Source organism: Hyla sarda, chromosome 6 (assembly GCF_029499605.1).
Source record: "Hyla sarda isolate aHylSar1 chromosome 6, aHylSar1.hap1, whole genome shotgun sequence".
Classification (NCBI taxonomy): Eukaryota; Metazoa; Chordata; class Amphibia; order Anura; family Hylidae; genus Hyla; species Hyla sarda.
The window spans coordinates 148,776,106-149,840,978 of record NC_079194.1 but is presented as its reverse complement, the minus strand read 5'-3'; the positions used below and the strand labels follow the sequence as shown (position 1 = coordinate 149,840,978).

At 43.6% G+C, this 1,064,873-nt stretch overlaps 6 protein-coding genes, 3 long non-coding RNA genes, 1 other non-coding gene and 2 pseudogenes across 23 annotated transcripts; 5 read left to right on the top strand and 7 right to left on the bottom strand.

The window, feature by feature from the left end:
- Positions 1-5,424: 5,424 nt before the first annotated feature.
- On the bottom strand, positions 5,425-37,587 carry MAP1LC3B (microtubule associated protein 1 light chain 3 beta). The gene is made up of 4 exons (XM_056525542.1): positions 37,415-37,587; positions 14,329-14,384; positions 10,370-10,476; positions 5,425-5,832 (listed from the first exon to the last, which is right to left on the bottom strand). The coding sequence occupies exons 1-4, from the start codon at positions 37,452-37,454 to the stop codon at positions 5,661-5,663; spliced, it is 375 nt and encodes a 124-aa protein (XP_056381517.1). The 5' UTR covers positions 37,455-37,587; the 3' UTR covers positions 5,425-5,660.
- On the bottom strand, positions 34,789-34,879 carry LOC130277906 (U2 spliceosomal RNA; annotated as a pseudogene).
- A 6,622-nt stretch (positions 37,588-44,209) lies between the features above and the next one.
- LOC130277915 (U2 spliceosomal RNA) lies at positions 44,210-44,319 on the bottom strand (annotated as a pseudogene).
- Positions 44,320-49,950: 5,631 nt separating this feature from the next.
- On the top strand, positions 49,951-50,023 carry TRNAM-CAU (transfer RNA methionine (anticodon CAU)). Its single transcript has one exon. It is a non-coding gene; the product is annotated as a tRNA-Met (tRNA).
- An 87-nt stretch (positions 50,024-50,110) lies between these two features.
- Positions 50,111-84,077, top strand: FBXO31 (F-box protein 31). 2 transcript variants are annotated; one of them, XM_056525530.1, is made up of 10 exons: positions 50,111-50,548; positions 57,338-57,409; positions 59,148-59,234; positions 63,605-63,681; positions 65,065-65,232; positions 65,920-65,994; positions 66,077-66,186; positions 68,285-68,438; positions 68,994-69,337; positions 81,813-84,077. In XM_056525530.1, exons 1-10 carry the CDS (start codon positions 50,251-50,253, stop codon positions 82,033-82,035), a joined length of 1,608 nt encoding a protein of 535 aa, XP_056381505.1. In that variant the 5' UTR covers positions 50,111-50,250; the 3' UTR covers positions 82,036-84,077. The 2 variants fall into 2 exon arrangements, with proteins under 2 accessions (XP_056381505.1, XP_056381506.1); XM_056525531.1 differs by lacking the exon at positions 59,148-59,234 and having other exon boundaries at positions 50,115-50,548.
- Positions 84,078-97,615: 13,538 nt separating this feature from the next.
- Positions 97,616-166,373, top strand: KIAA0513 (KIAA0513 ortholog). Of its 3 annotated transcripts, XM_056525533.1 has the most exons (14): positions 97,619-98,219; positions 112,270-112,391; positions 119,980-120,477; positions 129,177-129,276; positions 136,049-136,122; positions 136,493-136,563; positions 136,751-136,964; positions 138,237-138,277; positions 138,367-138,442; positions 139,211-139,288; positions 140,066-140,089; positions 147,507-147,587; positions 157,208-157,302; positions 163,484-166,372. In XM_056525533.1, exons 3-14 carry the CDS (start codon positions 120,131-120,133, stop codon positions 163,531-163,533), a joined length of 1,251 nt encoding a protein of 416 aa, XP_056381508.1. In that variant the 5' UTR covers positions 97,619-98,219; positions 112,270-112,391; positions 119,980-120,130; the 3' UTR covers positions 163,534-166,372. The 3 variants fall into 3 exon arrangements, with proteins under 3 accessions (XP_056381509.1, XP_056381508.1, XP_056381507.1); XM_056525532.1 differs by lacking the exon at positions 112,270-112,391; XM_056525534.1 differs by lacking the exons at positions 112,270-112,391; positions 140,066-140,089 and having other exon boundaries at positions 97,616-98,219; positions 163,484-166,373.
- Positions 166,374-201,874: 35,501 nt separating this feature from the next.
- LOC130276328 (meckelin-like) lies at positions 201,875-287,369 on the top strand. Of its 5 annotated transcripts, XM_056525526.1 has the most exons (29): positions 201,876-202,124; positions 205,398-205,477; positions 216,108-216,189; positions 216,345-216,420; positions 216,827-216,884; positions 216,976-217,008; positions 225,692-225,754; positions 227,543-227,643; positions 227,783-227,879; positions 234,374-234,451; positions 234,567-234,632; positions 234,961-235,093; positions 235,172-235,289; positions 235,382-235,472; positions 237,216-237,272; positions 237,677-237,775; positions 250,278-250,376; positions 250,788-250,883; positions 250,963-251,062; positions 254,694-254,812; positions 264,385-264,525; positions 264,616-264,696; positions 265,144-265,260; positions 265,492-265,608; positions 265,985-266,089; positions 279,500-279,602; positions 279,841-279,983; positions 282,601-282,708; positions 286,183-287,369. In XM_056525526.1, the coding sequence occupies exons 1-28, from the start codon at positions 201,917-201,919 to the stop codon at positions 282,676-282,678; spliced, it is 2,739 nt and encodes a 912-aa protein (XP_056381501.1). In that variant the 5' UTR covers positions 201,876-201,916; the 3' UTR covers positions 282,679-282,708; positions 286,183-287,369. The 5 variants fall into 5 exon arrangements, 4 of the variants coding, with proteins under 4 accessions (XP_056381501.1, XP_056381503.1, XP_056381502.1 ...); XR_008845086.1 differs by lacking the exon at positions 279,500-279,602 and having other exon boundaries at positions 201,875-202,124; positions 286,183-286,208; XM_056525525.1 differs by lacking the exon at positions 282,601-282,708 and having other exon boundaries at positions 201,877-202,124; positions 286,183-287,367.
- Positions 287,370-293,059: 5,690 nt separating this feature from the next.
- CIBAR2 (CBY1 interacting BAR domain containing 2) lies at positions 293,060-388,655 on the bottom strand. Its single transcript, XM_056525524.1, has 10 exons — positions 388,534-388,655; positions 384,733-385,056; positions 347,869-348,103; positions 345,668-345,736; positions 334,593-334,694; positions 333,761-333,766; positions 306,091-306,195; positions 303,703-303,816; positions 303,496-303,597; positions 293,060-295,382 (listed from the first exon to the last, which is right to left on the bottom strand). Exons 2-10 carry the CDS (start codon positions 384,750-384,752, stop codon positions 295,257-295,259), a joined length of 879 nt encoding a protein of 292 aa, XP_056381499.1. The 5' UTR covers positions 384,753-385,056; positions 388,534-388,655; the 3' UTR covers positions 293,060-295,256.
- Positions 388,656-504,008: 115,353 nt separating this feature from the next.
- On the bottom strand, positions 504,009-521,718 carry LOC130276324 (uncharacterized). The gene is made up of 3 exons (XR_008845083.1): positions 521,598-521,718; positions 504,386-504,499; positions 504,009-504,073 (listed from the first exon to the last, which is right to left on the bottom strand). It is a non-coding gene; the product is annotated as an uncharacterized LOC130276324 (long non-coding RNA).
- Positions 521,719-522,174: 456 nt separating this feature from the next.
- GSE1 (Gse1 coiled-coil protein) lies at positions 522,175-1,032,450 on the top strand. Of its 7 annotated transcripts, none has more exons than XM_056525516.1 (17): positions 522,175-524,094; positions 700,279-700,432; positions 987,821-988,039; positions 998,864-999,063; positions 1,007,482-1,007,660; positions 1,009,798-1,009,995; positions 1,010,072-1,010,254; positions 1,011,130-1,011,452; positions 1,011,607-1,011,937; positions 1,012,026-1,012,633; positions 1,013,734-1,013,846; positions 1,020,282-1,020,549; positions 1,021,066-1,021,179; positions 1,021,348-1,021,776; positions 1,022,249-1,022,533; positions 1,023,030-1,023,133; positions 1,031,431-1,032,450. In XM_056525516.1, the coding sequence occupies exons 1-17, from the start codon at positions 522,313-522,315 to the stop codon at positions 1,031,563-1,031,565; spliced, it is 5,625 nt and encodes a 1,874-aa protein (XP_056381491.1). In that variant the 5' UTR covers positions 522,175-522,312; the 3' UTR covers positions 1,031,566-1,032,450. The 7 variants fall into 7 exon arrangements, with proteins under 7 accessions (XP_056381491.1, XP_056381492.1, XP_056381493.1 ...); XM_056525518.1 differs by lacking the exon at positions 522,175-524,094 and adding an exon at positions 676,302-676,343; XM_056525517.1 differs by lacking the exon at positions 987,821-988,039.
- Positions 581,774-657,824, bottom strand: LOC130276326 (uncharacterized). Its single transcript, XR_008845085.1, has 3 exons — positions 657,750-657,824; positions 648,278-648,382; positions 581,774-582,153 (listed from the first exon to the last, which is right to left on the bottom strand). It is a non-coding gene; the product is annotated as an uncharacterized LOC130276326 (long non-coding RNA).
- On the bottom strand, positions 723,200-727,426 carry LOC130276325 (uncharacterized). Its single transcript, XR_008845084.1, has 3 exons — positions 727,105-727,426; positions 726,809-727,006; positions 723,200-725,021 (listed from the first exon to the last, which is right to left on the bottom strand). It is a non-coding gene; the product is annotated as an uncharacterized LOC130276325 (long non-coding RNA).
- Positions 1,032,451-1,064,873: the final 32,423 nt, after the last annotated feature.

Sequence of the window (1,064,873 nt, the reverse complement as noted above, 5' to 3'; positions counted from 1 at the left end):
GGTTTAGTTCCAATGCACACAAAGGGAATAAACATATGTATATTAAAAGATGTGTTGCTGCAATACTTTTCTGTGAGAAATACTTAATTTTCTTGAAAAATTTCAGGGGTGCCAACATTTACGGCCATGACTGTAAGTGAACATTAATATTTCCAACACCTTCCAGATAGCTTAAAGCTTCCATATCAGAAACCTCAGTCGTTCAACTTGACTGCAACATTGTTTACATTCTTACAATGTAACAAAATGGAAGCTTTTAAGGGTTGCATGATGCAATAACGGATCAGTGAAATGCATACAAATTATAGCTTATGATTGAGACCTATTTTACTTTTCAGTTATAGGGCCGCAAATTATAGTCCCTTTAAGGGAACCTGTTACCATGAAAATGCTATCTATCTTCATGTTATAAAGCAAGAAGAGCTGAGAAGATTGTGGGAAAGATTCAGTGTAATTTGTTTTATTTATATATATATATATATATATATATATATATATATATATATATTAAATGAAATTCCTTCTCTATAATAGGATTGCTCACTGGACTCTAAAGCAGGTAAAGATCAGAGTTTTTGGAGAGATAAACAAGTTACTGTGATTTACATGTGATTAATGGTAAAAAAAATATATATAGATCTGCTTAGCTCCTCTTGCTCTATAACAATGTTGGTAGATCAGACTTTATGTACAGTGTGACAGTTTCCCTTTTTAAGGGTACGTTCACACGAGCAGATGCCCATCGTATTTTACGCTGCAGATCCGCCGCTGAAAGACCGCTGTATGGTGCCTTTACATGTGCCTGCTCGGAGCGGCAATACGCCGCTACGAGCAGACACACTGAAGCGATGAGCGGTGTACTCACACACATTGCGGCTGCTCCCCCTGCTCTATGAGCTAGGCAGAGAGCTGCCGCAACGTGTGAGTATACTGCACATCGCAGTGTGTCTGCTTGAAGCGGCGTATTGACGCTCCGAGCAGACACATGTAAAGACACCATATAACTGTCCTTCAGCGGCGGATCTGCAGCGTAAAATATGCTGGGGATCCGCTCGTGTGAATGCACCCTAAAGGTGTTTTGTTAGCTGTGTTGTAAGTTCCAGCAGAAAAAGCAGATAATGGGAGATCTCATTGGAAAAAAAAAACACAATGTATTGATGTAGGTACTGAAAGCTATACTGTCTTTCCCTATAGTTTATGTAAAATGTGACTACCGTATTGTAGTAGTGAATATGGGAAGACTATAGCATGCATGGAAGCAACCTGTGCAAGATAGTGGTAGAAAGTCTAATCAGAGATCCCCAACTATATGTATGTGCCACAGTCAATATTTCAAAAGAAAAACATAAATACACACAGATTTGCCACTTTGTTAGATACACCTGTTCAGTTACGTTAACATAAATAGCAAATCAGGCAATCAAATGGCAGCAACTCGATGCATTTAGGCATGTAGACTTGGTCAAGACCAGGGGTCTCAAATTGGTGGCCCTCCAGATGTTGCAAAACTTCAACTCCCACCATTCCCAACAGTCGTTGGCTGTCTGGGCATGTCCAGGCATGCTGGGAGTTGAAGTTTTGCAACATCTGGAGGGCCACCAGTTTGAGACCCCTGGTCAAGACAAATGGCTAAAATCCAAACTAAACATAATAAGGGGGAAAGAGAACTAAAGTAACTGATTGTGAACTAGTTGTTGGTGTTAGATGGGCTAGAACTGCTGCTCTACTGGAATTGTCATGCACAACTTTCTCTAAGGTTTACAGAGAACATTTCGAATGGAGAGAAAATATCTAGTGAGCCGCAGTTGTGTGAACAAAAATGCCTTCTTGAGAGCAGACTGGTTTAAAGGAGTAGTGTAGCCATAGAACACTTATCCCCTATCGGCAGGATAGGGAATAAGTGTCTGATCGCGGGGATCCAACCGCTGGGATCACTCCCGTACGGGGCCCCAGAACTGCTGGAGCTAATGTTTGTGTCATAGACCTCACTACGAGGTTGACAGACACACCCCCTCCATTCAGCTATATGGGAGAGGGAACAAACGCTGTATCTATAGAGATAAATGGAGGGGGCATGTGGACGCCTCCTGCCAGGGCCCCATACAGGAGATCGTGGGGATTCCAGCAGTCGGACCACCAACTGTAAAACACTTATCCTTAATCCTGCGGGTTGGGGATAAGTGTTCCATGGCTTCAGAACTCCTTTATGATGACTGAAAGGTAACAGTAACTAGTTTTAACAAAATGTATGCAGAATACCATCTCTGAATGCACAAGATGCGGAACCTTGAAGCAGATGGGCTACAGCAGAAGAAGGCCACACAGTGTACCACTCCTGTCAGCTAAAAACAAAAAACTGGGGCTGCAGTTCACACGGGCTCACCAAAATTGGAGATTAGAAGAACATTTTCTAGTCTGAGTCTTGAATCCCATCTGTGACATTTAGACAGATACGCAATTCTATAATAAAAGAGAGGCAGAGCTTCCCATGGGATTGTATCGCCAGTACAATGCAAACATGTTAGTGTGTAAGTGAAACTGCTCACCTGGTCAGGTTGTGTTACAGACACAACTAGCATAAGTGCATCAGTCAAAAAATTATGGTGCAGCTCCCCGGTGTCTGCCTGGAAGGATCTCCAGCCAAATGTATTGGTGATGAGGGGTGGAGGAAAAAAAATGGATTTCTAGCGCAAACCACTAGAACAATGATGAGGGTAAAATCTTCTTTATTCAGCCATATAATGATGCATTTCGAGGCTATACCGCCTCTTCATCAGGTTAAAATTGGCTTGCATGCATATACAGTAAAACAGCAGTATTTATAAAAGCTTTTGGCGCCAAAGAGTTAAACAGTACTGACCCCTGGGCATGGGGGCATGGTCACTGCACTCGCCGGATGTTCAGATGTCATTGGCGTGTTTAGAATCGATTGTGGGGTTAAACATTTTGTTAAAACATAGTAGTGCAGAGTGCTTCTTAGGATTAAAACCATGTCTGAATGATCATGTGAAGATCGGAGTTCATACTAGCTGTGCCGGCATTCTCCGTGCCCGGCCTCCGGTTGCAGCAGGTACGCATGTGCTAGCTGTAAAAAAATACGAATGATGAAGGCTCGGGTAAACATTGGGCTGTGTCAGCGTGGCATTATTTCAAACACGTCACAGTGCACAGCCCGATGTTTACCCGAGCCATCGTCATAAGCATTGTTTACAGTTAGTGCATGCGCATCTGCTGTGGCGCAGCTAGTATGAATTCTGATCTTCACATGATCGTTCAAACATTGTTTTAATCCTAAGAAGCACTCTGCACTATGTTTTAACAAAATGTTTAACCCCACAATTGATTCTAAACACGCCAATGACATCTGAACATCCGGCAAGTGCAGTGACCACGCCCCCATGCCCAGGGGTCGGAACTGTTTAACTCTTTGACGCCAAAAGCTTTTATAAATACTGCTGTTTTACTGTATATGCATGCAAGCCTGTTTTAACCTGAAAAAGAGGCGGTATAGCCTCGAAACGCGTCATATGGCTGAATAAAGATGATTTTACCCTCCTCATTGCCCTAGTGGTTTGCGCTAGATGTCCGTTTTTTTTCCTCCACCCCTCATCAACGTGACAATTATACGGTAGGGTCAGAATTTGGCGTAAACATAAAAGCGTGGATCCATCCTGCCTTGTATCAATGAGTCAGGCTGGTGGTGGTAATGTATTGGTCTGGGTGACATTTTCTTAGCATACTTCAGGCATCTTACTACCAATAAAGCATTGTTTAAATTGCTAAATGGTTTCTTGAACATGATAATGGCCTCCACAGTCACCAGAATGAAGGGAAAAGGGGGTCCAACACAGTACTAGCAAGGTGTACCTAATAAAGTAGCCAGGAAGTATGCATGTGTAAAATATATATATAAACAAAATTTATTACACATAATAGCAACAACAAAACTACAATAACAAAAATACAAAACAAAAAAAGGAGGAGGAGCAGGATCCAACTAATTCACAAAGTCAATAACATTAAAAAAAAGTTTATTTATACAAGAGAACAGAAAGAAAAAAAAATATGAAAAAAGCCTTGTTATTGAGAATAAAATAAGAGAATCTGTTATCTAGATTTTATAAGGCTACAAAAAAAAATAAAGTGAAATACGTGCATAAGGTTATCTGTGAATGACACTTCTGTACAATGCAATTCAAAATATTGCTCAGTTAGTTGATAGGTCAGGAGTAGAGATGAGCGAACATACAGTAAATTTGATTCGTCACGAACTTCTCGGCTCGGCAGTTGATTACTTTTCCTGCATAAATGAGTTCAGCATTCAGGTGCTCCCGTGGGCTGGAAAAGATGGATACAGTCCCAGGAGACTCTTTCCTAGGACTATATCCACCTTTTCCAGCCCCCCCGGAGCACCTGAAAGCTGAACTAATTTATGCAGGAAAAGTCAGCAACTGCCGAGCTGAGAAGTTCGTGACGAATCAAGTTTACTGTAAGTTCGCTCATCTCTAGTCAGGAGGTTGATTTATCCTCAGCAGCGGGGTACATCCCCCTAGTGGCCACAATGGACTTAAGCTGCAGGTCCATAATGGTCACTCATAAATGCTCCTCAGCAGGGTCAGTTCTACATTGGGATACATTTATCTTAAGCCTCCTTTTTCTTGCATTATGTAGATGTACTGTATATAAGGGTATTTTTGCGTCATAGAGGCAGCCCCTGTGTTGGAGCAATATGGCCCTTGAAGAAGGGGACCTTAAGTAAAATGGTCTTGCTTCCCTTGGGTAGCATGCACCTGCAAAGGGTATTCCCTTAACACATTACCAGTATATTAGATAAGTAAAAGGGATTCCATACACTGTAAGCTCTAAGTATTTGTGAAAAGTTGATTTACAGAATTGGGGGGCTGCTGTATGTAGACCCTTGGCTTCTTGAACATTAAACACTAGTCACATTAACAGTTTACCTAGTGTACGGTTAGAATTGCTTTACATACGTAAGCATTAAGAGAGCACTTGTGTAACTATTAAATATATGCATTTAAACATGCCACTGTCACCACATGTTTCTGCTTCAGCAGTCAGCACAAGCCATCTTATGTTCTATACCAAAAGAAAACTCTTTGCATTATCAATATTCCAAACTATAACCCTGGCACTGAGCTGTTACATAGAACATTAGTACTGTGGATCATTTACATAATAGAACACAAAGCGGGGCACCTCCTTCAGACAGAAACAGCATAAACGTTTGCTGTTAATGAATCCAGGAAATAACATGCTATGGACAAAGGAGGGATATAGTGAAGGCCCCTAGGATAAGAAAATTTACAGGATGATAAAATTGAAAATTCAGAACCTGCCAACTGGTAGCTCATAGCTACAAATTTCCTTGTGAATTAGGAGGTGGAAAAGATCACATTACACAGCATATATATATACACATATATTATGCCTTCTCTGGCGTTAAATAATATATTTTTAATTCTACGTAATTATCCAGAGGAACACTAGAATTGCATGATTTTTCAGATAGCATGAATACATATAGATCTACTTGAGAAAATCGGCAGTTTGTTAGTTTTCTCATAGGACTTAGCCGGGGGGGGAAAACAACTTTTTAAATAAAATTTTAAAAACAAAATAAAAACAATGAGTGATGGTATTTATGTGTTTTTCATCCCGAAAGTCTCCTGTGATGCATAGACCATGTACAGAAATCCATCCTCATCCTTTTCACGCTCATAAACCTCAGAAATAGGCGTGGATACGCTCACCATACTGTGGCCGTTTACTAGCAGGAAGAAAGCTTGGTTGGCATTCAGCTGTAGACGTCTCCTGCAGTACCATAAAAAAGAGAAGTCACAATTAAATCTAAGTTTAGAAGTAGCAAGTTTGCTGCTGTAGGAAAAAAATATAAAAATGTAAACCCTTTTTGATCCATTTCATCATGGGACGGGTGAGGGAATTTGCATCAGGTTCTGAAGTCAAGCCTGTGCCACAACCGGCAGATGTCCCCTGCTATCAGTAGCTGATATCTGCAGGTAATGATGGGCGATCATGCCAATGTCAGCCACTTAAAGGAGTAGTCCAGTATTGGAAAGATCGCGGGGTGTCTGACCGCTGGAAGCCCCCACACGATCTCCCGTAGAGGGCCCCGGCTCTCTGGCCAGACAGTGTATGTCAACCACTGCACGGAGCGGTGGCCGACACCCACCCTCAATACAGCGCTCTGGCTCTCCCATAGAGTTTTATTGAGGGGGCGTGTCAGCAGCCGCTTTGTGCGGTGGTAGACACGCCCCCTTCCCACAGACTGTTGGGGCCCCGTACGGGAGATCGCGCGCGGGGGGGGGGGGAGGGGGATACACAGCAGTCGGACACCCTGCAATCTAAAACTTATTCCCTAACCTTAGTTAAAGGAGTTCTCCCCAGGACTTAACAACCTATTCCCTATCCTGTTTAAACACTACAGTAGTAATTGCCGCATTAACACATTAAAGCTATAGGGGTCTGAACAAAGCAATGGATTTTTTATTTTTGTTTGTTTTCTAAATCATAAAACAAAAGTTATTCAGGTTTGTTATCATTGGAATGTTTCTGATTCATAGAATAAAGATTGTCAGCTTGTACTGTACTCACAGTAAAATCTCTTTCTCGTAGCCTTCATTGGGGGGACACAGACCATGAGTATATCCTCTTGCCACTAGGAGGCGCCGACACTAGGAAAAAAAGTCGGCTCCTCCCTGGCAGGATATACATACCCACTGTAAGTGAGGTAATCAGTTTTATCACAAAGCAGTAGGGAGAAGCCAACCAAAAGACAAGTCCTAAGGACCCTAGAAAGGAATCCCAGAGAAACACTCAAGAACCAGAAAAGGCTATCTGGACAAGAATGAAGACATGGGTGGGTGCTGTGTCCCCCAATGAAGTCAACGAGAAAGATTTTACGGTGAGCCCAAAAAAAAATAAAAAATAAATCTCCTTTTCCCGGTTGATTAGATTGATTAGGACGCCAAGGAAGGGACAGTCCTTATAAGAGACTCTAAACCAACAGGCCACAAAGAGAGACATGAAGGGGCAATGCAGAGACCTGATGGGCCAAACCAACCTGGAAGGAGGTAGGAAACTAATTACAAGAAGCACAGAACCAGACAGACAGAGGGAGAGCCCGGTTGGGAACAAAAAAGGTAAATGGGATGACATGATTGCATAAACCCCTCCTACAAGGAAAATGCCCTAGCTGCATGAGCAGCAGTAGACAACCAGAAACAGGAGGAGAGCCAGGCTGCAATAGTGAGCAGTAAGCACATAAGCAAAGGGGTCGCAGCTGCGGAAAGAATCCGCAGGCTGCGACAAGCACCACCGGCACTTAAGCAGTAAATTGCGCACCCCGGCAAGTCACCGCACAGCTGCACTAAGCCAGCAGCTGTGGACAGCCAGCTGTGACCGTAAGGGAGCCACGAACTAAACAGGAGCAGTGATGCAGCGTGCTGTAGGAGCCGCTCCGAGGTTAGGGGGGGGGGGGGGGTTGACAGCGGTGCCCGGCTGGACAGTGGACAGGCTTCCGCTGAGCTGGGGGAGAAATAGCCCTGAACCAGGGAGTCAGAGGAGGGAGACAGTCTCTGTCATCCCTGGTAGCGTGAACAACTACTGCAGCCTGGAGGGCTCGCTGAGGAAGGAGGGGGCGGGGCTAAGCTCCATTCACGAGAGGCACAGAAAGGTGTTGGGCTTTTCCTGTCCGGCGCTCCCAAGACAGCACTGACAGAGGAGGGAGAGAGAGTCCTCCAGTGGCGAAGCTACCTGTCACCATTATGGGTCCCGCTGGCCAGCAAGAGCTGAAGGAGATGCAACCAGCTGCAGTAAAGAAAATCAGCGGCCGCAGAAAGTACATACTCTATGTCTGTGCCCCTTTGTCGCATATGGGGGAACAGGTAGCACTATGCTCCTGAACCCCCACCTGAAAATGAGAAACAAAAGGGAGGGAAAAAGCTAACTAAACAGCCATTACTAGAAAATAAAAGTGACCAGGTCTGGGGAGCTCCCACACCTGTGTCTTGCCTCCTACTGACGCTAGCTAAAACTCATTACCTCACTTCCAGTGGGCGGGTATATCCTGCCAGGGAGGAGCTGACTTTTTTTCCTAGTGTCAGCGCCTCCTAGTGGCAAGAGCATATACCCATGGTCTCTGTGTCCCCCAATGAAGAACGACCAAGAAAAAAATGATTGCCCCACAAAACTGTGCAAGTCCTTTTTTTTTTTTTTTTTTTTTTTTTTTTTTGCCTTACAATTTTTTTTTCTGGGTTTGTAGATTTTGTGCATGTTTCTTCCACTGCATGTGAAGGAAACACCTTTATTTATTCATATCAGGTCTAATTCTCCATTTACATTCAGAAGTGGCACATGCTTGAATTGGTATACTCTGTACCAAGAAACATGAGGATGACAGCTTTTCTTAGAATATATAATGCATGGGTGCACTGTACTTCATGGCTGATGTAAATACTGTATGTGCCACCATGGAAGAACATGCCATTTCAAGACATTAAAAAAAAAATAATAATAGAAGAATGCCCAACATGGATGAATGCACTTAAAATCTCAGGTTTATTTTGTAAATGTGCAGATCATTACAAATGCATAGATATTCCGCACGTTTGGGACATTCTGCGCATTTACAAAATAAAACAGATTTTAAAAAGAAAACTGTCAGCAGAGTCACCCGCACTAACTAGTGGTACTGGCTGGTAGTGCAGGTGACGCTGATTAAAATGATGCCTACCATGTCTGGTACCGCCCCTGCGTTCGCCCTTTATCTTCTTTTTTTCTGATTATGCTAATGAGGCGCAAGTGGCATGGGTGGGGTTACAAGCAGAGCCTCGAGCACTGTGACGTCAGCACTGTTCGTTCAGCGCTCGGCCCGGATAATTAATATTATTCCCTCCCTCCGCCTTCCCGCTTTACAATCGCTTCTACTTCCAGGAATCGGCATATGCGCAGTGGAAGCAATTACAGAATGGAGAGGCGGAGGGAGGGAACAAATGCTCATTAGCCCGGGAACTGAACTAACAGTGCTGACGTCACAGTGCCAGAGGCTCGTTACCCTGCCCGTGCCACGTGTGCCTCATTAGCATATTTAGGGGAAAAAAGAAGATAAGGGGCGAATGCTGGGATGGATCCAGGCATGGTAAGCACCATTTTAATCAGAGTCACCCACACTACCAGCCAGTACCACTGGTTAGTGTGGGTGACTTTGCTGACAGTTTTCCTTTAAATGGGCACTGTCATGAACTTTTTTTTTTGATATGTTGTAGTACATGTGTACTACAACATATCTCTAATACATTTCCATTATTTTTATTTTTTTATTAAAATGCTTTAATTAACGTTTTAAAACCGGACACTAGGGGTCTCCCTCCTAGTGGCCGGCTGCAGGCTGGCGTGACATCACGCCTGAATTCGGACTGATGCCGGCCGGGCATCGATCCTAATTCATGGAGCCTGCGCTCGCTCCCTGCCTGGCCACTCCTCCAGCACATGACGCGAGAGCGGGGATCGGGGTTTGGGGGAGAGCAGGGTTCGGCATTTTAAACACGGGGTGGGGGGGAAATCGGGGACCAGATGGAGGGAACGGTCTAGCGCCGCGCCCATGGCCCTAACCGTTTTCTGCACAGGGTGCCTCCAGCTGTTTCAACACTACAACTCCCAGCTTGCCCTGACAGCCAATAGATGTCAGGGCAAGCTGGGAGTTGTAGTGGTGAAACAGCTGGAGGCACCCTATATAGATGAACTAAGGGCGGAAGTCGCCTTCCCCAGCAGGCATCAGTGACATGGTGCCTGCTGGGGAAATCTGCCTGGTAGTGAGCACACTTACAGGCAGACAAAAAGTCATTTTTAACATAGTAAAAAAAAATATTAAAAACAGGGAGGGGGTTAGGGATAGATGGGTAATAGGCAGGGATAGAAAAAAATATAAATATATAGGATGGTGGGAGCTACCCTTTAAGTGAATTCTTCCTCGCTGGACATTCTCCTTTATATCATGTTTTCTCAATGAAGGGAGCTTGCCAGCACCAATCTAAGACACAAGCATCCAAACGGGGCGAGCTGAAAATTCTTCTCTATATCAATCTAATGTCAAGACATTGAGCCAGCAGAGAGATGAAGTCACACAACAGGAGAAAGGAGCTGATTCATGCATTGTATAAGGTAGGGCATTGTGACCTGGTTCTCCTGTACAACTTCTTTGTTGTGAGTAGATCACATGTATGACCAGTACATTAGAGGGTACAGACAAAGGAACTTCTAGTGCTGAAGGTAGATAGAACAATTAGAAATCCAGTCCCATAGGATGTTTATCTGCAGTGGTGTATCTTACCGAATAATTTTGATGAGTTCACTCATATTAACATGATCTGGGACAAGGAATTTGGTTTTATCCAGCACTGGGAGCTGCTTCTCCCCCTTGTACCTCTCGATAATCACCTGTAGGAGAGAATGAGAGAATATATGTCATTGTGGAATCTCCAAAACACAGCATGCTCACAGACAGGGATTTTCTACACATAGGGGGAGCTTTATCTTTACTGGTGCAGAGGAAGAATGGTGCAGTTGCCCATAGCAACCAATCAGATCGCTTCTTTCAGTTTTCAGAGGCCTTTTGAAAAATGAAAAGTTATCTGATTGGTTGCTATGGGCAACTGCTCCACTTTATTTTTCGACACAGATTTTGATAAATCTCCCCCACTGACCTTTATCTTCACAAAAGTCTGCCTGTACATATGACTAGGACATTTAAAGGGGACATGTTTCATTGTTGAAAAGGCTGCTTAAAAATTGGGAAAACTGAGGTTTTTAGGTCTTGGTCAATACAACTTATAAGGCCCCTTTCACACTACATAATTACTCCATTTTCGAAGTTCCATCAGAAAATCGGCAGTAAAACGGCAGTTAGAAAAATCCCATAGACTATAATGGGATTTTGTAATAGCCGTTTTAACCCGTTATAGCCCGTTATTAATAATGGCCGTTATTTTGTGACAGAAGATAGTAACGGGAGAAATAGTTCATGAACGGGCTATAACGGGTTAAAACGGCTATGAGTGACAGAAGATAGTAACGTTATTTTGTGACAGAAGATAGCAACCAGAGAAATAGTTAATAACGGGCTATAACTGGTTAAATCGGCTATTAGAAAAATCCCATTGGCCGTATAGGATTTTGTAACTGCCATTTTACTGACGATTTTCTGACTGAACTTCGAAAACAGAGTAATTACTGTATGTAGCATGAAAGGGGCCTAATACTTATCCACTGTCCACAATGTCCTGCCATTTAAGCAACTTTTTGACAATTAGGGTTTATTTGCCAACTTTGAGCATGCAGTATTTTTTCTCCCGTCAAAAATAACGGAATAGAAACAGGTATAATAAATTTAACATTCAAGTCTATGGCAAAGGAATGAACCTTTAATGTCATCCGTTTGCACCAGGTTTATAATATCAGTTATTACTTCTGAGCATGCTCAGAAGAGGTGACATCAGCAGACACCTGCAGTGTTGTGGAACTACTACTACTCCCATCAACGGACAGACTTGTTTCCATGATGGGAGTAGTAGTTTCCCCAGCTGCAGGAGTCTGCAGGTGGCTGTGGAGGCTGCATTAGTGCTTGTACTACTACCCCCATTATGGAACAGAGTCTGTTCCATGTTGAGGGTAGTAGTACAGGGTATAAGGGATTGATCGCACCGGGTCTCACTTCTAAGACCCGATGGGATCAGCAGTTATTGAGCAGGGGAGCGTGCAGCATGCTGCACTCCTCTGCGATGTATTGAGTGGTTTTACTTTTTTAAACCCCAGCCGGGAGCCCTGAATGGCCGGCACCGAGGAACCATTCAGGGCTCCTGGCGGGGTTCTTAAAATGAACAATGTGAGTGTGAATATGTATTAAAAGCGCTGTGAGGGGCAAGATATACAGCGCTGCAAGGGGGGGGGCAGACATATAGCGCTATATATCTAGCACCTCAGTGCATTTATAATATGCCCCCCCCCCGCAGCGCATTTATAAAAATATGATCCCCCCCCGCCGGGGCATATATATATATATATTGATGCGCTGGGGGGGGGCAAACATAGTATTATCTGGCCCCCCTAGTGCTTCTATACACATATGCCCACGCAGCGCTATATGTGAAAAGTATTCTATCAGCAGCACATCTGCCAGGGAAGCCGGCCTGCAGATGTGCTGCTGATCGAATACTTTTCACACATAGCGCTGCTTGGGCATATGTATATAGAAGCACTAGGGGGGCCAGATAACGCTATATGTCTGGCCCCCCAGCCTGATGCGCTGCTGATAGAATACTATTTATATATAGCGCTGCGGTGGCATATTATGATAAATGTGCTGCGGGGGGCACAATATAAATGCGGTGCGGGGGGTATATATTTATAAATGCGCTGGGGGGGCATATTATTAATACGCTGGGGACTAGATATATAGCACTATATATGTCTGCCCCCCCCCACCTGCAGCACTACATATCTTGCCCCCCACAGCACTTTTAATATAGATATGCACACTCACATTGTTAATTTTAAAAACCCCACCGGGAGCCCTGAATGGCTCCTCGGTAACGATTTAAAAAATAAAAGTAAAAAACATACGATACATTGCAGAGGAGCGGAGCATGCCGCCCGCTCCCCTACTTAATAACTGCTGATCCCTTCGGTCTCAGAAATGAGACTCTGTGCGATCAATCCCTTATCCCCTGTACTACTACCCCCAACATGGAACAGACTGTTTCATGATGGGGGTAGTAGTAGTACAAACACAAATGTAGCCTCCCCAGCCACCTGCAGACTCCCTCAGCCGGGGAATTACTACTCCCATCATGGAAAGGAGTCTGTTCCATGATAGCAGTAGTAGTAGTCCCTGCTGCTGGAGTCTGTAGATGGCTGTTACTAACAGATGAAAAACTGATGCAAACTGATGCCACTAAATTTCATCAATTTGCATCCGTTATTAGAATGGTGCGTTTTAGGAGGCAATAACGGACAAAATCTGAACAGGGGACAACAGCCATGTGATTGTAGCCTTAGTCTTTCACAGGTGATATAATTGTGGTGCTGTCTGATTCACTGACCATAATTAGATCACCGTGAAAGACTAAGGAAATCCAGAAAACATGACCTGTTGGGGGTGCTTCAGGAGCGTGCTAGAGGAAACACTGGGCTAGAGCATCCTGTGCAGCAACTGCTTGATAAAGGCATAAAAGGACCCATAACCGCAGGAAGATACTAGGCCACCTCATACACTGGAGGTAGTGAAGGCCAGAGGTTTGTCACTATTGCCATAAACAGCCATCTAACACTAGATCTTATATGTCAGGGGAGCCATTTAACATATTTGCACGATATGTTTGATAAAAGGGATATTAAGCATTTTAACCCTATGAACTTTCTTAGACTATATTCCTGAAGGAGTAGTGCAGCTATTGACAATTATGACTGAGGTACAGTGACGTGGAGTCCTGTATTCTGCTGCCTCTTACTTCTTTCTAAGGGTGTTTGTGGAAATCCCCACATTCTGCAAGCCTGACCCATATTTAGAATTTTATGCAAATAGGAGACTTACGTCAGTTTGGAAAGGGGCAGCAGCAGAAGAAGCAAATGTTACAATCCCAGTGTTGCTACATAAAGCAGTCGTATGACTGAGCAAGCAGATTACTGGAGGAAAAGCCATCTGGCAAGGCCTGAAATGTGATCTCTCTGTATAAGCCCCCTCTGTTGCCTCCCCCCCTGCTGTGGATGGTGTATGTCAGATACTGCACAACACACGCTTAAAGGGCCACTAACCTCATACTACTGGAGTGTAATAAGAAAAACAGCTGATATCACAGACATATAGATGCAAGAAGGCCTCACCTATTAACGTGACATTAATAAGTTCATAGAGGTTTTGGTTATCTCATTGGTTAACACTACCGTCAGCTTTTCCCTAGTGGGGAAGGGTTAATAACAGGGAGCAACAGACTGTTAATGAAATATAATCTCATTTGTTCTAGTGATACATCTCCAGCTCGTCTGTAGAAACACAAATACGTGAAAGCTGTAAATCTGTCTTTATATTCACACATTTTCACACGCATTTTATAGGTTTCCCCCACTGCGATATACACTGACGACTGCTGCAATTATTATTATGAGGGGGGGGTTTGCAATCCCCTTCTCTAGATCTTGCCTCTTACAGGCAGCAGATGGGAACAATACTTTCTGTTCCCTAATGGGGCAGTTCATGTCTGATCCTAAGAAAACTAGAATGTGGAGATCACTCACCGGGATTTTGGTTGGATGCTGTTCCCTGATGACCTTCACATCTTCCACTCTCTGCTCTAAAAGAAAGAAAGAAAGAAAATTAAAACTTCACCAATTGTTCCCACTCACACACTCCTATTTTCCAAAGAATCTAGATTTTCATGTATGTACTAAAACAATGTTTTTACACTCACTTTGAGGATTATAAGGCTTCTTTCACACTATGAAGTTCACCTGTTATTAAACGTCTGTTTTCTGTGTAAAAAGCGGACGTTTAATAAGGGATGAAATAACGTGTGCTAACGGCTGAATAAATATTTTATCCCTCATGTATGGCCGAACACCTCTGCCTACAGACTCCCACAGCCAGGACTACTACTACTCCCATCATGGAACAGACTTGTTTCCATGATGGGAGTAGTAATTCCCTGGCTGCGGGAGTCTGCAGACAGCTGGGGAGGCTACATTAGTGTTTGTACTACTACCCCCATCATGGAACAGAGTCTGTTCCATGACGGGGGTTGTAGTACAGGGGCTGAGGGATTGATCGCACAGGGTTTCACTGAGACCCGATGCGATCTGAAGTTATTAAGCAGGGGAGCGGGCGGCTTGGTCATCAACCCTGCGATGTATCAGTGTGTTTTAACTTTCATTTTCGAATCCCCCGCGGGGAGCCCTGAATGGCCGGTACTGAGGAGCCAATCAGGGCTCTCAGCAGGAGATTTAAAAATGAACATTGTGACTAGCAGGGGCCATATGTATATTAACCCGATAACGACCATGGACGTCTATACTCATCCAATGGCCGTTACCGGGGTATGACGCGGGCTCCCGACTCGAGCCCGCGTCATACCGGCCAGCCCCCAGCTGATTCCTGTAGCTGGGGGCCGGCGTTAATAGCCGACATGCGGCGATCGCCGCTGTCAAAGTTGACAGCGGCATCTAAAGGTGCCTGTATACAGTCCCTGGTGGTCCAGTGGGGTGGATCGCTTCCCCGCAGCGCGATTGCGGGGGAGCGATCCACTGCTGAGGTAGCCTGAGGGCTTACCTCTCCTCCTGTGTCGGCTCCGGGTCTCTGAAAGATAAAGCCTGGCAGGACCAGGCTTTATCAATCGAGCGCAGAGCACACAGATGAATGGGATTGGGGATTGTATGCAATCCCATTCATCTGTATGAGGAATCAAATGATTCCTCCTAAAAGTCCCCTAAGGGGACTAAAAGTGTAAAAAAAAAAAAAAAGTTTAAAAAAAGTTTAAAAACACACACATTAACCCCTTCTTTATTAAAAGTTTAAATCACCCCCCTTTTCCCAAATTCCATATTAAAAATGTGTAACCATAATAAAAAATAAACATATGTAGCATCGTCGCGTGCGTAAATGTCTGAACTATAAAAATATATCATTAATTAAACCGCACGGTCAATGGCGTACACGCAAAAAAATTCCAAAGTCCAAAATAGCGTATTTTTGGTCACATTTCATAGCATAAAAAAAAGGAATAAAAAGTGATCAAGAAGTCCAATCAAAATAAAAATGGTACCGATTAAAACTTCAGATCACGGCGCAAAAAAATGAGCCCTCAAACCGCCCTGTACGTGGAAAAATAAAAAAGTTATAGGGGCCAGAAAAGGACAATTTTAAATGTATAAATTTTCCTGCATGTAGTTATAATTTTTCCCAGAAGTATGACAAAATCAAACCTATATAAGTAGGGTATCATTTTAATCGTATGGATCTACAGAATAAAGATAAAGTGTAATTTTTACCAAAAAATTTACTGCCTAGAAACAGAAGCCCCCAAAATTTACAAAATGGTGTTTTTTCTTCAATTTTGTCGCACAATGATTTTTTTTTCCATTTCGCCATAAATGTTTGTGTAAAATGACTCGTCATTCCAAAGTAGAATTGGTGGAGCAAAAAATAAGCCCTCATATGGATTTTTAGGTGCAAAATTGAAAGGGTTATGATTTTTAAAAGGTGAGGAGGAAAAAACAAAAGTGTAAAAACAGAAAAATGCTTGGTCCTTAAGGGGTTAAAAGCGCTGTGGGGGCAAGATATAAAGCGCTGCAGGGGGGGGGGCAGACATATAGCCTATATATCTAGCCCCCAACAGCGCATTAGATATGACCCCCGCCGGCACATTAATAAATATATACCCCCCGCCGGCGCATTAATAAATATATAGCCCCCGCCGGCGCATTAATAAATATATAGCCCCCGTTGGCGCATTAAATATATACCCCCCGCCGGCACATTAAATATATACCCCCCCCCCCCCGCCAACACATTAAATATATACCCCCCGCCGGCACATGTATAATGTAGCCTCGCAGCGCTTCTATATACCTATGCCACTGCAGCGCTATATGTGAAAAGCATTCTAAATACTTTTCATACATAGCGCTGCAGCGGCATATGTATATAGAAGCGCTGTGGGGGGCAGATAACGCTATATGTCTGCACCCCCAGCACATCTATATACATATATCCCTGCAGCGCTATTAATGAAAAGTATTTCTATTAGCAGCGCATAGTGCCGGCAGCCATCTCCTGACACTATGCACTCCTTATATAAAATACTTTTCATTCATATCGCTGCAGCGGCATATGTATATAGAAGCGCTGTGGGGGCAGTTAACACTATATGTATGCACCCCTGCGCTTCTATATAAATATAACCCTGCAGCGCCATGAATGAAAAGTATTTCTATAAGGAGCGCATAGTGCCAAGAGACAGCTGCCTGCACTATGCACTGCTAGTAGAAATACTTTTCATTAATAGCGCTGCAGGTGTATATGTATATAGAAGTGCTGAGGGGGGGGGGGGGCAGACATATAGCGTTATCTGCCCCCACAGCACTTCTATATACATATACCCCTGCAGCGCTATGAATGAAAAGTATTTCTATCAGCAGCATAGGGCCGGCCGATGCTGCTGCTAGAATGCTTTTCACATATTAGCACTGCGGTGGCATAGTTATATAGAAGCGCTGCAAGGCAACATTATACATGCGCTGCGGGGGGTATATATTTAATGCACTGGCGGGGGGGGGTATATATTTAATGCACCGTTGGGGGTCATATCTAATGCGCTGGGGGGGCTAGATATATAGGCTATATGTCTGCCCTTGCAACGCTATATATCTTGCCCCCCACAGCGCTTTTAATATACATATGGCCCCTGCTAGTCACAATGTTCATTTTTAAATCTCCCTCTCAGAGCCCTGATTGGCTCCCCAGTACCTGCCATTCAGGGCACTAATGTAGTCTCCCCAGCTGTCTGCAGATTACCTCAGCCAGGGAATTACTACTCCCATCATGGAAAGAAGTCTGTACCATGATGGGAGTAGTAGTAGTCATCTCTTCTGAGCATGCTCAGTAAAAATAATGTCCGTTATAATAACGGGCATTAATGGGTGTATTTACTAACGTCCATTGGCCATAGACTTCAATGTTAGAATTAACGTCTGTTAATTTACCCGTTTCTTGTGACAGGCGAAAAATTTGTGCAGGTCACGTTATTTCTCCCGTCACAACTAACGTCCGTTAGTCATGACGAGCTATAATGTGTGATAAAGGGTAAAGGAAAAAACCCATTGACTTCAGTCAATCAGTAACAGGTGCTGCTGGCCACCATCACATACCTAGTGTCCTCAGGTTACCTGCCTCGCATCTGCCACCACCCTGTCCCTTTATTACACACAACACTGTCATCAACAACACATATTTCCTGGGTTATCAACAATTTTCCCAATGGTGCATGCTGGAAAATCTACTAAATGCTGCAAATGTTGCTCTACAATTGCTACCTCTTTTGCTGTAATGTTAAAAATTAAATATTGTGACTAAAGTTGCAGATTTCTGTTGGTCAGGACAACATTTTTTTTTGTAGTTATCACTAGTGACTGTAAAACTGTTGAATGTTCCCATTCACCTATAGCAAGCACAGGTCTTAAAGGAAAACGGTCATCCTGTTCACCCACACTAAACCCAATACACCATGTTATAGTGGGGGTGAAGAGGAGACCGATGCGGGGTCTCTGACTAAGATACAAACCTTCAGTCCGGAGCCCGGTCCATCTGAAGATTGGCTTCTATCTTCGCTGAATTGCTCGCTGGGTGCGGGCCCGCCGGCTGAATTTGAATATTCATGGTTGCTGGTCACGTGAGCGCTCAGTAGGCACAAGTGCTCATGTGACCAGCAACTATGAATATTCAAATTCAGCCGGCGGGCCCGCACCCAGCGAGCAATTCAGCGAAGATAGAAGCCGATCTTCAGATGGACCGGGCGCCGGACTGAAGGTTTGTATCTTAGTCAGAGACCCCGCATCGGTCTCCTCTTCACCCCCACTATAACATGGTGTATTGGGTTTAGTGTGGGTGAAAAGGATGACCGTTTTCCTTTAAAGATGGTGAGCAGTTTATGTACGATTATTTGGGACAGATGAGCTGCAATACCATTTTTTTTATATATATTTTTATTAGTTTTTTTCCTTCTTTTTTACAACAAATATTACATACACACAGCAACCAAAAATAGGACCATATCAGATAGAATAAAGAAAAAAAAGATTTAGAGGAGAGGGAAAGAGAAAACAAACCATTAATAGAGCCATGTCTCATTAGTGTCTCTAATTTGTCTAAACTCAAACCATTTAGACCAATTACTAAGGAATTGGGGAAGGCAGTACTGCCCGTTTTATTAAAGGGGTACTCCGGTGAAAACCTTTTTTCTTTTAAATCAACTGGTGGCAGAAAGTTAAACATATTTGTAAATTACTTCTATTAAAAAATCTTAATCCTTCCAGTACTTATTAGCTGCTGAATGCTACAGAGGAAATTCCTTTCTTTTTGGAACACTGATGACATCACGAGCACAGTGCTCTCTGCTGACATCTCTGTCCATTTTAGCAACCATGCATAGCAGATGATTGCTAAGGGCAGAATGGTGGCTCAGTGGTTAGCTCTGCTGCCTTGCAGTGCTGGGGACTTGGGTTCAAATCCCACTAAGGACAACAATAAATAAAGCGTTATTATTATTATAATAACGTCTGCAGAGAAAACTGTGCTCGTGATGTCATCAGAGAGCATTCCAAAAAGCAAAGAATTTCCTCTGTAGTATTCAGCAGCTAATAAGTACAGGAAGGATTAAGATTTTTTAATAGAAGTAATTTACAAATATGTTTAACTTTCTGGCACCAGTTGATTTAAAAGAAAAAAGGTTTTCACTGGAGTACCCCTTTAAACAGTTTGAGTGTGTGGTATTAATTAGATGTTGTAGAGCCGGTATTTCTGTGGATTTCCATCTAGCTGCTATGTTGGATTTTGTAACTGTTAGAAGGTGTATCAGTTGCATGTAGTAGGACTACTTCTGGGCCCCCGGGATTAAATGCCCTAAGATATTACATCATTTATAAATTTGAATCCATAGGAGTTTAATAAGTTTGCCCTCCCACCAAATATGTAGGAGTGTGCCATTCTTATTACAGCGCCTGCATATATTGGGGCTTCCTGGGAATAGTTTAGAGATGCAATTTCCTATGTACCTCGAGATGAGTGAGAGTTGCAATACCATTTCTGACCTACAGGGAGGTGAACTAGATCTCTAGCTGTCACAAGTGATAGCACTTCCATAGGTAATAGCAACCAAAACCCCACAGGGTATGAAGTTCCCAAGCATGCTTCATATCACGGGCGCAGCACATACATAAACGTCATTAAGAGTTTATTACCTGTACAAACTATGGGGGCAGCCATCTTGCCTGAGCTGTTTAACAGTATAAAGTTATATGGACCTAGACACAATGAACATGTCCAGACCCAATTCTTTGTATGGCATTTTTGTAAGAACGCTCTGTGGGGGAGATTTATCAAAACCTGTCCAGAGGAAAAGTTGCTGAGTTGCCCATAGCAACCAATCAGATCGCTTCTTTCATTTTGCAGAGGCCTTGTTAAAAATGAAAGAAGCGATCTGATTGGTTGCTATGGGCAACTGGGCAACTTTTCCTCTGCATAGGTTTTGATAAATCTCCCCCTGTGAACTGTGCAAAGGTCATTCTCCAGGGGAGAGGAGGCTATAGTCTTTTTCTGTCTACTGTTGTCCCCTTCACTGTAAGGGTATGTTCACATGGAGGAATGTGAAATTCCGCAGGAATATTCCATAAAGACATTCCGCTGCAAAAGTGTCCCATTGATTTTAATGGGATTCTGATGCACTGTTCACACGGTGGAAATCCTGATTCTGTCATTTTGCTCGGAAATGCATTACACAGCAAAAATGTGGTCAACAATAGGGATCGACCGATATCGATTTTTTAGGGCCAATACCGATACTCTGTGGACTTTATTCCGGTATAAGTTATCGGCTATTTCAGCACAACCCCCTGCCCCCCCCCCCCCCCCCCCGCCTGCTTCTCTCCCCCCTGTCGGTCCTTAGTCCAACCACCGCACTGCCCCGGCCAGAGACCGGCGCCTCCACCGATGCCCCATTGCCTCCCCCATCCCCGGTTTTACAATTACCTGTTCCCGGGGTCCACGCTACTTCTGGCTCCAGCAGCGTGCTGAGCTGTCACTGTGCGCACTGACGGTGACGTCGCGTTGAGGAGCGTAACACAGGACGCAGCAGGAGCCAGAAGTAGCGTGGACCCCGGGAACAGGTAATTATAAAACCGGGGATGGGGGAGGCAATGGGGCAGCGGCGGCGGTCTCTAGCGGCGACGGTCTCGATAATCGGTCGATCCCTAGTCAGCAATGCAAAAACGTGGTCAACTAGACAAAACACATCCCTTATGGTCAATTTTCTATTCATAATGTAAGTAAATGAGAAATGAATGGCATACAGCAGCACCTGTTTTTTTCTAAAAAAAAAAAATTATATATTCATTAAATAACAACAAAAACATTGTGTGAATGCAACCTTAGTTATATGGCCAGACTGAAAACTGCATGATTTTAAGATCATTTTCAAAGATGAAAATTATAATGGAAAAAGTAAAATGGAAAATTTGAGGGGGAGAAAAAAAATGAAAAATTCTTAGAATAAAATCTTGATTTAAACCATCACTATCCATAGAACAAAAGGTCCAGCACTCAGTTTATGGTTAAAATGTGTACTTTATTCAATCAAGTCAGAGGATACAGCCAACAAAGTACCATAAAAGACGGGGTTTTTTGTGGAGCGCTGGACCTTTGTTTTCTGTATAGTGATTGACACCGCTATATAGTTTGCTAATGGCTGAATTAAACAACAGGTCATTTTCTGATGACACATTCTCTTTATAGGATTTGTGCAGGCATTTTCTCCTGTCCAATATGATCTTAGTTGTGTAGAGAGGCAACTGCAAGCTGGGAGGGCAAGATGCCAAAGTAACCAAGTGATGCCCAGGAAGTATCATGCACAGATCCTATTCTTATTAATAAGACTCATGCACAACACTAATGGTTGCCTAGGCAACCCACCGCCCAGTGTGGAGATGCATTTCTGTGGACTGGCCTCACTAAACGTCTATTAGGGATTACTGTCTGTGAGTGATAAAGAGAATCAGTCACCCACTCTATCTTGCTGGTACAGTGTTAGGGTGCATTCCCACCTGGCATATTTTGCTGCGTATTTTATTTCCCATTGAAGTCAATGGGTTAGAAAATACGCAGCAAAATACGCCAGGTGGGAACGTACCCTAATAGTGCGGGTGACGCAGGTTCCAAGCTTGTCCTATGTGACCCCGTTCCTTAAAATCTGAATATGCAAATGAAGTGCTTTGGTGCATTGGGGGCATTCCCAGCCCCTTGGTGCACTCTTCTGTCAGCCCCTTCCTATCATCACAGGTCCTTCAACCACATTCTCTTCCATCCTGCACTGCTGAGCCCCCCCCCCCCTCCTCCCCATCTACTGGTCACATGTTTGTGACATCATCACAGGTCCTACACCTCCAGCATGTAGCAGATACAGAGCAGGTCCTGGTCAGGCAGTCCTTAGTGAGTGCTCAACCAGGACCTGCTAGATCAGTGGTCTCAAACTGTAGCCCTCCAGATGTTTTAAAACTTCAACTCCCAGCATGCCCGGACAGCCGTTGGCTGTCCGGGCATGCTGGGAGTTGAAGTTTTAACCCCTTAAGGACCAAGCCCATTTTAACCTTAAGGACCAGGCCAATTTTATTTTTGCGTTTTCGTTTTTTCCTCCTCGCCTTCTAAAATCCATAACTACTTTATATTTCCATCTACAGACCCATATAAGGGCTTGTTTTTTGCGCGACCAATAGTACTTTCTAATGAAACCTCTCATTTTACCAAAAATGTATGGCAAACCCAAAAAATTATTTTATAGGGTGGAAATTTAAATGAAAACCACAAATTTGCAAATTTTGGGGGGTTTTGTTTTCACACTGTACACTTTACGGTACAAATGACATGTGTTCTTTATTGTGTGGGTCAATACGATTAAAATGATACCCATGGCTAGAAACTTATATTTTTGTACCGGTTAAAAAACAAAAATAATAATCCTAAAACTGTTTGTACAAAATCAGTAATCTAAAATCACCCAATTTTGACCACCTATAACTTTTAAATTTTTTGGTATATAGGGCAGTATGAGGGCTCATCTTTTGCGCCATAATCTGTACTTTTTACAGATACCACATTTGCATATAAAACTTTTAGATAATTTTTTATTTATTTTATTTTATTTTTTTATAAAATGTGACTAAAAAGCAACATTTTTTTAATTTATTTTTTATTTTTTACGTTTACTCCGTTCACCGTCTGGGATCATTAACATTATATTTTGATAGTCCGGACATTAACGCACCATTTACGATACCATATATGTTTATAAAAAAAAAATGTTACGCTTTTTGGGGGTAACATCGGAGAAATGGACACTTTTCATTTTATTGGGGGAGGGGATTTTTCACCTTTTTATTTATTTATGTCCCCATAGGGGACTATCTATAGCAATCATTTGATTGCTAATACTGTTCAGTGCTATGCATAGGGCATAGCATTGATTAGTATTATCGGTGATCTTCTGCTCTGGTCTGCTCGATCTCAGACAAGAGCAGGAGACGCCAGGACAAGAACGGAGGCAGGTGAGGGGACCTCCATCCGCCATTACAGATGATCGGATCCCTGCGGCAGCACTGCGGGCAGTCTGATAATCTATTTTAACATGCGCACTGCCACAGATGCCGTGATCTGTACTGATCACGGCATCTGAGGGGTTAATGGCGGACATCAGTGCGATCGCGACCGGCTGCTGCTAATATGTAAGTTTCCAAATACAGTCATGGCCCTAAAAGTTGACACCCCTGAAATTTTTCAAGAAAATTGAAGTATTTCTCACAGAGAAGGATTGCAGTGACACATTTTTTGCTATACACGTCTATTCTCTTTGTGTGTATTTGAACTAAACCAAAAAAGGGAGGAAAAAAAAGCAAATTGGACATAAAGTCACACCAAACTCCAAAAATGGTCTGGACAAAATGATTGGCACCCTTTCAAAATTGTGGAAAAATAATATTGTTTCAAGCATGTGATGCTCCTTTAAACTCACCTGGAGAAAGTAACAGGTGTGGGCAGTTAAAAAAAAAATATATCACACCTGAAAGCAAATAAAAAGGAGATAAGTTCACTTGCTTTTTGCACTGTGTGTCTGCATGTGCCACACTAAGCATGGACAACAGAAAGAGGAGAAGAGAACTGTCTGAGGACTTGAGAACCAAAATTGTGGAAAAATATCAACAATCTCAAGGTTACAAGTCCATCTCCAGAGATCTAGATTTGCCTTTGTCCACAGTGCGCAACATTATCAAGAAGTTTGCAACCCATGACACTGTAGACCCAGTAGGACCCCACTGCTGACACAGAGACGTAAAAAAGCAAGACTACATTTTGCCAAAGTGAACTTGAGTAAACCAAAATCCTTCTGGGAAAATGTCTTGTGGACAGATGAGACCAAGATAGAGCTTTTTGGTAAATATGGTGGAGGTTCAAGGATGTTTTGGGGGTTGTTTTTCTGCCTCTGGCACTGGGAGCCTTGAATGTGTGCAAGGCATCATGAAATCTGAGGATTACCAACGGATTTTGAGTCACACTGTACAGCCCAGTGTCAGAAAGCTGAGTTTGCGTCTGAGATCTTGGGTCTTCCAGCAGGACAATGACCCCAAACATATGTCAAAAAGCACCCAGAAATAGATGGCAACAAAGCGCTGGAGAGTTCTGAAGTGGCCAGCAATGAGTCCAGATCTAAATCCCATTGAACACCTGTGGAGAGATCTTAAAATTGCTGTTGGGAAAAGGCGCCCTTCCAATAAGAGAGATCTGGAGCAGTTTGCAAAGGAAGAGTGGTCCAACATTCCGGCTGAGAGGTGTAAGAAGCTTATTGATGGTTATAGGAAGCGACTGATTTCAGTTATTTTTTCCAAAGGGTGTGCAACCAAATATTAAGTCAAGGGTGCCAATAATTTTGTCCAGCCCATTTTTGGAGTTTGTTGTGAAATTAGGTCCAATCTGCTTTTTTTTCCTCCCTTTTTTGGTTTAGTTCCAACACACACAAAGGGAATAAACATGTGTATAGCAAATACATGTTACTGCAATCCTTTTCTGTGAAAAATACTTCATTTTCTTGAAAAATGTCAGGGGTGCCAACATTTCTGGCCATGACTGTAGCTGCTAACAGCAGTTTGTTAATGGTCACAGCATTGTTAGCAGCTGCTGTTTACCTCCAGTACTGTGTTGCCAATAATCAAAATGATTAGAACTGCAGTAAAAAAAACACAAGACATGAATGCAATTGAAGTTTTGGATTGTGTAAACCCAGCCTTACACAAATAACCTAAATAAAGGCGATTATTAGGAATAAAATACAAAACTATTCAGCCTAACATTCCCCATTCTCTGCAGACAGTAATAGCAGCTTCCCTCCATTAAGAATATCTCTTTATCAATAAGGCACTTTTAAGATTCCCCTGAGGTCATTATCTACAGAGCAATTTACAAGAAAGCTAGCTATATGAGGGGAGGAAGAGGCTAATAGCAGTAAAGTGCTCTCCAGCCTTTCTAGACAACCTCTGTGGACAACCCCCCCCCCAGGGTGGGTGTGGTTTTACAACCTGGCTCCATTCACTTCAATGGAACTGAGCTCCAGAACCACACCCACCCTGAAGACAGATGGGGAGCGTTAAAAAAAAAAAAAAAAAAGAAAGTAGCTCTGTTTTTCTCTTCCTGGATAACCCCTTTAAAGGGGTACTCCGGCGCTAAGACATCTTATCCCCTATACAAAGGATAGGGGATAAGATGCCTGATCACAGGGGTCCCACCACTGGGGACCCCCCGTGATCTTGCACGCTGTCACGCCCCCTCCCATAGGCTTGCATTGAGGGGGCGGAGGCGTGACATCACAATGCTCCATCCCTGTGATCGCCAGTAATCAGACCCGGAGTGAACACGCTCCAGGGCTAATTCTAACGGGGTTCTGCGTGCAAGATCAAGGGGTCCACAGCGATCAGGCATCTTATCCCCTATCCTTTGGATAGGGGATAAGATGTCTTAGCATCCAGAGTTAAAGGGGTACTCCAGCGCTGCTTTTCCCACTGAGCAAGCGATAACACCAGTGACTCTCAATCTGAACAGTGGCAGCCCACTTAGCCAATCAAACCAAGTTGTATAAGCGTGCATATAGAGAGTTGTCATTCACCAAGTAAGACCACCCCCTTGACTTTAGCCAAGAATGAGCAGAGATTTACATAAATAAATTTATATGTCAAGTTATCATGGAACATTTCCAACAAATCTATCTGCTCGGTTCCTTCTGCACTTTAACATGCTGCTTACAGAATGGACTGAATTTTAAGTGTGATCTGTTCCCTTTCAGGAGTGTTTATTTTTAATTTTTCTTAATCTGATCGGTGGCGGTCCAACATCTAGCACCCCCACCAATGTGCTAGCTATGGAGTTGGGCACTGCAGCTCTGACAAACATTGTGTAATACACATCACCTTTAATATCTTTATGTGCTGCATGGTTGTACAGGAAAACATTAAATATGCAAATTAGCTCCAGGAGCACTGGTAGGCATGGCCAGATCCCTCCCATCTCCTCGTATAGGCACACGACCTAGAAAAGGGGTCTCCAAACTGTGGACCTCCAGATGTTGCAAAACTACAACTCCCAGCATTCCCAGACATGTTGGGGGTGTTAGTATTGCAACATCTGGAGGGTCACAGTTTGGAGACCACTGACCTAGAAGAATGAGGAGAAGATGGGAAGGGTCAGGGCAGGTATAGCAGTGCTACCTTAGTAAAGTGAGCAGAGATTGCCATATCTTTGGTATGTAAGCCATGTGTACTGTATTGTAATATAGTTTTCTGTTTCTTTTCCACTCCTGGTTTTGGCTAAAATACTATATGTGGTCCCAGCCGTTCTCTGTTTTCTTTCTGGTTCTCTACAGTTACTGAACACAGAAAAACAATTGCCACACCTGAGACAACGGATCTTTGCTGAGTAATGGTATTGACTTTCACTTTCTATATTACTGGTGCCATATGGTATCCCTGATCTAGGCCAAATGTCACCATCATGGGCCTGGAGCAGAAACATAACAATACATGACCTGAAAGACCATCTTTATTATTTAGGAGGAGTCTATGCTTCTCCCCATACAGATCCTTTATAGATCACCTGTGACCTTATCAATAACTATTATTAGGCCAGGGGCTCCACAGTGACCTATGATTTGTGACCTACATTTGTTGGCACTATGGGGAGGGACTTCAATGTGATTTCTGCAATTGTAAATATGCAGACACTTAAAATCTCATATACAGATTTATCATAGATTTCATGTGATCCCACAGCCATTACTTTACACGTAGGGGGGACATTTATCATTGGCTTTACATCACTTTAATGTTCTAAATGTTCCTGAAAAATTTGCGCAAGTGCATTTTTTGCACAATTTTTGGTAGAACATCTTTTAAAGTTGTCTACTGTTTGGTGCACCGTACACCACTTTTTAGCACGAAGGGGGAGCAATCCAGCACGTACGTCACTTAAGCGCAAGCAGATAGAAGCCTGTAGCGGTGGTGCTTAGTCACAAATAGGTGATAATTCTAACGACAAAAAGACTTGGTAGACGGCACTCACCGTTCAGGAATGTTCTTTATTCACAACGGAGGAACATAACACGGGTGGCGGGCGGGGGAGCAGGGGTGGAGGACGGGGCTAGCCCCGTCCTCCACCCCTGCTCCCCCGCCCGCCACCCGTGTTATGTTCCTCCGTTGTGAATAAAGAACATTCCTGAACGGTGAGTGCCGTCTTCCAAGTCTCTTTTTGTCGTACATCACTTTTTGCAGTGAAGCTATATTTTTTTGCGCAAAATAAATTTAGAAGGGGTTTTTTTTTGTGCACGTGTGCGACAGCTAACAGGACACATACAGATGTGTCAGATGCCATATCACAAAGCTTAAACCTAGCTCTGCAGTTCACTGGTTTCTATAATTGTGCAGAATTCATCAAATCTGTGCACCATTTTGGTAAATTTTGAGAAACTGTAAAGAAATACACCAAGCAAACAAGGGTAAAATCTCTACTACCTCACATCAATGTGAGAAATGTCCCCCAATGAGATTTGTGCACACATTAAATTAAAGGGGTAGTCCAGTGGTGAAAAATGTATCCCCTATCCTAAAAAGAGGGGATAACTTTCAGATCGCGGGGGGGTCCGACCGCTGGGGCCCCTGCGATCTCCTTACGGGGCCCCGGCCATAGAGTTGTATTGAGGGGGCGTGTCAGCTGCCGCTTCGTGCGGTGGTCAACACGCCCCCTTCCCGCGGGCTGTCGGGGCCCCTTACAGGAGATCGTGGGGGCCCCAGCGGTCGGACCCCCTGTGATCTGAAACTTATCCTTATGATAGGGGATACGTTTTTCACCACTGGATATCTCCTTTAACCCCTTAAGGACTTAGCCCTTTTTCACCTTAATGACTCGGCCGTTTTTTTGCAATTCTGACCACTGTCACTTTAAACATTAATAACTCTGGGATGCTTTTACTTATCATTCTGATTCCGAGATTGTTTTTTCGTGACATACTCTACTTTAACATAGTGGTACATTTTTGTGGGAAATTGCATCCTTTCTTGGTGAAAAATCCCAAAATTTGATGAAAAAAATGAAAATTTTGCATTTTTCTAACTTTGAAGCTCTCTGCTTGTAAGGAAAATGGATATTCAAAATATATTTTTTTGGGGTTCACATATACAATATGTCTACTTTATGTTTGCATCATAAAATTTATGAGTTTTTACTTCTGGAAGACACCAGAGGGCTTCAAAGTTCAGCAGCAATTTTCAAATTTTTCACAAAATTTTCAAACTCCCTATTTTTCAGGGACCAGTTCAGGTTTGAAGTGGATTTGAAGGGTCTTCATATTAGAAATACCCCACAAATGACCCCATTATAAAAACTGCACCCCCAAAGTATTCAAAATGACATTCAGTAAGTGTTTTAACCCTTTAGGTGTTTCACAGGAATAGCAGCAAAGTGAAGGAGAAAATTCAAAATCTTCATTTTTTACACTCGCATGTTCTTGTAGACCCAATTTTTTTTATTTTTGCAAGGGGTAAAAAGGAGAAAATGTTTACTTTTATTTGTAGCCCAATTTTTCTCGAGTAAGCACATACCTCATATGTCTATGTTAATTGTTCGGCGGGCGCAGTAGAGGGCTCAGAAGGGAAGGAGCGACAAATGGTTTTTGGGGGACATGTCACCTTTAGGAAGCCCCTATGGTGCCAGGACAGCAAAAAAAAAAACACATGGCATACCATTTTGGAAACTAGACCCCTCGGGGAACATAACAAGGGGTAAAGTGAACCTTAATACCCCACAGGTGTTTCACGACTTTTGCCTATGTAAAAAAAAAAAAATTTTTTTTACCTAAAATGCTTGCTTTCCCATAAATGTTACATTTTTAAAAAGGGTAATAGCAGAAAATACCCTCCAAAATGTCTAACACAATTTCTCCCGAGTACGGCGATACCCCATATGTGACCCTAAACTGTTGCCTTGAAATACGACAGGGCTCCAAAGTAAGAGCGCCATGCGCATATGAGGCCTAAATTAGGGACTTGCATAGGGGTGGACATAGGGGTATTCTACGCCAGTGATTCCCAAACAGGGTGCCTCCAGCTGTTGTAAAACTCCCAGCATGCTTGGACAGTAGTGGGAATAGTTTTGCAACCGCTGGAGGCTCCGTTTTGGAAACAGTGGCGTACCAGACATTTTTCATTTTTATTGGGGAGGGGAGGGGGGCTGTGTAGGGGTATGTGTATATGTAGTGTTTTTTACTTTTTATTTTATTTTGCGTTAGTGTAGTGTTTTTAGGGTACAGTTACACGGGCGGGGGTTCACAGTAGTTTCTCGCTGGCAGTTTGAGCTGTGGCAGAAAATTTGCCGCAGCTCAAACTTGCAGCCAGATATTTACTGTAAACCTCCGCCCATGTGAGTGTACTGTACATTCACATTGGGGGGGGGGAGAAACATCCAGCTGTTGCAAAACTACAACTCACAGCATGTACGGTCTATCAGTGCATGCTGGGAGTTGTAGTTTTGCAACAGCTGGAGGCACACTGGTTGTGAAACACAGAGTTTGGTAACAAACTCAGTGTGCCTTCAGCAGTTGCAAAACTACAACTAACAGCATGCACTGATAAACCATACATGCTGGGAGTTGTAGTTATGCAACAGCTGGACGCATACTACTTTGGCTGGGGATTGTAGTTATGCAACAGCTGGAGACACACTGGTTTGCTACTTAACTCAGTGTTTCACAACCAGTGTCCCTTCAGCGGTTGCAAAACTACAACTCTCAGCAGTCACTGTAAGCCAACGGGCATGCTGGGAGTTGTAGTTATGCAACTAGCAGATGCACCACTACAACTCCCAGCATGCACTTTAGCTGATTGTGCAAGCTGGGAGTTGTAGTTATACAACAGCTGAAGGTACACTTTTCCATAGAAAAAATGTGCCTCCAGCTGTTGCAAAACTATAAGTCCCAGCATGCCCATAAGGGAATGCTGGGAGTTGTAGTGGTCTGCCTCCTGCTGTTGCATAACTACAGCTCCCAGCATGCCCTTTTTGCATGCTGGGAGCTGTTGCTAAGCAACAGCAGGAGGCTGTCACTCAGCTCCAACTGCTGCTCCGGCACACAGGTCAGTCCCTCGTTGGCACCGCCGCCGCTCCTGGGGCCCCGATCCCAACAGGGACGCCGGGGATCGGGGTCCCCAGCTGCCGGGGTCAACTTCCCGCACCCGCTCACGTCCTCCGGAAGAGGGGCCGAGCGGGTTGCGGGAGTGACACCCGCAGCAGGTTCCCTGATTGGTCGGCCGGTAAAGCGGCCGACAAATCAGGGCAATCGTGAGGTGGCACCAGTGCCACCTTATCCCTGCTGGCTATGGCTGTTCAGGGCCGTCAGCCAGTAATCCATGGTCACCGGGTCACTGGAGACCCGATTGACCCGGAATCCACTGCAGATCGCTGGGCTGAATTGTACAGCGATCTGCGGCTGTCGCCGACATGGGGGGTCTTAAGGGCCCCCCCTGGGCGATAGGCCGCGATGCCTGCGGGAGGCCGGGAAAGCTCATGACGTTCTCATACGCCATGAGTCCTTAAGGACTCTGAAATGAAGACGTATGAGAACGTCATGAGTCCTTAAGGGGTTAAAGGGGTACTCCTCTGCCCTGCTTCCGGAGCCCCGCTCCCCAGCGTCTGGAAGTTTATTGTTCTGATTGCTGTGTGCGGGCTTCCGTGTTCAGGGCCGCCCCTCGTGACATCACGCCCGCCCCCCTCAACGAAAGTCTATGGGAAGGGGGTGCGACGGCTGTCACGCCCCCTTCCCATAGACTTTGGTTGAGGGGGTGGGCGTGATGTCACGAGGGGCGGCCCTGAACACGGAAGCCCGCACACAGCATTCGGAACAATAAACTTCCGGACACTGGGGAGTGGAGCTCCGGAAGCAGGGCAGTGGAGTACCCCTTTAAGCTGGAGTCCTGGCTATGTACAAAAACCATTACAACCCCCCCTCAATGTGATCACAGTTATAATACCTAAGGCTGGGTTCACACTACGTTTTGTCCCATACGGGAGCGCATACGGCAGGGGGGAGCTAAAAGCTTGCGCTCCCGTATGTCACCGTATGCGCTCCCGTATGTCATTCATTTCAATGAGCCGACCGGAGTGAAACGTTCGGTCCGGTCGGCTCATTTTTGCGCCGTATGCGCTTTTACAACCGGACCTAAAACCGTGGTTGACCACAGTTTTAGGTCCGGTTGTAAAAGCGCATACGGCGCAAAAATGAGCCGACCGGACCGAACGTTTCACTCCGGTCGGCTCATTGAAATGAATGACATACGGGAGCGCATACGGTGACATACGGGAGCGCGAGCTTTTAGCTCCCCCCTGCCGTATGCGCTCCCGTATGGGACAAAACGTAGTGTGAACCCAGCCTAAATAAACTAGTCACCGGGTTAGGCTCCTAACACTGCACCCACTGACAACCCCCCCCCCCCCCAATCTACATATATGCCCCTATATTCTGTGAGTTATGTCAGTCCGCTTACTCCAGAGGAATCACATGAAACATCCTGCAGCCCTGACTTCTGTTTACAAAAACCCAAATGCATCTAGTACTCTGGGCAATTGTACCAAACTGGCAAGACAGAAGGTTAGACCATTACCTTCATTTAAAAGGATTCGGACTAAATTCCCTTCAAGAGCAAGTACTGTCAATTTAGAGAAGGAGTACACAACCTTATTTTAATATGATGGCCAGATTGTCACACTGCTCTGCCTCAGAGGGGCACATTGAAAACTATGCTGCTCAAAGTGCCAACAATGCAGTCATATTAAAGTATTTTTTTTTTTTTATTATTAACTTTTATTAATACATTTTCAATAATACAAACAATTGGGCCCCCAACATGGAGGCCCAACCCCCCATCCCTTCCACCCCCCCAGAGAAACCCCAGATATACAAAATATAATTAGACATATACCAAAGTACACAGAATGAATAAAAACATATACATCCATGAACTCAAACGCCACCTATTTTTTAACAGAACTCTTTGGGTATACATATAACTTTTATATCTACATCTTCTTCACATTATGTATTCCAGCAGGGGTTAGAAGTAGGTGAACACTTAGATGCTATGGACACTGTTTACCTGGGCAACTTAGTGCCAAAGACTAGAGATGAGCGAACTTACAGTAAATTCGATTCGTCACGAACTTCTCGGCTCGGCAGTTGACTTATCCTGCATAAATGAGTTCAGCTTTCAGGTGCTCCGGTGGGCTGGAAAAGGTGGATACAGTCCCAGGAAAGAGTCTCCTAGGACTTTATCCACCTTTTCCAGCTCACCGGAGCACCTGAAAGCTGAACTCATTTATGCAGGAAAAGTCATCAACTGCCGAGCCGAGAAGTTCGTGACGAATCAAATTTACTGTAAGTTCGCTCATCTCTACCAAAGACCTAAGTTATCTTCGCTGTTGGTTATTGCTGTCAATCACAGCTTTTGCATTCACATCATCACTATGCCTTACATTTTTCACAGTCCCCTGCAACAGCAGGATTTCAGAGAAATAAACACATGGTGTGGTGCCAAGGGGTTAAAGGGGTACTCCGGTGGAAGAAAAAAAAAAAAACATTTTTAATCAACTGGTGCCAAAAAGTTAAACAGATTTGTAAATTACTTCTAATAAAAAATCTTAATCCTTCCAGTACTTATCAGCTGCTGTACACTACAGAGGAAATTCTTTTCTTATTGGATTTCCTTTCTGTCTGACCACAGTGTTCTCTGCTGACACCTCTGTCCATTTTAGGAACTGTCCAGAGCAGGATATGTTTGCTATGGGGATTTTCTCCTACTCTGGACAGTTCCTGACATGGACAGAGGTGTCAGCAGAGAGCACTGTGGACAGACAGAAAAGAAATCCAAAAAGAAAAGAACTTTCTCTGTAGTATACAGACGCTAATAAGTACTGGAAGGATTAAGATTTTTTTAATAGAAGAAATTTACAAATCTGTTTAACTTTTTGGCACCAGTTTAAGTCAACTGGTGCCAAAAAGTTAAACAGATTTGTAAAAACAAATCTGAAGGCAAAGTGTAAAAAAGTGTCTAGGAAAAAAACTATTGTAGCACATTTTCTAGAGCAATTTCAGAAACCCCCACTATTAATTCCAATGGATTATTGACTGCTGTCACTATAAAAAATATATATATATGGGGGGGGGGGGGGGATGGAAGGGCAACTCTGTCACTATTGACCATGTAGGTGCCGTGGGTCTCTAGCTGGATGTGGGCTGCTTTTTGTCTGACAGTCAGAGGGGAGAATATGTGACAACAGTATGGCAGAGCGTGGTGGCAGAGCGTGGTGGCAGAGCGTGGTGTAAAGTGGGCGTGACCTCCTGTAAAACCAAATTTATTACAATTTACACTAGACTGGTAGAGTAAATAGAAGCTTAAATCTACGCTTGGAGCTAGCATACATTTCAAAGCATGACACACTGGAAGATGCTAAAATCCTTAAATTATTAAGAAGTTTGCATCTCAAAAGAAACCTACACCAGCTTTCAGCAGTTTAAACCAGTTTACTATTTCAGTATATCATTTTGCTAGGATGTCATGATCACACCCCCTATATTCCAAGATTTTTGCACTTGGGCAGTCTGGTGAGCATGGCCTTGATCCAGTAAAACACCCAGAATCCTGGTGTAAATCTTTAGTCATTTTTATCTAAGAGCCGAGGAACGTGCTCTTGAATCACCCAAAGTGCAAGAAAAAGTGCAAACGTGTTACACAAAAAAAACGTGCACAAAGGATGCGTTCTATCACAAGCCCTTCTCCGACAGGAGAGAGGCCCCCAACAAACCTACCCTTCACCTCTGGGCCAAAAGGTACCAGGTTCGATGTCCCTTTTTGCCGAAGCTACTAAGGGACCACAAATGCTTCCGGCATCCCCCTTGGCGTTAGCCAACGTATCTGCCTGCAAAGCCGTAAACGGTCAGTACTCTGCCCATGCAGGAGTACCTGGGGTTTTTTCAGGGAGGTGCAGAACCTAATGGCCACACACACCTCCCCTAGACCGCTAGGAGGGACACCCGGAAGGGCTACCGCATCCTAACAATCCTGTGGACACACAACACGCAAAAAAGGAATAAATAAGTGAATGTGCACAGATATGGACAGAAGGCCGGGAATAAAGAGGTGAGTGCCACAAGGTAAAGAGTTCATGGTGCCCGTGATTCCACTCAGTGAGCCAATACTCCCAGTGAGTTTCAGCACCTCGGGGGTCACCACTAAACTACCTCGGCTCTAGACCCTCTCAGCCTCATGGCGAGACCTGGAGGTAACAGGTCACATCGGGGCAGCCGTCGAGCTGATTCCTCTGAACCAGCCCCGAAACACCCTGGTACACCTGTCCCCTCCATGCAGTATCCATCCTACATAAGTGCCCCTGTTCTGGCACTGATAAGAACAGATACTACACTTGATCTTAGCCAAAAGGCCGAGAAGCCATCTTTGGTAATTGGTGTAGCTATAAGGGTCGGAAAGGTTGTCGTTTCAAATGAAGCCCTAAGCTAGCAGGGCCCACAGGATCCCTCACTACACTACACCTCACTGCTGCAAGCTGTCACTGTGCATCAGGCAATAGCCCTGACTCCTCCTCCCAGACTCCTCTGTATGTGTCCAGCAGGAAAAAAAGAGCCAGAAGGTGCAGGCATGCCATAAGCAGAAGGAGATGATGAACACTAGTAATAGGCTAACGGACTTTTCTATGAGTAGATCAGTCACAAAAGTACCTTTCATGAGAATATAACTAGGTGTGTGCTGGTGCTCTACACTGTAGGGGTCATATACACACATGGGTATATTCTGTCTGGGGGCACAAAGGAGGGCACTTTACAGTCTAGGGGCAGCGGGCACAATTACTGTCTGGGAGCACAGAGGAGGGCAATATTACTGTCTAGGGGCATCAATATATGGAGTGGGCTCAGCTCCTAAGCCGAATGTCACCAAGGGGTTAAAGGGAATAAGTAGATGTGGATGTCATCTCAGCATTTCCAGCAGGGGAAAGAGTGGTGGCAGTGTTGGGGTGGCAATGAGCTGAGGGGTGAGTTTTTATTTATTTTTTGTTTTTGTTTTTTTTTGCTTATTTTGCACTCCATTCCCTGCCCGTATTGTTTTTCTTAAACGGTTGGAAAACCCCTTTAACCTAGCGAGAGAGACCCTAATTCCAGCACAGCCCACTGTGTTTCTTGCATTAGTTTTAGTGAATATATAGTTTCATGGTGATTCTGAATTCCAGAATAAAATTCTAAAAAGAAGCAACTCTGGTAATTCCAGTAATAAAAGTAAAAAAATAAATAAATTAATTACGGAATGGCAGACTGTAAGGCAAAGTTTTCTTTCAGTATTGCAAGCAGCCATAGACCTAGATGAGCGTTTCCCAACCAGGGTGCCTCCAGCTGTTGCAAAACTACAACTCCCAGCATGCCCAGACAGCCAACGGCTGTCTGGGCATACTGGGAGTTGTAGTTTTGCAACAGCTGGAGGCACCCTGGTTGGGAAACGCTCATCTAGATAATGATGATGTGACCTATAAAGAAGGAGAGCTCGGCCTGTGACCACTCCTCGGCCCGCTGCTTGCCCTATCATTACCCTGACCTGTTGTTATACAATTACTCCAGCTAATATACAAGGATAATGTCCCTGTTATAAAGAGGCAGCTAATCGTCGGACACTTCCTGAACACTGCGTCCTTTGTGTTCTGCAGAAAACGCATCATTTTTCCTAGAAGGGGCCGAGCTGCCAATATCAGTGTTTGCCCTTATTATACCCACAGCCAAAACGTGGCAGGGTGGCATAGAGGAGCTTGCTTCCTGCCTGAGGCCTGTAAACAGCACACTGTGGTCTATGGGCCAACAAAGAAACCTGCACCAGAATCCTGCAGCGATGACTTCATCCACAGTGCAACAGATGACAATTTAACCCATCATCGGCCACAGTGAAACACTACTGCGTGCAAAAATATATATATAAAAAATAAATAAAACCACACACAGCAAGGAGGTGCACAGTCCACCAGTAAACAGCAGAGCCATCATACACCAACACGGGTCACGGTACTGACCTCTGCCTTCATCGTGTCACTGAGGCCATCGTGACCGACTAGGACCACCACAAAGAGCAGAAAGCCCAGCCTAAATCCCGCACACCAGGGGGATGACCTAGAAAATGCCAGGGCAGCATTGGGACTATGTTCCCTCACATATATAGTGGCTGAAGCCCCCAGCCATCCTGCGACAATGACATTGGACCCCAGTCCCTGAATCTGGGACTGCAAGGGCTGTGACACTCAGGAGCTATACAGGGTGATGAATTGTGTATTATGCAGGGCCCCTCCCTCCCCCCATGTCCCTGCAGTGTCTCCTCTCCAGTAAACATGATTTCATCCTGCCCCCTTGTCCTTTAATTCCAGAACTGTCTTTATAATGCAGGGCCTGAAGCCTGCTCCCCCCCTTCCCTTATTCACAACAGTCTGGGGCAGTGTTTCCCAACCAGTGTGCCTCCAGCTGTTGCAAAACTAAAACTCCCAGCATGCCCGGACAGCCGAAGGCTGTCCGGGCATGCTGGGAGTTGTAGTTTTGCAACAGCTGGAGGCACACTGGTTGGGAAACACTGGTCTGGGGTGTCTAAAGGAGTGAGCTGGGAGACCCCAATATCTGAGGAGAGATGAAGTCTTTCCTAACCCATAATGTAGCCAGCGATGGTTACATTATGGGGGCATTAACTCTTCTTCTGCCAGACATTACTGGTCCTAGATAGGGATCCTTAGTCCTTCCAGGCACCCCCCATGATCAGGAATAGGAGCCCACTGTCCCTGAACCTTATCATACAAAGTACCAACACACCCACATACAAGGGATATGGCTTTTGTTAACTCTGTGTATGCCAGCAGAGATCCGAAGTCAAAACAGATTCCACTTTAACTCTTTCAGCACCCTGGACATAAGCGACCATTCCGTATGGCATATTCTCCCTATAACCTTACCTAATGTCCTCCTCTGCTTGAAGGTCTTCTCTGAAGGCATTTCCGTATCTGTAAGAACCAACACTGAACTCACGTCTGCTGCCCGTGTCCAGCCGCCTCCTCCTGCCGTGCACCGTCTGCGGAGCCTGCTCTGACCGTGCAAAACAAAACACTGGGCGCTGACGTCAGCTTTGACGTCACCCGGTCGCCTCCCGCCGCCATGTTGAGAGTGGCAGGGAGCTAGCTGCCAGTCACGTGTGAGCTGTGTTGTGCCATGCCTGGAATAGCTAAATAACACTCCACATGCGTGGTGGACGTGACCAAACAATGACTCAGTGTTCGGGTAACCTCCTCCAGTGTGTGTGGACGGAACAGCCGGTACCGTGTGTGCCAGGCTGGGAATAGCGAAATTATTCTGTCATATCCTGCTTAATGCACCTATGTGCCAGCTTTGCAGATGAGTTTAAAGGCGCATGCGCACAGACCCGTGCATTGTTGCTGAACAATATGGTGGTCGTTACAGCGTCTTCAGGGTCTGTCACACATTCCCTATGGCTGCTTATCTGGGCAGTTAGTAACGTACCTGTCACAAAAATACTAATATTACTCAGTACCTCATCCTGACAGTGTACATCTAATTGTTATGCCTCTATCATCTATATTTATTTTAAAAATACATCTTTAACCTCTTAAGGACCAGGACAATTTTGGTTGTTTTTTCCCCCCTTGCCCTTCAATCCCCTTAAAGGGGTACTCCGACGCAAAACATCTCATCCCCTAGCAAAAGGATAGGGGATAAGATGTTAGGTTGCGGGGATCCCGCCGCTTGGAACCCCCGTGATCTCTCCTGCAGCACCCCCGTTTTTCTGCTGCGCAAAGCGAGGATCGCTCTGTGGCTGATGACGGCGGTGCAGGGGACGGAGTATTGTGATGTCACAGCTCTGCCCCCTCAATGCAAGTCTATGGGAGGGGGTGTGGTGACCATCATGCCCCCTCCCATAGACTTGCATTGCGGGGGCGGGTATGACATCACACAGGGGCGGAGTCGTGACATCATTTTTCACCTCATGTGGAGGGCAGCGTGGGTGCTGTGTGCAAGATAGTGGGGGTCTCCAGCAGCAGGATCCCCGCGATCAGACATCTTATAAGATGTCTTAGGGCCGGATTACCCCTTTAATTTAGGGGAGAGAAGGATAGGACAGGTTGGTTGGATTTCAACTACTCAGTTCATTTGTCCTCCAAAAGATAAGCTACTGACTGAGTTTTCTTGCAGCAGCTCACCCCTCCTCTCTCCATTTACAACACATGGATGTTCAGTCATGGCGAAATGTATGTGTATGGGGAGACCAGGAGTCATTGCTGTTGGCAAAGGTGTATGGCCAGTCTTTACTCTTATGTGTATGACGGCTAACTATATCTGTGAATGTTCACAATCTCCTTTTCAGCAGAGTCCTGAGTTGTGGCTCTAGTCCTGGGTTCACATCACGTTTTTGCAATACAGTTTCCGTATCAGGTTTTCGATGAAAAACAGATTCCTCAAAACCTGGCTAAACTGTATCAAAATGTTTGTACAAATTTTAACATTGAAAAAATGATGTCCGGTTGCATCCATTGCAAAAAAAAAATATATATATATACATATATATATACACACACATTTTTAACTTTCGGTGTCAAAAACCATATGGTGAAAACCAAAACCGTGGTAGGCTGGGTTCACACCACGTTTTAGGCAATATGGGACCGCATACGGCTGGGGAGGAGCTAAAACTGGGCGTTCCCGTATCCCTGCCATATGCGGCCGTATGTAATGTATTTCAATGAGCCGACCAGAGTGAAACTCTGACTCCGGTTGGCTAATTTATGCCCCGTATGTGGTTTTCCCACCGTACCTAAAACCGTGGTAGACCACGGTTTTAGGTCCGGTGGAAAAACCGCATACGGGGCAAAAATGAGCCAACCGGAGTAAGTCTTTCACTCCGGTCGGCTCATTGAAATACATTACATACGGGCCACATACGGGAGCGCCCGGTTTTAGCTCCCCCCAGTCGTATGTGGTCCCATAATGCCTAAAACGTGGTGTGAAGGCTATCGTAGGCTCCGATTTTGGGTACGGGTAAAAAACTGACACAATGGGGAGTCAATGCATACGATTTTCAATGGAGAGTCAATGCATACGATTTTCAATACGATTCCATACGGTTTTCACATTGAAAAGGTATACGGGAACTGTATTGCAAAAACGTGGTGTGAACCCAGCCTTTTTTATGTAGATTGTCATATAAAAGGTCAAGTGGTCTTCAGGATTAGCTTATGAATAGCTGGTGACTTCGGGGGATGTAGACAGTAAACAGTGTGGACATTTCCTGCCTATTATAAAACTGTTTATCTCGAAATCCCCAATCTAACAATAATTCACTTATGTCACAGACACAGCTCCACAGGGCATTAATAGGAGCACAGACGTGTACACGTATCCAAATATACATAGACAATACCAAGGAGACAGGGAGGAGCACACCGGAGCTCCTACCTAACCAGTAATCTGGGGAAGGCACCTACACAATATGATTTTACCTACCCCTGAGAGTCACCCACCAGACATATGAGGGCCACATGCATACCCAAGCCTGCTAGTTTGGGTCTCACAGGTTTAAAGGAAATCTTTACTGAAGGCAGTATCACCCGCACTAAAGCTGTCACACAGGTTTGTAGTGCCGGTGATGCTGATCAAAACAATACACACGGCGTCCAGATACGCCCAGCCATTCTACCGCAATTCTTCTTTTTCTTTTTCTTTTTTGCAAATGAGGGCCTTGGGGCATGAGTGGAGCCTCCTAACCGAGCTAGGGGCACACTGATATCATCTTCGCCGGGCTGACATAACACTCTCCCTGCTCTTGCGCCCCATATACAGCGCCAAACTCCTACCCTACCTGGAACTATTGTCACAATATCCCTGTGCCACCAGGGTAAAAGTGGGACCGCAATAGGGGGACTCCAGTGCTGCATAGTGCACCTGCCCGGCACTTACATCCGATCCCCATCCCACTCAAGATCGTCATTGCACGTAGCCCTGCGCCATCAGGGTACAGGGGGACTACAGCGCTGCTGAACGCAACGGCCGCCACCCACTGACTTTAATCGCCTGTCTGTAATACGGCACCACGCTGACCGAGCCATTGTATTGCAATAACGCTGCCACATCACGTGCAATCAAACATTATAGTGAAAAGACATCATCCTGTTACTACATATGTGGAATGACCTTAAATTCACATCTCCAGTTCTCCTTGTGAGACCTTATGCCAATGGGAAGCAATCTCCCATACAATTTTTATTTACTTTTAAGTAATACTTTTTGGTAATAGTTTAGAATTTACTATCCTATGTCTGATGCAAGGGACCTGCAGAAGACATTATATTGTATTTTAAGTGTATAATAAACTTTAATTTATTGGACATATTTTCTCTCTTCTAATGTTTTTGACACATAGGGTAATGTGTATAACAGTATACTCGGTTTAGGTTTTGTTTTATGTAGAGCTCCCAACCAACATTTTTATTTCTCTGTTTAAAGGGGTACTTCGATCTTGCACGCCGCACCCTGATGAAAAAAAAATCAGTCCCCGTGTCACACCCCCTCCCATAGACTTGCATTGAGAGGGCGGAGTGTGACGTCACACGGGGGCGGAGCCGTGACATCACAATGTTCCGGCAAACACGCCGGGGTGCGGCGTGCAAGATCACGGGGGTCCCCAGCGGCAGGACCCCCACGATCAGGCATCTTATCCCCTATCCTTTGGATAGGGGATAAGATATCTAAGCACCGGAGTACCCCTTTAATATAAAGTAGATTGGTAATATCTTTTGTCTTGGATAAATAGTTTGGTTGAATTCTATTTCCATTTGTTCCATGGCTAAAGTTTAAATAGACACTATGTAGTCACTATGACAGAACATTAGATTAAGTGTCAGTTCGGATTAATTTGTTACCTATTATTGCCTGCCACAACATCCACTTTAAACTCATAACTACACCAAGTGTATCCCTTACCATAATAACAGATTCTGTTTATCTATGTACAGATATGCAGAGAGCTGCCACACAAAACATGGAGGTCTTATTCTGACGTGGTCGGACACTCTCCACCCATAAGTTATGGTCTTAGACGGGATAGGAGGAGCACATTACTGTGACTGTCCCCATGAGGCGCAGAGCTCTAGTCAATCAGCATCTTCCTTCCTGAATCCTTAATGAGGGCATCAAAATACAGATCAGCAGTGCGTCAACTGATCCCTCCCTAAAGAAGCCAGACCCTACAGAAAACACTTTCTGCTTCCAGGAAGGGGACGGGTTGTTCCTAGAAGCAGGAAATAAAGGGTTACTATGTCCCAGCATAATAAAACATTACAGAATGTAAAGCAACATGCATACAAAAAATACTTCATAACAGTGTCACCAGTGTTACCACAGACATAACAATCGTATGATGAAGCGATATTAATCTGCCTGTGACACAATGTTGTCTTTATTTTCTTCGCTATGCTATATGTCAGTGCTATGGCACAATGCCTCTCTTAACAAATACATCGTCATATTATGATCGCAGCTAGATAATGAAATAATGGTACCTGAAATGTCCTGACGTAACTCGGAAAAACACCTCACAGGTTAACAGGTTAAGCCAGTTGTCTAAGACTAAAGAGCTAATAGAGCACGCTGCAGTGCTGTTTGTGCTTTCTTTATGCTCATTCTATAAGGATTCCTGGTATGTTTGATGGCAAGATTACGAAAACCTGTGTACTCTACCAATTTTTATTTGTCATAAAAAATTCATCAACCTTATCCCTCGTTCATTGGAGCTGAGTTCACTAAATCGGTTGTAAAGATGGGGCCTGAGCACAGAATAAAAAAAAAACACTGCAGATTTTTTTTTTCCTAGCTAAAATCCAGAAAATCAACAATCACAAGATGGACCCCATTCAAAGCCAATGGGATTTGGTCAATGGTCCATTGTGCAAACAAACATGAACAGCATGTACAGATCTGGTACTTCACTGGTCTTATGTCTATCATATAAAACAACTTTTCACATATTGTCCAGACGTGTCAAAAGTTGTGATCGCACCACTGTGATTGCGAATTATAAACAGGGAAAGTTTGCGGCATCGATGTTCATTCGCCGGTTGTCTGTCACATATGACCTACAGTATGTGAGGAAGGGTCAGATTTGATTGACAGCTGGGGAGTGAGCTGAGAACTGCCATAAACTTCTCCAGTTTATATCTCACAATCGCAGTGGGTGTCAGAGTGAGACCTCATGCAATCACAACTTTTAACATGTCTGAGCAACATGTCTAAAGGTATTTTAAATTATAGTAAACTCTCTAACTCCGACATAAACACCAGTGTGTTCTTGCTGTGTTTGTGATGGTTTTCTACTCCACCCCCCACCCCCTTCCCAAAACACACAAAGCCAGTTATTAAACTTTATCTGTATTCCATGTGTAATACCATTCATGAGCTACAGAGTCCAGGAGAACCTGCGGACACGGAACATCTCTGAGGTCCAATGATGCCATTCCCACCCTCTGGGAACTGGAATTCAGGTCGTACAGCACCATAACCTGCTTTTGCTGTGATCCACCTGCACAGGCCTCTGATGTACATCTTTAATGTTGATCTTTAATGGGAATCTGTCAGCAAGTTAGGGCATCCTAACCTGCTGATACAGGCTAATAGGGGACGTTACACTGAGGATTATGGCACCTTTTAGCATTGTCCTCCAATGAGCAGTTCATCTGTAATGTCTGTTTTATTCAGTGCACTGGGGGGCATTCCTTTTACCCCTATGTGTACAGTAATGACTGCCTGCCTGCACTTCTAACAATGCCTCCTCATAAGTATTGAGCCCCTTTGACTGCAGAGGAACAGCTTATTATTCATGAGGAGGCATTTTTAATGGATTGGGTGGGCGGCTGTATCAGTGCTCTTAGAGGTAAAGAAACGCCCGTATTGCACCAAATGCTTATTTTGCACGAGGAACGTGCTTTCGATTCACCCAAAGTGCAAGAAAAAGTGCAAACGTGTTACACTAAAAAAACGTGCACAAAGGATGCGGTCTATCGCTAGCCCTTCTCCGATAGGAGAGAGGCCCCCCAACAAACCTTACCCTTCGCCTACGGACCAAAAGGTACCTGCGAGGTTCCAGGTTCGATGTCCCTTTTCGCCGAAGCTACTAGGGGACCACAAATGCTCCCGGCATCCCCCTTGGCGTTAGCCAAAGTATCTGCCCGCAGAGCCGATTACGGTAGGTACCCTGCCAAGCAGGAGTACCCGGGGTGTTTGCAGGGAGGTGCGGAACCTAATGGCCACACACACCTCTCCTAGACCGCCAGGAGGGACACCCAGAAGGGCTACCGCATCCTGACAAATCCTGTGAACACACAACACGCAAAAAGTGACACAGTGAGACAAAAAAGAAATAAATAAGTGAATGTGTGCAGATATACTGCCCGGACATCCGGCAGGATCTATAAAAATTTCTCTGATCCTAGCCAGAAGGCCGGGAATCAAGAGGTGAGTGCCACAAGGTGAAGAGATTATGGTGCCCGTGCTTCAACTCAGTGAGTCTATCCTCCCAGTGAGTTTCGGCACCTCGGGGTCACCACTCCCCGAGGCACAAAAGTACCTCGGCTCTAGACCCTCTCATCCTCATGGCGAGACCCGGAGGGAACAGGTCACATCGGGGCAGCCGTCGAGCTGATTCCTCAGAACCAGCCCCGGAAAGCCCTGGTACACCTGCATCCTCCATGCAGCACCCATCCCCACCAGCCCCATACCGGCGTTACGGTACACCGGCATGAAAAACTGATAAGAACAGATACTACACTTGATCTTAGCCAAAAGGCCGAGAAGCTCTCTATGGGAGCTGCTGGAGATAGCCAAGTACAGCATTTGGCTGTCTCTGCGGCTCCTTTGCAGAATGAGTGGAGCATCAAAGCACTTGTGAAACCTGCTGCTATATTCTAACAGGAGACCCAGGTCCCTGTTCTCGAGATCATGAGGGGCCCCAGTGGTTGGATTCCCTGCAATCAGAGAGTTGTTCTCTATCCTGTAGATAGGCGATCATTGTAGCAAGTTGGCAAACCCTCTTCAGGGTACATTCACACGTATGTATTTTGCTGCAGATTTTCTGCAGCTGATTTTGCTATCCATTGACTTATGGTGAAACGGTACCTGTAAGGTTGAATTTCCACTAGTCCTTCAGATCAGGTACGGAGGGATGCAGTCTATGCTAGGCGGTTTGGTTACCAAGGCAATGTATCTATGCATAAGTTCTATCAATTAGTATTGGGCGTGCATGTGGAACTTGCTGTGTGTTGTATGGTTGCCTTAGCAACTGCACCACTAAGTGTAGAGAGACACATTTCAAGGCAAGGCAACTGTATAATTCCTAGAAAGTTCTGTGTGCAAGCCCACCCTGGAGTTACCAGGGGCTAGTAAAAATTAAATATAAGTAAAACTTACCTACCCCAGTTCCCCCATAGCTTCCAGTCAGATTACTCCCATTTCCATGACAGGCATTATCAGCAGGTCCTTCCTACTCAGCCAGTCACTGAATGAGACGGAACACCGATGTGGCCAGCAATTGGACAGGTCCTGCTGACACCACCTGCCTCAGTGGAGATAGTCGCCAGACCAGAAGCTGAGGGAGGGGAAGGGGGCTGGTATAGTAGTATATAGGTAAGTATGAATTAGTATTTATTTTTCCCAGCCCCCCCAGCAACATAAAAACATAAATCCCAGAATACCCCTTTAGTCTACGGGTAGCAAAATCAACTGCAGAAAATGCACAGCAAAAGATGGCACATATCCAAAGGATAGAGCAGGGCCGGCCCAAGACATTGTGCTGCCTGGGTCTGAGAATGAAATGCTGCCCACCCCTCAACAACAATTTTAAGATCTCTCCACAGGTGTTCAATGGGATTTAGATCTGGACTCATTGCCGGTCCCTTCAGAATTCTCCAGCGCTTTGTTGTCATCCATTTCTGGGTACTTTTTGACGTATGTTTGGGGTCATTGTCCTGCTGGAAGACCTAAGATCTCAGATGCAAACCCAGCTTTCTGACACTGGGCTGTACAGTGCGACTCAAAATCCATTGGTAATCCTCAGATTTCATGATGCTTTGCACACATTTAAGGCACCCAGTGCCAGAGGCAGCAAAACAACCCCAAAACATCTTATGTCTCTGTGTCAGCAGTGGGGTCCTCCTGCCATAGCTTTTCATTTTGTTTAACCTCTTAAGGACCAGGCCCAATTTGGCCTTTAAGGAGATGTCCGGCACAGACTTTTTCTATTCCCTCCTGCCCAGGCTGCAAAAAAAGACAAAACAAACTTTAACTTACCTCCATATGTTGCCCCGGAGCTCCGCAACAGCTGATCGGTCGGCCGGGCTGTTTACTTCCTACTTCCTTTAGCCGGTACATCACACGGCGCTTTAGCCTATCACCGGCCGAGGCAGGACATCGTTGCGGTCGGTGATAGGCTGAAGCGCCGTGTGACGTACCGGGCTAAAGGAAGTAGGAAGCAGGCAGCCCGGCCGACCGATCAGCTGTTGCGGAGCTCAGGGGTAACATATGGAGGTAAGTGAAAGTTTGTTTTTTCTTTTTTTGCAGCCCGGGCAGGACGGAATAGAAAAAGTCTGCGCCGGACATCTCCTTTAAGGACCAGACCAATTTGATTTTAGCATTTTTGTTTTTTTCCTCCTCGCCTTCTAAAAATCATAACTGTTTTATATTTCCATCCACAGACCCATATGAGGGCTTGTTTTTTGCATCACCAATTGAACTTTGGTTGCGCTGTACATTTTATGGTCAAATAAGTGATGTAATTACAAACAAATATTATTTATATCGGAAAACTAAAAAGAAAACCGCAATTTAGAACATTTTGGAAGGTTTTGTTTTCACGCTGTACACTTTACAGTAAAAATGACATGTTTTCCTCATTCTGTGGGTCAATACAATTAAAATGATACCCATGTTATATGCTTTTCTATAATTGTACAGCTTAAAAAAAATCTCAAACTATTTAAAATAAATTTGTATGTTTGAAATTGCCCTATTTTGACCACCTATCTCATTTTTCCGTATATAGGGCGGTATGAAGGCTCATATTTTGTGCCATGATCTGTAGTTTTTATCGGTACCACTTTTTCTTAGGTTTTACTTTTTATACATTTTTTATAAAAAAATTTTAGAATAAAATGTGACAAAAAAGCAGCAATTTTTTAAATTTTTTATTTTTTTTACGTTTACGCCGTTCACCGTACGGGATAATTAACAATTTATTTTAATAGTTCTGACTTTTATGCACAAAAAAAATAGGAGATAGGCTGATCGCACTGTCAGGAGCCCGGGCAGCAGGGAGAAGCCCAGGCCCCTTATATGACAGTGCCCTCAGCCTATCACTGGCCGAGTTGGGACATCGCTGCGGCCGGCGATACGCTGACAGTGCTGTGACATTTCGAGCCTAAGAAACCAGAAGCCAGCAGCACCGAAGGAATAGGACACCAATATCTCCGCAACGGGGGAACGTAGGAAGGTGAGTTAAAGTTTAAAAAAAAAATTTATTTGCAGCCCGGGCACAGGATGAGTTAAAACATTTTTTGCTGCATATCTCTTAACAACTTTTGATTGCATGGGGTCTTAGAAGTGAGACCCATTGCGATCAATTCCTCAGCCCCTGTACTACTACCTCCAACATGGAACAGACTCTATTCCTTGTTCGGGGTGGTAGTACAAGCACTAATGTAGCCTCCTCAGCCACCCCCAGACTCCAGCAGCCGGGGGAACTACTACTCCCATCATGGAAACAAGTATGTTCCATGATGGGAGTAGTAGTAGTCCTGCAGCACTGCAGTGTAGTGTTATAGCCACTAGAGGGGGCTATAACACTACAAAAAAATAAAATGGAAAAAAAAAAGTGTGAAAAAAAGTTAAGATAATTTAACCCCTTCCTTAATAAAAGTAAGAATCACACCCCTTTTCCCATATAAAAAACAGTGTAAATAGAAATAACGTGGTATCGCTGCATGCCGAACTATTAGAACTATAAAAATATATAATTAATTAAACCACACAGTCAGTGGCATATGCACAAAAATATTCCAAATTCCAAAATAGCACATTTTTGGTCACTTTTTATATCATGAAAAAATTTATAAAAAGCGATCAAAAAGTCCAATCAGTACAAAAATGGTACCGCTAAAAACTTCAGATCACGGCGCCAAAAATGCGCCCCATACGCGGAAAAATAAAAAAGTTATAGGGGTCAGAAGATGACAATTTTAAACTAATAAATTTTCATTCATGTAGTTATGATTTTTTTCAGAAGTACGACAAAAATCAAACCTATTTAAGTAGGATATCAATTTAATCGTATGGACCTACAGAATAAAGAGGTGTCATTTTTACCGAAAAATGCACTGCGTAGAAACGAAAGCCCCCAAAATTTACAAAATTGAATTTTGTCTTCAATTTTGTCGCACGATAAAAAAAAATCTGTTTCGCTGTGACTTTTTTGGTAAAATTACTAATTTCACTACAACGTAGAATTGGTGGAGCAAAAAATAAGCCATAATATGGAATTTTAGGTACAAAATGGAAAGGGTTAATGATTTTTAAAAGGTGATGAGGAAAAAACAAAAGGGCAAAAACGGATAAATCCTGAGTCCTTAAGGGGTTAAAGGCTCATCGGTTTGCCATAGACTTCAATGTTAAATTTAGAATATCTGGTTTCTAATCCATTATTTTTGACGGGAGAAAAATACTGCATGCAACGTATTTTCTCCTTAGAAAAAAACGGAACGGCACGCAAATGGGTGTTAAAGGATTTGTAAAAAACAATCCAATTGACATTAATGGGATTAACAGCCGTTTGCAACCTGTTTGAAAAATGATCAAACAGATTGATAACGGGTATTTATTAACGGGGGCAGATGTTAATGTGAACGAGCACTAAGAGAGGTGTGAAGCATGAAAGTTTTGGTGGTATCCCTATAATATTAACCCCTTCCCGCTATATGACGTATGCATATGTCATGAGCGGGCTCACGCGCTGACGCCGCGTCATATCGCGTCGGTTCCGGCGGCTATCAATGGCTGGGGACCGCGGCTAATACCGGACATCACCGATCGCGGTGATGCCCGGTATTAACCCTTCAGATGTGGCGATCAAAGTTGATTGCCGCGTCTAAAGTGAAAGTAAACTTTGCCGGTTAACTCAGTGGAGCTGTTCGGGACCGCTGCGATGAAATCGCAGTGTCCCGAACAGCTTGCTGAACAGCTGGAGGGTCCCTACCTGCCTCCTCACTGTCTGATCGCCGAATGACTGCTCCGTGCCTGAGATCCAGGCAGGAGCAGTCGAGCGGAGATAACACTGATCAATGCCTGGCTATTCCCATACCTTATGGGAGCTATAACACTGCAAAAAAAAATAAAGTGTTAAAGATAATTTAACCCCTTCCATAAAAGTCAGAATCACCCCCCTTTTCCCAATAAAAAAATAAAACTGTGTAAATAAAAATAAACATATGTGGTATTGCCGCGTGCGTAAATGTCCAAACTATAAAAATATAATAGTAATTAAACCATTAAAAAAATTCCAAAGTCCAAAATAGTGTATTTTTGGTCAATTTTTATACCATAAAAAAGTGAATAAAAAGCGATCAAAAAGTCCGATCAAAACAAAAAATGATACCAATAAAAATGTCCGATCATGGCGCAAAAAATGAGCCCTCATACTTCCCCATATGCGTAAAAATAAAAAGTTATAGGGGTCAGAAGATGACAATTTTAAACATTTAAATTTTCCTGCATGTAGTTATGATTTTTTCCAGAAGTACAACAATATCCAACCTATATAAGTAGGGTATCATTTTAATCATATGGACCTACAGAATAAAGAGAAGGTGGAATTTTTACCAGAAAACGCACTGCGTAGAAACTGAAGCCCCCAAAAGTTACAAAATGAAATTTTTCTTCAGTTTTGTCGCACAATGATTTTTTTTTCCGTTTCGCCGTTGATTTTTGGGTAAAATGACTAATGTCACTGCAAAGTAGAATTGGTGGCGCAAAAAATAAGCCATAATATGGATTTTTAGGTGCAAAATTGAAAGCGTTATGACTTTTAGAAGGTGATCAGAAAAAAATGAAAATGCAAAAACTGAAAATTCCCTACGTCATTAAGGGGGTTGTGCGCTGCCCTGACTTTCGGAGCTCCGCTCACAGCGTCCGGAAGTTCATTGCTCCGAACGCTGTCACGCCCCCTTCCCATAGACTTTGGTGGAGGGGGCGGGCGGGACGTCACGAGGGGGAGGCCGCGAACACGGGAGCCCGCATACAGCATTCGGAGTAATGAACTTCCGGACGCTGTGAGCGGAGCTCCGAAAGTCAGGGCAGTGCACAACCCCTTTAAGGGGTTAAATAGGGGGAATGTGTTGCTTTCTGAAGCTATCGTATACATCCTTAGCAATGTTCACTGTCCAGCGCCTCGTTAGCGCAGTAGGTAGCGCGTCAGTCTCATAATCTGAAGGTCGTGAGTTCGATCCTCACACGGGGCAGAATTTTTATTTATTTTTATTTTTTTGCATTCTGTAGATTTCCGTTTTTTCCCCACTGTGGTCTCTGCTGCTGGTGGCCTCCCTCTCCAGCCGGTCACCGGAAGATCCCCGAGCTCTAGTAGGAGGCTCCTCTACCTAGGGGGGGCCGTCGGCCTCTCTGACAGTGGGTGTGTCCCGGCCTGGAGTGGGCGGGATCCCCGGCTGTCAGTGCCGCTGTGTTCCCGGGGATGGCTGTGTGTGCCCGGTTGTGCGGGGTCGTACACTCAGGGGGATGCCAGCAGAGACAGCAGCCAGACGAAGGCAGAGAATCGGTGCTAGAGGAGAGCGGCAAGGCCGAGGTGCAGCGGATAGCAGTGCAGCCGGCGCCCCGGGGACCCCGCACTCTCCTGCAGCTGCCGCCTGAAATTCTGGTGGAAATCTTCTCCTGCCTACCCGGCACCGAGCTGCCCCCGCTGGCCTTGGTGTGCCGGAAGTTCCGCCAGATCCTCACTACAGATACTATCTGGAGGCGACGATGCAAACAGGGTGAGGCCCGGCCACCTTCTGGGAGAGGGGCATCAACCAACCCGTGGTACCAGTTAGGGGGAGGGACACATGCTCAGGGTGTTACACTAGGGTATGTGTGCACGGGGAGGTGGGTCATTTCACGCGGGTATGTGCACGGTGACAGGGGTCATTACACTGGGGTATGTGCAGGGTGACAGGGGTCATTTCACTCGGGTATGTGCAGGGTGACAGGGGTCATTACAATGGGGTATGTGCACGGTGACAGGGGTCATTACAATGGGGTATCTGCACAGTGACAGGGGTCATTTCACTCGGGTATGTGCAGGGTGACAGGGGTCATTTCACTCGGGTATGTGCACGGTGACTGGGGTCATTACACTGGGGTATGTGCACGGTGACTGGGGTCATTACACTGGGGTATGTGCAGGGTGACAGGGGTCATTACACTCGGGTATGTGCACGGTGCCAGGGGTCATTACACTGGGGTATGTGCACGGTGACAGGGGTCATTACAATGGGGTATGTGCACGGTGACAGGGGTCATTACAATGGGGTATGTGCACGGTGACAGGGGTCATTACACTGGGGTATGTGCAGGGTGACAGGGGTCATTACACTGGGGTATGTGCACGGTGACTGGGGTCATTACACTGGGGTATGTGCAGGGTGACAGGGGTCATTACACTGGGGTATGTGCAGGGTGACAGGGGTCATTACACTGGGGTATGTGCACGGTGACAGGGGTCATTACACTGGGGTATGTGCACGGTGACAGGGGTCATTACACTGGGGTATGTGCACGGTGACAGGGGTCATTACAATGGGGTATGTGCACAGTGACAGGGGTCATTACAATGGGGTATCTGCACAGTGACAGGGGTCATTACACTGGGGTATCTGCACGGTGACAGGGGTCATTACACTGGGGTATGTGCAGGGTGACAGGGGTCATTACACTGGGGTATGTGCAGGGTGACAGGGGTCATTACACTGGGGTATGTGCAGGGTGACAGGGGTCATTACACTGGGGTATGTGCAGGGTGACAGGGGACATTACACTGGGGTATGTGCAGGGTGACAGGGGTCATTACACTGGGGTATGTGCAGGGTGACAGGGGTCATTTCACTCGGGTATGTGCAGGGTGACAGGGGTCATTTCACTCGGGTATGTGCAGGGTGACAGGGGTCATTACACTGGGGTATGTGCACGGTGACTGGGGTCATTACACTGGGGTATGTGCACGGTGACTGGGGTCATTACACTGGGGTATGTGCAGGGTGACAGGGGTCATTACACTCGGGTATGTGCACGGTGCCAGGGGTCATTACACTGGGGTATGTGCACGGTGACAGGGGTCATTACAATGGGGTATGTGCACGGTGACAGGGGTCATTACAATGGGGTATGTGCACGGTGACAGGGGTCATTACAATGGGGTATCTGCACAGTGACAGGGGTCATTACACTGGGGTATCTGCACGGTGACAGGGGTCATTACACTGGGGTATGTGCAGGGTGACAGGGGTCATTACACTGGGGTATGTGCACGGTGACTGGGGTCATTACACTGGGGTATGTGCAGGGTGACAGGGGTCATTACACTGGGGTATGTGCACGGTGACAGGGGTCATTACACTGGGGTATGTGCACGGTGACAGGGGTCATTACAATGGGGTATGTGCACGGTGACAGGGGTCATTACAATGGGGTATCTGCACAGTGACAGGGGTCATTACACTGGGGTATCTGCACGGTGACAGGGGTCATTACACTGGGGTATGTGCACGGTGCCAGGGGACATTACACTCGGGTATGTGCAGGGTGACAGGGGTCATTACACTGGGGTATGTGCACGGTGCCAGGGGACATTACACTCGGGTATGTGCAGGGTGACAGGGGACATTGCACTCGGGTATGTGCACGGTGCCAGGGGACATTACACTCGGGTATGTGCACGGTGCCAGGGGTCATTACACTCGGGTATGTGCACGGTGACAGGGGTCATTACAATGGGGTATCTGCACAGTGACAAAGGTCATTACAATGGGGTATCTGCACGGTGACAGGGGTCATTACAATGGGGTATCTGCACGGTGACAGGGGTCATTACAATGGGGTATGTGCACGGTGACAGGGGTCATTACAATGGGGTATGTGCACGGTGACAGGGGTCATTACAATGGGGTATCTGCACGGTGACAGGGGTCATTACAATGGGGTATCTGCACGGTGACAGGGGTCATTACACTGGGGTATGTGCACGGTGACAGGGGTCATTACAATGGGGTATCTGCACGGTGACAGGGGTCATTACAATGGGGTATCTGCACGGTGACAGGCAATGGGATATCTGTACATAAGGTGGAAAGTTACACTGAGTTATCCGTTCCTCAAATTGGCATCAAACATGGACCCACTTCTGTCCCTAAGCTAGGCATTGGTCCCCATCATTGTTTTTCCTCTCTGCCTCCCTGGTCTTTTATAGCGTTGTGTCTTCTTATGCCTATGATTGTGCCACAATTGACATGATCATTGCTATAGGTGACTTCCAGTACTGAAGCTTAACCCCTTAAGGACTCTTAAGGTTTTTCAGTTTTTGCACTTTTGTGTTTTCCTCCTTACCTTTTAAAAATCATAACTCTTTCAATTTTCCACCTAAAAATCCATATTATGGCTTATTTTTTGCAACGCCAATTCTACTTTGCAGTGACATTAGTCATTTTACCCAAAAATTCATGGCGAAACGGAAAAAAAAATGATTGTGCGACAAAATCGAAGAAAAAATGCCATTTTGTAACATTTGGGGGCTTCCGTTTCTACGCAGTGCATATTTCGGTAAAAATGACATCTTATTATTCTGTAGGTCCATACGGTTAAAATGATACCCTACTTATATAGGTTTGATTTTGTCGCACTTCTGGAAAAAATCATAACTACATGCAGGAAAATTAATACGTTTAAAAATGTCATTTTCTGACCCCTATAACTTTTTTTATTTTTCCACGTACAGTGCGGTATGAGGGCTAATTTTTTGCGCTGTGATCTGAAGTTTTTATCGGTACGATTTTTGTTTTCATCAGACTTTTTGATCACTTTTTATTCATTTTTTTGTGGTATAAAAAGTGACCAAAAAAACGCTTTTTTGGACTTTGGAAATTTTTTTTGCGCATACGCCATTGACCGTGCAGTTTAATTAATGATATTTTTATAGTTGGACATTTACGCACGCGGCGATACCACATATGATTATTTTTTATTTTATTTACACTTATTTTTTTTATGGGAAAAGGGGGGGGGTGATTCAAACTTTTATTAGGGAAGGGGTTAAATGACTTTATTAACACTTTTTTTTAAAACTTTTTTTTTTTGCAGTGTTATAGGTCCCATAGAGACCTATAACACTGCACACACTGATCTCTTATGCTGATCACTGGCGTGTATTAACACGCCTGTGATCAGTGTTATCGGCGCTTGACTGCTCCTGCCTGAATCTCAGGCACGGAGCAGTCATTCGTCGATCGGACACCGAGGAGGCAGGTAAGGGCCCTCCCGGTGTCCTGTAAGCTGTTCGGGACGCCGCGATTTCACCACGGTGGTCCCGAACAGCCCGACTGACTAGCCGGGATAGTTTCACTTTCACTTTAGAAGCGGCGGTCAGCTTTGACCGCCGCTTCTAAAGGGTTAATACCGCACATCGCCATGATCGTCGATGTGTGGTATTAGCTGCGGGTCCCGGCCGTTGATGAGCGCCGGGACCGACGCGGTATGATGCGGGATCGCGGCACGATCCCGCTTCATATCGCGGGAGTCGGCGCAGGACGTAAATATACGTCCTGGGAAATGTGAATTTTGTTGATTTTTTTGCACAAGTCCGGAAAAAGTGAAAATGTCTGAGAGAATACACTGCATTCAGAAAATCTCTACTTTGGTTGCTATAAAGTGTTATGGAAAGGCTGATGAAGGGGTGATGTTGCTTCGTGTGCCGTTTTCATATTTGCTGTCCTGTTCCTAAGACTCCATGAATAATTGACGAGGATTAGAGCTGGATCTTAGGAGACTGTGCGTTTTGCTGCCAGCATTGGGGCAATTTTGACTGATCCTTTGCTGATATTACATCTGTATAATCTGCAGTCAGATCCCAGGCTATAAATACTCCGTGACGAAGCTGACTATGATCCCATTTTGCCTTTTGTCATGGGCAGTACCGGCCTTTGGTGAGGGCCGTAAGTACTGCAGCCCCCCTCCATATGCCTCACCCAGCCCATATAATTCAGGAGTCATCTTCATTATAAAATCCATATGCAAATTACTACAACGATAGGAACTTGTAACAAGCCAAGTCCTTGTGAGTTGAACTAGTCCAGGACAGGTATTCCATTCACTTACAGCCAGCAGAGATCTCCTGAGGTCTCTTAGTTCCAGAATTTTTCATTATACTATAATTGAAATTGCATTTAGCTAAATCCGTAGTCTGTGCCACTGACCCACTTTGAGGAGAAAGAGACAAAAAAAAATATTGGAGGACAGCGCCTAGTATAATTCTGAAGTCCATGTGTCTGTCTGTGATCAGACTGTCACCTGGATAAAACCTTTAGGTTATGCGTATCACCAGTGGTTGGGGTACTCTAGGAGATTTGCAAGCCGTCTGGGGTCTGACCAGTGCCAACTGCATAGGTATATGCAGAGAAAAGAGGATAAAAAGGACTGTCTCCACTAGGCGCTATGTCCAAACAATGAATAAAAGATGAGGAAGTTCCTCTTTCTTTAAAAACTTGTTTATTGAATAAAACAAAATAAAATAACGGATTACATCAAAGCAAGACGCATTTCGGGTGTTGTACCACCATTCCTCAGTTGTAGATGAATTCATCTGCAACTTGTACAACACCCGAAATGCGTCTTGCTTTGATGTAATCCGTTATTTTATTTTGTTTTATTCAATAAACAAGTTTTTAAAGAAAGAGGAACTTCCTCATCTTTTATTCATCGTTTGGACATAGCGCCTAGTGGAGACCGTCCTTTTTATCCTCTTTCCTCTGCACTGACCCACTTTAGCCTTGTTCAGCGTAGTCCTTTCCCTGCTTACATCCCAGATTATTTCAGAACCCAATGTATTTCAGTCCTGCATGGAAAATAAAATGAAGGGAAAATTTACATTACTTACGGCCTACTGTCTTCTATACATGCTAAATAGTTGGAGCTGTCTTCTCCATTGTCATTGAAAGGCTGAACTTTTCCCACAACACTAATCGACTGCGGGTCAGTAATAAATTCGACACCTCCCTACAGCTTCTCTTCTGAAGAAGTGATACAGGTCACTCTTGGTAGGGGCTGGACCTGATCAGGGACCCCCCCCCCCCCAAAAAAAAAAAGGTTTCCCTTGTTGTTTCCCCTTGCACCATTCTTCAATACAATTGTTTTTTTATATAGCACCAATACACTGTACAGAGATTTTTGACACTTATATTGGTCCCTTTCCCCAGTCAGGCTGCATTTGGATGCCCAACTCCAGTGCTGCAAGGCAACATTGCTTACAACTGAGACGCCGTGCTGCCTGGTTGGTTATTAAATGTTGCACACATCCCCAAAATAACCCAATTTGTGCTACTTGTTTTTGAAACCTTTATGTCACTACCAGGCACCCATAGAATTTTATTAAATCCACTGGAAGCATTTTTGAGTTTTAGTATTGCCAGTGGATTTGCCATACTTTTGTATTTTATGCTTTTATAGCTTTTCTTTACATTGACTATTGGTTACATTCATCTTAGATGTCAGAGTGGTGATTTTTATGGTGCTTGCTGCGTGAGCTCACCTCCTTCAGAGCTTTTCTGTTTTGTCAGATTGCAGCATACAGTTTGACCAGGTGGCGGGCCCAGATAGGGTTAAACAGCACTGGCCCACATGGCCCCTTCTATCTGGGCTAAAGTGCTGACTTTCCATTCATCACCATTATCTTACTGTTATAGTAAGGCTTGGATTAGGCAACAGCTCTGACCTCACAGCCTGTTTTATTCTTTTAAACCTGTGATGACATTACTGTGAAGTATAAATAATGTATAGGTAGATTAGTAAAAATGTATTGTATAGTGAGCACTTTGTCGGATACATCAATTGGTACTGTAGGTTAGTTGTGCAATTATATTGCTTTTTTTTTTACCACACACAATGCCTGTGGTACCACAGTTACTAGATCAATAGCACTGCATTATGATGCATGCTGTAAGATTAAAAAGGTTTCTTTTAGGGCAAGGTCACATCCGCAGTGTATTTCACGCTGCGGATGCGCCGGCGGCAGTCACAGAGGGACTGCAGAGTGAGCTCCCGGCTGCCGCCGGGAGCTCGCTCTGCAGTCCCTCTGTGACTGCCGTCACCACATCCGCAGCGTGAAGTACATTGCGGATGCACCCCGCGTTATCCTACCCTTAAGGAGGAAACTAGTGAGTGACGCAGTTACCCTTTTGAAATGTATATCACTTTTCTATACTGATCTTGAGTGACACAAAATGTCTTTTGTTCAGTTCACATCTAGAGCTGCACTGCCTAATTCTGCTGCGAAGCCAGAGGCTTCATGGGAAATGTAGGCAGTGTTAGAAAATCATTTCAGCTGGTAAATAGAAATCAGTATGGCTAAAAACCCGCACCCGACACATCAGCTGTACCATATACGCAAAAAAAAATCTAATTCTCAGTGTACTTCTTTAAAGCTGAGCTGTTGGATTACAGTGACCTGATTGTAAATGCAGCTTTTGATGTAGTTGGAGTGAATTGTATTTAAAGATTGGTTTTGATTTTTGTCTTCACAGAATATGGAGTTCATGAAAACTTGAGAAAGCTGGAAGTCACGGGCGTGTCCTGCCAAGAGGTTTATGTCAAACGTGAGTGAGCGTCCCACTAGTGTAGATACCATCAAAAGGGTGAGGGCCATCAAAACTCAGTTATTATTGGGAAAAACCAGAACAGGTGTCAATAATGCAGTTTCCAGTACTCTTCCATGACTGCACAAGATGGAATTCAATCTTATGTGTATTTAAAAGGTAACTCCACCCCATATGGTCATTTTTTATGAAGGCTTTTGATCTGAAGCATCTGCTATAGCCCTTAAATTCCCAAAATAGGACCAGACTGTTTTTTTTAAACTCAGTCTACTGGTATCATGTTATAGAGCAAGAGGAACTGAGCAAAGTGATATATAGGCCGACATTTATCATTGTCTTTAGACAGTTTTTTTGTGTCTAGAAAAGGCGCAAAAAAGGAGCAAGCAGGGATTATTTGTGCCTTTTTTGCACCTTTTGGTTTACAAATTTCTGATGATTTTGAGTTGCAATCCACTGATTTTGGCAATACACGTGATATGGAAGGGTTTTATCAACTGCGCCTTTAAAAAAAATAAAAATAAAAAAAAAGTATTATAACTGATATCTTAATGATTGAATATGCCTGCTTGTTCTGGCTTAGTGATTTACAGTCTTCTATATAAAATTGTAAAACAAAAATAGAGAAATAGAAACATAGCCACACATCCACCATTTGTATTTTGATCTACTTTGCTTCTCAGCATAATTTCGAAAACTAACTGGCTGTTTGTATACATTTTGATCAAAAAGTACAAGCCTACTCGCCACGTCAAAGCCACCTAGTCAGAGTGGGTCCCTAACCTAACACTGGCATAGCGCAATGTGCTCAGCTCTGCTCTGTACCATGGTGTAGGAAGATCAGACTGATTGTTCAACATGACTGGGTCCCTTTAAGATCACACCGTGATAGAAGAAACTTTTCAAGTTTTGATTTTCCAGATGTTGAATGGAGGGGGCATGGTGTGACGTCACATCTCCCGCGTCGGGGACCCAGCATTCTAAACATACTGTTTAGCATGTTGGGTGCTGCACAGAGATCCTTTGGATAGGGGATAAGATGTCTGTAGGCAGAGTACCCATTTAACTGTTCATGACAAGGTGTGAGCTTGACGCCATGATATTTGTTGAATGATTATATCGCTTCCTAGAGGGCGTCATTTTGTGGTCAGGGCTTGTATCCATAAGAGCTTTATAGGGGTATTCCGCCCCTAGACATGTTATCCCCTATCCAAAAAATGCGGAAGCACCCCCCCCCCCCCACAATCTCCAGGCCAGCGCTGCGGCATTACGGTCACGGAAGCCTGGGGCTTCCGTGATCATGACGTCACACCACACCCCCTCCATTCATGTCTATGGGAGGGGACGTGATGGCTAATACACAGCGATCACACCTCCTCCCGTAGACATGAATGGAGGGGGTGTGACGGCTGTGTTCGCCAATCCTCTGTCAGGGAGTGGAGTTCGCTCCATGCACCAGATAACTTGGGTGCCGCTGCAGAGATCTTGGGGGTCCCCAGTGGCCAGACCCCTGCGATCAGGCATGTTATCCCCTATCCTTTGGATAGGGGATAAAATGTCTAGCGATGGTGTACCCCTTTAATGCTGATGCGTAAGGTACATGCCTCATTCCTCAATCTTTGTTCTTAAAATGGGTGCCACCTGGGGTAGACAATTATATTTCTAAGTGAAGGATGTGTCCGTCATGTTCTGACCTCTTGCCCCCCAGACCTCCTTAACTTGCTATGTCTTGCTGTGTCAGGTATTAATCCGAGAGTGAAATCTGGGCGTTTTATGAAAATCCTCCCCGACTATGAGCACATGAACTATCGAGATGTGTATACCTGCTGTAGGTATCTGCATGGAGGTGCGGTGTCTGTGTTAGCCCTTACCCTGCCATAAAGCTGTACACACACGCTTTTATCGCAGAACTGCAGTGTGGTGCCATGACAGTGACTAATGTGGACTCTCCACACGTGGGTTGCATGCAGGGGGCTTCAAGGAGTGGTGCTGTCAAAATGCATGACTGCCCTGTTTATATTACTCTGGCTTTAAGGGGTTCTCCACTATTACATCAACATATGAATGACCAGAATAAGCCAATTCTGGAGCCTCTGTGCCCTTTTTCCCTAGGCAACAGTCATTGTGGTGGAGTGTCCCTTTAAGTCTTTATCCAGGGTTATTGTATATGATAGAACTTGTTGCTTTGCTTAAAAATGCAGTTTTATGTTAATAAAGATGTATCCCTCACATTGACATTCTGCAATTTTCTAAGGCCGCTTTTCCACTTGGCATTTTTTGTACAACTTCAACTGCAGTTTTTAAAGGGGTACTCCGCCCCTAGACATTTTATCCCCTATCCAAAGTATAAGATGTCTGATCACGGGGGTCCCACCGCTGGGGACCCCCTGCGATCTCCTTGCTGAACCCGGCATTTGCTTAGAGTGTCAGGTGCAGTGCCAGAGGCTAGTAACTTGGAATATGCTGTTCAGTTTTGGTCGCCTGTTCATAAAAGGGACACTGCAGAGTTGGAAAGGGTGCAGAGACGCGCGACTAAACTAATATGGGGCATGGAACATCTTAGCTATGAGGAGCGATTAAAGGAGTTACAATTGTTTAGTCTTGAGAAGAGACGTTTAAGGGGGGATATGATAAACGTATATAAGTATATTAATGGCCCATACAAAAAATATGGAGAAAAACTGTTCCAGGTTAAACCCCCCCCAAAGGACGAGGGGGCACTCCCTCCGTCTGGAGAAGAAAAGGTTTAGTCTAAAGGGGCGGCACGCATTCTTTACCGTGAGGACTGTGAATTTATGGAACGGTCTACCTCAGGAACTGGTCACAGCAGGAACAATTAACAGCTTTAAAACAGGGTTAGATACATTCCTGGAACAAAATAACATTAAAGCTTATGCAGAATTATAAAACTACATCCCTTTCCCTTATCCCCTTACATCCTTCCCTTCAATCACCTGGTTGGACTTGATGGACGTATGTCTTTTTTCAACCATACTAACTATGTAACTATGTAACTTCACGGCCACGCCCCCTCAATGCAAGTCTATGGGAGGGCGTGTGACAGCCGTCACTCCCCCTCCCATAGACTTGCATTGAGGTGGCATGGCTGTGACGTCACAAGCAGGGCGTGACCATGACGTCATGAGCCTCCGTCCCGCATCGCCAGTCATCTGGCACGGAGCAAAGTTCACTCCGTGTACCGGATGTCTGGGATGCCGCAGCTGAGATTGCTGGGGTCCCCAGCGGTGGGACCCCCGTGATTAGATAAGATGTCTAGGGGGCGGAGTACCCCTTTAAGCCAAAGCAGAAGTGGATCCAGTAGGAAGGAGAAGTATAAGCCTTTCCATTCCTTTTGAATACACTTTTGGCTTTGGCTCAAATACTGCAGGGGCAGTTTTCCAAAGAACTGCCAAGTGGAAATCCAGCCTCATAGGTTTTATATTATAGTTCTTTAGACTCTGTGCTTGCTGTCAGTGAATAAGAACATTCGTGTTTACATTCAGACAGAACCAGTACAGACCTAGTAATTTTCACAGATTTGTTAAGGATAGGTTCACTTCTGTGTCACAGAATTCGCAGTATGCCATATTTATTCGTCCAGTTAAGGATACTGGAAACTTATCAGGCCCCATTAAAGTCAGTAGGGTCTGTTAGTGTTCGGTGCGCAATGTATCTGCCAGCTCTGTTTACAGCTGTTAAATGGATTCTGCAACAGAGGCCCGATGTGACCCTAGCCTGACATAATCTGAAGTCTATGTTTATCTGGCAGGGGATTGTCAAGGCTGGATACAGTTGTAGCAAACCCACAGCTGTGTGGTCAGGACTGTTACAGGTCGGATTTTAAGAGGAACCTTTTAGGCTGGGTTCACACTACAATTTCACTCTGCTGGATACGGGGGGGGGGGGCGGGAGCGAAAACCGGACGCTCCCGTATCCCAGCCGGACCCAGCCCTTATCTAAATAATTTCAATGAGCTGACCAGAGTGAAACGGTTCTCCGGTCAGCACATTTTTGCCCCGTATGCGGTTTTCTGACCGGTCCTAAAACTGCGGAGTCACCATTTCATTCCGGTCGGCTCATTGAAATTAATTAGATACCGGCCGGGTCCGGCTGGGATACGGGAGCGTCCGGTTTTCGCTCCCCCCAACCGGATCCGGCAGCCATAGAGTGAAATTGTAGTGTGAACCCAGCCTAACAGGTTCCCCTTAAAATCCCAGTTTTGAGGCATGAAAAGACGTTGTGGAGTGGGAGTATCCCAGAAGTCTTTGTCATGCCACTTGAATGACCAAGAAAACACCTGTTTAATGATTGCTACGGGCAACAAAAAGTTTTCTTTTAGGGTATGTTTATCACAGTTAAAAGAAGCTTCTTCTCATCCACTAAGGGGTGGTTTTTTTGGGCCATGTGAACATACCCTTAGACAAGTTTGATAAATCAGCCTTATGTTTCCTGTCATGGCAGCATTCACCACTCTGGCGGCAGAGAGTATGAAGGATACAGATACTTCTCTACCCATTTAGCCAAAGATCCCCCAAAAAATGAGCACTCCACACACTGATGACAGATGTATCCAGCCTGTGAGTTCACTGCCAAGTATTAGCATCAGAGAGCAATGAGGCACCTGCGGCCATTCTGTTGAGGTAGTAGGAGCAGGTGATTATGTGAGTTTTTATTGATCCTAGAATGTTATAATTTAGCTTTAGGTCTCTGCATTGCGGGTAATTGTGTGACTCTGGGACAAGGCTTTTTAGAATCATTTTTCATTGTTTAAAGCCAATGATTGGATCAGTGACAGATGATAACATCAGAGCTCTGGCAGCCCATGATAATGAAGAGGAAATAGACAATCTTTAGCTGGAATTAAAGGGCCAGTTAGCCTAGAGTGTAGCGTCTATAACAGTGCACATAAGGATATAAATATCTTTTTTTATAGCTATGTGACCAAAAGTTGTGATTAAGGAGGGGAATCATTGGAAGGTTTCTTGTGACTCATCCCATTGAAGAATCAGGCTCTGTCAGCATTAAAGGGTTAATGCTTGGGGTGCTTCAAAAGTAGAAAAAAAAAAATTCTCAGATCATCCACTGCTATTACAACAGCTCCTGGTCCCTGCTACTTTCTGATTCCTGTGATATGTTGTTTCTGCAGGAACTGCCCGCTCAGCCAATCATTGACTTCAGAGATGTCCCGCCTTAACCAGAGATTGTCTGAGCAGACAGTTCCTGGAGGGACAACACGTTACTGGAAGCAGGAAGAAGCACAGTGCAGTAGTGACTAAGCCGCCAGAATAGCAGCAGCTCAGGTGAATGTAATTGCTTTTTATTCCTAAAGCAGCCCATGCAAATTATAAAAAAATAATGTGGTCACCAGAAAAGCCCTTTAAACAGCTGAAAGTGGGGAACAATAAATTGTAGTCACCTGCCCTACAGTCATCTTCTCTCCAGCCTGAAAGGTCCCATAATAGGAACCCATAGATGGTATTCAAAAGCACAGCATATAGAGAGAAGATTGCTGGAGCAGGAGAGGGTACTTAGAAAAGGTTTTCCACAGGTGTCACGTCTTGGGAAGAAAAGTGTAGGAACTCACCCAAGATTTTCACTCAAGGGCTGGTCCTGAAGAACTTCTGCTAATGGGAACGGTGTACCTGTTGTGGAAAAAAGTGCAGGAACTCAGTTCCTACGGGTTCCTGCAGGACTTGAGCCCTGGTTTTCCAACAACAACCTGTGGATAGTAGATGAGTATCTAATGATTTGGTGTCCCACATCTGGGGCCTCCATGATCATGAGAATGTCCCTTGTTTAAAAGATCCGACAATCAGTCATTCAGCTCTATGGATATAGCTGAGTACAACACTTGGCTAAATATGTCAGGCACATAGGGTTTAATTATTAGTAACTATAATGCACATTTATTGTCTTATGACTGGTTCTGTGTGAGGGGCACGGTATATGGAAATATTTTCTCCACACCCACTGATATGGTTATTATTTATTTAGATTTTTCTATTAAGGGCGGGGTCAAGATCAGTCATGTAATGTGCAATACGTCCATATAGGAGGGCAGTATTCTGCATTACTAAACCATAAGCTAATGGTGGCACATGGTGTCTCCTGATTTACTAATCCTTTTTTACCTGGTGTACCTTTTGTCTGGTGTTGTTTATCAGTAATTGGTTCTCTGTTTTCCTTGTTCCTGTTTAGTACTTCACCAATATCGGGATATACTTGGCCTATGGCAGCCCGATCTTGGCCCATATGGAGGACTACTTAACGTTGTGGTAAGTACCAGATACTGGGCATCAGGAGGAACGCACCTATTCATACAGACGTATATTCCATTTAGGGTTTATGGAAAGCGGGGTGACAAACAAGTCTGTAATGGTGTCTGTCAGTGGTAATCACTTTGCTTTGCTCTGATGTTTTCCGTGTAAGCAGCGGATGAGCTGCTGACAAAGATGTGTTAGTTAGGATTCTTTTAACATCTTGAGCTGTAAGACCCAAGATGACAGTGACACTGTTAGAGATGAGTGGTAAGGTCATTTGTAAACTATGGACATATAGCCAAGGAAAATGAGCAGCATTTTGCAAGCAGCCTTGGATGTGAATGGAGAAAAGCAATGAAGTGCACAGGTAATCACAAACAGCATTTTTCTGGGGAAGGTGCATCTGGGGCTGCACAGGCCACTTAAATTTTTCCTGCAGTTTAATGATCTTATAAATGTTGCTACCGGTTCTGATCAATTTACAATCTGAAGTGATTCTGTTAATAATATTAGAATCTCTATATTCTGTACATATCGGACAGTTCTGTGCCGTTCTTCACTGCTGCCTGCAAGGCCTCTCCTGTCACCAGCATGTTGTGGAGGACTCAGCCCCTGCAGGCTGCACTCTATGGACCCCGTGGGGTCTGGGATGCCGGCTCAGACAATATATCAGTCATAACTGTACATTTGTGCTTTTTCAGCTTCAGAAACCATTCCAGATCCACAGAATGTCATATACATAACATTGCGGCTCAGATTGCTGAGTCACACAATGGCGGCCTCTAATTCTGTCCACAGGACCCAAGCTTACCTTTATTGTTGGGCCAGGATAAAGAAGAACTCTAATCACTGTATAAATCTACAATGACTATTCCTCTTAATGATGATCAGCCCTGTACAATACTATAATGTTCCTTTATCCCTCATGGTACATCACCTCCATTTTTCCCTTCTGAAACTTAAACTACATCTATGGAGTTACTTTTAAATACATTGCTATACTTCTCTTTTATACACTAGTCACATCCAGAGCTGCATTTAGAATTCAACAGGTTAATAAACATCTTATATCTTTACGGCCTTTTACTATATCTGTATCTGCATAAATTAAGCTCTGTTGCATGACCCTGTAGAAGAGGTGGGTTGGTTGGTTGGTTTTGTTTTTTTGTAGTTTTTTTTTTTTTTTTTTTTTTATAACTTCAGGACTTAATCTTTTTAGAAGCTGAACAAGCAGGGAAATGAAACATGAAGTTCTGAGCTCACAGGAATACATTACTGTTCTGGATGACTGAAATGTAATACCAATATAGGAATTGCAAGTTAGAAGAATGGATGTTAACTGTGGTAGCTACAAACACACCCCTGAATCTGTTGACATTTTGTGTCTATTTGCTGCAGGTAGATGGTTTCTTCATCATTGGCTGGATGTATCTACCTCCCCATGATCCACATGTCGACGAACCAATGAGACTGAAGCCTGTGTTCCGGATCCACCTAATGGAGAAGAAGTCTGCCACAGTAGAATGCATGTATGGACCTAAAGGACCCCACAGCGGTCAGATCAAGGTGAGGTGGCCATGTCAGTTTATATCCTGGTGGCAAAGGCAAGATCTTGGTTGGGCTTTTTCCCCTGCAAGACTAGATACAACTTCTGTAAATCTGTCACTGTTGGGTCCCCACAATCATCAGAATGAAGGAGCACCGACAGTTGTACCCCAGTGATTAATGATCCTCGCGATATAGCTTACTGTGGTGTGAAACCCCTTTTAAAGCAAATGTGATAACCTATACAATAGTTCTTACAGCTGAGAGTTTGCTACAATTTTATTGTGTTGACAATACTCTGTGAGCTAAACACCAACACATCAACAGTATAAATCTCTCCCCTATCCTGATGGATTATTACAATGAGTGCAGGTCTTAAGTATTAATATGGAGGCTGTTTAGCTGACAGAAAATTGTCTAGACTACATACGTTTTCAGAAAACTGTCAGCTATTGTAGCAAACATACAGCAGACAAGTCTATTAGATCAGGATATACAGGACAGTTCCCATTCAACAATAGCAAGCTTATATCATAACTATGGTAGGAATAGAAATCTAAATTCTTTTAGAAAGTTGCAGGACTTTTCAATTATTTTATGATAAAATTGAATTAGCATCAAACTGGACACTGGCCCTTTAAAAAGTATCATTAGGTGTTTCATAATGTCATTGCGCTCATGCCTGATTCTCAGTGTTTGTCTTTACAGCTGGTGAAGAAGGGCGAGTTCTGTACCAAATGCCTGCAGACAGATTACCACCGAATGTCCGGAGGGCGGCAAGAGGTAGGAGATCTGTCCTCTCTCTCTACAAGTACTGGCTTCTCTGTTGTCGTTATGTAATAAACACTCTGTGCTCTGAATGCAGGAATTCCGGACATGGTTACGAGATGACCTGGGAAGGACATTGGACGACATCTTCCATGAACACATGCAGGAGTTAATTCTTATGAAGTTCATTTATATTTGCCAATATGAGTAAGTGAGAAACAGGAAACTAACCTTAAAAAGGTGGGAACTTGTATTCTACTTCTTCTGGAGTACTATTTCCCATGTTTCCACATGCAGCTGACAGAAACACAGCATCCTTCACGAAGCATTGTCACCTAGGAGGTTACACAACTTTTTGTGGCAGCTATTTATTTATTAATTGCTTGGGGACCAAGCCTATTTTGACATTAAGGACCAGGCCAATTTTGGTTTTTGCACTTTCATTTTTTCCTTCTCCCCTTCTAAAAGTCAGAACTCTTTCAATTTTGCACCTACACACCCATATAAGGGTGTTAGTTTTTTGCATCACCAATTGTACTTTCTAATGACATCACTTATAACATAATCTGCAGCAAAACAAAAGAGAAATTATTTATGGCAAAAAGCAAAAAAAAACTTCGTAACTTTTGGGGGTTCGCTTCTACGCAGTGCACTTTTGGTTAAAGATTAAACCTTATCTTTATTCTATAGGTCCATACGGTTACAAGGATACCCAATTTATGTAGGCTTTATTTTATTTTACTACTTAATAATTTTGGTGCATGTAGTTATTTTTTTTTATGTTTAAAATTGTCATAATCTGGTCCCTATAACTTTTTTATTTTCCCGCATATGGGGCGGTATGAGGGCTAATTTTTTTGTGTGCCGTGGTCTGTAGTTTTTATCAATACCATTTTTGTTTTGATGGGACTTTATCGCTTTTTATAATTTTTTTTTATGGTATATGAAGTGACCAAAAATGCGCAGTTTTTGATTTTGGTATTTTTTTTTACATGTACGCAATCGACCGTGCAGTTTAACTACCCTTATATTTTAATAGTTCAGACATTTACAAAAGTGGCGGTACCACATATGATTATTTTTAAAAAATGGGAAAGGGGGGGGGGGGGGAGCACCAGAAGACCGATCGGACTGCGAGGAGGCAGGTAAGTGCGCTCCTGCTGTCCTCTCAGCTGATTGGGACATTTACTTTAGTTTTAGACGCCGCAATCAAATTTGATTGCGGCATCAAAAGAGTTAATGCCGTGCATCGGCCCGATCGGCGGTGCCCAGCATTAAGCCTGGGTCCTTGCTGCTGATAGCAGTTGGGACCCACCGGGTTTGAAGGGTGCTTAGCTCATGAGGGCACTTCAAACCCCTGTAACTGGACCAGGGAGTACATGTACGCCTTTGGTTCTAAAGTCCTCAGCTTTATGTGCAAATTGTGCAATAAAACTGAAATTAAACATTAACACTCACTGTTATTTTCGTAGCCTAACTTAAAGGGGTACTCCGGTGAAAACCTTTTTTCTTTTTAGATCAACTGGTGGCAGAAAGTTAAACATACTTGTAAATTACTTCTATTAAAAAATCTTAATCCTTCCAGTACTTATTAGCTGCTGAATGCTACAGAGGAAATTCCTTTCTTTTTGGAACACTGATGACATCACGAGCACAGTGCTCTCTGCTGACATCTCTGTCCATTTTAGCAACCGTGCATAGCAGATGTATACTAAGGGCAGCATGGTGGCTCAGTGGTTAGCACTGCTGCCTTGCAGTGCTGGGGACTTGGGTTCAAATCCCACTAAGGACAACAATAAATAAAGCGTTATTATAACATCAGCAGAGAGAACTGTGCTCGTGATGTCATCAGAGAGCATTCCAAAAAGAAAAGAATTTCCTCTGTAGTATTCAGCAGCTAATAAGTACAGGAAGGATTAAGATTTTTTAATAGAAGTCATTTACAAATGTTTAACTTTCTGCCACCAGTTGATTTAAAAGAAAAAAGGTTTTCACCGGAGTACCCCTTTAAGTTAGGCTACGAAAATAACAGTGAGTGTTAATGTATAATTTCAGTTTTATTGCACAATTTGCACATAAAGCTGAGGACTTTTCGAAACTCCTAGCTGTATTGATTTTCTTGATTTCAGCTGGAAGAATGGGAATATAAAGGACATACACTACTTCCTTCTGGATCCATTTATTTTTTGCCTTAAAAAAAATGAAGAAATTCAAATAAAATTCTGACCCTGCTATTTGGGGGGTGGGTGTTGGGAAAGAGATATTGATACATGTGTGATTCAGGTAAACTTTTCCCTCTCTGCAGCAACTGCCTAACCTATCGGCGAATATACCATCCTCCGAGTCGGCCAGATGATTTAGTTAAGCCTGGATTTTTTAAGGGCACCTACGGAAGCCACGGCCTTGAGATTGTCATGTTAAGTTTTCATGGGACGGTTGCCAAGGCCACGAAAATAACAGTAAGTATTAATGTCTAATTTTACTTTTATTGCACAATTTGCACATATAGCTGAGGAATTTCCGAAATCCCTAGCTGTTCTGATTTTAATGATGTCATCTACTCTCAGAATGTTGCCCTAGGACACAGACAGATAGTGGTTTAGCTTTACCTCAGTAGTAGTAATGTAGTCATTACAGTTGTGATCTGAGTTCCCACAATGCACTGCAATATCTATGCAGCCTTGTATGTGACTGGAGTAGGAAGAGATAATGCTATGCAGAATCAGTAGAATGTTTGCATTTCTGCTCCTCTATGGGGATCCTGCCCTTGGAGGTACCCTGTGAGGATCATGAGCCCTTGTCCCAAAATCCAGCAGAGCTGTTCCATTGCAATATAAGTGTAATTTAGAGTTTTGGTGACGTGCTGGATGTTGTCATGTAACCAGCATTATATCCAGTGACTGGTTGTAAATGTGACATTAATACTTTTTGATAAGTGGGAAAATTGATTCTGGAAACTGAAAACAATTTTCCTATTATTTGGATTTGTGACATTATTCATCCCTTGGTTGTAGGGGGACCCCAATGTCCCAGCTGGACAACCAACCCTTGAAGTCGACCTCACCCGTCCGATGCGGCTCCCAGACCTAGAACATTTGAAAAATATTGATGAACTGTCTCGGCTCATCATGGACATCCATGAGCAAATAAACAGGGAGCAGCGATTGACAGGAAGGGAAGAGGAGGCAGCAGGCGTCCGGGTAGAAGAGACAGTGCAAGCACCATCACCTCCCGTAAAACCGATGGACAGAAAAATGGACGTGCAAGGCGAGCTGCAACCCCCTGATCCCCAAGCATTTGCTCTTCCAGAGGAAGTGATGGCAAGGAATGAAGACTACCCTCGAAGCTGCAAGATGTGGTAAGGCGGGTCCAGAAGAGTCCATCAGGGGTTATCACATGCATGAACTGTTCCTTCAGGAGCAGGACACAAGCTGCTGCTGAAACCTATAGGGAAGTAGATTTGTAGATTTCATCATTTCTGTCCTGCACGGTCAGCAAATCAATTCTAACAACAGAAGGGTAACGCGTACTTCGCATATCAGGACGTACATTTATGTCCTGTACGTGACCCGAGCACTGGCGTAGTGCTCGCATCGTGTAAGACAGGCTGGTAGCAACCGGAGACCCGCCGCTAATGGCAGACATTAGCGATCGCGCTGATGTCCGCCATTAACCCCTCAGATGCCGTGATCAATACAGATCATGGCATCTGCCGCAGTGCAGAGATTGTAATGGCTAATTTTATTCCAGCAGACCAGAGCAGAAGATCCCCAATAATACTGATCATTGCTATGCACTGAAAAGGATTAGCAATCTAATGTTTGCTATAGATAGTCCCCTGTGGGGACATAATGAGTAAAAAAAAAAAAAAAAAAAAAAAAAGTAAAAAATCCTCTCCCCCCAATAAAAATTTAAATCACCTCTTTTCCCCATTTTACTTAAAGCGTAAAAAATATAAAACATATTTGGTATCTCCACATGTGTAAATGTCCAATCAATATATAATGTTAATCATCCCGTACAGTGAACGGCGTAAGCGTAATTTTTTTTTTTTTTAAAGTACAAAATTGCTGCTTTTTGGTGACAAATTCACAAAAAAGATTAATAAAAAGTGATTAAATAGTCACATACACAAAAGTGATACAAAAAAAAAATTACAAGTCATGGCGCAAAAAATGAGCCCTCATACAGCCCCGTATACGGAAAAATTAGAGTTTTAGGTGGTCAAAAAGAGGGCAATTTTAAACATACTGACTTTGTAAACAAAAGTTTGAAATTTTTTAAAAGCAGTACCATTTTTAAATCTTAAAAGCAGTACAATAATAGAAAAGTATGTAGCCATGGGTATCATTTTAATCACATTGACCCACAAAATAAAGAAAACATGTCATTTTTACCATAAAGTGTACAGCTTGAAAATGAAACCCTGCAAAATTGCATTTCCTCACACAAATTATATTATTTTGGTTTCGCCATACATAGTAAAATGAGAGGTGTCATTACAAAATACAATTAGTCGCACAAAAAAACAAGCCTTCATATGGGTCTATGGATGGAAATATAAAAAAAGAGAGTTATTGATTTAAGGCGAGGAGGAAAAAACAAAAACGCAAAAATAAAATTGTCCTGGTCCTTAAAGAAGTTATCCAGGAAAAAACTTTTTTATATATCAACTGGTTCCTGAAAGTTAAACAGATTTGTAAATTATGGTATCCATGAAGAGAAATGAAAATAATAGGATTAAGATTTTTTAATAGAAGTAATTTACAAATCTCATAGGAGATAGTGCGGCACTGCGTGAGTGTACTGGATTAGGAATGGCAGGTGGGAGTTGGTGTAGCTGTAATGCCTCAGGTGGTGCTCAGATACTATAATAAGCAAAGTTCATGGTATACGTGAAGAGAAATGAAAATATCGGCACTCACCAATGTGGCTGCAGGGTCTTCTTTATTGAGACATACTCACATGCAGGGTACAGAAGAGAGGGGAGTGGGGGGACAAGTGGTGGCGACCGAGCTCTAGTTTCGCACACTTGGTGTGCTTTGTCCGGCCATGACCCATACTGCCTATGACTGCCTTATATACAAGTGAACCAAGTGCTTCACCTATCACGCACCTGAACATCTCTCACATGATCAGGTGACGTGGTAGGGGGGAGGTGTGTTAAAAGCAAAGATAGTTAGAAGCATGCTGAGAGCTCAGTTTTGTCGTTTAACCCTATGTTGCCTGTGGCATTAGTTTTAATGATCCATAGTGTCTCCACTCGGAATAATTTCGATTCTATTCGTTCATACTTATTACATGACACTTTTTCTAAGCCTACAAAGCATAGTACATCAGGGTTATTATTATGGGCTTCTCTTACGTGGGCCTGCAGACGGGACGCTCCTGGCTTTCCAGCGCGTATGGTATAAAAATGTTCCCTAATGCGCATCTGGAGCTGGCGTTTCGTCTGGCCTATGTAGAAGAAGCCACAGGGACATATTATAGCATAGACAACATTTTTCGTGCGACAGGTAATTAACTCTTTAATAGTATGAAAGATTGCTCCTAGCCTTACGTGTTTAGTTTCCCAGCAATATCTGCATTGATTGCAGTTTTTACACTGGTGGGTACCTTTAGGTGTAATGTCACTAAGCCAGGTTTCTTTTTTTGCTGATGTAATGTTACTCTTAGATTTATTTCTTAATTTATCTCCTATGGTGAGGTTCTTTCTGTATGTTATACGCGGTTTGTTTTATGCTCTTTTTTTCAAATCCTCATCGGCTTCCAATAGAAACCAGTTTCTACATATAGCTCGCTCTATCACTGGATTCATAGGAGTATTTTGGAATACAAAGGTGAATCTTTCTTTGAGATTTTCCAACTTAAGTGGATTTTTATTTTTAAGTAGATCTTCCCTATTAGTTTTCTCAGCTTTTTTCCTACCATAATTTATTACATCATCAGGATAGTTGTGTTTTTTTAACCTTGTTACTAACTCATTAGCCTGTGTTACATAAGTCTCTCATTTTTACTGTTATTTCTTTTTAGGCAAATAAATTGCCCTTATGGAATGTTCTTCTTTGTCATAAATCTGTGGGAGCTATTAAAATGTAGCAGTGTGTTTTTAGCTACTGTTTTTCTGTAATTATACAGTTCCCTTCAATAAGGAGTTTTAGATCCAGAAACTCTAAAGTTTTGCCTCCATAGTTATTGGTGAAATGCATATTCTCGCTATTATTCAAGTATGTTGTAAACTCATTAAATAAAGCTTGCGTGCCAGTCCATATTAGGATAATATCGTCAACATAGCGATAATACATTTTTATGAAAGGGAGATATGGATTGGTGGTACTGTATATAAACAGATTTTCAAAACTACTCAAAAATAAATTAGCATAGGCGCAGGAGACCGGTGTCCCCATAGGGGTGCCGGTCTTCTGTTTGTACCATTGATCGGCATGCATAAAGGTGTTGTTATGAAGTACAAAATCAAGGCCCTCTGTCACGAATTCAATCATATTCTCAGAAACATTAGCTTGTGAGAGACTCTTTCACTGCCTGTATACCTGCTTCATGGGGGATACGGGGATACAGGCTAGTGACATCTATCGAGCATAGACTACTCCCTCCTTCTACATGAACTTCCTTTAGAATTTGAAGAAGATGCTTAGTGTCCTTTACATGTGACAATATAGATGTTTGTAATGGGGTAAGAACCCAGTCTAAGTATTGAGATAAAAACTCGGTCGCTGAGCCGATCCCGGCTACTATTGGCCTGCCTGGGGGTCGGCTCAGCGATTTATGGACTTTTGGCAGGTGGTACCATCGTGCTGGTTTTGCAATATCAGGTAATAATTTTTCAGTGTTTTTTTCTGATATGACCTAGTAACATATTTATGCAAGAATGACTTAAGATTATTAAGAATCCGCATAGAGCACGACAAAATCACAGAACATCTACAGGAAGCAAAATTGGAATACATCAAAAGATCATCACCCAATCAAACCAACCTATTCTTAGAGAAATTAAAAGATAGATTGCTACCACTACAGGAAGATCTGAAAATTAAGAAGCGCGATAAATTCGTCAGAGATAAAAGGGACTATGATAAGAATCAGGAATTTATCTGGCAGAACAAAAATCCTGTGAACAAACCAGGAAATAAAAAAGCCAGAAACTACAAATCCAAAACAGATAAATATTATAACAATCCAACCACAAGCCACCATAGCACAACGGAGAAAAAAAACGCTTAAAGAAACGCTACTACAATCTGAACAAACATCTACTAATAAAATTGAAGCCATCCCTTTAGAGAAAGAAAAAGAATTAGAAGAGGAAGACAAAAGGCAAAGAAAAACCGACCAAGACCCATCAATGCAAGAACCAAAGAAGAAGAGGGCTGCAACATGGAGGAACAAAACCTAAATTCCAACGTCATCAATCTTACCACTGACCCACTGGACTCAGCCACTATATCCCTCCTCACGAAAGGACTTAATTATGGACTTTCAGAATGTTTCAATGAGACTACCTTCGAAATAGACCTAGCAAGGGCCACTCGAGAAATCAGTTTACATAAATTTTTCTCAAATAAACCTATATCTAGTCAGCAGATATGTGAGAGTGACAATCGTATATGTATAGGTCCCCTAGGGTTCTTCCCTCCCAATACTGATAGTACAGACAGAGAATGCATAGCTATGTTAGCTACAGGATTCGAGCATGATAGGAATTCTACTGATGACCCTGGGAAGGAGAATAGTTTTTTCAATAAAGGGAAGAAATATAAATTTAATCCACCAGTTACACAAGGCAGTAGTATAGACTCTTTTGTCAAAGCCGTCACAAGAGACGTAAAAGCTATGATATACCCGAATCCTACCTTGAATCTCTCCAGTCAAGAACTACAGGCACTAAAAAAATTAGAAAAAAGGGAGGATATTACTGTAATTCGTGCCGACAAGGGGGGAAGTGTCGTAGTGCAATATACAACAGAGTATATGGAAGAAGCTGTCAGACAGCTGTCTGACACTGAGACATACACCCCCTTGTCGGTCGGCTGACCCAACCCCAAGATTCTTAATAATCTCAAGTCATTCTTGCATAAATATGTTACTAGAAAGGTCATATCAGAAAAAAACGCTGAAAAATTATTACCTGATATTGCAAAACCAGCACGATGGTACCACCTGCCAAAAGTCCATAAATCGCTGAGCCGACCCCCAGGCAGGCCAATAGTAGCCGGGATCGGCTCAGCGACCGAGTTTTTGTCTCAATACTTAGACTGGGTTCTTACCCCATTACAAACATCTATATTGTCACATATAAAGGACACTAAGCATCTTCTTCAAATTCTAAAGGAAGTTCATGTAGAAGGAGGGAGTAGTCTATGCTCGATAGATGTAACTAGCCTGTATCCCCGTATCCCCCATGAAGCAGGTATACAGGCAGTGAAAGAGTCTCTCACACAAGCTAATGTTTCTGAGAATATGATTGAATTCGTGACAGAGGGCCTTGATTTTGTACTTCATAATAACACCTTTATGCATGCCGATCAATGGTACAAACAGAAGACCGGCACCCCTATGGGGACACCGGTCTCCTGCGCCTATGCAAATTTATTTTTGAGTAGTTTTGAAAATTGGTTTATATACAGTACCACCAATCCATATCTCCCTTTCATAAAAATGTATTATCGCTATGTTGACGATATTATCCTAATATGGACTGGCACGCAAGCTTTATTTAATGAGTTTACAACATACTTGAATAATAATAGCGAGAATATGCATTTCACCAATAACTATGGAGGCAAAACTTTAGAGTTTCTGGATCTAAAACTCCTTATTGAAGGGAACTGTATAATTACAGAAAAACAGTAGCTAAAAACACACTGCTACATTTTAATAGCTCCCACAGATTTATGACAAAGAAGAACATTCCATATGGGCAATTTATTCGCCTAAAAAAAAAATAACAGTAAAAATGAGACTTATGTAACACAGGCTAATGAGTTAGTAACAAGGTTAAAAAAACACAACTATCCTGATGATGTAATAAATTATGGTAGGAAAAAAGCTGAGAAAACTAATAGGGAAGATCTACTTAAAAATAAAAATCCACTTAAGTTGGAAAATCTCAAAGAAAGATTCACCTTTGTATTCCAAAATACTCCTATGAATCCAGTGATAGAGCGAGCTATATGTAGAAACTGGTTTCTATTGGAAGCCGATGAGGATTTGAAAAAAAGAGCATAAAACAAACCGCGTATAACATACAGAAAGAACCTCACCATAGGAGATAAATGAAGAAATAAATCTAAGAGTAACATTACATCAGCAAAAAAAGAAACCTGGCTTAGTGACATTACACCTAAAGGTACCCACCAGTGTAAAAACTGCAATCAATGCAGATATTGCTGGGAAACTAAACACGTAAGGCTAGGAGCAATCTTTCATACTATTAAAGAGTTAATTACCTGTCGCACGAAAAATGTTGTCTATGCTATAATATGTCCCTGTGGCTTCTTCTACATAGGCCAGACGAAACGCCAGCTCCAGATGCGCATTAGGGAACATTTTTATACCATACGCGCTGGAAAGCCAGGAGCGTCCCATCTGCAGGCCCACGTAAGAGAAGCCCATAACAATAACCCTGATGTACTATGCTTTGTAGGCTTAGAAAAAGTGTCATGTAATAAGTATGAACGAATAGAATCGAAATTATTCCGAGTGGAGACACTATGGATCATTAAAACTAATGCCACAGGCAACATAGGGTTAAACGACAAAACTGAGCTCTCAGCATGCTTCTAACTATCTTTGCTTTTAACACACCTCCCCCCTACCACGTCACCTGATCATGTGAGAGATGTTCAGGTGCGTGATAGGTGAAGCACTTGGTTCACTTGTATATAAGGCAGTCATAGGCAGTATGGGTCATGGCCGGACAAAGCACACCAAGTGTGCGAAACTAGAGCTCGGTCGCCACCACTTGTCCCCCCACTCCCCTCTCTTCTGTACCCTGCATGTGAGTATGTCTCAATAAAGAAGACCCTGCAGCCACATTGGTGAGTGCCGATATTTTCATTTCTCTCCACGTATACCATGAACTTTGCTTGTCTTATCTGAGCACCACCTGAGGCATTACAGCTACACCAACTCCCACCTGCCATTCCTAATCCAGTACACTCACGCAGTGCCGCACTCTCTCCTATGAGATTTGTAAATTACTTCTATTAAAAAATCTTAATTCTTTCAGTACTTATCAGCTTTGGAAGTTAAGGTTGTTCTTTTCTGTCCAAGTCCTCTCTGATGACACGTGTCTCGGGAACCGCCCAGTTTAGAAGCAAATCCCCATAGCAAACCTCTTCTAAACTGGGTGGTTCCCGAGACACGTGTCATCAGAGAGCACTTAGACAGAAAAGAACAACCTTAACTTCAGAAGCTCATAAGTACTGAAAAGATTAAGATTTTTTAATAGAAGTAATTACAAATCTGTTTAACTTTCTGGTTATGCAGGAAAAAAAAAAGTTTTTTCCTGCATAACCCCTTTAAGGCCAAAATGAGCTTGGTCCTTATGTGTTAATATACATGTGGAGGCTTATCCTAATGTTTCCATAGATGAGTGATCATCTCATGTTAATACAATTGAACCTTTGTTTAACCCCTTAAGGACTCAGGGTTTTTCCGTTTTTTGCACTTTCGTTTTTTCCTCCTTACCTTTTAAAAATCATAACCCTTTAAATTTTCCACCTAAAAATCCATATGGCGGCTTATTTTTTGCGTCGCCAATTCTACTTTGCAGTGACATTAGTCATTTTACCCAAAAATGCACGGCGAAACGGAAAAAAAAATTATTGTGTGACAAAATCGAAGAAAAAACGCCATTTTGTAACTTTTGTGGGCTTCCGTTTCTACGCAGTGCATATTTCGGTAAAAATTACACCTTATTATTCTGTAGGTCCATACGGTTAAAATGATACCCTACTTATATAGGTTTGATTTTGTCATACTTCTGGAAAAAATCATAACTACATGCAGGAAAATTTATACGTTTAAAAATTTGTGTTTTGATCGGACTTCTTGATCACTTTTTAATGGTATAAAAGGTGACCAAAAATGCGCTCTTTTGGACTTTGTAATTTTTTTGCGCGTACGCCATTGACCGTGCGGTTTAATTAATGATATATTTTTATAGTTCGGACATTTACGCACGTGGCGATACCACATGTTTATTTTTATTTTTTTACACTTATTTTTTTTATGGGAAAAGGGGGGTGATTCAAACTTTTATTAGGGAAGGGGTTAAATGACCTTTATTAACACTTTTTTTAAACTTTTTTTTTGCAGTGTTATAGGTCCCATAGGGACCTATAACACTGCACACACTGATCTCATATGCTGATCACTGGCGTGTATTCACACGCCTGTGATCAGTGTTATCAGCGCTTGACTGCTCCTGCCTGGATCTCAGGCACGGAGCAGTCATTCGCCGATCGGACACAGAGGAGGCAAGTAAGGGCCCTCCCGGTGTCCTGCAAGCTGTTCGGGACGCCACGATTTCACCGCGGCGGTCCCGAACAGCCCGACTGAGCAGCCAGGTCACTTTCACTTTAGAAGCGGCGGTCAGCTTTGACCACCGCTTCTAAAAGGTTAATACCGCACATCGCCGCGATCGGCGATGTGTGGTATTAGCCGCTGGTCCCGGCCGTTGATGAGCGCCGGGACCGACTCTATATGATGCGCCGCGATCCCGCTTCATATCGCGGGAGCCGGCGCAGGACGTAAATATACGTCCTGCGTCGTTAAGGGGTTAATGAAAAGCTCTGCATCTTTTCATACACTTTGCTTCAGTTCCACACTTAATTCAGGATCTTTTCTTCTTGTCACTGAATGGAAAGATTTCATCCAGAGGCTGACACCCCTGTGCAGACCTTATCCTTTTTTCTAGCTGCATATTTGCTCCATTTGTACTCATTCTAGACAGGGATATTTGAGCAAAACTATATTGGCCCATATTTATCAATCAGCCTGAAACCCTAATTGTCTGTTTTTTCTCATAGCAACCACAGCTAAACTTTCACTTTACAAGAGCTAATTAAGATATGAAAGTTGAGCTGTGATTGGTTGCAATGAGAAAAAAAACAGACAATTAGGGTTCCAGGCTGATTGATAAATTGTAACAGACTATCCAGGGATGTGGAAATCCTATCGCCCGACGCCTGGGACATGTAGTTCCGGGCACCGAGCAGGGGAATATTTCATAGCTTTAGCCCTGTATCAATAAGAGTTATGGCTATTATAGGATGAGGAGGAAAAAACTAAAGTGCAGAAACTAATAAAGACCTTATTTACATATTATTTTATCTACCAGGACAAGTGGATTTTTTTTGAGGGGCAAGTAGATTGTGTTCCACTTTAGTCCCTTGGACAAGTAGTTTTTTTGTTTGTTTTTTCCACACCCCTGCTATCAAACTGTAGATTTGTGCTACTGATGTGTTTATTGCACACAAAATTGTCTAGTTTTAAGTAGTATTAGATCGGTATTTATTTTTAGCCTCTGAATGTATACAATAATGTTTCCATACATTGATAGCAAGCAAAGGTCCTACAATGGTGAGGGATTAAAAGAAAGTATATAAAAAAAAAAAAAAAAAAAAAAGCTGAGATAGAGATGTCAAAAATGTCCTATTAAATTCAGTGTGAGGCAAATTTTTGCATCAAAATCCACATGGATTTTAACACATTTAAAGGGGTATTCCAGGTAAAAAAAAAAATATGTATATTTCAACTGGCTCCAGAAAGTTAAAGCATATTTGTAAATTACTTCTATTAAAAAATATTAATCCTTCTAATAATTATCAGCTTCTAAAGTTGAGCTGTTCTTTGTCTGGCAACAGTGCTCTCTGCTGACATCTCTGTCTGTCTCGGGAACTGCACTGAGTAGAAAAGGTTTGCTATGGGGATTTGCTTCTACTCTGGACAATTCCTGAGACAGGTGTCATCAGAGAGCACTTAGACAGAAAAAACCAAAACCAAAGATAACGTGTAAATAGCTAAATGGGTTACACGGATACCCTAATAGTGAATGTAGTCACCTAGAAATTAAATTAGAATATAGAGTTTCCCAAAGGAATAGGTGCTTAAAACATAACTATTACTATGAATCTTCTTTAAAATACACCCACACAGTCTTAACGTGGGTACCAAGTTATAAATACAATATACTAAATAATAATAACAGTCTACATCAGACTAAAGATACCACTAATCAACTGTTCGGCGGTCCAAATCTAAGTATCACTCTAGTAAGAATATGGAGTCAATCCACAAATTATTTGTTCAATGCTCTCCATGTTGTTACTTATGAGGTTCAAAACCAAATATACACCTGATTAACATACACATGACCCAAGGTTACTTTTATACATCTGCGTCATATGTGAATATTCCCCAATCCCGACGCGTTTCTGCGGGTGTCTGTGCACAAAAATGGTGTAGCACCCGCTTCCTCAGGGGAAATTTATAGGGAGAAAAAACTATTATAGCTACAATCATGTATTTTGTTACTGTTGCTCATTTGTCGCAATAATGAACACCAGAGGGAGAAAAAATTCCACACACTATATATCTTAATAGGTGGACCCCTCATAGCAACCTCAGAATAACCTCAAAGATTAGCGTCACAGTATCCTTTCCCAGCAAGGACAGTCCCATTATGGTAACCTTTATAGTCATAGGACCTAGAAAGAAGCACAAATAAGGAGGGGGCAGATATAGTACAAATCTATTGTCAGTAAAATCACGCTTACCCCAATGTAGATACACAGGCTTCAAACACTTATGCCGTCATTACTTACGTTGTTGCCGGGGGTGCTATATGACCGACGGTGTCTCTCAAACAAAAGTAACCCAAAAGGCAGACTAAGTACATATGTCTGTGGAATCGCTAACTCATAATCAAAGCTTTCCTATCAACTAAACTCACGTTTTAGAAGGTTAGAAAAGACGCTGCAATGGCAGCACTCCGCCCCATTGCCGGAGCTGCGCGCGCTGTCTGCACGCCGGCGTCCTTATGATCACATGACCACCTCAGTTCACGCCCCTTGTTTCCGCCTCCTCAGACGCCCCACATTGCTTCTTGTGGACGTTGCGTCATGGTCATAATCAAAACTATAATAATTAAAACCAACCGATTTCCGGCCAGCCTTAGCAGTAGTCCATATAGTATTAAATGTAAAAGGATGGGGAATGAAAAATTAAGATTTTGAGACATGGAGGGTTAATGCAGGAAATGACATAATGCCGCTCCTTCTCATAGCCCTTTCTCAGTATTCCAACTTAAAGGGACATTACATTAATATAGTCGGGTAATAGATAACGACTAGAAAGATACAAATCAAGGTTATTTATGTAGGATCAAGGTTATAGCACGCATAGTGACATCTAGCCTCTCCCCGAGTCCACCTTATGCTCGATTTGAGCAATTTAAAAGGGAAACTCCATGCGATCTTTTTGAAAGTGTAACTTAAGAGTTTACTAGCTACCAGATCCCATAATATACAAAAAAAAGGTGGTGTACAAGACTGGAATCTCAAAAGTCAAACAGGATCATCGCTCTTATTAGTTTCAAATAGTATTGTGCTGACTAGAGAGCCATATAAAGAATGTAGTTCCTAACTAGAGAATATATTTTTTGTGAGAATAGTGCACTGGGGTCAGACCCTAATGTATAGAAGATCTACAGACGGACTGGATATTTCACCAATGATCACTAGGGATGGTATAGGGTAAATATTGGGAAATTTAAACATAGACCCCTCCCTCTGCTCTTCTCCCATACTTCTGTATGGTACTTAAGATTGAAAGCTACACTAGCCCTAATACACCCTACAGAAATTACCCTATCCCTAAGCGGCATTGACGCCTTTAAAAGGTGGCGGTACCGTAAATCACCCCCTACAGAAAACAAACAACTCAACTTCAGCAGCTCATAAGTATTCAAAGGATTAAGATTTTTTAATAGAAGTAATTTACAAATCTGTTTCATTTTCTGGAACCAGTTGATATATATATATAAAAAAATAAAAAAATAATTTTTTTTTCCTGGATAACCCCTTTAATAGACTATTTGTGTGAGAAACCCATAAGTTTGGTACAGTTTATCAGTGCAGATAAATGTGTCAGGCTGAAGTCCAGACAAACTAGCTTACAGAATTGTCTAGACGTGACAACATTGTAACAAACCCTCAGCTGTGAGAAGTATTGGGCTCAGAAGCATTAATGTCTTTACTGAACAAGCATGTCTAAAGACCCCACCAGTCCCTAAGTTTATCCTAGATATAACGCATTTCACTCCCTTTGTCGGTGTTCATTGGAGCTCTATTATAGTCTATAGAGTACTTTATCTGCAAAGTGACGGATCGAGTGCCAAGGTGGGGTAGTGAAGCATTGCCCAACTATGTCTATTGATCAGTGGGGGTCTCCGCACTGAGACTATGACTGATCAAAACTTTTAACATGACAAGTTAAGTGTTTTTTTTTTGTAACTTTTTAAAGGGGTATTCCGGGCAAAAATATTTTATCCCCTATCCTTTGGATAGGGGATAAGATGTCTGATCGCGGGGGGCCCGCTGCTCAGCAGCGGGCCCCCACGCGATCAGACATCTTATCCCCTATCCAAAGGATAGGGGATAAAATGTTTTTGCCTGGAATACCCCTTTAAGCCTCTGCTTTTATATATTTTAAAATAAATAGTTCACTGACAGAAAGTGTATTAAATAATTTTACTTTGTTCAATGAATATGGGATGATTTACATAATTATTTTTTTTTTTTTTAAAGCTTCTTTGGGACTGGCTTGATAGCCGGACATGGGTTCAGCAGTCCAGAGAGAACCCCTGGCCTCTTTATCCTCTTTGATGATGATCGCTTTGGATTTATTTGGCTGGAGCTGAAGTCGTTCAGTTTGTACAGTCGCATGAGGGACAAATTTCAGAACTCGCAGCCGCCATCACTAGAAGCCTTTGACGAAATGCTGAAAGCTATGCAACTATGGACAACCTAGAAGGGCCACGTCTGCGATGCCAGATCATCTCAACCGCGGCTTCACAGAGAGAAGGCCCCGTCAGTGCATGTACTCTGTTAACCCTGTGTGTGCCGGGGGCTCCGCAACACACTGCAACGTTACAATAAGACATCTATGGATTTTGAAGTGATGCTTTTAAGGAGAAAATTTTGAAGCAAACCTTGTGTAATTTATATAATCAGCCTAACCTATGTAATAATATATACATATATAGAAATTGAGGGGATGTCTTACTTATCTGATAATTATCAGGGCCGAGTAACCAGGTCATATTTTTCTACATCTGTCTATAGCAGGAAAAATGTGTGTCAGCTTCCAAAACCTGGAGGAAATAGATTGCAATGAAGTTTATCATCCAATGGTAGAAGACTGGACTGCAGAGCATATATTCTTGTGGCTATGGTGGGCTGACAAAGTCCTGTATGCCCTGTCTTAAAGGGGTACTCCGCTGCCCCAGCGTTCGGAAACATTTTGTTCCGAATGCGTGGAACGGGCGGTGGCGGGTCTTGATGTCACGGCTACGCCCCTCAGGACGTCACACCACACCGCTCAATGCAAGTCTAGGGAAGGGGGCGTGGCAGCTGCCACGCCCCCTCCCATAGACTTGCATTGAGGGGGTGTGGTGTGACGTCACGGGGGGGGCATGGCCGTGACATCAAGACCCCAGTTGCCCGCACCCAGCGTTCTAAACGTACGCCGAGTGTTGCACAGAGATCGCGGGGGTCCCAGTGGCGGGACCTCCATGATCAGACATCTTATCCCCTATCCTTTAGATAGGGGATAACATGTCAAAATGCCAGAATAAATTGCCAAATCGCTTATTCTGAGTATATTTCTTGGTAGAGCATTTACTGCCGATTAGTCCCAATAAAAGGCATCAGTGCGAGCTAGTAAAATAAATGACAAAAATCTGACGCTACTCTTGGAATTTCTATCACGTATCACATGGCTTGTTTCCCCCCCCGCCACTCAGAAAAAATACATAATGTAAATGTAGTCTAAGGGTTGCTGCTTGCAATACCACTTATTTACCGCAAGATGTCGCTGCAGTTCTAACACACAATCTGTAGCTACCTGTGATTCAGTCTGATTTCCGGCACTGTGCAAATGAAGGCAGTAAAAAGATGGAGCCGGAATAGGAGTTGTCCAGGATTAGAGAAATGCTGATTTATTTTACATTTTCTACAAAAATAGCATCACTACTGTCCACAGGTTGGGAGTGGTATTGCAGCTCACCATCATTAAAGTGAATGGGACTGAACTGCAGGACTACACCCAACCTGTGGATAAGAGTAACGCTGTTTTTACAAAAAAATAAATAAATAAAAAGCAGCATTTTTCTAATCCTGGACAATCCTTTAAATGTGTTTGTATAAAATTCTGTAGCTGCCTTTGTTCAGGTTTTAGAAGTGTTGCGCTGCCATCCATATGTATTGAGCATGTTATGCTGCAGCCAGTCACTACCCCTAGCAGTCATGTGCAAAAAGAGACAGCTGAGGGCTTTGGCTGCAACATTATGTGCTCAACGTATGGGGACATTATTGCAGCACTTCCAGCTGGGAAAACTGGAATGATGGTAGTGCTGGAGCAGCGGTATGCTAAGGGATGACTACAGTTTGCCAGTGTTTCCCAACCAGGATGCCTCCAGGTGTTTCAAAACTACAACTCCCAGCATGCCTGGACAGCCTTCGGCTGTCCAGGCATGCTGTGAGTTGTAGTTTTGCAACATCTGGAGGCACCCTGGTTGGGAAACACTGCTGTATATATAAGAAATAAAAAGACCCCATTAAACTGCTGTTAAATATCAGGATTTCGAGATGCAAAAATTTTCCCTATTTATGTATATAACCTTGACCATAAGAGCTTGCAATCCAGTGAATGTTGAACAGGCTAGTTGTGATTTTGCCTGGTCTTCTTATAGGGCTGATGCTACCATGTAACATGTGTGACTGTCTTCTTAGTTTTAAAGGGCACTTGTCACCAACATTTGACTTCCTAAATATATATTATATATACACACACACTCGATCCAGCACTGTGTTGAAAACCAAATTTACTTCTAATCTTTAATTGCTTTAAAGGGGTATTTTGGTGAAAAACTTTTTCTTTTTTTTAATAAACTGGTGCCAGAAAGTTAAACAGATTTGTAAATTACTTCAATTAAAAAATCTTAATCCTTCCTGTACTTATTAGCTGCTAAATACTACAGCGGAAATTTTTTTCTTTTTAAAACACAGAGCTCTCTGCTGACATCTCTGTCCATTTTCGGAACTGCCTTGAACAGCATATGTTTGCTATGGGGATTTCCTTTTAATCTGGACACTTCCTAAAATGGACAGAGATGTCAGCAGAGAGCACTGTGCTCATGATGTTAGCAGACAGCTCTGTGTTTCAAAAAGAAAATAATTTCTGCTGTAGTATTCAGCAGCTAATAAGTACAGTAAGATTTTTTAATAGAAGTAATTTACAAATCTGTTTAACTTTCTGGCACCAGTTGATTTAAAAAAAAAAAAAAAAAAAAAAGTTTTTCACCGGAGTACCCCTTTAACACCACTCCATGTACTTCGTCATTCATTATCCAAAGTATTGCTGCACTGCATATAAATCAGAACCCCCAAGGCTGTCCGGGCATGCTGGAAGTTGAAGTTTTGCAACATCTGGAGGGCCACAGTTTGAGACCACTGCTTTAAAGTAACAACATTTGACTATAGGAGAGACAATGTCAATCTACCACTTGACATAGAATTGTGGAGGAATGCCATGCCTTTTTATAATGAAAAAGATGAAATGTTGCTACTCAGGAGTGACTACTGAAGGTGACTGTGGTTTAGGTACTTAAATGTTGGTGATCTGTTTTACTTGACTGTACTTTTACTCATGTTTCTGTGTTTGGCTGCAGCTGATGTTATGTGATCATCTACAGAATGTGAGTGGGGAGTTCACGCTGGATTCTTACAATGAGAGTGAATAAAGGAACACATTTTATTTACCTCTCCCTGGATGTCCAGAACTCTGAAGTCTTTTGGCTGTATATATTACTAGCAGCCATAATGTGAGAGCGGTGATGACATAATGGAGAATACAGCCTTTATACTCCCTAGAAAACAGCTATGACTATATGGAAAATGCAGCCTATCCATTTGTGATGTCACTGCTGTTCTCTAGTGAATGGATAGGATGTATTCTCAGTGATGTCACTGCTGTTCTCTAGTGAATGGATAGGATGTATTCTCAGTGATGTCACTGCTGTTCTCTAGTGAATGGATAGGATGTATTCTCAGTGATGTCACTGCTGTTCTCTAGTGAATGGATAGGATGTATTCTCAGTGATGTCACTGCTGTTCTATAGTGAATGGATAGGATGTATTCTCAGTGATGTCACTGCTGTTCTCTACTGAATGGATAGGAAGTATTCTCAGTGATGTCACTGCTGTTCTCTAGTGAATGGATAGGATGTATTCTCAGTGATGTCACTGTTGTTCTCTAGTGAATGGATAGAATGTATTCTCAGTGATGTCACTGCGTTTCTATAGTGAATGGATAGGATGTATTCTCAGTGATGTCACTGCTATCCTCTAGTGAATGGATAGGATATATTCTCAGTGATGTCACTGCTGTTCTATAGTGAATGGATAGGATGTATTCTCAGTGATGTCACTGCTGTTCTCTACTGAATGGATAGGAAGTATTCTCAGTGATGTCACTGCTGTTCTCTACTGAATGGATAGGAAGTATTCTCAGTGATGTCACTGTTGTTCTCTAGTGAATGGATAGGATGTATTCTCAGTGATGTCACTGCTGTTCTCTAGTGAATGGATAGGATGTATTCTCAGTGATGTCACTGCTGTTCTCTAGTGAATGGATAGGATGTATTCTCAGTGATGTCACTGCTGTTCTCTAGTGAATGGATAGGATGTATTCTCAGTGATGTCACTGCTGTTCTCTAGTGAATGGATAGGATGTATTCTCAGTGATGTCACTGCTGTTCTCTAGTGAATGGATAGGATGTATTCTCAGTGATGTCACTGCTGTTCTATAGTGAATGGATAGGATGTATTCTCAGTGATGTCACTGCTGTTCTCTACTGAATGGATAGGAAGTATTCTCAGTGATGTCACTGCTGTTCTCTACTGAATGGATAGGAAGTATTCTCAGTGATGTCACTGTTGTTCTCTAGTGAATGGATAGGATGTATTCTCAGTGATGTCACTGCTGTTCTCTAGTGAATGGATAGGATGTATTCTCAGTGATGTCACTGCTGTTCTCTAGTGAATGGATAGGATGTATTCTCAGTGATGTCACTGCTGTTCTCTAGTGAATGGATAGGATGTATTCTCAGTGATGTCACTGCTGTTCTCTAGTGAATGGATAGGATGTATTCTCAGTGATGTCACTGCTGTTCTCTAGTGAATGGATAGGCTGTATTCTCAGTGATGTCACTGCTGTTCTCTAGTGAATGGATAGGCTGTATTCTCAGTGATGTCACTGCTGTTCTCTAGTGAATGGATAGGATGTATTCTCAGTGATGTCACTGCTGTTCTCTAGTGAATGGATAGGATGTATTCTCAGTGATGTCACTGCTGTTCTATAGTGAATGGATAGGATGTATTCTCAGTGATGTCACTGCTGTTCTCTACTGAATGGATAGGAAGTATTCTCAGTGATGTCACTGTTGTTCTCTAGTGAATGGATAGGATGTATTCTCAGTGATGTCACTGCTGTTCTCTAGTGAATGGATAGGATGTATTCTCAGTGATGTCACTGCTGTTCTCTAGTGAATGGATAGGATGTATTCTCAGTGATGTCACTGCTGTTCTATAGTGAATGGATAGGATGTATTCTCAGTGATGTCACTGCTGTTCTCTAGTGAATGGATAGGATGTATTCTCAGTGATGTCACTGCTGTTCTCTAGTGAATGGATAGGATGTATTCTCAGTGATGTCACTGCTGTTCTATAGTGAATGGATAGGATGTATTCTCAGTGATGTCACTGCTGTTCTATAGTGAATGGTTAGGATGTATTCTCAGTGATGTCACTGCTGTTCTCTAGTGAATGGATAGGATGTATTATCAGTGATGTCCCTGCTGTTCTCTAGTGAATGGATAGAATGTATTCTCAGTGATGTCACTGCTGTTCTCTAGTGAATGGATAGGATGTATTCTCAGTGATGTCACTGCTGTTCTCTAGGGAATGGATAGGATGTATTCTCAGTGATGTCACTGCTGTTCTCTAGTGAATGGATAAGATGTATTCTCAGTGATGTCACTGCGTTTCTATAGTGAATGGATAGGATGTATTCTCAGTGATGTCACTGCTGTTCTCTAGTGAATGGATAGGATGTATTCTCAGTGATGTCACTGCTGTTCTCTAGTGAATGGATAGGATGTATTCTCTGTGATGTTACTGCTGATCTCTAGTGAATGGATAGGATGTATTCTCAGTGATGTCACTGCTGTTCTCTAGTGAATGGATAGGATGTATTCTCAGTGACGTCACTGCTGTTCTCTAGTGAATGGATAGGATGTTTTCTCAGTGATGTCACTGCTGTTCTCTAGTGAATGGATAGAATGTATTCTCAGTGATGTCACTGCTGTTCTCTAGTGAATGAATAGGATGTATTCTCAGTGATGTCACTGCTGATCTCTAGTGAATGGATAGGATGTATTATCAGTGATGTCACTGCTGTTCTCTAGTGAATGGATAGGATGTATTCTCAGTGATGTCACTGCTGTTCTATAGTGAATGGATAGGATGTATTCTCAGTGATGGGTCTGCTGTTCTATAGTGAATGGATAGGATATATTCTCAGTGATATCACTGATGTTCTCTAGTGAATGGATAGTGTGTATTCTCAGTGATGTCACTGCTGTTCTCTAGTGAATGGATAGGCTGTATTCTCAGTGATGTCACTACTGTTCTCTAGTGAATGGATAGGATGTATTCTCAGTGATGTCACTGCTGTTTTCTAGTGAATGGATAGGATGTATTCTCAGTGATGTCACTGCTGTTTTCTAGTGAATGGATACACTAAAGAGCAGCAGTGACATCACAGAAAATGCATCCTACCCATTCTCTAGAGGGCATAGACATCACTGAGAATACAGCCCATCCATTCACTAGTAAATAGCAGTGACATCACTGAGAATGCAAAAAAGAGGGACAGCAGCGCTCCTCATTATAGCGTTGTAGGTTTAGAGATTATCACATAGGAAAAACAGGTTGAAATCTGCTTATCTGTTGTGTAGCAAAGACACAACAGCTTATACAGCACTCAGCGGCTACATGGTCAGGGTCACAGGTCCACAGGAGAAGCAAAGTACCAAAGGTAATACGGAGGAAAAAGGTCCCAATTCTCAGGGTAAAATCCTTTCAGTTATGAAAATGGTGCTGCACAAATCTTCACACAAACTCAAATTTATTGAAATAAATAAAACTTACACAGCCATGTTACATGACTTGTTTCAGGGCATGCAGCGCCCCTTCCTCAGGATATGCATGGAGACGCTGCATGCCCTGAATGCAGCCTATTCATTCAGTAGAGAGCAGTGGTAACATCAATGAGTTATGCAGTGGATAGTAGCCATATTTCTTCAGCTTTATATGAAGGCAGTAGTAAATGTCATGATATTCTTTTGACCTGATAACTTTTAGGAACAGGTTTAGTCTTTTTTGGTGAAATTCTGCATTTTCGGGTTGCATTTTCGTCAAGGCAGAACGGCACATGTGTTCTGCTCGGAATTTCTTCAGGTAGAAATTCCAGAGTGTGAATGGGCCCTTAGAACAGGATACATAAATATCACAGTATAGATATGATATATGATGATAGGTGCCTCAAACTCTAAATAGAAAGTCACTTGGTGGCTAAATATGTTCAAAAGAAATCCCAGTAGAAAGAATAAAGCACCAATAAGGTATAAGTATTTAGACAGCCACCAATTGACCTATAATTTATCATAGGTATACCTCAACAATGAGAGACATAATGAGAGAAAAAAAAACATAAAAATCACATTGTCTGATTGTTAAAGAAATTATTAGCAAATTACGGTGGAAAATAAGTATTTGGTCAATAACAAAAGTCTAACTCAATACTTTGTTATATACAGTTTGTTGGCAATGACAGAGATCAAACGTTTTCTGTAAGTCTACACAAGGTTTTCACACACTGTTGCTGGCATTTTGGCCCATTTCTCCATGCAGATCTCCTCTAGAGCAGTGATGTTTTGGGGCTGTCACTGGGCAACATGGACTTTCAACCCCCTCCAAAGGTTTTCTATGGGGATGAGATCTGGAGACTGGCTAGGCCACTCCAGTACTTTGAAATGCTTCTTATGAAGCCACTCCTTCGTTGCCTGAGCGGTGTATTTGGGATCATAGTCATGCTGAAAGACCCAGCCACATTTCATATTCAATGCCCTTGCTGATGGAAGGAGGTTTTCACTCAAAATCTCAAGATACATGGCCCTGTTCATTCTTTCCTATACCCATATCAGTCATCCTGGTCCCTTTGCTGTAGAAAATCCCCAAAGCATGACGTTTCCACCTCCATGCTTCACAGTAGGTATGGTGTTCTTTGAATGCAACTCAGCCTTCTTTCTCCTCCAAACACGACGAGTTGAGTTTTTACCAAAAAGTTCTACTTTGGTTTCATCTGACCATAGGACATTCGCCCAATGCTTTTCTGGATCATCCAAATGCTCTCTAGCAAACTTCAGACGGGCTCAGACATGTACTGGCTTAACCCCTTAACAACCACAGACATAAATGTATGTCCTGGCGTGGCGGTACTTCGCGCAGCAGGACGTACAACTCCCAGCCGTACATCTTGAGTCCTCCACCCCCATGTTGGCGATCGCTACAAATCGCCGATCAATTCAGATCGACCATTTGCGGCGATTCCGAGTAAACCCGGAAAAAGGGAGATTGGTGCAGTCAGAGTTGGCACCAATCACTCTTGCCCATCAGAAGTGAGCTGGCACCGGTGTCACCTCACGATCAGCGTGATTAGTCGGCCGGACCGGCCGACCAAACACCCGTCCTGCTGGGCGGCTGAGGGAGGAGGTGATCGGTGATGGGGGTGTGGGGAGGCTTACCCGGGGTCTGGTGTAGCAGTGGTCCTGAGCGGCGGACGTCCCGACAAAGGGATCTAACAGCAGGAGGTAAGCGTTGTTTGCCTCCTGCTGTTGTATGTTGTAGTTTTGCAACAGCTGGAGGCATAACTGCAACTCCAAGCATGCCCTTTGGCTGTCCGGGCATGCTGGAAGTTGTACTTCTGTAGTTATGAAAAATTGTGCCTCCAGCTGTTGCATAACTACAACTCCCAACATGCATGGCCAGCCAAAGGCATGCTGAGAGCTGTAGTAGTGTGCCTCCAGCTGTTGCAAAACTACAACGTTCAGCATGCCCTTGGGTTGTCAGTACATGCTGAGAGTTGTAGTTTTGACACAGCTGAAGGCACACTGGTTGGGAAACAAAGTTAGTGACCTAACTTAGTATTTCGCAATATTTGTGCCTCCAGCTGTTGCAAAACTACAACTCCCAGCATGCATTGACAGACCGTACATGCTGAGAGTTGTAGTTTTGCAATAGCTGGAGGCACACTGGTTGCGAAACACTGAGTTAAATAAACTCTGTTTTGCAACCAGTGTGCCGCCAGTTGTTGCATAACTACAACCCCCAGCATGCACAGACAGCCAAAAGGGCATGCTGGACGTTTTAGTAGTATGTTGCCAGTTGTTGCATAAGTACAAGTCCCAGCATGCCCTTCAGCTGTCACTGCATGCTAAGAGTTGTAGTTTTTGTAACAGCTGAAGGCACACTGCTTGTTACCTAACTCAGTGTTTCATAACCAGTGTGCCTCCAGCTGTTGCAAACTACAACTCCCAGCATGCATTGACAGACCGTACATGCTGGGAGTTGTAGTTGTGTTTTTTTGTTTTGTTTTTTTAGGGCAAATACCGATACTCTGTGGAGGTTAGGGCCGATAACCGATAACTTAAACCGATATTCCGGTATAAGTTATTGGCTATTTATTCCCCCCCCCCCCGGCGACACTGCTGCAGATCATTGATTTAAAGTGGGCGCTTTAAATCAATGAACTGCAGCGGCTTTTGCGGTGCCAGAGACCGCTGCCGCCACCCGCTTCTCTCCCCCTGCTTCTCCTGGGGTCCTCCTGAGTCCTATCACCGCCACCGCGCCGCACCCCCCACCACACTGCCCCGGCCAGAGACCGCCGCCGCCTCATTGCCTCCCCATTCCCGGTTTTATAAATGACCTGTTCCCGGGGGCCGCGCTATTTCTGACTCCGGCGGCGACCTCCTGAGCTGTCACTGTGCGCACTGACTGCGTTGAGGACGTCACTCGTCATTGCGCAGCGCACAGCGTAACACAGGACGCCGCAGGAGCCAGAAGTAGCGCGGACCCCGGGAACAGGTAATTCTAAAACCGGGGATGGGGAGGCAATGGGGCAGCAGCGGTCTCTGGCCGGGGCGGTGGGGTGGGTGGCACATTATCGGCAAGGTAATTGCCCATAACGTCCACAATCGTGAATATCGGCCGATAATATCGGTCAAACTGAAATCGATCGATCGATCCCTACTACACTAGCATATAATAAAACAAATATACACATACCCCTATACAGTTATCTCCTTTTCTCCCCCAATCAAAATGAAAAGAAAATCTGTACAGCAGTGTTTCCATAACGGAGCCTCCAGCTGTTGTAAAACAACAACTCCCAGTATTGCCAGACAGCCATTGACTGTCCAGGCATGCTGGGAGTTTTGCATCAGCTGGAGGAACCCTGTTAGGGGTATTCTACAGCAGTGATTCCCAAAGTCCACCCCTATGCAAATCCCTTCTATAGGCCTCTCTTACTTTGGAGCCCTGCCGTATTTCGAGACAACAGTTTAGGGTCACATATGGGGTATTTCCATACTCTGGAGAAATTGCCTCACAAATTTATTTTTTTCTCTCCTTTCACATCTTATGAAAAGGTAAATTTGGGGTCTATTCCAGCATGTTATTGTACATTTTTTTTTTCATTTTTTACACTAACATGCTGGGGTTGCCCCATACTTTTCATTTTCACAAGGAGGTAAAAGGAAAAAAAAGACCCCCAAAATTTGTAACAATTTCAGAAATACCCCATTTGTGGATGTAAAGTGCTCTGCGGGCGCACAACAAGGCTCAGGAGTGAGAGCGCCATGTACATTTGAGGTGATTTACACATGGGGTGGCTGATCGTTACAGCGGTTCTGGCAAACACACACACAAAAAAAATAAATAAATACACCCACATGTGACCCCATTTTGGAAACTACACCCCTCACAGAATGTAACAAGGGGTATAGTGAGCCTTAATACACCGTTAACCCCTTAAGGATGCAGGATTTTTCATTTTTTGTATTCATTTTTTTCCTCATCACCTTCTAAAAATCATAACGCTTTCAATTTTGCACCTAAAATAACATTATGGCTTATTTTTTGCACCACCAATTCTACTTTGCAGTGACATTAGTGATTTTACCAAAAAATCCACAGTGAAACGGAAAAAAAATTCATTGTATGACAAAATGTAAGAAAAAAAAATGCCATTTTGTAACTTTTTGGGGCTTCCGTTTCTACGCAGCACAAATATCGGTAAAAATTACACTGTCAGGAACTGACCAGGGGGACAGGAAGAGTGAGCCCTAAACTTACCCTAAAACCGCTCTCCCTGCCTACTTGCCCATCCGCCCTAACTGGTGGATCGACAAATGGGCACCGGTCCCTCCCTGAGCTAAAGTGTAGGGGCCTAATAAAAATACATACTAATAAATAGTCGGTCACAAACCAGAAACAAAACCGGAACATAGAACTCAATAGTATAAGTTTAGAGGACACAGATCAGTGAGAGGGGACACCATGGATCAGCGTACATGAACAGAGGACACTATAGATCAGTAGTCATGTACAGAACTGCAAAGATCTGAAATCAAGAACTAATAAAAATAGAGATCAAAACACCAGACAGGAAAACAGATCAGTCAACAGACAGGAATATAGCATAATCCCCCAGAACATCCAGTAGACACAAAGTCCCCATGGACCAGAAACAGGGATCTATCGCTAATCAGGAATATTCGCATTCTGTATGCAAAACCTCCAGTAGACACGCAGTCCCCATGGACAGGTAATAGGGATGCCTATATACACAGGATATATTTATAGAACACTCTTCACACTGAACACAAGACAGGAATAATCGCAATCCCTTCAGAACACCTCCAGTAGACAAGAGTCCCATGGAGCGGTAACAGGGATGCCTAGATACACAGGATAGATTTATAGAACACTGTTCACACTGAACACACAAACTGGACACTCCACTCTAGGAGTAGCCATTAATAATAAATCCAAATAGACTACTGGCCAGCGGCACACTCCACCATGTGGTCAGGATGCTGGCCCAGTAGGAAAACCTAAATATAAAAAACACAGAACTTCATATAAACGGATACAAGAGAAAACAGTGTGAACAGAAAAAAAAATCATAACTACATGCAGGAAAACTAATACTTTTAACCCCTTAAGGACTCAGGGATTTTCCGTTTTTTCCTCTTTACCTTTTAAAAATCATAACCCTTTCAATTTTCCACCTAAAAATTCATATTATGGCTTATTTTTTGCGTCGCCAATTCTACTTTGCAGTGACAGTCATTTTACCCAAAAATGCACGGCGAAAAGGGAAAAAAAAATTCATTGTGGGACAAAATCGAAGAAAAAAATTCCATTTTGTAACTTTTGGGGGCTTCCGTTTCTACGCAGTGCATATTTCGGTAAAAATTACACCTTATCATTATTCTGTAGGTCCATACGGTTAAAATGTTACCCTACTTATATAGGTTTGATTTTGTCGCACACATTTTTTGCACCATGATCTGAAGTTTTTATCGGTATGATTTTTGTTTTGATCGGACTTTTTGATCACTTTTTATTCATTTTTTAATGGTATAAAAAGTGACCAAAAATGCGCTTTTTTAACTTTGGAATTTTTTTGCGCGTACGACATTGACCGTACGGTTTAATTAAGGATATATTTTTTTAGTTAGGACATTTACGCACGCGGCGATACCACATATGTTTATTTTTATTTATTTTTTACACTTATTTTTTTTATGGGAAAAGGGGGGTGATTCAAACTTTTATTAGGGAAGGGGTTAAATGACCTTTATTAACACTTTTTTTTTGTTACATTTTTTTTGCAGTGTTATAGGTCCCATAGGGACCTATAACACTGCACACACTGATCTCTTGCACAGATCACTGGCGTGTATTAACACGCCTGTGATCAGTGTTATCGGCGCTTGACTGCTCCTGCCTGGAACTCAGGCACGGAGCAGTCATTTGCTGATCGGACACCGAGGAGGCAGGTAAGGGCCCTCCCGGTGTCCTGCCAGCTGTTCGGGATGCCGCGATTTCACCGCGGCGGTCCCGAACAGCCCGACTGAGCAGCCGGGTCACTCACTTTTTCACCGCTTCTAAAGGGTTAGTACCGCACATTGCCGCGATCGGCGATGTGTGGTATTAGCCGCGGGTCCCGGCCGTTGATGAGCGCCGGGACCAACGCGATATGATGCGGGATCGCGGCGCGATCCCGCTTCATATCGCGGGAGCCGGCGCAGGACGTAAATATACGTCCTGCGTCATTAAGGGGTTAAAATAGTCATATTCTGACCCCTATAACTTAACTTTTTCTGCTTACAGGCTGGTATGAGGGCTTATTTTTTGCGCCGTGATCTGAAGTTTCTATCGGTACCATTTTTATATTGATGGGACTTTTTGATCGCTTTATATTCATTTTTTCATGATATAAAAAGTGACCAAAAATACGCTATTTTGGACTTTGGAATTTCTTTTGTGCGTACACCATTGACCTTGCAGTTTAATTAAGCTATTGTCTTTTTGTAGTAGTTAATTTTATATCTTTCTGTCCTGTTTAGGCTTCTTTCACACTGTTGTTTGACGTCCGCCAGGGAACCCTGGGAGAATAGCGGGAGAAAAAAATACATCATGTAATGTTTTTTCCCTCCTGCTACTCGGCAGAAAACAACGGCGCCTGATAGACCCCATAATAGTAAATGGGATCTGTTGTTTCCTGTTGTGTTCCATCAAAGATAACATGAAAAGTGCCTGATGGATGTTTTCCGATGGCACAATGGCAGTGTGAAAGGAGCCTTACCTGTATATTTTAGGGAAAGTGGTGAAGTGATCTAGGTTAGGGTTTTGGAACTTTATCCCTTGCTCTGTACATTTGTATGCCCTATAGATTATTATGTATCCCACTTTATGTTTCACTCTCATACCACTTGCCATTTTGATCTATTGTCTATAAATCTTCTCCATACTGTTGGGAAACAGACCAAATATAAATGCAAAAAAAGCAATGCTTGATCTGTTTAGTAATAACATTTATATAGCACCAACATAGCCTGCAACACTTTAAAATAGAGAGGAAACATTACAGAGTAAGGGCTTGTTCACACGGACACATTATTATTGTGAGTTAGCAACATGTTTCCTGCCTCGAATTTGAATGGGGGCAAACTGCGAAAATCCACTGCTGACTTCATTAAAGTCTATGGAACTCGCAATGAAATCTGCCCATGTGAACGAGCCCTTACAAACGAAACAACATGTATGTATATCAGGAAATAAGGATCAATACAAACCCAACAAGCTTGTGTGATGGATTGTCCCTCATACAGCCTTTATGGAGAAAAAATAAATAAAAAATCTAAAATGGTGTAATAATAGTAGAACCATGATACACTTAAGGTGGTACTCCGCCCCTAGACATCTTATCCCCTATGCAAAGGATAAGATGCCTGATTGCGGGGGACCCATTGCTGGGGACCCCTGTGATCTCCCTGCTGCACCAGTGTTTGTTTAGAGCGTCGGGTGCATCGAAGGAGGCTCGTGATGTCACGGTCACGCCCCCTCAATGCAAGTCTATGGGAGGGGGCGTGAAATCAATAGTATATTAGTTAGGGTTTGTGGGGATCTGGGGTGTTGCAATAGTGTAGCAGGGTCTGGTGGTATTAACCTTGGGGGGCAAGATGATATTAACCCCTTAAAGGAGATCTGTAGTGCAATATAACTTATCCCCTATCCAAAAGATAGGGGATAAGTTATAGATCACGGGGGGTCCGAGCGCTGGGGCCCCCCGGGATCTCCTGGACGGGGCCGCAGCAGTGTGCTGGAAAGGGGGGCTTTCCGTCCCCGCATGACATGGTGGCGAACACGCCCCCCCCCCCCCCCCCCCGCGATCTATAACTTATCCCCTATCCTTTGGATAGGGGATAAATTATTTTGCGCTGGAATACTCCTTTAAAGTTTGTGATGCCAGGATGTGGTTATTCCGGTATGGTAACCGCCATCAACCAACCCAAAAACGGTTTTCAATAAAGGAATGTCCAGAGCAGGAATTATGCAAGAACTGGAACTTTTACTTGTAATACTTAAATCGTCTTTACAGTTATGCAGTTTCTCTAGAGGCAACCGGGATACAGGATACCTTGCAGGCTTGCTGGGACTTGTAGTATTGAGAATATCTATGCAGGCCACTGTGCTACTAATATTATTCTTGAGTTGAGTAGTAGTCACTAGAATTGTAGATAGAGCTTGATAACTCACGTTTGGAAGTGGCTGCAGGTTCTTTAGGCTTTGACCTAGTGGAGATGAATTTAAATAGTACAGGTATTGTGCTTGGCTGAAATCCAGGAGATAAGAGATGGAGTTTAGAGACTACAGCCCCTTATATACTAAGGAGGCCGGACTAAATCCCGTTGGTTGTAAAGCCTGTGGTTCCTATGCCCAAGGAATTCTGGGTATGTCACATGACAGTGCTTCATATGTCTAACCTCTATACATTTGTACAACTTTATACATATTGACAATGCATACACAATATATACAATGCATTTATATAAGACAATAGAAGGTGAGCAAAGGGGTGAACCCTGCAGGAGAGCCCTATGGACAGCAGGGACTCTTCCTGAGGGGACTTACGGAGGGTACAGGACCATTTCCTGTACCGGGACACCACAGGGTTTGTAGGTCCATTTTGGTGCACTTCTTGGGTCCATTTCGGTGTACTGGGCCACAAATTCTGGTGCACAACCCAAAAAAAGGGTCGGGTTCACAATAGTAAATCAGAGCCAATGGGGGAGATTTATCAAAACCTGTGCAAAGGAAAAGTTGCCCAGTTGCCAACAGCAACCAATCACATCGCTTCTTTCATTTTACAAAAGCCTTGTTGAAAATGAAAGAAGAAAGCTGATTGGTTGCTATGGGCAATTGGTTGCTACGTCTTAAAGACAAACTTTATGGGGGAGATTTATCAAAAACTGTGCAGAGTAAAAGTTGCCCAGTTGCCCATAGCAACCAATCAGCTTGCTTCTTTCATTTTGCAGAGGCCTTGTTAAAAATGAAAGAAGAAATCTGATTGGTTGCTATGGGCAACTGAGCAAATTTTCCTCTGCACAGGTTTTAATAAATCTCCCCATATGTGTCTACTGTCCATTCTTAAACATCTCTAGTAGGTTTTCTTCAGGACACTATTAATAGAATTTTTCCAGAAGTTATGGAGCAGCAGCCTCTATGGATTCTTTCCACATGGTAATAGTCTGTGGAGGAGCAGGATCCTCTTCACTGGACTCCATATTTCCTCCTCCTATCATGGACAGGTCTCATTGGCTGCAGAGAGCTCCGGTACCGCTCCGTTACCGCGCATTCTGCAGGACAGACAGTTCTCTCTGGAGCAGACCGCTTGGGTTCCTGTTCTGCGGACTGCAGGGTGTTCTGCCCTGGTGAATGATGCAATATCTCTTTTATTTCATCCAAAGTCCTAGGTATTGATCTATACATACTGCTAATTCACAAGTGTGAGGGAGGTGAACCTGCAGACTGTGCAACGCTATCCTGAAAACTACATTTCCCAGCGGCCTCTGCGAACACAGCTCGGTGGTGGAGGAAGATGGCCGTGATTCCTGGGTCACGCATGCGTGGAAAGCTGCCAGCTGCTGCCAGTATGCGAGTGGGCACGGAGCAGGTAGCAGGGTTTGAGGACTTGGTACTGTCAGCATCGCTGGCTCCGGAGCTGGACACATGGACTTGCAGGTAAGAGGGGCCCCTGACCGGAGAAGGGTGGAAGGGCCACTGTACGGGGGGGAACTCACTTTCTGCTAGGGAGAAACAGCTGTGCCCGGGCATAGAATTAGGGGAGCGGGACCCGTGTAATGTATCTATGTATGTATGAGAGTGTATACAGTGTGTATGACTCCTGCCTGTGTGTATATAATGTATGTGATGTGTCCATATGGCAGCACGTGGAATAAATAGTGTTAGAACGTATGTGACTGTATATATGGAGTGCTTCTAATGCCTACAGGATGTATTGATATAGGTGTATATACAAGTATTTGTGTATATTATATCTCAGTAAGGTGTGTGTATACTTGTAGTATATATATATATATATATATATATATATATATATATATATAATGTGTGGGTGTGTATAGTGACTAAGTAAACATATTTATACTTTATATAAAAATGTGTGTTTGTGTATATAAATATATATATATATATATATATATATAGTGGTGTTTGTGTGCAATATATGATTGGTCTATAATGGCAGTGTTGTTGTGTTTGTCTGTGTAGTATATAATGGACCTATAATTGTGTTTTTGTCTTTGTGTAGCGTGTGTATATATATAATATGTGTGTATAGTGACTAAGTAAACTTATTTTTATACTAATATTTATACTTTATATACAAAGTGTGTGTGTGTGTGTGTGTATATATATATATATATATATATATTGTGGTGTTTGTGTGCAGTATATGATTGGTCTATAATGGCAGTGTTGTTGTGTTTGTCTGTGTAGTATATAATGGACCTATAATTGTGTTTTTGTCTTTGTGTAGTATTTGATAGATCTATAATGGGAGTGATTCTGTGTTGTCTATGTGTGTGTATATATATATATATATATATATATATATATATATATATATATATACACACACCCTCCTGTATAACAAGAACAATCTAAAGCAGTGGTCTTCAACCTGCGAACCTCCAGATGTTGCAAAACTACAACTCCCAGCATGCACGGACAGCCAACGGCTGTCCGTGCATTCTGGGAGTTGTAGTTTTGCAACATCTGGAGGTCCATAGGTTGAAGACCACTGATCTAAAGTGTCCGATGCCCATGAGGAAATGTTGCTGTGACCATGTTCTGTATTGTGTCATCTGTATCCTGACATTACACCATTGAAGCCTGTGTGAGAGCACTGCAGTCTGTTATGTGATCTTCCAGCTATAGGTAGCCTCCTATTGTATGGGGAAGATGCAGCTTTGAACATTCATTACATTGTATCATCCCTGTAGATAAATAATGACATAGTCAGATAGGCCAGTGCGCCTGTTAACCCCCTTCCTTCCCTCACTTTGTAGAGCTCCCAGTGTCACGATGACATGTCATGCTCCAGGCAGGTGGCACCAATTAACTCTGTATGTGCTGGAGCTTTCTGATCTGCTACATTATTATAACTTTACGGTTGACCTGTTCTGTGCTCAGTGGTTTATGTCACCGCAGTTGTTCCTTAGAACCTATTTATAATGTCACTTTCCTTTTCTCACGGAGTTTGAGGTTTGTCGCTGTTGGATGCCCGGACGTAGTTATAACAACTTACCTGTGATCCAGAATCAATAAACAACACATGGTAATAGGGTGGATTATCAGAATATCGCTTCATGTTACTGACCGTCACAGCGAGTAATTCACGACTCCTCAGATCTAGAACTGTCCTCATTCCCAGACTCCTCCGAGACGTATTAAAGGGTTACAATGAATGCTTTGGATCGTCATTCTGCTTTCATTATTTGTCACATCAGACATGTGGCTTGTATCGCTCATGGATGTAGCCAGGAGTCAGGTGTACCGGTGGCGTACTTAGTTCTTTTATTCTGTGCCTGTAAATAGGATCCTGAGTTCTGCAGAGTTGACTCATAGTAAATTACATCTTGTGTCTCATACATATGCAGGGGAGCTCAGAACTGCATTGATCACAGCCCTATATACAGAGGGGGCAGAATTTGCATGAGGTCCCTTACTCTAAAGGCCTTTCTGCTCTATTAGGGGGTTAGCATCTTTTAAAGGGGCAGTGTAGACTTTGTATTATGATTGATAGACAGTAATGTACAGGCCCTAAATAGTATAATGTTTCGAGGGAGGCAGATTTTGCATTGGAGTCTGGGAGCTTCAAGCCCCATCTTTGACAACTATAAATCCATGCACTCCCGGGTAAGATGTCAGGCCCTCCACTAGCAGACATGACCTATTTCAGCAACATTACTTTTTCTTACAAACCAGATAACGTTTTTGTTGAGACTGTTGGGGGAGGGGGTTGCCGGGATTACAACCAATCAGTGGCGGCCGGGAGCTGCCGGCTTTATCTGCTAATGTCCTTTTGAGAATGCAGAATAGTAATCCTCATTTTAATGTCTTTTAATCTGAATTGTCTGAGTATTTTCTGGAAGCTTTTCCTGCTGCATCTGAGGGTTAGAACTTTAGTGTCCAGCCCCTAGCTTTAAAACTACAATGCTCCGCATTGCCTTGACAACAGCGGTAATGCCCCTTTAAAAAACAAGTTTCTAATATACTTATAAGTAGGAATGCAGCAATACAGGTTTTCTTAAACCAAGTATCAATACTTTTTTTTTTTTTTTTTTAAAGTTCCGATGCTCTTCCTACACCTCTGTCTGCTCATTTGTCCCCTGTCACTGGACTTCCAATGATTGGCAGCATGACAGCTTCTTAAAATTACTGAACACCCTCACGCAGTGGCCATTTTTTTGTTCTTTTAAAGTGGCAGATGACTGTCAGCAGGAATTGAAATAAGTATCGGGATGTTTGCACGAGTACAGGTGTCAGTACTTAAAGGGGTTAAGTACACACGTCTTTCCGCTCTCTTTCGTATCCGTTACATAAACAGACAACAGTGCTGGACAGTCTGTTGCACGATGGACACCAACAGGTCCCACTGAGTTTACAGTGGGGATCAAAAGTTTGGGCACCCCAGGTAAAAATTGGTATTAATGTGCATAAAGAAGCAAAGGAAAGATGGAAAAATCTCCAAAAGGCATCAAAGTACAGATTAGACATTCTTATAATATGTCAACAAAAGTTAGATTTTATTTCCATCATTTACACTTTTAAAATAACAGAAAACAAAAAAATGGCATCTGAAAAAGTTTGGGCACCCTGCAGAGTTAATATCTTGTACTGCCCCCTTTGGCAAGTATCACAGCTTGTTAACGCTTTTTGTAGCCAGCCAAGAGTGTTTCAATTCTTTGCCCATTCTTCCTTACAAAAGTCTTCCAGTTCTTTGAGATTTCTGGGCTGTCTGCCACGCACTGCTCTTTTAAGGTCTATCCATAGATTTTCAATTATGTTGAGGTCACGAGACTGTGAAGGCCATGGCAAAACCTTCAGTTTACCCCTCTTGATGTAATCCCCCGTGGATTTCGAGGTGTGTTTAGGATCATTATCCATTTGTAGAAGCCATCCTCTCTTTAACTTCAGCTTTTTCACAGATGGCATCAAGTTAGCATCCATAATTTGCTGAAATTTTATTGAATCCATTTTCCTTGTGCCACTGGCTGCAATACAACCCCAAAGCATGATTGATCCACCCCCATGCTTAACAGTTGGACAGAGGTTCTTTTCATTAAATTCTGTTCCCCTTCTTCTCCAAACGTACCTTTGCTCATTCTGGCCAAAAAGTTCAATTTTAACCTCATCGGTCCACAGAACTTGTTTCCAAAATGCATCGGGCTTGTCTATATGTTCATTTGCAAAGTTCAAACGCTGATTTTTGTGGTGAGGACGTAGAAGAGGTTTTCTTCTGACGACTCTTCCATGAAGACCATATTTGTACAAGTATCTCTTTATAGTGGAATAGTGTACCACAACTCCAGTGTCTGCCAGATCTTTCTGGAGGGATTGTGCAGTCAAACGTGGGTTTTTAATTTGTTTTTCTCACAAACCTGCGAGCTGTTCTGTTTGATATTTTTCTTGGTCTTCCAGATCTTGCTTTAACTTCCACTGTTCCTGATGACTGCCATTTCTTAATTACATTCCGAACATAGGATATTGACATCTAAAAACGTTTTGCTATCTTCTTATAGCCTTCTCCAGCTTTGTGAGCGTCAACTATCTTCAGTTTCAGATTTTTAGACAACTGCTTAGAAGAACCCATGGTGCTGATTGTTGGGGCAAGGTCAGATGAGTCTGGGCATTTAAAACCTTTGAGATTGACATCACCTGGTCTTCCCAGAGGATGATTGAGAACAATCCATGACACCGGCAGGTCTCAGCTTTGCAAAAGGGGCAGTGCATGCTATAAATTCTGCAGGGTGCCCAAACTTTTTGCAGACGCCATTTTTTTGTTTTCTGTTATTTTGAAAGTGTAAATGATGGAAATAAAATCTAACTTTTGTTGACATATTGTAAGAATGTCTAATCTGTCATTTGATGCCTTTTGGAGATTTTTCCATCTTTCCTTGGCTTCTTTATGCACATTAATACAATTTTTGATCCCCACTGTAAATGGGATCCATTGAGTTTTCGTCTGGTATCCACTGTTTTGCAAGAGTTGAGCAGAGAAAAAAAACAGACCTGCAGTATATTTTTTCTCTGTTCAACTCCCATAGTTTCGGATTTTGCACATGGGGCTCACAATGCAAATGTGTCATCCAGGATAAAAAAAAAAAAAAATTGCTTTTATCCAGAAACAGCACATTTCTTGTCCTCAGTCTGTGTATAGTATTTCAACAGCTATGTTTTTGTAGATATCTGCTTGTTCTAAATAAGTAGAAACAAGTTTGGCATTCAGTGATTACAGTGTAGCAGATCTCCTTTTCTTAAAGGGGTACTCTGCCGCCCACATCTTATAAGATGTTAGATCGTGGGGGTCCCGCCACTAGGGACCCTCGTGATCTCCTTGCCGGCAGCTTCGGCGTCCGGATCACGCCACGCCCCCTCCATTCAGGTCTATGGGAGGGGGCGTGATGGCTAGTACAGAGAGATCACGCCTCCTCCCATACACTTGAATGGAGGGGGCGTGGCGGCCTGCATCTCCAGTCATCGGGCATGGAGCAGAGTTCGCTCCGTGACCCGAATGACAGGGGTGCCAGCCTGGAGATTGCGGGACCCCCGCGATCTAACATCTTATCTCCTATTCTTTGGAGAGGGGATAAGATGTGTGCGGCGGAGTACCCCTTTAAGCTACGTTCATATTGCCATCGGGCTCCGCTGTATTGAGCTCCGTCGACAGCTCCATCGTAATGATGGGAGTTTAGCAGAGAAAAAAAAATAGTGCATGCACTATACAAGTCAAAGGACCCAGTGGTGTCAGTTGTGCTCCCGGCAATTTTGAGGCCATTCAGTACCAAAAAAAAGGAGCCTGAAGGACCCAGAACAGGTCAGAGCACAGTGGAAATGTGAGCCTAGCCTTATAACAAGCGTGGCCCCTTGATTGAGCACAAACAGCATAAGTGTACAGGGATGGAGTCAAGAGAGAGTAATTACGAAAATGTCTCAAGTTTTTATGCAACCAAGAGACTTGCACAAAATCTGTTACTATTTTATGCTACAATTTCCCCCGTTGTTTTTTGAAAGATCTATGGACTAGGGACTACCAGACAAAAGTTTTAGTCACAGCTGACTTGATTTAAGATGAGGACAGACTGTCTTCAGTTGACTAAAATGATTGAAAAATTAATAGTTAATTTCTACCCGACAATTTTTTTTAAAATTTTGTGTATGGGTTTCTTAAAGGTGTACTCCGGTGCTTACACATCTTATCCCTTATCCAAAGGATAGGGGATAAGATGCCTGATCGCGGGAGTCCCGCCGCTGGGGATGCCCGTGATCATGCACGCGGCACCCCGTTTGTAATCAGTCCCCAGAGCGTGTTCACTCCGGGTCTGATTACGGGCGACTACAGGGCCGGCTGCTTGTGACGTCACGGCTCCGCCCCCGTGTGACTTCACGCTCCGCCCCTCAATGCAAGCCTACAGGAGGGGGCGTGATAGCTATCACGCCCCCTCCCGTAGGCTTGCATTGGGGGGCGGAGGCATGACGTCACATGCCGCCGGCCCTGTAGTCGCCGTATTCAGACCCGGAGCGAACACGCTCCGGGGACTGATTACAAACAGGGTGCCGCGTGCATGATCACGGGTGTCCCCAAGCGGCGGGACTCCCGCGATCAGGCATCTTATCCCCTATACTTTGGATAGGGGATAAGATGTCTAAGCACCGGAGAACCCCTTTAAACCTTGCAGGGGTTATCTGTCATTTTGCAAAACTTTATATCCTGCTGGGGCCAGCAAAAAATACAACACTATACTTACCTAGCCCTGGTCCCCTGCAGCTCGCATTCAGTATGATCTGTTTGTCCGATCTCATCTCTTCTTCCTGCGAGCAACTGGGGTTATGTAAGTATAGGTTACATTTCTATGTTTTTCTCTGCTCTAGAGGGATAGTAAGTTTTGTAAAGTGCCAAACCACTGAAACCCTCTCAAATCAGTAGTTCTAAGCCGGGGAAGTGTGGTATTCCCCAAGTGCCAATTAAATCTGACCTTTTCCCTATAAAAGTTTATGCATTAAAAAGGTCTGATTGGTTGCCCGGCTGGCCGGGGAGTGGACTTCCCTGGCTTATAATTACTGATCGCAGCAGGTTTTAGAAGTGAGACCCAATGGGATTAAGACTGTTGACGTGTCTGGGCAACGTGTCAAAAGTTTATTTTTTTTAATGATCGTATCCATTTAAATAGCTGTTTGTAAATAATGACTTATTTTATTGAAGGAAAAAAATATTGTTTAGCCCTATGAGAAAAAGTAAGTGCCCCGTATAGCTGCTAAATCAACCTGTCAACCAGATTCACTTGACAATTAGGTTGAATTCCACCAGTCACACCCAGGCATGATTCCTGCAGGACAAGTTGTAACATTTTATCGAAGTATCTCTTCAGTAGAACCTGTCTGGCAATGTGAAGCAGCTAGCAGGTGTCAAAAAGCAGCACATGATGTTTCACATGAGCTTCAAATATAGATGCCAAATATAGTCATTGAGAACCATCAGTGTGGAGCATCCATTGATAAGGCTCTGGGACTCTAGGGAACCACAGCAAGTGCCATTATTTACAAATGGAATAAAACTTGGAACAGTGGTGAACCTTCACTGAAGTAGCAAGCCTAGCAAAGAGCGCTGATTCATCCAGGAGATTACAAAAACCTAGTCAAATAATAAAATAACTACAGGCTTTAATTAGCACATAATTCCACAATAAAAAATAGACACCAGGGAAAAATAGGATCCAAGCAGAGGCACACCTAGTGCCCATTGTGCCCTTGGAGAAGTCCTGTATTGGCGATAGCAATGGATAGCTGAGTGGTAAATACTCTGAGCTCTTTTAGTCTTCAAACTACTGAATGAGAGTTCCACTTGGAAATTCCCATGCAGCAGCCCCCATTGCCTTCAATGAGGATATGAAACTTTTTTTCATATATCAACTGGCTGCAGAAAGTTAAAAAGATGTGTAAATTCCTTCTATTAAAAAAATCTTAATCCTTTCAGTACTTATGAGCTGCTGAAGTTGAGTTGTTCTTTTCTGTCTAAGTGCTCTCTGGTGACACCTGTCTCGGGAACTGTCCAGAGTAGAACTAAATCCCCATAGCAAACCTCTTCTACTCAGTGCAGTTCCCGGGACAAGCAGAGATGTCATCTGAGAGCACTGTTGCCAGACAGAAAAGAACAACACAACTTCAGCAGCTGATAATTATTGGAGGGATTAAGATTTTTTAATAGAAGTCATTTACAAATCTGTTTAACTTTTGGCACCAGTTGATTTTAAAACATTTGTTTTCCACTGGACTCAGGGACAGACACCACCAGTAATTTTTATGGTGTAATCTTTTTGTGTTTTCCAATATTATGTATTCTGCTTGGCATTGTCTGTGTGTGTTTGTGTCTCATGTTTGTCTCAGTTTCCTTCTGGTGTTCTGTTTTACCTCCCACAGCCCTCAGACATACAAGGAAGATAATTGGCTTCTGATGAAATTATCCTCTGACAGAGGGAGGGCGACGGGAGGAGGAGGACAAGAAATGCTATGGCTCGTGCCGAGCGATGGCATATCCCCACACCATAGGAGGCCTGAGATTGATGACATAATATGGTCCAGTATCCCAGGCCAGCGGGTTCCAGCCTGTGGCAGGCCAGCTGTTGTGAAACTACAACTCTTTACAAGCCTTTGAAATTGTCCGACTATTTTTGTTGGGAGTTGTAATTTTACAGCCGCTGGAGAGCCACATGTTTCAGACAACTGGTATAGACCACATCAGTCAGGTGTCTCGACATCACTATGGTCTGTGATTCCACACATTCTAGACCAACATTTTTAAGGTTGTTGGTATTCTCTTGTGACTCATGGTGTCTCTTTCAGCTGCAGTCTCTGCCCTTTGGTACCATCCTTCTTGTCTCACTGATTATCATCCAAATCTTTAGATCAGCCTCTCACCCCCTCCCCTTGTTCTACCTTGGCACAGCCCTCGCCTTTTGAGGTGACTTATACAGTGTTACATTGTTTGCAGAGACTTGCAGCATCATAAAATCCATGCACCTGAGCCCTACTGCAGAGAGAGGGGTTTAGAGTAGTGGTTCTCAACCTTTTTGGAGAATGTACCCCCAAAGGCTGAAATTATGTCCGCGGGTACCCCTCGCGCAAGGCTTATCTGCAGACAAAAGGAGTGTGCTTACCTTTATACCAATGCGATACTTAAAGGGGTACTCCGGCGATTGGACATCTTATCCCCTATCCAAATGAAGATGCCTTGCACGGAGCACCCCATTAAAATCAGTCCCCGGAGCGTGTTCGCTCCGGGTCTGATTACTGTAGATCACGGGGATGGAACATTGTGACGTCACCCCTCAATGCAAACCTATGGGAGGGGGCGTGATCAGGCATCTTAGGGATAGGGGATAAGATGTCTAAGTGCCAGAGTAACCCTTTAATCCCCTTGTGCCATTATTCTCCCCTCTATATCTTTATCCCCTTGTGCCATGATCCCCTTTTGCCATTATTCACCCCTCCATCTTAATCCCCTTGTGCCATTATTATCCGATATGGCAAAAGGGGATCAGAGGGAGGGGCGAATTATGGTACAAGGGGATAAAGATGGAGGGGGGGGGGGTAATGGCAAAAGGGGATTAAGATAGGGGGGGGGGTAGTGATAATGACAAAAGGGGATCAGAGGGAGGGGGAAATAATGGCCCAAGGGGATTAATCCCCTTGTGCCATAATTCCCCCCTCCCTCTGATCCCCTTTTGCCATTATCCCTCTCTCCCCCATCTTAATGCCCTTGTGCCATTAATTCTCTCCCCCCACCCATCCCTCCTACACATCCCTCCCTCCCATACACTTATTTATTTATTTTTTACATTACCCGGCTTGTTCAGGTACAGCTCCTAGAGTTACGTTCCTGTAGTCCCTTTCGGCGCCGCACAAAAGTGTGACGTCCTCCTGCGCTGTGCAGCACCTCTGCGCAATGTCAGGGGATGTCACATGTCTCCCCAGCAACCACACAGCTCCCGTAAAGTAGCCACAGCCATGATATTTTACTGAGAGCTGCCGCGGCTATTCCCCGCAATGCACTGACAAATACTGACCAATGCATGGCCGGTATTTGTCAGCGCATTGCGTACCCCTGCACAGCCGATGGCATACCCATAGGGGTATGCGTACCACCGGTGGCTAACCCCTGGTTTAGAGCAACCCAGGTTAGGAGAGACCATTCATACCAGTGCATGTTGAGGCCCATGAGAGGAGTGACCACCAATATATACCCCCATTAACTCCCCCCACGATTTGATGACCAGACCCTAGAATGATACATCTGTCTAGTTATGCAGTGATATTTGAATTTGTATGTTTTAAAAGATAGAGTGACCATCTGGGATTCCTTGAATGCTTGGTGACTATAAATATGATCACAATTACAGATCCCAAGGTGGTTGCCTTCCAACTTGCCTAGACTCTTGAACCCAAGTCTGCTTCATACTATGTATCCCATTCAGGAATCATAGAGAGCTGGTTAATCTGTGTTAGTTAAAACCAGTTACTGTTTTGGTTGTAACTCTGCTACTTGACATTCATAAATGACAAAACAAATTGATTTCTTATAAAGTGCTGTGTGTGTGTGTGTGTGTGTGTGTGTGTGTGTGTGTGTTGGGGGGGGGGGGGGTTGGAGTATTTGGTGATAAAGGCTGTAATCACTGCAATAATGCTAAATGGCCACAAAAAAGCCATTTAGCAGTACGGTCAAGTTGGGTGACATCCCCCGGCACAACTTCTCGTAGAGATGCATTCTCCACTGCTGCCTTTGTCCTGCATGAAATGGAACCAGTAATTGTGTAATAACCACAGATTGGAGGATGAGTTGTCAGGAATTGGGGGTGTTAGCTGCAAAACCAGAAAAACTGTGCACACAAGGAAATGTCTCCAAGAGGTGCATGAAGAAACTGGTATGAGGTCTTAGTGCTGCTCCAACTGCACACAACTGTTTTCTTATTCCTCACTCACTCTATTAGAGAGCTACCACTCAGGGGTGCCCAGGCATGAGGACCAGAGCCCCCCTTGTTTATTAGGGTCAGCAGGGAAAGCAGACTACTGGGAAATGGAATACTGCAAAAAAAAAAAAAGAATTTAAGGCTCCTTTCACACAGTCTTTTTTTGCAGTTTTTGTGGCATGTGTTCAGAGTCGTGAGTGAATAAAAAAACACACAAACTGCCACTGACCTCAAAAAACAGACGTCAAGTTTGGAAAAAAGGCCAAAAAAGCGTTGTAGGTGTAAATGCTGCAAAAACTGTTTTTCTGACACCAGTGTCTGATAGGTGTTGTTCCCATGTATTGGGACCTGCATGTATCTTAAGATCAGTGACCCTCTGGCCCCCTCTGATTTGGTTGTGGCTTTTGTGGTTGGGAAGATGAAACCTGCTGAATGTTTACTCTACCACCATAAGTATCATGTACGATGCTGGAACATAAATGTGCTTTTCCTGTAGCGCCCATTCAGGGCATGTGATGTAAATCTCCAGATGGCAATAGCCCTTCAACTGCATCCAGAGGTTCATTCTCAATTCTGACTGCAGCTTTCATATCATGTTGCCCTCTTGTGGTGCCCTATGGAAGGTGCAGTTTTTCCAAGCACATAAACACCACATAACCCCTGGTGTTGTATGGCAGAGCTGCATTGCATACATTTCTGTCTGTTTTGCATACTCTCGGTTCATTTCAAGTTTTACCATTTACAAATGTCAATGAAGCTTAGAATGTTCATAGGAGTATAAGATATAACTGAAGATCAGTATAAGGAAAGTGAAGGAGCATTAAGAAGTAGCTGGTATGTGACATTATAATAAATATTTGGATGGCTGGCTCTAGGACGTCGCCCTTCCTATTGTAGGGGTAGTGTGTTGGCAGGAGGCTTGGTGTGTACACGCCAGACTTTCTATGTTGTTATCTCACCGTCTGTTCTCTTCCTTTTTGCCATACACAGCTCTGTCATCCTGCTGCTTCCCTCAATTTATGCCTTTGTCACTTCCGGCTAGAGCTACTTTTATCCACAGTGACTCATTTCTGTCATCAAAAGGAGAACGGCGCATGCTGGGAGATGGCACAGACGTCTCTCATTGATCAGACACCATAAGACATTCGGTTTTGTACATGGACCAGACCAGTGTTTCCAAACCAGTGTGCCTCCAGCTGTTGCAAATCTTCAACTCCGTGCATGCCTAAACAGCATTTGGCTGTCTGGGCATGCTGGGGGTTGTAGTTTTGCAACAACTGGAGGCACACTGGTTGGGAAACACTGGACTATACAGTGGTTGACTACTGCTTGGTGACACTGTTTAGCTATGACGTGCAAGTAGTTGCAATTGGACACTTCCGATTTCTATGCTAGCTGAAATTCTCAGTACAAAAAAATGAAAAAAACAGTTAACCAACTCCCCACCATGCAGGAATCGCCCTTTGCTGCCATCGGTCGCGCATTACAGGGGAAAATGTGGGGCTGACAGTTGATGAATCTTTTGGTCAAAACAACATGATCAGCTTCCGAACAAGCATTTGCTTGTTCATTGGTCAATAACTGTCCTATTACACAGGGCAATATTGGTCTGTTTGGCTAATAATCACCACATGTAATAGGGCCTTAAGAATTAGTTAATCTGTGCCATTTCCCAGAGAGGGCTGTATGGGTTGTCCTAGGGCTGGGCGGTATGACCAAATATGTGTGTCATGGTATTTTTGTAACGGTAAATAACGGTATTTCCCTCCCCCCCCCCCCCCCCGAAAATTAATAATCAGCGCTGCGCTGTCCCCATCGGGGTAAATATTCACACAACACCCGCAAGCGCTGCCCTCCTCCACCTCCTGTTTTTTGCGGGCTGCCGGCGCTGACACTCTATACTGTACCCTGTATCCCTATACCCGGGCTGCAAGAGATAAACAAAATAAACTTTAACACACGTTCCTACGTCGGCCTTACACTCTTCCTGGGGACGGGAACGTCGGACAGCCGTCAGCCTATCACCGGCCGCAGCGAAGTTCCACCTCGGCCAGTGATAGGCTGAGCCCACTGTCATGTAAGAAGCTGGTCGGCTTCTTACATGACAGTGGGCTCAGCCTATCACCGGCCGAGGCGGAACCTCACTGCGGCCGGTGATAGGCTGACGGCTGTCCGACGTTCCCGTCTACAGGAAGCTGGTCCAGACGGACGGGGAAGGTGAGTTAACGTTTATTTTGTTTATGTTTTGCAGCCCGGGCATAGGGATACAGCGTACAGTATAGAGTGCCAGCGCCGGCGGCCAGCAACAAACAGGAGGTGGAGGAGGGCAGCGCTTGCGGGTGATATGTTAGTATTTACCCCGATGGGGACAGCGCAGCGCTGGGATGATAATTAATTGGGGAAGGCAGAAGAGCGCTCGTGGGTCACACATGATTAGTTCCCCGATTTGGGTACAGCGCAGCGCTGGGCTGATAATTAATTCTCGAGGGGGAGGGGCCAAACTGGTATTGCGGAATGGGGAAAAAATTCATATTGTGCAGGACAAAAATTTTGGTATTCGGTATGAACCGGTATACCGCCCAGCCCTAGGTTGTCCTATCATAAAACCTGTATGAAGGTCAAGTCACCAGATCTGTTAGGTGCCTCAGGAACTCTCTGACGGTTATTTGGTGCAGATGGTCACCCTGCGCCGGTTATCTCTGATATAGGAGTGGGGAAGGGTAGTGTAGTGCAGTCGGGTGTGTATATTGATCATTGTCACCTAGACAGTTTGGAATGAACATACATGAACAGTCTTCCATGCTTGACAAAGCACATGAGTTTTTGCAGACTTCTTGGGCAGATCATTTAAAGGGGCACCAATCCTACAGTCCATCTTCTTCATTTTCTCTGAGCTAAACCGTTTTCTCTTATCAGCCATTTCGGACTAGTACAATGCCTTACATAGCATTTGTCAGTTCAGCTGCTTTAAAGAGTTACTCTGGTGGAATTATTATTATTATTTTTTTTAATAAACTGGTGGCATAGTTAAACAGATTTGTAAATTACTTCTGTTTAAAAATCTTAATCCTTCCAGTACATATCAGCTGCTGTATACTGAGGAAGTTCTTTTATTTTTGAATTTCTTTTGTGTCTGATCACAGTGCTCTCTGCTGACACCTCTGTCCATGTCAGAAACTGTCTAGAGTACAAGCAAATCCCCATAGCAAACCTCTCCTGCTCTGGACAGTTCCTGACATGGACAGAGGTGTCAGCAGAGAGAACTGTGGTCATACAGAAAAGAAATCCAAGAAGAAAAGAACTTCCTCTGGAGCATACAGCAGCTAAGTACTGGAAAATAAAGATTTTTAAATATAAGTAATTTACAAATCTGTTTAACTTTCCGGCACGAGTTAATAAAAAAAAAAAAAAAAAAAAAAATTTTTCACTGGTGTACCCCCTTTAAGTCTTGGCAGCTGTGTAATGCACTATAAAAACTGACCTACCAGACAAAATTGTAAAACTAGTTTCCTATGTGTTTTTAGGAACCTCTGTGAAAGCCCTTTTCCCTGTGAGAAAAGTGGTCCAGAAGTTACAGTTTTCCCCTTGGGTTACAGGTAAAAACTGACCAGCGATGCCCAAAGGGAGTTAGTCAACCTTGTTGTTGGTGAGTTTTCTTCCTTATGCCAATTGCAGAGACTTGTAAGAATCTCCTTGCCTACAGCTTTGGCTTTACTAAGAAGATTGAATGCAGATCCATAGTATACCCCCTTCTGCCTGCCAATTGGTGTAAATATCAGCTTCTTCGTCCCAAAGCAAAATTGATTCCGGCTTTGCATAGCCCTATACTTGCACTGGAAAAGAGGTATTTGGGCCTCTTGGGATAGAGGCCCCAATGTTGACTTTTACGCTTCCCTATAGTTGAACTATTGTTCTGGGGGATATACTATATTTCTCACCTTAGCTGAGCTAACAAAATGCTGTTTCCAAACCTTGTTAACAAATGTCACTGTATGCACTGTTTGCAGAAAGTAAATTAAAGGAGTAATTACATTCCAACTGTCCAATAATGTCTGGTTCCCAGATCTCTTAGGTTCTTCCATCTGTTATTGGGGCAAAAGTGACATGTTATTTATTTTCTTTGTGGTAAGCTCTGAACAATGACCCCCTCCGTGCTGATTGTGGCTCAAGTAAAGCTGAGGATCTTGCCTGTTTGAAGTCTAGTCTGGGTTCTGTAAATGGGGTCTGTATATACATGGTGAATATTATCTGGGGTCTTTATATATGGTGATCTTTAAAAATGGGTTCCCATCCTTGGAATCTCCCTAATGTCCCTTCTCAAAAGTTGGCAAATATAAAGGAACATTGTAATGTTGTGCATGATCTGCACTCTTATGCACTGACATGTCTTGCTCAGAGATGGATATTGATGTACTGAAGCCAGTGTTAGCCTAATGAAGCGCATCTGCCCCTGTTCATCTCCACAGCCGCCACTCCAGCCAGTTGTCTCCTAAATGTCTTCAGACCGCCGTATCTGCCTGTGATGATGGGAGACTGGCAGCCATGGCTGAAGGAGAACAACACAGAGCACTGTGCCCTTCTCTGCTTCCAGGACTTGTCTGCACGCTAAACTTTAATTGGAGGAGACAGCTCTGAGCATGTGATACGCCGACATTTTATGGTGCGCTCTGCCAGGGTTTACATAACTCCATAGGCATCGGCTGTTATAGACTAGCAGGATGGAGGTCTATTTCAGGGTCCAGAAAGGGTCAACATCTCCTGAGTACCTGCGTTAAGAATTCAGCACTCTAAGCTCTAGTTAAAAGATACAAAAGGGGGGGAGTAAAACAGTTTCAACAGCTACGTGTTTCGACCATGTGGTCTTTATCATATACGGCTGTAAAACTGTATGGTCAAATCTTGTAGCTGTTAAAACTGGTGGGGATCTTAGCGCTGAGACCTGACCTATCAAAACTGTTGACATGTCTCTGTAACATGTTAAGAATTTTTTTTATAGAAATCATGGCTTTGTCCAAGCTAAAGCACAGGCATGGACAAAGTACAGTAAGTGAGGGTGGAGTAAGACCGGAGAGAGACCAGAGGAGTCCTACCAGACAGGAGAGCCCAGAGGAGTCCTACCAGACAGACAGGAGACAGCCCAGAGGAGTCCTACCAGACAGACAGGAGACAGCCCAGAGGAGTCCTACTAGACAGACAGGAGACAGCTCAGAGGAGTCCTACTAGACAGACAGGAGACAGCACAGAGGAGTCCTACCAGACAGACCGGAGAGAGCCCAGAGGAGTCTTACCAGACAGGAGAGAGCCCAGAGGAGTCCTACCAGACAGGAGAGAGCCCAGAGGAGTCCTACCAGACAGACAGGAGACAGCACAGAGGAGTCCTACCAGACAGACAGGAGAGAGCCCAGAGGAGTCCTACCAGACAGACAGGAGAGAGCCCAGAGGAGTCCTACCAGACAGACAAGAGAGAGCCCAGAGGAGTCCTACCAGACAGACAGGAGAGAGCCCAGAGGAGTCCTACCAGACAGGAGAGAGCCCAGAGGAGTCCTACCAGACAGGAGAGAGCCCAGAGGAGTCCTACCAGACAGGCAGGAGAGAGCCCAGAGGAGTCCTACCAGACAGGCAGGAGAGAGCCCAGAGGAGTCCTACCAGACAGGAGAAAGCACAGAGGAGTCCTACCAGACAGGAGAGAGCACAGAGGAGTCCTATCAGACAGGAGAGAGCACAGAGGAGTACTAGCCCACCCTCACTTACTGGACTTTGCCCATGCCTGTGCTTCAGCTTGGACAAAGCCATGATTTTATAAGCCATGATTTCTATAAAAAAGAAATAAAGATTTCTTATGAAGTATATTAGAAAGGTTCATGTTTTGCCAAGATGTACAACATATAAAAAGTTTTTGAATCTGACAGTGCCCATTTAGTGAACATTCTGAGGCCACACAGTTGTTTAAAATGGTGATTGGATGAGCAGACATCTGCTGTAGGAATGACACACTGCAAAAAAGGGGTATTCCAGGATTTTTTTTTTTATTTGACTATACTACAGGGGCTGTAGAGTTAGTGTAGTTGATAATATAGTGTCTGTACCTGCGTGTGACTGTTTTCTCACAATTCTTATGTGATTTTCACCCCAATATTTATTTTTAACAGCATACAAAATGACTGTTGTCTCAGATTTTTCCCAACTTGCAATGCGGTCGAGACCTGACTCACTAGTCAGCTGATGACAGGGAGCCTGTCTGCTTCAATGGGTGGAGGGATCAATCTGCAACTAATGCAACAGCTGTAGGCACCCTGATTGAAAACCACAGGTCTTTTGAATGGATTCAGCTCATTTATGTTTCAATGGGTGGGGTGGCTGATGTGTGGGAGGGAGGAAAATGGAATTATGGGATTTGTAGGAAAAAAAGAAAATTAAAACAGGAAATACCAGTTCACAAAAAGCTAGCCACAGTATTATGGTAATCTCACAACATAGCCATTTAGCCCAGAGACAAGCACAGACCCTTCCTAAGCATGTCAATCACTGTCTGCCAGGTACGTACTAAAATCACCTTATGGTGGACAACCCCTTTTAAGGCTGCTTTCACACTATAGAATTATCCGTTTTAAAGATCTGTTATAATGATCCTTTAACAAAACCATTACAAAACGGCCATTACAAAATCCAGTTCAGGGGTGTGGAAATTTTATTAAAAAAACTACTTGTCCACAGGACTAAAATTTAGCAAAATCCACTTGTCCCTCATGACAATCCACTTGTCCGGGCCAATTTTAGCTTTTACACTCTCGGTTTTTTTCTCCTTGCCCTATAAAAGCCATAACTAACTACTATAATGATACCTTTTTAATTTTTCCATAACATATTCTCCGAAACTAAAACATTGGTGAAGTGAAATTGAAATAGTAAAAGATAATTTTGCAGATTTGGTGGTTTTCCTTTCTACGCCATTTACCTTGTGGTTGAGCTAACATGTTAATTTGATACTTTAGACCGACCTGATTACAGCAATACCAGATTTGTATAGTTTCCGTCATGTTTTACCAATTAAAAAATAAAAATTCTGAACTTTTTAGATTTTTCTTTTAATTGTAATTTTCTGACCCCTGTAGCTTTTTTCAATTTTTTTTTTGCATTCCAGGCTGTTTTATGTATCGGTACCATTTTGGTATTTATCTGACTTTTTAATAACTTTTAACTTTTTTTTCTGGCATATTATAAAAATTGAAATTTTGTGGTATGGTATTTTTTTTTTACATTGACGTAATTTACTGTACGGGATACATAATGTTATATTTTAATACTTTGTACAATTACGCACACAGCGATACCAAATATGTTTATTTTTATTATGTTTACATGTTTTTATATAGGAAAAGGGCATGATTTGAACTTTTAATATGGAAGGGGTTATTGTGTATCTTAAAGGGGTTATCCACCATAAGGTGATTTTAGTACGTACCTGGCAGACAGTAATGGACATGATTAGGAAGGATCTGCGCTTGTCTTGGGGCTAAATGGTTATGTTGTGAGATTACCATAACACTGACTAGCTGTTTGTGAATTTGTATTTCCTGTTTTACTTTTCTTTTTTTACTACAAATCCCATAATTCCATTTTCCTCCCTCCCACACATCAGCCACCCCACCCATTGAAACAAAATACCTGTGGTTTTCAACCAGGGTGCCTACAGCTGTTCAATTCGTTGCAGATTGATCCCTCCACCCATTGAAGCAGACAGGCTCCCTGTCATCAGCTGACTAGTGAGTCAGGTCTCGTCCGCATTTCAACCTGGGAAAAATCTGAGACAACAGTCATTTTGTATGCTGTTAAAAATAAATATTGGGGTGAAAATCACAGAAGAATTGTGAGAAAACCATCACACACAGGTACAGACACTATATTATGAACTACACTAACTTTACAGCCCCTGTAGTATAGTCAAATAAAAAAATTCCTGGAATACACCTTTAAACTTTTATTAAACATTTTTTTTTACACTTTTTTTAGTCCCTCAGGGGATTTTTAGGAGTAATCATTAGGTTCCTCATACAGATCAACAGAGTTCTATTGAACTCCATTGATCTGTGTGCTCTGCGATCCATTGATAGCCTAGTCCAGCCAGGCTCTATCAATGACAGAGCCATGGACACCAGGAAGCAGAGGCAAGCCCTCCGGCTACCTCTATAGTGGATCGCCCTCCTGTGATCGCGCTGCGGGGGGGGGAGCATTCACATGTCCCTTTAGACGCCGCTGTCCGCTTTGACAGTGGTGATCTAAAGGGTTAATAGTCAGCCGCGGCGCTCGGGATCGCCACATGCTGGCTATTAGCGGCGGCCCCCAGCTACTGAAATCAGCCGGGGGCTGCAGAGTATGGAGCAGGCTGGAGTCAGGAGCCTCCTCGATACTCCCCTGTGAGCGCTGCCGTGCTTGTTGGGGGCTTTGAGGTCAGGCCCTGCTTGCCCGAAGCAGGGGTTAGAGCCTAAAAAATTCACCTGCCCGGTGCCCGGAACTGCATGTCCCGGGCGTCGGGCGATACAAATTCCACATCCCTGCCATTATAGTCTATGGGATTTTTAAATTATCTGTTTTAACCCGTCATAGCCCGTTATTAATAACAGACGTTATTTTGTGATGGAAGATAAAGGGAGAAATAGTGCATGTACTATTTCTTCCGTTCTTTCTCCCGTCACAAAATAACGTCCGTTATTAATAACGGGCTATGACGGGTTAAAACAGATAATGTAAAAATCCCATAGACTATAATGGTATTGTTTAACGGCTGTTTAACGTCCGTTTTTAATAGTTTTGTTAACGGATCTTTAAAATGGATGACTTTATAGTGTGAAAGGAGCAACGCCGATGAAATGATGAATGGTGCACACAGGAGTAATGATTAAGTTTAAAATGTACAAACTTGAAAAAATACATAAAATCACAGAAAAGATTAGCAGAAAGAATAAGAAATAAGAATATAAAGGCACCAGAATACAACAAAATGGGTGGGTAAAGGTCCTGGAAGTGCTTGATGCAAGTGAACATGCATGGCAGGATGTAAACTACAATAGGTAAGTAATAGGTCATGCATAAACATGAGCCATATAATAGCAGCATAAGTTCACAATGCCAAAGTCAAAATACAGCAAACCACTAAATAGATGAAGGTGCCAGACCTTACCCACCAGAGTCAATAAAGTTTGTATATTTTAACTTCATCATTACTCCTTTGTGCACCATTCATCATTTAATCGGCATTGCCAGTTTCTAGTGCACATTTACTTACATTTAAGTAAGGTGTTGTTTTCGGTGTCCATTGTGAAAGGAGCGTAAGATGAGAGTATAGTCTGTTTTTGTTTTTAGCCCACACAGTCTATTTTAAAACAATCTGTGTGGTGCTAGAATATTTGTTTTTGTTTTTTCATTTTATTTTAACATCCGCTTGTTGCACAGTGTACGTTTAACCAGTTTCCAGTGATACTTACCTCTTCAAGCATATACAGTATCTCACATAAATGAGTATACTCCTTACATTATTGTAAATATTTTATATCTTTTCATGTGACAACACTGAAGAAATGACACTCTGCTACAATGCAAAGTAGTGAGTGCACAGCCCGTATAACAATGTTTAACGTTGTGTCCCCTGAAAATAACTCCATGTCCAAATTGGACCCAGCGTGTTAATATTTTGTATGACTGCAATTATTTTCCGGCACTTCTATAAGCCTCCTGGGAATGGAGTTCACCAAAGCTTTCCCATTTTACACAGGTGTCCCAAGTAAGTAGGTGCCATCTGTATGTAGGTCCCCCTGAAAGTAATTACTCCCTGTAGGCTGTAGTAGTTAAAGTTATATGTGTCCCGGACCAGGCGTTAGAGTGGTGATGTGTACGTTGTACGCATCGCCACTCACTTTGGAGGCGAGTTAGGCAGCTGCGAGGCCCTCTCAAGCGCAAGGCCTTAGGCAGCGCCAACTTGCCTAATGGGAGGGCCGCCTCTGTATGTGACATACTGTAACTGTACTGTATCTATAGATCCACTGTGGTAGATTTATTATTTCCCCATATGATTAGAATGTACATTTCACTTGCATTGATAGATTGTTACAAATTATCAGGACAGGAGAGAGATTTGCTGCTGAAGTATTTAGCTCAGATAGGAGTGTTTAAAATAGATTTAATAGTAATAATTCCTTAGCTGTGAGAAGTATTTGGTCTAATATGTTCCCATTCACTAACCGCAAGCAGAGAGCTTAAACGCTGTGAGAAATTAAGATACAAACTTATATTATAATTGATTAAAATGTATTTAAGTAGAGATGGACATGATGGGTTAATATTAAGGAAAGGCATGCTTTGAATCGTAGTTCATTTTTGTGAACAGCTTTATAAACAGTTATTTTAGACTCATTAAAGGGCCATGTCTCTTTGTCAATGCCAGCTCTTGTGTTTGGCATCATGGATAATTGTCTGGACCCCTGAGCCTCATGAGCTCTTGTAACGGGGATCCGGGTAGACAGCAAGACCGGTGATGTCCACCCACAGCGGCTGAGATTCTAATCTGCCTGCGTGGGCGAAGGTGCTGGGAAGGATTTGTGCTTTGTTCTGTCACGGACTCTGTAATAAAGTGAGGATCACAACCTGTTCAGTCCAGGGAGTCATTTTGTTATGGTGGGGAGTGAAATCACAGGGCTTCCCAGGATTACCTTCCCTTACTGTGTATCTAGGGAAGTCAACATCCTCTGAAGGTCATTAAAAAAAAATCTGAATATTTTTTTTTTAGTTATATCCATTTCAGGGAAAGCAAGATGATGGCAATATAACATAGCTCATATGGGTTGCCCTTAGCTTCCCCCGACACCTGATTAAAACTGATTAGTTTGTGCAATCCTGTATTTCTTCCATATCCATACATAATAAAGATTTTCTGTTCAGTAGAAAATACAACTGTAATGGTGGCTATAATGTGCTTGCCACCCCGGTTTCCCCAAAACAGAAATTACATTATAGAATGAATGTGTTTCTGGAAATAATGGGTGTTAACCAGTCTATGTGGTTGCAGCAAACTTCAGAATGGCAGTCTGCCTAATAATAAAGGGATATAGGAGTAGACATTCTGTTCAGGAATCTGGGTATCTGGCTGGAATACTCCATTGTGTCTTATGCACAGATTGATAATAAAGCTTCAAGAAGCAACTTTTTTTTCATATATAATTTTGCTTTTTCTCTTTCTTCAGTCTTCCTGCAATTTCTCTACATTTTGTGCAGCTCTGTGATTGACAGCTGTGTGCAGACAACGTGGCCCCAAAGGTAACTGTCTCAGCCTGGACCTAGAGTTTCTCCATACCACCCGGTGCTGAGCAATAAGAGGAAAGAGGGACACGAGCCATGGAGACCCCAGATGTCCCAGTGGGGAACCTGATAGACTTAGATACTGAACCCCTTGTAGTCCTTCCAGCATGTCCCCCCAAGCTGGACACAGATGAGATCCTGGTGCTAGAGGAGACTGCTCCCGAGAATGGGGAGAGAGGAGAAGAGATTGAGAGTGATGCTACAGAATCAGCTGACAGCGACAATGACATGGCGTCAACTAACCGCCACTGCTGGAACCACTCACAGCGCTCATCTTCTGAGTCCTTCTCATCCAATCAGAGCACAGAATCTACCAGGGATGAGCAAATGGCAGAACACAAAGAGTTTATCAGGCAGTATGTTGACAAGATCTTCACAGGAGGGTAAGTCAAGAGCAATGGTTCATTTCTCTTAGGGCTTGCTGGGAATTGAAGTGCTATCTCATTTAGTCGCTTGTAGCATTTCATCATTTAAACAACTTTATAATATGCTTTGCATTTGAATTTATCAACATTTTTAAGGTCTCTGCTAGTGAGAGGTAAATGGATGTTATTATTATCTAGGACCCATTACAACTTAATTTTTCCTCATTTGTCGCTCCTGTCAGAAAAATATACCAGGCAGCACCTGTTGTTTCAGGTCTAAAATTAAAAAACTATTCAAGGGAAACTTCAGTGGGATAATGGTTTTTTTTTTTCTAACTTTGACAATTGTGTGGGATATAAAAAATAAACACCTACTTACCTCCAGGGCTCCTATTGTGCCTCCGGTATTCTGCTTCTGTCCATCAATGCAGTTGTCTTCCTGAGTAACTGGCCGAGGCGGGACAATGCTGTGGCCAGTAATTTGTTGAGCTGCAGTATGACACATTGGGCCCTGGTGCTTCTGTGGATGACACATCACGGTGCAGCTCGTGAAGTCAATCGCTTCGATGGACCGTAGCAGGAGCACTGGAGGTAAATAGATGTGTATTTTTAATATCCCACATAATGGGCATAGTTAGAAATAAAAAAAAACACTCCTGTCAGAGTTCTACTCTTAGGCTTACTTGCATCCATGATGGGAAGTTATATATTAATTTCTCAATTTTTTCATTATTACATTTTTGACAGGCTTTATCGGGTCATTTTACTGCTGCTTATGCTCTTTCAATTGACTACAAGCTGGTGGGTGGTCCTAGGCTAACAATGAGACCCTTAGGTATGTGAGCCTGAACAGTGCCATTCAGTTGAACTGTGAGGTCCACATGTTGCAGCCAATCTGCAGGCCTTTCTCCACACATGGAGCAGGGGCTGAAGTAAAGATTATACACTGATAGGGTACGATCGTATGCGTGTTCTTTGAAGTCAATGGGTAGCAAAATCTGCTGCAGAATATAGGCAGCAAAATATTCATGTGTGAATGTACCCATATAAAGAGACCCATCACTCAAGCTTGCCAGGCAAAAGCAGCTGCCGGGACCCGTCCTGAGAACTACGGTAGTTACCCGTGTCCCGGATGATTACTCTGTAATGCCACAACATCTCAGAGTAATTCATAGTGTCCCAGGATCTCGCTGCCTGCACCAGTTTCCTACCCTTGGTTTGGACAGCATAAAACTGATGACAGGTTCCCTTAAACTATGATGCTCACATTGTAGACTACTGTATTATACCCACCAAGAGGGGTTGTCACTTCGTTCTTCCAAATGTATATAATTGAACTGTTACTATTGAGATTAGTGCTGCAACGATGAATCAATATTATCGATAAAAATTTATACTTTTTTTTTTTTTTTTTTTTTATACAAGTTTCCCTGCTTTTTGGCCCCTCAGTCTGCCCCTAAATGTCACCCTCAGTCTCCTCTTACCCCTTAGTGCAACATCTGCGGTCTACCTCCAGCACTGATACCGCATCACGCCCGTTGACAAGAACCCTACAGTCCTGATATTGTAGGAGCCTTTGGCATAAGCCAACACCACTGTGTTATAGTACAGGAGCATAAAGTCCTGTATACAGCTGATACTTCTACCTCCTGTACAAATCTATGCAACGTATGCATCACCACTCGTTTAATATTGTTAAGGGGCCAGTTAGACGCCCGCTGCTCCCTCTCACGCTGCATCAATGGTCAGTGCCTCACTCTCCACACCCTAGCTACGGCCTTCCATGATGACTTGCATGAATACACTTTTGGGGTACGTTCACACGTACGCAGATTTGATGTGCAGGATTTGATGCACAGAATTTTCTGCTGCAGATTTGGATGTAAACTAAATGACTGAGCACAGCTTCGAATTGGCAGTTACAAATCCTGCGCATCAAATCTTTGCAGGATCCTGTATGTATGAACGTACCCTAAAATGCATTCCTCACCTACTTAGACCATTGACATAGACACAGATATGCATATTTATGACACATGGACTCGCATAGGGCTGGGCGGTATACCGGTTCATACCGAATACCGCCATTTTTGTGCTGCACGATATGAATTTTAACCCATACCGCAATACAGGTTTGGCCCCTCCCCCTTGGGAATGAATGAATTAGCCCAGCGCTGCGCTGTCCCCATATCGGGGAACTAATCATATGTTGCCCGCAAGCGCTGTTCTGCCCCCCCAATTAATTATCAGCCCAGCGCTGTCCCCATCCTCCTTTTTGTTGCGGCCGCAGGTGCTGACACTGTATACCAGTGGTCTTCAACCTGCGGACCTCCAGATGTTGCAAAACTACAACTCTCAGCATGCATGCTAGGAGTTGTAGTTTTGCAACATCTGGAGGTTGGCAGGTTGAAGACCACTTCTCTATACTGTGTGGTATCCCTATGCCCGGGCTGCAAAAAATAAACAAAATAAACTTTATCTTATCTCTCGTTGGTCAGGTACTGGCCTCATCTGCTTCCTAGGGAATGCAACGTCGGACAGCCATCAGCTTATCACCGGCCGCAGCGATGTTCCGCCTCGGCCGCTGATAGGCTGAGCCCACTGTCATGTAAGAAGCCGTCCAGAGCTCGTTACATGACAGTGGGCTCAGCCTATCAGCGGCCGAGGCGGAACATCGCTGCGGGCGGTGATAAGGCTGATGGCTGTCCGAAGTTCCCGTCCCCAGCGTAAGGCCGACGTCGAAACATGCGTTAGTTTATTTTGTTTACCTTTTGCAGCCCAGGCATAGGGATACTGTACAGTATAGAGTGTCAGCACCAGCGGCCCGCAACGAACAGCACGAGGAGGGCAGCGCTAGCGGGTGACGTGAGTATTTACCCCGATGGGGCAGTGCTGGGCTGATAATTTATTGGGGGGGTAGTACAGTGCAGCGCTGGGCTGATAATTCATTTTGGGGGGGTGGGGGGAGGAACCGTTATCTACTGTGGAACCGCCGAAAGTTACAAATATACAGTGATACAGACATTTGGTCATACCGCTCAGCCCTAGATGCATGCAATCACCACATAGTCACACATGCAATGCATATTTGATAGCTTTTGCATGCATACATACAGTCGTGGCCATAAATGTTGGCACCCCTGAAATTTTTCAAGAAAATGAAGTATTTCTCACAGAAAAGGATTGCAGTAACACATGTTTTGCTATACACATGTTTATTCCCTTTGCGTGTTTTGGAAATAAACCAAAAAAGGTAGGAAAAGAAGCAAATTGGACATAATGTCTAACCAAACTCCAAAAATGTTCTAGACAAAATAATTGGCACCCTTAACTTAATATTTGGTTGCACACCCTTTGAAAAACATAACTGAAATCAGTTGCTTCTAATAACCATCAATAAGCTTCTTACACCTCTCAGCCGGAATGTTGGACCACTTTTCCTTTGCATACTGCTCCAGGTCTCTCTTATTGTAAGGGCGCCTTTTCCCAACAGCAATTTTAAGATTTCTCCACAGGTGTTCAATGGGATTTAGATCTGGACTCATTGCTGGCCACTTCAGAACTCTCCAGCGCTTTGTTGCCATCCATTTCTGGAAGCTTTTTGATGTATGTTTGGGGTCATTGTCCTGCTGGAAGAACAAAGATCTCAGACGCAAACCCAGCTTTCTGACACTGGGCTGTACAGTGCGACCCAAAATCCATTGGTAATCCTCAGATTTCATGATGCCTTGCACACATTCAAGGCACCCAGTGCCAGAGGCAGAAAAACAACCCCAAAACATAATTGAACCTCCGCCATATTTCACTGTAGGTACTTTGTTCTTTTCTTTGTAGGACTCATTCTGTTTTCGGTAAACAGTAGAAAGATGTGCTTTACCAAAAAGCTCTATCTTAGTCTCATCTGTCCACAAGACGTTTTCCCAGAAGAATTTTGGCTTACTCAAGTTCATTTTGGCAAAATGTAGTCTTGTTTTTTTATGTCTCTGTGTCAGCAGTGGGGTCCTCCTGGGTCTCCTGCCATAGCGTTTTATTTCATTTAAATATTGACGGATAGTTCACACTGAGCCTGCAGGACAGCTTGAATATCTTGGGTGTGGGCAGGGGTGGTCGTGACGTCACGGCCACGACCCCTCGCGGTGTCATGCCATGACCCCTCAGTGCAAGTCTTATGTGAAGGGACATGGCGGCTGCCAAGCCCCCTCCCATAGACTTGCATTGAGGGGGCGTGGCCATGGCATCATGACCCCTGCCACCCGCACCCAGCGTTCTCAACCATCTTTTTAAACCATGTATTATACAATGTCTAACATTATGCCTGACTAAGAGCCCAGCATGGGCTCGAAACTTATGTTGCAATAAACCTATATTTTCTGTGGATTGCTGCATTGCATCTTTCCTGGGAGGAGAAGCGCCGTCTGGGATATCCTTCTTTTTGGATCTTATCTACATCTCTGCACCATAGAAATGTTTCTTTAAATGTCTCCTGGTGCTCTCATGGGTGAAGGGTAATTTAATTTTCTGGAAGATATGACAGAACCGATCATATTTCCACCCTTGTTTCTGTTTTGTTTGATTTTGGTAGTTTTACAAGGTGTGCATGAAAAAATAATTGTTGATGCTGTAAATGGTTAATGTCCTTTAAATGGTATGCAACCAATCTATGAAGGCAGCTTCTCTGATCTGGAGACACTAAGGAAAGTGAGAGGCTCCTCCTTTTTCATATCTGCATGTTTCCATAAAGTTAAATTCCCCATAAGTAGTACGGTAATTAGTACTTTACTATAGGGTTATCTCTGTGGGAGAGATGGCAGACCTACATTGCTGACAGCTGTGCGCTGCTCAGCCAGAGAGAACGTGCATTAAAGCCGTAGGGCCTGCAAGTCACTTCCGGTATTCCGTCATGCCCAGCAGATTGACGTGCAGTGGCACCCTATTTAGTCTACAGCTAATTTTAAAGGTTAAAGGTTTTTTTTTTTGTTTTTGTTTTTAATAATACAACCAGGCAACCACTAATACCAATATTAGTGGTCGCCTGCACTATTAAGTACAAAGTGACCACAAATGACAGTGCCCATTAAATGGATTATGAATGTAGTTTACAAATAGCTATGTTACTCTGTGTGGGACTTAAAGGGGTTATCCAGGATATGTTTAACTTTCTGGAGCCACTTTTTTTTCCTGAATTTTAACAAGTTTTTTCCTGGAATACCCCTTTTTTTAAAAAAACAAACAAAAAAATACCACCACGCCTTTCCTCAGGCTGTTTGCTGTACTGCAGCTCAATTGCATTTTTTTTAAATCAACTGGAGCCAAAAAGTTAAAAATATCTGTAAATTACTTCTATTTAAAAATCTTAATCCTTCCAGAGGAAGTTCTTTTCTTTTTGAATTTCATTACTGTCTGATCACAGTGCTCTCTGCTGACACCTCTGTCCATGTCAGCAACTGTCCCGAGCAGGAGAGGTTTGCTATGGGGCTTTGCTCCTGCTTTGGACAGTTCCTGACATGGACAGAGGTGTCGGCAGAGAGCACTGTGGTCAGACAGAAAATAAATTCAAAAAGAAAAGAACTTCCAGTGGAGCATGTAGCAGCTGATAAGTACTAAAAGGATTAAGATTTTTTAAATAGAAGTTATTTACAGATCTGCTTAACTTTCTGGTATCAGTTGATTTAAGAAAAAAAAAAATAATTCACCGGAGTACCTCTTTAAGGTGAATTCAGCCAAGTTTTAATACCACACACATCCTGAGTATAGGTGTGGTGCTGTTTTTGAAAAAAAAATTATCTCTGTTTTTCTATTTGATAACCCCAATGCCTTTGAACAGGTTGCCAATCTATACCCATAACATGGAAAAGCAAGATGTGGATGGACCCTAGAGTCCTAAACAAATCCTGAACTTGTCCTGCTTCTGCTTACAGACATGCACGTTAAAAGTTCTCATACATTTTAACAGGATTGTAAGCATGATATGCATTAGAAAGTTGCAGATTGAGTATATAACAAACACCTGACTACTTTTATGCATCCTCTAGGTGCAGCGAGTGTTTAGATGTAATTATTGGGGTTGACCTGGTGAGTGAACAAGAAAAAAGCACGACTCTCCTCTTCCCTGGAGCCGCCTGTGGTTGCAGCTGCCAAACCACATCATGGTAGAAGCTAGGTCTAAGTTGTGCTGTCAGCGCAGAAAATGTGCAGATCCGACAATAGTACTGCCTTCACCGCTGAAGCCTGGATCCCCCCAGGGAGCAAGAGCCTCACGATGCTTCACTGCTGAACTGTGTAGAACGTGGTTGTCTCAAGCAGCGCCATAAACCTCCGCCGTATGTGAAGGGCTGATACACCTCCTTGTAGATCACTACATGCCAATCTGCAGCAGATGTTGGCAACTCTTTCACTGCCAGCAAGCTACGATATTTTGAAGAGACCCTACCTAGAGTATTTCTGCTGTCCTTATGATAGGTAAACAATTGACTGCTCCCTGTTATCAGTCATTTTTGGTGTCTGCTGTATCTTTTTGTACAAAAACTGTCATAATGGCTGTGATATTGCCAGTAATGGTGACCCTGGTGACAACATATTAACCTGGATTGGTCAATATGTTGCATATTTACCTGCTGTATTCTAATCTCACCAACAACCACAGCAGACTAAAAAACATGACTGTCCACAGCATTGGGCATGGTGCACATTCTACCAGCAATTTTATTTATTTCTAATCTCAATGCTGAATCCAGTCATCCAAACCTAACAACTTCAAACCAAGCAGAATCAGGCTTCAGGGAAGAGCGGCGAGGAGGATCTGCAGCCAGAGACGCAAGGACAGAAAACCTCTGGATTTCACAAGCCACCATAGACAGGAGGGGAAGGGCTTGTGTACCCCTGTGGTTTATAGGTCAGATGTGACAAGATCTAAGGATTAGAATAACGCCACAAAAACTGCACCACTGCTGTAATCCATAGAGATAACACACTATTACCGGGTGAGTGGCAGAGGTCAGGTTATTAGAAGTAGTAAGGAATTATATAGAGGAAAGGAAAGGGTTATTGTAGATGGATAAAAATACAGTACATAAATGGCTTCAGGCGGGGCTTACTGCGCTCGTCTGTTCTCCATTGTTTGTATTCGCTATATCTAATAGATGAAAGAGGATGAGCTATCGAATGTTAGAAATAAGGAGACTTTTGGATTGATGGTAACGTTACAGCCTCCAATTGACTAAATAGGCTATAATAACTAGTTACCCCACTGATGTGAATTCCATGGGGGAAGCTTATTTAATTTGCACTAAGCACTTTCTAAATAATAGAAGTGGGGAAAACTATAGGGAGGAGCCTCCGCCCTGGGACTGCCATAGAAAAAGAAGATTTTTGGCTTAGGCATTATATCCTTTTCCTTTTTTCTTTAGGATAGATAATAGTGTATTTCAGATGTGCTTAAAGGGGTTTGCCAGTATCCTAAAAAATTGCATAGGGGAAAAAAAACGCTTTGGTTTCCCTTGCCAGAAGTGCTGTAATGATGTCCCCCGTACATTCTTCAGGGATTCACTGGCCTCAGCGGCCTCTTTCTGCACATACTGCAGCTGACCACTGGGGTCACTGATTAATTACAGAGTGACAGAGAGATCTTCTCAGCGCTTCCCTTAGGAGGAAACCGAGTGGTAGTGGCAAACTGAGAGGGAGAGTACAGTCATTTTTTAAAGACTGGAGGAAAAACTATAAAATGTACTTTCTGCTGATTTTTCAAACCAGATCTGCTTTTAAAGGGGGTTATCCAGGAAAAAACTTATTTATTTATATATATATATATATATATATATATATATATATATATATATATAATCTCAACTGGCTCCTGAAAGTTATACAGATTTGTAAATGACTTCTATTAAAAAATCTTCATCCTTTCAGTACTTATGAGCTTCTGAAGTTGAGTTGTTCTTTTCTGTCTAAGTGCTCTCTGATGACACGTCTCGGGAACCGCCCAGTGTAGAAGCAAATCCCCATAGCAAAACTCTTCTACTCTGTGCAGTTCCCAAGACAAGCAGAGATGTCAGCAGAGAGCACTGTTGCAAGACAGAAAACAACAACTCAACTTCAGCAGCTAATAATTATTGAAAGGATTTATATTTTTTAATAGAAGTAAAGTTTTTTCCTGGAATACCCATTTAAGGAATTCCTATTGCTTCACTCCGGCGGCAGGATACATTTAAACTTTCGCAGGCATAGACTTGCATAGGACCTTCTGCACTGGAGTTCCGGAAATCTGTCTCAGGTACTGAAATTTGCAGCAAAGTTTAAATAAATTCTGCCAGTGGAGCGAAGTGATAGTAACACTTTAAGTGTGTTCCAAACATCTATTACTCTTTTTCAGTAAAATATTTTGTTGCTTTGAATCTAACCTCAGACTGTTCTTGTGAGAATTCATGGAGAATTCTTCTCCTGCAGGGGGCCCTGATATTACTACAGTCTCTACAACATCTTCCATTATTACTTCACTGGGCACAATGCATCCTTGGTAGCCAGAGTGGTGACTAGAGATAAGCGTATTTTTGGTGATTTATTAGATTTGCATGTTACATCACTGGTTATTACTGGAGTCCATTTTAGCAGAATGTAAAAGTACCATTCAATATTTCTGTGCAGTTTTAGCATTTATAACATGGTGACTCAGTGGTTGCTGTATCCCTATATAATGCTTATCTGGATTTCTTATACAGGGAGGACGTGGACCAGGAGGAGAAGGCCCGGTTTGGGGAGCTTTGCAGTACGGAGAATGGAAAGGGAAGGGAATGGTTTGCGCGGTTCGTCAGCGCTCAGGTAAATGCCCCAGATTGTATCTCTGGTGAAGTTTCAGCCTTGGAAATCCATATTCTGCCCCAGCTGCTGCCATGTGCTTATTTTCAGTTACAATTTTTGGTGGCGCCACCTGTCCACGCAGGGAGGCAGTGTGGGCAGTGAATTAAGTTGATATGTGGTGGGGCCCCAGTAGGGCACTTTAGCCTGGCTCATCATCTACTGGGGCAGTGTTCCCCAACCTGTCAAGTTGTGAAAATACTACTCAAATTATGTTGAACATAATGGGAATGTTCGTTTCACACCAGATCCTGAGTAATCCTGCACTAGATAATTTCAATGTAAATTACATACATGTTTTGCTGTATTTCCCTCTGAATGCAGATAAAGGTGAATAAAGTATGCAAATTTTATGGAAACATCATATAAAGTAAAAGGGTGGTCTTTGTGTACTAATTTGACCCCTTAAGGACCTAGGCCATTTTGACCTTAAGGATTTCAGGTTTCCATCTACAGACCCATATAAGGTTTTAGTTTTTTTTGCGTGACCAATTGTACTTTGAAATGAAACCTCTAATTTTACCAAAAAATGTACGGTGAACCCAAAGAATAATTTTTTTTAGGGAGGAAATTTTAATTAAAGCCACAATTTTGCACACTTTGGAGGGTTTCGTTTTCACACTATACACTTTACGGTAAAAATGACATGTGTTCTTTATTCTGTGGGTCAATACAATTAAAATGATACCCATGGCTAGATACTTTTCAATTTTTGTACCGCTTAAAAAAATGTCAAACTTTTTGTATAAAATCCGTAATATAAAATTGCCCTATTTTGTCCACCTATAACTTTTTCATTTCCCCCCCCCCACGTCTCCACGACAGCACCCATGAGATTATCTCCTCCTCCTGATTGGGACAGGAAAAAACACTGAGAGGTTAAATTCCCCACCCCTTCCTGTCCACACCAGTGTTTTTTCCTGTCCCTGTCAGGGAAGGAGCTGAGAGGTGCAGGGGGGTTTCTGACTCTCCTGCATGAAGAAATTAAGGTCCTTACCGGGGCCTTGCGGACTCGGGGTGTGAGCATAGCACACCCCCTGTCTTTTTCTCCCCGTGGTCCGGTCCTCTCTGTAGGTCCGCTCCGGGAGCATGGAGGTGGAGGGATACCGCGGGAGCACCGTATAGTGTACGAGTCTCTGTACGGTCTCCTTCAGCGAGGAGTTCTAGTTATTTTTTCTTCCGGCCAGGGATGCTGGCGTCGGACGTCACTTCCGGACGCGCTCGGGCGGGGAATTTGAATCTGGAGACCGGCTTTTTTCCTATAAGAAGCCCCTCTCCCAAATGGAAGCTGCTCTAACTGATTCCAGCGTTGGAAGATACAAGGCTGCATCATGAGCTCACCTGCAAAGGTTCCAGATCCTCCAGTGATCCCAGGATCCGTAAGTACTGAGGGCCTATGGGTTCGCCCTGGCCTATCTTCATTGCATGGTGTTTTATCCTTCTCTTCCTTGTATTTGCAGGGAGACAATGATTCTGCAGGTTCTTCGGTTAAACCGAAAAAATCACAACCTAAGAAATGTGTTATTTGCTATAAGGAGTTTCCTGAATATGCTTCTAAACCTCTGTGTAAATCATGTATTGCATCAGTAGTAAAAGATGACTCTCCAACTCTTATGCAAGAAATTAAATCCATGATTCATTCAGAGATGCACTCTGCATTGGCCTCTTTTACACCTGTTACCCCTGTGGCTCCTACTACTACTGTTAATGAAAATGGTGTCTTTTTCGGATTCTGAAGAAAGTGTGGAAAATCCTCATGAAGAGGAAGATTCCTCTTTGAAAAAATTCTTGTTTAATTCTGATGATATAGAATGCTTATTTAAGTCCGTCCGTACTACCTTGAATTTAGAGGAAGTTCAGGAGACTAAGTCTATCCAGGATGACCTTTTTGGAGGCCTAGGAGACAGGAAACCCTGTACTTTCCCTGTTCATACAAATTTGCATAAAATTATTAAAGATGAATGGGCTAAGCCAGAAAAGAATGCCTTTATTCCTAGGGGTCTAAAAAGGCGTTATCCCTTTGATGTTACAGACTCTACTACCTAGGACACGATACCATTAGTAGATATCCCGGTTGCTAAAGTTGCAAAGCGTACCTCTCTGCCTTTCGAGGATGCTACACAACTTAAAGATCCAATGGATAGAAAGGCAGAGAGTTTGCTTAAAAGGTCCTGGGAGGCTGCTTCCTCACTGTTAAGGCCTAGTATAGCCTCTACCTGTGTAGCCAGGACTTTAGGAGTTTGGTTAGACCAATTGGAATACCACCTCCAGTCTGATACCCCTAAGGACCAGATTTTGGAATCCTTACCTCTGCTTAAGATGGCATCTAATTTTTTTTCAGATGCCTCTGCAGAATTGGTAAAACTTGCTTTTCGTACTGCTGTTTTGTCAAATACCACTAGGCGTCTACTGTGGTTAAATTCTTGGTCGGGAGACATGACTTCAAAAAGTAAACTCTGCTCCCTTCCTTTTCATGGAAAATTTTAGTTTGGTCCAGATTTGGATTCTATTCTGGAAAAAGCAGCAGACAATAAAAAAGGATTGCCCTTAGATAAGGTCCAACCTAAAAAGTCTCCTTTTCATCTTTTTTCCCAATCAGACCATTCCTTCAGAGGAGGTAAAGGGAAAACAGGACGTTGGTCTTACAGGAAGGGCGGTAGGGGTAGGAATATCTTTACTAACCCTGGTCAGTCCTCTTCCAACCCTAAGCAATGACGCCAGGCCAGTGGGGGCAAGGCTTTCCCATTTTGCCCCGGTTTGGGAGTCACTAATTCCTAATCCCTGGATAGTAGAGATAATATCTCAGGGCCTCCGGATCGAGTTGTCATCACCTCCCCCTCCAAGGTATGTTGTTACTCAGCAGAGTAAAAAAAAACAAAATTGGTTCTCAAGGGTGTTTGGGACCTTCTCTCCCTGGGTGCTATCCAGGAGGTTCCTCTCCTTCAGAGGGGCCTAGGTCATTATTCTTCCCTGTTTTTGGTTTCCAATCCAAACGGGATGTTCCGTACAATTATAAACCTGAAACCCCTGAACAAATTTGTGGTTTACAAAAAATTCAAGATGGGAACTGTGAAGTCTGCAGTTCAGTTAATAAAGGAGGGGGCGGTGATGGCGACTATCGATCTTCGCGATGCATATTACCACATTCCTATCCAAAATATTTGCCATCCAGTGGGATCTGGGGTCCGCCACTTTCAGTTAGTCTGTCTCCCATTCGGCCTGTCATCTGCGCCTCGACTTTTCAAGTCTTAGCAGAGGTGGTTGCCCTTCTCAGGAAGGAGTCTATTCTAATTATCCCTTATCTAGATGACATACTGATAGTGGCGGACTCAGTTCCTCAACTGGAACTTCATTTACAGAGAGCTATATTTGTTCTCCAGAAGTTGGGTTGGATCCAAAATCTAGATTAATCAGATCTTATTCCCAGTCAGAGGAAAAATTTCCTAGGTACCCTTTTGGATTCAAGGATCCAGACCTCCTTTCTACCGGATTCCAAAAGGGTATTACTGCAGGCATTAGTCTCCAGATTTCTAAGCCTCCATTCCTGTACAATCAGGACAGCAATGTCCACTCTAGGTCATATGACATCATGCATCCAATCAGTAGCTTGGGCTCAGTTCCACTCCAGGCCTCTACAAAAGTGGATCCTAGCCATTTGGGACAAGTCTCTGAAATCTTTAGACAGAAGAGTGATAATTCCCACTCAAGTAAAAACCCATCTAAGATGGTGGATGTTCAAGAAGAATTTAAAGAAGGGAGTAAGTTGGTTTCAGTCAAACCAGTTACTCATAACAACGGATGCCAGTGCAGAAGGATGGGGTGCTCACTCAGAGTCTCGAGTAGTCCAAGGGAAATGGGATCCTCAGACAGCAAGAAAATCTTCCAACTTCAGAGAGCTACTGGCAATATGGATGACACTCCAAGAGTTAGAGGAGATCTGCAAAAATCGCCATAGCCTCATTTACTCGGACAACATGACGGCAGTGGCCTTTATAAGGCATCAGGGAGGTCCAAGGTACACAGCTCTCCAGTCAATTTTGCATCATATATTTTCTTGGGCAGAAAATAAGGTGCTTTCTATCTCAGCAGTCCATCTCAAAGGGGTCTGGAACTTGGAGGCGGACTTCCTGAGCAGACACATATTAGACCCAGGGGAATGGTCTCTAGCTCCGTGGGCATTCAGGATGATTACGGAGAGATGGGGGGTTCCTCAAATAGATCTGTTTGCAACCAAGAGAAATCACAAGGTGCATCTATTCTATTCCCTAAATCCAAGGAACTCTCCGCTAGCAGTAGATGCATTAACTCAGAATTGGACATTCAGTATGGGATACGCATTTCCTCCCCTGCCGCTAATATCTCAGGGCCTTCAGAAGCTAATGAACTATCATTGCATTCTAATCTTAGTAGCTCCATACTAGCCAAAGAGGAGCTGGTTCTCTCTATTAAAGACTCTGGCTGTAGAGGATCCCATCTGCCTTCCTCCTCAAAAGGATCTGCTGTCCCAGGGACAATCCTTTCATCGTCAGATCAAAAACCTCAGTTTGACAGCATGGAAATTGAAAAGTCCATTCTGCTGAAGGAAGGTTTCTCTGAAAAGGTAGTAAATACTCTTCTGCTCTCAGTGCTCTCTATCATGTAAAATTGGCTGATAACATGTGGATTTCAAGGTTTATTAAAGTGTCCAGCAGACTCAGACCTAAGACTTTAAATATCTGTCCTCAGTGGAATTTAAATACAGTTCTAGCGGCTCTTCCTTTGGATCCCTTTGAGCCTCTGGATTCTATTTCTGAAAAATTTTTGACTCTCAAAACTATATTTTTAATCGCCATCACTACAGCTAGGAGAGTAGGTGAAATTCAGGCTCTTTCTATCAGAGAGCCTTATATCAGAATTTTGGATGACAAAATCATTTTTAAGCTTGATCCTAACTTCCTCCCTAAAGTTGTCTCTACCTTTCATAGGTCACAGGATATTGTGGTTCCATCCTTCTGTTCAGATCCAAAAAATGACTTAAAAAATCATATAGTCTTTTGGATGTTAGAAGAGCGGTCCTCATCTACATTAAAAGAACTAGTCAGTGGAGGAAGGATGACAATCTGTTTATTCAGTTTGCTGGCCCTAATAGAGGCATGAAAGCCTCTAAGAGTTCTATAGCCAGATGGATTAAGACCGCAATTTCAGAGGCTTATGTGACCAGAGAAAAAGCCCCCCTAGACAATTGAAGGCCCATTCTACTAGAGCAATTTCCTCATCATGGGCAGAAAGAGCTGGAGCTTCTGTAGAACAGATTTGCAAAGCTGCCACTTGGGAAAAACCTTCATACTTTTTCTAGACATTATAGAGTTCACATTTTGTCTTCTGAGGATATGGCCTTTGGACGTAAAGTTCTCAGTGCTGTAGTCCCTCCCTAAGTAAATTCTTTGGTCTTTCTCATGGGTGCTGTTGTGGAGACGTGGGGGGGAAATGGTGAATTATACTCAACGATAATTCCTTTTCTGGAAGTCTCCACGACAGCACCCATACATCCCACCCTTTGGTTTTTTATTATAGTGTTTTTTGGTGCACTTTTTTCCTTTCCTTTGGTGTTCTTTATAAATACACTGGTGTGGAAAGGAAGGGGTGGGGAATTTAACCTCTCAGTGTTTTTTCCTGTCCCAATCTCATGGTTGCTGTCGTGGAGACTTCCAGAAAAGGAATTATCGGTGAGTATAATTCACCATTTTCCGTATATGGGGTGGTATGAGGCCTCCTTTTTTGCGCCGTCATCTGTACTTTTCATTGATACCACATTTCCATATATAAAACTTTTAAATCACTTTTTATTATTTATTATTATTATTAATTTATTTATTTTCTTTAGGAATAAAATTTGACAAAAAAAGCAGCATTTTTTGACTTTTTATTTTTTACGTTAACGCCGTTCACCGTACGGGATCATCAACATATTTTGATAGGTCAGACATTTACGCACGCGGCGATACCAAATAGGTTTATAAAAAAAAAATGTTATGCTTTTTGGGGATAAAAAGGGGAAAAAGGGACAATTTTAATTTTTATTGAGCGAGGAGATTTTTCCCTTTTCACTTTTTATTTTTACATTTTTCAACTTTTTTTTTTTTGTCCCCATTTAATTGCTAATACTGTTCAGGGCATAGCACTGATCAGCATTATCGGCTATCTTCTGGTCTGCTCGATCTCAGACCAGAGCAGAAGGTGCAAGAAGGCTGCTGGAGGCAGGTGAGGGGACCTCCAGCCACCATTACAGATGATTGGATCCCCATGGCAGCGCTACAGGCGATCTGATCATCTATTTTAACATGTGCCTTGCCGCAGATGCCGTGATCTGTATTGATCACGGCATATGAGGGGTTAATGGCGGACATCCACGCAATCGCGGATGTCGGCCATTACCGGCGGGTCCTGCAGAGTATGATGTGAGCACCACTCCAATGCTCGCGGTCATACACAGGATGTAAATATACGTCCTGGTGCGCTAAGTACCACCGCACCAGGATGAACATTTACGTCCGTGGTCGTTAAGGGGTTAAATCACGGACAGTATCTTGTATGGGTGGGGGCATTGGGCAGTTATCATGTAATTTGAGTGCATTTTTTTTCTTCATTGGGTAAACATGGAACTCACCCTACATAGATCATATGTAGCATTATATTTCACTTTATATATGTACATTTTATCCAGGATCTCACATAATTGCCCTTTTTGTCCCCACAGCGCTGCAATTCCAAGTGTGTTTCGGAGCAAACTTTCTACAGGCTGGTTCAGTCATTCGCTGTCGTCCTCTTTGAGTAAGCATCCATATCCATGGCTAAATGGCTGCTACGTGCCGGGGTATAATTCAGATCCCCTCTTAAAAGAAGTACTGCTGTGTAAAACAACTTATCTCCTACCTGCAGGGAAGTGGATATGTGTCTAATTGTGGGTGGGGGGGGGGGGGGAGTCAGACCCATTTCCTGCATGGCACCCCACTCTCTTTGTGCATGGAGCGATCTCTGCTTGGTGCAAGGAGACTGTCAACCCCGCATGAAGAGGTAGTCGACGCTCCCCCTCTATGTATCTCTTTGGGAGAGATCCGGGCCCCCGCAATCAGATAGGAGATAAGTTGTCTTGCACTGCAGTACCCCTTTAAATTTCTTCCTTCTCCTCTTCTTTCTCTAGGTGCTATCAGATGGATGACTTTGGCCCGGCCAAGAACTTAATGACCATGTGCTTCACCTATTATTATATTGGTGAGAGGCCTGTGTATTAGCGATAAGCTGGTGCCCTGCCAGTATGTCTGCCTAGTATCAAGGCACAAATTTATTACCAGCCCTGGCATCATGTTTACACAGCAGTGTGACTGGACATAATGTATGTAGGTAATTGATAGAAAGGGGAGCAAGGGATATAAAAATGTCTGCCTGTGACTGTTTCCAGGTAAACCACACGTATCCCCGACAGACTCCCGAGAGAAGCCAGTGAGCACTGGAAGCATTGACGGTTATCTGAAGTCTGCCAACAGCTGGCTCGCCGAAAAGAAGGATAATGTGGAGCGGTTATTGAGAACAACATCTGTTACCACAGAGAACATGAAGGGGTTTTTCGGGGGTCTAGAGATCAAGTTAAAGGGACCCCTCTCCAAGAAGAATGAGTAAGTAACATGTCAGGCATAGTCATTCGTCAGGACGTTACATGCTTATAGGTCTGTGCATGACAGTAGTACTACAGCATAGGTCTACATATTCCCTGCCACACTTCTTTTTAAAATGTATTTAATTAAAGCTTAATCTTTGTTAAATTAAACATTCTGTAATTTTACAATAGATTTGTTTCATTCACTTACCATTTTCTATATATTTGCTTGCTGATCTAATACTACTCACAGCTCAGCATTCCTTGCAGTTGTATCAGACTAAGAATCCTCAGTCTTGACACCAGACTGACATATTTTACTTTCATTGATTTACTATAACAAACATCAGGACAGGAGAGAAGTTAAAACTACTGATGTGCTTAGATTAGTTTTAGCTTAGGACATTGTTTAAAGTTTGTAAGAGTAAGTTCACACTTTATTTTTCACGCATATTTTTTCTGCAGATCTGCTGCAGATTTGCTTTAGCAGATTTTGATGCCCATTGACTTCCATGGGTAGCAAAATATGTAGCAGATCTGCAGCAAAAATATGCATGTGTTAATGTACCCTTAAAGGGGTTGTGCGCTGCCCTGCAGTTCGGAGCTCCGCTCACAGCGTCCGGAAGTTCATTACTCCGAACGCTGTGTGCGGGCTTCCGCGTTCGCAGCCGCCGGGCGTGACGTCACGCCCGCCCCCTTCGTGACGTCTCGCCCGCCCCCTCGTGACGTCACGCCCGCCCCCTCTACCAAAATCTATGGGAAGGGTGCGTGACAGCGGTCGCGCCCCCTTCCCATAGACTGTCGTTGAGGGGGCGGGCGAGACGTCACGAAGGGGCCGGGCGGCTGCAAACACGGAAGCCCGCACACAGCGTTCGGAGTAATGAACTTCCGGACGCTGTGAGCGGAGCTTCGAACTGCAGGGTAGCGCACAACCCCTTTTAAAGGGAATTTGTCAGCTAGGGCAGATAGTTAATAGGGAGATAAAATAACTGATACCCGTCTCTAAGCTGATAGCTTTTTGAAAATGTATAAAGAGGGTAGGGGAGGTATGAGGCATGCATGCTGCAGCTCAGTCTAACCTCTACAGTTCTTGAGCTTGGATGGAAAACATGATTTTGTAACTTTGCAAACAGCTTTTTACTGTTTTATCTCCCTCTTCTATCAGCTAGCTGCCCATGTCTGCTGGTCTGAGCATTATATAGAGGCTTCCATTCACTAACACCGAGCAAAGATGTTGTAAATTGTTTCACATGGGGTCTGACTGCAGAAATCTGTTTGTTTTTTTCACCAGGCAAAGTGATGAGCCGTCAAGTGAGAAGCCGTCTAATGACAGTGAGTCCGTCTGATCTTTGTCCTACTATTGGATATTATTCTAATCCCCCTGTGCATTATATTAACATATGGTGTTTGTTCATTCCCAGTTCCCCTGCAAAGTCCAGATGAGAAAAAAGGAGAGAAAATGTACTTGTACTCACACTTAAAGCAGCAGCCTATATGGTAATATAAGACTGTGAATGTATAACTAAGAAAATACTGAAGAATATATTGTACAATAAAGTGATGCCTTCTTCTCTGGAAATCCCTCTGATCTTATATATATCTAAACCTTAAAAAATAATTCTAGAGTAGCATGATCATAGAGGATAGAAAAGAGTCCATAATATCTAGGTAGGTGGTGCATGCCAAAGTAATTTACATGTATCTTTCCATCCACTTGGTGTAAAATAGAATGTAAGGCTATGTTCACACCACGGAATGTCCGCACACCTACAATCTCTGTGCGAACATTTCGCAGACTGCGGTGTCCGCCGAAAGAATGAACAGGTTCATTCTTTCTGCGGACACAGAAAACGGAATTTCCATGCCGGAAACATCTGGCATGGAAATTCTGCTGTGTGCACAGCGGAGAAGAATCCTGTTGAATAAACGGTAGTATGCTGCAGCAGAATACCACACGGAAATTCCGATGTGTGAACATGGCCTCATCAAATGAGGTGACCTTCTTCCATTGTTTGGTGAGGTTTCTGATGCTTGCGTGCCCATTGTTTGTGCTTTTGGCAATAGACAGGAGTCAACATGGGCACTCTTGTCTGTAAAAAGGCAAGCTGTGAGGGTGTGTGTGTTCTGACACCTTTCTTTCAGAGCCAACATTAACTTCTATAGCAATTCTTGCTACTATAGCTCTTTTGTGGCTATTACAATTTTATAATTTAGTTATTTGAGCAGAATATAAACCGTTGGTGACCTTTTTTGTTCTGGTTACAGGCACTCTCTACGGTTTTGGAATGCTGCATTTTTCGATGCTGTACATTGTGAGAGGAGGAAGCGATCACCTACAACCCGGTAAGAGGTTCTTTGTGAAGTGAAGTGATAAACAAGCCCCCAGATATTAAATTGATCCCTCAGTCTCTGTATTCTCAGTGCTAGACCTTTATTTTCTGTGATAACAGATGACATTAATAACATAAAGGTTTCGCTCGGCTCCGGCTGCCATGAGTGTGCCCTCCAGCCGTCTTCTAACCTTCTGTTTCATCTCATTACTAAGACGACCTTTTCTAGAGTCACATAACAGATAATGAGACTGTAATCACCACAATATAGCCGCCTTATAAACATGTTGACATTATTCTCTAATTAGCCTCTTGCTGTCCTCAGAGAGCATTTCTGCTCCAAAGAGCGGCAGCAGGTGTTATACGACCCAAGCTGCCATCTGAGGTGGTCCTAATGGCGCAAAAGAAGTGTCACCAAGAACATTTACGTCACCCTGGGTGTAGATCATAAGTTTTCCCAGGAATGTGAAGAGAATGTGGTCCGCACTGCAAAGCACCTTGCTGAAAGATTTATTTTTGGATAAGGGTTATTTTAGAACTGCCCCAGGCCCCTGACATGTTCTGCTTCCATGGAGGGTATGTAACTTGATATTTCTGATCTGAAGGATTCAAAGTCCATAAATGGGTCCTGTTCATTGTTATGGTAGCATCCAGAGCACTCAAGACTTATCAGGGTATTTAGTGATGTCATAGTTTCTGTACCCCCTTATAGTTATGCCATTCTTTACTTCTACTTGCTATGACCTCTAACCTCTAATCTTTGCTGACCCTATTTTTGCTGCCGCTGCAGAAGGAGCACTGAAGAGGATGAGAGGTTGGTTCGTCCTATGTGTACAAGATGTGAAACTTGCTTTCTTGCTTGCTCACAAGATGTGAAACATGTTTGGTTATAGTCACTCATCACCTTCATTCTATGATGGTAGCAGATTTGTAAACTGAGAAGAAAAATGCTATAAACATGGAGCCTATCCATTCAGTAAAGAGCAACTGTGACATCACAGAGAATGCAGCATTTACATTTACTAGAGTGGAGCAGTGATATGGAATGACAATGAGTTAACTACATCAAGCTGATATCACAGCATTGTTCTGTTTTGACATGTCAATTCTTTCATGTGAAATTCCACTGTGTGCAAGTTGCAGCAGAATTCCATTGAAAGCAATAGGATTCTGCTGCAACAGAGTTTTTCCGCCTGATTCCGCTTGGAAATTCCATTGCGTAAACATGGCCTAAAGGATCTCAAAGGACTCTAAAAAAAACTGCTTCTATACCTAAGTTTTCTCTTTTGTGTGTGCTCTGAAGGGAAAGAGGGATACTGGGATAAATTTAACAAAATCTGTGCAGAAAAAAAGTTTACCAGTTGCCCACAGCAACCGGTCAGATTGTGTTTTTTATTTTTAACCCCTTAAGGACCCAGCCATTTTTTGCACATCTGACCACTGTCACTTTAAGCATTAATAACTCTGGGATGTTTTTACCTTTCATTCTGATTCCGAGATAGTTTTTTCGTGACATATTCTATTTTATGTTAGTGGTAAAATTTTGTTGATACTTGCATCATTTCTTGGTAAAAAATTCCCAAATTTGATGAAAAAATTGAAAATGTTATATATACAATATGTCTACTTTATGTTTCCATCATAAAGTTGACCTGTTTTTACTTTTGGAAGACATCAGAGGGCTTCTTCAAAGTATAGCAGCAATATTCCAATTTTTCACAAAATTTTCAAAATCGAAATTTTTCAGGGACCAGTTCTGTTTTGAAGTCGATTTGAAGGGCCTTCATATTAGAAATACCCCACAAATGACCCCATTATAAAAACTGCAAAACTGACATTCAAAAGGTTTGTTAACCCTTTAGGTGTTTCACAGGAATAGCAGCAAATTGAAGGAGAGAATTCAAAATCTTCATTTTTTGCACTGGCATGTTCATGTAGACCCAGTTATTACAAGGGGTAAAAGGAGAGAAATCTTCCTAAAATGTGTAACCCAATTTCTCTCGAGTAAGAAAATAACTCATATGTGTATGTCAAGTGTTCGGCGGGCACAGTAGAGGGCTCAGAAGGGAAGGAGCGACAGTGGGATTTTGGAGAGTGAGTTTTTCTGAAATGGTTTTTGGGGGGCATGTCACATTTAGGAAGCCCCTATGGTGCCAGAACAGCAAAAAAAAAAAAAATAATCCACATGGCATACTATTTTGGAAACTACAACCCTCAAGGCACGTAACAAGGGGTACAGTGAGTCTTAACACCCCACAGGTGTTTGACGACTTTTCGGTAAAGTTGGATGTGTAAATTTTTTTTTCACTAAAATGCTAGTTTGCCCTCAAATTTAAAATTTTTACAAAGAATAATAGGACAAAATGCCCCCTAAAATTTGTAACCCCTTCTCTTCTGAGTATGGAAATACCCCATGTTAGGATGTAAAAGGCTTTGCGGGCAAACTACAATGCTCAGAAGAGAAGGAGCGCCATTGAGCTTTTGGGAAAAAAAAATTGTTTGGAATGGAAGTCAGGGGCCATGTGTGTTTACAAAGTCCCCCGTGCTGCCAGAACAGTGGACCCCCCCACATGTGACCCTATTTTGGAAACCACACCCCTCACAGAATTTAATAAGGGGTGCAGTGAGTATTTACACCCCACTGGCATTTGACAGATCTTTGGAACAGTGGGCTGTGCAAATGAAAAATTTCATTTTTCATTTTCATGGACCACTGTTCCAAAAATATGACACCTGTAAATGCTCACTGTACCCCTTATTACATTACGTGAGGGGTGTAGTTTCCAAAATGGGGTCACATGTGGGGGGGTCCACTGTTCTGGCAGCACGGGGGACTTTGTAAACACACGTGGCCTTCAATTCTGGCCAAATTTTCTCTTCAAAAGCCCAATGGCGCTCCTTCTCTTGTGAGCATTGTAGTTCGCCCACAGAACACTTAACATCCACACATGGGATATGTTCTTACTCAGAAGAAATGGGGTTACAAATTATGTTTTTTTTTTTTCCTATTTTCCCTTGTGAAAATGAAAAATTTAGGGTAACACCAGCATTTTAGTGAATTATTATTATTATTATTATTTTTTTTTTTTTCATTTTTCCATCCAACTTTGAAGAATTTTCATTAAACACCTGTGGGGTTTGTTAGTTTCCAAAATGGGGTCACATGTGGGTATTTCTTTTTTTGCATTTATGTCAGAACCGCTGTAAAATCAGCCACCCCTGTGCAAATCACCAATTTAGGCCTCAAATGTACATAGTGCACTCTCACTCCTGAGCCTTGTTGTGTGTCCGCAGAGCATTTTACGCCAACATATGGGGTATTTCCGTACTCAGGAGAAATTGCGTTAAAAATTTTGGAGGTCTTTTTTTCCTTTTAACGCTTGTGAAAATAAAGAGTATGGGGCAACATCAGCATGTTAGTGTAATTTTTTTTAATTTTTTTTCACCAACAATCTGGTGTAGCCCCCAACTTTTCCTTTTCATAAGGGGTAAAAGGAGAAAAAGCCCCCCAAAATTTGTAGTGAAATTTCTCCTGAGTACGGAAATACCTCATGTGGCCCAAAACTGTTTCCTTGAAATACGACAGGGCTCCGAAGTGAGAGAGCTCCATACGCATTTGAGGACTAAATTAGGGATTGCATAGGATTGGACATAGTGGTATTCTAAGCCCGTGATTCCCAAACAGGGTGCCTCCAGCTGTTGCTAAATTCCCAGCATGCCTGGACAGTCAGTGGCTGTCCGGAAATGCTGGGAGTTATTGTTTTGCAGCTGGAGGCTCCGTTTTGGAAACACTGCCGTAAAATACATTTTTCATTTTTATTGGGGGGGGGACAGTGTAAGGGGGTGTATATGTAGTGTTTTATCCTTTATTATGTGTTAGTGTAGTGTAGTGTTTTTAGGGTACATTCGCACTGGCGTGTTACAGTGAGTTTCCCGCTAGGAGTTTGCGCTGCGGTGAAAAATTTGCTGCAGCCCAAACTTGAAGGAGGAAACTTACTGTAAACCTGCTTGTGTGAATGTACCCTGTACGTTCACTTGGGGGGGGGGGGGGGGGGGGGGGCAAACCTCCAGCTGTTTCAAAACTACAACTCCCAGCATGTACTGACAGACCGTGCATGCTGGGAGTTGTACTTTTGGAACTGCTGGAGGCACACTGGTTGGAAAACCTTCAGATAGGTTCTGTTACCTGAGTATTTTCCAACCAGTGTGCCTCCAGCTGTTGCAATAACTCCCAGCATGTACTAATCACCGAAGGACATGCTGGGAGATGTAGTTATGCAACATCTGGTGGTACGCAACTGCAACTCCCAGCTTACCGAGACAGCTGTTTGCTGTTTGGGTATGCTGGGATTTGCAGTTTTGCAACATCTGGAGGGCCACAGTGATCTCCAAACTGTGGCCATCCAGATGTTGCAAAACTACAAATCCCAGCATGCCCAGACAGCAAATAGCTGTTTGGGCATGCTAGGAGTCATAGTTTTGCAGGATTTGGAGGGATACAGTTTAGAGACCACTGTATAGTAGTCTCAAACTGTAGCCCTCCAGCTGTTAAAAAACTACATATTCCCGCATGCCCAATCAGCTGTCTGGGCATGCTGGGAGTTGTAGTTTAGCAACATCTGGAGGGCTACAGTTAGAGACCACTGTATAGTGGTCTCAAACTTTACCCTCCAGATGTTGCTAGGCAACTCACCGGCTTCCGTAGGATCCAGCCGCACAACATCGCCGCCCGCCGATCTCTGTCGCCCGCTGCCTCCGGATGGGTAAGTGGATCTTTGGCGCCCGGTCCTCTGTCGTTTCCCGTTCTGCCCTGCCTATTGTGGGTGGGCAGGACGGGGAAAACGAAAGTTAATCCCCCCCGCCCCCGATCTGCTATTGGTCGTCACTTCTGGCGACCAATAGGAGGGGTGGCACCCCTGCCACCTCACTCCTATCCCTTCAGGGGATCGTAGGTGTCTTAGACAACCGCGATCCCCCTTATATTCCGGGTCACCATAGACCCGTAATGACCCGGAATCACGCAAATCGCAAGTGTGAATTCACTTGCGATTTGCCGCGATCACTGACATGGGGGGTCTGATGACCCCCCTGGGCGTTTGCACGGGATTTCAGCAGGCATCCCAGTCCGATCCCCGCCCGGCGCGCGGCGTGGCGGGAGCCGGAATTCTCCATGACGTACGCGTACGTCATGGGTCCTTAAAGGGGTTCTCCGGTGCTTAGACATCTTATCCCCTATCCAAAGGAATAATCAGTCCCCGGAGCGTGTTCGCTCCGGCTCTGATTACCGGCGACCACAGGGCCGACGGCGTGTGACGTCACGCCTCCGCCCCCGTGTGACGTCACGCTCCGCCCCTCAATGCAAGCCTATGGGAGGGGTGTGACAGCTATCACGCCCCCTCCCATAGGCTTGCATTGAGGGGCGGAGCGTGACGTCACATGGGGGCGGAGGCGTGACGTCACACGCCTTCGGCCCTGTGGTGGCTGGTAATCAGGCCCGGAGTGAACACGCTCTGGGGACTGATTACAAACGGGGTGCCGCAAGCAAGATCACGGGGGTCCCCAGCGGCGGGACGCCCGCGATCAGGCATCTTGTCCCCTATCCTTTGGATAGGGGATACGATGTCTAAGCACCGGAGAACCCCTTTAAGTACCAGGGTGTCATGACGTACGCGTACGTCAAGGGTGCTTAAGGGGTTAAAAAGGCCTCTGAAAAATGAAATAAGCAATCTGATTGGTTGCTATGGGCAACTGGTCAACTATTCCTCTGAACAAGTTTTGATAAATCTCCCCCAATGGATGTATATATTGAAAAAAAATAATGATATTTGTGCTTGCTGTCAATGAATGGGATTATTCCTGTTTACACACAGAAGCTGAAAACCAATATTGACCTAAAACTTCCCAATGCAAAGTTATCGTTATATAATAACAATAATAGTTATTATTCTTGTTATTATTACTACTACTACTACTACTACTACTACTACTACTACTACTACTACTACTTCTACTTCTACTACTTCTTAGTGCTAAGGGATTGTTAAAATTATTTGCAGTCTAGACGAGCCTTTGTGGTGAACCTATGAGTTCAGACTGTTTATCCCAAAGAGGACTATGCAGAATGGGTACAAATGTAAGGGACTTTCAGCTATGAGAAGTGTTAGGTCTTAATGGGTTATTTTTTTTCCCTCTATGTTGCTTTCTTTTTAGTCTATAAAATGAATTGTTCCATCTGATTTGGATACGGTGGGTTTTACTTCAAGGCAGTACATTGCTCCCTGGTATTGTTCTTGCTGCATGTGGGACAGAAAGTTTACATTTGGTAACGTTTCAGTCTCCTGGATAAGGAAGGGTTAACCTCATCCCACCTGGTAGCACAGCAGAATATAGCTCTGAAGGGATAAATGCTGCTTTCAAACCCCTCAGCTCTTTTCCTAGTTATCATCCCCTACGTGCCCTCATAGACGCACGCTGCCAGTGACAAGTCTTCTGTTCTGCAGCTGCAACCGAGGACGCCTCCAGCACAAGATGGTGCCTAATGACTGCTCTCCCCTTCAGCTGCTCTTGTGTAATTACAGCTCCCAACAATGGTGCAGAGTGCTGCCCCCCGTGTCTTCAGAGCCATCTTGTATTTTTTGACATTCTCCTAAGAGATAATTTATTAGAAGTACAGAAGGATGTGTCATATTGGTGCTCTTTATACTGCTGCCAGTCTGACAAATTGCACTGCCCTGTATAGAATGTGGCATCCAGAGTCTTAAAGGGGTACTCCGGTGGAAAACGTTTTTTTTTTTTTCTTTTTTAACAACTGGTACCAGAAAGTTAAGTAGATGTGTAAATTACTTCTATTAAAAAAAAAATCTTAATCCTTCCAGTCCTTATTAGCTGCTGAATACTACAGAGGAAATTCTTTTCTTTTTGGAACTGCTGTCATCATGCCCACAGTGCTCTATGCTGACACCTCTGTCCATTTTAAGAACTGTCCAGAGTAGGAGAAAATTCCACATAGAAAACATATGCTGCTCTGGACAGTTCCTAAAATGGACAGAAATGTCAGCAGAGAGCACTGTGGTCATGATGTCAGCAGAGAGCTCTGTGTTCCAAAAAGAAAAGAATTTCCACTGTAGTATTCAGCAGCTAATAAGTACTGGAAGGATTAAGATTATTATAATTTTTTTTTTTAATAGAAGTAATTTGCAAATCTGTTTAACTTGATTTAAAAAAATAAAGTTTTCCACCGGAGTACCCCTTTAAGCTCTGTCTTCACCCCTATTCGTTACTTAATTCTGCCCACATTTCTGCGTGCTGTACTGCTAATATTAAAGAATTGTTTTCTTTAGCCATTCACTATTTTGCCACCTGCAAACCACAATCCATTTTACGTTTGCCAAGATAAAGTTTTAAATAGTTATTCTCCACAGTGTGGTAATTGGAGATGAGCGAACTTACAGTAAATTTGATTCGTCACAAACTTCTCGGCTCGGCAGTTGATGACTTTTCCTGCGTAAATTAATTCAGCCTTCAGGTGCTCCGGTGGGCTGGAAAAGGTGAATACATTCATAGGAAAGAGACTCCTAGGACTGTATCCACCTTTTCCAGCCCACTGGAGCCCCTGAAATCTGAACTAATTTATGCAGGAAAGTCATCAACTGCCGAGCCGAGAAGTTTGTGACGAATCGAATTTACTGTAAATTCGCTCATCTCTAATGATAACTGTAGAACATTGGCTGCAGCATGATAAATAGTCCCCTGCTTGGTTGTCCTGTTGTCCAGTTGCCACATGAATGAGCTACTCCTGCTTGGAATGGCTGAGTGGTGTTCTGCAGCATTGACAACTCAGCCAGTATAGTATGAAGGTGTTTGAAGGTCTTGTATGCTCTCTTTTCCTTTGTAGTGTCCAAATGTCATTGCTTAATAATAGCAATACCAAGAAGTGCCCTGTCATGCTTCATCCTGGTAAAATGGAAACCAGGGATCCTGTTCTTGTATATGTCAGTGTTTCCCAACCAGGGTGCCTCCAGCTGTTGCAAAACTACAACTCCCAGCATGCCAGGACAGCCTTAGGCTGTCCTGGCATGCTGGGAGTTGTAGTTTTGCAACGGTTGGAGGCACCCTGGTTGGGAAACACTGGTACTGTATATGTGATATGCTTTCTAATGGACAAAGCTTCAGGTTGTTTCCCACTGTTTGTTGCTTATATTCAGTGTTGTATTTCTGATTTGTTGCCTCAGAGATAAGTGGTATCACATGACGCAGGAAGAGCGTGATGACAGCTTGCAGTTTAATGAGAACATCACCTTTGGACAGTTGGGGTACGTCTTATTATTATTTAGCTGCATACACCAGTGCCGAAATTGTCATGGAAATGTGTTTTTAAAGAAGAACACAACATATGTGTACCAATAGTTATAGATCATACTGTAGTTCTACTATATCCAGTCAAAGTACAGTATCTGTGCAGTAATGTAGATCAGATTAAATGCATATAATACCATTTGTAAACAAAGTAATAAAGTGCATATATTCTGATCCATAAACAAGTTGAAGTCCCTTTTATTGCATATACTCCAACAATATAAATACAACGGTTCCTGTTTATCTATTTAATTAAAACCCCTTAAGAAAACAGTCCATTTTAGCTTTAAAGATGTTATCTAGTATACAGTCATGGCCATAAATGTTGGCACCCCTAACATTTTTCAAGAAAATGAAGTATTTCTCACACAAAAGGATTGCAGTAAAACATGTTTTGCTATACACACGTTTATTCCCTTTTGTGTGTATTGGAATTAAACCAAAAAAGGGAGGGGAAAAAAGCTAATTGGACATAATGTCACACCAAACTCCAAAAATGGTCTGGACAAAATTATTGGCACCCTTAACTTAATATTTGGTTGCACACCCTTTGGAAAAAATAACTGAAATCAGTCGCTTCCTATAACAATCAATAAGCTTCTTACACCTCTCAGCCGGAATGTTGAACCACTCTTCCTTTGCAAACTGCTCCAGGTCTCTCTTATTGGAAGGGAGCCTTTTCCCAACAGCAATTTTAAGATCTCTCCACAGGTGTTCAATGGGATTTAGATGTGGACTCAGAACTCTCCAGCTTCAGAACTCTCCAATCCTTTGTTGCCATCCATTTCTGGGTGCTTTTTGATGTATGTTTGGGGTCATTGCCCTGCTGGAAGACCCAAGATCTCGGATGCAAACCCAGCTTTCTGACACTAGGCTGTACAGTGCGACCCAAAATCCTTTGGTAATCCTCAGATTTTATGATGCCTTGCACACATTCAAGGCACCCAGTGCCAGAGGCAGCAAAGCAACCCCAAAACATCATTGAACCTCCACCATATTTCACTGTAGGTACTGTGTTCTTTTCTTTGTAGGACTCATTCTGTTTTCGGTAAACAATAGAATGATGTGCTTTATCAAAACGCTCTATCTTGGTCTCATCTGTCCACAATACTTTTTCCCAGAAGGATTTTGGCTTACTCAAGTTCATTTTGGCATAATGTAGTCTTGCAGGATAGCTTGAATATCTTTGGAACTTGTTTGGGGCTGCTTATCCACCATTCGGACTATCTTGTGTTGACACCTTTTATCAATTTTTCTCTTCTGTCTATGCCCAGGGAAATTAGTTAGAGTGCCATGGGTTGCAAACCTCTTGATAATGTTGCGCACTGTGGACAAAGCCAAATCTAGATCTCTGGAGATGGACTTGTAACCTTGAGATTGTTGATATTTTTCCACAATTTTGGTTCTCAAGTCCTCAGACAGTTCTTTTCTCTTTCTGTTGTCCATGCTTAGTGTGGCACACACAGACACACAATGCAAATACAAAGTGAACTTCTCTCCTTTTTATCTGCTTTTAGGTGTGTTTTTTTTTATATTACCCACACCTGTTACTTGCCCCAGGTGAGTTTAAAGGAGCATCACATGCTTGGAACAATCTTATTTTTCCACAATTTTGAAAGGGTGCCAATAATTTTGTCCAGCTTATTTTGGAATTTGGTGTGACCCTCATTTACTAAGAGTGTTGTGTAGGTTTCTTTGTGGGTTTTAATTCCCTACAATTTATTTTCCACGGTATTTACTAAGGTTTCCCTACATTTTCCACTTTCCCTACATTTTGCTTTTTTTACACATGCTCTGATCTGTCTGGTTTTCTTCAGCTCAAATCCACTACATTTTATGTGGAAACCTTAGTAAATATGTTGGGTTTTTGTGAAAATCTCGGGAACACGCCCCTTTCCTGAGACTACGCCCCCTTTTCCCGGCGGCCATGCCCCTTTTTCGGGTTTTCTTAGCAAAATGGAGAGTTAGTCGGGTTTTTTCAATTCTGGCGCACATTCTGGAGCAAATTCTGGCGCAGACAGAATTTCTGGCTTAATGCGACAGATTCTGGCGCACAACCCGACAAAACATGTTGGTTTTGCAATAGTAAATGAGGGCCATTATGTCCAATTTGCTTTTTTTCCTCCCTTTTTTGGTTTAGTTCCAATACAAACAAAGGGAATAAACATTTGTATAGCAAAACATGTGTTACTGCAATCCTTTTCTGTGAGAATTAATACTTCATTTTCTTAAAAAATTTCAGAGGTGCCAACATTTACGCCCATGACTGTATGATACATGACCAAAATTAGAAGGTACCAGTATAACATTAGATAATGCAACAAAAATAATCTTTATTATGATAAATGCACATATATTTAAAAACTCTTAAAAACAAAGGGTATAGGCATTCAGAGATGACAAAATACAGAGAGGAGGATACAGGCATCCAAGAGGGCTAATAAAGTGCGGTAATAACAGATATACTAGAGGAGAGATCTTAATGCACTATCCCAGGGCAAGCAGCATATAATAGGGCTAAGAAGGCACTTAGAATACAGGGAAATGTGCTAAATCACAATACGAATAATATGAAATGATCATACAACATATCAAATGCTACAGATCAATACCTGCCATGTACCCAAAATGGAGACTGTGCATCTACACCCCAATGCACGTTTCACGTATGGGCTTCGTTAGGGGGCGTGACGCATCTTCCTCTATGTATTTTGTCATCTCTGAATTCCTATACCCTCTAATTTTAAGAGTTTAAAAATGTATGTGCATTTATCATAATAAAGATTATTTTTGTTGTATTATCTAGTGTTATACTGGTACCTTTTTTGGTCATGTATCGCTTATGTTGTCCAGTACTTGGCTGATTCTGATTGCCATTTATTTCTGTTAATTATATGTTATCTAGTATCTAAAAAAATGACCGCTGGGATCCCCCGCGTTTTCCTGCCTGGCGCCGCGGCTCTATGGATGAATGGATAGTGTCTTACAGAAGCTGTGGCCAACATGACCCCTTCATGTATCTCTATGAGAGAGCCAGAGATACACCAGCTTTTGATTGCAAATATTGATCAGTGCTATGCATAGGCATAGCACTGATCAGTGTTTTCTGCGATCTACTTCTGTGGTCTGTTACAAGACAGACCAGAGAAGAAGAGCACAACAGCCAGCTGGAGCAGGTGAGTGAACTCCGCTGGCCATCTTAAACAAATTGGTCCCCCTCAGTTGCACCGCAGATGGTCCGATGTGTGTCTGCACATCTCCGCAATACGTCTAATGCCGTGATCTGTATTGATCATGGAATTTCAAGGGTTAATGGCAAACATCAGCAGGATGCCTGATGTCTTCCATTATCCATGAGGTCCCGGTTGCTGATCACAACAACTGGCCAGTTCCTATCACTGCATCGGGAAAACGCGTTGTGAAACCATGCTGCATACTTGTGCGTCGCTGTGTGCTAAGTACCAAGGCACAGAAATGTACATATACGTCGCATGTCCTGAAGGGGTTAAGACAGAGTAAAGTGCATACTAGCCAGTAATCAGCCCGCATCTTATGTAGCCTGTACAAAAGAGGACCTATGGTTGAATCCTCCTTTGTAACAATTTTCCATAGAGCAGTGAATGTTATAATTAACCCCTTAATGACCACGAGTGTTACAGCTCTCGTTATGTGAAGCACGCTCAGGAGCTGAGCGTGCTTCATACCCGGCAGGTCCCGGTTGCTATCAGGAGCCAGTACCTACGGCTAATACTTGACATCGCCGATGGGGCTGATGTCCAGTTTTAAACATTTTTGATGCTACGATCAAAGTTAACCGTGGCATCTAAAATGGGAGAAAAGCGTTGTCTGTTAACTTAGTGGGCTGTTCGGGACCGCCACGGTGAGAGGACAGCGGTAAGGTGCTTACCTTGTCTCCCGCCATCCGATCGTCACTCTGCTGCTCCATGCCTGAGATCCAGGCTGGAGCAGCAGAGCACTGATAACACTGATCAATGCAATGCTATGGCTTTGCATTGATCAGTGTCTGCAATCAAGGTATTGCATGTTATAGTCCCCTATGGGGGGCTATAATATTGGGGGGAAAAGTGTAAAAAATTGTGAGAAATGTGATTTAACCCCTTCCCTAATAAAATTTGGAATCGCCCCCCTTTTCCCATAAAAAAAAATGAAAATAAAAATAAACATAAGTGGTATCGCCGCATGCATAAATGTCCGAACTATGAAAATATAAGGTTAAAGGGGTTATCCAAGAAAAAACTTTTATATTTATATATATATATATATATATATATATATATATATATATATATATCTCAATATCAACCGGCTCCAGAAAGTTAAACAGATTTGTAAATTACTTCTATTAAAAAAATCTTAATCCTTTCAGTACTTTTTAGCTGCTGAAGTTGAGTTGTTCTTTTCTGTCTAAGTGCTCTCTGATGACACGTGTCTCGGGAACTGTCCAAAATAGATGCAAATCCCCATAGCAAACCTGTTCTACTCTGTGCAGTTCCCGAGACAAGCAGAGATGTCAGCAGAGAGCACTGTTGCCAGACAGAAAAGAACAAGTCAATTTCAGCAGCTGATAATTATTGGAAGGATTAACATTTTTTAATAGAAGTAATTTACAAATCTGTTTCACTTTCTGGAGCCAGTTGATATATATAAAAAAAAAAGGTTTTTCCTGGAATACCCCTTTAATTAAACCGCATGGTTAATGGCGTACACGTAAAAAAAATTCCAAAGTCCAAAATTGCGTTTAGTCACTTTGTATACCCTAAAAATTTTTATAAAAGGCGATCAAAAAGTCCCATCCTAACGAAAATGGTACCGATAAAAATTTCAGAAAATGGTGCAAAAAAGTAGCCCTCATATACACATACCAATTTTGGTGCATGTACCGGTAGTTATAATTTGTTTTTAATTAGTAAAATGAAATAAAACCTATATAAATTAGGTATCTTTGTAACCGTATGGACCTACAGTATAAAGATATGGTTTCATTTTTACAGAAAAGTGCACTGATAGAATCGGAAGCCACCAAAATTTACAAAATATCATTTTTGGTTTTTTTTCAATTTCGCCCCACAAATATTTTTTTTCTGGTTTTGCCATAAATTTTGTGGTGAAATGATTGATGTCATTATAAAGTACAATTGGCGGCGCAAAAAATAAGCCCTCATTTAGGTCTGTAAGTACAAAATTGAAAGTGTTATGATTTTTAGAAGGTGATGAGAAAAAAACGAAAATGCAAAAAACTGAAAAACCCTCCGTCCTTAAGGGGTTAAAATAGATAGCCATACCCATGTTGCACGTTGGTGTGCCTCCTCGCCCCCATACCAGCTCACTAAAAAAATATGGTCTGATTGTTATGGAAGCCACAATTATAGACAAACACAATCTAACTAAACTTACAGTATACAGCCACAGTGTATGAATTAAAAATAAGTGAACCCGTGACTTATCAGCAGTCATCGCCTCAACCAAACATTTCCTGTTGCTGCAAATAAGATTTGCACAATGTTGAGAAATCATTTTGGACCTTTCCTTCCTGCAAAAATGTTTCAGTTCATTGATATTTTTTGGATGCCTTGTGTACACAGCAATGTTTAGGTCATGCCACAACATCCCAAAAGGGTTAACCCCCTTAAAGACCTTGCCAATTTTCCTCCTCGCCCTTTTAATAGCTATAACACTTACATTTTTTTCATCTTCACACGTGAGGGCTTGTTGTTGTGGAACCAATTGACATCCTTCTTTTTTTCATAAAATATGCTATTAAACTAACAATACCACATTTCTGCCAGCTGTCAGCTTTGACTGTGGCGATCTAAATGGTTAAAGGGGTTATCCAGGAAAAACTTTATCAACTGGCTCCAGAAAGTTTAACAGATTTGTAAATTCCTTCTATTAAAAAAATCTTAATGCTTTCAGTACTTATGAGCTGCTGAAGTTGAGTTGTTGTTTTCTAAGTGCTCTCTGATGACACGTGTCTCAGGAGCTGTCCAGAGTAGAAGCAAATCCCCATAGCAAACCTCTTCTACTGTGCAGTTCTCCAGACAAGCAGAGTTGTCAGCAGAGAACACTGTTGCCAGACAGAAAAGAACAACTCAACTTCAGCAGCTGATAATTATTGGAAGGATTAAGATTTTTTTAATAGAAGTAATTTACAAATCTAGACAAGATAATAGCTTATACCTCTAGGGCCTCACCACCCTTAGTGCATAATGATAGAAGTGGAAAATAAAAGTAAATAAAACAGCGTTACTAATATATAAAATTTTAATAGTAAATATAATATGAACAAAATTTACACATTTGACTGGCACTGTTGAATGCTAATCCCACTGGGCCCTAGTGGGAAAAAAATGGGTAATTAAAATGGATTCAGTAAAATGTCCGGTACTCCGGTATAAAAATCCGGAAACAAAGAATGCAAGTACAGTTTTATAAAAATTAAGTGCACTTGAAATGATACAAAGTCAATCTCCCGATTTAAGATATAAATGGTGTTAAGATGATAGTTCTCACCATTAGTAGCTCAATGGTCCTCTGTTACTGTCTCTTGCACACATTACGATTCATTTTATTTTTATATATATTTTAATTTTAATTTTATTTTATCACAATAATTATAGTATTATTATTTTTATTTTTCCATTTTTACATCAGCTGTTCATCATTACTTTTGATATAAACTAATACATACTTTCATTGACATTAATATATATGCATATATATATCTCTATTTTTTAATTAATACTTCTATTTATTTTTTTATTCCATTTATTAGGTTATAATAATTCTAAGTTTCTGAATGTACCCAATAAGTTACCTAATGTATGAATGTAACATTATGGACATGTTACCTGCAATCAATACACTCAGACATTGTTGCCAATCTGTTGTTATTGCGAACGATATGGTTGACCCGGTCATTCAGGGAAACCGGGTGTGAACAAGGTTCAATTCGATTTCCCTGAATGATTTGGAAGAGTTGCTCCACTCCATATATTTGTTAGATCCAGGAGACATCCATCATGATCCAAAAACCGGGTTTTTTCTTTAGTTTTAGCAATCACCAACTAGGTGTGACTCTATTATAAAAACAGCATTACTACTAAGTTTTACTATATACACATTTCTACTGAGGAAGGGGTCGGAGGACTATAATTCCCAGCACTCCGAAACGCGTTTAGGTGTCTGGCACTGTTCACATTACTGCTGTTAGTGTCCACTTGCAAGTCCCGGCAACAGAGGAGTTAAATCTAGTTTTATTCCGCCCTGCCTGGCGGCACCTCTCCTCCAACTACCTCCTGTAGCTCAAGCCTCCACGTGGGACGCCATCCCCAGACTCACTCCCGCTCCCGGATTCACCATCGCTGCTAGACTCACCATTGCTCCCGTGCCTACTGACACTCTTGCCGAAGCGTCAGTACTATACCATCCAGAGGCAGCTGGTGAGCGAGCACAGCCTGCAGCACTGAACAGTCTACCGCCCTCCCCTGCCATCGGAGCTTGCGGTACGGAGCATCACATCGCGCCCCCCTGCATCGGGGCACGAGAACAGAGTGGGACTTTCGTATCAACAGAGGACCATTGAGCTACTAATGGTGAGAACTATCATCTTAACACCATTTATATCTTAAATCGGGAGATTGACTTTGTATCATTTCAAGTGCACTTAATTTTTATAAAACGGGACTTGCATTCTTTGTTTCCGCATTTTTATACCGGAGTACCGGACTATTGGACATTTTACTGAATCCATTTTAATTACCCATTTTTTTCCCACAAGGGCCCAGTGGGATTAGCATTCAACAGTGCCAGTCAAATGTGTAAATTTAGTTCATATTATATTTACTATTAAAATTTTATATATTAGTAACGCTGTTATATTTACTTTTATTTTCCACTTCTATCATTATGCACCAAGGGTGGTGAGGCCCTAGAGGTATAAGCTATTATCTTGTCTATATTTATACTTCACTGCTGGTGGGTCCGGCTATAGCTTTTATTACCTCAGTCCTTGTGTTGTGAGCTGCACCTTGTTTTTAGTTTTAATTTACAAATCTGTTTAAATTTCTGGAGCCAGTTGATATATATATATAAAAAAAAGTTTTTTCCTGGAATACACCTTTAATATCTGGCAGAGGCTATCTCTGCATGCCGGCTATTTGTGGCGGCCCCCAGCTACTGCTATCAGCAGGGGGCCATGCGGTCTGGAGCAGGCTTTAGTCAGGAGCCTGTGTCATACATTCCTAATGGCATCATGATGTGTGTACATTTCAATAAACCTCTCTTTTTCAGCTATTCTTTATCTGATTTGTTTGCTTCTTATCATTGTCTCGTTCAATCACACAATGTCTCTTTAACTTAAAATTATGGATTGCTGCCTCTACATTCTCCCGTAAAATGTTTGATCGGCCTTTTAAATCATTGCTTTCTTAACAATTGCAAGGTGTTCAGGCCATGAGGCAACAAAACAGCCCCAAATAATGATGATCCCTCCACCATGATTCACGGCTGGGATGAGGTTTTGGTGTTTGTGTGCAGTGTTCTTTACCTATTTTTTGATGAGGATGTCTTTCCATGAACACAAATCTTCAGTGTTTTTCCAAGAGTGGACAAATGGATTTTTTTTTGCGGTTTGTAGTCTTCCCTAGGTCTTATGCTGTTACCTTTGCACTTTAGACAAGTGCCCATACCTTTTTGTTCTTGTACAGATTAGCGAACGCCACTGCTGTTTGTTGGTTGCTTACCCCTACTCTCTTCATAGACTAATGTAAATAATAATGTAAAACCATGCCAAACATTCATGTGTATGGGGTGATTGGGATAGAGCTGTTCAGCTGACTGTGTTGCTGTTTACGCCATGGATTCCTGCAAAGCCACAGTGGGTGTGTAGCAAAAGATGTCTTGGATTAAAACACAGCATATTTTACTCCAAAATTGAGGGAAACAGTTGTAGAGATATCTGACTTTTTTTCCCCAAACTGTGGATTAACGTACACCAATGTCTATAGCAATGCTCTTGTAGCCTTTTCCAGCTTTGAGCATCTCTCTAACACATCTTATGTGGTTGTTTGAAAGATGTTGGCATTGAGGTGTGGTTTACACTGATGATTCTTTCTTGAGAAGAACAGTTTTTTTTATTAACCAGGCTTTGTGTTGTTTATTTAAAAGCACAATCTCTTCTACTATATAAAACACCTTTTCCCAATTAACCCTTGGAGATGTCTTTAGCAATGTTTACTTAATCTTTTCTTCCTGCACTGTGGATGTTTACTCAATGTGCTCAATAAAAGACATGAACACTACAACTGTTAGTGTGTTAGTAGTTTAGTTAGATTGTGTTTGTCTATAAATGTGACATAGATGTCAGTTGGACCTCATTTTTTAAATTACCCATAGCATAAATATGGACAATTTAACTTATTCACTTATTTTTTTTTCTTGCTGTATGTACAAAAGCATAACCCTGCTCTTTCCCTGTGCTCCCTTTATCCACACTTTTTACCTTTCCCATCTGTCCTTTTATCTCTAACTCCCCATTCTTGCATCTTTCTCTCTGTAGGACATTCACACACAACATGTTGGCCTTCGGGCTGAGTAAAAAGCTGTGCAGTGACTTTCTAAAGAAACAGGCAGTGATTGGAAATCTGGATGAAGGTGAGATGTTGCATGTCTCTTGTTGTTTGGAGCCATGGTGAGCAAAGTGTGTCTTCCAATAGTTTAAAGACTTATATTCCTAATAATGTACAGGATAAATACAGCCTGTCCTAATATACAGCTATTTAGTCTAACCTATAGTTCCCGTTGAATTTAGATATTTAGCTATTTCCAAGAAACCAGCAGATGTGAGATTGCTGCTCTGGAGGTGACTGGTGTATAAAGGTTGCTTTACACATAAGATAGAAGTAGGCAGTTGGCTAAACCACTGTTGATCAAAAATCATGTGACGAACAATCAATTTACAGAGACAGCCTTACACATTTTCCATATTGGCTGTTACAGTTGTTCAAACTGGACATACATGATCAATGACACCGGGTGAAGGATTAATGATCTGTCTGGAAATGTTCTGAGAACATTTCTTGAACAAAAGATCTTTCACTTGACTATTGGCTTAAAATTTCAAACACAGCCGACTACTTTCCAGATAAGTCTATTGGTCAGCTAAATGATTGTTCATATTTAACTTTTATCTCTAGAAGGGATTGTTTTGGTTAAAATAATTTTTCATAATCCTTATCCTTATTCTGTGTATGGGTTAACCGCTATATATGGTAAAATCATCTTCCTCACCATCCCAGGGGATCCTGGGCACTTGAGGCGATTGGTCATGTCCTGTGAGACTTGCTTTACATTTGCATATGTGAAAAAAGCAGACATTGGGGAACATGTATCAAAGATTTTACCCCTGTTTTGTGTGTATTTTTTTGCGCAAAATTTTGCGCAAGCCCTTTTTTTGTGCATTTTTTTGCGCACGTTTTGGTAGAGCATGTCCTCCAGATGTGGCCGAATCAGGGTGTCTTGGAGTGCCATATATAGTACGCATGGATTTATTAACTGCGTACTTTTCCTTTACACCCAAAAATTTTGCCGCAAGAGCTGTTTTCTCTATCGGCTCCATTGGGGGACTCAGACCGTGGGTGTATGCTGCTGTCTCTAGGAGATGTGACACTATGGCAACAAAAAGAGTTGGCTCCTCCCTGCAGGATATACCCGCCTTCAGGCTCTGAGCTAATCAGTTTAAGCTTAGTGTCTGAAGGAGATGGACATGGTCTGGTTTTCTCCAGACCAGGTCTTCTGTTTTTTTGTTTTCCTAGTATAGGGACGTGTTAGTTTTTTATTCCTTTTCTTTTCTGTTTTCAGGTGGGGACTCAGGGACTGCGGTTCCCCATTTCCCCATTGCGAGTTAGGGGGCACAGACATTGCGTATATGCGCTTTTAACCCCCCCTCGCCAACGGTCAGCGCTTGGGTGGTACCTCATGGGTCCGGGTCCCCCTATTTACCTGCTCACCTCGCTCGCGCCTAGCAGCCAAGCGTGATGCAGGTAACTAAAGCTGACTGAAGACTTCACTGAAGACTCCATTAGGTAAATTCTTCTGACTGAGGTAAGTACAATTCCCTTTCTCCCCTAGGTGCAAGGACTTGCAACCTCTGGAGACCCTCAGTTTTTGCCCTCCTTTTTCAGGTTTATGTGGCTGGCTGGTACTGGGGCGAGCAGTGGCATCTTTGGGGGCATAATTTCTTTATTACACTGTAAGTGCTCTCTGTGTGAGACTGTATTTTATTACACTGTATGTAAGTGCTCTGTGTGAGACCGTGTTTTACTATGCGGCTGTGCCGCAGCGTCTTATATGCGGCTGACAGCCGCAGCGCTTTTTCTAGCCGAGCGCATGGAGCGCTAGCTTACTCTTATTTTCTCCTGCAGCTGCTGCCGATGTTTCTGCCGCCTGCCTACTTCCCCCGAGCGCGTATGTTCTTACATATGCGCTCGGGACAGGGAGCAGGAGCCATTACTCCTTCGTCCCCGACTTGTACTTAGCTCCGCCCCTAGGGGCCTCTCTCGCAGTGTGTGTGGTGATTTGTACTGTCGGGCGCTTGAAGCGCCGTCTTCCTTCACCTCGGCAGCTGATGGCTGCCGGGGGGGGGGACTAGATATGTGTGTTGCCTTTTACTGGTACCCGTCTCTTTGACAAGCGCCTTCTCGAGATTATCTCTTTGGCGCCGGGGGGTAAAAGTTACTTGTTGTCTCAGCATAAGGCTTGCTTTTATTTCCAGGGGAAGCCCCAATAAGGGATCTCGGCAGGCACCTTCGCGGGACAAGAGGTCCCCCTCGTTCCGGGTTTGTTCGCCTTGGAAGTCGGACACCAACCGTTCTGACCGAATCGGGTAACCACAATCCCACTTCCACATGGTGTGCAGCCACCACCCGCAGGTTTTTTCTTGGGTGGGAGGTCGTCTCTTACTTTTTCGAGACATCGGAACCACACACATTCAGGAAGTCTCGAACACCACGGTCTCCTCCTCCGGGAAGCAGTTTCAGGAGACCCTCTAGTCCCTGCCCAGGGAGTCATTGTCTCTGTTCCTACAGGGGAATATTTGCGGGGCCTTTTATTCCACCTTTTTTTTGTGGTCTCCCTGGAAGGTGGTTCTGTACGGCCGCTTCTGGGCCTCAAGCGTCTCACCTCCATCTTCGCTGCCACTTCCGTGGCATCCAGGGCACAAGAGGAGTTTCTTCCTCGGTGGACATCAAGGATGCCTACCTTTCATATTCCTATATTTCCCGGCCATCTGCGGTTCCTTCGCCTTCCAGTTCCGGAGGGGCTTTTTCATCTCGTACCCTATCCCTTTGGTCTGGTCTCTGCTCATCGGGTCTTCGCCTCGATCCTTGCACCAGTGATAGTTCTGTTGCGATCGTGCAGAGTCTCGGTGATTCCTTACGTGGACGACCTTCTCGTCAAGGCTCTCATCAGAGTCTAGACTCTAGGGACTGTGGGTCTTACACTCCAGACCCTGAATCGCTTCGGGTGGATGTTCAGCCGAGACGAGTCGTTCCTCTCTCCCACCCAGTCTCTGATCTTCTGGGACCTCACTTCTGTGGTCCCTGTCCGGATTTGTCTTCTGCCGGACAACCGTCTGACACTCCTGTCTGGTGTCCGCTCTCTTCGGACCACGGCCCGGGTTTCGATACAAAATTGTATGGAAGTCTTGGGTCGGCTGGTAGCGGCCATGGAGACCGTGCCCTTTGCCCAGTTTTCATTATTGTCCCCTTCAACTGGCGGTTCTCTCTCTCTCTATGGGACAGATCTCCTCTGTTTCTCGGTCGCAAGGTTTTTCTCCCTCGTCGGATCCGTGAATCTCTGCTCTGGTGGCTCCGTTCCCCCCTTCTTCTTTAGGGGGGACCATTCCTTCCCTACTCGGGCAGGTAGTCATGACTGCTACCACTCTGTCGGGCTGGGGCGACATGTTTAGGGATTGGTCCGTTCAGGACCTCTGGCCTCTCCGGGTAGCCCTTCTTCCAATACACTTTCCGGACCTGGGGGCGATTCTTCTTGTCTTCTTCATGGGGAGTCCCATCTTGTGTCGGCATCCAGTCGGACAACGCCTCGACGTCAGTCTGCGTGGCGGCTCTCGCAGTTCGGTAGCATTGTCGAGGTGTCAAAGAGTCTCCTCTGGACGGAACGTATGTTTCCGCCTTTTTCGGCGGTTTCCTTCCAGGTGTGCTCACTGGGAATCGGACTTCCTCAGCTGACCCCAGTGAGCGGTCTCTACATCCAGTAGCCTTTGCGCAGACTCGCATCCTCTGGGGCATTCTAGACGAGACCCTTTTGTGTCCGGCACAATCTGAAGATTCTTTCATTTGTGTCGAGGTCCCGGGACACCCTGGCTCTAGCCGTGGCTGCCATTGGGATTCCTTGGGGTGGGTTTCCTCTGTCCTCTCTGTTTTCTCTCCTTGCTCTCCTGCCCAGGGTTCTGAGGTAGCTCAAAACAGGGGACGTCCCCGCTATTCTGATAGCTCCAGTTTGGCCCCGAAGTTCCTGTTACGCCGACGTAGTCAGGCTTCAGGATGACGCTCCTCTGCACCTTCCGCTCCGCCCGGATCTACTCTCTCAGGGTCCTCTTTGCCACCCCAATTTACAGTCGCTGCATTTGACGGCGTTGCGGTTGAGACCGCGGTTTTGAGGGCCTGCGGGTTCTCTTCCCAAGTCATTCACACCATGCTCAAGGCTAGTAAGCCCTCCTCCGCAGGAATTTACCACCGTACTGGGCAGTCTTATTTTCGTTGGTGTGAAGCTCAGAACTTCTCCCCGGTGACCTTCTCGGTTCTCCGTCTTCTCTTTTTTTGCAGTCGGGGTTGGAACTGGGGTTGTCTCTCAGTTCCCTTAAAGGTCAGGTTTGGGCCCTTACTGTTCTTTCCAGAGGCTTCTAATCCTCTTGTCCGGACCTTCCTGCAAGGAGTGGCGCACACCTTTCCTCCTTAGCGGTCACCTTCTCTCCCTCACCCCCTTGGGACTTGAATTTGGTTCTGAGTGACCTCCACCCTTTGAGCCCCTTAGAGAGGTGTCTCTCCGCCTCCTTTCTTGGAAAGTGGGGTTTCTTGTTGTTATCACCTCCATCCGGAGGGTGTCTGAATTGGCAGCTCTCTCCTGCTGTTCTCCGTTTCTGGTGATCCACCAAGACAAGGTCGTTTTCCGGCCAGATCCCTCCTTTTTGCCTAAGGTGGTCTCGGCCTTTCATCTCAATGAGGACATTGTCCTCCCGTCTTTTTTTCCTGCTACTTCTCATCCTAAGGAGCGCTTACTACACAAGCTGGATGTAGTTCGGCCTGTTCGGTCTTATCTCTCCATCACTTCTTTGTTTCGTCAGTATGATTCCTTTTTCGTCCTTACGGAAGGTTGTCGCAAGGGACAACCTTCTTCCAAGGCCACCATTTCTTGGTGGATTCGGTCTGCCATTTCGGAGGCCTATCGCTGTAAGGGGAAGATTCCTCCTTTCAGGGTTGTGGCTCATTCTACCCGTTCTTTTAGGGCATCCTGGGCTCTCCAGAATAGAGCCTCGGCCTCGCAGATTTGCAAGGAGGCTACCTGGTCGTCTTTGCACACTTTCTCGAGGTTCTACCGAGTTCATACCTTCGCATCGGCTGATTCTAGTCTGGGCCGTAAAGTGTTGCAGGCGGCTGTGGAACGGCCGTCTGCCTGACTGCTTACCTGCCCACCCAAAGGACGGCTTTGGTACGTCCCACGGTCTGTGTCCCCCAATGGAGCCGATGAGAAAAGGAGATTTTTTTAACACTTACCGAAAAATCTCTTTCTCGAAGGATCCATTGGGGGACACAGCTCCCACCCTTTTGGGATTTTCCTTGGTTCTCTGTCCGAGGATGTGTTCAGTTATGTTTTTTTCTTCTGGTTCTAGGACAGTTTGGGGTTTTTCTTGACCTGTTAGTCTCCTCCTATTGCTCTGGAACTTAAACTGATTAGCTCAGAGCCTGAAGGCGGGCATATCCTGCTGGGAGGAGCCAACTGTTTTTGTTGCCATAGTGTCACATCTCCTAGAGACAGCAGCATACACCCACGGTCTGTGTCCCCCAATGGATCCTTCGAGAAAGATTTTACGGTAAGTGTTAAAAAATCTCCTTTTTTTGCGCAAATATAAGCAATCTTGGACTTAACGTAGCAAGATGCTCTAAATCATCGATTCTATTTTCCAAAGAGTGGATTGATGAGATTACTATATTTACCCGCAATTTATGAAGCTCATTGCGTGCTTGATTGATAAATTTAGCTCTTCTGCGCATAATTTAGAATTCGGGAAAAGGGGTAAACTGCTTCTACCATACACAAATAATGATACATGTCCGCCTTTGTCCCTCATTTACGAAGTTAAACCGGCAAGTTTTTGTTGTTTTTTTCCAAGTTATTTTGGTGCATCGTGACAGTGTGCGATGCGAACATTCGACAAACACGACATTGCATTGTGAAAAGCAGTAAAGGGGTGTGGTTTGTCAAAAAGGTTCAGCCCAAAAGGGGGCGTGGTTTTACAACCCAGCCTATTTACTATTGAATTCACAAAAAATCCTGTGAATAAATGGCTGGAAATTTCCACTGGTCAGAAAATTTTTCCGACTGGTAAATCTGTGAATCCCCATAGTAAATAGAGTCGAATCCTACAAGTCGGAAACAACATTTTACACTAGTAAAAACCAACACTCTTAGTAAATGAGGCCCATTGTCTTGCTCACAGGACTGGGAGCCTCTACCTGGCACTATTTTGTTACCCTGAAGCAATCTGACAAATTCCCTTTAATACAAATTTATGATTGTCCCTTCTTTTATCTTACAGAGAAATTCAAGCAGCTGACGGACTACATTGATCGGACGGCTGTGGAGTAACGGCTGTTGGGGGAGAGTGCAGCCCTAGTGTTGTAACCCAGTATTGAAAAGAGAGCCAAGATTAGGGCTCCCTGCATGCTCCCCTACCACTGCCCTATGATGAGACCCCTCTGACATGAGACCATTTGGTGACCTGGGCAGGCGGGAGGAGGGGGCAATAACAAACTGCAGAGTCTATATTTTACAAGAGTCTTTTGTGTACTCAAAGTATTTAACAGAAGTGTTTGTTTTTGTAGTGGAAGGGGAGAGGAGAATCACTCCAATTATGGTGGTGATGGAAGATTTTATTTTTTTTACAAGTCTGAAAGGATTTTCATGGTGTCACCTGTTGCTTCCCTTACTGGGTGTTGTGGTACAGTTTGCGACTGGGGCGCATTGTTCAGTGAGTCATTCTCTGATGTGTAGATATTTTTAGTCTATAGAAAGAGTATATATAATATATAGAACCTTTTGTCTGGACATTTACAGATGTATATTTATTACCTGTGAATACTTTGATGCTCATGTCTTTATGTCCAGTTATTAGAGTGTATACAGAATATATATTTATTTTTTAAAGGAGACGAAAACGTGAAGTGTAGGCGGCTAGAACGAACCATGATCTGTATTTTATTTATCTTAGGGACCATAGCACAACATTAAAGAAAAACTCCAGTCAAATGTTTAAAACTTCCCCTTCCCAATAGTGCATCATGCAATACAGTATAGCTACCACATTGTAGCAGCTTGCGGTTACTTTCTTCCTGAATACGATTTTCCTAAATGTGGAAATAGGTGTTACAGTCTATTCCCTTTATGATATTCATGCTTACCTGCAAAGGCCGTAACAGCAAAGCCCCTCCTATGGTAGGGAGAAGGTTTTAGTGTAGCCAAAAATAATCAGGGGAGATAAAACATATAAAACTAGAGCTTTTATAATGATTTTATTTTCTGTGCCCCCTCTACCAATGAAAGGTTTATATATTCAAGTAGGGAGATGCTCAGTGATAATGAAGGTTTTCCTATATATACACCATCAGTTTTGCCATGTCAGATGCTTACTTGCTTTCTCCTTAACAATATACTACAAAACTGATCATTTGTCCGAAATCTCTGCTCTTTTTCAAAAAATTACCAAGTTAAGTCTGATGTTGACTTTTAAATGCCAGATTTCAGGAGAACTGAACAATGCAAGTTGCTGTTTTATTCTCCCGACAATACAGCAAAAAACCTGCTCAGATTTTTGTGGGTTAAGGCATTTTTATCCGTCTTACAACTTGGATAGATTTCTTTGTTGCTGTGTTTGCAGTTTAAAGAGATTATCTGTCACTGGGGAGATCAGCCACTTATAGCAAACTGCTCAGTGTTCTCTTGCTGACACTAAAAGAGTTAAAGTGTGAAGATCGGCCAAGACCTAGCGAATCAGCAAGAATCCAGGGCAGTGCAGACAGAAATCCTCTGCTATGGCAACCTTAAATACCTATTGGGCACACTTTCATGTTCATTTCTTCATTGCAATCTGTTTGATTGTTAAACAGGGCCCAGGGATCCCATAACAGTGATGATTATTTATGCCCTCATAACAGTGGCAGTCACAGATACCCCATAAAAAGCTACAGTGCCCCTATAACTAGAACCTAGTGTGCAGTAGACTTGGTAATAATCGATGAGTATCACAAGCTGCTTTATTACATTATGGACAAAGTATCACTGCAAATAATAGGCAGGATACTGAGCACCGGCAATGGCCGCCTCCTTTGTTCATTATTACCACCAGTTAGTGATCTGTGGGTTTTGGTACTTATGTTTGTGCTGTGGTTCCATTCTGCGTTGTGCTTCTGTGGGTTCTGTATTTTCTTTTGATATTATTCATATGATGCCAGGGCCTACCTTTACCCTATGTGAAATGTGAAGTGTTACATAGTTGTTTTCTTAGTGCTTAGCTTTAGATGTGTTGGTTTGGATAATTGTCTTCATAAAATTGTTGTGATGTCAGTGGTGTGCATGGGGAGTTTGGCAGCTATGTGCCACTGTTTTGTTTAATTTTATTTCCTGGTGAATGTTCTGTGAGGTTTCTCTCCATCAAGCTTATTGTTGCAACCATTGGTTTACATTTTAAAGTGGCAATATCCCCAGTGGTGGGAGCTGTTCTTTGTTTTATACCTTCTCATAACCTCTTGCATGGGAAACAATCCACAGTAATTCCACAAAGTATATTAGCAACAGCACACTTGTTGAGACCAACCAGCCTCCTCTTAAAGGAAACTTTTGATCATTTTTATGCTACCTGAACAAGAAATCATCAGGGCGGTCCGCAATGACTTCTCCCCACCTCACCAGCCTTGATTGATAGCTCTCTCCAAGTCTATCTACCATATATACTCGAGTATAAGCAGAGTTTTTCAGCACCATTTTTCGTACCGAAAACCTCCCCCTCAGCTTATACTCGAGTGATGGGAAGAAAGAAATTGCAGGCATACCGGTGGGGGTGGCTAGGGGATGGGGCGGGCTGTCCATCGTCTCCCATCTATGTTGCAGGGTCCTTCCGACTTCCAGTGGGGGAGGGTGAACCGGTCCGGGCCATCCATCTTGACCAGGAAGCCCCACATTCCCTCATCGCCCTCCTCTGTCATCCCGCCCTCCTCTGTCATCATCCCGACTCCCACTGTCATCATCCAGACCCCCCTCTTTTGTTCTCTACTCACCTCCCCAGTTGCAGCTCTGTTGGTCCATCCCAAGCAGCCGTCCAATGTCGCTGCAGGGACCGTCCGACTCCAGGGTGAGCTGGTTCGGGCCATCCATCTTGACCGAGAGGCCCTCTTTTCCGCTGTGGGCTGGCCCTGGACTAGTGACGCTGCATTGACGCCGCCGTCCAGGGACGTCCGTGCGCAGCAGACGTCAGGGGCGTCCCTACGTGGCGGCATCAATGCAGGGTCACTAATCCGGGGCAAGCCCGCAGCGGAGAAGAGGGCCTCTCGGTCAAGATGGATGGCCCGAACCGGCTCACCTTCCCCACTAGAAGTAGGACGGTCCCTGCAGCGACGTTGGAGGTGAGTAGAGAACAAGAGAGGGGGCCTGGATAATGATATGGGGGGCAAGGTGGATCTGTATGATGGGGGATGAGGGGGGTCTGGATGATGACAGGAGGGATGAGGGGGGGTCTGGATGATGACAGTGGGAGTCGGGATGATGACAGAGAAGGGCGGGTTGATGATTGGGGGACTGGGGGGGGGGGAATGATGACAGGGGGGGATGATGTATTTCCCACCCTAGGCTTATACTCGAGTCAATAGGTTTTCCTGTGTTTTTAGGGTGAAATTCGGGGCCTCTGCTTATATTCAGAATGGCTAATACTCGAGTATATACGGTATCTAGGACAGTGGGGAAGGAAGAAGCCACCAGGGACCACCTTAATAACCCCTAATTCAGGCAGCATGAAAATGATGGCAGGTTCCCTTTAAGGCTTCTGGTCTACCTTAACAGGAGACTCCGCCGTATCATGTCACATCAGTTCTGATCCCTTTACTACCATATAGTTGTATGATAGAGCTGCCATAATCTCTACAGATCCATGTTTGCCCTCAGTAACCCCCTGAAAGCTGGTAAGCTTTGGACAGTAAATATAAACAGTGGGTGGCTCTCACAGCAGTTGATTGTGCAGTACATGCCAGTCAACCATTCAGTTGATTAGTTACCCCAAGTGTCATTGTCATGCTTTTTTAATCTTCTGGCAATGGTATAAATTGGTGGTCTCCAAACTGTGGTTTTCTAGCTGTGTGAAAATACAGTTCCCATCATAAACTGAGAGCCACCCCCAGGGGCTTGTGCTTTTTCAACTGTTACCTAGCCACAGGTTGGATGTCTCCATTTCCCCCTTACTGCTGTCTCACATCTGAATTGATGTGGGGGCTATTCAGACCTGTCAACCTTGTTGAGTGAGGGGCATTCAGCTTTAGAAGTCCCCGACCAGGGTTATGTGGGGTGGAAGAGGCCAATGGATGGAATGTTACTTTGTATCAGGGGAGATGAGAGCTTTATGTAATTTTATTTATTATTTGTTGCTGGATTATAATACAATGTTGAATAATAAACTATTGTCTGAGCCCCCTGCATCTGATTTCTTCTTCTTCACACACCACTCTGCACAAACCTCAGGTCCCTGCTCCAAGTGGGAGATCAAGCATTGTCACTATTTATTTTATAATAAAAAAGTTCTGTAACTTTCTAATATATTTTGTGTTACAGTTTTTCACTACTCTGCTTGATGCTGTAAGGCTGCTTTCACACTATGCGGTTCTTCCGTTAATACACGTACGTTTGAAACATAATTATTAACACACGTTAAACAACCCCATTCAAGTCAATGGGTTTTTCCCTTTACCCTTTATCACATGTTATAGCCCATCATGACTAACGTACGTTAGTTGTGACGGGAGAAATAACGTGACCTGCACTAATTTTTCGCACGTCACAAGAAACGGGTAAATTAACGTATGTTATTTTTAACATTGAAGTTTATGACCAACATACGTTAGTAAATATACCCGTTAATGCACGTTATTATAACGGACATTATTTTTACTGAGCATGCTCAGAAGAGGTGACATCAGTAGACTCCTGCAGTGCTGAGGGACTACTACTACTCCCATGATGGAACAGACTTGTTTCCATGCTGGGAGTAGTAATTCCCCACTGCGGGAGTCTGCCAGTGGCTGGGGATGTTATATTCGTGTTTGTGCTACTACCCCCATCATGGAACAGACTCTGTTCCATGATGGGGGTTGTAGTACAGGGGCTGAGGGATTGATCGCACCGGGTCTCTCTTCTGACACCCGATGCGATCAGAAGTTATTAAGCAGGGGAGCGGGCGGCATGCTCCGCAACCGTGCGATCACAATGTATTTTTTACTTTCATTTTTAAATTCCCCTCACATTGTCCATTTTAAAAATCTCGCTGGGATCCCTGAATGGCCGGTACTGAGGAGCCATTCAGGGATCCTCGCGGGATTTTTAAAATGGACAATGTGAGGGGACATATGTATATTAAACGTGCTGTGTGTGTGTGTGTGGGGGGGGGGGGGGGGGCATAGAGCACTATATATCTAGCCCCCGCCAGTGCATTAATAAAAATATGACTTCTGATCGCATCGGGTGTCAGAAGTGAGACCCGGTGCGATCAATCCCTCAGCCCCCCTGTACTACAACCCCCATCATGGAACAGAGTCTGTTTCATGATGGGGGTAGTAGCACAAACTAATGCAGCCTCTCCAGCTGTCTGCAGACTCCCGCAGCCAGGGAATTACTACTCCCATCATGGAAACAAGTCTGTTCCATGATGGGAGTAGTAGTAGTAGTAGTCCTGGCTGTGAGAGTCTGTAGGCAGAGTTTGTATGACAGATGTTTTGTTAGCATCCCTTAATTCACCCGTTATTAAACGTCCGTTAATAATACATAATAACATACGTTTATTAATGGGTGAATTCCATAGTGTGAAAGCAGCCTTAAATGTGAACATTCTTGCTAATATCTAAAGTCTAATGTCAAATGTTCTGACCTAACACTTTTCTAATATATTTGTTATAATTTTTATCTAGTAGTGTAGTAGTTTTTGCAATATTTTGTAGCAACTGTTACTCTTCAAGGGCCACAATCACATTCCTGCTGAACACGGTACATGAGTTTGTGGATTACACTAAAGTGAAATGGTTGTATTACATTATGCTGACACCACTAGCGAAAGTTATGCAAATTTTTTGTTAATTTTATTTTGTTCTCCTGATGAATTTTTATATACAAAGGGGGAGATTTTTCAAAACCAGTCCAGAGGAAATGCTGCTGAGTTGCCCAACAACCAATCAAATCGCTTCTTTCATTTTTCAGAGGCCTTTTCAAAATGAAAGAAGCAATCTGGTTGCTATAGGCAACTGAGCAACTTTTCCTCTGGGTAGGTTTTGATAAATCTCCCCCAATATGCTTGGGTTAATGGCTTAAAAAGTACCTGTCATCAAACCATATTTTCTAAACTAATTAAGATTATATTCCCTAACAACTAACACCCCTCCTGCCCTTAAAAAAAAAAAAAAATTCTGAGCTTTAAAAAACTCTGTATCCATACTGTTCCCCTTGCTCACATTGTGGCAGACACGTGGCAGAGTTGTGCCTCACCAAGCCCCGCACGCACGTCCTGAGTTTGGTCTCCTGCCAGGCCAAGAGGAGACTAAACTAACTTTGACTTTTGCAGGGAACAGAACAGAGCCACCTAATGGCCATTTTTTCAATCGCATTAAAACCATATAAAGGTTGAGTATTTTAACAAGTAAATAACAAAGTGTCTTATAATTACATAAGGAACAATGTATTAAAAGTTTAGTTTGGTGACAGGTACTCTTTAACATCCTTGTCATTTTCATAATGAGGGGAAACAATTCATAAGAGGTAAGTACAGTGGGTTGTAGTGATCACATGTGATGGTTACAGTGCATCATTTCAGCATTACCCATATATTCTGTAGTATACAGGGAACAGACAAAGGCCGTCGGCACTAGCTCTCCACACGTCACCTCAGCCTCCGCAAGCCTCCACACTCTGTAGCGCGGCAAGACACACTTCAACCGGACCAAAGGTAAGTGGTGCTCTCCTCCAAAAGCAAACAGACATGCCGAAACAATGAATCCAAAATAGAGAAACTGGGCACTCCCATGTCCCATTATTAGTTTTAGTCTTTCTTTTTGAGCCAACCTGTGCCATGCTAGCCCTCCAAAATAAAATATTACCCTAAAAAAAAGCTCAAAAGACGGGAGTCTGCAAAGCCAAGGCTGCTCACAAAGCCAGGAAAAAAAACTGACTATTTAAACTACTACCTGAAGTAAATTTCCCGCTTTTGCCTACGTGCGACAAATTTACGAACATCGTGCGACAATGTAGTAAATTTGTCGCACGCACGCAAAAAGAAAGTAAAAAAAAAAAAAAGGGTAGAAAAGAGACTTCATTGTCAAAGTTTAGTGAATGCCCCCCATTAGTTTTTCCAGGCAACATGAGTCTCAAGGGGAGGGATGGTTATCCTTTTTTGCCCTTTTTTCAGACTTTTAATTCTTTTTTGATTTTTTTTTTTAATTATCTTTTTGATATTTATTAAAGAAAATCTATTTAGCAATTTGCAAACTAGCTGTGGTTTGTGATCTAAAACGTATCCCCTATCCAGCGGATAAGATTTTATCCATGAGACTTTTCCTTTAACACATTAACTTCTTAAGGACCACTGACATACGGGTACGCCCTGACGTCCTGGTACCTGTACGCCTGTGGGAATTCCGTTCCCCAGCGATTTCAGGTCTCCGGTGACCCAGAAAAAAAGGGTGAATGGGGCTGCCCCATTCACCCTTACCCAGCAGGAGTGAGGTGGCACCCGTGCCACCTCACGATCACGTGATTGATTGGGCGGAACCCTGCTGGGTGGTGATCGGGGCCTGCGAGGGTTTCCTACCTTTGCAGGGGCCCCCTCAGGGACGGCGGCGGACAGGGGAGGTGGTAGCAGCAGCGACAGTGCAGGCGGCAGGAAACAGCAGGCGGTGAGGCCTGTTCTCAGCATGCACAGCCAAAGGGCTGGGAGTTGTAGTTTTGCAACAGCTGTAGATCCAACTACAACTCCCAGCATGCCCTTTGGTAGTCTGTGCATGCTGGGGGTTGCAGTTATGCAACAGCTGGAGGCACATTTTTTTTATATGAAAAAGTGTGCATCCAGATGTTGCATAACGACAACTCCCAGCATGCACGGACAGCCATAGGGCATGCTGGGAGTTGTAGCAGTGTGCCTCCAGCTGTTGCAAAACTACAACTCTCAGCATGCCCTTCAGCTGTCAATGCATGCTGAGTCGCAGTTTTGCAACAACTGAAGGCACACTGGTTGTGAAACAGAGTTTGTGTCCTAACTCAGTGTTTCGCAACCAGTGTGCCTCCAGCTGTTGAGAGAGACCGTACATGCTGGGAGTTCTAGTTTTTCTACAGCTGGAGGCAAACCGGTTGTGAAACAATGAGTTAAGTAACAAACTGTGTTTCGCAACCAATGTGCCTCCAGCTGTTCCATAACTACAACTCCCAGCATGTATGGTCTGTCAGTGCATGCTGGGAGTTGCTGTTTTACAACAGCTGAAGGTTCCCCCCCTGTTTACAGCGAGTTTTGTGCTGCAAGTTTGAAATGTGGCAAATTTTCCACCGCTGCTCAAACTCGCGAGAAACTCACTGTAAACCCCCACCCATGTGAATGTACCCTAAAAACACTACACTACACTACCACAAAATAAAAAGTAAAACAACATGTATACACACTCTTACACAGTCTCCTCTCTTCTCCCCCCCCCCCCCCCCCCCAATAAAAAAACATCTTGTACGGCACTGTTTCCAAAACGGAGCCTCTAGCTGTTGAAAAACAACAACTCCCAGTATTGCTGGACAGCCACTGACTGTCAAGGCATGCTGGGAGTTTTTCAACAGCTGGAGACACCCTGTTTGGGAAACACTGCCATAGGGTATTTTGGTGTAAATCCCCCATTTAGGCCTCAAATGCACATGGCGCTCTCTCGCTTCAGAGCCCTGTTGTATTTCAAGGCAACAGTTTAGTGCCACATATGGGGTATTTCTATGCTCGGGAGAAATTAAGTTACAAATTTTTGGGGGATTTTTCTCCTTTTACCCCTTATGAAAAGGTAAAGTTGGGGGTCTACACCAGCATGTTTGTGTAAAAAAATTTAATTTTTTACACTAACATGCTAGTGTTGCCCCATACTTTTAATTTTCACAAGCGGTAAAAGGAAAAAAGACCCCCAAAATTTGTAATGCAATTTCTCCTGAGTACGGAATACCCCATTTATGGATGCAAAGTGCTCTGTGGGTGCACAACATGGCTCAGAAGTGAGAGTGCACTATGTACTTTTGAGGTCTAAATTGGTGATTTGCACAGGGGTGACTGATTTTACAACGGTTCTGACATAAACGCAAAACAATAAATACCCACATGTGACCCCATTTTGGAAACTACACCCCTCAGGGAATGTAACAAGGGGTATAGTGAGCCTTAACAGCCCACAGGTATTTGACGAATTTTCCTTAAAGTTGGATGGAAAAATGAAAAAAACACTTTCTCTATCGGCTCCATTGGGGGACACAGACCATGGGTGTATGCTGCTGTCTCTAGGAGGTGACACTATGGCAACAAGAAAGTCTGCTCTTCCCAGCAGGATATACCCGCCTCCAGGCCCTGAGGTAATCAGTTTAAGCTTAGTGTCTGAAGGAGGTGGACATGGTCAGGATTTATCCAGACCAGGTCTTATGTTTTATTATTTTCCTAGTTAGGGAATGTGTTAGTTTTTTTATTACTTTTTCTTTCCTGTTTTCAGGTGGGGACTCAGGTTCCCTGTTTCCCCATTGCGAGTAAGGCGGCACAGACATTGCGTATATGCGCTGTTCACCCCCCCCCCCCCCTCGCCAACGGTCAGCGCATGGGTTGGTACCTCATGGGTCCGGGTCCCCCTATTTACCTGTTCGCGCGTAGCAGCCAGGCGTGATGCAGGTGATAAAAGCTGGCTGAAGACTTCATAGGAAGACTTAATGAGGTAAGTTCTTCTGACTGAGGTGAATATTTTTCCCCTTTTTCTTCCAGGTAGGGACTTTTAGCCTCTGGAGACCCCTATTTTGGCCCACTCTTGATAGTCTGGCTTGAAGAACCTTGTTCCTCCTCTTATGGGGTTCCTTTATTCTTGGGGTGGGGGATGAATGTCTCCCATTTTATAGCAGTGGTGTGGAACAGAGTGCAAAGATATGAGGGAAATGTTTTTTCACTGTCATGGCTCTCATTTTCTGCGGGTGCGCGGTTCAGCGGCCGCATATCACGTCCGCCATATGTCCCTGTCGGTAGCGTGAGGCTGCTGGCGGGGTGCTTGCCCGCTACCTTCCCCCGTCATCATTCGGGGCTGGGAGCGGGAGCCATTATTGGCTGCATATCGTGCCCGCCATATGTCCCTGTGGGCAGCATTCTGCTGGCGGGGAGCTCGCCCGCTCCCTCCCCCTGTCATGCGCACGTTCGCTCGGGGCTGGGAGAAAGAACGGGCGCCTTTATCGGCCGCCATTATCGCGGCTGCTGGCGGGGAGCTCGCCCGCTCCCTCCCCCTGTCATGCGCATAGCGCTCGGGGCTGGGAGCGGGTGCCATTATCGGACGCATATTTGTTGTCCCTGTCGGCAGCGTACGGCTGCCGGAGGGGAGCTCGCCCGCTCCCTCCCCCCTGTCATGCGCACATGCGCTCGGGGCTGGGAGCGGGCTCCATTATCAGCCAAACATGTACTTCGGCCGTGAGCGAGGTCGGAACTTGGCTCCGCCCACCCGCAGCTGGCTGTGTTTTTTTTTTTTCTAAGCGCGGGGTTGCTTTATTATTGAGCCCTGCTTCTGTGCTGCAGCGCTCTTCAGCCTTATTCTAACACAGTCATAAGTTACAGACTCAAGTCCTGTTTAAGTCACCTTATCCATTATAGCATTATTACACTGGCCGCGGTCCCTTGTCTGGCTTTAGCCACGTCCACTCACGGCTGCAGGGATCCTTCTAGCGGTCCTGGTCTCCTATTGTTTTTTTTGCAGGGGCCGCAATTCTTACAATGCTTGGTTCTTGTTCCACCAGCATCACTGCTTCCCCTGCTATATCTATCCCTCGCCCAGTCTATATCCATCTTGGCTTAGGTCTCCGCCTGGGAGAGGTCCACCCTACGCCGGTCCTCCGGAGGGACCCGCTTCCCTTCTCTCTATATCACTGCTCTCACAAGCGTGATAGGGATGTATTCTCTGACTCATTCCCTTGGTGCCTACCCGGCCGTTGGCTAATGCGGCTGCCTTCAAGAATCCAGCGGACATGAAGGTGGATATTTTGGCAATCTCTGCCTTTGAGGCAGCAGGTTTTTTCCTGCTTTTGCTTCTGCCTGGGTGTCAAAGGCCCTTTTAGTATGGTCTTCCAACTCCACCTGGGTAGTCTTCAAGATCCCTCTGGAGGATTTATTTAATCTAGCTCTCTCTTTATTTAATCTAGCTCTTTCTGTGTTCTGATTCCATGTGCAGCCATGGTAGCCACCGTCCCTTCATGTGGCTTTAAGCCTGGACTGCGGATGCCAGGCTGCCCCATCAGGCACCCATAGGCCTTCCTCTGCCTGAAGGGTCGCCCCCACCCACCGACCTCTCTCGGGTGGTTGGTCGCCTCTTACCCTCCGGGATGCCTGGACATGCAGCTTCCGGGGAACGTTTTCGAGGTTTATTCCAAAATCTCTGATCTCCAAGAAAGGCGTTTCTGTTTGCCCAGTCTTGGTTCTCGAGTATCTCAGCCAGCATCTTGCGTTCCCATCCCGAATGGAGTTTCTCCGTTCGGTGCTGGCGTCCATGGTTCAATGGGAGTTTTTCGTTCCTCGGTGGACATCAAGGATGCCTGTCTCCGCTTCTAATTGTTTCCCGGTCATCAGCGGTACCTCCGCTCTGTAATTCCGAACGGTCATTTTCTATTGTGGTCATTTGGGACAAGCCCAACCGCTCTCCTGGGGCACTAGTTCGATGCGGCCTCTGCCCGCTTTCGACTCCGCCGACTCTTTTCAAGAGTCTGATGCCTTCGGCTCCCTGCTCCCTGTTTCATCACCGACCTCTTCAACTGGTGATTTTCTTCCGGAGTGACAGGTCTCCATTGTCTCTCGGCTCGGTCTTGTTGGTCCCTTCCATGGTGGCTTTGTTTTCCCCCTGATTTTTTTCAGGGGTGTTCCTTCCTGTCCATCCCTGCCAGTCTGTCAGGCTGGGGAGGTGTTTTCAGGGACCGCCCAGTCTGGGGTCTTGGCCCCCCGAGAAACTTTTTCCCCTTCAACATTTTGGGGCCTGGGGCAATTCTTTCTTTGCTTGTTCTTGGGAATTTCCCTCCTGGGCGGAACTCAGGTTTCCGGCCATCTCAGTTATCTTCAGTCTGGCCATCCCTGGAATGTGATCTTCTTCTCGGCCGGTCCTCAGTCGTCCATGGCACTGGTCCCTACATCCAGGGGTGTTGGCTGTGATCTGCAAACCCTGGGGCGCTCAAGGCGTGGACCTCTGCTTGTCCCGCCACAACCGAAGCGTTCCCCTCTCTTGGTCGTGCCTTGCCCTACCTTATCTATTTGGTGGTCGGGCTTTGCCCTACCTTATCTGTTTCCTCCCTTTCTTATCTTTTCGGGGTCTTGAGGAAACTCTCAGTGGGACGTTTCCGCCATTCTAGTGGCCCAGCCTGGGCCCAGGGGGCATGGTACGTCATCATGGTCAGGCTCCTGAACGACTTAAAGTTGCGCCTTCCCTATCTTCCAGACATCCTATCTCAGGTCTCCTGTACCACCCCTATTACCATCTCTGCTTTGACGGCGTGGTGGTCGAGACCGCGGTTTTGAGAGCCGCAGTTTTTCTCTTCCCAAGTCATTCTCACCATGCTCAAGGCTCATAAGTCCTCCTTGGCAAAAATTTACCGCCGTACCTGGCGGGCTTATTTTAGTTGGTGTGAAGCTCAGGTCTTGTGTCCTGTTACCTTTTTGGTTTCCAGTCTTCTCTCTTTCTTGCAGTCAGGATTGGAACTGGGGTTGTCTCTCAGTTCCCTTAAGGGTCAGGTTTCGGCCCTTTCTATTCTTTTCCAGCGTCCTCTGGCTTCTAATTCTCATGTCCGGACCTTCCTTCAAGGAGTAGCGCATGCTGCCCCTTCTCCCCCTTGGGACTTGAATCTGGTTCTGGGGGGACTCCAAGGTGAATCTTTTGAACCCCTTGGGGAGGTGTCCCTGCGCCTCCTTTCTTGGAAAGTGGCGTTTTCTTGTTGTTATCTCCTCCGTTCGGAGAGTGTCTGAATTCGCAGCTCTCTCCTGCCGTTCTCAGTTTCTGGTGCTTCACCAGGACATGGTTGTCTTCCGGACAGATCCTTCCCTTTTGCCTAAGGTTGTTTCGGCCTTTCATCTCAATGAGGACATTGTTCTTCCGTCCTTTTTACCCCACTCCTTCTCATTCTTGGGAGCATTTGCTCCACATACTGGATGTGGTTTGGGCTGTTAGGTATTGCCTCTCTATCTCTTCTTCGTTTCGTCAGTGCGATTCCCTTTTCGTCCTTACGGAAGGTCGTCGTAAGGGATAACCTGCTTCCAAGGCTACCACTTCTCGGTGGATCCGGTCTGCCATTTCGGAAGCCTTCGCTGCAGGGGTAAGAGTCCTCCCTTCAGGGTTGTGACTCTTTCTACCCGTTTCTGTTGGGGCATCCTGGGCTCTCCAGAACATAGCCTCGGCAGATATGCAAGGCGGCTACCTGGTCGTCTTTGCACACTTTCTCGAGGTTCTACCAGGTTCATATCTTCGCATCGGCTGATCCTAGTCTGGGCCGTAGTCTGCTGCAGGCGGCAGTGGAACAGCCATCTGCCTGACTATCTGCCCACCCAAGGGACGGCTTTGGTACGTCCCACGGTCTGTGTCCCCCAATGGAGCCGATAGAGAAAAGGAGATTTTTTAACACTTACAGTAAAATCTCTTTCTCAAAGGATCCATTGGGGGACACAGCTCCCGCCCTTTTGGGTTTCTCTTTGGTTCTCTGTCGAGGGTGAGTTCAGTTATATCTTTTCTTCTGTTCTCGGACAGTTCGTGTTTTTTTCCTTGACCTGTCGGTCCTCTCCTATTGCTCTGGTGCTAAAACTGATTACCTCAGGGCCTGGAGGCGGGTATATCCTGCTGGGAGGAGCAGACTTTCTTGTTGCCATAGTGTCACCTTCTAGAGACAGCAGCATACACCCACGGTCTGTGTCCCCCAATGGATCCTTCGAGAAAGAGATTTTAAGGTAAGTGTTAAAAAAATCTCCTTTTTAAACTAAAATGCTGTTGTTACCCTATATTTTTCATTTTCACAAGGGAAACTAGGAAAAAAAGCCCCAAAATGTGCAGCCCCCATTTCTTCTGAGTATGGAAATACCCCATGTGCTCTGCAGGGCCACTACAGGGCTCAGAGGAGAAGGAGCGCCATTGGACTTGTGGAGAGAGAATGAGTCCAAAATTGAAGGCCATGTGTGTTTACAAAGCCCCCATGGTGCCAGAACAGTGGACCCCCCCCCTCCACATGTGATCCCATTTTGGAAACTACACCCCTCACGTAATATAATAAGGGGTACAGTGAGCATATACACCCCACAGGTGTTTGATAGATTTTTTGGAACAGTAGTCCCTGAAAATGAAAACATTTTTTTCTCTATCGGCTCCATTGGGGGACACAGACAGTGGGTGTATCTTGCTGTCTCTAGGAGGTGTGACACTATGGTGATAAAAAAAAGTCAGCTCCTCCCAGCAGGATACACCCGCCTTCAGGCTCTGAGCTAGTCAATTTAAGCTTAGTGTCTGAAGGAGGTGGACGTGGTCTGGATTGCTCCAGACCAGGTCTTCTGATTTTTTGTTTTCCTAGTTAGGGACGTGTTAGTTTTTTTTACTCCTTTTCTTTTCTGTTTTCAGGTGGTGTCAGGCCCAAGGCCTGATTATGGAAACATACATGTGTTTTATAATTGTATCTGTGTATAAACTAAGACCTGGGGGTGAGGGTCATTCAGACTGTGTGTTTGTGTATTGCATTTTATTGGGGGTCTGGCTGTTTGGTATCTCCTTTGAAGTCATGCACACTGGTCCAATCATATAATCAAACAGATAAGGGGTCAGGAAGAGAGATGCCCCACCTGGTGGGATCAGAGGGGAGGGGGGAAATGGAGTTTCCCTCCAAAGAAGCAGATAAGGCTTAAAATGCTGGACTCAACGGTTGTTCAAGGCTGTGCCAAAAGCTGACAAGAACTGGACTCTCACTGACAAGGACGGCTATACCATCATGCTGTAAGAACTTCATCTTTTGTTTTCTGAACTTGCCTTGCTAAACTCTTTCATATTTTTGTAACTGTATGTCATTTGTTTATTTTTATGCATAGCACTGTGATACCTTTTATCAGATTAAATGTTTATAATTAATCAGCTCTGGTCTTTGATCTCTAAATATAGGAGCTCAGCTTTCTGAAGGAATCTCTGGTGAAACACGTTTATCTAAGGGTTAATTTGGTGACTTGCTGGGACTAGTAGTGGATACCCAGAGGTCTGGCGGCTTTAACCCTTGCACCATCACACACTCTCTAGCGTCTTAGCTGGACCGATAGGGTGTGATCGTGACAGGTGGGGACTCAGGGACTGCGATTCCCCGTTTCCCCATTGCGAGTGAGGGGGCACAGACATTGCGTATATGCGCTGTTAACACCCCCTCGCCAATGGTCAGCGCTTGGATGGTACCTCACGGGTCCGGGTCCCCCTATTTCCCTGCTCTCCTCGCTCACGCATAGCAGCCAGGCGTGATGCAGGTAACTAAAGCTGACTGAAGACTTCACTGAAGACTCCAGTAGGTAAGTTCTTCTGACTGAGGTAAGTACTTCCCCCTTTTTTCTCCATAGGTGCAGACTCGCAGCATCTGGAGACCCCCTGTTTTGGCCCACCTTCAGTTTTTGGGGCTAGCTTACAGGGGCTGCACTTTATTTTTGGGTGAGCAGTGGCACCTGAAGGGACATCATATATGGGGCACTTCACTTATGAGTGTGTGTGCTTGGTGCGACTATGTCCACAGCGCCTTATTCCAGCACTTTACGTATGTGTGCGTGTGTGTGTATTGGGGTACTTCGTACACAGCGCCTTATGTGCGGCTGTCAGCCGCAGCGCTGTCCCGGGCGCTCTCAGCGCCGGCTTACTTTCACTTTGCCGGCAGCGCCTTATTCGCGGCTGACAGCCGCGGCGCTGCTATGAGCCGGGCGCATCAGCGCCGGCTTCTTTCTTTTCCCCGGCAGTCTCTGCCGGCGTTGGCCGCCCGCTCTATTCCCCCGAGCGCGCAAACGGCCGACTGGTGCGCTCGGGACAAGGAGTGGGCGCCATGACAGTTCTCTTCGGCCGGTCTGTAGCTCCGCCCACAGGGCTGGGAGCGCTCAGAGGCGCGAAGCAGCCTCCAATCAGCGCCGTGGGCGTGAATTTCAGTAGGAAGGGGTCAGTTAGTTAGTGGCTTGCTTCAGGCACGCCCCTCTCTTCCTATTGGCTGGCATGTTTCACTCTCTAACTGCACAGTTTCCTCACTGCAGCTGACAGGGGACACAGAGTAGGGTGAGACAGTTCCTATCTCCCTTCTTTTCCCACATTATGTCCGTACCCAGAGCTGTTCCTCCCTCTAAACAGAGACCTGGAACTTAAGTGACTTACTATCTCTGTAAGCACTGTAATACCAAGATGTCTGGCTCTGCCGAGCCCACTTGCCCTGCCTGCTCCACTGCTCCCCCAGACCCCCTGGTACCCCCTGATGCCCCTTCAGTCCCGGTGGATCCAGCCGCTCCCCCAGCCTGGGTTTCTTCCCTGACCCAGTATATGGCTGACTTGACCCAATTCTCCCGCTCGGTGGCTGAGGCCTGCCGGGAAGGGGTGTCCGCCTTGAAGGGGTCTTCCCTACGCAGGACCTCTGGAAGGGCTCGCTCCTCGTCTCCACATACTTCACGCTCTCACAAGCATCCTAGGGGTGCCTCGTCTGACTCTCTTCCAATGAGTCTTCAGATAGACATGAGCGTTCCCCTCGTGGGTCCCGCCCCCCCTGTCATCTGGGCACAAACGTCGCTCCTCCAGAGGACGTTCTGAGTCGCCGCTCTGCCACGCCAGAGCCATGTACTCGGTCAGAGTCGCCCCCCTCCAGGACTGCCTCTACTCATTCTCATTCCCCTGGTGGACGAGGCTTCTGAGCCGGCATCTGACTCAGAGGACTCAGTTGCAATGGTGAACTCTTTGGTTACAGCCCTAAGAGACACCTTTCATCTAGAGGACCCAGGATCTTCGGATGTCAATCCAGGAGTATCCTTTAATCGTGCTAAGCCAGCACCTCAGAAGTTCAGCTCTCACGCTGACTTTGACGACATTCTGGAAACCGCATGGAAATATCCAGACAAGAGATTCCCGGGAATCAAGACAATTCAAGATCGTTATCCATTTGACATGGTCTTTGTCACTAAGGGGGTTTCCCCTCCCTCAGTGGATCCACCAGTTTCCCGGATCAATAAGGCGACTACACTGCCTCTGGCAGACGCCGCTGCCTTCAAGGATCCCACGGACAAGAAGGTGGAATCCTTAGTGAAGTTTGCCACTGAAGCTGCTGGCTCTTCTCTTCTTCCCATCTTCGCCTCGACATGGGTGTCGAAGAGCCTGTCGGAGTGGTGCCAAAAGCTCCGTCAGGATATCTTAGCGGGATCCCCCCCGGAGGATCTATCTGCTTTGGCTCTCCAATGCTCTAAAGCCGGGGATTTTCTGTGCACAGCTTCCATGCAGGCAGCCCGTTCTGCCTATGCTGTGGATCACCTAGTGGCTCTCCGCCACTCTATGTGGCTTAAAGCTTGGAATGCGGATGCCGCTTCCAAAAGATCTCTCACTGAGCTTCCCTTTACGGGTGGCCGTCTTTTTGACAAACGCTGTGATGAGATTATCTCCGAGGCAATGGGAGGTAAGAGTTCCTTGTTACCTCAAAATAAGGCTCGCCCTACTTCCCAAAGGAAGCCCTTTTCCTTTCGGTCATTTCGGACCTCCAGCTCCAACAAGGGGTCCGGGCAGGCACCCTCGCAGGACAAGAAGGCTCCCTCGTTCCAGGCTCGCCCATCTTGGAAGTTGGACTCCAACCGGTCTGGCCGTTTTGCGCCCAAATCAGGCAACTGCAAGCCCACTTCTGCATGAAGTGAGGCCCCCACCCGTGATTTCTTCTCGGGTGGGAGGTCGTCTCTTACTTTTTCGAGACATTTGGACCTCTCACATTCAAGACTCTTGGGTCAGGGATGTGGTGTCCAATGGTTACCGGATCGAATTTGCATCCCTTCTGAGGGATCGCTTTTTTCGCTCCGGGGCCCCCCGGTCTCCTCCTCTGGCGAAGCAGTTTCGAGCAACTCTCCAGTCTCTGCTTCTCCAGGGGGTTATTGTTCCTGTTCCTCCAGGGGAATGGTTTCGGGGTTTCTATTCAAATCTTTTTGTCGTCCCCAAGAAGGACGGTTCTGTGCGTCCAATTTTGGACCTCAAGCGTCTCAACCATCATCTCATCCGCCACTTCCGAATGGAATCTCTCCGTTCAGTAGTGGTGTCCCTGGAACAAGGGGAGTTCCTTTCATCGGTGGACATCAAGGATGCCTACCTCCATGTGCCAATATTTCCGGGCCATCATCGGTACCTCCGCTTTGCGGTTCTGGAGGGGCACTTTCAATTTTGTAGCCCTCCCCTTCGGTCTAGCCTCGGCTCCTCGGGTCTTTACAAAGGTCCTTGCGCTGGTGATGGGCCTGTTGCGAGCGAGGGGAATCTCGGTGATACCCTATCTGGACAACCTTCTCATCAAGGCTCCAACCAGGGCCCAGACTCTGGAGAATCTGGACGTCACTCTCCACACTCTGACTCGCTTCGGGTGGATGGTCAACCAGGACAAGTCAGTCCTCTGTCCTACCCAGTCTCTAACCTTTCTGGGACTTCACGTCGACACGGCCTCTGCCCGAATTCATCTTTTCCGCCGGACAAACGTCTGGCGCTCCGGTCGGGGGTCCGCTCCCTTCGGACCCAAGTATCAGTCTCCATCCGCACTTGTATGGAAGTCCTGGGCCGGATGGTGGCAACTATGGAGGCCGTACCTTTTGCCCAGTTTCATTACCGCCCCCTTCAACTGGCGATTCTCTCTCGGTGGAACAGGTCTCCTCTGTCCCTCGATCGTCAGATTGTTCTCCCTCTCGGGGTCCGTCAGTCTCTGCTCTGGTGGCTCCGCTCCCCCCTTCTTCTCCAAGGGCGGTCGTTTCTTCCCCTTCACTGGCAGGTTGTTACAACAGATGCCAGCCTGTCCGGCTGGGGCGGCGTGTTCAGGGATTGGACGGTTCAGGGTCTCTGGTCTCCCCAGGAGACCCTTCTTCCGATAAACATATTGGAATTATGGGCCATTCTTCTTTGTCTTGTTCATTGGGAGTCCCATCTTCAGTCCCGTCCTGTCCGCGTTCAGTCGGACAATGCCACGGCCATGGCGTACATAAATCGTCAGGGCAGCACTCGCAGCTCGGCAGCCATGGCCAAGGTGACCAAGATTCTCTCCTGGGCGGAGAGCAAGGTTCCAGCCATTTCGGCAATTCACATCCCGGGGGTGCTCAACTGGGAAGCGGACTTCCTCAGTCGGTCCTCACCCGACCCCGGCGCGTGGTCTCTACATCCAGAGGTCTTCGCGCAACTCTGCGACCTCTGGGGCATCCCGGACATGGACTTCTTCGCGTCCCGGCACAATCGGAAGATCCTTCCGTTTGTGTCCAAGTCCCGGGGCCCTCAGGCTCTGGCCGTGGACGCCCTAGTGATTCCTTGGGCGGGGTTTGCCCTACCCTATCTGTTCCCTCCTCTTCTGCTTCTTCCCAGGGTGCTGAGGAAGCTCAAGGTAGAGGGCGACCCCGCCATTCTGGTAGCTCCAGATTGGCCCCGGAGGTCGTGGTACGCCGACGTAGTCAGGCTCCTAGACGATCCACTGCGCCTTCCGCTCCGTCCGGACCTGCTCTCGCACGGTCCTCTTTGCCACCCCAATTTACAATTGCTGCATTTGACGGCGTGGTGGTTGAGACCGCGGTTTTGAGGGCACGCGGGTTCTCTTCCCAAGTCATTCGCACCATGCTCAAGGCTCGTAAGCCCTCCTCTGCAAGGATTTACCACCGTACTTGGAGGTCTTATTTTTCGTTGGTGTGAAGCACAGGACTTCTCCCCGGTGACCTTCTCTGTTCCCCGTCGTCTTTCCTTTTAGCAGTCTGGGTTGGAGCTAGGGTTGTCTCTCAGTTCCCTTAAGGGTCAGGTTTCGGCCCTTACTGTTCTGTTCTTCTCTAGCAGCCCCTGGCTTCTAATCCTCATGTCCGGACCTTCCTTCCTCCTTATCAGTCTCCCTCTCCTCCTTGGGACTTGAATTTGGTTCTGAGTGCTCTCCAGGGTGCACCCTTTAAGCCCCTTAGAGAGGTGTCTCTCCGCCTCCTTTCTTGGAAAGTGGCGTTTCTGGTGGCCATCACCTCCATCCGGAGGGTGTCTGAATTGGCAGCTCTTTCCTGCTGTTCTCCGTTTCTGGTGATCCACCAGGACAAGGTTGTTTTCCGACCAGACCCTTCCTTTTTACCTAAGGTGGTCTCTGCCTTTCATCTCAATGAGGATATTGTCTTCCCATCATTTTGACCGACTCCTTCTCATCCTAGGGAGCGCTTGCTGCACAAGCTGGACGTGGTTCGGGCTGTTCGGTCTTATCTCTCCATCACTTCTTCATTTCGTCAGTGTGATTCCTTTTTCGTCCTTACGGAAGGTTGTCTCACGGGACAACCTGCTTCCAAGGCCACCATTTCTAGGTGGCTTCGGTCTGCCATTTCTGAAGCCTATCGCTGTAAGGGGAAGATTCCTCCTTTCAGTGTTGTGGCTCATTCCACACGTTCTGTTGGGGCATCCTGGGCTCTCCAGAATAGAGCCTCGGCCTCGCAGATTTGCAAGGCGGCTACCTGGTCGTCTTTGCACACTTTCTCGAGGTTTTACCGGGTTCATACTTTCGCATCGGCTGATGCTACCCTGGGGCATAAGGTGTTGCAGGCGGCAGTGGATCAGCCGTCTGCCTGATTACTTATCTGCCCACCCAATGGACGGCTTTGGTACGTCCCACTGTCTGTGTCCCCCAATGGAGCCGATAGAGAAAAGGAGATTTTTTAACACTTACCGTAAAATCTTTTTCTCGAAGCATTCATTAGGGGACACAGCTCCCGCCCATTTTGGGGATTTTTCCTTGGTTCCTCTGTCCAAGGGTGTGTTCAGTTATGTTTTTTCTTCTGGTTCTCGGACAGTTTTGGGTTTTCCTTGACCTATTTGTCTCCTCCTATTGCTCTGGAACTTAAACTGACTAGCTCAGAGCCTGAAGGCGGGTGTATCCTGCTGGGAGGAGCTGACTTTTTTTTATCACCATAGTGTCACACCTCCTAGAGACAGCAAGATACACCCACTGTCTGTGTCCCCCAATGGATCCTTCGAGAAAGAGATTTTACGGTAAGTGTTAAAAAATCTCCTTTTTTTTTAAATTTGCACAGTCCACTGTTCCAAAGATCTGTCAAACACCAGTGGGGTGTAAATGCTCACTGCACCACTTATTAAATTCTGTGAGGGGTGTAGTTTCCAAAATGGGGTCATATGTGGGGGGAGGGTCCACTGTTCTGTCACCACGGGAGGCTTTTTAAATGCACATGGCCCCCGACTTCTATTCCAACCAAATTCTCTCTCCAAAAGCTCAATGACTCGCCTTCTCTTCTGAGCATTGTAGTTCGCCCGAAGAGCACTTTACATCCACACAGGGGGAATACTCAGAAGAGATGGGGTTACAAATTTAGGGAGGCATTTTCATTTGGCTGTGTAAAAAAATCATTTACACATCCAACTTACACATCCAACATCAAACAAAAAGTCGTCAAACACCTGTGGGGTGTTAAGGCTCACTGTACCCCTTGTTACATTCCTTGAGGGGTGTAGTTTCCAAAATAGTATGCCATGTGTTTTTTTTTTTGCTTTTTTTTTAATAGCTGTTCTGGCACCATAGGGGCTTCCTAAATGTGACATGCCCCCCCAAAAACCATTTCAGAAAAACTCACTCTCCAAAATCCCATTGTCGCTCCTTCCCTTCTGAGCCCACTACTGCGCCCACAGAACAATTTACATACACACATGAGGTATTTCCTTACTCGAGAAATTCAGTTACAAATTTTGTGGGGATTTCTCTCCTTTTACCCCTTGTAAAAATTCAAAAAGTGGCTCTACAAGAACATGCGAGTGTAAAAAATGAAGATTTAGAATTCTCTCCTTTACTTTGCTGCTATTCCTGTGAAACACCTAATGGGTTAACACACTTTCTGAATGTCGTTTTGAATACTTTTAGGGGTGAAGTTTTTATAATGGGGTCATTTATGGGGTATTTCTAAAATGAAGGCCCATCAAATCCACTTCAAAACTGAACTGGTCCCTGAAACATTCAGATTTTGAAAATTGTGTGGAAAATTGCTGCTGAACTTTGAAGCCCTTTTGATGTCTTCCAAAAGTAAAAACATGTCAACTTTATGATGCCAACATAAAGAAGGCATATTGTATATGTGAATCAATATATAATTTATTTGGTATGTCTATTTTCCTTACAAGCAGAGAGCTTCAAAGTAAAAAAAAAAGCCAAATTTTTCACCAAGAAATGTAGTATCGACAAACATTTACCACTATATTAAAGTAGAATATGTCATGAAAAAACAATCTTGGAATCAAATTCATAAGTAAAAACATCCCAGAGTTATTAATGCTTAAAGTGACAGTCGTCAGATGTGCAAAAAATGCTCTGGTCCTTAAGGTGAAAATGGGCTTGGTCCTTAAGGGGTTAAAGTTGTGACAGGGTTGTTTTTAGGGAGAAGGGTTACACTGAGCACTGAACTGCTGCTGAGGACAACAATACATTCTAAAGGGATAGAGGATAAGATGTCTGTTCGCGGGGGTCCTGCGCTGGATATCTCTCCTTCTGCATCTCCATAAATCATCAGCCCGGAGCTGTTTGCTCCGTGACTAATGACGGGCGATACAGGGGGTGGGGTACCGTGATGTCACCCTCCCGTTGATTTGCATTGAAGGGACTTCACAATACCCTGTCCCCTGTATTCCCCGTCATTAGCCAAGCAGCAAACCTAGCTCCAAGCTGCTGATTTACGGGGTGCAGCAGGAGAGATCTTGGGGGTCCCCAGCGGCAGGACCCACGCGATCAGACATCTTATCCCCTATCCTTTGGATACTGTAAGCCAGATCACCCACCCTAAACCCAGAACACTGGTGACCAGGAGTGCAATTTGCATATTCTTTATCTTCAACTCCACGTTCTAGTGATGTGGAGTCACAGGTCACGTGAGCGCTGCGCTCTTCCGACAGAGCGCATTCGCTGGAAGATTACATCCAGCTCTCAGGTCCTGATGACTTCCAGGTGTAGCGAGAATCAGGACATTAGAGATGGAGGTAATCTTCCAGCTCATGCGATCTGCCGACAGAGGCTGCACTCACATGACCTGTGACTCCACGTCACTGGGACGTGGAGTCGAAGATAATGAATATGAAAATTGTGGGACAAATGGAGGCAGAGCCCCGCCTTCAGCACGCAATTCCCTGGATTGAGCAACGGATCTTCTCAAGCCCATATCTCCGTAACCAGTGGACATAATTTAGTAAGTGACCCCTCTGTGCACTCCTGGTCACCCACTCTATAACCGAGTGTTCTGGGTGGGTGATCAGGTTTACAGTTTTCCTTTAAATACTGGAGTCAGCACAGTGTACCTAAAGTAGCAGCACACAAAGAAAGGGGTTACACTAAGCACTGAAACTGCTGCTGAGGTGAGAGGGAATGTTAATTTACCTTTTAGGGGCAATAAGGATCTTCTGGAGAACTGACAGCTTGCAAGTACACAGTCCTTCTCTCTCCAGCACAGAGCACATGTTAAAGGAGTACTCCGCCAGAAAACAACTGAACCCTTATCCAGAGGATAGGGGATAAACTGTCTAATCACAGGGGTCCTGCCACTAGCGACCCCTGCGATTTCCGCTGGGGCACCCATAGTCATCCGGTGCACGGAGTGAACTCCACTCTGTGCTAGATGATTAGCGACCACAGCCACCACGCCCCCTCCATTCATGTCTATGGGAGGAGGCGTGAAGGCTACATAGTAGCAGTCATGCCCCCTCCCATAGACATGAATGGAGGGGGCGTGGCGTGACATCCTGAACGCGGAAGCTCCAAGCTGCCGTGTTCCAGACAACGACACTGCCGGTCCAGAGAACGCGGGGGTCCCCAGCGGCAGGACCCCAGTGATCAGACATCTTATCCCCCTATCCTTTTAAAAGGGGATAAGATGTTTTCCGGTGGAGTACCCCTTTAAGCCCAGACCCTAATTCCTGTGTTCTGTCTTACTGTGGTTGTTAATAGAGACAGAATTCTCCTAACAGGCAGTAAACTACAGAAATTTACAGAAGAAACTTATTAATGTTTGACACCAGAAAACCAGCATAAAAAGTAACACCTTTTTGCACAAAACGCTGAAATTTGTTTTCTATTTTTCAGTAGAAATAAGGCTTGGACAAAAATGTTTAACTTATAGTTTTCTGGAGCCAAGTAATAATAAGTTCCCCCCATAGTGGTTAAGACTGGTTTTCACATTTTAAACTATGTTCATATATGGTTTTCTGAGCCTCATTTTAAACCATAAACTGCTTCAAAAGTAAAAAAATAAAAAAGGGGGGACCAACCGCGTTGCAGTTTCTAGTACTGCAATAAAATTATTCCATCACTTACTATTAACTGATACATGTGTACTCAGTCAGGATGCACGTCTGCAAAAATGAAAAAAAAAAATAACCTGCAAAAGAAACTAAGTACTTCAAAGTTTAAAGATCTGCCATAAGAACTTTTGATCATCACATATATAAAAGCCTTTAGAAAGGAAATAGTGTATGCCCAAAAAAGTGTAAAAAAAAAACAATTAATAGCACCAAGGATACTGGGATAATGAATTTAAAAATTAACTGTAATACCAAAATGTACAAATACTGCTTAAGACTAATCTGTACTACCAACAAATATGGGGCGCATAAGTATTTCCACCATTACATCACAAGACTTTTAGATGAACATAAGCTCACTTTTCGATACATAAGCCTCTTCCATTCAAAATTCCCAATGCATTTCTATCCTCATGCTGGGTACCAAGGAACTTCTTCAGGGGAAACATAAATGCCATATATCAGAGCAGGCTAATACTTGGTGTAAGATAAGCAACTTAAATGATGTACAATTGGAGATTTTCCTAGTCCTTATGAAGGAAAATATGGATTTTATTAAAGACAGGAGGCGAACATTTTGCAATCTCTTCTTTACTACTTTAACTGTTAGCAGCAAGATAAAACAATAAAGTTTATAGAAAAAAAACGTTACATATGCAAATGAAGTGTATTATGCAGCCAATGAGAGGTTAGCACAGGTGATATGAGGCAAGGTAACATACAATACTTCCTCTTCTTTGATGCAAAACGTTATAATAAAATAATATAAGGAAAACAAGACAATAAAGTCCTATAAGAATTTGTCGGAGTGAAGAAACAATATCTGAAGAAATAAATCATCTTCAACTAGCATAGTTTCTAGGAGTCTGAGAAGATTGTGGATAACAGTTCTGAAGAGGGATAAACAGGAGTGAACTTCATGAGAAACTGGAAACCGGTCTTATAAGATGTGGAATGGATGAATATTCTGTTGACACGAAGATCCTTGACAGTCCGTGAATTACACTAAAAAGATAGAGACAGAAAACAACAATAATAATAAAGGGATGGGATAAAGGGAGGGAAAATGTTCACCTCCTGTCTTTAATAAAATCCATATTTTCCTTCATAAGGACTAGGAAAATCTCCAATTTTATTACAAGACCGGAGGCTCCATTTTGCAAGTTTAAAGCACAAATACTAATAATAAACTTGATCAGATTTAACAATAAAGCATGCAGAAATGAACAACATTAAATAATATTCATAGAAACATGGGGATCTGGTCGGAAATAAAAGGTTTTAAAAGTTGATTCCGAAGACCAATTAGCTGCTTTAAGGATATCCGACAAGGATACTCCTGATTGTTTTAATTTTGTGGACATGGCTCCTCTGGAGGAGTGGGCTTTAAAGATAGAAATGTCAACTCCTGCCGAATGCATGATCTGTTTCATCCATCTGGCTAAAGAAGGAGATGATACAGGACGGTAGGGTTTACAGAAAGAAATTAGTAATTGAGAGTCAGAATGGTTACGAAAAGGTTGAGTTCTCAGTTCATAAGCCTGAAGGCAGGAAACTACGCAAAGGTGTTTTTGATGAGGAAAAGAGGGATAAAATACTGAATGAAGAGAAGTTTTAGTGCGTTTGTGAATAGAAAAACGAACACCATCAGGTAGGTATTGCCTATGTGAAATATCTAAGGCTCTAACGTCAGAAATTCGTTTAAGAGAAATTAGGCAAAGTAAGGCAGTGAGTTTCAAGGATAGGGACTTTAAGGAAAGGGAATGATTATCCCCTAAGGAAATGATATACTGTAAAAGAATATTGACATCCCAAGTAGATTGGTATCTGGGTAAAGGCGGACGTCTGAATTTTATGCCTTTGAGTAATTTACAAATTAAAGGATGTTTACCTACAGAAAGGGAATTGATAGGAGCGTGGTAAAAAGAAATGGCAGATCTGTAAACGTTTATGGTACGGTAGGCCTTACCCAAATCAAAAGATGAAGACAGAAAATTTATAATATGATTTAAAGGTGCATGTATGGGATCCAAATCCCGTTGCATGCACCAACTAGTCCAAATTTTCCAGGCTGATCTGTAAGCAGATCCGGTACCTGGAGCCCAGGCGCTTGAGAGTATTTCTCTAGCTGAGTTAGAAAGTTCGTAACTCGGGTCTGTTGACCCGAAACATACCAGGCTATCAAAGGAAGATTGTTGGAGGTTATGAGAGGATGAGGGTTCCCCACAGGGTCCTGAAGTAGAAACGGATGAGAGGGAATTAGGCAAGGAAAATCGATAAGCATTTCTAGAATCTGAGGGAACCAAGACTGTGTTGGCCATAGAGGGGTAATGAGAATTACCGTCGATTTCTGGGATTTGATGAGAAGGAGAACTCTCGGAATCAGAATAAAAGGAGGGAATGCATATAGGTTCTCTGGGGGCCAGTATTGGAGAAGGGCATCTATGCCCTCTGCTTCCGGATCGGGGCGCCAGCTGTAAAAACGGTGAACCTGACGATTCAGTCGTGAAGCAAAGAGGTCTAGGTGAATAGGACCCCAAAGAGAATTGATGCTGGAGAATATTTGAGGGTCCAATTGCCAATCGCTGGAATCCGTAAGAAATCGGGAATTCCAGTCCGCAATGATGTTGGACAGGCCTGGTAAGTATTCTGCTTTGATGGTGATGTTCCTGTGAATACAGTAATGCCAAAGGTCTTTGGTAATGTTGGCCAGATGAAAAGATTTTGTACCACCAAGCTTGTTGATATATTGTACAGCGGAGATATTGTCCATTCGTAAAAGAATGCAACAATCTGATCTGTTCTTCGCAAAACTCTTGAGAGCGAAGAAACCCGCCAGTAATTCCAAGCAGTTGATGTGGAAGAGTGATTCCTCTGGGGACCACTTTCCTCCTGTCGAAGAGGAACCGCAGCGGGCTCCCCAACCCGAACGGCTGGCATCTGATTCTATGATCAGATCTGGAACGGAATTGAATATAGTCTTCCCGTTCCAATCCTGGAGGTGTCTTAGCCACCACAGAAGCTCTTCTGTGGTATCTGAAGTAAGAGCTATTTCGTCCGAGTAGCCCAAACCGTTCCGAAGGTGTTGAGCTTTCAATCTCTGGAGAGCTCGATAATGAAGCGGAGCTGGGAAAATCGCTTGAATCGAAGCAGAAAGAAGCCCTACTACGCGAGCTATCGAACGAAGAGAGACTGTTTGTTTGTTCAAAATGGAATGAATCTCTCTTCGAATGGTTTTCATCCTCCTGGGGGGAAGACTGAGCTGGGCAGATTGAGTATTTACTAGAAATCCCAAAAATTCTATCTCCCTGGAGGGGGAAAGGATGGATTTTTCTGTATTGATAATAAAGCCCAGATTGGAGAGGAGAGACATAGTCCATTGAATGTGGAGCCGAATTAGAGATAAGGATTGAGCCATGAGGAGGATGTCGTCCAGATAAATAATCAAACGGACACCTCTGGCCCTTAGGATTGCCACAACCGGTTTGAGCAGTTTTGTAAAGCACCATGGGGCCGAGGATAGGCCGAATGGTAGGCAGGTGAATTGCCATTTTTGATCCTTCCATAAAAATTGGAGGTAAGGTTGAGATTCGTGATGCATGGGAACCGTAAGGTATGCATCTTTGAGATCTATTTTCGCCAACCAATCGTGTGGTAACAGTAGATCTCTCAAAAGATGGATGCCCTCCATCTTGAAATGTTGATAGAGTACATAATTGTTTAGGGTCTTTAGATTTATAACAGGCCTGTACCCACCGTCTTTCTTTTTTACTAGAAAAAGATTGCTCAGGAAACCTTGAGAATGCATGGGTACTTGGATGATTGCCTTTTTGGAACTTAGTTCTATGATCTCTGAATCTATGAGTGATCTGTTTTCCTCTGAAAAATGAATTGGATGAGGGATTAAAATTTGAGGAGGAGGTTGAACAAACTGTATCTGATAACCCAGGACTGTGTTTAGAATCCACGGGTCGGATGTTATTATGGCCCAGGTATGGAAAAAATATGCAATCCTTCCTCCTAATGGAAGTGGGGAAGAAAATATCGGATAAAGACTTACCAGCGTTGGGTCGAGATCTGGGATATCCGCGATGTCCTCTGGCTCTCCACGGTCTTCCTCTTGTTGGAAAGAATGGACTGGATTGATAGGTGGAGGTAGGGTTCTGGAATCTGTCTGTTCTTTGGGGGGCACGTGTATATTGTCTCTCTCTTGAGACTGGCGGCTGGGAAAATTGCCCCTTCTTTTCCCAGCCCTGGGTAAAACCCGAGGTTGAAAAACCTTCTTAAGGGATGTTTGGGCCTTATCAAGAGATGAAAATAATGCTACATATTTATTTATCTCTTTAATAAACGTGTCTCCAAAGAGAAGGCCCTCGGTGGAGGATTCAGGTTCAGTTGTAGCTAGGTTAATCAACTGAGGATCCAATTTTAATAGAATGAACCTTTTACGTTCAGTGCAGATGGTAGTATTAATGCCACCAAATATACACAGGGCCCTTTGAGCCCATCCTTTAAGGACTTCTAAGTTCACTGGGTTGCCAGAGGAACTAGCCTCCTCAGTGAGGTCCAAAATTTTTGTTAAGGGACCCAGAAGGTCTAAAAATCTGTCCTGGATTGTCTTGAAAGAGCGATCTATACCTTTTTTGGGATTTTTCCCTGATTTGTTTAGGTATTTAATCAATGGAGGGTCTATCTCTGGGGTAATGGATAGTTTCTTTGGAATATTAGGTCTAGGGCATTCTGCTCGCAACCTGTTGCGAGTGGCTCTATCTATAGGTTTTCTGACCCATAGAGTTAAAAATTGGGTCACCTGAGGATGAGGATCCCATTCTCCAGAACGTGGATGTTTAAGTAGGCTTGGGTCAAAATACGGGATTCCCGCACTGTCCATAATGACTGCCTTAGGGTCCTCAATAGCCATAGTAGGCTCTTCATTATCAGAGATGTCCTCATATTCAGAGTCTGAGGCATATTCCGAGATCTCACCTTCCTCAGATGAGGATTGGTCAGGGGAGGTGTTATAAGAGTCCGGTTTTTCTCTCCGGGATACTCTTTTAACCCGGTTATCATGTTTCTCCTCCCGGGTGGAGGGTATGGGATGCGATTTTTTTTAGCATCAGTATGTCTGCTTTTGGTAACAGCAGAAGATGGAACCTGGTCCTTAACCACTTTAGGTTTTTTATAGGATTTTGAAGAACCGGTAGTAGGCATAGGCCGTTTATGGGTGGCCTTCCCAGACTTTCCCCATCCCCTGGCTAAATTTGAAGTAGAGTCCTCCGCGGACCAAAAATGATCCGACGGGGTGGAAGGACCAGCCTTGGGGGGTTGCTGATACTTATCATGGGACATGAATAGAGCCATGGATTGGGCCACAATCTCTGGTATACTGGCCATTGCATTCCGGATTGATAAGTCCACCATAGACTGCATGGAGTTGCTATCCATAGGTTGGGCATTAATGGACTCCATGTCTTTAACAGTTTGTTCATTGGCCATAATGCAATATATGTTAAATATATAGGAATAAGGATATATATATATATATATATATATATATATATAAATGAGATAAAATATATAATAGACTGGCCAAATGAACAGAAAATCTGTATGAAGAATTATATCACCGGCACCGGAGTAAATGTGACAGAAATTATTAATAATAAATATAAAAGTATGCCAGTAGGAATTACTATTGGAAGAAAACAATGAAAGGGGAAGAGAAAATTGACTTAAAGAGCGCTTTCAGTAGGCGAAATGCCGCGGTCGTCTCTGAGGGAGCGAACACTCTGACTGACAGAAGACGTCTGATAGCCAGAGCGGGGGATAACCAAAGAGCGCGAAGCTGAGGACCAGCTCGCGTAGTATCGCGAGAAGTCCGGCAATGCCGAGACCAGCGATACTGAGGAGAAGAATGAATAGGTATATGGAGGGGAGACAAAAGGCTAAGAACGGAAGGTAAACGGTAGGGACCAGGGGTAATGATATAAGCTAGAGGTGAATAAGACCTGAGGAAAAAGTGATATATAAGTCTATGCTTGTCAGACAAAATAAAATAAGGAATGAATGGCAGCGGAGATAAAAATGTAAGCAACTGTATAGGGTGTTAACTGAGGGTATGTTTAAATATAGATAAATGTATTTTTTAAAAGGATAATAGTATGTTTGCAGAGCAAAAATGTGAGATATACTTAACTTCTGAGTAGCAGCAAAGAAGAGGAAGTATTGTATGTTACCTTGCCTCATATCACCTGTGCTAACCTCTCATTGGCTGCATAATACACTTCATTTGCATATGTAACGTTTTTTTTCTATAAACTTTTTTGTTTTATCTTGCTGCTAACAGTTAAAGTAGTAAAGAAGAGATTGCAAAATGGAGCCTCCGGTCTTGTAATAAAATTAGATATTTCAGTGAAGGATACAACAATGATGGAGATTTATTAAAACCTGTGCTGCTTTTATTTATCAGAGACTTATTTTTTTTTTTTTTTATATATGAAAGAAATTTTGATAAATCTCCCCCACTGTGTCATATCCTCACTGCATGGGATACATGCAACCGTCCAGACAAGTGGTACAGCTGGATCAAGGATGACACTATCTGACCTGTAATAAAGAGTATATGGAAATACAACTGACACTAAAATACTTACTGTCTCCACGCGTTATAGATATGTCTCAGTTGGAACTCACTGTGGAGTTGTATAGAAATGGGTGAGGAGTGCATAAAACTTCACTTTCATTAAAAAGACAATACACCATGTTGTGCATCTATAAGTACTAGGGGGGAGTTTATCAAAACCTGTGTAGAGGAAGAGGGGTTTAGATGCCCATAGCAAACAGGAATCTGATTGGTTGTGATGGGCAACCAAACCAGTCTTCTTCTACACAGGTTTTGATAAGTCTCCCTCAATATTTCCACGGGCCATGAAAGCAAGGCACCTGGACGGCTGTATCTTTCCTTCCACCAGTCAGTTAATAAAAATCATAGAAATAGTAATAAATGATGTGTGTTGACGTGTTTCAGCCATATGGTCAACATGACCTCATCTGAGGACACTGAGTAGTCTGTAAATACATGAGAGAGATATTAAAACAACCAAGGTGACTCAAAAGAGTAAATAGCAGTAACCCTGATGAGCAAATACCAGATCTCTGTAGAGAGCTGAACCAGTTCAATGTAAATGCCTAGAAGAACACTAGAGACTAGGTGTTAGCGACAAACAGAAGCAGCCATACCAGTAATGGGTCGGTTGGCTGTGTCCGGGCTAAGTTAGCCTTTGCTGACTGCTGTGGTGAGGGCCGTGCAGTTGTGCTGGACCGCCTGTCCACTCACTGTGGAACTTATTTTGCTTAGTAGTTTGCGTCCAAAGCACAAAAATGGTGCAAATCCTTCAATTATTATTTTTATTTGTGTCATTTGAGGTAAAACTGTGTGTGAACTGTGTAAGTTAACATCATAATAATGGGCCAAAAAAACCCTCAATGTTAACATTTTACCAATTAAAACGGTACTGACATTTTTTATCAAAGCTTTTCCAGAATGCAGGCTTTTTTTTTTTTTTTTGGAAAACAAACAAACAAGTAAAGCAAAACTGGACTTGCCTCCCGTCACTCCCCTGGTGCCTGCAGTATAGTTACCCTGCCGCTGCTGCTGTCTTCTTTCTGGTTTTTGTGGTCGACTCTTTCTGCAGCTAAGCTAATCTCAGGCTATAGCGGTGGTCCACCTTGATCAGTGGTAGACTGAATGCATACATGTGCAGTTTTATGCAATCTCTACACAAGTTGCGTGTGTTAAGGATTCATCAACAGGATGTTGGACCTAGCATTGTTTTCATCAGTGATTGAATCTTTGCAAGCCTATCTGCCTTCTCTGACATCTCAATGTTGTTTTGAACACTTGTGAATTAAAAAAAAAAAAAAAAAAAAAAAAAAAAAACATAACCCTGTGCTCTACTATATGGTGCCTCCATGCATTTCTATGGGAGAGCCAGAGATACACGAGTGCTGTACTTGAGATGCATGGAGAAGATGTGGACCCCCCTCCCGCTCTGCATGCGCTTTTAAAAAAAAATAAAAAATTTTTATGGCATATATTTGGTGCATGCAATTTCGCATGTGTGCCTAAGCCCTTTTTTTCTGACTTTTGGCTGTAAGCGAAAAGCTGCAAACCATCTTACAGAAGTCAATTTCAGTTTTCCCTTTGCAATAGTAACGGATTTATCAATTATGAATGAGACAAAAAATGTCGCAAACCCCACCAAAGCACTGAAAATCTACACCAACCCCAGCCTCATACTGGCTCACAAAAGAAGAGGCGTCTCCCCCCCACCCCCCCTAGTATGATAAATATGGCACACCTAAACAAAACCAAAGCAAAAATTATCTACTTCAAAAGATAAGAATGATAAATCTCCCCAGTAAGTTTGGGCCTTTTTTTGCCTTCAGAACCTCAGCAATCCATTATGGCATGAATTCCACTAGATAAGTGTTTTTCAACTTGTGGGTGGCCAATCCCATGCCCCCTTGCACCTTTATTAATCATTAGGTGTTCTGTCTGACTTTAAAGGGGTACTCCGGTGCTTAGTCATCTTATCCCCTATTCAAAGGATTGGGGATAAGATGCCTGATCACGGGAGTCCCGCAGCTGGGGATGCCCGTGATCATGCACGTGGCACCCCGTTTGTAATCAGTCCCTGGAGCGTGTTCGCTCCGGGACTGATTACGGTCGACCGCAGGGCCGGCGGCCTGTGAGTCACGCTCCGCCCCTCAATGTAAGCCTATGGGAGGGGGCGTGATGGCTATCACACCCCCTCCCGTAGGGTTGCATTGAGGGGCGGAGCGTGACTTTTTTTTATTTCTCCTTCATATGGGCCTGTATGAGGGCTCATTTTTTGTGCCCCGATATGTAGTTTTGTAGTAACATTACCATTTTTGTTTTGATGTGACTTTTTGATCCCTTATTTTTATTAAATTCGGGACTTGCAGTTAGTTACTAACTAGAACTCCCAGCATGCCTTGATACAGACTGTGGCTCAGTAGCTGCCCTAAACGAAAATTACAACTCCTAGCATGTGGAACTATATAGAAGTTGTAAGGAACTGTCCTCGGGGATTCACTCTGGGATCGTCCTGGACTACGCCGCAGGATGCGTTTCTTCTCAATAAACCAGCAAACAAACGTTTATAATGCAAATCTGGCACCTTGCCAGTATTATTAGACAGGTTGCAGGGAAAAAATTTACAAAAAGCAGGAACAAAACAAAATCCTAGACCGTCTGGTCACTGACTAAACAGATAAGCTTGTCCTGACTAACAACCGCTGAGCTTCCCTCAGCCGGTTAAACATATGTCCCCTGCAACCTACTCACAATTCATGTCACTCTTTGAGCCACTCATAGCTCAGGCTGTGTACTCCTCAGCAGGCTCTGTCTCTTCCCTACAGCCCACATGCTGTCTCCTAGGAAGAGCCCACATTAGACTGAGTCTCCATCTTATATACACACCTCCCTTCCCTCCTGCCTCATTAATTAAGAAGCAGGTGAGAGATACTTCAGGGTGAGCCAAGGAAATAAACCCTTTCCTTGCCACCTCATCACATAGTATATAGTATAGGTCAGTGTTTCCCAACAAGGGGTGCCTCCAGCTGTTTCAAAACTACAACTCCCCACTCATATATCTTTTGCTTGAGGATACTCCAAAGGTTTTCAATAGGACTGAGGTCAGGGGAGGATGGAGGCCACACCATGACTTTCTCTCCTTTTTATCCTGACTGCAGCCATTGATGCAGAGGTATTCTTTACAGCATGAGATGGTGCATTGTCTTCTCGGCCTTTTGGCTAAGATCAAGTGTAGTACCTTTCCTGTTAGTTGGCGGTGTGGAAGACTACCAAGGCAGGATGGGGAAACATACAGTAGGACGGGGGGTACCAGGGATGGCTGTATGGGAAGCAGTCATCTCTGATGAGCCCTGCTCCCTGCTGGATCTGGCCATAAGGTCCGGGTCGAGTGAAGGCTGAGGTGCACATGTGCCCTGGGAGTGGTGACCCCAGGGTGCCGGAATTCACTTGGGATTTGCGACCCCACATGAAGGAAAGCACGTAGCACGCACTTTATCTCTCTTCTGGGCACTCACCCTTAGTATCCCGGCCTTCCGGCTAGGATCGGGGAATTTTTATAGATCCGGTCAGATGTCCGGGCATTATTACACACTGCGCACATACACTTATTTATTTATTTTTGTCACTGTGTCCACTTTTTGTGTTCGTTTTGTACACTAGGTTTTGGTAGGGTCCTAGGGGAGGTGTGTGTGTGGCCATTAGGTTCCTCACCTCCCTGCTATACTCCTGTTTCAGGAGGATGCCAAACCGGTTTTACTGGTTCCTTGGTGACAACCTGGTTAACGCCTAGTTGTCTGCCAGGAACACTTCCGGTCCCTGAGTAGCTTCGGCGAAAGGGGGACATTGTACCTGGAACCTTGCAGGTGTCTTTTGGCCCGGAGGCGAAGGGTTTGGCTTGTTGGGGGGCCTCTCTCCTTTCGGAGAAGGGCTTGCGATAGACCGCATCCTCGTGCACGTTTTTTTGTGTGAACACTTGCACTTTTTAGTTGCACTTGGGTGATTTGAGAGCACGTCCCTCGGCTTTCAATAAAAAAAAAAAAAAAAATTAGATGGTGCATTGTCATGCATGAAGATGATTTTATTATGGAAAGCCTAGTTCTTCCTTCGGTACCAGGGAAGAAAGTGGTCAGTCTGAAACTCCACATACTTTACAGAGGTCATCTTTACACCTTCAGGGACCCTAAAGTTGCCGACCAGCTCTCTTCCCGTGATTCCGACTCAAAACATGACTCCACCACCGCCTTGCTGACGTTGCAGCCTTGTTGGAACAGGGTGGCCGTCCACCAACCATACACTACTCCATCCATCTGGACCATCCAGGGTTGCATGGCACTCATCAGTGAACAGGACTGTTTTAAACTTGGTCTTCATGTATTTTTCTGCCCAATGCAGCCATTTCTGCTTGTGAGTATTGGTTAGTGGTGGCCGAATAGAAGGTTTATGCACAGTTGCAAGACTCTGGAGGACTCTACACCTTGATGCCCTTGGGACTCCAAAGGTACCAGCTGCTTCAAATATCTGTTTGCTGCTATGTAATGGTATTTTAGCAGCATCTCTCTTGATCCCATGCATAGATCTGGCGGAAATCTTCCTCAATGTGCCTTTATTTGCACAAACCTGTCTGAGCTCTGAATCAGCCACAAATCTCTTAATAGTGCGATGATCACTCTTACGTTTTTGTGAAATATTTAATGTTTTCATACCTCGACCAAGGCATTGAAGACTCCGGGTTTTTCTGTTTTTGCATTTAAATTTTTTTCCTCATCACTTTCTAAAAATCAGAACGCTTTTAATTTTGCACCTAAAATTCCATATTATGGCTTATTTTTTGTGCCACCAATTCTACTCTGGGGGCTTCCGTTTCTACGCAGTGCATTTTTCGACACCTTATCTTTATTCTGTAGGTCGTCCATACAGTTAAAATGATCCCCTACTTATACAGGTTTGATTTTGTATTACTTCTGAAAAAAAATCATAACTACATGCAGGAAAATGTATACGTTTAAAACTGTCATCTTCTGACCCCTATAATTTTTTTTATTCTTTATTATTTTTTTATTCTTCTTCGTACGGACCGTTTTGTAATGATGGGACTTTTTGATCGCTTTTTATAAATTTTTTCATTATATAAAAAGTGATCAAAAATATGCTATTTTGGAATTTTTTTGCGCGTACGCCATTGACCGTGCGGTTTAATTAACAATATATTTTTATAGTTCGGACACTTCCGCACGCCGCGATACCACATGTTTATTTTTATTTACACAGTATTTTTTTTTTTTTAAATGGGAAAAGGGGGCGGGGTGTGATTCTTACTTTTATTAGGGAAGGGGTTAAATGATCTTTATTAACTTTTTTTTCACACTTTTTTTTGTAGTGTTATAGCCCCCTCTAGTGGCTATAGCACTGCACATACTGATCTTATATACAGATCACCCCCATGCATTAACATGGAGATGATCAATGTTATCGGCGATCGATTGCTCAAGCCTGGATTTCAGGCTTTGAGCAATCAATCACCGATCGGATGCGCGTTCTAGCTGATCAGGACATCGCAGTTTCACCGCGATGGTCCCAATCAGCCCGACTGAGCTGCCGGGAGTGTATTTTGTTACTTTAGATGCGGCGACAAACTTTGAACGCCGCATCTAAAGGATTTAGAATTCAGCCTTAAAGGCTTCCCACATAGCGCGTGGCACAACGATTGGTGCCGCCTGGGACCCCGCGTTATATACTGGGACCGGGCGAAGATTGTACAGGTATGCCCTGCGACCTTAAGAGGTTAATAATGTGGAACGCCCACCTTTAGTAGTTTTTCCTTAAATTGGGCTCAATTTAATTTAATCTCTGTGACACGTAAATAGAATTTGCATAATAATTTGGAACAGTGTATTGAAGTTAATGGGAAGCAAAATATGTAGCAAACATCTTGTATGTGTGAAGGAGGAATGTGCTGGGGTTAAGGATGTATATATTGTGTGTTAGGATGCAGGGACGATCCGGTAACAGGTAATATAGCCACCATAACGTGCTTTTATGCCCATATAAATACCTTGCCTAAACTAAGCGAGGGGATTCCCTTTTGGTGTCTGATGTCACTGAATAAAGACCCTTGGTTGGATTATGGAAGGTAGAGTATAAGAAATCAGTGCAGTACAGTGCACAGTGAGCTCAGGACATCCACACATATAAGGGGCTCCGATAATTTGCAGCGTCACTCGCAGCAATCCCTGACCAATTGTTATATTGCCACCTAGTGGTCAGACGTGGGTTCACAGGACATATATAATTACAGTAATCCCTCAACTTACAATGGCCTCAACATACAATAGTTTCAACATACAATGGTCTTTTCTGGACCATTGTAAGTTGAAACCAGACTCAACATACAATGAAAATCTGGACAAAGACAGTCCAGATCTGTGAAACTTGTCAATGGCCGAGAGAACAGAGCAATCAGAATGGGCAATTTACTGGTAAAAATCCCTGTATTACTGAAGTGTATGCACTGACTGATGTCTGGTAGCGCCCCCTACAGTAAAAGGAGGTATTACATGTTCTGTATTCTTTACCTGTACCAGGGTTAGCTGCTCCTTTGGACACCAGGTGAGGGCAACTCCATGTTAATTTTTTTAGGACATTGCATGTACTGTACAGGACCCCAAAGAAGCTCCTCTCCTCTACATAGACCAGTGTTTCCCAAGCAGGGTGTCCCCAGCTGTTGCAAAACTACAATTCCCAGCATGCCCGGACAGCCTTTGGCTGTCCGGGCATGCTGGGAGTTGTAGTTTTGCAACAGCTGGAGGCTCTCTGCTTGGGGAAACACTGACATAGACAGTGATTACAGCTCCCAGCAGATCTTTCTTACTTTTATATGTAAGGATTTGCTTTATCTATATTAGTTATCTACTTATTTTTCTTTAATCCTCACTTTTTCCGATTTTTGGATGACATTTTGGGGCTTTAGAACCAATTACCAGGTTTCCATAGAGTTCTGGTCTCAACATACAATGGATTCAACATACAATGGTCGTCCCGGAACCAATTAATATTGTAACTTGAGGGACCACTGTATAGAACATGTGACACATGGATGTATACGTGAACTTTATATAGCGGGACCAGTTATATTTATATTAGTATGGCATTTTATCTAGTACATAGTTTTCAATATGTAAAGGCTGCGAATACTAGGAGCAGACTGTCGGGGGAGGGGTTGGATGCATAGTCGTTTTGTGACAGTTACAAAGACGCAACGTTTCTAGAGAGGACTACAAGTCTCAGCGGGTGACGTGACGTGGGTTGTCACGTGACTTACAGGTAGTTACAGTTGTGTCAGGTGACCAATAGGCCTCGCGCTTGTTACTGTGTACCGGTTGCTATGGACACAGAGCGGCGAGTACTGAGCACCATGCAGCTCTCGGCTGCTCCCCGCTCCCTGCTCCTGCTCCTGGGCTTTGCTCGGTTATGTCTGCCCCAGTCCACCTCTATCTCCTTCATCCAGCCCGGAAACTGCAGCAGCAGCCAGTACTACAGCGCCGTCCAGTTCTCCTGCATCAGCTGCAGTTCTGGACTGAGGTCTTCGGATGGTGAGTCCTGCACATTGGGGGGAGGGGGGGGGGGGGGGGGGGGTTTATATTAAAAGAAGCTTCAAATAGTTTGTTGTGGAGCAAAACAAACCACCATGTTAGATAATATATACAGTAGCCACTGCTGTACTCCTATTCTAGTCATTTAGGGTACAACAGAATTCTTCAAGGACTGTGGTGGAACTAAAAGTCCCAGCATGCATTGTATAGTTCACACTGGTGGCTAAATGCGGCTGTAAATGTGAAATCCAATCCGCTGTAATTCTGCTTCCAAACAGAGCTGAAGCAGAAATCCATAGTCTCATTGACATCAGTGGAATGATTCCTCTCGGATTCCACCTCAAGGATATACAAGTCAATTCTTCTGGCGGAAATCGCATCAGTGCGAGAAATTTGTGCACAGAATGTAGTGAAATGGGCACTGTCAGATTATATGTTGTACATCTTGGCAAAACATTAAAGGGGTATTCCGGGCAAAAACTTTTTTTTTATAGATCAACTGGCTCCGGAAAGTTAAACAGATTTGTAAATTACTTCTATTAAAAAATCTTAATCCTTCCAATAGTTATTAGCTTCTGAAGTTGAGTTGCTGTTTTCTGTCTAACTGCTTTCTGATGACTCACGTCCCGGGAGCTGTGCAGTTCCTATGGGGATATTCTCCCATCATGCACAGCTCCCGGGACGTGACATCATCATTGAGCAGTTAGACAGAACACTTCAGAAGCTAATAACTATTGGAAGGATTAAGATTTTTTAATAGAAGTAATTTACAAATCTGTTTAACTTTCCGGAGCCAGTTGATATATATAAAAAAGTTTTTGCCTGGAATACCCCTTTAACATTTCTCATCTACTTTATAAGAAAATGTTATTTCCTTTTTATAGAAATGATGGCTTTGTCCAAGCTGAAGCCCTGGCATGGACAAAGTCCAGTAAGTGAGGGTGGGCTAGTACTCTGTGATGTACGTGTACGTCTCCGCTGCCTGGACATACATGTATGTTGCATTGTAAGTCTATGAAGTGAACGCTGGAGCTGCGCTTGCTTTATAGACTGTGAATGATTGCTGCTCTCAGTAGCTACCACTCACCGTAAATAACCAGTCACGGTAATATCCATCATTGTGTGGCGCCTTTTTACCTGGCATTCGGCACCCCCGCAACGTGACTATGGAGGTCCGATAATTTTTCCTGGCAGCCAGAGCCCTCCTTGTGTAGCCTGTGCAGGTGCCACAGCAAACAATACTCATTTCCTAAAGTGCTGATTTTTGATCACATCGTATTCCAGAAAAATAGAATAAAAAGTTTGACCTCTTATAAAAGTAAAGCAATATTAGAAGAACTATATAAATTGGGTATTGTTTTATTGCATTGAGCTACAGATATAATATGAATTAATATAATTTTATCCATAAAGTGTACTGCTTAAAAACAACCCCCCCCCCAAAAAAGTAAAAAAAAAAAAAAAAAAAGTGAGTTTTTCTCTTAAATTTTTCCCCACAAATTATTTTATGGTTTTGTCATACATTTTCGGTAAAATTAAAGCGTAATTACAAAGAACAATTGGTCACACAAAAAACAAGCCCTCATATGGGTCCGCAAGAGGAAAAATTATAAAGTTATGTCTCTTAGAAGGTGAGTAGAAAAAAACTAAAACGCAAACATTTAATTTTCCTGTGTCCTCAAGGCCAAAATGGGCTGTGTCTTAAAGGGGTGAATGTAGGGGCGTGATTTGGAACTTACTTAGGCAAGTCTGGCAGAAGAAGCGCAGTTAGCACCAGGTACCAGACGGATCAGCACATCTGAAGCAGGGCCAGTACATGATGCTTGCTGCATTTTTCCCACATTGGCCGGGGCAATGCATTTTCAGTTTTCGACCAAGCACAGCCTAAATTTTCAGTTTTGACCCAAAGTTGCCCTTTCGGCGCATCCCTACTTCTTACCCAGGGTAATATTAGCCTATTTGGCCATCATTCGTTCCATGTAATAGGGGCCCTAAGGCTTAAAATCTATGTCAGAGACCCTGGGCACACGTACGGAGTCCAATCATAAGAGAGATTTAGGCTGCTACTGCAGAAGAATATTTAGACTAGATACAGTTGTAATAAACCCTCAGTGGTGAGAAGAGTTAATTCACAGTTATTTCATTGGTTTCACATACAGCACAATTGTGAAATTATAATTAGAGTTCTTGTTGCCAAATACATTTCTTTAATATAGTGTTCCTTGTGTAATTAGCAGACAATTTCCCATTCCCTTTCCTTTAAAATATCAACATAAATATGTTTAAAATGTATAATAAAAAACGACCACTAGGTGGCTCTGTTCGGTTCCCTGCCACAATTAATACAGTGAGTTCGGTCTCCTCCCGGTCTGGCAGGAGTCCGAACTCAGGAAGTGTTTCTGTGCACAGGGCTTGATTGTCAGCTGCACAGAAAGTGAAAGCTCCACAGATTCTCACAGAAAGCCACACAGACTGAAGGCTGCAGGAGAGGCTCACTGAAATCTGCACAGACTGAAACATGCACAGAGCCTGAGGTCGTCTATTCATCACAATGCTGTAACCATGTGAGGGCGGAAGTTGTCTCCCAGCAGGCTTCAGTGATGAGATGCCTGCTGGGAAACGCCAACTTTCTCCTGCTGGGAAATTGCACTATGCGAGCAAGAAGAAGGGTTAAGGAGAGGTGTTAGGAGTAGTAAGGGAACATAGCCTGATGTAGTTGAGAACAGTTTATTTGGTGACAGATACTTATTAATGTAAATTTCCTCTTAGGTCTAAAAGAATTTGGAGCCTCTAGATGTAAATCAATCATTTTCTTTTGTGGGGATCTGACCTCTGGAACCACAATGCTGTATTCATTCTCTGTGAGCTTCCAAACATTGCAGAGCACTGAGCTTGGCAGTGTTGAAAAGCCCCAAAGCAGACAATAAATGGAGCACTGGCCTTGCATGTAGCGTGGTTTGTTTATTCTTGAGGACCTTTCACTTCTGCTATATAGATCAGTGGGGGTCCCAGCAAATGGACCCTAGGGCATAGGGAATAACAAGCTGAGATAATACCCCTTAAAGAAATAAAACATAAAAAGTAGCGTGTTGATGACAGCCTCATGGGCATTATTTCTAAGGGCAATGACATCTGTGACCTGGTTAAGAACTAGAGTTGACTCTATTTGCAACCTTATATTCCTTTTGATTGTTTATGCACACTCCTTTATGTTTGTGACTGTGTCTCAATTGCTGTTCTGGTTTGAGCCTCAAGTGTCTGTTCTGTTTCTAGGTCTGAAATGTGCCTGTCCGATCAATGATGCAGTGACAGACTTGGGTTCTCCACAAGTCAACTGTAGTCCATGCAAATTGGTATGTATCTGCTCAGTGTGGTAAACATTTTATGTCTTCTTCTGACATTAAAGGGGTATTCCAGACAAAAACTCTTTTTTATATATCAACTGGCTCCGGAAAGTTAAACAGATTTGTAAATTACTTCTATTAAAAAATCTTAATCCTTCCAATAGTTATTAGCTTCTGAAGTTGAGTTGCTGTTTTCGGTCTAACTGCTTTCTGATGACTCACGTCCCGGGAGCTGTCCAGCTCCTATGGGGATATTCTCCCATCATGCACAGCTCCCGGGACGTGACATCATCATTGAGCAGTTAGACAGAAAACGTCAGAAGCTAATAACTATTGGAAGGATTAAGATTTTTTAATAGAAGTAATTTACAAATCTGTTTAACTTTCCGGAGCCAGTTGATATATAAAAAAAAAGTTTTTGCCTGGAATACCCCTTTAACCCCTACCCGCTATAGGACGTAGGCATACGTCCAATCATCTAACACGTTCGCGCAATTGGACGTATGCATACGTCATAGCGATCTCCGGCACTGCCGCGGGCAGCGCAGGAGATCGGCGACGGGACCCGGCTGTCAATCACAGTATTAACCCCATAGATGCCGTGATCAATCCCATAGATGCCGTGATCCACCTGTTCTCCATGGCGGCGCTGCAATACAATCGCGGGTCGCTGTTGGTTGCTATGGCAGCAGGAGGTCAGATCATGGATCTGGATTGCACAGGCTGTGGTGTCTGCAGCTCATCAGGTTATACTGTGCTGCAGTACAAATGTATTGCAGCATAGTATAACCTGTAAAAAGTGTAAAAAATAAAAAGTTCTTCAATAAAAGTATGAAGTGTAAAAAAAAAAAAAAAAAAATGCCCCTTTCCCAATAAAGCCCTGTATTATCACCAAAAAAGATCAAAAACACAAATCATATACATAAAAGATATTGCCACGTCCGTAATGACGTGTACTATAAAACTGTAATGTAAATTATCCCGCACGGTGAACGCCGTAAAAAAAAAACATTAAAAAAAGTGCTAAATTTGCCAATTTTGGTACAAATATCGGAATAAAAAAGATCAAAAGGTAGCACGTAGCACAAAAAAGATACCAATAAAAAGTACATCCCACAAAAAATAAGCCCTTACTCAATGGCATCAGACGGAAAAAAAAAAGTTACGACTGTTGGAAAAATAATTTTGCTCAGAAAAGGAAAAAGAACATAGAAAGCTATATAAAATGGGTATCGCCATACTCGTACTGACCCACAGAAAAATATAACATCACTTTTACTGCACAGTGTACACCATAAAAAAAATTTAAAAAACGCCAGAAATTTTACAGTTTTTCACAAAAAATGCTTCATGTGTCAACAAAAATGCACCAGTTATATAAAGTACAATATGTCACACAAAAAACTGTCTAAGAATCGCTCTGCTCAGAAAAAGCATTCTAAAGTTATTACCATTTAAAAGGAACACATGTCAAATAAAAAAAAAAAGAGCCTGGTCATAGAGGTAAAAAATGGGTCGGTCCGTAACCCCTTAAGGACTGAGCCCTTTTTCACCTTAAGGACTCTTTTTGCAAATCTGACCACTGTCACTTTAAACATTAATAACTCTGGGATGCTTTTAGTTATCAATCTGATTCCGAGATTGTTTTTTCGTGAAATATTCTACTTTAACTTAGTGGTAAAATTTTTGGGTAACTTGCATCCTTTCTTGGTGAAAAATCCCAAAATTTGATGAAAAATTTGAAAATGTTGCATTTTTCTAACTTTGAAGCTCTCTGCTTGTAAGGAAAATGGATATTCCAAATAATTTTTTTTTTTATTCACATATACAATATGTCTACTTTATATTTGCATCATAAAATTGATGAGTTTTTACTTTTTGAAGACATCAGAGGGCTTCAAAGTTCCACAGCAATTTTCCAATTTTTCACAAAATTTTGAAACTCGCTTTTTTTCAGGGACCAGTTCCGGTTTGAAGTGGATTTGAAGGGTCTTCATATTAGAAATACCCCATAAATGACCCCATTATAAAAACTGCACCCCCGAAAGTATTCAAAATGACATTCAGTAAGCGTTTTAACCCTTTACGGGTTTCACAGGAATAGCAGCAAAGTGAAGGAGAAAATTCACAATCTTCATTTTTTACACTCGCATGTTCTTGTAGACCCAATTTTTGAATTTTTGCAAGGGGTAAAAAGGAGAAAATTTTTACTTGTATTTGAAACCCAATTTTTCTCGAGTAAGCACATACCTCATATGTCTTTGTAAAGTGTTCGGCGGGCGCAGTAGAGGGCTCCGAAGGGAAGGAGCGTCAAATGGTTTTTGGGGGGCATGTCACCTTTAGGAAGCCCCTTTGGTGCCAGAACAGCAAAAAAAACCACATGGCATACCATTTTGGAAACTAGACCCCTCGGGGAACGTAACAAGGGGTAATGTGAACCTTAATACCCCACAGGTGATTCACGACTTTTGCATATGTAAAAAAAAATAAATTTTTTTTTACCTAAAATGCTTGGTTTCCCTAAAGTTTTACATTTTAAAAAAGGGTAATAGCAGAAAATACCCCCCAAAATTTGAAGCCCAATTTCTCCCGATTCAGAAAACACCCCATATGGTGGTGAAAAGTGCTCTGTTGGCGCACTACAGGTCTCAGAAAAGAAGGAGTCACATTTGGCTTTTTGAAAGCAAATTTTTCTCAGGGGGCATGCCGCATTTAGGAAGCCCGTATGGTGCCAGGACCGCAAAAAAAAAAACCACATGGCATACCATTTTGGAAACTAGAGCCCTCGGGGAATGTAACAAGGGGTTAAGTGAACCTTAATACCCCACAGGCGTTTCACGATTATTGTATATGTAAAAAAAAATAAAAACATTTTTACCTAAAATGCTTCTTTTCCCAAAAACTTAACATTTTTAAAAAGGGTAAAAGCAGAAAATATCCCCCAAAATTTGAAGCCCAATTTCTCCCGAGTACGGCGATACCCCATATGTGACCCTTAACTGTTGCCTTGAAATACGACAGGGCTCCAAAGTGAGAGAGCCATGCGCATTTGAGGCCTAAATTAGGGATTGCATAGGGGTGGACATAGGGGTATTCTACGCCAGTGATTCCCAAACAGGGTGCCTCCAGCTGTTGCAAAACTCCCAGCATGCCTGGACAGTCAACGGCTGTCCGACAATACTGGGAGTTGTTGTTTTGCAACAGCTGGAGGCTCCGTTTTGGAAACCGTGGCGTACCAGACGTTTTTCATTTTTATTGGGGAGGGGAGGGGGGCTGTGTAGGGGAATGTGTATACGTAGTGTTTTTTACTTTTTATTTTATTTTTTGTTAGTGTAGTGTAGTGTTTTTAGGGTACAGTCGCACGGACGGGGGGTTCACAGTAGTTTCTCGCTGGCAGTTTGAGCCGTTGCAGCAAATTTGCCGCACCTCAAACTTGCAGCCAGATACTTACTGTAAGCCTCCACCCATGTGAGTGTACCCTGTACGTTCACATTGGGGGGGAACATCCAGCTGTTGCAAAACTACAACTCCCAGCATGCGCTGACAGACTGTACATGCTGAGAGTTTTAGTTTTGCAACAGCTGTAGGCACACTGGTTATGTATCACGGAGTTTGTGACCTTACTCAGTGTTTCAAAACCAGTGTGCCTCCAGCTGTTGCAAAACTACAACTCTCAGCAGTCACCGACAGCCAACGGGCATGCTGGGAGTTGTAGTTATGCAACCAGCAGATGCACCACTACAACTCCCAGCATGCACTTTAGCTGTTTGTGCAAGCTGGGAGTTGTAGTTATACAACAGCTGAAGGTACACTTTTCCATAGAAAAAATGTGCCTCCAGCTGTTGCAAAACCATAAGTCCCAGCATGCCCATAAGGGAATGCTGGGAGTTGTGGTGGTCTGCCTCCTGCTGTTGCATAACTACAGCTCCCAGCATGCCCTTTTTGCATGCTGGGAGCTGTTGCTAAGCAACAGCAGGAGGCTGTAACTAACCTCCTGCTGCTGCTCCATCGCAGGCTGTCCCTCGCCGCCGCCGTCGCTCCTGGGGCCCCGATCCCAACATGGACGCCGGGGATCGGGGTCCCCAGCACCTTGGGTCGTCTTCCCGCACCCGCTCACGCCCTCCGGAAGAGGGGCGGAGCGGGTGCGGGAGTGACGCCCGCAGCAGGCGCCCTGATTGGTCGGCCGGTAATCCGGCCGACGAATCAGGGCGATCGTGAGGTGGCACCAGTGCCACCTCACCCCTGCAGGCTCTGGCTGTTCGGGGCCGTCAGAGACGGCCCCGAACAGCCAGTAATACCGGGTCACTGGAGACCCGATTGACCCGGAATCGCTGCAGATCGCTGGACTGAATTGTCCAGCGATCTGCGGCGATCGCCGACATGGGGGGGGCATAATGACCCCCCTGGGCGATATGCCGGGATGCCTGCTGAACGATTTCAGCAGGCATCCGGCTCCGGTCCCCAACCGGCTAGCGGTGGGGACCGGAATTCCCACGGGCGTATGGATACGCCCTGCGTCCTTAACCCCTTAAGGACCCGGGCTTTTTCCGTTTTTTCATTTTCAATTTTTCCTCCTTAACTTTAAAAAATCATAACTCTTAAAAATGTTCACCTAAAATTATATATAATGGCTTAATTTTTGCGTCACTAATTCTACTTTGTAATGACATTAGTCATTTTACCCAAAAATCTACGGTGAAACGGGAAAAAAAAACAATGTGCGACAAAATTGATGAAAAAACACTATTTTGTACGTTTTGGGGGCTTCTATTTTTACGCAGTACATTTTTTGTCAAAAATTATACCTTATCTTTATTCTGTAGGTCCATACGGTTAAAATGATACCCTACTTGTATAGGTTTGAATTTGTATCACTTCCGAAAAAAATCATGAATACATGCAGGAAAATTTATACGTTTAAAATGGTCATCTTCTGACCCCTATAACTTTTTTATTTTTCTGTGTTCAGGGCGCTTTGAGGACTCATTTTTTGCGCCGTCATCTGAAGTTTTTAGCGGTACCATTTTTGTTCTGATCAGACTTTTTGATCACTTTTTATTCACTTTTTTGTGGTATAAAAAGTGATCAAAAATTTTTGGACTTTGGAATTTTTTTGCGCGTACGCCATTGAACGAGCGGTTTAAAAAGCGGTATATTTTTATAAATCGGACATTTCCGCACGCGGCGATACCAGATATGTTTATTTTTATTATTATTTACATAATGTTGTTTTTTTTTTTTTTTTGAAATGCCGGGTGATTCAAACTTTTATTAGGGGAAGGGATAATTGAAAGGGTTAATGATTTTTTTACACTTTTCTTATGCAACATTATAGCTCCCATAAGGGGCTATAATATTGCATTAACTGATCTTTTACACTGATTGATCCATCTCCATAGGAATGGATCAATCAGTGTTTTCGGCGATTGAATGCTCAAGCCTGGATCTCAGGCTTGAAGCATTCATTCGGCGATCGGACAGCACAGGAGAAGGTAAGAAGACCTCCTCCTGTGCTACAGCTGTTCGGGATGCCGCGATTATACCGCGGCGATCCCGAACAGCTCCCTGAGCTAGCCGGGCACTTTTACTTTCGTTTTTAGCCGCGCGGCTCAGCTTTGAGCGCGCGGCTAAAGGGTTAATAGCGCGCGGCACAGCGATCAGTGCCGCGCGCTATTAGAGGCGGGTCCCGGCTTCACTATGACGCCGGGCCCGCCGCGATATGATGCGGGGTCACCGTGTGACCCCGCGTTATATCGCAGGACCGGGACTCATGACGTATGCATACGTCATGGGTCCTTAAGAGGTTAAGGACTCGGGATGCAGGGCGTATCCATATGCCCTGCGTCCTTAACCCCTTAAGGACCAGGCCATTTTACACCTTAAGGACCAGAGCGTTTTTTGCAATTCTGACCACTGTCACTTTAAACATTAATAACTCTGGAATGCTTTTAGTTATCATTCTGATTCCGAGATTTTTTTTTTCGTGACATATTCTACTTTAACTTAGTGGTAAAATTTTATGGTAACTTGCATCCTTTCTTGGTGAAAAATCCCAAAATTTGATGAAAAAAATGAAAATTTTGCATTTTTCTAACTTTGAAGCTCTCTGATTGTAAGGAAAATGGATATTCAAAATAAAACATTTTTGGGTTCACATATACAATATGTCTACTTTATGTTTGCATCATAAAATTTATGAGTTTTTACTTTTGGAAGACACCAGAGGGCTTCAAAGTTCAGCAGCAATTTGGAAATTTTTCACAAAATTTTCAAACTCCCTATTTTTCATGGACCAGTTCAGGTTTGAAGTGGATTTGAAGGGTCTTCATATTAGAAATACCCCATAAATGACCCCATTATAAAAACTACACCCCCCAAAGTATTCAAAATGACATTCAATAAGTGTATTAACCCTTTAGGCGTTTCACAGGAATAGCAGAAAAGTGAAGGAGAAAATTCACAATCTTCATTTTTTACACTCGCATGTTCTTGTAAACCCAATTTTTGAATTTTTGCAAGGGGTAAAAAGGAGAAAATTTTTACTTGTATTTGTAGCCCAATTTCTCTCGAGTAAGCACATACCTCATATGTCTATGTTAATTGTTCAGCGGGCGCAGTAGAGGGCTCAGAAGGGAAGGAGCGACAAATGGTTTTTGGGGGGCATGTCACCTTTAGGAAGCCCCTATGGTGCCAGGACAGCAAAAAAAAAACACATGGCATACCATTTTGGAAACTAGACCCCTCGGGGAACATAACAAGGGGTAAAGTGAACCTTAATACCCCACAGGTGATTCACGACTTTTGCATATGTAAAAAATAAAAAAAAATGTTTTACCTAAAATGCTTGGTTTCCCAAAAATGTTACATTTTTAAAAAGGATAATAGCAGAAAATACCCCCCAAAATTTGAAGCCCAATTTCTCCCGATTCAGAAAACACCCCATATGGGGGTGAAAAGTGCTCTGCTGGCGCACTACAGGTCTCAGAAGAGAAGGAGTCACATTTGGCTTTTTGAAAGCAAATTTTGCTCTGGGGGCATGCCGCATTTAGGAAGCCCCTATGGTGCCAGAACCGCAAAAAAAACCCACATGGCATACCATTTTGGAAACCAGACCCCTCGGGGAACGTAAAAAGGGGTAAAGTGAACCTTAATACCCTACAGGTGTTTCACGACTTTTGCATCTGTTAAAAAAAAAAAAAATTCTTACCTAAAATGCTTGGTTTCCCAAAATTTTTACATTTTTAAAAAGGGTAATAGCAGAAAATACCCCCCAAAATTTGAAGCCCAATTTCTCCCGCTTCAGAAAACACCCCATATGGGGGTGAGAAGTGCTCTGCTGGCGCACTACAGGTCTCAGAAGAGAAGGAGTCACATTTGGCTTTTTGAAAGCAAATTTTGCTCTGGGGGCATGCCGCATTTAGGAAGCCCCTATGGTGCCAGGACAGCAAAAAAAAACACATGGCATACCATTTTGGAAACTAGACCCCTCGGGGAACGTAACAAGGGGTAATGTGAACCTTAATACCCCACAGGTGATTCACAACTTTTGCATATGTAAAAAAAAAAAAAAAAATTTTTACCTAAAATGTTGGTTTCCCAAAAATTTTAGATTTTTAAAAAGGGTAATAGCAGAAAATACCCCCCATAATTTGTAACACAATTTCTCCCGAGTACGGCGATACCCCATATGTGACCCTAAACTGTTGCCTTGAAATACGACAGGGCTCCAAAGTGAGAGCGCCATGCGCATTTGAGGCCTAAATTAGGGATTGCATAGGGGTGGACATAGGGGTATTCTACGCCAGTGATTCCCAAATAGGGTGCCTCCAGCTGTTGTAAAAGTCCCAGCATGCCTGGACAGTCAGTGGCTATCTGGTAATACTGGGAGTAGTTGTTTTGCAACAGCTGGAGGCTCCGTTTTGGAAACAGTGGCGTACCAGACGTTTTTCATTTTTATTGGGGAGGGGAGGGGGGCTGTGTAGGGGTATGTGTATATGTAGTGTTTTTTACTTTTTATTTTATTTTTTGTGGTAGTGTAGTGTAGTGTTTTTAGGGTACAGTCGCACGGGCGGGGGGTTCACAGTAGTTTCTCGCTGGCAGTTTGAGCAGCGGCAGAAAATTTGCCTCAGCTCAAACTTGCAGCCGGATACTTACTGTAATCCTTCGCCCATGTGAGTGTACCCTGTACATTCACATTGGGGGGGGGGGGGGGGGGGACATCCAGCTGTTGCAAAACTACAACTCCCAGCATGTACGGTCTATCAGTGCATGTTGGGAGTTGTAGTTTTGCAACAGCTGGAGGCTCCGTTTTGGAAACGGTGGCGTACCAGACGTTTTTCATTTTTATTGTAGGGGTATGTGTATATGTAGTGTTTTTTTACTTTTTATTTTATTGTGTGGTAGTGTAGTGTTTTTAGGGTACAGTCGCACGGGCGGGGGGTTCACAGTAGTTTCTCGCTGGCAGCTTGAGCTGCAGCAGAAAATTTGCTGCAGCTCAAACTTGCAGCCGGATACTTACTGTAATCCTCCGCCCATGTGAGTGTACCCTGTACATTCACATTGGGGGGGGGGGAACATCCAGCTGTTGCAAAACTACAACTCCCAGCATGTACGGTCTATCAGTGCATGCTGGGAGTTGTAGTTTTGCAACAGCTGGAGACACACAGGTTGTAGTTTTGCAACCAGTGTGCCTTCAGCTGTTGCAAAAGCTACAACCCCCAGCATGTACGGACAGCGGAAGGGCATGCTGGGTGTTGTAGTTATGCAACAGCGGGAGGCATACTACTTTGGCTGGGGATGCTGGCGATTGTAGTTATGCAACAGCTGGAGACACACTGGTTTGCTACTTAACTCAGTGTGCCTTCAGCTGTTGCAAAACTACAACTCTCAGCAGTCACCGACAGCCAACGGGCATGCTGGGAGTTGTAGTTATGCAACCACCAGATGCACCACTACAACTCCCAGCATGCACTTAAGCTGTTTGTGCAAGCTGAGAGTTGTAGTTACACAACAGCTGAAGGTACATTTTTCCATAGAAAGAATGTGCCTCCAGCTGTTGCAAAACCATAAGTCCCAGCATGCCCATAAGTGCATGCTGGGAGTTGTGGTGGTCTGCCTCCTCCTGTTGCATAACTACAGCTCCCAGCATGCCCTTTTTGCATGCTGGGAGCTGTTGCTAAGCAACAGCAGGAGGCTGTCACTCACCTCCTGCTGCTGCTTGATCGCCGCACAGGTCAGTCCCGCTGCCGCCGCCGTCGTCGCTCCTGGGGCCCCGATCCCAACATTAACGCCGGGGATCGGGGTCCCCAGCACCAGGGGTGCACGTCCCGCACCCGCTCACGTCCTCCGGAAGAGGGGCGGAGCGGGTGCGGGAGTGACACCCGCAGCAGGCGCCCTGATTCGTCGGCCGGTAATCCGGCCGACGAATCAGGGCGATCGTGAGGTGGCACCAGTGCCACCTCACCCCTGCAGGCTCTGGCTGTTCGGGGCCGTCTCTGACGGCCCCGATCAGCCAGTAATTCCGGGTCACCGGGTCACTGGAGACCCGATTGACCCGGAATCGCCGCAGATCGCTGGACTGAATTGTCCAGCGATCTGCGGCCATCGCCGACATGGGGGGGCATAATGACCCCCCTGGGCGATATGCCGCGATGCCTGCTGAACGATTTCAGCAGGCATCGGGCACCGGCTCCCCTCCGGCTAGCGGCGGGGGGCCGGGAAAGGACAGGACGTACTCCTACGTCCTCGGTCCTTAAGGACTCGGAAACGGGGGCGTAGGAGTACGTCCATTGTCCTTAAGGGGTTAAGAGGTTAAAGGAGAACACCAGAAAATAAAAATTGTCGCCCATACTGCCGGCAGCAAAAATAAATAAAGATGTACATACCTTCCTTCGCTCCCCAGGGCCTTCGGTAACCGGCTCCGGCCTCAGCCGTGATCCACTTCCTGGTTGCTGGTGGTCGGAGAGTGTTACTGCGCTCAGCCAATCACCTGACGCAGTGAAGTCCCAAATCGGCCGGCGATAGGCTGAGCGGCAGTGTGACGTTTTCCGCCCCGGCAGCAGGTGCCGGTGTAGTGAAGGATTTTGTGTCCTGAAGCGTTTTCACACTGCCGCTCAGCCTATCGCCGGCCGAGTCTGACTTCGCTGCAGCTGGTGATTGGCTGAGCGCAGTATGATTCATCCGCAAAAAAGTTGATTCATTAGCAAAAAAGTTTTATACAATGTGGATAATACCCTTATATGTATATGTGTAATATACGTTGGTTAAAATTGTGTATGTTTCTTTGGATAGGGGATAAGATGTCTTAGGGCCACAGTACCCCTTTAAGGGTCAGTGTTTTCTGCTACATTTTTTTTTACACTTATACCAATGTATTAATGTATTATTATAAAAGAAGATTATTACAATCCATCATAAACTACACAGCCTAAAATAAATTTACTTATACCAAATATACCTAAATTCCACCCAGAAAAACGACAACCCACCCCTAATCATTTTCTGCGACATTTAGTTCAGGCAGCATGAACCTAATGACAGGTTCCCCTTAGAACATGGTAGAAGAGCACAGCTCTACTATTGAGCATAAAATGTCCAATAACTTTTGGTGAGTTTCCTTCTGTATCCTTTCTCTTTGTAGAATGAAATTGTGTCCTTGGACCAGAGAACCTGCCTGACATGTGATAGCAGCAAATGCACCTGTGACAACAATGACGCTACAGGTAACAACAAGTTGCAGGGTATTCTGGGAGGTTTTGTGCATGACCAACCTCCGGTCATGCTGCTGCACAAGTATGATTGTGTATGGTATTTCGGCAACTGACTCCAGGAGATTTCTCAACTTATATATGTTTTTTTTTTTTTTTTTTTTTTTTAGTGGAAAACTTAATAAACAATACTTACAAATGTGTCTTATGTACGGGAGGGACAAGGCCAAACACAGCTGGAGACCAGTAAGTGATTAGCCATAAGAATGTCACATCCTATATCAACCAGCCCCAGCACATGTTCAGGAGACACCTGATGTTAGTTTTTACTGATCACCCGTATTAGGGTGAGTTCACACTGTATTTTTGCTTCCATTCAGCAAATCATTTTTATATACTTGAAAAGGAAAAAAGTTATAGGTTAACGGATGCTAAAAACAGATGCTGTATGCCATCCGTTTATCTTAGACTTAGATTGCTATGTATACATTTTCTTTCCCATGCACAGTTGGCGTAGTTGACTACACTTTTGTATACAGCAAAAACTCACTGTGAACCCAGCCTTATGATGTACTCATCCCCCTATTGACACAGTCTACTCATTGCTTGTTCTTACAATGTACTGATGTGTATCACCTTGGCTTTCCACCAGGTGTGAACTGTGTCCCCCAACCTACAGCAGTACCTGCAGCTGCTCTGCCAGCAATGAGGTAACATGAATGAAGTATTATCATTATATAATGTCCAGGTCTATACTATCTGTGACTTCTGTATATTGACTCTTCATTCATCTCTCTTCAGGCTGGAGGACTCTGTCTTCCCATCCCCAAACAGGTAATTTCTACCCAGAACAATTATCAATAAGGATGTTTCACTATTTCAGATGCAATTTGTAAAACAAAATTATCCTGAATATGTAATATCACATTACATCTATTCATTTCTATTTATTTACTGTAAAAAATGACTTCACTATCACAGGTACTGTGTACAAGCAGAGAAGGTTCTGATGTTTTGTCTACACCAGCAGTTCTCAACCTGGGGGTCCCTTTCACAGGGGTCGCTTACGACCGTCATAAAACACATATTTCCGACAGTCTTAGGAACTGAGACACTGCTCCTTTATCCAATTCCAGCAGGGGTGGACTGAACGGCCAGTCCGTTCGGACGTGGTCCGAGGGCTCGGCCGGGTAAAGGGCCCGCCGCTGCCACGGAGGATCCAGGACACTTGTCCCGGATCCCCATGCAGACAGCGCTGCTTTCTGCTGTATGCACGACTCACGCCTCCTCTATGTGTGAGCTGTATTTGGGGCCTACACAGAGAGTAGATCTCCACCTGCTGCGCAGTGCAGGCACCAATGACATCACTCATCGGCACCTGCAATGATTCTACCGCCTATGCCTTATGTGGGGGAACTCTGCTGCCTACACCTACTGTTGGGGAACTCTGCTGCCTATACCTACTGTGGGGGAATTCTGCTGCCTATACCTACTGTGGGGGAACTCTGCTACCTATACCTAATGTGGGTGAACTGCTGCTGCCTATACCTAATGTGGGGGAACGGCTACCTACGGCTTCATATAACAGTAGCAAAATTACAGTTATGAAGTAGCAGCAAAACATGCAGAACTGTATTTAACCCCTTAATGACCATGGACGTATATTAACGTCCGTGGCCGGCTCCTGTTATGTGAAGCTTCATACCCAGCAGGTCCCAGTTGCTATCAGCATCCAGGACCCTTGGCTAATACCGGATATCGCTGATCGGCTGATGTCCAGTATTAACCGTTTAGACACTGTGATCAAAGTTGATTGCAGCATCTTTAACGAGAGAAAACACTGCCGGATAACTCAGGGGAGCTGTTCGGGACCACCACGGTGAAATCCTGGTGTCCCGAACAGCTGAGAGGACAGCGGGGAGGGTGCTTGCCTTCCTTCTCGCCGTCCGATGGTCGCTCCATTGCTCCAAGGCTGAGATCCAGGCTTGAGCAATCAAGCGCAGATAACACCGATCAATGCTATTCTATGGCCTAACATTGTTCAGTGTATGCAATCTAAGTATTGCATGTAATAGGGGACTATGGGGACTAAAAAAAGTGTAAAAAAAAAAATATATAAAAAAAAATTCATAAATGTGATTTAACCTCTTCAGTAATAAAAGTTTGAAGCACCCCCCTTTTCCCATAAAAATAAAAAAAATATATATACACACACACATATATATATATATATATATATATAAATAAACATATGTGGTATCGCCGCATGCGTAAATGTCCGACTATAAAAATATGTTAATTAAACCGCACGGTCAATGGCGTACACGTAAAAAAATTCCAAAGGCCAAAATTGCGTATTTATGGTCACTTTGTATACCCTTAAAAATTTATTAAAAGCGATCAAATAGTCCCATCAAAACAAAAATGGTACTGATAAAAACTTCAGATCACGGTGCAAAAAATGAGCCTTCATACCGCCCCGTATATTGAAAAATAAAAAAGTTGTGGGTGTATCTTGCTGTCTCTAGGAGGTGTGACACTATGGTGATAGTGATGAAAATAAATGGTGATAAATGGTGGTTAGATGGTGATAAAAAAAAGTCAGCTCCTCCCAGCAGGATACACCCGCCTTCAGGCTCTGAGCTACTCAGTTTAAGCTTAGTGTCTGAAGGAGGTGGATGTGGTCTGGATTGCTCCAGACCAGGTCTTCTGATTTTTTGTTTTCCTAGTATAGGGACGTGTTAGTTTTTTATTCCTTTTCTTTTCTGTTTTCAGGTGAGGACTCAGGGACTGCGGTTCCCCGTTTCCCCATTGCGAGTAAGGGGGCACAGACATTGCGTATATGCGCTGTTAACCCCCCCTTGCCAACGGTCAGCGCTTGGGTGGTACCTCATGGGTCCGGGTCCCCCTATTTCCCTGCTCGCCTCGCTTGCACATAGCAGCCAGGCGTGATGCAGGTAACTAAAGCTGACTGAAGACTTCTCTGAAGACTCCATTAGGTAAGTACTTTCCCCTTTTTTCTCCATAGGTACGGACTCGCATCCTCTGGAGAACCCCTGTTTTTGGCCCACCTTCAGATTTTGGGGCTAGCTTACAGGGGCTGCACTTTATTTTTGGGGGAGCAATGGCACCTGAAGGGACATCTTATATGGGGCACTTCACTTATGTGTGTGTGCTTGGTGCGACTACATCCACAGTGCCTTATTCCCGCCACTTCACTTATGTGTGCGTGTATTGGTGATACTTCGTACACATCGCCTTATATGCGGCTGTCAGCTTTTTCGAGACATTTGTACCTCCCAAATTCAAGACTCTTGGGTCAGGGACGTGGTGTCCAACGGTTACCGGATCGAATTTGCATCCCTTCCGAGGGATCGCTTTTTTTCGATCCCGGGCCCCCCGGTCTCCTCCTCTGGCGAAGCAGTTTCGAGCGGCTCTCCAGTCTCTGCTTCTCCAGGGGGTTATTGTTCCTGTTCCTCCAGGGGAACGGTTTCGGGGTTTCTATTCAAATCTTTTTGTGGTCCCCAAGAAGGACGGTTCTGTGCGTCCAATTTTGGACCTCAAGCGTCTCAACCATCATCTTCTCATCCGCCACTTCCGAATGGAATCTCTCTGTTCGGTGGTGGCGTCCCTGGAGCAAGGGGAGTTCCTTTCATCGGTGGACATCAAGGATGCCTACCTCCATGTGCCAATATTTCCAGGCCATCATCGATACCTCCGCTTTGCGGTCCCGGAGGGGCACTTTCAATTTGTAGCCCTCCCCTTCGGTCTAGCCACGGCTCCTCGGGTCTTTACAAAGGTCCTTGCACCGGTGATGGGCCTGTTACGGTCGAGGGGAATCTCTGTGATACCCTATCTGGACGACCTTCTCATCAAGGCTCCAACCAGGGCTCAGACTCTGGAGAATCTGGACGTCACTCTCCACACTCTGACTCGCTTCGGGTCAACCAGGACAAGTCAGTCCTCCATCCTACCCAGTCTCTAACCTTTCTGGGACTTCACTTCCACATGGCCTCTGCCCAAATTCGTCTTCCGCCGGACAAACGTCTAGCGCTCTGGTCGGGGGTCCGCTCCCTTCGGACCCAGGTATCAGTTTCCATCCGCACTTGTATGGAAGTCCTGGGTCGGATGGTGGCAACTATGGAGGCCGTACCTTTTGCCCAGTTTCATTACCGCCCCCTTCAACTGGCGATTCTCTCTCGGTGGAACAGGTCTCCTCTGTCCCTCGATCGTCAGATTGTTCTCCCTCTCAGGGTCCATCAGTCTCTGCTCTGGTGGCTCCACTCCCCCCTTCTTCTTCTAGGGCGGTCGTTTCTTCCCCTTCACTGGCAGGTTGTTACAACGGATGCCAGCCTCTCGGGCTGGGGCGGCGTGTTCAGGGATTGGACGGTTCAAGGACTCTGGTCTCCCCAGGAGACCCTTCTTCCTATAAACATATTGGAATTACGGGCGATTCTTCTTTGTCTTCTTCATTGGGAGTCCCATCTTCAGTCCCGTCCTTTCCGCGTTCAGTCAGACAATTCCACGGCCGTGGCGTACATAAATCGTCAGGGTGGCGCTCGGCAGCCATGGCCGAGGTGACCAAGATTCTCTCCTGGGCGGAGAGCAAGGTTCCGGCCATTTCGGCGATTCACATCCCGGGGGTGCTCAACTGGGAAGCGGACTTCCTCAGTCGGTCCTCACCCGACCCCGGCGAGTGGTCTCTAACTCCAGAGGTCTTCGTGCAACTTTGCGACCTCTGGGGCTTTCCGGACGTGGACCTCTTCGCGTCCCGGCACAATCGGAAGATCCTTCCGTTTGTGTCCAAGTCCCGGGACCCTCAGGCTCTGGCCGTGGACGCCCTAGTGATTCCTTGGGCACGGTTTGCCCTACCCTATCTGTTCCCTCCTCTTCCGCTTCTTCCCAGGGTGCTGAGGAAGCTCAAGGCAGAGAGTGTCCCCGCCATTCTGGTAGCTCCAGATTGGCCCCGAAGGTCATGGTACGCCGACGTAGTCAGGCTCCTGGACAACACTCCACTGTGCCTTCCGCTCCGTCCGGACCTGCTCTCCCAGGGTCCTCTTTGCCACCCCAATTTACAGTTGCTGCATTTGACGGCGTGGCGGTTGAGACCGCGGTGTTTAGGGCACCCGCGTGTTCTCTTCCCAAGTCATTCGCACCATGCTCAAGGCTCGTAAGCCCTCCTCTGCAAGGATTTACCTCCGTACTTGGAGGTCTTATTTTCGTTGGTGTGAAGTACAGGACTTCTCCCTGGTGACCTTCTCTGTTCCCTGTCTTCTCTCCTTTCTGGGGTTGTCTCTCAGTTCCCTTAAGGGTCAGGTTTCGGCCCATACTGTTCTTTTCCAGCAGAAGAAGCCGGGCTTCTAATCCTCATGTCCGGACCTTCCTGCAAGGAGTGGCGTGAGCTGTTCCTCCTTATCGGTCTCCCTCTCCTCCTTGGAACTTTAATTTGGTTCTGAGTGCCCTCCAGGGTGCACCCTTTGAGCCCCTTAGAGAGGTGTCTCTCCGCCTCCTTTCTTGGAAAGTGGCGTTTCTGGTGGCTATCACCTCCATCCGGAGGGTGTCTGAATTGGCAGCCCTTTCCTGCCGTTCTCCATTTCTGGTGATCCACCAGGACAAGGTTGTTTTCCGGCCAGACCCTTCTTTTTTATCTAAGGTGGTCTCAGCCTTTCATCTCAATGAGGATATTGTCCTCCCGTCATTTTGCCCGGCTCCTTCTCATCCTAGGGAGTGCTTACTGCACAAGCTGGACGTGGTTCGGGCTGTTCGGTCTTATCTCTCCATCACTTCTTCGTCGCAAGGGACAACCTGCTTCCAAGGTCACCATTTCTAGGTGGATTCGGTCTGCCATTTCGGAAGCCTATCGCTGTAAGGGGAAGAATCCTACTTTCAGGGTTGTGGCTCATTCCACACGTTCTGTTGGGGCATCCTGGGCTCTCCAGAATAGAGCCTCGGCCTCGCAGATTTGCAAGGCGGCTACCTGGTCGTCTTTGCACACTTTCTCGAGGTTTTACCGGGTTCATACTTTCGCATCGGCTGATGCTACCCTGGGGCGTAAGGTGTTGCAGGCGGCAGTGGATCAGCCGTCTGCCTGATTACTTATCTGCCCACCCAAGGGACGGCTTTGGTACGTCCCACTGTCTGTGTCCCCCAATGGAGCCGATAGAGAAAAGGAGATTTTTTAACACTTACCATAAAGTCTCTTTCTCGAAGGATCCATTGGGGGACACAGCTCCCGCCCTTTTTGTTTTTTTTTCCTTCGTTCTCTGTCCGAGGGTGTGTTCAGTTATGTTTTTTTCTTCTGGTTCTCAGACAGTTTTAGGTTTTTCCTTGACCTATTGGTCTCCTATTGCTCTGGAACTTAAACTGACTAGCTCAGAGCCTGAAGGCGGGTGTATCCTGCTGGGAGGAGCTGACTTTTTTTTTTTATCACCTTAGTGTCACACCTCCTAGAGACAGCAAGATACACCCACTGTCTGTGTCCCCCAATGGATCCTTCGAGAAAGAGATTTTACGGTAAGTGTTAAAAAATCTCCTTTTTAAACAAACTAATTTTGGTGCATGTAGTTAGAATTTTTTTTTTATAGTAAAATAAAACCAACATAAATTGGGCATCCTTTTAACCGTATGGACCTACAGAATAAAGATATGGTGTCATTTTTGCTGAAAACTGCGTAGAATCAGAAGCCCCTAAAAGTTACAAAATAGCATATTTTTCCAATTTTGCTCCACAAATATTTTTTTTCTGGTTTCGCCGTAAAACTGGTGGTGAAATGATTGATGTAATTGCAAAGTACAATTGGCGGCGCAAAAAACAAGCCCTCATATGGGGCTGTAGATGCAAAATTGAAAGTGTTCTGATTTTTAGAAGGGGAGGTGGAAAATATACGGAAGTGCAAAAATTAAAAAACCTGTGGTCCTCAAGGGGTTAAAGGGTTGCGGCATTGGGAACGTTGAGAACCACTGGTTTACACTTATACATTGTTCCAAACTAAGAAAAAAAAAAATGGTTTATTCATCTTTGAATATAAAAAAGTGTATGTTCCTGTTGACTGTGAACAAGTAGGTAGATTGAAATGATGAGGCCTTAAACACAAAGGCAGAACTTTCATTATACAACAAATAAACTTAAAGGGGGTTCTGCGACTTAGCTGAAGGAGTACTCCATCGCTAGACATCTTATACCTTATCCAAAGGATCATTCACCCAGAACGCCGGGTGCTGCACAGAGATCGTGAGGGATAGGGGATAACATGTTTAGCGGCAGAGTACCCCTTTAAATGCCTAACAACTGCCTGGTAGGGCTAGAGATGGGAAGGCCTGGATTGAAAAGGTAAAATTGGGAAGAAAACTGTCTTTTCCTATTGTTTGTTTTTTTCAAAGCCATTTTTCCCTGAAAAAATTGAAAAAAAAATGGAGTATGGAATGTGTTCTTTTTTTTTAATAAATAATCTGTTTATAACATGGTATTCAAACTGTATAACTATAGTTCTACATGAAAAACATCTGAGAATCTTTGTAAAATTTTCAATATTTGCATTTTTTCGGACTGACTAGTTCATTGGTTTTTCTTTTCCTCCTCTCTTTTTTGCTTTTGGTCTATTTCCCCCCCCCCCCCCAGCCCTTTATGACTGAATAAACGGCCCAACATATCGATTGTGAACATAGCCTAAAGGTAACTACCGTATTTATCGGCGTATAACACGCACTTTTTAGGCTAAAATTTTTAGCCTAAAGTCTGTGTGCGTGTTATACGCCGATACACCCCCAGGAAAGGCAGGGGGAGAGAGGCCGTCGCTGCCCGCTTCTCTCCCCCTGCCTTTCCTGGGGTCTAGAGCGCTGCTGTCGGCCCTTCTCACCCCCTGGTTATCGGCGCCGCTGCCCGTTCTGTCCCCCTGACTATCGGTGCCGGTGCCGATAGCCAGGGGGAGAGAAGCGGCGCCGACAGCCAGGGGAGAGAAGGGGCAGCGGCACCCATTGCCGGCGCCGCTGCCCCGTTGCCTCCCCCCATCCCCGGTGGCATAATTACCTGAGTCGGGTCCGCGCTGCTGCAGGCCTCCGTCGTGCGTCCCCGGCGTCGTTGCTATGCGCTGAACGGCGCGGCGCATGACGTCAGTGCGCCGCGCCGTGCATAGCAACGACGCTGGTGACGCACGACGGAGGCCTGCAGCAGCGCGGACCCGACTCAGGTAATTATGCCACCGGGGATGGGGGGAGGCAACGAGGCAGCGGCGCCGGCAATGGGTGCCGCTGCCCCTTCTCTCCCCCTGGCTGTCGGCGCCGCTTCTCTCCCCCTGGCTATCGGCGCCGGCACCGATAGTCAGGGGGACAGAACGGGCAGCGGCGCCGATAACCAGGGGGTGAAAAGGGCCGACAGCAGCGCTCTAGACCCCAGGAAAGGCAGGGGGAGAGAAGCGGGCAGCGACGGCCTCTCTCCCCCTGCCTTTCCTGGGGGTATATCGGGGTATACAAGCACACACACGCACCCTCATTTTACCATGGATATTTGGGTAAAAAACTTTTTTTACCCAAATATCCTTGGTAAAATGAGGGTGCGTGTTATAGGCCGGTGCGTGGTATACCCCGATAAATACGGTACCTTCGGCACATTTGTAAGCTAATATTGTTTTTTGTATATTTTTTTTCCCGTCTGATTTTAGAGTGTGGGTCCCACAAATATAACCAGTGTAATCTTACAAATATGACTAATGTTGTCACTCTTAGGCTATGTTCACACAAAGTATTTTAGGCAGTATAAACTATGTTCAGCACATTGAAATGAATGATCCCATGAAGTTATGGTATACGTTGTGATTAGAGATAAGCGAAGTTACAGTGATTCGATTCGTCAGGAATCTCGTGGCTCGGCGATCACTGACTTTATTTAGCCTCCGTAAATTAGTTCAACTTTCACGTGCTCCAGTGGTCTGGAAAAGGTGGATACAGTCCTAGAAGACTCTCCTAGGCTGTATCCACCTTTTCCAGCCCACCAGAGCACCTGAAAGCACCATTCCAGTAGGTCAGTTTTCTTCTGTATACCACAAGTGGAATGCTTGTGTGAAGTGTGAATCTGCACTAAGTAAACAGAGGGACTGTGGTGGATCACAGTGTTAGCACTAAACCGGGGCGAGTGGGTACTGTGTAGTTTATTATTTTCTAGCCCTAGCAGGCAGCAGTTTGTTTTTTTAATTAAATTGGAGAACCCCTTTAAGTTTCAAAGATCTGTATAGTGCCTTTACGGAGAGACCAAAAATCATAAAATAAGTTGCAGCTTATGCCTCGTTCAAACTGGAAGCACAATTTTCTCCGCTAAACTCCAGTAATATTACTTGATCACCAATGGACCCCATGCAAGTGAACCTGGCAGTAGCCATTTGCATCAGACCTGTTTCAGGGTCCAATTGGCTCAACACCAAAAAAAAAGCCAATCAGACCCTTAACAGGCCAGATGCGAACGACAATGTGAACCTAGCCTTATAGGATAACTTGTGTTAAATAAACTGTGATTGTTTATCTTCAGGACTTTACATCAGTGACACTATGGGAATCTCTGTACCTCTACGCCAGTTATGCTGTTTGTAAGGTAAGTGTTTACAATGTAATATATCAGTAATCCAGAATTTTTTATATTAACAGGATCATCTGACATCCCTACTAGTTGTCATTAATATTAACCCCTCAGCAACATCCGTCATGCTTCTACTGAGAATGTCTGCTTATAAATATTGAGAGGGCCCACAGCTATACCCCCCACCCCCCAGGTTTTTGACGTGGCGGTCATACCAATTTCGGCTTCAAAAATGCATAGTTTTATCTTAAAAACCTGCTCGAAAACCTTATCAAAATCAGCTTTATATCTTCATGTTGGATTTTGGGCTGATTTTCATGTGAATTTTTCAGCGTGACATTTTGACTGTGTAAGTAAAAAAGGGAAGCAAAGATTAAAAAAATTTATAAATACATATTAAAAAAAACGTTTCCTATTTTTTATCTATATTTTTATCTATAAAACTGACAGTACAGCGTACAGGTAAAGGCATACATGCACCCAGATCAAATCAACATTATAAAAGAAACATAGCAATTTCACCTATTTTTTATATTAAAAAACAAAACTAATCTATATAAAAAATACTTATTGGCATTGCTGTATGTGCCCCAAAATAATATCCACGCAACTCCTTAGAAAAAAATATGTTTTAGGGGTCAGATTATGGCAAAGCAATTTTAATATTTTTATTTATAAAACATAGAAAAAACTATATAAATTTCTAATCTTATACATTTTTACCAGAGTAAACAATCTTTTTTTTGTTGGTTTCTAAATACATTATATAGTAAAAGTCGCCTCTAAAAGTTAAACATCTTGCATAAAACAAGCCCATGTATGGCTCTGTGGAAGAGAAAAAAAATGACATCTTACAAATTACCCCTTCCTTTCAGTTGGTTGAACTTGAAGCACATATGTCTTTTTTCGACCATACTAACTGTGTAACTATGTAAGGAGGTGAAGTGGAAATAATTTCTTAACCACTTGAGTACACCAGACATTTATATACGTTGCTGTACCCTGGTGCATCTATGAAGTGAGTGCCAGAGTAAAGCTTGCTTCATAGACAATGGGTCTCGGCTGCTATCAGGACCGGAAAAAACTTTGATCGCAATATCTAAAGGGTTAATACCAGACATCGGCCTGATCAGCTATGTCCGGCATTAACAAACAACAAAACACGTGGTCTCAAATGGCTGGAGGTGCTCAACCCCAAATGCGGTTGTGCATTTATACTGGGGGAGCAGATCCTGCCCTTGTAGTCCGTTGCTAAGGGCGATCCCCAGCATAAAAATGCATACAATGGAGGATGCCTGCAGCGGACTACAAGTGCCACAATAGAATCCTACACCAGATAAACGGTGTGGATGTGTAACAATTAGAATACAATACAGGAATATGGGTGCACTACTGTGGTAGATGTATGTCCGGCATTAGCCACGGGTCCCATCTGCTGATAGCAGCTGGGACCAAGCAGGTATAATGCTGGCTCAGCTCCTGAGCTCGCTTCATACCCCTGCCGTGCCGTTTAAAGATGACATTCTGGGGCAAGGGGTTAAAGTACTATAAAAGGTAATATTAAATAACAGTAACGCTTTAAGGGGTTAAACAGTCCTCACCAATATTAAACAGCTCTAATAAATCTGCTATAATAAATGGTAGGCAGGGGTCTTGAATAATTCTGAACACTGCACAGGCTTTGGGGGCTTTAGTTAAGATATACAAATATCAGTACACTGAATAATTCAACTAATGTGGTAACCACTGTGGCTCCAGTGTTTGCTGAGATCTCCCCTATTATCTGTTTGTTTATGTTCTCAGGAATACAACAACGTGACTGCCTGCCAGGTCCTTACTAATATGGTCATTATGAATGTCTTCTCCAGCACCAGCAATGCCTATAACCTCTACAGCAGCTTCAGGTGCGTCAGTGACCCAAACCCCAAATATTTGTAAATCGGTCCCATGGCCTCCTCGCAATAAAAGCAGCAATTTTGGGTACTAGTTATACTCCCTCCCCAATTCTTTGTTGGTCACTAACTCCTAGTTTTTCCCCCCTAGTTCATCCAATCCATTTCTACCACCTGTAATTTATAGCACAGTAACACAACTGGGCACCACAGCACCAACCAATTTGTCCTACCAAAAGAATGCACAGGTAATGTTGTTAAGGGGCCAGTTGCAATTTTTAAATGGACCAATCTTGATTTTAAATATCGTCTGACTTTCACTTTGTCTGATTTATTAACCCTTTAAGGACAGCGTTTTTCAGTTTTTTTTGCGTTTTCGTTTTTTCCTCCTTACCTTTTAAAAATCCCACCTAAAAATCCATATGATTTTTGCACTACCAATTCTACTTTGTAATGACATCAGTAATTTTACCCAAAAATCTACGGCAAAACCCCCAAAAAATAAATCATTGTGCGACAAAACTTTTGGGGGCTTCCATTTCTACGCAGTGCATTTTTTGGTAAAAATGACACCTCATCTTTATTCGGTAGGTCCATATGATTAAAATGATACGCTACTTATATAGGTTTGATTTTATCTTACTACTGGAAAAAATCATTACTACATGCACGATAATTAATCCGTTTAAAAATGTCTTCTTCTGACTCCTATACATTTTTTATTTTTCCGCATATGTGGTTGTATGAGGGCTCATTTTTTTTACCGTGATCATTTATCGTTACCATTTTTGTTTTGATTCGACTTTTTGATCGCTTTTTATTCATTTTTTTTTTTTTAATGGTATAAAAAGTTACCAAAAATATGCTTTCTCTTTCGGCTCCATTGGGGGACACAGACCGTGGGTGTATGCTGCTGTCTCTAGGAGGTGTGACACTATGGCAACAAGAAAGTCGTCTCCTCCCAGCAGGATATACCCGCCTCCAGGCCCTGAGCTAATCAATTTTAAGCTTAGTGTCTAAGGAGATAGATGCGATCTGGAGTTCTCTCCAGACCAGGTCTTAAGTTTATTTTCCTAGTTTGGGAATGTGTTAGTTTTTTATTCCGTTTTCTTTTTCCTGTTTTCAGGTGGGGACTCAGGAACTGCGGCTCACTGTTTCCCCATTGTGAGTAAGGTAAGGGGGCACAGACATTGCGTATATGCGCTGTTCACCCCCTCTCGCCAACGGTCAGCGCCTGGGGTTGTATCTCATGGGTCCGGGTTCCCCTATCTCCCTGCTCGCCTCGCTCGCACATGGTAGCCCGGCGTGATGCAGGTAACTAAAGCTGACTGAAGACTTCATAGAGAAGACTTCATGAGGTAAGTTCTTGAGACTGAGGTAAGTATTTCCCCCTTTTAAGTGTGGACTTGCAACCTCTGGAGACCCCTACTTTTTGGCCCACTGGGGACATATGGAGAGAGATATATAGTGATATGGTAGAGACAGGGAACAAATATTAACAGACAGTGCGTTGGTGTGAGAACTGTGTTCAGGCATCATGGCCAGCTCCCTCCCGCCCTATCTCGACTCCCTCCCTCGACTTTCACTTGCGAGTGTCGGCTTCAGTCTAAGCCGCATCTCGCGCCTGTCTCTCCTTCCCGTCGGCAGCGTGTAAAAAAATTAAAAAAAAGGATATGTCGGATATGGTGCACTCATTGGTTTCAGCCACAAAAGACACCTTCCATTTAGAGGACCCAGGAACTTCGGCCGTGGCTCCAGAAGTTACCTTTCATTGTGCCCGACCTCTTCCAAAGCTGCCTCACCTTGTTCCTATTCTCCTGGAGAACTTGTGGATGAGGTTTCTGCTTCGGCCTCCGACTCAGAGGACCTCATGGATATGCCTGATGTGGTGTACTCATTGGTTTAGGCCATAAGAGACACCTTCCAGTTAAAGGACCCAGGAACTTCGGACATAGTTCCAGAAGTCTCCTTTCTTCGTACCCGACCGGCACGCAAGACTTTCAGCTCTCTCACTGAATTTAACGTCCTGCTGGAATCCACCTGGAAGTGCCCTGACAAGAAGTTTCAGGAAACGAAGAAGTTTCAGGCACGGTATTCCCTCGCCAAGGACCTCATTGCTTGGTGGACCTCCTCTCCAACTGTGGATCTACCGGTCTCCTGCCTCTCTAAGGCGACTGTCCTGCCGTTGACTGATGCGGCTGCCTTTCAGGATCCAGCGAACAAAAAGGTGGGGACTTTGGCAGAATTTGCCTTTTAAACAGCAGGTCCCTCTTTTCTTCCTGCTTTTGCTTCTGCCTGGGTGTCAGAAGCCCTTTCAGTATGGTCTCCCAACTCCGCCAGGTAGTATTCAGGATTCCTCCGGAGGACCTATCTGAACTAGCTCCCCGATGTTCCTCTGCCAGAGTTTTTTCTGTGTTCTGCTCCCATGCGCAGCCACTGTGCTGCCTTTGCCACAGGCTACCTGGTAGCCCTTCGTCGCTGGATGTGGCTTATAGCCAGAATGCCGACACAGCCTTCAAGAAGGGAGGCGACGGGCGGTAAGAGTTCCTTATACCTCTGGATAAGGCTCGCAGAACCACTTTCCATCGGAGGTCCTCCTCCTTCCGGTCCTGCAGACCTTTGGTACCAACAAAGGGTCCAGCCTGGCACCTTCAAGTGTAGAGGGTTCCCCCCTTCCGGACCCATCCCACCCATAGGCCTGCTTCGGCCTGACGGGTCGCCCCACCCACTGACCTTTTCTTGAGTGGTTGGTCGCCTCTTACTCTTCCGGGATGCCTGGACCACGCACATTCAGGATCCCTTGGTCAGGAATGTGGTAGTCAACGGATACAGGATTGAATTTGCTTCCCCTCCTTGGGATTGCCTTTTTCTTTCCTGGTCCCTCTGTTTCCCGCTCTCTAGCGAAGGCAGTTCGGGTCGCGCTCCAGCTCTTTTTTTTTTATCCGGGGAGTAATTGTTCCGGTTCCTTCCGAGGAACGTTTTTGAGGTTTATTCCAACCTCTTTGGTGTCCTCAAGAAAGGCGTTCTGTTTGCCCAATCTTGGTTCTCGAGTATCTCAGCCAGCATCTTCTACTTTCTCATACTGAATGGAGTCCCTCCATTCGGTGCTGGCGCCCATGGTTCAAGTGGAGTTTTCGCTTCTCGGTGTATACCAGAGGTGCCTGCCTCCATGTCTCATTATTTACCGGTCATCAGCGGTACCGCCACTTTGCAGTTCCACACGGTCATTTCTTTTGTGGCCCTCCATTTCGGTCTGGCCACTTCTCCGCGGACCCTTTCCAAGTCCTGGCGCCTGTGATAGCCCTTTAATACGGACATCAGTTGTTTCCGTGATCCCTGACTTGGTTGACCTCCTGATCAGAGCTCCAGCCAGGGCCCAGATCCTGGAGAGTCTTGGTCTCAACCTCCAGTCTTTGTCTCACTTTGGTTGGATGGTCTATCGAGACAAGTCCAACCCACTCCTGGGGCTCCAGTTCGACGCGGCCTCTGCCCGCTTTCGACTACGCCGAACAATCGTCTGACTCTCTTATCTAGAGTCCGGTGACTTTGGCACCCTGCTCCAGTTTTTGATTCGCTTTTGCATGGATGTCCTGGGTCGGTTGGTGGAGGCCATGCCATTTGCCCACTTTCATCACCGACTTTTTTTCCACCTGCTGATTCTCTTCCGTGGGATAGGTCTCCATTGGCTCTTGTCAGTCCCTTCTATGGTGGCTTTGTTTTCCCCCTGATTTTTCAGGGACGTTCCTTCCTGCCCCTCCCTGCCAGTCTGTCGGGCTGGGGAGGTGTTTTTCAGGGACCGGCCGGTCTGGGACCTTGGTCCCCCGAGAAGCCCCCTTTTCCTCTTCAACATGTTGGGGTCTAGGGCAATTTTTTCTTTGCTTGATTCTTGGGAATTTCCCTTCTGGGCGGAACTCAGGTTTCCGGCCATCTCAGCTATCTTCTTTCCGGCAGTCCCTGGGATGTGGTCTTCTCGTTGGTCCTCAGTCGTCCAAGACGAGTGGTCCCCACATCCGGGGGTGTTTGCAGTGATTAACAACCTCTGGGGCTCTCCTGGCGTGGACCTCTGCTTGTCCCGCCACAACCGAAGCGTTCCTCTCTCTTGGTCGGGCTTTGCCCTACCTTATCCGTTTAGTGGTCGGGCATTGCCCTACCTTGTCTGTTTTTCCTCCCCTTCCTCTCTTTTCGGGGTTCTAAGGAAACTCATAGTAGGGCGTTCCCGCCATTCTCGTGATCCAGCCGTGGTTCGGCGTCATGGTCAGACTCCTGAACGACTTAACGCTGCGCCTTCCCCATTGTCCAGACCTCCTAGCTCAGGTCTCCTGTGCCACCCTATTTACCGTCTCTGCTTTTGCCGGTGTGGCGGTTGAGACAGCGGTTCTGGGGACCCACGGTTTCTCTTCCCAAGTGGTTCGCACCATGCTGAGGGCTCACAAGCCTTCTTCTGCAAGACTTACCACCATACCTGGCGGTCTTGTTTCAGTTGGTGTGAAACTCAACTTTTTCTCCAGTCGCGGTTTTCCTTCCTGATTCCTTTCCCTTTCCAGTTGAGGCTGGCCCAAGGGTTGGCTTTCAGCTTCCTTAAGGGTCAAGGTTCGGTCTTTCCATTAGACGTCCTCTGACATTCAATTATCATGACTGAACCTGGTTCAGGGAGTGGCACAAACTGCCCCTCCTTATCAGTTCCCATCTTTTCCCTTGAGACTTACATTTGGTCTTAGGTGCACTGCAAGGCGTTCCTTTTGACCCTCTCAGGGACTTTTTTTCTTCGCCTCCTTTCCTGGAAGGTGGCATTCCTTATTGCTCTTACCTCTATTAGGAGGGTGTCAGAGCTGGTAGTTTTCTCCTGCCGATCTTCCTTCCTGGTTGTATACCAGGACAAGTTGTTTTCTGTCCAGGTCCGTCCTACTTACCTGAGATGGTTTTTGACTTTGTCATCTCAATGAGAACATCGTCCTACCGTCCTTTTGTCCGGTCCCTTCTCATCTCTGGAAGCGTTTGTTCCACAACCTGGTTGTGGTGAGGTCTGTTCGGACTTCTCTCCTTTTTTTGTGTGTTTCCGGAAGGTCGTTGTATAGGACAACTTGCTTCTACGACCACCTTTTTTAGGTGGATCCGGTCTGCTCTTTTTTGAGAGCTTACCGCTGCAAGGGGAAGATCCCACCATTCGGGGGTTTGGCTCATTCCACCCGTTTTTTGGGTCATCCTGGGCCCTCCGCTACGTGGCTTCGGCCTTGCAGTTCTGTAAGATGTCCTCGCGGTCGTCTGTGCACTCTTTCTCAAGGTGCTACCAGATTCTTACCTTCGCATCAGTTGATGCTACTCTGGGCTGTAAGATGTTGCAGACGGCGGTGGTCCCACCGTCCACCTGTCTGTTTCCTTACCCACCCAAGGGACGGCTTTGGTACGTCCCACGATCTGTGTCCCCCAATGGAGCCGATAGAGAAAAGGAGATTTTTTAACACTTACCGTAAAATCTTTCTCGAAGGATCCATTGGGGGACACAGCTCCCGCCCTTTTGGGTTGCTCTTTGGTTCTCTGTCCGAGGGTGTGTTCAGTTATATCTTTTCTTCTGGTTCTCGGACAGTTTGTGTTTTTTCCTTGACCTGTCGGTCCTCTCCTATTGCTCTGGTACTAAAACTGATTAGCTCAGGGCCTGGAGGCGGGTATATCCTTCTGGGAGGAGCCGACTTTCTTGTTGCCATAGTGTCACACCTCCTAGAGACAGCAGCATACACTCACAGTCTGTGTCCCCCAATGGATCCTTCAAGAAAGAGATTTTACGGTAAGTGTTAAAAAAATCTCCTTATTTTGGACTTTGGAATTTTTTTACATGTACGCCATTGACCGTGCTGTTTAATTAACAATATATTTTTATAGTTTAGACATTTACGCACGCTGCAATACCACATATGTTTTTATTTATTTTTATTTTTTTAAATGGGAAAAGGAGGATGATTCAGACTTTTATTAGGTAAGGGGTTAAATCATTTATCATCACTTTATTTTCACTTTGTTTTTTATGCAATGTTATAGCCCCCATAGGGAACTATAACACTGCACACACTGATTTCCTACACTGATCACTGCTATGCAATCGCATAGTACTGATCAGTGTTATCGGCGCTCGACTGCTCCTGCCTGGATCTCAGGCTCGGAGCAGTCATTCTGCGATCGGACAGTGAGGACGCAGGTAGGGACCCTCCTCGTGTCCGTACAGCTGATCGGGACGCTGCGGTTTCACCGCGGTGGTCACGATCAGCCCGACTGAGCTGGCCGAAAGGTTTCACTTTCACATCAGACGTGGCGATCAACTTTGATCACCGCGTCTGAAGGGTTAATACCAGGCATCACCGTGATTGATGAAGTCCAGTATTAGCCGTGGGTCCTGGCCGTTGATGGCTGCCGGGACCGGCCCAATATGACGCTGGGTCACTGCGTGATCCCACGTTATATCGTGGGAGCAGGCGCAGGGCGTAAATATACATCCTGCATTGTTAAGGAGTTAAGAGATACACACATCTTAATAACTCCAGTGAAGCAGCCAATGCGTTTGCTTTTAAAATCCCTAGATCTGAGCTAGCATAGACTTCAGCTACTATTTATGCAAGCTTTGTAGCATAAATTGTAAAAAATTCAGGGTTTTCTCTTTTTCACAACGTTTACGCAACTGCAGTCTGTCTAAAATGTAATGAGATTTATAATCTGTCCTGTCATATCTGTCTCTGCTTCTTTTTCCTGACAGATTCAGTTCCAGGTGGTGAAGTATGATGTTCGTGGGAATTTCTTGGGCTGGGAAACTCTTAAAGGAGGGACATTACAGGTCAGTCAGAAGGCTGTGCACTAGATGGCACTGTCATGGATCTCTCCGATACATCTTTGTACATAAAGGTGGCAATAGCCAGTACTCACCCCCTTGCTCATGTTTTTTCCTGCAGATGTGTTCGTCTACACAGAATTTCTTAGACGCTGCTTTTAAATTTGGAACGGTATATAACTTGTTGGTGAGTTACGACCTCATTGCACTCAAGTCATTTCTATTGATGTTTACAATAGGTGAAAGAAGAAACTTTGTATTACAATGACAGTAAGTCTAAAGTCAGTAGAAGTTTTATAAGAGTAGGCAGTGGACCCGAACACTACAACCACAATCTGAAACAGTTAATAACAGGGAACAATAGATTAGATGCCTCTGTCCTGCAGTCAGCCTCTTCTTGGCCTATAATCGCTGATAAAAGTATTTCGTTTTTTCTAATCCTGCAGTCTGTGATCTGTCTTAGCAGTGCAGTTGAATGAAGTGCAATCTAACATTGATGTTTATGTTGTCCACAGTGTTCTCTGCAGGTGGCTGATCTCTTTCAGAAGGTGCCAGAGCCCATATTTTACGAGTTATTCCTTTTGTATACCTCAACCAGTGGCACCACCATGCTCTGGCCAGTACCCGTGTGGAATGCTGGGATTGCAGGTATAACACATTCACAGCTTTGTCTTTGTTCCTAGTGATCCTGTGATTTTGTTTCTAATGTCTTTTCTTATTTTCTAGGGACTCTTGGTTCCAGAGCTCTGAGGAGATTCTTTCTGGTTGATGGCATCTCTGGCAGACAGCTTAATCTCTCCAGTTCTCCCACCTATGTCACTGTCGCCACAAGTCTGACCCTAAGGTGATGTCATTAGCAGTGCTTCCTGCCTTATGAAGACTTGATTTCCTCTGCTGCTTGATTCCCTCACTAATCACATGACCTCTCCCTTACAGCGTGTATCTGCCACTCAGCCCCCCGAGCAGTGAGCCTCCGATCCAGCTGACTGTACAATATGAGAAGCAGAGTCTGCAGGCAGCACTACAGGTATACTGGAAAAAAGGACATTTCACATAATATTTTTTTTTTTTTTAGAACTTCTGGCATATAAACTGAGCAAGAGCCTCCCATTCAAATCAAAGGAAAGCAGCTGCAAGCAGAATCAACTCTGAATTTCCTCTTAGAACTCTGAGCGGAGTGTCCATAGTGTGGACGTGCCCTAAATGCTCATAATGTGGTTAATTATACAGGGGGCAACAGCATCTCTCTTTTTAAAAAGTTTTGGGGTGCCTGCTGTATGCTTGTCTAATGTTGTAAGGCTCCTTAAGCTAAGTTTCCACAAAGGTTTTTTCTGGCATTTTTTGGCCAAAGCCAGAAGTGGACCCATGAAGGAGAAGGAGAAGAAGTGTAAGTATTTCCTTTATATTTCCCATTCCTGTTGTAATACACTTCTGGCTTTGGCTCAAAAACTGCAAAGACAGTCTTCCAAAAAATGGCAGAAAAAACCTGTTTGGAAATCTAGCTCAACCTCTTAAGGACGCAGGGCCCGGTATAAAACGCAGGGTCACGCCAGGACCCTGTGTCATACCGGGTCTGTCACGGCGGCTAATGATAGCCTGGACCCTGGGCTAATAGCGGGTGGCACCGATCGTTGTGCTGCGCGCTATTAACCCTTTAGACATGGCGTTCAAAATTAATTGCCGCGTCTAAAATGAAAGTAAAAACTTCCCAGCAGCTCAGTCGTGCTGATCGTGACCATCGCAGTGAAATTGCGATGTCCCGATCAGCTAAGAATGCGAGCGGAGGTCCCCTCACCTGACTCCGTCGCGTCCGACCGGCGATTGATTGCTCCAAGCCTGAAATCCAGGCCAAGCAATGGACCGCCAATTACACTGATCTTTGCCGTGTCAGTGCACGGCAATGATCTGTGTATGAATATGTGTAGTGAAATAGCCACATGGGGGGGCTATAACACTGCAAAAAAAAAAAGTTAATAAAGATCATTTAACACCTTTCCAAGAAAAAGTAAGAATCACCCCCCTTTTCTCATTAAAAAAAAAAAAAAAAAAAAAAACAGTGTAAATAAAAATAAACATATGGTATTGCCGCGTGCGCAAATGTCCGAACTATAAAAATAAATTGTTAATTAAACCGCACGGTCAATGGCGTGCGCGCAAAAAAATTCCAAAGTCCAAAATAGCGTATTTTTGGTCATTTTTTTATATCATGATAAAATGAATAAAAAGCGATCAAAAAGTCTGATCAATATAAAAATGGTACCGATAAAAACTTCAGATCACGGCGCAGAAAACTAAGCCCTCATACCGGCCCGTACATGGAAAAATAAAAAAGTTATAGGGGTCAGAAGATGACAATTTTAAACGTATACATTTTCGTACATGCAGTTATGATTTTTTTGAGAAGTAATACAAAATCAAACCTATATAAGTAGGGTATCATTTTAACCATATGGACCTACAGAAGAAAGATAATATGTCATTTTTACCGAAAAATGAACTGCGTAGAAACGTAAGCCGCCACAATTTACAAAATGGCATTTATCTTCAATTTTGTTGCACAATTATTTTTTTTTCCGTTTCGCCGTGGATATTTTGGTAAAATGACTGATGTCACTGCAAAGTAGAATTTTAGGTGCAAAAAATAAGCCATAATATGGAATTTTAGGTGCAAAATTGCTGACTAAGTGCAAGTGTTATGATTTTTAGAAGGTGATGAGGAAAAGGGTTTAATCTGATCCTCTGTTATGCAGCCTCTGTGTTTTTCCCTTAGGTTTCCTTTGCTGTCACATACACACAGAGCCAGGGGACATATAAACAGAACACAGATGTAAGTGACACCATTCTTACTGTATGGAACAGGAAATAATTTCTTATTTGCACCTAGGATCTTTTTTCTTGTTTTCTATAAATTAAGCTCAGTCCTTGTATAATGAAAAGTTTTACTTTGAACTTCACCATTTTCAAGATGTCTGCTTATTTTTAGGGAAATGAACATTCTTGTTTACCTCAAAAGGCTTAAAATTACCACAATTCTCAGCTGATCATTTAATTACAGTGAATATCTATTTCCTATAGTTTGGTACTTGTGTCAGTCCAGGCTATTTAACTGTTTGACAATTGGCTATAGTTTTTTAACATTTAACTCATCCATGAGACATATCAGGTGTATTACAGCTCCTCAGCCTCTGGCTGTAAAAAAAAGTAATAATAATAATGATTTGTCTTCCATAGATTGCCCTTGGGGTGTTGGGTTCTTTGGCTGGCATACTGGCAATTATGGAGACCAGTAGTTGGCTGCGGAGATCTGGTCAGCAGAACATTGGCATTATGGTAAGTGTAGATATTACCAGCTGCAGATAATGTTCATTCTATTATCATATGATTTAGGCCATTAAAGAGACATTACAGTTGCTGTCTGTCATCTGTACATTCATTGTGCAATTAAATGCATTTTATTGTTCCTTTTATCAGCCATTTAACCCCTTAAGGACCAAGCCCATTATGATCTTAAGGACCAGAGCATTTTTTTCACATCTGACCCCACTGTCACTTTAAGCATTAATAACTCTTGGATGCTTTTACTTATGAATTTTTTCGAGATAGTTTTTTCGTGACATATTCTACTTTAACATAGTGGTAAATTTTCGTCCATACTTGCATCATTTCTTGGTGAAAAATTCCCAAATTTCATGAAAAATTTGAAAATGTAGCATTTTTCGAACTTTAAAGCTCTCTGCTTGTAAGGAAAATAGACTTACCAAATACATTATATATTGATTCACATATACAATATTTCTACTTTATGTTGGCATCATAAAGTTGCCATGTTTTTACTTTTGGAAGACATCAGAGGGCTTCAAAGTTCAGCAGCCATTTTCCAATTTCTCAGAAAATTTTCAAAATCAGAATTTTTCAGTGACCAGTTCAGTGTTGAAGTGGATTTGAGGGGCCTTCATATTAGAAATACCCCATAAATGACCCCATTATAGAAACTGCACCCCTCAAAGTATTCAAAATGAGATTCAGAAAGTTTGTTAACCCTTTAGGTGTTTCACAGGAATAGCAGCAAAGTGAAGGAGAAAATTCAAAATCTTAATTTTTACACTTGTAGACCCAGTTTTTTGGGGAAAAAAGCCCCCCAAAATTTGTAACCCAATTTCTCTTGAGTAAGTTAATACCTCATATATGTGGATATTAAGTGCTCTGTGGGTGCACTAAAGGGGTCAGAAGGGAAGGAGCGACAATGGGATTTTGGAGAGTGAATTTTGCTGAAATGGTTTTTGGGGGGCATGTCACATTTAGGAAGCCCCTATGGTGCCAGAACAGCAAACAAACACCCACATGGCACACTATTTGTGAAACTACACCCCTCAAGGAACGTAATAAGGGGTACAGTGAGCCTCTACACTTCACAGGTGTTTGACAAATTTCCGCTAAAGTTGGACGTGAAAATGAACACTGGCGTTTGACAGTGGGCTGTGCAAATGAAAAATAAAATTTTTCATTTTCACGGACCACTGTTCCAAAATCTGTCAGACACCTGTGGGGTGTAAATGCTCACTGTACCCCTTATTACATTACATTAGGGGTGTCGTTTCCTAAATGGGGTCACATGTCGGGGGGGGGTCTCCACTGTTCTGGCACCATGGGGGCTTTGTAAACACACATGGCCTTCAATTCCGGACACATTCTCTCTCCAAAAGCCCAGTGGTGCTCCTTCTTTCTGATCCCTGTAGTGTGCCCGCAGAGCACTTTACATCCACATATGGGGTATTTCCGTACTCAGAAGAAATAGGGTTACAAAGTTAGGAGTGCTTTTTTCCTATTTTCCCTTGTGAAAACGAAAAATTTAGGGTAACGCCAGCATTTTAGTGAAAACCTTTTTATTTTATTTTTTTTATTTCATTTTCCCATCCAACCTTAACAAACATTTGTCAAACACCTGCGGAGTGTTAAGGCTCACTATACTCCTTGTTACATTCCGTTAGGGGTGTAATTTCCAAAATGGGTATTTATTTTATTGCGTTTAGGTCAGAACCGCTGTAAAATCAGCCACCCCTGTGCAAATCACCAATTTAGGCCTCAAATGTACATTTCTCTCAAATGTACATTGCGTCTGAGTCTCACGTCTGAGCCATGTGCGCCTCCAGAGCATTTTAGGCCCACATATGGGGAAACTGCGTTACAAATTTTGGTGGTCTTTTTTTTACCTCTTGTGAAAATGAAAAGTATGGGGCAACACCAGCATGTTAGTGTAAAAAATTTACCTTTTCATAAGGGGTAAAAGGAGAAAAAGCCCCCAAACATTTTTTAGGCAATTTCCCCCGAGTACGGAAATACCCCATATGTGGCCCTAAACTGTTGTCTTGAAATACGATAGGGCTCCAAAGTGAGAGAGTGCCATGCGCATTTGAGGCCTAAATTAGGGATTTGCATAGGGACGGACCCGGATACAAGAATTACACTTGCCTCCGATGCCAAAATTACCCTACTACGGCAGTGTTTCCCAAACAGGGTGCCTCCAGCTGTTGCAAAACTCGCAGCAGGCCTCCTGGACAGTCAATGGCTGTCCGACAATACTGGGAGTTGTTGTTTTGCAACAGCTGGAGGCTCCGTTTTGGAAAGAGTGCCGTACCAGACGTTTTTCATTAAGGGTGTGTGTATATGTAGTGTGTTACTTTTTATTTTGTGTAGTGTTTTTAGGGTACATTCACACGGGAGGGGGTTTACAGCGAGAAATTCACTGTAAACCCCCGCCCGTGTGAATGTACCCTGCACAAACCTCCAGCTGTTGCAAAACTACAACTCCCAGCATGCCCTTTGGCTGTCTTTGCATGCTGGGACTTGTAGTTATGCAACAACTGGAAGCATACTACTAAAACTACCAGCATGCTCTTTGGCTGCCCGTGCATGCAGGGGGTTGTAGTTATGCAACAGCTGGAAGCATACTACTAAAACTCCCAGCATGCCCTTTGGCTGCCCGTGCATGCAGGGGGTTGTAGTTATGCAACAGCTGGAGGCATACTTTTTCATAGAAAAAATGTTCCTCCAGCTGTTGCATAACTAAAACCCCCAGCATGCACAAACTGCTAAAGGGCATGCTGGGAGTTGTAGTTGTGCCTTCTGTTGCATAACAACAACTCCCAGCATGCCCTTTTGTGCATGCTGGGAGTTGTTGCTAAGCAACAGCAGGAGGCCAGCCTTACCTCTCTGCTGGTGCTCCAGGATCCTCCTGCCTGCCGCCGACTCCGCTTCTGTGGCCCTGATCCCGCCGCCGATGCCGGGGATTGGGGGCCCCCGCTCAAGGTACATACTCCCGGCACCCGCTCTCGCCCTCCTGAATAGGGGCAGAGCGGGTGCTGTTAAGAACACCCCCACAGCGGGAGTCCTGATTTGTCATCTGGTAACGGACGACAAATCAGGACAATCATGAGGTGGCACCAGCGCCACCTCACTCCTGCTGCTAAAGAGTGATAGGTGCCGTCTCACCCTTTTTTTCCGGGTCACCGGGGACCCGATTGACCCGGAATCGCAGTAAATCGCCCACCCCCTCAATGAAAGCCTATGGGAGGGGGCGTGACTGCCTCCCATAGACTTGCATTGAGGGGGTGGAGTGTGACGTCACTGAGTCATGATGTCACTATACTCCTCTCCCGTGGTTGTAAGGCTTTAGACACGGAGCTTCCAGTGCTGCGTGCAGCTGAGAGAGGTGGGTGCTGCATGAGAGATTACGGGGGTCCCCAGTGGCAGGACCCACGCGATCAGACATCTTGTATTGGGTATAAGATGTCTTAGGGCCGGAATACCCCTTTAAAGGGGTACTCCACTGCCCCAGCGTCCGGAACGCTCCCTCCCATAAACTTGCATTGAGGCGGCGGGGCGGGACGTCACGAGGGGTGTGGCCGTGAAGTCATGACCCCCGCAGCTCGCACTCAGCGTTCGGAACTAAATGTTCAGGCCGCTGGGACAGTGGAGTACCCCTTTAAAGGGATTATCCCAAAACTCGTGGATAGGGGACTGATTAGTAAGTGTCTGACCGCTGGGGCTTCCAAGAGGATGGGGGCCATTAACCCCTTAAGGACCAGGGTTTTTTCCATTTTTGTACTTTCATTTTTTCATCCTTACCTTTAACCCCTTACCTTTAACCTGTACGTGCTGAGTCCGCTCCCGTTCTATAACGTCATAGCGGGTTGGGCCAGGCCTCTAACAATGGCCGGGACCCGTGGCTAATAGCTCGCAGCACTAATCGCGGTGCCGCGCGCTATTAACCCTTTAGACGCGCGTTCAAAGTTGAACGCCACCTCTAAAGTGAAAGTAAAACATTGCCGGTTAGCTCAGGGGGCTGTTCGGGATCACCGTGGGGAAATTGCGACATCCCGAACAGCTGTAGGACAGCAGGAGGGTCCCTTACCTTGCCTCCTGGTGTCCGATCCCAGAATGACTGCTCAGTGCTTGAGATCCAGGCATGAGCAGTCAAGCGGCAGAATCATTGATCAATGGTTTCCTATGAGAAACCATTGATCAATGTAAAAGATCAGTTAGTGCAGTGTTATAGCCCCCTATGGGTGCTATAACATTGCAAAAATAAAAGTGAAAAAAAAAAAAAAAAAAGTTAATAAAGATCATTTAACCCTTTCCCTTATAAAAGTTTGAATCACCCCCCTTTTCCCATTTAAAAAAAAAAAAGTGTAACTAAAAAAAAAGACTTATAAAACTATATAATTAAACCGCACTGTCAATGGCGTACGCGCAAAAAATTCCATACAGGTCCATACTATTAAAATGATACCCTACTTATATAGGTTTGATTTTGTCGTACTTCTGGAAAAAATCATAACTACATGCAGGAAAATGTATACGTTTAAAATTGTCATCTTCTGACCCCTATAACTTTTTTATTTTTCCACGTATGGGGCGTTATGAGTTTTTAGCGGTACCATTTTTGTATTGATCGGACTTTTTGATCGCTTTTTATTCATTTTTTTTGTGCGTTCAACAAAAATACGTTGAACAAAAATACACTCTTTTGGACTTTGGATTTTTTTGCGCGTACGCCATTGACCGTGCGGTTTAACTAACGATATATATTTTTTTACAATTCGGACATTTCCACACGCGATGATACCACAACGCTTTTTTTTTTTTCTTTTTTTTTAATGGGAAAAGGGGCATGATTCAAACTTTTATTAGGGAAGGGGTTAAATGATTTTTATTCACTTTTTTTTCCACTTTTTTTTTTTTTCAGTGTTATAACTCCCATAGGGGGCTATAACACTGCACACACTGATCTTTTACATTGATCAGTGGTTTCTGATAGGAAACAATTGATCGATGATTCTGCCGCTTGACTGCTCATGCCTGGATCTCAGGCACTGAGGAGTCATTCTGTGATCGTACACCATGAGGCAGGTAAGGCACCCTCCTTGTGTCCTACAGCTGTTCGGGATCAACTTTGAACGCTGCGTCTAAAGGGTTAATAGCACGCGGCACCGCGATCAGTGCCGCACGCTATTAGCCACAGGTCCCGGTCGTTGTTAAAGGCCGGGCTCGACCCGCTATGACGTGAGGCCACGCCGTGGCCCTGCGTTATAGAAAGGGAAAGTACCCAGGATGTACAGGTAATAAGCCCTTGGTCCTTAACATGTTAAAGGGGAACTCGGGTGGAAACAAGTAGAAAACAAATGTTTCTCTACCGGCTCCATTGGGGGACACAGACCGTGGTGTATGCTGCTGTCTCTAGGAGGTGTGACACTATGGTAATAAAAAAGTCTGCTCCTCCCAGCAGGATATACCCGCCTTCAGGCTCTGAGCTAATCAGTTTAAGCTTAGTGTCTAAAGGAGGTGGACATGGTCTGGATTTCTCCAGACCAGGTCTTCTGATTTTTTGTTTTCCTAGTATAGGGACATGTTAGTTTTTTATTCCTTTTTCTTTTTCTGTTTTCAGGTGGGGACTCAGGGACTCCGTTTCCCTGTTTCCCCATTGCGAGTAAGGGGGCACAGACATTGCGTATATGCGCTGTTCACCCCCCTCGCCAACGGTCAGCGCCTGGGTTAGTACCTCATGGGTCCAGGTCCCCCTATTTCCGTGCTTTCCTCGCTCGCGCATAGCAGCCAGGCGTGATGCAGGTAACTACAGCTGACTGAAGACTTCACTGAAGACTCCATTAGGTAAGTTCTTCTGACTGAGGTAAGTACTTCTCCCCCCCCCCCCCCTTTTCTCCATAGCTACGGACTTGCAACCTCTGGAGACCCCCTGTTTTTGGCCCACCTTTCAGGTTATGGGGCTGGCTTATACAGGGGCTGCACTTTTATTCTGGGGGAGCAGTGGCACCTGAGGGGGCATGTAACATATGGGGCACTTCACTTTATGTGTCTGTGTGTTTGGTGCGACTACGTCCACAGCGCCTTATATGCGGCTGTCAGCCGCGGTGCTGTTACGGGCCAGGAGCTCTCAGCGCCGGCTTGCCTTCACTTTGCCGGCAGCGCCTTATACGCGGCTGACAGCCGTGACGCTGCTACGAGCCGGGCGCTTCTGCGCTGGCTTACTTTCACTTTCTCCGGCAGTCTCTGCCGGCGTTTAGGCCGCCCGCTCTATTCTCCCAAGCGCATATGCGGCTGACATGTGTGCTCGGGACAAGGAGCGGGCGCCATGACAGTTCTTCTCTGCTGGTCTATAGCTCCGCCCACAGGGCTGGGAGCTCTCAGAGGCGCGAAGCAGCCTCCAATCAGCGCCGTGGCCGTGATTTTCAATGAGAAGGGGTCAGTTAGTTAGTGCCTTGCTTCAGGCACGCCCCTCTCTTCCTATTGTCTGGCCTGTTCCATCACTCTAGCTGAACGTAGCAAGTTCACAGACTAGGGTGAGAAAGTTCCTGTCTTTTTTCCACATTATGTCCGTACCCAGAGCTGTTCCTCCCTCTACACAACAACCTGGAACTTCAGTGACTTATTTTGTCTGTAAGCACTGTAATACCAAGATGTCTGGCTCTACTGAGCCCACTTGTCCTGCCTGCTCCACTGCTCCCCCAGACCCCCTGGTACCCCCTGATGCCCTTTCGGTCCCGGTGGGTTCAGCCGCTCCACCAGCCTGGGTTTCTTTCCTGACCCAGTATATGGCTGATGTGACCCAAGTCTCCCGTTCGGTGGCTGAGGCCTCCCAGGAAGTGGTGTCCGCCTTGAAGGGGTCTTCCCTGCGCAGGACCTCTGAGAGGGCCCGCTCCTCGTCTCCACATACTTCACGCTCTCACAAGCGTATTAGGGGCACCTCGTCTGACTCCTCCATTGAGTCTTCAGATAGAGGTGAGCGTTCCCCTCGTGGGTCCCGACCCCCCCCCCCCCGTCATCTGGGCACAAACGTCGCTCCTCCAGAGGACGTTCTCGGAGTCGCCGCTCTGCCACGCCAGAGCCGCGTACCCGGTCAGGGTCGCCCCCCTCCAGGACTACCTCTACTCATTCACATTCCCCTGGTGAACTGGTGGACGAGGCTTCCGAGCCGGCATCTGACTCAGAGGACCGTTTGGACTCAATTGCAATGGTGAACTCATTGGTGACAGCCATAAGAGACACCTTTCACTTAGAGGACCCAGGATCTTTGGATGTCAATCCAGGAGTATCCTTTCATCGTGCTAAGCCAGCACCTCAAAGGTTCAGCTCTCATGCTTATTTTGACGACATTCTGGAATCTACATGGAAACATCCAGACAAGGGGTTCCCGGGAATCAAGACAATTCAAGAACGTTATCCATTTGACAAGGTCTTTGTCGCTAAGGTGGTTTCCCCTCCCTCAGTGGATCCACCAATCTCCCGGATCTCTAAGGCGTCTACACTGCCTCTGGCAGATGCCGCTGCCTTCAAGGATCCCACGGACAAGAAGGTAGAATCCTTAGCGAAGTTTGCTTCTGAAGCAGCTGGCTCTTCTCGTCTTCCCATCTTCGCCTCGACATGGGTGTCCAAGGCCCTGTCGGAGTGGTGCCAAAAGCTCCATCAGGATATCTTAGCGGGATCCCCCCCAGAGGATCTATCTGCTCTGGCTCTCCAATGCTCTAAAGCTGGGGACTTTCTGTGCGCAGCTTCCATGCAGTCAGCCCTTTGTTCTCCCTTTGCTGTGGGTCACCTAGCGGCTCTCCGCCGCTCTATGTGGCTTAAAGCTTGGTCAAAAGGTCTCTCACTGAGCTTCCCTTTACGGGTGGCCGTCTTTTTGGCAAACGCCTTGATGAGATTATCTCTGAGGCAACGGGAGGTAAGAGTTCCTTGTCCTTTTCCTTTCGGTCCTTTCGGACCTCCGGCTCCAGCAAAGGGTCCGGGCAGGCGCCCTCGCGGGACAAGAAGGCTCCCTCCGTCTTGGAAGTCTGACTCTAACCGGTCCGGCTGTTTTGCGCCCATATCAGGCAACCGCAAACCCACTTCTGCATGAAGTGAGGCCCCCACCCGCGGTTTCTTCTCGGGTGGGAGGTCGTCTCTTGCTTTTTCGAGACACCTGGACCTCACACATTCAGGACTCTTGGGTCAGGGACGTGGTGCCCAACGGTTACCGAATCAAATTTGCCTCCCTTCCGAGGGATCGCTTTTCTTCCTCTGGCGAAGCAATTTCGAGCGGCTCTCCAGTCTCTGCTTTTCCAAGGGGTTATCGTTCCCGTTCCTCCAGGGGAACGGTTTCGGGGTTTCTATTCAAATCTTTTTGTGGTCCCCATGAAGGACAGTTCTGTGCCACCAATCCTAGACCTCAAGCGTCTCAACCGTCACCTTCTCATCCGCCACTTCCGAATGGAATCTCTCCGTTCGGTGGTGGCGTCCCTGGAACAAGGGGAGTTCCTTTCATGGGTGGACATTAAGGATGCCTACCTCCATGTGCCAATATTCCCAGGCCATCATCGGTACCTCCGCTTTGCGGTTCCGGAGGGGCACTTTCATTTCGTAGCCCTCCCCTTCGGTCTAGCCACGGCTCCTTGGGTCTTTACAAAGTTCCTTGCGCCAGTGATGGGCCTGTTACGGTGGAGGGGAATCTCTGTGATACCCTATCTGGATGACCTTCTCATCAAGGCTCCAACCAGAGCCCAGACTCTGGAGAATCTGGACGTCACTCTCCACACTCTGATTCGCTTTGGGTAGATGGTCAACCGGGACAAGTCAGTCCTCTGTCCTACCCAGTCTCTAACCTTCCTGGGACTTCGATTCGACACGGCCTCTGCCCGAATTTGTCTTCCACCGGACAAACGTCTTGTGCTCCGGTCGGGGGTCCGCTCCCTTCGGACCCAGGTATCAATCTCCATCCGCACTTGTATCGAAGTCCTGGGTCGGATGGTGGCAACTTTGGAGGCCGTACCCTTTGCCCAGTTTCATTACCGCCCCCTTCAACTGGCGATTCTCTCTCGATGGAACAGGTCTCCTCTGTCCCTTGATCGTCAGATTGTTCTCCCTCGCAGGGTCCGTCAGTCTCTGCTTTAATGGCTCCGCTCCCCCCTTCTTCTCCAAGGGTGGTCGTTTCTTCCCCTTCACTGGCATGTTGTTACAATGGATGCCAGCTTGTCGGGCTGGGGCGGCGTGTTCAGGGATTGGACGGTTCAAGGAATCTGGTCTCCCCAGGAGACCCTTCTTCCGATAAACATATTGGAATTACGGGCGATTATTCTTTGTCTTCTTCATCGGGAGTCCCGTCCTGTCCGCGTACAGTCAGACAACGCCACGGCCGTGGCGTACATAAATCGACAGGGCAGCACTCGCAGCTCTGCAGCCATGGCCGAGGTGACCAAGTTTCTCACCTGGGCGGAGAGCAAGGTTCTGCCCATTTCGGCGATTCACATTCCGGGAGTGCTCAACTGGGAAGTGGACTTCCTCAGTCGGTCCTCAACCGACCCCGGCGAGTGGTCTCTACATCCGGAGGTCTTCGGGCAGCTCTGCGACCTCTGGGCATTCCGGACGTGGACCTCTTCGCGTCCTGGCACAATCGAAAGATCCTTCCTTTTGTGTCCTAGTCCCGGGACCCTCAGGCTCTGGCCGTGGACGCCCTAGTGATTCCTTGGGCGGGATTTGCCCTACCCTATCTGTTCCCTCCTCTTCCGCTCCTTCCCAGGGTGCTGAGGATGCTCAAGGCAGAGGACGTCCCCGCCATTCTGGTAGCTCCAGATTGGCCCCGAAGGTCGTGGTATGCCGACGTAGTCAGGCTCCTGGACGACGCTCCTCTGTGCCTTCCGCTCCACCCGGACCTACTCTCTCAGGGTCCTTTTGCCACCCCAATTTACAGTCGCTGCATTTGATGGCGTGGCGGTTGAGACCGCGGTTTTGAGGGCCCGCGGGTTCTCTTCCCAAGTCATTCACACCATGCTTAAGGCTCGTAAGCCCTCCTCCGCAAGAATTTACCACCGTACTTGGCGGTCTTATTTTCGTTGGTGTGAAGCTCAGGACTTCTCCCCGGTAACCTTCTCGGTTCCCCGTCTTCTCTCCTTTTTGCAGTCGGGATTGGAACTGGGGTTGTCTCTAAGTTCACTTAAAGGTCAGGTTTCAGCCCTTGCTGTTCTTTTCCAGCGGCCCCTGGCTTCTAATTCTCATGTCCGGACCTTCCTTCAAGGAGTGGCGCACGCTGTTCCTCCTTATCGGTCACCCTCTCCCCCTTGGGACTTGAATTTGGTTCTGAGTGCCCTCCAGGGTGCACCCTTTGAGCCCTTAGAGAAGTGTCTCTCCGCCACCTTTCTTGGAAAGTGGCATTTCTTGTTGCTATCACCTCCATCGGGAGGGTACCTGAACTGGCAGCGCTTTCCTGCCGTTCTCAGTTTCTGGTGATCCACCAGGATAAGGTTGTTTTCCGGCCAGATCCTTCCTTTTTGCCTAAGGTTATCTCAATGAGGACATTGTCCTCCCGTCTTTTTGTCCTGCTCCTTCTCATCCTAAGGAGCGCTTACAACACAAGCTGGATGTAGTTCGGGCTCTTCGGTCTTATCTCTCCATCGCTTCTTCGTTTCATCAGTGTGATTCCTTTTTCGTCCTTACGGAAGGTCGTCGCAAGGGACAACCTGCTTCCAAGGCCACCATTTCTCGGTGGATTCGGTCCGCCATTTCGGAAGCCTATCGCTGTAAGGGGAAGATTCCTCCTTTCAGGGTTGTGGCTCATTCTACCCGTTCTGTTGGGGCATCCTGGGCTCTCCCGAATAGAGCCTCAGCCTCGCAGATTTGCAAGGCGGCTACCTGGTCGTCTTTGCACACTTTCTCAAGGTTTTACCGAGTTCATACTTTCGCATCGGCTGATGCTAGTCTGGGTCGTAAAGTGTTGCAGGTGGCAGTGGATCGGCCGTCTGCCTGACTGCTTATCTGCCCACCCAAGGGACGGCTTTGGTACGTCCCACGGTCTGTGTCCCCCAATGGAGCCGATAGAGAAAAGAAGATTTTTGGTTACTTACCGTAAAATCTTTTTCTCTAAGGATCCATTGGGGGGGGACAGCTCCCGCCCTTTTTGGGGATTTTCCTTTGGTTCTCTGTCCGAGGGTGTGTTCAGTTATGTTTTTTCTTCTGGTTCTCGGACAGTTTTGGGTTTTTCTTTGACCTGTTGGTCTCCTCCTATTGCTCTGGAACTTAAACTGATTAGCTCATAGCCTGAAGGCGGGTATATCCTGCTGGGAGGAGCCTACTTTTTTATTACCATAGTGTCACACCTCCTAGAGACAGCAGCATACACCACGGTCTGTGTCCCCCAATGGATCCTTCGAGAAAGAGATTTTACGGTAAGTAAACAAAAATCTCCTTTTTCAAATCAACTGGTGCCTGAAACTTAAACAGATTTAGAAATTACTTCCATTAAAAAAATCTTAATCCTTCCAGTACTTACTAGCTGCTGTATAAAACAGAGAAATTTGTGATTTTCTTTTCTGTCTGACAACAGTGCTCTCTGCTGACACCTCTGTCTGTGTCAAACAAGTTTTAAAAATAAGTTGGGATAACACCTTTAAGAGGTTACAGCTTCTGCAAAATCCTGCCTGTAGTTACTAAATTTGGCAGAATACTTTATGGGGACTCTGGTTTTAAAGTATGTTCTTAACACACCGTCATTTCTTTTAAAGGGAAAGTCCACTTAGCATAAAAACTACAAGGGGACAGTGCATATTATAGGACATTCCAATTACAACTGCTAAGTCCAGTTCTCTTTTTGCATCTAGTTTTCAAAAAAGTTCCAACTGTGTCTCTTTCCTATGAAGATAATTAAATATTTAGATCTGGAATTCAGTTTTTGTTTATTTAATAATATATTGTTATAGGTGTTAGAGCTTTGGTTTTCTCATACAGAGGTCCAAATCTCTTAAATGATAACATTATGCCTTTCTGGATTGTCCACTTGAGGGAGCTCACTCGATACAGATTTATTCAGCTGCCATTGAGCTCCATAAAAAATGTGTTACCAATAAGCTCCTCCTTGTTAATGGCTGCAGGAAGTCACCAGATGTCAGAAAAGTGAGAACCAAGCCATACATGTTGGAATATTGTATTTAAATGGAGACGACCGACCATCTTATGTGTGTGGTAGCCTCCTAACTCCTCCCTAAAAGATGATATCTGGTGCTTAGCAGCGACTTATCCAATGTGAGGCAGAATAGACAGCTGACGTTCAAATGCTGGTTTGGCTGGCAGCTATCAAATGTGTATGAGCGGCTTAGCTCTGTATTGTTGGGTTTGCTTTTAAACAAGCAGACTTGCCATCTGAGATCTATGAAGGCTGTTGAACTTTGAAATTAAGGGATAAACATAAACATTTGAATAGTTATGGAAATTGCACATCCATAGCTACCCGGACTGATTGTAAATGTTTTTATATGTTTTTTTAACATTGTCTCATAAAATCCTGTTCCTGTAGATGATTATTAAATTCCTGGCTTTCCTGAGTGGTACATTGGCAAACACTTTTTTCCTTTTGGCATATGGGATCGCAGTCTACTGGCTGATTGCATTTAAGGTAAAACAATAAACCAAGTCAAAGTCAATACATTTCAACTATAATACTACCCTTATGTACAAGAATATAACTATTGTAATACTGGCTGCAATGTTCGAGAAAATAAGTACAAAATCTCTACTATAATTTTGCCCCCTGCACACAAGAGTATAACTAACATCCACTAGGTACAAGACTATGACTAAAAAAAAATATATATATCACCCACTAGGTATTACTATAATACTGCTCCCTGTGTACAAAAATTTAACTATCATTATACTGGCTCCTATGTACAAGAATATGACTACTATAATACTGCCCCTTTGTACAACAATATCCTATATTATACTATAAAATTACCTCCATGTTTTAACTATTATAATAGCGCCCTCTATGCCTCTTGTTCGACATTACTGTTAAATTTTGCAGGGTCAGACATCAGTGGTCAATGTGACTTTACCTCCAGCCAAGGGGCAGGTGGAAACAGATTTTGTCATCTACTTATCTGTGGCGTTTTCCCTGAAGGTAAGGAGTGTTGAATCTTGTGTATGATATTTGTACTTCCTCTGCTTTCTGTGTTGAATCACACACCACTTCTCTCCAGGCCTTGGAACTCATTCACTTACTCGTATCACAACTAACGTACAACATCTTCCTTATCGATTGGGAGAAACCAAAGGACAAAACTCCATCTAACACACAAGGTAACTCCTACATATACTCCGCCATTGCGGTAATGCTACCGATAAATATACAACTACAACAAAAACATGGTAGACTCAACTGCGTATAAAATAATATATTCTTTATTGATATCACATTAGACAAAAAAATACAAATAAAATTACATAAGACAGCACAAAAAACAAAAAGTACCTACAGGATATGACTGGGTAAACTGGTTAGAGAGAGCAATCTTTTCTCTCTTGGGCTGTATAAGTATGAGGTAAAGTACCACATGCAGCATAAAGCAGCATAAAATGCATTGTAAACAACGCTCCCATTTCAAAAAGTGACTAAGTGCGCCAGTGCAAAAAAAGGGGTAAATACATCTAAGTACGGTACATCAAATATTATTGCACGGTACCGTATTTTTCAGACCATAAGGCGCACCGGGTAATAAGGCGCATTAAATGAAACAAAACTCTGATACGGTAAGTCAAATTTTATTCAACTCTTAATTCAACTCTCGAATAGAGACAGTAGAGACGCTTCGATAACCGACTGTTCAATTTTGTCCTCCAACTGTGGCCATCTTGCTTTGTTTCCTCGGAAACTCAGTTTGGTCTTCTTTACCTGGCGCAGGGCATCTTCTTGCTTCCTCCACTTCCGTACCATTGATTCATTAATGTTGAATTCTCTCGCAGCTGCTCTATTTCCATGTCGTACTGCGAGACTGATAGCGTTGAGTTTGAAATCCACTTCATAAGCATGTCTCTTAACAGGAGCCATTTTTGAGGCAGTGGGTATAGAAAATGAATGAATGAATGAATGCACACACCTCCTGACTACGTGTGCTGTAATGCCCAATCCAAGCAGTGCAGCTCTGTAGCTTACCAAAGCTACGAAGCTGCACTGCTTGGATTGAGCATTACAGCCATCATAGTCAGGAGGTGTGTGCATTCATTAATTTTCTATACCCACTGCCGTGAGCGCTGTATACCACATATCAGTTCTAGGTCAGAAAACACAGCCATACATTAGGCGCACCGCATTATAAGGCGCACTGTAGATTTGTGAGAAAATGTAAGGATTTTAAGTGCGCCTTATCGTCCGAAAAATACGGTAAATGTATTGCACCAAAGTCAAAGCAGCATAATATGCATAGTGGAAAACCATCCAAATACAAAAAGTGTAAAATGTGCAACTGTGCAGAGTAATGGGTTAAACGCCTCAAGATACAGTACATTAAATTTCTCTATCGGCTCCATTGGGGGACACAGACCATGGGTGTATGCTGCTGTCACTAGGAGGTTCGACACTATGGCAACAAGAAAATTCGGCTCCTCCCAGCAGGGTATACCCGTCCACAGGCACCTGAGGTAATCAGTTTAAGCTTAGTGTCTAAGGAGGTGGACATGGTCTGGAGTTCTCTCCAGACCAGGTCTTATGTTTTATTATTTTCCTAGTTAGGGATGTGTTCTACTTTTTTATTCCATTACCGTAAAATCTCTTTCTCGAAGGATCCATTGGGGGACACAGCTCCCACCCTATTTTCTGGTGTTCCTACTTCAGTTATCTGTCCGAAGGTGTGTTCATTTGCCTTTTCTTCTGATTGCTCGGACAGTTTGTGATTTTCTCTTGACCTGCCGGTCTTCTCCTATTGCTCTGGGACTAAAACTGATTACCTCAGGTGCCTGTGGGCGGGTATACCCTGCTGGGAGGAGCCGACTTTTCTTGTTGCCATAGTGTCGAACCTCCTAGTGACAGCAGCATACACCCATGGTCTGTGTCCCCCAATGGATCCTTCGAGAAAGAGATTTTACGGTAAGCATAAAAAATCTCCTTATTATTGCACAGTGGTATATTGCACCAGGTTTCACAAAAATATATGCACAATCCCTAAATCAAATCAGAGGGAGCTACCCTTCACTGCATGGAATGTCCAGAATTGTGGAAGGCACAAAAGGGGCCTGGCCAAAAGAATATCAGTAGGTAGTCCCTCCAGTGCCCAGTCATTAACTGTAGGTCACACAGAACAACGCCACTCTAACTTTTCTTATATATTATATTTTTGTGGGCTACATCAATGTTTTTGCCTTTCACTGTTTTTGTGGGTGTTGTTTCTTTTTCTCTAATTCTGCGAGTGCTTGCAATTTTTCACACCTGGTTACTATATTTTTTATTTCTTCTCTACACAGGGTTGCATGTTGGTGTCCACCAGCACTTCTCCTCCCCTTTTTGGGATGAGACGAGTTGGTTATCAGACAACACTTGTGGGTATGGGTTTTACGATACACTTTCCTACATCGGATCATATTATTACATTTTTGTGGTCTCATGCACTGCATATATTCTCACAGTTTCACCCATGGCACCTTCACCTTTTTCCATTACTGCATTCTATTTGCTCTTTGGGATATGCACTAGATTGTGCATATAATTTCACAAATTACATATTTATTTATGGATCACGTTATGTGATGAATTCTAGCCACATGCATCAATTAGGTGCGCACATTGTCATATGAAATACTTATTTATTATTACTATCATTATCTTTTAGGCACTTATGCACTTTTTCAGCACTTTTGCATAAATTGCATAGTTATGTTTTTATCCAATAAGTTTATAACTCTACTTACTTTAAATTCCATGCCTGTATTTTACATATATTTTATTCATTTTCATATATTGATTTATGCACACATCTATCTCACTTGGCCCAGCAGATCTGCTTATACAAATATCTATACAGTCACACATACACTTATTATTTATAATTCTTAATTTTTTTTTACCCTTTATTCAATATTCATTTATACAATATTATCCTTGTAGGTATAAAATTAGTATTTTAGTATAACTTTATTATTATTATTATTATTATAAACATGTACCTCTAGAGTCATGCACACCTTATGCATTGAGAGTATTGGCTTCCTCGATGTGGCTCCATGGCAACGCGTCTAGGCAGGCCGCGTCATTGCGTACTCACAGAGTGCTGCGTGGTGACGTGGCTCAGTGACGCTGCGTCGGGTGCCGCGTAGCGTCCTCAGGTGACAGGCATGAGGAGGTAAGACACGGACCCCAATAAATTAGATGAATGGAGTCCCCAGAGACACCGTGACCCTGTGAGCAAGCATAACGCGAAACGTGCGTTAGGGTGGCGTTGTTCTCTGTGACCTACAGGTAATGATTGGGCACTGGAGGGACTACCTATTAATATTCTTTTGGGGGAGGTGTATTTCTCGCCAGGCCCCTTTGGTGCCTTCCACAATTCTGGACATTCCATACTGTGGAGGGTAGCTCCCTCTGATTGGATTTAGGGATTGTGCAATATACCACTGTGCAATAATATTTTAGGTACTGTATCTTGACTAAGGCCCGACGCCAGGGCCGAAACACGTCACCAGTGTCCATGTTTTCCATGTACTGAAGTTTTTATTGCAATAAAGAGCATCGTTCTGCATCTGCCTGCACTGGACATTCACTTGTCTTTCAGTCTACATACTTAGGCGCTGCCCACGCCAGTCCAAGCGCTGCGGGCTTGGGAAGTGAGCTAAATACAGACTAAATACAGACATAGCTGCAAGTCAGTGATAAGTTCCACCCACTGGACTGCTAAGCCTGCAGTGAAGCAAATTATAATGCAAACTTTTTTACATTTATCAGGAAAGTCCAATGTCAGCATCTGGAGGACCATCCTGGTGGCCAATGAGTGGAATGAGATCCAGACTTATCGAAAGCTCAGTCCTTTCTTCCAGCTCTTCATGGTGCTACTATTGCTGGAGGTAAACCAATATTTTGATCATATAGTAACAACAATTTAGCTTTATGGATGTGTGAAGCCTATCATGTGCTTTCCAATCTTCACCATTAATGTATTTGACATTAGCATTAACAGTCAGATATGTTACTTTGGCCACTTCCATTTAGTCTGCATGTAAAATTCTGATTTTTAACAAAATAAATATGAAGATTAACCCCTTAAAGACCACGGACGTAAATGTACGTCCTGGTGCGGAGGTACTTCGCGCACCAAGACCGTGATCATCGGTGTGGTGCTCGCGTCATGCAGGGCAAGTTATGCACGGCATGCCCGCTGGTAATGGCGGACATCAGCAATCATAGTTATGTCCGCCATTAACCCCTCAGATGTCGTGATATTGATCACGGCATGTGCGGCATGATTGCAGGGATCAGATCAGCTAAGATGAGCCGGAGGTCCCCTAAACTGCCTCCTCCGCCTTCCCGGGGTCTTCTGCTCTGATCTGCCTTCCAGAAGACCAGAGCAGAAGATTGCCTATAATACTGATCAGTGCTATGCCTATGCATGTCTATCTATCAAAATATAATGTTAATGATCCCGTACAGTGACCGGCATAAACATAAAAAAAAAAGTAAAAAGTACAAAATTGCTTCTTTTTAGTAACATCACATTCACAAAAAAAACATAATAAAAGGCGATCAAAGAATCACATATACCTAAAAGTGGTACTAAAAAAAAACTACAGGTCATGGTGCAAAAAATAAGCCCTCATACCACCCCGTATATGGAAAAATTAAAAAGGTGGACAAAATAGGGAGATTTTAAACATACTGATTTTGTAAAAAAAAAAAAAAAAAATTATATATATTTTTTTTAAACAGAAGAACAATAGAAAAGTATGTAAAGATGGGGATCATTTTAATCGTATTGAATAAAGAAAACATGTCATTTTTACAGCAAAGTGTACAGTGTGAAAAACGTAACCCTCCAAAATTAGCAAAATTGTGGTTTTCAATTAAATTTTCTCACTAAAAAAAATGTTTTGGGGTCGCCGTACATTTTATGGTAAAATGAGAGGTGTCATTACAAAGTACAATTGGTCACACAAAAAACAAGCCCTCATATGAGTCTGTGGATGGAAATATAAAAGAGTTATCGGCTATTTCTCCCCCCTCCCGGCCCCGCAGAAGCTGCTGCAGTTCAATGATTTTAAGCGGGCGCTTTAAATCAATGAACTCCAGCGGATTTTGCGGGGCCAGAGACCACCGCCACCGCCCGCTTCTCTCCCCTGGCCTGTCCTGGGGTCCTCCTGAGTCAAACCACCACCACCACTAAAACACCCCCCCCCCACCCCGCCTATCCTCTGGCCAGAAACCGCTGCCCCCCACTTTTTTTTTTTTTTTATGCAATTTTGCTAATTTTGGAAGGTTTTGTTTTCACGCTGTACACTTTATGGTAAAAATGTTTTTTTTATTCTGTGGGTCAATACGATTAAAATGATACCCATGACTACATACTTTTCTATTATTGTACTGCTTTTAAAAAATCTCAAACTTTTTAACCAAATTAATATATTTAACCCCTCTCCTGATATAACGCGGGGGTTACACAGTAACCCCGCGTCATATCACGGCGGGCCCGGCGTCATAGTGAAGCCGGGACCTGCCTCTAATAGGCGCCGCACGCTATTAACCCTTTAGCCGCGCGCTCAGAGCTGAGCCGCGCAGCTAAAAGTGAAACCGAAAGTGGCCAGCTAGCTCAGTCGGGCTGTTCGGGATAGCCGCGGCTAATCCCGGCATCCCGAACAGCTGACAGGACAGCGGGAGGGCCCCTACCTGCCTCCTCGCTGTCCAATCGCCGAATGACTGCTCAGTGCCTGAGATCCAGGCATGAGCAGTCATGCGGCAGAATCGTTGATCACTGGTTTCTTATGAGAAACCAGTGATCAGATTGGGAGATCAGTGTGTGCAGTGTTATAGGTCCCTATGGGACCTATAACACTGCAAAAAAAAGTGAATAAACATCATTTAACTCCTCCCCTATTAAAAGTTTGAATCACCCCCCTTTCCAATAAAAAAAAAACACAGTGTAAATAAAAATAAAAATAAACATATATGGTATCACCGCGTGCGGAAATGTCCGAATTATAAAAATATATCATTAATTAAACCGCTCAGTCAATGGCGTGCGCGCAAAAAAATTCCAAAGTCCAAAATAGTGCATTTTTGGTCACTTTTTATATAATTTAAAAATGAATAAAAAGCGATCAATAAGTCCTATCAATGCAAAAATGGTACCGTTAAAAACTTCAGATCACGGCGCAAAAAATGAGCCCTCATACCGCCCCATACACTGAAAAATAAAAAAGTTATAGGGGTCAGAAGATGACAATTTTAAACGTATTAATTTTCCTGCATGTAGTTATGATTTTTTCCAGAAGTCCGACAAAATCAAACCTATATAAGTAGGGTATCATTTTAATCGTATGGACCTACAGAATAAAGATAAGGTGTCATTTTTACCGAAAAATGTACTACGTAGAAACGGAAGCCCCCAAAAGGTACCAAACAGCATTTTTTTTTTCAATTTTGTCGCACAATGATTTTTTTTTCCGTTTCACCATAGATTTTTGGGCAAAATGACTGACGTCATTACAAAGTAGAATTGGTGGCGCAAAAAATAAGCCATCATATGGATTTTTAGGTGCAAAATTGAAAGAGTTATGATTTTTTAAAGGCAAGGAGCAAAAAACGAAAATGCAAAAACGGAAAAAACCCCGGTCTTTAACCCCTTAACGACGCAGGACGTATATTTACGTCCTGCGCCGGCTCCCGCGATATGAAGCGGGATCGCACCGCGATCCCGCATCATATCGCCTGGGTCCCGGCGCTAATCAACGGCCGGGACCCGCGGCTAATACCACACATCGCCGATCGCGGCGATGTGCGGTATTAACCCTTTAGAAGCGGCGGTCAAAGCTGACCGCCGCTTCTAAAGTGAAACTGAAAGTATCCCGGCTGCTCAGTCGGGCTGTTCGGGACCGCCGCGGTGAAATCGCGGCGTCCCGAACAGCTGATCGGACACCGGGAGGGCTCTTACCTGCCTCCCTGGTGTCCGATCGACGAATGACTGCTCCGTGCCTGAGATCCAGGCAGGAGCAGTCAAGCGTCGATAATGCTGATCACAGGCGTGTTAATACACGCCTGTGATCAGGATGAAAGATCAGTGTGTGCAGTGTTATAGGTCACTATGGGACCTATAACACTGCAAAAAAAAAGTGTTAATAAAGGTCATTTAACCCCTTCCCTAATAAAAGTTTGAATCACCCCCCTTTTCCCATAAGAAAAATAAAACAGTGTAAAAAAAAAAATAAATAAACATATGTGGTATCGCCGCGTGCGTAAATGTCCGAACTATAAAAATATATCATTAATTAAGCCGTACGGTCAATGGCGTACGCGCAAAAAAATTCCAAAGTCCAAAAAAGCGTATTTTTGTAACTTTTTATAACATTAAAAAATGAATAAAAAGTGATCAAAAAGTCAGATCAAAACAAAAATCATACCAATAAAAACTTCAGATCACGGCACAAAAAATGAGTCCTCATACCGCCCCGTACGTGGAAAAATAAAAAAGTTATAGGGGTCAGAAGATGACATTTTTAAACGTATAAATTTTCCTGCATGTAGTTATGATTTTTTCCAGAAGTGCGACAAAATCAAACCTATATAAGTAGGGTATCATTTTAACCGTATGGACCTACAGAATAATGATAAGGTGTAATTTTTACCGAAATATGCACTGCGTAGAAACGGAAGCCCCCAAAAGTTACAAAATGGCGGGTTTTTTTCGATTTTGTCGCACAATGATTTTTTTTTCCGTTTCGCCGTGCATTTTTGGGTAAAATGACTAATGTCACTGCAAAGTAGAATTGGCGACGCAAAAAATAAGCCATAATATGGATTTTTAGGTGGAAAATTTAAAGGGTTATGATTTTTTAAAGGTAAGGAGGAAAAAACGAAAGTGCAAAAACGGAAAAACCCTGAGTCCTTAAGGGGTTAAGGGGTTAAAATCCCTCTTTTTTGACGACCTAAAACCTTCTCATTTTTCCGTATACGCTGTTTGAGGGCTTATTTTTTGCGCCGTGATCTGTACTTTTTATCAATACCACATTTGCGTATATGAAACTTTTTAATAATTTTTAATTCATTTTTTTGGGAATGAAATGTGATAAAGCATCAATTTTGGACTTTTTTTTTTTTTTTTTTTTTTTTACATTTACACTGTTCACCGTACGGGATCATTAACATTATATTTTGATAGTTCGGACATTTACGCATGCCAAATATGTTATTAATTTTTTTTTACACTTTTTGGGGGTAAAATAGGAAAAAGGGACGATATATATTTTTATTGGAGGAGTGGATTTCTCGGTTGCTCTTCATTGGGGGACACCTTACTGATGGGTATATGCTCTTGCCACTAGGAGGCGCTGACACTAGGAAAAAGTCGGCTCCTCCCTGGCAGGATATACCCGCCCACTGGAAGTGAGGTAACCAGTTTTAGCTATTGTCAGCAGGAGGCAAAAACTTTGTTTTTTTCCTAGTTTCAGTCTGAAGTTTTTCTCTCCTTTGTTGTTTTTTCTAGCGAGGGTTGACTGGAGCATGGCGCTGCCTGATCCCCCACCTGCGAGCTAGGGGCACGGTGCATTGCCGCATGGCACGTTAACCCCTCCTTGCCAACAACCAGCACCTGGCGGTGTACCCTGGGTCCGGGGCCCCCATTTTCCCCTGTTTGCCAGGCTGGCCTAAGGCAGGTGGCCCTAGCTGGTCGAAGTCTTCAAGTATACAACCCCCCTCTAACCCCCCCCACAACGATCGAGCATATTATGTCACTTTTAATCATGCAGCTTCGGCTACAGCTTCTAACTGGCGGGGGGGTTGGAGGGGAGTGCGCTCCAGGGTGTTCTGCACCCCTTTGTGGCCCATACTTTTCTTGCACTCGCTTGAAGCATCCCTATTCCTGCATCGCTGCTCATGGACATGGAGCATATGCAAACCGCCGTGGCGGGTTGTTGCCGGGGCTTCCTGTTTTCTTTGGATACTGTCGGGGGATATATTCAAGCACTCTGCTCTTAAATGTGCAAGCCCTTTTGCGTTACTGTCAGACGCTCAGGTTTTTTTGAGATTCTGCTTCTGTTAGGTCTGCCGGCCACCCATCCTAGGGGTGTTCTTGGCAGGTCATGCTTAATGATTCCCTTCTCCACAGGCTACCGCATCCGCGGCTAGTGCTCTGGATCCTGACATTCAGCAGAGGGTCTTCATGGGAGTATTCCTGCATCCATAGGATGCCTGCCGCCTTTCTCTCATCACACAGCTGTTGTATCTGCGGCTGGAGTTCCGGTACCTCACTACTGAGCGAAGTGTCTGATGGAGTGACCCGTTGTCTACTATGGACCCATACCAATAAGCCAGACGGTGGTCTGCATGGTTCCTCTGTCCCCTGCCACACATCACACGGCTGTTGTATCTGCGGCTGGAGTTCCGGTACCTCACTACTTAGTGAGGTGTCCGATGGAGTGACCCGTTGTCTACTATGGACCCATATCAGTAAGCTAGACAGTGGTCTGCATGGTTTCCTCTGCCGCCTGTCACACATCACACGGCCAATATATCTGCGACTGGAGTTCCGGTACCTCACTATGGAGCGAGGTGTCCGATGGAGTGACAGTTGTCTACTATGGACCCATACCAGTGAGCCAGATAGTGGTCTGCGTGGCTCCTACATTGCCTATCACACGGCTGATGTAGCTGCGGGTGGAGTTCCGGTATCTCTCTACTGCGAGGTGCTCAACGGCATGACTTGTTGTCCTCAGTCAGACAGTGGTCTGCATGATTCCGCTGCCGCCTGTCACACATCAATCGGCTGATGTATCTGCGGCTGGAGTTCCGGTACCTCACTACTGTGCGAGATGCCCGATGGAGTTACCCATTGGCTACTATGGTCGCGTACCAGTACGCCAGACAGTGGTCTGCATGGTTTCCTACACCGCCTGTCACACACCACACGGCTAATGTAGCTGCGGCTACAGTTCCGATACCTCACCACTGTCGTGCCCATCGGAAGGACTTGTTGTCTGCTATGGACCCGTACCAGTATGCCAGACAGTGGTATGCATGGTTTCCTACATCACCTATCATCAGCTGCTGTATCTGCGGCTGGAGTTCTGGTGCCCCACTTCTGTGCGTGGTACACGTAGAACTGACCAAGCATTTCTATCCATGTCTCCCAGGCCTCCCCGCTCTCCCGCCTATGACAAAAGGGTACTGTTATTTTGCCTGTATCCTTTTCGCGAGCACCTGGAGATGTTCTTGTTAACCAGGCTGTTATATGCCTTCGGTATTTGATCTCGGGACTGCTGTGGACATAGCCAGGTTCCCGTACCCCACTGCTGGGTGAGGGATCTGGAGGAGGGTCTCTATAGTTACACGGGATGGATGCTAGTCAGACAGTCCTTCGTCTGTTGGGTCTTCTACACCACCAGATCGCCTGTTGGATGGGCCGCACTCCCGTTCCCCGCCTTTTGTGGGTGGTTGTATGGAGGGACCCTGTGCGCTCAGGAATCCTATTCCGGTTTGCCCAGACTGTTCCGCATCACCTACTTCTATGTCGGGTCACCTACCATACTCTTCCACACCGTTGACGGTGGTTCAGTTAGCCCACTGCCAAGGTGTAGTTCCGAGTGGGTCTCCTCGGGTGGCTCTGTGGGCCTTCTACAATGCACCACATGCTGGTTTGTAGGGTTCCCTACTTACCAGGTCCCTCTCTGCATGCCTGCTATTCTGTTTGAAGGCTGGTATTTCACTTCACTGTGTTTCCGTATGCGTGACCCGGCGTGGCCGTGGTCCCTATGCCACATAACCAGACTGTGTCTGCATGCTTTTCTAATCCACCAGGTCTCTCTTTCCAGGTGACCTTCCGCAAAACGGGTCCCGGTGGGTACATGGGACCTTGTTCTACCTGTACAGTCCAACGGTGTCTGCATGATTCCTGCTCCACATACACTCTTCTTCTCTTGATTCTGCGCCTTCAGTCTTGGTTTGTGGCACCATTAGGGGATCAGGTGTGGGTTTTTTCTGAAGCCTTCGGGACTTTTTCAGCCACAGCAGCATCACTCTGTTCCCCTTCCTACGGTTGCAGTGTTCACGCGGCCTTGACTCTCTCCTCTGTTGGAGGAGTTTGTTATCTTGTATGGCCGGCGACAGCTGGTCTAGCCACCGTCTGTTGTTCGGGTCCTGCCGTTGCTCTTCTCATCCCTTTGTGCAATCTCCCTGGAAGGGCGTGTTCATCCTTCCCCTTTGTCTGTGTTAGTTGTACTGCACTGTCACCGTAGTTTTCTGGAGTTACCTTCCTGTGCCCAGTACCTGAGAGCCCTGGCTGGGTCCTCTTTTGTTTCCCCCTCCGTTCCCGTTCCGTGGGACTTTTCTTTGGCGTGCTCTGGTCAGCTCGGACCTCTGGAATCCTAGACTGGTTAGTCCTATCCTAGGCTGCTGTGGCGTGCCTTCCTTTCAGGCGACTCTTCTGCCCCTTGAGTCGTCTGTTGAGTTTTCACGGACATCTGTTTTCCTTACTCTTCACGTATGAGTCTTCCAGGTGATTCAGGAACCTCCAACTCCCATTTTGGCCGCTCCAGTGTTCTGGGATGTTCCTTTTCGGGGTCTTTTGATTTACGGGTTCGTCTTCCGGGTGCATTAGACATCTCTAGTTTCCATGTCGGTCTCTCCGGTACCCGGGATGCTCCCTTTTCATGGTGTTTTCCTTCAGGGTTCATGTCCTCCTGAGTTAGGGAGTGTTCAGGTCATCCGCATTACACCAGCCCAGCTACTGCCGCTTTGCAGGTACTCGTGGTCGACGCCTGGGACAGGGGTTTTTGGATCTGCAGCTGTTCAGGTCATTGTTCTCATGCACCAGACCTTCTGGTCTCATTATATGGCCCGTGGACGGGGGATCTTCCGGGAGCCCAATTGCAGGGCCTAGTTTGTTTCTGGCCTGGGGGCTCATCCACAGGCCTTGTGGACACGCGAGTTCAGTCTCTGGACTGATCACTTTTCTCTGGTGGTTGTTTTTCCCACCCTAGGGGACTGCTTTGGTACGTCCCATCAGTAAGGTGTCCCCTAATGAAGAGCGACCGAGAAAAGGTGATTTTTTTTTTGTACTCACCGTAAAATCTCTTTCTCGTAGCCTTCATTGGGGGACACCGCACCCACCCATTTCTTTACTCTTCGTCCGGATGATCCAATCCGGTTGTTGTTTTTTTTTTTTTATCCGAGATTCTTTTCTAGGGTCCTTCAGACATGTTCTTGGTTGGCTTCTCCTTTCTGCTTTGTGACAAAACTGGTTACCTCACTTCCAGTGGGCAGGTATATCCTGCCAGGGAGGAGACGACTTTTTTCCTAGTGTCAGCGCCTCCTAGTAGCAAGAAAATATACCCATCAGTAAGGTGTCCCCCAATGAAGGCTACGAGAAAGAGATATTACGGTGAGTACCAAAAAATTTCCTTTTTAAAAATAATTTTTACCGGCAAGAGGCAGGTAAGGGGACCTCCGGCCGCCATGCTGGATGATCGGATCCCCGCGGCAATTCTGCGGGCGATTCAATCATCCAATTTAAGTGCCACACTGTTGCAGATGTCGGGATCTGTATTGATCACGTCATCTGAGGGGTTAATGGCAGACATCAGTGCGATCGCTTATGTCTGCCATTACCAGCAGGTCCCTGGCTGCTGATAGAAGCCAGCACCTGCCGCACATGATGCAAGCACCATTCCGGTGCTCGCGTCATGTATAGGATGTAAATGTACGTCCTGGTGCGTCAAATAACAGGACATCAGGACGTTCATTTATGTCCTATGCCGTTAAGGGGTTAAAGTCAGAAAAAAATCTATTGTTTTCTTTTAAAGAGTACCTGCCATCAAACCATATTTTCTAAACTCAGATTGTATTTCCTAACTACTCCTAACACCCTTTCTGCCCTTAAAAAAAATTCTGAGCTTTAAAAAGCTCTATTTCATACCTTTCCCTTCACTCACAGTGGGGGGAGATTTATCAAAACCTGTGCTGAGGAAAACTTGGCCAGTTGCCCATAGCAACCAATCAGATCTCTTCTTTCATTTTCACAGGCCTACCTAAAAATGAAAGAAGTGAGCTGATTGGTTGCTATGGGCAACTGGGCAGGTTTCCCTCTGCACAGGTTTTGATAAATCTCTCCCATTGTGTGAGCTCCCGGCAGGAGAAAGTGGGCTTTCCCCAGGAGAGGCAACATCACTGGAGCCTGTAAGAGCTGTGCCTCGCCATGCCCTGCACACACTTTCTGAGTTTGGTCTTCTGCCAGCCTGGGAGGGGACCAAACTGTTTGACTTGCACAGGGAACAGAACAGAGCCACCTAGTGGCCATTTTTTCAATCACATTAAAAACATATAAAGGTTGAGAATTTTAACAGCAAGTAAATAGCAAAGTGTCTTATAATTACATAAGGAACAATGTATTAAAAATTTTAAGTTTGGTGATTTTTTTTTTTTTTTTAAACATCCTTAGGTTGTTGGCCTCAAAAACATTGCCACAAAGGATCTGAACCTGGACCTGAACCCATCTGCTGGGAGCTATCAGGCCCCAATGAGTGTGATTCTGAGATTTGGAATGTCTGCTTCCATGTGGCTGGCTGTTGGTATCGTGCAGGTCAGTAAGAATTGCATTGTGGGATAGAATAATTGGGATATAGTGCAGTATGGGGTCAGTAATTTATCTCTCTTTCTTTATTCATTCAAGGTTCTATTCTTCATCATCATTTATGAAAGATTCTTTGAGGATAAAATTAAACAATTTGTGGATTTGTGTTCTCTCAGCAATGTGAGTTCTTTATTAGCCGTTTTGCGTCACTGCCCATAAGCAAAACAAGCTCTGCCAGTTGTCCCCCACCTTTATTGTGATTTAATGTTTATGTCCATAACCATGTGCCGATTTATTTTAGATAAGAGGCTCTGTTTTTATGATTTGAATAATTATATTATTCTGGATTCCTGCAGCTACCAGTAAGCTAAATATATAGACAGCTTTCCACTGTATTCAATGCTAGCTGTATAAGTCTTAGGAATGACCACCCCAAATTGCACCAAACTGATATTTTTAGCCTATCCTACAAATAGGCCATCAATATAAAAGTCTTGGAAAACCCCTTTACAAATTCTTTTATACCTCATAAATGTACATTTAATATTTGGAATCAATTATTACCACAGGATTATAATAATCATCTGGGGAGGAGGATATTTTAATAATTTGTTAATATTCCGGCAGGTATCTGTTTTCATCCTGACTCACAAGTGTTATGGATATTATATTCACGGAAGGTCAGTTCATGGGCTGGCGGATGTTAGTATGGAGACCATGCTGGACAACCTGCGCAAAGAGGAGGCAAGTGCAGTCATATTCCAAACAAAGTAATGTTCTAGTCTGGAGAAAATATTGTGTTAGCTGTTTACAAACTGCCTGTCGTGCTTTGATTATCCTGCAGATCCCCTACATTGCACAATATATGTCCGGTTGGTTGCTACGGGTTACACAATCTTATATTTGGTTATTAGGTTAATAATAACAACACAAATGTTATTCTTTTGTTAAAGCAGTTTTTTTTCTCTTGTGCAGGAAAACTTGTGTCCCTTGAGAGGATTAGAGCCCAGCTCTGACCTTCAGACATTTGAGGTGTTATTGAGTGAGCGGGTCCGGGAGCAGTATGAGAAGATCTTGCAGCCGTTGTTTGAAGTAAGGAACAATTTGTGTTTTATAGATAGGTGCCACTGGGCCCTTATACCTGGAGCCCTTGGGAAGCTCTGCCATATAAGTGAATAGCAGCATTATAGAAGTTTGGGTGAACAATTGTGTTATTGCTCTACAAATTAATATTTAAATGAGTTGTCCAGTTTGTCGTATGTATGTTTGTTAGACAATTTTGGGGGCTACTCTACTTCTTCTTCTGAACATCTAGTAATTTAGATTATGTTAGTTCTGTGCCAGAATCTTGGAATTTTTTAATCATTTAATGCAAGGCTAAAATTATTTTACTGTAGATCCAGTAGTGGTCAGGTAATGGGTCCTCCCTAATAAACACAGCAAAATATTTTGCCTCTCTTTGTTTCAGGCTCCCAATACTGCAAAAGGAGGCAACAATAAGAACCCAATGTTACAGCAAAGGATAAAAACCTATTACACCATTAACCGTTTCCTGTCCTGTTTCCTTGATCATGTGAGTCTGCACTCTCTTCTAACAAACGTCTTAAAAGGGTTACAGGATTTTCATAATGGGGGATGGGGTAAGGTTCTACACTGTATGGTAAAGAGGTTTCCAGTAGGGATCGACCGATAATCACGATTTTGGGCATTATCGGTATCGCCAATTACCTTGCCGATAAGCTGATAATGCCCCGCCCCCAGCACCGCACCCACCGCACCGCGATCGCCCCCCCCAGGAGAGAACACAGAGGAGTACTATCAGACAGGAGAGAGCACAGAGGAGTCCTGTCAGACAGGGGAGAGCACAGAGGAGTTCTATCAGACAGGAGAGAGAGCACAGAGGAGTACTATCAGACAGGAGAGAGCACAGAGGAGTACTATCAGACAGGAGAGAGCACAGAGGAGTACTATCAGACAGGAGAGAGCACAGAGGAGTCCTATCAGACAGGAGAGAGCACAGAGGAGTACTAGCCCACCCTCACTTACTGGACTTTGTACATGCCTGTGCTTCAGCTTGAACAAAGCCATGATTTTATAAGCCATGATTTTTATGAAAAGGAAATAACATTTTCTTATGAAGTATATTAGAAAGGTTAATGTTTTGCCAAGATTACAATATACAAAACGTTTTTGAATCTGACAGTGCCCATTTAATCTCACAGCCTTCTTTTGCGTAATTGCGAGAATTTTACTAAACATCATGTAAAATTTCCTTAAGCCACCCCCCCTTTTTTTTGTATGGATCTGGAAGCATTGGATCTGTATATTGGGGAGATAGACCAAAACCTGTATAGAGGAAGCGTGATGCAGTTGCCTATAGCAACCAGATTGCATTATTTATTTTTTAGAGGCATAGGCAGAAGAGAAAAAAGGAAATATATTCTTCAGATATATAAATGAAAATAAGGAATAACTCAATTTAAAACAAAGAAGGAATGCATGTAAAATTGCCTCAATTAATACTTCTGTTCCGATTTTACAGAAGCTAAATTAAGGTAAAGGAGAAGAACTAATGAATCTTTTGATGCATGTGTCATTACACAGGAGTAGGTTTTAAGTCAGCTGTCTAAAGTTAAAACAAATAAGTCATATGGGCCTGATTGGGATACACCCAATGTTATTAAAAGAGCTTGGAGGTTTACTAGCAAAACCGTTTACAGATTTATTTAACCAATCGCTGGTAACAGGAGTTGTCCCAGAAGATTGGAAATTAGTAAATGTTTGGAGGATTTGGGCAGCTATAGCCCAGTAAGCCTGACATCATAGAAGGGAAATTTATGGAAATCATACTAAAGGATAGGATTGCGTAACATCTAAAATCCCATGGATTGCAAGATGAAAAACAACATGGGTTTACTTCAGGGAGGTGGTAGAAGTGCAGTTGACATCTAGATTTTAGTAAGACTTTTGACACTGTCCCACATAGAAGACTTATCAATAAACTGAAGTCTTTGTGCTTGGACTCCCATATTGTTGAATGGATTAGGCAAAGGCTGAGGGAAATACAACAGATGGTTATAGTCAATGGAGTATATTCAGAGCAAGGTCTTGTTACCAGTGGGGTACCTCAGGGATCTGTACTGGGACCAATTTTGTTTAATATCTTTATCAGTGATATTGCAGAAGGTCTCAAGGGTAAGGTATTGGTCTTGTTGCTGATGACACAAAGATTTGTAACAGGGTTGATGTTCCTGGAGGGAATCAACATGGTAGAGGAGGAGAGTATATTTAAAAGAAGAAAACTACTACAAGAGGACATAGTTTTAAATTAAAGAAGCAAAGGTTATGCAGTAATATGAGGAAGTATTACGTTACTGAGAGAGTGGTTGCATGGAATTACCTTCCTGTAGAAGTGGTAGCTTCCAATACAGTGAAGGAGTTTAACCCTTTAAGGACCCAGCCAATTTTCACTGTAGGACCCGGCCATTTTTTGCACATCTGACCACTGTCACTTTAAGCATTAATAACTCTGGAATGCTTTTACCTTTCATTCTGATTCCGAGATTGTTTTTTCGTGACATATTCTACTTTACGTTAGTGGTAAAATTTTGTCGATCCTTGCATCGTTTCTTGGTGAAAAATTCCAAAATTTTATGAAAAAATTGAAAATTTTGCATTTTTCGAACTTTGAAGCTCTCTGCTTATAAGGAAAATTAATATTCCAAATAAATTATATATTGATTCACATATACAACATGTCTACTTTATGTTTGCATCATAACGTTGACATGTTTTTACTTTTGGAAGACACCAGAGGGCTTCAAAGTTCAGCAGCAATTTTCAAATTTTTCACAAAATTTTCAAAATCAAAATTTTTCAGGGACCAGTTCCGTTTTGAAGTGGATTTGAAGGGCCTTCTTATTAGAAATACCCCAAAAATGACCCCATTATAAAAACTGCACCCCCCAAAGTATTCAAAATGACATTCAAAAGGTTTGTTAACCCTTTAGGAGTTTCACAGGAATAGCAGCAAATTGAAGGAGAAAATTCAAAATCTTCATTTTTTACACTGGCATGTTCTTGTAGACCCAGTTTTTGAATTTTTACAAGGGGTAAAAGGAGAGAAATCTTCCTAAAATGTGTAGCCCAATTTCTCTCGAGTAAGGAAATACCTCATATGTGTATGTCAAGTGTACGGCGGGCGCAGTAGAGGGCTCAGAAGGGAAGGAGCGACAATGGGATTTTGGAAAGTGAAATGGTTTTTGTGGGGCATGTCGCATTTAGGAAGCCCCTATGGTGCCAGAACAGCAAAAAAAAAACACATGGCATACCATTTTAGAAACTACACCCCTCAAGGAACACATCAAGGGGTACAGTGAGCCTTAAAACCTCACAGGTGTTTGACGACTTTTTGCTAAAGTCGGATGTGTAAATGAGAAAAAAAAAAATTTCACTAAATTGCTGGTTTTCCCCCACATTTTATATTTTTACAAGGGGTAATAGGAGAAAATGACCCCTAAAATTTGTAACCCCATTTCTTCTGAGTATGGAAATACCCCATGTGTGGACATCAAGTGATCTGCTGGCGCACTACAATGCTCAGAAGAGAAGAAGCGCCATTGAGCTTTTGAAGACAGAATTTGGTTGGAATAGATGTCGGGGGCCATGTGCGTTTACAAAGCCCCCCCGTGGTGCCAGAACAGTGGACCCCCACGTGACCCCATTTTGGAAACTACACCACCCACAGAATTTAATAAGTGGTGCAGTGAGTATTTACACCCCACTGGCGTTTGACAGATCTTTGGAACAGTGGGCTGTGCAAATGAAAAATTACATTTTTCATTTTCACGGACCACTGTTCCAAAAATCTGTCAGACACCTGTGGGGCGTAAATGCTCACTGCACCCCTTATTACATTACGTGAGGGGTGTAGTTTCCAAAATTGGGTCATATGTGGGGGGTTCCATTGTTCTGGCTATATGGGGGCTTTGTAAACACACGTAGCCTTCAATTCCGGACAAATTTTATCTTCAAAATCCCAATGGTGCTCCTTCTCTTCTGAGCATTGTAGTTCGCCCGCCAAGCACTTTACATCCACATATGGGGTATGTTCTTACTCAGAAAAAATGGGGTTACAAATTTTGAGGGGCTTTTTTCCTATGTTTCCTTGTGAAAATGAAAAATTTTGGGTAACACCAGCATTTGTGAATTTTTTTTTTTTTTCATTTTTCCATCCAAATTCGTCAAACACCTGTGGGGTGTAAAGGCTTACTTTACCCCTTGTTACTTTCCGTGAGGGGTGTAGTTTCCAAAATGGGGTCATATGTGGGTATTTATTTTTTTGCTTTTATGTCAGAACTGCTGTACAATCAGCCACCCCTGTGCACATCACCAATGTAGGCCTCAAATGTACATAGTGCGCTCTCACTCTTGAGCCTTGTTATGCGCCCGCAGAGCATTTTACGCCCACATATGGGGTATTTCTGTACTCAGGAGAAATTGGTTTACAAATTTTGGGGGGCTTTTTTTCCTTTTAACACTTGTGAAAATAAAAAGTAAAGGACAACTCCAGCATGTTCGTGTAAAATTATTTTTTTTTTTACACTGACAGGCTGGTGTAGCCCCCAACTTTTCCTTTTCATAAGGGGTTAAAGGAGAAAAAGCCCCCCAAAATTTGTAACACAATTTCTCCCGATTACGGAGATACCCCATATGTGGCCCTAAACTGTTTCCTTGAAATACAACAGGGCTCTGAAGTGAGAGCGCCATGCACATTTGAGGACTACATTAGGGATTGCATAGGGGTGGACATAGGGGTATTCTACGCCAGTGATTCCCAATCAGGGTGTCTCCAGCTGTTGCTAAACTCCCACCATGCCTGGACAGTCAGTGGCTGTCCGGAAATGCTGGGAGTTGTTGATTTGCAACAGCTGGAGGCTCCGTTTTGGAAACACTGCCGTACAATACATTTTTCATTTTTATTGGGGGGACAGTGTAAGGGGGTGTATGTGTAGTGTTTTACCCTTTATTATGTGTTAGTGTAGTGTAGTGTTTTTAGGGTACAGTCACACTGGCGGGTTACAGTGAGCTTCCCGCTAGAAATTTGCGCTGCGGCGAAAAGTTTGCCGCAGCTCATACTTGAAGCAGGAAACTTACTGTAAACCCGCCCGTGTGAATGTACCCTGTACGTTCACATGGGGGGGCAAACCTCCAGCTGTTTCAAAACTACAACTCCCAGCATGTACTGACAGACCGTGCATGCTGGGAGTTGTAGTTTTGCAACAGCTGGAGGCACACTGGTTGGAAAACCTTCAGTTAGGTTCTGTTACCTAACTCAGTATTTTCCAACCAGTGTGCCTATAGCTGTTGCAAAACTACAACTCCCAGCATGTACTGATCGCCGAAGGGCATGCTGGGAGATCTAGTTATGCAACAGCTGGAGGGATGGCAACTACAACTCCCAGCATGCCGAGACAGCTGTTTCGGCATGCTGGGATTTGCAGTTTTGCAACATCTGGAGGGCTACTGATAGAGACCACTGCACTGTGATCTCCAAACTGTGGACCTCCAGATGTTGCAAAACTACAAATTCCAGCATGCACAGACAGCAAACAGCTATGTGGGCATGCTGGGAGTTGTAGTTTTGCAAGATCTAGAGTGCTACAGTATAGAGATCACTGTGCAGTGGTCTCTAAACTGTAGACCTCCAGCTGTTGCAAAACTGCATCTCCCACCATGCCCAGCAGCTGTCTGGGCATGCTGGGAGTTGTAGTTTTGCAACATCTGGAGGGCTACAGTCTCAGACTGTAGCCCTCTAGATGTTGCTAGGCAACTTAGCGGCTTCCGTCGGATCCAGGGACCCGTCCTCTTCTGCCACACGACATCGCCGCCCGCGCCGATCACCGCCGCCGATCCGGTCCCGCAGCTTCCACCGACGGGTAAGTGGATCTTCGGCGTTCGGTCCCCGTCATTTCCCCATCCTGCCCCGCCTATTGTGGGTGAGCAGAACGGGGAAAATGAAAGTAAACCCCCCCGCCCCTAATCTGCTATTGGTGGTCGCGTCTAGACCACCAATAGCAGAGATAGGAGGGGTGGCACCTCTGCCACCTCACTCCTATGGCTACAGGGGGATCGTGGGTGTCTTAGACACCCGCGATCCCCCTTCTATTCCGGGTCACCATAGACCCGAATGACCCGGAATCGGCGCAAATCGCAAGTGTGAATTCACTTGCGATTTGCGCCGATTGCCGACATGGGGGGGGGGTCTGATGACCCCCCTGGGCATTTGCACGGGGTGCCTGCTGATCAATATCAGCAGTCACCCCGGCCCGGTCCCCGCCCGGCCCGCGGCGGGGACCGAAATTCCCACGGGCGTACAGGTACGCCCTGGGTCCTTAAGACCCAGGTACAGAAGGCGTATCCATACCCCCTAGGTCCTGTACGGGTTAAGCATGCATGGGATAGGCATAAGGCTATCCTTCATATAGGATAGGGCCAGGGGCTATTCATAGTATTAAAAATATTTTCCAGACTAGATGGGCCAAATGGCTCTTATCTTCCAACACATTTTAAAATTAAAAGAAGCAATCTGATTGGCTGATATGGGCAAGTGCACCACTTCTTCTACAGAGGTTTTGATAAATATCCCCCATTTTGTAGTGTCCATGCTAGGTTACTGCAGCTCAGCTCCTTGGTCAGTGCTGAGACCCCCACGATTCACTCCCGGCTTGGCGCTTAACCCGTCACTAAGTTCTATAGATAATAATGGAGCCAGTTTTCTGCAGTGCTGAGTGCTGAGCTGGGGATAAAAGAAAACGTGAACAAAAAAATCAGAATTTGGGTGGTCAGGAAAGGGTTAAAATTACACATGCATATATATCTATATACAGTCATGGCCGTAAATGTTGGCACCCCGGAAATTTTTCATGAAAATGAAGTATTTCTCACAGAAATGGATTGCAGTAACACACGTTTTGCTATACACATGTTTATTCCCTTTGTGTGTATTGGAACTAAACCGAAAAAGGGAGGAAAAAAAGCAAATTGGACATAATGTCACACCAAACTCCATAAATGGGCTGGACAAAATTATTGGCACCCTTAAGGGTGCGTTCACATGCTCTTTGTTTTTGCGGGTTTTCCGCTGCGTATTTGAAAGGGGCGGGCTCTTCTCGGCTGTCCATAGCAGATTTTCCGCGGCGGAATTTACGCTGCGGAAAATCCACCGCAGTCCCTACTGACCTCAATGGGGCTTGTGGCGGATTTTCCGCAGCGTAAATTCCTCCGTGGAAAATCTACTGCGGATAGCCGAGAAGATCCCGCACCCTTTCATATATGCAGCGAAAAACCCGCAAAAACTAAGAGCGTGTGAACGCACCCTAAAGGAGATATCCAGTGCTGAAAAACGTATCTCCTATCCTAAGGGGCCCCCTGCGATCTCCTGTACAGGGCCCCGGCAGCCCGCAGGAAGGGGGCGTGTTGACCACCGCATGAAGCGGCGGCTGACACGCCCCCTCAATACAACTCTATGGCAGAGCCGGAGCGCTGCCTTCGGCAATCTCCGGCTCTGCCATAGCGATGTATTGAGGGGGCGTGTCGGCCACCGCTTCGTGCGGTGGTCGACACCCACTATCTGGCCAGCGAGCCGGGGCCCTGTACAGGAGATCGCGGGGAGGGGGGCCCCAGCGGTCGGACCCCCCACGATCTGAAACTTATCCCTAATCCTTAGGATAGGGGATACGTTTTTCAGCACTGGACTACCCCTTTAACTTCAGTTAAAGTCGCTTCCTATAACCATCAATAAGCTTCTTACACTTCTCAGCTGGAATGTTGGACCACTCTTCCTTTGCAAACTGCTCCAGGTCTCTCTTATTGGAAGGGCTCTTCAGCAATTTTAAGATCTCTCCACAGGTGTTCAATGGGATTTAGATCTGGACTCATTGCTGGCCACTTCAGAACTCTCCAGTGCTTTGTTGCCATCCATTTCTGGGTGCTTTCTGACGTATGTTTGGGGTTATTGTCCTGCTGGAAGATCCAAGATCTCGGATGCAAACCCAGCTTTCTGACACTGGGCTGTACAGTGCGGCTCAAAATCTGTTGGTAATCCTCAGATTTCATAATGCCTTGCACACATTCAAGGCACCCAGTGCCAGAAGCAGAAAAACAACCCCAAAACATAATTAAACCTCCACCATATGTCACGGACACTGATGCTCCCTGAGTCTGCAGGACAGCTTGAATATCTTTGGAACTTGTTTGGGGCTGCTTATCCACCATCCGGAGCTTACTATGCGGCTGACAGCCGCGGCGTTTGTACTGTTTGGCGCACGGAGCGCCGACTTACTTTCAGTTTCGGCAGCAGACAGCTGCCGGCTGACTTGTGTATCGCCCGCTCACTTCCCCGCGGGCGCAGACACGACTGACATGTGCGCCCGGGGCAAGGAGCGGGCGCCATTACTGTTCTTCACGGCGGCCGGGGAGCTATAGCTCCGCCCACAGGGCCACCGGAGCTTTCTGGGGCCGTGCGCGCGATTTTCAGGGGCAGAGGCCAAATTAGATAGTGCCTCTGCTCCAGGCATGCCCCTCTATTGCTATTGGCTGGCCTGTTTCTCCCTCTCTTTCACTCAGAGCGGAGTTCTCCTCACAGCAGCTGCCACAGGGGACACAGACTCAGGTGAGAGAGTTCTTTTTTCATTATGTCCGTACCCAGAACTGTTCCTCCCTCTAAACGGACAACTGGGGCATTAGTTTCCTATTTTGTCTGTAAGAACTGTAATGCCAAAATGCCTGGTTCTGCTGAATCCACTTTCTCTGCCTGCTCCTCTGCTGCCCCAGACCCCATGGTACCCCCGGATGCTCTTTCAGTTCTGGTGGATTCGGCCGCCCCTCTAGCCTGGGTTTCTTCCCTATCCCAGTATATGGCTGACTTGACTCAAGTCTCCCGTTCGGTGGCTGAGGCCTCCCGTGACGTGGTGTCTGCCTTGAAGAAGTCTGCCCTGCGCTGGCCCTCTAAAGGGACCCGCTCCCCTTCTCCACATACCTCACGCTCTCAAAAGCGTACTAGGGGTGCATCATCTGACTCTTCCATTGAGTCTTCAGGTAGACGTGGGCGCTCCCCTCGTGGGTCCCGCCCCTCCGGGTCTGGTCACAAACGTCGCTCCTCCAGAGGACGTTCCCGCAGTTGCCACTCTGCCTCGCCAGAGCCGCGTAACCGGTCAGGTTCGCCCCCCTCCAGGGCTACCTCCACTCGTTCACATTCTCCCCTCGGTGGATCCACCAATTTCCTGTCTCTCTAAGGCTACCACACTGCCACTGGCAGATGCGGCTGCTTTCAAGGACCCGACGGACAAGAAGGTGGAGTCCTTAGCGAAGTTTGCTTCTGAAGCAGCAAGCTCTTCTCTTCTTCCCACTTTAGCCTCGGCTTGGGTGTCCAAAGCCCTATTGTTGTGGTGCTCAAAGATCCGTCAGGGTATCCAGGCGGGATCCCCCCCAGAGGATCTGTCTGCTTTGGTTCTCCAATGCTCTAAAGCTGGGGAATTTCTGTGCACAGCTTCTATGCAGTCAGCCCGTTGTGCTGCCTTTGCTGTGGGTCACCTAGCGGCCCTCCGCCGTTCCATGTGGCTTAAGGCTTGGGATGCGGATGCCGCTTCCAAAAGGTATCTCACCAAGCTTCCTTTTACTGGTACCCGTCTTTTTAGCAAGCGCCTTGACGAGATTATTTCTGAGGCAATGGGGGGGCAAGAGTTCCTTGTTGCCTCAAAATAAGGCTCGCTCTACTTCCCAGAGGAAGTCCTCTTCCTTTCAGTCCTTTCGGACTTTTGGCCCCAATAAGGGGTCGGAGCAGGCGCCTTCGCATGACAAGAAGGCTCCCTCGTTCCGGGCGCGGCCGTCTTGGAAGTCGGACACCGGTCCCCGGTCTCCTTCTCTGGTGAAGCAGTTTCAGGAGGCTCTCCGATCCCTGCTTCTCCAGGGAGTTATTGTCTCGTTCCTCCAAGGGAACATTTTCGGGGTATCTATTCCAATCTTTTTGTGGTTCCCAAGAAGGGCGGTTCGGTGTGGCCAATCCTGGACCTCAAGCGTCTCAACCGTCATCTTCTCATCCGCCACTTTCGAATGGAATCCCTCTGTTCGGTAGTGGCATCCATGGAACAAGGGGAATTTCTTTCTTCGGTGGACATCAAAGATGCCTACCTCCATGTTTCAATATTTCCCGGCCATCAACAGTACCTCCGTTTTGCGGTTCCGCAGGGGCATTTTCAATTCGTAGCCCTCCCCTTTACCAAGATCCTTGCGCCAGTGATAGCCCTGTTGCGGTCGAGGGGAGTCTCAGTAATCCCTTACCTAGACGACCTTCTCATCAAGGCTCCCACCAGAGTCCAGACCCTGGAGAATGGATCTCACCCTCCAGACCCTGGATCGCTTCGGGTGGATGGTAAACAGGGACAAGTCTGTCCTTTCTCCCACTCAGTCTCTGATCTTCCTGGGACTTCAATTCAACACGGCCTCTGCCAGGATTGGCCTTCTGCCGGACAAACGTCTGACTCTCCTATCAGGAGTCCGCTCCCTTCGGGCCCAGGTCCCAGTTTCCATCTGCGTTTGCATGGAAGTCTTGGGTCGGATGGTAGTGGCCGTGGAGGCCGTCCCCTTTGCCCAGTTTCATTACCGTCCCCTTCAACTGACGATTCTCTCTCGATGGGACAGATCTCTGTCTCTCGATCGCAAGATTGCTCTCCCTTGTCGGATCAGTCAGTCTCTGCTCTGGTGGCACCACTCCCCCCTTCTTCTTCAGGGACGATCATTTCTTCCCCTCCACTGGCAGGTGGTTACAACGGATGCCAGTCTGTCGGGCTGGGGCGGTGTGTTCAGGGACTGGACGGTTCAAGGCCTCTGGTCTCCCCGGGAAGCTCTTCTTCCGATAAACATCTTGGAACTGAGGGCGATTCTTCTTTGCCTTCTTCATTGGGAGTCCCTGCTTCAGTCCCGCCCTGTCCACGTCCAGTCGGACAACGCCACGGCCGTGGTCATCGGCCGACTCCGGTGAGTGTTCTCTGCATCCTGAGGTCTTCGTGCAGATCTGCGACCTCTGGGACATTCCAGACGAGGACCTCTTCGCGTCTCGGCACAATTGGAAGATCCTTCCGTTTGTGGCGAAGTCCCGGGACCCCCTGGCGCTAGCTGTGGACGCCTTATTGATTCCTTGGACAGGGTTTGCTCTGCCCTATCTGTTTCCTCCCCTTCCGCTCCTTCCCAGGGTTTTGAGGAAGCTCAAAGCAGAGGGCGTTCCCGCCATACTGGTAGCTCCAGATTGGCCACGAAGGTCGTGGTACGCCGACGTGGTCAGGCTCCTTGACGACACTCCACTACGCCTTCCACTTCGTTCGGACCTTCTGTCTCAGGGTCCCCTTTGCCACCCCAATTTACAGTCGTTGCATTTGACAGCGTGGCGGTTGAGACCGCGGTTTTGAGAGCCTGCGGTTTCTCTTCCCAAGTCATTCGCACCATGCTCAGGGCTCGTAAACCCTCCTCGGCAAAAATTATTTCCGTTCGTGTGAAGCTCAGGTTTTGTCTCCTTTTACTTTTTCTGTTCCCCGTCTTCTCTCTTTCTTGCAGTCGGGTTTGGAACTGGGGTTGTCTCTCAGTTCCCTTAAGGGTCAGGTTTCAGTCCTTTCTATTCTTCTCCAGCGTCCTCTGGCTTCTAATTCTCATGTCCGGACCTTTCTTCAAGGAGTGGCGCATGCTGCCCCTCCTTATCGGTCACCTTCTCCCCCTTGGGACTTGAATCTGGTTCTGGGGGTCCTCCAATGTGAACCTTTTGAACCCCTAAGGGAGGTGTCCCTGTGCCTCCTTTCTTGGAAAGTGGCGTTTCTTGTTGCTATCACCTCCAATCGGGGAGTGTCTGAATTGGCAGCTCTCTCCTGCCGTTCTCCGTCTTTGGTGATTCATCAGGACAAGATTGTCTTCCGGGCAGATCCTTCCTTTTTGCCTAAGGTTGTTTTGGCCTTTCATCTCATTGAGGACATTGTCCTTCCGTCCTTCTGTTCCGCCCCTTCTCATCCTAAGGAGCATTTACTCCACAAACTGGATGTGGTTCGGGCTGTTAGGTCTTACCTCTCTATCACTTCTTTGTTTCGTCAGTGTGATTCCTTTTTCGTCCTTACGGAAGGTCATCGCAAGGGACAACCTGCTTCCAAGGCCACCATTTCTCGGTGGATCCGGTCTGCCATTTCGGAAGCCTATCGCTGTAGGGGGAAGGTTCCTCCCTTCAGGGTTGTGGCTCATTCTACCCATTCTGTTGGGGCATCGTGGGCTCTCCAGAACAAGGCCTCGGCCTCGCAGATTTGCAAGGCGGCTACTTGGTCGTCTTTGCACACTTTCTCGAGGTTCTACCGGATTCATACCTTCGCATCGGCTGATGCTAGTCTGGGCCGTAAAGTGTTGCAGACCCACCCAAGGGACGGCTTTGGTACGTCCCACGGTCTGTGTCCCCCAATGGAGCCGATAGAGAAAAGGAGATTTTTTAAGGATCCATTGGGGGACACAGCTCCCGCCCTTTTGGGTTTCTCTTTGGTTCTCTGTCCGCGGGTGTGTTCAGTTATATTTTTTCTTCTGGTTCTCAGACAGTTCCGTGTTTTTTCCTTGACCTATCGGTCCTCTCCTATTGCTCTGGTACTAAAGCTGATTAGCTCAGGGCCTGGAGGCGGGTATATCCTGCTGGGAGGAGCCAACTTTTTTTGTTGCCGTAGTGTCATACCTCCTAGAGACAGCAGCATACACCCACGTTCTGTGTCCCCAATGGATCCCTCAAGAAAGAGATTTTACGGTAAGTGTTAAAAAATCTAATTTTTCCACAATTTTGAAAGGGTGACAATAATTTTGTCCAGCCCATTTTTGGAGTTTGGTGTGGCATTATGTCCAATTTGCTTTTTTTCCTCCCTTTTTTGCTTTAGTTCCAATACACACAAAGGGAATAAACATGTGTGTAGTAAAACATGTGTTACTGCAATCCTTTTCTGTGAGAAATGCTTCATTTTCTTGAAAAATTTCAGGAGTGCCAAAATTAACAGCCATGACTGTTACTACACACATTACACTGACACATGCATGCAAATATCAAACATATGAACATTATACATATATATTTACTGTTCTGCAGGATAGCTGGATTTTCATTATGCAGTGCATTGGTCCAGAAGTTGTTGGGGGGGAAAAAAACCCTGTTCATTCAGAGGGGGTAGATGCAAGGCAGAGCTGAGCAGTCATCTTGCTCTTAGCTCAGAAGCGTTGGCACTATGCCTGCAGACACCCCTCCATCTTCCCTACTGTACTCCCATCTGACTACAGAGCTACCTGCATCTTATTAAGACAGCCTGGGAAAGCTTCAGCTGTTGTGGAGGGGTTATCCAGGATTAGAAAATCAGTGATTATTTCTTCCAAAAACAGTCCCACACCTGTCCTCAAGATGTGTGTGGTATTTCAGCTGATGTCCATTGAAGTGAATGGAGGCATGCTGTAATAATACACACAACCTGACAACAGGGGTGGTGCTGTTTTTAGAGGAACTTAGCTCTAATTTTCCATGCCTGGATAAGTTCTTTAAGGAGGCAGGGCCCTGCAACTTGTTGGAACTGCTAGAGCTATGTGTCTCTGTGTGGTAACTAGTAAACATTCTCTTCTGTGTGTGTCAGGACTGCTGTCTGCAGTGGTAGAAGTAACAGTTATGACTTCTTATATGCTGACTGTGCAAATGATGTCTATTACTGCTTCCTAGGGGATCTGAAGCCCGCAGTAGAATTTATCTTTGAGACTCTTTCTTCAACACCGGGAGAGCACAGATTATGTGATTTCAGGCAGAACAGTATTTTATTATTCCAGGCACATCATAAAGAGGGATAGGTTTGCCTTCAGGGGTCCCAGGCCTATACTGCCCTCATTATAATCCAACCTGGATTACACCCCTGTATGTGATCTCTGGTCCATTCCACAGGTCTATAAGGACATGGATTACATAGTCAAGGACAAACTATTACTGGAGAGCGTCCTAGACATGGAGTTCCAGCAGCCCATTGAGAAATCAATATTTTACAGTGGTGAGTATTCAGCTCTAGTCAACAGTATCTGGGTGACAATAATTTGGCTTCTATTTGGGCATGCTGGGAATTGTCGTTTTTACAACCATTGAATAACCATAGATGACAAACCACTGACTTTTATTCTTAATAAATAAAACAGATCCTAAATACTATATTGTGTGAAAGTGTGTCAGTTGTTGAGAATTCCTGGATCAGCATCTTCCATCCAAATAAATGTCCTGTTTTCTTATTTTAGACGATCGGTGTCATTTCAGCCGCACTCTCTTCTACAGTAATGAGCTTGTGTTGCTTCTCTTCGACACACTCTTGTTTTGTGTCATTGACCTGGGGACGCAGAATTTCATTCTGGCAACAATTATAACCTTTGTGGTGCAGATGGTAAGTTTCTTTTTTTACTTTTTTCTGGTATCTCAGGGATGTCTTTAGACACCAGAAAATCTTAGTATGGCTTCCAGGCTAGGCTCTGACTTCAGTGATATTTGCCACTCCAGCCCCAGGCAGATGGTGATTACATGGTGAGATTGGCCCACCTCACACATCAGCATTGCATAGTCCGGACATGACTAGAATATTAAAAACAGCAATGGTATTTAGAAAGCACATAGGTCCACCTACACTATATACAATATATTTGCATGAAAAAAAATTATTGGAGACCTCAGACCCCAAAATAAATCCAGATCCCAGACCCCTAGTAATACTGAGCTCAGATGCCTATATAAATTAATCCATACCCCGAAGTGTATATCCTTAGGGGTGCAAAATCTGTAGGATTTTTGGACCCAAACTCCCCACCCTACTACACTACTAGGCCTTAAATGAATCCAAGCCTGATTCCTAGATATCCGGATCACAGACCAGACCCCTAAATAAATTGACCTCTTGTTAAGATGTTTTGGGCCTTTATGACCAGAGCAGAATTTCACCTATTAGAATGCTGTAGTCTGATGCTAAGTTCACATGGCAGAATTTCTGCATGGAATTCTGCATGTCTTTATTATAGCCAATATACTTCAATGCGATTTCGCTGTTCCATGCACACAGCAGAATTTCTACTGCAGAATTTCCACTTCATGAATTCCATTGAAGTGAATTGGCTTTAAATTTATGCAGCAGTTTAATGGAGAATTCTGTGCAGAAATTCTGCCGTGTGAACATAGCATTTAAGGTTAGGTTTCCACACAGGCTGTTTTCTGGAGTTTTTTGGAAACCTGCCATTGCAGAGTTTGAGCCAATGTCAAAAGTAGATCCACTAAGAAGAAGTATAAGTTCTTCCTTTATATTTCTAATTTGTTTTTAATACACTTCTGGCTTTGACTCAAAAACTGCAGTGGCAATTTTCTAAAAAAAAAAAAAAAAAAAAAAAAAAAAACGCCACAAAAAACACTGTATAGAAATCTAGCTTAAGGGTACATTCACACGAGCGGATCCCCAGCGTGTATTATGCTGCGGATCGGCCGCTGAAGGACTGCTGTATGCTGCCTTTACAGGTGCCTGCTCGGAGCGGCAATCCGCCACTACGAGCAGACACTGTGATGTGCGAGTCGCCGCGCGCATGCGCAGTATACTTGCTCATCACGGCTGCTCTCGGCCTAGCTTAGGGAGCAGGGGGAGCGGACACGATTCGTGCGAGTACACCGTGCATGCACGGCAACTCGCACATCACAGCAGTGTCTGTTCGTAGCTGCGTATTGCTGCTCCAAGCAGGCATATCAAAAGGCACCCTGTAGGGGTCCTTCAGCGGCGGATCTGCAGCGTAAAATACCCTTAAAGTGCTTTTTTTTGCCAACTCAAACAAACAACGTGTGAGACATTTTAGGCTTTCTTATGTATTGATATTTTCCACAATTATAAATATTTTAATAATATTTACCCCATCAATAGCAATGTCAAATAAGAGTATATTGTGAAAATATGATGCTTTTGCGCCAATAACAAAGGCTAATTCAGCTGTAGTATCAAGCCAAACAAGTTTATTGATAGATGCATTTCAGTTACAGTTATGGTTTGCAGTAATAACTGGGGAATAACCCGGGCACAAGGATAACAACGTGTTAAATAAAAAACCCAAACTGAACATGCCATCTGAACATATATAAGAGCATTTGATACTATTAGATGACTTATATTTGTGTAATGACATACTGCATCAAAGTTCTGGACAATTGGAGAAGGACAACAATGTTTCCTACAGTTCATGGAATCTATCTACACTGTCTTCTCTCATAGCGGATAGTTTATCGAAGAAAATAATGCTATTTACCCTAGCAATCACAGTATCATGAGAAAGATTAGGTTGTTTCCATTAGGAAAAAAAAAAAGGTAGAGGGGGGAGGGAAACATGTCGTATGATCGAAAGGGTACTTAAAGGGGTATTCCAGGAATTTTTTTTATTCGACTATGCTACAGGGGCTGTAAAGTTAGTGTAGTTCATAATATAGTGTCTGTACCTGTGTGTGACGGTGGTCTCGCAATTCTCCTTTGATTTTCGCCCAAATATTTATTTTTAACAGCATACAAAATTACTGTTGTCTCAGGTTTTACCAGGTTACAGTGCGTCAAGACGTGACATTACTAGTCAGGTGTGCAAAGGGAGCCTGTCCTGTTCAATGGGTGGAGTGACTGCTGGGTGGGGGAGAGATCATTTTGCAACAGCTGGAGGCACCCTGATTAGAAAACACTGGTCTTTTGAATGGATGCAGCTCATTTGTGTTTCAATGGGTGGGGGTGGAGATGTGTGGGAAGGAGAAAAGTGACTTTACACTTACAAACATGGAACTATGGGATGTGTAGTTTAAGAGACCAAACTCCAACAGGAAATATCCAGTTCACAAAAAAGCTAGCCACAGTGTTATGGTAATCTCTTGACATAGCCATTTAGCCCCAAGACAAGAGCAGGTCCTTCCTAAGAATGTCCATTACTGTCTGCCAGGTACGTACTAAAATCACCTTATGGTGGAGAACCTCTTTAATAGGCTCTGTGCAACATTTTCAGAGATGTTTTCAGAGGATTTTCAGAAGTATGTGGAGAACAGTGATAAGGACATCTAAATATTCAGTGGAAAGGAACTGAAGTTCAGACAGAAGTACAAACTCTAGGCAGGTGAGGCATGAAAATATGAGAAAACTTTTTGTAATAAGCTGCCAAGAGGTCCATCTGTGCCAGGGGCCTTACCTAATTTCAATCTCAATAGTATCAGTCACAGTCCACAGTGATTGGAGCATTCAGAAGACTCTCTGACTCCTCAGAACTTATTTCAGCTTTAAAGTTCATACACTTCCTTAATGGTCTATTCACACGTACAGTATTCAGCGCAGATTTGATGCAGGTGTAAAAGCTCACTCCTGCAGATTTCTAAGTAAACTGAATGACTGAACACAGCTTGAAATTCTGCGCAGAATACTGTATGTGTGAATAGAGCCTAAAAGGAGAAGACTTTTTATCAATTGGTGCCAGATTTGTAAATTAGTACTATTTAAAAATCCTAATCCTTCCAGTACTTATCAGCTGCTGTATGCTCCACAGGAAGTTCTTTTCTTTTTGAATTTCTTTTCTGTCTGACAACAGTGCTCTCTGCTGACACCTCTGTCCATGTCAGAAACTGTCCAGAGTAGGAGAAAATCCCCATAGCAAACCTATCCTGCTCTGGACAGTTACTCACACGGACAGAGGTGTCAGTAGAGAGCACTGTGTTCAGACCGAAAAGAACTGTACAACTTTCTCTCTAGTGTACAGCAGCTGATAAGTACTGGAAGGGTTAAGATTTTTAAATAGTAGTAATTTACAAATGTGTTTACCTTTTTGGCACCAGTTGATTAAAAAAAAAACTTTTTTTCATTAGAGTACCCCTTTAAGCTCTAGAGAGCCTCTGCACATGGGTGTTATTCACCAGGCACAGAACATTTTTAGTAAAAGCACAAAGGGATTGGGAAAGAAGAAACTAAAATTGGAAGCCAAGGATTACTTATTTAGCACAATGTACATCCTGCATGACAGGAATGTTAATGTATGTGATCCTTACACACACACAAAACGTGTTTGTTTCATGCAAGATGTCTGAAATTGGTGATTGGAGGCATGCACTTTCTTTGGGGGAGAGGGATTTTTATTTTATTTAGTTATTTATTTTTGTTATTTTATTTGTAGTTATAGGTAAGTTATTTTTGTTCCCTGTCACAGTACAGGATTGGGCTGTCAGTATGACAGCTGATCCTGCTGACGGCTCTCTATGCAAGCGTCTGTAGAGGTATGTTAAAGGGTACTACACTGGAAAACTTTTTTTTTTTTTTATCAACTTGTGCCAGAAAATTAAACAGATTTGTAAATGACTTCTATTAAGAAATATTAACCCTTCCAGTACTTATCAGCTGCTGTATGTTCTAGAGGAAGTTCTTTTCTTTTTCAATATCCTTTCTGTCTGACCACAATGCTCTCTGCTGACACCTCTGTTCATTTTAGGAACTGTCCAGAGTAGGAACAAATCCCCATAGTAAACCTCTCCTACTCTCGACATTTCCTTACATGGACAGAGGTGTCAGCAGAGAGCACTGTGGTCAGACTGAAAGGAAATTCAAAAATAAAATAACTTCCTGTGGAGCATACAGCAGCTGATAAGTATTGGAAGGGTTAAAATTGTAATTGTATTTTTAAATCATTTTGAATTCTGGCCACTAAACTTAATAAGTTGGCACTTCTGTTTTATACAGATTACTTTTCAGCAGTCTCCTCACCATTAACACAGGTAGGAATACATTGAAAGGGGAAGCCAGTGTATAGATAACACAGGATCCACCATTGACAATAGCATGGAACAGGGCTAAGCCTAATTATTTCAGAAAACCAGGATAGTCTATGAACTGCTGCCAGGGGAACCACAGAGAAATAAAACAAGCAGACCTATCATATTCCTCTGCAATAATCCCTTCCATGCGCATAATACCCTTTGACTCTCTCCATGATTGAATGGTTGGTGGAGCTACAGTTGTCGTTCAATGGCACGGTATAATCATGTGACCCACTGTCAAGAAAAGAGATACTGATGCTCAAGGTCTAATAGGAGACAGGGTTCAGAAATCAATTAGTGATGCTATTATTAATCTACTTTAAAATGTAATTCGAATATTAGCATGGTTAGGCAAGGAATAAAATAGATAAAATAGTATACAAAGTGTGATCAACCATACAACTGTTTTGTAGCATAAGACTATGTATGAGGTAAAGAAGATGTTAAAACCTGTTCCAGCATACCACAGGGCACTCTTGGCTGTCATAAAACAAATATTAGATAAATAAATCCATACCACTTAGGTTTACAGTGTATAATAATAGTACATGACCATTAATAACATGTTATTAAACACCTTATGTCTTGTGAAAGGAAACTTGCTGGTTCCTGTACAGAAAGATACTCCCCTGTGATATAAAACAGATTTGCAATGTGTTTCTCAGAAGTTAGGTACAAGATGGGAGTTGTAGTACATTAGTATCACAATGCCTAATACCAGTTTGCAATAGTCTGTGTTTGACTCCTGTAAGGTGATGCCGCCAGTTAGGGTAATATCCAATATATAAGGAAAGCTGATAATGATAACCCACAGTTAACACCGATAACACAACCTGTTTTGAAAGAAAGCCTGCAGTGTTTGGTGCTATGCGCCACTCACCCTTCCACCTAGTCCGCTTGTCTGTACAGGGGTAGATTGGTTTTATCAGTTGTGGATGCTCACTAGTTTAGAGTTTGAGGTCCCGGACAGTGCTTTGCTCTGGCTGCGTGGCAGGCTGACTGAACACTGCAAACCGGCAGAGGAGGAGATGGATGCTGATGTTCTGCAGTGCTTTACTTAGCTAGGTGTCCACTAGTCTGCAGGATGAAATTATGGTGTCCTTGTATATCTGAAATGTGCACCCAAGGATGCTGTAGATAATGCTTTTGAGGATTGGCAGTTAAAGGAGGTTGAATTAATAAGTTTCAAAGTATTGATCTTAGAAATCTAGATAGTGCGAACATTAGTAATGTAGTGCGGGTACAATGGACTAACTTATTTCCAGACCCCTTAGGTCCCCTATTCAGTAGCAAATAGTGAAGTCTTTATTATATGCCACTGAGAAGGGGACCTGGGGGGGGCTCAAAATGTGTTTGGCCATTGTACCAACACTCCTGACTTTTATGAATTCAAGTAGAGAAAAAAAACAGACATGGTCGCACATCCACAGTATGCACCTTGATCTAAGGCGTCTCAGCAAAATTTGAACTAACAGGTTGTTACTGTACTTTATGATTATGAAGAGCAAGCCCGCTAGCCACGTCACAGCCACCTGTAAGTAACTGGTTCCTAACATCCATAGCATAAAATGATGCCGCACTGAGTGGCGACCACCACTGCTGCAACACCAGTGCCCACAGGGGGAAGGACTCACTGGCAGAGCAGCCCCAATTCCTCTCGAACCATTCCCTAGGCCGCACCTCCCCACAGAAACGGCGCACAGGCAGCAATGGACACCGCACCGCACCAGAGTGAAAAGCTCACTCCTGACATTTATACTATCTTACATTGATTTCTTTCTCTCCATTTGCAGTTTGTGAAGATTTTACGATCGGAAATTGGAAAAAATAATCTGTCAATGCAAACAATGGTGGAGAAAAATTTCCTGATTTAAGAGAGAAGAGCAGCATCTGTCACCAGAGATATACAATGTATTCACCTCCGTAATGCGTAGAACTGCATTCTTATTTTATTATTTTGTGTAATTTTGTACACGTTGATACAATAAATCTATTTTTACAGAAATTATTGATATTTAAAAGAATCCACAAACTATAAATATGAGGAAACAACTTTTATTATACATTTTTATTTCCATTTCAAATACTAAATTCTTGTACAAATATAAATTCACACAGTCCTGATCGCCTTTCTAACACAGCAGTGGCATCCTCCCATACATGACTCCCTGACTGCGCCCATGCAGTCTGCAATATGTCAGTACAAATTGATGCTCCAGTGCAGAACTTCAAGAGCAGCCCCCCTAGTATCTCATGGGGGCAGAAAACATTTACTGTTGCTCCATGAGACTTTGTTCTGTAATGTAGGCTCAGTGTCTCCTTCCCAGACTAGAAAAATATACACAGCGCTCAAGGAACTTCCACATCCCTCAGAAAATAAATGCTTCCCTCTGTTCTTCTGCAAGATACTTACAGTCATCGAATGCTGGCACCAGTACTGAAATAGCAGACAGCCATATCCCTTCAAAGTGCAAAAAGTGCTCTGGAAGCCATGAGGGAGATGTCACACACAGCAACAGTCTGAACAGACGCATCACGCCATCATTTCTACACAATTAGTGCATTACTCCACTTTTATACATTGATTTATAGGTCAAAGCTAAATATAATGTTCAAAAAACAGCAAAAAGTACAGATGGTACATCATGTTTTGTAGCCCAGTCACATCCAAAGCTTCTACTGCATGAACAGATCCTGAGGCTTTCTTAGCACTGAGAAGACAGGCACTTAACCTCTTAAGGACTCAGGGCGTACCTGTACGCCCTGAGCCCGGTCCCGGTGTTTAAAACGACATCAAGCCGTGACCCCGCATCACGGGTCGGTCCCGGCTGCTATTCATAGCCGGGACCCTGGGCTAACAGCGCGTGGCACCGATCGTTGTGCCGCGCGCTATTAACCCTTCAGACGCGGCAATCAAAGTTGAAAGTAAACGCGATAAAATCGCGATGTTCCGATCAGCTGGTACACAAGCGGAGGTCTGTCTCCGGCTTGAGCAATCGAGCCCCTATCTCACGGATCCATGCAAAGCTATGGCTTTGCAGGGATCAGCATAAGAGATCAGTGTGTGCAGTGAAAAAAAAAAAGTTAACAAAGGCCATTTAACCCCTTCCCTAATAAAAGTTTGAATCACCCCCCCTTTTCCCATTAAAAAAAAACTGTAAATAAAAATAAACATGTGGTATCGCTGCGTACGGAAATGTCCGAACTATAAAAATATATCGTTAATTAAATCACGCTGTCAATGGCGTACATGCAAAAAAAATTCAAAAGTCCAAAATAGTGTATTTTTGGTCACTTTTTATATCATGAAAAAATGAATAAAAAGCGAACAAAAAGTCCGATCAATACAAAAATGGTACCGATAAAAACTTCAGAACACAGCGCAAAAAAATGAGCCCTCATACCGGCCCGTACGCAGAAAAATAAAAAAGGTAGGGGTTAGAACATGAGAATTTTTAACATATAAATTTTCCTGCATGTAGTTATGATTTTTTCCAAAGTACGACAATATCCAACTGTTACGCCTCGCGCTCCGGGTCCCCGCTCCTCCCCGGAGCGCTCACGGCGTCTTTCTCCCTGCAGCGCTCCGGTCGGTCCCGCTGACCGGGAGCGCCGCACTGTCATGGCCGTTGGGGATGCGATTCGCACAGCGGGACGCGCCCGCTCGCGAATCGCATCCCAGGTCACTTACCCGTCCCGGTCCCCTGCTGTCTTGTGCTGGCGCGCGCGGCTCCGCTCTCTAGGGCGCGCGCGCGCCAGCTCTCTGAGACTTAAAGGGCCAGTGCACCAATGATTGGTGCCTGGCCCAATTAGCTTAATTGGTTCCCACCTGTTCCCTGGATATATCTAGTCTCCTCCCTTGCACTCCCTTGCCGGATCTTGTTGCCTTGTGCCAGTGAAAGCGTTTAGTGTTGTCCAAAGCCTGTGTACCTGATCTTCTGCTACCCTTCCTGACTACGAACCTTGCCGCCTGCCCCCGACCTTCTGCTACGTCTGACCTTGCCTCTGCCTAGTCCTTCTGTCCCACGCCTTCTCAGCAGTCAGCGAGGTAGAGCCGTTGCTAGTGGATACGACCTGGTTGCTACTGCCGCAGCAAGACCATCCCGCTTTGCGGCGGGCTCTGGTGAAAACCAGTAGCCTCTTAGAACCGGTCCACTAGCACGGTCCACGCCAATCCCTCGCTGACACAGAGGATCCACTACCTGCCAGCCGGAATCGTGACAGTAGATCCGGCCATGGATCCCGCTGAGGTACCGCTGCCAAGTCTCGCTGATCTTTCCACGGTGGTCGCTCAGCAATCGCAGCAGATTGCCCAACAAGGACAGCAGCTGTCGCAGTTGACCGCCATGTTACAGCAACTTCTGCCTCTGCTACAGCAGCAACCATCTCCTCCGCCAGCTCCTGCACCTCCTCCGCAGCGAGTGGCCGCTCCTAGCCTCCGCTTGTCCCTGCCGGACAAATTTAATGGGGACTCCAGACTCTGCCGTGGATTTTTGTCTCAGTGTTCCCTACATATGGAGATGATGTCGGACTTGTTTCCTTCAGAACGGTCTAAGGTGGCGTTCGTAGTAAGCCTTCTCTCAGGAAAGGCCTTGTCTTGGGCCACACCGCTCTGGGACCGCAATGATCCTGCCACAGCCACAGTCCAGGCCTTCTTCACTGAACTCCGGAGTGTCTTCGAGGAACCAGCCCGAGCTTCTTCTGCCGAGACTGCCCTGTTGAACCTGGTCCAGGGTAATTCTTCCGTTGGCGAGTATGCCGTACAATTCCGTACTCTTGCTTCAGAACTATCCTGGAATAACGAGGCTCTCTGCGCGACCTTTAAAAAAGGCCTATCCAGTCGCATCAAGGATGTGCTGGCCGCACGAGAGATTCCTGCCAATCTGCAAGAACTCATCCATCTAGCTACCCGCATTGACATGCGTTTTTCTGAGCGACACCAAGAGCTCCGCCAGGAAAAAGACTTAGATCTCTGGGCACCTCTCCCACAGTATCCGTTGCAATCTACGCCTGGGCCTCCCGCCGAGGAGGCCATGCAAGTGGATAAGTCTCGCCTGACCCAGGAAGAGAGGAATCGCCGCAGGGAAGAAAATCTCTGTCTTTACTGTGCCAGTACCGAGCATTTCTTGGTGGATTGCCCTATCCGCCCTCCACGCCTGGGAAACGCACGCACGCACCCAGCTCACGTGGGTGTGGCGTCTCTTGGTTCCAAGTCTGCTCCTCCACGTCTCACGGTACCCGTGCGGATTTCTTCTTCAGCCAGCTCCTCCCTCTCAGCCGTGGCCTGCTTGGACTCCGGTGCCTCAGGAAATTTTATTTTGGAGTCATTTGTTAATAAATTCAGCATCCCGGTGACCCGTCTCGTCAAGCCGCTCTACATTTCCGCGGTCAACGGAGCCAGATTGGACTGCACCGTGCGTTACCGCACTGAGCCCCTCCTCATGTCTATTGGACCCCACCTTGAGAGGATTGAATTTTTCATTCTCCCCAACTGTACCTCTGAGGTTCTCCTCGGTCTGCCTTGGCTCCGGCTTCATTCCCCCACCATTGATTGGACCACCGGGGAGATCAGGAACTGGGACTCTGCCTGCCACAGGAAGTGCCTCTCCCCCCCTCCCAGTCCCGTCAGGCAAGCCTCTGTGCCACCCCATGGCCCCCGTCCTGGTGTCACACTGCCCCGTGCCAGGTCTCGCCCTCTGCCCTCCCTCCCCATTCCCACTCCTGTTGTACTGCCTGCCATTGAGGAAACCCTCCATTCTTTCCCGGTGTCCTCATCCCAGGGGAGGCAGTTACTGGACAAAGAGAAGGGGAGACCTAAGGGGGGGGGTACTGTTACGCCTCGCGCTCCGGGTCCCCGCTCCTCCCCGGAGCGCTCACGGCGTCTTTCTCCCTGCAGCGCTCCGGTCGGTCCCGCTGACCGGGAGCGCCGCACTGTCATGGCCGTTGGGGATGCGATTCGCACAGCGGGACGCGCCCGCTCGCGAATCGCATCCCAGGTCACTTACCCGTCCCGGTCCCCTGCTGTCTTGTGCTGGCGCGCGCGGCTCCGCTCTCTAGGGCGCGCGCGCGCCAGCTCTCTGAGACTTAAAGGGCCAGTGCACCAATGATTGGTGCCTGGCCCAATTAGCTTAATTGGTTCCCACCTGTTCCCTGGATATATCTAGTCTCCTCCCTTGCACTCCCTTGCCGGATCTTGTTGCCTTGTGCCAGTGAAAGCGTTTAGTGTTGTCCAAAGCCTGTGTACCTGATCTTCTGCTACCCTTCCTGACTACGAACCTTGCCGCCTGCCCCCGACCTTCTGCTACGTCTGACCTTGCCTCTGCCTAGTCCTTCTGTCCCACGCCTTCTCAGCAGTCAGCGAGGTAGAGCCGTTGCTAGTGGATACGACCTGGTTGCTACTGCCGCAGCAAGACCATCCCGCTTTGCGGCGGGCTCTGGTGAAAACCAGTAGCCTCTTAGAACCGGTCCACTAGCACGGTCCACGCCAATCCCTCGCTGACACAGAGGATCCACTACCTGCCAGCCGGAATCGTGACACCAACCTATATAAGTAGGATATCATTTTAACCGTATGGACTTACAGAATAAAGATAAGGTGTTATTTTTACAAAAAAATGCACTGCGTAGAAACAGAAGCCCCCAAAATTTACAAAATGAATTTTTTTCTTAAATTTTGTCGCACAATGAATTTTTTTTCCGTTTCGCCGTGGATTTTTGGTAAAATGACTAATGTCACTGCAAAGTAGAATTGGTGGCACAAAAAATAAGCCATAATATGGAATTTTATGTGCAAAATTGAAAGCATTATGATTTTTAGAAGGTGATGAGGAAAAAATTAAAAGGGGTTAAAATTAAGGGGTTAAAGGAGAACTCCAGCCAAAATTAGCTTATCCTATACCACAGGATATGGAATAAGTAGCTGATTGTGGGGGGCCTGACTGCTGGGACCCCCCGCGATCTCTGCAACAGGATCCGGTAGACGACACATGCTCTTCACAGAGAGTCTGTCCCGTTCTGGAGATCGCAGGGGTCCCAGCAGTCGGACCCACCCGCGATCAGCTACTTATCGCCTATCCTGTGGATAGGGGATAGGTTAATTTTGGCTGGAGTTCTTGTTTAAAGGTGCCCATAAACCTTATAATACGGGCAAACCCACCAATTGTCTATGGTGTATGTCGGCCTCCCGACTGACAGATGATGTAGGTGAAGAGAAAGGTCAGATGTGTTACATTTTTTTTAACCCGGCTCTATTGTTGGATAAGAGGGATAAGCAGGCGCTAGAGCTGTGACTGAAGTATTTCCAAAATATAAAAAAAAAAATTATATTCGGCCAATTTTGGCCACAAATGTATCTTGTTTTGGTTGTCAACATACAGCAGATATTAGATACTACTGACTTCAAACCCTTAGTTGCAGATTCCATCAAAAGAATGGACACCTTTAGAGGCACAACCCTGTAAGTCGTAGCTTCAGTTTTAAACAAAAAACACAATGCAGATGGGAACAGAGCCTAATCCTGCTCCAATAACACGTTCCACCTTCATCAGTAGTAAAAAGCAGCATTTATATCCTTATTACTGTTATCACTCATGATACTTCAGTTAACACAATGAGAAGTTCTAAAAGATTGTGTGTTTCAACACCTAACCATTTTCAAGATTTCCACTTGATCTAGGCCAGTGGACGTGAACAGTCATATTATTTATATATATATATATATATATATAGACACACACACACATACATTCAGAGGCTAATACCATTTTAACAGCTTGATTGTACACTAACATTTAAACTAGTGTCACACAGCTCTGCTAAAGACCCCCATAAAGAAGACCTGCGGGGGTCCTTGTGCTAAAATACAGCTGTATTTGGGCTCAAAGTCCAAGCTGTTTACTAGAGATGAGCGAACTTACAGTAAATTCGATTCGTCACGAACTTCTCGGCTCAGCACTTGATGACTTTTCCTGCATAAATTAGTTCAGCTTTCAGGTGCTCCGGTGGGCTGGAAAAGGTGGATACAGTCCTAGGAGACTCTTTTCTAGGACTGTACCCACCTTTTCCAGCCCACCGGAGCACCTGAAGGCTGAACTAATTTATGCAGGATAAGTCATCAACTGCCGAGCCGAGAAGTTTGTGACAAATCGAATTTACTGTAAGTTCGCTCATCTCTACTGTTTACCTCAAGACTGTTAACAAACCCTAAGCCAGTGATCCCCAACCGGGGTGGTCCTGGCAGGCCCTGCCCAGGGTACTACGATGCTCCGGCAATTTTGTTATACATATATTTTTTTTTTAAACACGGCGGCGCAGGGGGGGAAGGGAAACATGCGTGCGTGTGCGTACGCACTGCGCACACAGCATCCCCCTCCCCCTGAGGCGCCGTGAGTCACAGGCAGGCAGACCGGGAAGGGGATATATGCAATGGGCATGGTGCGCCGGACCATCTTCCCGGCCCCAGGACCATCTTCCCAGCCCACCACCAATGTCCAACCCACGCTATTCACTCCTCTTTCCCTTTGTCACCCCTGTCCACCCCTCTGTTACCACCTTGTCATTCCTGTCCACCCCTCTTTTACCCCCTATGCTCTCCTGTCACCCTTGTACACTCTTCTACACCCATCTGTCACCCATGTACACCCCCAAAACCCCTATTACTCATGTACACCCCTCTGTCACCCCCCCACCGTCACCCATGTACACTATTCTACACCCCTCTGTTACCCCTATACACCTGTATTCCTCTTCACTTGTAAAAGGGAAATCTGGAGGCTGATGCAGGAAAAGTGCAGAGCCTAATAGGTTTGTTTTGCAGGTTTAACGGTGAAGAATTGTGGCTGGAACAACGCTGATTAGAGAGGACATCTCTTGTGAGTTGCTGTATAAAGCAGCACTGTAATCTGTAATTCGGTAGGGGTACCTGAGCCAAAAATGTTGGGAAACACTGCTTTAAGCTGTAAGAAGTTAGGTTTAGAAAGTGACAAAACTTTTCATCAGTCTAATGACTGATCAGGATAGGGTTTCAGCCCCTGAATGTAAAGAAGTTATTTATGAAGCATTTTACCCTTGTTTTATTGGGTAAAATTGTCGCAATATTTTGAAGCTTTTTTTTGCAGCTTTTGTTGCGACTTTTCATATATGTGCATTCCTGTGTTTGGCTGTGGTATGCTTGTTTTGAGTTTGGGTTTTTGCAGTGGTCAGGAATTTATGTAAATGCTACTTTTTTTAAAAAGGCGCAAAATTTGGTACAACTCCTTTAATTAGCGCAAATCACCTCCATAAAAAAAAAAAACACATTACAAAAATGTGTTGAAATTACTCATTAATATAGGCAAATCACCTTATTTGAAATATATATTTATAACTTTGTTTGATTTTCTTTTTACTTTGTAAACATTTTTTTATATGGTTAGGATGGACATGTTTAAAAGTCTGGAAACAATTACGTTTACAAACCATACTTGTTAACATGTTTATCCAAATTACTTCTAGTAGTTTATCAAGAAAACGGCTCATCAGAATCCCACCATTAGGGGTCCCCATACCTACTGGGACACTAACCAGTCATGCAATAACCTCAGGCTTGTCCACGAGTCATGGACAAGGGATGACTCCTGGACAAGGCTGCATGAGCAGGTGCACCAATCACATATCACCACCACAAGGAGTGACACCCCCCTCCCCTCATCGGATTTATAATCCTGTGAGCTAATGAAAAGATGTAAAATAAAGGACATTCACAAGGAATCACCTCTGAAAGGTGGGTAAATTCATACGTCATTTCTTAAATTGTGCCAAATTTATAGCCTGACTTTTTGTAAATTTGATGCAGTGAGTTAAAAAGACACCCTTGAAAAAAAGGAGTAAACATTTATTTTAACAAGGGTTGAGTAAAAAAAAACTAAACTAAACCTCTCCTATCTTTGTTGCTCCCGAGCAGATGCTGGTGTAATGGAGACTCCTTCCTCACTGTTTAGTGACAAGATGTCACATTCCTGCTCATCCATTTAGATACTACAGCAGTGTCCCACCTCAATGATTGGCTGAGAGGGTGTATGACATGTCCCCAAACCCAGAAGCACTGGACAGCGGGAAAACTGAGCCTCATTATACCAGCAGCAAGGGAGTGACCAAGGCAAGAGACTGTTTTTTTTTTTTTTTTTTTTTTAACTTAACCCTTCCCTGACCAGGTTTAAAAAATAAATAAATAAAACTGGCAACCCCTTTAAAGCTTTAGTGTCATCAATATAAAGATTTGACATGTCATCCACACATCAAAAGTTTAGATCACCACAGGTCTCATCCATAGACCTGCTAAGATTGTCAGCAGCAAGGCACTTCACCCCCCAGCCAGCTGCCAGATTTAACTTGTTCATTCCATAGACTAATGGCGGAATCCGCAAAAAAATTGAACATGTTCACCAGAACAGACAGACACCAGAATCAGGACATTCTGCCTGTGAATAGAGAAGCAGAATCCCATTGAAATCAATGGGACTTTGCTGCTGCAGAATATTCATGTGGAATTCCACACGGACATTCTGTGTGAACATACTCTAATATTCATGATCGCAGTGACTCTCAGGACTGAGATCTAAACTTCTGACAAGTGTGATCGACATGTCAATAGTTTGTATTATTGACACTATCACTTTAACATCTATGTTTAGTTTAACAGATTTTCCTAATAACAGCTGTCAGCATATGATTTTCAGCCCAAGAGATAATATTTCTGTTTCATTCAGCAGTGTGGCCCATTGTTTTTTCAAGTGAATGTACAAATATTAACCATAATTGTAGCATTGCACTTGCCCTCGGTCAGTCCTATAATCTGTGAAATTCTGCAATGGCAGTACCACAATTCTGCTTATTTCCGCACTATGGAATAGTCCTGCCTCCTGGGCTCCCTGTAGTCATAGTCTTCATCAGAGTCTTCGTCACTATCCTCCTCTTGATCCACAGGCTGCTGCCTCTGCAGGGTGCTCGCCAGGCTCTACAAGGCAAAAGTCACATGATGAACACAGTAACTATGGGGTAATTTAGCAAAACTTTTATCTGAAAAATGATTAAAAAGGGTCCGTCACGCCCCCTCCCATAGACTTGCATTGAGGGGGCGGGATGTGATGTCACACAGGGCGGAGTTGTGATGTCACGCTCGTCCACCATTGTGGTTGGGCTCCGAAGCCTCCAACGTTGCTGGTGTGAGGTGGAAGACGTACAGGTGGGTGCAGTAGCCGAGATCCCGGGGGCCCCCAGCAGTGGGACCCCGGCGATCTGACATCTTATCCCCTATCCTTTGGATAGAGGATAAGATGTCTAGGGGTGCGGAGTACCCCTTTAAGGGCAAATGCACCTCTCTTCCTCTACGCAGTTTTTAATAAATCTCCCACTGTATTTCTAAGAGGGCTGGAGCCTGTTGTGAAACTAAAACTGTCAGCAGGTCTTGAACGCTACATTTAGCAGACAGCTGATTTAAATCAACACTTCGTACGGAGGTAACTTTGTCAATGAATACAGTCTTGTCCTGTACTGTTTTAGTTATTTCTAGCCTCCACATCCAAAGCTAAATAAAGAAGTTTGCTGGTTCCGAGCCACATGTCTTAATGTCGAATATAGTTGGCTATATTTACATGGCAGAATTTCCGCACATCCGCATTCATTTGGGTGGTTTTTGGCTTGTGCAGATTCTGTGCTGAATTGGTGTGGAATCCACATGTGGAAATTCTGAAGTGTGAATGGGAGTGCGGAATCCTATTGAAGTCTATTGGGCTTTAATTTGATGCATAATCCACATGCGGAATTCCACATGCGTAAATTCTGCCGTGTGAATATAACCATAGTTTGTCCTCTAAAGTAAGCAGCAGGATTTTGAAAGCAGCTCTGGATGTGACTGGAGTAGAAAACTCTAAGGGGGAGATTTATCAAAACCTGTCCAGAGGAAAAGTTGCTGAGTTGCCCATAGCAACCAATCATATCACTTCTTTAATTTTTCAGAGGCTTTTTAAAAAATGAAAGTAGCGATCTGATTGGTTGCTATGGGCAACTCAGACACTTTTCCTCTGGACAGGTTTGGATAAATTGATAAATCTCCCCTTAAGTAGTTTGATTTTCTCTATTACAACCCTCTAGGCAAAGATTACGGAATCATCACACTCAGAAGATGGTCTCCCAGATTCTTTACTTCATTGCAAATACACAGATGAAAGAAAAGGTTTAAAAGGTGAGTTCATGAAACATCCCTCAGACTAATGAGCTGGTAAGACGTCTTTAAAATTATTTCCAGTAGAAATAAATCCACAGGAATTATGCTGCTGCAGTCCCATTTATTTCAATTGAATTCTTCTGCACTCTGCACATGGCAGACATCTGCCACGGAAATCCTGATTCCGGCATCCGCAGAAAGAACAGAATCAGAAATGCATTGCGGTCTTTGAATTAGTGCATGTCCCAGCAGTCCTAGCGCTGTCGGATCATTCCAACGTGCCAAATGTACACCTGTATTTTCCGGGTGGACAGTCCACACATTTTCAGCCATGTGAACCCGGCCTTAGGGGGTCTGGACATCACTAACAATAGTCTACACCAAGCTTGTTCCAACTTTTTCTAAAAGCAATGGAAGGTTAGCTTTGCAAGGTGGAGCTTTGTCATGGTCCGATTTCTTTACATTTTCACTTCCATTTCTTCAGACTGTTGACCATGTCCTAAGGAAGACATTCTTTTTGTGACAAAAAGCTATAAATACTCTTTGTTCTGTGGCAAGATTCATTATCATCCTGAAAGATTACCATAGGCTCTGTATGCCCCACCCCTGCCATTATTATTCTAATGACTGTTGCAGAGGAGCGCTCTTCTCTCTGTGCACTTACCCGCAAACTTCATTAGCATCACCATTACAGGGGCGGGGCAACAGAGAATATGGAGAAGGCAGGGGAGCTGGGTGAGCCAGCTTCCCACCCCAAATGCGCGCTGCAGAACTCTGCATATACTGAACGGATTTAGGTAATTGACCCCTATTTATAAGGCTGTTCACCCGCACTGTAACCCAGTATATTGGGTTTAGTGTGGGTGGACAGGGTATCAGATTCTCTTTAAACTTTTATAAAAAGACAAGAAAAAAGGGAGAAACCTTAAATTTAATAAAACCCCTAAGCAAATGACACAGAAATTAAGGTAACCAACAGAAGTTGACAAGGACTGGTTTAGTGAAGTCATTTTCCTAGGTGTTTTGGTGGCTGCTCCAATGTTATCATATGTCGTGCGCCTGTCTGATAAATCTGCTGCAAGCACGTCAAATTCATTGCAACTAAAAACAGTGCCAAAAAGCACCCACACAGCAAACATCTTGATTAATTCCCCAATGTTCTTTCACTGGTTTGAGGGATGTTTCATGAAGCCAAAATGTTCAACTATAAAAAAAAAAAAAAAAAAAACATTGCTTTGTGTTATACCTGGGATTTGAGTATTTACCAAGAAGTAGGAAAACTGGATTTGAGCGTGATGATTGTATTAGTTTTGCCAAGAGTTGTACAATTTGTAGATTAAGTTATAGGATAGTCACTAACTTGTAGATTGGTGGAGAATGCTGTAACATTAGGGCCCCGAATGAACGGAGGGAGTCGCCCATGAGCAGCCACAAGTCCATTCATTTTCTATACGCGTTGAAATTGACAATGGGGGATATTTATCAATCTTGGTGTGTCATGGATGTTTTTATTTTATTTTTTTTTTTTTTTTAAACACCCCCTTTCCTCTCTATTTTATATGTTGTTGCACAAAATTTATAATTCGTGCATACAGCAATATTTATTGTTTGTGTACAAATTTTGAAACCCCACACTGTACCGCAAAGTTATCAATCATGTGACACATATCTACCTGTCCTCATTGATCATGTAGGATTGTGCAAAATAATGCTGTCGTGCGCAAAATTAGTTCTCGACATATGAGAAGGCGCACATGAAAACTCACTATCCACTGCATAAAAGTATCCACCAACAACCATAACATAGAAAACAATGTGAAATGCGAACAAAAAAGGAGCAAAAAATAGCACAACATAATAGAAATAAAAACGATGTACATACAATTATAAATGTCCCCCAATGTTCGTAAAGCCCATAGAGAATTTATGGATCTGAATGTTATCCACTATCCTATGGTTAAACTTTATAAAATAAGAAAGCCTCTTTAATGAAAAGATGGGTCAAAGGAGGTGGAGTAATATGAATTCAGGTGGGCAACACCACAACAATGGGTAGAATTCGAGTGATAGGTGTGGGTCACTGTGACATCATGATGTAACGCCGTCAGCTCCGGCTCTCCGGACCATACCTCCGACTGCTTGATGGATCCTAAGCACGAAAACGGAAACTTTTGGAGAGCTGCTGTTTACAAATTTATTTCACATTGGGGGAGCTCACAGGATCCTTATGAAGAAGCCCTTACCAGGACTTTCACCAAGGACTTTTCTGGTTAAGTTATTATGCTCCCAGGACAGAGACAATTTATTAAAATTATCAAGAGAAAAGGGAGCAATACTATATGGGAACTCCAAAGTGTTCATATACCCAGATTTTTCAAGGGACACCCAGTGCAGAAGAACGGCCTTTAATGCTGTTAAGAAGAGACTGCCGGCTGCAGGCATACAATTTTCGCTTTTATTCCCAGCCAGAATGAGGATAACTTATGAGGATAGGGTTATTTTTTTGGCTCGGATAGTGAGATTAATAAATGGCTGGAGGAGAGGGGGGTATAGAATTGGAAGGGTATGTATGCATGTTGGCTGTTCGAAGGGAGGGGAAAAGTGTAGTTTAGAGATTCGTGTGGATAGTGCGGGTCAGAAGCAAAAGGTGGGGGGATAAGGGGAGAGGGAGGGGGGAAGGAAGGGAGCCAGCTAAGTTTCGCTTTAAGTTCAGAAGTATACATAATAAAGAAAAGGGGTAGTAGCAAAATGGATAATAAAATTCTAGTTTGGAATATAAGAGGTTTTAAAAAAAAGAATAAAAGGATTGCTATGTTTGATAGAATTAAAGAAAAGAAAATAAGGTATGAACCTAGAGGTATCTCTGACCACACGTTGCTGGTATGTCATATGGCCAAAGGAAAAAAGGTGAGAGGTAGTTAGTAGTATGCATATAAACCCTCACTGGCTAAAGGTAGATAAGGTAACTGAAGGGATAGATAGGGAAATTAAAGAGTTCTGGGAAAGAAAGGGTCAACTAATATTCTTAGTTTAAGAAGAAATGTAAGAAGAAAGAAAAAGTTATGATAGATAATATAAAAATAGCTGAAAACATATACGGTAAGAACCCTAATAAGGATAACTAGGATCAGTTGAATCAGGAACAAGGAATATACCGGAAGTTACTGTTGGAAAAGGCGCAACATGCTGGCTTCTTTAGGAAGCAAAGACAATATACAGAGACAGGAAAACCTAACAAAGTATTTATGGGGATAATTAATCAAAAAGCTAGGAATAGGATAACTATTAAAAAATAAAAACGGGATGGAAGTTAGAAAGCAAGGGGAAATAAATAGAATAGCACTAGACTTATCAGGATTTATACACAAAAGAAAGTAAGAAGACAGAAAGCAAGACTAGGGATTTCTTGGATAGGATTAAATTACCCAGACTAAGTGATGATGAGAAAAAAGTACTGGAGAAAAATATTACTCTAGAAGAAGTGGAAGCTAGTTTGAAAAGGTTTACTAATAGCACTGCACCACTGATCCCATTTTATCATGCCTCTTCGAGGTAATCAATGTATCCTTAGAAAGAGGGGAATTGCCCCCCCTCCTCTATGGCAGAAGCCATAATAATTATAATACCAAAAAAGGGGAAGGATAATCAGGTAATGGAAGCATTAAGGCCATTCTCACTCCTAAATACTGATCAGAAAATATTTGCCAAGGTATGGGCTAGACAATTGCAAAAGGTAATTACTAAATTAATCGGTAAGGAACAGAAGGGATTTGTCTCGGGTAGAAATATATATACGAAAACATCCAACCCCCGCTCCATCGTGTCTCTAGATGCGCATTAAGCCTTCGGCAGGGTGGAGTGGGGTATCCTGTTTAGCGTGATAGAACGTATGAATTTAGGTAAGATATTTCTATGGGGGGGGGGGGGTAAAAACGCTCTACCATAGTCCTAGGGGCAGGATTAACATTATTAATGAAATATCCCAGGGAGCCATTATATTGCAGAGAGGTACGGGGCAGGGGTTGCTTACTCTTTTCTATTTTTATTGAACCATTTGCACAAATCATAAGGGACACTGACGATATCAAGGGATTTGGCATTAACGGGATAAATGAAAAAATACTTTTATAGGCAGACTATGTAGTCTTATTTATCTCTGATCCGAATAAGAATGTATACAAGGTCATGGAAATTATAAAGGAATATGGGTTATATTGGGGTTTTCAAATTAATTGGAATAAATCTGGTTTATTAATGTTGGAGGGGGAGAGACGAGGAATCCCAGAAGAGATACACGTATTGCAGGAACAAGAGTCTCTGGATTATCTAGGAGTGAAGGTCTCAAGAAAAATAGAGGAGTTTGCGCAATTAAATGTTAGGCCACTAATAGAGAAGGTAAAGAGTAACATTCAAATCTGGAAGAAATTACCTATAAATATGGCAGAAAGAATTATTCTGGTAAAGATGATTCTATTCCCGATGGTATTACACGTAATAAGGGCAGCACCGATATGGTTGGGGGCACAACACTTTAAAAGCATACAGGTAGAGATAAACAATTTAATATGGGGTAGGAAAGTGTGACGCATGAAACAGGAGTTCCTGGCCCCCTCACTGCAAAATGGGGGACTCTGAATTCCAAATATGTATTTGTATTACATAGCGGCACAAATTGAATATATGGTAACTGAGGAGGATTCACTTAAAATGTTTTTGAATAAATGGGGAAGTAAGGGTGGTACTACGTTGGAATTAATTGAAAGTGGTAGATGTTTACACAAAGAGGTGAGCAGGATACCTGTGTGTAAAATGTATGGAAATTCAAAAGATGTTTAATTGGGATAAAAGGGAGTTTACAGTACACAATGTTATGTGAGAACGGGTATTTGTTGGAATTGGCTAAACTAAAAGAGTATGTTAATTGGGAAAAAAAAGGGTATTAGGAGAGTGAATAATTTAATAGTAGATAATAACATAGTAGAATGGAATACACTGATTTGGGAATTTAATCTTAGACAGAGCCAGTTCTTTCTGTATAACTCAGTAAGGAGTGCCTATGAGAAAGATAAAATGAACCCCAGATAGGGAATTAGTAAACATGAGTTTATGGATTATGTATTTAATATCCCCCCAAAAACAAAAAAGGTACTGGCCAAGCTCTATCGGGGTCTTGGCAAAGCTTCCTTGGTAAGGAGAGGACCTAAAAAGCAGAAATAAATGGCTTGAGGAGGTGGGAAGTCTAGATGAAGTGGAGTGGGGGGAAGGTTTCAAAAATATCAACCGGTCCTCATTAAACATGAATAATAAAATATCACATATAAAAATTGTGCACAATATGCTATATACACCTAAATTCCTACACAATATCGGGAAAAGAGATTAATCTAACTGCCCTAAATGCCAAGCAACTGAAGCGGACCTATGCCATATGTTAAGGGGATGTCCTAAGATAAATTTTTGGGTTGCAATTTGTAAAATAGTAGAACAAAAATTCTAAGTTAAAATATCTTTTGAAATGAAGACAGCAATTCTGGATATAGGCCTATGGAGTGGGGTTAGGAATAATGTTATTTTAAAGATTTTTGGATTAGGAAAGATTTTGATACTTAGGAAGTGGTTTGTGCCGGATGGTCCATCTAAGAAGGAATAGGTTGGTGAAGTAGAACAAATAAAGAGATTTGAACTTATTTATTATAAAGGAAATGGAGCATTTGGGAGCAGGGAACCTAGCTGGCTCGGGGTATGGGTGGGGTGGGCGGTACAGGATTTTGGAGGGGGGGAAAGAGTTAAGTTGTATATACTATGTACTGATGGTTGAATTGTAAAAACTGTAATTATGGATTTGCAAATTGTGGCATATAATAAAGAATAAAAAAAACATGAATTCAGGTGACAGTTTTTTTTTTTTTTGGGGGGGGTTCAGTCATACATATTTTTTTTTGTCAAAACAACTTGCAGAGTTGCATTGGAGCAGTAACAAAAATATCCACAAAAGTGGACATATCCATTACTAATTAATTACCTAGAAAGTCTTATGAAAATAAACATGATCACTGCCATTTTTATGGTGCTGTACAATAATACAAACAAGCCACAAGTACAGTCGGGTATTACAGCGATTCAGTAATTTCCATGCATCCGCTGATCTCTGGCCCCCAGCATGTGAGCTGTAATTATGAGCAGCGGGCGAGAGAGTTCCAGACCAGTGAATCTAACGCTGTCCTGCGACTTTGTCTTGTCTCTTACAACTTCAAGCTGCGCACTGCCTGACAAGGAATCAATTCTTGGTAGCACGTTTTTTAATTTCCTGAAACCCTTCTAACCTACTGGAGCAGTGATTCAAGTGAGGCCGCTCACGCAGAGAGGATTATTGCTGTCCTTAGGGGAAAAGTCTAGGTACAGGAACTGTCGGCACTGTTTATTATTATTTCATTTATTAACCCCTTTAATGCTTGCAGCCTGGAATAAAATATATCCTTCAGAAATGTTGTCATCATGTATTGCGAATACTGAAGAAAAGCTGATTGACATCACCGTACCTTCACTTTTCCATGCTCTTGAATGACATATCTGCTCATTTCTGTATTACTTTGTGCACAGGCACACTTCAGCATTCATGTAGCAATCTCTGGAATGGTGGGGCTGATGCTAGTATCACTTTATAACTAGGCAACTTTCATGACTAAAGTTGAGACCACTGTAACAATGACTGTTTTGAACAGCAAATCTGCTTGTTTCCGCTGTGTTTCTCCACTACAAATCTATATCACTTTTTAACTAGACACCTGTCCGGATTCAGGAGACAGCTAACATATCCACTATTGCACTTACTAGCGGAGCCGTAACCCAGATTTCTGAGAAAAACAGATATGACAGTGAAACAGCCTCAACTAGTCAACCTTACCGTGCTGCTCATGTGCCAGGTGGTGTTGGAGGAGACATTGGTGGCAGGAATAGGTCGTGCATCCTGCATCCCGGTGTTTATGTGAATCTTTGCTCGAAAATCCTGAAAGAAATTATATATTTTCACTGCAACAGAAAATATCCTGGATATTCCCATAGGCCTCAGAAGAAGGGAGTACGTCTGTTTTGCACACAAATAATCTCTTACCTCCATATCTTTCTCCAGATCACAGTCCTGCAGTCTATGGAAGGCATTGGTATAAACCTCCAGAGCTCTGGCATGAAAAATCATCTCAATTGTTAGGAAATCCGAGAAGATTTTCTGTATGAAGAAAAAGAATTCAATGAATGTCCTAAAATTGGAACATGCCCCATTTCCAGGCTTCTAGCTTTCCACAGGATCTGCATAACAATACAGATGTACGTGCCACAATCTACGTTTCCACAAGTGTATATCTACTGCCCTGCCTGTATTATTGTCATAAATGCCTTTCGAAAACTAACCAGAAAGATCAGGAGGAATTTAATTTCAAAGGTCTGGTGGCTTCCCTTAGAAACAGACAGTACTTAAATGGGCACTGTCAGATTCCAAAACTTTTATATCTTGTACATCTTGGTCATACATTAACCTCTCAGGCCATTTTTCATTTTTGCACCTTTGTTCTTTCCTTCTCACCTTCTAAAAATCATAACCCTTTCAATTTTCCACCTTTTTTTGCGCCACCAATTTTACTACCAAAATCTACCATATCTACGGCGAAACCAGTAAAAATATATTTGTGACAAAATTGGAAAAAAAAATGCCATTTTGTAAATTTTGGGGGCTTCTCATTCTACGCAGTGCACTTTTCAGTACAAATGACGCCTTACCTTTATTCTGTAGGTCCATACAACAACAAGGATACCTGATTTATATAGGTTTTATTTTATTTTACTGCTTAAAAAAAAATTATAAACAACATGCATCAAAATTAGTATGTTTTAAAATGGTCATCTTTATTTTACCGTGTATAGGGATGTTTGAGGGCTAATTTTTTTTGCATGATCTGAAGTTTTTATCGGGACCATTTTTATTTTGATGGCACCTTTTTGATTGCGTTATTTTCATTTTTTTTTCTAGTATATGAAGTGAACAAAAATATGAATTTCTGGACTTTGTAATTTTTTTTATGCTTGCGCCTTTGACAATGCGGTTTAATTAACATTATATTTTAAATAGTTCGGACATTTATGCACGCGGTGATACCATATATGTTTCTTTTTCTTTTTCTTTACATATACATAATTTTTTTTAAATGGGAAAAGGGGGTGATTCAAACTTTTATTACTGAAGGGGTTAAATCACATTTATTAACTTTTTATTGTCCCCATAGGGGACTATTACATGCAATACTTAGATTGCATACACTGAACAATGCTATGCCATAGCATAGCATTGATCAGTGTTATCTTTGCTCGATTGCTCAAGCCTGAATCTTAGGCTTGGAGCAATGGAGCGACGATCGGACAGCGGGAAGGAACAGAAGCACTCTCCCACTGTCCTCTGAGCCGTTCGGGATGCCGCGATTTCACCGTGGCAGTCCCGAACAGCCCACTGGGCTAACCGGCAACTATTCTCTCCCGTTTTAGACGCCACAATCAACTTTGATTGTGGCATCTAAAGGGTTAATAATGGACATAAGCTGATCGATTATGTCCGGTATTAGCCATGGGTCCTGATTGCTGATAGCAATCGGGACCTGCCGGGTATGAAGCGCGCTCAGCTCCTGAGCACACTTCACATAACGGCAGCCACCATGGATGTAAATATACATCCGTGGTCGTTAAGGGGTTGAATACAGTTCCTCATGTTGTTGTGACCCCCAACCATAAAATCATTTTTGCTGCATAACTGTAATTTTGCTTCTGTTATATGAATCCATAGGTATCAGTTCCCCCATATTAGGTATAGGCAGCACCGGGACCCACCGGGTATGATGTGGGCTCACCTGCTGAGCGTGCATCATACAGTGGGAGCCCACAATGGACGTAAATATACCTCCATTTGCGGGAAGGGGCTAATATACTTCATAAGAAAATTTTATTTCCTTTTTTATAGAAATCATGGCTTTGTCCAAGCTAGCCTACCTATGAAGAATCCTATCAGACAGTACTCCTCTGTGTTCTCTCCTGTCTGATTAGACTCCTCTGTGCTCTCTCCTGCCTGATAGCACTCCTCTGTGCTCTCTCCTGCCTGATAGCACTCCTCTGTGCTCTCTCCTGCCTGATAGCACTCCTCTGTGCTCTCTCGTCAGGAGTCCTATCAGACAGGAGAGAGAACATGAGGAGTACTATCAGACAGAAGAGAGCACAGAGGAGTGCTATTAGACAGGAGAGAGAACAGAAGAGTGCTAACCCACCCTCACTTACTGGACTTTGTCCATGCCTGTGGACAAAGCCATGATTTTATAAGCTATGATTTCTATAACAAGAAAATAAAATTTTCTTATGAAGTATATTAAAAAGGTTAATGTTTTGTATTTGACGGTGCCCATTTAATCTGGTATTTAACTGTACATGTGCAGCTGGTATAAATTATACAACTTCTAGGGCCTACCTGAATGTCCTTGATTTTCTGTTGTTGGAAGTTATCAATGATCTCCTCAAGCTGCTGGGTGGTGCGTGCGGCATCTACCGAAGCTTTCTGAACACTGGACTCTGCCTATAAAGAACAGAGGAGGATTGTGCATGGTTAGTTCTGCACAGATTAAAACAGTGGCCCCAAAGCAAAGATAATTATGAGTAATTTTTGCTGCTACTTGACATTACCACACCCCAAACATTCACAACAAGAGATACATTTACATGACCAGCACACTTTCTATTTCCTTGATGGTGAACATCACAGAACCTGTGCACATCACACTGTTGAGGACATGAGAGAAAACTTATATGGACCCAATCTCCTGGGACCCATATTAGCTGCACAGTCTGCATCTATGGTACATTGGTCAATAATAACAATTAACCATTGAATGAATAAAGTGAGGTCTACTGTTTAACTTGGATGGATCTTGATCTGTGATAACTTGAAAATGGCTTGATAGATCTGTCACAAAATGAATTTAATAACATATTAGGGGTGGATACATAGCCCTATTAAATTTGGCTGAAATTGGCAGAAAGGGATGACTACCGCATATGTTTTAGATAGTATGAGGAAGCTTATGTGCTGCTGTGTCAGATTGATCCATTATTGTAGGTAGTGACTGTACATTGGTTCTGTCCAGTTGGCCGACAGGCAGTTGGGACAGTTCATTGGATGGATCCATTATTGTATGTAGTGACTGGTTCACTCCACATTTAACTAAGAGACAGCTGGGAGTTATGGTGCATTCAAACCACGTTTTGGCAACACAGCAGCTGGATCCAGCGGGAGAATTTAAAAGCCGGCCGCTGCCATACTCCATTCACTTCAATGAGCTGGACACAGTCAGCAAGGGACTCCGGTCAGCTAATTTCTGAACCGTATCAGTTTTGTTGCCCGACTAAAAACCGAGGCAGACCAAGGTTTTTCAATTTGGCGTGCGATTTTTCAATTCTCCTGCTGTATTGCCAAAATGTGGTGTGATTGCTCCCTTAGAGAGAAGAACTATTCCTGAACAAAAAATTCCATAAACAGATAGATAATAAAACATGCGGCAAGATGAGCTGAAGGATCTGAAGATGAAAGGGCATATAGCCTCGAACAAATGAGAAAACAAAATGCCTTGAAAACAACTTGTGAAAGCAGCCCTGAAAGAAAAAAAAACACTGCATGGCTAACCAACAACAAATGGCCAATCTACGAAATAACCAAGCTCCTTACTTGATGCATTTGACTGGAGGCCTACTTTTCATCAAACTATTAGTAATTATATATCAAAGGGTTCCAGGTTATACTAGAATTGTCCTTATCACTCATCTGGGTCATTCTAGTATAACCCAGGCATCTTCTGATATATAATTATTATTAGTATCATCATAACTATATACTGGTATATGTATTATTTATAACAGCTATACATATATAATCATATATTATAAGATACCTAGGTTATAACAACATGGTCCATATAACTACAGTATATAAGATTATACTTTACCAACAACTGTAGAAATTGTACCAGCTGTTCATACACAGAAGATATCAGAAGATACCCAAGTTATGTCAGCCTAGTCCATATCACTATATACAAGAAGATATATAACTTATACCAGCTGTATATATATAATTATATACAGTATATACCATGGTTATACCAGCATGGTCCATATCACTATATACAAGAAGATATATAACTTATACCAGCTGTACATACATAATTATATACAGTATATACCCAGGTTATACCAGCAGGGTCCATATCACTATATACAAGAAGATATATAACTTATACCAGCTGTACATATATAAATATATACCCAGGTTATACCAGCAGGGTCCATATCCCTATATACAAGAAGATGTATAAACTTATACCAGCTGTACATATATAATTATATACAGTATATACCCAGGTTATACCAGCATGGTCCATATCACTATATACAAGAAGATATATAACTTATACCAGCTGTACATATATAATTATATACAGTATATACCCAGGTTATACCAACATGATCCATATCACTATATACAGAAGATGTATAACTTATACCAGCTGTGCATATATAATTATATACAGTATATACCCAGGTTATACCAGCAGGGTCCATATCACTATATACAAGAAGATATATAACTTATACCAGCTGTACATATATAAATATATACAGTATATACCCAGGTTATACCAGCAGGGTCCATATCCCTATATACATGAAGATGTATAAACTTATACCAGCTGTACATATATAATTATGTACAGTCTATACCCAGGTTATACCAGCATGATCCATATCACTATATACAAGAAGATATATAACTTATACCAGCTGTACATATATAATTATATACAGTATATATCCAGGTTATACCAGCATGGTCCACATCACTATATACAAGAAGATATATAACTTATACCAGCTGTACATATATAATTATATACAGTATATACCCAGGTTATACCAGCATGGTCCATATCACTATGTACAAGAAGATATATAACTCATACCAGCTGTACATATATAATTATATACAGTATATACCCAGGTTATACCAGCATGATCCATATCACTATATACAAGAATATATATAACTTATACCAGCTGTACATATATAATTATATACAGTATATACCCAGGTTATACCAGCAGGGTCCATATCACTATATACAAGAAGATATATAACTTATACCAGCTGTACATATATAATTGTATACAGTATATACCCAGGTTATACCAGCATGGTCCATATCACTATGTACAAGAAGATATATAACTCATACCAGCTGTACATATATAATTATATACAGTATATACCCAGGTTATACCAGCAGGGTCCATATCACTATATACAAGATATATAACTTATACCAGCTGTACATATATAATTATATACAGTATATACCCAGGTTATACCAGCATGGTCCACATCACTAAATACAAGAAGATGTATAACTTATACCAGCTGTACATATATAATTATATACAGTATATACCCAGGTTATACCAGCATGATCCATATCACTATATACAAGAAGATGTATAACTTATACCAGCTGTACATATATAATTATATACAGTATATACCCAGGTTATACCAGCATGGTCCATATCACTATATACAAGATATATAACTTATACCAGCTGTACATATATAATTATATACAGAAGATACCAAGGTTATACCAGCATGGTTCATATCACTATATACACTATATAAAAGTATATACAGATGATACCCTGGTTATGCCAGTATGCTCCTTGGGTTTGAGCTCAGTCTCACCTATGGGACTGTAAACAACACATGGAATTATTAATACTGTAATTGTTTTTCAGTTAGTGTCATATAAGCGTTGATCATGTGACTACAGTGTAATTATACATATATAAGTAATGGTGATCAGTGTTATAGTATAAATGGCTGGTGCTCCCATTTTGATTATCTAGATGGATTAGAAGTGTTATAAGCAGAGAATCCAGAGCGGCGCTGTTAAGGAAGCCTTGTATGTGTGATACAAATCCTGTTTGTACCAAGGGAATAATCTGTAAATTGATAACAATTGGGAGTTCACAGTATTTATATGAAGAGAGAAAAACCTGTTTTCATTGCTGGGTGATCTGGAAAAGTATTGTATTCCCTGACTGCCATAACCTGACTACTGTTAAGCACTGTTCCATGAAATGTACGGTCTTGCTCACGTGAGTAAAACCATACGTTGTTTGAAACAGAACAGATTTTCACATGAAACTCAACATACCTTAACATTACCCCCACACCAAAAAAAAAAAGTCTGGTTCAGCATGGAAGCTTCCATTAAAATTTCCCCAGAACCCACAACCTGCACAGCTTTGTCTGTATTAGAGAGGAAAGACACAGGCTACAGCCTTAGGCTATGTTCAAACAATGTTTAGGGCTGGTATTTTCAAGCGTAACAAATATAAATGCATTATTTTAGAAAAATTGACGATTTTAATTCTCCATGAAAACTGATTTTTTTTAAATGGCTGATAAAAAAAAAAAAAAAAAAAAACGCAAGTAAAGAGAGCCCGTCAATTTTTTTTACGGCTGTAAGAATTATGATGGTGACGTTATTGGACCAGTTACAAAAGTTCTGTCAAAGACAAAAACTGGTATAATTTGCCCAAAGCAACCAATCACAGTTTGTAATTTACATATCTGTTTATCTTTCAGGCACCAGTTTGCACGTTTGTTTTCTACTTGTTTCCACCGGAGTTCCCCTTTAACCTACCAAGAAAGAAATCTTGTCCAAATGCATGTGTGGGACTGAACCACACAACAACGAACCTATTAGAAAAAGGTCTCACATTGTGTGAACATGGCCGTATAAAAAGGGCACAGCTTTACGTCAACCAAGCATTAAAGCACTAAACTCTCTATTTCAGAAAACATAGGTATCCCTAAAGAAAAGCAGTAGAGATCAGGTTTTCTCCACAAGAGTTACAATAATAGCAAGTTGTGAAAATTACTTCCACCATTTACATCAGTGACCTCCAACCTGTGACCTTTCTGCAGTTGCCAAACTACAGCTGTCAGCATGATCTAGGGGTTGTAGTTACAGGTTAGAGACCCAATATTTATAGTAAATCTGTCGCCAGTGTAACCTGCACTAACCCGTCGGTACCAACAGGTATTGCAGGTGACACTGGTGAGAACTGTACTTACCTTGTCCCGTTCCGTGGCGGGAATCTCCTGTAATCTCTTCAGTTAGCTTCCCTCCGGGCACCCGGCTTGGGGCACGGCGGAGCTTACTGACGTGACTGCTGCTGTTCTCTCACAGTGGGACCCAGCAGGGAGCAGCAGTAATGACGTCACTAAGCGCCACCCATGCCCCAAGCTACTGCTGTTCTCTGCTGGGTCTTGCTGTGAGAGAACAGCAGCAGTCACGCCAGTAAGCTCCGCTGTGCCCCAAGCCGGGTGCCCGGAGCGAAGTTAAAGGGGTACTCTGGTGCTTACACATCTTATCCCCTATCCAAAGGATAGGGGATAAGATGCCTGACCGCGGGAGTCCCGCAGCTGGGACTGATTACAAACTGGGTGCCGCGCGCATGATCACGGGCGTCCCCAGCTGTGGGACTCCCGCGGTCAGGCATCTTATCCTCTATCCTTTGGATAGGGGATAAGATGTGTAAGCACCAGAGTACCCCTTTAACGGAAGAGATTACAGGAGATCCCCGCCACAGAACGGGACAAGGCAGTGCAGGTGACACTGGTGACAGATTTCCTTTAAAATACAAAGGGACTCCGGTGCAACAACCCATCCAAATATTACAGCCTTTTTTTTAGTGTCCCTGAACGTTCTTCTAGACCAGTGGTTCTCAACCTTTTTTGTGACTGTACCCCCAAAAGGGTGAAAGTATGTCCCACGGGTACCCCTTGCACGGAACTTACGCGCGAGGGGTACCCACTGACAAAATAAGTCATAAAAGTACTTCATTTCATAATGGCGTGTGCTTACTTTTCTAATGCAATACTAATGCGATACTTAATTCCCTCGTGCCATTATTCTCCCCCTCCCTTTGATCCCCTTTTGCCATTATCCCCCCCCCCTCCATCTTAATAACTTTTTGCCATTATCCTCCCCCCCCCCCCCCCTCCATCTTAATCCCCTTGTGCCATTATTCCCCCCTCAGATCTCCCTGGACCAATATATGAGATACATACTATAACACCCTCCCATACTGCAGTGTTACACTTAGTTCAACATGCTTACCTGTGTCTATCCCGTGCCACACTGATGAGTGACATCCTTCTGCGCTGTGCCGGAACCTCCGCGCAACGTCAGGGACGCCACACGTCAGGCACGGCAGCTCACGTAATGTACAATATAGTGACCTACTGTGGCGTCCAATCCCCGCTCTGTGCTGACAAATACTGCGTATCCCCGCATAACTCTTGGCATACACCTGGTTGAGAACCCCTGCTCTAGACCACCTCTTGTTAGATGCCAGGTCAATAGTGAAATTACCATTTCTTTGCCACCCTATGAAGGGGCTGATCAGAGGGTCTATGGCTACTAGAGTATTCATTCTCTGACATCGGGAATGTATATAACTTATGCCAGACACTCAAGAGTAGTGACCATTTACCTTGCTTTGGACATCATGGGAAGACTGAAAAGCAATTAAAAGGACAGAAAGAATGAGAGCTCAAAAACTAAACAGTTAACATTACAAAAAAAAAATTCTACGTTTTTGTAAGAAAATGAGTATGCTTAAAATGGTCCTCACATGGCCCCGTATACAGAAAAATAGAAATGTTACAGGCAAAATTTTTGCCCTGTGACCTGTAGCTTTTTATTGGTACCATTTTTGTTGTGATGGGAATTTTTAATCGCTTTTGATAAATTTTTTTCTGGTATATAAAGTGATTCTGGACTGTGGTAATTTGGAACATCTACGCCATTCACCATGCGGTTTTAATGATATGATAATTTTAATAGTTTGGACATTTCCGCATGGGGCAACACCAAATCTTTTTATTTTTATTTATATTATTTTATTGAAATAAAGGACGACGCAGCCTAGCGAAAACTTGTTTAGAGTTCGGAGGTGAGAGGTATTTCCTATAGGGTGCATGATCATGTATCTCGCGTATGTACTTTAGCATTGTCTTTTACTTTTGTGTTCTCTTATTATAATACTGTTGGTCACGGCCTCTTCTGTGGCTCCTATTCGTTACAACCACATCAGTACATGTGCGACATTTCTGTGCCTTAGGCACATTTCGGCGGTTGGACTTTATTCAAGTCAACATTTAGCCGTTATTCATTTTGTACAGCGATACATGTCCCTATATATACCTGCACAATTATGTGATATTTTCATCATTGCTCTTATCCCCTGCTCTTCTGCCTGAGTAATTTTCTTGTCCCCACCTATTGTATGTCTTTTATCTGTTTTTATGAATTTTTGTGTTACAATAAAGATTGATTTCAGGATTAATAGCCTTGCAGAGGTGATTGCTGCTGCAAGCCATTAGCTGTGTGGCTCCTGGCTGTCGATTCCAGCTGGGGCCGCCCAGTATGAAGCAGCAGGACGTCATAATCCCGCTCTGAAACCAGCCAACCTTCCCAGGACATACCCATACATCCTATAATGGAAGAAACTTTTTTTTTTACTTAAAAATGATTTATTAAATCAATAAAATATCTTCTTCCCATAGGGGACTATTACAAGCAATCATTCAATTGCTAGTACTGTTCAGTGCAATGCAATGGCATAGAACCGATGAGTACTATCAGAACGCTGCTTATACAGTTTACCTGAGGCAGACTATATTACCAAATCAACGATTTATGGCATGGATGTAAGGAGAAGAACCATCTAAATACTATCAATAGTCCCTGGCCCTATCTTATATGAAGGATAGCCTTATGCCTATCCCATGCATGCTTAAACTCTTTCAACTCTGTTATAATATCACAAAACACCCTTAGGGTACGTTCACACATACAGGATCTGCTGCATATTTTCTGCAGCTGATTTTGCTACCCATTGAAAAAGTAAGAATAAGCAAGAATATACAGCAGATCCTGTACATGTGAATTTAAACTTAAAAAATCAATATGCCAATTAAAAAATAACTTTTATTAGGTATACACCAAAAAGGTACCAGCTAGCTGAATATCCTAAAAGATGATGGCGACCAATGAACTAGTCTGTCGTGGACATGAAAGCAATCCACAATGGGGAGACATAGTAGGGTGTATAATTTTGTTATTTTATTATTATTATTATTATTATTATACTCCTAAACGCTTGGCTGTAACATCTGCAGGCGAGAAATATTTGAAAACCCCTCCTTCTGCCATTAAAACCTGTAGTAATAAATACACCCCACCATCTAACCCCCTGGGTGCTACTGGGGCACAAAACTACATGCTGGTGGAGGCCGATAATATAGCAGGCAATTCAGTCGGTGAGGAGGAGGACTTAGTTACGAATCTAGTGGTGATGGACACAATCTTAAAAAAAGTCAATCAATATAATACTACTCTGGGAAGTCTTAATATGCAAGTTGGCTCCCTATCCTCTGAAGTAATGCTCATCTGAGATGAGATTAATATAATTAGAGAACGTACACTACAAGTGGAAAAAGCCCACCCCCCAATTGAGAAGGAAGTAATAAAACTTACGTTCTGAGTCTGACTGGTCAAGGGAAAAAAAAAAAAAGGATAAATAAAGGGAGAAAATAACCGATATGGAAGACCACTCAAGGCGATACAATGTTAGGTTGGTGGGGATGCCAGAAGATTCAGAGGCAGATGACAAAGCCTTTAGTCTAAGGTTAGGGTCACACATAACAGATCTGCAGCGTATTTTACGTTGCGGATCCACCGGCGAACCGACCCATTTTTTGCCTCCAGCTGTTGCCACCCCCCTGTTCCCCCGCCTCGCTCTGCCCCTGGCCTGCTTGCACCAGCAATCCACCACTACGAGCAGCCACACTGGGGGCCTGCGAGTAGCCGAGTCCACTCAGACATCGCGGAGCAGCCGCGATGTCTACACTACTCCTTGATGTCAGCCGCAATGTCAGAGTGCATTCGCCGACTCGCAGGCCCCTCTGTACCATCTAAAAAGCCCCTGCCGGGTAGCTCCCCTAGGACCATCTTGATGAAGTTTCTTTGTTCAGTAGATCAAGACTTATTAAGACAGGCAAGGGAAATGGGTCCACAGCTATATAATGGGACAAAAATCATGCTATTTCCTGACTTTTCTAGATTTACACAACTCCAACGTGCATCTTATAGGTAGGTTAAAAAGAAATTGTCTGAGACAAAGATACAATTTCCTGTGATTTTTCCTGAAAAGCTACAGGTCTCTTTTAAAGGGGAATACTAATTTTTTTTTAGCAATTGTCAGCAGTCAGGGATTGGATGGATAGGGTACGTTCACACTGCTGACTGTACGCTGAATCTCCGCTCTGGAATTCAGCCTGGCAGCCGCCGTCAGCAGCAGGACCCCGTGGCACTGCGCCGTCACCATTGATGGGTATGCAGTGCTCGCGGAATTCCGCACAAAGAATGAACATGTTCATTATCTGTGTGGAATAATTTCTCTTAAAGGGGTTATCCGGCCAAAGACATCTTATCCCCTAGCCAAAGGATAGGGGATAAGATGTCCGATCGCAGGGGGGCTGCTGCTGGGACCCCCCATGATCTCCGCGCAGCACCCACATTCTATGCGGGGCTGCGTCTCCAGTCTCTGAGAGCTCTGTTTCCGGGACTGGGGACGTGATGTAACTCCACGCCCAGTTGTGATGTCACACCACGCCCCCTCCCTTAGACATGAATGGAGGGAATGTGGCATGACGTCATGAGGGGAAGTGGTGTTACATTACATCTCCAGTCCCAGAAACAAATAAAATGTGGGTGCTGCTCTTGGGCCTGATAACCCCTTTAAGGCAATGATGGGAAATAGGGAATGGTCGGAAAAGGTTGGCCGCTTACAAAAATATCTACCTGCTGTAATTTGTTTAGTGGAATCTCATATGACTAAAGATTCTACCCCTAAATTAGGAAGAAGATGGACGAAAATGATACTTCATTCTTACTTTTCTGATTTTTCTAATAAGTACTGGAAGGATTAAGATTTTTTAATAGAAGTAATTTACAAATACGTTTAACTTTCTGCCACCAGTTGATTTAAAAGAAAAAAGGTTTTCACCGGAGTACCCCTTCAAGGTAAATGAACAGTAGTTGATATGGGCCTTTTTCTATATCTTTCCCCCATTCTCCTCTGCACTGATATTATCTTTGGTTACGTTTTTTAAAAGGCAGCTTACCTATGTTTGCCTGGGTTGACTTCAATTGTGTCATGAATCCAAATATAGATAGGAGGAGGACTGGTGGCCAAATAAATAGTGGAACAAACCCTCAAAACCTCACCTTGCAAAATTGGTGTCTTAATTGGGCTGGATTGATACGTGCAGACAGTTATACCCCATTAAGGAGTAGTTTTCTTTTTTTTCAGCTTCTCATCAATCTGCCTCCCGTATCGATCTACTTTTTTTTTGTAACAAAGGTTTTCGTTTGATAAAAGATATGAAGTATCATGCTAAAGCCATTTCAGACCACTCTATGATAGTGACTGATCTTAAACTGGAATCTGAAATTATGGGTAGAGCGAGGAATTATCGTATTAATCCACATTAGCTGAATATTTTAGATAGAAAGTCCCTGATTGAAGCCCAAATTCAGGACTTTTGGGAACTTAATAGGTCATCTGCCTCCATCCAAATAGGGAAATAAGTAAATATTCTCTTTAGGGAATTATTAGTCAAGAAGAGAGAGTTCCATAAAAGGGAAAAAGATTTGGAGAAAGAGGCTATACAATTGGAGTTCAATTTTGCCAAAAATCCATCCAAGGGGAATTATGAGTGCATGAAAGAAAGTCAGGACCAGCTTACTAAATTTATATTGGAAAAAGTGCAATAGAAAGCTTTTTTTATGGTCAGAAACACTTCGTAGAGGGAAGAAGACCAGGTAGTTTAGTTGCTAATCTGCTGAAAGTACAAAATGGTAATAATGAGATTTGTAATCTTCGTCTACCTGATGGAAGGATCAACTCCAAGAGTAGTGAAATTTTGAACTGTATTAGCATATTTTTCTCCAATCTTTATAAGGCGGAAGTAGTCTTCTCTGAAGATAAGTTGGTATGCTTTTTGGCAAAATGTGATCTTCCAATGTTATCTGATTCACAAAGGGAACAGTTAGATAATCCCATAATGTTAGAGGAACTAAAACAGGTGTTAGAATCTTTCTCTGGGTCAGTTGCCCTGGGCCCTGATGGTATCCGTTGGGAAGTTTACAGTGAATGGGAGGAAGTTGTTATACCTATCTTGTTGTTAATTTTTAATGAATCCTTTCAATTATCTTGATTCCCCAAAAAGATAAGGTAAATGTGGAGCCTGACGCATTTAGACCAATATCTTTGTTAAATGTAGATGTTAAACTTTTGTCAAAGATATTGGCATTTAGTAATTCCAGAGCTGATCCATAGGGACCAATCTGGTTTTGTCCCGGGTAGACTGATTCAAGACAATTTGACTGGGGTAATGGCTGGCCTCCAGATGGAAGGACATCCCCCTCCGTTCCATCCTGTCACTAGATGCTATAAAAGGCATTTGACAGGGTGGAATGGGAGTTCCTCTGGAGGATTTTGTGGCGCTTTAATTTTGGAGAAAATCTGACTAACTGCATTAAGTTATTGTACAACAACCCAGTTGCTAGTGTTATAATTAATGGTAGACTGACTGATCCCTTCCCTCTATCTAGAGAAACCCAATAAAGTTGCTCCTTATCACCACTCTTGGTTATTTTATATATAGAGCCATTTGTGGCCACTATAAGGGCTGATATTATGGGGTTTGGTTTGAAAGGTGCTGAAAACAAAGTTATCCTGTATGCTAATGACATTTTTTTAGATCAACCAGAGTTGATGCTCCCAAGGGTCATGGGATTCATTAATGAGTTTGACGCCTTATCAAGAACAAAAATAAATTGGAGTAAGTCCTTTCTCCTACCTGCCTTGGAGGGATCCAGGCCAAAAGTGGAGGGACTGACAGTTTTACAAGAAGGTGAAACTGAAATATCTGGGAGTAGAGATTGGGTGAGGGAAGAAATCTTACATTAAATTTAACTTGAATCATTTGGCGAAAAAGATACATAAGATGTTTGGAAGAAGCTTCCCCTTGCCCAGGCAGAAAGGGTTGAAGTTCTGAAAACGGTGGTTCTTCCACAAATTTTGTTATTAGAGCTTCTCCTGTTTGGACTTTAGAACAGTGGTTTAGATGATTGGAGGCTTAAACAAACTTATCTGGGGTCGTGGCCGAGTCAGGGTAAGAGGCGGATGGGAGTTACCCAATTTTTTATTTTACTTTCTGACAGCCAAAGCAAAAGCTAGGATGAGGAATGGAGAAAAAGGCCCGGACAGCAGGTGCTCAGGTGTCCAGTGGAAATACCACGATCAGGTCACAGAGATAAAGTAATCAGCAACTTTATTGATGAACAGCAATAATGCGTTTCAGGGTTTTTCTACCCCTTCTTCAGACTGACAGAGATTGTACTCAATCTGAAGAAGGGGTAGAAAAACCCGGAAACGCGTTATTGCTGTACATCAATTTTTATTGATGATTGCTGATTACTTTATTGCTGATTACTTTATCTCCGTGACCTGATTGTGATATTTCAACTGGACACCTGAGCACTTGCTGTCAAGGCCTTTTTCTCCATTCTTCATCTTAGCAATTCTACAGGACACCTGCTGGCTGTTCCCTGGGACCTTCTGGGCTGCACAGGATCCACATCTCTCCTCCATACCCCGATACAGGGTGATATGCATATTTTCAATACGCTCAAGGTGAGCTGCAAATTTATAGCGCCTGCAACCTTTCCCCAGTAGGGGACATCCTCTCTCTGTTTTTGGGGTAACGCACGAGACGCCATCCTCTGATCTCTCATTTTCTGCTTCTACACAGGTGCCAAAGCAAAAGACATTGAATATGGGAGGAGTAATTGAGTATATGCTGAGTTTCTTTAGTGACGCTTTTGGAGTGTTTTCAGAATTATTGGAAGCCAAAGAACAGAATAAAGCTTTGAAATATTTATCTTATCTTTATTATTATATTATAAAGTTTGGAATGAATTTAAATGTATTCGTTTAGAATGACTAGAAGACTAGTTTAGAATGCTCGACACTATGGGGGAACAATAACTTGGTAGAATTTAATAAAGGTATTGATAGAACTTTCTGGTCACAGCAAGGTATTAAATATATTGCACAGCTTTTCAATCAGGGGAAGCTAATAGCTTTTGAAGTATTGTCGGCTTCTTAGGACTTTGAGTCTTATAAAGGTGTTTTGGTATCACCAAGTAATGCAAGCTGATAAATGCACAACGCATAGAGAGAGGTATACTGTAAGTAACTATAAGTTTACATAAATTAAATAATTTTACCATTGATCCTCTGATAATGTTTAAACCTCTCAGGGTTATTTATAAGAATCTGATTGGGGAAAGCTCAGTTGATTTTCAGGAAAAGCTTAAAAATAAATGGGAAAGGGACACTGGGGGTAGGATGATTTGGCTTGGGAGAAGAATTATGAGGAATGTTATATTAGTTTAATCAAATAAGAAATTTCAATTTCTTCAGCTTAGAATTATTTATAGTCTATATTATTACTCTCCCCTAATCCTTTGGAAGATCAAATGTAAGTGTGACTCTTCTTGCCAATAAATGTGGCGTATTTACTGCAAATTTTATCCATATGATATGGGATTGTGCTAAAAGTAAAAGATTTTTGGAACGTGGTTGTTGGGTATATTGAGGAAAGGTTTGATGTCCCGCCCCTTTTTACGATTAGAACTGTAATACTTGGTGACATAACAGAGTTTCTTAAATACTCTTTTATTGAAAATCTTAATTTTAGCAAAACATCTAATATAATGTGTAAATGGTTTAACCCTACGGCCCCTAGATTGGAAGTATGGCTCCACCTTGTAGATCGGGTTAAAAAATTTGAAAGATACCCAGTGAGAAAAGGTACATCTGGGATTTTATTTTTTATGTATTAATTTGTTTTTTGGTTTTTCTTTTTTTTCTCCACGTACAGGGATGGGAGGGTGGGAATGGGGGAGGGTATGGTATGTACCCTTAGTATTCAATGCTGTATTTGTTGTTGTTATTTTATTGTTTTGACAAAAACTTAAAATAAAATAAAAAATGTAAAAGTACCAACAAGGAGTTGAAACCCTGTTCAGGTTCCCGATCAGACCCCCAAGCCCATCACCCCAAGTAATTGCAAACTTTAGATCTTTAGATTTAGAGGTATGATCAGCATGGATCACAGAATCTTGTGCTCGTGAGTGTGCTTCACACAACCCAAGCATTGTTAAGGAGTTAAAGGGAACCTGTCGGCTCCCTGTTGCCCTATAATCTCCCCTCATAGTAGTAGTGAACAGCATTCTGACGATGCATATCTCTAGGTTTCCTGTGTAAGAGAAAAGTGCATCAGAAGTGGGACTAGATGCTGCGCTTGTTCCTACTTTGTGACTAGTTTACTATATGCTGGGACTGCCGAACAAAGTTGTTTTTACCCAAAGTGTGCCATTGGGGAGATCCTCAGATCGTTTGAAAAGGAACAGTGGAGTAGTTGCCCATTGCAACAAATCAGATTGATGAAACAGTCCTCCTAGAGGTTAAAGAAACTCAACACTCCGGATCTGGATTCTTTAAAATATTATAGTTTAATTAGTCTTCAAATTCTTAGAAGTACAAAAATGTGCACTAAACCCAACGCATTTCGGGAACACCCCTTCTTCAAGGTCCTAACTATAGATAATCTAAACGCAGAATAAATACAAAAATGTGAAAAAGACTCCTCCTATCCTGACCCACAAGGTCATGCTGCTCGCACAACGGGGTATTAACCCCTAGTTTACCTAGAGTTAAATCCGAAAAGAAAAAAAGACAGAAAATATGTGAAAAATCGAGTTTTAACTGCAACATACTATCTGCAATATATTGGTAATATGATTACAGACAGTCATACTATCTCCCAAATGTTTAAATAACAGATTCAACATTATGCTCTTTTATTAAAGCTTTGTGATAATTGAGTTTTTATAACACTACATACAGTTGGCACCCCAGAAAATAAAGTATTTCTCACAGAAAAGGATTGCAGTAACACATGTTTTGCTGCACATATGTTTATTCCCTTTGTGGGTATTGGAACTAAACCAAAAAAGGAAGGGAAAAAAATCTAATTGGACATAATGTCTCAACAAACTCCAAAAATGGTCTGGACAAAATTATTGGCACCCTTTCAAAATTGTGGAAAAATACGATTTTTTCAAGCATGTGATGCTCCTTTAAACTCCCCTGGGACAAGTAACAGGTGTGGGCAACATAAAAATCACACCTGAAAGCAGATGAAAAGGAGAGAAATTCACTTAGTATTTGCATTGTGTGTCTGTGTGTGCCACACTAAGCATGGACAACAGAAAGAGGAGAAGAGATTTGTCTGAGGACTTGAGAACCAAAATTGTGGAAAGATATCAACAATCTCAAGGTTACAAGTCCATCTCCAGAGATCTAGATTTGCCTTTGTCCACAGTGCGCAATATTAACAAGAAGTTTGCAACCCATGGCACTGTAGGTAATCTCCCTGGGCGTGGACGGAAGAGAAAAATTGATGAAAGGTGTCAATGCAGGATAGTCCAGATGGTGAATAAGCAGCCCCAAACAAGTTCCAAAGATATTCAAGCTGTCTTGCAGGCTTAGGGAGCATCAGTGTCAGCGCAAACTATCTGTCAACATTTAAATGAAATGAAACGCTATGGCAGGAGACCCAGCAGGACCCCACTGCTGACAGAGACATAAAAAAGCAAGACTACATTTTGCAAATATGAACTTGAGTAAGCAAAAATCCTTCTGGGAAAACGTCTTGTGGACAGATGAGACCAAGATAGAGCTTTTTGGTAAAGCACATCATTCTACTGTTTACTGAAAATGGAATGAGGCCTTCAAAGAAAAGAACACAGTACCTACAATGAAATATGGTGGAGGTTCAATTATGTTTTGGGTTGCCTTGAATGTGTGCAAGGCATCATGAAATCTGAGGACTACCAACGGATTTTGGGTCGCACTGTACAGCCCAGTGTCAGAAAGCTGGGTTTGCGTCCGAGATCTTGGGTCTTTCAGCAGGACAATGGGGGACATTTATCAAAACTTGTCCAGAGGAAAAGTTGCTGAGTTGCCCATAGCAACCAATCAGATTGCATTTTTGAAAAAGCCTCTGAAAAATGAAAGAAGCGATCTGCTTAGTTGCTAGGAGCAATTGAGCAACTTTTCCTCTTGACAGGTTTTGATGAATATCCCCCAATGACCCCAAACATATGTCAAAAAGCACCAGAAATGGATGGCAACAAAGCGCTGGAGAGTTCTGAAGTGGCCAGCAATGAGTCCAGATCTAAATCCCATTGAACACCTGTGGAGAGATCTTAAAATTGCTGTTGGGAAAAGGCGCCCTTCCAATACGAGAGACCTGGGGCAGTTTGCAAAGGAAGAGTGGTCTAACATTCCGGCTGAGAGGTGTAAGAAGCTTATTGATGGTTATAGGAAGCGACTGATTTCAACAATTTTTTCCAAAGGGTGTGCAACCAGATATTAAGTTAAGGGAGCCAATAATTTTGTCCAGCCCATTTTTGGAGTTTAGTGTGACATAATATACAATTTGCTTTTTTCCTCCCTTTTTTGGTTTAGTTCCAATACACACAAAGGGAATAAACATGTGTATAGCAAAACATGTGTTACTGCAATCCTTTTCTGTGAGAAATACTTAATTTTAGGGGTGCCAACATTTACGGCCATGACTGTATAGCATTTTGTGTGTTATCTTATTCATCCATGTTTCAGCTGCTTTTTTGGTCTCTATTCACATTACTAACAAGTGACATATGCATTTTCTGCGCTTTATTCATACGACATACAAGATGAAAATGGGATGTTAAGCAAATTCTTATGTAATGGCATCTTCGTGACAACCAATTTTCATATAGTCAGCATCAAACGCTGCCGCTTGGCCATTTATTTATTTATATTCATATGTTATACAAATGGTTTACAAGTTGATATGTCAATTTCAGTGCAATTTTGCAGTGCTTATACATATCTTTCATTAGGACAATTAAAGGGGTATTCCAGGATTTTTTATTTTATTTGACTATGCTACAGGGGCTGTAAAATTAGTGTAGTTCATAATATAGTGTCTGTACCTGTGTATGACGGTTTTCTCACAATTCATATGTGATTTTCACCCCAATATTTATTTTTAACAGCATACAAAATGACTGTTGTCTCAGATTTTTCCCAGGTTGCAATGCGGCCAAGACCTGACTCACTAGTCAGCTGATGACAGGGAGCCTGCCTGCTTCAGTGGGTGGAGCTTGGTGGGAGAGATCAATCTGCAACTAATGCAACAGCTGCGGGAACCCTGATTGAAAACCACAGGTCTTTTGAATGAATGCAGCTCATTTATGTTTCAATGGGTGGGGTGGCTGATGTGTGGGAGGGAGGAACATGGAATTATGGGATTTGTAGTCAAAAAAAGAAAATTCAAACAGGAAATACCAGTTCACAAAAAGCTAGCCACAGTGTTATGGTAATCTCACAACATAGCCATTTAGCACCAAGACAAGAGCAGATCCTCCCTAATCATGTCCATTACTGTCTGCCAGGTACATAATAAAATCACCTCATGGTGGATAACCACTTTAAACTGATAGTATTGTGTTACGGAATCTATGTCTGTTCTCATATTACCAATATATTGCAGATAGTACGTTACAGTTCACACTTGATTTTTCCCATATTTTCTGCCTTTTTTCGTGTTTGGATTTAGCTCTAGGTAAACTAGGGGTTAATTCCCCATGCGAGCAGCATGGCCTTGTGGGTCAGGATAGGAGAAGTCTTTTTTCACATTTTTGTATTTATTCGGTGTTTAGATTATCTATAGTTAGGACCTTGAAAAAGGGGTGTTCCCGAAACGCATTTGTTGTATTGCAAATTTTTGTACTTCTCCTAGGAATTCTTATGAAGACGAAACAAAAAACTATCATGCTTAAAGAATCCGGATACGGAGTGCTGAGTTTATTTCACCGCTAGGAGGACTGTTTCATTGATTTCATCGAGCAGCTGCTGCTACGCCCTTGTTCACCTGGCCGGACAAGTGTCGTGAGCTGAATACAAGCTGAAATATTTCTAACAAATCTGATTGCAGCATTCATTTTTCAGAGGCCTTTATAACAATGAAGGGACCAATCTGATTGGTTTGATAAATCTTTTCCATAGACTCAGCACCAGAACCCTGTTCACTACCGCTATGAGGAAATGGGGGCAATTTATAGGGCAATAGGGAGCTAATGGGTTCCCTTTAAAGATATTCTGTCACCATATTTATGCTGCCCAAGGCTGTCTTTAACGCCGGGCAAAACGGACAGCTGCCCTGGGTCCTGTCATTCCTGGGCGCCCAAAGCAGATAGCCTTTTAGCAACATGCTAAAGCAGCTAGCCGCTGCAAGTCCAGGCAGGGCCGGCCCTGCTGCTACGGCTCACTGTTCTGAAGCGGCACCGTGGCCTTTAAAACAGTGAGCCTGCGGCCAGGACTGACAGGGGACGTCGCGCAAGTGACATTCCTCCACAGACCCGCGCAGGAGGACATCAGCCTCGGCCGCCGCAGGAAAGAACCCATGGACGGCCAGGTGAGTGTGTCTCTAAGTGCATATGTCTGTAGTGTGTGTTGGTCGGTCAAGCGGGGGGGGGGGGGGGGTAGAGTGCTGTCTAAGCTTATGTGGGGGAACACTGCTGCATACCTAATGTGAGGGTACTATGATGTCTACCTAATGTGGGGAAACTATGCTGTCTACCTGATGTGGGGGAATACTGTTATAGTGTGTGTGTGTGTGTGTGTGTGTCGGTCGGGCAGAGGGGTGGGGGGGGGGGGTAGCGTGGAGCACTGTTGCATACCTAATGTGGGGGAACATTGCTGCATACCTAATGTGAGGGAACTATGCTGTCTACCTAATGTGAGGGAACTATGCTGTCTACCTAATGTGGGGAAACTATTCTGTCTACCTACTGTGTACGAACATTTCCGTCTACCTAGTGTGGGGGAACACTGCTGCATACCTAATGAGAGGGATAACGGATTAAAACTGATATTAGAAAAATCCCATAGACTATAATGGGATTTGCTAACGGACGTATAGGATTTGGTTACTGCCGGTGACAGCTGATTTTAGGACGGAACTAGCGACGGAACTTGCTAAACTGAGTAATTTGCTAGTGTGAAACAAGCCTAACCATAATGTATATTGTATTATATTATCGTCTGTAACTTCGGAGAGGTCAACAAGGGGAGGAAAGGAACAGGAATTTCAGGAAAGTTAACCAAATTTGCTACATGAATGTTTTTGCAAAAATATTTAACTTGACGGGGTGTATTATAGTATCAAACCTTAGTGGTGATTTGATCACATTGTACAAATGTATGACTGGACAGTACATAGATCTTTCTAGTGATCTTTCTGTACCAAAGCCTATTACAATGACAAGTAGGCATCATCTATGTCTAGATGAAAAGAAGGTTTCACCAGCATCACAAATGGGGATTCTTTACTGTAAAAGCAGGGAGTCGATGGAACTCTCTGCCATTTGATGTTGTGATGGTTGATTCATTAAACCCATTTAAGAGGGGCATGGATGCTTTTCTTGACAAATATAACAAGTTATGGGCTCTTCTGGATGTGGGACACTGATCCAGGGATTTATTCTGATCGCATTGCCAGGAAGAATTTTCCACCAAGCACTGGCCAACTGGCATCTGCCTTAGTTGCTTTCCTCCAGGACAACAAAGTAGACATATATATTAAACATGGATTAAGGGGACTTCCGGTTCCGGCGCGCGGATGTAGGCAGCGGGGAGACGGAGCTCCGGCCCGAACGCAACATATACCCGCTCCCGCCGACTATATCAGCCATTATCTAGGCATTGCCTACTCACCTACGGTTCACTGAAGGTCCGAGGGATCGGATGGACCGTTTCCTTAGCCGCGGCGGTGACGGACAGAGCCAGCGTGCAACGACACCTGCACCACCTAGGGGTGAGGTAAGCGTGGGGAAGATGGCGACGCTTCGCGCCACTGAAGAGGACTGCACACCTCCTCCCATACCTTCCACAGTGGGACAAGTATCTCCGTTAACCCAGGGTCAGGGAGATTTTGTGATTCCCGGTCTACCTATCACCTTTCAGGCACTGGTTACCCAACTAGCTGCTGAGGTAACTAAAATACTGCTACCTGGTATAAAAGAACAGCTGAATGATACTATCTCGGCATCACTCAAAAATGTCCAAGGTGAAGTCACATTACACACGGCTAAGATAGCTGATTTAGAAGAAAGAGTGGGCGTAATGGAGGAAGAAGTAATGGCGACTAACCAGAAATTACAACAGTCTCTGAGGCTTACAAAGGCACTGCAGGAAAAGGCTGATGATTTAGAGAACCGCTCCAGAAGGAGCAATCTGCGGCTGGTGGGACTACCGGAATCTATCCCGGCGCATTTACTTCCTACCATATGTGCTGAGGACTTGCCAAAAGCGCTGGGGCTTAATGCACGGTTCTTGGTGGAAAGGGCCCATAGATTGGGGGCGCTGAAATCATCATCACCGTCTGCCTCCTCCTCGGGCGATACGCGTCCGCGACAAGTCATCACAAAATATCTGAATTACGCAGAAAAGGCATTGATCTTGACAACATATAAAAAGATGTCATCGCCTTTGCTTATAAGAGGCCACCGTGTTCTACTTTTTAATGATTTCTCGGCCGAGGTAGCGAAGAAGCGCAAGGCGTTCTCACCTATATGCTCACAACTGGTGGCGCAGCAGCGCAAGTTTGCCCTTCAATATCCAGCTACCCTACGCATCTTCAAGCAAGATGGATCGACAGAGATCTACCGTACTCCGGAGGAGGCACAAGCAGCCCTTAACCTCAGGGTGACTACGACATCAACTGAACCGCATGACACCTACAAACGCAGACGCCACAGGAGCCCACCGGTGCCATTGGAGGCAATGGAGTGATCACATCTAGATGGATGGATATTGTTTTACCAAATCTTCCCTCTCTCTGCAAAGGGAAGTCAGGCAACTTTCTGTGAACTTTGAGGCCTAATGGATCCTTGGATCTTTACAGGAAGGTCGTTTCTCGCGGCAACGCACCAACGTACCTGAGATTGGTTCTTCTGTTTTTGGACGGGGGGCCAAGCATGTTCATTTTCATTTTTATTTTTCTTTCTTTTCCCCATTCATGTTTTCTTTTTGCCGCATATTTTTCTTCATAAATATGGAAAAGTCTCAGTGACTGTGCTACAGGGACTTTATATCTATATACTGATGAGTCATGGACTGCGCCCAGGCTATTGGAGGGGTAACAAATTGTTTTATGTTCACTCAGTGTCAGCGCTTTTCCTCTTCTTCTATGTTATTGTATTCTCCTGTCTTCTTCATGCTCAAGACTATCCTCTGTTTTTTATTTTTTTTCTCCTTTGATACCTCCCCCCATCCCCCACTCCCCTTCCCCCCCATTCCTTCCTCGTCCCCCTTTCCCACCTCCCCCCCCCTCCCCCCGGTGGTAGCTGGCCCTGTTTTTTCTGTTCTTCTGATTGTCTTTGCTATTGTTTCGGGCTGGGTTTTGTCTTCTTTTCTTCCTCTTGCTTTCTATTGCTCCTGGATTCTGATAGGAGTTTCTGGCAGGGAGATGAGCACCTGCAATCTATCCGCGAAAAAAGTGAAGTACTAGAAGTTGTGAGCTCAGGGGGGCTTTTACAGTCTCCGTTAGTTGTAGTTTAACATTGTGGGTTTTATATGTTATATTTTTGTTTTGGGGATTGTTCTGGGGTGGGTTCACTCTCGTGGGACACAATTTGATACTTATCTTGGGAAATACTTGAGATATCGTGACATTATGCTTCTCTACTACTACAAAGAAATGTTTTATGTCATGAAATTTAACAACCGTAGCTTATATATTGTATTATGAAAGTGATTACATGGAATGTTAAAGGGTTGCGGTCTCCTGGAAAGCGTTCCATGGTGCTCCGGCATCTGCAAAAATTGAAAGCGGATGTGGCGCTGCTCCAGGAGTCGCACCTGCGTCAGCAGGACTTTATCAGACTTAAGAAAATGTGGGTGGGAGCTGTATGGGGCTCGCCGGCAGTAGCTGGCAAGGGAGGTGTGGTGATCCTGATTCATAAGAGAATGGCACTGTCGGTGAGGTCATATTGGGAGGATGACGAGGGTTTGCTGCAAAATGTTCTAGTGGAGGAAGGGGACCGTTTGATCAGTATATATAATGTGTATGGCCCGCAGACGGGCAAAGCAAACTTTTTTACTCACCTCACTGCCCTTGTACAGGGAGATGCATCACAAACGATTATTGTAGGTGGGGATTTTAATTCTGTCATGTGTACATCAGAAGATAGAAAGAGAGAAGGTCAAGGTTCACAGTTCCAAAGGGAGCTCTATTTACAGTCATTTACACAGGCAACAAACCTCTATGATTCATGGAGACATTTTAGGCCTGCAGAGCGGGAATTTACCCACTATTCCCACTCCCACCGTTCGTGGTCACGTTTGGACTATCTATTTGTCACCAATGGGCTTCTATCAAATATCACCGATGTCAACATTTATGACTTGGTGATATCGGATCATGCACCGGTGGGAGTGGACATAGCGCCAACTTTTCCGCGGGGTGCGGACAGAACGTGGCGATTTCCATCTTATCTTCTTAAAGACGAACAGTAGGCACAGGCCTTAAGTCATTGGTGGGTAGAGTACGCGGCGGAAAATGAGATGCACACTGGAGACCCGTTCCTGTTCTGGGAGGCTGGGAAAGCGGTACTCAGGGGTAGAATTATAGCGCATGTGGCACACTACAAGAAGATTGCTAGGGACAAGTACACTGACATGACTGACAACCTCAGGAGGGCTTACACTGCTTTTCAGACTTCCCCTGGCGAAGCTACTAAACAATCCTGGACTATGGCAAAAGACAATTTTGAAACGGCGCAAGCAAATGTAGACAAATATAGAGGGGATGTTTTCAGAGCTGATTTCTATAAATATGGGAACAAAGCGGGTAAGCTGTTAGCAAACATGGCAAGGGGACAAAAGCTACCGGAACCCATTAGACCAATGATTGATGACACAGGGAAGCTGCAAAATCATCCGAGGGAGGTAGTAGGGATATTTAAAAAATTTTATGAACGTCTTTATTCTAAACAGGACATAGATATAACGGCAGGGAGGCAGTTTTTAGATACACTTAGATTACCAAATCTGACTGAGGAAGACCGGCTCCAGTTAAATGCCCCTTTGACGGTAGAGGAGATATCTAAGGAGATTAGAAATCTGAAGGCCCACAAAGCTCCAGGACCGGATGGCTATTCCGGGGAATTCTTTAAATTATTGAATGATAAAATTTGCCCCTCACTTCTAGCGGTGTATAATCATATTTTCTCAACTGGTACTTTATTACCGACGGGAAACATGGCCCATGTAAAAGTTTTACATAAACAGGGTAAGGACCCTTCATTGCCGGAATCATACCGCCCTATTTCATTAATAAATGTAGATGTCAAGATACTGTCTAAGTTGCTAGCGGACAGATTGGCCTCCCTTCTACCAAAGTTAATAGGGCCGCAACAAGTGGGTTTTATGAAAGGGAGGGCGGCTGTGTTCAACCTAAGGACTGTCCTGGCGGTACAGGGGAAGGTAACATCTCACCCATACTCCAGCCAGGTTCCGGCATTATTGGCCCTAGATGCTGAAAAAGCTTTTGACAATGTGCACTGGACCTGGCTGGATATGGTGTTAGACAAGGCGGGAATTCTGGGTCATTTTAGAGTATTCTTACAGGCTTTATATGCTACTCCCACTTCTAGAATACACTTACCAGGATTCTTGTCGGAGCCATTTACACTAGAAAAGGGGACGAGACAGGGGTGCCCATTGTCACCCTTACTTTTTAATTTGGCACTAGAGCCACTTGCACAACATTTTTTACAAACTCCAGTATATAGGGGTATCACTGTGGGTGATTCGGAAATAAAAATTAGCTGCTTCGCAGATGATACCCTGCTGTATTTGAACGATCCTACCGCACACTTAAAAGAGGTGTTTAAGGTGCTGGCATTATATGGAGCTTTTTCGGGTTACAGGGTTAACATTTCTAAATGTCAACTACTCTACTTGGGCCCGGAGGGCATGAATCATTTCCCATCTTTGCCAATACAAATTGCGAAACAATATATTACATATCTAGGGATAAAAATAGGTAGAACCCCAATGTCCCTTTATACTCTAAACTACCCCCCTATTATTTCTAAAATTGAAAGGGAACTGGATAAGTGGAGATCCCTCCCCCTGTCCCTGATGGGTAGGATACAGCTGATAAAAATGATGAGCTTCCCCAGACTGCTCTACCCACTTCAAACCATTCCTCTTCTTTTACGACACGATGATGTTAGGAAAATCCATGCTAGTTTTTCAAAGTTCATTTGGGCGGGGAAACGTCCGAGGGTGTCATATGATACTTTATGTTTGGGACGGGAGATGGGAGGTTTACAGGCCCCAAATGTAAGACTCTATAATTTAGCTGCACTCTTTCGCCATGTCCAGGATTGGTCCTTTAATACATGTTATTTTTCAAACACAAACTTAGAGACTGACCTTTCCACTTTAGGCTCCTTGGCGACTTTGCTTCACTTACCATTTAAAGACGTTCCCACCGACATTAGGCGTAAGGTTCTGTTTACTGACACAAGGGCCACATGGAAAGCAGTTCGTAAAATATACGGTTTGCCCTGGAGTCTGTCAAAGTCCTATAGGTTGTGGCAGACACCGGCGCTTAAACACTGTACCTCAAACCCGCTTAGTAAGGTGTGGAGAGACAGGGGCATCAACACCTTTGGAGATCTCTTGTCTTCCACAGATGGTCTATTATTGAGCTGGGAGGATTTTAGCCACAAATAAGAAATGACTGGGATACACCGGTGGCTGTATAACCAGCTCCGTTCGTTCTTCCATGGGCTGGTAAGAGGATACGCATCAGTGGAGAAAAGGAGTGCCTTTGATAGTCTTATGGGTATGGGGACAAGCAGCCGCTCCCTTTCGTTCATCTACACAAACATCAGGGATGTAGCGTTAAGGGGAGCGGCTGCTAAATCACTAACTAAGTGGGCGAAATTTGTAGATACCCCGGAATTACACAACTTGATGCGAGAAGGACTGGTAGCGGTATACCACTCAACCCCTAGTGCACAACTTAAAGAGATTCACTGGAGAATAATACACAAGGCAACGTATGCTTTTAGATGGAGGGGATCCCCACCCCCTCCTCCTTATCTCACCTGCTGCCCTGTCTGTGGTCTTCCAGGGGCAGATCTTCAACATTGTATGTGGGAGTGTCCCAGAGTAATGCAAATATGGATGGCAGTTAGGGAATTAATACACACCATTTGGGACAGGGCCCTTCCTACTTCGCCTGAACCTTACCTCTTTCATTATCTACCACTCACAGACACTGACCCTCCTGATAGAGGCAGAATGTCCAAGGGGATACATATCTTAATATTGGTCACCAAACAGTGTATTCTACGACATTGGCTAGTGCCCACGGTCCCGACGATAACAGAAATTCGAGAGGAATTTCATTCGGTCTTAAATAGGGAACTAACACTGGCCATTAGGAACTCGGAACTTCACGCCAAGTCCTTTTTCAATAAATGGAAAAAATACTTGCATTACTTACCTGATGACTTGGAACGTCATAGAATAGTAACACATTTTAGGTCTTCTACTTGGTACTGTAGGGAGCGGTTGAAGGGAACATTGGGCAACCTGGAAGTTCCTACATGAGGTCAAGGTGACATCAAATAAATGGGTAGTAGAGAGCAATAGAATTGTAAGTCTCGATGTTCCTTCCGAGAGTGTAATGTGTTCTATGGGAGTGAGATTACCACAGTTTGACGTTTCTAGGTTTCTATATGTATACTCTTTTCAAACTTTTAAAACAAAGAAAATTGATGGAGTCTTGACTACTACATATCTTTGGTGGGCGTAGATGGCCTAATGATACACCTGTTGTTATCTTTATCACCAGTGATATACTTGTACAGCATATAATGGCTATTGTCTACTTTGTCAAACTCTGTCTGTTAATAAAGTATTTTGAAAAAAAAAAAAACATGGATTTTAATTTTTTTTAAACCATATCAACTAAGTAACTTAAATGGGCACTGTCACCAACTTTATTTTTTGATATGTTGTAGTGCTTATGTACTACAACATATCTGTAATATGTTTTCATTTTTTATTTTTTCATTTTATTGGTCAATTTTACGTTTGAAAACTGGCCACTAGAGGTCTCCTTCCTAGTGGCCGGCTGCAGCAGGGCCTGAATTCTGACTGATTGCAGCCAGGCAATCAGTCCTTATTCATTTACACTGCGCTCGCTCCCTGCCTGTCAATCAGACAGGCAGGAGCGAGCGCATTGGCTCCCCGGCTACTGGCTGGGAGGCCACTCCTCCTGCACATGTCGTCGCTGCCGCTGCCCCTGCACGCCTGCTGCCGGACTTTGCAGTATCTGTAAGTATCATAACGGAGGGAACGCGGTATGCGGGGGGGGTGGGGGTTTGTGATGGAGGGAACGGGGTATGGCCCGGGGGGGGGGGGGTTTGTGACAGAGGGAATGGGGTATGGGGGGGTTGACGGAGGGAACGGGCTAGCGCCGTAGCGCCGCATGGCACTAACTTATAGTTTATCTACACAGGGTGCCTCCAGCTGTTTCACTACTACAACTCCCAGCATGCCCTGACAGCCAATAGATGTCAGGGCAAGCTGGGAGTTGTAGTGGTGAAACAGCTGGAGGCACCCTGTGTAGATGAACTAAGGGCGGAAGTGTCGGCCCCAGCAGGCATCAGTGACGTGGTGCCTGCTGGGGAAGTCTGCCTGGTAGCGAGCACACTACCAGGCAGACAAAAAGTTATTTTTAATATAGTTAAAAGAAAAATTAAAAGCAGGGAGGGGGTTAGGGATAGATGGGCAATGGGCAGGGACAGGAAAAAAATATATAGGATGGTGGGAGCTACCCTTTAAATAGCTTTTTTTTTTTTTGTGTTTTTTTTTTGTTTTGCATTCTGTAAGTAAATAAGGGCATATGAAACATAAATCCAAACTCTAAAGGATTTGTGGCATTGTGGATCTGTTATGCACTATTGTCCGGTGTTTTATAAATGTATGAATTTATGTTCTGTTCCCTTTAAATGCCGTTTATATGCTTGTAAGAGTTGTAAAGTGCCTGATAATAGCTGGGATATTAAATCTGACTCATCAGAGTGAGTATCCCTGTGCTGTGGATGAAGTATCATCATACTGGGTGATAATGGAAATGTAACAAGTTGGAGATTAGGAGCGTACAATAATTTACTATTATTATCTGGTAATTCTCACTCGTTTGGTCTTATGTTCCAGCTACAGTGAGGTCAGCAGCACACATAAAAATGTTATTAAGGACCAAGATTTCATCCTAAAACAGTATTGTGTGTGCTCCTAAAGCAATAAAAGGGGTCTAAGCTTATATTATTCCAGCTTTTTATATATAATTATATAAAAAGCAGATGACCATATACCAGCATGGTCCATATTAATATTTACCCTAAAATGTACCCTAACAAATATCTGCTGTAGAAATAGAATTGTATCTTTAAAAGGCGTACAACAGAAGATGTACCGGCCTTACATATAATTATGTACAAAAGATACCTAAGTAATATACCAGCTTGATCCCCGTCCTGCACAGCTTCAAACGGCAAAATAATTTGTATAGGTACACTTTACTCATCCGATAAAATCACAAAATCCAGGGTATGTAGGAGAACTGTGGAAAGGCCTCAAGAGCTGACACTCACCAACCGTGAACCTTTGCTTCAGACTGTGCTGTTTATTTCTCACTTACCTGCTTCTCTGTTATTTACTGAATAATGTGAGACACTCACCTGGGACTGTAATGACTGAGTCAAGGAACAAATCACTTTAGACTAATCACATCACAATATTATGACGAAGGAATAAAATTGCTATCAGGACAGGGGCCAAAAGATGTCCTCTACCATCCCTAATCAAGATTAAATGGGCACTATCATTAAAACTAATTTTTGCTATTGCACTCCTTTTGGTAAATCAAAAATCTTTCTAATTTACTTTGTTTAAAAAAAAATGAAGTTTTCTATGATTTGTGTTTTAAAAAGCTGCCACTAGGTGTCCCCCTACTTGTCCAGAGCACATTTCACCCCCCCCCCCCCATCTTTTGTACAGACTGTGGACTCTTGCTGGCCTGGCAGAAGTCCAAACACAGGAAATGCAGTCTGGAGTGTGTGTCCAGCCTTATCCAATCATAGCTCCTCTCACACTTAACTGCCGTTTGCAGAGTAAGGGAGGAAGTTCTCCCCTGTATGGCTTCAGATGATGTCACGCCTGCTGGGTAACACCCCTTCCCAGTCCGTGAACCTGAACCTGAGCAGAAAATACAGAGCAATAGCAAGGTAGAAAACTAAAAAATAATAAAAATACAGGCAGGGGCTGGTTTATCATGATGGGGGCAGTGAGCTGGGAGGATTATAAAATGTATCAATTAATGAGAGGTACTCTTTATGTATGCCAGGATGCCCACTTCAGCATGTTAACTGTCTGATGCCTGTGCAGAATCAACCCACTCAAAGGCTAACCTGTGCGGGGCCTGACTCATCCATGAGCACATAAAAGCTGCAATAGGTAGCCTCTGTGGCATACAAGTTATCTGATATCTCAGGTTACAAATGCAAAGGATACAATCATGTGACGGTCAGACGGCGCTCTGTGCCGCAATTTCTCCAACTTTTGCAGTTCTTTTATCTCTTTGTTCCTAACGGTGTTGAATTTCTTTATTTCTGCCTGAGAGGAAGAAGAGGATGAGAAGGAATGTTATCAATTACATAAATAACCAGCAAATAATTTATAAGAAATGTACAATTATTTGTTTTTAGTAATAAATAAGGATGCAACAGCTTTAGCCTAAGTTTTAACTTGTTCTTTTTCTGGCGTTTTTTTAGCCTAGGTTTTAACTTGTTCTTTTTCTGGCGTTCTTTTTTTGACCCTGTCATTTTGCACTCCCATGATGCAGTGTTTGTGGCGTTTTTTTTCCCAAAAATAGGGGGTTTTAGTCTTGGCATTTTTACTTAGATTTTTTGTTCCCCTATTTTTTGTTCCCCCCCCCCCCCTTTGTTAAACCCACATTGTCAAAAAAAATTTGTCCAAAAATATGCCACTGTCTCAACATGCTGCAAATTTTAGAAGACTGCAACTGAGCCCGAAACCGCAGAGAAATGCCAAAAGATAAGTGGAAAAACGCCAAAAGAAAAAAACATCAAGTGTGTTTGGTTTTTTATAAATCTCTGTTGACTTTCAGCCAACATAAAAAACTGTAGAGACTCTTGTGGGGCAAGAGACCGAGGACCCTTGATGTTTTGCAAGCTTGCGTATTTTGGCAAAAATATCAACTAATACCTTATGTTTATCATTTGAGTAGATATATATATTTTTTGTGATCTTGTCTGGCCTTGTGATGCTGGGAAAGCCCGGGGTGTCAGTGCGTTTGTTGGTGCACATAGATTCTGGGCAGCCCTCCTGATCGAATAGCATGGGGATCACTAATAGGTTGTAAGCCAACATGGTGCACTACACGCTATCATGTTACTGGCACCCTGTATATTGCCTTATCTGTGTGCAACTATAATACTAAGCAGTTGTGATTTTCTGTGATTTTTTTTTTTTTTACATAAAAAGCGCCATGTGGGTTTTTTATGTAAAAAAAATAAATGGTTTCCCCCTCCCCATTTCTTTAACCCCTTAAGGACTGAGCCCTTTTTCACCTTAAGGACGCAGCCCTTTTTTGCAATTCTGACCACTATCACTTTATGAATTAATAACTTTTGGATGCTTTTACCGATTATTCTGATTCAGAGAGCGTTTTTTCGTGACATATTCTACTTTAACACAGTGGTAAATTTTCATCGTTACTTGCATCCTTTCTTGGTAAAAAATCCCCAAATTTCATGAAAATTTTGAACATTTTGCCTTTTTCTAACTTTGAAGCTCTCTGCTTGTAAGGAAAATTGATATTCCAAATAAATTATATATTGATTCACAAATACAATATGTCCACTTTATATTTGCATCATAAAGTTGACATGTTTTTACTTTTGGAAGACATCAGATGGCTTCAAAGTTCAGCAGCAATTTTCCAATTTTTCAAAATCGGAATTTTTCAGGGACCAGTTCAGTTTTGAAGTGGATTTGAGGGGTCTTCATATTAGAAATACCAAAAAATGACCCCATTATAAAAACTGCACCCCCAAAGTATTCAAAATGACATTCAGAAAGTGTGTTAACCCTTTAGGTGTTTCATATTTTTTACACGCTCATGTTCTTGTAGACCCAGTTTTTGAAAATTTACAAGGGGTAAAAGGAGAAAAAGCCCCCCCCCCCCAAAAATGTGTAACCCAATTTTTGGGGGGGCATGTCGCATTTAGGAAGCCCCTATGGTGCCAGAACAGCGGAAAAAAACCACATGGCATACTATTTTGGAAACTACACCCCTCAAGGAACGTAACAAGGGGTACAATGAGCCTTAACACCCCACAGGTGTTTGACAAATTTCCGCTAAAGTTGGACAGGAAAATTTTAAATTTTATTTTTTTCACTAAAATGCTGATGTTACCCCAAATTTTTCATTTTCACAAGGGGTAATTGGAGAAAAAGCCTCCCAAAATGTGTAACCCCATTTCTTCTGAGTATGGAAATATCCCATATGTGGATGTAAAGTGCTCTGTGGGCGAACTACAATGCTCAGAAGAGAAGGAGCGTCATTTAGAGTTTGGTGAGAGAATTTGGTTGGAATAGAAGTCGGAGGCCATGTGTGTTTACAAAGCCCCCCCGTGGTGCCAGAACAGTGGACCCCCCCACATCTGACCCCATTTTGGAAACTACACCCCTCACAGAATTTAATAAGGGGTGCAGTGAACATTTACACCCCACTGGCATTTGACAGATCTTTGGAACAGTGGGCTGTGCAAATGAAAATATTAATTTTTCATTTTTACGGACCACTGTTTCAAAAATCTGTCAGAAACCTGTTGGGTGTAAATGCTCACTGTACCCCTTATTACAATATGTGAGGGGTGTAGATTCCAAAATGGGGTCACATGTGGGGGGGGTCCATTGTTCTATCACTATGGGGGCTTTGTAAACACACATGGCCTTCAATTTTGGACACATTCTCTCTCCAAAAGCCCAATGGCGCTCCTTCTCTTCTGAGCATTGTAGTGCACCCGCAGAGCACTTTACATCCACATATGGGGTATGTTCTTACTCAGAAGAAATGGGGCTACAAATTTTGGGGGGCTTTTTTCCTATTATCCCTTGTGAAAATGAAAAATGTAGGGCAACACTAGCATTTTTCAATTTCACATCCAACTTTAACGAAAATTTGTCAAACACCTGTGGGGTGTTAAGGCTCACTATACCCCTTGTTACATTCCGTGAGAGGTGTAGTTTCCAAAATGTGGTCACATCTGGGTATTTATTGTTTTGCGTTTATGTCGGAACCGCTGTAAAATCAGCCACCCCTGTGCAAATCACCAATTTAGACCTCAAATGTACATAGTGCGCTCTCACTCCTGAGTCTTGTTGTGCATCCGCAGAACATTTTACGCCCACACATGGGGTATTTCCGTATTCAGGAGAAATTGAGTTACACATTTTGGGGGTCTTTTTTTTTCCTTTTACCGCTTGTGAAAATTAAAAGTATGGGGCAACACCAGGATGTTAAAATTATTTTATTTTAAACTAACATGCTGGTGTAGACCCCAACTTTACCTTTTCATATGGGTTAAAATGAGAAAAAGCCCCCAAAATTTGTAACGCAATTCCTCCCAAGTATGGAGATACCCCATATGTGGCCCTAAACTGTTTCCTTGAAATACGATAGGGCTCCGAAGTGAGAGAGCGCCATGCGCATTTGAACCGCCACAAAAATACCCCACCGCAGTGTTTCCCAAACAGGGCATCTCCAGCTGTTGCAAAACTCCCAGCATGCCTGGACAGTCAGTGGCTGTCCTGCAATACTGGGAGTTGTTTATCAACAGCTGGAGGCTTTGTTTTGGAAACAGTGCCGTACAAGTCGTTTTTTTTTTATTGGGGGGGGGGGGGGGGGGATGTGTATATGTAGTTATTTACTTTTTATTTTGTGTAGTGTAGTGTTTTTAGGATACATTCACACGGTTGGGTTTACAGTGAGTTTGAGCTGCGAGTTTGAGCTGTGGCGGAAAATTTGCCGCATCTCAAACTTGCAGCAGAAAACTTGCTGTAGACCCACCCGTGTGAATGTACCCTGTACATTCACATGGGGCGGGGGGGGGGGGGGAACCTCCAGCTGTTGCAAAACTACAACTCCCAGCATGCACTGACAGACCATACATGCTAGGAGTTGTAGTTTTGCAACAGCTGGAGGCACATTGATTGCGAAACACTGAGCATTTGTTACTTAACTCTGTGTTTCGCAACCAGTGTGCCTCCAGTTGTTGCAAAACTGCAACTCCCAGCATGTACAGTTTCTCAGTGCATGCTGGGAGTTGTATTTTTGCAACAGCTGGAGGCACACTGGTTGCGAAACACAGAGTTAGGTAACAAACTCTGTTTCACAACCAATGTGTCTCCAGCTGTTGCAAAACTGCAACAATCAGCATGCATTGACAGTCGAAGGGCATGCTGAGAGTTGTAGTTTTGCAACAGCTGGAGGCACACTGCTACAATTCCCAGCATGCCCTTTGGTAGTCTGTGCATGCTGGGAGTTGTAGTTATTCCCAGTAAATGCACACTTTTTCATAGAAAAAATGTGCCTCCAGCTGTTGCAAAACTACAACCCCCAGCATGCACAGACTACCAAAGGGCATGCTGGAAGCTGTAGTTGGAACTCCAGCTGTTGCAAAATTACAACTCCCAGCATGCCCTTTGGCTTTGCATGCTACGAGTTTTTGCTAAGCAACAGGCTCACCTCCTGCTGTATCCTGCCGCCGGGACCGAACGCTGTATCCTGCCGCCGGGACCGATCCTGTGGCTCCTGTCACCGCCACCGATCTTGAGGGGACCCCCGCCAGACCAGGGCAAGGTAGGATCTCCACTCTGATTGCCGTCACCGATCTCCACCCAGCAGGTCCGTGATTGGTCGGTCGTTCCGACCAATCAATCATGTGATCGTGAGGCAGCACCAGTGCCACCTCACTCCTGCTGGGTATGGGTGAATGGGGCTGTCTCGGACAGCCCCATTCGCCCTTTTTTTTTTTTCCGGGTCACCAGAGACCCGATTGACCCGGAATAGCGGAAAATCGCAGGTCTGATTTGCCGCGATTGCCGACATGGGGGTGTCTCAGGACCCCCCTGGGGGATATGCCGGGATGGCTGCTGATAGATATCAGCAGTCATCCCGTTCCGATCACCGTGTCCGGAGACGCGGTGATCCAGGAAAGCTGCGCCGTAAATGTACAGAACTGTGCGCTAAGTACTTCTCAGCAGTGCCGTACATTTACGGCACATGTCCTTAAGGGGTTAATAGAAATCCATGAGTCATATGATGAAAGATACACATGACTTCTGTTAAAAATCGCAAAGACTGCCCTAGACTTGCATTGAGGGGACGTGGCCGTGACGTTCCGAGCTTCGAAGTTCGCTCTGTGCACCGGATGTCTGGGGTGCCGCAGCCGGGTATTTTTTTTTCTACAAAATATTTCTTAAAGGGGTGCTCCACCCCTAGACATGTTGTCCCCTATCCAAAGGATAGGGGATAAGATGTATAGGGGCGGAGTACCCCTTTAGGGCCTATTCACATGGAGAATTTTGGAGGAAAAAAAAAGTTTTAATATCAACTGTTAATAGAAAGTTCCACAGATTTGTAAATTACGTCTACTTAAAGGAGATCTGCAGTGTAATACACTTAAGATTCCTCTGGGACCCCTCTGGGATAGCGATCATGCCCCCTCCCGTAGGCTTGCATTGAGGGGCGGAGCATGATGTCACACGGGGGCGGAGGCGTGACGTCACACGCCGCCGGCCCTGCGGTCGACCGTAATCAGTCCCGGAGCGAACATTGGACAGGGGATAAGATGTCTAAGCACCGGAGAACCCCTTTAAGGTCAGGGCTCTGTGTGAGCCAGTCAAGTTCTTTCACACCAAACTCACCCAGCCATGCCTTTACAGAACTTGCATTATGCACTGGGGTACAGTCATGCTGGAACAGAAAAGGGCCTTCCCCAAACTGTTTCCACAAAGTTGGGAGCATACAATTGTTCAAAATGTCTTGGTATACTAAGATTTTAGCATTTCCTTTCACTAGAACTAAGAAACCTAGGCCAACCTCTGAAGAACAACCCATTAGAATTATCCCTCCTCCACCAAACTTTACAGGTAGCACAAAGCAGTCAGGAAAGTAATATTGTGTGATATGTCACTTCATTGAATCTTTTTACTGCTCCAAAGTCCGGTGGTACCATTCTTTAATCCACTCCATCCATCACCTGGCATTGTGCTTGGTAAGGCTGGTAATGCAGCTGTTTTGCCTGGGAAACTCATGCCATGATGCTCCTGGCAGGGAACAGTTTTTGATGACAGATGAGCTTTATAGAGCTCTGCAGTTAGCAGTCAACAGAGCAGTGGCAAATTGTATCCACTATGTGCTTTAGCATTTAGTGACCCTTATTTTGTAACTTTATGTTAACTCTATGTAGCCGTGTTGCTGTCAGGGCTGGTTTTAGACTAAGTGTGGCCCTGGGCAAAAATAAAAAAAATGGGGCCCCCAGATGGCGTGACCAAAGATCACTATGTTGCGCTCCCTGAATTGTACTGCATCTTGGTTAATCTAATATGAGTAACTGAGATTGCTCTGCAAACCACAAATGGCTGTGACTACAACATAAACATAATGAGGGACATTTATCAATGTTTGCTTATGTATTCTTTTTTTTTGTCATTTTTTCCTTACTTTTTTTGCTTATAGGTGACTTATTTATCAACTGGTTTCAGCCTGTTGATAATTTTCTTTCACATATGCAATTTTTCCTTTTTTACTTTGGTAGTAGCTTTTTCTGCTCCATGTTTGAGCTGGAGTAAATTTAGTCAATTTTTAACCCTCTTGCGACTTTTTTTTGCGCAGTTGCGACTGTCGCAGTTAATAAATACCTGACTACCCGTAGTCCATTTTAAAATTATTACTACGTAGTTAATTTTTGGAAAACTTGCTTTTCTCGCTTTCCAGTCAAAATGTCGCACGAAAAGTCACGTAGTCGCAGTTGCGACAATTTTGCGACAATTATAGTAAAGAAAACCAGACTAAACCCGTTGATAAATGTCCATAAATAATTCCATCCAGGATGAATTTGTGGATGTGGTAATTTGGGGGTTGCAATGTGACCCCATTTAGTGCAGATCAGCTCAGCTCCCCCCTCTGCAAGAATGAAGTGCACGGACAGCTGTGGAGCAACAGCAACTTGTAAGAACACAGGTAGAGAAATCCAGCCCAAAACAGCATCATAAAATGTATGGTCACAGGAAACCACAGGGTCACAGAAAGCCATACATTTTATGATGCTGTTTTAAAGGTTTTATAAACCACCTGTATGGATTTCCCCCTGGGGATAGCTTTGAGATCATCCTGGACACTGCCACAGGACACATTTCCACTTCAATAAACCGTCAAACAACAGTACTTTATGCAAGTCCAGCCCCTCGCCAGCTTTATTAGACAGGTTGCAGGATAAATAAAAACATAACACAGGAACAAAACAAAATCCTAGACCGTCCAGTCACTAACTAAACAATACAGCATGCCCTGTCTGTCCACTGGTGGGCTTTTCCCAGCTAGTTAAACTTATGCCTCCTGCAACCTTCTACTCACTGTTCACACACATCGTTTGCAACCTCTTGCTGTGTGTCTCATCCACACCACCCTTTGGGCCACTCACAGCTCGGGCTGTGTGTTCCTCAGCAGGACCACTGCCTCTCCCTACAGCCACCTTGCCGTCTTCTAAGGAGCACAGATTATTCTGTATGACTTCCTTTTAAAACACACTTCCCCTTTCTGCTACCTCATTAATTAGGCCACAGGTTGAGGTTTCTCCAGGGTAAGCTAGAGAAATACACCCTTTCCTTGCCACACAACTAAAGAGCAAGAACTGATTTGTGCTGGATTTCTCTATGTGTGACCACATTCACTTACATTAGTTGAGATTCAGCACGATTCAAGGAGAACATAGCGATCTTTGACTGTGCAACCCATTTTTGCCATGTAGCCCTAACCTAATACTGTCACCTTGTTCTTGTAATAGTCACCACACAGAAATAAACAGTGATCTTCTCAATGCTGCCTATCAGTAATAGCTCCCACATATACTACTGTATAAGGCTATGTTCTCCGTGTGGATATTTCGCAAACTGGGGGACACCGCACAGGAATGCGCTGTCTCATAGATGGCTATGCATTCTGTGCAGACTCCACACAAAGAATGAACGTGTTCATTCTTTGCGCGGACACAGAAAATGACATTTCCGTGCCGGAAGCACAGAGCAGCAGAATCCTGTTGAATTCAATAAGCCCACATATACTATAAGGGTAGGGTCACACGTAAGGGATCCGCAGTGTATTTCAGGCTGCGGATCCGCTGGTGACCCGACCCATTTTGTGCCTCTAGCTGTCCAGTTTTGAAAAGTGCTGCTTGTCAGTAAACGTGTTCATGTTTTACACAGAAATAGTTTTCCTCTTAGTGCCCCACACTGTATAAATCCCCCTTTTGTGCCCCTTACTGTGTAATGCCCACCTTCATGCTCCTTACTGTACTACAGATTACGGCGCACAAAAATGACCCTTATGCAGCCCTGTATACGGAAAAATTAGAACGTTATAGAGTCAGAATAGGCCGATTTTAAGCAAACTTATTTTGTTAAAAAGTCTGAGTTTTTTAACCCCTTAAGGACAAAGCTTTTTTTCTGTTTTTGCACTTTCGTTTTTTTCCTCCTCACCTTTTAAAATCATAACCCTTTCAATTTCCAACCCACCGGAGCACCTGAAAGATGAACTAATTTATACAGGCTAAAGTCAGCAACTGCCGAGCCGCGAGGTTTGTGACGAATCGAATCACTATAACTTCGCTCATCTCTAGCAGATAGCACTAGTAGGGGTCGGATTTTATACACATGTGGAAATAGACTGAATAAAACACTGAGTTCACAGATTAGGTCCCTTTCACACTATAAAGTTGTTCCATTATAAAGATCCATTATAAACGTCCGTTAGAAAGGCCATGTTAAACAGCTGTTCCAAAATCCCATTCAAGCCTATGGGATTTTTTTGATTATCCGTTATGACCAGTTATAGCCTGTCATGGATAACGTACGTTAGTTGTGACGGAAGAAAAATTTGTGCATGTGCCGTTTTTTTCTTCCGTCACATCACAAGAAACTGGTAAATTAAAGGGGTATTCCAGGCAAAAACATTTTATCCCCTATCCAAAGGGTAGGGGATAAGATGTCTGATCGCGGGGGGGGGGGGGGGGGGGGGGGGTCCCGCTGCCGAGACCCTTCGCGATCTCAGCAGCAGGCCCCCTACGATCAGACACCTTATCCCCTATTCTTTGGATAGGGGATAAAATATTTTTGCCCGGAATACCCCTTTAAAGGCCGTTATTTTTAACATTGAAGTCTATGGCAAAGGGATGAGCCTTTAGGTCATCTGTTTGCACCTGGTTTACAATATCAGTTATTACTTCTGAGCATGATCAGAAGAGGTGACATCAGCAGACTCCTGAAGTGCTGAGGGACTACTACTACTCCCATCATGGAACAGACTTGTTTCCATGACGGGTGTAGTAATTCCCCGGCTGCAGGAGTCTGCCGGTGGCTGGGGAGGCTACATTAATGTTTGTACTACTACCCCCATCATGGAACAGACTTTGTTCCATGATGGGGGTTGTAGTACAGGGCCTGAGGGATTGATCACACCGGATCTCACTTCTGAGACCCCATGCGATCAGAAGTTATTAAGCAGGGGAGCTGGTGGCATGGTTCGCAACCCTGTGATGTATCGTGTGTTTTTACATTCATTTTTTTAAATCCCCCACAGGGAGCCCTGAATGGCCAGTACTGATGAGCCATTCAGGGCTCCCAGCAGGGTTTCTAAAATGAACATAGTGAGTGGCAGCGGGGGCAATATGTATATTAAAAGCGCCATGGGGGGCAAGATATATATAGCGTTGCAGGGGGTGGGCAGACATATAGCCTATATATCTAGCCCCCCAGCGCATTTATAATATGCCCCCTGCAGCGCATTAATAAGGATATGACCCCCCCACCGGTACATTAATAAAGATATGACCCCCCCCGCCGGTGCATTAATAAAGATATGACACCCGCCGGCACATTTATAAACATATACCCAGTGCATTTATAATGTGCTCCCCGCAGCGCATGCCATAAAATGCAAACGCAGCGCTATAAGTGAAAAGTACTGTCAGCAGCCCATCAGGTCAGCCCGATGATGCAGACAGAAATTACTTTTCATACATAGCGCTGCGGTGGCATATGGATATAGATGCGCTGTGGGGGCCAGATAACGCTATATGCCTGCCTCCCCAACGCATCTATATACATATGCCCCTGCAGCGATATGTATGAAATGTATTATATCAGCATCATCGGGCTGGCTTCTGGCCCTATGCGCTTCTGATAGAGATACTTTTCATACATAGCGCTGCAGGGGCATATGTATATAGATGCGCTGGGGGGGGCAAACATATAGCGTTATCTGGCCACCAAAGCACATCTATATACATATGCCACCGCAGCGCTATGTATGAAAAGTATTTCTATCAGCTGCTGGCCCAATGTACTGCTGATAGATATACTTTTTACATATAGCACTGCGGTGGCATTTCATTTCACATTATAAATGCGCTGCAGGGGGGGGGGGGGGGTATATATTTATAAATGCGCCGGCGGGGGTCATATCTTTATTAATGTGCTGTGGGGGGAATATTATAAATGGGCTGGGGGGCTAGATATATAGGCTATATGTCTGACCCCCCCCCTGCAGCACTATATATCTTGCCCCCCCCCCCACAGCACTTTTAATATACATATGGCCCCCCTGCTAGTCACAATGTTCATTTTAAAAACCCCGCAGAGAGCCCTGAATGGCTCCTCAGTAGCGGTTATTCAGGGCTCCCTGCAGGGGATTTAAAAATTAAAGTAAAAACACATGACACAGCGCAGGGCAGCGCAGCATGCCGCCAGCTCCCCTGCTTAATAACTTCTGATTACATGGGGTCTAAGAAGTGAGACTCTGTGCGATCAATCTCTCAGCCCCTGTACTACAACCCCCATCATGGAACAGACTCTGTTCCATGATGGGGGTAGTAGTACAAACACTAATGTAGCCTCCCCAGCCGTCTGCAGACTCCCGCAGCCAGGGAATTACTACTCCCATCATGGAAAGAAGTCTGTACCATGATGGGAGTAGTAGTAGTCCCGGCTGTGGGAGTCTGTAGGCAGAGGTGTTAAAATGGCCATACATGACGGATGTTATAATGGGTCTTAACGCATGAATATGCCCATTATTTTGACGGACATTATTCAGCCGTTAGCACCCGTTATTTCATCTGTTATTATACATCTGTTTTTACACAGAAAATGGATGTTTAATAACGGATGAATACTCATGGTGTGAAAGTAGCCTTAAGAGGTGCTACCCAATACTTTTGTCCACACAGCGTATGTGTATATAAGTTATAATGTTTAATAGATACATGTAAGTTAGATATTCTTACCCGCTTTTCCTTTATTAAGGGTCCGTACATTTTAATTGGGTTTACAACTTTGGTTTCCAACCTCTCCACCTGCAAATACAGCATAAAATACTCAGATGACACAAAGACATTTTGAAGCAGTGTAGGGCAGACAATAATGTCCAGACAAATGAGGCTTTGATATGCCCAAGTAACATCAGATAATGGGCCCAACACAGGACCTTAAATGGACACTGTCCGATCCAAACATTTTATATGTTGTTATTTTATTTTTATATATATTTAAAGGGTACCTCTCATCAAAAAAACTTTTGATATATTATAGATTAATGTATGCAGAATAACTTTACAATTGCATGTTATTAAAAAATATGCTTCTTTCTATTTAATTTTCCACTTTGAAGAAATGACCACTTGGGGTCTCCCTACCAGTCCTGGCAGCAAGCATTTCAGACTCATGCTGGAGTCCAAAACACTACGAGCTGCCAGTCTGCTTTGTTCACAAAGGAGAACACTCAGAGCTGCCAGCCTGCTTTGTTCACAGCCTGTTTGGCTGTGAACAAAGCAGGCTGGCAGCTCTGAGTGTTTAGGACTCCAGCATGAGTCAGAAATGCTTGCTGACAGGACTGATCGGGAAAAATACAATAGAAAGAAGCATATTTTTCATTAACATGCTATTGGAAAGTTATTCAACATTCATTAATCTAAAATATATCAAAAGTTTATTTGATGAGAGGTACCCTTTAATAAATAAAATGGCTCCTGAAAATCCCACCACTAGGGGTCCCCATACCTCCTGGAACACTTACCAGTCCTGGAGAAGCATAAAGCTTGTACATGAGTCATGGACAAGAGATTACTCAAGGACTCACCAATCACCACCCACCACCACCAGGTAGGGACAAACCCCCTTCCCCTGAGAGGATTTCTAATACTGTGAGCTAATGAAAAGAGAGATTTTTATAATAAATAAAGGTGAAAAGATGCATAAAAATTAGATGTACATGGTCAGGATTAGGTTTTGAGAAACATACTATTTTTTTTTTGTAGGATCTAACAGGTACACTTTAAGGGCCCCTGTTGAACCTCTAGGCCCCACAGTACTTTATCTGATGTGGGAGCTCTGACAGTGCCTACCAGTAATCATTTAATCTGTATCTGCTTAGAACACATGAGAAGGATAGAAGGATAACAACACCAATCTCTAACATCCCCCCACATCTAATTTCCTGGACCCAACGAATTTCACTGTGTTCACCCATTCAGTATTGAGTCCCTTTTACCTACATGCAGGCAGCACAACATCTCAATGGAATACATTGTAATTTTAATGATTCTGGAACCCAAAGTGTCTTTCTTAGTCCAGCAGGGTATAAAATAAGGGCTTTGTTGACGTGTTTGCACAGGATGTGAACATGACCAGGCTGAAGAGGACTCCCCAGTGATGGGCAGCCAACAATTAATGAGTAAATAATTAGCTCGCCAGCAGTCTTGTTTTCAGGAAAAGTGGCTGATTAAGAGGGTTGCGAGGCGGCTCTTACCTCCACGCTCATTCCTCCTTCCTGTAGAGAGATCATTTAGCTGCCAGTGTGCTTGATTCATTAACACACTTTTGTGTTTCAAATTACCCAGCAAAGGTCAGCTTTCCATGGGCAGAAGATGAAAATCATTACATGCAGATTATGGCTTTGAGGATTAAGAAGCTATGAATATGGAGATGAGACACGCAGACGCTGGGAGATAATCGCAGCACAGCGCTATGGTAATTGACTTGCACAGACATGACAGCTGGAGCGACCTCTCTTTCAGATACTGGATTTAGTTTTGAAGCTTTGCTTACCCATTTCACCCCTAATTTCAGCAGTGGCATGACATACGACACCCTATACCCACTACCATGTAGCCTTATTGTGCATGATTATGGTGGCAAATGCAAACCAGCAATCAACCTACATGGCCTATATTGGTGTTTGTAGCAGATAGCATCTGACCAACGATTGGAACCTCAAACTATGGTTCAATTTTGCAATGCAGATATTGACGTTGCTAATACTGACTGATCTTAAAGTTGAGGGATTGGTTACAGGTATATTGCTATTGAGAGGTAGCATTATGTAAAGGCCATAGAAATTCATTTCAATGTATATAAGGTTCTACAATAACATCAGGATCCACAGTAATGATATGCATGATATACAGTATGTACACTCATGGAACAATACCTGTGCATGTCTGTAGTCCTGAATCTTTGCCAACTCCTCCGCCATGTTTTTCATGGTGCTCCTTAGTTCAGGGTTCTCTGTGTTTCCAAAGTCAATAAGTTGTTTTACGAGCTCATCGGCCTTATCCCGCAGTTTGGCTGTTTTGCGGGTATAAGATGCCAGTACTGAGCAGAACTGTCCAAAATAATGCTCTGCATTTGATACAGTGTTCTCCATGATCTTGACCTGGCCATCTCTGTAGAGAGGAAATGAATGTTAGAAAACATATAATATCTGGATACCTGAGCTAATTCAATGAACAGAGTCCATCCTGCTATAATGTTACTGAAGGTCAACTATGGCTAGGCTACAGGGGCACTGAGTAGTACCAGGATCTGATGTGTTCCACCAGTAGGATCTGGCCTTAAAGGGATTTTTCCCACAAACCATACTTGTCACCTATCCACAGTATAGTTGATAATGTCTAATCACCAAGACTCCCACTAACCAGAAAAACAGGGGTCCTGTGTTGCACATTAGAATGGAGTAGCAGTTGGGCATGCACACTGTTGCTCCATTCAGCTGTAACTTATATGTGAGAAAAGCACTTTAACCACTTAGGGACCAAGGGCGTACAGGTACGCCCTGGCACTTAAATCCTCCAGAAGCCGGTGAGTTGTTGCCTAGCAACATCTGGAGGGCTACAGTTTGGAGACAATTACAGTGGTCTCTAAACTGTAGCCCTCCAGATGTTGCAATAACTACAACTCCCAGCATGCCCACACAGCAGTTTGCTGTCTGGGCATGCTGGGATTTGTAGTTTTGCAACATCTGGAGGGCCACAGTTTGGAGATCACCGTGCAGTGGTCTCTAAACGTTGGCCCTTCAGATCTTGCAAAACTACAACTCCAAGCATGCACGAACAGCAAACTGCTGTCTCGACATGCTGGGAGCTGTAGTTGCGTAACTATATCTCCCAGCATGCCCTTGGGCGATCAGTACATGCTGGGAGTTTTAGTTTTGCAACAGCTGGAGACACACTGGTTGGAAAATACTGAGTTATGTAACAGAACTTAACTGAAGGTTTTCCAACCAGTGTGCCTCCAGCTGTTGCAAAGTACAACTCCCAGCATGCAAGGTCTGTCAGCGCATGCTGGGAGTTGTAGTTTTGCAACAGCTGGAGTTATGCCCCCCATGTGAATGTACAGGGTACATTCACACGGGCGGGTTTACAGTGAGTTCCTACTTCAAGTTTGAGCTGCGGCAAATTTTCCGCTGCAGCGCAAACTCCTAGCGGGAAACTTGCAGTAAACCCGCGCCAGTGTGAATGTACCATAAAAACACTACACTACACTAACACATAATAAAGGGTAAAACACTACATATACACCCCCTTACACTGTCCCCCTCAATAAAAATGAAAAACATATTGTACAGCAGTGTTTCCAAAACAACAACTCCTAGCATTTCTGGACAGTCACTGACTGTCCAGGCATGCTGGGAGTTTAGCAACAGCTAGAGGCACCATGTTTGGGAATCACTGGCATAGAATACCCCTATGCAATCCCTAATTTAGTCATCAAATGAGTATTGCGCTCTCTCACTTCGGAGCCCTGTCGTATTTCAAGGAAACAGTTTGGGGCCACATATGGGGTATTTCCGTACTCGGGAGCAATTGCATTACAAATTTTGGGGGGGGGGGGGGGGGGGGCGGGCAGGCTTTTTTTCCCCCCTTTACCACTTATGAAAAGGAAAAGTTGGGGTCTACACCAGCCTGTTAGTGTAAAAACATACTTTTAATTTTCACAAGAGGTAAAAGGAAAATAAAGACCCCCATAAAATGCTCTATGAACGCACAACAAGGCTCAGGAGTGAGAGCGCACTATGTACATTTGAGGCCTAAATTTGTGATTTGCACAGGGGGGCTGATTTTACAGCGGTTCTGACATAAACGCAAAAAAACTTAAAACCCACATGTGACCCCATTTTGGAAACTACACCCCTCATGGAACCTAACAAGGAGTATAGTGAGCCTTAACACCCTACAGGTGTTTAACGAATTTTCGTTAAATTCGGATGGGAAAATGAAAAAAAAAATACATTTTAATAAAACTATTAATAAAATAAAACTCAACTATTCATTTTCTCAAGGGAAAATAGGAAAAAATGCCCCCAAAATTTGTAACCACATTTCTTAAAGGGTTTATCCAGGAAAAAACTTGTTTTATATATATCAACTGGCTCCAGAAAGTTAAACAGATTTTTAAATTACTTCTATTAAAAAATCTTAATCCTTTCAGTACTTATGAGCTGATGAAGTTGAGTTGTTCTTTTCTAAGTGCTCTCTGATAACACGTGTTTCGGGAACCGCCCAGTTTACAAGCAAATCCCCATAGCAAACCTCTTCTACTCTGCAGTTCCCAAGACAAGCAGAGATGTCAGCAGAGAGCACTGTTGCCAGACAGAAAAGAACAACTCAACTTCAGTAATTTACAAACCTGTTTAACTTTCTGGAGCCAGATGATTTTTTCCTGGAATACCCCTTTAAGTAAGAACATACCCCATGTGTGGATGTAAAGTGCTCTGCGGGCGAACTACAATGTTCAGAAGAGAAGGAGCGCCATTGGGCTTTTGGAAAGAAAATTTGTCCGAAATTGAAGGCCACATGTGTTTACAAAGCCCCCATAGTGCCAGAACAATGGACCCCCCCCCCACATGTGACCCCATTTTGGAAACGACACCCCTCACGTAATGTAATAAGGGGTACAGTGAGCATTTACGCCCCACATGTGTCTGACTGATTTTTGAAACATTGGTCCGTGAAAATTAAAAATGTAATTTTTCATTTGCACAGCCCATTGTTCCAAAGATGTGTCAAATGCCAGTGGGGTGTAAATGCTCACTGCACCCCTTATTAAATTCTGTGAGGGGTGTAGTTTCCAAAATGGGATCACATGTGGGGGGGGGCGGGGGGTCCCTGTTCTGGCACCATGGGGGCCTTGTAAAAGCACATGGCTCGGACTTCCATTTCAAGCAAATTCTCTCTCCAAAAGATCAATGGCACTCCTTCTCTTCTGAGCATTGTAGTGCAACAGCAGAGCACTTGATGTCCGCACATTGGTCATTTCCATACTCATTTTCTCCTATTACCCCTTGCAAAAAAAATTCAAATTTTGGGAAAAAAACAGCATTTTAGTGAAGACATTTTTTTTTTTCATTTACACATCCAACTTTAAAGGGTAGCTCCCACCAACCCTCTTTTTTTTTCTGTCCCTGCCTATTGCCCTTCTATCCCTAACCCCCTCCCTGCCTTTATTTTTATATTTATTGATTAATAAATGCCATTTTGTCTGCCTGGTAGTGTGCTCACTACCAGGCAGACTTCCCCAGCAGGCACCACGTCACTGATGCCTGCTGGGGGGACTTCCGCCCTTAGTTCTAACAGGGTGCCTCCAGCTGTTTCACAACTACAACTCTGTCCTGACATCTATTGGCTTACAGGGCATGCTGGCAGTTGTAGTGGTGAAACAACTGGAGGCACCCATTCATACCATACCCCCCCCCCCTCACCTCCGGTCGCTGCCGCCGGCAGCAGATGAGGAGAAGAAGCCAGGACCGCCAACTCTGCGCTGCGCGGCGAGCTGCGGAGAAACAGGGAATCCGGATGCAGGACGTGTCGGTGAATCCAATTCGGTTACCGGAGTCTGCAGAGAGAGTGCGGCCGCCATGACACCAACTGGGCTGAGGTACAGGCTGCATGCCTGCTGCGGCCAGGGCGGCTGCTCCTGGACTTTACTGCGCTGGCTTCCTGCCTGTTTGATTGGCAGACAGGAAGCCAGCGCACAGTGAACGAATTTCGACTCATTGCCAGGCTGAAATGAGTCGAAATTCTGTAGTGACGTCACTGCAGAATGCATTCGGCCACTAGGAGGGCGACCCCTAGTGGCCGAATTTAAAAGTGATTTTAAACTGTTTTAAAATCACTTTTTTTAAATTAAACTATATTAGAGATATGTTGTAGTACTTAAGTACTACAACATATCAATTTTTTGTTTTAATGACAGTGCCCATTTAACGAAAAGTCGTCAAACACATGTGAGGTGTTAAGGCTCAATGTACCCCTTGTTACGTTCCTTGAGGGGTCTCGTTTCCAAAATAATATGCCATGTGGATTTTTTTTTTTTTTTTTTTTTTTGCTGTTATGGCTTCCTACATGTGACATGCCCCCCAAAAACCATTTCAGCAAAATTCACTCTCCAAAATCCCATTGTCGCTCCTTCCCTTCTGAGCCCTCTAGTGCACTCACAGGCCACTTTACATCCACATATGAGGTATTTCCTTGAGAGAAATTAGGTTACAAATTTTGGGGGGCTTTTTTTCCTATTACCCCTTGTAAAAATTCAAAAACTGGGTCTACAAGAACATGCTAGTGTAAATTTTCTCCTTCACTTTGCTACTATTCCTGTGAAACAACTAAAGGGTTAACAGACTTTCTGAATGTCATTTTGAATACTTTGAGGGGTGTAGTTTCCATAATGGGGTCTTTTATGGGGTATTTCTAATATGAAGGCCCTTCAAATTCACTTAAAATCTGAATTGGTCCCTGAAAAATTCAGATTTTGAAAATTTTGTGAAAAATTTGAAAATTGCTGCTATACTTTGAAGCCCTCTGATGTCTTCCAAAAGTAAAAACATGTCAACTTTATGATGCAAACATAAAGTAGACATACTGTATATGTGAATCAATATATACATTTATTTGGTAGGCCTATTTTCATTACAAGCAGAGAGCTTCAAAGTTGGAAAAATGCAAAACTTTAAAATTTCTCATGAAATTTTTGAATTTTTCACCAAGAAATTATGAAAGTAACGTTGAAAATTTACCACTATGTTAAATTAGAATATGTCATGAAAAACAAACAAACAATCTTGTTATCAAATTTATAAGTGAAAGTATCCCAGAGTTATTAATGCTTAAAGTGACACAGTGGTCAGATGTGCAAAAAAATGCTCTGGTCCTTAAAGGTGAAAATGGGCTTGGTCCTTAACCCCTTAACTCCTTTAGGACACATGACGTACCGGTACGTCATGTGTCCGCTCCCGATCTATAACGCGGGGGCACGGCCGGGACCCGTGGCTAATAGCACGGCATTGATCGCGGTGCCATGCACTATTAACCCTTTAGACACGGCGTTCAAAGTTGAACGCCGCGTCTAAAGTGAAAGTGAAAGCATGCCGGTTAGCTCAGGGAGCTGTTCGGGATAGCCGCGGCGAAATCGCGGCATCCCGAACAGCTTACAGGACAGCTGGAGGATCCCTACCTGCCTCCTCGCTGTCCAATCGCTGAATGACTGCTCAGTGCCTGAGATCCAGGCATGAGCAGTCAAGCGGCAGAATCATCGATCAGTGGTTTCCTATGAGAAACCAGTGATCAATGTAAAAGATCAGTTTGTGCAGTGTTATAGGTCCCTACGGGAGCTATAACACTGCAAAAAAAAAAAAAAGTGAATAAAGATCATTTAACCCCCTTCCCTATTAAAAGTTTGAATCACCCCCGTTTTCCCATAAAACGCAGCGTTTTCCCATGGTATCGCCGCGTGTGGAAATGTCTGAATTATAAAAATATATCGTTAATTAAACCACACGGTCAATGGCGTCCTATCAATACAAAAATGGTACTACTAAACTTCAGATCACGGCGCAAAAAATGAGCCCTCATACTGCCCCATATGCGAAAAAAAAAAATAGTTATAGGGGTCAGAAGATGACAATTTTAAACGTATTAATTTTCCTGCATGTAGTTATGATTTTTTCCAGAAGTATGAAAAAATCTAACCTATATAAGTAGGGTATCATTTTAATCGTATGGACCTACAGAAGAAAGATAAGGTGTCATGTTTACCGAAAAATGTCCTGCGTAGAAACAGAAGCCCCCAAAAGTTACAAAACAGCGTTTTTTTTTTTCAATTTTGTCTCACAATGATTTTTTTTTCCGTTTTACCTTAGATTTTTGGGTAAAATGACTGATGTCATTACAAAGTAGAATTGGTGTCGCAAAAAATAAGCCATCATATGGATTTTTTGGTGCAAAATTGAAAGTTATAATTTTTTAAACGAAAATGCCAAAACGGAAAAACCCTCGGTCCTTAAGGGGTTAAGGACCCATGACATACCGGTACGTCATGAGTCTGCTCCTGTTCTATGACACGGGGCCACTAATGAAAAAAACAAAGTGAATAAAGACCCTTTAACACCTTCCCTAATAAAAGTTTGAATCACCCCCTTTTCCCATTTAACCCCTTAAGGACCCAGCCCAAATATACCTTAAGGACCCGGCCATTTTTTGAACATCTGACCACTGTCACTTCAAGCATTAATAACTCTGGGATGCTTTTACCTTTCATTCTGATTCAGAGATTGTTTTTTCGTGACATATTCTACTTTATGTTAGTGGTAAAATTTTGTCGATACTTGCATCATTTCTTGGTGAAAAATTCCAAAATTTGATGAAAAAATTTAAAATTTTGCATTTTTTTAACTTTGAAGCTCACTGCTTGTAAGGAAAATGGATATTCCAAATAAATTATACATTGATTCACATATACAATATGTCTACTTTATGTTTGCATCATAAAATTGACGTGCTTTTACTTTTGGAAGACATCAGAGGGCTTCAAAGCTCAGCAGCAATTTTCCAATTTTTCACAAAATTTTCAAAATCAGAATTTTTCAGGGACCAGTTCAGTTTTGAAGTGGATTTGAAGGGCCTTCATATTAGAAATACCCCACAAATGACCCCATTATAAAAACTGCACCCCTCAAAGTATTCAAAATGACATTCAGTAAGTGTGTTAACCCTTTAGGTGTTTCACAGGAATAGCAGCAAAGTGAAGGAGAAAATTCAAAATCTTCATTTCTTACACTCGCATGTTCTTGTAGACCCAGTTTTTGAATTTTTACAAGGGGTAATAGATGAAAAATCCCCCCAAAATTTGTAACCCAATTTCTCTCGAGTAAGGAAATACCTCATATGTGTATGTCAAGTGTTCGGCGGGTGCACTAGAGGGCTCAGAAGGGAAGGAGCGACAATAGGATTTTGGAGAGGGAATTTTGCTGAAATGGTTTTTGGGGGGCATGTCACATTTAGGAAGCCCCTATGGTGCCAGAACCGCAGAAAACCCCAACATGGCATACCATTTTGGAAACTAGACCCCTCAAGGCACGTAACAAGGGGTCCAGTGAGCCTTAACACCACACAGGTGTTTGACGAGTTTTCGTTAAAGTCGGATGTGTAAATGAAGAAAAAATTTTTTTCACTAAAGTGCAGTTTTTCCCCCAAATTTACCATTTTTACAAAGGGTAATGGGAGAAAATGCCCCCCCAAATTTGTAACCCCATCTCTTCTGAGTATGGAAATACCCCATGTTAGGACGTAAAATGCTTTGCGGGCAAACTACAATGCTCAGAAGAGAATGAGTCACATTTGGCTTTTTGAAAGCAACTTTTGCTGAAATGGTTTTTTGGGGGCATGTCGCATTTAGGAAGCCCCTGTGGTGCCAGAATAGCAAAAAATACCCACATGGCATACTATTTTGGAAACTACACCCCTCAAGGAACGTAACAAGGGGTCCGCTGAGCCTTAACACCCCACAGGTGTTTGACGACTTTTCGTTAAAGTTGGATGTGTAAATGAAAACATTTTTTTTTTTTTACTAAAAGGCAGTTTTTCCCCTAAATTTTACATTTTTACAAGGGGTAATAGGAGAAAATGACCCCAAAAATGTGTAACCCCATTTCTTCTGAGTATGGAAATACCCCATGTTAGGACGTAAAATGCTCTGCTGGCGAACTACAATGCTCAGAAGAGGAGGAGCGCCATTGAGCTTTTGGAAAGAGAATTAGTTTGGAATGGTAGTCAGGGGCCATGTGCGTTTACAAAGCCCCCCGTGGTGCCAGAACAGTGGAACCCCCCACATGTGACCCCATTTTGGAAACTACACCCCTCACAGAATTTAATAAGGGGTGCAGTGAGTATTTACACCCCACAGATCTTTGGAACAGTGGGCTGTGCAAATGAAAAATTTTATTTTTCATTTTTACGGACCACTGTTCCAAAAATCTGTCAGACACCTGTGGGGTGTAAATTCTCAATGTACCCCTTATTACATTACGTGAGGGGTGTAGTTTCCAAAATGGGGTCACATGTGTCGGGGGTCCATTGTTCTGGCACTATGGGGGCTTTGTAAACACATGTGGCCTTCAATTCCGGACAAATTTTCTCTACAAAATCCCAATGGCGCTCCTTCTGTTCTGAGCATTGTAGTTTGCCCGCAGAGCACTTTAAATTCACATATGGGGTATGTTCTTACTCAGAAGAGATGGGTTTACAAATTTGGGGGGGGGGGGCTTTTTTCCTATTTCCCGATGTGAAAATGAAAAATTTAGGGTAACACCAGCATTTTAGTGAAAAAATATAATTTTTTTTATTTTCCCATCCAACTTTAATGAAAATTCGTCAAACACCTGTGGGGCGTTCAGGCTCACTATACCCCTTGTCACGTTCGGTGAGGGGTGTAGTTTCCAAAATGGGGTCACATGTGGGTATTTTTATTTTTTTTTGCGTTTGTCAGAACCGCTGTAAAATCAGCCACCCCTGTGCAAATCACCAATTTAGGCCTCAAATGTACATGGGGCGCTCTCACTCCTGAGCCTTAGTGTGTGCCCACAGAGCATTTTATGCCCACATCTGGGGTATTTCTGTACTCAGGAGAAATTGCGTTACAAATTTTGGGGGTCTTTTTTTCCTTTTACCGCTTGTGGAAATAAAAAGTATGGGGCAACACCAGCATGTTAGTGTAAAAAAATAAAAAAATTTACACTAACAGGCTGGTGTAGCCCCCAACTTTTCCTTTTCACAAGCGGTAAAAGGAAAAAAAGCCCCCCAAAATTTGTAGTGTAATTTCTCCTGAGTACGGAGATACCCCATATGTGGCCCTAAACTGTTTCCTTGAAATACGACAGGGCTCCGAAGTAAGAGAGCACCATGCGCATTTGAGGACTAAATTAGGGATTGCATAGGGGTGGACATAGGGGTATTCTACGCCAGTGATTCCCAAACAGGGTGCCTCCAGCTGTTGCTAAACTCCCAGCATGCCTGGACAGTCAGTGGCTGTCCAGAAATGCTGGGAGTTGTTGTTTTGCAACAGCTGGAGGCTCCGTTTTGGAAACCCTGCCGTACAAGACGTTTTAAATTGTTTATTGGGGGGGGGGGACAGTGTAAGGGGGTGTATATGTAGTGTTTTACCCTTTATTAGGTGTTAGTGTAGTGTAGTGTTTTTAGGGTACATTCACACTGGCGGGTTACGGTGAATTTCCCGCTAGGAGTTTGCACTGCGGCAAAAAATTTGCCGCAGCCCAAACTTGAAGCAGGAAATTTACTGTAAACCCGCCTATGTGAATGTACCCTGTACGTTCACATGGGGGGGGAAAACCTCCAGCTGTTTCAAAACTACAACTCCCAGCATGTACTGACAGACCGTGCATGCTGGGAGTTGTAGTTTTGCAACAGCTGGAGGCACACTGGTTGGAAAACCTTCAGTTAGGTTCTGTTACCTAACTCAATATTTTCCAACCAGTGTGCCTCCAGCTGTTGCAAAACTACAACTCCCAGCATGTACTAATCACCGAAGGGCATGCTGGGAGATGTAGTTATGCAATAGCTGGAGGTACCCAACTACAACTCCCAGCCTGCCGAGACAGCTGTTTGCTTTCTGGGCATGCTGGGAATTGCAGTTTTGCAACATCTGGAGAGCTATAGTTTTTAGACCACTGCACAGTGATCTCCATACTGTGGACCTCCAGATGTTGCAAAACTACAACTCCCAGCATGTCCAGACAACAAACAGCTATGTGGGCATGCTAGGAGTTGTAGTTTTGCAACATCTGGAGGGATATAGTTTAGAGACCACTGTATAGTGGTCTCAAACTGCAGCCCTCCAGCTGTTGCAAAACTACATATTCCAGCATGCCCAAACAGCTGTCTGGGCATGCTGGGAGTTGTAGTTTTGCAACATCTGGAGGGCTACAGTTAGAGACCACGGTCTCAGACTGTAGCCCTCCAGATCTACTTACCGGCTTCCGTAGGATCCCGGCAGCCCTCCTCTTCAGACGCACGTGACGCCGCCCGCCTATCAACGTCGCCACAGCCTCTGGACGGGTAAGTGGACATCGGCGCTAGGTCCCCTTCGGTTCCCCGTTCTTCCCCGCCTATTGTGGGTGGGCAGGACGGGGAAAACGAAAGTTAACCCGCCCGCCCCCGGTCTGCTATGGTCGTCGCCTCTGATGATCAATAGCAGACCAATAGCACTCCTATGCCTACAGGGGGATCGTGGGTGTCTTAGACAACCGCGATCCCTCTTCTATTCCGGGTCATCGGGTCACAATAGACCCGTATGACCCGGAATCGGCGCAAATCGCAAGTGTGAATGCACTTGCGATTTGCGCCGATCGCCGACGGGGGGGGGGGGGGGTTGGGGGGTTGGTTAGAGGGTCTGATGACCCCCCTGGGCATTTGCACGGGGTGCCTGCTGATTGATATCAGCAGTCACCCCGGCCCGGTCCCCGCCCGGCGTTCGGCGGGGACCGAAATTCCCACGGGCGTATGGATACGCCCTGGGTCCTTAAGTACCAGGACGTCAAGGCGTATCCATACTCCCTAGGTCCTTAAGTGGTTAAAAAAAAAGGTGTAAATAAAAATAAACATATGTGGTATCGCCACGTGCGGAAATGTCCGAATTATAAAAATATATCGTTAATTAAACCACACGGTCAATGGCGCATGCGCAAAAACATTCAATAAGTCCTATCAATGCAAAAATGGTAACACTAAAAACTTCAGATCATGATGCAAAAAATGAGCCCTCATACCATCCCATACGTGGAAGAATAAAAAAGTTATAGGGGTCAGAAGAAGAATTTTAAACGTATTAATTTTCCTGCATGTAGTTATGATTTTTTTCCAGAAGTATGACAAAATCAAACCTACATAAGTAGGGTATCATTTTAATCGTATGGACCTACAGAATAAAGATAAGGTGTCATGTTTACCAAAAAATTTACTGCGTAGAAACGGAAGCCCCCAAAATTTACAAAATGGTGTTATGATTTTTTAAAGGTAAGGAGAATAAAATAAGGAGAATAAAATGAAAATGCAAAAACGGAAAAACCCGGGGTCCTTAAGGGGTTAAAGGGGTACTCTGGTGGAAAACTTTTTTTTTTTTTTTTTTATCAACTGGTGTCAGGAAGTTAAACAGATTTGTAAATTACTTCTATTAAAAAAATCTTAATCCTTCCAGTATTTTAAGAACTGTCCAGAATAGGAGAAAATCCCCATAGAAAAAAACATATGCTGCTCTGGACAGTTCCTAAAATGGACAGAGATGTCAGCAGAGAGCACTGTGGTCATGATGTCAGCAGAGAGCACTGTGTTCCAAAAAGAAAAGAATTTCCTCTGTAGTATTCAGCAGATAATAAGTACTAGAAGGATTAAGATTTTTTAATAGAAGTAATTTACAAATCTGTTTGACTTTCTGGCACCAGTTGATTTAAAAAAAAAAAAAAAAAAAAGTTTTCCACCCGAGTACCCCTTTAAATTTGCCTAAAAATAGTGACGCTGCCAAGACATGAGGCATGCAGCACCTTGTTGATGACACCAGTTCTTAGCGCCTACGTATGAATGAACTTCTGTGGATTAATCACTAGTTTAATTTCTATCTTCATGGCTGATTACAATAGTAGGACATGTTATAATTATTTCATTATCAATGGTTTACACAACAGAACATGGTCTGCACTGAATAGATACAAACAATTATCCATTAGAAGAAATTACAGGCTTGCAGGCACGTGAATGAGGAGAGGCATGGGAGGTCAGGAGAACGAGAGATATGATCATTATGCAGGGTCCGGATATTATAAAACCATTTACAAAACAGGAATCACTAACTGAGCAGAAGTCACTAGAGATATATAGATAGATAATATATAATATTTAGATAGATAGAAATAGAAAGAAAGAGACATAGGGGGAGATTTATCAATATTGTCTTTGAGAAGACACTTTTTCTGACCTTTTTTTCTGCGTTGTTTTTGTCGTCCTTGTGCAAAATGTATTAAAAAAGGTGCACGGACTTGATAAATATTGCAAAATTTTTTTTTTTTTACCTCAGAACGCGCAGGAAGCCGCCAAAACAGTCAGTTTTGACGGAGTAACAGCTTTGCACATTACTCTTTGGATTTAGAGATAAATAAATTATTTTATAATTAGAAATCCCTATTATATTCATTTGGTTGATTTATTGGAACAATATTTGTTTAAATGTAAAAAAAAAAATCTATCAACTTTTGAACAATTTTAAATAAAAAAATAATTTGACTTTCGATTTGCATTTTTACATGATTATTAAAAATTGAGTAAGGGTAGCTAAAGTCAACCAAATTAATCAACTGACAGATATATTCATTTGACTTGTGTAATGAACTATGTTGTTTAGCTAACCTTTCTATATGTTATTTTGCAAATTTTTATATGTGGTAAAACAAAAATTTAATCAATATCTAATTTAAAAATTGACTTAGTATTTTACAAATGTTAAAGGCTAGTCTTAGCACATTTAACGAGTAAAAGGGGTTAATGAACTTTGTTTATGGAGAATATAAACCCTTTTTTGAATTTTTAAACAAACCAGCAAGAGTAACAAAAAATCTAAAATTCACATTACAGTAAAATAGGAAATGCAAGAATGGGACAATATTAAATTATATTCAAGTTAAAATATGAACAGTCTGGGCTCATTTGTAAGTTTATTGTTTATTTTCCAAATTTTAACATGCATATCTGTACATCATAAATTTTGTTACAAATTTAAATTAGTTTAATGAAAAAAAAATTGAGATAAAACAAATGTATTTTCATTTAAAATTAACAAAAACAAAAAAAAACCTAATGAAAAATACACACAAACCTATGGTAATTACAGCATATCAATGCAAAACTGTGTACGATGGTTTTGGCGATGTTTTTTGAAAGGTTGCCTCCACCCAGGTCTAGATCTGCAAATTTTTTGAAGGATATGCACCAATTGATGTGCCTAAATTAAAAAAGGCGCATATAGTAAAAATCTTCCATGGCCTAAGTCAAAACGGAATTCGGCTTCTTACAGTCATTTTTGCTAAAATGGCATATACGAAAAAGGTGCAAAATAAATGCGCAAATGACAAAAAATGCGCAGCGATGCGCCTTTTTAAAAGCAAAAATCATGACGGGAACAGCTTGATAAATCTCCCCCATAGAGAGGGAGAGAGAGACACAGAGATAGACAGAGAGAGAAAGAGAGACAGTTTTTTTTGCTTTACAGACTTTACTTTTTTGGAGCATTTTAGGGTCTAGGGCATTTTATGCTGAAATAATTATGGTCATATAAAAAATTAATACATGTAAACTGTAGTTAAATCCCAAGGGGAACCAACATAATTGGAAGCATTAAACAGCAGTTTTAAAGTGCATTCTGAAAATCCTGTTAACTTTTCACATTTTGTGAGGTTGAGGCCTTGTGCCAATATAAAAAAAAATCAAGTTTCCCCCATCAGTCTGCACTCAATATCTGATAATGAGAATGTGAAAACAGAATTTTATAATTTTCTGCAAATTTATCAAAAAGCAAAAACTGTACATAGGTATTCAGACCCTATGCCAGATGGCGAACCTTTTTGAGCCCGAGTGCCCAAACCGTAATGCACACCAACTTTTTTTTCCCTCAAAGTGCCAGCACAGCAATTAAATCAGAATACACATTAGGGTTGGCAGTATAGTTCCCCCACATTAGGTTGGCAGTATAGTCCCCCCCACATTAGGTTGGCAGTATAGTTAGGAGCCTATGTCAGGGGGGCATTATATGTGGGGGGCACATGACAGGGGGCAACTGTCATGTGCCCCTCACATATAATGCCCCCCCTAACATAGGCTCCTAACTTATAATGCCCCCCTGTCATGTGCTCCTAACTTAAAATCCCCCTCATTATGTGCCCTTTTCTGTGCATTCGCGCCCGAGCAGCTCTCTCTGTTTTTACCTTTATTACAGGCAGCTCTATTCTTGCAGAGTGTGCACTGCGGGGACGAGATCTCCAGGCGCCGGCGCCATGATGTGTGACGTCATTGCGCCGGCCTGCTGTGGATGGCGTCCCCACGGCGCACACTCTGCAAGAATAGAGCATCTACTCACTGCTGCTGGTAAGACCTGACCCCGGGCACATTGTGCGGGTGGCTCCCGTTGGCTCCCCTGCTCCGAGCTCGGGAGGAGTTCAGGGAAGTCCAGCACGGCGGAGCGCATCAAATGGCAACCATGGCCGCATGCCCACAGAGGGGGCTCGGCATGCCACCTGTGGCACGCGTGCCATAGGTTCACCATCACTGCCTTATACTATGACACTTTATATTTAGCTCTTGGGTCTCCCATTTCACTTGATCATCTCTGAGATGTTTCTTCCCCCCTTATTGCAGTCACCTGTGGCAAATTCAGTTAATTGGACATAATATGTAAAGACACAGCCCATCTAGATAAGGTCTCACAAATAACAATGCATATATATCAGAGCAAAAACCAAGCCATGAGATGGAAATAACTGCCTGTAGAGCTCACATATAGGAATGTGTGGAGGCACAGATCTGGATATGGGTACTCAAAATTTCTGCTGCATTGAAAGTTCCCAAGAGCACAGTGGCCCCCATAATTCTTAAATGGAAGAGGTTTGGAACAACCAGATTTGAAACAACTCTTCTAGAGCTGGCTGCCAAACTAAGTAATTGGAAGAGTAGGGCTTTGGTAAGAGAGTGACTTAGAACCCGAAGGTCACTCTGACTGTGCTTAAAAGAACATGTGTGCAGATGGGAGAAACTTCCAGAAGGTCAACAATTGCAGCACTACATCAATCTGGGCTTTATGGCAGAGTGGCCAGAAAGAAGCTTCTCCTCAGTAGAAGGCACATGAAAGCAGCTTAGAGTTTGCAAAAAACTCTAAGCTGAAGTTGATTTCTGGACCTTGGGCTGAAGGTTCACCTTCCAACAAGACAATGGGGGAGATTTATCAAAACCTGTGTAGGGGAAGAGTCGTGCAGTTGCCCATAGCAACCACTTAAATCGCTTCTTTCATTTCTCAGAGGCCTTTTTAAAAATGAAGGAAGCCACCCAATTGGTATCCATGGGCAACTGCACCACTCTCCCTCTACACAGGTTTTGATAAATATACCCCAATTACCCTAAGCACACAGCATGACAACACAGGAGTGGCTTATAGGTAGAGTGGCCCAGACAGAACCCAGACTTGAGCTCAATTGAACATCTCTGGAGAAACCTGAAAAATGACTGTCCACTGACAGACCCCATCCAAGCTGAAAGAGAGGATCTGCAGAAAATCAACAAATCTAGGTGCAAACCTTGTGGAATCATATCCAAGTATACTGGAAGCTGTAAGAGCTGCCAAAAGTGATTTAGCTAAGTAATGAGTAAAGGGTCTGAATAGTTCTGTCAAAGCATTCATTTTCATGTTTTCCTTTTCAATAAATAAGCAAAGATTTCTAACATTTTGTCAATCTCGTAATTGTTTTATCTTGAGCCTGTGGCCGCATCCTTGGAGACCACCTCCTTGTTAACAAGACAGGAAACAGAAAACCAGATTTACATAAAAGGACAGATAGCCCTTTCTTTCCAAGATCACAAGAGGAAATCTATCTAGAAATATATAAACTAATATTCTGCATAGTGTTTATACCCATCAAACGTAAAAAAAAAAATGTATATATACATATATACACAAGTATGTAATACCTCTTTCTATTATTTCGTTGGTTTTTATTTGGTATTTATTGAAAAGGGGGGGGGGGCTTGGGTAGGTGGGTGCTGTCATTTTCTCAAGGTGAAACAATTACCAGTGAGTATAATTTCTGATTCCCCCTTGCCCTGTTATAGGGAATCTAGGAGACTAAATAAGAAGAGGTTCAGGGGGGACTAATGGTTGAAGGACTTTCCTGCCAAGACATCTTACTTTCCGCCCCAAGGCATCTTATCCCCTATCCAAAGGATAGGGGATAAGATGTCTGATCGCAGGTGTCCCACTGCTGGGGACCACTGCAGTCTCTACTGAAGCACCCCCTTGTCACCAGCTGCATAAAGTGAAGATCGCTCCATGTCTGATGACTCAAGATACAGGGGCTGGAGTATCCAGATGGAATGGCTCTGCCCCCTTGTGAGGTCACACCCCACCCCGCCCCCTCAATGCAAGTCTATGGGAGGGGGCGTGGCGTCCGTGGGTGCTGCAGTAGAGATTGTGGGGGTCCCCAGCAGCGGAACCCTCGCGATCAGACATCTTATCCCCTCCCATCTTATCCTTATGGATACGGGATAAGATGTCTAGGGGCGGAGTATCCCTTTAATGTATTTGCACCCTCCAAATAGGGGACATTCCCAATAGTGGATGCGGACACACCCAATAAGGGACAAAACACTCCGAATAGGGAACAACCAGGCTTATGCGCCGGCCCTACCTTTTACAAGGCTGCTGTCCTCTTCATCCCCCTGTGCTATTTCATTTCCCCTTTATTACCCTCTGTGCAAATTCATCACCCACTCTTTACTATCCCTGTGCCATTTCTTTCCCTCATTTATCCAACCTGTGCCACTTTATTCCCCCTTTCCCAAATCATACCCCCCCTCACCCCTTGTACCACATCACTTTTCCCCTTTTCTCCTCCCCTATTGTTCTTCTTACCTGGTCAGCAGGCTTAGGGGCACTCAGCAGGTTTGACATTCTCCTGATGTCCTCTGCGCTGCACTCACTGAGAAGCTGTGAGCAGCGGTGGGTGTGGGCACTGACGAGTGACGCTATTGATGTCCCTTGACAGTGCCCGCAGCCACTGCTGCTGCTCTCAGTAAGTGCAACATTGAGGACGTCAGGTGAACGTCAAACCCGCTAAGAGCCCCTGCACCTGAGCCTGCTGGTCAGGTAAGAAGAAGAACAGAGGGAGGAGGGAAGGGGAAAAAAGTGTCATGGCAAAAGGGGTAAGGGGGGGGGGGGGATGATTTGGCACAGGGGGAATAAAGTGGCACAGGGAGATAAAGGGGTAATGAAATGGCACATGGGGTGATGAATGTGCACAGCTGTCACGCCCCCTCCCATAGGCTTGCATTGAGGGGGCGGAGCGCGACGTCACTATGCTCCGTCCCCGTGATCGCCAGTAATCAGACCCGGAGCGAGCACGCTCCGGGGGCTGATTCTAACGGGGTGCAGCGTAGAAGATCACGGGTGTCCCCAGCGGCGGGACCCCCGCAATCAGGCATCTTATCCCCTATCCTTAGGATAGGGGATAAGATGTCTTAGCGCCGGAGTACCCCTTTAAACCATAGCATAACATAAATTAAAGGCACGTGACCTCTAAGGTCCAATACAGAGGTATGCTAGATTAATTAGATATATAAATATATACATTAAATATTACCATATTAAGAGGTGACTAGGGGTTAGCCCTTCAGGAGAGCCAATTGGCATGTAGGGACTCTGGCTGAGGGGACTCCAGACAAAAAGGGACAGGACAAATTCCTGTACCAGGACACCACAAATGTTTATTCCCTTTGTGTGTATTGGAATTAAACAAAAAAATAATAAATGAATTTTTTTTAAAAAGGGAGGAAAAAAAGCAAATTGGATATAATGTCCCACCAAACTCCAAAAATGGTCTGGACAAAATTATTGGCACCCAAAACTTAATATTTGGTTGCACGCCCTTTGGAAAAAAATAACTGAAATTAGTCACTTCCTATAGCCATCAATAAGCTTCTTACACTTCTCAGCCGGAATGTTGGACCACTCTTCCTTTGCAAACTGCTCCAGGTCTCTCTTATTTTCCCAACAGCAATTTTAAGATCTCTCCACAGGTGTTCAATGGGATTTAGATCTGGACTCATTGCTGGCCACTTCAGAACTCTCCAGCGCTTTGTTGCTATCCATTTCTGGGTGCTTTTTGATGTATGTTTGGGGTCATTGTCCTGCTGGAAGACCCAAGATCTCGGATGCAAACCCAGCTTTCTGACACTGAACTGTACAGTGTGACCCAAAATTCGTTGGTAATCCTCAGATTTCATGATGCCTTGCACACATTCAACAACAAAAAGTGGGGGGGAACCAATGAAGGAGGATGAAGGGGGGGGGGACGACGACGACCAATGAAGGATGAATGGAGGATAATTTCTACATCCATTTTTCCCATTCACCTTATTAGTAAAACATATACTTTTAAAATTCGCTTGGCAATAAAAGTTATCTAACATACAGTTCTCATTGTGCTTGTGTAACTAAGAATTAGCAGCTTTGCCGCATATGTGTTAATTATTGTGAAGTGGTATAGCTGCAGTCTATATCTTTCTTCTTGCAGAGAACTGTGGCAGAACTTTAAAATCAAAGACGCAAAACCCGTTCGACATAAGCAGTGGCTTTGTCAAGGACTTAGGGGCAGTCTTGCTTTTTTATGTCTCTGTGTCAGCAGTGGGGTCCTCCTGGGTCTCCTGCCATAGCGTTTCATTTCATTTAAATGTCGACAGTTCGCGTTGACACTGATGCTCACTGAGCCTGCAGGATAGCTTGAATATGTTTGGAACTTGTTTGGGGCTGCTTATCCACCATCTGAACTATCCTGCGTTGACACCTTTCATCAATTTTTCTCTTCCATCCACGCCCAGGGAGATTAGCTACAGTGCCATGGGTTGCAAACTTCTTGATAATGTTGCACACTGGACAAAGGCAAATCTAGATCTCTGGAAATGGACTTTTAACCTTGAGATTGTTGATATTTTTCCACAATTTTGGTTTTCAAGTCCTCAGACAAATCTCTTCTCCTCTTTCTGTTGTCCATGCTTAGTGTGGCACACACAGACACACAATGCAAATACTAAGTGAACTTCTCTCCTTTTTATCTGCATTCAGGTGTGAATTTTATATTGCCCACACCTCTTACTTGAGGACTTGGGGGTCGGGAGGGAGGACGAGGACTGTGCAAGGGTGGGATTCAGCTGAAGAAGAAACAGTACATGACAATTTATGGGCACAGTGTGTGGCAGTATTATATTCAGAGGACGCAGTGTGTGGTAGTATATTTAGTGGGTACAGGGTTTGGCAATGTTATTTTTAGAGGACACAGTGTGCGGCAGGGTTATATTCAGAGGGTGCAGTGTGTGATAGTATATTCAGTGGGTAAAGTGGGGGCAGTATTATATTCAGGGTACAGTGTGTGGCAGGATTATATTTAGGGCAGGATTATAATGATTATTGCCTTCATACAAAGGATGAGGATTTGCTTACAAAGTGAGGAGCCAATGATGTCCGGGTGTCAGATTCTGCTGAGAAGTAGCTGGAAGAAGACCTGGTATCTGGACCAGATGAAGAATGAAGAAGAAAAGAAAAAATGCAACAGAGAGGTCATTATATCATTGAGTATTTTCCTGACAGTCCCATCAGGGCTGTAGTCACTTGTAAGTTCTGCAGTGATGATTGTTAAAACTATACCCTAATCTGTGGCTCTCCAGCTGTTACAAAACTACAACTCCCATAATGCCTGAGGCTTTCCAGACATGATAGGAGTTTTGGCTTTTTAACAGTCGGAGGGCCACTTGAACCGAGGTGATTGGTGGTGGTCCCAGCAGTCAGACCCTCACAAAAAAAAAAAAAAAAAAATGGTCTGCTTGTTCTAAAATTCTCAGGCCTATTTTTGGTCCCACGACGGTGAGGAGGTGGGGCAGAGGTGTGGGCCACTGTAGATGTATGTCCATCTGAAGATTTAGGAAAACTACAACTCTCAGCATGCCCAGACTGGGCCTGCTGGGAGTTGTAGTTTTGCAACATCTGGAAGCCCCTTGGTTGTAAAAAACACTGCATTAAAATGCAAAACTACAACTCCCAGCATGCCTAGACAGCCAAAGGCTGTTTGAGCATGCTGAGAGTTGGTTTTGCAACAGCTGAAGGCACCCTGGTTGGCAAACAAACACTCACCTACTGTCATACCTGGCTACCTAACTTACCTACATACTTGCCTACCTAACTGCCTAGCTACATACCTGACTACCTACCTACATACCTAAAATACTGTCTACCGAACTATCTGGCTAGTTACCTACCTACATACCCGACTACTTGGCTACCTACATGCCAATTTTTACTGAGCGGGACACCAAGGGGGTATTTTTATAGTGTGGAGGCCTATAGATAGGGAGATTGTGTAGAGGAGGGCACTGGAAAAATGCCCTAACATGTTTGTCCTGCAGATACCGAAGAGATGAGTTTTTGCTGGAAGAAGCAGTCATGTTGGTCTGATCCAAATGGAGAAAAAAAATGGAAAGAGGATGCCGCTGACCATCTGTGAGTCCCTAGATGTAATGTTATTGTTACATTCACGCATGCGTATTTTCTGCTGCAGATTTGCATTAGTAGATTTTGCTGCCCACTGACTTTAAAGTGGTACTCTACTGGAAAACATTTTTTTTAATCAACTGGTGCCAGAAAGTTAAATACATTAGTAAATTACTTCAATTTAAAAATCCTAATCCTTCCAGTACTTATCAGCTGCTAAATGCTCCACATTAAGTTCTTTTCTTTTGGAATTTCCTTTCTGTTTGACCACAGTGCTGACACCTCTGTCCATTTCAGGAACTGTCAAGGGTAGGAGCAAATTCCTGTAGCAAACCTCTCCTGCTCTGGACAGTTCCTAAAATGGACAGAGGTGTCAGCAGAGAGCACTGTGGTCAGACAAAAAGGAGATTTAACCCCTTAAGGACAATGGACGTACTCCTACGCCCTTGTTTCCGAGTCCTTAAGGACCGAGGACGTATGAGTACGTCATGTCCATTCCCGCCCCCCCGCCGCCAGCCGGAGGTGAGCCGGTGCCCGATACCTGCTGATATCGATCAGCAGGCATCGCGGCATATCGCCCAGGGGGCTCATGATGACAATTCAGCCCAGCGATCTGCGGCGGATTCCGGGTCAATCGGGTCTCCAGTGACCCAGAATTACTGGCCAATCGGGGCCGTCTCTGAAGGCCCCGAACAGCCATAGCCAGCAGGGGTGAGGTGGCACTGGTGCCACCTCACGATCGCCCTGATTCGTCGGCCGGTTTACCGGCCGACCAATCAGGGCACCTGCTGCGGGTGTCACTCCCGCAACCTGCTCTGCCCCTCTTCCGGAGGACGTGCTCGGGTGCGGGAAGAGGACCCCGGCAGCTGGGGACCCCGATCCCTGGCGTCCCTGTTGGGATCGGGGCCCCAGGAGTGGCGGCGGCAAGGCACTGACCTGAAGCGGCGTGGATCAGCAGTTGGACGTGAGTGACAGCCTCCTGCTGTTGCTTAGCAACAGCTCCCAGCATGCAAAAAGGGCATGCTGGGAGCTGTAGTTATGCAACAGCAGGAGGCAGACCACCACAACTCCCAGCATTCCCTTATGGGCATGCTGGGACTTATAGTTTTGCAACAGCTGGAGGCACATTTTTTCTATGGAAAAGTGTACCTTCAGCTGTTGTATAACTACAACTCCCAGCATGCCTGTTGGCTGTCGGTGACTGCTGAGAGTTGTAGTTTTGCAACAGCTGAAGGCACACTGGTTGTGAAACACTGAGTTAGGTAGCAAACCAGTGTGTCTCCAGCTGTTGCAAAACTACAATCCCCAGCCAAAGTAGTATGCCTCCAGCTGTTGCATAACTACAAGTCCCAGCATGCCCTTCCACTGTCCGTACATGCTGGGGGTTGTAGCTTTTGCAACAGCTGAAGGCACACTGGTTGCAAAACACTGAGTTTGTTACCAAACTCGGTGTTTCACAACCAGTGTGCCTCCAGCTGTTGCAAAACTACAACTCCCAGCATGCACTGATGCAAAAGTACAACTCCCATCATGTACGGTCTATCAGTACATGCTGGGAGTTGTACTTTTGCAACAGCTCTATTTCCCCCCCAATGTGAATGTACAGGGTACACTCACATGGGCGGAGGTTTACAGTAAGTATCCGGCTGCAAGTTTGAGCTGCGGCAAATTTTCTGCCGCAGCTCAAACTGCCAGTGAGAAATTACTGTGAACCCCCGCCCGTGCGACTGTACCCTAAAAACACTACACTACATTACCACACAATAAAAGAAAAAGTAAAAAACACTACATATACACATCTGGAATTTTCTCCTTCACTTTGCTGCTATTCCTGTGAAACACCTAAAGGGTTAAAACACTGACTGTCATTTTGAATACTTTGGGGGTGCAGTTTTTATAATGGGGTAATTTATGGGGTATTTCTAATATGAAGACCCTTAAAATCCACTTCCAACCTGAACTGGTCCCTGAAAAAGTACGATTTTGAAAATCTTGAGAAAAATTGGAAAATTGCTGCAGAACTTTGAAGCCCTCTGGTGTCTTCCAAAAGTAAAAACTTGTCAATTTTTTGAGGCAAACATAATGTAGACATATTGTATATGTGAATTAATATGTAATTTATTTGGAATATCCATTTTCCTTACAAGCAGAGAGTTTCAAAGTTAGAAAAATGCCAAATTTTCAAAATTTTCATGAAATGTTTAGATTTTTAACCAAAAAAGGATGCAAATATCAGTGAAATTTTACCAATGACATAAAGTAGAATATGTCATGAAAAAACAATCTCGGAATCAGAATGATAAGTAAAAGCATTCCAGAGTTATTAATGTTTAAAGTAAGAGTGGTCAGATGTTCAAAAAATGCCCAGGTCCTGAAGGTGAAAATGGGCTGGGTCATGAAGGGGTTAAAGGGGTACTCCAGTGGACAACTTTTTTTTTTTTTTAAATCAACTGGTGCCAGAAAGTTAAACAGAGTTGTAAATTACTTCTATTAAAAAAATCTTAATCCTTCCAGTACTTATTAGCTGCTGAATGCTACATAGGAAATTATTTTCTTTTTAGAACACAGTGCTCTCTGCTGACATCTCTGTCCATTTTAGGAACTGACCAGAGAAGCATATGTTTGCTATGGGGATTTTCTCCTACTCTGGACAGTTCCTAAAATGAACAGAGATGTCAGCAGAGAGCACTGTGCTCATGATGTAAGCAGAGAGCTATGTGTTTAAAAAAGAAAATAATTTCCTCTGTAGTATTCAGCAGCTTATAAGTACTGGAAGGATTGAGATTTTTTAATAGAAGTAATTTACAAATCTGTTTAAAGGGGTATTCCAGGCCACAACTTTTTTCTATGTATCAACTGGCTCTGGAAAGTTAAACAGATTTGTAAATTACTTCTATTAAAAAATCTTAATCCTTCCAATAGTTATTAGCTTCTGAAGTTGAGTTGTTGTTTTCTGTCTAACTGCTCTCTGATGACTCACATCCCGGGACGTGACATCATCATTGAGCAGTTAGCCAGAAAACTTCAGAAGCTAATAACTATTGGAAGGATTAAGATTTTTTAATAGAAGTAATTTACAAATCTGTTTAACTTTCCAGAGCCAGTTGATATATATATATATATATATATATATATATATATATATATATATATATATATAAAGGTTTTGCCTGGAATACCCCTTTAACTTCCTGACACCAGTTGATTTAAAAAAAAATAAATAAAATAAAAAATGTTTTCCTGTGGAGTACCCCTTTAAGCGGTAGCAAGATCTGCTACAGCAAATCTCCAGCAGAAAATGTGCAGGTGTGAATGTTCCCTTAATCACTTATGGAGTCCAACTCCAAGGTTTCAGTTGTTCATATCAAGGCTGAAGATTTATGTACCATATAACGTAAAGTGCTTTGTTTTATGGTGCAATAAATCTTCATCCCTGATTTGAACACCGAAATCTTGGAGTTGTGCTGTTACTTTGTTTTTCTGTACTGTTTACAGCTGGTATCTACCTCTATGTGGTTCTGTATATAATCAATTACATGGCATACATATCCTGTGTACAGCTGGTATCTACCTCTATATGGTCCTGTATATAATTACTTACATGGTATACAGATGCTGTGCACAGCTGGTAGCTACCTCTGTATGGTCAATGTATTTAAGAATATGGACCAGCATTTATCATTTTTTTACACCTTTTTTTGTGGTGTAGGAGCACCAAATTTATTAGATGGTCACAGAGCATTTCATACATTTTGTGCAGGTACATATTTTCTAAAATGTCTCTCTTCACATACACCAAAAAGCTAAGCTAAGTCTGGGCTGGTGTAGTTATAGAGACTTTTCAGTGGCTTTGCGCCTTTTTTGCGCATTTTCACAAAAAGGCGCAGTTCATAAAACCCTTCCATGTCATGTGTATTGCCAAAATCAGTGGATTGCTATTCAAAATCAGCAGAAATGTGTAAAACAAAAGGCGCAAATAAACCCTGATTGCGCCTTTTTGTGTCTTTTCTAGACACAAAAAATCAGTCTAAAGTCAATGATAAATGTCAGCCATGGTATTTAGTATAGTTTACTTTATTCTGTAACAAATATAGTATTATCAGTCAGTGGTAATTGTGGTGGCGGTCATGGTATGGCAGTATTATTTGTTCCTACTGGTTACACACAAAACTAGCAGTGTGGAAGTGTTTTTTATACTGGTATTATTGGTAATATTGGTCTTGGTTTTGGATAGATATGGTCACTAACAGTATGGCGGTAATATGTATGGTGATAATATTTCTTCTTGTATAATGTGCACGATTGGGTGTGAATGTGGGTGTGGTTAGGGGCATGGGCTCTAGCCCTCAGTCTTTTGCAGACCTAGCAACGCCCCTGATTCGCTCCACCCCTTGAACCATTGAAGCAGGAGAGGCTTCGTTTGCACACCGCACTAGTAATGTCATTTGTAGCAGCACTGCAACCTAGGAAAACCTGAAACCTGAGTTATTTTGTACGTTAAAAATAAATATTGGGGCGAAAATCACAGAAGAATTACAAGATCACCTTCACACACAGGTACATACACTATATTATGAACTAACACTAACTTTACAGCACCTGTAGCATAGTCAAAAAAAATTAATATGACAGACAGATCATGATCATGTAGAGTTTCAAACAGAGCCAGCGTTAAAGGGGTACTCCGGGGGAATTTTTTATTTTTTTATTTTTAATCAACTGGTGCTACAAAGTTAAATAGATTTGTAAATTACTTCTATTTAACAATCCAAATCTTTCCAGTACTTATCAGCTGCTGTATGCTTCAGAGGAAGTTGTATTTCTTTCTGGAGTTCTTTTCTGTCTGACCACAGTGCTCTCTGTCACCTCTGTCCATATCAGGAACTGTCCAGAGCAGGATAGGTTTTCTATGAGGATTTGCTTGTACTCTGGACAAGCAAATGGACATGGACAGAGGTGTCAGCAGAGAGCACTGTGGTCGGACTGAAAAGAATTCCAGAAAGAAATACAACCTCCTCTAGAGCACACAGCAGCTGATAAGTACTGGAAAGATTAAGATTTTTAAATAGAAGTAATTTACAAAAAATTTTAAGGGGAACCAATCATCAGATTTTACCCCCATATAACACTTGGCAAAGTGTTATATAGGGTAAAATCTTTATCTTCACCATCCTGCACCCAGGGATGGTGAAGATATGAACTTTTAAATTAGTCCCCGCCAGCCCCGCAAGTGCCTCTTACCTACTCCCATTAAATCAGGCCGGCAGAGACGCCCCCTCGGTTTGAATGACGAGCCGCGTCATCGCTCTGCTCTGTCTGCTCAGGGAGCAGAGCGATGACGCGGCCTGTCAATCAAGCAGAAGGGACGTCGCTGTTGGCTTGATGTAACGGGAGTAGGTAAGAGGGGCACCCCACCCAGGGGACTTTGCCAAGCGTTATATAGGGTAAAATATGATGACTGGTTCCCTTTAACTTTCTGGCACCAGTTGATTTAAAAAAAAAAAATTCCACTGGAGTACCCCTTTAATGCTGTCAAGACTAAAGTTAAGGACTCAAGAGGAAGTCTAGACCTAGGAGGAGGCCTAAGCCTTCCTGCAGCCTTACTAAATCTTTTTACCCAAGGATGAATCAACTAGCTATAATAAAAGAGGGCAGGAGGTTCTTATTTAAAACCTCCTGCAGGTAAGTCAAAGTTTAAAGAAATGTCTTGGTGTTTAAGGATCACACCCAGTTAAAGAATCTGCAGAAGGCCTTCCATGTTCTTAAATAAGGGTACCTTCTTCCTAGTTACCAGTAAAGTAGATATCAACAGATTAGGTATCATGCCATCAAGTGCAGATTCCTGGATTCTGAGTGAAGGATCTGCTCGTAAGAAAAGGACCCATGGCATAGGTATGGGGAGCCTAAAAAGCCAAGAAAATCAGACCCTTTTTGTCCAAAAGGGTGGTATTACTATCACTGTAACCCTCTCTTCCTTCCCTGATCTTCTGTAACACCCTGGGAGTTAAAGGAACCTGAGAGTTCACCCGCACTAAACCTAACACACTATACCCAATAGCCATTTTTGAGCAATGGAGGCGGGACCCAGCAAACCCAGCATGCCAGGTCCTGCCTCCATTGTGAAGCAATAGAGGATGATACAATGGGCATCTCCGGAACTGGACCACAGACCGGGTAAATTATTTTTTAATCTGGTTCATCTGCACTATAACCCTGTGTTTTGGGTTTAGTGCGGGTATACCGGGTATCAGTTTCCCTTTAATCTTATTGCGGGGGAATATAAGTCTATCCCAGATGGTACTGTGGTGGCCCGGTACAGGAGTTGTACCCCTGTACCCTAGCTGCCCTGTCAGGTAGCCTCCCTGCCGTGTCCCCTGGGCCCCCTGAACCTGTTCCCCTTGTATAGTTATCTTTATGCTGTGTATTGTATATAAAAGTGTTATGTATTTAAGAACTGTTGACATGAGATTAACCAGTGTCATGTGATTGCAACCCAGTGAGGTATCAGTGACCATGTGACCTGTGGGACCCCTCCTAGTCTCCCCATATAAGCCCTGGGAGGGGCTAGCTCGCTCTCTTGATTTCCAGTTAAGTCTTTGCTGAGGTCCAGTGCCGTCAAGTCTTAAGAGTGTGTCTGTAGGCCAGAGGAGGCCTCAAGTCAACCACAAGTCTACAAGTCCACAACCTCCAGGTCCCAGTCAGAGCCTGGTAAGCAACAGTAGTCAGTCTCAGTCAAGTCAGTCAAAGTGAACCTGTGTTCAGTCAGCGTGGCCTGCATCAAAATTATCCCAGTCCACTGCAAGTCCCAGCAAGCCCTAAGGTCTCTGAAGTCACTGGTCACCTCCGTGGGCCTGGCTAAGCTGTATAGACTATTCCACCTGTCTAACTCAGTAAAGCTACTATTGTTCCATAACTTGGCGTCAGAGTCATTATTGCCCCCGTGCTTAGCCCAGGATCCAGCGGTATACCTTTAGATGGTATTAAGGATAAACTACGCGCTGGCGTCACGAACACAAGGGGTTTATGCCATCTGCCCCTAGGGCCATTCCATCTGCCCTCATCACACCCTCTACCACAGTACATTCCCTTGTCTCAGGGAGTAGAACCTAGCCACCTTTCTGGCCTCCCTTGTGGCAAACAAATCCATCACCAAAGGCTCTCAAAACTGTGCTATTTGATTGAACACTGACATATTACCACATGCTGAGCAGATGGCGACTAATATGTCTACCCTCATATTTTCATTATGTCAACAGGCAGCTCAGCTGAATCTCCAGCAATTTCAAAATGAAATTCTCATCAGATTTTGGGACCTTGTGCCTCCCCAGTGTTTTATGTAGGCTACCACTTTGGCATTATCTGTAAGGGACCTCAAACCCCTTCTGCTCATATTCTTGTACCTGATGGAGAAAGTGCAAAGAAAATTAGATCGCAATTCCCCTATGTTCCCGCAGGTCCCCTTTCCTCTCCCTGTTCCAGGACCTCTGGCAAAGAAGGAAGTCTGCATGGGCCCCCAGCTGGCATCCATGGTCAAGAAAAACACCTCTAATAAGCCCAATAATAATATAATATTTAATTATTCATATAGCGCACACAGATGTTGCAGTGCTGTCCACTCAAAATGGTTCCCTGTCCCCATTGGGGCTCACAATCTAATGTTTTTGAAGTGTGGGAGGAAACCTACACAAACACGGAGAGAACATACAAACTCTTTGCAGATGTTGTCCTTGGTGGGATTTGAATCCAGGACCCCAGTGCTGCGAGGTAACAGTGCAAAACACAGACACTTTGCTGCCAATATCTAGAGGGAAAAGTAGGAAAAAATTATGATCTAGAGATCTATGGAAGAGCCTGAAGGACCCTTGAGTTGTATTTAGCCCATTGATAAATGAGATTAATAGGCCCAACACAAATATTGCTCCTCTTAGTAATTTAGAGGGGCATTTATCAAATGTGTTGCAGAATTAGTGGAAGTCGTGCGACAAATTTATCAAATGGCGCACAGACTTTGCTAAATGACCACAGAACTGTTTTACCTGAAATGTCGCAGAGTGGTGACCATGCGAAATTATAGTATTAAATGTCACACGGACCTTAATACAATTGTCCCATAGAGTTATATAGGGCAGGGTTGAATTGCCCTGTGATAACTTCTAAATCTGGCCCATGCGGCTTTTGTATGATTTTTAACAAAAGTCGCACATGATAAATTAGTGACCACTGTACAAAGTGATCTAAACCAGAACACTTAGAAAAAGATCAAGCTCCATAGTAGATTTTTTTTTTGGGTAAAAAAAAAGTCGCACGTACTTGCGCACGTAGTAATTTTTTACTTTGCAGTGGTCATGTATTTATCAAATGCGATAGTCACTTTATGAAGAAAAAAAGTTGCATTTCCATTTAAAAGTCGCATATGTATAAGGGATCGACTGATATCGTTTGTTTTTTTTAAGGCCGATATCGATAACCTGTGGAGGTTAAGGCCGATAGCCGATAACTTATACCGATATTCCGGTATAAGTTATCGGCTATTTATTCCCCCTCCCACCCCCTCCCCCGGTGACGCCGCTGCAGATCATTGATTTAAAGCAGGCGCTGTAAATCAATGAACTGCAGCGGCTTTTGCGGTGCCAGAGACCGCCGCCACCACCCGTTTCTCTCCCCCTGCCTGTCCTGGGGTCCTCCTGAGTCCTACCACCACCGCTGCCCCCCCCCCCCTCCTACCTATCCTCTGCCCAGAGACCGCCGTCGCCCGCTTCTCTCCCCCTGCCGGTCCTTAGTCCAACCACCGCCGCTGCCCCATTGCCTACCCTATTCCCGGTTTTATAATTACCTGTTCTCGGGGCCATGGCAACCCCCCGTTCTGCCCTCCCTTGGATGTCGAGGGGATCGTGGGAAAATTGCTGCTCTACTTTGAAGCCCTCTAATTTTTTCAAAAAGCAAAAATATGTCCATTTTATGATGCCAACATAAAGTGGACATATTGTATTTGTGAAGAAAAATAAAATTTATTGTGAATATCCATTTTCCTTACAAGCAGAGAGCTTCAAAGTTAGAAAAATGCTAAATTTTCAAAATTTTCATGAAATTGTGGGATTTTTCACCAAAAAAGGATGCAAGTAACTCTGAAAATTTTCCACCAAAATAAAGTAGCATATGTCACGAAAAGAGAATCTCAGAATCAGAATATTCGGTAAAAGCGTTTTCGTGTTATTAATTCGTAAAGCGACGGTGGTCAGAATTGCGAAAAAGGGAACAGTCCTTAAGGTGAAAAAGGGCTGCGTCCTTAAGGGGTTAACAACTGTTCTTGTTCTGCATCATGAAACAAAGCTACTACATTAATGTTAATTATAGAAAACATGAATTATATAACTAATAACTATAAATTTTAAGGTTGAAAATACACACTGCACACCTTGTTAATTTTAGGTCCATGCTGGTGTACCCACCAAGTTTTCAAATTAATGCTGTGTTAAAATAGAATAAGGCACAAAATAATTGTGTAAGAATTTTTAAAGACCACGTAAATAACCCATATGTGGCACTAAAATTTGTCAACTGATACGGTACAACCCCCACCCCTCCCCGTCACTCTCTAGCAGCACTACTGGTTAAAAAGGGTAGATAAAGAGCTTCAACTATTAACATAAGGGGAAACTTTTCTGCTTTAAAAAATGCTTTTGTAAGCGGGTTTCCCAGGTTTTGTTTATGTGCGATTTATCTATCAAGGTTGTGCGACTATTTGATAAATAGGTCGCATGTAAGCAAAAGTAAGTTGATAAAAAAAAATTGTCATATAAAAGCCATACGTTTGAAATGAATGATAAATCTCCTTCTTAATGGTCAGCAAAATTAAAGGGGTTATCCACCATAAGGTCATTTTAGTACTTACCTGGCAGACAGTAATGGACATGCTTAGGAAGGAGCCTCGCTTGTCCTGGGGCTAAATGGTTATGTTGTGAGATTACCATAACACTGTGGCTAGCTTTTTGTGAACGTGTATTTCCTGCTTGACTTATGGTTTTTTTTTTTACTTCAAATCCCACAATGCCATTTTCCTCCCTCTCACACATCAGCCACCCCACCCATTGAAACAAAAGACCTGTGGTTTTCAATCAGGGTGCCTACAGCTGTTGCATTAGTTGCAGATTGATCCCTCCACCCATTGAAGCAGACAGGCTCCCTGTCATCAGCTGACTAGTGAGTCAGGTCTCGGCCGCATTGCAAGCTGGGAAAAATCTGAGACAACAGTCATTTTGTATGCTGGTAAAAATAAATATTAGGGTGAAAATCACATAAGAATTGTGAGAAAACCGTCGCACACAGGTACAGACACTATATTATCAACTACACTAACTTCACAGCCCCTGTAGCATAGTCAAATAAAAAAAATTCCACGGGGCCATCCTATAACCTTTCCTGCAACAAATGTAGACAAAAAAGCAGTCTAAACTGATTGATAAATTCATCTCATAGATCCTGCCTCTATTAGTTCCTACACTTTGGAGACATGATTTATTTTTATTTATTTAGTAAATATATATATATATTTTTTTTTTTAAATTTGACAACCGATATTACAGTTTGCAATAAACAATACATTGTAGATTAAACATTACAGTAAAAGCTGAATAATGTGTCCAGTTCAAAAGAAACTATGATGTATAATATTTTATATATCAGAATAAAGATGAATAATTAAACATTATATAAAAAAAAAATACATTTCTATGCTGATAAAGTACAACAGCATAGTTATAAATAATAACGAATTAACTATAACAAGTCATAACATTTGCAGCGAAGGATAGCAGATGTGATTAAATTAAAAGGTATAAGTAATGTTATTGTTTTAATGGTCGGATTGCTTTCACACTTCTCTCTTTACAGTAAGAATAAACTAGACACTAAAAACAAATAAAAAGATCTAAAAGTAATTGTGATAATGTATCTGCGATCATGTGATACCAGAGAATTTATGTAACCATGTATTCTAATTATTTATGTTTTTAATACCAAAACCAATCTGATGCGCTAATGTAATTTCATATTTGCAGTTGGTAGTTACATTTGCTATAAGTTCTTGAATTGTTGGGACATCGGAAGATTTCCATCTTCTTGTAAGTAATCGATGGGCGATAAAAATTATGTGACAAATGGAAATATAAAATGTTTCTGGAATCTTATGAATGCCCAATAATAAAAGAGCGAATTCTTGTGTAAGAAGGGAATATTTTCCGGTTAGATCATTGATAAGTTTTTCAACCTCTAACCAAAATGGTAGAATAATAGGGCAATTTCATAGAAGATGTTTCAATGTTCCTGTCTCATTACAATTTCTCCAACATTTATTAGACATAGTGTGATAAAATCTTGCTAATTCAGCTGGTGTATATTACCAATTGGTTATAATTTTCATATATTGTTCCCAATGGTTAATACACTCTGGGGGAGATTCATCAAAACCTGTGGAGAGGCAAAGTTGCCCATAGCAACCAATCGGTTTTTGCTTCTTTCATTTTGCAGAGGCCTTGTTAAGAATGAAAGAAGCGATCTGATTGGTTGCTATGGGCAACTTTGCCTCTAAAACAGGTTTTGATAAATCTCCCCCATAGAGGATTTCTTGGCCCCAAAAAAGTTTTTTTTCCCCACGTAGTTAACCCCTTAACGACGCAGGACGTATATTTACGTCCTGTGCCGCCTCCCGCGTTATGAAGTGGGATCGCGCCGCGATCCCGCATCATATCGCGTTGGTCCCGGCGCTCAACAACGGCCGGGACCCGCAGCTAATACCACACATCGCCGATCGTGGCGATGTGCAGTATTAACCCTTTAGAAGCGGCGGTCAAAGCTGACCGCCGCTTCTAAAGTGAAAGTGAAAGTGACCCGGCTGCTCAGTCGGGCTGTTCGGGACCTCCGCGGTGAAATCGTGGCGTCCCGAACAGCTTGCAGGACACCAGGAGGGCCCTTACCTGCCTCCTCGGTGTCCGATCGGCGAATGACTGCTCCGTGCCTGAGATCCAGGCAGGAGCAGACAAGCGCCGATAACACTGATCACAGGCGTGTTAATACACGCCTGTGATCTGTGTAAAAGATCAGTGTGTGCAGTGTTATAGGTCCCTATGGGACCTATAACACTGCAAAAAAAAAAGTAAAAAAAAGTGTTAATAAAGGTCATTTAACCCCTTCCCTAATAAAAGTTTGAATCACCCCCCTTTTCCCATAAAAAAAATTAAACAGTGTAAAAAAAATAAAAAATGAACATATGCGTGCGTAAATGTCCGAACTATAAAAATATATCATTAATTAAACCACACGGTCAATGGCGTACGCGCAAAAAAATTCCAAAGTCAAAAAAAGCGCATTTTTGGTCACTTTTTATACCATTAAAAAATGAATAAAAAGTGATCAAAAAGTCAGATCAAAACAAAAATCATACCGATAAAAACTTCAGATCACGAGATCAAAAATGAGTCCTCATACTGCCCTGTACGTGGAAAAATAAAAAGTTATAGGGGTCAGAAGATGACATTTTTAAACGAATAAATTTTCCTGCATGTAGTTATGATTTTTTCCAGAAGTACGACAATATCCAACCTATATAAGTAGGGTATCATTTTAACCGTATGGACCTACAGAATAATGATAAGGTGTCATTTTTACCGAAATATGCACTGCGTAGAAACGGAAGCCCCCAAAAGTTACAAAATGGCGTTTTTTCTTCGATTTTGTCGCACAATGGTTTTTTTCTGTTTCGCCGCGCATTATTTGGTAAAATGACTAATATCACTGCAAAGTAGAATTGGCGACGCAAAAAATAAGCCATAATATGGATTTTTAGGTGGAAAATTGAAAGGGTTATGATTTTTAAAAGGTAAGGAGGAAAAAACGAAAGTGCAAAAACTGAAAAACCCTGAGTCCTTAAGGGGTTAAAGGTATGGTAATATTATAGGGGTTGTGCGCTGCCCTGCCTTTCGGAGCTCCACTCGCAGCGTCCAGAAGTTCATTACTCTGAACGCTGTGTGCGGGCTTCCGTGTTCGCGGCCGCCCCCTCGTGATGTCACGCCCGGCCCCTCGTGACGTCACGCACGCCCCCTCAACGAAAGTCTATGGGAAGGGGGTGCGACCGCTGTCACACCCCCTTCCCATAGACTTTGGTTGAGGGGGCGGGCGTGATGTCACAAGGGGGTGGCCGCGAACACAGAAGCCCGCACACAGCGTTCGGAGTAATGAACTTCCGGACGCTGCGAGTGGAGCTCCGAAAGGCAGGGCAACGCACATCCCCTTTAAGTTCAGATTCCCATTTGGGAAAGTGAATGTCTAGGATACTGGGATTGGTTAAAGTGATGGTAAAATTGTTTAATATTTCTTTTATGGAGGATTTCTGGGTCACCTAAAACATCTCCCAAAAATCGTGGCAAAATAAAAATTTTATTTGGAAATTTTTGAGAGACATCAGTATGAGGTAAACAATATTTTGTAGCAATTTTTGGAAAGGATAATCTATTTCCAATAAACATGTTTGCTAAATACCAAGTGTCCAGGTCAATATTAGGGAAATGAATATTAATTAATGAAGAGGGATGTGGTAAAATGAAACATTGATGTTTAGACTGTCTTTCTTACAAAAGAGTCCATATTTTTAGTTTCTTTTACAGATGGGGATATAGAGAATCTTTTTATGGTATGGATTCTGTCTGCACAACTTAATGCATTCCTCCAATTTTTTTATCAGAGTTCGTTATCAATTTGAGCCCATCTTTTACATTGTTCAGCGGGGATTAACCAAGCAAGAGATTGATAAATTATGATTGCTTTCCTGTAATCTTCTAAATTTGGAATATTTAATCCTCCAAATTTAGTAGGTGATAAGATATTATGAGCAACTCTATTTTTTTTTTTTTTTTTTTTTACATGATTTTTTGAGGGGGAAGAAAGCAAGCATGCTTCACCAAATCTAAAATGCTTGAAATTTCAGGTGTAATAGGGTTTCCCCTACGTAGACTGCTACCCTTGAAAGCCTCTGATGTGGCTTAAATATTGGCGCAAGGAATATAGGCATTAGCAGACCCGGAGTAGCCCTTGAAAAGATTCACACTAGGTGACCCCTAAGTCCCTCAGCAACAGACATTTTATGCAAATCTGGTTTCCTATTCATGGAGAAGGAGGCAGTTTCTCCAAGGGTGTGGACATAGGACAAGGAGGCAAACTTGATCAGTTTTTTTATTATTATTATTTATTTAATTTTTTTAAAGCACAAGGCTGTAACATAACAAAATGTGAAAAAAGTGAAACAGTTTGAAGATTTTTCAAATGCATTCCGAGTCCTTACGCCCGTGGGAATTCCGGTCCCCGCCGCTAGCCGGTTGGGACTGGACCGGGATGCCTGCTAAAATCATTCAGCAGGCATCCCTGCACATTGCCGAGGGGGATCCCCGCCCCTGGATGTCGGGCAGAACGGAGGGAGAAGATGGCGGCCGGTACATGTGGAGAAGATGCCGTGGGGACCGCCGATCATCGGTGGCATCAGCGGAGATCAGCGGTGCAGGTAGGGAGGCGACAGCGTGGAGCATGAAGGGAGGTGGAAGTAAAGCGATCTTTACTGCTGCCTTCCTAGTGGAAGCCAAACTGCAATACTCAGCATGCCCAGACAGCCAAAGGCTGTCTGGGCATGCTGGGAGTTGTAGTTTTGCAACATCTGGAGGTTCACAGTTTGGAGACCACTATTACAGTGGTGCCCAAATGGTAGCCCTCCAGATGTTGCAAAACTACAACTCTCAGCATGCCTAGACTGCCCAGGCATGCTGGTAGTTGTAGTTCTGTAACATCTGTCCCTTCAGATTTTGCAATTTTCATGAAAATTTTGAAAATTGCTGCTATACTTTGAAGCCCTCTAATTTTTTCAAAAAGTAAAAATATGTCAATTTTATGATGCCAACATAAAGTAGACATATTGTATTTGTGAATCAATGTAAAATTTATTTGGAATATCAATTTTCCTTACAAGCAGACAGTTTCAAAGTTAGAAAAATGCTGCATTTTCATGAAATTTTGTGATTTTTCACCAAGAAAGTAACAACGAAAATTTTCCACTAAAATAAAGTAGAATATGTCACGAAAAAACAATCTCAGAATCAGAATATTCGGTAAAAGCATCTTAGAGTTATTAATGCTTAAAGTGACAGTGGTCAGAATTGCAAAAAATGGCTCCGTTCTTAAGGTGAAAATGAGCTGCGTCCTTAAGGGGTTAAGGACATAGGGCGTACAGGTACGTCCATGGGAATTCTGGTCCCCGCCACTAGCTGGTCGGGACCGGACCGGGATGCCTGCTGAAATCATTCAGCAGGTATTCCGGCACATCGCCGAGGTGGATCCTGAGTCAGCCATGTCAGAGATCGCTGCAAATCGCCACTCAATGCGGCGATTCTGGGTCATACAGGTCTCTGGTGACCCGGAAAATAAGGGGGATTGGACACCCCCGATCCCCCTGAAGGGATAGGAGTGAGGTGTGCTATTGGTCGGTCAGAAGCAACCGACCTATAGTAGATCGGGGACAGGGGGGGGAGGCGGGGTTTAAAGTTCGGTTCCCCCGTTCTGCCCACCCCCGGTAGTCAGGGCAAAATGGGGGAACTGTGGTCTGACCGGCGGCAGACAGCGATCCTCTCCCTGGTGCGGAGATCCTGCTGACTACAGAAGCCGGTGAGTTGTTGCCTAGCAACATCTGGAAGACTACATTTGGAGACCACTATGCAGTGGTCTCTAAACTGTAGCCCTCCAGATGTTGCAAAACTACAACTCCCAGCATGCCCTGCCAAGTGGGTGAAGTCAGGACAGGCCTAAGTGCTGAGTTAGGGGCCCAAGCCTTGAGCTGTGTAAGGGGCCCCAAAATTTCTGATGGCAGCCCTGCATGACAGACACCAGACTCTCCTGATTGATAAAGAGATCTGTCTGGTTCCACTTCAGATCTTGGTCATTGTGTGTGATAAAAAATAAAAAAATAAAACATGAAGCTATTTTTTTTTTACTTTAAACACTTGTGCAATGTAAATGGAACCTACACAACCTGCACCCCAGACAAACATGTATTTGCCCTGATACATTGCAAGACACCATCAGGACAGGAGAAAGCTTTGAGCTTTTGCAAAACTACAACTCCCAGCATGCCCGGACAGCCGAAGGCTGTCCGGGCATGCTGGGAGTTGTAGTTTTGCAACAGCTGCAGGCACCCTGGTTGGGAAACACTGATCTACACTGTAACACATCAGCTTCTATGACACCATGTAGCACCATGAGCTGAGACATGTCACCCAGCAACCCAGTCTCCAGGACAAATTAATAAAACAAAGTCTGTCAGACATCTTGCAGTCTAATTTTAACATACATGGTGAGAAGTCAGTCATGTAGGTATATAGGTATCAGAAAGCTGGGTGAATCTTACCTGGATAGCACAATGTTCATCTTGGGGGTGTGAGTAATTATATGGGGGTGCAGAACAAAGTCCTCTCATGCAGAGTGGGGTGACCAGTGTCTTCTGTATAGGAATCAGGTTTGCAGGATCTATATCTTCCCTTCTCTCTGGTACAGCTGCACCCTGCTACCTCTTTATTAGCGTCTCTCTTGCTCCATGGAAACAACAACAACATAGCAGAGTCTGGGTGGCTCCCATAGGTCTCCAGGGCGCTGAATACACATCTCCACTTCATCCACGGGAGGGGTCCAGCCTGAAATACCAGCTGTCCCTTTAAATGCAGGAGTTGAGCAACTGCAAGACAAAACAGACAGCAAAGTGTTAAGGCCCCTTTCACACTACAGGTATCATCCTGCTTTTCTTTTTTTACTGACGTTATTTTACAATAACGGATGAAAAAAAAAACAAAAACACCAGATGCAATAACTGGTAATAACGGATGATAACTGATGACCATCATCAATTATTTTTAATGTTTTTTGTCTTAAAAAACCTGATGTTGTTCATCAGTTATAATCAGTTATTACCAGTTACATCTGTTTGTTTTTAATCAGGTTTTTAACCCTTTTTAAGTAAAGCTGTACTGAACAAGCTCAGTACAAAAAAAAACGGGTGTTAAAAAACTGACAATAACTGATGATAAACCGATGTTTTTTTTGAACATCCGGTTCCCTTAGACTTCAATGTTAAATTTTAACATCCAGTTTTTCACCATTTTTTTTGCCGGACCAAAAATTTGTGCATGCACCGTCTTTTGTGGCGGCAAAAATAACTGATATTAGTAAAAATGGACATGCCTGGGATTTTTTGCTGTCCGTTTTCAGGACTTTTTGCGGGGAGTAATAACGGAGTTTTTTTACAGGATGATACCTCTGGTGTGAAAGGGGCTTAATATGTACTCTACTTTTCTGGTTTCTGAAAAATCTATAATAAACTTTAACAGACTGTATAAAGAGAGAAAACTAAGGCTAAGTTTCCACCAGTGGCAGATCCAGGGGGGGGGGGGGAGGGGGGGCAACGGGGCAATTGCCCCCCCCAAGATTGCAGTATGCAGCACCCGCCCCACCACCTTGCATGGTGGAGCCGAAGCTGTAAGCTCCAGCTCCACCATTCACTAAACTTTTACACGCTGTGATTACAGTGTGTGAGCTGCGGGTACGCGATCCACTAGAGGCCGGCGCGATGACGTCACATCATCGCGCCGGCGCCCGGAGATCCTGTCCCCGCAGCCCGCATACTGTAAGTACTGAAGAGTATGCTCAGGGCCCAGGGGATTTGGTGAACTATATCGTACAGGAGGAGGGGGAGGGGGATTTAAAAACTTGGGAAAAGGGAATATTTAATGTGAGGGGCTACAGGGCAAAGCACAGGGGGCATTATATGGGAAGAGCACATGGCAGGGGGCCCCCCTGTACTGTGCCCCTCACATATAATGCCCCCTGTGCTGTGTCCCACACATATAAATTATATGTGTGGGGCACAGCACAGGGGGCATTATACGTGAGGGGCATAGCACAGGGGGCATTATATGTGATGGGCACAGCACAGGGGGCATTATATGTGTGGAGCACAGCACAGGGGGCATTATATGAAATAATGCCCCCTGTGCTGTGCCCCTCACATATAATGCCCCCTGTGCTGTGTCCCACACATATAAATTATGTGTGTGGGGCACAGCACAGGGGGCATTATATGTGAGGGGCACAGCACAGGGGGCATTATATGTGAGGGGCACAGGAGGCATTATTTCATATAATGCCCTCTGTGCTGTGCTCCACACATATAATGCCACCTGTGCTATGCCCCACACATATAATGCACCGTGCTTTGCCCCACACATATAATGCCCCCTGTGCTGTGCCCCTCACATATAATGCCCCCTGTGCTGTGCCCATCACATATAATGCCCCATAATGCACCCCTCATATATAATGCCCCCATCATGCGCCCTTCACATATAATGCCCCCGTCATGCGCCCCTCACATATAATGCCCCCTGTGCTGTGCCCCTCACAAATAATGTTCCTGTCATATGCCCCAAACATAAAATGCCCCCCTTTGCTGTGCCCCTCACATATAACGCCCCCTGAGGGGACAGGATGGGGGCATTATATGTGAGGGGCACAGCACAGGGGGCATTATATGTGAGGGGCACAGCACAGGGGGCATTATATGTGAGGGGCGCATGATGGGGGCATTATATGTGAGGGGCAAAAAACGGGGGCATTATATGTGAAGGGCACAGCACAGGGCATTATATGTGAGGGGTGCATGATGGGGGCATTATATGTGAGGGCCAAAGAACGGGGGCATTATATTTGAAGGGCACAGCACGGGGCAATATATGTTAGGGGCACAAGACAGAGGGCATTATTATTGTGTGGGGGGAACAGGACGGGTCATAATTATTATATGTAGGGGCACAAGATGGGGCATTATTACTATATGTGAAGGCACAGAGTGTTCTGCATTTCAGAAGTATAGTGTATATGATGAGGAATTTCTGGGGTGGTACGTTTTTTATGGGCCACAAAACATTTGGGTATTTTATTCAGAGGGTGCACTGCACAGCAAGTTATATTCACAGAGTGCAGTGTGTGGTAGTATTAGATTTAGAGAACACAGTGTGTGGTAGTATTATATTCAGAGGGTGCAGTGTGTGGTAGTATTATATTCACAGAGTGCAGTGTGTGGTAGTATTAAATTTAGAGAACACAGTGTGTGGTAGTATTATATTCAGAGGGTGCAGTGTGTGATAGTATATACAGAGGGTACGGTGTGTGGCGGTATTATATTCAGAGGGTACAGTGTGTTGCATATTCAGGAGGTACAGTGTGTCAGAATTATATTCAGAGGGTGTGTGGTGGTACTGTATTAGAAGAATACAGTGTTTGACAGTATTAGAATAATTATTGTTTTCATATAGAGGATCAGAATCCGCTGACATAGAAACCATCTGGGCGTCAAGTTCTGCTGAGAGAAAATATAGCTGGAACAATTCCTGGTGGTATGTACATCTGAATTAGATAAGGAAAGACTATAGAGAAGACGTCACCTGTAGTCACTGATATCATTCTGTATTCTCCTCACTATGTCCCATCAGAGCTGGAGTCACTTGTAAGTTCTGCAGTAATGATGGGTGAAACAACAACTCCCAGCATCCCCTTACCACTGCTTAGGTCATACTGGAAGCTGTAGTTTTAAATGGTAAAAACCTCTTTAGCACTTTCCTATTCTGCGGCAATTGGTATATTTGATAATTATTCTGACATGTGAACATGGCCTAAGAGTCTTAAACAAGGTTAGGACTGTATGATACATTTAATAATATTGTAAGTTCCGTGAGCAACATCTTATTTTCTGTCTGCCAACACAAAATACTCTAATAGTGCCCCTCCCGAGACTCGACTCTGGATCCGCCCCTGGTTTCCACTTTGTTTTTTTCTGGCAGTTTTTGGAGATCTGCCACTGCAGTTTTTGAGCCAAACCAAGAAATGTATTCAAAAGGAATAGGACATATAAAGGAAGGACTAACACTTCTCCTTCCTTATGGATCCACTTCTGACTTTGGCTCAAAAACTGCAGTGGCAGATATCCAAAAACTGTGGGAACTTAGCCTAAGAACAACAATGATAATGCCTGCTGAGTCCCTTTTCTAAAGGTCTATTCACATTAGATTACAATTGTTAGAAACTGCTGGTTTCAACCAATATGATTATCAGGTGAAATTTGACGAAAAGAACTTATTCGCTTAGCAAACCATTGACAAACCAAACTTTCTGTCCAATATTCGCTAGTCCACACTCTTCCTGTGAAGGAAAATTCCAATAATGTTTGTCCTGTGCCTGGGGTCACTATGGAGGAGATTTATCAGAACCTGTCCAGAGGAAAAGTTGCTGAGTTGTCCATAGCAACCAATCAGATTGCTTCTTTCATTTTTCAGAGGCCTTTTCAAAAATGAAAGAAGTGATCTGATTGGTTGCTATGGGCAACTCAGCAATTTTTCCTCTGGACGGGCTCTGATAATTCTCCCCCACAATGTATGACCAGTTTGAGTGACTGTACTGATCAGTATGGACTAAAATATGTGTACCTGCATTGGTATCATTTCATCAACAGATGTTCAAATATCAATCTACTTCTTATGTGACATTTTATATCAAGCTGTTGTATCTAAAGTGTGTTACTGCATGCCGGTACTGGAATAGCATATATAGTACTGTGTGATACTGTCTGCTGTATCACTGTATCTAAGCCTCGTATGTGTGATTTTATCTGCTAAGTCAGTAATCCTGCCTGTAGAACCACTGTATCTAAGGCCTTCATGTGTCATTAAGTACATAGTCCCGCCTAATGTAACACAACAGAATTTCAGTATTAATATACAGTAGATATACTGAACACAGATGGGCGTTGAAAAGGATAAACAAGCAGAAAAAAAAGTTTATTTTGAAGCAATTAAACCACCAAAACAGGAAAAGTCTGCACAGTCATCTTTGAGGGGAACTTTGCCATTCAACAGTAATTACAGCGCAAGCAAATAAGCGGCTAATTACCCTAAACTGCATGCAGTGAATAAAAATAATAATAATAAAAGTGCCGGCGTGAATAATATGTTTATTTATAAAGTGTCCAAGAACAATGCAGGCACCTTGGATGGGATCCCAGAGAAGTTTTACAGGATGTAAAGTGAGTGCTGATTGTAATTACCCAGGAATACAAATCGTGCTGTTCCGTCTTCTGTATAATTATAGCTGCTGGATCTGGTGGTCTCCCCTGATTAATTACCTCTCATTTATAGACAAGCCAGTGACAGGGCATCCTGAGCACCTCATACAAGGTCTTTTCCAATAGTATAGGTCTGCTCATACAGCTACTGGATTATTTTATAGTCTTGTACAGTAGTTCTAGGGGCAGTGTTATAATAGGTGTATTCTTATATATAGAGGGGAGTATTATATTTGTTAAATTCTTAGCAAATAGGAGGCAATAGGAGATATATTTTTGTACATACAGGTGTGGTGTCCCGGTACCGCATCCTATCCGGTACCTGTGTGTATAGGTCCCCATAGCCAGAGTCCCTAGGACGTGCGGGTCCTTATTGTCTAGTCCACCCCTAGTCACCTCTCATCTAGGTATTAGTTATCTAGTAATTATTTAGGATTTATATATAAAGGATTGTATAAATGTATATAAATAGTTAATTACCTGTACAGAGCGTAGCAGGACCTGCGGGTCACGTGATCAGGTAAACTCTATGGTTTTTGCTTGAGGACCTTTTGGAGGTCCCTGTGATGTATTGCAGCCATCATTCTTTGTGACGGTGAGTGACAGATATTTGGACCAATCAGAACAACCCCGCCCCTGCCCATATAAGGGAGCGGCGGCCATTGTTAGCTCTCTTTCCTCGTGGGCTGTTGACAGGGAAGGATCTGCGCTGCTGTCATCAGTGAATTTAGGCCCTAGACTTGCGGCGATGGCTAATCTCTTCTAAACCGTGAGTGTATCAAATCCCTAAGCACTCTGCATTCCCTGTGGGAAGGTACAGGAAAACACCATCCCATACTGGGCCACCACAGATCCATGCGTTCAACCAGGGGCGTCGCTAGCCCCCATAGCCCAGGCCCGGTTAAGCGAGCACCACTTTCAGCTGTATGCGCAGCTCACACGAATACAGCTGAAAGCTCCCTAACAGTGTAAGCCACACACAAAAAAGTAAGTGTAAGCCACACACCTTACAGATTGTGACCTCTGTATCCACACAGTGCAGGTGCTTGCGCTGTTGAGCAACAAGGACGTGGATGGCGTCTTCTGCTTAACACTGCATTGGACTTTAGGTGAGTGAGTATCTGTGTTTTTTTTTTTTTTTACTTTATTTCCAACCGTGAAGGGAGGGAGAAAGGAAGGAGGGGGTGAGAGGTATGTAGTGTTTCCCAACCAGGGTGCCCCCAGAAGGTGCAAAACTACAGCTCCCAGCATGCATGGACAGCCAGAGGCTGTCTGGGCATGCTGAGAGTTGTAGTTTTGCAACAGCTGGATGCACCCTGGATGGTAAACAGTGACCTTCCTACATACCTAGCAACCGAACTACCTACTGCAGTGTTTCCCAACCAGGGTGCCTCCAGAAGTTGCAAAACTACAGCTCTCAGCATGCCCAGACATCCAGAGGCTGCCTACATTGAATACCTAACTGCCTACATACCAGGCTACCTAACTACCTGGCTACATACCTGGCTTTCTAACTACTTAGCTACCTACCTAGCTACCTACATACCTGGCTAACTAACTATCTAGCTACATACCTGACTACCTAGCTAGCTACCTATATACCTGGCTCATTACCTACCTACATACCTGACTAACCTAACTACCTAGTTAGCTACCTACCTGGCTACCTACCTGTCCACTTTTACTGGTTGAGCTAGCATTTTGGATGAATCTGTGACTTGTGGATAAAAGTGCGGCTGATGATTTAAGTGTGAAGATTTAAAAGCAGAAGTTAAAAAAAGCAAAAGTTGGAAGCAGGAGCTTAAAGTCACTGTAAGTATTACTTTTCCTTTCTAATTAATTAATCCTAGTAGGGAGCTGGGTTAATGCAGTAAGAGGGACTGGAAAGGGTGCAAGGAAAAGGAAGGCCACTTCTGCTTCTGATCTCCCAGGCAAAATGGTGATGATGCAAGTGCCCCAATATCCTAGTGGATAGTGGTCTCCCTAACAGCTGGGAGAACAGTCTTAGGAGTAGTGCGGGGGATGGTAACACAGGTAGGCCAAGACAGCTAGTGGTTGTAGGGGATTCTATAATCAGGAAGATGGATAGAATAATTTGTCACCAAGACCGCCTCAACCGAATGGTTTGCTGTCTTCGGCATGTGGTGTAACATGTGGACAAATTACTTGGGGGGGGGGGGGGGGGGCTGGGGATGAGACCTGAGTGTGGGGAGGTTAAGAGCAGTGGATAAGGAGACCCATGTGTTACAAACCGGCAGTGAAAATAAATGTAGCCAAAATAACTCAATGAATCCGATTACTGATACTGAATGTGCAAAACTAGATGGAAATGTAAAGTGTATGTTCATAAATGCCAGAAGTCTAACATGTAAAATGGGGGAGCTTGAGGCCTTGATACTGGAAGAACATATTGATATCGTCACTGAGACATGGCTGGACCCCTCAGACATGACACATGACTGGGCTGTCAATCTGCACAGGTTTACACTGTTTCTCAAGGACAGGGTAAACAGGAATAGTCGTGGAATATGTCTGTATGTTACAAGTGGTATGAAAGTCAGTGTGAACGATGCCATAGTGTGTGATGATTCTGAAGATGCTGAATCCCTGTGGGTAGAATTACAAAAGGAGGGAAACACTAAAAAGATAATCAATATAAAGATAAACAATTTGGTCAATTCCAGGCCTGAAGAAACGTCCTGTGGGCGTGAAACGGCGCCGTCGCTTCGGACGGGGCTCTGTTAAACCTCCTGCCCTGCCATTGACATCGACCTGTATGTAGCCGCTGCATCAAGCCTTCAATAAAGTTCACAGCATTTAGATCGGTGAGTGATCCGTTTCTTCTTTCATCTCTTTTGAACTTTGGTTTTCACTTCATCTACATCAGCACCGCCGTCATATAGCTGCTGATTAATAGCGCTCAGCTCTTTGACAGCATTATTCATTTATGCTCCTTACCCCGAGGCAGTGCCAGGTGTTCTGCTTGATTTCTGGACTAAAAAGATAATTTTTGGTGTAATCGATAAAAGATTATGGGAGATCTATGGGACATTAGGGGTGTGTTCCCACCTGGCGTATACGTAAATTTGCAGCAGCAGCGGGAAATACTCTGCATATTCCTCACTCACTATACACACAGGGCATTCCAGCGGTAGTCCTATGCATGTAGTGGGTTTTGGAGGCAGAGCCGTGTGCTGGCGTGACTGTGACGCGCGGCTCCGCCTCCAAAACTCACTGAACTCATAGGGCTGCTGCCGGAAAGCCCTGTGTGTATAGTGAGCGAGAAATACGCAGCGTATTTCCCGCTGCTGCCGCAAATTTTGCGCAGAGTGAAATACACTGCGTATACGCCAGGTGGGAACACACCCTTTAACTATCTGGTCATTTGTAAGAATGCAGAGCTGGTTGGGAATGTAACAGTGCTTGAAAACCTTGGTCATAGCGACTCCTTGTTCCTTAGGGCAGAGCGTATGTGACGTTTTTGGAGAAGCAGGAAGTTGTTCTGAGGTGGGTGTTTGAAGAAGCAGGTAGTAGTGCTGCTCCACGTGGGGATGGGGTCATCCAGGGGGTAAGAGACGGTCTCCGAAATTCAGGTATGCAGCCGGGTGCTGCAGTGTAACGGCCCGGGACACGTCTGCCTGCCGTGCACTCTGGTTTCCTTTGGTGCCTGTGTTCTGCGGCAGACATTTGAATTTCCCGCCAATTTTTGCCACTCCGCTGCCCAGCTGTTGCAGTGCCTACTTCGGGTATTGCAGTCCTGGCTTCCAGTGCAGCCCGTCAGCTGCCTCAGTTTCGGATGCTGGACTGCGCATTGCCCGTGATAGCACTGAGTGAGTGATGGTGGAGGAGCTTGGGGGCTGTGGCGGTGAGTCTGGTGGGGCGCAAGGACATAACCACTATGGAGATCCCTCACATGGTCCCCTTGTTTCTAGCTATGCATTATTATGTTCACAGCACATTATGTTATTTTCTTCAGACATCTAAAACAAAAGCAGTCCATCTGACAGTGAACAAAAGAATATGTATTTAATATACAGTAGGCAGGTCTTAGATAATAACTTAATAGAACTAGTAGCCTTCATTCAGAAATATTCTCTGGAAAATGTATTTCACGATAGATACAGTGGCTATTGGTCATCTTATTAGTAAAATTTTGTATATTACTGCACGGTGCATGCCTTAATAGCAGGTATTCCGCACATGCCTTCACGTACATTTATGGCATGTATTCTGCATATTGCTTCATAGCATTTATTTCCCCACACATTTGCATGATATTATTGCTGCATATATTTTAATAGCATTATTTCTGCACATGCCATCATAGCACTCATTCCGCACATACCTTTATTACATTTATTCCGCACATACCTTTTATAAAATTTTTCCGCATGCATTATACGGTACGTACGCTCATAGCATTATGTGGTATGTATGCTCCTAGCATCACATGGTATGTTCGCTCATAGCATTATATGGTATGTACGCTCCTAGTATAATGCGGTATATATGCTAATAGCGGTTATTCACTATGGATTCTGTTTGCATTTATAGAATACGTACGCTCATAGCATTACACGGTATGTACGCTCATAGCATCACACAGTATGGACGCTCATAGTATTATACGGTATATACGCTAATAGCAGTTATTCAGTACGGATGCTCTATGCATTTATATAATACGTACATTGTAGCATTACACGGTATGTACGCTCATAGTATTACACGGTATGTACACTCATAGCATTACATGGTATGTACGCTCATAGCATCACACAGTATGGGTGCTCATAGTATTATATGGTATGTACACTAATAGCGGTTATTCAGTACAGATGCTCCTTGAATTTATATAATACGTACATTCATAGCATTACACGGTATGTACGCTCATAATATTACACGGTATGTACGCTCATAGTATTACATGGATGCACACTCATAGCATTACACAGTATGCACGCTCATAGTATTACACGGTATGTACGCTCATAGCAGTACACGGTATGTATGCTCATAGTATTACACGGTATGTACGCTCATAGTATTACACGGTGCGTGCACTCATAGCATTATATGGAATGTACGCTCATAACCATTATACAGTACAGATGCACATTGTGTTTATACATTACATACGTGCTAACATTCATCCAATGCATGTGATCATGGCATTGTGCAGTACATGCGCACATGGCATGCTTTACGCATGCTCATGGCATTTGTGCTGGGTATATGCTCATAGCGTTCATACAGTATTTACGCTCATTGCTTCAACACAGTGTGCACGTCGATGCAATAGGTACGCTAATAGCGCTCTTACAGAACGCACACTCATAATGTTCATATGTTCATAGCGTTTATACAGTATGTACGCTCGCAGCAGTCATATATTACACACATTTTTTCAGTACGTACAATCATAGCATTTAAATATTACGTACGCGCATAATATATTGCGGAAGCTTATAGCATTTATCTAGAATTTGTTGCTCATAGCATTTACATATTATGGACTTTCATAGTTTTTACATAGCACGTACGCTCATAGCATATATATATATATGTATATATAAAATCTACTAGCTGAATACCCGGTGTTGCCCGCTTTTTCCTTTCTAACCCTTATTGGGGAGGAAAATAAACAAAGGAGGAAGCTTTTTTTACTTCATATCCCATCCTCATATATTGTTGTCATATCCCGACCTCCTATCCCGACCACCTATCCCGACCTCCTATCCCGACCTCCTATCCAGACCTCCTATCTCGACCTCCTATCTCGACCTCCTATCTCGACCTCCTATCCTAAACTCCTATCCCAAACTCCTATCCCGATCCATAATATGTGTAATGAAATATCTCCAGCCGTACGGAAGTTATGTGGAAACATTTCCCATTGATTTTCATGGGACTTTAAACAAAAACCTAGACCCTCACAAATGGGGATAGTTAAGGGTTAAATTAACTATCCTATATAAGTGGACATATAAGTAACATGTGACCAAGTATTATTGAAATATCTCCAGCCTTTTGGAAGTTATGCAGTAACATATATTTCCCATAGACTTGTATGGGACTTTAAACACAAACCCCAACTCTCGCAGATAGGGGTGGGTAGGGTTAAATTACCTATCCTATGTTTGTTGTTGACATATAAGTAACATGTGTGCCAAGTTTCATGTTAATATCTTTAGCCGTTTGGACGTGATGCTTTTACATACACACACACACACGTACATACACACACACACTGAGTTTTATATATACATTACGCACGCTCATGGCATTATATAGTAGGTACGCTCATAGCATTTAAAGATCACAGACGCTCATAGCTTTATTTAATTTTATACGCTCTCATAGTAGTGACGTCAAGAGCAGTCATTTCATGTATAGGCTCATAGTAGTCATCATCCTTACACCCTCAGAATAGTCGTGTCATGTATATGTTCTCATATTGGTCATTTCATGTATACACTTTCATAGTAGTCACTTCAAGTATTTGAGAAAAAGAAAAAAAAATTGTACTTTCAGGTCACCATTTACCAGAATATAAAGGGAGAAGATGTCCATTTGCAGGGAGCACAGGAAACAAGAGCCAAGCCATATCCTTGGTTGCTACAATCCAATCCGAAAAGACAGGGGTTCCAGTTCCACCAAAAAATAGTTAAAAATAGATCATTCATATCATATTAAAAAAAAATGATGAAAGGAAAACACACGGGAGATGGTGATCGCCGTGCGGCGATGTCGTGCGGATGTCTCCCTGGATCCTACGGAAGTCGGTGAGTTGCCTAGCAACATCTGGAGGGCTACAGTCTGAGACCACTATACAGTAGTCTCTAAACTGTAGCACTCCAGATGTTGCAAAGCTACAACTACTAGCATGCCCAGACAGCTGTTTGGGCATGCTGGGAGTTGTAGTTTTGCAACAGCTGGAGGTCTACAATTTAGAGACCACTGCACAGTGATCTCCAAACTGTAGCCCTCTAGATATTGCAAAACTACAACTCCTAGCATGCCCACACAGCAGTTTGCTGTCTGTGCATGCTGGGATTTGTAGTTTTGCAACATCTGGAGGGCCACAGTTTGGAGATCACTGTGCACTGGTCTCTAAACTGTAGCCCTCCAGGTGTTGCAAAACTGCAAATCCCAGCATGCCCAAACCGCAAACAGCTGTCTCGGCATACTGGGAGTTGTAGTTGCGTACCTCCAGCTGTTGCATAACTACATCTCCCAGCATGCCCTTTGTCGATCAGTACATGCTGGGAGTTGTAGTTTTGCAACAGCTGGAGACACACTGGTTGGAAAATACTGAGTTAGGTAACAGAACCTAACTGAAGGTTTTCGAACCAGTGTGTCTCCAGCTGTTGCAAAAGTACAACTCCCAGCATGCACGGTCTGTCAGTACATGCTGGGAGCTGTAATTTTGAAACAGCTGGAGGTTTGCCCCCCATGTGAATGTACAGGGTACATTCACACGGGCAGGTTTACAGTAAGTTTCCTGTTTGAAGTTTGAGCTTTAGAAAAATTTTCGCCGCATCGCAAACTCCTAGCGGGAAACTCACCGTAACCCGCCAGTGCGTATGTACCCTAAAAACACTACACTACACATAATAAAGGTTAAAACACTACATATACACCCCCTAACACTGTCCCCCCCCCCCCACACTAAAAATGAAAAACATATTGTATGGTAGTGTTTCCAAAACGGAGCCTCCAGCTGTTTCAAAACAACAACTCCCAGCATTTTCGGACAGCCACTGACTGTCAAGGCATGCTGGGAGTTTAGCAACAGCTGGAGGTACCATGTTTTGGAATCACTGGTGTAGAATACCCCTATGCAATCCCTATGTAGTCCTCAAATGCACATGGCGCTCTCTCACTTCAGAGCCCTGTCGTATTTCAAGGAAACAGCTTAGGGCCACATATGGGGTATCTCCGCACTCGGGAGAAATTGCACTACAAATTTTGGGGGGCTTTTTCTTCTTTTACCCCTTATGAAAAGGAAAAGTTGGGGGCTACACCAACCTGTTAGTGTAAAAAAAAAAAAATTTTTTACACTAACATGCTGGTGTTGCCCCATACTTTTTGTTTTCACAAGAGGTAAAAGCAAAAAAAAAGACCCCCAAAATTTGTAACACAATTTCTCCTGAATATGTGGACGTAAAATGCTCTGCGGGCGCACAACAAGGCTCAGGAGTGAGAGTGCACTATGTACATTTGAGTCCCAAATTGGTGATTTGCACAGGGGTGGCTGATTTTACAGCGGTTCTGACATAAATGCAAACAAATAAATACCCACATGTGACGCCATTTTGGAAACTACACCCCTCACGGAACGTAGCAAGGGCTATAGTGAGCCTTAACACCCCACAGGTGTTTGACGAATTTTCATTAAAGGGGTACTCCGGTGAAAACCTTTTTTCTTTTAAATCAACTGGTGGCAGAAAGTTAAACATATTTGTAAATTACTTCTATTAAAAAATCTTAATACTTCCTGTACTTATTAGCTGCTGAATACTACAGAGGAAATTCTTTTCTTTTTAGAATGCTCTCTGATGACTTCACGAGCACAGTTCTCTCTGCTGACTGATAGGATTCGGCAATCTTTACTGTGGCAACCACTAGGAAGGCCAAACTGCAACTCCCAGCATGCCCAGACAGCCAAAGGCTGTCTGGGCATGCTGGAAGTTGTAGTTTTGCAACATCTGGAGGGTCACAGTTTGGAGACCACTGTTACAGTGGTGCCCAAACGGTAGCCCTCCAGATGTTGCCAAACTACAACTCTCAGCATGTCTCGACTGCCCAGGCATGCTGGGAGTTGTAGTTCTGTAACATCTGTCCCTTCAGATTTAGCAATGTTCATGACATTTTTGAAAATTGCTGCTCTACTTTGAAGCCCTCTAATTTTTTCAAAAAGCAAAAATATGTCCATTTTATGATGCCAACATAAAGTGGACATATTGTATTTGTGAAGAAAAAAAAAATTTATTTGGAATATCCATTTTCCTTACAAGCAGAGAGCTTCAAAGTTCGAAAAATGCTAAATTTTCAACAATTTCATGAAATTTGGGGATTTTTCACCAAAAAAGGATGCAAGTAACGCCGAACATTTACCACCAAAATAAAGTAGAATATGTCAGGAAAAAACATTCTCAGAATCAGAATATTCGGTAAAAGCGTTTTCGAGTTATTAATTCGTAAAGTGACGGTGGTCAGAATTGCGAAAAAGGGCTCAGTCCTTAAGGTGAAAAAGGGCTGCGTCCTTAAGGGGTTAAGGCTCACTGGACCCCTTGTTACGTGCCTTGAGGGGTGTAGTTTCCAAAATAGTATGCTATGTGTTTTATTTATTTTTTTGCTGTCCTGGCACCATAGGGGCTTCCTAAATGGGACATGCCCCCCAAAAACCATTTCAGAAAAACTCACTCTCCAAAATCCCACTGTCACTACTTCCCTTCTGAGCCCTCTACTGCGCCCGCCGAACACTTGACATACACATATGAGGTATATTCTTACTGGAGAGAAATTGGGTTATACATTTTAGGAAGATTTCTCTCCTTTTACCCCTTGTAAAAATTCAAAAACTGGGTCTACAAGAACATGTCAGTTTAAAAAACTGAAGATTTTGAATTTTCTCCTTCAAATTGTTGCTATTCCTATGAAACACCTAAAGGGTTAACAAACCTTTTGAATGTAATTTTGAATACTTTGAGGGGTGCAGTTTTTATAATGGGGTCATTCATGGGGTATTTCTAATATGAAGACCCTTCAAATCCACTTCAAAACAGAACTGGTCCCTGAAAAATTTCGATTTAGAAAATGTTGTGAAAAATTGGAAAAAAGCTGCTATACTTTGAAAAAGCCCTCTGGTGTCTTCCAAAAGTAAAAACATGACAACTTTATGATGGAAACATAAAGTAGACATACTGTATTTGTGAATCGATATATAATTTATTTGGATTATTCATTTTCCTTATAAGCAGAGGGCTTCAAAGTGAAAAAAAAAATGCAAAATTGTTAATTTTTTTCATGAAATTTTTGCATTTTTCACCAAGAAATGATGCAAGTATCGACAAAATTTTAGCACTATCATGAAGTAGAGTATGTCACGAAAAAACTGTCTTGGATTCAGAATGAAAGGTAAAAGCATCCCAGAGTTATTAATGCTTAAAGTGACAGTGGTCAGATGTGCAAAAAATGGTCGGGTCCTACAGTGAAAATTGGCTGGGTACTTAAGGGGTTAAAGGGGTACTCTGGTGGAAAACAATTTTTTATTTTTTTTTATCAACTGGTTCCAGAAAGTTACACAGATTTGTAAATTACTTCTATTTAAAAATCGTAATCCTTCCAGTGCTTATCAGCTGCTGTATGCTCCACAGAAAGTTCTTTCTTTTTTAATTTATTTTCTGTCTGACCACAGTGCTCTTTGCTGACACCTCTGTTAGGAACTGTTCAGAGCAGGAGCAAATCCCCATACCAAACATATCCTGTTCTGGACAGTTCCTGTGAAGCATACAGCAGCTAATAAGTACTGGAAGGATTAAGATTATTAAATAGAAGACATTTACAAATCTGTTTACATTTCTGGCACCAGTTGATTTAAATATAAATAAATAAATGTTGTTCACAGGAGTACCCCTTTAATCAGACCATTCAAGAGAAAAAACACTGGGTGGCACGAGTTATGCAACTGAAAACAGAGTGTGATCCATGGTAGAAGCAGCGGGAATACTCCAGAAATCTATCTACTACTGCGGGGGAGCACGGATTGTAAATAAACACAATAGCAATGCAATATGTAAAGCAGAAATGGATTCCTGCACTCACTGCAAGTGTAGTTATTCTGTAATCTGTGAAGCCTGGACCAAAACACAGGGAGAGGGTTGCGGACAGTGTGGGGTGCTCAGAGGACTTTAATCAGAGAATACATTACCTTTAGTCACTTGATCTAACTGTATTGTAATCTTTTTAGATCAAGGTTGAGAAACCTAAGGCCCGCGGCATCATCTGGTTCTGCCCACTAAGGTCATAGGCCAGAACGCTGTAGCATTATGGTGAGGAAGATGCTGACAGGCAGTAGAACATCTGTGGCTTAGCATTGCCAGGGGTCTCCTAGGCTGTAAAATCACAAGGGGCTTCTGGACCCTAGTGAAGTTGCCTGTGGCTACTAGTGCCTGGGAGTGATGAGTGCATGACTGAATGGTAGAGGTGCATCTGGCCTCTATTGACTGCAGGAAAAAGCAGGAGAAGATGTCTGGGACTACAGGAAAGCCGAGGTGAGTATGTGTGTTTTTTTTGTTTTGGTTTTTATCTTCAGGGGGTCCTACCTACAGAATAAAGCTACCGTCAAGAGAGGGGGGTCCTATGTACTGGAGGCAAGCTACATACGCAGGAGACAGGAGAGGTCCTACATGCAGGGGACAAAGTACCTACTGTGGCCCCCCTAAAGATAACTTTCCCTCTGTTGGTAGGACCTCTCTTGGTAATTTTCCCCTATATATATGCCTCTTGTAGTTAGGACCCTCTCTGAAGGTAGCTTGTCCCTGTAGGTAGTTTGCCCACCCCCCTGTATGTAGCTTGCTACCTGAACTTTTTTTTATATCTCAACTGGCTCTAGAAAGTTTAACAGATTTGTAAATTACTTCTATTAAAAAATCTTAATCATTTCAGTACTTATGAGCTTCTAAAGTTAAGGTTGTTCTTTTCTGTCTAAGTGCTCTCTGATTACACGTGTCTCGGGGACCGCCCAGTTTAGAAGCAAATCCCCATAGGAAACCTCTCCCAAACTGGACGGTTCCCGAGACACGTGTCATCAGAGAGCATTTAGAAAGAAAAGAACAACCTTAACTTCAGAAGCTCATAAGTACTGAAAGGATTAAGATTTTTTAATAGAAGTAATTTACAAATCTGTTAAACTTTCTGGAGCCAGTTGATATATATATATATATATAAAAAAAAAGTTTTTTCCTGGATAACCCCTTTAACATCACATGTCTCACCAAAGAGAAGTAGTTTCAGCCATCATTAGAGGGAAGTTATTTGTTTGACTAAACATAGTGGTTAATTTTCAACAGCTCACTACTGATATTCAGCCTGGAGTGCTTGGATAGCGCACAGGTGCAGAGCCAATATGAAGACAAGAAAAGAAGTCCGGCACTCCAGAAATCTTCAGAATCTTTACTTTATTTAGAACTCATTAAAAGCAGGGAATACACACATCTCAATCAAGAAGGGTGCAACTTGTCAAGTTTCAGTGGGTTCCCCCTTAGTCATTAGCAATGAACAAATAAGCTATTTTTTAAGTAAATCATTTTTATGGCCTGCAAATTATTTTATAAACATCCATATGGCCCTTGACAAAAGATTCCCCACCCCTGACTTAGATGGTCTGCAGAGCACCCATGTAAAACTAGTATTTATTACTATATGGTAGTTTAATACAATAAAGCGGGATGACAAACTATTGTTGTATTTTTTTTAAATAATTTTATTCACATAGCTATCTGGGGGCTTTTCTCTTTTTTAAGTTTTTCTTACTAATGTGGGAAAGGACAATGGATAAAATCCTGGAAGCTACCCTTTTTTTGATGTTTTCTTTTTATGTTCACTGTGTAGTAAAAATGACATGCTAACCTTACAACTTTTTAAATTATTTATTTATTTTTTGTCCACAAAGCTGTGTGAGGCTGGGTTCACATCATGTTTTCATCCATAAGGGACCGCATACATATCCCTGCCGTATGCTGCCCGTATGTAATTTATTTCAATGAGCCGACCGGAGTAAAACTCTTACTCCGGTCGGCTCATTTTTGCCCCTTGTGCGGTTTCTCACCGGACCTCTAACCGTGGTAATGGGGCAATTTCCTTCACATTCGGGACATCCCTGTGCCCCAAATAATCTTTTCGGGACACAAGGATGTCCCGGTTACCATTCTGCAGCCCCACGTTAACTTTAGAAACACAGGGGCCGCCGGGAGGTAGTGCACGCAGGGATGTCAATGACGTCCCGTGCGTGCGCCCATAGGAACAGAGCAGAGCAGCTAGCAGGAGGATGCACGCATGGTAAGTTACCAGCGGCACATCATCTTTGGTGCTTCGACCACCGCTCCTCCGGTCAGGGACCTACTGACCAGAGGAGCGGTGGTCGGAGCACTGAAGTGGGGCAGTACACAGACATACAGCCTCAAGCCATACACTGTATATGGCTGAAGGTTGTATGTCTGTGGGGGCCACTGCCAGCCTAATGTGGGGGCCACTGCCAGCCTAATGTGGGGGAACACTGCCAGCCTAATGTGGGGGGACTATACTGCCAACCTAATGTGGGGGGACTATACTGCCAACCTAATGTGGAGGGGACTATACTGCCAACCTTATGTGGGAGGAACTATACTGCAAACCTAATGTGGGGGTAACTATGCTGACAACCTAATGTGGGGGGGGGGCTATGCTGACTACCTAATGTGGGGGTAACTATGCTGACAACCTAATGTGGGGGGGGGGGTAACTATGCTGACAACCTAATGTGAGGGGGAACTATACTGCCAATCTAATGTCGGGGGAACTATACCGCCAGCCTAATGTGGGGGGAACTATACTGCCAATCTAATGTGGGGGGAACTATACTGCCAACCTAATGTGGGGGAACTATACTGACAACCTAATGTGGTAGGAGCTATGTTGACACCCCAATGTATTGGGAACTATGTTGACACCCTAATGTGTTGGGAACTATGCTGACACCCTAATGTGTGGGGAACTATGCTGACAACCTAATGGGGGGGGGGGGGGGGAACTATGCTGCCTACCTAGTGTGGAGGAACTATGCTGCCTACCTAGTGTGGGGAAACTATGCTGTTTACTCAAAGGGGTACTCCACTGCCCCAGCGTTCAGAACATTTTGTTCCGAACTCTGGGTGCGGGCTGCAGGGGTTGTGACGTCACGCCCCCTCAATGCAAGTCTATGGGAGGGTGTGTGTCAAACACCGCACAATACTCTGATAGTGCCTCTCCTGAGACTAGACTCTGGATCTGCCCCTGGCCTCTGGCAGAATGTAATAGGAGTACAATCACAGCAGGTTGGAAGGCCTTAGCTTGGCTGCCAGCAACCATGACATCCCAATGGCACTTTTGCGATTGTTTTCCTTTTAAAGGTGGCTAATCTGTTGAAAAAGAGGCCTGCCACTCTGCCTTGCCGCCTACATATTGGAGTCACTATTGTCAATGGCATCTATGGGGTTAAATGGCCAAAATTAGAGATACCTCCAATCTCTGCCACTGACGGAGGTTACCTGCGTCCAGTGTATGAATGAGGCTCAAGAGTTGTGCCCATTCCATACTCCCTTTACAGTGCAACATGATGTTTTAAAGGGTTAAAATAACAGTCAGCTTCAAAGCTGAGGACACTAGAATCATGGTCATGTTACTGCCCGTGCATTTTGCCTAAAGGTCATGTGATTAGGATTGCCATGAAAATGGACCTGTCAGGATGCAGGAGGGCTTCTTAGGAATTCCGCACAGTGAACAGTACCACAATTCCGCCACTGAAATTGTTCCGCGCAAGGAAAGAACATGTTCATTCTTTGCACAGAATTCTGCGATTACTGCATAGCCGTTAATGGTGACAGCGCAGTGCCCTGCGGTCCTATTGCCAAAGTATTTTCGGCGGTCTGACGGAATCTCCGCGAGCGGAAATTCCGCAATGTGAACATACCTCAAAGAGCAACATGTCTGCCAAAACAAGTGCCAAAGGAGCACCCTGGCTCCACAGCACCCCTAGAAGCAGCATTATAGTAGTAATATTCTTGTACATAGGGGGCAGCATTATATTAGAGATATTCCTGCACACAGTGGACAGTATCATAGTAGTTATATTCCTGTATATGGTGCAGCAATATAATAGTAGCTATATTCTTACACATAGGAGTTGTATTATAGTATTTTTTTTCCTGGGGGCCATATTATAGTATATTCTTGCACATAAGAGGTCTGAATTATAGTAGTTATGATTCTGTACATAGGGGGCAGTTTAACATATTTTATGATTTTTATATTGTGGACAGTGAAGTGATGAAGACCTCAGTGGGCACAGGGAAGGAAATGAACTGTCATGTGGCCAATATTTAATTCCCTTAAATCCATATAGATTGATGGCCAGCTGTCTAGGGCCATCCTCTTCATTATGGAGGTGTCTAAATCCAGATGTGAGCCTGGCACAGAGCGCAGGACAGCAGACGCTGCACATTAGTTTCACAGGATGAGAGTGAAAATCCGTCTCAGCGCAGCTGTGCATGTAACACTCTGTCTGTGCTCATTTTACAAGCCTGTCCTTTAAAGGGCTTTTATCCCAGCCTGACATCCAGCTCTCACAGGGTCACAACCATTACTGTTGACTTGGTCACTTTCCAAACTATTTATAGACTTTGCATGCATCTGGACAAACACATGGCTGGGTGCTGGCTGCCGGCCATGGAGCCACTTATCCACTAGAGGGCAGCAATCACATGAAAACACTACAGTCGATTACACTTCAGTTTGTCGTAAACAGTGAAAGTGATTTTTGGGAAATGTCCAGTTTTATGTCTAACTGTTAGCCACTATAATGCGTCTTTCTACACCCAATTACAGAGGACCAGTAAACCTATATTATCATGTCATTTGGGGGCATGTTTTCGCATTCAGGTTTTTAATTGCAGCTATTGAATACAAACCCATAAATGGATTTAAAGGGGTACTCCGGTGGAAAACTTTTTTTTTTTTTTTTTTTATAAATCAACTGGTGCCAGAAAGTTAAATAGATTTGTAAATTACTTCTATTAAAAAATCGTAATCCTTCCAGTACTTATTAGCGGCTGAATACTACAGAGGAAATTATTTTCTTTTTGGAACACAGAGCTCTCTGCTGACATCTCTGACCATTTTAGGAACTGTACACAGCAGCATATGTTTGCTATGGGGATTTTCTCCTACTCTGGACAGTTCTTAAAATGGACAGAGATGTCAGCAGAGAGCACTGTGTTCGTGATTCAGCAGAGAGCTCTGTGTTCCAAAAAGAAAAGAATTTCCTCTGTAGTATTCAGCAGCTAATAAGTACTGGAAGGATTAAGATTTTTTTAATAGAAGTAATTTACAAATCTGTTTAGCTTTCTGGCACCAGTTAATAAAAAAAAAAAAGTTTTCCACCAGAGTACCCAGTGTATCCTTTATATAAGCCCTTCATTTAGGATCTGTTCCTGTGTTTGTATTTGGTAATTTCAATAAAGAAAGTGAAGTGGGAACACACCCTAAAGGATTTTGTTGATCTTATGTAATTAAAGAGGTTTTCCTATCAATATAAAATATAGCCGTCAGAATTTCCAGCCTGGTTGTGGCTGGCGGAGATGGTTGGCTGCCGAAAGCGCGTGTTACGCAATTTGTGCAACTATCATTTACGTAAATGGAAGGGCAAAACTAGCATATTTGGACGCTGTTCATGCAGAACTTCGCTGTTTAAGAGACTTCCATTAATGTTAGTGGGAGTTAGCCGAATTATGTAACACGGCTGACATAGCTGTTTTTGACGCCCAACCATCTCTGCTGGCTGCAAAGAGGCTGGAGATTGTCAGGCGCCCATATTTTTTATTTGTCTGAAAGTTTAGCTATAGCTTACCTAGACTGGGTACAATGAAAGCAAACCCTCAGCTGTGAAAAAGAAGAAATGGTAATATACAATATATTCACTGTGTGAATGTCCTTTTGTATTCCCCAGAGTGACTGCTCTGAAACCAGAACTAGATAATTATGATTGGCAGGTTATGCTATTGACTAAATGACTGTGCATTTCTCTTGTTTTATATTGGCACCATTCCTATATCTACACTTCTAGGCTCCTCAGGATGTGTGACTCTTGTGTCATAGTTTCACTAGGTCTGCCAGACCATTTGTTGGTTTGTTCACTAGGTGGCAGCAGAGAGCCTGAACAAAAGTAAAACCCATTAAACTACTCGTTTAGCAGATCCCAGTTATACAGAGCTCTGCAATAAAGGCTTCTGGGCCCTTGTATGTGGTTCCTCACCTATAACAGTTACCAGGGTAATAGTATTATTCGGAGTTATGATAAATTTATATACAATCATTCATTTAATTTGATTTCTCCTCTTGGAATTTACCACCAGTTACATTATACTGGAGATGCTGCTTGTGTTTGGTAATTTTTGTTTTTCTCCAAAGGAGTCTCTCCAGTTACCTGTAAATAAAACCAATTGGGTCATAACTCTAGAAAATGTGCCAAAATTCTGTAAATATAATAAAAAAATAAAAAATAAAAGGCACACGTGCCATGCACCACATATTTTCCTGCTGTGCCCAACTTCATTATGGCTTATAATGTGATACGTTGAGCCAAGATTGTGCCAGAATTCTGGAGCAAGATTCTGGTGTAAAATTAAGTTGGTGTAAACTTAGCTTTGACAGTCTAAAGATGCTCCAAATGGATCAAACAGCCAGAGCCACTATGATAAATCTGGCACATGCTTACAGCCCGGTCTAAGTATACACTAAGAATTAGAAAGGTTTAGTAAATCTGCTCCATTAGGGTGGGTTCACAGTACGATTGTAGTGTACGAGTGCTGGATCCGGTTAGGAAGGGCGAAAACCGGCCACTCCTGTATCCCAGCCGGATCCGGCCCGAACCCAATTCATTTCAATGAGCCGACCGGAGTCAAACGCTGACTCCTGTTGTCTAATTTTTGCCCTGTATACGGTTTTCTGACTGGACCAAAAACCGTGGTGTACCTAAATTCACCAAGGTATACCACGGTTTTAGGTCCGGTCAGAAAACCGTATACAGGGCAAAAATGAGACAACCGGAGTCAGCGTTTTACTCCGGTCGGCTCATTGAAATGAATGAGGTTCGGTCCGGATCTGGCTGGGACACGGGAGGGGCCAGCACCCGTACACTACAAACGTAGTGTGAACCCACCCTTAGGGTACGTTTACACGGGTGGATTTTTTTTGCGGGATTCCCACTGCGTATTTGAAAGTGGACAGGCTCTTCTCGGCTGTCCGCGGCAGATTTTCCGCGGCGGAATTTACACTGTGGAAAATCCGCCGCAGACCCTACTGACTTCAATGGGGCTTGCGGCGGATTTTCCGCAGTGTAAATTCCGCCGCAGAAAATCTGCTGTGGACAGCCGAGAAGAACCCGCCCACTTTCAAATACGCAGCGGGAAACCCGCTAAAAAATCTGCCCATGTGAACATACCCTAACATTCATTTATGTCTGCAAGTTTCTAATTGATTTGGCTACCTTTCACTGACAGGAAGCAGTAATATTGAAGATGGTGAAGTGAGACATTGGCCCTCATTCACTATTCTAAACCCGACTTGTTTTGGTGGGTTTTTTTGGCGCATCTTTGTCTGCTACATGTCGCAGACATCGTGCGCCAGTCTGCGACATGATGCAACATTTTTTCCAGATGGACCCGATGTGGATTCTCCCAAACCCGAAAAAGGAGCGTAACCCAACATTTCTGAGCTTTCCCACGTATTTATTAAGGTTTCCAACCCGAATTTGTTGTATTGTTGTGGATTTTTTCCCGACAACTCAGAGGAGTTGGAAACCAAAACCAACAAAACCCAGTGCGACAAACAGGATGCGACATAATAATAAATACCAGGGGGAAAAAGCAGTCGGGTAAGAAAGCAAGATAGACTTACTGTCAGGATCCGGATACTGTGAGGATACTGGTGGTGGATCCTCTGTGTCAGTGGGGTGATGACATGGGCTGTACCAGGGGAACGGAGCCTAAGGGGTTACTGGTTTTCACCAGAGCTCGCCGCAAAGCGGGATGGACTTGCAGCGGCAGGTAACCCCCAGGTCGTTCCACCCGATAGCGACTCAACCCCAACTGACGGCTGAGATAGGCGCGGTACACAGGGATTAGACAAGAGCAAGGTAGGACGTAGCAGAAGGTCAGGGCAGGCAGCAAGGATCGTAGTCAGGGGCAACAGCAGAAGGTCTGGAACACTGGCTTGGGACATACAAGGAACGCTTTCTCAGGCACAAGGCAACAAGATCCGGCAATACTGGGAAGGGGAAGTGAGGTAAATATAGAGAGGGCATAGGTGTGAGCACTAATTGGACCAGGCGCCAATCAGTGGCGCACTGGCCCTTTAAATCGCAGAGAGCCCGCGTGCGCCCTAGGGAGCGTGGCCGCGCGCAACAGGACTGAGCCGTCGGGGAACAGGACGGGTGAGGAGACCGGGATGCGAGCCGCGAGCGGGCGCGTCCCGCTACGCGGGTCGCATCCCCGCCGGTAACATTAATGCAGCACTCCCGGTCAGCGGGTCTGAAAGGGGCGCTGCAGGAAGGTGAACGCCGCGAGCGCTCTGGGGAGGAGCAGGGACCCAGAGCGCTCGGCGTAACACTTACAACCCGATTTTCTAAGTAAATGAGGGCCATTTTGTTTTTTTACATCCAAAAGATAAAAGACCCATCCTGACCTATAACTTCTTAGAGCTGAGAGTATGTTACTATCGCCTAGACCAGTGGTCTTCAACCTGCGGACCTCCAGATGTTGCAAAACTACAACTCCCAGTATGCCCGGACAGCCAACGGCTGTCCGGGCATGCTGGGAGTTGTAGTTTTGCAACATCTGGAGGTCCGCAGGTTGAAGACCACTGGCCTAGACAATCCATTATGACTGTTCTCCTCTGTGGTTTATAGCTGTCATGTCAGGGCATGCTGGGAGATGCAGTTTTGCAACATCTGGAGGTCCGCAGGTTGGAGACCACTGGCCTAGACAATCCATTATGACTGTTCTCCTCTGTGGTTTATAGCTGTCATGTCAGGGCATGCTGGGAGATGTAGTTTTGCAACATCTGGAGGTCCGCAGGTTGGAGACCACTGGCCTAGACGATCCATTATGACTGTTCTCCTCTGTGGTTTATAGCTGTCATGTCAGGGCATGCTGGGAGATGCAGTTTTGCAACATCTGGAGGTCCGCAGGTTGGAGACCACTGGCCTAGACAATCCATTATGACTGTTCTCCTCTGTGGTTTATAGCTGTCATGTCAGGGCATGCTGGGAGATGCAGTTTTGCAACATCTGGAGGTCCGCAGGTTGGAGACCACTGGCCTAGACGATCCATTATGACTGTTCTCCTCTGTGGTTTATAGCTGTCATGTCAGGGCATGCTGGGAGATGTAGTTTTGCAACATCTGGAGGTCCGCAGGTTGGAGACCACTGGCCTAGACGATCCATTATGACTGTTCTCCTCTGTGGTTTATAGCTGTCATGTCAGGGCATGCTGGGAGATGCAGTTTTGCAACATCTGGAGGTCCGCAGGTTGGAGACCACTGGCCTAGACAATCCATTATGACTGTTCTCCTCTGTGGTTTATAGCTGTCATGTCAGGGCATGCTGGGAGATGTAGTTTTGCAACATCTGGAGGTCCGCAGGTTGGAGACCACTGGCCTAGACAATCCATTATGACTGTTCTCCTCTGTGGTTTATAGCTGTCATGTCAGGGCATGCTGAGAGTTGTAGTTTTGCAACATCTAGAGGTCCGCAGGTTGGAGACCACTGGCCTAGACAATCCATTATGACTGTTCTCCTCTGTGGTTTATAGCTGTCATGTCAGGGCATGCTGGGAGTTGTAGTTTTGTAACATCTGGAGGTCCGCAGGTTGGAGACCACTGGCCTAGACAATCCATTATGACTGTTCTCCTCTGTGGTTTATAGCTGTCATGTCAGGGCATGCTGGGAGATGCAGTTTTGCACCAGTTGGAGACTACTCTATATTGCAATGAGCCTTGACTGTTATATTATACATATGCTGGAACATTGTAACAAACTATTAGAACAAGAGGGAGATTTGTCCCATGAAGTGGCTTAGTTTTTGGGCAGAGTGTCATTGTGTCTTCCTCTGTGTGTGGGAATCTATGGAATGTTGTCCTTTTCTCCCCAGCCCTGCCTGTGCTGACAGCACCTCCACCAGGGGATGGCTCCTGCATGTGCAAGAAAACATCTGTTTTGCCCATTGGCCTTGAGTGGAGGTGATAATCCCTTGCTGGGAATAGACCCTGGGAGGCAGCCAGGCTCTGAAGACTTCCTGCCAGCCTTGTTGTCTTTAAAGGAATGAGGCTCTTAGAAAGAAATAATTGGAGACTAAGGAGCGGGGCCCAGGAAAACGTCTCATGGCCGGGCAAATGCAAACAGCAAATGGTCCCCTTTAAGGCTGCTTTAGTGAACAACCCCTGATCATACTCCCCATCTGGCCCTTGTTTGATGGATCTCATCCCTCCCTCCCTGTAAAGGCGCACACAAGACAGAATTTTTTGGCAATTCATGAATAGAGAGAAAAGGGCGCCAGATATTCTGGAGCCGGCACTGACCCCCCCCTTCCCTCCTCCATCAGCCTCTGTGTCTCTATTTGAGCTGTGTGTCAGGGGGACCAAACCAGCTGCCTAAGCACAGGAATGTAAAGGTCAAATGGGCGAATGCTACCTGGAACTGCCTCATGATGCTACTTGCAGGTCCAGAATACAGTAATAATGTCATTAGTAACACAAAACAATACTATTTCACCTTTCACACCTATTACTGATATAAATACCTCAGATCGATTATCTTTGCATTCAACACACAATTCCTGTTCAATAGGATTAAGAGAGGCCATGGCTTAATAAAAAAATAAAAATATATATATATATATATATATATATATATATATATATATATTAGTTATCTATCCTTTTATCTTTATCTATTACACACCTATTCATGGACCCATCACTGGATAATGGAAGGTCATTTCAATAAATGCCCATTTTAACCAAGCTGTTAAGAGGTGTTGGGAGCAGTGGTTTTAGGGGTACTCCCATGGAAAACTTTTTTTTTATTTTATTTTTTTAAATCAACTGGTGCCAGAAAGTTAAACAGATTTGTAAATCACTTCTATTAAAAAATCTTAATCCTTCCATTACTTTTTAGGGGCTGTACACTAAAGAGAAATCCAAAAAAGAAATGCATTTCCTCTGATGTCATGACCATAGTGCTCTCTGCTGACCTCTGCTGTCCATTTTAGGAACTGTCCAGAGCAGCATATGTTTGCCATGGGGATTTTCTCCTGTTCTGGACAGTTCCTAAAATGGACAGCAGAGGTCAGCAGAGAGCACTGTGGTCATGACATCAGAGGAAATGCATTTCTTTTTTGGATTTCTCTTTAGTATACAGCCCCTAAAAAGTAATGGAAGGATTAAGATTTTTCCACAGGAGTACCCCTTAAAGCAAAGAAAAGACACATATCAAATAGGCCATCAGCAGAGAGGGCTGTTTTATTTCCCAGTTGCCTTGCCCACCATTCAGACACAGGTTACACTTTCATTACACACCCCTGCCTCTGTCCAGACAATTTTCAGGTGCTTAGCAAAAGGAAATTTGGTGCCCATTATATGCCCTAAAATTGACATCCAGCCACCATCTCTTTTGTCTGCAGGGAACCTGGACTGTTACAGACTGGTATCATCTTTAGTTAAGAATCCAGGATCAGTTTTAGATCCAAAAAGGGTCGGGTTTGAACATGGAGGCCTTATGGTGAGTGCTTCACTCCTGCCCTTCTTGAGGAGAGACACATTGCCCCACCTGCAGGTGTGATGATCTTGAGAGCCATCACATTCAACAGCTGGTATCTACCTTTATATGGTCCTGTATACAATCACTTATATGGTATACAGGTCCTGCAACAAAGTCCAAGATCACAGCACTAAAAATTGAAAACTCTGGATATGTGCAAAAGAGCAGTAGTTAACTGGTTCCCCAAAAGCTTTTTTCGAGGAACAGATAAATGATAGCTCTTTTGCACATATCCAGAGTTTTCCATTTCTGGTGCTGTGGTCTTGGACTTTGTTGCATGTTTGGTATACGGTTACGGATACCAAACATGCAACAAAGTCCAAGACTACAGCACCAGAAATGGAAAACTCTGAATATGTGCAAAAGAGCTATCATTTATCTGTTCTATCCGGATGACTACGGGGACAATGGATTTATCCAGTGCTGTCTTCTACTGCTTTTCTGTATTCTGTGTACTGTTGGTATCTACTTCTTTATGGTCACTGTACAGGGAGATACAGGTCTGTATACAATGGTTTTATTCAGTAACAGTATGATGCATTAGTCCAGGCATAGGCAACCTTCGGCACTGCAGATGTTTTGGACTACATCTCCCATGATGCTCTTACAACCAAAATGCTAACAAAGTATACGTAGGGTGATTGTCTTATTGTCCCAGTCTGTGATTCCGAACATTCTGGATCAGGTTTTTATTAGGAAAATCTCTGTACTTTGATCCATTCAGCTTTTCTTCAACCCTGATCAGTCTTCCTGTCCCAGCAACTGAAATACACCTCGACTGGAAGGATGTATTGGGCAGGTGATGAGCTGCGCCTGTTTTCCCCTAAACATAAAGCTCAGAAATTAGGTTAGAAAGTTACATTTTGAAAATTCTTTAGGTGCTTTTTGTTAATTCCAGGTGGACTTTTATTTACTTATAATTTTTTTTAACTTAGATAACGCTTCTTTTCGGTCACTTTACCATAAAGCCCAGATTGGTGGAGTGTTGCAGTGACTGTTAACCTTCTAGAAGTTTCTCCCATCTGCACACAGGATCTTTGGAGCACAGCCAAAGAGATCATTGGGTTCTTCATCACATCTCTTGCCAAAGTTCTTCTCCCCCAAAAAGTTAGTTTGGTTGGGCGGCCAGCTAAACAAAGAGTTATATATATATATATATATATCCCTACCTAAAATTCCTGCTACAATACTAATACAACAGGAAGAGTCCTAGTTGTTCCAAACTGCTTCAGTTTAAGAATTATGGAGGCCACTGTGCTCTTTTAGTGCAGCAGAAATTTTGTAGCCTTCTCCAGATTTAGACCTCCACACAATCCTGACTCTGAGCTTTACGGGCAGTCATTTGTACCTCATAACTTGTTTTTTTGCTCAGATATGCATTGTCAGCTGTGAGACCTTATAGAGACAGGGCTGTGTCTTTCCCAATCCTGTCCAATCAAATGAATTTACCACAGGTGACGCCAGTCAAGGTGTAGAAACATATCAAGGTTGATGAAAATGTGAGAGCTAAATTAATAGTTTCATAGCAAAAAAAAATCTAGATCTTTGTGTCCACACAAAGTTTTTGTAGGTTTATTTTAATAAATTAGCAAAACATTCTGTTTTCACTTTATTATTATGAGGTATTGAGTGCAGAATAATGAGGGGAAACTTTTTATTTTTTTTATTTTAGCGCAAGACCACGAAATAATAAAATGTGAAAAAGTGAATGCCTTGTAAGAGCAATTTGACCAAGAAGGAGAGTGAAGGAGTGCTGCTGCATAACGTGGCATCAACAATAATCTAACAAAAACCCAATTGAGATGGTTTGAGATTTAATGGACTGCAGAATGAAGAAAGAGCAGCTAACAAGTGCTCAGCACCTCTGGGAACTCCTTCAATACGTATGAAAAAGCATTCCAGGCGACCACCCTTAAGATATTTGAGAGAATACCAAGAATATGCAAAGCTATCATCAAACTTTGAAGAATCTAAAACAAGTCCAAAGTTGTGACTGACCCTGTGTGATCATATGTTCTGCAGAGGTTTTCCAAGCAAAGTTAATTAATTAATGGCCTATCATAAGGACAGGCCATTAATAGTTGATCAGTCGGATACTAACACCCCCAATACTCAATCAATACCTAATGCCCATCAATCAATTTTGCCTAGAAACCCCCTTCAAAGGGATCTGTATTTGTTTAGATGGTCCAGAGTCTAAATTTATTTAGGGTGTCTCATCTGGTGCATGTTTTATTTAACAGGTATAGTGTAATGACTGACTGGGGGGGGGGGGGGGGGACAAGGAGAGTGAGCCCTAAACTGACCTTAAAAACACACTCCCTGTCTACTTTCCCATCGACAACTTAGAGCCGGTCCCTACCTCAGCTAAAGTGCAGTGGCGTAAAAACAAATAATAAACATAGTCGGTCACAGGCCAGAAACATAACAAGAATACAAATACCAGAACAGACATACCAGGCAGGATACAAATATACAAACCGGGCAGAATATTGTGTATAAACAAACAGTTCATAAACCGGAATCCAGAAAAATGGCAGACATGAAAAAATGAACAAGCCAAGGTATGGAACAGTTTTACAACAGAATCCAGGAGATGAAGGGGATGAATGAAAGAGCTGAATGCAAAAACACCAAACTAATTAGGAACATAGAACACTGTTCACACTGGGACACATAACAGAGACAAACTGGACATACCACCCCAATAAAGCAGTAGACAGCATAATAAAGCCAAATAGACTACTAGCCAGCGGGCACACTCCACCGTGTGATCAGGATGCTGACCTAGTAGGGAACAGAAATATAATACATAGACCAGAACCGAATAAGTCTGAATAGATTCCAGGAAACCCTAGGCAGTGTTACATTATGCGCTCCGGCCACACACGCTGGCCGTGAGCGCATGGTCCCATTACCTGCTGCTGTCGGCGGGGCTGATACTCGCATCGCGGGGTACGCCCGCATGCGAGCCCCATGCCGTCACTCACCTGGTGCTTCTTCTGCCCCAGCCTCTCTGCTCTGGCGCATGTGTCCCCTAGGGCGCAGGCGTCCTGGAGCTTTAAGATTTAAAGGGCCAGTGCGCTCATTAGTGTAATTCACCTGTGGCTCATTGATAAATTCCTCCACCCTCCTCACTTCCCTGCCGGATCTTTGTTTCCTTGTGCCTGAGAGAGAAAATTCCTGAGAGTTGCCTTACTGTGTATCTAATCCTTTGCTCTGTGACTTGACCTTGCTCCTCTGCCGCCTGCCTACAGACCTCCTGACTACGCTACTTTGCTGCCTGCCTTGACCTTCTGCTATCCTGACTATGTGCTGCCTTATCCCTCCTCTGCCTCGCATCTCCTCAGCTGCCTATGTGGTCGAGCCGTGCCAGAGGTAGCGACCAGGGTGCCGCCTGCTGCAGCAAGTCCATCCCGCTTTGCAGTGGGCTCTGGTGAAAACCTTAGACTCTGCCCCCTGATACGGTCCGAGTCATCTGCCAGACAGGTCCAGCGGATCCACATCCACTGGAGTTCCTGTGTTCTGAAACGTGAGTGTTACAGGCAGAACCAGATGAGTCTAAATAGACAACAGGATACACTAGACAAGAACTGGATGAGTCTGAATAGACTCCAGGACACTAAACAGGAAAAATTACATAAAGAGCAAGGGTAAGAAAGATTCAGTGTGAAGACAGACTAAGCAGAACGAACATACATAATCATAAAAATTGACAGATGTCCTATAAAACCAAGCAGACTAAAAGCTATCATAAACAGGATTATTAAACCATGGTTAAAACTCAATTTAACAAATAAATACAAGGTGCATCATGTAACAGTCAGAATAGCATGAATGCACAAATAACCAGCACAGAATGCAGGAGAACGCTGGTTAAAATAACCCCACCTGAGTTCTCATTGGTTCAGAGCATTAACCCCTTAAGGATGCAGCTCATTTTCACCTTAACCCCTTAAGGACTCAGCTTTTTTCCGTTTTTGCATTTTCATTTTTTCCTCATCACCTAAAAATCCATATGATGACTTATTTTTTGCGCCACCAATTCTACTTTGCAGTGACATTAGTCATTTTACCCAAAAATCCACGGCGAAACGGAAAAAAAATAGAAGAAAAAAATTTCATTTTGTAACTTTTGGGGGCTTCCGTTTCTACGCAGTTCATTTTTTGGTCAAAATTACACCTTAGCTTTATTCTGTAGGTCCATACGGTTAAAATGATATCTACGTATATAGGTTTGATTTTGTCGCACTTCTGAAAAAAATCATAACTACATGCAGGAAAATTTATACGTTTAAAATTGTCATCTTCTGACACCTGTAACTTTAAAATTTTTCCGCGTATGGGCCGGCATGAGGGCTAATTTTTTGTGCCGTGTTCAGAAGTTTTTATCGGTACCATTTTTGTGTTGATCGGACTTTTTGATCGCTTTTATTCATTTTTTATGATATAAAAAGTGACCAAAAATACGCTATTTTGGACTTTGGAATTTTTTTGCGCGTACGCCATTGACCGTGTGGTTTAATTAATGATATCATTTTATAGTTCAGACATTTACGCACGCGGCGATACCACATATGTTCATTTTTATTTACACAGGTTTCTTTCATGGGAAAAGGGGAGTGATTCAAACTTTTATTAGGGAAGGGGTTAAATGACCCTTGTTAATTTTTTTTTTTTTTTTTTGCAGTGCTATTGCTCCCATAGGGACCTATTGCACTGCACACCCTGATCTCCTATGTTGATAGTGAGATAGGGGCTTGATTGCTGAAGCCTGTATCTCAGGCTTGGAGCAATCAATCGACGATCGAACGCCGCGGAGAGAGGTAAGGAGACCTCCACCTGCGTCCCAGCTGATCGGAACATCGCGATTTTATCGCGATGTCCCGATCAGCCCGACTGAGCTGCCGGGAAGCGTTGACTTTCGTTTTCAGATGCGGCGGTCAACTTTGATCGCCGCGTCTGAAGGGTTAACAGCGCGCGGCACAACGATCGGTGCCGCACGCTGTTAGCCCAGGGTCCCGGCTATGATTAGCAGCCGGGACCGACCCGGTGTGATGCGGGGTCACGGCTCTAAGATGCTTTTACCGATTATTCTGATTCTGAGAGTGTTTTTTCGTGACATATTCTACTTTATTTTAGTGGTAAATTTTTGTCATTACATCTTTCCTAGGACTGTATCCACCTTTTCCAGCCCACGGGAGCACCTGAAAGCTGAACTAATTTATGCAGGATAAGTTATCAACTGCCGAGCCGAGAAGTTCGTGACGAATCGAATTTACTGTAAGTTCGCTCATCTCTAATGCCAACATAAAGTAGACATATTGTTTTTGTGAATCAATATAAAATGTATTCGGAATATCAATTTTCCTTACAAGCAGAGAGTTTCAAAGTTAGAAAAATGCTAAATTTTCTAAATTTTCATGAAATTTTGGGCTTTTTCACCAAGAAAGGATGCAAGTAATGACAAAAATTTACCACTAAAATAAAGTAAAATAAAGTCATCAACTGCTGACGAATCGAATTTACTGTAAGTTCGCTCATCTCTAGTTGGCATCATAAAATGGACATATTTTTACTTTTTGAAAAAATGTGTGAGCTTCAAAGTATAATAGCAATTTTCAAAACTTTCATGAAAATTGCAAAATCTGAAGGGACAGATGTTACAGAACTATAACTCCCAGCATGCCTGGGCAGTCTAGGCATTCTGAGAGTTGTAGCTTTGCAACATGTGGAGGGCTACCGTTTGGGCACCACTGTAATAGTGGTCTCCAAACTGTGACCCTTCAGATGTTGCAAAACTACAACTCCCAGCAAGCCCAGACAGCCTTTGGCTGTCTGGGCATGCTGGGAGTTGCAGTATGGCAACCACTAGGAAGGCAGCAGTAAAGATCGCTTTACTGCCACCTCCCTTGATGCTCCACGCCATCACCTCCCTATCTGCGCCGCTGATCTCCGCTGATGCCACCGATGATCACCGGTCCCCACCGCATCTTCTTCTTAGGTACCGGGGTACCGGCCGCCATCTTCTCCCCCCGTTCTGCCCGGCATCCAGGGGTGGGCAGAGCGGGGGGGGGGGGGGGGGGGTTCCATGGCAACCCCCCGTCTTCAACTTCCATTGTTCAGCACTCATTGCTGACTAATGGCAGGGGATAGGAGGAGGTTGCAGCACTGCAACCTCACTCCTCTCCCTTAGGATAATCGGGGCTGTCACTGACAGCTCCGATCATCCCTATTTTCCGGGCGATCGGGTCACCAGAGACCCGATCAGCCCGGAATAGCAGAAAATCGCATGTCTGAATTGACATGTGATTTCCTGCCATTGCCGACATGGGGGGGATCTCAGGACCCACCTCAGCGATGTGACGGGATGCCTGCTGAATGATTTCAGCAGGCATCCTGGTCCGGTCCCCAACCGGGTAGAAGCGGGGACCGGAATTCCCACGGGCGTATCCATACGCCCTACGTCCTTAAAGGGGTACTCCGGTGAAAGTTAAACATATTTGTAAATTACTTCTATTTAAAAATCTTAATCCTTCCTGTACTTATTAGCTGCTGAATACTACAGAGGAAATTCTTTTCTTTTTGGAATGCTCTCTGATGACATCACGAGCACAGTTCTCTCTGCTGACATTATTATAATAATTATTATTATTTATTTATTTATTATTTATTTATTGTTGTCCTTAGTGGGATTTGAACCCAAGCTCCCAGCACTGCAAGGCAGTGCTAACCACTGAGCCACCATGCTGCCCTTAGCATACATCTGCTATGCATGGTTGCTAAAATGGACAGAGATGAGAGCACTGTGCTCGTGATGTCATCAGTGTTCCAAAAAGAAAGGAATTTCCTCTGTAGCATTCAGCAGCTAATAAGTACTGGAAGGATTAAGATTTTTTAATAGAAGTAATTTACAAATATGTTTAACTTTCTGCCACCAATTGATTTAAAAAAAAAAAGGTTTTTACCGGAGTACCCCTTTAAGGACTCGGGATGCAGGGTGTATGCATACGCCCTGTGTCCTGAACAGGTTAAAGAGTAGCTCCCACCATCCTTTTTTTTTTTTTTTTTCTGTCCCTGCCTATTGCCCATCTATCCCTAACCCCCTCCCTGGCTTTAAGTTTTTTTTAACTATCTTAGAAATTTATTTTTGTCTACCTGATAGTGTAGACTTCGCCAGCAGGCGTAACGTCACTGATGCCTGCATGTGGGCGACTTCTGCCCTTAGCTGTGGCACGTATATGCCGGGAGGCGGGGCGGGCGTGCGAGGCCAGGGAACCAATGCGCACAGGATTCCTCTGTGTTCTCAGCGCTCGCTCCTGCTTGTCTGATTGACAGGCAGGGAGCAAGCTCAGGCTGACTGAATTAGGACCAATTGCCCGGCCGGCATCGGTCCTAATTCAGTCGTGACGTCATGGCAGGCTGCAGCCTGCAGGTTTTCAAATATAAAATACAATATTTTAATTTAAAAAAAAATTATGAACGTATATTAGAGATATGTTGTAGTACATATTTTAAAAAAAGGTTGGTGACAGTGCCCATTTAACTATTCCCTATCCAGGGAGAATAGCAAACTGCTCAGAACATCCTAGTGTGGGAATACACACCAAAACAGAAAAATACATAAACAAACAAGCGGACATTACATATAGTGTGAAGTCTGGTCTTTTTAAGTTAGTCTAGTCTGGAGTCTTTAATTCATTCACATTACTAATTTTCTGTGAAGGCATGCCTACAGACCACAATCCTTTTTACTTGTATTAACACATTGGCCCTGATTCTGTCTGCACCAGAATCTGCACCAGAATCGGAAAAAAAACAAAACAACTAACTCTCCATTTTACTGAGAAAACCCGAAAAAGTGGTATGGCTGCCAGGGGAAGGGGGCGTGGCCACCAATTCATTCACATTACTAATTTTCTGTGAAGGCATGCCTACAGACCACAATCCTTTTTACTGATATTAACACATTTGCCCTTATTCTGTCTGCACCAGAATCGGAAAAAAAAAAACTAACTCCATTTTACTGAGAAAACCCGAAAAAGTGGTGTGGCTGCCAGGGAAAGGGGGCGTGGCCACCAAAAAGGGTGTCCTTGACATTTTCACAAAACCCAACTTATTTACTCAGGTTTCCACAGAAAACGTAGCGGATTTGAGCTCACGAAAACAGATCAGCAAAATATGCAAATGTATGCATATTTGCAAAAGCAAATGTAGGGAAAGTGCAAAATGTAGGGAAACCTTAGTAAATACTATGGAAACATTTTTTACTCACAAAGAAAACTACACTTCATTCTTAGTAAATCAAGGCCATTATTTTTGGCATGTTTGGCATTATATTTAACATGACAACCTTATGAATGACAGGCTCACTTTGCCCCAATAGCCCCAACAAAATCCTAGGGCTTGCTGCTTACTGGCTGACAGTACACTGAGCCAACACAGCTTTAGGAGTGGCACATAAGGAACACTGCTAACCCCCTGCTTCTACAATCAAACTTGTCCAGTCCGAGGATAGTCGTAGCGGTCACTTCGCTGTGCTCAACAATAAGAACCTGCTTGCTAAAACAGCTAAACTGCTTCTCTCACTTAGGGTGGGTTCACACCACGATTTTCTATACAGTTTTTGGATACGGTTTAAAAAAACAAAAACGTATGCAACTGTACAGAAAACCATGGCCATAGACTTTCCATTCAACACCGTATGCACCATATTGCATACGGTTGTCTCCGTTTTTCACACCACACGATTTTTTACTTTTTTTTTCTGGACAGAAAACCTTGGCCTACCACGGTTTTTGGTCCAGGTGAAAAACCGTATTGACCCGTATACGTTTTTTTTTTAACATGGGAGTCAATGGGAACCGTACAGAACTGTATGTGTGTACGGTTCCATCCAGTTTTTACCATACGGTTTTTGACTTTGCACAGTTTTTTTTCTTGGAATTTCAATCAAACAAGTGAAACTTTATTCATAATGGAGTGAAAAGATCAAAACGTATGCGTTTTTTTTCTTAAAAGATGGATGCAACCGGACATCACTTTTCAAACCGTATACGGTTTTCAACCGTATACAGATAAAACTTTGTATACACGTTTTGATTCAGTTTAGTCAGGTTCTGAGGAATACGTTTTTTTTACCAAAAACCCAAAAAAAAACTGTATTGCAAAAACGTGGTGTGAACCCAGCCTTACTCTGAACTGCACAGACAAACTTTTGCCAGTGCCACATCAGCTAGACGCCAGTCCACCTCCCCGTGTAGTCTCTGGACTCTCCTGCAGTTGGGCAAGCTGGGCTTGGGCATTATGGCCTGCTGCTCTGAAGCCCGCTACAAACTGAGCATATTTACATACTGTGGAACACATCAACCCACATCCAAACACACATGTGCAGAGCTAGAGCAGACATCAACATTAACTCTTTCAAATTAATTTATAGTTAAAGGCAACTCTTCAAAACAGGATACCTTTTTGCATGGGAGAATATATTGTTATTCCATCTTATAAGCATTTTTTATGGTCTTTCCACAAATCAAGACCTGCTCATTAACCGATTCAAACTCTGCACATTGCAGGACGCAAGTAGAAATTCTCCATGCTCAAAATCCTACCCTGATTTCTAACTCCACAATAAACTTCTGCCCAGTTATCTACATCCAATGGGATTGATGAGCTTTAGCAACTTATGCCAGGCTGCTGCCTCAAAGCCAAATTGTTACGCCGAGCGCTCTGGGTCCCTGCTCCTCCCCGGAGCGCTCGCGGCGTTCTTCTGCGTGCAGCGCCCCAGTCAGACCCGCTGACCGGGAGCGCTGCACTGTTATCACCGGCGGGGATGCGATCCGCGTAGCGGGACGTGCCCGCCCGCGGGTAGCATCCCAATCACTTCACCTGCTCCGTCCTCCTGCCCTCTCTAGGGCGCGCGCACGCCGGCTCTCTGAAATTTAAAGGGCCAGTGCACCATTAATTGGTGCCTGGCCCAATCAGTACCTACACCTTCTAAACATATAAAAACCCACTTCCCCTTCCTGTCTTTGCTGGATCTTGTTGCCTTGTGCCCTGAGAAAGCGTTTCTGTGTGTTCCATTGCCAGTGTATCCAGACCCTTGCCGTTGCCCCTGACTACGAACCATTGCTGCCTGCCTAGACCTTCTGCTACGTCCGGCCTTGCTCTTGCCTTGTCCCTGTGTACCGCGCCTGTCTCAGCTGTCAGTGAGGTTGAGTCGCTATCGGGTGGAACGACCTGGGGGTTATCTGCCGCTGCAAGTTCATCCCGCTTTACGGCGGGCTCTGGTGAAAACCAGTAACCCCTTAGATTCCGTTCCCCTGGTACGGCCCACGCCATCACCTCACTGACACAGAGGATCCACCACCTGTGTCCTCTCCGCATACCAGTCCGGATCCTGACACAAATGAAGCCATGTGATGCACCCAAAAGAGTCTAGCTGCCCTAAGGCTGGGCTCACGCACATTATTTTGGGTCTCATTTTGGTAAGTAATTACCAAAACCAGGAGGAAAAACGGACACAGAAAAAAAAAACTATGATAGAAAGAACAGCTCCCTTCCTGTGTTTTTAACCCACTTCTGATTGGTAAAACTGGTAAGCAAAATACTGTGTATGAACTAAAGGTGAGCTCTCATTCTGGAGCAGTTGCATGAAGCCAAAACTACATGCACATGCAGCGGGTTAGGATTTTGAATGTTCATTTGTTATACAATGTTTCTTGTACTAAGAAATTTTACCCACAAAAGTGCATGGTCATTAACATGATTGTAGATCATTAATCATATTGCAGAATATTGGACACCTGTAGAATATAAAAAATTAAAAAAAGAGAGCTTGGTGATGAAAATAATTAAAAGGTAATGAAGGGTTTTATTCTGCAGAGACCTGGACCCTCTCCAGTCACACAGAATTTCTACACAAAGCCATCATTAGCTTTATTTGCCAGGAATTCCCCTCAAGGTGTGGGCGGCAGTCAATGCATTGATATTAGGTCTTCAGGTAATAAAAAAAACATAGATTTGGATGGATAAGCAGCAGACTGGCCTTACTAATAGGAAACACGTGAGAACACCAGTATCATGCCCATGAAATGACTAAGTGTTAGAAGATGAGCTCCCAACGGAGCCACAACAGCCGTTAAACAACAGGACTATATTACTGTCTATCACAAGTCTACAGATCTGATTCTGAGCTCAGTGCAAGATGAGAAGGAACATATGAGGACCAACCTGCCTTGAACATTGGAGTAACTAACAATGTAACAACTTACATGAACTATATAATACAAGATAATACATCTGTAGGATAAGGGTATACGCACACAAACAAAACCCCCATGTGAAGTACTGCTCCACGGCGTTCTCTGACTCATGGTCAACACAGAGGCTGTTACTGTTCTGAAGCGATCAATAATTTGCGCGTGAATTTTTTTATTTTTTTTTTATTTTTTATGCTGTAATCTTCGATTTGGGCAACTTCTGCATGAAAAAACACACACCTAATTGTTATTGTGAACATTCCCTATAGTGGCTTCAGTGCCCCACCAAGTAGGTGGACTCTTTGTTCAGTTTTTCACACAAGATAGGCCATCAATATGTGGTCAGTGGGAATGCAATGCCAGGATACCCTCAAGCAGAACAAATGACATAGACTTGTGTGTTTAGATGGGCCACAGCACTCCAAACAGCCCAATTGTCCTGCCGATCAGGAGGAATAAATACTCCTAAAAATCTCTTGAACAATTTTCCAATTTCCCAGTGGTCAGACCCTACTGATCAGCTGTTATGCCCTATCCTATGGAAGTGTGAATACCAATTTAATGAAAATGAACAGCAGGTTCACAGGCAGGTGAACCAATTTATATCTGAAGAATGTTTTTTTAAGCCTTAAAGGAGAACTACAGGATTGAAAAATGTATCCCCTATCCTAAGGATAGGGATAAGTTTGAGATCGCGGGGGGTCCGACTGCTGGGGCCCCCGTGATCTCCCGTACTGGGCCCCGGCTCTCTGGTTAGAGAGGGCGTGTTGACCACCGCACGAAGCAGCAGCCGACACGCCCCCTCCATACACTGCTACGGGAGCGCCGGAAATTGCCGAAGGCAGCGCTTCGGCTCTCCCATAGCAGTAAATGGAGGGCATGTGTCAGCCGCCGCCTCGTGCGGTGGTCGACACGCTCTCTCTATGCAGAGAGCCGCGGCCCCGTACGGGAGATCGTGGGGGGCCCCAGCGGTCGGACCCCCAGCGATCTGAAACTTATCCCCTATCCTTAGGATTGGGGATAAAATTTTCAATCCCGTAGTTCTCCTTTAAACGGCTACAAAATGTCAGGATTTTGCTTTATGTACATTTTTTGAGATGTAAACAGCCAAGAAAAAAAAAACATAGGGGTACTCCGCTTCTAGACTTCTTATCCCTTAGACTTCTTATCTCCTATCCAAAGGGGATAGGGGATAAGATGTCTGATCGCAGGGGTCCGGCCTCTGGGAGCTGAGCATGCTTCAAACACAGTGGGTACCGACTGCTATCAGCAGCCAGGACCCTTGGTTAATACCAGACATTGCAGATCGGACTGATGCCCAGCATTAAAGGGGTTTTCCGGGCAAAAACCAAGAATAGGGGATAAGATGTCTAATCATGAGGGCTCACTGCGGGAACCCCCGTGATCTCCCTGCAGCACCCGCATTTTATGAGGGTCTGAGTCTTCAGTTTAGGAAACCTCCATCATGCCCCCTCCCATAGACATGAATGGAGGGGGCGTGGTGTGATGTCAAGTCCCCAGTCCCGGAAATCCGGAGGTTTCCTAAACTGGAGACACAGCCCCGCATAGAATGTGGGTGCTGCAGCGAGATCACGGGGTGGGGGGGAAAAGATGTTTTTGTCTGGAATACCCCTTTAATCCTTTAGATGTTGATTGTTAACTGGTTAGTTCAGCAGAGAAATCCGTGGCGAAATCGCGTTTCCCAATCAGCTAAAGAGGATGGCCCTTACCTGCCTCCTTGCCGTCTGATTGGTGCTTTGATGCTCCAGGAAGCCTCAGAAGGCTAGAGCAGCAGAGCACCGATAACACTGATCAATGCTAAGCCAAAGCTGGACAGTGTATGCAGTCGAAAGATTGCATGATATATATGTGAATTAACCCCTTCCTAATAATAGTTTGAATCCCCCCTTTTTCCCATTTTTTTTATAAAATAATGTAGTAAAAAATAAACATAATCATATGTGGTACCACCATGTACGTAAATGTCTGAACTATTAAAATATAAGGTTAAGTAAACCGCACAGTAGATGGTGAACACATAAAAAAAAAAAAAAAACACCAAAGTAAAAAAACTGCAAATTTTTGGTCTCTTCATATCCCCCCCCCCCCCCCCCCCCCAAAATGAATAAAGAGCGATCAAAACAAAAATGGTACTGATAAAAACTACAGACCACGATGCAAAAACTGGGCCCTCATATTGCCCTGTATGTGGAAAAATGAAAAAGCTATAGGGGTCAGAGTTCATTTTAAGCATACTAATTTTGGTGCGTGTAGTTATAATTTTTTTTTAAACTAGTAAAAAAGAAAGCCCCCAAAACTTACAAAATTGTGGGTTTTTTTTCCAATTTCACCCCACAAATATATATATTTTTGTTTTGCTATAGTTTTTGTTATGAAATTATTGATGTAATTACAAAGAACAATTAGTGATGCAAGAAACAAACCCTTATATGGGTCTGTAGGTGCTAAAAGCGTTATGAATTTTTAGGGCTGGAGGAAAAACAAAAATTGGCCGGGTCCTTAACCCCTTAAGGACTCAGTCCATTTGGACCTTAAGGACTTTATTTTTACGCTTTCGTTTTTTTCCTCCTCCCCTTCAAAAAATCATAACTCTTTTATATTTTCAACCACAGACTAGTATGAGGGCTTGTTTTTTGCGCGACCAGTTGTTCGTTGTAATGCCATCACTCACTTTACCATAAAATGTATGGCGCAACCAAAAAAATACTATTTGTGTGGGGAAATTAAAAAGAAAACCGCAATTTTGGAAGGTTTTGTTTTCACGCCGTACAATTTATGGTAAAAATGACATGTGTTTTTTATTCTCTGGGTCAATACAATGAAAATGATACCCATGATTATACACTTTTCTAGTACTGTTGCGCTTAAAAAACAATCGCTAACTTTTTAACCAAATTAGTACGTTTAAAATCCCCCTATTTTGAAGACCTATAACTTTTTCATTTTTCCGTATAAGTGGTGGTATGAGGGCTCATTTTTTGCGCCATGATCTGTACTTTTTATTAATACCATATTTGCTTATACAAAACTTTTATTAAATTTTTTATTAATTTTTTGGGGAATAAAATGTAATAAAAAAGCAGCTATTTTGGAATTTTTTTTTTTACGTTCACGCCGTTCACCGTACGGGATCATTTACATTTTATTTTAATAGTACGGATATGTACGCACGCGGCGATACCAAATATGTATATAAAATTATTTTTTTACACTTTTTGGGGGTAAAATAGGGAAAATGGGACAATTTACGTTTTTATTGGGGGAGGGGGTTTTTCACATTTTTTTTACTGAATTTTTAAACTTTTTTTTATTTTTACACTCTTATAGTCCCCATAGGGGACAATTTATAGCAACCATTCGATTGCTAATCCTGTTCAGTGCTATGTATAGGACACAGCACTGATCAGGGTTGTCGGTCATCTTCTGCTCTGGTCTGCGGGAAGGCAGATCAGAGCAGAAGACTCCCGGAAGACAGTGGAGGCAGGTGAGGGGACCTCCGTCTGCCATGTAGGATGATCGGATCGCCGCGGCAGCGCTGCAGGCGATCCGATCATTCTGTTAAGTGATCGCGATGCTGCAGATGCCGTGATCTGTATTGATCACGGCATCTGAGGGGTTAATGGCAGACATCCGCGGGATCGCGGGTGTCCGCCATTACCGGCGGGTCCCTGGCTGCGATCCACAGCCGGGACCTGCCGCGCATGATGCCGACATCGCTCCGATGCCCGTGGTTATGCTCAGGACGTAAATGTACGTCCTGGTGCGTTAAGTACCACATCACCAGGACGTACATTTATGTCCTGCGTCGTTAAGGGGTTAAAGGGGTACTCCGGTGAAAAACTTTTTTTCCTTTTTTTTTTTTAATCAACTGGTAACATAAAGTTAAACAGATTTGTAAATTACTTCTATTAAAAAATCTTAATCCTTCCTGTACTTATAGCTGCTGAATACTACAGTGGAAATTCTTTTCCGTTTGAAACACAGAGCTCTCTGCTGACATCATGAGCACAGTGCTCTCTGCTGACATCTCTGTCCATTTTAGGAACTGCCAGCATAAAAGGAAATCCCCATAGCAAACATATGCTGTTCTGGACAGTTCCTAAAATGGACAGAGATGTCAGCAGAGAGCACTGTGCTCGTGATGTCAGCAGACAGCTCTGTATTTCAAAAAGAAAATAATTTCTGCTGTAGTATTCAGCAGCTAATAAGTACAGGAAGGATTAAAAAATGTTAATACAAGTAATTTCCAAATCTGTTTAACTTTCTGGCACCAGTTGATTTATAAAAAAAAAAAAAAAAAAAAAAAAAAAGGTTTTCACCGGAGTACCCCTTTAAAGCCAAAATGGGCTTGGTCCTTAAGGGGTTGAATGAGTAACGCCATACTGCTGAAAATTTATTTATTCTTGGGTCATGGTCCATCATGAAAGGATCACATAAGGCTGTACCGTGTTTCAATTTTGGCACGTATTTTTGGCATAAAACGAATCCAACATAGATGGTGCAAACTTAGACTAGACAGTCTAAAGATGCACAACATTTTTAACAGCCTGAGTCACTGTTATAAATCTGGTGAATTTGTAGACTGTCTACTCTGAATTTACACAAAGAATTTTTATTTATGTCCCCCAATTGTTCTCCCCTTTATTTATTTTTATTTCCGCTCTGTCAGCATTGTTCTGCTGGGACATGTAGTCCTAAAGAACCATATATGCCACACGTGGCTATTGTGAACTGCAGGATATAGACCTTCTGCACGTATTCTCCTGTAAATCCTGATGCAAAAACGCGGTCGACCACGTTTTTGCCTGCGGTCGGGAAACCGCACACGGCGGAAAATGAAGCCGACCGGAGGCTGCGGTTCACTCCAGTCGGCTCATAGACATACATTAAATACGGTTCCCGAACACGGCTGAGTGCGGGCGCCGCGATTAAGCCCTGCGCCCCCTCCTCCCAGCTGTATACGGGAACCGTATTTAACAAAACGTGGTGTGAACCCAGCCTAAGTCAAGAGTTGACAAATGACTTTGCAGTAGCCATGCTGCACAATATACAGTATCATTTCTCACCATAGAGACTTACGCTAATAAAAGGCACAGGGTGCTCCCCAACTATGACAACTGCAATCTCTCTATTATAATAGCACTTTTAACGCACTGTACACAGAAAGGACTGCACTCTTGGGAACTGAAGGGTTAATCCATAGCAGCAAAATTGTGACATCTCACAGCAACCCCCCCCCCCCCCACCTTCTATTGTATTCATCATCTACTTGTTTAGTTAGTGTTTGACAGGCCAGATGTTGTGTGTCTGAGGTCTGCCAACAGCTGTAAAGCGTTTCCGTGTGCTGTGTCAGGGGTACGCCCCAAGTACCCCTCAATGTGCTTGAGTGAATCTTAGATGCCGCCCCCCCCCTCAATATTAAGCGTCATAGATACAACTAGAAACAATAACAATCCAATTCATTGCAAATCAGTGTTAGATTTTGCAAATGTTGAATAAAATGAATTTCACTGTAAATCTAATAGAACTAGAGGAAGTTTGATAAAGATTTACCATTTGCAAACGTCTATATCAGTGGTCTCCAACCTGCGAACCTCCAGATGTTGCAAAACTACAACTCCCAGCATGCCCGGATAGCCGTTGGCTGTCCGGGTATGCTGGGAGTTGTAGTTTTGCAACATCTGGAGGTCCGCAGGTTGGAGACCACCGATCACGTGACATTCTGTACATGAGTACTGCATCACAATGAGTACTGCATCTCCTGTCTGTGTATGAGCTGATATTTATAGATGTATTACCCTGTCTGGGATATTCTTTATCCTAAAAATGGCTACCAGAGTAAAGCGTGTGAGTGTGGAAAGGGGGGAGGGGAGTAAAAATATCTCTGCTGTGTGAACTTCCCAGCTTCAGTCTGATACCCAATATGTGAATGACCAGGCCAGGATAATATCACCCTGGAGGGGAGCGTGGCCGGGACATTGTGACAGATCATGTGCTGACTGCCGCCACACAGGTGGTGACCGCGCAGAGGGAGCAGACGTGTCATATCTTGTCACTGGCACAAACTGCACAGCTTCCTATACCTATAAATATACCCAATAAATCAGTGGACTCTCCAGGTTATAAGTGACCGGGCAGAAGGCTGAGGGATGGACAATGTACAAAACTATTACCAAATATTTATCAACTATTCTCAGTGATGTCACTGCTGATCTCTAGTGAATGGATAGGCTGTATTCTCAGTGATGTCACTGCTGATCTCTAGTGAATGGATAGGCTGTATTCTCAGTGATGTCACTGCTGTTCTCTAGTGAATGGATAGGATGTATTCTCAGTGATGTCACTGCTGTTCTCTAGTGAATGGATAGGATGTATTATCAGTGATGTCACTGCTATTCTCTAGTGAATGGATAGGTTGTATTCTCAATGATGTCACTTCTGTTCTCTAGTGAATGGATAGGCTGTATTCTCAGTGATGTCACTGCTGTTCTCTAGTGAATGGATAGGATGTATTCTCAGTGATGTCACTGCTGTTCTCTAGTGAATGGATAGGATGTATTCTCAGTGATGTCACTGCTGTTCTCTAGTGAATGGATAAGATGTATTCTCAGTGATGGGTCTGCTGTTCTATAGTGAATGGATAGGATATATTCTCAGTGATGTCATTGCTGTTCTCTAGTGAATGGATAGGATATATTCTCAGTGATGTCATTGCTGTTCTCTAGTGAATGGATAGGATGTATTCTCAGTGATGTCACTGCTGTTCACTAGTGAATGGATAAAATGTATTCTCAGTGATGTCACTGCTGTTCTCTATTGAATGGATAGGATGTATTCTCAGAGATGTCACTGCTGTTCTCTAGTGAATGGATAGGCTGTATTCTCAGTGATGTCACTGCTATTCTCTAGTGAATGGATAGGATGTATTCTCAGTGATGTCACTGCTGTTCTCTAGTGAATGGATAGCATGTATTCTCAGTGATGTCACTGCTGTTCTCTAGGGAATGGATAGGATGTATTCTCAGTGATGTCACTGCTGTTCTCTAGTGAATGGATAGGATGTATTCTCAGTGATGTCACTGCTGCTCTCTAGTGAATGGATAGGATGTATTCTCAGTGATGTCACTGCTGATCTCTAGTGAATGGATAGGATGTATTCTCAGTGATGTCACTGCTGTTCTCTAGTGAATGGATAGGATGTATTCTCAGTGATGTCACTGCTGATCTCTAGTGAATGGATAGGATGTATTCTCAGTGATGTCACTGCTGTTCTCTAGTGAATGGATAGGATGTATTCTCAGTGATGTCACTGCTGTTCTCTAGTGAATGGATAGCCTGTATTCTCAGTGATGTCACTGCTGTTCTCTAGTGAATGGATAGCCTGTATTCTCAGTGATGTCACTGCTGTTCTCTAGTGAATGGATAGGATGTTGTTACGCCGAGCGCGCCGGGTCCCCACTCCTCCCCGGAGCGCTCGCATTGTTTACCTGCTCTCAGCGCCGTGGTCAGACCCACTGACCGGGAGCGCTGCGATAGTGTCCCTAGCAGGGATGCGATCCGCGATGCGGGACGTGCCCGCTCGCGGTTCGCATCCCAGCCTGCTTACCGGACCCGTTCCCCGTCTGTTCAGTCCCGGCACGCGTGGCCCCGCTCCCTAGGGCGCACGCGCGCCGGCTCTATGCGATTTAAAGGGCCAGTGCGCCGCTGATTGGCACTTGGCCCAAATTAGTGAATTCACCTGTGTCCATGCCTATAATACCTTACTTCCCCTTCCCAGCATCGCCGGGTCTTGTTGCTTCTCCACGCCATTGTGCCAGTGAAAGCGTTCCTTGTATGTCCCAAGCCAGTGTTCCAGACCTCCTGCCGTTGCCCCTGACTACGATCCTTGCTGCCTGCCCTGACCTTCTGCTACGTCCGACCTTGCTCTTGCCTAATCCCTTGTACCGCGCCTATTTTAGCAGTCAGTCGGGGTTGGGTCGCTATCGGGTGGAACGACCTAGGGGTTACCTGCCGCAGCAAGTCCATCCCGCTTTGTTCGCACTTTGTTCGCACTAGGTGATTTCTCTCTTCGGCTCCTCTCTTCTCTGGTCCGCTGCAATCTGTTCCTGTGCCTTCTGCCGTGGAGGCTATGCAAGTAGACCGGTCTCGCCTGACCCTACAAGAGAGGACACGCCGCCGCAATGAGAACCTATGCCTGTACTGTGCCAGTACCGAACACTTCCTGAAGGATTGTCCTATCCGTCCTCCACGTCAGGAAAGACGCACTCCGATTCCGTACAAAGGTGAGACAGCTATAGGTGTGAACTCTGCTTCTCCACGTCTTACTGTGCCTGTGCGGATTTCTTCTTCTACTAACTCCTCCTTCTCAGCTGTGGCCTTCTTGGATTCAGGCTCTGCAGGAAATTTTATTTTGGCCTCTTTCGTTAACAGGTTCCACATCCCAGTGACCAGTCTCGCCAGACCTCTCTACATCGCTTCAGTTAATGGAGAAAGATTGGACTGTACTGTGCGTTACCGCACAGAATCCCTGTTAATGTGCATTGGACCTCATCACGAAAAAATTGAATTCTGGTCCTCTCTAACTGCACTTCTGAAATTCTTCTCGGATTGCCTTGGCTCCAACGGCATTCTCCTACCCTTGACTGGACCACCGGGGAGATCAAGAACTGGGGAGCTTCTTGCCACAAAAAATGCCTCACGTCTGCTCCCAGTCCCGCCAGTCAAACCCCAGTGGCTCCTCCTATACCAGGTCTCCCCAAGGCCTATCTGGACTATGCCGATGTTTTTTGCAAAAAACAAGCAGAGACTTTGCATCCTCACAGGCTTTATGACTGCCCTGTTGATCTTCTTCCTGGTACTACTCCACCCTGGGGCAGGATCTATCCTCTGTCAGCTCCTGAGACACAAGCCATGTCGGACTACATCCAAGAAAATTTAAAGAGGGGATTCATCCGCAAGTCTTCATCCCCTGCCAGAGCGGGGTTCTTCTTTGTCTCCAAAAAAGACGGTCCCTTACGGCCGTGTATCGATTACCGCGGTCTTAATAAGATCACTATAAAAAACCGCTATCCCCTGCCTCTTATCTCGGAACTCTTTGACCACCTACGTGGCGCTAATATCTTAACCAAATTGGATTTAAGAGGTGCATATAATCTCATCCACATCAGGGGATGAGTGGAAGACCGCATTTAATAACAGAGACGGACATTTTGAATATCTGGTTATGCCCTTTGGGCTCTGCAACACCCCTGCTGTCTTCCAGGACTTTGTAAATGAAATTTTTCGAGATCTGTTATATACCTGTGTTGTGGTTTACCTGGACGACATTTTGATTTTTTCTTCTAACCTCGAAGAACGCCGCCGTCATGTCCGTCTAGTGCTCCAGAGACTCTGCGACAATCAATTATTTGCCAAGATAGAAAAATGTCTTTGAATGCCAATCTCTTCCCTTTCTAGGTTATTTAGTCTCTGGCCAGGGATTTCAAATGGACCCAGACAAACTGTCAGCCGTTTTAGATTGGCCACGCCCCTCCGGACTCCAAACTATCCAACGCTTCTTGGGGTTTGCCAAATACTACCGACAGTTTATTCCGCACTTTTCCACCATTGTGGCTTCAATTGTGGCCCTCACCAAGAAGAACGCCAACCCTAAGTCCTGGTCTCCCCAAGCGGATGAGGCATTCAATCGTCTCAAAACTGCCTTTTCTTCTGCTCCTGTACTCTCCAGACCTGATCCATCTAAACCCTTCTTGCTGGAGGTAGACGCCTCCTCAGTGGGAGCCGGAGCTGTACTCCTACAAAAAGACTCTTCTGGACATAACATTACTTGTGGTTTCTTTTCTAAGACTTTCTCTCCAGCAGAGAAAAATTACTCCATTGGTGATCGAGAACTGCTGGCCATTAAACTTGCCCTCGAAGAATGGAGGCACCTGCTGGAGGGTTCCAAATACCCAATTGTCATCTTCACGGATCACAAGAATCTCTCGTATCTTCAGTCTGCCCAATAGTTGAACCCACGCCAGGCTAGGTGGTCGTTGTTTTTTGCCCGTTTTAACTTTGAGATTCATTTTGGCCCTGCTGACAAAAACATCAGGTCTGACGCCCTTTCTCGTTCCTCTGATGCTTCCGAAGCAGAAGCCCCCCTGCAACACATTGTTCCTCCTGACTGTCTGATCTCCTCTTCTCCAGCTTCTATCAGACAAACACCTCCTGGAAAGACTTTCGTCCCCCCACGTCAGCACCTCAAGATCCTCAGGTGGGTAGATTCCTCGCACCTCGCCGGCCATGCTGGCGTCAAGAAGTCCATCCAACTCATCTCTCGTTTATATTGGTGGCCTACCCTGGAAGCAGATGTCGCTGATTTCGTTCGGGCCTGTACAGTCTGTGCCCGGGACAAGACTCCTCGCCAGAAGCCTGCCGGCCTCCTTCATCCTCTGCCTGTCCCTGAGCTACCATGGTCTCAGATTGCCATGAATTTTATAACGGACCTGCCTTTATCCCATGGCAGCACAGTCATTTGGGTGGTCGTTGATCGTTTCTCCAAGATGGCACATTTTATTCCACTTCCAGGCCTTCATTCTGCGCCACAGTTGGCGAAACAATTTTTTGTGTACATTTTTCGCCTTCACGGGCTTCCCACGCATATCGTCTCGGATCAATTTGCGTTCAATTTGTATAGAAATTCTGGAGAGCTCTCTGTAATCAACTAAAAATAAAATTAAATTTCTCGTCTTCCTATCGTCCCCAATCCAATGAGCAAGGAGAGAGTTAATCAGGTCCTTGGTGACTATTTGCGACATTTTGTTTCCTTCCGCCAGCTGAATGCTCGTACAATTTCAAAGACTCTGAATCCTTCGCCAAATCCCCGTTCTTTGTGGTGTACGGCCATCACCCTCTGGATAGGATGTATTCTCAGTGATATCACTGCTGTTCTCTAGGGAATGGATAGGATGTATTCTCAGTGATGTCACTGCTGTTCTCTAGGGAATGGATAGGATGTATTCTCAATTATGTCACTGCTGTTCTCTAGTGAATGGATAGGCTGTATTCTCAGTGATGTCACTGCTGTTCTCTAGTGAATGGATAGGATGTATTCTCAGTGATGTCACTGCTGTTCTCTAGTGAATGGATAGGATGTATTCTCAGTGATGTCACTGCTGTTTTCTAGTGAATGGATAGGATGTATTCTCAGTGATGTCACTGCTGTTCTCTAGTGAATGGATAGGATGTATTCTCTGTGATGTCACTGCTGTTCTCTAGTGAATGGATAGGATGTATTCTCAGTGATGTCAGTGCTGTTCTCTAGTGAATGCATAGGATGTATTCTCAGTGATGTCACTGCTGATCTCTAGTGAATGGATAGGCTGAATTCTCAGTGATGTCACTGCTGTTCTCTAGTGAATGGATAGGATGTATTCTCAGAGATGTCACTGCTGTTCTCTAGAGAATGGATAGGATGTATTCTCAGTGATGTCACTGCTATTCTCTAGGGAATGGATAGGATGTATTCTCAATGATGTCACTGCTGTTCTCTAGTGAATGGATAGGCTGTATTCTCAGTGATGTCACTGCTGTTCTCTAGTGAATGGATAGGATGTATTCTCAGTGATGTCACTGCTGTTCTCTAGTGAATGGATAGGCTGTATTCTCAGTGATGTCACTGCTGTTCTCTAGTGAATGGATAGGCTGTATTCTCAGTGATATCCCTGCTGTTCTCTAGTGAATGGATAGGATGTCTTCTCAGTGTTGTCACTGCTGTTCTCTAGTGAATGGATAGGATGTATTCTCAGTGATGCCACTGCTGTTCTCTGGTGAATGGATAAGATGTAGTCTCAGTGATGTCACTGCTGTTCTCTAGTGAATGGATAGGATATAGTCTGAGTGATGTCACTGCTGTTCTCTAGTGAATGGATAGGATGTATTCTCAGTGATGTTACTTTTGTTCTCTAGTGAATGGATAGGCTGTATTCTCAGTGATGTCACTGCTGTTCTCTAGTGAATGGATAGGATGTATTCTAAGTGATGTCACTGCTGTTCTCTAGGGAATGGATAGGATGTATTCTCAGTGATGTCACTGCTGTCCTCTAGTGAATGGATAGGCTGTATTCTCAGTGATGTCACTGCTGTTCTCTAGTGAATGGATAGGATGTATTCTCAGTGATGTCACTGCTGTTCTCTAGTGAATGGATAGGCTGTATTCTCAGTGATGTCACTGCTGTTCTCTAGTGAATGGATAGGATGTATTCTCAGTGATATCACTGCTGTTCTCCAGTGAATGGATAGGATGTATTCTCAGTGATGTCACTGCTGTTCTCTAGTGAATGGATAGGATGTATTCTCAGTGATGTCACTGTTGTTCTCTAGAGAATGGATAGGATGTATTCTCAGTGATGTCACTGCTGCTCTGTAGTGAATGGATAGGATGTATTCTCCGTGATATCACTGCTGTTCTCTAGTGAATGGATAGGATGTATTCTCAGTGATGTCACAGCTGTTCTCTAGTGAATGGATAGGCTGTATTCTCAGTGATGTCACTGCAGTTATCTAGTGAATGGATAGGATGTATTCTCAGTGATGTCACCGCTGTTCTCTAGTGAATGGATAGGCTGTATTCTCAGTGATGTCACTGCAGTTATCTAGTGAATGGATAGGATGTATTCTCAGTGATGTCACCGCTGTTCTCTAGTGAATGGATAGGATGTATTCTCAGTGATGTCACTGCTGTTCCCTAGTGAATGGATAGGATGTATTCTCAGTGATGTCACTGCTGTTCTCTAGTGGGTGAATAGGATGTATTCTCAGTGATGTCACTGCTGTTCTCTAGGGAATGGATAGTTTGTATTCTCAGTGATGTCACTGCTGTTCTCTAGTGAAAGGATAGGATGTATTCTCAGTGATGTCACTGCTTTTCTCTAGTGAATGGATAGGATGTATTCTCAGTGATGTCACTGCTGTTCTATAGTGAATGGATAGGCTGTATTCTCAGTGAAGTCACTGTTGTTCTCTAGTGAATTGATAGGTTGTATTCTCAGTGATGTGACTGCTGATCTCTAGTGAATGGATAGGATGTATTCTCAGTGATGTCACTGCTGTTCTCTAGGGAATGGATAGGATGTCTTCTCAGTGATGTCACTGCTGTTCTCTAGTGAATGGATAGGCTGTATTCTCAGTGATGTCACTGCTGTTCTCTAGTGAATGGATAGGATGTATTCTCAGTGATGTCACTGCTGTTCTCTAGTGAATGGATAGGCTGTATTCTCAGTTATGTCACTGCTGTTCTCTAGTGAATGGATAGGCTGTATTCTCAGTTATATCACTTCTGTGCTCTAGTGAATGGATAGGCTGTATTCTCAGTGATGTCACTGCGTTTCTATAGTGAATGGATAGGATGTATTCTCAGTGATGTCACTGCTGTTCTCTAGTGAATGGATAAGATGTATTCTCAGTGATGTCACTGCTGTTCTCTAGTGAATGGATAGGATGTATTCTCAGTGATGCCACTGCTGTTCTCTAGTGAATGGATAGGATGTATTCCCAGTGATGTCACTGCTGTTCTCTAATGAATGGATAGGATGAATTCTAAGTGATGTCACTGCTGACCTCTAGTGAATGGATAGGCTGTATTCTCAGTGATGTCACTGCGTTTCTATAGTGAATGGATAGGATGTATTCCCAGTGATGTCACTGCTGTTCTCTACTGAATGAATAGGATGTATTCTCAGTGATGTCACTGCTGTTTTCTAGTGAATGGATAGGATGTATTCTCAGTGAAGTCACTGCTGTTCTCTACTGAATGAATAAGTTGTATTCTCAGTGATGTCACTTCTGATCTCTAGTGAATGGATAGGATGTATTCTCAGTGAGGTCACTGCTGTTCTCTAGTGAATGGATAGGATGTATTCTCAGTGATGACACTGCTGTTCTCTAGTGAATGGATAGGCTGTATTCTCAGTGATGTCACTGCTTTTTTCTAGTGAATGGATAGGATGTATTCTCAGTGATGTCACTGCTGTTGTCTAGTGAATGGATAGGATGTATTCTCAGTGGTGTCACTGCTGTTCTCTACTGAATGGATAGGATGTATTCTCAGTGATGTCGCTGCTGTTCTCAAATGAATGGATAGGATGTATTCTCAGCGATGTCACTGCTGTTCTCTACTGAATGGATAGGATGTATTCTCAGTGATATCACTGCTGATCTCTAGTGAGTGGAAAGGATGTATTCTCAGTGAGGTCACTGCTGTTCTCTACTGAATAGATAGGATGTATTCTCAGTAATCTCACTGCTGTTCTCTAGTGATTGGATAGGCTGTATTCTCAGTGATGTCACTGCTATTCTCTAGTGAATGGATAGTATGTATTCTCAGTGATGTCACTGCTGTTCTCTAGGGAATGCATAGGATGTATTCTCAGTGATGTCACTGAGGTTCTCTTGTGAACGGATAGGATGTATTCTAAGTGATGTCACTGCTGTTCTCTAGTGAATGGATAGGATGCATTCTCAGTGATGTCACTGCTGTTCTCTAGTGAATGGATAGAATGTATTCTCAGTGATGTCACTGCTGTTCTCTAGTGAATGGATAAAATGTATTCTCAGTGATGTCACTGCAGATCTCTAGTGAATGGACAGGATGTATTCTCAGAGATGTCACTGCTGTTCTCTAGTGAATGGATAGGCTGTATTCTCAGTGATGTCACTGCTATTCTCTAGTGAATGGATAGGATGTATTCTCAGTGATGTCACTGCTGTTCTCTAGTGAATGGATAGCATGTATTCTCAGTGATGTCACTGCTGTTCTCTAGTGAATGGATAGGATGTATTCTCAGTGATGTCACTGCTGTTCTCTAGTGAATGGATAGGATGTATTCTCAGTGATGGGTCTGCTGTTCTATAGTGAATGGATAGGATATATTCTCAGTGATGTCATTGCTGTTCTCTAGTGAATGGATAGGATATATTCTCAGTGATGTCATTGCTGTTCTCTAGTGAATGGATAAGATGTATTCTCAGTGATGTCACTGCTGTTCTCTAGTGAATGGATAAAATGTATTCTCAGTGATGTCATTGCTGTTCTCTAGTGAATGGATAGGATATATTCTCAGTGATGTCATTGCTGTTCTCTAGTGAATGGATAGAATGTATTCTCAGTGATGTCATTGCTGTTCTCTAGTGAATGGATAAAATGTATTCTCAGTGATGTCACTGCTGTTCTCTAGTGAATGGATAGGATGTATTCTCAGTGATGTCACAGCTGTTCTCTAGTGAATGGATAGGCTGTATTCTCAGTGATGTCACTGCAGTTATCTAGTGAATGGATAGGATGTATTCTCAGTGATGTCACCGCTGTTCTCTAGTGAATGGATAGGCTGTATTCTCAGTGATGTCACTGCTATTCTCTAGTGAATGGATAGGATGTTTTCTCAGTGATGTCACTGCTGTTCTCTAGTGAATGGATAGGATGTATTCTCAGTGATGTCACTGTTGTTCTCTAGTGAATGGATAGGATGTATTCTCAATGATGTCACTGCTGTTCTCTAGTGAATGGATAGAATGTATTCTCAGTGATGTCACTGCTGTTCTATAGTGAATGGATAGGATGTATTCTCAGTGATGTTACTGCTGTTCTATAGTGAATGGATAGGATGTATTCTCAATGATGTCACTGCTGTTTTCTAGTGAATGGATAGGTTGTATTCTCAGTGATGTCACTGCTGTTCTCTAGTGAATGGATAAAATGTATTCTCAGTGATGTCACTGCAGATCTCTAGTGAATGGACAGGATGTATTCTCAGTGATGTCACTGCTGTTCTCTAGTGAATGGATAGGATGTATTCTCAGTGATGTCACTGCTGATCTCTAGTGAATGGACAGGATGTATTCTCAGTGATGTCACTGCTGTTCTCTAGTGAATGGATGGGCTGTATTCTCAGTGATGTCACTGGTGTTCTCTAGTGAATGGATAGGATGTATTCTCAGTGATGTCACTGCTGTTCTATAGTGAATGGATAGGATATATTCTCAGTGATGTCACTGCTGTTTTCTAGTGAATGGATAGGATGTATTCTCAGTGATGTCACTGCTGTTCTCTAGTGAATGGATAGGATGTATTCTCAGTGACGTCACTGCTGTTCTATAGTGAATGGATAGGATGTATTCTCAGTGATGTCACTGCTGTTTTCTAGTGAATGGATAGGTTGTATTCTCAGTGATGTCACTGCTGTTCTCTAGTGAATGGATAGGATGTATTCTCAGTGATGTTACTTTTGTTCTCTAGTGAATGGATAGGATGTATTCTCAGTGATGTCACTGCTGTTCTCTAGTGAATGGATAGGATGTATTCTCAGTGATGTCACTGCTGTTCTCTGGTGAATGGATAGGATGTATTTTCAGTGATGTCACTGCTGTTCTCTAGTGAATGGTTAGGATGTATTCTCAGTGATGTCACTGCTGTTCTATAGTGAATGGATAGGATGTATTCTCAGTGATGTTACTGCTGTTGTCTAGTGAATGGATAGGATGTATTCTCAGTGATGTCACTGCTGTTCTATAGTGAATGGATAGGATGTATTCTCAGTGATGTCACTGCTGTTCTCTAGTGAATGGATAGGATGTATTCTCAGTGATGTCACTGCTGTTCTCTAGTGAATGGATAGGATGTATTCTCAGAGATGTCACTGTTGTTCTCTAGTGAATGGATAGGCTGTATTCTCAGTGATGTCACTGCTGTTCTCTAGTGAATGGATAGGATGTATTCTCAGTGATGTCACGGCTGTTCTCTAGTGAATGGATAGGATGTATTCTCAGTGATGTCACTGCTGTTCTCTAGAGAATTGATAGGATGTATTCTCAGTTATGTCATTGCTGTTCTCTAGTGAATGGATAGGATGTATTCTCAGTGATGTCACTGCTGTTCTCTAGTGAATGGATAGGCTGTATTCTCAGTGATGTCACTGCTGCTTTCTAGTGAATGGATAGGATGTATTCTCAGTGATGTCACTGCTGTTCTTTAGTGAATGGATAGGATGTATTCTCAGTGATGTCACTGCTGATCTCTAGTGAATGGACAGGATGTATTCTCGGTGATGTCACTGGTGTTCTCTAGTGAATGGATAGGATGTATTCTCAGTGATGTCACTGCTGTTCTATAGTGAATGGATAGGATGTATTCTCAGTGATGGGTCTGCTGTTCTATAGTGAATGGATAGGATGTATTCTCAGTGATGTCACTGCTGTTCTCTAGTGAATGGATAGGCTGTATTCTCAGTGATGTCACTGCTGATCTATAGTGAATGGATATGATGTATTCTCAGTGATGTCACTGCTGTTCTCTAGTGAATGGATAGGATGTATTCTCAGTGATGTCACTGCTGTTCTCTAGTGAATGGATAGAATGTATTCTCAGTGATGTCACTGCTGTTCTATAGTGAATGGATGGGATGTATTCTCAGTGATGTTACTTCTGTTCTTTAGTGAATGGATAGGATGTATTCTCAATGATGTCACTGCTGTTTTCTAGTAAATGGATAGGATGTATTCTCAGTGATGTCACTGCTGTTCTCTAGTGAATGGATAGGCTGTATTCAAAGTGATGTCACTGCTGCTTTCTAGTGAATGGATAGGATGTTTTCTCAGTGATGTCACTGCTGTTGTCTAGTGAATGGATAAGATGTATTCTCAGTGGTGTCACTGCTGTTCTCTACTGAATGGATGGGATGTATTCTCAGTGATGTCACTGCAGTTCTCTAGTGAATGGATAGGATGTATTCTCAGTGATGTCACTGCTGTTCTCTAGTGAATGGATAGCATGTATTCTCAGTGATGTCACTGCTGTTCTCTAGTGAATGGATAGGATGTATTCTCAGTGATGTCACTGCTGTTGTCTAGTGAATGGATAGGATGTATTTTCAGTGGTGTCACTGCTGTTCTCTACTGAATGGATAGGAAGTGTTCTCAGTGATGTCACTGCTGTTCTCTAGTGAATGGATAGGATGTATTCTCAGTGATGTCGCTGCTGTTCTCTACTGAATGGATAGGATGTATTCTCAGTGCTGTTACTATTGTTCTCTAGTGAATGGATAGGATGTATTCTCAGTGATGTCACTGCTGTTCTCTAGTGAATGGATAGGATGTATTCTCAGTGATGTCACTGCTGTTCTCTGGTGAATGGATGGGATGTATTCTCAGTGATGTCACTGCTGTTCTCTAGTGAATGGTTAGGATGTATTCTCAGTGATGTCACTGCTGTTCTCTAGTGAATGGATAGGATGTATTCTCTGTGATGTCACTGCTGTTCTCTAGTGAATGGATAGGATGTATCCTCAGGGATTGGTCTGCTGTTCTATAGTGAATGGATAGGATATATTCTCAGTGATGTCATTGCTGTTCTCTAGTGAATGGATAGGATGTATTCTCAGTGATGTCACTGCTGTTCTCTAGTGAATGGATAGAATGTATTCTCAGTGATGTCACTGCTGTTCTCTAGTGAATGGATAGGATGCATTCTCAGAGATGTCACTGTTCTTCTCTAGTGAATGGATAGGCTGTATTCTCAGTGATGTCACTGCTGTTCTCTAGTGAATGGATAGGATGTATTCTCAGTGATGTCACTGCTCTTCTCTAGTGAATGGATAGGCTGTATTCTCAGTGATGTCACTGCTGCTTTCTAGTGAATGGATAGGATGTATTCTCAGTGATGTCACTGCTGTTCTTTAGTGAATGGATAGGATGTATTCTCAGTGATGTCACTGCTGATCTCTAGTGAATGGACAGGATGTATTCTCAGTGATGTCACTGCTGTTCTCTAGTGAATGGATAGGCTGCATTCTCAGTGATGTCACTGGTGTTCTCTAGTGAATGGATAGGATGTATTCTCAGTGATGTCACTGCTGTTCTATAGTGAATGGATAGGATGTATTCTCAGTGATGGGTCTGCTGTTCTATAGTGAATGGATAGGCTGTATTCTCAGTGATGTCACTGCTGATCTCTAGTGAATGAATACGATGTATTCTCAGTGATGTCACTGTCACGATGCCGGCTGGCAGGTAGTGGCTCCTCTGTGCCAGAGAGGGATTGGCGTGGACCGTGCTAGTGGATCGGTTCTAAGTCACTACTGGTTTTCACCAGAGCCCGCCGCAAAGCGGGATGGTCTTGCTGCGGCGGTAGTGACCAGGTCGTATCCACTAGCAACGGCTCAACCTCTCTGGCTGCTGAAGATAGGCGCGGTACAAGGGAGTAGACAGAAGCAAGGTCAGACGTAGCAGAAGGTCGGGGCAGGCAGCAAGGATCGTAGTCAGAGGCAACGGCAGGAGGTCTGGAACACAGGCTAGGAACACACAAGGAAACGCTTTCACTGGCACGATGGCAACAAGATCCGGCAAGGAAGTGCAGGGGAAGTGAGGTGATATAGGGAAGTGCACAGGTGATCACACTAATTGGAACCACTGCGCCAATCAGCGGCGCAGTGGCCCTTTAAATCGCAAAGACCCGGCGCACGCGCGCCCTAGGGAGCGGGGCCGCGCGCGCCGGGACAGGACCGACGGAGAGCGAGTCAGGTACGGGAGCCGGGGTGCGCATCGCGAGCGGGCGCTACCCGCATCGCGAATCGCATCCCGGCTGGAGGCGGTATCGCAGCGCCCCGGGTCAGTGGATCTGACCGGAGCGCTGCAGTGAGGAGAGTGTAGCGAGCGCTCCGGGGAGGAGCGGGGACCCGGAGCGCTCGGCGTAACAGTACCCCCCCCCTTGGGTCTCCCCCTCTTCTTAGAGCCTGAGAACCTGAGGAGCAGACTTTTGTCTAGGATATTGTCCTCAGGTTCCCAGGATCTCTCTTCTGGGCCACAACCCTCCCAATCCACTAAAAAAAAGGTTTTCCCTCTGACCTTTTTGGATGCCAGAATCTCTTTGACGGAGAAGACGTCCGAGGAGCCGGAAACAGGAGTGGGAGGAACAGATTTGGGAGAGAAACGGTTGATGATAAGTGGTTTAAGAAGAGAAACGTGAAAGGCATTAGGAATACGAAGAGAAGGAGGAAGAAGAAGTTTGTAAGAGACAGGATTAATCTGGCACAAAATTTTGAAAGGACCAAGATAGCGTGGTCCCAACTTGTAGCTAGGGACACGGAAGCGGACATATTTAGCGGAGAGCCATACCTTGTCTCCAGGGGAAAAAATGGGAGGAGCTCTTCTTTTCTTATCCGCGAACCTCTTCATGCGTGATGAAGCCTGTAAGAGAGAATTTTGGGTCTCTCTCCATATGATGGAAAGATCACGAGAAATTTCATCCACAGCGGGCAGACCAGAGGGCAAGGGGGTAGGGAGGGGGGGAAGAGGGTGACGGCCGTACACCATGAAAAATGGGGATTTGGAGGAAGATTCAGAGACTCTGAAGTTATACGAGAATTCGGCCCATGGTAGAAGATCTGCCCAGTCATCCTGGCGGGAGGAAACAAAATGTCGTAAATAATCACCCAAGACCTGGTTAATTCTTTCTACTTGTCCATTGGATTGAGGATGATATGCAGAAGAAAAATTTAATTTAATCTTGAGTTGTTTACAGAGAGCCCTCCAGAATTTAGACACGAATTGGACGCCTCTATCCGAGACGATCTGCGTAGGCAACCCGTGAAGACGAAAAATGTGTACAAAAAATTGTTTAGCCAACTGAGGCGCTGAAGGAAGACCAGGAAGAGGGATGAAATGTGCCATTTTGGAGAATCAATCAACGACCACCCAAATAACAGTGTTGCCACGGGAAGGGGGTAAGTCAGTAATAAAATCCATACCAATCAGAGACCAAGGCTGTTCGGGGACAGGCAGAGGATGAAGAAAACCAGCGGGCTTCTGGCGAGGAGTCTTATCCCGGGCACAGATAGTGCAGGCTCGCACAAAGTCCACAACATCCGTCTCTAGAGTCGGCCACCAATAGAAGCGAGAGATGAGTTGCACAGATTTCTTGATGCCCGCATGACCTGCGAGATGGGAGGAGTGACCCCATTTGAGGATTCCGAGGCGTTGGCGTGGAGAAACAAAGGTCTTTCCTGGAGGAGTTTGCCTGATGGAGGCTGGAGAAGTGGAAATCAGGCAGTCAGGAGGAATGATGTGTTGCGGAGAGAGTTCAACTTCAGAAGCATCCGAGGAACGAGAGAGAGCATCGGCCCTAATGTTCTTATCGGCAGGCCGAAAGTGAATTTCAAAATTAAATCGGGCAAAGAACAGAGACCACCTGGCCTGGCGAGGATTCAGCCGTTGGGCAGACTGGAGGTAGGAGAGGTTCTTGTGATCGGTGTAAATAATAACAGGAAATCTTGATCCCTCCAGCAGATGCCTCCATTCCTCAAGTGCTAATTTAATGGCTAGAAGCTCTCGATCCCCGATGGAGTAGTTCCTCTCCGCCGGAGAGAAGGTCCTAGAAAAAAAACCACAAGTAACAGCATGCCCGGAAGAATTTTTTTGTAGAAGGACAGCTCCAGCTCCCACTGAGGAGGCATCAACCTCCAGCAGGAAGGGTTAGATGGGTCAGGCCTGGAGAGCACGGGAGCCGAAGAAAAGGCAGACTTGAGCCGTTTAAAGGCGTCTTCCGCTTGAGGAGGCCAAGACTTGGGATCGGCATTTTTTTTGGTTAAAGCCACGATAGGAGCCACAACGGTAGAAAAATGTGGAATAAATTGCCTGTAATAATTGGCGAACCCCAAAAAACGTTGGATAGCACGGAGTCCGGAGGGGCGTGGCCAATCTAAGATGGCAGAGAGTTTGTCTGGATCCATTTGTAGTCCCTGGCCAGAGACCAAGTATCCTAGGAAAGGAAGAGATTGGCATTCAAACAGACATTTCTCTATTTTGGCATAGAGTTGATTGTCACGAAGTCTCTGAAGAACCATACGGACATGCTGGCGGTGTTCTTCTAGATTGGCAGAAAAAATCAGGATATCGTCCAGATATACAACAACACAGGAGTATAAGAGATCACGAAAAATTTCATTAACAAAGTCTTGGAAGACGGCAGGGGCGTTGCACAGGCCAAAGGGCATGACCAGATACTCAAAGTGTCCATCTCTGGTGTTAAATGCCGTTTTCCATTCATCCCCCTCTCTGATGCGGATGAGATTATAAGCACCTCTTAAGTCCAGTTTGGTAAAGATGTGGGCACCTTGGAGGCGATCAAAGAGTTCAGAGATGAGGGGTAGGGGGTAGCGGTTCTTAACCGTGATTTTATTAAGACCGCGGTAGTCAATGCAAGGACGTAGAGAGCCATCTTTTTTGGACACAAAGAAAAATCCGGCTCCGGCAGGAGAGGAGGATTTACGGATAAAGCCCTTTTTTAAATTTTCCTGGACGTATTCAGACATGGCAAGAGTCTCTGGGGCGGACAGAGGATAAATTCTGCCCCGGGGTGGAGTAGTGCCCGGGAGGAGGTCGATAGGACAATCATAAGGCCTGTGAGGAGGTAGAGTCTCAGCTTGTTTTTTGCAAAAAACATCCGCAAAGTCCATATAGGCCTTAGGGAGACCGGTTACAGGAGGAACCACAGAGTCACGGCAAGGGTTACTGGGAACCGGTTTTAGGCAGTCCTTGGAACAAGAGGGCCCCCAACTCTTGATCTCCCCAGTGGACCAATCCAGGGTTGGGGAATGAAGTTGAAGCCAGGGAAGTCCAAGGAGAATTTCAGAAGTGCAATTGGGGAGGACCAAAAGTTCAATCTTCTCGTGATGAGATCCGATGCACATTAGAAGGGGCTCCGTGCGGAAACGTATGGTACAGTCCAATCTTTCATTGTTTACACAATTGATGTAGAGGGGTCTGGCGAGACTGGTCACCGGGATGTTGAACCTGTTGACGAGAGAGGCCAAAATAAAATTTCCTGCAGATCCGGAGTCCAAGAAGGCCATAGTAGAGAAGGAGAAGGCAGAGGCAGATATCCGCACAGGCACAGTAAGACGTGGAGAAGCAGAGTAGACATCAAGGACTGTCTCACCCTTGTGCGGAGTCAGCGTACGTCTTTCCAGGCGGGGAGGACGGATAGGACAATCCTTCAGGAAGTGTTCGGTACTAGCACAGTACAGGCAGAGATTCTCCATGCGGCGTCGTGTCCTCTCTTGAGGTGTCAGGCGAGACCGGTCGACCTGCATAGCCTCCACGGCGGGAGGCACAGGAACAGATTGCAGGGGACCAGAGGAGAGAGGAGCCGGGGAGAAGAAACGCCTCGTGCGAACAGAGTCCATATCCTGGCGGAGCTCCTGACGCCTTTCGGAAAAACGCATGTCAATGCGAGTGGCTAGGTGAATGAGTTCATGTAGATTAGCAGGGATTTCTCGTGCGGCCAGAACATCTTTAATGTTGCTGGATAGGCCTTTTTTAAAGGTCGCGCAGAGGGCCTCATTATTCCAGGATAATTCTGAAGCAAGAGTACGGAATTGTACGGCATACTCGCCAACGGAAGAATTACCCTGGACCAGGTTCAACAGGGCAGTCTCAGCAGAAGAGGCTCGGGCAGGTTCCTCAAAGACACTTCGAATTTCCGAGAAGAAGGAGTGTACAGAGGCAGTGACGGGGTCATTGCGGTCCCAGAGCGGTGTGGCCCAAGACAGGGCTTTTCCAGACAGAAGGCTGACTACGAAAGCCACCTTAGACCTTTCAGTGGGAAACTGGTCCGACATCATCTCCAAGTGCAGGGAACATTGGGAAAGAAAGCCACGGCAAAACTTAGAGTCCCCATCAAATTTATCCGGCAAGGATAGTCGTAGACCAGAAGCGGCCACTCGCTGCGGAGGAGGTGCAGGAGCTGGCGGAGGAGATGATTGCTGAAGCTGTGGTAGTAACTGCTGTAGCATAACGGTCAGTTGAGACAGCTGTTGGCCTTGTTGCGCTATCTGTTGTGACTGCTGGGCGACCACCGTGGTGAGGTCAGCGACAACTGGCAGAGGAACTTCAGCGGGATCCATGGCCGGATCTACTGTCACGATGCCGGCTGGCAGGTAGTGGATCCTCTGTGCCAGAGAGGGATTGGCGTGGACCGTGCTAGTGGATCGGTTCTAAGTCACTACTGGTTTTCACCAGAGCCCGCCGCAAAGCGGGATGGTCTTGCTGCAGCGGTAGTGACCAGGTCGTATCCACTAGCAACGGCTCAACCTCTCTGGCTGCTGAAGATAGGCGCGGTACAAGGGAGTAGACAGAAGCAAGGTCGGACGTAGCAGAAGGTCGGGGCAGGCAGCAAGGATCGTAGTCAGGGGCAACGGCAGGAGGTCTGGAACACAGGCTAGGAACACACAAGGAAACGCTTTCACTGGCACGATGGCAACAAGATCCGGCAAGGAAGTGCAGGGGAAGTGAGGTGATATAGGGAAGTGCACAGGTGATCACACTAATTGGAACCACTGCGCCAATCAGCGGCGCAGTGGCCCTTTAAATCGCAAAGACCCGGCGCGCGCGCGCCCTAGGGAGCGGGGCCGCGCGCGCCGGGACAGCACCGACGGAGAGCGAGTCAGGTACGGGAGCCGGGGTGCGCATCGCGAGCGGGCGCTACCCGCATCGCGAATCGCATCCCGGCTGGAGGCGGTATCGCAGCGCCCCGGGTCAGTGGATCTGACCGGAGCGCTGCAGTGAGGAGAGTGTAGCGAGCGCTCCGGGGAGGAGCGGGGACCCGGAGCGCTCGGCGTAACAGTCACTGCTGTTCTCTAGTGAATGGATAGGATGTATTCTCAGTGATTTCACTGCTGTTCTCTAGTAAATGGATAGGATGTATTCTCAGTGATGTCACTGCTGTTCTCTAGTGAATGGATAGGAAGTATTCTCAGTGATTTCACTGCTGTTCTCTAGTGAATGGATAGGATGTATTCTCAGTGATGTCACTGCTGTTCTCTAGTGAATGGATAGGATGTATCCTCAGGGATTGGTCTGCTGTTCTATAGTGAATGGATTGGATATATTCTCAGTGATGTCATTGCTGTTCTCTAGTGAATGGATAGGATGTATTCTCATTGATGTCACTGCTGTTCTCTAGTGAATGGATAGAATGTATTCTCAGTGATGTCATTGCTGCTTTCTAGTGAATGGATAGGATGTATTCTCAGTGAGGTCACTGCTGTTCTATAGTGAATGGATAGGATGTATTCTCAGTGATGGGTCTGCTGTTCTATAGTGAATGGATAGGATGTATTCTCAGTGATGTCACTGCTGTTCTCTAGTGAATGGATAGGCTGTATTCTCAGTGATGGCACTGCTGATCTCTAGTGAATGGATAGGCTGTATTCTCAGTGATGTCACTGCTGATCTCTAGTGAATGGATAGGATGTATTCTCAGTGATTTCACTGCTGTTCTCTAGTGAATGGATAGAATGTATTCTCAGTGATGTCACTGCTGTTCTATAGTGAATGGATAGGATGTATTCTCAGTGATGTTACTTCTGTTCTATAGTGAATGGATAGGATGTATTCTCAATGATGTCACTGCTGTTTTCTAGTAAATGGATAGGATGTATTCTCAGTGATGTCACTGCTGTTCTCTAGTGAATGGATAGGATGTATTCTCAGTGGTGTCACTGCTGTTCTCTACTGAATGGATAGGATGTATTCTCAGTGATGTCACTGCTGTTCTCTAGTGAATGGATAGCATGTATTCTCAGTGATGTCACTGCTGTTCTCTAGTGAATGGATAGGATGTATTCTCAGTGATGTCACTGCTGTTGTCTAGTGAATGGATAGGATGTATTTTCAGTGGTGTCACTGCTGTTTTCTACTGAATGGATAGGAAGTATTCTCATTGATGTCACTGCTGTTCTCTAGTGAATGGATAGGATGTATTCTCAGTGATGTCGCTGCTGTTCTCTAGTGAATGGATAGGATGTATTCTCAGTGATGTCACTGCTGTTCTCTACTGAATGGATAGGATGTATTCTCAGTGATGTTACTATTGTTCTCTAGTGAATGGATAGGATGTATTCTCAGTGATGTCACTGCTGTTCTCTAGTGAATGGATAGGATGTATTCTCAGTGATGTCACTGCTGTTCTCTGGTGAATGGATGGGATGTATTCTCAGTGATGTCACTGCTGTTCTCTAGTGAATGGTTAGGATGTATTCTCAGTGATGTCACTGCTGTTCTATAGTGAATGGATAGGATGTATTCTCTGTGATGTCACTGATGTTCTATAGTGAATGGATAGGATGTATCCTCAGTGATTGGTCTGCTGTTCTATAGTGAATGGATAGGATATATTCTCAGTGATGTCATTGCTGTTCTCTAGTGAATGGATAGGATGTATTCTCAGTGATGTCACTGCTGTTCTCTAGTGATTGGATAGGCTGTATTCTCAGTGATGTCACTGCTATTCTCTAGTGAATGGATAGTATGTATTCTCAGTGATGTCACTGCTGTTCTATAGTGAATGGATAGGATGTATTCTCAGTGATGGGTCTGCTGTTCTATAGTGAATGGATAAGATATATTCTCAGTGATATCATTGCTGTTCTCTAGTGAATGGATAGGATGTATTCTCAGTGATGTCACTGCTGTTCTCTAGTGAATCGATAGGATGTATTCTCAGTGATGTCACTGTTGTTCTCTAGTGAATGGATAGGATGTATTCTCAGTGATGTCACTGCTGTTCTCTAGTGAATGGATAGAATGTATTCTCAGTGATGTCACTGCTGTTCTATAGTGAATGGATAGGATGTATTCTCAGTGATGTTACTGCTGTTCTATAGTGAATGGATAGGATGTATTCCCAGTGATGTCACTGCTGTTTTCTAGTGAATGGATAGGTTGCATTCTCAGTGATGTCACTGCTGTTCTCTAGTGAATGGATAGGATGTATTCTCAGTGATGTTACTATTGTTCTCTAGTGAATGGATAGGATGTATTCTCAGTGATGTCACTGCTGTTCTCTAGTGAATGGATAGGATGTATTCTCAGTGATGTCACTGCTGTTCTCTGGTGAATGGATAGGATGTATTCTCAGTGATGTCACTGCTGTTCTCTAGTGAATGGTTAGGATGTATTCTCAGTGATGTCACTGCTGTTCTATAGTGAATGGATAGGATGTATTCTCAGTGATGTTACTGCTGTTGTCTAGTGAATGGATAGGATGTATTCTCAGTGATGTCACTGCTGTTCTATAGTGAATGGATAGGATGTATTCTCAGTGATGTCACTGCTGTTCTCTAGTGAATGGATAGGATGTATTCTCAGTGATGTCACTGCTGTTCTCTAGTGAATGGATAGGATTTATTCTCAGAGATGTCACTGCTGTTGTCTAGTGAATGGATAAGATGTATTCTCAGTGGTGTCAATGCTGTTCTCTACTGAATGGATAGGATGTATTCTCAGTGATGTCACTGCTGTTCTCTAGTGAATGGATAGCATGTATTCTCAGTGATGTCACTGCTGTTCTCTAGTGAATGGATAGGATGTATTCTCAGTGATGTCACTGCTGTTGTCTAGTAAATGGATAGGATGTATTTTCATTGGTGTCACTGCTGTTCTCTACTGAATGGATAGGAAGTATTCTCATTAATGTCACTGCTGTTCTCTAGTGAATGGATAGGATGTATTCTCAGTGATGTCGCTGCTGTTCTCTACTGAATGGATAGGAAGTATTCTCATTGATGTCACTGCTGTTCTCTAGTGAATGGATAGGATGTTTTCTCAGTGATGTCACTGCTGTTCTCTAGTGAATGGATAGAATGTATTCTCAGTGATGTCACTGCTGTTCTATAGTGAATGGATAGGATGTATTCTCAGTGATGTTACTGCTGTTCTATAGTGAATGGATAGGATGTATTCTCAGTGATGTCACTGCTGTTTTCTAGTGAATTGGATAGGTTGCATTCTCAGTGATGTCACTGCTGTTCTCTAGTTAATGGATAGGATGTATTCTCAGTGATGTTACTATTGTTCTCTAGTGAATGGATAGGATGTATTCTCAGTGATGTCACTGCTGTTCTCTAGTGAATGGATAGGATGTATTCTCAGTGATGTCACTGCTGTTCTCTGGTGAATGGATAGGATGTATTCTCAGTGATGTCACTGCTGTTCTCTAGTGAATGGTTAGGATGTATTCTCAGTGATGTCACTGCTGTTCTATAGTGAATGGATAGGATGTATTCTCAGTGATGTTACTGCTGTTGTCTAGTGAATGGACAGGATGTATTCTCAGAGATGTCACTGTTGTTCTCTAGTGAATGGATAGGCTGTATTCTCAGTGATGTCACTGCTGTTCTCTAGTGAATGGATAGGATGTATTCTCAGTGATGTCACGGCTGTTCTCTAGTGAATGGATAGGATGTATTCTCAGTGATGTCACTGCTGTTCTCTAGAGAATTGATAGGATGTATTCTCAGTTATGTCATTGCTGTTCTCTAGTGAATGGATAGGATGTATTCTCAGTGATGTCACTGCTGTTGTCTAGTGAATGGATAGGCTGTATTCTCAGTGATGTCACTGCTGCTTTCTAGTGAATGGATAGGATGTATTCTCAGTGATGTCACTGCTGTTCTTTAGTGAATGGATAGGATGTATTCTCAGTGATGTCACTGCTGATCTCTAGTGAATGGACAGGATGTATTCTCAGTGATGTCACTGCTGTTCTCTAGTGAATGGATAGGCTGTATTCTCAGTGATGTCACTGGTGTTCTCTAGTGAATGGATAGGATGTATTCTCAGTGATGTCACTGCTGTTCTATAGTGAATGGATAGGATGTATTCTCAGTGATGGGTCTGCTGTTCTATAGTGAATGGATAGGATGTATTCTCAGTGATGTCACTGCTGTTCTCTAGTGAATGGATAGAATGTATTCTCAGTGATGTCACTGCTGTTCTATAGTGAATGGATAGGATGTATTCTCAGTGATGTTACTGCTGTTCTATAGTGAATGGATAGGATGTATTCTCAGTGATGTCACTGCTGTTTTCTAGTGAATTGGATAGGTTGCATTCTCAGTGATGTCACTGCTGTTCTCTAGTTAATGGATAGGATGTATTCTCAGTGATGTTACTATTGTTCTCTAGTGAATGGATAGGATGTATTCTCAGTGATGTCACTGCTGTTCTCTAGTGAATGGATAGGATGTATTCTCAGTGATGTCACTGCTGTTCTCTGGTGAATGGATAGGATGTATTCTCAGTGATGTCACTGCTGTTCTCTAGTGAATGGTTAGGATGTATTCTCAGTGATGTCACTGCTGTTCTATAGTGAATGGATAGGATGTATTCTCAGTGATGTTACTGCTGTTGTCTAGTGAATGGACAGGATGTATTCTCAGAGATGTCACTGTTGTTCTCTAGTGAATGGATAGGCTGTATTCTCAGTGATGTCACTGCTGTTCTCTAGTGAATGGATAGGATGTATTCTCAGTGATGTCACGGCTGTTCTCTAGTGAATGGATAGGATGTATTCTCAGTGATGTCACTGCTGTTCTCTAGAGAATTGATAGGATGTATTCTCAGTTATGTCATTGCTGTTCTCTAGTGAATGGATAGGATGTATTCTCAGTGATGTCACTGCTGTTGTCTAGTGAATGGATAGGCTGTATTCTCAGTGATGTCACTGCTGCTTTCTAGTGAATGGATAGGATGTATTCTCAGTGATGTCACTGCTGTTCTTTAGTGAATGGATAGGATGTATTCTCAGTGATGTCACTGCTGATCTCTAGTGAATGGACAGGATGTATTCTCAGTGATGTCACTGCTGTTCTCTAGTGAATGGATAGGCTGTATTCTCAGTGATGTCACTGGTGTTCTCTAGTGAATGGATAGGATGTATTCTCAGTGATGTCACTGCTGTTCTATAGTGAATGGATAGGATGTATTCTCAGTGATGGGTCTGCTGTTCTATAGTGAATGGATAGGATGTATTCTCAGTGATGTCACTGCTGTTCTCTAGTGAATGGATAGGCTGTATTCTCAGTGATGTCACTGCTGATCTATAGTGAATGGATACAATGTATTCTCAGTGATGTCACTGCTGTTCTCTAGTGAATGGATAGGATGTATTCTCAGTGATGTCACTGCTGTTCTCTAGTGAATGGATAGAATGTATTCTCAGTGATGTCACTGCTGTTCTATAGTGAATGGATAGGATGTATTCTCAGTGATGTTACTTCTGTTCTATAGTGAATGGATAGGATGTATTCTCAATGATGTCACTGCTGTTTTCTAGTAAATGGATAGGATGTATTCTCAGTGATGTCACTGCTGTTCTCTAGTGAATGGATAGGCTGTATTCAAAGTGATGTCACTGCTGCTTTCTAGTGAATGGATAGGATGTATTCTCAGTGATGCCACTGCTGTTGTCTAGTGAATGGATAGGCTGTATTCTCAGTGATGTCACTGCTGCTTTCTAGTGAATGGATAGGATGTATTCTCAGTGATGTCACTGCTGTTCGTTAGTGAATGGATAGGATGTATTCTCAGTGATGTCACTGCTGTTCTCTAGTGAATGGACAAGGAGGTATTCTCAGTGATGTCACTGCTGTTCTCTAGTGAATGGATAGGCTGTATTCTCAGTGATGTCACTGGTGTTCTCTAGTGAATGGATAGGATGTATTCTCAGTGATGTCACTGCTGTTCTCTAGTGAATGGATAGGATGTATTCTCAGTGATGGGTCTGCTGTTCTATAGTGAATGGATAGGATGTATTCTCAGTGATGTCACTGCTGTTCTCTAGTGAATGGATAGGATGTATTCTCAGTGATGTCACTGCTGTTCTCTAGTGAATGGATAGAATGTATTCTCAGTGATGTCACTGCTGTTCTATAGTGAATGGATGGGATGTATTCTCAGTGATGTTACTTCTGTTCTATAGTGAATGGATAGGATGTATTCTCAATGATGTCACTGCTGTTTTCTAGTAAATGGATAGGATGTATTCTCAGTGATGTCACTGCTGTTCTCTAGTGAATGGATAGGCTGTATTCAAAGTGATGTCACTGCTGCTTTCTAGTGAATGGATAGGATGTATTCTCAGTGATGTCACTGCTGTTGTCTAGTGAATGGATAAGATGTATTCTCAGTGGTGTCACTGCTGTTCTCTACTGAATGGATGGGATGTATTCTCAGTGATGTCACTGCAGTTCTCTAGTGAATGGATAGGATGTATTCTCAGTGATGTCACTGCTGTTCTCTAGTGAATGGATAGCATGTATTCTCAGTGATGTCACTGCTGTTCTCTAGTGAATGGATAGGATGTATTCTCAGTGATGTCACTGCTGTTGTCTAGTGAATGGATAGGATGTATTTTCAGTGGTGTCACTGCTTTTCTCTACTGAATGGATAGGAAGTGTTCTCAGTGATGTCACTGCTGTTCTCTAGTGAATGGATAGGATGTATTCTCAGTGATGTCGCTGCTGTTCTCTACTGAATGGATAGGATGTATTCTCAGTGCTGTTACTATTGTTCTCTAGTGAATGGATAGGATGTATTCTCAGTGATGTCACTGCTGTTCTCTAGTGAATGGATAGGATGTATTCTCAGTGATGTCACTGCTGTTCTCTGGTGAATGGATGGGATGTATTCTCAGTGATGTCACTGCTGTTCTCTAGTGAATGGTTAGGATGTATTCTCAGTGATGTCACTGCTGTTCTCTAGTGAATGGATAGGATGTATTCTCTGTGATGTCACTGCTGTTCTCTAGTGAATGGATAGGATGAATCCTCAGGGATTGGTCTGCTGTTCTATAGTGAATGGATAAGATATATTCTCAGTGATGTCATTGCTGTTCTCTAGTGAATGGATAGGATGTATTCTCAGTGATGTCACTGCTGTTCTCTAGTGAATGGATAGAATGTATTCTCAGTGATGTCACTGCTGTTCTCTAGTGAATGGATAGGATGTATTCTCAGAGATGTCACTGTTCTTCTCTAGTGAATGGATAGGCTTTATTCTCAGTGATGTCACTGCTGTTCTCTAGTGAATGGATAGGATGTATTCTCAGTGATGTCACTGCTCTTCTCTAGTGAATGGATAGGCTGTATTCTCAGTGATGTCACTGCTGCTTTCTAGTGAATGGATAGGATGTATTCTCAGTGATGTCACTGCTGTTCTTTAGTGAATGGATAGGATGTATTCTCAGTGATGTCACTGCTGATCTCTAGTGAATGGACAGGATGTATTCTCAGTGATGTCACTGCTGTTCTCTAGTGAATGGATAGGCTGCATTCTCAGTGATGTCACTGGTGTTCTCTAGTGAATGGATAGGATGTATTCTCAGTGATGTCACTGCTGTTCTATAGTGAATGGATAGGATGTATTCTCAGTGATGGGTCTGCTGTTCTATAGTGAATGGATAGGCTGTATTCTCAGTGATGTCACTGCTGATCTCTAGTGAATGAATACGATGTATTCTCAGTGATGTCACTGCTGTTCTCTAGTGAATGGATAGGATGTATTCTCAGTGATTTCACTGCTGTTCTCTAGTGAATGGATAGGATGTATTCTCAGTGATGTCACTGCTGTTCTCTAGTGAATGGATAGGATGTATCCTCAGGGATTGGTCTGCTGTTCTATAGTGAATGGATTGGATATATTCTCAGTGATGTCATTGCTGTTCTCTAGTGAATGGATAGGATGTATTCTCATTGATGTCACTGCTGTTCTCTAGTGAATGGATAGAATGTATTCTCAATGATGTCACTGCTGCTTTCTAGTGAATGGATAGGATGTATTCTCAGTGATGTCACTGCTGTTCTATAGTGAATGGATAGGATGTATTCTCAGTGATGGGTCTGCTGTTCTATAGTGAATGGATAGGATGTATTCTCAGTGATGTCACTGCTGTTCTCTAGTGAATGGATAGGCTGTATTCTCAGTGATGTCACTGCTGATCTCTAGTGAATGGATAGGCTGTATTCTCAGTGATGTCACTGCTGATCTCTAGTGAATGGATAGGATGTATTCTCAGTGATTTCACTGCTGTTCTCTAGTGAATGGATAGAATGTATTCTCAGTGATGTCACTGCTGTTCTATAGTGAATGGATAGGATGTATTCTCAGTGATGTTACTTCTGTTCTATAGTGAATGGATAGGATGTATTCTCAATGATGTCACTGCTGTTTTCTAGTAAATGGATAGGATGTATTCTCAGTGATGTCACTGCTGTTCTCTAGTGAATGGATAGGATGTATTCTCAGTGGTGTCACTGCTGTTCTCTACTGAATGGATAGGATGTATTCTCAGTGATGTCACTGCTGTTCTCTAGTGAATGGATAGCATGTATTCTCAGTGATGTCACTGCTGTTCTCTAGTGAATGGATAGGATGTATTCTCAGTGATGTCACTGCTGTTGTCTAGTGAATGGATAGGATGTATTTTCAGTGGTGTCACTGCTGTTTTCTACTGAATGGATAGGAAGTATTCTCATTGATGTCACTGCTGTTCTCTAGTGAATGGATAGGATGTATTCTCAGTGATGTCGCTGCTGTTCTCTAGTGAATGGATAGGATGTATTCTCAGTGATGTCGCTGCTGTTCTCTACTGAATGGATAGGATGTATTCTCAGTGATGTTACTATTGTTCTCTAGTGAATGGATAGGATGTATTCTCAGTGATGTCACTGCTGTTCTCTAGTGAATGGATAGGATGTATTCTCAGTGATGTCACTGCTGTTCTCTGGTGAATGGATGGGATGTATTCTCAGTGATGTCACTGCTGTTCTCTAGTGAATGGTTAGGATGTATTCTCAGTGATGTCACTGCTGTTCTATAGTGAATGGATAGGATGTATTCTCTGTGATGTCACTGATGTTCTATAGTGAATGGATAGGATGTATCCTCAGTGATTGGTCTGCTGTTCTATAGTGAATGGATAGGATATATTCTCAGTGATGTCATTGCTGTTCTCTAGTGAATGGATAGGATGTATTCTCAGTGATGTCACTGCTGTTCTCTAGTGATTGGATAGGCTGTATTCTCAGTGATGTCACTGCTATTCTCTAGTGAATGGATAGAATGTATTCTCAGTGATGTCACTGCTGTTCTATAGTGAATGGATAGGATGTATTCTCAGTGATGGGTCTGCTGTTCTATAGTGAATGGATAAGATATATTCTCAGTGATATCATTGCTGTTCTCTAGTGAATGGATAGGATGTATTCTCAGTGATGTCACTGCTGTTCTCTAGTGAATCGATAGGATGTATTCTCAGTGATGTCACTGCTGTTCTATAGTGAATGGATAGGATGTATTCTCAGTGATGTTACTGCTGTTGTCTAGTGAATGGATAGGATGTATTCTCAGTGATGTCACTGCTGTTCTCTAGTGAATGGATAGAATGTATTCTCAGTGATGTCACTGCTGTTCTATAGTGAATGGATAGGATGTATTCTCAGTGATGTTACTGCTGTTCTATAGTGAATGGATAGGATGTATTCTCAGTGATGTCACTGCTGTTTTCTAGTGAATGGATAGGTTGCATTCTCAGTGATGTCACTGCTGTTCTCTAGTGAATGGATAGGATGTATTCTCAGTGATGTTACTATTGTTCTCTAGTGAATGGATAGGATGTATTCTCAGTGATGTCACTGCTGTTCTCTAGTGAATGGATAGGATGTATTCTCAGTGATGTCACTGCTGTTCTCTGGTGAATGGATAGGATGTATTCTCAGTGATGTCACTGCTGTTCTCTAGTGAATGGTTAGGATGTATTCTCAGTGATGTCACTGCTGTTCTATAGTGAATGGATAGGATGTATTCTCAGTGATGTTACTGCTGTTGTCTAGTGAATGGATAGGATGTATTCTCAGTGATGTCACTGCTGTTCTATAGTGAATGGATAGGATGTATTCTCAGTGATGTCACTGCTGTTCTCTAGTGAATGGATAGGATGTATTCTCAGTGATGTCACTGCTGTTCTCTAGTGAATGGATAGGATTTATTCTCAGAGATGTCACTGCTGTTGTCTAGTGAATGGATAAGATGTATTCTCAGTGGTGTCAATGCTGTTCTCTACTGAATGGATAGGATGTATTCTCAGTGATGTCACTGCTGTTCTCTCGTGAATGGATAGCATGTATTCTCAGTGATGTCACTGCTGTTCTCTAGTGAATGGATAGGATGTATTCTCAGTGATGTCACTGCTGTTGTCTAGTGAATGGATAGGATGTATTTTCATTGGTGTCACTGCTGTTCTCTACTGAATGGATAGGAAGTATTCTCATTGATGTCACTGCTGTTCTCTAGTGAATGGATAGGATGTATTCTCAGTGATGTCGCTGCTGTTCTCTACTGAATGGATAGGAAGTATTCTCATTGATGTCACTGCTGTTCTCTAGTGAATGGATAGGATGTTTTCTCAGTGATGTCACTGCTGTTCTCTAGTGAATGGATAGAATGTATTCTCAGTGATGTCACTGCTGTTCTATAGTGAATGGATAGGATGTATTCTCAGTGATGTTACTGCTGTTCTATAGTGAATGGATAGGATGTATTCTCAGTGATGTCACTGCTGTTTTCTAGTGAATTGGATAGGTTGCATTCTCAGTGATGTCACTGCTGTTCTCTAGTTAATGGATAGGATGTATTCTCAGTGATGTTACTATTGTTCTCTAGTGAATGGATAGGATGTATTCTCAGTGATGTCACTGCTGTTCTCTAGTGAATGGATAGGATGTATTCTCAGTGATGTCACTGCTGTTCTCTGGTGAATGGATAGGATGTATTCTCAGTGATGTCACTGCTGTTCTCTAGTGAATGGTTAGGATGTATTCTCAGTGATGTCACTGCTGTTCTATAGTGAATGGATAGGATGTATTCTCAGTGATGTTACTGCTGTTGTCTAGTGAATGGACAGGATGTATTCTCAGAGATGTCACTGTTGTTCTCTAGTGAATGGATAGGCTGTATTCTCAGTGATGTCACTGCTGTTCTCTAGTGAATGGATAGGATGTATTCTCAGTGATGTCACGGCTGTTCTCTAGTGAATGGATAGGATGTATTCTCAGTGATGTCACTGCTGTTCTCTAGAGAATTGATAGGATGTATTCTCAGTTATGTCATTGCTGTTCTCTAGTGAATGGATAGGATGTATTCTCAGTGATGTCACTGCTGTTGTCTAGTGAATGGATAGGCTGTATTCTCAGTGATGTCACTGCTGCTTTCTAGTGAATGGATAGGATGTATTCTCAGTGATGTCACTGCTGTTCTTTAGTGAATGGATAGGATGTATTCTCAGTGATGTCACTGCTGATCTCTAGTAAATGGACAGGATGTATTCTCAGTGATGTCACTGCTGTTCTCTAGTGAATGGATAGGCTGTATTCTCAGTGATGTCACTGGTGTTCTCTAGTGAATGGATAGGATGTATTCTCAGTTATGTCACTGCTGTTCTATAGTGAATGGATAGGATGTATTCTCAGTGATGGGTCTGCTGTTCTATAGTGAATGGATAGGATGTATTCTCAGTGATGTCACTGCTGTTCTCTAGTGAATGGATAGGCTGTATTCTCAGTGATGTCACTGCTGATCTATAGTGAATGGATACAATGTATTCTCAGTGATGTCACTGCTGTTCTCTAGTGAATGGATAGGATGTATTCTCAGTGATGTCACTGCTGTTCTCTAGTGAATGGATAGAATGTATTCTCAGTGATGTCACTGCTGTTCTATAGTGAATGGATAGGATGTATTCTCAGTGATGTTACTTCTGTTCTATAGTGAATGGATAGGATGTATTCTCAATGATGTCACTGCTGTTTTCTAGTAAATGGATAGGATGTATTCTCAGTGATGTCACTGCTGTTCTCTAGTGAATGGATAGGCTGTATTCAAAGTGATGTCACTGCTGCTTTCTAGTGAATGGATAGGATGTATTCTCAGTGATGCCACTGCTGTTGTCTAGTGAATGGATAGGCTGTATTCTCAGTGATGTCACTGCTGCTTTCTAGTGAATGGATAGGATGTATTCTCAGTGATGTCACTGCTGTTCGTTAGTGAATGGATAGGATGTATTCTCAGTGATGTCACTGCTGTTCTCTAGTGAATGGACAAGGAGGTATTCTCAGTGATGTCACTGCTGTTCTCTAGTGAATGGATAGGCTGTATTCTCAGTGATGTCACTGGTGTTCTCTAGTGAATGGATAGGATGTATTCTCAGTGATGTCACTGCTGTTCTATAGTGAATGGATAGGATGTATTCTCAGTGATGGGTCTGCTGTTCTATAGTGAATGGATAGGATGAATTCTCAGTGATGTCACTGCTGTTCTCTAGTGAATGGATAGGATGTATTCTCAGTGATGTCACTGCTGTTCTCTAGTGAATGGATAGAATGTATTCTCAGTGATGTCACTGCTGTTCTATAGTGAATGGATGGGATGTATTCTCAGTGATGTTACTTCTGTTCTATAGTGAATGGATAGGATGTATTCTCAATGATGTCACTGCTGTTTTCTAGTAAATGGATAGGATGTATTCTCAGTGCTGTCACTGCTGTTCTCTAGTGAATGGATAGGCTGTATTCAAAGTGATGTCACTGCTGCTTTCTAGTGAATGGATAGGATGTATTCTCAGTGATGTCACTGCTGTTTTCTAGTGAATGGATAGCATGTATTCTCAGTGATGTCACTGCTGTTCTCTAGTGAATGGATAGGATGTATTCTCAGTGATGTCACTGCTGTTGTCTAGTGAATGGATAGGATGTATTTTCAGTGGTGTCACTGCTGTTCTCTACTGAATGGATAGGAAGTATTCTCAGTGATGTCACTGCTGTTCTCTAGTGAATGGATAGGATGTATTCTCAGTGATGTCACTGCTGTTCTCTACTGAATGGATAGGATGTATTCTCAGTGATGTTACTATTGTTCTCTAGTGAATGGATAGGATGTATTCTCAGTGATGTCACTGCTGTTCTCTATTGAATGGATAGGATGTATTCTCAGTGATGTCACTGCTGTTCTCTGGTGAATGGATGGGATGTATTCTCAGTGATGTCACTGCTGTTCTCTAGTGAATGGTTAGGATGTATTCTCAGTGATGTCACTGCTGTTCTATAGTGAATGGATAGGATGTATTCTCAGTGATGTGACTGCTGTTCTACAGTGAATGGATAGGATGTATCCTCAGGGATTGGTCTGCTGTTCTATAGTGAATGGATAGGATATATTCTCAGTGATGTCATTGCTGTTCTCTAGTGAATGGATAGGATGTATTCTCAGTGATGTCACTGCTGTTCTCTAGTGAATGGATAGAATGTATTCTCAGTGATGTCACTGCTGTTCTCTAGTGAATGGATAGGATGTATTCTCAGTGATGTTACTATTGTTCTCTAGTGAATGGATAGGATGTATTCTCAGTGATGTCACTGCTGTTCTCTAGTGAATGGATAGGATGTATTCTCAGTGATGTCACTGCTGTTCTCTAGTGAATGGATAGGATGTATCCTCAGGGATTGTTCTGCTGTTCTATAGTGAATGGATAGGATATATTCTCAGTGATGTCATTGCTGTTCTCTAGTGAATGGATAGGATGTATTCTCAGTGATGTCACTGCTGTTCTCCAGTGAATGGATAGAATGTATTCTCAGTGATGTCACTGCTGTTCTCTAGTGAATGGATAGGATGTATTCTCAGAGATGTCACTGTTCTTCTCTAGTGAATGGATAGGCTGTATTCTCAGTGATGTCACTGCTGTTCTCTAGTGAATGGATAGGATGTATTCTCAGTGATGTCACTGCTGTTCTCTAGTGAATGGATAGGCTGTATTCTCAGTGATGTCACTGCTGCTTTCTAGTGAATGGATAGGATGTATTCTCAGTGATGTCACTGCTGTTCTTTAGTGAATGGATAGGATGTATTCTCAGTGATGTCACTGCTGATCTCTAGTGAATGGACAGGATGTATTCTCAGTGATGTCACTGCTGTTCTCTAGTGAATGGATAGGATGTATTCTCAGTGATGTCACTGCTGATCTCTAGTGAATGGATACAATGTATTCTCAGTGATGTCACTGCTGTTCTCTAGTGAATGGATGCGATGTATTCTCAGTGATGTCACTGCTGTTCTCTAGTGAATGGATAGGATGTATTCTCAGTGATGTCACTGCTGTTCTCTAGTGAATGGATAGAATGTATTCTCAGTGATGTCACTGCTGTTCTATAGTGAATGGATAGGATGTATTCTCAGTGATGTTACTGCTGTTCTATAGTGAATGGATAGGATGTATTCTCAGTGAGGTCACTGCTGTTTTCTAGTAAATGGATAGGATGTATTCTCAGTGATGTCACTGCTGTTCTATAGTGAATGGATAGGATGTATCCTCAGTGATGGGTCTGCTGTTCTATAGTGAATGGATAGGATATATTCTCAGTGATGTCATTGCTGTTTTCTAGTGAATGGATAGGATGTATTCTCAGTGATGTCACTGCTGTTCTCTAGTGAATGGATAGAATGTATTCTCAGTGATGTCACTGCTGTTCTCTAGTGAATGGATAGGATGTATTCTCAGTGATGTTACTATTGTTCTCTAGTGAATGGATAGGATGTATTCTCAGGGATGTCACTGCTGTTCTCTAGTGAATGGATAGGATGTATTCTCAGTGATGTCACTGCTGTTCTCTAGTGAATGGTTAGGATGTATTCTCAGTGATGTCACTGCTGTTCTATAGTGAATGGATAGGATGTATTCTCAGTGATGTTACTGCTGTTGTCTAGTGAATGGATAGGATGTATTCTCAGTGATGTCACTGCTGTTCTCTAGTGAATGGATAGGATGTATTCTCAGTGATGTCACTGCTGTTCTCTAGTGAATGGATAGGATGTATTCTCAGAGATGTCACTGTTCTTCTCTAGTGAATGGATAGGCTGTATTCTCAGTGATGTCACTGCTGTTCTCTAGTGAATGGATAGGATGTATTCTCAGTGATGTCACTGCTGTTCTCTAGTTAATGGATAGGATGTATTCTCAGTGATGTTACTATTGTTCTCTAGTGAATGGATAGGATGTATTCTCAGTGATGTCACTGGTGTTCTCTAGTGAATGGATAGGATGTATTCTCAGTGATGTCACTGCTGTTCTCTAGTGAATGGATAGGCTGTATTCTCAGTGATGTCACTGCTGTTCTCTAGTGAATGGATAGGATGTATTCTCAGTGATGTCACTGCTGTTCTATAGTGAATGGATAGGATGTATTCTCAGTGATGTCACTGCTGTTTTCTAGTGAATGGATAGGATGTATTCTCAGTGATGTTACTATTGTTCTCTAGTGAATGGATAGGATGTATTCTCAGTGATGTCACTGCTGTTCTCTAGTGAATGGATAGAATGTATTCTCAGTGATGTTACTATTGTTCTCTAGTGAATGGATAGGATGTATTCTCAGGGATGTCACTGCTGTTCTCTAGTGAATGGATAGGATGCATTCTCAGTGATGTCACTGCTGTTCTCTAGTGAATGGTTAGGATGTATTCTCAGTGATGTCACTGCTGTTCTATAGTGAATGGATAGGATGTATTCTCAGTGATGTTACTGCTGTTGTCTAGTGAATGGATAGGATGTATTCTCAGTGATGTCACTGCTGTTCTCTAGTGAATGGATAGGATGTATTCTCAGTGATGTCACTGCTGTTCTCTAGTGAATGGATAGGATGTATTCTCAGAGATGTCACTGTTCTTCTCTAGTGAATGGATAGGCTGTATTCTCAGTGATGTCACTGCTGTTCTCTAGTGAATGGATAGGATGTATTCTCAGTGATGTCACTGCTGTTCTCTTGTGAATGGATAGGCTGTATTCTCAGTGATGTCACTGCTGCTTTCTAGTGAATGGATAGGATGTATTCTCAGTGATGTCACTGCTGTTCTTTAGTGAATGGATAGGATGTATTCTCAGTGATGTCACTGGTGTTCTCTAGTGAATGGATAGGATGTATTCTCAGTGATGTCACTGCTGTTCTCTAGTGAATGGATAGGCTGTATTCTCAGTGATGTCACTGCTGTTCTCTAGTGAATGGATAGGATGTATTCTCAGTGATGTCACTGCTGTTCTCTTGTGAATGGATAGGCTGTATTCTCAGTGATGTCACTGCTGCTTTCTAGTGAATGGATAGGATGTATTCTCAGTGATGTCACTGCTGTTCTTTAGTGAATGGATAGGATGTATTCTCAGTGATGTCACTGGTGTTCTCTAGTGAATGGATAGGATGTATTCTCAGTGATGTCACTGCTGTTCTCTAGTGAATGGATAGGCTGTATTCTCAGTGATGTCACTGCTGTTCTCTAGTGAATGGATAGGATGTATTCTCAGTGATGTCACTGCTGTTCTATAGTGAATGGATAGGATGTATTCTCAGTGATGTCACTGCTGTTCTCTAGTGAATGGATAGGCTGTATTCTCAGTGATGTCACTGCTGATCTCTAGTGAATGGATACGATGTATTCTCAGTGATGTCACTGCTTTTCTCTAGTGAATGGATACGATGTATTCTCAGTGATGTCACTGCTGTTCTCTAGTGAATGGATAGGATGTATTCTCAGTGATGTCACTGCTGTTCTATAGTGAATGAATAGGATGTATTCTCAGTGATGTTACTGCTGTTCTATAGTGAATGGATAGGATGTATTCTCAGTGATGTCACTGCTGTTTTCTAGTGAATGGATAGGTTGTATTCTGAGTAATGTCACTGCTCTTCTCTAGTGAATGGATAGGATGTATTCTCAGTGATGTTACTATTGTTCTCTAGTGAATGGATAGGATGTATTCTCAGTGATGTCACTGCTGTTCTCTAGTGAATGGTTAGGATGTTTTCTCAGTGATGTCACTGCTGTTCTATAGTGAATGGATAGGATGTATTCTCAGTGATGTTACTGCTGTTGTCTAGTGAATGGATAGGATGTATTCTCAGTGATGTCACTGCTGTTCTATAGTGAATGGATAGGATGTATTCTCAGTGATGTCACTGCTGTTCTCTAGTGAATGGATAGGATGTATTCTCAGTCATGTCACTGCTGTTCTCTAGTGAATGGATAGGATGTATTCTCAGAGATGTCACTGTTGTTCTCTAGTGAATGGATAGGCTGTATTCTCAGTGATGTCACTGCTTTTCTCTAATGAATGGATAGGATGTATTCTCAGTGATGTCACGGCTGTTCTCTAGAGAATTGATAGGATGTATTCTCAGTTATGTCATTGCCGTTCTCTAGTGAATGGATAGGATGTATTCTCAGTGATGTCACTGCTGTTCTCTAGTGAATGGATAGGCTGTATTCTCAGTGATGTCACTGCTGCTTTCTAGTGAATGGATAGGATGTATTCTCAGTGATGTCACTGCTGTTCCCTAGTGAATGGATAGGATGTATTCTCAGTGATGTCACTGCTGTTCTCTAGTGAATGGATAGGATGTATTCTCAGTGATGTCACTGCTGTTCTATTATGAATGGATAGGATGTATTCTCAGTGATGGGTCTGCTGTTCTATAGTGAATGGATAGGTTGTATTCTCAGTGATGTCACTGCTTTTCTCTAGTGAATGTATAGGCTGTATTCTCAGTGATGTCACTGCTGATCTCTAGTGAATGGATACGATGTATTCTCAGTGATGTCACTGCTGTTCTCTAGTGAATGGATAGAATGTATTCTCAGTGATGTCACTGCTGTTCTATAGTGAATGGATAGGATGTATTCTCAGTGATGTTACTGCTGTTCTATAGTGAATGGATAGGATGTATTCTCAGTGATGTCACTGCTGTTTTCTAGTAAATGGATAGCATGTATTCTCAGTGATGTCACTGCTGTTCTCTAGTGAATGGATAGGCTGTATTCAAAGTGATGTCACTGCTGCTTTCTAGTGAATGGATAGGATGTATTCTCAGTGATGCCACTGCTGTTGTCTAGTGAATGGATAGGCTGTATTCTCAGTGATGTCACTGCTGCTTTCTAGTGAATGGATAGGATGTATTCTCAGTGATGTCACTGCTGTTCGTTAGTGAATGGATAGGATGTATTCTCAGTGATGTCACTGCTGTTCTCTAGTGAATGGACAAGGAGGTATTCTCAGTGATGTCACTGCTGTTCTCTAGTGAATGGATAGGCTGTATTCTCAGTGATGTCACTGGTGTTCTCTAGTGAATGGATAGGATGTATTCTCAGTGATGTCACTGCTGTTCTCTAGTGAATGGATAGGATGTATTCTCAGTGATGGGTCTGCTGTTCTATAGTGAATGGATAGGATGTATTCTCAGTGATGTCACTGCTGTTCTCTAGTGAATGGATAGGATGTATTCTCAGTGATGTCACTGCTGTTCTCTAGTGAATGGATAGAATGTATTCTCAGTGATGTCACTGCTGTTCTATAGTGAATGGATGGGATGTATTCTCAGTGATGTTACTTCTGTTCTATAGTGAATGGATAGGATGTATTCTCAATGATGTCACTGCTGTTTTCTAGTAAATGGATAGGATGTATTCTCAGTGATGTCACTGCTGTTCTCTAGTGAATGGATAGGCTGTATTCAAAGTGATGTCACTGCTGCTTTCTAGTGAATGGATAGGATGTATTCTCAGTGATGTCACTGCTGTTGTCTAGTGAATGGATAAGATGTATTCTCAGTGGTGTCACTGCTGTTCTCTACTGAATGGATGGGATGTATTCTCAGTGATGTCACTGCAGTTCTCTAGTGAATGGATAGGATGTATTCTCAGTGATGTCACTGCTGTTCTCTAGTGAATGGATAGCATGTATTCTCAGTGATGTCACTGCTGTTCTCTAGTGAATGGATAGGATGTATTCTCAGTGATGTCACTGCTGTTGTCTAGTGAATGGATAGGATGTATTTTCAGTGGTGTCACTGCTTTTCTCTACTGAATGGATAGGAAGTGTTCTCAGTGATGTCACTGCTGTTCTCTAGTGAATGGATAGGATGTATTCTCAGTGATGTCGCTGCTGTTCTCTACTGAATGGATAGGATGTATTCTCAGTGCTGTTACTATTGTTCTCTAGTGAATGGATAGGATGTATTCTCAGTGATGTCACTGCTGTTCTCTAGTGAATGGATAGGATGTATTCTCAGTGATGTCACTGCTGTTCTCTGGTGAATGGATGGGATGTATTCTCAGTGATGTCACTGCTGTTCTCTAGTGAATGGTTAGGATGTATTCTCAGTGATGTCACTGCTGTTCTCTAGTGAATGGATAGGATGTATTCTCTGTGATGTCACTGCTGTTCTCTAGTGAATGGATAGGATGAATCCTCAGGGATTGGTCTGCTGTTCTATAGTGAATGGATAAGATATATTCTCAGTGATGTCATTGCTGTTCTCTAGTGAATGGATAGGATGTATTCTCAGTGATGTCACTGCTGTTCTCTAGTGAATGGATAGAATGTATTCTCAGTGATGTCACTGCTGTTCTCTAGTGAATGGATAGGATGTATTCTCAGAGATGTCACTGTTCTTCTCTAGTGAATGGATAGGCTTTATTCTCAGTGATGTCACTGCTGTTCTCTAGTGAATGGATAGGATGTATTCTCAGTGATGTCACTGCTCTTCTCTAGTGAATGGATAGGCTGTATTCTCAGTGATGTCACTGCTGCTTTCTAGTGAATGGATAGGATGTATTCTCAGTGATGTCACTGCTGTTCTTTAGTGAATGGATAGGATGTATTCTCAGTGATGTCACTGCTGATCTCTAGTGAATGGACAGGATGTATTCTCAGTGATGTCACTGCTGTTCTCTAGTGAATGGATAGGCTGCATTCTCAGTGATGTCACTGGTGTTCTCTAGTGAATGGATAGGATGTATTCTCAGTGATGTCACTGCTGTTCTATAGTGAATGGATAGGATGTATTCTCAGTGATGGGTCTGCTGTTCTATAGTGAATGGATAGGCTGTATTCTCAGTGATGTCACTGCTGATCTCTAGTGAATGAATACGATGTATTCTCAGTGATGTCACTGCTGTTCTCTAGTGAATGGATAGGATGTATTCTCAGTGATTTCACTGCTGTTCTCTAGTGAATGGATAGGATGTATTCTCAGTGATGTCACTGCTGTTCTCTAGTGAATGGATAGGATGTATCCTCAGGGATTGGTCTGCTGTTCTATAGTGAATGGATTGGATATATTCTCAGTGATGTCATTGCTGTTCTCTAGTGAATGGATAGGATGTATTCTCATTGATGTCACTGCTGTTCTCTAGTGAATGGATAGAATGTATTCTCAATGATGTCACTGCTGCTTTCTAGTGAATGGATAGGATGTATTCTCAGTGATGTCACTGCTGTTCTATAGTGAATGGATAGGATGTATTCTCAGTGATGGGTCTGCTGTTCTATAGTGAATGGATAGGATGTATTCTCAGTGATGTCACTGCTGTTCTCTAGTGAATGGATAGGCTGTATTCTCAGTGATGTCACTGCTGATCTCTAGTGAATGGATAGGCTGTATTCTCAGTGATGTCACTGCTGATCTCTAGTGAATGGATAGGATGTATTCTCAGTGATTTCACTGCTGTTCTCTAGTGAATGGATAGAATGTATTCTCAGTGATGTCACTGCTGTTCTATAGTGAATGGATAGGATGTATTCTCAGTGATGTTACTTCTGTTCTATAGTGAATGGATAGGATGTATTCTCAATGATGTCACTGCTGTTTTCTAGTAAATGGATAGGATGTATTCTCAGTGATGTCACTGCTGTTCTCTAGTGAATGGATAGGATGTATTCTCAGTGGTGTCACTGCTGTTCTCTACTGAATGGATAGGATGTATTCTCAGTGATGTCACTGCTGTTCTCTAGTGAATGGATAGCATGTATTCTCAGTGATGTCACTGCTGTTCTCTAGTGAATGGATAGGATGTATTCTCAGTGATGTCACTGCTGTTGTCTAGTGAATGGATAGGATGTATTTTCAGTGGTGTCACTGCTGTTTTCTACTGAATGGATAGGAAGTATTCTCATTGATGTCACTGCTGTTCTCTAGTGAATGGATAGGATGTATTCTCAGTGATGTCGCTGCTGTTCTCTAGTGAATGGATAGGATGTATTCTCAGTGATGTCGCTGCTGTTCTCTACTGAATGGATAGGATGTATTCTCAGTGATGTTACTATTGTTCTCTAGTGAATGGATAGGATGTATTCTCAGTGATGTCACTGCTGTTCTCTAGTGAATGGATAGGATGTATTCTCAGTGATGTCACTGCTGTTCTCTGGTGAATGGATGGGATGTATTCTCAGTGATGTCACTGCTGTTCTCTAGTGAATGGTTAGGATGTATTCTCAGTGATGTCACTGCTGTTCTATAGTGAATGGATAGGATGTATTCTCTGTGATGTCACTGATGTTCTATAGTGAATGGATAGGATGTATCCTCAGTGATTGGTCTGCTGTTCTATAGTGAATGGATAGGATATATTCTCAGTGATGTCATTGCTGTTCTCTAGTGAATGGATAGGATGTATTCTCAGTGATGTCACTGCTGTTCTCTAGTGATTGGATAGGCTGTATTCTCAGTGATGTCACTGCTATTCTCTAGTGAATGGATAGAATGTATTCTCAGTGATGTCACTGCTGTTCTATAGTGAATGGATAGGATGTATTCTCAGTGATGGGTCTGCTGTTCTATAGTGAATGGATAAGATATATTCTCAGTGATATCATTGCTGTTCTCTAGTGAATGGATAGGATGTATTCTCAGTGATGTCACTGCTGTTCTCTAGTGAATCGATAGGATGTATTCTCAGTGATGTCACTGCTGTTCTATAGTGAATGGATAGGATGTATTCTCAGTGATGTTACTGCTGTTGTCTAGTGAATGGATAGGATGTATTCTCAGTGATGTCACTGCTGTTCTCTAGTGAATGGATAGAATGTATTCTCAGTGATGTCACTGCTGTTCTATAGTGAATGGATAGGATGTATTCTCAGTGATGTTACTGCTGTTCTATAGTGAATGGATAGGATGTATTCTCAGTGATGTCACTGCTGTTTTCTAGTGAATGGATAGGTTGCATTCTCAGTGATGTCACTGCTGTTCTCTAGTGAATGGATAGGATGTATTCTCAGTGATGTTACTATTGTTCTCTAGTGAATGGATAGGATGTATTCTCAGTGATGTCACTGCTGTTCTCTAGTGAATGGATAGGATGTATTCTCAGTGATGTCACTGCTGTTCTCTGGTGAATGGATAGGATGTATTCTCAGTGATGTCACTGCTGTTCTCTAGTGAATGGTTAGGATGTATTCTCAGTGATGTCACTGCTGTTCTATAGTGAATGGATAGGATGTATTCTCAGTGATGTTACTGCTGTTGTCTAGTGAATGGATAGGATGTATTCTCAGTGATGTCACTGCTGTTCTATAGTGAATGGATAGGATGTATTCTCAGTGATGTCACTGCTGTTCTCTAGTGAATGGATAGGATGTATTCTCAGTGATGTCACTGCTGTTCTCTAGTGAATGGATAGGATTTATTCTCAGAGATGTCACTGCTGTTGTCTAGTGAATGGATAAGATGTATTCTCAGTGGTGTCAATGCTGTTCTCTACTGAATGGATAGGATGTATTCTCAGTGATGTCACTGCTGTTCTCTCGTGAATGGATAGCATGTATTCTCAGTGATGTCACTGCTGTTCTCTAGTGAATGGATAGGATGTATTCTCAGTGATGTCACTGCTGTTGTCTAGTGAATGGATAGGATGTATTTTCATTGGTGTCACTGCTGTTCTCTACTGAATGGATAGGAAGTATTCTCATTGATGTCACTGCTGTTCTCTAGTGAATGGATAGGATGTATTCTCAGTGATGTCGCTGCTGTTCTCTACTGAATGGATAGGAAGTATTCTCATTGATGTCACTGCTGTTCTCTAGTGAATGGATAGGATGTTTTCTCAGTGATGTCACTGCTGTTCTCTAGTGAATGGATAGAATGTATTCTCAGTGATGTCACTGCTGTTCTATAGTGAATGGATAGGATGTATTCTCAGTGATGTTACTGCTGTTCTATAGTGAATGGATAGGATGTATTCTCAGTGATGTCACTGCTGTTTTCTAGTGAATTGGATAGGTTGCATTCTCAGTGATGTCACTGCTGTTCTCTAGTTAATGGATAGGATGTATTCTCAGTGATGTTACTATTGTTCTCTAGTGAATGGATAGGATGTATTCTCAGTGATGTCACTGCTGTTCTCTAGTGAATGGATAGGATGTATTCTCAGTGATGTCACTGCTGTTCTCTGGTGAATGGATAGGATGTATTCTCAGTGATGTCACTGCTGTTCTCTAGTGAATGGTTAGGATGTATTCTCAGTGATGTCACTGCTGTTCTATAGTGAATGGATAGGATGTATTCTCAGTGATGTTACTGCTGTTGTCTAGTGAATGGACAGGATGTATTCTCAGAGATGTCACTGTTGTTCTCTAGTGAATGGATAGGCTGTATTCTCAGTGATGTCACTGCTGTTCTCTAGTGAATGGATAGGATGTATTCTCAGTGATGTCACGGCTGTTCTCTAGTGAATGGATAGGATGTATTCTCAGTGATGTCACTGCTGTTCTCTAGAGAATTGATAGGATGTATTCTCAGTTATGTCATTGCTGTTCTCTAGTGAATGGATAGGATGTATTCTCAGTGATGTCACTGCTGTTGTCTAGTGAATGGATAGGCTGTATTCTCAGTGATGTCACTGCTGCTTTCTAGTGAATGGATAGGATGTATTCTCAGTGATGTCACTGCTGTTCTTTAGTGAATGGATAGGATGTATTCTCAGTGATGTCACTGCTGATCTCTAGTAAATGGACAGGATGTATTCTCAGTGATGTCACTGCTGTTCTCTAGTGAATGGATAGGCTGTATTCTCAGTGATGTCACTGGTGTTCTCTAGTGAATGGATAGGATGTATTCTCAGTTATGTCACTGCTGTTCTATAGTGAATGGATAGGATGTATTCTCAGTGATGGGTCTGCTGTTCTATAGTGAATGGATAGGATGTATTCTCAGTGATGTCACTGCTGTTCTCTAGTGAATGGATAGGCTGTATTCTCAGTGATGTCACTGCTGATCTATAGTGAATGGATACAATGTATTCTCAGTGATGTCACTGCTGTTCTCTAGTGAATGGATAGGATGTATTCTCAGTGATGTCACTGCTGTTCTCTAGTGAATGGATAGAATGTATTCTCAGTGATGTCACTGCTGTTCTATAGTGAATGGATAGGATGTATTCTCAGTGATGTTACTTCTGTTCTATAGTGAATGGATAGGATGTATTCTCAATGATGTCACTGCTGTTTTCTAGTAAATGGATAGGATGTATTCTCAGTGATGTCACTGCTGTTCTCTAGTGAATGGATAGGCTGTATTCAAAGTGATGTCACTGCTGCTTTCTAGTGAATGGATAGGATGTATTCTCAGTGATGCCACTGCTGTTGTCTAGTGAATGGATAGGCTGTATTCTCAGTGATGTCACTGCTGCTTTCTAGTGAATGGATAGGATGTATTCTCAGTGATGTCACTGCTGTTCGTTAGTGAATGGATAGGATGTATTCTCAGTGATGTCACTGCTGTTCTCTAGTGAATGGACAAGGAGGTATTCTCAGTGATGTCACTGCTGTTCTCTAGTGAATGGATAGGCTGTATTCTCAGTGATGTCACTGGTGTTCTCTAGTGAATGGATAGGATGTATTCTCAGTGATGTCACTGCTGTTCTATAGTGAATGGATAGGATGTATTCTCAGTGATGGGTCTGCTGTTCTATAGTGAATGGATAGGATGAATTCTCAGTGATGTCACTGCTGTTCTCTAGTGAATGGATAGGATGTATTCTCAGTGATGTCACTGCTGTTCTCTAGTGAATGGATAGAATGTATTCTCAGTGATGTCACTGCTGTTCTATAGTGAATGGATGGGATGTATTCTCAGTGATGTTACTTCTGTTCTATAGTGAATGGATAGGATGTATTCTCAATGATGTCACTGCTGTTTTCTAGTAAATGGATAGGATGTATTCTCAGTGCTGTCACTGCTGTTCTCTAGTGAATGGATAGGCTGTATTCAAAGTGATGTCACTGCTGCTTTCTAGTGAATGGATAGGATGTATTCTCAGTGATGTCACTGCTGTTTTCTAGTGAATGGATAGCATGTATTCTCAGTGATGTCACTGCTGTTCTCTAGTGAATGGATAGGATGTATTCTCAGTGATGTCACTGCTGTTGTCTAGTGAATGGATAGGATGTATTTTCAGTGGTGTCACTGCTGTTCTCTACTGAATGGATAGGAAGTATTCTCAGTGATGTCACTGCTGTTCTCTAGTGAATGGATAGGATGTATTCTCAGTGATGTCACTGCTGTTCTCTACTGAATGGATAGGATGTATTCTCAGTGATGTTACTATTGTTCTCTAGTGAATGGATAGGATGTATTCTCAGTGATGTCACTGCTGTTCTCTATTGAATGGATAGGATGTATTCTCAGTGATGTCACTGCTGTTCTCTGGTGAATGGATGGGATGTATTCTCAGTGATGTCACTGCTGTTCTCTAGTGAATGGTTAGGATGTATTCTCAGTGATGTCACTGCTGTTCTATAGTGAATGGATAGGATGTATTCTCAGTGATGTGACTGCTGTTCTACAGTGAATGGATAGGATGTATCCTCAGGGATTGGTCTGCTGTTCTATAGTGAATGGATAGGATATATTCTCAGTGATGTCATTGCTGTTCTCTAGTGAATGGATAGGATGTATTCTCAGTGATGTCACTGCTGTTCTCTAGTGAATGGATAGAATGTATTCTCAGTGATGTCACTGCTGTTCTCTAGTGAATGGATAGGATGTATTCTCAGTGATGTTACTATTGTTCTCTAGTGAATGGATAGGATGTATTCTCAGTGATGTCACTGCTGTTCTCTAGTGAATGGATAGGATGTATTCTCAGTGATGTCACTGCTGTTCTCTAGTGAATGGATAGGATGTATCCTCAGGGATTGTTCTGCTGTTCTATAGTGAATGGATAGGATATATTCTCAGTGATGTCATTGCTGTTCTCTAGTGAATGGATAGGATGTATTCTCAGTGATGTCACTGCTGTTCTCCAGTGAATGGATAGAATGTATTCTCAGTGATGTCACTGCTGTTCTCTAGTGAATGGATAGGATGTATTCTCAGAGATGTCACTGTTCTTCTCTAGTGAATGGATAGGCTGTATTCTCAGTGATGTCACTGCTGTTCTCTAGTGAATGGATAGGATGTATTCTCAGTGATGTCACTGCTGTTCTCTAGTGAATGGATAGGCTGTATTCTCAGTGATGTCACTGCTGCTTTCTAGTGAATGGATAGGATGTATTCTCAGTGATGTCACTGCTGTTCTTTAGTGAATGGATAGGATGTATTCTCAGTGATGTCACTGCTGATCTCTAGTGAATGGACAGGATGTATTCTCAGTGATGTCACTGCTGTTCTCTAGTGAATGGATAGGATGTATTCTCAGTGATGTCACTGCTGATCTCTAGTGAATGGATACAATGTATTCTCAGTGATGTCACTGCTGTTCTCTAGTGAATGGATGCGATGTATTCTCAGTGATGTCACTGCTGTTCTCTAGTGAATGGATAGGATGTATTCTCAGTGATGTCACTGCTGTTCTCTAGTGAATGGATAGAATGTATTCTCAGTGATGTCACTGCTGTTCTATAGTGAATGGATAGGATGTATTCTCAGTGATGTTACTGCTGTTCTATAGTGAATGGATAGGATGTATTCTCAGTGAGGTCACTGCTGTTTTCTAGTAAATGGATAGGATGTATTCTCAGTGATGTCACTGCTGTTCTATAGTGAATGGATAGGATGTATCCTCAGTGATGGGTCTGCTGTTCTATAGTGAATGGATAGGATATATTCTCAGTGATGTCATTGCTGTTTTCTAGTGAATGGATAGGATGTATTCTCAGTGATGTCACTGCTGTTCTCTAGTGAATGGATAGAATGTATTCTCAGTGATGTCACTGCTGTTCTCTAGTGAATGGATAGGATGTATTCTCAGTGATGTTACTATTGTTCTCTAGTGAATGGATAGGATGTATTCTCAGGGATGTCACTGCTGTTCTCTAGTGAATGGATAGGATGTATTCTCAGTGATGTCACTGCTGTTCTCTAGTGAATGGTTAGGATGTATTCTCAGTGATGTCACTGCTGTTCTATAGTGAATGGATAGGATGTATTCTCAGTGATGTTACTGCTGTTGTCTAGTGAATGGATAGGATGTATTCTCAGTGATGTCACTGCTGTTCTCTAGTGAATGGATAGGATGTATTCTCAGTGATGTCACTGCTGTTCTCTAGTGAATGGATAGGATGTATTCTCAGAGATGTCACTGTTCTTCTCTAGTGAATGGATAGGCTGTATTCTCAGTGATGTCACTGCTGTTCTCTAGTGAATGGATAGGATGTATTCTCAGTGATGTCACTGCTGTTCTCTAGTTAATGGATAGGATGTATTCTCAGTGATGTTACTATTGTTCTCTAGTGAATGGATAGGATGTATTCTCAGTGATGTCACTGGTGTTCTCTAGTGAATGGATAGGATGTATTCTCAGTGATGTCACTGCTGTTCTCTAGTGAATGGATAGGCTGTATTCTCAGTGATGTCACTGCTGTTCTCTAGTGAATGGATAGGATGTATTCTCAGTGATGTCACTGCTGTTCTATAGTGAATGGATAGGATGTATTCTCAGTGATGTCACTGCTGTTTTCTAGTGAATGGATAGGATGTATTCTCAGTGATGTTACTATTGTTCTCTAGTGAATGGATAGGATGTATTCTCAGTGATGTCACTGCTGTTCTCTAGTGAATGGATAGAATGTATTCTCAGTGATGTTACTATTGTTCTCTAGTGAATGGATAGGATGTATTCTCAGGGATGTCACTGCTGTTCTCTAGTGAATGGATAGGATGCATTCTCAGTGATGTCACTGCTGTTCTCTAGTGAATGGTTAGGATGTATTCTCAGTGATGTCACTGCTGTTCTATAGTGAATGGATAGGATGTATTCTCAGTGATGTTACTGCTGTTGTCTAGTGAATGGATAGGATGTATTCTCAGTGATGTCACTGCTGTTCTCTAGTGAATGGATAGGATGTATTCTCAGTGATGTCACTGCTGTTCTCTAGTGAATGGATAGGATGTATTCTCAGAGATGTCACTGTTCTTCTCTAGTGAATGGATAGGCTGTATTCTCAGTGATGTCACTGCTGTTCTCTAGTGAATGGATAGGATGTATTCTCAGTGATGTCACTGCTGTTCTCTTGTGAATGGATAGGCTGTATTCTCAGTGATGTCACTGCTGCTTTCTAGTGAATGGATAGGATGTATTCTCAGTGATGTCACTGCTGTTCTTTAGTGAATGGATAGGATGTATTCTCAGTGATGTCACTGGTGTTCTCTAGTGAATGGATAGGATGTATTCTCAGTGATGTCACTGCTGTTCTCTAGTGAATGGATAGGCTGTATTCTCAGTGATGTCACTGCTGTTCTCTAGTGAATGGATAGGATGTATTCTCAGTGATGTCACTGCTGTTCTCTTGTGAATGGATAGGCTGTATTCTCAGTGATGTCACTGCTGCTTTCTAGTGAATGGATAGGATGTATTCTCAGTGATGTCACTGCTGTTCTTTAGTGAATGGATAGGATGTATTCTCAGTGATGTCACTGGTGTTCTCTAGTGAATGGATAGGATGTATTCTCAGTGATGTCACTGCTGTTCTCTAGTGAATGGATAGGCTGTATTCTCAGTGATGTCACTGCTGTTCTCTAGTGAATGGATAGGATGTATTCTCAGTGATGTCACTGCTGTTCTATAGTGAATGGATAGGATGTATTCTCAGTGATGTCACTGCTGTTCTCTAGTGAATGGATAGGCTGTATTCTCAGTGATGTCACTGCTGATCTCTAGTGAATGGATACGATGTATTCTCAGTGATGTCACTGCTTTTCTCTAGTGAATGGATACGATGTATTCTCAGTGATGTCACTGCTGTTCTCTAGTGAATGGATAGGATGTATTCTCAGTGATGTCACTGCTGTTCTATAGTGAATGAATAGGATGTATTCTCAGTGATGTTACTGCTGTTCTATAGTGAATGGATAGGATGTATTCTCAGTGATGTCACTGCTGTTTTCTAGTGAATGGATAGGTTGTATTCTGAGTAATGTCACTGCTCTTCTCTAGTGAATGGATAGGATGTATTCTCAGTGATGTTACTATTGTTCTCTAGTGAATGGATAGGATGTATTCTCAGTGATGTCACTGCTGTTCTCTAGTGAATGGTTAGGATGTTTTCTCAGTGATGTCACTGCTGTTCTATAGTGAATGGATAGGATGTATTCTCAGTGATGTTACTGCTGTTGTCTAGTGAATGGATAGGATGTATTCTCAGTGATGTCACTGCTGTTCTATAGTGAATGGATAGGATGTATTCTCAGTGATGTCACTGCTGTTCTCTAGTGAATGGATAGGATGTATTCTCAGTCATGTCACTGCTGTTCTCTAGTGAATGGATAGGATGTATTCTCAGAGATGTCACTGTTGTTCTCTAGTGAATGGATAGGCTGTATTCTCAGTGATGTCACTGCTTTTCTCTAATGAATGGATAGGATGTATTCTCAGTGATGTCACGGCTGTTCTCTAGAGAATTGATAGGATGTATTCTCAGTTATGTCATTGCCGTTCTCTAGTGAATGGATAGGATGTATTCTCAGTGATGTCACTGCTGTTCTCTAGTGAATGGATAGGCTGTATTCTCAGTGATGTCACTGCTGCTTTCTAGTGAATGGATAGGATGTATTCTCAGTGATGTCACTGCTGTTCCCTAGTGAATGGATAGGATGTATTCTCAGTGATGTCACTGCTGTTCTCTAGTGAATGGATAGGATGTATTCTCAGTGATGTCACTGCTGTTCTATTATGAATGGATAGGATGTATTCTCAGTGATGGGTCTGCTGTTCTATAGTGAATGGATAGGTTGTATTCTCAGTGATGTCACTGCTTTTCTCTAGTGAATGTATAGGCTGTATTCTCAGTGATGTCACTGCTGATCTCTAGTGAATGGATACGATGTATTCTCAGTGATGTCACTGCTGTTCTCTAGTGAATGGATAGAATGTATTCTCAGTGATGTCACTGCTGTTCTATAGTGAATGGATAGGATGTATTCTCAGTGATGTTACTGCTGTTCTATAGTGAATGGATAGGATGTATTCTCAGTGATGTCACTGCTGTTTTCTAGTAAATGGATAGCATGTATTCTCAGTGATGTCACTGCTGTTCTCTAGTGAATGGATAGGTTGTATTCTCAGTGATGTCACTGCTGTTCTCTAGTGAATGGATAGGATGTATTCTCAGTTATGTCATTGCGGTTCTTTAGTGAATGGATAGGCTGTATTCTCATTGATGTCACTGCTGTTCTCTAGTGAATGGATAGGATGTATTCTCAGTGATGTCACTGCTGATTTCTAGTGAATGGATAGAATGTATTCTCTGTGATGTCACTGCTGTTCTCTAGTGAATGGATAGGATGTATTCTCAGTGATGTCACTGCTGTTCTCTAGTGAATGGATACGGTGTATTCTCAGTGATGTCCTTGCTGTTATCTAGCAAAATACCACATTAAATTCAATAATGCCAATGTTTCTGCCATCCTAGGTCTTGTTCATGGCACATTAGTAAATAGTAGGAATATGTACATAAATATACCTGAACTTTATATCATTGTCTTCAATTCAGTAGAAATTAATAATAATGAATATCATGCTAATTAAAACTAAATCATATTGCTTTATGCAATATATACTTTCATAGAAAATGTTATATGCAATAGCACAAAGATGTTGGGGTATTGTTGTTGTGGGGTAATTGGGGATGGAATTGCAGGGATGGTTTGGTACAGTCATCTTACCTGCCTCGCTGGGTGTACACTGCTGGCTGGACAATGCTGCGCAGTGGGGGGTGGGGGTTATGGAGAGCAGTGTCATGCAGCTTTGCACATGAATCATCTCCTGGACAAATGCTGCTGCAGGACTCACTAGGTATGGGGACCACTAGTGATGTTTTTTTTCAGGGGCCATTTCCTTTACTAACTCCTTAAGGACATGGGGTAAAAAATCATAACTCTTTCAATTTTGCCCCTAAAAATCCATTTGATGGCTTATTTTTTGCTCCACCAATTCTACTTTGTAATGACGTCAGTCATTTTACACAAAAATGTACGGGGAAACAGAAAAAAACCTCAATTTTGTAAATTTTGGGGGCTTCCGTTTCTACCCAGTACATTTTTCGGTAAACATGATACCTTCTCTTTATTCTGTAGGTCCATACGATTAAAATGATACCCTACTCATGTAGGTTTGATTTTGTCATACTTCTGGAAAAAATCATAACTACATGCAGGAAAATCAATACGTTTAAAATTGTCATCTTCTGACCCCTATCATTTTTTAATAATTCCGCGTTTGGGATGGTATGAGGGCTCATTTTTTGCGTCATGATCTGAAGTTTTTAGCGGCACCATTTTTTGCATTGATAGGACTTGTTGATCGCTTTTTATTCATTTTTTCATGATATAAAAAGTGACAAAAAATGCACTATTTTGGACATTGGAATTTTTTGCACGTAGGACATTGACCGTGTGGTTTAATTAATGTTATATTTTTATAATTTGGACATTTCCGCACGCCGCGATACCACATATGTTTATTTTAATTTTTATTTACACTGTTTGTGTTTTTTTGTTTTTTTTTTAAATGGGAAAAGGGGGGTGATTCAAACTTTTATTAGGGAAGGGGTTATATGATCTTTATTCACTTTTTTTTCCACTTTTTTTGCAGTGTTATAGCTCCCATAGGGAGCTATAACACTGCACACACTGATCTTTTACATAGGAAACCACTGATCAATGATTCTGCCACTTGACTGCTCATGCCTGGATCTCAGGCACTGAGCAGTCATTCGGCGATCGGACAGCATGGAGGCAGGTAGGGACCCTCCGGCTGTCATGTAAGCTGTTCGGGATGCCGTGATTTTGCCGCGGCGATCCCGAACAGCTCCCTGAGCTAAATATATTTTTCAATATTTTTTAATATTAAATATATATATTTTTTAAATGTAAACAAGCATATATAAGAAAGAGTAAAAACATATTAAAAGTTTTTCTATCTGACAGTGCCGATATAAATTCCCGGTGAGACTTTGCTTGCTAGGGACATTGGTAAATCCTCTTATCAGAATTGGATTTTTATAGGATTGAGTCCTGAGGTGTGCAGCCACAAACTGCCTGCCTGAAGCTAAAGGTTGTACTTTGTTTTGTGCTGGAAAAATGAAGACAGGAAATGCCCTGTTTTACACATCTGTGTCACTGTCAGTGACTGCTGTTATGCTATTATTTGCCTGTCTCTTGCTCCCTCTCTATATATATTTATGTTGTCACAAGATACATTACATTAGGCCTCAAAAGAATGAGCAAGCAGCATCACCCAAATAAAGTATATTTACCTATGGTGTTACGGGAAATGGGGTAACTGGAAGCAGCTCTGTTCTAGCTGGTGTCCAACACCATAATGGGCCAGCACAAAGTTATATAATTTTCGGTTAAACTCTGTGGCTGCGCACAAAAAAACTGTCTAGAGTTTGCTGATATTTTTCGTATATATGATTACTATTTACAGATTCGTTATGAGCAAGGCCGGGGAGAGCTGAAACATTGGCATTATTGGTATTTTTTATGTTTTGCTATTTTTTTTACCCTGGCTGTTGGGGTCTTAAATTCTACTTCCTGACTTTACTAGTTACCCAGTTGGAGTCCATGCTGTAGTTTCTCTAGTTCTTGATATTCAGGCTATCCAGTCCTACCATTACTCATTACCAGTGTGTGGTTCCATTATCATTTACTGCTTCTCTGTAGTGAATGGATACTTTGTATTTTCAGTGGTCGCTCTCAGATGTTGTATGTCTGAGATCTGCCAACAACTGTAACTTGTAAACTACTGTTTCCTTGTACAGTTTTTAGGATGTAGCCAAGTACCCCTCATTGGGCTCCTTGAGTGAAGCAGTTCACCTCAGAGCTGAGCACCTCAGATGCAACTAGAAACATTAGCAATTCAATTCAAATGTTTGTTGCTTTATATGGAATGGATAGAGGTCAATCTAAGTGGTATTACATAGGGTGGCAATACAAGCCTAATCTTAGTGACACGGTTGTCCTGTTCTACAGCTGCCTGAAAAGTTTACTCTGGTTTTAGTTTCTATATATAATGTATGTTATGTTCATAACTTTGCTCTCTGCACAATGTCTTGTATAAGAATACAGTATAAACAATCTCTGTGTCTTTTTGATAGCTATTTCTCTCGGAGGGGTCCTAGTATCTTCACTGGGGATGAGGCAGACATTTGTTGGGGGTCTGAACATGGGGGTTGGGAGGGATGTATGTGTGTGAGGATTTTGCTGCAAAAGGCTTCCTGCCAACAATAACATAAGTCTCCAGCAGGTCGGCACAGGAAGAGAGGCTGAGAAGTGATTTGTAGGCCGTCACTTTGAGCCAGAAAGCTTGTTTCTGAAAAAAGGTCCCTGGAGGTACATTACAGAGGGGACTCGGTGAGAAGGCGGCCTCATACCGTCACATTTGTCTCTGCTCATGGAATTCTGTTGGATAATCTCCAGTTTTCCACAATGATAAAACACGGCTTTATTTCTAACTCCCAAAAGAGCAGAGACCATGCAGATTACATTGAGTACATGTTGCCTCCCAACAATTCTTCATCACTTTAAAAGATCTCTACTTTCTGTCTGTGAATGCAATCATTTTGAAAAAAATGCAGACTGAAAACCTGTTTTATAGATTTCTTGCTCCCACAGATGCACAGCTTGTGACAGTGTATCAGGGCAGGACACCTGTTTGAGCAGCAGATCATTAGATCAGGTTTTCAGACTCATGCCATTTATTGACATCAAACAGACATCTCAAGAATGGAGCAAAAATGCTTTGATAGCCAGTACAAGTTTTTATCATGTCCACAGATTTAGTAATGAGTTATATCTGTCTGGTATGGACAAAAATGTATACTGTGGGAGATTAGCTCCAGGAAAATAATGGCGATCAGCAGTCAGAACAGAAATAAAAGTTTTCTTTGCATTTTCTTAGTATTTTTTTAGCATAACAAAAAAGGCCTCTACAGTCAGTCTCAAAATCTAAAGAAAATCTTGCTTACCCAAGCACTAACCCTCATAAATCTTCCTTATCTTTAGGTGGTTTACCAAGAGCCATCCAATAAAACAGTCATAAAAATGTGATACTCACACAAGTCAATTGCCTACTTTGAGACTTGTTTACACTTTGTTTTAAAGCTCAGCAACTAGCTGCATTCAGCACCTGTGCAGATTTTGGGTAGGCCCGAAAAAGGACTTTATCAAAGGTTCACTAGAAGCTTTGGTCTGCTAGCGATTTCACATTATCCTGGATTTCCCACATCTTATCCAGCTTTCCTTGGATTAGATATGTGCTTTCTAAAACCTGGTAGATATGTATGATAGGTAACTTGTGTGAATAGAGCAATCCCTGACCACCATTAATGGCACTGTCTCACAATACTTACATACACAGTGTTCCTTAACGTCCCTAAGCCCAGTACTCCCCACAAAATAAATCACAGTATTCCCAAGGCTGTGATCATAAATAGTCCTGTTACTAAGCACTGTATGGGTAAAGTGTGTATATGGTGACCCACGGTGTATGGTGGGACCATGGGGTGTAGTGGTGTAGATGGAGGGGCAAGATGCTATTAACCCCCGGTTTTGGGTACCGCAACCACACAAACGGTATCTCTGCTATTCCAATGGCTAGGCAGTGAAAGTTGAGTCCACATCCAGTTATGGTTTAACGGAGGCTTTAGTTAGTTTAGATAGATGGTATAATCTTCACAGCTAGGCCAGATCCCCATAGAGGTGGCCAGAAACGCAGAAGGACCTCGCAGCATTCTGGGACCAATTAGACTGGTAATAGACTTTAGATAATTATTTTGAGGCTTGACTTCAGACTGGACTTGACTATGGGTAGTGACAGCAGACATAGACTTTTGACTTACTGGAATGACTGTAGATTTGAGGCCTTCCAGGTGCTGGACAGTAGCACTGAGATCTCTGCTGTTTGCTGGTCTCAGTAAAGAAGCATAAGAGATAGATTTGTAATGGCCGCCCCCTTATATAGAGGGGGGGGGGGGGTTAAGGGGTGCCCTTTGGGTAACATGTGACAATATAAACATAACATGTGACATTTCACAGGTCCTTTAGACAACTGCTGGAGACCTCCAAAGGTCCTTTATACTGACTATACATTAGGACACTGACTATCCATAAAATAAAATAGATAACAGTATGGTTACAGCACGGGAGACACTGCAGGAGAGCCCCCAGGTAACTGAGGGACTCAACCTGACAGGGTCTAAGGGTAATGCAGGACCATGTCCTGTACTGGGACATCTCATGTATGATCTTAAAGACATGGGATGTAGCCCATAGAATACACCTACCACAAGTTGAGATTGTAGACCATTGGCAGAACTACAGTCATGGCCATAAATGTTGGTACCCCTGAAATATTTTAAGAAAATGAAGTATTTATCACAGAAAATGATTGCAGCAACACATGATTTGCTATACACATGCTTATTCCCTTTGTGTGTATTGGAACTAAACCAAAAAAGGGAGGAAAAAAGGCAAGTTGAACATAATGTCACACCAAAATTATTGGCACCCTTTCAAAATCGTGGATAAATAAGATTGTTTCAAGCATGTGATGCTCCTTTAAACTCACCTGGGGCAAGTAACAGGTGTGGGGAATATAAAAATCACACCTGAAAGCAGATTAAAAAAGAGAGAAATTCACTTAGTCTTTGCATTGTGTGTCTGTGTGTGCCACACTAAGCATGGACAACAGAAAGAGGAGATGAGAACTGTCTGAGGACTTGAGAACCAAAATTGTGGAAAAATATCAACAATCTCAAGGTTACAAGTCCATCTCTAGAGATCTAGATTTGCTTTTGTCCACAGTGCGCAACATTATCAAGAAGTTTGCAATAATCTCCTGGGCATGGACGGAAGAGAAAAATTTATGAAAGACGTCAACGCAGGATAGTCCGGATGGTGGATAAGCAGCTCCAAACAAGTTCCAAAGATATTCAAGCTGTCCTGCAGGGTCAGGGAGCATCAGTGCCAGCGCAAACTATCCGTCGACATTTAAATGAAATGTAACGCTTTAACAGGAGACCCAGGAGGACCCCACTGCTGACACAGAGACATAAAAAAACAAGACTACATTTTGCCATAATTAACGTGAGCAAGCCAAAATCCTTCTGGGAAAACGTCTTGTGGACAGATGAGACCAAGACAGAGCTTTTTGGTAAAGCACATCATTCTACTGTTTACAGAATGAGGCCTACAAAGAAAAGAACACAGTACCTACAGTGAAATATGGTGGAGGTTCAATGATGTTTTGGAGTTGTTTTGCTGCCTCTGGCACTGGGAGCCTTGAATGTGTGCAAGGCATCATGAAATCTGAGGATTGCCAACAGATTTTGGGTCACACTGTACAGCCCAGTGTCAGAAAGCTGTGTTTGTGTCTGAGATCTTGAGTCTTCCAGCAGGACAATGACCCCAAACATATGTCAAAAAGCACCCAGAAATGGATGGCAACAAAGTGCTGGATAGTTCTGAAATGTCCGATCTAAATCCCATTGAACACCTGTGGAGGTATCTTAAAATTGCTGTTGGGAAAAGGAGCCCTTCTAATAAGAGAGACCTGGAGCAGTTTGCAAAGGAAGAGTAATCCAACATTCCGGCTGAGAGGTGTAAGAAGCTTATTGATTGTTATAGGAAGCGACTGATTTCAGTAATTTTTTGCAAGAATGTGCAACCAAATATTAAGTTAAAGGGGTATTCCAGAATTTTTTTTTTATTTGACTATGCTACAGGGGCTGTAAAGTTAGTGTAGTTCATAATATAGTGTTTGTACCTGTGTGTGATGGTTTTCTCACAATTCTTCTGTGATTTTCACCCCAGTATTTATTTTTAACAGCATGTAGGCACCCTGATTGAAAACCACAGGTCTTTTGAATGGAAGCAGCTCATTTATGTTTCAATGGGTGGGGTGGCTAATGTGTGAGAGGGAGGAAAATGTAATTATGGTATTTGTAGTCAAATAAAGAAAACTCATGCAGGAAATACCAGTTCACAAAAAGCTAGCCACAGTATTATAGTAATCTCACAACATAGCCATTTACAGTGGGGGTCAAAGGTTTGGGCACCCCAGGTAAAAATTTGTATTAATGTGCATAAATAAGCCAAGGAAAGATGGAAAAATCTCCAAAAGACATCAAATTACAGATTAGACATTCTTATAATATGTCAACAAAAGTTAGATTTTATTTACATCATTTACACTTTCAAAATAACTGAAAACTAAAAAATGGCATCTGCAAAAGTTTGGGCACCCTGCAGAGTTAAAATCTTGCACTGCCCCATTTGGCAAGTATCACAGCTTGTAAACGCTTTTTGTAGCCAGCCCAGAGTCTTTCAATTCTTGTTCGAGGTATCTTTGCCCATTCTTCCTTACAAAAGTCTTCCAGTTCTTTGAGATTTCTGGGATTTCTGTCACACACTGCTCTTTTAAGGTCTATCCAAAGATTTTCAATTATGTTGAAATCAGGAGATTGTGAAGGCCATGGCAAAACCTTCAGTTTACGCCTGTTGATGTAATCCTCCATGGATTTCGAGGTGTGTTTAGGATCTTTATCCATTTGTAGAAGCCATCCTCTCTTTAAGTTCAGCTTTTTCACAGATGGCAACAAGTTAGCATCCAAAAGTTGCTGAAATTTTATTGAATCCATTTTTCCTTCTTCTTGTGAGATGTTCCACCCCCATGCTTAACAGTTGGACAGAGGTTCTTTTCATTAAGTTCTGTTCCCCTTCTTCTCCAAACGTACCTTTGCTCATTCCGGCCAAAAAGTTAAATTTTAACCTCATCGGTCCACAGAACTTGTTTCCAAAATGCATCAGGCTTGTCTATAAGTTCATTTTGCAGAGATCAAACGCTGATTTTTGTGGTGAGGACGTAGAAGAGGTTTTCTTCTGATGACTCTTCCATGAAGACCATATTTGTACAAATATCTCTTTATAGTGGAATAGTGTACCACAACTCCAGTGTCTGCCAGATTTTTCTGGAGGGATTGTGCAGTCAAACGTGGGTTTTGAATAGTTTTTCTCATAATCCTGCAAACTGTTCTGTCTGATATTTTTCTTGATCTTCCAGATCTTGCTTTAACTTCCACTGTTCCTGATTACTGCCATTTCTTAATTACATTCAGAACAGAGGATATTGACATATGAAAACATTTTGCCATCTTCTTATAGCCTTCTCCAGTTTTGTGAGCATCAGCTATTTTCAGTTTCAGATTTCTAGACAACTGCTTAGAAGAACCCATGGTGCTGATTGTTAGGGGCAAGGTCAGATGAGTCTGGACATTTAAAATCTTTGAGATTGACATCACCTGGTCTTCCCAGATGATGATTGAGAACAATCCATGACACTGGCAGGTCTCAGCTTTGCAAAGGGGGCAGTGCATGCTATAAATTCTACAGGGTGCCCAAACTTTTGCAGATGCCATTTTTTTGTTTTCTGTTATTTTGAAAGTGTTAATGATGGAATTAAAATCTAACTTTTGTTGACATATTATAAGAATGTCTAATCTGTAATTTGATGCCTTTTGGAGATTTTTCCAACTTTCCTTGGCTTCTTTATGCACATTAATACAAATTTTTACCTGGGGTGCCCATACTTTTGATCCCCACTGTAGCCTCAAAACAAGCACAAATCCATCCTAAGCATGTCTTTTACTGTCTGCCAGGTACATACTAAAATCACCTAATGTACAGGGCCCAGGAGGGCAACAGAGGGGCCACATGGTATGTGCCCCCCCCCTCCCTTGCCCTCTTTTTCCTAATGGATTTACATATATATATATATATTTAATGCTGTAGCAAGTTAAGGATTAAAATATTATGTGTTACTCACTGTGGTGCTGAGATTTCTTACAGGGCCGGCTGTTGCTGGGCAGATCAGAGTGGATTCTGGTGATTTTCGTAACTGATAAATAACCGGTCATCGTTGTAGCTGGGATCATTCCTGTGAAGACAAGAAGAGGATCCTATCGCCCTCCCTCCCTTGTCACAGCCGTTTTGAGGGGTGTTGCCCAAATTAGGCGAACAGCTAAATATTTTGTGGGGGTCACCCAGAATGCTCTGGGCGGACAGCTGGTGGTTCTTTGATAAAATGGGAATTTGATATTCAGGTTATGGATTTTTGAGTTGATATACAGTGGTCCCTCAACATACGATGGTAATCCGTTCCAAATGGACCATCGTTTGTTGAAACCATCGTATGTTGAGGGATCCATGCAATGTAAAGTATAGGACAGTGGTCTACAACCTGCGGACTCCAGATGTTGCAAAACTACAACACCCAGCATGCTGGGAGTTGTAGTTTTGCCACATCTGGAGGTTCGCAGGTTGAAGACCACTGGCATTGGAGGTTATAATCACGTGTCCCCGCCGCTCCGGACCGTCACCGCTCGTCACCGCTGCCCTGGATGTCGCCTTCCATCGCTGTCGCCGTGTCCCCGGGGTGTCCCCAACGCTCCGGCAAGGCCTCTGCTTCCCTGGCATCCTCGCTTTCCATCGCCGTCATCACGTCACTACGCACGCTGCTCCTATTGGATGACGGGACGGTGTGCTCAGCGACGTGATGATGACGATGGAGAGCGCCGGCGATGGAGGGGAACCCGAAGAGGACGCGCCGGTGCCCCGAGGACAGGAAAGTGATCGTCAGCGGACCACACGGGGCACCGTAAACGGCTATCCGGTGGCAGCTGAAGCAGTCTGGGCTGCCGGAAAGCCGTTTATGCGATGGCCCCGACATACAAAAGCATCGTATGTTGATGCTGCCTTCAGCATGCGATGTTGAAATTATCGTATGTCGGGGTCATCGTAGGTCGGGGGGGGGGGGAGGGTCACTGTATATGTTTATGGTATTATATGATAAATTATTTAATAAATTATTTATTTATTCATCAAATCCCCTCAATAAACGACCGTGGCCTTTTATCCCAGAAGTGTTGTCTGTCTTTACTCATGGGGTATTGGTGTCTGGGTTGTTGGGGGGTGGGGGGATCTCTATCCCATGGTGGATCACCCCTTTACGGGTGCCAATAATTTTGTCCAGCCCATTTTTGGAGTTTGGTGTGACATTATGTCCAATTTGCTTTTTTTCCTCCCTTTTTGGTTTAGTTCCAATACACACAAAGGGCAAAACATGTGTATAGTCTGAGAGAAATACTTCATTTTCTTGAAAATTTTCAGGGGTGCCAACATTTACGGCCATGACTGTATATATACATATATATAACATTGTGTGGATGTGATATCTACAAATGTTTCTTATATTAGGTTCTTACACATATCTGTAAATTTAATCATGAATATGTATGGAGTATGTATTATATGATAGTGTGTGTGGAGTAATTATGGTGACAGTGTTTCTTCGGCCTTCGTGTATACTGTGGTGAAGTATGGGCTTTGCTTACAGAACATGCCTTTATACATATTTATTTTATGAAGGGCTATATCCTTTCCCACTTTGTCTTCTATTGGCAGGACACGTGTAACCCTTTCTCCTCCTGTGTCTGCGCCAGCCTATGACAGCGCTGTCCGCACTCATTTCACACCTTGCACTGAACCAGTTCAGCTTTCACTGTTTATTAATATTAACAGCTGAACTCCAGGTAACTGTTGGAGGTAATGACAGATGCCTTTGATGGGCACCTGGAGAGTCAGTGCAGTACAAATCCTCTTCATTTGTAAAATCCAGGCTGTGCTGTCATTAATGTGTAACCTGGATGGACTGTTCAGCCTTTCCTGAGACCGCACAATGGAGCCTGCACTACAGAACCACAACCTGATCCCCAAACACAACACTACATTAGGGCTTGACAAATTTGTTAAGAACCCAGGACCCACTATACACTAGGAGGAGCCACTACGAAACATGTTATTTGACATCATATAATCAGTCATTACTGTCCCCTCATGTTCCCCATGTGTCACAGTGTCCTTCCCTCTTTCCCCTGTGTGTGTTTCAGGGTCCTCTCATCTCCTCCATAAAAACATCACAGAGCTGTTGGATGTTCGAGTTCTTCCGGTCCCCCACCTTCCATTTGAGGATGCCCCACAGATGCTCAATACGGTTTAGGTCTGAAGACATACTTGGCCAGACCATCACCTTTTTAACCCCAGATTCTTCAGCAAAGCAGTGGTTGTCTTAAAAGGTGTGGTTGGGGTCATTGTCATGCTGGAATACTGCCCTGTGGCCCAGTCTCTGAAGGGAAGGGATCATGCCCTGCTTTAGTATGTCACATTATATGTTGGCTTTCAATGTTCCCTCAATGAACTGTAGCTCCCCAGTGCCAGCAGGACTCAAGCAGGCCCAGACCATGACACCTCTACTACCAGGGTTGACTATAGGCAAAACACACTTGTCTTCGTACTCCTCACCTTGTTGTCGCCAAACACGCTTGACACCATCTGAACCCCATAAGTTTATCTTGGTCTTATTGGACCACAGGACATGGTTCCAGTAATCCATGTCCTTAGTCTGCTTGTCTTCCGCAAACTGTTTATGGGCTTTTAAGTGAGAAATATAAAAAATAGTGCAAGTCAGCTCACCGCCCATGTGAGCACACTGAAAAAGTTTACTCCCCATTCCGTGGGGGAGATTAGGGCCATATGCTTTTTACTAGAGAAGCATTTTGGATATTACGTTTAGATAGTCAAGCTCCCAAAGGTTTGAATTATCGCACAGACTTGCTGTATTTCTTGTGATTTATTCACATCTTGCAGTTTTTTTTTTATATTGCATATTTTGTATTTGCATTTCTGTTATTCAGTCATATTTAATTAATCCTTTCTATGTGCCTTTCATTCTGGTTACTTTTTGAATAGCCTATTGATGAATGTACATGTCCACTATTCACATTGTGTGTTTCATCAGAGCATATCATAATGTTTAATTTTTTTTACTTATAAGCTCTATGTTTCTATGTTACTTATATTTATTTGCCCATTATAGTAATTCTTACAATTATAATGTTTTTTTTTAATCTTTCTGTGTCTTGAAACATTTTGAATTTACTTTTATATGTTATGCTAAATGGTAAACGGTACATATCTTTACCCATTTTCTCTTTTGCTAATTTTTCTTCACCACTCGTGTTATATATTCTATGGTTTTCATATTTATTATTTATGCAATGTTACACTATGCGCTCCTGCCTCACATGCTGGCCGTAAGTGCATGGTCCCCTTACCTTCTGCTGCCAACAGGGCTGGCACTCGCATCGCGAAACACGCCTGCATGCAAGCCCCAGTCCGTCACTTTCTGGGTGTTTCTCCTGCCACTGCCTCCACCTCTCTGCTCCGGCGCGCATGTCCCCGTCCCTTAATGTGAGCGCGCTCCAGAGCTTTAAGATTTAAAGGGCCAGTACGCTCATTAATGTAACCACCTATGGCTTGTTTATAAATTCCGCCACCCTCCTCAGTTCTCTGCCAGATCTTTGTTGCCTTGTGCTCAAGAGAAAGCGTTCCTTTGTATTGCCTTGCCGTGTACCAGATCTCCTGCTCTTGTAACTTGACCTTGCTCCTCTGCCGCCTGCCTACTGAACTTCTGCTACGTCCTGACTACGCTACTGTGCCACCTGCCCTGACCTACTGCTATCCAGACTACCAGTTGCCTCATCCCTCCTGTGCCTCGCATCTCCTCAGCTGCCTGTGGGGTCGAGCCGTGTCAGGGGTAGCGACCTGGGTGTCACCTGCAGCTGCAAGCCCATCCTGCTTTGCGGCGGGCTCTGGTGAAGACCAGCGGCATCTTAGATTCTGCTCCCTGGTACGGTCCGAGTCATCTGCCACACAGGTCCAGCGGATTCACATACACCGGAGTTCCTGTCTTCAGAAACGTGAGTGTTACATGCAATTATGTAGCATTTTTTGCTTTGTATCCTATACTTTGTATATGGAACTTTTGTGGTTATTTCCAGGTCATTTCTATGACCCAGGAAGATCGGGTTTGGCTGCGCCTTTGGTGTCCCCACCTAATTTTTATTTGATTGTTGCATTTACTTTTTGATACAGGTGTATAATTAGCTTTAAACATGTCAGCATTTTCATTTTTATTGACATGTCATAGGGGTTGTTTTTTGTATTTTAACATAAATTAATTTAAAGTTTTGCTTTTTAGATGTAAATTCTTCCCTTTTGATTTTTCATCTTTAGAAGAGGCTTTCTTCTGGGACGACAGCTATGCAGACCAATTTAATGCAGTGTGCGGTGTATGGCCTGAGCACTGACAGGCAGGGGCATAGCTGGAATCCACAGGGCTCCAAAATTTCCCTGGGCCTCCCTACCCCCTTGGTGACATACAGGTGATGTCTTCTCTCTCTGTAGTCTTTTTTTTCTTCTTTATCTGATCCAGACCGCCGTGACTTCCCTCTGCAGAGTCTGATGCCTGGATATCATTGGCTCCTCACTTTGTCAGTAGGCCCAGAATACATTTTGGCATGTTCCCATTCTCTCACAGCAGCCCCCTATAAGTATGTCCCCCATACATCCATACCAGGCTCCTCCCCAGTCAGCATGTCTATCCATTCCAGCCACAATGTAACATCCAAGTCCACCAAGTTCAACCTATATCCCTAATCAGTCCCTACTGAGTACTAGAGGTAAAAATTCCTTCCCGACTCCAAATATGGCAGTCAGAATAAATCCCTGAATCAACGTTCTGTCCCTATAAATCTAGTATACATAACCAGCAATGTTATTACTCTCCAAAAATGCATCAAGACCCCTTTTGAACTCTTTTACAGAGTTCACCATGACCACCTCCTCTGGCAGAGAGTTCCACAGTCTCACTGCTCTTACAGTAAAGAACCAGTCCTGGGTATAAATAGATAATGGGAGAGATCTCTGTACGGTCCCCTGCCATATTTATACATAGTCATTGGGTCGCCCCCTAAGCCTTCTTTTTACTAAACCAAATAACCCCAATTCTGCTAATCTTTCTGGGTACTGTATTCCTCCCATTCCCCGTATTACCCTGGTTGCCCGTCTTTGAACCCTCTCCAGCTTCACTATATCTTTCTTGTACACTGGTGCCCAGTACTGTACACAGTATTCTATGTGTGGTCTCACTAGTGATTTGTACAGCGGTAGAATTATTTCCTTGTCGTGGGCATCTATGCCCCTATTGATGCACCCCATGATTTTATTTGCCTTTGCAGCAGCTGCCTGACACTGGTCACTACAGCTAAATTTACTTGTAACTAAGACCCCTAAGTCCTTTCCCATGTCAGTCGTCCCAAGTTTGCTCGCATTTAATACATAATCCCAGCCCGGATTTTTCCTCCCCATGTGCATAACTTTACATTTATCAGTGTTGAACCCAGCCCTAACCTCCAACCTATCCAGATCCATTTGTAACAGTACACTGTCCTCTATAGTGTTGACCACTTTTCAGAGTTTAGGATCTTCTGCAAATATTGTTACTTTACTACCTATTCAACCCCTCTACAAGGTCATTAATAAATATATTAAATAGAACAGGACTCATGACTGAGCCCTGTGGTACCCTACTAGTAACAGTCACCCAATCAGAATAAGGCTACATGCACACCACGTTTTCCCTACGTTTTGAACCGTATACGGCAGGGGAGAGGGGGCGGATAGTCGGGGGCGGGGCAACCGCATGCTGCCTAATGCGGTCCCCTATCTAATGTATTTCAATGAGCGACAGGAGTGAAACGCTGGCTGGAAGAAGAGCTGTGAGAGCATGAAATAGTCTGTTCTGGTCACGTCCCCCACCTCCACACTGTTACCTGCTTGACATGTCTGGCACCTCTGAATAAAGACCCGTTGGATGGTGAGTGCAGTCCTGTCTTCTGTTTTTGTTATTTGATCCTTGCTGTGTCGGATCTATGCACCACTGTTGCCAACAATATACCTGAGGTTTTCTATGCTCTCCAATGCAATACATGTCTAGCTCACATGAGTCCTAGTCCTGTTCGTGCCGGACCATCTGTCCTCTTCCGTTGATTCCCCTAATAATAGAGTCCCCCACTACCAGTACCTGTCTGGCCTGCCCTGCACTGCCCTGGGGTGTGCCAGTTCAGGACTAGCCTCCCGGACACTTTCACCCATACATGCACACATGCCATACCATCAGCATGTCCCCTCTACATGCACACTAGCCCCCGACAGCATAATCCCCCATATATCCACACTAGCCTCCCCATCAGTATGTCCCCAATACATCCACACCAGCCCATCAGCATCAGCACTCAGCATTTTTTTTTTTACCTGGGTTCTGACAGGTGGTGGGCAATTGCAGGTCCAAATGCAGCATCCTGGGTATACACTAGAGGGGGAGGGGCAGAAAGCTTTTCCTCTTCCTGTACCTTGTGTGCCTGGCCCCTCCTCCTCTCTATCTAGACACTTCATAATGAGACTCCACTACAGTCAGAAGACAGGGGACTCCAGAAGACAGGGGACGACCATGGAGAGACCTGTTCTTAATTAAACCTGTCCTGTGAAACCGCTGTATGGTCTTCCCCACGGTGCTGCAGTTTAGTTTCAGGGCCTTGGCAATCTTCTTATAACCTAGGCCATCTTTATGTAGAGTTCTTTGACATGCTGAGCTTCCAATGACCAGTATTAGAGAGTGTGAGAGCGATAACACCAAATTTAAGACACCTACAACCCATTCACAGCGAAGACCTTGTAAGAATAAAAAGTCACTTGACACAGGGAAGGGGAAAATGGCAAATAGAGCCCAATTTGGACTTTTGTTGCCAAGGTTTAGACATTAATGAATGTACACTGAGTTATTTTGATGGGACAGCAACATTAAACGCTATTAGTTGTCACATGAGAAGATATAATAAAATATTTACAAAAATGTGAGCGGTGTACTCACTTATGTAAGATAGTTAACCTCTGCCTCTACTTAATCTCTACATATTGCTAAGTAAAAAAAAAGTAACCACTGATTGGCTGTGGCAGTCATCTGATGTCTGCCGCTCCAATAACAAAGAAGTACTGACCATAGGCAGAACGAGGGGTTCAGCGCAGAAACAGAGGCAAGTAAGACTATCTTCTTGTTTTAAAGATTGACATTTCAGAAAGGGCTGACAAAGACATGGGCACCACAATGAAATTCTTAGTCACTGTGGCGTCTGATGAATCTCTCGTTCGACTCCGTATGGTCCTCTGATATTCTTACTGCTTCTGAGAAACCTATTGCAGGATATGCTTGCTCAGCCAATCACTGGCCAAAAAAAACGACACTGCTGTGGTCCAGACTTGTCCTGTTGGATTGATGTACATACCCGTACTCCGCTTTGGGGAACGGAAATATATCGACAGCCATCAGCACCCTGGATGAGCATCGATACCTTGGATGAGCATCTATAATATCTATATACAAGTGGTGTTGTTGAGCTCTGAGCATAACATGTCCAGGTGAGTGCACAGGACACAAAATCACACAAAAGCAATAGCTATAGCAGCGCAATAGGATAAGATACACTAGCTACAGCAAGGAAGAAATCCAGCATTGCTAGCATGCGATCCAAAAGCCTTGTCTTTATTGAACATGTTCATACAGGACACAAATAGGAGACAACTCTTCTGACACGTTTCGCGCAGTCAACGCGAAATGTGTCAGAAGAGTTTAAAATACTCTCAAAGCCACATTCTTCTTCCTGCGGTGTGGGTTCTCTTACAATCAAGTCAGCATCCCCTGGACAGGTAAGTTTTCCAAATGTTAACTCCTGCATCTCCAAACAGGCTGTCATGCACCAGTGAAATTATCTTTGTAACTGAAATAATTGTTTTTCAATAATATTTCACTGGCAGCCCGTATCCGTTTGCAGGGTAACAGTTTGTTAACATATATATGATGAATTTATTCAAAAATTTGTAATTGCAGTACAATCTTAAAACAAAGACCTAAAAAAAACACAATATGCACCATGCATTATCTGAATAGAGTCCAATTCTTGTTAGCATGTGGTGATGAGATCTAATCTATGATTCAGGCCCGACAGTTGTCTGGTTCCTAAAATGAACATCCAGTACGTTTCCCGATTGTAAAGCCGTTTTCTGAGATCTCCTGCTCTTTCGTTAATACTAACTATGCCAAAGATTAAGCCCCCGGTGTCACCCTGGTGTACTTCCCTAAAGTGACGTGACAGTGCAGGGATGTTAACTGTCATTTCTCGCATCCGATACATGCTTTGTATCTCAAATGTATGTGGGGGTAACTTAAGCTACACCCTTACTGAGTATTTTTTTAAATTTAGTTTGGCATGCTGCTGTGGGGTTAAAGGCAAGCATCACTGTCCTGTAACATTTCTTTATTTAATTTGCCATACAACTCCACATCTAGAACCACGATATTCCCCCCCCACCCCCCTTGTCCACATTGCGGACTAAAATGTGGCAAATGGACTTCCATTCTTTCAATGCTTTTCTTTCTGCTTTATTCAAGTTATCACACTTCATAGTTACAGGTAACCGTTTATGCAGTTCTACTAAGTCTCGCTCGACCAATTCCTGGAATCTATCCAGGGCCCCAGGATGGGAGGCCACAGGATAGAACCCAGGATTGGTCCAGCGATACCCCTCCCCCACCTGATCACAAATATCCACATTACTATTTAGCAAACTACGTAATATAAGTAAATTATTTTGGTCCACAAAGTCCGCACACATCATAGGGACATCATCCCCAGGACCAGAATAATCACTCTTGTTCTCTTTTTCTAACTCCAAAAAATGTCTCTGTAAAGTAATGTTACAGACAAATTATATATATATATATAAAGGCCTGACTCACTGACTCATTAACGCCCAGCCTAAACCCTTGGACCTAGAAAGCTGAATTTTTCCCAGGTGTTTTTAAGACGTAGATGAGGAATAAGAAAGGATTTAGATAAAGAAACACGTGTTTTAACATTTTCTAAAATTCCACCCCAGAAGGGGTGAAACGGGGGGTCCAAAGTTTGTAGGAATTAAGCCCGACGGTGCGGCACAGGAGGGTTATGAAGCAAGCTCAGGAGCTGAGCATGCATCATACCCGCACAGTTCTGGCTGCTATCAGTTGCCAGGACCTGTGGCTAATGCCGGACATCGCCGTTCCGGCAGATGTCCGGCATTAACTCTTTAGAGGCGGCGATCAAAGTTGAAAGAATTCGGGTTGTTTGGATGCCCGTAGACTTTACCCAGAGCAGCCTCATTTATATACGATTGTAAAAAGTAGAGTTATGTCACCCCAAATTTAACGCGAGTGAAGCCGCAGCCAAAAGCTAGTCTATTTATATCCAGGATTGTGTTAAACAAATAAAAATTGCATGTGGGTACAAAATTAAGTCCTTTACTCAATAGTGACAGTTGGGGGACAGACAAAATGCTCAGTTTAAGATGGGGCAACTCTGTGGGTGAACAATGATTGGAGTGATACCTTTTTATTTCTGTGTTTCCTCCTGGCTTTCCTAGTCCTCCGTTTGGGTAAAGTCCACTTGGATTAGATGATCTTCCACCCGCTGCTCCCAGTACATTGGACACCTGTTGCACTTTTGGGCTTACTCTATTACGATCCTCCTCCTGTGAGCTATCCACACCTGAGAAGCTCACACGCCTATCCGTTTTGTTGCTTTTGCCTTTTCTCGCATTTTTCTTGTCTTTTTGTATGGTGTTCTCAATATAGATTTAGGTGTGTCCATTTTACTTTAATTCCTTTTGCTCATAAACCATGTAAATACTTCATCTTTCTGATATTCCATAACAGCTCTGTTAAATTTGTCATTTTTATCATTCCTAATGTTCTTCTCCAGGTTGTCAATCTTATTTAAGATTTTGTCTTCCATTTATTTAAAGCTGGAATGTGTTTGATACTGGATAACGGTACCTTTCAAAGTCTCCATCTCCTCCCGTAAAGTAATTCATTCTTGCTCCTCCTCCTCCACAATGAACATCATGAGTTTGCGTGAGCATTCCAATAAGGCTGCATCCCATTTTTGTTCAAACTGTGGTGAATATGGTTTTGTAGCTACACTAGCTGTATCAAAGCCTATAACACATTATTATATAAGTCTCATGAATTTGATTGAATTTTGATATTCCTTTGATAAAGCTAGGATTAATCAGAAATGCAATATCTTTGGATCCCCCTAGTTCTCAAATCTTTCTTTTTCCCTTCACTTCCCCTTTGTTTCAACCCAGATAAGATCATGCTCATCCTTCCAGTGTAAACGATATAAAAGATAAACTTTCAGTCAGAAGACGAAACCAACCTGCATTTTCTTATCTGCTATCTCCAGGAGCGTTACCTTAGACCTGCTGGGCGATCATCTCCCAATATCTGGTAAGGGAGCTCTTCATCTAAATGGGGAGGAGAGTGTACGCACAGATTGCTTCCCTGCATGGAGACCCCTACTAACCAGCCCAGAAGATACAAGGTGACAACTTGGAGCAGATTAGACGATGTGTGAAGATATGAGGTCGCAATCTAGATCCTCCCTTTCTTCTTTGCCTTAAATTCTAAGAAAGTGGCAGGATATCCATCTCTAAGCAAGGTAAGTGCCTGACACTTGCTGAGTGCAGAACTGCAGCCAGTCATTGTAGGATCTATCCAAAATCTGAATTGTTATAAAATGTAAACTATTAACATTGCCTTTCAGAGTGTGTGAAAAGCTGGGTCACATCCTCTATTTACTTTGAGATATCAGACATGAGTGGTTCTCACTCACCATCTGTTGCCTATGTAGAAGACCAAGATAAGCAGTCATAGATTAATTTATATAGAGCCTACAGAGTGTTGTAAGCCCTAGAAGAATCCCATGATGGCCCTGCTCATTTTATAGGGGTCCTAGACAGTTCTTTAATGAAACAAAGACTTTGGAGGGGAATTTATCACTATGTTTATATCAGTTTTTGGCATTAAAAAAGTTGATCATTTTTGCACAGATCTCTTTTGCACAGAAATTTGCAACTTTTTTTTTTTTTGCTGCCCTTACCACTTTGAAAAAAGTGGGTGGGGTTAAGGAAACGGGGCAGATTTACTATACATGATACCAGCTAGTGTGGATTTCTATGTACAGGGCATTGACCACAGCTGCAGTGGCAGATTCATTAGGATGCACAATTTTGCTGACAATCATGTGGATGTGCTGCCTTATTTTTAGTTTCTCTCCATAGAATTTCTTCAGCTATGTTGGCTAGATAGAATATATATATATATATATATATATATATATATATATATATATATATATATATATGTCTTTGGAGTGGAAATCAGCCAGAACATTGAACAAGTTCAATGTTCTGGCTGGCTGAATTTTTTGAGTGGATTCTCTGGGCGGAAAGTCCACCTCGAAAACTTTGCAGTGTGAACTGTGCAGCAGAATCTTGTTGCCAGCAATGGGACTCTGCTGCACTGGAATTTCTATAGTGTGAACCTGGGCTTATTATTGTGGCATATAGTATATATCTGTATTAGGAGGTGACAACACAGATATTACTGGAACATATATCAATCATTTATACCTGCCTTTAGGCATAAAAGTTACATTCTTTTGCGAACCCTAGTTTATGCAAAACATTTTTACTTTTGGGAATTTTTGGAACACTTTAACTTAAAAATTTATAAATAAAAAATAGTGGGTGGGAGTCAGCAAAAAGGGGGTGGAGTCTCACATGCACTTATGCCATTAACCAGCATAAATTATAGTGGGACTCTACACCAGCTCAGAGCCGGTATAGATTGTAATGGAACTCTTATCCCCTGACTGGGGAGCTCCATGTTGTCCCAAGATCATGCAATCCAGACAGTCAGAACCATGTGATCCTTATGTCTCCTTATACCTCAAAGAAGACACACATACATACATATCTGGTTCCAAACTCCTCCTCAGTTTCTAGACAGAGGACTGGAGGTTGGGCAGAAGAGGGGTTGTTCTGGGTGTGCCAGGCAGTGGCGTAGCGGGGGCCCCCGCAGCACGGGAGGGCCCCCATCTAGGTAGGGGCCCCAGCCAGCCCGAATCAAAAGCTCCATTTTTTTTTTTTTTCTCAAAACCCACATCACGCCATGTCACTCCAGTCAATTAGTTTACATTGAAATCTGCAGCCTCAAATAGTGCGCATCAAATATGCAGAAGATCCTGTACGTGTGACCCTACCCTTAGTATAGATAAGTGCATTCCTCTTCTATTAACACTATCAGGATGAATAGAGGAGTAATGGGGCCATTTTTCTATACCAATAGTATTTTATATAGCTAATATTATATATATCAACTGCTTCTGGCCACAAAAGATGTAAGGGGTGATTAAAGAGGCATCACCTCTTAACTCCTTCTTGGCTGATTTGGCAGAATTCTTACATTGTATTCCCAGCTCAGGAGCCTTCTGCTCTTAAAGGGGTACTCTGGTGGAAAACTTTTTTTTTTTTTAAATGAACTGTGCCAGAAAGTTAAACAGATTTGTAAATAACTTCTATAAAAAAAAAATCTTAATCCTTTTAAGATTTTAATACTTTTTAGCAGCTGTATGCTATAGAGGAAATTCTTTACTTTTTAAATTTCTTTTTTATGTTGTCCACAGTGCTCTCTGCTGACACCTCTGTCCATGTCAGGAACTGTCCAGAGTAGCATAGGTTTGCTATGGGGATTTTCTCCTGCTCTGGACAGTTCCTGATACAGGCATCAGGTGTCAGCAAAGAGCACTGTGGACAACACAAAAAATAAATAAAAAAATAAAGATTTTCCTCTATAGCAAACAGCTGCAAAAAGGACAAAATTACTAAAAGGATTAAGATTTTTTAATAGAAGTAATTTACAAATCTGTTTAACTTTCCCTTCACCAGTTCATTTAAAAAAAAAAAAAAAAATTCCACCGGAGTACCCCTTTAACCCCTTAAGGACCAGGCCAATTTTCACTGTAGGACCAGAGCGTTTTTTGCACATCTGACCACTGTCACTTTAAGAATTAATATCTCTAAAATGCTTTTACAGAATATTCTGATTCTGAGATAGTTTTTTCGTGACATATTCTACTTTATTTTGTTGGTAAATTTCCGTCGTTACTTGCATCCTTTTTTTGGTGAAAAATCCCAAAATTTCATGAAAACTTAGAAAATTTTGCATTTTTCTAACTTTGAAGCTCTCTGCTTGTATGGAAAATGGATATTCCAAATAAATGTTATTTTTATTCTCAAATACAATATGTCTATTTTATGTTGGCATCATAAAATGGACATACCGTATTTATCGGGGTATACCACGCACCGGCCTATAACACGCACCCTCATTTTACCAAGGATATTTGGGTAAAAAAAGTTTTTTACCCAAATATCCATGGTAAAATGAGGGTGCGTGTGTGCGCGTGTATACCCCGATATACCCCCAGGAAAGGCAGGGGGAGAGAGGCCGTCGCTGCCCGCTTCTCTCCCCCTGCCTTTCCTGGGGTCTAGAGCCCTGCTGCCGGCCCTTCTCTCCCCCTGGCTATCGGCGCCGCTGCCCGTTCTGTCGCCCTTATTATCGGTGCCGGCGCCGATAGCCAGGGGGAGAGAAGCGGCGCCGACAGCCAGGGGGAGAGAAGGGGCAGCGGCACCCATTGCCGGCGCCACTGCCCCGTTGCCTCCCCCCATCCCCGGTGGCATAATTACCTGGGTCGGGTCCACGCTGCTGCAGGCCTCCGGCGTGCGTCCCCTGCGTCGTTGCTATGCACGGCGCGGCGCATGACATTAGTGCGCCGCGACGTGCATAGCAACGACGCAGGGGACGCACGCCGGAGGCCTGCAACAGCACGGACCCGACCCAGGTTATTATGCCACCGGGGATGGGGGGAGGCAACGGGACAGCGGCGCCGGCAATGGGTGCCGCTGCCCCTTCTCTCCCCCTGGCTGTTGGTGCCTTCTCTCCCCCTGGCTATCGGCGCAGGCAATGGGGCGCCGGCACCGATAGTCAGGGGGACAGAACGGGCAGCGGCGCCGATAGCTAGGGGGACAGAAGGGCCGGCAGCAGGGCTCTAGACCCCAGGGAAGGCAGGGGGAGAGAAGCGGGCAGCGACGGCCACTTTCCCCCTGCCTTTCCTGGGGGTGTATCGGCGTATAACACGCACATAGACTTTAGGCTAAAAATTTTAGCCTAAAAAGTGCGTGTTATACGCCGATAAATACGGTATTTTTACTTTTTGAAAAAATTAGAGGGCTTCATAGTAGAGCAGCAATTTTCAAAAATGTCATGAAAATTGTAAAATCTGAAGGGACAGATGTTACAGAACTACAACTCCCAGCATGCCTGGGCAGTCTAGGCATGCTGCGAGTTGTAGTTTGGCAACATCTGGAGGGCTACAGTTTGGGCACCACTGTAACAGTGGTCCCCAAACTGTGACCCTCCAGATGTTGCAAAACTACAACTCCCAGCATGCCCAGACAGCCTTTGGCTGTCTGGGCATGCTGGGAGTTGCAGTTTGGCCTTCCTAGTGGTTGCCACAGTAAAGATCACTTTACTTTCACTTTCATTCCCCCCCCCCCACGTCGCTTCCCTACCTGAGCCAAGATCCAGCAGTCTGCAGCGACGATCAGCTGTTCCCAGGCATCTTCTCCTGCAGGTACCGACCTCCATCTTCTCCCCATGTTCCCCGCGACATCTAGGGGTGGGCAGAATGGGGGGTTGCCATGGCAACCCACTGTCCTGCTCTGCCATTGGTCAGAATCAGTTCTGACCAATGGCAGGGGATAGAAGGAGATCGCATCACTGCAAGATGATCTGGGCTGTCACTGACAGGTCAGATCATCACTATTTCCCGGGTGATCGGGTCACCAGAGACCCGATCAGCCCGGAATAGCAGAAAATCGCATGTCTGAATTGACATGCAATTTTCTGTGATCGCCGACATGGGGGGACTCAGGACCCCCCTCGGCGTTTGCCTTGGACGCTTGCTGAACGATTTCAGCAGGCGTCCGGTTTCGCAACCCGCCCGGCGCGCGGCGGGATGCGAAATTCCCACGGACGTATGAGTACGTGCCTGGTCCTTAAGACCCAGGGCGCAGGGACGTACTCATACGTGCCTGGTCCTTAAGGGGTTAAGCTGGTAATACCTTTTTAGAGCAGGGACTCCTGTCAGGGCTCTTATATAGTGAACAGTGGTGCTGCGGAGTTAATAGCATCACTATTAAACTCCTTACACTCCATATTCTGGGCACTCTGCAACAAACCCATGGAGTGCAGAACCCGAACATTTATTGAGAGTTTAGTAGCATATTTGCTTAAAATTAAAGTCTATGGGGGAGATTTATCAAAACCTGTGTAGCAGAAAATTGGAGCAGTTGCCCATAGCAACCAGTTTGTTTCTTTCATTTTTAAATAGGCCTCTGAAAAATTAAAGAAGCAATCTTATTGGTTGCTATGAGCAACTGCACCATTTCCATTTCCCACTTGATAAATCTCAATATATATTTTACACTACAGTAGAAAGGCGATGGAAGACGGCACTCCAATGAAGTGGTGTCCAAAAAGCGTGAAGTTTTATTGGCCCATCAATATACAAGGTGATGCGATGTTTTGACCTGACAATAAGGTCTTTCTCAAGCATCACCTTGTATATTGATGGGCCAATAAAACGTCATGCTTTTTGGACACCACTTCATTGAAGTGTCGTCTTCCATCTTCTTTCTACTTGTTACATAGCCTTGGTCAAGCTTGAGAACTGGCACCCTCAGACTTGAAAGTCCCTAACACTGTGCATTATTCCATACCTTCTTTCTATATATTGTACACTACAGTGATATAAAAAAAAATAAAAAAAAATGTTAGTATTACTTACAGATGCTCTTCTCTTTCCAAAGAAAATGCCTATGGGTAGTGCATATCAGTTTGGGCGGAGCAATTTGGTATGGGTGGGGTATATTGGCGTGGAAGTGGCATACCCTGTGAGGGAGGAGCTTAGGGGCCTCCTCAGTAGGTCTCGCAGGGGGGCCCCCAATTTTATTGTTACCCCACTGGTGCCAGGTGTTGGTGCGGTATAACTGTGAGTCAGTTGTTGCTGGACAATATCTCTGCAGGGGATGGTGGGAGACACACAGTTATGACACAAAACCATGGCACATGTTATCCTGATGGCATGTAACATAGATTTCTAAAGCTACTAGAGCAGCCACAGAAGTGCCGGATTGATTGAAAGGCCAGCATTTCTTAATAAATCCGGCGCTACTGACAGGGAAAGAATTTGACATAAGGCCAGTCTATGAAATAGTAGTAAATCCCCCCCCCCATAATATATACGTATATCAGAGGTTGCCTACACAAATAATATTGTAACAGTTATACACATGTAATAGGAGATCACTTGTCTAACATAAATTTACAGTATTTTTTACACCACTCTTCTAGCAATTTTATGGCTGTGTTTATTTTTTCGTCTAGCAATTTTCAATTTTTTTTTTAACTGTTTTCATTTCAACCCTCACTCAACAAATATAGTGAAACTGCCGAAACAAAAATAAAATAAATGGCTACTTGGATAGTTTAAAATAATTGTTTATTTATTTATGTATTTTTTACATAACTTACTCCAGCTAAGCCACACCTGTAAAAAAAATAAAAAGTTTAGTAAAGTGCAAATGCACCCATAAGTGGCAAAAAAATCAATACTACAATACTAGACAGGTTTAAATGTAACATAGGTATAGTATGTAAACATGTCAGGAGTAAACTAGTCTGATAATAAATGATTACACATATATAGTATGTACAATAGGTATAGTATACATATATCAAGACATCATCTTTCATTGTGTGTGGTGATGTAGGGTATTGTGTAGTCCCCCTCCAGTCCTGCAGATCTGCTGTGTAAAGCTTATTGTGCTGGCCTCAAGAAGGAAATATATTATTTACATACTTCTGTCATTACGGATTTGCCTTCAAGTATTTCAGGAGTCAGGATTCAGATGATTTAACCCATAGCAACTGCCGCTTTGACAGGATCATCAGTTACAGGGAGAGTCTGAAGAATCTGAAAATAAAGTAACAATATAACAACCCTCAGTCACACAGAGATCTATAAATATAGATTAAAATGTGAACTAACATGCCTTTAATCCTGCATAACAGGAACTTTGAGAGTCATGACTTCAATCATAACCTTATGTATTTATATAGGAACACAATGTAAATAACCAAAAAGCTTACAATCTAAAAAGACAGACAGACAGACATGGGGATACTGTATATACTATCAGTACAATGCTTTATACAATGACATGAGGTTACAACATGATTCACGATCCTGCATTTGTCTAAAAAGATGAGCAGCGACACAAAAGTAGCAAGTTCAGAGGGAAAGGCTGGGGATCACAGAGTCTGCAGGGAACAATCAGGTGGGAAGAAGTAGTAGTCTGGGTGGTCCAGTAGTGAATCATGGTATCCTCCTCCTCAATATATAATACACTGGAATCATACACCGTAAAACCAGATAATAAGCCCTGCTGAAGCAAACCACATCTGGTACTCCCTTTGGTCCTCTAACAGATACCCTTGCCGTTGGCAGTGACCTCTGCCGTGTTTAAAGGTTCTGGAGGGAAAATAGAAGTAATACAACAGAAACATTGATAATCATGTTCTCTTATCCATAGGGAACAGTATAATAGTTATTTTCCAGCAAAATTTTAAAGGAGAACTCCACCCCTAGACATCTTATCCCCTATAAAAAGGAAAGAAGACAAGATGTCTGACCGCAGGGGATCTGGCCGCTGGGATCCCACACAATCTCCAGGACGGCGACGCAACCTTCTGAACACGGAAGCTTGGGGCTTCCGTGATTGTGATGTCACGCCATCTAGTACATAGCCGTCACACCTCCTCCCATTGACATGAATGGAGGGGCAGAGAACCCCTTTAAGTATTTCAGTAAATCTATTGCTGTTCATATGGGGCAGTATTATACTACTTATAGTGGGCATAATTTGGGGAGCATTCACAATACAGTAAATATGACATGCTAACTTTGTTATATGGGTCAGTAGGATTCCAATGGTACCAAACTTTTATGATTTAGGTTTCACTTGAAAAATACATAATTTTCAGATTGAAACGCTGCATCACCTGTATGTGTATGGACCAATAAACCTCACGTTATTTGGACACCATTTGGAGTGCCGTCTTCCACTGCTCTCGTATACTTGGATTCAGCCTTGGTCAAGCCTCTGAGGACTGGCACCCATTGGCCTATAAGGCTTGTCTCATCACTGTGTGCTCCCACACCCCTTTGTTTTTTATTTTAATAAATATCTTAAAAAATGTAAATCTCATTGCTGTGTTCTGAAAACTATAACTTTTTTCATTTTTCTACCTACGGAGCTTTGTTAGGGTTTACACTTTGTACCATGAGCTTTTTTTTTTTAAATGGTATCACATTTGTGTAGTTCTGGCTTTTTAATCACTTTTGATAACATTTTCTCTGGTATGTGATAAAAAATCAGCAATTTTGACGTTCCGATTTTTTTTGCATTTGCACCTTTGACCATGTGGGATCAGGAATATATTAATTTAATTGATCAGAAAATTAAGCACAGGATGATACCAAATACATATTTTTTGTTGTTTATTTTTACAGTGAAAGGGAAAAGGGTAGTTATTAAATTTCTTTTATTGGGGGTGGGTAACATTTTCTTTTTAAATCCCACCCCCGGGCCTATTACAAGCCATCATTGGATGGCTTACATCGATCAATGTAATGCTAGTGCATTACATTGATCTATTTTATCTGTGCTCAATTTGTACAGCCTGCCATTGGCAAGATGCAGCTATCAAAGAGCAATGGAAGATTCAATGGGACACATAGGGCCCCAGGCTTCCACTGTAACCCATCAGCACCCTGCAATTGATGATGGGAACACTAAACACCAGGGATTATAGGCATTTAAAGACATACTCCGTCCCTAGACATCTTATCCCCTATCCAAAGGATAGGGGATAAGATGTCTGATCGTGGGGGTCCTGCCGCTGGGAACCCCCACGATTTCTCCTGCAGCACCCCGTCATCTGGTGCACGTATCGAGCTTTGCTCCGTGCCTGATGACTGGCGATGCAGGGGCCGGAGGATCATGACGTCACGCTCTGCCCTCTTAACCCCAGCCAATTTTCACTGTAGGACCCGGCCATTTTTTGCACATCTGACCACTGTCACTTTAAACATTGATAACTCTGGGATGGGATTTTTCATGACATATTCTACTTTATGTTAGTGGTAAAATTTTGTCGATACTTACTCATTTCTTGGTGAAAAATTCCAAAATTTGATGAAAATAGAAAATTTTGCATTTTTTTTACTTTGAAGCTCTCTGCTTATAAGGAAAATGAATATTCCAAATAAATTATACATTGATTCACAAATACAACATGTCTACTTTATGTCTGCATCATAAAGTTGACATGTTTTTACTTTTGGAAGACATCAGAGGGCTTCAAAGTATAGCAGCAATTTTCAAATTTTTCACAAAATTTTCAAAATCTAAATTTTTCAGGGACCAGTTCTGTTTTGAAGTGGATTTGAAGGGCCTTAATATTAGAAATACCCCACAAATGACCCCATTATAAAAACTGCACCCCTCACAGTATTCAAAATGACATTCAAAAGGTCTGTTAACCCTTTAGGTGTTTCACAGGAATAGCAGCTAATTGAAGGAGAAAATTCAAAATCTTCATTTTTTACACTTGCATGTTCTTGTAGACCCAGTTATTGAATTTTTACAAGGGGTAAAAGGAGAGAAATCTTCCTAAAATGTGTAACCCAATTTCTCTTGAGTAAGAAAATACCTCATATGTGTATGTCAGGTGTTCGGCGGGCGCAGTAGAGGGCTCAGAAGGGAAGGAGCGACAGTGGGATTTTGGAGAGTGAGTTTTTCTGAAATGGTTTTTGGGGGGCATGTCACATTTAGGAAGCCCCTATGGTGCCTGAACAGCAAAAAATAAAAACACATGGCATACTCTTTTGGAAACTACACCCCTCAAGGCACGTAACAAGGGGTCCAGTGAGCCTTAACACCCCACAGGTGTTTGACGACTTTGCGTTAAAGTTGGATGTGTAAATGATTTTATTATTTTTTTCACTAAAATGCTAGTTTTCCCTCAAATAATTTTTTTTTGCAAAGGATAATAGGACAAAATGCCCCCCATGACAGACTGTGCATGCTGGGAGATGTAGTTTTGCAACAGCTGGAGGCACACTGGTTGGAAACCTTCAGTTAGGTTCTGTTACCTAACTCAGTATTTTCCAACCAGTGTGCCTCCAGCTGTTGCAAAACTACAACTCCCAGCATGTACTGATCGCCGAAGGGCATGCTGGGAGATGTAGTTATGCAATAGCTGGAGGTACACAACTACAACTCCCAGCATGCCGAGACAGCTGTTTGGGCATGCTGGGATTTGTAGTTTTGCAACATCTGGAGGGCTACAGTTTTAGAGAACACTGCAAAGTGATCTCCAAACTGTGGCCCTCCAGCTGTTGCAAAACTACAAATCCCAACATGCCCAGACAGTAAACCGCTGTTTGGGCATGCTAGGAGTTGTAGTTTTGCAAGATCTGGAGGAATACAGTTTAGAGATCACTGTATAGTGGTCTATAACTGTAGCCCTCCAGCTGTTGAAAAACTACATATTCCAGCATGCCCAAACAGCTGTCTGGGCATGTTGGGAGTTGTAGTTTTGCAACATCTGGAGGGCTATAGTTAGAGACCACTGTATAATGGTCTCAAACTGTACCCTCCAGATGTTGCTAGGCAACTCACTGGCTTCCGTTGGATCCAGCTGCACGACATCGCCGCCCGCCGATCTCCGTCGCCTGATGCCTCCAACGCCCGCCCGGATCGGTAAGTGGATCTTCGGCGCCGGTCCCCATCGTTTCCCCATTCTGCCCTGCCTATTAAGGGTGGGCAGAACGGGGAAAACGGAAGTTAACCCCCCCGCCCCAGATCTGCTATTGGTGGTCGCGTCTAGACCACCAATAGCAGGGATAGGAGGGGTGGCACCCCTGCCACCTCACTCCTATACCTTCAGGGGGATCGTGGGTGTCTTAAACAACCGCGATCCCCCTTATATTCCGGGTCACCATAGACCCGTAATCGCGCAAATTGCAAGTGTGAATTCACTTGCGATTTGCCGCGATCGCCGACATGGGGGGGGGACCCCCCTGGGTGTTTGCACGGGATGCCTGCTGAATGATTTCAGCAGGCATCCCGGTCCGATCCCCGCCCGGCGGGGACTGGAATTCTCCATGACGTACGCGTACGTCATGGGTCCTTAAGTACCAGGGTGTCATGACGTACACGTACGTCGAGGGTCCTTAAGGGGTTAATGCAAGTCTATGGGAGGGGGTGTAAAATTACGAGGGGGCGGGGCCATGACATCACGATCCTCCGGCCCTTGCTTCGCCAGTCATCAGGTACAAAACAAAGCTCGCTCCATGCACCAGATGACAGGGGGTGCTGCAGGAGAGATCGCGGGGGTTCCCAGCGGGGGGACCCCCATGATCAGACATCTTATCCCATATCCTTTTAATAGGGGATAAGATGTCTAGGGGTGCAGTACCCCTTTAATGTAAAAATTTGCAATAGATCATGACATTTAACCATTTAAATGACAAACATCGGAGTGATCTTAAGTTATGACGCGGACACGACTTGCGGCCCGCGTCATGTTCTCCTCACCCGACCTATGACATACATGTATGTCTTGGGTTGGGTAGGGGTTAAACTTTTATCAGGGGAGGAGCTTATTCACATTTAGTAACATATTTTTCACTGATTTGTAGTCCCCATGGAGGCCTTTTATATGCAATGTTTTGATTGCAAACACTAAACAGTGATGTGCCATTGCACAGCATTGATCAGTGTTATTGGTGCTCTGCTTATACAGGGTGCCTGCATATTTGGAACTCCGATCAGATGGCACAAAAAAAAAAAAACGGTAAGGGCCATCTTCTCAGCTGATTGCGATTTCACCTCCGAGGTTTATCAGTTTTAGACGCTACTATCAACTAAAAGGACATTGGTTTCTGATGGCTTCGCTTCTGAGCGTACTTTATACAGTGACAGTGGGCAGAGGGCATACATTTACGTCCTTCATCTTTAAAGGAGATAACTCTCGGCTCTCCCCAGGAGTGGCACGTCACAACCCCATTACAAAGTGCCGGCCGACAAGCCCCCTCCGTGTAACTCTGTTGGAGAGCCGTTCAGCTATCTTCAGCTCTCCCATAGAGATACAGTCATGGCGTAAATGTTGGCACCCCTGAATTTTTTCAAGAAAATTAAGTATTTCTCACAGAAAAGGATTGCAGTAACACATGTTTTGCTATACACATTTATTCCCTTTGTTTTGTGTGTATTGAAGCTAAACCAAAAAAGGAAGGACAAAAAGCAAATTGGACATAATGTCACACCAAACTCCAAAAATGGGCTGGACAAAATTATTGGCACCCTTAACTTAATATTTGGCTGCACACCCTTTGAAAAAAATAACTGAAATCAGTTGCTTCCTATAACCATTAATAAGCTTCTTACACCTCTCAGCCGGAATGTTGGACCACTCCTCCTTTGCAAACTACTCCAGGTCTCTCTTATTGGAAGGGCACCTTTTTCCCAACAGCAATTAAGATCTCTCCACAGGTGTTCAATGGGATTTAGATCTGGACCCATTGCTGGCCACTTCAGAACTCTCCAGCGCTTTGTTGCCATCTATTTCTGGGTTCTTTTTGACATAGGTTTGGGGTTATTGTCCTGCTGGAAGACCCAAGATCTCGGACGCAAACCCAGCTTTCTGACACTGGGGTGTACAGTGCGACCCAAAATCCGCTGGTAATCCTCAGATTTCATGATGCCTTGCACACATTCAAGGCACCCAGTGCCAGAGGCAGCAAAACAACCCCAAGACATCCTTGAACCTCCACCATATTTCACTGTAGGTACTGTGTTCTTTTCTTTGTAGGCCTCATTCTGTTTTCGGTGTGCTTTACCAAAAAGCTCTATCTTGCTCTCATCTGTCCACAAGATGTTTTCCCAGAAGGATTTTGGCTCACTCAAGTTCATTTTGGCAAAATGTAGTCTTGCTTTTCTTATGTCTCTGTGTCAGCAGTGGGGTCCTCCTGGGTCTCCTGCCATAGCATTTCATTTAACCCCTTAAGGACACAGGGCGTACAGGTGCGCCCTGACATCCTGGTAGTTATGGACACAGGATGTAGCTGTACACCCGGGGACCGGACCGGGATGAAATCATTCAGCAGGCACCCCGTGCAAACCCCTGAGGGGGTCCTGACCCCCCCCCTCCCATGTCGACGATCAATTAAGATCGGTGATATGCGGCGATTGCTGGCTGATCGGGTCTGTGGTGACCCGATCGCCAGAAAATAGGGATGATCGGAGCTCCAACCATCCTGAAGGATAGGAGCGAGGGGGCGGCGGGGTTCCCCCCCCCATGTAAATGTACAGGGTACATTCACACGGGCAGGGGTTTACAGTGAGTTTCTTGCTGCAACTTTTAGATGCAGCAAATTTTCCACTGCAGCTCAAACTCCCAGCAGGAAACTTGCTGTAAACCCTCGCCCGTGTGAATGTACCATAAAAACACTACACTAACAGAAAATAAAAAAGTAAAACACTACATATACACCCCCCCCCCCCCCCTCCAGACACTATTTCCAAACTGGAGCCGCCAGCTTTTGCAAAACAACTCCCAGTATTGCCGGACAGCCGCTGACTGTCCAGGCATACTGGGAGGTTTGCAACAGCTTGAGGCACCCTGGTTGGGAAACACTGCCGTAGGCTATTTTTGGTATAGGAGGCAAGTCTAATTCTTGCATCCGAGTCCGTCCTATGCAAATCCTTTATTTAGGCCTCAAATGCACATGGCACTCTCTCACTTCAGAGCCCTGTCATATTTCAAGGCAACAGTTTAGGGCCACATATGGGGTATTTCTGTACTAGGGAGAGATTGCCTAACACATTTTGGGGGCTTTTCCTCCTTTTATCCCTTATGAAAAGGTAAAGTTGGGGGTCAACTCTAGCATGTTATTGCAAAAATGTTTTACTTTTTTACACTAACATGCTGGTGTTGCCCCATACTTTTCATTTTCACAAGAGGTAAAAGGAAAAAAAGACCCCCCAAATTTGTAACACAATTACTTCTGAGTCCGGAAATACCCCATATGTGGACGTAAAATGTGACCCCATTTTGGAAACTACACCCCTCACGGAATGTAACAAGGGTGCAGCAGTGAGCATTTACATCCCACTGGTGTCTGACAGATTTTTTGAACAGTCGTCTGTAAAAATAAAAAATTTAATTTTTCATTTGCACAGTCCACTGTTCCAAAGATCTGTCAAAAGCCAGTGGGGTATAAATGCTCACTGCACCCCTTATTACATTCTGTGCGGGGTGTAGTTTCCGAAATAAGGTCACATCTGGGGGGGGGCACTGATCTGGTACCACGGGGGGCTTTGTAAACGCTAGTGATGAGCGGCCTTGGCCAAATTCTCGATATTTTGCAAATATATAGACAAATATTCGTCCTATATTCGCGAATTCGGTATATTCGCATATGTCAATATTTGCATGTTGGTGTATTTGAGGAAGAAAACAGTGAGGGGTGGGCAACTTTACTATTGGTTGCTAGGGATGTCGTTGATAACCTCTGACAATTGTATTTGCATCATTCTAATTGGCCCACAAGTAAAAAGAAGGAACATGCAAATATGCGAATATTCACATATGCAAATATGTGAATATTCACATATGTGGAAAAACAAATATTTTCAATTTAGAATATATATAGCTAAATATATTCGCGAATTCGCGATATTCATGATAAAAATTCTAAATGCGAATATTCGCGCCCAACACTAGTAAACGCACATGGCCCCCGATTTCCATTCCAACCAAATTCTTTCCCCAAAAGCCCAATGGCGCTACTTCTCTTCTGAGCATTGTAGTTTGCCCGCAGAGCACTTTACATCCACATATGGGGTATTTATATACTCAGAAGAAACTGGGTTAAAATTTTGGGAGGCTTTCTCTCCTATTACCCCTTGTGAAAATGAAAAATTTGGGGTAACAGCAGCATTTTGGTGAAAAAACATTTTCACGTCCAACTTTAGCGTAAATTTGTCAAGGGGTGTTCAGGCTCACTGTACCCCTTGTTACATTCATTGAGTTGTGTTTTTTTCCCAAATAGTGTGCCATGTGGGTCTTATTTTGCTGTTCTGGCACCATGGGGCTTCCTAAATGCGACATGCCCCCCAAAAACCATTTCAGCAAAATTTGCTTTTTCAAAAGCCAAATGTGGCCCCTTCTCTTCTGAGCATTGTAGTGCGCCAGCAGTGCACTTGACGTCCACACATGGGGTATTTCCATACTCAGAAGAGATGGGGTTACAAATTTTGGGGGGCATTTTCTCCTATTACCCCTTGGTAAAATGTAAAATTTGGGGGGAAACCAGCATTTTAGTGAAAAAAAATGCTTTTACACATCCAGCTTTAACAAAAAGTCGTTAAACACCTGTGGGGTGTTAAGGCTCACTGTATCCCTTGTTACGTTCCAAAATAGTATGCCATGTGGGCTCTGGAACCATAGAGACTTACATATCTGACATGCCCCCCAAAAACCATTTCAGAAAAACTCACTCTCCAAAATCCCATTGTCACTCCTTCCCTTCTGAGCACTCTACTACACCCACCGAACACTTTACATACACATGAGATATTTCCTTACTCAAGAGAAATTGGGTTACAAATTTTTTTTTTTTTTTGGGGGGGGGGGGGGATTTCTCTCCTTTTACCCATTGTAAAAATTCAAAAACTGTGTCTACAAGAACATGCGAGTGTAAAAAATTATTTTGAATTTTCTCCTTCACTTTGCTGCTATTCCTGTGAAACGCCTAAGGACTAACACACTTACTGAGTATCATATTGAATACTTTGTGGGGTGCAGTTTTTATAATGGGGTCATTTGTGTGGTATCTCTAATATGAAGGCCCTTCAAATTCACTTCAAAACAGAACTTTTGTGAAAAATTGGAAAATTGCTGCGGAAGTTTGAAGCCCTCTAATGTCTTTCTAAAGTAAAATCATGTCAACTTTATGATGCAAACATAAAGTACACATATTGTATATGTGAATCAATATATAATTTATTTGGTAAGTCTATTTTCCTTACCGAGAGCTTCAAAGTTAGAAAAATGCTAAAGTTTAGAATTTTTCATGAAATTTTGGCATTTTTTTTACCAAAAAATTATGCAAGTATTTTACCACTATGTTTTAAAGTAGAAAATGTCACGAAAAAACTATTTCAGAAACAAATTCATAAGTAAAAGCATCCCAGAGTTATTAATGCTTATAGTGACAGTGGTCAGTTGTGCAAAAAGCGCTCTGGTCCTTAGGGTGAAAATGGGCTTGGTCCTTAAAGTGTTAAATGTCGACGGATAGTTTGTGCTGAAGCTGATGCTACCTGAGCCTGCAGGACAGTCTGAATATCTTTGGGACTTGTTTGGGGCTGCTTATCCACCATCTGGACTATCCTGTGTTGACACCTTTCATCAATTTTTCTCTTCTGTCCACGCCCAGGGAGATTAGCTACAGCAAGCATATCAAACTCAAAGGCTAACATGGGCCAAAAAAACAAGGTTTAAGTTGATGTGGGCCGCATCCAAAAAAGGACGTAGTAACGCTGGCCCTTGAATTCTGGGAGTGTGACGTGAGCGAACGTCAATACGAGGCCCCCACATTAGGTTGGCAGTATAGTTCCCCCACATTAGGTTGGCAGTATAGTTCCCCCACATTAGGTTGGCAGTATAGTTCCCCCACAGACATACAGCCTCCAGCCATATACAGTGTATGGCTGGAGGCTGTATGCCTGTGTACTGCCCCACTTCAGTGCTCTGGCCACCACTCCTCCGATCCGGCCATAGTAGTAGGTCCTGGGACCGGAGGAGCGGTGGTCTGAGCACCAAAGCTGACGTGCCGCTGGTTACTTACCATGCTGGCCAGCGCGCGTCTTCCACCTTCCACCTTGTAGTAGGACTGGACAATTGAATGCAGACCACGCTTACTTGACAGATGAGAAGGACTGACTTGATTTGAGCTGTGACTTTAGCTTGCTTGACTTGATGGTGGCTGCAGGACTGGACTTTGAGGTCTCCAACACTCTGGACTCACACACTAGGCACGACTGCACTGGACCTTAGCAGAAAGCAAGAGCTCAAAGAGAGAGAATCTAGCTCCACCCAGGGCTTATATGGGGGAGACTAGCAGGGAGCCCATAGGTCACTCTTGAGATCACCTGGTCACTGGTACCTCCTGGGTAACAATCACATGACATATCACATGGTATAACTCTTAAAGAAACATTACATTTTATAACACTTTACAATGGGGAAACAAGTGCAGGACACTGAAGGAGGCTGCCTGAAAGGACAGCAGGAGCACGGGGTAACACCTCCCGTACTGGGCTACCACAATGCCATGCCTACTCTTCCCCCCTACCTCGTCCCTCATTGATTGACATGCAGAGCTCAGCTTAGTTCTGAGGAAAACTGATATTAGTGCATGTGCAGTGAGATCACTGTGCTGCAATTGGTTTACCTGTGGGATTTCCAGGCAGTCAATGAGGGACGAGGAAGAGTTGGGGAGTGAGGAGATGTGCCAAGCTGCCACACTTCAGTAGCTTGGCACTTCTTTGACTCTTGAATAGGGAAGAAAAAGACGATTTCATAGATTTTGGACGTACCGACATCTACATCAATGGTACCATTAGTTTTACAGCACTTACGGCATCCTGACACTGACAATGTATGCAGCTGTAGTCCACATATAGAGCTGGAATTACTCGCAAAAAATGGGGCTACTCAGACGGTAAACTGACCCCTGGACGAAGGTCGGTTGACCGAAACCCCTACCCCTTAATTCTCTGGTTGAACTTGATGGACATATGTCTTTTTTCGACCATACTAACTATGAAACAAGTGTAAGGGTGGTGGCATCCTGGGACTTGCAGTACTTATCAGTATCTTGGTCAATATTTACTATGTTTATTGTGGGTATGGCTTATTGTCACTTTCTAGTATAAAACTTATATGCCATTGCACTATGCACTTTCCCAGTGAGTAATTGGTTTATGGATATTTTTTTCTCTCCTTTCACCAGCACTTTATGCATCATAGCTATTTTTACCCTTTTGAGTAACCAGCACTTATTGCCATAATATAGTAGTTTCATAATTGTCATCTCTTTCCTCTAACATCTTCTGTATACTACATATCCAAGGTTTGCTGCTTCTTTCTTTCTGATTCTCTCCTTTTTAATCGTGTGTTTTTATCAAATGTCACTTTGTTGTAATAAAGGATATATTTTTTTTAACCAAATGTTGAGTAGCTCCATTTTTTGCATGCAATTCTGGATAGTTTGGAGTCTATTATTAGGCGCAGATACATTTTTGGGGTGCCTTATTACAGTGAGACTGATATCGTATTCTCTTGGTAATTAGCATACGCAGGAATTTCTATTCCCCATGTGTGTATTTTTTGTTTGCATGTTTGATATATCCACATATATGGGGAGATTTATCAAAACCTGTGCAAAGGAAAAGTTGCCCAGTTGCCCATAGAAACCAATCAGCTTGCTTCTTTTATTTTTAACAAGACCTCTGCAAGATGAAAGAAGCGATCTGATTGGTTGCTTTGGGCAACTGACAACTTTTTCTTTGCACAGATTTTGATAATTCTCCCCCATAGAGCTGACAAACTGCCTTTTAAAGGGTATCTGACAGCTCTATTTGTTGTCAAGAGCAAAGACTGGCATGTGAGGGCAAGTAGTTTGGCACCTCCTTGACACTTGGCTAAAAAATAAAAAAGATTTTAATAGTTTGGTAACCACCATCCACTTCAGAAAAGGTACAGTTTACTTTTATACCCTAACAGCTGCCCAACAGTGTCTGCCCAACAGCTCTTAGCAGCAAATGAAGCAAAAAGATTCCTTTGATGTCTATGGACACCTTTGCATTGATTATTTTTCATTTTTTTTCTCGGATACAAAATAAGGCAACTTTCTACATAGTCTTCATTAAAAATGTCTTATTATTAAGCTTCTACTCAGAGAACGAGAACTTAAAGCGTACCCGTCAGATCCAACAAAAAACTTTTTAAAATATATCACTCAGTGCCTAATCCCGACCATATACATCTAATTTTTATGTGTCTAGCACCTTTATTTTTTTATTACACTTTTAATTTAGCTCATTAGTCTGAATTCCTCTCAAATGGAGGGGGTGTGGTCTCACTGTGCAGGTCTCCGCCTCCTCCCTCAGTATGCTGTCTGCTCACATCTCCCCTAGCATTAGCAAAACTACAACTCCCAGCTTGTCCTCACTGACAGTAGCGGGACACAAGCTGACAGTGGGAGGATTTTTCCTCCAGCTCTGAGCCCTGCGCTCACAGCTGTCAATCAAGGAAGTGTGTCCATGACATAGGTGATGATGCATGGACACAGCAGTATGTGTCCAAGCAGGCAGGGGGGGCAGTTGTTTGACTGGCTTTTTCAGTATGAAATACTTAAAATTTCCTAATGAAAGCAATTGCAAAACCTATTGGTTTTGCATACTTTACAACATCTCAAAAGTTTTTGTATCTGACAGTGCCCATTTAACTCCTTAACGACGAAGGACGTCCGCCGCGTCTAAAGCGAAAGTGAAACTATCCCGGCTGCTCAGTCGGGCTGTTCGGGACCGCCACGGTGAAATTGCCAACAGCTTACAAGACACCGGGAGGGACCTTAACTGCCTCCTCGGTGTCCGATCGGCGAATGACTGCTCCGTGCCTGAGATTCAGGCAAGAGCAGTCAAGCACCGATAACACTGATCACAGGCGTGTTAATACATGCCAGTGATCTGTGTAAGAGATCAGTGTATGTAATGTTATAGGCCCCTATGGGAGCTATAACATTGCTAAAAAAGTGTTAATAAAGATCATTTAACCCCTTCCCTAATAAAAGTTTGAATCAACCCACTTTTCCCATTAAAAAAATAAAACATTGTAAATAAAAATAAACATATGTGGTATTGCCGCGTGCGTAAATGTCCGAACTATAAAAAGATATGGTTAATTAAACTGCACGGTCAATGGCGTACACGATAAAAATTCCAAAGTTCAAAAAAAGCATATTTTTTGTCACTTTTTATACCATTAAAAAATGAATAAAAAGTGATCAAAAAGTCACATCAAAATAAAATTGGTACCAATAAAAACTTCAGATCACGGCGCAAAAAATGAGCCCTCATTCCGCCCTGTATGTGGAAAAATAAAAAAGTTATAGGGGTCAGAAGAGGACATTTTTAAACATATACATTTTCCTGCATGTACCGTATTTATCGGGGTATACCACGCACCGGCCTATAACACGCACCCTTATTTTACCAAGGATATTTGGGTAAAAAAAGTTTTTTACCCAAATATCCATGGTAAAATGAGGGTGCGTGTGTGCGCGTGTATACCCCGATACACCCCCAGGAAAGGCAGGGGGAGAGAGGCCGTCGCTGCCCGCTTCTCTCCCCCTGCCTTTCCTGGGGTCTAGAGCCCTGCTGCCGGCCCTTCTATCCCCCTGGCTATCGGCGCCGCTGCCCCTTCTGTCCCCCTGACTATCGGTGCCAGCGCCCCATTGCCGGCGCCGATAGCCAGGGGGAGAGAAGCGGCGCCGACAGCCAGGGGGAGAGAAGGGGCAGCGGCACCCATTGCCGGCGCCACTGCCTCATTGCCTCCCCCCATCCCTGGTGGCATAATTACCTGGGTCGGGTCCACGCTGCTGCAGGCCTCCGGCCCGCGTCCCCTGCCTCGTTGCTATGCACGGCGCTGCGCACTGACGTCATGCGCCGCGCCGTGCAGCGCATAGCAACAACGCCGGAGGCCTGCAGCAGCGCGGACCCGACCCAGATAATTATGCCACCGGGGATGTGGGGAGGCAACGGGGCAGCGGCGCCGGCAATGGGTGCCGCTGCCCCTTCTCTCCCCCTGGCTGTCGGCGCTGCTTCTCTCCCCCTGGCTATCGGCGCCGGCAATGGGGCGCAGGTACCGATAGTCAGGGGGACAGAACGGGCAGCGGCACCGATAGCCAGGGGGAGAGAAGGGCCGGCAGCAGCGCTCTAGACCCCAGGAAAGGCAGGGGGAGAGAAGCGGGCAGCGACGGCCTCTCTCCCCCTGCCTTTCCTGGGGGTGTATCGGCGTATAACACGCACATAGACTTTAGGCTAAAAATTTTAGCCTAAAAAGTGCGTGTTATACGCCGATAAATACGGTAGTTATGATTTTTTCCAGAAGTATGACAAAATCAAACCTATATAAGTAGGAGTGAAGGTAAGATGAAGACCAGCTCACCCCGCCTCGGACAGCAGAGCACGGATCCAAGTGCTGGACGGCACCAGCTAATCAGAGGAACAAAGAGAGATGGATCCAGCTTGTGCAGATAAAATAATTTTAATCCATAAGACAAGGAGGATACAAGTAACGCGTTTCAAGCGCTGAATGCGCTCTTAGTCATGACTAAGAGCGCATTCAGCGCTTGAAACGCGTTACTTGTATCCTCGTCTTATGGATTAAAATTATTTTATCTGCACAAGCTGGATCCATCTCTCTTTGTTCCTATATAAGTAGGGTATTATTTTAACTGTATGGACCTACCTACAGAATGATAAGGTGTCATTTTTACCGAAATATGCACTGCGTAGAAACTGAAGCCCACAAAAGTTACAAAATGGCGTTTTTTCTTCGATTTTTTTCGCACAATGATTTTTTTTTCTGTTTCGCCATGGATTTTTGGGTAAAATGACTAATGTCACTGCAAAGTAGAATTAGTGACGCAAAAAATATGCCATAATATGGATTTTTAGGTGGAAAATTGAAAGGGTTATGATTTTTAAAAGGTAAGAAGGAAAAAACGAAAATGCAAAAACTGAAAAACCCTGCGTCCTTAAGGGGGTTAAAAGAGATCTCCAGTATTGAAAAACGTATCCACTATCCTAACGATAGGGGATACGTTTCAGATCGCAGGAGGTCTGACCGCTGGGTTCCCCGTGATCTCCAGTATGCGGCCCCGGTAGTCTGCAGGAAGGGGGCGTGTCGATGAAGTGGCAGCTAACAAGCCCCCTCAATACAACTCTATGGTAGAGCCAGAGCACTGCCTTCGGGAATCTCTGGCTCTGCCATAGCTCTGTATTGAGGGCTGCCGCTTGGTGCAGTGGTCGACCCCCGCCGGGGCGCGGTACGGGAGATCGGACCCCCTGCGATCTGAAACTTATCCCTTATCCTTAGGATAGGTGATAAGTTTTTCAATACTGGACTCCTCCTATAAATCTGTCAGTAGGTAGGAGGAGAGAGTTACACATCAGGTCAGATAGTGGACAGAGGAGAGTGAAATGAAGCATAGCTGAGACAGTCTGAAGAAAGAGAAGGGAGGGCAGATACCAAGAAGCCAGCAAGGAGAAAGCATATAGGTTCAAGAGTCAAGTGTAAAGAGAAAACAGAGCTCAGGGTGCTTTCACATCGCTTTTTTTCCCCTCTATATAAACTGTTTATGTAACAGTATGTTTAATTTTGCTGTTTGCAAGAACATTAACTATGCTAATGTGTACACCAAATAAGATGAATAGATTAAGGTCCGTTAAAATAAAAATATTATAATGTAAGTCAAAGGGAGACAGATGGCATACAGCAGCATCCATTTTTAACATTCATTTATATAGGTAGTATACATTAGATCAGTGTTTTTCAACCACTGTGCCGTGGCACACTAGTGTGCCGTGACATAGTGTAAGGTGTGCCGTGGGAAAAACACCCGCCGGGTGTTTTTGCCGCGGGACATCTCTGTGTCCCGAAAGTTGCTTTCGGGACACAGGGATGCCTCTATTAAGTCCCGTTTACTTAATTTACTTTAAAAACGCAGGGTCCGCCGGGAGGTAGCGCACGCAGGGACATCACTGACGGCACAGCTCCTCCGGTCCCGGGACCTACTGCTATAGCCGGACCGGAGAAGCGGTGCTCGGAACACCGAAGTGGGGCAGTACACAGGCATACAGCCTTCAGTAATACACTGTATATGGCTGGAGGCTGTATGTCTGTGGGGGAACTATACTGCACCTAATGTGGGGGGACTATACTGCACCTAATGTGGGGGGGCTATACTGCACCTAATGTGGGGGGACTATACTGCAACTAATGTGGAGAACTATACTGGACCTAATGTGGGGAACTATACTGGACCTAATGTGGGGGACTATACTGGACCTAATGTGGGGGGACTATACTGCACCTAATGTGGAGAACTATACTGCACCTAATGTGGGGGGACTATACTGCACCTAATGTGGGGGACTATACTGCACCTAATGTGGAGAACTATACTGCACCTAATGTGGAGAACTATACTGCACCTAATGTGGGGAACTATACTGCACCTAATGTGGGGAACTATACTGGACCTAATGTGGGGGGACTATACTGGACCTAATGTGGGGGGACTATACTGGACCTAATGTGGGGGGACTATACTGGACCTAATGTGGGGGGACTATACTGGACCTAAAGTGGGGGGACTATACTGGACCTAAAGTGGGGGAACTAAAACCTAATGTGGGGGAACTATACTGCCAACCTAATGTGGGGGAAAATAAGATATATGCAAGATAAGATATATGCAGTGTGCATAGGAATTTGTTTATTACTTTATTTGTATTTGTATATTACTTTATATATAGTCAATATAGGCCAGTGTTTCCCAACCAGTGTGCCTCCAGCTGTTGCAAAACTACAATTCCCAGCATGCCCGGACAGCCTAAGGCTGTCCGGGCACGCTGGGAGTTGTAGTTTTGCAACAGCTGGAGGCACACTGGTTGGGAAATACTGATATAGGCACAGAGTAAAACATTTTTTACATTTTCTAATGGTGGTGTGCCTCGTGATTTTTTCATGAATAAAGTGTGTCTTTGCACAAAAAAGGTTGAAAAACACTGCATTAGATGAAAACAAAAACATTTTACATGGTAAACTGTGGAGACTGTAAAAGAGACATTAAGCAGCATTTTACATACCTGGAGAGAAAGTGTTCTTATTTGTAGCATATACAGTCTAAGTATAAAGCATTTTGAGAATTGCTCTAATGTCAGAGATCAGGGAAGACGATGAACAGGGATAGATCGGTGCCACCCACAGCCCTCAGGGGCATTGTACACGGGGTGATAGATGTAGCAGAGCTCTTACTGTCTTGTGGGACACATGATTGTGATAACGTTACATAAGACTGCACACGAGGCTGAAGTTGGTCTCTTATTCGGCAGCTTCTTATTCGGCAGCTTCTTATTCACTGACCTCAGCCTCGTAGACTGCTCCTACTCTGTAATGTGTACTTTAGTGTTACATAGGACTGCAGGCTATGTGTTATTTGTACTCACACTTCTCCCCATACTCATCCAATGCCGCCTCAAAGCATTTAGCTCCATCTGTGCACAGACTTGTCACCCACACTAGCTATGGCACAGAAGCTGGCAGTGCCCGGCAGAGTAGGGGTTACATCTAGCGGACTATAGTTGCGGCCGCTGCCGTCGCCCCCTCCCTGCGCCCGGCCATGTGCTCTGCCAGGGGGCGGGTCCGGGGGGCTGATCTTCTGTCCGGGCTCACAACTCCGGGAGCAGCGACCGTCAGGAGCCCCAGTGGGGGCGGGTCCTCAGTGCACAACACCCGGACAAACTTTACTCGAACTCCGCGGAGATGCCCCGGGCTCAGTAGCCAGGGCGGCACGGCGGGCACATGACAGACGCCCCAAGGTCCCGCAAGCAGCGGCTAATGGCAGCGGTAGAGGAGGAGGAGGCGGCGGCGGCGCCTGGAGCGGGTGAGGGGGTCCTGTACTGCTTCATCTGCGGGGGAGGGGTGCCCCGGGGGCGGGAGGTCCGGCTGCCAGTCCGGTGCCCGGCCCGGGAGGGTTGCGCCTTCTTTCCCTTCTTGCAGCAGCAGGAGCCTGCGCCCGGGGCGGAGCCGCTGAGTCCGGGGGGCAGCGCCCGGGTTTGCGCCGTGTGTCAGCGCTTTCTTGGGGCGCAGTGGGACGCATTCGAGCGCAGCCGGACCCCGCTGGAGAAGCGCATGTACTGGCTGAAGAGGCCCTACCAGTGCGGGGGGGACGGGGCCCGGGCGCACCCCAGAGACTGGAACCCTAACTACGACTCCGAGCTCTCCGACCTGTCCGACAACCCGCTAAGTGACCCGGAGGAGAGTTCCGAGCCGCCCAGGAGACAGTGGGCACCGCCGCCAAGGGCACCTGGACTCAGCGCCCCCTGCCGGGCATCCCCGAGTGACAGAGTGGTGAAGGGGGCAGAGATTGAGGGTGAGCGACGCCCGGAAAACGGACTCCCGGTCACCTGCTACATCTGCGGAGCCCCCGGCGCAGGCAACGTGCTGCACGTCCAGAAGCAAGAGCATTCACCTCAGGCGCCATTCTTCCCCTTTCTGTGGCTGCACACCCCACCGCCTGGCGCTAACCCTCTCACCCCGGGGGGCAGTGCCAGGGCCTGTGACAGCTGCTTCTCCTCCCTCATGCAGCAGTGGCACAGCTTTGATATGGCCAATGTGCCAGTCTTGCAACGCCTCTATGTGGTGCCCCTACATGCCAGTCCTGGGGCAGAAAAAGGTATCTCCTCTCGACTCAATGACTCTCAACCCAAAGGACCTGGGGTCTGCTACTTGTGTGGAGAAGACTGTGCCAACCAAGGAAAACCTGTGCGCTCCAGAATCACCAATGGCAATGCCAAGTCTACCATGCACTTTCCCTTTATTACTCAACTCCCATGCCCACCTGGGTCCAAAGGGCTGTCCCACCAAGGAGAGGTGCAAAGCTGCCGAAAGTGTTATGGGGTGCTGGAAGACATCTGGGCCATTTATAGGGCATCTCAGAATGAAGAGCTCATCTGTTCAGTCCAAAGTTTCCTTAGTAGATACCATCAGGTGTTCAGCTCTGCGGATGCCAGCCCCCCTGGATCCACCCCCAACAGGAGGGCAGGTGTTCTTAGTGCCCACTCAGCACCCACCTCTGTCTGCTATGTGTGTGGGGAAGAACTGGGTCCAGGCTGTGAATACCAACTTAGCATCAACCCACCCAACAGGTATGCTGACAAGGAGCCCTTCTTCCCCTTCCTCACTGTTTACCCTCCTGCCCCCAGGGCCCGGCCTGCCGACTCCACTGGCCTGGTGTCCACCTGTGGCCTCTGCTATCATGACCTCCTAGGCCAATGGTTCCAGCACGAGATGAAGACCCAACATCCAAGCAGCCCTTGGTCACGACAGTACCAGGTGGAGACCTTTGTGTGTTTCTTCTGCAGACAGGAGAAGCGGCGCTTGTTAGGATTAAGGAACATCCAGTTAGCCCGATTGCCAGTCTTCCTGCTGGCACGACGAGTGCCACACAGCCTGTTTGTGGATGATGGAAAACAGTTACTTATTGGAGCTTGTACAGAATGTAAACCCTTGGCGATGGTAAATGTCAACATGGCAGCACACAGCGGACCATTAGCGACCTCTTCACCGGCAACTGGCCAAACTGTAAGTATCCCTTACCTGTATGGTTATGTAATGCCAGGATGCTGATGAGGAAAACAAGGATCCAGCTGTTCAGTCTGTTTTAGGGTCTATGCAATATATTAAGGAGCTGTCAAGGTAGCACCACATGTTTCACAGGCATCACCCCTGGTACTGCCACTTCTCTAGTAGTAAAAAAGAGGGTAAGGGGCATCGAGACTGGTGCTGAAGAAAAGTGGAGCAGTTGCCCATGGCAATCAGATTTGTCACTACCTAAAAATGATGGTTGTTGGTAGCTATGGCTGTCTGTGCCACTTTTTCTTTACACCAGTTTTAATACGTCTTACTTTCTTAAATACATGTCTTACAGGCTGAAAACCTGTTTTGACCCAATACGTTTCACAGCTGAAGGTTTGCTACAAAGAATTGTTGAGACTGAAACCAATTTTGAAGTTATCCCATTTGCTGCACAAATCTCTCTTCTGTCCTGATAGTTTGTAAAGGCCTCATATACACATACCATATATACTCGAGTATAAGCCGAGTTTTTCATAACGATTTTTCGTGCTGAAAACGCCCCCCTCAGCTTATACTCGAGTGAACTTTCCGCCTATCAATCCCTTCTCAGTGGTCTTCAACCTGCGGACCTCCAGATGTTGCAAAACTACAACTCACAGCATGCCCGGACAGCCGCCGGCTGTCCAGGCATGCTGGGAGTTGTAGTTTTGAAACATCTGGAGGTTCGCAGGTTGAAGACCACTGCGGCCTTCATCATCCAATATTTAAATTTATTTAAAACAGGCAGAGATCATTAACATGGTTGTCAGAAAACAAAGTCTGCAGATGTTATGCAATGTGTTGCTGTCACCCAGAAGATTGTCAGGCTGTTGTCATGTCTAGGAAGTCTTGCTTGTGTTTGCATTTCAGCTGCTGGTTCTGGATGATGGTTTCTTGTAGCTTACAATGAAGTAAGTGGGGGAAGCCTGTGTAAGAACATCCCAGTGATAGGGCCGGCTGGGGCATAGATCAGGCTGTCTGGTGCCATTCTGTCCTGAAGCAATGCACTGTGTCAATTATTTAACAATTGTCTCAATCACCTTTACACAGCATCAGACATGGCAGGGCTAGGACCCAGGAGTACAGCTTCACATAGAAGACAGAATTGGGGACAGTAACATAGAACCTTATACATTGTACAGATATGTACTACAACATCTTTGGTGGAAAGTCATATGACTAATGTGAAACTTTCTTCACTCCCATCTTGACATTCCTGAAATCATAAAACTCAAGCCTAGGCGGTTTAGCTCAGAACAAAATGTCAAGACTGGGTACAACTGTAACAAACTTCCAGCTGTGAGAAATACAAGGCTTTAGGATGACAAATCTGAAAGGAAATCTGTCATCAGTGTCACCTGCTCTAACCTGTCGGTACAGAAAGGTGGTGCACGAGACACAGATGACATTGATACTTACCTGGTCACATTCTGTGCTGTGGATCTCCCACCTTATCTTCTCTTCCCCCCGACTTGGAGCATGGGCAGAGCTTAGTGATGACCCAGCTAGAAAACATCAGCCGTGATGTCACTAAGCTCCGCCCATGCTCCAAGTCGGCCCGGCACAGAAGATACGGCGGAAGATTGCGCCATCAAAATCAATGGGCTCCGCTGCTCCCATTTACCATATATGTCGCCATCCTGGTTTTTGTCAGGGAGCACTAACAGGGGCACTAACACAGTGCAAATCTAGCCTTAGAACAATCCTAACCGATAGCAGATCTATCATACAAAATCTTTAAAAGTAATGTGAACAGAGCCTTGGCTCTAGATGTACTCAACAATGCTTCTATTCATTGATAGCAGGCAGGTGTCTTGATAATGCTAAAGAACTAACAGACAAAGGGGGAAAATGGATCTTCAGTTTTTGCACACACCCCATTTTGCAACTCTCTGTTTTGCACTGCTTGAGCCATTTTCAGAAAAGGGGTTGGGGTTAAGTGGGAGGTTCAAGGCCCCCCACAGAAGACACATTTAAGGCCCCTTTCACACTACATAATTACTCCATTTTTGAAGTTCTGTCAGAAAATCGGCAGTAAAATGACAGTTACAAAATCCTATATGGCCGTTAGAAAATCCCATTATAGTTTATGGGATTTTTATAATAGCCGTTTTAACCCGTTATAGCCCGTTATTAATAACGGACTTTATTTTGTGATTGAAGATAGTAACGGGAGAAATAGTTCATGAACTATTTCTCCCGTTACTATCTTCCGTTATTAATAACGGGCTATAATGGGTTAAAACGGGTATTAGAAATATCCCATAGACTATAATGGGATTTTCTAACAGCTGTATAGGATTTTGTAACTGCTATTTTGCTGCCGATTTTCTGACGGAACTTCGAAAACGGAGTAATTATGTAGTGTGAAAGGGGCCTAAGGGTAGTGTGAGAACATGCCTGTCATATCGGCAGAGGTGGGGGTGCTCAGAGATAAGCTGCTCATTCTGCTGCCATTGTTGGTATGAGTGATCCATATATTGTTATTGGACTCTGGGGGGGGGGGATTTTATCATTTTATGAGGTCAAAATGGTGAAAAATTATGCCGTTTTAGGTAAATACCACATACAAGAAGCCCCTTTTTCAAACACCTACAGATGTTTGGGAAATAGTAAGTGGGCTTCATATTTGTGTGTGGCTCATTTATCAGCATTTTCTTCAATTTTTTTCCCCATTAACAGAATATGTGTCATTGTTAGTAACCTTCCATTATGACGTGAAGACTGTCATTGTTTCCCATAGCAACTAGAGTGCAGATTTGTTGGTTTACTATCATGAAAGCTGCGCTATGACTGGTTGCTATGGGCAACAAATAAAGCTTTCATGTCAGATGATTTTGATAAATGAGGCCCAATATTAATCCAGATTTGTATAAGGAATTTCCTGAGAACAAGAGAACTCTAAATTTCTCCCATACTAAAAAATAAGTTTACTCGTTTTTATTTTTCAATGTAGAGGCATTTCAGTGAGTTTTCCTATGTTTTCAATACCTCTTCAATAGCTTTATACTTGAATATATATCATTTAGCCTAATTCGAGTCCCAGTATTTCCCTCCTTTTACTGCCCTCCTGAAATTTCCATACCAGTTTCAAGAGCTGTCATATTTGGGCAAGTGGTGATGATTTGGGGGTGCTGCAGTGGGACATGAAAAGAGGGGGTTCTCCATAGTGCACAACCCCTACAAAGTACAATGGCTGTAATTACACTTTAGCAGTTTTTGCTGTCATTCTTTGCAACATAACAGCAGATTTGCTTCAATGTTTTCAGTATGAAAACACAGCAAAAGAAAACCCTGACGGAGGCAGTTCTTTTTAGATGATTGGTCCCTGGTACACAGAGCTGCAACTTGCAAATTATTATAGGAAGTCAGAGGCAGCAATCTCCCCCCCCGCCTTGTCTTCTGCCAATGACAGTGTGATGTAACCCAAGCGTGCTGAGGCTGCGACTTTACATTACAGGGAAGATGCCAGATGTGCGCTGTTCCCAGCTGCTTAATGTAGAAAGTGGGATTTCCCTGCTGATCCATAGAACAGACAGGAGGCGGATGCAGGCAGAGCACAACAGAATGCTTACCAATTCTTATTATAGAAGGAGTACACAAAACAACCAACAGAATGCTTACCAATTCTTATTATAGAAGGAGTACACAAAACAACCAACAGAATGCTTACCAATTCTTATTATAGAAGGAGTACACAAAACAACCAACAGAATGCTTACCAATTCTTATTATAGGAGGAGTATACAAAACAACCAACAGAATGCTTACCAATTCTTATTATAGGAGTACACAAAACAACCAACAGAATGCTTACCAATTCTTATTATAGAAGGAGTACACAAAACAACCAACAGAATGCTTACCAATTCTTATTATAGAAGGAGTACACAAAACAACCAACAGAATGCTTACCAATTCTTATTATAGGAGGAGTACACAAAACAACCAACAGAATGCTTACCAATTCTTATTATAGAAGGAGTACACAAAACAACCAACAGAATGCTTACCAATTCTTATTATAGGAGTACACAAAACAACCAACAGAATGCTTACCGATTCTTATTATAGAAGGAGTACACAAAACAACCAACAGAATGCTTACCGATTCTTATTATAGAAGGAGTACACAAAACAACCAACAGAATGCTTACCGATTCTTATTATAGAAGGAGTACACAAAACAACCAACAGAATGCTTACCGATTCTTATTATAGAAGGAGTACACAAAACAACCAACAGAATGCTTACCGATTCTTATTATAGAAGGAGTACACAAAACAACCAACAGAATGCTTACCGATTCTTATTATAGAAGGAGTACACAAAACAACCAACAGAATGCTTACCGATTCTTATTATAGAAGGAGTACACAAAACAACCAACAGAATGCTTACCGATTCTTATTATAGAAGGAGTACACAAAACAACCAACAGAATGCTTACCGATTCTTATTATAGAAGGAGTACACAAAACAACCAACAGAATGCTTACCAATTCTTATTATAGAAGGAGTACACAAAACAACCAACAGAATGCTTACCGATTCTTATTATAGAAGGAGTACACAAAACAACCAACAGAATGCTTACCGATTCTTATTATAGAAGGAGTACACAAAACAACCAACAGAATGCTTACCGATTCTTATTATAGAAGGAGTACACAAAACAACCAACAGAATGCTTACCAATTCTTATTATAGAAGGAGTACACAAAACAACCAACAGAATGCTTACCAATTCTTATTATAGAAGGAGTACACAAAACAACCAACAGAATGCTTACCAATTCTTATTATAGAAGGAGTACACAAAACAACCAACAGAATGCTTACCAATTCTTATTATAGAAGGAGTACACAAAACAACCAACAGAATGCTTACCAATTCTTATTATAGAAGGAGTACACAAAACAACCAACAGAATGCTTACCAATTCTTATTATAGAAGGAGTACACAAAACAACCAACAGAATGCTTACCAATTCTTATTATAGAAGGAGTACACAAAACAACCAACAGAATGCTTACCAATTCTTATTATAGAAGGAGTACACAAAACAACCAACAGAATGCTTACCAATTCTTATTATAGAAGGAGTACACAAAACAACCTCTGGTGGGCTACATCCCACAGTCTTAAGCCACTGAGAATCTGTAATGAACAGGAACAAAAAAACATGGTGGGGTGTCCAAGGCTGGAATAATTTCTTCCCTCCTTCTGATTAACCCATGACATGCTGTTTTCAATGACCTCAAATAAGTTTTTTTTATGTAACTAAAGCGTAATCCTTATGTACTGAAAAGTTCCTCTCCATGTTTAAGATCTCTGCTTGCTGTCAAATAATAGGAACCAATTGGAACATCCACCTTTTATAGGGACACCCAGCTTCACACAGCTCTGCATGACTCGTAATGAGAAAAAAGCAGGAAAGAAATGGCAATTAAAAATAAAAATAAACACACCTAAAATGAACATACGTACACTATTTTTGAAAAAAACATCAACTGAGGGGAAGGTTTTTGTGGCATTTTTATCAAGGCCAAACAAAAGTTGTGCAGTCAAAGCTTATAGTTTTTTTTGGGGCTTTTTTTTTTTTTTATACCAAAGACACCATGTGTATTCCAAGCCGAAGTGTGCTCATACATAAACAGTTAAAAGCAGGGTCATAACCAGTCACATGGCCAGTTGTTTGAGTGACCTATCCAGAAGAACACATGAAATTGTCCAATCTGCTCCCAGCAAGCATGGTTCACTTCATCTTGTGTATTGTCAGTTGTATTTATAGGGACTGGGAGGGTTAAAGGGGTACTCCAGGGAACTGAACTTATGAGATACTTATCCCCCTATCCTCAGTGTCAGATCATAAGGTGTGTGACCACTAAGGTGTCCCCCCCCCCCCCCCCCACTATCTCCTTTACAGGACCCTTCCTACTTACCAGTTCTTACAGGGTTCAAGTCCTGCAGGAAGGCATGGGAACAGAGTTCCTGCACTTTTTCCACAGCAGGAACTCTGTTCACATTAGCAGGAGTCCTGCAGGGTGGAAATTCTCAGCCCATCACCAGCTTCAGTGATGTCGCACCATAGCTGGTGATTGGCTGAGCAGGGCATCACTTTCCCACTTTCAGGAAGGTGGGGGCATGAGAGCACAGAGGACAGGTAAGTAGGATGGTCCCTGTACATGAGATCACAGGGGGCCCCAGCAGTGTGAACACAGCCTTTTAACAGATAAAGCAGGAGAGTTATCAAAGCATCTGCAGAAGAAAAGTGTAGCATTTGCCCACAGCAACCAATCAGATTGCTTTTTTAATTTTAAAAAAGGCCTCGGAAAAACAAAAGAAGCGATATGATTGGTTGCTATGGTCAACTGGTCAACTTTTCCTCTGCACAGGTTTTAATAAATCTCCTTCAAAATGTTTGAAAAATGTGTACACCTACTGCCAGTAATCGCTTTGCACATTTCCACCACTAAAACAGCTCCTCTAGTGGCCAGAATGTAATAGACTCCACAGAGCGCACAAAGTTGTTATTTTCCACTATTATGTCCTCAGCATGAAGCAGGAATATTATATCCTTGCTATACACCAACCGCAACATTTGTGGGCTAAATATTTCTGGTGTGTGTTGTTATCCTCTAAATACCAAAATGTACTGGAGGGCACAGCCGAGCAGAACATGTTGTCATCCCATCTGCAGCCGGGTGGTATTTTGTTCTCACTCCAAACTGGGAAGGAATCCAACCCAGCTGTCACTTTGACCTCATCCTTAGAATAGAGAAAGGCATGTGCCAGGGGAAAGCTGCTAGATCCTGACCCCTTACAGGAGATCAAGGTGAGACTGGTTAGTAGAGCATGTCTGGTTGTCACCCACTGGTGGTTGTGTTGGGGGTGTCGCGGGTAAGGTGATAGTAATGACTATAGTTGATTCTGCATAATTGTCAGACAGAGCCTGACCTAGAAATGTGTGATACCAGAGGCACATAGTGATAAAAAGTATCCCCTTACCTTAGGGCGAGATGCCACATATTGCTCTCTGTTATCAGCCTGCTGATTTGAGGCTTGCTGCACTGGGTTTCATTAATGATTACTGGACAGGAAATCTGTGGTACACTGGAAAATATCTTCCCCCTCCCCTCCCCCAACTCTGGATGAGCCACAGTTCAGGTAATTTTCTGTAATGTTAACCTGTATTAAGCAATGCCTTCTATTATTTGTATCATTGCAGCTCCTAAAATTGTTTATTAGAGATGCCTCAGCTTCCATGATGTTTGGCTTGTAGTATTCTAGGCTCACCCTGAATACATGTGGGACTTTACATAGTTACACTAGGCACTGTCTGTATCCTGGGGAATAGCTGCAGGTGTCAGCCACAGTCCCTGGAAGTGATGTTAGAAGATACCGATAGACTTCTAGTGCAGTGCTGGAGAAGGAGAAGATGGTTTCCAGTCACCAGCATCGGATTAAGGATGGGTGGGAATTCTTTTTCTCTTGGAGAGGTAGGATTATGGAGCGGTAGTGATAATGAGGGTAATTTTATAATTGTAGGTGAAGCATTTTTGTACACTTTTTTTTGTTTTTTGTGTGTGTGCGCTCCTTATGTGTAGGTGCACCAAATTTATTAAATGGTCGCAGGACATTTGATAAATTTTGTGCAAGTACAAATTTCCTGAAATTTCCTGAGTGTAAAAAGTTGGGAAAAAAGAGCCCTATATGCTGCGCAGCACCAACAAATATACACAACAAAACAGCTCTAAATAGAATTATACTTTTCCCCCTTATATTCCTGACAGTGTTCACTTACCCATACATAGGTATTTGGCTATGTTGTGTCATTGGGAACACCCTAAAATATACCCCACTGACTGTTCACACAACGAAATGTCCGCACAGAGAATCCAACTGCGGGGCGCCAGGCATAACATATGAGCGCTAGGACTGCACAGGAATGAACAGCTATGCATTCCTTGCAGACTCTGCACAGACAATTTGTGAGGACACGGAAATTTCCACGCTGGAAACGTGCACAGAGCAGCAGAATCCTGTTGAATTCAATGGGACTCTGCTGCAGCGGAATCTTTATGCTGGATTCCAATGCCGGATTCCAACATGGCCTAATAGTATAAACTTCATGAGATTCTCTTTGGAAAATGCTATGCAATAATGTGTTGTGCTACCTTTTGCTGTTTGAGTCTAAGGGTATGTTCCCACATGCCGTATTTGCTGCTGCATATTTTCTTTCCCATTGAAGTCAATGAGTAGCAAAATATGCAGCTTATTTTGCTTCCCATTGACTTCAATGGGTAGGAAAATACGCAGCAGCAAATACGGCATGTGGGAATGTACACTAAGAGTACAATCCCATATGCATATTTTCTGCTGAAGATTTGCTGTAGCAGATTTTGCTGCCTATTGAATTCAGTGGGTAGCAAAAATAAGCACATGTAAATGTAACCGAAAGGCTGGGTTTGTCCCGACATCAACCTACAAAAATTATTATTGCAGCAGACAACATCTCGGGGTACAAAATGTTTATTGATATCCAAGAAAAAAAGACATTAAAATACAATATTTAAAAACACAAGCAGCAACTGATAATAGATGTTCTTGATTGGCTGAGAAAAAGCCATGATATACAAATAGCATATAAAATGAGCTGCACCACAAGGGTGTAAGCCTCAGACTAGTAGATGGGATACAGGTTACACAAGCAAGTAATATATGACTATAAAGGGCAAGTGCCAAACATACAAAATGACCTATATGTAGGCACAGAGAGCCACAGGAGCGTCAAGTACATGACACAGAGCTAGGAGAGAAAACACTGAGCGCAAACTTCTGACTCCTTCTCCTGATCTGTGGAGGTCTGTACTCTCAGACCCTTGTTGATCAAAACTTTTGACATGATGCTAGAACATGTCAAAAGGAGAACTCCAGTTCATAAGTACTTATACCCTATCCACAGAATAGGGGATAGGTGTCTGACCGCTGGGATCTCCTGCCCTGCTCTCCTTATGTACCGGAGTTCCCCTTTAAGTCTAAATACTCCAGGTTAATACATTTTACTTGTTGTTTTACAGAAAATTATCTGAACTGTATACATTGTATCAAACAGTAAGCAGAGATATTGAATATCGTGAGGATTTGAACCAATCTGTTAGAAAGTTTCAGAGGTTATCTTTACACAGAGTGGGGGAGATTTATCAAAACCTGTGCAAAGGAAAAGTTACCCATAGCAACAAACCAGATCACTTCTTTCATTTCAGAAGCATTGTTAAAAATAAAAGCAGCGATCTGATTGGTTGCTATGGGCAACTGTGCAACTTTTCGGTTGCAGCCTGGTAGCTCTGTGTGTCAGCTCATGACTGTTGCCGGGAAATCCACTGCTACGAGTGGACACACAGGGCTACCCGGCCGCAGCAGAGGACTCACTCTGCAGTCCCTGTGACTCCTGACAGCGCATTCATAGCGTCAAATACACTGCGGATGTGCCTCGTGTGACCCTGCCCTAAAGGGATTTTCCAGTGAAAACATATTCATGGCCTTTTCCCAAGATAGACCATCAATATCCGATTGGCAGGGTGTCGATACCTTTAATCAATCGGCCATGTAGCAGAACTGCTGCACCCGCAGTACACAGTGAATAGAGCTGAATACGAAAGGCTCTGTACATTCTGTAGTGTCCCTGTTAGGTTACTGCAACCCAGATCTCATTCTTGTCACCCCATCTGGTGAGTATATCACTTAGGTGAGGTGGAGGGTCACACCAAGTCGATATACAATATAAAGGGAGCGCCCCTGTCTTCTTTTTCTCTCTCCTAAATCACAATTCTCTTCAATATTATCTAAGCTGCGGCACCGCTACTACACACTGGAGGAGATTTATCAAAACGTACAGAGGAAAAGGGAAGCAGTTGCCCATAGCAACCAATTCACATATACAGTATCCTGGACATATCTGATGCACAGGATTTGAAGCCTCAGATTTTATGCTGTGTTCAGTAAATTAGTTACAGTTACATAGTTAGTATGGTTGAAAAAAGACATACATCCATCAAGTTCAACCAGGGAGTTGAAGGGAAGGGTGTAAGGGGATAAGGGGAAGGGATGTTGTTTTATAATTCTGCATAAGCATTAATGTTATTTTGTTCCAGGAATGTATCTAACCCTGTTTTAAAGCTATTAATTGTTCCTGCTGTGACCAGTTCCTGAGGTAGACTGTTCCATAAATTCACAGTTCTTATGGTAAAGAAGGCGTGTCGCCCCTTTAGACTAAACTTTTTCTTCTCCAGACGGAGGGAGTGCCCCCTCGTCATTTGGGGGGTTTAACCTGGAACAGTTTTTCTCCATATTTTTTGTATGGGCCATTTATATACTTATATACGTTTATCATATCCCCCCTTAAACATCTCTTCTCAAGACTAAACAATTGTAACTCCTTTAATCGCTCCTCATAGCTAAGATGTTCCATGCCCCATATTAGTTTAGTCGCGCGTCTCTGCACCCTTTCCAGCTCCACAGTGTCCCTTTTATGGACAGGCGACCAAAACTGAACAGCATATTCCAGGTGAGGCCGTACCAATGCTTTATAAAGGGGGAGTATTATGTCCCTGTCCCTCGAGTCCATGCCTCTTTTGATACATGACAATATCCTGCCGGCTTTGGAAGCAGCAGCCTGACATTGCATGCTATTCTGTAGTCTGTGATCTACAAGTACACCCAGATCCTTCTCTACCAGTGACTCTGCCAGTTTAATCCCCCCTAAGACATACGATGCATGCAGGTTATTAGTACCCAGATGCATAACTTTACATTTATCCACATTGAACCTCATTTGCCAAGTGGATGCCCAGACACTTAGTCTATCCAAGTCATCTTGTAACCTATACACATCCTCTATAGACTGTACTGTGCTACAAAGCTTGGTGTCATCTGCAAAGATAGAAACAGAGCTGTTAATGCTGTCCTCTATATCATTGATAAATAAATTAACCTCTTAAGGACCAAGGATGTACGAGTACGTCCTTGGTCCCGCTCCCGTGATATAACGCGGGGTCCCACGGTGACCCCGCATCACATCACGGCGGGCCCGGCGTCATAGTGAAGCCGGGCCCGCCGCTAATAGCGTGTGGCACTGATCGCAGTGCTGCACGCTATTAAGCCTTTAGCCACGCGGCTAAAAGTGAAAGTAAAAAGTGCCGGTTAGCTCAGTGGGCTGTTCGGGATAGCCGTGGCGAAATCGCGGCATCCCGAACAGCTTACAGGACAGCCGGAGGGTCCCTACCTGTCCGATCACCGAATGACTGCTCAGTGCCTGAGATCCAGGCATGAGTAGTCAAGCAGCAGAATCATCGATCACTGGTTTCCTATGAGAAACCAGTGATCAATGTAAAAGATCAGTGTGTGCAGTGTTATAGGTCCCTATAGGAGCTATAACACTGCAAAAAAAAAGTGTAAAAAAAAAAAAAGTTAATAAAGGTCATTTAACCCCTCTCCTATTAAAAGTTTGAATCACCTCCCCTTTTCCCATAAAAAAACAGTGTAAATAAACATAAAAATAAACATATATGGTATCGCCGCGTGCGGAAATGTCCAAATTATAAAAATATATCGTTAATTAAACTGCACGGTCAATGGCGTACGCGCAAAAAAATTCCAAAGTCCAAAATAGTGCATTTTTGGTCACTTTTTATATCATGAAAAAATAAATAAAAAGCGATCAATAAGTCCTATCAATGCAAAAATGGTACCGTTAAAAACTTCAGATCACGGCACAAAAAATGAGCCCTCATACCGCCTCATATGCGGAAAAATAAAGTTATAGGGGTCAGAAGATGACTATTTTAAACGTATTAATTTTCCTGCATGAAGTTATGATTTTTTCCAGAAGTACGACAAAATCAAACCTATATAAGTAGGGTATCATTTTAATCGGATGAACCTACAGAATAAAGATAAGGTGCCATTTGTACTGAAAAATGTACTACGTAGAAACGGAAGTTGCAAAATGGCATTTTTTTTTCAATTTTGTTTCACAATGATTTTTTTTTCCGTTTCACTGTCGATTTTTGGGCAAAATGACTGACGTCATTACGAAGTAGAATTGGTGGTGCAAAAAATAAGCAATCCTATGGATTTTTAGGTGCAAAATTGAAAGTTATGATTTTTTAAAGGCAAGGAGCAAAAAACGAAAGTGCAAAAACGTAAACCCCCCCGGTCCTTAAGGGGTTAAACAGCGGGCCCAGTACAGAACCTTGGGGTACACCACTAATAACCGTGGACCAATCAGAGTACGAATTATTGACCACCACTCTCTGGGTACGATCCATGAGCCAGTGTTCAATCCAGTTACAAACTAAAGTTTCCAAGCCCAAAGACCTTAACTTACCTGTCAGATGTCTATGAGGGACAGTATCAAACGCTTTGGCAAAATCCAGAAACACTATATCCACAGCCATTCCTATGTCAAGGCTTCTACTCACCTCTTCATAAAAGCAAATTTAAAAAAGTAAACCCATGCTGGCTATCACTTATAATACTATTATCCCCTATGTATTCCTGTATGTAATCCCTTATAAGTCCTTCAAACAATTTACCCACAATGCACGTTAGACTTACCGGTCTATAGTTTCCTGGGGAAGACCTAGAGCCCTTCTTGAAGATTGGCACCACTTTCGCCTTGCGCCAGTCCCTTGGCACAATACCAGACACCAGAGAATCTCTAAATATCATGAACAGGGGTACAGATATTACTGAACTTACCTCCCTAAGAACTCTTGGGTGTAGTCCATCCGGCCCTGGAGATTTGCTTACATTTACTTTACTTAACTTACCTTGTACCATCTCTACATTAAGCCAGTTCAGTACATTACATGATGTGTTACCAGCACTGACCTGGCCAATGTCAGCTCCTCCTTCTTCCATAGTATATACAGAACTAAAGAACCCATTCAGTAGCTCCGCCTTCTCTTGATCGCCCGTGACAACCTCCCCATTATCATTATTAAGGGGTCCTACATGCTCTGTCCTTTTTTTTTTTGTATTTATATATCTAAAAAAATATTTAGGATTAGTTTTGCTTTCTTTGGCCACTTGTCTCTCATTTAGAATTTTTGCCGTTTTTATTACATTTTTACAAATTTTATTAAGTTCTTTGTACTGTTTAAATGTTATATCTGACCCATCAGATTTGTATTGTTTAAAAGCCATTTTTTTTGTTGTTTATTGCTTTTAACATCATTTGTCAGCCATGTAGGATTTAGTTTTAATCGTTTATATTTGTTCCCCTTTGGTATATATTTAGCTGTATAGTTATTTAGAGTTGATTTAAGAATTTCCCATTTACCTTCTGTATCAGTATTTGAGAACACCTCCCCCCAGTCTATGTCCTGTAGTGCAGATCTCAGCCCAGGGAAATTTGCCTTCTTAAAGTTATATGTTTTTGCCTTCCCCATCTGTCTTTGTTTTCTACATTTTAAGTCAAAAGTAACTATATTGTGGTCGCTATTACGAAGGTTTTCCCGCACAGTTACATTACCAACCAGCTCTGCGTTGTTGGAAATGATCAGATCCAACAAGGCATCACTTCTTGTTGGGTCCTCCACAAACTGGCCCATAAAATTATCCTGCAATAAATTTAGGAATTTTCTCCCCTTTGTAGTTTTAGCCAGCCCCCGGCCCCAATCTATATCTGAATAGTTAAAATCTCCCATTATTACCACTGTACCTGCCCGGGCGGCCCTCTCTATTTGTTTATGCAGCCGACCTTCTATCTCTTCAGTGATATTAGGGGGTCTGTAGATTACACCAAATATTATTTTTTCAGTATTTCCCTCCTTTTGTAATTCTACCCACAATGATTCCACATCCTCAGAATCATCACACACTATGGCATCGTTCACACTGACTTTCATACCACTTCTTACATACAGACAGACTCCACCACCTTTTCTGTTCATTCTATCCTTGCCAAACAATGTAAACCCCTGCAGATTAACAGCCCAGTCATGCGAGGAGTCCAGCCATGTCTCAGTGGCTCCAACTATATCAATATGTTCCTCCAGTATCAAGGCCTCAAGCTCCCCTATTTTATTTGCTAGGCTTCTGGCATTTGTGAACATACACTTTACATTTCCATTAAGTTTTACACATATAGTCTCACTAATGGGATTTTCAGAGTTATTGGGGTTCATGTTATTATTTGAGTTATAAGGGCTAATTGTACTATTTAAGTTATTGGGGCTAATGGTATTTTTTGAGTTAATGCCGCTTATTGTAGTTATTGAGTTATTGGGGGCTAATGGAATTTTTTGAATTATTGGGGTTACAATTTTTCGGGCTACATTTATTTTTACGGCTGGTTTGTAACCCATGGATCTCCTTATCCACTGCTCTTAACCTCCCCCCACAGGACTCCTCTCCACCCACCATTATGTCCTGACCCCTCTCTAACCTATCATCCCACTGTCTGCTTTCTTTGCTTTATTATCCTCCCCCCACTCACCTAGTTTATATTGAAATCTCCAGCTTTAAATTCTGTGCATCAAATATGCACAGGGTACTATACATGGGAATAGACCAGATCGTAGTGTGATATGGTACTATACTGGCATAACATAACACATTTCATACAACTACTATAGGTTACTATTATAGAAGATGATGTGCTGCAAAAAGTCTGTGGTAATCGTGACATGTCATATCCCTGTAGAGCCCAAGCCTTATGGATAGGCCGTACATAATAGATTGCTAGGGCATCCGTTCACGGCACTTCTGCTGATCAGCCAATAATAGGGGCCTCAGTCTCTGCAGCCTCCTTAGTGTTCCTGTTGGCTTGTACTTGCAATTGTCATACTATCTGTACTGGCATTGCTTGGTACTGCAGCATTGTCCCATTCATGTGAGCAGGACAGCCCTGCAGTCCGTTGCACAACTGCTATTGATAGTATTGTGATCACAAATACAAGCCAATGTAAACATTGAAGAGGCTGCAGCGCCTGCACAATTATCACTGCAACCCCGTAAAAGTGCTGACTGGTGGGGATGCCAATAAACAACTCGCCCCTCCCGCAGATTGAATATTGATAAACTATCCTAAGGATAGGCCGTTAGTTTTTAAAGTGGTAGATAACCATTTTAATATAATAAACTCATTGACTACTCAGGTTATTCTTGCTTTCCGCCTGATTTTAAATAGTGCTTTCTAGGTCTTGGGGGGTCCACATAGGTGGGATTTCCTTGCACAGCTTTTCCCTCTACATCCTGTATGCCATATGCAGAGGTGATTGTGAAATATGACTGGAGAAGGGGCACAAGGAAACAAACGGGTCGTTGAGACAGGATTTCTGGGGAACAGAACCATCTATTCATGGGTTCAGAGTCTCAGGGTCTTGCTGTGGGTGATGTCATTGTCCTGAGATTCTTACCCAGCTTTCCAGCACAGAGAGTCTTTGTGGTGTCTCTGAGACCTGACATGCTGAAATATATGGCCAGTTCTAGTCCCAACATTACTCTTAGTAGGTGTAGATGGTTCAGGAGCAAAATCCTGTACATTTGAATAATACATTGTAACAAACCAACAGGACAGGAGAAAGCATTGTGCTGCTGATGTGTTTAGCTCAGAGGATTGTCTTTACTAATATTTTGCAACAATAGCTTTCAGAAGTAATAGGCCTATACTAGGGATCGACCGATTATTGATTTTTTTTTTTTAGGGCCGAGGCCAATAGCCGATAACTTATACCGATATTCCTGTATAAGTTATCAGCTATTTCACCCCCCGGCCCCGCAGAAGCCGCTGTAGATCAATGATTTAAAGCGGGCGCTTTAAATCAATGAACTGTAGCGGATTTTGCGGTGCCAGAGACCGCCACCGCCACACTCTTCTCTCCCCCTGCCTGTCCTGGGGTCCTCCCTAGTCCAACCACCACTGCCCTTGCCCCATTGCCTCCCCCATCCCCGGTTTTATAATTACCTGTGCCAGGGGTCCGCACTACTTCTGGCTCCGGTAGCGTCTTGAGCTGTCACTGTGCACACTGACGGTGATGTCGCGTTGAGGACGTCACTCGTCATTGCGCTGCGCAACACACAGCAATAACGCAGGACGTCGCAGGAGCCAGAAGTAGCGCGGACCCCGGGAACAGGTAATTATGACACTGGGGATGGGGGAGGTAATGGGGCGGCGTTGGTGGTCTCTGGCCGGGGCATTATCGGCAAGGTAATTGCTGATACTGATAATCGTGAATATCGGCCGATAATATCGGCCAAACCGATAATCGGTGGATCCCTAGTCTATACATCTTGTGGAATTGATACTACATCTGTTAAAGGAGTAAAAAATGACAACCCTTCTGAGATCCAAAGTAGCTATCACTTATTTATTTATTTATTTATTTATATAGCGCCTACAGATTCCGCAGCGCTGACAATTATGGGGTACAAACAAAGACAAGTATCAGACATAAAATTACACAATAACTATTCAAACAAGAGGTGTGGGGATATATTGGGGATATATTGGGGATATATTGGGGATATGTTGGGGATATGTTGGGGCCAATTAGAGACTGTTATAGGCCTGTCTGAAGAGATTTGATTTTAGGCCACGTTTGAAACTATGGATGTTGTTGTTGAGTCTGAGGGATTGAGGGACAGCATTCCAGAGAACCGGTGCAGCACGAGTGAAGTCTTGGAGACGGGAGTGAGAAGTTCGGATTATAGAAGATGTTAGTGTGAGGTCATTAGCAGATCGGAGAGAATGTGTAGGATGGTAGACGGAGATGAGAGAGGAGATGTAGGGAGGTGCAGCATTGTGGAGAGCTTTGTGTGTGAGACTGAGGATTTTGTACTGTATTCTGGACTGAATTGGTAACCAGTGTAGTGAGTGGCACAGGGAGGAGGCGTCGGTGTAGCTGCTGGAGAGGAAGAGGAGTCTGGCTGCGGCATTAAAGGGTACCTCTCATCAAATAAACTTTTGATATGTTTTAGATTAATGAATGTTGAATAACTTTCCAATGGCATGTTAATGAAAAATATGCTTCTTTCTATTGTATTTTTCCCGATCAGTCCTGTCAGCAAGCATTTCTGACTCATGCTGGAGTCCTAAACACTCAGAGCTGCCAGCCTGCTTTGTTCACAGCCAAACAGGCTGTGAACAAAGCAGGCTGGCAGCTCTGAGTGTTCTCCTTTGTGAACAAAGCAGACCGGCAGCTCATAGTGTTTAGGACTCCAGCATGAGTCTGAAATGCTTGCTGCCAGGACTGGTAGGGAGACCCCTAGTGGTCATTTCTTCAAAGTGGAAAATTAAATAGAAAGAAGCATATTTTTTTAATAACATGCAATTGTAAAGTTATTCTGCATACATTAATCTATAATATATCAAAAGTTTTTTTGATGAGAGGTACCCTTTAAGGATGGACTGGATAGGAGAGAGTTTGGAGAAAGAAAGGCCTATTAGTAAAGAGTTACAGTAGTCGAGATGGGAGTGAATCAAAGCAATAATGAGAGTTTTAGCAGTTTCAGTAGTGAGAAATGGGCGGATTCTTGAAATGTTTTTGAGATGCAGGTGACAAGAACGTGAAAGATACTGAATATGGGGAGTGAAAGACAGATCAGAGTCAAGTATAACTCCAAGACAGCGAGCCTGCTGCCTGGGAGTTATGGTAGTACCATATACCGAGATGGAACTGTCAGGGTTAGGTACAGTATCAGTTGATGGAGAAAAGACAAGAAGTTCTGTTTTAGAAAGATTTAGTTTCACATATAAAGAGGACATGATGTCTGAGACGGCAGAGAGACAGTCACTGGTATTCTGTAGGAGTGCAGGGGTGATGTTGGGTGTTATCAGCGTAGAAGTGGTACTGGAAACCAAATCTACTGATTGTTTTTTCAATGGGGGATGTGTAGAGTGAAAAGAGTAGAGGACCCAGGACCGATCCCTGGGGAACCCCCACAGCAAGGGGAAGAGGAGAAGTAGAGCCAGAAAACGAGACGCTAAAGAAGCGGCCAGAGAGATATGAGGAAAACCGGGCGAGAGCAGAGTCCTTGATACCGATGGAGCGGAGACTACTGAGGAGGAGTTGGTGATCCACAGTCTCAAAAGCCGCAGACAGGTCCAAGAGAATCAGTAAAGAGAAATTGCCATTTGATTTGGCCGTCAGAAGATCGTTAGTGACTTTGGTTAGGGCCGTTTCTGTGGTGTGAAGGGAGCGGAAACCAGACTGTAAGGGGTCAAGGAGAGAGTTCTCGGAGAGATAGCGGATAAGGCGGGAGTAGACCAAGCGTTCCAGGAGTTTGGAGATAAAGGGGAGATTTGAGACGGGTCGATAGTTGGCTGCACAGGACGGGTCCAGAGATGGTTTTTTCAATAGTGGGGTTATGATAGTGTTTGAAGGAGGAGGGAAAGACCCCAGAAGAGAGGTTAAAGATTTTAGTTAGGTGACAGCTGATAGCAGGAGAGAGAGACTGGATGAGGTGTGAAGGCATGGGGTCACTAGAGCAGGTAGTGGGGCGGGCGGAGGAGAGGAGCCTGGAAACCTCATCCTCCGTTACAGGCTCACAAACTGAGAGTGATGAAGAGGAGACCCCTTAACACCTTAAGGACTCGGGCATTTTTTGCACATCTGACCACTGTAAATTTAAGCATTAATAACTCTGGGATGCTTTTTACTTTTCATTCTGATTCCGAGATAGTTTTTTTGTGACATATTCTTATCTTGGTGGTAAATTTTTGTCGCTATTTGCATAATTTCTTGGTGAAAAATTCCAACATTTTATGAAAAATTAAAATATTATTATTTTTTTTTTTTACTTTGAAGCTCTCTGCTTGTAATGAAAATAGACATATCAAATTAATTATTGATTCGCATATACAACATGTCTAGTTGTTTTTACTTTTGGAAAACATTAGAGGGCTTCAAAGTTCAGCAGCAATTTTCCAATTGTTCACAAAAAAAATTCTAAATCGGAATTTTTCAGGGACCAGTTTAGTTTTGAAGTGGATTTGAGGGGCCTTCATATTAGAAATACCCCAAAAAATGACCCAATTATAAAAACTGCACCCCTCAAAGTATTCAAAATTACATTCAGTAAGTGTGTTAACCCTTTAGGTGTTTCACAGGAATAGCAGCAAATTAAAGCAGAAAATTCAAAATGTAAATTTTTTACACTCTCAAGTTCTTGTAGACCCAGCTTTTTTATTTTTACAAGGGGAAAAAGGAGAAAAATCTTCCTAAAATTTGCAACCCAATTTCTCTCGAGTAAGGAAATACCTCATGTGTATGTCAAGTGCTCTGTGGGTGCACTAGAGGGCTCAGAAAGGAAGGAGCAACAATGGGATTTTGGAGAGTGAATTTTTCTGAAATGGTTGGGTGGCATGTCACATTTAGGAAGCCCCTATGGTCCAGAACAGCAAAAAAAAAAAAAAAAAACACGGCATACTATTTTGGAAACTACACCCCTGAAGGAACGTAGTTCAGGGGGAGCCTTAATACCTCACAGGTGTTTAACGAAAAGTCATCAAAGTTGGATGTGTAAATGAATTTTTTTCCCCACTAAAATGCTGGTTTTCCCCCCAAATTTTACATTTTCACAAGGGGTAATAGGAGAAAATTTATGGAAATACCCCATGTGTGGACGTCAAGTGCTCTGCTTGTGCATTACAATGCTCCAAAGAGAAGGAGTCGCATTTGGCTTTGGAAAGCAAATTTTGCTGAAATGGATTTTGGGGGCATGTCGCATTTAGGAAGCCCCTATGGTGCCAGAACAGCAAAAAAGAAAAAAAAAAACGCATGGCACACTATTTTGGAAACTACAACCCTCAAGGAGCATAATAAGGGGTCCAGTGAGCCTTAACACCCCACAGGTGTTTGACGACTTTTCGTTAAAATCGGATGTGTAAATGAAAAGGAAAAAAAATTCCACTAAAATGCTGTCCCCCCAAATGTTTTATTTTTACAAGGTGTAATTGGAGAAAATGCCCCCCAAAATTTGTAACCCCATTTCTTCTGGGTATGGAAATACCCCGCGTGTGGGCGTCAAGTGCTCTGCTGGTGCACTACAATGCTCGGAAGAGAAGGAGCGCCATTGAACTTTTGGAGAGAGAATTTGGTTGGAATAGAGGTTTGGGGCCATGTGCGTTTACAAAGCCCAACCCCCCGCCCCCCCACCCCCACATGTGACCCCATTTTGGAAACTATACCCCTCACAAAATGTAATAAGGTGTGCAGTGAGCATTAACACCCCACTGGCATTTGACACGGACCACTGTTCCAAAAATCTGTCAGACACCTGTGGGGCATAAATTCTCACTGTACCTCTTATTACATCATGTACCCCTTATTACATCATGTGAGGGGTGTAGTTTACAAAATGGGGTCACATGTGGGGGCACATGTCCATTGTTCTGGCACTATGGGGGCTTTGTAAACACACGTGGCCTTCAATTCCGGACAAAGTTTCTCTCCAAAAGCCCAACGGCGCTCCTTCTCTTCTGAGCATTGTAGTTCGCCCATAGAGCACTTTACATCCACATATGGGGTATGATCTTACTCAGAAGAAGTGGGGTTACACATTTTGGGAGGCTTTTTTCCTATTTTCCCTTGTGAAAATGAAAAATTTAGGGTAACACCAGCATTTTAGTTAAAAAATTTATTTTTTCATTTTCCCATCCAAATTTAATGAATATTCGTCAGAACCACTGTAAAATCATCCACCCCTGTGCAAATCACTAATTTAGGCCTCAAATGTACATAGTGCGCTCTCACTCCTGAGCCTTGTTGTGCATCTGCAGAACATTTTACGTCCACATATGGGGTATTTCCGTACTCAGGAGAAATTGCGTTTTGGGGGGTCTTTTTTTTTTTTTTTTCCTTTGTCTTTCATCATCATGTTGTGACCTTCTAGCTCCCATGGGGTTGTTACCAGGACTGCTTAACCCCTTAAGGACCAAGGACGTACCGGTACGTCCTTGGTCCTGCTCTTCTGATATAACGCGGGGTTACACAGTAACCCCGCGTCATATCATGGCGGGTCCGGCGTCATAGTGAAGCCGGGACCCACCTCTAATAGCGCGCAGCGCCGATCGCGGCGCCGCGTGCTATTAACCCTTTAGCCGCGCGCTCAAAGCTGAGCCGCGCGGCTAAAAGTGAAAGTGAAAGTTCCCGGCTAGCTCAGTCGGGCTGTTCGGGATAGCTGCGGCTAATCGCGGCATCCCGAACAGCTGACAGGACAGCGGGAGGGCCCCTTCCTGCCTCCTCGCTGTCCGATCGCCGAATGACTGCTCAGTGCCTGAGATCCAGGCATGAGCAGTCATCCGGCAGAATCGTTGATCACTGGTTTCTTATGAGAAACCAGTGATCAACATAGAAGATCAGTGTGTGCAGTGTTATAGGTCCCTATGGGACCTATAACACTGCAAAAAAAAGTGAAAAAAAAAAGTGAATAAAGATCATTTAACTCCTCCCCTATTAAAAGTTTGAATCACCCCCCTTTTCCAATAAAAAAAAAAACACAGTGTAAATAAAAATAAAAATAAACATATGTGGTATCACCACGTGCGGAAATGTCCGAATTATAAAAATATATCATTAATTAAACTGCTCCAAAATAGTGCATTTTTGGTCACTTTTTATATCATTTAAAAATGAATAAAAAGTGATCAATAAGTCCTATCAATGCAAAAATGATACCGTTGAAAACTTCAGATCACGGCGCAAAAAATGAGCGCTCATACCGCCCCATACACGGAAAAATAAAAAAGTTATAGGGGTCAGAAGATGACAATTTTAAACGTATTAATTTTCCTGCATGTAGTTATGATTTTTTCCAGAAGTCCGACAAAATCAAACCTATATAAGTAGGGTATCATTTTAATCGTATGGACCTACAGAATACATATCAGGTGTCATTTTTACCGAAAAATTTACTACGTAGAAACGGAAGCCCCCAAAAGTTACAAAACAGCGTTTTTTTTTTCAATTTTGTCGCACAATGATTTTTTTTCCCGCTTCACCATAGATTTTTGGGCAAAATGACTGACGTCATTACAAAGTAGAATTGGTGGCGCAAAAAATAAGCCATCATATGGATTTTTAGGTGTAAATTTTAGAGAGTTATGATTTTTTAAAGGCAAGGAGCAAAAAACGAAAATGCAAAAACGGAAAAACCTCCGGTCCTTAAGGGGTTAAAGAAGCACTAGATTTTTTGTTTGCCCATATAATGCACACGCATCACTATTCCAATTATGCCATCTTTTTCATTTCAGTACAGCTGAATCCATGTAGTTCATTATTGTAACTGGGTCATGTGATCCCTAGCCTGACAGGAAATCTCAGTGTTTAATGTATCAGAAGAATTGATCTGTCCTGGCTCAGTTGACTTCCTGTGAACTCTAGGATTAAATCACTACCCATTAGATGCCTCCTGGCAGCTTACAGACCCCTAGCCCAAGCTCCATCCTTTTGCTATATCTGTGGGATAAGCATGTACAGCAGTTATACACCTTCTTATGTTGTGTTTAGCTGCAAAATGTTACTATTTTACTGTGGTTGCATGAATTGCAGTAAACATTTTTACAGAAATGTTGGAAAATTGTATTAAAAACATGGCCAAAATGTATTAAAAACACCTCACCTCAACACCTCAAGTGTGGAAATAGGTCAAATCACTTTTGCCGAATGGCATTATTTCTCTAAAAGAAACTGCATATGATGTCAATTCATCCCAATCCACCTAGGAGTTTCAGCAGTTTTGAATGTTGGAGTTTAGCCAGGTAATTAGGTTGGTCTATATACTTTACCTGAAGCTCCACCCCCTCTCCTTGCAAAGAAAGTGCTTTATGAGGAATGGGGAAGTAATTAGAATTAGTATGTCTGATAACCAATATACACCACATCAGCTAAAACAGTTAAGCACAATGCATACATACGAACCGCTGCATTATTCACCTATAATAGCCTATGCTGCCCTCTAAAAGTAAGATATAACGTTTTCCTGATTTTGTGTCTTTAACATCAATTATTTCAAGTTAGGCATTGATGTAGGTGTGTAGGATATACAGTCAGGTACATAAATATTGGGACATCGACACAATTCTAACATTTCTGGCTCTATACAGCACCACAATGGCTGTCAGCTTTAATTTGAGGGTATTTACATCCAAATCAAGTGAACGGTGTAAGAATTACAACAGTTTGCATATGTGCCTCCCACTTGTTAATGTACCAAAAGTAATGGGACAGTTGGGTTCTCAGCTGTTCCATGGCCAGGTGTGTGTTATTCCCTCATTATCCCAATTACAATGAACAGATAAAAGGTCCAGATTTAATTTCAAGTGTGCTATTTGCATTTGGAATCTGTTGCTGTCAACTCTCAAGATGAGATCTAAAAAGCTGTCACTATCAGTGAAGCAAGCCATCATTAGGTCGAAAAAACAAAACAAACCCATCAGAGAGAGAGCCAAAACATTAGGCATGGCCAAAACAACTGTTTGGAACATTCTTAAAAAGAAGGAACGCATCGGTAAGCTCAGCAACACCAAAAGACCCGGAAGACCAAAGAAAACAACTGTGGAGGATGACCGAAGAGTTCTTTCCCTGGTGAAAAAAACTCCCTTCACAACAGTTGGCCAAATGAAGAACACTCTCCAGGAGGTAGGTGTATATGTGTCAAAGTCAACAATCAAGAGAAGACTTCACCAGAGTGAATACAGAGGGTTCACCACAATATGGGGAGCCTCAAAAACAGGAAGACCAGATTAGAGTTTGACAAACATCTAAAAAAGCCTTCACAGTTTTGGAACAACATCCTATGGACAGATGAGACCAAGATGAACTTGTCCCAGAGTGATGGGAAGAGAAGAGTATGGAGAAGGAAAGGAACATGATCCTAAGCATACACCTCATCAGTGAAGCGTGGTGGTAGTGTCACGGCGTGGGCATGTATGGCTGCCAATGCAACTGGTTCCCTTGTATTTATTGATGATGTGACTGCTGACAAAAGCAGCAGGATGAATTCTGAAGTGTTTCGGGCAATATTATCTGCTCATATTCAGCAAAATGCTTCAGAACTCATTGGACAGCGCTTCACAGTGCAGATGGACAATGACCCAAAGCATGCTGCAAAAGCAACCAAAGAGTTTTTGGAATGTTAAGCAATGGCAAGGTCAATCACCGGACCTGAATCCGATTGAGCATGCATTTCACTTGCTGAAGACAAAACTGAAGGGAAAATGCCCCCAGAACAAGCAGGAACTGAAGACAGTTGCAGTAGAGGCCTGGCAGAGCATCACCATGGATGAAACCCAGCAATGTCTAGTGATGTCTATGCGTTCCAGACTTCAGGCAGAAATTGACTGCAAAGGATTTGTGATGATTATCCTATTCCCTTACTTTTGGTCCCTTTAAAAAGTTGGAGGCACATATGCAAACTGTTGTAATTCCTACACCGTTCACCTGATTTGGATGTAAATACCGTCAAATTACAGCTGACCATCTGCAGTTAAAGCACATCTTGTTCCTTTCATTTCTAATACATTGTGTTTGTGTATAGAGCCAAACATGTTAGAATAGTGTCAATGTCCCAATATTTATGGACATTACTGTATCATTTTAAACCATTAAAGATTCTGGGAAACCATAGTTAAAGTCACAGTGGGAGCTATAATAGCAGCTGTATTGGATGTTACCCAGCTTTCCCAGAATTGGGTAAAAAGTATCTTTCATTCACTACCAGCAAACAGCCCAATTCTGGTCCCAACATCCCAAAATTGAGAGAATAACAAAAAGCTGTGCACCATGAAAGGGACTCAATATCAGTGATGGCCAGTAATCTGTCACATAAAATGACAGATATGCCTAGTGTGGAACATTTAATAAAGGGGTACTCCAGTGGAAAACCATTTATTTATTTATTTATTTTAAATGAACTGGTGCCAGTTAACAGATTTGTAAATTACTTCTATAAAAAAATCTTAATCCTTTCAGTACTTTTTAGCAGCTGTTTGGTACAGAGGAAAATCTTATTTTTTGAATTTCTTTTTTGTGTTGTCCACAGTGCTCTCTGCTGACACCTGATGCCCGTATCAGGAACTGTCCAGAGCAGGAGAAAATCCCCATAGCAAACCTATGCTACTCTGGACAGTTCCTGACATGGACAGAGGTGTCAGTAGAGAGCACTGTGGACAACACAAAAAAGAAATTCAAAAAGTAAAGAATTTCCTCTCTAGCATGCAGCTGCTAAAAAGTACTAAAATGATTAAGATTTTTTAATAGAAGCAATTTACAAATCTGTTTAACTTTCTGGCACCAGTTCATTTAAAAAAAAAATAGTTTTCCACCAGAGTACCCCTTTAAGAGAGGTTCCTAGATTTCTGCCATTCCAGACTTAAAGGAGTACACGAGTGAAACTTTTTATCGTTCCTTTCTGCTCAGGCTGCAAAAAGTAAACTAACAAACTTTAACTCACCTTTTTGCAGTTTCCCCGGTCCGCCGATATCGCTCTATCTTCCGGGCCCGGCCTTCTTCTGCATCCTAGAGCCCGATGTGTCACACTGCTTATCACCATCCCCAGCGATGACCCTGCGCTAAGCATCACTGGGAAAGGTAGGACATTGCTGTGACCAGCGATAAGCTAGGTGCAGTGTGACGCTTTGGGCTCCAGGATGCAAAAGAAGATCGGGCTGCGGAAGGTGAGTTAAAGATTGTCATTTTACTTTTTGTAGCCTGGGAACAGAGAAAAAATAGTTTCATTAGAGTCCTCCTAAAAACTAACTAGAAGAGTACATTTGACTTCTCTGTATGTCACCCAGCTTTTCCAGAAATGGATGAAAAGTATCTTTCGTGAATCTATCTTAAGAATTCCTTTATGCTCCATCTTGAGAGCACGCTCATTGTCCTGACTTTCCTGTTCCACTGTAATCTGTTTCCTTCTTAGGCTGCATGTGGCTTCCTCAGAAGTGAGGTATGTTCCAAGGAGAGTCTTCCCGCTGCATTCCTCTCTGCACTGACTCACCTCAGACATTATATGTTTGGTCAAAGGGATATTTTAGCAGTTTAAAAACATCAGCATATCAGCGCTTCATGCATTTTTTTTGTGGGAGTGCCAGAGGTACCAGAGCCAGCCTCTCAAAAGCAACACAATAGCATTATTCCTCCTCTACCAAGCTTTACAGTTGGCACAATGCAAGCAGGCAATGTTCTCCTGGTATTCACCAAACCCAGACTCTTTCATCAGATTGCCAGATAGAGAAATGTGATTTATACTCCGCAGAACGCATTTCTACTCTGGTGGCTTGCTTCATACCAGTTAGGGTGCATGCACACCACGTTTTTGCAAAACAGTTTCCATATCAGGTTTTTGATGGAAAAACGGATTCCTCAAAACCGGACTAAACTGTATGAAAACGTGTGTACTCATTTCAACCCGTATACGGTTAAAAACCGTATACGGTTTCAAAAGTGATGTCCGGTTGCATCTGTTTTTTTAAGAAAAAAACTTATATGTTTTTAACTTTTCACTCCATTTTGAATAAAGTTTCACTTGTTTGATGTAATTCAGAGAAAAAAAAAACTGTACAAAGTCAAAAACCGTATGGTGCAAACCGGATGGAACCGTACGCACACTGTGATGTATGGTTCCCATTGACTCCCATGTTAAAAAAAATGTATACTGTTTTTAATACGTTTTTTTTTTTGGCCGGACCAAAAAACGTGGTAGTCTACAATTTTGGGTACAGGTAAAAAAAAATGACGAAAAACCATATAAGACGCAAAACGGACTAAACCCGATGATGCGTTTGACATACGGTTTACAATGTTAACTCAATGCATACGGTTTTCTATACGGTTCCGTACGGTTTTTAACTTGAAACCGTATACGGGAACTGTATAGCAAAAACATGGTGTGCATACACCCTTAATCTGTGCTTGGTGAGGCTTCTAACAATGGTTGGGACCCGTGGCTAATAGCGGGCGGCATTGATCGCGGTGCAGCGCGCTATTAACCCTTTAGACCCAGTGTGCATAGTTGATCGCTGCGTCTAAAGTGAAAGTAAACTACCCCCGCTAGCTCAGTGGGCTGTTCGGGACCGCTGCGGCCTCCCGAACAGCTGGAGGACACGCCTTCCTCCTGCGTCTCCAGGCATGAGCAGTCAAGCGGCAGAATCATTGATCAATGTGAAAGATCAGTGTGTGCAGTGTTATAAAACCCTATGGGGGCTATAACATTGCAAAAAAAAAATGTGGAAAAAAAAGTTAATAAAGATCATTTAACCCCTCTCCTAATAAAAGTTTGAATCACCCCCCCCCCTTTCCCATATAAAAAAGGGTGTAAATAAACATGTGATATCGCCGCATGCAGAAATGTCTGAATTATAAAAATATACCGTTAATTAAACCGCACAGTCAATGGCGTACGTGTAAACAAAGTCCAAAATAGCATATTTATGGTCACATTTTATATCATGAAAAAATTAATAAAAAGCGATCAAAAAGTCCAAACAATACAAAAATGGTACCGCTAAGAACTTCAGATCACGGCGCAAAAAATTAGCCATCATAACACCCTGTACGCAGAAAAATAAAAAAGTTATAGGGGTCAGAATATAACAATTTTAACAGTCAAACCAAGAATCTTTTATTGAAAAGAATAATGATAGCAGTACAAAAGGCAAAAGATAAATAGTAAAATGCCTTTTCAGGCATAAAATCACATAATAACAGATAAAACAGAGAACATGGAGGTTACATCATCTCGTTGGTTCGCACATAAACAAAGAACATATGCATGGAAAACAGTACAAATACAGGGCAATGGCAGGATCGGTCGTCCCAAACAGTCGCCTCAAGCACATATAATACCTAGTAAAATTCCCCGCCCCCCAGTTCAATATAGAGAAAGGCAATTCTGCATAGGTGGGCAATAAGAGGAGGCCTGCCATTCTTCCCATAATTTATCAAAATATTCCACCCTGTTCTCACGAATGGCAGACAATTTTTCGCAAAGCATAATAAAGTTAACTATCGATAACCTTCTGAAACGACAATAATGGGGATTTCCATTGGGCCGCTATATGAATCCTGGTAGCCATAAGAATGAATTGAGCCATTCGAAAGGTGCGGAATGGCATCCTACTGGGTCTGTTGCTTAAAAGACAAAAAGATGGGGAACTGGGCATGCGGTCACCAAATAAATCTACCAGGACCACATGAACCCTTCTCCACAATTGCGCTACCGCAGGGCAGCTCCACCAAATATGATGCATAGAACCAGTAGTCTGACATCCCCTGAAGCAAAGAGGAGACACCGATGGGTATAGTGTGTGCAATCTAGAAGGGACCATATAGACTCTATGTAGGATTTTAATAGATGTCTCCATCAAGGAGACCTGCCAACTACCCTTACTAATAGCCGTGCAACAAGCATGCCATTGGGGCAAAGATAGGGTCACACGGAGGTCACGTTCCCAGGCTACCATGAAGCGCAGTTTAGTATCAGTAGGGGGAGCATTTAGATGAGCATAAATGCGAGAAAGCATGCCTGGCAACGTAGGACCATAAAGCAAGGCTGCTTCATAGAATGTAGTATGTACCTGAAAGCCCTTAGGTCCCAATGAGGAGTAATATGATAGGATTTGAAGGGCCCGGAAATATTCCCCAGGCGGGAGTGTATGTATAGAGCAGAGTTGTGTTATGGTGATCAATTGTTTACCCACCAGCAGGTCAGATAATCTAGTTAGGTTAGCAGAGCGCCACCAAGAATATAAAGCAGTGGAAATGCCAGGTTGAAAAGAGGGATTAGAAAGAAAGGGGAGGAGGGGAGGTATAGGGGACTGCAGACGGAATTTGAAGCGAACCAGACGCCAAAGAGACAAGGAAAACAGAGTGATTTGCGCCAAAGAGGAGAGAAGAGCTGAGACAGGACAAGAGGACCACATCAAGGCGGAAAAAGAGTAGGGAGAAATAAGGGATGCCTCCAACCCCACCCATCTAGGGGCATTTTGCGTGGCGTGTGTGAGGGCCAATTGGGCTAGGCGAGCAGCATAGTAATATTTCAACAGGTTGGGAACCGATAGGCCACCCACCCTTTTATGATAATGCATAACAGTCTTATTAATGCGGGGTCGTCTCCCATTCCAGATGTAATGGGAAATAGTGTGTTGAAGAGAGCATATGTCTTTTTTCACTACCGGGATGGGAAGGGAGCGGAACAAATACAGGATGCGTGGAAGAATAACCATTTTGCATACATTTATGCGACCTATCCACGAGATATGGGGTACCGTCCACTTAGTGAGATCCGCTCTAATAGAGCGAAATAGTGGAGGATAGTTTGCCGCATATATAACTTTAAGGGATGTAGTAAGAGTAACACCTAGATAGGACAGGCCTTGGGAGGAATCATGAAACCCAAAATTTAATGAAATCAATTGACGTGTCAAAGGTGAGACATTGCAATACATAACCTCCGATTTAGCCACATTCACCTTCAACCCCGACAGCCCAGCAAATCTATCCAAGAGGGTGAGTAAATTAGGTAAAGTAACTAAAGGATTCGTTAACGTCCGGAAAAGGTCATCTGCAAATAGACTAGTTTTATATTCCAGCGAACCCACCACAAGGCCCTTAATGTCAACATTGTCTCTAATAGCAACCGCCAAGGGCTCCATCACGAGCGCAAAAAGTGCCGGTGAGAGGGGGCATCCCTGGCGCATTCCCCTCCCTATAGATATAGATGAGGGTGAAGTGGAGGGCAGCTTCAAGTAGGCCGTTGGGGCCGAATAAATGCCACGCAACATGCTAACAAAGGGACCCGAGATGCCAAATTTCGACAGTACCTGAAACAGGTAGGGCCACAAGACCGTATCAAAGGCCTTTTCTATATCTAGCGCTAGGGCGACCATGGGAGTTTTAGTTACATCTGAATAGTTGATAAGGTTTAAGATCTTCCTGATATTATCTGGGGCTTGTCGGCCTGGGATAAATCCCACCTGGTCATGGTGGATAAGAGAGGGCAAATAGGAATTAAGTCTAGAAGCAAGAATAGAGGTAAGTAGTTTAGAATCGACATTAAGAAGAGAGATAGGACGATAGTTAGAGGGTAGAGTGTGGTCCTTAGAGGGTTTAGGCAACACAGTGATCAAAGCATCAAGAAATTCAGAGGGAGGTTTGGCGCCAGAAAAAAGGGAGTTGAAAAAGGAAACAAGATGAGGAATTAGCAAAGAGGAAAAGGTTTTAAAGTAGGAGGCAGAAAATCCGTCCGGGCCGGGAGACTTGCCCAATTTAAGATGGTCAATGGCCCATTCTACCTCCTCCACCGTGATGGGTCCGTTCAAGGCCTCCCGGTCCAAAGCAGATAAAGATGGGAGAGACAGTTGAGAGAAAAAAGCATTGAAAGAAGCAGAATAATTAGGGGGAGAGGGAGGAGCCGAGTAGAGGTGAGAATAGAAGGAAGAAAAAGCCTCATAAATACGATCAGGGTGGGATGTGCGGAGACCCGGTCTCAACTGAACACTATGTACCCGGTTAAATGAGGAAGTTTTCTTAAGCATAGCCGCGAGCAACCTGTCAGGTTTGTTAGCCAACCTATAATAGGTTGCACCCATCCACCTCAAAGCTTTCTCAACCTTAGTAGAAAGCAGGGCATCCAATTGCAACCTAGTATCCGCAATAGACTTATAAAGATAGGGGGTAGGATCCTGCTGATGGGCAAAAACCAATCTAGACAATCTGGCCTCCAAGGCCGCCTGGACTCTAGACCTATCTCGCTTAATACCCGAGGCCGTAGAGATCAGGCGTCCGCGGATGTAAGCCTTATGGGCCAACCACGTCCAATGCGGAGACGAATGTGGGGAGCTATTTAAAGAGAAGTAGGAAGCAATATCACTCTCCAATTGGGTTTTAATTCTAGGCATAGTCAATAGAGACTCGTTAAGTCTCCACCTAAATGGTAATATGAGAGTGGACATAAAATTAAAGACAGACAATACCAGATCATGGTCCGACCATGACACGGGTACATGACGAGCATAGACCAGCTTAGACACCGTCGCAGCGTTGACCAAGATCCAGTCTATCCTCGTGTAGTGGCGTTGGACCGGGGAATAATAGGTATAACCTCTACTGGCACCGTTATGTTCCCTCCATGTGTCCACAAGAGAGTGCATAGCAAACAGATTGGATAATAAGCGTTGTTGAGTCCCCGACCTACGAAACTGAACCGTATTAGAACGGTCCAACTTGCCGTTATAAACAAAATTAAAATCACCTGCCCACAACAATGTCTCATAAGTCAGGGAGTCAAGAATGGAACACATATCTCTAAAGAATAAAATAGGGTTGTCGGTGGGGGCGTAAGTATTCACAAGACAGATAGTTTTCCCATACAGAGTACCTAAAATAATTAGATAACGACCTTCAGGATCACATTTCGCCTCCGTCACCTCAAGTGGAAGGGAGTTGTGCAAGAAAATAGCAACTCCTCTACACTTAGTGGTAAAGGACGCCCTGTACATTCTTACAAAAGATTTATGAATAAAACTAGGGTAACAAGTCACAGTAAAATGCGATTCTTGTATACAGACTATGTCAGGTTTGAGGCGGACATATGTATGGAAAGCCATTTTCCGTTTTTTAGGGGAGTTAAAGCCCCTAACGTTATGTGATATTATCCTACACATAATGGGTAAAATTAAAAAAGCAAAATATAAAAGAAGGCAAACAATCACCCACATATACTTTACAATAGGCGACGACCGATCCCGTTACACTGCCTCCATCACAAAAGAAAGGTGTAGCTGGTAAACCTCCTGAAACAAAAGAAAAGACAAAAACAAACCAAATAGAACAAATCAAAACAATACAATACTCAGGAAAGGCGGTCCAGGATATCATCTGAACCATCGTACTTCCTGTGCCCCAATCGGGACAGGTGAGGCGCAACAGTCCACATTGCGTCTAGCCAGCTAAATAGGTGACCCAAGTAAAGGCACCAGGTCAGCCCAGAGAGGAGCTAGAAAGGTAAGGACAAGGGAAGAGACGAAAAGCAGGATGAGGAAGAGAGAGAAGCAGGAGCAGTCTAAAGAGGAGAACAGGGAAATCTAGAGGGAAAAAGGTGGGGGAAAGAAAAGAAAAGAAACGTAGAGGATCAGAGTGTAGGTAAAAGGCAACAGAGACTAAGTCTCAAGTACACAAGTCCCGGGCAGCTTGGCAAAAAATAGGTGCGGATCCAACAGGTAAAGTCTCGCTGAGCAGGAGAATTCTCATATGCTTAGTAAACATTATAAAAATAAAAAAATGGAAAGTAAGTGAATATCCACTGTCAGGACTAGAGGCCATATTGAAAAACAAAGAAAAACTCAATCAAATCAGGGGGCAAAAAGCAATCCACAACTTGCCAATGGGGGTGTACAGGTCACTTCAAGTAGGTTGGCGTGGCTCCCGTGAGGGAGGTCGGTCCCGCTTAGCCTGCGGTGCCGGAGTCCAGGTTCTCGACGGCCGAGGCACTCTTGGAGGCAAGGGGGGGTTCTCCACTAATGGTACACTGGCTTGCAGCAAAATATCCTGTGCCTCTTGCAGGGAACGCACAGTATGTAGCTTGCCTTTCAATTGGAACGAAATGGAAAACGGAAAGCCCCACTTGTATTTTATCTGCTCGCGTTGTAGTGCGAGGGTGACAGGACGGAAGTCCCTACGGCGGGCCAACGTGGATGGAGCTAGGTCCGAATATATATGCACCGAGGGAGGCATCCCAGGGAGCACTGGCAAATTACGGGTCGCAGACAGCAGGACATCGCGGACCTCGGGGTAGTGTAGCTTGAGGACGACATCCCTGGGTAAGTCAGGGCCTCTTGGCTTAGCTAAGGCACGGTGAATGCGGTCAAAACGGAGCATTTCCGGCTCCAACTGTGGGGCAAGCTCAAAAAATAAAGATGTTACCGTTTTAGAGAGGTCCACATCTGGTTCAGGGAGACCGCGTTTCCGCAAATTAGCCCTCCGTGAGCGATTTTCGAGGTCCTCTAACTTGAGCAATTCTCAGGTCTCTCCCCGTCGCCATCTTGGAGCGGGCCCCGGAGCGGAATAAGTCCGGAATTGATTGAGAGAGGACCTGAGAATTGCGGAGAGATCCCCTTCTGCCTGACCAGGGCATATTCAGGAATCAATGGGTAAGTGGATCAGCGTCTTGGAGCCGAATTTCGGCGCTAAGTGAGGCTTAAAGACGCGTGTGGCGCGGAGCTCACATCACCTACGTCCTACTCCGTGAGCCGCGCGCATGCGCCTCCAGAATATAACAATTTTAAATGTATACATTTTCCTGCATGTAGTTATGATTTTTTCCAGAAGTACGACAAAACCAAACCTATATAAGTAGGTTATCATTTTAATCGTATAGGTGTAGGGTAAGGGATAAGATGTCAGATCGCGGGGGATCTCTGCTGCAGGACCCACCTGTTGTGGCTTCCGGAAACGCTGGAGACTTCGGCTCCCGACCATGGTGACGTGAGATCATGATGTCACGACTCCGCCCCCTTGTGATGTCACACCCCGCCCCCTCAATGCAAGTCTATGGGAGCCCGCCCATAGACTTGCATTGAGGGGGTGGGGCGTGACATCACACAGGGGCGGAGTCGTGACATCAAGAGCTCACGTCACCGTGAGAGCCTCCAGCAGTGGGTCCTACAGCCGAGATCCCGGATCCAGTGGCGGGACCCCCGCCATCTGACATCTTATACCCTATCCTTTCGATAGGGGATAAGATGTCTAGGAGCGGAGTACCCCTTTTTTACAACAATAGCATGGTTGCAGTTCAGCCCATTGTGTACATATTAGGGTGCTTGTTTGCCAAATCAGTGGTGTGAATTCTAAATCCACAGTATTCTAATTACAGTGACCCCCTGACTTATGATGGCCCCGACATATGATCATTTCAACATATGATGGCCTCTCAGAGCCCATCGTATGTTGAAGGCAGCCTCGACATATGATGCTGCTGTGTGTCGGGGCCATCGTACAAACAGCTATCTGACAGCGCTGACAACTTCAGCAACTGACAGATAGTTGTATAATGTGCCCCCTGTGCCCCGTTCTGCCTCCTGTTACTCACATGCTGTCCTGCTAACTCATACAGGCTTCCACTGTGAGCTCCGTGTAAGCCCCCCCCCCCCCCCCCCCCCCCCAGTGCAGCCATAGCCAATAGCCTGCAGCATCTTGCTGCAGGCATCCAATGAGCTGCTGGCTGCCCTCCCCTTCCTTTCCTTTAGAGCTGTAGTCGGCAGGATCGTAATGGAGGACATTCTGTCCCCCCTGAAGGTATTTAAAGAACTGTACAGTACTGTATGCAATGTCACACATCACATACAATACATATACACACTATACACCCCATACATCAATGTTTCCCTATCAGTGTGCCTCCAGCTGTTGCAAAACTATAACTCCCAGCATGCCCAGTCAATGGCTGTACATGCATGCTGGGAGTTGTAGTTGTGCAACAGCTGGAGGCACCCTGGTTTGTTAAACACTCCCCATACACTCCACATACAATGGTCATCCCAGAACCAATTAGCAGTTTCCCATAGAGATATGTATTCAACATACAATGGTTCCGAGGCCCCAGAACCAATTACCATTTTTACATAGACATATGTACGCGACATGTGATGGTTTCAACATATGATGGTTCTCCTGGAACCAATTAATATCATATATTGAGGGACCACTGTAATTTTCCAGAGTAGGAGTAAATCCCCATAGCAAACCTCTCCAGCTCCGAACAGTTCCTGACATGGACAGAGGTGTCAGCAGAGAGCACTGTGGTCAGACAGAAAACAACTCAATTTCCTCTGTAGTATACAGCAGCTGATAAGTACTGGAAGGGTTAAGATTTTTAAAGAAAAGTAATTTACAAATCTGTTTAACCACTTAAGGGCGTACCTGTACCCTTTCTATAACGTGGGGCCACAGCAAGTAGAATTGGAAGTGTAAAAAATAAGCCATCATATGGATTTTTTAGATGCAAAATTGTAAGAATTATGATTTTTTAAAGGTAAAGAGGAATAAACAAAAGTGCAAAAACTGAAAAAACCTGGGTCCTTAAGGGGTTAACTTTCTAGCACCAGTTGATTTGAAAGAAATAGTTTTTCACTGGAGTACCCTTTAACCCCTTCCCGACCTATGACATACCTGTACGTCATGGGTGGCAAGGTGTTCCCGACCCATGACATACAGGTACGTCATGAACATTACTGCCGCTACTCGTGGCACCCCGCAGCGCCCGGAAAGATGGTGGCTATCACTGATAGCCAGCCATCTTACCGTGCGACCACTGGGGGTTTCATCCCCCACCCCCCCCAGCGATCGCTGCTATCAGCTGGTCAAATCTGACTAGCTGATAGCAACGTTTCGCTATGAAAATACTTAGCAGCGCAGTGTGTGAGTCCCGATCACGGGGATCGGGACACACACCGCTCTGCTAAGTGTCCCTGACCCGTCCCCCGGCGTCACTTACCCGTCCGAGCGGTGTCCCGAGCGGTCCCGGCGGTCCCGGCGTCCTCCATGCGGTCCCGGCTGCGCTGCGTCCCGGAGGTGAGTTTGCAGCAGCAGTGCGGCATCTTCATTGGCAGCAGTGAGATCGCCGTAAAGCGATCTCACTGCTGCCTCTGAGAGTTTCAAAACTGCAACTCCCAGCATGCCCAGACAGCCTTTGGCTTTCTGGGCATGCTGGGAGTTGTAGTTTTGCAACATCTGGAGGCCCACAGTTTGGAGACCACTGTATAATGGTCTCCAATCTGTGCTCTTCCAGATGTTGCAAAACTACAAATCTCAGCATGCTCAGTCTGTCCAGGCATGCTGGGAGTTGTAGTTCTCTAACATCTGGAAGAGCACAGATTGGAGACCATTATACAGTGGTCTCCAAACTGTGGACCTCCAGATGTTGCAAAACTACAACTCCCAGCATGCCCAGACTGCCCAAGCATGCTGGAAGTTGTAGTTCGGCAACATCTGATCCTTCAGATATTGCCGAACTACAACTTCCAGCATGCCTGGGCAGTCTGGGCATGCTGGGAGTTGTAGTTTTGCAACATCTGGAGGTCCACAGTTTGGAGACCACTGTATAATGGTCTCCAATCTGTGCTCTTCCAGACTAGTTGGGAAACATTGTCCGTTTCCTACCTCAGTGCCTCCAGCTGTTGCAATTGTTGCAAAACTATAACTCCAGGCATGCACTGACAGACCATGCATGTTGGGAGTTGTAGTTTTGCAACAGCTGGAGGCACACTGGTTTGGAAACACTAAGTTTGGTTGCAAAACACTTGAAAGTTTATTACTTAACTTAGTGTTTCCAAACCAGCGTTCCTCCAGCTGTTGCAAAACTACAACTCCCAGCATGCACGGACGGCCAAAGGGCATGCTCGGAGTTTGCAACAGCTGGATGTTTGCCCCCCTCCCCCCAATGTGAATGTACAGGGTACACTCACATGGGCGGAGGTTTACAGTGAGTGCTGCAAGTTTGAGATGGTGCAAATTTTGCGCTGCAGCTCAAACTTCCAGCGGCAAACTTGCTGTGAACCTCTGCCCATGTGACTGTACCCTAAAAACACTACACTACACTAACACTAACCTAAAATAAAAAGTAAAAAACACTACATATACACATACCCCTACACAGCCCCCCTCCCCCCAAAAAATGAAAAACGTCTGGTACGCTACTGTTTCCAAAACGGAGCCTCCAGCTGTTGCAAAATAATAACTCCCAGTATTGCCGGACAGCCATTGACTGTCCAGGCATGCTGGGAGTTTTGCAACAGCTGGAGGCACCCTGTTTGGGAATCATTGGCATAGAATACCCCTATGTCCACCCCTATGCAAATCCCTAATTCAGGCCTCAAATGCGCATGGCGCTCTCTCACTTTGGAGCCCTGTCGTATTTCAGGGCAACAGTTTTGGGACACATATCGCCGTACTCTGGAGAAATTGCCTTACAAATTTTGGGGGGCTTTTTCTTCTTTAACCCCTTATGAAAAGGTGAAGTTGGGGTCTATACCAGCATGTTAGTGTAAAAAAATAATTTTTTTACACTGACATGCTGGTGTTGCCCTATACTTTTCATTTTCACAAGAGGTAAAAGGGAAAAAAGACCCCCAAAATTTGTAACGCAATTTCTCCCGACTACGGAGATACCCCATATGTGGGCGTAAAGTGCTCTGGGGGCGCACAACAAGGCCCAGAAGGGAGAGTGCGCCATGTACATTTGAGGCGATTTGCACAGGGGTGGCTGATTGTTACAGCAGTTCTGACAAACGCAAAACAATAAATATCCATATGTGACCCCATTTTGGAAACTACACCCCTCACGGAACTTAATAAGGGGTGCAGTGAGCATTTACACCCCACTGGTGTATGACAGATTTTTGGAACAGTGGTCTGTGAAAATGAAAAATACAATTTTTGATTTGCACAGTCCACTGTTTCAAATATCTGTCAAACGCCAGTGGGGTGTAAATGCTCACTGCACCCCTTATTAAATTCCATGAGGGGTATAGTTTCCAAAATGGGGTCACATGTGGGGGGGGTCCACTGTTCTGGCACCATAGGGGCTTCCTAAATGGGACATGCCCCCCAAAACCCTTTCAGAAAAACTCACTCTCCAAAATCCCATTGTCGCTCCTTCCCTTCTGAGCCCTCTACTGCGCCCGCCGAACACTTTACATACGCATATGAGGTATTTCCTTACTCGACAGAAATTGTGTTACAAATTTTAGGGTGATTTCTCTCCTTTTACCCCTTGTAAAAATTCAAAAATTGGGCCTACAAGAAAATGCGAGTGTAAAAAATGAAGATTTAGAATTTTCTCCTTCACTTTGCTGCTATTCCTGTGAAACACCTAAAGGGTTAAAACACTTACTGAATGTCATTTTGAATACTTTGGGGGGTGCAGTTTTTATAATGGGGTCATTTATGGGGTATTTCTAATATGAAGACCCTTAAAATCCACTTCCAACCTGAACTGGGCCCTGAAAAATTACGATTTTGAAAATCTTGAGAAAAATTGGAAAATTGCTGCGGAACTTTGAAGCCCTCTGGTGCCCTCCAAAAGTAAAAACTTGTCAATTTTTTATGCAAACACAAAGTAGACATATTGTATATGTGAATCAATATGTAATTTATTTGGAATATCCATTTTCCTTTCAAGCAGAGACTTTCAAAGTTAGAAAAATGCTAAATTTTCAAAATTTTCATGACATTTTTAGATTTTTTACCAAGAAAGGATACAAATATCAGTGAAATTTTACCAATAACATAAAGTAGAATATGTCACGAAAAAACAATCTCGGAATCAGAATGATAAGTAAAAGCATTCCAGAGTTATTAATGTTTAAAGTGACAGTGGTCAGATTTTCAAAAAATGCCCAGGTCATGAAGGTGAAAATGGGCTGGGTCATGAAGGGGTTAAGCATACTTTTATTTATATATATATATATATATATATATATATATATATATATATATATATATATATATATAATTATTATTATTTTTTCAGTGTAATCGTATGGACCTACAAAAGAAATATAATGTGTAATTTTTCTCAGCGGCTGGACCTCTCGCAATCAGACATGTTATCCCCAATCATTGGATAGGGGATAACATGTCTAGGGGCGGAGTACCCCTTTAAAGCTAATCCAGCCCCTGTCTGCAGCTGTCCTGTGTTTGCTGGGAAATATAAAGAGCTAAGGGGTCTGCCCTGCAGTATGGGAGTGTGCAGGATTTGCGGGACTTGCAGGTATAGTGTTTGACCGTCGGCTCCCACCCGCAACATACTGCCCGTATTTCATCAGGACCAGCGGGTTCTCTTGATTGAACATGTAGTACAGTGTACTACTACTGTATGCAGAGTATTGTTCCTGTCAGCTTGGGGTGACAGATGCCCAGAAACCATTTTGATGCCTCAATTATTTTAAGAATTTAAAGGGATTGGTTCGCCTTGGCTCTTCCAGTTTTCCTAGCCAGCTCATCTCTGCTTGCATTGGCCAAAGGTGGTTGGAAAAGCCAATTAACCCCTTAAGGACGCAGGACGTAAATGTACGTCCTGATGCGGTGGTACTTAACGCACCAGGACGTACATTTACGTCCTCTGCATAACCGCGGGCATCGGAGCGATGCCCATGTCATGCACGGCTGATTCTGGCTGCTGATCGCACCGGCAATGGCCGACACCCGCGATATCACCGCCTCTCCAATAGAGATACATGTAAGGGGCATGTCGGTCGCAATGTCTTGCTGCGGCCGACCTGCCTCCTACACGGTAGAGCAGTGGCAGAGCCGAGGCAACGTGCATGAGATCGCAGGGGTACCAGCGTTTGGACCCCCTGTGATCAGACACTTTTCCCCTATCCTGGGGATAAGTTTTTTCGCTGCAGATTTCAATTAAGCTCTCACCACGTTCTACATTGGAGATCAATGTTGGAGAACAATTTATGAACACTTGATTTTTTCAGAAATAATGTAATTTACATTGATCATCATTAGAAGGATTTTTTTGTAAGGGGTACACCATGCCATTACAACAGTGTTTTACAAAATAACCAAAGTATGTCAACATAAAACTAAAACCTTGGTGATGATGATGACAATAGTCACCAATCAGTAGGAAGTCTACAGGCCTTTGCATTGAATGACTTCAGCACATCTGCACCCTCCACAGGACATCACTAGCCTCTCACACTTGATGTTGGTCCGCTCTTCTTCCAGTCTCTTCCACAGTTTTGTGACTGTTGTGGGTTTCTTGGCCATAACTTTGTCACCAAGGATCTTCCAGAGGTTTTCTATTGGGTTTAGATCAGGACCCTGGCCTGGCCATTTCATTGTTTCAATGTTTTCAGTTTCAAGGAACTGCTTTACCCGTTTTGCTGTGTGACAGGGGACATTGTCCTACATGAATATTGCTGCTGATGGAGTGATGAACGCAAGGAAGGAACCATGTGTTGAAGAAGGTTCTGATACACACTTGCATTCACTCTGCCATGTAGCTGTATGGGAGGTCCAACTCCTGCTGCAGAAAACATTCCCCAAACCATGACACTTCCTCCTCCACCTTTCACTGAATTCTTTACAAACTTTCTTTCATCACTAAAATGAACTCTGGACCACTTCTTCTCTGTCCACACAACATGCTCCTCAGCAAAGGTGAGTCTAGCCTTTTTATTCTTTCTGCTAATGAGAGATTTGGTCACTGCAGAGTGGGCTTTCAGTCCAAATGCTCTTAACCCCTTAACGACGAAGGACGTAAATGTACGTCCTGGTGACGTGGTACTTAACGCACCAGGACGTACATTTACATCCTAAGCATAACCGCGGGCATCGGAGCGATGCCCAGATCATGCGCGGCAGGTCCCGGCTGTTGATCGCAGCCAGGGACCCGCCGGTAATGGCGGACACCCGCGATCCCGCGGATGTCCGCCATTAACCCCTCAGATGCTGTGATCAATACAGATCACGGCATCTGCAGCATTGCGGACACTAAAATGGATGATCTGATCGCCCGCAGCGCTACCGCAGCGATCCGATCATCCTGCCTCCGCTGTCTTCTGGGAGTCTTCTGCTCTGATCTGCCTTCCCGCAGACCAGAGCAGAATATATGGAAAAATTTTAAAGTTAAAGGTCTTCAAAATAGGGGGATTTTAAACGCACTAATTTGGTTAAAAAGTTTGTGATTTTTTTTTTTAAGCGCAACAGTAATAGAAAAGTATGTTTATCATGGGTATCATTTTAATCGTATTGACCCAAAGAACAAATAACACATGTTATTTTTACTGTAAATTGTATGGCGTGAAAATCAAATCTTCCAAAATTAGCTAAATTGCGGTTTTCTTTTTAATTTCCCCACACAAATCGTATTTTTTTGGTTGTGCCATACATTTTATGGTAAAGTGAGTGATGGCATTACAACGGACAACTGGTCGCGCAAAAAACAAGCCCTTATACTAGTCTGTGGATGAAAATATAAAAGAGTTATGAGTTTTTGAAGGCGAGGAGAAAAAAACAAAAACGTAAAAATAAAATTGTCTGCGTCCTTAAGGCCCAAGTGGGCTGCATCCTTATGGGGTTAAACGTCGAGACACTGTATGATGAGACAGATCCTTACCCTGTTCAGTGCTGAACTGATGAGCAATTCCATCTACAGTGTTGAAATGATTACCCATGGAGATTCTCAGCATTATCCTATCTTCTCTTGAAATTGTCTTTCAAGGGCGACCAGCCTTCTTGGTGGACTTGAATGAGTTTGTGATGTTGTAAAAATCCAATATTCTAAAAATCAGACTTTGAATGACCAACTTCTCTTGCTATGGCTGATAGGGTCACCCCTTTGGTCTTCATCTGGACAACTTGCTGTCTGAGGGTTTCAGTCACTTAGGGTTTGTTAGATCACTAAAGGAGAACTCCGGAATAGGAAAATTATCGTCCATACTGCCAGCAGTAAAAAAAATAAACGGGTACATACCTTCCTTCGCTCCCCCGGTACCTCCGGTAACCGGCTCCGGTCTCCGCCGCGATCCTCTTCCTGGTTGCCGGTGGTCGGCGAGTCATACTGCACTCAGTCAATCACCGGCCTCAGTGAAGTCCTGACACGGCCGGCGATAGGCTGAGCGGCAGTGTGACGTTTTCGGCCTTGGCAGCAGGTGCCGTTGTAGTGAAGAATTGTGTGTCTTGAAGCGTTCTCACACTGCCACTCAGCCTATCCTCGGCCGAGTTGGGACTTCACTGAGGCCGGTGATTGGCTGAGTGCAGTATGACTCGCCGACCACCGGCAACCAGGAAGAGGATCGCGGCGGAGACCGGAGACTGTTACCGGAGGCACCGGGGGAGCGAAGGAAGGTATTTATCGGTTTATTTTTTTACTGCTGGCAGTGTGGACAATAATTTTCCTATTCCGGAGTTCTCCTTTAAGGAAATTAGCACCAGTTGCTAGATTAACACCAATAACTTGCAGGTATCTGAAAGTGTTCTCTAATTTTGATCAATGTTCTTTTTCAATTATCTCATTTTACATTTTTATTCTGTGCTTTAGAATAAATACAATTTAAGAAATAAGCTTAAAATACTGCTATTTTACTTATGTTAGGATATATTCACATAGTGCTAGTTGTGTATTACCGTCTGATACATTCTTAAAAGGATGGAGTCCGGTTCCTTAGGCTTTGAACCAGATATATACAACTAGTGCATAAGATTTATTTTAACAATGTTTCAATTTTCCTTCTCTTTTATATAATGAATTTTGTTATAAGTGTGATGAAATAAAGATATGATATGTACGTTTTAACATTGTTTGTAATTGTATGTGCAGATGGGATGTCACATGATTTGGGGCTTAGCCCCGCCCAGGACACTACCACCCTGCATATATAAACGATCTAAGTGCTTGTAACATGTGTATGACTAAGGCCTTGCTGGCCGAAACGCGTCACGTTACCTGAGTGTCCGATGTTTCCTATGGCAACTATGCAATAAAGCAGCTCAGTTTTATACGTGTGTGCGCTGGACATTCTTCCTCTTTTGCATATATCTGGACCCAGTCCTGGTCCTGTCCGTGCGCTGAAGCTTGGGGTGGAGCTGGTTCGACTTGTTTGTACCTGATATATTCACATAGGACTAAACTACGACCTTGATATTTAGGAAATTGTGTGTTCTCAAATTTTGATCTCCAGTGTAAATTTTTTCTGCAGTTAATGATTTGGAAATAGATTTTTCGTTTAAAGACTGAAAATGTGTCCTGTAACTAATGGCACAACTGAGGGTTTGTTACAGTTGTATTCAGTCTAGAGGCATGAATTCCTATTGGAATTGCTGGGATGCAGATCTGATGCAGAGTCCCAATAAAAAAAAAGTGTGAACATGATTTCACGTAGCAGATGGGTAGCCTGGCTGTTTGGGCAGCACTTTTCTGGGAGCGGTGCAGCTTGGCCATAATAGGAGACTGCAGGGACAGATGAGATTAGTGGTTTGTGAACACCTGCCATACATTTACGGGGATTTCCGGATTCATGTGCTGGGACGCCAGCTTAGAAAACTTGGACGCAATAAAATTGCTACCTTCCCAAGCAGGCACAAGTCCAGGTCTGTGCTTAATACCTCAGTGTGAAAAGTTTTCCTAAGCAAGGCGCCACAACACACATTAGTATTCCTCATACTGTAGGAAATGAGAAGGTGTAAAAAGCAATGTCTGAATAAGAACATGAAATTACACTTAACAGAGAGGATGGGAGAAGTAGTACTTTGCACTGTTTTTATATAGTGCATTTGGAAATTCTTCAGACCCTTTTACCTGATCACATTTTGTTTAAAATAAAATTAAACGTTTTCCTCCATCATTCTGCACTGAATACTGTTGAGTCATTAAATGGGCACTGTCATGAAGTAATAAAATTGATATGTTGTAGTACTTAAGTACTACAACATATCTCTAATATACTTTAATTAAAAAAAGTGATTTTAAACAAGTTTAAAATCACTTTGAAATTCGGCCACTAGGGGTCGCCCTCCTAGTGGCCGAATGCATTCAGCAGTGACGTCACTACTGGATTTCGACTCATTTCAGCCTGGCAATGAGTCGAAATCCAGTCACTGCGGTGCTCGCTCCCGCCTGTCAATCAAACAGGCGAGAGCGAGCACGCTGAGAGCTGGGGCTGCACTGCCCACTGTCAGGCTGCTCCACTAGCCTCGCGCGTGGCCCCGCCCCCGTTACCCTGTCCGGAGGCAGCGCGCGCACTCATTGCTGCGCTGATCCTCCGGATGGGCAAGTTTGATCTGAGGTCTTATAAGGGAGCGGAATGTCTTCTTTTCGGGCGGTTGGAAGGAGGGGGTTGTTGCACGGCGGGGTCTGGGGGTGATGGAGTTTGGGGGAGCGGAATGTCTTTTTCGGGCAGCCGAAGGGAGAAGGGTGGGGGGTGTTGCACGGCTGGGCCTGAGGGAGCGGGATCTGTGGCAGCTGAGGCTGAGACTGTTTTCACCACAGGGTGCCTACAGTTGTTTCCCCACTACAACTCCCAGCATGCCCTGACAGCCAATAGATGTCAGGGCAGGCTGGGCGTTGTAGTGGTGAAACAGCTGGAGGCACCCTGTATAGTTGAACTAAGGGCGGAAGTCAGGCCCCCAACAGGCGTCAGTGACGTCATGCCTGCCGGGGAAGTCTGCCTGGTAGTGAGCACACTACCAGGCAGAAAAAAAAGCATTTTTAATATAGTAAAAAAAAATGTAAAGGCAGGGAGGTGGTTAGGGATAGATGGGCAATAGGCAGGGACAGAAAGAAAAAAAAAAAGGATGGTGGGAGCTACCCTTTAAGTTACTTTTTGGGCTATTGAAATGTATAGGTAACTGCTGCCCTCTGTTACCGTATTTGTCGGCATCCTGTTTTTAGCGAGATGTCAGTGGATAGCCTCTGATGGACTTCTAAAATGCAGATGATCAAGAATCCAGTGGTCACTCTTGCTAAACTCAAAAGATAATTTGTGCAGATGGAAGAAAACTTCCAGAAGGTCAACAATCACTACTGCACTCCACCAATATGGGCTTTATGGCCAGAAAATGACACAAAAAAACAAACAAACACCTGGAGTTTGTAAAGAAAAAAAATTAAATAAATACATTTAAAAACCAAAACAGAAAAAAACCTTCACCTAAACGACTCTCAGACTGAGACATCTGGTCTGATGAAACAAAGATTAAACTTTTTGGCCTCCATTCTAAGCGACATGTCTGAAGGAAACCTGGCACTGCTTATTGTCAAGAATTTTGGTGTTATTTTTTTTTCTTCTAAATTTCCATCTTACTATCTTTATTTTAACCCCTTAAGGACACATGACGTTCTCATACGTCTCCATTTCCGAGTCCTTAAGGACACATGACGTATGAGAATGTCATGTGTTTTACCGCCCCCCCGCAACCATCTGGAACAGAGTCGGTGCCCGATGCCTGCTGAACGATTTCGGGGCATATCGCCCAGGGGGGTCATGATGACCCCCCCATGACGGCGATGGCCGCAGATCGCTGGACAATTCAGTCCAGCGATCTGCGGCGGATTCCGGGTCAATCGGGTCTCCAGTTACCCGTTGACCCGGAATTATTGGCTGATCGGGGCCGTCAGAGACGGCCCCGAACAGCCATAGCCAGCAGGGGTAAGGTGGCACTGGTGCCACCTCACGATCGCCCTGATTCGACGGCCGACCAATCAGGGCGCCTGCTGCGGGTGTCACTCCCGCAACCCGCTCCGCCCCTCTTCCGGAGGACGTGAGCGGGTGCGGGACGTGCACCCCGGGTGCTGGGGACCCTGATCCCCGGCGTCCCTGTTGGGATCGGGGCCCCAGGAGCGGCGGCGACGACGAGGAGGGACTGACCTGATGCGGCTGGATCGTTGGAGGTGAGTGACAGCCTCCTGCTGTTGCTTAGCAACAGCTCCCAGCATGCAAAAAGGGCATGCTGGGAGCTGTAGTTATGCAACAGCAGGAGGCAGACCACCACAACTCCCAGCATTCCCTTATGGGCATGCTGGGACTTGTAGTTTTGCAACAGCTGGAGGCACATTCTTTCTATGGAAAAGTGTACCTTCAGCTGTTGTATAACTACAACTCCCAGCTTGCACAATCAGCAAAAGTGCATGCTGGGAGTTGTAGTGGTGCATCTGGTGGTTACATAACTACAACTCCCAGCATGCCCGTTGGCTGTCTGACTGCTGAGAGTTGTAGTTTTGCAACAGCTGAAGGCACACTGAGTTAAGTAGCAAACCAGTGTGTCTCCAGCTGTTGCATAACTACAATCCCCAGCCAAAGTAGTATGCCTCCAGCTGTTGCATAACTACAAGACCCAGCATGCCCTTCCGCTGTCCGTACATGCTGGGGGTTGTAGCTTTTGCAACAGCTGAAGGCACACTGGTTGCAAAACACTGAGTTTGTTACCAAACTCGGTGTTTCACAACCAGTGTGCCTCCAGCTGTTGCAAAACTACAACTCCCAGCATGCACTGATAGACCGTACATGCTGGGAGTTGTAGTTTTGCAACAGCTGGATGTTCCCCCCCCCCCCCAATGTGAACGTACAGGGTACACTCACATGGGCGGAGGATTACAGTAAGTATCCGGCTGCAAGTTTGAGCTGTGTCAAATTTTCTGCCGCAGCTCAAACTGCCAGCAAGAAACTACTGTGAACCCCCGCCCGTGTGACTGTACCCTAGAAAACACTACACTAACACAAAATAAAATAAAAAGTAAAAAACACTAAGTATACACATACCCCTATACAACCCCCCTCCCCTCCCCAATAAAAATGAAAAATGTCTGGTACGCCACTGTTTCCAAAACGGAGCCTCCAGCTGTTGCAAAACAACTACTCCCAGTATTGCCAGATAGCCGTTGACTGTCTAGGCATGCTGGGAGTTTTACAACAGCTGGAGGCACCCTGTTTGGGAATCACTGGCGTAGAATACACCTATGTCCACCCCTATGCAAGTCCCTAATTCAGGCCTCAAATGCGCATGGCGCTCTCACTTTGGAGCCCTGTCGTATTTCAAGGCAACAGTTTAGGGCCACATATGGGGTATCGCCGTACTCGGGAGAAATTGTTACAAATTTTGGGGGGTATTTTCTGCTATTACCCTTTTTAAAAATGTAAAATTTTTGGGAAAACAAGCATTTTAGGTAAAAAAAATATATATATTTTTTTACATATGCAAAAGTCGTGAAACACCTGTAGGGTATTAAGGTTCACATTACCCCTTGTTACGTTCCCTGAGGGGTCTAGTTTCCAAAATGGTATGCCATGTGTTTTGTTTTTTTTTGCTGTCCTGGCACCATAGGGGCTTCCTAAAGGTGACATGCCCCCCAAAAACCATTTGTCGCTCCTTCCCTTCTGAGCCCTCTACTGCGCCCACTGAACAATTAACATAGACATATGAGGTATGTGCTTACTCGAGAGAAATTGGGTTTCAAATACAAGTAAAAATTTTCTCCTTTTTACCCCTTGCAAAAATTCAAAAATTGGGTCTACAAGAACATGCGAGTGTAAAAAATGAAGATTTTGAATTTTCTCCTTCACTTTTCTGCTATTCCTGTGAAACACCTAAAGGGTTAATACACTTACTGAATGTCATTTTGAATACTTTGGGGGGTGTAGTTTTTATAATGGGGTCTTTTATGGGGTATTTCTAATATGAAGACCCTTCAAATCCACTTCAAAACTGAACTGGTCCCTGAAAAATAGTGAATTTTTAAAATTTTGTGAAAAATTGGAAAATTGATGCTGAACTTTGAAGCCCTCTGGTGTCTTCCAAAAGTAAAAACTCATAAATTTTATGATGCAAACATAAAGTAGACATATTGTATATGTGAACAAAAAAATATATATATTTTGAATATCCATTTTCCTTACAAGCAGAGAGCTTCAAAGTTAGAAAAATGCCAAATTTTCATTTTTTTTCATCAAATTTTGGGATTTTTCACCAAGAAAGGATGCAAGTTACCATAAAATTTTACCACTAAGTTAAAGTAGAATATGTCACGAAAAAACAATCTCGGAATCAGAATGATAACTAAAAGCATTCCAGAGTTATTCATGTTTAAAGTGACAGTGGTCAGAATTGCAAAAAACGCTCCGGTCCTTAAGGTGTAAAATGGCCTGGTCCTTAAGGGGTTAAAGTAATCCAGTAATCTTATAGATTTAATTTTGGCCACTAGGCCTACAACTAAGGGAAGACTTCCTGTTTTGTCTGCGATCATAAGGTAAATGCTGCTGGAAAGTGATCTGTACAACATTACAGCAAAAGGTGACACTAGTGTATAGATAACATACCATTTATTATAGATAAAGCTCAGAGCTTGGGGTCCCCTTTTGCTGTGTACCTACCTTTTGCAAAGGTCACAGTGAATGCCCAGCAACATTTCCAGTTCATGTGAATGGAAAAGGTGCTGTCCATTGTCCTTGCAGTAAAGCATAACTCTAAATAGTTTCAGGTAAGATGGCTACCCCCATACTAATGTACAAAGAAAAATTAAAATTCGAAAAAGATTAAAAAAAAAACAAAAAAAAAACATACCGTATAAGCCGAGTTTTTCAGCACTATTTTTCGTGCTGAAAAGACCCCCCCCCCTCGGCCTATACTCGAGTGAACTCTCCGCCTGTCAATCCCTTCTCAGTGGTCTTCAACCTGCAGACCTACAGATGTTGCAAAACTATAACCCCCAGCATGCCCGAAGTTGTGGTTTTGAAACATCTGGAGGTCCACAGGTTGAAGACCACTGCGGCCTTCGTCATCATCCAGACCCCCCCCCCCTTTAGTTTTCTACTCACCTCCCCTCGGTGGGAAGGAAGGGTGAGCTGGTCTGGGCCATCTATGCTGCAGGGACCTTCCGGTGGGGAGGGTTAGTCGTTCCGGGCCGTCTTTTTTTCAGTGGGAGGCCCTCTTATCTGCTCCGGTCCCGGGTCCGGACTAGTGACGTTGCCTTGACGCCAACGCACAGGGACGTTCAAGCGCAGGGATGAACGCCCCTGTGCGTCGTCGTCAAGGTAACGTCACTAGTTTGGGGCCGGGCCCGGAGCAGAGAAGAGGGCCCCCCCCGGTGAAGATGGACAGCCCAGAACGACTAACCCTCCCCACCGGACGGTCCTTGCAGCATAGATGGCCCGTACCAGCTCACCCTTCCTTCCCACCGAGGGGAGGTGAGTAGAAAACTAAAGGGGGGGGGGGGTCTGGATGATTACGAAGGCCGCAGTGGTCTTCAAAAAAAAAAAAAAAGTGAAAAGTGCTAATCTGGACACTTCTTGACATAGACAGAGGTGTCAGCAGAGAGCACTGTGGTCAGACTGAAAAGAAGTACTCAATTTTCTCTGTAGTATACAGAAGCTGATAAGTACTGGAAGGGTTAAGATTTTTAAATATTAGTAATTTACAAATCTGTTTAACTTTCTGGCACCAGTTGACACACATTTTGTTTTAACCCCTTAAGGACTCTGCGTTTTTTTAGTTCTAGTATTTTCGTTTTTTCCTCCTTAACTTTTAAAAATCATAACCCGTTCAATATTCCACCTAAAAATCCATATGATGGCTTATTTTTTGCGAGACATATTTTACTTTGTAGTGACTTTAGTCATTTTACCCATAAATCGACACCAAAAAAAATAAAAAATCATTGTGCGACAAAATTTGGAAGAAAAAATGCCATTTTGTAAATTTTGGGGGCTTCCTTTTCTACGCAGTGCATATTTCGGTAAAAATTTTTGATCACTTTTTTTCTCATTTTTATATGGTATAAAAAGTGATAAAAAATACGCTATTTTGGACTGTGGAATTACTTTACGTGTACGACATTGACAGTGTGGTTAAATTAATGATAGATTTTTATAGTTCAGACATTTATGCATGCGGTGATGCCACATGTTTTTATTTACATAGTTTGTTTTCTTTATGGGAAAAGGGGTGTGATTCAGACTTTTATTAGGGAAGGGTTTAAATCACATTTATTAACACTTTATTTTCACTTTTTTTTTTTTTATGTTCTAGCCCCCATAGGGTACTATAACATTGCACACACACCGATTTCCTACTCTGATCACTGGCATGCAATAGCATGGCATTGATCAGTGTTATCGCCTCTCGACTGCTCCTACCTGGATCTCAGGCACGGAGCAGTCATTTGGCGATCGCACAGTGAGGAGGCCGGTAGGGATCCTCCTTGCGTCCTGCAAGCTGTTGGGGATGCCGTGATTTCACCGTGGTGGTCCCCAACAGCACCACTGAGCTGCTGGGAAGGTTTCACTTTCACTTCAGATGCGGCGATCAACTTTGAACACGCGATCGGGGATGTCCGGCATTGGCCGTGGGTCCCGGCCGTTGATGGCCCCCGGGACCGGCACGATATGACGCAGGGTTATTTCGCGGGAGCCAGCGCAGGATGTAAATATACGCCCAGCGTTGTTAAGGAGTTAAGGACTCATTTTGGCCTTAAGGAATCAGCTAATTTTATTTTTACGTTTAAGTTTTTTCCTCCTCGCCTTCTAAAAATCATAACCCTATTTTCATCCACAGACAAGTATGAGGGCTTGTTTTTTACGCGACCAGTTGTCCTTTTTTAATGGAATCACTCATTTTACCATAAAATGTATGGCGCAACCAAAAAAATACTATTTGTGTGGGGAAATTGAAAAGAAAACCAAAATTTAGCAAATTTTGGAAGGTTTTGTTGTCATGCTGTAAAATTTACAGTAAAATTACATGTTTTCTGTATTCTTTGGGTCAATACGATTAAAATGATACCCATGATTACATACTTTTTTATTATTGTACTGCTTAGAAAAAAAACTTTTTAACCAAATTAGTACGTTTAAAATCCCTCTTATTTTATTTTGCTGACCTATAACTTTTTCATTTTTCCATATAAGTGGTGGCATGAAGGCAAATTTTTTGCCCCGTGATCTGTATGTATTGATAACACATTTTCATATATAAAACTTAATACATTTTTTATAAAGTTTTTTTTTTCTTATAAAATGTTACAAAAAAGCAGCAATTTTTGTTTTTGTTTGTAACGTTCACGCCATTGACCGTACGGGATCATTTACATTATATTTTAATAGTTCGGATATTTACGCACGCGGTGATACCAAATATGTTTGTTTATTTTTATTGATTTTGTTTACACTTTTTGGGGGTAAAATGGGGAAAAAAAAGGGACAAATAAAATTTTTATTGGGGGAGGGGATTTTTCTAATTTTTTATTTAAATTTTTTTTATACTTTATTTTATTTTTACACTTTAATAGTCCTCATAGGGGACTATTTATTGCAATCACTTGATACTGTTCAGTGCTATGCATAGGGCATACCACTGATCAGTAGTATCGCCAATCTTCTGCTCAATCTCAGACCAGAGCCGAAGACCCATGGAGGCGGACGGAGACAGTTGAGGGGACCTCCATCCGGCAGCACTGCGGGCAATCCGATCATCCATTTTAGTAACTTTACTACCGCAGATGCCGTGATCTGTATTGCTCACGGCATCTGTGGGGTTAATGGAGGACATCAGCGCGATCGCCCATGTGCGCCGTTACCGGCGGGTCCCTGGTTGCTGATAGCAGCTGGGACCTGCCGTGCATGACCCAAGCATCGGTCCGATGCTCGCGGTCATGTATAGGACGTAACTGTACGTCCTGGTGCGTTAAGTACCCCCACACCAGGACGTACATTTACGTCCTGCGTTGTTAAGGGGTTGAATAAACACTAAGCGTGTTCCCTGTGTCATTTCACATTATTACACATACCTTTTAAAGGAGCACTATCAGATGAAGATATATATACTTTATAAAAAAATATATATACTTTTTATAAGTTGTACATCTTGGCAAAATATTAACTAAATATATAGGAGAGAGCACATAATAGTCCTATCAGACAGGAGAGAGCACATAATAGTCCTACCAGACAGGAGAGAGCACATAATAGTCCTACCAGACAGGAGAGAGCACAGAGGAGTCCTACCAGACAGGAGAGAGCACAGAGGAGTCCTACCAGACAGGAGAGAGCCCAGAGGAGTCCTACCAGACAGGAGAGAGCCCAGAGGAGTCCTACCAGACAGGAGAGAGCCCAGAGGAGTCCTACCAGACAGGAGAGAGCCCAGAGGAGTCCTACCAGACAGGAGAGAGCACAGAGGAGTCCTACCAGACAGGAGAGAGCACAGAGGAGTCCTACCAGACAGGAGAGAGCACAGAGGAGTCCTACCAGACAGGAGAGAGCACAGAGGAGTCCTACCAGACAGGAGAGAGCACAGAGGAGTCCTACCAGACAGGAGAGAGCACAGAGGAGTCCTACCAGACAGGAGAGAGCACAGAGGAGTCCTATAAGAAACCTAAAACAGCGTAATTATAAAAGGACTTTTCAAAATAATAATTAAAAGTTATTAGAATTTCCCATAAAAACATAAAATAGTGCTGATAAAAACTACAGATCATGTCGCAAAAAATGAGCCATTATACAGCCACATATACGGAAAAATAAGTTATTGGGGTCAGAAAATGACAATTTTAGGCATACTGATTATGAAAAAAAAAGTATTACTTACATGAATCTGGTGAAAATTTAATGTCAATAGCACCTTTGAAAAAGTATTGAGTATAATTACTACTTATTTCACCTACTGTACGTCTGTGCATAATTTATTTTTTCCTATTTAAAAAAATTAAGGAGTGGTACTTTGCAGTGACCGTACATGTAGTAAGAGGAGATGCAGAGGATTACTGTACTGTGCAGTGACTACATATTTCTACATACCGTACTTCTATGGGGGAGATTTATCAAAGCTTGTGCACAGGAAAAAATAACCAGTTGTCCATGGCAAAGAAACATTGCTTCTTTATTTTTCGGAGGCTTTTTTAAAAATTAAGCAGGTGATCTGATTGGTTACTATAGGCAACTAATCAACTTTCCTTTTTGTAGAGGTTTTGATAAATCTCCCCACATGTCTACATCTCGCTGTGCAGATGAAGGAGTCTTCAGGACTTGCATTTGTTGAATTTGCACCTTCCTCTGCAGGTATTTGCTCTGCAGCTGTCTCTACCATGTAATTCTTTGTTGTATGGATTTCCTCTGAGACCTAATTATGGGATTCTTACTGTGCCTGGCTGAACACCTCTCCGTCCCCTGGTACCAGCGATCATTGGGACTGGCAGCTTTCCAAACACCCGGTTTCTGCTGCCTCAAGCTTCCCTGTAGATGGCTTGTGGCTCAGCCAGGGAAGATCATTTCAGTAACAGCATATGGGGGCTGAGGTGTGGAGAAGACCCCACAACCTTAGATCTCCCTGTGGGAAACGGACATATTCTGTCTTTGCAAACTAAAACAAGACACAGAAAGCGCTCCATAGTGTAATACTGTACTGTTTAGGCGACCAGAATAGATAAAATACAAGTGGCGCTTACCACATGGAGTTACTCTCAACCAAGTGTAACTATGGAAAAGAGTGATGTTAACGGTTTCTGCAGCCGCTCCACGTCAACTTCAAATCTAAAAGCACAAATTCCTCCACCGTAGTGATGGGATTTAGAGGCGGTGTACACACAGATTGAAAGGGATCTCAAGTTTATTCACCCATGATGCAACGCTTTTCACAGTAAGACTACTTCATCAGGCATGCCTGATGAAGCAGTCTTACTGTGAAACGCATTGCATCATGGGTGAATAAACTTGAGATCCCTTTCAATCTGTGTGTACACCGCCTCTCAATGTTTTTCCCTAAATATTAAAGGAGTCCCTGCAGCCTATAGTTTGTTTTATTTTTTTGCATAAAATGGCATGTATCCAGTTTTATAAAAATTTAGTAACGTTCTAATAGTTTTTTTCATTCCAAACTGTATTTTTCAAGATCTTAGTTTACTGTCAATTAATGAACACATGTTTGCATAGCTCCAATAGCAGTAAATATCAGAGCATGGGCATTACATGCGACTGATGTGGTTAGGCCCCTGCTGTCATAAGGGGATAATAGAACCTTCAAAACTTCTCTCAATCTTTCAAGGGTTAAACACCTTAAGAAATGTGAGCCTGTGGGTATCCTGACATCTTCAACAAGGGGGGTGTCCTCTGAGCTGAGACATTGGGCGCATATGCAAACGTTAACACCTTGTCAATTTCTAATCTGGACATATGGAACCATTTGCAGCTCTCCCTCCTTGTGACTGCCTGGTTCCCCCCTTCCAGCTCCTGCCGTCAAGTCTCTGTACTTGTGGTAGCAGCTTAGCTATAGACTCCCAGCCGGGGAACACACTGGATGTGTTTGCAAATCCTCTCCATCTGTGGGGATTAGGGAGGCATCTGGTTTGTTTTATAGCATCAAAACAAAGAAACTCATAGGCGCCGTTACTGGAAAAGGGGGAGGACGGGAAGGTCCAGGCCTGTGTAATGCTGCCCCTCTGTACTGTAGAGTCAGGGGGTCACCACTGTATCCAAAAGCACTTATTTTTAACCTAGACTTAAAGAGGTACTCCGGTGGAATTTTTTTTTTTTTTAAATCAACTGGTGCCAGAAGTTAAACAGATTTGTAAATTACCTCTATTTAAAAATCATAATCCTTCCAGTAATTAAAAGATGCTGTATGCTCCACAGGAAGTTCTTTTCTGTCTGACCACAGTGCTCTCTGCTGACACCAACACACAACTGTCAGCAGAGAGAACATGTGTCAGCAGAGAGAACTGGGGTCATACATAAAAGAAATTAAAAAAAGGAAATAACTTCCAGTAAAGCATACAGCAGCTAATAAGTACAGGAAGGCTTAAGAATTTTTAATAGAAGTTGCTGCACAGACTGAAGGCTGCAGGAGAGCCTCACTGATAGCAACACAGACTGAAACATGCACAGAGCTTGAGGTATTCTATTAATCACAATGCTGCAACAATGTGAGGGCAGAAGTTGTCCCCCAGCAGGCTTCAGTGATGTCATGCCTACTGGGAAATGCCCACTTTCTCCTGCTGGGAAATTGCACTATGCGGGCAAGAAGAAAGGTTTGATACACAGCTTTTTAAAGCTCTCAATTTGTTTTGTAGGGTAGGAGGGGTGTTAGGAGTAGTTACGGAACATAGACTGAGGTAGTTGAGAACAGTTTATTTAGTGACAGGTTATTTTTTAAGTCCCTTTTACACAGGGTGATTATTGGCCAAGTTGACCAATTATTTCTCAGTGTAAAAAGACTGTATAATCAGATATTAGGCATTTATCACAAAAAATATATCACAGTTCAGTGGGATATCAGCAAGAACAATAAATACATCTGTGTATTTAATAGTTTTATTGTTCCAGTGTAAAAGACACTTGCTTGTTCATCAGCTGATCGCCTTTGTGGCCCTGTAACTCATTTGTCGCCAGCACATCTCCCCATATACACAGGGTTACGTGATGTTCGTGAATAGCCACCTAAACAATTATTCGTAGATTGTTTGTGGACATTAGCCTACATTATTGTCGGCAGCACATCCCCTGTTTAAATGGATAGTGTTGTGTGGCTCTGCACCCACAATAATTGGCAATTGGGAGGCGGGGTCCAGACTGAGGAATTTCCTAATGTAATTCCGCTTGAAAAATTCCACTGCAGCAGAATCCCATTGCAGTCATTTGGATTCTACTGCATAGTCCACACTTCAGAATTTCCGAGGGGGAGTTGCAAGTGCACATTCGCCCAGTGGAATTCTGCTGGTTTAGGGTACGTTCCCACACGGCGTATTTTGCTGCGTATTTGCTGCGTATTTGGTGCTGCGTATTTTCCTATCCATTGACTTCAACAGAGAAAATAAAATACGCAGCAGCAAATACGCCGTGTGGGAATGTACCTTTAATGTTCGTAGTGTGGAAGAGGCTTACAGGCCCTTTTTTAAACAAATGCTTAAAGGGGTCTTCCGGGATTTATTTTTTATTTCACTAAGCTACAGGGGCTAAGTTATAGTGTAGTGTAGTTTATAATATATAAAACCTGTGCAGAGCAAAATTGGAGAAGTTGCCCATAACAACCAATCACATTGCTTCTTTTATTTTTAAAACACCTTTTTTGAAATTAAAGAATCACTCTGGTTGCTATGGGCAACTGCTCCATTTTTCCTTATGCACACATTTTGATAAATTTCCCCAAGTGACTTTATCAGAAGAATAGTGAGTGCAGCTCTGGAGTGTAAGGCAGGGTTCACAGGAAGAAAAAAAAAGTTTTTCCGTTTATAGTTTTTCCTCTGGCATTTCCACTTTTGATTTTAGCTAACAATACTGACAAAATGGCTGGGTTTACACTAATGTAATATGGACGCATTCATGTATCAGTATTACGGCTCCAAATCCCGGCTTACCTTGAGTGTGATGATCCTAAATGACAACTTTCAGTTCAGGGTATGTTCACACGTACAGGATGTGCTACATGTTTTGTGCAGCTGATTTTACTACCCCATTAACTTCAATGGGTGGCAAAATATGCAGAAAAAATATGCAGCAGATCCTGTATGTGTTAACATACCCTAAGAGAACATTCACATTATCGTAACTCATAGTGAGTTACGCTACCATTCACGTCAACGGGTCCGCCAGCAATCAGCAAATCTTCCACTACTGCGGAACCATTAAAGTGAATGGTAGCCTTAGTCTCATTGGGTAATGCATCGAGTAAAGGACAAATAATGTATACAGTGACTAAGGATATATGCTCACATGCATCAGAAATTCTGTGGTTTTTACTTGCAGATCTAGTGTGAAATATTTTAAACCCTTTACAATGAAGACAGTAGAGCTATGGCCTCTGTGAATGTGGACATGCTAGGAGTTGTAGTTTTGCAACAGCTGGAGGTCCACAGTTTGGAAAACACTGCAGTAGAGGGTTGAAGTCCACTCCAAAATCCACACATTCTATATGCAGATTTTGCTTAAGGTTTATGGTAAACTCTGTGGCTGGATTGACAATGTGGTTATACCCATAGGGTATGTGTATTTTGCAGCACAATTTCTGATACAGATTTTCTGCTGCAGATTTTCTAATGGTAAGTCACTGTTAAAATCTACAGCAGAAAATATGCTGCAAGATATTCATGTGTGAACATACCCTTATTATACTGGCTGTAATGCAGAATCTTGACAGGATAAGTAATTATTATTATGAATACATTAATTCATATACGTAACTTGGTGACTGTAGCTGTACACTATTTTATTATTATTCATTTCTGACTCTGCATCTTTTGAGTCGTTAGTGCTGTTAGGTGGGGTGGTAGTATAGTTGAGGGCACATGTTATGAGGTAAGCATGCCAGTGATGGGGGCTTGGCAGACATTACTCCACTTTATGCGCTGTTTACGTTACTCCTCACAGGAGAACATTATTTTGCCATTCACGTTTGTGTTAGAGATGTTGCCTGTGCTCAGTTCACCTCAATGAGAAGGGAGTGGAGACAATATTGCACACAGACCAGTAGACATTCTGGAGCCCGTGTTAATGAGACAGCAGCCCTGGGACCAGGGGGATCGGGCAAGGACACAAACTGCTCGGAAGGGCTGAATCTTGCAACATGGATAGATTTGATCAGTTTGTGCTCTGTGCCCTAACTTAGAGCTGTGTACACTGCCAGATCCACCTATGTATCCGTTTATCTATCTGGCTCGGTAGGGTGGTGGTGGTGGTGGTGGTGGTGGTGGTGGCTGTGTCTGGACAATTTCTGTTCATTTACCATTTATGACACCTACACATTTTTTTTATTATCTAGTTCCCTGCCAGGTAAGGGTGATGGATCTTGACAGGCAGTCAGTCAGGGGTTAACAGACATGTCCCTGAGAAGGCAATAGTCTTCAGGTAGCAGCTCATTAAAGTGGCGGTAGGCCTATTGCAACTGTGTTATAGGGAATGAAAGTCACGGCTGCTGCTTCTAATGTAAGATCACAGAACTGGAGGAATTTCTTGAATTCTGCTTGCTGGGAGCTGCTTAACCCTTCAGTGCCTGGGGTGACGGGACCTCCAGACTGCTGGGAAAAAAAAGTCCACAGTCAGGGCTGTGCTCTTGTTGACCCTTATGCAGGGTTGTTGGCATGATCACCCCTTAGTAGACATGTCCAGCACACCCCACCCGTGGACCCTCATCATCTCCTCCTCCTCCTTTCAGTTCTTGTTCTAAAGGGATTTAGGAAGCTGCAATCACAGTCTGTGCCAAGTGAATTCTGCAGCAGAGCCAAGACCCTGGTTGTTCCCTCGTCTTGCTGGAGCCAGTGAGTGACCTTATTAGCTGGGAGGTCAGCCTCCTAGTTAGCGCACATCTGGCGGAGGGGCCTTCAATGTCCCCACATTGTCTTCCTGCCTCTCCTGACCTTGAGTTACCTTGAAGGAAAGCTGACAGGGGTTCAGCGCATCTGGTGAGAATTCCTCCAGGCTTCTCTTCCCCTCCTGCTTTTCTCACTATTCATATTCTCAGTTGTGGCTGAAGTAGTAGTGGGAGCATTCCTCTTGTAACCAGCTGAGGAGGTAGAGGCTTAAAGGTGTTTCTACAAACGACAAGGAACATATGGGATTCATAGTGCTGATTGTGTCCTGTGGAGCACCAACTTGTATGCACCATGGGGTAATACAAAAAGTCTATAGAGTGATAAAATCAAAGCAGCCGAGTGCAATGAAAAGGTGTTTGCCACCAATCCCTATTATTATGTCCAGGGTCCCGGGCTGTTACTTCATGTGAATAGGAAATACATGACATTACCTTCCTTGTACTGACTGAATTGCAGCCCTTATTCTGCTTTAGAACTGCATTCAGATATATTCTTGTTTTTACTGGAAACGATCAGCAAGCTTGTGGCCAGACATCATCCCCTAACACTTGAGCTGAGAGCATACATTGAGGGGGTGGTCAAACAAATGACTCTCAGGATAAGTGATCCAGGAAAGTTCCAACAAAAGGCCAGGTAGCTGGAGTGATCCACAGACACAGATCCAAGAGGTGTTTAACACTTTATTGAGCCACACACACCACACGTTTCAGGGTGTTGGAGCCCCTTCGTCAGATGTACTGGCGTGAAAAAATATCATATGCACTGCGCCGATATATGTAAAACTGGTGCCATCAAAAGCAAATTCTGCCCACTGGGCGTGTAACACATCACGGCACAAAAGAAAACAATCGGAAGAGGAAAATCCTCTACAGATGAGCGCAAGTGCTCTCGATAGACTTTTAGTAATCACTAGTATTTTTAGAAGACCGCGCATGCACAGTGGTTTTTTTTCTATATATAGGAATATCCACACTACGTAAGTGTACTATTCTATGAGGCTATCACTGGATTGTATGTTTCTATTGTTGCATGTGTTTATCATGTCATTTGTAGAGGATTTTCCTCTTCCGATTGTTTTATTTTGTGCCATGATGTGTTACACGCCCAGTGGGCGGGGTTTGCTTTTGATGGTGCCAGTTTTACATGTGTACATGGGCGCAGTGCAATGCCCAGAAATGCGTTGTGTGTGGCTCAATAAAGTGTTAAACAAACATCTCTTGGATCTGTGTCTGTGGATCGAGCCATCTACCCAGCATTGTGTTGGAACGTTCCTGGATTCTCTGTTAGGCTCAACTGGATTTCATCCCTGCCGGTACTACCACATCCATTACACTTATATGCAGTTGTGTCTATAACACAACTCGCCCAGTTGAGCGGTTTATCACAACCTACCAAAGTTATACTATTGTGTTTGTCCCAGTTTTAAGGCAATATTGCTCTATGAGGAGCTCTACCTTTTTTTTTTTTTTTTTAAGATATATTCAGGGAGATTTATTAAAATCAGTCTATGGGAAAGTTGCCCATAGCAACCTATCAGATCGCTTCTTTCATTTTTGAAAAGGCCTCTGAAAAATCAAAGAAGTGATTTGATTGGTTGCTATAGGCAACTCGGCAACTTTTCCTTTGGACAGGTTTTGATAAATCTCCCCCACTGTGTATCAGGATAAGTGATGACATTTCAGATGCAGTGCCTAGGATGGGACATTGTCTCATTCAGCTAAATGTTATTTGAATATCAAGTGCCGAAAGTGCACTTTGGTTATAGTGCAACTCAGTACCTCGGTCTCAAATTAGCCTACCATCTTTTAGTGTGTAGCCACCCAATTTCCATTTTATTATAATGTTATTTGAATATCATTTGACTTAATGCATTGAATAACACTTCATTCAGTTTGTTCCTTGTGTTTCAGCCTAAACTCATTAGGTGTCACAGGTTTCTCGACCTGTACTTATTTGCTGTGTCTTCCCAGCATTGCACAGATCTGTATTCTTTGAAAGAAAAAGCAGTTACTAATTAATTTATAAATACACTTGAAGGAGCGAGTTTTTCTTTGAGTACTTTTGAGTCTCTCCAGTGCCCCCAAGTGTTAGCTCTTGCCAAGTGTTTGTGGTTATGGGAAGATTTGGAGCTTACTGTAGACCCTGCACCTCCCCTACCTCCTGTTTATCCCCTTACAACCCTTAGCAGTCATGCTGTGTGTCCCTTCCTTCCCCTGGGCTGGTAGCCAGGCTTTTGTTGTGGCTGGCCCGTCCTTGGTAGGAGGCAGAGGCGATGGAATGTCGGTAATCCGCCTGGAGGTTGATGAATGGCCCCTGACACTTAGATCTAAGTTGGCTCTGATTTCACTGTGATCCCCCCCCCCCCCCCCCCCCCCAACAACATGCCTCATATTTTATATACCATGAAGGGGGCATCATGGGTATGCCCTGTGTGGTGGGACAGGCAGGGGAGTCTTGGGCATGTTCTAATGCTATACTATGTAGTGGTTGGACTGAATGGGCCATCTGGAGGATTTTCTTTCCAACCCCTTTGGACTAAGCAGCTCTTTAGTACAGGGGAAGGAGGTTCTGTACATCTACTGTACCTGATAGAGGAACTGGCTACAATGGAGGTCAGATACTAACAAATGCTGCCGCAGATGGAATTCATCACTCTCTGCCCAAAACAGATTATATGGTTTAATACTGAAGAAACTTCACTATTAATTCTCTATACACCAACTCTTTGCCCATGAACCTCAATAGCATAACTATTTTATTTCTGCTTAACCACAACCTATGTGACAGTGAAGAGACTTTGTGCCATCTTTGTGCTTATGTGTTGGTGTAATGTACTGGTTACCTTGCTAAAACAAGCAGCACATTGATAACACACAAAATAATGTTGGTACAGATAGTACTTTGCCCCTGTCTTTCCCAGTTAATAATGTTTAATGTAAGGACAGATAGTAATGTCTGTAAATAAAGATGATACAGAAAGTACTGCGTGCCAGTACTCCTGCTCTTTTTACACTGCATAACGGCCCGGATTTATTATTGTAAACCCGACCTGTTTTGTCGTGTTGTGTGGCAGAATTTGGCGCACTGCGCCACAAATTGTGTTCGCCGAAAAGTGTAAAAACCTGACCAACTCTCCATTTTACTCAGAAAACCCTAAAAAAAAAAAGGGTGTGGCCACCAGGAAAGGTGTTGTGGCCGCAAAAAGCGGGCGTGTCCCCGATATTTATTTATAAAAATCTCAACATATTTACGAAGCTCTGAGCAGTTGTAAAAAAAAGCTAAATGTAGGGAAACCGTGGAAAAATACTTGTAGGGAATTAAAACCCACAAAGGAAACTCCACTCTTAGTAAATCAAGGCCAATGTATGTGAGGTAATTCTAAAGACTCCCTTACCTTCACATATGTGTGAAAATAGACCAAATGACATGGTTCCAGAAAGTACTGCCTCTTTGTCTCTTCTGTTAAATGAAGCGGATACAGCTAGGACTGCCTCTTTGGGGAGATTTATCAAAACCTGTCCAGAGAAAAAGTTGCTGAATTCCTCATAGCAACCAATCAGATTGCATCTTTCATTTTGCAGAGGCCTTTTCAGTAATGGAAGAAACAATCTGATTGGTTCCTATAGGCAACTCAGCAACTTTTTTCTCTGGACAGGTACTGCCTCTTTGTTTCTCCTGTTAACCCCTTAAGGACTCAGGGTTTTTCCGTTTTTGCACTTTCGTTTTTTCCTCCTTACCTTTTAAAAATCATAACCCTTTCAATTTTCCACCTAAAAATCCATATTATGGCTTATTTTTTGCGTCGCCAATTCTACTTTGCAGTGACATTAGTCATTTTACCCAAAAATGCACGGCGAAACGGAAAAAAAAATCATTGTGCGACAAAATCGAAAAAAAAACGCCATTTTGTAACTTTTGGGGGCTTTCGTTTCTACGCAGTGCATATTTCGGTAAAAATTACACCTTATCTTTATTCTGTAGGTCCATACGGTTAAAATGATACCCTACTTATATAGGTTTGATTTTGTCGCACTTCTGGAAAAAATCATAACTACATGCAGGAAAATTTATACGTTTAAAAATGTCATCTTCCGACCCCTATAACTTTTTTATTTTTCCACGTACGGGGCGGTATGAGGACTCATTTTTTGCGCCGTGATCTGAAGTTTTTATCGGTATGATTTTTGTTTTGATCGGACTTTTTGATCACTTTTTATTCATTTTTTAATGATATAAAAAGTGACCAAAATACGCTTTTTTGGACTTTGGAATTTTTTTGCGCGTACGCCATTGACCGTACGGCTTAATTAATGATATATTTTTATAGTTCGGACATTTACGCACGCGGCGATACCACATATGTTTATTTTTTATTTTTTTTACACTGTTTTATTTTTTTTATGGGAAAAGGGGGGTGATTCAAACTTTTATTAGGGAAGGGGTTAAATGACCTTTATTAACACTTTTTTTTTACATTTTTTTTGCAGTGTTATAGGTCCCATAGGGACCTATAACACTGCACACACTGATCTCTAATGCTGATCACTGGCGTGCATTAACACGCCTGTGATCAGCATTATCGGCGCTTGACTGCTCCTGCCTGGATCTCAGGCACGGAGCAGTCATTCGTCGATCGGACACCGGGGAGGCAGGTAAGAGCCCTCCCGGTGTCCGATCAGCTGTTCGGGACGCCGCGATTTCACCGCGGCGGTCCCGAACAGCCCGACTGAGCAGCCGGGATACTTTCAGTTTCACTTTAGAAGCGGCGGTCAGCTTTGACCGCCGCTTCTAAAGGGTTAATACCGCACATCGCCGCGATCGGCGATGTGTGGTATTAGCCGCGGGTCCCGGCCGTTGATTAGCGCCGGGACCGACGCGATATGATGCGGGATCGCGGCGCGATCCCGCTTCATATCGCGGGAGCCGGCGCAGGACGTAAATATACGTCCTGCGTCGTTAAGGGGTTAAAGGGGTACTCCGGTGGAAATTTTTTTTTTCCAATCAACTGGTGCCAGAAAGTTAAACAGATTTGTAAATGACTTCTATTAAGAAATCTTAATCCTTCCAGTACTTATTAGCTGCTGAATATGACAGAGGAAATTCTTTTCTTTTGGAATACAGAGCTCTCTGCTGACATCACGAGCACAGTACTCTCTGCTGACATCTCTGTCCATTTTAGGAACTAACCAGAGCAGCATATGTTTGCTATGGGGATTGTCTCCTACTCTGGACAGTTCTTAAAATGGACAAAGATATCAGTATTCAACAGCTAATAAGTACTGGAAGGATTAGGATTTTTTTTTATGGAAGTAATTTACAAATCTGTTTAACATTCAACTGTTTAACCAGTTGATTTAAAAAAAAAAGTTTTCCACCGGAGTACACCTTTAACGACGAAGGACGTAAATGTACGTCCTGGTGAGGTGGTACTTAACGCACCAGGACGTGCATTTACGTCCTAAGCATAACCGCGAGCATTGGAGCGATAGCGGCATCATGCGCGGCAGGTCCTGGCTGCTGATCGCAGCCAGGGACCCGCCCGTAATGGCGGACACCCGCGATCCTGCGGATGTCCGCCATTAACCCCTCAGATGCCGTGATCAATACAGATCACGGCATCTGCAGGATCACAGTCACTAAAATGGATGATCGGATCGCCCGCATCGCTGCCGCGGCGATCATCCAGCACGGCAGACGGAGGTCCCCTCACCTGGCTCCGCTGCCTTCCCGGCGTCTTCTGCTCTGATCTGCCTTCCCGCAGACCAGAGCAGAAGATGACCGATAACCCGGATCAGTACTGTGTCCTATACATAGCACTGAACAGTATTAGCAATCGAGTGATTGCTATAAATAGTCCCCTATGGGGACTATTCAAGTGTAAAAATAAAAGTAAAAAAACCCTCCCCCCAATAAAAACGTAAATTGTCCCATTTTCCCTATTTCACCTGCAAAAATTGTTAAAAAAATATTTTATATACATATTTGGTATCACCGCGTGCGTAAATATCTGAACTATTAAAATAAAATGTTAATGATACCATACGGGGAACGGCGTGAATGTAAAAATAAAAAAAAATCCAAAATAGATGCTTTTTTATAACATTTTATTCCCAAAAGAAATCATTAAAAAAATTGATTAAAAGTTCTATATACGCAAATATGGTATCAATAAAAAGTACAGATCACAGTGCAAAAAATGAGCCCTCATACCGCCGCTTATACGGAAAAATGAAAAAGTTATACGTCTCCATAATAGGGGGATTTTAAACGTACTAATTTGGTTAAAAAGTTTGCGATTTTTTTTTAAGCGCAACAGTAGTAGAAAAGTATGTTATCATGGGTATCATTTTAATCTTATTACCCAAAGAATAAAGAACACATGTCATTTTTACCGTAAATTGTACGGCGTGAAAACAAAACCTTCCAAAACTAGCAAAATTGCTGTTTCCTTTTTAATTTCACCACACAAATAGTATTTTTTTGGGTTGCGCCATACATTTTATGGTGAAGTGAGTGATGGCATTACAATGGACAACTGGTCACACAAAATACAAGCCCTCATACTAGTCTGTGGATGAAAATATAAGAGTTATGTTTTTTTGAAGGCGAGGAGGAAAAAACGAAAACGTAAACATTTTATTGGCTGCGTCCTTAAGGCCCAAATGGCTGAGTCCGTAAGGGGTTGAATGAAGTGAACACATATAGAACTGCCTTCCCTTCTCTCCCCAGACAGTACTTTCTCACGTTCTCTCCCTATCGGTGAAACAGATACATAGTCCTGTTAATAACGTGGCACACATGACACTGTCCACAGGACTGTCTAAGGAGATATTAAAGAAAATCTTCTCTATTACAACATAAATTCCTAGTGTCTTTAGTACCTCCAGCCTCATCCCAGCCCTCAACACATTCCTCCTATCTTTACAATTGTGATACCAGAACCTCAACCGCATAGCAGGCTTGTGACTTCCATTCAGCCATTTGTATCGGCTGGTACTCATCCCTCATCTCCTGTTGCAGTTGTTCAGCCGGCGGTATGAGCTTCTTGTCACGCTTCTGCCTGCTGCTGACAAAGGATTTACTGGTGATGTTTCTTGTGAGTAATGAAGAGATCTACTGTGTGTAGCGAGAAGAAACGGCAAGCTCTAAAGTTAGAAACCACTGACTGGAGTCAATGCAATGTTACCACAATAAGCCCTATATATAATGAAATGTTAGCTGTTGCGGAAATGGGCAACCATAACATTATCAGGTTATACTTTAACAGTGATATAATCAGTCCAAACAAAGAGAATTGGTGTGAATATCCTGGACATCGATTTTTCTCAATAAAAATGAACATCTGATTGGATAGGTAGCATTGAAAGTGATTGCACAGATATTCCCTTGTCACATTCTCAGTGATGTCACTGCTGTTCTCTAGTGAATGGATAGGATGTATTCTCAGTGATTTCACTGCTGTTCTCTAGTGATTGGATAGAATGTATTCTCAGTGATGTCACTGCTGTTCTCTAATGAATGGATAGGATGTATTCTCAGTGATGTCACTGCTGTTCTCTAGTGAATGGATAGGATGTATTCTCAGTGATGTCACTACTGTTCTCTAGTGAATGGATAGGATGTATTCTCAGTGATGTCACTGCTGTTCTCTAGTGAATGGATAGGATGTATTCTCAGTGATGTCACTGCTGTTCTCTAGTGAATATATAGGATGTATTCTCAGTGATGTCACTGCTGTTCTCTAATGAATGGATAGGATGTATTCTCAGTGATGTCACTGCTGTTCTCTAGTGAATGGATAGGATGTATTCTCAGTGATGTCACTACTGTTCTCTAGTGAATGGATAGGATGTATTCTCAGTGATGTCACTGCTGTTCTCTAGTGAATGGATAGGATGTATTCTCAGTGATGTCACTGCTGTTCTCTAGTGAATGGATAGAATGTATTCTCAGTGATGTCACTGCTGTTCTCTAGTGAATGGATAGGCTGTATTCTCAGTGATGTCACTGCTGTTCTCTAGTGAATGGATAGGATGTATTCTCAGTGATGTCAGTGCTGTTCTCTAGTGAATGGATAGGATGTATTCTCAGTGATGTCACTGCTGTTCTCTAGTGAATGGATAGGATGTATTCTCAGTGATGTCACTGCTGTTCTCTACTGAATGGATAGGATGTATTCTCAGTGATGTCGCTGCTGTTCTCTAGTGAATGGACAGGATGTATTCTCAGTGATGTCACTGCTGTTCTCTAGTGAATGGATAGGATGTATTCTCAGTGATGTCACTGCTGTTCTCTAGTGAATGGATAGGATGTATTCTCAGTGATGTCACTGCTGTTCTCTAGTGAATGGATAGGATGTATTCTCAGTGATGTCACTGCTGTTCTCTAGTGAATGGATAGGATGTATTCTCAGTGATGTCACTGCTGTTCTCTAGTGAATGGATAGGCTGTATTCTCAGTGATGTCACTGCTGTTCTCTAGTGAATGGATAGGATGTATTCTCAGTGATGTCACTGCTGTTCTCTAGTGAATGGATAGGATGTATTCTCAGTGATGTCACTGCTGATCTCTAGTGAATGGATAGGATGTATTCTCAGTGATGTCACTGCTGATCTCTAGTGAATGGATAGGATGTATTCTCAGTGATGTCACTGCTGTTCTCTAGTGAATGGATAGGATGTATTCTCAGTGATGTCACTGCTGATCTCTAGTGAATGGATAGAATGTATTCTCAGTGACGTCACTGTTCTCTAGTGAATGGATAGGATGTATTCTCAGTGATGTCACTGCTGTTCTCTAGTGAATGGATAGAATGTATTCTCAGTGACGTCACTGTTCTCTAGTGAATGGATAGGATATATTCTCAGTGATGTCACTGCTGTTCTCTAGTGAATGGATAGGATATATTCTCAGTGATGTCACTGCTGTTCTCTAGTAAATGGATCGGATGTATTCTCAGTGATGTCACAGCTTCTTTCTTAGATGGATAGGCTGCTAGTATATGATGTCAACGCTGATCTTTAGTGGAAAAATAGACTGCTACACTAGTTTTGTCTTTTGAGTTAAAGGGGTTAACCAGGAAAAAGCTTTTTTATATATATATATATATATATATATATCAACTGGCTCCAGAAAGTTAAACAGATTTGTAAATTATGTCTATAAAAAAATCTTAATCCTTTCAGTACTTATAAGCTTCTGAAGTTGAGTTGTTCTTTTCTTTCTAAGTGTTCTCTGATGACACGTGTCTCGGGAACTGCCCAGTTTAGAAGAGGTTTGCTATGGGGATTTTCTTCTAAACTGTGCAGTTCCCGAGACACGTGTCATCAGAGAACACTTAGACAGAAAAGAACAGCTCAACTTCAGAAGCTCATAAATACTGAAAGGATTAAGATTTAGGGTAATAGCTGTGCAGTAGAAGTGCAGATGCTGGTTGTGAGGTTGTGGAGCTCTGTGGCCCTGAGCAGTCAATGATAAGACTTTGGGGGATATGGAGTACAGCCTCTCCGCTGGCTGCAGATGCTCACAATATTTGACAGATTGTAGGGCTACTTTCCCTGCAGTTGTCTCTATAATCGCACAGCAGCTAATAGGTTTAGAGGCTGATGCGTGCAGAGCCCCGGGGAGCGGATACCTCTGTGTAATTGGTTTTTGGAGCTGTGAATGTGGAGCAGGTTTGACCTTCTCGCTGTGGGAGGAGAGATTACGATGCATCAGTGGCCTGCTCAGCAGGGACTGACAGCTATTGAGCAATTTTCTACACTGTGGAGTCTCTCAGGTCGGCCTCACAGCGACCCATCAATTTCTCAAAGCTTTTGCTGTGCCGCCTTGTTCAATGGAACCTTAGTGTACAGGAAAATATGACTACAGTGACTGAGATGGGAGGGATAGTAAATTTTTTCTGTAGAAGTCAAGGAAAATAAGGATGCACTATTTGACAAGAAAGACATCAGGGCTTTTTGGTGATCTTGGATTGAAGTATTGTATAAGTTGGGGGTCCAATCACTAGATATTTTTCCAGCTATGATTGGTGGGCATGTCTGCATTGTCTACTGGGGTTAGACTTAATCTGGAATCTGCCTACTGCTTATATTAGACATTCATCCTTCTGCTGCTTTAAAGTGTACCTGTCAGTTGTAAAAACTTTTTATAAAATGTAAAAAAAAATAACATTTGTATATTTGTAATATACATTGGGTAAAAATTGTGTATATTTTTGTCCCTGAAGCTATTTCCTGAGTATCTCTGTAAAGAAATCAAATACAGGAAGTGTGGGTGGAAAAGCAGGGCTCTAAGGCAGGATGATTGACAAGCCAGGAGTGTGCACAGAGCCCTGCTTGTCCCGCCCACACTTCCTTTATTTTGTCTCCACACAGAGACACACAGGCAATAGCTGCAGGGACTGCACTTTTTCACTCAAAAATATGCACATTTTTTACATTATATTATCTACATTATATAAAAATGTTTTCAAACGACAGGTACACTTTAACCACCCTGCTTTATACAGCAGCTATGCTGCACTAGGACACCGTTAAGTGGCTTCAGCTTGGCTACAATGTTTATTAGGAGTCTGGGGTAGTCAGAACTGTATCCCCTGTCTAAACAGAAGTTCGAAATGCCACCCTTTTTATCCCCCATGCTTTACTCTGCCACTTTGGTTAGTCAGACTGCTTTGTAGATGCATGCAAGAACTCAGTGCATTAACCCCTTAAGGACCAGGCCATTTTATTTTTGCATTTTTGTTTTTTCCTCCTCGCCTTCTAAAATCCATAACTCCTTTATATTTCCATCTACAGACCCATATAAGGGCTTGTTTTTTTGCATGTCCAATTGTACTCTGTAATGAAACCGCTCCTTTTACCATAAAATGTACAGCGAACCCAAGAAAAAAAATTTTAGGGAGGAAATTTTAATGAAAACCACAGATTTGCGCATTTTGGAGGATTTTGTTTTCACTCCATACACTTTACGGTAAAAATGACGTGTTCTTTATTCTAAAACTTTTTGTACAAAATCAGTAATCTAAAATCGCCCTATTTTGACCACCTATAACTTTCATTTTTCCATATATAGGGCAGTACGAGGGCTCATTTTTTGCACCGTGATCTGTACTTTTTATTGATACCACATTTGCATATATAAAACTTTTAGAAACTTTTTTATAAATGTTTTTTGATAAAATGTAGCAAAGCTGCCATTTACGCTTTTTGTGGGCAAAATGGGAAAAATTTACAATTTTCATTTTTATTGGGGGAGGGGATTTTTCACTTTTTTTTAAACTTTTTTTTTTTTTTAACATTTTTCAACTTTTATTTTACACTTTTTATGTTCCCATAGGGGACTATCTATAGCAATCCTTTGATTACTAATACTGCTCAGTGCTATGTATAGGAAATAGCACTGATCAGTATTATCGGTCATCTTCTGCTCTGGTCTGCTCGATCGCAGACCAGAGCAGAAGACCCCGGGAGACGGCCGGAGCCAGGTGAGGGGACCTCAGGCCGCCATGCTGGATGATCGGATCGCTGCTGCAGCGCTGTGGGCGATCCGATCATCCATTCAAAGTACCGCATTGCCGCAGATGCCGTGATCTGTATTGATCACGGCATCTGAGGGGTTAATGGCGGACATCTGCGCGATCGCGGATGTTGACCATTACGGGTGGGTCCCCGGCTGCTAGTAGAACCTGCTGTGTATGACACGAGCACCGTTCTGATGCTCGCGATCATACACAGGACGTAAATGTACGTCCTGGTGCAGGAAGTCCCGCCAAACCAGGACATACATTTACGTCCATGGTCGTTAAGGATTTAAGGCAATTTGATTTACAATAAGAGTGGATTGAAATTGAACCACTGATTGAAAGTATGGTATGCTTCAAATTGTTTTATCTGAACACTAAATATTCAGAACCGTGAACATTTTGTGTCAGGGCCGGTTCACATCACGTTTTTAGCAATACGGGACCGTATATGGCTTAGTGGAGCGAAAACCCGGGCACTCCTTTTTCCCAGCCGTATCCAGCCCGTATGTAATGCATTTAAATGAGCCGACCAGAGTCAAACGGTTTTTGGCCCGTAAACGGTTCTTTAACCGGACCTAAAACCGGGGTAGACCACAATTTTAGGTCCGGTGGGAAAACCATATACTGGGCAAAAATGAGCCGACCGGAGTCATCGTTTGAATCCGGTCGGCTCATTGAAATGCATTACATACAGGACGACTATGGCTGGGATACGGGAGCACCCGGTTTTCGCTCCCCCAGCCGTATACAGTCCCGTATTGCTTAAAACGTAGTGTCAACCCACCCTTGGAGATAATCCTTCATCAGGCTGCTGGGATGAGGAAATCACTGGAAATAAACTCGACATCTAGAGCTCTATCCATTCCCCTTCTCTCTGCATGTATGTTATGTTTGTATAAACATCTGGACTAGGTGTTGCGCTTCCTAGTCCCTGTTTATAATATTATTTATCTTAAAATAAGGATAAGAGGAAATAAGTTACTAAACCACCAAAAAAGATTATATGTACTTTGTCGTTGTCTGCACATATACTAGGAATACAAGATGAAGGATTGAAATAGAGTACATGGACATAATATAATTCTATTATACCATATGTGTTACATAGTTACATCTGCCAATGTGACCCTAAAACAACTCTATTATACCTTATAGGAGAAACACTACGCCTCTCAACATATCCTTTGTAGGAGAATGAGCTTTGCACCTATTGGATCATGTAATTTAGGAAATATTTTCCATTCTCTAGGTGGCGCGGGATTGGATTTGTGGATCCTGGCCCCAAGGCTTTGTTAGCTGCTCCACAAAGACCAGCATTTCCCAATACTAGTGCCTCCAGGGCTTGCAAAACTACAACTTCCAGCCAAAGTCCGGGCATGCATGGAGTAAGTGGTTTTGCAACACCTGGAGACACTCATTGGAAAACACTGCCGTAGACTCTTACCCCTGATTTACCAGTGTGCAGTACTGGGAGTGGACGCTAGATGTCAGCACATGACCTATTCTAAGATCACAATGGTAATTGCTGCTCTGAGGTGATGGGGTTAAAACCATTAAGTGAACACTCAGGACAAAAGAACCCCCTATACAAAGACTTTAGTTACACTGTGGCCTGTTACCTGACTCTGCTTCTGTGCAGCAGTGAACGTGTCTTCCACCCTTGTTGTTTTCTGGACACAGTTGTTTTTTCACTGTGAGCTGATAAGTGTGGCTGTCAGGATGCTGGCTTCGAGATGTGACACCAGCTGAGCAGCTGGTTTAGTTTGCCTTTTGCAGGCTGGTTGCACAGACGGTTGGCATCAAGTCACCTTTGCCCGCTGTCTTCACTGCAACCCACTCCATGGGATAAATTAATGAATTTGCCAGGGACTGAGGGACGCAGCTTGTAAGCCTCTTGGCCAACTACTCTGTTGATTCGCCAACCCTCCTGTTTTTACCATAAACAAAATAGAGATTTTTGTGCTGGTTCATTCCTCGTTGTTTTATGTTGTCACAAAGAAATCGGAATGTATAAGCTGATCGTAGACATCGGTGGATATCAATAAAATATCAATTTGACAGTCTGGATCTGACAGAACAGTTGGTTTTCAGGAGCATTAAACTTGTGTTCTTGTAAATACAGCATAATATTCATGGAGCTAGTTCTCAGCTTTCAGTGTGCAGATAGTGAGCATGCTGCAGATCTTAAAAATGTGCGGTCATTATTCTTCACTAGTTTTTTTTCTTACTGCATTGATGCATCAAATCCTGAATTTGTGAACATCCAGTAAGGGCTCATTCACACTATAGAATCTCTGCCAGGAGATATCCTGGGCGGAGATTCCATCTGTACCATGCACTGACTCCATAGACAACAATGCATTTCCAAGCGGATTCTGCTGCAGATTAAACATTCAGATTAAACATGTTTTTTCTGTGTACTGAGTCTAAGCTCTGGAATCTTCGTAGTGTGAAGAGTGCAGCAGAATCCTATAGAAAACAATGGGAGGCTGCTGCACCCTTTTATGCACACCGTGGCTGGGCCCTTATAGTATTTCTTACCGTTTTCAAGATCCCTGCTCACTGTTAGTAACTTTTTTTTTTTTTTTTTTACATTAAGAGGCTGAAAACACAAACAGTACATTTATATTCCAAATTGAGGGTTCATTAGGTTGAGTTCAGACTAGTGTAACATGGGGCTTGCTTTGGCATCCTTATTACAGAAAGTATTCTCGACTCCCCCATCAGTCTGATGGCCTAACTGACAGCTGTCAGTTCAGGTCAATAATATAATGATATAAAGAAGATCCCAGCACTCACCAAGATAGATGCAATGACTTTATTGTTTATTCACCTTAGGTCATAATACAGGATGCGTTTCAACAAGCAGCTCCTTCCTCAGCTGAGTCAGTCCTGTATTATGATGTATAAAAGCTACGGTAACTTCACTGCATTTATCTTGGTGAGGGCCGAGATCTATATCATTGCAGTGGATTTGACGCCACCTAGTGCACCACCACCATTGCAGAGTGCTGGCACTTATCTACCAAGTTCTAGTCATTAGACTTGCAGCCAGGATGTGAATTACATCCATGGAACAGATTCAAAAATGTGGCCATGTTACGTTAGTGTGAGCTCAGCCTTACAGTGTAGACCAGGGGTGGGGAACCTTTTTTCTGCTGAAGGCCATTTGGCTATATATGCGATGATTCAGGGACTGTAAAAGATTATCAACTTAAAAATTATCCTGCTATATAGTGGGGCAAAAAAGTATTTAGTCAGCCACCAATTGTGCAAGTTCTCCACTTAAAAAGATGACGGAGGCCTATAATTTTCATCATAGGTATACCTCAATTAGGAGATGCATAATGAGATTCATAAAACCTAGTGCATGACCTGCAGAGAGCTGGGACCAAAATAACAAAGGCTACCGTCAGTAACACACTATGCCGCCAGGGACTCAAATCATGCAGTGCCAGACGTGTCCCCCTGCTTAACCCGGTACATGTCCTGGCCTGTCTGAAGTTTGCTATAGAGTATTTCGATGATTCAGAAGAGGATTGGGAGAATGTCATATGGTCAGATGAAACCAAAGTAGAACTTTTTGGTAAAAACTCAACTTGTCGTGTTTGGAGAAGAAAGAATGCTGAGTGGCATCCAAAGAACACCATACCTACTGTGAAGCATTGCGGTAAAAACATCATGCTTTGGGGCTGTTTTTCTGCTAAGGAACTAGGATGACTGTTCCGTGTAAAAGAAAGACTGAATGGGGCCCTGTATTGTGAGATTTTAAGTGAAAACCTCCTTTCATCAGCAAGGGCATTGAAGATGAAATGTGGCTGGGTCTTTCAGCATGACAATGATCCCAAACACACCGCCCAGGCAAAGAAGGAGTGGCTTTGTAAGAAGCATTTCAAGGTCCTGGAGTGGCCTAGCCAGTCTCCAGATCTCAACCCCATAGAAAACCTTTGGAGGGAGTTAAGTCTGTGTTGCCCAGCGACAGCCCCAAAACATCACTGCACAAGAGGAGATCTACATGTAGGAATGGGCCAAAATACTAGCAACAGTGTGTGAAAACCTTGTGTAGACTTGCAGAAAACGTTTGACCTCTGTCATTGCCAACAAAGGGTATATAACAAAGCATTGAGATGAACTTTTGTTATTGACCAAATACTTATTTTCCACCAAAATTTGCAAATAAATTCTTTAAAAATCAGACAATGTGTTTTTATGGATTTTTTTTTTCCTCATTATGTCTCATAGTTGAGGTATACCTATGATAAAAATTACAAGCCTCTCATCTTTTTAAGTGGGAGAACTTGCACAATTGGCTGACTAAATACTTTTTTCCCCCACTGTAATTGGTCAAACATTAACTTGCCCCTAAATCTAGTGGCTGGGCTGGCGCTGCCTCTCTTTGGTGAGTCGTGTGATATTAGCAGGTTTTTATGATGTTGCTACTCATGACTGCTTTTTAAGGTTAACAACGTCTGGAGTAGCCACAGCCACCATCACTAGAGGCTGGTGAGGGGCTATGGCACCTGTGGCAGTGCTATGCCAAAGGTGTCCTTATACTTCCTGGGACCGACTACTCACAGCAGTCTGGTTGGGAACGACTGACAGAAGGAGGTTCCCCACCACTGGTACAGACAATGCTTTGAAATCAAAAGCATTAGTTTTCAGTACATGTTAAAATGTATCGTTATGGAGCGCATGCTGTTTACCTCACAGAGGTTGGTCTAGACTGGATACAACTATAACATTCCCTTTTAAACTGTAAGAAGCAAGGATGGGTTTACTCCATGTTTATCACATACGGGCACCGAATCCGGCTAGGAGATGGGAAAACCAGGTGCTCTCCTATCCCAGCCGGACCCGGCCCCCATCTCATTCATTTGAATGAGCCGACTGGAATAAGATAGTGGCTCCGGTCGGCTCATTTTTGCCCCGTATCCGGTTTTGTGACCGTACCTAATACCGCGGTATACCATGGTTTAGGTCCGGTCACGAAACTGGATATAGGGAAAAAATGAGCCGACCGGGTCCGGCTGGGATATGGAAGTGCCTGGTTTTCCCATCTCCAAGCTGGATCCGGTCCCTGTTTGTGATAAACGTGATGTGAACCCAGCCTTATATGTCCTCTCAGATTTTCATCTGAGTGTAAGCAAAACTCAGAGAAAGAATAGATCACTATACAATGAATATGCTTTATTTGTATAAAACTCCTTTAGGGCAGGGTCTCGTGAGACACATCCGCAGCGTCTTTCATGCTGTGGATGCGCCGACAGCAGTCACAGAACGACTGCAGAGTAAGCTCCTGGCTGCAGCCGGGTGGCTCTGTGTGTCTGCTCATAGCGGTGGATTTGTACAGCAGGAAGTCAGTCACTACGAGCAGGCACACAGGGCTGCCTGGCTCACTCTGCAGTCCCTAGTGTGACTGCCATCAGGGCATCAGCAGTGTGAAATACGCTGCGGATTTGCCCTGTGTGACCCTAGCCACAGGGTCTATTCACACGCACAGTGTGTCAAATATTAATTTAGTTTACATTGCAGTCTGTAGCATAAATTCTGCAGCTTCAAATCCTGTGCATCAATTATGTGCAAGATACTGTACTTGTGAATACACCCTTAACGGGTAACTGAGTTTTCATGAAAAATTGGGCTTTATAATCTAAGGAATGCTGCATTATTTGTATTTCATGTCCCCCTTACAACTGATCACCAAGGCAAATGCTGTTAAGCAAACAAAAAATGTTATGTGTAACAGCTCAGAAGACTCACAAAAGCAGCTTATAGCTCCATAATATGAGGTATTATCACTGTACTCATTATCAGAGCACTCATTATGACAGCACTCTGTCTCCGGTTAACTTAAAGGGGTACTGTGGCCCTAGACATCTTATCCCCTATCCTTTGGATATAAGATGTCCAGGGGCGGAGTGCCCCTTTAACTTCCATGAGCTGCTGGAGGCAGTTTACATTGCCACTCTGCCAATCCTTTTCTGAGGCAGGATACAGCTGCAGCCAGTGATTGGCTTAGCGGTAAAGTGACCTTTTTTTTTTTTCTTCATTTTTTTCCGGTTAGCAAAGGTGGCTGTACCATTCCCACATTTTAAGGTCAGTCTTGCTGCCTCTGTTAATAGAGATGGTAGTGGCATTGAATCCAGTGGATGGGAGACCTCTAGTGGCTGAAACTATAGACATGTTTTTTAGTGATAAGTTAACTTATTAGTGGAAGTAAATTGCACTTTGGATAATGCTCACATATCAGCCATGTTCATACTGCAGAATCTCCATTAGGAATTTCCTCTGGAGATCCTGCAGGCAGCTCTAGGACTATGCAGAATGTACTGCTGTCCCCATAGACCACAATGCATTTCTTAGCAGATCTTTGTGAATCCTGTCATACCATTGAATAAGCATAAGTTGTTTGAAAACCTGTTGTATTCACCTCCATTGCTAATAGCTGGCTTTGTGCAATGGAGGCGGGATCCGACATACCCAACATGCCTCCTGATAATACAACGGATATTTCCAGAACCATACCATGGATCTGGGTAAGTGATACTTTGTTGTGATCTGGTTCACCTGCACTATAACACTGTTATATTGGGGTTTATCAATCAAATGAAAATAGCCTGGATAATATCGAAGGGATTTGATGGTTGTGACACCTACCGTATGCGGGAAAGTGTGGTGTAATGAATGTTGCTGCTGACCTCCAGTAAGTGATTGTACAGAGATCATCATATAAATGTAGTGACATTTTGATGATTATATGTTTTATGGACCGTACAAAAGATTTTTGTATCATAGTTGTTGCAGGCATTGATGCTGGTGGTTTTGATTTCAGCTGTTTATGGATATTGGCAGCATTCTATTGACAGGCCTGCAGATGGCGCTGCAGTCTTAGCTCTCCTCTCACTTTCCTTATCCCAGAGGACTCAATAATAGCAGCCTCGGGCCAATAATGTGTTAACAGCTGAGCGCCTGAAGAGATGAGAGACGCATTAAAGATAACTAATTACTGCATTACATTGTAGATCCTCATAAGGACCACTGGGAAACAAATAGTTAACAATACAGGCTGAGACTATAATAGGGTCCAACATAAATATAAGGGGGGGGGGGGTCATTGCCTTTATTAAGCAGTCTGATACATCAGTTCATGGATGATTACCAATTGGTTAATTAATAATTTTAGAATGTTGTGATATCACTGTAATGGGAGGAGTCTGCTTTTCCTTCTAATGCAACAAAAAGTAAAACAGTCGCCGTCTGCAGCCAATCAGAGCACTTCTCTCTTTGGGAGGTATTCTGTTTCTTTTGGTAGCAGCTCCACTTTCTGTCTACATTATGTTTTTTTTGTTTTTTTTTACAGGTGGCCTCATGTGTCTACGGTGTGATAGCTGCAGAAATTAAGGGAACCTGTTATCACTTTCATTCTAACTAAACCACAAGTCATCGGGTGGTCCCACCAGCCTGACTGATAGATCTCTCTGTTTGGTTATAGGGTGAGATCTATCAATCAAGGCTGGTAAGGGTGGGCAGAAGCTGCTGCGGACCACCATGATATCCTGTGGTTTGGTCAGAATAAAAGTGATGACAGGTTTTTTTATTAAGGTCATTGGAAGTTGAATTATTGTGTCACAGCTAAAACTGGGGTAGCAGAGAAGACATCGAATAGAAGTGTCACTGGCCTACATGTGACCGTGTGTCTTGCGCAGGTCTGTAATATTACCAGTGATCTACTAACCTGATACACAGTATATACTGAGCCAGTTACAGGTGTCACACCCACTACAGTGTTCCCATATTCCTCCTTCTTCTCCCCTTTCTGGCAGCTAGACATAGTCCTGGCTAATCTCATTATGGTCTAGCTGAGCCTGTGCCCTGCAGCAGCTGGTGAGCTGGACGCCCTGTTGCCAGCAGGTGGGCACACTCATCTCTTGGCACATGGCTGCTAATTAATCTGGCCTTCTGCAGCAAGCAGAGGTCTAGGCAGTGCCAGCAAGAAGGCGGGGGTGACAGAGGACAGCTTGGGGTACTTGATTTACTGGATGCAGTCCCAGGAAGGTGCAGGAACCCCTCATCTCTGCTAGTGGGAGCTGCTGCTTGTGGCTGATTGTACCTGTGCATTATCTAATCTGCCTTTATCTTTAATTTATAGCCCCGTGTGAGCGCTGCCATATGGTGCTTTGTTTTTGCAGTGTCTTTGTTGTGGCTCTTTGTAGTCTGGTAGGACACAATGATCTCCTCCCTATTCACCTTCCTCTCTGCTCTCCTGGCCGCCCATAACTCTAGACTCACACACAGTGCGGGGCATGCACATGGCCTGACAGAAGGGGGAGGGGGGGGGGGGGGTATCCAAGCCCCCCCCCCGCCATTACCCCCCCCCCCCTCCTCTGTCCACATTACTAATAATATATTCCGCCCATTGTCTTCTGTTTCCAGGAGAGGATATTGTGGCTTTTATTTGTAAATGTATGCAAGGAAATGTTTCCAGCAAATGCTAAACTGTCATCATGTTTTACATTTAGCGGCTGCCTCTAGGATTAGAGCTCCATTTCCTTTGAAGATATAGAGAAGTGGTCTCCAACCTGCGGACCTCCAGATGTTGCAAAACTACAACTCCCAACATGCCTGGACAGCCGTTGGCTGTCCAGGCATGCTGGGAGTTGTAGTTTTGCAACATCCGGAGGTCCGCAGGTTGAAGACCACTGATATAGAGCGTATAATATATCTACATTTGGGGACACTGTAAATCTGGTTATTGCTCCTGCCAACCAAAAATTACAATTATAATACAAAAATCAGATTCGCCATTACAACGTTCACTACTGCTGGTCACCCAGCTTCAATTTTTTCCTTATTCTGTTATTTGCCTAGTATATCCGATGATCATATAGGACTATAAATTCAGAAATCTAGAAAAGCTGGGTCAAATCCACTGTGCAATGTTTACTGGTGATGATATTGGTTAATCTCAGACACTGCTTTTAGCACATGCTAGGAGTTGTAGTTTTAAAACAGCTTAAGGGCTGCATGTTGGGGAACCTTACTATAGGTACTGTAGTATGTAATAGAGTTCTGTCAAGAAACAGGAGATTAATACCGTTTACATGTGCAGTGATACTCTGAGATTTTCCTATAATTTGTCTTTTGCACCTGACTACCACTACGGTGTGACTACCGCACTGTTGGGTTGAAGCTGATTATAAGTCGGCTCCAGCTGTGCTGAACAGTTAGGAGGTCCTGAAACCAGCAATTTCTATTTGTGCTACAGAACAGATCAATACAGGAAGGAATCATCCCCCATTCTCATTATTGACGTCTTGAATAACAGAGCAGAGGCCCTATAGGGATAGTTTTATTAACACTTCTATCATGGCAAAATTTGCTGCACATCGGGAAACATGCTACTCAGCGGCAGCCCTGTGTGTTCAGTGATGTATGAGGGTGGGGCCGCACATCAGTCACGCCGGCGCTCGACCCCGACCTCAATTCTCACTGAACACACAGGCTGCTACTGGGTAGCCCTGTGTGTATGCTGATCAGAGAATATGTAGCGTATTTCCCGTTGTGCAGCACACTTTGCGTAGAGTGAAATACATTGCGCAAGCGCTATGTGGGACTGTACCCTTAACCCCTTAAGGATGCAGGGAGTATGGATACACCCCCATTCCCAAGTCCTTAAGGACTCAGGGCGTACCTGTACTCCCTGAGTATTTCGGGTCCCCGCCGCTCACTGGGTGGGGACAGGACCGGGATGCCTGCTGAAGGCGGCAGGTACCGAAGTGTACGAGGAGGCCAAGGGACCGGCGATCGTGGCGGGACCGGCGGCAGTAAGGAGGCGGTGGCAGAGCAGCGGTGGAGGCAGCAGTGAAGATCAGTGGTAAATGATCTTCACTGCTGCCTTCTAGGAGTTGCCAAACTGCAACTCCCAGCATGCTGGCAGTTGTAGTTTTGCAACATCTGGAGGGCCACATTTTGGAGAACACTACAAAGTGGTGCCCAAGCTGTAACCCTACAGATGTTGAAAAACTATAACTCCCAGCATGCCCAGACAGTCCAGTCATGCTGGGAGTTGTAGTTCTGTAACATCTGGCCCTTCAGATGTTGCAGAACTACAACTCCCAGCATGCATGGACAGTCTCAGCATGCTGGGAGTAGTAGTTTTTTAACATCTGGAAGGGCACAGTTTGGAGACCACTATACAGTGGTGCCCAAACTTTAGCGCTCCAGATGTTGCAAAACTACAACTCTAGGCATGCTGAGAGTTGTAGTTTGGAAACATGTGGCCCCTTAAATGTTGCCGAACTACAACTCCCAGCATGCCTGGGCAGTCTGAGCATGCTTGGTGTTGTAGTTTTGCAACATCTGGAGGGCTACAGTTTTGACACCATTACTTAGTGGTCTCCAAACTATTCTTCTCCAGTTGTTGCATAATTACAACTCCCAAAATGCTCTTCGGCTTTCTGGGAATGCTGGGAGCTGTAGTTTTGCAACAACTGGAGGCACACTGTTTGGGAAATATTGTCTGTTAAGTAACTCTGTGTTTTGCAAACAGTGTGCCTTCAGCTGTTGCATAACTACAACCCCCAGCATGCATGGACAGCCAAAGGGCATGCTGGAAGTTGTAGTAGTATGCCTCCAGCTGTTGCAAAACTACAATTCCCAGCATGCCCTTTGGCTGTCCGTGCATGCTGAGGGTTGTAGTTATGCAACAGCTGGAGGCACACTGGTTGCGAAACACAGAGTTTGTTACCTAACTCAGTGTTTTGCAACCAGTGTGCCTCCAGCTGTTGCATAACTGCAACCCCCAGCATACACTGAAAGACCATGCATGCTCGGAGTTGTAGTTTTGCAACAGCTGGAGGTTTCTCTTGTCCTCTTTCTGTTGTCCATGCTTAGTGTGGCACACACAGACACACAATGCAAATACTAAGTGAACTTCTCTCCTTTTTATCTGCTTTCAGGTGTGATTTTAATATTGCCCACACCTGTTACTTGCCCCAAGTGAGTTTTTAAAGGAGCATCACATGCTTGAAATAATTTTATTTTTCCACAATTTTGAAAGGGTGGCAATAATTTTGTCCAGCCCATTTTTGGAGTTTGGTGTGTCTTTATGTCCAATTTGATTTTTTCCTCCCTTTTTTGGTTTAGTTCCAATACACACAAAGGGAATAAACATGTGTATATCAAAACATATGTTACTGCAATCCTTTTCTGTAAGAAATACTTCATTTTCTTGAAGATTTTCAGGGGTGCTAACATTTACGGCCATGACTGTAGCTATCCATTGGCAGTAAAATCTCAGTGGATGGCCACAGGTCCTCTCTGTGATCACAGGTCATGAACATTACTGGTGTCATCACCATACACTGTTAAGAACTAGTATCTAGCAATATTTTAAATGTGACCAACCTATTTCCAGACAATGATGGTTAGTTAAAACAATTGTTTCAAATCCAGGAAAAAACTTTTTTTTTATATCAACGGGCTCCAGAAAGTTAAACAGATTTGTATATTGCTTCTATTAAAAAAATCTTAATCCTTTCAGTACTTATGAGTTGCTAAAGTTGAGTTGTTCTTTTCTAAGTGCTCACTGATGACACCTGTGTTTGGAACTGTCCAGAGTAGAAGCAAACCCCCATAGCAAACCTTTTCTACTCTGTGCAGTTCCTGAGACAAGCAGGGATGTCAGCAGAGAGCATTGTTGCCAGACAGAAAAAGGGGACCCCCGCGATCTCTGCAGTGCCGCCCCCTACCCCCGCCCCCCACCCCCCCGTCATCCCTACAGATCAAACTGGCTCTGTGTGTGACTGGGTGATACAGGGGATGGAGCATCGTGATGTCACGGCTCCGCCCTCCCATGACATCACGTCCCACCCACTCAATACAAGTCTATGGGAGGGGGCGTGGTGATCGTCACACACCCTCCCATAGACTTGTATTAAGGGGGTGGGGTGTGACATCATGATGCTCCGTCCCCTGCATCGCCCCGTCATCACGCACAGAGCCTTTGGATAGGGGATAAGATGTCTGGGGCGAAGTACCCCTTTAAAGTTGGCCATATACCTTCAATAACTGAAGCACTTAACCTCCCCATACTCATGCATGCTCAGTTTGGCTGAGCAAGAATTTGAAAGACTATGCCAGACACTTGGTGATGGTTTTTCTACCTTCAGAACAAAAAGATCTGGACTTTATTAAACATTTTGCTTTCCATGCCATCTGTAAAGGGATAATTATTCTACTTTCAAACACATGTAGGGAAATTTAATATTGCCTTCCTGAGATTTTATTGGCTGAAATGGTGGAACATTTTTGCTTATTGAGTTTTGGCGCAAATAATTTGCTCAATTTCAAAATAGACACCTTTGGCAAAAGTGGCTTTGAAATGCAGTGCTTCATTTTTGACGAGATTTATTAACCACCTTTTTAAAAAATAATGCGCAGACGTTTAAAACGCAAACTCATACCACCTCTGTCTTGCCGTAGAAAAATGACATCCTACCGCAAGTTCTGAAGTGATTTTGTTCAAAATCTCAGTGTCTGTGCGCCGTTTCAATACATTTTCTGCACATAACCCAAAAACACAGCAAATGAAAAAAAAAGTCTGTGAAGTGGCAGCACACAGACACATATTGATAAATATTCCCTATAACATTTTCTTGATACATTGTGTATTCTCAGTGATGTCACTGCTGTTCTCTAGTGAATGGATAGGCTGTATTCTCAGTGATGTCACTGCTGATATCTAGTGAATGGATAGGATGTATTCTCAGTGATGTCACTGCTGTTCTCTAGTGAATGGATAGGATGTATTCTCAGTGATGTCACTGCTGTTCTCTAGTGAATGGATAGGATGTATTCTCAGTGATGTCACTGCTGTTCTATAGTGAATGGATAGGATGTATTCTCAGTGATGTCACTGCTGATCTCTAGTGAATGGATAGGATGTATTCTCAGTGATGTCACTGCTGTTCTCTAGTGAATGGATAGGATGTATTCTAAGTGATGTCACTGCTATTCTCTAGTGAATGGATAGGATGTATTCTCAGTGATGTCACTGCTGATCTCTAGTGAATGGATAGGATGTATTCTCAGTGATGTCACTGCTGTTCTCTAGTGAATGGATAGGATGTATTCTCAGTGATGTCACTGCTGTTCTCTAGTGAATGGATAGGATGTATTCTCAGTGATGTCACTGCTATTCTCTAGTGAATGGATAGGATGTATTCTCAGTGATGTCACTGCTGTTCTCCAGTGAATGGATAAGATGTATTCTCAGTGATGTCACTGCTGTTCTCTAGTGAATGGATAGGATGTATTCTCAGTGATGTCACTGCTGTTCTCTAGTGAATGGATAGGATGTATTCTCAGTGATGTCACTGCTGTTCTCTAGTGAATGGATAGGATGTATTCTCAGTGATGTCACTGCTGTTCTCTAGTGAATGGATAGGATGTATTCTCAGTGATGTCACTGCTGTTCTCTAGTGAATGGATAGGATGTATTCTCAGTGATGTCGCTGCTGTTCTCTAGTGAATGGATAGGATGTATTCTCAGTGATGTCGCTGCTGTTCTCTAGTGAATGGATAGGCTGTATTCTCAGTGATGTCGCTGCTGTTCTCTAGTGAATGGATAGGCTGTATTATCAGTGATGTCGCTGCTGTTCTCTAGTGAATGGATAGGCTGTTTTATCAGTGATGTCACTGCTGTTCTCTAGTGAATGGATAGGATGTATTCTCAGTGATGTCACTGCTGTTCTCTAGTGAATGGATAGGCTGTATTCTCAGTGATGTCACTGCTGTTCTCTAGTGAATGGATAGGCTGTATTCTCAGTGATGTCACTGCTGTTCTCTAGTGAATGGATAGGATGTATTCTCAGTGATGTCACTGCTGTTCTCTAGTGAATGGATAGGCTGTATTCTAAGTGATGTCACTGCTATTCTCTAGTGAATGGATAGGCTGTATTCTAAGTGATGTCACTGCTATTCTCTAGTGAATGGATAGGATGTATTCTCAGTGATGTCACTGCTATTCTCTAGTGAATGGATAGGCTGTATTCTAAGTGATGTCACTGCTATTCTCTAGTGAATGGATAGGATGTATTCTCAGTGATGTCACTGCTGTTCTCTAGTGAATGGATAGGATGTATTCTCAGTGATGTCACTGCTGTTCTCTAGTGAATGGATAGGATGTATTCTCAGTGATGTCACTGCTATTCTCTAGTGAATGGATAGGATGTATTCTCAGTGATGTCACTGCTGTTCTCCAGTGAATGGATAGGATGTATTCTCAGTGATGTCACTGCTGTTCTCCAGTGAATGGATAGGATGTATTCTCAGTGATGTCACTGCTGTTCTCTAGTGAATGGATAGGATGTATTCTCAGTGATGTCACTGCTGTTCTCTAGTGAATGGATAGGATGTATTCTCAGTGATGTCACTGCTATTCTCTAGTGAATGGATAGGATGTATTCTCAGTGATGTCACTGCTGTTCTCCAGTGAATGGATAGGATGTATTCTCAGTGATGTCACTGCTGTTCTCCAGTGAATGGATAGGATGTATTCTCAGTGATGTCACTGCTGTTCTCCAGTGAATGGATAGGCTGTATTCTCAGTGATGTCACTGCTGTTCTCTAGTGAATGGATAGGATGTATTCTCAGTGATGTCACTGCTGTTCTCTAGTGAATGGATAGGATGTATTCTCAGTGATGTCGCTGCTGTTCTCTAGTGAATGGATAGGATGTATTCTCAGTGATGTCGCTGCTGTTCTCTAGTGAATGGATAGGCTGTATTATCAGTGATGTCGCTGCTGTTCTCTAGTGAATGGATAGGCTGTTTTATCAGTGATGTCGCTGCTGTTCTCTAGTGAATGGATAGGCTGTATTATCAGTGATGTCGCTGCTGTTCTCTAGTGAATGGATAGGCTGTTTTATCAGTGATGTCGCTGCTGTTCTCTAGTGAATGGATAGGATGTATTCTCAGTGATGTCGCTGCTGTTCTCTAGTGAATGGATAGGATGTATTCTCAGTGATGTCGCTGCTGTTCTCTAGTTAATGGATAGGATGTATTCTCAGTGATGTCACTGCTGTTCTCTAGTGAATGGATAGGATGTATTCTCAGTGACGTCACTGCTGTTCTCTAGTGAATGGATAGGATGTATTCTCAGTGACGTCACTGCTGTTCTCTAGTGAATGGATAGGATGTATTCTCAGTGACGTCACTGCTGTTCTCTAGTGAATGGATAGGCTGTATTCTCAGTGATGTCACTGCTGTTCTCTAGTGAATGGATAGGATGTATTCTCAGTGATGTCACTGCTGTTCTCTAGTGAATGGATAGGATGTATTCTCAGTGATGTCACTGCTGTTCTCTAGTGAATGGATAGGATGTATTCTCAGTGATGTCACTGCTGTTCTCTAGTGAATAGATAGGCTGTATTCTCAGTAATGTCACTGCTGTTCTCCAGTGACTGGATAGGTTGTATTCTCAGTGATGTCACTGCTGTTCTCCAGTGAATGGATAGGATGTATTCTCAGTGATGTCACTGCTGTTCTCTAGAGAATGGATAGGCTGTATTATCAGTGATGTCACTGCTGTTCTCTAGTGAATGGATAGGCTGCATTCTAAGTGATGTCACTGCTGTTCTCTAGTGAATGGATAGGCTGTATTCTAAGTGATGTCACTGCTATTCTCTAGTGAATGGATAGGATGTATTCTCAGTGATGTCACTGCTGATCTCTAGTGAATGGATAGGCTGTATTCTAAGTGATGTCACTGCTATTCTCTAGTGAATGGATAGGATGTATTCTCAGTGATGTCACTGCTGATCTCTAGTGAATGGATAGGATGTATTCTCAGTGATGTCACTGCTGTTCTCTAGTGAATGGATAGGATGTATTCTCAGTGATGTCACTGCTGTTCTCTAGTGAATGGATAGGCTGTATTCTAAGTGATGTCACTGCTGTTCTCTAGAGAATGGATAGGCTGTATTCTCAGTGATGTCACTGCTGTTCTCTAGTGAATGGATAGGCTGTATTCTAAGTGATGTCACTGCTGTTCTCTAGTGAATGGATAGGCTGTATTCTAAGTGATGTCACTGCTGTTCTCTAGTGAATGGATAGGATGTATTCTCAGTGATGTCACTGCTGATCTCTAGTGAATGGATAGGATGTATTCTCAGTGATGTCACTGCTGTTCTCTAGTGAATGGATAGGATGTATTCTCAGTGATGTCACTGCTGTTCTCTAGTGAATGGATAGGATGTATTCTCAGTGATGTCACTGCTGTTCTCTAGTGAATGGATAGGATGTATTCTCAGTGATGTCACTGCTGTTCTCTAGTGAATGGATATGATGTATTCTCAGTGATGTCACTGTTGTTCTCTAGTGAATGGATAGGCTGTATTCTCGGTGATGTCACTGCTGTTCTCTAGTGAATGGATTGGATGTATTCTCAGTGATGTTACTGCTGTTCTCTAGTGAATGGATAGGCTGTATTCTCGGTGATGTCACTGCTGTTCTCTAGTGAATGGGTAGGATGTATTCTCAGTGATGTCACTGCTGTTCTCTAGTGAATGGATAGGATGTATTCGCAGTAGGGATGTAAGAAAAAATCGATTCTCGCGATAATCGCGATTTTTCATTTGCCGATACAGAATCGATTCAAAATATTTTTGAATCGATTCTTTTAGGGATGTGAAATTTTTATCTGCGGACGCCCGTATCTTACCTGCCAACGAGCCCGCGGAGCTCCGGTACACTCCGGTACAGGTGTTGGGTCCCTGGGCTGTATTATTCTTACTTCCTGTTAGTCCGGCACGTCACATGGAGCTTCAGCCTATCACTGGCCGCAGCGATGTCCCGCCTCCGCTGGTGATAGGCTGAAGCTCCATGTGACGTGCCGGACTAACAGGAAGTAAGAAGAATACAGCCCGGGGACCGAACACCTGTACCGGACTGTACCGGAGCTCCGCGGGCTCGTTGGCAGGTAAGATAAAGTGCGTTTTATTTTATTTTGCAGCCCGGACGGGATAACATGAGAAAAGTGTGCACCGGAGTACTAGATCACCGCTGTCAAAGCTGACAGCGGCGTCTATTGGGATCTATGAATGCTCCCAGGTGGGCGATATATCGGGATATATCGCGATGTATCGTCACCTAGACGGTATCGCGATATATCGGGATATATCGAATCGCCACACTGGTATCGCGATTCGAATCGAATCGCCAAATTCTTGGCGATTCACACCCCTAATTCGCAGTGATGTCACTGCTGTTCTCTAGTGAATGGATAGGATGTATTCTCAGTGATGTCACTGCTGTTCTCTAGTGAATGGATAGGATGTATTCTCAGTGATGTCACTGCTGTTCTCTAGTGAATGGATAGGCTGTATTCTCAGTGATGTCACTGCTGTTCTCTAGTGAATGGATAGGATGTATTCTCAGTGATGTCACTGCTATTCTCTAGTGAATGGATAGGATGTATTCTCCGTGATGTCACTGCTGTTCTCTAGTGAATGGATAGGATGTATTCTCAGTGATGTCACTGCTGTTCTCTAGTGAATGGATAGGCTGTATTCTCAGTGATGTCACTGCTGATCTCTAGTGAATGGATAGGATGTATTCTCAGTGATGTCACTGCTGATCTCTAGTGAATGGTTAGGATGTATTCTCAGTGATGTCACTGCTGTTCTCTAGTGAATGGATAGGATGTATTCTCAGTGATGTCCTTGCTGTTCTATAGTGAATGGATAGGATGTATTCTTAGTGATGTCACTGCTGTTCTATAGTGAATGGATAGGATGTATTCTTAGTGATGTCACTGCTGTTCTCTAGTGAATGGATAGGATGTATTCTCAGTGATGTCACTGCTGTTCTCTAGTGAATGGATAGGATGTATTCTCAGTGATGTCACTGCTGTTCTCTAGTGAATGGTTAGGATGTATTCTTAGTGATGTCACTGCTGTTCTCTAGTGAATGGATAGGATGTATTCTCAGTGATGTCACTGCTGTTCTCTAGTGAATGGATAGGATGTATTCTCAGTGATGTCACTTCTGTTCTCTAGTGAATGGATAGGATGTATTCTCAGTGATGTCACTGCTGTTCTCTAGTGAATGGATAGGATGTATTCTCAGTGATGTCACTGCTGATCTCTAGTGAATGGATAGGATGTATTTTCAGTGATGTCACTGCTGTTCTCTAGGCTGTACAAGGGAATGGGCAGGCTGCACTCTCATCATGTCACCAATGTTTACTGTTAATTCTCATTGTTCTCTCCCGACTCTGGATGACTTATTGCACAATTATACCTGCACTGAGTTAAATCTGTGCTCCTACGACCGCTCTGTAATAGATACAATATACATAAATAAATAAATATATATATATATATATATATATATATATATCTCAAATATTGTCTGCAGGCAACAGTAATATACCCAGCTGTGTTTCATCAGCTGCAGAATAAAAATGATTTTTCATTTCAGCTGATCATTAAGTGTTTGTGAATAACTAAGGTATTGGCTTTTTATAAGACATGCATGAACTGGGGATTAGGGCTTCTGCAGCTTTAAGCGTCAGGCATTTTAAGGATTTGGAGATTTCTTCCTTTTTGTCTGAGTCTCTATCAATGCAGCAGGTAAAAAGAGTCAAACATTAAGGAAGAACCCTGCTGAGATGAGGGCGGCAGGCAGGCAGAGTCGCGCAGTGGGAGTTAGGATGAAATAATTGCTTCCTTTTCATACATCTGCAGGTAGGAAGATCTAACAAAGCCGCATCACACAGGCTCATCTCTTCATCATTGGATGACTATTGACCTGTTACTTCAGAGACCCCGACAGTACAAGGCATGCAGGCATGGGGGGTCAGTGCATGGGCCAACAACCACCATTGGGTTGAGATACAGAGGTACAAATGGGCACAAATGTAACACCAAATCAGTCTTTACCCCTAATACAAGGACATCTATCAAAGTAATAGTTCAAAGATAGGAAAGCTGAAAGTAGCCTCTTTCCTGAGATGTTGATGGATGAGTAGCGCTATAAATTCATGTAAATCAACACTAAAATGCAAAGAATGTCTAAAACATTCTAGTGTTTCATTTCCCGCCACTTTCAAAATCTCAGCTTCCATACAATGAAAATGAACTTAGTTTGTGACCATAGATTGAAAACCAATACACAGCTGAGGTTTTGCCACAATTGTATCCAGACTAGACATTTATTTGTGACATATTTGTGCCAACCGCACACATCATTGTAGTAATTATTCATACATAAGACATATCAGTTTATTAAATGGAAACTGACAGCAGGATCACCCACACTAACCTTAATATAGAGATAATTAGTGCGGGCAAATCCCTTTAAAATGCTTTTTATTTGGTTCCGATCAGGGCTCAAGTCCTGCAGGAACGTGTGGGAACGGAGTTCCTGCACTTTTTCCACAGCAGGAACACCATTCCCATTAGTAGGACCAGCCCTTGAGTGTAAATCTTGGTTGAGTTCCCACACTTTTTTTTCCTAGGACTTGACCCCTGGTTCCTGAGATCGCCTTCTCGTTGCTGGTATGCTAATGTTTAGTTCTGCGTAATGGAGGCGGGCTCCTGTGCTTTCTTCTTTTTGTCTTTTGTGTATGTTCTATTTCTGGCTAGTGAAGCAGTTCTGTGCTAGAGGATAAACACCCACTCAGACTTAAACAGTGGGAACACTAACTAAATACAGTGATTTCCTATGAGAATGTGGTGTTTAAAAATAGAAAAACTGATACTAATGATACTTAGTATGGAGATCTATGGTGTGATTCATCAATTGCATAATATAGGCCTCACTATGTAAAGAGTTCTTTCATCCTGCTGCTTCAGGAATATCTCCTCAAGAGAAGTGGATATATAGCATTATGTTGTATCATTTTTACTTTAAGTTGCTGTTTGCATATAAATACTTTTTTAGTAACCTTAAATAAGTTTTCCTACTAAAATCATTTATCACATATTCACTGGAAAAGTAATTAATGTCTGATTGCTGGGGGTGCCTAAAGAGCAGCAGTGCACAGCTATGGATCTGGCACGTTGAGCATGGCAACCTTTATCAAGGGGCACTGAAGGAATGCAGTTTTTGAGTTTGCTGTTGGGTCCCTATTGCAGATGATCTCTGTTTTGTAGGTTTTAGGCTACGCTCACACCATTGTTGTTTTTTCTATTGTTCTGTGCTGTCAAAGTAGCAGAACAACAAAAATAATAGCTGTTCTGGATCCACTACATGCTTAGGCCCCATGAAAGTCAATGAGGTTCTATCAGATGTCCAGCAATTTATTTGACAAACCATAGCAGCATGCCATGCTATTTTGTCCTGCATTGTTGATCGAATCTGTGACTGAGGATCCTAACGGAACATCCAATACTGATGTGAGCGAAGCCTCAAATGAGCTATGCATACTGTAAATATAGTTTTATTAAGTTATTGTAGAATCACAAAGGATTGTCTGGACTGGATGGAATTGTAAAAAGGTTGTTTGCTGAAATAATCACTAAACTCATTCAGATGCATTCAGTGATCAACTCTGAACAGAAAGAGAGAGGAGAGGGATTATTACCTCACTGAGAGATCAGGTTACAACCTCTGCCCATTCTACAGAGAGGGTGGAGGAGGAGGAGGGAGCTGCTGCATAGATACACAAACACTGCTTCTTCTTATAGAAAGTTTTGTATCACATCCCATTGCTGGATTCATAACTACACTGCTTATTACTGCTGTATACTGCCCTCCATCCTGCTGCTTTTTTGTGTATGTAAGTGAAATATAGGGAAGCATGATGTGCAGTGTATGGAAGACGACATGGTAGCAAGTCTTCCCCAATTATTGAGTTGAGGGAAAACTAACAGAGTTCCTGCAGGAACTCATGGGAACGAAGTTCCTGCACTTTTTCCACAGCAGGAATGCCGTTCTCATTAGCAGGTCCAGCCCTTGAGTGGAAATCTTGAGTGAGTTCCTACACTTTTCTCCCCAGGACTTGACCCCTGCTGCAGAGGGAAAAACAGATAAATGCAGAATATAGGCCATATTAAATACTGCATTCCTCACATAACAGTGACATCTGAGATGTCATCTGAAACAATCTGAAATATTATCTAAAACTACTACAACTAGTAATATTTTACCTGCACTGAAACATTGTAACTAAGTGTGAGAACAGAAATAATTTAAGCTGTTGCTACATTTTAAGCAGAGAGGATGGTGCACACTAGATACAATTGTATCAAACCCTCAGCTATAAGTAGTGGTAGTTCTTTACAGGTTATCTGTCTTGGGGTGAACATATTTCCATTTACTTTAACCCCTTAAGGACCGGGTTTTTTTTTCCGTTTTTGCATTTTCGTTTTTTGCTCCTTGCCTTTAAAAAATCATAACTCTTTCAAATTTGCACCTAAAAATCCATATGATTGCTTATTTTTTGCACCACCAATTCTACTTTGTAATGACGTCAGTAATTTTGCCCAAAAATCTACGGTGAAACGGAAAAAAAAATCATTGTGCGACAAAATTGAAACACCCCCCCGTTTTGTAACTTTTGGGGGCTTCCGCTTCTACGTAGTAAATTTTTCGGTAAAAATGACACCTTATCTTTATTCTGTAGGTCCATACGATTAAAATGATACCCTACTAATATAGGTTTGATTTTGTCGTACTTCTGGAAAAAATCATAACTACATGCAGGAAATTAGTACGTTTAAAATTGTCATTTTCTGACCCCTATAACTTTTTTTATTTTTCAGTGTATGGGGCGGTATGAGGGCTCATTTTTTGCGCCGTGATCTGAAGTTTTTAACAGTACCATTTTTGCATTGATAGGACTTATTGATCTCTTTTTATTCATTTTTAAATTATATAAAAAGTGACCAAAAATTTACTATTTCGGACTTTGGAATTTTTTTGCACGTACGCCATTGACCGAGCGGTTTAATTAACGATATATTTTAATAATTCGGACAATTCCGCACGCGGTGATACCATATATTTTTATTTAAACTGTTTTTTTTGTTTTTTTTTTTATGGGAAAAGGGGGGTGATTCAAACTTTTAATAGGGGAGGGGTTAAATGATATTCATTCACTTTTTTTCCCCCTTTTTTATGTATTGTTATAGCTCCCGTAGGGACCTATAACACTGCACACACTGATCTTCATCATTGATCACTGGTTTCTCATAGGAAACCAGTGATCCATGATTCTGCCGCCTGACTGCACATGCCTGGATCTCAGGCACTGAGCAGTCATTCAGCGATCGGACAGCGAGAAGGCAGGTAGGGGCCCTCCCGCTGTCCTGTAAGCTGTTCGGGATGCAGCGATTTCGCCGCGGCTATCCCGAACAGCCCACTAAGTTAACCGGCACTTTTTACTTTCACTTTTAGCCGCGTGGCTCAGCTCTGAGCGTGCGGCTGAAGGGTTAATAGCGCGCGGCGCCGCGCGTTATTAGCGGCGGGTCCCGGCTTCACTATGACGCCGGGCCCGCCGTGATATGATGCGGGGTTACCGTGTAACCCCGCGTTATATCACGGGAGCAGGACCAAGGACGTACCTGTATGTCCTTGGTCCTTAACCTCTTAAGGACGCAGGGCGTATGGATACGCCCTGCATCCCGAGTCCTTAAGGACGCAGGGCGTATCCATACGCCCGTGGGAATTCCGGCCCCCACCGCTAGCCGGTTGGGGACCGGAGCCGGATGCCTGCTGAAATCGTTCAGCAGGCATCCCGGCATATCGCCCAGGGGGGTCATTATGCCCCCCCATGTCGGCGATCGCCGCAGATCGCTGGACAATTCAGTCCAGCGATCTGCGGCGATTCCGGGTCAATCGGGTCTCCAGTGACCCGGTGACCCGGAATTACTGGCTGTTCGGGGCCGTCTCTGACGGCCCCGAACAGCCAGAGCCTGCAGGGGTGAGGTGGCACTGGTGCCACCTCACAATCGCCCTGATTCGTCGGCCGGATTACCGGCCGACCAATCAGGGCGCCTGCTGCGGGCGTCACTCCCGCACCCGCTCCGCCCCTCTTCCGGAGGACGTGAGCGGGTGCGGGAAGACGACCCCCGGTGCTGGGGACCCCGATCCCCGGCGTCCATGTTGGGATCGGGGCCCCAGGAGCGACGGCGACGGCGAGGGACAGCCTGCGATGGAGCAGCAGCAGGAGGTGAGTTACAGCCTCCTGCTGTTGCTTAGCAACAGCTCCCAGCATGCAAAAAGGGCATGCTGGGAGCTGTAGTTATGCAACAGCAGGAGGCAGACCACCACAACTCCCAGCATTCCCTTATGGGCATGCTGGGACTTATGATTTTGCAACAGCTGGAGGCACATTTTTTTCTATGGAAAAGTGTACCTTCAGCTGTTGTATAACTACAACTCCCAGCTTGCACAAACAGCTAAAGTGCATGCTGGGAGTTGTAGTGGTGCATCTGCTGGTTGCATAACTACAACTCCCAGCATGCCCGTTGGCTGTCGGTGACTGCTGAGAGTTGTAGTTTTGCAACAGCTGAAGGCACACTGGTTGTGAAACTTAGTTTTTTTTTTTTTTACCTAACTCAGTGTTTCACGACCGGTGTGCCTCCAGCTGTTGCAAACTACAACTCCCAGCAGTCACCTTACACCATGCACCGTACATGCTGGGAGTTGTAGTTTTGCAACAGCTGGAGGCGCAATGGTTTTGAAACACTGAGTAAGGTCACAAACTCCGTGATACATAACCAGTGTGCCTACAGCTGTTGCAAAACTAAAACTCTCAGCATGTACAGTCTGTCAGTGCATGCTGGGAGTTGTAGTTATGCAACAGCTGGATGTCCCCCCCAATGTGAATGTACAGGGTACACTCACATGGGCGGAGGCTTACAGTAAGTATCGGGCTGCAAGTTTGAGCTGCAGCTAATTTTCTGCAACAGCTCAAACTGCCAGCGAGAAACTACTGTGAACCCCCGCCCATGTGACTGTACCCTAAAAACACTACACTACCACAAAAAATAAAATAAAAAGTAAAAAACACTACATATACACAGCCCCCTACACAGCCCCCCTCCCCTCCCCAATAAAAATGAAAAACGTCTGGTACGCCACGGTTTCCAAAACGGAGCCTCCAGCTGTTGCAAAACAACAACTCCCAGTATTGTCGGACAGCCGTTGACTGTCCAGGCATGCTGGGAGTTTTGCAACAGCTGGAGGCACCCTGTTTGGGAATCACTGGCGTAGAATACCCCTATGTCCACCCCTATGCGATCCCTAATTTAGGCCTCAAATGCGCATGCCGCTCTCACTTTGGAGCCCTGTCGTATTTCAAGGCAACAGTTAAGGGTCACATATGGGGTATCGCCGTACTCGCGAGAAATTGGGCTTCAAATTTTGGGGGGTATTTTCTGCTTTTACCCTTTTTAAAAATGTAAAGTTTTTGGGAAAAGAAGCATTTTAGGTAAAAATTTTTTTATTTTTTTTACATATGCAAAAGTAGTGAAACACCTGTAGGGTATTAAGGTTCACTTTACCCCTTGTTACGTTCCCCGAGGGGTCTAGTTTCCAAAATGGTATGCCATGTGTTTTTTTTTTTGCTGTCCTGGCACCATAGGGGCTTCCTAAATGCGGCATGCCCCCAGAGCAAAATTTCCTTCAAAAAAGCCAAATGTGACTCCTTCTCTTCTGAGACCTGTAGTGCGCCAGCAGAGCACTTTTCACCCCCATATGGGGTGTTTTCTGAATCGGGAGAAATTGGGCTTCAAATTTTGGGGGGTATTTTCTGCTATTACCCTTTTTAAAAATGTAAAACTTTAGGGAAACCAAGCATTTTAGGTAAAAAAAAATTTTTTTTTTTTACATATGCAAAAGTCGTGAATCACCTGTGGGGTATTAAGGTTCACATTACCCCTTGTTACGTTCCCCGAGGGGTCTAGTTTCCAAAATGGTATGCCATGTGGGATTTTTTGCAGTTCTGGCACCATAGGGGCTTCCTAAAGGTGACATGCCCCCCAAAAACCATTTGACGCTCCTTCCCTTCTGAGCCCTCTACTGTGCCCGCCGAACAATTAACATAGACATATGAGGTATGTGCTTACTCGAGAGAAATTGGGTTTCAAATACAAGTAAAAATGTTCTCCTTTTTACCACTTGCAAAAATTCAAAAATTGGGTCTACAAGAACATGCGAGTGTAAAAAATGAAGATTGTGTATTTTCTCCTTCACTTTGCTGCTATTCCTGTGAAACCCGTAAAGGGTTAATACACTTACTGAATGTCATTTTGAATACTTTGGGGGGGTGCAGTTTTTATAATGGGGTCATTTATGGGGTATTTCTAATATGAAGACCCTTCAAATCCACTTCAAACCTGAACTGGTCCCTGAAAAAAAGCGAGTTTCAAAATTTTGTGAAAAATTGGAAAATTGCTGCGGAACTTTGAAGCCCTCTGGTGTCTTCCAAAAGTAAAAACTCATCAATTTTATAATGCAAATATAAAGTAGACATATTGGGGGGCATTTACTAATCTTTTACTATGTAGTCTGGTTTTTACCCTGTTTTTTTCTACTTCATTTTTGACTATGTGCGACAAATTTACTAAATTGCTGCACGGCATTAATAAATTTGGCACACATAGGCAAAAGTGGGAAATTTACTTCATGTAGTAGAAAAAATAGTCTGTTCCTTTTTCCTGCTGTCTGAATAGGTTTCGCTGCTGGTTTCCTTCCGGATCTTTTGTTTTTGAGTTTTTTTTTTAGCTTTTTCACCACATCTAAATAATTCAATAACTACAGTGGTCCCTCAAGTTACAATATTAATTGGTTCCAGGAAAACCATTGTAAGTTGAAACCATTGTATGTTGAGACCATAACTCTATGGAAACGTGGTAATTGGTTCTAAAGGCACCAAAATGTCATCCAAAATAGGAAAAAGTGACAAAGAAAAATAAGTAGATAACTGATATAGATAAATCAAATCCTTACATATAAAAGTAATAAAGATCTGCTGGGAGCTGTAAATTACTGTCTATGTCAGTGTTTCCCAAGCAGGGAGCCTCCAGCTGTTGCAAAACTATAACTCCCAGCATGCCTGGACAGCCAAAGGCTGTCCGGGCATGCTGGGAGTTGTAGTTTTGCAAAAGATGGGGCCACCCTGCTTGGGAAACACTGTCTATGTAGAGGACAGGAGCTTCTTCAGGGGTCCTGTACAGTACAGGCAATGTCCCAAACAAGTAATGGAGTCGCCCTCACCTGGTGTCCAAAAGAGCAGCTAACCCTGATACAGGTAAAGTGTACAGAACATGTAATACCAGACACCAGTCAGTGCATACACTTCAGTAATACAGGGGTTTTACCAGTGAATGCCCATTTTGATTGGTTGGTTCTTCCAGCCATTGACACGTTTTACAGATCTGGACTGTCTGTAGCATTGTATGTTGAGTCTGGTTTCAACTTACGATGGTCCAGAAAAGACCATTGTATGTTGAAACTATTGTATGTTGAGGCCATTGTAAGTTGAGGGATCACTGTAAATTGTAGTTATGGCTCAGAAGTGGTAAACGGCGTTTAGTGTGTGTGTTTATTACATTTTTTTTAACACAGTTTTTTTCTCCCTAAATGTACTTACACTTTTTTTTTTTTTTGGTTACTTCTTCTACAGATCTGTGTATCCTGTGGACTCCTTCGGATTCGGTGGACTACTTCGATGACCAGCGTTTTTCTTTGCTTGATGTTAATAAAATGGTTAACAAGGGCTTGTGGGGGAGTGTTTTTTGTAATAAATTTTTTTTTAAACCTGTTGTGTTTTATTTTTATTTTACTTTACTAGACAGGCTTAGTAGTGGAAGCTGTCTTATAGACTGAGTCCATTACTAAGCCGGGCTTAGCGTTAGCCACAAAAACAGCTAGCGCTAACCCCCAATTATTACCCCGGTACCCAACACCACAGGGGTGCCGGGAAGAGCCGGTACCAACAGGCCCGGAGCGTCAAAAATGGCGCTCCTGGGCCTAGGCGGTAACAGGCTGGCGTTATTTAGGTTGGGGAGGGCCAGTAACAATGGTCCTCGCCCACCCTGGGAACGTCAGGCTGTTACTGTTTGGTTGGTATTTGGTTGAGAATAAAAATAGGGGGACCCTATGCGTTTTTTTAATATATTTAATTATTTATTTAAAAAAAAAAAAAAAAAAAAACGCATAGGGTCCCCCCTATTTTCATTCTCAGCCAAATACCAACCAAACAGTAACAGCCTGACGTTCCCAGGGTGGGCTAGGACCATTGTTACTGGCCCTCCCCAGCCTAAATAACGCCAGCCTGTTACCGCTTAGGCCCAGGAGCGCCATTTTTGACGCTCCAGGCCTGTTGGTACCGGCTCTTCCCGGCACCCCTGTGGCGTTGGGTACCGGGGTAATAATAGGGGGTTAGCGCTAGCTGTTTTTGTGGCTAGCGCTAAGCCCAGGTTAGTAATGGACTCTGTCTATAAGACAGCTTCCACTACTAAGCCTGTCTAGTAAAGTAAGAAAAAAACACAACAGGTTTTAAAAAATTTTTATTACAAAAAACACTCCCCCACAAGCCCTCGTTAACCATTTTATTAAAATCAAACAAAGAAAAACGCTGGTCATCGAAGTAGTCCACCGAATCCGAAGGAGTCCACAGGATACACGGATCTGAAATGAGAAGAAAACAAAAAAAATGGGTTAGTACATTTATTATCACCTGCTCACACATCTCCCGCCCCGCACGACTACAACTGCCAGCATGCCCTTACAGTAAGGACATGCTGGGAGTTGTAGTTGTGTGGTGCAGGAGATGTGTGGGCAAGTGACAAGCTTGTCCCCTGCCCCCAGCTGCAGGACTACAACTCCCAGCATGCCCTTACAGTAAGGTGGGGCAGAGGCCGGGCACAGTGTTTCCCAACCTGGGACTTGTAGTTTTGCAACATCTGGAGGCACCCTGGTTGGGAAACACTGTTTTAGGCCAGTGTTTCCCAACCAGGGTGCCTCCAGATGTTGCAAAACTACAAGCCCCAGCATGCCTGGACAGTCAAAGGCTGTCTAGGCATGCTGGGAGTTGTAGTTTTGCAACATCTGGAGGCAACCTGGCTGGGAAACACTGGCCTAAAACAGTGTTTCCCAACCAAGGTGCCTCCAGATGTTGCAAAACTACAAGTCCCAGCATGCCTGGACAGTCAAAGGCTGTCTAGGCATGCTGGGAGTTGTAGTTTTGCAACATCTGGAGGCAACCTGGCTGGGAAACACTGGCCTAAAACAGTGTTTCCCAACCAAGGTGCCTCCAGATGTTGCAAAACTACAAGTCCCAGCATGCCTGGACAGCCAAAGGCTGTCTAGGCATGCTGGGAGTTGTAGTTTTGCAACATCTGGAGGCAACCTGGCTGGGAAACACTGGCCTAAAACAGTGTTTCCCAACCAGGGTGCCTCCAGATGTTGCAAGACTACAACTCCCAGCATGCCTAGACAGCCTTTGGCTGTCCAGGCATGCTGGGAGTTGTAGTCTTGCAACATCTGGAGGCACCCTGGTTGGGAAACACTGTTTTAGGCCAGTGTTTCCCAACTGTTTTAGGCCAGTGTTTCCCAACCAGGGTGCCTCCAGCTGTTGCTAAACTACAACTCCCAGCATGCCCGGACAGCCAAAGGCTGTCCAGGCATGCTGGGAGTTGTAGTCTTGCAACAACTGGAGGCACCCTGGTTGGGAAGCCTGCGCAACTTACCGGCTTCCGTAGGATCCAGCGCTGCACGACACTGCCGCGCGACGATCTCCGACAGCGATCGTCGCTGGAGCCTCGGAAGGGTAAGTGAACTTCTTCGCCGGTCCCCTTCAGCTGTTTAGTTTTGCAACAGCTGGAGGACTACAGTTTACAGACCACAAACCAGTGGTCTGCAAACTGTGGCCCTCCAGCTGTTGCAAAACTACAACTCCCAGCATGCCTGGACAGCCAATGGCTGTCCAGGCATGCTGGGAGCTGTAGTCTTGCAACATCTGGAGGCACCCTGGTTGGGAAACACTGTTTTAGGCCAGTGTTTCCCAACAAGGGTGCCTCCAGCTGTTGCAAAACTACAACTCCCAGCATGCCCGGACAGCCAAAGGGTGTCCAGGCATGCTGGGAGTTGTAGTCTTGCAACATTTGGAGGCACCCTGGTTGGGAAGCTTGCGCAACTTACCGGCTTCCGTAGGATCCAGCGCTGCACGACACTGCCGCGCGACACTGCCGCGCAACAGTGCCGCGCGACGATCTCCGTCAGCGATCGTCGCTGGAGCCTCGGAAGGGTAAGTGAACTTCTTCGCCGGTCCCCTTCAGCTGTTTAGTTTTGCAACAGCTGGAGGACTACAGTTTACAGACCACACACCAGTGGTCTGCAAACTGTGGCCCTCCAGCTGTTGCAAAACTACAACACCCAGCATGCCCTGACAGCCAAAGCCTATGGCTCTCAGGGCAGGAGCCCGGGCTGACATTACAGTGCAGCCGCCCGGGCTCCTCATACGGTCTCCCCGCTACCCCCCTTGTCTCCCGCCCGGGCTCCTCATACGGCCTCCCCGCTGCCCCCCCCCCCCCTGTCTCCCGCCCGTGCCGCTCAGCTCCCGCTGCTACAAGACTACAACTCCCAGCGTGTCCTCACTGTAAGGCCATGCTGGGACTTGTAGTCTTGCAACAGCAGACAGATGGGAGTTGTGTGGCGCTGGCAGGTGAGAGGGGGGGGATGTAAATCACTGCAGTGTCCCGGTAGCGCAGTGAGGGTAGCGGGGAGAAAGTATGTCGGAGCCCGGGCGGCAGTAGCTTTTCCTGCTCCATGTTGGAGCTGGAGTAAATTTAGTCAATTTTTATGGCCGTTGCGACTGTTTATTGCGCAACTGCGACTGTCTCAGTTAATAAATTCCTGACCACTGCAAGTCAAAACTGAAAACTTGCGTAAATTAAGCGGGAAATTTTTTTTTGACTTTCTAGCTCTTGCTAGGGAAAGTCGCACAATTTATAGGGTAGGCGCAATTGCGACAATTTTGCGCCAAAAATAGTCAGAAAAAAATGACTAAACCCCTTAGTAAATGCCCCCCATTGTATATGTGAATTAAAAAAAAAATTATTTTGAATATCCATTTTCCTTACAAGCAGAGAGCTTCAAAGTTAGAAAAATGCAAAATTTTCAAATTTTTCATCAAATTTTGGGATTTTTCACCAAGAAAGGATGCAAGTTACCAAAAAATTTTACCACTACGTTAAAGTAGAATATGTCACGAAAAAACAATCTCGGAATCAGATTGATAACTAAAAGCATTCCAGAGTTATTAATGTTTAAAGTGACAGTGGTCAGATTTGCAAAAAATGGCCGAGTCCTTAAGGTGAAAAAGGGCTCAGTCCTTAAGGGGTTAAGGGGTTAAGCAAGCTGGTACTTAAAGGGGTACTCCTCCCGTAGACATCTTATTCCCTATCCAAAGGATCGCGGGAGGGGGGGTATGTTCGGAAAGCCTGATTCGGGCAGCCGTGGTCGTTATGTTACGTCCTCTCCATTCATTTCTATGGGAGGGGACATTACTGCTGTGGTAGTCATGCACCCTCCTATAGACATGAATGGAGGGGACGTGACGTCACAACCAAGGCAGCCGAAGCCAGTGTTCTGAACATAGATGTTCTGAATGCCGAGGTACCGGGCTGAAGATCTGCCCAGCAGCCTGACCCCCCTGATCACACATCTTATCCCCTATCCTTTGGAATGGGGATAAGATGTCTAGGGGCAGAGTATCCCTTTAACCCCTTAAGGACACATGACGTTCTCATACGTCTCCATTTCCGAGTCCTTAAGGACACATGACGTATGAGAACGTCATGTGTTTTACCGGCCCCCCGCAACCATCTGGAGCGGAGCCGGTCCCCGATGCCTGCTGAAATCGTTCAGCAGGCATCGGGGCATATCGCCCAGGGGGGTCATTATGACCCCCCATGTCGGCGATGGCCGCAGATCGCTGGACAACTCAGTCCAGCGATCTGCGGCGGATTCCGGGTCAATCGGGTCTCCAGTGACCCGGTGACCCGGAATTATTGGCTGATCGGGGCCGTCAGAGACGGCCCGGATCAGCCAGAGCCAGCAGGGGTGAGGTGGCACTGGTGCCACCTCACGATCGCCCTGATTCGTCGGCCGGATTACCGGCCGACCAATCAGGGCGCCTGCTGCGGGTGTCACTCCCGCAACCCGCTCCGCCCCTCTTCCGGAGGACGTGAGCGGGTGCGGGACCTGCACCCCGGGTGCTGGGGACCCCGATCCCCGGCGCCCCTGTTGGGATCGGGGCCCCAGGAGCAGCGGCGGCGGCGGAGACGACGAGGGACTGACCTGGTGCAGCGAGGATCGTTGGAGGTGAGTGACAGCCTCCTGCTGTTGCTTAGCAACAGCTCCCAGCTTGCAACAAGGGCATGCTGGGACTTGTAGTTATGCAACAGCAGGAGGCAGACCACCACAACTCCCAGCATGCCCTTATGGGCATGCTGGGACTTGTAGTTTTGCAACAGCTGGAGGCACATTCTTTCTATGGAAAAGTGTACCTTCAGCTGTTGTGTAACTACAACTCCCAGCTTGCACAATCAGCTAAAGTGCATGCTGGGAGTTGTAGTGGTGCATCTGCTGGTTGCATAACTACAACTCCCAGCATGCCCGTTGGCTGTCGGTGACTGCTGAGAGTTGTAGTTTTGCAACAGCTGAAGGCACACTGAGTTAAGTAGCAAACCAGTGTGTCTCCAGCTGTTGCATAACTACAATCCCCAGCATCCCCAGCCAAAGTAGTATGCCTCCAGCTGTTGCATAACTACAACACCCAGCATGCCCTTCCGCTGTCCGTACATGCTGGGGGTTGTAGCTTTTGCAACAGCTGAAGGCACACTGGTTGCAAAACACTGAGTTTGTTACCAAACTCGGTGTTTCACAACCAGTGTGCCTCCAGCTGTTGCAAAACTACAACTCCCAGCATGCACTGATAGACCGTACATGCTGGGAGTTGTAGTTTTGCAACAGCTGGATGTTCCCCCCCCCCAATGTGAACGTACAGGGTACACTCACATGGGCGGAGGATTACAGTAAGTATCCGGCTGCAAGTTTGAGGTGCGGCAAAATTTCTGCCGCAGCTCAAACTGCCAGCGAGAAACTACTGTGAACCCCCCGCCCGTGCGACTGTACCCTAAAAACACTACACTACACTAACACAAAATAAAATAAAAAGTAAAAAACACTACATATACACATACCCCTACACAGCCCCCCTCCCCTCCCCAATAAAAATGAAAAACGTCTGGTACGCCACTGTTTCCAAAACGGAGCCTCCAGCGGTTGCAAAACTACAACTCCCAGCATGCACTGATAGACCGTACATGCTGGGAGTTGTAGTTTTGCAACAGCTGGATGTTCCCCCCCCCCAATGTGAACGTACAGGGTACACTCACATGGGCGGAGGATTACAGTAAGTATCCGGCTGCAAGTTTGAGGTGCGGCAAAATTTCTGCCGCAGCTCAAACTGCCAGCGAGAAACTACTGTGAACCCCCCGCCCGTGCGACTGTACCCTAAAAACACTACACTACACTAACACAAAATAAAATAAAAAGTAAAAAACACTACATATGCACATACCCCTACACAGCCCCCCTCCCCAATAAAAATGAAAAACGTCTGGTACGCCACTGTTACCAAAACGGAGCCTCCAGCTGTTGCAAAACAACTACTCCCAGTATTGCCAGATAGCCGTTGACTGTCCAGGCATGCTGGGAGTTTTACAACAGCTGGAGGCACCCTGTTTGGGAATCACTGGCGTAGAATACCCCTATGTCCACCCCTATGCAAGTCCCTAATTTAGGCCTCAAATGCGCATGGCGCTCTCACTTTGGAGCCCTGTCGTATTTCAAGGCAACAGTTTAGGGCCACATATGGGGTATCGCCGTACTCGGGAGAAATTGGGCTTCAAATTTTGGGGGGTATTTTCTGCTATTACCCTTTTAAAAAATGTTAAATTTTTGGGAAAACAAGCATTTTAGGTAAAAAAAATATATATTTTTTTACATATGCAAAAGTCGTGAAACACCTGTAGGGTATTAAGGTTCAAATTACCCCTTGTTACGTTCCCCGAGGGGTCTAGTTTCCAAAATAGTATGCCATGTGTTTTTTTTTTGCTGTCCTGGCACCATAGGGGCTTCCTAAATGCGCCATGCCCCCAGAGCAAAATTCGCTTTCAAAAAGCCAAATGTGACTCCTTCTCTTCTGAGACCTGTAGTGCGCCAGCAGAGCACTTTTCACCCCCATATGGGGTGTTTTCTGAATCGGGAGAAATTGGGCTTCAAATTTTGGGGGGTATTTTCTGCTATTACCCTTTTTAAAAATGTAAAATTTTTGGGAAACCAAGCATTTTAGGTAAAAAAAATATATATTTTTTTTACATATGCAAAAGTCGTGAATCACCTGTAGGGTATTAAGGTTCACATTACCCCTTGTTACGTTCCCTGAGGGGTCTAGTTTCCAAAATGGTATGCCATGTGTTTTTTTTTGCTGTCCTGGCACCATAGGGGCTTCCTAAATGCGGCATGCCCCCCAAAAACCATTTGTCGCTCCTTCCCTTCTGAGCCCTCTACTGCGCCCGCCGAACAATTAACATAGACATATGAGGTATGTGCTTACTCGAGAGAAATTGGGTTTCAAATACAAGTAAAAATTTTCTCCTTTTTATCCCTTGCAAAAATTCAAAAATTGGGTCTACAAGAACATGCGAGTGTAAAAAATGAAGATTTTGAATTTTCTCCTTCACTTTGCTGCTATTCCTGTGAAACACCTAAAGGGTTAATACACTTACTGAATGTTTTTTTGAATACTTTAGGGGGTGTAGTTTTTATAATGGGGTCTTTTATGGGGTATTTCTAATATGAAGACCCTTCAAATCCACTTCAAAACTGAACTGGTCCCTGAAAAATAGTGAGTTTGAAAATTTTGTGAAAAATTTCAAAATTGCTACTGAACTTTGAAGCCCTCTGGTGTCTTCCAAAAGTAAAAACTCATAAATTTTATGATGCAAATATAAAGTAGACATATTGTATATGTGAACCCAAAAAAAATATATTTTGAATATCCATTTTCCTTACAAGCAGAGAGCTTCAAAGTTAGAAAAATGCAAAATTTTCATTTTTTTCATCAAATTTTGGGATTTTTCACCAAGAAAGGATGCAAGTTACCATAAAATTTTACCACTAAGTTAAAGTAGAATATGTCACGAAAAAACAATCTCGGAATCAGAATGATAACTAAAAGCATTCCAGAGTTATTAATGTTTAAAATGACAGTGGTCAGAATTGCAAAAAACGCTCCGGTCCTTAAGGTATAAAATGGCCTGGTCCTTAAGGGGTTAAGGAATTGAGAAGTTTTGAAGCACAAAGTCTTGCAGAGCATCCTATGATAAAATAATTAAAGGGCCATCACCATCCATATAGCTAGGGTATGGCATCACTTTATGATCAGTGGGATTTCAACCTATGGGACCACCTTCATTATATGCACTGCTAAAAAAAAATAAAGGTAACACTTAAGCAACACAATGTAACTCCAAGTCAATCACACTGTCCACTCAGGAAGCAACACTTCATTTCACATGCTGTTGTGCAAATGGAACAGACAACAGGTGGAAATTATAGGCAATTAGCAAGACAACCCCCAATATAGGAGTGGTTCTGCAGGTGGTGACCACAGACCACTTCTCAGTTCCTATGCTTCCTGGCTGATGTTTTGCTTACTTTTGAATGCTGGCTATGCTTTCACTCTAGTGGTAGCATGAGACTGAGTCTACAACCCACTCAAGTGGCTGAGGTAGTGCAGCTCATCCAGGATGGCACATCAATGCGAGCTGTGGCAAGAAGGTTTGCTGTGTCTGTCAGCATAGTGTCCAGAGCATGGAGAGCGCTACAAGGAGACAGACCAGTAAATCAGGAGATGTGGAGGAGGCCGTAGGAGGGCAACAACCCAGTAGCAGGACCACTCCAAGAAGGAGCAGGAGGATCACTGCTAGAGCCCTGCAAAATGACCTCCAGCAGGCCACAAATGTGCATGTGTCCACTCAAACGGTCAGCAACAGACTCCGTTAGGGTGGTATGAGGGCCCGACGTCCACAGGTGGGGGTTGTGCTTACAGCCCAACACTGTGTAGGACGTTTGGCATTTGTCAGAGAACACCAATATTGCCAGAGAACACCAATACAGAGAACACTGGCACCCTGTGCTCTTCACAGATGTAAGCAGGTTCAGACTGAGCACATGTGACAGACGTGACAGAGTCTGGAGACACCATGGAGAAGGTTCTGCTGCCTGCCACATCTTTCAGCATGTGTCCACTCAAATGGTCAGAAACAGACTTCCACAAGTGGGGTTGTGTTTACAGCCCAACACCGTGCAGGACATTTGGCATTTGCCAGAGAACACCAAGATTGGCAAATTCGCCACTGGCGCCCTGTGCTCTTCACAGATGAAAGCAGGTTCCCACTGAGCACATGTGACAGACGTGACAGAGTCTGGAGATGCCATGGAGAACGTTCTGCTGACTGCAACATCATCCAGCGGTGGGTCAATAATGGTGTTGGGTGGAATTTCTTTGCAGGGCCGCACAGCCCTCCATGTGCTTGCCAGAGGTAGCCTGACTGCCATTAGGTACCAAGATGAGATCCTCAGAACCCTTGTGAGACCACATGCTGGGGAGGTTGACCCTGGGTTCCTTCTAATGCAAGACAATGCTAGACCTTATGTGGCTGGAGTGTGTCAGCAGTTCCTGCAAGAGGAAGGTATTGATGCTTTGGACTGGCCCACCCGTTCCCCAGACCTGAATCCGATCGAGCACATCTGGGACATCATGTCTCGCTCCATCCACCAATGCCACGTTGCACCACAGACTGTCCAGGAGTTGGCGGATGCTTTAGTCCAGGTCTGGGAGGACATCCCTCAGGAGACCCTCCGCCACCTCATCAGAAGCATGCCCAGGCGTTGCAGGGAGATCATACGGGCATGTGGAGGCCACATACACTACTGAGACTCATTTTGACTTGTTTTAAGGACAATACATCAAAGTTGGATCAGCCTGTAGTGTGGTTTTCCACTTTGATTTTGAGTGTGACTCCATATCCAGACCTTCATAGGTTGATATGATTTCCATTGATAATTTTTGTGTGATTTTGTTGTCAGCACATTTAACTATGTAAAGACGAAAGTATTTCATACGATTAGTTAATTCATTCAGATCTAGGATGTGTCATCTTAGTGTTCCCTTTATTTTTTTAGCAGTGTAGTTGTGGCTTCAGAGCTGTGACCTCTTCACTGTTTTCCTTGCATTTTTATCCATCTATTTACTGAATAGAAGTTGTGCTGCAGTTGTCTTCTACAGGGGGTGGTCAGGTGCACTCTGCATGGAAAGACTTTGAAGAGGCAGCAGCATCATTTCATTGTCTAGATTGGTGGGTGCCCGAGAAGTCAGGCCCTGGTATATATTTCTAACGTGATGCGGTTATCAAGTCAGAATAGTAATTTATTGCTTTGATGCTCTATAGTGTGTGACAAGGATGAAACACAAGTAGCAGAGCAGAAACACATTCTCCCCTCACCCCGCACAGTCGGTTTGGTTGTATATAGGATATTTTGTTAATATTCCGCAGTCATCTAGTTCGGGGGTCGGCGGCTGCTCAGATCTGATTGTACTCTGCAGAATGACTGTAAATTGATTTCAGAAGGACCGGACTTTGCTGGAATTAATGAATGCAGAGTGAGTATGAAATTGTTCCCTACACGCTGTTAATTCACGGCGGCTCTGACCTTACACAGGCAGGAGAAGGTGTGATAATGAAGGCTGCTTAATGACCCGTGTGCTGTGCGCTTCTTGTAATAGCAGAGCCTAGTGTGTAGGGCACAGTTTTCGGTTCCAATCGCTGCAGTGTGCGGCACTCAGGTGTGGCGCCACTGATGTGACACTGATGAAGATAGATAGGAGTATGCATCCAGAGCTGAGGGAGCGCTCCCCGCATTGCTGAACCCCCAACCACAAGGCTGTATTATATCAATGTCTCTCTCAGGAAAACAAATGATCCATTAATGCCAGTGGCTACTAACTTCCCTCCTATGACCTCAAGTGACCTTGGACATATTCACCTGTATTTCTGTGCTAAATGATTACTGATGTGATCAGTAGCAAGGCTGACAGTATATACGAGTGCTGCACTCTGGTCAGGGTCTTGACTGTGAGCTGATCCTTGCAACATACCAATTCCTCATTGTTAAGCTCTCAAAGGTACAATATGGTATGAGTTAAAAAATGATTCATTAATCTGTAACAAAATTATAATGGTGTCCAGAGAACAGAGCAATACTCTGTTCATGTCCTGGGGAGCCAGTGGAGTAGTAATCTAGAGAATATATCTTAGGCTAGGTTCACAGTGCCATTAGCATTCGACCCTTTAAGCGTCCGTTCAGCTTTTTTTTTTTTTTTTGAGCCAATCTGACCCTGAAACAGGTCGGATGCAAACGACTACGACTGGGTCCCGATGGACCCCATTCACGTGCATAGGGTCAGTCGGTGATTCGGTAATTTTACAGGAATATAGTGGAGAAAAAAAATAGTGCTTGCACTATTTTTTTCTCCGTTAAACTCCCATCCATCTTGCCTGATTGCGGAGGGAGTCTGATGGCAATGTGAACGAGGCCTTAGCATCGGTCAGATCAAAAAGAGATTGACAGAACATAACAATGTTCTTGAGGTCTCGAGAGGGGTTAGCAGTGTATCAGTCTGCACAATATATTGCTATGTAATTTTTAGAAGGTAGAGTGGGACAGGGCAATGCTCTGCAGATCCTTAGGTCAGTGATGTGATAATCTGCAGAACATATTTGGTGGAGGGGACAGGACCAAGCTTGGCACATCTGTAGAGAGGTTAGGCTTTTTTCACACTGCCATTAGGACACAGCAGTGTGACGGCCGTCGGGGGAGCTGGGGGGGATTACCAGGAGAAAAAATTCTGCTTGCTATAGTAAATGGGATCTATCGGGACCTGTTATTGCCTGTTGTACCCCATCCCGATAACAACCGTTAAAGGCTGAAAAAAAAAAGAGCCTAATATCCGTTTGTCGGTCCACAATGACAGTGTGAAAGTAGCCTTAGCAGAGTATGTCAGTATGTGTTTGTCAGGTAGTAGAAAGGACAGTGTAATGTTCTGCAGATCTCTGGAGAAGTGATGTAGTAATTTGCAGAATATATCATTTATAGATATCTGTCAGGAGGTAGATTTATTGAGGCAGCGGTAAACCATAGATTCTTCAAAAATGATGTCTTGAAATGAGAAGCCATGAGATTTTTACATGTTGAGAGGTTATTTGTTGTTGTCATTAGAAAAGCATAGTTTCACCCTGATGCATTATAGATGCTTTACAGAGGCCTCCAGAGGTTGTGATCACGTCAGGTATCTCTTGTTATGTGTGCACTTCCTCTAGTAATGTTTGCTGGCTCTCCGCTGATTAGAAGGTTTTGTTAGATCTGCATTGATAGCAGCAAAGCTGACTGACAGTAGGAATGATGTGTCCATCCCTGGAGACATTCCAGGCACTGCCATCTCTCATATCCCAAACACATGTCTCCATTCCTCAGGTTTGTTATGTTCTTGAGAGGAAAGAAGACAAATGTTCCACCGAGGACGACAAGTGACAAGTCAACATCTGCCAGGTAATCTGGCCGCCAGATGTGTCGATTATTCCTCTATGTAGTCACTCACTCTTATCTTACATGCTCCTGGACTGCTGCAGGTTCACGTCGAAGCCAACATCATGGCAATAATCTGATTTAAAAAAAATATAAGGTAATAGCATGACACTTATTTGATAGGCTGCATTTGGTGATGCCACCACTGATCTCTAAAGAATGCAAAGACTCAAATCTGTGTCATGCAACTTTTGTGCTTTAGCAAATGGATTGCTTGCATATCACTGTTGTTCTCTAGTGAATGGATAGGCTGTATACTCAGTGATGTCACTGCTGTTCTCTAGTGAATGGATAGGATGTATACTCAGTGATGTCACTGCTGATATCTAGGGAATGGATAGGCTGTATTCTCAGTGATGTCACTGCTGTTCTCTAGTGAAGGGATAGGATGTATACTCAGTGATGTCACTGCTGATATCTAGGGAATGGATAGGATGTATTCTCAGTGAAGTCCCCGCTGTTCTCTAGTGAATGGATAGGATGTATTCTCAGTGATGTCACTGCTGTTCTCTAGTGAAGGGATAGGATGTATTCTCAGTGATGTCACTGCTGTTCTCTAGTGAATGGATAGGATGTATACTCAGTGATGTCACTGCTGTTCTCTAGTGAATGGATAGGATGTATTCTCAGTGATGTCACTGCTGTTCTCTAGTGAATGGATAGGCTGTATTCTCAGTGATGTCACTGCTGTTCTCTAGTGAATGGATAGGATGTATTCTCAGTGATGTCACTGTTCTCTAGTGAATGGATAGGATGTATTCTTAGTGATGTCACTGCTGTTCTCTAGTGAATGGATAGGATGTATTCTCAGTGATGTCACTGCTGTTCTCTAGTGAAGGGATAGGATGTATACTCAGTGATGTCACTGCTGATATCTAGGGAATGGATAGGATGTATTCTCAGTGAAGTCCCCGCTGTTCTCTAGTGAATGGATAGGATGTATTCTCAGTGATGTCACTGCTGATATCTAGGGAATGGATAGGATGTATTCTCAGTGAAGTCCCCGCTGTTCTCTAGTGAATGGATAGGATGTATTCTCAGTGATGTCACTGCTGTTCTCTAGTGAAGGGATAGGATGTATTCTCAGTGATGTCACTGCTGTTCTCTAGTGAATGGATAGGATGTATACTCAGTGATGTCACTGCTGTTCTCTAGTGAATGGATAGGATGTATTCTCAGTGATGTCACTGCTGTTCTCTAGTGAATGGATAGGCTGTATTCTCAGTGATGTCACTGCTGTTCTCTAGTGAATGGATAGGATGTATTCTCAGTGATGTCACTGTTCTCTAGTGAATGGATAGGATGTATTCTTAGTGATGTCACTGCTGTTCTCTAGTGAATGGATAGGATGTATTCTCAGTGATGTCACTGCTGTTCTCTAGTGAAGGGATAGGATGTATACTCAGTGATGTCACTGCTGATATCTAGGGAATGGATAGGATGTATTCTCAGTGAAGTCCCCGCTGTTCTCTAGTGAATGGATAGGATGTATTCTCAGTGATGTCACTGCTGTTCTCTAGTGAAGGGATAGGATGTATTCTCAGTGATGTCACTGCTGTTCTCTAGTGAATGGATAGGATGTATACTCAGTGATGTCACTGCTGTTCTCTAGTGAATGGATAGGATGTATTCTCAGTGATGTCACTGCTGTTCTCTAGTGAATGGATAGGCTGTATTCTCAGTGATGTCACTGCTGTTCTCTAGTGAATGGATAGGATGTATTCTCAGTGATGTCACTGTTCTCTAGTGAATGGATAGGATGTATTCTTAGTGATGTCACTGCTGTTCTCTAGTGAATGGATAGGATGTATTCTCAGTGATGTCACTGCTGTTCTCTAGTGAAGGGATAGGATGTATACTCAGTGATGTCACTGCTGATATCTAGGGAATGGATAGGATGTATTCTCAGTGAAGTCCCCGCTGTTCTCTAGTGAATGGATAGGATGTATTCTCAGTGATGTCACTGCTGTTCTCTAGTGAATGGATAGGATGTATTCTCAGTGATGTCACTGCTGTTCTCTAGTGAATGGATAGGCTGTATACTCAGTGATGTCACTGCTGATATCTAGGGAATGGATAGGATGTATTCTCAGTGATGTCACTGCTGTTCTCTAGTGAATGGATAGGATGTACTCTCAGTGATGTCACTGCTGTTCTCTAGTGAATGGATAGGCTGTATTCTCAGTGATGTCACTGCTGTTCTCTAGTGAATGGATAGGATGTATTCTCAGTGATGTCACTGCTGTTCTCTAGTGAATGGATAGGATGTATTCTCAGTGATGTCACTGCTGTTCTCTAGTGAATGGACAGGATGTATTCTCAGTGATGTCACTGCTGTTCTCTAGTGAATGGATAGGATGTATTCTCAGTGATGTCACTGCTGTTCTCTAGTGAATGGATAGGATGTATTCTCAGTGATGTCACTGCTGTTCTCTAGTGAATGGATAGGTTGTATTCTCAGTGATGTCACTGCTGTTCTCTAGTGAATGGATAGGATGTATTCTCAGTGATGTTACTGCTGTTCTCTAGTGAATGGATAGGCTGTATTCTCAGTGATGTCACTGCTGTTCTCTAGTGAATGGAAAGGATGTATTCTCAGTGATGTCACTGCTGTTCTCTAGTGAATGGATAGGATGTATTCTCAGTGATTTCACTGCTGTTCTCTAGTGAATGGATAGGATGTATTCTCCGTGATGTCACTACTGTTCTCTAGTGAATGGAAAGGATGTATTCTCAGTGATGTCACTGCTGTTCTCTAGTGAATGGATAGGATGTATTCTCAGTGATTTCACTGCTGTTCTCTAGTGAATGGATAGGATGTATTCTCCGTGATGTCACTACTGTTCTCTAGTGAATGGAAAGGATGTATTCTCAGTGATGTCACTGCTGTTCTCTAGTGAATGGATAGGATGTATTCTCAGTGATGTCACTGCTGTTCTCTAGTGAATGGAAAGGATGTATTCTCAGTGATGTCACTGCTGATCTCTAGTGAATGGATAGGATGTATTCTCAGTGATGTCACTGCTGTTCTCTAGTGAATGGATAGGATGTATTCTCAGTGATTTCACTGCTGTTCTCTAGTGAATGGATAGGATGTATTCTCAGTGATGTCACTGCTGTTCTCTAGTGAATGGATAGGATGTATTCTCAGTGATGTCACTGCTGTTCTCTAGTGAATGGATAGGATGTATTCTCAGTGATGTCACTGCTGTTCTCTAGTGAATGGATAGGATGTATTCTCAGTGATGTCACTGCTGTTCTCTAGTGAATGGATAGGCTGTATTCTCAGTGATGTCACTGCTGTTCTCTAGTGAATGGATAGGATGTATTCTCAGTGATGTCACTGCTGTTTTGTAATGATAGCCTCCATTCTAGTTTGCAGTTTCTGGGCATTTTGCGAAAGCTACATGAGTAAAATTTACAAGGACACTTGTAGTATTTAACCAGTTCAGTCCAGTTCAGACAATCCTTCCGATATTATAATTTAGTGATATTTTTGACTTTGCCTATTGACCATTTTGGCCGGGGTGGATGCTCCTTTCCCTTTAGGTAATGAGGCAGGCCATGGATTCTAATACTAGAAGCTGGAGGAATGTGAATTGCCTGAGGCAGATTCAGGAGCAGAAGCGGTGTGTATGTTTAGTCCCCAGGGACTATCATTAGCTTCATGATGGGGAGGGTTTGTGACTGTTACAGTGTTAATAATGTATGAGGCTGCTTGTTCGGGGTTACATATCCTGACATATGCAGAGCACAGTTAACCCTTGACTTTCTGGAGAGGCCCTGACCTTACAATGAATCCAATTTAAGTAGAGCTAAATGTGAAAGAAAGCATTATTTTATTTTGGGTGTCTTTTTCCATGGCATCCTTGTTAATCGTCCTTGAGGACTATGGTGTGTCTGGGGCATTGTAGCCTCCGTGATTAAATTGGTGAATAATTCTCCTCTGCTCTGGAGGGACCTTTTAAAAGGTCAAAGTTACCAAGAAATTTTTGTCTTAGACAGAATGATAATTGATCTGGGTCATGGTGTGTGCAGATTGGACAGCATTTTTACCAAGACAGATTCCCTTTAAAGTAAAAGTATGCCTATTAGCTGTTCTGCAGACAGGTTGCTGGCATTGATGTCGGCCATCACTGTTGTGAAGGGCTAAGCAGTTGTGACTAACTTTTGCACATGAGCAATACACCGAAAGATTCATAATGAATTTCAGACTCTGGCTTCATAAATCAATGATAGAGGCTCTAACATTTAAGTAAGTAACCTCAGCTTTCTAATATTGTGGGGGTTATTAACCCTTGGCATTTCAAGATCCCTGCCCGACATGCAACTTTTCACTAATTTCACATTAACTCATTCCTACAACCATACTGTAAAAAAAAAAAAAAAAAAAAAAAAATCCCAACATTGGCTGCAACTTGTGAGGACAGGAACCCATGCACGGAGCCATCCCATTCTCCCTGTTGTCTTTCTTTAGGAAGGCTGCTTTAACACTATAGAATGCTCCGTTTTAAAGATCCGTTATAATGATCCATTAATAAAACCATTAAAAAACTGCCGTTAAACGGCCGTTACAAAATCCCATTGTAGTCTATGGGATTTTTACATTACCCGTTTTATCCCGTCATAGCCAGTTATTTATTAACAATGTTATTTTGTGACTGGAGAAAGTAATGGCAGAAATAGTGCATACAAAATTTCATGTTAAGTAGGTCAGAAAATGTAATAGTCACAGATAACAGGGAAAATCTATGAAGATCACACCTTCCCGGGAAGTGAGGGACTTTGCTGAATTACAGCTTTATTTATAAGGGCCGTGGCAGTGTGCACATCACCCTCATTTATCAAAATACAGGAATGTGATGTCCAGACTCCAAAAATCTAAATCTTCAAATCTCCTAGACCAGTGGTCTCCAAACTGTGGACCACTAGATGTTGCAAAACTACAGTCATACAGTTAGGGTCTATTCACACGTTCAGTATTCTGCGCAGATTTGATGTGCAGGATTTCAAGCTGTGTTCAGTCATTGAGTTCACATTGACATCTGCAGCAGAAAATCCTGCGCATCAAATCTGCGCAGAATACTGTACGTGTGAATAGACCCTTAGGATAAGTTTTTAGTCTGTGGATGTAAACAAGAATGTTGCTATTAGTTGCGAGCAAGCAGAGATCTTGTAAATGACGAGGAATTGAAAATCAAACATTATTATAGAAGGTTGTAGAATTTTTCTTTATGCAATGATTCCGCTTTATTTATGGAAAACCCCTATAAGTAAGTTCCTATCTTCCCTAATTGATCTATTAGAGCTGATCAGAATGTGTGCTGTGAGATGTGTACACAGGGTTAACCTCGCAGTGACTGCAGGTGACCTGGCTCTGCTGTGGGTCGGGCCTTTCCTGTGGCTTTTTGCACGAGCCTATAATGTCTTTAGAGGACATTAAAGCGGCTGCGGCTGCCGCGCTTCATGTTCCTTCCCATGCAACGACCCAATTAATCATTGTTAATTTAATCCAATGTGTCACAGAGCCTCGCTGACAAAGATCAGGCTGAATTTATCCCCAGTACTAAGGGCCAATCTAATCAGCAGCTTGAAAGACGAGATCAATCATTGCCGGAGGCAGGCGGGTTAACCGTTTCACTACCGCAGGAGGATTGCGCTGACGGATGGATGCAGCAAATCTGATGAATGTAGCCCATGTCAGTATTTTATGGCAGCTGTGATGATCAGTCAGATGGTGAACATTTATTTTTACAGTGTGAAAGTGCCTTGTGACTAATATTGTGAACCAATTCACAACCCTCCTCTTAGTAATGCCACAATCACATGATCACATCTATTCAAAATGTTATTACAACACTAGAACTAATTTAAATAGTGTTGGTTGCATTATTAAGATCCTTGATCCTTGTTGCATGTTTGATCCATGACCGATAAATGTGTCGACCCCTCCTGTAACTATTTTCATGCCCCTCTTACCCAAGCTTTTAACTGTGATAAATAATGTTCAATAAATGAAAAACCCTTATATAAATTGTACCTGTCATTTCAAAAGATTTTTATAAACCAGCATGGTTTTGTTACATTAACCATTTAAGGTGACAAGGTGGTTTTAGTGCTCCCACTGCTGTTGAGCCCCTGCTATTTATTTTTTCTTTGTATTTCAGGAGGCAGAATTAGAGCTAGGTTGTTTGCCATATATGGGCTTCCTCTCCCTTACTTCTCTGGCCAATCAAAGCACATGCTTCTCTCTGCTATGCCATGACATAGGGCTAGAGAAGGTCACTGGACTGGCTGGCATTGTGCTGTTAATATGGTTTACACAGCACAGTACTATATGGTATGTGGGAGGGATAAAGGATTACTGATCAGCTGGGTTTGCAAGGTGCTATAAGAGAAGAAAGGAAAGAAACAGCAGAAGGATGCTCCGCAAAGAAGGGTTACACTAAGCACTGAACTGCTTATGATGATCATTATAAAGACAAGCTAGAGAGAAGGGAAGCAGGAGATTACGCTGTAGCCATATGGACATACATCAGTAAATGCACTGGTATTTTCACACAGGAACAGCTGCATTAAGCTTTATAGGTGTTGAGAGATGAGACTGAAGCCTTGATTTACCTTTTAATGAGTAGTGTGGATCATCTTCAACAGGCTGACAGGTGCAACTTGCCGATACAGAGTCCATTCTCTCTCCCGCACTCCTGTACATAGCACATGCTAAGCCCTTGCCCCATTTCCTGTGTTCTGTGTAGATCTAGCTGTTACTGGAGACATCAGGCAGTAAACAGCAGATTATAAAGAAGTAAGACTCCTAGAGGATAAAACTTTGGAGCTGTTTATCTGTGAAATGAGTCATTTAACCCCTTCCCTCTCGGGCCATTTTAAATTTTTGCACTTTTGTTTTTTCCTCCTCACCTTCTAAAAATCATAACACTTTAAATTTTCTACCTTCACACTCATATGAGGTCTTATTTTTTTGTGCAACCAATTTTACTTTGTAATACCATTAATCATTTCACCACATAATCCTGGCTTTTATTTTTCCATATACGGGGTGGTATATGGAAGTTTTCTGAAGTGATCTGAAGTTTTTATTGGTACCATTTTTATTTTGATGAGACTCTTTGACTCTTTTTATACATTTTTGTAGGGTATATAAAGTGGCCAAAAATACGCAATTTTGGACTTTGGAATTTTTTTTTTACGTGTACGTCATTTACCGTGAGGTTTAATTAACATGATATTTACACATGTGGCGATACCACATATGTTTATTATTATTATTTTTTTAATTTTATTGGAAAAGGGGGGTGATTCAAACTTTTATTGGGGAAGGAGTTGAATTACATTAACTTTTTTTTTTTTTACACTTTTTTTTGTCCAGATATGGGACTATTACTTGCAATACTTGGATTGCATACACTGAACAATGCCATGGCATAGCATTGATCAGTGTTATCTGCGCTTGATTGTTTAGGCCTGGATCTCAGGCTTGGAGCAATCAGGTGACGATTAGACAGCGAGGAGCAATGTAAGGCGCCTCCCGCTGTCCTCATCTGTTCGGGATGATGCAATTTCACAGTGGTGTTCCTGAACAGTCCACTGAGCTGACTGGCAATCTCACGTTTTAGACATCGCAATCAACTTTGATTGCAGCGTATAAAGGGTTAATACCGGACATCAGCCTGAGCGGCGATGTCCGGTATTAGCAGCGGAGCGCGCATCATACAGCGGGAGCCCACAGTGGACGTGAACATACGTCCATTTGGTCCATTTGCGGGAAGGGGCAAGGCAAGCTCTCTGTCTCTATAGGTCATGAGACGGCGCATGCGCAGAGGAGCTGTATGTCACTTGTATGTCACCCCTGGTCACTCCTCTCCAACTGTTCATGAATGTTGATAGAAGCAAATTTTTTACATCTTAAAGCCACAGATTAGGCAATGACAGGTATAAAAGCGTTACTGTGCTGCACACCTTTACTTGCTGTGCATTTGACAGTTGTGCTTTAATGTATATGTTCAGGAAATGAGCCAAATGTAGTCACTTGTAGACTGTGCTTAGTCCATTAAGGTGAATGGGCCTGCCATAGTACACTGTGTTATACCCACGTATACCTCATGTTCATTATTCCCTCTTGTTTACGATTTGTTATGCACTGCTCAGAAAAATAAAGGGAACACTAAGATGACACATCCTAGATATGAATGAATGAACTATTCATAGGAAATACTTTCGTCTTTACATAGTTGAATGTGCTGACAACAAAATCACACAAAATTATCAATGGAAATCAAATTTATCAACCCATGGAGGTCTGGATATGGAGTCACACTCAAAATCAAAGTGGAAAACCACACTACAGGCTGATCTAACGTTGATGTAATGTCCTTAAAACAAGTCAAAATGAGGCTCAGTAGTGTGTGTCCGTATGACCTCCCTACAATGCCTGGACATGCTCCTGATAAGGTGGCGGATGGTATCCTGAGGGATGTCCTCCCAGACCTAGACTAAAGCAATCGCCAACACCTGGACAATCTGTGGTGCAACATGGCATTGGTGGATGGAGCGAGACAGGATGTCCCAGATGTGCTCAATGGGATTAAGTCTGGGGAACGGGCAGACCAGTCCATAGCATTGATGCCTTCCTCCTGCAGGAACTACTGACACACTTTAGCCACTTGAGATATAGCATTGTCTTGCATTAGGAGGAACCCAGGGCCAGCCGCACATGCAAATGAAATAAAAAAAAAGCACAAACGGATGCGCTCCGTAGTGTAACACCAAAGGTGAGTTGGTAACGCTAAGTGTGAATTGCGCTTACCACATGAAGTTGTACTCCAACCAAGTACAACAATGGAACAGGGTGTATCATCAAAGGGTCTCTGCAGCTTCGTCCCGCTGAAATAGAATCACGATAAAAACAAGCAATCTCCAGGTAGCAGAGCGGGATCAATGGAAGCGCTGAGACCAGATAAGAAGTTAAAAGGATTTATTTCCCATAATGCAACGCGTTTCACGGTCACCCGCTTCCTCAGGCATCAGGATGCCTGAGGAAGCGGGTGACCGTGAAACGCGTTGCATTATGGGAAATAAATCCTTTTAACTTCTTATCTGCTCCCGCACATGCAAATGGTCTCTCAAGGGGTCTGAGGATCTCATCTCTGTACCTAATGGCAGTTAGGCTACCTCTGGCAAGCATGTGGAGGGCTGTGCAGCCCTGCAAAGAAATGCCACCCAACACCATTATTGACCCACCGCTGGATGATGTTGCAGGCAGCAGAACGTTCTCCTTGGCATCTCCAGACTCTGTCACGTCTGTCACATGTGCTCAGTGGGAACCTGCTTTCATCTGTGAAGAGCACATTCGCCAGTGGCGAATTTGCCAATCTTGGTGTTCTCTGGCAAATGCCAAACGTCCTGCACGGTGTTGGGCTGTAAACACAACCCCACTTGTGGAAGTCTGTTTCTGACCATTTGAGTGGACACATGCACATTTGTGGCCTGCTGGATGTAATTTTGCAGGGCTCTGGCAGTGCTCCTCCTTGCACAAAGGCGGAGGTAGCAGTCCTGCTTCTGGGTTGTTGCCCTCCTACGGCCTCCACCACGTCTCCTGATGTACTGGCCTGTCTCCTGGTGGTGCCTCCATTCTCTGGACACTACGCTGGCAGACACAGAAAACCTTCTTACCAAAGCTCGCATTAATGTGCCATCCTGGATGAGCTGCACTACCTGAGCCACTTGTGTGGGTTATAGACTCAGTCTCATGCTTCCACTAGAGTGAAAGCACTGCCAGCATTCAAAAGTGACCAAAACATCAGCCAGGAAGCATAGGAACTGAGAAGTGGTCTTTGGTCACCACCTGCAGAACCATTCCTTTATTGGGGGTGTCTTGCTAATTGCCTATAATTTCCACTTGTTGTCTGTTCCATTTACCCAACAGCAGGTGAAATTGATTGTCAGTCAGTGTTGCTTCCTGAGTGGACAGTGTGATTGAGGGCTGGGTTCACATCACGTTTTCTCCCATACGGAAGCGCATACGGCAGGGGGAGCTAAAACCTCACGTATGCGCTTCCATATGTAATTAATTTCAATGAGCCGGCCGGAGTGAAACGTTCGGTCCAGTCGGCTCATTTTTGCGCCGTATGCGCTTTTCCCCCGGACCTAAAACTGTGGTCGACCACAGTTTTAGGTCTGGTTGTAAAAGCGCATACGGCGCAAAAATGAGCCGACCGAACGTTTCACTCCGGCCAGCTCATTGAAATGAATTACATACGGGAACGCATACGAAAGCATATGGGAGCGTGAGGTTTTAGCTCCCCCCTGCCGTATGCGCTCCCTATGGGAGAAAACGTGATATGAACCCAGCCTTCCTTGGAGGTACATTGTGGTGTTTTAAGCGTTTCCTTTATTTTTTTTTAATTGAATGACTTAAAGGGGTACTCCGGTGAAAATCAACTAATCAACTGGTGCCAGAAAGTTAAACAGATTTGTAAATTAATATAATAAAGAACGGAGAGGCTTCTGCGGAAAGTTTCACTACAACGACCCGGGCAACTCAAACTGACACCTGTACCTAAGGTGTCTGATAAAGAAGTACTAAACAATAAAGATATTTGAGGCTCAAGGTCTTTGGATAAGGAACACACTTGTTGGTTAATATAATCAGATATTTATTAATTAGTTTATATCAAACTGACAATCCGGGATCACAGGGCCCTTGTAAGTCCAAGGAGTCAGATAGATTTAGATAAAAATATATATAAAATCATAAAAATTCATATATAGAAATTCATAAATATAGAAATAATTCAGCTCGGCACTCTGGATAGTGATTGCTTATAGGTAATGTCCATAAAAGTGCCAATGCAGTCCTAGAAGCACATCACAGTCTTTCACACTTATACAAATGTCCTTTTGTAACAGTTGAGTGGCAGTTGAGTAATACTCAGGTGTCTGTGACCTCAGACTTAGAAGCTGCTCTGTATGTCATATAGAGCAATTGTAGGATACTGTATTCTTAAATTCAGCAGCACTGGTTATTATACTCGAATGGCGGCAATTCATTTGAACTATGCGCATAGTATTAAAGTAGGTTTAACTCACCGGTCCGGATGCAATTTTTGGAGGTATAGTTACCGCTCCTTGCTTATCCTCAGCGATGTCAGGCAGCCGTCTGTCCCCGCTCTCTGGCCTGAGAGCACACCGCTGGAGTCTCTGCCGACTCCTATTTGCGCGGTGCTAGCGGATGGTGGGCGATGTACACAGGGGCTGCAGCGCTTGCAAAGGCAGGTATTCCAGGTGGCGTTCCAGGTAGCGCGCGCTCCCGGTCTCTTACCGCTCGCTCAAGAAATGTCCGTGTGATAGCTGGTAGTTACTATGGACTGCAAATAGTGATAGTTCACTGGTCTCATACGTCTCTTAGGGGGGTCGCCGTACGCGTTTCAGCACCCACTAGGTGCTTTCTTCAGCGGCTTGAATATATAGCATATATAGATTTGTGAATTACTTCTATTAAAAAATCTTAATCCTTCCTGTACTTATTAGCTGCTGAATACTACAGTGGAAATTCTTTTCTGTTTGAAACACAGAGCTGTCTGCTGACATCATGAGCACAGTGCTCTCTGCTGACATCTCTGTCCATTTTAGGAACTGTCCAGGGTAAAAGGAAATCCCCATAGCAAACATATGCTGTTCTGGACAGTTCCTAAAAAATTCAAAAAGAAAAGAATTTTCGCTGTAGTATTCAGCTGCTAATAAGTACAGGAAGAATTAACATTTTTTAATAGAAGTAATTTACAAATCTGTTTAACTTTCCGGAGCCAGTTGATATAGAGAGATATATATATATATATATATATATATATATATATATATATATATATATATAGATATATATATATAGATATATATATAATATATATATATATATATATATATATATATATATATTTATATAAAAAAGGTTTTGCCTGGAATACCCCTTTAAATTCATGAGGTCGGATTCCCCATGATCTTATATCCAAACCTGTGGATAGGGGATAAGTTTTTTTAAGCTGGAGTAGCCCTTTAATTTACTGTGTCCGTATGTTTGTTTTATTTGATTTATATTATTATGGCAAAATGTTGATATCTAAATAAATTTAATTAATAAAACATTTAAATATAATACAATTAACAAAAACTATTTTAAAAATGTATGTGGGGCAAGTCATCTTCAGTTTTCAGCCACTCACATCCTAAATTTTCTGTTTCAATTAGACATTTTTATTTTGGTGCACCACTAGCAATTGCCTTTTAAAGGGGTACTCCGGTGAAACTTTAATTTTTTTATTTTTTTTTAAATCAACTGGTGCCAGAAAGTTAAACAGATTTGTAAATTACTTCTATTAAAAAAAGTTTTTCACCGGAGTACCCCTTTAAAAGGCAATCGCTAGTGGTGCACCAAAATAAAAATGTCTTATTGAAACAGAAAATTTAGGATGTGAGTGGCTGAAAACTGAAGATGACTTGCCATATGAGTCATCAGAGAGCAGTTAGACAGAAAACAACAACTCAACTTCAGAAGCTAATAACTATTGGAAGGATTAAGATTTTTTAATAGAAGTAATTTACAAATCTGTTTAACTTTCCAGAGCCAGTTGATATCTAAAAAAAAAGTTTTGGCCTGGAATACCCCTTTAAGCTTTCATTGTCCAGCTCTTCAGAGTAATATACCACAGCAGCTACATAGGGAGGCTGACATGCTGTGGAGCTACATATGGAGGCTGATATGCTGTGGAGGTACATGGGGAGGCTGGCATGCTGTGGAGCTACATAGGGAGGCTGACATGCTGTGGAGCTCCATAGGGAGGCTGACATGCTGTGGAGCTACATAGGGAGGCTGATATGCTGTGGAGCTACATAGGGAGGCTGACATGCTGAGGAGCTACATAGGGAGGCTGACATGCAGTGGAGCTACATAGGGAGGCTGACATGCTGTGGAGCTACATAGGGAGGCTGACATGCTTTGGAGCTACATAGGGAGGCTGACCTGCTGTGGAGCTACATAGGGAGGCTGACATGCTGTGGAGCTACATAGGGAGGCTGACATGCTGTGGAGCTACATAGGGAGGCTGACATGCTGTGGAGCTACATAGGGAGGCTGACATGCTGTGGAGCTACATAGGGAGGCTGACATGCTGTGGAGCTACATAGGGAGGCTGACATGCTGTGGAGCTATATAGGGAGGCTGACATGCTGTGGAGCTATATAGGGAGGCTGACATGCTGTGGAGCTACATTGGGAGGCTGACATGCTGTGGAGCTACATAGGGAGGCTGACATGCTGTGGAGCTACATAGGGAGGCTGACATGCTGTGGAGCTACATAGGGAGGCTGACATGCTGTGGAGCTACATAGGGAGGCTGACATGCTGTGGAGCTACATAGGGAGGCTGACATGCTGTGGAGCTACATAGGGAGGCTGACATGCTGTGGAGCTACATAGGGAGGCTGACATGCTGTGGAGCTACATAGGGAGGCTGACATGCTGTGGAGCTACATAGGGAGGCTGACATGCTGTGGAGCTACATAGGGAGGCTGACATGCTGTGGAGCTACATAGGGAGGCTGACATGCTGTGGAGCTACATAGGGAGGCTGACATGCTGTGGAGCTACATAGGGAGGCTGACATGCTGTGGAGCTACATAGGGAGGCTGACATGCTGTGGAGCTACATAGGGAGGCTGACATGCTGTGGAGCTACATAGGGAGGCTGACATGCTGTGGAGCTACATAGGGAGGCTGACATGCTGTGGAGCTACATAGGGAGGCTGACATGCTGTGGAGCTACATAGGGAGGCTGACATGCTGTGGAGCTACATAGGGAGGCTGACATGCTGTGGAGCTACATAGGGAGGCTGACATGCTGTGGAGCTACATAGGGAGGCTGACATGCTGTGGAGCTACATAGGGAGGCTGACATGCTGTGGAGCTACATAGGGAGGCTGACATGCTGTGGAGCTACATAGGGAGGCTGACATGCTGTGGAGCTACATAGGGGGGCTGACATGCTGTGGAGCTACATAGGGGGGCTGACATGCTGTGGAGCTACATAGGGGGGCTGACATGCTGTGGAGCTACATAGGGAGGCTGACATGCTGTGGAGCTACATAGGGAGGCTGACATGCTGTGGAGCTACATAGGGAGGCTGACATGCTGTGGAGCTACATAGGGAGGCTGACATGCTGTGGAGCTACATAGGGAGGCTGACATGCTGTGGAGCTACATAGGGAGGCTGACATGCTGTGGAGCTACATAGGGAGGCTGACATGCTGTGGAGCTACATAGGGAGGCTGACATGCTGTGGAGCTACATAGGGAGGCTGACATGCTGTGGAGCTACATAGGGAGGCTGACATGCTGTGGAGCTACATAGGGAGGCTGACATGCTGTGGAGCTACATAGGGAGGCTGACATGCTGTGGAGCTACATAGGGAGGCTGACATGCTGTGGAGCTACATAGGGAGGCTGACATGCTGTGGAGCTACATAGGGAGGCTGACATGCTGTGGAGCTACATAGGGAGGCTGACATGCTGTGGAGCTACATAGGGAGGCTGACATGCTGTGGAGCTACATAGGGAGGCTGACATGCTGTGGAGCTACATAGGGGGGCTGACATGCTGTGGAGCTACATAGGGGGGCTGACATGCTGTGGAGCTACATAGGGGGGCTGACATGCTGTGGAGCTACATAGGGAGGCTGACATGCTGTGGAGCTACATAGGGAGGCTGACATGCTGTGGAGCTACATAGGGAGGCTGACATGCTGTGGAGCTACATAGGGAGGCTGACATGCTGTGGAGCTACATAGGGAGGCTGACATGCTGTGGAGCTACATAGGGGGGCTGACATGCTGTGGAGCTACATAGGGGGGCTGACATGCTGTGGAGCTACATAGGGAGGCTGACATGCTGTGGAGCTACATAGGGAGGCTGACATTCTGAGCCTCTTATAGAGTGAAGTGTTGGCTGTAAAAGAAGTCCTGGCATGGTGACTCCTGCAGTGCTTCCATCGGACTTGCGCGAGTCTGTTGGTCTACAAGCCACACCCCTATATAAGCCACGCCCTACCTATTAATGCACATTTTTTTTCCTTTTGGTAAAATGCTGAGAACCCTATTTTAGATGATGTAACTAAGCAGCGAGTGCCCACATGTCAGGCCTGAAATGCTTGGCATTTCCATCCACTGTTGCAGCCCATCTCTTCCTCCTACATTTGATTGACAGCATCTGTGCAGTTTTTTTGTATATGAAGAGAAGAGCAGGGAAATCACAGAAATGCAGGAGGAGGAGACAAGCAGCGATAAGTGTGGGAACACTTAAAGCAGTCAGCCCTATGCAGTTGGCACTTGTTCTTCCGCATTATTCTTCCAATATGTCAGCTGCATGCACTTAACCGCTTGTGTGGCCTCACCCTTGAAGTATCATACCTCCCAACTTTTGCTGAGAGCAAAGAGGGACAAGCCACACCTAACCTCACTCACAGCCATGCCCCCCTAACCACACCTGCACCTACAGAATGGGAATACCTCTTTAACAGCAATAATGTTCCAGGCTGGCACCTAAGTTTAGGAGGACCTCCAAAACTGACATACTGACAACAAACCCCATCAATACCACTACAGACCATGTAAGAGATTACATACAGTTATATTTTGTGACTTACATCATCCCCCATCATTACCACTACAGACCATATAAGAGATTACATAAATTTATATTTTGTGACTGACATCAACCCCCATTATTACCACTACAGACCATATAAGAGATTATATACAGTTATATCAGGTGACTGACAACAAACCCCATCAATACCACTACAGACCTTGTAAGAGATTACATACAGATATATCAGGTGACTGACAACAAACCCCATCAATACCACTACAGACCATGTAAGAGATTACATAGTTATATTTTGTGACTGACATCAACCCCCATCATTACCACTACAGACCATGTAAGAGATTACATAAATTTATATTTTGTGACTGACATCAACCCCCATTATTACTACTATAGACCATATAAGAGATTACATACAGTTACATCTGGTGACTTCTTCTCTGGTCAGAGTTGTTCACTTTACTTTTTCTCCTCCATCCAGCTCAGACGGCCATAATGATTTCTTCCGGCTATGACTTATTTCTGTAGAACATGTAGGGTAAAAAAAAATAAACATTTTACGCTTCGCATTTTTCCAAGATGTATAATGCCCCAAACTGTAATAAGCCCCCTTAGTATAGTGGGTAGCAGCAGAAGTTCCCCACATTAGGTAGGCAGCAGAAGTTCCCCACATTAGGTAGGCAGCAGAAGTTCCCCATATTAGGTAGGCAGCAGAAGTTCCCCACATTAGGTAGGCAGCAGAAGTTCCCCACATTAGGTAGGCAGCAGAAGTTCCCCACATTAGGTAGGCAGCAGAAGTTCCCCATATTAGGTAGGCTGCAAATGTCCCCCACATTAGGTTAGCAGCACATGCCGTTGTACCTCCTTTGTCATGCCTGAGGAAGCTGCGCAAGCGCAGTGAAACCATTGCATATTGGTTAATAAAATCCTCTTTTATCCTACATACCTTGTCGTGGTCGGCCAGCACCGTTTGAGCTGGGTCCCTCCCCATAGTAGGTGGCAGATTCCCTCCATAGTAGGGGGAAGATTCCCCCCCATAGTAGGCGGCAGATTACCCCCCATAGTAGGTGGCAGTTTTGCCCCCATAATAGGCAGCAGATCCCCCCCCCCCATAGTAGGCTGCAGATTCTCCCCCCCCTCCCCCCAGTAGGTGGCAGATTCCCCCCCACCATAGTAGGCAGCAGGTTCCCCATGGTAGGCAGCAGTACCCCCCCCCCCCTTTAGTAGGGAGTAGTATCCCTCATAGTAGACAGCGTTTCCCTATGGTAGGCAACACTACTCCTGCTAGCTACCAGACCCTTCCCCATCCCTCACCTCTCAACTCAATCTGTAAGTTACTGCTACTGCTGCTATGTCTAGGGCAGTGTTTCCCAACCACTGTGCCTCCAGCTGTTGCTAAAATGCAACTCCCAGCATGCCCAGACAGCAGAAGTTACTTTACTTCAATAGTGCAAATCATGGTAAAAATGAGTCATTTTATGTGCAATTTTCTGCTGACTTGGCTGAACCTCAGCCGCAGGCGGCTTAGATGACAAGGCGCAGTGATAAAAATATACTCATCTCTCTGGAAAGCCACAGGGTTTATGGAAAATGTAGACAGCATTATGGAATCATTTAGTGATGGAATTGCAAATAGTATGGCTGAAATCACATGCATGCTACATCAGCTAAAACAGGAAAGCATAAGGCATACACGAGAACCTCTACATTATTCTCTAATAGCCTATACGGTTTCTTTAAAAGTTTTATCCAGGAATAGAAAAGCAGAGCTTATTTCCTCCAAAAACAGCATCACACCTGTCCTCAGGTTGTGTGTAGCATTACAACTTGTCTCTATTCACTTTAAATGAAACCGAGCTGCAATACCGCACACAACTGGAGTGTGGTGCTGTTTTTTTTTCTCAAGAAATCAGCTTTGCTTTTCTAATGCTGAATAACCCCTTTAACAGGGTACTCCGCCCCTAGACATCTTATCCCCTAAGATGTCTGATTGCAAGGGTCCCGCTGCTGGGACCCGCACTATCTCTGTGCAGCAACCGGCATTTGTTTAGAACGCTGGGTGCGGGCGGCAGGGTTGTGACGTCACGGCCACGCCCCTTGTGATGTCACACCACACCCCCTCAATTCAAGTCTACGGGAGGGGGTGTGGAGGCAGCCATGACCCCTCCCATAGACTTGAATTGAGGGGGCGGGATGTGACATCACGAGGGGCGTGGCTGTGAAGTCGCTACCACGCCGCCTGCACCCAGCGTTCTAAACAAAATGTTCCTAATGCTGAGGCAGCGGAGTACCCCTTTGATGCTGGTCTTTGCTGCCTCTCCATATATATATATATATATATATATATATATATATATATATATATATATATAGGCTCTGCTCATACATACATCTTATATTGTCTATGAGCAGATGTCTGGTTCTGTACTGTTACTGGATTCTAATCTGGATGTTTCTCCTGACTACCTGCCTGATTCCTCCACCACAGGACTCCCCGCCTCCTGGTAAAGTATTCAGAACATGAGAAACCTTAAATGTGTCAGACAGATAAGCCTTGTAGCCATGTAGGGAGAGCAGGCACGGTCTTCTACATATTTTACATAATCTGTTAGGAAGGCGTCCAGCCTGGAAGAAGAAATGCTGAGGAAATGCTGTAAAAGCCAGGTCTTGAGTCTTCTTTGGACATCTTGTCTCGGTAACATCACAAACCGTACAGGGCATGGCTGCCTAATGTCGTCTTTGTGAGCCCCAGGCATATTCTCTGTCCAAGTGTCTGCCCACACATCCCACAGGCTGTCACTCCACACCACAGCTCTAATGACAAGCAGCCCTGAAAGAAGCCTCAATACCCACACTGAGGCTGGCCCTGGCACAGCCTCTTATTCCTGGTGGATGGTGGTTTGCAGCAGCTGAAACTGGAATGAACTGAGTAGTGACCATTCATCCCACTAACCCAGTGTTTCCCAACTAGGGTGCCTCCAGCTGTTGCAGAACTACAACTCACAGCATGCCCAGACAGCCAAAGGTTGTCCGGGCATGCTGGGAGTTGTAGTTTTGCAACAGCTGGAGGCACCCTGGTTGGGAAACACTGCACTAACCAGTTAAGTTCTGTAGCATCAGAGTCTTCTCTATAGACCCCCTTTAGATACAGTGCACATTCTGCTCAGAAATGATTTGAAAGGTTTTCCTGAAATACTTGCTAAGACTCTGGGGTTCTTGGTACTTGCTGGTAAAATTCCCTGCTGCCACCACTAGAAGGCACCCACCCCATGGGAGGCAGTCTTTATTCAGCTTCCATTCAGATTCATGGCATTTATAAATCTCTCCACCTTGGGATGTTAACATGCAAATGACTAATGACTAACATGCAAATGTATTAAAACCCCAATCCTCCGTTTTGATCTTATTAGGTACACCTGTACAGTTACTTGTGAACACAAATAGATGATCAGCCAATCACTTGGCAGCAATTCCATGCATTCAGGCATGCAGTCATGGTCAAGACAATTTGCTGAAGTTCCAACTAATCATCAATATAGGGAAGGGGTTTTAAAGGGGTTATCCAGGAAAAACTTTTTTTTATATATATATCAACTGGCTCCAGAAAGTTAAACAGATTTGTAAATTTCTTCTATTAAAAAAATCTTAATCCTTTCAGTACGTATGAGCTTCTGAAGTTAAGGTTGTTCTTTTCTGTCTAAATCCTCTCTGATGACACGTGTCTCGGGAAACGCCCAGTTTAGAAGAGGTTTGCTATGGGGATTTGCTTCTAAACTGGGTGTTTCCTGAGACAGTTGTCATCAGAGAGGATTTAGGCAGAAAAGAACAACCTTAACTTCAGAAGCTCATAAGTACTGAAAGGCTTAAGATTTTTTAATAGAAGTAATTTACAAATCTGTTTAACTTTCTGGAGCCAGTTGATTTATATATATATATATATATATATATATATATATATATATATATATATATATAAAAGTTTTTCCCTGGAATACCCCTTTAAGTGATTTTAAACATTGCAGGTGTGTTTGCCTGAATATATCAGAAACTGCCGATCATCCTGGATTTTTTTTTACACACAACAATTTCTAGGGTTTCTAAAGACCAGTTTGAAAAATAGAAAATATTCAGTGAGCGGCAGTTGTGTGGATGAAATGCCTTGTTGATATCAGAAGAGAATGGGCAGACTGGTTTGAGATGACAGGCAGCAGTAACTCAAATAACTAAGGCATGCAGAATACCATCTTTGATGGTAAAACCCGGAAGCAGATGGTTTACGGCAACAGAACTCGGCACCAGGTCCACTTCTGCCAGCTAAGAACAGGAAACTGAGGCTATAATATGTGCAGGATCACCAAATAAGAATTTGGCATAAACAACATAAAAGCATGGATCCTTCCTGCCTTTTATCAACAGTTTAGGCTTGGTGGTGGTGTAATGGCACACTTTAGACCCCTCGCTACCAATTGAGTATGGTTTAAACTTGACAGCCTGCCTGAGTATTGTTGCTGACCATTGTCCATCTCTTTAGGACCACAGTGCCCAATCTTCTGATGGCTACTTCTAGCAGCATAACGCATCATGTTGTAAAGCTCTCATAATTTCAATGAGTTCACCTTATTCCATAGTCTACAGATTTCAGTCCAATAAAGCACCTTTGGGATGAGGTGGAATGGGAGATTCGTATCATGGATGAGCAGCCGGCACATCTGCAGCAACTGTGTGATGCCATTGGGTCCATATGGACCAAAATCTTTAATGTTTCCAGCACCTATTCCATTACTTAACAACTTATCCCCTATACACAGAAATGACTAGTGACTAGACAAAAGTGTCTAGTGTAACCCCCCCTGCGATCTGCCCGATGCCGTGGCTCTCCTAATTCACAGAGCTGTGTCAACTACTTCATGGAGCGACATGCCCCCTCTATGCATCTTTATGGGAGAGCCGGAGATACAGCACTCAGAGAGCAGGAGAAAAAGCGCTCCCATTAGACTTAGACTCTTGTCTCCTAACCTGTGGATAGGGGATAAGTTGTTAAGCACCAGAGTTCCCCTTTAAAGGGTAGCTCCCACCATCCTATTTTTTTTTTCTGTCCCTGCCTATTACCCATCTATCCCTAACCCCCTCCCTGCTTTAAATTTGTTTTTTACTATATTAAAAAGGTCTTTTTGTCTGCCTGGTAGTGTGCTCACTACCAGGCAGACTTCCCCAGCAGGCACCATGTCACTGATGCCTGCTGGGGCCGACACTTCCGCCCTTAGTTCATCTATACAGGGTGCCTCCAGCTGCTTCACCACTACAACTCCCAGCTTGCCCTCACATCTATTGGCGGTCAGGGCATGCTGGGAGTTGTAGTGGGGAAACAGCTGGAGGCACCCTGTGTTGAAAACAATAAGTTAGGGCCATGGGCGCAGCGCGGCGCTACCCCATTCCCTCCGGCGCTAAACAGCCCCCCCATGTTGAAACCCCACTCCCCGCACCCCCCGTGTTCAAACCCCAAGCCCCGCTCTTCCTGCAACCCCCGTGTTCAAACTCCGATCCCCCAACCCCTGTGTTCAAACCCCGATCCCCGCAACCCCCGTGTTCAAACCCTGATCCCCATACATACAAACTGCAGAGTCCAGCGGCATGCAGGGGCAGCATCAGCTGCGTGGTGCGGGAGGAGTGGCCGGCGTCTGAGGCCAGGGAGCCAATGCGCTCGCTCCCTGCCTGTCTGATTGACAGGCAGGGAGCGAGCGCAGGCTGAATGAATTAGGACTGATGCCCGGCCAGCATCAGTCCGAATTTATGAGTGACGTCACGCCAGCCTGCAGCCAGCCACTAGGAGGGAGACCCCTAGTGGCCGGTTTTCAAACGTTAATTTAAACATTTTAATAAAAAATAAATGATGAAAATATATTAAAGATATGTTGTAGTACTACAACATATCAAAAAAAAAAAGGTGATGACAGTGCCCATTTAAGTAAAGTATGGCAAGAATAAAGGCAAAAGGGGGTCCAACCGGATAATGGTGAGGTTTACATATTTAAGGGGCCAGTGAGCAGAAGCTCCTCAAGTATAAGGCTACATTCACCTTACGATTAAGGGGTACAGCAGCTGGGTCCGGCTGGAGAATTTGAAAGCCGGCTGCTGCTGTATCTCTGGCGTGGTACCCCATTAATTTCAATTGGTCAGCTAGTGATTCTGGTCACCTCATTTTTGAACCAAATGAGTTTTTTGTTGCCGAACTGAAACCGCAGCATAGCACTGTTTTCAATCTTTCAACAAAAACTGATACAGTCTAGTATGGCTAATGTAAATAAATAGGGTGCGGCACGGGTCTGGTGGGAATATGACAGCAGACTGTTTTCAAATTCTCCATCCGCACCCCTAAATAGTGATGTGAAAGCAGCCTATGTGGAACATGCTCCAAATGATTTTGCTGCTGGTAATCGTATAACAATTGTCATCCAGCTTTTTCACCCTTTTTTTCCAATCAAAACTGGATAGAAAACGTTCCAAGACTTGTTCTTCCAGCATTAAAACTGACACTGGGTGCCAGGAGTGACCCCATTGACAACAAAGGTATAGGTTCTGGCATCCATTTTTACAGGTTTCTACTACACTTATAGAAATTTCTCCAGATTGCCTGACATAGGAACAAGGCCTAATAGTCGCAGCTTATTATTTAGAGACGATGGAGGAAATTTAACAAAATCTGTGCATAGGTAAAGTGTAGTTGCCCATAACAACCAATCAGATTGTTCTTTATTTTTCACAGGCCTTATATAAAAATAAAAGGGGTTATCCAGGAAAAAAACTTTATATATATATATATATATATATATATATATATATAATCTCAACTGGATCCAAAAAGTTAAACAGATTTGTAAATTACTTCTATTAAAAAATCTTAATCCTTTCAGTACTTATGAGCTTCTGAAGTTAAGGTTGTTCTTTTCTGACTAAGTGCTCTCTGATGACACCTGTCTCGGGAACCGCCAAGTTTAGAAGCAAACCCCCATAGCAAACATCTTCTAAACTGGGCGTTTCCCGAGACACGTGTCATCAGAGAGCACTTAGACAGAAAAGAACAACCTTAACTTCAGAAGCTCATAAGTACTGAAAGGATTAAGATTTTTTTAATAGAAGTAATTTACAAATCTGTTTAACTTTCTGGAGCCAGTTGAGATATATATATATATATACATACACCAACTGTATAGGGAGAGGAGCACCGTGATGAGGATTTGAGATCCAGCTGGGTGCTCAGCTCCGGGAACAGACCAATTCCCAAATAGTATCAACTGCCGCTTCTACCTTCAGTTGTATGTATGTGTATATATATATATATATATATATATATATATATATATATATATATATAAAAGAATACCCCTTTAAAGAAGTGATCTGATTTGTTTCTATAGGTCGACTGGTGGACTTTTCTCTGCCCAGGTTTTGATAAATCTCTCCTGTGTGACCACTAGAGGTACATTTATAAATGAGTCTCATGGATTCTAGAAAAAACTAAGAATTTTACTATTTATCTATATTCTGTCATCTGATAGTCCTGAAAGTCTGAGACCAGGTCCTTATAGTGTTGAATCAAAGGATTATTAATGTATATATACTCATATGCTACTGGGTAATCCTTTATATCAGTGGTCTTCAACCTGCGGACCTCCAGATGTTGCAAAGCTACAACTCTCAGCATGCCCGGACAGCCAACGGCTGTCCGGGCATGCTGGGAGTTGTAGTTTTGCAACATCTGGAGGTCCGCAGGTTGAAGACCCCTTCTTTATATTCATGATATGTTTATGTTCCCCAGCAGTTCTGCCATAGGAGCCCCCACAGGATGTCTGAGCTCATTTGTGACACCCCAGGGTGTTCAGGCACAGGCCTGTGTGGTTCATTTTTCTGACCTTTTATTGACCTGTATAGCCAGCGGCATTAACCGATGACCTTCTGAAGCCGCTGCCTATTTGGTGAGATAAAGTGACATCTTTAGTAAGGGGAAGGCATTATATGAGCTCTTAATCCTCATCACTGCCTCAGCCTTTTTACCGAGATGGTACGGAGCCCCCCCCCCCCCCCCCCTCCGTGTCTCCCTCCATTTATCTCATTACCCCCCTCCCCTTCCCACTTTCCCTGCATACATCACATCCATTCTACTTCGCCTGTGGCTCACACACACAAGATAATTTAATGCTAGCAGACAGGCCATCCATAACACATGATTGAAGTCTTATCGCTCCTTTTGCAGGTTGTGATACCTTTTGAGTGGACCCAGTCAGCTGTTCGGAGGTGAGCGCTGTCTATAAGCCACTTTAAGGTTTAGGGTCCTCTCTTTACCAGTCAGTTTCCCTATCCCCAGGTCTGTTAATTTCGTCCCCTTGGGTATTGGAGGATTTATAAACAAGATGAAATGTGGCGATAAATGGGCAGGACTGCTACATGTTACACTAAGCGTTTATGGTTACATCCATTGTTGCTACATATCAATAACTACTTGCTGTCAGTAAATCAGAAAACAATCTTCATTTCCATCCAGATCCTAATAAACCATCTTGACTTCATCCCGCCAACACAGTTAATGGATTTGTTAGTGCGTCACAGTAATGCTCGATGAGTGAGATACACTGGCAGCATTAACCCCCTCAGCTTGGTGTGCAGGATAGGGTCAGGAACATACTAATTTACCTCTAAGCAACCCTATGTTGCCTATGATAAGTTCTGTTCAGGGTTTATGCCTTTAGGCTTAGACACTGTTTTCATTCACTGGAAGCTATCAGAGATCTTGAAAATTGCAAGGAAGGGAAACTGTGCTACATTAACTATTATACAAACATATTATACAATGGTTTATTTAGATTTACATCCCCCCCCCCCCTTTCTTCTCATTCTTTGTTCAACTCAGCAGCTCTGGCTGTTGGAGAAGTGACAGGGTCATATCTGCTTTTTGCACATAAGCCGCCTTAGGAAGCTGCCTGTCTGCGCTAATCCTGCCGCCTGTCAGTTCTGTGTCTATCAGCAGAGGCGCCAGACGCTTATTGCCGTGCTCACCTCTTTTTGCTCTCTGTGCTGGGAGATCCTGTCTCACTGTTTCATTTCTCTCACATATTTATAGGGACACTGCGACACCGCCGACTTCAATTCTAAATCTTTTCCAGACTATCCTTAATCTAATGCCAGCTGCCTCCGGGCATATAAGTGCCCCAGAAATTTATGTCCCTGTTATATTACAGGTCAGGCCAGCCGGGGAGAAGGTAACTAGCCCTCAATTATTCTGGTACTCTGTCTAGGCCATATGAAGGGTCTCTATCTGTATGATGAAGTGGGCGAAGTGCATTAAATGTAGCTATTGTCATCTGCTCATAAATAATAATGAATACCTTTTGCTGTATAATACTATGAGAGTAGAACATCTGGTAACAAGGCATGTCCTCTGCCTGCAACCTTACTGGCTGTGACCTGTAACATCATCATCCAATCACAGACTGACCCACTACGTAGACTATGTGATCTCACTGTCCACACCTTGTGACATCATCTTCCAAATACTGACTGTGTGACCTTACTGACCCATGTGACATTATTTAATCATGAACTGACCCACTACACAAACTTTGGCTCTAATTTATCAAAATGTGTGTAAGAAAAACTAGAGAGAATTTGCCCATAACAACCAATCCCAGCTCAGCTTTCCTATCTTAACCAGCTGTGGTGACATGAAAGCTGAGCTGTGTGTTTTATGGGCAAAATCTCCAGTTTTTCTGATGAGTCAAGGCCATAGACCTCATGACATGATCCAATCATAGAGTGACCCACTACATACATTTTGTGATCTTACTGCCATCCCCTAGTATGAATACAAGAGGATACAAAAGCGTTCTGCACTCACCGCTAAATGCTGGCTAAACAGCTTCCATCTCGGGCTCATAATCCGGCAAGGTTCTCAGGACGGTGTGGGGCGCTCAGAGGCGACTGCCAGCGGTTTCATGCATAGGAATGCACTTCTTCCGGCCTATGACATCATGATCCAGTCACAGACTGCCTGCCACATAGACATCACCAACCAATCACAGACTATGCTATAACTTACTATCGCAAAACACCCTTGGGGTACAAGCCCCCAAGGAGGACTAAAACCCACTTACTAGAACTCCTCCTTTAGAAATGGTAAAAATTGGTAAATTTTTAGGCCTACAAATAAAGCATTTTTAAGGGTGAGGTTTATAGTAAGTGAGCTTTTACACCAAGGTGGTTTGTGGTAATTGGATTATTCGCCCAGAGATGCATGGGGACGTTTTTGGACTTATTTCCGCTACTGTGTGACATCACTGCCCCCACCCTGTGGTATACAGTAATTTGCTTTATACTGGGAAAACTGCATCTGGTCTGGAAATAATCGTATTTGGTCCTGAACTTGTAGTCTTCATGTTTGTCCTCATACTGTAGCTTTCACCTGTTTATTTGTAGACAATGCTCTGGATTTAGGAAGCAAAGTTCCAGTGAGGGAGGAAATCTGCTTAATCCGTGGATTATACCGGATCATAATACAAGCTCTTGGAGAAATGCTGCACTGCTGCAGGGCTTATGTGCACCACCCAGTACTGGCTTTCGTGACGCTACTGCATTCTCTGACCTGGGCATAAAGGGGTACTCCGGTGGAAAACTTTTTTTTTTTTATGGTGCCAGAAAGTTAAACAGATTAGTATATTACTTCCATTTAAAAATCTTAATCCTTCCAGTACTTCCAGCTGCTGTATGCTCAAGAGGAAGTTCTTTTCTTTTTAAATGTATTTTCTGTCTGACCACAATGCTCTCTGCCGACACCTCTGTCCATGTCAGGAACTGTCCAGAGTAGGAGCAAATCCCCATAGGAAATCTATCCTGTTCTGGACATTTCCCAACATGGACAGAGGTGTCAGCAGAGAGCACTGTGGTCAGACAGAAAATAAATTTGAAAAGAACTTCCTGTGCAACATACAGAAGCTGATAAGTACTGGAAGGATTAAGATTTTTAAATAGAAGTAATTTACAGATTTGTATAACTTTCTGGTACCAACTGGTACCAACTGATTAAAAAAAAAAAAATGTTCTCCACCGGAGTACCACTTTAAAGTGCTAGAGCCATTTTGTTGTCCAAGCATCCCACCAGTATATGTGTTTAATACAGTATCTCACACCTCACTCTTTTATGTGACAACACTGAAGAAATGTCACTGAAGAGTGCACAGCCCGTTTAACAGTATTTAAAATTCTAAATTGGCTTTTTGTCATAGGGACATATGAAGGCTTGTTTTTCGCTTGACCAATTGTACTTTGTAATGTCACCTTTCATTTTACAAAAAATGTACCACAAAACCCCACCAAAAAAATTTGCGCATGGAAACAGGGGATTAGGGATTATGAACATTTTATTTTAATAGTTTGGACACTTTTTAAAAAAACATTATTTTTTGTAAAATTGGAAAATAAGGGTAACAGCTGTCACGCCCCCTCCCATAGGCTTGCATTGAGTGTGATGTCACACGGGGGCGGAGGCGCTACGTCACAATACTCCGGCCCCATGATCGCCAGTCATCAGACCCGGAGCGAACATGCTCCGGGGGCTGATGGTAACGAGGTGCCGCGTGAAAGATCACGGGGGTCCCCAGCGGCGGGACCCCCGTGATCAGGCATCTTATCCCCTATCCTTTGGACAGCTTTGCACAGCGCATGGTTGATGGCGTACACGTAAAAAAATTGTGCATTTTTGGTCACTTCATATGCCATAAAAATTTATAAAAAGTGATCAAAAAATCCAATCAAAACAAAAATAATACCCATAAAAACTACAGACCACGGTGCAAAAAATGAGCCCTCATATAGCCCCACATGTGTAAAAATAAAAAAATTACAGGGGCCAGATGATGACGATTTTAAACATACTAATTTTGGTGCATGTAGTTATAATTTTTTAAAGTAGTAAAATGAAATAAAACCTACATAAATTGGGTATCCTTGTAACCATATTGACCTGCAGAATACAGATAAGGTGTACTGCATAGAAACGGAAGCCCGCAAAAGTTGCAAAATGGAATTTTTTTTTATTTCACCCCACAAATATGTTTTATATATTTTTTTTTTGCCAAAGATTGTTTTAAAATAAGTGGTCAGTACAAAGTATAATTGGTCATGCAAAAAAGAAGCCCTTATATGGGTCTGTGGGTGGAAAATGTAAAGCGTTATGATTTTTAGAAGGGGAGGAGATAAAAATGAAAGTGCGAAAACTAAATTTGGCCTCGCCCTTAAAGGGGTACTCCGGCCCTAAGACATCTTATCCCCTATCCAAAGGATAGGGGATAAGATGTCTGACAGCGAGGGTCCCGTCACTGGGGATCCCCGCAATCTTGCATTCAGCACCCACCTCGGGGAGCTGCACGCCGTGCTGCCGGCTCAGAATCTGCCATATAACAACCACGGGGCCGGAGTATCGTGACGTCACGACTCCTCCCCCGTTGAATGTCACGCCCCTGCTCTGTGATGGCGTACTCCACTGCCCCAGCGTCCGGAACATTGTGTTCCGAACGCTGGGTGCGGGGGTCGTGACGTCACGGCCACGCCCTCCTGATGTCACTCCATGCCCCTCAATGCAAGTCTATGGGATGCTGGGACAGTGGTGTACCCGTTTAGGGACTTAAGTCTACTGACCATAAACAAGTGTGTCTTGCCTACATTTAACCATGGTGGTGAAAGTGTCATAGTCTGGGCCTGCATAAGTGCTGCTGGCACTGGGGAGCTACAGTTTATTGAGGGAACCATGAAAGCCAACATGTACTGTGACATACTGAAGCAGAGCATGATCCCCTCACCTTGGAGACTGGGCTGCAGGACAGAATTCCAAAATGATAATGACCCCAAACACACCTCCAAGATGACCTCCAAGGTGACCAAGTCGGTGGCATAGGGGAGAAGTTATTTTTCATCAAGCTACCCATTTAAGGCAGTGCTGGAAAATGATGGTGATCACAACAAATATTGACACTTTGGGCCCAGTTTGGAAACTTCTACTTCGGAATGTACTTACTTTCCAAGGTTTAGGCATTAATGGCTGTAAGTTATTTTGAGGGGACACAACATTAAAGGGGTACACCGTCCCTAGAAATCTTATCCCCCATCCAGAAGATCCTGCTTTCTCAGGGCTGGCACCCTGGCGTACTGAACATTTATATTCGGAACACCGGCTTGGGTACTTCCGTGTTCATGACATCACACAGCAGTCACGCCCCCTCCATTCATGTCTATGGGAGGGAGCGTGATGGCTATGGATCAGAAGTACACAGCCATCACGCCCTCTCCCATAGACCTGAATGGAGGGGGCGTGACTGCTGTGGTCTCCTATCATCCGACACAGAGCGGAATTCGCTCCGTGGACTGGATTACTAGGGTATTGCACCAGAGATTGTGGGGGTCTCAGCGGCTGGACCCCCCCACAATCAGACATCTTATCCCCTATCCTTTGGATAGGGGATAAGATGTCTAAGGGCGGAGTACCCCTTATACAGGCTGTGCACATAATTTCTTCAGTTTTTTCACATGAAAAGATATAAAATATTTACAAAAATGTGATTGATATACTCACTAATGTGAGCGAGTATAGTGCACATGTGAATAATACACTGCTCATGTACTTGCCAGAGGTAGCCTGACTGCCATTAGGTACCGAGATGAGATCCTCAGACCCCTTGTGAGGCCATATGCTGGTGCAGTTGGGCCTGGGTTCCTCCTAATGCAAGAAAATGCTAGACTTAATTTGGCTGGAATGTGTCAGAAGTTCCTGCAAGAGGAAGGCATTGATGCTATGGACTGGCCCGCCCGTTCCGCAGACCTGAATCCGATTGAGTACATGTGGGACGTCATGTCTCGCTCCATCCACCAACACCACATAGCACCACAGGCTGTCAAAGAGTTGGCAGATGCTTTAGTCCAGGTCTGGGGGGACATCCCTCAGGAGGCCATCTGCCAAATGCCCACCAGTATATATCAGATAGATAGAATACAATTGTATGCTGCAGTACATATATATAGATTCAACCAGTCAACTTTTCCTTTGCACAGGTTTTGATATATCTCCCCATATATGTACATAATATTGCACTGCTTTACATTATATAGAGCATACATGAGTATAGTTGTTCCCTTGGTTGCTGGGTTCTCAGACTTGGAGTCTCAGGAGCTTGGCTGGGATTTTTGTGGCGTCTGTCTTTGGGCTGGAGATGTGCGGCAGAACCTGGCATCTAATGACAGCTTTCTGTTGGCTTGGTCTGGCCACTTCCTACGCATGTCCAGCACCTTGGAGCCGCTGGAATGAACAGCTTGGATGAAGAGATGCCCACGGTCAGGACAACACGATCTGCAGTTAGTGACATGGGAAAACAGATGCTGCTTATCCAGTCGCCTAGTGTCAACTTCTGCTAGGCTGAGCTTGGATGTCAGGTATCCTCACTTGTCAGGACCAGTGGTATAGAGGATACATGACAGTACTGGTGCTACCATGTACATATGATGAAAATAATTTTATAGAGAGGGGTTACCAATATAAAGGAATCTGCCTTTGACTTGGCTGAGTTGTTTTGAATGGAGAGGTAAGAGAAGTAAGCCACTGTCAGACTCCCCTAGTTTAGGCTTATTTTCTCAAGAACATAAAGATCGGGCAGTGGAAGTTAAACGTTCCAGATCTCTTCCCCTGACAGCTGCTGTGTGTGTAGGGGGCGAGGTGGATGAGGGGAGAGTCAGGAAGTTACCATACACATTACATGAAAGGTGAGTGCTGCCAAAATCAAGTTCAGCCAACAATTGTCTTATGTGTATTGTCACCGTAACAGCATATACTGTACAGGAAAGAGGACACTGCCTGTAAGAGCTTACACTGTACATAAGAGAGGACCCTGCTGACAATTAAAAGCTTAGCCCCTTAACGACGCAGGACGTAAATGTACGTCCTGGTGCGGTGGTACTTAACGCACCAGGATGTACATTTACGTCCTTTACATGACTGCAAGCAACGGAGCGATGCTCGGGTCATGTGCGGCAGGTCCCGGCTGCAGATAACAGTCAGGGACCCACTGGCAATGGCCACCATTAACCCCTCAGATGCCATGAGCAATACAGATCACAGCATCTGCCGGGAGTGCGGTCACTAAAATGGATGATAGGATCACCCGCAGTGCTGCCATGGGGATCCGATCATCCAGAACTGTGGATGGAGCGCCCCTCACCATCCTCCGTTCGTCTCCCGGCATCTTCTGCTCTGGTCCGAGATCGAGCAGACCAGAGCAGAGGATGACCGATAATACTGATCAGTGCTATGTCCTATGCATAGCACTGAACAGTATTAGCAATCAGCTGATTTCAGTAAATAATCCCCTATGGGGACTATTAAAGTGTAAAAATAAAAGCAAGAAAAATAAAGTAAAAACATTTTCAAAAATACCCTCCCCCAATAAAAATGCTAATTGTCCCCTTTTCCCCATTTTACCACCAAAAACTGTAAAAAAAAAAAAATAAAAAAAAATTATAAACATATTTGGTATCGCCGCGTGCGTAAATATCCGAACTATTAAAATATAATGTTAATTATCCTGAGCGGTGAACGGCGTAAACATAAAAAAGAAAAATGTCCAAGATTGATGCTTTAACATTTTATTCTACAAAAATTGCTAAAAAAATGTATTGAGTTTAAAATGTGGTATAAATGTGGTATAAAAATAAGTACAGATCACTGCGCAAAAAATTAGCCCTCATACCGCCGCTTATACGGAAACATTGAAAAGTTATAGGTCAGCAAAATGGAGGGATTTTAAACGTACAAATTTGATTAAAAACTTAGCAATTTTTTTTTTCAAGCGGTACAATAATAGAAAAGTATGTAATCATGGGTATAATTTTATTGACCCACAGAATAAAGAAAAGCCCTCATACTAGTTTGTGGATGAAAATATAAAAGAGTTATGATTTTTAGAAGGTGAGGAGGGAAAAACAAAAACGTAAAAATAAAATTGTCCTTGAGGACCAAATGGGCTGAGTCATTAAGGGGTTTAAGGGGTATGCCGGTGGAAAACTTTATTTATTTTTTTATTTTTTTATCAACTGGTGCCAGAAAGTTAAACAGATTTGTAAATTACTTCTATTAAAAAAATGTACCCTTCCAGTACTTTTAAGCAGCTGTATGCTAGAGGAAATTATTTTCTTTTTGAATTTCTTTTTTGTCTTGTCCACAGTTCTCTCTGCTGACACCTGATGCCCGTATCAGGAACTGTCCAGAGCAGCATAGGTTTGCTATGGGGATTTTCTCCTGTTCTGGACAGTTTCTAATAAGGGCATCAGGTGTCAGCAGAGAGCACTGTGGACAAGACAAAAAATAAATTCAAAAAGAAAAGAATTTCCTCTGTAGCATACAGCTGCTAATAAGTACTGGAAGGGTAAAGATATTTTAATAGAAGTAATTTACAAATAAGTTTAACTTTCTGGCACCAGTTGATAAAGAAAAAAAGTTTTACACCGAAGTACCCCTTTAACTCCTTGGGGACGGAGGGCGTACCTATACGCCCTCAGCCCGCTCACTGTCTATAACGCGGGCCACGGCGTGGCCCCGCATCATAGTGGGTTGGGCCGGCCTCTAACAACGGCCGGGACCCGTGGCTAATAGCGTGTGGCATTGATGGCGGCGCTACGTGCTATTAACCCTTTAGACGTGGTGTTCAAAGTTGAACGCCGCATCTAAAGTGAGTAAAGCAGTGCCGGTTAGCTCAGGGAGCTGTTTGGGATCACCGCGGTGAAATCGCGGCATCCCGAACAGCTTACAGGACAGCTGGAGGGTCCCTGCCTGCCTCTTCGCTGTCTGATCGCTGAATGACTGCTCAGTGCCTGAGATCCGGGCATGAGCAGTCAAGCAGCAGAATCATTGATCAATGGTTTCCTATGAGAAACCATTGAACAATGTAAAAGATCAGTGTGTGCAGTGTTATAGGTCCCTATGGGAGCTATAACACTGCAAAAAATAAAAATGTGAATAAAGATCATTTAACCCCTTCCCTAATAAAAGTTTGAATCACCCCCCTTTTCCCAATTAAAAAAAAAAATTGTGTAAATAAAAATAAACATATGTGGTATTGCTGTGTGCAGAAATGTCCGAATTATAAAAATATATCGTAAATGGCGTACACACAAAAAAATTCCAATGTCCAAAATAGCGTATTTTTGGTCACTTTTTACATCATAAAAAAATGAATAAAAAGTGATCAAAAAGTCCTATCAATACATAAATGGTACCGCTAAAAACTTCAGATCAGGGCACAAAAAATGATCCCTCATACCAGTCCAGTACGCAGAAAAATAAAAAAAAGTTATAGGGGTCAGAAGATGACAATTTTAAACGTATAAATGCAGGTAGTTATGATTTTTTCCAGAAGTACGACAAAATCAAACCTATATAAGTAGGGTATCATTTTAATCGTATGGACCTTCAGAATAAAAATAAGGTGTTATTTTTATCGAAAAATTTACTTTGTAGAAACTGAAGCCCCCAAAAGTTACAAAATGGCGTTTTTTCTTCAATTTTGTCACACAATGATCTTTTTTTCTGTTTCGCCGTTTTTTGGTAAAATGACTGATGACATTACAAAGTAGAATTGATGGTGCAAAAAATAAGCCTTCATATGGATTTTTAGCTGCAAAATTGAAAGGGTTCCGATTTTTAAAAGGTAAGGAGGAAAAAACTAAAGTTCAAAAACTGGAAAACCCTACATCCCCAATTGGTTAATGTTAAATTTTGAATAGGGTAACAGCTCTTTGTGTTGACATGGGAAATGTGAATAAAATTTTATTAATCCATCTCCCAGCCTGTGTCCAAGCAAATTGAGAGGGCTGCGTAGATGTAAGATGGATATGAGAGAGAGAGATAAGAGCACTGGGGCTGCATGAGTGCCAGCAGCACTAATGCAGCCCAAGACCATAACACTCCAATCACCATGCTTGACTGTAGGCAAGACACACTTGTCTTTATACTCCTCACCTGATTGTTGCCACACAAGCTTGACGCCATTTGAATCAAATAAGTTTATCTTGGTCTCATCGGACCACAGGACATGGTTTTAGTAATCCTTGTTCTCAGTCACTTGTCTTCTGCCATGTAGACCAATCTGCTGACCCCTACAACCTCTGCAGCAAGGCTGGTAGCACGGCTGGCAGCACTCATATATCTATTTCCCCATAACAATCTCTGGAAATGACGCTGAGCGTGTGCACTCAACTTCTTTTCTGTCTACCATGGTGAGGCCTGTTCTGAGTGGAACTGCTGTATGGTCTTGCCCACAGTTCCCCATCTAAGTTTCAGGGTCTTGGCTAATCAGGCCTAATTTGGACATTTCCACTTAGGGGGTGTACTCACTTTTGTTGCAAAGGTTTAGGCATTAATGGCTGTGCTTTACATTGTAGTAGAGTGCCATTCAGTTCTGTCACATGAAAAGGTATAATAAAATATTTACAAAAATATTTACTCACTTATTTGACATACTGTAAATGTGAGAATGTTACAAGAGAGACAAATATGAGAAAGAAATAGAGATTTGGAAATATTGATACAGCCCCTTAAAGGATGGTGACCCAGCAAATAAATCTGAGGTTTGGGATTCTCCCCAGGGTAAGAGAAACGTGTTTTTGAACCCCTTGCAAATCTGAAACTGCACTCAAAGGGAATATTCCTTAAGGGAAACTGTTCACATTGAACATGCAGTCCATTCTGCAGGCTGTATGTTATAGGGCTGGAGGAACTGAGCAGATTGATATATAGTTTTGTATGAAAATTTCTATAATAAATTGTCATTATTGATGTAAATCTTATGTTCATTCTGGGCTAAATAGCCAAATGTGCAGTCCTGCTCAGTGATTGACAGCTATCTGTGTGTATGCATGTAGAGAGAACGGTCAGTCATTTATTAGTCTTGCCCTCTTGCCTACGTAGACCAAAATTTGTAGAGGTGTAAACGAATCCTAAAACTTTTGCCACAAAACTCCAGCTCTCTATAACATGATGCCTTCATATCGGACTTCTCTTTCATTGACCTGTTTCCTTTAATCAATCTCATGGACTTGCATTTTTACTAAAGCCACTGGATATTGGTGATCTTCATTGGCTTTGTACTAGGCTGGTATCAATATAGATTCAGCTGTTACTTGGGTTATATATAAACCACTCATGTGCTACCCTTTAAATCAGGCCTGCACAACATACTACCTTACTTAAATTTGGGCAGCTTCACTTGGGGGCCACATGAGAAGCTGAAGTCTGACCTCCTCCAGTCGGGCTTCTGGAAAGACTAGTACAGAGTTGCTAAACATCCCATTCTGCAATGTACGACATGGACAGACTTTGGAGATGCTGGACGGTACAGTTGCTGAGGCAACCATATTGATGCTCAGTGAGTTCTGTGCACGAGTTTTATTAATTAGAATAGGACTCATGCACAGAACTCACTGGGCATTGTACAGTTGCCTCAGCAGCACCTCTCCACGCCAAACTTTTCAGAATCGGTGGGAGAGCAAGGTTATGTTCACATGCCAGAATTTCCGTGTTGATTTTCGCATTGGAATTCCACACAGAGATTCCGCAGCAGCAGAGTCCCATTGATTTCAAAGGGATTCTGCTGCACTGTGCACATAGCAGAATTTCCGTGCCGTAAACATGTGGTGCAGAAATTCAAATTCCGATGTTAGCAGAATAAAATGAACAGGTCCATTCTTTCTGTGGACTCTGCGTGGAATGTATTGCCTTGCATGTCACGCCAATGCCCTCAGTCTGCAGAATGTCCTCACTGAGATTTTCTGTGCGGACATTCTGACATGTGCACATAGCCCAACTCTAGACTTGCACTTTAATTATAATGAATCATTTATCAAAACCTGTGCAGATGAAGTCGACCGGTTGCCCATAGCAACCAATCATCGTCTTTATTTTTGAAAAGGCCTCTGAAAAATAAAGGAAGTGACCTGATTTGTTGCTGTGGGCAACTTTTCCTCTGCACAGGATTTGTTCACCCATTTTGCCCCACACAGAAGTGCAGTCAGTGACTTCAGCCACGCAGCAGAATATCCTGGCAAATAAAAGAAGTGTAGCCTATTTTAATTGTGCCCATCTCCTAGTACCAAGGCCTGCAGGCCTACTGACTATGGACTATGGATGATAAATTAAAGGGGTATTCTGGGAATTTTTTTTATTTGACTATCCTACAGGGGCTGTAAAGTTAGTGTAGTTGATAATATAGTGTCTGTACCTGTGTGTGACGGTTTTCTCACAATTCTTCTGTGATTTTCACCCCAATATTTATTTTTAACAGCATACAAAATGACTGTTGTCTCAGATTTTTCCCAGGTTGCAATGTGGCCGAGACCTGACTCACTAGTCAGCTGATGACAGGGAGCCTGTCTGCTTCAATGGGTGGAGGGATCAATCTGCAACTAATGCAACAGCTGTAGGCATCCTGATTGAAAACCACAGGTCTTTTGAATGGATGCAGTTCATTTATGTATCAATGGGTGGGATGGCTGATGTGTGGGAGGGAGGAAAATGGAATTATGGGATTTGTAGTCAAAAAAAGAAAATGAAAACAGGAAATACCAGTTCACAAACAGCTAGACACAGTGTTATGGTAATCTCACAACATAGACATTTAGCCCCAAGACAAGTTCAGATCCTTCCTAAGCATGTCCATTACTGTCTGCCAGGTACGTACTAAAATCACCTTATGGTGGATAACCCCTTTAAATTTAAGGGAGGTTTCATCTGTTAAAGGAATATACCTCAAAATGATCTATGCCACAATGTATTTAATGGAGGGGAAAATGTATCCATTTGGACTCCAGACTATTGAGCTTACAGAGGATTGTCCAGACTGTTTTCAAATAAACTGGTGCCGGAAAGTTAAACAGATTTGTAGATTTCTTCTACTTAAAAATCTTAATCCTTCCTCCAGTACTTATCAGCTGCTGTATGCTCCACAGGAATTTGTATAGTTCTTTTCTGTCTGACCACAGTGCTCTCTCCTGACACCTCTGTCTGTGTGGAACTGTCCAGAGCAGAAGAGGCTTATTATGGGGATTTGCTCCCACTCTGGACAGTTCCTGACATGGAAGAGCACTGTGGTCAGACAGAAAAGAAATTCAAAAAGAAAAGAACTTCCTGTACAACTTCCTCTGGAACATACATCAGCTGAGAAGTACTGGAAGGGTTAAAGGGGTGCTCCGCTGCTCAGCAACAGTTTGTTCCAAATGCTGAGCAGCAGAGTACCCCTATAAGATTATTATATAGAAGTCATTTACAAGTCTGTAAAAATTTTTAACACCAGGTGATTTAAAAAAAAAAAAATTCTACTGGAGTACCCATTTAAATAATGATAGCTTTGAATTACAGTGGTTTTCCCAATTTTAAATAAATAAACAAACAAAAAAATAAATAAACAATTGTGCCTTGATGACCACTCCCTCTCCCTCACTGCTCTGTGAGCAGTAACACTTTCCTTTCTGGTTTTATGCTATACACACAAGCTGTGTGCCTACATCTTTTGCAAAACTACAGCTCCCAGCATGCCCACAGATCCTATGAGTTGTAGTTTTGTAACAGCTGGAGGCATAGGATTGTAGTCCCCCTGTAACACACACATTCACTTCATATTTTCACAGGTATATACAAATACATACACTGCTCAAAAAAATAAAGGGAACACTTAAACAACACAATGTAACTCCAAGTCAATCACACTTCTGTGAAATCACACTGTCCACTCAGAAAGCAACACTGATTGACAATCAATTTCACATGCTGTTGTGCAAATGGAACAGACAACAGGTGGAAATTATAGGCAATTAGCAAGACAACACCAATAAAGGAATGGTTCTGCAGGTGGTGACCACAGACCACTTCTCAGTTCCTATGCTTCCTGGCAAATGTTTTGGTCACTTTTGAATGCTGGCGGTGCTTTCACTCTAGTGGTAACATGAGACAGAGTCTACAACCCACACAAGTGGCTCAGGTAGTGCAGCTCATCCAGGATGGCACATCAATGCGAGCTGTGGTAAGAAGGTTTGCTGTGTCTATCAGCGTAGTGTCCAGAGCATGGAGGCGCTACCAGGAGACAGGCCAGTACATAAGGAGATGTGGAGGAGGCCATAGGAGGGCAACAACAAGCAGCAGGACCGCTACCTCCGCCTTTGTGCTAGGAGGAGCAGGAGGATCACTTTCTTTGGGGGCTGCACAGCCCTCCATGTGCTTGCCAGAGGTAGCCTGACTGCCATTAGGTACTGAGATGAGATCCTCAGACCCCTTGTGAGACCATATGCTGGTGCAGTCGCCCCTGGGTTCAGCATTAATGCTATGGACTGGACCCAGACCTAAATCCAATTGAGCACATCTGGGACATCATGTCTCGCTCCATCCACCAATGCCATGTTGTACCACAGACTGTCCAGGAGTTGGCGGATGCTTTAGTCCAGGTCTGGGAGGACATCCCTCAGGAGACCATCCGCCACCTCATCAGGAGCATGTCCAGGCATTGTAGGGAGGTCATACGGGCATGTGGAGGCCACACACACTACTGAGCCTCATTTTGACTTGTTTTAAGGACATTTCATCAAAGTTGGATCAGCCTGTAGTGTGGTTTTCCACTTTGATTTTGAGTGTGACTCCATATCCAGACCTCCATGGGTTGATAAATTTGATTTCCATTGATAATTTGTGTGATTTTCTTGTCAGCACATTCAACTAGTTGTCACGATGCCGGCTGGCAGGTAGTGGATCCTCTGTGCCAGAGAGGGATTGGCGTGGACCGTGCTAGTGGATCGGTTCTAAGTCACTACTGGTTTTCACCAGAGCCCGCCGCAAAGCGGGATGGACTTGCTGCGGCGGTAGTGACCAGGTCGTATCCACTAGCAACGGCTCAACCTCTCTGACTGCTGAAGATAGGCGCGGTACAAGGGAGTAGGCAGAAGCAAGGTCGGACGTAGCAGAAGGTCGGGGCAGGCAGCAAGGATCGTAGTCAGGGGCAACGGTAGGAGGTCTGGAACACAGGCTAGGAACACACAAGGAAACGCTTTCACTGGCACAATGGCAACAAGATCCGGCGAGGGAGTGCAGGGGAAGTGAGGTGATATAGGGAAGTGCACAGGTGATTAGGCTAATTGGAACCACTGCGCCAATCAGCGGCGCAGTGGCCCTTTAAATCGCAAAGACCCGGCGCGCGCGCGCCCTAAGGAGCGGGGCCGCGCGCGCCGGGACAGGACCGACGGAGAGCGAGTCAGGTACGGGAGCCGGGGTGCGCATCGCGAGCGGGCGCTACCCGCATCGCGAATCGCATCCCGGCTGGAGGCAGTATCGCAGCGCCCCGGGTCAGTGGATCTGACCGGAGCGCTGCAGTGAGGAGAGTGTAGCGAGCGCTCCGGGGAGGAGCGGGGACCCGGAGCGCTCGGCGTAACACTAGTTCATTCATTCATATCTAGGATGTGTTATCTTAGTGTTCCCTTTATTTTTTTGAGCAGTTTAGATATATCCATATATATATATATATATATATATATATAGGGACACTTACTTTTTAAATAAAGAAATCCTCCATTCAGTCTTCTGCTCAGTCATGGCAGTAGTGTGCTGCCCCCCCCCCCCCCCCCTTCTCTCCACACAAGCAGCAGCTTTGGATCTGCAGACCTGTCAATCATGAAGTTTGTCCATGACCTAGGTGATGACAAGTGGACACAGCAGGTCTAGTATGTATCCCAGGGGGCAGTTCTTTGGCTTTTTCAGTATGAAATACTGACTTTTTTTTTTTTATGAAAGCAATTGCAAAACCTATTGGTTTTGCATGCTTTACAACATATCAAAAGTTTTTATATCTGACAGTGCCCCTTTAAGGGGTTAAGCTTTTTATTCACTGACATCAGGTAGGGTTCTTTATAACAGTGAGGAACTGAATCTCAGGGAAGAATTTAACATTCAAGAATTTAACATGACTCCTTACATAAAACCGAAAACCGTCTTAGTCTATTGCAATGTTTCCCAACCAGAGCGCCTCCAGCTGTTGCGAAACTACAACTCCCAGCATGCCTAGACAGCCTCCGGCTGTCCGGGCATGCTGGGAGTTGTAGTTTTGCAACAGCTGGAGGCACCCTGGTTGGGAAACATTCGCTTAGATACACCAGTCCTGCTGTATTGCATAATTTCTCTGGTAAAATTCCTCGTGTGGCGACAGGGTTGTGGGTAATAATAGATTAATATGTAAGCTTGACTCATATCAATCCAAACATGGAGTCTAAAGAGGTTCTGCAGCAGCTGTTAAAAACCATATTTAGTTTCTTTTTCTGCCCATCAGAGGTTGCATTCACATCTCGTTTTTACAATACGGTTCCCGTATCCAGTTTCGGTGAAAAAACCTTATGGGACTGTATTGCACACCGTATGTATAGACATTTCATAGAAAACGGTTGCATCAGGTTGTTTACGTTTTGCATCATGTACGGTTTTATCGTTTTTTTTTTTCCCCATACACAAAACTAGTCTACTACGGTTTTATGTCCGGGTGAAAAACTGGATACAACCCGTATACGTTTTTTTTTTTTTTAAATGGTGGTCTATGGGAACCGTACTGAACCGTATGTGCGTACGGTTCCATCCGGTTTGCACAATACGGTTTTGCAGTTTGCACATGCTCAGTGCACACGAAATTTCTACCCACAAATAGAATAAGAAGAACTTTACTTAAGAACAAACATAAAACCGTATCCTTTTTTTTTTTTCTCAAAAAACGTATTAAACCGTAGGCAACCGGACATCCGTTTTCAAACCGTACAGAGGTATATACATTTGTATACGGTTCGGTCCGGTTTTGAGACATACGTTTATTTTACAAAAAACCTGATACAGAAACCGCCTTTGGCTGTCTGGGCATGCTGGGAGTTGTAGTTTTGCAACAGCTGGAGGCGCTCTGGTTGGGAAACAATGATCTAGTGTTTTATCTTAGGCCATAGACACTGCCAGATACCTCAGACACCCCCGACTAAATGTTCTGTTTCTGTTTGATGCCCCCCACCCCCTGTAGGGCACGATACTTCCCCCACCCCTCCTCCTCCCTAACATTGTAGCGCAGCCCTGAATTTGAAACGACACACATGAAAAAGTGGCTGTGCCTTCCCTGCAAGTGTTAAGCGTCTCTTTCAGCAAATCTCGAAGGCTTTTCTTTGCTTTGACTCGAACTTGTACGCGAGCGGATTTAATCTCTTTGACGTTAGTGCTCAGACGAGGAGGGGAGTGCGTGCGTTAGCAAGCGGGGCTGGGGGTGGGTATAGCTGTTAACGCAGCACGTCTTCTCTCTCCCCATTGTACGCCGCACCCTGGAGGTAAACGCTTTCTCCGAGCTCCTCGTCCTAACGAGCGGCTCCTGAACCTGCCTGCGCAGCGTTTAATTGGCGAGGAGTGAAAGACATAAAACCCAGCTCTGCCTCCCCAATGCGAGGAGGAGGGGGGATACGAGGCGTCTGGAACAATACAGCGAGGGGGGGGGCGGCTCTTTTCCATTTCCACCGTAAACACTTTGCAGCAGTTTGTTATACCTCAGACTCAGTGTCATTATATTTTCACTGTGTCCCTTCCGACCCGCTGGAAGGGGAATGACATTAAAGAAAACACCCTCCGCTCGGAGCTATTAACCCATTCAGGGCCCACCCAATTAATTATTTCATTGAATAGTACCGTGGGGGGGTATTATTAAAGCATTAACCCCCCCCCTTCTCATCCTGTCCATAAAAAACAGAGAACCAACACATTCCTGAGTAAGTCTGCATTCACATCTCGTTTTCGCAATACGGTTCCTGTATCAGGTTTTTTTTAAATAAAAAAAAGTAGGTCTCAAAACCAGACCGAACCGTATACAACCATATATATCTCTGTACGTTTTTAACCCCTTAACGACGGAGGATGTAAAGGTACCTTTTGGTGAGGTGGTACTTAACGCACCAGGACGTACATTTACATCCTAAGCACAGCCACGAGCATCGGAGCGATGCCCGGATCATGCGCGGCAGGTCCCGGCTGCTGGCCACGATCCCACGGATGTACGCCATTAACCCCTCAGATGCCGTGATCAATACAGATCACGGCATCTGCAACATCGCGGTCACTAAAATGGATGATCGGATCGGCCGCATCGCTGCCATCCGATCATCCAGCACGGCAGACGGAGGTCCCCTCACCTGCCTCCGCTGCCTTCCCGGCGTCTTCTGCTCTGATCTGCCTTCCCGCAGACCAGAGCAGAAGATGACCAATATTGCTGATCAGTACTGTGTCCTATACATAGCACTGAACAGGATTAGCAATTGAGTGATTGCTACATATAGTCCCTATGGGGACTATTAAAGTGTAAAAATAAAAGTAAAAAAATAAAGTAAAAAAAAAAGTGAAAAACCCCCTCCCCCAATAAAAATGTAAATTGTCCCATTTTCCCTATTTCACCCCCAAAAAGTGTTAAAAAAATATTTTATATACATATTTGGTATCGCCGCGTGCGTAAATATATGAACTATTAAAATAAAATGTTAATGATACCGTACGGTGAACGGCGTTAACGTAAAAATTAAAAAAAAGTCCAAAATTGATGCTTTTTTATAACATTTTATTCCCAAATTTTTTTATAAAAAATTGATTAAAAGTTCTATATAAGCAAATATGGTATCAATAAAAAGTACAGATCACGGCGCAAAAAATGAGCCCTCATACCGCCGCTTATACGGAAAAATGAAAAAGCTATAGGTCTTCAAAATAGGGGGATTTTAAACGTACTAATTTGGTTAAAAAGTTTTCGATTTTTTTTAAAAATGCAACAGTAATAGAAAAGTATGTTTATCATGGGTATCATTTTAATCATATTGACCCAAAGAATAAAAAACACATGTCATTTTTACCGTAAATTGTACGATGTGAAAATGGGCTGCATCCTTCAGGGGTTAAACCGTATACTGTTTGAAAACGGATGTCCGGTTGCATACGGTTTAATAAGTTTTTTTGAGGGGAAAAAAACAGATACGGTTTTATATTTGTCCTTAATTAAATAAAGTTCTTATTGTTCTATTTGTGGGAAGAACTTTCGGCGTGCACGGAGCATGTGCAAACTGCAAAACCAGATGGAACTGTACACACATACAGTTCAGTACGGTTCCCATAGACCACCATTTATGTGGGTTGTATCCAGTTTTTCACCCAAACATAAAACCGTAGTAGATTACGGTTTTGTGTACGGGAAAAAAAATGATTAAAACCATAAATGATGCAAAACGTACACAACCGGATGCTACGGGTGGCATATGGTTTTTGTAATACGGCTCCATAGTTTGTTTTTTTCACTGAAACTGGATACGGGAACCGTATTGTAAAAATGAGATGTGAATGCAACCTCTGATGGGCAGAAAAAGAAACTAAATATGGTTTTTATCAGCTGCTGCAGGACCTCTTTAGACTCCATGTTTGGATTGATGTGAGTCAAGCTTACATACTTAAAGGGGTATTCCAGGCAAAAACTTTTTTTTATATATCAAAGTTAAACAGATTTGTAACTTACTTATATTAAAAAATCTTAAACCTTCCAATAGTTATTAGCTTCTGAAGTTTTCTGTCTAACTGCTCAATGATGATGTCACGCCGCGAGAGCTGTGCATGATGGAAGAATATCCCCATAGGAGCTGGACAGCTCCCGGGACGTGAGTCATCACAGAGCAGTTGGACAGAAAACAACAACTCAACTTCAGAAGCTAATAACTATTGGAAGGATTAAGATTTTTTAATAGAAGTAATTTACAAATCTGTTTAACTTTCCGGAGCCAGTTGATATATAAAAAAAAGTTTTGGCCTGGAATACCCCTTTAATCTGTTATTACCCACAACCCTGTCACCACACGAGGAATTTTACCAGAGAAATGATGCAATACAGCAGGACTGGTGTATCTAAGCGAGTGTTTCCCAATCAGGGTGCCTCCAGCTGTTGGAAAACTACACCTCCCAGCATGCCCGGACAGCCGGAGGCTGTCCGGGCATGCTGGGAGTTGTAGTTTTGCAACAGCTGGAGGCACATTGGTTGGGAAACAGATCTAAGCCTACCATGTATGTCTGTAGAGCCAGTGTATCTAAGCTTTTAGTCGTTTGGTGTGTGATGCGGAGTTCTCTTTTACTGTTCCGGAGCAATTGATAGATGGAGGAGCATCATATTTCTCATTTATAAAGCTGTTGAAGGTTAATGGCAGAGCGTTGTGAGATGTTGGGGGAAGTTCACAGCTCTGCGTCTTCGCTTTGACTTGTCCATTAAATTCATCTGGGTTAATTTCCAGAGCTTCAGGAAAACCATCTGGTCAGCTCCAGGCGCTTAACTGGATTACAGCAGCTGTGGTCGTGTGGAGAATGCGGCGACTGTCGAGCTGCAGCAAGGTGTCTCCTCTGCTATTATTTATCATCAGTATTTATATGGTGCCAGCATAGCCTGCTGCACTGTACACAGATTATAATCCCTCACATCCTTCCCTGTCCTCTGGAGTTACAGCATGTCCTATGTACATACATTACTTATCTCCACTGATCCTGAGCTTCAACCTGGATTATACTCCAGAGCTGCCTTCCCTATTCCACTGGATGTTTCACTGTCCACATAGATTATATTACTTATCCTGTACTGATAGTTACAACTAGAGATGAGCAAATTTACAGTAAATTTGATTCGTCACGAACTTCTCGGCTCGGCAGTTGATAACTTATCCTGCATAAATTAGTTCATCTTTCCGGTGCTCCGGTGGGCTGGAAAAGGTGGATACAGTCCTAGGAGACTCTTTCCTAGGAATGTATCCACCTTTTCCAGCCCACCGGAGCACCTGAAAGCTGAACTCATTTATGCAGGAAAAGTCATCAACTGCCGAGCCGAGAAGTTCTTGACGAATCGAATTTACTGTAAATTCGCTCATCTCTAGTTACAACCTGGATTATATTCTAAACCTGCACCGACTATTCTGATGGAAGTGTCCTTGTGTATACTTGGCATTACTTACGTTCACATCACGTTTTGGCAATACAGTTCCATGTCTGGTTTGTGATGAAAAACAGATTCCTCAAAACCGGACTAAACTGTATCAAAACGTGTGTGCAAATTTTAACCCATATACAGTTGAAAAACGGTTGCATATGTTTTTTAAGAAAAAAAAATATACGTTTTTAACTTTTCACTCCATTATGAATAAAGATTCACTTGTTTTGATTGAAATTCCAAGAAAAGTCAAAAAACATATGGTGCAAACCGGATGGAACCGTACGCACATACGGTTCTGTACGGTTCCCATTGACTCACATGGGAGTACGGGAAAAAAACTGATAAATCTGTACAAGATACAAAACGGGCACAACCGGATGCATCTTTTGGCATACAGTTTTCAAATGGATCCGTACGGTTTTCCAATTGAAAACGTATACGGGAACTGTATTGCAAAAACGTGGTGTGAACCCAGCCTTTTCCTGTACTGATGCTGAGGGCAACTCTGGAGTATAATGCAGGAAACAACCAGGGAACTGCATAGGATAAGTAATGTATGTACACAGTGACGCCTCCAATTTTGGAGTATAATACAGGCTGTAACTCAGGGTCACTAGAGTATAGAATTTATGGAGTATAGTAGAAGCTATCTAAGGATCAGTACAATCTACAAATGTACAAAATGACAGGATAAACAATGTAATGTATGTATGCAGTAGACTCCAGCAGAATAGTAAATGCAGACAGTATGTAAGCTCTGGAGTAAAGTACAGGATGTAACTCAGGATCAGTAAAGGATAAATAATATTTGCTGACAGTTATGCCACCAGCAGAATAGTGAGTACAGCTCTGAAGAATAGTGCCCCCCGTTCTGCAGTTATGGGGTGTTTTAGTTCATCTGAGTGATCCCTGAATCTGTCAGATGGGCACGTACCTAACTATTGTCACGATGCCGGCTGGCAGGAGGTGGATCCTCTGTGCCAGAGAGGGATTGGCGTGGACCGTGCTAGTGGACCGGTTCTAAGTCACTACTGGTATTCACCAGAGCCCGCCGCAAAGCGGGATGGTCTTGCTGCGGCGGTAGTGACCAGGTCGTATCCACTAGCAACGGCTCAACCTCTCTGACTGCTGAAGATAGGCGCGGTACAAGGGAGTAGACAGAAGCAAGGTCGGACGTAGCAGAAGGTCGGGGCAGGCAGCAAGGATCGTAGTCAGGGGCAACGGCAGGAGGTCTGGAACACAGGCTAGGAACACACAAGGGAACGCTTTCACTAGGCACAAGGGCAACAAGATCCGGCGAGGGAGTGCAGGGGAAGTGAGGTATACATAGGGAGTGCACAGGTGAAGACACTAATTGGAACCACTGCGCCAATCAGTGGCGCAGTGGCCCTTTAAATCGCAGAGACCCGGCGCGCGCCCTAGGGAGCGGGGCCACGCGCGCCGGGACAGGACCGAGGGAGAGCGAGTCAGGTACGGAAGCCGGGGTGCGCATCGCGAGCGGGCGCCACCCGCATCGCGAATCGCATCCCGGCTGGAGGCGGTATCGCAGCGCACCCGGTCAGTGGGTCTGACCGGGGCGCTGCCGTAGCGAGGATGTTGCGAGCGCTCCGGGGAGGAGCGGGGACCCGGAGCGCTCGGCGTAACAGTACCCCCCCCCCCTTGGGTCTCCCCCTCTTCTTAGAGCCTGAGAACCTGAGGACCAGACTTTTATCTAGGATATTGTCCTCAGGTTCCCAGGATCTCTCTTCAGGGCCACAGCCCTCCCAGTCCACTAAAAAAAAAGTTTTTCCTCTGACCTTTTTGGAGGCTAGTATCTCCTTTACGGGGAAGATGTCTGAAGAACCGGAGACAGGAGTAGGAGAAATAAGTTTGGGAGAGAAACGGTTGATGACGAGTGGTTTAAGAAGAGAGACATGAAAGGCATTAGGAATACGAAGAGAAGGAGGAAGAAGAAGTTTGTAAGAGACAGGATTAATTTGGCACAAGATCTTGAAAGGACCAAGATAGCGTGGTCCCAATTTGTAGCTGGGAACACGGAAGCGGACATATTTAGCGGAGAGCCATACCTTGTCTCCGGGAGAAAAAATGGGGGGAGCTCTTCTTTTCTTATCAGCAAACTTCTTCATGCGTGATGAAGCCTGTAAGAGAGAATTTTGGGTCTCTTTCCATATGGTGGAAAGATCACGAGTTATTTCATCCACAGCGGGCAAACCAGAGGGCAAGGGAGTAGGGAGGGGGGGAAGAGGGTGACGGCCGTACACCACGAAAAATGGGGATTTGGAAGAAGATTCAGAGACTCTGAAGTTGTACGAGAATTCGGCCCATGGAAGAAGATCTGCCCAGTCATCCTGGCGGGAGGAAACAAAATGCCGTAAATAATCACCCAAGACCTGGTTAATTCTTTCTACTTGCCCATTGGATTGAGGATGATAAGAAGAAGAGAAGTTTAATTTAATCTTGAGTTGTTTACAGAGAGCCCTCCAGAATTTTGACACGAATTGGACGCCTCTATCCGAGATGATCTGCGTGGGCAACCCGTGAAGACGAAAAATGTGTACAAAAAATTGTTTTGCCAACTGAGGCGCTGAAGGAAGACCAGGAAGAGGAATAAAATGTGCCATCTTGGAAAATCGATCAACGACCACCCAAACAACAGTGTTGCCACGGGATGGGGGTAAGTCTGTAATAAAGTCCATACCAATCAGAGACCAAGGCTGTTCGGGGACAGGCAGAGGATGAAGAAGACCAGCAGGCTTCTGGCGAGGAGTCTTATCCTGGGCACAGACAGTACAGGCCCGCACAAAATCAACAACATCCGTTTCCAGAGTCGGCCACCAATAGAAACGAGAGATGAGTTGCAAGGATTTCTTGATGCCCGCATGGCCTGCGAGATGGGAGGAGTGACCCCATTTGAGGATTCCGAGGCGTTGGCGTGGAGAAACGAAGGTCTTCCCTGGAGGAGTTTGCCTGATGGAGGCTGGAGAAGTGGAGATCAGGCAGTCAGGAGGAATGATGTGTTGCGGAGAGAGCTCTACTTCCGAGGCATCCGAGGAACGAGAGAGAGCATCGGCCCTAATGTTCTTATCGGCAGGGCGAAAGTGAATCTCAAAATTAAACCGGGCAAAGAACAGAGACCACCTGGCCTGGCGAGGGTTCAGCCGTTGGGCAGACTGAAGATAGGAGAGATTCTTGTGATCGGTGTAAATAATAACTGGAAATTTTGATCCCTCCAGCAGATGCCTCCATTCCTCAAGTGCTAATTTAATGGCCAGTAGCTCTCGATCCCCGATGGAGTAGTTCCTCTCCGCCGGAGAGAAGGTCCTAGAAAAAAAACCACAAGTAACAGCATGCCCAGAAGAATTTTTTTGTAGAAGAACTGCTCCAGCTCCTACTGAGGAGGCATCAACCTCCAATAGGAAGGGTTTAGATGGGTCAGGTCTGGAGAGCACGGGAGCAGAAGAAAAGGCAGACTTGAGCTGTTTAAAGGCGTCTTCCGCTTGAGGAGGCCATGACTTAGGATTGGCGTTCTTCTTGGTTAAAGCCACGATAGGAGCCACAATGGTGGAAAAATGTGGAATAAATTGTCTGTAATAATTGGCGAACCCCAAAAAACGTTGGATAGCACGGAGTCCGGAGGGGCGTGGCCAATCTAAGACGGCAGAGAGTTTGTCTGGGTCCATTTGTAGTCCCTGGCCAGAGACCAAGTATCCTAGGAAAGGAAGAGATTGACATTCAAACAGACATTTCTCCATTTTGGCATAAAGTTGGTTGTCTCGAAGTCTCTGAAGAACCATGCGGACATGCTGGCGGTGTTCTTCTAGGTTGGCAGAAAAAATCAGAATATCGTCCAGATACACAACAACACAGGAATATAAGAGATCACGAAAAATTTCATTAACAAAGTCTTGGAAGACGGCAGGGGCGTTGCACAGGCCAAAGGGCATGACCAGATACTCAGTGTCCATCTCTAGTGTTAAATGCCGTTTTCCATTCGTCCCCCTCCCTGATGCGGATGAGATTATAAGCACCTCTTAAGTCCAGTTTGGTAAAGATGTGGGCACCTTGGAGGCGATCAAAGAGTTCAGAGATAAGAGGTAGAGGGTAGCGGTTCTTTACCGTGATTTTATTAAGTCCGCGATAGTCAATGCAAGGACGTAGGGAGCCATCTTTTTTGGACACAAAGAAAAATCCAGCTCCGGCAGGAGAGGAGAATTTGCGGATAAACCCCTTTTTTAAATTTTCCTGGATGTACTCAGACATAGCAAGAGTCTCTGGGGCGGACAGAGGATAAATTCTGCCCCGGGGTGGAGTAGTGCCCGGGAGGAGGTCAATAGGACAGTCATAAGGCCTGTGAGGAGGTAGAGTCTCAGCTTGTTTTTTGCAAAACACATCAGCAAAGTCCATATAGGCCTTAGGGAGACCGGTTACAGGGGGAACCACAGGGTCACGGCAGGGAGTACTGGGAACCGGTTTAAGGCAGTCCTTGAAACAAGAGGTACCCCAGCTCTTGATCTCCCCCGTGGACCAATCCAGGGTTGGGGAATGGCGTTGGAGCCACGGTAGTCCAAGGAGAATTTCGGAAGTGCAATTGGGGAGGACCAAGAACTCAATTTTTTCTTGATGAGGTCCGATGCACATTAGAAGGGGCTCCGTGCGGTAACGTATGGTACAGTCCAATCTTTCATTGTTAACACAATTGATGTAGAGGGGCCTGGCGAGACTGGTTACCGGGATGTTGAACCTGTTGATGAGAGAGGCCAAAATAAAGTTTCCTGCAGATCCGGAATCCAAGAAGGCCATAGTAGAGAAGGAGAAGGTAGATGCAGATATCCGCACAGGCACAGTAAGACGTGGAGAAGCAGAGTAGACATCAAGGACTGTCTCACTTTTGTGCGGAGTCTGCGTGCGTCTTTCCAGGCGGGGAGGACGGATAGGACAATCCTTCAGGAAGTGTTCGGTACCGGCACAGTACAGGCAGAGATTCTCCATGCGGCGTCGTGTCCTCTCTTGAGGTGTCAGGCGAGACCGGTCAACTTGCATAGCCTCCACGGCGGGAGGCACAGGAACGGATTGCAGAGGACCAGAGGAGAGAGGAGCCGGGGAGAAAAAACGCCTTGTGCGAACAAAGTCCATATCCTGGCGGAGCTCCTGACGCCTTTCGGAAAAACGCATGTCAATGCGAGTGGCAAGATGAATGAGTTCATGTAGATTAGCAGGAATTTCTCGTGCGGCCAGAACATCTTTAATGTTGCTGGATAGGCCTTTTTTAAAGGTCGCGCAGAGGGCCTCATTATTCCAGGATAGTTCAGAAGCAAGAGTACGGAATTGTATGGCGTACTCGCCAACGGAAGAATTACCCTGGACCAGGTTCAGCAGGGCAGTCTCAGCAGAGGAGGCTCGGGCAGGTTCCTCAAAGACACTACGAATTTCCGAGAAGAAGGAGTGTACAGAGGCAGTGACGGGCTAGGTGTTAGCAGAGAGCACTGTTGTCAAACCGAAAAGAAATTCACAAATGTCTCTGTATTATGCAGATGCTAATAAGTACTGGAAGGATCAAGATTTTTTATTAGGAGTCATTTACAAATCTATTTAAAGGGGTTATCCAGCATAAGGTGATTTTAGTACATACCTGGCAGACAGTAATGGACATGGCTTAGGAAGGATTTGCTCTTGTCTTGGGGCTAAATCACTATGTTGTGAGATTACATAACACTATGGATAGCTGTTTGTGAACTAGTATTTCCTGTTTGACTTTTCTTTTTTTGACTACAAATCCCACAATTCCATTTTCCTCCCTCCCACACATCAGCCACCCCACCCATTGAAACATAAATGAGCTGCATCCATTCAAATCAGTGTGGTTTTCAATCAGGGTGCCTACAGCGGTTGTATTAGTTGCAGATTGATCTCTCTCCCACCAAGCGATCACTCAACCCATTGAAGCAGACAGGCTCCCTCTGATCAGCTGACTAGTGAGTCAGGTCTCGGCAGCATTACAACCTGGGAAAAATCCGAGACAACAGTCATTTTGTATGCTGGTAAAATTAATATTGGAGTGAAAATCACAGAAGAATTGTGAGAAAACCATCACACACAGGTACAGACACTATACAATGAACTACACTAACTTTACAGCCCCTGGAGCATAGTCAAATAAAAAAAATTCCTGGAATACCCCTTTAAATTTCAGGCACCAGTTGATTTGAAAACATTTGTTTTCTATTTGTTTCCACTGAAGTTCCCCTTTAAAGGAGATCTGTAGTGCAATATAACTTATCCCCTATGCGAAGGATAGGGGATGAGTTATAGCTCGCGGGGGGTCCGCGCACTGGGGCCCCCCGGGATCTCCTTGACGGGGCCGCGGCAGTATTCTGGAAAGGGGGCGTTCCTTTCCCGCATGATGCGGCGGCCGACACGCCCCCTCCATGTACCCCATAGAGATACATGGAGGGGGCGTGTCTGCCGCGGATTTCTGCTGAGGACGAAACTTCACTTCCTGCAGACTGCCGCAGCCCTGTCCAGGAGATCCCGGGGGGCCCCAGCGCTCGGACCCCCCGTGATCTATAACTCATCCTCTATCCTTTGGATAGGGGATAAGTTATTTTGCGCTGGAATACTCCTTTAAAGGAAAACAGTCATCCTGTTCACCCACACTAAACCCAATGCCAATGTGGGGTCAGTGAGTTAAATACGTACCTTCAGTCCGGTGTGGTGTCCCTTCGAAGTTCCGCTTCTATCTTTGCTGAATTGCGCACTGGAGGTGGGCCTGCCGGGTGAATTTGAATATTCATGATCGCTGGTCACGTGAGCGCTCAGTAGGCATAAGCTCACGTGACCAGCGACCTTATCTGTACTTACCAGAAAATTTGGTAGACGTGACCACAGGTTGTCTTTAATGAGGATCAATAATGTACGTGTACGTAATGAATTAGTTGTTTATAATGCTTAGTGGTAATTTTAGGCTGATTCTTTTAGGCCTATTTCCACATCATTAGAATTTGTGAACCATTTGGTGCGGGACAAGTAGAACGGTAGAGTATTACCGTATTTCTCCAGCCCTGTTATCCTCAGTGACGCTGTACAGTATGGCACAAACCTTGAGCAGTAGCATGATACTATTATGATTAGTATGAAACAAAAAGTTTCAAAACCAACAGTAAAATAAAGTAGTAGAGCTGTGATCGTGTGCAGCATTATGAAGCATTTCATGCTGTTATTATTGGATTATCTATGTTTGTAAGCGGGATTGCCTCCAATAATAACCCGGCAGAGACTGCATGTTCCTGCCTCCTCCCTGCAGGCATCAGTATGGCGGCCTAATGTCTGTGACAGGATCCCTCATTCACTCTGAGCCATCATGCATATATGTGTGTGAATTTGTGCCTGTAATTCAGAATAACTTAACCCCGCCTCTTTATGACAAAACATGGAGCAGACACTTGTGTGAATAACCTCTAATGGGACCTCTGTCCCCGCTATTTGGTTTGTGTAAGGACTCTGTGTGATACAAGGGTTAATCTCTGGGAGCTAACCCCCTGCTCCCTGGCACCTCTCAGCCATTTGCCTGGTTTCTAGAAGCCTGACCTGGTCTCCTGCCAATTGACATCCAGTCTGTGCTGGGAGCGCTGCCAGAATCAAACAATACAGCTTTAACACTACCACGAGTACAGCATTTTCCCATCTTGCTTTCCTCCATTAAGTAAATAAATTATTCCCTCCTCCCCCACCCAACCACAAAGCAAACACCCCCTTCCCCCCCCCCTTTGCCGAAAGACTGTTTTATTTTTTTATGTCTTTTCTTACAATTATTACAAGCAGAGAATCTGTAAATCCTTGTACAATGAAGTATAAATAACTAGTGGTCAGGGATCATTCTGCAGGTCTCTGCCTGGTTGTGTTAGAGGTAATTATCTGTTCTTCACATTTGTACTGTGGGGCAGGAAAAATAAAGGTTAAAGGGGTACTCCGGTGGAAAACTTTTTATTTTTTATTTTTTTTTATCAACTGTTGCCAGAAAGTTAAACAGATTTGTAAATTACTTCTATTAAAAAAATCTTAATCCTTCCAGTAGTTATTAGCTGCTGAATACTACAGAGGAAATTATTTTCTTTTTGTAACAGTGTTCTCTGCTGACATCATGAGCACAGTGCTCTCTGCTGACATCTCTTTCCATTTTAGGAACTGTCCAGAACAGCATATGTTTGCTATGGGGATTTTCTCCTACTCTGGACAGTTCCTAAAATGGACAGAGATGTCAGCAGGGAGCACTGTGGTCATGATGTCAGCAGAGAGCTCTGTGTTCCAAAATGAAAAAAATTTCCTCTGTAGTATTCAGCAGCTAATAAGTACTTGAAGGATTAAGATTTTGTATTAGAAGTAATTTACAAATCTGTTTAACTTTCTGGCACCGGTTGATTAAAAAAGAAGTTTTCCACCGGAGTAGTCCTTTAAGTAACAATATTCTGGAAATCTACACCTAGATGGAAAGGATTGTCAAAACATGGACACCTCTGCCCCCCTTTCTTTGTCCATGCAAGAGCTAAAGTGACAGACAGAAGCATGCGTGTTATTGCACTTGGTTCCAGCTTTTAACAGCCCATTCACAGATGCTGCGGGCACTACCCTTACAACAATGGCACGGTAAGCTGCCTCTTCACAAGTCTGCATTCACACATTGCAGCTGAGATACAGTAAAGTTTTTGTAAATGGCCACATGGTATTGGAGCTAAATAACAGTATACTACAAGCACTCTGACTGCTTTTAACTGAAGGCGGTCTGAAATTCATGCTGACTTGCATGTAAACCAGGCTCAATAGTATAACAGACCCCATTAAGTGTCAGGAGACGGCCCCCCATCATCATATAAGGTCCCATTTTCCACAAATGATTTCTGCCCTCAACATGAACTTTTTAAAAAACATGAACGCTCCAGTATATAGCGACTTGGATAATGTCAGGAATGAAGATAATGGCAGCATTATCTGGATAATCATAGATTAGCCCAGGGGATCAGCGGGCCAATGCTGGGGGAGCAGTGCTTGGGAGGTGACAAGCAGAGGCTTTAAGAGATGCCTCCTCCCCAAAATAATCACCTGGAAATGTGTTCTATTAATCTATTTCTGAGTTGTAACTATTTATGCACAGTAGAAAATGCTTCATACAGCCGAGGGTTTGTAGACAATTCTTTGCAGTCTAAACAACCTTTGCTCCTGACCAAAATGTTTCCCCTGCGCTGATACACTGTAGCAATCAGGGCAAGAGAGATTTGTTATCGCTGTGACTATTTTATTGATTCCCCCCCCCCCCCCCCCCAGGCTTTATAACGCTTATCACTGCTATATGGATGTCGCCTGGTTCGCCTTTTTAGCGTTACATGGTGTGTTGCTCTTGTCGCTGCCCACTCCACAGAAGTATAAGATTTTTTTTTGCAGTTTCCCTGGCGACAGTCTTCCCAGTAAATAGTTCGATATGGCACAGAGATAACAATTTGATACAATTTGCTACAGCTCTTAACGATGAACCTACTTATGGTGACCCTGTGACCTTGGCGGCTCTCCGGAGGTGGCTGCGAGCAGAGTCTTTAGTCTTAATTTGAAGAGCCCATGGGCGTTGGGTAACTAGTTAATGCCACAATCATTCATCCAGTCTCTAATTTGTTGTGATTCTTCCAGGACGTGTTCTGGGCACGAAACGTCCCTTCCACGGGGGCAGAGAGATGCGCTCTTATCGAGAGGGACAGATCCTTCTTAATTGAGCTGATTCTCTCTGTATATAAACAGATGGCTTCTTTAAATCAATTATTCCTCATTTGTGTAAGTGGGAATGATTTCCTGACATACAGTACCATGGGAGGAGAGGGAGGAGGGCAAACGAGAGGGTTAGGGTATCCACTGTCGGCTCGGTGATAACAGGCACCTAGATGTGCCTGTTCTCCAGGGAGTATAGTGTTAAACCGCTTTAGAATTTATCAACTATTTTACTCTTAAGTTTTATGGAAATTAGGTTTATTCATCCTGTTAATTTGCAGTTTTATAGATTTTTTTTTATCTAGTTTGTTCAGTTCCTCGCCACTATCAAGATCTCTGCTGTCTGTTTTGAATAGAAAGTAACTTTTCTGCATCTAGAGACTGAAATCCAATCTTCACCTAATATTGTCTTGCATCGAGTCTAGAAAGTAATCGGTGATATACATATCCTGGACTATAGAGTCCATAATAAAAGATGGATCCTTACTATAAGGCTGCTTTTTATTTTTATAATGTTTTCCTCTAGAGAGACAGTATCAAATCAGGGGAGGGGCCGCATTTGGCGGTAAATTTAGAGTGGTACTCCAGAATAAAAATTTATGTTTTCAAATCAACTGGTGACAGCAAGTTAAAAGATTTGTAAATTACTTTTATTTACAAAATCTCAATCCTTCCAATACTGATCAGCAGCTCCAGAGGAAATTGTGTAGTAATTTCCAGTCTGAACACAGTGCTCTCTGCTGCCACCTCTGTTTGTGTCAGGAACTGTCCGAGGCACACAGACAGAGGTGGCAGCAAAAAAAAACACTGTGGTCAGACTGGAAAGAGCTACACAATTTTTCTGTAGTATACAGCAGCAGATAAGTACTGAAAGGCTTCAGATTTTTAAATGCAAGTAATTTACAAATCTGTATAACTTGCCAGACTGCTTCAGTTGATTTGAAAACTTTTTTCCTCTGGAGTACCCCTTTAAATTTTAAAGCTGGCTTATAGACTTCAGCCTCTCAGACAGTATCCATTAACAGAATTATCAGGGACCAAAGATCCATCCCTATAGTTCTATAGTCACCATTCATTGCATTAAAATGGTGAAAAGATGTATATGTATCTTTCTCACTAAAATGTAAGGCCTGTGAGACCCAGCATAGTCTAAATGTTTAAATCAGTGGAGCAGTCGGGCATTGCATCCAGTCAGATTGCAGCTTTTATTGTAGAAAATACTCTGAAAAATAAAAGCTGGAATCTGGTTGTTATGGACAACTGCTCCACTGTTCCTCTGCACAAGGTTTGATTAATGTGCCTTTTTATATATTTAGACTTTGCTGGGTCTCGCAGGCCTTACATTGTAGAGAAGCAGATACATATACATCTTTTTACCATTTTTATGCTATGAATGGCGGCTGCAGGACTGAGGGGAGGATTTCTGGTGCTTGACATCAGAGATAAGCGGACCTGGCGCTGCTGACAGCAGTATGTGAGGTGGATAATGCCTGATATTATACATAGCTGATCCCCTGTACACAGCCAGCAAATCTCCAAGGGACAAAGGTCACCAGCTGCTTGCTCCCCTCCGAATATTAACTCAGCTTGGTCACAGGGACATCATTAAACCCGTTATCTGGCACTGCACTCACACAAGTGATTCTGCCAGCAGCTCCCTGTAATGTGTAATATGGGTCAGATTTCACAGGGACATTAACAGAGAACAGCTGCCAGTGCAGTGATGATGAGGAGGAATGTTACCTAACTGCACCTCTAGGGGCAGCGCAAGCCTTACCTTCACACTACAGGGGTAAACAAAGACACATACAGTAACTCTTCCACCTGCAATACTGTCCCCTCTAGATGAGTTCTAGGGATTTTAATAGCAGTTGCATTCCTGTAGATAAGGGCCACTATTAGTAGTTACAGTCATGGCCATAAATGTTGGCACCCCTGAATTATTTCTAGAAAATAGAGTATTTCTCACAGAAAAGGATTGCAGTAACACATGTTTTGCTATACACATGTGGGCAATATAAAAATCACACCTGAAAGCAGATAAAAAGGAGAGAAGTTCACTTAGTCTTTGCATTGTGTGCCACACTAAGCATGGACAACAGAAAGAGGAGAAGAGAACTGTCTGAGGACTTGAGAACCAAAATTGTGGAAAAATATCAACAATCTCAAGGTTACAAGTCCATCTCCAGAGATCTAAATTTGCCTTTGTCCACAGTGCACAACATTTATCAAGAAGTTTGCAACCCATGGCACTGTAGCTAATCTTCCTGGGTATGGACGGAAGAGAAAAATTGATGAAAGCTGTCAACGCAGGATAGTCCGGATTGTGGATAAGCAGCCCCAAACAAGTTCCAAGGACAAAGCCCATTATGACTTTAAGGACACAGCCAATTTTATTCTTGTTTTCGTTTTTTCCTCCTTGCCTTCTAAAATTCATAACTCTTTTATATTTCCATTCCCAGACCCATATGAGGGCTTGTAATTTGCGTGACCAGTTCTACTTTTTTGATCGCTTATTATAAAATTTTTTTGCAGTTTGATGTGACAAAAAAGCAGAAATTTATGACTTAAAAAAAAATGTTACGTTTACGATATTCGCCGTACAGGATCATTAACATTATATATTGATAGTTCGGACATTTACGCACACGGTGATATCAAATATGTTTATTATTTATCTTTTTTTTACTCTTTTTTTGTATTAATATGGGGAAAACTTTTTTTTTTTACATTTATTTTACACTTTTAATGTCCCCATAGGGGACTATTCATAGTAATCATTAGATTGCTAATACTGTTGGGTGCTATGCATAGGGCAAAGCACTGATTAGTAGTATCGGCGATCTTCTGCTCTGGTCTGCTAAAAGGCAGATCAGTGCATAAGACCCCGGGAGAATAGATGGAGGCAGATGAGGGGACCTCCGACCTCCATCTTGGCTGATCTGATCCCCGCGGCAGTGCCACAGGAGATCAGATCAGCCATTATCAGTGCCGCACTGCCGCAGATGCCGTGATCTGTATTGATCACGGCATCTGAGTGGTTAATGGCCGACATCAACGCAATTTCTGATTTCTGATCGTGGCTGCTGACAGCCGCTAGAACCCGCCAGGAATGAAGCTTCAGCAAATGTATGGCGCTGTGCGCTAAGTGACACTATGCAGCGCCGTACGTTTACGGCGTATGTCCTTAAGGGGTTAAATTAAACGGTATGGCAGGAGGACCCCACTGCTGACACAGAGACATAAAAAAGCAAGACTACATTTTGGCAAAATGAACTTGAGTAATCCAAAATCCTTCTGGGAAAACCTCTTGTGGACAGATGAGACCAAGATAGAGCTTTTTGGTAAAGCACATCATTCTACTGTTTACCGAAAACGGAATGAGGTCTACAAAGAAAAGAACACAGTACCTACAGTGAAATAGGGTGGATATTCAATGATGTTTTGGGGTTGTTTTGCTGCCTCTGGCACTGGGTGCCTTGAATGTGTGCAAGGCATCATGAAATCTGAGGATTACCAACGGATTTTGGGTCGCACTGTACAGCCCAGTGTCAGAAAGCTTTCTGTTTGCATCCAAGATCTTGGGTCTTGCAGCTGGACAATGACCCCAAACATACGTCAGAAAGCACCCAGAAATGGATGACAACAAAGGATTGGAGAGTTCTGAAGTGGCCAGCAATGAGTCCAAATCTAAATTCCATTGAACACCTGTGGAGAGATTTTACAATTGCTTTTGGGATAAGGCGCCCTTCCAATAAGAGAGACCTGGAGAAGTTTGCAAAGGAAGAGTGGTCCAACATTCCGGCTGAGAGGTGTAAGAAGCTTATTGATGGTTATAGGAAGTGATTGATTTCAGTTATTTTTTCCAAAGGGTGTGCAACCAAATATTAAGTTAAGAGTGCCAACAATTTTGTCCAGCCCATTTTTGGAGTTTGGTGTGACATTATGTCCAATTTGCTTTTTTTCCTCCCTTTTTTGGTTTAGTTCCAATACACACAAAGTGAACAAACGTGTATAGCAAAACATGTGTTACTGCAGTCCTTTTCTGTGAGAAATACTTAATTTTCTTTAAAAATTTCAGGGGTGCCAACATTTACGGCCATGACTGTATGTTCTTGTACATAGGGATAGAGATTGGAGGGCCTGGGGAAAAATTGAAATGAAAATGGAGTATGGAATATGTCCTTTTATAATGATAAATAATCTGCCCATAACATGATACTCAAACTCAAACATCATGAAAAACATGTGAGAATCTAAGCAAGTTCTCCAATTTCACCTGAAGACAAGCAAATCCTGGAATACAAATTCAAATACTGAAAATGCAGTTTTTAAAAAGGAGCAAAATGCATTTCTGTTTCTAGGGGCTCAGTAAGGATAAGGTTTAAGTTCATTTTGGTTGTGACTGGGCTTCATCTTGCTGGTATACATAAACCTGACTGTTTCTGTCCTCTCAGATCGGCCTTAAAGGGGGACATTTATCAAAGCATTTAGGACGTTTTTTTTTTGCTTAAAATTGTCGCAAAAAAGTCGCACGTGCGACTACGCTCTTTTTTGTCTGCGACTTTTTGCATGTTCAATATCCTAAGCAAAAAATAAAAATCTTGCTTACCAAATCAAAAAGTAATTTTTGACTTTCAGTGGTCAGAGATTTATCAAGTGCGAAAGTCGCAAAAAAGTCGCATCGCATGAAAAAACCTACTAAATTTACTCCAGCTCAGACATGGAGCAGAAAAAGCTACTACCAAAGCAAAAAAAAAAAATAAAGGAGGAGATTTATCAAAACCTGTCCAGAGGAAAAGTTGCCCAGTTGCCCATAGCAACCAATCAGCTTGCTTCTTTCATTTTTAACAAAGCCTCTGCAAAATGAAAGAAGCGATCTGATTGGTTGCTATGGGCAACTGGGCAACTTTTCCTCTGCACAGGTTTTGATAAATCTCCCTCAAAGTGCTTAAGTGAACGAAATTTATCACCAGGCTGAAAGCAGTTGATAAATAAGTCGCACATAAGCAAAAAAATAGTAAGAAAAAAATAACTAAAAAAAGGAATACATAAGCAAACATTGATAAATGTCCCCCAAAGAGATTCTCAAGCCAGGGCTGCCATCAAAAGTTTTTGGGCCCCTTTCACAGCTCAAGGCCTCGCCCGCCCCGAGACTGCCTCCAGGGTCTAGGAAAAACAACTGCCCTTTAGTTTAATGAGGAAGGAAGGACAAAATATTAGCACAATACATATTACCATCATACAGTTACTGACCAAATCCTGTATATTGAGGCTACTATTAGGATAGGTTTCCACTAAGTTTTAAAAAAAAATTTTGTTTTACAAAAATGCCCATTCTGCCGCATTGCGTTTTTTTTTTGGTAAAAAAAACGTTGCAGCCAGATGTTTAGCTGCAAGTCAATAGGGAACTGCAAAATGCCATATCCACTTAACGTTTTTCAGTTAGGTGTTTTTTTTTATTCTTTTGGTGTTTTTTCAGCTATTTTTGGCTCCTTGGCACTTTTTCAAAAACAACCTCTTGTTGAAACGTAAGCGTTTTTTGGGAGGAAAATCTTGGCGTTTTCCTCCCCATTGAAGTCTATGAGAGTGAAAAAAATGCAAAGAAAAGCGCCATGTGGGTTTTTTTTGGGACTTGGAGATACCTTTTTTATTAACATTTTGTAGGGTACCTTTAAAAAAAAAAAAAAAAAAAAAAAAGATACAGTAGTGATGGAAAAAATAGTATTTAACGAAATTTATATTTTTTTATAAACTTTTTTTAAACAGGGATCAATTTATGTGAGCGGGCAGGGAACTAAAAATGTAGCCGGCAATAATAAAAATGTAGAAAGGGGCAATTTAAATGTAAAAATAACATATTTTTAAAAATTTATTTTGTTAAACTTTTTATTAGTAATGTATTTTAATAATGTGTTTAAAAAAAATAACGAAAAAAAGACACGCGCTTTATTAAACATTTTTAAGTTGTATTACTACTCCCAGCATGGAAAAGACTGTTCCTGACCTGTACTAATAGACAGATCACCCGGGGTGTAACTTCTGACACCTGTTGCGATCCTCCTGTATAATGTATAGATGCAGGCGGCCAACCGCTCTTCTGCACGATTCTGCACTTTGTTCTGCGATGGGAAGTTATTCACATCACAGATTCATATTTCCCGCATAGAGCTGGGATTGGACAGATGGTTCCAGCCAATTAGAACTCTCTGTGGGAAATATGAATAGGTGTGTGTGTGTATATATGGCAGTGCAGGGCACCAGAGAAGAGCTGCCAGCCGCATCTATACATTATACAGGACGATCACAGCGTGTGTCAGGAGTGACATTCACTGCGACCTGTCCTTAGCTGCAGGCACTACTGCTTCCAACATGGAGCACACTCAGCTCCATGCTGGGAACTGTAGTACCTGCATTAATATACAGATCACAATGGGTGTCAGATATTACACCCACTGCGATCCATCTATTAGTACAGGTACTACAACTCCCAGCATGGAGCAGAGTGTGCTCCATGTTGGGAGCAGTAGTACTAGCAGTAAGGGACAGATCACAGCAGATGTCACTCTTGACACCTGTTGCGATCCTCCTGATGTGAATTTCGGGACTCAGCTGTGCTGCAGCTACAGAGCCGGGAGAACAGCTGATGCTGAGCAGTAGATATACGTTGTATATCTACTGACCAGCAAGAACTTATAGTGAGCCTGCAATGTGTATACAGTATACACATTGCTGGCTCAGTTAACCCCTTGCTGAGCTGTGCTCTATGCGCCAGCCCAGCAAGGAAAGGGTTAACTTACACTGAGTTAACTTATACAGAATTTACAGCTATCTGTATAGCTCCGCCCCCTAGTGATGACATTATTATTTGAGGACGGAGCTACAGATGGGAGTGCAAAGTATGAGGCTCTGTTCCCATTGTACGTTTTGTATAATGTGAACAGACCCTTCTGCAAGTGTCTTCCCAGACAGGGAGACAGAAGCTGTTGTTAAACTACAACTCCCAGCATGCCCAGACAGATAAAGGCTGTCTGGGTATGCTGGGAGTTGTAGTTTTGCAACAATTGGAGGCTCTCTGTTTGGGAAGACATAGCATTTTGGGCTCTCTCCCCAGCGGAGAGCACCAAAAATGTCCTAAACCATTTTTTGTGTTTCTTTTTTCTTCTTGTTTCAGATCCGTGTATGCAGGGGATTGCGGCAGATTCAGTGGATTACGACGATGAACTAGATTTTTTTTCTTTTAATAAAATGGCTAATGAGGGCTGTGGGTGTTTTTTTTTTTTTTTATAAAATAATTTTTTCCAATGTGCCATGTTTCTTTTAAATTGAATTTTCAGGCTTAGTAGTGGAAGCAGTCTTATAGAAGGAATCCATTTCTAAGCCGGGCTTAGCGTTAGCCCCAAAAACAGCCAATGTTAACCCCCAATTATTGCCCCGGTTTCCACCGCCACAGGGGTGCCGGGAAGAGCCAGAACCAACAGGCCCGAATCGTCAAAAATGGCACTCCTGGGCCTAGGCAGTAACAGGCTGTTGTTATTTAGGCTGGGGAGAGCCAGTAACAATGGTCCTCGCCCACCCTGGTAACATCAGGCTGTTGCTGCTTCGTTGATATCTGGCTGAGAATAAAAATACGGGGAACCCTATGTGTTTTTTTTCCCCATAAAAAAAAAATAAAAAACACAGGGTTCCTCGTATTTTTATTCTCAGCCAGATACCAACGAAGCAGCAACAGCCTGATGTTACCAGGGTAGGCGAGCACCATTGTTACTGCCCCTCCCCAGCCTAAATAACACCAGCTTGTTACTGCCTAGGCCGAGGAGCACCATTTTGGTGCTTCGGGCCTGTTGGTACCGGCTCTTCCTGGCACCCCTGTGGCAGTGGGTACCGGGGTAATAATTTGGGGTTAGCGCTAGCTGTTTTTGGGGCTAACTCTAAGCCCGGCTTAGTAATGGATTCCGTCAATAAGACTGCTTCCACTACCAAGCCTGAAAATTCAATTTTAATAAAACACGACAAATTGGAAAAATTATTTTGTTTAAAAAAAATACTCCCCCACAGTCCTCCATAGCCATTTTATTAAAAGAAAAAAATAGTTAATCGCCGTAATCCACCAAATCCGCCGCAGTCCTCTGCATACAGTTGTAGTTTTGCAACAGCTGAAGGCACACTGAGTTAAGTAGCAAACCAGTGTGTCTCCAGCTGTTGCATAACTGCAATCCCCAGCATCCCCAGCCAAAGTAGTATGCCTCCAGCTGTTGCATAACTACAAGACCCAGCATGCCCTTCCGCTGTCCGTACATGCTGGGGGTTGTAGCTTTTGCAACAGCTGAAGGCACACTGGTTGCAAAACACTGAGTTTGTTACCAAACTCGGTGTTTCACAACCAGTGTGCCTCCAGCTGTTGCAAAACTACAACTCCCAGCATGCACTGATAGACCGTACATGCTGGGAGTTGTAGTTTTGCAACAGCTGGATGTCTCCCCCCCCCCCCCCAATGTGAACGTACAGGGTACACTCACATGGGCGGAGATTTACAGTAAGTATCCGGCTGCAAGTTTGAGCTGCGGCAAATTTTCTGCCGCAGCTCAAACTGCCAGCGAGAAACTACTGTGAAACCCCGCCCGTGCGACTGTACCCTAAAAACACTACACTAACAAAAAATAAAATAAAAAGTAAAAAACACTACATATACACATACCTCCACACAGCCCCCCTCCCCTCCCCAATAAAAATTAAAAACGTCTGGTACGCCACTGTTTCCAAAAGGAGCCTCCAGCTGTTGCAAAACAACTACTCCCAGTATTACCAGATAGCCACTGACTGTCCAGGCATGCTGGGAGTATTACAACAGCTGGAGGCCCCCTGTTTGGGAATCACTGGCGTAGAATACCCCTTTGTCCACCCCTATGCAATCCCTAATTCAGGCCTCAAATGCGCATGGCGCTCTCACTTTGGAGCCCTGTTGTATTTCAAGGCAACAGTTTAGGGTCACATATGGGGTATCGCTGTACTCGGGAGAAATTGTGTTACAAATTTTGGGGGGTATTTTCTGCTTTTACCCTTTTTAAAAATGTTTAATTTTTGGGAAAAGAAGCATTTTAGGTAAAAATTTTTTATTTTTTTTACATATGCAAAAGTCGTGAAACACCTGTGGGGTATTAGGGTTCACTTAACCCCTCGTTACATTCCCCAAGGGGTCTAGTTTCCAAAATGGTATGCCATGTGTTTTTTTTTTTTTTTTTTTTGCTGTTCTGGCACCATAGGGGCTTCCTAAATGCGGCATGCCCCCAGAGCAAAATTTGCTTTCAAAAAGCCAAATGTGACTCCTTCTCTTCTGAGACCTGTAGTGCGCCAGCGGAGCACTTTTCACCCCCATATGGGGTGTTTTCTGAATCGGGAGAAATTGGGCTGGGGGGGGGAAGGGTAGGGGGATTGGGTGGTGCTGGGTAGGTAATTTCCCCTTTCCTATTAGCTAATGCCCTCAATAGGTAGGAAGGTAGGGAATTTCTACTATAAGGTAGAAGCTCCCAGTAGATCTAGGTAATGTCCCCAGGTAGGTCGGTAGTAGATAATGCCCCTAATAGGTAATTCCTCCAGTAGGTAGTAGATAATGCCCCCAAGCAGGTATTGCCGCCAGTAGATAGTGCCCCCCCCCCCCCCCCCCCCCCCCAGGTAGGTAATGCTCCCAGTAGATAGTGCTCCCAGTAGATAGTACCCACAGTAGATAGTGGCTACCCCTGGCAGCCCCTGTGCTGATATTAAAGGGCTTGGAGCCCATCCCAGCGTTTGAGTAGGGGCAGGGGTAAGCGGGCTAGACTTGGGGTTAGGGGCTGGCAGCAGGTCCCCTTTCTGTCCCAGCCTGGCGTCTGAGTAGGCTGAAGGTAGATTTAAGGAATAAAAAAAAAAAGGTGTTGGCAGTGGCGGGCCCCTCTTAGGCCTGGGCTCTTGTGCAGTGCCTGGGTGCCTGACTTGTCTGTCTGCCCACCCCTGGATATGACAGAGATAGATATTAGATAGATATTAGATAGATATTAGATAGATATTAGATAGATATTAGATAGATATTAGATAGATATTAGATAGATATTAGATAGATATTAGATAGATATGAGAGAGAGAGATATGAGATAGATAGCTACATAGATATGCGATAGATAGATAGATATGATATAGATTGATAGATATGAGATATATATTAGATAGATTGATAGATATGAGATAGAAAGATAGATATTAGATATATGGATAGATATGAGATAGATAAACAGAAAAATATCCCCTTCATTCACCCCTACCCCTTCCCTTCATCTCTTTGTTTGAACTTGATCGACATGTGTCTTTTTTCATCTGTACTACCTATGTAACTATATGTAGATATGAGAGATAGGTAGGTAGGTAGATAGATATGAGATTGATAGATATGGATGGATGGATAGATAGATCAGTGTTTCCCAGCTGTTTTAAAACCACAACTCCTTTCAGGTTGAAGTGCCCCACCTTCAGTCCAACCCTTCTGTGCTGCGGGGGTGCAGTGGGGGCCCTGGGAGCCTGGGCCCCCCTAACTGTCTGGCTGTACCCCCCTGACAACAACCCTGTATCCAGCAAAAGCAAAACGGAGCTAATTTCTTCCACAAGCTGACTACAACTGTCCAAGGTTGTTTGTGGTATTACATCTTGGCTCCATTCACTTCAATGGAACCGAGCTGTAAAACCAACCTGCACAAACCTGTAGACAAATGTGGTGCAGTTCTATGAAAAAAATTAACTCTGTTTTTCTAATCCTTGGTGACCCCTTAAATTTCTATGTATCTAAGTCTGTTTGACTAATTCATTGTTTTTTCTTTTCCTTCCCTCAGTAAAAAGATGAGACCAATATCCGGCATTGAAATGTTTTTCATTTAGTAAAACTGCTCCACTATGCTGACTCCGGTCGGCTCAATTTTGCCTCATAAAAGGTTTTTTGACAGGACCTAAAATCGTAGTATACCCCGGTTTTAGGTCCGTTTAGAGAAATAACATACGGTTAGAGAAATTACATACGGGCCTGGTCCCGCTGGGATACGGTTCCCATATTGCTAAATCGTAGTGTGAACCGGCCCTGACCAAGAAACCAGTGGTAATGCTAGCTGAGCTTCAGGCTGGGTTCACTTCAGAATTTCTGGGCAGAATTTCTGCTGGAGATCGAGCCGGCGGCGCTAGGACCGAGCAGACTGCATTGCTGCCCCCATAGAGTGTAATGCATTTCTGGGTGGATATTTTGGGAACTTGGGTGGATATTTTGGGAGCTCTGCTCAGAAATGCATTGCCATCTATGGGGACGGCAATGTAGTCCACACGGTCCTAGTGCCGCCGAATCGATCTCCGGCACAATTTCTGCTCAGAAATTACACATTTCCTGAGATTTCACTTCAGGACACCATTTGAATTTAGTGATTTCCCCCCCCCCCCCCCCCCCCCCCCCCCTTTTTTCAATTTTTTTTTATCCCATTGTAAAAAAAATAGAAACTATTCTATACACACTAAAAAGCTAAGTCATGTCTGGGCTGTTGTTAGAAATTGTCGCAAATTTTTGTGCAAACATACAAGTAGCTTTTTGCAGCTTTAACCACTGCAAAAAGCTAACAAGTTGTTTTCTTAATGAGTCTAAATGCAATACGGAAGAATTTTCAACTTTTTGAACCATTGGGCAAAAATTTGCAACTTTTTACTACAAAAAAAAACTGTTTCCATACAGGTTTTTTTCTTGAATTAATTTGAAAACTACCATTGCAGTTTTTGAGGCAAAGTCAGAAGTGGATCCATGAGGAAGGAGAAGTGTAAATCCTTCCTTTATATTTTCCAGTCTTTTTGAATGCGCTTCTGACTTTGGCTCAAAAACTGCATAGGCAATTTACAAACAAAAAAACACCAGAAAAAAACCTGTGTAGATACCTAGCCTACAACCTATGACTGATTCCCCCACCTGAAGTTAGTAAGAAAGCACCTAAAGGACTCTCTGGCCTGGCATCAATACTTGTTGTCATGTGTAGAAGAAACAAGGCACAATACCATGACTACAGTGAAGCATGGTGGTAACAGAGTGTTTTTCAGCAGCTGGGACAGTAACTGGTCAGGGTTTATGGAAACCTGAATGGAGCAAAGTACAGAGATATTCTTAATGAAAACCTGATCCACAGTGCTTTGGGCCAAAGAGTCACGAAAATTGTCTGGTTTTGCTCATAACAGCCATTCACAGCTCAGCTTCATTTTACCACAGCTTGTTAAGATATGAAAGCTGTGATTGGTTGTTATGGGCAAAAACAGACCATTTTGGTTTCAGGTAGATTGATAAATGTGGGCCAATGCAACACAGGGGTGGTTTAGGGACAAGCCAGGGCTTTACTTGACCCCAATGTAACATCAATGTAACATAGAGAGACTTGAAAATAGCTTCCACTATGGTCCCCAGCCAACCAGACAGAACTTCACTCGATCCGCAGAGAGGAATGGCAGAAAATGCCCTTGTAGCATCATACCCAAGAAGAAAGTTTTTTCTTATTATGTCCTGATGTGTAAAACCATAGCATTCAAAGAGGGTGTTCTTTTTTTCCCCTCATGACTTTGTATACAGTATATACGATATAAGTGAGTACACCTCTCAAATTTGTGTAATCTTTGTATCTTTTCATGTGACAACTTGAAAAAAAAACAAAAAAACACTGCTACAATGTAAAGTAGTGAGTGCACAGCCTGTATATCAGTGTTTTATTTTACTGTCCCCTCAAAATAATTTAACAATGTCTCAACCTTGGCAACAAAAGGGAGTACCATGATCCCCTTCCTTTGGAGACTGGGCTGCAGGGCAGAATTCCAATATGATAATGACCAAACTACAACTTCCAAAATGCAATTTGGCAGTCCGTGCATGCTGGGAGTTGTAGTTATGAAACAGATGACCCTTTATTTATTTCAAGCAAAAAGTGTGTCTCCAGCTGTTGCATAACTACAACTCCCAGCATGCGTGGACAGCCTAAGGACATGCTGGGAGTTATAGTTGTGTGCCTCCAGCTGTTGCTTAACTACAACTCCCAGCATGTCCTTAGGGCGTTCAGTTATTTTGAGGGGACACAACATTAAAGTGGTACTCTGGCCCTAAGACATCTTATCCCCTATCCTGGGATCTGTCATTCCGCACCCACCTCTGTGAGCTCTCTGCAGCGCTGGAGGCTCCGAGTGTGAAGCGTGACGACCACGTGGCCGGAGTACACGGGGCGGAGATGTGATGTCACGCCCCGCCCCATCAATGCAAGTCTATGGGAGGGGGCGTGATGGCCCACAAAGGTGGGTGCAGAATGACAGATTGCAGGGGTCCCCAGCGGCGGGACCCCCGTGATCATACATCTTATCCCTTATCCTTTGGATAGGGGATAAAATGTATTAGGGCCGGAGTACCCCTTTAAACACTGTTAGGCAGTAGTAGAGTGTCATTCAGTGTTGTCCCATATAAAGATATGATAAAACAGCTTGTATCTTGTAGCTTGTATTTTTCTCTTGCTTCATTCGCTCATATTATGGTAATATTATCATATTTTAATAACGTGTTTGTCTTGTTTCCCTTAGTACAGCGCAGCTTCCCGATTTCCTGGAGTCAACAGCACAGCATCCAAGGTACCAGAACTTGAACACAACCCCAAAACAGGGAAAGACCCCCCAGCTCAGCCACCCAGCCAAGAATCTTGCTTGGATGTGGAACGTGCAGAACCAGGCACTACAAGTAGGTGGTGCTGTTTGCACAATACTTTATATCCAGATGTATGAACGACTGTAATGTGATAAGTTGTGATATATCATGTAAGACACTGTACCCTGTGGGGGATTCCTAAATTTCCTTGACGTGTCACAGTAGGATGCTGTTATGCTGCACTGGTTCAATATCTATTCCGTACTCAGCAGATCAGATCAGTTTCTTTCTTTCCAGGATAATTCAGTGGCAGGTTAACCCTTGCTGCCTGATACTATACCCTATGATGCATTTACAGCCAGACACAGTATTGGCAGTAGTATTGGCAGAGAAGTATGAAATGTTTGTTAGGCTGGGTTCACATCACGTTTTACAGTTCCCGTATATGTTTTCAATTTGAAAACCGTACGAAACAGTATTGAAAACTGTATGCATTGACTCTCCATTAAAAACCGTATGCATTGACTCTCCATTGAAAACCGTATACCAAAAGATGCATCTGGTTGTGTCCATTTCGCATCCTGTACGGTTTTGTCAGTTTTTACCCGTACCCAAAACCGTAATCTACCACGGTTTTTGGTCCGGGTGAAAAACCGTATTGAAACGTATACTTTTTTTTTTAAACATGGGAGTCAATGGGAGCCCTACGGTTCCATCCAGTTTGCACCGTACGGTTTTTGACTTCAATCAAATAAGTGAAACTTTATTCATAATGGAATGAAAAGAAAAATGTATACTTATTTCTTAAAAAACGTATATGGATTAAAATTTGTACACACATTTTCATACAGTTTAGTCAGGTTTTGAGGAATTTTTTTTAAATTAAAAACCTGATACAGGAACTACCGTATATTCTCGAGTATAAGCCGAGTTTTTCAGCACGATTTTTCGTGCTGAAAACACCCCCCTCGGCTTATACGCGAGTGAACTCTCCACCCGCAGTGGTCTTCAACCTGCGGACCTCCAGAGGTTTCAAAACTACAACTCCCAGCAAGCCCTGGCAGCCATCGGCTGTCCGGGCTTGCTGGGAGTTGTAGTTTTGAAACCTCCGGAGGTCCGCAGGTTGAAGACCACTGCGGCCTTCGACATCATCCAGCCCCCTCTCACCCTCTTTAGTTCTGTACAGTACTCGCCTCCGCTCGGCGCTGGTCCGGTGCTGCAGGACTGTCCGGTGAGGAGGTCGTCCGGTGGGATAGTGGTTCCGGGCTGCTATCTTCACCGAGGAGGCCTCTTCTAAGCGCTTCGGGCCCGGCCCCAGAATAGTCACGTTGCCTTGACGACGACGCAGAGGTACGTTCATTACCAACGTACTTCTGCGTCATTGTCAAGGCAACGCCTCTATTCTGGGCCCGAAGCGCGGAGAAGAGGCGCCCCTGGTGAAGATAGCAGCCCGGAACCACTATCCCACCGGACGACCTCCTCACCGGACAGCCCTGCAGCACCGGACCAGCGCCGAGCGGAGGCGAGTACTTTACAGAACTAAAGGGGGTGAGAGGGGGCTGGATGATGTCGAAGGCCGCAGTGGTCTTCAACCTGCGGACCTCCGGAGGTTTCAAAACTACAACTCCCAGCAAGCCCGGACAGCCGATGGCTGCCCGGGCTTGCTGGGAGTTGTAGTTTTGAAACCTCTGGAGGTCCGCAGGTTGAAGACCACTGAGGGCGGATGATGACAAGAGGATGATGAAGGGGGGGGTGTGGGATGATGAAGGGGGGTGGGGATGATGACAAGGGGATGATGAAGGGGGTGTGTGGGATGATTACAAGGGGATGATGAAGGGGGGTGGGGATGATGACAAGGGGATGATGAAGGGGGGTGTGGGATGATTACAAGGGGATGATGACAAGGGGATGATGAAGGGGGGGGGGTGTGGGATGATGACAGGTGATGATGATGAGGGTCTGGATGATGACAGGCGATAATGATGATGATGAGGATGTTAATGACGGGGGTCTGGATGCTGACAGGGGGGGATGATGTATTTCCCACCCTAAGCTTATACTCGAGTCAATAGCTTTTCCTGGGATTTTGGGTTGAAATTAGGGGCCTCAGCTTATACTCGGGTCGGCTTATACTCGAGTATATACGGTAACTGTATTGCAAAAACGTGGTGTGAACCCAGCCTTAGGAAAGTGTTAGCAGACAGGTATGAATACTTATATACCTGTGTATTGTGAAGAATTTCTTCCCTCAATTCTGATATTTATATTGCTAGATTATGCTGTTGTAATTTTAAATTGCCTGTGTTTGTAGGAAATATTTAATGTCTCTAAACCAATGTTAAGAGGGAGAATCCTGGGTTCAGGACATATTTGGGGGTCTCATTACATAAATATGTGCAGATAAATAGTAAAAGTGTGGCCCGTACAGACTTCACTGTACAGGGTATATTATAACCTCATAATGTGACCTGCAAGCACCCTGGACAGCGCCTGCAGACAATGAAGTGCGCACAGGTGATTGATGGGGGCACTAATGATTGGTTTTTGCATTTTCTCATCTTCTGTTGTGGGGACGCACTGTTTATTGTTCTCCTATAACCGTTCTATAACCTGTTTATGTGAGAGGAATATAGCGTTCTACTTAGCAACTATCTGCTATTTTAAATGAGAAAAATTGTTTATTTAGACTTGATAGCGGTCACTGCTCTGGCAACGGTTGTACTATGGAGCTGGAGCTCTGTACTGGAAGAGCAGTCACACTATAGAGCCCTCTACTGTAAGAGAGGTCACACTATAGAGCTCTCTACTGTAAGAGAGGTCACACTATAGAGCCCTCTACTGTAAGAGATGTCACACTATAGAACTCTCTACTGTAAGAGCAGTCACACTATAGAACTCTCTACTGTAAGAGAGGTCACACTATAGAGCTCTCTACTGTAAGAGCGGTCACACTATAGAGCTTTCTACTGTAAGAGCAGTCACACTATAGAGCTCTCTACTGTAAGAGCAGTCACACTATAGAGCCCTCTACTGTAAGAGCAGTCACACTATAGAGCCCTCTACTGTAAGAGCAGCCACACTATAGAGTCCTCTACTGTAAGAGCAGGCACACTATAGAGCCCTCTACTGGAAGAGCAGTCACACTATAGAGCCCTCTACTGTAAGAGAGGTCACACTATAGAGCACTCTACTGTGAGAGGTCACACTATAGAGCACTCTACTGTAAGAGAGGTCACACTATAGAGCTCTCTACTGTAAGAGCAGTCACACTATAGAGCCCTCTACTGTAAGAGCAGACACACTATAGAGCCCTCTACTGTAAGAGCAGTCACACTATAGAGCCCTCTACTGTAAGAGAGGTCAAACTATAGAGCACTCTACTGTAAGAGAGGTCACACTATAGAGCCCTCTACTGTAAGAGCAGCTACACTATAGAGCCCTCTACTGTAAGAGAGGTCACACTATAGAGCTCTCTACTGTAAGAGAGGTCACACTATAGAGCACTCTACTGTAAGAGAGGTCACACTATAGAGCACTCTACTGTAAGACAGGTCACACTATAGAGCACTCTAGGTCACACTATAGAGCCCTCTACTGGAAGAGCAGTCACACTATAGAGCCCTCTACTGTAAGAGCAGCTACACTATAGAGCCCTCTACTGTAAGAGAGGTCACACTATAGAGCCCTCTACTGTAAGAGCAGCTACACTATAGAGCCCTCTACTGTAATAGAGGTCACACTATAGAGCTCTCTACTGTAAGAGAGGTCACACTATAGATCACTCTACTGTAAGAGAGGTCACACTATAGAGCACTCTACTGTAAGAGAGGTCACACTATAGAGCACTCTACTGTAAGACAGGTCACACTATAGAGCACTCTAGGTCACACTATAGAGCCCTCTACTGGAAGAGCAGTCACACTATAGAGCCCTCTACTGTAAGAGAGGTCACACTATAGAGCACCCTACTGTGAGAGGTCACACTATAGAGCACTCTACTGTAAGAGAGGTCACACTATAGAGCCCTCTACTGTAAGAGCAGTCACACTGTAGAGCTCTCTACTGTAAGAGCAGTCACACTATAGAGCCCTCTACTGTAAGAGCAGACACACTATAGAGCCCTCTACTGTAAGAGCAGTCACACTATAGAGCCCTCTACTGTAAGAGAAGTCACACTATAGAGCCCTCTACTGTAAGAGCAGTCACACTATAGAGCCATCTACTGTAAGAGAGGTCAAACTATAGAGCACTCTACTGTAAGAGAGGTCACACTATAGAGCCCTCTACTGTAAGAGCAGCTACACTATAGAGCCCTCTACTGTAAGAGAGGTCACACTATAGAGCCCTCTACTGTAAGAGCAGCTACACTATAGAGCCCTCTACTGTAAGAGAGGTCACACTATAGAGCTCTCTACTGTAAGAGAGGTCACACTATAGATCACTCTACTGTAAGAGAGGTCACACTATAGAGCACTCTACTGTAAGAGAGGTCACACTATAGAGCACTCTACTGTAAGACAGGTCACACTATAGAGCACTCTAGGTCACACTATAGTGCCCGCTACTGGAAGAGCAGTCACACTATAGAGCCCTCTACTGTAAGAGAGGTCACACTATAGAGCACTCTACTGTGAGAGGTCACACTATAGAGCACTCTACTGTAAGAGAGGTCACACTATAGAGCCCTCTACTGTAAGAGCAGACACACTATAGAGCCCTCTACTGTAAGAGAAGTCACACTATAGAGCCCTCTACTGTAAGAGCAGGCACACTATAGAGCCCTCTACTGTAAGAGCAGGCACACTATAGAGCCCTCTACTGTAAGAGCAGTCACACTATAGAGCCCTCTACTGTAAGAGCAGTCACACTATAGAACTCTCTACAGTAAGAGAGGTCACACTATAGAGCCCTCTACTGTAAGAGCAGTCACACTATAGAGCTCTCTACTGTAAGAGCAGTCACACTATAGAACTCTCTGCTGTAAGAGCAGTCACACTATAGAGCCCTCTACTGTAAGAGCAGTCACACTATAGAGCTCTCTACTGAAAGAGCAGTCACACTATAGAGCATTCTACTGTAAGAGAGGTCACACTATAGAGCTCTCTACTGTAAGAGAGGTCACACTATAGAGCCCTCTACTGTAAGAGCAGTCACACTATAGAGCCCTCTACTGTAAGAGCAGTCACACTATAGAGCCCTCTACTGTAAGAGAGGTCACATTATAGAGCCCTCTACTGTAAGAGCAGCTACACTATAGAGCCCTCTACTGTAAGAGAGGTCACACTATAGAGCTCTCTACTGTAAGAGAGGTCACACTATAGAGCTCTCTACTGTAAGAGAGGTCACACTATAGAGCACTCTACTGTAAGAGAAGTCACACTATAGTGCCCTCTACTGTAAGAGCAGTCACACTATAGAGCCCTCTACTGTAAGAGAGGTCACACTATAGAGCACTCTAGGTCACACTATAGAGCCCTCTACTGGAAGAGCAGTCACACTATAGAGCCCTCTACTGGAAGAGCAGTCACACTATAGAGCCCTCTACTGTAAGAGAGGTCACACTATAGAGCACTCTACTGTAAGAGAGGTCACACTATAGAGCACTCTACTGTAAGAGAGGTCACACTATAGAGCCCTCTACTGTAAGAGAGGTCACACTATAGAGCTCTCTACTGTAAGAGAGGTCACACTATAAAGCCCTCTACTGTAAGAGCAGTCACACTATAGAGCCCTCTACTGTAAGAGAGGTCACACTATAGAGCCCTCTACTGTAAGAGAGGTCACACTATAGAGCCCTCTACTGTAAGAGCAGCTACACTATAGAGCCCTCTACTGTAAGAGAGGTCACACTATAGAGCACTCTACTCTGAGGTCACACTATAGAGCCCTCTACTGTAAGAGAGGTCACACTATAGAGCCCTCTACTGTAAGAGCAGCTACACTATAGAGCCCTCTACTGTAAGAGAGGTCACACTATAGAGCACTCTACTCTGAGGTCACACTATAGAGCTCTCTACTGTAAGAGAGGTCACACTATAGAGCTCTCTACTGTAAGAGAGGTCACACTATAGAGCACTCTACTGTAAGAGAAGTCACACTATAGAGCCCTCTACTATAAGAGCAGTCACACTATAGAGCCCTCTACTGTAAGAGAGGTCACACTATAGAGCACTCTAGGTCACACTATAGAGCCCTCTACTGGAAGAGCAGTCACACTATAGAGCCCTCTACTGTAAGAGAGGTCATACTATAGAGCACTCTACTGTAAGAGAGGTCACACTATAGAGCACTCTACTGTAAGAGAGGTCACACTATAGAGCCCTCTACTGTAAGAGAGGTCACACTATAGAGCCCTCTACTGTAAGAGAAGTCACACTATAGAACTCTGTACTGTAAGGGCAGTCACACTATAGAACTCTGTACTGTAAGGGCAGTCACACTATAGAACTCTGTACTGTAAGGGCAGTCACACTATAGAACTCTGTACTGTAAGAGAAGTCACACTATAGAACTCTGTACTGTAAGGGCAGTCACACTATGGGACCCTCTACTGTAATGGCAGTCACACTATAGAACTCTGTACTGTAAGGGCTGTCACACTATAGAACTCTGTACTGTAAGGGCAGTCACACTATAGAACTCTGTTTTGTAAGAGTAGTCACACTATAGAACTCTGTACTATAAGGGCAGTCACACTATAGAACTCTGTACTATAAGGGCAGTCACACTATAGAACTCTGTACTGTAAGGGCAGTCACACTATAGAACTCTGTACTGTAAGAGTAGTCACACTATAGAACTCTGTACTATAAGGGCAGTCACACTATAGAACTCTGTACTGTAAGGGCAGTCACACTATAGAACTCTGTACTGTAAGGGCAGTCACAATATAGAACTCTGTACTGTAAGGGCAGTCACAATATAGAACTCTGTACTGTAAGTGCAGTCACAATATAGAACTCTGTACTGTAAGGGCAGTCTCACTATAGAACTCTGTACTGTAAGGGCAGTCTCACTATAGAACTCTGTACTGTAAGGGCAGTCACACTATGGGACCCTCTACTGTAAGAACAGTTACACTATGTAGCTTTCTATTGTAAGAGCAGTCACTCTGTGGATCCTTCTACTGTAAGGGCAGTCACACTATTAACCTCTCTACTGTAAGAGCAGTCACACTATGCAACCCTGCTATCAAATTAGAGTGCAAAAATGGATCTTCCATCATACACGGACAGGTCACATTGGTTGGAATGATCTGATATTTGTATATGGTTTCCTTGAGGGAGATTTATCATTGCCTTCTTGACTATTTATTTGCTGAAATTTGGCACAAGATTTTTGCGCAGTTAGTTATGCGCAAAGATTTTGCTCAGTTTTAAAATATACAACTTTGGTAAAAGTGACTGTGAAATGCAGTGCTTCGTTCTTGACTATGCAGTGAACGAGATTTATTAGCTGCGTCTTTTTTAAAAGGTGCAAAAATAATGCAAAAAAAAAAAAAAGCACATTTATGCAACCTCTTCCTTAGAAAAATGACATCCTACAGCAAGTTCTGAGGTGATTTTTCATTCGGGCAAAATTTATCAAAGTCTGTGCGCCGTTTTCATAAATTTGGCACGCATAAGTTAAAAACAGCAAAAAAATAAAAAAATAAAAGGCTGAGAAGTGGGTACACACACACACACAAACACATTGATAGATCCCTTATACTTTCCCCCCTTTATGCTTACTAATACTGTAACTAGTAGAAAAGAGTTTGTAGCAGAATCCAGCATAGGCTGTTGCCCTCAGGTGTGTATAGTATAGGTGTTTTCACTGTAGGATGAGGCAGGACTGGCTTCACCTGTCATTTCAGAGCCCTCGGGGCAGGACAGGTGTTCATCTCCCTTCATCAGGTTAGATGAGCCTGTTTTCATCCCCCTGCCTGTGGCTGCTAACCAGGTGTTGATCCTGTACTCAGCGGTTGCTTAAAGGGGTACTCCGCCCCTAGACATCTTATCCCCTATCTCAAAGGAGGGGGGATAACATGTCTGATCGCGGGGGTCCAGCTGCTGCCGCACCCCAGAGATCCGGTGCTTGGAGCGAACTGCGCTCCGTGCCGGATGACTGCAGATGCGGGCGGAGGCTCATGTTGTCACTGTCATGCCCCACTTCTGATGTCGTGGCCACGCTCCCCTCAATGCAAGTCTATGGTAGGGGGCGTGACCATGACGTAACGAGCCTCCGGCGCTGCACCCGACGCTCTAAGCCAGTGATGGCGAACCTTTTTGACCCTCAGTGCCCAAACCGTAATGCACGCCAACTTTTTTTCCTCAAAGTGCCACCACAGCAATTAAATCAGAATACTGAGGTTAAACTTTAGAAAAAACAGCTCATACAGTTGCCATAACTAATTAACATCTTTTGTTTTAACTAATTAACATATTTTGTTGTGTGTGTGTGTGTGTGTGTGTGTGTTTGAGGGGTGCTGTGTGTGTGAGGTGCTGTGTGTGTGAGGTGTTGTGTGAGTCTGAGGGGTGCTGTGTGAGTCTGAGGGGTGCTGTGTGAGTCTGAGGGGTGCTGTGTGAGTCTGAGGAGTGCTGTGTGAGTCTGAGGGGTGCTGTGTGAGTGAGGGGTGCTGTGTGTGTCTATAGGTGATGCGTGTGTGGGGGTGCTGTGTGTGTTTGAGGGGTGCTGTGTGTGTGTTTGAGGGGTGCTGTGTGTGTTTGAGGGGTGCGGTGTGTGGGAGTGCTGTGTGTGTGTTTGAGGAGTGCGGTGTGTGGGAGTGCTGTGTGTGTGTGTGTTTGAGGGGTGCTGTGTGTGTGGGAGTGCTGTGTGTGTGTTTGAGGGGTGCGGTGTGTGGGAGTGCTGTGTGTGTGTTTGAGGAGTGCGGTGTGTGGGAGTGCTGTGTGTGTGTTTGAGGGGTGCTGTGTGTGTGGGAGTGCTGTGTGTGTGTTTGAGGGGTGCGGTGTGTGGGAGTGCTGTGTGTGTGTTTGAGGGGTGCGGTGTGTGGGAGTGGTGTGTGTGTGTTTGAGGGGTGCTGTGTGTGGGAGTGCTGTGTGTGTGTTTGAAAGGTGCTGTGTGTTTGTGGGGTGCTGTGTGTTTTTGAGGGGTGCTGCGTGTGGGGGGTGCTATGGATGCTGTGTGGGGGTCTGCTGTGTTTATATGGGTGTGTGGGGGATGGGGTGTTGTGTGGGGTAGGTGCTGTGTGTGGGGGGTAGGGGGGCTGTGTGTGTGTTTGAGGGGTGCTGTGTGGAGGTCTGCTGTGTTTATGTGGGTGTTGTGTGGGGTAGGTGCTGTGTGTGGGGGGGTTAGGGGTGCTGCAGATTATTTATTTTTAATACATTCAGAAATGTTCATTTATTTATTTGTAACAATTATCGCCCCCCCCCCCCCCCTCTCCTCCTCTCTTCTTCTTATCTTTGGAGAAGGAGGGGGAAGGACACAGTCAGCCCTGGCAGTCCAGTGGTAATCATGGTTTCTCCCACGCAGAATGCTGTGTGGCGCAGCGATGCTCCGCACAGCCTGCTCTCAGGAGGATGGATCTTTTCAGATCCCTCCTCCTGCCTTTCCGGTAGAAAGCAGAGTATGCTGTGGGGCACAGCGATGCTCCACACAGCTTACTCGCAGGAGGACGGATCTTTTACGATTTCTCCAGTCTTCCGGGTAGCATAGTGGAAGTCCGGTGTAAGGTCTGCACGGGAGAAAGAAGGCAGAGCAGGGGAGAGAGGACGTACACGGCTTTTCATGTCCCCTCCCCCTGCTCTGCCTTCAGAGGACGCAAGTTTCCACGGGGAAAAGAAGGCAGAAGAGCAGGGGAGAAAGGACGTACACTGCTCCTCATCTCCCCTCCCTAATGATTTCTATGTGTGAAGGGGGACATACTGCACGGGCTGGGGATAAGGTGGGGGGACATCACAGACTGGGGATCATTTCTACGTGTGAAGGGGGATATACTGCACGGGCGGGGGATAAGGGGACGGACATCACAGACTGGGGATGACTTCCACCCGTGCAGTATTCCCCCCCTTCACATACAGAAATCATCCCCAGTCTGTTATGTCTCCCCCCCCTTATCCCCAGACTGTGCAGTATGTCCCCCTTCACACATAGAAATCATCCCCAGTCCCCATATCAAATGAAGATCACAAATCCCTCTCCTGTCCGAATTGTTATAGTAAAGAGTGCATGCTAATACACAGATGATTAACTATAATGGATACAATTGCAGAAAACCCTACTTATTTTTGAATTAGTTCTCTGACTGCAAGCAGGTATCTTAAGAATAAGTAATTGGAACACAAAGTTGCAGAATTCTTTATATATTGATCAGCCTTCTGCGTCCAAAAATGTCTCTCCATTTCTTACATGTCAGCTTTAATGAATGCTTTTATACTTCAGGAAATAACAATTCTAGGGGTATCTTTTCTTAGATCTTTGCATGTGCCTTTTTTTATCCATTCTAGGAATTTACTGACAACTGGGTGTCACCAGCTGGGGGTGTGACTGTCAAACCCGTGCTGCCACTCTAAGGGTGATCTTTATTGCTTCAGTTGCTGCGTATAGGAATCGCATGTGGTAGGCATGTTATGTATCTAGATTTTTTTCTTTTTCCTCTGTGTCTGACAAGCTGGGCATTGCTATGGCAAAGGGGCATGGCTTACGGTGCTACATTGTGCACCAGAATTGTTCCAGAATTCTGGCGCAGTTTGACATAACTAATAGGCTTATAAAAAAAACTTAAAAAAAAAAAAAGCTGAGCTGCTTGGATATCTGGCACATTCTTAGCCTGTCTAGTCCAAGTTTACTGTTTAAGGATTAGACAGCTTTAGTAAATCTGGGCCATTGCATTTGCATGTAATTATATAAGCACAGCCCTGAAAATAGCCATGACAACTAGAACCTCCTTCTTTACAATGCAGGCTATGTCAAGAGAATTGGACAACCATAAGAGTGGGAGTTTACTAAGAAAAGTGTTTTATATGCTGGTCTTATGTAAATTCCAGTTAGCATGATTTATTAAGAGGCGCAGGGACTGCAACAGCTGCCTGTGCACTGCTATTTTAAAATTTACTCTAGCCCCGAGTTAGCATAGATTTCAGCTACAAGTGATAAATTGTAATACATTTGGTCTGGCAGTAGGCTGTGCCCCCTTCTCACTCCCACTTTATACCAAGCTCTGCCCACTTGGTGAGCCTAGAGTAAAGTTGAAAAAGTCCTACTTTGTGCGCAAAATCTTAAAGGTTGAAACCAGTATGTGTAGCTTCATGAATTCCCCCTTTAATCTTTTTTTTTTTTTTTTTTTTTACTACATATGTTTAATAAGATTCCTTTTCTGGTGGAGTATGAATGAAACGTTTTGGTATTTTGACAGTTCTGTCATGCTTGGTTTTGCAGTTTCATGCTGAACACAATACATAAATGTTTCCCTTTTGCTATGGGATGTTGGACTGAGCACAGAGCTGGAAAGGTTAAACAGGGCTGAGGTTCCGGCTGGCATGGTGAGATGAGCTTCCATCCCCTCCCCTCCTCTCTTGGCTCTGAGAGGGAAAATGGTCCTAATTTGCAGTCAATAAATTAGTCGTTGCTGTGAGTCAGGAGCTGTGCCAGACAGACAGGCGGTCAGGAAGTGGCTCGGAGTTGGAATCCGGTCTTGGAAGAAGGGGGGAGACCCAGGAGGAAGATACTTCATGTGTTTGTGTGGGTGCAGCAGGAGCGAGGGATGAGGAGCTGAACCTTATAAATTTCGCCTGTCGTCATCTGCGCCCTGGTAATACGTTCAATATTTCATGGAGGGCTACAGCAGAGCATGGGTGACGCAACGTGTGGGTAAGTCAAGAAAAGGGGAGGGGCTTTGAGAATTATAGAACAGAGGAGGTACCATAGGTAGGGTCTTTAAGGAGAGGGAAATATTTGAATCAAACTATCCTCCTCTCTCTTTTATTTTATTTTTTTTACGACAGGAGAATATAAGGTAATATAGTACAGATGTTGAATGTGGGATGGGGTCGATACCTCCACCATGTGAAGGCTAGGGCATAAGTTCAGTGTTTAGTACTTGGTAGTCCCCCCCCCTTACAGTGTACCCCCTGACTGAACATCACCATCTCTACAAATGTTCCTATTGCCTTTTTTCTTTCTTTCCTTCTTGATTTTTGATGTCTGCTGTTATCAGCCCTCCCCCCATTGTGTCACCCTCTACTTGTCTCAGCATCAGCCCATATTAGTGATGTCTCCATGTGTGGTTCCCGGTCATTGCGCCCTGGCTACTCCTGTCATCTGCCTCGTCTGTGCCTCGCTCCCTCTCTCTCATCTCTCTGCTTTGTATAATTACCTCCTTGTCACCTCTGCATCTGCTCAGTCTCCAGCTCCCTTCACACTTCTGTCACTGGCTCCTTCCATCTTATTAATGTGCCATTTAATGTCTTACTCTGTCTCACTGCTCCATTAAGTTCTCCATTCATCTCAGTCTGTGTGTGTTGCACAACACTCTTCAGGCTGCCCCCTCCTAAATGTCCCTGTGGAGGGGAATACAGTGCAGAACACGCCTGTATGATCACTTTTGTGTCTAAGATACTGCTCTCTCTTCCACTTTCATGTCTGTCCCTCCATCCATATCCACCCATCTTTCATCCCTCCATATGTATCTCTCCCTCTCTACATCCATAACCACCATCCTTCCTACATCCCTACTCCTGTATACTGATTCTCTATTACATAGATACATGTCTGGAGAGGTTTCCCAAATCTAAATCCTGCTCCCAACGCTTTTCTACTAAATCTCCTAGTTGATTTTGCTTATTTTCAATACTAATTTGTATTTTTGGACATGTCTTTTTATTTATTTATTACTGTACAATACTTATAGGTTATGATTCTTCTGATTCACAAATCATTCGCCATGAATTCTGGGAGTTATAGCAGGAGACCTCTTGGACCCGTTTTGTATCTGCACCAGATATCGACTTGGGAGACATCAGGTTAAAGAGGGCTTTGAGGACGGGTTTGGAGCTGATAGACATTATAAGCTGGAATACAGGAAAGTGCAATGATTCATGAAGGCTTCTAACCCTTTTAATCCAGTCTGTGCATCTTGTGAGGTTGTCATGCAGAGAATTGAATTCCCAGCTCAGGAGACGGTGGAGCTCACTTGTCATCGCTAGAGTGAAATGTCTTGTCTGCTCCTTCAGGGGAGATTTTTATGTATATAATTCATATACTATCACAAGTTTCTGAGAGGAAAATACTTCTGTGTTCTCAGATGGCATCAAACCGGTTGGCTGCTTCCTGCAGAACTGTCAGCCAGGGTCATATCAGAGTACATTCACATCTGGTACACTGAGATGAACATGGAAATGTCAGCTCTTGCGCCAGGTCATACAGCTTGTCGTCCATGTCCAAGACTTGCATTGTAGTTTTAGTTTCACTGAACATTACATTCTCCCTCAGACTTGAGAGACTAGTAGCTGGATTTTCAGGTTTAAATGGGCACTGTCTTTAATCATTTTTTTGCTATTGCACTACTTATGGCAAATAAACATTTTTCTAATGTACTTTGTTTAAAACAAATGAAGTTTTCTATGTTTTGTGTTTAAAAAAGCTGCCACTAGGTGTCTCCCTACTGGTCCTGAGCACATTCTCCCCGAACACCCACCACCCCACACCCCCTGGACTCCTGGTGGCCTGGCAGAAGTCCAAAATCAGGAAATGCATTCTGGAGTGTTAAGGGGGGTTGGGGGCGCTGTCTTAGCTAACCATAGCTCATCTCACACTGAACTGCTATGAGCTGTGTGTAGCAGAGTGAGGGAGGAAATTGTCCCCTGTATGGCTTCAGATGATGTCACGCCTGCTGAGGAACGCCCCTTCCCAGTCTGTGAAATTGACTGAGACTGAACAGAAAATACAAAGCAATATCAAGGTAGAAAATAAAGAAAACTAAGAAATAATAAAAATAAATGTAGTGAACTGGGAGGATTATAAAGTTTAACAAGATCATGACAGGTACTCTTTAAGTAGTTTTCTAGTTTTTCTATATAAGGCTTAAAGGGGTTATCTGGTGGGAGGGGTAAGGGTTTAGAAGAATGCCCTTTCTACAGTATATAAAAAAATAAACGTACTCCCCTCCAGCACTTATGCATTGCCTCTGGTGTTCTGGTGGTCCCCAGCTGCGATCCTTTTTCTGAAAGAAAGCATGACACTTGGCCCAGAGTGTCATACTGCTGCTCAGCCAATCACTAGCCACAGCGATGTCCTGCCTCCATCAGCAATTGGCACTCTATACCCCGATGTCACTCCAGGCTCAAGCGTCATGCTTTATCACAGGAAGAGGATTGCAGCTGGGGACCTGAGCAGGACACTGGCGGCGCAGCCGTTCCGCTGGTTATTCCTGAGAAGATTACTGTTCACATCCAGAGACTGAAAACTCATTTTGACCTGTTGCTTTTCAAAGCTAAACATTTACTCTATCCAGAAAAGCAGCACAAGCCTCTTATATCCAGAGAGTTAGTTACAGTGTATCAGTCTAGTGTCCACATTTTTCATTTCAGACTGTTCTATTTTACCTGCATGGATATATTGTATCAAACTAACAGGACAGGAGAGAGATTTGTACTTCTGGGTTGGATAGAGAAAAAACAAAAGCGGTTATCCCAAGATGCAAAGTTATCTCCCATAAAAGGATAGGGGAAAACTAGCTTCATTGTGGTGGTCTTACTGCTGGGGCCCTCGCAACATATGGTCAGTGTCCCAGAATGAATGTAGTGAACCTTGTGTGATAGCGTTGTGTTTGTTCTCTATGGGGCTTCCTAACACTGCTGAGTATGTTTGGAAGCTTTTAATGGGATACTCTTCCCCTAGACATCTTATCCCCTATCCCCCATCTCTGCTGCGGCACCCCACACATCCGGTGCATGGAGCCCCCCTCCCAAAGACTTGCATTGAGGGGGCATGGCCGTGATGTCATGAGCGAGGTGTGGCCGTGGCGTCACGATCCTCCGGCGCTGCACCCGGCGTTTGTTTAGAGCGTCGGGTGCAACGCCGGAAGATCATGACGGCACGGTCACACCCCGCTCGTGACGTCACAACCATGCCCCCTGATCAGACATCTTATCCCATATCCTTTGGATAGGGAATAAGATGTCTGGGGGAGGAGTACCCCTTTAAGTCCTCCTGCACATATATCGCTTCCTCTTCTTTCAACCCTTCTTCCATCTCTTCTTACTCTTTTCCTTTTCTTCTACCAGCTTTTCCTCTTCGTCATTTAACCCTTCTTTCACCTCTCTCTAAGCCTAAATACTTATTTTTCTTCTCTTCTTCCTCCATTTTTTCCTTTTCTTCTTTTTTATCTTCTTTTTCTTCATCTTCAACGTCATTTTCCTTTTCTTTCTCCACTCTTCCTCTTCTTTTTCTTTTTCATTGTCATTAAGTACATATATATATAATTTTTATTTATTTCTCTCTCCTACGTCACTCTCATAGTGTGTTGCGTCTTCATTGAGACTGACGGCTGCAGGGCACAGTGAATTACATTGGAGACAGTGGCTTTGGCGCTGCGCCTGTCTTCCCCCTGTGTCTCTAGCAGGGAAGGGTGTGAAAGAGGTGACGATATGACAGCCATTTCAGGAGATGAGCTTATTGCTTTCTGACATGCTGGATAATGAGCAGCGCTGTGTTTTACTTATTCCTGGGCAGAAAGGGCAGAAATGGTGGGTGGATAGGGCTCTATTCTACTGATGAAAGCCTGGAGTCCACATAACATGCATTCACAACCACATTGTGTGCACTGGCATCATCCTGGTATTTATACACATTAAATAAGTTTTAACCCATTTATGGTCCACTGTACAAGTTAACTCATTTTCTGTATGTGATAATACCCATTTGAACACTTCAGCTTTAGATGTTAGCACAGGAACACTGAATTTTGCAATAGTTTATAGCCAGTATATATATATGAGACCAGTCATGCAAAGGGGTATCATGATCTACTGATATAGGCACCAGTAGGAATATCACTCTGGTGGATCCTGTCTTCGTTATAGAAGGTGTAATTGCAAATGTGCCGAAAACAGTGGTATACATTAGACCACTTTTGTTTTTTGGACTTTTGTCAGTTTTTTTAGCCTTTCTGTACTAGGTAGTGTGACTTGGTGTAAAAAGAAATGGGGTCTGATCTGAAATGGGGCCTGATGGGGGAGATTTATCACAACCTGTGTAGAGGAAGAGTGGTGCAGTTGCTCATAGCAACCAATCAGGTGGCTTCTCTCATTTTTGAAAAGGCCTCTGAAATATAAAAGTACAATCTGATTTGCTGCTATTGGCGAACTGCACCACTCTTCCTCTACACTATATGCTAAAATATTGTTGTAACAGAACTGGCATAAAGTAAACCAAAACTTGGTATAAAAACAACTGAGTCTAAAGATGCACCACATTTATCAGACAGCAATAACTGTGGCACATACACCTTATACTGAAGTTGGCTGAACCTGCCTCTGTTGGCGGACTCTATGGTGTATGGTGACCTCTTGACTCACTGCTGACAAATGATGTCAGTGGTGAGAAGGGTCGGGCATGATGGATGTCTGCCTCCTGACCCTTTTGTTTTTGAAGGAATAGGCCAGCATCAGAGCTGTCTGGATGTGGCTTACCCCCCCCCCCCCCCTTTCCATCAAAAACACAAATGAGGAGGTCAGGAGAGATAACGAAACCTTAAGTTTACACTGTGTAAGGCCCCTTTCACACTGTCGTTGGTGCCCAGCAGTGTGACGGCCGCTACAGAATAGCAGGAGAAAAATTACAGCATATGCCTTCTTTTTCTCCTGCTATTCATAACAGTGCCCCGCGGGAGCCGCCGGGACCCGTTGTTTGCCGTTGCTCCCTGTTTAGAGAACGGCTGTTAAAGTCAGAAAAAAAAAGTGACTTTGACGGCCGTACTCAACAGGGAGCAACAGCAGTGTAAAAGTAGCCTTAGTATTAGACAGTATTATTAAATCTCAGCCTTTATAATTCAGTTCCTAACTATTTTCTAGATCTGTTTGCGGTCTATGAATGGGAAAATTCTTGTTTATTTCCAAGGCTGAAAACCCGTTCTGAGCAAATGCTCCTTACAGCTGAGATGTTTTTATAATCCTCCCAGTTCACTGCCCCCATAATGATAAACCACCCCCTGCCTTTATCTTTATTATTTGTTGGCTTTCTACCTTGATATTGCTCTGTATTTTCCGCTCAGTCTCAGTCAGATTCACAGCAGGCGTGACATCATCTGAAGCCATACAGGGGAGAACTTCCTCCCTCACTCTGCTTCACACAGCCCAGAGCAGTTCAGTGTGTGAGATGAGCTCTGACTGGATAAGGCTGCACACACCCTCAGCATTTCCTGATTTTGGACTTCTGCCAGGCCAGCCGGAGTCCAAAGTCTGTGAAAAAGATGGGGGAAAATGTGCTCTGGACAAGTAGAGAGACACCTTGTGGCAGCTTTTTTTAAACACAAATAAAACATAGAAAAGTTATTTTTTTTTAAACAAAGTTCATTAGAAAGATATTTTATTTACCATAAAGTGTGCAATAGCAAAAATTTTTTTAATGAGAGTGCCCATTTAAACAATATATTCATTCTAAACAAACCTCTGTGAAGTAAATAGCTTGGACTCCAGATTGATGTATAGTGCCTACACTGATACATTTGCCCTCATTTACTAAGAGTGGAGTGTAGGTTTATTTGTGGGTTTTAATTCCCTACAATTTATTTCCCACGGTATTTACTAAGGTTTCCCTACATTTTCCACTTTCCCTACACTTTGCATTTTTTTTACACATGTTCTGATCTGTCGGGTTTTCCTCAGCTGAAATCCACCACATTTTATGTGGAAACCTTAGTAAATATGTTGGGTTTTTGTGAAAATGTCAAGAACATCCCCCTTTTCAGAGACCACGCCCCTTTCCCCATAAGCCACGCCCCTTTTCACGTTTTCATAGCAAAATGGAGAGTTAGTCTGAGTTTTTTCCAATTCTGGCGCAAAAAGAATTTCTGGTGCACAACCCGACAAAACAGGTCAGGTTTCCAATAGTAAATGAGGGCCATTGTGGCAAACTATAATGCAGGAAGGACATTTGTGCTGTTTATACATTTAGGTGACAGAGACCTATGAGAAGTATTCATTCTGACTGAGGTTTCAAGCTCTGCATGTGCATGACACCAATCAGAGATCTTGAATATGAAGAAAAGTAGCACAAAATAGATAATAAAGTTGCAGAAAGGGTATTATACAAAGATTCATCATTATTCACATAAGACTAGATATGCCATTTCATCGGGTTAGGCATTGTACCCCATCGGTCAGTGATGAGTGGGCCTTGTATGGACATGGAGCAGTCATCTTGTTGTTGCGGCACTGTAGTTACCCTACACCTTTGCTCCATATGGCAGCAGCCGCTCCTCTTATCACAGAGATAAAAGCCTGAGGAGAACACTTGTTTTACTGCTGCAATGAAGTGAGAGTTTATTCTGCACATAAAAACATACACTTAAGACATGGTGAGTGGCAGCACAGGAATTGTGCCAGCGGAAGGGTGTGCAGATGGTGCAGATCTTTATATGCAAGATTTGCTTGCATTCACCAGGCTTTCCAGGGACTCTGCATGGAGTATGATTATGTTTTCCCTCTGTGCCCCATTTGCTGCTGTAGTAGAAGCAGATCTGTGGGCTCCCCTCATGCAGCTGATTAATGCCTCTTGTTCTCTGCTCCCCGGTGGGATTATGGATGGGAAAGGTTTACCAGATGATAGCTCTCCGGAGCTGCCTCGCCAGCGGAGCTGAGACAAAGCCTCACTGCAAAGGTTTAAATGCTCCGTTGGGTGCTGCAGATAGATTAGGATTAATGAGTACGGTGTGTAGGGTTTGATGGGGAGGATTCTGAGTAGTCTGGACCTGTTAACCTGTTGTTGTAGGGGGCTTAATACATGTATGTATGGCATGTAATACAGGTACTGAAATCAACTCATCAGGGTGTATTCACATATACAGTATCCTGTGCATATATGATGCGCAGTATTGGAATCTGCATATTTAAAGCTGTGTTCAGTCATTTAGTTTACCTTGAACTCTGCAGCATAAAATCTGCATCTTCAAATCCTGCACATTAAATATGCACAGGATATGCATACTGTATGTGTGAAAACAACCTAATGGTCTAAAGCAATGCTCTGCAACCTGTGGCTCTACAGCTGGAATTGACAGCAGGTGGCAGGTCCTCACCTCTCCCTGCTGCCCCCTGCTGGTTCGGAGTGTGAACAGAGCATGTACTGATAGATTTAGAGATGTGTTTTTATACAGCAATGGGATAGTAAAAAGCCTCCAGCAGTGCAGTGTTAGCGCATTGTTGATTAAGGCAATTCCACGTGGGGCAGTGATTGGCCCGATTATTGCTCAGTGATCAGCCAATGAATGAGCAAACTCTGGTTATTCGACGGATCACATCAAAATTTTTCGGCAACACTCATGTAAACCGGGGGGAATATTTGACCAACAAAATTGAAGGGAATGGACGTGAGAATGATCCAGCAATAAGTTCTTGCAGCTCTCTGTTTCCAATCATTGGACCATGTAAAGGATCCATTTATTGAGTGCCAATGGTCTTTTACATAGTCATCTCTGTTTATACTGTTGAAGGTGTCTTTCAGGAGGATGATGACAGATTCTATACAGAACTCAGGCAGTAGCATTTACAAAATGAAGTTGAAATAACCCAGGGTGTGTATAAGCCCCAAGATCTAGTTCATGCTATTTGTTATAAATGCATCTAATGCATGTGTTTTTGTCAGACTGTCAATAGGTTTTGATAAGAAGCAGCAGCCCAAAGAAATTTTTTAATACCCATTAAAGTCATTAGGGGAAAAAAGTGCGCCAATACTGCAACAACAAGGCATGGAAAAACAAAGCAAGGTGCAAGGAAGAGGCTAGGTGTTAATTTTTCTTCTACCTTTGTGCACCTGATATTCAATGTTGGCAGATTCTGAAGGAGTTAATTTACACGCATTTTGCCTTGGAGCCATAAAAGCGACTCTCTCTTTTAGAGAGCAAGGCCGGCTGCCTCTCACCTGCTCCCTCGCGTCGCAGGCAGGCACATTCTTGCTGGAGGAAGCTTTTGTTTGCTCGCTCATCGCAGCCCAGCGAATCGGTTGGCCCTTGGCAGGGTGACCTTAGCAGGTGTTTCTGAGTGGGATAAGCTGAACCTGTGTGTACTTGCCAAGTCTACAGAATGGGGAGGGGGGGGGATGTTAACTCATTCTGCAGTGAGGAACAAGCTTTACAAGCTGAGGCTGAATCGGATTTGTAGAGGATTTGGCGGATAAAATTTGAAGAGCTAACCAACTCTTCTTCCTGTTAACAGCGACCTCCTTGTAATACACAGGTGATTCTTTGCAGCTCCTTTACATCAATGAAACCATCCAGGACATAGGTTCCAAAGTGACAGAAGGCAAATACATAGGTGTTTTGCTGTAGGTTACTGCTAGAGATGAGCAAACTTACAGTAAATTCGATTCATCACGAACTTCTGGGCTCGGCAGTTGATGACTTTTCCTGCTTAAATTAGTTCAGCCTTCAGGTGCTCCGGTGGGCTGGAAAAGGTGGATACAGTCCTAGGAAAGAGTCTCCTAGGACTGTATCCACCTTTTCCAGCCCACCGGAGCACCGGAAAGCTGAACTAATTTATGCAGGAAAAGTCATCAACTGCCGAGCGGAGAAGTTTGTGACGAATCGAATTTACTGTAAATTCGCTCATCTCTAGTTACTGCAATCGGAAGCGACTGAACCAAATCAATGGAAAAAGCCAAGACTTTGAAAAGCATGAAGAAACCACAGTGCTCAAAATTAGAACACAGTGTAAGAATCTGATTGGTCACTATACGGCTACAGTATGGTAGCTCCTATCTTAAATTTCTGTCAAACATATCCTTGTATTTGTGGCACAGCAACATCACCCCTGCATCCTATTACATGCTACAATACAAACTTATTAGATAGAATAGACTATCATATGGTCCATCTAGTCTGCCCTTATGCTATAGTTTGAGTAGTGGTGATATCATTACAGCAGTGTATACATTTCACTTGGTCACGTGACTCATAATGGAATATAGCAGCTTGTCACATATATGCTACTGTGTCCCAATGGACTGGTTCCGAATGAAGGAGATAAAGTAAATGCAGAAATGTTTTATTTGAGACACACTATTGGACAAAGTAACTAAAACTATCTATGACTAGGTTCACATTGTGGCTGGGTTCACACACTGTAAAATGAATAGTAAAATATGAATACAATACGGCTATTTTGTAATCTTATAATGTGCACAATGAAAGTCTATGGAGAAGTGTCTCTCAGTGCATACACTACTTAAAAAAAACAAAAACACAAACATAATTCCAGCATTCGAATTTTGGCCATTTTATTAAACAGTGTGTGCACTGAGAGACTTTTTCATAGACTTTCATTGTGCACATTATTAGATAAAAAATATGGCTGTATTCTATTCCTATTTTGTGGCTGTATTTTATTACTATTTTACAGTTGTATTTTGCTCAGGGAGGAATTTATGAAAACTAGCATTTCACAGGCTGGTCTTAACTTGAAGTGTATTCAATAAAGATGCACCAGATCTTTTAAAGGGGTACTCCATTGCACCAGCGTTCGGAACATTTTATTCCAAATGCTGGGTGGGGGGGGTCGTGATGTCATGGCCACGCCCCTTGTGCCATCATGCCACGCCCCCTCCCATAGACTTGCATTGGCGTGATGTAATGAGGGGCATGGCCGTGATGTCACGACCCTGCTGCCTGCACCCAGCATTCGGAACAAATTTATTGAATAAAGATGCACCAGATCTTTTAAAGGGGTACTCCACAGCCCCAGCATTCGTAATATTTTGTTCCGAACGCTGGGTGCGGGCTGCGGGGGTCGTGACGTCATGGCCACGCCCCTTTTGAAGTCATAGCACACCCCCTCCATAGATTTGTATTTAGGGGGCTTGGCATGACGTCACGACCCCCACAGCCTGCACCCAGCGTTGGGGGGGAAAAAAATTCCGAACGCTGGGGCAGTGGAGGAACCCTTTAAGGGGCATGAGCACCTTAAAGTGAACCAATCATCAGATTTTACCCTATATAACGCATTATATAGAGTACATTTTTTATCCTCACCATCCCCGGGGGACGCTCCTGCCCCCAGGGATGATGAGGATATGAAGATATAAGCGATGCTCGCTGAACAGATCATGGAGCAGAGCGATTAAGCGGCCTGTCAATCAAGCGGAGTGGGCACCACTGCCAACCGAAGACACAGGACTAGGTAAGAGGAGCTCCCCGCCAAGGGGACTACTTAAGGGGCCGGTGGGGACTAGTTTACAAGTTCATATGCTCACCATCCCCGCAGGCAAGAGAGTCCCCTGGGGATGGTGAGGATAAAGATTTTACCCTATATAACGCTTTGCCAAGCATTATATAGGGTAAAATCTTATGGTTGGTTCCCTTTTAATACATTTGATGTATATTTCTAACCCTCTGTGCCTCAAACTTTGAAATCTACTCAAGCAATGAGTTTAAATAGATTTGCGGCATACCTTTCATCAGTTTCTGGCAAAAGTTATGTCCAATCTGCAGGTGGATAGTGACCACACCTACTTTTGTTTAACTATACACTGCCTTTTAATGCCAGAATTTAGCAATAAAATTTGGTGCTCAATGTCACAATTTAAGCCATGTCCCTTTCCACTAAAGCCATGCCCTTTCACTGTATGCAACAGAGAGTGTTTAAAATACACAAGAAATAAGGGTGCACAGCATGTGTTTTTTTTTTCTGCAAATTAGTAAACCTGCTTTTATCCTTTTCAGGAAATGAGGTATTAGGCAATTATTTTCATGGTATAGCTCCACTTTATGATTCGGGAGGAAAAAAACATTTAAACATAGAGGGACATTTATCATTGTCTTTATTTTTAAATATATATATTTAAATATATGTTGCACGTGTCCCAAAGCAATTTTTTCGTAACTTTTGGCTGTAAGCGACTTGCAAAAGTCAATTTCAGTTTTCACTTTGCAATTTTTTTGGATTTATGAAGTGCGAATGTTACCTGGCTTAGAAAACTGTCTTCTGAGAGCACTTTTAAAAAGCCACCCAAAAAGTCACAACTGCAACTTTCTGTACAGAAAATTTGCAGAGAAGAGCAGAAATCATACAAAATGGTGTTCTAAAGTCATCTACTGTTTTTTGCTTATATGTGTTAAATTTATCAAGCCCCATGTTATAGTATGAAAAACATGTTGTACGTAAGCAAAACCAAAGCAAAAATAAATGGCTTCAAAACTAACTTTCCAAAGACAACAATGATAAATCTACCCCATAGTTTGTAAGCAATCACCACATACCCCAAAAATGCATTGTGTGTGTCAGAAATGTTTGGCAAACTGCTTTCAACTTATTTGCTTAAGTACAGTACATGGTAGCAGAAAAGCTCCTTGAGTACTGTAGATGGTACCATGTGTGACTGAGATTTGGTTGGTGGACTGCACCCTACTTTTCGGCATGTAGAGGACCTGCTGTTTCTGGGCTAATGTGCTAATTTGTTATGATGACGTCATCTGTTGCGTATCTCGACCTCTGCCGTTTCTTTCTGTTTTTGCCGCCACTTCCAGTATTTTGTGCCTCCTTGCTGTCAGATCACTGAACGGGTTAACCTTCTCTTGTCGACATGTCGCTTCGCGTTTCTAGTCTGTTTGCTGTGGGATTCCAAACTCTGCCCTCACCTAAAGCTGCCACTCCTTGTCTTTTTGGGGGAAGAAGTTTACAAAAACTTTCATAGTTTCCTGTACATCTTCCGAAGGTCCTGAATTCCTAAACGGTTTCATTGGAGGAGAATGTGGGAGAATCAGGTTTATAAATTACATGATGTATGAACCAAAACTGCAGGGATGCAGCGAAGGACCTTGCTTGTTGACCAAAGAGGTAAGGAGACTGGAATGTTATGGAGCAGGGGGGCAGCCGTGTCAGGAAGCTGGATGGTCATAGTGGATGGTCATGTTGTAGCAAATCCAGGGTGAGAACATTAACAGAAACATAGACAATCTTGAGACTCGTCTGGTGTCACAGCCTGTCTGAATCATTGTCTTCGGTTTCTTTGTCCTACTTGTTAATGTAAAATATAAATGACCACCAGTTTGGCCATCTTGCTATTTACAGTATTTTCATCTATTTTACTTGCAGCAAAGAAAAGAAATCCCCTTTATTTATGGAAACCATAAAAAAGCTGCTGCCAATTCTGTTTTCTTTAATGCAATTGCTACACAGAGACACAGACTATAGTTATCTTTGAATAAGCGGTGGGTCTAAAAAACTCATTAAAGAAGCTCTCCAAAAAAGATCCACCGGTAGAACTTCTACTGAAAATGAAGTGACAGGTGACACTAGTAGTAGATCGATAATACTGGCTCATCCCATCCACAGAAATTGGAGTTCACAGCTCTTCTCCTCCCCCTTCCTACACAGTGACCTTTACCCAGATCACAGAGCATGTGTAGAACACTATAGAAGTCAGTCCCTCGGCTCCATGCTGTTGTTTACCAATGGTCCCTGTGACTGCTGTAAAGTAGGTCTCTATATGTTGTTAACCAAGCAAAGCAAAAGTTCAGGCTCTATGGCTGCGTCTGTAATAATGTACAGAAATGAAGTATTAAAAATACAATAATTAAATAGAAACCAATTAGAAAAAGAACATATTTCAGTATTTGGTTCTAATCAGTAAAAAATCTACCTATAAAGTTGAGTCACTTTGCAAATAAATTGAGTCAAGTTATGGTAATTCTATACAGACAGTCTTGACACAAGCACTGACTATGTTCAAGTTGATCAGTGCTTGTTAAAATGCCCCTTTAGCCAAAACCTGACAGTGAACAGCTACACAAACAATCACTGGATCAGTACTGCAACCATTCACTTCATTGTTGCAGTACATCCCCTGTTTACATGCTGATGATTTACAGGCCTGTATGAACCTGTTCATCAGCTGATCACTGGGGGCTCTTCACAAGGCAATAACTGACCTGTTCTGTATGTATATCTATCTATCTATCTATCTATCTATCTATCTATCTATCTATCTATATATATATATATATATATATCCCTATGTAAAGGAAACCTCACAGCTTGTATTATTCTGTATTGCTGCAGTCTTAGCTTTGCCAGCAAGATTGTGGAAAGATTAATACAGCTAAAGTAATGTATGTACACAGTGACTCAACCAGCAGAATAGTGAGTGCAGCTCTGGAGTATAATACAGGATATAAGGCAAGACCAGTATAAGATAAGCAGTGTTATGTATGTACATAGAGGGGGACATTTATCATTATATATACATAGTTTTTACTGTCTATGTTGCATAAATTTTTTTGTGCAATTAACGTTTTTTGTGTGTTTTTTTAGCGTACTTTTTGATAGAAGTTTTAATGTGGAATTCTATGTGACTGTGTATGGTAGAGCTGATTATGCAGTGTACATCAATTTATCAACTGCATCTTTAATGTTTCCATGCACAAACTTTGCGCAAGTGACGATTAAATTGCGCAAATATACAACATCTAGGAGGACACGTAAAAAGCTGTCAGAATCTCTCCAGCAATATGGAATAGAGATTTAGAACCACCTCCAATGATTTAATCTTTTTGCCATAGACAGACACTATGTGACAAATATTAAAGGAGAACTCCAGAATAGAAAATTGTCCTCCATACTGCCGGCAGTAAAAAAAATAAGAGGTATATACCTTCCTTCGCTCCTCCGGTAACACACTCCGGTCTCCACCGCGATCCTCTTCCTGGTTGCCGGTGGTCGGCGAGTCATACTGCACTCAGCCAATCACCGGCCCAAGCAAAATCCCAACTCGGCCGGCCATAGGCTGAGCGGCAGCAGGTGCCGGGGCAAAAAACTTTACACTGCCACTTAACCTATCGCCGGCCGAGGTGGGACCTCGCTGCGGCCGGTGATTGGCTGAGTGCAGTATGACTCGCCGACCTCCGGCAACCCGGAAGAGGATCGCGGCGGAGACCCAAGTGGGTTACCTGAGGCATCGGGGGAGCGAAGGAAGGCAGGCAGAAATTCCGCTTACTAAAATGTATAATATAGGGAATGGGTTTCCGTTCACAAATTCACACTTCAGAATTTGTGAAGCGGAATTTGTGAACTGAAAATCCGCTTTAAAATTTCCACCCGAAGAATGGCGTTGCTCATTCTTCAGGCGGAAATACTCGTGGAACACATTGGCGACTGCAGTGTCCGCGCGGTCCTAGCGCCGACTGATTCAGTCGGTGCTGGCCGCACTCGGAATCTCCAGGCGGAAATTTTCTACCCGGAGATTCTGCAGTGTGAACCTAGCCTTATGATTTAAGATTTTCAAAGCATTTGTCATTTTCATTCTGTCATTGTTGAAGTTTACCATGCAGGACTGTAACGAACGGTGGCTTTACTTAAGTCTGTAAGCTTGCTTATTTCCAATTATGCAAAAATGCTATGCAAGTGATGCACTTCATGATGACAACATTCCCCAAAGCCTGTGAGGGTCCAGGGAGATCGGAGGAAACAACCTCTGAAGGGAATTCACAAGCATTAGGGTCAGCCATGACACTTTATTAACCTGGGTAGGAAAGTAATATGGAAAAAAAGAAAGTTAGCCCAGAAACTTGTTAAAAAATGCTAGCATAAGGCAACTTGGAAATATAAGAAGGCACTAACCTGGGAGGATAGAAGGGAAGTCAGAATTCTGTGGGCCCACCACGGGAAAACGCCACAGGTCTGTGAAGTGTGAGGTAGAGAAGGAGTGCACGGTAGAGCGAGGGGGGCATTTCTATATTTGCGCAAAATTTATCAAAGGACGTGCGCATTTTTAGCAACTTTTGCGCAAAAGTGTCAGACAGGCAGTGTAAAGGGGTAGATCTGTGTCTACAATAGACACCTAATGATAAATCTCCCCCAGTGACTCCCCCAGCAGAATAGTGAGTGCAGCTCTGAAGTCTAATATCGATGTTACTCTGGATCAGTACAAGATATGTATCGTATGCACATAGGGGGAGATTTATCAAAATCTGTCCTGAGGAAAAGTTGCTGAGTGGCCCATAGCAACCAATCAGATCGCTTCTTTCACTTTTCAGAGGCCTTTTCAGAAATGAAAGAAGTGATCTGATTGGTTGCTATGGGTAACTCAGCAACCATTCCTTTGGGCAGGTTTTGATAAATCTCCCCCATAGTGATTAACAGACCCTCATTTACTTTTGGAATTCTGTATAAATTGTGGTGAAATAAATTATGGAGAAATGCATTTTACTTTATTTATTAACCTCATGCACCAAAATTGGCTTTCTTCAGTTTTTCAGAATTTCAACTGTTTATACAGAATGCGGATGTGGTTTTCTACTTTTTAATAGAATCATTAATTAAATTTTCCACCTTTTTTTTTTTTTTCTGTGTCACTTATAAAAGATAAAAGACAGGTCAAATAAATGAAAACCTCTACATTTTGTCATTTGAACAACCCACAACCTACAAATTAGATGAGGGCCCGTGACTCAGCTTTTCATATAGATTCATTCTTCCTCTAATCTGTATTGGGGGTTTATAGGTGGGCAAACATTTTTGAGAGATCCTCATGAAGCTCACCACTTTCTGCATTGAAAGCTGGAAAAACTGGAACTATAATGCCTTGTAGATGTCTATGTTTCTGTGGTAGGTGCGAATAGAGCAGTCCAGGATTACCAGGTGGGTGGATATAATACAGTGGAAGAGCTGTAATAAGGCTGGAATTGTGGGACTATATCTGCTAGCTGTCCGGCCACTCCCTGGGAAGATCCCAGTGTGGTAGGGAGCCGCTTTATTGTTTGTGTTGCTGTCTGCTGAGCTGGCATGTCTAAAGGCTACCATACACATTTATTACCTGTTTGTCAAACGTTTGTTCAACCAACAGTTATCACTCAGACTCCCCAATACACATGTGGCAGTGCCAAATGTTTGTGTTGTCTATGAGGAATGGAAGGGTAAACCGCAGGCAGGCTTCTCTGGCAGAAGCTTATCTCTCCTTAAAGGGGTACTCCGGCGCTAAGACATCTTATCCCCTATCCAAAGGATCGCGGGGGTACCGCGGCTGGGGACTCCCGTGATCTTCCACGCCGCACCCCGTTAGAATCAGCCCTCCGGGTCTGATTACTGGCGATCACGGGGTCGGAGCATAGTGACATCATGGCTCCGCCCCTGTGTGACATCACGCTCCGCCCCCTCAATGCAAGCCTATGGAGGGGGCGTGACCGCTGCCACTATGCTCCGTCCCCTTGATCGCCAGTAATCGGACACTGAGCGAGCACACTCCGGTAGCTGATTCTAACGGGGTACGGCATGGAAGATCACGGGGGTCCCCAGCGGCGGGACCCCCGCGATCAGGCATCTTATCCGATAAGATAAGATGTCTTAGCGCCGGAGTACCCCTTTAAATAATAGAGATGGGTGTTAAAAATCCAAAACATCTGTCCGAGAGTTGGGAGGCCCCATACACCATCTTTAGTATAATGTTTATGGGTGCCTTAAGCCTAATATGTGTGATACTTTTTGCTGAGCCTCAAAGCTTATAAGGTTGTACTACTGTCTGCTGAGTTGCTGTATTTAAGCCTAACATGTTGTCTGCTGACCTCTGTATCTAAGTCTATTATGTGTGATACTTGCCGCTAAGCCTAGGTGTTTAGGGTTATGGTGTGTGATACTATCTGCTGAGCATGTGTATGCTGTTTTTAATATGTGATACACCAGAGTACCACACCACCCTAAATCCGCCATCATGCAGTGTTAGTAAATGTCATCGTAACATAGCTTCCAGGTCTGCTTTTGGTCTTGGCAGCTGGATTAATGACAGTGGGCTGTTCTACAGGATCCCGGCCACGTCCAGGCAGATGAGAGAGGTCAGTGTGTGCCGCCCGTAATGTGTAATTAGTTCATTAGCTGTGCTGAGTCCACAGTGCGGCTACGAATGTGACACTCAATGCATACAGCATTATGTGTCCAGGGAGCCGTCCTACAACAAAATTTATATATTGTTCAAGGCACAGCTACTGTCAGCTGCACTCGCTATAAACCCTCAACAAGATAGAGGTCAGAGACTGATAGACACTTTCTCCAGCCCATTTAAGTAATGCTGCAGGCAAACAAATTCTTGTTAAAAATTAAATAAGCAATCTGATTGGTTGCTATGGGCAACTGCACCACTCTTCCTCTACACAAGGTTTGATAAATCTTCCCCTGAAACCCCTTGGGAGTGCTGCAACTTATAGATAGATGCTACAATATTGCCTGCATGGAAAAGTAGTACTTAGGACTTCACATACAGAATGGAAATTACTAATCTCCCTTTAAAGGGGTTCTCCGGTGCTTACACATCTTATCCCCTATCCAAAGGATAGGGGATAAGATGCCTGATCACGGGAGTCCCGCCACTGGGGACGCCCGTGATCTTGCACACGGCACCCCGTTTGTAATCAGTCCCCGGAGCGTGTTCGCTCTGGGTCTGATTACGGGCGACCACCGGGCCAGTGGCGTGAAACGTCACGTCTCCGCCCCGTGTGACGTCACGCCCCGCCACTCAATGCAAGCCTACGGGAGGGGGCGTGACAGCTATCACGGGGGCGGAGGCGTGACGTCACATGCCGCTGGCCCGGTGGTCGCCCGTAATCAGACCCGGAGCGAACACGCTCTGGGGACTGATTACACACAGGGTGCCGCGTGCAAGATCACGGGCATCCCCAGCGTCGGGACTCCCGTGATCAGGCATCTTATCCCCTATCCTTTGGATAGGGGATAAAATGTGTAAGCACCGGAGAACCCCTTTAAGATGCCCATAAGCCTTAAATTAAAGTTGTCTGAACCAGCTGCTAAAGTGTATGGCAGCCTCCTAATAATCAAGATGCCCTCCAGGTTCCAGGACGACTCATTTTGGGAATTAGGGAACCACATGTGCAAAAATAATAATAATTAAAAATAACCTGTGTGAGAGGCCACCAAGAGAAGCTGCTAATTTGGAAAAATATAGCACCACAAGGGCATTGTCTATCAGTCCAAAGGCAACAAACCTGTTTCTGTTCAGAGAAAAAAATTACACTATCACCCAGGCTCTCCTTCCTTTGTAAGAAACAACTGTATTATTACTGCAACCAATAAGTACACCTACCTGAGCCTAGAAATTCGTCAGTCATGTAACTTTATACAAAGCATAGAGATGCTAAAAGTTAACTCTCCCTCCTAGTATATCAGAGTCTACAGAAAAATTACAAACATTTCCCAAGTGATAGATCAACTTCTGTGCCCAAATTCACAATATAGAGTATTTTTTGAGGTATAGCTTTAGCCCGTTACTGCAGATCTTGCACACAGAAGAGCAGTGTCAGGCTCCATCACATAGGACACACAAGATTATCTAGTCACAACACATAGCAGAGGCAGCAGTGTGATCAGAGGAGTGTTATAACTCTGCAGCAAATCACTGTATGGACTCACCCACTACTTTGTCAATGTTCTCCTGGTCCTATAGTAGCATTCTATATTTGTAGGAAAATAGAGAGAAGGGTCTTTAAGCTGCCAGAATAGAAGGGATGTCTTATAGTTCACTGAAGGTCAGCTGACATAGCACACCATTTTCTGTGAAGAATAAAAGACTGTCATTTTCTGTTGGTGTAGTCTCGGTCACATGACCCACCTGTAGTTATGAAATGAATGGACGCAGCTAAAGGGAAAGGGTATTTATTTCTTGCATTATTTCTTTTTTTTCTCAGGCATTCTGCATTGGATCTGTGAACTAATATTTTCTTCCTCACTATCAATGAAAATATTAAATGTTAAAGAAGAACACTCATGTATTTTGTGTATGCCTTGTGTACTAAATGATCCATTTACGGGTTGCCTGCAATCTTTAGTCTTTCTACCATTCTGACACGGCTCTGCTGAGGCAGCCTCTATATCCCATAATGTCATCACTTTGCATAGACTGAGGGCATGGAGTCCTACACTGAACTTGCTCAGGGTGTCGGGGCGTATTCGCTTAAAACTTGCTGTGTATTTGTAGTTTACAACTTTAACTCTGCAGCAGATCCTGTGTGTGACTATACCCTTAAAGGGGTTACCCAGGATTAGAAAACCGTAGCTGCTTTCTTCCAAAACAGTGCCACATCTGTCCTCAGGTTGTGCATTACAACTCAGCACCATTAACTTCAATAGAACTGAGCTGCAGTACCACACACAAACTGAGGATTTGGGGGGGTCTGTTTCTGAAAAAAGCTTTGAGTGCAGAAAATGATAGATCAGTAAAATAAACTGTCCCCTAACCCACCCTTCCGAGTCTTAGCGTATTCCTTTTGAAGGGTTCATAATGTATGGATGCAGTTTTGCTTAACTGAAACAAATTGATTGCACTGTAGGCATATTGCTGGTGGTTTAGCATTATATGGTCCAGTGTGCTTTTATTAAGGTCCAGTATTCTTGGGAAATCATATGAAGTTTTATATTCAGACATATTTATGAGCTTAAAATGCATAATTCTTGAATATTTTGACTCCGCTTTACCAATCGGCCTGAGGGAAGAAACTGTCTGGTTTTCCTTCAGCAACCAATCACAACGCATTTCAAATCAGAATGAGCTCTGGTAAAATAGAAGCTAAACCTTGATTGGCTGTTATGGTCAAAACCAGACACTTTCTGTCAGAGGCGGCTCTAGGCTTTGTGTGGGCCTTAGGCGAAACTTGAACATGAGGCCCTCACTGACAAGATGTCACTAAGTAGTATTGGTTGGCAGCACAGTATTGTGTAAAGGACAGTATTGTGTAAAATACTGGGCAGCTACCTGGGTTCAGGTATGATTGGTGCCAAGGTCACTACAGTGGCTCTAAATTTACAGTTTTACAGTGGACTTTTGCACCTTCGGAAAAAAAAAAAGGGAGAACCTCTGAATCTATAAAATCTACATAAATCTACTTTACTAATTACAGATGACTGAGATGACACCCTGGTGGGTGGAAGTATAACAAGGGTAATCACTACTGTGTATCTGGTCTGCTGGATGCTACAAGGTGCAGAATGGAAGCAGCAGAAACAGGACCTTCAGGGACCTCATAATGACACAGGGGCGCTCCCTAAGGCTCTGCTGTCCTCTCTTATAGACACGTACTCCCCTTCTGTATCTCCTTATAGACCCCTCCACTGCTCCTGTTCCCCCTAAAGACCATTCTTCTCCTCCTGTCCCTTCCTACATACCCCTCCTCCTGTACCCACTTTCCCTCCTGTATCCCCTTATATAGAGCCCTCTTCCTCTCCTCCTGTACATCCTTTTATAGAGCCCTTTTCCTGTCCTCCTGTACCCCCTTATATAAAACCCTCTTATCCTGTACCCCTTAATATACAGCCCTCTTCCTTTCCTCCTGTTTCCCCTAATATAAAGCCCTTTTCCTGTCCTCCCTTACCCCCTTATATAGAGCAATTTTCTCCTCCGGCTCCCCCCCTCTTAAATACTTGTCCTCCTCTACTCCCTCATAGACCCCTCATGTTCCCCCCTTACAGACTTCTCCTTTCCCTCTTAATAGTGGCCCTGCTCCCTTTTAATATTCCCCCTGTCTTTGACTTTCCTATATTTCTGTTCCTCAGCTGTTATTGTCCCCTCGCCTGATGTCCGCTGTCCGTGCTCAGTCTGCTCATCAGATCCCAGTCTGAGCTCCACAGCCACCTCCTATCCTCCTCCTTGGCCTGAGTCTTTTCCGGCGCAGGACTTCTGGTGTAGGCCATGCGCAATGAGATGAGATAATCGCGACCGGCCTGCATGGTAAGAGCTGCAAGGCTGTTAGTACAGGAGCAGGGATTCCTGTTTCCTGCTCCTGTACAATACTGACTGGTGATTTGTACGCATTGACACCTATTTTACTTTCTTAGGAAGGCGAGTTAGGCGGCCGCAAGGCCCCTGCTAATGCGAGGTCTTAGGCGGCTGCCTAACTCGCCTAATGGTAGAGCCGCCTCTGCTTTCTTTCCTCAGGCAGATTGGTAAATCTGGGCTATTTTATGTGACAGAAATCTGTGTGCTCCTTTTTTGAAGCTCCTGCCTTCAGTCTATGTGCTGCAGGATTCATCTCTCCATGCACTGACTTCTTGTTGATCTTTTACTTGTACACAGCAGCCAGTCTAAAAAAGCTGATCCACATTAATAGGGTACGTTCACATGTGCATATTTTTGCTGCAGATTTTGCTGCCCATTGAAGTCAATAGGCAACAAAATCTGCTGAAGCAGATCTGCAGCACCCTTAAGTTGAATGGGCAGAACAGTGAGATGACCATCTGAGGATGATTTTATACTGCTAAAATGGAATTTCTTGTCTGCCATTCTTTATTAAAGCAGTGCTGCATTGTAAAGCATGTTTAAAGGACATACCAGCAGACTGTGATAAGAGAAGAATTGTGTTTTTGAGTAGCTCAAGATTCTAAGGGCTCATCCACACTGCAAAGTTTCAGAGCAGAATTCTGCTCCAGAGTACCACTGTGGCAAATACGGTGTTGCAGCCCCCCATTGGTATCAATAGGATTCTACTGCACCTTTAACACTGGAATTCGCATTGGAATTTTTGCAGTGGAAATTCTGGTGTTATAAAATGTAGTTTTGTTAATTCAAATAGAGAAAACAGACATGGTCGCACATCCACAACATGCACAATGATCTAATGCTTCTCAGCAACATTTATTAAACTAACAGGTTGTTACTGTACTTTATGATTATGAAGTGCAAGCCCACCAGCCACGTCACGGACACCTGTAAGTGGTGGGTCCCTAACGTCCCTTGCATAAAATGGCGTAGCACTGGGCGGTGACCACCACCACCGCAACACCAATGCCCACAGGGGGAACGACCGACTGGCAGAGCAGCCCCAATGCCACTCAAACCAGTCCCAGGGACGCTCCTCCCCATAGACACGGTGCCGTGGCAGCAATGGAAGCCGCACAGCACCACACCAGTGTGAACAAGGTGTAAAAGATCACTTACCATGTGCTCCCAGTCAGACTGGGAGGCTGCCAGAAAGGAAAGGGCCCTGTGCAGCTTCCTGCTAATTTAAATATGCCTGGGCTGAGGGGGAGGGGCAGAGTGCAGACCAAGTAAAAAAAATAAATAAAAAAAAGGGGGGATAGAAAACACAATGTGAATTCAATAAAATTTAGTTTTAACACATAGGATATTTCAATGGAATTGTTATCTATGTGATGTGCTGATTCGCTACTCTGTCTACACACCTCCAGGATGACTCTTGCAATCGAGGAATTGTGGGTGCAGGGGGCGGACCTCAGACCTATTCATTTGTGATACTAAGATATACCACTGTGTAAGGGGTAGCAGGGAACATACCAAGAAATTGTGCTTTTGAGGTAAAGGTGGGAGCAGGGGGCTGCACTCGGACCATTGCTTTCTAATACTCTGTGTATCACTTGTCAATCTGCTCCCCCCTACACAATGGTATATCCCCATACCTGCATTGCTTTTTTGCTAGCCCCCTGCTCCGCTCCCGACACAATGGTATATGTTAGTATCACAAATTCACAAAGTCCGAGACTCCACCCCCTTCTTCCCCTCTCCCTGCCTCAATTCTTCATTGTAAGATAGAGGAAGGGTTGATGTGTGTACACAGAGCAGCAAATCAACATATTGCACATGGTTAACACTTCCGTAAAAACTTTCTATGTGTACAAAAAAAAAAAAAAATTTTAAACCCCAGACTCATGTTCATTCTTTTAGTGGAATCTGCTCAGAAATGAATTTACGTCTATGGAGACGCCGCATTTCCGTGCAGTCCTAGCGCCTGCTACAGATGGAATTTCTACACTAAATATCTCTGGGCAAGATTGTGTAATGTGAATGAGCCCTAATAGACAATGCAGCTTATTGCTGCTACATGCGACTGAGTCCACGACTACATGCAGTGATCTCATGATTTTGCTGATAAAACTGTGGTATTACCAGAAAACTTGTGTGGTAATTGTGTCTATTGTGTGCCAGATGTGGATCTTCTCTGCATACACAGTGTGAGGGTAGGAACACATGTTACAGATATGTTGCAGATTTTCTGAAGCAGAAAATGTGCCAAAGGCAGAAGAGGACCCAGCTGGAAGGGGGAAGTATAACACCTTTTTTTTATATTTCTGCATTTGGCACATTTTTTTCCTGCAAAAAATATACAGCGTTTCTGCAATGTGTGTTCCTAGCCTAAAAATACTATGTTGCTGCTTTCCAGCTCCATCCACTTGTTATTGCCGCACATCATGACATCAGAGCAGCAGCTGTGTAGAATGGTAAATATTATGATCCAGTTTCATTTTTTTAGAATTCCTGTGATCCCATAGATCAATGTGTGTGATGTATCAAATGTACGAGCGGCGTCTCCTCATCATCTGCCGTGAAACTTTAATGCAGATTAATTTAATCATACTATTAGCAGGGTTTGTTTTACCATTATTGAATTGCAGCATCCTCTCTGAGCCGATAGGATCAGCATTTGGTGGGTAAGAGCAGGAGGCAGCTCTGGCTTTTCTCACCCATATTGAATGTGGCAGGCCTTGGTCGCAGGCTCTTCCTGAGAAACTGATGTGATCCAGATGTGTTGAGCCTCAGTCCACAGTGATGTGGGGAACAGCACGGATCAAGCGCTGATAATTGGAGACATGTTGTTTATTAGCAGAGCGGCAGCACGTACAGCATAAAGAACTGTACAATATGTGATACAAAAAAAAAAACTGCATTTTCCCAGAGTGCCCCCTGCTGGCGTGTAACCATCATCTTCAGAAAATTTATTTTGCAATAATATTCATTGTGTTTTTGTTTTTTTTTTTGCAAGTAAAGCTTTTTTTGCAAAGAAAATCTTCCATTACTTTTCCTTCCTTATAACGTTCCCCTCGGGGTCCACCATCCTCCTAATGAGAGGTTAAAGCTGCGTCCTCGTGTAATTTGTGAGTCGTCATCATTATCTGCAGATCCCAGATATGTCCTTGCAGCACTTATAGCTAGAGGCTAATACCCCTGCAAACATTATTATCCTTGGATATTATTCCCAAAATAATGGAAAAGTTGAGATGTTGTAAGTAAAGAAGAGACCTCTTGATTTATTGAGTTCTATTTGGATTTTATTTATTTCTCTTCTATATTATTTTTTTTCTTTTTTAAATAGATACACCGAGAACAGCTCCATTGTGTTTATTGGATTCTTCTGACTGATGCCATACAATGGCATCCACCACCATAATCACCCATTGTAAAAACAAAAAACAAAAAAATACAATACTGCGCAGTGTACATGCCTGACTGTGCTATCCATGCAGCAAGTAAACATAAAACCAAGTATATACCACCTGAATGGGGCCCAAAATGAACCTTCGATAGGTACTGGGGATCTATGAATACTTATATGGTGTTTGCTGGGAGTCTTTCTTTCTGTACAGTGATATTGTATATTATGTAGCTAGAGTAGAGTGGCTAAATAGATTAGAAACTTGCAGCTGTGGCCTTGACAAAATGGATGACGTCCTAAACAAAATTGTCAGTCTGTTCTAGTAACTCCTGCAGTTAGAGGGTATTCTGTGAATAAATGTGTATTGAAAAGTTATGCTGATTTCTAATACACTTAATGGTTCAATTGTTTTCATTTTTAATGTATGCTGTCTGTTAATAGAAATATCAGTTCTTTACATTCAGATGCCGAAAACTCTCCATGGTCTAATTCTAATAAAACAGCTGATTGTTTGCTACAATGTATGTAATCTAGGTAATTCATATTGAGCTACATATCACGTAAATGTCTCTTCTGGCCTAGAGTCCAGTATGATAACTAAAGGTGCCCATACACATTATTGAACGTTCAGTTGAACCCAACGATTGACCACGACAGGGGCCTTCCAACTCAACCACGACAGATGTTGTTGGCGGAAGAGATGGGTCGGTTATTTTAATTGCCCATCCCTATTATTCTCAGTGATGAACTGCTGCCAGAGCAGCAGCTCACCCCATCTCTCTCCACTGAGTGTATGAAGTGATCAGGAGTGTATAGCTGACAGCTATTGAATGTGTATAGCCCCCTAAATGACACTAATACATTGTATTGTGTCTAGTTCAGGGTGTTTTGTTAACCTGTGAATTTAAATTTAAAATGTTCCCATTCGTTGATCATAATCTTGCTACTGTTGTATTCAGTCTAGAACAGGGGTACTCCACTATTTTTAGTTAAGGTTATCCAAGTCTGTCATCTGGTGATGGTCCAAACTGAATGCTAAGGCCTGAAGACCACACTGTCATGCAAAAAAGAGGCACTGTCTGTTGCAAAAAATGATTACCCAAATAATAAGTAACAAGGTAAAGCATTCTACTGAAATGTAGTAAAGGAATAATGTTAAAGTGTTACTCCGCTACCCAGCATCCGGAACATTGAGTTCCGAACGCTGTGTGCGGGCTTCCATGTTCATGCCCGCCCCCTGGTAATGTCACTCCCTCTTCCCACAGACTTTCATTGAGGGGGCAGACCGTGACATCACGAGGGGGCGGGCGTCAACATGGAAGCCCACACACATGTTCGGAATTCAATGTTCCGGACACTTTGGAGCCGAGTAACCCTTTAAGGATATACTGGGAAATGTAGATTCAAAAACTAGAAATATGCCAGCTATCATCTCACTACTGATCATACAAGGACTACAGCACTCATCAGATGCAGTCAGAGGCAGAATAAAAATTTACATCAAGGTGACGTCTTCTTGAATTGTAGTTGTTCACTTTTCCTTTTCTTCTTTATTAGGTTCAGACTTCTTCTTAGGAGACTTCTTTCACCTGTTTCTCAATTTTGAATAGTTTGCTGACCACAGATCGTTAGATCTTAACTCTCTATACTAGCTCCAAATATTTTCACTATGTGCACTAATATTGCCACACACTGCACCCCTAAATAGGGGAAGCAATGAGCAGCCAGGCAGGGAGCAGAGTGTTCCCTCACTCTTGTCAGTGCTCAGCTATTCCATTATATTGGTGTCAGAAATACACCGATACAATGAAATGCTAGGGAAGCAGATGCCTCCTCTTGCCGATTCCCCAACCTCGCTGGTTGGAATGGAAGCTGCAGGTACAGTCCCTGTAATCAGGCCCTGCTTGCCAGTCCAGACAATTACTGGTCAGGGTTTGGTTCAGACCACGGTCCCCCAATTAAAGGACCCCAGCTCTAGACAATCCTCTATGAGGTAAACATACTGTACTACAGACTAATACACTTTTCCTGATTCGATAACTTTAAACAAATTGTCAGGATACTAAAGAAGGTTATCCTGCTACCTTTGCTACCACACAAAGGGTTGTCTAGACTAATACACTTTAAAGAACAAGAAATATTACATCATGGCAGATTTCAGTCTCAAGAGTTACATAGAATGTGGCTGCCTGTATACAAAGCAATGAATCCTCCTTTATGATATAAACAGACATATTGGTTCCCTGACTATTTTACTTCAACTCAAGCATTAACCTCTCAGGAAGAATACAAACGGCAGCTTTCTGTCCCGGTGAATTAAATCTTCATAAATGAAGCTTGAGGTGCCATAAAATGTAGGCCAGATCCATTAAACCTCATTAACAGTGAGCACTTAGCGGTGCCAATCCTGACAGGCCCTGGACACCGGTTTAATTTGATGGGTGTTAAGGGAGAATTAGATATTAATTGTGATGGTTGTGCCCCGGCTCTTCTCTGGACTCCAGAGTGCAGCAGTCGACTCTGCCCCTCTGCAGTAACACACAAACCAGGCATTGTTGTCACAACCCGTGCTCAGCCCCATGGCACTGCAGGAGCGTTGGCTGTCTCACCAGTTGTAGAGCACCTACCAGGTCTCTGTTATTCTTGGATACAGGTATAGTGATTGATGCAGCTCATTACCCTTAAAGCTATATTCAAAGCCACACAAAAACTCTTGATATTGGCATATTCACCTCTATTCTTATTGTAGCAATTCCCATATAAAATAAATCTACATGAACAGCAGAGTCACTGTGTACGTATGTTACATTGCTCATCCTGCACTGATCCTGAGTTACATACTGTGTACAGAAATGACATTATGTATCCTGTACCGATCCCAAGTTACTTACTTAATTATATTTAAGAATTGTACACACTATTCTGATGGTTGTTATGGGAAAGGCACCACCCCACAGTTTACCTGAGCTAGGAATATGGAGTTACCTTTCTTACCTGAGGTGTTTGTACTCTGTGTCTAGTGTACAGATGACCCTTCTCACTATGGAAGTCATTTAATTGCAGCCCTTTGCGCACGCTGAACATCCAGAGAGTCTACTTTCTACCATTTTTATTATTCATCCTCTGTTTGTGAATTACATCCTTAAAGCGTACCTGTCATAGTGCAAAAAAAAAGAAAAAAAAGTGATATGTTACTCAGGACCCAATCCTGATCATGTGCATATCATTTTTATGTGTCTCGGACCTATATATCCAGAGATGTAAGCATTTATCTGCTGGTGAGTTACTTTTTCATTGTGCAGGCGGGAGGGGGCGTGTCAGTCTGTCTCCCTCACAGGAGCAAGCCTGTGCAGTCAGCCAATCAGTACTCTCTACTCTGTAACCCTTTCCTCTCTGGTTTTATGCTGTGTCATAGAAAGATACTTGGAGCTTGCCTGCAGTAATCTGAAGACATTATGGTGAATTCATAACAGGATAAAATGTATAAATATAAGAATAGATCTTTATAAAATTAGTGCAAGGATTTTTTAGATAAAAGTACAGCATTTTTATGAATACATGTTCTATATGTTTTATCTTCTCCTAGTAAAGCTGGATGCTAATCAGCATAGCTGTCACTATGTGTGTCATTCATCTTTCACGGACTCCTGAATGTCTGATCAACTTCTTTGTCATTCAGGAGTCCGAGAAAGCTTTGACTATTTCAGCATGCTGGGAGTTGTAGTTTAGTAACAACTGAAGCTGCAATGTTTGTAAATAACTGTGTTAGAGCAGTGTGGCCTCCAGTTGTTTTAAAACTACAGCTCCCAGCATGTCCACACATCCTTTATCTGTAGTTTTGCATATACTCAATAGAAATCTCCTATACTGGATACCGGTATGCTTTATGGCCGTTATCCAGTATGCTGTAAAATATAGACCGGTCTGTCTGGCTAAAAGACAGGCGACCCCTAGTGGTAGCTATTTTGAGCTTGAATTTCAGGTGAAAATGTAAAAAAATTTTAACAGGTGTATATTGTGAAATGTCATATTATAATTAGTCCTGCAATATATGAAAAGTTTTTAACAATGACAGTGCCTCTTTAAGCACTAGAATCTGAGGAGAGATCCCCAAACTGCTGCAGGTGTAGTAGCAGTGGGTGCCGTGCCTGGTCTTTTGGAGTCACTGCTGAGGATGGAGCTACCTCCTGTGATCAGATGTTTCTCTTGTGCTATATTTTCCTTTGAGGTGATTGAACAGAATAAAAGGTTCAGTAAAAATCTAAGGAAGCCAATCTAGTAGGTTTCTATCCTCAGCAATTCCAAGATCTCTGTTTGCTGTCCCTAAAGTGGACCTGACCTTTGACGCTGAAACCTGTTGACCTAATATTTTTCACAGTTGATTTGCTTATTACTATGTATCTGTGTAAGTAAGCGCTATCAGCCAGGAGTCCATGGCACTAGGGAGATTCCTGCCGTGTTTATATTGTATCAGTGATACAATATAGCAATGGAAGGCTGAAAATCCCTATTTCACACAAATGTGCTTTGTAGCAGATATCTCTATCTTGAACACTGTCCTCATAGTTGTTATATCAGTGAGCAGGACTAGGTTGGGATAGTTTTCAGACTGAGTTGTCCACTCTCTCACAACAAATTGATATCTTGAAAATGGTATGGGACTGAAATTCAAACATCCCTGAGCACACCGGCTTATAGTATAATCCCACCCAAAATTTTCCACCAGAGATAAATTTAGACGTGTTGGGGTGGGTTCACATGGGACTGCCAGATCGTGTTTTTTTTTTTTTTTTTTTATGATTGTGCAGGACTGTAGCAGCAAAATGCAGTCATTCAGTATACAGTGATCCCTCAACTTACAATGGCCTTAACATACAATGGTCTTTTCTGAACCATTGTAACTTGAAACCAGACTCAACATACAATGCTATGGAACCTGTGAAACATGTCAATGGCTGGTAGAACCAACCAATCAGAATGGGTATTCACTGGTAAAACCCCTGTATTCCTAAAGTGTATGCACTGACTGATGTCTTGTAGTGCCCCCTACAGTACAGGGAGGTATTACATGTTCTGTACTCTTTACCTGTACCAGGGTTAGCTGCTCCTTTGTTCACAACAATTTTAGGGGAACCCCCCAATTAAAATATACCTTTTATTATTCCATTTAAAATATAAATTGTGATGCACATAATTGTGTGATTCTGCAAGTGGATGTAATGACACCACCACTAACTTTTAAAACCACAGTTGCCACCGTACTCCTTGACTCCTGTACTTGTCTTTTATAAGCTCCTAAATGCTACAGAGTGAGCGTGGATAGCTCAATCTCCTATCTATTGGGAGCCGGTGGCTACTGCTTATTTAAATCACCAAAATTTAGCCCTCCCTTCCAACATTTCACTGGCTCCCCAGCTTCGTCAGGAAAGTATGGCGGCTAATGACTTACTTTCCTGACGAAGCTGGGGAGCCAGTGAAACGTTGGAAGGGAGGGCTAAATTTTGGTGATTTTAATAAGCAGTAGCCACCGGCTCCCAATAGATAGGAGATTGAGCTATCCACGCTCACTCTGTAGCATTTAGGAGCTTATAAAAGACAAGTACAGGAGTCAAGGAGTACGGTGGCAACTGTGGTTTTAAAAGTTAGTGGTGGTGTCATTACATCCACTTGCAGAATCACACAATTATGTGCATCACAATTTATATTTTAAATGGAATAATAAAAGGTATATTTTAATTGGGGGGTACTTAGTTTAGGGTTCCCCTAGGGGGGTTCCCCTAAAATTGTTGTGAATAAATTGACCCTAGTATCTCCTTTTGGGGTTTTGTTGTTTAGCTGCTCCTTTGGACACCAAGTAAGGGCAGCTCCATTTTACTTTTTAGGACATTGCTTGTACTGTACAGGACCCTGAACAAGCTCCTGTCCTCTACATAGACAAGTGTTTACCAACGAGGGTGCCTCCAGCTGTTGCAAAACTACAACTTCCAGCATGCCCGGACAGCCAAAGGCTGTCCGGGCATGCTGGGAGTTGTAGTTTTGCAACAGCTGGAGCCACCCTGGTTGGGAAACACTGAAATAGACAGTGATTACAGCCCCCAGCAGATACTTATTACTTTTATATGTAAGGATTTGCTTTATCTGTATTAGTTATCTACTTATTTATCTTTAATCTTCACTTTTTACTATTTTTGGATGATATTTTTTTGGGCTTCAGAACCAATTACCAGGTTTCCATAGAGTTATGGTCTCAGCATACAATGGTTTCAACATACAATGGTCATTCTGGAACCAATTAATATTGTAACTTGAGGGACTACTGTATGTTGGACCTCAATATGGCACCTGAGCTGGTTTATTGTACAGTGAAAGACTTGTGGCCCCTGCAAAGGAAAAGAAAAAATGTAAACGACATGATGGCACTGTAGCTGTTCCTGGGCATTGCATTATCTTCATTGTATGTTAATTCTTTTTCACATAAGAGTCAATGAAAGTGAGGTGTTCTAGGTGGTCTTATGTGTCCTCCAGAAATAAGCACGTTCCTTCCTTGTACTATGAGGTGTTACCCTGTTAAGACCTTGGAGAGGAAGGCGTAAATGTGTAGACGAAAGGACACCAAACCAGGAAGAAAAGCTGGCGTCAAGCTGTTGTCATGCATTATGCATCAGGCCTGATTTTACATTATTTCTGCTACAACCTGTCAGTATATAAGGACTCTGCATTATTTATAGAATCGGAGCCGTGCGCCTTCCCAACAGCCACTTGTGCTATTATTGGGGATGAAGAGATCTTTCACGATAAAAATAGACAGGCCTGAACAAAATGATGAGACTCTGAGGCAGCACAGTGGGGTCCTAACCTCTCCTGCCTCACCCTAAAATAACGCTAGAAGACGCAGAAACAGGGGTTGGCTGACTTTAATATTAAGGCCTGAGAAAATTCAGATCATTTGCGTTTTCTAGAGATGTGGTCACTGATCCATAAAATAAATTGGTGCTCCAAAGATGGCAGAAAAGAGCAGTAGACAAAATATGGTTCAGTGAAAGTGGCAAGAAGGTGCAGGGAAGCCCTGGAATAAACTTGTCTTAGGCTATGTTCACACAGCAGAATTTCTGCATAGAATTCTGAATGAAAATTCTGCATTAAATTCCGCAGAAGCGAATTGCCTATTCACTTCAGAATTCCTGAAGCGGAAATTCTGCAGCACAAATTCTGCTGTGGGAATGGGACAGCGGAATACCATTGAAGTGTATTGGCTGTAAATTCACACAGAATTCCATGCAGAAATTCTGGAGTGTGAACATAGCCTTATGATTTACACTACACAATTTATATGTCTTATTTTTGTATTCCCCCGAGAGGCTTGCAGTGACTGCTGTTTGATGAACATGGTTGATTGCCTCCCTTTTCTCACATTTCTACCATCCTATTACCATATTAAGGTGTTTTATGTTTCCAGCAGGGGCGCGCTTAATTAAAATTTTAGTTGTCGATGAATTAAAAATTAATGCATGACTTCTAAACATGTACGTAAAATTGTTTCATTGCTTGTAGGAAAAGCTCCCAATGAAGACGTGAACCACAGATGTACCAATTGTCAGTGTCACTCTGCAGTCAGTTACCATTTTCAAGATCACTGCTTTCTGTCAGAGGTTGGCATTCTTTACAGGCCTAATACAACCCATAGGAGAAGTTGGTGACAACTTAAACACTGGACTCCTATAAAATGTATTTTACTGCAGTCATACAGGGTAACAAATAATTAGGACAGAAAAAGAGATTCATGCCACTGTTGTGCATATCTTTCAAGGGGTTTTGTGTACTGGATACAACTGAAACAAACAATTATGGTTCAGAAATGATTTATTGAATTTGAGGCATTCAGTATGACAAACAATGTTCATAAAAATTGTGCACAAATATACAAAAGGGTATCATAGTCAAAGAAAGAAAGGAGAAGAAAATGTTTCCAGCTGTGAAAATATCAATTGAGGTGTAAAACAAGAGAGAAAGAACTAGTTGTCTGTCAAAGAATAGAATGCAGCAAATCAAAATAACGTAAACAAAACTGTTAACAAAAACAATGGCAATACTTTCATGGCCAAATACAGATACAGTTGTGCTCAAAAGTTTGCATATCCTTTTGGTAATATAGGTACAATTATTTAACCTTATCTTTATTCTATAGGTCCATACAGTTACAATGATACCCAATTTATATAGGCTTTATTTTATTTTACTACTTTAAAAAAATTATAACTACATGCACCAAAATTAGTATGCTTAAGACTGTCCTGTTCTGACCCCTATAACTTTTTTATTTTTCTGCATACGAGGCTATATGATGGCTCATTTTTTGCGCTGTGATCTGTTTTTGGTTTGTTTAGACCAAATATGCGCAGCTCAGTGTTAATGGTGCTCTTCTGCTCTCGTCTGCAGAGCCTCAGAGCATCGATTGGATGGCGAGGGGGCAGCTAAGAGCCCTCCTGCTGATTGGGCCCCGCGATGTCGCCGTGGATGTCCTGATCAGCTCTGCGGAGCTATCCGACATCTAGCTAACCCGAATTTAGATGTTGTGGTCAAGTTTGATTGCAGTGTCTAAAGGGTTAATTCTGGGCTACTGCCCAATCAGCGATGTCCGGCATTAACTGTGGGTCCTGGCTGCCGATAACATCCGGGACCCACCGGGTATAAACTTGTGAGCACGCTTCAAACCCTGGTAACAGGACCAGGGCTTACAGGTACGCCCTTTGTCCTTAACTGGTTAAAGGAAATCTGTCATCAGAATCACCCGCACTAAACCTGTTACACAGGCTTGTAGTGCGGGTGATCCTAATTAAAACGCTTCTTACCTGGTTAAAAATGGTTCAGCGGTTCTTCAGATATCTTTATCTTTAGTTTTCTGTTATTCCCTGGCTTGGGACTCAGTGGGAGGTCTTATCATCTGGGACTCGGCTACACCTCACTCTAGCTGGGCGGAGCTGCCGCCCGGCTCATGAATATTCATGAACTCTTCATCGTAGTCTAACTCCTTTTTCTAGGTCACGTGGGGAGGGCCGTGCATGCGCCGCGTTCCGTACACCCGGAAGCGGCGCGGGGGAAGAACGCCGCTCCGCCCAGCTAGAATGACATATAGCCGAGTCCGAGCTGATAAGACCTCCCACTGAGTCCCAAGCCAGGGAATAACAGAAAACTAAAGATATCTGAGGAACCGCTGAACCATTTTTAACCAGGTAAGAAGCGTTTTAATCAGGATCACCCGCACTACAAGCCTGTGTAACAGGTTTAGTGCGGTTGATTCTGATGACAGATTTCCTTTAAAAATCAATGACAATGTGCAGTCTTTTGTAATAGTTTTCTAGGAGGTCCTGGATTCTTGCAGGTGATAAAGATGCCCAATCGTGTTGGCAAAATGCCTCCAGGTCAGGAAAAGTCACATGTGCAGCTTTCATACAGAAAAATGCTAATTTGCTGCCAGTATTTTATGGTAACATGATGCATTCATCTTGCCATTCATTTTAACAAGATTCCTTTTGATCAGGACCATTTGGTTGATTTCTGGTATTATTATGATTTAAAAAGGAGTCAAACAACTATGTGATCATAAATGTCTTTATATGATCCCTACCTTTTAATAAAAGACTGTTGTTTTTTGGATTTTTATATGCATGTTCAGTCATATTTTCTAAATGCCAAATTTTTACAATTTCTGTCAGGGTGTGCAAAGAACTGTTTACTATAAGAACACAAGGGGTATTTAGGAAAGAATGTAGAGGAATGCTGTTGATGAATAAAGTTTTCTATGAATTATTAGGTCAGGACAGTAATTTTCCCATTTACTGACAACAAGCAGAGCTTTTAAAATTTTTATTGTGTTTATACCCCAAGTCTATCAGTAGGTTGCTGAACAAAGCTTCATTTATAAAATACCACAAAACTTCTTTAGAAATAAAAGTATGGATACTGCTAATTCATACTAGACCACATACTACGTATGCATATTGTACACAATACTTCCGTAGTTACTAATAAGCCCCCACATATGTGTCCAGGTAACTGCTGTCTGATTCCCCAGGCTGCAGACTTATCTCTTTCCGAACCTTATAGATTTTTTTTTAAAGTCAGTTTCAGCTCTGGATGAGACGATTGACCTCTGTCTGTGAGGACACTTAGACTAAGAAGCCACTTGCATGCAGAGTCTCCTTAACGCAAATCAAAGGTTAAGGACAGGGCCTCACAAAATGATCCTAGGTATTAACTGGAGGGAGTCAACCTTTGCCCCCGCAAAAATATTACACTGATGAATGATGGAAGATGTTGTGATGGCTGTTTTATTATTCTGATTGATAAATACCTGCAATGCTGGACAAGTGCAATGTCCTTTTAAATCTCCACCACACCACTACCCCTCCCTATCCTTGCTCCATTCCCATCTTTGTGTGACAGTTTTATTGGCAGGCGAGCTACGCTAGAAGGATTGCATGCCGTTTACAGGGCCGGGGCCGGGACTTTTCTGGGAGACAGTTAACATAAATTCACTTGATGGATCTGGGGGATCAGTCCATTCAACCTGTGGCGGATACATTCAGATCTGGGCCATAACATTTGCTGTTCGGCGCAGAGTCCCATTAAGTGGTACTTATTTATAACACAGTGGTGCGGGACTGCGGCGCGGAGAATGCAGCTCCTGCCTCCATCATGTAATTTTATGAAGAGCATTAAAGCTGCTCCTGTAATTTGCACCTTTTTATTCATTAGGCACAGCCGCAGCCATAAGTCAGGGATGCAGTGGGATATGGACGCGGCGCAGGAAGATAAAGCGGCGACAGGCCAGATGTATTTTTACATTAGTGCGCCTTTATCATAGTTTATGTGGAGAGAGAGGAATATAAATTGCATTATTAAATATGGAGCACTCTTCCAGGGATGTGGCGCCTGCTGATTTGGAGAGGAGATAGTAATCAGACAGGAAGGGAGGAATGTTCCCTCCTAATTTCTTAGGGGTCAGCGGGGAAATTGCCTGATATTTATTAAGTTCGTCTCCTGTAATTGCTTGTTTAGATCTGAGATCAGCACAGCAATAAGATTCCATTACAGCCATTATATGCGATTCCGGGAGTGCTGGTATCCAGTTAACTGCTTCATTGCATAATTGTAAACCCCTCCCAACCTCCTAAATGTGGCCCTTGTACATATATACAGAACCCTTCTAAAGAGACGAACTGTAAAGTGCAGTAGAGCCCATTGTAATCTGTATGGTAGTCTCATCAGCACTGATAGCCTCTAAATCTATCTCTAGATATAGGAGGTTTATTTACTATTAAACTATAGCTCTGCACAGTGCAACCTCTAAGATTCTTGTGTCCTGAGCTGAACCAGTGTCCAGTATGAACACATAGATCGGCTCAATAATGACTGTCTGTCTTAATCATTTGTTTCCCTAGATCTCTGTCCATCTATCTATTTGAGCCACTGTCCAGCATGATCTTATTGATCTACCTAATTATTTCTTTCTCTTTCTTTCTTTCTCTCTCTCTCTCTTTGCCCAATAATATCTCTCTCATATATCTATCTGTCTACCTAGTTATCTGTCTATCTGCTGTTAGATTATAATTGTGGACAATGCAGCTCCTGAGGTCATTGTATCCTGAGCTGAACCGTTGTTCAGGATGATCTCATGATTTGTGTCTATCTGAACCAGTATTTAGTATAGGAACTGCCTATAAAGGTTGTCTGTATATCTCTCCCCTCTCACTATCTACTTGAGCCAATGTCAACTATGATTTCATAGTAGGGGCAGTCGTTGCCCGAGGACCCAGGGGTTAAGGGGGGCCTGCCCATGGCAGGACTTACTGCTTTACAAGATCATGGAGAATACACGCTGGTTATTTACCGTGTTTCTCCGAAAATAGGACCGGGTCTTATATTAATTTTAGCCACAAAAAACACACTAGGGCTTATTTTCAGGGTAGGGCTTATTTACACGGTACGCACATTGAACAACATGGCGGTTCGACGGTATTTACACCCCCCCCCCCCCCCCATTATCAACATGTGATGGGGGCGCAGCTCTGCCCACCCATGTCGGCACCCCCCGCCGGTTTATCAGCCCAGCACCTCACATCGGGGTAATAATCATTTGTCACCCTTGAGCGCAGCTTCTCTCCCCCCCCCTCCGCTGTTCTTTCTGCTTCCTGGGGATGGGAATGTCACAGAGCCTTCAGCCTATCACCGGCCGCAGCGATGTCCCGCCTCGGCCGATGATAGGCTGAGCCGACTGTCATGTAAGAAGCCGGCCGGCTTCTTACATCACAGTGGGCTTAGCCTATCATCGGCAGAGGCGGGACATCGCTGTGGCCGGTGATAGGCTGAAGGCTCTGTGACGTCCCAACACCAGGAAGCAGCGAGAACAGCAGAGGACAGGGAGGCCGGTTCCTTAGCAACGGGGGAACGGAGGACGAAGGTGAGTTAAAGTTTGTTTTTTAATATTTGCAGCCCGGGCATTGTCTAGGTCAGTGGTCTTCAACCTGCGGACCTCCAGATGTTGCAAACATTTGCAACATCTGGAGGTCCGCAGGTTGGAGACCACTGGTCTAGGTCTTATTTTCAGGGTAGGGCTTATATTGCAGCCCACCCCGATAATCCAGCTAGGGCCTATTTTCGGGGTAGGTACTATTTTCGGGGAAGCACTGTATTGCATGCTCCCTAATCTTCTAACATCTAATGTGGTCTGGGGGGCAGATAGGACAGAGGGACGGGCATCATTATATCTAACTTCACTGCAGGAACTTCTCCCCTTCATGATCTGTGTTGGAGAGTGCTTAAGGACATAAGTCACATGACTCGAAGGTCATTAAGCCTAACTGCACAGAGGAAGAAGACAGCATGAAGTAAGGTGTGTGTGGTTTCACTATTATGCTTTTTTACACCATGTCTAATACTTCAGTAACCTCCAAAGCTGCACTCCCTATTCTGAAGTTAACACCATATGATATCCTCATGTCACCTCCAAAGCTGCACTCCCTATTCTGCTGTTACACCATGTCTTCTCCTCCTGTCACCTCCAATGCTGCACTCCCTATTCTGCTGTTGCACCATGTCTTATCCTCCAACCACCTCTAGAGCTGCACTCACTATTTTGCATTTAAACCATGCCTTAGACTGCATTCACATCTCGTTTTTCACACACGGGTGCCGGATCCGGCTGGTGGAGGGGCAATCCGGGTGCTCCCGTACCCCAGCCGGATCAGCCCGTGACTCTATTTACTTTAATGAGCCGACCGGAGTCAAACGGTGACTCCGGTCAGCTCAGTTTTGACCCGAATGATTCGGTCAGAAAACCGCATACGGGTCAAAACTGAGCTGACCGGAGTCACCTTTAGACTCCGGTCGGCTCATTAAAGTAAATGGAGTCACGGGCTGATCCGGCTGGGGTACGGGAGCCCCCGGTTTGCCCCTCCCCCAGCCGGATTCGGCGCCCGTGTGTGAAAAACGAGATGTGAATGCAGCCTTATTCTACTTTCACCTCCAGAGCTGCAGCTACTATTCTGCTCTTACACCATGCCTTATCTTCCAGTCAACTCCAGAGCAGCAGCCACTATTCTGCTGTTACATCATGCCGTATCCTCCAGTCATCTTCAAAGCTGCACTCACTATTCCTATTCTCTGTTACAACATGCCTTATCCTCCAGTCACCTTCAAAGCTGCAGTCACTATTCCTTTTCTCTGTTACAGCATTCCTTATCCTCTAGTCACCTTCAAAGCTGCAGTCAGTATTCCTATTCTCTGTTACAGCATGCCTTATCCTCCAGTCACCTTCAAAGCTACAGTCACTATTCTGCTGTTACATCATGTCTTATCCTCCTGTCACCTCCAGTAGTACAGCCACTATTCTGCTGTTATATCATGTGTTATTCTCAAGTCACCTCCAGAGCTAGAGTCACTATTCTGCCGGAACATCATGCCTTATCCTCCCATCACCTCTAGAGCGACACTCACTATTCTGCTCTTGCAGCATAATTTATAACCTCCAGAGCTGGATTTACTAATCTGCTGCCTAATACTGCAGTCACGTACAGAGCTGCATCAGCCGTCTGGGGGTGATAGGAGTGAAATTGCACTCCTATCACTCTCTTGTGGGGGTAGTTCTGTCCACACCGATTGCCTACACTTACAGCCTGTACTCACCGCTGTACTGCCTACACTTACAGCCTGTACTCACTGCTGTGCTGCCTACATTTACAGCCTGTACTCACTGCTGTACTGCCTACACTTACAGCCTGTACTCACTGCTGCGCTGCCTACATTTACAGCCTGTACTCACTGCTGTGCTGCCTAAACTTACTGGGGGTGGGGAGGGAGTGATGATTCTATCTCAATGGGAACTCAGCATGTACAGGCTGCCTAAGAGTGACAGGAGTGTGATGGAAGCAACCACAGTAGTATCACCCTCATCAGATTGTACAGGGGGGGGGGGGGGGGGGGGGAGGAAACTTATTATATTGTATATGGGCAGGGTATCTATAATGGGTCGGCACACAGGGGCCCCATAATCTTGTATTGCCCCATTGGTGTCAGTCCACCCCTGTCTCTTAGAATAATTATCTGTCTGTATATCTGAATCCAGGTCCAGTAATCTCAGATTTTCCCAATTATCTATCCATCTATTATCTATTTTCTTGCTATCTGTCTCTTTATCTATCAACATTTAGGACATTTAGGACATTTGCCCCAGAACGGAACCATTTTCTCATTTCTGGTTAATGCTAATCATTAATGGATCCCATTAGACAACAGCGTCGTCCATCTTTTTCTGCTCTGTAGATTTATCTTGATTTCAGCGTGGATATTGACTGCGCTTTGAGGTTAGACATTGTAATTTGCTGCCTCGTGGGGCTTCACTGCTGCCTGTAATTGTATTATAATGCCCCTACCTGAAAGCCAAGACAATTAAGCTGTCTTTCCCAGATCAATGCTGTCGATGTAAGAGGTTTATTGGTCCACCATCCTTCCCTCCCCTAGACCCCCCCCCCCCCCCCCCGTTCCCTAACCTGCTGCTTCAACTGAGATTAAGAGACCTGTGGCTCTGCAGCTGTTGAAGAACTACAATTTTCAGCATGTCGACCACAGACACAGAATGATTTCCTTTGTTGCATGCGGTGGCCATTATATTGGAAAGCTATCTCTCTCTCTCAATTGCTTTATACTGACTTTATAACCATCACTGTATTGTAGAATTACAGGATGATGCTGTGTTGTAATGACCTCTGAAGACCTCATTCATATCGCATGGCTTTATGCTCTTTTTCAAACTCTGTTTTGCAGTGTATGTACCAGATGTAAGTCCATGATGGCTGATACTAAGTAGCATCTGTTATCCTTAGATTCATATTATAATAATGAAATTAATTCCTATATTAATAGTGCCAACGTATTCCACAGTGCTGTACATAGCTTGTCAACACTCAAATCGTTCCCTTATCCCATTGGGGCTCACAATATAAATTCCAGATTAACTTGTCAGAGTGTTTTAAGAATGTGAGACAAAACCAGAGTACCCGGAGGAAACCTACACAAACAGTGGGATTTAAACCTAAGTCAACTGCACTGCAAGACAACAGTGCAAACCACTAAGCCACCATGCTGCCGTTAGCGGGTCACTGATGGCAATCCAAGATTATTAAAATTGTAAGGAACTAAAACACAAGCTCTTAAAAAAGTTTTAAGAATTTCTAATTCTGTAAGTACATGGGGCTGAGTGCTGTCTTCATTACTACCTAATCTCCCCATTTTGAGGCCAGTTTGTTTTTGGAAGCTCCGCCAGTAAGACATACCTTGCCAGATGGTAGTGTCTCCGCAGGGCATCAAGAGACATTTAATTAATTAACTTTCATCATTGTTTTGTGCAGATCTGCTGTCTGCTCCTCTGTCTTATAGTGTGAGAGCTGTGTACAGTCTGCAAGGCCCCATATCACCTCTGATAAAGTACCTAAGAGGCAGTAAGAGGAGTGTAGTTCAATACACACTTATATATCTGTCTAGGTGTCTGTCCCACAAACCAGGTCTCAGAATTACCTGGTATACACAAACAATCCTGTGCCTGGTTTTAATATAACTGGCTGCAGCAGGAACCTCCCCCCTCTGTTATGTTATGTTTGGTGTAGGACACCAAATTGTTAGTGGATCACCAGCCAAAGATGAAACAGATCAGCAAGAGGTTAACCTGTGTATTTTTACAAGACTGTCAGTCTGCATAATTTGCTGCATGGTCCTAAAACAAACAGCATCACAGTGGCCCTCTCCTCCCTATCTTCACATGGTCCTTCTCCTCCCCTTAATAATAGGAGCGCTTTCATTCCAATCATTGCAGGAGCTCATTCATCCCCATCATCAATGGAACCCTCCCTAAGCCAACATCACAAGAGCCCTCTCCTCCTGATTATTACAGAAGCCCTGTCCTGCCCATCATCACAGGAGTCCCCTTCTCTGCCACCATCCCAAGAACCCCCTTTTATCAAATAATTACAGGGGCACTCTCCTCCCCATGATTACGAGAGCCTTCTTCTACCCATCATCACAGGAGCCCCCCACCCCTTCTATCCCATCATCACAGGAACCCTTTTCTCCCCATCATCACAGGAACCCTTTTCTCCCCATCATCACAGGAACCCTTTTCTCCCCATCATAACAGGAGCCCTTTTCTCCCCAACCATCATAGGAGCCCTCTGCTCCCCATCCTCTCAAGAGCCCTCTCCGCCTCCATCATCATAAGAGCCTTGTCCTTCCTATTATGGCAGGAGCCTTCTCCTCCCCATTATTTCAGAAGCCATTTCCTCCCCATCATTACAGGAGCTCTCTCCTCCCCATTATTACAGGAGCCCTCTCCTCCCCATCCGCACATGAGCACCCTTTCTCCTCTATCATCACAAAGTCCCTCTACTATCCTTCCTACCATCACAAGAGCTTTCTCATTTCTGTCATCACAGGAGCCTCCCTGTCATATTAAGACCCCTAGTGTTAGAGATGTGTTTGGACACCTCCTGATCTGTCGCTGCAATCGTGTATGGTACCAACTTTCTATGTCTCCTCTTAAGCACTTAAACATCTTTATCTGGGAGGTGTGGCATTTTAACATGTGGCACTTTGGCTTCTTTGTGCATTCTAATTGCCCACTGTAGATAGGGTGAAAAGGGCACAGCGGAGGAGACAAGAAGGTCACATCCTGCTATAAATAACCTTTTTTGTGCTGAAGAAAAAGAGAGCTAATAGGGGACATTTATCATTGTTTGCTTTGGTAAGCGAGTTCTGTAAACATTTTTTTTGCTTTGGGTTTGCTTATGTGGGACATATTTATCATACTATCACAGGGGGTTGATAAATTTGGCTCACGTAAGCAGAAACCAATAAAATCACTTTGGAATACCATTTTCTTTGCACACATAATCAAAAAAAAAATATGCATGTGTGTTTAATAAAAAAAATTTTTTTACCACTTTTTTCCCCCTAAATGTACTAACCCATTCAGATCAGTCTATCCTGTGGGCTACTTCATATTTGGTGCACTACGATGACCAGCGTTTTATTTGTTTAATATTAACAACATTTTGTAACGAGGGCTTGTGGGGGGGGGGGGTGTTTTTTGGAATAAAAGTTTTTTTTAAATGTGTTTTCTTATTTTATTTACTTTACGGGCTTAGTAGTGGAAGCCATGTTATAGATGGAGTCCATTACTAAGCCAAGGCTTAGCGTTAGCCCCAAAACCAGTTAGTGCTAACCCCTGATTATTACCCGGTACCCACCGCCACAGGAGTGTCGGGAAGAGCTGGTACTAACAGGCCCGGAGCGTCAAAAATAGCACTCCTGGGCCAAAGCGTTATTTAGGCTGGGGAGGGTCAGTAAGAATGGTCCTCGTCCACCCTGGTAACGTCAAGTGGTTGTTGTTTGATTGGTATCTGGCTGAGAATAAAAATACAGGGAGCCCTATGCGTTTTTCTTTTATTGTTTAATTATGTATTGGGGGGGGGGGAAACGCATTGAGTTCCCCATATTTTCACTCTCAGCAAAATACCAACCAAGCAGCAACAGCCTGACGTTACAAAGGTGGGCAAGGACCCTTTTTCCTGGCCCTCCCCAGCCTAAATAACATCAGCCTGTTAAGCTTGTCACCTGCCCCACTGCATGACTACAACTCCCAGCATTCCCTTACAGTAAGGATATGCTGGGAGTTGTAGTCATGCGGCGCGGGCGGGTGACAAGCTTGTCATCCGCACGCCCATCTAACACACTCCCCCCATGCTGCACAACTACAATTCCCAGCATGTCCTTACAGTAAGGACATGCTTGGAGTTGTAGTAGTGTTGTGTGGGCGGGTGACAAGCTTGTCACCCTTCTGTACATCTCCTACCCGCTTGTCCCACTGTGCCTGTGGAATTGAAAGTTAAAAAAAGTTGTATAAAAAGATTCACCTGGCAGTATGGCAGATTGGTATTTTTTGTTTACCCACAAAAGTCGCAGAAAAATTTGTTTAGGCGCACATGCAACTTTTTGTGCGACTTTTGTAAGCAAAAAAAGCTGCTTAAATCCATTGATAAATCTCCCTCAATGTTATCAGAACAAGTAAACATTATGGGGGGACCCATCAGATGTGAAAATATTATTGCAAAACAGAATTAGCAGGTGAGCAGAATATATTGCATCATTCTTCTCTATGTTCGTCTCCATTTTTCCCTTATTTTATTTCTGTAGAATCACAACTCTCAGCATGCACAGCGCTTTGCATGTCTTGGAAGGATATCCAAGGATTAGTAATTCAACAGCAACTATAGACAAATAATGCAGGGAGTTCCACAGTTAACCTGTACTGTATCAAACTGCTTGATGTACTTGAAGTTCAACAGTCACCGTTCTTTTACTTTTCTCACTGATGCAGTTTTGGTTACTGGACAGTGTCAGATGCTGGACGTCTTCCCTGGTCCATCAGCTACTAGAGGGTTAATTACTATTCTAGAATTGTGAGCTCTGTGGTGTGCTGCATCCTGCTTCTGATGACATGTCTTCAATAAGTTGTTCTGCAGCCGCTTCTAATGCGGACAATTAGGGATTCAGCATGTGCAGCCCAGTCACCCAATATGTGGAATCGAGCTGCACATCAGTCATATGGTAATACCTGTCCACATCAAGCATCTCTAAGGACAAACAACACAATCCAGTCATCTTAATGCAGGACAGAAGAGAACCCTAATAGAGAGACAATTACTGTACTGCTATCCTTACTACTGTCCTACATACTGCCCATGAGTTACTGCCCTGCTGGGGGGAGACTTCTGAGGATATGCAATATTCTAAAGGTACAATACATTCCAACCTCTTCTTCAGCCAATTCCACATTTACATGAATACTGAAAATCCTGTTGACGTCTAGAGTTCAGCATGTAAATGGAGTTGTACAAACCATAACAGCATGACATCTGTCCACAGTTGTGTTTGTATTGCAGCGATCAGCCTCGTTCAACTCTTAAATTAGAGCTGCAGTAGCACACAAACCCCCTGGACAGGTGTAGTGACAAGCTACTTTATTTTTCTAATCCTGGACAGCCCTTTTAACTTAAGGGGAAAAGATAAATATCCCCTGACATCATCAGTGGGGTCTATGAACCAAGATTCCTCATGAAGATTCCAGCCTACCACAGGGGTCTTTGTTAGTTGACCTACATGACAAGTCTAATTACAATGTGGGCAACATCAAGGTTTTTTTTAAATATTTTTTTTTTATTTATTTTGATTTTAGTGCTATGGAAAAGCCTATAAGTATAAGCCGCTCTAATGAAGTAGGCAAAGATTGGGGTTGTCAGTCCAAGATTATACCAAGTAGAGTAGGTGACAGAAATAAATAATAGTTACAAAAAGAAACTGAAATGATTTTACGTATGGTGGCAATGGGTCCTTTAGGCTTAAACACACGGAGCGATTTGAGCGTATTCCCCCCAGGTTGTTAGGAGCACAGTTTAACTCTTCCTGCACCGTCCATACCTCTGTTGAAAAGCACATGTACAGTGGGGATCAAAAGTTTGGGCACCCCAGGTAAAAATTTGTATTAAAGGGGGTTCTCCAGTGCTTACACATCTTATCCCCTATCCAATGGATAGGGGATAAGATGCCTGATCGCGGGAGTTCCCGCCGCTGGGGACCCTCGGGATCTTGCACGCAGCACCCTGTTTGTAATCAGTCCGCGGAGCGTGTTCGCTCCAGGACTGATTACCGGCGACCACAGTAACGTCACGCCTCTGCCCCTGTATGATGTCACGCTCCGCCCCTCAATGCAAGCCTACGAGAGGGGGCGTGACAGACTATCACACCCCCTCCCGTAGGCTTGCATTGAGGGACATAGCGTGATGTCACACGGGGATGGAGGCATGACGTCACACGCCGCCGGCCTTGTGGTTGTCGGTAATCAGACCGGGAGCAAACACGCTCCGGGAACCGATTACAAACGGGGTGCCGCGTGCAAGATCCCGGGACTCCCGCGATCAGGCATCTTATCCCCTATCCTTTGGATAGGGGATAAGATGTGTAAGCACCGGAGAACCCCTTTAATGTACAAAAAAAAGCCAAAGAAAAATGGGGAAAATCTCCAAAAGGCATCAAATTACAGATTAGACATTCTTATAATATGTCAACAACAGTTAGATTTTATTTCCATCATTTACACTTTCAAAATAACAGGAAAAAAATGGCGTCTGCAAAAGTTTGGGCACCCTGCAGAGTTAATAACTTGTACTGCCCCCTTTGGCAAGTATCACAGCTTGTAAACACTTTTTGTAGCCAGCCAAGAGTCTTTCAATTCTTGTTTGAGGTATCTTTGCCCATTCTTCCTTACAAAAGTCTTTCAGTTCTTTGAGATTTCTGTGGCTGTCTGTCACGCACTGCTCTTTTAAGGTCTATCCATAGATTTTCAATTATGTTGAGGTCAGGAGATTGTGAAGGCCATGGCAAAAACCTTCAGTTTACGCCTCTTGATGTAATCCCCCATGGATTTCGAGGTGTTTTTAGGATCATTATCCATTTGTAGAAGCCATCCTCTCTTTAACTTCAGCTTTTTCACAGATGGCATCAAGTTAGCATCCAAAATGTGCTGAAATTTTATTGAATCCATTTTTCCTTCTACTCGTGAGATGTTCCCTGTGCCACTGGCTGCAATACAACCCCAAAGCATGATTGATCCACCCCCATGCTTAACAGTTGGACAGAGGTTCTTTTCATTAAATTCTGTTCCCCTTCTTCTCCAAACGTACCTTTGCTCATTGCGGCCAAAAAGTTCAATTTTAACCTCATTGGTCCACAGAACTTGGTTCCAAAATGCATCAGGCTTGTCTATATGTTCATTGCAAAGTTCAAACGCAGATTTTTGTGGTGAGGACGTAGAAGAGGATTTCTTCTGATGACTCCTCCATGAAGACCATATTTGTACAAGTATCTCTTTATAGTGGAATCATGTACCACAACTCCAGTGTCTGTCAGATCTTTCTGGAGGGATTGTGCAGTCAAACGTGGGTTTTGAATTGTTTTTTCACAATCCTGCGACCTGTTCTGTCTGATATTTTTCTTGGTCTTCCAGATCTTGCTTTAACTTCCACTGTTCCTGATGACTGCCATTTCTTAATTTCATTCCGAACAGAGGATATTGACATCTTCTTATAGCCTTCTCCAGCTTTGTGAGCGTCAACTATTTTCAGTTTCAGATTTCTAGACAACTGCTAGAACCCATGGTGCTGATTGTTGGGGCAAGGTCAGATGAGTCTGGGCATTTAAAACCTTTGAGATTGACATCACCTGGTCTTCCCAGATGATGATTGAGAACAATCCATGACACTGGCAGGTCTCAGCTTTGCAAAGGGGGCAGTGCATGCTATAAATTCTGCAGGGTGCCCAAACTTTTGCAGATGCCATTTTTTTGTTTTCTGTTATTTTGAAAGTGTAAATGATGGAAATAAAATCTAACTTTGTTGACATATTATAAGAATGTCTAATCTGTAATTTGATGCCTTTTGGAGATTTTTCTATCTTTCCTTGGCTTCTTTATGCACATTAATACAAATTTTTACCTGGGGTGCCCAAACTTTTGATCCCCACTGTATATAGCGATCATTCCATCCCGTGTCACCCTGAGTAACTACGAAACATTAAATAGCACTTTACGATTTGATGTCCCTCTCTAATATTAGTCCCTAGTTAATATTTTCTGTGCATATATGCGCCTTTATGTGGTTTTGATAGCAATAAAGTTAAATAGATTTGTATATGAAGTTGAAGGGATGTGTTGAGGTAATGGCCATGATTAAGAGCATGTGAGCGAGAAATGGCCGTTGGCCAGTGTGGTATCGTTGACCATACCGGAATAAAAGTGTTTTGGCTGAATTACAAGTGCCTCCTCGTCTCTTCTCTCCAAAGATTCCAGCCTACCACAGAGGTCTTGGTTAGTTGACCTACGTGACAAGTCTCATCACAAGGTGGGTAACATCACCACCGCCACACACTCGTCTTTTCTTCCCAGTGCAGCCTCTGCTAAATACACATTTCTTTATCAAATGTAGCTGATTCCTTATCCATGAGTAAATTATGAATGTAACCTATAAGGAAAAATAAGTCCATAGCCTTGCATGAGTGTGTCCGCTTCTGCTCTGTTGATTGCATTAACGATGGTGCAAAGTCTGCCTTTAATTTGCATTACGGGGTTAATCCCGCTCTGCAGGCAATAACACCAAGATTATTGGCATGAATAAAAGATGAACACTGCTGTCAGCGATTCCTGTGTGGATGCTGTAACTGGGTAAATGTAAAGGATTGTGAGCAGGAGACACAAGGACTCAATCCAGATATGTGGTATCACACGGTGTCCTTGGTTACAGTTAGGCTGACCGGGAATTCTGGTGCTTGTAGTTTATCAATGGCTGTGGTACTACTGATGCTTCTAAATAATAATTAAAAAAAAGTTATTTAAAACAGCCTGTCTCCCTTTGCTCCCTTTGCTTCTCTCCTGAGATACTCTGTACTGCTGTTGGTCATGCTCCTTCTACTAGTTAACTTCATCTTTTGATCTACAAAATCAACACATTTCTTTCCTTAATTACTCTGTGCTGCAGGGGCACTGCTCTTCTTCAGACAGTGACCTCTGACTTGTCTTTGTCCCCTCTCCACATGGAGACACTGTAACGCTGAGCGCTCGCAGTCGGACTCTCTGACCAGGACACTCCGTCTCTGCCCATGTCAGGGACGCAGTCCGCGCTGCGGAATGTCCCCGCGCGCGTCCCAGCTTCACTCACCCGTGCCCACTCCGGTCCTCTCCTCGCGCGCGCCGGCAGTATAAGATTTAAAGGGCCAGTGCACCATTAATTGGTGCCTGGCCCAATCCGTTATTAGTCACTCCTATAAATGTATCCTGCCCCTTCCTGCCCTTGCCCGATCTTTGTTGCCTCAGTGCCCTAGAGAAAGCGTTCTTGTGTAATTCCTTGCCTGTTGCCATACCTGTTGCTAACGACTACCGCCTGAGAACCCGTGCTGCCTGCGCTGACCTTTGCTACGTCTGACCACGCCTCTGCCTGCCCCTTCTGTACTTCTTTTGTCTCAGCTGCCAGTGAGTTTGAGCCGCTATCGGAGGACACGACCTGGTAGTTACCGCCGCAGCAAGTCCATCCCGCTTTGTGGCGGGCTCTGCTGAAAACCAGTAACTGCTTAGAACCGATCCTCCGGTACGGTCCACGCCAATCCCTCTCTGTCACAGAGGATCCACCACCAGTACCGCTTCCTGCTACTAGTCTGGATCCTGACAGACACTGCCCCGTCACATGCAGCCTTGTCCTCATTAGCATAATCACATAAGTGGACAGGTCACTAGGTAATATATTTCACATGCGCTTCACCGATAAATCACATAAGCCTTCCTGTTGACCTAAAATATTTTCTCTAAATACTTTTTTTTATTTATATCTGAACAGGATTTTATATTCCAGGATTGAAATTTGTATTGTGTCTCAGGCAACCTCCTGTAATATGGATTAGCCAAGGAGGCAGCCCTGTTCTGTATAGGGCTCTACATCATGCTGTGTCCTGGCCCGTCTTTGCTCAATGGAGCCCTTCATGGATTTTTAGCCTTCCTGCCCCTTAGAGGTGTAGTGTGAGTGCTCTCTTTTACATAGTGTCACACAACTAGGCCCCTCAAACCTGGGAGCGTTGCCAGATGCTTGTGTAAGCAGACGGGGGGGGGCTTTGCAGAGTGTGCTGGTCCTGTCTGGGGAGAGCTGAGCTGTGTTTGTTGATGCATTCATCTTTGTGGGAACAACTAGGAGATCTTGGAATAAACCTCAAGCTGGATATGTTCCCTAAAGCAAGAGTCTCAACTTAACCCTCATCTGACAGCAGCATACTATGGGGAAGATTTATCATTGCCTTCCTGACATTTGATTGGCTGAAATTTGGCGCAAATTTTTTGCGCAAAAATGTTGTGCAATTTCAAAATAGACAACTTTGGCATGCAGTGCTTCATTCTTGACTATGCAATGGATGATATTTATTAACTGCTTCATTTTAAATGTGTATTCTGAAAATTGTTTTAAAATAAAACTATCACCCCAAGATGTATAACTTACTAATAGTCTTGCCACAATTGTATGAGCTTCTGCGTGTTTTTGCTTGAAATACCCCAACGGGAAGTTGTGTAATTCTTTTATTGTTAGTGTGGTGTTGTCTCATCAGTTGCCTGACTCCTCCCTCTTTCCAGAGACAAAGTATCATCCTTTTTTGTCTCAAGAGGTGTCACCAGATCTTTTAGTGATGTCATAACCATCTCCTGGTCATATACACATTTACATAGCGGACACTCACGGGAATTAAAAAGTGTCCGCTATTGAGAGATGTCCCCTATTGGGGAAAAAAGGCTCAATAACCTTTCTAAATGTCTGAATACTATACTGTACTCGATCCACAGTGTAATTACCTATAAAACATGAGAAAAAGAAATATTACAGTACAATCTCACCCCTTATCACCCCCCCCCCCCCCCCCCCCCCATAATTTCATCCACTCTTTATACACTGTGCCACCTTATGTCTTGTCTAAATTATCCCCCCTTACCCTAAAGGGGGAATGAAAATACCACAGGAGGGGTGGGGGGTAATCAAGAGGAAATTATGTGGCACAGGGGGTATAAAAAGGGGGGTGGGTAATGTGACACAGGGGGGATAAAGTGGCATCAGGGAACGAGGGGGGTGAATGATGTGGCCGGCGGATGTACAGATGAGACCACTGAGGTTTTCTGCTTTTGTGCTGGGACTGCTGCAGGGGGGTGCAGTGGGGGCCTGGGCCCCCTGGGAGTCTGGGACCCTTACTAGGGTATTGGCTTTACCCCCTGATGGCGACCCTGTGTACAAGGAAGGGCTGGCACATAAGCCAGGTTGTCCCCTATTGGGAGTGTTTTGTCCCCTAATGGGAATGTGTTGTCCCCTATTTGGAGTGTTCTGTCCCCTGTTGGGTGTGTCCGCGTCCACTATTGGGAATGTCCCTTTTTCGGAGGGGGCAAATACATTAAGTTCTATGGGACTCTGCCGGGGAATTAAAAACTGTCCACTACTGGGAGGTGTCCCCTATTCAGAGGAGTCCACTAAGGGAGATTTCACTGTGTATATGTATATATCTTTATTGGGACATTCCGGAAAACATTAAGTGTGTTTACAGCATGCTGCCTTGTACCGAACATTGTCACAGTCAGAGTGGCAGACAGGGAATGAATAAAACAGGTTCTGCAGACTGTTCAGTAGAACAATGTTCTGCAGCAGCACTGGCCGGGGTACTTGCAGGTGTGCTGTGGGAGAGGAGTAGGTGGTCTGTAATAAAGAGCTGAGGGAAAGCAATGCATCCTCAACTGGGAAGTAGTGTTTTGGCATAGAAGGGGAGAGGACTACAGATGCACAAAGAAAGAACTGGGTTCAGAACTGGTTAAGACATAAGCAATGCTTTTTAACAAATTTTGCCTTACACCACAATACACCTGTCATGATCACACCCTATCTGTCCAGCTGAACCACTAGAGAGTGATAGTGCCAGAGCACTAGACCTCTGGATACCTCTTACTAGTCCCAGTAAGTCACTAAATGAACCCTTTTGTAAACGTGTTCTACCAAAGCTTTCTCACAAAAGTGAGCTTATATTTAGGGATCAAAGCCCAGAGCTGATAAATCAAGAATTTAATCTGAAACAAGAACGGTTTCACAGTGCTATGTACAAAAATACAGTAACAAATGACATACAGGTTACAGAAAGGCTGGTGGTGTCCTGGGTCCTGATAAGAGGTATCCTGTCAAGTCATCAGGTTACAATACAGGCCCCAATCAAACTGTACAATACACATAGAATACCTAATGAGTGAATTCTAACTCAGGGGTCAATTCCTGGGAAAAAAATGTGTGGCAACTTACCCAAGATTCCCACTCAAGATTTCCATAATTTCTACTTTGCAGTGACATCACTACGGTGAAACAGAAAACAAAAATCATTGCGAGACGAAATTGAAGAAAAAACGCCATTTTGTAACTTTTGGGGGCATCCGTTTCTACGCAGTTTCGGTAAAAATGACGCCTAATCTTTATTCTGTAGGTCCATACGATTAAAATGATAACCTACTTATATAGGTTGGATATTGTCGTACTTCTGTAAAAAATCATAACTACATGCAGGAAAATTTATACGTTTAAAATTGTCATATTCTGACCCCTATGACTTTTTTATTTTACTGCGAATGGGGAGTTATGGGCTAATTTTTTGCGCCGTGATCTGAAGTTTTTAGCGGTACCATTTTTGTATTGATTGGACTTTTTGATCGCTTTTTATTCATTTTTTCATTAGATAAAAAGTGACCAAAAATACGTTATTTGGAACTTTGGAATTTTTTTGCGCGTACGCCATTGACCGTGCAGTTTAATTTATGATATATTTTTATAGTTTGGAAATTTACGCACGCGGCGATACCACATATGTTCATATTTATTTTTATTTACATGTTTTTTTTTTATGGCAAAAGGGGAGAGATTTGGACTTTTATTAGGGAAAGGGTTAAATCACATTTATTAACTTTTTTTTTTACTTTTTTTTTTGCAGTGTTATAGCCCGATAGGGGGCTATAACACTGCACACACTGATTGCCAGCACTGTTCACTGCAAAGCCATAGCTTTGCAGTGATCAGTGTTATCGGTGGTCGATTGCTCAAGCATGCATCTCAGGCTTGGAGCAATCGCCGAAGGGAAACCCCAGAGGAAGGTAAGAGGACCTCCGCTCGTGTCCCAGCTGATCGGAACACCGCATTTTCACTGCGGTGGTCCCGATCAGCCCCACTGAGCAGCCGGGCAGCTTTTTCTTTCGTTTTACTTTCGTCTAATGGGTTCATAGCGCGCGGCACCGTGATCGCTGCCGCGTGGTATTAGCCCCGGGTCCTGGCTTCAGTTACATGCCGAGACCGACCCGATATGACACGGGGTCACCGCGTGACCCCGCGTTATATCGCGGGAGCTGGCCAAGGACGTAAATATACGCCCTTGGTCGTTAAAGGGTTAAAGGGGTACTCCAGTGGAAAACAATTTTTTCAAATCAACTGTTTCCAGTTAAACAGATCAACAAATACATTTAAAATCTTAATCCTTCCAGTACTTATCAGCTGCTCTATGCTCCAGAAATATTTTTGGCTTTATTTTCTGTATGATCACCGTGCGTTCTGCTGACACCTCTGTCCATGTCAGGAACTGTCCAGAGTAGGAGCAAATCCCCATAGCAAACCTCTCCTGCTCCGGACAGTTCCTGACATGGACAGAGGTGTCAGCAGAGAGCACTGTGGTTAGATGGGAAAAAAAACTATTCAACTTCCTCTGTAGTATACAGCAGCTAAGTACTGAAGGCTTATTATTTTGTTATAGAAGTCATTTACTGTTTAACTGTATGCCACCAGTTGATTGGAAAAAATTTTTTCCCACCATAGTACCCCTTTAGTAATTAAATCCTGTATACTAAAACCAATAATACAAGTATACACAGAAATATTATCAACAAACATATTACCACCACATTGTTACTGACAAATCCTGTATGCTGGGACCAATATTACCAATAACAGAATACAAGGATGAAATATACATTGACCTTATAGTGACGGATATAAACTATGCAGACCATATAAATGACTACAGTGCAGATACATCTGGTGACTCTCGGGTAACGTCTTCTCTAACTGAAGCCGTTCACTTTCCTTTTTCTTCTCCATCCACACCAGACCAACGTGATGACTTCTGACATGCTATTTGGCTGCCTATGCTGAGTTAAAGGAGTTGTCTGGTGAAAAACAACTTACCCCCTATCCAAGGATAGGGGATAAGTTATAGATCGAGGGGGCCTGAGCGATGAGACCCCCCGCGATCTCCTGGATGGGGTCCCGGCAGGAAGGGGGTGTGCTGATCCCCGCACGGAGCGCCGGCCGACACGCCCCTCCATGTACCCCCTAGAGTTACATGGAGGAAGTGTGCCGGCCGTGGCTTCCTGCAGGGGTCAGACGTCAGCTTCCAGCACACTGCCGGGGCCCCATGCAGGAGATCATGGGGGTCTCAGTGCTCGGACCCCCGCGATCTATAACTTATCCCCTATTCTTAGATAGGGAATCACTAGACAACTCTTCTAAATTAGGATCTGCTACCTACCCACTAAAGCTCCTGGTCTATTACTGTTAAAGGGGTTATCCACAATAAGGTGATTTTAGTACGTACCTGGCAGGCAGTAATGGACATTCTTAGGAAGGATCTGCGCTTGTCTTGGGGCTAAATGGCTATGCTGTGAGATTACCATAACACTGTGGCTAGCTTTCTCTGAACTTGTATTTCCTGTTTTCAGTTTTCTTGTTTGTCTACATGATACCATTTTCCTCCTTCCCACACATCAGCCACCCCACCCATTGAAACATAAATGAGCTGTAGACCTGTGGTTTTCAATCAGAGTGCCTCCAGCTGTTGCATTACTTGCAGATTGATCCCTCCACCCATTGAAGCAGACAGGCTCCCTGTCATCAGCTGACTAGTGAGTCAGGTCTCGACTGCATTGCAAGCTGGGAAAAATCCGAGACAACAGTCATTTTGTATGCTGTTAAAAATAAATATTGGGATGAAAATCACATAAGAATTGTGAGAAAACCTTCACACACAGGTACAGACACTATATTATCAACTACACTAACTTTACAGCCCCTGTAGCATAGTCAAATAAAACAAATTCCCGGAATACCCCTTTAAGATCACTGATATTAAGCAAAGTTCTGAAAAATATAATGGAGATTTATCAAAATCTGTGTAGAGGAAGCGTGTTTCAGTTGCCTATAGCAACCAATCATATTGCATTTTACTTTTTTTTTTAAAAGGCCTCTGAAAAGGGAAATTAGCAATCTGGTTGCTGTGGGCAACTGCACCACTCTTTTTTTATTTTTATTTTTTTTTAAAGGTTTTGATAAATTTCCCAAATATGTCTTAGTTACAAGACTTTATATTCTTCATACAATGGTGAAGATTTCTTTGTTGTCACCCTTTGGACCTAGTTTGAATATGTGTAACAACTTTGATGGATATCATTAGAGATGAGCGAATTTACAGTAAATTCGATTCGTCACGAACTTCTCGGCTCGGCAGTTGATGATTTATCCTGCATAAATTAGTTCAGCTTTCAGGTGCTCCGGTGGGTTCGTGACAAATTGAATTTACTGTAAATTCGCTCATCTCTAGATATCATGACAAAACTGGGTTAAAATCTGGCCCAACACACAGTAATTTCTAGTAATTTGGCAGCGCTGATCCCATCAGATTTGGTAGCTGAGTTAATCATACAGATGACCCTTGACTTGTAGGTCCTCCGTAATCATAGGCGTGCGCAGTCTATTGCATTAGGGTGTGCACCCTAAAGCACAAACTCATGCCGCGCGTGAGTATATATACAGTATATATATATATATATATATATATATATATATATATATATATACACATACATAAACAGATCTGCACTCATATAGGTGCAGTAGAAACCCCCCACATTAGGTTGCCAGTACAGTTCCCCCCACATTAGGTTGACGGTACAGTTACCCCACATTGGGTGCAGCATAGTTCCCCCCACATTAGGTGCAGTACAGTTCCCCCCCACATTTGGTTGGCAGTACAGTTCCCCCACATTAGGTGCAGTACAGTTCCCCCCCCCCACATTTGGTTGGCAGTACAGTTCCCCCACATTAGGTGCAGTACAGTTCCCCCCCACATTAGGTTGGCAGTATAGTTCCCCCACATTAGGGGCAGTACAGTTCCCCCACATTAGGGGCAGTACAGTTCCCCCACATTAGGTGCAGTACAGTTCCCCTATAGGCCTATAGACCATAGCAGTAGGTCCGAGGAGCGGTGGTAGGAACACTTAAGATGACGTGCTGCCAGCTGGTGCTGGTGACTTACCATGCTGGCCGGCGCGCGTCCCCCTCGTTGTTGCTCCGCTCCTCCGTTGCTATGGGCGCATGCACGTGACGTCCCTTTGTGCTCTACCTCCCGGTGGCCCCTGCGTTTTTAACGTTAACGCGGGGGCTGCCGCAGAAAGGTAACCGAGACATCCTGGTGTCCCAAAAAGATCTTTCGGGACACATGGTTGTCCAGAATGTGATGGGGCAGGTTGCTCAGTGGCGGCCGTGGAACCCCCTGGGCTTGATTAGGGTGTGCCCAGGCACACCCAGTGCGCACACCTATGTCTGTAATGTGTCTATAGAGTTGACACATGTAGCCACTAATCCTGTCACTTGTCTCCTGACAATATTTCACTGGGAGGGGACATAGAAGTCACAGATTTGCTTGCTGCCGGAGTAATATCCCTGCATTAGACTATAGAAAAGATTTGCAGCCTGGGTGCTCATGTCTTAATACCTCCCAGCTTCAGCATACCACGGCCTCTGGAGATCCCACTGGACCGTCTCTCCATAATTATTATGAGCAGGCTGTTCCCGCACACCTGCTTCATTAGCTCGGCAAATGTGGAACGTCGCTCCTGCACAATAATAAGTACTCTGCTTCCACATGCGCCCTTTACCCAGCAGATGCTGCATCCCATGTCACGCCATCACAGCCAAGTAGAACGCGTGCAGTGCCTTCACGAGCTTCGCTCTTCTAGTGCAGCGTGCACAGCTGTCACTTTTAGTGAGCCACAGACAAATCATCGCCCTCCTCCTAACCCTCTTGCTGATACAAAGGAAGTATCAGATCTGTGCTGTATTTGTTTGCTTGTCTGGGCAATGGGGGGCTTTGAGACTATTTTACGTCCCCTCTTGTGAGTTCGGAGCACCTTGGAGAAGAGACTGTTCGCCTACGTGTGTGTTTTTAATGAGCAAGGAGATGTGTGGAGGTAGTGAAGTAGGGGTGATCTAATGTAAGAGGCTGGCAGTTCATTGGAGCTGCCTATGACAGACGATATATAGTAGTGATGAGATTTACACGCAAGATGAGGCTGACTCATTGCTGATCATGATGGTACATTGTCTGCTTGACTTAACCCTTACATTGTCAATAAAGAATGCACAAATGATCTTGTGAAAAGGGTTAATACGCTAAACTTCCCCTAATTTGCATAATTTAGCAATCACTTTCTCTGTACACATATACCTCCGTTTTGATTATTTCTTTTTCTTTTTTTTTGTCATGCAGATCTTCTGGGCATATCTTTATTTCGAAAAAAAAAATAAAAAATCCTCATATAGCTGTCATTATAGGCACAATGTTGCTTACTGCTTTGCCCCAGACAATTGATCCCAATTTAGTCCAGGAGAACTGGCCTCTTAGACTAATCACTCACCATGAGACAGTCCATCCACATTCATAGTTGTACAAAAAGTTCACATTAACCACTCAGGGACCCAGGGTGTACAGATACACCCCGATGCCCTGGTACTTAAGGACCCAGGGCGTACATGTACGCTCGTGGGAATTTCGATCCCTGCCGTTAGCCGGGCGGGAAACGGACCGCGATGCCTGCTGAAATCATTCAGCATGCACCCCGTGCAAACCACTGGGGGGGTTTCTGAGACCCCCCCCCCCCATGTCGGCGCAAATCGCCGGTCAATTCAGACTGGCGATCTTCGGCGATTCCGGGTCATACAGGTCTGGAAAATAAGGGGGATCGGGGCTGTCCAAGACACCCACAATCCCCCTTAAGGGATAGGAGTAAGGTAGCAGATGGGCCACCCCTCCTATCCCTGCTATTGGTCGGTCAGAAGCGACCGACCAATAGCAGATCGGGGGCAGGGGGGTTAAAGTTCAGTTCCCCCGGTCTGCCCACCCACGGTAGTCAGGGCAGAATGGGAGAACTGCGGTGTGATCGGCAGCGGCGGAGGTCACTTACTGGCAGTGATCGGCAGCAACGGGCAGCGTTATTCTCCCTGGTGCGGCGATCCTGCGACTACGGAAGCCAGTGAGTTGTTGCCTAAAAACATCTGGAGGCATACAGTTTGGAGACCACTATACAGTGGTCTCTAAACTGTAGCCCTCCAGATGTTGCAAAACTACAACTCCCAGCATGCCCAGACAGCTGTTTGCCTGGCAGGAGACCAAACTCAGAAATGAGTGTGCGGCATGGCGAGGCACAGCTCTCGCAGGCTTCAGTGACGTTGTGCCTGCTGGGGAATGCCCAATTTCTCCTGCCAGGAGCTCACAGAATGTGTCTAAGGGGAAAGGTATGATACAGAGGTTTTGAAAGCTTGGAAAAAGGGCAGGAGGGGTGTTATGAGTAGTTAGGAGTAGTCCTATTGTAAATTAGTCAGATAGAAGTAGTAGTAGTAGCAGCAGCCCCCCATTAGGTAGTAGTAGAAGCAGCCCCCTTCAGGTAGCAGCAGTAGCAGCAGCCCCCCATTAGGTAGTAGTAGAAGCAGCCCCCTTCAGGTAGCAGCAGTAGCAGCAGCCCCCTTTTAAATAGCAGTAGTAGCAGTCCCCTTTTAGGTAGCAGTAGTAGCAGCCCCCTTTAGGTTGTTGTAGTACCCCACTTCAGGTAGAAGTAGTGGCAGCGACCTTTAGGTAGGAGTAGATGCAGTCCCCTTTTGGAAGTTGTAGTTGCAGCCAAGATTAAGGGGGTACTCCGGTGGAAAACAATTTAACTTTCTGGCACCACTTGATTTTAAAATAAGCAGATTTGTATATTACTTGTATTTGAAAATATTAATCCTTCCAGTACTTATCAGCTGCTGTATACTACAGAGGAAGTTCCTTTCTTTTTTAATTAATTTTCTGTCTCACCACAGTGCTCTCTGCTGACACCTCTGTCCATGTCAGGAACTGTGCAGAGCAGGAACAAATCCCCATAGCAAACCTATCCCACTCCAGACAGTTCCTGACATGGACAGAGGTGTTAGCAGAGAGCACTGTGGTCAGACAGAAAAGAAATTTAAAAAGAAAAGAACTTCCTCTGTAGTATTCAGCAGCTGATTAGTACTGGAAGGATTAAGATCTTTAAATAGAAGTATTTTGCAAGTCTGTTTAAGTTGCTGGCATCAGTTGAAATTTTTTTTTCCACCAGAGTACCCCATTAAAAACAAAAAGAACATACTCACCTGGCTACCATGTAGTCAATGACGTGGCCTCTTCTCTTCTCCTTCGGTCCGGCACATGATTATGACGTCACCCATGTGTTGGAGCGCAGATGCGGGCAGCCACAAGATTGATTGACAGAGCAAAGAGTCTTTTGCTCCTCGCCCTGTCAAACAGCCGAGCACCACATTTAACTATATGCGCGTCATTAAGTCTTGGACCAGTCTGGCCCTGCTAAGGATTGTATATATTGATGTATAGCATCAAAAAGGTCCTGGTGTCCTGGAAAGCATAAGCTTTAGTGCTAGAGTCAACAGGGAGAATTTATTATTGTAGATGTGCCATAGATTAACCTGTTGGGGACCACGAGTGTATGGGTACGCCTTTGCGCCCTGGTACTTAAGGACCAAGGGAATTTCGATCCCCGCCGCTAGCCGGACAGGGATTGGACCGGGATGCCTGCTGAAATCATTCAGCAGGCATCCCGTGCAAATGCCTGGGGGGTCCAGAGCCCAAGCCCCCCCCCCCCCCTCCCCCACACACACACACGTCGGCAATCGCCGATTTGCAACGATTCCGGGCTGATTGGGTCTCTGATGACCCGATAGTCTGGAAAATAAGGATGATCGGAGTGAGGTGGCAGGGTTCCACCTCCTCCTATCCCCTGCAATTGGCCGATTAGTACTGACTGACGAATCGCAGGGGCGGGGGTGAAATTTAATTTGGATGTTGGGGAAGAGCGGGGGAAAGATGGCGGCGATGGTGCGGCGGGGACTGGCAGCAGTTACCTCCGGTGCGGGGACCAGGACCGGTGGCTGACAGGAGGCGGGTGGCAGGCAAGTGGCGGTGGTGTCAGATGCAGCTGTGAAGATCGCTGTAAAGTGATCTTCACAGCTGTATCTAGGAGTTTCAAAACTACAACTCCAAGCATGCCCAGACAGTTTGGAGACCACTCTCCTTCCAGATGTTGCAAAACTACAACTCTCAGCATGCTTAGACTGTCCAGGCATGCTGGGAGTTGTAGTTCGGCAACATCTGGCCCTTCGCATGTTGCGGAACTACAACTCCCAGCATGCCTGGTAAGTCTGTGCATGCTTGGAGTTGAAGTTTTGCAATATCTGGAGGGCTACAGTTTGGAGACCACTACACCGTGGTCTCCAAACTGTTCTCCCCCAGTTGTTGCTTAACTACAACTCCCAACATGCCCTTCAGCTGTCTGGGCATGCTGGGAGTTGTAGTATTGCAACAGCTGGAGGCACACTGGTTGGGATTGGGAAACACTGAGTTAGGTAACAGACTACCGCAGTGTTTCCGCACCACTGTCTGTTTCCTAACTCAGTGTTTCCCAACCCTTGTGCCTCCTGCTGTTGCAAAATTATAACTCCCAGCATGGTCCCCAAGGGGTTAACATATGGTGTGGGCAGAAAAAGCATAGGTTTTTGTAGGACTCCTGTCCTGTTTGTCCGTTAAGTAGTCTAAGTCGTATTTTCTGTGTTAAAGCATACCTTTCGTATCACAGAATGTGTCTAGCTTCTGTATTTGACTCACAAATCCTTAAGTTCTGCTGCTCACTCACTCTAACATCCACTGCTCAGGGAGGGGTGTGTCCGAGGCAAGCACTGAGCCTGCTCTCCCTCACCATGCATTCACTTCTGCCCTAAGTCTGCTGTGCATGGTCACTTCATCCAATCACTGTAGGCTGCTCTGTAACCCCCTCCTCTCTGTTTTCATGTCATGAGAAATTACTTAGTCATTAAACATGTCCCTACTGTATTAGTATAGCTGCATACTTCTTACTTATTACAGAATGTAACATCACATGTTACGTGATGATTATTTGATGTTAGTTGGGACATGACGTTGTTAAATGTGGGTAAAGTGGTCCACAAACATCTAGCTGCCATCAGCAAGATTGGGCTAATTGACCTAAACAAGGCAGGGGGGGAATGAAGATAAGTCTCCCCATGATCTCTAAAAACATGTCCTGCCTTTGTCCGCATTTTATTCTTACAGATTTGTAACAGTAAGCACTCCTTTTATTTGTATTGGATGGCAGAACATGTTCGTCATAGCACTAAAACCCCTATTATAGTTAGATTTATTCAAATGTGCCAAATAGCCATATTACAATATATTATTTAGGTAATAGAAAAGAAAACTAAATTAAGGAATGCGTCGTTCAGTTAAAAAATTTCTGTATTTGGGTGGTTAGGTCCAGTTAAATGACATAAACAATATGATATGGCATAATTTACTATTCCATACCTCTGGCATACCTTCTTTAGGATGAAAAACCCAATGTCATACCACATAGACTGTTTTGTGAGCATGGTACTTACTGGAGTGGGTCTGCACAAAAATGTATTTTCACCTTTTTTACACATGTCACTAATAATAAATCCTAGGCACAGCAAAAGTCAAAACACATGACAGATGTACCTCAAATGTGCCAAACCAAAACAATAGTCTACCCACAAGGATACATTTCCCCCAATATACTCTATGTCTGTGGAGCCCTTGGAGAAGTAGTGAGGAGGGTCTGACCATAATAGCTGACAGTCCACAACCATGAACTCATAGACATAAACCTGCTTATTGCCACCTCGATAAACAATTCAGATCTTTTTGACACGAATTGGTTACCATCTGACGGGGTAATTTCATTCAATATATATATATGTACGTGGGTTGTGCCCTTTAGGTCATGATCCAGCAGAAGCCTGGAGATGGCAAATACAGCAGCGTGAGTGTGTGATAAGAAGCACTCTCTCCGCTCCCCCGTTGGCAGGTTTTATCAAAGCCAACAGACAAGGCAGTATAATATTGTAATAAAATATTTATATAATACACAAGGCAAGCAAGCGCGGCAGAGCCGTCAGCGAAGTAATCAAGTGGTTGTCAGAGAACAAAGGCAAATGGAGGGGAGCATTGAGGAGGAGGAAGATGTCTGCAGGGTGGGGCTTCCTCTAAAAAAAAAAATCTGGCTTGACCAATGTAAGCTGTAGTCTGACAAATGCCATTCACCAGGAGCAGTGTGGGCAGAGATGATGTGCCACCAGGTGCATGGCTGGGCCCATGTGTACATCTGACTATATGAACACATGCCACCTGCCACTATCACACAGCTCAGATGGCAGGCCACTGTGGGCAGTGGAGATGGAACAGTGTAACAGGTCTATATAGAATGAGGAAGTCGCTATGTATCGGGGCTTAAATATTAAAGAGCTCAAATCATTACTGCTGAATAAAGTGCCCCTCACCCATCTGCACACCATGAATATTTAATGGCTTGTTGTCTCCAAGTTCATATGTTCAGTAGGGTTTAGGAAACCAGTCCAAAGAAAGCAGAGCTGCTTTTAGTGCCCCTTTTGGGGCAGCAGGAGGCATCAGTATGGCCAAAGTAAGGATTGTGTGTCAAAAAATATTTCACTAAAGAGCAGTCTTAAAGGGGTGTTCCAGGAAAAAAACATATATTATATATATATATATATATATATATATATATATATATATATATATATATTTAAAATATATAATCAACTGGGTCCAGAAAGTTAAACATATTTGTAAATTACTTCTATTAAAAAATCTTAATCCTTCCAATAATTATCAGCTGCTGAAGTTGAGTTGTTCTTTTCTGTCTGGCAACAGTGCTCTCTGCTGACATCTTTGCTGGTCTCGGGAACTGCACAGAGTAGAAAAGGTTTGCTATGGGGATTTGCTTCCACACTGAACAGTTCCCGAGACAGGTGTCATCAGAGAGCACTTAGACAGAAAAGAACAACTCAACTTCAGCAGCTCATAAGTACTGAAAGGATTAAGATTTTTTTAATAGAAGTAATTTACAAATCTGTTTAACTTGATCTATATGAAAAGGTTTTTTCCTCGATAACCCCTTTAACATGGCGGCTGGTGGTTGTTGTAGTGATAATGTGATAATGATGGTGGTGATTTTGCAACTGAAAACTTTTTTGAGTCTTTAAACAACATACCAGATGTAACTTCATTAACTGACTACTTATTTTGTCTACCTCCATGTTTCAGTCTTCTGCCCATAGTCTCAACTATAATATGATGACATGTGGTCCATGCTTTCAACTATCTGCCACGTTTCCTGCTATTAACAGTATTGTATGAAAGCTGCCTGTGTGACTATATAGTCAGTTTGCATCTGCAGATGACTATTGTTGTGTCCCAGGCATAATTGTGTGTGGTTTCATTAGTCACGAAATATTAATTTTTTTTTTTTTTTTTTTACTTTTTCAGTCACATTTTGCATCCTTAAAGTGTACCCGTCAGATCCAACAAAATATAAAAAAGTTTTTTATATATCACTTAATACCTAATCCTGACCATGTACACCTAATTTTTATGTGTCTAGCACCTTTATTTATTTATTTATTTATTTAATTTTACACATTTAATTTAGCTCACTATTCTGAATTCCTCTCAAAGGGAGGGGGCGTGGCTTCACTGTACAGGTCTCCGCCTCCTCCCTCAGTATGCTGTCTGCTCACATCTCCCCTAGCATTAGCAAAACTACAACTCCCAGCTTGTCCTCACTGACAGTAGCGGGACACAAGCTGAAAGTGGGAGGACTTTTCCTCCAGCTCTGAGCCTTGCACTCACAGTTGTCAATCAAGGAAGTGTGTCCATGACATAGGTGATGATGCATGGACACAGCAGGACTAGTATGTGTCCAAGCAGGCAGGGGGGGGGGGCAGTTGTTTGACTGGCTTTTTCAGTGTGAAATATTGAAAATTTTCTAATGACAGCAATTGCAAAACCTATTGGTACTGCATGCTTTACAACATATCAAAAGTTTTTGTATTTGACAGTGCCCATTTAATACAAGAATGTGAGAGTAAAGGAAAGTGTGAATCTGTCTTATGCTTAAAGATTCAGATTCTCTTATCTCCACCTAAGAATTGTTGGTCGTTGACTTCTTTGTACATAATGGTGCTGTGTGCCTCTAATCTGAAGGCAGTGTATGCTGGGCCACCAGAGAACTGCATGCATTTCATAGTCAATACCCTGCATTGTGAAGTTTGTAAGATGAAAGGAGGAAGAGCTTCAATTGATGCCTCCACCACAACAGGTGGTAAACACAGACCTTTAACAACCTCACAAGTGTCTATAGGATGGTGTCACGACCAAACCGCAGAGTGTGGTCATCTGCTCACTGTACTCCCAACATGAACCAAGTTTCACAGAAACAATTTAATTGGCGCAGTCGCCGGAATTCATAATGGATCAATTTTCTTATTAGTTCCTCAGCTGCTGAAATCAAATCCATGAATTCTGTCCTTTTAGTAAGGAAAGTGAACACTGTGCAGATGCCCCAAGAGCAAACCTTCTGCCACCAAGTCGATAAATTGTAACGTATCCATGATACCGAAACAGGAAACTGTATCACCTGAATGTTCTATGTAGCTTGTCTGTTAGGGAGGCAAAAAGTGATTATAGGATTGTGTACAAGGATTGGTGTGAATGACAACTCTGCACTAAGCCATATTGTTATTTAGCCTTGTGTCCTATAGTTGGCACTTGTATGGCTATGTATGGTTTGATGAGGCACTTTCCAAAAGGGGAAACCAGCAATGCTCTCTGCCTTATACAGGGTATTAATTGGGTATATCATGAGACATTGACTATTGAGATACCAAGCTCTGAGAAGATGCAGATTAATATTAAATGCCTGGTGCAGTATATAGAGCTCAATGCAACTCTGAAGTATAATATGGGATATAACTCAGGATAAGTACAAGATAAGTGATGTATGTACACAGTGGCCAAGATTAGTCAGTTTGTCTCAGACAAAACAAGAAGTCTGATTTTTGTCTGACAGAGCAATCGCACATTTTAATATCAGAAGATCGATAAATCTGGGCTGGTGACTCTCCACCAGCAGAATAGTGAATGCAGCCCTCGTGTTATTATAATAATAAATGTGGGCTACTGACTCTCCACCAGCAGAATAGTGAATGCAGCTCTGGTGTAAATACAGGCTGCAGGATAGGTGATGCATACATAATGTAAATATGTACACAGTTAATCCATATGCAGAATGAAGTGTGCAGCTCTGAAAAGTAATACAGGATGTAACTCAGGATCAGTACTACATAAGTAATGCACTGTCATTTTGATAAGTGGGCATCCTCTACCTCTAGAAGAAAGACTATTTCAGTGTCCTCACAGATGTGGGATTTATTTACGGTTAGAGCAGTGTGAATTTGAAATGCTCTGCCACACACTGTTAGGATGGTTGATAAATCAACAAATTCAAGAGGGGCCTGGATGTATTACTTGAAATAATATAATGTTATAAGTTAACCCCTCCAAAAAATACCCTTCCGTACCTGAGATATGAGGAGTTATAGTTTGACAATTCAGGAAATCCGTCAGGTGAGTTTTAATAATGGGACTGTCAGGTAATGGGCTGGATTGAGGCATACATACCCCTCAATGTACAACATTCACACCCCCTGACTGTGTAACCTGCTCATCACCTGATACTCACTCCCAAAATTAAAGGGGTATTCAAGGAATTTTATATTTGACTATGCTATAGGGGCTGTAAAATTAGTGTAGTTCATAATATAGTGTCTGTACCTGTGTGTGAAGGTTTTCTCACAATTCTTATGTGATTTTCACCCCAATATTTATTTTTAACAGCATACAAAATGACTGTTGTCTCAGATTTTTCCCAGGTTACAATGCGGCTAAGACCTGATTCACTAGTCAACTGATGACAGGGATCCTGTCTGCTTCAATGGGTGGAGGTATCGCTTGGTGGGAGAGAGATCATTCTGCAACTAATACAACAGCTGTAGGCACCCTGATTGAAAACCACAGGTCTTTTGAATGGATTCAGCTCATTTATGTTTCAATGGGTGGGTGGCTGATGTGTAGGAGGGAGGAAAATTGAATTATGGGATTTGTAGGCCAAAAAGAAAACTATAAAACAGGAAAGACCAGTTCACAAAAAGCTAGCCACAGTGTTATGGTAATCTCACAACATAGCCATAGCCATAGCCAAGACAAGCGCAGATCCTTCCTAAGCCATGTCCATTACTGTCTGCCAGGTACGTACTAAAATAACCCCCTTAAATTCCCACCATATTGTCTGAATTGTTAGACAAACTTTAAACCCTCATAACTTGAGAACAGGAGGGATGAAAAAACTGTTAAAAGGTGTTTGATCATGGCACCCGAAGCTACAGTGGGGCAAAAAAGTATTTAGTCCACCACCAATTGTGCAAGTTCTCCACTTAAAAAGATGAGAGAGGCCTGTAATTTTCATCATAGGTATATCTCAACTATGAGAGACTTAAAGGGGTACTCCGGTGAAAAACTTTTTTTTTTTAAATCAACTGGTGCCAGAAAGTTAAACAGATTTGCAAATTACTTCTGTTAAAAAATCTTAATCCTTCCTGTTCTTATTAGCTGCTGAATACTACAGTTGAAATTATTTTCCGTTTGAAACACAGAGCTGTCTGCTGACATCATGACCACAGTGCTCTCTGCGGACATCTCTGTCCATTTTAGGAACTGTCCAGGGTAAAAGGAAATCCCCATAGCAAACATATGCGGTTCTGGACAGTTCATAAAATGGACAGAGATGTCGGCAGAGAGCATTGTGCTCGTGATGTCAGCAGACAGTTCTGTGTTTCCAAAAGAAAAGAATTTCCGCTGTAGTATTCAGCAGCTAATAAGTACAGGAAGGATTAAGATTTTTTTTAATAGAAGTAATTTACAAATCTGTTTAACTTTCTGGCACCAGTTGATTTAAAAAAAAAAAAAAAAAAAAAGTTTTTCACCGGAGTACCCCTTTAACCCCTTAAGGACTCAGCCCATTTGGACCTTAAGGACTAAGACAATTTTATTTTTACATTTGTTTTTTCCTCCTCCCCTTCAAAAAATCATAACTCTTTTATATTTTCATCCACAGACTAGTATGAGGGCTTGTTTTTTGCGCGACCAGTTGTGCGTTGTAGTGCCATCACTCACTTTACCATAAAATGTATTGCGCAACCAAAAAAATACTATTTGTGTGGGGAAATTTAAAAGAAAACCGCAATTTTGCAAATTTTGGAAGGTTTTGTTTTCTCGCCGTACAATTTATGGTAAAAATGACATGTGTTTTTTTATTCTCTGAGTCAATATGATTAAAATGATAGCCATGATTATACACTTTTCTATTACTGTTGCGCTTAAAAAAAATCGCAAACTTTTTAACCAAATTAGTATGTTTAAAATCCCCCTATTTTGAAGACCTATAACTTTTTCATTTTTCCGTATAAGCGGCGGTATGAGGGCTCATTTTTTGCGCCGTGATCCGTACTTTTTATTAATACCATATTTGCTTATACAAAACTTTTATTACATTTTTATTAATTTTTTTGGGAATAAAATGTTATAAAAAAAGCAGCTATTTTGGACTTTTTTTTATTTTTAAGTTCACGCCGTTCACTGTACGGGATCATTTACATTTTATTTTAATAGTTCGGATATTTACGCATGCGGCGATACCACATATGTATATAAAATAAAAAATGTTTACACTTTTTGGGGGTAAAATAGGGAAAATGGGACAATTTACGTTTTTATTGGGGGAGAGGGTTTTTCACTTTTTTTTTACTTTATTTTTTTTTCTTTTTTTTACTTTTATTTTTACACTCTTAGTCTTCATAGGGGACTATTTATGGCAATCATTCGATTGCTAATCCTGTTCAGTGCTATGTATAGGACATAGCACTGATCAGGGTTATCGGTCATCTTCTGCTCTGGTCTGCGGGAAGGCAGATCAGAGCAGAAGACTCCCGGAAGGCAGCGGAGCCAGGTGAGGGGACCTCCGTCTGCCATGCAGGATGATCGGATCGCCGCGGCAGCGCTGCGGGCGTTCCGATCATCCTGTTAAGTGACCGCGATGCTGCAAATGCCGTGATCTGTATTGATCATGGCATCTTAGGGATTAATGGCGGACATCCGTGGGATCGCGGGTGTCCGCCATTACCGGCGGGTCCCTGGCTGCGATCAACAGCCGGGACCTGCCGCGCATGATGCCGGCATCGCTCCGATGCCCGCGGTTATGCTCAGTACGTAAATGTACGTCCTGGTGCGTTAAGTACCACATCACCAGGACGTACATTTACGTCCTGCGTGGTTAAGGGGTTAATAAGCGAAAAAAAATCCATAAAATCACATGATTTTTAAATAATTTATTTGTAAATTATGGTTCATCTCAATACTTTGTTATATACCTTTTGTTGGCAGTGACAGAGGTCAAACGTTTTCTGTAAGTTTCACAAGGTTTTCACACAGTTGCTGGTATTTTGGCCCATTTCTCCATGCAGATCTCCTCTAGAGCAGTGAGGTTTTGGGTTTGTTGCTGGGCAACACAGACTTTCAACTCCATGAAAAGGTTTCTATGGGGTTGAGATCTGGAGACTGGCTAGACCACTTAAGGACCTTGAAATGCTTCTTACGAAGTCACTCCTTCGTTGCCCGGGCAGTGTGTTTGGGATCATTGTCATGTTGAAAGACCCAGCCACATTTAATCTTCAATGCCTTTGCTGATAGAAGGAGGTTTTCACTCAGAATCTAAGGATGCATGGTCCCATTCATTCTTTCCTTTACGTGGATCAGTCGTCTTGGTCCCTTAGCAGAAAAATAGTCCCAAAGCAGGAGGTTTCCACCCCCATGCTTCACAGCAGGTATGGTATTCTTGGATGCAATCCAGCATTCGTTCACCTCCAAACACAAGTTGTTTTCACCAAAAAGTTCTACTTTGGTTTCATCTGACCATATGACATTCTCCCAATCCTCTTCTGGATCATCCAAATGCTCTCTAGCAAACTTCAGACATGTACTGGCTTAAAGGGGTACTCTGGCGCTTAGACATCTTATCCCCTATCCAAAGGATAGGGGATAAGATGCCTGATCGCGGGGGACCCCCGTGATCTTGCACGCAGCCCCCCAGTTAAAATCAGTCCACGGAGCATGTTCGCTCCGGGTCTGATTACCGGCGACCACGGGGCAGGCGGTGTGTGACGTCACGCCTTCGCCCCCATCCACCACTAGGGGCTTCCCTAAATAGTCTTTTATAGATTTTGGACTCATGCCTGGCCTGTCAATCAGATAGGCTGGAGCTCGCGCCGTGCGCGCAGCAGAGCAGGGAGCACTCCTGATATGGCTGGCCATGTCATCAGGCTCCTGCAGCACTGCTCTGAATGAGGATCGAGTCTGCCTTTCTTTTCTCTGATCTGAGGTCTTCTTAATCAAAGTAAGTGTTGGGCATACGTTTGAACATTAGTGTTTCACAAATAGGGTGCCTCCAGCTGCTAGTTATAGTTTTGCAACAGCTGGAGGCAGTATGGTTGTGAAACACTAATATATATATATATATATATATATATATATATATATATAAAGAGAGAGAAAGAAGGGCGGAATTAACCCGGCCTGGCTTCAGATGGCGTTGGGCCTGCCGGGCCACTCCCCCTTCCTCTCTTGCTCACATCAGAAGAAATGAGCAGCCTTAGTGAGGGGGAAAAAAGGTATTCATGAGCATTTTTAAGTAAACATGAAGACAAGGATAGCATTAGCGAATGTCAGGGTCAGAAGGGGGGGGAGGGGATTAGGGACAGTTTAGTTGATGATACGTACTCTTTAAAGAAGTTGTTACAGGTCAGTGAGAGCAAGAAATCTTGCTTGTTTGTATGTGACCAAATACTTATTTTCCACCATAATTTGTAAATAAATTATTTAAAAATCAGACAATGTGATTTTATGGATTTTTTTTCTCATTCTGTCTCTCATAGTTGAGGTACAGTGGGGATCAAAGGTTTGGGCACCCCAGGTAAAAATTTGTATTAATGTGCATAAAGATGGAAAAATCTCCAAAAGGCATCAAATTACAGATTAGACATTCTTATAATATGTCAACAAAAGTTAGATTTTATTTCCAACATTTACACTTTCTGAATAACAGAAAACAAAAAAAATGGTGTCTGCAAAAGTTTGGGCACCCTACAGAATTTATAGCATGCACTGCCCCTTTGAGACCTGCCAGTGTCATGGATTGTTCTCAATCATCATCTGGGAAGACCAGGTGATGTCAATCTCAAAGGTTTTAAATGCCCAGACTCATCTGACCTTGCCCCAACAATCAGCACCATTTGTTCTTCTAAGCAGTTGTCTAGGAATCTGAAACTGAAAATAGTTGACGCTCACAAAGCTGGAGAAGGCTATAAGAAGATAGCAAAACGTTTTCAGATGTCAATATCCTCTGTTCGGAATGTAATTAAGAAATGGCAGTCATCAGGAACAGTGGAAGTTAAAGCAAGATCTGGAAGACCAAGAAAAATATCAGACAGAACAGCTCGCAGGATTGTGAGAAAAACAATTCAAAACCCACGTTTGACTGCACAATCCCTCCAGAAAGATCTGGCAGACACTGGAGTTGTGGTACGCGATTCCACTATAAAGAGATACTTGTACAAATATGGTCTTCATGGAAGAGTCATCAGAAGAAAACCTCTTCTATGTCCTCACCACAAATATCAGCGTTTGAACTTTGCAAATGAACATATAGACAAGCCTGATGCATTTTGGAAACAAGTTCTGTGGACCGATGAGGTTAAAATTTAACTTTTTGGCCAGAATGAGCAAAGATACGTCTGGAGAAGAAGGGGAACAGAATTTAAATGAAAAGAACCTCTGTCCAACTGTTAAGCATGGGGGTGGATCAATCATGCTTTGGGGTTGTATTGCAGCCAGTGGCACAGGGAACATCTCACGAGTAGAAGGAAAAATGGATTCAATAAAATGTCATCAAATTTTGGATGCTAACTTGATGCCATCTGTGAAAAAGCTGAAGTTAAAGAGAGGATGGCTTCTACAAATGGATAATGATCCTAAACACACCTCGAAATCCACGGGGGATTACATCAACAGGCGTAAACTGAAGGTTTTTCCGTGGCCTTCACAATCTCCTGACCTCAACATAATTGAAAATCTATGGATAGACCTTAAAAGAGCAGTGCGTGACAGACAGCCCAGAAATCTTAAAGAACTGGAAGACTTTTGTAAGGAAGAATGGGCAAATATACCTCAAACAAGAGGCTGGCTACAAAAAGCGTTTACAATCTGTGATACTTGCCAAAGGGGGCAGTACAAGATATTAACTCTGCAGGGTGCCCAAACTTTTGCAGACGCCATTTTTTTATGTTTTCTGTTATTTTGAAAGTTTAAATGATGGAAATAAAATCTAACTTTTGTTGACATATTATAAGAATGTCTAATCTGTAATTTGATGCCTTTTGGAGATTTTTCCATCTTTACTTGGCTTCTTTATGCACATTAATACAGATTTTTACCTTGGGTGCCCAAACTTTTAATCCCCACTGTATGTCTATGATGAAAATTACAGGCCTCTCTCATCTTTTTAAGTGGGGGAACCTGCACAATTGGTGGCTGACTAAATACTTTTTTGCCCCACTGTATGTATTGGCAGTAAAATCTTTATTTGGGAAGGTGGGGTGACCAAAGGTCATTTTTTTTCTTCCTCTAAATCATGGACTCACTCCTATCTTGTTGGTACCCTATAGATATGAGAGGTCTCTCATCATGCACTGTGACTTCATCATCCGCTTTGAGATGTTGATAGTGTGAACTCTCGGGAGCCATCCCTGATGTGTGCTCTCTTACCTGGGGCTTTGTTATCATGACAGATTATTATTAATTGGCAGTGCTATATATAGACTTTTTAATCCCATTAGATTTCATTGCCATGGTCTGGTGCCTGTGCAAACACAGAGGTTTCTGCATCATCTTTTGTTGGTATATGGCTACTTAATCATACCTAAGGTTAATGAGCAGGTAATGAATCTGCATGTGTGCGCTGCCTGCTACATGTGTTCTGCATTACACTTGTACTTATTATTTATATGATGATTTGTTCCTAATATAAATACTGGACCTGTTCAGTTTTGCACTTGTCTGTATTACTAATAATACTGCTCAAGTGTAGGTGTCACTGATTCCTGTATGTTCCATAAGCAGTACTCGCCCTATCTCCTATAGTATAACATAGATCGGTGCTAGGGATATACATGTAGGGTACCAAGTTAGGTCAGGACTGCTTTTGTGATGTGTCCTGCTGGGTTTATTTCATTATTTTTTTTATTTTTACATAGACCTTACAAATCCAGAACATTAACAACACATTGCTTCCCTCCATATGCCTTCTATTGTAAAAAAGAGGAGGATGGATACCAGAGAGGTGAGGGAAAGGAAGTCCAGGTGTGAGTAATACTGGCAAATAGCCCAGCTGTGGTCCTGCCCTGTAAAATGCAGAGGATTACAAATTGCTGTACACCATGGAATAGACTCAATAACAGCAGTAGGAGCACATAATCATCTTGTCACCACTCCGAAGGGTTAAAGGGGTACTCAGGTGAAAACCTTTTTTCTTTTAAATCAACTGGTGGCAGAAAGTTAAACATATTTGTAAATTACTTCTATTAAAAAATCATAATCCTTCCAGTACTTATTAGCTGCTGAATGCTACAGAGGAAATTCCTTTCTTTTTGGAACACTGATGACATCACGAGCACAGTGCTCTCTGCTGACATCTCTGTCCATTTTAGCAACCATGCATAGCAGATACATAGTAGATGTATGCGAAGGGCAGCATGGTGGCTCAGTGGTTAGCACTGCTGCCTTGCAGTGCTGGGGACTTGGGTTCAAATCCCACTGAGGACAACAATAAATAAAGCGTTATTATTATAATAACGTCAGCAGAGAGAACTGTGCTCGTGATGTCATCAGAGAGCATTCCAAAAAGAAAAGAATTTCCTCTGTAGTATTCAGCAGCTAATTAGTACAGGAAGGATTAAGATTTTTTAATAGAAGTAATTTACAAATATGTTTAACTTTCTGCCACCAGTTGATTTAAAAGAAAAAAAGGTTTTCACCTGAGTACCCCTTTAATCTTACAAAACCAGGAGTTTTTTTTTCCTCAAAACTCTTTAAAGTACAGATATAGCTTTAACAGCATGGCTCTCAGTTCAGTTATCTTAATAATGATGTGGAATTAAAACACATAGGATTATCAACTAGCATGCACCTGCTAAATTGTGTGTTGTGCATTGCATTGAAGTTAAAATTAAATTGTTAGCTATTTTTATACTGTTTGCTCTAACTTTTTCATTTTCCTGTCATTTAAGAAAATTTATGAATTGACATTATCAATTGTGCATGGCAACTGGTAAGACCTCACACTTGTGCAGCAAGTTTTGCATTGCACAAAAATCTGCACTAATGATAAATTCACCCCCAGATTATATGTTCATTGAGAACTGCTCTAGCTTTGGAAACAATAGTGAGAAGGCCCAGCTGTTAGCAGGTTTGGATCAGGGCTTGTTCCTGCTTACTCTATAGACCTTGAAAATATTTGATGTTTTGTTAATGTAGCCATTGTTCTGTACATTATCATTCTGTGTTCCTGAGTCTTTACATATAATGAATTGTCCATCGTCTTATATCATGTGAATCACAATTTTTTCCCAAGCGGTGAGGATTTATCAAATCCAGTATGTTAATATGGAGCCGGATAGCGTTGCGGTGTAATCATTAATGGCGAGTCCTGCTGACGATTTTTGACATTCCAACTTCCTGCACTGGTAGGCACAGCGCACAACTTGTTACATGAAATAGGCGGGTGAGGATTATACTACTCTGATTAACGTGGAATAGGAGGGGTTAATGCAGCTCATGGTCTCTTCCACAGACCCCAAAGCCCTTGATGACGACTTTATCCGATATTGTAGACTTCACAGCACATTGCCCATGACATCTGTTTGGTGGGTGATTAATTGCAATTAGTGAGTGAGCTGAAAGCCAGGGCCAGATTATTCAGCAAAACCTCTTTAAGATTAATGAGCGGAGGCCACTTGGAACCACTGTCTAACATCTCAGGAGGGCGAAAAGGGTATGCACCCCCTGAGAATTGCAACAAGGGCATTGATAATAGGAAATATACTGAGGGTTAAAGGGTCTGATTCTTCATTCTGCCTTATGGAAAAGGCATTCGTTTCAGGGCATCTAATTCCTGAAATACATTTATTGACAGTGATCCCAAGACTTCAGTGTCATGTGATATTGTAATATATTTATTACCTAAGGAAATTAAGGAATCTTTTTTTGTGATATCCCCCTCTATGCTATGTCATAGAGCAAGCAAGGACCTCAGCAAGTTGATATACGTATAAAATGATTTAGCATAATTTGGAACATATTGCTTTAAATCTCTGCTGATTCTGGGCTTAGGAGTCCAGTGAGCGGTTTCAGCAAACTATTGGTATCTTTTCCTGTATAAGCATGCATGCAGAGTAGGACTGCCCGCTGGGCTCCTAAGCCCAGAATAAGCAGAGATTTCAAGCAATAATTCCCAAGTTATACAGAGACTAGCCAATGTGACAGGTTCCCTTTAAAATGGAACAGTCCCCTCTTCTGACATGTCTGCAAAAGAAAATTATTGTATTCTGCTGTTGTGAAACCTCTTTTCTTAATGTGATCCTATGCTTTTTTTAAAGCTGCTAGCTGAAAGTTTGGCCAACAATATAATTAATGTAATGTCTATGGAGAGAGGAGGGGTAAACTGCTCATCTCTTGGAGAACAAATGGGTCAGGCAGTTGAAATCCAACGTGCCGGAGCCTTTTTAACCGCTGACATCATCTCTTGGGGGTGAATCAGGAGGCCACCTTAATCTACTGTAGAGAGTCAGAGTAAACTGCAGAAGTCAGCAGGTTTGGCCCAGTTTTGTCTATAGTGTACGGGGAATATTACAATGAAAGAAAATGATGGGCACAACACCATAAATAACTGAACTTGGGTGCAACCAGTTGTCAAAAACAAGACATATTCAAGAAAGAAAGGGAAAAGCTGGCAACTATAAGCAGTAGATGCACACCAAAATGTACGTAAAAATATGAATTTTATTGGCCATAAAAAAAAAAAACACAAAAATATTTAAAATCACTTAAAATTGCATATATACCAGTGGAGGAATGTAATCCTCATACACTATACCCCGTATCCTGGCTACCATGGCCCAAAGAGAGGGTCCCACATATGGCACATGTACAATATCAGCTGCCTTTCAACCTCTAGACAACTTAATAGCAACTCTAAAATACACAAGGTGATGAGGTGCACAGTACAACAGTACACAATTGCTCCTATGTGAACACATGTAAGCAGTACATAATACCATGTATATCCAATGTGGATGCTATACCAACCCCAAAACATGGGTAGAATAACCTGTATGTCTGTGAGGTGTGGGTGGCTAACTGAATATCCTATCTGTTATGAAGCCGGGCCGCCATCACCTGAATGCGAGGAAAGAAAAAAAAAGAGAGCGGACTCTCATTCAGGTGACAGCGGCATCCTGGCTTCATTACAGATAGGCTATTCAGTTAGCCACCCACACCTTACAGACATACAGGTTGTGAGTGTCAAGATTTCTTCTACCTACTACATATGTTTACCAGTCCGCGTGCACCACGCTACTAAGACGAGTGCCGACTCCTCCTACCTCTACTAACCTGTTTCTACAGTTAGACCTGATTTGGTCAATTGGAGGTATTAAAAGAGCTTTATTAATCGACATTACAAGTTGTACAATAAATTACAATCACACAAAGCATGACTGTACACTATAAAGCATAGGTTCCCTAAGCTATACACTATAACGCATGCTACTCTAACTCTCCACTCCATCACTCGTTATCGAAGAAACAAAGTCGAAAAAAAACAACGCATTACAGGCTGTGATTGTGGAGTGGTGTGGGATCTATGGGGGTAGGGAGGGACAGATCACAGGGTCAAATTACTTGGTAAACATATGGTGTGGTAGGGGAAGTAGAGGGGCATTAGACCTCTTTTTCATCGACGTCCGGACTGTCCAAGATGGAATAGTCTCTAAACAGACTATGGATCAGCCTGCGGCAGTCTTGTATGGACATGTCCTCCCTGTTGTAGATGAGATGATTCCTGGCCAGCCATATAGCGTCTTTAAAAGAGTTCATAAGGCGCCAGGCCTCCTGGATGGCCTCCACATCGTGAAACCCAGGAAAAAGTCCATAAAGCCCCATAAAGTCTCTAAGTTCAAGTTCCAGGGCGTTCAATAGACCCTGTTCAAAGGGGCACTGCCAAAAGACGTGCATAGATGATTCCTCCACATAGGGGCACCTGGGGCAGTACCTAGTTCTGCTTAGGCCAGGGGCATGCATGAATGACCTTGAGACAGTCCTCCCTGAATGGCCATCCATGACAAGTCCTTGTGTCCATTGCTTAGCCTTGCAGAGGCTACATTGTCCAAACAGTCTTTGCAGTGGCCTTAAATGTGAGGGCACCACAACATGACCCAATGGCTGCATGGGGATACCCCCTCTGAGTTCATGCTTCTCCTTTGAACCCCTCCTCCAAGCAGCATTTTGTGGTGGGGAGATGGTGTGTCCCTTACTTATAATAGACTCCTGAATAGATCATTGGGTCCACTAGTGTTTTTAGTGAGCTGGCTGGCTACCGCTGTGGTAGTTATAGCTGCATCCATATTAGTCGTCACCTACAAAATTCTCTGACTCAGAGGAATTGTTCATGTGATTTAAAGACCTAGGGTTTTTATGTATGCTGGAAGTTGTAGTTTCACCACAGCTACAGTGGGTCTGTGTGTGTATTTATAGACATATATAAGCAAAATCCTGTTCATGGATCTACACTGTACCCCTATCTATTGCACCTGCTCCCAGGTTTTTCCTGTGAGGCTGCTGGGAGAAGAAGGCGGCCGCTGTTTGCTACAAAGCCTCTGTGTGTTTAGATGAGGAACAAAAACGTGACACAGACTCCCAGCGCCTGAGGCTCATCCTCCATGTGAGTCATTGTCATTAAATCATCATTAGCTGGCACTGCTTCCTTGCTTGACACCATGGCAGGAGAAGCTGGATGCCAGAAGGAGAGAATGAGGTCACAGTCTGTACCCAGACCCTGGTACCAGGAGGAGCAGCCTCTCTCCCCATAGTCTGTGGTGTCTTGGATGTATTGAGTTGAGAGAATGTGATGACATTTTTTTAGTGATAACCGACTCTGTACCCTCAGGCTGGTAGGAAGCGGCGTGGCAGAGCCAAGTTATTGCTGTAGTCAGCTAGAGCCAGAACCCGCAGGCACAGAATGGCTTTACAATTTCCCACTGTCAGGAATCTTAGGCAGGTGCTGGCAGCGCAGCCTGGATTAATGTCCCTGTCACTTACACCCGCAGTGCTGCCTTTTAAAGTGAACTTTTTACCTACATGCAGAACAGGAGCTGCACCAATAATTCAGAGCACTGAGAATCCTGTGCATCACGCCTCACTGAGGTAGCTGTTTTCTGGTAGATTGATAGGCCACACTTTCATGATGGATAGATAGGCTAAAAGATCACATAGAGGAAACAAGGCCCCCGTCATACAAATAAAAATGCCCCCCCCCCCCCCCCCCTTCACAGTTCTGGCTTACACCTACACAAAGCTTTGTTGGTAATTGCTTGGCATAGCAGTGGCGCTTTAGACTGCAATATGTGTGATTGCTAAAACCATTAAAAAAAACTATTGTTCTTTGTCTCACAGCTGAGGGTTTGTTACCATTTATCGAGTCTAGGCAATATTGTTAGAGCAGGCTCATCAGCAAAAATCCCTCTCCTGTCCTGATTGTTTGTTTTAATGTGTCAGTGCAGTTAAGTGCATCAGCCCAGAGGTAAGCTCACATACACATGTATACAGTTTTAGCAAACCCTTACCCAGTAAGAAGTATCAGGTTAGTCTTTCATCCAGATGCTGAAATACTTTAGTAACATAAACAGGAATGCCCACTTTCATTCAAAGCAAGCAGAGATCTTGAAAAAAGTGAGAAACTGAAACACACAAAAAAGTCTCTATTAAAAATGTAGAGAAAAATGTTACGGCTTCATTCACAGATCACAGGATATCTAAAGCCATGTGGTATGAGTATAAGACCTTGTAGAGGTATTCATAGACTGCTGTGGAATACCGCCTCCTTGTGGACACATAAGCAGGAAAAAATGGGAATGTTTTTCTTTGGCACATTGTAACACACTTCTGCTCACAGATGGGGAGATTGTAGATTATGTTGCAGTTTCGTGATCATATGAAGTTTTCCTCTCTGTCTGTAAGTGCTAAAAACAAGTAGTTGGTGACATGACAACAGAGCGGAGAAACTGTGATAAGCGTTTGTGGTGTCAGTAAAATGTGCTAAGGAGCTGATCATGGCTTCCAGCAAGTCGGGGATCAGAAGGCTCTGTTACTGTGGAGGGGATGCAGTGGCACAGAGTTGGAGAGGTGCGTCCTGGTCATGGAACCAGAGACCTCAATTAACTACTAACTATAATAAACAGGAAAGCACACAAAGTAATAGTGGTAAAGGCTGCAGTGTTTATTTAGGGTAACAGGAGTTGGGGGATAAAATAATTACCACCAAATAATGAGAACCGTATGACATAATACAATCTGTTACCAGAACCAACTCCTAAACAGTCCACCCAGATATTCTGGATGAAAAAATCCCCCTCAAATAAATAATGGCGACTAAGATAGAAAAGATGGAAAAGCTGCTTGCTTGACACCCCGGTCCAAAGAGGAAGAACTACTGCCGCAGAAAAGTTAAATAGCTGCATAAAGTGCACCATGAAGCCACTGCCCAGTCAGGACCCAAAACGGGCGCACAACTGAACCTTGCCAACAAGAGAGAGGAGGGGAAAAAGGAAGACAGTAAATGTTATAACTGTGGTTTAACTCTTGGTAGCATGGTCCTGTGTGCCCCAAGAAAGAAAAGGGGGTGCCCCTTCCATAATGTGTCTGGTCAGGCATTACAGTCGGTGGGATGAAACTCTTACAAGTGCATTATATACACCAAGAACATTTCATAATCTGGTACACGCGAGATTTATCTAATGCTAGATTAAGGGGTTTGTAGTTTATTGTGTAAAATAAGTTAGTTTATATTGTAAATCATGTTTGTGCTTCTACGTATTTCAGTTCCCTGGATGCAGCCTGCAGTGTAAAGAATAGAGGGCAGCATTCTGGTTGCCATGATCAATCGATGACGCCATTGTGGACACCTCTATTGGGCTGTGGTTTGGGATCAGTCTGGAGAAGTTTTGGCACTGTCCTAATGGCAGACATTTGTTCCATCACAGGGGTTATGTCTGCTTGGCCTCATCAAAAATCTCCCCCTTTGTGCTGTGGCGTGTGGGACAGGGGGCAGCATTGGGTATAATTGCCACCTGATCTGTCCTCTCTCACATTTACCATTGTTTCTTTTCATGGACCCTGGTGGCTTGGGCAGGTGATAACAGAATCTGCAGTGAATTGGAGGGTTTGGTTACTACAGGATAGAACAGACCATTCTGGTTGTGGAAGCACTGCAGCTACATTAGGAACTATATAAATGATGTAATGTGGGATCTGGGTGTGAAAACTTTTACATAGACATGTGAAACACAAATATATACACAACTTTTAGTTGATACCTCCTTAAAGAGGTCCTGTGATCAGTCCAAAAACATTGGGGTATATTTATTAAAACCTGTGCAGAAAATAAGGGAAGCAGATGCCCATAGCAACCAATCAGAGGCTTGTATATTTTGTATATCTTTGTAGCCTCTGCTGTCCTGATTCTATCTGCATTTTACTTTCTTGCTATGCCCCCTGCACCCCCCCCCCACGAATATGGTTCACACCACCTCAGACTCTGAACCACACACTCTGTGCCTATCATTTACCTTCCACTGAGCCTAGCATTTACATCCCAACCAAGTAGTTAAAGTTTTCCACCAGAGTACCCCTTTATTTTTTTTAAATCAACTGATGTCAGAAAGTTAAACAGATTTGTAAATGACTTCTATTAAAAAAGTTTAGTCCTTTCAGTACTTATTAGCGGCTGTATACTAGAGAAACTTCTTTTCTTTTTGGATTTCTTTTCTGTCACAACCACAGTGCGCTCTGCTGACACCTCTGCCCATGTCAGGAACTGTCCAGATCAGGAGAAAATCCCCATACCAAACATATGCCGCTCTGGACAGTTCCTGACATGGACAGAGGTGTCAGCAGAGAGCAACTGTGGTCATGACAATAATAATAATAATAATAAAAAACAATATATATTTAAATGTTTATTTTTTTTTTTTTGGACTAACCACAGGTCCTCTTTAAAACCTCACCAGGCTCCTCTCACTTGGTTAGACCCCATTCCTTAGTCAATGAGCAGAAAATATTTTTTTGTCACTGGTGATTTAGTTTCTTGTAGTTTATAATCTTCTGTACTTACTGTTATATAATTATATCCATGCACTGAATCTTGGTAAACTTTTTAGTTTTGGGAAGGGGACAAGAAGCAGCTTGACCCTTGGATAATAGATTTCTGACTACCTCAGGCTCAGACAATGCCACTAAGGCTAAGTTTACACCACTGTTCTGCTCCACAGGAGCTCCATCACAGGGTCTGTTCGGCGCCACATAGCAGAGCTTAACAGTTCCTTTGTACAACCAGAGGCGTACCTAGTGCCCCTTGCGCCCCTGGCAAGGTGATGTATCGGCGCCCTCCCCCGAAATACATATGGATTAAATACTTTTTCCCTCCTATATGCATTTCCCTCCTATATGCATTAAATACTGTCATGGTATGATACTGTGCCCCCCCGCCACTCCCAATGGATTACTGTGCCCCCTGTATGGGTTTGACACTGTGCCCCTGTCAGGCCCAAGGCCTGATTATTAAAATCCTATATGTGTATTATAAATTATAATTGTATCTATGTATTATCCAAGACATGGGTGAGAGGTCATTCAGACGGTGTATCCTTTTGTGTATTGCATTTTATTGGGGGTCTGGCTGTTTGTTTGTATCTCCTTTGAAGTCAGAGGCTCTTCTGAGGCAGCAGGATGTAAGGGGCACTCTGGTCCCATCATATAATCAACCAGATAAGAGGGCCAGGGACAGAGGTGCCCCCCTGGTGGGATCAGAGGGGAGGGAGGAATGGAGTCTCCCTCCAAAAAGGCAGATATATAATATTTAACAATGCTAGACTCAGGGTGTTGAAGGCTGGGCCCAAAGCTGACAAGAGCTGGACTCTCACTGACAAGGACTGCTATACCATCATGCTGTAAGGACTTCATTTTTGCTTTCTAAACTTGTCTTGCTAAACTCTTTTATATATTTTTATACCTGTATGTCATTTGTTTCTGTATTTTTATATATTTAGCACTGTGATACCTTTTATCAGATTAAATGTTTAATTAATCAGCTCTGGTCTTTGATCTCTAAATATATGAGCTCACCTTTCTGAAGGCAGCTCTGGTGGAAACACGTTTATCTAAGGGTTAAATTGGTGACTTGCTGGGACTAGTAGTGGATAGCCAGAGGTCTGGTGGCCTTAACCCTTGCACCACCACACTCTCTCTAGCGTCTTGGCTGGACAGATGGGGTGTGATCGTGACAGCCCCCTTAATGGATTAGACACTGTAATAGTATCATACTAGCCCCCCCCCCCCCTTCACATGGATGAAATACTCTGCCCTCCTATATGGATTAGATAAATGCCCCCATATATGGATTAAATACTGTAACCCCCTATATGATTAGATATGGTGACCCCCTGTATGGATAAGATACTGTGCCCCCTATATAGTTTGGGGGGTACAGTATTTAATCCATATAGAGGGAGCATAGTATCTAATTCTAAAACATATGGGGGGGAACATGGTATTTAATTTGAATACATATGGGGGGGGGTCGCAGTAACTCATTCTAATCCATAAGGGGGGGCATAGTATCTACTTCATATGGAAAGTTCACTGCATATAATTCATATGAGGGGGTAACAGAGTATCTAATGCAAACAGGAGGGGCACAGTATCTAATCCAAACATGGATCCATATGGATTAGATACTGACAGTGCCCTCCCTCTGTATGGAATAGATGCTGATTGTGCTGATCGTCTACATACCTAATAAAGCTAACTAAATAATCATTTACTTTTTGAACTGCTCTTGCATGCTCCAGAGACTACAGGCCCGGCCCATGCTCAGCAGTGGTGCGCAGGTCTCTAGGCTCCTCCACAGGACTCTGGTTAAAAAAAATTGCCCTGGGCCCCCTGCCAGACTGGGAACAAAACTAAGGTCCTACTACAGGGACCTCCATCAATCACCTCAAGTAGCTCTCCAGGTGTTGCAAAGCTGTCTGGGCATGCTGGGAGTTGTAGTTTTGCAACAGCTGGAGGCACCCTGGTTGGGAAACACTGCTCTACAGGAATGGTGCTCTTTGAGGTTGTGGATGGGGAGGGAGGTTTATGTGAACATGGACATCAACAATTTATATCCATGAGGTCACTTTTCACTATTAGGACATGTTGGGTAGTGAAGGGAACACAGGTTATCAGTGATATCCTGACCTGTCACTGACCTCTCCAGGCTTCCGTCCATCAATGAAAGTGGGCAGTGTCTGCTCTGCTGCTGCATCTTCCATGAGACTGTGTGAAAGCTGGGGCTGGGGGAGGGAGCTCAGAGACCCCTCTATCATTCTGCACTGTTTACATTCAGGGAGCAGAGCACATGGTGTACTGTCATTCCCCTGTGCAGTTTATTTCAGTTGAATGTCCCAGCCAGTCACCACTAGAAGAGAGGAGATCAGAAGAATATGCAGGGGCCATGGGTGAGGTGGAGCCTCCACATGGTGGCTCAGGGGAGAGGGAGGAGCATAGCTCGGTGCCTAACCTGCACTAGACCAGGAAGTCTCTAGCAATTGTATGTTATAATGTAGTGGTGGGGCGGTGTGAGGTGGAAACTTGCGACCGCTCCTCCCCTCAGCTCTCCGAAGGTTTCCAAAGCTAGAGCTGGAGGGAGCGAAGGCAGAGCAGAGGACGCCGGTCTGCATGGGAGAAATAAGCCACGCCCCCTCATCTCTCCCTCATGCTCGGCGGCCTGCGCCCCCCAGTGGGGGCCAGGTTCGCCAAACGGTAGGTACACCACTGTGTACAACAGACCTTAATGGATCCCATTGACTTGAATAAGATCAATTTATTTTTTGTTCCGGTCCTTGTTGTTTTATGGGAATTGAGTGAAGAAAAAAAATAAAAAATAACAGACCTGCAGTATTTTTTATCTCCATTCAAGTCCGTACTTTTGGACTGAGCAAACTGAGCTTCTGGTGCCAGAAAGTTAAACAGATTTGTACATTACTTTATAAAAAAAATCTTAATCCTTCCAGTACTTTTTAGGGCTATATACTACAGAAGAAATGCTTTTCTTTTTGGATTTCTCTGATGTCACGACCACGGTGCTCTCTGCTGACCTCTGTTGTCCATTTTTGGAAATGTCCAGAGCAGGAGAAAATCCCCATAGCAAACATATACTGCTCTGGACAGTTCCTAAAATGGACAGCAGAGGTCAGCAGAGAGCTCTGTGGTCATGACATCAGAGAAATCCAAAAAGAAAAGCATTTCCTCTGTAGTATACAGCCCATAAAATGTATTGGAAGGATTAAGATTTTTTTTATAGAAGTAATTTACAAATCTATTTAACTTTCTGGCACCAATTGATTTATAAAAAAAAAGTTTTCCATGGGAGTACCCCTTTAACACTTTGGCTAGCTGTTTGTGAACCAGTATTTCCTGTTGCTGCATCCATTCAAATCAGTGTGGTTTCAACCAGGGTGCCTCCAGCTGTTGCATTAGTTGAAGATTGATCCCTCCACCCATTGAAGCAGACAGGCTCCCTGTCATCAGCTGACTAGTGAGTCAGGTCTTGGCCGCATTGCAACCTGGGAAAAATCTGAGACAACAGTCATTTTGTATGCTGGTAAAAATAAATATTGGAGTGAAAATCACATAAAAATTGTGAGGAAAACCACACACAGGTACAGACTAGAGATGAGCGAACTTACAGTAAATTCGATTCGTCACGAACTTCTCGGCTCGGCAGTTGATGACTTTTCCTGCGTAAATTAGTTCAGCCTTCAGGTGCTCCGGTGGGCTGGAAAAGGTGGATACATTCCTAGGAAAGAGTCTCCTAGGACTGTATCCACCTTTTCCATCCCACCGGAACCCATGAAAGCCGAACTAAGTTATCCAGGAAAAGTCATCAACTGCCGAGCCGAGAAGTTCGTGACAAATCGAATTTACTGTTAGTTAGCTCATCTCTAGTACAGACACTATATTATCAACTACACTAACTTTACAGCCCCTGTAGCATAGTCAAATAAAAAAAAATTCCTGGAATACCCCTTTAACCTCTTAAGGACCCATGACGTATGCATACGTCATGAGTCCCGGTCCTGCGATATAACGCGGGGTCACACGGTGACCCCGCATCATATCGCGGCGGGCCCGGCGTCATAGTGAAGCCGGGACCCGCCTCTAATAGCGCGCGGCACTGATCGCGGTGCCGCGCGCTATTAACCCTTTAGCCGCGCGCTCAAAGCTGAGCCGCGCGGCTAAAAACGAAAGTAAAAGTGCCCGGCTAGCTCAGGGAGCTGTTCGAGATCGCCGCGGTATAATCGCGGCATCCCGAACAGCTGTAGCACAGGAGGAGGTCTTCTTACCTTCTCCTGCGCTGTCCGATCGCCGAATGAATGCTTCAAGCCTGAGATCCAGGCTTGAGCAATCAATCGCCGAAAACACTGATTGATCCATTCCTATGGAGATGGATCAATCAGTGTAAAAGATCAGTACATGCAATGTTATAGCCCCTTATGGGAGCTATAATGTTGCATAAGAAAAGTGTAAAAAAATCATTAACCCTTTCAATTATCCCTTTCCCTAATAAAAGTTTGAATCACCCGGCATTTCCAAAAATAAAAAAAACATTATGTAAATAATAATAAAAATAAACATATGTGGTATCGCCGCGTGCGGAAATGTCCGATTTATAAAAATATACCACTTTTTAAACCGCTCGTTCAATGGCGTACGCGCAAAAAAATTCCAAAGTCCAAAATAGCGCATTTTTGATCACTTTTTATACCACAAAAAAGTGAATAAAAAGTGATCAAAAAGTCTGATCAGAACAAAAATGGTACCGCTAAAAACTTCAGATGACGGCGCAAAAAATGAGTCCTCAAACCGCCCTGAACACAAAAAAATAAAAAAGTTATAGGGGTCAAAAGATAACCATTTTAAACGTATAAATTTTCCTGCATGTATTCATGATTTTTTTCGGAAGTGATACAAATTCAAACCTATACAAGTAGGGTATCATTTTAACCGTATGGACCTACAGAATAAAGATAAGGTATCATTTTTGATAAAAAATGTACTGCGTAAAAATAGAAGCCCCCAAAACTTACAAAATAGTGTTTTTTCATCAATTTTGTCGCACATTGATTTTTTTTCCCGTTTCACCGTAGATTTTTGGGTAAAATGACTAATGTCATTACAAAGTAGAATTAGTGACGCAAAAATTAAGCCATTATATATAATTTTAGGTGAAAATTTTTAAGAGTTATGATTTTTTAAAGTTAAGGAGGAAAAATTGAAAATGAAAAAACGGAAAAAGCCCGGGTCCTTAAGGGGTTAAAGCTTTAAAATATTTTGGCTATGAAAACTGGATGGATCGAGCGCACACATTAACTGGCTCCTAATTTGCTCTAAATATTAACCTCATATTGAGAGAGAAAGAAGAGATAACGATAGATAGATTAAAATTATAAATACATGGAGCAGACGGTCCAATGATCATCATTAGCGTCTATCGGAGAATTGTAGCAAAATAGTTTTTCACATTTTTTAAATCTCCATAATGCCTTAATTGTACTGAGCCCTGTAAATTTCTAGTCATTTACAAACAGCCCATTATAGAGGCAGCGTCCCCTGCACACTGATACGGACCTCGATCTCGCTGCGCTCTGTCAACACAAAGCCAGATGAATATTCAAATCATCTGATGTTTGGAAAAGCAAAGCAAATATCTAATCTACAGCATTGTGGCCACTACAAATAGCTGTATGGAAATTCACGGCTGCTGCTGCCGGGACCTGATTTCCATACAGCAGAAATGCTACACAGTTTAACCTCTTATGTGCCACCATTACAGAGCAGTGGGTCAAGTTCAGTCTGTTTCATTTCCCATGTGAAGGAGACAAGATTCCATTAACACTGAGCACAGAAAAGTGTTTGCAGGTGTGCACTACCCACTATGGCCAACAGAGGGCAAATGTCTTATTTCTTTTTGCCTGGGAAGATCACTGTATTTTATGGAGGTTAGTTGTTAAGTTTAAGACCCATTTTTCTGCAACAAAAGCTAAATGTTTCCTAAACTGCTCACAAGTCAGAAAATAACAATAATGTGCAGAATTAAGTTGGGCAGAAACACAAAGGAAAACTTGCAGCTATTGCTAGAACGCAGGATGTGTTGGATATTCTGCAGCTGCAGTCTATATAAAATTCCATGTTATTACTATACTGATTTCGGCTGTTGTAAGTTTATTTCAGCTGGGGCTCTTCTCCATTTTTCCTTTCTGTCAATAATGTTTAAGGGTACATTCCCACACAGCGTATTTGCTGCGTATTTGCTGCTGCGTATTTTATTTTCCCTGTTGAAGTCAATGGGTAGGAAAATACGCAGCACCAAATACGCAGCAAATACGCAGCAAAATACGCCACGTGGGAATGCACCCTAAAACTTACTGTCCAGTCTTAAGCAAAAGAATCTAAATCACTGTGAAAAAAGTTCTGCAATTATCTATTTGTGTTACACTTCCTTATCAAGATCTTTGCTTGCTGTGAGCCAATAAAAGCATTTTGTCCTTGTAGAGTTTTGAAGTGGAGTTTTAAAAAAAACAAAACACTTTTTTTCTAATCACTCCTTCAGTACTTATCAGATGCTTTATGCTCTAGAGGAAGTTGTGTAGTCCTTTCCAGTCTGACCACAGTGCTCTCTGCTGACACTTCTGTCCACGTCAGGGTCTGTCCAGAGCAGGCGAGGTTTACTATGGGGATTTGCTCCTACTCTGGACAGTTCCTGATACGGACAAAGGGGGCAGCAGGGAGCGCTGTGGTTACACAGAAAAAAACTTCCTCTGAATCATACAGCAGCTGATAAGTACTAGAAGGATTAAGATTTCTAATAGAAGTAATTTACAAATCTGTTTTACTTTTTAGCACCAGTTGATTAACCCCTTAAGGACCAGGCCATTTTATACCTTAAGGACCGGAGCGTTTTTTGCAATTCTGACCACTGTCACTTTAAACATTAATAACTCTGGAATACTTTTAGTTATCATTCTGATTCCGAGATTGTTTTTTCGTGACATATTCTACTTTAACTTAGTGGTAAAATTTTGTGGTAACTTGCATCCTTTCTTGGTGAAAAATCCCAAAATTTGATGAAAAAAATGAAAATTTTGCATTTTTCTAACTTTGAAGCTCTCTGCTTGTAAGGAAAATGGATATTCAAAATATATTTTTTTGGGGTTCACATATACAATATGTCTACTTTATGTTTGCATCATAAAATTTATGAGTTTTTACTTTTGGAAGACACCATAGGGCTTCAAAGTTCAGTAGCAATTTTGAAATTTTTCACAAAATTTTCAAACTCACTATTTTTCAGGGACCAGTTCAGTTTTGAAGTGGATTTGAAGGGTCTTCATATTAGAAATACCCCATAAAAGACCCCATTATAAAAACTACACCCCCTAAAGTATTCAAAAAAACATTCAGTAAGTGTATTAACCCTTTAGGTGTTTCACAGGAATAGCAGCAAAGTGAAGGAGAAAATTCAAAATCTTCATTTTTTACACTCGCATGTTCTTGTAGACCCAATTTTTGAATTTTTGCAAGGGATAAAAAGGAAAAAATTTTTACTTGTATTTGAAACCCAATTTCTCTCGAGTAAGCACATACCTCATATGTCTATGTTAACTGTTCGGTGGGCGCAGTAGAGGGCTCAGAAGGGAAGGAGCGACAAATGGTTTTTGGGGGGCATGCCGCATTTAGGAAGCCCCTATGGTGCCAGGACAGCAAAAAAAAAACACATGGCATACCATTTTGGAAACTAGACCCCTCAGGGAACGTAACAAGGGGTAAAGTGAACCTTAATACCCTACAGGTGATTCACGACTTTTGCATATGTAAAAAAAATATATATTTTTTTTACCTAAAATGCTTGGTTTCCCAAAAATTTTACATTTTTAAAAAGGGTAATAGCAGAAAATACCCCCCAAAATTTGAAGCCCAATTTCTCCCGATACAGAAAACACCTCGCATGGGGGTGAAAAGTGCTCTGCTGGTACACTACAGGTCTCAGAAGAGAAGGAGTCACATTTGGCTTTTTGAAAGAAAATTTTGCTCTGGGGGCATGCCGCATTTAGGAAGCCCCTATGGTGCCAGAACAGCAAAAAAAAAACACATGGCCTACCATTTTGGAAACTAGACCCCTCGGGGAACGTAACAAGGGGTAATGTGAACCTTAATACCCTACAGGTGTTTCACAACTTTTGCATATGTAAAAAAATATATTTTTATTACCTAAAATGCTTGGTTTCCCAAAATTTTTACAATTTTAAAAAGGGTAATAGCAGAAAATACCCCCCAAAATTTGAAGCCCAATTTCTCCCGATTCAGAAAACACCCCATATGGGTGTGAAAAGTGCTCTGCTGGCGCACTACAGGTCTCAGAAGAGAAGGAGTCACATTTGGCTTTTTGAAAGCGAATTTTGCTCTGGGGGCATGCCGCATTTAGGAAGCCCCTATGGTGCCAGGACAGCAAAAAAAAAACACATGGCATACTATTTTGGAAACTAGACCCCTCGGGGAACGTAACAAGGGGTAATTTGAACCTTAATACCCTACAGGTGTTTCACGACTTTTGCATATGTAAAAAAATATATATTTTTTTTACCTAAAATGCTTGTTTTCCCAAAAATTTTACATTTTTTAAAAGGGTAATAGCAGAAAATACCCCCCAAAATTTGAAGCCCAATTTCTCCCGAGTACGGCGATACCCCATATGTGGCCCTAAACTGTTGCCTTGAAATACGACAGGGCTCCAAAGTGAGAGCGCCATGCGCATTTGAGGCCTAAATTAGGGACTTGCATAGGGGTGGACATAGGGGTATTCTACGCCAGTGATTCCCAAACAGGGTGCCTCCAGCTGTTGTAAAACTCCCAGCATGCCTGGACAGTCAACGGCTATCTGGCAATACTGGGAGTAGTTGTTTTGCAACAGCTGGAGGCTCCGTTTTGGAAACAGTGGCGTACCAGACGTTTTTCATTTTTATTGGGGAGGGGGGTTGTATAGGGGTATGTGTATATGTAGTGTTTTTTACTTTTTATTTTATTTTGTGTTAGTGTAGTGTTTTTAGGGTACAGTCACACGGGCGGGGGGTTCACAGTAGTTTCTCGCTGGCAGTTTGAGCTACGGCAGAAAATTTGACGCAGCTCAAACTTGCAGCCGGATACTTACTGTAATCCTCCGCCCATGTGAGTGTACCCTGTACGTTCACATTGGGGGGGGGGGGGGGACATCCAGCTGTTGCAAAACTACAACTCCCAGCATGTACGGTCTATCAGTGCATGCTGGGAGTTGTAGTTTTGCAACCGCTGGAGGCTCCGTTCTGGAAACAGTGGCGTACCAGACGTTTTTCATTTTTATTGGGGAGGGGAGGGGGGTTGTATAGGGGTATGTGTATATGTAGTGTTTTTTACTTTTTATTTTATTGTGTGTTAGTGTACTGTTTTTAGGGTACAGTCACATGGGCGGGGGTTCACAGTAGTTTCTCGCTGGCAGTTTGAGCTGCGGCAGAAATTTTGCCGTACCTCAAACTTGCAGCCCAATACTTACTGTAATCCTCCGCCCATGTGAGTGTACCCTGTACGTTCACATTGGGGGGGGAACATCCAGCTGTTGCAAAACTACAACTCCCAGCATGTACGGTCTATCAGTGCATGCTGGGAGTTGTAGTTTTGCAACAGCTGGAGGCACACTGGTTGTGAAACACCGAGTTTGGTAACAAACTCAGTGTTTTGCAACCAGTGTGCCTTCAGCTGTTGCAAAAGCTACAACCCCCAGCATGTACGGACAGCGGAAGGGCATGCTGGGTGTTGTAGTTATGCAACAGCTGGAGGCATACTACTTTGGCTGGGGATGCTGGGGATTGTAGTTATGCAACAGCTGGAGACACACTGGTTTACTACTTAACTCAGTGTGCCTTCAGCTGTTGCAAAACTACAACTCTCAGCAGTCACCGACAGCCAACGGGCATGCTGGGAGTTGTAGTTATGCAACCACCAGATGCACCACTACAACTCCCAGCATGCACTTTAGCTGATTGTGCAAGCTGGGAGTTGTAGTTACACAACAGCTGAAGGTACACTTTTCCATAGAAAGAATGTGCCTCCAGCTGTTGCAAAACTACAAGTCCCAGCATGCCCATAAGGGCATGCTGGGAGTTGTGGTGGTCTGCCTCCTGCTGTTGCATAACTACAGCTCCCAGCATGCCCTTTTTGCATGCTGGGAGCTGTTGCTAAGCAACAGCAGGAGGCTGTCACTCACCTCCAACGATCCTCGCCGCACAGGTCAGTCCCTCGTCGTCTCCGCCGCCGCCGCTGCTCCTGGGGCCCCGATCCCAACAGGGGCGCCGGGGATCGGGGTCCCCAGCACCCGGGGTGCACGTCCCGCACCCGCTCACGTCCTCCGGAAGAGGGGCGGAGCGGGTTGCGGGAGTGACACCCGCAGCAGGCGCCCTGATTGGTCGGCCGGTAATCCGGCCGACGAATCAGGGCGATCGTGAGGTGGCACCAGTGCCACCTCACCCCTGCTGGCTCTGGCTGATCGGGGCCGTCTCTGACGGCCCCGATCAGCCAATAATTCCGGGTCACCGGGTCACTGGAGACCCGATTGACCCGGAATCCGCCGCAGATCGCTGGACTGAATTGTCCAGCGATCTGCGGCCATCGCCGACATGGGGGGTCATAATGACCCCCCTGGGCGATATGCCCCGATGCCTGCTGAACGATTTCAGCAGGCATCGGGGACCGGCTCCGCTCCAGATGGTTGCGGGGGGCCGGTAAAACACATGACGTTCTCATACGTCATGTGTCCTTAAGGACTCGGAAATGGAGACGTATGAGAACGTCATGTGTCCTTAAGGGGTTAAAAAAAAAATATTTTCCTTTAACCTTCTACTTCATGTGCAGCATTTTCAGTTCCTTTCTGTTTTAGGTTACAAGGTATCATACTGTGCAGAGCACTCAGAGAGAAGGTGACCTCAGGGCCCTTTTAGACAGGCGAACACTTGTCTGTAAGCAAGCGTAGATTTTGTAGATTGGTGCTCATTTATAGAGACTTTACAAAGCGCACTTGTTGTGCAGGCAGGGTCGCACAAGCAATTACTGCATCAGTTACGGAGCCCTTTAATGTCATGATTGTTGGCCACACATTCCCCTCCTTATGGATCCACTTCTGCCTTTGGCTCAAAAGCTGCAGTAGCAGTTTTCCGAAAAACTGCCAAGTTGAAATGCAGCTGAAATGATTCGTTTGGCTGAAAAACGAGTGTTTTTTCATTCATCAGCTGATCGGTGGCCCTTTATCACGTGTTAATTATTAGGAATGAACGTTCCTGCAAATGTTTATTTGCTCTATAATTGGCCCGTGTAAAAGGCCGTTTCACTGAATGTCAGGAATTTCTCCTGATGACCCCAGTCTCTGGAGGATGATACAAGATGTCTTGTGTTTCGTGCTGGAGTGTCCATCATAAAGGGATGTTACCTGAAGACTTTCTGGACATCTCCTTTCTGATAAATCTTGTCAGTCTAAAAAGTAAAAACATCTGTTTGTCCATGTTTGCTGGGGGTCTGGGAGACAGTAAGGCATGCGTTACATTGTTAGGAGCTGAAACAATGTTACATACTGTAGAAAAGTCAAGTTGACGTGGACCTGAGATGTCACCATAAATATACCCCATATTAGGGTTGATCAGATTTATTATTATAATCATATTGCTTATGTGAGGTCTCACACAGTAGATGATCCCCAACTCTCTTCTGCAGATAACGTTGGGGGAGAGAAGGGAGAAGTCTGCCAGTTGCTCACACTAACCCCCCCCCCCCCCCTTCTGTTCCAAATACAGTGATCCCTCAACTTACAATGGCCTCAACATACAATAGTTTCATAACTTGAAACCAGACTCAACATACAATACTACAGACAGTCCAGATCTGTGATACCTGTCACAACTGGAGGAACTGACCAATCAGAATGGGCATTTTACTTGTAAATCACCTGTATTACTGAAGTGCATGCACTGACTGGTGTCTGGTAGCGCCCCCTACAGTACAGGGAGGAACTACAAGTTCTGTACTACTCCTTACCTGTGCCAGGGTTAGCTGCTCCTTTGGACACCAAGTAAGGGCGGCTCCATTTAGGACACTGTGTGTACTGTATAGGACCCTGAAGAAGCTCCTGTCCTCTACATAAACCATTGTTTCCCAACCAGGGTGTCTCCAGCTGTTGCAAAACTACAACTCCCAGCATGCCCAGGCAGCCAACGGCTGTCCGGGCATGCTGGGAGTTGTAGTTTTGCAATAGCTGGAGGCACCCTGTTTGGGAAACACTGACATAGACATTGATGTACATCTCCCACCAGCTCTTTCTTACATTTATATGTATGGAATTGCTTTATCTCTATTAGTTATCTACTTCTTTTTCTTTAATCCTTTAATTCTTTTTTTTTGAATGACATTTTGGGGCTTCAGAACCAATTACCAGGTTTCCATAGAGTTCTGGTCTCAACATACAATGGTTTCAACATACAATGGTCATCCTGGAACCAATTAATATTGTAACTTGAGGGACTGCTGTACACACATGACAGGCAAGAATTGCTGGGGTATGTAGTACCACATCAATGGGGAGACCTCTCTGGTGTTTATGGGTCCTTTTTACTTTGAAGGATAAAGTCCAAATTGATTGGTCCTTGTGAAAAGGAGCCTTTATACGGCCATATTGTGAATGAAGGGCTGCACGAATGATTGTTGGTTAGTTTATGTGGAAGTTCATTTACATTATTGTCAGCAGCAGGTCCTCTGTTCTCACAGTGAATAGTGCTGCCAACAAACTGATTTATAGGGCCGCACAATCCCAGGGATCAGACCTCAAATGAGCGAATTGGCCTGTTCATCTAATAATTAAAGGGCCTTTATGCTGGAACTTGCAGTTCTACTCCTATAGAGATTGTAGCGCTAATTGTGAGGAGTTGAGGCGATTATCATCTGATTGATAAGCTCTTCCGCTGTATCTGATCATTGATTCTAATTTTCAGTGCAAACACTGTGGCTTTAATTCCCCAGGCCCCTGAGAGCGGCAAAGGCCAGGCCAGAGCCCAGGACACAGATCTAATGATCAATACTGAGACACTGTAATGTTCCCTTCATGGCTGCCAATCTCTATCTAATACCCGTGACCTTTCAGGCAGCTACTGCTTCCAAACTCAATTAATGCAACCTGCCAACAATGCTGGGTCCCTGAGGTCCTGACCTCTGACCTCTCTCTGGTTAGGGGTGTGACCTCTCTTTCCTGACCTCTGGGATCTTTAAAGGCTCATGTGGCAGAGGTCAGCAGCTTCTGAGCTGGCTTATAGGTCTGTTGCAGAAAGCCGTCCCTGAACTGTATTCTGGGAAGAAGGCCAGAACACCTGTCCATGCTCAGATACCAGAGCAAACAAGGCCTGAAAGAGACTGGGAATAGGAGTTGTTTCACACAAAGCGTTTCACTCCAGTATAAGCAAATAATGGGGGGGGGGGGGGGGGATCTTTGCTTGCCGTCAGATGAAGCCGCTATTGGTGGCTGAAACCCAGTTTGCTCACATGAAGGCACAACATGTTAGGCTGCATTCACACCACATTTTGATCTCGCAAACGTGGTGTGAATGCATCCTGACAGTATATCAGAAATGTGCCCTGCTAAAAGTCATGCACCTGTGTGAGTCAAGAAGGGTGCCTCTGAGTGTAAACTACAGATGCTTTCACTGACAGCAAGCAGAGATACTGAAAGTAACCAATTGACACACGAAGTCTGTTTGAAAGTTGCAAAACTTGTAATTGCTCAGTGATTCAACCTTATTTATAGCACCTTTCCTGGACACTGACCCTTTCTCTTCATACCAAGTTGCCGACCCAGGGATTATAGTTTGTATGTTTGTTTTTAGTCATTGTATCTTTTACTTTAGAACACAAATAAATTACCATGTTTATAAAAATAAAACACAGTCAGTGCCAGGCAGCCTGCTGGTTTTGTATCTATCTCTACAACAGCAGTGCATGCCTTGAATGATATGTGCTGGTATTTACAGGGTTAAACATTGGGTGATGATTCTGAAAAAACTGCAGGGCCTTGATGAGGAGAGGTGAGCCAGGCTGGCAGATGGCAGTGCCCCTGCAGTGGGCAGAGGTGCTGATTATTAAACTGCTTTGATTTGTGAGGAGCCTCTTGTCTCCTTGCAAATGATCAGCAGATAGAGGAGGAGGAGGAGGAGGAGATCCATGAAGGCCCACAGAATCCTTGTGTGTACTCACTGGAAGGGAATGTGCCATGCGTTAGTATTCCAGGAGAGCAAAGAGAGAGAACTAGCCCGCAATCTGCTTCTCTCACACAGCCACCCGGAGCAGCTGATAAGGAAGGGCACTGAGCAAATGCTGCCATCTGCCGCTCCCACCACTATTATTTGTCATTCATGGTCCAAGTTAGAGGCTGCAGAGGATTCTGGGAGATCCCTGAGCTGAAATTGTTGGTGTCTCTGGGGGAGCACTAACATTTCTGTGGACTGAGAATCTGTGTTAATCCTTGCCAGCCATCACATGATATCATCACAGAGCTGACCCTTGGCAGTAGCTCCTATGTTGCCATCCTGCGCTGCAGGCTAGGTTGGCACTTTATTAATAAGTGATGATGATAATTATTCTCATGATTGCCAGATGTATTGAGGGTTTCCTGAGTCTGCGTGAAACACCCACTCACATCAATGTTTCCAGGATGGCACCACAGACAATGGCACTCATTAATCAACTAGAGGTTTTACCCAGGCCAGCCAATTGAATACTTATCTGATTGGATGCCATGTAAATGTCCTGGAATAGCTGAATAAGCCTTAAAGGAAAACTGTCAGATATTTTCTCACGCACTATCCAGTACTGGTGGATAGTGTGGGAGATGCTGATTAAAACGAGCCCTACCTTACCGGGATCCGCCCGGCCGTTTGCCCGCAATTGTAGTTTCATTCTATGTGTATATCTTGCTGTAACTGGCACGGGCGTCAGCGCCGCTTATGAATATTGATCCCCCCCTCCCTCCAGTTCTCCCTCTCTTCGCTGCTCCTAACTGAAAGGAGGGATGAATATTCCTAAGCGGCGCTGACATCAGTGCAGAAGCCCCGCCCATGCCAGTTATAGCAAGACGTACACATAGAATAAAACTACAATTGCGGGCGAACAGCCGGACGGATCCCGGTAAGGTAGGGCTCGTTTTAATCAGCATCTCCCCCACTATCCACCAGTACTTTGGATAGTGCCGGAGAAAATATCTGAAAGTTTTCCTTTAAAAGGGTTGTGCAGTTTTAGAAAAACACTGCTTCTTCTTTTGCAAAAACAGCACCGCTCTTGTCCACAGGTTGTGTTCGGTTCACATTCACTTTAATGGCGCAGAGCTGCAATACCAGACACAACCTGTGGACATGAGTGGTGCTGCTTTTGCAAAAGACAAAAAGCTGTGTTTTTCTTATACTGGACTACCCCCTTTAATGCACATAAAATTAACCCTTGGCTATGTGATGAATTAGTGACTAATTTGTGTGACCTATTAATTAATGACACATGTACAGTATACAGAAAGGAAACTGACTGGCTTAAATCATAAGGCCTCAACTGCCTCCACGCTGCTTTCCTTATCCGTGTCAAGGATTGAGTAGAAAGGATAACTAATTTTGTCTTCTACCCCATTTACTTCCTACCTACAGGATGACACAGTGTGTGGTATACTATGGAACTGACCCATTCTTGCTGCATGCAGAGGAAGGACTGTGTAGGGTTAATCTGTCTGTCTTCCCTGGCTGAGCTGATTTCTAATTTGTTGCTGTGGATCTGGCACAGTGCAGCCTGGGGTCGTGGAATGAACTTTGATTCCATTGGTTTTGCCTGAGGAGGTGACATGGCAGCAGCTGGTTTGTGTGTGTCAGCCTTGCTCTTGGCCTGAATTAGCTTCTTGTCCATATCCTCATAAATTGGTTTGTTCATTCTTTTGATGATCTGCTGTCTCCTCCCTGGACCTGGTCTCCTTGCTAGACAGATTATTGCAGCATCTACCATGGGTCAAATCCACAAAAGTAGATTTTAATAAATAAATATAGTGTTTAATAATGTTAGTAGTCACATGGTTCTCCCCTCATTATTAGCCACAAGCTTCTGTGTTCCGGATGCCGAAGCTGCCGGCCAGGAGATTGCGGGGTTCCCCAGCGGCAGGACCCCCGCGATCTAACATCTTATCCCCCTATGCTTTGGATAGGGTATAAGATGTTTAGAGCGGAGAACCCCTTTAAGGCACAAGCACAATGGAAGATGGACTGGTGGATGCATGTACATAAACAAGGGTCTCTAAAAGGGCTAAGGAAATGTCCCTGTCAGGCAGTGTTCACACGGCGGAATGCTTGTGGGAATGTTCCACACAGACATTCCGCTGCAGCAGAGTCCCTTTGATTTGAATTATTTCTACTGCACTGTGCACACGATGAAACATCTGCCACGGAAATCCCATTCAAATGCATAATGTCCACCCATGTTTTCCAGGTGGACATTCTGCACATTTTCCACCATGTGAACCCTGTCTCAGGCTATGTTCACACGGTGGAATTTACGTGCAGAATTCCGCCATAATTTACTACCTATTTTTTCAATAGGATTCCACAGTCCCATTCAGACAGCGGAATCTTGGTAGCAGGCATTCCACCATGGAAATTCATTTTTCTACAAAAATATAAAATCAGTCTTTATATTTCACGGAATTCTGCAGCGCAATCCCATTGAAGTCAATAGGGCTTGAATTTCGGGCTTAGGGCTTGAATTTCTGAGAGCATAGATATTTTGGCGGAATTCCGCAATTCCCTTCGGAAAGCTTTGCTGAATGGAATTTTTGTGGAAGTGCGGAAATGTGTGAACATACTCTCACCCAGAAGATACAGAAAGAGTCTCCACTAGAGGATATTTTAGTGGACCCCAAAGGTCAAAATCATTAATCATCTAATCACCAATTTGGGCAATACAAAACCCTTAGTACTTAGAAACTGTTTCTTAGGCCTGTAGGGTTGTTTTTTATACTTACCCCTATTGGAAGGAATTATATAGTACCGTAGTCTATTTTCCACAACCTTGTTTGCCACAAGTTGTTTTTTGTAGACTTCTTTTCCTGCAGGTGTCACTGGTATGGTGTTAGGGTTAGTCAGCAATTAAAATGTCCTTGGAGATTGACACATACATAATAATGTAACAATAAACATTACTAATGGAGACCATTGAAGTGAATGTTGTATGATTATGCTCATTTGTGTATGTCCTCGTATGCTCGTATGTGTTGCGCTCCTCCATTATCTCATGCTCTTCCTCTCTCTCTCTTTCCTCTTCCTGGATGGTCTTAAGCCTTTTAATTAAGAGCTGGAGATGCTGCCAGATTTCTTTTAATTGGCATATTGGTGGTTGGAGAAAGGAGGCGGAAAACTATTGTTAGATCACATTACTTTTATTTCACTCTTGCCCTGACTTTAATGTAGTCCCTAAATATGGGTATGGATCTTTAACCCAATGTAGTTGGAAATCAGTGAAGAGCCAGTGGCTTGTATCGTTCTGCACTGTATATGACACTTCAGATTGGGGACGTAATGACTTTCACCTTTTATTGACAGGAAAAGCTGAATCCACTGAAATCTTCACCTCTACACTGTCTGGGTTAGAATTAAAGAGACTGGGCATGTAACCACCCATTATCTACATGCCAGAAATACTCCAGTCACTGAAGACTAAATACTGTACTATATATTGGAGGCTTCACCTATGTAACAAGGGGCAGCATATTGTACTTAGGGATATTCCGATACCATTTTTTGGAGACAGAGTACCGTGACTTTTTTAAAGTACTCGCCGAAACCAATTACCAATATTTTTTTTTTTAAATGTCACATGACAGGATTTTTTTAAGTACTTTTTTTGGGGGGGGGGAATGGGGGAAGGAAGATTACTTGCCTATTGATAGGATAGGGGATAACATACTGATCGTTGAAAGTCGGACCGCTGGGACCCCAGCCAATGCAGAGAATGGGGGTAATATTCGCCGGAATTAAGTGCACACAGTGCTGCACAGGCACCGCTCCATTTATTCTTTATGGAGCAGCTGAATGCTTCCGACCTCTGTACTCGAAAGCATTCAGCGGCAACAAAGAGAATAAATGGAGCATTGCCCACAAAGACTGAGTATTTACAGCGCTATGTGTCTTTCATTGTGCATTGATTGGGGGCCCAGCAGTTGGGCTCTCACCGATCAGCATGTTACCCCCTATCTTATGGATAGGGGATAACATGCTGAGATGATAATATTTCTTTAAAAGCTAGAAAAGTACTGTGTACTGCCTGTCACTCTGCTTCAAATTTGCTGTAGTCCTGGCATTCATGTGGATGTTACTTCGACCTATACCGCCTCCCTAAACATTGAAGACCAAGAACACCCTTCATAGCAGGGTTATTCTCTAATGGCAGTGCCCTCTTTCAGCCGAATAATGTGTCCTGGCGCACCGCAAACATTGTTCAAGAATGGTTTAAGAAACATGGCTAAGAGTTTAAAGGGGTACTCCGCCCCTAGACATCTTATCCCTTATCCAAAGGATAGGGGATAAGATGTCAGATCGCCACGGTCCCGCTGCTGGGGAGCCCCGTGATCGTTGGTGCGGCACCGCGCTATCATTACTGTACAGAGCGAGTTTGCTTTGTGCGTTATGACGGGCGATACAGGGGACGGAGCAGTGTGACGTCATGGCTCTGCCCCTCGTGATATCACGGCCCGTCCCCTTAATTCAAGTCTATGGCAGGGGGCGTGACGACCACCACGCCCCCTCCCATAGACTTGTATTGAGGGGGGTGGGCTGTGACATCACAAGGGGCGGAGCCATGACGTAACGATGCTCCGGACCCTGTATTGCCCGTCATTACGCGCAGAGCGAACTCACTATGTGCAGTAATGATATCGCAGTGCCAATCCCGGGGCTCCCCAGCAGCGGGACCGCGGCGATCTGACATCTTATCCCCTATCCTTTGGATAGGGGATAAGATGTCTAGGGGTGGAGTACCCCTTTAAGGTGTTTACTAGGCCTCTAATTATACTAGATCTTAATACATTTGAGCATCTGTAAGATAGGTCAGGGCTGCTTTCATGAACCTACACAAACCAGAGCCTGCACATATATGAGGACTATATGCTGTATTCAGGGGCAGACTGACAACACTCAGGGCCCCCAGACCAAATAAAGCAAGGGCCCCGTGCGAGACTGCCCCTGGCCACACCTCTGCCCCAACTATTTTCCATTCTAATCCCTCTGTATGCCCCACCCCTACATACACACAAAAAAGTGTGTGTGTATATATATATATATATATATATATATATATATATATATATATATGAAACGCGTTAACGTAAAAGTAACTATACCATGACCTCCTCCTCCCTTCTCTTCTCTATTAAAGGGGTTATCAAGGAAAAAACTTTTTTTTATATATCAACTGGCTCCAGAAAGTTAAACCGATTTGCAAATTACTTCTATTAAAAAATCTTAATCCTTTCAGTACTTATGAGCTTCTGAAATTAAGGTTGTTCTTTTCTGTCTAAGTGTTCTCTGATGACATGTGTCTCGGGAACCACCCAGTTTAGAAGCAAATCACCATAGCAAACCTCTTCTAAACTGGGTGGTTCCCGAGACACGTGTCATCAGAGAGCACTTTTGTGCTGCACAGTAAAGGTGGGTAGATTAGTAGGTCCCCCATAAAGTAGGTATTTCCACCTCAGTAGACAGGTAGGTATGTTCCGCAGCAGTTAGTTTCCTTATTAGGTAATCCCCCCATAGGCACGTAAGTAAATACATCCTTGGGGTACGTTCACACGCGCAGATTTTTTGCGGGTTTTCTGCTGTATATTTGAAAGTGGGCAGGCTCTTCTCAGCTGTCCGCAGCAGATTTTCTGCGGCGGAATTTACGCTGCGGAAAATCCATCACAGTCCCTACAGACTTCAATGGAGCTTGCGGCAGATTTTCCGCCGCGGAAAATCGTCCCATTCAGCCATTTTCTCTTCTTCCTCCACAGGTGCAGGTGCTGATAAGTGACATCACCGTGCCTGCACTGCGTTGGGGCGGAGGTCACAGATGCGGCTCACACTGAAGGGAAGCTTTTAGCTGTGTGCGCATGAGCCACGCATACAGCTTAAAACAGCACACGCTTGCCTGGGGATCCGGGACAAGTATCCTGGATCACTTACAGCTGGCTGAGCCCTCAAGCATTGTCAGAATGGATCGGCCGGTCAGTCCGCCCCTGGCTGTATTGATATATCCCAAAGATTGCCTGGTGATGTATCTCTCTTGATAAAGGTGACCCTAATGGTTAGTGTTGGGTAAAACAGCACCTCTTGTGGTCAGTGGTGTCATTACTTATGGATGAGGATTGCGCCAAATGTGGGACTTTGTAACTTGTTTCAGTTTACAGATAGTTTTTTCTGTTGTAAATCCTCATTTACAGGGGGAAGGGAGAGCAAGATCTATCACAGCACAGATCACAAAGGAAGCGCTTTCATTTTCTTGTCTTATAGTTAATTTCCTCTGAATGTTACTGGATTCCTCTACTTGATGATTCAAGGATCCCAGACCGCACTGTCTGCACAGATTCTTAATTAGGCGTCAATTGGAGTGGGACTGGCTATATCACCCACTGTACATTAGTAATGGCTATTTATCCAGCTGGCATTACGCAGGATGCTTGGCATAAAGGCGAGGAGTAATGAGGTGCCTGGTGCAAAGAGAAGAGCGGGGTGACGGGAGGAGGCTGCAGTACACTTACTAAGGATTTTCTTTTTCATTGAGATCATAAGAGGCTGGGCTGCAAGTATCATGGGACGAAAGATCTAGAGCTGAGAGACAAAAGACCTCTAAACCCAGACTATGCACATAATGCAAAGGACCCAACCTGCAAATGAGGCATCATTAGTAATGAAAGTTTGACATATTTCTAAATTATTGACCTTCAAATCTTTCTGTCAGTGAAAGAGATCAGGGCATAACTAGAATTCATGGGGCCTTATACCAAAATGAGATGAGCCCAACCACCTAATGACTGGTAACTGAAATACTAGTAGCAACATAAGTAGCAATAATTAAAAAGAGGTATTCTAGAGAAAAAAATATTTCCATTAAAAAAAAAAAAGTCATTCTTTCAAAGTTCTCCCTGCTGCCACCTATATTTATTTCAGGAACTGTCCAAACCAGGAGCAAACCTCCACATCTGAATATAAACAAGAATGCTCCCATTCACTGATCTTCAGCAACAAACAGAGATAGTGAGGCTGTTAAGAAATAACAGAAAAAAGTAAGAGAACTTTACATTTTACAATAATGAAGCATTTACATAAAAGCGATAGTGTCATTTATATAAACTTTTGACACATCATTCAGACCTGAGACCTGCAGGTGAATTGCGGAGGCCATCCAGCCACTAGATCAACTAATTCACTCCACAGACTAATGCAGTCAATGAGTCGGATTTGACAGTCAATCGGGGAGGGAAACGTGCACTGCTGTGCACTTCAGCCGGCTATTACTTATGATTGCAATGGATCTTAGGACCAAGACCCAGCAGAATTTCTACTTTTGATTTATCTTCCAGACATTTCAAAAGTTTAAATGAATGGCACTAATGCTTTAAAGAAAAACGGTCATCTTCTTCACCCACATTAAACCCAATACACTGGGTTACAGCGTGGGGGAACAGGAGACCGATGAGGGGGTCAGTGAGTTAAATACACACTACTCCTGAGCTGTGTCCCTCCGAAGATCCTCTTTTATCCCCACTGAATTGCGCACAGACGGCGGGCCCGCCCGGTGAATTTGAATATTCATTGGCGCTGGTCACGTGGACACTTCCTCCCACTAAGCCCTCAAGTGACCAGCGACCAAGGAACCTGGTGTATTGGGTTAAGTGTGGATGACGGTTTTCCTTTAAACTCCTTTATTTGGTGGTAATAAGTGGGAGGTGGATTCTGCTCAATCATTGTCTGATCTCCTTGAAATAGTTGTCTCAGGCTGACAGTAATCCTCACACTCTACAATAAGGCTCCTTTCACATTGCCATTATGTGCGCCATCTTTTTCTCCCACTATTCCCTTTAAAAAACAACGCCGCCCGATGGACTTCATAATAGTATATTGGAGCCATCTGGACGCATTGTGCCTCGTCACAAGAACGGACGTTAAAGGCACAATAAAAAGAGACTTTAATGGCTGTTCTTGACGGGGTGCAACGGCTGTGTGAAAGGGGTCTAACACTGTAAACATTTCTCCTGACAGAGTGGCTCGCTGGCAGGGTAGGACTGAAGTAAAAATATTACTGTAATTGCGCAGTTACAATGCCAACTGGCAGCACATCCCATGACTGCCTAAACTTTCCTAATCACCTGAGTAAAGAGGTGCACTTACAGGAGGAGCAGCGAGGTTCATGTCCTGACAGAAACCAAGCGCATTACTGGGGTCAAGTGATTGGCTCATCATTACACCCAGCACTGACTGATGTCTCCACTCATTTATATTTATCTGTGTCCGGGGATTAATGCTGCTGAGCTGTGTATCTAATCCTGTCTGCCTTCTTCTGAGCTAATGTACAATGTCTAACCCTGTCATATATGATACTGTTGGCTAAACCACTGTATCTTAGCCCGTCATGTGTGATACTTTCTGCTGAGCTGTGTATCTAATCCTATTATTTGTGATACTGTGCTGTGAGCCACTGCATCATAGCCAATCATATAGGATATTGACTGATGATTCACTGTATGTAATCCTATCATGTGTGATGCTGTTAGGGGAGGTGCTGCATCTGACTGTCATGTACTATGTCAGAGACCTGAGGTTTGCCATGGGCTCTATTTTACCTCTGGGATCAGAGAGTACTCATTAATATGCAGTGAGATGTGAATACACCCTAGTCCTCGCTGCACATTCAAGCCCTTAATTGTGTGAAGACTCCCAGTGGACAGGTTGGCTCTGCCAGGCTGGGAGTGATTGCTACCTCTAAAGCTCCATCATTCAATCCTTATCTGGCCTAATTTATTGAGCAGGAGCTGCTTGCGGTGATGGATTCGTGGCTCAGACCTCGGCTTCTACATCTCAGGATTAATATTCTCTCTTTCCATTCTGCTCTCCTCCAGATGTCTTTAATTTATCTGCTCGCTCAGTCAGGGCGCAAACCTAGTGCCCCACCATGCCAGCGCTAATGTGGTCTCCTGGCAATAAATCTCCCCCTGCAACAATATTTCCAGCTGAATTAACTGACCCCTTTCTGGCTGTTCTCCTGGTGCTTGCTCAACTCTGCGTTTCTTTGGTCTTATCCTTCCATTGATGAGGCAGGTGTTTATCTTTCTGCTGTTCCTCCTTAAAATGGACATTGCCTTAAAGGATAAATAATTCTGCTTTTCCTGTAAAATGGCAAGATCAAATATACAATAGCATTAACATTTAACCTCAATACAAAGGGACAGAAAACTTTTAATTATTTAGATAACCCAGGTAAGAACTGTTAATATATTTTACTGACCAAACCTTAACCCACCACCCACCGATGTGGTTGGCGACGGCACTGCAGGACGTTCTCCTTTGGCTGCCTCCTGACTGTGTCCCTTGCCTCCTAATGACATCATCTCCTGCAGTAAATAATGCCAAAACACACCCTCCACTATCGCTCTGCTCCTCCCCTTGTGCATTCAGGAGAGGGCAACGTGGGAGGAGCTACCGCCAGGCACCACCAGGGTCAGCACTGAGCAGCATCACCCTAGGCAATGGCAGTTCAGCGCTAGATTTAAATGGAATACATCAGCCGCCATTACTCAGGTTGAAAAACATCTAGGTGCCACAATCAAATTCAGAGTTTCCATTGGGACCTGGTGTCTGAGATTTGTCGAGTGCAGGCAGATAAAGTAGAAGAACTCAGGGCTACAGAATTAGACTACACAGAGTTTATTTGCACTTAAGATGATAGGTCTGCATAAGAGCTGTAGACACAAAAAGGGAAATTAATCTAGGACTATTTGAAAAATATTTTATTTTAGATTAATTGGAGCAATATAAAATGATAGAATGGTTCTAAATGCCTAAATACCCTTTAAATCCAATGCCATGCCATGTATAAAAGCTTCAAGAATATTAATGTGGAAACTGAGCTTTGGACTGATCCTAAAAAGGCATAGACGGAAACTTGTCTCTTTCTGTGTGTCCCTGACCCTCTCCCTCTTTCCCTCTTGCACACACATCTTGTCTCTCGCTCTCCCTCTCTCTGTATCTGAAGATGTAACCTGTGAAGGGCTCTCATGAATAAAAGACCTTATGTAATCCTCTTGTGGTGTTGTGTCATCTGTAACACAATGCAACCATCACTGGTCTGCCTCTCCCACAGTGAAGATATAGTAATTCTAAGGCCTTGTATCTCATAAACAGGAACATTCCTTTAATCTGGCATCTGACAGTCCAGGACTTCTGATAATTGTTTCTATTTAAGAATTGCACAGCAAAGGGAGCAGAGAGAACCAGATAAAACCTATTCACTGGTGAGCAAAATTCTTATTTAGGTTCCTTTTAAAGCTGGATTTAACCCCTTAAGGACCGGGGTTTTTTCCGTTTTTGCATTTTCGTTTTTTGCTCCTTGCCTTTAAAAAATCATAACTCTTTCAATTTTGCACCTAAAAATCCATATGATGGCTTATTTTTTGCGCCACCAATTCTACTTTGTAATGACGTCAGTCATTGTGCCCAAAAATCTACGGTGAAACGGGAAAAAAAATCATTGTGAGACAAAATTGAAAAAAAAAACGCCATTTTGTAACTTTTGGGGGCTTCCGTTTCTACGTAGTACATTTTTCGGTAAAAATGACCCCTTATCTTTATTCTGTAGGTCCATACGATTAAAATGATACCCTACTTATACAGGTTTGAATTTGTCGCACTTCTGGAAAAAATCATAACTTCATGCAGAAAAATTTATACGTTTAAAATTGTCATCTTCTGACCCCTATAACTTTTTTATTTTTCCGTGTATGGGGCGGTATGAGGGCTCATTTTTTGCGCCGTGATCTGAAGTTTTTAACGGTACCATTTTTGCATTGATAGGACTTATTGATCGTTTTTTCATCATTTTTTCATGATATAAAAAGTGACCAAAAATGCACTATTTTGGACTTTGGAATTTTTTTGCGCGCACGCCATTGACCGTGCGGTTTAATTAACGATATATTTTTATAATTCGGACATTTCCGCACGCGGCGATACCATTTATGTTTATTTTTATTTTTATTTACACTGTGTTTTTTCTTTTATGGGAAAAGGGGGGTGATTCAAACTTTTAATAGGGAAGGGGTTAAATGATGTTTATTCACTTTTTTTTTGCACTTTTTTTTTGCAGTGTTATAGGTCCCATAGGGACCTATAACACTGCACACACTGATCTTTTACATTGATCACTGGTTTCTCATAAGAAACCAGTGATCGATGATTCTGCCGCATGACTGCTCATGCCTGGATCTCAGGCACTGAGCAGTCATTCGGCGATCGGACAGCGAGGAGGCAGGTAGGGGCCCTCCCGCTGTCCTGTCAGCTGTTCGGGATGCCGCGATTTCACCGCGGCTATCCCGAACAGCCCACTGAGCTAGCCGGCATGCTTTCGGTTTCACTTTAGACGCGGCGTTCAACTTTGAACGCCGCGTCTAAAGGGTTAATAGCGCGCGGCACAGCGATCAATGCCGCGCGCTATTAGCCACGGGTCCCGGCCGTTGTTAGAGGCCGGGCCCGACCCGCTATGACGCGGGGCCACGCCGTGGCCCCGCGTTATAGATCGGGAGTGGACACATGACGTTCCAGTACGTCATGTGTCCTTAAGGGGTTAAGGACTTGTGTTATGTATTTCCCTTCTTGTTTTGTAGAATGTCACCTATATACAATAAAATAGTTATTAATAGTTAATTAATCCATCATATTTTTGAGTATTGCACTGTATATACCACAGCTAACAATATCATGGAAGCTGCGCTGGTATCCTCACTTCAAAGTACACTCCTACCATCCAAGGTTTAGCTACTCGAAGGCTTTTTATTGTCTTAAAACACGTTTCGGGAATGTTCTTCCCTAATTCAGCTTACAGAGAAAAGGGTGTAGTGCCTAGTGTACTGCTTCCACTTATACATAGATACAAACTGAAAAAAATGGGCGCCAGTACTTACTATTGGTCCACCCACAGGAACAGGAAATACATAATCTTATCTGTTTAAGATTATGTATTTTCTGTTCCTATGGTGAACCAATAGTAAGTACTGGCGCCCATTTTTTTTCAGTTTGTATCTGTGTATAAGAGGAAGCAGTGTGCAAGACACCACATCTTTTGTCTGTAACCTGAAGACGGGGAGAACATTCTCCAAAACGAGTCATTTTAAGACCATGAACATTTTTGGGGTATCTAAACCTCGCACAGTTGAAGTGTACTTTGGAGTGAGGGTACCAGCGCAGCTTGCAGAAGAATATTGTTTGTTTGTGGTATATACAGTGCCTGCACCTGCTGACCTGGGATTGGAGTCTGACGTTTCTTCACCCATTTAGTCTGCAGTCTCAGACTGAACAATTGGGGACCATCTTGGTCAACAAGGTGAATTTAGGTGTAGAGCAGGGGTCCTCAAATACGGCCCGTGGGCCACATGTGGCCCGCCGAGGTCAATTATTTTTGCCACCGCCGCTACCTAAGGACATCCCTGTGTCCCGAAAGATGTTTTCTGGACACAGGGATGCCCCTGTTATCTCTCTGCGGCCCCACATTTACTTTAAAAATGCAAGGACCGTCGGGAGTTAGAGGACGCCGGGACATCACTGACTTCCCATGCGTGCGCCCATAGCAACGGAGTGCCGAGCAGCGAGCAGGACGTGCACTGGCCAGCTTGGAAAGTGTTACCAGCGGCACGTCAGTTTCGGTGTTCTGACCACCGGTCCCGGGACCTACTGCTATGGCCGGACCAGAGGAGCGGTGGTCGGAGCACTGAAGTGGGACAGTACACTGGCATACAGCCTCCAGCCGTACACTGTATATGGCTGGAGGCTGTATGTCTGTGGGGGAACATACTGCCAGCCTAATGTGGGGGGAACTATACTGCCAACTAAATGTGGGGGAACTATACTGCCAACCTAATGTGGGGGAACTATACTGCCAGCATAATGTGGGAGAACTATACTGCCAACCTAATGTGGGGGAACTATACTGCCAACCTAATTTGGGGGGACCTATACTGCCAACTAAATGTGGGGGAACTACAACCTAATGGGGGGGAACATACTGCCAGCCTAATGTGGGGGAACTATACTGCCAACTAAATGTGGGGGAACTACAACCTAATGTGGGGGAACATGCTGCCAGCCTAATGTGGGGGGAACTATACTGCCAACTAAATGTGGGGGTACTATACTGCCAACTAAATGTGGGGGAACTATACTGCCAACTAAATATGGGGGGAACTATACTGCCAGCCTAATGTGGGGGGAACTATACTGCCAACCTAATGTGGGGGAACTACAACCTAATGTGGGGGAACTATACTGCCAACCTAATGTGGGGGAACTGCAACCTAATGTGGGGGGAACTATACTGCCAGCCTAATGTGGGGAAACTATACTGCCAACTAAATGTGGGGGAACTATACTGCCAACCAAATGTGGGGGAACTACAACCTAATGTGGGGGGAACTATACTGCCAACCTAATGTGGGGGAACTACAACCTAATGTGGAGGGAACTATACTGCCAACCCAATGTGGGGAAACTACAACCTAATGTGGGAGAACTATACTGCCAACTAAATGTGGGGGAACTACAACCTAATGTGGGGGAACATACTGCCAGCCTAATGTGGGGGGAACTATACTGCCAACTAAATATGGGGGGAACTATACTGCCAACCTAATGTGGGGGAACTACAACCTAATGTGGAGGGAACTATACTGCCAACCTAATGTGGGGGAACTATACTGCCAACCTAATGTGGGGGAACTATACTGCCAACCTAATGTGGGGGAACTACAACCTAATGTGGGTGGAACTTTTCTGCCAGTCTAATGTGGGGGAACTATACTGCCAGCCTAACTATACTGCCAACCTAATGTGGGGGAACTACAACCTATTGTGGGGGAACTATACTGCCAACCCTAATGTGGGGGAACTACAACCTAATGTGGGGGATCTATACTGCCTACCTAATGTGGGCGGGGGGGGGGACTATGCTGCCTTCCTAATGTGGGGGAACTGTGCTGCGTACTTGAAGGGGTAGTCCACTAATAAGATATGTGTGCATAGGAATTTATTCATAGTTTTTTTTTCTTTATTTTAACTATAGTCCGGCCCTCCAACGGTCTGAGGGACAGTGAACTGGCCCTCTGTTTAAAATGTTTGAGGACCCCTGGTGTAGAGTCTTCACACAATCCAAAGAGTGAGCATCTTTTCAAACTATACCATCTCTATTGTGGCTTATACAGTATCTTCCTTTGAGCTGCTCATCTTTTTCTTGCTTTACTACATGTGATATTTTGGAGTATTGAATGTTTATATAAAAATATATAATCTTAAATTTTTATATAAAATTATAAAAAGATGCATACATTTTTATTTATATATAAAGTTTATATAAAGATGTATTTAGAAGGCTGTACCATGCCTTGCTATAATTTAGGTGATAGGTCCCTTTAGAAAAACAGCAACTAGTCAATGTCATAGTGTTTCCCTTTTTGGGGTGCTGTACCTATGGAGGGTCAGCTATCACTTGTACTTCTACTTCAATGTACTACTTGTAGGGCTAAAACGCGTCACCTGTGTCCATACTGTCTGTGCACCTTGGTAAACATTAAGAAACTGTACCGTTTGGAAGAGAGTTTGCGCTGGACATCTCGTTTTGTTCTACAAAATCTTTACAATTTCTCTTAGAAATGAATATTAATGCACAATATACAGTGTGATTTCATCAGCGCTTTTACAGCCTGGGCAGTGTGGGACAAATAATTTCTTGTTGGGATTCCAAGGCCATTTTTCTTTCTCTCTTAGGTTAGCAAGAAATGTTGTCTTTTGTACTCGTTTAACATGCTGTGTCAATTCACTGGATGACTTATGGCACTCGCCATGCAGAGCTAGTGACATCTACATTTATAGTGTAAAACGCATCAGTGCCAAGTGCACTGTGGATTACTTCACTAATATGAGGTTGTCAGATGGCTTCAGGACACTAAAGAAGCACTCTGAGTTTTGTTTTGTTTTTGCGGCCCATATAATGCACAGTCACCACCATTATTGTGTTATATTTTCATATAATCTCATCTGCAAAATTCATTACTACAGCTGGGTCATGTGATCTCCAGTTGGACAACCAGAAAATGACATTCTCTAATGTGTACAGTGTAGATATGTCAAATCTCCCTGTTAATGACTTTTTGTAAACTATAGGATTACATCATCATCTGTCAGATCCCTCATGGCAGCTCTGACACCTAACCTCCCAACCCACCTACAGGCTTATTTTTTTCTCTATTGCCCCTGCATGTGCAGACTCCTGCTAAATTTTTTTATATCTGCCCTCAGTGACAAGAATTGCAGCAACATAGGTGAGTCCATACAGTAATAAGTTGCAGAGTTATATAACTCCCCCTTCACACTACCTTCCCCTATTTGCCATGTGCAGATTATTTGTGCCCTGTGTGATGCAGCCTGACATCTGCTTTTCTGTGTGAAAGTAAAATAAAAAAAATAAAAAAGAGACAGACTGAAGCTGTATCACTCTATAGTGTGATTACAGGCTGATCCAATAAAGCAAATCAGCACTCATTTAAAGAGTACCTGTCATCAAACAATATTTTTTAAACTAACTCAGATTATATTCCCTAACTACTCTTAACACAACTCCTGTCCTTAAAAAAAAAATTCCGGAGCTTTATAAAGCTCTGTATCATACCTTTCTCCTTGCTCACATTGTGTGAGCTCCCGACAGAAGAAAGTGGGTGTTCTCCAGCAGGCAAGACATTACTGAAGCCTTTTAAGAGCTGTCCCTCGCCATGCCCCGTACGCACTATGAGTTTGGTCTTCTGCCAGACCGCGAGGAGACCAAACTAACTGTTTGACTTGCGGCAGGGAACAGAACTGAGCCACCTAGTGGCCTTTTTTTCAATCACATTAAAAACATATAAAGGTTAAGAATTTTAACATCAGGTAAATAGCAAAGTCTCTTATAATTACATAAGGAACAATATATTAAAAGTTTAGTTTGGTGACAGATACTCTTTAAGGAATCTTTAGGCTATGTTCACACCTTGGAATTTCCGTGTGAAATTCAGCATTGGAATGCTTCAGAGATCCTACTGTAGCAGAGTCCCATTTAATTCAACAGGATTCTGAGGCGCTGTGCAGATGGCAAAATTTCCACGCCAGATGTTTCTGGCATGGAAATTCAGTGTCTGCAGAAAGAATAAACCTGTTCATTCTTTCTGCGGGCTCCTCGTAGATGGCACATTTCCGTGCAGTCCTAGCACCGGTATAATATTATGTCAGTGCCCGCAGTCTCCGAAATGTCTGCACGGTGATTTTCCATGCAAACTTTCCAAAGTGTGAACATAGCCTTACACTGATTGATCACTTTCACATCACTTTTACACAGGGCAATGTGCGACTGATAAAAATGATTTAAATGGCAGCAAAAACAAAGATCCAATCAGTCGAAAAGCATTTGCTCTTACATGGGCTAATTATTGGGAAAAGCATTCCTATGAACATTAATTCTGCTGTTAATCTGCTTGTTTTGAAGGGGCCTTTAAAGGGTACCTGTCATGATCTCCAGCAGAAAGACATGTTTAAAGCTCCCATGCAATCTGATCCCAAGACGTGCAAAAGACATTTACGCAAGAAGAGTAAGAATTTCCAGAAGTGCTATGGACTTTGCATGGGACTTCTGAAAAAGTGTCTTCTGAATGTGTCAGTCTGGGAGCAAATGTATGGCAATGAGATTGCACAGGAACTTTAAAGGGGTTATCCAGGCAAAAACTTTTTTTTTATATATCAACTGGCTCCAGAAAGTTAAACAGATTTGTAAATTACTTCTATAAAAAAAATCTTAATCATTTCAGTACTTATAAGCTGTTGAAGTTGAGTTGTTCTTTTCTGTCTAAGTGCTCTCTGATGACACGTGTCTCGGGAACCGCCCAGTTTAGAAGCAAATCGCCATAGCAAACCTCTTCTACTCTGCAGTTCCCAAGACAAGCAGAGATGTCAGCAGAGAGCACTGTTGCCAGACAGAAAACAACAACTCAACTTCGAAAGCTGATAATTATTGAAAGGATTAAGATAATTTTTAATAGAAGTAATTTACAAATCTGTTTAACTTTCTGGAGCCAGTTGATATAAAAAAAAAAAAAAGTTTTTTCCTGGAATACCCCTTTAACCTCTTAAGGACCAATGACGTCCTGGGACGTCATGGCACCCTGGGCCTTAAGGACCAATGACGTCCCAGGACGTCATGGCATTTTCCGGTCCCTGCCGCGCGTCGGGCAGAGATGCTTCAGCAGGCATCCAGGGCAAACGCCGAGGGGGGCCCTTGCGATCTGCGGCGATACTGGGCTGATCAGGTCTCTGGGACCCGACCGCCCAGTAATTTTACATGATCCCGTTTGTTACAGACAGCCAGGACCATGCTAAAGTATAGATAGGAGCGAGATGGCAAGCCTGCCACCTCCTCCTATCCCCTGCGATTCTTCGGTTAGCTAACCGACCAATCGCAGGGGGGGCGGGGGGGGGGCGGTTACTTCCTCCCGCCCTGCCCGGCCCCTGGAAGTCCGGAGAGAACGGGAGGAAGACCGGAAGACGCGGCGGGGGACGGGGGAGTGCTGGGGTCCGGCCCGGTACTTACCTCGTCCCTGAAGACCCGGATCCCGGCGGTGGAGACAGCGGCAGCGGCGACAGGTGAGTGGATCTTCGGAGGTGTCGAGGGACCTTTGCAGCAGTCCAGATTGCCGTAAAGCGATCTGGACTGCTCCATCTGGTCCCCTTACACTACAACTCCCAGCATGCCCATACCATGCTGGGAGTTGCAGTTTTGCAACATCTGAAGGTCCACAGTTTGGAGACCACTGTGCCCTTCCAGATGTTGCAAAACTACACATCCTCAGCATGCCCTTACTGTCCAGGCATGCTGGGAGTTGTAGTTCGGCAACATCTGGCTCTAAAGATGTTGCCCCCCCCCCCCCCCTCCTGTGAATGTACACGGTACATTCACATGGGCAGGGGGCTTACAGTCAGTATCAGGCTGCAAGTTTGCGATGCAGCAAATTTTGCGCGGCAGCTCAAACTCGCAGCGGCAAACTCGCTGTAATCCCCCACCCGTGTGATTGCACCCTAAAAACACTACACTACACTAACACAAAATAAAAAGTAAAAAACACTACATATACACATATCCCTACACAGCACCCCTCCCCTCCCCAATAAAAATGAAAAACGTCTGGTACGCCACTGTTTCCAAAACGGAGCCTCCAGCTGTTGCAAAACAACAACTCCCAGTATTGCCGGACAGCCGTTGACTGTCCAAGCATGCTGGGAGTTTTGCAACAGCTGGAGGCACCCTGTTTGGGAATCACTGGCCTAGAATACCCCTATGTCCACCCCTATGCAAATCCCTAATTCAGGCCTCAAATGCACATGGTGCTCTCACTTTGGAGCCCTGTCGTATTTCAAGGCAAAAGTTTACGTCCACATATGGGGTATCGCCGTACTCGGGAGAAATTGCCTAACAAATTTTGTGGGGCTTTTTCTCCTTTAACCCCTTATGAAAAGGTGAAGTTGGGGTCTACAACAGCATGTTAGTGTAAAAAAATAATTTTTTTACACTATACTGTTCATTTTGACGAGGTAAAAGGGAAAAAAGCCCCCCAAAATTTGTAATGCAATTTCTCCCGACTACGGAGATACCCCATATGTGGGCGCAAAGTGCTCTGGGGGTGCACAACAAGGCCCAGAAGGGAGAGTGCACCATGTACATTTGACGTGATTTGCACAGGGGTGGCTGATTGTTACAGCGGTTTTGACAAACGCAAAAAAAAAACAAAAAAACGTGGGGGTTATTTTGCTGTCCTGGCACCATAGGGGCTTCCTAAATGCATCATGCCCCCCGAGCAAAATTTGCTCTCCAAAAGCCAAATATGACTCCTTCTCTTCTGAGCATTGTAGTTCGCCCGTAGTGCACTTCAGGTCAACTTATGGGGTACCGCCATACTCAGAAGAGATGGGGTTACAAATTTTGGGGGGTATTTTCTGCTATTAACCCTTGCAAAAATGTGAAATTTGGGGGGGAAACACACATTTTAGTGAAAAAAAATTTTTTTTTTTACATATGCAAAAGTCGTGAAACACCTGTGGGGTATTAAAGCTCACTTTATTCCTTGTTACGTTCCTCAAGGGGTCTAGTTTCCAAAATGGTATGCCATGTGTTTTTTTTTTTTTTTTGCTGTTCTGGCACCATAGGGGCTTCCTAAATTCAACATGCCCCCCAAAAACCATTTCAGAAAAATGTACTCTCCAAAATCCCCTTGTCGCTCCTTCGCTTCTGAGCCCTCTACTGCGCCTGCCGAACAATTTGCATAGGCATATGAGGTATGTGCTTACTCGAGAGAAATTGGGCTACAAATATAAGTATACATTTTCTCCTTTTACCTCTTGTAAAAATAAAAAAATTGGGTCTACAAGAACATGCGAGTGTAAAAAATTAAGATTGTGAATTTTCTCCTTCACTTTGCTGCTATTCCTGTGAAACACCTAAAATCTCGGAATCAGAATGATAGGTAAAAGCATCCCAGAGTTATTAATATTTGAAATAACAATGGTCAGATGTTCAAAAAACGCTCTGGTCTTAAGGTTTAAAATGGCCTGGTCCTTAAGGGGTTAAAGGGTGTGACAATGAGGCAAGTGTTAGGGCAATGAAAGGGTGTTTTTCCAAGACCTTTATCCTAGGTGAGCTAGCAGAGAGGCTCATCAGGTGCCTAATTAATAGGGATGTAAGAAAAAAATATTTTTGAATCGATGCTTTTAGGGATGTGGAATTTGTAACTCCTGATGCCCGGAACAGCATGTCCCAGGCATCAGGAGATACAAGTTCCACATTTTGTCAGCCGGATCTGACACGGCGTCGCTCTGGGTGTACGGAGCAGGCTCCGACTCGTGCCCGCTCCATACTCTGCGGCCCCCAGCTGATTTCAGTAGCCGGGGGCAGCTGATGCATCACCGCCGCTAGTATCCAGCATGCGGTGCTCTGCAGTCTGTATGGAGCGGGCTCTGGACTTGTGCCCGCTCCATACTCTGCTGCCCCTGGCTGTTCTCATTAACCGGGGGCCGCCGCTAATAGCCAGCATGCGGCGATCGCCGCGGCTGGCTATTAACCCTTTAGTTCACCGCTGACAGCGGCGTCTAAAGGGATCTGTGAATGCTCCCTGGTGGGCTAGTGGGGTGGATCGCCCCCCCCCGCAGCGCGATCGTGGGCGGGCGATCCACTGTGGAGGTAGCCGGAGGGCTTACCTCTGCTTCCCTGCTCTCCGTTGGCTCTGTCATTGATAGAGCCTGGCTGGACCAGGCTCTATCAATGGATCGCAGATCAATGGAGTTCAATAGAACTCTATTCATCTGTCTGGGATATATCGCGATGTATCGTCACCTAGACGGTATCGCGATATATCGGGATATATCGAATCGCCACACTGGTATCGCGATTCGAATCGTATCGCCAAATTCTTGGCGATTCACACCCCTACTAATTAATGAGGCCAGCAGAAGTGTGGGAAGTCTGCATATAAGGAAAGGAAACAGAATAGTCTGGGTTCTCCCCAAAAAACGGCAAGGTGGCTGTAAAGGGGGGGGGGAGGCAGGGGTCCTTGTGAGGAGCACACAGCCAGGAGCTGTGAGTGACCCAACAGTGAAGTGGACAGACAAGGAGTTTTAGCACACACAGCAAGAGGCTGCAAACGCTGTGTGTGAACAGTGAGTAAAAGGTTGCAGGAAACTTGTGTTTTAAGCTGGTGGAGACTAGCTTACCAGTTGATAGTCAGGGCATGCTGGGTTGTGTGGTCTGTGACTGGGTGGTCTAGGATTTTGTTTGTTCCTGTGTTATGTTTTTTATTTATCCTGCAACCTGTCTAATAAAGCTCCAGCACTGTCAGTCTCAGGACCTGTGTGTGATGCTGCAGCTGCGGTGCACACAGGTCCTGAGTTCTCAAGCTGACACACTGACTGATCTTTATGTGTGTTGGGACTCCTAGCCTCCAGCCACGGCCAATGTTCCGACCCTGGCTGCTGCAGGGGGGTCCAGCTGGCTGGGCCCCTTACTGGAGTACTGGCTGTGCCCCCCTGACGGTGGCCCTGTCTGTGCCATTTTTCTATGGAAATAACATCAGTAGGTTAATAAAGGAAAGATCAGTGAAGTGTTGTCTGGAGAGGGGCCTGTGATCGCGCCCAACACCCTGCAGCCATGAAAGTGTTACATGAAGACTCTCAGCTCTATAATGACCGTGAGACATGCTTTTAAAAGGACTGTGAAACGCGTTCTGTAGAAGGTGCAGTGTAACACGATCAATTAACACCTCCAGTAGGAAGGGTCTGCTGCACATTATGCTGCCTTAGTGTTAATACTTAACAGCATCTTTTCTTGTAATGTGCACCCTCCCCTCCCTCTGCATCAATAAATGTCACCCAAGGGGTGACAACAAAGGACACGATGTGCCCTGTGTGGCAGCTTACCCGATGTCACACTAACAAATGCATCCACCTAATTAATGTCTGTTTCGGTCTTAGTGAAGAGCCGAGCGGCTGTGAGTGAGCCTGGCAGTCTGAAACGCGCTTCGTGCAAGAGAAGGCTTTAAATAAAGGTGCAATTATTGCCTGAATAATTGAAGAACAACGAGCACACGTCGCCACTCAACGTAATGCGCTTTGATCTGCTGCCAGCGCAGCTCCCACTATAACATGCTGTGGAGACTGTCTGCCTGGGCCTTCTCTTCTGTATTACTGCCACAGTGACTTCTGAGGAAGAGCAGGTACTCCACACTTGGTGTCCCTGGCGGCATTCGGAAGTGGCAGCGTGCAGCTGTTTGGTGAAGGGATGGGCGAGATGGGGAACTGGAGGGGGCAGTGATCACAGGCTTTGGAGCTGATGTAGTGCAGATCTAGCTGCTGCCAGCCGTGTCTTCACTTCTCATTCCTCACGTCGGCTGTTCCCCCATATGTCTCCTCTCCCATCAGCTATTGCTGTAATTTCTCTTCTGTGTCTATCTTATATGGGTCACAATGATCAAGCCCCCCCCCCCAAAAAAAATAAAAATAAATAAATAAAGCAACTCCTATGTCATATGTAGAGAAAACAAGGGCAACACATAGCAACAGGTATTCAAGTCAAATACAAAACTTCTCCAACCGATTCAAAGGGGACAGTATTATAGTATTAAAGTACTCGTACATACAGGTCAATATTATAGTATATTCTTCTATATAGGAGGCAGTATTATACTAGTTACATTATTTTACATAAGGAGCAGTGTTATAGTAGCTATATTTTGGATATCCAACAGTTATTCAATTTACAATGGCCTCAGATTACAATATTTTTAAACATATAATGGTCTTTTCAGGACCATTGTAACTTGAAACCATACTCAACATATAATGCGGAGTCCATATCTGTGAAATGTAAATGGCTGGAAGATCCAGCCAACCAGAGCAGACAGTTTACTGGTAAAACCCCTGGATTACTGAAGTGCATAGTACGGTATGGAACTACATGTGCTGTACTGCTATTCACCTGTGCCGGGACAAGCTGGTCCTTTGGATACCAGGTGAGGGTGGCACCATGTTATTTTTCCTAGGACACTGTGAAGAAGCTCCTGTTCACCGCACAAAGTGATTTTCAACTTCTAGCAACTCTTTGTGACTTTTACTGTATTTGCTGGAATTCCATGTATCTGTTTTCTGATTTTTCTTATTAGTTATCTACTTAAAGATAAGTAGTTAGGACCATAGAGGTCTCTATTTACAATGATTTCAGCTTACAATGGTCGTCCTGGAACCAATTGATATTGTGACTGGAGGGACCACTGTAGGGGGTAGTATTGTAGTTAAAGGGGGTACTCCACCCCTAGACATCTTATCCCCTATCCAAAGGATAGTGGATAAGATGTCTGATCGTGGGGGTCCCATCGCTGGGGACCCCCGCAATATAGAATGCAGCACCCACCTGTTACTGCTCTGGAAGCGCTGGAGGGTCTGGGTCCCGACCCTGGGAACGGAAGATCGTGATGTCGCGACTCTGCCCTCGTGTGACGTCACGCCCCGCCCCCTCAATGCAAGTCTATGGGAGGGGGCGTGACAGCGTGACTTCACATGGGGGCGGAGTCGTGACGTCACGATCTTCTGTTCCCGGGGTTGGGACCCAGACCCTCCAGTGCTTCCGGAGCAGTAACATGTGGGTGCTGCATGCTATATTGTGGGGGTCCCCAGCTGCGGGACCCCCGCGATCAGACATCTTATCCCCTATCCTTTGGATAGGGGATAAGATGTCTAGGGGTGGAGTACCCCTTTAATAGGCACAGATTTGCCAGTAAGGTAAAAATATCACAGAAAATAGCAAACCTATAACATAACTTTTATCAAGAATTTTTTTTATATCAGAATTCAAAGCAATAGTGACACCAAGTCAACAGTCTGTCTTATCCCCCTTCCTGTGAAAATAACGGTTGAATATGACCTATTTGCCTAGCAGATATATATTCCATACCAGTGTTTGGTGCCAGCAGATGCAGTGTGTATTGTGGTTTTTATTTTTTTGTATCATTTTTGTATAAAGTAATTATTTAATGTTATATTGTAATATTAATGTTATTGCAGTTATACCGTTGTATGTATAGGAGGCAGTATTATACTAACAACCATTATACAATTTTAGACTACGGTAGGTAAATGTTTAGTGGGTGATTTGTCTCCAGCTAAAAGATTCATGAACAAATGTCCTTTTTCTGTTAATCCGGTTCTGGTTAACCCTTATAGACCAGAACAAGCTTGGAGTGTGGCTTTAAGTGCCGTAGGTTCAGGTATTCTCGCTGTGTTTGCTGGTTCTCTCATCTTTCTTGCATGCCGCATTAAGGACAGATGGAATGCGTTTAATGAGCCGTCCTGCATCGTCAACACTTGAAAGATTTCCACACATTACTTATAAAGCTGCTGATGCTCTGCTTTGTCACTCTTCAGTATCCGTGGACGGCTGCCTTTGCTTCGCTGTTTCTATAATTGTTCTCATAATTGCATCGTGCTCTCCCAAGGCTGGCGGGCATGTCCTGCCAACATAGTCATCCTCACTGTTTTTAATATTCTCTCCCCCTCCTCAGTATGACGGGTGGAGAGATCCACACTGAGCTCCATCTGACTAGGACTGAAATGCTCACTTATAAGTCCACTCATCCATGTTTTGTCACGTACACACCTTCCCAGAACAGGATCTCTTTTCACTCACTTAATTTTGCACTTACTTTTCAGGTTGCAAACTAAGGGTAAATCACAGAGAAGGTTTTAGGGTAAAATGGCCTACCCAGCCAGAAATACATTGAAGAGGCAAAGTACAGGAAGGTTAAAGTCTGCTTGCCTCTCCTGGGACATATCGTGGGTTTATTGGCATCTACTTTCTAATTTCCCATTCCTTTTTCAGACATCATTGTTGTGGTACAGGCTTTGCTGCACACATTGGCCAACTGCTGATCCTCCCAGAGCACACAGCATGAAACCACCAACCAGTTAGCCATGTTTGGCAGATTGGCCGCAAACATTCAGCCACTATTGAAAATGTATGGGCACCTTACAATGTATGGCTAACTTTTGGCAGGGCTATCTATTCACTAGAAAGCAGTGATAATATCAGTGAGAATACAGCTTATCCATTTACTAGAGAACAGCATAGACACCTCTGAAATAAAAGATGTTATGGACTTATTAAGGGGCGTGCACCTATTGATAGTTCTGGTGCATATGACACTAGCAGGCTTTTATTTAAAAGGATACTCCGGTGGAAAATGTTTTTTTTTTTTTTATGAAAGGGTGCCAGAACGTTAAACAGATTTGTAAATTACTTTTATTTAAAAATCTTAATCCTTCCAGTACTTCTTAGCAGCTGTATGCTACAGAGGAAATTCTATTATTTTTAAATTTCTTTTTTGTCTTGTCCGCAGTGCTCTCTGCTGACACCTCTGTCCATGTCAGGAACTGCCCAGAGCAGCATAGGTTTGCTATAGGGATTTTCTCCTGCTTTCGACAGTTCCTGATACGGGCATCAGGTGTCAGCAGAGAGCACTGTGGACAAGACAAAAAAGAAATTCAAAAAGAATTTCCTCTGTAGCAAACAGCTGCTAATAAGTACTGGAAGGACAAATAATTTTTAATAGAAGTAATTTACAAATCTGTTTAACTTTCTGGTACCATTTGATTAAAAAAATTCCACCGGAGTACCCCTTTTAAAGCACGTTGTGTGCAAATCTGTTTTAGTAAATCCTCCTAGTGTTGCCTTGTTACATTGTTGACAAGTGGCTGATGCTTTTATGGGGATAAATTAGTCTGAGGCCTTATTGATAAAAGGCTGTGGTGGTTTATCTTTCAGAAGAAGTCTTTGCAAGTGGTTCTGATCTGACCTGTATAGAATCCAGCATATTACCTGCTTCCTGACCATCTGCCTTGATGCCTTTCATGACATCACTCCCATCATTGCTGCTTGCTCTTCCTGGACTACAATTGATTTCAATCACTTTCTCCGGATCCTCTGGTATAAATATAAATGCATCTAATCTCATTTGTATCTATCTGCAGCCGCTGGAAATCAATTTGCATTGAACCTGGGAGCCATGTACTGATTAGTGTGTGTGTTTGGGTAAATTAACCCTGCCGACTCTACAGATAGGGGTCGTTATTGTTAACCCTGAGCCGAGGCGCGCCCATTGGGCTAGAAGGTGTAAGCTCATGGAAACACAAATATGCCTGGATAGAGAATTGTGTCATTAAGTTATTAACGCATTTTCTGATTCTATCCCAAGCAGAGATTCTTTCTACTTACTTTATCATTTTCAGAGTGATTTTTATGTGGCCAGGCTTCACTATGGAGACATTATAAATCTTAACATTGAACCAGGAAAATGTAGTATCAATTACTGATTTTTTTTATTATTATTTACTGGCACAATATACCAGAATTTACAGAAAATAGCTTTCTTTTAATGAGGTGTCAAATAAAAACATACGATAAACTACTACACGTTGCAGGCTGTGTCACAGTGCATATGCACTTTGTAGCAAAAAAGCATAGTATACAGAAAATGCCATGCCTATCATCATTTAAACTATCCCTAATCCCCCCAGCCGCCCGCCCCCCCCCCAATCTGCCTCTGAATTTCACTGACAACATCCCTGTGTTTATTTCCTGTTAAAACAGCAGCTAAATACCTTTTCTTCTGGTATCCCTGCTGCCCATGCTCCTGGCCGTGTGTGAGGAAGGGGGAGTGGCCAGGCAGGCGCAACATCATCTGAAGCCTGCCTGGGCTCACTTCCGCCCTTCCTCCTAACTTATGTGCAATATAATGTAGATTACTTGCAGAGCTATATAAGACCTCAATCAGGCTAGGGGAAGGCAGACCATATCCTTCTATTACTGAAGAGCAGCACTGCACTGACATTTGGCCAGCATGCACTGGCTCTCCTTCTCAGGGGCAGAGCCTGATGATGCGGCCAGCCATGTCAGGAGTGTGCCCTGCTGTGCTTTAGGCACAGCGCCTGCTCCCGCCTGTCTGATTGACAGGCAGGTAGCAGTGTTGTGCTTGTCACATGTCCCGACTGCAGTTTGAGATTTCGGACTCATGCCAGGTGTATTTGGGGGGCTATGAGACAAATCTGCAACTTTTTTTTTTTCTTTTTTTTTTTCTTTTTTTTTTTAAGAAAAGTCACACATCATAAATCTCTCACCACTGCAAAGTGAAAATGCAAAAGTGTGTACCTAAGTTAGTTAAAATCACTTAATGAAAAGCTGCATATTTTTTGGGCAAGTGCAACAAATCAGCAACAAACTTACTCCAAAAAGCAGTGTAAAAAGCATGATAAATGTCCCCCAGTGACTCCGCCAAGAAAATTGTGACTTCTTTGTAACATTCAGCCATTTTCTATTCTTCTCCCTCTTGAGATTCTTTTCATTATATTTCCTGAACAACACATCCAGCAATGAGGTTTATTTACAATGAAGCAGAGGGAAATGTTTATGATCTGTGCATGTTATTTGCTTTTCAGTCTTTGCGGAACGTGCCACAAAACTCAGAGAATCCACACTAAGCGACTGCTGTTACCTGGAAAGAAATCTACCCAAATCCAGAGCGGATAATGGGTTTTCACTGGCATTCAATCAATTAAGAGGCTTCCCAGGAGAGTTTAGACGGGGCTTATAATTAGCTGTAATGCCTGTGTATTGCCATACTGTGTGGATCCATAGATTTATTATGTGTCTGTTTCTAGTAATGGCAGATGACTAAGTTAGGCACCATTCACATCATGTTTTCTCATCCCTTAAAGGGGTACTCCGCACCTAGACATCTTATCCCCTATCCAAAGGATAGGGGAGAAGATGTCAGATCGCCGCGGTCCCGCTGCTGGGGAGCCCTGGGATCCCCGCTGCGGCACCACGCTATCATTACAGCACAGAGCGAGTTCGCTCTGTGCGTAATGACGGGCGATACAGGGGACGGAGCAGTGTGATGTCATGGCTCCGCCCCTCGTGACATCACGGCCCGTCTCCTTAATGCAAGTCTATGGCAGGGGGTGTGACAACCGCCACGCCCCCTCCCATAGACTTGTATTGAAAGGGGTGGACCGTGACATCAAGAGGGGCGGAGCCGTGATGTAACGATGCTCTGGCCCCTGTATTGCCCGTCATTACGTCCAGAGCGAACACGCTCTGTGCTGTAATGATAGCGCAGTGCCGCAGCGGGGATCCTAGGGCTCCCCAGCAGCGGGACCACGGCAATCTGACATCTTATCCCCTATCCTTTCAATAGGGGATAAGATGTCTAGGGCCGAGTACCCCTTTAAAGGAAATCTATAGTGGAAATAGGCTAGTTTTCCACTTGGGAGCTTTCAGAATACTGCCATTGCAGTTTTTGAGCCAAAGTCAGAAGTGGATCCAGTACGGAGGAGAAGTAGAAGTCCTTCCTTTATATTTTCCATTCTAGTTGAATACACTTCTGGCTTTAGTTCAAAAACTGCAGTGGCAGTTTAACACGAAAAGAGTGGAAATACACCCTGAAGGTAGGGTCACACTTGCCATATTTTGTTGCATAGTGTACTGCATTTTTGCTGCTGCATATTTTCCTACCTACTGAAGTCAATTGATAGCAAATTCAGCTGCAACAAATCTAGCATAGAAAGATGTCAGAGCTCACAGTGCACAGTAGCTTGCTGAGTAGCCATAGGCTTGTCACAGTGACCATGCTGATCCGTGTCTACCACCAAATGCACCTACAATGGGCATGTGAGCATCAGAACTCGACTATGGAGCAAAGGAAAATGTGGCTTAACCCCTTAGGGACTCAGCCTATTTTCACCTTAAGGACTCAGCGTTTTTCCGTTTTTGCATTTTCATTTTTTCCTCTTCACCTTCTAAAAATCATAAAACTTTCAATTTTGCACATAAAATTCCATATGATGGCTTATTTTTTGCGCCACCAATTCTACTTTGCAGTGACATTAGTCATTGTACCCAAAAATCCATGGCGAAATGGAAAAAAAATTGTGCGACAAAATTGAAGAAAAAATTTCATTTTGTAACTTTTGGGGGCTTCCGTTTCTACGCAGTGCATTTTTCGGTAAAACCTTATCTTTATTCTGTAAGTCCATACGGTTAAAATGATACCCTACTTATATAGGTTGGATATTGTCTTACTTCGGAAAAAAATCATAACTACATGCAGGAAAATTTCTATGTTAAAAATTCTCATGTTCTAACCCCTATAACTTTTTTATTTTTCCGCACACGGGCCAGTATGAGGGCTCATTTTTTGAGCCGTGTTCTGAAGTTTCTATCGGTACCATTTTTATACTGATCGGACTTTTTGATCGCTTTTTATTCATTTTTTCATGATATAAAAAGTGACCAAAAATTAGCTATTTGGGGCTTTGGAATTTTTTTTTGCGTGTACGCCATTGACCATGCAATTTAATAAACAAAATATTTTTATAGTTTGGACATTTCCGCACGTGGCGATACCACATATGTTTATTATTTATTTATTTTATTTTTTTATGGGAAACGGGGGGTGATTCAAACTAGGGAAGGGGTTAAATGACCTTTGTTAACTTTTTTTTTTTGCAGTGCTATAGCTCCCATAGGGACCTATAGCACTGCACACACTGATCTCTTATGCTGATCCCTGCAAAGCCATAGCTTTGCAGGGATCAGTGAGATAGTGGCTCGATTGCTCAAGCCTGTAGCTCAGGCTTGGAGCAATCAAACCATGATCAGGCGCCGCAGAGACAGGTAAGGAGACCTCCTCCTGCGTCCCAGCTGATCGGAACATCGCGATTTTATCGCGATGTCCCGATCAGCCCGACTGAGCTGCCGGGAAACGTTTACTTTCACTTTCAGATGCGGCGGTCAACTTTGACCACCGCGTCTGAAGGGTTAATAGCGCGTGACACAACGATCAGTGCCGCGCGCTGTTAGCCCAGGGTCCCGGCTATGACTAGCAGCCGGGAACGACCCGGTGTGATGCGGGGTCACGAAGTGACCCCGTTTTAAACACCGGGAGCGGGCTCAGGGCGTATAGGTATGCCCTGAGTCCTTAAGGATCGGTGATGCAGGGCGTATGCATACTCCCTGTGTCCCCAAGAGGTTAATCTCACTTTTTCTTTTACATTATGTTGATTCCCAGGTTCGTTTTACACCTGGGAAAAAGTTGGAATCAGAAGGTACTTTATTGTTAATAATACCAAATACTGTGACTGGAAGAGAATTCAGGGCAATGTACAGATCCTCAGTCAGTTAAAATTGTTTAATGCTACAAATAAAGAATTACCGATATGTAGCAACATTCATATAGGTATCACTATGGTTAGCAGCCTTTAAAAGGGTACATCGTTGCATTGAGAGAGACTGGTGCTTGACAGGAAATCGAGGGGGGGTCCCAGCAGTCGGACCCCCAGGGATCAGACACTTATCCCCTATCCTTTGCACGCGACACCCAGTTTGTAATCAGTCCCCGGAGCGTGTTTGCTCCGGGTCTGATTACCGGCGACCACAGGGCCGGCGGCTTGTGACGTCGCGCCTCCGCCCCCGTGTGACATCACGCTCCGCCCCTCAATGCAAGCCTACGGGAGGGGACGTGATAGCTGTCACGCCCCCTCCCATAGGCTTGCATTGAGGGTCTGAGCGTGACATCACACGGGGGCGGAGGTGTGACGTCACACGCCGCCAGTCCTGTGGTCGCAGGTAATCAGACCCGGAGCAAACACGCTCCGGGTACTGATTACAAACGGGGTGTCGCGTGCAAGATCATGGGGGTCCCCAGCCGCGGGACTCCCGCGATCAGGCATCTTATCCCCTATCCTTTGGATAGGGGATAAGATGTCTAAGCACCGGAGAACCCCTTTAAAGGGGTTATCCAGGATTACAAAAACATAGTTACTTTCTTCTCAAAACAGCGCCAACCTTGTCCTCGGTTTGTGGGTGGTATTACAGCTTAGTTCCATTGAAGTGACTGGTGCCAAGTTGTTGTGGGAAGAAATGAGCTATGTCATTTTAATAATAGATAAACCTTTTAAAGAAAACTCCTAGCATGGTGAGTTTTACTTTCAACACAACAGGAAAGATATATGTTGGGATAAACCGTCCTATAACCCATATTGCTAAAAGGTTGTAAGAGGAAAGTAGCCAAGTATGGAAAAAGCTGCAATGTGCATGGGGAAATGATCATATAGGATGAGAGGCAGACATCCCTGCTGGGATTTGAACTTGGAGATATGAGCCGAGCACAGATGTTACAGGTGTTCAGTCATTATTTAAGCCTGGAGGCGTGCTGATTCTGCGCACAGGTGCTAAGAGGTTAAATACTTTCTCCGGTAGTGAGAGCTGGTTTTGCACAGAACCCTGATGTGCAGCAGACTGAGAGTGTCACGTAACAGTGATTAATGAGCCAGCTCTCGTCTTGGCATTAACACCTTGCAGCGTATAGGATTTGGGGACGCTCAGTCCCGTTACATGCAGGCTCTGCTGACTCGAAACATTGATTGACACTGGGGAGCAACGATTCTACCTTGGATGCAAACTCTGGCTGTATTATCAGCTTTTCCAGGTCTCGGAATACATTGATGCCCATGAATGTTTACTGTTGCCTGATCTATCCTATTCCCTGCTCCAAGCATGAATTACGCATATTCCTTCATTTAAAGGACCAGTGACCTCCTACAGCTACTGTTTCTTGCATTATTTTTACCTCCAGTGGCTGACCATTCAGTGTTGAATCTGATCCATTTTTCTATATACACAAAACTTTATGGAAATCTTTATGTTGATCCATTTATGTTAACCTGTGAATTTTTTTGAATGTTCAAATTTTGGGTCTGATTTCTTCTATTATCAGGGTTATGGCCAAGAGGTGTACCAAAAATATTATATAATCATCACAATTTTTTTCCAGCATTTGGGATTTAAGGTTTGGAAAAACAAACCTGTTTCTATACCTTGAACAATCCTTCCATACACTTTCAATCTTCACATTCGACCAGGAGAGAATATTTGCATTGGTTCCTGCTTGTGGTTTCAGTGTTCTTTTCTCATCCACTCGTCTACATGTACAGCCCTAGCTTTGATTCTACGTTGGGGGGTTGTTCTGCTGTCCACACAGTCCCCTCCAATTATCCTTCGCTGTTGCAGCCCAGCTGTTCTAATCTGCTGCAGCTGGAGGGTCATTGCGTGTACAATGCAGCGGGGGATAATATTCTGTAACAATATGATAGAGTCCCCCCCCTCCCACCAGTATTTCTGTGATGGAGGGAGGCGTTGCTCAAGTATATCCATGAAATTATGGTTCATGGAAGCCAAGGAGGGAGGGGGCGATGTGTTAGAATGAGAATGATACATCCCCTTCCTTAATTACCTCCCAGCGCTCCAAAGTGTTCTATCTAAATTAATTAAAGACACCAGTGACCCAAATTATGATTGTGTGCGCCTTATGCCGACGTGTATTTTTATCCGGCGCTGAAGATTTGGTGCCGAGGCTTCCAGCAGCTCTGCTCCAATGTCACAGCGAGAGGCAGAATTCTACATAAGCAGCCTTCCCTGCCCTCCTTTTATTATAATAAAACATAGACCCGACTATTCAAAGCATTTCAGCTCCATAGAATAAAAACAATGAACGCTAGTAGCTTCGTGCTCTTGCTAAATGTGCCTTTTCTTCCTGCCACACTATGAAGCAATCATTATCATTTTTTTCCAGTATGGCTACAAATAGAGCTCTGTATGGAGCTTTTTCCAGCAGTGTTAAATGGGCAGAAAGCATGTTACTAAGGTCAAGTTGACCTGCCATTCCTGCAATTATCAGCATTGAAACAGCTGACAAATGTAGGGGTCACTTGGGGGGGATGTTTTTGTGATTAGCCATGCAAATACTGTGTTAGTGGGGTTAAAATTCTGAAAGTACTGCACAAGTAAGCAGCACCAGGATGTGGATCCTAGAGATGAAGGTTTCATTTCAGGTGAAAGAAATGAAATTGCATAGTGGAAGGCGTAGGCTCTCCATCAGCATGAACTGTTAAACAGGAAGGTCATTCAACTGTCCGACTGAAGTGATGGTGTCGGACCGCAGGACTGCTTTTTCTTTTTTCCTGGATGGTATAATAAGAGATTTCCCCCAGGGTCATGGTTACATTACTCTTTGCCTCTTACATCAGTAGTTTTGCTTCCATCTTCTGCTCAGTAGCAATTTTGTTTTCTCCCCGGTGCACGTCTAAGGTGTAAGATTTGGTCCTTGATTTCCCATAGTGCACTGCTGCATAAAGAGCCCACTAACTACAGGTACCTAAAGTGCTGTGCTGGGGACAACAAACAGGTCAGTTGGGGAATGGAGAAAAGTTTTAATGAGGAGCCTCAGCCCCAAGATGGTTGATTCATTACTTTAATTTATCTCATTAACACAGTGGAAAGGGGCCCCAGCAGGTGACTGTGGCTGCTGAGTTGGCAGAGCATGCCCTGTGCATGAAGCCAAGCTCCTCACTCTCCCAGATAATCTCCTGTGTCATTCATGCTGCATGGTTTCATGTTTGAAAATATGGAAAAGAAAACAAAAAAGTTATTCTGTCACAGGTGACCGCATTGCAAGGGCCTGACCAATGGTCTGAGGGAGAGGGAAAATGCATGCAAAGTTTAGGAGCAGTGCTGGATGAGGCACCACTGCCAGATACAAGATATGCAAAGAGAAGTATTTTTTTATGTAATCCCTATTGGGGCTGACTTAATTTTATCTGGCACCTTAGCAGAATGTTTTAGGACTAATCTAAGCTTTTAGGTTCTTTTTTTTTCCGAGACCCAACTGATATAGAGTCTTACAGGAAAAAAAATGTTTATTGGGAAAAAAAAAAGCAAAAATAGCTCTTCTCCAGAAGCATGAAAACTGTCTATGTAGTGCCATTTGTAGGTATTTACCCTGGAAGTTACAGTCTTAACACATTAGCTGAACCAGTTCCCTTCGGTCCCCTAGTGGCTTCGGTGAAAAGGGACATTGAACCTGGAACCATGCAGGTGCCTTTTGGCCGAGAGACTAAGGATAGCAACCAATAAGATCGCTTCTTAAATTTTAAAAAGGCCTCTTGAAAATGAAAGAAGCAATCTGGTCAACTTTTCCTCTATACAAGTTTTGATAAATCTCCCCCCAATGACTCCAGACTGATGGCTGTTAACCACACTGATATGTTGGAATACATCGATCCTGCATCAGAGGTTTTCAGCTGTGAAGAATTTTGAAATTAGTAAGGAAAGAAACCATAAAGTCTGTTGGTAACTGGCAGGACAATTTTTGTTATAAAACATCATGAAGCTTTATTTATCTTGATCAGCGCATTATGGTCACTGCTGGTCACTGTCCTGTTCAGTGTCCGCTCGGCACCAAACTGACCCTTTTCATAACAGGCATCATCAGGTCACACCATGTCACACCTGATCCTGTTGAATTAAGGTGTCCATCAGGTGTCCAGTATTTTAATGGAGTAAAGCGAAGAAAAATAAATAGATCATGCAGTATTTTTACACTTATTAATCCCTGTCGTTTAAACAAGTGAAGCAGCAGAGCTCCCTTTAGTGGAGCCCAGTGGAAGCGTAAACCTAGCCTAAGAGGGTCCTGAAACATGTGGCATTTGTTGTCTTATTGGAGCAGATTAATAGGCCCTAACGGTACGTTCACACGTTGATACCCGCTGTTGGTTTTCCTAGTGTTCATTTGAACAGGCCCGTGGACAATGTGTGATAGTGACAGGTTTTCAGATTTTCCACGGGCCTATTGAAGTGAACGTTATTGACATTCACAGCAGATTGCCACAGCAGGAAATCGGATCACAAGCCAGTTTCATGACTATCTTGGCCAACAGTGGAGTTCTGAACTATCCATTATAGGATAGTTTCTTGAGCAAGATTTGAACCCACCTGTGGCAGTCCTTGATGGACATCCTCTCACTCAGCGTATTGTACCATTTGTTTCAGTTATGTCAAAGTTCTTGCTCCTTGTCGGTACAGAGCAGGGCATTGCCTGACTCATTGTGAGGCCTTGATGCAACTCTCAGTAAGTACTGGTTCTCTTTGTGGGAAGTCTGCATGTGATGTGCAAAAGATAAACAATGGTCCCGATTTATTAATCCATCTGAGGAAAAAACTGTCAGATTTTCCTACAGCAACCAATCATAGCTCAGCCTTCATTTCTCAGATTGCTCTGGTCAAGTAAGATCTCATCTGTGATTGGTTGCTGTGGGGAAACCAGACAGTTTTTGTCCTCAGATTGATAAATCTTGGCTAATGTCACTGTAGGCATTGTTAGATTTTTGGACAGTGCACGAAGGTGTGTTTTCATTAGTATGCAATAATCATGATTTGGTACCTGAACATCTTTCATCTCAGAAGAGGTTAATACCTATTCTTCCAGCCAGACAAACCCTATAAGGCTGATGTTGACCAATTGATCCAGCAGGACCTGCCAGGTGATAGGACAATATCAGTAGTCAAATGCATTGCTTCAATACGTTCATGTGATTTTATTCATCTGAATGGTATTTCCTTATTTTATTTATAAACAGTAGACAATCTATAATTCCTAGTTCCTTTTTCTTATAACTGGTTGTGACTTGTCTCGGGCCTATTTGGCACTCATGAGGGCTAAATATGAATAGCATGTATTCATGGACCTTGTAAAACAATACCTATAGAAAGCCATTTTGGTTTCACCTTTTTCACAAAGATGCAGTGAGATGTATTTACCAACATTTCTCTTACCTGTATAATTGTGATTATATATACAGTACTGTAAGTTAGATTTCCTGTAAAATTTCAGTCTGTTTCTGCTAAGCCGGAAATCTTCTGTACTCTGCAGCCAACCTTCATATCCACAGAGTGACCACAAAGCAAGACAGGTCTACATTGTTTTCTAGAATTACAATTTCTGGTGGTGCATGGTTTTATTCTCTGATATGGGGCTTATTGCTGATAGGAATGTGCACCATTTATATGCCATGGCTGTGTTGCATCAGGCTTATGGGCCAATTTGCATACAGGTCAAGTGTATTGTGAAGGCTGTAGGTCACCATAGGATGCATCAATACTGTATCTGTTTTTTTTTTGCAAATAAAGCTAGTAATTTGGTACTGGAGACAGGACTCTGTAAGACTGAGCCGTTTTCTCGTGTCTCCGTTTATGGGCCAGTTATGGCTCTTATACATGTGGCTGATTTCCCTCTTTGTGTAAACATTCTCATAGGCTACTGAGGCCCATTTTGATCCACCAGTGCATGATCCATCGGGGTACATCTATTGAGTTTTAATCGAACAAGATAAAGGGAAGGCCTGCAATGCAGCTTTTGACTACATTACATCTTTGTAAAACAATAATCAGCCAACCCAACTAAGCACATAATGGCCTGAGGTGCGGGACCACAAAAAAACATGTTTCAGTGAAACTAAACCAAAGATCAATGCTCTTTACTGTGGTTTTATACACACATTCCTTACTATTTGATGTAAACCTGTGTACATATATCTGTAGTTTTCCTGCCTTAAGATATGGTCATCATAGGTTTTGCTACCTTCCAAATCTGTTTAGCATTTTCAGGCTGCCTAATAAATCTGGAAAAAATGAATACCTGTTGTAGATAAGATTAATCCCTAGATGGACCTTCCTTCCCACCTGGATGGTTGACCGTGCTGTCTGTGTGCAGGGTAAAGTAAAGAGGATTATGGATTTTCTTTTCCTTTTACTGATGCTTTCCTTGAACCTGAGAAAGGAAGGATTCTAATTTGTAACCTGATCCGGCAGGGTTGCTGAATAGAGATATTGCCTTAGATTTATAGGACGGCGTTACAGGACAAAGGCAATCTGAGCTGACACAAATATAGATGAATACGTCTCTCTAAAACCCTCGGACTGGCAAATTAAAATGGAGTTGTGGGTGCGGGGTGTGGAGGGAGCGGAGTGATTGATTCCCTATCCAGACACCCAAACCAACCAAATATGTCACAAAGACAAGCACTTTAGGAGCTCCTGCATGGCTGGATTTATTGCTCTTCTGCATTACAGCCCATCAATTCATTGCACAGATTATTGATATGAAATCACAGGCTGTAAGTAAGCGTCTCTCCATTGATTCCAAGCAGAGGCTCATCCTAGCCCTGTGCATGCAAATCCTGGAAATCTATGGGAGGACAGACTCAAAGTCACTTTTGCTTAAAGTAGCAGAGCTCAATGTTCTATGCACAATATGTGAAATAACCAGTCAACAAATTTGACACTTTGGTGTTTTGGTGACCCTAAAGTGCAGGAATAGAGATATCTTCCATACTTCTGACTTGATTTCATAGTGTGCTTTTGACCAGCAACTCCTAAAAACATAAAGTCACAATCTGACTGGAGAACCACTGGCTTTGATACATACACACTGCAGTGCTCTGCAACCAGTGTCTCAGTAACTAGAAATGTTTTGGGAACTCTAACTTGCTGATTTCAATTAATATTTTCCTGAGGTGAGCACTTACCAAGTGGTCTCCTTGAAAATGACACTATTCTCAACAAGACCCTTACCCCTATACTCAGCTAGTAAATAGAGAAGCATCTTAGTGAAAATGGGTTATCAAGCATAGAAATTCCTTTGTCAATTTTTCAAGTCCGAGACAGGGCTGAGGAAATGGGCATGAAAACATGTTTTGTTGCTTCTTTTTAAGGGGCCAGGAAAATAACTTTTTGAATTATGTGGGTATTTATATAATGCATGGCTGACAGAAGTGCTACAAAGATAGAGTTGGTCATTGTAGGTGGTGACTTTCAAGGGTCAGTTTTTCATAGTAAATGCGCCTTTTACCTGCTTCTGATGATAAAGGTCTGGTCAATACTGTTGAAGACTATAGATGTCCATATATTCTCAATTACTGCCAAATGTTCGTTTGGCGGACAGTTATCTCCCTCAACTTCCCCAAACACATTCAGTGTTTATAGGGAGGGAGGGGTAAGCTGCAGCCAGGTAGCTCTGGCACCAGCTTATTCCTCCATGAACAAAAAGGGTTGGATCTAACACTGCCTGATCCTTCTCTCCACTGACACTATCGATCAGTGGAGTGCTGGGAGGCTTCCATACACCTCAAACAGTTGGCCAAATCCGCTGGCATGGCAGGTTTCGCTGACTTTAGTTTGGTGTACTGGCACCTTTATATTAGTTAGGCACTTAAACTTAGTAACTGTCTGAGACTGCCGCTGTTTCGGCTTAATGTAGGATCTGGCTCAGCTCTGACTCCTACAAGCTGGAAATGGGGATGGGGTGCTTAACTGCTTCCTATTTAAAAAGCCTAGATAGGATTTGGCAGCCCTTATGTAACTAAGGTTCTGAAGAAAGCTTAATTTCCTTAGACTTGTTATTGTTTATGTCCATCAGTGCAGGAGTTAATCCTAAGGCCACAATGTCGGCTACCAGTGGTGCAGCGTTTGGCTCTGATAATCACCCTCTTGACATACCTGTCAGCCAATGAAAGGGCCCTCTGGATCCCTGGAAGGATAAGAATCACATAGTGACAGATTTTCTGTTTCATCTCTGAATGAGGCGGCCCTCCCTCCTTCCCTCTTATTTCTGCGCTCTGCTCAAACCCCCCTCCTTGGCTGTCACCCACACACAGACTGAGCTTCTCATTAAATAGTCATTAACATGAATAAGGCAGAATGTTCATTTTCCCCCTCTGGTTGTACAAGGCTTGCATGCGTTTTGTGTTGCACCGATGCTGCTGTGATTGCTGGCTCCCCCCAAGCTCTGCTCTGTTCGCTCCTCAACCCCACTTTCCTGCTTCTCCTTATCGACCCCCCTCCCCTCTCCTTGACACGAGCTGACAAGAACCATTTCCAAGATGGATTGATTCAATTTAGCAGGCATTTGGCTGGGTTGGGGATGGTAGTGCTCCCCTGTTGGAGCAGCGCAGATATGTGACCGGTCTGAGCTAGATATTTATTAGCCCTGCTCCCTGTGAGGTTGGCCAGCCGACGGCTCATAATCAGCTTCTGTTTGTTCTACTCACGTACTGGAAACTCTCCATCTCTACCTGCCCATCACACTCATACATCTCCACTTCCAGTTGTATCTTCACTATTTTTTTCTAACTTCCCTGCAATAGGCAAATCACTTTTAGTACTAGCCTCTGCATATTCCAGACCCAGCAGATTCTTCCCCCCATTGACCATCCATTTTGTACCTTCATCAATTCCTGGCAGGTCATATTGCTTTTCTAGCACCTTCCTGTGAGAGACTGTTTTATCTTATTACAAATCCATCTCCATAAACACTTAAGTCACCATATTTGTCTTTCTGCACTCTTCTGTTCTCTATCAGCTTAATTCTTTGCTGATTTTATAGCATTTACAGTAGAGCTTGGTTTATGCTCATCGGTACCTAATTTTCTTGGCCTTCTCCCCAGTCCAGTCACTGTCCACACTCTATTGGCTCCGCAAGCTCGGCAAGCCAGGCTTCTGCTCTGTCTTGGCTCCCTGCAGTTCCTGCTTCCCCTGCTTAGCGCAACAGGGACCATGTGGGAGACGCAGTTCAGTCAGTGGAGCTTCGGGGGAGTGGGGTGGTGCAGTGAGCCACGTGTATCGCTCCCCCCCGGGCCTTATCCTCCCAGTATCCACAGGAGTTTGATCCACTGTGGGTCATAGTTGTTGTGGGGGAGCTGGCCTGCACATTAATCCTACCATAAGAGTCCTGAGGGGCAAGCAGCTAAGCCTTTTATCCGCTAGGATGTCTGACTCTTGTACCTTTTGCACTTGTGGTAATGTGCCCTGCTTCTCTGTCAATGTGGCCTATGGGATGGACTAGCCTCTTAACAATTGTGCACTACAGTGTGGCCATTGTGGCAGTGGTCCTGCACAGATCATGAGGGACTCCCACTGAGGCTCTAAGAGAGGAAAAGCTTCTCTGGCTGATACTGCCAGATGCGCTTCTGATGGGGAGTGCTTGCCCGAGGATGAGGGATCCTGCTCTAGTGACCCTTCATCTAAGGGAGCTTCCACATCTACTATGGTGTTCTCTCAAGTGAAGGCACATGCTACTAGCAAACTATGGCCCTTCTTCAGATCACCTTATCACCACAATTGAAACTCATCTGAGCCAACACTATCTCTGTTTGAAGGCTCTCTGAGCCCCAGTCACCCTCACTCTCCTGATCATTATTCTCAATACTTAGCTACCACTGTGGACCAAAAGTTCACTGAGGTTCTGGCCGCCATGAACAACTGTCAAACCATGCTGGTCTCTAAGGTAGATTAACTTTTTTATCTTGAGGCATGATGCTTAAAAGATCAGAGAAAGCACTGTTAAGGTGGAGAGGCAGGTCTCTGAGGTAGAAGATGCAGTCACTCCTTGCCTTTCCATATATTTTCACTCTACTAAGACAAGTCAAGGCTGCTGCTGATCATGTGGTCGACTTTGAGGTCTTCCGGAAATGGTTGAGGGAGCAGCTGTAATTCTTGCAATGTGGCTCAAGGAGCTCCTTCCAGCTTCCACGTTTATCCCCTTTTTCACTATTGAGCGAGCTCATTGGGTTCCAGCCAGACTAAAACATCTTAGGTGTTTAGCCCCCCCCCCCGACCCATACTAGCTCCACTTCTGAGATTGTGATGCTGTTCTCAGAGCGGTCCGTGAGAAGGGAGATGTAATCTTCCATGACTGTTTAATGATTTTTCTGTGGAGACCCATAAACAGCAAACCCAGTTCACAAAAGTCCGGCCTAAGCTACAGGAAAAGGTTACACTATCCCACTGGTGGATAGATGTAGCTACTGTACCAGCTGGTAGGTTGCTTTGCCCCTATGAAAGTCATTACTACTTACATCCTGTACATTCAACAATTACAGGCAACAGCACAAATGGAAGGACGACTACGTACTTATATGTAGAGGTGTGAATTATTCGATCCCCACATGCAACATTTCGGCTCAATGCAAGCCTTTCTCAAGCAAGAGAAAGGCTTGCATTGAGCTAAAATGTTGCATGTTGGAAACCAATAAATCACATCTTTACATATAAGTATGGCGTTGTCCTTCCTTTTGTGCTGTGGCCTGTAATCTTTTGGATATATTGGAATACTGGAGTGGCCCTCTGGTTGACCACAGGCACGGTGGACTGGTACAGTGCTGTCTTCTGTGTTTTCACTTTTAACATCCTGTACAGGTATCACTCTATCTTTTTCTCTCCTATCGCTAGGGTGGCTCAGGTTTGGTCCGCAGTCTAGGTTGTTCCAAGTAAATACATTCTCCTTTAGGTCCCTTTTCTGGGCTAGTGTTCATTTCCTACTAACTAACTATCTCTCCTTAAAGGAGTACTCCAATGCAGAGGGGATAAGTTTTGGTCGCGTGTGGTCCAACCGCTGGGACCCCCCGTGATTTCCTGCACGACACCCTGGCAGTCCCCAGGAGGGATGGTGTGCTGACCCCTACACAAAACGGTAGCCAACACACACCCTCCATGTATCTCTATGGGAGAACAGGATAGGGGATAGGTTTTTAAATCATAGGGGTCCGGCCGACGGAACCCCCCGCGATCTCCTGCGTGGCACCCCGGCAGTCTCCAGAAAGGAAGCTTGTTAACAACCCCCACGAATCTCTGTGGTAAAGCCTGAGATACTTGAACGCTGTACATGGAAGGTGGTGTGTCGGCCACCGTTTTGTGTAGGGGTCAGCACACCATCTTTCCTGAGGACTGCCCAGGAGCTGCGCAGGAGATCCCAGCGGTCAGACCCCTTATAATTTAAAACTTGTCCCCTATCCTGTTGGGTTAACTTTTTTCCCCTTTTGAAGTACCAAGAAATTCAGTTCTTTGCACAAAAAAATTGGTATTCCTGCTACTCTTTTATGTATCTCAATTCAGGCACAATTTGATGCTATTATGGTGGTGACAGATTTTTCCGAGGTTAAGCAGCTGTTTGGTTCAACGGACCTCCCCAAGCCACTTACTCAGGCCTACTTCTTTCTCCTATTGGTTAGACACAGTCCTTTTACTAAAGCTTAGTCCTTTTACTAAAGCTTATTCTACCCTTACCTCTGTTATGTGGAAATAGGTAGTTATACCAACCGGGTTAGTGCTAAAGATCTCTTAATGCAGTCTAAATTTCTTCTTTGCCTCTGTTATTCTCCAGAGAAACTCAAAAGCATGGGAGCATTGTCATCAGGTGTATGTTTTCTTACCTGGGTGTGTGTATGTTTGTTTGTTTTTGGCATCATATTTGGGACGTTGGGTCCCTCATGGATGATTCTCCTGTTTTATTGCAGGTCTTTATAATGCTATTGTCTGGGTGCATACTGTTTGCACATTCACAAAACTTTATCTGAACATATGTTGTTTAATGTTCTTGTTATGTGAATGGACAAAAATAAAAAGACTTTTTAGTCTTCAGTATTGATCTCAGAGTACTCAAGCCTTCCTAGTATCTGTGACTTGTTTCCTGTTTCACATGTTACCAAAAAGAGAAGTGGTCTGAAGCTGCAGTGCGCTGTAAGCATAAAGATCAGACTCTAAACTATAGAGATCAGACTCTAAACTATAGATATCCTGACTTCCAGTTCTGCGTATGACTCGTCCATTCCTCCCCTGACAAAATTCATGCACCTGACACCATTTCTCTTCTGAGTTTAAATCTTTGTCTGTCTTCCAAGTTGAAGATCATTTGGTTTTGAACCTCATGTCAGTACAGCATTATGTAACGTAATGGCGAATCTCCTGCTAATGGGTTAAACGGTGCAGTCTTTTTAAATAGTCTTTTGGACGATCCTGTTGCCTCCTGTCTTCACAGCCCATAAAGTTTTAATACAGTAGCAAGCGATTGTGTCGTAGTCACACTCTGCACGAAAGATGGCTAATGACACAGCAGCAACAGGAACTCCGGGACAAATGAAATCTCAGCATTCGGTTGTCCGTTGCTCTCCATTGCTTTGATGGCTCCATTGAATGGTGGAGTGCTCCCTGCACCAGCAGCCTGATCTACCCGCTGATAACAATTACATGTCTCAGTTGCAAAGAGAGATCCAGCTCATTAGTTTTATGCAGGGATAAGTGTGACCCAGTTGTCTGCTGAAGGTCATCAGGCCATCATGCCACGCCATAACGTTTCTGCAACACAAAATATCTTGTTTATTGCACGTAGTCTGGAGGAATCCTTGTGTTTACAGGGGATAATGAGACAATAAGGGCAGGGAACAGAGCTTACTTACAGCACATCTGTTGTAGCCAGGCTTATGGATGACATTGTATGCATCTTAAAGGGGAACTCTGGTGGAAACAAGTGGAAAACAAATGTTTTCAACTCAACTGGTCCCAGAAAGTTAAACAGATTTGTAAATTCCTTCTATTTCAAAATCTTAATACTTCCAGGATTTATCAGCTGCTATAAAGAAATTTATGAAGTTTTTAACCCCTGTGGAGTTTGCTGCATTATCTGAAATGGGTGGGCCACAGGTGTGCTAGTGGGTGGGTGAGGAAAATCTACATTGCATTCCTATGTGTGTTACACTATTTTATTATCCTATGTATGTTGTCCATTTGCTACTTACTATATAAAGTTAGTTCACATTAGGCTGTGTCAGTCTCATTGTACCAAGTATGTTCCCAGTGGGACCCCACATCCCTACCCCGGATGCTCCACTGGGTGGTGGCACTGCCACAGACATTTACCCCAGCTCCCAGATCTTTTACACAGATCACAGGCGTGTATTAACACGCCTGTGATCAGTGTTATCGGCGCTTGACTGCTCCTGCCTGGATCTCAGGCACGGAGCAGTCATTCGTCGATCGGACACCCAGGAGGCAGGTAAGGGCCCTCCCGGTGTCCGGTCAGCTGTTCGGGACACCGCGATTTCACCGCGGCGGTCCCGAACAGCCCGACTGAGCAGCCGGGTCACTTTCAGTTTCACTTTAGAAGCGGCGGTCAGCTTTGACCGCCGCTTCTAAAGGGTTAATACCGCACATCGCCGCGATCGGCGATGTGTGGTATTAGCCGCGGGTCCCGGCCGTTGATGAGCGCCGGGACCAACGCGATATGATGCGGGATCGCGGCACGATCCCGCTTCATATCGCGGGAGCCGGCGCAGGACGTAAATATACGTCCTGCGTCGTTAAGGGGTTAAATAGAAGTAGTTTACAAATCTGTTTAACTTTCTTGCACCAGTTGATTTATAAACTTTTTTTTCCCACCGGAGTATCCCCTTAAAAGGTTTCTTTATCTCAGATGGTAAATGATGCATGCAGCCAGGACAGTTTGGCCTTGACCTGACCAGTTTAGTCCTGTCTGCCATTAAGGTCACTATGGATAGATTGTAACCAACACAATCTCTTTCAATTTGGTTGTCAGACAGAATCCATAGCAACCAGTATGGCTCAATTGTTTATGTCTTCAGGTCAAGGAAGATGTTTCTTGAGGGGCTATGGAGGCTTGAACAGGGCTTCATAAATGAAGTTTCACTATTAGTTGACATTCCCTCAGTCAGAAGGACACAGGACTCCCTTCTGACTTTATTATGCTGCACGCTACACCTCATCTTGGTTTTTCATATCTTGACTCGGTTTTTATCTATTTCTGTTGATTCCCCTATCTTTTTATCCTAGTTCATGTACATTGTACTGAGAAAGCTGGGTTTTTAATGCCCTGCAATAACCTTGCCTTGTGCAGACTGATATCAACAGTTGTTTTCTAATCCAAGATCGGTCATGTCCAAATAATAAAATATAATTTAGAATAATAGAATAAACAGAAAACTGTTGTATATATTCATATACCTTTCTATTTAGAATTAGTTCTAAAAGTTTTGGTGAGAAAAATAATTGTTAAAGCTGAAGCCCATATTTGCAATTTACATATTAGTATATGTTCATACAAACTATATACAGTGCATTCAGAAAGTTTTTAACTTTTTTTCACATTTTGTTATCTCTCTCCTCCCACCCCCTTCAATATCAATCTGCACTCAATACCCCATAATGACAAAGTGAAACCAGGATGTTAAAAAACCAATGTAACAAAAAATAAAAAAAATAAACTAATATATTGCACTGACATAAGTACTTATATCCTTTAGCTACTGCTTTGTTAAAGCACCTTTGGCATTGATTGCAACCTTTAGTTGTCTTTGATATTATGGCTCAAGGCTTGGGTTTAAAGGAATTCTGTTATCATTGTCACCTGCACTAACCTGTAGGTACAGACAGATAGTGCTGATTATAACCATACTTACCAGGTCCCGTTCCATGCTCCCATTCTCCCACTATCTTCCTCCATAATTTTTTGTTTCGGGGCTGACTTGGAGCATAGGTGGAGCTTCCTGACGTCACTGCTGCTGTTTGCTAGCAGCGGAACCCAGCAGAGACGCTGCAGTGGTGACTTCAGGAAGCTCCATCCATGCTTCAAGTTGGCCGTGGAATGAAAACAACAGAGGAAGATAGTGGGAGCACAGAACGGAATCAGGTAAGTATGATTTCCATCAGTGTCACCTGCACTACCTGTCTGTACCAACAGGTTAGTGCAGGTGACTGATAACAGATTTCCTGACAGGGCTCTGGCTGGGCCACTCAAGAATATTCACAATTGTCCCTAAGCCACGTCTTTGTTGCCACCCCTTGCTTTAGTGTAGGGGTGATATTTGGGCAGGTGATGAGCAGTGCCTGGTATCCTCTAGACATGACTCTTAGAATTAAGGCCAAAAAAAGTCCAATCTTGGTTTCATGAGATCTGAGAATCTTGTTGCTCACAGTCTAAATGTCCTTTGGGTGCTTTTTGCCAACTTCAGGGGAACTTTCATGTGTTTTTTTTGTTTAGTTTTTTTTACTGGGGTGAGGCTTTTTTTCTCACCATAAATTCCAGTGCTGCAGTGATAGTTGACCTTCTGGAAGTTTCTCCCATCTGCTCACAGGATCTTTGGAGCTCAGCCAGAGTGACCATTGGGCTCTTGGTCATCTCTCTTACCAAGGCCCTTCTCCCTCTATTGCTTAGTTTGGTGGGGTGGTCAGCTCTAGGAAAAGTCCTGTTTGTTCCAAACTCCTTCCATTTAACCCCTTAAGGATGCAGCCCTTTTTAACCTTAAGGACTGAGCCCTTTTTCGCAATTCTGAAAACCGTCGCTTTACGAATTAATAACTCGAAAACGCTTTTACCGAATATTCTGATTCTGAGATTGTTTTTTCGTGACATATTCTACTTTATTTTGGTGGTAAATTTTTGGCGTTACTTGCATCCTTTTTTGGTGAAAACTCCCCAAATTTCATGAAAATTTAGCATTTTTCTAATTTTGAAGCTCTCTACTTGTAAGGAAAATGGATATTCCCAATACATTTTATTTTTATTCACAAATACAATATGTCCACTTTATGTTGGCATCAATAAATGGACATATTTTTACTTTTTGAAAAAATTAGAGGGCTTCAAAGTAGAGCAGCAATTTTCAAGAATTTCATAAAAATTGCCTTTGGCTGTCTGGGCATGTTGGGAGTTGCAGTTTGGCCTTCCTAGTGGTTGCCACAGTAAAGATCACTTTACTTTCACTTTCATCCCCAAAACCGTCCCCCCCGCCGTCGTTTCCCTACCTGTGCCGGTCTCCAGCGACGATCCGGGGTCCCCACGCATCTTCTCCTCCAGGTACCGGCCTCCATCTTCTCCCCACATTCCCTACGACATCCAGAGTTGGGTAGAACGGGGGGGGGGGGGGGGGTTGCCATGGCAACCCACTGTCCTGCGCAGCAATTGTTCAGAATCAGTTCTGACCTATGGCAGGGGATAAGAGGAGATCGCAGCACTGCGACCTCACTCCTAGCCCTCAGGATGATCGTGGCTGTCACAGACAGCTCCGATCATCCCTATTTTCCGGGTGATCGGGTCACCAGAGACCCGATCAGCCCGGAATAGCAGAAAATTGCATGTTTGAATTGATGCAATTTTCTGCGATCGCTGACATGGGGGGGGGGGGGGGGGGCCCTGGGCGATGTGCCGGGATGCCTGCTGAATGATTTCAGCAGACATCCCGGTCCGGTCCCCAACCGGCTAGCGGCGGGGACCGGAATTCCCACGGGCGTATGCATACGCCCCACGTCCTTAAGGACTCGGGATGCAGGGTGTGAAGAGGTTAAGGAGAAGGCCACTCTTCTCTTGGGAAAGTTTAGTACAGCAAAAAATGTTGTGCAATTCTCCAAATCTGTGGCTTCACACAATCATGTCTTATTTAGACAGGGCTGTGTCTTTCCACGCCGTGTCCAATCAACTGAAATAAAGTACCGTACTCTATAGTGACCGGGGTCTGATGTCCAGGACTGGTGCATAGCTAATGTGGTGCTAATATTTACAAAGTGGGTAAAAGGGGATTCTGAGAACTATTATCATGTTATACAAAAAAGAAGGTTGCAGCAGCACTCTTGGTCAAAAAATGGAGGCTTTTAGTGCACTTTTTGATCAAAACACGTCCCCAACGTTTGATCAAAAAGTGCGCTTTTGTATACTCTGTATTTGCCACAGCAGCGTGCACACGTGTATTAGGTAGCTTTGCTGGCTATGTTTCTTTTTGTTTTTGCTGTATTATTATGTTAGTTTAATCTCCATGGTATGTACATTTTTCATTTTTAACCTCTTAAGGAGGCAGGGCACCCGTTCCCGGTGTTTAAAACGGGGTCATGCCGTGACCCCGCATCACACCGGGTCGGTACCGGCTGCTATTCATAGCTGGGACACTGGGCTAATAGCGCGCGGCACCAATTGTTGTGCCGCACGCTATTAACCCTTCAGATGCAGCGATCAAAGTTGATCGCCGCTTCGAAAATGAAAGTAACCGCTTCCCGGCAGCTCAGTCGGGCTGATTGGGACTATCATGATAAAATCGCCATGTCCCGATCAGCTAGGACGCGAGCGGAGGCCCCCTTACCTTGCTCCATCGCGTTCGATCGGCGTTTGATTGCTCCAAGCCTGAGCTACAGGCTTGAGCAATCAAGCCCCTATTACGCTGATCCATGTAAAGCTATGGCTTTGCAGGGATCAGGGTAAAAGATCAGTGTGTGCAGTGTTATAGTCTCCTATGGGAGCTATAACACTGCAAAAAAAAAAGTGAAAAAAAAAAGTTTATAAGTCATTTAACCCCTTCCCTAATAAAAGTTTGAATCACCCCCCTTTTCCCATAAAAAAAAAAACTGTGTAAATAAAAATAAATATATGTTGTATCGCCGCATGCGTAAATGTCCGAACTATAAAAATATAAATAATTTTTCAGTTAATTAAACTGCACGGTCAATGGCGTGCATGCAAAAAAAATCCAAAGTCCAAAATAGCGTATTTTTGGTCACTTTTTATATAGTTAAAAAAAATGAATAAAAAGCGATCAAAAAGTCTGATCAATGCAAAAATGGTACCAATAAAAACTTCAGAACACGGCGCAAATTAGCCCTCATACCGCCCCTTACGTGGAAAAATAAAAAAGTTATAGGAGTTAGAAGATGAGAATTTTTAACATATAAATTTTCCTGCATGTAGTTAGGATTTTTTTCCAAAGTACGACAATATCCAACCTATATAAGTAGGGTATCATTTTAACCATATGGACCTACAGAATAAAGATAAGGTGTCATTTTTACAGAAAAATGCACTGCGTAGAAACGGAAGCCCCCAAAATTACAAAATTACATTTTTTCTCCAATTTTGACGCACAATAAATTTTTTTTCCATTTCGCCGTGGATTTTTTGGTAAAATTACTAATGTCACTGCAAAGTAGAATTGGTGGCTCAAAAAATAAGCCATCATATGGAATTTTATGTGCAAAATTGAAAGCGTTATGATTTTTAGAAGGTGATGAGGAAAAAATGAAAATGCAAAAACTGAAAAAGGCTGAGTCCTTAAGGGGTTAAGTGATGATCCTGTAAATGAGAAGATAAGTTGTTCAGTACCAAAGAACCCCTTTAGTAACAATGTATAAATATATTGGGGGACATTAGAAAGATCTCTCCCATGATCTATTTATACCATGGAGTGTATCTATTACAAGAGGGCATGTTCCACAAATCACAAGTTTCTACGAATCACAAAGAGGATCCCTCTTTCTCCTGCATGGTAAAAGGGTGTGTATTTAGCATGTACTCCCGTGGAAAAAAAATTTTTTTGAAATAAACTGGTACCAGAAAGTTAAACAGATTTGTAAATTATTTCTATTAAAAAATCTTAATCCTTTCAGTACTTATTACCTGCTAAATGGTTTTCTTTTTGGAACATAGAGCTCTCTGCTGACATCGTGACCACAGTGCTCCCTGCTGACATCTCTGTTCATTTTAAGAACTGCCCAGAGTAGAAGAAAATCACCATAGCAAACATATGCTGCTCTGGACAGTTCCTAAAATGGACAGAGATGTCAGCAGAGAGCACTGCGCTCATGATGTCAGCAGAGAGCTCTGTGTTCCAAAAAGAAAACCATTTCCTCTGTAGTATACAGACCCTAAAAAGTACTGGAAAGATTGAGATTTTTTAATAGAAGTAATTTACAAATCTCTTTAACGTTCTGGCACCAGTTGATTTAAAAAAAAAAAAAAGTTTTCCACGTGAGTTGAGTACCCCTTTAATGGAACTCTTGGTGGATTCTTGCAGAAGAATGAACGTGTCCATATTTGTCGCAGGTTGCATTTTAGATGGAATTTTTTTTTGTGTGTGTTTTTTTTTTTTTTGCATCTTTTCAACATCCCCACTTTCTAGTAATCTGTGGTGTTTTTTGTTTTGTTTTGTTTTTTATTTCAATTTATGTTATGTAAATGTGTAATGTAAATAAAGTGGTTCTTAATAAAGTGAAATGACTTTGCATTTTGCTAATCTTTAACTATTAAGTTGAAATTGTCTCTGGTTATGGTAACATTTTTGGTATGGCTGGAGGGCTTTAAACGGTTACAAAAAGACAAAAAAAATTGCCTGATACCTGAAATTTATCACATAAATCGCTAAGCGGACGACACAGAAGCTGAGGTAACAAACAGAAGTTGACTGGTGTTGTGAAATAATTTTCTTTTCATACATAGTGCGCCTTTTTGATAAATTTGGTGCAAGTATGTAGAATTCACTGCAACTAAAAACTGTGCCAAAAAGCATCCACGCAGCAAACACCTTGATATATTTCCCCCATAAGCCCCTAGATTCTGGACCAGAGTTGTTGATCCAGGAATTTATTCTGATTGCTGGATTTGGAGTGTTTATAAATTGTATGTTCACAAATGAGCGTTTACAGTGAGTTTCCTGCTTCAAGTGTGAGCCACGGCGGGTTTTCTACTGCAGAGAATCCACAGCAGATTACATTGACTTCAATAAGATCTGCCATGTATTTTTTCACCTAAAGAAAATACTCAGCAGCCCAAACTTGCTGCAGGGCACTCACTGTAAACCTTTCTATGTCAACGTACCATTAGGGTATGTTCAGACCGGCAGGATATACTGCGAGTTAAAGGAGACCTCCAGAATAATAAAATTAGGTAAAATCTACTGCATTAGTCAAAGTTATATAACTTTTCAATAGACTTACATTAACTGTCCTGCACGCTTTTTCCGGTAACATGCTCTCATCGTTCCGACAGGAAGTAGTATAGGGCAGGCGAACTTGTATTTTCGACCCCCATTCATCTATATTAGCGGTGGCCATCTTGTGGTCGAATCCTCTTCTTTCCCAGCATGCTGTGTGCGAGTTCTGTGCCTCCCGTCCCCGAACCACTCCCAATCCCGGCCACTCCCAATCAATGAATATTCATTTTCGCTCAGCTGTCATTGGCTGAGCGTTTCTGGCTGCTCTGTGTTGTTCTTTCCAATCACAGCATCGCCGCTGCGCAGCCGCAGAAGGCTCACTGCTATTACTTCAGTGTAAGAGCAGTGAGCCAACCAGCGTTCACCCCGGACGCATGCGCTGTAGAAGGAAGAAAATCTCAACGTTACTAACCTCTGCAGGAACGCTGCGCCTGCGCAATGGAAACAGTTCTGAACTGGGAGGGGGTCCAGACAGTATCTAATTGCTGTAGTTCTCCTTGAGATGCCTCCCAATATTTTACATGTGGACTATTACCTGAATACATATGCATTAATTAAAAGTTGTAAACGCCTTGTTTGTTTAAAACGTATTGCTTTTCAAAAATTTTTTATTTAGATTCCTCTTCCGCAAGCGTCATCACGCTAAAGTACATTCGCAAGTGTGTATCTGCTGGCAGATTTTCTGCAGTTCATTTTGCTACCCATTGACTTCAATAGGCAGCAAAATCTGATGTGGAAGATCTGCAGTAAAATACGCACGTGTGGATGTCCCCTAAGCATCCATTTACACAGGCGGATTTTCTGTAGAAGTATTTGCTGCAGAAAATGTTCAGCAGATTTAGCTGACTTCAGCAGAAATTCTGCAATAGTGGCTTATTACAGGATATTTTGTAGACCCATTAAAGTGAAGGGTAACAAAATCGCTGCTAATAATCGCAGTGAATACGCTATGGAAAATACGCACTAAATGCGCTGTGTGAACGGAACCGTAGGGTATGTTCACACATCCATAATCCGCTGTAGGTTTTCCAATTTTGCTTGCAGATTTGCTGCAAACCTATTAAAGCCAATGGCCCTAATTTACTAAGAGTGTTGTGTAGGTTTCTTTGTGGGTTTTAATTCCCTACAATTTATTTTCCACGGTATTTACTAAGGTTTCCCTACATTTTCCACTTTCCCTACACTTTGCTTTATTTACTCATGCTCTGATCTGTCGGGTTTAACTCAGCTCAAATCCACCACATTTTCTGTGGAAACCTTAATAAATATGTTGTTTTTTTGTGAAAATGTCGTGAACACGCCCCTTTTCAGAGACACGCCCCTTTTCAGGTGACCACGCCCCTTTTTGGATTTTCTTAGCAAAATGGAGAGTTAGTTGGGGTTTTTTCAATTCTGACACAAAGTCTGGCAAAAAATCTGGCGCAGACAGAATTTCTGGCGCAATGCAACAGAATCTGGCGCACAACACGACAAAACATATCGGGTTTGCAATAGTAAATGAGGGCCAATGGGTAGCAACATAATTCCATAGTGTATTACGTACGTGTGAATGTACCCTTAGTCTGCATCTGGATGATACTGGAAATTGCCAACAAGCCAATAGGTTTCTCTTGTGATTTTTATTGTAAGGTTTTTTTTTTATTTCTGGTGCTATCTGAAGGTGGCCATACATTTTCAGTAGTTGTCAGCTGAACAGTTTGTTCTCCCAACAGTTATCTCTGGCAATCGTGTTCATCATGGCCGAACATTCATGTTACCCCTTTGGGATGGAAAGGGGTAGTATGCAGCCAGGTAGTTCTGGCACTGGCTTATCCTTCCAAGAACAAAAAGGTCTGGCAGTGAATATCTATCATTATGACCCTTCTCTTCACCAGCATCATCTGTTGGTGGAGAGTTGTGAAGCTGCCATATAATGTACACAGGTGGGGGCAGGTTCGCTGACTTCAGTATATGGTGTATTGGCTGAACAAGCAGGAAAAACTGCTACATGTCAGTACTTACTGACACCACTAGCAGAATTGTGAGCATAGCTCTGGAGTATATTACAGGCTGTAATTTAAAATCATTGCATACAGGCTTGTAATGTGTGTACACAGTGACTAATGCATTCACCTATTGACCCCACCAGCAGAATAGGGAGTACAGCTCTGCAGTATAAGGGTAGGGTCCATGTAGCATATACGCTGCATATTTCACGCTTCAAAAAGTCCGTCAGGCAGCAGAAAGTATGCAGCGTATTTTACTACAGGCAAACACACAGGGCTTCTCTGCGGCACCCCCTTGGGTTTGGAAGTGGGCCCAAACCTCACTGCGTACATAGGGCTGTGGTGGAGAAGCCATGCGTGTTTCCGTAGTAAAATACGCTACCTTTTTCCTGCTGCCCTGTTGATTTTCTGCAGCATATATGCTACGTGTAACACTACCCTTAGTACACGAGCACATTTATCTTCAAATTGGATCTCCCGCCTCACATATGAAAAGGGACAGGGTCTCTGTGCGCGACCCACAGCAGATTTTTACCAGCATAATCTCCGTTGTTGAAAATCTGCCGCAGATCCTATTGACTTCAAAGGGGTCTGTGACAGTTTTTTAACAGCGGAGACCCCGCCCCTTTTCTAACTCACACCGGTAGATCGACTGCAAGTCTGAAAAGACATCTGCTCATGTTAACAAGCCCTTATGCTGGATGTTACTCAGGATCAGTAACATAAGTAATGGATTTACACAGTGACTCGTCTGTACGTAATGACTCTCTAGATATGTAACATAATGTAACAGCAGAATAGTAAGTGCAGTACAGGATTACTAATGTCATGTATTTACATGGCAGCTTGTTTTACTTTGTAGCTTATTTTTGAATGTAGTATGATGTTTAGTTTTAGATATCAGAAAATCCTCTTTTGGAATTATGCCTGATACATTATTCTCTTCTGATAAAAAAAAATCCCATTTCAACCAATGTTAGTGGTGAAACCCTTGTTATGAGAGAAACTTTCAACAGCAGTCACTATGGAACATGGAGGATTCAGGGAGGCACACGACCATGATGTGAGTGGGAGAAATGCGATATCTTGGCCTCTGTGGTGGTCGGGATGTAGGTTAGATAAAGTCTCCTGTGTGGCCATAGATGTCTCCACTTTCGCCCAGTCAGCATGTGGCATACGGCGGCAGAGACTGATGGGCTCTTAGTAGCTGGCTCCTCTGAAGAGTTTATCGGGGCCAGCAGAGGACGCGCTCTTTGTTCGCTGCGGCCTGCACAGTGCTCTGTTCCTTTGTCTCTTTTCCTGTTAGAGGGTGAGGAGACAAGTGTCATTCCTCACACACACTGATAACTAACCTCAACTGAGGCGAAAGCGGGGAGAGGTGTTATCTGCCTGGAGCAGGGGTTCTTATCATGCCACCGACTTCTGTGGTTGTAGACATTTCCAATCTATGTAAATTCCAGGGGGAAGTTGCAGCTGCCAGTCTTCTCTGTCACACACACACACGTATACCACTCCCTCACAGCCTTCATTATTCTTACAGATCGAAAATCATGCAAGTTAGGCTAGGTTTACACTGCTGCTGTGCTCCATCGCTTAACCCATTTATATTGCATGTCCTCTTTTTCCTCCTCTCAATTTCTCTATTGTACCGGACACCTGATGGACCCTATTCAAGTTGATGGGACTTGGCGGTGTTCTGGAAAGGGTCCGCTCGGCTTCTTTGTTGCCAAATGGACCCTGAATGGGACAGCGCCCAGTAGCAGTGTGAACGAGCCCTATGATGTACACATTTGCATTGGAGGCTTTATTAGCAGTCTCAGTCGCAGATTCCGCCAGATTAAAACAAAACACTGCACTATGTCTGGCAAAATGCTAGGTGCCATGACCAACCCGAACATTAAAGTCAATGGGGGATCCATTTAGGTGCCAATGGTGTCTGGTGTGTGATCCAGTGTGGCTGTTTTTTTTTACATTTTTTGTGAAGAATAATAATGAGGAAGCTTTTTTACATTATGGCTAGGTTAACATCTACAACAAAAAATAAATATAAAAAAAATATATATATATATGGCTGTGCTGGATCTGCTGCATGCCAGATATCAAAATGACCAACGGAGCCCCTGACTTGAATGGGTCCATTGGATTTCTGTTATAGTGTCTTGCATTTTCCCGGACGGAGCCTCCAATGCATGTGAACATAGCCAAATAGCAGCAAGAGACAGCTTCAATATAAGAAGCCCTGGGAGCACCAGCAAAAGTGTTTTAGTTCCTTCCTTTTGGCAAGATCTCTGTTTGCTGTTAGTGAGTAGAATTTTTTTTCTCCATATTCCAGGGTTATTTTATACAGTAGACATATGATCTCATAAAGGGATGTACACAGCTGCAAAAGACTATTTCTGATGAGAGCTGCAGCACCCGCACGCCTTTTCTCATCCCATTGTATTTAATATGGCTGCACTTCTTTACAATACAGGGCAGCTGTGCAGCTCCCAGACATACAACCTGCACACCCTTTCTTTTATCACACCCCATGGGGGCCTGGCTACAATGTTACGATTTTATAATTGTCACCAAGATAACGTTTTCTTCCAAAATGGTTTCCTCAACAAATTAATGATTGCGGATGCTTTAAAGGGGTTAAGATGCCTGATTGCCGGAGTCCCGCAGCTGGGGACGCCCATGATCATGCACGCGGCACCCCGTTTGTAATCAGTCCCCTCAATGCAAGCCTACGGGAGGGGGCGTGATAGCTATCACGCCCCTTTGGATAGGGGATAAGATGTGTAAGCACCGGAGAACCCCTTTAAATACACTACAGATAATACTAGTGATCAGTGCAGTCTTCTGCACTGCACACCATACGTTTCAGGAAGTAATGTTCTACAAAATCTTGCCAATAGCTCAATGTCATAATATCTAGAGAGCTTAAAGCATATTCTGTTTTATGTGTAAATTTTGGTGGAAACTATTTTCTAAAGTTTCTGCCAAAGTGCAATAAAATGTTATAAAATCTTATGGAAAACTGCCTGTATTGTATAAAAATATACTAATGCAATCTATTACTTCATCACTGAGAATGCAGCCTATCTATTCACTAGAGAACAGCAGTGACATCACTGAGAATACATCCTATCCATTCACTAGAGAACAGCAGTGACATCACTGAGAATACATCCTATCCATTCACTAGAGAACAGCAGTGACATCACTGAGAATACAGCCTATCCATTCACTAGAGAACAGCAGTGACATCACTGAGAATACATCCTATCCATTCACTAGAGAACAGCAGTGACATCACTGAGAATACATCCTATCCATTCACTAGAGAACAGCAGTGACATCACTGAGAATACATCCTATCCATTCACTAGAGAACAGCAGTGACATCACTGAGAATACATCCTATCCAATCACTAGAGAACAGCAGTGACATCACTGAGAATACATCCTATCCATTCACTATAGAACAGCAGTGACATCACTGAGAATACATCCTATCCATTCACTAGAGAACAGCAGTGACATCACTGAGAATACATCCTATCCATTCACTAGAGAACAGCAGTGACATCACTGAGAATACAGCCTATCCATTCACTAGAGAACAGCAGTGACATCACTGAGAATACATCCTATCCATTCACTAGAGAACAGCAGTGACATCACTGAGAATACATCCTATCCAATCACTAGAGAACAGCAGTGACATCACTGAGAATATATCCTATCCATTCACTAGAGAACAGCAGTGACATCACTGAGAATACAGCCTATCCATTCACTAGAGAACAGCAGTGACATCACTGAGAATACAGCCTATCCATTCACTAGAGAACAGCAGTGACATCACTGAGAATACATCCTATCCATTCACTAGAGAACAGCAGTGACATCACTGAGAATACAGCCTATCCATTCACTAGAGAACAGCAGTGACATCACTGAGAATACATCCTATCCATTCACTAGAGAACAGCAGTGACATCACTGAGAATACATCCTATCCATTCACTAGAGAACAGCAGTGACATCACTGAGAATACAGCCTATCCATTCACTAGAGAACAGCAGTGACATCACTGAGAATACAGCCTATCCATTCACTAGAGAACAGCAGTGACATCACTGAGAATACATCCTATCCATTCACTAGAGAACAGCAGTGACATCACTGAGAATACATCCTATCCAATCACTAGAGAACAGCAGTGACATCACTGAGAATATATCCTATCCATTCACTAGAGAACAGCCGTGACATCACTGAGAATACATCCTATCCATTCACTAGAGAACAGCAGTGACATCACTGAGAATACATCCTATCCATTCACTAGAGAACAGCAGTGACATCACTGAGAATACATCCTATCCATTCACTAGAGAACAGCAAGGACATCACTGAAAATGCAGCCTATCTTTTCACAAGAGAGCAGTAGTGACATTACTGACATCACTGAGAATACATCCTATCCATTCACTAGAGAACAGCAGTGACATCACTCATAATACAGCCTATCCATTCACTTGAGAACAGCAGTGACATCACTGAGAATACATCCTATCCATTTACTAGAGAACAGGAGTGACATCACTGAGAATACATCCTATCCAATCACTAGAGAACAGCAGTGACATCACTGAGAATATATCCTATCCATTCACTAGAGAACAGCCGTGACATCACTGAGAATACATCCTATCCATTCACTAGAGAACAGCAGTGACATCACTGAGAATACATCCTATCCATTCACTAGAGAACAGCAGTGACATCACTGAGAATACATCCAATCCAATCACTAGAGAACAGCAGTGACATCACTGAGAATACATCCTATCCATTCACTAGAGAACAGCAGTGACATCACTGAGAATACATCCTATCCATTCACTAGAGAACAGCAGTGACATCACTGAGAATACATCCTATCCATTCACTAGAGAACAGCAGTGACATCACTGAGAATACAGCCTATCCATTCACTAGAGAACAGCAGTGACATCACTGAGAATACATCCTATCCGTTCACTAGAGAACAGCAGTGACATCACTGAGAATACATCCTATCCATTCACTAGGGAACAGCAGTGACATCACTGAGAATACATCCTATCCGTTCACTAGAGAACAGCAGTGACATCACTGAGAATACATCCTATCCATTCACTAGAGATCAGCAGTGACATCACTGAGAATACATCCTATCCATTCACTAGAGAACAGCAGTGACATCACTGAGAATACATCCTATCCATTCACTAGAGATCAGCAGTGACATCACTGAGAATACATCCTATCCATTCACTAGAGAACAGCAGTGACATCACTGAGAATACAGCCTATCCATTCACTAGAGAACAGCAGTGACATCACTGATAATACAGCCTATCCATTCACTAGAGAACAGCAGTGACATCACTGAGAATACATCCTATCCATTCACTAGAGAACAGCAGTGACATCACTGAGAATACATCCTATCCAATCACTAGAGAACAGCAGTGACATCACTGAGAATACATCCTATCCATTCACTAGAGATCAGCAGTGACATCACTGAGAATACATCCTATCCATTCACTAGAGAACAGCAGTGACATCACTGAGAATACATCCTATCCATTCACTAGAGAACAGCAGTGACATCACTGAGAATACATCCTATCCAATCACTAGAGAACAGCAGTGACATCACTGAGAATATATCCTATCCATTCACTAGAGAACAGCCGTGACATCACTGAGAATACATCCTATCCATTCACTAGAGAACAGCAGTGACATCACTGATAATACAGCCTATCCATTCACTAGAGAACAGCAGTGACATCACTGAGAATACATCCTATCCATTCACTAGAGAACAGCAGTGACATCACTGAGAATACATCCTATCCAGTCACTAGAGAACAGCCGTGACATCACTGAGAATACATCCTATCCATTCACTAGAGAACAGCAGTGACATCACTGAGAATACATCCTATCCAATCACTAGAGAACAGCAGTGACATCACTGAGAATATATCCTATCCATTCACTAGAGAACAGCCGTAACATCACTGAGAATACATCCTATCCATTCACTAGAGATCAGCAGTGACATCACTGAGAATACATCCTATCCATTCACTAGAGAACAGCAGTGACATCACTGAGAATACATCCTATCCATTCACTAGAGAACAGCAGTGACATCACTGAGAATACATCCTATCCATTCACTAGAGAACAGCAAGGACATCACTGAAAATGCAGCCTATCCATTCACTAGAGAACAGCAGTGACATCACTGAGAATACATCCTATCCATTCACTATAGAACAGCAGTGACATCACTGAGAATACATCCTATCCATTCACTAGATATCAGCAGTGACATCACTGAGAATACATCCTATCCATTCACTATAGAACAGCAGTGACATCACTGAGAATATATCCTATCCATTCACTAGATATCAGCAGTGACATCACTGAGAATACATCCTATCCATTCACTAGAGAACAGCAGTGACATCACTGAGAATATATTCTATCCATTCACTAGAGAACAGCAGTGACATCACTGAGAATACATCCTATCCATTCACTAGAGAACAGCAGTGACATCACTGAGAATTCATCCTATCCATTCACTAGAGAACAGCAGTGACATCACTGAGAATGCATCCTATCCATTCACTAGAGAACAGCAGTGACATCACTGAGAATACATCCTATCCATTCACTAGAGAACAGCAAGGACATCACTGAAAATGCAGCCTATCTTTTCACAAGAGAGCAGTAGTGACATTACTGACAGTGCAGCTTATTCATGCACTAGAGCAGTGTTACCCAACTGGCAGGTCCAGATCTGGACTGAGGTCACCAATCATCCAAACTTCCTGCCTTAAAAGGGGTACTCCAGTGGAAAACTTTTTTTTTTTTTTTTTAAATCAACTGGTGCCAGAAATCAGATTTGTAAATTACTTCTATTAAAAAATCTTAATACTTCTAGTACTTATTAGCTGCTTATCTTTTTGGAACACAGTGCTCTCTGCTGACATCTCTGTCCATTTTAAGAACTGTCCAGTGTAGAAGAAAATCCCCATAGCAAACATATGCTGCTCTGGACAGTTCCGAAAATGGACAGAGATGTCAGCAGAGAGCACTGTGGTCATGATGTCAGCAGAGAGCTCTGTGTTCCAAAAATAAAATAATTTCCTCTGTAGTATTCAGCAGCTATTAAGTACTGGAAGGATTATGATTTTTTCATTGAAATAATTTACAAATCTGTTTAACTTTCTGGCACCAATTGATAAAAAAATAATAATAATTTCCACCGGAGTACTCCTTTAAGACAATGATGAAAGTGAAAAGCCAAGCGCTAGCTTCTATGATGAAGATGGTGTGATTAGCTCTGCCTGTATCATTCTGCTCTGGCCAGGCATGACAAGAAGAGGCCAGAGCAAAGTATCAGCACAATGGGAGTTGTAGATTGCAACTGGTGGAGAGTCACAGGTTGGGAAACAATGGTTTGAGTTCACAGTACATTAGGAGGGTAAAGTATCTTAGGGGTGTACAGTGGAACAGTACATTAGGAAAGTACAGTGGCATAGTATATTAGGAGGGACAGTACTTTAAGGGTGCACAGTGTGTTGGGGGGCACAGTACATAAAGGGCGTACAGTGGCACAGTACATTTGGGGGGCCCAGCAGCATAATACATTAGGGGGATCCCAGTGGCACAGTACATTAGGGGAATATAGTGAACCGTGTTCCATACTAGAATATTCATGGGCACAGTGTGTGGCAGTATTGTATTCAGGAGGTACATTGGTAGCATTTTCAGGGGCACCGTGTGTGGCAGTATTATATTCAGGGGGTACATTGCTAGTATTTTCAGGGGCACCGTGTGTGGCAGTATTATATTCAGGAGGTACATTGGTAGCATTTTCAGGGGCACCGTGTGTGGCAGTATTATATTCAGGGGGTACATTGGTAGTATTTTCAGGGGCACCGTGTGTGGCAATTTTATATTCAGGGGGTACATTGGTAGTATTTTCAGGGGCACTGTGTGTGGCAGTATTATATTCAGGAGGTAGATTGGTAGTATTTTCAGGGGCACCGTGTGTGGCAGTATTATAAATAGGGTGTACATTGGTAGTATTTTATTCAGGGGCACTGTGTGTGACAGTATTATTTTCAGAGGCACGGATTTATCATACTATGTGAGAGGAAAAAGTGGGATGATTTTCCCACAGCAACCAATCACAGCTCAGCTAACAAGCTGTGGTAAAGTGAAAGCTGAGCTGTGATTGGTTGCGGAGGGAAAATCACTCTACTTTTTCTCTCACAGTTTGATAAATATGGGCAATAGTGTGTGGTTAGTATTATACACAGGTGAGCAGTGCAGCAGTATTATATTCAGGAGCACAGTGTATGGCAGTATTCAGGTCATACTTGGGGCTGTAGACTTACTTCCTCCACGCTTCATTTTTTCTCTGTGACTTATTATTTGGGTAATTATAGGCAACAGGCAGTACATCTTTAGGCCTTAGTGTTCAGCTCGGACCTTGACCTGATAGCAGACCTGGATATGCAGACCCTTATTAACCCCTTAACGACGAAGGACATAAATGTACGTCCTGGTGAGGTGGTACTTAACACATCAGGACGTACATTTACGTCCTAAGCATAACCGCGGGAATCGGAGCAATGCCCGGATCATGTGCGACAGGTACCAGCTGTTGATCGCAGCCAGGGACCCGCCGGTAATGGCGGACATACGCAATCCCGCAGATGTCCGCCATTAACCCCTCAGGTGCCGTGATCAATACAGATCACGGCATCTGCAGCATCGCGGTCACTTAAATGGATGATCGGATCGCACGCAGCGCTGCCAGAGGTCCCCTCACCTGCCTCCGCTGCCTTCCCGGCATCTTCTTCTCTGATCTGCCTTCCCGCAGACCAGAGCAGAAGATGACCGATAATGCTGATCAGTGCTGTGTCCTATACATAGCACTGAACAGCATTAGCAATCGAATGATTGCTATAAATAGTCCCCTTTGGGGACAATTAAAGTGTAAAAATAAAAGTAAAAAAAAATAAAGTATAAAAAATTTGAAAAATCCCCTCCCTCAATAAAAATTTAAATTGTCCCATTTTCCCTATTTCACCCCCCAAAAAGTGTTAAAAAAAAAAATGATGTACATATTTGGTGTTACCGCGTGCGTAAATATCTGAACTATTAAAATAAAATGTTGATGATACCGTACGGTGAACGTAAAAAAAAAAAAAAAAAGTCCAAAATAGCTGCTTTTTTATAACATTTTATTCCAAAAAAAATTTATAAAAAATGTATTAAAAGTTTTATATAAGCAAATATGGTATCAATAAAAAGTACAGATTGCGGCGCAAAAAATGAGCCCTCATACCACTGCTTATACGGAAAAATGAAAAAGTTATAGGTCTTCAAAATAGGGGAATCTTAAACGTACCAATTTGGTTAAAAAGTTTTAGATTTTTTTTAAGCGCAACAGTAATAGAAAAGTATATAATCATGGGTATCATTTTAATCGTATTTACCCAAAGAATAAATAACACGTCATTTTTACCGTAAATTGTATGGCGTGAAAACGAAACCTTCCAAAATTAGCAGAATTGTCGTTTTCTTTTCCCCCACACCAATAGTATTTTTTTGGTTGCGCCATACATTTAATGGTAAAGTGAGTGATGGCATTACAAAGGACAACTGGTCACGCAAAAAACAAGCCCTCATACTAGTCTGTGGATGAAAATATAAAAGTTATGATTTTTTGAAGGCGAGGAGGAAAAAAACGAAAACATAAAAATAAAATGTTCTGTGTCCTTAAGGCCCAAATGGGCTGCGTCCTTAAGGGTGCGTTCCCACAGGGCGTATACGCAGTGTATTTGATGCTGCGCAATTTACGGCAGCAGCGGGAAATACGCTGCGTATTCCTCGCTCACTATATACACAGGGCTTTCCGGCGGCAGTCCTATGTGTATAGTGAGTTTTGGAGGCGGAGCCGCGCGTCACATTCATGCCGGCACACGGCCCCGCCTCTAAAACTCACTACACACATAGGGCTGCCACTGGAAAGCCCTGTGTGGATAGTGAGCAAGGAATACGCAGCGTATTTCCCGCTGCTGCCATAAATTTTGCGCAGCGTCAAATACGCTACGTACCGTATTTATCGGCGTATAACACGCACTTTTTAGGCTAAAATTTTTAGCCTAAAGTCTATGTGCGTGTTATACGCCGATACCGCCCCAGGAAAGGCAGGGGGAGAGAGGCCGTCGCTGCCCGCTTCTCTCCCCCTGCCTTCCTTGGGGTCTAGAGCCCTGCTGCCGGCCCTTGTCACCCCCTGGCTATAGGCGCCGCTGCCCGTTCTGTCCCCCTGACTATCGGTACCGGCGCCGATAGCCAGGGGGAGAGAAGGGGCAGCGGCACCCATTGCCGGCGCCGCTGCCCCATTGCGTCCCCCCATCCCCGGTGGCATAATTACCTGAGTCGGGTCCGCGCTGCTGCAGGCCTCTGGCGTGCATCCCCTTCGTCGTTGCTATGCACTGCACGGCGCGGCGCATGACGTCCGTGCGCCGCGCCGTGCATAGCAACGACGCAGGGGACGCACGCCGGAGGACTGCAGCAGCGCGGACCCGACTCAGGTAATTATGCCACCGGGGATGGGGGGAGGCAACGGGGCAGCGGCGCCGCTTCTCTCCCCCTAGCTATCGGCGCCGGCAGTGGGGCGCCGGTACCGATAGTCAGGGGGACAGAACGGGCAGCAGCGCCGATAGCCAGGGGGAGAGAAGGGCCGGCAGCAGGGCTCTAGACCCCAGGAAAGGCAGGGGGAGAGAAGCGGGCAGCGACGGCCTCTCTCCCCTGCCTTTCCTGGGGGTATATCGGGGTATACACGTGCACACACGCACCCTCATTTTACCACGGATATTTGGGTAAAAAACTTTTTTTACCCAAATATCCTTGGTAAAATGAGGGTGCGTGTTATAGGCCGGTGCGTGGTATACCCCGATAAATACGGTATATGCCCTGTGGGAACGCACCCTAAAGGGTTAAAAGTAGTTGAGTACCTCTACACTATAGAATGGTTTAATGCTGTGTCTTTAGTTTTCAGATCATTATCTGTTCCTAGATATTGAAGTGTCTTATTTATTCACATGTCAAATATTTGTTTAACAAAGCAGGTGTCGTCGTTGCATTGTTTGCAATGGGTGAGATGATTTTAGCTGTATGTGTCATGTGAATGTTGTGTTTATACAGGATGTAGCACATGTTATTGTATAACGTCTTTAGTGGAACACAACATATAGAATATTTTAAGCTGTAGATACCAGTAAATAAGTGAATTTTCCCATAACTGTATTTATGTGTTTCTATTTATTTTCTGCATGGGAAGTCAAGCATTTCTACAGACTCCTCCCTGTAATTTAGGTTCCTCCCCGCAGCCTCTGTGCAATGATTTCTTGTTGATCTTTTTAGCATTGGTGATTTTGTTTTTCTGTAGTTTATACTTTTTTGTACTTACTGTGGTGACCTCATCATAAAGCTTCTTTCACACTTCAAAATGACTCCGTTTTAAAGATCTGTACGAAGTTCTCTGAAAATCAGCTATAAAACGGACGTTACAAAATTACTAAGGGCCATTACAAAATCCCATTATAGTCTATGGGATTTTTTTCCAATAGCTGTTTTAACCCGTTATTAATAATGGCCATTAATTTGTGATGGAAGATAGTAACAGGAGAAATAGTGCATGCACTATTTCACCCATTACTATCTTCCGTCACAAGATAACGGCCGTTATTAATAACTGGCTATAACGGGTTAAAACCGCTATTAGATAAATTCCATAGACTATAATGGGATTTTCTAACGGCCGTATAGGATTTTGTAACTGCTGTTTTACAGCTGATTTTAAAGGGGTACTCCGGTGAAAACCTTTTTTCTTTTAAATCAACAGGTGGCAGAAAGTTAAACATATTTGTAAATTACTTCTATTAAAAAATCTTAATCCTTCCTGTACTTATTAGCTGCTGAATACTACAGAGGAAAGTCTTTTCTTTTTGGAATGCTCTCTGATGACATTACGAGCACAGTTCTCTCTGCTGACGTTATTATAATAATAATAATAACGCTTTATTTATTGTTGTCCTTAGTGGGATTTGATCCCAAGGCCCCAGCACTGCATGGCAGCAGATCTAACCACTGAGCCACCATACTGCCCTTAGCATACATCTGCTATACATGGTTGCTAAAATGGACAGAGATGTCAGCAGAGAGCACTGTGCTCGTGATGTCATCAGTGTTCCAAAAAGAAAAGAATTTCCTCTGTAGCATTCAGCAGCTAATAAGTACTGGAAGGATTAAGATTTTTTAATAGAAGTAATTTACAAATATGTTTAACTTTCTGCCTCCAGTTGATTTAAAAGAAAAAAGGTTTTCACCGGAGTACCCCTTTAAGGCGGAACGTCGTACGGATCTTTAAAACAGAGTCATTTTGTAGTGTGAAAGGGGCCTTACATGCATTTACGGTAGTTCCTTCTGAGCTTGTTCTTATGAACAAAAAACAAAAATCTGAACAAGAAGAGCTGCAGTGTAAAGCATGGGTAAGGGACAAAGCAGCAGCATTGAGGCAAAAAGTGAATTTCATACTTAAATAGAAAGGGCAGGAAAGCTCAGTCACCGATCATAGCTGTGCCCTAATGGGTCACTGCACGGGATTGCCAGAATTAACTAAACTTCTAGTAAATACACAGCTGGCCTATATTTCAGCATTCTAGAGGAATGATCCCTCAATACATGCTTCTGTAGGATCCTTGCTCTGCTTAGTACCTATTGGCCTGTAAACTGCTCAGTGTGTCATTCTGCTGCTCACCTCTGTGCCTTCATTAACCCCTTAAGGACCGGAGGTTTTTCCGTTTTTGCATTTTCGTTTTTTGCTCCTTGCCTTTAAAAAATCATAACTCTTTCAAATTTACACCTAAAAATCCATATGATGGCTTATTTTTTGCGCCACCAATTCTACTTTGTAATGACGTCAGTCATTTTGCCCAAAAATCTATGGTGAAGCGGGAAAAAAAATCATTGTGCGACAAAATTGAAAAAAAAACGCTGTTTTGTAACTTTTGGGGGCTTCCGTTTCTACGTAGTACATTTTTCGGTAAAAATGACACCTGATATGTATTCTGTAGGTCCATACGATTAAAATGATACCCTACTTATATAGGTTTGATTTTGTCGGACTTCTGGAAAAAATCATAACTACATGCAGGAAAATTAATACGTTTAAAATTGTCATCTTCTGACCCCTATAACTTTTTTATTTTTCCGTGTATGGGGCGGTATGAGGGCTCATTTTTTGCGCCGTGATCTGAAGTTTTTAACGGTACCATTTTTGCATTGATAGGACTTATTGATCACTTTTTATTCATTTTTAAATGATATAAAAAGTGACCAAAAATGCACTATTTTGGACTTTGGAATTTTTTTGCGCGCACGCCATTGACCGAGCGGTTTAATTAATGATATATTTTTATAATTCGGACATTTCCGCACGCGGTGATACCACATATGTTTATTTTTATTTTTATTTACACTGTGTTTTTTTTTTATTGGAAAAGGGGGGTGATTCAAACTTTTAATAGGGGAGGAGTTAAATGATCTTTATTCACTTTTTTTTTTCACTTTTTTTTTTGCAGTGTTATAGGTCCCATAGGGACCTATAACACTGCACACACTGATCTTCTATGTTGATCACTGGTTTCTCATAAGAAACCAGTGATCAATGATTCTGCCGGATGACTGCTCATGCCTGGATCTCGGGCACTGAGCAGTCATTCGGCGATCGGACAGCGAGGAGGCAGGAAGGGGCCCTCCCGCTGTCCTGTCAGCTGTTCGGGATGCCGCGATTAGCCGCGGCTATCCCGAACAGCCCGACTGAGCTAGCCGGGAACTTTCACTTTCACTTTTAGCCGCGCGGCTCAGCTTTGAGCGCGCGGCTAAAGGGTTAATAGCGCGCGGCGCCGCGATCGGCGCTGCGCGCTATTAGAGGCGGGTCCCGGCTTCACTATGACGCCGGGCCCGCCATGATATGACGCGGGGTTACTGTGTAACCCCGCGTTATATCAGAAGAGCAGGACCAAGGACGTACCGGTACGTCCTTGGTCCTTAAGGGGTTAAAGGGGTAGTCCACTGGAAAACATTTTCTTTTAAATCAACTGGTGCCGGAAAGTTAAACAGATTTGTAAATTACTTCTGTTAAAAAATCCCGATCCTTCCAGTACTTATCAGCTGCTGTATACTACAGTGGAAGTTCTTTTCTTTTTGACTTTCCCTTCTGTCTGACCACAGTGCTCTCTGCTGACACCTCTGTCCATTTTAGGAATTGTCCAGAGTGGGAGCAAATCCCCATAGCAAACCTCTCTTGCTCTTGACAGTTCCTGACATGGACAGAGGTGTCAGCAGAGAGCACTGTGGTCAGACAGAAAGGAAATTTGAAAAAAAAATAACTTCCTCTGTAGTATACAGCAGCTGATAAGTACTGAAAGGACAGGGATTTTTTTTAATTAAAGTAATTTACAAATCTGTTTTACTTTCTGGTACCAGTTGATTTAAAATAAATTGTTTTCCAGTGGAGTACTCCTTTAAAAATGGAAAATTGCTGCTTGATTCATTAGTGGGAGAGGGAGACTAATGCAGTCATTACGGGAAGAGGGAATAAGAGCGGCTGGCAGGGTAGGTCTGCCTTTCACAGCCGCTCAGAACAGGTGGGCAAATCATTACCCTGACATGATGCCAACAGCTGCTGTAATGGGGGAACCTCTGCTATAAGGGAAAGAAAGGTCAGAGCATTTCTGGCCAGTAGTGATGATGACTACCTGTGGGAATAAAGGACTAAACCCAGCAACCTGAAATTATACAGGCCTGCTGCATTTTTTTCCAATCTAACTGGCTGTACCTACTACACCTAAATCGGGGTCCCCCAAACCTATATGGGGGAGATTCACTAAAGTTTACTGTGAACTGTTAATTTTTGTGCCGTTTTTTTTGCGTTGATTTTGACGGACGTGCGCCTTATTTACAAAAAAGGTGCACTGACCTTAGTGAATTTGGTGCAAATTTTTTTTTTACCTCATAAAAAGCTGTGAGATGCCATTTTCCCGCCGGCTTTCTTTCCCTCACCATCCAGGTTGTATTCAGAGCTCCCCGCTGTGCTGATTTACATTCACTCTGAAGCCATAACTTTGATACTGGTAGGTGTAATTGTTTTTTTTTTTCTTTCTTTTAGCAAACCTTTTAAATTGATTTCATTCCTGTATATTTTTGTTTTAAAATTAATATTTTATTGTCGTGTAAAATCTAGATAGACCAAATGGCTGATGATGCTCTTGAGGAACCTTCCCAAATGCAAGATTTTGAGGGGAACCCTGGGTCTAATACCAGAAAGCAAGCTTTTCATGGTAAAAAAATAATAATAAAAACCACCATCAAGAGTTTAATAGATCACATTTATTGTCAATTATTGAACATTTGTCAAAAATGTATTATTTTAATTGTTAGGTATGTGTAATATTTGGTAGTGTTGACATGTGAGGAAGCTAAATTATTAAATTGCAAACCTACCGTATATACTCGAGTATTAGCCGACCCCAATATAAGCCCAGGCCCCTACTTCCACCCCCCCTGTCATCATCATCCCCTGTCAACCCCCCCCCCATCATCATCCAGACCCCCATCATCATCACCCACTGTCAAACCCCCCGTCATCATCATCCACAGTCTATATCCTCCCTGTCATCATCCAGACCGCCCCCTCCGTCATCATATAGGTCCCCCTCGTTGTAGTAGCTGCAAGGACCGTCCGCATTCTTGTGGGGAGGGTGAGCCGGCCTGGGCCATCCATCTTCACTGGGAGGCCCTCCGGGCTTGCCCCAGACTAGTGACGCTGCATTGACGACGACGCGCTGGGACGTCCGTGCGCAGGGACGCCCCTGACTTCATGGACGTCTGCTGGGCACGGATGTCCCTGTGCGGCAGCGTCAATGCAGCGTCACTAGTCGGATGGTCCCTGCAGCAAAGATGGACAAAAAATTGTGCTGAAAAACTCGGCTTATACTCGAGTATATACGACCATCTGACTAGTGACGCTGCATTGACGACGACGCACAGGGACGTCCGTGCACACGGACGTCCCAGCGTGGCGGCATCAATGCAGCGTCACTAGTCTGGGGCTGGCCCGGAGTGGAGAAGATGGACGGCCCAGACGGTACATAAAAAATATTCAGAAAATACAATAGTATCTACAAAATTTTTATTTTGAGATTTAGGATGATTTTCAAAAAATTATATATTCATTTGAAATGAAATGAGATCTAAAAGATAACAATTTAAGCTTAGCCTCTCACCTTATCCCTCTAAAAATCACTTCAATAATGTTTTACACTGTCTGTCATTATTTTAGGCCATGTTTATCATGGTCTATTTTTGCTTTGTTTTTGAGACCTTTGCAGTGTATTTTTTACACTTTTTCAAAAGGGCGCAGTTAGTAAATAAGGTCCACTGCATTGTTTGAACTTGAAAATAGCATATCATTGTTAAAATTTTCTGTTAGGAAAAGGCGCAAAATAGCCGAATGTGCAAAAAATCTGAAAAAACGACAGAACCATTAGTGAATTTCCCCCTATAGATCTTCAGCTGTTGCAGAACTACAGCTATACCTGTTAGCTGTCAGGTGATGATGGGAGTTGTACTTTTTTTTACAGCAGAAGAGCTTTGGGGAGATTTATTAATATGTTACGATGTGTGTGTTCAGCCACTTCACAGCCTTTTTGGCTTATGTGCGCCAAATTTATCAAAACGGTGCAAGACTTTGATAAATTTTGCACAAATAAAAAACCACCTCAGAACTTGCTGTAAGATGTCATTTTTCAAAGGCAAGACTGAGGTGGTATAAATGTGCATTCTTTTTTTTTTTTTTTTTTTACATTTGCACAATATTTTTGCACCATTTTAAAAAGACGCACTTAATAAATCTCGTCCACTGCATAGTCAAGAATGAAGCACTGCACTTCACAGTCAAAATTTGTGTGCATAAAATAATTGTGCAAGAATTGTGCACCAAATTTTAGCCAATAAAATTCCAGGAAGGCAATGATAAATCTCCCCAATGTTATCAGTACCCTGCTTCTCCAGTCTGCCAAAGCAGCACAGACAGGGCTGCCATCCGGGGGGTACAGCCAGTATTCCAGTAAGGTTGCCCAGCCCGCTGCACCCCCCTGCATTTTGAAATTGCACAACATTTTTGTTCAAAAACTAACTGCGCAAAAATTTTACACCAAATTTCAACAATAAAATGTCAGGAAGGCAATGGTAAAGCTCCCCCTTTATTCTTTACACTGCATGCTGGATTTATGGCTCTTGCTAGAAAGAGATTTCTTCTTATTTTATTACAAAGCTGTTTTATATATGAAAAGTACCCCACCTTTTCTTTAATAGCACATGGCCTTTGTATATTGACTGTGCCACTTGCACTTGACTTCCCATTGATGTGTAGACATTGAGTTCTGATGTGTTTGTGTGGCTGGAAGGGAACGTTTGCCAGAGTCCCAGAGTCACCTGCTGTGTGTATAACAGGAGTTTTTGGCAGTGCTGAGCGGGTTGTTCTGGACAAGGGGATACGGTTCTGCTTGCCACCGTTTCCAATCTAGTGATAATTGGCTGACTCTGCAGGATGCTCCACCAATGGGGGTCATATCATTGTTTCTGTCACTGTAGGATCAACCTTTCCATTGAAGTCAAATATTGTGTCTGTATGACAGCTCTCTATAGTTACTACAGTTAACTGTGGGGGCAGGAATACTCTGTATCACCCACAAAGCTTTTTCAGTAGAGAAATCTTAGTATGAAGAGGGATCAAAAAACAGGTAAACAATGGCATGGTGGGAGCTATGTGTTTTCCAGGATTTTTTTTTTTTATTTGACTATGTTACAGGGGCTGTAAAGTTAGTGTAGTTCATAATATACACTGTAGTGTCTGTACCTGTGTTTGACGGTGGTCTCGCAATTCTTCTGTGATTTTCACACCAATATTTATTTTTAACAGCATACAAAATTACTCAGGTCTCGGGTTTTCCCATGTTGCAATGCTTCGAGACGTGACATCACTAGTCCTGCTTCAATGGGTGGAGCAAACACTGGGTGCGAGAGAGATCATTTTGCAACCGCTGTAGGCACCCTGGTTAGAAAACACTGGTCATTTAAATGGAAAGCAACTCATTTGTGTTTCAATGGGTGGAGTTGCTGATGTGTGGGAGGGAGGAAAGTGACCTCAAACTTTCAAACAAGGAAGCATGGGATATGTAGTTTAATAGACTCAACTCCAACAGGAAATACCCAGTTCACAAAAAGCTAGCCACAGTAATATGGTGGACTCACAACATAGCCATTTAACCCCAAGACAAGCACAGATCCTTCCTAAGCATGTCAATCACAGTCTGCCAGGTACGTAGTAAAATCACCTTATGGTGGATAACCCCTTTAACAGCAATTTTAACTGCAGGAGGAGCAATTGGACAGGTGTTGAATTGCAGCAAAATGCACTGGTATTACTGTGACACATTTGGCAAACTTTGCACCATTTCTACACATTCTTACACCCCACTAATAATTTTTCAGGTATTCCCCAAAAAGAAGCATTCTTTAGGCTGAATTCACATTATGGTTTCAGCCTTCATCTACCGAATCTGGTTTTCCCCTCCCCTAGCCGTATTCGGTAGCCGTAGGCTTCAACCGTAATGTGAATGCAGCCTAATACTGGAATTCAGTGGAATTCCTGGGATATTCTTATTGAAAAATGCATGGGGCCCAGAGATGGCTTCCCCATCTGAGGACATATGTCACTCTTTGGGATGATGAGGAGTAAACTCCAATGAAGCATTTGCCTCTCTCACATCTGCTTTCTTTTGGCGTTTTTTGCGTTTTTCACTGCCTTCTTAATTCCCCAGGATTAAACATACAACCGTGGTAATTAATGGTCAGAACTCTTCTACTGTATCTGATAGTGGCAGCCGCTGAAAAATTAATTTGCAAACATGTCATTATGCAGCAGCCGTACAGGCAATAAACCTGCAATTATTCACTGGTCCTGGCCAGAACATGGAGGGTGAGGGAGGGGCAAAGCCAGGCTGTTTGCTCTTTGTTGCTTAATAACTTTACAGACCACGTGACTCACAGTTACACTTCTACAATTATTTACAACTAACACATAAAATAGGTGTTTTCTGGGACTTTAAAGGGGTACTCCTGTGGAAAACTTTTTTTTTTTTTTAAATCAACTGGTGCCTGAAGTTAAACAGATTTGTAAATTAATCCTATGAAAAAATCTTATTCCTTCCAGTACTTTTTAGGGGCTATATACTACAGAAGAAATGCTTTTATTTTTGGATTTCACTGATGTCATGACCACAGTGCTCTCTGCTGACCTCTGCTGTCCATTTTTGGAACTGTCCAGAGCAGGAGAAAATCCACATAGCAAACATATGCTGCTCTGGACAGTTCCTAAAATGGACAGCTGAAGTCAGCAGAGACCATCTGTATCAAGCTGGTAGGATTTCCATCCATTAGATGAATAAGGGGCTGCAGCTCACTGATGAGCACTGGGTCCCTCATTGTTTACTAGGTGAAGTTCTGTACATTTTGTAGTGGCTATACCTGATATTGCTGCTCGTTTATATTCAAGTGAATCAGACTGAACTGCAATACATGGTATAGCCCCTACACATTGCACAGAACTGTGCCTTGTGAACACTGAAGGGCATGTGAAGCTTGGCAAGAGCGCTAAGCCCCTTAAATCATATGATTGGTGTGAATGCCAAGAGCTGGACCCCCCACAGATCTAATATTTAACCCATTCCCTCCCTATGGTGTCCTGGGGGGTGAGGGCAATCTGACTGGCTTTAGAGCAGAATTTTGTCATTATCTTGCTCTGTGTCGGGCCCCCTGGCTGATATGGATAACCAGATACTGCAGCTTTTAGCCTGCAGCAGCAATCACAGCTACAAGGCTATTAATCCTTTAGCTCCTGCAATTAAAGTTGATAAGGGGACCTTAATCAAGTAAAATACTGATGTCTATGGGTTGGAGGGGGCTGACTGGGACCATCGCAGGATGATTGCAGGGTCTTAATCAGCTGACATGACTGCTTGATTTTCCCTACTTGCCTCCGTGCTCAGGGCTGCCATCAGAAATTTTGGGGTCCCTTACACAGCTCAAAGCTCCGACCTCTTGTAGCCGCCCCCAGGGCACGACTGCCATCTTATCCATCATCCATAAAAAAAATATTTTAAACACAGAACAAGAAAAACAAGAGCCTGTGAGTTCAATGAGGAAGGAAGGAAAGAGGAAATATCACCATACATATTACCATCATACTGTTACTGATCAAATGCTGTATACTACAGAGCTTAAAGGGGTACTCCCCTACCTTACTTCTTATCCCCTATACACAGGATATATATCATAGTGTCCGGCAATCGCAATGCCTGTTTTATACTGGCCGTGGTTTTGGCAGCATAAAACTGATTACAGGTTCACACTGTGGAATTTCTGGGCAGAATTTCTGCCGGAGATCAAGCTGGCGGCACTAAGACCGCACGGACTACATTGCCGTCCCCATAGATGGCAATGCATTTCTGAGCAGATCTCCCAAAAGCTCCACCCAGGAATGCATTGCAGTCTATGGGGGCAGCAATGCATTCTGCTCGGTCCTAGCGCCGCCGGCTCGATCTCAGGCAGAAATTCTGCCCAGAAATTCCTCAGTGTGAACCTAGCCTAACTGTAAGTAACTATATTAAAATAAACTCAATTAAAAGACAATAAACAACTGGAATTGCAAAAAAACAAAAAAAAAAAAAAACAAAGTGCCCCCTCTTTAACACAGTACTAACAGCAAATCTTCACTCCTAAGACACCCCACCCCTTATAACTGGTCTCCCCCCACAGCAGGACTCTCAGACCCCCTTCCTCACATAGTAATAAGATCAGGTTCTCCTCTTACCCAGTGTAGCAGATCTTCCCCTGAGCAGCTTCTGTTCCTGTGTGCTGTCAGCAGGAGGAGCCAGAACCAGTGAGGAGAAGGCAGACAGTAGAGGCAGCAGTGAGCGTTCTGTCTGTACAGTATTTAGTACAGATTCTATATCCTCCGGACCTCCGTCACTGTGTGAGCTGTCAGTCTCAGGACCTGTGTGTGATGCTGCAGCTGCTGTGCACACAGGTCCTGAGTTCTCAGGCTGACACACTGACTGATCTTTATGTGTGCTGGGACTCCTCGCCTCCAGCCACTGCCAATGTTCCGACCCATGCTGCTGCAGGGGGGTGCAGTGGGCTGGGCCCCCTTACTGGAGTACTGGCTGTACCCCCCTGATGGCGGCCCTGTCTGTGCTGCTTTGGCAGACTGGAGAAGCAGAGTGCTGATAACATTAGGGAGATTTATCATTGCCTTCCTTTGGCAAAAGTGACTGTGAATTGCAGTGCTTCATTCTTGACTATGCAGTGGATGAGATTTATTAACTTAATAAAATAATGTGCAAACGTTTTAAAAAAAAAAAAAAAAAAAAATGCACATTCATACCAGCTCTGCCTTGTCTTAGAAAAATGACATGCTATTTCTCCTGCAAGTTCTGAGGTGAATTTTTATTTGTGCCAAATTTCCCCCCCCCCCCCCCCCCCCCAATGATCAATGCTATGCCTTGTAAAAAAAAAAAAGCAATATTGTAAATGTTAAAAATACTTAAGTCTAGAATTGCTATTTTATGCTCAATTTATATAACAGGGGAAAAAATTATAATTATATAAATAAAAATGTTAAGCATACTACTTTTCTTAGAAAAAGTTATAAACAGGAGATTTATCAAAACCTGTGCAGAGGAAAAGTTGTTCAGTTGCCCATAGCAACCAATCAGATTGCTTTTTTATTTTTCAGAGGGCTTTTAAAAGTTAAAGAAACTGATTGGCTGCTATGGGCAACTGGTCAACTTTTCTTTGCACTGTAATTTCATATTCCCTGTCGGAAGCCCTGATTGGCCGGCACCAACTGGCCAATCACAGCTATTGGAGGGGAATATGAAATACCAGTGATTTGATCATATTTACTGGGAGCCGGCCTGCCGGCCAGAGAGTGGAGCGCAGTGCCGCCTGCTTCCCTGACAGGAACCATGTCTCCTACTGCTACTCACATCATGGAACAGACTCTGCACTATACGAATGATTGGGATATTGCAGGCCTTGTGGGACTAGTAAAAAGTAAAGTTTTGAAGGAAAGAAAAACTCTCCACCCAAAATAATGACACATTCCCCTTAGTAAATAATCTTTTGTATAAAATATAATACATATTTGGTATTTCCATGTCCCTAACAACCTGAACTATGAAATTATCTCATTGTTTATCTAATTGTGAACGATGTGGGAATGAAAAAAAAAAACAACAACTCTAGAAATACTGTATTCTTTTAATCTGCCTCTCAAAATTACAGAAAATAAAGTCATATGTACCCTAAAATAGTTCCTTTTATAAAGTACAACTTGTCTAGTAAAAAAAAACACAAAAAAACAAGTACTCGTATGGGTATTTCAACAGAAAAATAAAAAAGATAAAGGCTCTTGGAAGGTGATAATAAAAAAAATGTGAAAATTGCTTTCTCATTTGAGTTAATATGTAACATGAAAGATAATGTTGTAAAGAAATCTTTAATCTTATAGGATCCACAAACATACATTACCAGGATTTCTTCAACATTCACTCGCAGTTGTATGGGAAGAAAAGGGTTAAAATCACTACCCCGCCCCTCAGGAAGCCCCATATGGTTTTGCCTTGATGGGAGGGAGGGAAACCACAGACAAGACAGACACTGCTGGGAGTTGTGAGATAAGACTGGCAGGAAATAGTTAACAGTGATAGCTACAAGCAGGCGGATGTAGAAGGAATTGGCCACATTTAGGGTTAATGTTTCTTGGCTGCCTTTGTGTTAGTGTGAGGTGTGCGGTGCTAGGAAGCTGTTAATTTTGTAGTCTTTTCCTCTTGCAAAGCTCATAATCCGGCAGGCGGGAGCCTCTGATATTACTCCATATTATATTGTGCTCCACACTAAACCCTCTATACACACAGGAGGAGAGGAGGGTGGGGGGATTCATGTTCCTCCTGCTGCATGAGGTTGTAAGTGTTCACCTGGGGCATCTGCTCACATGTATACAGGGGCCAAGTGCAGGTCAAAGCCAAGATGTCTTCTGCTCAACGTCCTTTCTAGTGTCAACAGTGTCTCATGTTAAGTAATAGCGACGTGTTCAGGAGGGGAGTCAATATTGACTTAGGAAGCTGTGCATGTCCTGGCTGTGGCACAGGTAGGGCAGCTGCTTATGGGAAACAATAAGACATGGACGCTGCTAGTGACCCATGAAAGTTAGTCTTACAATAAATAATATGTAGACAATTTAACTCTCCACTAACGTCAATGTCCAGAGCTTATAATATTGCAGGGGCATTATAAGAGAAGTGACTGAGTTCAGTACAGTAGAATCTCCCAATAGTGGATACTCACAAGGAAAAAAAAAGTTGCCGCCATTGAGAGTCCCCTATCGGGGAAAAAAAAAGGGGGGGGGGGATTAGTATGCCTCCAGCTGTTGCAAAACTACAACTCCTAGCATGCCCTTTGGCTGTCCGTGCATGCTGGGGGTTGTAGCTATGCAACAGCTGGAGGCACACTGGTTGCAGAACTCAGTGTTTCGCAACCAGTGTGCCTCCGGCTGTTGCAGAACTACATCTTCCAGCATGTACGGTCTGTCAATGCATGCTGGGAGTTGTAGTTTACACTGGTTGCGAAACACTGAGTTAGGTAACGAACTCTGTTTCGCAACCAGCGTGCCTTCAGCTGTTGCAAAACTACAACTCTCAGCATGCAGAGACAGCCGAAGGGCATGCTGGGACTTGTAATTTTGCAACAGCTGGAGGCATACTACTACAACCTCCAGCATGCCCTTTGGCTGGCTCTCCGTGCATGCTGGGGGTTTTAGTTATGCAACAACTCGAGGCACACTGATTGCAAAACACTGAGAGTTTACTTAACTCAGTGTTTCCCAACCTGTGCCTCCAGCTGTTGCAAAACTACAACTCCAAGCATGCCCAGACAGCCGAAGGGTGTGTTGGGAGTTGTAGAAATGCAACAACTGGAGAACAGTTTGGAGACAACTGTGCAGTGGTGTCCAAACTGTAGCCTTCCAGATGTTGCAAAACTTCAACTTCAAGCATGCCCAGGCATGCTGGCTGGGAGTTGTAGTTTGGCAAAATCTGAAGGGCCAGATATTACAGAACTACAACTCCCAGCATGCCTGGACTGTCTGGGCATGCTGAGAGTTGTAGTTTTTCAACATCTGGAAGGGCACAGTTTATAGACCTGTCTGGGCATGTTGGGAGTTGTATTTTTGAAACTCCGAGAAGCAGCAGTGAAGATCACTTTACAGCGATCTTCACTGCTCCCTCTGATGCCTCTGCCTCCACTTGCCTGCCGCTTCCTTTCTGTCACTGGTCCCCGATCCCCGCGTGATCTTAGGTAACTGCCGCCATCTTCCCCCGCGGGCAGAATGGGGGATCTGAACTTTCACCCCCACTCCTGCCCTGCCACCTCACTCCTATCCTTTAGGATGATCAGGGCTGTCTCTGACAGCTTCGATCATCCCTATTTTCCAGGCGATCGGATCACCAGAGACCCGATCAGCTCGGAAAAGCCGTGATTTGCTGGTCAGAATTGATAGTCGACAAGGGTTGGTCTCAGGACCCCCCCCCCCCCCCAGGGGTTTGCACGGGGTGCCTGCTGAATTATTTCAGCAGGCATCCCGGTCCATTCCCTGCCCAGCGAGCATCTGGGACCTAAATTCCCACGGGCGTACAGGTATGCCCTACAGGGCGTCAGGGCATACCTGTATGCCCTATGTCCTTAAGGGGTTAAAATAAGCCTTATCAGATGTTTTATACTACCTATTAGACTTTCTATTTCTAGGATATAGAAGACTCCCATTTCCCCAACAGAGGCCCAATGGGCCTCCACTAGGGATCGACCGATTATCGGTTTGGCCTATATTATCGGCCGATATTCACGATTTTCGAAGTTATCGGTATCGGCAATTACCTTGCCGATAATGCGGGCGCTTTAAATCAATGAACTGCAGCGGCTTTTGTGGGGCCAGAGACCGCCGCCGCCTGCTTCTCTCTCCCTGCATGTCCTGAGTCCAACCACCACCACTGCCAGAGACCGCCGCCGCCACCCGCTTCTCTCCCCCTGCCTGTCCTGAGTCCAACCACTGCCGCTGCCAGAGACCGCCGCCGCACCATTGCCTCCCCCATCCCCGATTTTATAATTACCTGTTCCCGGGGTCCGCGCTACTTCTGGCTCCTGCGGCGTCCTGCGCTGTTGCTGTGCGCTGCGCAATGACGAGTGACGTCCTCAATGCGACGTCACAGTCAGTGGCCCGGCGCACAATGACAGTTCAGGCTGCCGCAGGAGCCAGAAGTAGCGCGGACCCCGGGAACAGGTAATTATAAAACTGGCGATGGGGGAGGCAATGGGGCAGCGGCGGCGGCAATCTCTGGCAGCGGCGGTAGTTGGACTCAGGACCCCAGGACAGGCCGGGGGAGATAAGCGGGCGGCGGCAGTCTCTGGCGGCGGTGGTTGGACCCCAGGACTGGCAGGGGGAGAGAAGCGGGCGGCGGCGGTCTCTGGCAGCGGCAGTGGTTGGACTCAGGACCCCAGGACAGGCAGGGGGAGGAAAGCGGGTGGTGGCGGCGGTCTCTGGCCCCGCAAAAGCCGCTGCAGTTCATTGATTTAAAGTGCCCGGGGGGGGGGGGGGGATTAAAATGCATGGAATATCGGTATAAGTTAACAGCTATTGTCCTAGAAGTTCACAGGTTATCGGTATCGGTTCTAAAAAATCAATATCTGTCGATCCCTGGCCTCCACTCTTTTTGACATTATGTGAATGGAGTGCCTGGCAGCATCTGACCTTACCACCACTTAGGCTAGGTTCATACTGTGGAATTTCTGGGCAGAGTTTCTTCCGGAGATCTAGCCAGTGGCACTAGGAGCGCACGGACTACATTGTCGTTCCCATAGATGGCAATGCATTTCGGAGCAGATCTCCCAAAAGATCCACCCAGAAATACATTTCAGTCTATGGGGGCAGCAATACAGTCTACTCGGTCCTAGCGCCACTGGCTTGATCTCTGACAAAAATTTCAGAAGGTTGAATGGGAGTTCGGAATTCCATAGAAGTCTATGGGCTTTAATTTGAGGCTGAATTCCGCATGCGGGATTTCCGCCATGTGAAGAGACCCTTATAGGTTGGAAATAGATGGAATTTGACATGCTGATTTCCGCTTACTTGAAAGGGCTTGTGGAAAACCCAGGAAAATTGAGTCAGCATCATCACTGATTATCTTAGTATGCCTTGATACCAGACCTTTTCACAGTCTCTTGATACGCCCATTTGTTCCCGAAAATGTATTTTTTATATTTTGTCTGACAATTCAGGGAATCAGTCAGATGAGCGTGAATATAATTTTAATAATGGTAGGGAATCAGGTGGTGGGTAGTAGGCATACCTCAATGTTAAACATTCACAGTCTCTGGAGGGAGATTTTTCAAAACCTGTGCAGAGGAAAATTGGATCAGTTGCCCATAGCAACCAATCAGATTGTCTTATTTTTCAGAGGCCTTGTTAAAAATGAAAGGAGCAATCTGATGGTTGCTATGGGTAACTGCACCACTCCTTCTTTGCACAGGTTTTGTATAAATCTTCCCATCTGACTGTATATTTCCACTCCTATTAATAAAATTACATTCACGCCCACCTGACAGATTCCTTTAATTGTCAGACAAACTATAAACCCTCATTTCTCATGAACGTGAGGCAGGCAAATTTATAGACTTTTTAATGAATATGTGATAGTATTTGACTATATATTCCCTCATATTTTCAAAATGGAACTCTTGGAAATATTTGTTTTTCAATGTTTACTTTGTTTCTAATATTTCCTAAAAAAAAAAAATTATAATAATAAAATAAAAGATGTATATTGTTACCCGGTATCTAATCCTGACCATGTACATGTAATTTTTATGCCTTTTATCACCTATATTTATTATTAAAAAAAAACATCTTTTCATTAACTCACAATGTTAGAAATCCTCTCAGGCAGGGCCGGACTGGCCATCCGGCATATCGGGCATTTTTCCGGTGGACCAGGCTGTCCTCCTTCCTATCTTAAATACTGTGGAGCTGCAGCCCAAGGCTGCCGCAAGTGCTGGGGCCGCCGCTTTAAGAGCTTAGAGACAGCCTGCCGCTGAGGAAGCAAATTTGGAGAGAATCTCCTGTGAACCTGGTCGGGCTGTGAGGTGAAATCATCATCAGTATCATCAGGGCCCAGGTCCCTCTGTCCATCCCTGGTCCCTCTGTCCATCCCTGGTCCCTCTGTCCATCCCTGGTCCCTCTGTCCATCCCTGGTCCCTCTGTCCATCCCTGGTCCCTCTGTCCATCCCTGGTCCCTCTGTCCATCCCTGGTCCCTCTGTCCATCCATGATCCCTCTGTCCATCCCTGGTCCCTCTGTCCATCCCTGGTCCCTCTGTCCATCCCTGGTCCCTCTGTCCATCCCTGGTCCCTCTGTCCATCCCTGGTCCCTCTGTCCATCCATGATCCCTCCGTCAATGCCTGATTGCTCTGTCTATTCCTGATCCGTCCCTGGTCCCCCTGTCCGTCCCTGGTCCCTCCGTCCGTCCATCCGTCCCTGGTCCGTCCGTCCCTGGTCCGTCCGTCCGTCCGTCCCTGGTCCGTCCGTCCGTCCGTCCCTGGTCCGTCCGTCCGTCCGTCCCTGGTCCCTCCGTCCGTCCCTGGTCCCTCCGTCCGTCCGTCCCTGGTCCCTCCGTCCGTCCGTCCGTCCCTGGTCCCTCCGTCCGTCCGTCCGTCCGTCCCTGGTCCCTCCGTCCGTCCGTCCGTCCGTCCCTGGTCCCTCCGTCCGTCCGTCCCTGGTCCGTCCGTCCCTGGTCCCTCCGTCCGTCCGTCCCTGGTCCCTCCGTCCGTCCGTCCCTGGTCCCTCCGTCCGTCCGTTCCTGGTCCATCTGTCCGTCCATCCCTGATCCCTCCATCCATCCCTGATCCCTCCGGGTTCCGTTGCAATCCTCCTGTGTAATGTATAGATGCGGCCACTTTTCTATGGTCCCCTGCACAGCTGTATATATACACCTATTCATATTTTCCACAGAGAGTTGTGATTGGTTGGAACCATCTGGCCAATCACAGCTCTCTGCGGGAAATAGGAATATGTGCATATATACGGCCGTGCAGGGGACCATAGAAGATCGTCCGCATCTATACATTATACAGGAGGATAACAGCGGGTGTCAGGAGTGACATCCAATGTGATCTTTCCTTAACTGCAGGTACTACAGCTCCCAACATGGAACAGAGTGTGCTCCATGTTGGGAGTAGTAGTACCTGCAGTTAAGGAAAGATCACAGCGGGTATCACTCCTGACATCCGCTGTGAACAATGTTATAGAGCAGTGGTCATCAACCTGTGGACCTCCATATGTTGCAAAATTACAACTCCCAGCATGCACGGACAGCCAACGGCTGTCCGTGCATGCTGGGAGTTGTAGTTTTGCAACATCTGGAGATCCGCAGGTTGATGACCACTGCTCTATACCATTGTTTTCCAACCAGGATGCCTCCAGCTGTTGCAAAGCTACAACATCTATCATGCTGGAGGCACTCTGTTTGGAAAACACTTTGTATACAGTAAATACATTACTTATCCTGAATTATTTCCTGTATAATACTCCAGAGCTGTACTCACTATTCTGCTGGTGAAATCACTGGGGGACATTTATCAATGTTGGTGTAAGGTAGAATAGATTTTACCCGGTTGCTTGGTGTATTGTTTACACAGTTGTTAAATGTTTACTAAAAAGGTGCACAGGACGTGAAAATTTTGCTCAACTATAGTAACCAGTGGGCTGCAGAGATTGGTTTAAGCTTTGTGCTCTAGGATAGACACTTTTGTATGTGTAGTACTATTAGATGGTGTAGATTTTCAAAGAAAAGTAGGCTTTGCGCCCAAAAAAAAAAAAAAAAACACTTCTAAATTTAATTTACGCAAATAATAAATACAGCTCCACTGCATGAAATGGTGTACGGTGCACCAAATAGTAGACAACTTTGGAAGATGTTCTACCAAAAATTGAGCAAAATAATTGCGCAAAAAATGCAATTGTGCAAATTTTGAGTTATATCCTGTATTATACTCCAGGGCTGTACTCACTATTCTGCTGTGTACATACATTACATTGCTTGGGGGGGGGGGGTTGATGTCAGCAGTGATCTCAAGGAGTGATGTCGGGTTGATGTCAGTAAGCACCCGGTGGTGATATCAGGGTCGATGTCAGGGGGCGTTGTGAAGGGTGATGTCGGGGGAGTGGGGGGATGTCAGTGAGCACTTAGGGGGAGATTTATCAAAACCTGTGGAGATTCAAAATTGACCAGTTGCCCATAGCAACCAATCAGATTGCTTCTTTCATTCTTAACAAGGCCTCTGCAAACTGAAAGAAGTGATCTGATTGGTTGCTATGGGCAACTGGTCAATTTTGAATCTCCACAGGTTTTGATAAATCTCCCCCTTAGTGATTTGGAAGCAAAAAAAAAATATACCAAAATTCAGAATTGCTGATTTTTGGTCACTTCAAATACCATAAAAAATTTATAAAGAGTGATAAAAAGTCCCATCTAAACAAAAATGGTACAGATAAAATCTACAGATAATGATGCGAAAAATAGCCCTGTATACGGAAAAATAAAAAGTGTTATAGGGGTCAGAAGAGGACAATTCAATGCATGTAATTTTTTTTACAAAAAGTAATACATTTTTTTTAAGTAGTAAAATAAAGCAAAGCCTACATGAATTCGGTATTGTTGTAATCATATTGACCCACAGAATAAAGATAATGTGTAATTTTAATCTTAAAATATACCTTGAAATAATTAATGTATGTGTGTGTGGCATCTATATGTGTGTGGCGGCCCCATGATCCTCTATTCCCGGGGGCCCCATGAGCCTCTATTCCCGGGGGCCCCATGATCCTCTATTCCCGGGGGCCCCATGAGCCTCTATTCCCGGGGGCCCCATGATCCTCTATTCCCGGGGGCCCCATGAGCCTCTATTCCCTGGGGCCCCATGGTCTCCAAACTGTAGACCTTCAGATGTTGCAAAACTACAATTCCAGCCACTGGCTGTCCGGGCATGCTGGGGGTTGTAGCTTTGCACATCAGGAGGTCCACAGTTTGGAGACCACTGTGCCATAGGATTGTCTAGACAGGAGACAACTGTAGCGAATTTTCAGCGGCGAGATACAGTCTGTCATAACGGGTTTACAGCCTCTAAATAAGAATGTACCCATTCAGTGGCAGAAAGCAGTGATATTGATAATGTCGAGGCATTAGGACCGGTGTCTATTCATCATCTGGATACATAATATACCCCCAGTATAGACTTCCTTGCATTTGCTGTTTGTAGATGTACAGCTATATTCTTGCCCCGTGTTTGTGATCGCCCCCTAGCGGTGGACATCCCCCCTCTATGGCTCGCACAGACACTGATTGTCATGGCCTGGAGATTGCTGTAGGGGGAGGTTGCTCTCCCTCCTCCTCTTACTCCAGCCCTCTATCATTGGAGCCTGTGGGGAGCTGATGTCTTCTCCCTTTCTTCCCCAGCTCCTTCAGTCAGTGACCAGGCTTGGAGTGAAGGCTTCGCTGCGGACCGCGGTGTCACATTTACGTTTTGTGGAGATTTCCTTATTTTTCCTCATTTTATTATTTACCAAAAGGCAAAGAAAGGAAACCACTAGATGCCTTCTCCCTGGCAACAAGACGCCTCGGAGCGCCCCCACCTCCTGCCCCAGCAGTGACTCGCCCTGACCCTCGCCCTTGACATTGTGTGAATGAAGAGCCGGGGCCGCGGGGCTGTCTGGGAGGAAGATCCGTGCTAGTCCGTAGCCTCCCCCGTCCCTCCCGCGCTCTCTGCCTCTCTCCGGCTTTCGCTCTTTTTTTCATGTAATTATTTGCATTTCTGGGCTGGGAAGCTGCGAACACGGAAGAAGCGGCGGCCGTGCTGAGGAGAGGCTGCAGCCGGGCACAGCATGGGACACTAACAGCTTCTCCGGGCTCCGAGGGAACTTCACTGGGAATCATGTTTGGATTAAAACCTCCGCTGTACTACCTGCCAGGTAAGAGCCCCCTCCTCCGCCTGTACTGTACTCTCAGGGGCTTCCCGATACTATACAGAGGACCACCCACCCTGGTATCACCTGGCATCAGTGCAACCATGGCCCCCTGCCTCCTCTAGGGTGTCATCCTGTGGTGAAATCATTGTGCATACCAGGGTTTCCCAAACAGGGAGCCTTCGGCTGTCTCGGCATGCTGGGAGTTGTAGTTTTGCAACAGCTGGAGGCACTCTGGTTGGGAAACACTGGTGTATACACTTTATAGAGGGGTAAAAGGGGATGAATCTCTGCCCCTGTAGTGCCTGGGTCCTTATGTTGACACTATCTGGTGATAATAGAGGTACAATGGTTCCCCTGCAAAAGTGTCACCTCCTGCTGTTTTTTGGGTTTATACAGTGGTGGCTCCTGTAGTGGCATAGTAGAGACAGGCGATGCTTACACTGGCTCCTGCAAGAGTGCATGGCACCTTGGCATCCTGTAGTGCATGGCACCCTGTCACCCTGTAGTGCATGGCACCCTGTCATCCTGTAGTGCATGGCACCCTGGCATCCTGTAGTGCATGGCACCCTGTCATCCTGTAGTGCATGGCACCCTGTCATCCTGTAGTGCATGGCACCCTGTCATCCTGTAGTGCATGGCACCCTGTCATCCTGTAGTGCATGGCACCCTGTCATCCTGTAGTGCATGGCACCCTGTCATCCTGTAGTGCATGGCACCCTGTCATCCTGTAGTGCATGGCACCCTGTCACCCTGTAGTGCATGGCACCCTGTAGTGCATGGCACCCTGGCATCCTGTAGTGCATGGCACCCTGTCACCCTGTAGTGCATGGCACCCTGTCACCCTGTAGTGCATGGCACCCTGTCATCCTGTAGTGCATGGCACCCTGTCATCCTGTAGTGCATGGCACCCTGTCATCCTGTAGTGCATGGCACCCTGTCATCCTGTAGTGCATGGCACCCTGTCATCCTGTAGTGCATGGCACCCTGTCATCCTGTAGTGCATGGCACCCTGTCATCCTGTAGTGCATGGCACCCTGTCACCCTGTAGTGCATGGCACCCTGTAGTGCATGGCACCCTGGCATCCTGTAGTGCATGGCACCCTGTTTGGGGCTCTATGAGGTCAGCAGGGGAGATTTCCTCCTCATGTCTTGTAGGGCAGGGGCAGGCTGCGCTTTCTGTGGGCACTGTTACCCCTGTGTTTCCTAGAATCGCTATAGGGTACTGACCCTGCCCTTCTCCTGTGGTGGACTCTCTAGGGTTAGCAGGGCAGGGGCAGGCTGTGCTTTCTGTGGCCACTGTGATACCCCTGTGTTTCCTAGAATCATTTTAGGGTACTGACCCTGCCCTGCTCCTGTAGTGGACTCGCTAGGGTTAGCAGGGCAGGGGCAGGCTGTGCTTTCTGTGGGCACTGTTACCCCTGTGTTAACTAGAATCTCTATAGGGTACTGACCCTGCCCTTCTCCTGTAGTGGACTCTCTAGGGTTAGCAGGGCAGGGGCAGGCTATGCTTTCTGTGGCCACTGTGATACCCCTGTGTTTCCTAGAATCACTATAGGGTGCTGACCCTGCCCTTCTCCTGTAGTGGACTCTCTAGGGTTAGCAGGGCAGGGGCAGGCTATGCTTTCTGTGGCCACTGTGATACCCCTGTGTTTCCTAGAATCACTATAGGGTGCTGACCCTGCTCTGCTCCTGTAGTGGACTCTCTAGGGTTAGCAGGGCAGGGGCAGGCTGTGCTTTCTGTGGCCACTGTGATACCCCTGTGTTTCCTAGAATCACTATAGGGTACTGACCCTGCCCTTCTCCTGTAGTGGACTCTCTAGGGTTAGCAGGGCAGGGGCAGGCTGTGCTTTCTGTGGCCACTGTGATACCCCTGTGTTTCCTAGAATCACTATAGGGTGCTGACCCTGCCCTTCTCCTGTAGTGGACTCTCTAGGGTTAGCAGGGCAGGGGCAGGCTGTGCTTGCTCCAGCCGGTGTTGCATGTCCTTGCTTTGTCTGCTGCTAAGTGCGGATCCGTGTTTTATTTAACAGTAACAGGGCAGGGGCACTTAAGTGAAGCTCCGGTGAATTAGTCACAGTGGTGTGATGTTACGTCCACAGCAAATGCCTAATATTGTTTTCACGGCTGAGCTCACTTTGCCGTGGATCCTCTGTGGATAGGGAAGTCTGCCTCCTGTTTTATTTATTCACATTTGCCTTCTGCTTCTCCTTTAATGCACTGAGACATTGCCAGTTCTGCCAGGGTGGAGTGTGATAGTGACATGTGCTTAACCCCTTGGCAGCGCTGTTGACACATTTGTTGCTGTGGCTTGGGGTCACTTGTTAACAGGCTACAGAGGCTGACCCTCCGCCTTAACCCTCTCACTGCTCTGGAGCTCCAGCACATTCCTCTCAGTAGAAATCCTGTATTCCTCTGCCAGATGGTGTCATAATACAGAATATGCAAAGCTACAGCCCCCAGTCTCTTATGTGGGGGACATAGATTCTATTCTATTGAGGCATCTTAGATAAGGCTGAGTTCACACCACACTTTTGCAATACAGTTCCCGTATACATTTTCAATTTAAAGACTGTATTGAAAACCGTATGCATTGACTCTCCTCGGAAAACTGTATGCCAAAAGATGCATCCGGTTGTGTCCATTTTGCATCCTGTTCGGTTTTGGCACTTTTTTTCCCGTAGCCTACTACAGTTTTTGGTCCAGGTGAAAAACCGTATTGAAACATGTTTTTATTTATTTATTTATTTATTTATTTATTGTTTTTTTAAACATGGGAGTCAATGGGAACTGTACAGAACCGAATGCGCGTACGGTTCCATCCAGTTTTCACCCATACGGCTTTTGACTTTGCACAGTTTTTTTCTTGAAATTTCAATCAAAGTGAAACTTTATTCATAATGGACTGAAAAGTTAAAAACGTATAATTATTTTTTTTCTTTAAATGGTTGCAAATGGACATCATTACTCAAACCGTATACGGATTAAAATTTGTACACACGTTTTGATACAGTTTAGTCAGGTTTTGTGAAATCTTTTTTTTTTTTTTTTTAAATCAAAAACCTGATACGGGAACTGTATTGCAAAAACGTGGTGTGAACCCAGCCTGTAGAATGTCGGCACATAACATGCAGTTAGTGGGGCGGTTGTGTCACTGAGGGGAGTGTTTAGGGTGAGGAGGATTTGTTAGATACTTCTTGTTGATACTTGTAGACAACAGTGATTCATAGGAAACTTCTATGTTGGCTGTATGAGGCTGGTCCATTGTAGGAGCTGCACAGCCGGCAGCATTCGGGTGTCAGCTCTGTGGGTCAGCACTCTTTCGGGCAGCTCAATGGTTAACGGGCAGAAAAGGGAAGCTGATCAGGGATCTTGCATTGTGGCAGCTGCAGCATCCATCTCTTCTGTCTTCAGATAGCATTTTCAGTTTTGTGCTTGGTGGTTTGTGGCCCGCCTGCACTCTTCTGCACTAATCTATTAAGGACTGCTTATTCCGGAAATGTCTGTTGTGCAGACATGGTGGTTTGCTCTACATATATAAACCTCTTCCTTGCCAGCTTGTGTGAGACGAGGCAGACTCGGAATACATTGTAAGGCAGTGTTTCCCAACCAGGGTGCCTCCAGCTGTTGAAAACTACAACTCCCAGCATGCCCGGACAGCCTTTGGCTGTCCAGGCATGCTGGGAGTTGTAGTTTTGCAACAACTGGAGGCACCCTGGTTGTGAAACACTGTTGTAAGGCTACAAACAAACAGACACTACATTTGTTGCCTTTTTTGGGGGGAGGCCTGGAAAATACCACAAAAAGCAACCCCCTCATTTTCTCCTTCATGATGATGATTTTTAAAATTTTTTTCCGTTAAATTGTTTGTATTAGTAAAGGCGTTTCTAATGCAGGGTTTTTTCACATGCATTTTTCTCATTACAGGTCATGTGATTCTTTTATCATGTGACTCAAGGATTTCTGTTGCAGATTGGGGGGCAAAAAACATTAACGTACGTGCACATATGGCGTTTTTTCTGGTGTTCATTTTTTTTCCCACTATAGAAGTCAGTTCCACAATTTCTTGAGCAAAAAAAAAAGCCGCCATACCCAGAGAATGCAAAAATTTAGAAAAAAAACTGCAAACACTAGTAATTGGTGAGAAAAATCATGTGGATATTTCCCTGTTGACTTCCAGCTAACATCTGTTTGCAGCATCTTTAGCCTACAAAAATGCAATGCGGCGGTTAGGGCTTTTTTTTTTTCCTAAAGGACAACTGCAGCGGTATGACACATATCCTCTATCCACAGGATAGGGGATAAGTGTTTGATTGCGGGGGTCCGACCGCTGGGACTCCCCACGATCTCCCTAACGGGGCGCCCCCATTAGCGCTCATGGTGAGCGCTAAGGCATGTAGCGTCGACCTAGAGGTCGACGGTGATGCCCTGTCTCCTCCCCGTCCCCATACAGTTCTATGGGGGAGACGGGGAGGCACGAACGCTGCCTCCGAGCCTCTTCAATAGAGATGTATGGAGGAGGCGTGCCGGCTGCAACGTCATGCTGCGGCCGGCACGCCGCCTGCACGGGACAGCCGCGGCCCCGTACAGGAGATCACAGGGGGTCCGAGCTGTCAGACCCCCCGCGATCAAACACTTATCCCCTATCCTGTGGATAGGGGATAAGTGTTAATCACGCTACAGATGTCCTTTAACAAAAACACTGTCTGTTTCCAGCCTAACAGCCTAACAAAATAATTGAAGGTTATACACACTAGTGCCCCCTATCTGCTACGGACAATGCATGCTCCTATAATATACAGATGCCACCATCTGCCCCCATATAATTCCTGTATCCATCCTGGCCGCCGCCTTATGTAGTTCAGCACATATCGTGCTGAGTTCTGACGTTCGTACGTAGGAGTTTGTCTTCAGGGCATTGTGATATAAAGTTCACTACAATGCGGTGTCACTCAGCAACTGTGGAGCCTTGCTAGCTTCTTGCAGGTTTATGACGTGACATTATGTTCCGCTTTCTGGAGGTAGGTTTTTAGCCTCTTGTCACCTCCACATCTGTCATTTACGGCTTATTTTTATCAGATAAAAATGTGAAGTGAGAAATGTTTTTTTTTATTTAATTTTTCTTCTACAAAATGTGACTGATCAGATATTGTATGTGTGAAGTAATCACATAGTAAGTTATGTGTATTTCTGACTAGAGTATTACCTCAAGCAATTCTGTTGCCATTGTACCATGTGACAGTCCCTCATTCATAGCTGTAGGGGATGACCCAGAACAACAGTTTTCACTAAAGCCAGATAAATAGTGCTGTATGTTCATATCATGTAAATGTCCACTCCACGTTATTGGTTTACTGGGCATAATGTAGGAATGCATAATATAATGTGCAGGGTCATGATATAGGATTACACATTATACAATGCAGGGATTTAATATAGGTGTGCACATATACAATACAAGATCATGGAGTAAAATTGCATAGGATACAATGCAGGGTCATGATTTAGGACAGGATAGTACAGAACACAGGGTCGTGATGTAAGATTCCACAGTATACAATGCAGAGTCATGATACAGGATTGCTTGATATATAATACAGGTTCATGATGTAGGATTAGATGGTATACAATTCAGGATCATGGGATTGCACAACATACAATACAAGCTCATGATGTAGAGTTGCACAGTATGCAATGCAGGGTCAAGATGTAGGATTGCACAGTATACCCCGCAGGATCATCGTGTAGGATTGCACAGTATACCAAGCAGGATCATCGTGTAGGATTGCAAGGTATACCCCGCAGGATCATCGTGTAGGATTGCACGGTATACCCCGCAGGATCATCGTGTAGGATTGCACGGTATACCCCGCAGGATCATGGTGTAGGATTGCACGGTATACCCCGCAGGATCATCGTGTAGGATTGCAAGGTATACCACGCAGGATCGTGTAGGATTGCACGGTATACCACACAGGATCATCGTGTAGGATTGCACGGTATACCCCGCAGGATCATCGTGTAGGATTGCACGGTATACCCCGCAGGATCATCGTGTAGGATTGCACGGTATACCCCGCAGGATCATCGTGTAGGATTGCAAGGTATACCACGCAGGATCGTGTAGGATTGCACGGTATACCCCGCAGGATCATCGTGTAGGATTGCACGGTATACCACACAGGATCATCGTGTAGGATTGCACGGTATACCACACAGGATCATCGTGTAGGATTGCACGGTATACCCCGCAGGATCATCGTGTAGGATTGCACGGTATACCACGCAGGATCATCGTGTAGGATTGCATGGTATACCACGCAGGATCATCGTGTAGGTTTGCACGGTATACCACGCAGGATCATCGTGTAGGATTGCACGGTATACCACGCAGGATCATCGTGTAGGTTTGCACGGTATACCACGCAGGATCATCGTGTAGGATTGCACGGTATACCCCGCAGGATCATCGTGTAGGATTGCACGGTATACCCCGCAGGATCATCGTGTAGGATTGCACGGTATACCCCGCAGGATCATCGTGTAGGATTGCACGGTATACCCCGCAGGATCATCGTGTAGGATTGCACGGTATACCCCGCAGGATCATCGTGTAGGATTGCACGGTATACCACGTAGGATCATCGTGTAGGATTGCACGGTATACCACGTAGGATCATCGTGTAGGATTGCACGGTATACCACGTAGGATCATCGTGTAGGCTTGCACGGTATACCACGTAGGATCATCGCGTAGGCTTGCACGGTATACCACGCAGGATCATCGCGTAGGATTGCACGGTATACCACGCAGGATCATCGCGTAGGATTGCACGGTATACCACGCAGGATCATCGCGTAGGATTGCACGGTATACCACGCAGGATCATCGCGTAGGATTGCACGGTATACCACGCAGGATCATCGTGTAGGATTGCACGGTATACCACGCAGGATCATCGTGTAGGATTGCACAGTATACAATTCTGGGTGATCATGTACAAAACGTCTAAAATGCAGGATCCTGTTTCACGACCTCCCAGTTTTTGTTGCAATGACTTTTTGCAGCGGATTATTTATGAGCTGCATATATCTTTTACATGCCAGTTTTGGTTGACATCTCTGTTGGTGTCATGAACTTGCACTATTCCTTTAGATTTATCTCCTGGTCTGAACCGTTCTTATCTCTAACTTCAAGAGCTCTGCAGTTACTTTCCCAAGTCACCAGATTGTGGGTTCTGTCTTTTCTTGGGTCTCCTTTTCACTACCTAAAATGGAAATGACTGTGTGTGAGAATCTCCATCTGAGGACAATGTGGTCCTGTAATTCAGAAGCTGCAGGATATGAATGGACCAGAGTGGTTTTGTGCAGGACATCACCGAGGCTTTCAATGTGAAATATACTCAGTGTTTCTCAAATGAAGTAACAATCATGCTGTGGGTTCTTTATAACCCTGTGAGTTCCATGATAAGCCCCTCCCATTTTATGGCTGCCCTTAACTTGCACACCATTTAGGTTCATCCAGCGCTACTCTGAGCTTTATTATCCTAGAGCGATTCTTTGTTTTGTACTTTTATTTGCTCATGTTTTCTACAGTAATTGAATCAGTCTGGTCCAGATTAAGCAATTTATGTCAAAGATGTTTTGACAGTCAGTCACTAATTCAGCTCACATTATGTGCTGGGGCCACGTGTCTATATAGTCTCCTGTATGTCATAAACAACATTTGTTCTCTATGTCCCAGCACATCGATAGTATTCTAGAAACAGCTCCGTGTTTTCTCATGTAGAACCACAAGTCTCAGGCTGGCTGCAAGAGTTGTTAATGGAGTCATCAAGGTCTTTGAGGAAGGTGGTTATCCCTGCAATATGATCATTTTCTTGTTTGTGTCTCTTTCCACCCACACCCTGTATCAGGGATTTAACCTCTCCTTACTAAAGTAGGAGTATTAACTGAATCTGCTACTCTTGGGCATAACATCTACCATGGATTGGTCTATTATGCAAAACCCCAGGAATCCAATGACCCAGGCAAGCCTGGCACAGTCATACTCTGTTGAAATGTGACTTTCCTGATGCACCTATGCATTACATGGGTGGTGTGTTGATATCTTTGGACACTGCCTAATGCATCTTCCTCCTGATGTAAAGACATCACTTTCAGTGAAGGTGGCCATATACTTTAGACCAAAGTTGATGACAATGGATGATTTCAACCAATTGTGGGGTGGAATACAATGAACAATCATTTGAACTACAAATAACAGACCACTATCATCTGAAAAGTCAGCCATGTTTGAAATTTTTGTCCTGTGGTATTGATGATACACCAGCAAACGTCCATGAAAACACTACCTACAGGGGAGGAGTGTGGGTGTCAGTGTGTATGTATGTATACAGGGTGGGCCATTTATATGGATACACCTTAATAAAATGGGAATGGTTGGTGATATTAACTTCCTGGTTGTGGCACATTAGTATATGTGAGGGGGGGGAAACTTTTCAAGATGGGTGGTTACCATGACGGCCATTTAGAAGTCGGCCATTTTGAATCCAACTTTTGTTTTTTCAATAGGAAGAGGGTCATGTGACACATCAAACTTATTGGGAATATAACAAGAAAAACAATGATGTGCTTGGTTTTAACGTAACTTTATTCTTTTATGAGCTATTTACAAGTTTCTGACCACTTATAAACAAACAGGAAGTTAATATCACCAACCATTCCCATTTTATTAAGGTGTATCCATATAAATGGCCCACCCTGTATAATAAAATACATAAGCCTTTTTAGCAATCACTTGTTCTTCTGTTCTTAGCGAATATCACCAGCAATACATTGTAAGTTGCCCAGACATGTATAATAAATCTAAACAGTTATGGCTAGTATCATATACAGTGCTTTTGACTGTGTTAGTGTAACACTTGTTCAACCATTAACAAACTATTATCTAGTGTGTATGGCCACCTTATCAGCTCATTGTGGGAGTCCCAGGTCCCAGCTTTTTTTCATGAAGGGCTGTCCAATACTGTCTAGAGAATTCTCAATCTCCTGTATATATGTTTGGTTTCCAGCAGTGCAGAATTTTGCAGTATAGGAATGATGTTTGTTTTCATTACTGGGGCAGGTGTAACGCCCTCATTTTATAGATAGTGGCAGTGGTTAGAGCTCTGCGTGCTGCCCCACCTCTTCCCACAGAGATGCTTGTCACACATGAGTAGGTGTTTGCTGAATGATGTTCAGACAGAGCAGCCAGGGAAGCCCTGTGTGTGCATGCTCAACCAGGTAGGAAAACAGGGTCACTCCTGTCCTCTACCATTACCTTCCCCCCAATCTCCAGTGTCCTGCTGCAAATCTGTTATTAGATGCTCAGATGTGACCAACAGAGACACCCTCCTGAGAGCCACATCCTGACCCCAAATAACTAGAAATGTTAAGAAGCAAGGTCTTATCTATGCTCAATCCTCTTAGTATCCCTGCTTTGCACTGACAAGACCCGTACATTAAAGTGTACCTGACGTTCGCCAAAACTTTTTATATAATGTGTATAATATCCATGTATATTTGTAATATATATTGGTTAAAGAATTTGTATATTTTTCAGTAAAAAATGCTGTCTCTGCAGCTGTTGCCTGTGTGTCTCAGTGCAGAGACAAAATTCAGAAGGTGAGGGCAGGACAAGCAGGGCTCTGTGCAGGCTCCTGGCTTGTCAATCAGCCTGATGTGTGAGCCAGGAGCCATGTTACAGAGCCTCAGTGTACAGAACCCCGCTTGTCCTCGGTGCACGGAGCCCCGCTTGTCCTCGGTGCACGGAGCCCCGCTTGTCCTCGGTGCACGGAGCCCCGCTTGTCCTCGGTGCACGGAGCCCCGCTTGTCCTCGGTGCACGGAGCCCCGCTTGTCCTCGGTGCACGGAGCCCCGCTTGTCCTCACAGAGACACCCAGGCAAGGGACAAAAGTATACACATTTTTTAACCAATGTATATTAAAAATATACATTTAATTGCAAAAGGAAACAGAAAGGAGAGGACACACTCAGCAGAATCCTAGCTACAACTTCGTCCTCTGTACATGTATACAAGCGGTACAACAGTAGTACTCGGCAATCCAGTATATGTGACACCTGCAGGGTGCATACACTAAGGTGAAGTACTAAATTAGCAAACAAACAAAGAAGCATATATGCACTCACCGCCGGGCTGGTGCAAAAGCGTTCTGGGGTCCGGTTACGGGTGTCGGGATCTCGGTTCAGATGCATGGTGGGATCGCTCAGAGGCCTCTGAGCTCTCCCACCATGCGTCTGAACTGAGATCCCGAGACCTGTGACCCGGAACGCTTTGGCACCAGCCCGGCAGTGAGTGCATATACGCTTCTTTGTTTGTTTGTTTTGCTATACATTTAATTGGTTGTGAATTGTAAAGGGAAGCTCTCAGCAGCAGTTCTTGTGATTTGTGATTTGCATGCCCAAGTGCATTCAGAGATGCAGAACATACCTCTGATAACCAGTAATAACCTCATTGATAGTATGCCAAAGCATTTAAGTGCATGTATTTCGGCCTCATACTCAATATTGCATATATATATATATATATATATATATATATATAGATGTTTTAAATATTTAGTTTCCATCCTTTTATCATTTGTATATCACTAAGATGTCAGTCAATTCTGTCATTTCTATAATAACTCTGTGGCTTTTCTTTCTTGGTGTTTCAGTGTTGAGGAGTTTATGTAGATTAATTTTTCATTTATTTATGTTTCCTTCAGATTCTTTTATTGAACAATACACAGATATTTTCTTACTTGGTACCATCAGATTATTGACCTGATTGACCTGATCTTGACCTATACATTATTATAGCAATCAGTTATTCTTCTGATCACCATTTACAACAACTGATGACTACGACCATCTGCAGAGAAAAATATGTTGGTTAAAATTTTCCAGCTGATGAATCAGGTTGCAATAATTTTAGAAACCATGTTCCCCTCACGCTGGTCAGGAACCCTCTTTCGAATTATTCTTAACACCCTTAATGCTGCAAGGTAAAAGCTACCGGACATATAACCGGAACCTGATTATGCTGATCTGTTCTGAAAGTAGCAATTCTAATATGTGCCACAGAACCCTGGGGTATGAGGAAAAAAAAAAAATCTAGGAGTCATGGCCAGGTTCAATTTTGGAGTCACCCTTAAGGAGTTAACACAGATGGTTCCATCTTCTCCTAACTTTGCCATCAGCTGTGTGATTACCATTATTATTTAATAGCGACATGTTATCAGTAGCTGTGAGACCGTGCCGCGTATAAGCTCTCAGCCACCCAGGGACAAAAAAAATTGTGCAGCAGCCTTTAGAAACGCCACCTCCCAGACAGGCCTCTCGGGATAGCTTTTTACAGCTACCTGGGGCCATTTTCAAAGGAGTAAGGCTCTTTCTTGAAAGGCTCGAAAAGAGCAAAGGAAGGCAGTAATGAGAGGCTGTGATCTGCTGCGTATCAAAGTGCCATGTTTTTTTTCCCTCAAGTCTTTTTTCCTTACCGACTCCCCAAGGTCTGATCTCCCCCTTTCAGTAGTCAGAATGGATAGCCCGCTGCTTAGATTGCATCTCATTCTCTATCATTTTGTGTCATTTAGACAGCTGGATCAGTGCAGGGAAGGGAGGCAGATACGTGTCTTGTTTGTGCTACTTCTGATGTGATATTTAAAAGATCTCTGCCTAGTTTGGGACCTGTGAATAAAGCTAGGCGGGGAATGGCTTTCCAAGTCTCCCTAAGATTACCCTATATATTCCAGACCTACTTCACTGCTCCACATATACATTGCATTTACCCATATCTTAGGGCAAATTTGGTGCCTTCACTACCTGATAATTTCTTTCCTTTTACTTCTCTTCTCCATACATATTCAGTTTTGGATAAGGTTTTCTTGAGGTTTTTTTTCCTGTTTTTGAGGGCAAAACTTGACATGGATTATAAAAGGTGAATTGTAACATGGTTTTAGCTTTAAAAACTGTATTAAACCCAAGCATGTACAAGCTGTAAAAAAAAAAATCATTCATTATTCTTACTACTAAGTAAGAGACCTAGAGAGTCTTGAAACGCATCTGCTGTATATACCCTAATACCTGTATAACTCTACTGCTCTAATCTTAATATTTCGGAGTTAAGAATTTTTCTAAGGTTCCTAATTCCGAAATATTGAGTACCCGTGATTGCCACCTTTTTTCCAGGCATTGGAAATTTGGAGGTGCAACAGGCTATGAGGATGCAGTGCTCTATCACTTCTCCAACACACTGTTCTGCATCTCCAGCCAGCTCACTAATATAGCCGGCATGCAGTGCCATCAGACAGAGGCCGTGTATAGAGCTAAGGACAACCATTACATCAAAGACAAGGCAGCACGCTCCAAGAGGTTGTGTGGTACATAGGTACGTACCAATGTACACAGTATCTATTCAATTACCAATAATGGAATATTAAGTGATACATAGTATCTACATCTATACAGAAGTACATAGTAGTAAAATAGCATTTTTAACAGAAATGGAGTGTCTTAGTTTCTGTAATTGATACACAGTGGTACATAGTACCAACCCATTTCACAGGAACAAAAAAACATTACCTGATACATAGTATTTACCAGAATGGTAGTTTTTGCTTGGAGTGAGCCTTCCCTGTATTCGTTTTTAAGAAAACACTATCAGATTGGCCCATTGAACTAGTTCTCGTGATATAGGCAGACATATGCTCCAAATAAGACATAGGGATCAATGGAGAGAATAGTTATAAAATCACACTCCTTGATAACCCCCATGTGATCTGAAACATAAAGCATACAAAATCTGTTAGTAATATAGGAAAGGAAACTGCTAAAATAAGAATGACATATATATCAATCAGAAAATGATATCACACTGCATTTGTCAACATGCAAGGAGACTAACTGGCAGCCACATTCATTATATTCATGTAAGGAAATCTTGGTCTACATTTTTATAGTTATGTCGCAGTGAATGTAGAATGATTATGAGATTCCTGTTACCTGCAAGCAGCCGGTCCCTCTGATTCATGAACATTTCAGCTTTGCTCCATGAATTGGATTTTGGGAAGGTATCAATGAAAGAAGCAAAAACAGGAGATTAATTCCTAGTTGTTGGAATGAGCAGATTTGCCTTTTCCAGGTCCGCTTGGCAGCGGTGAGAAGAGTATACAAAGTAACAACACAAATATTTGCTTCAGGTATCGCTGTAATGAGGTAAAGGTTCCTGGTCTTGTGGATACAATGTCACCTGGAGACATCGTAGAGAGCTTTCTTTCAGTGATACTTTTCTGCTGTCACAGGGACAGGTCACTTTTTTTTTTTTTTGCTTGGGGTGCGGAAGTTTGTTTTCAGAGGTTACCTTGTCCCTGAAACACAATCTGTACTCTTCTTCCTCTAACTCCACAACAAATGGGATTATTCCAAACAAGGGTTAACTTTGCAGTTATTGGTATAATTAAACTGTACCAAAATGTGAGGCTTAATAGATATAAATATTATAATGTTCCCCCTATGAGACCTCTACACCCCCTTCTCTCACCCCTGTGATCCTAAATATCTCAGCAGCTTGGGGACCTTGTGTTAATGGTCTGTCACTGTATCCTCAGCTATCTCTGTAGTAATTAGTCTTGTGAACGATCCTCCGCCTCACCTATATCCTATTCTTTATCCTTTATATCCCCCACCAAGCCCTTTCTTCTCCTCCTGGGAAAAGCAGGCAGCGGTTGACACCGTTTCCAAGACAACGGAATTTGGGACTATTGAGAAGGTCTGAAGCTAATCCAGTGCCAGTGATATGACAGAAGTGCCAAGGCTTTTAGCACCCACAAGCCTTGAGGGCTTTGCAGGAACATCAGCGGAGAAACTTGTTGAGCTGTAATCAGTTTCTGGTCATAGGCATGCAAGATCTTTCAAGGATCAGATGAATATTCAGTTATTATTCTTAATACACACTGACTGCCATAATGTAACATTTGCAACAATTTTCTGGCTGTAAATTTTTTTCCTATATTATGAGTTTGTTTTGCTATTGACAAACAAAACCTGTTGACCTTATAGTCCTAAGAACCAATATTTTTCTTAAGAATCTATGACAAATTTGTAGAAGTTTGATTGCTATAGCCGACCAATTATGGGTCTAATCATTCCTTCTCAGCCATACATGGCACATGCTGTTATTGGGTAGAGTAGGGAAGAACAGGGCAGTAGCTGGGTGTATAATATACACTATAGTGAGGTGAATGGTTCTATGCTGAGGTAAAGAAGGGAAGTATGGGATCCTGCAGTCTATGGAATGAGAACGGTCAGTTGACATAGAAAACATTTACAGTTAAAACAAAATTCCCAGTTTTCTTTATTTATAAAAATAATATAATGAAGCTGCTTTATCAGTGTTTCTACAATCACATTTGCTGCAGTAATATGAAGGTGGAAATATCATCTCCAGCGCCATTTTATTATAATCCCATGTCAGTCTTTCCTATTTATGCAGTTATGAACCCTAAATAAGAGAAGTTAGCTACTTCCTCCATCATACATATTACAATCCCTGATGGAAAATTGTTTAGAATAATCTACAGAAATCTATTCAATCCATCATGTCCACTGTGCAGTTATAGATGGAAGTGGAAGAGACTGACTGATAAAATATTCAGCCCTATGACCGGTAGTATGGGTACAGGATGTAGTTGTCAGCGGCATATTGTCCTGAAACTGAAGGCAAAAGAAGGCTTGAGGTCAAACTGGTTGATCTTATATTTAAAAAAACAAGCTGTTTTAGGGCAGGGCGGTATACCGGTTCATACCGAATACTGAAATTTATGTGCTGCACGATATGAATTTTAACCCATACCGCAATACTGGTTTGGCCCCTCCCCCTCAGGAATGAATGAATCAGCCCAGCGCTGCGCTGTCCCCACATCGGGGTACTACTCACATGTCACCCGCATGCGCTGCCCTCCTCGTCCTGTTTGTTGAGGCCACCGGCGCTGACACTCTATACCAGTGGCCTCCAACCTGCGAACCTCCAGGTGTTGCAAAACTACAACTCCCAGCATGCTGGGAGTTGTAGTTTAGCAACATCTGGAGGTCTGTAGGTTGGAGACCACTGCTCTATACTGTGCGTTATCCCTATGCCCCTGCTGCAAAAAAGAAACAAAATAAACTTTAACTCACCTCCCGTTGGTCCGGCCTAACTTGTTTCCTGGGGACGGGAACGTCGGACAGCCATCAGCCTATCACCAGCCGCAGCGGTGTTCCGCCTCCGCCGGTGATAGGTTGAGCCCACTGTCATGTAAGAAGCCGGCTTCTTACATGACAGTGGGCTCAGCCTATCACCGGCCGAGGCAGAACATCGCTGCGGCTGGTAATAGGCTAACAGCTGTCCGACGTTCCCGTCCCCAGCGTAAGGCAGACGTAGGTGTGTTAAAGTTTATTTTGTTTACCTTTTGCAGCCCGGGCATAGGGATACCGCACAGTATAGAGGGCCAGCGCCGGCAGCCGCAACAAACGGGACGAGTAGGGCAGCGCATGCGAGTGATATGTAAGTATTTACCCTGATGGGGATGTGGGCTGTTATATACCGTGGAACCACCAAAAGTAAAAAAAAAAATACAGTGATACGCACATTTGGTCATACCGCCCAGCCCTAAGATGTTTTACTTACCTCTGTTCCTGGGCTGATTCCCCGTTCTGCCTGCGGTCAGTGCTCCTGTGTTTCGTGAGAAGCAGACATCAGGTTACCACCGCAGCGAATCAGCGGCTTTGTGTCATAGTAATATAAATTTAAAAGGTATCTAAAATATGAAGCATATGAGAAATGTCAGCAACAGAATATGGGTGCGTTCACATTGAGTAATACTCGCTGAATCTCCGCTCACGGAATTCAGCGAGCAGAGATTAAGTCTGGCAGCCACCGACGAAATTCTTTGTCGGTAGGACTGCGGGCATTGCACTGTTGCCATTGACTGCTATGCAGAGCTCGCTGAATTCTGCTCAAAGAATGAACATGTTCATTCTTTGCATGGAACAAATTCTACCGCTGAAATTGCTCAGTGTAAATGGGTCTTGAGGAAGACCCATTCACACTGATGTTAAAGTGTGCCGCGCGTAATTCTGCGGGAATTACGTAGTGTGAACGCAATCTACATAGGCAAACATGTACACCTTTCTTTTGCCTTTGTACCTGTGGAATACTGCAGACAGTGTACAAGGATCATTCAGTCACAGGACATTCACATTCTCTCCTTCTCTCTTTACAATGTTAATCCCTGTCTGACCAGAGCAGCGTGTCTGGGGAATCGCTTCCTGGTTTTACCATGCTAATATTATTTGGCATTTAAGAAGCTCTGTGCAATGCAAATTGCATAAGGAGGCTCTGTCCCCGGGAGTCAGGAAAGTAATATTCTCATCTGATTTATGGATTAACTGTGAAACCCTGAAAGGAGGGGACAGCTCTGGCGGGGGGCAGGTGACCTTGTCATTTAAAGTGCACACTGTTAGGGGGCATTATAGAAGTGTATGCTGCTGCTGCAAGTGGTGAATATTTATAAACCCCTGTTATCTCTGAAGTATTGTTTTTTCTTGACCAGGTGATGCGAAACCATTGTATATATTTGATATTGTGATTCTATGCATACCCTTGCTCACATTACTATATACTTACACTCACATCACTGCCAAAATTGTGTCTTGCAACTGTTTGCTTGGCAAATCTAGATGCCTTTCTTCTTTGAAAGAAGCTTAAAGAGAACACATACAGTCAAGTCTTTGGGCAGCATGCCATAGAGCAGAAGGGGCAGAGCAGATGATTATATACATTTTTGTCCGAAAAAAGTAGAATTAGTAATGTATTCATTTATATTCAGGGCTAAGAAGTCCAGTGAGTGGTCTGTTATATGATATTGTTAGAGAGATATTCAGGGATATGGAAATAAAAAAAAAAAAACTACTTGTCCAAGGGACTAAAGCGGAACACAATCTACTTGTCCTTCAAGAAAAACCACTTGTCCTGGTAGATAAAATAATTTCAACCAAAATAGTGTGTAAATAAGGTCTTTATTAGTTTCTTCACTTTTGTTTTTTCCTCCTCGTCCTATAATAGCCATAACTTTTATTTTTCCATCTACAGATTCATATGAGGCTTGTTTATTGGGGGGCCAAGTATACATTGTAATGACACCTTTAATTTTTCCATAAACATATTATTTGTGAGGTGAAATTGAAAATAATGCAAATTTTGTTTTTTTTTCTTTTTCCCCATTCACCTTGTGGTCAAACTTACATATTATTTTGATACTTTAGGTCGGCCTGATTACACCAATACCAAATTTGTTTAGTTTCCTTCATGTTTTAATAATTTTTTTTTTTTACTTCCTGACCCCTATAAAATTTTTATTTTTCTCTACTGGGCTGTATGAGGGCTAATTTTTTGGGCCGTAATATGCTGTTTGTATTGGTACCATTTTGGTATTGATCAGACTTTTTGAACACTTTTCTGGGATATGATGTCATAAACATAAAAAAATGCAATTCTGTGATTTGGTATCTTTTTTTACATTAACGCCATTAACCGTATGGGATATAAAATTTTATTTTTAATAGTTCAGACAATTACGCACGCGCCAATACCAAATATGTTTTATTTTTATTATGTTTACATATTTTTATATGGAAAAGGGGGGTGATATTAACTTTTAATATGGAAGGGGTTAATGGGTGTTTTTAAACTTTTATTAAACTTTATTTTTTTTAAACATTTTTTTAGGAGGAATCATTTAGATTCCTCCTACAGATCAATGCAGTTCTATTGAACTCCATTGATCTGTGTTCAATTGGTTGATCCTGCTCAAGGCAGGCTCAGTCAAATGCAGATCTATGGGGTCAGGGGGGGGTGGCGAACCACCAACCCACCCACCCCGCTAGACCACCAGGGATGCTGTCAACTTTGACAGCGTTGATCTAAAGGGTTAATAGCCGCCTGCGGAGATCGCCGCATGCTGGGGGAGGTTGGTCCGGCCCTGCTTGCCCGATAAAGGGCTAACTACATGTCCCGGGCGTCGGGCGATAGGATTTCCACATCCCTGGATATTTGTCAGTCCCCGAGTAGGACCACCCACTGGACTCCAAAACATAGAATGAACAGAGTTTTAAATGAACAGTTTACTAGTTCTGTTGAATCTTTTTCCACAAAATGTGATATCAATCATTTTTGGCTACAAGATGTGCTGCCTGGAGACTGGACTACATTTTCAGTGCAACAGTCTAAAGTTTACTATATTCAGTTCTAAGGCCCCTTTCACACTACAAAATGACTCCGTTTTAAAGATCCGTAAGAAGTTCCATCTGAAAATCAGCTGTAAATCGGCAGTTTCCAAATCCTATATGGCCGTTAGAAAATCCCATTCTAGTCTATGGGATTTTTCTAATAGCCGTTTTAACCCGTTATAGCCCGTTATTAATAACTGCCGTTATTTTGTGATGGAAGATAGTAACGGGAGAAATAGTGCATGCATATAGTGTTATTAATAACGGGTATTAGAAAAATCCCATAGACTATAATGGGATTTTCTAATGGCCGAATAGGATTTTGTAACTGCCGTTTTACAGCTGATTTTCAGATGGAACTTCTTACGGATCTTTAAAACGGAGTCATTTTGTAGTGTGAAAGGGGCCTTATCATTCACAGTATCCCCAGTGAGCGAATGTTTCCATTCACTTACAGAGCTATAAGTTGTGCTGGGAATTAATTTGTGTCATATAGTAGTGGCTGTCCAGTATGGCCGCCTTCACACAACGGAAATTTTGCCCAACCGCAACGATTTTCAGCAGAATTCTTTCGTTTTTTAACATTCGTGGAATGTGTGCAGAAATGTGCGGTGTGTAAATTTTCATATGAATTTCGCATGATTCCGCAAGTCAGTATAAAGAGAGACTTTTTTTTTATAGAACAGTCAAAGTTCATTCGGATTCCGAGCGAATTCGACATAAATCAAGCCCCTATTGACTTCAATGAGATTCCAAAGTCCGTAAAAATAGAAAAAGACAAGACTTTTATTTTCCGGACCGCGGAAATCAGTCATTCCGCAGCAGAAATTCTGCTGTGTGAATGACATTGCGGAATCCACCTAAAGTTAATGGGCAAAAAATTTAGGCAGGATTGGGTGCGGAAAATTCGTGCAGAATTTCTGTGTGAACGTGGCCCTAAGTATATAGTTCTAGAGCAGTGGTCTCCAACCTGCGGACCTCCCGATGTTTCAAAACTACAACTCCCAGCATGCCCGGACAGCCGTTGGCTGTCCGGGCATGCTGGGAGTTTTAGTTTTGCAACATCTGGAGGTCCGCAGGTTGGAGACCACTGTTCTAGAGAAATGATGTGCTATAGAGGTATTACTGCACAGGTAAATGGGTCTGTGTTATCCTCTTAGGCCATCAGGGAGCGATGACAAATCTTTTTTTTTTGTTTTTTTCCTTTGTGTTGTGACAGGCAGCTGCCCCCACATCTCTGGCTGTTTTCCAGCAGAAGCTGGCAATCAGATATCATTTAGGATAAAGTATAGTGTGGGTGCAGTCACCTATCTGTGTCCCTGAGCGAACACGTACAATGCTGTGTGTGCTGCCATAAAAGAGAGATATGGGATATCTACATGATATATTAGCACACAGAACTCTGTTCTTCTCTGCCTGTAGTGTCCATAGTTTAAACAAAACACAGTAGCACCAGTCTCTCTCTCTCCTGCTGTGTTAGTTTGTTCCACTTTACATGCATTGATACATTGTATCAGTCTGGAGTATATCCAGGCTGTTTAGACTGCATAGAATTGGGACACACACTCAGCTAGTAGATGACTTAGTAAACATGAATAAACTGTATGTATGTGTTCAGCATATATTCCCTTGTAGATATGGAAGCCTATATAAGGCACTGGATGGTACTGTAGATACAGAGAATCTTGGTCTGACTCTGTTATTTGGGCCCCTGACTGGTACAAGGAAAGGAGGACACACAAGGTGCAATGAAATCTTAAAATGCCTAATATTGAGAATACTCGTAATTTGCTGTAATTGATGGTTTTTAGTCATGTTTCTGAGCTTTGCCCTGTGGTCACTTTATTCCCCACCCAGTCCGTGTTGATCTCGATGTAGCACAGGGTGGCACAGCCATTGTCAGCTGTCAATATTTATTGATGTGTAATGAAGAAAATGAAGCCTGCCCACAGCGATAGCACAACTTCTACAAGTTACCCCAATTTGTTTTTGGCACATGAAATTGTAACCAAGCTCCCTCATTGAGCAAGGTACAAAAGTGTTTAAAAAAATTTGTGTAAAAACAATTATAAATATGGGGCTAGACATATGCACCATATATGGAATAGTAAATCTGTCCCTTTGTTCCTTTCCATAGACCAATTTGAGTGTAGAGCACTGCGGAATATGTGTGCGCTATATAAAGAATTATTATAGGTAGAACTTTTAGTTGCTTGTTGTTACCACTAGAGGGCTGATCTGTATACAGTTGCATTTGGCATCTAAGGACCAGAGTAGGATCCACATACAGATTGCTAACTAAGGGTGCATGCACACCACATCTTTGCAATACAGTTCCTGTATCATGTTTTTGGATGAAAAAAAATTCCTCAAAACCGGACTAAACTGTATCAAAACGTGTGTACAAATTTTAACCCATATATGGTTGAAAACCGTATATGGTTTGAAAAATGTCCGGCTGCATCAGTTTTTTAAGAAAAAAAAATGTTAATGTTTTTTAACTTTTCACTCCATTTTGAATAAAGGTTCACTTGTTTGATTGAAATTCCAAGAAAAAAAACTGTGCAAAGTCAAAAACCGTATGGTGCAAACCAGATAGAACCATACGCACGTACAGTTCTGTACAGTTCCCATTGACTCCCATGTTAAAAAAAGAAGTATACGGTTTAATACAGTTTTTCACCTGGACCACAAAACGCGGAGGGTTTTGGGTACGGGTAAAAAAAAAACAGACAAAACTGTATAGGATACAAAACGGACTAAACTGGATGATGCGTTAGACATACGGTTTACAATGTTAAGTCAATGCATACGGTTTTCTATACAGTTCCATATGGTTTTTAACTTAAAACCGTATACGGGAACTGTATAGCAAAAACGTGGTGTGCATGCACCCTAATGGCGACAGCAGACAATGGAGATCATTGGAGAGGATAGATCCATAGGAATGCTGCTGTGAACTCAGAAAATGTTTATCAGAATTGTATCACTTACCCTTAGGAGCAATGCTGCAGGTTTCATGAGAAAAAAATGATTGTAACAGGAAGTTCTCACTTAAAAGGGTTGTCCCATCATGTGTTTTTATAAACGCGGCTGCTGATGGCCCTGGGTACTGACACATCCAACAAACAGCTGATTTTGCTGGGGGAAAGCTGTGGTCAGCCTATACCCTTACATTGAAGCAAACTATTGTTATATTACAAATTATATCACTATAGTCCAAAGATTTGTACTGTTGCTCTAGCCCACACAGGATGGTCAAGACTGGCTACTTTGTAACCAACAATCAGCTGTAAGAAGCATACCGTCATGACTCGGCCTCGTCCCATTCTGTTACAGTCAAGGGGCGGAAGCCAATAACAAAAACTAACTGGTCATATGGGCGGATTTCTACATTTTGTGAGGTGAGATCTCAGAATGAATATCTGAAATAGAAAGTCACTCACCACATTTGCTTTGAAGGCTTTTTAAACCTTTTAGTATTGTTTCTGTAATTTTCTGTGTGGGATGTCACTTCTTCTGTAATTCTGCAGAAAATGTTGCTTACGGTGTCCCAGCAGCCTCTGGGTGCAGTTATGGTAACAGCACCAGCGAAGGTTAAAGGTCATATGGTATCACACGACGACGGCAAACTGCTCTGGATGGCTCTTTGCCAAATCTGGAGCCGTACAATAAATCTCTCGCCTCTCGCACATAAAAGAAGGCTGACATCTGTGAAAGGCAGCTGGCAGCGAGATGTGGAGGAAAGTCTCTCTCTTTATCTTCCTTTTCTTCCTCTGCTCCTAAGCAGGTTGCACTGTCATTAATAGTATAATTAGGTAATTATCACTGTACTGCAGAAAAGGCCTTAATTGCAGAGATGGCTCCACGTTCCTTGTCTGACAGTCTTGTCTCTACATGAGGGGTGGGTGCTGCTCCTGAATTTGGAAGATGGTTTTGTTTTGTATGCAGTTTGGTGCATTATGAGATCTTCAGAGCAGTGTGCCAGCTGTTTCCTCTCAGTCTATGTGAAAGACCACCTGGATCTGACATCTCATGCATGTCCACAGCACTTTGTCCTGGGCTGGAAGCTGTAGGGCTGCAGAAACATGCACTGGCCACAATTGCTGTCCACTTGTGTTCTACTTGGACAGTAAATTCCCCAGAAATGTCCTACAGGGTGGTATCTACCTAACTAGTGGGGGTATTTTAGACCATATTATCAGACCATTACCTCTTACGTTTACCCTTTACCAGTGCTGCTATTACTTGTCGTCGTATATAGTACACTGCTCAAAAAAATAAAGGGAACACTTCCGGTGGAAAACTTTTTTTTTTTAAATCAACTGGTACCAGAAAGAAATCCAAAAATAAAAGAATTTCCTCTGTAGTATACAGCCGCAAATAAGTACTGGAAGGATTAAGATTTTTGAATAGAAGTAATTTACAAATCTGTTTAGCTTTCTGGCATCAGTTGATTGAAAAACCAAAATACCCCTTTAACCTGTTAAGGACGGCGGGCGTATCCATACGCCTTCGTTTTAAAGTCCTTAAGGACTGAGGGCGTATGGATACGCCCATGGGAATTCCGGTCCCCGCTGCTAGCCGGTTGGGGACCGGATCAGGATGCCTGCTGAAATCATTCAGCAGGCATCCCAGCACATCGCCGAGGGGGGTCCTGAGACTCCCCCCATGTCGGTGATCGGAGAAAATCGCATGTCAATTCAGACATGCGATTTTCTCCAATTCCAGGCTGATCGGGTCTCTGGTGACCCAGTCATCCGGGAAATAGGGATGATGGGAGTTGTCAGTGACAGCCCCGATAATCCTAAGGGATAGGAGGGAGGTCGCAGTGCTGCGATCTCCTCCTATCCCCTGCCATTAGTCAGAACTGAGTTCTGACCAATGGCAGCGCAGGACAGGGGGTTGCCATGGTAACCCCCCGTTCTGCCCACCCCTGGATGTCGGGCATAACGGGGGGGGGGGGGGGGGGGAGAAGATGGAGGCCTTTACCTGAGGACCAGATGCGGGAGGCCCGGCGATCATCGGAGACATCAGCGGAGATCACGGCACAGATAGGGAATCGACGGTGGGGGGGAGAAATGAAAGTGAAAGTAATGTGATCTTTACTGTGGCAACCACTAGGAAGGCCAGACTGCAGAATTGCGAAAAAGGGCTCAGTCCTTAATGGGTTAAACAACACAATGTAACTCCAAGTCAATCATGCTGCCTATGCGCTCACTGTGCAGGTGCAGTACTAGAGGAAGGGAGGGATGCATGCGTTGCATCTTACTACACAGCGGTCCCAGCGCTGAAAGGAGAGGATAGGCGTGGCGGCGGCGGGGCTTTGCGAACCCCAAGCCACGCCTATCCGACTGTGCCAGACCGCTGGATAAATGTTATAAGTTATAAAAGAAGGAGGAAAACCCATAAAGGTATGGTTACACTCATGTTATGGACATCTGTAACAACATTGTAGTAGTCTGGGGGGCTAAAACAGTTGCGCTTTAAGGACATAACATCAAAGTTGGATCAGCCTGTAGTGTGGTTTTCCACTTTGATTTTGAGTGTGACTCCATATCCAGACCTCCATGGGTTGATAAATTTGATTTCCATTGATAATTTTTGTGTGATTTTGTTGTCAGCACATTCATGTAAAGACGAAAGTATTTCATATGATTAGTTCATTCATTCAGATCTAGGATGTGTTATCTTAGTGTTCCCTTAAAGGGGTACTCCGCCCCTAGACATCTTATCCCCTATCCAAAGGATAGGGGATAAGATGTCAGATCGCTGCGGTCCCGCTGCTGGGGACCCCCAGGATCGCCGCTGTCATCACACCCCGCTGTCATTACTGCCCCGAGCGAGTTCGCTCTGTGTGTAATGACGGGCGATACAGGGGACGGAGAAGCGTGACGTCATAGCTCCGCCCCTCGTGACATCACGGCTCGCCACCTTAATACAAGTCTATGGCAGGAGCGTGACGACCGCCACGCCCCCTCCCATAGACTCTTATTGAGGCGGGCAGGCCGTGACGTCACGAGGGGCGGGGCCGTAACGTAACGATGCTCCGGCCCCTGTACTGCCCGTCATTACGTGCAGAGCAAACTCGCTCTGTGCAGTAATGACAGCGGGGTGCCGCAGCGGCAATCCCGGGGGTCCCCAGCAGCGGGACCCTGGCGATCCTTTGGATAGGGGATAAGATGTCTAGGGGCAGAGTACCCCTTGAATTTTTTTGAGCAGTGTATTTTAATGAACTTCCCAGCTTTCTTTAAAACATTTTTAAAAAACTTGTTCAGTTAAAATTTCTCTCAAGATCTCTGCTTGCTGTTAGTAAATAGAAATACAGATTGAGTACATCCAGAATCCTATCCTGATCACATCTATCTTTTATTGGATGCCTTTCTGTGCCCTCTTTAACCCCTGGCCTATTACTCTCCACCAGACAGGAGACACAATGGCTTGTCATCCTCCTCAGAGTGCTTGATATGACAACTTGATCACCACCTCTGCAGACAATGGTCCTTTGTCAAGCACAGGCGGCTTAACCCTGCAGGCTCCTGGCCTGGCCTATTCATTCTGCTGAAGTACATGGCTCATAGCCCTTCTTGCTGGAATCACATTTTACATATTTGCAGAATCTTTTTACATTGTGCATGTGGCGGTGACTCCAGGGTCTCCTCTGTGAGGAATGCTGTGTGTGAGTCAGGGTGGAAGCTGCTGCCACTGCAGGGGTTAAGTCAGGGAGAGAGTTGTGAAGTTGCTGGCGCCTGCGGCTTGATTTACAGCGGGAGATAATGTTAGTACAGTCTGCCTGCTGGATTCCTGCACTGAGGAGCAGGGGGGGGGGGGGGGGGGAGAGGCCGCCAGGCACAGGAGTCACAAGCTACATATAGTGGATCCTGTGGAAAACACTGCAGAGATGAGCAGGACCCCAGAATGTTCTGTACAGGGGGGTCTCAACCATGTCCCACCATAACCTAAACTTTTATTGTATGAAAAACAGAAAGTGGAGACATTTAACAAAATGATTCGGGTACTTCCTAAAAGCTATAATGGAAGCGCCAGTATTATATTAATAAAGCTTGACCATTGTACAATGTTACGGTCACACTTTTGAAGCTTGGGTAATGGGAGTTTATTGGTACATTTACTAGATATGTATATGGACATAGACTTACAGCTAAGGATTTGTTTTGGTGAAAACACACACAGTATGTGTGAACATACCCTTACAGTCTAGACAATGCTCTGTGAGGTAAACACACTGGACTATAGAGTTATTTTACCTGCACTGATAAATTGTAATGGACCATCAGAACAGGAAAGAGATTTCCAGACAGACCGATATATTGATCTTTATTCACCGGTTTTTGGGTGACGTTCTGATCTTTATTGGGAGCCGTAGTCTTGCTCTTTCCTGTCTCTGGTGTTCCCTATGGCAGGGACTTGAATTAATCAGCTCTTTGGATTTCATGACAAGGGGCAGGATCCCTATGAACCTCCACTAGTGCAATATTACTCAGCCGTCAGGGGTCCATGCTCCCCAGCTGCACTAACGCTGACATTTGCATAGTGTAAAAATTCAATTCATTCCAGGAGGCAGATTAAATAGAAGTGAATTTTAATAATTTGCAGTAAAGTCTGAGGATTACTAGAGGCGAAGGGAGTGAAATTACACGCAGATGACGGTGTTTTGGCACAGATAGGCAGGCTCCCAGGCCGAATACAATTAATCTAATTATTCACAAGGCTGGGGAGCTGCAGCAGAATATGGTAGGTGGTTGCTGACATCACACTGATTCCTGCTCAAATGGATGTCTTTTTATCTAGAAGAACTGAGTCCCTCTCTCCATACGATAGAGAGGTGGCTCTCTCCAAGACATTCTTAAAACCATGGGGGACACAGAGGAGGTGGAGTTTAATTGCAGAAAGAGTCACAGATCAGAATAGGGCACCCTTCAAGAGGCTATTCCACCATCATCGAGACAGTCAACAGTATTTCTGCTCTTCCTTTGCCAAAATTGTATTTTGTGTGTGTATTTGGTCCTGAATAGGTTCTTACAACCCAATATTCAAAGTGATGAGCTTAACCTAGACTGGGCCCTCCTATTTCCTCACCATATTTGGATCCATTTGCATGTGGATCCCTACTGTAAAAACCACTATTTTGGTTCCTGTAGATCAGGACTTATCAAACAGTTTTTTACTCTGTCCTTACCAGCCTACCTATGGTGATGTCAGAGCCTTGCCATCGACTGTGCACCACCCATATTCCTCCTCCATGCAGTCCCTGGCAGCACCAAGTATCACAGTGCAGCACAAAATACCTCCCAACAATACCCTATAAACAATAGGGAATACAGTATTAGAATACACTATGTGACATCTGTCGCTTACTAAATAAAAGCAAGATTTTACCTGCACACCTGGCGCTGGACAATTCCTTCTTTGCAAGTTTCCTCACTAAGCCAAGGGCGGGATCGGCGCATCCCTGCGCAGGTGGTTCACCAATTGGTTGCGAAGGTGAGCGGCACAATCTATTGGCATTTGGAATACAGTATTCCAACATTTCTGGGCAAATGGCAGCCCCATGTCCGTATGTCAGCTACATCACCTGCATGAGTACCAACCATGTTACCAGCTTAGGGTTCCTGAGAAACTCCAATACATCTCAGCTATGCACACTTTGAAGCTGTATCTTACAGGTTTAATGTGAACCTCGCTGACACCATTTGAAGCAGCTCAGTGCTGGTCTCTCAATGTAAGCATATGAAGTTGCCTATACCTGGGATACAGTAGTCTTCAGGGGCTTATGAACAGAACCACGTGAACAGTAATACCCCCTGCTTCCACAATCGCTTCCAGGCTTTCTTTTACTTAGGGCTTAGATTTAGTTCATTGCATTAGTCTTGCATCTAAACACCCTGACCAGGTTAGCGTGACTTCTTAGCACTCCCTGCCAAATGTCCCATCATTTGTCCTCCTGCCCCTACACATTACATTTTGTGTCATTAGTGTTTCTTTGTAAATCATAATGATATTAGGCAGTAGAATAGGCACAGTACAGATGTTTGCCTTGGTTGATGGCAGTATAGATCAGCCCGCATGTAAATATGGATATAGTTCAAGATTTTTATTATTGTGAGTTTGGGAGTAAGTGCTGGGACTGGTCTTTGCCAGCTCCAGTAACCTCCCGTGGGAAGCCTTAAAAGCAGTATGCTCCCACAGTCAGTCCTAATTACCCTGATATCTTAAAAACCCATCATTTTCCGTCTCATCTGGCACTCCTGGGAGACCCCTTCAGCTCATTGAATGTATCCTGTGCACTGTCTTACCAGCTGGGCTGCCCAGAGAGAGTCCTTTAACCGCACTGCCTTGTACCAGCAAACCTGTCAGCTCCTGTCCTTTCTTGTGGCATGCAGGGTATCTCTGTGGGCAGAGCAGCAGAAAACTGGCTGGCAGAGCTGGGCATATGGTTGGCAGGCTGATGGTTTAGCTGCTGCCACACAGTAAGCAGCTGTGAATGTGGCTCTTCTTGCCAAATAGAAGATGCCCTCTGCTCTGTATGTCGCTACAATTAACTCCTTCTGTGATGAAGGCACTCTCATTAACTTCCCACTGTAGCTGAAATAAGAGTGATGGCTGGGCCAATAATAAGTACCACTGGGGCATTTTGGCCAAGTGAATGTAAGCAGAAATGTGGAATTGTGTAGATGTACAGAACCAAACAGAGAACATCCTACAGAAGAAAAAGTACTGCACAGTGTCAGAACAAGAGAGGATACTGGAAACACAATAGAGAACAGAAGTGGTAATGTGCAGTGTCCCTATATACAGAATTAGTAAAGGCAAATGATGTGTATAAACTTAATAGAAGTAGTAATGAACACACACCATATCGTGTGTGTTCGTTACTATAGTAAGTCTATGATTGACATGTTTTGGCTGCATATGCTGAGTTTATTAAAGGCACAATAAAAGTTGCTGAAATGGTTAACTTTTACCTGTGCCAGATCTCTGCTCTGCAGTGACTCTTGGCAGAGGCTCAGTCATTCTGTGTCAGATAAGCAGTAGAAAAGCTTGCTGAACTATCCAGGCAAATTTACCTTTTCCTGTAACTAGTTAACCCTTGAAGCTCAGGATCTGGCCTGAGGGTTTGCTGAGAAGTTGCAGAACACTTTCCTGTGGTAGATAAGGTCAGCAGACACCTGTCACTATCCCCCCCCCCCCCCCCCCCCCCAGTGCTTGCACTGACATAAAGTGACACATCCCTGAGGACACAGGAGTAAAGCACCTGCTGCATCCTGACCAGTTCATCCCCGGAGGCAGCTTTGTGTTACGTTCTGCATTTGTCCCCTAATATCTAAAGTATGTTGAGCTTGTGTTATGTGCACAGAAATGTATAATCTTGTATACGTGGCTGCAAATACTTACAATTCTCCCCCACGTCCTGCCTTGACCGAGCAATTTTGTTTTTGGACTTGCAGAGAAACACTGTACTGTATGTGGATGTGTGGACTGGTGATGGGCACCAATTATGACCCCTTTCTCTGGTATCTGATCTAAACAAGCTATGCACTGATCCCACTTATCACACATGGCCCAGAGATTCCTACTAAAGCTGAAAGCCAGAAATGTGGCTTCAAGAGCCTCCTCAAGGACAAAATGATCTAGTATTCATCACCAAACAGGCCACAACTCCCACCATGTGTCATTTTATCAAACTGTATAGGATGTACAGTGTATGGGTCTGCAGCCTGTCCTGAAACTAGAAGTTCCAACATGCCACACAGCGACCAGGATCAATGGGGGGAGTTTTAGGTCTTACTTTCTTAAATTTAGATACCCAAAAAAAAAAAATCCAGACGGGCAACAGATGCACCAGTTTTATCCCAGTGGAGTGCTCCAAGTGATAGATTTGAAGCATCTTGTTAGATCACTTCTCTCTTCCTTTTGTCTCCTCTTGGTTGCCTAACTTTACTCCAATATTTTGTGCCAAAAGCCGCCCTAGCCACACACCCTCTTCTGAAGTGTCTAATGAGGATATAAAGTGTCTGATGCTCATAATAAGGTTGGCACAAGGCATATACACTATTTTTTTTTTTTTTACTTACACAATTCGAGCCAGAATTCTGTAGTAAAAAAAATATCTTATAAAGAAGATGATTGTGAACCATATCTGTACCTGTAAAGAGTCATTAATAAAATAGAAATGGCCCAAAGACAAGCTACAAAGAGATATCGAGCAGAAATCGTATCTGGAAAGACTTAAAGGGGTAGCAAAAATTAGGTGTGTGTCTAGATTGGGCTGAAAATTACAAAACCCTTTCCCCACCTGCCCCTATCCATGGTCCTATCCATCCCACTGTACCTTGTTCTGAGCTAAACAGCACTTTTTGCTTTTCTTTCAACACACAGGAAGTGCCCACTCCGCAAACATCTGACTATAGAGGTCACCTGCCTTGTCTATTCATTGGCTGAAAAGCTGCATCCTGTGTGTCGAAAGGGTTTTGAGGGTTATGTCTCTCATTTTAAAGCATCTGTTCTGTTATGTGGCCCATATGACATAGGAGTCCTCCAGGAAAAGGTGCATAGTGCCACTGCTACCCCTAAAGTAGCTTCAGAAGCCTGCAGTGCATATTCTTTTCCCATATTTATCTGTCAGCGGTCCTACAAAAACTTAGATAAGTAGTCTTGACCTTGCAGTAGAATGACAATATTATTTCTTAGCTTTGTTTAGTCTGCATATAACTTTCATCATTTGGATGCCTCTTTGGACACCCACAAAGCCCTGATCATAGTTTTCCCATGTAGGAGGTGACACCATTCCTGCTCAGAAGAAATCCTGCTATTGTGTATGTAACATAAGGATTGTAAACAGGTGGTCGTATTAGGAGAATAAAAATACATGCACAATATTTATTATTTGCCAATGTATATTTTTTATCCAACAGCAAAGCCTCTTCTGCCAGCCCCAGTTGTGCCATCTGTACAGGAACAGTTGAGCTGATGGAGACATGTGAGTGTGTGTGTGTGTGTGTGTGTGTGTGTATACTGTATATGAAATGGGGGGGGGGGGGGGGGTCACACAGAGTAGAGCTCTTTATCCGGCAGGGTTTCCTGTTGGTATTGACATGGGCAACGCCTACATATGGAGGGGCTCCTCGTCTCCCTTTCCCCATCGTCTTTGGTCTACATCGAAGGAACTGGGCAGAATATGTTGGGCATTTGTCCTTACACAAGTTTTCCTGTGTCGCAGACAGGAGGGGGCAGTTATATTTGGTGGGAAGTGCATTTGTCTGCATTACATTCTAAAGCATTGACTCTTCTCCATCTGTTCTCCTGCTCTGTGTTCACTCATAATAAGTGATATAGGTGGAGCTGGCTTTAAGCTGCATTGTATCTGCACTGATACATAGTAACAAACTCTTGAAATGTGAAGAAATTCAAACAGTCTCATTGCTTAGATGAATACATGCAACAAACCTTGCAATAAGGGGGAAGTATTGTCTAATATAAAGATTGTTAAATCTTTCCCACTGCACCATCTAAATTGTGGTGCATTTTTTGTCGCACCTGCACCCCTTTAGAAAAGCATCTATTAAGATGCAAAAAGTGTCTAAAGTATGTAACAAATGTGGCACATGGCATGTATGCCCATTCCTGTGCCAGGATTCTGGGACAAATGCCATACAATCTGCCCCATGGTTCATACTTAGTGATCTTAAATTTTTTTGATGCATAACTATTGTCTAAAGTAAGTTAACAAAGAGGAGAAAGTTGTTCAAAGGTCTAGAAAGATGTTCCAAATCTATCACACTGCATGCACCCATGTGACAAATTTGGCAAATCATCATCCTAGTCTATTCTTTAAACTTTCTGAATTAAAGGCAATAATAGTAAATCTGCTGCATAGTCCATTAGAAAGATCATCTCATTATACAGTAATTCAAACTAATTTATATAAAAGTGAGTGACCCTTTAAAGTTGTGATCTTGGACATACATGCATAGCCATTCACAGAACACTTGGCCTACCTGACATGAGATGATAAGGAATGTTTTCAGTGCAGCTACATGTCCTATAGGTGTGTCCGATACGGTATGTTGGCAGTAAACATCCTTTCAGGCTGCTCAGCATGGCTGGTAATGACCTGGATTACAACATAATTAAGCAGCAGTTGTGCAGATGTAGTTTTGCTGTCACCTCTGGGTATGAAGGGGGCAGCAGTTTTCCTGTCACTGACAGTTGTGGGCAGTTTACAACCTGGCTCTGTAATACTATGATGTATGCAGTCTGGGAAACATTTACATAATCATAACTTTATGTTTAAAACTACTTAAAATACTTATATCCTATGTTTTGTCTAGTGCATGGACTGGGGGCAGAATGACACTAGGATTCAAGGAATACCACAGAGAATTCCTGTGCCAAGTTCTTTACTGCTAGGCATGTACCCAATTTATCACAGTGATTCATGGTGTTTATTAAATTGGTGCATTTATAGACTTGTCTAACTCTTTAAAGGGGTACTCCACTGGCAAGTGTACAGAAATAAATGTTGTTTTCGCGCTGCAGGGGTATGCCGTACTCCTCGTGATGTCACAGCCATGCCCATAGAGATATATGGAAGGAGTGTGTTAAGTCAGATGGGCCAGAGAATGTACCATAGTGGATCAGTTAAAGGGGTATTCCGGGCAAAAATCTCTTATCCCCTATCCAAAGGATAGGGGATAAGATGTCTGATTGCGGGAGGCCCGCTGCTGGAACCCACCGCGATCTCCCTGCAGCACCGCATTCTATGCAGGGCTGCGTCTCCAGTTTCGGAAATCTCCGGGTTTCTGAAATGTCCCCAGTCTCGGAAACCCGGAGGTTTCCGAAACTGAAGAAGCAGCCCCGCATAGAATGCGGGTGCTGCAGGGAGATCATGGGGGGGTCCCAACAATGGGCCCCCCACGATCAGACATCTTATCCCCTATCCAAAGGATGTTTTTGCCCAGAATACCCTTTTAAGCTAAGCAATACACTGCTCTGAATCTGTTGGGGGGTTATTAGCTATTAGTTGGCACTGAGGTTGAAAGATTCATCTGATTTTGTTTTGGGGTTGCCTTTGCTTTGTGTGCCAGGGCCCCAGAGATCAATGAATACTAGAGTAGTCCATCTGTGTTCCCCAGTTGTCTTCTCGTTGGTGCATTGTGCCCACCAGACCTTTTGTCAGCAACCTAAGGTTACAGTCCCACGTATCGCTAACACAGCATTTTCACGCAGCTCAAAATGTGCTGTGCAGCGGGAAATACACTACGTATTCTGCACTGAGCATACACACAGGTTTGGGGGCGGGGCCGTGCGTCAAAGGCTTGCCTGTTCCATACAGCTAAATACAACGTATACCAATGTATACCAGATTTTAAAAAATTACACTTTTTTGGCCTCTGACAGGTCAAGCTGCATTGACATCATGATTTTTGCATACTTAGACTTTATACGCCTAGAAATGTGTATTTTGACATATCTATTGACTTCAATTGACAATCACATGGACCCGCTTTGGTCTGTTTGCTTTTCTGTACAATTTTTTATGGGTTGCAAAAATCATGGTTGACTACAAATTGTTGTTCCAATTCAAAAACAGATTTCAGACATATACATTTTTTTTACATTATCTATGTAAATTGTATTAAAATGTATCACTATTTGTTTTTATACATTTAAAGGGGTACTACGGGAAAAAACAAATGTTTCCAGATCAACTGGTGGCAGAACGTTATACAGATTTGTAAATAACTTCTATTTAAAAATCTTAAGCCTTCCAGTACTTATCCACTGCTGTATACTTCATATAGCAGGAACTGTCCAGAACAGGACAGGTTCGTTATCAGGATTTGCTTCTACTCAGGACAATTTCTGTCATAGACATAGGTGTCAGCAGAGAGCACTGTGGTCAGACAGAAAATAATTATACAACTTCCTACTGGAAGGATTAAGATTTTTAAATAGACGTAATTTACAAATCTGTATAACTTTCTGGCACCAGTTGATTTGAAATGTTTTTTTCCACCAGAGTACCCCTTTAAACATCCTTTTTTTTTATTTTTTATTATTATTTATTTATTTTTTACACACGTGCACAGTTACTTCAGAATAGTCTAGAAAGATCGAGAGGCTCCAAACATAAAATTTTCTTAAAATGCACGAAAACATGTAAAAGCATACTATGATGCATCTGACATATACAATTAGATTTCTAAGCAAATTATTTTAGGCCATCCATTTAAAGAATACGTTTGACATATGCAAAAATTATGATGAGAATGACACCTTTTATTAGCGGCCTATGGAAACGTTTTGACATGTGCAACAGGAGCTTTTCTGGCACATACAGTCATGGCCGTAAATGTTGGCACCCCTGAAATTTTACAAGAAAATGAAATATTTCTCACAGAAAAGGATTGTAGTAACACATGTTTTGTTATACACGTTTATTCCCTTTGTGTGTATTGGAACTAGACCAAAAAAGGGAGAAAAAACAGCAAATTGGACATAATTAGAGATGAGCGAACTTACAGTAAATTCGATTCGTCACAAACTTCTCGGCTCGGCAGTTGACTTTTCCTGCATAAATTAGTTCAGCTTTCAGGTGCTCCGGTGGGCTGGAAAAGGTGGATACAGTCCTAGGAGACTCTTTCCTAGGAATGTATCCACCTTTTCCAGCCCACTGGAGCACCTGAAGGCTGAACTAATTTACACAGGATAAGTCATCAACTGCCGAGCCGAGAAGTTCGTGACAAATCGAATTTACTGTATGTTTGCTCATCTCTTGACATAATATCACACCAAACTCCAAAAATGGGCTGGACTAAATTATTGTCACCCTTTCAAAATTGGGGAAAAATAAGATTGTTTTAAGCATGTGATGCCCCTTTAAACTCATCTGGGGCAAGTAACAGGTGTGGACAATATTAAAATCACACCTGAAAGCAGATAAAAAGGAGAGAAGTTCACTTAGTCTTTGTATTGTGTGTCTGTGTGTGCCACACTAAGCATGGACAACAGAAAGAGGAGAGAACTGTCTGAGCACTTGAGAACCAAAATTGTAGGAAAATATCAATAATCTCTAGGTTACAGATCCAGATATCTAGATTTGCCTTTGTCCACAGTGCGCAGCATTATCAAGAAGCTTGCAACCAATGGCACTGTAGCTAATCTCCCTTGGCCTGGACGGAAGAGAAAAATTGATGAAAGGTGTCAACTCAGGATAGTCCAGATGGTGGATAAGCAGCCCCAAACAAGTTCCAAAGATATTCAAGCTGTCCTGCATGCTCAGAGAGCATCAGTGTCAGTGCAAACTATCCCTCAACCTTTAAAGGGGTTGTGCACTGCCCTGCCTTTCGGAGCTCCGCTCACAGCGTCCGGAAGTTCATTACTCCGCTGCGTGCGGGCTTCCCTGTTCGCAGCTGCCGGGCGTGACGTCACGCCGGGCCCCTCGTGACATCACACCCGCCCCCTCGTGATGTCACGCCCGCCCCTTCTACCAAAGTCTATGGGAAGGGGGCGTGCCCCCTTCCCATAGACTTTCGTTGAGGGGGCGGGCGAGACGTCACGCCCGGCGGCCGCGAACAAGGAAGCCCGCACACAGCGTTTGGAGTAATGAACTTCCGGACGCTGTTAGAGGAGCTCCGAAAGGCAGGGCAGTGCACAACCCCTTTAAATGAAATGAAACGCTATAGCAGGAGGACCCCACTGCTGACACAGAGACATAAAAAAAAAGCAAGACTACATTTTGCCAAGATGAACTTGAGTAAGCCAAAATCCTTCTGGGAAAATGTCTTGTGGACAGAAGAGACCGAGATAGAGGTTTTTGGTAAAGCACATCATTCTACTGTTTACCGAAAACGGAATGAGGCCTACAAAGAAAAGAACAAAGTACGGTGAAATATGGTGGAGGTTCAATGATGTTTTGGGGTTGCTTTGCTGTCTCTGACACTGGGTGCCTTGAACGTGTGAAAGGGATCAACGGATTTTGGGTCGCACTGTACAGCCCAGTGTCAGAAAGTTGGGTTTGCGTCCAAGATCTTGGGTCTTCCAGCAGGACAATGACCCCAAACACTTGTCAAAAATCGCCCAGAAATGGATGGAAACAAAGCGCTGGAGAGTTCTGAAGTGGCCAGCAATGAGTTTAGATCTAAATCCCATTGAACACCTGTGGAGAGATCTTAAAATTGCTGTTAGGAAAAGGCAGCCTTCCAATAAGAGAGACCTGGAGCAGTTTGCAAAGGAAGAGTGGTCCAACATTCCGGCTGAGAGGTGTAAGAAGCTTATTGATGATTATAGGAAGCGACTGATTTCAGTTATTTTTTCCAAAGGGTGTGCAACCAATATTAAGTTAAGGGTGCCAATAATTATGTCCAATTTGCTTTTTTTCCTCCCTTTTGTGGTTTAGTTCCAATACACACAAAGGTAATAAATATGTGTATAGCAAAACATGTTACTGTAATCCTTTCCTGTGAGAAATACTTCATTTTCTTAAAAAATTTCAGGGGTGCCAACATTTATGGCCATGACTGTATACGACAAGCAGGCACTGTGAATGCCATCGTGTACAGGGAGTGATGATCGGAATGGGTTAAGTCGATAACATGACTGCAAGCACAGACAGCGCTGTATGGGGAGCGATGTGGCTTCTGCTCATTTCTCCTTAATCCCGTCTGATTTATGAGACAGCTGTGAATCCCCAGCTCCCCTCTGTGGTGGGAGGATGGATGTGATACATTTATCTTGGTTGTGGAGCCTCCACTTATAAGTGATATTATACTCCTCTGCCAGATAACGGGGCAGCCATCAAATACACTCTGTCACTATTAATCAGCACAAGGGCTGCGCCTGGCACCTCCATATGTGAGGGACAAAGATTACGACCCCCCACCCCCTCAGCTGCAACTTGCAGTTCCACAGCAGCTGTAGCGACACAAAGGCTTCATATGTTGAAACATATGGAGCTTATATTTTATGTAACACGTAAATAAAACATTTTCAAGATCCCGAGTTGCTGTCAGTGAATGGAAACCTTCATTGTTTACATCCAGAGACTGCAGTTCCACCTTGATCATGTTTGTTACAGATGTAGAGTTGGTTTACAGTGTATCATGACCTAAAGGTTTCTGCATCAGCTGCTGCAGGACCAGAAGGTTTGTCTGCCACATGCAGAATGAGAATTTGCATTATGTATGGCCGGTCAGACCGGAGTCATTGGCTGCAGCTTATCTTCTCCGTCTGGGTCAGGCTGGTACATGCACCTTGATTAATTGTCTTTAGACAGACCTGCCAGGCACCTCTCCCTGCTAAGCAGATTAAAGCTGCCACTGTTTGCCAGGTATCATTTGCCATGGAAATCTTTTATCCGTGGTTTTTTGTCTGCCAGTCAGGATGGCTGCTGATAAGCAGCTGCTGTTTACCCTGCTGATCCTGGCATGCAACTCTCCTAACATATGGAATCCTGTGCTGGAGGGTACAGATTTGTGGGGTGCATTGAGCATTACAGGCCCTGAAGTGACCTTGGCTGTGCCCTTGACTGTTATCTTTTAGGAGGGAAGGATATTGTTGTAGTATTTGCTCAATATATTCTTCCCTTTGTTGTTTGTGGTAGTGGGGCAGTTGGTCACTATCATGCCTGTCATACTATGGCTCTCTTTATGTGGAGTCACTGGAACCATTTATGGCTACCTGTAAAAATATCACAACCCTGACTGTAGGATGTGACTACATGTTTTTGTAATCTATTGTTCTAGTGAACTTGTACAAAAGACCGGTTCAGAGATCGAAGAAATTCTGAGAAGAGTATGAAAGCTGCAACTTAGTGAAGACTTTGGGAGAATTTAGCATTGCACCTTTTTTAGTCCACTTTTTTTTAGTGTACACTTTTTTTTTCATTTTTATATCAAATATATGATATCATACGATGTACATTTCTGTGCCACTTATTGAGCAGAATGAGATTGCGCAATAATTTATGAACTGTTTTAAAAAGTCACAAATAATAAATGTCTACATACCTTACTCCAGCTGGGCCCTAGCTCCTGCATCTAATAGAAAGTAAAACCGGTAAGCAAGGTGAGAGGCACCCAAAAAATAACTTTGCCAAACTCAAGAGGTCCATAAAAAAATTACATAAATTATGGCGAAAAATGTTTCACCATTTGTTTACATCTTTGTTTGCTGTCAATGAAAAGAATGTAAATCTTTAGAGTGAAAACAATACAGTCTCTGTGCCCTGAGCATCACCAGGTGAATAGCTATAAATACACCCAGTCAGCAACATCTTTGTGTCCTGCTGCATTTCTCAGAACTTCTTAGCCCTTATCTAGCCGTGTACGGTCACTGGCCTCCTTGTGTTTTGTGCTGTAATATCTAAATGACCTTGGTTTTTCGTTTCTTTAGCAGGAAATGATTTGAAAACCGTGCTAAGAACATGACCAGAGATGATGCGGGCAGGTCTAATCTCAGAAGCCAGGTAGCCTAAAGGTTTATTTCAAACTCTAAAGCTCTGGATTTTTATACAGAATTTGCACCTGGCTGAGTTGATTGTTTTTCCTCTCTTGGGCTTAATATACGGCTGCATTCACATCTCATTTTTACATTACGGCTGGGGGAGGGGCAAACGGTTTCTCCCATACCCCAGCCGGACCAGCGCTGAACTCCACTCACTTTAATGAGCCGACCGGAGTCAAACGGTGACTCTGGTCGGCTCATTTTTGACTCGTAAGCGGTTTCCTGACCGGACCTAAAACTGTAGTATACTACGGTTTTAGGTCCGGTCAAAAAACTGGATATGGGTCAAAAATGAGCCGACTGGAGTCACCGTTTGACTCCGGTCGGCTCATTAAAGTGAGTGGAGTTCAGCGCTGGTCCGGCTGGGCTACGGGAGAGCCCGGTTTGCCCCTCCCCCAGCTAGATCCGGCAACCGTAATATCAAAACTAGATGTGAATGCAGCCGAAGATATATAAAGACATCATAGGCTCCGTTTACATCTGTATTGGGGGCAGATGTGTTTGCTGCAATCCACGCTTTCCAGCATGAGCCAAAACTCAAAGATTTACCCAAAATTAGTCATTAGCTTGACTATTTTTTGACCATTAAAATCAATGGGGCCAGTGCCTGACTTTGCACAGATATGGCATCATCCCATTTTGACATCTTGACAATGTATGTGTCATAGAGGTCACAAACCTAATCTGAACGAGCTCTTAGAGTAATCCAGCCCTCTCTACCCTCTCTCCTCTAGAAGATACCACCTACCACCTCCCAAAGGGCTCCCTGTGCAGATTTGTGACTTGTGCGATGGAATCTCTTCCTGTTAAATGTGAACCCTAAAGGGGTAAATGTTTATTTGTCAGGCAGGCATATGTCAGACCAGGGTCTTGACCCTTAGCGCTAAAGTTGTTAGTCATAAGATTGATGACATCAGTGAGGGAGGAAATAGCTAGCTTCTCCTCCTACTACTAAGGCTTCAATAGAGATCAATATATCTGCAGCCTGAGACATTACCACAGACATGGAGATGTAAGACCTGGGATTTATAACAAATACTTTGCAGCAGTTTCATTGCCCTCCTGGAGACTCGGCCCCTGAACAGTTTGTGCTCAAACCTCTGGAAATAACACTTTAATGGTCTCTCCATTTGTGCCTTGCAGAGTAGTCGTGAAGAGTAAATGGCCGCTGGTTACATTAGGCTGTCTTATACTATCTCTATTGGGAGCCACCATTTTATCTGTTAGTATATAAAGTATTATGAGATTTCCATTAGTGCTGCATGTGTGCCGGAGGTCTAAGATGACAAGCGCTGTGATATAATGGCAACGTGCTGCTTTTCCTTGCCATTACTCCATGCTGATAGTCAAAGAGTTAACACCATCTTGCTGGAACCAAGACCCCCGTGTGCAGCCGTCCGCCTCATCTTCCACATCAACAGATCCAGCCGCACAAAGCATCCTGTTCACGACCTTTCGCTGTGTGATTATGGAAGCCATTATTGCTGCGTTGCCCTGGAGCAGCTGAACCCCGTGTGACCCCTGAGCGAGTTTAATAAACTGCGCTGCTCGGTGGCAGTGCCTTTGCTCTTTGGTCGCAGGCACGCTGTGATCTCTCTCTTTGGTTCAATAGTCTATTTATCTGTCTCCATGTGCTGTCTGTTATCCTCCAGGTCTTCCCTCCGCATTCTCCTGATCACCTGGTCCCTGTCTTTTGTTTTAATAACCTCTCTTGTCCTTTGCTCCCCTTCGTTCTGTGCCAGCCCCAGGCTTGTGCCAATATGTAATCTCCAATTTTCCTCACTTGCATCCAGCTCATTAGCATAATCCACATAATCACCCTGGTTTTAATTGCCCACTACTCCGCGGAAAGATCATGTGGTTAAGTGGTAAATCATAATTAGATAAATAATTGGTTTGGCCACAGCAAGCTGCTGTGTTCTACATTCCATCTGCTGTCAGGTTTTTCCTTTTTTTTTTTTTTTGCCTTCTTCTTCTCTTCGTCTTGGAACCTTTGCCTTTAAGAGATCAAGTGGTCAAACCAAGCGATTAGCTGTCCCTTTGCTGAACAAAGCAATTAAGTCATTCAAACATAAATCGAATTTCCTGAAGCATAAGTAAACAAGGGTGAATGCGGGAATTCAGAGGCAGTGTCACTTGTACACGTCTGTTTCACCAGCCATCGTTTCATAAGAATGCAGAGATAAAATGCTGTGGCTATTCTGTAGAGGTCCATGGTGTAACTATTGAGGGGATGTAAATACGCTGTTCCTGTCCTCTGATATCAAGGACCACGATTACAGCAGACAAGGGAATGGCAGTGTATTGTGGCATCCTTTCTCTGGTACAGGCATGGTGGGAATGTCTAATCTATATCCCTTCATCCTCTCTTGCTAAAGGGTCTTCGGAGGCAAGATCTTGTCCTTGATCAGCTTAGTCGGCCATACACAAAGAGACACATTCCATTCTCTGACCTGCTGATATTAATATCACTTTCCTACCTGGTAAATTTATTTGACTGACTGGCGCATTGTTGTGCATCCAACTTTATTTTGGCCTGGAGCCGTGTGAATGAATATGGATGCTATAATGGGTTTATGAAAATGGCATTCATGAAGTATAATAGGGCAAGAAAATAAATTGAAGGATCTATGATTGGCATGTTTGCCCTGTCTGCTAGCTCTTCCGGTCCTCCGATCAACAGATGTTTTTAGTAAGCCCTACGACTATGACATTGGTTGGTAAACACAGAAATCTGACAAGAAATGTTAGTAGGAAAGCTGTCGGAGCACCCGCAGGTTGTACTCTGCCCTCCATACAACACACCTGTCTTCTCTAAAACAGTCTCCCACCTGTTCAAATAACACAAACAGGTAAAAAAAAAAAAAACACAGCAAAATCTGAGTGCACAGGCCAGACGAGCTTGATCATTTCACATGATTCATTGTCACAAGTAAGGGTGCGTTCACATGGCCGTCTGTCCCCGTTTTTCCCTGTTTAGGTACAGTTGTTGCTGCTTGTAAACAGTTTACCAACGGTTGTAAAATAATCCCATTGATGTCCTTTCACATCCATTTGCACCGGTCTGCGCTCATTTCCGTTCTTTTTTTTATTTTATTTTTTACGGGAAAAAAGACAGTGCATGCAGTATTTTTTCTCCCTTCAAAAAAAACGGAAGAAAAAACGGATACAGTAAATTTAACATTGAAGTCTATGGAAAACGGATTAGCCTTTGTCATTTGTTTGCATCTGTTTTTTCAATCCGTTTTTTTTTTATCTGTTTTTACTTCTGAGAATGCTCAGATCCAAAAAAAAAATTATTTTATTTATTAATTGAACAATAACTAATCCAAACGGATAACATCCATTTGCATCTGTTATTGTCCGTTCTTTTTTTTTTTTAAGTCCGTTTTTACTTTTGACGGGAGAACGGGACGGGTCTAGACGGCCGTGTGTACACAGCCTAATAAGATGATTTTTATTATTATTATTATTTTTTTTAAGTTTATTTTAGATTTTGATTTGGTGAAATTTTTAAATAATGGTTCAGTCTGCTGATTCCAACAAAATGCAGACAAAAAACAATTGTCACCTGCTTTCAGTAAGATCCACTGGCCTGGCAGACTGATGTTGGGGGAGAAGGGCAGGGATTTAACTAGATGGATCTTTCCTTCTTGGTGATAAATTATACCAGAATTTTGTTCTCTGAGACTGACCCTGCTCCCATTCGCCGTTATCCCCCTCGTTCAGCTGGCTGGCTTGGTGCACGGGCAAATCTCCAGGAGCATGCTGACGTCACCGCTGCTGCTTCTTAAAGGGGTACTCCTGTGGAAAACTTTTTTTTTTAATTTTTATTTTTATTTTTTATATCAACTGGTGCCAGAAAGTTAAACAAATTTGTAAATTCCAGTACCTTAGTATCTTAATCCTTTCAGTACTTTTTAGGGGCTATATACTACAGAGGAAATGCTTTTCTTTTTGGATTTCTCTGATGTCACCACAGTAATCTTTGCTGACCTCTGCTGTCCATTTTTGGAACTGTCCAGAGCAGGAGAAAATCCCCATAGCAAACATATATTGCTCTGGACAGTTCCTAAAATGGACAGCAGAGGTCAGCAGAGAGCTCTGTGGTCATGACATCAGAGAAATCCAAATAGAGAAGCATTTCCTCTGTAGTATACAGCCCTTAAAATGTATTGGAAGGATTAAGATTTTTTAATAGAAGTAATTTACAAATCTGTTTAACTTTCTGGCACCAGTTGATTAAAAAATTAAAAGTTTTCCACGGGAGTACCCCTTTTAAAGCCTGCTCACAGCTGAACCTGGTGAGGAAGCAGCAGTGATGACGTCGGCATTCTCCTGGAGCTCTGCCATGCACGAAGCCTACCACCGTAACGAAGAGGACAACAGGCGAACAGGACCACCTGTCACCTGCACTACACGTCTTTACCAACAGGTTAGTGCAGGTGACACTGATGACAGATTACCTTTGAAAGTTAGTTAGTCAGTCTAAACTTAGGCTAGTCAGTATAAACTTAGACTGGACAGTCTTTACATGTGCCAGATTTGTCAGATAGCATGATCCACTAGTACATTTTTGGTGTATTTGTAGCCTGTTTTAGTTTGCACCGTTTAAAGGAGTAGTTCAGTGGTGACTCAGTGGTTAACAACCTATCTTAAGGATAGGGGAGAAGTTGCAGATCGCGGGGGGTCCAACTGCTGGGGCCCCCTGCGATCTCCTGTACGGTGCCCCGACAGCCCGCGGGTAGGGGGCGTGTCGACCTCCGCACAAAGCGGCGGCCGACACGCCCCCTCAATACAACTCTATGGCAGAGCCGAAGCGCTGCCTTCAGCAATCTCTGGCTCTGCCATTGAGATGTATTGAGGGGGAGTGTCGGCCGCCGCTTCGTGCGGGGGTCGACACCCGCTATCAGGCCGGAGAGCCGGGGCCCTGTACAGAGAGATCGCAGGGGGCCCCAGTGGTCGGACCCCCCCCGCGATCTCAAACTTATCCCCTATCCTTAGGATAGGGGATAAGTTTTTCACCACTGGACTACCCCTTTAAGAATTAGTAACAACAAGTAAATTTTCCCTATTTACTACACATGGCTGAAGTATTGTCCTTTTTATTTAGACCATTTATATAGTGCCAACATGTTCAGCAGCACATTACAAAGCTTCTCATCTTGCTTCCTACATTGGAGCTCACAATATAAATTCCAAACTTTCCTATTAGTATGGAGGAGTGTGTGAGGACACTGGAATAACCAGAAGAAACCCGTGGAAACACAGGGTGAACATATAAACTTCATGCAGATGTTGTCCTTAGTGGGATTTTAACCTAGGACCCCTGTGATATGCAACAGTGCTAACCATTGAGTCACTGTACCACCCATCACGAGAGAAGGTCACTTTTTGCATGTTTTAATTTGGACTTCTGGCCCAATTGTCTGTCCTGGCCCAAGTTTATGATCAGATAAGATATTATCTCTTCAGTTTACTTATACATAATAAAAGAAATTTAAAAGGGGTTTAAAAACTACTGATAAAGTGTCTGCAGCTTCGGCACCTTTAATCCTGTCATAATAGAGCCTGGTCATCCAGACTCAGTAACTTCTGCGGAGACCATGCGCACCTGTACAGTATTTCCAGAATACTACAGAAGTTAGGTGTCAGCAATGTGTGTGGGTGTCTACACTCCTCAACAACATCAGGTGTTAAGGTGAAGAAGGATCAGGCAGTTGGATTCCCTCTTGATCAATCATTTTGTGCTGAAAAAAATAAGCTGCTCCCTGAAGTGTCTTGTCATCACTACACAATTAGAACATGCCAAGTGCGCACGTGTATTGGTCAGGAATTCAGCTAAATAATGTAGGGATCGACCAATATCGATTTATTTTTATTTTTAGGGCTGATACTTTGTGGAGGTTATCCAGCACCAACTTGTGCAATAGGAGCTTCTTTATTATGTTGCCATGGGAAACAGCAAGGACTCAATTGAAGTGACACATTACGGCCCGCAGGGCCTTAGTCATGGAGGTTAGGGCCGATAGCCGATAACTTATACCGATATTCCCCCCCTCCCACACACACACACACACACCTCACCGCACCCCCCACCGCCCCGGCCAGAGACCACCGCAGCCGCTGACCCATTGCCTCCCCCATTCCCAGTTTTATAATTACCGGGTCCGCGGTCCGTGCTACTTCTGGCTCCGGCGGCGTCCTCCTGAGCTGTCACTGTGCGCACTGACGGTGACGTCGCATTTAGGACGTCACTAGTCATTGCGCAGCGCACAGCGTAACACAGGACGCCGCAGGAGCCAGAAGTAGCCCAGGCCCCGGGGGACAGGTAACTATAAAACCGGGGATGGGGGAGGCAATGGGGCAGCGGCGGCGGTGATCTCTGGCCGGGGGGCGGTGCGAGGGGTGGGGCATTATCGGATTATCGGCAAGGTAATTGCCGATACCGATAACGTCCAAAATCGTGAATATCGGCCAAACCGATAATCCGTCGATCCCTAAACTAATGGGTATGGCCATACTTAGTGGAGGGTTTCATCCTGTAGATGTAAAAACAAGAAGGTTCCATACAGTGACAGCAAACAGAGATCTTCTTATTAGAAACATAAAAATCCTTCCTGATTAGAAAGTTGTAGATCTTTTCATTACACAGTAAATATGGTTTATTTACGGTATATCCATGACATAGTTGTCTTTAAAGGGAATGTGTCACCAAAATTTTTTTTTCACATTTTTTCAATATTTTTTTTTACTTGTCACAAAATATGAAAAATTAAACAACTTGTCATATCTCCCACTGTTGACCAGCAGAGGGAGCTAACATAAGGAATCTGGTGAAAGCAAGCAACTTGTCTGGATGCTACAAATTAGACGTCGCCTATCTACCTTCCTCCTCCTCCTGTGCAAAAGGAGAGGGGGGGGGGGGGCGGTTTGTAGTTTTTTTTTCAATTCCACTGTCACCATTTTGTTGGTGTCTGAAGAGTGGTAAAGAACAGACTAGATGTCTCTTGATAAGTCACTGCTCCTCAGGGACTTAAAGAAAATGGTGCTGGCTGTTATAAACTAGTCACCGCCGCGGCCGTAAGTAGTCCCCTGGGCGTGGAGCTCCACTCACTCCCGTTCTTCTGCCGGCAGCGACGCCCCTTCCGCTTGATTGACGGACCGCGTAATCGCTCTGCTCACTAAACAAAGGGAGCAGAGTGATGACGCGGCCCCTCAATCAAGTGGAGGGGGCGTCGCTGCCGGACGGAGAACGCTAGTAGGTGAATGGAGTTCCCCGCCCAGGGGACTAATGGCTGCGGCAGTGACTAGTTTATAAGTTCATATCTTCACCATCCCTGGGGGTAGGAGAGTCCCCCGGGGATGGTGAGGATAAAAATTTTACTGTATATAATGCTTTGCCAAGTGTTATATAGGGTAAAATCTGATGATTGGTTCCCTTTTCTTATGCCCTATGCCTGCCATAAAGCAACTGTGTAGGTGTTGTGAAGTGACACACCAGAAAGAGACTACAGTTATGGCAGCCCCCAGTACACACTTTATTAATAAATAACATTAAAACTACATTGTCCTAAAACTAAATGCATACATTAAATGCTTTATCTTGATAGAATAATTTTATTTAGTAAAAAAATAAAATGGCGACACATTCCCTTTTAAATCAGAGAAATGTTAACAAAAAATGATTTCCAATAATGTCTTGACTGTCAACAGCCTAAATTACGTCCCTTGCCTACAATCACAGAGGTAAAATGATGCTGAATTGGAACTAAGGCTGGGTTCACACCACATTTTCAGCTATATGGGACCACATACAGCTGGGGGGAGCTAAAACCGGGCACTGCCGTATGCCGCCCGTATGTAATTCATTTCAATGAGCCGACCGGAGTGAAATGCTGACTCCGGTCGGCTCATTTTTGCCCCGTGTGCGGTTTTCCCAACCTAAATCCGTAGTGGACCATGGTTTTAGGTCCGATGGAAAACCACATACGGGGCAATAATGAGCCGACCGGAGTCAGCGTTTTCACTCCGGTCGGCTCATTGAAATGAATTACATTGGGGCGGCAAACGGCAGAGATACAGGAGCGCCCGGTTTTGGCTCCCCCCAGCAGTATGCAGTCCCGTATGGCTGAAAACACGGTGTGGACCCAGCCTTAGATAAGTTTCCGAATTTACATATTACCTTCCAATGTCATCTGGCAGACAAAAGGCAGCGCTGACACACCTGTGGTCAGAAATATTGCCAGGATGCCTGACTGCACCACAAGAGCCATGGGCTGCGGCTTCCTTCTTACAATGGTGAGCTTCAAATGAGCTCTTGTAACTTGCTTGTTGTCATTTCCCAGATCAATGATGCATGGCCCAGTGATCGATGAAAGGGACGATGGGAATTGAATGGGCTAATGGGGTGCCGGCTGCTTCCGTAATACTCATGATATGAAGGTAACGTGTAGGGCCCATTTAATCTGCAGCCTCGAGGGGGTGTACAGACAGATGAAAATGAGGTGCTCACCCCATTCTCATTCCTTCATTTCGTCTGTCCCTTTCAGTTATCAGTAGTGCATCTTTCCTCCCCCATCATTGTTCAACCCTTGCTTCCCTCATATAAGCACGCTCCCCGAGAAGAGGACAATCACCCAGGAAGCGATTATTCTTTATATTACGTCTCTTCGGGGCAGGATGGCTGGATCCACATGCTGATATTCATTACTGTGTATATGTAATACTGTATGTATACATTACACATGGAGGGTGGTCTATATTATCATAGTCATCAAATAATCTGAAAGTATCTTGAACATATAAAGGTGGCCATACATATTAGATAGCTGTCAAACAGCAGCTATTCCTTCCATACACATGCATGCTTGGCTGACCGCGCATGTGTTTTTCATTTAAAGGGGTATTCCAGGCAAAAACTTTTTTTTATATATCAACTGGCTCCGGAAAGTTAAACAGATTTGTAAATTACTTCTATTAAAAAATCTTAATCCTTTCAATAGTTATTAGCTTCTGAAGTTTTCTGTCTAACTGCTCAATGATGACGTCACGGGAGCTGTGCATGATGTGAGAATATCCCCATAGGAACTGCACAGCTCCCGGGACGTGAGTCATCAGAAAGCTGTTAGACAGAAAAAAACAACTCCACTTCAGAAGCTAATAACTATTGGAAGGATTAAGATTTTTTAATAGAAGTAATTAACAAATCTGTTTAACTTTCTGGAGCCAGTTGATATATAAAAAAGAGTTTTGGCCTGGAATACCCCTTTAAGGGCAGTCATACACCCCTGGCAGCAGCTTATCTCCCTTGAGAGCAAAGGATCAGGAATCCACCAAGCTCTTTTCTTCTTTCGCCTAACTTCTGCTCTTAGGGTAGAGTCACTACACACCCATACACATTAGATGATTATCGAACATTTCATGTGCAGGACCACAATAAGTGTGGCCACATATAGTAGATTTCTTAATAACAGACCTCTGCTTGTTCTCATACTCACTGGTCGGACATGTATTATTCGGTGGGTCAATATAGCATTGAAACAATACCTGTGGTTACATGCCTCTGTTACTGTACTAGTCCTTTGTACTGTACCTTTTTTTTGACAAAATTTGTATCGATTTATAGTTTTTATTGGTATGACTTTTGTTTTGATGGAACTTTTTGATAACTTTTTACAAAAAAATTTCTGACTTACAGTGTGATCAAAAATCATAAATTTTGGCATTTAGTAGTTTTCTTTTACCTTTGTTGTTCACCGTGCTGGAACATAAACATAATATTTTAATAGTTCTGACATTTTCACACATGGGGATACCAAATATGTTGGGTGTTTTTTTGTGTGTTTTTTTTATTTTAATTTTTTTTAAACCTTTTGCTTTGTTAAATAGGAAAATGGATATTTTTATTGGGGGGGGGGCTTTTTTAATATTTTCTGAAACCTTTTTAAAAAATATATTTTTATTTTACACTTTTTAACGCAATCACTAGATTCTATGTAAAGTTCTGTATTATTTTATAACATAATACCAATCAGTACTATTGGGGATCTTCTTGTACAGCCTTCTGTAGGCTGTACAGGAAGATTGTCCATCCTGCATGCCAGAGGCTGGTAAGAGACCTCCAACTGCCAATTGCACTCATTGGACTCCCTCATTGAACTGCAAGGGTCCAATGAGCCCACTGGCATTAAACTGGGCATTTATATGGTTATTCACGGACATCAGCATGATCGCTGATGTTCACCATTATCGGTGCTGATGTCTGCCATTATCGGAGCTGGAGCAAGCCTCTCTGAAGCAAGCGCAGCTCCTGCACTAATTTCATAACAACATAAAGGGGTACTCCGGTGGAGAACTTTTTTTTTTTTTTTTTTTTTTATGAACTGGTGCCAGAAAGTTAAACAGATTTGTAAATTGCTTCTATTAAAAAAAATCTTTACCCTTCCTGTACTTTTTAGCAGCTGTATGCTACATAAGAAAATTCTGTTCTTTTCCAATTTCTTTTTTGTCTTGTCCACAGTGCTCTCTGATGTTTGTATCATGAACTGTCCAGAGCAGGAGAAAATCCCCATAGCACACCTATGCTGCTCTGGAGAGTTCCTGATATGGGCATCAGGTGTCAGCAGAGAGCACTGTGGACAAGACAAAAAAGAAATTGAAAAAGAACAGAATTTCTTATGTAGCATACAGCTGCTAAAAAGTACAGGAAGGGTAAAGATTTTTTAATAGAAGTAATTTACAAATCTGTTTAACTTTCTGGCACCAGTTGACTTATAAAGACATTAAAAAATATGTTTTGCACCGGAGTACCCCTTTAATAAAAAAAAAAAATAGCATAGGCTATTAAAGGGGTACTCCGGTGCAAAACATTTTTTTTTTTTTTTATCAACTGATGCCAGAAAGTTAAACATATATGTTAATCACTTCTGTTAAAAAATCTTTATCCTTCCAGTACTTAGCAGCTGCTATATACTACAGAGAATGTTCTTTTCTTTATGGATTTCTTTTTTTTTCTGTCCACAGTGCTCTCTGCTGACACCTCTGTCCGTATCAGGAACTGTTCAGAACAGGAGCAAATCCCCATAGCAAACATATGCTAGATGATAGATGATTATGTCATTCTGTAGTTCACAGGAAGTCAGCAGATCAGGACTGACTACTTCCTCTGAGATTTGCGTTACCAATCACATTGCTGCTGCTTTAATTTTTCAGAGGCCCTTTTCAAAATGAAAGAGGCAATCTGACTGGTTGCTATGGACAACTGATCAACTTTTTCTCTGGACAGGTTTTAATAAATCTCCCCTATTGTGTTGGGTAGCAACATAATGAAAGAGCGGTAGTACAGCAATCTTTGATTTTCTGTATATGCTAATTAGGTGCTAACTGGCACAGGCCGGGCTAACTGGCACACTGACATCAGCGCCGCTAGTCCCAGCTCAGCTCATCAATATTCCTCCACCTCTCCGTCATTACAGAGCGGGGAGGGGAAGAATATTGAGGAGCTGGACGGTGCTGCGGATTAGCGGCGTTGGCGTCAGAGTGACAGTTACCCGGCCTGTGCCAGTTAGCACCTAATTAGTATGTACAGGAAAAACGAAGATTTCGGCTGAATGGCAGGGCGGATCCGGGCACGGTAGGCATCAAACTGATCAGAGTCCGTCAGTACCGCTGGTTAGTGCGGGGGGAGCAAGCTGACAGTTTTCCTTTTAAACAGCTGTATCTAAAAATGTATCTAAAGCTAAAAATGTCTGAAAAACTGTGTGAACATAAAAACAGCTAAAAATAAGGTTAAAAAAATTGTGTGTGTGAACATAGTCCTGAGGGTCCTTCTAAACAGGCAGATTCTTCCTGATTACTGGCATTGAACGCCTGCACAAATGGTTGCGTGTGTGCTGCCATACACTTCCGTTATTGTGTGCACGGGGAGATGCTGCCAACAAACAATGACTTTTGTGTCGGGCAAGTGATGCAATCGGCTACCAATGAAGCACTTACTGACTGCTGGAACTTATACATGGGACTATAATCAGGCCGTCTGGATGATAATCACCTTGTGTAAGGGAGTAGAGCTGCAGCGTAAAGCATGGGAGGGAAAGCAGCCGGAGCCTTTGGATTTGTTTAGCTGTACTCCAGTGGAAATGAGTGTTGGTTTAACATGCATTTACTATATTCTTTTGGTCATGGGCCCTCACACAGAAATGTGTTCAGCATTTACAGGGAATTAATGTTTGGTTGTTGTTGTTTTTTTTTTTTTTTTGTGGAACCGGCTATGTTGTTATATTTATTTATTCTTTGTTGACAAGTGTTAAATATGCCATTAATACCTGATTTTAGCACGTGTTTCTGTAAGGCCTCAGAGATGAATATACAAACAATTGCATCTTGGCAAGGGGTTTCATATCATGGGCTACGTTGAAATTCTTTGCAGTCATTTGGGTACAGAGTCCTGAATTCTCGCTCCACCAATAATCATTGGTTCCATTTTTTTATGTACTGGCAGCTGGTAATAGAAGAGTTAATTCTTTACACTAGAAGGTGTTAATAGCTGCACTTGAGGCTAAGTCCCCCCCTTATTTCCGCTGGCAGAGGTTTGACACCTTATAAAGTTTGTGAGTGGTTCACTTTTCTTATGGGCTCAAATTATATTGTATATGCGAACCAGATTGTGACAGTATCGGGCGGTGAGGCTGAAATGTGATTTTGTGTATGTTACGGGTGAAGAACAATGTGTTGTGTGTATGAAGTGTGGTGATGTCATCAGCTCCCAAACAACAATTACATATAATGGAAAATATGTGAAAAACCAAGGTGGTTGGGGTGCATGTAGGGGGTTGACACCCAGCATAGCAACATTATTTAGACTTCTTAAAATGTGGTTTCCAAGGTGAGACAATGCAGTACATTTTTGTATTCTATACATCTTTATGTTGTGTGTGAGGTCAAGTGGATAAGATAGAGGGAGAGAAGCTGTGCTCTGTGATATATAGGTTGATTTGAAGCCGTATTTTGGGTGAAGTACAATTATTGACAGGACTCCGAGGATAGACAGTGAGGGTCTTGCTTACTCTGCCCACATCTAGTGACAGACCGCTTTCCCTGTATCACTGTGTATGTAGACAAGGCTGTCATTCTCTAGGTGTGGGTGGGGTAAGCTGGACTCTCTGCCTCTCCTAGGAGTCCTGTCAGGATTTACTCTGCTTTTTACTCTGAAATCCTTCTCCAAGTCATGTAAATAAATATGTATGACAGAGCTCATCTTCTCTGCCTCTATCATGCCCTGCTCTCAGCTAGGGCAACATAAATCATCTGGTAGATTCACCTTACCCTAAGAAATGTATTCAAGTAGTAGCTGTTTATTAACATTTCTGAGACTTGTTAATGCACAAGACTTTTATATCACATTGGTAAACAGCTTATGACTTTTGTAGTATGCTGGGAGTTGTAGTTCTCTAACATCTCATCACTGTCTAGGGCAGCTTTAGATCATTAAAGATCATTATTTTTTTTTATTTTTTTTAATCAACTGGTGCCGGAAAGTTAAACAGATTTGTAAATTACTTCTATTAAAAAATCTTAATCCTTCCAGTACTTATTAGCTGCTGAATACTACAGAGGAAATTCTTTTCTTTTTGGAACACAGTGCTGTCTACTGACATCATAACCACAGTGCTCTCTGCTGACATCTCTGTCCATTTTAGGAACAGTCAAGAGCAGCATATATTTTCTATGGGGATTTTCTCCTGCTCTGGACAGTTCTTAAAATGGACAGAGATGTCAGCAGAGAGCACTGTGGTCTTGATGTCAGCAGACAGCTGTGTGTTCCAAAAAGAAAAGAATTTCCTCTATAGTATTCAGCAGCTAATAAGTACTGGGAGGATTAAGATTTTTTAATAGAAGTAATTTACAAATCTGTTTAACTTTCTGGCACCAGTTGATAAAAAAAAAAAAAAAGTTTTCCGCCAGAGTACCCCTTAAAGGTCAAAATAGACCTATGAGGGCTTGAGGTATCCTATGACTCATTATCCATGGTGGCACTAACCTTCTTAGCCTCTTCCTTCAGTATCCTTACAACAAGTAGGGAGCCACAGGTCCCCCTCCTTTATGGTTATACTTGGTGGCAGACACCTAATGATAAAGGAAGATGTGGAGGTTTCATGGAGCACAGAAGTTAATTGTGTGTGCACGGCGTTGGCGCGGCAGGGGTTCCGGTTCAGATCCTCTATCATTAAAATCTAACAACTTGCCTGCACCTGGGAGGCAATCTAGGCCTTGTCATATTTTAATCCTCAGCCTTTCTGTTGAAGTCTGCGTCTTCCTGTCACCTACAAACAATGCCAGATCCGTGTTTACCCAGCCGAGTATCTCCCACACCCACTATATAAATACAGGCAGACGCATCGCGGGTTTCATCAGCCACAGGACATCTCCAGGGTGCTGTATAAAGCTGAGTGCATCCTAACCATCCATTGCCACCTCCTTCCCTGTAATCTATTGGTTACTACTGGCAGAAATGAGCAAACATTCTGGAGCTATAGAAATAAAGGTTCTGGTTCTGTGTTGCATTCATCTACCTGGTAAAGTGTGCTTTATAGTATTGAAGCAGTTGTCCAGTTTTTTTTTAAATAAAGTTCAATAATAATAGACTTTGCTCAGTTCAGGGCCATTTTCAAGGTCCCTGCTGACTGTAATTGATTAGAAAGATGCACAGCAGAGGGTTTGTTACTGTTGTGTCCTGTATAGAAAATACGATGTAACTTATAGGGGTTATTCAGGAAAAAACTTTTTTTTATATATCAACTGGCTCCAGAAAGTTAAACAGATTTGTAAATTACTTCTATGAAAAAATCTTATTCCTTTCAGTACTTATGAGCTTCTAAAGTTGAGTTGTTCTTTTCTAAGTGCTCTCTGATGACACGTTTCTCAGGAACCGCCCAGTTTAGAAGAGGTTTGCTATGGGGATTTGCTTCTAAACTGGGCGGTTCCCGAGACACGTGTCATCAGAGAGCACTTAGACAGAAAAGAACAACTCAACTTCAGAAGCTCATAAGTACTGAAAGGATTAAGATTTCTTAATAGAAGTAATTTACAAATCTGTTTAACTTTCTGGAGCCAGTTGATATTTAAAAAAAAGTTTCTTTCTGGAAAACCCCTTTAAACATTCTAGTCTCTGGATTGTTTAAATTTCTTTCATGGTTTGTTCCAATGTATCAGTCTATAAGAAAGTTGCAGAAATGTTATACAGTGTTAAAGATTTATTTATATAAAACAGGATAAGCCCCTTTTTGATATAGTCATCCATAATGCAAGTGATGCTGCTCATACACTCACATAATCGACAGAACATAGGATCAAACATGGCTGATCTAATGCCCTCCAAACCCCACTGTGCAGGAGACTGAAGGCTGTTCCTAGGAGTGTGGGGGATATGGTGGTTGTGTGGCTCAGCATCCATCATACCGCTTATTATTAGATGATACACAAGGCCTAATGGCTCCTGGATGCTAGGACACATGCAGATATTACAGTCAATATCCAATGCATTTTGTCTCTTGCCTCAATGATGAGTTTACAGTTTAGATGTGGCCTGGACAACAGCCTTATTCCTTGTTCCGGCAGAGAATGGGTGCTGTGGCACATTACAGATATCCAGCTAGGTCTAGCACAATTCAGACTCCAAGTACAGTATTCCATTTATTATTGTTAACAGCTTTATTCGAAAGCAATGCTTTTCTGTTCTGTCTGAACATTCCTCAGTGAGGAGTTATATCCCCTCTAAAAGGCTATGTTCCGCTGGAATATTCCGCGTGGAAATTTCACTGCAGCAGAGTCCCATAGATTTCATTGGTATTCTGCTGCACTGTGCACATGGCAGAATTTCTGCGGCAGAAATAGACATGTCTATTCTTTCTGTGAATTCTGCTCGGAAATGCATTGCTGTCTATGAGACGGCACATTTCCGAGCAGTCCTAGCGCTTGCCGAAACATTAAAATGTGGACATTCCGCCTATTTTCAGCCATGTGAACATGGCCTAACTGGGAGTGGCTCAGGTGTATACTGTTGTCCATTAGGCCAAACGGACTGATTTCCACTCGCTATTCACAGGTTAAGGCTGACCGGTTTAGAATTAATAAAACAAAATGATTGCATAATAAAACCTACTAATAGACTTGATCAGTCCAGGGATGAAGACAGATTTATGCTTCTGCTGTGAGGATTGCTTATACTAGTGCACTGTAACAAACATTCAGCTGTGAGCAAAAAGAAACACATTAAACTGTACAACTTCTGTAGGAATACTGTTACTATGGACAACTCTATTCTTAATGCACAGGTGATTTCTATCTGTGCCTGTATACAAGACAGTACGGGGCACAGAGAGCACAACCTCTAGAAGTGTGATGTGTTGTAACATTTTCCAGCAATAGGCGAGTTTATTTACCACTCACTGATCACAAGGAAAAGTCTCTTGTTGACACTTCTGTGCGATAACCTTGTCAAACCTCAAAATACTTCACTGGGTGTTATTAGTGCTTCTGAGGAAGGCCGGTGGCAGCAGTGGGTTTAAGCACATGCACCCATTAACGTGCCCCCAACAACCTCCAAAAATACTGAGGCAAGTCATATACAAGCTGGTGACATCCCTTGTTTACACACGGGGGCTGGAAACCTGCAGACCCAATACTTCTCACAGCTGAGGGTCACAGATGATTGTCTATATTAGATAATATTATAAATAATAATAGATTTTTTTCAGTGCTGCCAATCTTTTCATTTTACAGTGACTGAGCTTTATTTACCTCAAATCAGAACATTGTTCTACTCCTGTATGTAGATTTGACATTCAGGACTCTAGAAAGGATCAGCTGCTTTCTCCCATGTGTTGCACAATGTTACAGTGCAGATGTATGAAGAAATGAGCCCCGCACCCACAATGTCCCTGGCACAAGGTTCTTATGTTACAAACTGTGGATCGAATTTCTCATTGTTGTGTAAAAAGGATTTTTCTTCCAAGACACATTGTTCTTTCATGTTATAATGGTGATTGTTTAATTTCAACAGGCATCAGTGGCAAAATGTATCCTGACTCTGGAAAGTTGGGTAGTGCCATTACTTCCTGGCCTCCATACACCTAAAGGGGTGCTGTCTCAACCGTCTGTTCTTAATCCATTTTAGGCTAAGACCATAAAATGAAGAGAAAAGGGCTGAGCAGAGACCAGTCAGCCATCAGCATGATTCATCCCGGGTGTCTCTCTTCCCCTCCATCTTCCATGGGCTATAAATCGTGGTCTTGCCATCTGTACACTGTGGAGCACAGACTCTGGATAATTGATGTCAGGCCTCTCCCTGCCCGTCCATATTTTACAAGAACACACCGATTGCCAGGAACTCCATTATTCAGAAAAAAAATCATGCAGCAAAAAAAAATCAAAACAAGGTGTCCAGATGGAAACATAAGGCCAGAACGCCGTCTTCTAACCCATCTGGCTGTTTATGAATTATCTTAGTTTTGTTTTTTTTATTGGAAATGGGGGTGCTTCGGTCATATATACTCCCTACATATAGTAAGTGCTGGATCACTGGTCTGGCTACTCATTAGGTTTTGGGTCAGGCCCAGAGGTCACCATTTATTCATGCAATATGATTATCTCGAATATATAATGTAATATAATAATCTCATTCGTCTTGAGCACGGTAACAAAAACTTCAGCTAAAACAATTGTTCATATTTTTATGTATACTTTAAGTAATCGACCACCTTTGTGACCATATATACAATTTAAAGGGGTACTCCAGTGGAAAAAACTTTTTTAAATCAACTGGTGCCAGAAAGTTAAACAGATTTGTAAATTACTTCTATTTAAAAATCTTAATCCTTCCAGTACTTATCAGCTTCTGTATGCTCCACAGGAAGTTCTTTTGTTTTCAAATCTCTTTTATGTCTAACCACAGTGCTCTCTGTTGACACCTTTTGTTTATTTCAGGAACTGTCCAGAGTAGGAGAAAATCCCCATAGCAAACCTCTCCTGCTCTGGACAGTTTCTGACATGGACAAAGGTGTCAGCAGAGAGCACTGTGGTCAGAATGAAAAGAAATTCCAAAAAAAAAGAACTGCCTCTGTAGTATACAGCAGCTGATAAGTACGGGAAGTATTAAGATTTTGAAATAGGAGACATTTACAAATCTGTTTAAATTTCTGGCACCAGTTGATTTAAAAAAAATAGTTTTCCACTGGGAGTACCCCTTTAACCTCATGGGGACGCAGGGCCTATGCATATGCCCTGCATCCCCAATCCTTAAGGACTCAGGGCGTACCTGTACGCCTTGAGTATTCCAGATCCCAGCCGCTTGCCGGGTGGGGACTGGACCGGGATGCCTGCTAAACCCGAAAAAAGAGCATGATAGGTGCCTTCCGAGATGGCACCTATCGTCCTTTAGCAGCAGGAGTGAGGGGGTGCTGGTGCCACCTCGGGATCGTCCTGATTCGTTGGCCGGTAATGGCCAGTAACTTACTCCTGCTGTGGGGGTCTTCCTAACGGCACCCGCTCCGCCCCTGTTTCGGAGGCTGGGGACCCTTGATCCCTGGCATTGGTTGCTGGATTGAGGCCCCAGTAGCGGCAGGCGGATCCTCAGAGCGCAGCAGCTGGAGTTAAGGCTGGCCTCTTGCTGTTGCTTAGCAACAACTCCCAGCATGCACAAAAGGGCATGCTGGGAGTTGTTGTTATGCAACAGAGGAAGGCACAACTACAACTCCCGGTATGCCCTTTAACTGTCCGTACATTTTTGTGCCCCCATCTGTTGCATAACTACAACCCCCAGCATGCACGGACAGCCAAAGGACATTCTGGGAGTTGCAGTAGTGTACCTCCAGCTGTTGCATAACTACAAGTCCCAATATGCCCTTCGGCTATAAGTTCATGCTGAGAGTTGTAGTTTTGCAACAGCTGAAGGCACGCTGGTTGTGAAACACTGAGTTAAGTAACAAACCCTCAGTGTTTTGCAACTAGTGTCTCTCCATCTGTTGCATAACTACAACCCCCAACATGCGCGGACAGCCAAAGGGCATGCAAGGAGTTGTAGTTTCGCAACAGCTTGAGGTTTCCCCCCAAGTTTGAGATGCAGCAAATTTTCCACTACACTTTCACAAAATAAAAAGTAAAACACTACATATACATATACCCCTGCACAGTTACCCCCCCCCCCCCCCCCCCAAATAAAAATGAAAAACATCTGGTACAGCACAGTTTCCAAGACGGAGCCTCCAGCTGTTGCAAAACAATAACTCCCAGCATTGCCGTACAGCCATTGACTGTCCAGGCTGGGAGTTTTGCAACAGCTGGAGGCATCCTGTTTGGGAAACACTGCCGTAGGGTAATTTTGGTATTGGAGGCAAGTGTAATTCTAGCATCCGGGTCCGTCCCTATGCGAATTCCTAATTTAGGCCTTAAATGCGCATAGCGCTCTCTCACTTTGGAGCCCTGTCGTGTTTCAAGGCAACAATTTGGTGCCACATATGGGGTATTTCTGTATTCTGGAGAAATTGCCTAACACATTTTGGGGGGCTTTTTCTCCTCTTACCCCTTATGGAAAGGTAAAGTTGGGGTCTACACCAGCATGTTACTGTAAATTGTTTTTAATTTTTTACACTAACATGCTGGTGTTGCACCATACTTTTCATTTTTCACAAGAGGTAAAAGGAAAAAAAGACCCCCAAAACTTGAAACGCAAATTCTCCTGAGTACGAAAATACCCATTATGTGGGCATAAAATGCTCTGCGGGCGCACAACAGGGCTCAGGAGTGAGTGCGCACTACGTACATTTGAGGCCTAAATTGGTGATTTGCACAGGGGTGGCTGATTTTACAGCGGCTCTGAAATAAATGCAAAAAAAATAAATACCCCCGGATTGGAAACTACACCCCGCACGGAACATAACAATGGGTATAGTGAGCCTTAACACCCCACAAATGTTTGACAGATTTTTGTTAAATTTGGATGGGAAAATGAAAAGAAAAATGGATTTCTCTAAAATGCTGGTGTAACCCTAAATTTTTCATTTTTACAAGGGAAAATAGACCCCAAAATGTTTAACCTCATTTCATCTGAGTAAGACCATACCCCTTATGTGGATGTAAAGTGCTCTGCGGGTGCACTACAGGGCTCAGAAGAGAAGGAGCGCCATTGGGCTTTTGGAGAGAAAATTTTTCCGAATGAAGGCCACATGTGTTTACCATTTTGGAAACTACATCCCTCACGTAATGTAATAAGGGGTACAGTGAGCATTTAAGGATATTTTTAATTTGCACAGCCAACTGTTCCAAAGATCTGTCAAACGACAGTGGGGTGTAAGTGCTCACTGCACCCCTTATTAAATTCTGTGAGGGGTGTAGTTTCGTCCACTGTTGTGGCACCATGGGGGCTTTGTAAACGCACATGGCCCCTGACTTCTATTCCAACCAAATTCTCTCTCCCAAAGTTTAATGGTGCTTTCTCTTCTTAGCATTGTATTTTGCCTGCAGAGCACTTTACATCCACATATGGGGTATTTCCATACTCCAGAAATTATTTTGGGGGGCATTTTCTCCTATTAGCCCTTGTAAGAATGTAAAATTGGGGATAAAACCAATATTTTAATGACACTTTATTTTTTTCCACTTTTTTTTTTGGCTCCCATAGGGACCTATAACACTGCACACACTGATCTTTCACATTGATCACTGGTTTCTCATAAGAAACCAGTGATCGATGATTCTGCCGCTTGACTGCTCATGCCTGGATCTCAGGCACTGAGCAGTCATTCGGCGATCGGACAGCGAGGAGGCAGGTAGATTTCACCACGGCTATCCCGAACAGCTCCCTGAGCTAACCGGCATGGTTTCACTTTCATTTTAGACGCGGCGGTCAACTTTGAACGTCACGTCTAAAGGGTTAATAGCGCGCGGCAGCGCGATCAATGTTGCGCGTTATTAGCCACGGGTCCCAACCGTTGTTAGAGGCCAGCCCGACCCGCTGTGGTCCGCGTTATAGATCGGAAGCGGACTCAAGGTGTACAGGTACGCCATGGGTCCTTAACAGGTTAAAGGGGTACTCTGGTGGAAATGTTTACATTTTTTTTTAAATCAACTGGTGCCAGAAAGTTAAACAGATTTGTAAATGACTTCTATTAAAAATTCTTAATCCTTCCAGTACTTATTAGCGGCTGTATGCTACAGAGGAAATTCTTTTATTTTTGGATTTAATTTATGTCAAGACCACAGTGCTCTCTGCTGACCTATCTGTCCATTTTAGGAACTGTCCAGAGCATCATATGTTTGCTATGGGGATTTGCTCCTTCTCTGGACAGTTCCTGACATGGACAGAGGTATCAGCAGAGAGCACTGTGGTCGTGACATAAAAGAAATCCAAAAAGAAAAGAATTTCCTCTCTAGCATACAACCGCTAATAAGTACTGGAAGGATAAAGATTTTTTTTAAATAGAAGTAAAAATTTACAAATCTGTTTACCTTTCTGGCACCAGTTGATTCAAAAACAACAAAAAAAAAGTTTTCCACCGGAGTACCCCTTTAAGGTGAGAATGGTACCTAAGGGGTCAATCTCTCAATAACAATTGTTAGAAACAATCAGCAAGCCTGTGAACAGACCCAACTTCCTTCTAAAATGCTGTAGGAGGCAATAGAATTTTGCTACATCAGCTGACAGTACAGACCCTGGTTGTAAATATGACACTTTCCAGAATGCAAGTCAGCAGAACAAGCAAGTGTGCAGGTAGGGAAATGTTAGTCCCGAAGCTGGAGAATAGGGAGTGCAGCTTTGGAGTAGGATACAATCTGTAACTCAGGATCAGTAGAAGTAAGACAGGGATCAAACTGCGTTAATGTTTTACATCCCAGCTGTACATCCGTAACTCCATCAAAAAAGGGATGCAGACGTGTACTATTGTGTATAGTGGATCCATTCACTAACGGCCAGCATGCAGTCAGCGGGTGACTAAGTTGGAGCCTTTTCCCTCTTGTTTATTTTTCTGTACTCAATAACACAACACACTATGCTATTTAGTCCATCAAAATGTGTATGCTAAGGAAGTGAATGAGTGGATGTATGGCCTCAACGCTGTGTAAAACCCATGCTAAAGCAATGTATGTAGAAAGTTACACATCAATGTATGTACATTGTATTAAAAGCACATGTGGTTTGAGCCTAAGGCTGGGTCATCAAGCCTGTGGTCAGGTCTTTGGACTTTCAGCTGTAATAAAGACACAATAATGTATCTGTATTGTGCTACAATGAAACTGTCTTTACAGTGATCAAGCGCACAGCAACAGAGTGCCCCATAAATAAGACAATTCATGGCAACAGTGAGAACTTTGTAACACATGCCTAACTATGTTGAATTCAGTGAATTATAATAAATGGTGCCAAATGAGTCTCCATTACATGAACACCAAAGCAACTTTAGAAAAAACTTTTCGTTTGATTGTAGCATATTTAGTGCCATACATAAATATGTTTATTATTGCACAAAACTAAAGAACACTCTAAAAATAGCTGATAAAATTTAGGATAAAAAATTTGAGTAGTAATGACCTCAGCCATTTGAGGGGATTCGATTCATGGCTCTCGGCTGCCTCCTGGTGGAGTCCAGTGATATTGCATTTTGTTCCTTCTCACGCTGTCTTTTTGTCTTCTGTGATGCGAGATAAATTTCGTGTTGGGCACAATTCCCTATTATTTATATAAACTCTCCCTTATTTTCCATGGTCATTGTGAAAAAATGTAAAACAATATTGTGAACAATGTATAAGAATTTATTCATATAGCACCAACTTATTCCACAGCTCTGTACAGAGCTCATCCTTTCACACATCAGCCCATTGTGCTTATAAGTGAGGATACACTGTACCTTCCGCTGATTATTCAGGTCATTGTTATAATGGGCTATATTTTCTTGGTGTAAAATTTACAATAACTTGTAAAGTGTGTTTTTATGCACAATGGGGGAGATTTATCAAAACCTGTCCAGAGGAAAAGTTGTGGAGTTGCCCATAGCAACCAATTAGATCCTTCTTAAATTTTACAGAGGATTTGTCAAAAATGAAAGAAGCGATCTGATTGGTTGCTATGGGAAACTCCACAACTTTTCCTCTGGACAGGTTTTGATAACTCTCCCCCAATAATCCCAGTATTTGCTGCATCCAGTCTCTGGTATGTATACTGTTCAAAAAAATAAAGGGAACACTTAAACAACACAATGTAACTCCAAGTCAATCACACTTCTGTGAAATCACACTGTCCACTCGGGAAGCAACACTGATTGACAATCAATTTCACATGCTGTTGTGCAAATGGAACAGACAACAGGTGGAAATTATAGGCAATTAGCAAGACACCCCCAATAAAAGAGTGGTTCTGCAGGTGGTTACCACAGACCACTTCTCAGTTCTATGCTTCCTGGCTGATGTTTTGGTCACTTTCGAATGCTGGCGGTGCTTTCAATCTAGTGGTAGCATGAGACTGATTCTACAACCCACACAAGTGGGTCAGGTAGTGCAGCACATCCAGGATGGCACATCAATGCGAGCTGTGGCAAGAAGGTTTGCTGTGTCTGTCCGCATAGTGGCCAGAGCATGGAGGCGCTACCAGGAGACAGGCCAGTACATCAGGAGATGTGGAGGAGGCCATAGGAGGGCAACAACCCAGCAGCAGGACCTCTACCTCAACCTTTGTGCAAGAAGGAGCACTGCCATAGCCCTTCAAAATAACCTCCAGCAGGCCACAAATGTGCATGTGTCCACTCAAATGGTCAAAAATAGACTTCATGAGGTTGGTATGAGGGCTCCACGTCCACAGGTGGGAGTTGTGTTAACAGCCCAACACCGTGCAGGACGTTTGGCATTTGCCAGAGAACCTCAAGATTGGCAAATTTGCCACTGGCGCCCTGTGCTCCTTACAGATGAAAGCAGGTTCACACTGAGCACATGTGACAGACGTGACATAGTCTGGAAGCGCTGTGGAGAACGTTCTGTTGCCTGCAACATCCTCCAGCATGACCGGTTTGGCGGTGGGTCAGTAATGGTGTGGGGTGGCATTTCTTTGGGGGGCTGCACAGCCTTCCACTTGCTTGCCAGAGGTAGCCTGACTGCCATTAGGTACCGAGATGAGATCTTCAGACCCCTTGTGAGACCATATGCTGGTGCGGTCAGCCCTGGATTCCGCCTAATGCAAGACAATGCTAGACCTCATGTGGCTGGAGTGTGTCAGCAGTTCCTGCAAGAGGAAGGCATTGAAGCTATGGACTGTTCCCCAGACCTCAATCCGATCGAGCACATCTGGGACATCATGTCTCGCTCCATCCTCCAATGCCACGTTGCACCACAGACTGTCCAGGAGTTGGCGGATGCTTTAGTCCAGGTCTGGGAGGACATTCCTCAGGAGACCATCCGCCACCTCATCAGGAGCATGTCCAGGCATTGTAGGGAGGTCATACGGGCACGTGGAGGTCACACACACTACTGAGCCTCATTTTGACTTGTTTTAAGGACATTACATCAAAATTGGATCAGCCTGTACTGTGGTTTTCCACTTTTATTTTGAGTGTGACTCCATATCCAGACCTTCATGGGTTGATAAATTTGATTTCCATTGATAATTTTTGTGTGATTTTGTTGGCAGCACATTCAACTATGTAAAGACGAAAGTATTTAATAGAATTAGTTCATTCATTCAGATCTAGGATGTGCTATTTTAGTGTTCCCTTTATTTTTTTGAGCAGTGTATTATATTCCTAGAGCTGCTTCACAGATCACCCATCATGGTGGAGAGCTAGCACCCAGCATCCATTGTTGGTCAGCGACTAATTACTACTGTTGTTGCGCAAAGTATGTGATCATGTGTCCCTCTTCCCCCTCATCTGTACATCTGGCATTCTAGAGCTAATCTCCACATTGATTTATTGAATTTGATGTCTAGGGATGGAATCGAGGGTTTGGCCGACAACTATTGAATGTAAATGGGGACATTAACACCCAAACCAATAATTGCTGCTTCTATGGTGACAAAATCATAAATTGGAAATCTGCTGCACTACTCAGAACATTGACCAGTGGGGTCGCTACATGGTTGCTTGTCAGCATCATTACTATTGAGATTTCTGTATTACATTGTAGCAACGCAGTTTGCAGTAACGGAGTCTGAACAGAGTTGGGAATGAGAAATGTTTTTGTCCTGTTGAAAAGTCAGTCCGGGGGCTCAGACAATATTGGGCATGGCTTTGTTTAGATCTCCAGGAATTGTGCAATCTCCACCAACAAAGGGTTAAATAGATCCCTTTGAAGCCTAATGACTGGTGAGGGAGTTTGTGTTTTAGCAGCTGAAATCCGATGCCTTTTGTCAGTCTTCTGGCCACAGGTTTGGCTGGAGGAGGGCGGTGGAGGGGAGAGAGGTAGTGTCTTCCCCATGCATGGGTGTGTGCAGAGCAGCAGGTGTTTGTAGAGGGAGGCTGTAAGGCTCCACCTCTCCGCTGGGTCATCTGCTTTGGGAACCCTGGAGCCTGCTAATCTTCAGGAGACATGTGGCTCTAGGTGTGTTGTGTATTATGGCTCTGTGCTGGGGGATGTAACACAAAGGCTCTTCGCTTGTCATGAAAGGTGAGCACCTCTAATTTTTCATTTGTTTAGGCAGGGGTCTTGATAGAGGGTTCCATAGAGATTTTCTCATGGTGAGGACTAGCAGGCGGCCTGGTTTTCTTGTGGGGCACTTAGCTTATGTAGTTAAACATATATACTGTCTTATCATTTTAGATTTAGTAAATTGATATAAATGGATTGAGCCATAAAAATGTGTATCTTATCTGTGTTGTTTTGAGCACATTAGTGGACACATCTGATAGGGGTGAACATGTTAGACCTAGAATTGTGGCTTCCTGAGACAGATGCGCAATGTATCCTGTATCAGGTGTTACATATTAACCCATTACAAGTTATCTCCGGCGGATCATCCATTCCATTATTATGTCTCTTGTTGTCCAGGACAATCCTAGGTATGTGCTCATCTTTACCAGGGGTGGACAAGATACTGTTGACTCCGGCACTCTGTTGTCCCAGCAGAGGAAACTCCTAGATATCAGTATGAAACAAACGGAAGCAAATTTGCAGGTACTTGGAAAGTCGAGGGATTTTTCAGCTCTTGGTGATGGATCGGTCCATGACGTTACACATCTGAATGAACCTCTGTCATTGTATCGTTTTTCCTGGACAAACTCCTGGCCTGTTTCAGTGGTTGTATAGTAGAAACAGGTATAGTTTGGAAGCATACCCAGTCGCTGTATCCCGTGTTTATCTAGGTGGAGTGTGCAGTTTGATGTCTGCATCAATGTCATGATTAAGTATTAATGTTTGGCCAGATTGAGATCTAGGAAACCAGAGGATCTGCGCTGTATCCTTCAGCTTTATACCTTCCAGCTGCTCATGTGTTTACCAGCAAATGGCTGTGACCTATTGAGTGCAGAGGTCTTACCCTCTTATCCTGAGGCCCACCTGTTCCTGAGGTAATGCAGGGAGGTCCCTGAGCTATAGACATGATGCTGGCTTCAAGGAGCTGTCCAACATCTCTGGAGTATCAGATGTTTATTTCCATAATGTCCATAAAGAATCTGGATAGGAAAGAAGAGTTGCACTGTGTGTTAACAAATGATATTCTGTAAACAGAAAATATCTTACTATGTCACGGTCTGTTCTACCCCCTATGGTCACCATTGTCTATGGGGTGCTAGAGAATTTACATGTAGTTCAGTGTATTAAGTATGAGCGACTCAGTTTAATTTTGTGCCCCCTCTTGCCCACCATTGGGTGATCCTGCACGTGTGACCCCTCATTCTCCAGATGCCTCATTGAGTGTCCATGAAAAGAAAGGGGAGGTGGAGGGAGGGCACATTAAGGAACAATGAGCATATTGATAAGGTCAGCAGAAGTGTGTCTGATTTATGGCCTGGTCTCATTGATAACAGAAGGTGGGGAGGTTCTGCCTGCACAACACAGATTAGATCATGATGCAATAGATTCGGCTGTGTAGGCCATGAAGATACCATTCACTAGGTTACTCTTGTTACAGGAACTTGCCTTGTAGCATTGCAAAATGTCTTCTTTGAAGAGTGCACAGGAAGAGGTCACTGTGGCTCCTTCCCCCACATAATGGTGTAAGTGGGCCATCCTAGACCTCATAATGAGAGACTGGGTGGGTAGTAGATACCAAGTGATGACCTAAAATGAAGAAGTCCCACCATGTCCCAACCCCCTCCTCTGCCTGCAGGGTACATCACACATGCCAGAGACCCGCTGTGTGTCTGCTCTCCTGATCCCATTGTGGAGAAGTTAATTGGAATGTGTGTGACAGAGAGCTGAAGAGAATATAGCCCCCTCCTCCTCCTCTTTACCCAGCGATAAGCAGCACAGCCCCCACCCTGTGTTATTTTCCCTTGCATGCCCTGGAGGCACCTAACCCTGCTGAGTGTCTCCCACAGTCATGGAGCATTATACATATTCTATCCACGAAAAGCCATGAATAGTTCATGCACAGAAGTGTGCGAATCTTCCTCTGTGCAGGTGTGTGTCTGATGGACTCTTCTATTGCACCCGCTTCTCATCGCCTTATTATAGATGAGAAGGCAGCAGAGCTTTGTTGAAATATCATGTAGCTGTAGGTGCAGGGCAAGAAAGGGTTAAGCTGTTTGCAGACTCTGGGCTCATCAGCACCTCTGTGCTCCTGTGTGCCCTTGCTGCCCTGACAGGTATTGATCCACACAGATGTTGGTGCTGCTGTGCTGAACTTGTCGGGTGTTAACTCCTCGGTGTCATAAAGGAGGCTGGTAATTAGCAGCAGATGTCAGCAGGGCTGTGTTGACATGCCTTATATTTTTACAGCACTAAGATAGGTAGGGGAGAAGGTGAAGGGGGTTCAAAGGTTAGCCAATCAGTAGCAAAACCATCCATCTTGGAGGTCTCCCTAGACATGGTACCCAGGCTTTACACAGTTATCATATGATCAGAAAAGGGAATGATGGCGTTCATGGCTCATGTGGCACTCTATAAGAAATTGCCGGCGGCCCACACTGCATGACAGATGTATTACAAACCACTTCACTAATAGATTAATGCGCCCATCAGAGGTTTATAGTCCAAGTATGCAGTAGACACAAAAATCACCATCTGCAAATTGGGGGATGAAAAACTATTGTTCCCTGTTATCAGCCATTTCAGTCTGCAGAGAGTCTGACTCTAGAATGGTTGAACATGATCTATTGCACTCTATCAGCCAGTTCAGGCCAGAGAAGAGCTGGCCGTAGGGCAGATGGAAAATAATTTCCTATTATATTGTTTTAGGTTATCAGCCCCTTCAGGCTTTTTTATTTTTTTTTGTAAAGCCAAAGTCAGGAATGGAGAATAAGCTTCTCTTGTATTCGATTCAACTTAAAATATATGCTCTGACCCAGCACTGTGTGAGCCCAGTCATACTGTTACAGGGCTTGTACTTTACACTTCATGGTTCTTCTTGGATCAAATATCCAGGTGACAGGAGAAACCTAAAGATGTAAATTCAGTTTCACCTGCAGCTGAGTGCAGAGCTCCCTGAGGGGGGGAGACGCTGGAGGCTCCCGCTGTGCGAATGATTACAATGGATTTCATCTATATCAGGACGATGATCATCTGCCTGGAAGGTGCTTTTTTTTCTCACTACACCGCTGTTCAGTCAGGGTTAGACAAGAGTGGAGGTGACCTGACCAGGCTTCATCATCACTTGGCGTTGTTTTTTTTATTATGTGCTGCTTTACATATTTTCAACCTATTAATATTTTATTGCTGTCCTTGATAAAGAATAGTAATTTTCAGTGCACAATTGAGTACATGACGTTGATACCAAGATATCAAGGATGGGAATGATAAATTTAACTGCAATGACCAGTGTAAGGCAGCTGCTGCCAAGGCAAATAAAATTATGGGGGACATCAAAAGGGGCATAGATGACAACGACAATGAAATAATTCTACCACTGTACAAATCACTAGTCAGACCACACATAGAATTAGAGATGAGCAAATTAGAGACTCTCTCCTAGGACTGAAATATCAAATATGAGACACCAAAAAAAATACAATAAATTCAGTAATACACAAATTTATTCCAAAATATATTGAAAATACAATTACATGTTAAAATCAAATGTATAAGCACGGTGCACAGGACTGTTTCCTCTCAATCCTGTGCACCGTGCTTATCCATTTGATTTTAACATGTATTTGTATTTTCAAATTTTTTTGGTATATTTTGGTATAAATTTGTGTATTGCTGAATTTATTGTATTTTTTGGGTGTCTCTTAAAGTCAGCAGCTGCCAAGCCGAGACGTTTGTGACGAATCGAATCACTGTAACTTCGCTCATCTCTACATAGAATACTGTGTACAGTACTGGGCACCAGTATACAAGAAAGATATAGTGGAGCTGGAGAGGGTTCAAAGACGGGCAACCAGGCTAATATGGGGATTGGAAGGACTACAGTACCCAGAAAGATTATCAGAATTGGGGTTATTTAGTTTAGAAAAAAGATGACGAACTATGTATAAATATATCAGGGAGCATTACAGAGATTTTTCCCATTACCTCAAAAGGGGTCTGAACGCATTTTGGAGAATAATAACATTACAGGTTATTGATATTAGATTTATAGGGACAGAACGTTGATCCAGGGATTTATTTTTCCCCTGGTATGGAGCAATTGGCATCCGCATCTTAAAGGGGTTATCCACCATAAGGTGATGTACCTGGCAGACAGTAATGGACATTCTTAGGAAGGATCTGCGCTTGTCTTGGGGGTAAATGGCTATGTTGTGAGATTACCAGAACACAGTGGCTAGCTTTTTGGGAACTTGTATTTCCTATTTGACTTTTCTTTTTTTGACTACAAATACCACAATTCAATTTTCCTTCCTCCCACACATCAGCTACCCCTCCCCCTTGAAACAAAAGACCTGTGGTTTTCAATCAGGATGCCTACAGCTGTTGCATTAGTTGCAGATTGATCCCTCCACCCATTGAAGCAGACAGGCTCCCTGTCATCAGCTGACTAGTGAGTCAGGTCTTTGCCGCATTGCTAGCTGGGAAAAATCTGAGACAACAGTCATTTTGTATGCTGATAAAAATAAATATTGGAGTGGAAATCATAGAAGAATTGTGAGAAAACCATCACACACAGGTTCAGACACTATATTATGAACTACACTAACTTTACAGCCCCTGTAGGATAGTCAAATAAAAAAAATTCCTGGAATAACCCTTTTAAGTTGTTATTTTTTTTTTTGCCTTCCTTTGGATTAACTCCGTAGGGACACAATAAAGATATATAGGTTGGGTCTGTGAACTATGTAACTCAGCACAATTTGTGTCTCTAAAGTTGGCTATATAATGATCTATTAAATGCTCATTGGGAGAGCAAGCCTCATGTAAGGCCATTTATTGCCCAGTGTTAACAGTCCTTAATGCCCATCAATCTGCCCATCTTCATATGGACATACTGCTGGTAGAAATAATCAGAGGATACATGGTTTATTTGTAGTCTGCTGCCATGGAAACACACAGGTCTGTATACAGCTGTATACACTAAATAGTTACAAGCAGGATTTTTGCTATGCCTACATGGGCTTTAAATGCCATCACTGTAGCATTAATAAGAGTTTGGATGAATGGAGGAGATTAATATTAGCCATTATATTATTAAGCAGATCTTCACTATTGATGATTGTTCACTGTATGGCAACTTTTACTATGTCGCCTTTTCATACCCCTTGTTGTAACAGATGCATCTACCTGCTGGGCTTTGGAGATGAGTGCCAAAAAAAAATCTATCATTGGTATTTTTCTGTAACTATCATTTTTTGTGATACGTTTCACTGTGGTCTAACATTGGTTGGTTCAGGCTCCATCTACACCTCACAGAGAGGACATGAGACATGGTGTCAGCAGCTGGCCTGGCAGAAGAGAACATGCCAGAGGCACTTTACACAATGAGTGTCTTATATAGCTCTCACCGTCATGGCATCATCTGAGAGTCATATGCCGGGTGATAATGGGAAGGCAGACACAAAGCTTTAATAACTGCGGCTTCTGCCGAAGGATAAAAACCAAACCAGCCAGATCCAGAGCAACAAACAAGTCTGCGATTAAAACTTCTGAATAATTCATTGTGGTATTTACACTCTACAGGCCTCAAATGATCCACCATTTCTGTACAATAAATCCTGTTATCAGGTGAGTGGTGATGTCATAACAGGCATGAGAAACAATGTTACTCATGCCATGTAAAATGTATTTGAAAAGTCTACTGACCCTTTTTCACTTTTTTCACATTTTATGTTGCAGTCTTGTGCTAAAAAAAAAAAGATGCAAGTCTTCCATCATTCTGCACTCAATACCCCATAAAGGGAATGTGAAAACATAATTTTAGAAACTTTAGCAATTTTGCTTAAAAGGGAAAACTGCAATTTTGCTTGGACGCAAGTATTCAGACCCTTTGCTATGACACATGAAATTTAGATCTGGCTCCTCCAATTTCTCTTGATCATCTCAGATGTTTCTACGCCTTGATTGGAGTCACCTGTGGTAAACTCAGTTGATTGGACAGGATTGTGAAAGGCACATCCCTATTTATATACGGTTCCACAGCTGACAATGTATATCTGAGCAAAAACCAAGCCATGAGGTGGAAAGAACTGCCTGTAGAGCTCAGACGCGATTGTGTGAAGCCACAGGACTGGAGACGGGTTCCAAAAAAAATTCTACTGCACAAAAGAGCACAATAGCCTTGTTAATTCTTTAACTGGGAGAGTGTTGGCTGTGATTTAACCCCTTAACAACCATGGACGTGTATACACGTCTAGGGGGGGATGCACATTCCCGCGCCAGGATGTGTATACTCGTCCATGGTTCTCGTGGGTGCTGCCCAGTGCACCACAAAAATCGCGGCAGGGACTCTGCTGTAACACACTGCCGGGACCAAAGTAAACTTCGGTCCCAGCAGTTTAACCTTTACAGCCGCGGTTGGAAGTAACCGCTGGCTGTAAGTGTTATGACAGAGGGAGGGAGCTCCCTCTGTCACCCCTGCAGCACCCCGCAGCGCGATCGCGGGGTGCTGTGTGTGATCCCCAGCAGACGGGGACCTGCCACACTGCCGGGACCGAAGAAAACTTTGGTCCTGCCAGTTTAACCCTTACAGTCGTGGTCGGGGGCTCCCTCTGTCTCTCTCTCGGTCTCTCTCCTGTAGTGACCGCAACGATCGTGGGGTGCTGCTGGTTACCTGGGCAGCCTGGGGTCTTTACAAGGACCCCCAGGTCTGCCCCCGTTATTGCCTGTCAGGACGTGTGTCCCACAAATAATGCATGTATGGGGAAAAAAAGAAAATTTAAATTTTTCCACTGACTTTGTATCCATTCAAGCCACACAAAAAGGACTCAAAGTACTCACTTTTGGTCTAGATGAATACTTAAGGGGGTGTTGGGGTCACTTGTGGGGGTTCTGTATGGTTCTGGCAGCTAAAACCCTTTGCAGGCATGAAATGCAGCCTATAATCCATTCAGCCTAAAATGATGCCCTGAAAGCCGAATGGCGCTCCTCTCTATCTGGGTCTTACCACGCGGCCAAGGAACCAAATATGGCCTAAGCGGGGGTATTTTCAAACACGGTCCGAGCAGCTTAATAAAATATAGGGTGCATTTCTTGCAATATCAGAAGTGATGTACAAAAAATATGCCCCGCAAATGATGCATTTTTAATAATTTTAATAATTTTTAACACTGACTTTGTAATAATTCCTGCTAAAAACTATGGTGTTAAAATGGGGGGGGGGGGGGGGGGGTGGGGTGTTTCCTATGTTCTACCACCTTCAAATTTCTGCAAGCCTTGCATACAGTGGGGATCAAAAGTTTGGGCACCCCAGGTAAAAATGTGTATTAATGTGCATAAAGAAGCCAAGGAAAGATGGAAAAATCTCCAAAAGGCATCAAATTACAGATTAGACATTCTTATAATATGTCAACAAAAGTTAGATTTATTTACATCATTTACACTTTCAAAATAACAGGAAAAGAAAAATGGCATCTGCAAAAGTTTGGGCACCCTGCAGAGTTAATATCTTGTACTGCCCCCTTTTGCAAATATCACAGCTTGTAAACGCTTTTTGTAGCCAGCCAAGAGTTTATCAATTCTTGTTTGAGGTATCTTTGCCCATTCTTCCTTACAAAAGTCTTCCAGTTCTTTGAGATTTCTAGGCTGTCTGTCACGCACTGTTCTTATAAGGTCTATCCATAGATTTTCAATTATGTTGAGGTCAGGAGATTGTGAAAGCCATGGCAAAACCTTCAGTTTACGCCTCTTGATGTAATTCCCTTGTGGATTTCGAGGTATGTTTAGGATCATTATCCATTTGTAGAAGCCATCCTCTTTAACTTCAGCTTTTTCACAGATGGCATCAAGTTAGCATCCAAAATTTGCTGAAATTTTATTGAATCCATTTTTCCTTCTACTCGTGAGATGTTCCCAGTTCCACTGGCTGCAATACAACCCCAAAGCATGATTGATCCACCCCCATGCTTAACAGTTGCATTAAATTCTGTTCCCCTTCTTCTCCAAACGTACCTTTGCTCATTTCAGCCAAAAAGTTCAATTTTAATCTCATCGGTCCACAAAACTTGTTTCCAAAATGCATCAAACGCAGATTTTTGTGGTGAGGACGTAGAAGAGGTTTTCTTCTGATGACTCTTCCATGAAGACCATATTTGTACAAGTATCTCTTTATAGTGGAATAGAGTACCACAACTCCTGTGTCTGCCAGATCTTTCTGGAGGGATTGATCAGTCAAACTTGGGTTTTGAATTGTTTTTCTCACAATCCTGTGAGCTGTTCTGTCTATTTTTTCTTGGTCTTCCAGATCTTGCTTTAACTTCCACTGTTCCTGATGACTGCCATTTCTTAATTACATTCCGAACAGAGGATATTGACATCTGAAAACGTTTTGCTATCTTCATATAGCCTTCTCCAGCTTTGTGAGCGTCAACTATTTTCAGTTTCAGATTTCTACATAACTGCTTAGAAGAACCCATGGTGCTGATTGTTGGGGCAAGGTCAGATGAGTCTGGGCATTTAAAACCTTTGAGATTGACATCACCTGGTCTTCCCAGGTGATGATTGAGAACAATCCATGACACTAATAGGTCTCAGCTTAGCAAGGGGGCAGTGTATGCTATAAATTCTGCAGGGTGCCCAAACTTTTGCAGACGCCATTTTTTTTTTTTTGTTTTCTGTTATTTTGAAAGTGTAAATGATGGAAATAAAATCTAACTTTTGTTGACATATTATAAGAATGTCTAATCTGTAATTTGATGCCTTTTGGAGGTTTTCCATCTTTCCTTGGCTTCTTTATGCACATTAATACAAATTTTTACCTGGGGTGCCCAAACTTTTGATCCCCACTGTAGCACATAAAAAAAAATGTACTTTTCCAATTTTCTAAATTTCAAGTTAAGTTGTTGGGCTTCTAATTAATTTAAAATGTTAATTAAAAAAATGCTGTCAAAATAAAGTAGACATCTGAAAGTATAAGTTTCATAAACTATTTTGGTCAGTAAGTATAAATATATGCAACCTATTAGTGTTAAAATAGCAAAAAATCTTAATTTTGTAAAAAAAAATCATGATTTTTTGCATTGTAAAAAAACTACAAATGATATCGGCTTACTTTTACTATGTACATGAAGGAAAACTTGTGACAAAAAAAGTCAGAATTATCGTGATTGGCAAAACGTTACCAGAGTTATTCTCTAATAAAGACAGACATCCCTGATTTGAAAAAACAGGCCTGGTCTTTCAGGGGCATACAGGTTTACTTGTATTGGTCCTTAAGGGGTTAAAGATCATATGTGTCGATGGGAGAAAGTTCCAAAAGTCAACCATCACTGCAGCACTTTGAGCTTTATGGCAGAATAAAGCCTTTCCTCAGTAAAAGACAGACAAAGCCTCATGGAGTTTGCAAAAAAGCACATAAAGGACTCTGACTGTGAGAAACAAGATTCTTTGGTCCAATACAGGCATAGGCAACCTTCAGCACTGCAGATGTTTTGGACTACATCTCCCATGATGCTCTTACAGCCAAAATGCTGACAAAGCATCATGGGAGATGTAGTGCAAAACATCTGCAGTGCCAAAGGTTGCCTATTCCTGGTCTAATATAACAAAGATTGAACTTGTTGTTCTCAATTCTAAGTGTCCTGTATGGAGGAAACTGGGCACTGCTTACTACCTGCCCAATACCTTTCCCACAGTAAAGCATGGTGGTTGCAGCATCATGTGGTGGGGGTGTTTTTAGTGGCGGGGGCAGGGAGACTGGTCAGGATTGAGGGAAAACTGAATGGAGCAAAGTACAGAGATATTCTTAATGAAAACCTGATCCAGATGGCTCTGGACTTCAGAGTGGACTCACCTTCCAACAAAACAACGAGCCTAAGCACACAGCCAAGACAACACAGGAGCGGCTCAGGGACAACTCTGTGAATATCTGAACGGAGCTTCTAATGATGATGTGATCCTCTGTAGTTTTCATTTACTGACAGCAAGCTCAGATCTCAATAAGTTGACTGAGGAATAACCATATAAAGTTGTGGAGTATTTTGTATAAGATTTTAAACAGGATGTGGCTCTTTGCCTGTGGTCACATTGTGCATGTAACAATTTATCTTAGATCTACTACAGGCTCCATGAATGATTAAAATTGGTTATCTTATCAATTCGTGGCTTAGTATGCAGATGAGTGGACAGAGACAGCCAGCAGGAAGCCTAGTTGTGTGAAAGGAAGATGACCCTGACTACTGTAGTTTCTAGAAGAGCATTAAAATGGTAATGAGAATTTCTGTTCCAGCAGTTAAACCCTTGTTGTATGTTTTATGGCGGGACTAGGCAGAAGGTTTTGCATAAGTCCAGTTGACATCTGGATATCTTGTACGTGTGGCCGCAGACACAGTTTACATGGAGCAGCTTAAATTGTTCACTTTTGCATTCAACTTAAGAAGCCATAAAAAAAACCTCCTACACGTTATAACTCTTTTCTGCTCTATATACATCAATATCATGGCCAGAATTGCTACCGTAGTCCCTGCATCATCTGGTTTTGTTGAGAGAGATTTTTGGCAGAATAGAAGCAGTGCTGACCATTCATATGGGTTCCCTGTTGTCACTGCCAATCTGCTTATTTCACTCCAATAAAAGAATAATATATTCCCTTCCATTAACAGCTGCCCCCTCACTCCCTGTGTATTCCCAATGGACTGACTCTGATGCATTGCTTTGCAGTTTGTGCCCCCCCCCCCCTTTTCTTTCTGTGATCTTGGCACAGCTTGATGGGATTCGGCCCAATCCTGTCGCTGCTGGGTTGTGCACGTAATATTCTTGTTTTCAGTGATGTGTTGCAGACCCTTCTGGTGTTGAAAGGGTGACATTTTTGGCCTGTACAGAAATTTGTACAGCATTGATGAAGAGTGTTACATGCTGTCCTGGCAGTCCTATGACTTGACCTCAAGCTCAAGCTGTGATGAACATTGCAGGGTATCATTAGTCAGGAGAGTGGAGCAGAAGCAGGAGGTGGGTGGAGGCAGAGGAGGGAATTGGTGCTTGAACTGGGACCCGACAAGGAAAAAAAAAACCCTTGAAACTATTAGCTTGTAATTACAGAGAAGGGAGGTAGTGGGCCTGAGGTCTGGTGTCAGAGGAGCTGCGGATGAAAGGAGACAGTAATTACTAAATCGGCAGGAGGCAGGCAGAGTGCTGATTAGTGATTGCTTCAGGAGGGAAGATGGTAGAAGCAGAGAGGTGCATGTTCCACGCTGAACAGGCCATGGCTGCCTATGTACATGTATACTTTATCATTAATGTGCCGCTGCTAATTAGCTTACTGAGCCGCCCGCTGAAGTAGGCCATTAATGGCGTCCTCGGCAATAAGAGCCCTGAGCAGTTCCCCCTGACTCTGTGTGTTGGGTTATGATGTTGATAAGGATTGGCAGGATATGGATGTACTACACAGGGACTGGCAGTAGAAAATGGGAAGGATGGTTAATTTTCAGCTCCCACAGTGGTTGAATATGAATCCATATGTTCGAAAAGCAATGGTTCTTCTAATGTTCTATTGTATAATATGGTATATAAAAACTTGAGGCTTAGTTAAAATGGGGATTGGACAGTTCCTCTGATTCCCTTCTCTGATAGGACTACAGTAAACATCTTCTTACAAATCCATGGGTTATTTTAATAAATTGCATTAGATCTTGGAGCTCACCTTTTTGATGTCTGAAGGGAAAGTGAAATGACTACTTCTCCAGTCACCATTTTGGTAACTGGTATTTCCATATAGTTGCCTAGGTAAGCAGAGATTATATATCTCTACTGGCTCCAGAAAGTTAAACAGATTTGTAAATTACTTCTATTAAAAAATCTTAATCCTTCCAATAATTATCAGCTGCTGAAGTTGTTGTTCTTTTGTGTCTGGCAACAGTGCTCTCTGCTGACATATCTGCTTGTCTCGGGAACTGCACAGAGTAGAAGAGCTTTGCTATGGGGATTTGCTTCTACTCTGGACAGTTCCAGAGACTGATGTCATCAGAGAGCTTTTAGACAGAAAAGAACAACTCAACTTCATCAGCTCATAAGTACTGAAAGGATTAAGATTTTTTTAATAGAAGTCATTTACAAATCTGTTTAACTTTCTGGAGCCAGTTGATTTATAGAAAAAAAAATTTTCCCTGGATAACCCCTTTAAGTATTAAACACTTTCTCACCACAATACTCACGAAGAACAATCTATAGTCAAGTGCCACTAGGCCAAGCAGTAAAACTGCAAGGGATCTGTATCACCTTAGGCTGGGTTCACATGAAGTATTTAGACAACATTTTAGCCAAAACCAGTTAGATTACCACTAGCCCATCAGCAGGCCATCAGTGGGGCTCTATGAACATCATGTCACACAAACTGTAGAAGAATTTACCACCTGGGAGAATTGTCTCAACAAATCAGTCACTAAAATATAAGGCAGCAAGTGTAAAAAAACAAAACATAATGTAAATGTGGATCACTCCTGTACTGATAACTGTCCCTACATCAGGTGACCAAATTTGGCTGCCATTAATCCTAATCCGAACATCAGCACAGATATTGCTAATACTGGGATCGTCTGTGCAAGCAAACATTAAAGTATTGTCCCTTGAAGGGGAACTCCGGCCCTAAGACATCTTATCTCTTAAGGGTACGTTCACACATACAGGATCCTGCGCAAATTTGATGCGCTGGATTTGTAACTGCCAATTAGAAGCTGTGCTCAGCCATTTAGTTTACATTGAAATCTGCAGCAGAAAATCCTGTGCATCAAATCCTGTACATCAAATCTTCGTATGTGTGAACGTACCCTAAGGAGGCTTATAGCAGGCTGAAATGCATATAGAGGTTAAGTATAGTTTTCTACCTTATTAACCCCTTAATGACAATAGATGGAAATGTACGTCCTGGTGCTTGTTGCACCAGGATGTACATTTACAGTGGGGCAAAAAAGTATTTATTTAGTCAGCCACCAATTGTGCAAGTTCTCCCACTTAAAAAGATGAGGCCTGTAATTTTCATCATAGTTCTACGTCAACTTGAAGAGAGAGAGAAAAAAAAAAAATCCATAAAATCACTGTCTGATTTTTAAAGAATTTATTTGCAAATTGTGGTGGAAAATAAGTATTTGGTCCCCTACAAACAAGCAAGATTTCTGGCTCTCACAGACCTGTAACTTCTTTAAGAGTCTCCTCTGTCCTCCACTTGTTACCTGTATTAATGGCACCTGTTTGAACTTGTTATCAGTATAAAAGACACCTGTCCACAACCTCAAACCGTCACACTCCACTATGGCCAAGACCAAAGAGCTGTTGAAGGACACCAGAAACAAAATTGTAGACCTGCACCAGGCTGGGAAGACTGAATCTGCAATAGGCAAGCAGCTTGGTGTGAAGAAATCAACTGTGGGAGCAATTATTAGAAAATGGAAGACCTACAAGACTACTGATAATCTACCTCGATCTGGGGCTCCACGCAAGATCTTTCCCTTTGGTGTCAAAATGATCAAAAGAATGGTGAGCAAAAATCCCAGAACCACACAGGGTCACCTAGTGAATGACGTGCAGAGAGCTGGGACCAAAGTAACAGAGGCTACAATCAGTAACACACTATGCCGCCAGGGACTCAAATCATGCAGTGCCAGACGTTTCCCCCTGCTTAAGCCAGTACATGTCCGGGGCCATCTGAAGTTTGCTAGAGAGCATTTGGATTATCCAGAAGAGGATTGGGAGAATGTCATATGGTCAGATGAAACCAAAGTAGAACTTTTTGTTAAAAACTCAACTCATCGTGTTTGGAGGAGAAAGAATGCCGAGTTTCATCCAAAGAACACCATACCTACTTTGAAGCATGGGGGGGGGGATCATATTTTGGGGCTGTTTTTCATCAAAAGGACCAGGACGACCGATCCGTGTAAAGGAAAGAATGAACAGGGCCATGTATCTAGAGATTTTTTGTGAAAACCTCCTTCCATCAGCAAGGGCATTGAATATGAAATGTGGCTGGGTCTTTCAGCATGACAATGATCCCAAACACACTGCCCGGGCAATGAAGGAGTGACATCGTAAGAAGCATTTCAAGGTCCTGGAGTGGCCTAGCCAGTCCCCAGATCTCAACCCCATAGAAAACCTTTGAAGGGAGTTGACAGCCACAAAGTGACAGTGACAGCCACAAAACATCACTGATCTAGAGATCATCTGCATGGAGGAATGGGCCAAAATACCAGCAACAGTGTGTGAAAACCTTGTAAAGACTTACAGAAAACATTTGACCTCTGTCATTGCCAACAAAGAATATATAACAAAGTATTGAGATTAACTTTTGTTATTTACCAAATACTTATTTTCCACCATAATTTGCAAATAAATTCTTAAAAAATCGGACAATGTGATTTTATGGATTTTTTTTTCTCATTGTGTCTCTCATAGTTGAAGTATACCTATTATGAAAATGACAGGCCTCTCTCATCTTTTTAAGTGGGAGAACTTGCACAGTTAGTGGCTGACTAAATACTTTTTTTGCCCCACTGTACATCCTGTACATAAAGTGGGCACAGGAGCTGCGCTCGTTCATGCATGGCTCCTGTTGTGCGGTAATAACTCAAATATGAATTAAGGTCATAAAAATATTATGCGAAAATTACAATTTTCTGAAAATTATCAAAAATATCAAAATTATGACTTTCCTCAGATATCAACATTAACGCTTAAGGATGTAGTTTTGCAATATACAATACACATGTATAGATGAGCGAACTTACAGTAAATTCAATTCGTCACAAACTTCTCGGCTTGGCAGTTGATGTCTTATCCTGCATAAATTAGTTCAGCTTTCAGGTGCTCCCATGGGCTGGAAAAGGTGGATACAGTCCTAGGAGACTCTTTCCTAGGACTGTATCCACCTTTTCCAGTCCACCGGAGCACCTGAAAGCTGAACTAATTTATGCAGGATAAGTCATAAACTGCCGAGCCGAGAAGTTAGTGATGAATCGAATTTACTGTAAGTGCGCTCATCTCTAGTTATAAACATAAATGAGTAATAAACACATATGCAAATGAATATCAATTAGATATATTATTAAACATTATAAGCTTGTTAATTGACTACATATAGTAGAACAATATATGTGAGTAATAAGTAACTTGTTATAATAAAACAAGCTATTCGGTTAGGAATATCATATTAGAAAAAGGTTATGTATCACTCTGTACAGAGAAACTCTTATGATATCAAGATGGGCAATATCTAATCATAGACATATCAATATTGAATGCTAAATACACTCCCCGCCCCCTTCTAACCAACTGCATATCACATGATTCCAAGAATGAGCAAATCCATCTAAGGATATAAACATGGAAGAAATTTAATATACTTCCGCCCCATTCTGGACTATTTTCTATACATGATCTTGGTAAGAAATGAAGACAAACAGCAGAGTTTTATGATCTCGCTAGACTATATTTTAGGAGGAGGAACTTGAAACAAGAACTTGTTCCTGTGTGTGAAATATACTTATAACACTTAGTTTGGCGAGTAGGAATTCTATCAATATGTCTAAGCAATTATTTAATGCTTTGATAGATTGAGTCTTGATTCTTCTGCAGGTAGAATGAAGTCTCACAATATCCTAAAACTATAATCTCAATATGGAGATAATTATTTAATTTAATTATTTATTTATCTAAATTGTATAATTCCTTCCACATTATCCAAATTAGTCTTAATTAAATGAAATACCATTTTTGTGTCTCTTACCAAGTCTATGTAAGAACCTCGCTTTGGCTCTTAGGAAAGCTGAATGGTCTATCTCATCGTCATATATAGCCATTGGTCTGGTACCGTGTCATCAGTCTGGCTTGCTGGGATCTCACATGGCATTTCCACCTTGTTGGACCTCTTTCCTGTGTGTAGTAGAGAGTTCTTTGTTTTTCTTTTTCCCTTGTCTCTCTTCCTTTTTTTCTTTTTGTTCTACAGTCCCTAACATATGGTTTACCAGACTTTTTAATTAGACACACCTCCCTAAATTGAAATTCCCCAATGAATGTAGGTTGAGTAATGTACATATGGCTATGTACATTACTATAATACCCAGAATGCATTCAGCATATCACCTGTAATGCCTTTCCTGTCGGTGTAATGTCAACTACTCATATGCTAGGGCGTGCACCATTACCATTAAGGGTTAACTGTCAATAACTGGTCTCAAACCCACATTCCACACTTCACATATGGAGCCATAATTAAAAATTCAGGGATTATTTTTGACATATATAAGTAATCAAAATCTGAATTCTCATAGACATCTTGGGGCCTACCTAGACATCCAAATTTATTGAAGCGATAAGAATACCATGGAGGTCTCTTTCACAGAATGTGAATCAGAGTGTGAATCTCTGTGTCTGGTCAAATGGGTAATTAATTGTTAGGCTAGGTTCAGACTACGGAATTTCCGCCTGCAATTGAAATTGCAGGCGGAAATTCCGCTTTCTAAAATGTATAATAGTGTAGTGAATGATTTTCCGTTCACAAATTCACACTTCGGAATTTGTGAAGCGTAAAAATCCGCTTTGAAAATCCGCTTAGAAATTTCCGCCTGAAGAAAGGCGGTGCTCTTTCTTCAGGCGGAAATACGCGCGGAACACATTGCAGTCTATGGAGACTGCAGTGTCCGCGCGGTCCTAGCACCAACTGATTCAGCCGGCACTGGCCGCACTCGGAATCTCCGGGCGGAAATTTTCTGCCTGGAGATTGCGTAGTCTGAACCTAGCCTTAAAATAACATTCACAAGACTGGCTAACTAGCTCTCTTATCTGTCTTATCTAAACAGCGTAAATATCTAAGGAGACAACAAATATTCTTCTCCCAGACAGGCCCTTTTATAGAGATGAAACTTAAGAATACACTGTGGTCTATTTAGAACATACAACATGGCGGACACGTCATGCTATTATTCTGTTAAACATTGTGATTCCTTTTTGGGGCCTACAATAAGTGTGTCACTCCGATGGCTGATCTGATTACTTGCGGGGATCAGATCAGCCAAGATGGCGGATGAAGGTCTCCTTGCCTCCAGCTGCTTTCACGTGGATTTTTGAGCAATCTGATTGCTATAAATAGTCCCCTATGTGGACATAAAAAGTGTAAAATAAATAGTTTAAAAAAACTTTAAAAAAATGTGAATAAGCCCACCCCCCCAATCCCTATTTTTCCCCCCCAATCCCTATTTCCCCCCCCCCCCCCAATCCCTATTTTTCCCCCCAAAAGTATAAATTAATTAATAAACATGTTGGGTATCAGTGCATGCGTAAATGTCCAAACTATCGACATATAATGTTAGCAATTCCGTACATTAAACAGCAATGTTTAAAAAGTTCAAAATCTCTTTTTGGTCACATCACATCACAAAAAAAAAAATCCTAAAAAGCTGTTAAAGGTGTATTCCGGGATTTTTTTTATTTGACTATTCTACAGGGGCTGTAACGCTAGTGTAGTTCATAATATAGTGTCTGTACCTGTAGTTGATGGTGGTCTTGGAATTCTTCTGTGATTTTTGCCCCAATGTTTATTGTTAGCAGCATTATCAGACATTACATCACTTGTCAAGTGTTCAGAGGGAGCCTGTCTTCTTCAATGGGTGGAGCGACCGCTGGGTGGGAGGAAGATCATTCTGTTTTTTTCAACAGCTGATGCGCCATGGTCAGAAAACACTTGTCTATTACATGGAAAGGATCAGAGGTGTGTTTCAGTGAGTGGGTTGGCTGATGTGTGGAGTGAGAAAAGTGACCCCACACTTACAAACAAGGAATCATGGGGCTTGAAGTTTAAAAGAACAAACTTCAACAGGAAGAGGCAAGTTTACAAAAAGCCTCAGCATTATGATAATCTCACACCATAGCCATTTAGCTCTAAGACAATCATGGATCCTTCCTACTCCCATTACTGTCTGGCAAGTTCGTACTAAAATCACTTTATAGTGGATAACCCCTATACGCAACCCCTAAAAATCACATATAGTGGTAAAAAAAAAAAACTACAAATCACGGAGCAAAAGAATAAGCCTTGAATACAGCCCTGTATTTAAACAAACACAAATATTTTTTGGGGTTTTGTCATACATTTTATGATAAAATGAGTGATGTCATTACAAAGTACAAAGTATTGTTCGCACTAAAAACAAGCCCTAATATGGGTCTTTGGATGAAAATATAAATTGAGTTATGGCTTGTAGAAGGCGAGGAAGGAAAAACAAAAATGCAAACATAAAATTAGCTGTGTCCTTAAGGGGTTAATCAGCTTGATGTGGTGAATTTATGGGGTACTATATTCTCTTTCTATTATAATTGAGCACAGGCTGTATTTTTTTTTTTTTTTCTGTTCTATCACCTGGTTCATCCTATGACCATTTTTGATTTTTCTGTGGTCCTCCTGTTCTCCAGGAAGGGCCCTCTGTAGGTGAAGGCACTTTGTGGTGTACCCGCAGAGGAATTGGGGAACATAGAGAGGCACACCAGTGCTCTATCTAGGCATAGGGATATTTTTTGTTGCCCGAGTGTTATCTGTACCAGAGTGATCCACATTTAAATTCTGTGTGTATCCACTTGTCTTACATTCTGGTGAGTGATTTTTTTTTTTTTTTTAGACAATTCCCCTATTATTTCACTGGTTTCTAAGTGTCAAAAGGTGAATTGTTCCACACTTTGTCTGAGAAGATGCTCATAGCACTCCACTGACAGTCCGCTGATGGGCTAGTGGTGATCAAACTGGTCAATAGTGATCCTATGTGACTTACCAGCGATGGGCAGTTAAGTACAGACCAGCATACAAAATGCCCCCCCCCCCCCTTGCTGACTTATATATCCCACCCCTATAAAGCATTTCTCTCTATGGTTGTTAATGTCTTCAGTCCATCAGAACAAAGGAAGTAATTCATATCTGTTTGTTTATTATCCTGCTACCTTAGGTGGAGGTAGCCTGTAACCCTGCAGCAGCCATATGTGTCTCTGTGCTATTGCTAGGTGACAGTGTGAGGGGGGGCTTTTCACTATTTAGCATAGGTGGTATATTGATGAAACTGCCTCTTTAATAAACTCCATCTCTCTCATGTCTTCCTCTTATCTCCATCCTCTCCTCTAATGAGGCAGCTCAGAATTTTTAGTCCTCACTCCCTTTCGCTAATCTCCTCTAAATTGTTGCTTCTTCGTGTTCATAATCCTCTAAAGCCAGTTTGTGTGTCAGCAGTGTCCCCTGCTGGTAATTTTACATATTACAGCTATTTAGTAGCTATATGCACGTTTTGCATCCTTTTTATGGATCCACTTGTTTTTTATGCTGAAACTCAGGTGAGGTAATTGAGTTAAAGCATTGCTGTCTTCTTAGAGATCTTAACGCATATCTTTGGCGTCAGTAAATGTTTTCATTTTTTTTATTGTTTTGTTTCAAGAGCCATAACATTAAGAAAGTTATCACTTAGTTAAATTTGATTTTATTCATCTATTTTCTGGGGCAGTAAAATTACTGCAATACTTAATTTGTTTTAGTTTTGTATTGAAACTTTTTGCCTGTATCATCACATTTTGAGACCCATAAATGTATTTTTATTTACAGCAAATTTAGAAAAAAAAATACATTTTTGCACATTCACATGTTAAACATTGATCTACTGTTGTCAACAAAATGTTACTAGATTGTTAGAAAAAAACTTTGAACAAATTGTATAAGCCCACTAGCCAACCTCACAGCCACCTCTTTTGAGTGGGTTTCTTACCTTTAATTTTGCTGAGAAACAGTAGATCAGTATATTGTGGGGATGTGTGGATATGCCTTTTCTACATTTAGACTAAGTTTTCACTTAGATTTTTTTTCTGGCAGTTTTTGGAAAACTGCAGCTTTTGAGCCAAAGTCAGAAGTGGATCCATAAGGGAGGAGAAGTGTTAGTCCTTCCTTTATATGTCCAATTCCTTTTGAATACACTTCTGGCTTTGGCTCAAAAACTGCAGTGGCAGATATCCAAAAATTGTGTGGAAACTTAGCCTCATGGTACTTTTTTTTTTTTAACCCCTTAAGGACCGGGTTTTTTTCCGTTTTTGCATTTTCATTTTTTGCTCCTTGCCTTTAAAAAATCATAACTATTTCAATTTTGCACCTAAAAATCCATATGATGGCTTATTTTTTGTGCCACCAATTCTACTTTGTAATGACGTCAGTCATTTTGCCCAAAAATCTACGGTGAAACGGAAAAAAAAATCATTGTGAGACAAAATTGAAAAAAAACTGCAGTTTTGTAACTTTTGGGGGCTTCCGTTTCTACGTAGTACATTTTTTCGAAAAAAATGACACCTTATCTTTATTCTATAGGTCCATACGATTAAAATGACACCCTACTTATATAGGTTTGATTTTGTCGTACTTCTGGAAAAAATCCTAACGTCATGCAGGAAAATTAATACGTTTAAAATTGTCATCTTCTGACCCCTATAACTTTTTTATTTTTCCACATATGGGGCAGTATGAGGGCTCATTTTTTGCGACGTGATCTCAAGTTTTTAACTGTGCCATTTTTGCATTGATAGGACTTAGTAATCGCTTTTTATTCATTTTTTCATGATATAAAAAGTGACCAAAAATGCACTATTTTGGACTTTGGAATTTTTTTATGCATACGCCATTGACCGTGCGGTTTAATTAACAATATATTTTTATAATTCGGACATTTCCGCATGCGGCCATACCATATATGTTTATTTTTATTTACACTGTGTTTTTTTTTTTATGGGAAAAGGGGGGTGATTCAAACTTTTAATAGGGGAGGGGTTAAATGATCTTTATTCACTTTTTTTTTTCACTTTTTTTTTGCAGTGTTATAGGTCCCATAGGGACCTATAACACTGCACACACTGATCTTTTACATTGATCACTGGTTTCTCATAGGAAACCAGTGATCGATGATTCTGCCGCTTGACTGCTCATGCCTGGATCTCAGGCACTGAGCAGTCATTTGGCGATTGGACAGTGAGGAGGCATGTAGGGGCCCTCCCGCTGTCCTGTAAGCTGTTCGGGATGCCGCGATTTCACCGCGGCTATCCCGAACAGCTCCCTGAGCTAACCGGCATGCTTTCACTTTAGACGCGGCGTTCAACTTTGAACACCGCGTCTAAGATCAATGCCGTGTGCTATTAGCCACGGGTCCCGGCCGTTGTTAGAGGCCGGGCCCGACCCGTGGCCCCGCGTTATAGATCGGGAGCGGACACATGACGTTCCGGTACGTCATGTGTCCTTAAGGGGTTAAACTGAGCTGTATGAGGGCTTATATTTTGTGGGTCGACTTTCATTTAGGTTTCATTGATATAATTTTGGAGTAGATACAACTTGTTGATAGCTGTATATTACATTTTTGGGAAGCAGGATAAACCATAAACAACAATGTTACATTGTTCTTTATATATCTATCTTTAACATCATGCACTGTCTAGGATTAAATGCTTAACTTACAATTTATTTAACACTCTAAACTATAAGCGGATTATTTTTTACCATTATAACACTTTGTAAAGGAAAAACTGTTCCCCCCCCCCCCCCCCCCCTAAATGCAGTCCCATCTAGGTGTGGCAGCTATTATTGAGTTTAACCACCAGAAACTGGAGTTCCTGGTAAACAGGGGTAATGATGGTTACTAATGGATTAGATTGGTTTAGAGTTTACGTGTAGCATTAATTTTGCCCCATACATCATTAACTTACCCAATTGTACACGCACAGCCTGCCAGTGTTACTAGTCATCTTTTGCAGGAATTGGAAATCTTGAGTATTTTTGTCTCCTATAGTAGGATTCATGAACAGCATACAAAAATCAGGTTTGTGGGTTCACTAGAAACATGAAGGAATGACTTATACTTCCTTTATACTCATGCTGGATATACTTCTGTCTTTGATCTCCCTAAAACCTTGCATCAAATACAGCAGTGGCTAAAAAAAAAAAAAAATAACCACTTTTAGTTAAACCTCCCTTAAAGGGCAACTGACAGCTGGTTCACCTGCACTAATCCCAATACACAGGAGTGTAGTGCTGGTGAACCGGATTAAAACAGTTTATCACTCACCTGGAATAGTGCAGCCATTCTGGACATATACAACATATTAGCTTTTATTGCTAATTTGTTAATTGCTGGCTTTGCGCAATGGAGGCGGGAGTTGACTTACAGAACTTCCCTTCCTTCTTCCCCTCTGCTCTGATATGGCCACCTCAGGCTCATAGGGGCAAAGGGGGTCTCATGAATATTTTTAAGGAAGAAAGACTTGTTAAGGCCTCATTCACATTGCCGTCAGACTCCGCTATTCGAAGTTCCGTCGGCAATCCGGCCAGAAGGTTGGGAGTTAAGCAGAGAAAAATAAAGTGCTGTAAAATTACCGGATCAGCGATGGACCCCATGCAAGTGAATAGCAGCCGTTTTCATCCGACCTGTTTTAGGGTCCGATCGGCTCCCAATTTTTTTTTAAAAAAAGCCGAACGGCAATGTGAACGAGGCTTAAGTCTGCAAGATGGGATCAGGAAGACTGGACTTTGTGGCCTAGATCAGGAGTCATGTTAATGAATTGTGACATTAATGTATTTAAAGGGGTACTCCACTGGCCAGCATTCTGAACATTTAGTTCCAAACGCTGTGTGTGCGCTGCGGGGGTCAGGCATGCCCCCTCGTGATGTAAGGCCATGCCCCTCAATGCAAGTCTATGGCGACCGCCATGCCCCCTCCCATATACTTGCATTGAGGGGGCATGGCCTGACATCACGAGGGGGCGTTCCTGACCCCCTCAGCACACACAGCATTCGGAAATAAATATTCCAATGGCTGCCAGTGGAGTACCCCTTTAAATACATTAATGTCACAATTCATTAACCTGACCCCTGATCTAGGCCACAAAGGCCAGTCTTCCTGATCCAATCTTGCAGACTTAAGCCTCATTCAGATTGCCGCAGCCGCCACGCCCCCTCCCATAGAATTGCATTGAGGAGGTGTGGCCTGATGTCATGAGGGGGCGTGGCCGACCCCCGCAGCGCACGCACAGCGGTCGTAGGTAAATGTTCTGAACACTGGTCAGTGGAGTACCCCTTTAATAGTTACCTCTCTTTGAAACTGGAGTAGTAGTATAAGTGACAGCCAATTGCTCCAGGCTGATTATTCTTGTAATCTCAAGACTAACCTAGTCTATAGAGATGAGCGAACTTACAGTAAATTCGATTCGTCACGAACTTCTCGGCTCGGCAGTTGTTGACTTTTCCTGCATAAATTAGTTCAGCTTTCCGGTGCTCCGGTGGGCTGGAAAAGGTGGATACAGTCCTAGGAGACTCTTTCCTAGGACTGTATCCACCTTTTCCAGCCCACCGGAGCACCTGAAAGCTGAACTAATTTACGCAGGATAAGTCATCAACTGCCGAGCCGAGAAGTTTGTGACGAATCGAATTTACTGTAAGTTCGCTCATCTCTACTAGTCTAGCCTAAGTTTAGACCATCTATTTTCAATTGGCTTACTTTAAACAATAATCGTGCCAAAAAATGTGGGGCATTTATGATGCATCATGACAAAGCCTCTTTTTTATTGAGCCAAGCCCACTTACCAAGGCCTGAATTCTGCCGCGTTTGCAGTAGTAAATTTGGGCTGATGTACGCTTGCCCTACACTAGTTATACCCATTCACCAAGCCAACCATTAATGACTAGTTGGGAATGAACGACCCAACAGCTGTCTTATGTCTATGGCCATCCTAAGGCATTGGACCCTGGAAAATAATTTGTCATGAACTGTTTTTTCCTTTTTAATCTTTAATGTTACATTTTCTGTAACTAAAGATGCCAAAGAAAGAACATGATGTAATGTTGCAATTATTAGAGACACAGGGGCTAAGCTATACCAGTGTTTTCCAACCAGGGTGCCTTCAGCTGTTGCAAAACTACAACTCCCAGCATGCCCGGACAGTTTTGCAACAGCTGGAGGCACCCTGGTTGGGAAACACTGAGCTATACAACCAGTCTTTTGTTTATCTGCATAAGTTAATGTATGTGTGTGATTGACTTGCCAAACTCCAGGGCTAAACACATGCTGTGAGATACAGGTGTGAGAACAAGGATAAGTTTTTTGGTATGATTCCTGATGGTTATAACCAGGTCTGTAGGACATTGTCCATCAGCTGCAGCCATTGACTGAAGGACTCTTTTTTGTTCAGCTACACATTACATAGCACAGTTATTTTTGCATGGCTGATTTGCCTTGACAAGTGCACCTGGGCCACTGTCATAGGAAGATTAATGTAGCTACAAAGCTCTGTTTTATCTGGAAACAAGTTTTGGGGGTGGGGGCGCTGATGAACCTCATCTGTTCTCTCGAGACCATGACTTGTAGTGTGCACTACAGGCAATGCAAAAAATTCAATATCTGGTAGGCAAGACCTGCAGAGGATGCCATGGCTGACAGAGCGTCACAGTAATTATATCGGTGCCTCCTCAGCGTGCTCCAGAAGTGACTCCTGCTCTCATTATTTCTTTGTTTATCTACTTCTTTGGGTCCATGTGGAATACTAAGAATAATGGGCTTACATCACTGCAACATTTTAGTGCATATCTTCCCGGATTTAAAAACTTTACCCTAATTACTAGGATAAAGAGGATTTTAGACCAGAAATGTTACTTTATACTGTTGTTGGTGGGTGTATTATGTTGGTGGGTGTATCTATCTACATAGACCATAAAAATTTATTTCTAAAAATACTGGCATGGGTTCAATCTGGAGATATCATAATAACATATGGAGTAGACTCCTTGGTGGAGCTTCTTAAAGGGGTACTCCGGTGGAAAACTTTTTTTTTTTTTAATCAACTGGTGCCAGAAAGTTAAACAGATTTGTAAATTACTTCTATTAAAAAATCTTAATCCTTCCAGTACTTATTAGCTGCTGAATACTACAGAGGAAATTGTCATCTTTTTGGAACACGGTGCTCTCTGCTGACATCATGACCACAGTGCTCTCTGCTGACACCTCTGTCCATTTTAAGAACTGTCCAGAGTAGGAGAAAATCCCCATAGCAAACATATGCTGCTCTGGACAGTTCCTAAAATGGACAGAGATGTCAGCAGAGAGCACTTTGGTCATGATGTCAGCAGAGAGCACGGTGTTCCAAAAAGAAAATAATTTCCTATGTAGTGTTCAGCAGCTAATAAGTAAGTACTGGAAGGATTAAGATTTTTAAGTAATTTACAGATCTGTTTAACTTTCTGGCACCAGTTGATTTAAAAGAAAAAAAAAAAAGTTTTCCACCGGAGTACCCCTTTAAAGGCCAATCTATATTGCATATTATAAATCATCCAACCTAAAGAGAATGCTGTTTTAAAAGCATACATCATGCTTAGAATGGAGAAGTCAGTCTATTCCATCACTGTATGAAGACACGTCTTAACCTGTTGGGGACGAAGGGCGTATCCATACGCCCGTGGGAATTTCGGTCCCCGCCGGGCGGGGACCGGGCCGGGGTGACTGCTGATATCTATCAGCAGGCACCCCGTGCAAATGCCCAGGGGGGTCATTAGACCCCCCCCCATGTCGGCGATCGGCGCAAATCGCAAGTGAATTCATACTTGCGATTTGCGCCGATTCTGGGTCATTACGGGTCTATGGTGACCCGGAATAGAAGGGGGATCGCGGGTGCCACCCCTCCTATCCCTGCTATTGGTGGTCTAGACGCGACCACCAATAGCAGATCTGGGGCGGAGGGGTTTACTTTCGTTTTCCCCGTCCTGCCCACCCACAATAGGCGGGGCAGAACGGGGAAAACGAAGAGGACCGGGCGCCGACGTCCATTTACCCCTTCGGAGGCAGCGGAGCGACGGGGAGCGGCGACGGAGATCTGCGGCGGCGTGCGGCAGAAGAGGACGGCTCCCGGATGCGACGGAAGCCGGTGAGTAGTTGCATAGCAACATCTAGAGGGCTATAGTCTGAGACCACTATAGTGGTCTCTAGACTGTAGCCCTCCAGATGTTGAAAAACTACAACTCCCAGCATGCCCAGACAGCTGTTTGCTGTGTGGGCATGCTGGAATTTGTAGTTTTGCAACAGCTGGAGGTCTGCAGTTTAGAGACCACTGCACAGTGATCTCTATACTGCCCTCTAGATCTTGCAAAACTACAACTCCTAGCATGCCCACACAGCTGTTTGCTGTCTGGGCATGCTGGGAGTTGTAGTTTTGCAACATCTGGAGGTCCACAGTTTGGAGATCACTATTCAGTGGTCTCTAAATTGTAGCACTCCAGATGTTGCAAAACTACAAATTCCAGCATGCCCACACAGAAAACAGCTGTCTCGGCATGCTGGGAGTTGTAGTTGCGTACCTCCAGCTGTTGCATAACTACATCTCCCAGCATGCCCTTCTGTGATCAGTCATGCTGGGAATTGTAGTTTTGCAACAGCTGGAGGCACACTGGTTGGAAAATACTGAGTTAGGTAACGGAACCTAACTGAAGGTTTTCCAACCAGTGTGCCTCCAGCTGTTGCAAAACTACAACTCCCAGCATGTACTGACAAACCGTGCATGCTGGGAGATGTAGTTTTGCAACAGCTGGAGGCTCACTGGTTGGAAAATACTGAGTTAGGTAACGGAACCTAACTGAAGGTTTTCCAACCAGTGTGCCTCCAGCTGTTGCAAAACTACAACTCCCAGCATGTACTGACAGACCGTGCATGCTGGGAGTTGTAGTTTTGAAACAGCTGGAGGTTCCCCCCCCCCCCCCCCCCCCCATAAGAACGTACAGGGTACATTCACACGGGCGGGTTTACAGCAAGTTTCCTGCTTCAAGTATGAGCTGCGGCAAATTTTTGCCGCAGCGTAAATTCCTAGCAGGAAACTCACCGTAACCCGCCAGTGTGACTGTACCCTAAAAACACTACACTAACACCTAATAAAGAGTAAAACACTACATATACACCCCCTTACACTGTCTCCCCCCCCCCCCCAAATAAAAATGAAAAACGTATTGTACGGCAGTGTTTCCAAAACGGAGCCTCCAGCTGTTGCAAAACAACAACTTCCAGCATTTCCGGACAGCCACTGACTGTCCAGGCATGCCGGGAGTTTAGCAACAGCTGGAGGCACCCTGTTTGGGAATTACTGGCATAGAATACCCCTATGTCCACCCCTGTGCAATCCCTAATTTAGTCCTCAAATGCGCATGGCGCTCTCTCACTTTGGAGCCCTGTCGTATTTCAAGGAAACAGTTTAGGGCCACATATGTGGTATCTCTGTACTCGGGAGAAATTACACTACAAATTTTGGGGGCTTTTTCTCCTTTTACCCCTTATGAAAAGGAAAAGTTGAGGTCTACACCAGCCTGTTAGTGTAAAAAAAAAAAAACATTTTCCACTAACATGCTGGTGTTGCCCTTTACTTTTTATTTTCACAAGAGGTAAAAGTAAAAAAAGACCCCCAAAATTTGTAACGCAATTTCTCCTGAGTACAAAAATACCCCATATGTTGGCGTAAAATGCTCTGCGGGCGCACAACAAGGCTCAGGAGTGAGAGCGCACCATGTACATTTGAGGCCTAAATTGGTGATTTACACAGGGGTGGCTGATTTTACAGAGGTTCTGACATAAACCCAAAAAAATAAATACCCACATGTGACCCCATTTTGGAAACTACACCCCTCACGGAATGTAACAAGGGGTACAGTGAGCATTTACGCCCCACAGGTGTCTGACAGATTTTTGGAACAGTGATCCGTGAAAATGAAAAATGTAATTTTTTTGTTTGCACAGCCCACTGTTCCAAAGATCTGTCAAACGCCAGTAGGGTGTAAATGCTCACTGTACCCCTTATTACATTCCGTGAGGGGTGTAGTTTCCAAAATGGGGTCACATGTGGGGGGGTCCACTGTTCTGGCACCACGGGGGGCTTTGTAAATGCACATCATTTGTTCCATTCCAAACAAATTATCTCTCTAAAAGCTCAATGGCGCTCCTTCTCATCTGAGCGTTGTAGTTCGCTCACAGTGCACTTGACGTCTAAACATGGGGTATTTCCATACTCAGAAGAAATGGGGTTACAAATTTTGGGGGGCATTTTGTCCTATTACCCTTTGTAAAAAAGTAAAATTTGGGGAAAAACCAGCATTTTAGTGGAAAAATATTTTTTTTCCTTTACACATCCGACTTTAATAAAAAGTTGTCAAACACCTGTGGGGTGTTAAGGCTCACCGTACCCCTTGTTACGTTCCTTGAGGGGTGTCGTTTCCATAATAGTGTGCGATGTGGTTTTTTTTGCTGTCCTGGCACCATAGGGGCTTCCTAAATGTGACATGCCCCCCAAAAACCATTTCAGAAAAACTCACTCTCCTAAATCCCATTGTTGCTCCTTCGTTTCTGAGCCCTCTAGTGCACCCGCCGAACACTTGACATATACATATGAGGTATTTTCTTACTTGAGAGAAATTGGGTTACAAATTTTGAGAGGATTTTTTTCCTTTTACCCCTTGTAAAAATTCAAAAACTGGGTCTACAAGAACATGCAAGTGTAAAAAAATGAAGATTTTGAAATTTCTCCTTCACTTTGCTGCTATTCCTGTGAAACACCTAAAGGGTTAACACACTGACTGAATGTCATTTTGAATACTTTGAGGGGTGCAGTTTTTATAATGGGGTCATTTATGGGGTATTTCTAACCAGAAGACCCTTCAAATCCACTTCAAACCTGAACTGGTCCCTGAAAAATTCCGATTTTGAAAATTTTGCGAAAAATTGGAAAATTGTTGCTGAACTTTGAAGCCCTCTGATGTCTTCCAAAAGTAAAAACTCATCAATTTTATGATGCAGACATAATGAAGACATATTGTATATGTGAATCAATATATAATTTATTTGGAATATCCATATTCCTGATAAGCAGAGAGCTTCAAAGTTAGAAAAATGCTAAATTTTCTAATTTTCCATGAAATTTTTGAATTTTTCACCAAGAAATGATGCAAGTATCGCCGAAAATTTACCACTAACATAAAGTAGAATATGTCACGAAAAAACTTTCTCTGAATCAAATTTATAAGTAAAAGCATTCCAGAGTTATTAATGCTTAAAGTGACAGTGGTCATATTTGCAAAAAATGCTCCCGTCCTTAGGGTCATAATGGGCTCCGTCCCCAAGGGGTTAAAGGGGTACTCCACTAGAAAAAAAAAAAATTTAAATCACCTGGGGCCAGAAAGTTAAACAGATATGTAAATTACTTCTATTTAAAAATCTTCATCCTTCCAGTACTTATCAGCTGCTGTATGCTGCAGAGGAAGTTCTTTTATTTTTTAATTTCCTTTCTGTTTGACCACAGTGCTCTCTGCTGACACCTCTGTCCATTTAGGAACTGTCCAGAGTAGGACAAAATCCCCATAGCAAACCTATTCTGCTCTGGACAGTTCCTAAAATGGACAGAGGTGTCAGCAGAGAGCACTGTGGTCAGAGTACTGGAAAAATTTTTAAGATTTTTAAATAAAAGTAACTTACAAATCTGTTCAACTTTCTGGCACCAGTTCATTTAAAGAAAAATGTTTTCCGAGGAGTACCCCTTTAAGGGGATAAAATTCACCATGCCTTTTAGTTTTGCTGATCGCTGTTTGTAATATTATAAAAGTCTCTATTATTACCAGGTGAAGGGTCAAACGAGTGGTGCTGAGCTGCAGCAGCGCACGCCTTCTCCCTCCCACCCTTCTTTGAGGGCTGGAAGCAGAGGCCCCATTTGCCATTTATAATCCTGGTCTAGCCTTGTACAGATATGCAGGAGGTGGGTAAGAAAGGGAGGAGGTCTGCAGCGGCAGCTCAGCACCACCAGTTTCACCCTTTAGCTAGTAACAATAAAGCCACTGCTCTTTACCTGGTATGTAGCTGACAGGTTCCCTTTTATTGTCCGAAACACCTTAATTTTATGTAAACACAGCAATGAGGATACTTTGTGATCTGTTTGGCTTCCATAAAGAGTTAATTATCTGGCGATATAAAGCTGTTCATGACTTGAGGTAACTGGTGGCTCACACTTTGTATAGAAAATACTTTGGACAAAGTGTTAAAACCTGATATAGTGAAGTTGAGAGCTATTGCTTTACCATCCGGAATGGTTAAATATAGTACTGGTTTTGTTGCCCTGCTATATTTTATCTGTTTGGAAATAGTTAAAACTGATATTTTTAACAAAAACATTAAGTCCAATGGACACTGTTTATCAACCACAATTTACTACAAACTGATCTGTGGCCTGCATACATATTTAGGGTACGTCTTGTATTGATTTTGACTGCTTACTCTTCCTATGTTTTTTCTCTGTAGTGAATGGGTTGCCCATCCAATGATTGTGTGTGTGTGTATGTGTATATATATATATATATATATATACACACACACATACACAGGGGTAATGGGTTCAATGTTGTAAAACTGGTACTGCAGGTTGCCCATTACTTAGCAGAACTACCATTATATTGTGTCTTCAGATGTACAGAAAAACGGGGGGAAGCCCCTTGTATTGGTAGTATAAAGTCTTCATTCTTCCTGTTATAGATAGCCCTCCTCTCCAGAGAAAAGATACGAGGACGCAGTGGGGTCAAACGCCCCCTGATCAGTGCTTTGAATAGACTCCTATGCTGTGAGTCTCATGACAAAACGGTCACTGTTATCTGCAGGCAGCCTGGCTGGGGGAGATGGGGCCAGCCCATGTGACGCTGGTGGCAGCTGTTAGAGGCTGAGTATCAGCTTGTTTTCACAAGGCAAATGTGGTGTTGCTTTGTTAGATAAGCCTGGGACCCTGGTGGAGGATAATGCTGTGTCCTGGAGCCTTTATTTGGAGAGTGTGCTATTTAGACCGTCGATTCAGGAGATTTTAAGGCAAAAAAAGCAGAAGACAGAAGCTTCATGACAGACCACCTCTGCTGTGCTCCATAGTAAGCGGTGTTCTCATTGCTCACAATTAGGACGGTTGTTTATAGGTGACGGTGGCGACAGCCTATGTTTTGCTTTACATCCCTTTGTCTTTCTCATAGACTCACTCTTGCTGTGACGCTTTCTCTCGTAGCATCTCATTCATACATCATCTCACTTTCTCTGAGGCTTCCCCCTTCTCTTTCCTTTTCAGTTTTATTGTTCCTACGCGTGTCTTTCCAGTTGCTGGCCTTCGCCCCTTGTGTGGAGTGGCTGGTGCTTGGTGCCCCCTCATTTACCCTGGTGTCTCCCCTTCCTCTCCACCATCCTCCGGTGATATTCTCGGAACAGATTTTTTTTTTTAATTCTATGTTGATACAGACACGGCGGCTTCTGATCTACACACATCAGGTCTAGCCAAGCATGCAGTTGGCAGGCAGTTTAGCCTCTGGGAAATTCTTGCTCCTTCCTCTTTGTTGCATGCCTTTCAGTGACTAGATGGATCTTTTAAGCTGGAAAACCCAGCCGCCTCTCATTTCCCTTGTTACTGCTGTGAGGATCAGACTTTAATGCTGCTTCTGTGCACTGGATATGTGAATGCCCTGTGGTTCTTAGGCGTCTGTTGGCTTCTGTGTTGTATGTATGTGTGTATTTTTCCTTGTTAATCTCCTATCTGTAATCTGAGGAAATGTAATTTTTTTTTCTGCTCATTGTGAAATGCATTAGTTATGAGGATTAGACAAGAGTTTAGTATACTATTTATTCCATATCTTGCCTATAATGGGCTACGCTGTGCTTTATATGCCAAGTATGCTTTTTGGCTAGGATTTTCCAAACAGAGTATAACATGTCAAGCAGCATTATAGTTAGTTCAGGCCCCGCACATGATGACTTGTCTTTGTGTTCTGAATCCACATCATAACTGGGCTTGGGCACAATGCTCCAAACTGTTGGCTTACCTGAGCTTTCTAGTTTGCACTGACCAGATGGTGAAGTAGTTGCACATTTGGTTACACTGTACTTCTATGGTTTGCTCAATAGGCCATGGTGTATTCTCTTGTTACTCTGTTCAGATTAGAACTGGACACTTGTACTGTCAAAAGATATTACTATCTGCAGTGTTCAGTGAGTGGCTTATAAAAATTCTTGGAGAGCATTCATCGGTCTGACTTCTGGGAACTGAATTCTGATTGGTCATTACCAACTAGTTGTATCCCCATTATCCCCCCCCCCCCCCCCACACACATTTCTAGTTGTCAGTGATGAAAATGATATCGAGTAAATTACCTACTATTATTTCGATGCCAAGAAAAGTGAAAACGGAGCACTCACCCAGTAGGTATCCTTAGCGATAGATTCCCGAACGGGGTCTTAAGCAGGGAGGCGGTAGATGGAACGGGGGGAGCTCCGACGCCGGCCACGGTCCGTATCATGCCAATGGGCAGTTCGTCAGGTCTGATGAAGCACCCATTGGCGTGATACGGACCGTGGCCGGCGTCTGAGCTCCCCGGTCCATCTACCTCCTCCCTGCTGAAGACCCCGTTCGGGAATCTATCTCCAAGGATACCTACTGGGTGAGTGCTTAGTTTTCACTTTTCTTAGCATCGATATATTTGTCACATTCCTTGTTTCCATGAAGCACCCCCTAGGATCCACAATTGGGATATCCACGCTTCATCTCCTGTTACGCTCACATATAACAGGGTTTGCAATTACAGCAGTAATATATGTCAGTGCCAATTCATCTTTACTTCTTCTGTTGTTTCTGGTTGTCACATTTACCTACTATTATTCCTACATCACAGGCTCTAAAGGCAGCGATATATATTCGTGGACAAAATTGTTGGTACTCTTCAGTTAAAGACATAAAAAAACGCAATGCTACCTGAAACATTTTAGGGTCACATGTAGCGGGAAAAATGCCTGGGCCTGCCTCAAAACCTCAATGCACACATAGGGCTGCCACTGGGAAGCCCTGTATGTCTGCTCATAGGAGAATACACATTGGGGGAGATTTATCATTCAAAGTGTACGCTACTCATTTTTTCTGTCTAACTTTTTCCGTTGCAGCGTAATTTATCACAAGTATGTACTGTAGATGATGAATTCCCTGCCGCCTTGCATGGGCGGGAAAAGCTCTAGCTTACAAGGTTTTGTACGTGTTCTTTTGGTCGGCGTACTTTAGCGCCTGGAAATCGGGTCGTATATGATAAATAAGGGTGCACTGCATGTCTAAATTGGAAATAGGTGTACTGCTACTCAAAAACTTAGCGACATTTGTGAAACTTTTGTAGACGTTTCCTAATATTACATGACTGCGCCATCACAGCGCCAATGATAGACGGAAAATAACGTCTATATCGAATGATAAGTCTCCCCCATTGTAATTCCCACTGTGCAACGTTAGATACACTGCATAAACGCAACATGTGACCCTACCCTTAAGCTAATTAAAGTACTAATAAAAATTTACAATGAGACTTCTGCACTTGTCTACTGGTATCTTGGACCACACTTCATAAGCAAACTACTCCAGCTGTTTCAGGTTTAAAAGGCGCCTTCTCCTTCTGCATGTTTTTGCTCCTTCCACAGATGTTCAATAGGATTCAGATCAGAGCTCATAGAAGGCCACTTCAGAATAGTCCATTGTTTTGCTCTTAGCCATTCTTAGGTGTTTTTAGCTGTGTTTTGGGTCCTTATCCTGTTGGAGGACCCATGGCTTGTGACAGACACCAAGCTTCTGAACACTGGGCAGAACGTTTTGCTCCAGAAAGCCTTGATTATGTTGATATTTCATTGTAACCAGTACAGATTCAGGACTCCCTGTACCAGACTCAACAAAGCAGGCCCAAAACATGACCAAACTTTCTCCCTGTTTTACAGTAGGTACAGTCTTAGTCTTCCTTATTGCATCTCCATGGGAGAGCCGCAGATTCACATGTGCTATATCTCCGGCTCTCCTGTAGAGAGATATAGAGGCAGTGTGTCGGCCACCTCTTCATGCGGTGGTCGACACAAATCCATGAATAGGGAGAGCCAGGGCACATGGGGTCCCATCGGTCAGACCCCCCACAATCAGACACTTATCCCTTATCCTGTGGATACATTTTCCAAAACTTGACAACTTTTTCCAAAACTTGACTTTTCTGTCATTTTTTATTTATTATTAATTTTGCCAGTTTTAAGTTATTTTAGGGAACACTGTGGGTTTTTCTGTCTTTATGGGAAGATCACCAAGAATTTTCTCCATGTTTGCATGTAAACAAACACATTCTGATTGGCAGTGTCAAGAGACCAGTTGATCTATAGAAACACTACATGGAGGAATTAAAAGGGGTTCTCTGCCCCTAGACATCTTATCCCCTATCCAAAGGATAGGGGATAATATGTTTGATCGCAGGGGTAGCTATGTGCTGAGCTGAGGCACTGGCTGTATGAGCAAACTTTTTATAAATTTTTTTACAACTTTTGCAGAATAAAAGTCTATTTGTATATCACAGTATACATTTAGGTGCCGTTTAAATCTATCTCCCGGTGTACTGCTGTGGTATAGATGTGAAGATCCCTAAGCTAAACATTTTGCCTCACTTCCACTTTTTGCAGTCCATTCTTCCAGGCAGTTGGCAGCAATTTCAGGAAGTCCTCTAGCAGCTGGACCTTTAGATATGTTTTACAGGTGAAAAAAAATAAATCTAAATGTATGTAATCTAAAATGTAAGAGATTTTCTTGTAAGCAGTCATACTATGTCATAACTGTCCAAGTGTCCAAAAGAAACAAAAGGAAAAAAAAAAAACCTACTCATATAGATCACTGTAATATGTCTCTGCAATAAACAGGATAAATGAACAGTAAGGCAACTAAAGTGGATCCTTCTCAACTTTCTCAGTTCAGACAAAACCGTCCCTGTAGCATCTCTGAGATGTTAGGCTAGTACTGATGACTTTCATGAAATGCAGCTGGTCCTTCCTCTAGTATTGTATAGCCAACCACTGTAATGTGTATTTTCATTTTATTTTTCCTTCTCAAGCATTTATTCTGTTTAGCTTTATGTCCCATTTTTATTTTCCTTATTCCAGGCATGAACCATGAGCCAAAGTCACCTTCCATAGGAATGCTTTCTACAGCCACCCGGACCACGGCCACTGTCAGCCCCCTCACTCCCTCCCCTCTCAATGGCTCCCTGGTACCCAATGGCAGCCCGGCGGCCAGCAGCGCGCTATCAGTCCAGTCCGCACCCTCCTCCAGCTTTGCTGCAGCGCTGCGTAAACTTGCAAAACAGGCAGAGGAGCCGAGAGGTAAGATTTAATGCTTGGAACCTGTGTCTTGTGCATGTCTACAACCCCATATCACCACAGCATGCCATCTTGGTGGAGAACACCTGTCCCCACCAACTGCTGCTCCCCTCCAAATAGGTCCAATATGTGTCCCTTTCAATAAAAGGTCAGATATGGAAGTGTCTAGGACAATGTGTCATTATAGAAAGATCACTAGTGTCCTGTATGTATTGGAAAGTTAGACTGTAATCTGGCCACTCAGTTTTTGTATGTGCTTGTAGTACAGATTCCCAACTGGCAAGTGACTAGGACCACAATCCACAACGTCATGTATAGAGCAGTGGACTAACTTACAGTCATAGACTAGAGACCACTGTCTAATATCAATTGATGTATGACTGCTTGAAAATTTCCTAGGTGGAAATGTTGGAGGTTTGCAGATCATCATTCTCTTCGCTTTCTATTCTTTCAGCTTGCCAGTAAAAACTACTATTCTTATATAAGCGGGGTCTCTGTTTTCTGAGAAGAGGTGGCACATTTTCTAGGGGAGGTTCCAGCTGCAGACTGACATGCTCAAATAATATATATGTGTATAAAAATATGTAGCACTACTTATCCAAGGCCACGGCGGGTGCAAGCGCCCCAGACACGATCACAGTCCATGAGATATAAAAATAGAAACAGAAGCAGACTTTAAACAGGGTTATGACAATATTATTCATAGATTTTTGCAAATCAAATTCTCTCAACCTTAGTATGAGAATGAGCTTTCCAAATAGAAAACAAACATATATATATATATATATCGATAGAGAGAGAGCTGCAACATTTCTGTCCTACCATAGGACCATTTTCAAGCTTGAAATTGGTCCTATGGTAGGACAGAAACGTTGCCGCTATGTGAGCTAATAAATCCACTTTTTTTTCCACTTCATTGGAGGAGTGCTGCTCTCTCTCTATCAATATATATATATATATATATGTATATATATATGTATGTCTGTTTTCTATTTGGAAAGCTCCTTCTCATACTAAGGTTGAGAGAATTTGATTTGCAAAAATCTATGAATATTATTGTCATAACCCTGTTCAAAGTCTGTTTCCAACGATAAATTGTTCTATTCTCACATCACAGCTAGCTACTTATACCCTATATTGTGCTTTATATAATCTATAGCACACCATGGAAGATGCATTAAGGGAGAATCCACAAGTGGATATTCTCCATTTCCTGTGCAACTTATTGTTCCCTTTTATCAGCCATTGATGACTGCAAAGTTCTTCAAGAGGTCCTGTAGAAGCCTTGTAAGGCTAGGTTCACACTACGGAATTTCCGCCTGCAATTCCGCTTTGAAATTACAGGCAGAAATTCCGCTTACTAAAATGTATAGTATAGTGAATGGGCTTCCATTCACAAATTCACACTTAGGAATTTGTGAAGCGGAATTTGTCGGAAAAGCCGCTTTAAAATTTCAGCCAGAAGAATGGCGTTGCTCATTCTTCAGGCGGAAATACTCGCGGAACATATTGCAGTCTATTGGAGACTGCAGTGTCCGTGCGGTCCTAGCACCGACTGATTCAGTCTGCGCTGGCCGCTCTCAGAATCTCTGGGCGGAAATTCTGCAGTGTGAACCTATCCTTAATCTCCATGATCACTACTTGTTGTCACACATCTCCAATGCTGAAATCCTCCATATATTAGAATATCTGCTGCTCGTATAATTCTGCTGTACTTTTGCAAGCTCCAGACAACAGGGTTCTTGGCCCCCTAAATGTATGGTAACAAAGAAGCTGTAAGCTGTGACTATCAGTCACAAATACACAAATGTTATTGAATGATCTGAAACATTGAATTTTCCAATTGATTAGGGTGCATAAGCATAAAGCTTGTTTCTACAATTGCTTTTCGTAAGTTGTATAGCAGAAAGGACCATCCCCCCCCAGCCCCCCCATCTGAAAGTAGAAAGACCACAGCTCTGACATCCCTGCACTTCCTTCCCTCAGGGTGAATGACACAACTCTCTGAAATGGCAGCCTATATTATGGTGAAGAAGGGGAGTTTAACAGCAGCAAATTAATTTCATAATTAAGGTAGAAATTACCGGTCGTTTGCAGAGTACATTAATCTCATAAGTGGCCCATTTAGTGTGATGTGAGCAGTGCTAGGCTGGATGATGCTAGAGCACAAGGAGGGAGGAAAGAGGGGGCTCAGAAAAATCCTTTGTAATACTGCAGCTGGCACCGTGTCTGTGCTTACATGTTCTGCCGATCTGGAGCAGATCAGGAGGCTCTGCATCATTGATGCGCAGCGACTTTGTAAATCTGCTGCTTCAAGATTCTACATTATGATCTTTTCTCCCTAGCTCTATGTACTTCACATTTTCATCTTGGGGTGGGATGTTGTGTACAGATGCTTAAAAAACCCCAAGCAATTACATTGTAGCCGAAGTGTAAATAATTGTTTCTACCTGAAGCAATATGAATTGCATTGAAACTAATAAACATGATGCAAATTTGAAATGTATCTGATTATTTCCCTCATACATACAGCAACAAAGTATATAGCACTACTACCTATAGGGTCAAAACAGAAGACAAGAAACGTAGTATACTAACATCTAGTATACTGTATTAGGTTTTTTGTTCATAAAGTTTGCTGTTATCTCTGGGCTTGTACCACTTGAGTGTATATAGAAGCTTCTGAAGACTTGACACTGTTCAGCTATTTGTTTCATAACCAATCTGTCAGATGTGTTTGGTGTGTTTGGCATTTTATGGCAGTAATGCTCAGTGTTGTTCATGTAATGATTAAGTGCTTTAACCTTTACATGTGGAGGATGTAGTGGGGGTGGGGGAAGTGATTGTATGGGAGGATGAGCAGTCTCCATGGTGCCTTGGCTACACAGGGGGTGTTTGTCCTGCTCTGAGCTTCTTTAAAAGTGAGATGGCAGCTTGGTCTTCCCCATGTTGTACTCTCTTTTGTTGTCTGGAGTGACGTTAATTGACTTTTGTCTCCTCTTGTTATTGTAAACCATGTAATTTCTGTGTGTTATCAGTCTGGAATATTGTGTGGATGAGCCCTTCAAAACATTTTTTGTTGATGTATATGACTTCTAGGCATAAGATATTATACAGTGTAACTTGGATGGGTAGTGGATATAATGCTGCTTCCTCCCTGATGGAAGGAAACTGGGCAGAACAAAGGACTAAGCTGTTTGTCTCCTACATCGCAAGTTTTTTTTTATTATTGTATGGTGGAGATGGAAAATCATGTGCATGTTGGAAAATCAATGCTTTCTTTTTCTCCTTGATAGAATTGTATAACGTCTTTAGGGTATGTTTACCCATTCATGCTGCAGCAGGAAGCAGGCCCTTATCACGGTAGACAAACACACAAATGTTGCTGAAAAACTGTGTAGTTTTCTCTGTTAAAGTAGTTTTTGGAAAATTTCCTAAGGGCATGTTCCTACTATAGAGTTTAACATCTGAGAAATCAACTGCAGATTTTAAATGGGTACTCCGGTGCTTAGACATCTTATCCCCTATCCAAAGGATAGGGGATAAGATGCCTGATCGCGGGAGTCCCGCCGCTGGGGACCCCCAGGATCATGCACGCGGCACCCAGTGTTCGCTCCGGGACTGATTACCGACGACAACAGGGCGGGCGGCGTGTGAAGTCACGCCCCGACCCCGTGTGATGTCACGCTCCGCCCCTCAATGCAAGCCTACGGGAGGGGGCGGGATAGCTTTCACGCCCCCTCCCGTAGGCTTGCATTGTGTGGCGTGATATGCATGCCCCCTCCCGTAGGCTTGCATTGAGGGGCGGAGCGTGACATCACACGGGGGCGTGACGTCACACGTCGCCCGCCCTGTAGTCGCCGGTAATCATTCCCGGAACGAACATGCTCCGGGGACTGCTTACAAACGGGGTGCCGCGTACATGATCCTGGGGGTCCCCAGCGGCAGGACTCCCGCCATCAGGCATCTTATCCCCTATCCTTTGGATAGGGGATAAGATGTCTAAGCACCGGAGAACCCCTTTAAAGCAATTTGGTGGCCGAAAGCTATGGTATACCATCAAATTTCTGCTGCAGATTTACAGTTTGATTGATATGCTGCTTTTTTCTTTAGATTCAGGGAACTACATAGTGGACACTGAAATCAATGAGACATGGATTTTATGTGGTTGAAATCTGAACAAAAAATACACCACGTGAATGTGCCCTGAGGCTGTAGTTTCCTTTATATTTTCTATTCCTTATAAATACGCTTCTGGATTTGGCTCAAAAGCTGTAGTGGCAGTTTCCCTAAAAAACACACACAAATATAAAACACTGTATTTGATAGCAATCTAAGGGCTATGGAATATCCACCCGGAGAAATTTAGGGCAGAGATTCCATGTGCCGCATGAACCAATCAACTCAAGACCGCTTGAACATGCGCCACCTCTATTGATGGCAATGCATTTCTGAGTGGATTCCGCGTAAAAAAAAAGTATATGAATTTCTGCAGTGGTATTTTCCACTGTGGAAATTCTGCAGTGTGCACGGTGTACCATTAGAAACAATGGAAAGCTGCAGCACAGGAATTTCTGAGCAGAATTTATGTAAAACAGCATTTGAAAACAAAAAAACACCACTGCGGGCATTGTAATGCAGTTTTTTTGTTTTTGTTTTTTTAGCCAAAGCAAGGAATCAACCCAGCAAGAACTATATTTTCTCTTAATTTTAATCCACTGGCTTTTTCTCAAGAAACTGCTGCAGCACTCCTTTCACCCAAAATGCTGTGGGCAACCAATCTAAGGCTACGTTCACACATGGTATTTTTCTCAGTATTAAAGGGTAGGGGATAAGATTTCTGATCGCGAGGGTCCCGCCACTAGGAACCCCTGCGCTCACCCTGCAGCACCCAGCGTTTGTTTAGAATGCCAGCTGTGGCGCCGGAGGCTCGTGACGTCAAGGTCACGCCCCCTTGTGACATTACGCCACGCCCCCTCAATGCAAATCTATGGGAGGGGGCGTTGCAGTGAGGTCACGAGCCTCTGGCACTGCAACGTTAGTGATCCGGCATGGAGCGAAGTTCGCTCCCTGCACCGAATGACTGGGGTGCCGCAGTAGAGATCGCGAGGGACCCCCGCGATCAGACATCCCCTATCCTTTGTAAGATGTCTACGGGTGGAGTACCCCTTTAATAACTAAAACCAGAAATTAATCCCCCCCCCCCCCCCCAGGAAACACTCAGTATAAACAAGACAATATAGTTTTTAACAGCCAACTGTAAATGGGATATTTAGCTGTTGTAAACCTCTCCCTAAGGGAATGTTACCACACATCACAGCTCACTTCAGATCTCCAGCAATTTCACCATGTGTGACCATGACCTTAGGGATCCAGATCACATTGTCACAGCACTAATAGATTTCTTAGTAATTTGTCTTTTTGTTCTAGAATTCCAAAATGTAATTTCTACAGTGGCGTGAAAAGAAGCTACAAATGGTCTGCCAGTCAGTGTGTCATAATGTTGGTAATGTGTCCTCCTTTGGTAGCTGATACACAATTTTATTATTGTCTACCTCCGGGAACACCATTTGGCTTCAGTTTTATTACTGCATTCGGATCGTGACCTGAACAAGCGCCGAGAAATTGGGAATTGTAATTTTTAACAGAAAAGGAAAGTTACATAGAGAATCTTTTGTGCTCCTTCTGGTGTCTTTGAATAACCCATTTGTCCTATTCCCACACAGGCACAAATTCGCCCTTTGTTTGTTCTCTAGCAGCCTTTCTGTGTCAGTTTTGTTGTTCTTATATTGGTAAATAGAGACTTTCGATAACCTTTTAAGTGAAATCATCTGCATGAAAGCTTTTTATTTTCCTGTGGTGTTATACATGCTAAAGCTTCTTCAGACATAACAACTTTGTCTGATACAACTGATAATTGAAACAATAATTGTTGGACTGATACCACAGTAATAAAATCTACCGGTTGAAGTAGTTAGAAGTTTTCCTAAAACTGCCTTGACTGTAATCTCTATATCATGATATCTATTTCACCAGATGAACATAATAATTTCATCTTAAAGGTAACCTGTCCTCACTTTCACACTGACCCAGCCAGTCATTGGGGTTTTCCCTGGTGGTTGTTTCCTGCCCCACCAGCCTTATTTGATAGATCTTTCCCTGTTTGGATATACAAAAATATCTATCAGTCAAGACAAGTTGGACAGGCAGAAGCTACTGGAGACCGGCCAAACAAATTCCGAGTGGGATCTGGCAGAAAAATTCCTTTGGGCAGTTCAGTTGTAGCATTGTTTTTAATAGGACTCTGCTGCTATGCGCACATGGCAGAATTTCCTGATCCCAGGATTCTCAGAAATACATTGCAGTCTATAGAGTTCATTTCCAAGCGGTCCTAGTGCTGGCATGTCCTGCTGGCGCCCGCTATTTGCAGAATGTCCGCCCGTGTTTTCCTGGTGGACATTCTGCAAATATTTTGCTGTGTGAACATAGCTGAACAGTGTTCCTTTTCCAGTACAGAATCAAAGTTACATATATGTGGAGTGCATCTGTTTCCAAACTACTTATCAACCAATCAAAAACATATTATGGACAATTTTTAGAATACATCCAAAGATCCACTTCTCTTCCGGCATCAGAGGTTTGGATGGACTGGCTGCAGAGTTGTTAACTGCACACCTTCACCATGTTGTACAGATAAAATGGCATCATGAAGTGGCAAGCAGGGGGGCAGACAATAGAGGTGACATCGCCACGCTAAGACTTATCAACTCTAATCCCAATTCATTTTATTGAGCGAGTCCTCTTCGAATGCCAGCAGTTAATTACAATGATCACACTGTCGCCCTGTTTAAAGCTGCACAGCAAATCTGGAGGCTGTAATGCTTGGAGCTGTGGTGCCGTTAATTGCCTGACTTGTTGGGAAGCTATTGATTGTGAACAGTCGGGGACAGCTCCCTAGCTCAGAAAGGATTACATTCCTAATTGTTCCTGGCCTTCCGTTAACAAGATACGCTTCAATAGCTGCTCTGAACCTTATCAGCTACTCTGCCCTGTAATAAGCAGACCCTTCCTCCTATGTTCACATCCACAGGCTAATGGGAAGAGGTCTGTCTCCAGATGCATATATGATAAAAATCATTTCTCTCTTGTGCTCTTCTCCCAGTGGCCTTTCTTCCTATTCAAGGCTCCAGTGTCCTGGGAATGCCTTGTAGCTGCTTCTCCATCTAATGGTGCAGATGTGGCCGCCAGGTCAGCAAATCATTGATTGTTTTGTGTGCACGTCATACAACAGAGATGTCTGATCTGCCTGCTAACCCTGATGCTCCAAAGATGAAATTCTCTTTAGAAACATTGAAGCCTTGATGCTCAAGGACTAAGTTTGTGTTTTTTTTTTTCCCCTATAGAGAGGATAGGCTCATGATTTTATGCATTGTTACCTGCCTTGTGAGATGACTAGCTGCTTGAGAGTATAGTACACTCTGCAGTTTGCAGATATTTCACCTGGTTTGTGTTTCTGGTAGTGTGCAGGACGGCAGGGAGGTCAATATGCCACAGTATTACTCCTCCATATACCTACTGTATAAAGTGGAAACATTTTGCTCTGGTGTTTGTAGTGTCCTCCTTTATCATTACAGACAGTAGTACTGTGAAAGGTTACAGCATTATTTATAGATAACACAACAGATAATGCTAGGACTCCACCTCCTGAGAAATGATTTCTGGACAGATCAGAGTACACCCGGGAAACTTTCCTATTCTGTTTAATAGGGACTAGCGAGGTCTATTGTGACTATGGCCATATACATACATACATATATATATATATATATATATATAGCCATAAATGTTGGCACCCCTGAAAGTATTTCTCACAGAGAAGGATTGCAGTAACACATGTTTTGCTATACACATGTTTATTCCCTTTGTGTGTATTGGAACTAAACCAAAAAAGGAAGGAAAAAAAGCAAATTTGACATAGTGTCACACTAAACTCCAAAGATGGGCTGGACAAAATGATTGGCACCTTTTCAAAATTGTGGAAAAATAAGATTGTTTCAAGCATGTGATGCTCCTTTAAACTCACCTGGGGCAAGGAACAGGTGTGGGCAATATAAAAATCACACTTGAAAGCAGATAAAAAGAAGAGAAGTTCACTTAGTCTTTGCATTGTGTGTTTGTGTGTGCCACACTAAGCATGGACAACAGAAAGAGGAGAAGAGAACTGTCTGAGGACTTAAGAACCAAAATTGTGGAAAAATATCAACAAGGTTACAGGTCCATCTCCAGAGATCTAGATTTGCCTTTGTCCACAGTGCGCAACATTATTAAGAAGTTTGCAACCCATGGCATTGTAGCTAATCTCCTTGGTCGTGGACAGAAGGGAAAAATTGAAAGGTGTCAACGCAGGATAGTCCAGATGGTGGATAAGCATCCCCAAACAAAGCTGTGCCTGCGGGTTCAGGGAGCAATCAGTGTCAGCGCAAACTATCCGTCGACATGTAAATGAAATAAAACGCTATGGCAGGAGACCCAGTAGGACCCCACTGCTGACACAGAGACATAAAAAAGTAAGACTACATTTTGCCAAAATGAACTTGAGTCAGACAAAATCCTTCTGGGAAAACGTCTTGTCTGTCTAGATGAGACCAAGATAGAGCTTTTTGGTAAAGCACGTCATTCTACAGTTTACCGGAAATGGAATGAGGCCTACAAAGAAAAGAACACAATACCTACAGTGAAATATGGTGGAGGCTCAATGATGTTTTGTGGTTCATTTTCAGCCTCTGGCACTGGGTGCCTTGAATGTGTGCAAGGCATCATAAAATCTGAGGATTCCCAACGGATTTTGGGTCGCACTGTACAGCCCAGTGTCAGAAAGCTGGGTTTGCGTCCAAGATCTTGGTTCTTGCAGCAGGACAATGACCTCAAACATACGTTAAAAAGTACCCAGAAATGGATGGCAACAAAGCGCTGGAGAGTTCTGAAGTGGCCAGCAATGAGTCCAGATCTAAATTCCATTGAACACCACATTGAGAGATCTTAAAATTGCTGTTGGGAAAAGGCGCCCTTCCAATAAGAGAGACCGGGAGCAGTTTGCAGAGGAAGAGTTGTCCAACATTCCGACTGAGAGGTGTAAGAAGCTTATTGATGGTTATAGGAAGCAACTGATTTCAGTTATTTTTTTATAGGGTGTGCAACGAAATATTAAGTTAAGGGTGCCATTAATTTTGTCCAGCCCATTTTCGGACTTAGGTGTGACATTATGTCCAACTCTCTTTTTTTCCTACCTTTTTTGGTTTAGTTCCAATACACACAAAGGGAATAAACGTGTATAAAAAAAAAAAAAAAACGTGTTATTGCAATCCCTTTCTGTGAGAAATACTTAATTTTCTTTAAAAAAAAAAAATAATAATAATAATAATTCAGGGGTGCCAACATACATTTATGGCTATATATATATATATATATATATATATATATATATATATATATATATATATACACACACACAAAAACAGTATTGATTTTAATATTTCTTTCAGCATTGAAGCTTCTTGTAATATGATGAAAATTGCCCATAAAAATAAACTTTGGACACAGGTTTTCTGTAAGAGAACTCCAGAAATGAAGCAATGGGTTGACATCATCAGTCTTCCATAGAGCAGTTATTACAGAGGAACCTTTTCTGTTAACATTATGTGTGAAGATGACCACTATACCAGAACAGATCTATTTAAAGTATAAGGATTAGAGCCCTCATCTGATCATGGCCACCTACGTTGCTGGATAAAATGAGTGTCTGCTTCTCATGGAAAAGAATAAATAAATCTCTGGCTGATCAGCTTTATTCTCATTACACGTCTACTCGCTCCCAGCCCACGATCAGTTTACAGTAACTGCATGAGACATCTCAGCGTGCTACAACCTCTCCACTGTTCCCACAAGCCAGAAAATATGTGTTCAACAATCCGCTTGTAATCATCTTGCTGCCCACGCATCCTAGATCCAACATTTCCTCTTCACATCTATGGAGCCAATATTAAACTTAGGTTCAAATGCAACTTTTCAGAACCATAAGGGGAATGATTTAATGCTACATACATATTTTCCCATTTTGGCTCTGACTATTTTGCATTGCATTTGTGCATATGTGTAATATATATATTTGGAGTAAAACAAATGGAAATGTTTTATCCTTGCAAACTATAAAAGGAAGGACATATAATGCACCTTGCTGTGGAATACATGCAAGAGAAATAAAGACAACTGCACTCACCATCCAGTAGTACTAATTTCTTTACTGTAGTCCGTTAATGCCTAACAGACTACAGTAAAGAAATTCCTACTACTGGATGGTGAGTGCAGTTGTCTTTATTTCTCTTGCATATATTCCATTGTCTGGATTACACTCGCACCCCATGCACCAGGACTAGGTCAGGTTCCTCGTGGTCAACAGAAGCTGTATGTCTAATTAACACAAACTGCAGCAATGCTGGTTCACTATACCTCTCTGTGGACAGGGCTATGACTGACGGCTACTGCCCAAATACTAAAGGCATATTATGCCACACATCTTGTGGAGAGAGATCGTGGCCATTATCTGTATTAATTTATATAATTGTGCCTAGGTCTTGATTTTTACCATTCTAATGATGGACAATCAATATTGCTTGTTCACATCTCCTACATTTATTAACTAGGATTTGGAGAACCAATTTATACGGGATCTGAACCTGATTATTTATAATGTCTTTACATGTTTTCTGCAGTTTCCTTGCAGTAGTCAGTATTCCAAAACATAAAATATGTTTTCTTTTTCTCTTCCAGGATCATCAATAAGCAGCGAGTCTTCTCCAGTTTCATCACCGGCTACAAATCACAGTTCTCCTGCCAGCACACCGAAGAGGGGTCCAATGGGGCCCATTATAGTGCCCCCAGCAGGCCATAGTGTGCCGAACACCCCACCTGTGGTGACCATTGCACCAACTAAAACAGTGAACGGAGTGTGGAGGAGTGAGGCCCGTCAGGTATTATATGTACCATTCAAGATGCTCATATTCATTTCCTTCTATTTAGACTGTTAAGGCTCTGGGATATGTCAAAGAAAAAAAAACCTTTTAATTATTTTGGACATTACAGAATGTTAGAAACAAATGACATTGGATTTACTAGACTAATATATTATATGAAGGATTAAAATGGGCTATTAGAATTATTAGCTTTATGAAGAAGTAAATATTCATGAGGAATAAGCAGTTGATTGAAGAGATTTGTCACAGTAGAGCAGAAGTAGTACAAAACACCACATCTGTGTGGTAGAGATTTACAAATGTGGACGTGAGGCTAAGCTTAACCCCTTAACGACAATGGACGTAAATGTACGTCATGGTGCTGTGGTACTTAACGCACCATGATGTACATTTACATGCCGCTATGACCTCGAGCACCGGACTGGTGCTCGTGTCATGCGCGGCAGATCCCGGCTGCTATCAGCAGCCAGGGACCCGCTGTTAAAGGTGGACATCCGTGATCGCGTGGATGTCCGCCATTAACCCCTCAGAAGCCGTGATCAATACAGATCACGGCATCTACGGCAGTGCGGTACTTTGGATGATTGGATCGCCCGCAGCGCTGCCGCTGGGATCTGATCATCCAGCATGGCAGCCGGAGGTCCCCTCACCTGGCTTCGGCTGTCTCCCGGGGTCTTCTGCTCTGGTCTGAGATCGAGCAGACCAGAGCAGAAGATCACAGATAATACTGAGCAGTGCTGTGTCCTATACATAGCACTGAACAGTATTAGCAATCAAATGATTGCTATGAATAGTCCCCTATGGGGACTATTAAAGTGTAAAAGAAAAAGTAAAAAAAAATGTAAAATAAAGTTAAAAAAATTTGAAAAATCCCCTCCCCCAATAAAAAACTAAAACGTCCGTTTTTCCCATTTTACCCCCAAAAAAGCGTAAACAAATAATTAATACACATATTTGGTATCGCCACGTGCGTAAAAGTCTGGACTATTAAAATATATTGTTAATTATCCAGTACGGTGAACGGCGTAAACGTTAAAAAAAAAGTCCAAAATTGCAGCTTTGTTGTCACATTTTATCCCCAAATTTTTTTTATAAAAAGTAAAACCTAAGCAAAAATGGTACTGATAAAAACAACAGATCATGGCGAAAAAAATGAGCCCTCATACCGCCCCATATACGGAAAAATGAGAATGTTATAGGTGGTCAAAACAGGGCAATTTCAAACATACTAATTTTGTTAAAATGGTTTGAGATTTTTAAGCGGTACAATTATAGAAAAGCATATAACAGGGGTATCGTTTTAATCGTATTGACCCACAGAATAAAGAAAACGTGTCATTTTTACCGGAAAGGGTTCCAGAATTTGCTAAATTGTGGTTCTCTTTTCAATTTTCCCACATAAATATTATTTGTTTGGTTGCGCCGTACATTATATGGTAAAATAAGTGATGTAATTACAAAGTACAGTTGGTGTAAAAAAAAGGTGGTGCAAAAAACAGGCCCTCATATGGGTCTGTGGAATGAAATATAAAAGAGTTATGATTTTTAGAAGGCAAGGAGGAAAAAACGAAAATGCAAAAATAAAATTGGTCTGGTCCTTAAGGACAAAATAGGCCTGGTCCTTAAGGGGTTAAAGGGGTACTCTGGAGGAAAAAAAAATGTCAGAGCAACTGATGTCAAAAAAATTATACAGATCTGCACATTACTCCAATATTTTAAAATCTAAGCCTTCCAGTACTCATCAGCTGCTGTATGCTCTAGAGGAAGTTGTGTAGTTCTTTCCAGTCTGAGCACAGTGCTCCCTGCTGCCACCTCTGTCTGTGTCAAGAACTGTACAGAGCAGGAGAGGTTTGCTATAGGTATATGCTCATGCTCTGGACCGTTCTTGACACAAACATAGGTGGCAGCAGGAAGCACTGTATTCAGACTGGAATGTAAAGAACTACACAACTTCCTATGAAGCATACAGCAGCTGATTAGTACTTGAAGGGTTAAGATTTTTAAATAGAAATAGTTTACAAATCTTTATAACCTTTTGGCTCCAATTGTTTTGACATTTTTTTTCCTTTAAGTTTTAGAAAGCTGAGTCATTATACAATAAAAAGTTTTGCAACTATCTAATATTTTTTGAGACGTCTGTAGTAGAAAAGTGTACATGGTTAAGTGTGACATGGTGTGGTCTTCTGCGGCCCAACAGATTAGCCGTAATATACACCAGAAATTGGCTTGTGTATATTTTGAGCTGGTGTAGATTTTAGTTTGTGGTGCATGGACAGCTAGAGATGCACCAAATGCATTATGTTGAGTGAACCTAATACCTTTGGGGGGGACATGTATCAAAGATTTTACCCCTTTCGTGTTAAAATTTTTGCGCAAAATTTTGTGCAAGCTGTTTTTTTGCGTCTCTTTTTGCGTACATTCTGATGGAGCATTTCCTCCAGATGTGTAGGTTTCGGTGTACCTTGGAGTGACATATTTAGGACGCACAAATTTATTTCATTTACCCGCAGAAATCTTGCGCAATGACCATATTTTAAGAAACCATGATCAGTGTTGATCACAGCATCTAAATTGTTATTGGCCGGATCGTTTAGCAGAGTGTGTAGAATGTAGGTAGCTTACCTCAGGGCTATCATCTAGATCAGGGGTAGCCAACCTTTGGCACTGCAGATGTTGTGGACTACATCTCCCATGATGAGTTTACAGCCATAGTGCTGCCAAGTCATCATGGGAGATCCAGTCCAAAACATCTGCAGTGCCAAAGGTTGGCTACCCCTGATCTAGATTGTACAGTTTCTTACTGTTTTGTGGACTGCCATTAAAGCTATATTTATGTAAGACTGGAAGTGCCTTTATGATAGAATAAAAAAAAAAACTCAAAACATAAAATGTATCAATACACCCATGAATATTAAATAAAAATGGATGATTTAGAAAGCAAAATCATGGATCAGATAATGTTCTACCAGCCTGATATTCTTAAGCTCTCCCAACTCTTCATTTACTCCTGGAAAGGTGGAGAAGGGGGTTAACAATCCCTCATTGTGTCATTTTAAAGTAGCTGTTATTTAAAAGGGGTACTCTGGTGGAAGACATTTTATTTTTAAATCAACTGGTGCCAAAAAAGTTAAACAGATTTGTAAATTACATAACAAAAAGAAAAATAGCCAGCACAACTACCTAATACACATATGCACGCTGCTGTGGCAAATACAGAGTATATAAAAAAGAAGGTTGCAGCAGCACTCTTGGTCAAAAAAATGGAGGCTCTTAGTGCACTTTTTGATCAAAACGCATCCCCCCCCCATCCACCATGCGGAGGTGGCCTCATTTCAGATGGGACCCTAACACTCATTTAACTCACCTCTGCTAGGCATAGGGCCTCTGACTGGGTGACATGCTGGATCCACTATCAATTTAAAATACTTCCTGTGAAACAGAGAGGGGTGCACGGCTACAGAGGGTGCCACTCCCCCTAAATTGCACAGCAAAAACAAAACCCTCTGTAGCCGTGCGCCCCTCCCTGTTTCACAGGAGGTATTTTAAATTGATAGTGGATCATGCATGTCACCCAGTCAGAGGCCATATCGCCATCAGAGGTGAGTGAAATGAGTGTTAGGGTCCGAAATTAGGCCACCTCCGCGTGGTGGATGGGGGACACATTTTAATCAAAAAGTGCGCTGAGAGCTTCCATTTTTTTGACCAAGAGTGCTGCTGCAACCTTCTTTTTTGTATACTCTGGACTTGTAAATTACTTCTACTTAAAAATCTTAATCCTTCCAGTACTTATCAGCTGCCATATGCTCCACCGAAAGTTCTTTTCTTTTTGAATTTCCTTTCTGTCTGACCACATTGCTTACTGCTGACACCTCTGTCCATGTCAGGAACTGTCCAGAGCAGGATAGGTTTGCTATGATGATTTTCTCCTACTCTGGACAGTTCATGACACGGACAGCGGTGTCAGCAGAGAGCACTGTGGTCAGACAAAAAAAAAAACTATACAACCTCCTCTGTAGCAGCTGATAAGTACTGGAAGGATTAAGATTTTTAAAAAGAAGTAATTTAAAAATCTGTTTAACTTTATGGTACCAATGTGCTTACTACCAGAATACCCCTTTAGGGTACGTTCACACATACAGGATCCTGCGCAGATTTGATGCGCAGGATTTGTAGCTGACGATAAGAAGCTGTGCTCAGTCATTTAGTTTACACTGAAATCTGCAGCAGAAAATCCTGTGCATCAAATCTGTGTACATGTGAACGCACCCTAAAGGAGAAAACATTAGATGGGAGAAGTAAAATCTGTGTCTCCTTCCCTCTTCTAGCAAAGTATAGCCCTACTGTTCTATATAATGGGGTGCCCCTTCAGATCACCATTTGTAAGTAATATTCTAGTATCGTGCTCAGATTACAATGACCAGATCTGTGTCTCCCTCATCCAGTCACCAGCTAGTGAAACCAGGTCTAAGTTTTAGATCGCTGGGGGTCCGACTGCTGGGACCCCCTCTCCCCCTCGCAATCTCCTGCACGGAACCCTGGCAGTCCCAGGAAATAGGCCTGTTGACCCCTGAAGGAATCTGTTGCCTACACGCCCCACTCCATGTATAGGAGATCCGGAGATACAACGTTTGGGTATTTCCGGCTCTCCCATACAGATACATGGAGGGGGTGTGTCGGCCGCCGCTTCGTGTGGGGGTTGACACGCTCCCTTCCTGGAATCTGCAAGGGTGCCATGCAGGAGATTGCAGGGTCCCTGTGGTCGAAATTCCTGAGATCTTAAACTTATCCCTTATTCTTTGGATAGGGAATAAGTTTTACTGCACCATATAAGGTATAAATGGATTTATATAATCATCCTACAACCATACTCTGTGCTTATTGCAGTGCATACTTTACGTTAATACATTACTTTACCTCTTGTTGGTTTAGCGAAAGATTTTTATGTAATTCTTTACGATGTACATGAAAACTACTCTACTGCATGGATTTTAGTGCAATCTTTGGTGTACAGAAACAAGGCCAGTACATTACAGCCCTTGTTGGCATACATTAATCTATACACTCTGAGTGAGCTAGATGGTGGGTTGAATTGTGCCTAGGTGTGTTCTGGTCACACCACCCCCACATTATTATCATGCCTCCCTGACCTCTCCAATGCCTTATGGCCAGGGGCAGGGCACAGTTCAGAGAAGGCTGAATGTTCAGCCATCAGGGTGTATAGGAGGGGGCTGGGGAGCTTAGTGAAGGGAGTACACACAAGAGCTGGAAAGTGAACAGATGTTGCTGCTCATTAAGAATTCCAATCAACGGGGCCCCATCTCTTTCAATTAATTATGGCTGATGTGTCTGGTGGAGGAGAGGATGAATTCCCAGGGAGTCTCTCTCTCTGCGGCTCAATGAACCCTGCTTCTTCCAGCTTAGTAAATAAATTTTTGTTGGAAGCCCCAGTTTGTTCATTGCTGTAAATACGGCTTGCTGTGAGTGTACATTTGTGACGACTTGCATGCTAGCCGTATGGCGGCTGTGATACCTTTGACAGCAGTATTTTTTGTTTGCAGATGCAGATACTTGACCTGTAAAAACACAATTACATCTCTCATTTCCTCTGGCAGCAGATGCATTTATGTAGCTGGGAATGTGAAGGGAGGTAAAGTAAGACGCAGATCATGAAGCCCAGGATAGCAGTCAGAGCACTGTACAATTGTGTAGTCACACTCCTCTGACTCGCTGCTGCTAATACACTTTGACATTTTGTTGCATTTCTACCAGATCAGCAAACATGAGGCTCTCTGCTGTGCTGCTGCCTCGTTCCCTGGCCCATTATAAACCATCCATCCTTCTAAAGGGGCCCAAGAGAGCTGCCTAGCTCTGGGTTAGCCTTCACTTCTGCAACAACATGACATGCTGAATCGTACAGAAAATTACACCGACCTGCTTTCCTTTTTTCACAATTCTATTATGGTTCCAGTTACAATGTATATATTTTAAATACACAAATACAAAACAGTTTGTAAATACATAGCAGGGCAGCACAATATGGGGAAAATGTGCAATTGCGATTTTGGGCCTAAATATTGCGATTTCGATATGCGATGCGATATAATATAAAATGGCAAAATTCCCCCATTTCATGTCCAGTCGCCTCCATTTCACATCTACCTACCCATTTTATGCCCACTGCCTATTTCACATCTCCCCCTTGTCTCATTCTCCTCCCCTCCTGTCTCATTCTCCTCCCCCGTCACATTCTCCTCCCCCGTCACATTCTCCTCTCCCGTCACATCCCCCCCTTGTCACATCCCCCCCCTTGTCACATCCCACCTTGTCACATCCCACCTTGTCACATCCCACCTTGTCACATCCCACCTTGTCACATCCCACCTTGTCACATCCCCCCTTGTCACATTCCCCCCTTGTCACATTCTCCCCCCCCCCCTTGTCACATTCTCCCCCCCCCTTGTCACATTCTCCCCCCCCTTGTCACATTCTCCCCCCCCCTTGTCACATTCTCCCCCCCTTGTCACATTCCCCCCCCCCTTGTTACATTCCCCCCCCCCTTGTTACATTCCCCCCCCTTGTCACATTCCCCCCCCCCCTTGTCACATTCTCCCCCCCCCCTTGTTACATTTCTCCCCCCCCCCCCTTGTCACATCTCCCCCTTCTGTCTCCTCTCCCCCTATCACATTTCCCCCAGGCCCCCCCTGTCACATTTCCCCCAGCCCCCCCCCCCCCGTCACATTCTTGTACTGCAGTAATACACTGGGTTTCCCAGGCGGATTTCAGATCTTCTGCGGGACCCAGGAAACCTAGTGTATTGCTGAAGTACAAGACCTTTCCCCATCAGCCAATCACTGGCTTGACACGTTACACCACTGCGGCCAGTGATTAGCTGAAAAGGGAAAGGTCCTACTGCCTGTACTAAGAAGAGAGGAAACTCCAGAGCGCACGGAGACTAATCTGCAGGGACCCGGACTATGTGAGCAGAAGGTTTTTTGTTTATATCACTGCGCCCTTAGCTCAGTGTTTTTCACTAGCAGGGTGCCTCCAGCTGTTGTGAAACTACTACTCCCAGCATGCCCGGACAGCCTTTGCCAGTCCGGGCATGCTAAGAGTTATAGTTTTGCAACAATTGGAGGCCCACTGGTTGGGAAACACTGACTTTTAGTATTTAACTTAGTTTTTACCTGCTCTGGCCGGCCCCCGCCACGGGAGCCAGCCCGAGCAGATAATCGCATGTTTTCCTGGGGGGGCGTATCGCTATATCGCAAAAAGCAAATATTGCGATTTGATTGCTTTTGTGATATATCGTGCAGCCGTAATACATAGTATTACTTAACGTGTACAAATCATGGGTCATAGCCAGGGCTGTGCTCACTATCCTGTGGGCTTCATAGCTTTACCAGTATTCCCTGCTTATTCAGTGTCTTTACAAAGCTTGCTCTTGCGATTTCCATACTGGGAAGTGTTATCTAGGGTAGAGAAAAAAAAATCCCTTTGTATTCCAAGAGCTCCTTACTGCTAAGCTTATAGGGGTGTGTCTGTCTTTAAAGGGGTTCTCCGGTGCTTAGACATCTTATCCCCTATCCAAAGGATAGGGGATAAGATGCCTGATCGCGGGAGTCCTGCCGCTGGGGACCCCCGGGATCTTGCACGCGGCACCCCGTTTGTAATCAGTCCCCGGAACGTGTTCGCTCCGGGTCTGATTACCGGCGACCACCGTGTGACGTCACGCTCCGCCCCTCACGCTCCGGGGACTGATTACAAACGGGGTGCTGCGTGCAAGATCACAGGGTCTCCAGCTGCGGGACCCCCGCGATCAGGCATCTTATCCCCTATCCTTTGGATAGGGGATAAGATGTCTAAGCACCAGAGAACCCCTTTAAGATTGCTTTCTGTTTCCAGTACAGGTTGTAACTTTGAATTAGCACAGGGTAAGTATTTTCATCAATGTTAACAGTGACTCCTCCAGCAGAATATCGAGTACAATACAGAATAACTCAGAATCAGTCCCTTCAGTTGGGAAAGCCATGCCCGATACAAATGCCACTGGTCTAACATATTATGATGCACAATGTAATTTATTAACACAGCAATAACAGAAATAACACAAAAATTAGTGCAACAAAGAATTTAACTTGGAACCAGTAACTTATTTTATTTAAATAATAATAAATAGTAATGGGTATTTACAGCTTGACACTCACAACTGTTTAATTGCCTTTGTCTAAACTGTTGTCAAGGGAATGGTTCAGTCTTGTGAGTGCAACATTCAATACAAGTTTTGGAAACTGTAGACAGTGAATAAGCAGCAGTCATCCTCAGAGTTATTATTTAATACAATAACATTTCACTATTTGCAGTACTTTGAACTCTACCTTTGCTATAACTGTAACAAGTGTGTCCTCTTCTATGCAGCAGCCTGATAATGCCTCTCGGGCAAACAGTATCAGCAGAGAGCGGTTGATGGCAGAATCCCAGCTGCCCTCTGAAAAGGCTGGCACCCAAGCTGTACCCTCACACCTGCTGGGAAGCACATATGCCTTTGCCATCCCACCAAGCTCTGTTGTTCAGGATTCCCGATTCCAACCCTTGAAGTAAGTCACTAAATGCACATTATGAGCTGGATTATTTAAGGAATATTACTCTGCATTGTTAACCTGCAGCAGCAGACCAAGGGGAAAAGCTTACAACCCCCTTTAAAGTAGAGCTACCAGATGTGTTACACAAAATATTTTGCATCTATGTCCACCTGCATATATATATTCACCTAACTATTCATCCTGTATTGTGAATGGCTTTGACATACACTGGGTTCCCTCTGACAATACTTAAAGGAACATTTCCACTATAGACAGTTATGGCTCCTCCACAGGATGTGTAAGAGTCAGATAAGGGAATCCTAGAAGATATGGGCCAATATGGACACCTGGTGTGCTGTGGGTGCTAAACCGGTGTGAAGATAATATGACCTAGTAGATAAAATAACAGAATAACAGAAATGTATTAATACATAAATATATGTGATGTTAATGTATCAAATGTATGGACCTGAGGTAGAGAAGCCGTAGGCTTCTTGAAACGTGTTGTCCGTGTATATATTAATACATTTCTGTTTATTTTATCTACTTGGTCCGCGGTCATAATATCTTCACGTCGGTTTAGCGCCGATAGCACACCCGCTTTTCTAGGTGTCCATATTGGCCCATATCTTCTATGCTCCACGATCTTCAATCAAATTGAATGCTGGCTGGGATGCTGGCGGCTACTGGGGCACTAAGACGTATACATGTCATTATGCTGTTGTAGGTGTTGAACTCTGTGTTCAACATAATCAGGTGAGTGGTCTTACAATTGTCTTCACCTGATTTTCTGGTTTGTACATAGTACACTAAGGGGTGCCCCCTTTTTCTGTTTTTTTCTTTTTGGTATCATGATGAGGGGATCCCACCTTGTTGATGAAGGGTCACTTACGGCAGCTGCATATAGGAAGAGACAAATTGGAAAAATTGAATGTTTTTAGCAAGGATTTGCCATAAATATAAAAAAAAAAAACTACCCCTTTAGAGTGTATTTACCCGTACAGTATCCAGTGCATATTCGATGCACTGGATCTGAAACTGCGATTTTGTGCTGCAAAGTTCAATGTAAACTAAATGACTGAATACTACTTTAGATTTGCAGATACACCCTTAATGAACAGGTAATGCTATGAGATCAGATTTAATAGAAATTGCACTCAAACCACAATTATAGTGTTCTTGATAAATCCCTTTACTTTAGCCGTATATCTTCATTCAAAGATTTCAAATTACGGAAACAATGTGATGGAACACATAATATTCACCCAGTGCGCGTCGCTTGATGAGGTCTACAGCTTCACTTCAGAGCTTGTGGCTCGATCCGGAGCTCCATTTCATACTGTCCAAGTTAACCGTGTCTCATGCCTTCTTTCCGAAAAGCGAGTAGTAGCTCACCCGGAGGTGAGAATAGAGGGTGACGTTTCAGGATCTCTCCCTTTCTCAAGCCTTGAGAAAGGGAGAGATCCTGAAACGTCGCCCTCCATTCTCACCTCCGGGTGAGCTACTACTCGCTGTTCGGAAAGAAGGCATGAGACACGGCTAACTTGGACAGTATGAAATGGAGCTCCGGATTGAGCCACAAGCTCTGAAGTGACGCTGTAGACCTCATCAAGCGACGAGCACTGGGTGAATATTATGTGTTCCATCACATTGTTTCCGTAATTTGAAATCTTTGTATGAAGATATACGGCTAAAGTAAAGGGATTTATCAAGAACACTATAATTGTGGTTTGAGTGCAATTTCTATTAGACTGTGTAACGCTGAGAAATTGTGGAGACTCAGGTGCACTACACCACACCCAAGTGCTAATTACACCCTCTACCTTCATTGTATTCGATAAGATCAGATTTTACATACACACACACACACACATATATATATATATCATATATATATTAGGCCTAGTAGTTCTCCTTTAAGGAGTATTTGTTGTGTAGCATACACTATGTACAGTCAGCCTTACCACTCTTGACACTATATTGATCACACATAACAGCAGGTGCTTCATAAATGGAATGGTTAACAAGCCTGGCCCTGTTCACATGCGTAGTTATTGTGTGGATGATGTTTTCCTAAGCTGGAGTAAATAGTTTAGGAAATGCCGTTATGTTGTTTCTGCAATGTAATGTAATGGTTTCTGCATTTTTCCAGCCTGCAGCGGCCTGTGCATCATGTGGTTCCTCCAAGCACAGTTACTGAGGAATATTTACGAAGCTTCCGTCCATACCACACGGCTGAGGACCTCCGCATGCCCTCCCTTCCCCACATCGGACTGGACCCTAATGCAGCAGCAGCATATTATCACAACAGCTACTTGGCCCATCACACCTTCACTCACCCAGCATTCAGGTATATATGTTATTAACGATTGAGGAGTGGGCTTGCAGTTAATTACTGATACTGACCTCCTTGTTCTTTCTTACAGGATGGATGATTCATATTGTTTATCTGCACTAAGATCCCCCTTCTACCCACTTCACAGTCCTGGGTCACTACCACCTCTTCACCCTTCAGCCATGCACCTGCACTTGTCAGGAGTCAGATATCCCACAGATCTTGCCCATTCTTCCCTGTCCGCGCTTCAGTCTGAACGGATTACAGCTGAGAGGTAATTTGAAACAGTGTGTACACAGTACATTATGTACACATATACCGTACATATAAGACATGGCTAGTTTAACAAGCTGATTACATTGAAAGCTAATGATGATTTATATGGAACACTGAAGTAGTCAAAACCACCTTGTGATCAAAGTATGCACATCTTGTTTCATTGTAGTGTCCTCTTACATCTGACACCCTTGTTGCTAACCTGTTAATAAACACTCTTTGCACAATTAAGGTGGAAGTCTGTGATCTGAGCTTCCTTTCCGCTTTCCTCTGTGCTCCAATATGCCTGTCCACCTAATAAATGTTCAGTGAGTCCTTACACATTTGAGCGCAAGGTGGGCGGCCATATCAGTGCAGAAGGAGGCAAGGAACTTTAAAACACTGCCTCCAATGCGCAGAGGTGTTTAATTAACATTAGCAACCATAATACAGTGTGTATCTCCAGAACCAGACATCAGATTCGGGTGAGTAATAAATCATTTTAATTCGGTTCACCCACACTATAACACTGTGTATTGGGTTTAGTGTGGGTGAACCAGGTGTCGTATTCCCTTTTAACTGTTTATTACCGTATGCAGATTGTGACCAAAGTAAAATTGTTTTAAGAGCACACCAAGAATTTAAGTCAAGAATAAGTAGAAAAATGTTCCTGCTATTCAACTTCTTCTCTGCACTAGCTTTAATAATACTGATCTTAGTACTGTATAATGCTACTCAGTGTGACCACAAAATCAAAATACAGAGCTTGCATACTTCCTTACTTTATTAAAAACGAAAGACTATACATTTTTAATAGAAAAATTATTAGAAATCACCAGTCAAAGCTTTTTTTCTTTATAATAAAAAAAAAAAAATTGCATTTTGCATTCATAGGCTTCAAATGGATGAAGAGCTGAGGCAGCGTGAACGGGAAAGAGAACGAGAGCGAGAGAAAGAAAGAGAAGCTGACCGTGAACGTGAGAAAGAACGGGAGCGAGAAAGGGAAAGGGAACGAGAAAAGAAAGAGATGGAAAGAGAGAAGGAGAGAGAAAGAGAGCGAGAGCTTGAACGGCAAAGAGAACGCACAAGAGAGAAGGATGCCAGCCTCATCAAAAACATAGAAAGCCAGTATCTCGCAGAAACAGAGGTTCACCCACTCCGAATGCACCAAGAAGAGCGGGTAAAGCAAGCAGAACAGCCTGCTCCAACTAGACCCGGTAATTTATTATTTGACTTTGCTTGTGGGAAATTACATGTAAGTCATTACCATGCAAGTCTTGTTACTAATAATACTATGAAACACCAGGAGTAAATGCCTATCCTTTTTCAGATATGATTGTTTGTGGCTCAACTGTTTGTTTGCCCTTACAGATAAGGTGAAAGAACCATCTGTACAGACTCCAAAGCCAGTCCAACACCAAATGCACCAACCTCCTACCAGCCATCATTCTGTGCCCAGTCTGATCTCTAGCCATACTGTTTTCCCTCCAACAAGCAGCTCGGCTGCAGCTGCTCTTTTGGCACAAAGGACACAGGAAGAGGAGAAATGGTTAGCCCGGCAAAGACGTCTACGGCAAGAGAAGGAAGATCGGCAGTACCAGGTATCTGAATTTCGTCAGCAAGTCCTTGAACAGCAGCTTGACATTACTGGGCGCCCTATTGGTCAACAGGAGGCTGAGATAAGGCCAGAAAACCTTACCAGGTAGGTCATTAGTGCAGTGATCTAGTACAGTGTATAAAATCTCATCTCACTTGGATCTAGAATTTTATTTTACAATTCCTTTGTTTAGGGTTCTACCAACCCGTAATGAAGGGAATATTCGGGAACCACTACAGCATTTTGGAGGCCCACCACCCCTGATTTCACCCAAAACCCAACAACATTCTGTTCCGACTTCACTTTGGAATCCAGTGTCACTCATGGACACCCCCTCAGAGTCACGTCGTAGCCAGGAACCTGCCTCCATCCATAACCACACTGCAACTATTTATGAACATAGCCGACATATGTTACCTCCTGTAAAAGTAGAGCGTCCATACAGCTTTGAGAAGCAGCAGCTAGAAGAGGAAGATCTACCACGGAGAAAAGAACAGGCTGAGAAGTACCAGCCTATCCGGGAACACTCTTTGGAGCACACTAGTTATTCTCATGCCCCTTTTCTTGCTGAACTTGAAAAGTCAACACAATCCTTAATAAACCAACAGAGGAGTTCCCTCCAGCAGGCTGGCCATACAACAGAGACCACATTCCTACACAGGCCAAGCTTGTCACACAGGACTCCCCCTACAAGAACTCGTGATCCTATGTATATATATGATGAGTTTCTACAGCAGCATCGCAGGCTGGTCAGTAAGCTGGATCTTGAAGAGAGGAGGCGTAAAGAAGCCCGTGAAAAAGGTAATCCACTAATGCTAAGGAACTCTAAGGGCCCTTTTAAACAAAGCAAGCAGGTTGTAATAACAAACCAATCTTGTTGATCAGCATGCACATTTTTACAGTTTTTTTTTATAGAGCCTCCATTATCCGATATTCACCTGAATTGTCAGACAAACTATAAACCCACATATGTTGGGAACAGAAAGACTTATCAACTGTAAACAGATAACTTAGGGTGCCCAGATTCCTTATCTTAAAAATTACTGTCATTTAGTAAAACTTTTGACATGTCAGAAGTTTAGATCGCACCAATGATCGGACAATGTAAAACAGCCTTTAAACATCCTCTGTCGGCAGTCCTTATGCAGAACTCTAGCTCTGTAAACAGCTTTAGCATGCTAGGGAAAAACAAAACTATTCATGTCCAAGTTTAGATAGGAGGCCGAGCACTTACATTACAGAATGAGTTGGACTAGTTAAAAATCAACATAGTTTCTATGAGCGAATTGGATTACATTCTAGTTAATGGAAAACGGTCAGCTTGCGCCCCCCGTACTAACCAGCAGTACTGGCTGGTAGTGCGGGCGACGCTGATCAGTTTGATGCCTACCGTGCCCGCATCCGCCCCGCCGTTCGGCAGCAATCTTCAATGTTCGCTATATGCTAATTAGGTGCTAACTGGCACATGTCAGGCTAACTGGCACTCTGACATCAGTGCCGCTGGCCGCAGAGCCGCCCAGCTCATCAAGGAATATGAGCTGGAGGAATATTGTTGAGCTGGGTGGCGCTGCTGCCAGTGGCGCTGACGTCAGAGTGCCAGTTAGCCATGCCTGTGCCAGTTAGCACCTCATTAGCACATACAAAAAATCGAAGATTACGGCCGAACGGCGCGACGGATCCGGCCACGGTAAGCATCAAACATATCAGCGTCCCCCGCGCTACCAGCCAGTACCGCTGGTTAGTGTGGCGGGGGGGAGCAAGCTGACAGTTTTCCTTTAATTCACTATTTTACCTCTGTGGTGAATGAATTCTGATCTGTTTTGTGACTTTTTGACATATTACCCAGGATCTTCTTCTCTGTTTAGGTACTACAGATTTTGAACCTTCTTTTTTTTTTACAGGTTATTATTATGATCTTGATGATTCTTACGATGAAAGTGATGAGGAAGAAGTGAGAGCACATCTTCGCCGAGTTGCTGAACAGCCACCGCTCAAACTGGATACATCATCTGAGGTAGGAACAACAGTAGCTACTAGATCTGCAGCTGAGGTTAAGCCAACATACACATTAGACAAGTGCCAGCTGAACCTACGAGAATGGCTGACCATCTAATGTGTATAGGGCTCAACAGATGATAGCGGATGAGAGAAGGCATTTTGAATTTCAACTGCCTGATCCTTTTGTTTTTGGGTAGCCAAACTGCCGCTGGAGTAGTCTGACAGCGGCTTAAAGGGGTACTTTGCCCCTTGACATGTTCTCCCATGGACATAAATGTAGGGGGATCCCTGGCTTCTGTGTTCATGAATGCTGCAGTGCCGGCCCAGAGATTGCGGGGGTCCCATCTGCCAGACCCCCTTTGGATAGGGTATAACATGTCTAGGGGTGGACTACCCCTTTAACCCCTCTCTCCATTTAGATCACATGGACACTTATCCAAGCATTTGTGTATGGAGGTATTTGGAGAAATTGGCATTCAGCCATCCTGTATGTATGGTTAGCTTTAGTTTTCTTCCATGCCATTTTCCATTGCTAATGCAGGGCTCATCCTGCATTTGAAAAACAGAGCCGATTACTTCAAAAACAGCACCACCTTTGTCTGCATGTTAGGTGTGGTTTTGCAGCTCAGTTCTATTGAAGTGAATGGAGCCAATTGTAATACCACACAGAACCTGCAGACAGATGTGAGATGTTTTTGGAAGAAATTGGCCTGCTTTTCTATTGCTGGATTACCCCTTTAAAGGAGTACTCTGGGATACAATTTTTTTTTAAACTTCCCCTGGCTGCTGGCTTTAAAAAAACAAAACAAACAGGACTTACATTCCATAGCTTCCACAGTGAGCCCAGTATCCCACTCCTGCCACCGCAGCGATCCTCTTCCTGGTTCTCGGTGGTCGATTTGTCACACTGTGGCAGTTGTATCGCAGCGATGTCCCACCCCGGCCAGCGATAAGCTGAGCAGCAGTGTGACATATTCGGCCTCGGCACAAGGAAGAAGACTGGGGATTGCTGCGGAGGCCAGAGCAGGATATCGAAGGCACTGGAGGAGTGGTGGCAGGTAATTTCTGTATGTTTTTTGCAGGCAGGCTAAAGAAGTTTGAAAAAAAAAATTTTCCCCAGTTTTCCCTTAACCCCTTCCCGCAGAATGTCATATATAAACGCCGGGTTGTGCAGTGCGTTCGCGCATCCCGGCGTTTATAAATGACATTCATTTAACCCGGCGATGCGCAGCATCGCACGGGTTAACTGGCAGAAGTCCCACTGTTTCCAGCAGGGGACAACTTCTGCTTCACCCCCAGGACCATCCATTGATGGTCCTGGTCAGCGATCACTGTGATTGGTCCCTGTGGACCAATCACAGTGATCTGGGGTGAAAGTTGAGATCCCCCGCACTGCCCGCCCCTGGAAGTCGGGCAGAACGGGGGACGATGGCTGCGGGGCTCGCGGCATAGGTGGGGGAACACGTGGGGACCGGCGGACTTACCTGGCGGGACCGAGGAGCACTGCGGGACCGGCCACGTGGGCGAGCAACGACGGGACCGGCAGGTAAGTATAGGGTCCTCAGAAGCAGCAGTGAAGATCTTCACTGCTGCTTCTAGGAGTCTGAAAACTACAACTCCCAGCATGCCTAGACAGCCATTGGCTGTCTGGGCATGCTGGGAGTTGTAGTTTTGCAACATCTGGAGGGCCCCAGTTTGGAGACCATTGTATAATGATCTCCAATCTGTGCTCTTCCAGCTGTTGCAAAACTACAACTCCCAGCATGCACTGACTGTCCAGGCATGCTGGGAGTTTTAGTTCAGCAACATCTGGCCCTTCAGATGTTGCCGAACTACAACTCCCAGCATGCCCTTCAGCTGTCTGGGCATGCTGGGAGTTGTAGTTTTGCAACAACTGGAGACACACTGGTTGGGAAACATTGTTTCTAACTCAGTGTTTCCTAACCTGTGTGCCTCCAGCTGTTGCAAAACTATAACTCCCAGCATGCACTAACAGACCATGCATGCTGGGAGTTTTAGTTTTGCAACATCTGGAGGGCCCCAGTTTGGAGACCATTGTATAATGGTCTCCAATCTGTGCTCTTCCAGCTGTTGCAAAACTACAACTCCCAGTATGCACTGACTGTCCAGGCATGCTGGGAGTTTTAGTTCAGCAACATCTGGCCCTTCAGATGTTGCCGAACTACAACTCCCAGCATGCCCTTCAGCTGTCTGGGCATGCTGGGAGTTGTAGTTTTGCAACAACTGGAGACACACTGGTTGGGAAACATTGTCTGTTTCTAACTCAGTGTTTCCTAACCTGTGTGCCTCCAGCTGTTGCAAAACTATAACTCCCAGCATGCACTAACAGACCATGCATGCTGGGAGTTGTGGTTTTGCAACAGCTGGTGCACCCCCCCCCCCCTGTGAATGTACAGGGTACATTCACATGGGCGAAGCTTTTACAGTGGGTTTCTCGCATCTTGAGATGCAGCAAATTTTGCGCCGGGAAACCCGCCCATGTGACTGTACCCTAAAAACACTACACTACACTAACACAAAATAAAATAAAAAGTTAAAAACACTACATATACACATACCTTTACAAAGCCCCCCTCCCCCAATAAGAACGTCCGGTACGCCACTGTTTCCAAAGCAGAGCCTCCAGCTGTTGAAAAACAACAACTCCCAGTATTGCTGGACAGCCGTTGACTGTCCACGCATGCTGGGAGTCTTGCAACAGCTGGAGGCACCCTGTTAGGGGTATTCTACGCCAGTGATTCCCAATGTCCACCCCTATGCAAATCCCTAATTTAGGCCTCAAATGCGCACGGCGCTCTTACTTTGGAGCCCTGTCGTATTTCAAGGCAACAGTTTAGGGTCACATATGGGGTATCGCTGTACTCGGGAGAAATTGCGTTACAAGGTTTGGGGGGCTTTTTCTTCTTTAACCCTTCATGAAAAGGAAATGTTGGGGTCTACACCAGAATGTTAGTGTAAAAATTTTTTATTTTTTACACTAACATGCTGATGTTGCCCTATACTTTACATTTTCACAAGAGGTAAAAGGGAAAAAAGCCCCCCAAAATTTGTAACGCAATTTCTCCCGACTACAGAGATACCCCATATGTGAGCGCAAAGTGCTCTGGGGGCGCACAACAAGGCCCAGAAGGGAGAGCGCACCATGTACATTTGAGGTGATTTGCACAGGGGTGGCTGATTGTTACAGCGGTTTTGACAAACGCAAAAAAAACAAAACCCCACATGTGACCCCATTTCGGAAACGACACCCCTCACGGAATGTAATGAGGGGTGCAGTGAGCATTTACCCCCCACAGGTGTCTGACGGATCTTTGGAACAGTGGTCCGTGAAAATGAAAACTTGTACAGCCCACTGTTCCAAAGATCTGTCAGACACCAGTGGGGGGCAAATGCTCACTGTACCCCTTGTTACGTTCCTCAAGGGGTCTCGTTTCCAAAATGGTATGCCATGTGTTTTTTTTTTGCTGTTCTGGCACCAGAGGGGCTTCCTAAATGCGATATGCCCCCCGAGCAATATTTGCTCTCAAAAAGCCAAATATGACTCCTCCTCTTCTGAGCATTGTAGTTCACCCATAGTGCACTTCAGGTCAACATATGGGGTACCTCCATACTCAGAAGAGAAGGGGTTACAAATATTGGGGGGTATTTCCTGCTATTAACCCTTGCAAAAATGTGAAATTTGGGGGGAAACACACATTTTAGTGGAAATTTTTTTTATTTTTTTTTTACATATGCAAAAGTCGTGAAACACCTGTGGGGTAATAAGGCTCACTTTATTCCTTATTACATTCCTCAAGGGGTCTAGTTTCCAAAATGGTATGCCATGTGTTTGTTTTTTTTGCTGTTCTGGCACCATAGGGGCTTCCTAAATGCGACATGCCCCCCGAGCAAAATTTGCTCTCAAAAAGCCAAATATGACTCCTTCTCTTCTGAGCATTGTAGTTCGCCCATAGTGCACTTCAGGTCAACTTATGGGATACCTCCATACTCAGAAGAGAAGGGGTTACAAATATTGGGGGGTATTTCCTGCTATTAACCCTTGGAAAAATGTGAAATTTGGGGGGAAACACACATTTTAGTGAAAAAAAAATAATTTTTTATTTACATATGCAAAAGTCGTGAAACACCTGTGGGGTATTAAGGCTCACTTTATTCCTTGTTATGTTCCTCAAGGGGTCTAGTTTCCAAAATGGTATGCCATGTGTTTTTTTTTTGCTGTTCTGGCACCATAGGGGCTTCCTAAATGCAACATGCCCCCCAAAAACCATTTCAGAAAAACGTACTCTCCAAAATCCCCTTGTCGCTCTTTCCCTTCTGAGCCCTTTACTGCGCCCGCCGAACACTTTACATAGACATATGAGGTATGTGCTTACTCGAGAGAAATCGGGCTACAAATATAAGTATAAATTTTATCCTTTTACCCCTTGTAAAAATTCAAAAATTGGGTCTACAAGAACATGCGAGTATAAAAAATGAAGATTGTGAATTTTCTCCTTCACTTTGCTTCTATTCCTGTGAAACACCTAAAGGGTTAAAATGATGACTGAATGTCATTTTGAATACTTTGGGGGGTGCAGTTTTTATAATGGGGTCTTTTGTGGGGTATTTCTAATATGAAGACCCTTCAAATCCACTTCAAACCTGAACTGGTCCCTGAAAAATAGTGAGTTTGAAAATTTTGTGAAAAATTGGAAAATTGCTGCTGAACTTTGAAGCCCTCTGGTGTCTTCCAAAAGGAAAAACTCGTCACTTTTATGATGCAGACATAAAGTAGACATATTGTATATGTGAATAAAATTTTTTTTTATTTGTAATATACATTTTCCTTACAAGCAGAGAGCTTCAAAGTTAGAAAAATGCTAAATTTTCAAATTTTTCATCAAATTTTAGGATTTTTCACAAGGAAAGGATGCAAGTTGCCACAAAAATTTACCACCATGTTAAAGTAGAATATGTCACGAAAAAACAATCTCGGAATCAGAATGATAACTAAAAGCATTCCAGAGTTATTAATGTTTAAAGTGACAGTGGTCAGATGTGCAAAAAACGCTCTGGTCCTTAACCCCTTAAGGACCAAGGACGTACCGGTACGTCCTTGGTCCTGCTCTTCCGATATAACGCGGGGTTACACAGTAAACCCGCGTCATATCATGGCGGGCCCGGCGTCATAGTGAAGCCGGGACCCGCCTCTAATAGCGCGCAGCGCCGATCGCGGCGCCGCGCGCTATTAACCCTTTAGCCGCGCGCTCAGAGCTGAGCCGCGCGGCTAAAAGTGAAAGTGAAAGTTCCCGGCTAGCTCAGTCGGGCTGTTCGGGATAGCCGCGGCTAATCGCGGCATCCCGAACAGCTGACAGGACAGCGGGAGGGCCCCTTCCTGCCTCCTCGCTGTCCGATCGCCGAATGACTGCTCAGTGCCTGAGATCCAGGCATGAGCAGTCATCCGGCAGAATCGTTGATCACTGGTTTCTTATGAGAAACCAGTGATCAACATAGAAGATCAGTGTGTGCAGTGTTATAGGTCCCTATGGGACCTATAACACTGCAAAAAAAAAGTGAATAAAGATCATTTAACTCCTCCCCTATTAAAAGTTTGAATCACCCCCCTTTTCCAATAAAAAAAAAAACACAGTGTAAATAAAAATAAACATATGTGGTATCACCGCGTGCGGAAATGTCCGAATTATAAAAATATCTCATTAATTAAACCGCTCGGTCAATGGCGTGCGCGCAAAAAAATTCCAAAGTCCAAAATAGTGCATTTTTGGTCACTTTTTATATCATTTAAAAATGAATAAAAAGTGATCAATAAGTCCTATCAATGCAAAAATGGTACCGTTAAAAACTTCAGATCACGGCGCAAAAAATGAGCGCTCATACCGCCCCATACACAGAAAAATAAAAAAGTTATAGGGGTCAGAAGATGACAATTTTAAACGTATTAATTTTCCTGCATGTAGTTATGATTTTTTCCAGAAGTCCGACAAAATCAAACCTATATAAGTAGGGTATCATTTTAATCGTATGGACCTACAGAATACATATCAGGTGTCATTTTTACCGAAAAATGTACTACGTAGAAACGGAAGCCCCCAAAAGTTACAAAACAGCGTTTTTTTTTTCAATTTTGTCGCACAATGATTTTTTTTCCCGCTTCACCATAGATTTTTGGGCAAAATGACTGACGTCATTACAAAGTAGAATTGGTGGCGCAAAAAATAAGCCATCATATGGATTTTTAGGTGTAAATTTGAAAGAGTTATGATTTTTTAAAGGCAAGGAGCAAAAAACGAAAATGCAAAAACGGAAAAACCTCCGGTCCTTAAGGGGTTAAGGCCAAAATGGGCTTGGTCCTGAAGGGGTTAATCATGTATGCTGCATTTATATAAAACATGGGTTCAGACAATAACTCCATTGTCATATTTATCAATAGAAACTGGAGTTCCTTCAAATTTTTGGACTGGCTACTCAACAAGAAAAGGAACTGATCCTGCAACAGAAAAGAAGAAAGAGAAGGCGAATGTTGAGGGAAAGGAGTCAATCGCCTCCGATTCAAAGCAAAAGACAGACACCATCACCACACTCCCCACTGTCTACAAGGTTTAGTCCAGATGAGCTCAACAACAGCCCCAATCTGGAAGAGAAGAAAAAGTTCCTTACTTTCTTTGATCTGTCACATGTGAGCACAGAGCAGAGGAGAGGTAAAAACAAGCTTTACACGTCTTGAGCACAGTCTGTTTTTTTTTTTTTTGTTTGTTTTTCAAGGCAGTTGCATGTTAACAGAAGTTGGGGGTCTAAATAATTACTTGTTAGCTTAACATTACATGTAAATTAAATCCTTTACTTATCTTGTGCTGCTTTTCATTATTTGCAGTCACAAACGTACGGTGCTGACAGACATGCCTAGCAGCTGAGATCTTATAATTTTCTCTACTGTAATGAAAGACCAGTATATAAGACTTGACAGAGTTCCGCAAAGCATTGGCAAAAATGCTAAACATTTTGAATCAGATGTTTAATAGTGAACATCAGTATAGAATTGATCTGTTGTCTAAACTTCTTGGCTGTTGCTAGATGCAGCACAATACCATACACTCTGAAGAGAACAGACGCGGGTGATGACAGAGCTTCTTCACATGTTCTCTGTATACAGAGAGGACACCACGTAGGAGATGTATTCTGCTGCTGACTAAAACAGTCTGTCTTGATTTTGGCAGACAAGGAGAAGCTGGTTGAAATGCTGGAAGCAATTAAACAGAAGAACTCTGTGCCTGAGGCAGCAAAGAATCCCCCATTGGCTACATGTCGGGGCAGCTCTCCTCTGCCCACAGGTAAGACATAAAGAATGCCATTATAATGTGGCACTGAGGGTGAAAACTGTCATCTTTCTAACCAATCTTTGTAGTCACCTGCAGTTACTATAGCAGAGTGTAGGAACACTTAGTATTTTTTTCCAATTCATTTAATGACCTGTACATTCACCTTTGATTTATTTTCAGGTGCACCCTCTGAGGATCAGACTGTACTTCAGCCTTCGTTGCAGACGGAAGTATCGACTCCTGTCCCCTCCACCTCGTGCTCAGTCACAGCACAAGAACCAGTGAAGCCTCCAGAGCTTGTTCGTCCAGAGCCACCAAAACTCTTAGACAGGGTGACACCGTTGCCAGTTCCAGTAACAACGTCCTCGACCAATGTTGTAAGCACAGAAAAAGTCAGGCAGAACGAGACTCTTGCTGCTCCTGCAAAGAAGAGCTTGAGCATCCTAAATTTTGTTCGAGGGCATCCAGCCAAAGAGAACCCTGTACAAACATCTCAGAGTGTGAATGGAAGGAGCAAGTCCTGGGAGCCATTCATAGCAGAGGAGTTTGCTCATCAGTTCCATGAATCTGTTTTACAGTCTACACAGAAGGCTCTACAGAAGCACAAAGGTAAAACGTGAAGGCCACTATTCCGCTAATGGACAAACATAGAATCTACAGCACAGAACATCAGATTTGTAGATAGACATTGCTGCAGTTTACATGTGCTATATAGTACAAGGCAGCAAAGGTGTCCATATTGACTGTTGTTGATAAATGGCGGGGGGGGAATCATACTTTTAGAAATAAACACATCATGCATACATATTACATGTTTATTTTATCTCAAAAGTGAAGTTAGATATGACCATATTCATCAGGGATTCATTCTACATACTTATGTAGCGTTGACAGATTCCACAACTCTCAGGATAAGTAAAGTTAAGTTGCAATGCCCCTTTGTTTTCAGAATAGGGGATAAGTATGAGATTGGAGGGGTCTGACTGCTGGGCCACCTCTTAGATCGGAGCCCCGACTCATTTTGTTTTGATTGCCAATGCAGGTGTCCAGAACCCTTCTGATAACAATTTATTGTTTCTAGGTTCATCTACCTTGAACTGCGCCGAGCAAAATCACAAACCTGATGCCTCTGTCCACTATAACATTCCTGAGCTGCAGCAATCAAGTCGGCCCACAGCTCCACACCAGAATGGTCAGCAGGGCCCTGTGCAGTCAGGGATGTTGCGGGGGACACCACATCCGGATGTATCTTCGGGGGAAGAGACATCTGATGAAGATTATGAGGAGGACGACATACATGAACCACCAAGACTAAAATGGCAAGGAATCGAGGCAATATTTGAATCTTACCAAGAACACATAGAAGGTGCGCAGAGGCTTTCATGAGAAACGTTTGTGGTGTGCTTGTGCAGATTAAAGTGGATTTTCCAATTAAAGTAAATAAAACCCAATTATTAGATAAGAAAATGTGCATAGTATAAGTATTATATTTCACAGTAACTAAAATGTACGTCCAGGCATACTCTCTGAATCTGACATGGAGAAATGTAACCGCATGCTGGTGATGCCCAGCAATGATAATGTTATAGGCTTCCAGTGCTCCTCTTTATATATCTGCATCTGGTCCATAAACAGTAAATCAGACCTCCAGAACATCTTGGAGACTCTTGACGTCTCTGCTTACAGCCCTCCCACTTATGACACCTGAGAACTGGAGGCACAGGCACACTAATGCAGTATATAGAGGCATAACTGGGGACTGTGGTGGTGTTGTACCCTAAATACAAATAGGTTTTGCAATTTTCCTATTCAGTAAATCCCTTCATATTCTGTGGTTCTCATATCTTTTCAATACTTTACAGAACAAAACCTTGAACGCCAAGTTCTGGAGACACAGTGCAAGCGGCTAGAAGCTCAGCACTATAACCTGAGCCTGACAGCTGAGCAGATATCACACCGCATGGCGGTAAGTAACCTCAGTGTCATTTGCGCACAAAGCTGATATTACAACACCAAGAATGACCAACAAACATGAAAATCTATGTATATAAAACTCAACGTGTGTGTATGTTCCAGCATCACTTCCAAACCGCTAAAGATATTAACATGAAACTTGACACACATGTTACTTATATTTCAACAACAAACATAGGATAGGTAATTTAACCCTTACCCACCTCCATGTTACTGTATAACTTCCAAACAGCTGGAGATATTTTGATAATACTTGGTCACATGTTACTTGGATGTCAACTTAAAATATATAATAGTTAAATTAATCCCTAACCTGCCCCCATATGTGAAGGATGGGGTTTTTGTTTCAAGTCCCATGGAAGTGTATAGAAATTCTGGGGCCTTACTCCACAAGCTCCGCTCTGCATCTCCTGGTGAATGCGTCAGTCCGGCTGGCAAGCCACACCCTCCCTGTGTGCCATTTCCCATCTCAAAGACACGCCCACCTTTTAAACCACACCCCTTTTTATTTTCAGCTTACAATATCTTTACCACAACGCAGCCCCACCTGAGGACTGGATATAAGGATTAGCTATGGGGTCGAGATATAGGGATGGGATATATGTTTGGGATATGGGGTCGAGATAGGAGGACAGCTTACAATATCTTTACCACAACATAGCCCCACCAGAGGACTGGATATGAGTATTAGCTATGGGGACGGGATATGAGGACGGGGTATAGGGACAGGATATATGGTCAGAATATGGAGTCGAGATATGAGGACAGGATATGAGGTCGGAATATGAGAAGGGGATTTGGGGTCGGGATATGAGGAGGGGGGATTTGGGGTCGGGATAAGAGATGGGGATATGGGGTCAGGATTTAGGGACGGGATATGAGGACAAAAGCTTCCTCCTTTTTTGCTTTTCCTCCCCCACAAGGATAAGGTAGGAAAAACTGGGCAGCGCCAGGTACTCAGCTAGTAGTACATAAAATGTGAGGGCAGAAATTACCGTATATACTCGAGTATAAGCCGAGACCCCTAATTTCAACCCAAAATCCCAGGAAAAGTTATTGACTCGAGTATAAGCCTAGGGTGGGAAATACCTCATCCCCCCCTGTCATCATCCAGACCCCTCATTAACATCCTCATCATCATCCCCTTGTCATCATCCCACACATCCCCCCTTCATCATCCCCTTGTCATCATCCCACACATCCCCCCCTTCATCATCCCCTTGTCATCATCCCACACATCCCCCCTTCATCATCCCCTTATCATCCCGCACATCCCCCCTTCATCATCCCCTTATCATCCCACACATCCCCCCTTCATCATCCCCTTATCATCCCACACATCCCCCCTTCATCATCCCCTTGTAATCATCCCACACCCCCCCTTCATCATCCCCACCCCCCTTCATCATCCCCACACCCCCCCTTCATCATCCTCTTCTCATCATTCGCCCTCAGTGGTCTTCAACCTGCGGACCTCCAGAGGTTTCAAAACTACAACTCCCAGCAAGCCCGGGCAGCCATCGGCAGCCATCCCCCCTTCATCATCCCCTTATCATCCCACACATCCCCCCTTCATCATCCCCTTATCATCCCACACATCCCCCCCTTCATCATCCCCTTGTCATCATCCCACACATCCCCCCTTCATCATCCCCTTATCATCCCGCACATCCCCCCTTCATCATCCCCTTATCATCCCACACATCCCCCCTTCATCATCCCCTTATCATCCCACACATCCCCCCTTCATCATCCCCTTGTAATCATCCCACACCCCCCCCCTTCATCATCCCCACCCCCCTTCATCATCCCCACACCCCCCCTTCATCATCCTCTTCTCATCATTCGCCCTCAGTGGTCTTCAACCTGCGGACCTCCAGAGGTTTCAAAACTACAACTCCCAGCAAGCCCGGGCAGCCATCGGCTGTCCGGGCTTGCTGGGAGTTGTAGTTTTGAAACCTCCGGAGGTCCGCAGGTTGAAGACCACTGCGGCCTTCAACATCATCCAGCCCCCCTTTCACCCCCTTTAGTTCTGAGTACTCCCCTCCGCTCGGCGCTGGTCCGGTCCTGCAGGGCTGTCCGGAGAGGAGGTGGTCCGGTGAGGAGGTGGTCCGGGCTGCTATCTTCACCGGGGGCGCCTCTTCTCCGCGCTTCCGGCCCGGAATAGAGGCGTTGCCTTGACAATGACGCAGAAGTACGTTGGCAATGAACGCACCTCTGCGTCGTTGTCACGGCAACGTGACTATTCTGAGGCCGGGCCCGAAGCGCTTAGAAGAGGCCTCCCCGGTGAAGATAGCAGCCCGGAAACACTATCCCACCGGACCACCTCCTCACCGGACAGTCCTGCAGGACCGGACCAGCGCCGAGCGGAGGTGAGTACTCAGAACTAAAGGGGGTGAGAGGGGGCTGGATGATGTTGAAGGCCGCAGTGGTCTTCAACCTGCGGACCTCCGGAGGTTTCAAAACTACAACTCCCAGCAAGCCCGGACAGCCGATGGCTGCCCGGGCTTGCTGGGAGTTGTAGTTTTGAAACCTCTGGAGGTCCGCAGGTTGAAGACCACTGCGGGTGGGGGAGTTCACTCGAGTATAAGCCGAGGGGGGTGTTTTCAGCACGAAAAATCGTGCTGAAAAACTCGGCTTATACTCGAGTATATACGGTAAGTATTCTTCTCTCCCAGACCCCAACAGAGTTAAAGGGGTACACCAGGGAAGTACACACACACACACACACACACACACTCATATATATATATATATATATATATATATATATATATATATATATATATATATATATATATATATATATATATATGCTCTCCAAAGCAACCACACTTCCTGGATATGTACCCTGTAAACCATCCTGCTTCGTATGTGTGGCTTCTGTGGCCCCTGTTGTCTTCTCTGGCTGCCTGATTTTTTTCCATCCTTCCCTTCCCTTGCCTACATCTCCCAGCAATCATTGCAGCTTTGCTCTACTCTGTTTGTCGTCTCTTTGAGAGCAGCCCCCAACCACCTGCTCTGAGCAGCGGAGAGAGATTCGGTGTCTGATTGGCTGAGGCTGCACACACCTAGTTCTTAGCACTAAAGGAAGCATGACTCATCAGTGCAGGGAAGAAACCACATGGCCTGTGTCTCTCAGGAGGGTGGGGGCTTCATTCACACAGGAAGTGGATGGCTGGATGATGTAATTCCCTCACTTCATGCATGTAAGTGACAACCAAAGAGGGGAACTTGCTCTATATAGTTAAAGAATGATATTTAGACAAATAGTTTACGAGGGAAAGGATGGGCTCTGGGTTAAGTACCCCAATCCCCTGCTACACACACTGGGGGACATGTATAATTGCCTTTATGCCTTTAGACTACTTTTCATGTCTACAGATTTTGCGCAACTGCGCTTTTTTTTCTAAAGTTGTCACCTGTTTGGTGTACCTTAGACAACTTAATCCAGTGGACTGGTATGTATCATTTGCGCCCAAAAATCAACTAAAAATGTACGAGTGGTAGCAAGGACACGTAGAAAAGTGTCGGACGCTGGACGATGCATGAGCCAGCCCTCAGCACTGCAATACTACAACTACTTCCATCATGGGACAGAATCTGTCCCATGATGGGAGTAGTTGTAGTACCGCAGTGCTGAGGGCTGGCTCCTGCACATCCTTTTGCTGCGGGACTCTATTGGGGCTGTTAGGACTACTACTCCCATCATGGACAGACTCCGTCCATGATGGAAGTTGTAGTCCTTGGGCTAAGGTGCAGATCGCAGCAGGTCATTCTGCAGAGACCCACAGTGATCAGCATTTATTAATTTAAAAAGCCGGCGGCACATGCGGCTTCACTGCGCTGCCGCCGACTCCTGTATACACTGTCATAATTCATAATCCCCGCCGCCAGAACACGGGAGCTCTGATTGGTTAATAACTTTTCACCAATCAGAGCTCCTGTGTTTCGGCAGGGATTATGAATTATGACAGCTGTAGCGCAGTGAAGCCGCATGTGCCGCTGGCTTCTGTATATTCTCTCATAATTCATAATCCCTGCTGGAAGACGGGAGCTCTGTTTGGTGAATAGTTATTAACCAATCGGAGCTCCCGTGTTGTGGCGGGGATTATGAATTATGACAGTGTATACAGGAGTCGGCAGCAGCGCAGTGAAGCTGCATGTACCGCCGGCTTTTTAAGTTAATAATTGCGGATCGAAGCGGGTCTCTGCAGAATGACCTGCTGCGATCTGCACCTCAGCCCCAGGACTACAACTCCCATCATGGACGGAGTCTGTCCATGATGGGAGTAGTAGTCCTAACAGTCTCAATAGAGTCCTGCAGCCGGGGGGATGTGCAAGAGCCGTCCCTCAGCACTGCTGTACTACAACTACTCCCATCATGGGACACAGAATGTCCCATGATGGGAGTAGTAGTTCAAAGCTCAGATCGGCAGAGGGACAGATCGCACTGGGTCTCATTCCTGTGACCCCCTGCGACCTTTACTACTCTGCCCCCTAGTGATGATATCTTAGTGGCGGAGCTACACAGTCCAGGCTTGAAGCCAGGGTGGTAAGTATGGCTCTGTTCTCATTATGCGTTTTGCATAATGGGAGCAGAGCCTTTCTGGCAGTGTGTTCCCAAACAGGGAGACTCTAGCTGTTGTTTAAATTCAGCCCCCATAATGGGAGTTGTAGTTTAGCAACAATTGGTGGCTCCCTGTTTAGGAACACACTGCATTATGTGCGCTCTCCCCATTGTGTTTGTCTTTTTTTCTCATTTCAGATGCGTGAAACAGGCCCACAGCATAAAAAATGGCGCTCCTGAGCCTTAATGGTAACAGGCGGGCGTTAATTAGGCTGGGGAGGTCCAGGTACAAACAGGCCCGGAGCATCAAAAATGGCACTCCTGGGCCTTAGTGGTAACAGGCTGGCGTTAATTAGGCTGGGGAGGGCCAGTAACAATGGTAACCTGGTAACGTCAGGCTGTTGCTGCTTGGTTGGTATCTGGCTGAGAATGAAAATACAGGGAACCCTATGCGTTTTTTTTTTGTTTTTTTTTATAAATTAATTAAAAAAACACACAAGGTTCCCCATATTTTCAGTAAAAAACACACAAGGTTCCCCATATTTTCAGTATCAGCCAGATACCAACCAAGCAGCAACAGCCTGACGTTCCCAGGGTGGGCGAGGACCATTGTTACTGGCCCTCCCCAGCCTAAATAACGCCAGCCTGTTACTGCCTAGGCCCAGGAGCGCCATTTTTGATGCTCCGGGCCTGTTGGTACCGGCTCTTCCCCGCACCCATGGGCCGGTGGGTACCAGGGTAATAATTGGGGGTTAGCACTAGCTGGTTTGTGGCTAACGCTAAGCCCCGGATTAGTAATGGATTCTGTCTACAAGACGGCTTCCACTACTAAGCCTGAAAATTCAATTATAAAAAACACAACACATTGAAAAATGTTTTTAATTTAAAAAACACTCCCCCAGAGGCCTCATTAACCCTTTTTTATTGACATTAAAAAAAACACTGTTCATTGTCGCAATCCACTGAATCTCCACATTCCACACTAGTCCTCCACATTCACAAATCTGAAATGAGAAGAAAAAAAAAAAAGTTATTACATTTTTGTCGCTCTCCCCTGGGGAGTGCGCCCATACTGCAGTGTAACAGGGAGCCCCCAATTGTTGACGTCTGCCTACTGTATCCTGTATATACAGTCATCTAAAGATGGGTGTATATACAGGATAGCGCACAAAGACTTAACCCAGAACTGCTCGGCAGCAACGTGGGTTAATGCTTTTCTTGCTGGGCTCCTGTATAGAATACATGGGTACACAATGCACCCCTGTATACTATACAGCTGGCAGAGGTAAGTAGTGATGCTCTGCACCCTGTATATGTATATACTATACATCTGGCAGAAGTGAGTAGTGATGCTCTGCACCCTGTATATGTATATTCTATACATCACTTCTCACCTTCTTACACTCTGTGGGCCAGGCGCTCTGCATGTGACCCACAGAGTGGTACCTGAAGGCAGTGAAAAAAAATCGCCACAGGTTAAAAAAATTATTGTTTCCACACACCAGCAAAAATGCAAGAAAAAAACGCAAGAAATAGCTGTGACAGTTTTTCTGGCGTTTTTGCTGGTGGACAAAAACAAAATAAACAATGGAATCCGAGCCTTAAAGCAATAGAGTAAAATCCCTGTGTCCACATTTCCTGTGAGGTGTAGATCAGGTGTACAAATAGAACTGTGTGTAAATTTAGAACTTTGCACGAAATTTATCATGTGCCTTGCACAAGTATGGTAAATTTGGTGCAATTGCACCAAATTTAGACCAACCAAAATGATCTATAAAAAGAAGTCTACCTACACCAACATTGATACATGTCCCCCACTGTTTCTGGACAGACTGGATGATGCACAGTTGAAAAAATATCCAAAAAAGTCACACTTTAGGTGAAAAAAATAGTAGCTTTTATTCCAAACCAAACGTGTAAAAAAAAAAAATTGAAATGCAATGTTTCAGCTGCCCATGCAGCCTTTTTCAAGCAAGCTTGAAAAAGGCTGTATGGGCAGCTGAAACATTGCATTTTTACACATGTTTGGTTTAGAATAAAAGCTTCTATTTTTTCACCATAAGTGTGCTGCAGCAACTCTACTTTTTTAGATGTACCAAGAGGCTTTTGACCAGGGCTATGACTGCTTGCACCTGCTCACCTAACCCGTGAAATGCTGTTCCACCTCCATTTTCTCCTTGTACAGTTGAAAAAATAGCTATGAAATATTTACAGTAAGCTTGCTAAGGTGATGCTGGAGTCCAGACACAGAATAGGCAGTAGAGAGGCACTGTACTTGACATTTGTTAAAATGTTATATCTTTTCTGATAGTTCTCCGCCCCTTTGTTATCTGCTGAAAGCTCTAACAATGTGTTTTAAAAAGGTACCCCTGTAACGGGTTGTATTACAGAAAGGATTTGTTTTAGCAATACATTTTAAGAGCTGATAAAGAAGCTGCCTGGATTAGATATACCGTATATACTCGAGTATATATAGTTTTTCAGCATGATTTTTCGTGCTGAAAACACCCCCCCTCGGCTTATACTCGAGTGAACTCTCCGCCCTCAGTGGTCTTCAACCTGCGGACCTCCAGATGTTTCAAAACTACAACTCCCAGCAAGCCCGGGCAGCCATCAGCTGTCCGGGCTTGCTGGGAGTTGTAGTTTTGAAACATCTGGAGGTCCGCAGGTTGAAGACCACTGCGGCCTTCAACATCATCCAGCCCCACCGCCCTCTCACCCCCTTTAGTTTTGTACTCCGCTCGGCGGGACGTTAGGGTGTGCTGGTCCGGGCCATCTGTGCTCAGGGACCGTCCGGTGGGGAGGGATAGTCGTTCCGGGCTGTCCATCCTCACCGGGGGGGCCTCTTTTCCGCGCTTCGGTCCCGGCCCCAGAATAGTCACGTTGCCTTGACAACGACGCACAGGGACGTTCATGAGCAACATCCCTGTGTGTCGTCATCAAGGCAACGTCTCTATTCCGGGCCCAAAGCGTGGAGAAGAGGCCCCCCGGTGAAGATGGACAGCCTGGAACAACTATCCCTCCCCACCGGACGGTCCCTGCAACACAGATGGCCCGGACCAGCGCACCCTAACGTCCCGCCGAGCGGAGGTGAGTACAAAACTAAAGAGGGTGGGGGGGCTGGATGATGTCGAAGGCCGCAGTGGTCTTCAACCTGCGGACCTCCAGATGTTTCAAAACTACAACTCTCAGCAAGCCCGGACAGCTGATGGCTGCCCAAGCTTGCTGGGAGTTGTAGTTTTGAAACATCTGGAGGTCCGCAGGTTGAAGACCACTGTTAAATCAGACATTGACAAGCGGTGATGATGAAGGGGGGGGGGGGGGGGCTGATGACATGTGGTGATGATGAAGGGGGGTGGGATGATGACAAGGGGATGATGAAGGGGGGGGGTGTGGGATGATGACAGGCGGTGATGATGAAGGGGGGATGATGACAGGCGGTGATGATGACAGGGTGATGATGATGAGGGTGTTAATGACAGGGGTCTGGATGATGACATGGGGGGATGATGTATATCCCACCCTAGGCTTATAGTCGAGTCAATAACTTTTCCTGGGTTTTCGGGGTAAAATTAGGGGCCTCGGCTTATATTCGGGTCGGCTTATACTAGAGTATATACGATATATTTAAATAAAAATTATTCTAGTGTGTGAGAACTATGTTGCTGGTATATATTCATTTATTGTATCTTGTCCATCTTTTACTCTTTTCCACACAGGATCTGATGAGCCAGAAGCAGAAAGTGGCCTCTGAGAGGGAGAGGTTACAAGCTGAACTTGAACACTTTAGAAAGTGCCTTGTTTTGCCCCCCTCGCCATGGTCTAGGGGTTATTTCAAAGGCCACCCCAGGTGACATCCCCTTTTTCTTGCACTAGGTCTGAACGTACAGTACAGAAATATCTATTTTATTATTTTGATATTTAATATTTTTCACTGGGAGGAACAAAAAGAGAAAAAGGGAGAGAAAAAAAATGCCACCTGTTTCTGTTACTTCCTACACATCTTGGGGGAGGAAAAAAAAATATAAATATATATTATATGAATGTGCCATGCATGACTCAAAGGATCAAGGGAGATCGGCAAGAATAAAATAAAACAGATCCACTTGTAGCAAAGCTGCTGGCAATGTCATCGCTTGGGGCACCTGCTTACAGCATCCCATCCCAGGATGTACTGCTGACTGACCATGCCGTCTACCCTCGGACTTGTACCATTGTGGGTGCCTTCCTTTCTTCATCCAGCTCACATTGCCATCATTCTGTCGTTTGAAGCTGCCATGTGCGGGTTTATCACTTGTTCTTTACTGACCATTGACGCCACCAAAATAGTCTCCTATAATATATATTTCTTTTTTTTCTGCCAGGATATGGATGTTGTGTTTTTTCTTTTAATTGAAAAAAAAATATATATAAATCAAATTAAATTTTGAAGGACTTTTATCCTACATAAAAAAAAATTATCTGTGCAAAGCTTTGCAGCTTGCAACAGGAATGCACTTACGCCTGGATGTCTGATGATAAAAGGTACCTTTTTATTTTCTGTTAATTATTAGCTGCCGGATGGTTGAGGTATCATTGCGAAGCTGCTACAAAACCTCCCTTGTACACGCGAAAGGAACACATAAAAGTGGAGACGTAATAATCAGGTGCTTTCACCCACCCATTACTGTACATATTAAAATAAGGGTTTTGTATGTTTTTATTACATTAATTATTGTTATAAAGAGAAAAGCCTGCCATTTATCGCTTCTTCCTTTTTTATTTTATTTTTCCTGCCTGGGGAAGGGAAAATAAACCCCCTCTCCCCATTAAATTGCTATTTAGTGTTTGTGATCTGCTGCTGGACAGGAATATATCAAGTGTTTTTTTTCTTTTTGAGAGAAAATTAAAAGTTCAAAAACAAACTCAAAGCAGAATTTGCTTCCTGTGAATGAATATTGTCTTATTTCCTGCACATTTTGGAATCCTTTTGGACTACAGAGGAGGGTGGGGAAGCTTTCATGCGAACAGCTCTGGCTTCACCCAGAGGCTCTGGCTTCAGAAATTCCACTGCCACAGAGTCCCATTGATTTTACTGGGATTCTACTGCACTGTGCACACTGCAAAATTTCTGTGGCAAGTGTTTCTGCCTTGGAAATCCTGATTCCGATGTTTGTGGAAACATTTACCTGGTTCAATGTTACGGCAAATTCCGCACAGAACTGCATTGCCGTCTATGAAGATGGCGCATTTTCGAGTGATCCTAGTGCTTCTGACTCAAGCAAGTGTACAGAATGTCCGCTTGTTTTTTCTGGACAGACATTCTGCACATTTTTGATTGTGTGAACATAGCCTAAAGGCCCTTTTATATGGGCAGCAGATAAAGAGAATGATTGCTGCTTGTTTACTTGGCCTTTACAAGGCTTGATCAGTCTTGTGACCCTTTAAATCAATCACTGTCTGCTACACATCACCTGTTTACACAAGGTGATGTGCTGCCAATGGTGATAATTTAAATGGCCACAGAAATAAAAAAACATTACTAGGAACGCTCTTTTGCTTGATAATCGGCAAATGTAAAAGGGCCTTTAGACTATAGTCACAAATTTAAAACTTAAAGGAGATATTTAACGCTAAAAAATGTATCCCCTTTTCAAAGGATCTCCTGCATGGGTCCGCGGCTCTCCCTGTGAGCAGGGCGTGCTTACCCCCGAACAAAGCAGCGGCTGACACGCCCCCTCCATGTGTCTCTCTAGGAGAACTGTTCGGCTAGCTTCAGCTCTCCTATAGAGATATATATGCATGTTTCTTATTGCAAGTCATGTTTGTCTTTCATCATGTGACTTAAGGATTTCTTTAAGAACACCAACAAACATTCACTTTTTTTTTTTTACACCACAAATGCCATTCCCAGAGCATACTGTGATTTTGGGGAAACTGTGCCTAAAAATACCACGTGGGTATGGAGTTTTATATTTACCTACTGACGTTTAGCTTCAGCATATTTGGACCAAAACATGTGGCGATTATGGCTTTTTTTTTTTTTTTTGTAACCCATTGCATCTGTTTTTCAGCCTCAGGCATACCAATCACTCCTGCTATTGGTATACTTGCAAAATATTGGAAATCTCGGACTTAACACGTCAGACAGGCGGCTCTTCAATATACTGTTTCAAATCTGCATATCTTTCGATAGATCTCACAGCTGCCTCTGAATAGAGACTTCTAACAAAGATGCTAAGCTCATTTACAAGAGAGAATGAATACATTGTAATGTCCACACATCAGTGTCCGCTGGACTCTGTGTGGCAGGTTAATTATCACTATCTAAAAGAAAAATGTCAGTCGCCCTTAACAAAAAAAAAACTCAGTGCAGCATTCATTTCATGAAAAAAGTTTTGATGAATGAGGCCCAATGAGTACATCTGTGATGTAAGTTTGGTTACTATATTCTTTGATGCTCCCATAAACTGTCAAACAGGCTGCAGCATGATGTGAACAGATTTAATAGATTGTAGATACTATAGATTCACCAAAAACATCACACGGCAGAACATCCCTGCTGCTGGACTGGATGACAAAGCAACAGATTGCCATGAAAGAGCTGAGCTACGCCACAGTCCCCCTCATCCTCACACTGCCGTCTCTCCTCTGTTACTAGTAATTGAGCTCAATACAAACAATGCTAATCAGCCATGGTGCAGCCATGGACGAAATATTTAGAAAGCTGCTGGGCATTATTTTTATGGAAATGGATGGGGCGGGCGGCTTTGTACTTTGTAGGGCTGGTTATCAACTACTGCTTTCTTTTATGTCCTAGTGAACACGCCACCAATGTGGCCGCAATCATCGCAGCGCTCAGATACTCTGCATCACAATAATGAGCTATTAAATAAAATTACAGCCGTGTGTCTGATCTATATCCTAAGAGAGATCCTACCGCTTCATGAATAAGTCATGAGAAGTTCAGCGCTCTTGGGGAGCACATCTTTACGTTCCAGTAACTATTCTGCTGAATACAAGGCAAGAGCATCCTGATAAGAGCCCTGTAATACACACCAGCCCACCATTAGAAAACGAAACGCTTAAAACAATGTATGCAGAATTTCGAGCAAACATAGAAGATCTTTTATCTGAGCAAGGGGAGTTACACCATGAAATATTATAAAGATAATTATATACTAAGGGCATTTTATCATCTATACTACTGGCTGACATCATTATACATTTTGGGGCAGGTTTGGTTTAGTTTTATTTTATTTTTTTTGCGCCTCAAGAGTGTACCCATTGTCTTCAGGATAAACCAAGAAAAATGTGTGCACTTTAGCAAGTGCTTTATGTAATCAGCCTATGCTTCCTACCTGAACATATTTGTTTCTTGTTTTCTGCCTTTAAGAAAGGACAGAAACAGCAGAAACAAAAACCAAGGACTGTACCCTACAGTTAAAGTGCCATCAGAAAATCATTGTTTTAAAAAAAAAAAAAAATACATGTTTTTATGTTAAACACATTTTAAAAATGTTGTGATTTTCTTCGTTATCCTACAGTTTTTACTCTGGGTACTAAATCTAATATTAAAGGGTTATCCAGGAATAGAATAGAAACAGAGATAATTTCTTCTATAAACAGCAACACTCATGTCCTCAGGTTGTGTACTGCAACTTTGCTCCATTCACTTCAATGGAACTGAGCTACAATACCACACACAGCCTTAGGACAAGTGTAGTGCGGTTTTGGAAGAAATCTCTGTTTTTCTAATCCTGGATAACCACTTCTTGCAAATGGACGTAAATGTGCGTCCATTTTTCCGGTGACTTCCCTCAAATGGACGTACTTTTACGGCGCCACAGGTGTGCGAGCAGCGGAGTTCTGATCCTGACAGTTAACCCCTTCCATGCTGTGGTCAGTGTGACTGCAGCATTGATCACGGTGACAGAGGAAGGGAAGCTCCCTCTGTTCTCCTAAAAACATCCACTCATCCCAAAAATAATTTGCCCTCACAACGTTGTTGATATAAAAATAAACTGATTCCGGCTGTCAGAAAAAGGTGACGCACAAACGTGATTTTTAAAGTGTAAATATAATACACCATAAAGTACATAAATGAGGTATCGCCATAATCCTACCAACATTTACCTACCAACATTTATAATGCTGAACATAAAAAAAAATATAAACCTAAAATTACTGCTTTGTTAATCCTGCCTCACTAACAATCTTATAAAACCTGATCAAAATGTCAGCTGTTTAAAAAAAAATATGGTACCATCGAGAACCACATCTTATCCCGCAAAAAAAAAAAGCCCTCACATAGCTCCATTGGTGAAAAGGTAAGTCTTACAGCTCCCAGAATATAGTGATGCTGTTTTAACAAAAAATATTTTTTGTGAAATAAATGTGATCAATCATACAAAACTTATATAAATTATAAATCGTACTGAACCGCACAATAAAGATAACATGAGTGGGAACAGAAGAGAAGATCCTCGTAGCGGCGCTCGCTCGGTGGTAGCTGGCGGTAGCCGAGAGAGGTATATATAGCCTCAGTTGGCAAGAAGTGGAGCGGACAAGTGGAAAAAATAATAAACCAAGAATTTTATTAGAGGGACTACGCGTTGCGAGGGGCAAGACCCCTTCATCAGGTCCAAGGAAGAGGGGGTCTTGCCCCTCGCAACGTGTAGTCCCTCTAATAAAATTCTTGGTTTATAATTTTTTCCACTTGTCCTTTCCACTTGTCTGCTCCGCTTCTTGCCGACTGAGGCTATACTTACCTCTCTCGGCTACCACCGAGCAAGCGCCGCTACGAGGATCTTCTCTTCTGTTCCCACGGGACAGCTCTGGCAGCTCCCGGCATCTTACCCTGAAACTGGGTGACATACGCTACAAGGTGTTGTACTCTGTGTACAACACCATCAGGAGAGCACTGTTTCACTTGTCTTACGGCACCGACTCTCATCGGAATAACGGCACAGGCTGCGCCTCTTGTCTGACTCTCCCTCCCTTTTTTTCATTACATGTGCAATAAAGATAACATGACATTTATACTGCATTGAGGATGACAGTAAAACAAAAAAAGGCCTCTGCATCTTGATATGGGGGTAGATTTATCAAAAACTGTGCAGAGGAAGAGTGGTGCAGTTGCGCATGGCAACCAATCAGATTGCTACTTTCATTTTTACAGGTCAAGAGACCTGTAAAAAATTAAAGAAGCACTTTTCCTCTACACCGGTTTTGATAAATCTCCCCCATGATGCCTACAAAAATCATAAATAAAAAGACCCAAAATCCACATGGTTCTCCATCATGCCTGAGGCCTGTGTGTGTGTCATGGAGCGCTCTAGGACCACATATGGAATGTTTATAAACACATCAGAATCAGGGGAATAAATACTGAGCTGCATTTCTCTGTCAGCATCCGCTGTGTTACAGAAATAATAACAAAATGCAAAATTACATATCTGCTAAAACACCTAAAGGATTAATAAACTTCTCAAATGTCATTTGAGGAGGGCAGTTTTTATAATTGGGTGATTTATAGAGGGTTCTTACATACAGACCCCTCAAATCTACTTCAGAACTGAATTGGGTCATAAAAATATCTGATTTTGAAATTTTCTCAAAATTTTTTAAAATTGCTACCAAACTCCTAAGCCCCTAAAATGTTTGCTATGGCACTGTTTTCAAAACGGTGCCTCCTGCTGTTGCAAAACAACAATTCCCAGCATTGCTGGATAGCCATTAACTGTCCAGGCATTCTGGCAACTTTGCAACAGCTGGAGGCACCCTGTTTGGGAAACCCTGCTGTAGGGTCCACCCCTATGAAAATCCCTAATCTAGGCCTCAAATGCGCATGGTGCTCTCTCACTCTGGAGCACTATTGTATTTCAAGGAAACAGTTTAGTGCCACATATGGGGTATATTCATACTCGGGAGAAATTGTTACAAATTTTGGGGGGCTTTTTCTACTTTTACCCCTTATGAAAAGGAAAAGTTGGGGGCTACACCAGCATGTTAGTATAAAAAAATAAAAAAATGTGTCTACCGGTTCCGGTGCCATGCGATGAGCATTCCCGTGGTCCACTGTCCCCCCAAAGAGTGAGCGGGAGTGGGGGTTCCTGCATATACCGGTACCTACGCCGTACGGGCCGGAAAACCAGTCAAAAGAACAGAGGATAGCGCTCAGTGAGAACGGGCAGCAGATCCATGGTGTAGTCTCCGGCCTCTAGCCACGCTACCTCCCCAGCTATGTCGGATTGCGGCTCCACAGAAGGGCTGGATTGTAGAGACCAGCAGAACATGGACTATGCTCACCTCGCTGCTTAGGTTGTGAAACATATTATCCCCAAGGTGCAGGCGGCGGTGGTCTCCACCATCCAGGAGACCTGGCAGAACTTGCAGCAAACTGTTTCGCTCCATGATGCCTGTATAATAAATAGAGGAGAGGGTATGCCATGTGGAAGAAACATCAGACAAAACTGACTCCCGCATCGTGTTCCTAGAATAATAGTGCCATCGCTTGGGAGACGAGGTCGAGGACCTGGAAAACAGTAGTAATCTCCGCATAGTGGGGCTCACAGAGTCTACCTGGAAGAGATCTCCCGCATTTTTTCGAAGTGCTACTTCCCAGAGTGCTGGATTTACCTAGGCCCTGCAAAGTTCAACGGTTTAGGCCATGATTTGAGGAACGGCACCGGGGACAGAAGTTCTCCAGGCCTGGAGCATCGCAACAGACCCAGACAGGTGATCATTAAATACCTTGACTTCACCAACAAGGTAGCGCTTCTCAGGGCATTCTGCCAAAGGCGGGAGGACTTGCTATTTGAAGGATACCAGCTTCTCATATTTGGAGACTTTTCGGCAGAAGTTACCCGCAAACCTAAGCTTTTTGCCTCATTATGCACCTCCCTCCACCAAAAGGGGATCCGCTTTGTCCTACTATATCCAGCAGTATAACGGGTCTTCTACCCCGACTGCATGATTGAGGCTTACCGGTCCGCAGAAGCAGCTTTGGAGGCTGTACAACCATATCTGTCTCCTCCTGCACAACGTTCGTGGGCACCTCCGGGAGATGAGGGTGCTGACTGAGCCTCTCCGACCTCACCACCAGCAGTGGGGAGCTTCGCCGATGGCTTCGCAACGTGTTCGAGAACCAGATCCTTGGAGCCCTCACCTAGGGAACAGAGGTGGTCGTGGGTGCTTGTCTACTGATCGCCACAGGAAGGTCGCCTGAGTTAGTAACCTGCTGTATTCTGCTAGGATGTTCCCACGAATCCCCTACTCTAACAATGTCTTACCCGATTCATCCATGGACCATCAATATCACACCCAGGTGACTGTTGGGACTTTGGAGGAGGGGGGGGGGTAGGGTAGTTGTACTGGAATTAGTGCACAGGGGGGGGGGGGAGAGTGATGGGTAGAGTTAGTGTATATTTACATGGGGGGGGAGAAACAGGGGGGGATGTTTTATACTGTTCTTTGTTCTTACGTAATACATACCTGGGTTATTTTTCTCGAAGTGACTTACGGTCGATGGTCTTGGACTTCTCTTGTTCATGTGGGGGGGGGGTAGGTCTCACCAAGGAGTTTTCCCTCCACAGTCTCTGGGGGGTAGGGGTGGGGGACGGCAGTAGGCATCTTCATCTGGTCTAATCTCAGGGCAGGGGGGCTTCAGTTGATGGAATTACATCCTAGGCATGTGATATTTGGAGGTCCCTAAGGCGACTGTGACTCGAGTGAGGGTGGGAGGTCTCGTGTCTGGTCTATTTTCTTTACTGGGTGGTTTTTGGTTTTCCTTCTAGTTGGGGGGAGGGTAGGGGGGGTGGATCTTACTGATGTCACATCTGCAGCGCATGGCCAGTATTGTTTTTTTGTTTACTGTTTTATTACCTGGGGTTTATGCCCGAACATGAGGTTAGTCTCATGGAACGTTAAGGGGCTACGTTCCCCTAAAAAACGCAGCATGGTTCTAAGTCATTTGAAGCGCTTGTCCCCTGATATAGCACTCTTGCAGGAAACACATTTAGAGGAGGTGGATTTTCACCGTATGAGGAAATGGTAGGTGGGTAGAGTGGAAGGGTCCCCGTCCGTGGCTCGGAAGGCAGGGCAGTGTAGCATACATTTGAAAACTGCTTCTGAGGATATAGTGATATTTAATATATACGGTCCGAATGTAGATGATGGATCGTTTCTGCCTTAGGGTGGGTTCACACCACGATTTTGCTATATGGTTTTGGCATACGGTTTCATAAAAAAAAAAGTATGCAACTGCACAGAAAACCGGGCCCATAGACTTCCCATTCAAAACCGTATGCACCATATTGTATATGGTTGTCTCCTTTTTTCAAACCATACGGTTTTGTACTTTTTTTTTTTCCGGACAGAAAACCGTGGCCTACCATTGTTTTTGGTCCAGGTGAAAAACTGTATTAAACCGTATAAGTTTTTTTTTAAACATGGGAGTCAATGGGAACCCTACAGAACCGTATGTGCGTACAGTTCCATCTAGTTTTCACCATATGGTTTTTGACTTTCCACAGTTTTTTTTCTTGGAATTTCAATCAAACAAGTGAAACTTCATTCATAATGGAGTGAAAAGTTCAAAACGTATGCGTTTTTTTTCATAAAAAACGGATGCAACCGGACATAAATACTCAAACTGTATACGGTTTTCAACCGTATACAGATAAAGCTTTGTACACATGTTTTGATACAGTTTAGTCAGGTTTTGAGGAATCCGTTTTTTTTCTTAAAAAACCTGATACAGGAACTGTATTGGAAAAACGTGGTGTGAACCCACCCTTACTTGGTGGCGGAGGTTCAGTCTAGTCAGGGGTTTAACCAAGTAGTGGCTGGGGACTTCAATGCGGTCATGCATACTGATGAGGACCGTAGAAGCGCCAGGGAAGGCCCCTTGTTACCCAGACGACAGGATGACCGATTAGCTCAGTGGGCGACTCAGACTGGTGTCTTAGATGTCTGGCGTGTGTTGCATCCTGAGGCAAGGGACTTCAGTCATTATTACCATGTACATCTTCATGGTCGAGGTTGGACAATGGTTTCATTAATCCTGCCCTGCTCCCCATGGTGCTACAGGCCAGTTTGGAGGAATTAGTTATTTCTGACCATTTGCCATTTCTGCTTCACCTTACTGATCTAATTCTGAGGGGGTCGGATTTTGTGTGAAGATTCCCCTTAGGATTCGCTAGGGATGAGCAGTTCCAAATGCCCTTAAAAGGGTGGTGGCATGAATACGAGCAGACTAACAGTGAACATGCTTCCACTCAGCAATTGTTCTCGGAGGACGCTAAGGCGGTGCTGAGAGTTAAAATTATGGGCTATATCACTGCTTTGGAACGGAAAATCTGCTGCCAAATAGAGATTATGGGTCAATCTTTGCGTCAGGCCTATACAACGTTTACTTTGTCGCCCTCAGATGCTATAAAGACGCCCTGGTCTGTTGCCAAAGCTGACTATGAGTCCTGGGTGGAGCGCCATGACAACCTAGCGCGGTCTCAGTTGTAAGCTACTTTATTTCGCCATGGCAATAAACCAGGCCGTTTGCTAGCTACATTTGCTAAGGGAGTCAATCCCCGACCCAAATACCAGTTCTGAAAGATGCTTCTGGGAATATGCAGAGAAATCCTAAGGTGATTAATGAGGTTCTCTGTTCTTACTTTCAGGCGTTGTATACAGAAGGAGAAACTAGGGGCTCCTCCTCCCGTATTAGATAGCATCAGCTCACCTGCCCTCTCTCGCTGAGGAGTGAGCGGCTATGAATGCACCGATCACGGGGGAGGAACGTGGTGAAGCAATCAAACGCTTAGCTGTAAATAAGGCCCCAGGTCCTTAAGCTGGTGTCTAAAATATTGGCGGACCGCTTGGCAGCCCTCTTACCTCGACTTAGCTCTCCCTTGCAGGTGGGATTTGTGAAGGGCCGTTCAGCAGTGGCTAATGTCCATGGGGTCATCATTATTCTGGATGAGATTACGTTACGCCCCTCCATGCATCCCTCCCCAGCCATTCTCTGTTGACGCAGAGAAAGCATTCGACAATGCGCAATGGTCCTGGTTGTGGAGGGTGCTCGTATCCATGGGTTTCTCGGGTCCCTTCCTACAGTATATTTCATCCCTGTATTACTCTCCAGTAGCTCGTATATCAACAACAGGGTTTATTTAGCTATAGAACACGTCGCCTGGCCTTTCCTCTACCACTTTATTCGAAGGGATATCGGTGGAGCGGAGGGTGGTTTCCCATGCCCTGTTCGTGGACGACCTACTTTATGTTCTTGGCCAATCCTACTAGAGACCTTGGGTTAGTGTTTGACTTACTGGCAGACTTTGGGATAGCATTGGGATGTAGGGTCAACTTGGACAAAAGTGTACTCTTAGACTTATCCGGGCGGGGGGTGGGGTGGTGTCCTCTGATTTACCTTTACTTATCTCCCTAACTAGATCCTCATTGAAATATCTAGGTATATGGGTGAGTCGCTCGGCAAGATCAATTTATTCTTTAAATTTCCCTCCACTTATCCATAAAATAGTTACGGAGCTTAAACAGTGGCTTCCTCTTCTGGCTCGCTGTCATCTCCAAATTATTGTACCCTCTCCAGACAATTCCTATTTTGCTGTCTAGGAACGATTTAGCTTTGCTCACTATGGCTTTCACCAAATTTATTTGGGCCAACGAACGCCCTTGTATAGCTTTATGTAAGCTTATGCTCCCTCGAAAGAAGGGGGGACTGAATTTTCCTGATGCATTGTAGTGCATTATAACATAGCTTGCCTTTATCGACACTGTATTGACTGGATTAGGGGAAGTGACTCTTACTGTAATACGGCACTCAAAGCGGAATTAGTGGGTCCCTGGTCTTAACCGGCCCTCCTACTAAATTTGGGGCTATCCCGGGTCCTATAAGGGCATATCATATTTAGGGATACTGGAGCGGTGTGGAAGATGGGTAGAGCTGCAATGAGGTTATCGTTCTCGGTTAGTAAACATATGCCATTATGGTCCCTTCCAGAATTCCCTATTGCCAGAGAGAATAGCATGTTCCGTTTGTGGCGGGCTCCTGGGATACTTTGGGTTCAACATCTCCTTAGCCCTACTGAGCAGAGGTATTTAACCTTCTCGGAACTCTCGACCCAGTATAGTTTGGGCCCGGAGCATGCTCTTCCTTATGGTCAGATCATGGCCTTTCTGAGACCTCACCTTCGTAACCCTCCGAGATAGCATGCGCAGACAACCTTTGATGCTTTCACCTCTGAAGAGACCTATCACTCCCTGTCAGGGCTATACAGACATCTTAATAGGAAAAATGTAACTGGGACACAGATGTCTTTGTTCAAATATTGGGAAGGGAAACTATGTAGGGCTGACTTAACTCTTCCTATTCTGGAGGGTTGGACAAAGGTTTGCCGAGCGGTCTGTAATGAGTCATGGAGGAAAACGCAATTTTGGATTATCCATCATGCTGTTTATGGTTTCATCTTTCCCTCCATGCCTGCACATCCAGACCGCATAGAGGAATGCCCTAAGTGTGGGCGTGCAAAATTATTCAGCTCCCTTAAGTTAATACTTTGTAGCGCCACCTTTTTCTGCCATTACAGCTGTAAGTTGCTTGGGGTATGTCTCTATCAGTTTTGCACTGAAATTTTTGCCCATTCCTCCTTGCAAAACACCTCGAGCTCAGTGAGGTTGGATGGAGAGCATTTGTGAACAGCAGTTTTCAGTTCTTTCCACAGATTCTCGATTGGATTCAGGTCTGGCCTTTGACTTGGCCATTCTAACACCTGGATATGTGTATTTGTGAACCATTCCATTGTAGATTTTGCTTTATGTTTTGGATCATTGTCTTGTTGGAAGACAAATCTCCGTCCTAGTCTCAGGTCTTTTGCAGACTCCATCAGGTTTTCTTCCAGAATGGTCCTGTATTTGGCTCCATCCATCTTCCCATCAATTTTAACCATCTTCCCTGTCCCTGCTGAAGAAAAAGTTTTATTTTGGTTTCATCTGACCAGAGCACCTTCTTCTACATGTTTGGTGTGTCTCCCGGGTGGCTTGTGGCAAACTTTAAATTACACTTTATATGGATATCTTTAAGAAATGGCTTTCTTCTTGCCACTCTTGCATAAAGGCCAGATTTGTGCAGTATAGGACTGATTGTTGTCCTATGGACAGAGTCTCCCACCTCAGCTGTAGATCTCTGCAGTTCATCCAGAGTGATCATGGGCCTCTTGGCTGCATCTCTGATCAGTCTTCTCCTTATATGAGCTGAAAGTTTAGAGGGACGGCCAGGTCTTCGTAGATTTGCAGTGGTCTGATACTCCTTCCATTTCAATATTATCACTTGCACAGTGCTCTTTGGGATGTTTAAAGCTTGGGAAATCTTTTTGTATCCAAATTCCGGCTTTAACCCCTTAAGGACGCAGGACGTAAATGTACGTCCTGGTGAGGTGGTACTTAACGCACCAGGACGTACATTTACGTCCTAAGCATAACCGCGGGCATCGGAGCGATGCCCGTGTCATGCGCGGCTGATCCCGGCTGCTGATCGCAGCCAGGGACCCGCCGGCAATGGCCGACGCCCGCGATCTCGCGGGCGTCCGCCATTAACCCCTCAGGTGCCGGGATCAATACAGATCCCGGCATCTGCGGCAGTTCGCGATTTAAATGAACGATCGGATCGCCCGCAGCGCTGCTGCAGGGATCCGATCATTCATAACGCCGCACGGAGGTCCCCTCTCCTTCCTCCGTGCGGCTCCCGGCGTCTCCTGCTCTGGTCTGTGATCGAGCAGACCAGAGCAGAAGATGACCGATAATACTGATCTGTTCTATGTCCTATACATAGAACAGATCAGTATTAGCAATCATGGTATTATGGGGACTATTCAAGTGTAAAAAAAAAATGTAAAAAAATGTAAAAGTAAAAGTAAAAAAAATGTGAAAAATCCCCTCCCCCAATAAAAAAGTAAAACGTCCGTTTTTTTCCTATTTTACCCCCAAAAAGCGTAAAAAACATTTTTATAGACATATTTGGTATCGCCGCGTGCGTAAATGTCCGAACTATTAAAATAAAATGTTAATGATCCCGTACGGTGAACGGTGTGAACGAAAAAAAATAAAAAAAGTCCAAAATTCCAACTTTTTTAATACATTTTATTAAAAAAAAAATTATAAAAAATGTATTAAAAGTTTTTTATATGCAAATGTGGTATCAAAAAAAAGTACAGATCATGGCGCAAAAAATGAGCCCCCATCCCGCCGCTTATACGGAAAAATAAAAAAGTTAGAGGTCATCAAAATAAAGGGATTATAAACGTACTAATTTGGTTAAAAAGTTTGTGATTTTTTTTTTAAGCGCAACAATAATATAAAAGTATATAATAATGGGTATCATTTTAATCGTATTGACCCTCAGAATAAAGAACACATGTCATTTTTACCATAAATTGTACGGCGTGAAAACAAAACCTTCCAAAATTAGCAAAATTGCGTTTTTCGTTTTAATTTCCCCACAAAAATAGTGTTTTTTGGTTGCGCCATACATTTTATGATATAATGAGTGATGTCATTACAAAGGACAACTGGTCGCGCAAAAAACAAGCCCTCATACCACTCTGTGGATGAAAATATAAAAGAGTTATGATTTTTAGAAGGCGAGGAGGAAAAAATGAAAACGTAAAAATTTAATTGTCTGAGTCCTTAAGGCCAAAATGGGCTGAGTCCTTAAGGGGTTAAGGATCAGGCCATTTTACACCTTAAGGACCAGAGCATTTTTTGAACATCTGACCACTGTCACTTTAAACATTAATAACTCTGGGATGCTTTTAGTTATCGTTCTGATTCTGAGATTGTTTTTTCGTGACATATTCTACTTTAACATAGTGGTAAATTTTAGTGGTAACTTGCATCCTTTCTTGGTGAAAAAGCCCAAAATTTAATGAAAAAATTGAAAATTTTGCATTTTTCTAACTTTGAAGCTCTCTGCTTGTAAGGAAAATGGATATTCAAAAAATTTTTTTTTTGGTTCACATATACTATATGTCTACTTTATGTTTGCATCATAAAATTGATGTGTTTTTACTTTTTGAAGACACCAGAGGGCTTCAAAGTTCAGCAGCAATTTTCCAAATTTTCACAAAATTTTTTCAGGGACCAGTTCAGTTTTGAAGTGGATTTGAAGTGCCTTCATATTAGAAATACCCCATAAATTACCCCATTATACAAACTACACCCCCAAAGTATTCAAAATGACATTCAGTAAGTGTGCTAACCCTTTAGGTGTTTCACAGGAATAGCAGCAAAGTGAAGGTGAAAATTCAAAATCTTCGTTTTTTACACTCGCATGTTTGAATTTTTGCAAGGGGTAAAAGGAGAACATTTTTACTTGTATTTGTAGCCCAATTTCTCTTGAGTAAGCACATACCTCTTATGTCTATGTAAAGTGTTCGGCGGGCGCAGTAGAGGGCTCAGAAGGGAAGGAGCGACAAGGGGATTTTGGAGAGAACATTTTTCTGAAATGGTTTTTGCGGGGCCTGTCACCTTTAGGAAGCCCCTAGGGCGCCAAAACAGCAAAAAAAAAAAAACACATGGCATACCATTTTGGAAACTAGACCCCTTGAGGAACGTAACAAGGAATTAAGTAAGCCTTAATACCCCACAGGTGTTTCATGACTTTTGCAAATATAAAAATAAAAAAAAGTTACCTAAAATGCTTGTTTTCCCAAAAATGTTACATTTTTAAAAAGGGTAATAGCATTAATACCCGCCAAAATTTGAAGCCCAATTTCTCCCGATTCAGAAAACTCCCCATATGGGGGTGAAAAGTGCTCTGCTGGCGCACTACAGGTCTCAGAAGAGTGGGAGTCACATTTTGGCTTTTTTGAAGCAAATTTTGCTCTGGGGGCATGCCGCATTTAGGAAGCCCCTATGGTGCCAGGACAGCAAAAAACCACATGGCAACACATTTTGGAAACTAGACCCCTTGGGGAACGTAACAAGGGGTAAAGTGAACCTTAATACCCTACAGGGGTTTCACGACTTTGGCATATGTAAAAAAATAATAATAAATTTTACCTAAAATGCTTGGTTTCCCAAAAATTTTACATTTTTACAAAGGGTTAAAGCAGAAATTACCCCCCAAAATTTGAAGCCCAATTTCTCCCGATTCAGAAAATACCCCATATGGGGGTGAAAAGTGCTCTTCTGGCGCACTACAGGTCTCAGAAGAGAAGGAGTCACATTTTGGCTGTTTGGAAGCAAATTTTGCTCTGGGGGCATGCCGCATTTAGGAAGCCCCTATGGTGCCAGAAAAAAAACAAAAAAACCACATGGCATTACATTTTGGAATCTAGACCCCTCCGGGAATGTAACAGTGTTGCAGTGAGTACTTACACCTCACAGGTTTTTTGAACAGTGGGACGTAAAAGTGAAAAATTAGATTTTTTTACACTAAAATGCTGGGGTTACCCAATTTTTTACATTTTCACAAGGGGAGGGCTTTTTCCCCTGACTATAAAAATACATCCACATATGGGGTAACATGCTGGACGGGTGCACAACAAGACTCAGAAGTCATAGAGGTCAGTTTGTATTTGTGGCCTATGGCATATCAGTAGCTGACGGTTACATACATTCCGAGGAAAATACAAAAATGAAACTCCCACATGTGACACCATTACAGAAAGTACCCACCCTGAGGAATGGGTATAGGGGTAAAGAGGACATTTGGAACGCACAGGTGTTTCCTAAATTTATTTTCCAGGAATGGATGAAGGGTAGCTTTTGCAAATTGCAATTTTCAACCTATGCTCTGCTTCATTTTTCTGGGAACAACTAATGTGACTCCAAATTGTCGCCTGGAAATACAACAGAGCTCAGCAAGAACTCTTCGCATTTGAGGCTGATGTTTGTTACGGACCTCACAGTTACATACATTCAGAGGAAAATACAAGAAAGGAACACCCACATGTGAACCTATTACAAACAGTGCACCCCCTAGTGGAGATTTGGAACAGACGGGTGTTCCCTTCATTTATTTTCCAGGAATGGATGAAGAGTACTATGGGGGGAAGAAAATTGCAATTTTAGAACTGATATGCCAATTATTTTCCCAGAATGATGACCCAGAGTACAGCCAAAAGTAAGAATGATGCCCGTCCCAAACCCTATACTCTGAATCATCATTCTGGGAAGGGGATGTGTGGGGCCTTCCCTATTCTGTTACCTCAAATGCGCAACCCGCTCAGGTGGAGAGAGAGAGCGTTGCACATTTGAGGCAACTGCAAACCTCCAATGCTGTTGACTCTGTGCCCCATAACCCATTTTTTAGGGGGAAGAAAAAAAAAAAGATATTGGGGTATTGGGAAAAAGGTTTTTTTTTTTTTTTTTGGGTGGGGGGGGGGGGTGTTTTGGTTTAAAATTTGGAAGTCAATGTACCCTGGACTGGTACATTGGAGCCGAATTCTGGGGAATGAAAATTAGGGCAAAGGATGGAAAATTTAGTACTCCATGGAAGTTTGATACTCCCTGAAGCAGCCTACGCAGAGACCCGGATGATCGGAGCAAGTGTCACATTGGTACGTGGTGTCCTTCCGTCTCCCCTTCCTGTAATACACTCTGCATTTCTTCTGGGTTCGTCCCGTCCTTCCAGTGTTGGGGATTACACCTGGAAAGTGTTGGCCGGGGACGATCCGGGGACCTGACGTTCCAGAGGTTCTCTAACCCGCACTTTATTTGTGTATGTGCTGTGTGTGGTGTGGTGCGAGACTACCTTCCTAACCCGCCCTAACCTAACTAAACTAACCTGCCCTAACAGAAAAAAAATATTAAATAAAAAGGGGACTTATTTTTTTTTAAAAAGGGGACTAATAGCGCAAAAAAGCCCTGCACAAAAAAAAGCGTTTATCTAATCAGTGGTGTGCGCACTGATTAGTGCTTTTGGCGGCAGGGGGCGCAGAAGTCAGTGGGGGGTCCGGCCACTCAGCTCAGAACAGTGGCTGGTGGCTTGTACAAAGACCCCCACACAAAAAAATAAATAAATAAAATAAAAAAAACGCTTTACCCCGAAAAAAATGCACCCACCTGAACCCCAAAAAATGCTGATCAGTGATAAATCACTGACAGCGGTGGGACAGGCTGCACACACAGGTACGGTCCGTCCACACAGTACACGCCTGCTACTGGTGGCACGGACCGCCTATGGGTGAAAAAAAAACGCATTAACCGAAAAAAGTGCCTTTACCACAAAAAAAAAACGCTGATCAGTGATAAATCACTGACAGCGGTGAGGCACGCCGCACACACACAGGTACGGTCCGGCCACACAGCACACGCCTACTACTGGTGACACGGACCGCCTATGGGTGCAAAAAAAACGCTAGAAAACGTGAAAAAAAGTGCCGGCACCACAAAAAAAAAAAACGCTGATCAGTACTACAGGACTATCCCTTTGACGTTTATCAAGATGTCTTAGTTGGGCTGGTGTCTTTTTCTTGCTGTTCCTCACTGACCCCTCAGTTCCCTCACCTCTGCTAGCCCCCTCCCCAGCAGATTCCGTCTCGTGATCTTCATCCGCTGGGGCCAAGACTGCATTAGCAAAGGAACGAGGACAACAACTGAATGGGTGACCTAAGTCACCACACAGGTGACGCCTAATCTCGGCACAGGATGCGGCAAGATGGAATATGGGTAACTGTATTTCCTGAATGCTTACGTTTTGCCAAAAACGTCCAGATGCCAAACTCATCCCTGTTCTTTTGGGGAACCCCCATCACCTCGCCATACCGACCTAACCCGGTGATGACCAGGTCTACACGAGAGTGATTTGTTACGGGTCAAAACGGTCACTTTCTTGATTTCGTTTTGACGAGACAATGCAAAGTCTCGCCAGCCGGGCTCATTCTTTACCAATTCATAGTTAGAAAAGCTCAAGCCCCTCTGGCCGAACAAAACTGATATCAAATTCAAGAGAACCATAGGGATGTATCTAGGCATAGATGTCAACCGCCTTCATTGCAATACACCATCCCTAGAGTCAGGAGACAAGGAAAGTATCCTACTTACCCCAATAGTGACATTTACATAACTCCTAGGGTCTGTCACCACTGGGGGAGCAACCGGACCAGACCATACACCACCATTTTTAACAATACCCTTATACCCAGTCACATCACCACCCCCACCAATAACATAATCTCTAAGCACATCACCACCCCCAATGACATCAGCACCAACCCCAATAACATGGTTCCCAACAAAATTTTTTCTTTTTTTCTAGCCCCATCACCCCCCCCCCCCCAAGAGCAACATCACCACCTCCCCCAAAACACTTTCCCTGGTAACATCAACTTCCATCCTCTCCCGGGTCATACACCCTGCACCCCTTTTTACTTTCCCTCTCACACTGGCTGGACCGGCAGCAGATGATGATGACTATGATGATGATGAATTTTCAGTCCGTTTTGCCTCGGTATCACGGGGCACTAGGGCTGGGACAACCTCCGCTGGCCCTTTAAGGGACTGGGCAGCATGCTTACCCAGTCTAGAGGAGGCTCCAGCCCTGTTCTTATTAGTGCCCTCTGCCTCATTAGCATTATCTCCAGTCTTTTCAAGGTGCCACCGATCAATGGGATCAGGGGCGCCAATGCAAAACAAGATTTTCCCTTCATTTTTGGGAGCGTTCGTAACAACATCTGTAGCCACCGCGACTACCTACGGCACTGAGTCACCCTGCCTCCCACAGGGGAATGAACTACAGCACCCGAGTCTGCCTCTCTGCCCACCGCTGGGCCGCCCTCACTGTCCGGCCTTTCGGACGATGTCTTCTCTGCTCCATCCCTGCTTCTGCAAACGGGCATGGAGCTCTGCGCCCTTTTAGTACCTGAACTCTCCTTGCACCTTTGCACCGAGTCCACCACAGAACACAGGCTGGGCTGGGTAACGGGGCTCGCACAATGAGCTGACCCTGAGGCCAACTCAGGGTTTACAGAGAGGGGGGTGTAGATGTAACTTACCACTTCTTGCTGCTTTGGCTTGGTCTTCTTCTTCTTACCCCTTGATGCCCTGTCTTGAAGTTCATCTCCGAATACAAAGTTCTGAGGGCACACTAGGGATTCCAGCGTTCTGCTCTGGGCCATCAGCGCCCCTCCCTGGCTGCTGCTGTCACTGTCCTCCCCTGAGTCGGTAGTTGACACTGCTGGCTGCTGTGCAGGCCCACTGTACGAAGCCTGCTGGTCTTGCTGCAGGCTACCAGGCGATCTGGCTGTTGGTCTCTGTCCATCTCCCCCGTATCATCCACTTGGCTCTCAGGTTGCAGCCCCATCAACCTTCTTTCTTTGTTGTCAGCCATTTCCCATTATTTTCCATTTTCTCTTTAAATGGGCCACTCATCTCCCTTAACACTGTTTTACTCTCCTCTAAGACATCAATTTCAGCCATAAGTCTTTTTTTATCTGTGCCTAAATTTCTGGCTTCCTCTTCTTCTGAGTAACATCAGCCCTGGCACGGGCACACCTTAGTTCCTCCTGGCAGCTTTGCTGGCATCTTCATACTAACGGAGGTGACTTATTACCCAGGTGCCATAGGTGGAAATAGACTCCCGGGTCCTCCGCACTCCCCAGCCTTCCTTGCTGAGGTCGGCTTCATCTCCATGAGTACTCTTCCTTCCTCCAGATGCACTTGGCTTTCTGCTGGCAGCTCCCAGCTTTCCTGAGTTGGGATCTTCATTTCCAGAAACCTTTCGGTTGCTATCCTCTGTGGGGGGAGTTGGAGCCGCATTGCTGCGAGTCCGGGTGCAATGCCTGGCTCCCTTGCGGCCTACCACGGGGAGCAGAAGCCTGGGCCTTGCATCCCTCACTCATCCCTGGAAACCCACTCCCTCCCTGGGGAGGAGGAAGCAGGCTCCAGGTGGAACAGATGGAAATCCCTGGAGCTCAGTGGGCACAGCAGACACAGCACAACTGAAGCACAATCACACCCACAACTAATTGGTCAGCACTCCAGAGCTGTATGCACTATTCTGCTGGTGGGGGTCACTGTGCACATACATTACTTTACTTATCCTGTGATGATCCTGAGTTATATTTCATTGTAGTCCAGAGCTGCCACGGATATAAGAGAAACTGGGGAGCATCACATCATTAGTTAACTCTGTTTCCTTAGGAAACTAGGTAAGTGACCTGCTGCTTCCACGTAAAGTAATGTAAATTGACCTTCCATTTACTGCAATGGATAGATTTTTCACAATGGGTGCCAACCCATCGGATAAAATCTCACTATTTCAGTGAATCCAAGTTCACATTACATTACCTATCCTGTACTGATCCTGAGTTATATCTGGTTATATACTCCAGATCTGTACTCACTATTCTGCTGGTGAGGTCACTGTGTATATACATTACATTACTTATCCTGTACTGAGCCTGGGTTATATCCTGTATTATACTCCAGAACCACTTTTGAAACTTTTTATTTATTTATTTTTTATTTTCTGGGCTTGCCTCGGGCGCAAAAGGAGCTAGCTACAGCTCTGAAGGGTCTATTCACACGGCAGAATTTCAGCTGGTAGAATTCCACCTGAAATGAAAGCCCATACACTTTTATGGGTTTCCGAACTCCCGTTGACACTTCGGAATTTCCTCTTGCGGAATTCCGTCAATAGGAGTGCGGAATCCCATAGAAGTGTATTGGGCTTTCATTTCAGGCGGAATACCATGTGAATACCTTACTGTTGAAAAGATGGAATATTTCATCATAACAGTAGCGACCAGCACAGTGTCTATAAGGTGCTGAAACTACAGCCTATTACATTATCCTGCCTTAGACATGTACAGTATATAGTGTATGTTATCAAGCCATCTAAACAGCTTTACCAACACTACCCCATCCCTTACAAAAAATATTTTTTTAACCTGCTATTAGTGACATTTACCACAAGAGGGAGTGTAATACAGTCATAGACCATTTACTTGTTTTCTAACACTTCTTGAATTTTATGAGGTTTTTTGTTGCAGTCGCATGCAAATACTTAGCCAAAAAATCCCCCAATTTCAAATGACATAAAAGCAAACAAGACCTGGTTAACCTGAATATTAACCAGTCTAGACTGGCACCAGTAAACATTGCTTTTCACTGTATTATAACCCTCAATCATGACAGCAAAACAAGAGAGCATCCATCTTATATTGGTAGGGCTGCCTTTCAAATACAATTGAATTCTGATAATTACTTTTATTTTTAAATGTTTAATTTAACTTAATGCATCTGTTTAGACCTCTTTTTATTTATGGTAAAACCCCCTTTAAGTCCAAAAATCTAAATAATTAGATTTTGCAGTGGGGTCAGTTTTTCATAAACCGTCTATTTCTGAGAAAGTGTAAACTTAGACTAGGCAGTCTAAGATTGTGCCAGAATTTTAACAGTGCTGCATCTTACACTGTCTACTCTCCTGAATCACCTATTAACCCCTTAGGGACTCAGCCCTTTTTTGCAATTCTGACCACTGACATTTTATGCATTAATAACTCTGGGATGCTTTTACTTTTCATTCGGATTCTGAGATAGTTTTTTCGTGACCTATTCTACTTTATGTTGGTGGTTACTTTTTGGCGATACCTGCATCATTATTGGATGAAAGATTCCCAAATTTGATGAAAAATTTTAACATTTAGCATTTTTTTCACTTTCAAACTCTCTGGACATCCCAAATAAATTATATATTAAATTATATATTGATTCACATATACAATATGTTGGCATCATAAAAATGACATGTTTTCCAATTTTTCACGGAAATTTAAAAATCCTAATTTTTCAGGGACCAGTTCAGTTTGAGGTGGATTTGAGGGGATTTCATGGTAGAAATACCCCATAAATGACCCCATTAGAAAAACTGCAGACCTCAAAGTATTCAAAATGACATTCAGAAAGTTTGTTAACCCTTTAGGTATTTCACAGGAATAGCAGCAAAGTGAAGGAGAAAATTCTAAATCTTCATTTCTTACACTCACATGTTCTTATAGAGCCTTTTTTTTATTTTTACAAGGGGTAAAAGGAGAGAAATCCCCCCAAAATGTGTAACCCAATTTCTCTTGAGTAAGGAAATACCTCATGTGGATGTAAAGTGCTCTGCGGGCGCAGTAGAGGGCTCAGAAGGTGAAGGAGCGACAATGTTGAGTGAACTTTGCTGAAATGGTTTTTGGGGGGCATGCCACACTTAGGAAGCCCCTATGGTGCCAGAGCAGCAAAAAAAAAAAAAAAAAAAAAACACATGGCATACTATTTGGGAAACTACACCCTTCAAGGAACGCAACAAGGGGTACAGTGAGCCTTAACACCCCACAGGTGTTTGAGGACTATTCGTTAAAATCGTAAGTGTAAATCATTTTTTTTTTTACTTTTTCACTAAAATTCATTTTTTTCCCCACATTTACATTTTTACAAGGAGTAATAGACCCTTAAGGACCTAAAAATCCATATGATGGCTTATTTTTTGCGCCACCAATTCTACTTTGTAATTACATCAGTCTTTTTACCCAATAATCTACAGCGAAATGGCAAAGAAAATCATTTTGCGACAAAATTGAAGAAAAAACACAATTTTGTTATTTTGGGGGCTTGCGTTTCTACGCAGTACATTTTTCGGAACTAATTACACCTCTTTAGTCTGTATGTCCATACGATTAAATTGATACCCTACTTATATAGGTTTGATTTTGTCGTACTTCTGGAAAAATTTATATCTACATGCACGAAAATGTATACGTTTAAAATTGTCATTTTCTGACCCCTATAACTTTTTTATTTTTCCGCGTACGGGGTAGTATGAAGGCTCATTTTTTGCGCCGTGATCTGAAGTTTTTAGCGGTACCATTGTATTGATCAGACTTTTTGATCGCTTTTTATTCATTTTTTCATGATATAAAAAGTGACCAAAAATGCGCTATTTTGGACATTTAAATTTTTTTGCCCATACACTATTGACTGTGTGGTTTAACTAACGATATATTTTTATAATTCGGACATTTCCACACGTGGCGATACCACATATGTTTATTTTTATTTACAGTTTTTTTTTTTTTTCTTTATAGGAACAGGGTGGTGATTCAAACTGCACACACTGATCTTTTACATTTTATCCCATAGGATTTTGCTGCGGCGGTCCAGAACAGCCGATTGAGCGGTCCAGGCCCTACGTTATAGAAAGGGAGTGGACTCAGGGCATACAGGTATGCCCTGAGTCCTTAAGTGGATAGAAGAAATGCCCCCCAAAATTTATAACCCATTTCTTCTGAGTATGAAAATAGCCCATGTGTGGACATCAAGTGCTCTGCTGGTGCACTATAATGCTCAGAAGAGAAGGAGTCACATTTGGCTTTTGGAAAGCAAATTTTGCTGAAATGGTTTTTGGGAGGCTTGTCGCATTTAGGAAACCACATGGCATACTACTTTGGAAACTACTCCCCTCGAGGACCGTAACAAGGGGTATAGTGAACCTTAAAACCCCACAGGTGTTTGACAAATTTTCCCTTTAAAAATCAATGCCTGCCCAGGGGCTGCAGGGAGTAGATGTGCACCGTGGAGGCACACACACCTGCTCCAACCCCCTAACGCATCCCTCCCTGCCTCTGACACTGCCACATCTATGAGGCCCCCTGTGCAGCAGCAGCAGCCATGGAGCAGCAGCAGCCTCCCTGCATGAGGGTGAGTGAACTTTCTGAGGGGGTGATCGGGGGAGGAGTGCGTAAGAAGGGGGGGCTGTTAGGGGCAGGGCCGGACTGGCCATTGGGCTCGCTGGGCTACTTTCTTTTAAAGTTGAAGAAGATGTGAAATAAGTCACGGCACTCGATGGTCATGCTTCATTCATTTATTCCCACAAGAGGTCACTTCACATGTTGGGAGGGGGTGGAAGAGAAACGGGATGTGCCATTTCTCTTCCACCCCCTCCCGACAAATGAAGTGACCTCTTGTGAGAATAAATGAATGAAGCATGACCATCGAGTGCCGTGAGTTATTTCACATCTTCTTCAACTTTGTATTGTGCAGTATCTCTATCTTCTCACTGAGCACCGATATATGTCGAGCTTAAGAATGTTGTATTACTGCATGACAGGCCGAAGTCAAGCAAGGTGTGTGAACAGGTGGTAGTTGTAGCAGTGCCAACTGCGTTTTCTTCTAACAACTAAATTCTTTTAAGTTTGCCGCACGGCCGCTCTGCCCCCTCCTCAGCCCTACAGGAGCCTCACTCAGTCCTGGCTCAAATCCAGTTCAGAGTGGGTGAGGACTAACTGGGGAGGGGGGTTGTTGAGGAGACCAGGGCTGTGTGTGGTGTGAGGTGACCGGTGGGGGCATGGGGTTAAGGAGACCAGGAGGGGTGAAGTGGTTTGAGGAGACTGAGAGGCTGGGGGGGGGGTTACCGCGGGGCATGTATGTACGAATGATAAATTGATGTATGTATCCTAAATGTATGTGTGGATGTATGTGTCATTAATGTATGTATTAATGATAGATGTATGCCCAGACAGCCAAAGCTTGTGCAAGCAGCATACACAATGTTTGGAAAACAGTGATATATATATATATATATATATATATATATATATATATATAAAACTTGCAGCATGCTCAGACAAACTTTTGCTGTCTGGGCATGCTTGGAGTAGTATTTTAGCAAAATCTAGCTACACACTGTTTTGTAAACACTTATACAGTCCAAGATGCAGTACAGAGCGGAGAGGCGGAGTCAATGCGCCCTCAGATGACTTTGCATGGAGGCGGAACCAGGAAATGGTTCAGAGAACTGTGGGGAGTAGTGGACGTAAAATCATCTGAGGTGCATAAAAATCATGGCAGGGTTTGCTCCGTCCTCCAGGCAGCCTTGACCTCTTAAGGACGTAGGGCGTACTTGTACGCCCTACACCGGTGTTTAAAACGGCCGTGACCCCCCGCATCACACCGGGTGGGTCCCGGCTGCTATTCATAGCCGGGACCCTGGGCTAACAGCGAGCGGCACCGATTGTTGTGCCGCGCGCTATTAACTCTTCAGACGTGGCAATCAAAGTTGACCGCCGGGTCTGAAAGTGAAAGTAAACGCTTCCCGCCAGCTCAGTCGCGCTGATCGGAAAATCGCGATGTCCCGATCAGCTAGTACGTGAGCGGAGGTCTCCTTACCTGTCTCTGCAGCGTCCGATCAGGGTTTGATTGCTCCAAGCCTGAGCTACAGGCTTGAGCAATCGAGCCCCTATCTTGCTGATCCATGCAAAGCTATGGCTTTGCAGGGATCAGCATAAGAGATCAGTGTGTGCACTGCAAAAAAAAAGGTGGAAAAAAAAGTTAACAAAGGTCATTTAACCCCTTCCCTAATAAAAGTTTTCCCATTAAAAAAAAAACCTGTGTAAATAAAAATAAACATATGTGGTATTGCTGCGTGCGAAAATGTCCAAACTATAAAAATGTATCGTTAATTAAATTGCACGGTCAATGTCGTACGCGCAAAAAAAATCCAAAGTCCAAAATAGCGTATTTTTGGTCACTTTTTATATCATGAAAAAATAAATAAAAAAGCGATCAAAAAGTCCGATCAATACAAAAATGGTACCGATAATAACTTCAGAACACGGCACAAAAAATGAGTCCCCATACCAGCCCGTACGCGGAAAAATAAAGAAGTTATAGGGGTTAGAAGATGAACATTTTAACATATAAATTTTCCTGCATGTAGTTATGATTTTTTTCCGAACTATGACAATATCCAACCTATATAAGTAGGGTATCATTTTAACCGTATGGACCTACAGAATAAAGATAAGGTGTTACTTTTACAGAAAAAAAATGTCTTCAATTTTGTCGCACAATGAATTTTTTTTCCGTTTCGCCGTGGATTTTTGGGAAAAATGACTGTCACCTCAAAGTACAATTGGTGGCGCAAAAAATAAGCCATAATATGTAATTTTATGTGCAAAATTTAAGGTGATGAGGAAAAAATGCAAAAACGGAAAAACCCTGCATCCTTAGGGGTTAATCTGGCCCTGCTTGGGTACAAGTTACTGCAACCGCTTAACTTGTTGTGTCTTATTGTGAAAAAATATACAGTATATAGCCCCAGGTCTCAGAGGGATGTTTTTTTTTATATATATATTATTAAAATGTATTTTATTATTATAGTATGTCTGATGTTTGCATGCATGATATCTGTATGTTGGTAAATGTATGTATGATAGATGTGTGTATGTATAATAGATGGATGTATGATACATGAAAATAGATGTATGCATGTGTGTATAGGGCCAGGTTCATACTTTGGATTTTCCAAACTGTATTTCTGTCGGAGATCCCACGGTGGCACTAGGACTGCCTCGCCGTCCCTATAGATGGCAATGATTTAATATTTCTGAGAGGATCCACCAAAAAAAATCCACTCAAAAATGTATTGCTGTCGATGGGGACAGCGACGCAGCCTGCGCAGTCCTAGCACCACCCATGGGATCTCTGTTGGAAATTCCGTCGGGAGATGTATGATAGATGTGTGCATGCATATTAAAGATGTGTATAATAGATTATGTATGTATGTATTAATGATAGATGATGATAGATGTATGCATGCAGAGGGGTCTGGAGGAGGACAGAGGGGGTGGAGGAGGAGCAGAACATAGGGGTCTGGATGAAGAGGAGGACAGAGGAGCTGAAAAGAAGACAGAGGGGTCTAGATGAGGAGGAGCACAGAGAGGTCTGGATGAGGAGGGGGACAGAGAAGCTTGAAGGAAGACTGGTGGGCCTGGAGGAAGAGGACTGAGGGTTCTGGAGGAGGAGGACAGACAGCCCTGGAGGAGGAGTACAGAGGGGTCTGGAAGCGGAGTACAGAGGGGTCTGGAGGAGGAGGACAGAGGAGTCTGGAGGAGGACAGAGGGGTCTGGAGCAGAAGGAGGACAGAGGGGTCTGGAGGAGGACAGTGAAAGGTATGATTCAGATGAACGGAGAAGAAACAGTGTATTGCAGTATTATTATTACAGGTACAGTGTGTGGCAGGGGACACAGTTTCTGTCAGGGATATATTCAGGGGGCACAGTGTATGGGTATGGCAAGGTTATATTCAGGAGCCATGATGTCTGGCCTGGTTATATTCAGGTGGCACAGTTTCTGGCAGTGATATATTCAGGGGACTCGGTGCCTGGCAAGATTATAATGGTTATTGTCTTCATACAGAGGTGGAGGATCTGCTAACAAATCAACAATTATGTCCTGGCATCAGACTCTACAAAAGAAGATGAAGCTGGAAGAAGTCCTGGTGGCTGGACAAGATGAAGAAGAAAAGACAACAGAGAAGACGTCACTCAGGTCACTGATATCATTGTGTAATCTCCTGACTTTCCCATCACGTGACCTTCAGTTCCGAACAAATTTTCTCTCCAAAAGCCCAATGGCGCTCCTTCTCTTCTGAGCATTTTAGTGCGTCCACAGAGCACTTTACATCCAGGTATGGGATATTTCCATTCTCAGAAGAAATGGGGTTACAAATTGTGGGGGGCTTTTTTCCTATTTTCCCTTGCAAAAAATGAAAAATTTAGGGTAACACCAGCATTTTTTTTATTATTTTCCCATCCAAATTTAACGAAAATTCATCAAACACCTGTGGGGTGTTAAGGCTCACTATACCCCTTGTTAAATTGCATGAGGGGTGTAGTTTCCAAAATGGGATAACACGTGGGTATTTATTTTTTTGCGTTTATGTCAGAACGGCTGTAAAATCAGCCACCCCTGTGCAAATCACCAATTTAGCCCTCAAATGTACATAGTGCGCTCTCACTCCTGAGCCATGTTTTGCACCCGCAGAGCATTTTACGTCCACATATGGGGTATTTCCGTATTCAATTTTGTTTTTGTTTTTTTCCTTTTACCTCTTGTGAAAATGAAAAGTATGGGGCAACACCAGCGTGTTAGCCTAGAAAATTTTATTTTTTACTCTAACAGGCTGTGTAGACCCCAACATTTCCTTTTACATACAGGGTAAAAGGAGAAAAAAAAATTGTAATGCAATTGCTCTCGAGTACGGAAACACTCCATTTGTGGCCCTAAACTGTTTCCTTGAAATACGACAGGGCTCTGAAGTGAGAGAGCGCCATGCACATTTGAGGCCTACATTAGGGATTTGCCTCCAGCATCCAGCTGTTGCTTAACTCCCAGCATGTCTGGACAGTCCGTGGCTGTCCGGCAATGCTGAGAGTTGTTGTTTTGCAACAGTTGGAGGCTCCAGCTGTCTTGGCATGTTGGGAGTTGTAGTTGCGTGCCTCCAGCTGTTGAATAACTACATCTCCCAGCATGCCCTTCGGCGATCGGTACATGCTGGGAATCGTAGTTTTGCAACAGCTGGTTGGAAAATACTGAGTTAGGTAACAGAACCTAACTCAAGGTCTTCCAACCAGTGTGCCTCCAGCTGTTGCAAAAGTACAACTCCCAGCATGCATGGTCTGTCAGTGTTTTGCAACAGCTGTAGGTTTGCCCCCCCCCCCCCCTCCCCCATTGTGAATGTACAGGGTACATTCACACGAGCGGGGGTTTACAGTGAGTTTCCTGCTTCAAGTTTGAGCTAATTTTCCGCTGCGGCTCAAACTCCTAGCGGGAAACTCACCGTAAACCACCGCCCGTGTGAATGTACCCTAAAAACACTACATTACACTACACAAAATAAAGGGTAAAACAATACATATTCTGAAAGACTTATAGAAAGGATAGGACGGGTGGCACCCCTGCCACCTCACTCCTATCCCTCCAGGGGGATCAGGGGTGTCTTGGGACCCACCCAGACATTGGCACAGGATGCCTACTGAATGATTTCAGCAGGCATCCCGTTCCGGTCCCTACCCGGCAAGCGGCGGTGACCAGAATTCCCACGGGCATACAGGTACGCCCTGTGTCCCCAAGAGGTCAAGGGGCACATTTTTTTTTTGCGCATACTATGACTTCTTGGGTGCATTTTAAGCCCACCACCACCACCCTCTTTTTTTTCAAGTGGTGTGCAAGTAGTAAACCGGGTGCAATTTAGGGGTAAATGATGCAAGCCACTTCTTCATGAAATCTGTTGTAATTTACACCCAACCCCCCCCCCCCCCCCCCCTAATGTATCTGTGGCTTTCAGATAGTTGACAGAACTCAGGGAAGGTGGTACATCTGCATCGGAAATGGAAATATTGTGGATTGTCATTGGTGTAAAAGAAAAGTTAAGAACATCTTCATTAGCCTAGCCATTCTCTTCATTGTCCCACAGGGTAGCCCTGGTGATAATTTCAAGGGACAAGAATAACGCAGGGAGTAATAACTGTACATGGGATTTGGCTTGCTGGAGGGGTAGAAGGGATGTCGTGATGGGGTCTATCAGTCAGGGTATCTCATGGAAATAAGTATGGTTAACATTTAAGAAATGTTTTGTCCTTATATCCCTGTGTATTTGTGTTTTTTTCTTGAAAGGATTATTCCCTTCTGGGGGTATGCCATTTTGGTCCACACAACTGTTGTCCACTGGCTATTTTCTCTTTTTTTGGACCACTGTCTGAAATCTAGAAATGGTTGCTTGTGAAAATCCCAGGAGATCAGCAGTTTCTGAAATACTCAGACCAGCCCATCTGGCACCAACAACCATATCGATCAAAGTTACCTAAAGGAGTACTCCGGTGGGGACATCTTTTTTAAATCAACTGGTGGCAGAAAGTTAGACAGATTTGTAAATTACTTTTTAAAAATCTTAATCCTTGCATTACTTATCAGCTGTTGTATACTACAGAGGAAATTCTTATCTTTTTGAATTTATTTTCTGTCTGATCACAGTGCTCTCTGCTGACACCTCTGTCCATATCAGGAAATGTCCAGAGAAGGATATGTTTGCTATGGGGATTTGCTCCTGCTCTGGACAGTTCCTGACATGGACAGAGGTGTCAGCAGAGAGCACTGTGGACAGACAGAAAATAAATTAAAAAAAGAAAAGAACTTCCTCTGTAGTATACAGCAGCTGATAAATACTGGAAGGATTAAGATTTTTAAATAGAAGTAATTCACAAATCTGTTTAACTTTCTAGCACCAGTTGATTAAAAAAAATAAAAATTTCAACCGGAGTGCCCCTTTAAATCCCCTTTCTTCCCAATTCCGATGATTTCCTAAATGCATTGAGTTGCTGCTATGTGATTGGCTGAGTAGATATTTGTACAGTGGTGGTAAAGAGGGGGATGAAATTGCGCAGAGGGTAAATGATCTGGCACAGGGGGTTCAAGGGGGTGGGGGTGGGGGGCGGGAAATGAAGTATTATTAGAGGGATCAAGAGGGGGAATGAAATGGGACCAGGGGATGATAACAGGTGATTAGACGACACTAGGAGATTTTACTATAATATCGCTTTTATCGTGTTCTATAGGTAATTATACTATGAAGTGAGTACAGTACAGTATTTGGTCATTTAGAAAGATTTGTATACCTTTTTTTTGTATATTGTAGTAACATCACTTCCCCTGTCTCTCAAAGAACCAAAAATCCAGAAATACTCCTTTAAAGGGGTACTCCGGTGGAAAATTAATTTTTATAATCCTTCCAATACTTATCAGCTGCTGTATGCTCCAGAGGAAATTGTATGGTTCTTTTAAGTCTGACCACAGTGCTATCTGCTGACACCTCTGTCCATCAAAAACTGTCCAAAGCAGGATAGGTTTTCTATGGGGATTTTCTCCTACTCTGAACATATCCTGACATGGACAAAGGGGGCAGCAGAGAGCACTCTGGTCAGACAGAAAAGAACAACTCAAATACCTCTGTAACATACAGCAGCTGATAAGTACTGGAAGGATTGAGATTTTTTAATAGAAGTAATTTACTAATCTTTTTAACTTTCCAGAACCAGTTGATGTGGAAAAAACAATGTTTTCCACTGGAGTTGCCCTTTAAGCTGATTTTTAATCACAATGTTATTTATTGCTTTTTAACTTTTAATATTGTCTTTTTTTGGTGGCCTTTGTCCTTACCCCTGACCTAGATATGATATCTAGTGCATATAATTGTGTATGTAGTAGCAGTAAGCTATGGATCTGATGAAGAGATCAACACAATCCTGAAAAACATTTAGAGATTTATAAAAAAAAAATTAAAAAAAAATTTTTCATTCAAATTCTTCTTTCATTTTGGAAAATTGCAGTGGTACTCCCCCCCCCCCCAAAAAAAAAAAAAAATGCGGAGTGAAAACACAGCCTAAAATTTATGTTGGTGGATTGCAGATAAACCACTCCAGGGGGCACAACAGCCTGAAGGGCATTGCAGCTGTAAACTGTAATGTTCAGTATAGGTGTGTGGTTCCAACCAGGTGTTCACCGTGCAGTTCTGTCCTATGGAGCCTTTTCTGCCCAGAATGTAGATTCTGCTGTGGTAGAATGGGTTTTACATTTCAGGAACAGGGTACACCCTAAATAATGTATGCTTCACTAAATGCATTCATGATCCACTTAGCTGAAATTACTTTTTGCTCTTATTTTTCCCCAACAATTTTTAAAGCTTTTACATCTTCTTTTACATCTTCTTTTACAGGCTCACTGCCTGTGAGTGTTGGCCAGCTGGAGGGGGCGTTACCTGGCAAGCGTGACATCAGCTGAAGCCTGCCGGGTAAGACTTCCGCCCTTTCCTGTTCTATGCTTAGGTTCGCTTAGGCTCCGGAGTGCGCATAGAACAGTAACCAATCATGCTTGGCAGGCTGGGATTACCCTCCTCTCTGATATGCACTGCACAAGGCATACAGAGAGGAGCGTGATCACAGCCGTCCTGCCTGCCGTGCTCAGCGCTAAATCAAGAAACCATCAGTAAGATGTTGTTTCTTCGCTTCTCAGGGGGGCTGGGAAAAAAGGCAGGTGGGTAGGGACATGAGGCAGTGTCCACTATACCTTGTGCGCCCCTAGCGCTCACTCCCGCCTGTCTGACAGGCAGGGAGCTGTGCTGTGCTTCTCAGAGTCCCGGCTGCACTAACAGAGTTCGGACTCATGCCAGGCCAGCAGGAGTCCGACCTCTATGGGAGACTTGCGGCCGGGACATGTAGGGTGACCCCTAGTGGTCATTTATTTTAAATAAATATAATTTTTTTTTAATTAACATGCAATTTTAAAGTTGTTTATAATAGGATATTAAACAACATATCAAAAGATTTTTTTGACAGTTACTTTTTAATCAAAGCTGGATGAGTTTTTAGAACAATACGATCTACCAGAATATGATAAAGGGTTCCCTAAAGCTACATGTACACACAGTGGAATGTCTGCAATTCCATTCAGATTTTGCACAGAAACGCTTATTTTTACAATTTTGTGGATTTTGGATGAAATACTTGGAGGTGTGTAAACTCCAAAATTAATGCACCTTGAATATCTTCAAGGCAGCATTAAGGTAGCACCTGTGAGGCCAGGCACCCATATTAGCCAACTCAGGTGGGGCTTGCAGCTTGCCTCCCTCCTCCCATTGCATGTGTGCTCAGTCACGCTGGAGGGTATCTGGGAGGAAGTTGTGAGTCAACCGAATGCTGCCGTAATTGCCCACTGGCCCCTGTTTTGCTTATCAAGCACAGGTAGGATTAGCGTTAAGTCTCGCACAATCTTGAGAAACCTTGGCGTTGGTGTGCGGGCTCTGGTGTGTCCTTCATATAAGGATACACTGGCGAATGTCTCAATTTTAACATCAGTGTTGAGGGATAGCCAATGTCATTGTATACATCTACCACAGTAGTGCACCCATATTCCTGTATTGTATTCTAATTGTTACACATCCACACCGTTTATCTGGTGTAGGATTCTATTGTGGCACTTGTAGTCCGCTGCAGGCATCCTCCATTGTATGCATTTTTATGCTGGGGATCGCCCTTAGCAACGGACTACAAGGGCAGGATCTGCTCCCCCAGTATAAATGCACAACCGCATTTGGGGTTGAGCACCTCCAGCCATTTGAGACCACGTTTTTTGTTGTTTGATGAAATTCAGGGGCAATTTCTACGTGCTTGTAAAACAGAATTCGGCTGAAATTCAATGGGATTCCACCTGCAATTCCGCAAAATTTGATGAGTGAATGGGACAGCGGAATCCACACAGAACTTAGCCTAAGGGCTCATTCACCCAAGTGGATTTTGCTGCAGATTTTTAGCTGCTTATTTTCTACAGCTTTTTTTCTGCTGTTTATTTT

What these genes read in the sequence shown, in the direction of transcription:
- FBXO31 (XM_056525530.1), top strand. Translation starts at nt 50,251, where the DNA reads ATGGCTGTGTGTGCCCGGTTGTGCGGGGTCGTACACTCAGGGGGATGC. An exon ending in GAGGACTACTTAACGTTGTG is followed by an intron (nt 63,682 to 65,064) that starts GTAAGTACCAGA and finishes TATTTGCTGCAG; the next exon opens with GTAGATGGTTTCTTCATCAT. An exon ending in CCAAGGCCACGAAAATAACA is followed by an intron (nt 68,439 to 68,993) that starts GTAAGTATTAAT and finishes CCTTGGTTGTAG; the next exon opens with GGGGACCCCAATGTCCCAGC.
- MAP1LC3B (XM_056525542.1), bottom strand. Translation starts at nt 37,454, where the DNA reads ATGCCTTCAGAGAAGACCTTCAAGCAGAGGAGGACATTAG. An exon ending in AGCATCCAACCAAAATCCCG is followed by an intron (nt 10,477 to 14,328) that starts GTGAGTGATCTC and finishes TCTCTCCTACAG; the next exon opens with GTGATTATCGAGAGGTACAA. An exon ending in GAACTCATCAAAATTATTCG is followed by an intron (nt 5,833 to 10,369) that starts GTAAGATACACC and finishes ATGGTACTGCAG; the next exon opens with GAGACGTCTACAGCTGAATG.
- CIBAR2 (XM_056525524.1), bottom strand. Translation starts at nt 384,752, where the DNA reads ATGAACATTGTGCTATCCAG. An exon ending in ATGAACATTGTGCTATCCAG is followed by an intron (nt 348,104 to 384,732) that starts GTAAGATTCACC and finishes TCCTCTCTACAG; the next exon opens with AGATGGCCAGGTCAAGATCA. An exon ending in AGGACTACAGACATGCACAG is followed by an intron (nt 345,737 to 347,868) that starts GTATTGTTCCAT and finishes CTGTATTTGCAG; the next exon opens with GTGGAGAGGTTGGAAACCAA.
- KIAA0513 (XM_056525532.1), top strand. Translation starts at nt 120,131, where the DNA reads ATGGAGACCCCAGATGTCCCAGTGGGGAACCTGATAGACTTAGATACT. An exon ending in TGAGAAGCCGTCTAATGACA is followed by an intron (nt 138,278 to 138,366) that starts GTGAGTCCGTCT and finishes GTTCATTCCCAG; the next exon opens with TTCCCCTGCAAAGTCCAGAT. An exon ending in GATTGGAAATCTGGATGAAG is followed by an intron (nt 157,303 to 163,483) that starts GTGAGATGTTGC and finishes TTTATCTTACAG; the next exon opens with AGAAATTCAAGCAGCTGACG.
- LOC130276328 (XM_056525525.1), top strand. Translation starts at nt 201,917, where the DNA reads ATGGACACAGAGCGGCGAGTACTGAGCACCATGCAGCTCTCGGCTGCT. An exon ending in CATATAAACAGAACACAGAT is followed by an intron (nt 237,273 to 237,676) that starts GTAAGTGACACC and finishes TGTCTTCCATAG; the next exon opens with ATTGCCCTTGGGGTGTTGGG. An exon ending in TAACCTTTGTGGTGCAGATG is followed by an intron (nt 279,984 to 286,182) that starts GTAAGTTTCTTT and finishes CTCCATTTGCAG; the next exon opens with TTTGTGAAGATTTTACGATC.
- GSE1 (XM_056525516.1), top strand. Translation starts at nt 522,313, where the DNA reads ATGACAGACGCCCCAAGGTCCCGCAAGCAGCGGCTAATGGCAGCGGTA. An exon ending in TTCACTCACCCAGCATTCAG is followed by an intron (nt 1,009,996 to 1,010,071) that starts GTATATATGTTA and finishes TCTTTCTTACAG; the next exon opens with GATGGATGATTCATATTGTT. An exon ending in GCCTGCTCCAACTAGACCCG is followed by an intron (nt 1,011,453 to 1,011,606) that starts GTAATTTATTAT and finishes TTGCCCTTACAG; the next exon opens with ATAAGGTGAAAGAACCATCT.